This window comes from Crocodylus siamensis, chromosome 14, assembly GCF_052110815.1.
Source record: "Crocodylus siamensis isolate JL-2025a chromosome 14, ASM5211081v1, whole genome shotgun sequence".
NCBI classification, from domain to species: domain Eukaryota; kingdom Metazoa; phylum Chordata; order Crocodylia; family Crocodylidae; genus Crocodylus; species Crocodylus siamensis.
This window is the reverse complement of record NC_143408.1, coordinates 27,324,941-28,342,399: the sequence shown is the minus strand read 5'-3', so window position 1 is coordinate 28,342,399 and position 1,017,459 is coordinate 27,324,941. Positions and strand designations below refer to the sequence as shown.

General features: G+C 56.6%; 26 protein-coding genes, 1 long non-coding RNA gene and 1 pseudogene across 54 annotated transcripts; 17 read left to right on the top strand and 11 right to left on the bottom strand.

Annotated features, from left to right (window-relative positions):
* The first annotated feature begins 1,709 nt into the window (after positions 1-1,709).
* On the top strand, positions 1,710-10,833 carry JAML (junction adhesion molecule like). The gene is made up of 8 exons (XM_090027295.1): positions 1,710-2,069; positions 7,077-7,120; positions 7,618-7,781; positions 8,210-8,435; positions 8,652-8,793; positions 9,216-9,276; positions 9,488-9,583; positions 10,106-10,833. Exons 2-8 carry the CDS (start codon positions 7,078-7,080, stop codon positions 10,379-10,381), a joined length of 1,008 nt encoding a protein of 335 aa, XP_089883421.1. The 5' UTR covers positions 1,710-2,069; position 7,077; the 3' UTR covers positions 10,382-10,833.
* A 2,082-nt stretch (positions 10,834-12,915) lies between these two features.
* On the top strand, positions 12,916-21,492 carry SCN2B (sodium voltage-gated channel beta subunit 2). 2 transcript variants are annotated; one of them, XM_090027207.1, is made up of 4 exons: positions 12,916-13,141; positions 16,699-16,865; positions 17,392-17,602; positions 17,984-21,492. In XM_090027207.1, exons 1-4 carry the CDS (start codon positions 13,072-13,074, stop codon positions 18,181-18,183), a joined length of 648 nt encoding a protein of 215 aa, XP_089883333.1. In that variant the 5' UTR covers positions 12,916-13,071; the 3' UTR covers positions 18,184-21,492. The 2 variants fall into 2 exon arrangements, with proteins under 2 accessions (XP_089883333.1, XP_089883334.1); XM_090027208.1 differs by having other exon boundaries at positions 16,579-16,865.
* LOC149853567 (uncharacterized) lies at positions 21,268-22,146 on the bottom strand. The gene is made up of 2 exons (XR_016439144.1): positions 22,010-22,146; positions 21,268-21,443 (listed from the first exon to the last, which is right to left on the bottom strand). It is a non-coding gene; the product is annotated as an uncharacterized LOC149853567 (long non-coding RNA).
* A 2,218-nt stretch (positions 22,147-24,364) lies between these two features.
* On the top strand, positions 24,365-35,933 carry SCN4B (sodium voltage-gated channel beta subunit 4). 2 transcript variants are annotated; one of them, XM_090027206.1, is made up of 5 exons: positions 24,924-25,130; positions 29,991-30,154; positions 30,591-30,816; positions 31,175-31,304; positions 31,456-35,933. In XM_090027206.1, the coding sequence occupies exons 1-5, from the start codon at positions 25,061-25,063 to the stop codon at positions 31,547-31,549; spliced, it is 684 nt and encodes a 227-aa protein (XP_089883332.1). In that variant the 5' UTR covers positions 24,924-25,060; the 3' UTR covers positions 31,550-35,933. The 2 variants fall into 2 exon arrangements, 1 of the variants encoding a protein (XP_089883332.1); XR_016439143.1 differs by lacking the exon at positions 31,456-35,933 and having other exon boundaries at positions 24,365-25,130; positions 31,175-31,303.
* A 2,312-nt stretch (positions 35,934-38,245) lies between these two features.
* On the bottom strand, positions 38,246-44,866 carry TMPRSS4 (transmembrane serine protease 4). Its single transcript, XM_090026932.1, has 13 exons — positions 44,831-44,866; positions 44,428-44,458; positions 44,220-44,333; positions 43,477-43,629; positions 43,179-43,308; positions 41,155-41,256; positions 40,676-40,716; positions 40,363-40,522; positions 40,088-40,266; positions 39,573-39,668; positions 38,856-38,998; positions 38,509-38,768; positions 38,246-38,363 (listed from the first exon to the last, which is right to left on the bottom strand). Exons 1-13 carry the CDS (start codon positions 44,864-44,866, stop codon positions 38,246-38,248), a joined length of 1,563 nt encoding a protein of 520 aa, XP_089883058.1.
* Positions 44,867-46,429: 1,563 nt separating this feature from the next.
* SMIM35 (small integral membrane protein 35) lies at positions 46,430-58,383 on the top strand. 3 transcript variants are annotated; one of them, XM_090027266.1, is made up of 6 exons: positions 46,430-46,645; positions 50,159-50,514; positions 53,765-53,863; positions 54,500-54,533; positions 54,919-55,053; positions 58,050-58,383. In XM_090027266.1, exons 2-5 carry the CDS (start codon positions 50,430-50,432, stop codon positions 55,022-55,024), a joined length of 324 nt encoding a protein of 107 aa, XP_089883392.1. In that variant the 5' UTR covers positions 46,430-46,645; positions 50,159-50,429; the 3' UTR covers positions 55,025-55,053; positions 58,050-58,383. The 3 variants fall into 3 exon arrangements, with proteins under 3 accessions (XP_089883392.1, XP_089883391.1, XP_089883393.1); XM_090027265.1 differs by having other exon boundaries at positions 53,765-53,881; XM_090027267.1 differs by lacking the exon at positions 50,159-50,514 and having other exon boundaries at positions 53,765-53,881.
* Positions 58,384-61,693: 3,310 nt separating this feature from the next.
* On the bottom strand, positions 61,694-67,761 carry IL10RA (interleukin 10 receptor subunit alpha). 2 transcript variants are annotated; one of them, XM_090027838.1, is made up of 7 exons: positions 67,630-67,761; positions 66,400-66,520; positions 66,102-66,277; positions 65,658-65,824; positions 65,230-65,380; positions 64,384-64,508; positions 61,694-64,000 (listed from the first exon to the last, which is right to left on the bottom strand). In XM_090027838.1, exons 1-7 carry the CDS (start codon positions 67,691-67,693, stop codon positions 63,050-63,052), a joined length of 1,755 nt encoding a protein of 584 aa, XP_089883964.1. In that variant the 5' UTR covers positions 67,694-67,761; the 3' UTR covers positions 61,694-63,049. The 2 variants fall into 2 exon arrangements, with proteins under 2 accessions (XP_089883964.1, XP_089883965.1); XM_090027839.1 differs by having other exon boundaries at positions 64,384-64,454.
* Positions 67,762-67,863: 102 nt separating this feature from the next.
* Positions 67,864-85,925, top strand: TMPRSS13 (transmembrane serine protease 13). Of its 2 annotated transcripts, none has more exons than XM_090027974.1 (13): positions 67,864-68,018; positions 77,988-78,162; positions 79,007-79,117; positions 80,155-80,277; positions 80,623-80,752; positions 80,870-80,962; positions 81,692-81,735; positions 82,430-82,589; positions 83,037-83,209; positions 83,305-83,403; positions 83,784-83,926; positions 84,239-84,391; positions 84,905-85,925. In XM_090027974.1, exons 2-13 carry the CDS (start codon positions 78,111-78,113, stop codon positions 84,917-84,919), a joined length of 1,296 nt encoding a protein of 431 aa, XP_089884100.1. In that variant the 5' UTR covers positions 67,864-68,018; positions 77,988-78,110; the 3' UTR covers positions 84,920-85,925. The 2 variants fall into 2 exon arrangements, with proteins under 2 accessions (XP_089884100.1, XP_089884099.1); XM_090027973.1 differs by lacking the exon at positions 67,864-68,018 and adding an exon at positions 74,528-74,908 and having other exon boundaries at positions 84,905-85,911.
* Positions 85,926-88,238: 2,313 nt separating this feature from the next.
* LOC149853561 (U2 spliceosomal RNA) lies at positions 88,239-88,393 on the top strand (annotated as a pseudogene).
* Positions 88,394-94,570: 6,177 nt separating this feature from the next.
* Positions 94,571-112,378, top strand: FXYD6 (FXYD domain containing ion transport regulator 6). 5 transcript variants are annotated; one of them, XM_090027980.1, is made up of 8 exons: positions 94,571-94,729; positions 107,434-107,496; positions 107,896-107,934; positions 108,098-108,172; positions 108,526-108,562; positions 109,251-109,300; positions 109,444-109,486; positions 110,093-112,378. In XM_090027980.1, exons 2-7 carry the CDS (start codon positions 107,439-107,441, stop codon positions 109,470-109,472), a joined length of 288 nt encoding a protein of 95 aa, XP_089884106.1. In that variant the 5' UTR covers positions 94,571-94,729; positions 107,434-107,438; the 3' UTR covers positions 109,473-109,486; positions 110,093-112,378. The 5 variants fall into 5 exon arrangements, with proteins under 5 accessions (XP_089884106.1, XP_089884102.1, XP_089884103.1 ...); XM_090027976.1 differs by having other exon boundaries at positions 94,596-94,729; positions 107,437-107,496; XM_090027977.1 differs by having other exon boundaries at positions 94,608-94,723.
* A 7,253-nt stretch (positions 112,379-119,631) lies between these two features.
* Positions 119,632-122,719, top strand: FXYD2 (FXYD domain containing ion transport regulator 2). 8 transcript variants are annotated; one of them, XM_090027984.1, is made up of 6 exons: positions 119,643-119,787; positions 121,248-121,286; positions 121,584-121,658; positions 121,993-122,029; positions 122,124-122,154; positions 122,505-122,719. In XM_090027984.1, exons 1-5 carry the CDS (start codon positions 119,700-119,702, stop codon positions 122,146-122,148), a joined length of 264 nt encoding a protein of 87 aa, XP_089884110.1. In that variant the 5' UTR covers positions 119,643-119,699; the 3' UTR covers positions 122,149-122,154; positions 122,505-122,719. The 8 variants fall into 8 exon arrangements, 6 of the variants coding, with proteins under 6 accessions (XP_089884112.1, XP_089884109.1, XP_089884108.1 ...); XM_090027985.1 differs by having other exon boundaries at positions 119,644-119,787; positions 122,535-122,719; XR_016439202.1 differs by having other exon boundaries at positions 119,647-119,787; positions 122,124-122,202.
* A 7,532-nt stretch (positions 122,720-130,251) lies between these two features.
* Positions 130,252-281,282, top strand: DSCAML1 (DS cell adhesion molecule like 1). 2 transcript variants are annotated; one of them, XM_090027732.1, is made up of 33 exons: positions 130,252-130,379; positions 137,151-137,468; positions 139,885-140,031; positions 232,350-232,496; positions 235,032-235,310; positions 237,683-237,958; positions 238,326-238,622; positions 242,312-242,584; positions 245,801-246,079; positions 246,171-246,290; positions 246,744-246,920; positions 253,494-253,693; positions 254,245-254,341; positions 254,500-254,628; positions 257,682-257,849; positions 258,590-258,660; positions 260,083-260,323; positions 262,966-263,112; positions 263,393-263,548; positions 265,592-265,731; positions 268,524-268,677; positions 268,926-269,043; positions 269,244-269,407; positions 269,771-269,869; positions 273,025-273,213; positions 274,051-274,338; positions 274,526-274,681; positions 275,079-275,109; positions 275,328-275,446; positions 275,755-275,907; positions 276,691-276,885; positions 277,728-278,039; positions 280,418-281,282. In XM_090027732.1, the coding sequence occupies exons 1-33, from the start codon at positions 130,337-130,339 to the stop codon at positions 280,873-280,875; spliced, it is 6,141 nt and encodes a 2,046-aa protein (XP_089883858.1). In that variant the 5' UTR covers positions 130,252-130,336; the 3' UTR covers positions 280,876-281,282. The 2 variants fall into 2 exon arrangements, with proteins under 2 accessions (XP_089883858.1, XP_089883857.1); XM_090027731.1 differs by lacking the exons at positions 237,683-237,958; positions 238,326-238,622.
* Positions 281,283-288,303: 7,021 nt separating this feature from the next.
* On the bottom strand, positions 288,304-294,312 carry LOC149853557 (uncharacterized). Its single transcript, XM_090027596.1, has 4 exons — positions 292,514-294,312; positions 290,986-291,096; positions 289,796-289,847; positions 288,304-289,338 (listed from the first exon to the last, which is right to left on the bottom strand). The coding sequence occupies exons 1-4, from the start codon at positions 292,565-292,567 to the stop codon at positions 289,217-289,219; spliced, it is 339 nt and encodes a 112-aa protein (XP_089883722.1). The 5' UTR covers positions 292,568-294,312; the 3' UTR covers positions 288,304-289,216.
* A 123-nt stretch (positions 294,313-294,435) lies between these two features.
* On the bottom strand, positions 294,436-346,457 carry CEP164 (centrosomal protein 164). Of its 2 annotated transcripts, XM_090027592.1 has the most exons (34): positions 346,216-346,457; positions 344,849-344,950; positions 344,254-344,372; positions 342,555-342,666; positions 341,845-342,058; positions 338,882-339,166; positions 335,399-335,557; positions 333,739-333,867; positions 332,802-332,879; positions 328,750-328,860; positions 326,246-326,674; positions 324,443-324,517; positions 322,314-322,397; positions 318,790-318,875; positions 317,421-317,480; positions 315,370-315,576; positions 313,410-313,541; positions 312,355-312,571; positions 311,731-311,808; positions 311,334-311,465; positions 310,908-311,030; positions 310,155-310,298; positions 309,862-309,945; positions 309,184-309,252; positions 306,131-306,309; positions 305,348-305,474; positions 304,503-304,570; positions 303,821-304,028; positions 302,502-302,609; positions 301,664-301,778; positions 299,887-300,252; positions 298,834-298,900; positions 297,533-297,655; positions 294,436-296,859 (listed from the first exon to the last, which is right to left on the bottom strand). In XM_090027592.1, the coding sequence occupies exons 2-34, from the start codon at positions 344,890-344,892 to the stop codon at positions 296,760-296,762; spliced, it is 4,632 nt and encodes a 1,543-aa protein (XP_089883718.1). In that variant the 5' UTR covers positions 344,893-344,950; positions 346,216-346,457; the 3' UTR covers positions 294,436-296,759. The 2 variants fall into 2 exon arrangements, with proteins under 2 accessions (XP_089883718.1, XP_089883719.1); XM_090027593.1 differs by lacking the exon at positions 338,882-339,166 and having other exon boundaries at positions 346,216-346,450.
* A 579-nt stretch (positions 346,458-347,036) lies between these two features.
* Positions 347,037-362,158, top strand: BACE1 (beta-secretase 1). Of its 2 annotated transcripts, none has more exons than XM_090027594.1 (9): positions 347,037-347,723; positions 352,812-352,900; positions 354,294-354,510; positions 354,844-354,981; positions 355,494-355,628; positions 357,494-357,595; positions 357,850-357,999; positions 358,274-358,466; positions 358,651-362,158. In XM_090027594.1, the coding sequence occupies exons 1-9, from the start codon at positions 347,463-347,465 to the stop codon at positions 358,890-358,892; spliced, it is 1,527 nt and encodes a 508-aa protein (XP_089883720.1). In that variant the 5' UTR covers positions 347,037-347,462; the 3' UTR covers positions 358,893-362,158. The 2 variants fall into 2 exon arrangements, with proteins under 2 accessions (XP_089883720.1, XP_089883721.1); XM_090027595.1 differs by having other exon boundaries at positions 347,040-347,723; positions 358,274-358,445.
* A 724-nt stretch (positions 362,159-362,882) lies between these two features.
* RNF214 (ring finger protein 214) lies at positions 362,883-373,990 on the bottom strand. The gene is made up of 16 exons (XM_090027598.1): positions 373,936-373,990; positions 373,465-373,593; positions 372,557-373,130; positions 371,803-371,862; positions 371,344-371,484; positions 370,398-370,537; positions 369,302-369,370; positions 368,208-368,304; positions 367,803-367,891; positions 367,244-367,334; positions 366,428-366,519; positions 365,691-366,074; positions 364,994-365,129; positions 364,605-364,712; positions 363,977-364,072; positions 362,883-363,137 (listed from the first exon to the last, which is right to left on the bottom strand). Exons 2-16 carry the CDS (start codon positions 373,581-373,583, stop codon positions 363,072-363,074), a joined length of 2,262 nt encoding a protein of 753 aa, XP_089883724.1. The 5' UTR covers positions 373,584-373,593; positions 373,936-373,990; the 3' UTR covers positions 362,883-363,071.
* Positions 373,991-374,103: 113 nt separating this feature from the next.
* Positions 374,104-398,266, top strand: PCSK7 (proprotein convertase subtilisin/kexin type 7). 3 transcript variants are annotated; one of them, XM_090027309.1, is made up of 16 exons: positions 374,104-374,176; positions 375,731-376,240; positions 376,798-376,932; positions 377,446-377,611; positions 378,907-378,997; positions 379,699-379,753; positions 379,887-380,025; positions 382,459-382,559; positions 387,592-387,759; positions 388,827-388,934; positions 390,106-390,208; positions 393,181-393,337; positions 393,885-393,979; positions 394,367-394,460; positions 395,082-395,199; positions 395,782-398,266. In XM_090027309.1, the coding sequence occupies exons 2-16, from the start codon at positions 375,743-375,745 to the stop codon at positions 396,190-396,192; spliced, it is 2,439 nt and encodes an 812-aa protein (XP_089883435.1). In that variant the 5' UTR covers positions 374,104-374,176; positions 375,731-375,742; the 3' UTR covers positions 396,193-398,266. The 3 variants fall into 3 exon arrangements, with proteins under 3 accessions (XP_089883435.1, XP_089883432.1, XP_089883434.1); XM_090027306.1 differs by having other exon boundaries at positions 395,028-395,199; XM_090027308.1 differs by lacking the exon at positions 374,104-374,176 and adding an exon at positions 374,902-375,032 and having other exon boundaries at positions 395,028-395,199.
* A 145-nt stretch (positions 398,267-398,411) lies between these two features.
* Positions 398,412-401,923, bottom strand: TAGLN (transgelin). The gene is made up of 5 exons (XM_090027310.1): positions 401,776-401,923; positions 400,054-400,253; positions 399,775-399,952; positions 399,243-399,345; positions 398,412-399,124 (listed from the first exon to the last, which is right to left on the bottom strand). The coding sequence occupies exons 2-5, from the start codon at positions 400,231-400,233 to the stop codon at positions 398,980-398,982; spliced, it is 606 nt and encodes a 201-aa protein (XP_089883436.1). The 5' UTR covers positions 400,234-400,253; positions 401,776-401,923; the 3' UTR covers positions 398,412-398,979.
* Positions 401,924-407,692: 5,769 nt separating this feature from the next.
* On the bottom strand, positions 407,693-421,445 carry SIDT2 (SID1 transmembrane family member 2). Of its 2 annotated transcripts, XM_090027438.1 has the most exons (27): positions 420,826-421,445; positions 419,866-419,987; positions 419,413-419,577; positions 419,133-419,178; positions 418,770-418,871; positions 418,573-418,656; positions 418,081-418,180; positions 417,928-417,993; positions 417,422-417,515; positions 416,878-416,933; positions 416,422-416,433; positions 416,008-416,076; positions 415,041-415,115; positions 413,641-413,759; positions 413,361-413,434; positions 413,056-413,122; positions 412,681-412,754; positions 412,235-412,358; positions 411,902-412,019; positions 411,623-411,759; positions 411,149-411,257; positions 410,719-410,795; positions 410,272-410,318; positions 409,916-410,021; positions 409,462-409,572; positions 409,232-409,345; positions 407,693-409,084 (listed from the first exon to the last, which is right to left on the bottom strand). In XM_090027438.1, exons 1-27 carry the CDS (start codon positions 421,003-421,005, stop codon positions 409,022-409,024), a joined length of 2,511 nt encoding a protein of 836 aa, XP_089883564.1. In that variant the 5' UTR covers positions 421,006-421,445; the 3' UTR covers positions 407,693-409,021. The 2 variants fall into 2 exon arrangements, with proteins under 2 accessions (XP_089883564.1, XP_089883565.1); XM_090027439.1 differs by lacking the exon at positions 416,422-416,433.
* Positions 421,446-424,951: 3,506 nt separating this feature from the next.
* Positions 424,952-438,806, bottom strand: PAFAH1B2 (platelet activating factor acetylhydrolase 1b catalytic subunit 2). The gene is made up of 6 exons (XM_090026865.1): positions 438,675-438,806; positions 435,128-435,215; positions 434,606-434,695; positions 433,535-433,651; positions 429,114-429,236; positions 424,952-428,525 (listed from the first exon to the last, which is right to left on the bottom strand). The coding sequence occupies exons 1-6, from the start codon at positions 438,707-438,709 to the stop codon at positions 428,247-428,249; spliced, it is 732 nt and encodes a 243-aa protein (XP_089882991.1). The 5' UTR covers positions 438,710-438,806; the 3' UTR covers positions 424,952-428,246.
* A 31-nt stretch (positions 438,807-438,837) lies between these two features.
* SIK3 (SIK family kinase 3) lies at positions 438,838-568,809 on the top strand. 5 transcript variants are annotated; one of them, XM_090026859.1, is made up of 25 exons: positions 438,838-439,591; positions 517,115-517,231; positions 521,359-521,422; positions 530,155-530,316; positions 538,897-539,021; positions 540,063-540,186; positions 544,922-545,040; positions 545,252-545,362; positions 545,550-545,693; positions 546,402-546,479; positions 546,591-546,700; positions 547,486-547,639; positions 548,181-548,336; positions 549,581-549,651; positions 553,184-553,327; positions 557,083-557,233; positions 558,095-558,220; positions 558,501-558,586; positions 559,282-559,391; positions 559,922-560,279; positions 560,946-561,820; positions 564,699-564,862; positions 565,533-565,665; positions 566,178-566,348; positions 566,807-568,809. In XM_090026859.1, exons 1-24 carry the CDS (start codon positions 439,553-439,555, stop codon positions 566,333-566,335), a joined length of 3,879 nt encoding a protein of 1,292 aa, XP_089882985.1. In that variant the 5' UTR covers positions 438,838-439,552; the 3' UTR covers positions 566,336-566,348; positions 566,807-568,809. The 5 variants fall into 5 exon arrangements, with proteins under 5 accessions (XP_089882985.1, XP_089882983.1, XP_089882982.1 ...); XM_090026857.1 differs by lacking the exon at positions 438,838-439,591 and adding an exon at positions 448,717-448,949 and having other exon boundaries at positions 566,927-568,809; XM_090026856.1 differs by lacking the exon at positions 438,838-439,591 and adding an exon at positions 448,717-448,949.
* A 1,345-nt stretch (positions 568,810-570,154) lies between these two features.
* On the top strand, positions 570,155-572,056 carry APOA1 (apolipoprotein A1). Its single transcript, XM_090026864.1, has 4 exons — positions 570,155-570,302; positions 570,769-570,829; positions 571,064-571,217; positions 571,372-572,056. Exons 2-4 carry the CDS (start codon positions 570,787-570,789, stop codon positions 571,967-571,969), a joined length of 795 nt encoding a protein of 264 aa, XP_089882990.1. The 5' UTR covers positions 570,155-570,302; positions 570,769-570,786; the 3' UTR covers positions 571,970-572,056.
* Positions 572,057-572,675: 619 nt separating this feature from the next.
* APOC3 (apolipoprotein C3) lies at positions 572,676-573,657 on the bottom strand. The gene is made up of 4 exons (XM_090026866.1): positions 573,534-573,657; positions 573,293-573,358; positions 573,072-573,195; positions 572,676-572,989 (listed from the first exon to the last, which is right to left on the bottom strand). The coding sequence occupies exons 2-4, from the start codon at positions 573,348-573,350 to the stop codon at positions 572,905-572,907; spliced, it is 267 nt and encodes an 88-aa protein (XP_089882992.1). The 5' UTR covers positions 573,351-573,358; positions 573,534-573,657; the 3' UTR covers positions 572,676-572,904.
* Positions 573,658-574,878: 1,221 nt separating this feature from the next.
* Positions 574,879-577,878, top strand: APOA4 (apolipoprotein A4). The gene is made up of 4 exons (XM_090026863.1): positions 574,879-575,480; positions 575,743-575,835; positions 576,090-576,228; positions 576,395-577,878. Exons 2-4 carry the CDS (start codon positions 575,787-575,789, stop codon positions 577,311-577,313), a joined length of 1,107 nt encoding a protein of 368 aa, XP_089882989.1. The 5' UTR covers positions 574,879-575,480; positions 575,743-575,786; the 3' UTR covers positions 577,314-577,878.
* A 1,962-nt stretch (positions 577,879-579,840) lies between these two features.
* APOA5 (apolipoprotein A5) lies at positions 579,841-583,007 on the top strand. The gene is made up of 4 exons (XM_090026862.1): positions 579,841-580,166; positions 580,944-581,018; positions 581,646-581,757; positions 581,979-583,007. Exons 2-4 carry the CDS (start codon positions 580,955-580,957, stop codon positions 582,913-582,915), a joined length of 1,113 nt encoding a protein of 370 aa, XP_089882988.1. The 5' UTR covers positions 579,841-580,166; positions 580,944-580,954; the 3' UTR covers positions 582,916-583,007.
* Positions 583,008-583,442: 435 nt separating this feature from the next.
* ZPR1 (ZPR1 zinc finger) lies at positions 583,443-590,847 on the top strand. Its single transcript, XM_090026931.1, has 15 exons — positions 583,443-583,463; positions 584,320-584,529; positions 584,649-584,810; positions 585,686-585,776; positions 586,269-586,339; positions 586,541-586,627; positions 586,719-586,841; positions 587,012-587,065; positions 587,324-587,390; positions 587,834-587,904; positions 588,455-588,544; positions 588,790-588,900; positions 589,295-589,381; positions 589,800-589,865; positions 590,235-590,847. The coding sequence occupies exons 1-15, from the start codon at positions 583,443-583,445 to the stop codon at positions 590,367-590,369; spliced, it is 1,446 nt and encodes a 481-aa protein (XP_089883057.1). The 3' UTR covers positions 590,370-590,847.
* A 624-nt stretch (positions 590,848-591,471) lies between these two features.
* BUD13 (BUD13 spliceosome associated protein) lies at positions 591,472-601,919 on the top strand. Its single transcript, XM_090026861.1, has 11 exons — positions 591,472-591,629; positions 591,709-591,808; positions 592,755-592,839; positions 593,553-593,610; positions 594,331-594,968; positions 595,974-596,326; positions 596,678-596,786; positions 597,291-597,429; positions 597,720-597,904; positions 598,301-598,382; positions 599,035-601,919. Exons 1-11 carry the CDS (start codon positions 591,511-591,513, stop codon positions 599,126-599,128), a joined length of 1,962 nt encoding a protein of 653 aa, XP_089882987.1. The 5' UTR covers positions 591,472-591,510; the 3' UTR covers positions 599,129-601,919.
* A 372-nt stretch (positions 601,920-602,291) lies between these two features.
* Positions 602,292-605,697, bottom strand: LOC149853542 (uncharacterized). Its single transcript, XM_090026930.1, has 9 exons — positions 605,651-605,697; positions 605,154-605,287; positions 604,944-605,080; positions 604,465-604,615; positions 603,625-604,234; positions 603,370-603,508; positions 602,848-603,033; positions 602,478-602,620; positions 602,292-602,391 (listed from the first exon to the last, which is right to left on the bottom strand). Exons 1-9 carry the CDS (start codon positions 605,695-605,697, stop codon positions 602,292-602,294), a joined length of 1,647 nt encoding a protein of 548 aa, XP_089883056.1.
* Positions 605,698-1,017,459: the final 411,762 nt, after the last annotated feature.

Sequence of the window (1,017,459 nt, the reverse complement as noted above, 5' to 3'; positions counted from 1 at the left end):
CCTAGCTGCCCTGACAGTGAAGTAGCGCCCCCTGATATCTAGCCTAAACCTACCCTCTGCCAGCTTGTGACCGCTATTCCTGGTCACTCCTGGCGGTGCTCGGGGGAACAGGGACTCCCCCAATGCCTGCTGGTCCCCCCCTGACTAGTTTGTAACAGGCCACTAGATCCCCGCTCGGCCTTCTCTTTTGGAGGCTGAACAGGTTCAGGTCCCGTAGCCTCTTCTCATAGGGCCTGCCCTGCTGCCCCCGGATCATGCGAGTGGCCTCCTGGACCCTCTCCATGCTGTCGACATCCCTCCTGAAGTGCGGCGCCCAGACCTGGACGCAGGACTCCAGCTGCGGCCTGACCAGCGCCGCATAGAGGGGGAGGATCACCACCCTGGACCTGCTCGAGATGCATCTGCGGATGCATGACAAGGTGCGGTCGGCCTTCCTGACCGCCTCCCCACACTGCCGGCCCGTGTTCATCTTGGAGTCAATGATGACCCCCAGATCCCTTTCCGCCTCCGTGCTGACAAGAGGGGAGTTCCCCAGCCTGTAGGTATGGTGCCAGTTGTTCCTCCCCAGGTGCATCACCTTGCACTTGTCTGTGTTGAATCCCATCCTTTTCTCATCTGCCCACCCCTGTAACCTGCCTAGGTCTGATTGTAGCCTATTCCTTCCTTCTAGTGTGCCCACGCCCCCCCACATCTTAGTGTTATCAGCAAATTTGAGCAGGTGCTTTTTACCCCCTTGTCCAAGTCACTGAAGAAGATGTTGAACAGTGCGGGCCCAAGGACCGAGCCCTGCAGACCCCCACTGCCCACGTCCCTCCAGGTTGAGAAGGACCCGTCCACTACCACCCTCTGGGTGCGGCCCTCCGGCCAGTTGGCGACCCATTTGACTGTGTGGGTGTCTACGCCACGGCCCTCCAGTTTCTTAATGAGAACGGGGTGAGAGACAGTGTCAAAAGCCTTCCAGAAGTCCAGGAAGACGATGTCCACTGCTACCCCTGCATCTAATGATCTGGTGATCTGATTGTAAAAGGCCACCAGGTTGGTCTGACAGGACCTGCCGCTGATGAACCCGTGTTGGTTGCCCCTAAGCATGCAGTCTCCTGCTGGCCCCTCCTGGATGTGTGCCAGCATAATTTTCTCAAACAGCTTGCCTAGGATTGAGGTAAGACTAACTGGCTGATAGTTTCCCGGGTCCTCCTTCCCTTTTTTGAAGATGGGAACCATGTTGGCCCTCTTCCCATCCTCCAGCACCACACCAGAGCACCATGAGTGCTCGTAAAGCCTTGCCAGGGGTCCTGTCAGGCTAGAGGGAAATGGTTTCAGCAGCTGTCTGCTCAGAGCTGTGGTGAAATGCATAGCTGTGCATCACTGCAGAGTTCTCCTTTGCAACTGAACCTAAAAGCGCTTTGCAGGTCAGAGGCTGGATCCTGTTTTTGGTCACACTGGCATGCAGAGCCAGCTGCTTTGCTAGCTGTCTGGGGATGCAATGCAGCAGCTGCTGCGGGACCAGCATCAGGGAAACAGTGAAGCTAGACACCTGCAGCTGAAGCTGTGGGGTGAGGTGCAGAAGGGAACTGCCAGCACAAGGCAGCCTGTGCTCACACCAGCCAGCCTCAGGCTCTGGCCTCTAATCAGGAAGCAGCCAGTGGCACGAGACTCAATGCATAGCCCCATTTAGGGCATGCACAGCAGCAAGATTTAGGCCAACTCGAGGACTCAGAGGCTTGGAGCTACCCTACATCCTGTAAGCTCATAGCTCTGAAGCCGAGCGCTAGGTGTACCCCCACCTCTGAAGTATACGTGCGGCTGTCTAGCGCTTCCACCGCATGTTCTCTGCTTCCATTGCACTAATTCAGTTTCCCTTTTTGCACTCCTCCCCCTCTCACAATAAAAGTCTTCCCCATGCGTGACAAAGACTCAGAGAAATCTGAGCTGTTCAATTTGAATATCTGGCAAGTGCAACCTGAAGCAGATTCAGCACCTGGTTCATCTAGAGCTTCGGTAGGCTTCTGAATTGGTCCCAGGAGAGCCCTTTCTGCAGGGAAGAGGGTGTCTGCTCCAAGCCGCTGTGGGTGAGTGTTGTGTGAATAACTTCTCAGCAGTCTTTCTGAGGACAGACCCAGGAACCATCCATGTGCCTGAGCTCAGGCTCCCCCCTGCCTTTGGCAGAAAGCCCCAAGGTGCAGTCGTGGGAGAACAGAGGGAGCCATTGGTTTTACTGTACTTCTTTGTACATCCACTAAGTAGATGCTCTTTGTCCTGACAAGGACGGGGTATCCCTGTCATCTGTGATGGAGCCCTGCCGAGCTGGACTTGCTCCTGCTATCAGCAAGTTATTAGGAAAGTCGCTGGGTAGCCCCACAGGCAAAGCCAGGGCTAGGGGAGTGCAAGGAAGGCAATAAGAAACAGGGAGGATGTGGGGCCGATTCTGCACACAGGTCAGCATGGGAATGTTTGCAGGTACCAGATCTCAGCTGTCCAGGGGGGAGCTGCAGAGTGCCAAGCACTGCTGCAATCTAACCCCTATTTAGGAGCCCAAATGGAGTTGCTCTTTTGACCCTTTGCTCGCAGTTGCCAGGACACCTGGGCATCTGTCCACATGGACAGGAATGAAGAGCCAAGCAAGCCTGGGGGCTCTCCCTGCAGTGCCAGGAATGGCTACAGTCAAAGGCTTTGCAGCCTTGTGTGTATGGTTGTTTGGAGCAGCCTTGTGGTGCATGCATCAGGGGCGATGGACCCCTGAGGGCAGAAACACAGCGGGTAGGCTCTGGACATCTTGAATCAGCATCCTTGAGGAGTCAGGGCTCTGACTGCACAAATACAAGGAGGGCACCAGAAGGCAGGTTACTTTATGCCCATGTCTTGCCTGGACCCCAAGTGCTGGAAACACCTTGCTATGTTTTCTGTAGAGATCAGTGCCGTCTACAGAGAGTTGGCAGCGGTTCAGATCCAGTCCAGGTTGCTAGGGACTGATGCTGTTGCCATCCAGTCAGACCTTATCCGGGGAATATTGGGCTTTTCCAACCCTCTCCTTGGAAGTGAATCGAAGGACAAAGCGTCTGGATTGGTCATATCAGCAGCCAACCAGCCCATCGCCACCTTTGGTGCCAGAACCCAGAACAGCCTCTCCCACCCCTGGGGCGGGTTCCTTACATGATTCATAGCTGCTCGGGTCTGAAGGGACCTCAGCAGATCATCGAGTCCAACCCCCTGCCCTGGGCAGGAAAGAGTGCTGGGTCAGATGACCCCAGCCAGGTGCCTATCCAGCCTTCTCTGAAAGACCCTCAAGGTAGGGAGAGAACCACCTCCCCTGGAAGCCCATTCCAAATTTTAGCCACCTTTACCCTGAAGGTTTTTCCTGATGCCTAGCCTGAATCTGCTTTGTCAGTTTGTGACCATTGTTCCTTGTTACCCCAAGAGGTGCCCTGGTGAACAGGGCATCTCCGATTCCTTGCTGCATGCCCCACAGTGAATTTGTAGGAGGCCACAAGATCACTTCTCAGCCATCTCTTGCAGAGGCTGAAGAGGTCCAGGCCACTCAGTCTCTCCTCGTAGGGCTTGTCCTATAAGTCCCCGACCATCCGAGTGGCCTACTCTGGACCCTCGAGTCCATGGAAATTCTTCTTGAAGTGCGGCGCCTGGACCTGGGCGCAATACTCCAACTGCGGTCTGACCAGTGCCACAGAGGGGAAGTATCACCTCCTTGGATCTATTCGTCATGCGTCTGCTGATGCACGATAAACTGCAGTTAGCTCTGCTGATGATTTCATCACACCGATGACTCCTGTTCATCTCGGAGTCCCTTTCCGCTTCTGTGTTGTGGAGAGGGTCACTTCCCAGCCAGTTGGTGTGCTGGATATTTTTGCACCCTAGGTGCAGCATTCTGCTCTTGTCAGTGTTGTACTGCATCCTATCGTGTAGTGCCCACTTCTCTAACCTGTCCAGGTCTGCCTGCAATCGTTCTGTAGCAGGGGGCCTTCTCGGGCCCGTCAGCCAATGGCCACACCCACCTGTTTCTGGGCCAACCACCCATCTTGTTGTTAATTAATGATCTTAGTTCGGCGGGAGGCTGCCCGTTTTCTTTCCTCGATGCCAGGGGGCACTATCTGCGGCTCCGTTCCTCCCCTACGCTGCAGCCCGTGTCTCACAGATGCCATCCACAGATGTTGGCCTCACTGGCCTACACTGGGCCCCAGAATCAACCAGTTTGGACCTCAACTGGATCCCTCCACTCAGGCAACCTACCCTGCCCTCATTCAGGGCCACCTAGCCCCCTGAACCATTTCCTCTCTCGGGCATGGTTCCCCAGGACCTTATAGTTTCATAGTAGCTAGGGGCAGGAGGGACCTGAACAGATCATCTTGCTTGACCCCTGCCACAGGCAGGAATGAGTGCTGGGTTCACAAGACCCCAGACAGGTGATTGTCCAACCGCCTCTTGAATTTGCTCAAGGTAGGGGCAAGGACCACTTCCCTGGGAAGCTGGTTCCAGATTCTGGCCACCCTAACTGTACAATATTGCCTTCCGATCTCCAACCTAAACCTGTTCTCCATCAGCTTATTACCATTGCGCCTCGTCACCCCGGGTGGTGCTGGGGAGAAAAGGGCTCTGCCTGTCTGCTGTTGATCTCCCCTGATGAGTTTGTAGGCAGCCACCAGGTCCCCCCTCAGCCTCCTCTTGCTGAGGCTGAACAGGTTCAGGTCCCTCAGTCTCTCCTCGTAGGGTCTGTCCTGCTGCCCTCTCACCACGCGGGTGGCCTCCTCTGACCCCTCTCCAGGCTGGCCACATCCCCCTTGGAGTGCAGCATCCAGAACTGGACGCAGTACTCCAACTGTGGCCTGACCAAAGTTGCACAGAGGGGGAGGATCACCTCTCTGGACCAGCTTGAGATTCACCTGTGGATGCATGACAAGGTCTGGCTGGCCTTGCTGGCTGTGGTCTGGCATTGGCAGCTCATGTTCATCTTGGAGTCTATAATAACTCCAAGATCCCTTTCAGCCTCTATGCTTTCAAGCGGGGCGTTCCCCAGCTTGTATGTATGCTGTGGCTTCCTTCTCCCACGGTGCAGCACCCTGCATGTCTACATTAAACCCCATCCCATTTTCATCTGCCCACTTTGTAGTCTGTCTAAATCTATTTGCACCCTCTCTCCCTTCAAGTGTGCCCACCTCATCCCACATCTTAGTGTCATCAGCAAACTTGGACAGTGTGCTTTCCATCCCCTCATCCAAGTTGCTGATGAAGATGTTGGACAGTGTGGGCCTGAGGGCTGAGCCCTGGGGGACCCCACTGCTCACATCTCGCCAGGTTGAGTACGACCCATCCACCACCACCCTGGGTGCGCCCCATCAGCCAGTTTTTTATCCGTCGAACTGTGCAGGCATCAATGCCACAGTGGCTTAATTTATTGAGGACGGGGTGAGAGACGGTGTCAAAGGCCTTCTTCAAGTCTAGAAAGACTACGTCCACAGTGACACCATCATCCAAGGATTTAGATACTTGGTCATAAAAGGCCATCAGGTTGGTCAGGCAGGACCTGCCTTTGATGAACCCATGCTGATTGTCCCTGAGCATGATCTCCCCTGCTAGCCCCCGACAGATGTGATCCTTGATGATCCTCTCTCCAAGACCTTCCTGAGCACCAAGGTGAGGCTTACAGGCCTATAGTCACCTGGGTCCTCCCTTTCTTGAAAATTGGGACCACATTAGCCAGTTTTGCCACATTAGCTACCTTTGGCCACACAGGCCCTGGCCTCACCTCCAAGGCCACTCAGAGGCCCCAGGCCCTCAGCTCTGGGCATCCCTTGCAGTGGGCCCCTGCCCCTTTTGACTGGTCTGGTCCTGGCCCCAACATTGACCCATCAAGGGTACTCTCAGTCAGGCCTCTGAGCCTCTACCCCACTCTCACTGTTGGGTCTACCTTCTGGCCCTACTAGCAGGTGATCCACCCAGTTGTGGGAGCTGGGGTTAAGATGCCTCAGCCCACCTTTCACCAGGCTGGTAACTGGCCTGGCATTTCCTAAGGGCTCCCATGCCACTGGGAGCCCCACCAGGCCACCCACTCCCAGCAGGGTGCAGTTTTAGGTCATGACCAGGACCAGGCACCTCCTAGCCATCCCCTACAGCTCCCCCCCCCTTATCTCCAGGATGATACAAGCAGGCTTGCAGCCAGGCAGTGTTACTACCTAGCCTGCCGGGAGGGAACTGTCCTGTTTATATAGACAGCCCGGGATCTAAAATGGCCACGGCAATCAAGCACCTCCTGGCTGCTTGGCTCAGCTCTTAAAGTGGCAGCACCACCAGTGCCCTGCCACATGTTCCCTACCCTCCGGAGTGTGCGCTTCACCCCACTATTTAGTATCGTCCACAGACTCGGACAGAGTACACTTCAGAGCCCCATCCGAGTCACTGATAAAGATACTGCAGACTTCAGGTCCAAGGACTGAACCCTGCAGGACCCCACTACCCACATCCTTCCAGGTCAATACCGACCCGTCTATTACCACTCTCTGGGTTCAACCGCTGAGCCAATTTGCCACCCACCAGACCGTGTAAACATCTCTACGACAGCCTCTTCGTTTATGAGAATGAATGGAGTGAAAGCTGCGGCCAGGCCCTGCAGCCTGGGTGTCCACTCTGAGCCTCCTCCCCCGGCCTGGGAGTTTTGGCAGTCTGTTTTCTACAGCTTCCTCTGCCTAAAACATCCAGCTTCTGGGAGCTGGTGGATTTGTGCCGCCGTTGGCATGAGCGAGGGGGCTGTCCAGCTGCCCCACTGATCAGAGCCCCCGTGTATGGCCTGGCAGAGCAGGGCACGGCGGTGAAGCAGCTGGAAGATGGGGCAGGCAAAGTACGGTGGGACTCCGCGCTTCCAGGTGGCTCGCGAGGGCACCTCGGATGCAGCGAGAACGCCCTGTGCGGCGGGGCGGTCGGACAGAAGCTCTGCAGGGCGTGGGCCCCTGCCTGACTACAGCTACAGGGGTCTGGGGGCAGGTTCGGCCCGGCCCAGGCAGTGGGGTCCGTGGCAGGAGAGCACGAGGCCACCGGCTGGTGCTAACCGGTCTCTTTCTCTCCCCTCGTAGGATGTGTCCTTCCCTGGCTCTCGTGCTGATGCTGGCGGCACTGGGTGAGCAGGGAACCGGGGCCCCCCGCCTATCTGGGAGGTTCAGGGCTCTGCAGCAGGATGCCTGCCTGGGCTGCATGAGAAGCAGGCCTTGCCCTCGAGCCGGATCTTTGCTCTGGCGGACAAGGTTTCCATGTGGGCACTGCCAGAGGATGGGCCCATGCTGGTGGCAAGTCTCCTTGCCCTGTGAAATGTCCCTCGCCTCCGCTGCCCCCCGAGGCTCCCACTGGCTGGACTGGGGGTCTGGGACCGGCCCGGCTCCCTCAGAGGTGGCACAAAGTGGGGGAGGCGAGGCCCCAGCTCCGTGGGGCATGCAGCGACTGCGGCCGCAGGCTGCCACCACCCCGTGCGTACGTGCACGTGGACGTGCACCTGGCCACGCAGCCCCGTGATTGTCCCTTCTGGATGGAGGGAGCTAGTCCCACCCGCCCCAGCAGCAAGGCCGTGGCCGGGTTTGGGAGGGGCTTCCGGTCTGGGCTCACCCTGCCTGTGTCCCACAGGGAGCGGCGGGGCGCTGGACCCCAGGGTCCTCACTTGCCCCGAGCTGCGGGCTCATGTCGGGGCCTCAGTCCTGCTGGAGTGTTTCCTCCTGGTCCCGGGGGACGGAGCCTGGACAGTGACCAAGGTGGACTGGGTGCACGCGCCGAGAAACAGCACGGAGTCGGTGAGCCTGCTGGCAGGCGGCACGGGCTGGAGAGCGCCCGGCGAGGGCAGCCAGGCCGCGGCACAGAGCAGCACAGGGCCCAGCGGGCTGGGGAGGGAGCACGAGGGCCAGCTCCTCTCCCTGCCAGGGCAGGATCCAGCCCAGCCGGGGTGGGAGCCTGCCTTTTTCCGGCATGGTTTGGAGACCTTGGTGGGACGAGTGCCCCGAAGCCCAGGCTGCAGCCCCAGCACACACTGGCCCCGCATCGGGACCATCAGCACAGAGTCCGAGGGCTGCTGGGGCACCCGTCCCGTGCAGAGGGTGGGGCCGTGGGGGTGGGCAGGCAGGGCCAGACCCGGGTGCATACAGGGGAGCCGAGATGCGGCCGGAGAGCCACGGGGCGTGGCAGGGCGGCAGGATGACGGCCCGTGCCCCTCTCCCCCGCGCAGGAGGCGGTGGTCTTCTACTACTACAGCGGGCGCAGCGTCCCGGCGGGGCGCGCCCGGGAGCGCGTGCAGTGGCTGGGGGACGTGTCCCGCGGCAACGGCTCCATTGGGCTGCAGGACCTGCAGGAAGGCGACGGTGGCACCTACACCTGCGAGATCCGGGTGTCCGGGCACAGCAGCATCTTCAAGAACAGCACGGCGCTGCACGTGGTCCCCGCCGCACGCAGGCGTATGTGCCCCTGCCCCACGGGCTCCCTCGCCCCGGCCACTTGCCCCCTCGCGCTCTGCCCCTGCGGTGTCCGCTCGCCCCTCCCCGTGGGCGCTGGGCCGCGGCTCTCGTCACCGGCGGTAGAGGCCAGAGCGGGGTCTGGGGGCAGGGAGGGGAGGGCTGAGGAGGGCCCCGTTTCCTGATGCCCCTCAGCTCTGCCTCTGTGCCTCTCCCCAGGCTCCTGGGCTGTGGTGACCGTGGGCCCCGAGAGCGCCGGGGGCAGCGAAAGAGGCAGCAGCACCGTGGGCTACGCCTGTGCAGCCGTTGGCCTGGCCCTCGGCCTCTTGCTGGCTCTCGGGCTGGCGCGCCGGACGCGCAGGTACCCGCGCGGTGCCCGAGCGGCTGGGCCGGGACCCAGCTGCCTCCCCGTGGCGCGGGCACCACCCGCGGTCTCGTGCTGCCCTCTAGTGCCAAGCGGCCCGACCCGCTCCGCTTCTGCAGCACGGGCCCGGGCTCGCAGAGCCTCCTGCCAGCCAGGGCTCGGGGCTCGGGGCTCGGGGCTCGGGCAAGGGCAGGAGCCGCGCCTCCGATGCCCAAGGTGCAGCAGTGCCCTGGGGTGCAGCCGGCTGCAGGGGCTGAGGCTGGCATGGGGGCGAGCCCCTCACTGGGAGCACGCGTCCTTTCACTGATCCGGGAGGGCTCCTGCCCCTTTCCATCACTGTCCAGCCAGAGCTGGGCCAGGGCAGCACAGGGGCAGCGAGGAGCGCTGGCCCGCAGGCTCACGGCTCCTGTTCCCCCCAGGCCCGTGGAGACCAAGGCCCTTGCAAAGAGCTGGGAGGACGGCAGTAAGAGCAAAGCAGAGGTGAGGGCCCAGTGGCACGGTGGGAGCTGGGCAGAGGCTGCCGGCGGGGGGGTTGGATGGGAGCTGCCCAGCTGCCCTTTACCACGTGCCCCAAGGTGCCAACCCAGGTGAGCCCGGGGACCCTGCCCTGCCCTGCCCCCGGAGCTCAGGGCCTGGGGGAGCCTGTCACAGCCGCTGCCCCAGCCTGATTCCTGCCCCGCTCTCCCCGCAGAAAAGCATCTACTCCTCCATCCACTGCCCGGGGACACCCAAGGCCGTGCGCGAGGCCGAGCAGAGGGGCAAAGCCGAGGCAACCTATGTCACCATGGTGAGACCCGCGTGGGGCACGCTGCTATGGGAGCGGGGCGGGGGGCTGCCCGGGACAGGGCATTGCTTGTGGGCCAGCAGCCTTGCTGGGCTGCACTGGGCCAGCTGAGGTGTGGCCGTGGCCCCGTGTTCCCCCTTGCAGGCAGATACCTCCATGTTGCCAGGTTGGGCTTCATCCTCATGCCAGCCTGTGTGCCCCAAGCCTTGGGAGCAGGCCGAGCGTGACCTCTGGGAGCTGCACCTATGACCAGGATGGTGCTCTGCTCTCTCCAGGCTGGGGGACACCCCCTTCCAACTGTCACAAAGGTGTGCAGGAGGTGCAGAGCAATGAAGGGACATGCCCGAGGTTATGCTGTGTGCAGTGGCAGAGCTACAAGTGGAATTTCATTCTGCTGCTCACCAGGCCTCCCTCCTGGGTGGGAGGCGGTCAGAGCCCACGGCTGCCCGCCTTGAACCGTCAGGGGCCAGTCCCTGCCCCACCGTGGTGGCTGACGGCTCTGCCCATTGTTGTCTGTCCCCACAGCGTCCTGTGGCTGCTCTCCCCAGTGCAGGCATTGTGCTGCTGGATGACAGCACCTACATCAACTTGGTGAGGAAGACAATCCCGGCAGAGTGGAGGCAGAAAGGACTGCAAAGCGAGGGTGAAGCCCAGGGAAGCAGGAAAGCTGGGGATGAGGCCCACCCTGGCAAAGCCACCCTGGACATTGGCTCGGGCCAGGGGCGAGCTCTGGCCACTCCGCCGGGGTGCTGCGGTGCTGGCACTCAGCCCCATGGGGACAGGGACCCTGCTACGCGCTGACCCGGGGCTCCTCCGATCTCTTTGGACTCCAATGGTGCCTGGAGGCCTGCTCAGGATTGGGGCCTGCACTCAGCACGACGTCCACGTGCCATTAATAACGGATGCGGCGCGGGCTGCGCGCCTGGCCCGGCATCCGGGGCCTGCTGGCTGCCGCAGGGACCTGGAGGGACAGGGAGCGCAGCTGGGCCTCAAGGAAACGGCTCGTGCTCTGGGGTGGTTCTCGGCCTGGAGCGAGCCGGCGCGCCGTGGTGCCCCGCGGACAGGCAGTGCTGGGAGGTGCGGCCCCAAGCTCGGCTATGGCACCTCCGGGCCCAGGGGCTCAGCCGCGTGCCGGCGAGAGCCGTGTCGAGGCGCCGGCATCCTGTTTGGACAATAAAGCGCCAAGCGGAGCCAGGGGGTTTCCTGCTCGTGGCTAGTGTTGTCTTTTCCAGGGCCGCGGTGTGGGGGGAACTGCCCCACGTCCTAGCACGCAGCTCAGCAGCCTCCGTGCCGCGTGGGCAGCTGCCCCGTGCAGCCCCCGGCACCCACATGCCACGTCTCCATCTGCCTGCTGCGAGAGCCCAGAGGGCCCTGGGCACGGGATGGGGTGGTCCTGACCATGCCCTGGCACCGCTCGACCCCTCGCCGGCCCTTGCAGATGCCAGGTGCTGGGGGCGACTGGACCGGGGCAGGCGCTGCCCTGGGAGCCCCGGCTGCGGGCGAGAAGCGCCCCGGGCAGGCGGGAGGCCGGCTGGGCGCGCCTCCCCGCCTCTATATATAGATGTGTGACACCTCCAGGTGCAGAGCTCCAGCCCTGGCGGGGACCCTCCGCACGGATGAATGCAGCTCGCGGCTGGCGCTGCAGTCTGTTGTTTCACGTTGCCACCCCACTCGGTTTTCTCACAGAGGCAGCGTCGCTGGCTGCTGAGCTGAGAGCAGGCAAATTTCAGGCACCAGACGCAAGTCGCCACGGGAAGCTGTCCCCTCCACGCCGCGTGGCCGCCCCAGGTGCCGCAGCTGGGAGACTTCGCACCATACATGTAATGCGTCCACTTAACACGTGCTTCCCTTCGCACGTCAGCATCCGGTAGAGGTCCCGGCTCTGGCTGTCCCGCACCTGCCTCCCAGGGCGAGCTGCCACCTCCGAGGCCCGGGGGCGGTCCAGGCACGGCTCTGCTCCGTCTCAGGCTGAGACTGCCCAGCCGGCACGCAGCGAGTGTTCCCCACGGCCGCGGTCCCCCGCGTCTGCCTGCGCCTGTGCCTGGGGCCTCGGCCTCACGTCCCGGCTGTGCAGAGCTCTACTGCTGCCCAGCGCTCCTGGCCCAGGCCGGGCGGGCGGAGGGAGTGGCGGGCCCTGGGCTCCGGTGCAGGGGAGGAGGACGAGCATCACTTGCAGAAGGACGTGCAGAAGACAGCTGACGACTCGCTCGTGCCCCGGCAGAGCTGCCCCCGCCGACTGCGCGTGCCCCACAAGGGCCAGCTGCCTGGCACACGTGTGTGCGCTTCATCCCTGTGAGTCCCAGACACCATGGTTCTACTGCAAGACCTGTGAAGCCCCAGCTCCTGGAGTCCTGTGACTCTGAGAAAGGCTCAGCTCTCCTTGGTGGAGAGTTGCCAGCCCCCCGGGTTGGCCTGAGTGTGTCCTGGGGACTCCAACACCAGGAGGCAAAGTTGCCCAGGGCCCACAGTGCCTTTGCAGCGGCTCAGCTATGGGCTGTGCCAGGACTGCCGGGTGCCGGTGTCACGGGGTCTGCTCATGGGGGCCGGCAGAGCTGCCCCTGTCTGCAGGACTTCAGCCCCTGGCCATTGTCCTGCTCCAGGCCAGTGCTGAGCGCTGCCAGCATCAGGGCAAACGGCAGGAACTGAGCGGGACAGAAGCTGGCTGCTGCTGCTGGGAGTGGGGATGGCCTGGGGGGAGCAGCTCCTCTGCCAGGTGCCCCCTCCCCGCGCCCCGGTGAGTAAGGGCAGGCCTCATTGGCATCTCGAGACTTGCTAGAGCTGGAGCTCGGCCTCTGGAAGAAGAAGGGTAGGGTGGCGACCATCTGCCCCACCAAGGCCAGCGCCCAGGAGTGGTCTGCAAGCAGGGCCTCTGGGTGCCCAGATGTGCACAGCTGGGCCGGGGAGAGCTGGTGAGCCAGCTGCCCCTCTGAGGAGCTAAGCATGGGCCTGGCTGCAGGCCCCTGCCCCTTGCGCCTCCCCCAGGCTCCAGGGCAGGGCCCAGGCAGGCACGGTCGCCCACCCGAGGTGATGGGTGGTGCTGGGAGCATGGGAAAGGCCCTCCGTGCACGAGGTCCAGCCAGGAGGCAGCTCCGTAGCTCCGGCGCACACAGAGGCCGCTGCAAGGGGCTCTGTCCAGCCTGGGGGTCACTGCGGTGCAGCAAAAGGGGCCCTGCCCGTCACAGGGGATGAGGGACCAGCAGTCGCTCCTGGAGCAGGTCTGAGCCACGGGGGTGCGAGAGCTGGTCCTCTCCTTCAGGAGACACGTTTCTGCCCTCCCACTTCCTTTGATGAAATCCACCAACCATAAAATTCACCATTTTTTTTTATAGCAGCAGCGCTGGGTCCGGCCATATTGGAGCTTTGGAAATAAAGCGGCTCTAATTTTCTATGTGCCCTGGAAATAAAGCCGTGCATTTGAAAAAACCAAACCCACCGCCACCTCCACCTGCCGGCCCAGGCCCACAGCCATCTCCACGCACGGGGCCCTGACCATGGGCCGGGGACCGTGGCTCCTGCAGCCCTGCCTGTGCCTCTCGGGGCTCAGCTTGCTCTTCTCGCTGGGTAAGTCCGCTGAACACATTGCATGCACTGGCCGCAGGCAGTGAGCATCCTCCGTGGGGAGCGGCATCCCCTCCGCAGCGGCCGCGCTCGCCCGGACCCATGGTCCTCACAGACCCATGGGGCTGTGGGGCTGCCAGGGAGAGGGGAGCGGGCAGGGGGCACTGGGTTTTATTGCAGGCTGCAGAGCCACATGCTGCTGCCCAGGGCTGCGAATACCTGTGCCTGGCTCCTCAGCACAGCCTCTGCCTCTCCCTTGGTCTCCTGGGCTGGCCGAGCTCACAGGGACTGGGGTGGGAGCCAGGGTGCGGGTCCTAGGGCTGGATGCACTTGGGGGGGAAGGCAAAGCACCCGACGCATGTGATGCATGCGTTTAGCCTCCTCCAGGTCTGCCCTGGCCTGGTGGGAGCCCAGCGGGGCAGGGAGGAGCAGGCTGGGGTGGAGATGCCGGCTCCGGTGCCTGCATTTGTACCCTGCCCTGCAGCCAGGAGTGTGTCAGCAGCTTTTGTGTGTATCGATTACTTGGAAATGGAGCCCGCGAGCGGCGTCCCAGCGGTGCCGGTGCCGTGGGGCTGCCCAGCTCTGCGCAGCCGGTCGGGGTGGAGAGCCCATGCAGATCCTGTCCCCAGGGCCAGGGGGTGCCTGCGGGTTGCTGCGTGACCCTGCGTGCGGGACCGGGCTGGGCTGAGGGGAGCGCAGCGGGCCTGGGAAGATGCAGGTGCAGGTGCAGGCGCAGAGCAGAGCTGCTGGCAGCAGCCGGACTCCGCCGTGTGCCCGTGGCCCCTGAGCAAGGTGCCTGTGTGGTGTGGCTGGGCAGGGGCACGAGCACTCGCACCAAACGCGTCACGTGAACGCCGCTGAGCCCCCCGGACAGCCTTGGGCTGCAACGTCCAGCCTCTGCCCAGGGCCGCGGTGGAGCTGGCCTGGCCAGGACTGCTGTGGCCACCACGGCAGGGCCGCGAGGCCCGTGGGGTACCGGGGGCTGTGGGACTATAACCTCTTGCCTATGGCGCTAGGGCGGCCCTGGGGCTCCTGCTCAGAGCGGAACGGCCCGAGCTGGTCCTCAGAGCATCTGCACCGCCCTGACCGTGTCAGGCCCTGACCGTGTCGGCGGCCACAGTCACTGGACAGGGAGTCTGAGCCCATGGCAGGCTCTACCCTGGCCCGAGGCCTGGCCAGGGGCTGCAGCCCCAGAGCCCAGTGGTCGGTCCTGCCAGAGCCCTGCCACAGTGGCTGGGGGGTCTGTGCTCAGGACTTGGGGTTACCCTCTCCCCCGCCTTCCCCCCCATGTAAGGATGCCCCAGGCCAGGCTTGGGCAGGCTTTTCAGCCTCTCCAGAGAAGCCGGGATCGCTGGGGCCTGGACAGCCCCCACCCTCTGTCAGCTAGCAGCGGTCGCTCCCTGTGTGGGGCACACAGCCCAGCCACGCCAGCTCCCACCACGCCACTGCCGCATGCCTCGGAGCCCCTGTGGGCACGCCGGCCCTGCCCTCGGCCGCCCAGGGCAGAGCGGCCGCATGCACAGGGTGTTTGGCAGCCCCAGGTGTAGGAGGCCTGCATTTCCCCTCCCCGAAGAGGCAGCCCTGGGAGAGACAGGCCAGACGCCTGCTCGTCTCCCCATAGCCATGGCAGCTTGCCCGAATGAACCCGGAGTAATGCATCCGCCCGGCAGGGCTCCGCGCCACCACTGCCCCCGGAGCTGCGCTGGTGCCCGAGCGATGGACGGGCTTGGGCAGCAGCTGGCCGGCTCCGCCAGAGGCGAGGCGTGCAGTTGTTGGGCTGCCAGCGGGAAACACAGCAGGGAGCTGTGGTGGACAGACTGAGCAGCCCCTGCCCCTGCCCTCCGCCCCCCGCATGGGCCAGCCCCTGGGCTCTGAGCCCGCCTTAGCTGCAAAGGCCCCTCTTGCAAGGTGCCATCAGCCCCGGGCTGTGGCACCCACCTGTGCTAGGTCTGGGCCTGCAGTTAACTCCTTGCCTGCCATGGGCGCCAGCAGGGACACCGCCTGTGTCCTGTAGCCTGCAGCGTGTAGGGGACATGGCCTGGGCGCGGGTCTGGGGGCAGCAGGTGCCTCTGCCCCCGGCCCTCTCCAAGGGCCCCACGCTCACTCAGCAGCAGGGAAGCGAGAATCGAGGCTGGGCCTGGTTTCGGTGCCATGCAGCCCAGCTGGGCGCCCTGCCCCTGCCTGGCTCGTTATGGGGCGCAGTGCCCGGCAGAGGGCGCGAGGGGCCCCAGAAACCTGCAGTGCATCTGCTGCACCAGGGCTCCAGCCTGCGGCAGGGTGAGCACAGCTGCACCCTGCCCTGCAGGGCCTGGCCTAGCAAACAGCTCGTGCCCGTGCCCCGGCGGCCCCCATCACCATGCTGCCCTGGTGCACGTGCTGCCAGCTGCCCCGGCTTGGCTGTGCTGGGCTGCACTGCCTATGGACGAGGCCCTTCCTAGCCCCGGGGCAGGCTGGCTCCAGGTCGCTGTGCCGGTCCAGCATGGCGTGTCCTCGTGGGGAGCCGCCAGCGGGGCCCTGCCTGGGCACGGAGGAGCTCCCCAAGCTGCAGCTGCGAGCTGCCAGGAGGCAGGCAGGGACCTGGCTTGGCAGCTGCCCGGGCCCTCGGTCACACATCTCCAGGGCTGGGGCTGCTGCAGGGGGGCGATGGCCCCAGGCAGGAAGGCTGCCCTGAAGACTGGGCAGGAGCAGAGAGGAGGAGAGCGCAGGGGGAGCTGCGACTCTGCACCCGGCATGGCCAGCATGACCCTGGGGCCCCGCGGCTGCCTCGCGAGCGGTGCAGGACAGGGCAGGGCAGGGGCTGGGGGCAGGGTGTGGGTGAGGGGTGGAGGTGGGAGGCAGAGGGAAACCCCAGCCGCTGGGCTGCTGCATTCCTGCCCTGGGTCTCTGCCGTGGTGCAGGCTGCGCTGCAGAGCCCGGCTCTGCCCCACTGGGAGCACTTGGCAGCGTGGCCTCCGCTTCCAGGCAGAGCCAGTGCGTCAGCAGCAGCGGGGGTGGGTGGGGGCGGAGAGCATCTGCATTTCCCCTGCAGCCCCCAGAGGCAGGTGCTGGCAGGGCCCGCCGGTCACTGCGCTGCTGCGTCCTGCCCGGGATGAAATCTGATGAGTGCAGCCATCAGTTCCCGGCGGATGTGGCGCGGAGCCCAGCGCAGCGGATGCTGCAGCCGCTCTCTGCAGAGCTGACTGATTGCAGCCGGGAAGCCTCAGCTGAGTGGCAGCCAGCAGCGTTTGCAGGCGGGGTGGGCGGGCGGGCGCGCGGCGACGAGAGCCAGGCCAGGTGCCTTTGGGGCAGCCAGGAGCTGCTGTGCTGGGCCTGCGGCCCTGGTCCAGGCCCTGCTCACCTGGGCACTCACTCCATCACATGTCTGCCCCACACAAGTGCCCCCAGCAGATGCCTCGCCACCCACAAGGCCCATGCTCACTTGGGCCCACTTGTGCCCGCAGCTGAGCCCGTGCCACGCTGGGCTGCGCCTGCCACTGCCAAACCTGCTCCCGGGGGGGACCTGGACAGGCTCCAGCGCTGGCGATACTGACTGCTGTTGGTCTCTGCTCCCGTGCCCGCAGCGCCCCCCAGCCTGGGCATGGAGGTCATGGCGCCCATCACCATCAACGCGCTCAACGGCTCCTCCGTGCGCCTCCCCTGCACCTTCAACTCCTGCTACAAGGTGGAGAACAAGCAGTTCTCCCTTAACTGGACGTACCAGGTCTGCGACAACTGCACCGAGGAGCTGGTGAGCACCGGGCCGGGGCCAGGATGGGGGCGCACGTGCTGGGAAGGGAAGGGAAAGGAAGGGGAACGGGCCTCTGTCCCCGGAATTGGCCTTAACCGCTCAGCGGCAGGCAGGGGAGTGGGCAGCAGCTGCGCTGGCTGAACACAAGGCAGACGGTTCAGGCTGGGCAGGGAGGACCCGGGCCTGTGCTGCACGGCCAGCGGTGCCACGGGGCTCTGAAGTGGGCCCGAGTGCAGGCAGGAGTCCAGCCCTGCGTCACCCTCTGCCTGGCCGTGCCTGCGGTCCTTGCTCCGGCCCCGGCCCGGGCGCAGGGGCGAGCCCCCTCGCGTTGCCCTGCGTGGCTGAGCTTGCAGGGGCCCCATGGCAGTGTCGGGGCTACCGGGCCAGGTGAGCAGGCCTGGGTCACGCTGCTCGTGCCGCACGTGCGGGGAGCCACGGCACTGTCTCTCCTGCCCTCGGGGTGCCCTGGGGGCCAGGCCATGAGCCTCTCCCCCCGCCCCGCCCCGCCCCGCTCTGCTCTGCCCAGTTCCTGCAGTTCCGGCTGAAGATCACGAACAAGCAGCTGGACCGCTTCGGGGACCGGGTGCAGTTCACCGGGAACCCTAGCAAGTACGACGTGTCCTTCACCCTGCGGGACGTGCAGCTCGAGGACGAGGGCACCTACAACTGCTACGTGCTGAACCCCCCGGACCGGCACCGGGGCCACGGCCGCATCCACCTGAAGGTCCTCACCGAAGGTCAGTGCGCGGCCCGCGGGGAGTCGAGAGCCCTCCAGCTCGCGGGGTCCCTCCCGGCTGGCTGCTCTGGAGCTTCCCACCGAGGAAGCAGCTGCCCTGAGCAGCCGTCCCTCCACCGGAGAGAGCCAGGTGCTCGCGGCGCGGCCCCAGGCACCCTTTGCCTGGCACACAGGTCTGGGAAGTAGCAGGATTTCCCTGTGGGGCTCCTCCCGCAGCACCGGCCCTGGCTGCCACCTGCAGCCCCTCCGTGGGGCCTGGCACGGACCCCCCGGCTGAGTCCCACCTGGGGCGGCGCAGGGCTGGGCCCTGCCCGCCTGCGGCGCCGGCGGAGCTGCCCGGTCTCTGCACGCCCAGCCTGACGCAGCCTCCCCGGCCCCGCAGAGCCCCCGAAGCGCGACTCAACGGTGGCCGTCATCGTGGGTGCCTCGGTGGGCGGCTTCCTGGCCGTGGTGATCCTGGTGCTGGTGATTGTCAAGTGCGTGCGGAGGAAAAAGCAGCAGCGGCTCAACACAGACGACCAGAAGACGGAGGAGGAGGGCAAGACCGACGGCGAGGGCAACCCGGAGGAGGGCACCAAGTAGCCGCCCGCCGCGCCCGCCCCTGTACAGCGTGACCCGACCCCTCGATGTGCTTCCCGAGCAAGGATGTCTGTCTCCCCGGAACTGCCCAGCACCCTCCATCTCCCGGCCCCAGGGCTCCCGGGGCCAGCAGGGCGCGGTGAGGCGCGTGCCGCGCGGGGGCAGCGAGGGGAGGGGAGGGGAGGGGAGCTCGGCTGAGCGCCATGAGCCTGGGGCAGCCGGTGCCTGGCTCTCGCCATGAGGCGCGGGGGTCTGCGTGCCCCCCGGGCAGGGCCTGTGGCGAGGCTGAGGCCTGAGGGGGAGCAGGGGCAGGGCCCAGCGGCAGGGCGAGGAGAGCCCGCGGGGGCAGGGCAGCGGCGGGGGTAGCGGGGAGCCTTCCTGCCCCGGGCCCGGTGCCTGGGGGCCTTTGCAGCTGGCTCAGGGTTTGGCGAGGCCCAGCGGGGACGTCCAGGGGCCCAAGGGCGAGGGGCCGTTCCCCGGGAGCTGCTTCCTGCCACCCTGGGCCAGCCCCCGCCCCGCTGCTCCAGCCTCCTCGCCTGCAGAAGGCTGCGGACTTGCCCCTGCCCCTGCCCCGGCCCTGCCCGGGCGCTGCGGCCGGCCCCTGGGCGAGCCCCGACCTCGCTGTCCTTCCCTGGGCGGCCCGGGAGAGCCGTGGCAGCCCTGGGGCGGCCTTCCTCCGGGGCCTCACAGAGGCAGGTGGCCCGGGGCCGTCTGCAGGGAAGGAGGGCTCGTGGCCTTGCGCCTGGCCCCTGCTCCCGGCCTTGCGCGGGAGCACCCGTGTCCTGGGAACGCCCCGCTCAGCAAGCGTCCCGGGGCCGGGGCTGTGGCCGGGGCATGGGCAGAGGCAGCCCCAAGGGCATCAGGGCACTGGGGGAGAGGACAGGCAGGAGGGGCATTACCAGTCCTACGGAGACTGTCCAGCCCCAGCCCCGGCCCTTGCAGCTGATCTAGCTCCCGGCCCGGGTCTGTCCGGGAGCCTGAGAGCATCCGGTGACGGGACGGCTTGGGGGCCGGCCCCGGACATGCCTGGGTGCAGTGGTGGGGAGGAGCGGGGGCAAGGTGGCATGGCCTGAGCATGGGCCGGGGAGCTCGTCGGCCCCGTGTGCCAGTGCCAGTCCCGGCTCCCGGGGGCACCCGGTGGACAGGCTCCTGCCCCAGGGCTGCCTCAGTTTCCCTGCAGGCAGTTCAGTTAGCAAGTGCTGCCAGGGAGGCGGAGAGGGGGGTCTGAGGCAGCTGGCTTCCCCCTCCTGTGTGTAAGCCTCCCCCCAGGCCCTGCCCCACCCCTGGGGACACTGCCAGTGCCAGCCGTGGGGCTCCGGCTCATGGGGGCTGCAAAAGCAGCGGGGCTGGTCCCTGGCCAGCTCTTGCAGCCAGGCGGGGTGGGTGGCCTGTGACCTGCTGCCACTGCCTCGGGCCTGAGGGCTGGGCCCACCGTGGAGCCTGTCTTTCCCTGGGTCATTCCCTGGGAATTTCAGCTGGAAAGTCCCGGGCAGGCACCAGTAAAACGGAGCTCGCTGGGACGGGGCCAGCAGGGAGGGCCCTGCTGCGAGGGGCCATCTGTGCAGGACCCGGGCTGCTCCCTGCCTTCGCCGAGCGGGGAGCAGCGCAGGGCTCACGGTGCACAGGCTCCATTTGTAACTGCCAAGGCGCGACACTGCCACTTGGACCCGCCGGGTCGCCCCCGCGTCCCCTGGGGCTGCTCCGTTCTCCCGCGGCTGGAGCGAGGCTGTCCTGATGCCCCCCCACCCGCAGCTGCCCCTGCCCTACACGGGCTGTGGCCAGTGGTTTGCTTTTTACTGCTCGCAGATCTTACTGCCGTGGCAGCCACCGGGGTCCGAACCCGCTGTCCCAGGGCTCTCTCTGGGTCCCGGCTTCTGGGGGCCCTTCCTAAACACATCCCAGAGAGGGGGAACGGCGCAGAAACAGGGGGTGGGAAGCCGGCACGCCCGAGTCCTCTGCCTGCCTCTGCCACTGGCTCCTCGGGTGGCCTGGGCAAGTCCCTTGGCCTCTGCATCCCCACCTGCCAGGCGGCAGTCACGGGGGTGCCGAGCCTCCGGCCCCGGCTGCGTGCGCGGCTCGGGGGCCCCGAGGAGAGAGGGGCTGTGTCACACGTCATCGGTGGTAAGGCTGGAAGCTGGGCGCCCCCCGCCCCGGGGCATTCTGGGCGCGGGGGGACCTGGCCCAGGACACCCACTGGACCAGAGCACGGCGGGGTTCACTTGTCAACCCAAGGCCCCTTCCCCCTGCTGCCAGGAGGCAGCAGCAGCACTGGACAGGACCCCCGTGGCTGGATGCGGCGCCAGGCCCTCCTGTGCCCCCACCGTGCTGCCCGTCAGTCTCGGGCGATGCCAGGCCCGCTGCGCTCCCCGGCACCCCGTCTCTAGCTCCGACTGGCCACGGCCATCTGCGCCCGTGCCCAGCGCTCTCGCTGCCACGGGAGACGCCATCAGACCCAGGAGAGCGGGGACAGCGAGGCATTTGCAGAGGGAAGCCCTGTCCGCCTCCTGGCCCTGAACCCTCGTAGCTTCCCGGCCAGGGCTCTGCGTCTCCTCCCAGCCCTCGCGCCCTGCCTGGCCCTGGCTCACATTGTCACCAGGCAGACGTACAACATGAATGTGCTAGGTATCTCCAGACAGTCGTGTGGCTTCCACTCCTTTGGGCGTCTTGCTGCCCAGCAGAACTGAATGCAAGCTGCTTGCCCCCTGCCCTCCCCCTGGGTCTCATCACGTGTGCCAACTACGATGCCAAGCAGTGGGGGACTGGCGGGGAGGCAGGTTCTCCTGCCACCGTCTCCTGCTCCAGGGGAGGGGACGAGAGCAACAATTTTGTGGCCAAAGGTCTTTGACTGTTGCAATATCTCCTGACTGTCCATTATTTCTGTTCCCTGCACACACTGCCCCTGAATTGCAACCTGCCACTGAGTGTGTATGTACATACGTGTACACAGGACATACAGTATAGCTCTATCTCTCTCTATAAATATGTATACTTGGAGCCATTGTTATATTCAGTTGCGCCTTTTCTTTTGGTTTCGTATCTGGCCCGTTTCCTTTGCCAAGTACCTGCCAGTGCTGTTCTCACCAGAGCCTGAGTGCAGAACATTTTTATTGCTCTTTTTACATTTAAGAAACAAAAGAGAAGCCTAACAAAAGCCAGCCTCTGCACTGAACGCTGCTGTTTGTCAGGGGAAGAGCGCATCTTTGCCACCGTCTCTGACACTGCTTCAGCCCAGACAAGACCCTGCTCTGTCCGGGCATGTCCGTCTGCAGGAACAAAACAATAAAAACAAAAAAGCACAAGTGTCTTCTGAAACCTGGTGGCTTGTCTCCTTCCTTGGGCTGCGGAGGGAGGGCTGGGGGCTTCTGCCCCTGCATTCGCATGTGGGAACTGCCTCGGAGCAAGGTGCGGGGAGAAGGGCTGGGGAGGGAGGCCTGGAGCCTGGGCCTTTGGGGGTGCCTGCACTGCCCGGGCGCTCAGACGGGGTGGGCCCCAGTGGGACTTCCCTGGAGCGGGTGCGCAGGGGTGGCCCTGGCCCTGGGCAGCTTCCCCTCTCCCCAGGCGTCCGGGCGGGCAGCACGGCCCATTCAGCAAAGCACGTCGCTCACGCCAGCCCCGAAGCCCGTGCTCTGGGCCTCCTCTGCCCCCAGCCGCCGGCCGCGTGCTTGCCTTTGAGCAGGACCTGACATTGCGCGGGCCGTCGGGGGCAGTTGGGAGAGGGGTTAGAGCTAAGCACAAGGGTAAGGGCCTGGTGGAGCCGGGGCCTGGCTCAGTGCCTGCAGGGGCAGGGAATCGACTGCCAGCAGGGCCCTAGGGAAGCTCTGCTAATTACCGGCGCGAGTGTGGAAGAGGCAGAGGACAGTTAATCCAGGCGCCTGGGCAACCAGTGCTGTGGAGACGGACACGGGATGCCCTTTGCTGGAGCAAGGGCATCCTGCCCAGGGTCTGAGATCCTGCGTTGATCTCTGCCGGGCTGGAGGCGGCACACAAAGACGATCCCTGTCCACACACAATGCTCTCTGTGTCCGGGGGACACGCAGCAGCCTGGCAGAGAGCAGAGGGCCAGCCCTGGCCACGTCTCGGGCCTCGCAACCTCGGCCGCCCCGTCCCAGTAACCAGGGTCCTGAGCCTACAGACCGAGGGAGAGGAGCTCCGTACTCCTCCGCCCACGGCGCCTTGCAAAGTCCCGGCCAGGGACACGCGCGTCCTCTTGGCCCTGTCCTCTCTGCAGCGTGCCCGTGGCCTGCAGCCCCCTCGGGAGAGCCGGCTTGGCAAAGTGCAGGAAGCTGCAAAGCCGCTGCGGTTGCTACCCGGGAGAGCGGCAGAGGGAGGAGCTGGGAGAAGGTGCTGAGCCAAGGGCTCCTGCTCTTCCTGGCAGCCTGGCGCACAGGTGCACACCGCAGGCTGCCTGCCAGGCCCACCTCGCTCCCCCTTCACTCTGCCTGTGACCTTGAGGACCAGCACGGGGAGGAGGGCAGGAGCAGGGTGCTGCCTCCCCACAGCAGCTGGCGAACTGAGGGCACGTGGGGCTGGCTGCAGCCCCCTACTCAGCTGTCACTGTCCTGCCCCGCTCTCATTTCAGTGGGGGGTGACTTGCTCCTTATTTAAACTGGAGACACCTGCTCTCGCCTGGAGCTGCAATGGCAGACTGTCCCAAGCTGACCCCAGCAGCAAGTGGGCAGAAGAGGCGCTGACTGCCCCAGACCCCGGATGGGTCCGGCCCGTCTCCACAGGGACCGGGCCACGCTTGCGGGTGCTGCGAGGTGCGAGTGGTGGGCTCCGTCGGGCCCCCGGCAGGCAGCCCATAGCTAGATCCTGCCCCGAAGCATGAGGCTGGTTACCGCAGCTCAGCTGCCCGGTCTACCCTGCTTATTGTGACACGACACCGTCCCTTCTCAGTCCCAGCAGTGGGCAGCTGCGACTCCCAAAGGGCCTGTGCTACCGACACAGGGATTGCCTCCCTGGCATTGCAATGCAGCCCCTCCGGAGCGGGGCCGGCTGCTGGGAGCAGCACCACGCCGCGCCCTGCCGCGCCGCAGTGGCCGCACTCTGGGGAGGGCGCCGTGCTGGGAGGCTGCCTGGGGAGCTCAGTTCTCCGTGCTGGGGGTCTGCTGGGCATGTTACGGACCAGGGACATGCGGGACTCGAGGGTCCTTTCCCCTGTGATCCCGCAGGCGAGCCCTCCTGCAGCAGAGCGCCCTGCCCAGCGGAAGCGCTGCCTGGTCGCCGGCTCCGGAGGAAGGCTACTTCCTTCAGCACCTGGGGACGCCCAGCCAGCCTGCTTGGCTTGCACGGCAGGTGGGAGCAGGGACCCGCTTAGGGCTCACAACGGGCCCGTGATGTCCCGCGGGCAGACGAAGGCGCGTGGCGCCTGTTGCCTGAGTTGGGGTCTGACTGATCAGTGCAGCAACGCCAGGCCGCGGTGAAGGAAAGCCAGGCTGTGCGGCTGCTCGCCGTGGGCACCCGCCCTTGGCTGTCCTGACCCACGGCCTCGCTCTGCACACAGAACCAACTGTGAAACATGGTTGGGCATTGCTGCACGCTCCGGATGTGCGTGGGAGCAGGAAGGTCACCTCACCACCGCGCACACATAGGAGCTGCATTTTCCATGGAGCAAAACCGACTGCGCTTCCTAACCCGTGCCTGCCCTGCTGCCTTCTCCACACGGCTCACTGGTGCCTAGCTCGTCAGTGCCAAGCGTGCTAGCACTTGCACAAGCCCCTCCACCCCGGTCCCTGCTCCGATTAGCTGGTGTCTGAGCCTTTCGATAGCCCGGAGCTCCCGGAGCCGGTCCGGTCCGTCTTCAAAGGGGAGACGATGTCTCGTTGGCATCACCTGCTGCACCTGAGGGTGGCAAACACTGACTTGTGTTTCAAAAGGTCTGGGGTAACCCTAAGAGCGCCAGGCCACCCATGTACCATCGGACCCCAGGGCACTGGCTGAAAGAGCCACAGCAGCCTGCCCCGCTCGGGGCCCCTGAGCCGCGGCAGCAGAGGCCGGGGAGCTGCGCACAGCACGTTTAGACGTCCACGGCGCCTTCTGACAAGGGAGCCACGCGAGAACCGGCTCAAGCCCGGCCGTTGTCCCCACGCCAGAGGTTCAGAGCAGCTGCCTGGGGTGCGGAGAGAAGTGGGGCAGGGCGGCAGGGCTAAAGGACCGGGCAGAGGAGACCAGCACAGTTTCCGAGGGGCTCCCCATGGGATGCGGCTGCAGGGCCCGGGCAGCCCGCAGGACACGGACACGGACACGGACACGGGCGGCGGCGGCGGGCGCTGCCGAGCCCGACTCGGGCCGGGCCGGGCACAAGGCGGCGGCGCCCGGGCGCGGAGCAGGACCTCGGCTCCGCCGCCCGCCGCGCCCCCACTCACCGCAGCCGGGGCCGTCCCGCGCCGCGTCCGCTCGGCCCCCCCGGCCCCGCCGGCCCTCGCCCTGCCGGCCGCGGGAGCTGCGGGACGCGGCGGCCCGGGCAGCGGCGCGGGCGCGCTCGGGCGGCCGGAGTCGTGCGAGGAGCGGGCGAGCCGCGCCGCCGGGCTGCGGAGCCGCGGGCCCGCGTCCCGCGTCCCGGCCGGGGCAGCCCGGCTCCCCGCGCCGCTGCCGGGCCTCTGCCGGGCCGCCCGCCCGCCCGCCCGCGCGCGCGGGGCCGGGCCGGCGCGGAGCGCAGTGCGGAGCCGAGTCGCGCTGCGGCAGCCGCGGTGCAGCGCGGGGCGAGCCCGCCGGGGCCGGATCGGGCCGGGGCCCGCAGCGCCCGCGCGGGGGAGGGTCCTGCGCCGCCCCGCCCCGCCCCGCCCCCCCGCACGTGCGCGCGCCGCCCCCGCTGCGGGCCCGGAGCATCCTCGGCCGGAGCCGCCCGGGCCGGACCCGCGCGCGGCGGCACTAGCGCGGGATGGCGGCGGGCTCCGACGGCGCGCGGGCGGGCGGCCCGCGGGGCAGGCGGCTGCCGGCGGCGCTCGTGGGTAAGGGGCCCGGCGGGCGGGCGGGCGGGACCCCCGGGCGCGCCGTGTCTGCGGCTCAAACTTCCCGAGCCCGCGGGGCCCAGGCACCGCTGCCCTGGGTCTGCCGGAGCCTGTGAGCCCCAAGCCCTGGCGGTGCTGGCTCTTTTCCGAGGACGTCGAGGTGCTCGCCGAGCCGCCACCAGGCCGGCACTGCCCTGCGCCCCCAGCACCTCCGGAGCCCCCGGCACGCTGGGGCTCTCGCCCCTTACCTGCGAGCTGCGGGCAGGGGCGCGCGCCGGTCCAAGGTCATCCCGGGATGAGCGGCAGAGTCAGGAAGGGAAGGTGGGAGCCCTGACTCCCAGTCCCGAGGGCCCTGCCTGCGTCACTGCCTAACGCCCCAGCCCAGCTGTCCGGCGAGGTGTTTCTTTTCACAGGCTCCCCTGGGCTGGCACTGGGCTGCTCCGCTCCAGGGACTGCCAGTTCCAGGCTGCTAAAATTAAAGGTGAAGTAGGTTGGAGAGACCAGAGAAAACAACTGCAGGTGCTCGGAGCAGGCGAGAATCCGGGTGTCAGCAGAACGGGAAGCAGAGGATGTGTTTTCATCTCTCCTTTCCTGCCTGCTTGGGGTCACGGCCGGGAGATGCTTCTCCCCGGGTGTTAGGAGCCAGCGAGAGCTGCTGCAGCTGTTCTGGGGGCTGAGTCCCTGCCTCAGCTGGCCTCCAGCTCCCTGCCCTCCTGTTGTCTGTGGGAGGCAGTCCTGGGCTGTCTGATTTCTTAGAGCATTGGAAAATGGGAGCTGAACTGTCCCTGCCCAGCCCCCGCGCTGCTGGAGGGGAGGGCTGGGGTTTTCCTGGGGCACTGCTGGCCTCAGCTGAAACGAGCTGCAACAGTGAGAGAGCCCCAGGGACCAAGGGAGCCCTGAAATCCTGCTGGATTCCCTTGGAAAATCCCAGCCCGGAGGAGCCGTGTGCTGCCTGATATGGAGGAGGAGAGGATGGCCACATGGTGTTGCTGTCAGCGCAGAGGCAGGGCCATTTGACACCAGGGTCACCAAGCTGGAGGATCGGGTGCTGGCTCTTGCAGGCTCCGGAAGGAAATCGGATTCCCTCACACCTTGGCCAGCTCAGCTGGGCCCAGGCCGCCCAGAGAAAGGGGCTGAGCAGTGCCCTGCAAGCCCCGCTGCACGGCTGCCCGGCAAGCAGCCTCCCCTCATCCCGTGGCCGAGGCAGGGGGCTCTTTGCGGGGTCCAGCTAATGTGGGCCCGTGCTGTGGTGGAGATGGGCGTTGTGAGCACCTCCCCACTGCTCGAGGGCCTGTGCCCCGAGAGCCGTGATGCTGCCTTTGCCAGGCCCCACGGGGCAGGCTGGGCTCGGGTGCCCGTGCGTGGCGTGGCGTGGCGTGGCGTGGCGTGGCGTGGCGTGGCCTGCAAGCTCTCCCCCTCGGGCCGGGGTGAAGGATGTGCAGCCAGGCTGGGGCTGTGCAGCTGGCTCCATGCCGGCACTTCTTCAGCAGCACGTTCGTTTGTAGAGCAACAGAGGCCTCCAGTGGCCGTCGTGGTGAATCCCGCTGCGCGGGGCCTGAGGCTGTCCCGGGTCGCGCTTCCACAGCCCTCGCCCACAGTGCCGCGACCGACCCTGGCTGGGCTGGCTTCAGGCACCAAGTGCATCTGGGAGCGTGGGGTGAGCAGTGGCAGTGGAGCTGGGGAGGACTTGGGGTGGGCAGCAGGGACTTCCGGGGTCTGTCCCTCGGGACCCCGCGGATCACGCTCCTCGCCCTCCTGTGAGCGGTGAATGCAGAGCTGTGGTGAAGGGCTTGGAGGTTTCTGTTGTAGGGCGAGGGCAGAGTGGGACCACTGTGCCAGGGCAGGCATCTCTCCCCTGCCACGGCCTGTGGCCTGGGCACACGCAGGTGTTCCACGCCTGCTCCTGCCACTGCAACGGATGAGGTGCGGTGCAGCGGGCACTGGAGTCCAGGGCCCTTAAGGCTTGTAGAGGAAACTTGGTTGATAAATGCGGGCTCTTGCTGTTTGCGTTCCTGCCCCAGGGGTGGGCGGCAGTGCTTCTCCCCATCGCTGAGCGGTGCCCAGGCCTCTGGAGAGGCCAGTCCTGCCATCCAGACTAGCAGGGGCCTCGCGCCGTCTGCAGGCCCCTGGGGGTTCCCAGGTCTCGTGGGGAAGACTCCGGCCTACCTCCAAAACCAGGCCGGGGCTGAGGCTAGAAGGGGAGGCATTCGTTCAGCTGCATCGGTGCCCTGCGGGCTGGGCGGCGGGGGCCCCAGGCTAAGCGCCAGGCTGGTCCGGGGGCGAGCGGTGGCTCTGTCGGTCAGGATGCTGAGGAACATTGCTGCTGAAAGGAACCCGAACGACCCGGGGCCCAGTGCCTGCCCCGCCGGCCTCCTGGTGTGTCCGCATGGGGCCTGATGTGCAGGCAGCCTTGCACACATCTACCCGAGGGTGCAAAGGGGCAGGAACAGGATCAAGCCCCAGGTGAGCCACACGCGTGGTTCAGTAATGCCAAAGTCACAGGTGCACCAGGCAGCAACCGATGTGTTACCAGCTGCAAGGCACGCCCTTTCCGGGAGGGTCTGGCGCCTGGAAGGGACGCCGTCCAGCCGGATTCGCTCGCAAACCCAGGCACGAGCACGAGTCACTTCATGTGGGAGTTCAAGGGAGCGTGTGGGGCTGCTCGTGAGTGCAAAATCACTCAGCCATGCACCTGTTTGCGAGGGGCGCTGGACTGTGACAGGGCTGGGAAACCAAAACCTGGTGCCCAGCTGCCCTGATAAGAGACCAGGGAACATCTGCTGCCGGAGCAAACAAATATTTCCCTGCGGTCTTTGCAGCACAAAGATTGTAGCTTTGTGCTGGGCCTGAGTGTGGAAGCACACTTGTTTCCTTAGTCTGAACTGCAGAGTGCCAGCAATGAGCACTTCAGAGGGTGCTTGGGGAGCTGGATTTTAAAAATATTTGCAGCTTTTGTCACCTCCCTGGTGTGATGGCAGCCTGCTATTCCTTGGTCCCGGAGGGCCTGGCATTTTGCATTTGGGTCACCATGTACTTTCTATTGCAAAACATGCTTGCAAAGTTTTTGCAGTTGCGTCTGAGCCTGCCCCAGGGCAGGGGAGCCTTGCTCAGGGTGACTAAACTCAGGACTTGGACCCTGTGTCTGGGGAGGAGTGGGCTTCCCATTTCCTTCTGTAAGTGCTGCGGTACCTGGTCAGGGCTGTTGTTGCAGGGAAAGCAGCACTGCTGCTGCTGGGATCTGCAGGGCGCGCTCTGCGGGGCTGGCGCACCAGAAGCCACGTTCCGGGTGGCAGCCTGAGGCCTGGGGAAGGGCATGGGGTGGGCCTGTCTTGCTTATCCACAGGGCAGGCAGCTTCAGCCCTTCCTGGGCGAGGGAGAGGAGGCTGCTCAGCCCTGGACTGCCTGCCTGTTCCTGGGAGGGTTTTGTGCCAGGCGTCTCCTGTTGTAGCGGGAGTTGTGGAGCTGTGTGGGGTCATGGACCAGGCCGACACTTTCTGCCTGTGTCATGGCTGGGGGCACTAGCAGCCCTGGGTGGCTGCTGGCTGTGGCTGGGCAGCACCTCAGCTCCCGGGGGCGCAGGAGAAGTGGCCCAGGGCAGGGGATCATTCTGCAGCGTGTGCTCAGCTGGCCCAAGAAGGGTTTTATGGGTCTCCTTGCTCCCAGCTCAGCTCCTTCAGCGCCCACCCGGAGCGGAGACAGTTCTGAGACACTTGGGCTCTTCGTGGGGTGCACAGAGTGATGTGCCAGGGCCACTGCCTGCAGCACCCCCACTCCTCCCCCCTTGCCTCGCTCACAGGCATGTCCCTGCCTCTCTTGGCCAGGGCTTTATCTGCTTTTTGACTGCATTATCTTCTGCTCCGCTAATAGGGAGGGGAAGGAGAGGGAGAGCTGCAGTCTGCAGTTTGAAGGTCATCTGTCAGCTGCAGCGAGGCAAGGCTTTCTGCAAAGCAGGCTGCTGAGATGCAGCTGCCAGCCCAGCTCTTGCAGCTGCAGCCTCCCCCGGGGCTCTGCACCGTCCCTGTGGCACCCGCGCCCAGGACTGGAAACCTCCGTAGGGGCTGAGGCGAGGAAAGCCCCAGGCACCCAGGGAGGAAAACCAGTCGCTAGCGTGTGAGCTGGGAGGTCCAGCAGCAGAAGAGACTTTGCTACGTTTAAAAGCTGGGCTTTGATAAAGGTGCTGTGGGTAGGTGCGTGCCCTGGGGCTCCCCACTGGCACCTGCCTGGCAGCATGGCTTTCCCCGGGAGTCTCGGCTCCAGCCCTGCTGCGGGCACCGAGGAGCCCCTGCCCTGTACGTGGCAGAGGGGCTTGGTCCTGCCAGAGAGCGCGCGTAGGTGGGCTCTCTTCCTCCAACGTGCTTGGCTACCCTGGGCAGCGGGGTCACGGCTTGTCTTCAAGAAGGAGGATGAGAGTCAAGGAGCCGAGTGGTCTGGCCGGGGGTTGCTCGAGGAGCCGGTAGCAGAACCTGGCGCGCGGCAGCCGTCGCAGCAAGGGCTGTCTGAGCCTGGTGTCAGCTGCTGGGGGGGGCCGGGGAGAGCTGTGCCTCGCAGCACCGGGGCTCCCGGGACCCGAGCGGAGCTCTGCCAGCCCTCGCACTCCCCGTGACCCCCCTGGCCGCCCCCACGCCTCATGGGGACGCAATTGCCCCCGCACGTGTCAGCCTCCCGCGGGGGTGCCCTGCTGACCTGTGCCTGTGCCAGGCTGCCCTGCGCCCCTTACCTGCTGGCTGCGGGGCGCCGGGCACCGGCCTCGAGCTGCGGCGCCCGCTCCCAGCCGTCTGCCCGGCCCTGGCCCCGCTGGCCTGCGCCCCTAGGCCTGCGCAGCTGGAGGGGGCGTCTCACTCTCTCGTCCTCCCCGGGCAGGGCTGTACCTGTGTGCTGTGGCGGTCGCCTTGGAGGTCTCGGTGGGCAAGACCAACGTGGTGACAGCTCTGAACGGCTCGGATGTGCTGCTGCCCTGCGTCTTCACCACCTGCATCGGCTTCTCGGACCTCGTCTTCACCTGGTGGTACAACGACAGCACAACGGTGCGGGCCCGCAAAGCGCGGCAGTGCCAGGGCTTTATCAGGGCTGGGCCCGGCCAGAGGCCCCCCCTCCCAGCGTCGGCGTCTCCCTGGCCGTGCTGGGGGGGCTGGGGTACGTGGTCTCGAGCTGGCTGCGCGTCCTCTGCGCCCTCTCCCTGGGAGAGAACAGCTCGTTTTCCAGCAAAGCGGGACCCTGCTTGCCAAGGGGCCTTGGGCTGTGGGGGCCCATCTGTGCCGGGGGCTGTTCCCCTTCCCTCCCACTAAGGAGGGTCTTGGCTTGCCCTGGTCCTGCCCTGCTGGCCTGGGCCAGCTCCGCGAGCCCCGTAGCTCCGCACCGCCCGGGGGGGCCACGTCCCACCACGCTGCGTGTCCGGGTCCTGCTGAGTTCAGGGAGGCTGGTCCGCTGCGGGCTCACTCTGCCGTGCCCCTTCCCCTGCAGCTCTGCCGCGGCTTCATCAAGAGCAAGGCGGTGGAGCCCAAGGTGCAGAGCGAGGACTTCAGGGTTGTCTTTGTTGGCTCAACCACTGGCAAGGACAACAACATCTCCATCGTCCTCCTCAACGTGGACTTCAGTGACGCCGGGAAGTACACCTGCCACGTCAGGAACCCCAAGGAGAAGAACGCGGAGCACTCCTCCTACATCGAGCTGCAGGTCGTGCACAAGCGTGAGTGTCCGCGGGAGAGCCCCGGAGCGTGGGGCGCGCGTGCACGTCAGGCTCATGGCCCGTGGCCGTAAAGGGGCCGGGGGGCTGGGCGCCTGGTGTTTCTCGGGGGCGGAGAGCAGACGGCTCCAGGCTGCGCTGCGGGCTGGGAGAGGTGCTAACAGGTCCATATAGCGTCAGGGAACCGTGTCAAAGACCAGCGCTGCTGGCTTGGCGTCCCCGTGGCTGCTAGGAGCCCCCGCCGTGCCCGTGCCCGTGCTCGCTGAGGCTGGGAGACCTCTGGGTGGGCTCCAGTGCTGGTGAGGCTTGGGCTGCACCTGGGGAGGGGCTGGTGTCCCCTCACTCGGGCTCTCTCGTGCAGTGGTGGTGGCAGACAACACCCTGACGCTCATCATTGTGGCTGTCGTGGGCGGGCTCATCGGCCTCCTCATCCTTTTCATGGTGGTCAAGAAGGTTGTCCTCTTCATCATCAAGAAGACCCAGGATGGGAAGTGAGTAGGCCTGGGGGTTGCGTCCCCAGCTCCTTTTGGGGCCGGGGGAGGGAGCGCTTGTCCCGGTGGAGGGGAGAGGCCAGGCGGGGGGCAGTGGGCCAGGGGCTTTGCTGGGCTGCGGGCTGCAGGGTGGCTGTGCCTTGTCCCCTAGGAAGGAGTGTCTCGTGAGCTCGTCGGGCAACGACAACACGGAGAACGGCCTGGCGGGCTCCAAAGCGGAACAGAAAGTGACACCAAAGGCATGAAGCAAACGCAGCACAAAGCACCTGCCTGCAAGGAGGCGAAACCCCGCTGGGGCAGGGGCTGGACCGATGACCTTGTCAAACTAACCATGCTTAGGACCTGTCTGTATTACACACGTGCCTGCAATTCGCGCTGCTGCTTCTCAGACGAGACTGCAACGGCCGCGGGGCCTGGGAGCGGCTCAGGGGCCCCGGCTGGAGCGGGCGGACGACCCGGCGGCTCTCGGGGCAGGGGCGGCGCATGTCAAGTAAGAGGGAAGAGGCAGGGGCCCGGGCTTCTGGCAGGGCTGCGGGCCGGAGCGTGGCACTGCCCACGGTGCTCCGGCGTGGCTCTGCCCTGGAGCTCACTGCAGAACCAAATTTATGTCCCCTCGCGTGCCTGGCATGGCTTTCGCCTCCGCTCCTCGCCGGCTCTTGTTCCCCGGAGGGCCCGAGGCCCCCTGGGTGAGCCGCCCCCCGTGGGATCCCCTCTCCGCCCAGGGGCCCCTATTGCTTGGGCTGCTGGAGGGCCCGTCTGAGCAGGTTTGGGCAGCAACAGGCCTGATGTCACGGCACCGCGGGCTCTGCAAGCGGCCGGCTGCAGTCCTCGCCCCATCCCTGCATGAGTGCCAAGGGCTGGCTCTCCCCTCTCCGGCCCTGGGCGTCCTGCTGTGCCCGGGTGTGGGGTGAGCAGGGGGCTCTGCACGGGTGCAAACCGCAGCACGAGGTGCAGCGGGGCCTGGTACGTGGCTGCAGCCCAGGTGGGAGCTCTGGGTGGGTCGGTGGCAACGAGGCCCCTCCCTGCCTGTGCGCAGCGCACTCCCAGCTCAGACCGCAGCCGCTGGGCAGCGAGCCCGGCGAGGTGTGGGGAGCCAGCTGGAGCGCTGGGCAGCCCGGAGAGACCCACGGGCTGGGCTGTCCGTAGCCCTGCTGCGTGCTCTGCTGCGGGGAGCCCTGGAGAGGCAGTCAGGCCCTGTTGGATGAGCTGATTCTCTGGCCTGTGCCTGCCCTGTCCCCACTCCCTCCCCAGGTCAGGAGCTGGTCGGGGCGGTTTGCAGCTTCCAGACGAGGGCTATGCTCCTACTGCTTTGCAAGTCTCCCCGGGCCTTCGTCCGGACCCTCCCCTCCCCTCCTGGACACCAGTGACGTCCGGAGTGACACGGCTGGCACTACCCAGCATGACGCTGGGGGGCCGGGGAGGAGAATCGGGCCACGCGCGCTGGTCCCCGGGCCTGGCAGACCCACAGGGAGGGCTACAGCGAGGGAAGGGGCTGCCTCGGGGTGGAGCAGGCTGGGCTGTGTCCTCTTGCTGCACATCTGAGCCCCAGCGTAGGGCTGGGGGCCCTGGGGACATGGCTGTAGATGTGGGGGTCCCCCTTGCCAGCTGGTGGGTGCTGGGGGAAGGGGGTCCTGGCTTGTTCTGCCTCTGGCTTGCCTCACTCGTGCCCGGGCACCCGCCTGTTGCCCGCTCGCCCTGCTGCAGCCCACATGTCCTGGCCCCTGCGCCGGCCGCGGCCGCGGGGGAGAAGCTGCTGTGCTTCTTGTCTGTGGATTCTGGGCTTCCTCTTTCTTTCTTCGGCTAGGCACATGCCGAGCAGGCGCTTTAGATGCTGGCGCAGCAAGGCTTTAACAAGTTAGGCAAATATTTTTTTATAATGGATTTAACTGGGAAAACGACTGATTCTTTTTCCCTGTCATCTAGGAACGAGCATGGCCTCCATTCATGATGCAGGGAGGGGGTCGGCCAGAGCCCAGGGCTCAGGACTTCCAGGTCCTGCTCCTGACTCTGCTGCTGACTTGCTGTGTGACCTTGGGCAAGTCACTTTGCCTCTCTGTGCCTCAGTTTCCCCATCTGTAAAATGAGGGTAATAATGCTGATCTACCTCGCAGGGGTGCTGTGAGGCTCCCTGGAGTCACATTTATAAAGTGCTTTGGATCCTTGGATGGGACGGCTGCAGGCAGCCACGGGCGGGGAGGGCGGCGGTCGAGCACGCGAGCGCAGCCAGACGCGGGAAGCCACGACCGCATCGGGACAGAGGGACTCGCCGCCGTGCTGAATCCCAGGGATGCTGGCTGGGCAGCCCCCCAGACAGCCAGAAACGAGAGCCTGGGGAGGTCCGTTGCGCCTTGCCCTGCTCTGCTTCCTCTGCGGCCCCGAGCCTGCCTCGCGCTCCCTCCCACGCCCGGCCCCAGCAGGGGACCGTTGTCGTGGGGGGAGGCTCGCACCCTGCTCTGGGGACACCGATGCGGCCTGCAGCAGCAGAACCGGGCTGGGCGAGTTGGCGTGCCCGGGGAGTCCGCTGGGGACTTCCTGGCTGCTTGTGCCTGTGCACGGCGTGTGCCCGGGCCTGCACGGCTGGTGGCAGAGCTCCCTCAGCCGGCTGCCAGCTGGGTCGGGAGGGCAGCCTCGCCGGGGCGCTGCGGTTCTGTCTTGGGCAGAAGCTCCTCCAAACCATCTGCAGGGAGCTGGGAAAGCCTTGCGTAACTATGGAAGGAGCAAATAACCCTCCGCCCTACCCCTACCCCTACCCCCTGCCACCCCCAGCGACCTCGCCTCCAGATGGAATTAAAACCTTTCTGAAGGTAAAATTCAGGCCAACAGCATCCCCGTGCAGTCCGGTTTACTCCCTGAATGTCAACAGCTGCTGGGTTCATCGCTCGTGCATACATGTTCGTGTGACCCGGAGCAGGCTCTTTCCTCCGCATCCCCACACCCGGGGGAGCCGGGAGTCAGGGGTGGGTCTTGGCGTCCCAGCGAGGAAAGGGCACGCGGGAGGGTCTGTGGTGGGGGCTCGGTCTCCAGGCCAAGGGCAGGAAGAGCGGCCAGCTGGCCCCGGAGCCGGGCACCCGGCCAGGGCAGCGTGGGCTGTGTGCACCACAGGGAAGGCCACGTGCTGCTTTGTTCAAGAGGGGACTGGGATGGGTGCTCGTCTCTGGCAGCGCCTGAGTCCCTGCTCCTGACTCGATTTGGTGCTCGCTGCCAGGGGTGCAGGCTGCAGACAGGGCGTGGATGCAGCGCCCAGTGCCAGCAGGCGCGTGGCCGTGGTCTCGGAGGGGAGTGGGCGGCTGTGCCCTGCGTGGTGGCATCGGTGCGGGGGGAGGCTGCGCCGGGGCGGGCATCGCAGGGAGGCAGCTCCGGCCCTGTCGCGAGCGCGCTGCAGGCGGCAGCGTGTCTGCGGCCTCCAGCAGGGCCTGGGGCTCCAGAGCTCGGCTCTGCCACTGGGAGCCGCAGGGAGCCCAGGGCACATCCTTCGACCTCTCTGTGCTCAGTTTCCCTGCCTGTCCCGTGGGCTCAGACTGACCTACCTCAGGGGCGTGGGGAGGCTGCTTCCGCCCTGGTTGTCAGGGGCTCCCAGATCCTTGGATGAAAGGCGCTGTATAAATGCAAAGTATTATTAAAGTACCATTGTCACTCATGCGACGTTAGTGGGAAAGGCATACCATCTCCCAGTTAGCCCAGCAGCCCCCGGCCCCTTCTTGAAGAAGAGCTCTCATGGGAGAACACAGTTAGGGGAGGAAAAGGCTTTTTTAAAAGAACTGTTTTTAGCGGCCATAACCTGTCAGTCTTTTTTAGAATCAGGATCAGGACACCGTCCCACTCCCCACATGATATGCAACGCTGTACTATGCATGGACTCTTCCTCTGGCTTGACAGAAAACTTAACGCAACCAGTTCTTGACCCACGGCTGTCGCGGGCTGCGGCGGTGTGCGGGTGCGTGCAGCCTGGCCGTGGGCATGCTTGGGACGCCCCCGTGGCACAAAATCCTGAGCTGTGTGGTGCCCGCTGTCCGCACGCGTGCACAGAGGCCTGTACGTCCGGGCGTGCGTCGGGTGTACTGATTATGCATATAGGATATACTGTAAACAGACACGGGGTGTCTCCAGACATCCTGTGTGTTGCCTTTAAAACACGTTTTGCACTGTAGAGTTTTATTTAGCTTTGCCTTGAATGAAATAAAAGTTGACATTTAGTAGAGACCTTCTGCCTGGGCTCTTGCTGGCGTCTGCTCGTGTTGGCTTCGGCTTCCTGCACGGCTGAGCGTGAGCACGCCTGCACCCGAGGGACCTCGCGGACACGGCTTCTCCCAGCCTACAACGCGGGGCCGCTCAGCAGTGCTGGTGAGCTTGCTGCCTGGCAGCCCCTTGTTTTCTGTCGGGGTCGGCACCTGCCTGGCTTGGCAGCTGCCCCCGTCGGTGAGTCGGTGCCTGGAGAGCTGAGCGGGGAAGGGGCTCCGTTCTGGCTCACCGCCTTGCTCTGCAACCTAGGGTGCGGCCCACCTCTGCCTGCGAAGTGGGATGATGCCAGCAGCTCTGCAAGGGCTTTGTAAGCCGTAATTAGGAGGGCGCAGTGCTGGAGGTCCTCAGCCGGGGGCCGGAGGAGAACACGGAGTTATTCACACGGGGCTGATCACAATGCTAGGAGCCCTCGCGGTCAGGTTCAGCACAGGTGAAGGGAAACGAGCCTGGCTTCTAGCCATATCACACGCCAGCCGTATTACAGAGCAGATCGTTTCTTCTTTTTCTTTTCTTTTTTTTGATTTAAATCCCGGCTTTGAAAACTGTTCAAGCCGACACTCCCCTGCTCAACTCCTCTGGCCTCCTGGCCATGGTCCAGAGGCATGTTCCTGTTTACTTGGTCGCGGGCACACAATGCATCTTTGTTCCCGAGAGCCACGTCGGTGCCTGGGCTTTGCACGGCAGGGGCGATCCCAGATGGGAAAATCTGGGCTCGGTGCAACGGACTCGCAGCTCGGCGCGGGGGACGGCGTCACCAGCACGGGTCTCAACAGAAAGCACCTTCAACAGGATGTCATTGTTCCTCTTTCTCCTTCCTGGAAAGTGTCTGCGGCAGGACCTCTCCTTTCTCAGGAACTCCCTGCTCAGCCGTTCCCCTCCCAGCATCTTGGCCTCACTGACGCGGGAGGCAGCTGTGCAGAGGGCCGAGGGGCACCCTGCAGCAGGGAGAAACGCTGGCACGAGCTTCATGTTTGGAAGCCTGGATCACACGTGTGACGGGCCCAGGGCAAGGGGAGCCCGTGAATGCGGGCGACAGGGAGAGCGCTGGCAGGACGCCGTCTGCAAGGCAATGCGTCCCCGGCCAGCCCCGGGGGGCCGTGATACGGCCGCGCCCCGGCGGGCCGTGCTCTGCGCACACAGTGCCATACCCGCGTGCAAGTCTTGCAGACAGGTGCGAGGCGCTGCCCCGGCCCAGCCCCACGAGACCGCCCCAGTGAATCGCTCTGCCCAGCACCCGTGCGGCGTGGGGATTTGCTGGCTATAGCGACGTGTGGTGCTTCCCAAGCTCCTTCCCCCCAGGCATGTCATCTCACGAGCCGGTTCCTCCTGCAGAGCCCCCTGAGGCGGGGAGCGTCCCCATGGCAGTGTGGGGGAAACTGAGGCACTGCGCTGGTTCCTCAGGGCAGGGCTGACGCCGAGCAAGCGAGAGCTGCAGCAGCGTGCAGACAGAAGGGCTCGTGACGGACTAAAGCACTGCAGGCCCCAGCCCCTGGCGCTGGCAGATTGGGCACAGACCGGCACTGCTCTGTGGTCCTGCTGCCCTGACTGAGGGGGCCGCGGCAAACAGCCAGCATCAAGGCCCAGCCGCGAGGAGCTCCTGGGACCCAGGCCGGTGCCCAGGCCCCTGGAACAAGCCGGCCTCATGCTGATGCTGGGGGCTGCTCTTGGAGCTGCAGCACCGTGTGGTACAGAATAAGCCCCGGGGTCTCTCAGTGCTGACATTCAATGCACGGTGATTGCTCAGTGATCGGTCCTGTGATCATTTAACAAGCATCTTTCTCATAACCCACAGCTGCCCTGTGCCCGTGAGCCAAACACCACCTGCCAGAACACGGCACAGGGATCCCGAATCCCCTGCCAGGCCCCACAGCCCGACTGCAGGTCGCGGGGTCCCGGCGGGGAGCAGAGCGCCTCGCCCGCTGCATCAGAGGTGGGCACAGCCCCAAGCCCAGCGCTGGCCTCAGCTCAGGCCAGCCCTTGTGTCTGCTGCGGGGTCGAGCCCATCTCTGCAAAGAGGAGAGGTCGCTCCTTTGCAAAGGTCCCCTCTGAACAGGAGCGGGGTTTAATGGCGTCGCACAGGGCGAGCATGTTGCTTGTTCCCTCCGGCTGCCGGGGGAGCTTCCCGCCGCAGCGGCCCTGCGAAGCGCGCGGACCTCGGCTCTCCCAGGAGGAGCCCGAGCGGGCCAAGCGCGGGGGTGCTGCCGCTCCTCCCGCATCCTCCGGCAGCGCTGAGCGGGGCCACGGCCTTCGGGACAGGGATCGGGGCGGAGGGCTGAGGCCAGGCTCCCAGCGGTCGGGCAGGGACGGGGAGCGGGCCTGCACCCAGGCGCCTCACTGCTCGGCCTGTGCGGGGAGAGCCGAGGAATCAGAGACCCAAAACTGGCAGCGGCAGAGCAGGAGCCAGGCCAGCGCCCCCGGCCCAGCCCCTTCCTGGCCACCGCGCCTCGCTGCGCCCGGCAGCCCCGGCTCCCCCAGCCAGCCCCGAGCCCGGACGCCCCCGTGCGCGCCGCGCCGTGCCGCGCCCCAGCCCCTGACCCGCGGTCCCCGCCAGGCTCTTCTCTGTTGTCATTTCGTGTCCTGGGGAAGTGCTTCAGCCCCCCCAAGCCCGCGCTATGCTCGTCTCCACTGATCTACTCGGGCTAGTCCAGAGGGGCAAACCTCCCCTGCCGGCCAGCAGCCCAGCGGCTCGCTCCCCCTCTGCGTCAGCTCCCGTCGGCCGAGGGCACCTGGCTCAGGCGCCAGTTCAAGGGCCCTCCCGGCCCGGCCTCCCGCTCTCCCTCCTGAGGCTGCTGGTAGAAGCCCAGGCAGAGCCTGGGGCTCCTGGAGCCAGGGGAAACCGAGGCCCTGGCCCCCCGCCCCTGCGGCTGGCGGCATCGGCCTGGGCCAGGGCTGGCCCCTGCCTGCTTGCGCCAGCCCCGCAGCTCTGAAGCGGCCCCTAGCCGGGGTCCCCGCCGCGGGCCAGCACGGCCGCAGTGTTGCTGCCCCGGGCCCGGCTCCCCCTGCGCCCCGGCAGAGGACGGCGCTGTGCCGCCAAGCCCTGGAGCGGTGCCCGGCTGGCGAGGCAGGGAGGCTGACCCTTTGCACGGTGTGGATCCAGTCGAGGTAGGCCTTCACGTTGGCGTAGACGCCAGGGGTGTTCGCTTCGCCGCAGCCTTGGCCCCAGCTGACGATCCCCACCACGTGCCAGCGCCCCTGGTCGTACAGCAAGGGGCCACCGCTGTCCCCCTGGAGAGACAGAGGCCAGCGTGAGCTGTGCGGGCTGAGCTGCTCCGCGTGCACAGGGCACCCCGGGGAGGCGGGAGAAGCGCCCACCTGGCAGGCGTCGACACCGCCTTGCAGCAGGCCGGCGCAGAGCATCTTCTCCGTGATCTCACCCTGGTAGGCGCTGACGGCGTTGCAGACGCTCTGGGCAATCAGCTGGATCTCTGCCTGCTGCAGCACGGGGGAGAGCTTACCTGCATAACACACGCTCCCTCCGTGAGAGCCTCCCCTTTCCCCGGGGCACGGCGGGGGGCAGTCTATCTGCTTGCCCTGCCCCTGCCCACGCTTCCTGTCTGCACCTGTCACCCGGGAGGGTGCAGGGGCGGTGCGGAGCTCCGGGACCACGGCAGCAGGCGCTTGCTCTGCTCGCCAGTCCGTGCCCATGCTGCTGCTCCACTTCTCGCCCGGGTTTGTCTCTGCTGCTGCGTCCTCCCCTGGCCCCTTCTGAGCTAAGGCACCTCTTCCTCCTCCCTGAGCCATTAGCTGGGCCCTGCTCTGCTCGGGGCCAGCAGGGCTGGTGCCTGCCCTGAACGCCACGGAGGCCGGGGGACGCCCCTCGGGCCCCAGAGCCCACTGGCCTGAGGCTGTACCAGGCTGTGACCTGGCCGGGGTCCCAAGACTCAGTGCAGGACCTAGGCGGTGCTTTCCTGGACCCCGGGAGGAAGGCTTTGGCCTGAAGCTGGTGAATCCCAGACCAGCCCCAAACACGACCATGCAGCGGTGCAGCCACGGGGCTGGCAGCTTTCACTGGGGGGCAGAGGGGCTCACCGTTCCTCCTGGTGTAGCCCCAGCCTGTCACCCACACTGGGGTGCCCGGGTTGAGGTCCTCGTCGAAGAAGGGCAGGCACACGGGCTTGACCACGCCTGGAGCCGGGAGGACAGGGAATAGCAGCCTCAGGGGGCAGGAAGGGAGTCCTGGACCCTGGCTGTTGTGCCCCAGCACGGGGGGGATCTGGACCTCGGGCCGGGGTACGTGTGCTGGGGTTGTGGGCCCCAGGTCAAGGCAGAGGGGTCTGTGCTGCCATGACGAGCCAGCCAGGGCACGTGGGATGTCGGCCTGCCTGCACACCTGGGCGTGCTCATGGCTGACACCAATCCCATTTGAATGGGGCCCTTTTCACTCGGGTGCAGGCAGAGCCGTGGCAGAAGTCACCCCACGCTCCCCCCCCCACCTGCCCCGGTGCTGACGGGCATGTGGCCAGGTGACGGGGAGCCCGAGGGCATGGGTGGCTCTGGCCTGGGGGCGCTCGTGGCCAGGCAGGGCTCCGGGAGTCGTTGTCCACCTGACAGGCGCAAGGGCGTCTGCAGCTTGACCAGGGCGATGTCGTCTCCCTGGGGGATCACAGAGGTGCCGTCCGGGACAAAGACCTTTTCCACTAGGGCAGTGTTGGTGTTGGCGTTGGCACTGGAGAGCAGCTCGGAGCCGGCCTGCACGTGCCAGCTCTGCGTCTGCCGGTTGGTCCTGTGCAGACGCAGTGAGATGCGGCGTTGGGCGCAGGGTGGGAGAGGCTCCCTGCACGAGTGCCGCGGCCCCAGGGGCGCACGCGGTCGGACTCACTTGAAGCAATGTGCCGCGGTGAGGACCCAGCGTGGGCCAATGATGCTGCCACCGCACATGTGCTCCCTCTGGTACTGCAAGCTGACCTGCCACGGCCAGGCCTTGATCGTGGCCCGCTGCCCCCCAAGGATGCGCGGGGTCCGGAGGCTTTCGCCGCAGCCTGCAGCCAAACGGGGGAGAGATGGCGCTCAGCGCTGCCCTCTGCGCAGGCAGGGGGACTCCCCGCGGAGCTGGGCCCTGGCAAGGTCTTGGCCCGTGCAGGGCTGGTCAAATGCTCTAGGACTCTCAGTGCTGGCGACGGCGTCACACTTACCGGAGCACGTGAGCGAAACGCGGGAGCCTGAGAGGCACTGCCTGGAAGGCAAAGCAAAGTGTCCTGTCAAAGCCGCGCTGCTCACGGTGCCCCCCGCCCCGGGCTGCCAGGGCAGATGCCAGCCTGCGCACTGGGCAAGCTGGGGCCTGGCGAGGTTGCACGTGCTCTGCGGGACAGAGGCAGCTGCAGCGCTCTGACCTGGGCCAGCCATGGTACGGCCTGTGCAGCTGCAAGCCCCCCGGCCGCTGCAGCCCCTGGGGAAGTTGCTGTCCCAGTGTCCCCGAGCTCCCTGCCATCTGCCTGGCTGCACCAGGCCTGGGTGCCGGCGAGCACCGCGGGGCTGGAGTGCCCTGAGGCCGTGCTCACTGAGAGTACGAGTGCCTCCCAGGTCCTGTCCGAAGGAGCCAGCTCCTCCGGCCACTCCCCAGGACATGTGCTACGGCCATCCCAGGGGATCTGGTCCTCGCCTTCCCGCTCACCTGCTCGTGTCCTGCACGTGGAGGCTGCCGTTGCTCAGTGTCACCTCTCGGAAGGGAAAGCCCCGCACGTCCACCGTGTCCACGGCCTGGAACGTGGGGACGCTGAAAGGCACGGAGGGGTTCACCGGTCTGGCTGCCTGTCACCACAGGGGCTGCGACCAGGGGAGCCAGCAGGGAAGGTCCCAGCACGTGGCTGTGCTGCTAGGATGCACGGGAGCATGGCACAGATGTTTCCCATGAAAACTCAGGGCTGTCACTGCTCCATGCGACACAGCTCCCTGGTCCTAGCAACCTGGCCTGGTGCCCTCAGCTGAGCAGAGCCGGGGCCCGGGGCTCACGGCTGTGCGAGAAGACGGGAGCCCACAGCACGGGCGGAGCCTGCCCCGGGGTCCCCTCCTGGTCCGTGGGGCTGTCTGAGCCTGAGACAGCACCTGTGCGGGGGGCGCTCGCAGAGGACGGGGCCACGGCGGTGTGTGGGGGGATGTGCTCGGGATGCAAATCGTGATGGAAGGGGGTACGGGATGCACAGGCCAGCTCTGCTTCCACCTGAGCCGGAGCAACCCCTCCAGGCTTGCAGCTTGGGAAACAAAAGAAAGGGCCCAGCTGGAAGGGGAGGGAGGGCAGGAACAGCCAGGAAGGCAAAGAGTAAAGCATCCCCGTGGCCACGAGCGCCACGGACTTGGAGACGGAGCTGTGCCTCAGCCCGGGGGTGAGTGCCGCAGTGGCGGCTCTCGCTTGCTCAGCAAGCTGTCACGCTGCCAGGCCGGCTCCGGGCCGCAGTGCGGAGGAGCTCGGAGCTGCGGGGCCGCCGGGCAGAGGAGCGGAGGCCTCCCCGCTCTGGGTGGTAAGGACGGGAGGTGGGTGCCCTTCTCCTGGCAGCTTCTCTGGGCGCTTAGCCGGGCTCCACCAAGGAGCCTGCCGCAGACTCGGGGAGAGGCGGAAACCTCTCTGGCATCCCGCTTGTGTCACGAGTTGTGCGTGTCCTCGTGTTCCCTGACCCACTGGTGGCCCAGGGGTTGTGCCAATGAGCACTCGGCACAGCCGTGCTAGTTGCGTGCCCCCACGTGCTTCAGGGGAAGGGCTGTGAGCTCCCGGGGAGGGCCTGGAGACAGGGCAGAGAGGCTGGGCTGGCAAAGCAGCTCCGTGCCCCAAGCCCCTGGTCAGTGCAGGTGAGGTGTGCAGGCTTTTCCTTGACTCCCTCGGTCCCGGCCTCATGGGACCAGGTAAGGGTCAGCTTGCGCCTTTATGCCTGGAGGCACGAGCCTGGCCGCTTGGGCAGCAGAAGGGAAACCAGCAGCCCCCAGCCCCGGCGATGGAGCAGGCTCTCCTGTGGCCAGGGTCAGGACCGTGGGGCTCCCGTTGGCTCGGGGCGGGGGGCACCCCACGGTCATAGTTGTGCTGAGTCTGGGGTACAGCGGCGGGGGCCAGGATGCTGGGGGGGTGGAGGGTGCACGACGGGCCCAGTCTGGCTCCCGCTGCTCCTGCCTGACGCTCAGGGGGAGCACTTGGCAGGGTGTCACGAGTGTGCTGGGTCTCTCACCTTAATGGGAGGGCGGGGCAGGGCATTTTGGGAGTCCCATGACTGATCATGTGAGGAAAATGGGGCATAAAAGGCAGGGTCTGGCCCTGGCTTGGGCACTGCCCCAGGCCGAGGGAATTGCAGCTGGGGCGGGCAAGAGCCTGGGGCAGTGCCGGGAGCCCTGCTGCAAACCTGGGGACTGGCTTCAAGGGGGAGAGCGGGGCTGGCCGGGAGCCCAGGAGGGGAAGGCACAGGGCAGTGCCCCTGCAGCAGAGGCGTCCCAGCCTGTGCACGCAGGAGTGGGCAGGTGTGTGCATCGCGTGTGCGCACTGCAGGGGCTGCCTGGGGCTGGGAGGCCGAGGAAGGGCTGGTGCGAGGAAGGCTGGGCTGCAGGGCACAGACAGCTTCCCTGCGGCCCCGACCTGGCAACGGGTGTTAGGGCTCTCATACCCGCCTTACCCAGAGTATGTGGGGCAAGTGGAAAGGGCCGGGGGGGCACGGGTACCTGTCGTAGCCCAGCTGCTTGCAGGCCGTGCTGGCCAGCGTCAGATTGAAGTTATCGTGACATGCCCAGAACCAGACTCCGGTCTCCCGGTTGAGCACTTGCAGGGTGGATCCGTCCTTGGACACTCGGACTAGGGGGAAGTGCAGGTGAGCTCCGTGGCGGGGCTGCCACCAGCCGGCTGCAGCGCAGTGCACGGGGCCCCGGCAGGGCCCGTTGTGCCCGGGCTGGTGACTAAATGCAGCAAGGAGCTCTGCCGGCCGCCCCCGACACACCCCGGGCAGCCCCGGCCCACGCTCACCTCCCAGTGAGGGGCCGAGCGGGATGCGCTGCACGCAGCGCTCCTCGTCCTCGCCCCAGAAGCAGTCTGTCTGCTCGTCGCACAGCTGCTGCAGCGGGATGAACTTGAAGGTTTTGCTGCAGAAGAAGTAGTAGCGCTCCACCAGCCCCTTGACTGGGGGAGACGGGGCAGTGTCACCCTGGCCTGGCCATGGGGACTGGGCTGAGCCCTGCCCGGCGCACTGCCAGGGGCGAGGTGTTGGCCATGCTGCCTCCACCAACTTGTGTGGGGCTGGGAGGCCTGGGGCTTCTTCCCACGGGTGCTTGCCAGGGCAGGATTAATTTGCACTGAGCAATCCCCGCTCAGCTCAGCGGGGCACACCCACCCACCTGCCAGGGACTACGCAGGCGGGGACAGGCCCAGGCTCGAACAGAGCCGCCCTGCCCCAGGAGCTCACCCTGCCGCCCCTTGGCAGCCAGAGCGGGGCTGCAGCAAGGAGTGACCTGTGCTGTGCCAGCCCAGGGGAGCCCCCACCCCTGCTGCACCTTGGCCTGAGGAGCCCCCAGTTTTGGGGGCCCGTATGAAGTTTGCAGCCTGGCCCAAGCTCTGCCCAGCTCGTACTGGCCTCGTGATGGCTCTTGGCGCCGAGCTGCAGGCAGGGCTGCGCTGGCGTTTCTTCCTGGAGCACAAAGGGAGGGCAGCAGCGGTGCGGCCCGGACTGCCTCAGCTGGGCGCATGGAGCGGGGCAACACGCAGGGCCTTACTCAGGAAGGCGATGGCGACGAGGGTGGCAATGCTCAGCACAGCGGCGATGATGGGGATGCCGAATCGCTTGAAGGCCTGCAGCGCGGCCGAGGGCTTGTCTGGCAGCTCGGGACCTGCAACGGAGAGCAGGCCGTGGGCGCCTCGCCGCTGGCTCGCCTGGCATACAGCCACATGCAGAGCCCGCACCTGGGGTCCTGGGGGCATTACCTCTCCGCAGAGGCTGCGCGGAGTCCGGGTCCTGAAAAGCAAGGGGAAGAGCAGTCAGGGAGCAAAGAACGTGTGAGCTGCTGTACAGGGGCAAGGCACAGGTGCGAAGGGACAGACACTTGTGCAGAGGGATCCGTGCGCCGCTCCTCTCCCCCCCAGCTTCCAGCACTCGGGGGCTGGGGAAGTCCTAGCCCTGACACTCCTCTTTATTGCTGTCCCATGGGAGCCTGGCCGAGCCCCTTTGGCACCTGGCTAGACCACCAGCCTGCACAGCCCTCTGGCAAGGAGTCCCACAGGTTAATGCAAAACCTTCCCTTTGCCTTCAGATCGGCGAGCTGAGAATTTCACTGCCCCCCGCCCCGGGTTACAGTACCATAAGTTAGTGGCAGTAAACCCTTGTTACTCCCTCCACGCTGTTCGTGCTTTTACAGGTCTCCATCCTATCGCCCCTCAGTCGCCTTCCCTGAGCCAGGAGTCCCTGCCCATTGAGCCTGAAGATGTGGATTGCAGCTGGAAGGCAGAGCTGGAGCTGGAGCCCGGCAAGGCCTGGCAGGGGGCTTCATGCCCGGATGCAAAGACCTCCACCCTCGGCTCCACAAGAGCCCGGGGGCACGTGGTTTCTGAGGTGAGGGACCCCCCGTGGGGCTCTGCGCGGGGCCCTGATTCTGCACTCGCCCCATTGCCAAACGCCCTGTTGACGTCCCGCTCACCACCGCAGGCGCCTCACTGGGCGCTAGAGCCCGACGCCTGGGACCCGCGGCCTCAGCACCTTATCCCAGCACCTTGGAAAGCCCCAGGAGAGAGGACGGCTCCGCCGCAGGGCTGATCCTCCGCAGCCGTGGGCGTCTGGCTGGACGGGAGGCCAAGCCGCTTCACAGCTGCAACAGCGTGGGAACAACGTGCTCGTCGCAGTTGCACTTGGCTTTGCTGCGCCTGCCTGCCTCATCGCAGCGAGCGACCCCCGGCCTCCCGGGCCCCGCGGCCTGCAGCCTTGGTGAGGCCGTTCCTGTGCTCGCAGCTAAGCACATGTGCAAATGTGCTGCTGGCCCGGGGCCAAGCCCTCGGCCCGGGGCGTTGCCGCAGCAAACAAGCCAAAGGCAAAGGGGAAAACCAGCCCCAGGAAACCTTGGCACATCCCTTTGCAGGAGACCGAAGGATGTTTGTCTGGGGACCTTGTTACTCCAGCACGACTCCACTTGCGTCATCTCGCCTCCGCTGACCCCAGGGGAGAAGTCACCCGGAGCCGAGAGCCTGGACCCGGGCCCGTGGGAATGGCCGGCTGGGCCCGCCACGGCACTGAGCGCTGGCCTCCAGCGCGGGCTGGGGCCCAGGGCCTGCGGCGCTGCGGCAGCCTTTTGAAGCAGGGGAGAGGACTGGGGCAGGTGGAAAGCCCCGGTGCAGGGCTGGGGCGGAGGGCTGTGTCCTGGGGCTGCCTCTAGCTCAGCCAGCAATGCCGTTCCTGCTGCCCGATGCGTGCCCCGGGCCGAAGTCTCCAAAATCTCTCTGTCTGGCAGCGAAGGGCGCCCGCAGGCTTCCCCCCCCGCCCCGAGCAGCGTTTCTCAGCCCTTCCAGCCCCAAAGCACCCTCGAGAGATCGAGGCCCCTCCATAACTGTGGCTGGAGCAGCACCCCGTTCCTGAAACCAGCTCGCGGATGACTGCGCCCAGCTCCGTGCACGGGGGCCAGGCAGGGCCGAGCCCCAGGCTGGCTTCTCTGCTCGTCTCACGCTCCCCGGGGCTCCCTTCAGAGGCTCTCGGGGCCGCGGATTGCTGCCTTGGAGCGGGCCCCCCGCCCGCACGGCTGTGGGGACCGGCTGCAGGACCACTTTCTCGGCAGATGCCCTTGGTCCCGGCGGCGCTAGGCCTGGCTGGGCTCACTTCCCTTACGCTAGCGGCCAGGCCTGGGTCGCCGGGGCTGGTGCCCGCGCGCTGGTGCCGGGAGCGGGGCGGGGCCGGCCCTTGTCGCTGCTAGGAGACGCTGTAAACAACCCCGGTCCCCTCGGAGCCACCGGCACCGGGGCCGAGGCACGGCGGCTCCCCCCAGCTCCTGCGGGGGACAGGAGCCGCGCCGGGGCCGGAGAGCCGTGGCAGGCCCACGCCGCTTCGGGGCGGCCCGTTCGGTCGGGGGCGCGAGGCCCCCCAGCCCGCGCCGCGCTGCGGAGAGCAGCACGCTGACAGGTTGCTTTCCTGTCCCGTCCAGCCCCGAGCCCGCGATGACCGGTAAGGAGGCTCCGGCTCTCCCGCAACGGGGCAGCAGGCCCAGGGAGAGCGGTGCAGAGGGGCTGGGCGCCGGGCCTGGGAGCGGGGTCGGGCTCGGGGCGTCCAGGCTTCCCAGCTGTCCCTCGCTGCTGCCGGCGCCTGCAGCCAGCCCCGCCGCGAGCAGCCCCGGCAAGTTTCCGCAGAGCTACGAGACCCCTGTGGTCACAAATGCCAAGCACTTTTCTTTGCCTCGACTATCACGGCTGTGGGCGCTCTCCGTTCTCCGCAGCCCTGAACGCAGGCTCCGCGCCCGTGTGATCACAGGACTCCAGGAGCCGGGGCTTTAGGGGAAACACCGATGTCACCGAGCGTGGGCTAGCGCAGCAGGAACTGCGCCCTGGGCAGGAGGGCAGAGCTCAGCTGAGCCCCCGGCTCGTTCAGCTGTCGCTAATGGCTCTGCGCTGGCAGGACCAGGGCAGGGGGACTTGGGAGCCCCCGGCTCAGGCGCTCCCCCTCCCCGTGCCTGCACCTGGTGCGGCCCCTCCTGCCCCCATGCGGAGGCTGGCGTGGCTGTGCAATGCCACGCACGCAGATCCCCGTGCTTGCACAAGCTGGAGCATGGTCACACCCGCTGCGCGCCCACGCGGGGGAGGGTGCCGGCTGTGCCACCTTTGCCCACAGCCGGGGGTATCAGGCCTCCAGCACCCACCCGGGAGTCGCTGCTGCCCCGAGCAAGGAGGGTGCGAGCGATGCCAGGGCATCTCCTCCCCCTGCTTTGCCCTCCGGGCCTCTCCTGGCACCCGCCGGCTGTGGCCTCTGCCTGCCTCGCTGCGCCCACACAGGCCAGGAAACTGGTTCAGGGAGTGGGCGGGAGATGGGGCAAGGCCCAGAGCAGGTGACTGTGGGGCTTGGCCCTGTTTTGGTGTCTCCCTTTCCTCGGCCCGGCCGGAGCTCTGTCCCCTCCAGCCTCCCCCGAGCAGGAGGCCATCCCCGAGCGATGGCTGGGCCGTGTTTCATCTCGACATTTCTTCGGTGAACTCGCCTCCTGGCCAGAGCAAGCCCCTGCTGCCCCGGGGGTGGAGAGGGCTCTCGCTCCCCGCCGTGCAGCCCCGCTCGGTCCCAGCGCAAAGCAGAGCGGTCGCTGGCACCTCGGGGCCGAGAGACGAGTGCCGGCTCTCCGGGGTCGGCGCTGCTGGCGCTGAGCTCGCCCAGCCGTGCGTTCAGCTGTGCCCTGCCCAGCCTGGGGGGCTCTGGGCGAGGGGACCCCACAGGGAGGGAGATCCCTGGGTGCACGATGCAGGCGCCCTCCCCACCAGCCTTGCCGGGGTGCAGGCCGACAGGCTTGGGGGAACTGCTGGGCCCAGCGGTCCCACAGCAGCCCCGGCGGGGACGGTCCTTCCCGGGAGCATGCCGCCCAGCCTGGGAAAGGCGCACGCGGCCTGGCGAGCGACTCGCCGACGCGTGGCGGCTGTGCGGGTCCGAAGGGCAGCGGGGGGCAAGGGGGGTGATATAGTCATCCGACAGCCGCACAAAACGGAGACGGGGAGCGGGGAGCACGCTCCTGGGCGGAGGTGCTGCGGCTCTCGGAGCCAGGGAACAGCAGGGGGGTTGGCAGGGGCAGGGGCAGGGGCAGGGGCGGGTGGTTTCCCCTGGGCACACGGGAACAAGCACTGCACGGCCCTGGGGGGGACTGAGCCCGTGTCCGCAGCAGGAGGCTGCAACGTGCCAGGCCGTGGGGCGCACCTGGCCGGGGGAGGGTGCTGGGGTCCGGCAGGGCCAAGGGCGCTGGCTCTGAGCCACGCTGCTGGCACTGGTGACTCACCATGCTCGCCAGCTGGTTTTCCCAGTTCAGAGGTGCCTGGAGGCAGCGCGTGTCCTGCTCTGGCCAAGTGCCCTTAGCGTGGCCGCGGTCCCATGCTGTGCCCCTCTGCTGTGCCAGGCAGCGCTGCCGCGGGCCGTGGTGTCGGTGCTGGCCGTGGGACAGTGGCAGTGCTATTTAAACCCATGCAGGAGCAGTCAAACTGGAATGATGGTTTGTACTGTAACACGACACCCGTCTATCAGCAGCGCCACCCCCGCGGGCATCCTCCCGGGCACCCGCCCCACCTGCGGAGGTGCCATCGCAGGGGAGGGTCGAGGCTCTTCCTCCTGCCCCTCCGCTCACCCCTCCTCCCGCCTTGGTTGGAAGCAGAGGCGCTGGAGGAGGCAGGAGCGCGCATGGGGTCACGGCACGGTGATGCCCCTGCCGTCAGGTCACCGGCTTCTCGGGCTCGGGGCAGATCAGCCGGTTTGCTGCAGTGAGTCAGTGGGTCCCATCCGCACCCTGATCCGTTCCCTCAGCAGCACCTCGCCTGCCCTTGCCTGGCATGTGACCCTGCTGTGCCCTGTGCGCTGCCAGCTGCACCCAGGGGAGGCTGCATTCCCGGGTGGGCAAAGGGTTCGTGTCTTTGCCTCGCACCTACTCTCAGGGTGCCGGGGAGCACTTTTGACCTTCCTGGGGCGTTGCTTCCAAAGTGTCTGGGCCTGACGGGTGGTGAGTCCCATCAAAAGCACCCAGGAAGCAGCCTGGATGGAGCAGGTGTCGCTGGGTGGTGCCTGGGCTCCTGGCCTGGCAGCGCTGCTGTCTGCTGCAGGGAAGCTCTTTCCGGCCCCAAGTCTGCTGTTGGCAGGCTCGTCGCGCTCCTCTCATGTCCTGGGCATGGCCAAGGCCTACGTTGCACCGGACCCTGGGCCCCTGCAAGGCTGTGTGAATCCCGGAGCTGCCAGCACCCTCTCGAGCCGAGGCACACGGGACTGTTCAAGGCCGGGGGGCTGCTCAGGAGTGGTAGGTGGGCTGGCAGAAGCTTGCAGTAGCCCGCACACTCCGGCTGTAGGGGCCTGCAGGCTGGCAGGGATGCCAGCCATGCTGGAGGCAGCGGGCATGGATTGCAGGTGCTGGGAGAAGGGGACCAGCTACAGAGGATAACTGGCTGGTGCACAGGAAGCAGCAGAGCCTGGGAAGAGCAGGCAGGGAGAGAGGGGGAGGATGGTTGGTTGGTGGCGGCAGTACTGGGTCCTCTGGCTGCAAGGCTGGAGGCAGCATGGGATGCCCCTGCCCACTGTGGGTCAGAGAGGCCTGGGTGAGGGAGATTTCTTACCCTCCACTGAAGCTGACCTCGTGAAGGAACACCTCGACAGCCTGGACACCTTCAAGTCAGCCGGCCCTGACGGGTTACACCCCAGCGTACTCAGGGAGCTGGCGAGCATCATAGCCCAGCCCCTGCACAGGTCTTCAAGAGCTCCCGGCGCTCTGGTGCAGTGCCCGAAGACTGGACAAAGGCTAATGTGCTGCTGATCTTCAAAAAAGGGAGGAAAGTGGATCCAGCTAACTATGGGCCCATCAGCCTGACCTCTATCCCGGGGAAGGTCTTGGAAAAGATTATCAAGGAGACCATCCTTAACAGATTGGCTGATGGCAATAACCTGAGGGATAGCGAGCACAGGTTTGTTGCGGGTAGGTCTTGCTTGACTGATCTCATTTCCTTTTATGACCAGGTGACCTATCCCCTGGACAAGGGGGAAGAGATTGATGTTGTATATCTTGACTTCAAGAAAGCTTTTGATCTGGTTTCCCACAATCACCTCTGAGCAAAACCGGCCAACTGCGGCCTCGACGTCACCACGATCCGCTGGCTGGGGAACTCGCTCTGCGGTTGGACCTGGAGGACGGTGGTTGATGGAAGTCAATTGACTTGGTGCGCGGTCACCAGTGGGGTCCCTCAAGGCTCTGTCTTAGGTCCTGTACTATTTAACATCTTCATTAACGATGTGGACGTTGGTGTCAGAAGCGGACTGTCCAAGTTTGCCGATGACACCAAACTTTGGGGTAAAGCATCCACGCCTGAGGACAGGTGAGTGATCCAGGTGGATCTTGACAGGAAATGGGCAGATGAGAGCCTGATGGTGTTTAACGCTGAAAAATGGCAGGTTCTTCACCTTGGGAAGAAAAACCTGCAGCATCCTTATAGGCTCGGCAGTGTTACGCTGGCTAGCACTACAGAAGAAAGAGACTTGGGGGGTCATCACTGACCACAAGATGAACGTGAGCCTGCAATGCGATGCTTTGGCTAGTAAAGCGAGCAAAACGCTGGCCTGCATCCATAGATGCTTCTCGAGCAAATCCCGGGACGTCATTCTCCCCTTGTACTCGGCCTTGGTGAGGCCGCAGCTGGAGTACTGCGCCCAGTTTTGGGCTCCACAATTCAAAAAGGATGTGGAGAAGCTTGAGAGAGTCCAGAGGAGAGCCACGCGCATGATCAGAGGTCAGGAAAACAGACCTTACGATGACAGGCTGAGAGCCACGGGACTCTTTAGCCTGGAAAAGCGCAGGCTCAGGGGTGATCTGATGGCCACCTATAAGTTTGTCAGGGGTGACCACCAGGATCTGGGGGGATGTTTGTTCACCAGAGCGCCCCATGGGATGATGAGGTTGAATGGTCATAAACTCCTCCGTGACCATTTCAGGCTGGACATAAGGAAGAATTTCTTCACTGTCCGAGCCCCCGAGATCTGGAACAGTCTGCCAGCGGAGGTGGTTCAAGCACCTACATTGAACACCTTCAAGAGACATTTGGACGTTTACCTTGCTGGGATCCTTTGATCCCAGCTGACTTCCTGCCCTTTGGGGGCTGGACTCGAAGATCCTCTGGGGTCCCTTCCAGCCCGAATGTCAGTGAAATCTATGGGTGTGCCCCCAGAGTGGTCGGCGGCCAGGTGTGCCCCCATCACAAATCCAGGCGCTGCTTGCCTGGGGCACCGGCAGGGCTGAGAGCAATTTGGGACCCGGACTAGGGCCTGTACCTTCTCAGGGGCTGCTTTCCGGGGTGTCTCCGGTGAGCAGCAGGGCCCTGGGCCACGCTGTGCTGTTGCACTCGTTCATGTGCGACATGGGCTTGGCAGCCTGGCGGGAAGCTGCTGGGAGAGGTGGAGCGGCTGCCTGGGCAGGTGTGGGGGTCCCTTTTGGGGGTGCCATCAGGATGGCTCTCAGTGGCATTTTGGGCTGACACACCATGCTTCCCGCCTGGGGGAGAGCCGTGCTGGCCTGCTCCCTCCAGAGACGGGCCAGGCCAGGAGCACGTGGCCCACAGCTCCCCCGGGGCCTGATGGGCAGAGTCCCCAGGTGCGTCCGCACGCGGTGTCCGCACGCAGTGTCGCGCTGCCCCGGGGCGTTCTGGCGAGCCCGGCGGCCCCGTTTCCCTCCAGGCAGGGCTGCCTGTTCCTGCAGAGCAGAGCGGAGCGTGCAGAGGCTGCAGGGAGCAGCGTGATCACAGGGCGCGATGCCTGCAGGGCCTGGGCCAGGGACCCACGCAGCGGCCCAGCCTGCCGGGAGCTTGAGGGCGGCTCTGGCACAGGCCCATGGACCTGGCAGGGCTGGGTGGGACGAGCGGGGAGGGGACCCGCTGGCCTGGATGGGGGACAGGGCAAAGCCAGGCTGTGTGCACCGCGCAGAGTTCATGGGGGGACCCCACTGCCACAGGGGATGGCCCCGCTGGGGGCTATAAACAGGACAGGGAGCTCTGGACGTGCCCCGCTCAGATCCTCTCCCTCTGCAGCCTCCCCTGCTGCCGGTGTCGGGGACAGCCCTGCGTGCCGCGTGGTGCCGGGGGCAGGCCTGACAGGAACAAGCCCCCTCCTCCGCGAGGTGCCTGCAGGGCATGGGCCAAGGGTGCGTTCCCTCTTGCTCCAGGCTCAGCCCGCTGCCAAGGTGTAGCTGTGCTCCAGGAAGACAAGTGGCACCGAGCCCTCAGGAGCAGGGGCAAAGGACTGCTGTAACCAGGGCCCCGGCAAGGTCCCTCCTGGCCACGGGGCTGGCGCTGGCTCCGTGGGGCCTGATGCACCCGCAGCCGGCGGTGTCTGGCACTGCCAACTGTGCAGGCCCTCAGGGTCTTCGCCTGAGAGCTTGCTCTGCGACCCTGGCACCCCCCAGCCCCTGCTCTTGCACCGGCTCATTAGCGGCTCTGTTTGCAGAGCTGCCGCAGGTGTGCCGTCTCCCAGGTGCTGATTGAGAGCAGGTGGTGCTGGTGTCACTGGGGGGGCCCTGGGCAGGGCCGGGCAAGGCTGCCCAGTTCCCAGGGGCTGAGGTGAAGGCGTGGGCGGTGCCGTGGGGCTTGTAGCAACCCGCCCTCTCGCCCTGGCCCAGGTCTGTCAGCGTGGTGCCGAGGCTTGGGGCCAAGTCTCCCTGTTCCTGGCCCTGCAGAGCCCGCAGCTCCGCGTGGCTCCTCCACAGCATCCCGGGGGCTGCGTCGCCTCTGCTGCGGCCCGAGCGGTGGCCGCCCTGTGCTGCAGGGAAGCTGCAGAGGAGCCTGGCTGGGAGGTGGCGCAGGACAGGGCCGCGCCTTCTGGTGCCCGGTGCCCGGCGTGCTGCCCTGCGCCCCAGAGGCGCGCGGCTTCCGGCTGCTGTGGCTCCTGCGGGGGCGCTGGCAGGGGCACCGTGCCGGGGGCTTGGCACAGGCTGGGCTCGCGGCAGGGCTGGCGCTGCCGTGCGCGGCCGCAGGAGGGAGCCGGCTCCCCAGCAACGGGCGGAGGCGGGGATGCTCTGGGCCTGGGCCTGGGCCTGGGCCTGGGCCGGGGCAGAGCGAGCGGCGGCTGGCCCAAGAGCAGGCGCGTGGAGGCCGATGCCGGCAGGGCCGGCTAAGGAGGCTCCTGACTTGCTGCTGGGGCAGGGTGCAGCCTTGTGAAGCTGTTGCCCCCCTGCCTGGCTGGGGGCTGGGGCCAAGCCAGGGGGCTCAGGGCTGCAGGGGTCGTAGCTTTGCCCTCGCAGATGGGGCAGTGTGCCCTGGCATCAGGCAGGCCCTGGTTCTTTGGGACATGGCATCGTGACTTGCTGCCTCCCCCCCCGGGCTGCGGTGCTCAGCTCCTCCACAAGGGCCGGATGCTGCTGCAGTCCCAGGACTCGGGGCGCTGGGGGCTCGGGAGGGGACACAGCCCTGGGTGCCAGCTGTGCTGCGTGTGGCTGGCACAAGAGCAGTGTCCTGACCCCCATCCCTGTGCTGTAAGGGGACTGGCGCAGGGGGTGGGCAGGGGCGAGGCGTCCCCTTGAGCCCGGAGCCCCCAGGCGCTGTGGCACGGTCCCCTCCAGAGCGCGTCCTCTCTGTCTTGCAGGGAACGAGCCCATCAGCATCCTCAGCCTCCTCCTGGGCATGGGCCTGTCCCTGCTGATCCTGGGCATCCTCGGCTACAGCCTCATCAAGTGGTTCCAGGGTGGGCACTGCTGGCACCGTGAGTCCGGCCGGGCGGTGGGGCGAGGCCGGGGCAGCGCGGAGGGGCGCTCCGCGGGGGTGCTGCTGCGGTGCTCCCTTCCCGTGCGTCTCCAAGGGCTCCAGCTTGGCACCAGACGAAGTGCGGGGCCAGTGGTGGCGGGGGGGCTTGGGCCCTGTGCCACGAAGCAGGAGTGTCGGCGCGCTGCACTCTGGCCAGGCTGGAGCCAGCTGGGAGCAGCTGCATGCAGGAGGCTGCTTCCCGAGACGGGCAGACCCGGAGCCGCCGGACGTCCCTAGAGGCACCGGCTGCTCCGCTGGCCGTGTGCCTGGTGCTTGGCATGTCCTAACACTCCCACGTCTTGGGAAGCGCGTACAGCTCCCCCAGGAGCCAGAGAGACGAGGGCATGGACCCCTGCCCCTGCAAAGCATCCACGGGCACCGCACGGCAAAGCTGCGCTGGGGGCTGGGTCACGAGCCCGGACCTGGCACAACACCCGCCAGCCCGGCTCCACGCGGGCTCCAGACGCGCAGGGGGGCCTTCCAGCCGTGTATGCGGGGCCATGTCCTGCACCTGAGGGACCGTGCACTCGCTGCTGTCCGCTAACGTCGTCTTCTCTCTCTGTCTCTGTCTTCCCAGGGCCTAACTTCGTTTTCAACCTGTACCACATCCGGTGAGTAGCTGGCGCCGGTGGTGGCCATGGCAGAGGCTGAGCCCCAGGATTTTGGCTGGCGGGAGGGCCGGTGGCTTTGGCTGTGACCTTCCCTGTCAGTCCAGGGAGTGTGTGGCAGCACGTCCTTGCCCTCCAAGGCTGCGGGTGGGGGGAGAGCTGGGGCAGGAGCCCCCCGGGGCAGCAGGGCAGGGGGCCTGGGTGCCAGAGGCTGTCATCACCGCATGCTCCTCTTGGCTTTGGGCCTGCAGAGCTCGTGTGGGGTAAAGGCTGCGGCCCTTGCCCTTGGGGGCTTGTGGGAGAGCCCCTTGCGCAGGTGCAGCGGGGTGGCTGCGTGGCAGCAGCCTGGGGCATCGTCCTCACCCTGGCTCCATCCGGCTCCCTTCAGAGGCCACAAGTCCGTGGAGGTGGAGCTGGCCTCGCCGTTCACCGTCAGCGGCTCCATGAGCGACGCGGGCAGCGGGTACAGGCGGTTCCAAGACAGAGGCGTGTGACGCGGCGCCCGAGGCGCTGGCGCTGCCAGGTGAGGCGCCCCGAGCCTGACGCGCTTCCCTCGGGCAGGGACTGTCGGTCGTGGCCATCCCAGTCTCTGGCCCTGAATCCAGGAGGGAGTCCCTCGGGCTCGAGACTGCGCCTGAGCCTGGGGGGATGCCCGCGGGCAGGGCACCGTCTCCACTGCTTGCCCCCCGCCAGCTCCCCAGCGCAGGGGAAGAGCGGGCCAGGGTGGGCGGGGAGACAGGGCTCTGCCATTGCGGCTCGTTCTTCCAGCAGGGGACCCTGCATCCCTCCCGCGGCCCCGCGCCCTGGGGGTGCCACCTGTGCTGCCACCCTGTGCGGGGCGGGGGGCTAGTTCTCCACACCTGCGTGTGCCCACAGAGTCGCTGCATGTTGCTGCTGGAGAGGCTGCCTTGGGCTTCCTGGCTGATGCCTGCCCCAGCCCTTTGCTACTCGAGTTCCCCCTGCCCATCAGAGGCGCCGTCTCCCCGCTCGTGTCTCTGCCCCCGGGCCCGGGCCACTGCCTCCCCTGTGCAGGGGGCTACGGAGGAAGCAGACCAGCTCGCCCCGTGCAGGGCCCTGCCTTGGGGCAGTGGCTTCCTCCGTCCGTGGCACCGATGCTCGCTCCACCGGGGCCGAGGGGGAGAGGACTCCTGCAGGCCTGCTGGGCGGCCCCAGCACCTCGCACGGCCCCGCTGGGGTGCAGCACGGATGAGCAGGGGGCCACGCCAGCATGGCCGTGGGCCCGGCGGCAGGGACCCAGGTGTCTTGGGAGATGTAAGCCTCTGCCCCTGCTTTTCCCAGCCCACGGGGCCCTGCTCCTGCCCGTGGCCACAGAAACCTTCCTGCCCCGCACGCACTGCCCTGCGCTTGTGCTGCAGCAGTGCCAGGTCCCTGGCACAGACCCGGCCCTGCGCGCTCCTCGCCGATGGCTTCGGCCCCAGGACTTGCGGTGTCAGTTGCAGGGAGCCATGGGTCGTCCGCGGAGGGTTGGCATCACCGGGTCCTGCTGACGTGCACTGCCATGCCCCAACACGCACTGCCACGCCGGCAGGTGGAGAAAGCCAGGCAGCGACTGCCGGCACGGGGCAGGATGACTTGTGCCGCGTGCTCCCTGTGCTCGGGGAAGCGGCTGCTCCCGGGGGCAGGGATGGCCACGTGGGTACCCGCGTCCCACGGAACCCGTGGCCTGGGCAGCTTTCTCAGGCTTTGCCTGGAGATCCCTAAAGTTTCCCCCGGGCCTGTCCTGCAGTGGGGCTCAGGGTTTTCCCCAGGCACTTGTTTTGTTTCCTTTTTCACAACGGGCAGGCCAGGCCGTTGCAGCAGCCCTGTCTCTGCAGCCAGCCCCTGCTGCGAGCGACTTCCTCTTGTGCATCAGGCTGCTGCTTTTACTGGTGGAGCCTCCCTGGCCCCCGTGCTGGCAGAGCCGAGCACCCAGGGTGCAAAACAAGCAGGTGCCTGGACGTGGTTGTGCCAGCACATGACTTGGGGGTCTCCTGACTCCTTACCCAGCAGCTGGCAGCCTCCATGCCCAGGATCCAGCCCCCGAGCGGCTGCTCCTGCCCTCTGTGCTCCCCAGCACCGAGCTGGCCGGACCGGCCTGCTGCACGGAGCTGAGGTTGGGGGTCAGCCTCGGCCTGCCCAGGCCTGATGGCCACTGGATGTGTCCCTCGAGCCCCTGCCCCTGGGCTGACTCCATCGGGGACTTCCCCTGCCCCCCAGGGGCAGTCCAGTGCTTTTGGTTCCTTAAAAAAGCAGCTTGGGAAGCTGCTGGATTTCTACAGAAACTCAGGCTGCTGTTTCGGTTCTCAGAGCACTTCTCCCTCCACGCTTTCATCCTGGCTCTGCTGGCTGTGCCCTGGGCAGGGGCTGCATGGGGGATGAGCCCAGATTTCAGGCCACGTTCCCCTTTCTCATGGGGTGCTGGGTGGTTGCATGCTCAGGTGCTCCCAGAGTGCCTGGAGCCCCATGGCAGGGCGGCGAGGGCCCGAGCTGTTCTCCGCTGTGGCACCGTGAGGGGAAACAGTTACTTCCCCTGCAAGCTGCCAGGCAGCAAAAGCCGTCAGCCCCATGCACGCCAGGAGCTCACGCCAGGCCTGTGGAGCGCTGCCCCGCGCGTGTCTGAGCGCTGGGGGTGCTACGGCGGGGAGTGGGGACGGCGGGAACGTGCAGGCAGGCTGGCACCAGGCGTGCAGGCCCCAGGGACAGGGAATAGATTCATAGACGTTAGGGTGGGAAGGGACCTCGATAGATCGTCGAGTCCGACCCCCTGCATAGGCAGGAAAGAGTGCTGGGTTCAGATGACCCCAGCCAGATGCCTCTCTAACCTCCCCTTGAAGACCCCCAGGGTAGGGGAGAGCACCACCGCCCTTGGGAGCCCAGTCCAGACCTTGGCCACTCTCACTGTGAAGAAGTTCCTCCTAATGTCCAGTCTGAATCTGCTCTCTGCTAGCTTATGGCCATTATTTCTTGTGACCCCCAGGGGCACCTTGGTGAGCAGAGCCTCACCGATTCCCTTCTGCGCCCCCAAGATGTATTTATCGTCAGCCACAAGGTCGCTTCTCGACCTCCTCTTGTGGAGGCTGAAGAGATCCCGGTGCCCTCGTCTCTCCTTGTAGGGCTTGGCCTGCAAGCCCTTAACCATATGAGTGGCCTCCTCTGGACCCTCTCCAGGTTATCCACATCCCTCCTGAATTGTGGCGCCCAAAACTGGACGCAGTACTCCAGCTGCGGTCTGACCAGCACCCGATAGAGGGGAAGTATCGCCTCCTTGGTGCTGTTTGCCATGCATCTGGCAATGCACAATGAAGCGCTGTTAGCTTTGCTGACTACTTTGTCACGACTCGTGTTCATCTTGGAGTCCACTAGGACTCTGAGATCCCCTTCCGCTTCTGTGCTGCCAAGCAGGTCATTTCCTAGGCAGTAGGTGTGCTGGACGTTTTTCCTCCTTAGGTGCAGCACTTTCCATTTCTCCTTGTTAAATCGCATTCTTCTGTTTTTTGCCCATCTGTCCAACCTGTCCAGGTCTGCCTGTAGTTCCCTCCAGTGCATCCGCTTCTCCCCACAGTTTTGTATCATCCGCGCACTTGGACACAGTACACTTCGCTCCCTCGTCCAAGTCACCGATGAAGACAATGAAGAGTATCGGTCCAAGGACCGAGCCCTGCAGGACCCCACTGCCCACGTCCTTCCAGGTCGATACCGACCCGTCCACCACCACTCTCTGGGTGCGGCCCTCCAGCCAATTTGCCACCCACCAGCCTGTGTAATCATCCAAGTCACAGCCTCTTGGTTTGTTCACCAGTACGGGGTGGGATACCGTATCGAAGGCCTTCCTGAAGTCTAAGTAAACGATATCTACCCCTACTCCTGTGTCCAGGTGTTTTGTAACCTGTTCATAAAAAGAGGCTAGATTAGTCAGGCATGATCTACCTGCTACGAGCCCGTGCTGGTTTCCCCTCAGCATAATTTTTCCTGCTGAGCTCTCACATATATGAGCTTTAACAATCTTTTCAAAGACTTTGCCAAGGATGGAGGTGAGACTGACTGGCCTATAGTTGCCTGGATCCTCCTTCCTCCTCTTCTTGAAAATAGGGACCGCATCGGCCCTTTTCCAGTCCTCTGGGACCTGGCCCGTGCGCCACGAGTGCTCAAATATTCTGGCCAGGGGCCGTGCAATGGAGCTCGTCCGGGCTGCCGACTTCAACGCATCCAGTCCTCCCAAGTGACTCTGCACTATCCTCAGGGTCAGCGCTTGGTGGTCTGGCACCCAGCTGCTGCCTCTCTACCAACCCATTGTGAGACTTGTCTTGCCCCTCGTTTAGGAAGACTGAGGCAAAGAGCTCGTTGAGGAGTTCAGCCTCGTCCTCCCATCTGTCACCAATTGCTTTTGCCCATTCAGTAGTGGTCCTATACCGCCCCGGGCCTTCCCTTTACTCCCTACCTATCTGAAAAACAATAGAAACAAAAGGCTGCCCTGGTAGGAGCAGGGAAGGTGCCGCTGAGGAAATGCGACTACCGCCCGCTTCCCCCTGGGGAAGCGAACAAGAACGAAAGTGAGCGCGCCGCCCCCCTGCTGACTCCGCGTTTTCAGGCTCACGGTTTCGGGCCTGAGCGGGCTGCAGCTGCGGGCAGGGCGGCTCCCCGGGCGGGCACAGCCTCCAGCCGGGAGGGCAGCAGGGCACAGGACTGCTCTGCATCTGACGTCCGTCGGCCTCACCGTCTGCCTGGAGGCCGGAGCACCGCTTCCTCCTGCTCCCATGCTTGTGCTGCTGTCTCTGCGGCCTCGTGCGGGGCGGGGGCGCCCGGTCCCTGCACTGTGCGGGGCGGGGGCTGGGAGACGAGGCTGCTTGGCCCGGACGATGCCACCCGGCGAGCAGACGCGCCGGGCCCGGACCCCCCGCCTCGCGCAGACGGCGCACGGGCGGGGGCCACGAAGGATCCCCGGGTGTTTCGTTCCCAACTGTTTTCTCCGAGGGCAGAAGCCCCCGGGCCCGCCGCGCGGCACGGCACGTGCGCGGAGGCGGCGAGAACAAAACAGGGGAGCAGCGCAGCCACAACAAAGGGGCTGGGAGCGAGGCGCGAAGTCTGCCGCCCGGCAGCGGGCTGAGCGGGGACAACAACAGGAAGCGGAGCCGGCTGCAGAGAGGGGACTGGGCTGTCGACACGCCCGCGTGCGGCGCCCTCACCTAGACGCTGCAGCCATTCACAGCCTGGCCCAGGAGCCAGCTCCGAGGAAGGCGGCTGCAGCCGTCCTGGGTCAGGCTGGCGGGGCCTTGTGCCCCTCTGCCGGGAGAAGCCCCGACCCCTAGCCCGTGCTGTTGTGCTGCAGAGGTGCAGGGACGGGCAGCTGGTGCCCGGTCGCCCTGGCGTGGGGACGGGCGGTCCCCAGCTCTCCTGGATCCAGCCCAGCACTGGGTGGAGCTGTGCTTCTGCGCTTGCATGCGCGTGCATCTGCCTCTCTGTCCTAGGCACCTAACTTGTGTTGCTAATAGAGCTGTGGTAGCCAGGCCCGGTCCTCCTGCCATCTCTCCATCCATCTGCCGGTCGCCTTCCCCTTCTGCCCTTGCACCAGGCGCTGGCGCGTGGCTGAGCACGCGTGGGCCTGTGTGTGGGGGAGACGCCAGACCCCAGCTACATCCCACCCCCTCCCCTCCTCCTCGTTCCTCTCCATCCCATGGACGGGGGCTTCTCCCAGGCGTCCCCGTCTAGCTGCCCGCGTTCCAGCTGGTTGACGAGAGCAAACACAGCCATTTGCCCGAGGAAACCAGAGGGGCTCGGGGGAAGGTGCAGTGAGACGCGCCAATCCTGCTCCTGGAGGCACCGACTGTCCTGCAGAAACCGGCTGCAGGCGTGCAGATCGGGGCCCCGGCCAGCTCGGTGCCCGATTACATTTAGTGCGTGACACCAAAGGTGGCAGCAAATGCTGGCATCAAGCACGGGCAGCTCCAAGGGGTCACTGAAGCCCGCTGGAGGCTGAAGCTGGCCGAAGTGGAAAGTTCCCGTGAACCTCCTCCCAGGCTCAAGCTATGAGCTGGTGCAGGAAAATGTGTAAGAAGCTGGAATTTCCACTTTGAGGTTTAGCGAGTTCCCCCGTCCTTCTTGAGGAACTTGCTTCTCGGGCTGCCCTGTGCGCATGTGCGTGTGCCTGAGCCTTTTGTAAAGCTTCCACAGCGTTGCAGAAATGTTTAACAGAGTGTGCCAAGCACTGCATCAGCCCTGAGTCAGAGGCGCATTATTTCCTACACCTGCGTCAGGCTGTGGGCTCCTCCCACCAGCCCCCTCCGCGCCGGGAGCACCACGCACGATGTGGTCCCAAGCCGTGACATCAGAAGCTGGTGCAAGAAGCCACATTTAGTGTGGATGTTTCTGCTTTTCAGGGGAAGTTTGAAAAATCCCCAAAATAGATATGCAGGGCACCAGTGGTAGAATGGAAATGAGAGAAATGGGGTAAGGTTGGGAAAGTCGAGCTCAGCAGGGCTGGGCTCCTTCCCCCAGCCCCTCCTTGTCGCGCCCGAGCACCAAGAAGGCATCCTCCATGATGCGTGGCAGAGAGCACCTGATGTGTGGGCACGGCTTTGGGCAGATGTTATCTGAAGCCGGGCGCTGCGAGGGGAGCCCCCCGGTGCACCCACAGGGGCAAGTCTGTCTCCACCCAGGCACAGCCTTGCCCCTGGATTTTGTCTATGAAAAAGCCCACGGTGAGTTTGTGACATTTGGGGGACTTCTGAGAAACTGCTGATGCTGCAGGGAGCCCCGTCTCCCCCGCAGCACATCACTTTGATACTCCACTGCCACGTAGCAGGAGTCCTTTTCACCTGTGCAAAGTGAGTGCACGTGCGTCCTGGCCAGAGGGACCGTGTCTCGCCCCTGGCACATGCACACACCACAGCCACCACTTTCCTGGTCCCTGCTGCTGGCAGGTCCTCGCAGGACGCTCTCCACACACTACGTTCGCACGAATGTCGTTCAGCTGCTGCTCAACAGCACTGTGCCCCTTTGAAGGAGAAAAGGTGCTTGGGCTGCTCCTGTTCCCCAGGCATGATTTGGAAATGATCTTTCCCATGTGTGTTTTACAAGCTCCAGTTTGTGTCTTCCAGCAGGAGCATCCCAGCCCCCTGAAGGGGAACCCTCAGCTGTCTAGTGAGAAAGAAAAGCACCTGCATGAATGCCTAAATAAATAACCTTTATAGATTTATAAATTAAATACAATAAATAACAGTTCTTTGTACAAACCAGGCAACACATTTCACATGGGCAGCGGCACGCAGCTCTCCTGGAAGTGCCATCCCCATGCCCATAGCAACACGCGACAGCTGCATGGCCCTTCGCAGGCGTCTCAGCCCGGTGCCGGAGCAGGGAGAGGACACACGGGGCAAGGCCTGGCGGGTGCTGTGCCCGAGCAGCTCCGCTCACCTCCGGCAGGCCCCATTCCCAGCGGGAGCGGGGGCAGCATTTGGGCTCGTGTGGTTCTGGGCTCAGTGCTTCAGTTTTGGTGCGTGAGCTGCTGGCGGGGCCGGGGCTAGCTCCTCCTCGGCAAACACTGTTGCCGGCCATCGTAGGTGTGACCCCCCTCTTCTACGCTCAGCTCTCGTCACTGAAGCAGAGCCATGGGGCTGAGGCCAGGGGCTGCGCCCCGTTCCCCAGACAGGCTCCCTGGACTCTCGCTACGTCAGGTCATGGGGCGAGAGCAGCAATCTAGCCGCTTCAGTCTTGTGCGTGGGCTTCTTGTTTCGGTTTGATGCTGCGCAGCTGCTCCGTGACCACAGCTCCCCCCGACCCTTCTGGAAAGCAGCCATATACAGATCGTACTCATGACGCAGGGCTGGTGGGGAGAGCGCATCCGGTTTCTGTACTGGGAGCATGGTGCTCTCGAGAGCCAGGCCCTCCCAGGGGCTTTCCATGCCTCTGCACTGGAGTCCCAGGAAAGGCGGAGGAACTTCCTTCTGCAAACGCACCCCCTCGGGCGTCCGGCACTCGGAGCGCCACGTCACGGGGCCTAATGCCTGTGCCTGGGCAGTGGCAGGCTGTTCACGATGTGACCCTGGCATGGACCTGGGTGCGTAGCCATGGGACAGCCCCCAGAGGAAGCCTCCCCGCGGGATGACTCGTGCCCCACGAGCACTGTCGGGTGCAGTGCTTCCCAAGCAGGCCCCTGCAGCTCCAGCCAGCCCCAGGGCAGCGAGGGGCAGGGAGCAGGGACCTGTCCTCTGGGACGATGGCCTGGCAGGGGCCCTGTGTCCACACACACACTTCCCTGGGCGTAGCAATGTTCTCTGCACGGCTGCGAGGGGCCCGGGAAGCTGCCTTTGGGCATCTCAGCTCTGAGGGCCCTGGGCCAGCAGCCCTGCGGTTGGCAGCCCTTGCAGGGATGAGGCTGCCACCTGGACCTGCTGCAGTCCCGACACGTCAATCAGGACACTTGCAAACATTCAGGTGTCGGCCACAGTTTATGGCAGCAGCTGGCCTGGTGGGCAGGGCAGGGCGAAGTAGTGTGGAGTTGTCGGACCGAGAGCTGGTCGGGCTCAGAGGCGGCTGTCCTTGCACTCCGCGTCCAGCAAGCTCAGCGGCTCGATGTCCAGGCTCAGCCACTCGCTGGAGTTCAGGCTGGAGATGAGGGGCAGGGCACCCAGCTGCCCAGTGTCAAAGATGCCCAGGGGAAATGGTGCCTTCGGCAGGTCCGGGAAGAGCTTCATCACTGGGGAGGGCGCCGGTACCCCGGAGCTGGGCAGGTCCCAGGCTCTGGAGTCAAACCTGTTCAGCAAGCTCAGAGGTGCCTGCTGCTGAGCGAGGGCCTGGTCCCCCAGGGCAATGGCCATGCTGGAGCTGCTGCAGGGAAGCTCGGGTGAGGCCTGTTTCAAATAGCCCTTGGCAGCGACGGGCTCAGAGCCCACGTCTGGGGTGCCCTCCACCTTGCCAGCGCTCCAGGCAGGCCCGGCACCGTCCAGGATCAGCTGCGCCTCCACCTGGCCCTTGGACTGCTGCAGGTACCCCCGGAACGGCACGTGCTCCCTCTCCCCCGCGCCGGCAGCGGGGGCACGACCCAGTGCCCCGGGGCGCGGCACGTCCCCTTCCTCCACCAGCTCATAGTCCTTCTGGCTGGGGGGGCGCTTTGCCAGGCTTATGCCACTGTCATCGCCCTGTGGCAGCTGCCTCTGGTAGCCCTGGGTCCCCGAGCCGGGCGGCTGGCTCAGGTCGGAGGAGGAGACTTGCAGGCAGATGCCGCTGTCCATGCTGCTGCAGCTGCGGTCGTCCGTGGGCAGGGCACAACCCTCCAGCAGGCGCTCTTGGTCTCCGTGCACCGTGCAGTCCTCGTCGAGCACCGGCGGTGCCAGCTCGGAGCCGCTGTCGAGGCGGGCGCGCTGCGCGGTGTCCTTGAGGCACATGGACAGGGACCGGACAGAGCTCACGTCCGTGCCCCCGCCAGAGAAGTGCTCCTGCTCTGCCCACAGGGTGCTCTGCTTGATGAGGGATTTCTGCGAGGGCAGGGAAAAGCGGGGCGACGAGTTAGCCTCGTTCTGCTCCTTGCCCCCATCCTCTGCCTCCCAGGAATCCCTTGGCTTTTGTTCCAGCCCTCCCTGCCACCGCCCCAACCCCGGCATGGCCAGCTGGGCATGGCATGCAGCTCATGGAGCCACGGGGCCACTTTCTGTCGCCAGGTCTCTTTGGTAGGTGCTGGGCACCGAGCCTGCCCGCGGCCTAGAGCAGGGGGCCAGGCGTGCCCAGGGCCAGGCGTGCCTGGGACCTTGTTGGCAGCTGAGGTCTGAGACTGCTTCCAAGACAGGGTGGGATGGCAGACCCCGACCCGCAAAGGGCCCCAGTCACAGCCATGAGGTCCAGCTTGTGTCCGTTGGCTTACCAACACAGCCGGCGTCCTCATGGGCCTCCTTATGTACATGCAGACGAAGAGCGTCCCCAGGAGGAGCAGGGCTGTGAGGATGAACACGGTGATGCCCACGATGGTGGAGATTAGCTCCATTTTCTCTGGAAAGGGGCAGTTTGCCAGGGTCAGGTTGCGGGCGCAGGTGGGCTCGGGGCTCCGCGCATGTGCCACATGGCCGGGCACCCGGCCTCCCCCTTTCCCCGGGGCTGGACAGCCCGTGGGGCCTGTAGCACGGCCAGGAGCGGCCCCCCTGCAGCAGGAGGGGAGCACGGAGGGGCTCTGGCTCTCCCCCCCCGGCCGGCGTGACCTAGCACCCATGCTCAGAGCGCTTCACGTGTGACACTTCCTGGGGCCTCAGCTCCTGGGGGAGCGTCTGCGTGTGGTGAAGGTGTGTGCATGTGACAGGACATCCTGCGTGAGCGTGTTGGAAGAGGTGTGGGGGGAGGATGTCTGTGCCTGCTTGCATATGCACACATGAGCACTGGCGTGATGGAGAGAGCCGGAGCGCTTCTTACTGCCCCCGGCCCAGGGGCCTTGCTCCCCTCAGCCCTGCAGCCTGTTCTCCCGGGGGCCGGGCCCTCCTCCCAGCTGTAGCCCCACGGTGCTGCATGTGCCGCGGGAGGCAGCAGGACAGTGGCGACAGCCCCCTGGTTCGGAGGGTGGGTCTGCCCCGGTCCCAGCCTCTGGCGGGCAGCCCCCGTGCCCACTGCGCCCAGTCCGTGCCCTGCGGGAGTGCAGGACCCGGCTGTGGCACAGCCAAAACGAGGGGCTGAGCTCTGATGCCTCAGCTGGCGTGCCCCGCCCCACAGCCCTTCCCCTTACCATCCTTGACGGGGATGGAGACACACTTCTCTTCAGTCCATATCCCGGGGTTCGGCCTGGAGATGATGCGCGGCTGCAAGCGCACGCAGTACTGCTCGCCCCAGGAGAGGTCGGAGATGACGATCGTCTCGCTGGAGTGCACGTACCGGACCTGAGCAGGGCACAGGGAGGCTGTTATCTGGGCGGGCTGCTTCCCAGGCCTGCTCTGACTATTGAGGTTGTTCCCGGGTGGCAGGCCCGTGGCACCGGGTCCCTGCCCTCTTCCGGGAGCACCCGAGGTGCGACCAAACTGCCGCGGGCTTTAGCTCTGGGCTGCGGCTGCCCGGGGATGCCAGCCCGCCTGCGTGCATGGTCCAGCTAACAAAGCCAGTCGAGTTTAGGGGGCGATGGCAGGGGCTCGCTTGTGGAGCAGACCTCGCCCTGCTCACCTGCTCGTGGTCTGAGGTCCTGTTGACGAGCACAAGGTACTGTCTGCTGTGCTTGTACAACTCCGCGAACGAGACGGTCACATTGCCCACATGCAGGGGCAGCTGCACGCTCACGTGGATGTTGTTGCCCATCACCGACAGATGAACCCCGGGGAGGTGCAGAGTCGCTGCAAACGAGAGGCCGTGTGAGAGCAGCTTTGCTCTGTGACCGCCGGAGGCCTGTCCCGGGGAGCCTCCCCCAGCCCCACGGCCCTCCGAGCTCTGCAGCAGGGGCCCTGGGGCTTTGCCTCTTGCTACCTCCCACGCCGGGGCAGGGCCTGAGCTGCCCCATCCCACCGAACCACGGCACGGGACTCCTCCCGAGGCTGACGGGCACGGCCGAGGCAGCTCCGTGCCTCGGGGGCTTGGTGCCCAGAGAGGAGGGTGAGGGGAGCGCCCCGTTACCTTCTCTTGGGGAGAAAGCATTCGTCCGGTTCCATGCCGAGGTGCAGTTTCCAGAGACGGCCCTGACCCGGGCGTAGTAGCGCTTGGTGGGCTCCAAGGTCTCGTTGGTGAGGTCGCAGGAGAGCTCAGAGATCACGTGACACTTCGGGGCAGGCATCCAGTTCCCAGACCCGTACCTGCGGACACAGCGTGCTTCCTCAGCACGGGGCCGCGGGGCGGGAGGGCCGTCCGTGGGCCGAGCCGCCTGGTCAACGCCAGCAGAGCCTGGGCACCAGGGCCTGGCACGCGGGGTACTTACAGCCTGTATTCCACGTTGTACAGGGCGTCGCGGGGCGTGTCCTCCGCGGGCTCCCAGTGCACCATGTGCTGCAGGGTCTGTGCCACGAATCGCACCTGGGTCGGGGCTGCCAGCGGCTGGGCTGCGGGGAGGACCAGACCGCGTGGTGAGGGGAGGCTGGCGGTCCAGGCCAGGCCCAGGCAAGGCTGGCGTGACTGTGAGGCGGGGAAGTTCCCCTCGGGGGGAGGCCAGCAGTGACCTTTGCCGACCCTGTGCCTGGGGAAGGCCAGGGGAGAGGCAGGGAAGTTCTCCCTGCTGCGGGTGCACGCTCCTTGCTGGGGCTGGGCAGGGGGGTCGCTGCCCGGGGCTGGCAGCTCCAAGGAGCAGCTGTGCCCCTCAGCGCCCCGTGGCTCGGCTGGACGTGCCACCCCCGTGCCTGCCAGCTGACGGCTTTCCCCGCCCCGGCTCTCCTGCGGCCCCCGGCCCCCCGCCCCTTCCACATCCTCGGGCGCCACGTCCCGTGTGCAGGGCCCGCGTCCTTGGCAGGAGTCCCCGGGGGAGCCGCGGGACCTGGCTCCCTGTCCTGTCCCGCCACTGCCTGCCTGCATGTCCCTGGGCAAGCTCCAGCTCCCGAGGCTGCGGCGGGCAACGCGCTGAAGGAGTTGCCTGTTGGTCTCCCTAAGCTCACTGCTGCCAGGGAAACTCGTAAGTCCCCCGCTGAGGAGGCTTCCCTGCCCGGCGCGGCGCGGCGCGGCGGCGGGGCGTCTGCGGGGCGCGGAGGGCGGAGCGGGGGGCGCGCGTGCTCAGCCCGGGAGCGGACACTGAGCCGCCGCACGCCCGCGCCCCGACCGGAGCCGGATTCGTTTCGGCCCTGGCCAAAGTGCAGAGGGTCAAGGTCCGATGGGCGCTGGCAGGGCAGGAGCGGCGCCGGCGCCCGGGCCTGTGCTGAGGTGGGGAGCGGGCCGGAGCCAGCCCCCCGCTGCCCGCGGCCCGCAGAGCCGGCGCGAGGCGGAAGCCGGGCAGCAGAGGCAGAGAAACTGCGGGCTGAAAAAGCCCGGCGGTTCTGGCCCGGCCCGGCCCGGCCCGGCCCGGCGGCGCAGCGGGGCACAGCCCGCGGCCAGGGGCGAGCGGCCAGCGGCCAGCGGCAGGGCAGCCGGCGGCGCAGCGGGGCACAGCCCGCGGCCAGCGGCGAGCGGCAGGGCAGGGCAGGGCAGCTGGGCGGCGCAGGCCGCGGGGCGCAGGGCGACTTACCGCGGGGCCAGGCGCAGAGGGTCAGCAGCAGGGCCAGCGCCAGGGCCGCGCAGCCCCGCGCCATCCCGCGTGTGCTGGCCCGCCGGAGCCCGGCCGCGCTGTGGGGGAGCTCCGCGGCCGCGCCCCCCGGGCTGCGCCGCTGATGTCAGGGGGCGGCCGCCGAGGCTTCCCGCCCACGCGCCGCGGCCCTGCGGCTGGGCGCCTCCCCCGGCGGGCGGGCGGGGCCGGCGGCATCCCGCCCGCTGGCCCGGCCTCGGCTTGGCCTCTCGCAGGGCCGCAGGGCCCCCTCCTGCCGGGTTCGGGGGCCACGACGGCGGCTCAGCGGGATTGCTCCCCTGCTCACGCCCCCCGCCGGCACTTTCCCAGTGCCCCGTGGGTAGGACCCCGAGGTGAGGCAGGAGGAAGGCGACGCGCCACGGAGGAGGGAAGCAGGTGGCAGAGCGGTGCCCGGTGTAGGAGAAAGGGAAAGTGCTGGGCAGACGTGTGCGTCCAAGCGCAGCGCCGTCGCAGGCGGCCCCTCGGGCTTGGCGGCGCCGGAGCCGGCCTGCCCAGCCCCGGCTGGGGCAGGCCCTTGTCTCTGCTCGAGCCCAGCTCGGGCAGGCCGGCGCGCCCGGCCCACCAAGCCGCGGAGAGCATCGCGCCTCGGCCTGGTGCTGCGCCAGCACGTGGGGCGTCTCCGAGCGGCCCGGCTACGTGAGGGGCGCGTGCTCCTGACACTGCTGCTACGGAGGTGTCTCCCGGGGCTGGGCAGGTTTTCATAGACTCACAGATTTGCTTCACAGACGTCAGGGGCTGCAAGGGACCTGGTAGGTCATCGGGTCCAGCCCCCTGCGCTAGGCAGGAAAAGACACCTGGGGTCAAGTGACCCCAGCGAGCTGACCGCCCAGTCTCCTTTGGAAGATGTCCAGGGTAGGCGACTGCACCACCCCGGGGGGAGTTCATTGCACAGTCTGGACACCCTGACTGTGGAGGAGTTTTCCCTGGACTTGAGCCTGATGCGGCCTTCCAGGAGTTTGTGCCCATTGCCCCTGGTGTTACCCCGGGTGCCCTGGTGAACAGCTGTTCACTGAGCCCTCGATGTACTCCCCTGACATAGCAGTAAGCCGCTACCAAGTCCCCTCTCAGCCTGCTCTTCTTCTGTAGACTGAAGAGGCCCAAGTCCCTCGGCCTCTCCTCGTACGGCTCATCTTGCAAGTCCCTGATCATGCGGGTGGCTCTCCCCCAGACCCTCTCAAGTTTTTCATAGTTTCTAGGGTCGGAAGGGACCTGAGCAGATCTAGTCTGAACCCCTGACATGGCAGGAAAGAGTACTGGGGTCAAACGACCCTGGCAAGATGTGCATCTAACCTCCTCTTAAACACCCCCAGGGTAGGAGCCAGCACCACTTCTCTTGGAAGCTGGTTCCAGACCCTAGCCGCCCTGACCGTGAAGTCGCGCCTCCTGATATCTAACCTAAACCTGCCCTCTGCCAGCTTGTGACCGCTATTCCTGGTCACCCCTGGCAGTGCTCGGGGGAACAGGGACTCCCCCAGTGCCCGCTGGTCCCCCCTGACTAGTTTGTAACAGGCCACTCTTGTGGAGGCTGAACAGGTTCAGGTCCCGCAGTCTCTCATTGCAGGGTCTGCCCTGTTGTCCCTGGATCAGGCAGGTGGCCTCCTCTGGACCCTCTCCATGGTGTCCACATCCTTCCTGAAATGCAGTGCCCAGACCTGGACTCAGTACTCCAGCTGTGGCCTGACCAGTGTCATATGGGGGGGAGGATCACCTCCTTGGTTGTACTCGAGATGCATCTGTGGATGCACGACAAGGTCCGGTTAGCCCTGCCAACTGTGACCTCGCATTGTCGGCCCATGTTCATCTTGGAGTCAGTAATGACTCCAAGATCCCTTTCTGCCTCCGTGCTCTCAAAAAGGGAGTTTCCTATCTTGCAAGTGTGCTGCTGGTTTCTACTGCCCACATGCAGCACCCTGCACTTGTCAGTATGAAACACATCCTGTTTTTGCTAGCCCATCCCCGTATCCAGGTCTTGCTGCGGTCTTTCCCTCCCTACTAGCGTGCTCACCTCACCCCAAATTTTGGTATCATCAGCGAATATAAACAGGTTGCATTTCACCCCATCGTCCAAATCGCTGATGAAGAGACTGAACAGCGCGGGCCCAAGGACGGAGTCCTGGGGGACTCCGCTGCCCACTTCCCCCAGGTCGAATATGACCGTCCACCACCACCCTCTGAGTGCGACCCTTGAGCCAATCTGCAATCCATCTGACTGTGTAGGCATGAATGCCACAGTCACCCAGTCTCTTAATGAGGATGGGGTGGGAGACGGTGTCAAAGGCCTTGTTGAAGTCCAGAAGGACAACGTCCATGCCGACACCTGCATCCAAGGCTTTTGTGACCTGATCATAAAAGGCAGGTAGGTTGGTCTGACATGACCTGCCCCTAATGAAACGGTGCTGGTTGCCCTTGAGCATCATCCCTGAGACCGGCCCATCACAGATGTGCTCCTTGGTGATCTTCTCAAAGAGTTTCCCTAGGATTGAGGTAAGACTGACGGGCCTATAGTTGCCCGGGTCCTCCCTCCTCCCTTTTTTGAAGATGGGGACCACGGTGGCTATCTTCCAGTCATCCGGCACCTGGCCCGAGCACCGCGAGCGCTCGTAGAGCCGTGCCAAGGGCCCTGCAAGAACCCCAGCTAGCTTCCTCCACACCCTGGGGTGGAGAGCATTTGGACCCGCTGACTTGAGCATGTCCAGCCCCTCCAGAAGCTCTCTGACCCGGTCCTCCCCAGCCCGAGGTCTGGAAGCGTTCCCCTCGAGTCCGTCTGGCATCACAGCAGGGAAGTCCTGGTCCCTGCCCAAGAAAACAGAGGTGAAGAATTGGTTAAAGAGGTCTGCTTTCTCCTCTGGCGCAGCCACCAGGTTGCCCAGAGGATCTTGCAAGGGCCCCATGTTTCCCGGTGCTTTCTTCATCCTCCCTATAGATTTGAAAAAGGACTTTTTATTATCTTTGATCTTGGACACAAGTCCTAGCTCTGTGTCCGCCTTAGCTTTCCTGACAGCCCCCCTCCAGGCCCGAGCAGTGGAGGTATACGCCTCTTTGGAGATAGCCCCTCCCCCAGGTGTACGCTGCCTTTTTGGCAATCGGGCATTCCCAGATACCCTTGGTGAGCCAGGGGGGCTTTCAGGCACTCCTGCCCCCCTTGCTTCTTGTTGGGATGGTCACCCCTCGGGCCCTGACTATCGTCTCCTTAAGGAACGACCGCTCATCTTGGGCACTGAGCTCCCCTGCTCTCGGGTGCCCCAGCGCCTCTCCCACTAATCTCCTCAACTCGTTGAAGGTGGCCCTCTTGAAGTCTGGGGCTACCGCCTTGCTGCAGGCCCTCGACACCCTGCGCTGGATGGTCCTACGTCTCAGAGATAAGCGAGCACCGCAGGAGCAGCTCTGTGCTGAGCAGCACTTGGCCACAAAGAGCAGGCTGCAGCAGGCGCTGGGGGAGGAGCTGTGATCTTTGGGTTTGCAACGGCCTTTGAAAACACTACGGAGTCTTATCCTGCGAGCGCCTGAGTAACTTTAGAACTGATCTGAACTGACCACGTCTCCAAGATGCAGGAAACCACCGCGCGGACTTTCAGGATGAGGCTTGCCAGAACTCAGGCAGTTTCTAGAAGAGGCCGCGACGGTGCTGGGACCTCGCTGCTGCTCCTGGCTTTGTGGCCGCTCGCCTGCTGGCCCCAGGCACCTCGCTGCGCTCTGCCCTCCCTGCAGCCGTGCTGCTGCTACGGGAGCGATCTCGTCTGTCCAGCCGTGCGCGGCCGTGCGCCGTGTCTGACCCTCCGCCCTGCTCGGCGCCCCGCCGGGCAGCCACGGTCCCAGGGAATGGCTGGGATCTGCGACCTGCAGGGACGCTCGGGGTAGAGGTGGTGCTGTAGCAGGGCCGTGCCAGGATGGCCTGGAAGCAGCACTGTCACCGTCCGTCCCCGGTGCTCCTGCCTCGCCGGGCCTGGGAGCCGGCTCTGGAAACCAGCAGGGAGGTTTTGTTTGACTGGGACTCTGGTTTTTGCTACCCAACCTTCCCCATTAGTCATATCAGGACCAAACACCTCCTCTGCCTCTCTGCCGAGCCCTGCCTGGCACGAGGGAGCATCCCTGGTTACGGGATGTGCAGACAGCCCTGAGGTTTGGCTGGGAACCGTGGGGCAGAGAGTGCAGTCGCTCCTGGCTCCGGCGGCGGGGGAAGTTCATGCTCTGGCTGGGGCTTTGTTTCGCAGGCCTAGTCCCGCAGCAGTGCACGTGTGTGGGGAGTCCAGGAAAGCTCCCCACAGCTAAACACCTTCAACACCTCCCTCCTGGCTAAACACCTTTGGGTGCAGCACACACCTGGGACCTGGTGGGCCCACAGCACCACTGGCCTGCCCGTGCTCACAGTCTATCCCTGCTGGCTTTGCAGCCATGCTAGCTGGCTTTGCAAGCACACTGGGCACAGGGGGAGCAGTGCTGGTGAAAAGCAAGAGGGTGGGAGGATTTCATAGCGCACGGGAGGGTGCTGGGACAGTTAGCACCAGGCCAGAGCTCTGCACTGTGCACAGCTCATTTTTCCAGACCTTGCAGCCGTGCCAGGACGGGAGGTAGCCAGGCTCTGGCTGCACGTGGACAGCCTGACGTCCGAGCTGGGAAGGGGTGCGCTGGTGCACACGTGGCCCGACCAGCCCCCTCCCGCAATGCAACTCAGCACAGAAAGTCGTGCAGCGCGTGGGGGAGCTGTGAAACAGCAAGTGCCGCAGTCCCTGTTTCATCAGGCAGACGGCAGGAGCGTGCCCAAGGTCTGATGTGTGGGGGCAGCCGGGGCAGATGCTTGGGGTCCTCATGTGAGATCCCAGCCCAGCAGCCCAGAGCAGGAAAGGTGTAGCGCTTTGCAGCACCGCCCCATGCTTGCGGTGCACTTGCAGAAACCACAGCCCAGCATGACTGAGTGAGCGTGTGATGCTGACCTTTAGTGTGCAACAAGCCCCTGAGGAGGGCCTGGGGAGGGGGAAGCAAGCCACTGCTGGCTTTTAGTTTCCTTTCCTGGCAGGCAGCTGCTGTTCCTGTCCTGGGCCATGCATGCCTGACTGCAAACCTGCGGTGGGGAGAAGTGGAGCCCAAGCAGCCAGGCCTGGGCAGGCCGGTCGGCATTGTCAGGAGACAATTCCTATGTTCAACCCCCCAAACTGGCCTTGTTTCAAGGCAACTGGGAAAGGTTTGGCTCTGCCACTTTCTGCAGAAACCCAGGGACCTTCAGACAAACCAAAAAGCCTCCATGGCATGTTCCTCTGGTCCAAAAGCCACTTATATCCCTAACAGCATTTGCCCCTCGTCCAGCCATGCAGTTTTCTGCCATGCCATAGGGCAAAGTGGTGTTTGCACCTGACACTCGGGTCACTGGGGAGCAAACCCCGGGGTCTTCAGCCAGCTCTGCTCTGTGCTTCGCCCACGCCCCATCATCCCGGTCGCTGACCTGGGGCCAGAAGCCAGTTCCCAGCACATGCCAAGTGACCGGCTGCCTTGGGCTCAAACCTGCAGACTGTGTGCTGGCACGGCAGAGCCCGGAGGCACCGTGGAGCCAAGCGAGGCTGCAACTGCGTGTGTGGCGCCTGCCCCGCGCAGGAGGAGACCAGCTGCTTGCCTCCCAGCACCGGCGGCCCTGTGCCCGCTGCCTGCCCCGCCACAGCATGGGTGCGTGAGAGTGCCAATGGACAGACCCACGCAGTGGTGGGGCAACAGGGTGGACGCAAGCTTGGATCTGCCCAAACCTCCCTCCAGTGCCACCAAATCTGAGTTTTCCACCCCACTGCCGCCTGCTCTGCCTAAGCAGTGACAGCAGCGCAGGGCTGGGCAGGGGGCTGCGGAGCAGCTGCCGGCAGCGAGGGCTGCGTGGGCCCTGGCTTGCTGTACCCGTCTCTAGGCAGGCACCAGGAGCCCGACTGCCGAACGCGAGTCACACGAAACCTGGCTCGCGGCAGCATCGAAGGTGATGTTCTCCTCGCAGCGTAGCCGGGGCATGACTGGCAGGGACTCGCGGCAACACCCTGGCAGCGCCGAGCAGCAAGGCTGCTTTCACGAGGCTGCTGTCCCGGGGACAGGTCACCCAGCGCTGCCAGGGCAGGGCATGCCAGCGCCGGGAGCTGCGTGGGTTACGCAGGCAGGTTGGGTGCTCCGTCGGGAGCGTGTCGTTCCTGCCGCGAACACGAACCCGGGCTGGTGTCGCAGGGAAGAGCCTCCCGGAGACGCTCATTTTCCCCTGCTTGTGCCCACCCAGCTCTCAGCAAGCAGCAGGTTTGGGAGGGAGGGAGAGAGATGTATGCATGCCTTTCTCCCGGCGTCCCCCTCCCCACAGAGCCGCAGGGTGAGAGACAGCAAACAGAGGACATGAAGCCTGCTTCTTCCGAGAGGCTTTCTCCAGCTTGAGATGAAACATTTCACTGTTAAAAAACATCACAGGCCTTTTGGAAGGAAACTACCTTCTGCACCAAAGAAAACCGGTGTTTCATCCTGAAAACCCTGCAATGACAGGCTCGAACCCTGCATGGTTGTGGGCAGGGGAGGGTTTTTCCCAGACAAAGCGATCTGCCAGCGCTCGCTCGCGGGGGCCTGGGCTCGCTGGCTGCCAGCGCAGAAGGCAGGCGAGCAGGTTTGTCCACCCCGGCCTCGTCCCTTGAGTCAGATTCCTGTTTGGGAATTCATGCGAAACCGTGCAGTTCCCTGCGGAAAGCTCCCAGGGCAGGAGGAGGAAACTGGGCAGCTCGGGCGGGGGTGAGCTGTGGCACCAGGGAGAGGCATCGCGCCCAGGTCTCCGGGAGCCCAGCAGCTTTCTGAGTAAATCAGTACCTTGGGGGGTCCCAACAGAGCATCTTCGCCCTCCTGCCGGTGTCCGGAGAGCTGTCCCTGCCCGAACAACATGGCTCAGCCCGCGGGAAGCCGGGGCCCTGCCCGGCGCCTCCCTCTGCCCCGCGTTTGGCCGCGCGAGTCGCTGCCTGCCACGGGGCAGAGGCAGGTGCCCGTACCAGACGCGCAGGTAATTGGGGAGCAAACACCCAGCCATGCTGAGGGACAAGTCCGACCAGTTCCTGCCGGGATTGCAGCGGCTGTGAGCACGCAGCGGGGCGCGCGCACTCTGCGCCGCCCGCCGCGCTGACGGCTCGCTCTCCAGGACGCTCTGTGCAGCGGGCATGGCCCTGGCAGCGCGGTGATCCCCGGCCCCGGCCCCCAGCCCGCGTGGCGGATGGCTCGGGACACCTCTCCGGTAAGGCTCTGGGCGCCGCTTCCCCGGTGGGCGGCTTGGCTGAGCTCCTGCCTGTGTCACGGCTCGGCTTGGCAGCCTCACCGCCCTGTGCACCTGATGGTGGATCTCCACGGGACCCGGGCTTGTCTCGTCCCGTCTCTAGAGAATTCGCCCCTTGGAGCGGTGGGCGGGAGGATGGAGCGAGCCAGGCTGGCAGCCAGGCTCCGGGCCCTGGGGCGCCATTTTGCCTCCCTGTGCCTCAGTTTGCCCATCTGTGAAAGGGGCAGGATGCCCAGCAGGGACTGTGAGGCCGGGCTAGTGACTATGTGGGTGAGGGAGGTGCCAGCAGAGCATAAAGGATGGCTGCTCAGGGGCTGCACGCAGCGGCTGGTGCCCAGCTCTCAGGGCCAGGACCAGCGAGTCACGGAGGGGAAGGCTCTGGGCCCAGCGCTCAGTGTGGAGGCCGTGGAGCTGCCCTGGTGCTCTCGGCCGGAGGGCAGGGTCCGGGGTGGGAGCCGTGTGATCCAATGCACTAGGCATGGGCTGGGCAGCCAGGCACTCCCCGCCTGCTCCGCAAGCTTGACTTTGTTCAACTGTGCCTCAGTTTCCTCTTCTGCGCAATGAGGGCGATCCCTTGTGGGCGTGCCCATGTTGCTAAGTGTGGTTGCTTGTGGTGTGGGCTCCAGCATCCCCGTTCGGAGAGGGGATCCCACCGTGAGCATGCTGGGGCTGACGCGCCCGCGTCCTGCTGCTGAGGGTCCGCCCCGATGCCAGCCGTGGGGACTGCATCCCATTGCAACACCTGACCTGCTATTCGGACCTGGCTGCGCGGGTTCCTTACCCGGCGGGCCACGCCGGCCTTCATTTCCAGCCATCAGGCAGGCCCCGCGTGGGGCAGAGGGGGACCCTGGCTAACGCTGTTGCCGCTTAGCTCGTGCCTGGCCAGGCCCCGGGGCACCATGGAAGAGAGCCAGGCCCCGGCGGGCGAGATGCGGGCGGCAGAGGGTCAGTTGGAAGGGCAGGGCATGGGTCAAGCTGGGCACGGTGAGATGCAGAGCAGATGCTTGGCAGCTCCGCGCATCCTGCAGGGTTGTGTGGTTTAGGCTGATTTAATCTTGTCAGGTGTCTGCTACTCAAATGCTTCCTGTGACTTTCTGTTTCTGTCCCAACGCACCACTTGACCTTGAGCCCCGTGCCCTGGTGCAAGTGTAACATCCTTGCATTGCAGCTGCTGGTTCGGTGCTGGCACCGACCCCCCCGGGCCCGTGCTGCCCCGTCCCACCCTCCCCTGCTCCCCGCCCACCCGTGCCTGGGCGAGCGAGAGTCGGGCCGAGGCAGAGAGGCCGGGCCCCGGCTCTGGCCCGTGCAGATGACTGGGGTGGGCCCGTCTGCCCCGCAGGCCGCGTGGATCCGTGCTGCGGGCTCGGCCCAGCCGGGATCCCCTGTTTGCACCTAGAGCTCGGCAGCCGGGAACGAGGTGCGCAGGCCGTTGCCCGCTCCTGGATGCAGCTTCCTGGCCCGGGGGGACCCTCGGAGCTGGACAGCGATCCCTCCCTCTGCTTGCCCGCGGAGCCCCGCTGGGCTGCTCTTTCCTGGGCCGTGCTCGTGGGGGGCGTGCTGCTGTCATGCCCGTGCTGTGGAGACGGCCCCTGGTGCTGCGCAAGCCGGTTGCTCAGCCCTGGCTCATATCACACCCTGCGCACCCCGGGGGTGCCCTGCCCTGCTCCCGCCGCTGGTGCCAGGGTGACCACCCTGCGAGGGCTGATGGGGTCCGAGCGGCCACGGACCCTCCTCCGAAGCTGCCCGGGAGCTGCTCGCCCTGCCCGAGAGCCCAGTGCAGTCCAGACCCTTGTTTCTCGAGCTAGACCTGTGGCTGGAGAGCAGAGTGGTCATCTCCCTGTGACCAAAGTGGTGTCTGACCCTCTGCGCGCAGCCAGGGCATGGGGCAGCAGCCTGCGGACGGACCCTGACTCTTGCTCAGCGCAGCCTGGCCTGGCCGGGCCGTGAGCTGCCGGAGCCGCCGTGCCTTCGGGCAAGGAAAGGCTCTCCCGTTTCCTGTCGCGGGGGCAGCTCTCCGTGGGCGCTCAGCTCCGCGGGCAGCAGGCCATGAGATTTCCTGTACTTCTGCTCCCGCCTCTCCAGCGAGTTTGGGTCAGGCCGGTGCTGAGGCTGGAGTCCCCACGGGAAGGAGGTGGGTGCTCCACGCGTGCCCTGCCGGGACAGGCGGTGGCACGGCCGTGCTGTGCGCTCTCTGGGGAGCGGCCAGCGACGCCCGTCCAGACCCAGCAGCCACGGACCGTCTCCAGCACGGTGGGGTCACTGACACCACCTACGGCCTTGCCCTGGGGCCGTCCCCGGATGGCGGCCGCTTGTCCCTGTCGCGGTCTCGTGTCCTGGGCTGAGCGCTCCCTGGGGAGGCGGCTGCCAGCGCCCGCGTGCAACGCGCCGGATCGACCGGGCGCTGCCGTGCGCGCTGCTCGCATGAAGCTTCAAGAGCATTTTTGTGGCCCAGATCAGGCAGCCCCCAGGAGACAGTGCTGGGCGGGGAGCAGTGATCTTGGCACGGCGTCTGGCCCACGCCGGACTCGTTCCCTGCGCGCATGCGGTGGGCCGGGGGGTCGGGGCTCCCTGTGCCCCCCGCCCACCCCCGTCCCGGCACAGAACAGGGACTGCCCGGCGGCCCGCTGGTTTTAGTACGCACAGCGAGCGGGGGTTTAAAGCCGAGGTCACGTCAGCACCGAAGCGGAGTTTGTGCGAGCGCGGCGCCGGGGCCGTCGGCGGAGGAAGGAGGGGGTGGCTGCGTCGGGAGACGATCTCGAGGGAAGGAAACAAACAAGGCGGCGGGCGTGACGGGGCCGCGGGCGGCATTCCAGCGCCCGGGAAGTTTCAGGGCTCGCAGAGCAGCACTAATAATTATCCCGGCCTGTCACGTCGTGTGCTCCAGATGAGTCACTGCGGGGTGATACCTGGGAACAGGCTCCCGGCTTCCCGGTTGCATCAAGTGGGCAAGGTGGCCGAGCCTCCGGGAGGCCCACGAGCGTGGCCTTTGGCTCTGGGAGCCGCCAGCGAGTTGCAGGTCTTGGTGTCTTCTTCCCTCCAGGACACTCCACGTCCACCATCCAGCGACGCCGCCAAGCGCTCTGCCTCGGCCCGCAGCCACCCTCTCGCTGCCCGCTCTGCGCCGCCCCAGGAAAATGTCCGTGGCATCAGCTTCAAGCCCAACATGCTGGAGGCCAGGCCGGCTGCCCCGGCCCCCGTGGCTCGGGAGAACACCAGTAAGAGGGGTGCTGCGCCCACAACCCCCGGCTCCCGCAACGCCCCCCGGCCCGGGCTGGAAGCATGAGCCTGGGTCGTGCCGGCAATACCCCCGCCCGCCCCCGCCTGGGAGCCTTCCCCTGGTTCGGGGGCTCGGGGGGTGCGAGCAGCCAGTGCCCGGCCCCAGAGGCTGGCAGTGGGCTGGCGACCCTGTGCCAGGCTTTCTCCACGGGGCACATGGGCTGCGGGCCCCTGGGACAGAGCAGCATCAGACTGCGCCTCCCTGCATGCCCGGGGACCTGCCCCGACGGCAGCCGGACATCCTGCCTGTGACTGTCGCGGCTTAGACTAGAGTCGGGCCCAGGCCCCAGCCCACGCCGTGTTGCAGGGCAGCTGTGTGACCTGCCAGGCTGGTCCTGAGCGCAGCAAGGGGGTGCCAGGCAGGAGCAGGCCACACTGCAGCACTCGGGGCAGCGCTGGTGGGGACGTGTCCGGCTGCGCGATGCGCCCGTGGGGCAGGTGCTTGGCCTGGGCAGAAGGGTGGAGGATTTAGGGCTGGGCCCCTCTGGCCAGGGAGCATGGGGAAGCTTGTGCAGCCTCTGCCCAGGCTGGTCCCGACAGATCTGCCAGCTGGAGCTGGCAGCGGGAGCCGGAGCACGGCCGGTCAAGCTTGTGGCCCTTGCCCCCCTCGGGAAGGTGCCACAGCCGGGCGAGATGCTCCCACAGGTGGATGGGGAGCAGGGCCAGGGGAGCATCTGCCCAGTCCTAGCAGAGGGGGCATCTCCGCTAGTGTTGCTCCGTGCGTGTCTGCCCCGCGATGCCCCAGGTGCGACCGACCCTCCGCCTCTCCCCGTTGCACCGCAGGGTCCCCGGCACTGCGCTTCAAGGCCCCGCGGTGCATGAGCCACAAGAAGCTGGCCCTGATCTTCTGCATCTGTGTCCTCATCCTCCTCCTCATCGCCCTCATCCTGCTCTGTGAGTCCCCCCCGTTTGCTGGGGCAGGGGCGGGGGGCGGCCACCCGCCCGCCGGTCCGGGCAGCCAGCGTCCTTGCCCAGCCGCTGCCCGGGGCCACAGGTGAGCCCGGTGCGCAGGGGCCGCGGCCTGCAGACAGACGCCGGCCCCGTGCCTGGGCCTCCCCTGACACCTCGTGGACGCGCAGAGCCTTGCGGCGGGAGCCGGGGCGGCGGCGGCGGGCGAGCCGGCTGCGGGGCGCCGCAGGGCAGAGGAGAGCGGTTCTCCGGCCCGTCCTGGGGCCGGGGCCAGGCCAGGGCACGGCGGCGAAGGCAGCGGGTTAGTCGTGGGACGGGTCCCAAGCCGCGGCCCGCCCTGGCAGGCTGCTGTGCGGGTCCGGGCACGGGGTGACTCCCCATTCTCGGGCCGCGCTTCCCCTGCCCCCGCGGGCAGGGAGTCCTGGGGCCGCGCTGCCCGGGGCGCGTGTGCTTGGGCTCAGGTCCCCCGCCGGCTCTGGAAATGCCCGTGGCTTCAGTAGCACCAGCCTCCCGGCTCCCGGCTCCTGGCCAGGCCAGTCTACGGCTCTTCCAGGCTGTCTGGGCACAGCCCGGCTGGGCACGTCAGAGCCCCCGGCCACCCCTGCGGGCATCGGAGGGACGGGGACGGGGGATGCCTGCGACCTTCCTCCCTGCTGCCAGGTGCCTTCAGAGGCGTCGGGCAGGGCACAGACTGCGGGTGGCCATCTGGGCACCCCTTGCCGTGCTCTGCCGGGGCTCTGGGCAGGCGCCAGCTAGGACACTGCTGCACGTCCTGTTCTGGGGCTCTGGGAAAGCCCCTGCCATGCCGTGGGGTCTGGGAGGCCCTGGGATGTGCCCCACAATCGCGCCCCAGGGCCCAGGTTTCAGGAGCACCCATCACGCCGGCTATGACAGTCCCTGAGACAGGGGCAGGGTGTTTTCAGGTGACCTCCCGCAATCAGCTAGGGCATGCAGGACCCCCTGGGCCTGCCGCGGCCCCTCTCAGCTGCGCCGCTCTCACCGGGCCACGTGTTTGCTCCCAGTCATGTTCTGGCGGTCGCAGACCGGCATCGTGCACAAGGAGCCGGCCGAGGTCTGCAAGGACAATGCTGCGCGCTGCGACGGGGTGGTCGAGTGCTCCCAGAAGTCGGATGAGCTGGACTGCGGTAACATCCTGGGGTCTGGTCTCCTGTGGGCAAGGGGTGGGACTTGTGCCACTGGCCTCAGACCTGCTCTGAGCCCCATCCCAGGGCCTTTCGCTCCGAGACCCCCGAGACGGCCCGAGTGCAAGCAGGCAGGACGCTGCTGCCTCTGCTACTGTCTGGGGTTGGCTGGCGCTGCCCGTCTGGCCCTGGGGCATCAGGAGCGGGGGCTGCTAGGGGGCTTGGCAGGGGTTCGGGCACAGCCCAGTCCAGCACTGGTGCGGTCGGCCCAGACGCCCCGCGCGGGTGCGGGGGGGCACGGCCATGGCACCGGTGGCAGCTCCTGCTCTCGGTGCCTCGTGCCCGCAGTGCGGTTCAGCTGGGACCAGTCCCTGCTCCACGTCTACTCCGGCGCCGAGAGCCAGTGGCTGCCCGTGTGCGGCAGCGCCTGGAACGACTCCTTCTCCCGCAAGACCTGCAAGCAGCTGGGATACCAGAAGTAATTCCTGGGGACGGGGGCACTCGGGCTGGTCGTGCTCTGGACGGGGAGGCTGGGCTGGGAGCGGGGCAGGCCCCCCATCCAGGCGCAGGACTCAGCCCCTCCGTCTCCTTCCAGCGAGTTTCTCACGGAGCTCATCCCGCTACGCTTCTCAGGCAAGAGCCTCTCGGTGACCGCGGACCGGAGCACCATCCAGGAGAGCCTCAACAGGTAGGAGAGGGGCCACCCTTCCCCTCGGCTCTGCCCCGTGTCTGCCCCGGAAAAGCCCTGTCTGAGCGGCAGCCCCTGCCCAGGGCCGTCCAGGGGGACAGTGCAAATCGTGGGTGACGCTCTGCTCACACGGCGCTGCAGAGAGAGCCCCGGGCAGGCTCCCGGGAGAGGTGGCTGCAGTCGTGTGCAAGGCCCTGGGCACTGCCCAGCTCCTTGGGCCTTTCCCACTCGTCCTCATGCAGCGGAGCAGGGAGGCGGGACGCGGCCAGCCCCACCTGCCAGCGGGTTTGGGAGCGGTGGGGTGGGCAGAGGAGCCCGGCACACCACGGTTTGCTCTGGACCCACTCTCCAGCGCAGTCCCAGTGTGAAGGCTCGTGCAGCGCGGAGCTGACCTGTCCTTGGGGAAAGCGTGTACACATCGGGAGCCCCCCGGAGAGGCAGATCCGCACCCCCGCGCCTGCTGCGAGGGGGCCCGAGGCACCTTGGTGCGGCCAACTCTGCCTCATGCGAGCTGTGAGAACCGGGAGAGGCTTCACCACAGAGCCACGGGCTGCCTGCCCTCGCGGGCACGCGCCTGGCCACAGCTGGCCTCGAGGAGAGGCCTGAAGGGTGCTCTCAGGACACAGAGGAGGCGGCGAGGGGAGGCAGGCTGGGCAGGGGAGGCTCTTGTACCCGTGGACGGAGCTGTTGGAGCGCAGCTTCACCTCTCTGTTTTGTTCCCTTGTGCAGCTCCAGTTGCCCCACGGGAAAATATGTCTCCCTGCGTTGCACAAGTAAGGGGAAGGCTTTCCCAGGCTGGTGGGCAGGGCACTGCTGGGCTGTCAGGAGCGCTGGGTCTGGAGTGGGCTAGCTGCACCCACCCAGGGTGCCAAGTGGGGCATGGCATTTGTTACGGGGCTTGTTGCATTTTCCCCGCACCTGGGTAAAAAATGAAGACCCTTCCCATCCACATGCCCACAGCTTCTCACTGAAACGCTCAGTTTTCAATGAAAAAGGATTAAAAAAACACGGATTTTTGACTCCTTTGCCTTGCTTCTTTGGTCCTTTCCTTCAAGTGACTCCCACAACCCTAGCACCGGGACAAGGTGCCGCTCTGCTCTGCTCTGCTCTGCTCTGCTGGGGCCACGGGATCTATGCATGTCTGGGGTGTCGCGGCGCCTGTCACCGGTGCACCAGCAGCGGTGCCAGTGGGCGCAGTTCTTGAGGCGCTACTGGGCTCCGCTTTTGCTCCGTCGGGCTGGGGCAGGCTGCGGGGTTGGCAGTTGCTGCTTTGATCCAGCAGCTCACGCTTGCACGCTTGCACCTGTGACTGTCTGCGACCCTGTGCCATGCACACGAGCCAGACCCAGTTCTCTGGCTGAGATGCCAGTGAACCGCATAGACTTTTGGGACAAATGCAAGCCCTCTTTGGGCCCTGGGCGAGGGTGCTCAGCCTGCGGGAGGGCTCAGCAAGTTGCTTCCCCCCAGGCTGTGGGCAGAGGACATCTAGCCGGATCATCGGTGGGACGGAGGCTCCTGTGAGCAGGTGGCCCTGGCAAGCTAGTCTCCAGTATGGGCCGGTCCACATCTGCGGGGGCACAATCATCGATGCCCGGTGGGTGCTCACAGCTGCCCACTGCTTCTTCATGTAAGTGCAGGTCGGGGCAAAGAGCGGGGGGCAGCAGGCCTGACCGGAGCCATGTCCCTGCCCCTTGGTTGCTCGGGGGGGGGGCAGGGGCACAGCGGTGCCCATGCAGGTGTTGGGGGAACGGCTGCTTCGCCCTGGGGATTGTGTGCGTCGAGGAGGGCACCTGGCTCTTCCTCTCTCCTGGCGTCTAGGCTCCCCGAGAGAGCGCTGCGCTGCACTGCGCTGCTGGAGGCTGCCCGAGGGCGGCTGCAACCTGGTGGGGGGACTCGTGCAGGCAACAGCATGCGCCCTGCCCTGCCTGGTCTGCCCTTGGCATGCATGTGCTGGGCACGGGCTTTGGGCACAGGGCTGGCACAGCGGTAGCAGGCTCCGGACCTCGCTGAGAGCTGTCTGGATGATTCCAGCCAGGCTCGGCTGTTGGCTTCATGTTCCTCCTCTTCTCCCCAGGAACAGCGTCAAGATCCTGGATGACTGGAAGGTGTACGTGGGGTCCTCCGACCTGCGGCAGCGCACCGAGGGCATCTCTGTCTCCCGCATCATCATCAACACCAACTACAGTGACGATCAGGACGACTATGACATCGCCTTGATGAAGCTCTCCAGGCCCTTGACGCTGTCTGGTGAGGCCTCTGCCGGCCGCGGGTGCCTGGGGACCGTCGGGACCCTTCCCCTCGCCCCTCTGCCCTGGCTCGCTCTCACTGCCGGTTCCTTGCAGCCCAAGTCCGCCCCGCCTGCCTCCCGATGTACGGGCAGAAGTTCCTGGCCAGCAGGTCGTGCTTCATCACTGGCTTCGGAAAGACCAAGGAGAGCGAAGGTGAGAGGTGCCCGGCTGGCCGGCCACGCCGCGCCGCGGAGCAGTCGCGTCACAAGGGAAAGCCCCCGCGAGCGCAGGGTGGGGGCAGAGGGGGGCCAAAGCCTTCCCTCTGGCAGGTGCCTCCTGTCAGTGCCGGCAGGATGGAGCCACCAGGAACCAGGACCTGTTTTCTGGGATGTGGCTCGAGCCTGCAGAGCCGGGAGGAAGGCAAACCCCGGGCTGGGGGGGACGCTGGCCTCCCCGTGCGGCAGCGGGGCCAGCCGTAGGACCGTCCTCTGCCCACAACAGTCCCTCAGAGCAATCCCAGGGGAGCAGCCCGGGGCTCCCCAGCACCGCCGGGCTGAGCCGTGCCCTCCGGTCACCCCCTCCCGCCCCCGCAGAGAACACCACCCCCCGGCTGCGGGAGGCCGAGGTGAAGCTGATTGACTACCGCATCTGCAACAGCAACAATGTCTACGAGGGCTACCTGACCCCCCGGATGATGTGCGCCGGCTACCTGGAGGGCGGGCGGGACTCCTGCCAGGTGAGGGCCCGTCCCCCCGGGGCAGCCGGGGGCTGGGGGGCAGGACCCGTGGTTTGAGCAGGGACGATGCCGGTGGGGCCATGTCCTCTGTTTACGCGATGATGTCTGCTAGTCACTGTGGGCCGCCTGTGGCCGGCAGGTTCACGGGGACCCCGCGGCCTGCTGGGGTGTGGAGATGGAGCCGATGTTAAAGCTCCCGATGGGGTGGGTCCGGCTGGTCGGGCGGGGCTGCACCCAGGAGCTGCGCCGTCTCCTGCCACGTCTCGGGGTGGGTCACTCTTGCGGCCTCCCTGACGCTGCCTTTTGCCCCAGGGTGACAGCGGGGGGCCCCTGGTCTGTGAGGACAACGGCCGATGGTACCTGGCCGGGGTGACGAGCTGGGGCACGGGGTGCGGCCAGCCCAACAAGCCCGGGGTCTACACACAAGTCACAAGGTTCCTCAGCTGGATTCACAGCAAGATGGAGGTGAGGCGCGCACGGCGGGGCGGGACGGCACGTGGCTTTACCTCGGGCCTCCGGGTCCTGGGCACCGCGAGGCTTCGAGGGCTCTGGGCCCGGGGGCGCAGGGTGTGCAGGCCGCAGCGGCGGCTGTGCCAGGCCTGCCTGTGGGTGCTTTCGGCAGGACGGCACTGGGGGCTGACACCGCTCATGTGCCGGCTCTTTCCAAGTGCTGCGGGAACGTGCGTCAGCACCAGCCTTGTGGCCACAGGTTCCAGCCCTGCCCCAGCCGACCTGCCCCGTGACGCGGCTGCTTGTTGCCCCCGGGGGCTCACGGGGCAGGCCTTTGCCGGTCCTGGGGCTTTGCTGAACCCCCTTTCCTCTGGTGGCTGCTGTGCCCGTGCCGCTCCCCGTGCGCGGGGGTCTGTGCAGCTCCCTGCACGGCCGTCACTGGGAACGGAGCCTCCCCCGGCCCTGAGCGCGGCCCGCGGGGCTGGGCCCGACTTCTCCTGCCTAACCCTGCTCCCGTCCCCTTTGCAGAGCGAGAGAGACTGAGGACAGGGCAGGCCCCGCTCAGGCTCCTGCGACGCCGGCCCACTGCACCGCCCTGCTCCCGTGGGGCGACTGCCGGTGGAGGAGAGACCAGCCGCCCCGTCCGGACTTCCCCAAAGACTTACTGGCCCGCAGCTGCCCTGGTTCTTTGCAAGCGCAGCACGGGTAGACCTCCAAAGTCAATTCACTCGCTCAATAATTGAGCTGGGAAATGCAAGCTGGCAATCCGGGAAGCAGCCTAGCCGTGGGCTTGTCAGCTGTTCCCAGGGACACGGGGAGCCCCTTCCCTCCAGACACTTACAACTGGAGGTGAGGCAGCATTTGGGAATCCCCTGCAGGGAAGACCTCATAGGTCCTTTCTGGCTCTGAATTATATGACCATGAGATAGGCGCGCCAGGGCTGTGTCCTGCCAGTGCTTGGCATCAGAGCGGGGTGGAGGGGGCGGCAGGGAGAGGGCGAGTCGGAGCTGCTGCCGGCGCTGGGGTGCAGCCCTGGGCTCTGTGCCCTGGGGGCTGCGTCCATCCTCGCTGCCGAGGCAGCCGAGGAGCGGGACACGGGCACCGGGGGCGCAGAGCCGGTGAGTGAGCGCCCAGGCCTTGGGCATCGCCAGGGAGCTGCCCTGGGCCATGTGGCTCGCACTTGTCTCCTCGTGCCTGACTGGAGCCACGGATGCCCTGAGCTCTCGCCGTTGCAAATAGACAGGGTGCAACGGGCGCTTGTAAACGTGTCAGTTCAAAGCCCCTATTTAGCATGCGTCCCCGGGGCGGTGAGGGGTACATTTCAGTGGCGCTGCTCTGGCACGGCAGCAGGGCTACGCAGACAGGCAGCACCGCGCGCCCGCCCGCCGCAGGAGATTGCAGGAGCCCGGCAGCAGAGGGAAGGGAGGAGGTCGAGCTGGGGGGGAAGCAGCCGAGCATGGGGAGGACCCCGCACGTGAACGCTGCGAAGGGAGCCGCGCTAAGGATGCTGGCAGGCGGGGGGGCTTGGGGGCCATGACCGGGCTTAAGCATGAAGGTTTGAAAGCACAAATGTCACCCTGGTTTTTTGTCATCTGGCTTTGGGGCATCTGAGCATCTCGTGTCTGAGCTACCCCTTGATGGGGGGCCCCTCTCCCTGCCGTGCCAAGGCCTGCGGGCCAGGGCCTCGCGCAGGAACCGCTAACGACCGCCAGGACGGGGGCGTTGGGGCCCTGGGCCCCAGGGCCGGAGAGCCGTGTCACGGGAGGGGAACGTAGAGGACGCCACTTGTAGAAAAGCACGCGGTGCCCAGGAGCGCAGGGAAGCAGAGCGAGTCCGGCGGAGAAGCGCCGAGCGAGCGGGAAACGGCTCCGATGTGCTCGTCTTGCCTGCGCGAGAAGCTCCCGACCGGCCGGCAGGAGCAAACCTGGGCAGAGCGCGGGGTGGCTTGACCCCTCCGGGCATCGTCTGTCTGCGGCTGGCGACGTCCGGCGTGCGGCGCCGCGCATGGGCCCTCTGGCGACCGCTGCCCCCGCGCAGCCGCTGCACGGCTGCCGGCTGGCGCTCGCAGTCGCTGCAGGACTGTGCTTCAGCTCCACTTCCCATGCACGCTTGGTGCCGAGGCGCTGGGGAAGACCGAGGCAGGGCCGCGGTGCCCGGGCCCTCCCGCCTTCCTGGTGCTCCTGGTGAGACCGTGCGCAGCTGTCTTCTGCACCCCGGGCCTGTAACGCCTCTGAGCGACGGCATTATTATGGCTCCACAGTGAGGTCTTTCTTCCGCTCTCATTTACACGGGGAGGCCTATCGAGAGCGCCTGAGCTGTGCGGCGCTGGGAAACGATGCATGAACAAGAAGTGCAACGAAAACATCAAAGACAGGGCCTGGCCAAGGGAGCGCTTTGTCCATTTGCTCTGACCCTCACAGAGTTGTTCTCTGCTCTCGGCTTCATAGCTCCCCCTCGTCGTGTTCATCCCCACCTGTGACACGGTCGCCGGGAGCCCCCGGCCCTCCGCGCTGACGGGATGTGAGCACAGGGGCTTCTGCCCGAATGACTGAGGATTTGACATTTGATTTCTGCAGGGCTGAGGCTGACAGCCTGTAGCAGAGTCCCCCTCCCCGTCAACCGCGGCGGGTACTTTGGAGCTGGGAAAGGGCACTCCTGTGGGCTGTGTGCCTTGCTCATCGCTGCCGTATCCAGGCTCCAGCTGCTGCAGCTCAGGCCATCTGCACATCAGGACCCGGACGCACTTCCTTGCCTTTCCCTGGGTCTGACAGGAGGACGGTGCCCGCAGCACGGCCTGCACGGGCGTAGCAGGACGTGCTAGTACGCGTGCAGGTGATCTCCCATGCTGGGTGTGAGCAGGACTCGGTGGTACCCTGCACGTTTCTTGCAGCAATATGAAATCCCCTTCCTTGCAGAGCTGCCCCTGCCAGGGCAGTTACCTCCCATTAAGGACAAGGCTGCAAATGTGTGCATGGCCCTGGCTTTACCTGGGAAGAAGGAAAGGTGACGTGTAGGTGCCTGCGTGCAGCCCGTCTCCCTGCTGGAGCCGTTCCGGGGGAGCCAGTGCTTGGGAGCAGATGGCAGCGCTCTCCCGTCCCAGCAAAGCTGCCGCGGTCTCCTCTTGCTCTGAGCTGCGCCCGGCGGGGAGGGCGGCTGTGCGTCCTGTTCCCCAGTGGTGGGAGCTGTCGTCCGCTGGAGGGCTGGAGAGTGAAGCCCTTGAGGCCTGCTGCGTGCCTCTCCCCTGCCTCCACCATCCTGGCACTGAGCTCGCAGGCAGCGTGCAGGAAATGGGTGGAGAAAGACGGGGTGGGGAGGAAGTCCAGGGCAGGGGAAGCTGGACCATGTGGACTGTCCGTTGCACAAGCGACAGGTCTGCAGTGATGTGCACAGACCACGAAACACAGCCGTCCCGCTGGCTGCATTGGCTCCGCTGCACGGCGTGGTTTCCTGCAGGCGCATGCGTGCTGCCGAGGGGCCTCGGGGAGGGTGGCTGCACAGGGCAGAGGTCGGGGGCGCTCTGTGCGCGGGGGCAGGCTGCCTGGCAGGTGCCTGCGGGAGGTGGAGAGGGGCTGGGGTGTGCAGAGATGGGCTGGTGGTACGCAGTGGGCTGCACGAGCAGAGGGGTCAGCCTGGGCAGGGGCCGGATGCCTGGGATGGGAGGGCGAGGCGAGGTGTGCAGGGGAGGCAAGGCCTGGAGAAGAGGTGTGTGCTCAAACAGCGCTAACCATGTCGATGAGGTCAGTCACCAAAAGGGAGAGGTGCCCTGGGCAGACCCCTGGAGCAGGCGAGGCAGGCTTGGGAGCGAGCGCTCCTCCCGCCGCAGGCTGCCTGGTAGTGTGGGGAAGCAGCGTGACCACGTAGGCGAGCTCCCCAGGGTAATTGTCTCTGATATGTCCTCCATAGGAGGTCTATATTGAGCAGATTCTTTTTGGTATTGGGTGGTGGAACCGGAGCGTGCTCCATCCACTCCATGCATTGACCTGGTATTGCAGTGCTTCCAGGACCGGTGCAAAAAAACAGAAAAAAAAAAAAAAAAAAAAGTGTGCTCAGGGTCGTGTGTGCGCACGGAGGGGTACGGCCCTTCGCCCCTGGCTGGATAGGACCCGACCAAAGTGCAAAGCCTGGCGCCTCATGCCTCCTTGCAGCTGGGCCCAGCAAGGCCACTTGGGTGCGACACACGGCCGGGACAGGCACCACTTTCCCGCTGGCCGGGCATAGGTGCGAGGGGGCTGCTCTGCCCCTGCCCCTGCCCCGGGGACGCGGGGCAACAGCAGCTCACAACCCGGGGAGCGGCCTTGCTGTCAGCTTGCATGGCCCCTGGCAGCACTTGCAAGAGGGAGGGAGGGTGCGAGCCGTCTCCGCAGAGAGGGGAAGCTGCAGGTGCAAGCCCTGAGTGCAGGATTGCCAGGGCAGGGCTGCGCAGCTGCAGCCCACCAGCTCATTCCCATCAGGACCAGGGCTATGGGAGGCAGGGCATAGGTAGGAGAGCTGCTACCTTCTGGATGGCTCTCTGTCTCTGCCTGGCTTGGCCAGGGCCGCTGCAGGGAACTGCTGGGATCCTAGGGCCCTGGCTAGAAGGTGGAGGTGGGGGCCCAGAAACCACCCCCTTGGGCTGGAGTTTGGGCTGGGGAGCAGTGCGGCTTGAGCCCCCCTCCCGAACTTGTGTTCATCTCCTATTGAGACTTCTTTATCAGGAGCTCACTTTGCGGACAGGCGGGGGAGGAGCAAGATGGGCGCAAGCCTGAGCCTGCCCGTATCTGCCTGTCTCCTCGCACCTGCAGCCTGCGCTTGCCCGTATCTGCTGTCCCGCGGCGCCCGTCAAAGGATCTCGTGGCACCCGGCTGAGAATCGCCCGCACTAGAGAGTTCGTCACTGAGTGCAGGAGCAGGGGGAGGAAGAGCTATTTTGAGCTGGGCAGCAGTCGTGCGGGCAGCGTGCTCACCGCGGCGTGGCCAGCGGGCTCTCGCGCCTTCTGCGGGAGGCCATCAGGCTTGGTAGCGGGGAGCCTGGGAGCGAGTGCCCTAGGGCTGGGGACCGGGAGAGGGAACTGGCCGCAGGCTCAGCCCGGCTGCCTGTGGCAGTGGGAAATCGTGCCCCCTTTGCCAGGGGAGTTAGAGGGAAGTTGGGTGTCTCGTCACCGTCTGCCCTCGGGGAGGTGCTGAGGACAGGGGAAAGCTCCTTCTGGCCCAGTGAATGCGCCCACACATGCACACGACCTTGCACGTGCATGCTTCACCAGCTAATACAGGCAGCTGCTGCCCCAGGCGTCTGGTTTCATCGGTAGAAGACTTTAATTCAGTGGAGAAGCCTGTCCTTGCTGCAGGATTCCTCAGGTTTTTTAACCATAAAAAGGTAATTTCCTATGAAACTCTTTAGGTGTTCGGTTGTCTCTATAGAACCAGATTAAATCCTGGCATGGGCCCTACTGATCTCACCTCTGGTAAATACATATTATGGGACATCTCCTACATGGTGGAAGAGTGGATGTGGGGGGTTATGTCCAAACCTGCAGGCAGCTTTGGTTTGCTTTGTGCATGCACAAGTCTGTGCTACCAGGTTGGTGTACGCGATGGCAGAGACCTTCCCTGGCTGGGCTCCCACGTGCACAAACACTCCCGCGTTACCTGTGCATGGGTTTGTACTCAGACAGGCAGATGTAGTCAAGCCACTGTGCGTGCACCAATGTACTCCTGGCCGCATCAGTACACGCCTGCACACATGGGGTGCAGAGACATTTCTATTTATGTTTTGACCTTTCACCAGTTCATCTTGTCGTTGATGTTTCCTAATGCTTAGCAGGGCAGGGAAAGCCTCCTCCAGCAGCTGCCAGTGGCTATGCTGCGATGCTGAGTAGGGTCCCGAGCCGTTGTGCATCGGCCCGGGTGTGCTGGTCTATCTCCTCTTTCTGGAAGTCCTCGCTTTTATCTCCTAAGCCCAGGAGCGTGGCGAGAGCAGCAGGCCTGACTGCATGCAGAGACTGCATCACTGAGAAGCAGATCTCTTTTAAACAAAAAAAGACAATCAGGCCCAAAGTGGAACCGAGCAAGAGCTGATCTCATTGAAATGACATCCTGCTAGCAGTGCAGCTTCAGTGCACAAAAAATTATGTCTCTAACAGGGATTTCACCATCCAGGAAATTATTGTCCCTCTGGGCACCAGAAATGGCCTTTCTGAAGCAGGTAAATAGTTTCAAATTCCTAATACACGTTTAATTTACTTCTCCTAACACGGGCACCCAGCAGTCTTTGCACTGAGCCAGAAGAAGGGAGGGTAACGTTTTCCTGGGGGTTGAAATTTCTAACCCAATTAGGAGTGATTGCTGCTTTTTGAAGCTGGCTGGACCATTTAGTTGGCATTTTAAGCTGTGTCATTTCCGAGGAAAATGCCAGTCCTTTGCAGAGGACAGGAAATTGTAGTCCATGTCATCTCCACTCTCAAGTGTTTGAGCAATAAGATGTTGTTCTTTTAATCTGAGGCAAAAAGAGAAAGGGCTGATGTAGGTAATGCTGGAACAGAGGAGAGCGGGGGCGAGACGGGAAAGGGAGACGGTGTCTGTGTTTGTGGCCGAGGTGCGCTGCGTGGGCGAGAAGGGCACCGCGTGCCGTCCCTGCCCCGTTTGCAGCGAGCAGCGCCGGCTCCTCGGCCTCCCTGCTGCCTGGCTTGTCCGTTCGTGCCCGGGCAGGGCCTGTTGCTGCCAGCGTGGCTGAGACCAAGCAAACTCCTGTCACGCCAGCCGCGATGAATACAGACAGGACTTGAGGTTGCAGCTGAAAGCAGCTGGCTCCGTGGCCTGTCCCTGACCCCGGTGCCAGGCAGCGTGAAAGCCTTTCTGCTTGGAATGGAAAAGGCATTTTGAAGCCAGATGTAGGGAAGACGGAGAACACAACAAAGCCAAAAAGAGCCAGACAAAACCTCGGTGCTTTCCTGCGCCGCGGGGCCGGGCGACGTTGTGACGCAGACGCAGGACGGCTCCTGCCGCCGGGTGAAGCGGTGTTCACAATCCTAAGGGGCAAGAGCCCCAGAGCAAGGCCGCGTTGGGGCCTGCAGCCGGGTCCTCACCCCAGCTGTGCTGGCCCCCCCGGCATCAGCCCTTGCAGCCCTGCCCCTTCGCCCCCCGGAAGCACAGTCAGCCCCCAGCCCCCCGCCCGCCTGGGCCGCGCCGGCAGGACCAGTGTAGGTTTGGGTGCTTGTTCCCACTGCTGCTCTCCCTCCTCTTTCCTTCCCCGTTTGGTACATGCTGCCAATCCCCATGCAGCACTTGCCACCCAAAAATGTGAAACCATGGAGATTATTGTGGTGCACCAGTGGCGACTCTCCCGAAGCCCCCAGTGCTCAGGCAGAAAGCAGGGGGGCTGCAGGGGCCAGGGTCTCGGACTCAACTCTTGCCATCCTTTCAGGACAAATCTGGGAGTTTGTTGCCTTGGGGCAGGGGGCATGCGACAGCCCCACGCCCGTTCAGAGCTTGCTGCCAGCCCCCGGCGCAGGCTGCTGACCCCACGGACCTCGGCCAAGGGGAGTTCGCCGGGGCTGCTTTGCGCTTCTGTCCTGCTCTCTTGCTGGAGGGCTCTGGTGGGATGGGAGTTTCCACCTCCCTCCAGCTCCATGCCTGTTTCCAGCTCCCCTCCAGGCTCCTACGTGCAGCTCTCTGGAAAACGAGGAGGGGAAGTTGGGAGCATTTCTGCAAAATCAGTGATATAAAACAGTCTCGACATAAATCCAGAAGTTCACGGAGCAGCTCCTCTCTGCAGTGCTAAGCCCGTGTGCAGAGCTGGCAACGGGCTGGACCGGGGCCTCTGGCAACAACTCTCCAGGGACAGAGTATCCCGTGCTTTTTCTTGCACCCTCGTCGGAAGCAGCAGCAGCAGGGCCCTGTCGGGGGTGGGTACTGGGCTATGTGCACCAGGGGTCTGGTCCAGTGCTTCCCATGTTCCTACACCGAGAACAGCATAGGTCAGTGCCACCCAGGTGGATATAAGGGATGGTTATAAGGGGAAGAGCCGTCCTGTGAGCTGCCGCTAGCTGGCAGCCAGTCTGCCCCGAGCTGCCCTCTGCTCTGGTCTGCCTGGCTTCGCCAACGTGGCTTTTTAATGAAGATACTGTCCTAGAATCACGCCGGTTTTCTTGTCATCGGCAGCATCACTTTTTCCAGGGCCTTGAGTGCAACCATGAGTGCCCCCCGATCCCTGCACCTGTCACGCTCTGGGCCCGGTGCCAGGCACTGCTGCCTGGCAGGTGAGGAGCGTTCAGTTCGGTTTCGATAAGCTGGGGCGCTGCCTGGGTACCAGTGCACTACAAACCAGCACTTGCCTCTCAGAGGTCTCCCCCTGCCCCGGTGCAGGGTTGACCTGTGCCCGAGTGTCTGTTTGGGTGCTGCCCACAGCGGCGCTGCTGGTCCAGTACTCTGCTCTCCCTAGTGCCATGGGCTGCCAAGGAAACCTCTTTTTAAGCTTAAAAAACCAGGTTCGAGGCCTCTGTAGGATGCTGCTAAATAGAGAGGCAGCTGGAGATTAAGATGCAAGCCACAGCTTCCCTCGGTGACCTATTTCTCCGCATCGTGTTCTGCTAACCTATTCTCGTGGGCCGCCAGCTTGCCTCGTGCGCCAGCGCTCGTAATGGATGACGCCGGCCGTGCCGCCCACCCCGCCCTCCTCTGCGCTGTGCTGGCGCCGGACGGGCCTTAGCATCGGAGAGGGGAAATCTGGGCACCGGCCCCTGCTCCACTGGTGGCTTTCTGCCCGCAGCCCAGCACGCGTGGGACTCTAAACTTTGGTTTATTCGAACCTGAAGTAGCAGGTGAAATGTGGCTGCCTGCGAGTGCTGGCTGCCGTGAACTGGCACAGCTTGGTGGGCTTCGTTAGAGCGACGCTGGCTTGCCCCTGCAAAAGGTCTGGCCCCCGGTGCGCTGGGAACAGCAGCGCCAGCAGCACGCGGCGGGAGCTGCCGCAGCAGGCTGTGCTTAGATCCGGGGTTTTGTTGCGCTTCCCACCGAACGTGCGGGATCTGCTTTTCCTCCGTAGAAACGTTGGACCAGACCCTTTGCAGAGCCCAGTCGAGGTGTAACCTGCCGCTTCCCTGGGCTGGCATGGAAATGTCTGTAGTGCTGCTGTGTGCTGGAGCTGATTGCGAGGGGCTTGGTAGCTTAGGAGCAAAAGGTGAAATAGGGGGAAACAATTAAACCTGTTTTGTGCTCAGAAGCTCTAGGCTGCCGCGGTTCCCAACAGCAGTGAGCTACAGGTCTCTCCAGCGTGGCTCTCCCTTCGCTGCCTCTCCAGACCCGCCCGCCTGCATGCAGCCGGAGAGGACTGTTGCTCTGGCAGGGATTTACTGCGCAGAACAGACAGTGAAGGCGGGACAGGGTTACAGGGGGCCTGAGCCGATCTCAGTCTCTTGGCACCTGCCTCTCTGCATCGGGATGTCGGGTCCTGGGGGGGTGGCACAACAGATGCCACCCCCTGCCACAGAACTGGACCCAAGACCAGGCTGGTCACCGATACGGGCCCATTATCTCTCAGCCCTGCTCAGTAATTACCTGGAAATGCCAGCGTCACTTTATTTCTTTCCCGTCTTCCTGGGCACTGACAAACGAATGCACATCAGCACCAGGCCGTGGCCGCAGCATCCGCCCCCGGCAGAGCCGCGCGTCGGGACCGGCGCGGGGCGGCCAGGATGGCCTCTGCAGGAGGAGGGGGCTCCGGAGCAGCACCCGCACCCGCACGAGCTTGAGCCTGAGCGTGCCCGCTGGTGTCTGACACACACACCGTGTTCGCCAGAGCAGGCTTCCGTGTTTAACTCGGAGGCTCTCCGGATCTGACACCCCAGGTTCGTCATTGGGACCCTCTCTCCATCCCGTCCCCTGATCCCTTCCCTTCCCCTCTTGTTTTTGCAAAAAATATGGATGCGTATGTGTATATGAAGAGGAACAGATAAATATATTCATTTAACTTTACCTCCAGCACTGTCAAGCAGCCTCTGGGGTTGGCCTGGCAGACCGAAGCGCAGGGAAGCCCGGTACCGGTTTGGGCGCCGGGTGCGGGGCCGGGCCGCGGCTCCCCCCCGGCGCGGCGCGGGCACGCGGGGCGGGGGTCGCGGCCCGCGCCGCGCCGGGGGGGAGGGAGCCTGCGCACGGAGACGCGCGCCGCGCCCCCGGCCTGCGGCCCCGCGCGGGGGCGGGATTCCCGCGGACCCGCCCCCCGCAGCCCCCGCCCCACCCCGCGCCGCGCCGCGCCGCGCCGAGCCGAGACGTGCCCGACCCCGCGCCGCCGCCGCCGCCGCCGCCGCACCGAGCCGAGCCGGGCCGGGCCGAGCCGGGCCGAGCACCCGCCGCCGCCGCCGCCGCCGCCGCCGCCGCCCAGGTAAGCGGGCCCCCCCCGGTCGGGCTGTCCGCACGCGCCCCCCGCGCCGCCGCCGCTCCCCGGGGCACCTGTGGCTCCTTCGTGCTGCCGTGGCGAGTCCGTCCAGTGCGGGCACGTGACTTACCTTGTAGTTGCCATGCCAACCCCCTGGTGCCATGGTTTCCCCTCTCTCGTGGTTGCCTGGAAACCGGCCATCCCTCCCCAGGCTGGCAGGGTGCTCGCCCCGTGCCCGGGCCCCTTCTCCCCACCCCTCTTGCACCGGCTCACAAATGCGCGTGCACAGGCTGGTACGTGCGCCGGGACCTGGCGAGGGACGCCCGGTGGAGGATCGTCTCGCGCACGTACAGTCACCTGTTTGCACACCTGGCTAGGAGTGCGCACCTCTGCGCGCAGCCCCTCGCCTTGCACAGGCTTACAGGCAGCTTCTCGCGCGCGTGTACACGCAGAGCCTCGCGAACAGGCTCCCTGCGTGTGCGCAGGGGTGCGCAGAGCTGCTCGCGTGCATCAGAGGTCCTACTGCTCACCACCACTTCTTGCTGCAAAAACAGCCGCGCCCCAGTACAGTCCTTTGTCCCTAATCGCAGGCCCGGGGCCCTAACGCACGGGGCTCTGGGCGAGGGGAGGTAGCCGTGCCGTGAAATGCTGCGGGACGTGTTTTCCTGCTTCGCTGCTTGTTCTCATGCTACTGAGCACTCAGCCTGAAGAGAGAAAGGGAGGCGTGTGCGTGTGCGGGGTATGGACTTGTGGCTTGCTGGAAAATGGCTGTCGAGCCGCGGTTCTGGAGGAATGCTTCGGTGGGAGGGGGAGCGACGGGCTCATCTGGGCATGAATAAGCTTTGCAACGTGAAAGAGCAGCCTCTGAAGAGACGCTGTCAGCGCTGCGAGTGGAGCCTGGCTGGTGCCGTTCCCACGAGCGTGCGTGGCTGGGGGTGGCACCGCGAGCCCTCGTCTCGACAGTGCGACGTGGGGCTCCTGCTCCTCCAGGCTGTTTGCACTCGCACTTCGCCGTGTTTGAAAACAAGCGTGCGGGCTTGTTACCCAGCAGCTCCAGAGGATCCTGTTCTGTTCCCCGCGTGCCGTGCAGGAAGGCAGCGTGGGCCCCGGGCGAGCGCTGGTGAGACGCCGGCTCCGGATCTGTGGTGTCCGCCAGCCCAAAGCGCCGCGCAGGGAGTGCAGGCCACGGGCACCAGCCACACCTGGGGCAGGCGATGCCAAAGCGGCCTCTGTGCATCAGCTGACGAGCCTCGGTATGTGGGCCCAGTTGCCATCTTGTTGCTAGGGGCCCGGCTTTTAATTGCGTGTGATTTCTTGGCGCTCACCTGATTAAACGCTGCAGAGAGGCGTGAAGGTGTCGGTTGCTTCATCTTCTGTAATGGGGACATTGGCCTGGAAACCTCAGCCTCGTCCCGCGCGGTTTGGCCCCGTGGCGCTCCTGACCCCGTTTCCGGATCGCCTGCGGGCCCCTGCGCGGCCTGGCTCGCGTTCGGCTGCTCCCCCTCCCCCAGCGAGTGCGGCGCGCTTCCCTGCCCAGAGCCGGTGGGAAAAGGGGCCGAGCCAGCCCAGGGGTCCGGCTTGATGCGCCCCCCCCACCCGTGCGGCGCGTGCTGTCCCAGGGACCCTGCCGCCTTTGTCTGGGTCCCTGGGCAAGGAGCTGTTGCTTCATAAGCACAGAGTAGGTCACTCCTGGGGGGGGTCCCTGCTGACTCGGGAAGTGGGCCGTCACCTCCCTGCTGCATGCAGGATTAAGGCGTCTTTTACCCCTGCGGTTCCCGGGAGCCCGGCGTCCTGCGGACCAGGACTGGCTGCTTTCGGTGCCACGGGCCCTGCAGAAACGCCGTGCAGCCAGGAGCGCCTGTGCAGAGAGCTCGCGGGCCCGGAGCCAGACTGCGAGCAACAGATGGATCAACAGATGCACAAGGCGCGGCTGCTGCGCTGGGCACGGGCGTGCAGGGGAGGGGGCCGGGCGGACGGACGGAGCAGCCCCCGGCCCTGCGTCTCCAGCCCCCACGGAGCCGCCCCGCTTGCGCTGATCTGGTGCTGGGGCACATCTGCCCTGCCTGCCATTAGTGCAGCAGCGATCGCGCCGGAGATGGTGCTCGCCTGAAGGCCTAGCCTGGCTGCTCTGCCTGCTTTGCCAGGCGCCGGTCGCGGTGGGGCATCAGGGCACAGACCCCCACTGTCATGTCATGCAGATCAGTCGAGGGCTCATGGGACCTCCTTGCCCTGATGGCATCGAGCCTGGTCCCGAGTGCACCGTGTCGCCTTTGGCACCCGGGTCTGGGCCTTGCAGTAGAGGCCGGGGGGAGGCTGGGTGAGGCCCCTCGGTTTCCTCCGAGCATCCTCCTCTGCCAGAAAATGCCAAGCCTGGAAATGACAACCAGGTCTTTGCAGACGCTGTCCTGTGTCTCCCTCCTGCTGGCGTCTGAATCAGCTCGGCCCTGGAAAGCGATGAGTGGTGTCTTGCATGTTCCAGTGGCGTGGGTTGAAAATTGCTCCCTTGTTTAGGAGGAAGAGACACAATAACAGCAGGCGCATTAGCAGCCAAGCTGACAAAGAAAGGAAATGGCAGAGGAACGTGGATCTGCATAGCTGGAAATGTCCATTCGCACATGCCCGCTCTCAGCCTCCGGCAGCTGTGCAGCGCTGCTGGGGTCTCCGGGGCCGTGCAGGGGACTCAAAGGTTTTAACTCGGTCTGATATTTGGGAGATGCCTGGAGGGCTCCTGACAGGAGGAAGAGGCTGCCCAGCCCCGGCCCTGAGGGCAGGGTGTGATGGGGCAGTGCCACCAAGGAAAGCCTTCTGAGCCCGGTGCCAATCGCCCGCCTTGTCCCGAGCAGTTTGCAGGCCGGGGGGACAGCTCGGGCTGCAGGGAGGTTGGCTCTGTCTGGGGGGCATTTCCTCTTCGCTGGCCTGTGGAAGTGGAAAATTCTCCCGGTGGAAGATGGAGGAGGGAAGGGGTAATGGGGGAGAGCTTGGCCAGGGTCTCTGAGCAGGGGTGAGGGTCTGGAAGGAGCGGGGCTTGTGCTTTTGTGTTGTGGCTCCTGCCCCAGAGCACACAAACTGGGTGGTGGGTGTGTGTGCACGTGTGTGTGCCAGTCCCCTTCCCATGTAAGCGTGCGGGCTGACTGCTGGCTACCCCGGGGCCTGGTGCAGGGTGCCGGTGCTGAGGTGGGGAGGCGGAGGGAGAGAGCCTGGCCTTGCACCGATCCCCTGCCAGACCAGACAAGCTGGAGATGCCCCTCTCCTCCTCCCTCTCGTTTGTGCATCAGCCTCCTCCCTGCCCAGCCCCAGCTCGGAGACGGGCAGCCGCAGCCGGGGCATACCTCCTCTGGCTCGGCTCGGTCCCTCCCCGCAGCCCCGGGCTGCCACGGCAGTGCCCGGGTGGAGGGACCAGGGACCGTCCGTGCAGCCCGTGTCTCTGGGCGCTTCAGAGCTGCCTGGGCTCGGGTAACGCGGTCCGGGAGCTGGTATGCGTGGGGGCCACGGGCTCTGCTGCAGCCTTGTCACGCCTGGGAGGCAAAGGTCAGGGGTTTTCAAGCCAGGGCAGATGATGGGAAGCAGGACAGCTGTCTCAGAGCAAGTGCACAGCCAGGCGGTCCTGCATTTAGGCCTGATTCTGCACTGACCTGGCATGTGGCCTTTAGGCAAGCCACGGTGCCTGCCTGTGCCTCAGCTTCCCCCTCTCCAGAATGGGATCAGGCCTGCTTATCCGGCAGCCTCTCGGGGAAGGTGCCTTAGAAAGGGGTAGTGCTGCTGCTACCGTGACTGAAAGAAAAGCCCAGCTCGCTGCTTCCTGCGGAAGAGGCGCAGTCCTTGGTTCCTGCTCCCCGCGGTGGGGCCGCTCCGGGGCGGTGTAAGGACGTGCCGAGGGACTCCAGAGCCTGCCTGAGCCAGGGGCCGAGGCACTGCAAACTGCCTGCAAACCTGGCAAACGCAGGGGTGACGCAAGGGCCCGAGGCGCTGCCTGGGGCCTTTCCACCGGCTCGGGCGGGTGCCAGGCCTGCTTCTGGAGAGCTGTTTTCCCCTGGTGCTCCCACGTGCCCTCCCAGCTTCCTTTCAAAACACCAGGCCACACCCGAGCCCATGGAAAGTTTGCTGGAGCTATGCAGCATGTGGGCCAGGCTGCCTCCAACCAGACATTTTCCCCCAGCTGCCTTGTATCCTCCAGCCTCCTTATCACAAGGAGTGGGTGGGGGAGGGGAGGAATCTGAGGAATTTAACATCCCCGAGCCGTCGGAGTCATGGGACCGAGGCACTGTTCCAGCACTGGGACTTGGCCTGGACCTGCAAAAGTATCGCAGACATTTCCCAGTCCAGGCACCAAATCTTACTTGCCTGGTTGCTGCCATGATGATAACGGTGAAAAACATAACCTTACAGTCCCCTACCATCAGTTCTGGCTGGGCCCGAGGGATGGGAGAATGCGGCACGTGATGTTGCTCGACCCAGTTTTCCTGCCTGTGTCTCCACCTCGGCTTTCATAGGAAAAACCCGCGTTTGATGCAAGCCAGACACAAGCGCCCGTTGTCCTCTTGGCTGGTGGCAATATGTGTCCACATGTGCGTGCCCCCATCTGATATTGGTGTTTGCAGATGTAATGTTCCTGCAGGCAAAAAAACCCATTGACAAAAGCTGTTTGTTACGCTGCCGTGTGAGCTGAAAGGCGCTCTGATGGATGGTGCCGTTCCGGCCACGCAAACACAGCTGCTCATCATGCCACTCTTACTTATCGAGCGCCTGCACCGTCGGCCAGCGGTGCCCAGCACGCAGCGGCTCCCTGCCTTGAGCAGCTTCACCTTGGGGTGAGAGGCCTGGGGGAAATGTGGGTGAAAACAGTGATGTTTGTGCCTTTCTTTTATGGGTTCTGCATTGCCAGCCCTGGGTTTTGACAATCCGGTGATGCTTTGTAAAGCATTTGCCGCTCCGGGGGAGAAGTGGGCTCATTGCGGGAACCAAGTCTGTTCCCAGGGACGTGTTGGCATGTGAAAAAACCCCGCTTGCTAAAAATCCAGTCTCTGCTGGCACGAAGCCTCAGACCCCAGTGGGGAGAGCGGTTGTGATGCAGCCTCCCCCCGGCAGCTGAGCGCAGCAGGACCATGTGGGGCTCCCCGAGCAAGCTGCTCCCTGGCGCGCAGCCCTGTGCGCCACGCTGCTGCAAAGAGAGCTCGGGCTTCTCCCCGGGCTGCGACCAAGGCAGCGCCGGGAGACGGGACCTTCTGGTGCCGCTGGGGTTGTCTGAGAGTTATTTATGTCGGCGTTTGTGGGACGCAGGCTGCAGGAACGTTTGCTTCCGTGAATACGGAGGGGCACGTCCGGAGTCCGCGGGCGCCCGTGCTGGGCTCCGGGGCAGCTGTGTCCAAGCGACGAGAGTGCAGCGGGCCGTCGGTCCTGTCTCAGGTGTGCGAATTACACTTGCACCGCGAGGTGGAGGCTCTGCAGAGCCCGGGCCCTGCTGGCCCCTGTGTGGGGAAGGTGCCTGCTCTGACGGGGGCCCTGGTGCTTTGGCTCTGCCAGCCGTCCTGGGGTCGTGATGGGAGTCGTGACGCTTCAGGTTCCCAAAGGGCCCTCCCGGGGGGATGCATGTGCATGGAGCTGGTACTGGCCAGGCAGGTGCCGCAGGGGCACAGGAGGGCCATCGGTGCTGTGGATTCGGGGCATCTTGGCAGATTGTCCCCCCACACAAATCCCTGGCTGGCGTGTGGGGAGGGATGGCGCCTGTGGAAACGGGATAGGGTGCCCGTTCCTGGCTGGCAGAGGACCCCGCGCGTGGCTGGCTCGTGGCGTGAGCACTGTGCAGGACGTAGCGCGCTGCCCTCCGCCCGCCGGGAAACCAGAGCAGCCTCGGGGTCGGGCCGGCAGGGAGGCTGCACCCGCGCTGCTCCCAGCCTGCGCCACCCTGGATCTCAGCGCCACGGGCACGAGGCAGTGCGGGGAACTTCGGTGCCACCCGCGTGTGCCTGCCCTGGCTGCTGTGCCCGGCCCTGGTCCCCACCCGGTTTCTCTCGGCAGACGCGGCAGGGCAGGGCAGGGGGGTCAGGCTTTTGCGTACAGGCTGAGACCGCTGCCCCTCTTCCGGCTCCACCCCTGTGCATCCCCCTGACCGTGAGCTGCCCCCGCTGGGACCGCATGATGGAGACTGACCCAGCTCTCCACACAGAGTCCAGCCCCTGGCAGCCCCGGGGCGCCTGGCTCACCGCTGTGCTCCTCGGGCTGCGGCTGCTCCAAGAGAGGCGTCCAGCACGGCCTGGCCCCGAGCTCGTCTGCACCTCGGCTGTCCCTCGAGCGGGAGCCCTCACCCACGGTGGTGGGAGGTGCCCGGCCAGGCGGTGCAGGGCAGGCCCCTTTTCGGGGGCAGCAGGGCATGGGGCCGACTCTCCTCGCTAGCTGCTCAGTTGCCCCTGGTGCTTTGCTCCCAGGGCTGTATCTAGGGCTCCAGGAGCTGCACTCGGGCCGGATCCCATACTGGCTGGGCACATTGCTGGAGAGCCACTGGCTTATTTATGGGGCAAAATGACAGTCTCAGATTCCTGGCAGGGAAGCAGGATGAGGATGAGGAGCCGGCAGAGGAAATGCAAGCTTTGATTGGCAGATGTGTCCAACATGAGATTTCCTGGCAGTTCCCAGCAGGCTAGCGGGACAGATACCCTTGCAGGGTGAGCTCCCGTGGGTGTGCACTGTCTGCCGATTCCCTGTGCGGCTGCCTCGGGCTGTGGGACCGGTGGCATCTCCCTGCTGGGTCCCTGTCTCTGCCCTCGTGCAAGGGGGAGGCACGGAGCGTGTCCTGGATTTGCACTCGGGGAATAAGCAGTGTGTAATTACACCGTGTCAGAGCGAAGTGCACGGGACGCGCCTGCACCTGCATCTGCAGACTGTATGCAATTTAATTGGTGTTTGCAGAGCGCTTTGAAGATGAGGCTCTCTTTATAAGCCTTGGCCTTTATCAGATCAAGTTGGAAAGGGTTTCTCCACCTGCTTTTCCTCCTTTTGAGAAGAAACGGGAAGGAAAGCAGGACTGGAATAGATTGTGTAGAAGCTGGTCACTTGGAGGTGCTGAGCTAGCAAAATTGTGTCATGGAAAAATATCATCGTTGAGCGCGTTTGAGGTCCTTAATGAGATGAGAGCATCTGAGCATTTATAGACAGGCTCCACTTGTTGTGCTGTGTTGTCTTTACAGCGCGCCTACAGCCAGCAGAGATAAAGACAGGGCTGTGACCCAGCAGTTTTTCTCCACGAACAGCAAACTAAATATTGTGACTTGAAATACAGAGAAGCCAGGGGACAGTCTGGCTTGCCTTTGTGACGCAGCTGCTCCAGCAAAGTCTGAGCAGCCTGCCCGGCAGGTCAGATGGGCAGGATTTGGCTGGCGCGCTGCGCGACCGGACCCTTGCCCGGGTTCAGTGAGAGAGGAGGCTGGTGCTGGTCCGGCCGCGGCTGGGGAACGCCTCGCTTCTGCTCACACCCGAGGCCCCTGGGAGGTAACTGAGACTCGGGCCGGGCTGGTATCGCTCTGGTGCGGGGAGAGGAGGACGGGGCCTGCCAACTTGTTTCCCACCCGGGTCTGGTGTTGCGCTGCGTCTGGACTCCAGAGCAAACACGTTTGAGGGATAAAATGTACGATGAATAATGTATCATTCATCAAATATATTATTCAATGGGCATTATTCAACTAGTTACAGGGGAAGTCAAATAATGCAACAACTGATCCGATGAATTATTTATTCAACCAATAACGGCATTATTAACAGAAGGCAGGATTCAATTAACACCCTTCATACAGCTTCAGTTTTGAGCCATGCAGATATAAATACTGCTTTGTTCTAGGCTTTGTCCAGTGCACACTGTGCATCCAAAGTGACATTTTGTGAGTTACTGTCAAAATAGGATTTGATATTTTTCATGCATCTTGTTGACTTTTCACGCGGGCCGTTAAGAGAAAATGACCCCCCGAGCAGTTGTGTTATCAGTTAGTTTTGCTTTGTGCATCTCCCTAAAACCCAGCCATTACGTGAAATTATGTGACTCGCTGCAGCAAGATGCTCGCGAGCTAGAGCCTGCTGCGTGAGAGCTCGCATCCTGCCGCGCAGGTCGCAGCTCAGCGAGGGGAGCCGGAGCGCCGGATGGCAGCAGCAGCTGCAAGGGAGCAAACTCAACCTAACCTGGCCTGGGACAAGTGAGCGGGGAGCACGGGGTTTGTTGTGAAGAACGGATGTGGTTGTGCTGGCACGTACGCAGCATGTACTGGGCCAAAGACCGAGCCCGCGCTCTGCCCGCGGGGCCGGGAAGCATGTCTGTGCAGTCCCCTTGCGGAGAGGCCGCGGCTGGGGGGGACGGTGCCCGCGGGTCCCTGGAACCACGTACACGGCACTTGTGGCCTTGCCTTCATTTCAGCCTTGTTGTCCCTTCTCGGTGGCCTGCTGTAGTTGTTGGGGTTCCTGGCCAGACCGAGGCAGACTGCCTTTGGGTGCCCCTGTGAACCGCAGCCAGGCTCGTTGCGTGGCTCTGGCCACACTTTCTTTGCTGCCTCTCCTGTCCCGGTCACCTCTCGGGGTTCACCTGCCTGCTGTTTGCCCAGCCCAGGTGCAGCCGGTTCCCCCCAGCGTGGGGTGGTGAAGGTGCAGACCACGGCAGCCTGCCGACTGCGGGCCCCAAGGACCTGGGGGCTCCTGCTAGGCAGATGCTGGGGACGGCCTTCGGGCTGGTCCCAGACAGCCCGAGTATCCATCACGGGAGGAGGCTTGACCTCTCGGACCCTGGCTTTTGGAGGGAGGTTGCCAAGGCCCAGGGCTGAGATGGAGCCACAGCCTCCTGCATGGGTGTGAGGGTCTGGAGGGGCTGAGCAGCTCCGTGCCAGACTCCCCTGCGTCTGTGCCCCGGGAGCTGCTTTCCTGCTCAGTAATGGCCCCTCGCTTATCTGCCTTAATTCAGCGCAGCAGTTGCCACGCACTCGGCGCTATCAGCGCTGCGCAGAGCCGCCCCCAGCCCTCCTCGTCCTTTCCCGTTATGGGAGCAGCAGCAGCTGCCTCCCGCCTCCCGCCGCCAAGAAGCCCAGCACGGCCGCCCCATGTTTGGCCATTCAGCCAGCTCGGCCGGCCGCGCGTGCGGGAAGGGGACGCCTTGCTGGGCCAGGCTGCAGGATGAGAGTAGCCGAGGTACCGCGGGGAGCGACACCCAGGCACGGCCGCGGACACGCGCGTGCGCTGGTGTGACTTGTCCTCTGTACAGAGCAGAGTCCAGCAAGCCGGACCCCTCTCCCTGCTGGCCTCAGAGCCCTGTGCCCCCCGGGCTGGAGCACCGCAGCGGGGAGGAGCTGCCCTGGAGCTGGGCTGTGACTCGCACCCTGCGGATTAACAGCTCCAGCTAAACAGACCCTTCCCTCTCCTCCCGGCTCAGCTGGCGGTGCTGCAGCCCGCTAGCTGCTGCCCTCGCGGGGCAGGACTCGGTCTAGCTTCAACCTGCGCGGCTTTGCGAAATAATGCCTGGCACTTGGTGGGATACAGGGCTCCAGCCTCATTGTCTGTGGTCCTGTATGGCAGCGGGGTCTGGACCCCGTACCCACCAGCTGGTGTCCGGCAGGGCAGGGCATGGCGTGCGGGTGGGTTCCTGTCCATGCCCCCGTGCCTTGCAGGCCCTGGGGATTAACCCGGAGGACTCGCAGTTCGTCGCTGCTGCGGAGCCCCACGCTCCAGGGTGGAGCTGGTGCATGCACGTGCCCAGGTGCTGCCCGGTGGCCGTGCTCTCGTGCCCCCATGCCGCGACGCTGCCTGCAGCATGGTGTGCCATGCCGGGCTGGGTCATGAGGTCAAGAGTGGTTCAAAGACCAGAAACACTGAAAACACGAGAATGAAAGGCAGGGCCTGGCCTGTGTTTGTCCCAGCCGGCACGCCACGCTGGGAGAGCGCAGCGCCGAGAGGGGCCTCGGGGGCGAGGGCGGAGGCGCATCCCTGTGGCCTTTGTGCCTTGGCCTCTGGGCAGGAGCCAGCAAGGCTCCAGCAGCGCTCTGTGGGGCCCGGGCCGCGTCCCGCAGGGGCCTGGGCTGAAACCCCCGGGCACGGGCCGCCGGCAGCCAGTGGAAAGTAACACGGGCCAGGCACCACGGTCTGCCCAAGGCTCCAGGCTCATTCCTGGCCCGTGGGGTCCTCACGTGTCCTTTGCTAAGCGAGGCCTGCACACGGGCTGTGGCTGTGGGCATGGAGCTGGTGCCATCCAGAAGGAAAGGGTAGGAGGAGGATGCAGGGATGAGCCCCTCCAAAGGTCTGCCTGCCGTGCGCTGGCTGGTGGCCGGCAGGGTCCGGCCAGCTGCAGGCGCACGCGGCCCCGGCGAGCCCGGCTGCTGCCCGACAGGCAGGGGAGCAGCAGTCTGTCTTGTTAGGGCGCTTCGCCGACTCTCAGCGGCAGAAGGGGCGAACGGGCAGGCAGGCGCACGCCGGGGAGGAGCGGGGGAGCGCTGCCCGCAGCGGCAAACCTACCTCTGCTTCGCTGCGCGCTGGAACCGCCCTCCGCCCAGCTCCCCGCTCGCTCCCTCGGCCAGGACGGGTCCGCGTGCGCTCGCGGCTCCGTCACCCGGTGCCCCCCGCAGCAGCCCGGTCCCAGGCGCAAGGGGAGTGTGTCTGCCTCCCTGCTTCCTGCCTTTGCCCCCGGGAAGCAGCGGGCACAGGCTCCTGCCGTTCCTGGGTGGGAGTTAATGGGTAACGTCGGGGGTGGCAGTGCAGCGCGAAGCTGGTCCGTGGGGCGGCGGGGACTGGCGGTCACTGGCTCGGCAGCCTGCGGGATGTGGCTTTGGCTGGATGCCCCTGCTCAGGGCCCGGGCCAAGGAGGCCCGTCCGTCCCCCGCCCTGCCCCGTGCTCCGGTGACCCTGCGACGGGCAGGTGCGAGCCGTGCAGGGGGGCTCTCAGTGCCTTGTTGGGGGGGCCCCTGGCAGGCCTGGTGGTGTCCTCTCCACCCCATCTTTGTGGCAGGCGCGCGCTTCAGCATCTCCCCAGCTGACCCCTCGTGTCCCCCCGCGCGGTGCAGGCGCGCCTGGTTGCAGGCGGGCAGCAGCGAGCGCGCGTCGCCTGCCTGGAAGGCACCTGCAGCCTTTGAACTGGCAGATGACAGCTTCTCCCGCGGGGCGGCAGCCGGGCGCCCGTCTGGCAGACAAGAGAAACTATTACCGCTCCCTCCGTCGTGCCTGGGACCGGACTGGGGGCTGCTCCGGGCTACGCTGCAGACGGCACCTGCTCCGGGGGCACCGAGCCGTGCGCTCCTGGACCTTGTGGCCAGCGCCAGCGTGTCTGGGCTGGCTCGCTGGCACAGGCCGAGACAAGCGGGAGCCGAATTGCAAGCCAAACCCCAGAGCACTAGAGCCGGCTTTCAGAGAGACCTCCCTCTGCGTTCACAGCCAGAGCGTTTTGATGGGAAGTGGCTTTTTTGGCAACATGGGCGTTTTCCACCAGAAGCCTCTACTTGTGTCAGTTCCTGCGGAAGCTGAAAACTGAGACAATTCCTGCCCTTCGTCTCCGGGAAGGGCTCCAAGGCCGTCCTGAAGGAGAAGTGGCCGGCCTGGGTCGGAGGCGCCAGGCTACAGCCGGCCCCGGGCAGCGCAGAGCGGTGGCCCAGCCGGAGGGAGCGCGGCCAGGACCTTTGCTGGGCTGCTCTGGCCTTGCGTCTTACCGGTGCGGGGGTCAAGCCCTGGCCTAGGGGCTGCCGTGCCCCTGCGGGTCGCTTCCACAGCTGGATCGTGTCACGAGGGCTGAGCGAGGGTTGGTGCTGGTGGCCGCCCGGGTGGACCTCGCCACGTCCGGCCTCCAGCCTGGGTGCGGCAGTGCCGGCGCTGCCCGGGCTCGGGCCTGGCTCCCGGCTGCGCGGCGCGTTGCTCCCCTGCTCGGTCCCGGCGAGGGAAGAGCGGCCCCGCTCTGGCGCTGGCGAAGGGCATCGGGGACGTCTGCCTGCGGTCAGGGCACGGGAGTGGGGGCTGGGCGCCCGGTCCAGCCGTGACGTCGGGCATCCCCTTGCTGCCTGGCAGCCTTGATGGCTCCGTGCTTATAGCGGGCCTGTGCTATAGGGGAGGAGGGGCCGTGCTTCATTAATCATCCCCAGCCTGGGCGGCAGGGAGCTGGCTGGGGCCTTGGGCTGCCGGCCGAGCCGTGACCTTGCGGGGACGCTGCGGGGCCAGGGAGGCTGAGGCTCGCGGCCCATTCGGGTTTTAGGGCTGGGAGCACCAGCTCCCGCCTGCCGGATCCTGCTCTCCACGGGAGTGTGCAGCAGTTGCTATGTTAATTGGGGCAAGCTAAAGCATGCTGTGGGCAAAGCACGCGGCGGCGACCTTGGCGACGGGGAGGGAGTCGCGGCAGGAGCCAGCCAGATCCCCATAACGAGGGAGGTGACCTTGAGACAGAGCCCTGCTGGCCTGGCCGACGCCGCAGCCCAGCCCAGGCCAGGCCAGGAGCCCTCGCTGCTGTCGGCGCCTCCGTGCACGGCGCTGCTACAGCCGGCTCCAGCGGTTCGGGGCGGTAGACCTCTGGGACGGGGCAGGCTCAGGCTGGGCTGCTGCTTGAAATGCGCTGGGGGGATCGGGGCCCTCCCTCCCGTCGGACTTCCCGGGCGCCAGCTCCCCTTTGCCCTGTCCCGGGGGTGGGGCGGGTGGTGCGTGCTGATTCCTGCATGCTGCTGCTTTGCCCTCGGTCCTCTGCTCTGAAGAGTCACTTGCTTTGTCCTCTTTTCCAGCAGCCATGGAAATGGTGCTGATCTTCCTGTGCTCCCTGCTGGTGCCGGTGGTTGTAGCGGATGGTACGTACCCAGCCGGCCCGTCCGCGCCCTGCGGGGAGAATGCCCTGCCCCGGGCCAAGGCCGAGACCTTGGAGAGCTTGGGTCGGGTCCCGGCCAGCCCCGGTGCTCAGGGCGTCCAGCCTGTGTTTGCGCAGTGCAGAAAGCATCGGGGCTTTTGCTCTGACTAGGAGCTTCCCTGGATGGGAGCATGGATCCGCAGCCAGAGCCTGAAGTGCTCGTGCAGCTTTGAGATGCGCGCGGGGAAGCACCGTGCCCGACCCCCCGGGCATGACCGAGGCCCAGGTGCTGCCGCGGTGCAAGGGACACATGTAACTCGGTGCCCCCCAGAGACAGCATAGCCTGGCTGTGATCACTCCGCTCACACTCACACCTGTGTGCTTTTTGTCTTTTCATGTCCAGCTGCTGATCAGGAGAAGGAAAAAGACCCCTTCAACTATGGTGAGAGAGAGAGGTGTGTGTGTGTGTGTGTGTGCGCGCGCAGAACTTCCCCTGGCACAGCTGGAGGAGTGTGTGCAAGTGTGTACGTGAGACAGGGCTGCGTCCGTCCTTCCGAGTGCCGCAGCCACCGGGCGTGTTGTCACCCCGTGTCTCTCCCCGCTAGATTACCAGAACCTGAGGATTGGCGGCCTGGTGTTTGCGGTGGTCCTGTTCTTGGTCGGCATCCTCCTTATACTAAGTGAGTCACCGAGGCCGGGCGCGCAGCTCCGGGACGGCGGGGGAGAGCCGTGTGGCTGGGGCAGAGGCGGGGACCGCAGGGTAGGGGTACTGCAGAGACCCGCAGGGCTCGTGGGGTTTGCTCCCGTGGGGCAGCTCCACATCCTGTCTTCACGCCGTGGCTTGGGCTGGGTATGCCCTGTCCCCTGTCCTGTCACCGGTCTGCCTGGAGGTGCAGTCGTGTCTGCCGAGCCTGGAGCAGCCGCCCCTCGCAGCAGGGGCCTGGGGCTTGGCAGGAGCGTGTTGGGAGGGTGCTAGCACTGCTGTGCGGGGGGAGGCTGCTCTCTGAGCATCATGGTTTTCTTCCTCTTCCAGGCAGGAGATGCAGATGCAGTTTTAACCAGAAGCCCAGGTGAGTGTGCGGGGATCCAGCCTGAGGATGCCGTGTGGCTGCCCTCGAGTGGGGGAGTGGGGGTGGGCTGGCCGTCCTCGAGGCTTTCAGACCCATGCAGGACGGCAGGGTCTGCACCACCCCGGTGCCAAGGCCGTGGGGGGCCCGGCCGTTCCCCGCGCGGGAAGGCACCGCGTTGGTTGCTCTGGGTGGGGGCTGTCCGAGGGGAGGCCCTTCCCTGGGGCATGCATCAGGAAGCCAGTCAGTCCAGCGAGGCTTAGTGCCGTAGCCAGCCCTTTCGCACGCTTTTCCTTGCATGGCTTTCCAAGCGCAGCCTGGGCCTTGGGGCTGCGCACGCGGGAGCCTGCACGCCGCGTGCCGGCCCTGCAGGAGATGCACGCGGGGAAGGAGCGGGAGGGCGGCCTGCCGCACTGGACAGCCCCTCTCTCCCACGGCCGCCTCCGAGACGGAGAGCTCGCAGACCCCGGGTCACGGCTGCCCCCGGCCGGGGGCCACGCTCCTGCTCTCTGTCCACCCTGTCTCTGCTGCTGTTCGCATCTGCTCTGCCTCCCTGCGGGGCCGAGGCGGTCGCTCTCCTCCGGGCCTGCCCGGCTCGTGAAGGCGCAGGCCCGCGAGCCGCAGGGGCTGGGGGCTGCCGTGGGGCAGGGGTGGCGCTGCCCGGCTCTTCTCACTGCTTCTCTTCTTGCAGAGCACCGGGGGATCAGGAGGCTCAGGCTGAGAACTTGATTGCCTCAAATGGTAACGTGCTCGCACTCCTGCTTCACATAGCCTCTGCCGATGCTGGCGGGGGCGTGGGTGTCCCCTGGCTGGGCACAGAGCTGGACAGGCGGCTGAGGCCCCTTGGCTGAATTTTGCAAACTTTTTTTCTGTTTCCTTTGCAGCAACAGGAGCGCAAAAAGCAGAGAACTGAACTAGAGCCATGAGGTGAGGCGAGCCCAGGCCCCTGCAGGCAATGGCGGGGGGCGCCGGACCCGGGGCAGGGCTGAGGGCTGGTTAGAGGAGTGACCATGCTGGGAGCCTGGCTGCAGGGCCAGTTGTGAACGGCTCCACTAAAGACCAGTCTGGCAGCCGAGATGCAGACTGGCCCTGAGCTTGACCCAAAGGCTCAGCCCGGGGTCCAGGGCAGCGGTGCCCAGTGCTGTCCCCCAAGCCCTGTCCTCTGCATGCCAGGATCGTGGGCAGCTGCCCCTGTGTAAAGAGCAGCCTAAATAGAGTGAGTGCTCACAAATAACCAAGCCAGGCCCCAGCCTTTGGGCTCTGGGCCCCGTCGGCTGGGGTCTGCATTTGTTGGCTGAGCTCAGGTGAAGCCGTGGCCCCCAGGCTGGGCCCTGTATGCTCCAGGGCGGTGGGCACCGCAGGCTGCAGAAGATGCCCCGTGCCCAGGCAGGCGCCTGGCATTTCCTTGCCCTGCGGGACAGCGACTGGCAGCAGGCATTTCCCGCTACCCGGGGGCAGAGCGAGAGGACGAGCTTTCCTTCGGCGCTGCTGGGGGGCAGGCAGTCCGGCTGACTCGGTGTCCCCTCCCCGCAGACCCAGAGACCGGAGGACAGACGCTCAGACCCGAACGCGAGTGACCTGCCAGCAAACAGAACTGACGGCACCAGGTCCTTCCCAGGAGATGCCACGAAGCTGTGTCTGTGTTGCTCTCTGTACTTAACACTGGTTCTCTAGCTGCCAACCCAGCGGGACTCCCCCGCCCGCCCGCCCGCCCGCCCACCCACCCACCGTAGCCTGTGATGTTCGTGTGTAATGGCCATCGCCTCTAGGACTAGTCATTGCTGCTGTTGTGTTAGTGAGTTCTTTCCCCGTGCCTGGTGCGGTTCCCGTGGTACACAGCCACGCAAGAGTGACAGGATGTGCTTCCTACCCCCTCCCGAGAGCGCCCATGCAAGGGGAGCCGGCCTTTGCCTTCCTGCACAGGGGGCAGAGGCTGTTCAGGGGCGTCTCTCGGCACTGGGATGCTGGGCCGCATCCCGGGGCTCCCACTAACCTGGCTCGACGGCAAGGCAGGGTCCTGGGGGCAGGGACCTCTACTTGGCCAGGGTTGGGAAGCGCCACGAGCGTGGATGGTGCTGTATAATCAACGATGATACCGTCCTCGCTCGCGGATATGGAGCCCTCCTTGCAAAGCAGGAGCTGGGTGCGTGCAGGGCCCTGGGGGATCGCTCCCCTCCACCGTCCAGACCCACACGGATGCAGTCACTGGTCAGAGGCCAGCTCCCTCCCTCCCAGTGCCCTCATGGCCCCGTCCTGTCCCCGAGCCTGCCTCTTGGAGGTGACAGACCCACCGGTTGGAAAGAGCGTGGGCCCTCGGGCTGGGGCTGGGGCTGGGCCGCTGTGGCCTGGCCGCGCTCAGTTCTCACTGGGGAAGGGGAATCTGCCCGGTGCGGACGGGCCTAGCCCCCGGCCTGTGCAGGGAGTGGGCAGTGCTGAACCCAAACTCTGATCCGAGTCTCCATTTTCCATCCAGCAAAGCCGAGAGCCAGGCGAGGCCCCGGGCTCTGGGGAGTCTCAGGGCTGGGTGCTGCCCCCACGCTTGGAGGCAGCTGCAACCCTGGGACTTCCCGGCCACGCGCGGTACCGCTCCAGCGGCCCTGCCCTCCTCGTGGCACCTGTGCTGGTGCCGTGGCTGTCAATGCACGGGTGTGCAGCGTGCATGCTGAGGGCATTAGCTGTGAGGCATCCACGCAGGCGGTGAGGGGGGAGCGCACGAGCCAGCTGCACCTGCAGCCGGGGCGAGCTCTCTGAAGGCAGCCTGGGCCTGGTCCTCCTGCCCCACTTGCCCCAGAGCCAAGACCAGCCCTGCTCCCTGGCATGGCAGCTCCTGCCCGGGGCCCCGCAGGCACTGCGGGGGGAGGTTGAACCATCTCTAAGGGCTAAAGGCAGCTGTCCCGGAGCTGTCTCTCTCCTTGCTAAGCCAGGACAGGGCTCCAGGGAGTGCCATGCCTGGCTGATGCCAGTGGGACTTACTGCCGCACCCAGGGCTGGACGGCTGCTGAAGCTGCAGGGCTCGGGCAGAGCTCCTGCAGGCTGGGGGCTGCCTCACACCGCTGAGGAGGGCTCCCAGCCCCAGAGGGCGTCAGCAGGGGCAGGGGTGCTGTGGGCTGGCCTGCGGCTTCGGCCATACGCAGCTGTGCAGAAGCCCAGTCCAGCGCCACGCTGTGAGGGTCCCGGAGACGCACAAGCCCACGGGAGGGGAGGGATGGGGTGAGAAGAGGAAAGGAAAGCCAGCTCCAGACCCTCCACGCAGGCTGGGGTCCGTTCTGAGAGAGGGGCTCCCCTTTGCCTCTCCCCGCTGTGCTGCCCCAGCCTCCTGCACAGGCGGGGGTCCGAACCCCTGGCCCCAGCCCCAGCGCCGCGTCCCCCCCACGGCCGTGGAGGTGGGAAGCACATGCTCTACATGCTGTCCACAGGCACGAGGCCGAGCACGTGCTGTGTACCCCGTGCTGCGTCCAGGCCGTGCTCTGGTCCTTCCCCTCTCAGTTATGCACCACAGATTTGAGCGGGCAAACCAGCGCGTGCCTCCCAGCCCAGCCCAGCCCAGCCCAGCCCCGTGTGTTAGCTGTGCGTCCGTCACGCGTCCTGTGTTCAGAGTGACTTCAGTGTCTGTAGTGTGCAGTCGGTATAACGAGATTTCAAGTCGTCCGTGTAGAAAATGGCGAAATCTGAGTGTTGTGAACTCCAACTCAACTAGCCCAGCTGTGTGTGTTCATTCCAAAATAGGCCAACCGTGCTGCTGTGATACAGGACTGTTGTATTTTGTGCTGTGACCCAGAACCTAAGGGGAAAGAAGAATAAAATATCATTTCTACCTTAGTGACTCTGCCTGCTTTGTGCCCTGTGGCAGGCAATGGGGTCAGAGCAGGAGCAGCTCCTCTTGCCAGCGGCTCTGCGGTCTGGAGCCCGTGGGGGAGATGTGGAGGCTCGCATCTCTGGTGGTACAGGGCAGTCTTCCCCGAGTGTGTTACGGGGTGTGCCGAGGGGCATCAGGCCCCTGAGCTCCAGCCTCCATGGGGCAAAGCCTCACCCCGGGGCACGCGGCGGGGGGTGACTGCCCGCGTGCGTCGTTCCCATGAGCAGAGCGAGGTCTTTCCGCTCCAGTCTGAATCATTTGGACTGAGGCTGCCGAAATGCCTCGGCAGGTCGGCCTCGAGCTGCTGTGCACCGCAAAGCCTTGTGCGCGTCACCCTGCTGTCTTCACCGGGCACCAGTCTTGCCTTTTAATGCGGGGGTCCCTGCAGACGGGCACTTCGGGTTCCCCATCGGCCGAGCACGGCACAGCCGGGACGGGAATCGAGGCCGAGGGGCGGTTGTGACCTAATTCCTGCAAAGCCCGAAGCCCGTGCGTGGCACAAACAGCCTCTGGGCACCGCTGACATCTGGGCAGGCCCATGCAAGCAACAGGCAGGGGAGGGGGCAGAAGTGCTTCCCTGGCTCCAGCAAGCCAGGCCCCAGGCAGGCCCCCGCCCCTGCGGGGAGGGTTTGGGATAAAGCTGTGGGCTGATCCTCGAGGGCTGTCCTGGCTGGAAAGGTGCAGAGGGCTCGGGTGGGCCGTGGACGGAGGCTGTGCTTCCTGCAGCGCTGCCTGCGTGCCGCGTGCCGGCCCCGGGAGTTTCACGGAGCCTGGCTCCCATCCTCTCCCTGGCAGCGCCGCTCCCTCCCCTCCCAGCCTGGTTTGCCCTTACCTTCCCCTAGAAACCTCAGTACCTCCCTTCTGCTTAATGGCTCTCCCGAGCCGAGGGGCCACCACCGAGGCAGGAAGGATCAAGCGGTATCGCTGCAGGGTCTGCTTTTACCTGCAAAGGCAGCTCGGTTTTTACACCTCGTTGCTCCTGCTGTCTCGGAAACACTTAAGGAAACAGCCCCTTTGGGGCACACGTCCCTACAACACAGAGGCTGCTTTTAAGCCTCCTTTCAGATGAGAACAGCAGGACTCGGCGACAGCTTCGCTCGCGTGCGCCGTGCGAGGAGGGGGAGTCCAGTGGCCATGAGTTACTCTGCTCGCTCCTGCTGTGGCCTGCCTGGGACCCGGGGACCTGGCACGGGACCCCCAGATACCTGCCCCCCGTGAACAGCACATGGCAGGCATCAGGGCAGCCACACTCAGGCAGGCTCTGGAGCGGCGAGAGACGCGCGGGTGAAGCCCGCTGTGCCCCCGCCAAGGCTCCTACTTGGCCCAGCCCCCAGGGAGCCGCGCGAACAGGCCGCGTAAACAGGCGCTCGAGTTAGTGCCGAGTTCGCGCAGGGGAGGGCGCGGGAGGGCACGAGACCCTGCCTGCGACCCCCCCCAGAGTAGTCAGCCCCAGCCGTAGCCAGCCTACCAGAGGCATGACACGGATGGGCACGCGCCGCACCCCAAGGGTCCCCTCGGGCTCTGCGGCCCCCCCACCGGGCACCTCAGAGACGGCCGCCCAGACGGGGCCCGTGGTCCCGGGCTCCACGCGGACGCAGCCCCTGGCTCTTGGCTGCGGGGGCTGCCTGTCCCTTTTTCAGGCTCTGGGGCCCGGGAGCATGGCCCCCTCCCCGTGCGGGGTCTGCTCCCTCCTGGGGTCTCTGGCGCGCCAGCTGGAGGAGCTCCAGGCCACAGTCCAGAGACTGCGTGCCATCAGGGACTGCGAGCAGGAGACAGACTCCTCCTGCCAGGCCCTTCTCCCCCGGGAGCCGCAGGGGAGAGCTCCATCTCCCTCCATGGCTAAGGAGGACTCTGGGACCTCCCGCTCTGCCCAGTCACGGGCATGGACCAAGGTGGTCAAGGGCCCCAGGCCCGCCGCACCAAGGCCCCTGCCCCGCCGGAGCGTAGCAACAGGTTCGCACCTCTTGCAGCCCCGGCAGAGCCCACGCAGTCGCCGGCTCCCGCAGGCAGCCCAGGCTCAACCGCAGCTACTGGCCCCGCTCTCCCCAGGACAAAGCGAAGGGTGTTTGTTGTGGGAGACCCCATCCTGCGGGCACCGAGGGGCAACCTGCCGCCCCGACCCCTTAGCCCGGGCAGTCTGCTGCTTCCCGGGGGCCTGCATCCGAGACACTGCGGAGAGGTTCCCGCAGCTCCTCCGGCCCACAGACCACTACCCCACGCTCCTTATTCACGTGGGCACCAATGACACGGCTCGGAGCACCCCCAGCCAGGTCATGAGGCGCTACAGGGAGTTGGGAGCGGGGCTTAGGGGTCTGGGAGCTCAGGTGGTGTTTTCCTCGATCCTCCCAGTCTCGGGCCATGGGCTGAGGAGGGAGAGGAGGATCCACGCGGTGAACCAAAGACTGTGGCGCTGGTGTCATCGGGAAGGCTTTGGCTTCCATGACCACAGCCCGCTCTTTGGCGAGAGAGGCAGCGAGCTGCTGGGAAGAGATGGCCTCCACCTCTGCCCCCGGGGAGGAGGCTCTTCTCAGCCAGGCTGGCTGACCTGCTCCACCGGGCTTTAAACTAAGCCCGCTGGGGGATGGGGGGACTACCGCCACTGCTGGCCCGCTGAGCAACCCTTGCAGAGCCAGCAGACCAAGGCACTTAAAGGGGCACTTAAGAGAGCCCACCCCTGCCCCAGCCCTGGCACAATCTGTGGGCAAGGCAAGAGCCCCCAGGGGCACACTTGCCTGCCTGTACACTAATGCCAGGAGCCTGGGCAACAAGCAGGACGAGCTCGTCCTCCTGCTCAGTGCAAAGAAATACAATGTCATTGGGATAACGGAGACCTGGTGGGACTCCACCCATGACTGGACCACGGGGATAGAGGGCTATACCCTGTACAGGAGGGATCGTGTTGACAAAAGGGGCGGGGGTGTAGCTCTCTATGTGAAGGAAAGCTACATGTCCCTGCAAGCTGATATTGGTGACCAGGGCGGACAACTGGAGACCCTCTGGGTTAAAATCTGTGGGGAATACGGCACAGGGGACACAACGGTGGGAGTCTACTACAGACCTCCCACCCAAAGTCCTGAGCTTGACCAGGAGTTCGCCCGGGAACTGACTGAGGCCGCTTGCTCCAGGACCTTGGTTGTCATGGGTGACTTCAACTACCCGGACATCTCGTGGGAAGATCACTCAGCTAAATCTGAGCGGGCGCAAAGCTTTCTCTCGTGCGTGGATGACCTCTACCTGACTCAAGAAGTCTGTGGGCCAACGAGAGGCAAAGCGCTGCTTGACCTGGTACTGGCTACGGGGGACGACCTAATCGGCAACCTAGTGATCGATGGGAAGTTGGGTGACAGCGACCACGAGCTGATCACCTTCACCATCCGCCGGAAAGCTGGCAAATCAGTCAGCAACACAGAAGTCCTTGACTTCAGAAAAGCCGACTTTGACAAGCTCAAGAGGCTAGTCGGTCTGGCCCTCAGGGACCATGACCCCAGAGAGATGGGAGTTCAAGAAGAGCGGTTGCTTCTCAAGGAAGCGATCCTCAATGCACAAGCTAAATCTATCCCAACATGGAGGAAAGGCAGCAAGAAGGCACAGCAGCCCCCCTGGCTCTCCAGAGACCTAGCGGACCTCCTGTGGCTAAAAAGGAAAGCCTACAAAGGATGGAGGACGGGATTCACCTTCAAGGAGGATTACTCCGCACTGGTCCGGTCCTGCAGGGAGCAAGCCAGGAAAGCCAAGGCTGCAACTGAACTCCAACTAGCTTCAGGCATCAAGGACAACAAAAAGTCCTTTTTCAGATATGTGGGGAGCCGGAGGAAAAGCAAGGGCAACGTTGGACCCCTGCTAAACCAGATGGGGCAACTGACAACTGACGCCCAGGAAAAAGCCAACCTATTAAATGGGTACTTTGCGTCAGTCTTTCATCAGTGACACGGGACGCCCATGCCTGCTATGGGACAGGGAGATCCGGGTGATGGGGATCCCCTACCCTCCATCAATGCTGACCTCGTGAAGGAACACCTTGAGAAGCTGGATACCTTCAAGTCAGCCGGCCCTGACGATCTGCACCCCAGGGCACTCAAGGAGCTGGCGAGCGTCATAGCCCGGCGCCTGGCACGGGTCTTCGAGAGCTCCTGGCACTCTGGTGTAGTGCCCGAAGACTGGAAGAAGGCCAATGAGGTGCCGATCTTCAAGAAAGGGAGGAGAGTGGATCCGGCTAACTACAGGCCCATTAGCCTGACTTCTATCCTGGGGAAGATCTTAGAAAAGTTTATTAAGGAGGCCATCCTTGAGGGACTGGCCCAGGCTAACATCCTAAGGGACAGCCAGCACGGGTTTGTTGCAGGTAGGTCTTGTTCGACCAATCTCATTTCCTTCTACAGCCAGGTGACCGATCACCTGGACGAGGGAGAAGAGATTGATGTCATATATCTTGACTTCAAAAAAGCTTTTGATCTGGTATCCCATGATCACCTCTTGGCCAAACTGGCCGGTTGTGGCCTTGGCTCCACCACGATCCGCTGGCTGGGAAATTGGCTTCGTGGTCGGACCCAGAGGGTTGTGATTGATGGCAGTCACTCATCATGGTGCCCTGTAACCAGTGGGGTCCCTCAAGGCTCTGTCCTGGGACCCATCCTGTTCAACATCTTCATTAACGATGTGGACATTGGAGTCAGGAGTGGACTGGCCAAGTTCGCCGATGACACCAAACTTTGGGGCAAAGCATCCCCGCCAGAAGATAGGCGGGTGATCCAGGCTGACCTGGACAAGCTCAGCAAATGGGCGGACGAGAACCTGATGGTGTTTAACACCGATAAATGCAAGGTTCTCCCCTTGGGAGGAAAAACCTGCAGCACCCTTATAGGCTTGGCAGCGCTACGTTGGATAGCACTACAGAAGAAAAAGACTTGGGGGTCATCACTGACCACAAGATGAACATGAGCCTGCAATGCGATGCTGCGGCTAGTAAAGCGACCAAAACGCCGGCTTGCATCCATAGATGCTTCTCGAGCAAATCCCGGGACGTCATTCTCCCCCTGTACTCGGCCTTGGTGAGGCCGCAGCGGGAGTACTGCGTCCAGTTTTGGGCTCCACAATTCAAAAAGGACGTGGAGAAGCTCGAGAGAGTCCAGAGGAGAGCCACGCGCATGATCAGAGGTCAGGAAAACAGATCTTACGACGACAGGCTGAGAGCCACGGGACTCTTTAGCCTGGAAAAGCGCAGGCTCAGGGGTGATCTGATGGCCACCTACAAGTTTCTCAGGGGTGACCACCAGGATCTGGGGGAACGTCTGTTCACCAGAGCGCCCCAAGGGATGACGAGGTCGAACGGTCACAAACTCCTGCAAGACCGTTTCAGGCTGGACATAAGGAAGAATTTCTTTCCTGTCCGAGCCCCCAGGGTCTGGTACAGTCTGCCAGCAGAGGTGGCAAACTGTACACCTACATTGAACACCTTCAAGAGTAAATTGGATGCTTATCTTGCTGGGATCCTATGACCCCAGCTGACTTCCTGCCCTTTGGGCGGGGGGCTGGACTCGATCTCCCGAGGTCCCTTCCAGCCCTAATGTCTATGAAATCTATGAAAGGGCATTTGGGACACGCTGGTCCCGCGGTGGGACGTGCCACAGGTGGGACAAATGCCAGAGACTGGCCTCCTGGCACAACCACAGGTGAGGTCGGAGCTGCCTTGGGCCAGGTATTCTGCTGGCCCGCGCCGGGTGAGCGAGTGGGCTGTGTCCGCTTGCCGTGGTGGAGACGGTGATGCTGATGGCACGGTGCGAAGGACACTGGGCTGCCTGCAGATCCTATTCCGGTGACAGCTGCAGCACAAAGATGCTGGCACGTTTTGGCTTGGCACAAGCTGCGTGGGACACTTCCTGGTAGCTGGAGCACAGGCCCGGGAGCCAGGACGCCTGGCTCTGCGCCCGGGTCCGCTCACTGCCTTTGTAACACTGTTTGACACCACCGGGGAGGAGGGAGCTGGGCCCTGGTCACGTTACTCCCTGCAGGGCTAGTGCGAGTGGTGCGGCCCTTGGGGCGGTGGGTCCAGCAGCAAATGTGCTTTGTGCTGGGCCGGGGGCCCCGGGGGAGCCGACGGCGCCTCCATTGCTGCGTTCTGCAGCGAGCGGCGGTGCTGAGCGCCAGCCAGGCTCTGTCGGGTGCTTGCAGGCACATAGGTGCCAGGTGCAAACCACCCGTGGTGCATGGCTGTGTCCGTGTGGTCAGAACATGGGCACGTGAGCTGCGTCCCCTGTGGTGCCCAGCAGCTGCCCCTGGGGAAGGAGAAGAGAGGAGAAAAGGGAGGCCTGGTCATCTGGGGTAGGGATGGTTTGCAAATGTGGGCGTCAGAGGCCGGGAGCTGCAGGGGCTCTGCCTGTGTGGGTTGGGTGCAGAGGAGCAGCCCTGGTACCATGGTGCAGGTGACCTGAGACAGGCCCCAGAGGAGAGCATTGCAGCCTAGGGCTGAGGGTCCTGGCACCCACCACCACCAGCTCCTCAGGGCCAGGACAGTCCCAGACCCCGGAGCTGCCAGTCGGTGCAATCAGGCTTGCAGAGCAGGCGTGGGCAGTTCGTCTGTCTGTCTGTCCGTGCATGCAGGGGCCTGCGTGGCTGCATCCCGGGGGGAGGGAGCTCCCCGGGCTGGTTGTGTCCCATGACCACGGGCGCGTGGCCCGCTGGTCACCGACTGGCAGAGCGGCTCGAGGGGTGCGACAGCCGATCCACGCTCGGCCCGCACCTCGGGGGCTGTCTGCACTCGGGCACCGCGGTCCAGCACGGGGAGCAGAGCTGTGCCCCCGGTGCCCCCCCGGGGACCGGGGTTGGAGCAGGTGACCCCCCGGGTGGTCTGAAGCCCCAGCTGTCCCTTCTGCCCCCGTCTCTAACGTTGCTAGCTCTTCTCCGGGAATAGGAGACTTGTGCTCGTGGTCTGAGTGAAGGACTGGAGCCAGGACCCCCCCGGCACCCCTGCCCCTGACTCCCTGGCAGCCTTCGGCCAGTCCCTTCACTGCTCTGAGCCTCAGTTTCCCCGCTCTATCATGGCCGGGCTGCTTGGCGCGCACCTGCGAGGCACGTAGGTTGGCCGGGGTCAGCACCGCGGCCCCCCCGCGTGCTGGCTGGGGCGGTGCGCGGTGCCCCTCGCTCGCTGCTCCTTCTCCCTCCCTCCGGCGGGGCGGGTGCGAGTCCAGAGCAGGCTCCGAGGCCGGGGGCCCTTCCTCTGCGTGGCCCGGTTGGGCCGTGCGCCTCGCCTTGTGACTGGGTAAACATTACCCTGGCCGTTAATGTTTAATGGTGCGTGCACCCCGCGAAGGTGTTTTCCCATCGTGTGCCCAGACTCAGACTCCCGCTGGACACGGCGCTGGCACCATGGCTGATGGTAGGGGCTCGGTGCCCAGGGGTCAGGCTCGTCTGGGGGGCAAGGTCGAGCTGGCTGGGCAGGCTCACGCGGGAGCCCCAGGCCGCAGGGGCAGCACACGGGTCACTCCTGTCCTGGGCACTGGATGTCAGGGGTCTCCGGGAGCGGCACAGATGGAGGGCTCTGGGCTCGCTCACGCGGGTGGACGGACATTGGCACCTTGTTGCTCGCCAAGGCGCTTCCTCCATTCTCTGGTGCAGCCGGACTCGGGGGCTCGGTGCTGGGCAGTCGGGGAGAGCTGAGCCGCCTGGAGCTCTCCCCGCAGAGGGTCTGCACTGTTGCAAAGGGGCCAGGGTGGGTGGTTTCCCCCGTTGTTCCCAGCACGGGCCCCCGCAGTCAGGCCGAGGTGGCATCGAGCAGACGTGTAGGGCTCCGGGAGGGACCCAGCCACACGGAGACCTCGGCAGGGGGGTCCCCAGCCCCCTCCCCTGCAGCCTGCAGCGAGGGGCCAGGCCCACGGCGGTGCCAGCTGCATTGCACGGAGCCTGGGCTGCGGCGGGCGCGACATGCAGCCGCTCTCTGCCTGCAGCCGGCGCAGGCTCCCCACGGGGGGTTCAGTCCTGAGCCCGTAGGGAGGCAGGGCCACGTCTTAGCCCTGCCCTGAGGCAAGGGGAGCTCCTCAGACCTGCGCCCTGCCCTGCCTTGTTCAGACTCCCCCGTCTCTCCCACCCTCCCCGCCTCATTGCAGCCCCAAGCCGGCCGTGTGCAGTGGGCGGGACGGGGGCAGGTGAGGGCAGGGGCCGAGCTGCCATCGCGATCCTGCCGCGCGCCCCCTGGGCCAAGCCCGGCGCCGCGAGCCAGGCCGGAGCTGAGCCGTCGCACTGCGGCACCCCGCTGCAGGACGTGCTCGTCACAGCGCCTGCGACTGGGGCCCCAGGGCGTCCACATCCAGCTCGGAAATCTAAACGTGGGAGCCCCCCGCCCCGCCCCGCCCCGCCGGTCCCAGGGCCCGGCAGCTCCAGCTGCCTCGTGGTGGAAAGCAGCGTGCAAAAAATAGCTGGAGTCTGCAGGGGCTCCCTGGAAAGCCCAGTGCTCCCCGGGGTGTCCTGGTCACGCAGCCCGTGACGCACTCGCTGTGCCTTTGCTGCCGGCTTGTTCCCTCGCCGAGCCCTGGCTGCAGGCCGTTCCCATCGTGCCCGTGTAGTGCCAATGGATAAGACGCTCCAGACCGGTGGGCATTTCATTTCGGGCTCCCGCGGGCCCGTGAGCCGTGTTAGCTGCGCTCGGGGCTGTGAGCGCCCCAGCCAGGCCAGGGAACGGGGCCCTTCCCGCACCGCCCGTGGCGGGGGATCCTTCTGCTGGGCAGGGGCTGCCCCATGCCTCGGCCGGGGGCCTGAGCCGGGTACCGGCCCCGCTACGAGTTGGGGGCTCGGCCGCGGGGCCTCGCTGGCCTCACCCTGAGCGTTGCCCTCTCCTTCCAGAAGCCGTCCCCGAGCAGGAGACCGCGCGGTTCACCTATGGTAAGCCTCCGCGGACGGCCCCGGCCTAGCCCCACGGCTCTCGCCCTCGTGTGCTGGGTCCGTGCCCGAGGCAAGGGGTCCCTGGCAGGGCAGGCGGCGGGGAGCACGGGTGGTCCCCAGGGCACGGGGGGACTGGGGCACAGCTTGCCCAGGACTGGCCCCGCTCCCTCCTGCTTCTCTGGGCTGAGCCCATGGGGAGTGTGCGGGGTGCCAGGGCAGCCCCCGCCCCGGGGCGACCAGCTCCTACCCGTGCCCTGGCTGCCCCTGCCAGGCTGTAACGAGCCTCTCTCCCCCGAGACTACGACACGGTCCGGAACGGGGGGCTGATCTTCGCCGTGGTGGCGTTCCTGGTCGGGCTCCTCATCATCCTCAGTAAGCGCTGCCGGGTGTGACGGGCGGGGGCGAGGCGGGGGCTCTGCAGGGCCCTTCACGGCACACCTGCCCCATCGCCCCAAGCCCCAGCCCCCCGAAGGGAGGAGCAGTGAGGGGCTGCGGGGCTGTCCCCAGGGGCCGTACCCTGCTGGGCACTCGGCTGAATGACCAGCCAGGCCCGGCCGTGGAGCCCCTGGGCCTGGCGGCAGAGGCCACCCATGGCTCCTTGCGCTGGGGGGCAGAGCCCAGCCGGGAGGGCCCCTGCCCCGGGGGCTGCAGGAGGCCGTGGAGTGGAGGGCGGTTGCAGAGCCCTGATCTCTCCCCTTGTTTCCAGGCCGGCGCTTCCGCTGCGGAGGCAAGAAGAAAAGCAGGTTGGTTGTCTTTGCAATCGCCCCGACCCCTCCCTGCCCCATGCCGGGAACCGGTGTCTAACGCTGCTTTCTTCCTTCCTGCCCCTTTCCTCAGACAAGGCGACAGCGATGACCTGTAGCTGCAGGTACCTGATGGAGGGCCGGCCCTGGGCTGCGGGGCACGCTGGCGCCAGGTGGGCAGCCATGCCGGGTGCGCTGTGCGGGGTTAGCGGATGGTCCTCCCAGCAGGAAGGGCTTGCGTGGGTGCTGGTGGCTCGCCGGGGCAGGACCTGGCCACGAGAGGGGTGGAAAGGAGAGGGAAGGCCTAGGGGCTGGGCTAAGCACCCTGTGGAGAGGAGCCCCAGGAGCTGGGCTCGGGGTCCTTGGTTTTGCATTCACAAAGCCAAGCGCCAGCGTGGGTCCCGCGCGGCCCTGGGGTGCAGCGAGCTCCGAGTGCACCGGCAGGCGCAGCTCTGAACGGGCACCCTCCTTGCAGCTGCTCCCCTTCCCACTGCTGTCTCTGCAGCCGGAGCTGCCCGGCGGTCCGGAAGGAGGCTTCCTGCACCGCATCCTCACCGGGCACCGTGCCCCCCCACGCCGCTGTGCCGCACACACCAGCCCCTGCCTCCTCAGCGCACGCTCGTGGTTTCCTGCTGTAGGTCAGCTGAGCACCTCCATGCCTCAATAAAGCTCCTGCCTGAGACGGCTAAAGCCCGTGTGCATGGGGACTGTTCCTCCGGTGTGGCGTTGTGCCCGGGCTGGGTCTGGGTAGGTCTGTCTCCTGCCAAATACACGCGGCTGACATCTGCAAGGGCACCACTGGGTTCCTCAGGGAATGATTAGTGCAGCTTTCCCAGGCTCCGCTACAGCCGGGACGTCAGCTGTGACCCCCCACCTCCCCAGTGACTGCCCTCTGACCCAAGCGGGACACGCCAGGGTTTCTTTAAGAAAACCTACCACTTCCCTGTGCAGCCCTTGTCGGGGCAGCCCCGGGTCAGCTACTCCCCTCCCCGTGGGGTCAGAACGGGCCAGGCAGGGGTCCCATGCAGTGGCTGCAGGGGAGGAGGATGGGGGGCCACTGGCAAGCAGGCAGGAGTGCCGGGAGGAGCTCCTGGCCCCTCCGTGATGCTGTGGGCATGAGGATGCGTCCCAGCCACCACTGGATCCAAACTAAGCACGTGCCGAGATGGACCTGCGCAGCCTCTAGCAATCGCTGTCTGGGCGTGAGGGCTTGGCGCGGGCTCGCCTGCGTTCAGTACCAGCACGGAGGTGCCCAGGAGGGCCCATGGCGAGCCGGGGCCCAGGGCACTTGGAGCGGGTGGGCTGAGCTCCAGGAAGCAGGAGCCCTGGTGCAGGGCGCTGAGGCCGGTTCACCTTGTCCGCTGGCCCGGGCCCAGGACAGACGTGCCAGTGCTGCCATCTCGTGTCCAGCTGGGGCTGGTGCGTTGCTCCACGCAGCTGCCCACCCTGCCCCGCGGGCAGTGCCAGGAGCTGCAAGTCCAACCATCCGCACGCCCCTTCTGATGGGGCTGCTGCTGGGTGGCTTCTGCAGAGGTGTGAGGGCTTCCACGGAGCTCAGGAGCCCCAGACGTGTTTCTGGGCTCGCTGTTCAGTATGCCACTGGATACAGGTGTCATTGGGGTTCAGCTGTCCCCGCCGTGAGTGACTTTCTACTCTAAGCCCAGCTCATAGCGTGAGAGTGAGACAGGACAGGATGGACCCTGCGCCACAGAACAGCTGTTCCCACCTTAATAATCAAAGGTGCTTGTTAATGGCCCAGAGAAGGGGCAGGTGCGTGGAGAATAATCTCTTTAATAAAGACCCACTGCATGCACCTGGTGCTCAAGCACCGAGTCACCAGATGAGGGGAGCAAAGCTCCACGTCCTCACTTCGTGCCGGCTGAGGCAGGCGCAGGTGTGCGCATCTCCCCTGCCCCTCGGCCCAGGTGCCCTGGCCCCGTCTCGGCGGCCATTAGGTGCTGGTCTGTAGTGCTGGCCGTGCTGGTGCTTTCCCAGGCAGCGTGTTGTCCACCCCCTTGCCCTCTGTCACATACTGAACGTCTCTCCATTGCAGTCGGACTCGGAGGCATGTGGCTCCACTGCTTGCAATTGCACGGAGGCGAGAGGGTGGTCTGGGGCTGCAGTGGCAATGCGGGGGCCTGTCCACGGTGCATTCGTAGCAATGGAAAGGGGAGGGGAGGCAGGGCCCTGTTGAGCCAAGCAAACCTTGCGTCAGGCTGCTCAGATGTGGCCTGAATGAGGTGACGGGCAGGGAAGGAGGCTGCCTCTCCCTGCCGGGGCTGCTGGAGCTCCCTGCTCCTGTCCTCTCCGGCTACCTCCCCAGCGAGACCCATGCTGCAGGGTCACCAGAGCCTGGACACCCCTGGGCTCCACCCGGGCTCCTCGTGGCCCAGCCCCTCTGGCACTGATGGCTCCGACCTGCCCCAGGGCTTCACGTGTGTGTGCATATGCGTGTGCATGTGCACGTGTGCTGCAGGGGGGTGGACGGTGTGAGTAGGACCCATGCAGGGCGGCGCAGGGTGCGCTAAGCTTGCATCGTGGCTTCACAGGACCATCCCTCGTCGCTGCCGGGTCTGATGGGACTCGACCTGGGGCCCAACACGACACGTTCTCCCTGCTCGGGCTCAGCCTCGGCTCTGTTTGCAAGTCCAGCCCAGACAGCGCTTGCCCACCCTGGCCCTCAGTTTGTCTCCAGCTCCAAACTCGGGTGGCACAACGGTCCGTCCCCTGCGCTGCTCCTAGGGCTGGGGTGGCTTCTCCCCAGGACTTCTTCCCACGTGGCTTCCACGGTAGAGCGTGGCGAGAGCCTGGCCCTCCTCAGGGAACGGAGGCAATGATGTGCTCATGATGGAGGGGTCGTGACACGTGGAGGACGTGCAGCGCTGGAGCACGCGGCGCTGGGACACCGCAGTCATGGCGGAGCGTCGTCCCCTCTCCCCCCGCAGCACGATCGCTGCGGACATGGGGGTGTGGCTGTGGGCCCCGCCTGGGCCGGGCCGGGGCAGCGCACCTAGCACAGGCCACAGGGGAGGAGATGCTCCATGGGGAGCTCCACGGTACATCTGGAGCATCCCCAGCTGGAGGGAGGCAAATCCTGTGAGCCGGGCAGTGCTGGGGGTGGAGCTGGGGGCACAGTGCCAGGGCTGGGGCTGCTGGCGAGGAGATCTCAAAGCCTGCTCTGGATTGGCTTTAAGGTCAAAGAATAAGGTCCTGTCTCCCGTAAGCTCCCCAGGGCCCCCATTTCCCTGCCCCAAGTGTCCTTTTAAAGAAGCAGCAGAGGAGGGGGCATGCGCCGGGCTGGGCTGCAGCCCAGGACTATTTGATGTCCTCAAGTTACATGGTGGTGACTGCTAGTCACTTTGGGCCACCTGCGGATGGCGGCCGGCGGTGTATGTGGACCCCGCACCCCCGATGGGGTGTGGGGACAGATCTGATGGTAAAACTCCGGATGGGGTGCAGCCTGGGAGGGTCCCAGAGCTGGGGCAGCCCCTTCCCCAGGCCCCGGGACGTGAAGTGAACAGATTAGCAGTCACGGCTGGATCTCCTAAGCAGGGGGATCTCTGTCTGGGCACCAGATGGCATTAATAGCATTATTCTGCTCTGCTCACACACGCCTGCGCGTACGGACACGCACGCCTGGCCCTGACAGTGCTAGAGGAGGGGGGCCAGCCGGCCCAGATGCGGATGCAGCCATGAGACCCCCTCCACCACCTCCCGCCCGGGGCCGTGTCCGCACGCGAGCGCTGCGTCCCTGCCGCGGCGCCCGCGCGGAGGCAGCTGGCAGGGAGACCCAGGCAGGAGCAGTGCCTGCTTGGTCCCCAGCGCCTGCCCTGCCGCGGCCAAGCCCAGCCGGGCTCACGCTGATTCACGGTTTTGCTGCTGAACCCACCCTGACCTCTGGGGTCTTGGCCCCGCGGCCCTGGCCTGGCTGCCCACGACTGGTGGATGCCTGTGTCCACCCTGCCCCCACAGCCCCCTTAGATTAATAAGAGCTTTTTTATTCTTGGAAAAAAATATTAATCCCCACCCCCCCAGGAGAAGCCATCTGCCCAGCGCCCGCGATGCCGCGCCGCGCCGCCCCGGCAGGCCTGGCGGTGACAGCGGGCTCAGCTGCCCCGCGGCCGAGGTGGGGGCAGTGGGGCTGGGGACGCCTGGATCAGGTCTGTGGGAGACACCGGGAGGACGAGGCCGTTCTGCGCAACTCGCTATTGTCAGGACGCCCCTTTCGGGCAGCAACGGCCCCGAAGCCAAGATCCGGCGGGGAAGCCGGCATCCCCCGGCCCGGTCCGGGCTGCCTGCTGTCTCAGCAGCCTGCCCCCCATCCCCTCGCTGCAGCCTCCGTCCGCCTGCCAGCCCCGTGTCCCTCGCCTGCCGCCGTGGCTGCGGCCCTGGCGCATTAATCACGCTCCCATGCAGCATCAAGAAGCTGCTGCCCTAATTATGCATAAATAAATAAATGATCATGGCTGCTGTCAGGAGCGCTGGCGAGCTGGCTCAGGGCTCCCCGTGTTGCCGCTGCAGGCGCTATGTATGCCAGGCACGGGGGCGATGGGGAGGGCTCTTGGGGTCCCTCGTGACAGCATCCCCCAGCTCGCTGGGCCCTCCCTGCTGCCCAGGCCCCGAGCCCTCGCTGCAGCACGCACCCTGGCCCGCGTGTGCAGGCTGGGTCCTGCCTCTCCAGCCCCTGCGGGGGCCCTGCCTGCCCCGTCCGTGCCCCGGGTCTCGAGCAGGCATCCTGGGAACGTGCCGAGCATCTGCCGAAGTGGCGGGATGGAGCAGGCGGACACAAGGTCTCCCCACGTTCGCTGACAACGGGCCTGGCCAGGGTGGCAGAAGCCAGCCGCAGCCCTCAGACACCAGGCTCCGGGGTCCCACCCTCGCCCTCCACCGCTTTCGTGGGGTGCTGTTGTCCATGCAGCTGCCACGAGGGCTGTGCCCGGTGCTCTGCGGGGGTCAGGCGACACGAGGCTCTTGCCTGGGGCACTAAAGGGAAGGCCCAAGGCATCCAGGGACCCCAGCCAGGGGCAGACGGGGCAGGCGGGGGGTTGGGACTGTGCTTTGCCCGTGGAGGCGGCGTGTCCGGAGCAGCAGGGAGGGGTAGTAGGAGGCAGGGTGCAAGTGTGTGCATGTGTGTGTCTGCACGTGGCGTGTCTGCCTACGTGTGTGTGGCCTCTGCTTCTGGCTGACCGCACCGTGTCAGGCACACGCTGACTGGGAGCAGGTGCTTCTCTCGGAGCCAGGCCTGGGGGCAGGCGCCGGACCGGAGGGCTCCTCCTGCCCTCTGGCCACCCAGCGCCCGCCTCGGAAAAGCCTGCCACGTGGACACACAGCGAGTGCTGGGAAGAGCAGGGAGCAGAAGGGCACAAGCAAGGCGTGAGAGAGGGGAAGGAGCAAAGCTTTGGGCAGGGGAGATCAGCGCAATGCAGACACGGACGCAGAGGAAGGGGCCGAGAGGAGGAGGATGGCTGGGCATGGGGCGGAGGGAAGGACTGGCCCAGGCAGAGGGACAAGCGCTTGGGCCCGGCAGTGAGCTCCGGGCACCCTCAGCGACTCCCAGAGCTGACTGCTGCACCCCCGAGAGACATCTCAGTGGCCACCGCGGCACGGCAGCCCCTCCAGCCTGAGGCCTCTCCTGCCACTGGGTTTGCTCCCATGCCCACTGCGTAAAGGTCACAGGCCACTGCGGGTGACCGGCCACAGTCTGCTCACACTAAGTCTTCACTGACGGAAAAGAGACGGGGTCACCCAGGCCTGGGGACAGTGGGAGGCTGCCTCCCCGTGGCAGCTGCAAGGCTCAAGGCCCAGCCGTGCCTGGGGAAGGTTGCCCTGGCCTCTGCCCTCTCCTGGCGCAGCCTGGGCAGGAGCCATTTCCCTGAGCCTGCCTCTGCCCAGACCCCTTCGCTCCTGCTTTTCCGGACCGTGGCCCAGCGATCGAGCAGCGTGCTTTGAAGGGTGTCCTGAGCGTGCTGCCTCGCGGAGCCCCAGGCTGTGCCAAGTGTTCAGATGCAATCAGAGCTGGACCCCAAGGCCCATGCCCATGCAGCGGGCCAGCCCCCATGCCTGCCCCCTGCAAGGGGGGTCGGCAGCACTGGTAGATGCGTTCACTGCCTAGGCGCAGGCCGGTGTTGGTAGCCCGTGGCGGAACAAGGTGCTCCAAGGCCCTTTGCAGACCGGAGTTTCCTCTGCCTGCGGCTGCTGATGCGGACAAGCGCTCAGAGCCGGGACGATGCCCTGGCTCCTTTGTTTGCCGTGCAAGGGTGACAGTATCGTGCCCAAGCTGCTCCGCACTCGGCTCCTTGCTCCAGCGCTGCAACGCTAGGGGGAGGCACGAAACAAGCCGATTTCCTGGAATGACTTCATTGCTGCTTCGCCCAGCAAACCTGCGCTGTAAGCCTGTCCTGGACAGAGCCAAAGTGCTCCCGGAGCGGCCGGAGCGACACGGTCCACCTCTGCTGGGTGCAGCCCCGCCGGCGGGGTCTGGATTCACCTTCGCTGGGGTGGGGGGCTCTGCGTAGGCACGGGGCGACGGGCACATGCTTCGAGCGCTCGGGGCTGGCAGTGCCTTTAAACATGTGTGTTGCTGTTTGCCCGCGGTGGGCAGTGCCGAGCCGGGGCCCCGAGACCTGGCTGCCGGGGGGAAGGCAATGGCAGCAAAGGGGGCTGAGCACGCAGGAGCCCCTTGCCAGCCTGCCCTGAGGCCAGCCCCTGCTCCGCAGCAGCACCTCATCGGTGCGGGTTCAAGCGGGAGGCACCGGGCAGGACAGGGGCCTGGAGGAGATTGCTCCCAGCTGATGCTCCTATTGCAGACACCTGTGCTGGTGCCTGACCTTTACATCTCCCCAAAGGCAGCAGCTGCAGCCCTAAGGCAGCCATTTTGTAGCAGGTTGCTCCCCCTGCCCCGGAGCAGGCGTGCGGCTCCTCGCGTCGCTGGTCCACAGCCCTGCGGGCCGGTAGCCGGGCAGGCCGGCCTTCCGCGCTGCGCCTCCCTGGCCGCCTCCCAGCTGCTTCTGCCGGGGCTCCGCGGGGGGCAGTCCGGGGCTGTGTCGCCCCCAGGGGCCCTGTGCTGGTCTGGCTCGCGCTGGCCGGGGGCGGCGCGGGGCGCGCGGCCGCACCGGGAGGCGCTGCGGGGGCCGTGGGGCCCTGGCCCCGCAGCCCCTGCCTCCCTGCTGCGCGGCCGCAACCCGCCTCCAGCGCCCCGCTCTCGCGCCAGGGCGAGGGTCCCGGGCCCGCGGGGCGGGGCGCTGGCGGCCCCACCGCGGACGCGCTGCCCCTGGGCCGAGGGAGCGGGCAGCCCGGGCCGTGCTCCCGGGGCCGGGGGGCCCTCCGAGCGGCTCCCACACCTGTCGGCCATGCCGCGGCTTCCTGCCGCTCCTGACCCGGATTTGAACCAGAGCGAGTGGCTAAAACTGGCTGCTCCCGTTACCGGGCGCCAGTGGCTGAGTCCCGTGCCCACCCTGCTGCGAAACCCGGGGCCAGGTCACAGGTCTGCAGGAGCCTGAGCTGGCCGCGGGCTGTCGGAGCAGCCCCCCGCGGGGCCCCGGGGCCTGCGGCAGAGAGCTGCCTGGACGGCGGGGCGGGGAGGCGAAGCGAGGGCAGCCTTGCTCCAAGCCGGGTGCCGCTGGCTGCCCCGGGGAGAGGCAGGTGTCCCCGCCCGAGGCGGGAGACGGAGCGGGGCTCGTGGGTCCCGGGGGACGAGTGGTGCTCAGCCCGCGGGGCGTCTCCAGGCCCCTTCCTCACTTTCCCTTCCCTCGGCCCAGCCGCCCCGTGCCCTGCTGGTCCTGCCCCGGGGAGAAACCCGGCCCTGGCCGTCGCAGCCTGGTGCCCTGTGCCGCCGCGGCCCCCGGCCCGGCCGGGTAGGCAGGGGGAGATGAACGGGAGCCGCGGGTCGGACTCCGCGGCTGGAGGGCTGCCTTCCCACGGACGTGCTTTCCCCCGCGCCTTTGCGAGGCCGGCCCCTTTGCCGCGGCGTTGCCGGTGCCTGCAGCTCTGCAACCCGAGGCAAGTGCCGTGCTGCGCGGGGCGAGGCCCGGGGGAGGAGGACCGTGCTGTGTCCGCGGGCCGGGGCGGGGCGAGCGGCGGGCGCGGGGCGGGGCGGGGCGGGCGCGCCCCGCTCGGGCTGAGGGCGCGGGGCGGGCGCGAAGGAGGAGCCGCGGGCGCGGAGCGGAGCCGCGAGCAGCGCAGCACAGCGCAGCGCAGCAGCCGGAGCGGGCGCGGAGCGGAGCGGCAGCGGGAGCGGGCGCGGAGCGGAGCGGGCAGGCGCGAGGCCCCGGGATTCGCGCACGGGCGGCGGCGGCGGCTCTGTATGGCATGTGGCTGGTAACTTTTCTCCTGCTCTCCTCGTTGCCCGGAGGTAGGTGTCCGCGCTTGCTGGACGGCGGCGGGCGCGGGCGCTGGCAGGCGATGCGCCGGGGCGGGCGGCAGACGAGTCAAAATCCAGATGCTGTGGAAATAGCCGGGGCCGGGGCCGGGGCCGGGGCCCTCTGCCTGCGGCTCTCGCCGGCGCTTCGCTCCATTATGTTCAAATATTAAAAGCAGCGAAGGATGCAGCTTCCATTTTTTAATTTCTCCACCCCCCTGGCCCCCGCATGGTACAGCACTCATTTATCTTGGCAAGGCAATGTGGAGTCCTCATTAAATGCGGGGAGGAAGAGCGTGCGGCGCCCGGGTCCTCTCGGTGCCCAGTGTCGTTATTTATCGCGGGGGCTGCGATGGCGACGTGCCCGGAGCCCTCGGTCTGTACCAGCCGGGGGCAAAGCTGCACATGCCTTTGGACGAAGGAATCAATACGCGCAAGCCGAATATCTTCTGGTGCTTGTTTCCTCTGGGGAGGAATAGCAATTGCTTCTTGTTGGAGTTTGCCCGGTGCGGATGGGCTCCGTCCTCGCCCCGGTGCTAGATAGACGAGGGGGGTAGGGCCAGGCGGATCTGCTAGCCTCGCTTTGGGCGCCCCCGCTATGCCATGCGTTTCTGCCGCGGTGCCCTCGTTCCTGCCCGCGTGGCGCTGGGGTTCGGAGATGGACGCGCTGTCCTCATTCGAAACCGCTGACGAGCTCAGCGTGAGAACAACATTGGAGGCGTCTCTTTGTGGCAAGCGTTCTCCTGACATGGCAGCACGTGAGTTTGGGGATGTGTGCGGCTTACGGCAAAGTCCACATGCACCCAAATGCACCGCCCGCAAAGAAGTGCCCCTGCCAGGAGGGACTGAAGCTCAAACGTGTCGGTGCCTTAGGAAAGCGCTCGCTCTTCGTCAGGGGCTTGACACGGGGGGCAGTTTGGGGCCAGTATTTCCGTGCACCTTGAACTCCGGTTCCAGGAACCTGCTCTTCTTTACTCCTTTTTTAAAGAATTTTCCCTCCAAGTGGGTGAGACCCATCACCTGCAAAGGCCCTTTGCGGGCTCGGCTGCAGGTGCTCGCTAGGAAGCCAGGTCCCGGCTGTGCCCCGGTGTCTGCTGCCCAGGCCAGGAATCGCACTGAAAGCCCGTGTAAGAAACGCGAGGGGGAGGGGATGCTCACCACAGCTACGTGGGAAAGGGATGAAATCAGCTGTGTTTCAGTTCTTTCCTTTGTCTGTCCGTGTTATTGATTTATTTGCTTTACTTGGTCCAACTTGTGGCCATGCGCGGGGAAGTCTGCTCGCCGCTCTTCGGCCGAGCGCGCGGGCTGCGGGCTCGTGGAAGTCATGGGCTGCCGGCTTAGGACAAAGCCTAGCAGCTGGTGTGCGCGCACCTCCGATGAGTCCTCTCCCTCGCCTGCCTCGCTCTGCTTCTGGTTGGTTCAGCCCTGGGCCTCCCGTGATGAGAGACTTGGCATGGCCCTGCAGTGCGTGTTGGCTCAGCGATGATGCCAAGTGTCCAGCCGAGACTCGGGTGAAACTTGCCAGACTGACTGTGTACGTGACGTAAGCAGGACTGGAAATCAGGGCTCCGGAGGAGGCTAGCCGGGCGCGATCCATTCATGGCGCTTTCCTGTGCCCCCGGCGGCACGGGGAGAAGCGGGGCATGCGGTTAGCAGTGCCCCGCGGGGCTCGGCGTGCCCTTCTGGGCCAGGGCCGCACGTGAGGTCTCCTCTCCCCTGCGGCGGGTGCTGCGCTCTGCTCCGCGCGGGCGGGTGCCTGCCTGGTTGCAGCGTGTGCTGCTGGCCCCTGCGGCAGAGGTGGCAGAGACGGTGCCTTGTCAGCGCCTCTGCCTGTGCGCTGGCGTTGGCTGCTCTGCCTCCAGCGCTGCGCCCCCGGCTCTAAGTCCTGCATGCCGCGCAGGCCAGCCCAGAGCCTGCTTGGATCAAGCCATCTTGAGATGCCATTGGGAGTGGTGTCTGTCCTTCCAGGAGAACGCGTGTCCTTGGCATGGGCCGGGGGTCATTGCTGTTCATTTTCATGTGCTCCCCTTAAAGCTGAGGAGTGCTGAGGCTGAGGGTGTTTGGGGTCTTTGCACAGTAGCCATCGAGCCCGGGACTCTCCTCTTTCACTTCCCATCCCAAATTCTCCTTTGAGGCTGCTACATGCTGCTGTGCTTCCTTTCCAGAGGTGGCTGCACTGCAGAAGTGGAGGGAACATGTGCTTTGTACACAAGCTTCGGTCTGCAAAGTGCCTCGTGCCTCTGCAAGCTCCCTGGATGCGTGCGTCGGGTACGAGCTGATGTCCTAGGCCTGCAGCTGTGCAGACCGTGTGGCAGGCGGTGACAGCCATGTTTCTCTGTGGGTTGCAGAGAAATAGTGAACCGCGTCCCACACCGGGCCCATCCTCATGCCATGGGTCTGGGCTTGCTTATCAGGCAGCCCGGCTTTCCTTCTTTGACATGGAAAATGCCTCTTGTGAGCTGAGCTCCTGAGTGATTAAGACTGCTTGTGTTAACGGACTGCGCATGCCCCTCATGTGCCCTGCAAACAACTGTTTGCCCGGGTGCATTAAGGGTGGCAGTGCCGGCACCATGCATCTGCTGTCACTTCTGCTGCTCATCTCCTCGTCCCTTCCACAAGCGTCCGGGTACGAGAGGATGTGACATCCCCACTCGGCCAGCTCCAAGGTCACTCTCTTTATTAGGAGGAAAGTTAGTAAAGCTCCCCTGGAGCCGAGGGCTTGGGACGCAGGTCTTTCCATCCGGGGATGACAGGTCTTCGGCATCACCAGTGTGCCGGAGGGGCCCGGGGTAACGGCTGTCCTGCTCGATGCCGGCCGCAGGTCAAAGCGGGCAGTGCCTCTCTTCCTGTGGGCACACATGGATCGCTGCCCCACAGGCCAGATCCTGAGCCCGTTCGGTAAGAGCGGTCCCCTCCCGCCGGAGCTCGGGCCAAGGTGAAGGATGGGGAGGAGGCCGCCTCTGCGGGTTGTCGTCTCCGCGAGCTGTCTTTGATTGCACGCACAGGCTGAGCATTTCAGCTTGCGCAGCTTCTCCGTGCAGGGCTCGAGCCGAAATCTCAGCTGCCTCTTCCTGAGAGATGTGCCTCGGTGATGGGCCGCAGGGTCGATTTACAGCTGCTCTGCCGTGGCCTCTCGTTAGAGTAAATGAGTACTTTCCGTCTAGCACGTCTCTCTGTGGGGCAGAGGCTGGCGCTGCTTCTGAAGCTATTACAGTTTGGAAAGTCCAGTGAACAAGGCTAGTAAATACTGCTAAGGGATGATAACAAAATGACTCGCTTCTCCCAGCTGAGATGGAAGTATTAATATTTCAATACCTCTAGGCTGTAATTTACTGCGATTTAAGAAGATTGCACTGAGATCACTCAAAATACGTGCTCCTCGGGGCCAGCCAGGCGCTGTCCATCCACATCGCGGTCCTTCTGTGTAGCCCTCATCCATCAGCCTTTGGTCTCCATCACTCGGCCCCACGTTGCTGCCAGTGACTTATCGCCTGCCGGTAGGAAACCTTTGCGTGTGCACTATGCCCACCCAGCCTGCGAGGGCTGTATAAATTAATGCCCTCGGTATTTAGGTTAGGGTCAGCACATGTGTCCAGATGCCGGCAGCAATTTCTAGTTTAAAAATATTGCAGTGCTGGTTCTAAATTTTTAATCTCTCCCTGTGATTTGGAGGCAGTTTTATGAAACATGGAATTAGGATGGTGTTCAATGTTAAATGGCAAAGGAGATTATATGGATTTAACTCTCTGCGTCTGTCACATAACTATTGCCAATCCCATAACTTCCATTTTCTATTAAAAATCCATTTCCCCCTTTGACCTAAAAAAGCTTTAGTGGTAATCTGAATTTCCCTCTTTACTTATGAAGTATTTTTCCATTCTTTCCCCCTGCCCCCCCCCTTCTGTGCATCTCATTGTGCATGGGGGATGTCTGGGGAGAAAGCTGTCCCCTGGCGGGCTGGGGCTGCGATGTGATCGCGCGTCCTCTGAGCTGCGCCTCCCACCAGCGCAGGGAGACGCGGCCTCTTGTTTCTGCCTACCTGCCGTGCAGCACGTGCGAGGGGTCGGGCATGGAGAAATCCCCGGACGCCACCTCAAGGCCCGGGTGGCCCTGGGGTGGGGACCAAGGAAGTGGGGAAAGGCGATGGCCCGGGACGGGGTTTTGCAGGGTCCGTGGCTCCAGGCCCGCGCGGGGCAGGAGCGGTACCCCTTTGCCAGGGACCGGTGCTGGATTTTGTGCGTGTGGCACCTTTAAATGTGGAGGAGCCCGGGTCTGTGGTGCGAGTGGTTTCGTATGCACAATGTCGTCGTTAGCAACCCGGCGCTGCCTCCTCCCTTTGTTTTCCTGAACCTCATTGTAAAGACGTGCTCTGCTCTCTTCTGGCTGGGGAGACGCCGCGCCACGTTGATCATCAGAAATGCTGATTCACGGAGACAAAATGGGCGGACGGTGTCGCAACACGGTTGTTCGTGGCAGTGGGGCCCCGTCGTGCCACAGGGCCCTTCCCAGTCGAGTGCTCGTGCCGGGCTGGGACCCCGCGGCCGGCCCTGCACCTCCGCGGTTCATAATTCTCCTGGCACTTGTCAGCCCGGCGTGCCGCGTGCATGCAAAGGGCTCGGCCTGTCCTCGTCTGTCTCGGCGTGAGCTCCCGTGGCTGCAAAGACACCAGGGTATCGGGGAAATATGGAGCTACTTTTCTTTACCTATAAATCCTTAGTTTCATTTCCAGTGACATTTTGCTGGGCTTTCCCAGTCAATTCATCAGTGAAATCTTTTTGCTCATAGTGTCCTTGACTTTGGACAGGAGAGCGCTGCGGGGTTTGAGAGTGGCAACTTTGTCATCCTGGCTCATATCCCTGCTCAAAGCACGGAGAGGAACAAGAAGTAGGCTGTCTTGCTTCTGATTTAGTGGGTGCCAAGAAAGAGGAATTGGGTTGTATTTTCAGCTGTGTAAAGATTAAATAGGAGGAAATTGTCCAAGGGCTAGAGTAGAAGCTCCCCGAGAGAGGATGTCGTGGTGCCGGGATTCCTGGGTTCTTCTGTTCTTGGGTTTTCTTTGGACATATGGCGACACCAGGGTAGTGTTGTTTCTGTGCAGGGCCTCAGTCTGCCCATCTCTAAAATGGGTGCATTTAGCTCGCAGACTGGTCCGGCACCCAGTTCTCAGCAAACGGGTGTTGCTCTGCCCAGAGGTTTCCTGGAAGTGCCTTTCCGCTGCCCTAGCGCGGAGCAGGACCCTCCCCGACCAGCAGTCCTGGTCCGTGAAGCATGTAAATATTTCGGGTGCCGGTCCCGGGAAGCCTGGAGCCAGCTGGCGGCGTGGTGCCGAAGCGTGGTGAGGCGCACCTGTCTCGGTGCTCATCCTGACGAAAACACAAATCGTTTTCCATGGAGGCAGGCGCTACTGGCCTCATGGCTGCTTTATGATGCGATGTGAATGGCTGTGGCCAATAACGCGGTAACAGCCTCCTCTCGAACCAGCAGCCGTGATGCCTTCTCCCCGAAGGGGCAGCTGAGAGCTCGGCTGAGACCGTTAGTACAGATGAGACCCTCTCCCCACCCCACGAAGTTGAAGAAATTGAGGTTGCGGAGGGTCCCCTTTGACTCCTTTCCAGCCAGCGGGGCGGTAGTGATTTCCTCGCCAGCTCTGCTTGAGCCCAAGCGGCGGGCCTGGGGCGATCCCTGCCAGAGCTATTAATACCCTGACTCGGTTTCGTGTTGGTGCCCTTCCGCCTACTTAAAAGTAGTGCAGCTAAACAGGGAAATGGGAGTTGAGCGACTTGGTGCCATATCCGTCCTTGTGGCAGACTTACCCCCCCGCCTGCCCCATCCAAGTCTGGGGGAGAAGCGAGGCCAGGGGTCCTGCAGCGGGAAGGACGGGGGCAGGAGGGGGCCGGGTAGTGTCGGCGCCGTGCAGGACCGGGCACCGCCGTGCTCTGTGCCGTCAGCTCACCGCTTCGTGGTCCTCGTCCCCGCTCTCGGCCTCACGCGGGCGCCGCTGAGCAGGCGCCTGCATCGCGGGCTCGGCCTGGCAGGCAGGGCCGGCCGTCACTGAGAGGGCCCCGGGCCTGCCCGCACTGCCTGGCGAGAGCCCCCCGCCCTTGGCTAATCTCCTGCTCGGGAAGTGGGCAGCCAGCTCGTGCCCAGGCCTGCTGCCCCCTCGGCTCCCGCCGCCTCCGGAGCGTACCCAGGCCTCGGGCGCAGCTTGGGCCGTGCTGCGTCGGCGTGGGAGCCCAGGCCCACCTGCCCCCCCGCTCGGTCCCGGGGGGCAGTGCCGGGGCAGACGGGTGGGCAGGGTGGCCATGCGGCCTTGCGTGTGGTGTGGCCGTTTGAGCCTGGGGCTGTGGCCAGGCCTGCAGATCCTGGGGTCTCTGCTGTGGCCGGCTCTCGGCGACCCCAAGACGTGCCCAGAGCTGCAGGAGCGTGGCCGTGCTCCCGAGGAGGCTGCAGGGTCCGGTCTGGGCCCTCAGGGAGGCCTGGGCGCTTGCTGAGTTGCAGGGAGCCCAGGCGAAGGCCGCCCTGGGCACGCGGCTCGTTCTGGGGGTCCGGCCCTCTGAGCGGATGGGGGTTAGGGAGCGCCTCGCTGCGCTGCCCGCTGAGGACGGCGGAGCCCTGCGCAGACGGGAGGGGCTGCGCGGGCGGCCGTCGCGTTTCTGCGGCACGTGCTGCTTTTCCCCGAAGTCCCGCTGCGAAGCAGGTGTGCGGGGGCGCGGGCACCCCGGCGCTGGCATTGACCCGCTGCTGTTGGCTCTGCTCTCTCCGCAGCACGCGCCGACGATGTTGGAACCAGCCTCTACTTTGTGAACGACTCTCTGCAGCAGGTTACCTTCTCCAGCACGGTGGGGGTGGTGATCCCCTGCCCGGCCGCAGGGTCCCCCAGCGCCATCCTCCGCTGGTACCTCGCCACAGGGGACGACATCTATGATGTCCCGCACATCCGGCATGTCCATGCCAACGGGACTCTGCAGCTCTACCCCTTCTCGCCATCAGCCTTCAATAGCTTTATCCATGACAACGACTATTTCTGCACCGCGGAGAACTCTGCGGGCAAAATCAGGAGTCCAAATATCCGCGTTAAAGCAGGTAGGGCTCCTCTGCGAGCGCGGCGGTGGCATTGGGGTTCTCTGCCCTCCCTCCTGGCAGAGATAATTCACCTGTTTGGGGCGGCACTGGGTCCTCCCGGGGCGGTGTCTGCCAGGCGTGGCTGGCATGGTAAGCTAGTGCTGCGGACTGCCCGTTTCGCCCTGGGGCACCGATGCTCTCGGGTGCTTGTGCTGAGTGCAGGAGGGGGCAAGGCTCCCAGAGCGCTCGGCAGAGGGGGCGATGCAAGTCGTGGCCGCGCTGCTGCCGTGGGCACGGTGCCGCTTCGCTTCCAGGTACTGTGTGGTGCGGGGCAGCGAATGCCAGGGGAAGGTTCCCACTTGCACGGCGGGGTCCTGTCTGGTCAGCGCGTGGATCGTCTCCTGAAGACACGGACCTGCCTGTCGCACCCGTCGCCAGCTGACTGCAGGGCCAGGGCTGCTGTCTGAGGACCCAGCGCCCCCCTGTACCTTAGCCGGCTCCTTTTGCAGGGCACCTGTCCTGCAGGACCCCAGTAAAGATGCTGCTAGGGCAGGGAAAGGGGCCTTCCCGGCCAGCCTAGCGCTCTGCTCCCAGCCGTGCCCTGGGCCCCTGGCTAGAGGTGGGTGCGAGGAGGCTTGGGATTTCTGGGCAGGTTCAGCCTTGAAGCAGTGGCCGTGATCTCCTTCCCCAGACTTGCTGTTTGTGCCACAGGCTAATTGCTGTAATTGCTTGGGTGGCAATGTCCAGACCTCCAGCAGACTGCCCTGCGGGGAATCCCCGGCCCCCCGGCAGGTCCTTGCAGGCGCAGGACAAGCCCTCGCCTCGCTGGGCCCGGGACAGAAGAGGAGGCACAGCCGAGTGCTGGGGGGCAGAGCCGTTGTAGTAAATTATTGACCTGGCGGGGGAGAGCTGATAGCCCGCTTATGGCTTCATTAGGTGACCTATTAAGAGCAGGGCTAGTGAAGGGAGCCAGCGGCAGTGACTGAAGGGTGCTTTCATTTTAGTTCATTATAATGGGCCTGATTCCCACCCCCCTCAGTGAATTATTGACCAGCATTATCAGGAGAGCTATAAATTAAAGCTGGGGTGGAGGGGAGCTTGCCGGGGGGGCCAGGCTGCTGGACTTGCTGCTTGCCAGGGCCTGTCTGGGGGGAGCCCCCCTCCCGCAGGCTGTGGTCCGGCTGCTGTCAGGGCCGTGCCGAGTCCTTGTAGGCTTCTTCCCATGCACCGTCCCTAAAGCAGGACCCTTTTGCTGTCCCCATCCTGAGGCAGCAGAGAGGCGAAGCAACATGGCCAAGGTCATCTAGAGGCCGGTGGCAGAGCCAGGGTTAGCACCTGAAGCTCCTGGGTCCCAGCCCAGCGCTCCCTTATGGCTTTACGGCCATGGCAGGCAGCCAAGCAATGCCCTCTTTTCCATGGGGGGTGAGAGCAACACGCGTGTCCCCTGGGGTGGGGGGGGTGGGGACACGTACATGCATGGTTTGTCCTCGCCACCTTGCAGCAGCAGCAGCAGGCCCTGTACCGCTGATGGCTGCAGTGTCACATTCATTGGGCTTCTACCTGCTCAGTGCTCCCCGGAGAGGGCCCGGGAGGCTCGTGGTGCCATGCGCATCATGGCCCTGTCTCCTGTGGCAGGAGAAGGGCGGCTGCTCGGGACCTGCTGGGCGCTCCATGCTCTGCCCTCTCCATGCCCAGGGCCTGCTCCAAGCTCCACGTCCAGCCCCCGGCTGCTGCACCGCGCTGCTGGCTCCTGGCAGGGGCAGCTGCGGTCCCGTGTGCAGGTGCTCCCTCCTCGGAGGCTTGGCCTGCTGAGCTGCCCGTCTCCCGAGACCTGCCGAGCACCCTTGGCCCTGGCCTGGCGTCGTGACTCTTCCCACTGGGCCGGGTGGGCTCCATCCCTAGAGCCACTTGCAGTCATGGCCCTGCGAGGCTCCCAGTCAGCTTTATCTAGAAGCCCTTGGAGAGACTGGCCGGAGCGTGGGACCCTGCTCTCCCTGGGGGTTGGGGCAGGCTTTGGGGAGGACTGCCGCCTTCGCCCAGGGCAGTGCAGCATGCCTCGCTGGCCCCGCAGACCCCGGCTGTGATGAGGCAGTGCTGCCCCCTCCGTGCGTGCTCTGGCTGGCTGCAAGGTGTTCCCTGCCCTGTGCTGGCTGAGTGTGGGTGCAAGGTGTGGTGTGAGGGAGCCTCTGGCCATTACCCCCTGGCTTCAGGATGACTGGCTGCGCTGCTCCCCCGTGCACAAGGAAAAGGTGCTGCGAATCCCCAGACACATGCAAGCACCCCTCCATGCCCTCGTTTGATTCATCTTACACCTGAACTCATTAAAAACCAGAGCCTGAAATGGCACTGTGCTTTTCTAGAGCCCGTGTTCAACATCCCACCTGGACTGCGGGGCTGCAGCGTTGCTCTCCCTGACTGTCTGCTTTTCTCTCCCCAGTTTTCAGGGAGCCTTACACCGTTCGGGTGGAGGATCAAAGGTCAATGCGTGGAAATGTGGCTGTTTTCAAGTGCCTCATCCCTTCTTCAGTGCAGGAATATGTTAGTGTTGTGTCCTGGGAGAAAGACACCGTTTCTATCATCCCAGGTAAGAGAGGAGACGGCGGGGGAGTCCTCGTGTCTGCTGGCCAAGGCCTGCGCGCAGACACTGTTCTCTCGGCAGCGCGTTTGGGATTTCTTTCCCACGTGCTTGCCCCAAGGGCAAGGGGCTTTCTTGGTGGCACTGGTTCAGAGCGGAGTCTCTGGGGTGGGTTGATGTTGGGAGGGAGCCATGTTTTACACTGTGCTCACTCGCGTGCCTGGTCGTTCCCTGGTTGGTGTTTTGTGGGCTGGGCCGGGCCCACGAGCTCCGGGACTTGTAGGGGCATGGCATGGAGTTGCGGTAATGCCCGTCTGCTTTGCGGCTGCTCCCACATGCTTGCCATTTTGCCGGCTCCCGAGCCTGCGGTCTGGGCCGCGGTGCCTGGGCACTGCTGCTGTCTGGGGGGCAGCAGAGACATGTTAGAGGATCCCTTCCCTCCCTGCCTGCGGGGCAGCAGCACGGGGGCCGAGGCTGCGGGCTGCGTTGTGCTGTTGCACGCGACGTGCTGCGGGCAGTCCTGGGCCATGGGCTGTGGCTGCTCCGGGGGGAGCGTGTGTGCATTGGAGTCGGCTCATGAGGGTCCCTCCCCAGCTGAAGCCTTGTCCTGACAGCCCTGGGCCTGGGCACATTGCACCCCCCTCCCCAGCGTGGCTCTGTGCAGGGTGCCCCATGGATGGACGGGGCAGCCTCCTCCAGAAATGTGGGCTCTGGGTGGCGGGGCTGAGCCCCAGGTGACCCCGAGTATGTGGCTACTAGGCTGCACCAAAAGCCCCAGGTCCAGTCCCAGTGGCACTGGCTGGTTGGGAACTTAGGATCCAAACTCCCCCATGCCCAGACCATGGCCACCTGGCGCACAGACAGTGCCCGCAGCAGATTGCTCGCAGCTGCCCTTGGATCATGATGGGGCATTAAGGAGAAGATGGTCCCTTGACAGAGCAGCTTTTTTTTTTTTTTTTCTGCTTTTTTTGCACCGGTCCTGGAAGAGCAGCAGTTGGTGTGGCCCCACTGGGTCCCGGGGTGACCTCTGAGTGCTCTCCGCAGTGCTGCATAGATGGCAGGGCTGACCGCCCGCCCCGTGCGGGTGAGCTCAGAGTGCAGCCATTGATACTGCCCTCGAGGGGTCCAGGAAGACTTACGGGATTTTGCCTCCGGTCCATGCGTTGCACTGGGCTACGGGTCAGTTGGGGCTGGCAGTCCAGGGCGGTAGTGTCACAGGGAGGCACAGGTCTCTGCATCCCAGCAGCCCTTCAGCTGCGGTGCTCAGCCCCTGTGAGCCCGCGTCAGCACGGGCGGGCTGCAGCCACTTTCTGTTGGAGGCTTCCACGAGGGGGAATGTCCTGCGTTGGGTTTGCAGCGAGGAGGCACCATGCGGATCACAGCAGGGCCCGAGGCCTAGTGTGTGGCTCTCGGGTGCAGCACGCGTGCCCCTTGGCCCGGAGGCAGGGGAACGTGCGGCGGGAGGCTGGCAGGGGTTGCGTGCTGTGGGCATGGTGCCTGTTGCAGTCGGCAGGGCGGGTGCAGCTGCTAACCCTCCACTTCAGTACTTGGGCAGCCAAGGTGCTTTGGGTGAATCTGATATCTTGTATTAGACCAACTAGATAGTTGGAGAACAATTTTTAAGCAAGCTTTCAGGTTCAAAAACCCTTTGTCAGGCTGAGGAAGTTTCAGCAGTTGACATGTGCTCTTCCTGGATGGAATGAAAAGTAAAGAAGCTTGCTTAAAAATTGTTCTCCAACTCTTTAGCTGGTCTAATAAAGGATATCAGATTCACCCAAAGAACCTCGTCTGCCCATGTCCTTAGACCAACACGGCTGCAACCTGCACCCCTGTAACACTTCAGTACTTGGCACTTTTGTGATGGTGCCCAGAGCTCGGAGGCGCTGTCACAACATCTTGGGGATGGCAGGTGCTGTCTGTGGCCTGATTGCCAGAATCAGGCTCTCTCCTCCTGCGTGGAAGTTCAGTGCGAGGGCCGTGAGCTGTGCTGGAGTGAGAGTCGGAGCCGGTCCACACCGAGGCGGGTTTGCCCAGGAGGGCTTTGTTGGTTAGAAAAACCATGCAAATTCCCAGCATTTCTCAGACTGGCGGCCCTGCTGTCAGCACAGGCAAAGATGTTGCTGCCTGCCTCGTGGTGTTCGAAGCGATGCCCTACGGGGCCGACTGCGCAGAACCGGGGATGCGTGTCGGAGGCGGTGCCCCTCGCTGTGGGCGTCTCCTGCTCCATGCCGCATTGGTGTTGCCCTGCTTCAGTGCAGGCGGCTGATGTGAGCTGGAGAGTGGCATCTGTGGACGTAAGTCGGCATGAGGGAGCTCCTTTGGTGCAGACAGGACCTAGGGAGACCAGTCAATGGTGCTGGGATCCCAGCTGGTGTGAACGGGCATTGATTTTGGTGGCAAATGGCTAGTTCAAGCAAGCTGAGATCTGCACCATCAACAGCCCGATGGAGCGAAGCTCTGTTGCACTCATGTTTCCTGCCCAGGCTTTCTGCTGCCTGGCAGGGCTGCTGTGCACCGGCGCATTAATCCCTGCGATGCTTCCTGTAAACGCTGCCTGGTGGGTCGTAATGCTTCTGCGCTGCCTCTAACGGCGGCGCAGCGCCCCGTGCACAGTGCAGCTCCCCCCGAACCGCGCCTGCCCCGCGCAGCGCTGCCATATGGACAGTGGCTTCCGTGCCAACTGTTTTGGGTTCTTTCCCACCATTTCCATAGCTGCTTTTTGTAAAAATTAAAGCGAATTGCACTTTCCCAGGGAGGCTGGTTGGGGCTTCTCACTTCTGCATTATTGGGTGCCTGTTCCTCGGAGATGGTTCTGGTGCAGAGCGCGGCAGTCCTCGCGCAGACGTGGGCTGGGATTTGCCCCGCAGCTGATTTGCTCCCGTCTGTCTGCTTGTCTTACGGTGCCGTGTTTGTGATGGAGAGGGGGGGCTGCAGCCTGGCTTGGCAGTGGTCTGGATCCTGACTGGGTTGCCAATGGGCGTTCAGAGGCCTGATGCAGCTGAGGTCCTCCGCAGAAAGCCCCTGCTGTAACCCCCTCTCTGTAGGCCCCGGTCCGCCTTCCAGGTTCCCCTGCAAATGCTCGTTGGCACTGAGATGTTCAGGGCCTCGCTAGTAGGATGGAGCTTAGAAGACCCTTTAAGGGAAACCTCCTTTCAGTTAAATACTCCCCAGTCACTAGCAAAGACCCAGCCTATGATGTGAGGGGTGGGGTCAGGCCTTCTCTGTGCCCGGGAGAAGGGCAGGGGTGGAAGAGGGTGGATGGTAGGGGTGGAAACATGGTGAGCATCTCTATTGCTCAGCTGTGCATCTTCCCAGGGCCCAGGCCTGGGCCAGGACGTGTACAGGAGAGCGGGCCTTCTGCGGGGCCTGGTGGCAGCGTGGCGATGTCCTCTGCCAGCCCTGCTTTGCTCGGCTCTTTGGGTCCGTGCAGCACTTCTGCCCTCGGGCTGCTCTGCTGAAGAGTCCGGGTAGGTTCTTCCCTGCAAAGTTTGCAACCTCCCCATGCTGGCGCTGGCTCGGTTGCAACCCAGGCTGGTTTTTCCAGCCGCGGTTGCGGTGGGTTTTTTAATAGGATGATCTAATTAGAGTGGAACAATTTTAACATTCTAAAGCAATAATTACCCTAAAGACAGAACCTATAAATTGTGTTACTGCACAGAGTCAACACAAGCAAACATATTTGCCTTTGGATTACAAATATAGCATTTGCCTGAAGCTCATTTTTATTTGCTCTGGTGTTAGACAACTGCTTGCACAGTTACAAGCGGGGTCTTGCCTTGACCTCTCTGAGCCTGTGATTGTCCCAGTTCCTGCAGGGCTGGGGAGGGGGTGTCCGCTGCTGTCCCTGCGCTTGGTGCTAGCCTTAAAATGAACCCAAGCTGACCCCCAAACCTCGAAGCCTTTTTCTGCCTCTAGATCTGCATTGTGACCTGCAGTGTCAAACGGACCCCAGGTCTGTCCCTGCCTGGCTCGCCTGTCCCCATCCTCTGGGGAGAAGATGGCTTGTTTTCAAGCAGCTCACAGAGGCTGTGGGTGGGCGCCTGCCTTGCACGTCGTGACTGTGTCCGTTTGTGCCCGTGTCCCTATGCCCAGGGCTGGTGCCAGGCTCACGTGCCCAGGGCGCTCAGACTCCCCCAAGACTGTCCACCAAAACCTTTATGACAAAAAGCTTTTCCCTGCCTGCAGTCCCATGAAGGCTGTCTTAGGAAGCCTCTCCCTTTCCCAGTGTTTTTATTCTGCGCCCCCCCCCCCCCCCCCCCAAGCCATCAGAAAGCAATTTTATTCCGGCCAAACCTGAAGCGCAATGATTTTGGGTTTGGGGTTTTGGATGGACCAGTTGAGGCTCTCCCTACGCAGGCTTAGGCTGGGCTCTGAGCTCACAACCCAGCAGGGCCTCGGGCTGGGGCAGAGCCATCACCCTTGGAGGCGAGCTGCTGGTGCAGACGCGCGTTGTTCCCGTGCTCACCTGTGCCAGGCCCTGGGGTCACGACGCTCCTGGAGCAGGGCCTGGGCTGCTGGAGCACGGCAGTCCCGGGGCAGCGCCAGGCAGGTGGGTGTGATGGGGAGCGAGATGGTGGGAGAAGGGCGCAGGCTGCGTGGTGCCGTGGGTGTTTGCAAGGAGTTTTGCTTTGGAAGACGGTGCCCCTTCACACGCCAGTTTGGGTTCGATGCTTGCCTTTTATGGACATGGCGAACCATTTTAATCGGATGCAGTGGGCAGAGCAGGAGGCTGGAGATACGTGTTTCACAGCAAGCTGCTTTTTTATTACCGTTCATCTTAACAGCACAAACTGTTCCATTTGCGATGGGTGCCTCTGCCTGGCGCTTTCCATCTCGTCTTGACAAGCATATCTTTCCAGGAGCACCCACTGGGTGCATTTCAGAAGAGATTTTAAAACAATTGCAAACAACTGCTTTATATTTGTATTGCACCTCTGCAATGGCTCCTTCTTTTTAGTGGGGAGCTGCCTTATTTGCTTAACTTGGCAACACTGTAACTTACCCTGAAATCAAAGATAAATTCTTTATAGAAGGTTATCCTGCACATAAATCATCATTAGCCTACCTCATTTTTTGTTTAATGCCTACCTAACTGTGCTTCGTCTAAAAATGTGTGTTTAGTGAAGTCAAGGGTTGCAGAGAAATTACAGGGTTTTCAAAAACCCATTTGCTTTGCTGGTGCTCACATCAAAATCAATCTTGCCTTTAGTCTTCAACCTCGTAGCAAACATGCAGCACCGCTCGCGGAGTAGCACTTATTCCGAATAGAGCTCCCGCGCTCCCCGAGCGGTGGGCTGGGCGTGAGATTGCATTCATGCCAGGGCTGTGATTTTGGACTCTGTTGCTGTCAGTGAATCTGGATCCTTACTTATTTATCTGAACTGCAGCTGAGGGGAGTGCTGCCAGGGTCTTTCTCTTTTCTCCTGTAGGAAGAGGGGGGAAGCTCCTGCGACAGAGCCACTTTGAGGACCACCTCAGTAGGTTGCTTTAAAAAAAAAAAAAAAATGGAGCCAGCTCCAGATGGGAGAATACAGACGAGTCCAGGAAACCAAATTCAGGTTTTGGATTCGTTTCTTTTCAAATGGATCGTCATCCTCATTTTTACTTGGCCCAAAGTCTCTGCCTAAGCCGCAGAAGCTGCTTTTGAGTTGCTGTGCTCTAGTTATCACGGCATAGAAATTTCAATTTCAATAGCAGTGCATTGTCTTTGCGATAAGTACTGCACCAAATGGAACTTAATTTAAACAGCCATAGCAACTGCAAAACCGGCGTGTGCAGATATTCATGCTAAAGTGGGTCAAATACATCACGGCCCTACTGATGTGTGTGTTTATGGCACAGCTTTCCAAGTTGCCGGAGCCTTTGGGAGCCCATCGGAGACTCCCGGGAAGGCCTGTCTTTGTCAGCAGTTGCTTTCCCCTTTGTCTGCAGCCATGAGCTTCCCTCCCCGCTATGTTAAAGTGGGCGTCCAAAATCACTAGGTGCATTTGGGGGGGGTGGGGGTGCTCAGACTGCCGGGGGTCACAGGGATGTTCAGACAGCTCAGGCGTAGCCCTCTGGGTCCCGGGCTTCGGCCCAGACTCTGCCATGTCGTGCTTTTGATTGAAGGCAGAGGCTTCCTGCTCTTGGCTGGGGTGACGGCCTCTCCAAACGCTGGTTTGACTAAAGGGAGAGCATTTTCAGCGTGTGCGTGTGTCCATCACCTCTTGTTGTGTTGCATCCTGTGGCTCTGGGCAGCTGAGTGATGAGATGGGAAGAGGTCTGGCTGGCGTGACGGGCTCCTGTGAGTTAGCTCCATCCCAGCGGGAAGGTGTGCAACTGTAGGCTTGCCGTGATGGCTGTGGCGAGGGCCCCTGAGCCGGTCGGGGTCTCCAACATCTGCCTTGCTCCTGTCTGGCAGGTGATCCAGGACCTGCAGACATGGCTTAGGGAGAAAACTGATTTAAAATAAAAAGGAATTAATGGACCGGCAAAGTTTGCAGCTGAGTCACGGGTTGACGCTTCCCAGTGATCACACACTTACTTTGTGAGCTTAATAGAGGCTGGGAAGTGACTCCAGAGTCACGTTTTTTTCAACTAAGAAAGATGTATTTTAATGAAAAGTGCTTTGTTGTAGAACTTTGTCTGGGGACTGTGGGCCATAGGCCTTCTGTACTCACTAAACGCCTGCACAATCGCCCTCAGAGCGTGATCCCGTCAGAAATGGAGCGTGAGCTTTATTTTCCATCCAAATCTTCTTTTGGTTCCTGTGAACCAACTTGGCCAGGAGCGCCTTGGGTATTGGTTTAGTCTGGTCTGAGCGCTCCTCTTCTGCTTCGCCCGCTCCAGTGCTGGCTTCGTCTTTTAAACTGCCCTGGATGCTGTGGCGGCAGCAAAGTAGGAAATGAAACGGGGCTGGCATTTTAGTGGTTAAACGTGCCCACTTATCCATCTGAAGTGAGCTCTTAGTACTTCCTCTGCTGCACCTTGGAACATCAGTCACACGTTGTGTTTTCTCTCTCGTATTTTAGGAGTAAATGTAACTATATAAAAATTCCATTTTAATCCATCTCTAAACGTAATGAGTCTAGAGACGCAGCGTGAGGCTACTGAAAATTAAAAACACCACTAGTATTTATGGGTCTAATGTTCCCTCAGCAGGTCCCTTTATATTTGGCTGCATTAGAAATGGGCTGAGCATTTGCATTATAGCACAGCTCAGAGCAAGCAGGTGGTGCTGACATCCCACGTGCCTGCTCCGCTGGAAGAGGGGGCGCCCTGGAAGATGATCCAAGGCACAGAATATCCAGGACCCAGTTAATTTACTGTTGTCCCTCATCAATAGGCTCTTTTTCGGGGCCATCAGTCTCGTGTTACTGAAGAAAGCTGGAAGCTGGGGTGGAATAAATGCCGCGGGGGAGGTGAAAGGCGAGCCTTGTTTGCGTGTTTATCCTCCTTGGGCTGGGAGGGTGATACGGGGCAGAGATGCCTACCAGCTGTTCCCTCTCTGATGTATTTATCTTTTCATGAAGGCAGAGGGGGAGTTAGCCCAGGCTGCAGTCCTGCTAGCTCCTGTTGCCTCTCCTGCAGCAAGCAGCCGGTGCTGCCCGTGGGTCACTGCAAGGGGCGGTGGATTTGTATCGCCTGCCACCTCCCAGGTGGTCACCCGCGCAGCCTCGAGTGCTGGAGCGCGTGCATCCCTTCTGGCCTGACCCCCCCAGTTCACCCAGACACGAGGGGGACCTGTGAGGGCTGCCTGCCTAGCAAACACAGGGGAACCCCTCCCTTTTCAGAGCGCCGCAGGGTGGGTTGTCAGCCAGGCATGGGATGCTTGTCTTTGGGCACCTGCCTGGCTTTGAGAGCCTCTGCTGCTTGTTCCTGCTAGGATACGTTTCCCTTTCCGACTCACGACCTCTGAAAAGCACCAGTCCTGGAGCTCAGGCTGCTTTCCTCGGCATGGTCGCAGACGGTGGGATAGCGAGGCATTGCAGAGAGATGCGCGGGGATCTCTCGCCGCTGCGCCGCGTTGCCTTGGCCTCCACAAAGCAGCCCACGGCGGAGGCCGGCAGGGCTGGGGGGATGGCGGCTGCAGCTGGGCAGTGGGAGTCTGTGCTCCTTGTCTGCTGGGGATGGGTCAGGATGGAGCATCTCCTCTGCTGCTGTAGGAGACCTTTTTTTGCCCGTTTGGGGAGGTCTGATCCGCTCTGCTCCCCCCGGGCGTCCCACTGTTCTCGGGGCAGCCCCCCACTTCCCTCCCAGGGCTGGCACTGACTGGCGGTGCAAGGCCCCAGGGCTGCCTGGGCCAGCGCACGGGCTGTACCCGTGCGGTCGTGGCTTGGGAAGTCTGGGCAGGAGTGGGACCAAGTTCCCCCTTTCCCCTGCGCTGATTCCCCCCCCCCCCCGCCCCCCCAGAAAGGAGGTGAAGCCTGCCCTGGAGCACAGGCAGGGCAGCTGGGGTGCCTTCCTGCTGATTGGTTCTTAATTAAACGTTTTAGCACCTCCCTGGGGTGGGCTGGCCTGTGTTTGAATCGCAGGGGGAGGCTCCGTGGTGCTGCCGCCTCCCCCTCCCCTCTACCGCTGCCCTCTGCAGAGGTGCCCAGTGCCCCTCTCCCCGCCCGTCCGTCCCTCCGGCCCGAGCCATGCGCCCAGACCGGTTACCGAGGGAGGGAAGCAGCTGTAGGCGCTGTTCGCACCGAGTGGGGTGAGATTCTGTCTGAAATAATTCCATCCTTCCCCAGAGACTTGGCGTGAATTTTATCTAATCACCATGGTAACAGATAAAAAAAAAGGTGTGAGCACATCTCCTTTTGCTGTGATAATTCAGATTTATATATTCAGATCAGATTGGAGTTAGATATTTTAAAAGGAGCAGATGCAGCAGAAGGTGTGACTGCAAATAATGTGGCACGCATGTTTGATGATCCTGCCCTTTCAGGAGGAGAGCACTTTCCTTCAGGTTTTTTCTTCTCCTTTTTTGGAATATAATTATTCCATCAAATCCATTTTAACAGGGACTCATTATAGCCCTGATAATGCAGAGTCACGTTGGAGGCAACCGCACACACACCCAAAAAAGGCCTGGAATCAGTAAATAAAATGCATGTGAGCAGCAAGGAACAAGAGCTCTGTCAGTGCCAGCTGCACCCGCCGAACCAGAGCCCAGGCTGGCGGGGCCGACGGGACGCAGAGGGGGCTGTGGGGTTCCGTGCACAACCGTGGCACGCGCAGTGCCGTTGTGGGCACACTTTCCCTCGCTGGCGCATGCCCCTGCTGTGGCACCCCGCTGCAGCGTGTGGCTGCAGCACGGTGGGCTAGAAATGCCTCGGCTCTTAAACAAAACCAGGAGGCACGCGCGAAATGGCTGGAGTCCCTTGCAGCAAACCCCTTGCTGATAAAGGTCAAGAGCGGCAGGGGTTTCTAGGCTGTCACCTTTCAGAGCGCAGGAGGCTGTCTTCATCCTCTGTTGTAGACGGCGGTGAGAGGCAGCACGGGCACAGCGTCCACGTCTGTGTGCCGACCCCAAACCCCTGTGTCTGCAGGACGGCGTTGGCCGCAGCCAGCCCGGGCTTGGAGGAACGTGAACCAAAGCTGTTCCTGGCCTCGCTGGGCCCAGCGTGCGAGCTCCACGACTGTGGGGGGTGGTGTCGGGTCTGAGACCGCGCGGGACGGCGGTAGTCGATGGAGGCAGAAAAGCTGACTCTGGCAGGCTGTGGTGCCTGCTCAGACGGGGAGCAACGTCACAGCCGTCTGTGGGGGTCTTTGTCTCCCGGTCAGGCTGTGCGGCGCGGTTCGTGCTGCTTTTGGCGCGTGTCCGGGCTGGGCTGGCAGGCCCCAGGCTGGGCAGCGTGGACGAGGATCCGCTCCCGAGCTGGCAGCTCCTCCACCTGCAAATATAAATCTTTTCCTGCCTGGAGAAAAATAGTTCCGCTGTAGGGAGCGGACAAGCTGCGCGCACAGAGAGCGGCGATGGATGGCTGCGGTGCGGAGCCGAGGCAGGAGCCGGGCGGGCCGTAAATCTGCCTGCCTGCTGCCTGGCCCACTTCGCAGGGGCATGTTTAATGGCTTGTGTCACTGAGGAAGTGTCCCTAAATCTGCCCTGGCTTCTGTCCCTGCCATTCATTTCCTGGCTTTTGCTCGGTGAGGAAAGGGAGCCTCGGGGCCGGTGGCTGCCCATGCTGCAGGAGCACCAGGGCTCGGGGCTGCCCCAGGCAGCTCCCACGTGAGGGATGGGCGACGTGGGAGCAGGTGGGGACAGCAGGCGGTGTGCCCAGCCCTCCCCGCTCTGTGCTGGCTGGCGCGGGTCCTGCTGGCAGCGGGGCTGCAGTGTCGCAGGGCTCGGCGCGTGGACAGACGCCTCTGCCCTGCTGCGGCCCGTTGGCCGTGCCCGCCCGGGCCCCTTCTCTGCACCCACTGCCGCAGACTTCGCTCCAACGTGAGGGACGAGACACCCCTCCCCGCCCCTGAGCTGTGGGACACAAGGAAGCTCCCATGCTTGTAGACCCTCGAACAGCTGCTTTGCAGCGTTGCCTGCCCTGCCATGCCCTGTTGCTTCCCTGCTGTTGCTTATGTTTTGGGCTCGACTCTGCCTCTGCCTCCTCCGTCTTCCTGCTGCCCTTGAAATGCAGCTGTTTCCTGCTTCGGGCATGGCAGGGCTGAGTTGCCAGCCTGTGCTGGGCACTGTCCAGTTTGGAAAGACCCCTGCCCCACCCCTGCGTCTCCTGCAGCTCTCGTGGTTCCCCCAGGGCAGGGTGGAGTTACCCCGAGATGGTTTTGCTGGCAGAGGAGTCCGACCTGTGCTGCCTACGTAGCGTCAGGCCCCAGGCTCTCCCTCTCCAGGGGCTCTGCATTGCCACGGCACAAATAATAGGGACAGCATGCAGCAGAGAGACCCAAGGACGGAGGCATTTGCATAATTTAAATGCATTTGCATAAATGATGCACCCTTCCTCCCTGTGTCAGTCTAATGTTCTGCGGTGTTAGGTTAGGTAAAATGTGCTCCCTTGACTAGTGCCGGCGCAAGCGTCTGGGAGAAGAGGTGATGGGCTGGGCTCCAGGTTTGGTCTCCAGCACCGCTGGGAGCAAATCCCTCCTGGCTGCCTGGCTAATGCACTGTGCCCTGCTGTGCTGGGGCAACCTGGTGGTAGCAAATCGGCCTCCTTGCTGGGCTTGCCCCTAACTATAGAAGCAGCTGGGGGGAGGCTTGAAAACGCACGTGGCCCCTGAGAGGGCCCAGGGGAGAGCGTGACTCCAGCCTCCATCTCCTGCCATGAGCATATCTTGCACCCTGAGTCCCTCTCGCCTCCTGCCTGAGTTTTTCACCCAGTGAAATGAGGCCTCCGCACGTCTGGTCCCACTGTGAGTGCCTTGCTGTGTCCTGGCCTGCCACGTGAATAAGAAGGGCCCTGGGTCCAAACTGCCCCGTGTAGCTTGGGTCGGCTGCTGGGCTGCGTGCCGGTCCCGCAGGAAAGCGGGCTGGAGAGGACCGTGGCCCCAGCCTCTGCACGTACATGGGCCTGGTCAGGCCACGTGTCACTTCCCCCATGCCAGCGCACGTGTGCTGGCAGTGGGACCGCTGTGCCCTGCCGGGCAGTCGTGGGAGCGGGGTGCGTGCAGGACCGACCCTCCCTAGAGACACGGGAACAATCGTGGCCATTCTTTGTGTGGGGGTGACAGTGGCGGTGGCAGCAGCGGTGATGCCAGCTTCCTGACACAGCCTCTGCTTTATTTCATCTCCTGTTTGTCAAAGCCTCTTTCATTTTGCATGAGGAGACAGATGCGGAGGGCTGCGGGCTCAGAGACTCTGAAGCTTTATGAACAGGGAGGATGGGCTGTCGTGGCCACTGCCCCCCGCCCTGGCTCAGGGGCACCCATCGCCCATGAAGGGTCTCTGTTGTGTGATGGGCCTGGGGAGGGGGCAGCGAGGTCCGTGCAGGGACCCGGTACCCCCGGGCAGCTGCTCGCTCACGGGCTGGGCTATGCTGGTGTTGGGGCCCTGGCCGTGGCACTTAGCACCAGGATGTGGGGCTGAGCTGAGGTAGGACCAATGCCTCCGAAGCTCAATGGCCTGTTGATCCGGACCGTGCTGCTTGGCACGGCTGCCAGCGGACAGGCTCGCTCTGGGGGAAGTGACCTCTGCCAGCTGAGGCACAGCCAAGATGCACCGGATGACGAGCGAAGCCCTTTTGCTGTGCACTCGGTGCCTGCATCTGGTGCGGTCCCTGGGGGCTGCCTGCTGGCCGGCTCCAGGGGACGGCCCTGCCCTCTCCCTGCAGAGCAGCCGCGGACGAGCTGTCCTGGGGTCCGAGCCGCTCGGTGCAGGCGCTTGCTGGCCCCTGCGCTGCCGCCCGCCCCCTCTCGCCAGATTTCTCGCCTGTTCAGATGTGCCTGCCCAGATGTCCACAAGCATGTTGGAGAGTGCAAGGCCATGCACGTGTGTGCGTGCTCGGAGGCACGTGGCACCAGCACCCCTGGGCATGAGGGCTGGGCTCGACTCTGAGCAACATCTTGTGCCTCTGTCTCGGGACGTTTGCTCGTGCCCATTGTGCTGCCGGGCCGGCAAGGGCTGCGTCCGTGTGGTCCTCGGTGCTCGGTTCTCCCTGCTCTGGCTGACGATATTCCTATGTTAAAAATAAATGGCTCCGTGTTTAATTGCAGTCTAAATAACTGCTTCATTTTTATTTAAATGTGGCTCTGTAAGGCTCGGAGAACAATTAGGAGAAAATACAGGGCATTGCTCGGGTGCATGTGCTCAAGCATATAATTAATTTTTTTTTTATGATACTGATGTTTGCCGAATCTGGAAAAAGATCTCATTGTTCTTCTTGATTTAGTCATGCACCAGCTCCACCAATGCGCCAGCCGTTCCGGGCTCCGTGTGCCCAGGAACAAAGCTGTGGAGCTGTCATGCCAGCGGTGGGCTCCTCGCGTTGTTGTCATGTAGCCGTTGTGCCCAGTTGTGTGGAAAGGTTGTGCGGGCAGGGCGGGCACGAGCCCAGACACAGGGTGCTGCCAGCTCACCCCTTGGATGCCCCCATCCTTGACCCCCTTTGCAGTCGCCATGAGCCGGCCCGCACCCAGCAGGGCCCGGGCTCTCTGCACCGTTTGGATATTGTGACCTTAGCTCAGTGCACAGTGTCAAGGTGCTTCTGGCCCTGGTACGAGTGTCGGAGCCCCGGGCAGCCTGCGTATGGATGGATCTAGCACAAAGTCTTGGCAAACCCCAGTGCTCAGAAACATCGAGTGGACCCTGCTTTCCCCCCGAGGGTCAGACAGAAAAAAGTAACATCTAGGGCTTCCTTCGTGGCCGAGCAGTCTCGAGTTGGTGCTTGGGGGGCATCTCGGAAAGCTTGTTTGAGCTCAGGGATGAACACAACAGAGAGACTAAAGCTGGGCCCAAATCACAGGGGATATTCCGGTGCAGAGTTCAGCTTCGTGTCGTTTTAAGCTGAGCTTTGTCCATGTCTGGGGATGTGGGCAGGAAGCGCGGACGTGGAGCATGGTCTCTTCCTGCACTGCCCGTCGCGGGAGAGGCCGGGAGCGTCGGCTGTGGCCGTGAGGACCAGGAATCGGCCTGGGGCTCCCTCGGCACGTGCGGAGCACCGCAGGGGCAGCAATGGTCGAGGAAGCTAGGAAGGGGCCCGGGCCACCAGGCAGGTGGAGGAGGGAAGCCGTACGCCCGGGGAGGATGGGACTGGACCAGGGCGCAGTTGCTTGCCTCCTCATATGGCAGCAGTGGGCATGCGTGGGGGGTATCACCTTTTGGGGGCCCTGGGCACAGGCTCAGTGTGGGCTCCTGTTCCAGCCTGGACCCTGTCCTACGGCCCACGGTCGTGCGGCGGGTCCAGGGCGCAGTTTGCGCAGTCCTCCTGGCGCCCGGGGCTGTGGGCTGGTAGGATGCTTCTCATACTGAACCCGCTGCCCTGCAGCAGGAGGAGGGAGCAGGCAGGGAGCTCTGGGCTGGCATCGCTGCCACGGCCCTTGCACACCAGTGCCGGGGGGTGCAGGGTCCTGTCATCCGTGCTGGTGTCAGATGGGCTCCCTCATGCTGCCGGTTCACCGGGGATGAAGAGCACGGTGCTGGCTGTCCTGGAGGCCGAGCTGAGCGGGTGATCTCAGACCGCAAGGCGTTTTATAACCCCTGCCCAGGAAGGAGGTTTTTGCGCTATGTTTTTAAAAAGCCTGAAATTCCCTTAAGAACGAGCAATTCATTTGAATCTCATCTCCATTTCATTTGAAGGCTGCACCACGCTGGGTTTAGCCTTGTTGTGTTTTCTCCTGAGCAATACCTTTGTATTTCTGCAGTGCTTAATATTCCTTTCTGGAGCCCGGCCTGCCTGTCTGCTTTCTCTCCCCGAAAGCAGCTCTGAAATTATAAATCGCCCCTGCGAGTTGCACCTGTTATTGGTGACACGTAACAAATCGACGTGCTGCGTCCTGCCCCCGTCCGCTCCACGTGCTGGCACTTCCTCTGTGCCATTTTTGGAGCGAGCGGCGCGTGTGCTGGCTGTGCTGGGCTCGGTCAAGCGGATCAGGCTTGCAACACGAGAGCTTGCTCTTGCTGGAGATGGCCAGGATGCGCTTGGGATAAGGGCAGGGAGGAGAGGCCAGATCCGAATGCCTTTGTGCTGCTGGGTGATGAACCAGGATCGCGGGGGTTATTGGCGCAAGTCTCCCGCCCCAGTTGGTCCCTGTCTCTGCGGCCTTTACCTGCCCAGACTCTGGTGGGGGCCAGGGCAGGAGGGGGCTAGGGTTGTGCATGCCGAGTGTCTGGGAAACATCTGCCCTCTGCTTTGGGTATGGGCCCATGGCAGGGTCCTGGGGGAGCAGGCTGAGCTTCAAGGGGCATCGCAAGTGGTGGGGTGGGCACATCTCCCAGGCTCTGTGATGCTTGGGCTCGCCCCTGTTTAGCCAGGCTGTGGGCTCTCACCGGGGGAACTCGGGGCATCCTGTCCCCAGGCCTTCCCCAGCCTGTCGCTGGTTGAAGTGGTGGACAGCCCTTGAAAGGGGCTTTACCTAGAGGTGTTTGGAGGCCTCTGGAGCAAAGCCGGTCCCGAGGGGCCAGAAGGCAGGGAACGACCCTGGGGAACAGCGGCTTGTTTAAGAGAACGAGCTCCCGAAGGGGAGCGCAGCCAGAGCCTGCCTGGGGCAAGGAGCTGGTCTCGTGTGGCTGGGTCCGGAGCCAAGGCCCAGCCTGGATGGAGGCCCCGAGCGCGGTGCCATCTGCCCCTTGCTGTGAGGCTGTCCAGAGCTCGCGTGGGCCCGTGCTTCGTGCCAGCAGTCCTGCCCTGGGCCCTCTCCCACCTGCAGCGCAGGCACCGGGCAGGTTGTTCCCGTGTGTCCGGCCAGTGTTGTCACATCAAGAGTGAGCGACTCTTCCTCTTGTGACCTGCATTTCTCTGAATCGCTCAGACCCACTGTGGACCTGAGGCCACTCTGCCTTCGCCAAGCCGGGGCAGGCGCGGTGTCCCTGCTGGGGTCATCCTATGGCAGCCTCTAACCCATCTCCAAGGGGACGGTTGAGTGGATTTGTATTGGAGCAGATCCTCTCTCGCTGCCTGATTTGAGGCCCTGGATGCTGGACGGCCCCGGCAGTCAGCGCATGGTGCCGTTGCTGCGGGAGCGCGGTGGGGACCTGGCCGCGGCTGCCAGCAGGGAACTCCCACCGGGTCAGGGCTTCACCTCCGCCAGGCCCCGCTCCTACCCGTGCACCCACGGGCTCGCGGGCGAACGTTGCCTGCAGGCCGGTGGCGTCACTGGTTGGCGTCGCTGGTTGGCGTCGCTCGGTGCCCGCTCCCTTCGGCGCTCTGGTGTCAGCTTGGCTTGCTGCATCCCGACATGGGGCCATGCTTGCGCATCGATGCCCCGTTCCCCTGCTGCGGGATGTAACGATGAGTGCGTGGGGGACGTGCCCGGCAGGAAGCCAGGGCTGCAGTATTTGGGAGGGATGATGGTGTAGAGCGGAGCAGAGTTGTGCCGAGCCAGACATTGCTTCGACAAGGAACTGAGAGAGCGAGGAGGGGAGCTGTGGAAAAGTGGCCTTGGCCAAGGGACCTCGCCTGGGAACGGGCCTGGACGTGGCTGTCGGCAGAGGAGGGTGGTGCCAGCCTGAGTCGCTGCTTTCTAGGCAGGAGACGAGCCACGGGCTGGGTGCAACCAATTTCAGGCCTGCCAGGACCAGGAGGCTTCCCCTCCCCCCCCCAGTTCACTTACCTGTCGAGGGGACGAGGTTGCCGTCCCTGGCAAGGGCTGGGACCGGGTGAGCGTCTCCTTGCCTGGCCCGGCTCCCTGATGCTTTGGGGCATCTGGGGCTCAGCAGGTCGGTGTTCAATCCCCCTGATTCCCAGCTTGACATCGTGCTGGGCACTCGGCTTCTCTGCCCCTCGTTTCGCTGTCTGCCATGCAGCCCGAGGACGGCAGCCCCTTCCCTTTCCCTGAGCCACCCAAGGTGGCAAAGCGTGCTAGGCTGGACTGGGGGTGAACCTTCCTGCACGAAAGCAAGTGAGAGCTCGTGGGCCCCGGGCGAGCCCCAGGCCAGGGGTTACAGCACTCGTCAGGGGTTGCCCAGGTCCAGTCCTGGAGTGCAGGCAGGAGCCAGGTGTCTGCCCCACGCAACGCCCCAGCCACCGGGCAATAGTGTCAGTCCTCCCCGCTGTCCCAGGCCCAATGAATATTTAATTTGTGGTAGAGAATGGAGCAGCCCCAGTGGGAGAGACTGAACAAGGCTGATTCACAGCCTCACGGCGCTGGCATTCGCCTGTGTGTGGAAGACCAAGGGCTTGGGCAGAGCCGGGGCGCGTGCCCCTCACTCCTCTGGATTTGCCCAGAAATCCTCCCTGGCTCCAAGGCAGCGTTGTCAGCGTCAGTGAAGCGGCTGTTGCAGTGAAGGTGCCTTTTGGGAGCAGGAAGAAAAGGCATTTTCTCAAACCGGGCCCAGGTGCCCCTCTCCTGCGCACCCTGCTTGGCTCGAGAGGTGCAGACCCTGCTCTTGGGGAGGGCAGGCTTTCACCAGGGCTCTTCGGGGACTGCCGCCTGTCCAGGCAGCTCCATACGCCTCGGCGGCTGCGTGGCCCTGGGGCACCCGGGTGCCCAGCACTCTTCGTGCTCCGAGTGTGCAGGGCAGGGCTCCTAGGGCCGCGGCTTCCCACCTCGCTCTGCTCCGTGCATCGGGGCATGTTGGCAGCCTGCCCTGCCACCCCCTACCAAAAACGGGGCTTCCCCAGGGGATCAATACGATAAAGAAACAAGGCCCCAGGGCATGAAGCAGTGCCCATGTTCACGCCAGGGTGCTGCTTTGGTGCACGGTGCTGCGCGGGCCAGGCAGGGAGCGAGGGGGGATGAAAGAGTGCAGAGCTCCCTGCCTGGTGCTGGACTGTGACCGGCTCTCGCCCCAATGCAGAGCAGATGCCCCGTCGAGCCCTTTCCTCCCACCCGGGGCAGGCCTTTGTGGGAACGTGGCATCGATCCTCTTGCCGGAGCCGGTCTCTTAAGAATTTATGGATGTTGTTGCCCTAGCCGTGCCTGGAGGGGTCGTGGTCGTGGTTGTTGGGACGCTAACCCTCAGATGTGCAGCAGCTCCCTCTCAGAGCAGGGATGGGCCAGGGAGCAGGTGCTGTGCCCGTGCTTAGACCGTTACGTGCCTTGTCGGGTGCGCAAGCCCTGCCACGAGGCATCGTCCCGCTTCTGCTAGGCTTGTCTCGCCACCTTGGCTTTCTTCTGGAGCCATTGTCGCTCCTGCTCACTCCGGGAGTAATTAGAAACTCCTTTCAAAGAGCCTGGCACACTTGAGTGACACCCTAGAAAGCAAGGCATGTTCCCTGCCACAAAGAGCTTACAAACGCTGTGTAATTACACACCGAACGATAACCACCCTCGACAGTAGCCCCTGTCAGGCTGTCTCAGCGTGGCTCCGTGCCCAGGTCTCTCTTACCCCTTGTTCACCCGCATCATTTCAATTCTGTAACAGCGAGAAGATGCTCCAAAGAGCTCATTTCCAGGAGATTATAACTGACTTCTCCAGGTGAAGTCACTCTGCCTTTCGGCCTGCTTCCATGTACTTAGCAGAGCTACCCGAGGCAGGCTATTTTATAATCCATCGCACGTCCTGGCCCGTGCGTGATCGAATGGTAACATGTAAGTACACGCACATGCGCGTGCGCACATGCATCTCATCCATGTGCCTTGTGAGTGTTTGAGCTCGCAAGCCAGGTGCGAGGGGGAGTTTTGGCTGCCGTTTGCTCACCGGGAAACAAGAAGGGGAGGTGACCCGGCAAGGAGGGGCAGGACTTCGGGATGTGCGCAACGCCCTTCCAGGGTGCCAAGCGCCTCAGCTCTGTTTGGGGAGAGCCCTTTACGCCCGCTGCCCGGGATGCGGCGCGGTGATGGCTTTGCCTGCTCCGGGTGGCTGCAGCCTGACAGGAACGAGACGTCGGTCTCGCTCCCCTGCTCCGGCTGCAGGCCCGTGTTGCCGGTTCCACCTGCCCATCTCCCTGATTTCCTGAACTCCGGTTAGCTTGGGAGCTTCTGCAGCATCAGTGTTTTCTCTCTTTCTGCAGAGGCTCAGCCAAGCTTGTGGCTGGTTGTGCTTTCTGCCTTCTCTTGGGTGCTCTCGTCCGCAGTGCCAGCGCTCCTCTCCAGCCCCACGGGCTGTGCTACGCTTGGGATCTTTGGCTTTAAAAAACTGTGCTCTTAACTTTCTTCTAGATCTGGCTGATTTTCCCCCCCCCCCCAGCTGCAGTAAAGCACAAATGTGTTTCTGTTTCTGGATGTAAGAGATTTCCTTGGCAACGATGGGGGTTGCAGTTGTATCGGATGTCACCAAATGCCTCTTCCTTTACCGGCCCGGCAAGGGTGCATCTCCTTGTGCTGATTTCTTGCGAGATGTGGATGGCAGAGTTTCCCTTTTAAATATATATCTCTCTCTCTGCAAAATGAAGGAGTAAAAGATGATGAATTACAGCTAATGCTGCTGTGTGATGGCGATAAGACCTTAATTGTTTGTTTGGGCAGTATAAATCAACACCAAAAGCTGGATGGAAAATAAAGCAATGATTTAAATCTATTTGCTTGGGTCTCCCAGGCTGCGTGACCAAGCATGAATTTATATCATAGACTGGGATGATTTTTTTCATGCATGGTTAAAGCAGGTCATTTTGGTGTCTCTCTCTATGTGCTGTTGCAGTGCCTCTCTGGGCCTGTGCTTCAGGAGAGCCGCGGGTTTGTGTTTTCTTAACGCGTTCATTCCTGGCCGGGGTTGGGACCTCCATGTTACCTTAATCGTGAGCATTTGCTGTTATTAGTATTTATGCAACGGAGAGGGTTGTCTGACATAACCGAACCGATCCAGCTCAGTGACGCACGTTGTGAAATCTACTGGGGCTTCATTATTCTATAATTAACTGGCTCTATCTCCTCACTGGTGCACAGCGAGACTATGGCGTGTGTGCGCGGGTGAAACTTGTAGGAAGCACAATCTGCGCCTTGCAGAACAAGGGGTCAAGGGAGAGGGACTTGAAAATGTGGCTTTGTGGGAACTGCCGAGCGGCCCCTCGCCGAAATGCTCTCCAGCCTCTCGCGTGCCCGCAGCTCCTGGAGAACCACTGCGGCATGGCACGGCAGCTACGTGCATCGAGCTGCAGCTGGGTGGGATGCTGGTGATGGAGCTGCAAGGGCTCCCGGTCAAGGGCATAGCCCGGCTCCCGGGTTCCTCGCCCCCCACGCCGTCTTTCCTGTCCGGGGCGTGCTGTGGACCCCGTGCTCGGCGTGGATGCTGCCGGCCCTCCTGCTCTGGGCTGGCGCGAGGGGGAGGGCAGATGCTTTGCTGCTGTCCCTCGTTCCCCAAAGGAGAGTAGCACGTGGCCACTCTCGCCTTGTTAGGATGCGAGATGGATGGGCTGAGCCAGGCCTGTCACTGCTCAGCACGGGACACATCTGAACTGGTGACAGAGGTCGTAAATTCTTATGTTCATTATGTTTGTTTTGTTTGAGTTTAATTAATTGATCTATTAAACCCAATCAAGCTCTGACCTCTTTTATAACCACCATAAATCAGCTCCTACCAAGTGCCAGAGCGTGGGGGTGGGGGGCCTGAGGCTGGCCTCCTCTGCACGGTGCCACTTGCTGCCTCCTGCATTGCTCAGGGAGACCCTGGCGGGTCCGGGCCTTGGGACATGGCCTTGGCGGGGCGGGGCGGGGCGGGGGGGGCCCACTGGTACATTCCTGGGCTTGAGGCCCGGGGGGTTGGAGGCTGCTAGCCAGCAGCAGCTCCCAGCCTTGCCTGCACTGAAGTTGCTAGAGCCCCTTCGCGCCCCCATGTTTGCTATGCCCCTGGCTGCCTGCCTGGCTTTCCGAACCCGTCTGGCCCCTGGTGCCTGTGCAGACGCTGCTGCTCTGCTTGGTCCCCGGAGCACGCCGGTGTTTCCGTTGCCTTCCGGAGAACCCGGGCAAACCTTGCTCCCTGAACCGCAGCCTCCATCGGCACTCCCTGCAGATGCGAGCCTGCCCTTGCTTAGCCCCCAGCACCCCTCTTAGACTCTCCGGCGCAGCTGACTAATGTCCCTGCCTGGGTCTGGCATGTACTGCCGTGGCCTCGTGGCCGTGGCCATCGGGCAGTCGGTGAAGGCTTGTTCACTTCCTAGCCTGCTGTGGCTGTGGCTTGTCCCCGTGCGGTTGTGAAACCCCTCACTCCACCTCCTGATCAGCTATGCAGCATCCTCCCCTTCTTCATCTCTCTGCATGGCGCTTATCTCTCCGTGCTCCTGCCAGCTGCTTCGGGAAGCCTCTGTTTTAATGGAGGTCACAGAGACGCATCATTCGCCTTTTAAAAACAAACTTGGGAGCTTCCCCAGCCCCAGTCCAGGTCTTTTTCATCTCCTCTCCTGGTGAGCTTCCACTGCGCGTTATCCCACTCCACGTTGGTGTCCGTGCCGGCGGCAGGGCTAAGCAGGACGTTATCGGTGCACGTGGGTATCTCGGTTGGTCTCCACTTGAAAGCGAGAGGCGCTGACACCAGCGGCTGCGTGCTCTGTGACGAGACCCATGGAAGTGCTAGCAGGCAGGCAGGGCACCCCCAGGAAGATGACGGCCTCCCCGCAGGTCGCTTTGCACAGGAGTGGACGGTCTGGCAGCCGGGAGCAGTCGGAGACCGCTTCAGAGCGCTCGCTGCGTGCGTGTTGCTGTTTGTACTAGGGCAGCACCGGAGACTCCCGCGGCAGTCGGGGCCGCTGTGCGTGGTGTTGTGCACCTGCAGGCTGGGGGAGCCCCCGCCTCAAAAGCTTTACATCCAGACGGATGGAGCAGAGGTGGGGGGTACCAGGTGCATGCGGGATTCGGCCAAGGAGATGCAGCAGAACTGTGGCGGGGCCCTGGGCTCTCAGCTCGGTGCTGCCCGCTGGCCTGTCCTGCCCTGAGATTGCATGGGCAGCATGTCGCTGCAGAAGGAGCAATGAGAGGGTGGAGCGGGGAGAAGAAAGCCTAGCCTGGACTAGTGTTTAAATCTAGGAGATGCCCCAGGACTTGTGTTTAAATCTAGGCTGAGCAAAGCACAGGGGTGGCTTGGAGCTGCAGCTGCCTGGGTCCAGGGGTGCGAGCACGGTCTGCCAGGCCTGCGCTCGGTGCCCAGGCAGGTGGGTACATCCATGGGGCTGCTGCAGGCATGTGCGTCGGGAGCAGCGGGAAGCTGTGGGAGAGGCCTCTGCTTGCCTGCTCCCCTCCATGGGTTTGGCTCTGGCCTTGCTTTGTGCTTTTCCTCGCACTGAACTGAAGACCCAGATTTCAAAACCAGCTTGGGGTTTTCGGTGCAAATGAAGGGAATTATGTGCTCGCCGCGGCTTTCCACCCCAGATGATTTAGGAGCTCGGGAAAGGAAGCAGAGAAATCCTCACCCGCAGCTTTTGCCCCTTGTCTGTGGGCAAAACATCAGCCTGATGATTTTCTTTTTTTCCATCTCTGATTTCTGGGGCCTCAAACAGCTGCTGGAACCTGCCATTTCTCATTCAAAAAGCCGAGTGCATCCAAGAGGCTGTAGCAAGTTCCTTCTTTTCAATGAAAAGGACATTTTGGCCCTTTAAAAAGGGAAAGCCAGGCAAGAGCAGCTCCATTCCAGTGATGATCCTTGCTCTTCTCTCTGATGGCAACTGGTGCGTGATAAATTCTTGTTTTGAAACGTGCTACGGCATTCAAAGTATTGTTCCAAAACATTACCGCTCGCAGCAGCCGTCCTGCGTGGGGGTTCGAAGTCACTGCCGTAGTCATCTCCCACCTCCCTTCCCCAGGAGCATTTTGAAATGGTGCTATTCCCAGAGAGACTGGTTGCGGGTGTTTTTTCCCCTTCCTGAGTGTTAAATTTCAGCATCTTCTACTACTGGAGTCATTAGTCATGTATCTGCTTTGCAGTTTAAATGAGCAAGAACAAAATCTAGCTGGCCCCCCCCCCCCCCACACACACAATTGAGATGCTGTCTTCTTAATCTAAGCTTTTATTTCAGGGGTTTCACTGAAGGAAAGTATTTGGAGGAGAGATACGTGATAGAGGATAGATCCTGGTGTGTCGGGGAGGTCAAGTAGTAGGAATCATGCGGAGTCATCCAGAATCACAAAAACCTTTGCATTCTGCATAACAAACATTATATTTATATTTCAGTGTAAAGGAGAAAAATACATGTATTAGCAGGAAGATGAAAAAGTACATCATTTCGTGGCTTCTAATGCTGTGGCTGGTTTTTTAAAACCACTAAAAGCATACGCATTAAAGCAATTTTCCGGAGTAATATAGCAAGAGGTCTACAAAAGCTCTGCAACATTTGATAATAGTTGCCATCTTCGGCTGAAGATAATGATGTTAACAAATGTAATGGGAGTAATGAGTGGAGATTCGAAAAGCAGCTTTTGTTTAATTTTTTTGTAATGCAAATGAGTTTGGGAATCAAGGCGGAGAGCAGGAAATAATGAAAACTTCACTTGAAATGGATCTCCGTCCTTGCAGCCAACTGGCAGAGCGGGGATTGATTGGGAGCTGAGCGAGGCGGTCCTGGAGGGGCCGTGTCCGCGGGGGAGGAGGCAGAGCCCAGTGAGAGGGGAAATGGAGTCTTCCTTGCTCCGGTTTCTGCTACAGGTGTGCAGGGACCGGCCCAGCCGGGGCTCCAGGCTCCCAGGGCTCTTGGCTACCACCAGCTTCAGGACCAGAACCTGCATTTGACTGCAGCTGCTACCGTTTTCTGCATGTGTAAATGGGCAAAGAGGGCGCCAAGCCCTGAGCAGTAGTGCCCAGGAAGCAACGACCCTGCAGGTCTTCCCGGGGACCCTTGTGCCCCGCTGGTCGGCCTGCGGCGTGGGCGGTTTTCCTTCGTGGCAAAGGCAACTTCCTTTCCCCTTTGGTTTTTGTTGGGCTAAGGGATGCCCCTGCAAGCTGTGCTGACTTGCACCTGGTGACATCTTTCCACAGACCTGGCAGGCTTGAGAGGCCTGGCAAAACCGGGCACCTTGCCTGGCAATTCTTCCTGGGGTTCGTGCTGGGGGCAGGACTGCCATCTCCTTTGTCCCCACCTCTGAGTTACACCGGGCACGAGCCTGCCTGGGCTCGGGACCGGGCAGGGTCACGCTGAAGCACGTGGGTGTAGCTGTGAATGCCCATTGCAGTGGCTTATTCCTTGCATTCTGCATCTTCTCCCTCTGCAAGCCCTGCCCTGCCGTTCCTGAGCACGTGCTGCCAGGAGAGCCACCTGCACCTGTGAGCTCGTGCTGGGGCCTTCCCAGGCTGGGTGCTGCCTCTTCTCCTGCTTCCATCCCTGGGGGAAGCTGGGAGTGCTGCAGCTTTTCCGAGCCGTGCTGGCGGCGCATTCATGCGGCAGTCGGGGTGTCCGCGCTCTGCCTGGGGTGGCGGGTACGTGCACGGCTTGGTGTGCAGGGCCATTTGCCCCCGCTCCGTCTTTATGGTGAGCTGGAGGCTGAGGCAGCTCTTCCTAGACAAGCTGCTCATGGCTGCTCCCCCTGTGCCCTTCCAGGGGATATGGCTGCCTTAGACCCAGCTGATGCCACCCGGTGATCTCCTTCCCCGGCACCGAGCACCTTGGGCCGTGCTGTGCTGGGAAGGGACCGGTGCCTCTTTTACGGTCCAGAGCCTGCGCTTGGTTCCAGCCTCGCAGTCGGAGCGAGGGGTTTGCTTTATTCAGGTTGACTCGCTGGCATGAGTGGTAGGTAGGGGGTTGGCAAATAAGCACCTTGATGGCAGGCACAGGCTTTTATGCATGCGCTTTAGCTGAGTGCTACCAGGGTCTGTCAGTTCAGCTGTCACAGCGCCTGCAGGGCGTGCTCAGATTGGTGACCCGTGGCCAAGAAGAGCATTAAGAGGCGTGCAGAAAATGGGGGCTAAGGAGCTGAGCAACACCCACTCCTCCTCCGGTAATCCACACGCAGAGAAGGGGCGTCGTGCAAGGCGATCCTGAGCCAGAAGCGGTGTGTGGGAGCTGCGGCTCGGAGCAGAGCGCGTACCAGGTGACGGGCCCGAGTACCATGGACGATACCCCTGAGCTGCTGGGGAAGCGGGGGTTTTGGGGCGCTCCAGCGCTGGGAGCAGGCTGGACACTGCCCACGCAGCACGAGGCAGGGCTGTGCGCTGCTGCCTGCGTGTGGGAGCACGAGCACGTTTCACAAGTGGGTGAAACTGGAGCCGGCCCAGGCATCGCACTGAGCAGACGGTCCCTGAATGTCCTCGGGCACAAAAAGCACTCGCCCAGGCACCGGGGAATAGGACACGTCTGGCCCCTTCTCAGACCCTGACTGGTGCAGCTGCTTGGTGTGATGGGAGATGGGTTGGGTTGATCCAGGGCTTGCTGAATCCAGAGCTTAGCGAGGAGGCTTTGGGATTTCCTGGGGGCTCCCCTGTCCCAGGGCAGAGGGAGGCTGTTGGCAGCATGCCCCTCGTGGGGGGGCAGGGGCAGGGGCAGGGGGTCTGGGTGGACTCGGCAGTGCGCGGCCCACGGTTGGCCACGCTGCCTTCCTGACGGCCGCCCGGAGCTCACGCGGGCCAAGCGGCCTGGCTGCAGCCCGGCTGGTCGCGCCTCCCCGGCACAGGGCCGGGACCCAGAGACAGGAGGCCTTTAAATTCTTTCTGCCCGCTGTCTGGGAGGGCGGGGACCTGAGCTGCAGCCCTGGACCTTGCAATTTACAGCTTTTAATTAATCTGAAACTGCAACACAGGTTTTTACGATAAGCAGAAGCATCTCTGCAAGCGGGGCAGGAACTTTAACGAGGATGCGAGATGAATCTGTGACATGAAATATCAGTGCCATAAAGAAGGCTGTACAGTGTAGAAATGTGCAGTGGAGAGGGAGCCCGAGACACCAGGGCCGTGGTCCGCTTGCGGGGCCTCGCTCCACAGGCATCGCCGCAGCAGCATGGGCCTGCTGCAGTCGATTCAGGCACCCATTGCCGCGGCCTCTGGGCTGCGCGTGGCAGGAGTAGCCTTCTGAGATGATTTGTCCAGGTTTGCGCTGAATTCGGCCGTACTGGTCTTTGCTTTTGCCCCATCGGCTGAGTTGGTGCAAGTCAGCCAGCTCTCAGCTGTCGGGGCAGAGCCAGGAGACGGCTGGGGGAAGGGCGGTGGTGGAAGGCTGGTCCAGTGGTTAACGCTGGGCCTGTCTCTGGTCCTTGCTCTGCCACAGACTTCCCGTGGGCCTTTGGCCATGTCCCGTAGCCTGTCTTGGGCCGGGGGCAGCAGGGCGGCTGGGAGGAGCAGCGCCCTGGGCCGTGGGGAGCTGTCCGCAGGCTGCGGCAGCACCATGGACAGATGCTGCGGGGCTTGGCGCCCCGCGGCTCTGCAGCAGCCTCCCCGGGGTCGCAGGCCCGCTCCTGGCTGGCTCCGCGCTCCCCCAGCTTTCTCTGCTGCCAAGCCCAGGAAGGCGGGTGGTGTTTGCCCCAGAATGGGGCAGCTGAGTCCATCCAGGAGGTGATTCCTGACTCCTTTTCCTTGGCTCTTAGCTCAGCCAAACCAGCTCTTGCAGCTTGGGCAGAGCAGAGCAGTGCCGTGCTGGGCGTCCACGCTTCCTCGGGACCTGGACTCACTGCTGTGAGGAGTGTCACGCCTCGAACTGGCCCTGGCCGTCCCCCTGCTCTGGGGCTGCAGCAGATGTGCCTGAATCCAGTGCGGCTCTGTGGGCTCCCTCTGGCCTTTCCAGCATGGCCAGACCTGCCAGGGACTCTCCTCCCAGATGGCAGGGCAAAGGGATGGGCATCACTCATCTGCCCCTGCCCATTTGGTGGGGCGTATGTGAGGGCTCAGCTGGGTCAGGGCAGGGGAGCATCGGTTCCCATTGGTACCTGCATTGGTGGGTCATTTGAAACGCATCCTCGGGGCAGTGCCGGGAGGGGAAAGCAAGCTGCGCATGCATGCACTGACCTGTGGACACCTGCCTCAGCCCACACCCTGTCCACGGGGCTCCAGGGCAGAGCGATGTGGAGCATATGTTTGCTTCCTTGTCTCCTCTCCTGGCAGTCGCTTCATCGGTGGGGGTGGGCACGCTGACCGGGGCCGTTGGCCAATGGCTCCTGCTGCCAGTGCGGCCCCCCTGGGCTGCAGACGATGCAGGGAATGAGGCACTGGGGGATGTGGGTGCTTGCATCGGTGTCTGTAATGCTCACTGGTGCATTGCTGGGAGGAGTGGTTTGGGGATCATGGCTGCTGTTTCTCTAACCTGCCATGCTGCTGCTCTCCCAGGCTAAAACCAAGCAGAACAGAGGGCAGGAGGGTTGCATGGCGAATGGTTTGCCATTGCTCGGGGGGTGCTGGCTCGGTGAATGAGCTTCCCAGTGCTGCTCTGAGGCTGAGCCACACGTGTACCGTGCTGCTGCTCTGGGTCCTTGGCCTGGGCCTGTTGTGGGCTTGAGGCTGGTGGTGCTGCTGCTGCAGCAGGTTGTCCCTGGCAGCGTGGCTCATGCAGCCGGTGGCAGTTACACGTGGGCCAGGGCGGTGGGGAGGTGTTAAAATGATCAGCCTTTGCTCCCCCCCTTGGCGAAGGGGACTCATTCATGGGGGTCCTGTGAGTGCAGAGCCAAAGCCTGAAGCAGCCGTGGCTGCCTGGCACTTTGCTGCTCCTGTTAGCCCAGTGCTCCTGAGCCGCCGTCCGTCCCAGACGGAGACCCGCCGTGTCTCCTGTGGGCGACCTGCGATGGTGCCTGCAGCATCCCCTGGTGTCAGCAGCAGCTTCCGGGGCTCCTCGAGGACCTCGCTGGACCACTCGTCCCCCAGAGCCTCTAAGTAGACTGACGAAGGAGGCTGAAGGATGGGGCTGGCTCCAGCAGTGCAGACCCTCTGCATGCATCCACTGCAGACACCAGCCATGCTGGGCTGAAGGAGACAAGAATTTGGGACTACTGGGGGGTGCCATTCACTAAGGTTTTGCACCACGACACAGGAGTCTGCTCTGCTCCGTGAGACCCGTGCAGCCCTCTGCTTTCAGGAGACCCAAAGCTGGCGGCATGGCTGTCTCCCAGCTCTCCCGCCATGCTCCAGCCTGTCGGCGTATGGGGCAGTGGCAGCGTGGGGGTGGATGTGCTGATGGCTGCTAATGGATGGGGCTGGGGACACGGGCCCTAATGGCACTTCGGCAATGGGCTCCTTGCAGCGTGAAGAGCTCGTTGGCAGCACGGGCGAGGGCAAGGCAGGGATTTGCTTTTAGCATCAATATTCACAACCGGGCCTGTAAATAATTGATAGTTGCTGGGAGTGGGGCCTGGCTGGCCATCGTGGCAAGGCAGAGGTGGCCGAGAGTGGCAGGTCAGCCGGGGTGGGGGCCTGTGTGATGCTGCGGGTGAGTCCTGAGCCTTGCATGTGTGCCAGCTGTTGCTCGCCCCTTTGCAAACGATTCCGGCTGGCAGCTCGTCCCCTGGCATTGCCGGGCGCTTTGCCCCAGTTGCAATGAGTGTGACGGCCGTCGAGCAGGCCGTGCGGTCTATGAGGCCAAAGCCAGGAGCCAGCGGGGAGTGTCGGAGGTGGGAGAGCACACCAGACTGGCTCCCAGGCCACCACGGCCCGGCTCCTCTCTCAGTGCTCGCCTTCGCTTGCTGTCCTTTGTGGGCATGGGCCGTTGCCCCTGCCCCGCTGGACGTGTCGCTGCCCTCGCTCGGGGCGTTTCTCTTTGCCGCAGCCTGGTTTTGCGGGCCGAGGTGGCGAGCGCGTGGTGCTGCTCCGCTCCTAGAAGGCAGAGCCCTGCCATGGTGTGTTTGAAACGCGGGCAATTAGCGCGTAATCGCTGTGTGCCTAATGATACTGTGCTGTATTGCTAAAATAGTCTGAGCAGCAGGCGCGTGTTTCCCAGAAGTTTGGGCGTTGCGGGGGAGGGGGGAGGGGCGGGACTCTTGCAGCAGTTTTAATCTGCGCAGGCCTGTAATTAGGCCACGGCTCAGAGGGGCTGATTCATCGCGCTAACTGGGAGAGCCCGGCCGTGTCCTCCGTGCCCACCCCTTCCCCACGGCCGCTGTGCTGGGGGTCAGCTGTGGACGTGCTCCACCCCGAGGTCTGCGACACGGCTGGCTTCTGGCCTGGCCCAGCCCTGCCGCCGCACAGCGACGCCGCTGGGGTCAGCGGGGCGGCTCCTGCCTCCATCGGGCCCGTGGCCATTGGTGCTGCGCGCCAGGATCTGCACGGAGCGGTGCTGGGCCGTGGTGCGGCGCTGCGCGGGAGGGAGGGAGAGTGGGGTTCAGGGCCCAGGCTCTCCGTGCTGGGGCGACCGCGGGGCAGGAGGTGGATTCCCCTGCACTGATGGGTGGCCCGTGCATCTGGAGCATCGGGGGCATTGGCCATGTTTGTCCTTGAAGGAAACACAGCCCCTCCGGGCATGGGCTGTGACCGCTGCACGGGAACGGCTGTCTGGCCCAGGGGTTGGCAGTGGCATCCAGAGCCCTCCGGCCCTGTCCCAGCTCACGGCTCGTGCTGTAGGGAGGCTGAAGCCCCCAGGACCACGGGGCCTCTCCTTTCTCCATGCAGCGCCTGAGCCCGGCAGGAGCCAGATGTGGGCACAGAGCGGCAGGCTCGTGGGTGGTTGCGGTGGCACGGGGCAGGTGCCGGCTGCACGCAGATGGAGCCCAGCTTGCGGGGCGGGAGAAGTTACTTCTGCATCCCTGCACCGGGGTTGCTCCCGAGCATGGTCCCCAGGACCCCCCGCCCCCCGCGGTGCTTGTGTCCCCCTCCAGAGGGCACAGGGCTGGGGGTTGCTGGGAAGGGCACAGGGCTTGGCAGTGGTGGCGCGCGGATCCCCTGCCTGCACAATGCCCTGGCCCCCACCCTGCTGCGTGGAGGGGCTTGGGTTGCGGTGAAGCGAGCGCAGGCATCAGCCTAATGGCCTGCGCAGAGCTGACAGCAAGCATGTGGGAGGCCGAAGGGCCTTCCCGCGGCCCCTCCTTCATGGATCACGGGAGGCATTAGCTGCATCCCGCTCCTCTGCCTCGTGTTGGCGGCAGTCCTGTGGGCCATGCCCCCCCAGTCATTATCTTCACATATGCTGCCCGTCACCACCCCCTGCCCATCTTGGTCTGCAGCACTCGCCCGCTCCCTGCATCCGTCCTCTCTGTTGGAAGTGTTGTTGGCAGCGGTGGGCATGCCTGCGGCGAGGCCCGGGGCCGGGTTGCTGCCTGGGGCCAGCTGTCCTGCTGCACCGTGGCTGGGGCAGGGGCTGTCCTGGGCCCGGGCAGGGGGTCCTGCAGCGCTGCGGCTGGCGCCGCGAGAGCGCTGATGCATCCAGGCCTTGCCTTTGCCCTTGCCCGGTGCCGGACTGGGGAGGGGACGTCACGTGGGTTGCTGCGGAGACGCGAGTTCAGCTCGTTCCTGCTCTGCACAGATCCGGCGTGCAGCCCAGCCCGGTCCCCGAGCCTCTTTGTGCCTTTCCAGGAGGCCGTGGCTCCCTGCGGGTGTCAGCGAAGGCTCCTGGCACCTTCGGGGGGGTGCCTGGCCGGCTTGTGGCACTCGACCTCCTTGGGCTGGCAGGTGGCCCAAGCCAATGGAGGGTGGTGGGGGAGGAGATGGAGGGAGGCGCAGGGCAGCTCAGTGTGGGCAGCTCACGTGCTGTTGTGAAGGTGGCGGTGCCCACGTCCGGGGACAAGGAGCTGGCAGGCACCTAGCGCGATCTGTGCCAAGCTGTGGGGCTCAACAGTACGTGGGCTGCCATCTCCCCACGCCCACCCCCACCCGCCCGCTCCCCGGCTCTAGTTAGCTGGAGTCGGTGCATGCGGAGCCACGCTCCCGTTGTCCTGCAGCAGGGAATTGTTCAAAGCCTTTGCTCGGCAGGACTGGCCGTGAGCGCAGCGCTCGTCCCGGGGCGCTGTCGCTCGGAGCCAGCCGCCCTGGTGCTGCGGCCCCGCTCGGCAGCTGGCTTGCTCTGCCTCCTGCCCTCGTGGGGGCTCTGGGTGGCAGCTCTAGGGCAGTGCAGCCTGGTTCTGCTTTGGGTGCCTGCCCGTGCCTGGTACCGGGCCTCGGGGGACTGGCATGGACTGGAGGGCCTGGCTGGGGCTGGAGGGTGCGTTCGCCTGGGCGGTGGTGTGGGCGAGCTGCCCTGGGGCTGCTCCCCTTTCACGCCCGGTTCTGCACCACGCAGGCAGAGCCGTGGGAAAGGGGAAGAGAGCCGATAAGTGTCTTCCTCTTCTCGGGAAGGACAGGTGCAGAGTAGCCGCGCTTATCGTGTTTGCTCTTGGGGAAGGGCAGCTGGGTGCTGCGTGGACCCTGCCAGCCACGTACAGGAGCTTGGCTTGCAAAGGCTCGGGGTGCCAGTTCCCAGGGCCGGGTGGGGCTCCAGCAGCCAGGACTGCTTGTTGGTGCAAGTTTTCCTCCCTTGGTGCATTGTGGGGTGAGCTGCTCTGCTCCCCCAGCACCAGGTGGGCATCTCCAGCCAGGCCTTGCCCGCCTGGGTGCCCCAGCCAGGGCTGAGCAGCTTGAGCCCTGGCCCCTGTCTTGAGCCACGCGTGGGGGAAAGGGCAGCGCTGAAGACACTTGGCTCGCTGCTTCAGTTTGTTTAAAGCAAGGCCATGCCCAGCCCAGCTCCTGCCAGCCAGGCCTGGCGCGTGCCTGTGGAGCCGAGACCCAGGGCGGCGAGCGCACGGTGCAGCTACGCCCCCCCTAATCCCTGCGCTGCACTGGCGAGTGCTGCGCCGGGACCGCGGGCGCGCTCGGCATGTAGCGGGATGAACGTAAAAGCAGTGCTGTTAGCTGCCTTATTAAGAGCTCGGCCTGAGTCAATACGCACGCCTCCCTGGCGGCTTAGCACTGTAATTCCTAAAGCCTCGCAGCCCTTCGCTGCCGCTTCCCGCCTCAAGGTTTCTGCTTCATCTAAGCCTCTGGCTTCTCGCCCCTCCTCTCTGCTCCGGGCGGAAGGTGGGATCGATACCCACCTCCAGCAAGGGCCACAAACCAGCCCCCTGCTTGGTCCCGCTCCGGGGCATAACCAGGAAGGCGCTGGGCCTCACACAGGCTGCCGAAGCCACAGCCCAGGCACTGGCGCTGCGGGGTCACCCATGGTGTGGGGACTTGAACCCGCAGCGGCCCGGGTGCAGCGTGATATCGCTGGCTCCCAGGATGGGGCAGGCCTGGTGCGATTGAGTAGCCTGGGTGATTAAGCCATAAAAGGCATAAAAGGCTTGTTATATCCCTTTGGGTGTCATAAAATTTATAAAGCCTCCAGGAAGTTGATGAAACAGAGCCCTTGTTTGGTGCCATGTATGCAACCATCTGACTTGCATCTGGTGGGTGCAGGAAGTATCTGCTGTGGTTAGCAAATATTTGCTAGTCGAGGGAGATAATCCCTTCTCATACAGGTGTTTACCCATCCCTGCCCCATCTCCTGGCTGAGCATCCCTGCCCTGCCTTTCCTGCCCACCTGGCAGGACTCTCAGCTGCAGAATGAGCCTGAGATTTGGCCCACGGGAGGGGAGGGATGGGCTCGCCCTGAAGGGTCCTGCTCCCGGTCCCAATAGGCAAAGCCCCTACCGATGTGGAAAGAGTTTCCTTTGGGTCTGGGGTTCGGGGTTCACTTCTGTGATCCATCCCCATTGCAGCGTCCCTGCACAGCTCGGCAGTGGCTGCCTTCCAGCCCGGGGCAGGGCCGTGTTCCCCAGTGCGGGCCAGAGTCCTGCGCCCTCCTGGCTTTCCAAATCCTCTGGCTGGCCAACCCCGTAGGTGCTTGCAGCGGTGCCAGGGTGCTTGGAAATCTGGGCCCAGAATGGAGGCGCAGCTCTTAGGTGTTTTCTCTTGAGCCAAGAGTGTGTGGCACTGGGTGTTTGTGACGTGAGCCTGGGGACTCATGGGATGAATAAAGAAGTTTCTGCGAATGCCAAAGAGGAAATTGGTGCATCAAACACCCCTGAGCAAGTGGCATCTCCACGCTGCCCTTGCTGCTGCAGTCAGTGCCCTGGGCAGGGGTGTGTGGCTCGGTTAATACAGGGGTTGCTCAGTGAGCCCCACCTGCCCCCCGAGCTGCAGGACTCCGCTCGCACCTCCAGCCAGGGAGCCACGAGGATGAGGCCAAAGCATGACAGCGAAGACCCTGGGCTGAAGCTCCAGGTGCTGGGGTAGGAGCCGCAGCCCACGGGAGGAGGGGAGCTTGCTGAAACCTTGAGGATTATTTTACCCGGCTGCTGCTCTCTGTGCTGGTGGCACCCAGGCTGGGTTCTGGTTTGCATTGCGGTCTGGCTCACCCTGAGTTTGATTTGCATGGGAGTGTGAAAGCACAAACCTGCCAGCCTCCCTCCCCCTGAGTTACCAGGGCAGAGGAAAAGGTTTGCAGATGAACTGCCGGTTTCCCGGGCAGCTGCAGCGGATGAAGTGTAATGGTTATTAAGGGCTGACTGCACACACGCACAGCTGGTGCCAGTGAGCTGAACAATAAAGTAGCCACTTAGGGCTGATTGGGCTAATCCTTGCTGCAGATCAGGACTTGCTTTCATTATTGTCATCCAATCAAATTAGACTGCCAGATGACAGATCCAATTAAACTTGCAGAGAACTCCCGCCTGCATCTCGTGCCGGCCATCGGTCCCATTTCCTCAGCCCCAGACAGCGCTGGTGTGGGCAGTGCTGCCCATCTTGCCAGGCCCCGGCAGAGCGGCAAGGTGCTGGTCTCTGCTCTCAGGTGCTCAGCTCTCCGGGTGTGTTTTTCTGCTGGCTTGTGCCAGGGTCCCTGCACGCAGGGCCAGGCCGGGAGCGGCAGTAGAAGTGCCGTCTGCTGGGCATTGCTTCCAGCACCCGCCTCGCACAACTGCCCTGCCCAGGCCAGCCTGGGCTAGCCGCAGTCTGCCTGCATTCAGAGCAGCTCTCCCAGGCTGGCCCCCCCCAATGTGATGCTTTAGGCTGAGGCTGTATTTACAACATTGTGAGGGACAGACTACAGTCTTTTTAATCCAGCTGCATCTTCGCAGGCCCAGCATTAGTAGTGACTAAAGACGCACATAATAGGATTTGTACCTCCTTGAAATGTAATTACTGGCAGCAAATGATGGATCAATGTATTGATTAACTGCTATTGATTAGCTTTACATGACTTTGAGACAGTTAGTCTACAATCTGCACATTAATCTGTCAGTAATTACTTTATCCTGCCATGATATCAGCCTCTGGTAATACGTGTGTGTGCGCGTACTGCACACAACGCTCCTGTTTACGAACAGGGAGAGGTAGCTCGCCGTGTTTGTCTGAAGACAGGGGAGGTGTGCACCTGGGCTCGCAGAAGCAAATGTTTTCTCTGCCTCTGACGTAGCTGGTCCATAAAGTGCAAATCTACCCTGCTGTCTTTATTTCTGAAATCCTAGCGCAGGCACCGGAGCTGCAGGGCCACTGCCCGCTCCTCTGGCTATGCCAAAGCTATTTACCCTGCTCTCCCCATAGCTGCCTGGGGCCTCAGGCCTCCTAACTAGGCTGGAGCTCTGCAGCCGGGGGAGGTCCAGGAGCAAGGGGGCAGGGCTGGCGCGCGGCGCCTTGGGCGCGACAGCTGCACGTGCTGCGTGGGTCTGGATCTGCTCCTCCCCACGTAGCAGCGGCTCTTGCTTCCCGCTAGCCGTGAGCCTCGGGGTTTGCATCGTGGGTGGAATCGGTTGGCCCGGGTGCGTGGAGCCACCGGTGCGGGGGGAGCGGGATCACTCCTGTATCTGTATCTGTCTCTACTCGCGGGCTTTGGAAAGTGACAGCTGTCAAGGGCAGAAAATAATGGCTGCGCTAACGTTCTCATTAACCACTCCAGCAGCTGGGAGGAGAGCACAGCACAGCGGTGGGCTGCCAGGGTCCAATCCTGTTCCTGGCTCTGCCGTGGGAGACCTCAGCTCCGTCTGGATTCGGTGCCTGGGAGGAGTTGTGTGGGAGGTAACGGGGAGAGGAGCCTCCCGTCCCATGGGTCTGAGCTCTCTGGTTGGCATCGCGCTTCCCTGAGCATCCTTCAACGGGCTCGGCCTTGCACCAGAGACACTTGTGCAAGGTCCTGTTGCTGTGATGGACCCAAAATGTTACTGGTTTCCAGTTCACTCTTGTGCAAACACAGAGGTGCCGGAGGGTGCAGGGTCAATCTGAGACATGAACTTCTGCCGAGCTGTAATCCCGGCCGAGAGCTGACACTTCTTCAGCCCGATGGCGCACGGGGGAGTGGGGTGGGCAGGGGAAGTCTTGGCCTTTGGAAACACGTTTGCCTCCTGGTTAATCATAGAGCCTGGCACCTGAGGTCCTGCCCAGCATGAGTTACAACAGCTGTTTCTGGTGTTGTTTCCTCCTCTCACGAGACAGGTGAGGCAGCAGGAGCGTTTCAATAACTTAGGCACCGGTGTTGGAGCCAGGTCAGACCAGGCACATGCAGCCAGCCTGGACCCAGTGGGCTACGCCCGGTGATCTGTAAGGTCCCTTCCAGCCCCTAACAACCATGAAACTATGAACGGGCTGAGCAGCCGGTGCCCACGCCGGGCCCTTGTCATCCTGAGCGCGGCCTGATCTCCAGCCAGCAGAGCTGCTGAGTACCCAGAAGTCCAGCTGAAGTAGTCTGGGTAGTTTCTGAACAAGGGGCTTTCCCCAGAGCACCTCACAGCACCTCTGGGCAGGTAGCCTGCATCATGGCATCTGCAAGGGAACAAGAAATATTGCAGCTCCTGGGGCCGGAGCCTGCGCTTTGGGAGCCTGATGCTGAATCCATCCTTCCAGTAAGCGACCTGGCCGCGGGTGGCCTGGCTGGCGTTGGCTGTCGCAGGGCAGCTTTGCCTCTGTGCTGGGCGATGCGGGCGCCTTGCAGTGCAGCTGAGCATTTGGCCCAGTCGCCTCCCCACCGCACGCTGCACCGTTCCTGCGGGTACCGAGTGCTCGGCGGCAGAGGTGCGGGGCTCTGACCGAGCTTCACGGCGCTTGTTACCGCTCGCCCCAAACACCGATGCGCTTGGTAGCGCGGTGTAGGAATAAATGTTTCAGTTGTGCTATAAATAATGGAGTGAGGAAAGATGTTGTGTAAGTGGTGCTCTGGGTTTTGCCAGAAGGTATGTGGTTTGTTGTGTGGTTTTTGTTTTTTGTTTTTTTTGTTTTTACCTTTTTCCCTTCTTTTCAGCCCAATACAGAGAGCTTCCCACCAGGGACTCGTGGGAAAGCAGCTCTGCTGCAAGGGAAGGACAAGATTAAACTGCTGAAACTAAGTAAATCAATCGTTATCAGGGCTATGAGCTGCGCTGTGCAGTAAGTGCCGGCGTTGCCGCTCCGTGCAGGGCCGGGCGTCTCTGGAGTGCCTGCGCCTTCCTTGCCTGGGCGAAGGCGCTGGCCTTGGGGAGGAAGCCCCAGCCCCTCTCCACCCTGGCTGGGGGCCTGAGGGGAGGTGCGTGGGGAAGGGCAGGCAGTGGAAGGAGCTGTGTGGGATCGGGGGGAGCTAGTGAGGACCCAGTTTAATGTGGGGACCTGGTGGCCAGGCCCGCGCCAGAGGTCCCCGCTGCGGTCTGGTGTTGGGAGGCGGGTGCGGGGGCGCGTGGGGCGGGTCTGCTCTGAACAGAACTGCTGCGTGCTGCACCCGCTCCTGGGCCTGCTCCCTCGGGCACATCTCCTCTTCCACGGGGGCGCCCGAAGCCTCCTTGCTGCGACCTCGTGGCCAGGGCAATCCGCGGCACGCCAGTGACCGGGCAGTGTCCTGAGACCAGATGCAGCTGCTGTTCATGTTGCCTCCTTTCCCAGTGCTGCTTGCGGTGACCTTTGGAGGCTGCCAGCCAGGAAACGGGGCCATTGCTGCGTGACCCGGGGGCTGGACTAGATGACCTGCGAGGGCCCGTCTGACCCTGTTTCTGTGGCCAGGCAGCTTCACGTAACCCCAGGCCTAAGTATCCATCCCCCGTAGCGTGAGAGCGCCGGGGTCGGCTCCGTGGGGCAGGGCTCGGTACAGATCCGTGCAGGCCAGGGGCTTGGCGCTGACCGAGGTGGCCCGGGGGTCTCTGCGGCCCCACAGCCAGAGCTGTCATTGGCGTGGACAGTTGTGTGGCACTTGCTGGGCAGGGGCGAGGGGTTGTCCGAGTGCCAAGTGCGTTGGCCTTCTAATTAATACCTCTCCCTGCGTCTCCTGTGCACCGCGGTGGCAGCCTGGCTTCTGCTTGAAGTCCAGGGGAGGTTACACCACCAATGTCCCTATAGCATATGGGGTTAAGATCCCCTCTTCCCCCCCATGAAAGCAGCTCCATGGGCGGGAAGGGCCCCTGTGCGTCGTGTTTCAGTGGCTATGGAGAAAGGGGTCCCTTCCAGGCCTGGTTTTGAGAGGCAGGAGCAGATGCCCGGCAGGGAGAAGTGCTGCCCAGAGGGAACAAGGGCTGCTAGGCCTGGGTGGAGAGGATGTCACAGGGCTGTGGGGCAGTGCCAGGCTGAGGTAGGGCAGCGGTGCCAGCCTCAGGCATTCATGGGTCAAGCCCCAAAGTACCACGTGGCTGGCTTCAAAATCCTGGCAGATGGGTGAGAAAACTCTTTTTCTTGCTTTCTGGTTTCTGGGCCCTCAGGTTGCCCCGGCTTAAGTTCCCCATCACAAGAGCTAGAAACAGTCTCGGAGAGCTCAGGTTGTCGCATGGATGCACGGCTGCAGGGGCCGGGCTTTTCAGATGCACCTGATGTCACAGTGTGCCACTAATGCAATAAAATGTCTCTGATGGGAAAGATCTCTGAAACGGGATACCTGCTGTGTTGTCTCTCTGGCAATTTGAAAGCACAATGCATTTGCGTGCTCGTAGCGATGCAGCCCTTGGTGTGAGTGACACGGAGAGAGACAGATGGGACAGCTGGCATTTATACACCTGCATTTCGTTTGGCATTAGAAACAAAGCCCTGTGGTTTGGCGGCCTGGGCGTGCGCATCTGGGTGGGCTACGTGACTGGGTTGCATCTCTTGCCCCACAACCTTCCTACGTCATTTGCTCCTTGGTGCATCTACTCCTGCTTCTGCAGTGAAAGGTCCTGCAGGGCCTGGGCATTGCTGGGCACCATCGCAGGAGGGGGCTGCGGCTCGGATTCTCCTGGCTCTGCCGTTGGGGCGGGCAGCTTTGTGTGTGGGTTGCGTGCGCGGCAGGTTGCATCTCTGCGGTGCTGACGTGTGAGGTGCCGCCTGCTGTGGCTGTGCAGGTGCTGGTGGGGGACTCGGCGAGCGGACCTCGTGCACATCCCTTGTCAGCGGGAAGTGTGTTGCCCCCAGGATGCGGCTGTAGGTGCCAAACGGGACTCGTTTGTCTTTCTCGTGCAATCTGGGGTTTGCCCATTAGGCATTCCCGTGGGCCGGCAATGTCGGTGAGATGCTGTCACAGCAGGGCCTGGTTAAAAGTCCACGTCACGTGCGAAGCTTGCCTGGAACGTGAGGGAGGATGTCCGTGTCCGGGCAGAGACTGCTCCTGCCGGGCCCTGCGCTCCCTCCCCGGTCTCCTGCTTTAGCAAGCGGGCTTTGCTGGCCATAAGCTCTTCTGAGGAGTTAGTGGCTTTGTTTCAAGCCAACCGGCCCAGGATTTAATGGGTGAGAGGATTATAAGGGGGCTTTACTCCTCTCAGAAATCAGGGCTCTCAAATATTCTTGTGCTGCTGTGAGTCTTGGCAAGAATAAGCCAAGTGCTCAGACAGCTGGTCAGCCAGAGACCCTGGCTTGGGTTGGATTTGTGTGTAGGTGTAGCGAGAAACAAGATCCTAATTGATTTGTCTGTGCACGTGGCTTTTAATTTTGCCGTAGGGCTGTGAAGCTCACGTGCAAGCCCATGCCGGGTGGTAGGGCTTCACCCTCCACCTTGCATCTTCTGCAGGTGCAGCCTGGATGCAGGCAATGCCGAAGTCTCGGGTCTCTTGCTTGGTGAGGCCTTGCTGCCTGGCTGGGAAGTGACCGGGGCACAGCACAGCCTTGGGTCCATCAGTGCGCGGTGGTCAGGGGGAAGCAGCAACCACGCAGGGTTTGCGTCCAGGTCGCAGCCGTGTGGGTGTGCATCGGGGCCTGCAGGGGTTGGGTGCTCTGCAGGTCTGTGGCACAGCAGCTTGCTCTGAGGGTTTCCACGAGGCTGCAGAGTTGTGCCAGGATGCAGTCTCCATGCAGGGCTGTCTGTGATGCTGTTGTGTCTTTGGGCTGAGCGGGCAGGGCCGTGGGCTGTGAGGATGCCTGCAGGCAGGCGCACCTTTGCTGGGTGGTTTCTGCCCTCCGAAGACATCCGGTCTCTTTCTGGATCGGGGGTTCAATCGCTCAGAGGGGTCCTAGTGGGCTGTCTTTCTCTAGGTCGCTTGGAAAGTCCTTGCAACGGCTGGTGTGAGCCGGAGGAGGGGAGGTGCGCTGGGGCACGGAGGCCGGAGCCGGCAGTAGTGCAATTCAGCTCGCAGGGGACGGCGTTGTGGTTCTCTGGCAGGCCGGACACCGCTGCGTGCAGGGCCGCGGCTGCCCGTGCCACGCTGCGTCGGCAGCCTTGTCTCGTGCTCAGAGCCTGCCCGTCCCGCCCCGGCTCTGGGGCTGCTGGTAACCCCCTCGGTGGGGGCGAGTGTGGGCCGACGGCTGCCTGCTGCCCGTCTGACTGCAGATCAGTCCTGGATCCCAGCAACGTCCCCTCGGGACCTGGCACGTGGCTCCAAGGTGAGCCCCGCTGAGAGCAGCCTCCCGGCTAAGCAGGGACGTGGGCCTGGGCTCTTAGTGGCCGGGGATGTGCAGCTCTGTGCTGCTCTGGCCCTGCTGGAGCTGGGCGCGGGGCTCTCCTGGCACCTCCCAACCCCCCAGGACACCCCTGCGCCTCTGGACTCTCGGTTCACTTGAGATGTGAAGTCACAGGAGGGACTCGCACGAGCCTTTTGTGCTGTGATCCCTGGCGGGGGGTGCCACGCGCCTGCCCTGCCCCGTGCCCAGGGGCTCGCTCCCTAAGGCTGCGTGGAAGAGAGGACAACACTTCTTCCTTTTCTTTTCCAACTTCAAAGTCGGGGAGAAAAAAGTGAGCTGACAAGTCGGGGCCTTTTCAGCTGAGTGACAGAAGGCATGAATATTTAACGTCTCTTTCGGAGCCGGGAGAAGCGGATGGATGTGGCTCTAATGCTGCCTGACAGGTGCTACGCTTCCCAAGCCCCCGCTTGCCTCGTGCAGGCATTTGGGAGGGGTGGGCACCGGGAGCGGAGGGGAGGAACGAGCTTCGGCGCAGCCTCCTCTCCCGCTTCTTCCCGGCTCAGGCCAAGTGGCCCTTCACCATCCGGAGGCCGATGAGAAGGGAGGCAGTGGGGCGTGAGCTGGGGGTGGGACCGGCCGGTGGGCGAACTCGCCTGCTGGGGCCCGGGGGGAGCCCGACGTCCCTGGGGGCCCCGTTAGTGAGGGGCTGGCACTTGTCAGGTGAAACCCTCTGGGCTTCCGGCGGCGTGTGGGTGCAAGTCGAGCACGCGTGTTATCTTTACCCCTGTGCCGCCGATGGAGCGGAGATGCACTTTGGGAAAGGAGAAGCGTCTCCCAGCTGTGGTGCTGGGCAGGGGAGCCCTGACCTCCGGGACCCAGGAAATAATTAGGTCCAATGTGTGCACTGTTTCTTCTTGGCGTGTTCGTGACGTTGGATGTACAAGAGGCAGCTGGTCCCCCCGGCGCAGCGATAACGTACAGCGAGAAGGCAAAGGGCAAGATAGCTCCCTGCCCTTCCAGTGCGTTAAATCCCTGCCTTGCCCTCCCTGCAGAGAAAGGAGCCGGCCCAGCGGGCCTGGGCTCCGAGTCTCCGTCAGGAAAAACAACTTGCGAGCCACCAGCTTCCTGGGGACCATAGCCTGCCTCCGGCCATCGGTGTCGCACGCCGGCGGCTAGCGCGCTACCACGGTGGCAGGTGACAGCGTCTGGGCAGTGTGGAGCCACTGCGCATGGAGGGGGTTCGGGAGAGGGTCCCCAACCTGGACCCTGGGGGCACGGTTTGCAAATGGGCGAGACTCAAAGCAAACGAGGCGTCCTGATCCTGCAGCAGGAGGGACCGCCAGTGGGGCGCAAGCCTATTCCTGCTCCCCGAGCTGCGTTGAAGCCACGTCGTCCCTGTGCACAGGACAAGCAAGGAGTTGGCGGCATGTGGGCCCCGACTGTCATCTCTGCGGGGCCGTGGGCCTCCCTGCGAAGCCTCCAGTCACCCGTGGGGCTCGGCAGATGCTGGCATGGTCGGATCCTGCTAAGTATGGCCCGTGCCCTGCTTAGAGATGAGGAAGCCAAGCCGGGGCCCCGGGGTGCCTGCGCTGGGTGGTCACGGTCATCCCCATCCGTCTCGGCGCCGCATCCTGGGGCTGCTCTCCGCCACCCCTGCTGCTGCTCCTCTTGCTGCTCGCAAGCGGGACCTGGGAGCGCGTGCCCGTCTGTCAGATCGCGTGCTTGTCGAGGCAGTTGGCGGGCGCGGGCAGGCAGGCTGAGGGGTCCGTCAGCCCGCGACAGCCGCGGCGGAGGAATCGTTCTGTCCCCCATCACTTCCTGTAGGAAATCACTTCACTTACCCAGATCGGAGTTTACAGACAGGCTGCCTTCGGGCTGGCCTCCTCTCTCCCCGCCACGCCGGAGCCCTTTACGCAAATCGCTTCTCACGCTCCCTTAATTGAAACTGTCAGATGGGCTTTACCTATCCTTCTGCAGCAACGCGGCAGTCGTTCCAGCGCCGAGGTCCCAGCAGCTACGGGAGATCGATACGACGAGGCGGCATCCATGACACATATATTACAGGAGCCGCCCCGGCAATACTTCACCAGGAAAGCAGAGCCCCGTGCACCCGCGCAGGGCACCCGGGGCTCGGGCGTTGGGGGCCGTCCCGGGGCGGTCGCAGCCTGTGGCCAGGGTCCTGAGCCGGGGTTTGCAGTTCGTGGCTCTGCAGTTGAGGGAACTGGCTGCTGTTGCAATCACTCCTCTTCGCTGCAATAAAATAACTCCGGCTTGGACTGGCAGCCGCCAGCCCCCAGCATGGAGCTGTTCTTCTCTGCCCGTTTTCTAAGCTGGCTGCTGCCCTCCCCACAGCCTGGCCTGGGGTAGGGGGGCAGTTGCTGGACCGGCCTCCCTTTTAGCCCTGTCTGCGCGGGGCTGCGGGCCTGGCCTGGGGGAGAGGAGCTGTGGGGGCAGCGTGTGCCTTGGCATTGAATTCAGCCGTCTGTTGGCCCCGTCGCACCCGGGTGGGGGCCGAGGGAGCTGCCCCGGGGCGTGACTTGGCCCAGCAACACCTTTGCCATCTGTGCCTCAGTTTCCTTCAGAGCTGCTGATCCCAAAGCCTCGCTCTCGGGCTGCTTTCCTTCCCGCCCCCGTCAGAAACGTGTCTCCGCCGTGACTGCGCTGTGGGCGGGCGCGACCATCTGGCGCCTGCTCCTGGTGACGGGCGCTGCCCACGGGCAGGTGCTTTCCTCTCCGGTCGTGCCAGAGGCGTCTGTCGTGCCAGTTGGGCTTCCCGGCATCGCATCGGCCTCTTCTTCCACATGCAGCGCTGACGGCCGCGGCTCCTTGCTTCGGCAGGCAGCTGTGTGCGGCGAGGTTGCGTGGGCTCCGGGCCCGTGTGCGGGGGGCTGGGGCGAGCCGTGCTCTGGCTTTGGCCTCCCCCCCGCTGGCAGCTTTGTGGCTCAGGTGTCGGATCTAACATGCCACAAGGCCCTCGTCCCATCCGACAGCGCCCGAGTGCTGAGTGCCTGCAATGTGCTTTGCTGCCCCGCAGCACCCGGGCATCGCCACGGTCCCCCTTTTTATGGAGGGGGCACCATGAGACCGAGTGCTCGAAGGTGGCCTGTGATGCGTGTGGCCTGGGCGTGCTTCCCTGCCGGAGAGCCATGTGGTAGGCCGTGCTTAGCCGCAGCACGGCAGGGATTTAGTCCTCCCCGAGTGTGTAATCGTATCGTGCTGGATGGAACTGAATTAAACCTCCCGGATGAAAATATAGCATTGTGTGGAGTGGCAGGTTTCGGGTCCCTTGCTGCTGGGGGGCTTTGCTTCTGTCTGCCCCTGGCCAGGGAGTGCCCCGGGGCAAGTACTGTTTTGCATTGCCCCCACTGCCCAGGCTGCAGCTACGACCTCCCTGCCCACGTGGGCTCTGGCTCCGTGCCTCGCAGTGCCCTGACGCCAGTGGGCTGGGCTGCCTTGCCCCCATGCCTGCGTGCTCAGAGCGGTCCTCTGCCTGCGTCTCTGAGTCCTAGCACAGCACCAAGACGGCGGGTGCGGATGTGCGGTGGTGGAGGCGCCTTGCACGGTAGCCGAGGGTGTGCACCGTCCAGCTTGCCACCCGGCTCTGTCTGCATCGCCAGCCTCCCTGTGTTTGTCCTGGCCTGGCACGAGGGAGCCTGGGGCACGTGGCGCTGCCATGGCCTGCACTGCAGCAGCACGAAGTCCCGAGGCTATCCTGCCAGGCCTCATGTCTTGCAGTGAGCTTCCCTGTGTCCAGGAAAGGAACCAGGTGCCAACCCCCATGCGGCTTGGCCCCGGTGTGAGCAGAGGGCAGCTGCGGGCTGTGGGGCCCGGCGGTACTGCTGGCGTCCCTGCGTGGAGGTAAGGCAGCCTGGCCATGCCCGGGTGAGCGACGCTGCTGTGCGGGACGTGGAGGAGCTGACTCCCTCCCTCCCCCTGGCCCCAGCAGGGATTTGCTCTTTGATTATTCTCGCACGCGGGTTTGTGTAAAATTTGATTTGAGGAAGCGTCTCCCCCCGAGCGGCAGGCTCGCGGCGCGTAATCCCTCCTAAGTCGCAGGGACGAGGCTTGTGTTGCAATGCCGGTATCAGCCTGGACAAAAGGGGATTAAGCACGAAAACGCTGCGTGAAAACCTGCCGTGCTTGGAGGGCTTTTAGTGCAAAGCAGATAAGGCCGGGAGAGCAGAGCCGCTGCAACCCACTTTCGAAGGCACTCGGGGAGAGGGGAAGTCGCTCTGTTCTGACCCCGCTCCCTCTTGGCCTGGCTTTGCAGCCCCCGCGGCGGGGGCCTGCCGTACCGGGCTGCTCGGGCTGCCGGGGTCCCATCAAGCCACGTCTTCAGTCACAGCAGCAGGCTTCAGGCCCTGGGGCTGGGGTCAGGGAGGGCCCTGGCCACCCAGGCACTCCTGTCTTTCGGAGGGGAGGCGCTAACTGGGCACCGGTGCTGGGTGCCCGCTCTGGGGCAAGACAGCCGGGGCCCGGAGCCGGTGCAGCAGGCGGGAGCTCGTGGGAGAGGGGCACGCGCTTCTGAATGACTTCGAACGGCAGCGGGGAGAAGGGGGGCCTGTGCCCACACCCTTGCTTGTCCCTGACCCTTTCTAGCCCTGCCGCCTCCGGACAGTTCTGGTGTCAGGCGGCCTGCAGAGCAGCACGCGTGGCGCGCTGGCACGGCCGTCGCTTCCTGCCGGGGCTGGTGGCTCCTGGCACGGCTGCCCACGTGGGCCCTTGTGATGAATGGTGTCACCCAGCAGCAGTGGGGCTGGTCCTGCCAGCCCTGGTCTGCGCTGCGTGTCCCTGAGTGCCAATTCCCGTTCGCTGGCTGTTGCACGGGCCTGCGGCAGCAGAGCCGGCGTGGTGCTTGGTGCACGAGTGCAGGGGCTGCTCGCTCGCTGGCGGGCCCCAAGCATCTCGTGGGAGCAGCGCTCCCCGAGATGCTCTCTCACGTGGCGAGGCGAGCATCTTGAGCAAATGAAGGAGAAAGCCCTGCTCTCTGGTTGCCTCATTCATTGCATGACTGCCTTCACCCAAGCCACGGGGCTGCTGTGACCCAGCTGAGCAGCCCGGCCCGGTGTGGAGCACTGTGACCCGCGGGCAACTCAGCCCTTTGCTAGGCCCAGGGGAGGGGGCAGGGAGCGCTGGCAGAGTGGGGTTGCATGCCCAGCAGGTGACGGCTGCAGCTGCCCTGGAAAGAGGCTGGGGAGGGCCACGCGTGGGCAGTGGACGTGCAGACCAGAGGGAGGGGAGCAGCTCCCGCGGGCCTGCATGTGGGCACTTCAGTCCAGACGGCGCTGGAGGAGACGCCGGGCCCGGGGAGCTTGTGCTGGCCCCGGTGGTGCTGTAAGCGGGGACCCCACAGAGGACCACGCTGGGCCTCGGTCGTGGCTGCCTGCAGGCTCCTGCTCCTGGAGAAGTCGCCGTGGGCTTGGCTCTCCAGCTTTCAGGACCTGGTTTAGGAAGAGCCTGCCCTGCCTCAGTCACCAACGCCGGGCCTTGCCATGTCTGCGTTTCCCCTTTGCAGAGCAGGGAGCGCGCCGGGCACCGTGGGGGCTGCCGAGCGCCCCGGCGGGGGCCGTGTCTGGCCGTCGGCTCTTCCTGGCTGCGGCTGCACCGGGGCTGGGGGCTCGGCCGCGCTCCGCGGCGGCGTCTGGGTGGCAATCAGCTGCTGCCTCGCTCAGGACCAGGGACCCCGGTGCGAGGCTGTCACCGCGCCAGCCGGGGGTGTCAGCCGCACGTCCATCGGGAGATGTCGTTGTTTGAGGGAAGCTGGCTGTCAACGTCCAGGCGCTCGTGCCAGCCCCTGACGCGAGCGGAGCAAGCGCCAAGCCGCCTTAGACGGGGGGGGGGGTGGGGGCGAAGACATTCCCGGGGAGATGAAAGCTGCCCCGTTGTGATGCGACCTTCCCTAGGGGCACTCCTCTGAAGTCCTCGTTAGCTAGTGCTTGGCTCAGGCCTTGAAGCGTGAAGGCTGGATATCCCTCATACATATGCACCCCACCGATAGGAGCGTGGGTATCCACGTGATCCGTCAACCCATCGTGCAATCTGCGCCATGTGTTTGGCCCCCGTGGGGTCCTGCAGCAGAGAGTTCCCCTGCTCTTTGCTCTCCCCTGTCTGCTTTTGCAGTGCAGTCGCGGCACCGCGCTGCCCCTTTGCTTGCTGATGGGAGCCGGCCATGCCAGGCCGGACCTCTGTGGGGACCTCCCCAGTGCTGCAGCCCTCTAGCTAGGGGGCAGAGTGAGACCCCCAAAGCGGCAAGGCCCCCCACCCTGCAGCCTGGGGTGCTATGGACGATGCCCCCGGTGCTCTGCGTCTGCGCAGCTCCCTGGCCTGGCCCGGGCGGTGGCTGCTCTCTGCCGTGCGATGGGCAGCGTTGGTGGCCAGGTGAGCGGGGCAGAGCAGGAGGCAGCAGCGGAGGCTTCCCTGTGCCAGCCCCGCTGCGTGGGACCGCTGGCCGCCCCTGCCTGGGGCTGCGTGTCTCTTCCTGAGAGATGAGTGTCATAAAACCCAGCCCAGGGCCTGCTGAGTTGTGCACATAGCAAAAGCAGAAGTCCTGGAGCAATGCATCCGTCACACACCTGTCCCCTTCTGCCTGGAAAGCGGCGTGGCCAGGCGCCCGAGTCTCCACAGCCACGAGGGCCAGAAGCTCCCAAACCGCAGCCCACGTGGCAGGCTGGCCTCCAGGCCTGAGCTGGGGGCAGGCATCCGTCCCGGCACCAATCCCAGGCTGGCTGCAAGCTGCAGTGGGGTGATAACTGTGCTTGCCTGTCCTGAAGCACGGGGGGGTGGGCCTTGGGCACGTGATGCCCCGGGGTGCAGAGCGTGCCATCGTCCTGGTTTACAGGCCTGGACGAGGTGAAGACAATGAGGTGGCACGAGCTGCCGGGTGCCAGGTTGTCTTTATTCTGCCATCTGTGCAGGAGAGGTGATGGCTGCCTGCACGCTCGGCCCTGTGGAGCGATACGATCCTGCAGATGTTCCCGCTTGCAGGCTGGGTTTGTAGTGATTGCAGCATCCGGAGAGCGATCATCAATCTGCTGCATATTAATAGCCACCAGCGGGTCGCCCTTGTTGCGCGGGCAGCTTCCCGCAGACGTGCCAGGGCAGGGGCTGGTTTCGGCAGGGCTTGTTCGGCTGCGCCGTTCCTCGCGCGGTCCCAGCGTGTCTGGGCGAGCGCGTCCGAGCCCTGGAGGTTGTGGGGGAGCAGGGGGTGGTGAGGCCCCAGCGCTGCTGTCATCCTGCCCATCCCATCTATGAGGAAAGGGTCTGGTCTGCATCGGGGCACTGCGGCCCAGGATGCCGATGCATGTTCACAGGTTGATCCACGGGTGCGAGGGAGCGCTGCTGAGCCCAGGGTGAAGTAGCCGTAACAACAAGAGGAAACAGTGCAAATGCTGTTTGAATGTAGGCAACGGCTCCCTTTTGCAGGGGCCCAGCCCTGGCATTTACCGATACCCCAGGACAGCGAAAGATGAGCCGATGCGGCGGGACTGGGCTCCGCCGGGCATGCAGGGGTAACTCTCCACCAGTCTAAATTTGGAAAGTCTCGGGAGGAAGGGAGAGGAGCTGTGGGAGGGGGTGGCTTTATCCTGGTTTTGCGCAAGGCGGGAGGACGCCTCTGAGCCTGCCGGTTTTGCAACAGCTCGATGGCGGCATGACAAATAACGTGCCCAAGCGCTGAAATGCGGAAGGCGGGGCTGGCGGAGAGGAGAAGTGAGGTCACTGCTGCATGAGGCAATAATGGATGGCGCTCTCCTTGTGATATGCAGCAGTCTAGCAAGAATTAGGAAATTAATTATCTTCTGTAATTAGTGTAATGACCTGCACTATTAGAGGTTATTTACAACAGGAATAAAACTTCCCACTATAAATGTCATCCTGTGCTGCCTGGATGTGTAAAGGCTTGCGGTAAAGCGGCGCTGATGAGTTGGGCCGAGGCTGGGGGCCGCTGACGCACCTGATAAGCTGTGGAAAACAGCAATTTACTTTGCTAGGGAACTGCTGGGCACCCATCCCTTGCAGCCGAGCTTTTCTCCAAACCGCGCAGAACTTGGTGCGCGCAGTGTCAGCTTAGCTGAAAAAATGTGCCTGCACGTGTGCGTGTGCACATGTGTGTGGAGAAGGCTTGAGTGGGCCCCCCGGGGAGTGCACGTTGAGCTGCTGGGTCTCGCTCAAGCGTGTAGATCCTGTCGTCCCCCAGTTGCAGCCAAGGGCGCAGGTGAGTCCGCCCAGAAACCGCTTCCCCTGTTCTGTCCCTTGCCCTCCTGTCCCATGCAGCGGACGACTCGTGATCAGCGCCTCGGGGGTCTCTGTTCCTGCCGGCCTCTTTCCAAGCCATGGGACGTGATGGGATTTCCTCTCCTTTGCAGGCTAGGAGGGGCCAGTGCAGCTGTGCAGGGAGGGAGGGTCAATACTTGACCACAACTTCCCAGATCTGGTCGGACACCGTCCGGGCCACAGTTGCCGCATGGCCTGTGTGAGGAGGCTCTGCCATGGCGAGGCCCCAGCAAAGGAAGCTTGTTCCACACTGTGGGGTTTGGTTTTTTTCAGATTGAATATAAAAGATCAGATTTAAATACAAAGAGTCGGGCTGGCAGGAGGGTGGGCGCTCCCCTTCCAAGCCCCGTTGGCACCAAGGCAGCTTGCCTTTGCAAACGATATACAGCAAGGGTCTGAGCCCACGTGGGGCATGGCCCCGTGCAGAGCTCCTGGAGTAGGGGATGCTTTGGCTTTGTGCGCCCACCAATCTTCCTTGGGGTGCTGCGGCTCCTCCTGGGGTAGCAGCAGGGCTGGGCTGGGGCATGAACCCGGCTTGGATCCTGCCTATGCTGCACCTCCCGCCGACATCCCTGGCTGCGCCATAGGCTCCGTTCTGCGTTAGCTGGTTATTGCCAGGGCCGCTTGCTACGTATTTGCCTTCCACGGTCGCTTCCAGAGTCGCTGGCTTGTGGTCCCAACGGCAGACCCATGGAAGCAGCGGTTTCAGCTGGATCCTGCGCTCCTTTGTCTCCTGCTGGCAGCAGAAGCAGGGCAGCTCTCGGCCCCGCTGGCCCTTCAGAGCTCCTGGGCAGGGGCCTGGATCGCACGTGGCCGAGCTCCTCCCCATGCAGCGAGTGGGGGCAGGCTGCCACCTGCACTGACCGCACGCGTGTGCTGGTGGCACTGCTGGGACGGGGACCGGCTGCCTCCCCATGAGCTGCCAGGCACCCCCTGAGATGCTCAGGACGCCCGGTTGCAGAGCCATGCCTGGGATGCTCTTTCTCAGCATTGGCAGCCCCAGGATGCCGTGTCCTGCTGCACTGGGAAATGCAGCATGAATGTATTTGGGGCGTAGGGGAGGAGAGGCAGAGCCACTTTGCCAGTCCCTGTGGCAAGCATATGTGGCTGAACAGCTGGGCCCCGTACCTGAGCCTCAGCTCGAACAATAAAGGTCAGGAGGGGAAGCAAGGTCTCAGCGGCAAGGGGAACCTGAGATTACTTGACATTTCCATGCACAGTATCATAGCTCGTGCATTATTGAAGACGCTGTGATGAAGTGCCGTACCTGTCACCGAGAGCCCACATCCATAATGTATATTGGCACCGGCGCGGGCCTGATTCCTCTAGGCAGGAGCCTGTCGTGCTGTGGTCGCTGTCACTGGGCTCACATGTGGAGTCTGCCGTGCTGCTGTCCGGCTCTCCGAGCTGCCGGGGCCTTCAACGCTGCATGGATCAGAAGTGAAGCGCAGCTTGTGGTTTGGTAACTGGCTGCTCCTGAACTGGGAGGAGACTGCCGGTTTTGGATGGTGTAACGGCGGTGCTGCAAAGCCTGTCGGTCTAACACGGGAATGTGCAAAAATGTAGCTAAAATTGCTGCTGCTTTGGAGGAAACCAGTGTGCTGCACGGGTGACCTGCCAGAGCCACTGCGGGCTCTTCTGCTGCTTTTCCCTGACCCCTTCTCTTGTAAGATGGTAAACTTTCAAGGCTGGGGGACGTGTCTTGTATACACGTAGCTCCAGGCATGCGCTGGCACCTAAAAGCATCGCATTGACATACGTGTGTGTGTGTGATGCACTTGAGAACGTATGTGCATGCATGCATTTGCACATGTGCAAAAGTGTGCGCGTTGCATGGTGTGCGTGTGTGTGAACCTTGCACTAGTTCGTTGATCTTGTTGCTCAGTCCAAGGCTTGGCCTCTCGGGCCTGCTGGTGCAGCCCCAGGGTCTCTGTCAGGTGTCAGACGGACAAACATCTGTGTGATGCCCCGGCGCCGCGTGGCTGCTCAAGTGCCTGCAGGTCTGACGTCACCTCGTTGTTTAAACAGAGCAGAACCACGCTCTGCAAATCGGGCAACTGCTCCTTCCCACGAATGTAATTTGAACGTACAATAGAGGGTTTTTATAGCTTAATATTCCAGTGTTTGTGGCGCATCCTGGAATTTAAGTGTCTTAAACGTAATTATTGTTAATTGCTCTCACGATTCTATAAACGCATCCAATTAAAAAAAAAGTTATTAACTTTATAAAATATCACCGGCGTCCCACAGCGCGGTGTTTGCAGGGAACAACAGCGCAGGCAGGCAGAGCTGGGTACGAACCAGCAGATTAGAGAGACATTCTTCTTTCCCCCTTAAAATGCTTTGGGGATTTACTGCTTTTTTAATCAGGTTTTTTATTTCTCATGCTGGGGCAGACTCACATGGGCACAAAAGCTGCTTCCACCCTTCTCCAGCAGCTCAGAAATGCTTCCAAGTGGGTGTGAATTATGTTTGTGGGCGCCTTTCCACACCCACTGTGGGGTCAGGGGCACTAGGGGAAATGAGGATTTGCTCATGCATGTGTAGACTGAGGACTCATTTTTCTCCCAAGAAGAGGAGAGCACCCTGGAGTGGCTCACAGCACCCCATGCACTCAACAGACCTCCAGCAAGGAGGTGGAGAGCACCTCCCTCAGCCGTGGCCAAGCACTTGGCAGGAGGAAAAGGAGTGGAGCAAAAATAACTCGGCTGCGGCAGTGTCTGCTGGTGCCACGAGCATTTGTTCAGAGGTTGAGACCGCCAGGGTGCTGCAGCCGTGCAGCGCGACGTTAGCACTGTCCGGTGCACGAGCACCTACACAATTCACAAGAAAAACCCAGAGACTAAACAGGCGTCCAGAGCATCGAGAGCACTCTGGCCCGTTGGGGCCTTTTGGGGTTCTTTGCTTTGTTTTTGTCCCATAAGCCGAAAATGAGTGGAAGCAAAGAGCTGGTGTTGTCTGAGTGGCGCCTTGAGTCTAAGGTTGAGATCCCCTGAGAGGTCCTTTTGCCCTTCCCATGAGCCTTTGAGACTTGTGTTTCACTTGCACGTGTTCGAGTGCGAGTGAAGCCTGCACACTCAAATGCTCACTGGAACGAATGCAAAGCTGCTGTGACTGTCCTGACCCGGAGCCCCCACAGCACCAAGCAGGAAAGTCTGCAGCTAGAGCTGAAGGAGCCTGGCGCTGCGGGGGGTGCGCTCTGGTCTGGGCGCGGAAGGGAACGTGGGGTCCAGCGTGCAGGGAGCACTGGATGATGCTGCGCACGAGAAACCCGACGCACTGGCAGGTAACTCTTGCAAGCCGGGAAGGGGTGGGAGTCCATGCATCTGCGTCCTACAGGCAGCATGATGCTACTTCTGGGTCCACGGGGCCAAACGGAGAAAACTAAATACAGCCTCATTGTGAATAGTTAGTGTCCAGAGATGGGCTATTGCTAGTGCAGATGTAGGAACAAGGACCGAATCCTTCATCTCCCAGACTTGCCACGTGCCATGAGAGAACAGTCCTGCATCCCTTCCCTGGGACAGCCGGTGGTGAGAGCCAGCCAGGGATTCCTCTGGCCTCATGCCGCACTTTGTGGTCTGGTGCCAGAATTTATAACTGGGGATTTATAGTCCTCCTGACTGCTCTGTCCTGCAATTGAATTCATGTCCTGCAAGAGTTATTAAATATATGGCCAGTGGAGCTCCTCCAGCTCTGCCTCCTTCTCAGAGTGCGTTTCCAACCCACTGCTTTGTTTTTCTTCGGCAGTAGCAGCACTGTAATTCCAGATGCTAATTAGCATGTATACAACATTTATCAGGCCCTGAAACCTAGCACCCTCCCATGGACCAGTCCCTCGCCATGACTCGAACCGGATCAGATAGCGGGAAGCCTGGGGTCTCGCCTGCTCTCACTCAGATGGGTTTCTATTGTGGTCCAGGCTGCCCCAGCGAGCAGGGTGTGGAGCTAGTGAGACGTCACTTCCAGCAATGGGAAGCTCCATTTTGGGGAGAGCGCCAGCATCCCGGGGCTCAGAACAAGCTGTCGGGGGTGCTTGTGCTGCAAAACCCTGCCGTGGGGGTCTGCCACGTGCCCCAGTGCAAATGTGGAGCTGCTACGTGTGTCCCTGCTGCTTTTGTAGCCTGCTGCCGCTAGGCACGACCAGCTTTCTCCTGGGCTGGGCTGGTGCCGGGGTTAATAATCTGTCATCTGACAGGGCTCCCTTGCACCTGGGCTTGTGCCCCCAGCCTCAGGGAGGCCTCCGACCCGCGACTCGTGGCAGCAGCTGGGGCTGGCGTGGGGGAGGCGGTGTGTGCTGGTTTTGGTTGAGTGAATCCTGTCCCAGGGTGCCCAGTACGTGCATGAGGACACGCGTGATTTCCTCGCAGCAAGCGCACGTGTGACGCTGCACCCCCCCGGGGCAGTCCTGGGTGGATTTCATAGATTACATAGACATTAGGGCTGGAAGGGACCTCGGGAGATCGAGTCCAGCCCCCCGCCCAAAGGGCAGGAACTCAGCTGGGGTCATAGGATCCCAGCAAGATAAGCATCCAATTTACTCTTGAAGGTGTTCAGTGTAGGTGCTTGAACCACCTCCGCTGGCAGACTGCTCCAGACCTCGGGGGCTCAGACAGGAAAGAAATTCTTCCTTATGTCCAGCCTGAAACGGTCTTGCAGGAGTTTGTGACCGTTCGACCTCGTCATCCCTTGGGGCGCTCTGGTGAACACACGTTCCCCCAGATCCTGGTGGTCACCCCTGATAAACTTGTAGGTGGCCATCAGATCACCCCTGAGCCTGCGCTTTTCCAGGCTAAAGAGTCCCCTGGCTCTCAGCCTGTTGTTGTAAGGTCTGTTTTCCTGACCTCTGATCATGCGCGTGGCTCTCCTCTGGACTCTCTCAAGCTTCTCCACATCCTTTTTGTATTGTGGAGCCCAAAACTGGACGCAGTACTCCAGCTGCGGCCTCACCAAGGCCGAGTACAAGGGGAGAATGACGTCCCGGGATTTGCTCGAGAAGCATCTATGGATGCGTGCCAGCATTTTGGTCACTTTACTAGCCGCAGCATCGCATTGCAGGCTCGTGTTCATCTTGTGGTCAATGCTGACCCCCAAGTCTTTTTCTTCTGTAGTGGAAGAGAACAGGATACGAATACTGTCAGCTCAGGCACTGGCATCACTTGCTCTCTTACCGAGCCTTGGTGCTAGGACGCCACGAGAGCGGGGGACCTCGAAGTCGTGCACGGGGCTGGGAGTTGGGACTGGGCCGGAGCAGTAGCTGGATGCATGCAGGCGCTCGCGCCCCTGAGGCTCTACTGCCGACTGCACAACTCTGCATGGCTGTGGGTCTCTGCCTTCCTCTCGCCACGGCCCAGCTCCCCCGTGTTAGCGACTCCGCTTGGGATACGGTTGTTGCTAAACAGCACCCCTGGGCACCGCTGCCAGTTCTGTTTGGGTGGGGAAGGAGGGCGTCTCCCCCATCCTGACCCCGGACCCGACTGGCAGTGGTGGTGTGGGGCAGCTGCTCTTCCGAGAGCCGGGCCGCCACGGATGTTTATTACCTCTGTCGGCTGCTATTTATTACTTGCACGCTCTGAGACCGAGTCTCGGCGAGAGCTAGTTGGGTTGTCGGGGAGGCGTGGGGGGAAGAGGAGGGCTGGAATTACAGCTGCCCCAAACGTGATCGCATTCTTCCACAAGAAGTTTTGGGTGGAATGAAAACCTTTCCTTCGTGGGAAAGCTGTAGTTGGTCCATCCTTCCTTCCCCCTTCTCACTCTGCTTTTCCAGTGGTTAAAAAAAGGGCCAAGAATTGAACGTTTCCTCCATTTGTTGAACTACGCTATTTGGACCACAGTGAAACTTTTCCACAAGAATCGCACTGTGCCCACAAACCCAGATTTATGCACAGAAAAAAAGAAAAAAAGGCAGAAACCTATTGACTGACTCTGACGTGATTGATTTTAGGTGAATACCTCAGTAAAGAGCTTTAGAGATGGGCAGATGCTTGCAGAGAGCGCTGATTATGGTTTTTAATCTCTGTGCCATATTTGAGTCCCATTGGGGTTCAGTTTCCAGCCACTTGGGCAGCAAGTAGTGGAGCCCAGAGGATTCGTGCTCACTCTGCGGAGCCCATCCCAGCGGCTCGCTGCGTGAGGAAGTAGTAGCGATGCCATGTGGCTTTATCTGGCCAACGAGATGTCATTAGCCGTATCATTCTCAAGTCAAGTAGGGATCTGCTCTGCCTTTTATCTGCCCAGCTCCAGCTAGCCCGCTTGGCTTGAGTAGTAGATGCTGAATGCACACCGAGAACCCTTGTGATGATTCAATAGTTTAAACAGTAGTTTTGCAGATAAATTCACCCTTTTGGATATTGTAAGTGCATCAACTCCAGGGGACAGTGCTGGGCTCGCAGATAGCATGTGGGAAGCTGCATTCACCTACTTAATGATGCATTGTAAATTCTGCCTGCATGTGTCTCTCCCGCTTCTCATTGCCCCCCGCCGCCTTTCACCTCGGAGCAGGAGGGCACCGTGCAGCCCGCTTGCACGGACGCCGGCTGCTTGGGAAGGCCGGGTCTGCTTGCCCAGCCTCTCTAGGAATCCAGGGAGCAGAGGCAGCGAGTCCAGATGCAGTCGGTTCCCCCGTCTTTACTGGGAAACTCAATGTAACCAGTATTGATCTCTCTATTACCTCTGTGAAGGGCAGCTTCATTTTTCAAGCAAAACAACCTTTGTATCTGAAATATAGAAATTGATTTGGAAGCAGGGGCTGCTGCGCGTGGGGTTTTGTGGAGGGGAGATTGATGGGACGAGGCTGAGTTGGAGAAAGAAAATAGAATCCTTCCCGAGCCGTGAGAGACGCCGGGCTTGTCTGATTGCATTACCTGCACTCCGCCGTGGAAGCAAGAGCGTTCGAAAGTAAGCAAATGAACTTTGCTGAAGGCTTGTCCTTCAGGTACGTTGGAAGGAGCCGACCTGCTGCTAATCCCGGGCGGCTCAGGAGGTGGCAGGGGAAGGGAGACGGTCGCAGTGTTGGCAGCACGCCTCCGTGGACTTGTCCTGCCCCGTGCGCGTTCCTCCTTCCCGCCTCGGACAGATGCTGGCCAAGGGGTCCGTGCTGCCTCGGGTAGGGAGCTGCTCTGACATATGCATGAGGACCCGGGGTGGAAAAGCCATCCGGTGCATTTGCCTCTTTCAAGAGCCTCTGCCTTTCCCACCAGCCCTAGCAAGAGGAGACCTTTCCTGGCTCTGTGATGCTGTAGGTGGTGGGTCAGACCCCACCAGAGCATCTTTTGCTATAAACTGCTGCTGCTGTCCCCTCTCATCCTCAGACAGCCCCTACTTGTCCTTGCAGCACAGGGGAGGCTGAGACAGTGTCTCGGGAAGAGCAGACAGTGCTGGCCAGGGCAGACCCGCGTGGGTAGGAACTGGGCCCGCGGCTGCCCTGGGTCTGTGCTGCTGGAACGGCGCATGTGTGCTCACGTCTGAGGCACCGTCTCCTTCGTGCGTGAAGGCATGCCTGGGTCATGCTTCACGTGGGCTGTTCACAAAGGGCTCATAAATAATCACGAACATGGGTCAGGCCTGGGCAGCACGTCGGGCGATGCTCTGAGCCCATTAACCTCTCGTGCTCCACAGCGCCCCGGCATGCAGATCCGCGTGTGTTCGAGCATGGCTTCCTAACCCTTTGTAAAGGGAGCCTGGGTGCAAGCTGTGCACGGAGCACGCAGGGATGGACTCAAGCAGGCACTCGCTGGGCATCGCTCAGCACCTCTGGTTGAGCCGGGCAAGTCCTGGTGAGAAGGTCCCATCCCACTGCTGCGATGGGGAGCAAAGCGGCCGGCCAGCTGGGCCCCCCAGTCACAGCCCAGTGGATGCACAGACTGTGCATCATTGTCTGTCTCCTAATGCATCAGCATCCCTGGGGAGGAGCCTCCAGGTAAGTCCAGGGCTGCGTCGAGGGCCACGGTAGATGGCTAAGCCTGCTGCTTGTGGCATGCATCCCAGAGGGTCGGCTGGGCACCTGTCCCCCATCCCGCTCCCCTGGTGCCACGTGCACAGCAAGAGGAGCCTGGTGCTAGGGGGGCGTGCACGGAGGAGCCAGCCTGGCCCGCCCAGCATGGCATTTCGTTGGCTTTTAGGGCACCAGCCTGCAAGTGCGGAAAGGAGAGCGGGGCTGGAGGAGCAGCGAAAGCGAGGCCTGGGTGGGTTGGCGTTCAAGCGCTGGGGTCTGGGCTTGTGGGTTGAAGTGTTTAATGGACAAAGTCAATGGGGGAGCTCTCCTGGCAGCAGAAGGGAGCAGCGCTGCTCAGAGGACCTGCCCTGGCAACATCCCGCTGGCCGCAGACACGGGCGCAACTTCTGATTTGTGCTGGTTAAAAGAGAGGGAGGGAGGGAGGGGGGAGGACAGCGCCTGGTGTCGGCTGCTGTTGTCTCCGTAACGGAGCGAGCTATTCCTGAACGCCGAGGCAGCCGCGCCGCGTGTGCAGCGAGTGAGTGGGCGGCGTGGTCCCCGGGGCTCCTCGAATACGCGTCCTTGCAGAGCGTGCGGATCCGAGCACTTGACAGGCCGTGCTCCCTGGCTGGTCGGCAGCGTCGGCTGACCGCCCGCCTGGCGCGGCTGGACGCTGGGGGAGTTGGGGCTGGGGAGGAGGGGACCAGCTGGGGGTCCCAGGGTGCAAGAAGGGGACAGCCTGGATGTGTTGGGTCAGCCCTGTGCTGAAGGGGTGGCGGGGGAGCTCCCCCACAACCCACAGGTTTGTGCCCAAGTTCATTGCCGAGGTGGTCACAGGAACGCTGCAGAGGCCTGGTTGGGGGCATCGGGCTGGCCAGGATGAAGGGCCTGGCTGTCCAACCCCGCATGGGCCCCATGCTCGGGTCCCCAAGTGCTGGCCTTTCCCTCTGCCAACCACATGATTTCCTCTAATGAACGCAGCATTGCTCTCGCTTGGGCTTCCCTGAGCAGCCTGCCTGGCACGGCAGCCCGAGTTACTTGTGCTGGAGGCAGAAAGGGACGGTGCCCCGTGCTTCTGTGCTGCTCCACTCCCCAGAGGAGACGGCCTGGGAGTGCAGAGGGGCCGATGAACCCAGGTGGGACGTGGCCTTGCTGGCCGAGCGCTTCTGCAAACTCCCGGAGCCAGGGAGCTTCTCCTGCGTAGCGATGAGATTGCAGCGGGGTGGGTGGGAGCACCGGGGCCAGGGCAGCATCCTTCCCGTGGCTGCACTGCAGGAGCCAGGGCATCCCTGGATGAGCGGCGTGTTATGAGGCAGCAAATGGTTCTGGGGAGCGGAGTTTCCTCCAGTCTTTCGCTTTCCAGTGCTCTCCGAGACAGCTCCCGGTTTGCAAGGCACAGTAGGCTTGGGTAAATGGGGAAGAGATTGCTGCTGGCTCGTGCACCAGGAGGTCCCGACCGTTTCTCTGCCCCTGGCTGCGTTGCTGGACTTGGTGAGAGCACTGGAAAATGGCACTTTCTGTATTTCTCAGGAGATAATCTTACTTGGGAAGTCCCAGCTGTGAAGGCGGGGCCAGGCATGTTTCTCCAGGCACAGGGCTGCATTTGCAAGCTTGCCTCCTTCCTCCGTGTCAGCAAAGTCTCTTCCCTCCAGCTCGCAGCCCCCCAGCCTTTCCCTGCAAGGCCTCTCTCTAGCAGGCGGAGCACGGAGCGTCTCGCTCATTAGAGAATGAAGACCCTGTCTTTGGAAGAGATCTCCTCTCCTGTTGTCATTTTAGTCTAGATTAAAGAAGATGGGGAGCCCTGCTCTGCGCATGTTCCCAGCAGTATCTTTTCATGGTGCGGTGCTGATGCCAAATGATAATGACAGGTTCGAGCTTTTCTGCATCGCAAATGAACTGCATGCAAATGACTAGTCTTGAATGGGAAATAATTGTCACCATTCAGAGTCCTGGCTGCCAAAAACCACCCCCTGCCCCACATCCACCTTGCCTTTGCGGGGAGAAGCCCTTCAATGGTTAATAAGAACTGAAACATATAGATAGCGGGGAGCTGGCATTTCCACTCTGCTAGAGCCGAACCTGTTAGTGCAGAGCTGTGTGAAGAATGTCAGGGATTTGTTCCAAGCGTTATCGAGATGTGGCTTTACATCTGTAAATCCTTTTACGCATCGCAGCTCAGCCGTGAGGCTTCCCCATGTGACCGGGAGCTCTCGCTGCCTGGGCCACTGCAACTGCCCCTGCAGCCCGGGCCCGGTGGGGGCACGCGCCGGCGTGGTTAATAGCGGCGCTCTCGCGATGACTCGCCGGTGTCGGTCTGTCGGGCTCTGGTTCGCTGCATGCGCTACGCGACCGCGGTCTCGTGGAGCGCCGGCCAGCGAGACAACCAGGCGGTTGGCAGGGATGTTGTTCTGAAGCAAAGTGTCGAGCCAGTCTATTGACGGGCTTGCTGTAGCGCCCGGCTGCGTGGCATTTAGCTGCGCGGCTCCCGCACTCTGCCGGTGCCCGTTACTTTATTGCCTGATCCATTGAGCGATTGACTTGGCTCCGTCGACCTCAGCAGAGTTACTCCAGTTTACCCCTTCACCAAGTCAAATGGGAAGGGGAAGCAATCTCAGTGACTCATCTGGTGTTAGAAAACTTATCATGGAATTTGTCAACAGGGGTGGAAAAGTCAGGTCTGGTCCTTTTACTGCCATGGCTAGTGCTAATGAAGACAGAAATGTTCTGGCCCAAGGATTAGTATTGTCCCTGGGCCATTAAAAATTTGTCATTATTCCCTGAGGTTGCTCCGCGTGTCTGCCATCCAGCGGTCCCGTTCGCTCTGCACTGCCTGAGCTGCTCGCTCACTTCTTGTGCTTGGGCTTGAACACTACAATTAGACTCTTTCAATTTATTTTACTTGGTTTTTGCTCGATGTAGCAATGGTGCCTAGGTTGCAAGCCCTGGCCTGGATGTTCATTGGTCACCAGAAACAAACTGCTGTAACCAAACACTTCAAAATTTCACTGAAATTTGTTTGTGGCCTCAGGTGTGCAAAAGATTGTGTGCACGTGAGTGCGAGGAGGGGTAACAGGACCATAATTGTGCTTTCCCTTCTCACTGGCTTCGAAAGGTATTCTTGCTATTGTCTGTCTTTAACACACCTTTGTGCCTTACTACACACTCATGTGTCTGTGTAACGGCTTCTTGCACCTGTGTGCTTGTGTCATGGCTTTCATCCTGGAGCTCCGTTTTGGACCAAAATGTGACCTAATCTGCTTAACTCCTGAACACGGTACTGCTACCTGGTGACACGTGAGAAGTGGGTCGGGGAAGAGCGAGGACTTGGACGTCTTCACCGAGTGCTTCGTCCAATTGCCAGTGAGCCGTGTGCCAGCTGGGCAGGCAGGAGCGTGCTCGCTCGTGCAGGCTGGAGCACCGCCGGCACTGGCCCTTTGTCTGCACCTTGCCTCTTCCTGCTGGTTTTCATGGTTTAAAAGAGTCCCCTGCCCCTGAGCCAGGTGGGAGGGACCGGGGTGCCAGCCCAGAAGGGCAGTGCACAGTGGCATCCTGCCCAGGGGGGGCAGTTGGGGTGGTTTGCCTCTATGTGGGGCTGGGAGGTCACTGGCGTGATCCAGGGGCTCCAGAAATGTGAAATGGCTTTACTGGAGCCTGCCGTGAGCCCTGCTTGGCTTGCTCTTGCCATTGCTTCGGCATAGCTGTTGACAGCTGTGGTCCTCTCCATGCTCTCCCTGTGAATGGAGACGTGCCTCTTTGTTTTGGGAACAATGCTTTCTGTTCCAGGCTTCCCTTGTACCTCGTCTCCAGTGCAGCCAGACCTGCTGGTTTGCACAGCGGATGTGCTACTCAAGCTCGCGGTGGGGCTCGGCTTTGCTAGAAGCAAAGGGACTGGAGGATGGGGTCACGTTAAACACACGTGCGTAGCCGTGCAAGCAGTGGCTCTGCAGGACAAGGAGTGGAGAACAGTGGCATTTAACATTGTTTTCCTTCTGTGTAGCTGTGTTAAGGAAGAAGTGTGTGGTGAATGGCCTTAGTGTTTTGCACCACACTTTATTTTTTTGCTTCCTGGGTCAGAGATGCAAACAAGCATCTTGGAGCAGGCAGCTTTGAGGGGACTGGCCAAGCAGCCTCTTGCAGGACCTGATGGATCCCAGGCAAGGAGCAGGGAGGAAATGAAGACACAACTCCTCCATGCCTGGCGCTGGGAAACATTTGTGCGTCTCAGGTGGGCTGATGCTGATCAAGTGGCTGCTTCCCTCTCCCCCTGCACAGCCAAGGGCCCGGTGGTTCATGTGGCAGGGAGGGTGGGCCGGTCCCAGAGGAGGAGCTGGTGCTGAGAGAGGCATTACAGCAGTAATGCTGCAATTCAACAGCGTTAGTATTATTAAAATGTCAGACTGATATCTTCCTCGGCATTAAAACTCTTAAGGCACTTGATCCTCTCATAGTCATGGCGCGCCGAGTCAAAGCATGGGGAAGCGTGGTTACGGAGCAGAGACGAAGGTGAGGGGGGCACCCTGTCACACAGCTGCTGTGCAAATAGCTTTTCCTGCACTCACAATGCCTGACAATCAGTTTAAATTCAAGTGCTTCACGCTGGCTTTGGCGTTCAAGGCGTAACACACGTGCGACTGCTGTGGAGCAGGCTGGGCGGAGCGCGCTGGAAAACACATTGCTTCCAAAAGCAGAAGTGGCCAGTAATTGCAAGCCTGTGCACATGTGTGTGTGTGTGTGTGTGTGTGTGTGTGTGCGCGCGCGCGCACGTGCGTGTGCGTGTGTGCAGAGTGGTGAGAGTTCTTTCATTTTAAAAACAATTACCCCCAAGCCAAGAGGCTGGGAAGTGGAGCGGGTTTTCGTGCCCTGAGCCATGTATGAAAGTTGTCTTGTGACTGCAGGTTTTGAAGGCCATGCATTCCCATCACAAAACGACCTCGGGGGGCTCCCGCGTAACGGCTGTTCGGAAGGAGGCCGGGGCAGGAGCATGCCAGGCACCCATTCGGGCAGTACGAGGCCTGGCTGTGACTAGCACCACTCCTATGCGGGGCTTTTAATTTTCAGCCTCAGATGGCATTTAACAAGTCCTTAGAGCAGCCCCTGGGACTGGCGAATTGGTGAGGATGGGGGAGCACAGACTTGCCTGAGGCCTTGCAAGGAAACACGAGGTGACTCTTAGAGCTCGTCTCCAGCTCCTTAACCCACCCCAGGGGTCTTTGAGTCTCCTGAGAAATTTACAGCTCTGCCCACACGTGCCAGAGATACTCGGGTTGCTCCTGCCACGAGGAGGCAAGCAGTTGTCCTAAACCTGGTGGCAATAAATGAAGCCATCTGTATAGGCACTGTCCTGTGGGCTCCCCTCCACCCCAAGTTCCCTTGCTACCTCAGGGCCTTTTCCAGGCTGAACTTCAGTGCCCGTGCGCGGTGCAGGCTGGCCCTTAACACTGGCTACCTGCGAGCGGGCCGCATCCGACCTGGGCAGCGCCTGCGGTGGTGGTGCCTCAGCCCCAGAAAGCTGCATCTCTGCCTGCTGGAGGCTGCGTGTGGCCACTGCTGCCCCTGGAGTAGCCGGCGGTGTTTCCAGGGCTGCAGCGGTGGTCCCCGGCGGGAGGGAGCCCCGTGCCAGGCCCTGAGGGCGCTGGTCCAAGCCAACGAAGCTCCTGGAACAGCCCCTCCAGGCCGGCCCGGCGCCGCGCGGGCGGGGACCTGGTTGGGCTCGGATGGAGCCAGGGCCATTGTGGCGCTCTGCCTTGTCCGTGGTCCTGAAAAGCAGCTGATTGCTGCCGCCGTGATTAAATCGGCTGCAGCGCTATCCCCTCCAGTCTGCCGTTGTGTGGAGACTAATTTCCATATAATAACATTTTGTTATTTGCAATAAATCATACCCACGGTAAGGTGACTGGGTTATGTCATTATTTGCAAACCTACAGAATGTAATTATGCTGCATCTGAAAGCCTCCATGCAGAACGGGTGGCGTTCCCCAAGTAATGCCAGCCCATAATAATCAAAATTGATGCTGTGCCTCGTACGGCACCTCCTCACAGGAGAGGAAGAGGGGACCGACACGCTCCCCCGTGTGCAAGCCTCCTCAGAGCCAGGCGGTTTGGTCCCCAGCTTTTGGCTTTCTTCCCCCTTTATTGCCTCTTGAAATAATCAGCCCAGAAGCCCGGCGTTTCATTTGCATTCTGAGCATGGAGCCGGGCTTTCTCATGCATTAAGTACATGCACATTACACTAGCTTACTATTTGTTCACAATGGCATGGGCTCCCGAAAATAGAGCTGCTTCCCCAAGCACTCCTGCTTTCAGCGCCCCTTGTCGGAGGAAAGCCGTGAGAAACCCAGTTTCCCCAGGCAGTGAGTTAGGAGGTGGGGGCTATTCCTTTTTGAGCTCCTGATGATAAAAAAAAAAAAAAAAAAAAAAAATCTAATGCAATCATCAAAAAATAAAGCTGCGTGTCTCATGTCTTTGCCATTAGGAATCTTTCTTGCCACTGATCTCTCGTCCTTCCCTCCCCGATTTCTGAAGGGCTCAGCAGTGTTTATGCGCTTCCCCGTTCCTCGTGCCGGGGAAAGGGGGAAAGTTTGACTGATCTCTGAGGCTGTAAAATTCAGAGGGTTTCTGCTTCCTGAGAAAAGCACTTTTTATTTGGAAACAAAGGCTTTATTTTTCTCAAGGCAGAGCTCTGAATGTGGCTGTTCTTCCCTGTTCTTTACCTGAAGGTATGACAGCTCTTGGGAGACATTCTCCCACTTTAGTGGCTATAACCTTACATTTGTTGTGCGGTAGCCGCAGCAGTCCTTGCTGATCATTTTGTTCAGGGCTGTGAAATTTGCCTTCGAAACTGGAATTGAATCCCATCCTCGGCTCTCAGCAGCGCAGGCGGTTTGTGTGCGTATCTCTTTCCCAAGGATGTTTGCAGTTATTGATGCTGAGTGTAGCTATTTATCACAGACAATACAGAACAAAAAGGAATTTATTAATAAGTCTCCTGCTCCCGTGTGCTTTCTCAAGGAACCTGAAACACTCTATTTTCTTCTTGGCCCATTTATATCTGTGTGGTTTTGCTCCTGTCCGGTCAGATTAAATGCTTGCTATGTAAAGGGGGCTGCTGTGTAGTCCACGGTGTTAGCTGTTTGCAACGCACTAAAGGCTCAGTAACAAATGGGGAATAATGCAGAATCCCTCGGACACGTTATTTGGCATCAAGCGGGCAATGCCGGGCTGACAGCATTGGATCACGAGCACATCTGAGCGGCCTCTTGCCCTCCGTGACTGCAGAGCACTGCACAGCCACGGAGGTGGGCTCAGGGGCAGGTCGCTCCATCCGCCTCAGCTCTGGGTTTTGCATTAGCAAAACAGGACGTTGGTGACCCTGCGTGCAAGCTGCAAGATCCTAAGGGTTAAAAGTGCTGTGGGCGTTGGTGGTTAGTGCGTGTTGTGATACCTTGTGCCCCACAGTCCCTGTTGATTTGCATAAATCTTCTCACCCTTGTTTTGAATATACTGCCCCAAAATCAGATGCCCAGTAAGCAGGCAGAGCTGGGCGTGAAGCCCGTGGGTCCCAGACGTCTGGAGCAGCAGGTCGTGCCAGCCACATGCTGGATGGAGGCTGGTCCTTGGAGGCTTTAGGTGACTTCCCTGCAGAATCAGAGCCAGGCCTCATTTGGATGCCACTGAAACTTCTCTGACAAAGATGACTTGTCCCTGGGGCTCACGGAAATATTTCTGAAGAATTAGTTGTTGGCTTTGCCTTGCGTGGGATCCGGTATTCTGTGGTGGAATCATAGTCCTAGAAAACAGCATTGCCGGGGCCTTAAGATGTCATTTAGTTTGTTCCCCGCCTTCCTGGGATCAATTATACGTGAACCGTGCTGGGTGGATATCTGTCTACCTTGCTTTTAGAAATCCTCCTGTGATGAAGATTGGACAGCCTTCCTAGGGAACCGGTTCCCGTGCTTAACTAGCCTTCTGGCTAGAGAGTGTTTCTTAACGGCTAACTTCCTAGTTGAGTCCTAATGACCTAAATCTCTTCGTCTGATCTATGCTGGACTTGGAGAACAGTTATCGACCTCTTATACCCTCCGTCTCCGTAGCAATCTTTTACATGTTTGCGGGCTGTTGTCATGTCTCGCCTCGGTCTTCCCTTCTCCGGAGCTCAGTGCTTTCAGTCTTCCTTGTGGGCCAGGATGTCTAGCCATCTGTGTCTTGCATCTCCAGGTGGCCCACACCTTTCTTGGGGTAGCGGGTCTAAAGCTGGGTGCGGTGCTCCAGCTGCGGCCTTACCACAAACGTTACCTGGAGAGTCTTTGTCACGTGTGTTTGTACGCCCCGGTGTGATGTCTGCTTCACCTGCAGCGCTGCCTTGTTGATTCCGGTTCAGTTCCTGATCCGCTGTGGCCCCCGGATCCTCCTCTGCAGAACTGCTCTCTTCCCCATCGTACAGTTGTGTCTGTTTAGTCTCACCTAAGTGCAGCCTTTTATGCTTGTGCTTGCTACATCACATCCATTTTATTTCATCTCCTTCCTCCAATTTGTCAGGATCATTTTGAATTCTAATCCCATCTTCTGAGTTCCCGGGGACCCCTTGTAACTTGGCATCATCTGCACATTTAATAATATCTGTGGAAGACGCCCCGGGGCCCCCTTAGCCACGCTCTTCCACCTACCACGAGCCCATTTCAGATCACAGGCATTGCCTGCTCTGCTGGCTTTCCGCAGGTCCAGGGGCACAGCTCATGGGCGAGGACCAACCTTCCCAGTGAGGTTAGCTTGTCTGCCCAGTATGTGCTGCCTCTTGCCTCCCTGTGCCTGTGGCTGGATGCCCATTGCCCTTGGGAAGGCAGGGAGACCTCCATGGAGATGTGTTTTATGGTAGCACCTACTTATGCTCTAATTAAAGGTCTGTTGGTGTCGTCTTTAAGCTCATGCCTCTGTCATAGGGCTGCATCTTAGACTCATTTTCAGTTTACTTGAACCTTCCCAAGTGTCCTGGTATTATCTCCTGCCTTCCAGAAACAAAACAGCCATAATTGCAATGAAGGCCAGGGCCACTGCTGATCTTGGTACTGGGTGTGATGTTTCTAGCAGGGCCTGACCCTGCTGTCTGGCCCCCCAGCAGATGCATGAGCCCAGTGCGTACACTTGCACTCGTCTCCACTGCACCAAAGCCGGGCTCTGTGGCGCAGTGCCGGTCCTCGGTGTGAAATGCCATTCTTCCCTGGGAGCACTTTCAAAGGAGAGCTGCACTAATCGCCTTGCTGATAATTAGTGCAAATATTTTGAATACCAAACTTATCTTGCATCCTTTGTCACCGAGACAGTCCGTGACCCAAGATGCATTTCTTCCATCCGAATGTACCCAGAATGTGTAATTAAGAGGTGACAGAAAAGAATGCTTCATCCTGCTTTGCTTTCTAAGGCATCTGGCTGCAATGCTGTCTCCACACCTTCATCTTCCCGCCGAGGCTTTCGGGGAAGCCCCTCACCCGGAGGCTGTTGGAGGTGCACTGGCGATGGACCCTCGGCTTCACAGGCATCGGACTGGGATTGTTTCGCCTCGGTCTGTAAAGATGTGATTACGCAGGACAGGGCAGGGACGTTTGTGACCGTTCATGGCAGAGACCGTAGCTCTTCAGTGACACTTGAGAGCGAGTCCTACCCCTGAGTGCAAGCCACCAACTCGCGGAGACTGGGAGCTGCTGAGCACCCCTGGGCGTCTGCCCACAGCGGCTCAGGAAGGGAACGGCCTGGTGCCTTTGCCTGTGGAGCGGTCTGGATCGTCAGCTTGCGTGGACCGCCGTTCGGGTCGGTGCTGGAGAGCCGGTCCCCAGTTAGAGAGCGATGTAGCCCTCCGGTATCTCGAGTGCAGCTCTGCTGTTTGGGTGTCAGCCCAAGGTAGCGCCCCACTGAGGCCCCCCAGGCGTGCCCTCCTGGAGCGCCTTTTGCAGCCCCAGCACAGGGCGGCCATGCACGTGAAGTAGCTGGGTGGGGAGTGCCTTGGTGAACCGTGCCAGCCTTGCTCTCTCCTTCCCGTCAAAGCCTGGACAGAGAAGTGCTCTGAAGAGGGGAAGCTGGAGCCCTGTGCTATCACTCACATGGAAAGGCAGTTGGAAAGGAAATGTATGGAAATAAGTCAGAAGAAATGCGGGCAGGGAAGGCGAGAGTTACAGTAGAGACACATAAATATCTAAAACAAATGCTTGTGTTCCTACCTCTCTACATCCTGAGACGTATAATATTACAGATCTTGGCTTGCCTGACGTTAGCATATTCAGCCCGTCTCTGCTACGGTACAGTAAATGCATTGTGACAGTAGCTGAGTGAATTCTGTGTGGCGAACAGATGTCTTCTAGCAGACGAGGATTTTGAGGCTGTATCGCATGGTGATTTCATCAATTATATATCGCTCCTCTTTCCATAGGCAGAAGCTCGTGAGTGGGTATGGTTAAAAGGGGGCACCCAACAGGATCCAGGGGTGAAAGAGAAACCTGTGAGCGGCGGGTTGAATGGCTGGGCTGGGTTTTAATGCTGGGGGAGCATGTGGCTGGTAGCTCCCTGTATTGCTCCTTGCCAGTTTGCACCATACTTCTTTCACCGCTGCATTACCGAGCGCCGTGTTGAATCCTCCCTGCCGCAACCAGCTAAAGAGCAGCAACTGCACTTTCACTTCCCTGGGACCCGGGCTCGCCCCTCTTGGCCCTTGACCGGTGGGGGCCCCTAGCCCTGACCCCACCTCATGCTCCGCGCTGTGTTGCTGTTGCTGCAGGTAGTGTGTGGCTGCTGCAGTCCGGCATGGTTGTATTTCTCCATGTAACAGCTGGCTATACGTGTGCAGGTGACTCAGGGCTGCATTTTCAGCAGCAGCTCCTGGTTTGGGACCCCATGCAAGACCCCTCCCCAGAGGACCTGCAGCTCCTGGCGCAGACTTCAGGCTGCTGTGAACTCGGGCCTTGGGCACTGTTTTCGGAGTCGGGGGCCCGGTCTGGAAGCCTGGCGCAGACCGTCCACCTTGCCCAGCTGTGGAAGCGGGGCTGTTCCCTCCCGCTGTGTCGCAGCAGGGGCGGTAGGTGGGAGCCGGTCTGCCGCGCGCGCTGGCGATGCTAAGTGCTAAATATTGTTGTTAGCAGGCAGTACAGCAGATGCAAGTGAAAGCCATATGGACACAGGAAGGGGCACTAGCCTGCTACTGGGATCACTGTGGGCTGAATCCTTTCTAATGCCAAAGACCTATTAAAAGCATTGCAAATTCAATCCCCCTTTTATTTATTTATTTAGCGTTCAAACAGAGCCTTTTACCTGGCAATCCCAATTCATTAAAGCAAATGCAGAGGCTTTTATTATGACTGTAGAGTGTAGTCTAGTATTTTCACTGCACGTATAATTTGCCATGTATGAAAACCATTTCCAGAATTAATTTACCTACTGCAAACAATTTATATTAATGAAAATGCATTTTTCATGTGGGTTGGTTGGGAAGGCTGGCTGCTGCCCGAGAGCTCGCCTTATCCACCGGGATGAAGAGGAGATGGAATTTGCTTAAAAATTAAATAAATCACCCCCTCTGTTTTTTAATACAATATGGCCCAGCAATAATCTCTGAAGCAGACTGCAAAGGCAGCAGAAAGCTCCATCTGTGGGGTTTTAATATGCAGCATTGTCTCCCTTTTTAATATCATCCCTCTCCCAGGCTCGTGTAACTGAGATGTGAGGGGCTGTCATCCTGCGCGGGCACGTTCTGATGCCTGAAATTAACTGGAGTCAAGAGGAATTCGGCTCCCGAGCCCCTTCCCCCCATATTAACATACACATTTTCAAGTAATTGATGCCGGATTCATTCTGCAGCCGCTCTTCCCTGCCACCCTCCTCCTCTTTATATCCGCGGATAAAGCAGCCTGTCAGCTGTCCAGATGGCAGCTGGGTGTTCGCGTCTTAATCTGGGCCGAGCACGCGCGCTCCCCGGGATGGGCAGGAAGGGTGCTGCCGTGGGGGGCCGGGGGCTTTCGAATGCCTCTGAGCTCGCGGGCAGCTGCCGGCCCTTTCGCAGAAAGCCCTTTCGACTCCTGGCAGGGGCAGGCGAGGTCCCAAGTAGAGCTCGGTGCTGGCAGTCCCTTACTTGGAGGATGGTCTCTACCACGGGTCGTGGATGGGTCTTGAGGTGACTCGAGAGTCCGGTCCTTGAGCCACAGATACGTCCTTGGACACTGCAGGGCTTTCCACAGGGGAGAGCAGGCGGCAGGCTGGGATTTCTCTCCTTTGCCTTCCTGCAGTCCAGGCACCATAGGGCGGACATGCTCGTTTTGGCTGGCATGGGTGGGTTGGTGTCCCAAGTGGGATGGCTGCCCTGACGTGGGTGGGATTATTGCTGCTTGACCCCGTCTCATTGCCCCTGTACTGCTAGTGTAGCATAGTGCGTGGTGGTGACAAGACCCCTGACTTCTTGTAACTTGTGTGTTGGAGGCTGGGCCACGCAACGGGCGGCTCCTGGGCTGTGGCAAGCAGGACCTGGGCTTGCACCCAGGGGCTCTCGGCAGCTGCCAAATTTTCAAGCACTCTGGCAAGTTTTTATGCAGATGGGAAATTCTTGAAAATGTTTAACAGAACATAGCAGCGCCCGCCCCTGGCTAGCACGGTTCAGGAGGGGCTGGCCTCTGTGACTTGTGTGGTGGGGCGCGCGTTACAGAGATGCACCTAACTAATTGAGGGCCATTACCAAACGAGCATATTGCCTGCCAATCTAGGGTCGTATTGTTACTGCCTAACCTCACGTGGTATGTTTATCGCATTGCAAGACTGCTGTCAGGAAAGCCACTCTAGGCAAAAACTTAATTAGAACTCCTCGTACAGTGGCCGCAAGATGATTTATTGCTGGCTTTCTATTCTGCTCGCGCTCCACATCTATGTGATTATGCTTTGCGGCGAGGCATTGTTCTTCAGCCTAGGCCCGTGTATTTTGGCCATACATAAAGACTTACGTGTGTTCAGATTTGCCCACATTTCAGAGCTGTTGTACAGTGTCTTGGTGGCTGTGCTGGCACCTCGGCTGAAGCATGGCGTGCTGGACTTGCAGGCTTGATGTCACGCCTGCAGTGCTTGCAAAAAACACCCTGTATGGGGCCTCAGCCCCGTGTATGCCCGTTGTGCGGTGGTACAGGGGGTGGGAGCACTGTCTGCCCAGCTGCAATGTAGGGTGGGACTTGCCAAATCAGCTGGGGATGCTCCATGAAAGTCCAGGAAAATTCAGCCTTGGAGCTCCAAGGTGACTCAGCCGTGCTGCCGGTCTAGGGCTGAGGCCTCTCCTTGCTTTTGGCCCAAAGGTGCCCTGACCGCCCTTGCTGCAATTGAAAATCCCCCGAGTCAGCCTGCACATTAAATGGGGATACCAGACCCCCAGTGCTGGTTGCTGCCCCTGCTCTGCCGTGGCCATCGGTCCTCGTCCCCAGCCAGGCACTGAGAGACTGGGGCACGGAGCGCGCTCTCCCCACCACGCTTCCCGGCACGGCTTTGATGGACTCTTTGCTTTGCGTCTGTATATTTTTTAAATAACGAGCATCTGATGAGAGTCGCACCCCGGCCGGGCAGCTCAGGACCAGGGTGTCAGCTCTCCTGTGATCAGTGCCCTCTCACGGGCGGCTCGGCGTCCTCCTCCCTGCACGTCGTTAGGCGAAGATGACAGCTGCTTCGTTTGTGCTCCCCTCCTCTCCTTCACGCGGGGGTGGGCAGCCCGCCTGCCCAAATCGTTTGTAAGAGCAGTCGAGTTGTCGGGAAGATCTTTCCCCGATTTCTCTTCTGCACTGTGGCTGCTCAAGGTCTCTGCTCTCTCCGGAGGAAAGAGAAGGTGCTTTAATTATTCCTGCCTTCTGGAAACGCCATGGTAATTAGCACTTCTGCAGAGAGCAAGCACTGGCTGGGCTTGTGCAGAGCGCCAAGGAAGCGAGTGCTCCTCGCTTGGTTTTAAGGCAGCCTGACAGGTTGAATTACTCTGTGCTCTGCTGAGGCACCTCTGGGCCCAGGCGGTGAAACAGAAGAAACTTTGGGCAAGAGGAAGGGAAGGCGGAGGCGAAGCGGCTCCAGGAAGGGCGCTGCGGGGCGGCGAGGGTCGGGGTGGGAGCGAGTTGTGCCCAGCGAGGCCATGCGGAGGCAGCGGGTCGATGGGGTGGCGCTGGAAGGGTCCCCAGCCTGCGCCCCCCGTCGGTCTGGATTCAGGACGCGCTGAGAGGCGTCCAGCGTGGGAGCGGCGCTCCTCCCGCACTGCCCCGAGCCGCAGCGTGGAGAAGGGGAGCGCGGGGCCAGGTGCGTGGCTGGTGCCATACCCAGCTTCTCCAGAGGTGCGGGGCTGGCTTCCCGCCGGTGCAGGAATGGCGAGATGCTTCCTCCGGCCGAGCTGAGGCGTCTCCTCTCGGGAGGGCCAGCTCGGGTGTGGCCAGACCATGCCTGCACGCTGCCTGCTACCACCTGGCCCTGCCACCCTCGTGAGCAGGGGGCAAAACGCCTGGGCTGTTCTTTACTGCTCCATCAGGGGCACGGTGCTGGGGCTCAAGGATGCACCAGCTGACCGAGCTGAGGAGGTGAAGGGGCCAACCTGAGGGCCGAGCTCCCTTGGCTGCAGAAAGGGCCGTGCCCCCCCACACCCTTGCGCGTGGGGCCCAGGGGACTCGGCCAGGCCTCGGACTGGCCTCTGGTTTTGCCCTGCTCTGCTTGGCACCGTGCTCAGAGCTTCCCGCGAGCAGTTTGGGGCAGGGGGTCTCTCGGTCTGGGTTTGTCTGCTGCCTGGCATCCTGCTCCCCGGCCCACTCGCATTTACCCTGGGGCAAATGGGGCAGGACGGCCCTCACCCTGAGTGAGGCACTTCCACAGCAAAGCTCGTTCTGCTCTTGCTTCCAAGGGGGCAATCATAGGAACTGCGGGGGAAGGGAAGGAGCCCATAACCCCGAGCATCCTCCAGACAGTGCCGCTCCAGCACCGCCCGCCTGCGCCTGCCTTTGAGCCGGGATCACGATGAAGTCAGTGGGGAGCAGATGCACAAACGAGACCTGAAAGCGAGCGGGGCTGCATTTACCAGTGCACCCACCCGAGGGGCTTTGTGCTCCAGCTTCCTTGCAGAGGCATGTGCTCCATCCCTCCGCTGGAGCTTTAATGTGCGGCTCTGCTCTGCTGCTGTCATGAAAGCAGCCTGAAGAGGAAGCTTTAAAGCTTTTCTGTGTCACATCCCCTTGCCTGTTGTGAGGAGTGAGGAGCCTTTGAATCCTCTCATTGCTGAGATGTTGCTGGGAGTGAGAGCCAGCCACGGGGCCCTTTGTGCAGGAGTCCTCGGGCGCTTGAAGCCTCTGTGCCATCACAGGCATGGGGCTAAGTGCTGGGGCAGAGCCGAGAAGCCCTGATTCATCCTCCAGGACATGAAACGCGCTGAGCCTCTCTGACACGCTTTAGCGCGTGCCTGCAGAGATGCACTTTCCTTCTGAGGGCCAGGCCGGGTCCTCTGGACCAAGCTCTGTGCTGGAGGGGTGCTGCTGAAGCTGGGAGACGTGCTAGGGATGGGCGCCGCACTCTCGTCGTCACGTGTGCGAGCGCTTCCGGGCGGCTTCAGAGAGCTGAAGCCCGGGCCAGAGAGGCTGTTTCTCCCAGTCTGGCAGCCCCAGGGAGGGAGGCAGTGGGTTTCAGTGGGGGAACGGTGCTTTTCGGGGGGAAGGAGGCGGTCTGAGTGCCGAGGTTGCGTGTTAAATGATGCATCGGTGACCTGCATGGGCAGGTACAGCACACCTGCTTGGCTTCTCCATATGCAAAGCCGAGTGGCTGGAATAAGACATTCAATGAATTTATCAGTGTGTTTTTGAATAAATTATTAAATTTTTTCCTCGTTATTCAGCCAGCTTTTAGAACAGGGTGAGTAATTAGTGAATATTCATGAATATGCATGAACTTTGCAATGTTTTTATGAATAAAATATTTCTGAACTGCTGTAGCTGGTTATCAGCGCAGCCTGGGTTAGCTGACGTGTGCTAACTAGCACCTTTGAGAAGCCTCGTCCGCGTGGGGCGCGTGGCCTTGCATGTGGCGTGGCCCGGCAGAGATGAAGCGGAGGTGCTAACGGGGCCAGCTGAAGGCTGCAGCCTTGTCTAGACTGGATTCTCCAGCGGTGGGCGTCAGCATGGCCTAATCTGACAGCTTTACAGGCAGCTCTTCACGGCAGAACACATCAGGTCTGTTTTTAACTTGTGTGGGCTCTTTGCTCACTTGGGTTAAAATAGCAGTGAAGACAGAGCAGCTCGGGTTTTAACTTGGCCTAGCAGCAACCCAATCCCCCGTGGGCTCCCCGAAGGCTTGGAAACCTGCTGCCAGCTTGAATTAAAGCGGAGTTACCTTGCTTCTTTGCTGTTTTAACCTGACAGAGTGAACCAGAGCTGAACACACGTCTCCTGCATCAGCAGTACCCTCCTCCCAGCTTGCTCGGGCTGCAGCGGGTGATGTCTGCACTATGCTGCAAGGGCCGCATGCCTGCCGGTCCTGGGTTTTCCCGTGGCCTGTGTGTTGGCTGGGAATGATGAGCCCCTCCTCTCGCAGCCACGGGGATGTGGCCCGCAGGCCCATGAGCAGCCTCGTCTCCCCACTTCAGAGGGCATGCCGGAGGGGCACGCGCGGCAGCTGGGGGCTGGGGCCAGCCAGGCTCCAATGGCAGCTGTAGCCAATGAATAATTTGTGGCCCATCAGGCTTGAAAGGCTTTTTGGGATGCAGAGCTGGCCCCATCTAGCACCTGCACAGAGGCTGCATGGGGCTGGGAAGGGGATAGGGAGCACTTGCAAAGAGACGGGCAGACGCTGAGGTCTTGGCTGAGGTAAGAGTGAGGCAGTGCTGGGAACCTGCCCCTCGCCTGGAGCCCAAGGGTCTTGCTCAGTCTCTGCACTCCCGGGCTTGGCCTGTGCATGATGCCAATGTCATGTCGATGAGGGTTGTGGCAGGAGGGACCCAGGGTCTGGCCAGGGCACGTGGGGAGCAACAGTGGGCCGAGGAGACAAGTGCTCAGACCAGCTGTGGCGTGTGAGGCCCTGGTCCTGCCTGGCCGCGGGGTGTCCCTGGAGGTGGTTTTGGGGCACGTGGAAATGAGTGGCGATACCGCTTGCAGTAAGAGAAACTTGAGGCGCCCCGGAGATGGGGCCGTGGCGGGTCTCCGAGCAGTGCCCCGCATGCCGGGCAGGCGCGATGCTGCCGATCCCACTTCGTGAGTCACTAACACATTAGCACGTCCTGGCTCACAGGAACCCAAACACCCTTGAGCTGAGAGGAGCATGATTGCAGCGTGGGGCGGTGTCATGTGTCTCTGTGTTGTTGTGTTAGCAAACACCCCGTGTTTCCGTGGGTGTGTGGTCTCGAAATAGAGAGAAACCAGATCAGGCCCCATGCAGCATTATCCCCTGCACTGCATCTGGGGAGTCTCGGGCAGTGGGGACCATCGGGCTGTTTGCTCGAACCCCTTGACACACTTCTTCCACACCCACTCGGGGTCTTTCCAGAGCGCTCGTGGCTGCTTCTCGATGCAGGTGTCGTGTAGTTAGCATTTGGGTCACCGAAACCACTGAACTTCCGGGCACTGGGATAGGGAAGCAGGCCTTGCACGGCCTCTGCCCCAGAGCGCGCACTTGTAGGCCATCGCACCGAAGCGCAGAGGACAGCGTTGGAGCGCAGCCGTTACCTCGTGCCAGGCAGCTAAACACGCAGACAATAATGCTAAACTGGCCCCGGTGGCTATCGTCAGCCTCGCGCGCCGTGAAAGGGAGCTCTTCAGGGGGATTAGAGCTCAGGAACCACTTACTTACGCGCTATTAGTTCATGCACCAGACGTCCCTGCTCCTGTGAAGAGTGCTGTTGAGTGAGCTCTTTGAGGGAGGCTTGTGCTTGCAGCAATCATAATTTATGGTCCGGAGGCAAAATGGGGAAAGGGGAGGGAAGCAATCTTTTTATTCCAAGCTAAATTCAGCTGCAGGAGCTGGTGGTTCTCAAAGCTGCGCAAATCTCCACCGGCAGCGCGCTCGGTCCGTGCCGCGCGCAGGACCACCGTGTTGTCAGCATCGGTTGGCACTGGCCACTTGCCGGCTAAGAGAGGACAGAGCTAGGGTATTATGCAGGCGGCGTAAAGGGCCAGCTAGGCCCTGGGTGCACGTCGGAGCAGTGCCGGGGTGCCTGAGGAGCAGAGATTGCTGGCCTTGCCTTGGGGAGGGCTCTGGTTTGCCTGATGCAGGAGGTCAGACCCAGTGAGCAGACAGGTCCAAAGGGACGTGACCCAGCCATCCCCATCCCCGGTGTCTGGGCACCTCGCGCTCATCCCTGCAAGACTTTTTTTTGCTTTTCTGTTTTTTTGCACCGGTCCTGGAAGCACTGCAATACCAGGTCAATGCATGGAGTGGATGGAGCACGCTCCGGTTCCACCACCCAATACCAAAAAAATCTGCTCAATGGAGCTCGCCTACGTGGTCACGCTGCTTCCCCTGCCATCCCTGCAAGACCCGCTATGGGGCTGGTTTGGAGAGCAGCTGTAGGAAGTTGCTCCGAGTGACCTGTGCTGGCCAGGGGCCTCCCTGAACCACTGGTCTTGGGCAGAGGGTGACCACGGTGGCTTTGGCTCCTTGCCCTTGGAGAACGGTGAAAAAGCTCCCCGCGCCGCTCCCCAGTCTCCTGCCCGTGCAGCTCCCCTGCAGTTGGGAGGCGATGCTGTCACCTGCTGGCTCCGGCCCCAGGATGTTTCCCTGAGCAACGTCTCTGTGTTTCCAGAACGGATCATAATATTTCCTAATATGTTACCAGCCAGAGAGGCCGGCCTCTCCCTGCCCCTCCACTCCCACCCTCACCTGCATCACATTAGCTTTGGTGTCATTAAACAAAGCAGCTCTATTTATCTCTATTCTTAAATCTCTAAGTAGGTCAACACGCATTTGTCTTGGCTTAATAATTATTGATAAGATGCAGCTGATCACGTGCCTTCTGGAGCCAAGCTCCCGCTCTCTGCTGCGGGGATGATATGAAAGACTCTGCATATGCAAACGCTGCTCTCCTTTATCCCGTCCCTGCCTCAGCGGCTGACAGCTGCTCGTAGGTCAGGCCACTGGTGGGTGCCAGCCCCGCGCAGCTTTGGGGCTGGCTCCCAGCACAGCACCCCGGTTCCTCTGCAGAAATCAGAAACCTGAAGTGCTGCAAGCGTAGGGACAGGCGAGAGCGTTGTCAAACCAGGCAGCCCGTGGCTTTCGTGCCACTGTGGCCGCGCAGAAGTCGTCCGTTCTCTTCCCAACAAGATGGGCTTATTGATCTGTGCAGGACGCTTTAATCTATTCTCTCTATTACGGGTTGTGGGTTGTAGCCCTTGTGAAGCTGAGTGAGAGAGTGCTTCTCCCTCCGAGCCTGCCAGACTCCCGGCTGCTCTAATCGCTGCCCTGCTGCGAGCCCTGACGGTGACGCGGGGCAAGGGGGTGCCACATACATTTTTCCCTTGCCACCAGCAAACTCTTAAGGGGAACAGAGGGGAATAGCACCATCAGAGATGCAGAGCAGCTCCGCTGAAAGTGGTCACGAAGCTCTGGGCAGGTTCTTGAATGAGAGAAGAACGGCCCGTGTGTGCATGTGTATGTGCACAGACCCCGGTGCGAGCAGGCACGTGTGTGCACGAGCCCAGGGCTGTGCGCTCTTCAGGTGTTGGTTGCTCTGGGTGTCCTACCCGCGCTGTGCGCCAGGCTCTTTGATAAAAGCAGGCACTAGCTCTGCCCAGGAAAAATGCAAGGAATCAGTCTCGCCGCCGACACTTGGGAGCCCGTGACAAGCTGAATTGTGACACAAGTGTCTTTGCTTGGCCAGGGATGAGGAGCCCAGAAGGGGCTCTTCTCTTGGCTTGGACCCGATGCATGTTTTTCCCAAGGGAAGCAAGGAGGGGGACCACAGAGGAGAGAGAAAGCAGGTGTGTGCATGCAAGCGTGTGAGGTTCACAGTAGCAAACTGGAGCCTGGTATGAGCCAAGATCAGTGCTGAGAAGGGAGAGGGTCTAGACGTTTCTATTTTCCCTGCTGGATGCGAACAGGACCTTCTTCCCGCAGGCGAGAGCAATTCCCGCTTCGTACCAGGCGGTAATTTGAATTTCTTCGGCAGGTTTCCATTGTTGTAGAATTAACCTTTTCGCATCTCCACCTCCTCACGGCAGGGAAAAGCTCTGGTTCTTTGTTCACGCTTTTTATGATGCCTGCAAGTCCGCGGGACAGGGGCTCTGGCTGGCTGTGGTACCCACCTGCCACCTTTGGCCAGTCTTATCTGTAGCAAATGCAGTTTCTGGGCAGAAGCCAGCCGTAGCCATGGGCTCCCGTTCAGAGGTGTTTTTAACGCCGGCTTCGCTGCGAGGGTCGGAGGATCTGCGAGGACTGCGTTCACGCAGCATCAAGCGCAGCGGCCAGGCTGTGGCCCTGCGCCCTTGTTCGGGTGGTGCCCGAGTTGCTGCGTGTGCGCCACCGGTGTGCACCAGAAACTGCCTGGGGAAAGTTTTGAAACAATTTTCACTCGTCACATCAATCCCCCCCCGCAGTTTTCAGTGGACATGGCAGGCTGCACTTCCCGTCCCGAAGTACTGCGGGATTGTCTTGCCTTGGGCAGTCTCCGTCCCTTGGGAGACGCCGTCCCCCTGGAGATGCAATTGCTGTCCACGTGCAGGGTCTGCTCCCAGCCAAGGGCTCCTCTGCGGGCGAGGTGTCATTGTGGCCTTTTCTGAGCTCTCCAGCCCAAGCGGCAACCCTGTGCTTCCGGGCGAGGGCAGGTCCCCGGCTGGCCGGAGAGGTGGCCGGCTCGCTGGAACCATAACTTGGCTCCTGGGTGCCAGCGGCTGTCCTGGGCCTTGGGGTGTGGGCAGCCCCCCCCTTGATTACGTTGGGAGTAAACGGCAGTGCACGCTGCAAGGCCAAAGCCAGCGTTTCCCCAGAAGAAAAGCTGCCGTGTAAGCGGGAGCCGAGCCCCACGTGATGGGTTTGGGGAGGCACGAAGCCCGTCTGCCAGGGCGGTCAGTGCCAGGCATGTCAGCGAGGCGACGCTAAACATGGTTTTTGCCTTTCAAGCCTGGTGTGTTTTTTCTCCAGTGGGCAATAGGCTCTGACGACACCTCCCAGCCTGCAGGATTGCAAGGTGTAGGCGCAGAGGAGCGTCGGACGGGACGTGGCAGTCGCCTTCACCCGCCCTGAGCGTGCTGCCACCCGCACGGGCAGGGGAAACCCTGGGATTCATTTGAAGTGGCAGGGGATGCGAGGAGGCAGGATCCTGGCTGGGTGGGCCAGAGTGCAATGAGCTGAGCCTCGGTGCGTCGCTGCAGCCCTCAGACGGGACCTGCGGCAAGCCCTTAGGGTAACGCTCCCGGGCAAAGAGAGAAGCCCCTGAAAAGTGCTGCAAGGTCCAAATCTTCCTGAAAAGTTGGGTACAATATTAGCGAGGTCATGTGCCCTGTGCTCCAGCCACGCCAGACTCCCTGCCTCTCCCCCACCGATTGAGAGAGACTTTATCATAATGCAGCATGAATTTCATTATGTCGTTTGTCTGTGGCTTTCTGAGCCTAAAGATAATTTAATCCAGAAGTGGCTCACAATAGGGAGCAAGGTTTAGTCTGCAAAGCTTAATAACCCCCTTTGGCTGTGATTTATAAAGCAGAGGTTTGGGCCGGGCCGGGGTGACGTGGGTTTGTGCGGACGGTTAGCATGGCTGTTGGCTATACTTAGCATTAGGGGAAGGTACGTGCCTCTGCACCCTTTTTGTCTTGTTAGACAGATTTCATAGCGTGAAATAATGAGCACAGCTGCATCACAAGGTTTGAACAAACCTACTGTGGCTGGAGCGGGCTCAGAGTGAAGATGGTACTCTACACATACATTTTATTTTCCCTATATCTAATCAGGGGAAGATTTACATAGCAAGCTGCAAAAAATCATTACATATGCTGCCAGTGGCCTGCTTAATTAAGATATACAGTTCTCTGGGTAGGAAAAGACGACCTATATTTACTGTATGTAAGAAGACATCTGTCAGCAAGAACTGCTTGTTAGCCCAATGCAGAAATAGGTTTGTCCTGGATTTCAGAGCCCTGAATTGTAACTCTTTTTTTAAGCTTGGATGGTACACAGAGTTAATTTAAAGATGACTATTACTATTATTAACATAGGGAGGGCATATTTAGACTCGCTGTTCTCGAGTAGGAGAAAACCCCGAATGTTGCTGGTAATTTTTCCCCAACAGTTTGCTAAAAACAAACAAACAACAATCCTATTTGGTTTCCACAAAAGAATATGTTCCAGGGTGATCATAAAATAGATTATTTTTAAATCTGCAGATGGTTTCCACATATTCTTCCTCAGCTCACTGCAGCTTTCCACCTCAGTAAACTGGTTTATCATTTAGCCGAGGGCTGTGGAGCAAGCGTTCTGTCGTCTTGTTTCTCTTGTTCGCGTCCTTCCCCTCCTTGCCTTGCTCTTTATTTCCCTTGTTTTTCTCTCCAAAAGGCAGTCGCCGCTCAAATGGGCGCGGAGCCACTGCTTTGATTGCTCACTTGGTAACTCGGTGGGTGAGTGTCGCCGTGTCCCGCTCGCCAGCCCCTTCTGTGCCGCTCTCGAGCTCCCACGAAATAACTCCCCCCGCCCAAGATCCCCGGCTGCTGAAGCGGAGCCGCTGCGTCACCCCGGGGTGCGCTCTGCCCGATCGCTTCTGTCCCGCACCCGCTCGGCACTGGGCCCGGGTGCCGGCCACCGCCGACTCGTGTGCTCTGCTCAGCAAAAGCCCGGGCATCCGCCCTCGCTCCTGGTGCGGCGCGGCGCCGCGTCTGAGTAACGGCCCTCGCTTGGCCGTTTATTGCTCAGCTGAAGGTAATCAGGAACTTTGGATGGGCTGGCTGATATTTAAGATGCGATTTGCACAGCCTCAAAGTCATTGTCAGGGAATTGCAGCTTCTCCAGGTGCCTGACTGGGGTTCTTTTATTCCCCCAGAAAGAAATAAACTCCAGCTTCCTTTTCTCTTCGCTCTCAGATAGGTCAGCGTTACGATTATTGCCATTTCGCTGTAGGGCTAAGTGACCACTTGACAATATAAGTGGGGAAAATAATCCCCATGCAACCAGTCCCAGTCTTGCTAGAAATGGTAGTAAAACTCTGGCTGACTTCAGAGACAGGAGCACTGCCGCGTGCAGGCATTTGCCCTTCAGCTGGTTTTGAAATCCAGGTGCAAGAGGTGTTTTCTCCCATATTCCTAGTCAGTGGAGGCTGCTGACATGTTTGAAATGTGACTGCAGTGGCTGCCATTTAAAAAAAGTGTCTTTCACTGCACGCTTTGTGTTTCCTTTGTTCCTCCCCGTCGTCATAGACTCTGACCAATAAAGGTGTTAGAGTGGTTTTAAAAAGCTTTGATAAAAAAACCCCCCCAAAACAGAAACCTCTTGCAAAAATGAAATTTCCACCAAAAAGAACTGGTGCAATGTTCCATCGATGGTATTTTGTACCGAACTGTTTGCTGACTGACAGCCGTTATCAACCAATGACACTTAAAAAATGATTTCTGTCAAAAACTTGGAACAGTAAATTTGCCTGTTGTGAGTCTTGCAAAATGAAGGGAAAAAGCCAAAGTCTTTAGCATTGCTGCAGCCATTTCCCTGTTTCCAAACCAGCGCTGGTCTTGGTAGAATCGAGGGATCTAGGATTAAATGGTTGCACACGGAGAACTTGGGTGCACTGATGGACCTGCAGGTTTTGGCTGTCAGGCGAACGTGCTCCGTCCCACGTCACCCCTTCCCCTGCTCTCCTGTAAAGACTCGCTGCACGAGGACGCTGGTGCGTGTAGTGAGAAGTGACCCTGGTAGTGCTAACTGGTGCATATCGCCATGGGCCCTTGCAGTCAGCAATTGCTCTGGATCCAGGGTTGGGTTTTTTTTGCAAACTCCGTTCAGTCGGGACCCTGTTGAGAAGGGCGATGTAGCAGGCTCACGTTGCTGTCCTGAGCAGCGATGGATTTGGGTCTGTGCTTACGCCCGCTCTGCTGCCGGGCCCTTGCCAGGCCTGTCTGGTGCCCCGCATGGCTCCGCACGCTCCCAGCCTCTCTGCGCCAGGCAGGAGCGAAACGCCCAAGGAAGCGCCTTCCTTTGGGGCCAGCGCCTCAAGGAGCCAGGGAGCGTTCACGGCTCTGAAATGTCGACATTTGCTTCTGGCTGCTCTGAGAGCCTGGGGCAGGGACACGCTCGTGCCCTGCATGTGGGCAGCTCAAGGCCCGGGGAGGCCCGGATCTCGGCGGGAGTTTGTGAGCAGCAGCAGAGAGCGGATAATACAAGTCAGCATGGAGCAAGGCTTGCCCTGACATGGGACCCTGCTTGGGCAGAGGCTGACAGATGCCCTGGGCAAGGTACCTGGCTCCCAGTGCTGTGGCAGGCGCGCGGCACCCCTTCCCCGTGCTGCGCACGGTTGCCAGCCCCCCATCTGGAGCATGGCAGGGGGTGCAGGGCCCGCGCTGTCTGGGAAGCAGGATGCCAGTGTGGTGAATGAAGTCTCTGTGTCGCAGGAAGGGTTGTGAAGGAGACTGTTGTCCCCTGTTACCCTGAGGCTGATGAAAATGAGCTGACAGAACAGAGGCTGCATTAGCCTAATTATGGCCATAAACGATACCTCGGTGGTGGATTTGCCGTTCTCAGTGACTTCCTGTTTTCAGCTTTGAGATGCAAATTTTTGCACAGTCCTCGATCCAGATTCTCTGCTCATTAGCATGAGCCCTGACTAGCTCCACTTCTGTTTGAAAGAGCTGCTTTCCCCGTGTTTTCAAACCCCTGGCGTATGTCGGTGCCTGCGCGTAGACGCGTGCAGCGGTCCAGCGCCAGGGCAGGGAGAAGGGGCCAGGCCAGGTGGGCATGCGCAGGAGGCCGTCGGTCTTCAGGAACAGCGACACTTAATCCGCCGGGGGGTTGCTGTGCCTGCCTTGCAAGCCCTGGCTCAGGCGAGAGCCGTTAGTGGCGGATGCCGCCAGATGTGCGCGGCCGTGAGCCCATCCGCAGAAACGCAGCAGCCCCCTGCGCGACTCTGCCCCGGCTTCGAGGGTCCGGGCAGAGCACACCCGACAAAGCAAGAGCCGCGCGTCTTGCAATCGCTTCCACAGGCGCGGATAGTAAACCTGGGATCAGGAGCCGTTTGTTTTGCCTCCTGCTGGAAAAATGAAGCTCATCATCACAGAAGGTTAAAAAAATTACCCTAGAAAAATCGTTGTGAAATGAGCGTTACCTCTGTGGATTTTTTTTATGTCTGCCATAATCCGCTTGCGTGAGAGCTGCGAGGGGGAGAGGGCCGGCCGTATATCTGGAGCATACGGCACTCTCCGTGCTAAATGTCAGCGTGGTAATACTCAGCTCTCCTTGGGCCTGGAAGTGCAGGTTTTGTTACGGTAACGGGCGCGGGCGTTTCTGGCATTGCCACGGCCAGCGCCCCGCGGGCTCCCCCGAGCCCCGCGTACCTGCGACGGGGCCCCCGTAACTCTGACGGCCCACCCCCCGTCCCCGCCTGGGCGCTCCCTTCCCCGCTGCCTCGGTCGTGCCTCCTGGAGGCAACGCTCACGTTGCAGCTGAGCCTGCATAGCGGGGACTCAGGTCTCCAAGGAGAGGCCGAGGCCTGTGCTGCCCCGAGCGCTTGCCGTGCCTCAGCAGGGCCTGCCAGAGCCCTCGGGAGCCTCCGCGGGAGAGCCGGGCGGCTCCGAGGAAATCGGGGCTCCGGCTGCTGCCTTCGCGTGGGGCTGGGGAGCGTCCCCGCGGGGAGGGAAATGCAGCTGCAGCCCTTGCTCCTGGTCGCATGCTGGGGGGGGACGTGGCGGGGATGCGGCCTGTGGCTTGGACGAGGTGAGAGCCGAGCCGTCGCATCCCCGTGCCCCTCTGCTCACGGGTTCCCCTCCCCTGGCCCAGAAGCAGTGGTCAGCCCCGCTGCTGGGATCGTCGAGGGCCCTTCGGGAGCTGAAAAGCAAGATCCCCCCCTGTGCTGAGAGCAGCAGGGTCAGAAGGGCCCAAACCCCGTGTCCAGGGCTGGGGGGGCTCCCACCTCCCTTGTGAAGCGCAGGGCTGGGCAGCCCAGGGTGGGTGCCTCGGCCCTGTCTCATCGCGCTCAGCGCTGAAAGGCCGGCGAGGCTTTTGCGGGAGAAGGTGCTTCCCCGCCTCTGATTTAATAGGCACTGGAAGCAAGAAACACGGCGAGTGCGAATCAAATGGCAATGTCAGTCACTGCCGGCCGGTGCCGCGCGGTCCCCCGTGGCTGTAGCTGCGAGGCAGACTCTATTACTGCCGCTCACAAGAACTCCACGTCCATCACTTAACATCCATAATTCACAGGCAGGAAGGCATCATCTTCCTTCCCCCTCCACCGCCCCTTCCCCTCCCTGCCTCCCCCCGTACCCTGGCTTCCCCTCCTCTCACTGGCACATAATGAGTTTGATAAGAAATTGTCTGGTTAACAGGATTAGCCATGGAAATCTCTAGTCCCCTCCTATTCATTTTGTAATGTTTCTCATCCTGTTCTGTAATTTTCTGCTGGTATTAGACGTCTCTGGACCACCTCGGGAGATTAATTCCTGCCTGTTCTTTGATAGTGTGAATGCTGACATGCCAGAATGGCGCGTTGTGCAGCTGGAGGTGCCACGCTCTCGTTACGGGGAATTTACATGAAACCCCCATTAACCCCTTCCTCCAGACACCCCGTTCTGGGAGAGTCGCCTCCCTGGAAGTCCGCCCGGCCCAGCCCCGTGGGCGCAGGGTGCGGGGCTCGTCCTGGGGCCTGGCGACGGCACCTGTGCAAGGGAGTTTCTGCCCATAGTTTGTTGCTTGTGTGTGGTGAAAATGGCTTCGTTCCCCGAGCGTCTTTGTATATTAATGGGCTGGCCCAGCAATACCCTGCCACTGTCCCAGGGAGGCTCCTACCCGGGTTTTAGCAGTTCTTCTCTTGCAGAAACCTCCCCCAGCTCTCAGGCGTTGAAACCCAGTGGGCCAAATCCTGCTCTCATTTACATGCCTGTAAACCCAGCGAGTTCTCTGGTGTTACTCTGGATTTATCACTGTGAAGCGGGGCGAGATCGGCCCCCTGGTAAAGGATGACCTTGGATTGCATAACTCCTCCTGATTCCTAGGCGCCCCAGGAAGTTATCGCAGAGATCTCTTAGGATCTGTTTTCCTGAGCTCCCGGGGTTGTCAGTCCTTCCCGGGGAGGTGTAGTGCCCATGGCCAAGTGAAGACGTTGCTCAAAGAGGCTGAGAGGGTGCTCTTGGGCTGAGTTGGCACCACAAGGCGGATGTCGACATCGCTGCGCTTTTGGGAGATGCCAGCCCCTGGCTGCACGGGTGGCGTGAAACAGGTGATCGGCTACGCGAGAGCGCCACGTTTCCGGCGCTGTGTGAGGCTGCTTGCATACCCTATCGCTCGCCGCACGCCGAAGCAAAACCCACGGTGCATTTGCATCGTCCGAGCTGAGAAGAGCACACAAGGCACACGATAGATGGCCACAGGATCGCGGCATTGATTACTCCTTTGGCTGAAGGATGCCAAGGGTTTTCTCGTGATTTAGACAGGAATTCTTTTTTCCTTTGACAGAAGGGCTGTTAACCCGCATCTCTCCCTTCCCAGAGTGAATCGCTCATCGAATGAGACTTTCTCTGTCTGTTTGGATGCCCTTGGACACATGAGCTTCCCTGGGATGATTTGCCAGCCTTTGGGCAGTGAATCCTTGGGCACAGGCTGTGCCTGAGCAGAGGTTGCTATCGAAGGGCGGGGGTCAGTCGGCAGTGTCCCGTTTTGACGGGGCCCTCAAAGTCCCCTGCCGTTTCCTCGTTGCCCGGGGCCCTTGGGGTTGGATTTCCGGGCTGAGGATTGGGTTTGACAAATTCACTGCTAAACAGTTCTGAATCTCCATGTAAAAAAACCAAACACCCTCAACTTGCTGTGCTCTCGGGGGTGTTTCTGCCGTGAACTTGTTCACGAGTCTGTTTGTGGAAAGTAAACAGCAGAGGGATGAGTGGACAGGCAGAGCCAATTTCCTTTAAAACCTGAACAAACATTTGCAGAACACTTGTTTGTCGAAATTGCCAAGTCCCAGCTCATTAGCAACTCGCCAGCGGACCCGAAAGGCACAACGTTTCCTGCTGATCGAAAGAAATGTGTTTGCACTGCAGGGCAGCATAATCCGTGGAACTCATTGCCACAAGGTATCACTGAGCTTGGCACGTCCCAAAAAAGGAGGAAAAGGAGTTGGCTGCGGCGAGCCCACGGTGACGTCCAGCGTGGTCCCAAACCGTACGTGCCTTTGGGTCCAGAATCAGAGCCTCCTGCCCCGGGTGCTGGCTGCTGCTGGTCACGGGATGCTGAGTTACCCGATTCCCAGGTCCAACCCAGCCCGTGACCCCCGTGTGTGCGAGCTCGCCAACCCCTGCCATGCCCTGTGGGCCTTCAGATGCTGGCGAATACCTTGGGCACGAGCAGTGCCTGCAGTGGAGGCCCACGCTGCCCTGGCAATAGTCACCTTATGGAGAGGCAGCCTGGCTTGCTCTGCCTGAAAGCCCCCGCGGGGGGTGGCGGCTCTGCCACCTGCTTTATCTGCACACAGCGAGCAGAGCCGGATGCGATGCAGGAGCTGAAATACGGCAGCTGGGAGGCTTGTGTTAAGTCTCTTTTACTCTTGTTTGTAGAGGGTGTCTACATGCTGCAGCTCCACTGGCTCTCCCAGGGCCGTAAATCCAGGGGCCAACGCCGGCCCCAACCCTCGGGCTAGCGAGCGTGCAGCAGGCTTCTCAAAAGAGGCCGGGGTCTTGCCATGAGTCCTGCGTGCTGCTTAGAGCCGATTCATTGGAAAATCATTTGTTTCTGAACGGCAGCTTTTGCAGTGTGCAGAAGGGGATTTGCCGAGGGATTAGCACCCGGAGCATGAATCGATGTTGTCCTGTGCAGTGACACCTTGGAGGCCCGACTCGGAGAGGGCAAAACCCTGCTGCGGGAGAGCAGCATTGCAGAGACCAGAGCCTGGGCCCTGAGATGGGCTAACGGCTGGGGGTGGCGGTGGTGCACAGGACCCTTCCTGATGGGGTTTGGGGCCCTTGCCCTGGAAACGGCAAGTAGCAGCCACAGAGCATTGGCCGTGACCCAGACCTGCTGCCGCCAGCTGCTAAAGGCCAGAGGCAGGAGGGGCAAAGCCTGTGGCCCGTGGGTGAGGTGGGCTGGAGGCTTCAAGGAGCCCCCTGATGTCCTGGAGCGTGGCAGGCAGGCAGTGCCCCTTTGCAAGCAGGCCGGGGCGTTCCCTTGGTGGAGCCGCCCGCGGGTGCGGGTGGAGGAGGATGCTGGTGAGGGGTGGCTTGGAGGGAGGAGAAAGCGCAGCCGAGCAGAAAGGATAAAAGGGCCTTTGTCAATAATAGATCTGGTGGTGCCGGCCAAGGAGAGCTGTGCTAATGGGAGACGAAGGGTGACACGAGGCTGTGGGGGGAAGTGGGGCAGGACTAGCCGAGGGGCCAACGGGCCCTGCAGGCGATGCCATGCTCTGGGCCTGGTGATGGCAGGAGAGCCGAGCCCTGCCCTGCCCTGCCCTGCCCTGCCCTGCCCTAGTGCTGAGCGGGCGGCTGGAGGATCCCACATCAGTGCTTGGAGCAGCCCGCCTTGGAGGCTTTGCGAGGCCAGCAGAGCCGGGCCTGCACGGGGGGCAGGGGGTGGGGTGCAGCATCAAGGACGGGGGACCTGTGATGGCACAGGTGCAGTCTGGGCAGCCTTGTGGGACCATGGCAGTGCTGCCTCCTGTCCCAGCAGCTTTGCTGCAGCGCCCAGCCCTGCCCAGGTAGCTGCAATCTGGAGGATGCTCTCGCCCTCTGGGCCTCTGCGTCTGGGGCCGGCGGTAGGCAGGGACACTCGCTTTGGAGCAGCAGACGTTTTACCCCCACCGCCTGCGACGATTGCATCCTGTTTGCAAACCTCCCTGCCGGCCTCTTTCTTGTTTCCTCCTCCTCTCTCAGCAAATCCATTTAAATGCAATTCCATTCTTAAAGCCTCTCCTTCATGCATGTCTAATGAATGTCAGGGAGACGCTATTACAATGGTGCGGAGCAGGATCCAATCTTGCAGAGTGTCTACAAGTCATTTGGAGGAAGCCCTGGGAGTGCGCCCAGTTTTATTACAGCATAATTAGAAATAAAATCTTGTTGCAAGAGGAGAATGAGAGATGGGTGTTAATCCTGCTATGGGAGAAGATAGAGTTGTACTTGGAGAGGAGATTAAGGACGGGAGGAGAAAAGCCTTTCACGACGCCCCAACTTTCATCCCAGCTTTTAATTTGCATCTCCCGCTGGCTCAGCAGCACCTCGGCAGCCGTGCCGAGGGGCAGCCCTCCCGAGAGGCGGGGAGGGGGGGACCCGCGGGGGTGGAGCGCACGCCCCTTGGTTCCCTGCGCCCAGGAGGAAAGCGCCTCTCGGCCTAGGTGGGAAGGACTCGTGCTTGGATCTGCAGCGGGAGGAGGACGGCAGTGAGGTCGGGGTCCCTGCCAGGCGGCTCTGCAAGCCGGGCTGTCTGAGGGCCGAGCAGGGCACAGGGCCCCGGTCTCCTGCCCTGCGGCTGGCCGGGTGCATGCACGGGGGGTTCCCGTCCCAGCCCTGGCGCTCGCGCGTGGGAAGGCGGGTCGCTCGGACATCACTGCTGCCTTCCTGGGATTGCCCCGTGGGCACGTGCATCGTAACGTGGGCGCTGTGCTAGCCCGGTGGGGAGGAGGCGCTGGCCGACAGGTTTGTTCGCCTGCCGGCCCAGGAGTGGGGTTGGAGGACAGCAGGCTCACGGCCCGCGAGTGCAGGGTGGGTCTGGGAGGTGGGACCCCATTGGGTCAATGAGCTGCCTGGCTGCTGCTTTCCAGGACCTTGGCTTAGGCAAGGCTCGCGGGGTGGAGCTGTGCAGGGGGCAGCAGGGAGGTGGCTCCATGGGGAAGGTGTGGGGAAGCCTCCAGCTCGATCTGCAAGGACAGACGGCTGCTCCAACCTCCCTTGCCCCTCCGAGCCGCGGCGGAGGCTGCTCCCACGGCTCCCTTGAGACGACATTTCTAGGGCACGTTATTCTCCCTCCAGCTGAGCCTGCTCCTCCTGGATGCAGGAGGAAGAGGAAGGCGAGGAGGCCTTCAGCACAAAGCACGACCCATTTACCGAGCTGGGCCTGGTTCCTATGCAGATGCCCAGGGAAGTCGCAGCACCCATGCCTTCAGGGCAATGCAGGACATCTGTGGTGTCTTTGAGAGGGGCAGGGGCCTGCCACCGCCTCACGAGCCCCTGGGGTTATGTCTGCAGGGGCACGGGGCAATAAATCTGTCGGACACTGTGTGATGCTGATTACGGACACTGTGTGATGCTGATTACCTCTGCATTCAGGTCGACGTGCGGCTTCTCTGTGACATCCCCGGGATGGGCAAGTGGGGCTTTCATCTCCCAGTCCATCTGACCTCTCTGCCATAGGTACCTACAGAGCAGCTTGGGCTGTGGCCTTGACCTGCCACCAGTCTAGGAATTAGACTGGCATTGAAGGAGAGCAGGGCCCCGTGCCCAGGCACGGCCCCTGGGTTGGTGGGCTCTCTCCTTCCTGCTTCTGCGGGGGTTTGTATTTGGGATTTGGGCCCTGCAGGGAGAAGCGGGTTGGGTGGTGGGAAAGGGATTAGGCTGAGAGATGCACACAGCATCCAGGCAGTGCTGAGCAGCCCTAGGATGGATCTCCTGGCCTGGATGACGGAGACTCCCTGCTCCGGCCCACACCCGCAATCCCTGGTGCTGCTCAAAATCGCAGGCTTTGTTCCTTGGGGCTTCCCCATGCATGCACACCCTTTGCCTGGGGACTAAATTCATCACTTTTAAAACTGGCTAGAAACATCACCAAGCATTCATTGGATTTGTCCAGGATGCCTTGGGATGCATCTACTCCAAGCCCGGCTAATTCATAAATGCTGGCACCTATTGATTCTCCCGCGGCTAAAATAGAATGCGTAAGGAAATATTGGCCCCAGAGCACCAAGGGAAAGTTATCTCATTAGTCTTATGAACTATAAAATGTGCTCTCTCCTGGAGCCCTGACCCCATTGTTTTTATAAATCTATATTGGATAGAGCAGCAACTGGTAACCTATATTGATTGTAATTTTTCTCCTGGAATCAGAAGGCCCCTGGGACTGATACTGTAGTTTCTTGGCCACTCCAGGCTGCGGTGCTGGAAATGGGCTTTGGCAGTGCAGCGAGTCGGCCTGTGCGCGTGGTTCTCCACCACAGCCAGGTTGCGCGGGAGGGCTCCCCTCTAATCCAGTCACCTTCGGTCCCGCATGAGGCTGTCTCTGGCCATCGGCTGTGCAAGCCTCTCCAGAGCTCAGCCAGGCAAGAGGGGCATTGCTCTCGCTGACTTCCCCACCCGCACGCTCCCCTGAAGTCGGTCCAGGATAAGAAGGGATTCCCCTGGCTCCATACAGCTGACCAGATGCATTCATTGCCTTTGATTCCCCTGAATCGAAGGCGGTAGGTGGGAGAGGATGGAGAAGTGGCCAGCTCCACTTGGCTAAGGGACTCTGGGCAAAGTCTGTTCAAAGACGCCAGCGACAGAACCGGACCTCGAAACGGCAGCGATGACACCGGCAGTGACAGCAGCCAAGACAGGGAAGAAGTGGACAGTGTAAACCCCAACAGCGGGGTGAGAACTAAGAGACTGTGTTATGGAAAGGACTGTGGGTGGGTGCGTGGGTTTTAAATGTGTTTTAAGGTTTGTGTAGAAATGCTGATCTGGAATGCTGTGTATATATCTCAAGAAATATTTTTTCTCCCCCCGCCCCCCCCCCCAAAAAAAGCCTTTGATTCCCTATGAAGCCTTGGGGGTCTGGCTGCAGCTGGGCCCATCCCAGGAGCTGAGTTTGGAGCAGTGATGTGATCTGGGCTTGCTGGTGTCTTTTCCCAGGTTTTGCAGTTCTCCCCTCGCAGCAGCACTCGCCACTCGTATGATCAGGGGTCAGCAGGGCAGGCCTTATGAGGAGAGGCTACGGGACCTGAACCTGTTTAGCCTCCACAAGAGAAGGTTAAGGGGGGACCTTGTGGCCTGCTACAAACTGGTCAGGGGGGATCAGCAGGTATTGGGGGAGTCCCTGTTCCCCCGTGCGCTGCCAGGAGTGACCAGGAATAACGGTCACAAACTGGCGGAGGGTAAGTTTAGATTAGATATTAGGAGGCGCTACTTCACAGTCAGGGCGGCTAGGGCCTGGAACCAGCTTCCAGGGGAAGTGGTGCAGGCTCCTAGCCTGGGGATTTTTAAAAGGAAGTTAGATGAGCACCTTGCCGGGGTCATCTGACCCCAGTGCTCTTTCCTGCCAAGGCAGGGGGTCGGACTAGATGATCTACCTAGGTCCCTTCCGACTCTAGCTACTATGAAACTATAAGCAGGACCAGGAGCAACGGGGACCTTGCAGGGAGCAAAGAGGGCCAGCGCTGCCCCTGCTTGCAGGCTGCACACACACTGTAATTAGGCAGCCCAGCAGTCCCCATGCAGCTCCTCTAACCAGCATTGTTTTCTGCTAAATTACCTGTCCTGTTTCTAAAACCGGGCGGGGGGCTGCCAAGCTGCCTGGCCCCCACACACAGCACCAAGGCATCTCTCCCGCTGTCTGGTGCAACAGCAGAGCCCCTTGTTGTGCCCAGGGTTGAGTGTTCCTGCTTTTGAGTAATAGCAATACCTGCACCCCCGCTCTCCCTATCGTGCGGAGACGTGCTGGTGCCTCCGGGTATGTCCCCAGGGACTCTGTGTCCAGAGACGGAGCTCACCCTGACCCTGGGGGCTGGAGACCCACTTCTGCCTGATTTTGGAAACCTGGGCAGAGCTGGGGGCAAGTGCCCTGCTGCCAGCTCCACTATGCAGTAGTGAGCTTCCCAGGGCTTGGTGGGCTTGTTACTGAGCACCAGCTCCTGGAGTTATGTGAACTGGGAGACTCTTAGCTTTCATTCTGGAGAGGGTTTTCTAGCCCGTTGCAGCAGCAGAGAGGAGCAGCCTAAAGGCTCAGACACCACGATGCAGACACAGAGGACCCAAGCTTTGTGATTTCCATGCAGCTCATCACTCGGGTCCTGTTTCATGACACTAACCCTCACCGTGGGCCTTACTACATACGCTGGTGCCCGGAGCGGGGCTCCAGGGGCTGCTGGGCTCTTTCCAGCCCCTTTCTCCTTGTTCTGCAGAGCATGGCTCCCGGGTCCCCGGAGAGTCTGCTCCAGCTGGATGCGACACCTGAAGCTGGGGTGCTGCGTCGGGGCAGGGCCTGCTCGCGTGGCACGTGAGGGGGTGGCCGTGTTTCCCAGGGCGTCTCTGGGCTTCTGCTGCAGGTGCTGCAGTCCCCCAGGATGGAAAGCTGGAGGCTGGAGAGGTGGCCCCCCCTGCCCTCCTCACTCGTTGCATTTAGGGAGGGTGCAGCCAGGCTGGGTCCCTGTTCCCCGTACCCGGTTGCTGTCCCTGTGTTGAGGCTGAGCTTCCCCAGAGGGGCTCATGGCTCGGTGGGGCGCCTCAGTGGTCTGCATCTCCCCTCCCCAGGGCTCCTGCCTGGCCCGGCTGCCTTGCCCCTCTGGCCTGGTGCTCCAGCCTGCCCCTGCCCCAGAGAGCCGGGCCCTTGCGTGGCACCAGCAGGGCTCATCAAGACTGGCGCACACCAGGGCAGGGTGGTACCGCGCCACCACGGTGCGAGCCTGGATTTGCTGCTGTTTCACATGTGGGGATGTTTTCTTTCCCCTTTGGTCTCCGCATGTTTCTCTTTGCTCTCCGTGGCGGGCGCCCGGCGGGTTCCTCATCCATCCCGCCCGCAGCGGGCCATAATTTGATTCTCATCAAACATGCAGAACCGCTGTTGCAGGAGCCCCTCCAGAGGGTTGAACATAATACCACTGATTTCTGCTCTTACCCTATCTCGCCACGCATCGCGCCCGCTCCCCACAGCCTTTGTTTCTGGAGAAGCAGCACAGTGCCGTTGAAAGCGCTGCTGCAATTAAATATGCACAAAAAATCACGGGGGGACGAGGAGGATGGGCAGGGCTGCGGAGCGGCACTTTGCAAGATGGAGCAGCTGTGTATCGCCATGGAAACGGCCTCCCCCGGCTGACAATCCCAGTGCAACCAGCATGCCAGGCGCACTGGTTTGCCGGGGAGGCAGAATTCAGGATGCACGTGCGATGCCGGCGCCGTTCTTTTCCCTCGGCCTGCGCTGTGCATCCCGCGGTCGTTCGGAGCTGCCGCGGTTCTGCGCTTGGCTCCCGGTCGTATCATACGTGAGGTGTGCGCTGCAGCCTCGACTTCGCAATGTCCTACCGCGGAGACAAAACAGCACCTGCAGGTTTGGACACATGCACTGGCGACCCCCTCCCCGCCTTTCCTGCCAGGACGGAGACGGAGAGGACCCTGGGTCTGCAGCTTCGCTTGGCAAACTGTGCCCACCACGTGCTCCTTAGTTAGTTTGGTCCTTTGCACAGTTGTCGGTGCCAGGACAGGCTCAGGTGCGTCCCAGAGAGATTGTGCAGGTGGTTGTCCAACCTCTATTTACATTGGCCTTGGAGTCACTTAGATGCATATTAACGTTTAAGTAATACCAGCCAGCCGATGCATGGGGAAAGTGCTGCAGGCCTCTCCTCCAGGACCCCCCAGCTCTGCCAGCAGGGCCCATCCCCAAGGACCCTGGCACTTGTGCGCTGCAGCGGATGAGAGCAGAGGAGGGAGCCAGGTGCCGGCTTATCCCCAGCTCTGGAGGGGAGTGGGGCCTAGTGGGAAGTCTGGGAACCGGACCCGGTTCTAGTTTGCGCCTGATGCCCTCGGGGGAACAGCTATTTCTGGCAGCACTGGAGCAGGAGCTGGGGGTGCTCCGGCAGGGCTCGGGTGGCTGCTGTGCCGGGGTAGGAAGCCTGCCCTTGGCGCAGACTGCGGGCGCGTGCTGGGCTGGCCGCAGGTCTTTGTGCCAGAGGGGAGAGGCCAGGCCGGTTCGGGATGTGTGGTTCCCTCTTGTTACCACGTTTCTGCTGCTGTTGCAGCGCTGGATGCGGTTCTTCCCTCTGCCTCTGTCCAGGACTGCCCAGGCTACGTCCAAGTGAGGTCAAAGCAACCACGCGGGTGACTCCCCACTCGGGAGTCCTGCCCCAGAGACACCTGCATTTCAGCAATGAGCAAAGTAGCCCTGATTTCTTTGGGATCTTTTGCAGTCCAAGGTTTCACGTCCCTATTCGAAGCTCTTGGTAGGATGAGAGCAGCTTCCCAATGGGGAAAACGACCTTTAGCCTCCCTCTAAAGTCTTTGCCTTGTCCTCCTTTTCATGCTGCAGCTAGGCTCTTCTCCAAAGGAGGCTTTTACTTATTACTGTTAATTAACATTAATGAATATGAAGAGTGAATGATAATGCTTATGCCTGGCCTGCCAGGGGGAGCAGCTTTACCTGTTAACAACGCCCGCTTTGCCTGCTCAGGGCCCCGAGCCCCGGCTGCGGAGACCTGGCTGCCGCAGGCGCCGTGGTCTCGGCGTGGGTGGCCGTGTTGCCAGCGGCTCCTGCTGACGGGCTTGTGTTGCTCCCTCCCTGCCGTCCTCTGGAATTTCCCCCGGTGCTCAAGTACCAACTTAAGATCTTATTTGTTTGCACGAGCTTCTAAGCAAGTTAAGCTAATTATTAACTCGGCAGGCTGGATTCACTTTTAATTGCAGCGTTCTGCAGAGCACAACGTGGTGGCACAAAGCTCCCCCCTTGCCAGGCCCATCCACCCAGAGCGGGCGGTAGCCGACTCGCCCTGTGCTCTGCCCGCGGCCGTGGGCACGGGCTATCTTCCCGTCAGCTGGGCCTCTGGGGGACGGGCGTCAGTTTGCCCGTCATGATGTGGGTGCCAAGGGAAGTGAGCGCAGCAATGGAGCTGGCTGTCCGGGGTGTGGGCATGTGGCTGAGCAAAGGCCACCGCGCCTGCCTCCTTCCCAGTCTTCTCGAACCCGCAGCCCCAGAGGTCTGGCGGAGCCCAGCCCGCTGCTCTTTGTTTCTGCCTTGTGTGCTGGAAGGCAGCTGGTAACCAGGCTCTGCCCTCTCTCATTGTGTCTCCAGAAAATAGGTTTTTTATTACGTCCTACGGCGGCTTGTACATATCGGACGTGCAGAAGGAAGACGCCTTGTCCACCTACCGGTGTATCACCAAGCACAAGTACAGCGGAGAGACGCGCCAGAGCAATGGGGCCAGGCTCTCCGTGTCAGGTAGGTCTTGGGTGTCCCGGTCGGGGCTCCCTGCTTGTCTCTGCCTCGCTGCCCCCGTGGGGGTGTCCGTCACTGTGGCATCTGGACATCGTCCAGGCTGCAGGCCGTGGTGTTGGCCTGCCTCACTGCTGGCTACCCAGCCTAATGCCTGCTCCGCAGAAGGTCTCTTTCATTCAAGTGTCCCCTCGTGGCCACGGGAAGTGGGGCTCAGCATCTCCACCCCACGCTCCCTCCTCTGAGGTGGTGACACTTTAGCGCATGTGTCCCCCGTGCAATGCAGCTCTTCCTCCTTACTGCCCCGGTCACTGCCGAAGGAGCCTTCCTCCTCGCAGCCGCCCCGTCGCTCTCCTCCTTCCCCTCCCTTCCTCTCACTGCACAGAGCTGAGGGGTCCCGGGGCCCATGCGCGTGAGCATCAAGCGGGGAAGTGATGGGCTCAGGGCAGCCTCCCCAGCCCTGGCCCCAGCCCCAGCCCCAGCCCCGGGCGGTATTGTCTGCGCGTCCTGCGCGCTCTCAGAGCTGGGGTTTCGGTCATGCGGAGACGGTGCTGCACTCAGGCTGCAAGCCGTGGCTAGTGGTACAGCAGCTGGGAGAGAGGGAGCCCTAGCAGGGCCGGTGCAGGTAGGAACAGCCCTGCCTGGCAGGCCAGAGAGCCTGGCGGGCTTGCCTGCTCTCCCTTTTGCCTCTGAGGCTGGGGGTTTCTCTGCTCTGGAGCAGGGGTCTCGGGGCATGGAGCGGTGTCCCGTCATGCCCTGCACGAGGCACTTGTTCAGCTGCAAGCAGGCAATGCGGTCAGGGTAGTAAGCTGGGGAAGCCTGTCCATGCGGCGGGTGCTGCCCCGATTGACCTCTGTGCCAAGTGGACCCAGCGCCCTGGGCGTGCCTGGGACCAGCAGCATCCACCATGGGCTCTGGGGCTGCAGGGGCCAGATCCATGCCTGGCTGAGGGAGGGGGGGCTGGCGGGCTTCTTTCAGGAAGGAGCTCCTTGCCCTGCCATCACTTAGGTCTCCTGCCCTGGGAGCACAGCAGCCAGGTTATGTCCGTCAGCTGCTGTTTCCTTAGTAGTGGAATGGACTACTTCAACTACTATCAACTCCCTTGATATTATTTCCACGTCACAAGTCCTCGCCAGTTGGAGTGGGGCCTGGCCACAGAGCAGGGGGGCAGCCCTGCCAGCCCCTGTCCTCACCCACGTCTCCATGGGGTTGACTCAGGCCCCTTGATCGAGACATGAGGAGTGACCGGGCCTGGCAGCCAGGACTCCTGGGCTCTGGCACTGCCTGATTGCATGACCTTGGGCAAGGCACGATAATCCCGGTTTGCTCTGTTTCCCAGTGCCGGTGCAGGGATAATGCCGAGTGCCCTCGGGGTCGCGCGGATCAGATCACGGGGAATGAGCGGCCCCTGCTTTCCTGCCCTGCACCGTGGCCGGGGCTGAGCGGTGCCATTGCTCTCCCAGAGCAGCTTGCCCACCTGCTGCACCCAAGGTCGCAGAGCCCGGGGAGAGGGCCTGGCCAGAGTCCAAAGGGGTGGGCGGTGTGGCAGCTGTCGGCAACATCTGTCCAGGGGTCAGGAGGCCCAGGGGGAGGCATTGGAGCCGGGCTAGCTGGGGTGCTTTGGGATGAGCAGCTGGGAGGTGGGGGGTTTCCACAGGTGACCAGGAACCACCTGCTTCCCTGTGCTTGTCCCCGCCTGAGTGCCAAGGACAGGGCTGGGCATTGCCCTGTCCCGTGAGCAGGGCCCTGCCCAGGCCTCGCAGTCCCTGTCCCCCTTGGCGGCGTGGGTGGCTGCAGTGCCGTGCCCTCGGCCATGGCGCGCTCGCTCCCGGCCACTGCCATTATTTACATGTCGTGGCGTTTTGCTTCTGCTCGGGAGCGATGACAGGGGCTTCCTTCCCTTGGAATTTAATTTCACGCCTGAGACTCGGTGATTAATTTTCTCCTCTCCCGGCTGCCTGATGGGCCCTTTCGCTTGTAAATTTTGAAATGTGCCACAGAATTTGTGTATTTTGCACCAATTAGGTGTCACCTTGAGTCATTCCTGCAGTGCTGTGTTTATTTATCCCGCCGGCTCCAGGGATGTATAGCTCCCCGTCGGCCTGCAGGGAAGGGCGGCCGGCTGTGCTCTGGCCTGGCCTGGCCTGGCCCGGGTGCTTCTCTGTCGCTGAGCTTGTCCATGGCCTCCTGCCTGCCCCAGCACCTTCAGGGCAGGGCCCCGGGGGAGGACTGCAGCAGGCACGTTGGGTGCAACAGCCTGTGTCCAGCCTGCCCCTGTTCCCACGTGCTGGCCATCCAGGCCTGTCCCCACAGGGCAGTGCCGCTCTCCACAGACTGCCACAGGTTGTGGAGCCTGGTCCCGAGGAGCTCGCACCCAAGTGTGGTGTGGGTGCGAGGATGGCACGAGTCTGGCAGGGAGCCTGGTGCCCAGCGTCCACCTCCATGTGCCCTAGGGGTGCCGGCCGGAGCGCGCGGCCGGGCTGGGGATGTTGCATCCGCCCTCGCTCCCTTTCTGCGCGCTCATTCCCTCTCTGCGCTTAGACCCAGCAGAGTCCATCCCTACCATCCTAGATGGCTTCCAGTCCAGGGAGGTGCGGACGGGCCAGCTGGTGGAGCTCCCCTGCATCGCATCGGGGTACCCCAACCCGGCCATTCGGTGGATCAAGGACGGGCGCCCACTGCCCGCGGACAGCAGATGGACCAAGCGCATCACGGGGCTGACCATCAGCGATATGCGTGTGGAGGACAGCGGGACCTACATCTGCGAGGTCACCAACACCTTTGGCTCCGCTGAGGTCACCGGGACCCTCTCGGTCATCGGTAAGAGCTGCCGGGGGTCGGGGACGGAGGTGGCGGTGCCAGTTGAGTAAGTGTGGGTGCACGCAACAGCAGCGAGGCCCTCCTGTGCACATCTGGAGGAGGGAGAGGGCACATCTGGGGAGGGTGCACGGGGAGGAAAGACTCCACCCAGCTGCGCTCAGCTTATTTCTTCCCGTCCCTGCTGTGGAGGGGCCAGGACCTGCCCCGCTCTCGTTCTCTTACTGCACATTTCCGAGCAGGGAGTCATTCGGATCCGCACCCAGGTGTTTGTGTCCCTGCAGGGCGCTTTGGTCAGGACATTTGAAACCAGCCCTTGCAATATCAAGCAACCGGCAAATGCACTGCTCTCCTGGGCAGGCACGGGTCTAAATGCCATGGGAGGTGGTGGTTTTCAGCATTGGTGTTAGGAAAAGCTTCCAGGCAGCAGAGCCCAGACTCCCCATCCCTGATGCTGGCACAGTCTCCAGTGTTACATCCTGGTGCTCCCGCAGTGGGGTCTGGGTCTCAATAACGTGGTGCTTAAGCCTGGACACTGTCTCCAAAATCCCAGGTCCTGACTTAATGTGCCATGGGCTCACTGCAAAACAGGGCTGCCCAGAGGTCCTTTCAGGGCTGTTGGCTTGCTCTCTGGTGTGCGGGCCCGAGAGCATCGAGCAAAGCCACGAGGCGGAGGGCTGAGCCTAACAGAGGTGGCACAGGGCACTGGCCTGGTGACAAGCCTGTGACTTGCCAGCACCGTTTGCATTTCGCTGGGTCTGCATCACATACCAGAGCCCACAGCACTGCCAGACAGCGCCTAGCATGTGGGGCCTCTGCAAGGACTTTATTCTGCTGCAGCAAAATCCTAGAGTCCAGGAGCAGCGAGATGGGAAGGGCGCTCCGGAGGTCACATCCAGTGCAGCCCCCTGCCTGAAGCAGGATCAGCCCTGTCCAAACCATCCCAGACAGACCCGTTGTCCAACCTCTTAGCAAAGCACATGGTCAACCCTGACGCAGTGCAACCTGCCGCAGGCAAAGCGGGGGGGCCGCAGTGGCCGACGTGCTGCAGAGGTTGTTAAAATATGCTCAAGAGATCCCAGGGAGAGGGCCAGGCCCTCTGCTAGAGAGGAAGGCAAAACCTCCCAGTCCAAACCAGTCTGACCAAGGGGTAGAGTTCCCTCCTGACCCCAGATAGGGTGATCGGTCTGATCCTGAGCAGAGGCAGGTACTGTCTGGCCAGGCAGCTCTTCAGAAGTTCCTGGTTGCTGCTGTAACTGGGGAAAGAGCGGGATTTCCAGGGAAATCTGTTGGCAGGGCCCATTGGTGCCTCTTGCAACTGGGCACGGCTTGCTCCGTGCCCGCCGTGGAGCTGAGCACTAGGGCTCTGCTGACAGCCGTGCTGCGCGACCCGGGAGGTGCCGAGCCCGGCATGCCCCGAGCGAGCACAAGGTGCCGGCACGTGGGGCTCTGCCTCGGTACAGGGCAGCCGAGCACGCAATGCCGGCGTGCTCAGTGAGCAGCTCCGGAGGGGCTGCTGCGGCTGTGGCGAGCAGGCCTGTCACACCTGGTGTGCCAGCCGCTGTGATGTCTTCTTCGCAGCACGGCCGCCGCCTCGCGCCCTGCCTGATGGCTCCTGGGGCAGTGGAGAGAAAGTGATACACAGGGGAAGGGGCTGCAGGGGGGCGCGCTGCCCCTGCCGCGCACGGGGGTGACATCGGGGGCAGGCGTTCGCTGCCGAGGGGGAAGCTGGGGCTGGCACCTGGCTGATTGTGCACTGACATTTCGCGGGTAGTCGCACGAGTCTGCAGGGGGAGAGGGACTGCACTAATCGGAGGAGTCGCAGGGCTGGTGGAGCAGGGAGTGCATCTGACAGGTGTGCCAGTGACAGCCGTGCTCCCGCCTCGCCCCTGCCCCCAGGCTCCCCGTGCCATGCTGCTACTTGCAGGACCCCCACCCACCTGCCCACCAGGCTGCGAGCCGGACTCCGGCTTCAGCTTCTGCCCAAGTCCCTTCCCCGCTCCCCAAAGAAACTCAGAGTCACGGCACCATGGCTGTCAGGACCCTGAGACCCTCCTGCACCCCCGCATGTTCGCTGGCCGCAGGCAACCCGGCACCCTAGGGCCCAGCCGGGCTAGCGAAGACGTGATGTGACCCCGGGTGTGATGCCACCCACGGGGCTCTCGCCACGTGCCCGACAGCAGCGCGGCGGCAGGAGGCTGCGGTGCCCAGACGCAGCACAGACAGCAAGCGGGAGGCCTCGCTGCCACGCAGCGCGGAGAGCCAGATCCCACCCCGCGCGTCCGCGGGGCAGCCCCCTCCAGCCGGGCTGCATTGCAAGGCTCTTTGCCCGGGCCCCGAGCGCGTGGCTAATCCGCTCCCGCCCTGTCGCACAGACCCTCTGCGCGTGACCCTCACGCCGAAGAAGCTGAAGACGGGCATCGGCAGCACGGTCATCCTCTCCTGCACCCTGGTCGGCTCCCCCGAGTACGCCATCCGCTGGTACCGCAACACCGACCTGGTGGCGGTGGACGACTACATCTCCATCCGGGGCATCAGCAACGAGACCCTGCTCATCACTGCCGCCCAGAAGAGCCACTCGGGCGCCTACCAGTGCTTCGCCACTCGCAAGGCCCAGACAGCGCAGGACTTCTCCGTCATTGTGCTGGAGGGTGAGTCGGCCCCCGGGAGCGGGGCGGGCAAGGGGGGCGGCTTGGGGGTCCCCGCGCATCTGCCTGGGTCGTCCCACGGCTCACAGGCTCCTCGCGGGCTTCCCCACCTGCAAAGCCGGCGTCTCCCTGGGCACGGCCAGCCTGGCTGGGAGCAGAGCACCCCTTCTCCCTCGGGGCGGCAGCAGGGCAGGGCACAGCCGCGGAGCCTGGGGCTTTGTGCACGCTCACGCGCGGGCTGATTACCGGTGCTGTGAGACTGGCCCCAGGGCCGCGGGGCAGCCCCTGCCCCAGAGAGCTGACCGCCGCCGCGGCACATCCACCCCCGCCGTGCCGCCCTAACGCCCCTCTCGCTGGCTGCCTCTCCTAGACGGGACCCCCCGGATCATCTCCTCCTTCAGCGAGAAAGTGGTGAACCCCGGGGAGCCGTTCTCGCTGATGTGCGCCGCCAAGGGCGCCCCGCCGCCCACCGTCACCTGGGCCCTGGACGACGAGCCGATCCAGCGGGACAACGGGCACCGCACCAACCAGTACACCATGTCGGACGGCACCACCGTGAGCCACATGAACGTGACGAGCCCGCAGATCAAGGACGGCGGGGTGTACCGCTGCGCCGCGCGGAACTCAGTGGGCAGCGCCGAGTACCAAGCGCGAATAAACGTAAGAGGTGCCTGTCTACTTTTAAATATCAGCATAGGACTTTACTGGGCTTCTGTGCGGTTCTGCGTGCGGCTAGACTCTCTCTTTCCCGGGGGGTGCCGCCGCGCGCGCGCTGCCCTGCGCCCCGCCCCGCCCCGCTCCGCGTCACCCGCGGGCCTCGGGGAGCGCAGCTGCCCCCGGCGCCGCAGCGGCGCAGGGCCGGGGCAGCTCGTGGAGCTCGGCCACGAGGGCACGAAAGCCAAGGCCAAAGCTTGGCAGGACCCCAGGACGGCTCGGGCTTTGCTGCGGTGGCTGAAGGCATCTGCTGCGATGCCGGAGGGACACGACCACGGACGCTGCGGCTGCTGGGGGACTGAGCTGTGGCCTGAGATGGGGGAGTGGGCCGCGGGGTCGCTGCCGAGCATGCGTGGCGTGCTCCGGGCTTGGCGCACGTGGTGGGGAGGGAGCGGAGCCGTGCCCCCCGTCCTCAAAGCCGCGTCGTTCGTGGGGGGTGCTGCCGGTGCGTCTCTGTGCCCCGTGCCTCCCTGCTGCCCCGGGGCTGTGCCGGGCAGGGCAGGCCCCGACTCCCTGGCTTCACCTCAGTGCCACCTCCCTTTCCAGTCCCTCTTTTGCAAACGTGTGGGCAGCGCGGGCCCTCCCCAGCCTGGCCCGTACTCCCTTGCCGTGTGCCTCCCGGTTCGGTCCTGCCAGCGGGGCTCAGGCACCCCCTGCACCTCCGCCCTGCTCCCAGCCTCCCTCCACCTCCTCCGAGTGCAGCTGGGCTGCGGGCAAGGAAATCCCTCCTCGCTCCCGGTTCTGCTCACACGCCTTTGCAGCAGATGTCTGCCAGCCTGGCTCCGTGGGCCGGAGCAGGGGTGGCGAGATCCCTGCCCAGCAGCGCCCTGGCGCGGAGCCGGCCGTGCTTCCGGCCCTGCTGCTTGTGTTGCTCATGGGCTGGCTCTGCGGGGTCCGCTGGTGGCACGGCACCGCTGGTGCAGCCCCGTCCATGCCGGGAGGACCCGTGAGCCTTTCTTCCGCCTTGACCACGGCCTCCCACCCCTCTTGCACGCAGAGCCTGAAGCAATGTAATTTCCACCAGTGCCCTTGGGCACTGGGATGCCAGGCCCCTGGAGGCAAGCTCGGCGCGCTCTCCCTGCTGCGCCCTCGTCCTGCTGGGTTCAGTGAAAAGCTCTGCCGTGCTGAAGCGTGCAGGCCGGAGCTGGCTATTGGGAGCCCGCTCGGCCAGGCGTCCCCATGCAGCAGGTCAGGCCCCCCCCGCCCCCAGCGCCTCCTGTCCGCTCCTCCTTGCACCGTGTCCCCGGGGCTGGGGTAGGTTGGAGGAGCAGTGGCGAGCCCCCTGCCCCATGCTGACTGGGGAAAGGTGAGCTGAATTTTGCGCTCTGGTTTGTCACCTCTGTGTTTTCCATGTCTGCTAAAATGGTGAATCGCTCCGAGTGTTTTGGGGGGAGAAGGCTGGTTTTGTGCGTTACGTGGAGATCTATCAGGCAAAATCTAAGACACAAGGCACAGGATAAGCCACTGCCCATTAATAACGGCCAATTAAAGCTTCCCATTCCATAGGCGCAAGCTAGACACAGCCCCAGAGATGTTCATTTATCTGCCCAGAAGCAGATCTGAATGGCCACGTTTGTCTGTGTCTCGGGTTTGCAACGCAGGCAGCGCTTTTTGGCCGAGATCCCAGCCGAGTGTGGATTTCGCAGCCATTTATCACTTAATCTAGAGCAAGCTCATCTTCCGGCAGTGAGACCCACTAGCCATGTTGGCTATGAGGATGGGTCGTTTACTTCTCGTGCAAGCTGCAGAGCCCTGGATAAGATGTTTCAGGCTTTGCCTTGCACGTGGTATCGGGCAGATCCTTCACCCCAGGCCAAGAGTCCACAAAGGAGGGGGGTTTACGTCCTTCCAGCTCTTTTTTCCCACTCTTGGACATCTCTGTCCCCAAGTCCTCACAACCCAGGCTGTGGGTCAAGCTGCCAAAGCTGCTTGGCTGGTACAGTCAAGACAGGCCTGGGACAGCCTTCTTCAGCAAAGCACGAAGACTGTGCAGCGCTGGACATGCTGCAGGTTTGGTTTCACCAGTGCGCGGGGGTTGGAAAAGCAAGCAAAAAAAAAAAGCATGCAGGTGCATGGAGCCCACACCCATGACCCTGCTTCATTGCAAAGCTTTTGAAGCGAAGCATCTGCGTTTTTCCATTCAAAATGGCTTTGTAATTTGAAATGTTCTTCCGTGCCAGCGAATAGCAAACCAAAACCATCTCCACTAAAGGCGCGAGCATCTGTGCGTTCCCCAAGTGGCAGGAGAGCGTTCCTGTCCGGTTTCTGAACCCAAGCATCAGCCGTTCTCACCTGCAGTCCCGGGAATGACCGCTGCGTGACTGCATTAGCTGGCCACGTAGTTACCAATGCTGCAGTTGATTCGGGATGGGCTTTGTGATGGCTCTTTTTGTATGCGAGTGCTTCCCTTCCTAGCAGCGTGTGGAGGTATTCGGCCCTTTTCCTGTTCAGTGCTCAGCTGAGAACTTTGTAACCGAGGCTGCTTGCTAGAGGTTTTGTGGTTATCCGGTGCTTGCTTTGGACAGAGTCTCCGGTTTTGAAGCCCTGTTTCTCTGGGGGCCCTGCATGCTCAGTGATGCCAGAGGGAAGCTGGCAGAGAGGCCATTGCTAAATTCATGTCTGATATCTCTTCTGATTCAAATGGCTTCAACCAAATGTGATGCAGCTAAAAGCACCCTTCCCAGATCAGCTCCTGTTTTCCGGGCTTCCAGATTAACTCCCCAGATTGTAACATCTCCTCTGGGTGCCTTTGGAAAGGTGGGTGGCAGCAGAGGGGAGAATTGGATTAAACAGTGGAAGCTAGACCCTGCCTCCACATGCCTTTGTCCTCCGTGCCGCTCCACAGGCCAAGGCGGTAGGAAACCCATGCTCCACCGGCTCGCCCTGCATACCCGGCAGACCGTGAGCCCCGTGGTGCCCTTAAGGCTGGGAGCCAGGATGGAGCCGATCTCTAGACTGGAGCATTAGTTTGCTGTCTTGCTCAGGCATCATCTGATAACCAGGAGAAAAATAGAGCTGCTGATGCCTGAGACATGGTATTCAAATATTCAAGCTCTTCTCATCCTTAAGCCAGCAGAAAGGCAGATAGACTCCAGTGAGCAAAACTTCAGTCACCAGCTGGAGACACAGGAAGAGCGAGATTTTAATGTCAGTAAAATCGTCTGCACGTGACATTCACGTTAGTGGCATGGCAGGAATTCAGGAAGCCAGCGAGCTGCCTTTCGAGAGAGCAAGGCAGAGTTGCTGTGCTCGGGCTAGAAGCTGCACCAGGCTTTAGAAAGCGCCCTCAGCGCCTGCAGCGGGGCCTACGTGGCCCCGAGGCTGCGGGGCGCCGGGCGAGAGGTTTCTAGAGGATCCCTGAACTTCCTCAGCTGAGCACATGAACTGTCCCCAGGAGCTCTGCAGTGCCAGGCAGCGTGCCCCGCCGCGCTCCTCGCTCACAAGGCGTGCGTGAATAGCTCCAGCGCCAAAGCCGCTTAGAAGTCGTCCCCGGGCGGGGGTGGCTCCTCCACGTGTCGAGCTCCTGCTTCCCCCGAGGTGTTGTCCAGTCTGCCTGCGACACGTGCTCAGCCGTTCTGTGTGCAAACCAAGGGCTCTTCAGGATTAACCTCGCCCGCCTCTTTTCTTCTTCCCGCTGTCCAGGGCCCCCGAGCATCCGCACCATGAGGAACATAACAGCCGTGGCGGGCAGGGACACCTTCATCAACTGCAGGGTGATCGGGTACCCTTACTACTCCATCAAGTGGTACAAGGACTCCTTGCTGCTGCCGGACAACCACCGCCAGGTCGTCTTTGAGAACGGGACCCTGAAGCTGATGGACGTGCAGAAGGGCATGGACGAGGGGGAGTATCTGTGCAGCGTCCTGATCCAGCCACAGCTCTCCATCAGCCAGAGCGTCCACGTCACCGTGAAAGGTAGGCGGACCGAGGGGAAGGGCGATGGGGGCTCAGCAGGGCAGGGCTCTTGGGCAGTCCCTGGCTTTGGCAGGGAAACAGCTCCCCTGTCCAGGTGCGGCGTGCGCGGGCCCCAGGGCGCAAAGGATGGAGGAGCAGGTGCCAATCGGAGCCAGCAACGTTACCCTCCCAGTGCCACCTCTGCCTGGTTCCCCCAGGACGGCACTGGTGCTCCCGGTTCTCCCTGGGACTTGGTAAGCCGGGAGGGGGAGAAGGAAGGAAAACGAGCCTCATCTCCCGCCCGTCCGTAGCCTTGCTCTGCAAACGTTTCCCTGACGCCCGGCTAGTTCCCACCTTCCGGGAGGCGTGCAGCGGCCCCGGCAAATTAGTTCACTTACCACTGAACGAGTGCCCAGACCTGCCGCTCCCTGCACGGCTGCCCCCAGCCCCAGTGTATCCATGTCCTGTTACAAGGCTTTTCAGTGTAAACACGGCGCATTAAAGCATCTAACCTTTGCTCGGATCACCTGCGTCGGTGTTTTTCTGTGTGTGTTAGCTTTTAAAAAAAGAATACATTTGGGTTTCCAAGCGCACAGAACATCTTAAAAGCCTCTACAGCCCATCAATTATTCAGGCCCATTCAGGGAGCTATCAGTCCTAATGAATTGAACCTGATGCATTCCATCCCAGTGACTTGCTGAGATTGTGTTATGACGATGCGGGGCTACAGTGTCTTCCCTCCTCAGTGTTGTCGCCTCGTCTTTGCTTGTCGCCAGCTCGGTGTTGGCAGTAAATCATTTAGACAAACACAACCACAGCAGGAGAAGGGAGCAGCCAATTGTCGTGCACTCCATCTCACCGAGTGGAGGCTCTCTGGAGAGCGACTCAGGCCTGCGCCCGGGGTTTTCTGAGCCTCCATCTTCTTGCCAAGACCGGGGTTAGCAGGAGGACATATCGATGCCGATTATGGATCCAGCACTTGATTAGCAATTACCTTCCCGCAAGGTTTGCAGAGGAATGTCCAGGAAGTTGTGGGCTGCAAACGGCATGGCTTGTAGGACTTCTGCCGCACTGGGATCCCCTGGTAGGGAACGGCTGCAGGCGGGAACGCTTAGTTTTTAAAAGGTTGCGCACCCTGCATGGGAGGAATAGCACTTGGGCCTGTGGCCTTCCAGTGGAAGTGTCTTGCTGTTGCTGCTAGAAAATGCCTTTTCTTTTTTAAGAGCAAGCTTGTCATGGCAAGGGGCCTGCTTTCAAGATCCCACCTCTCAGAAGTAAGCAAAAAGGTTTTCAGTTGTGGAAATCTTTTGTTTTTCCATTTCCACAGCTAAAAATCCCAGTTTTCCAGTTTGAAACAGCTTTGTTTCAAGACTGAGGCTAATTCATTAGAGCCCATGAATAAAGGACAGAGGTGAAGATGGGAACAAAATGTTGTGACTGACCGGAAGCAGTTTTTTTTCAAGACTTGGCTCAAGAAAAGGTTTAAAATTTGGACTTTTCAGACCATTTGGGAATGAGGACACTTTTCAGACTTTTGGAAGATGAGAGGCAGAAACCCGTTTCCCACCTGGCTGTAATATCCCTGCTCGGCTGGGATCTTGGAGCCTTCTCCATGAGCGGGAAGTGTGAGGCAAGAGCACTGAGAAGGGGAGAGGATCTTTGCATTTCTTTCTTCCTTTCTATCTTTCTTGCTCTCTTTCTCTTTTTCTCTCTTTCTTGTTCCATGTCTTGTCGTTGCTCCACAGCCCCCTGAAACCAGGGGCTGTTGCACTGGGATTGCTTCCCCACTGGGTGAGCCTGGGCGGGCAGCTGAAGGAGGAGGTTTAGCATTTGTTTCTGCATCCAGAAGTGAATTTGGGTTATGGGGAGACATTGGCCGCGTCCAAGGAGGGCCCTTTGCCGGGGGTGCTTTGCAGAGGCCTGCGGGTGTGTTTGGAGAGAGCTTTGCGTGGATGTGCAAACCTTTCCCTGCTCTGCCATAGGCTGCAGTACATGCCCAATTAAATATTCATTCGCTATGGAGAGCAGGCGCTGCAGCCTCCACCACTCCCACCCTGCACCTTGCTCTTCTACAGCTGAGTGGAGCAGGGCTCTTCTGCGCCCGCCGGCTCCCCCCGCGCCCGCGTGCATGTCGACAAGTTTGGGGCAGGTGGGAGCATTGCTCCCAGGCTCCTTCTCTTCTGTGCCGTGGAGCTGGTGCTGGGCTGGCGGGAGGGCTGCAAGGTGAGGCCCAGCTGAGGAGCTGCACCTTCTCTTCATGACGGAGGCCTCCACCCCAGAGCTTTGTGCAAGGGGCCTCCTGTGTCTCTGCATCCCGTCTGGGCTGGGCACGTGGACCCTGTCCCCTCTGCATGGAGCCAGGGCCTCCTGGCACATGCGGCGGGGGGCGCAGGCCTGGCAGGAACTGCCCATTCAGAGGGGCCAGAAAGACAGAGGACTCCTGCCCTGGACTGATGGGAAGAGGGCGCTGGGCATGCCAGCCGAGGACGTGCCGGACCGGCTGAGGATGGCAGGGCTCTGACCGGGTTCCTCCCGCCCCTCAGCTTGCGCCAGTGCTGGCGACGGTGGTGCTTGCAGCTGCTCCGCAGTGCACCCCAGCCTGTGCTTGAGGCTCATCCCTGCAGCGGGAGCCAGTCGAGCTCCCCGGCTCCTCATCGGGGCCCTTTCCCTGGGCCGCCGGCAGCCGTGTACCCCCAGGGATGGGCAAGAGCCCCCCCCGTCCCTGCAGTCCCAGGGGCCTCTGAGCTGCCCCGCGCGGAGCATGCATGGCCCAGGCACCTGTGCTACATCGGGGTGCTCCAGCCCTTTTAGGGGCATCTCATTTCTGCCCAGGGGATGATGGGCAGCTTACTAATTTAATTACGGAGATAGCAGAAAGCAGATTGCACCTACCAGGTGCTGAGCCATGTTAAACTAATTGTCTCCTCTCCCTGCCTTCTGCCCCTCCCCCCTTTGCCAGCGATGCTGCGGTTGCCTAATTAAGTTATCATAAAGATAATGACCAGTTCGACATCCAGCGCCTTTAAGAAGAGCGTCCATCTAATGAGTGCCTTGGTGCGAGCAGATAAGCGCTGAGATGGGATTTCACCGGCTCGGGCAGGCTTTCCCGGGGGTGGGCTCAGGGCAACCCTCTGGGGTTGGCCCCTAGTTGCCAAATGTGCCCTTTGGATGCTTGAGCTGTGTTTCTGGGTCTTGGCCTTGGCCAGTGCCTCACTGCTGTGTATCTTGCCCCCCCAGTGCCTCCGCTGATCCAGCCCTTCGAGTTCCCGCCGGCCTCGATCGGGCAGCTCCTGTACATCCCCTGCGTGGTGTCGTCAGGGGACATGCCCATCCGCATCACCTGGCGCAAGGATGGGCAGGTGATCCTCTCCGGCTCAGGCGTCACCATCGAGAGCAAGGAGTTCATGAGCTCCCTGCAGATCTCCAGCGTCTCCCTCAAGCACAACGGCAACTACACCTGCATCGCCAGCAACGACGCCGCCACCGTCAGCCGCGAGCGGCAGCTCATCGTGCGAGGTGAGGGCTGCGGGCCGGGGGCGCAGGGTGCCGTGGGCGCTGTGCTCGGTGCACATCCTTGGTGACGGTGGCTTTCTTCCTCATCCCCCAGTGCCGCCTCGCTTCGTGGTCCAGCCCAACAACCAGGATGGCATCTACGGCAAAGCCGGGGTGCTGAACTGCTCGGTGGATGGGTACCCCCCTCCGAAGGTCATGTGGAAACACGCCAAAGGTACGTGTCGCCCGGGCCCTGGGATGGGCAGCGGGTGAGCATCCTTCTGAGCTGGAAATACCCATGCCCAGCAGGGCTGGGTCCCACACGCCCTCACCACCGCCCTGAGCTCAGCGAGGAGAGCTTCCTCTGCCGTAGGAAACGGGCCTCGGGCCTCGCCAGAAGCCGGACCAGCTGGAGGCCAGTTCCCCCGGCCCTGGCAGGCGCGGGTGGCTCGCTTCCCGAGCTGTGAGCAGGGCAGGCAGCGGCACCAGCGAGCATCGTCTCGTGCCTGTTGGCTGCAGGCACCCCGGGCGGGGAGAGCTCGCGCTGCCCGGCGGGACACCGAGGCCGTCTCTCGCCTGTCCCAGGAGCAGAGCGGGTTGAGGCTGACGCTCGGCGCCAGCACCAGGCCCCTGCCCGCTCGGCCTCGGCTGCCTGCCTCTAGCTTCATGCCCTTGTGTCCCCATGCAGGAAGCGGGAACCCCCAGCAGTACCACCCCGTGCCCCTCACGGGCCGCATCCAGATCCTGCCCAACAGCTCGCTGCTCATCCGCCACGTGCTGGAGGAGGACATCGGCTATTACCTCTGCCAGGCTAGCAACGGCGTCGGGACGGACATCAGCAAGTCCATGTTCCTCACCGTCAAGAGTACGTGGGGCGGCCACCTCCTGGGGCAGGCGGGGGGGCACCAGGCCGGCAAGCGCGCAAAGCAGCCGAGCGTGGGGCAGGGAAGCGGGGCCGGATGCAGCACGTGATGGGCCCTGTTAACGTGGGTGGGCTCGAGGGCTGCGGGAGAGACGGGCCCGTGCATCTTACCGGGCTGGCAGGGACGGCGGCTCTGCCGTGGGGCGAGCGACCCCAGGGCCGTGAGCTCCCGAGCACCTGCATGGCCGTGCCACTGGCCACGAGCCGGCACTCGTGCGCGGCACGCGGCACGTCTCGGCGAGGCGGCAGGGTCATCCACCGCCCCTCCGTTTGCGCCGGGACACCCGTGATCCCGTGCCGGCCTCGCGCTGCTCCGCAAAGCGGCACGCGCGGCCCTGGCAATCAATGCGCGGGAGCCGCGAGACAGATTGATTCCGTCCCCTGGGGAGCTGCTTCCCTCGCGCTATTAAAAAACACTTTGTCCTTAATAAAATCGGGCAATCAATCTACATCGTGCGGGGGGGGGAAGAGGAATCGCTTTGCTAATTCGCTGCGGACAGGCGGGAAGCGCGGTTGTTCAACACACGCGTTATTGGATTCCTCTCACCCTGCTATCGCAGGAGCAGATCACCGCTGGCTCCTTGTACTCGTTTCTCTTCTTGCTGCCGTGAGAGTCGGGACCTGAGAGGGGAAGAAGGCAAAGCCCCGCGCGCTGCTGGTCGCGGCAGCCCGCTCGCGCGGAGGTGGCGTCGAGGCTCCAATAGGGATCTGTCCGTGCTCGGGGGTTGTTGGCAGGCCGTGGCGCGCAAAGCGAACGGGCGCTCACTGAGGGCTCTGCCACGGGAGGATCGTATTCGCCACGTCTCAGATGTGAAAGCTTCCTGCTTTCCCAAATGGCTGCGCAGCTGCCGCGGCGCTGCTTCTGCATCGGCGCCCGGTGGGAGGCTGCCGACTCAGCGGCGACCCTGCGAGCATGCATGGGAGCAGCGCCCTCCCCGTGCTCCCGTTGGGTCGGGGGGCTGCTCCCAAGTGTCCAGAGCCTGGGCGAAGGGGGCCGGAGGGAGGCCTGAGACCCACAGACTGGTCCAGCTGCCCCCCGGGCCACCTGCGCCGTGAGAGTTTCTGTCCCGGCACTGACGCAGTCGAGGCGCAGGCCCCACAGCACCGTTTCTGCCCGCTGCAAATGGTCTCAATCAGTGCCATTAGCTCTGGTGGGCCCCCCGTGGAGGTATTTAATTGGACCCCCTGCTTTCATTAGACAGGAAGAGCAACTGCATCCCTGGCCAGGCGTCTGTGGCCCGAGCAGACCGGTGTCCGCCCGAGCAGACCAGTGCCCACCCTCACGAGCCCTGCCTCTGCCAGCAGCGCTTGTGGCCATTAGGAGCTGGTGGGTGAGCGACAGAGCGAGCGGATGGCTCGGGGCAGGCGGGCCCGGTGCCGCGCTCCCCCACTCCCACCTCAAGGCCTCTCTTGGGCCGGCCCCCAGTTTGCCCCCTCCCTGTCTGGTGTTTAATTATTCCCACCAATTAATGAATTGAAAAGAGTGACTTTGACCAACATCCTTCAATGCGACACCGGTGTAATCGCTTGTACGGCAACTAATCCTGCACGAGGGAGCAGAGCTCCCGGAGTGGGAGCTGTCATCCCGGCCCCGCTGCTGCGTGTGATTGCGTCTCCGGACACGCGGCTCGCTGGCTGGAAGAGCGCAGGACCTTATCATGCAGGTGCTCGGCGACCCAGGCTGCCTTGGAGGCGATGGCATGACGGGGCAATGCGGCCGTTCCCGGGGCTCTTTGTTTCCTCCGTGTTTGATTATTGTTTGTTTGGCAAAATGTCAGGCCAGTTAATGAGCACTCACCACAAGTCAGGTGCTGCCGATGCAGGAAAGGTAACTGCGTTCTCGTCGGCAGGGGTGACGGGGACCAGCTTGGTGGCTGCAAAGGGCCTTGGTGCTCCTTGTGCCCGGGCAGGCTCTGCGTTCCCACGCCCCAAGCTGCAGCGACGGGGCCCCTGCGGGTACCGGGAATGGAGAGAATCAGAAGAGGGTTCGTAGCGCTGGCATGAAACCCTGCGCTCCCACCGGCCCCGCGGCGTTAGGGGAGTGTCCAGAGCTCCCATCATGGTTAGTAACGTACTTGGAGGTTTGCAGAAAGTTTTGTCTAAGGGCTTGCAGTCGTTGTCGACGCAGGTGCGGCCCGTGACCAGGAATCCTCCTCTGGTCGCTTGAGCCATGGGAGGTTCTTGGGACCTGGAGGTTTTCCACCTCGAAAGGCAAGTTCTGCATCCATCAGTTTGATTGCCTGTGTCCTGGCCCAGCTGCCACCTTGGCTCGTCCGAAGTCAGCACAACCTGGGGGCAAACATCCTGTGTTTTAGGGAACACTTTTGCATGTCAGCTTGAGTTCATTAGAGAGGGAATAAGAGCTGTCAGGTCTTGGAACGTGAGAGGGAAGCCCGGCGGGGACAGCTCCGTAGGCAAGTGCAGGTGAGGAAGCTAGAGGTGCATGATAAATAGGATTTAGCGCCTGGCTACACCCCGTGCTGCATGTCTGGGGAGAGAGAGGAGGAAGGAGGGGGCAAGGTGCATCTCCCATGGGTGCAAACCCCGAGTGCTGGGGAGACAGAGCATCACGGCCCCGGGTGCTGAGCGGGGCACGTGCCTTTCCACTGCCGGGGTGCCTTGGCACGATGCTGCTCCACCCCGCGAGCCCTGTCCTCCATGTTGCTGGCTCAGAGCAGCGCTGAGGCCGAGGGCATGCTCCCCCCGCAGCCCTTGAGTGGCTCTGGAGCCCCGTGTCTCGTCTCAGGGTGCAGCTCTCATCTGCATGTGGTGGGAAGTGCAGAGGAGCGCGGAGGCGGCCGCGGAGCGCTTGGCCCACGGCCGGCAGGCAGCGAGTGGGAGCAGCTCCTGAGGGTGTCCGCGGGGTTCCCAGAAGCCTCCGAGAAAGCCCCGGGGGGCCCTGCGCTCCCTGCCGTAGTGGGGGGAGCGGGGGCGGGTGGGCAGGGGAGGGGTGGGGACAGTGGTTTTGATCCATCGTGTTCATTTGGTATGATTGATTTTCGAGACTTCCTAAGATTAAAGCCGAGCCCGGCCGCTGCCTCATCAGAGGAGGAGATGCCGGCGCGCCATTGCAGGACGGCTCCCGCATGGGGAGCGTTCGGACCCAGCCCAGCCCCTGGACCGCGGCCCCTGGTGCGCGGCTCTGCGCCCGGCCGGCGTGTGCAGGTCCAGCCCTGCGTGCCGGAGCCTCTCCCAACCCGGCCTTCGCCTCTGGGCTGCCAACAAGCCAGCGGGTAGGGATGCACGCGGCCATCCATCCTCGCGGGCCGCCTGCAGCCACCACGCAAGGCGCTGGGGCCAAAAAGAAGGGGCCCCTCTGTGCAGTCACCGCAAGCGCCCTTCTCACCAGGTATGGTGGCGCTGCCGGGAGGTGCTGAGCTTCCCCAGGATGTACCCACTGCTCCCAGCGAGGCCCACTGGAGCTGGGAGATGGGCACAGCACCGCGGGCGGCCAGGGCCTCACCCTGGCACTGGGCATGAGCCAGCCAAGGCAGGCTGGGTGCTGCCAGCAGCAGCAGGTGGGCACATGCGCAGAGCTTGCTGCCGGGTGTCAGGAGCAGAACTGATTGCTTCCATGCCATTTGAATTAATCTTCTGCTTCAGGTGAGACTCCGCTAATCAGCGTGGAAGGGAAGCCGGAACGGGTGCAATCAGATTAATATCACACAACCGGCTCCCGGAAAACAGGCGCCGTGGCCGCGAGCAGGAGGCGCCAGCCTTTGTGGCGGTGTGGCTCCGGCGCGGCGCTGCTTTCCTTACCCCCAGCCTGGCGCAGGGTGGCAGAACACGCCGCGCGCTGACAGCTCCCTTTGTCGCCGGCTTATCTCTGCCCACCAAATGGGATCAGCCTCTTGTCTGGGGCTTGTTAACAAGCAGTGGGGACACAAAAGGGAGAATCCAGAGGAGGAAACGCTGCTTGGTGGGGCGGGGTGGAGCCGCTCTGGGAGCTGCCAGGAAAACAGCATCCTCCGGGGAACCTTTAGCCCAAACCCAGCACCTTTTCTGGGGCATGTGCTGGCTGTCGCCCCCCAGGTGCCCGGCTGCCGGCGCGCAGCAGGCTGGCACGAGGGCAGGTGTCGTGGGGCTGCAGAGTGCCACCCTCCCTGGGGTTCAGCTGGAGCCCAGTACTCGGTCCGGGCAGACCTCTCTGCACTGGGTGTCCATACCTCCCTTCCCAGCCTCCACTGTTGAATCCAGAGGCCCGGCAGTGCCCGGATGGGCAGACACGTCCTGTGCCCCCTGGGGCCGTGCTGCTCCCCTAAGCCCCCGCAAACCTCTGATGCTGGCGGGCAGCGACCCCCTCCGTCAGGGCAGCCCCATCTGCTGCCTGCCGCAAGCGGGCCAGGCTGTGTTCGGCTGCAGAGCCCCGGCCTCGTCTCCCCGCTTGGACCGGGCACCTGGAAACGGTGCTCGGCCCTCGCTGCCGTCTGCCCGGCCCCTCGCCCGGCGCCGGGCCTGCTGGCGCCCACCGCAGCCGGCTGCCAGGCTCGTGCCGCTCACGTGCTCGGCTCCGCGTGCTGCAGCTCCCCGGGCCGGCTCCACGCACAGCCCTCCTCGCCTGCCCCCGCACCCCGCCGGACCCGCGGCCGTGCCCCCCGCAGCCACAAGCAGCCGGAGAGGAAAGGCTGCTTCGCTGCTAATTGAATTACATCGCCATAGAAAGCCGAGAAGTCGTAGCTCATTAGAGCCTCTTGTGTCCCATTATAACAGTGTGTGTTGCCTTTGCGGATTGTCATTATCATATATTACTGCGGGACTCGGCAGCGCTGCTTGTTTATGCATTACATTTTTTCCCCGCTTAGCCAGTCCCCCCCGAGCCTGCTTCTCCGGTACGGTACGGTACGTGCCGCTCCGGGGGCCGCCGAGGTGCAGCCCGCCTCGCTCCGTGGATAAATCAGGGCTTTGCGAGCGAAAGCCAAATTCATTTTCCAGAGGCCAAATGAGCGGCAGGCGCTGGGGTGGAGGGCTGCGTCTGGGCCACGCCGGAGCGTGCTCGGTTGGGGCCGACCGTGGGTCCATCGGCGCGGAGCGTGCTGGCGTCGGTTGCCATTGTCCCTCGGAGCGGGAAGGGGCACGTGCGTGGACTCGCTTCCCCTCCTGCCACAGGCTTGCGTGGGACCCAGACCCAGCGAGGCCCTGTGCCCAGCCTCCCCTCTGCGCCGCCGGCAGAGCCTCTGCCTCCGTGGCCTGGGTCCTTCCCTGGCCACGGACGAGGGCTCAGCGCTGGGCTCCTGCACAGGGACGGGCAAGCGGCAGCCCACGGGGATGCGGGCTCTTGGCCAGGCCCGGCCCTGCGGGCTGTTACGGAGGGGCTGGCTTTGCCAGCGCCGTCGGCTCGTGTATCCCCGGGGCAGGGCTTCCTTCGGGCTTCCCCTCCTCCCGGGGGGCACCGGCGGGGATGCGGCCGGCTCCCATCGTGGCTTGCCGGCACCGAGGAGCTGCAGCGCTGCAAACGTGGCAGAGGCGCCGGCGTGATGCCGGTAACAGGGCGGTCCTTTGCTCCGCTACATGGCTCCTCACCCTGCTCTGCCCACGTTGCCAGCACTCCTCCGGCCCCCCGGGCCCTCCCGGTGGGGGTGGCCGGGCCAGCCTCCCCCGGGGGAAGCGGTGGAGCTGAGCACGGCCTTGCTTTTAATTTTATGTAAATATTCCAGATAGGCATAAAAAAAAAATCTGTGGCATCTGCAATGCAAAGCCCGACTTGTTGATGTCAGATCGCGCTCTATATTCTGCCCAGGTTTATACGAGTGAATTATGCAAATCTTTGATGGAAAAATATTCCTCCTCACATCCTTGAGAGTGTAAAACCGTAGTCAATAATTCATCCCCGCATGTCTCCGACTGGAGGCTTTCTCTTCATTATAACTTGCGCCTAGTTATTTGTCTTTCACATTTTATTGTATATCCTGGTGTAATGCTATGCATTATAAAATTTATCTGCTTCATTATTTTATGATCCTGATCTGGAGGATGCAACGCAGCCGTTCTGCTCCTGGCGGCGCGAGCTGCTGGCTCGACGGGCCGCTGACGGGGCGCACTGGGCCACCCCTCTGTGCAGGCCATGGGGTGCACCCTGCACCCCTGGCTGGGGAGGGAGGAGTGCCTGGGCTCGGGCAGTGCCGCTTTGGAGAATAACCCCCGAGGGGGTCACAGAGCAGCCGCCGTGCGAGGGGAGTTGTGCACGTGTTTCCAAACACAACAGCGCTGCTGGGAACAGTGAGGAGGTGTCAGGCCCGGTGCGGGGAGATGCAGGATGTATGAGCCGCTGCTCCTGGCTCCTGCAGCGGCTGCAGTCTCTTCGGCCACACACGTTACGAGTTCTTCTTCCATGCGGAGTAAGTCGGGGGGAGGAAGCCCCTTGGCTCTCCCGATCCCCTGCACCCACCATCGCTACGGCGTCTGAGCCCTTTGCAGTCAGGAACGGGGGGGCAGGAAAGAGTTCGTCCCACTTTGCAGCTGAGCCGGGGAGGCAGAGAAGCCCGGGCCATCACCGCTCTCTGTTCTCTCCTCCCCCAGTCCCGGCCATGATCACATCCCACCCCAACACGACCATCGCCATCAAGGGGCAGATGAAGGAGCTGAACTGCACGGCCCGAGGGGAGCGGCCCATCATCATCCGCTGGGAGAAAGGCGACACGGTCATCGACCCCGACCGCAACATGCGCTACGCCATCGCCACCAAGGACAACGGCGACGAGGTCATCTCCACCCTCAAGGTGAGAGGCTGCCCCCGGCCCACCCCGGTGGCACCGCCATGGATCAGGGCAGGGCAGGGCAGCGCATGTTCCCATCCTCTTCCCTCTTGGCTCGGGCCAAGCCAAGCCCCCCCGGGGGATGCTCAGAGGTCGGCTGTCTGCCTGTATCCACGCTGAGCCACGGAAGGGACGCGTGGGTTTTCCTGGAGACGGACGCGCTCTCGGTGGGGCGGGCGTGGGGTGGAAGGGGAGGCAGGGGTTGCTGCTCGGTGCCTTCGGTGGTGCTTCAGGTGCGCCCAGGGCCGCCCTCCACGTGGAAGCAGCCATGAGTCCCTGCAAAGGCGCGGGGGCTCGTGGTGCCCTTGCAGTGCAGCCGCGGGTGATGGACACCAGACTGCTGCCACGTGGCAGGCCCCGGCATTTCCCCAGCTGGTCTCCCTGGGGCGCGGGGCAGGCAAGGCCAGCACAAGCTTGGGCGCCAGCATGGCCAGGCTAGGTCCCAGGCCGGGATGCTCCCCCGTGACGGGGTTGCCCCTTTTGACACGGCTCCTTCTGCCTTGGGACGTGCCCAGCTGAAGCCAGCAGACCGTGGCGACTCCGTGTTCTTCTCCTGCCACGCCATCAACTCCTACGGCGAAGACCGAGGCCTGATCCAGCTCACCGTCCAAGGTACTTGTTCCTTGCATGCGAGCGATGCAGCCTCCCTTCCCAGGCACGATCGCTGTGCGGGCAGCTGGCCCAGCCTGTGGGGAAGGGAGGAGTGTTGCAGGGGGTAGAGCCGCTTTCTCCTGCTGGTGGTATTCCCTTGCTCCTGCTTTCTCCCCAAGAGCCCCCAGACCCCCCTGAGCTGGAGATTCGGGAGGTGAAAGCCCGAAGCATGAACCTGCGCTGGACTCAGAGGTTTGATGGGAACAGCATCATCACCGGATTCGATATCGAGTACAAGAACAAGTCCGGTAGGTGTCTGTCCGCATCTCCCTGCCACACAGAGGTACCCCAGGGCAAAGCAGAGGCGCAGCTGCTCCCATTAGATACCCCCATAGCCCAGTGGAAGGAGCTGATGGGATTTGGCTGGGGGGAAGATCAAGTCCTCTCAGGTGGAGGGAGAGCCGCTGTGGCTGGGAGTGACTGGGAGCTTGCCCCCAGCGCTGCGGAAGCGGGGCCTTCCCTTGCCGAGGCAGCCCGGGTGCTGGTCACATCAGGACTCTGCGGGTCAGACATGCAGGGAACCGGGTTATCGATGCAGGGCCCTGGGACGTGCCAGGCAGCCCTGCCTCCTCCTGCCTGGGGTGGAGGAAGGGTGCTGGGCACCGCACACCGTGCCTGGTTTCTCTTGTTTATAAAGACACCATTAGCAGCATGCATTTATGCGTGTTATCAGGCGGGATGCCCATGCCTGCTATGGGACAGGGAGATCTGGGTGATGGGGATCCCCTACCCTCCATCAATGCTGACCTCGTGAAGGAACACCTTGAGAAGCTGGATACCTTCAAGTCAGCCGGCCCTGACAACCTGCACCCCAGGGCACTCAAGGAGCTGGCGAGCGTCATAACCCGGCCCCTGGTCGAGAGCTCCTGGCGCTCTGGTGTAGTGCCCGAAGACTGGAAGAAGGCCAACGTGGTGCCGATCTTCAAGAAAGGGAGGAGAGTAGATCCGGCTAAATACAGGCCCATTAGCCTGACTTCTATCCTGGGGAAGATCCTAGAAAAGTTTATTAAGGAGGCCATCCTTGAGGGACTGGCCCAGGCTAACATCCTAAGGGACAGCCAGCACGGGTTTGTTGCGGGTAGGTCTTGTTTGACCAATCTCATTTCCTTCTATGACCAGGTGACCTATCACCCGGACAAGGGAGAAGAGATTGATGTCATATATCTTGACTTCAAAAAAGCTTTTGATCTGGTATCCCATGATCACCTCTTGGCCAAACTGGCCGGTTGTGGCCTTGGCTCCACTACGATCCGCTGGCTGGGAAATTGGCTTCGTGGTCAGACCCAGAGGGTTGTGATTGATAGCAGTCACTCATCATGGTGCCCTGTGACCAGTGGGGTCCCTCAAGGCTCTGTCCTGGGACCCATCCTGTTCAACATCTTCATTAACGATGTGGACGTTGGAGTCAGGAGTGGACTGGCCAAGTTCGCCGATGACACCAAACTTTGGGCAAAGCATCCACGCCAGAAGATAGGCGGGTGATCCAGGCTGACCTGGACAAGCTCAGCAAATGGGCGGACGAGAACCTCATGGTGTTTAACACCGAAAAATGCAAGGTTCTCCCCTTGGGAGGAAAAACCTGCAGCACCCTTATAGGCTCGGCAGTGCTACGCTGGATAGCACTACAGAAGAAAGAGACTTGGGGGTCATCACTGACCACAAGATGAACATGAGCCTGCAATGCGATGCTGCGGCTAGTAAAGCGACCGAAATGCTGGCGTGCATCCATAGATGCTTCTCGAGCAAATCCCGGGACGTCATTCTCCCCTTGTACTCGGCCTTGGTGAGGCCGCAGCGGGAGTAGGGAGTAGCCCGCAGTTGGTTTTGGGCTCCACAATTCAAAAAGGATGTGGAGAAGCTTGAGAGAGTCCAGAGGAGAGCCACGCGCATGATCAGAGGTCAGGAAAACAGATCTTACGATGAGAGGCTGAGAGCCATGGGGCTCTTTAGCCTGGAAAAGCGCAGGCTCAGGGGTGATCTGGTGGCCACCTACAAGTTTATCAGGGGTGACCACCAGGATCTGGGGGAACGTTTGTTCACCAGAGCGCCCCAAGGGATGACGAGGTCGAACGGTCACAAACTCCTGCAAGACCGTTTCAGGCTGGACATAAGGAAGAATTTCTTTCCTGTCTGAGCCCCCGAGGTCTGGAGCAGTCTGCCAGCGGAGGTGGTTCAAGCGCCTACATTGAACACCTTCAAGAGTAAATTGGATGCTTATCTTGCTGGGATCCTATGACCCCAGCTGACTTCCTGCCCTTTGGGCAGGGGGCTGGACTCGATGATCTCCCGAGGTCCCTTCCAGCCCTAATGTCTATGAAATCTATGAAATCTATGTGAATCCGTCACCGCGCTGCAGATCCCTCGCCTGCTGCCAGCACGGGGAGAGGGACCCTTCCAGGAAGGGGTGCTGGGGACACAAGTCTCCAGGCCTCAGCTCTTAAAGGGAATCGTCTGATCCCTGTCTCATTGACCAAAGGAGAGCACGGTGTTCATGAACTAGAACGAAGGCATCTCAAGGCCGGGGGTCAGAGAGCCGCTGGCTGTACATGCGCATCAGGAGAGGAGTGGGCAGGCTGGAGCTCCCCCCTCCAAAGCGGAGACCCTGTGGGTTGGATGGGGGAAGCCCCTGGCAGGGTCCTGCTGCGCCGAGGAAGCACTGGGGAAAATGCCCCGGGCAGACAGATCTGTCTCTTCCTCGCCCTGGGGTCAGTGGCCTGCGGCAGGGGAGTGCTGTGATGAGGAGCAGATCAGGTGCGAGGCCTGATTTTGTTCATACTGCTCAAAGAGGTGCCAAACCCTAGCTTGCTTTCAGGCCATGCAGCACATGGGGCCGTGTCTCGGTGGGAGCCTGTTCTCGTGCGCTTCGTCGCAGGGAGGATGAGCTCACGTGGGAGCAGGGGCAGAGGAGGGCGGCTGGGGCGAGCCCGTCTCCTGAGCAGGCACGGAAAGCGCTCGGCTTGTCTAGCCCAGCTGAAGGCAGGCTGCGCCGGGAGCTGATTGCTCTCTATAAATACATCACGGGTAAATACTGGAGTGGGAGAGGAGCTCTTTAACTTAAAGACAGTGTTGGCACACGAACAAATGAGAACAAACTGGCCCAGAATACGTTTAGGAAGGTGAGCTGCCGGAGTCACGCAGGGAAGACCGGAGCGGCTCCAGGCTGGAGCAGGGGAGGCAGGTTTGGGGGCGCCGGTTCCTCATAGCAGGGGAAGCAGGGTGAGCTGAGCTTGAGACGCTGCAGAGCCGTTGCCTGTGGCCCCTTGCCAGTACCTCTGCCCTCCTTCACACGCTGCCTTTCCAGATTCCTGGGACTTCAAGCAATCGACCCGCAACATCTCCCCGACCATCAACCAAGCGAACATTGTGGACTTGCACCCGGCCTCTGTGTACAGCATCCGCATGTACTCCTTCAACAAGATCGGGCGCAGCGAGCCCAGCAAGGAGCTCACCGTCAGCACAGAGGAAGCAGGTGCTCCGCTGTCCTGCGCCGAGTGCCCGGCCTCGTGCGTGCGGCCGGCACGGGGCAGGCAGTTGCTGGCGGGGGCCAATCTAGCAAGGGCCAGGTTGACCCTGGGATCCGCCCGGAAGTGGCTGTGGCCTCCTGCAAGCCCTGGGTGGGCAGGAGGGGTCCCTCACTGGGAAGCCAGTCCCACATCCCCCAGGAAGAGGCCTGCCTCACTCTGCAGCAGCCCTGCCCAGGCCACGCAGGGCTGAGCTGCGCCCCCCGCCTCCCCTGTGCCCGCACCATCTGCCTGCCCCGGGGGAACGCAGCAGAGCCGCGCGGCGCTTGTTGCTGCAGCCTGCTTCGCAGCCCCTAGCCAGGCACCCACTCCAACAGCGCACGAGCTCTGCTCGCACCCTCCTACAAGGGTGGAGCCTGCCCAGGGTCCTATGGCCAGCTCTCTGGGCAACCCAGGAGCATGCACGCTTCCATCTTTCTGGGCCCGTGTGTCTCTGGGAGCCCTGCCCTGCCCTGGCTGAGTCGGGATGGGCAGCTGCCAGCTGGGGATGGACGGGAAGCCCACAGGCTGTCTGCATTTCCTGGCAGCTGTCTTGCCCATGCCTTGCACTTCTCCACTGCCCTTCCTCCCACCGAGTTTTCCCAGTGCAGAGCTCCCCCTGGGAACGGAGCCGTACCCACTTTCCCAGCGCCCGGCTCCTTCCTCTGCAGCTTGTAGAAGTGACCCCACGTGGGCTGTTTCTCTGCAGCTCCCGACGGGCCCCCCATGGATGTGACCTTGCAGCCGATGACATCCCAGAGCATCCAGGTCACTTGGAAGGTAGGTGCTGTGCGGGCAGGTAGGCTTGCAGCCCTTGTACGGACATTCATGGCAGCGGGATGTTGGTGTGCCAAGGGTCCAGTGTCACCGATGAATGGAGGGGAAGCCGAAGGCATCCAGCAGGTCTCGCTTGTGCTACTGAGGCCCTGGCAAGTCACTCACAACTACATGCCTCTGTTTCCCTGTCCGTGCAGTAGAGATTTAATGTGTGCATGCCACACAAGGAGGCCTGAGCAGTGTTTGCCAAGCAGGTCTCGAGAGGAAGGGCCCCGGAGAGGTGCTAAGTACGATCATTAGCGCATTATCACATGTTTAGAGGAGGCTGGTTTTAAGGCCAAGGCTGTATTGGATCCCGGTTGTGAAGAGCAGGCTCTCATTGCAGCTGCGGCTACCCTGGATTTTCACTTTGCACCAGGCCCATGCAAGATTTACTAGACAGAATGAAAACTTCAGGGTGAGATGTGCAGCACACGAGGCCTGTATTTATTGCATTTTATAGCATCCTTGTTATTTTACAGGCCGTCCATGGGGGCCCGGGGTGGGGGGGCTGGGATAAATATATAAAAATCCAGGCATTTGCTTGCGAAGTGCTCAAGTGACAATCCAGAACGTTTAGCATCAGATTTATTTTTCAGAAGCTGCATAATGAAAAATAAAATTGATTATCAAGTTAGGACTTCAGAACGAACCAGCCAGTCAATAAATTTAGGGTGCCGTCCTCTCGTCTCCCCTCCCCTGAAGCACTGAGAAGCAGATTAATGAAAAATAAGATTCGCTTGGAAGATAAGTCACTTGGTTTTAGGAGTATTTCAGCCAGATGGATCGCTCTGGCTTTAGAACATAAATTTGCAATCACCCCTATTGATTCCCTAATGCTTTGGAGAAATATTGTTAAGATTGATTTTAACCTGGTTTCATGCATTTTTAAGCCCCTCGGACTGCTCTTTTCCCCTCCTCTCTTAGTCAGATCATCCGATTAGGACCTAGCCGTGACCAGGCGTTATAAATCGTGACCTTGTCGCTGGCCAGTCAGGTGCCGTCCCCACCATCTGCCCGGCTCCGAGCGGCTCTGGTTGCGTGGTTGCGTTATTGCTTGGCCCCTTTAGCATCTGCAGGACACTCTGCCTGGTAGACGCCGCAGTACAAGAGGGTTTTAGAAATTGGTCGAGCCAGTGGTTCTTGGTCCTGCGTGCGAGGCCCAGGCCCCAGGCTGCATCGCTTCTCTCCCCCGGCATCGTGGGCCTGGCTGGGCGTGGCGTCCTGCGCGGTGCTGGTTGCATGCCCCATGCAAGGTGGTCTAAGCAACGTTTTCCAGGGGCAGCCTGGAGACGTGCTAAGTATGACAAGTAGCTCACTCTCACACGCTTGGTTTTACACCCTGCTCCAGCCCAGACCGCTCCATTGCTTTCCCCGCTCCTGCAGGCCCCGAAGAAGGAGCTCCAGAATGGGGTGATCCGCGGCTACCAGATCGGCTACCGGGAGAACAGCCCTGGCAGCAACGGGCAGTACAGCATCGTGGAGATGAAGGCCACAGGCGACAGTGAGGTCTACACCCTGGACAACCTGAAGAAGTTTGCCCAGTATGGCGTGGTGGTGCAGGCATTCAACCGCGCCGGGACGGGGCCCTCCTCCAGCGAGATCAACGCCACCACGCTGGAGGACGGTAAGCAGTCGTGCTGCCCTCGAGGGAGGCTAGCTGGGCTCCTAGATGGCCTTTGATCCCCTCCCCGTCCCATGGACAGAGGGAGCATGGCGAGGGGTCACAGGCAGGCCCAGGACTCAGGTCTCTGGGCTCCTGTCCCGTTGCAGGTAAGTCATGGCCCCAGCTTTTGAGAGCCAGGCCCCACATCACGGACGATCCAACGCTTCCTTGCATGTCTGGTGGGCACACATGTTGCGTGTCAGTGCTCGGGGGTGCCTGGGGCACTAGTGCTGCTGGGAGCACGCAGCTCTGGAGTCCACGGGACTGCAGCCCAGCACTGGCAGCCACTTGCCCCTGGCAGCACTGCTCCTGCCCCCAGGGAAGGGTGCTGGTACCACTCTCCCCCCAGCCTGCTGCCTCGGGGCATCGGGCCCGGGAGAGCCCTGTGCAGCTGTTGCCCTGTTCAAACACCCCAGGCTCCAGCAGCCCATACAGCAAATGGTGGAGACTGGAAAAGGCTGAGAAGGAAGTGCCACGAGGCCCCATTCTTCCAACAGCCATGTGGCCAAGTGGCTGGTGATGAAGAGCTGGGATGGACGAGCGCTGTTAGGATTAAGGCTTCCTCCAGCTCTCTGAGCTCTGCGAGTGCTGGAGGCCTCGACCATGGCCCCCGTGGTGCTGGGAACTCACGGTGCGAGCTGTGCCAGGAGGGATGGGGCCCTGTGTCTCGTGGGAGCATCCACCCTCAGTCTGCACGAGTCCTCTGAGGATTGCAGACCTCCTGTGCCTGCTAGTCCATCTCCTCGTGGGTGGGGAGAGCTGTGGCCATGATGCCAATGGGCAAGCTTTGGCGCTGGCGGCTGAGCTCAGCCAGGTTCCTTGGGTTGTCATGGGGCAAAGGAGCTGCATCCTCACAGACAGCCCTGCTTTCGTGCCAGCGTGCTCCCCCTCTGCCCCAGCCACGTGAGCTGCATCACCTGCATCTGGGGCAAAGAAGCTGGGGCTGGCCAAGCCCCTGGAGCTGCAGGGAGCAGAGAGGTGGGATGTGCCCACTCCACTTGCCACTCCCTGCCTGCAGGCAAGTCACGCGGGCCCCCAGCGCCCTGCCCGCTGCCCCGCCAGGCCCCGCACGGGTCCGAGCCCGGCCGTGCCGCTGATCGTGTCTGGAAGCTGCTGGCAGCAGCTGGAGGAGGCCCAGGCTGCGGGCCCCGGCAGCTGGCATCCCCGCTTGGCGCGGGCGGCGTTCAGCAGGGAGCAATCAGGCGCAGCCTCAGAGCTGCTTTAAAAACAAAGGAAAAGTTTCATACCACGTTTGCTCAGCAGTTTTTCATACTTAATTAAGGCTCTCGTTAGCCTGTCAGCACAGGATCATTTCCTGGCTATATTAGCACTCCTCCCGGGCCATTCAAGGGCCCCCACTTTAGCAGTGGTGTCTTTTCCATAATGATATTACCTTCATTTTGTTCAACGGGTGAGCTATATTAGTTTATTACGCACAGTCCCTAATTACGTGGTGCTTATATTTTTACACCTAAGTAATATGAAACAATCATCGTTTTCAAAGAGGATCATTAGGGATGATGTATCATCATTTAAATGGCCATAAAAATTAGAGTTACCTCTTGTGGGGCAATGGGATCTAATTACCTTCCTTCCTGCGAGTGCTCCTCTTCTCCCCCTCGCTCGGAGCGCAGCCCCTGCGCTCGGCCATCTCGGCTCCGTGGCTCCGAGGAAGCTTCAAGGTTGCCCTCCGTTCTGCTTGCAAAGGGGCTTTTGTGGCCCGGCCTGGCGGGCCTGGCTCTTTGGTTGGGGGAAGAGGGGCGGCGACTGCTCCGGCTCCACCGGCGCTTCCAACGTCCTGCACAGCCTCAGTCCCTTCCCAATGTTCGCTGTTGTTTGCAACTTAGGAGAGGTCCGAACACCTGCCGTCCACCAGCGCCCTGGGAAAGCAGAGATGCTTTGACGTGTAGCTAAGGGCCCCGTCCTGGAGTATGAGCCTTTGTCCCCTGAGAAGTCCTGGGTGATGTGACAGCAGGAGTTTGGGAGTCAGGGTGGGGCCCAGGAAGCCTGTGCATGGGCTGCTTACAGCTTTGCCTTACAGTCGCTTTGGCTGAAGTCATGCGGGAGCAGAAGGAGACAGGGGTGGGAGAGGCAGGAGACCCTGAGAGCAGAGGGCCAGTGATGGTCCCCAAGGCAATCAGCACTAAGCCACACTGATAACCCACTTCCCCCGAGCTCCTTGTTGGCCCCTTTGTGCCCTTGCTGCGGCCTTGGCTTTCATGCATCCTGGGCATGGTCAGGATGAGGGCTTGTGCATGCCTCCCATCTGCGCCTGATGTTGGCCAGATGGTGCAGCGATGGTCGCGTGTGCTCTGTGCAAAACAGCAAACCCTGCAAAAGCCAAACGTGACCTCGGGCTTGGGGGGTCCCAGTGTGGGTGGAGCCGCATCTGCCGGCAGGGACAGGACTGGGGCTCTGGCAGTGCCTGCCCACCCCGCCTGGGCTCCCCAGTGCACTGGTCACCCCCGCGACGGGGACCCAGAGACGCTGGTGCTCCCTGGGGCACAGCTAGGGCAGGTTGGCCCTGGCAATAGGTGCGTCCAGACAGGAGGGAGGAGTGCAATGCTGCCTGGTCTCCCACTGATCTCTCTCTCTGCCCGCAGTTCCCAGCCAGCCCCCCGAGAACGTGCGGGCAATATCCATCACGTCCGACGTGGCCGTGATCTCGTGGTCAGAGCCCCCGCGCAGCACCCTAAACGGCGTGCTCAAGGGCTACCGAGTGATCTTCTGGTCTCTCTACATGGACGGAGGTGAGCCCGCACAGGGGCCAGCTCTTCTCTCTCTGGCGTCCCTTCCTCGTCCTAACATTGCCTGACTCTGCCCATGACCGCGAGGGGCTGGGGCCCTCCCCGGCCCCCGCTGCGGCGCAGGCTGGAGCTGGGCCAGCCTCATGCCCACAGCACCCGACCTGTTGCTGGGAGTGGGAGTCCCATCCTGCCGAGGCGGCCGGCTCTGTTCACAAGCCCGGGTCCCACGGGGAGGGTCCCAGGCTGGCTCGGGCATGGCGGTGATGACCCCGTGTCTCTGCAGAGTGGGGGGAGATGCAGAACATCACCACCACGCGGGAGCGCGTGGAGCTGCGGGGCATGGAGAAGTTCACCAACTACAGCGTGCAGGTGCTGGCGTACACACAGGCCGGCGACGGCGTCCGCAGCAGCGTGCTCTACATCCAGACCAAGGAGGACAGTAAGTGGAGCCTTGCTGAGCCCCGGCCTGGCGCGGAGCACGGGGGCACATCGCAGGGTGGCGAGGAGGAGGGCGCTGGTGCAGCTTCAAGGTGCAGCGAGGCATTGAAGGGCAAGGGAGCGCATGCTGGAAGACTGGACTGATGCCGAGCAGATGGAGGTGGCCGGTGCCTTGCTCCCCCCTTGGCTGCTGGAGCCTGGGTACTGCTGGGCAGCGAGGTGCGTCCCAGCTGCTGGCAGGCGCTGGGACCTGCTGCCTTTGCTGCGCCAGGAGCCTCCCACACTCCTGCAATCGCATGGTGGCCAGAGATGCACCTGGATCGGGGCCGTGGGTCTCTGCAGCTGTCCATCCCCGGGAGGGGCTGCACGGCCTGGGCCTGGTCTTCTCTGCACTGAGACTGGGCTGGAGCTGGTTACAGCTGCCTGGGTGCAGCCTTTCCATAGTTTCATAGTTTCATAGTAGCTAGAGTCGGAAGGGACCTAGGTAGATCATTCCCCTCCCCTCCCTGCCCAGACTGCTGAGATTAATGCCTCTAATGAGAATTAAGGGCTTCAGCCTTGAAAGAGAGTCGTTGGCAGGCAATGAGAGTGGTGGAGGGACCTCCCAGCCACAGGATCAGAGCATAGGGTTGGCCACACATGTTCCCCCTTGCCCGAAACACGAGGGCAGAGGGAGGGGAGCAGGCCCTGACCCAGGCTCCCTCTTCTGCAGCCTGGGGCTGCCTCGTCGGCCTTCCCTGCCTGCTCTGCTGCAGGAGATGTCAGACATCCTGGCATCTGGCAGCATCTCTTAATAACCTCCCTGTAACAAGGGCTGTGCAGGGAAGCAATTAAGGTAACAGGCTCAGCCCGGAGCTGAGCACCGGGCTCTCAAGAGCAGTTGAACCATGGCCCATGTTCGCCCGGGGCGCTCGCGTGCAGGAAGACCTTGGCTGAGGCCCCAGGGACCCTGCTCCCGGGAGCCTCTCAGGGGTGCCCCAGCAGCTGCCAAGCCCTCGAGCCAGCTGAGCACGGTCCCCGGTGCTGGGATGTTGTCCTGGAGCAGGGCAGGGCAGAGGTGCTGTGGCTGCGCGGTCCCGGGGGATGCCAGTCCTTACGGCTGGTTCGAGGAGGTCCCTTCCAGAGCGGCGGCATCTGTCTGCTCAGCTCGGCGGGCGGTGGCTGTGCCGCCTGGACGCGGTGCCAAGGATCTCCGTGTGTCCCTAGACCCCTGCAGGCTGCAATCTGTCAGGGGGTGTTTGGGCGAGCATATGTTCCTCTCCTGATTAGGCTGATAGAGCGCGTGTTAATCCAGGCGCCTAGCTCAGGAGAGCCAGCGGCAGAGCCCTGCTTGGCCTGGCAGCCGGCGGAGGTGACCCCGGCCGCGCGGCCAGGCAGAGGCAGGGGTGGACTGCTTCCCCTGGTGCCAGGTGATGCCCAGACCCCTGCAGGGGCGGGTGCGGGAGCATGTTTGTGGGCTGGACTGAGCGGTCCAGGCCTGTGCTCTGGCCACAGAGCTGCATGGTCCGTTGGGCAGGGACTGGGCATTGCAGAGCGAGGCCCTGGATGGGCTCTGCCTCCTCCCAGAGGATGCAGGATGTGGTCCTGAGCTCCACCGCTGTGGTCACTCGGCCTGGTGCATGCACAGGGCTGCATCTGCCCGGCAGCCCCTGACTGAGCCGTGAAGCCTGGAGCTTTTTGTTTTACTCTGAAGCTTTTCCTGGACAATGCAAGGCAGAGGCGCTTCCCTGCCCTCAGCCGCTGCCCGTAGCCCTGGGCAGGTGCTCACCAGGAGGCGGAAAGCCCAGCGCTGAGTTGGGGCTCTGCCCTCTGCGCTGTGCACCCCCGTCCCCCCGGTCCTGGCTTGCCAAGAGGAGGGGACTGTGGCTTCTGGAGCGTAGGGCTGGGGAGGAAGCAGTGCCTCAAAATAAGCCAGGTGTGGGAGGTGCATCCGGGAGGATCAGCTGGCAACACGTTTGTGGGTGGCAGAGGCGGGTTGCTCATAGGTCCGTGCGTGCTTTGCTCGGGACGGTGGATCCCCTGATGCCACCTCTCCCTCTCTCAGTTCCAGGCCCTCCCGCTGGCATCAAAGCCGTGCCCTCCTCTGCCAGCAGCGTGGTGGTGTCCTGGCTGCCCCCAACCAAGCCCAACGGCATCATCCGCAAGTACACCATCTTCTGCTCCAGCCCGGGCTCCGGCCAGCCGGTATGTACAGGGCTCGGGGGGTGGGCTGTGATGGGCAAGCACTTTTGGTGGCCATATAGACAGGTGAAGGACATGAGGCCCCTCGGGTCTGAGCCCAGATACCCTGCCCCTCCGACTGCCAGCCGCGCTGGGCAGCCGCCCCATAATCTCCTGGTCCCCCGGGTTAGTGGGCGGACGTGTAGCTCGTGAACGAGCAGCAGAGAGGTCAAGAGAAACAGAGGAGCGAGCCAGGGCTGAGCTGGGGTCCCACCAGTGCTGTAGGGCTGAATGGAGGCGATCCAGCTCCCATCGCCCCCCAGCAGGGTTTGCCTCTGGCCCAGGGCTCCTGCTAACGGCTCGGGGCTGCCTGCCCCTCCCGGCGCTCGGCCACGTCTTGCTCTTCGCAGCCCCTCCGAGGTCAGTCTCTGGGCGGCTGTGTTGCACGGTGTGAAAACGTCCCAGGGAAAGCAGAGCAGCTCAGTGCCATGTTGCTGAGCTTGGAGAGGCAGCAGGGGTGGCCTGACCCACAGGGGCTGGAGCACAGTTGTGCCTGCCCAGGGGCTCTGGGCTTTTGCCCCACGTGCCCTATGCGAGCTACAGCCCGGAGGAGGTTGGGGCCTGGCTTGGACATCTTGGCCTGGGCTCTCCTCCCACCTCTGCATCTGCCCCGTGGCCATTTCTGCCCTTCTCTGGATCCCCCGCTCCCGTGTCACTGGGGTTGCTCCTGCCCTTCCCGGGCGCTGCAGGATGCATTGTGGTCTCCTGCATGCCCTGTCCCTGCTCCGTGACAGAACGGGCTCCTCTCTGCTTGCAGCCCCCGCTCGCCCGAGCTCCGGGCCTCCCTGTGGCATTGCACACACGTGCCCTGCTTGGGCTCCAGCCGGTCCCCGGGGAGGGGCCAGGCCCACCAGGCAGAAGCAGGTGCCACTGCCTCCCTGTCCGTGGGACCAGAGACCTGCAGCCCAGAGCAGGGAGCAGGGCAAGCGCAGCGGGGAGGCCCCCTGGGCAGGAAGCGGGCAGCAGTGCTGAGGCCGAGGGGCTGTGCAAGCACGCGTGTGTGCACTTGGCCCCGGGCCGTGATCCCACCTGCTGTTTGTCGCCTTCCGCCGGTTCTTCCACTGCCCCTCCAGCCCCGGGCGCCTTCGAGGGGGAGCTGGGAGACGTTTTCCTTGCCAGCAGCTGCCGGAAAATGAAATCAAAATTAAGCTGGGTCCCACCCCCACCCCAGCGTCAGGGGAGAGGGTGACGGGAGGTCTGCGAGCGAGTGCGTATCAAAAGCTCCTTCTCAAATTCATTTCAATATCTGAGCCTCTGGTTTCCAGGGCAACATAATCTTTTCATCAAAGCAACTGGTAAAACCGCTGGGATCCGATATTGTTTTCCTGGCATCTTGTCAAAACTGTCATTTGGTTAAAAAATTATGTATGCCATATAATATTCATCTGCGTGTGGCTATACACAGGGTGCATTCGCATCCAACACAACACACATACGCCGCATCGTGCATGCAAGTGTGCCTGTGTGCAATGCGTGTCCCTACGCACATGCATGTAAGTGTGTGCGCGTGTGTAAATACGTAAAATGACCCGTCCCTCCCTCAGAGTGGAGGTTTAGTGCTGTAATCCCTCTCCCCTCTGTGCCTGGGAGATGCCAGACCCATGTGTCCCTGCTGAACAGGTGGCTCCAGGCTTTGCGGGCGCTGGGCTGCAGCGTCTCCGTGTCCTTGCCGTGGGGGGGAGAACCGGGCCCTGAAGGTGCCTTCCAGCCCACCTTGCTGCCAGGTCTCGCTGCCAGCAGCGAGTCTGGGCCAGTCCCTGTGGTTCGGGTGGGCCCTGCGTCCCTTCCCGCCAGCCCGTGGCTTGGAAGAGAGCGGCCAGGGCCTGGCTGGGCACCGACTGCTCCTCTGGTTCGCCCCGTGTCCAATGCGTGGCCGTGCCTGGGCTGATGGGCTTTAGCATCCTGCAGAAGCAATGTCAAATCTCACCTCGCCTGAGTGCAGGGCAGCCGTCGGGGCCAGCTGGGTGTGCAGGGTGGCTCTGGGGGACCACGCAGGGCTCGGGGCACTTGGTGATGGGGCGTGAGGGCACGGGGGCTGCCTGGCAGGTGGGGGTGCAGCCCCACCGGGGCAGTGGGACCCGAGGCCTGGGGGCTCTGGCTGCAGCGTTGTGCTGCACGCTGCCCAACCACTCGCCATCTGCTGTCAGCTGCAGAGCAAATTGCTGCGGCCTTCTCGCCAGTCGAGCCCGGGCCTCGCTGGCTCGCTCAGCAGGAGGAACCGCGGGGCTCGGCTATGGCTACGTGAGCGCGCGGGAGCAAATCGTGCTGCCACCGCTGCCACCATCTGTTCCTGCAGCTCTGAACGGGCTCCCGGGGGAAATGACGACACCAGCCGGCTTGTGCTGGCACTGAGAGATGCCAGGCGCCGGGCGCGCGCTCGGGGGCCGGGGCCGGGCCAGCCCCTGCAAATGCCAGGCCGCTCCAGGAGCAGTGTCCCCTGTCCAGCCAGCGCTGGCCAGGCCCTGGCCCTGGCTTTCTGCTAAATGAAATCCGTGCCCCTTGGGAACGTGGGGCTTGAAGCTGACCTTAAGCATGGGATGCTGACCGCAGCCATCAAAGCTGTCCGAGGCCAGTTAGGCACCAATGTCCTCTCTGCTCGCAGCTCTCGGGAGCCGGGCACAGCAGCCCAGGCTGGCGCTGGTCATTGCTGTGAGGAGCAGGGCATGCGGGTGCCTCCGGGAAGGGGCAGAAGAGCCCCGTGCCGGGGGTTGGCCCTGCCCTGGGTAACCAGCCGCGCTGCCTCCCGCTCCCCGCAGGCCCCCAGCGAGTACGAGACCAGCCCCGACCAGCTCTTCTACCGCATCGCCCACCTGAACCGCGGGCAGCAGTACCTGCTCTGGGTGGCGGCCGTCACCTCTGCGGGCCGCGGCAACATCAGCGAGAAGGTCACCATCGAGCCTGCGGGGAAAGGTACGGCAGGGCCCGGGTGCTCGCGGAGGGGCAGCACAGGAGAGGGGCTTGCAGCCTCGGGGTGTCCCCGTGCCGTGCTCTGGGCAGCCCCTCATGCCCAAAATCCGCTGCCCGTGCCCCTCTCCGGCCTCACGTCCCCTGGGAAACGGGTCCCTGGGTCAGTAATCGCGGCGAGCCCCTTTGCAGCCCTGGGGTGGCTGCTGGTAGGAGCTGCAGGTCCCGCGGGGCTGACCTGGCCTGCCCTGCAGCCCCCGCCAAGATCATCTCCTTCGGTGGCACCGTCACCACCCCCTGGATGAAGGACGTGAGGCTACCCTGCAACTCGGTCGGCGAGCCGGTGCCCGCCATCAAATGGACCAAGGACAGGTAGGATGGGCTCGGCGCCAGTCTCCCCGGGGGGTCCTGCCTGGGAGGAGCTACCCTTGGCGCGTGGGCTCCGTGGCTCCCGGGGCTACGTGCCCAAAGCCTCTGGGGGGCCTGGCTGGTGGCTGGGGTGTTGCACTCTGCCCCATGGCCTGGGAGGGAGCTGGTGCTGACGAGCCCCTGGGCCTCCGCCATGCTCGCAGCGAGGACTCTGCCATCCCGGTGACGGTGGATGGGCACCGCCTGATCCAAGCCAACGGCACGCTGGTCCTGCGCTCGGTGAAAGCAGAGGATTCTGGGTACTACACCTGCACCGCCACCAACACCTGGGGCTTCGACACCATCATCATCAACCTGCTGGTGCAAGGTAAAGGCCGTGCGGGGCAGCCAGGGCGGACCCAGCCGGGCCTGCCAGTTCGGCCGCAGCAGCCCTGGAAGGAACCGCGCGGCCGGTGGGTCTCAGCTGCCCGGCGGCCCACGGGGCATCGCAGTTGCCTGCTGCAGGCACATGCAGGTGTTGTGGTGCTTGGCCTGGGCACCTTCCCACCTGCCAGCCCACCAGGCTAGGGGTGTCTCCATGTGCCGTGCCACTGCCGGGGCTCCGCGGGTTAGCTGCGGGCACACGTCAGGTCGAAGGGGTGGCAGGAGAGTAACCCTTTAGCAGGGCAGGGGAGCGGTGCTGGTTCCAGTGGAAAATGCCTGCAGTGACTGTGCTGTCTCCCTGGCCTAGTGCCCCCGGACCAACCCCGCTTGACCGTGTCTAAAACCTCCGCCTCATCCATCACGTTGGCCTGGATCCCAGGGGACAACGGTGGCAGCTCCATCCGAGGTAAGGCAGCGCCCGGCTGGGAGCAGGGAGCCCTTGAGGCTGGTCGGCCTGCGGGCACTGGTGCTTTGGGCCGTGCTGCGTGGGGCCGCGCGCGGTGGTGTCCATGCACAGCTCCGAAAGGAGAGTGCAGTGCAGTGGTTAAAGTAGGGCTTGACCTTGGGGCCTTGGCATCCTCCGTCTCCAGCAAGTGTAATGCTCCTGGCCAGGGGTGGAGGCTTCAAGTCACCATCCTGTGCTGCCAAAGCCTGCAGACATCCTGCGGCTGAAGCTGCTAACAGGGCAGGCCGCGCAGGCTGGCGCTAGGGTGGGCACGAGCCGCTGCTCCAATGCCCGTGACACCCTGCGCCTCCCCACCCAGGACTGTCCCCCCCGCGGCCGCTCCCCTTCCCGCCGTGGCGCGACGTGACAGCGCTCTGGGAAGTCCCGCGCCTCCATGCGAGGGATACGCGGGAACAGCTGCAGAATGGGGAGCGGGGAGGCGGACGGAGACCCTGCTTACAACTAATTAAAAGCATGAAAGTAATTACAAGCCAATCTCCCCAGCCGGCCGCCTTTCACTCCAACGGCCTCTGTTGATAAATTTGGTTATAATTGGATTAGGAATATTAAAAACACGCTGCATGTAAAGAAATAAGTAAGTCGGGGATGGTGTGTGATCCCAGCCCAGCAAGCGCTGGGCCAGCAGCCCGTTGGGGTCCTCCGTCTGCAGTGCCCCGGGTGGAGCTGCCTTGGGAACGGCATCATAGCAGGCGATGGGCAGGGATGAGGCCGGGCATCTCTCTGGATGGACAGCCCCCACCCCAAGCTTGCACGCGACTGGGGGCTGCGACTGCAGGGAACCACTTGGTGCAGGTGTGGTGGGTCATAGGCCGCGTGCAGTCAGGCCTCGTGTTTGGATGCTGGGATGGGATGCGGGGCGTGTGAGCGGGGTGCACCTGGGTGCTGGCAGGGACGCTCATGCAGGATGTCCAGGCACTGCCATCACCACCCAACACAGGTGAAGCCTCCTGGCCTTTCCCTGGCCCCACTGGGGGGGAGTCGGGGCAGAGGCAAATCTCCCGACTGCCGCAGCTGAAGCCTGGACGGCCCCAGGCAGAGGAGCCCCTTGTTTCCAGCCGGGGGCTGCACCACGGGGCCTTAGATTTACTTGTCCCAATATCAAAGTGCTCCCAGCCAGGGGAGCAGTAACATGTTCTGCCCCTTGCACGTGGACCAGCTGATCCAAAACATCTGGCTGGCTCCAAGACCCAGTCCCCAAAGGGGCCGCAGACCGGCGACCGGCTGAGCCAGCAGCCACGTGCACGGGGACAGGCGCTCGCTCGGCAGCACGGGAAAGCCGAGCCTGTGACATACGTGTCTGTGCCATGCCCCGGCCAGGGCTCCCTGCTCCCCGTGGCTGGCAGATGTTTAGCACGGGGTTCAGCGTGGATGGTAGGAGGTCGCGCTTGCACGTGCACGCACGCGTTGCCGACTCTCTTAAGGGCCGTTGTGCAGTCTCGTTTTCGTCTCTCCGGCTGAAGCAGGTCATTTAGGCTTGGAATAGCTGTCTGGTCTTTGCGCATGGAGAATGCTAACACGGGCCCTGTCTGTGCGGACCGACGGGCCGGCAGAGCTGTGCCAGGATCCAGGCTGCGCGGCTCTCCACCCTCCAGATAAAAGTCTCTCCCTCGGCCAGTTTGTCCTGGGGGACAGTCAGGGTTAAAGATGCAGGAAAGCGTGTGCATGTATGTATGTGTGCAGGCACTTGTGTTGCACAGGGTGGCTGTGAAATGCTTGGCCGGCACATGCATGGAAAGGTGGCCTTCGGGCCCCGCTGGACTGGCTCACGTGTTAGGGGCCTGGCGGGCGAGTCGCTGCGGGCGCAGGGTCCTGGGACCGCGAGAGAGCTCGGAGCGGCGCTCGCCTGATCACAGCCTAACGACTGCGGCTGTGTCGCTGTGCCTGCCTCTCCCCCGCCAAAGCCCAAAGAGCCATTTTAAGGCCTGCTGTTGACAGGAGTGTAACAGGTTTATTCATCGAGGACGCGGTGTGCTTCCTAATGCTCTTAATCATGTGAAAGGAGGTGGCATTCGGTGACAGAAGCAACTTCCGAGCAGGTTCCCCAGGGAGCTAGTTAATTCTGGCTTCCCTTTATAGCCGCGCTCCAGTCAATCACGCCCCGCGCTCTCCGGGCCCTGATGTGAATGCAGGTAACTGCAAAGCGCCGGCGATGGCACCAGGCGAGCTGGGCCGGGGAGCATGGCCGGGGGCGTGAGTGCGGCCCAACCCGGCGGGGTCCGGGGCGGGGGGCCAGGACTGCGTGACCCTGGGGTAGAGGCCAGGACCCAAAGAGGTTGTTCGGTACAAACACCACAGTGCAAGGACCCTCTGCAGGAAGGGGAAGGGGGGGTTTCCTAGAGCAAATCTGTGCCCCCACAGCCACGGCAGAGCCAGCCTCACCGTGTCGGGGAGGAGGCTGCTCGGGGCGATCCCTGCCCCCACGAGCGGGGAGGCGGTGGGCAGGCACCAGGGAGCAGCGCTGGGGGCAGCAGCCAGGCACTGACCCCGCTGGTCCCTCTGCTCCGCGTGGCCGGCGCTGGGGTGAGGGTGCGACGCGGGGCAGGCGTCTGGGCTCTGACCGGCCTGGGGCAGGGGGCGGTGGAGCAGGCGGGGGGGGGTGCCGGGCAGGCCCGGTCTGGAAGCACTCGTGTGCCAGCACAGCCTTGCAAGGGAGACCCAGGATCGGGGGGAGAGGGGGCTGGCGACTGCAAGAGTCCCACCGAGGCCTCCACGGCCCCCCGCTCGTGCAGCACCTCCCGTGGTGGCTGGAAGCATCTCGACCCATGTGGGAGCACAGGGGAGCCCCGGGCCAAGGGGCTGTGGGCCCCTGCACTCTCCAGCACCGGGCGCGCAGCATGTCCCAGGCCACGTGCAAACCCCAGGGATGGTGCATGGGGCACTGGCTGCCCGGCCCTTCTGCACAGGCAGCAGCGGGAGCCACGGCTGACTCGGAGCAGCCCTGAGGCACGACAGCCACTGCTCGTGCATCGCCCGCTTCGGCTCTCCACCCCAGGGCTCCCCCTGCCCACCCCATTGCCGTGCTGTCTGCCGTCTGCGTTGGCCCCATCCACTCCTGCTGGTCCCTCTGGCAGTAATGGCCCCGCTCCTCCCCGCAGGCTTCGTGCTGCAGTACTCGGTGGACAACAGCGAGGAGTGGAAGGACGTGTTCATCAGCTCCAGCGAGCGCTCCTTCAAGCTGGACAGCCTCAAGTGCGGCACGTGGTACAAGGTGAAGCTGGCGGCCAAGAACAGCGTGGGCGCCGGGCGCATCAGCGAGATCATCGAGGCCAAGACGCACGGCAGAGGTAGCGCGCTCGCCGCTCGGGGGCGCCGGCCACCTTCACCGCTTCCCCTGGCACGCGTGGTCCAGAGGAGGGTCTGGCTGTCTCTGAGGGCAGGAGGGGTCGGGGGTCTGAGCCCGGGCAGCCCAGGCTCTGCCGTGATGCCACGTAGGGGCTTCCCCCTGCTTCCCGGCTGAAGGAGGGCGTGCACCTTGCCCTCTGCGCCTGGCGGGGCAGTGCCCCGTCGCCTGCTCCCTGCCACTGCCCGCCCGCTGGCGCAGCCCAGGGCTCTGCGCTCCAGGCAGCGCGGCTCCAGCTGTGTTTCCCCTCCGGCCTTGTCAGGAGCCCCTTTAAAACTGGGCACTGGCGTGCGCTGAGGAGCTCAGGGCAGAGGCATTACTGCTGCTTGTGACTGACGGCACAAGCAAGGCATCTCCCCAGCGCACCGAGGTGACCTCTGCGGCCACGTGCTGCAGCTCTGCACCACTGGCCCAAGCCGGACCTGCGCTTGTGGTCCCCGGGCTTCATCGCCTGGCCACAAGCACCCCCTGCCGCAGGGAGTGGAGCCGCAGCCCGAGGGGGACCCTTGCTGTCCTCTTGCTCGCAGTGTCCAGCAGCCCCCGGGCACGGGGCTTTGCTCTCGAGTCCCCACACACAGCAGCCCGGACCGGCGGCACCGAGGGGAGGTGGCAGCCGGGGTGGGCTGCGAGGGGCTTGCTCTTTGCTAGCGGCTGCAGGGGGAGGGGGCTCCCACCAACTCCGCAGGCCTGAGCCCCCAGCCCTGCCGCGGCAGCTGCTTGAGGCGCTGGGGCCCGGGCCCGGCGGACGCCGTGAGAGCCTGACGGCACACTGCCCCCACAGAGCCCTCCTTCAGCAAGGACCAGCACCTCTTCACCCACATCAACGCCACGCACGCCCGGCTGAACCTGCAGGGCTGGAGCAGCGGGGGCTGCCCCATCACCGCCATCGTGCTCGAGTACCGGCCCAAGGGCAACTGGGTCTGGCAGAGCCTCAGGACCAACAGCTCCGGCGAGGTCTTCCTGACCGAGCTGCGTGAGGCCACCTGGTACGAGCTGCGCATGAAGGCCTGCAACAGCGCTGGCTGCGGCAACGAGACCACCCAGTTCGCCACGCTGGACTATGACGGCAGTGAGTGCGCGGGGCTGGCGGAGGAGCACGGGGCCGGGGATGGTGTCAGCAAGGGTCCTCAGCCAGTCTGGGCTCTCACTTTGGCCCTCCGTGAACCCGCTGCGCAGGCCGCGCACGTCCCCAGCTTTGCACGGGGCATCCAGCCGTAGGGCCTGGCCTCACTGCCCCATGTGTGTGCTCTGCCCAGGCACCATCCCCCCCATCAAGTCCGCTCAGGGGGAGGGAGATGACGTGAAGAAGCTTTTCACCATCGCCTGCCCCGTAATCCTGGCCACGCTCGGGGTGGCGCTGCTCTTCATCATCCGCAAGAAGAGGAAGGAGAAGCGCCTGAAGAGGCTGCGCGGTGAGCGTGCATCCCACTGGTGCCGGGGGGTAGGGCCCAGCATCCTTGGGCAGTGACCCCAGGCGTGTGCAGGACTGGCCGTTAGCACGTGGCGGGGGCTGCCTGAGTCGGGCTTGCGGCTGGAGAGCGTGCAGGGGCCCGGGGGCTTCCCCCCTGGGGGACAGGCTCCGGCCTGGGAGCAGAGAGGCCCAGCCCAGGCCAGCAGCCTGGGGACGGCTGCCGGGGGCAGGGAGCAGGCGTCACTGCTCGGCTGCGGGAGGGAGGCAGGCACACGGCCGTGTCCTGGAGGGGGCTTGGGAAGTCCCTGTGTTCGCACCCAGCGTGCCGCTCCCTCCCGTCCCCTGCCGCAAACGCAGTGCATCGCTCTGAAAACGCGCCTTGTGCTTTGTGTTCGCAGATGCCAAGAGCTTGGCGGAGATGCTGATAAGGTGGGTGGCCCCCGACTGGCGTGCTCGGCCGTGCGGGCTTCCCTGGGGCCGCTGTCACGTCCCTTTGCAGTGGCACGGGCTGGGAGGCCTGGGGCGGTGCAGCTGCGGCTGCCTGGGCCCCCTCGCGGTCAGCGCCGTCCCACCCGGGTCCCAGCGCACCGCAGGCGTGCTGCGCCACGCCGGGCTGAGCCAGGCCTAACGGGCGTCTCTTCCCGCAGCAAGAACAACCGGAGCTTCGACACGCCGGTGAAGGGGCCGCCGCAGGGGCCGCGACTGCACATCGACATCCCCCGCGTGCAGCTGCTCATCGAGGACAAGGAGGGCATCAAGCAGCTGGGTAAGCGGGGCGCCCGGCGGCCAGGGGAGAGGATGGGGATGAGGAGTGCTCCCTCCAGCACGGGGAGCCTGTCGCACCCTTTGCCCGGAGCCGGGAGCACGGGGCTCAGCCTTCCTCCCCCCACGCTGTGAGAAGGGCTTTGGAGGGCTGCTGCCCTGTGCACAGAGTCTGACGCCCCGGGGTCGAGTAGGGCAGAGCTGGGGGCTCCTGGCAGGCCAGAGACGCCGGCGCCCTCAGTACGGAGGCTCTGAGAGGGCAGCAAGGGCTCCCTGAGGTCAGCGCTCAAGCCCGGGCTCCTCCCTCCGCAGGGGACGATAAAGCGACCATCCCGGTGACGGACACAGAGTTCAGCCAGGCCGTGAACCCCCAGAGCTTTTGCACCGGGGTCTCGCTGCACCACCCCGCTCTGATCCAGAACACCGGGCCCTTGATCGACATGTCGGACATCCGACCCGGCACCAGTAAGTGGGGGCGCCCGGGCCTGGCACACTGCCCTTCGCCTCACGGCCCTGCACCGCCGCCTCGGTCCCCAGTCCCCCAGCCCCGGGGCCTTGCCGCCAGGTGTGCAGCAGCACCCGGAGCACCCCGGGCTATTCCCGCAGTGCCCCGGGGTCGCTCCGTTCTTTCCAGGCAGGTCGAACAGGGCTCTCCCCGAGGAGCTCACAGATTCAATTAGGGCCTGACCAGCCGGCAGGGAAGGGTAGTGAGTGGGGAGAGATGGGCTGAGGACTTAGGAGACGGCCTGTGGATGGCGCAGGTATAATCCATCGTAAAGTGACCGTGTCTGGCTGCAGTCACACCATGCACACAGCTCTGTGAGTTGGTCCGAGTGCAGCCCTGACGCCGGGAATTTTCATGCCAGAGAAATTTTTCTAAGTCCCACCCAGGCCCCATGTCAGCCCCGTGCACGCCTCTGGGCAGTGGACCTGTCGCCTGTGCACCCGAAGGCTGGCACCAGGTCGTGCCCATGCGCTCCTGTGCCAGGTTGACCTGTCGTCCGGGGAGCTCACCCTGCCTGCCACCCCCCGTGCCTCAGCTGAAACGGCAGTCACAGGAGAGTGGGTCTAAGGCTCGCGGCTCCACAGTTACTCGAGTCTTGTCTGACCTGGGGGTTTGGAGGCTCCCTCTCCATCCCCCGGAGGTCTCCAGCCTGGGGAAGCAGGCGGTGGGGCGCTGCGTTGCACTGAATTTCCATGCCAAAGAACAAATAGGCTTGACTTGGCGCTGGGACTTTCCTGCCTCAGATCCTGTGTCCAGGAAAAACGTGAAGTCTGCGCACAGCACCCGCAACAGGTACTCCAGCCAGTGGACCCTCACCAAGTGCCAGGCGTCCACCCCGGCACGGACGCTAACCTCCGACTGGAGGACGGTGGGGTCCCAGCATGGCATCACCGTCACGGAGAGCGACAGCTATAGCGCCAGCCTGTCTCAGGATACAGGTGAGCCAGGGCCGCAGAAGGCGCGGGCCCAGATGATCAGCACCTGAGGCAAAGCCCAGCCTCCTGGTGCACCTGAGAGAAGGCATCCCCTCCCTCTCCTCTCCCAAGCCTTGCTCGCTGCGTTCCTGCTACCCGCCTCTGCCAGCCCTGCAGCTCCCCCTGGGAAAGATGGGGACCGCGTGCACCATTTGCAGCCCCCCTTGCCTTGCCTTGAGTGCGGGTGTTCTCCTAGCACCTGTCTTACCCCCTCCCGCTGAGCATGTCCTGCCAGGACCCCGGCCAGGACTGGCCCAGGGCAGCCTGCTGGACGAGCAGCTTTGCCCTGCCAGACAGGTGCCCGCTGGGGCTGGGCAGGGACCAGCATCTCCATCGCACGGGAGACTCCCCAGTCCCGAATCCCTTTCCCTTCCGGATCCCAACCCAGGGGAGGTTTCAGAGCATCCCAGGAAAGGAGCATGTGTTTCAGGCCAATCGCCACTGGATCCTGCTGATTTCAGTGACATGTAGATGCACAGTTCATGGTAAATGCATTTCCAGGCCACGCACAGACAGCAATAATATACAGCTAGAAATGAACTAGGATGCCCCTTCGTCCTGCAAACCGCGGGAGGCTCTTTGGGCTGATCACGGGGGGTCTTGTGTACATCAAAATCCAAGCATTTTTAAATGGAAAGGTCATCCCTGCACTGCAGAGCTCAGCTGCTTGTCCTGGCACAGGGTGTTTCTGAGGAAGGCTTAGCTGGGCAGAGCTGCATTCCCCCCCATCTCCGCTCTCGGGGCTTGCACCTCGGTGTCCCCCGGCTGCCCGCCACGCCGGACTGAGTTCTGTCCCTGCTTTCCAGACAAGGGGCGGAACAGCATGGTGTCCACGGAGAGCGCCTCGTCCACCTACGAGGAGCTGGCGCGGGCCTACGAGCACGCCAAGCTGGAGGAGCAGCTGCAGCACGCCAAGTTCGAGATCACCGAGTGCTTCATCTCCGACAGCTCCTCCGACCAGATGACCACGGGCACCAACGAGAACGCAGACAGCATGACGTCCATGAGCACCCCCTCCGAGCCTGGCATCTGCCGCTTCACCGCCTCCCCTCCCAAGCCGCAGGACAGCGACAGGGGCAAGAACGTGGCGGTGCCCATCCCACACAGGGCTAACAAGAGTGAGTATCCCTGCGCGCTGCCAGGGCCGGCGGCCCCGCGTGGGAGCAAGGCTGCCTGTCCCAGGGCAGAGGGTCATGCTCTTGGCCTGCCCTGGGGAGCCATGTCCAAGCAGGGGCTGCAGGTGTGACCACAGCTGGGCGACCTCAGTAGCAGAGAGCCCTTGGTAATGAGCCCCGCACCGGCCTTTGCTTAACCCAGGCTTTCCCGTTCACGGTCCATTCATGCACCCGCACATCCCAGGCCGAATTGGCAGCTGCTCTTAGCTCAGGCCAAGTGGGTCCCATGCTTGGTGGCCAGGCCTTCAAAGGGAAGGCGTCTGCCAAAGGGAAACCGAGGAACAAAAATGGCAGCCTTGCGGACAGGGACTTCTCTGTGACGGTGCGGGGTGCGGCCCCGTCTCTGCTTCTCCTGGCCCCTTGCGTGGGTCCGGGGCTCTCATGGTCTGGGGCAGAACATCGTCTGCATTTGCTGTGCTGGTTTGTGGTCCCAGCCGAGCGAGCAGCAGAGCTTGGATCCCCGGCTGCAAGCAGCCCGTCTCCCCCTGCTCCGGAGGGGAGAGAGGAGGAGGGGGACTTTTCGGACAGGGTCAGCCCCCGCTGTTGTGTACCCTACAAAGAAGTGCTTATCTGAGCACAGCCCTGGGTACATGCACACATCCTCCCATGCAGCCGTGAGCTCTTACACCCCTTGGATCCGTTGCACAGTCAGGGCTTGCTCCGCGCCTTGCCCCTGTCTGGCCCCTTTCCTTGGTGTCTGCCCACTTCCAGCATCACAGCTGTCCACGCTGGGATGGGACCTGGCAGGTCGCTGATCTGCAGCTGCTTAACACGGCTCCATTTCTCTGCCCTCCCTGTTTGACTTGCACCCAGCCTGAGTCTCAGGAATCATGGCCAGGAGCAGCACCCAGGCCTGCCCGGGAGCAGGAGGACCTGCCGGGGGGCAGGGCCACGAGTTCAGTCCTGTGTGTGCTGCCACAGAGGAGTCCCTCTCCGTGGCATTTCCCGGGCACTCTGCAGATGGGCAATGCCACGGCTGCGAGCCGCAGAGACCTGCAGAACCGCGCCCCGCAAAAGCAAACTGTTTTGCTTGGCTAATTCGAGAGTGATGACACAGTAATGAGTAACCGTCCGGGGGGAGATGAATCACTCCGGCTGGCTCGGAGGATGAACTTCCTGCTGGGGAGATTTATGAGGATGTCAGAGGAAACCCCGGTAATGAGGGCTGAGGACGCGTTCCCCTGGGAGCAGCCCTGCACTCGCGCCAGCGTGGGGCTGCACTGAATGGCCCTGCCCGTGGCTCCTGATCTGGCCTCCAGTTCACGGGGCTAGTGGGAGCGGAGCTTGCTCGCGTGATACCTGCTGTAGCCACCGACGTGGCTCGCCTGGCTTGTGGCTGAGCCGCAGCGGAGGGCACCACCTCTGCAGCCCTGGGCTGTGCTCCTGGCCGGCTCCCAGCCAGGTACCTTCGGGTCCCCAGTGCAGAGGGTCTGGGAGGGGAGGTGGTATCGAGCCACCATCGCTCCAACTTTGGCGTTTCCATCCTCAGACGCAGACGCTCCCCTCTGCTTTGGGACCCGGCGCCCCTGGGAGGAAGGAGGCGGAGGGGCGCCGTGTTGCCTTTGCGGGGACGTTCTGCTTGCACGCGGCTTCCTTTGCCTCCATCCCTCGCGGCTCTGGGGAGAGGCTGGACCAGAGCGACCCTCTTCCCTCGGTCATGGGCTGCACGTGGCAAGGGGGAAATGACCCTTCCCGCAACCAAACCGCAGGCTCTGCTCTCCCCGCTCCCTTCGCCACTGCATGCAGTAGGAGAGGCAGGGGCCTAATCCTGCCTCGCTAACTCCCTCTGTGCCCTGCCAGAGCAGGGCAGCATCTCCTGGCACGGGCTGGGAGAGTGGGGCACCGCAGGAGACATCCCTGAACAAATCCACGTCCCGAAGGCTCGGCACAACCTCTGACAGCTGCTGCCACTGCGCACATGTGGGGCTGTCCCCAGGGTCCAGCGATGAAAGCTGAAAATAGCCATTCGTGCAGCCCATCATTGCCTCGCAGCCGGCCCTCTCCCTCCCTTCCTGGGCAGGGAGAGGGGCCGGATAAGCCATATGCTGGCCATTTCTTCTTTTATCCGGCACGGGCTCTTTATTCATCTTCAGAGAGACCGGCATCAAATAGCAGTGCGTGCCGAGAGCAGGGCTCTGCCTGCTCTTAACCCGACGGGGGAGGAACAAAGGCAGAGCAGGTTCCCGCATGGAAAGCACAGCGATGTGCAGCGCCGCAGAGCGAGCAGCTGCGGAGGGCCGTGCCCAGACAGGAGCGGGCACCCTGGCCGCGGCTGCGAGCCGCCGGGACCAGGCGCTCACCCGTGTATTTGTTCTCTGCAGGCGACTACTGCAACCTCCCCTTGTACGTGAAGTCGGAAGCGTTCTTCCGCAAGCCCGACATCCACGACCCGTGCCCGGTGGTGCCGCCCAGGGAAGCCTCCATCCGAAACCTGGCCAGGGCATACCACACGCAAGCCAGGCACCTGACGCTAGACCCAGGAAGCAAGCCCTTGGGCCTGCCGCACCCGGGCTCCTCCACAACCACCTTACCTCAACGAACTCTCACCATGCCGGGCCCGGCAAACGCCCCCTCGGCCCCCGCGCCCGCCACCGCCGCTTCAGCTCCCACCGCCACCGCCGCTGACTCCACGCCTGCCCCCAGCGCTGAGCCCCGTCTGTCCACGCACACCAAAATGGGCGGCTCTAGAGACTCGTTGCTAGAAATGAGCACGTCCGGCATAGGAAGGTCTCAGAAACAAGGGGCCGGAGCCTACTCCAAATCCTACACGCTGGTGTAGGAGACGGGGAGACGAACCAACAAACTCTGCCGGTTTCCTGCGTTATTTATATTTAAATACAAACAGACTCTTGTACATTGATGAACTCTTTTGTATAAATGAAGCTATTTTCTTCTTCTCCAAAACTGAAAAAGAAGCCAGGGCACAAAGAATTCGATGTTACAGATTTAAAAGAAAATATATATGTGAGCACATATATATATTTCACATCATTTTGAAAGGGGCACAACAAAGAGAGACTCAGCGATTTCATTTCTTTTTTTTTTCTTCCCTGATAATTGTCGGTGGTTTTGACAAAGCAGATTCTCGAAGACGTTGCATGCTATTTTACTGTTCTGAAAACAACAGGAGTTGCTTCAATTTGCAAATGCTTACGTGTTAATACCTTTTTCTATGAAAAAACCCAGCGCCGTGTGCAATAAAGGTTATGTTTATATGTTGGAGTCTTCACTTAGACGTAGGCGGCAGGACTGCCCTAGAAGTGCTCCCGAGGGGGGAAGGAAGGGGGAAACCAGTGGTGAAAGTAGTTGGCACGATTGGCACGCCTGCCTGTGTGTGCCTGCCCAGACGAGCGTGTCGGTAAGTTTTAGGCTGCAGGGAAGGGGGTGAAGTAGGGAAAGAGGGTGCCCAGAACAATATGACATGCAGGGCACGTCCTTCTGCTCCTGCCTTTTGCCGTGCTGGCCCTGCTGGCTGCGCACCTGTCACAGCGACTGCGCACACGGAGTATCCCCCACCGCTGCCTGCAGGCTGCAGCCCCGCAGCGACTCCAAACTGGCTGGGAAACCATGGAGGCCGGAGCCCGCTGGGAGGTGCGAAAAGGCTTGGCACCTTGGCAAGAGGATCCCCGTCCTGGAAGGGAAGTGCCAGGCTCTGGTTGCGGAGTCCCCAGCGAGAATGGGGCCAAGCAGCTCCGGGCTTCTCTGGCTGAGCTGATTGAGCCCCTTGCTCTCCTCAGTCGGGACACCGGCCTTCTAACCCTTCGCCCTCTCTACAGAGCGTGGAGGGGGTGATGGGATGCTACAGCACACTCAACCCCTGCTCCTTGCCATGGCGAAGTCAATGCCACGATGTCCCAGCCACGCAGCAGCTTGCCTGAGTTAAAAACAAAACCCTAATCTGAAGTGAATGGAGAGGCATTTTCTACATAAACTGGCCTTGTGGCTTCGAGTGATTTTTGAGTCCTTATGGAGGATCCAACCTTTCAACCTGCAGTTTTGTTCTGAGACAGAGATTGGGATTGAACTACTTAGCATCAAGGCAACAGATTACTCTTCCCGAGATCCATCCAATAATGCTGAACGCCGCTTCTGCAGCATTTGTTGCATGAAATCCCAGATTGAATTTCTGGGGCTCTCCTGCATTTAGAGGCTGCTGCTTCTCAGAACCAGGAGACTAGAGAAAGGGCCCATGCCCGGCACAGGGGTAGGCTTTCTGTGCCATGTTTCAGGTTGGTTTAATACGATACCTGAAATCTGAGCAGAACGCTTCGTTTTATAACGAATCCTGTTAAACGTAACTGCTTTTCAGAGGAGCCGTGCCCTAGGGAAGGGACCAGACAAGGCTGTGACAGCGCTCAGCTGTAGCATGTGATATGTGCACAGATTTTGCAGGCAGAGTTGACAGGGCTGATGTTAACAGGCCCCCACAGATGTCATTACGCCCCAGTCATTCGGGCCTCTCTGGCTTGGCTGGGAGATGCATGTGCTTGTCCTAGGAGTCGGGGGGGAAGGCTGTGATCAGGGAGAAGGAAGTGGGGTGGAGGCCCTCCACGGGCGTCCACAGGCTCTTGGCCTCCGAGGCTGCAGGTGTTAAAGGAGTGAATGAGTCGTGCCATCAGGAGCCCTGCTCGAGAAGGGCCAGGGAGGCAGACGGGAATGAGGAGCTAGGCTGAAATGTCCCTGGGAGCCCCTGCAAGGGGGACTCCCGCCCCGCTATGCCACCCCGCAGGAAGGGGAACAGCAGTTCTCAGTGATGGTGCCCAGTGGTCCCCTCACCGCTTTGGCCTCCCTCTGACCGTGGGCTCAGACACGCCTGTGGGGCAGGACCTCAGCCCTCTGTCCTACGCGCTGCTGAGCACCGGGGGCCAGGCAGATGCGAAGGTACGTGTCAAAGCTGCAAGCAACTGCGTTTAAGGTGGAGCTGGTGCAGCCTGCCCTGGGAGAGCTCTCCCAGACACTGCAGAGTAGGGCCTGGATGGGCTGGGACTGGTGAAACCCAGGAGGACATCTGCCCCGCAAGCCCGTCCCTTTCTTGGCATGGCGGTGTCGGGTGTTCCTGGAACTAGGTAGGTGTCAGCTCTCCTTGTGCTTGCTCTAGGTCTGGTGCATGCACAAAGATCGCTACCCCGAAGGTCTGCAGGAGGCTGGTGGCTTGGAGCTCCCCAGTATTAACTGTCATGACTGATACAAAGACCAAGGAGATGATGGTAAGATGATGTAGCTGCTTCTTTCAGACCTTGCTGCTGTCTCCATGGAGGGACCCTTCCTGTCACCTGGCTACTGCGATCCTCCTGCCTCTCTCCCCTGCACTGGCACAGAGAACAGGTAGAGATTTCTGTAACAGTGGGTGGAATTGGCATCCATTCCTCTCCAGGGCTGGGCATCCTACAAGTGTTACACCCTCATACAACAAGGGGTCTTGCTCTGGGTCTCTGCAGGTCCCGGGAAGGGGAAGGGCCTGCATCAATGGGCGACCCAGCACAATGCTGTTGATCAGAGGTGGGCAAAATACGGTCTGTGGGCTGGACCCGGCCCACCAGGCCATTCTATCTGGCCCACGGGGGCCCCTAAAAAATGTAGAAAATTAGTATTTATCTGCTCCTGGCTGCCTGTCAAAGATGGTGCTAGCCACGGGCAGTAGGACGCAGGAGAAGCCAGCAGAACTCAAGAGCAAGGCTGCAATGCCCCAGCCCAGCCCAGCCCCCTCCCCTCCCCACCCAGAAGTCTCTGCCTGCTGCAGTGTTCACTACTTCCCTGCACGCAGGCAGCTACATCGCTGGACCGCAGGAACACGGGGACCGCACAGGTACCCGGGGCTAGGAGTGGGAGGGTGTGTCGTGTGTGTCTGTGCCCAAGCAATGAGTGAAGGGGAGAGAGAGAGAGAATGTGTGTGTGCACACAGAGACATTGTGTCTGTGGTCCATCTGTGTGCAGAAAGGCATACTGTATGTGTGTGTGTGTTTACAGGGTGAGTCCCACAAACACACCCCACCATACACATGTACCCACACCCCCTCACAAATGTCAGCCAACCTCCCCACACACACAGCCCCCCACAACCCCCATACCCACTCGCCCCACATCCACACACCCCCATATGCTCCATCACCCCACACACCCCCACACACCTATCAACCATGGGACAAACCCTAATCACACGACATCCCCGACAAACCTATACCACCCCACAAAGGGTTGGATCCCTCTCAAGGGCCGGGGCTACCCATGCAGCCCAACAGCAAACAATGGCAGACCTCCCGGCCTCCATCTCAACGTCTCTGGACTCGAGAGCGAGTGGGGCTGGAACAAGGCCTCTCCAGCACTGCAAATATGATGGTCCTTGGCCCACAGTGGCTGGGCAAAACAAGGGCAAAAGCAGGTCCAGGGCATGCTGGCCCTGTGCACAGTCAAACCCACAGGCCCTTGGCCACCAGGCCACGCGGCTGTCTGGACCTGCAGTCTTCCCAGAGCTCCCCTTGTAGCGCAGCCTGTGCACGTCTGCATGCAAAGAGTCAAGGGGCCCAGAAGTGAGGGTAGGAGCCAGTCAGGCCCTGTGGTGCTTGGCCCTCCCTATGTGGGTGCAGAGGCCCATGGCAGCAGGAGTTTTCACCTTCCCTGGTACTCCAGTGGTAAGGATGCTACCCTAGGTGGCAAAGGTTGTGGGTTCAAGCCCCAGCTTGGCTGGAGCCCTTGGGCCCTGTGCTCCTCAGTGAGTCCCTGGTGGGCAGGTACCCTCAAGGAGGCTGCCCTGGGGAGTGTGGGGGCTTTGGGGTGGTGCCTGCTTGAACACCAGGGGTTTGGTTTTTTTTGCACTTGGGGCACACTAAAAAAAAAAAACCCAGTGAGCCACCAGGCGGCTCAGGACCTATCCAACTTGGGCTACAACTTCAAGTCCCCTCCGACTTGCAACCGCGATCACCCCTGAGCTCCAGCTAGTAGGCAAGCGCCGGAGGGGGAAACGGTTGCGTAGTAGATGGCGGCCAGGAGCCTCAAGCCGATCAGGGACTGGCCAGAGCCAGGGCCAACCCCGCCCCCGCGTGCAAGAGCTGCAGCAACACGCCAGCCCGGCCACGTGTGGCCCCCGGCGCCGGAGCCCGGCTGGCGGCACAAGAGGGGCTGCGGGGCAGGCAGCCCCCCCCGCACGTTCCCAGCACCGTGCACGCTGCCGCCTGCCCGTCAGTTCGTAGCCGGTAGGACACGAGCAGACCCTCACGTCCAGCCCAGCCTAGGGTTCGCCTTCCCCGCCCCGCCCGCCGTGAAGACTCCGCAGACCCCCGGGGCAGTCACGCAGCTCGTGCCCGCAGCCCGGCTTGCGGCTCCTGGCCCGCCGCCCCGCACGGGGCGATTACCGCCCGCCCCCCCCGCCCCGGGGCGGCAGCACCTGGCTCCGGGACCGCCCGCGCCTGCGCCGCTGCCTCCGCCCGGCGGCCCCGGGGCGGGGGGGCGCACGCCGAGCGAGCCGACGAGGCCCCCCCGCCGCCCTGGCGGGCGCCCTCCCCGGCCGCGACGACGGGCGGGTGCGGCGGGGATGGGCTCGTGCGGGGGGCGGGCAGGAGCGGGAGCCTCAGCCGCCGCGAGCCGGGCTGCGGGCACGAGCTGTGCGACGGCCCCCGGGCGGGGTGTCCGGGGCTCTGCGGAGTCGGCGCGGCGGGGGGCGGCGGGAGACCCCCGGCTGGGCCACACTACACCTCGCGGCCTTTCCTGGCCGCGGCCCAGAGCCAGGAGCGGCCGCGCCGGGCGCCCAGCGCTTCCCCAGGGGCTCGGCATCATCCCACGGGGACGGTGCTGGGAACGTGTGCGGGGGCTGCCTGCCGGGCTCCGGCGGCGGGGGCCACACGGTGGCTGGGCTGGGGTGTTGCTGCAGCTCTTGCACGGCGGGGTGGGGCTGGCCCTGGCTCTGGCCGGGCAGACGGGGAGAAGAGGGGAGAGCCCAGCCGTGCACCCCCGCAGGAGGTGCAGAGGCCGTGCTCGGGGGGTCAAGCCAGTGGAGTGGGGCTCCGCGCCCGTGCCACTGCCCCTGGGCCCCGAGGCGTGGGGGAGCGGCTGCCCCGGGGCTCCCTTGATGCAGGCGGTGCGGGGGCCAGGAGGAGAGGGCCTGGCTGGTGGCGCAGGGTGGTGGAGCCCTGCCTCAGAGCTGTGGATTTAAGTCGTGGTGCTGACACCACGTTGCTTTTAAGTGCGGGGCTGAGCACACGGAGCCTGTTTGCCTGCAGAGCAGGCGGCGAGGCGGGAGAAGAGGCCTGTGGGAGGGCAGCACAGTCAGGTTGGCCCTTTGGCAGGGTGGCTCGGGACACTGCCAGCGGTGGCAGGGGCTGTGGGTTCAAGTCCCTGATTGGCTTGAGGCCCCTGGCCGCCATCTACTACGCAACCGTTTCCCCCTCCGGCGCTTGCCTACTAGCTGGAGCTCAGGGGTGATCGCGGTTGCAAGTCGGAGGGGACTTGAAGTTGTAGCCCAAGTTGGATATGTCCTGAGCCACCCGGTGGCTGGCCGGGTTTTTTTTTAGTGTGCCCCTGATCTTCAAAGTGCAAAAAAAACCCCCTGCTGCTCAAGCAGGCACCACCCCAAAGCCCCCACACTCCCCAGGGCAGCCTCCTTGAGGGCACCTGCCCACCAGGGACTCACTGAGGAGCACAGGGCCCAAGCCAGGCTGGGGCTTGAACCCACAACCTTTGCCACCTAGGGTAGCACCCTTACCACTGGAGTACCAGGGAAGGTGAAAGCTCCTGCTGCCGTGGGCCCCTTGAGGCGCAGCGCCCAGCCCTGCCATGGAAGGAGGCAGGCGCCTGCCCGCAAAACATGGAGAGGCCCAGGCCAGAACCCAGGGCCTCCGCACCCACATAGGGAGGCCCAGCACCGAGCACCACAGGGCCTGACTGGTTCTTGCCCTCACTTCTGGGCCCCTTGACTCTTTGCATGCAGACGTGCACGGGCTGCGCTACAAGGGGAGCTCTGGGAAGACGGCAGGCCCAGGGAGCCGCGTGGCCTGGTGGCCAAGGGGCCGTGGGTTTGACTGTGCACAGGACCAGCATGCCCCGGACCCGCTTTCGCCCTTGTTTTGCCCAGCCACTGTGGGCCAAGGACCATCATATTTGCAGTGCTGGAGAGGCCTTGTTCCAGCCCCCCTCGCTCTTGAGGCCGGGATGGAGGCCGGGAGGTCTGCCTTTGTTGTCAGCAACAGGAGTGCCTGGAGAAAGCGGAGATGTGCGGCGCACCCCCCCCCCCCCCGGGCTGCTCAGCAGGGACCACTGCGGTCCCAGCTCCTGTGCCAGCCCCGTCAAGGGGGTGCAGAGAAGTGTGTGTGTGTGTGTGGGGGGGGGGGTCACAGGCCTCCAGGCACAGGGGAGTGCAGTCCCAAGGGCCGTGCCCCAACCCCTGGCTCTGAGCGAGACCTGGGCCGGGGGGCAGCAGCGAGTGGCCTCGGCTGCCCTGGGGGAGCCGAGCAGCCCCGGCGGCGGGGTGCGGGTGGGGTGCACCCGGGGAAGGCCGCCCTCCCCGGGCCTGCTCCAGACCACGTCGCGCTGGGAGCTGCCTCTGGGCCCCCGAAGGCGAGGGGCCAGGAGCCGGGCGCCGCCGCGCACAGCCCAGCCCCGCGGCGCAGGGCGGCGGCCCGGGGGGGGCCCCCGCCCACGAGCTCCTCTGCCCTCCGGGCGCCGCCCGGTGCTGCGGCCCGCCCCGGGCGCCCGGGCCCGCCCCGCCCCGCACGGCCGGGCCTCGGTAGCACTGAGCGGCCCCGGCCCCGGCCCCGGCGGGGAGGCCCTGGCTGGCGGCCGGGCGGGGCGCCCCCACCGCCGAGCCGAGCCGGGCGGGCCGCCCCCGCGGCAGCGTCTTCCCAGCCGCGAGCGCTGCCCGAGCCCCTGGCGCCCGCGTGTGACGGGAGGAGCCCTCGGGACTCGGGCCTGGGGCGAAAGGCGGAAGGGGCACGGGAGGCGACAAGAAAAGGCGTCCGCGGGGATTGAGCCCCGGGGCCGTCCTCCCTGGCCCCCCGTGCACCAGCACTGCCCCAAGCGCTGCCCGCAAGCCAGCGGCTCCCGCCCGGCTCTGCGGCCTGAGGCAGAGCTGAAGCCGCCGGAACGCGGCGCGCGTGAAGCCCGCCAGCAGCGCAAGCCGCGTCTCCGCCGTGCGTGGGTGTGGCACCAGGGAAGGAGGCCCGCGTGTGCCGGGTGGTGGTGTGACATAGAGGCAGCACACCGGGTGAGCACGGCTTTATGTACACGTGCAGCTAGTACAGAGCTCCCGCAGCGCCTCGCCGCCACCCCCGTGCCCCTTCCCCGGCAAGGCGGTAGCGCCGGGGCTGCAGAGCCAGGCCCGGCCCGGCCCGCGCCAGCTTCTCCTCCGGCACCGCGGAGGCGGCCGGCGCCCGGCTCCAGGGGCGTCGCGCGGCAGGGCCCCAGCCCCGGGCAGCCCAGCCCCTGGGGGCGGGGGGGCAGAGGGCTTCCTGCCTGCCTCCAGGCCACGTCGGCCGAGCCGTGCACCCGCCTTGGAGCGTGGGCAGCACGCGGCGCCTGTGCGCAGCAGGGACCACATGCGTTTAATACTAAGACACACGGAGCCCCCGCCCGCCTGCGCCAGGGCCCCGCCGCAGCACAGCACACGAGCTCTGCTCCAGAGGTGCCAGGGCCACGTACACAATAGGAAGAAGTAGTGCAAGCTCCTGCCAGTCCCCAGCTTGGACACATGTAGGCAATGAAGGGCCAGGGGACTCCCCCCACCAGCACAGAAGAGCCCCGTGCTGAAGACGGAGGTTAGCAGGGTCGGACGGTTGGTGCCGAGCAACCGGCTGCACTGGGGATGGCACTGGTTACCCAGGCCCTATACAGGGGCGCAAGGCCTGTTCGTAACTGGACTGCCCAGTGCAGCCTGCACCTGCCGCCCAGGCAGCAGCGCTCGGTGCCCAGCTGTCAGCGGCAGGGCCTGGCCGTGCTTTGGCTAGCAAATAGCCTGCATGGACCACGGGTGTTTGGAGGGGCTGGGGCGCGGTGCCTGGGTGACGGGGTCCCCAGCAGAGTGAGGCCAGGTGTACCATGGTGCCGGGCTGGGGACAGCGGGTGCCGGGGGGACGTGGCTCAGCCTGGGACCGGCCCCCTCATCCCCTGTGCCAGGCTGCCTGGGTTGGGCACAGCTACAGCGACTGCGGCTCCTTCTGCTTGTACTGCCTGAAGCGCGTCTGGATGGTCACCGCCGCTCGCTCTGCCGGGGTGTACAGCACCGGGCTCTCGCGGCTCCGCTCGGGTGCGGGGGTCCCTGTGGGGTGGAGGGCAGAGCCGTGAGCCACAGCCTCGGCCCCCTCCCTCCCAGACAGCATAGGCCGCAGCAGCTGTGCCTGTCCTGCGCCGCGGGGCAAGGCGCTTCGTCCGCCTGAGCCACTTACTGGCCCAGCCCTGCTGAGAATGGAAGTGGAAAAATCCCATCTGCTAAAACGCTTGACTTCATGAGAGGCAGCACAGGGTCAGGAGGAGAACGGGAGCGCCAAGGCGGTCTGTGCCAGGCCGAGGCTAGAGGACAGGCCAGCGGGGCCCGGGAAGGGCTCTTCCTTTTAGCAGGGGCATCCTGGCATCTTGACTTCAGCTGAGCGTAGAGCCTGCTGAGGGCGGGCGCTGGGCTGCAATCCTGCCCGCCAGCCCCGCGGCACGGCCCTAGCACCCGGCGTCCCAGGCAATCCCCAATCCCCCGTGCAGCACGGAGGATGCTGCGCACTCACCTTTCTGCCCGGGGAGCGAGTAGATGCTGTCATTTCGGGAGCTCCCACCTCTCTGGAAGGAAGGATGAAAGGGCTCAGTTAGAGGGAGGACGGGCACTTTGAGGCCAGCTCTGAAGCTCTAGCAAAGGACAGGCCTGGTTTTGAGAGCTTTTTGCTCTTTGAGTGATGTCAAAACCCTCTGGGATCCTAGAGACACTTACGGTTGTCTTCATAAAGTGACCTTACCCGTACTGGTTGGATTAATTCAGCATCTTAACACAACGGGGTGGGCAGAAGTTTGGATATGAGCCTTTATAAACCACCTGTCTCTGTTTCCCCAGCTCCTCAGCATATTACACACGTACGGCCTAACCGCACTGCTGGGCTTTCCCTTGTAAATCGCTGGGACACGGAGACTAAGTTTATCCGCTTCATCTTGCTGTCACCCAGCAGCACCGATGCTGTGATGTCTGAGATCCCAGCGCCACAGTGAGAGTCCCAGGAAAAGCAGCCTTAAGTGTATTGAAGGAAAACGTTTCTCTTGGCTGGTGCCCCTTGAGCATCAGCCCCCTGTGCCTCTGCTCTCGGCCCCGGGCTGTTCTGAAGGGACCGCACGGTTAATAAATGTGCAGTTTTCCTGTTGGACATCTGACTTGCCCCTTGTGTCATTGCCAGTCCAGCAGCTCATCCCAGTCCAAGCCAGGAGGTTCCCCTGAGCTCCTAAAAACCTGGGCAAGTGCCCCCCACCGCTGAGCCTGCAGCCCTTGGATCGAGTGCGTGCCCTTTTTGGGGACCCCTTGACTTGGCAAGCTCGCAGAGCAGGGCTTCCTCAGCACCAGACACTCGGGCGCTGGTAGCCACGGACAGAAATAATCCATTGGTAGCGGCAGGCCCAGGTGTCTTCGGTGCTTGAATGGACAGGTGTGTGCCTAGCACCCCCCAGGCAGAGCAGGGTGCCGTGGGGCTACGTGCTCACAGAGCCCCAGGGCCAGGAAGCCCCCATCCCCAGGCGCTGAGCGGACCCGAGAGCCTGCTGGCAGGGGAGGGGGAAGGCTGGATGCCTCCGGTCGCCCGGCAGCTCAGTGGCAGAGCTGGGGACGAAGCTGCCGGTCAGCCCACGCTGCGTGCTGGCACTGAGCCGCTCTGTGCAGGCTTGGAGGTCCCCGGCCCCCTCCCCGCACCGCACGTCCCGCCCACGGCCCCGCACGTACCTCGCCCTCCCGGCTGGCTCGGCGGTTCTGCGTCACGCGCTGGACCTGCCAGGGCAGGGGCTGGTACACGAGGTAGGGCAGCGGCTCCTTGTGGAACAGGTTGGTGCCGAGCTGGGAGGCGGAGAAAGGCAGTGCCCGTTAGCCGCGCTGAGTCCCTGGAGCGAACAGCGTGCAGAGCCGGGGCGGCCTGGCCCTGGGACGCGCCTCACCCCTAGTCGCCGATGTATCAGAGCCGGGACGGCCTTTAGCGCCTTTATTCTGAGTGTTCCCAGGGGGCGAACATCACTACGGGGCCAATGGCAAGCGAGGCACAGAGCAACGAAGTGCCTTGCCCAAGGTTACGCAGGGAGTCTGTGGCGGAGCAGGGGAGCAGTGGGACCCTGGGCCCAGGCCTCTGGCTGCTGCAGCGATGTGCCAGGGCCGAGGTGGCAGGACCAGGTCAGAGGCAGCGACACGCGGCAGTTTGGAAACTGCAGAAATGCCTCAGCCCGGAGGCCGTGGCTCACTTGGGTGCTGTCCCCAAGGCAGGGGGAAGTTCTGTGGCTCATCTGGGATTAGGGCAAAAGCCAAGCGGTGGGACAAGCCTAATGCTCCTAAGGCCTTGTGCTGGCGGCTGGGCCCTTAAGCCTCCTTTTGGACGCATCATCTTCCATTTGTGACATCACACCTGGTTGCCGAGGAGATGCTTACGAAGTCACAAGCAGCAGATTACAGCAACGCGGGGAGGAATCACCAGCTTTGGCTGGTCAGCTCTTAAGCAGCCCAGATCCCAGTTACAGTCTGTTACTGGTGGAGGCAGGAGAGCTCCCAGCGAGGTACAGCTGTGGCTCAGAGGCTCGCGCATGGCGCCACGGGGCACCCGGTGCCCGCAGCCTGGAGCTCGTGGCCAGGCCCACGCCGCTCACATTTAGAGCCACAAAGGCGGGAGGCAGGAGCAGGTCCTCTCACCCTGCACACGTATTCAGACTGGTCAAGAGCCACCACTCCCTACGTGGGCAGGTGGGAGGACGGGACCCCCACGGCAGCCTCTGCCGAGGCCCCAAACAGGCCTGAAGCTGCTGCTGTGGAAAGCCTCCTTCTAGTCCAACATGGAGCTGTTCTCCCCTGAGCCCCTCTCTGCAGCTTTTTGGGAGCTGGCAGGATTTTGGAAAGGGAAAAGGCCTCTGACGTTCGAGTCCCGAGACCAGAATTCACTAGGTCCTCGGGAGCGCCAGGGAATAAGTGGCATGGCTGGGCACACGGCCGACAGCACAGTGCGCCTGCATTCACAGGAAGCAGGACCAGGCCTGGGGGCAGGGGGTCTGGGTGACAGGTCGCCGGACAGTCGTCCCTGGCAGGTTTTGCAGCCAATACAGGGAGGAAGGAAGGAGCTCGGAGCACACGGCTGTCACAGGCACCAAACCGCTGTCTCCCTTCACCACCCAGTTGCTCGCACACTCCTGATTAAGCTGACAGGCTCTTTGGCAACTAACCATCCATTCGCACATCCGCGGAGCCCAAAGCCCAGCCTGGCCCAGCCCAGACTCACCCGTCTGAACGCCCTCACCATGAAGAACAGCGCTGTCATGAGGGTGGCCAGCATGGCCAGAGTCTCTGCTGGGCTCCCCCACTTAGGGAAGGAGAAGACGGCCTGAGTGAGAGCCCTGAGCGTCTCCGTGGTGGCAGCTACCGAAGCGGCCCCTTCTCAAGCAGCAGCAGCAGCAGCAGGACAGGTGGCCTCTGCTGTTTTAAGGAGCTTAGAGCGTGCGTTCGTCGGGGCTGAGTAATTGCTCGCTGTCCTTTTGCTCTCCTAATCGCTGGGCTCATGCGGCAAATACGATGATCTAAGAACAGTGCATCCTCTCCTGTCTCCCCCCGGCCTCGCTGGTCCCCCTCCACTGGACCGTGCAGTGAAGGTCGACAGGGGCTGGGCCACGGCCAGGTTGTTTAGCCGGATGCCAGCCGGAGCAGGCAGTGGGGCGAAGGGACCCGGTTGCTTAAATCACTGGCCTGCCCAAGTGAGGGACAGCAGATGAAGGCAGATTTGGGAAAGCGGCGGGGGCTCGGAGCCCAGGAGAGGCCCCACTGGTCCCCCAGAACATGCCACAAGACAGCTGTACTTCATCTGGCTTCTCATTAATGTTTCCTATCTAATTAGCAACCACCAGGGTCAGGGAGTTTTCCACGGGGGTGGGACTGTCCCACTGAGCCACATCTGTGTTTTTAGCTATGTCGAGTGGCACCCATCCAGCGTGTAGCAGCCCTTCCACAGGCCTTGCGGGGGGGAAACGTTCAAGCACCGATCCAGCTCGGGATTAGCAGAACCGTGTCCAGAGCGCTGCAGAATGGGTGGCTACGGCTACGACTCGCAGTGGGACCCAGCACTGGGACGAGGACAGGCCAATGGCAGCTCCAGATGTTTTCACTCTTTGGCGTGGGCCCATCTCTGCTTCAGCTGTGAGCCTGATGTGACCCATGCACGTTTGACACGATTTGACATGCTGCCACCCATGCCCAGACCTTGCTGTCACGTGCTGCAGCACTCGGGGCTGGTGCTTTTCCAGGAACTGCTCGCGTGGCCCGTTCCACGTTACTCGCTGCCTCTAGCTTGGAGCAACTCAAACTGCACCAAGCTGAAGTGGGAGCGGGCCGCAGAGCCACTGTGGGATGCCTCACCCCAGGCTCACAGGGCAGCTGATAGGTGCAGCCCAAAAGGGACCCTCAGGACCCCTCCGAGGCCCACCCCAAGCTCACTATATAGATGCTACCGGGGGCAAGCGAACATCTGAGCAGTGCACATGGGAGTCTCGCAGGCAGTTTTGCACCATTTAATCCTGAATTCACCCTTGCCAGATGTAAATTAACCTGAAGTTTCATTGCCTTTTGATTTCTTCCTGATTCAGGAGTAACAATCATGATTCCCAGTTTGATTTTCTCCCACATTTTGCTTGGTTCACTTTGTCCTCCTGGTCACATTGTCCATATGGGTAGGATCTGGCTTGGCTGAAGCAACCTTTTTCCTTTCCCTACATAAGAGATTCTGCTTTGGTTTCTCACATATTCATTCAGTCATCCTCCAGCTGATGGCAGAGGGCAGCGAATAACAGCGTGTTCCCCTGACATGGTGCACAAATTCCTGCACGAGAGGCTGCTTTGGACAAATGAGAAGGAACCTGAAGGAAGGCAAGAGACCATAAAGGAGTATGTAAGAGCACTGAGGCTGGCAGCTGACACAAATAACGTGCCTGTGCACAAATCAGCAACACGTTCACATATATAAATATATTCCTCAATACACGCGTGCAGATAGGTCTTCATTTAAAATATGCAGCCCTTGACATCTATTGCAAAGAAGGGCTAAGCTCAAAGCCACCTGAGGACAAGTGAAAGAGGTCTGCAGACCCCCAGAGAGGAACGTGGGACAAAAAGCATCACAACAGGGAGAAAATAAGGCTGCAGACATCGCCATCATCCAAAATAGGCCTATGCAGATTTATTTTATATATAAAAGATACAGCTGATATCACAAGATTCAAAGGGAAAAAATAAACCTGATTCAGAAGCACAGCATTCTCGTAAATAAAATAGGCTTTTATCCCTATTGAGGTGTCCGGTTCGCTGCAGCGCACAGCCTGGAGTCTCCAGCCACGTGCTGGGCAGAGGCTCATGCAGCTGCCAGCTCTTCAGGGCTGTGGCAGGCGGGATGAGAGAGGGGCTGTCAGGGGCTTCCCTGGGTTTTGTCTCATGGCAGGAGGACAAAGGGCAACCCCCTGCCTTGGGCTCTGTGTAATCTGGTAGCACATTCAGGGGGTCCACGCTAGGATCCACACCCTTATCCTGAGACGGATTCTGCAGGAAAGGTGCCAGGCTCAGCGGGCATTCAACATCCCTCTCCACCAGCGCTAAATCAGCAGAGGTGGAGTGTCTTTCCTTAAGCAATGACTTCAGCATGGTATGTCTAACCCAGCATCTCCCAGAGACATCGCCAGCCCTCTGCCTTCTCAGCCAGGGAAGGACCCTACGTTCAGATCCATCTCTTCACCCACGTGCTCCCAAATCCCTGCATAAAGGGAAGCAGGTCGTCTGAACAGTGCACAGCAGCAATATATGTGGAAAATGGCTACAAAACAGAGGTGCTGCAAGAACAGCATCTTGAACAGAGAAGCAGCTTTCTATTTGCACCTAGACATTCCCCGCAGCATGTGCCAGTGTGTACGGACCAGGGTCCCTCTCCCTGCTCCGCTTTCCTCTCCTCATGTCTCCATCCAAGAGGAGCCATGTGAGCAGCCCTTCCTGGAGCCATCTCCTTGCATGCGAGTGGTTTGCAAAGACTCTCTCTCACCAGTGGGTATCCCCTTAATGCAAACTCTTCCAGCCAAAATGATGGCACAAGCAGCACTTGTGGGTATCAATGTTTTGCAAATGCCAGTGCAGACGATGCGTGGATAACAGACACCAATCAAGCACCAGCCCATGCTGCCTCCCTGCATCCTCCCGCTGCCCTGAGATGTCTGGAGGTCAGTGGGTTTTTAATCACCAAACAACTCCAAGTGCCTGGGGGATGGGTCCAAAGCCCTGCGGAGTCACCTCACAGCAGGCTTTGGCTCACAGCCGGGCATTACTTTGCCTTGTGCACCATCAACCTCAGCTCTGGCCTCAGCCTCGCTGTCCAGGGATGGACCCACGGTGCCAGGCCCAGGCCTGGACCCCAGCTGTAGGACTGCTCAGTGTGGGTGCTCTGGGCACTGCAGGGAAGGTATATGGAGTCGTGGCCACTCCCCTCATCCCAAACCAGCTCCGCTGATGCCAGGGATGCACTAGTGCAAATGGCCACAGGCTCTGTGTCAGGCAGACCTGCTCAGGTGAGTGAGGGGATGCACGTGGGCTCCTAAAACGGCTCTGAGAATAGTCCTGATCAGACCCAGGCAGTTCTGACAGGGGTGGTCTCCTCCCCAGCATATGCCGGGTAAGGCAGCCTCGCTGAGCACCACCTGGCTTTTGCCTGACAAAGAGAAACGGTCCCAGAGGCTTTGCCTCTGCTGTCCCCTGAGCAATGGCTGAGCCTCATGACTGAGGCACTGCGAAACCTCGTAAACATTTTCTGCTAGAAATACACTCAACATTCAGCATGAAAGGAAACCCTGGTGTCCCTAGGTGGAGGTGGCAAGAGGACAGGTCCAGGAGACAAACGTGGCATCGGCTCGGCCCGCCCGGCACGGGGCCCAGAGGCTCTCACCTCCATTGCTCTCAATTCTGTGCTTCAGCGTATAAAACATAATTGCAGACATTTTGCTTTTCATGCTCCCAAGCTCAAGGATGTATCACAGAGGGCTGGTGACTGAGTTCACCTGACACCAATGTTTGTTGTGCATCAACAGGGCCTTCATTTCCTGAATATTTCCTCTGGCGACAGTTTTCTGTTGGAATTCACCTCCTCCCCTCAACACGTTATTCAAAGTCCTCGGTGATTCACAGCTTCATCATGTGATTGCTGGAATACTAATGAGGGAACTGTTGATTTATTGAAGCCCTGATATTTCACCACTGGATTAAACAGTCTATAAAGTATATTTGGACACATTACAGGATTAAAAGAATCCACTGGGGAAGTTTGCTTCCTCCCTCCTCCACTCTCCTGGAAGGAGAGACTTTATTTCAAGGGCAAAGCAAAAGAGCCCTGTAGATCTCTGCTGTACCGTGTATTGCAGGGGACTGCAGCGACATCACCATCTCACCAGGCACTTGTGGGGCACAGGGCTGGGACTGCCATGTCTCACCGGAGGGTCCACAACCTCTTAGTAGTGATACACTTTAATCTGGTTGTTTTCATCCAGGCCAAGCTGCACCAGGTCTGGGCTGCTCACAGACAGCTTCTGTGTGCTTGGGAAGAGAGGCCTGGCAGGCTGGTGAAGGAAAAGCCTGGCTGACATGGGGGAGACGCATGCACAGACATGGCAAATGGGCCCCGCACCTTGTGCTTATATGCCATATGTAGACCTCTGGCTTCCAGGCCAGCAGCATTAAAGCAGGATTAGCAAAGGTCTCATGGAGCCAGGACAGTTTGCTGGGGCCGTATGTGTGCTGCATGGGGGTGGTCTGCAGCTCCCCAAAACACTGCAGGCAAAGGGCAAGCAAAGCAGCCTGGATCATCCCCCTCGCAGCACAGATTTTTCCCTAGCAGCAATTCTCCCCTCCGACCACCTGCCTGATGCAGGCCCTGTGGTCTCTAGCCATAGGGGGCTTTTTGGGTGTCTGTGAAACAACCTGCTCTGGGAGGAACCCTGTGATGCATCCTCCTGCAATGCTGCTGGCTCCCCTCCTCCAGAGATGCTGCAGCCCCCATCGCTTGGACAGCGGGCTTCATCCAGCCACCTCGATTCTGACGTACCGCCACCTTGTGCCTCTTCACTAGCACCTCACGAGGGACTGCCAGCACCACAAGCCCACGTGGTGGGCCCCAAAGGCATGAAAGCTCCCCCGCTGGCTCCCCATCCCCATCTGCTCCCTGCTTCCATCTCCCACCCAGCAGCAGAAGCACAAATGAAGATAGTATCGAGGCAAAGGATACACTTTTGAATCTTTCTTGAAATTTTCCAGCCATCTCTTGTTGGCATCAATCATTCCCTGGATGCTCATCTTGTCTGCCTCCGGGCTCCACACCTGGGAGCGCTGGTACAAGCGGACTTGCTCACTGTCACGAGAGGGGCAGGGGGGAAGAAAAGATCTCAGAAATGGGAAGGGAAGCAAGGGCTGGATTCTGACAGCAAGCATCCTCCTCCTGGCTCCAGCTCATCTCCCCCCACCACCAGAGTGAGATGGAGCTTTGGCCACCGTGTCACCCAGCTGTGCCCTGCTTCCTGTCATCTGGGCCCTGCTCCTGACAACTGCCCCAGCTTCCCAGATGGCTCTGGAGGAGTCCTGACTTCCCCACTCCCTCCCGGTTGGCAGGCCCCACCTAGTAGGAAAAGCCCTGGCGGACTCCATATCTGCAGCGCGACTCAAGCGGGTTGTGGATGCGCAGACAGGTGCGCACACTAGGCAGACACCGGGCCTCTTTAACAATACGAGGGCGTTCCAGTGGGCAGAGCCGTGGGAGTAACTAGCCCAGGAAATGATGCTCCTGAGTGCTTCTTCACTGCCAGGGACTGGCCAGCAGGTCTGTGGGCCAGGGGGAAACAGCTGCCTTCACTGCTGGGAGGCAGGCTGCTCTGAAACCACCTCTGTGGTTGCCCACTGGGCCCACAACACAGCCCGCAGAGAGCTCCACAGCTGCTGCCACCGCCGCCAAGGGTTTGCCTCACAGCCATCGCACCTGAAAGCCTGGCAGCGTTCACAAGGCTGTGGCTGAATGCGAGCCAGGCGGGTGCCTGAATGCTCCATCCCCTCGACCAGAGGAGAAGAGAACCAGCACTTCCCAGGCTGCAGAGGAGGTGACACAGCTGCAGGGGCAGGCTGCAGATGGCCACTGGGATGACTGTAGAGCTGTGTAGCTGCAGCCCTCAGGAACTAGCCCCAGAAGGACTCTCTGGAAGTGCAAGAGGGCATTTCTGGCTGCTAGGGAGCTCCACAGCTTAGACAAAAGGACAGCAGCTCCTAGCCAGCCCTGTACTGAAGTGGGAAACTGCACACAGCCTGGTGCCAATGCCCTGGCTATTCTGGCCCTCGAATGCGAGCATCATCCCCACTAGCTGCAGTGCTGTAAGAGCCTGACACAGCTGGAAAGGGAAGCTGGCTCCTAACCTGCACTCAGAACCTAACCCATTTAAGTAACAAGTAGGTCAGAGCAAAATCACAGCTGACCTACAAACCATGGCAGAGAAGTGGCAGAAGCACAATGAAATAGCCACACTCAAGAGAAAGGAGCCTCACCCAGCAGGCAGGTAACCTAGTTTGCTGTCCGGAGGGGCAGAGCTTCCATTGAACGTCGGGAACCCGCCTAGAAGAGACAGAAATTAAATACAGACAGGGAAGAATTAAATACAGCAGAGAGCTCCTCTGGGTCCATCCTGCGCACCCCAGGGCTGTCGCTGTCCCTGGCCACCGTTTTGTACCTGCCGGTGAAAGCACATACTGAGGTGCTTCTGAATGATGCTGTAGCACATGCTCATGGGAAACTCTGCTGCAAGATCCCCTGGGGCCTCCCATTTGACTTCCAACAGAAGACAGGAAGTAAGAAAGCCTGTGACTGCCCCCTCCCTCCCTGTTATCACTTCCACCATGAAAAGAAACAAATTAGCATGCCAGGACAACCAGATTCTGCCTCTGGGGCAGGATCTAGCCGCAAGGACTCACACTGGGTAGAAGGGGATGGACTGGCAATGCTGGCACCAAGCCAGAGAGGACTCCACACAGAATGGATGGGGCTGGGAGGGGATGCTTAGTATATGCCCCTGGCAGCATTGGACACCCCAGAATGAACCCCCTCAGCTGCCAGGAGTGCCAGCAGCCCCTTGTCCAGGTTGTGCTTCGATTTAAATCCTTGACAGAAGCAAGCACCCCCATCTCTCGCAGCCACAGAGCTCAGCCCCACGGGACCCTCTGCATCCTCCCCTCACTGCTCCACACCACTGCTTGCAAGTGAGGGAATTGAGCAGGGGGTCTGTTAGTACACAGCTGCTAAACTCAGGGGCAGGGCGGGGCGGGGCAGCCATCCCTATTCCCAAGCCTAGGCAGCCTGGCACTAATGCATGAGCTGAAAAGCTCTGCTGGGGAGGCGATCAGCAACTGCAGTGCCAGGGAGTGAAATGCAGTGCTTCCAAATCTGTGCCAGCTTGCCTGGCTCTGCCAGGCCTTGTGGTCCTGCCAGACAGCTGGTGACAGTTACATCCCTGCCCTCCATCATGATGGTGACTGCAGAACCACCAAAACCAAGAGACTTGAGAGGTGTATCCCAAAGGGGGATTGACCATGGCATGTCCTCACCTGGGAAATACTTGCGCCACTTCTCTGCCAGCATGCTGTCCACTGACTGGATGGCTGTGGAAGACAGGCCGGAGTGGAGACCAGTGCTCCATGACCGCTGGTTTGCCAGAGGAAGACTGGCAGGAGGCACGAGGGGGCCAGCAGCTTGGACTCTCGCCAGCGACGTGTATGTGGAAAGCGGGATGCCATCCCTGGGCAGCGGGGACAGTGGCACCGTCGTGGAGGCAAAGAGAGGAGACTGCTGATGACTCAAGGAGCCCAGGATGCTGAGGACTCCACTCAACTCGCTGCTGATGCGCCGCAGGGAGTCTGTGAGGTGCTGGATCCTGTCGGGCTGGGGGAGCTGGAGAGGTGGGTTCAAGTCACCTACCAACAGAGGGAAGTAGAGATGACTGGCAGGCTAGGACGTGATGGAGACACCAAGCTGCACCCACAACCAACGCTACTCTCGAATCTCCCAGCCGCAGCCACTCGCTCTCCCCTGCGCTCCGCCCCAAGATGATCAGAGGCTGACCTCTGTCAGGCCCAGCTAAGCGGTAAGGAACAGAGAGCAGTGTTTGGCTGAGGAGATACCAGGGGACCTTCACATCGATGCTGATGAGCAGAGGAGTGGAAGGCAGCAGGGGCATGCAGTAGATGGTGAGAGAGCTGAAAAAGCCCAGGAGCCTTGGTGTTCTGGGGACTGAGCTGGGATGAGGAATGGGGACCTCATCTCAAACTGAAGCGTGCAGTGTCAACTCTGATTTGGAGCCTGTGAACGAGCAGGAGTCCCCTTCCCTTCTCCATCTTCCTGTGTGAGCCAGAACAGGGACCATGCTCACAGCCCCACCGTGCTCTGCCATGTTTATGGCAGACAGCATCTTATGAAGCAAGCCACTGCTTCCAACAGCTTCTGCTGTGCATCTCTGATTTGGTTAGTCTCTGCAGTGTAACTCTACCCTGCCTTCCACCTGACTGCAGGCTCACATGGCTAACCACCTTTCTCGGCTCACGAGAGATTTGCTATTTAAGGAGAAATCCTCTGCAGAGACACCCACAGGACCTCCCATCCCTGAGCCTGCTGGCCCGTCAGCCCTGTAACAAACTGAACAAGGAGATGGAACGACACTTCCCAGGCTGACAAACATCCCAAGACAGCTCTGTGCGAGGGAAAGGACCAGCCTGGTTCTTACAGCCCCACACGGGGAGAGTCTGAAGCTTTGGCAACCAATGCAGGTGACTTCAAAACAAGGCTTGCTAATAAAGGAGCAGCCAGCAGCTGTGCCAGCCTCTTGGTCAGTAGCATGGTCCTGTTGCCCTTTGCACCTAGTCATCCAGAGCTATTCACTTCACAACCACAGGTCCCCTGAGCAACCACAAAGGGACTCAAGACTAAGGCAACAGCCTCTCTTGCTGGGGAGATGGCAGGTGGAAGAGGCCCAGCCAAGCCAATCCTGGCAGGACAGATGCTGAGAGGCAGGGCAACGCAGGCCCACTCCCGTCTATGACATGGGGCACAAGAGTGCAAGCCACGCACGCTGTATGCTCTGCAGTGGAATCACCACCCCCATTTCCAAGGAAGCACTCTTGCTCTCACTCCGTTTCACACAGACACAGTTCCATGGTAGGGGACAATCCCCTCCTGCAGCACGCCTGCCCCGTGGGAACGAGACTGCAACAAGCCCAAGCAAGAACAAGGCGCATGGAGAGGGAAGGCGGGACAGCTGGATCTGCACCAGGACACGTGGCAACGTGCACGTGGCTGACACACCACTCCCTGGCCACACCTGCAACTCACGTGTATGCCGAGGTGCATCGGAGCTGGCCACACTGTTTGTGTCCTCTGAATCGCTGAGGTCAAAGGTCACCGCCTTCTTGCATGCAGCTCCCTTCAGGGTGTCTTCGTCAGACACCTGGTCAAGAAAAGGGGTTAGGGGAAGGGCACATGCCTGCTTCACAAAACCAGCCCTAGTGCCCCAGGGACTGCCCGGAGCCTTGACTCACACATGTACACCCTAGACTGGATCCCACCCAGGGTCACCTTCCCTGGTGACCTGCCACATAGGCCCTGATGGCTTTCCATCAGAGGGTGAAGAGGAACCTGCTGGCTCACACAGCCTCACCCACGGCAGAGACTGGGACTGATGTTCTTGTTTAAACCAGCACGCAGTGGCATTTCCCCTCATGTCCCTGGGGTCACAACAGGCTCAAATGAAGTGCCGCTTCATCTTGCACTAAACAACCAGGCATTTTCCACCTGAGGCCTTTGCTCATGCCGACAGCATAACTGGCAAGGTACTGATGAGAAGCCCTCCACCCCAGGCCCTGCCCTGGCTGCAGAGCTGGTAAAACCTAGACATTCACTCTCACTGGGTGTGTAGCTCTCTCCTGCTCTGCGACCTGCTTCCTCCGCCCACTACTCACATATGCAGACACACTATATAGATCTCAGAGCACATGCTACTTGCCACCCCACTCTGCTAGCCACCGCCACCCTGCTGCAAGACTAAACCTCTCTTGCTGGACCCGAGGCCCCACGAAACCCTCAGCTCGGGTGGAGCTTCTGAGTGTCACTGGACACGGCTCAGTGGGCACGTGGCCATGGGACACCGAGTGGTGGAGCAGCTGGAGGTTACCTCTTCCACAAGCGAAGACTCCAGCTGGGTCAGTTTCTCCTCCTTCTTCTTCAACAGCACCTGTCCTGTCCTCATGGCTGACTTCATCTTGTCCAACTGCTTTGCTTCCTGCAGGGGTGCCACATGTCAGCCACAGAGGAAAATAGAACGAGGAACAGGAGACAAACGGCTTTATGGACCTGGAGTTATCTTTAGAACTGATTTTACCTGGACGTGGGCAGTTGTGGTCCAGGGTTCAGAGCCCCGCTACCCCCAAGTCTCTAGTAGTATGAAGCAGGGCAACAAGATGCTTAGAAGACTAATGCTTCAGATCTAGGGGGTCTCGCACCTGCTAAGAGACCAATCCGTGCTCCACAAGGCCAAGTGCTTTGTGGTCACGCTGCTCAGATCTGACCTACAGATCGAGACTGCATTCACCTCTAGCCATAGGAAGTCCCCTGGCAACATTCACAGAAGACTGCAGGGGCTGGTGGCCAGGCCGGAGGACAGCTGGCTAGCACCCTCTGAATTCCAGTCCCATTTCCAACTTCTCTCCACTCCCTTTTCCAGCTGTGGAAGACTCGTGTGCTCTGCCACACACTGACACGCTTCATGACAGGGTCACATCTCACTGGTGATGCAGCAGTCCCAGAGTATCATTTATGTATTAGCTGAGCTAGCACAGACACAAGGAACTATCTGCAAAGATGTACAGAATCCTTGCAAAGATACAACAACAAACCTGCTCATATCAGAACTATCCGTGTCACCAGGTCCTTGCTTTGCAATTGGCAGGTGCAGCAATAAATGCATGATCTAGCAGCACCCACAGGGTTTTGGACATTGATTCAAATAATATTAAACTCACACATTCCCTCCATTTTGAAGCCTAGTAAGCTACATTTCCCAAGGGTATGCTAACACCACCAGCACTGTGCAGCATCTTCAAGGTGCCTTCTAGCAGAGGGCTCAGAGGGCTTACAAACCTTAATGAATTAATCTTTACAGCCACCCTGTGACGCAGGCAAGGATTTTAATCTCTGTTTTATGGATGGGGATGATGACATGGGCAGAGATTAGTGCTGACATTGGGTGCCTAGCTGAAGACACCTGGGTGCTAACACCTAGGAGGGGAGAACACCTCCACCTGCCATAAACTACACTTGCAGTCATGGTCCCTGGGTCTAAGACTGGGCACCCACGGTCAGGGCCACTTTTAGGCACCTGAACCTCAGCAGCACAGAAGGCAACTTGCAGCAGAAGCAAAAAGAAATCACCAGCCTCAGAGCTCCCAATCTCACAATCCCCCCCACACTCTGAGCCAGAGCAGTGCTAGTCACCTCTTCCAGGTTCTGGCGCACACCCTCCAGCAGCTGTGAGCTGTCAGGATCCTGCACCGCCTCCTGCGCTTGCTGCATGTCGTGACGCCACTGCTGCCTCGCGGCCTTCAGCGCCGTGTGCCTCTTCCTCATGGAGCGAGTCTGGCGCTCCAGGAACTCCTTGGCATTCCTGATGGAGATGCCTTGTGCGGAGATGTAGTGCCGTATGCTGCAGAAGGGAGCAGAAGGGAGAGTGCTTGCACACCACTAGCCCAGAAGTCTATCTACACTTCCCCCCAACCTGCAGCAGTTTGGAGAGGGTTTGGCTTTCCAGTTCACCCCAGAACAGGCCAGACAAGTGTGATAAAAGCCCTCCCAGGTGATGGGGTGGCTACAGCTGTAGAACGCAAGCTTCTGGGAGGCAGTTAACAAGCTTGCCAGAGCCTTTCTGTAGCTGTATCAGCTTTGCACACCAGCTAAGAACTACATGTCAGTGACTCATCAGCCAACAGCTGCACTAATCAAAGGGCTGTGACCTGTCCTGACGGGATGCTTTGAGGAAGGGCACAGCACTGCAGCGGGCCTTTTCCTCTTGGCCCATGTGCTCTAAACTGCAAGCCATGGATGGCTCCACTGTGCCAAGTGACTCGCTGTCAGCACATAAACCTCAGCAACAGCACTTCTCAAGGTGGCCGGTGCTTACTCATCAAGCCAGAGGTCGCCATCTTCGTGATTCTGCAAGGGCAGGGGAGCCGTCTGTCTTGAGGAGTGCTGGAGAGGTGAGACACTTCAAACATCAATTAATATGCAAATAAAAGCTGGACCCTGGGTCCCAAGAAGCCTAATAACACAGTGCAAACTCAAATCACAGCATCAGTGAACCTGCCCCTGGAATGGGGCACTGCAGAGGTACTTCCATGTGGGGAAGAGGGAAAAATAAGCAGAGGTTTCCCTCCAGTTCCTGGACTTGCCTTCCTCCCATGGTTCCCCAGTCCAAGGCTTGTACAAAGGTGATCCAAGCACAGACCCCCCCAGGAAACCTGGGATGAGAGTTCAAAGCCACAGTGACGCGTTCTCTCACTCTCCTCTCAGGGATGAGAGAAGACTCTCGTATTTAACACCAACCAAAAAATATAACACGAACCAGAGATCTCTAGTAAGGCATGGTTCTGTGTGGGAATTTGCTGTTTTTCAGTTACTGCAGATGACCCCGATGTGCCTCTGCAGATCCAGCCCAGCCAGCTCTGGATGGAGGCTCACTGAGCAAAGAAGAAGTGTGCTGCCCAGCAGCATATTTCCAATCTTGGGCAGAGCCAGGAATGCATTGCGGGACCCAGCCCCTGTCTAGTGGACAAGCTGGGGCTAATGCTTCTGCTTCTCTATTAAATAACCTTGGCCAAGCGCAGTCCGCAGCAGCAGCCCAAGGCAGCGCAGCCAGGCAGAAACCTGCGCTGCCACGTCCAGCAGGACTGTGCCCACCTCCCCAGCTCCAAGTGCTTTTGGAGATTCTAGCCGTAAGGCAGCGGGAGCTGAAATGCTTTTACTCACAGCGCGGATTGTCTCTTTCAGGTCCTCAATATGGAGCTCGGCTTCCCTTCGTGGAGATGCTGTGCTGTCTTCTGCTTCTAGCTCCTTCAGCAAGTCCTGCTTGCTCCTGATGGCTGCCTCTAGCTCACTGCCGCCAAAGGCGCCAGGTATGCAGGAAGGAAGAGGCATCAGAGATGCTGAGTGATGCTGCTCGTGAGAAGAAACAAGCATGCAGAAACTAGCTCTCTAGAAAACTATCCAGAGCTGCAGCAGCAAACCCACAAAGCCCTGCGTAGCTCAGGAGCTGCAGTCTAGCCATCGCTGGCTCCAGCCAGACTCATAAGCACAGCCTCCTGGGCTTGTGTATGGAAAAGCTGAGTAGCAGGTCTCTGCCACCACCTGGCTAAGTCAGTTTGGGCCACTGTCAACCCTTAAAACAATGAGAAAGCAAGCCATGCTCTGGCTCATTCCTGGCCCATACAGGCCTTTACTCCCCTTGAGTCTCTCACCCTAGTTCCGCAAAGCATTTTACAAATATTATTTCACAGCACAACTATGAGGATGCCAAGTATTTGAAACAGGTTTTGAAGGGTGACAGTGAGGCCTGCAGGAGCTAAGTGGCTTATCCTGAACTTAGAGTTACCAGTCAATCTGGGATCAGCCCCCAGGAGCTCTGGCCCCTGGTCACCTGCTTGCCCAACGAGCAACTCTGCTCCTCAGAAATTCTGCAGGGGTGCAGGGTGCCAACATTTAACAGCTCCAGGGTCTGGAGGGGGTCAAACACAAGAGGAGCCACTCCTGCACCTGATTCGCTTCTGCAGCCTCTGGCTTCGGGACTGCAACAAGTCCACCTGAGACTCTAATTCAGCTTTTTGATCTTGGAGTTCCTGGAGAGTCCGGCGCAGCTTTCGGATGGCTTCCATGAGGTCTGTGTGCTCCTTCCGAGACTCCTCCAAGCGGAGCTGAGCAGCCAAGATCACCTCCTGAAAGGGACATGAACATTTACACCCTGTGATTTCCTGAAATAAAAGCATGCAACGTGCAAGACACACATGTGCTGCACAAGAAACCAAGCTAGGAGCCCCCAGCACATACAGCAAGCCTGTTGTCCTCCTCCAGCTTTGTCACAGCTTTTCTTTACTCAGAAACTGGCCCTGACCCAGAACCCCCATATCAGAAGAACCATGAACTCTGCAGGAATTTGCATCAGAGCTGCATGATACCCATCACTGCCAGCATTCAGATCCTGCTGCCATCAAGATAGGGGGTGAAGGCTAAGCATTCAATTCAGGGAGCATGGATCAGTATAGAGGACAGCAACCGGGATTCCTCAGGACATCAGGGTCCATGCTGCCCCTTCTCTGTGCCTCTGCACAGGCTGTTTTCAACGAGACATGGGAGGAGGTAGAGCTGAAAATGGATCTCATGGCCCAGGTGAGCCTAGCAACACCGACCTACTTGGGGCAGGTAGAGACTGTCCCTTTTGGGCCACGTGCTAGGTGCATTCAGTCACAAGGCGGCTGAGCCAGCACTGTCTCCTCCCAGGCTGCATTCCCAGGGGCAAAGTCAGACGCTAGATCTGGCTCTTGCGTCTCATGTCAGGTAGATAGAATGATCCAAAACACCATGGTCTGTGTCAAGCCCCTGGCCTCAACATCCTGTAAAGCTGTGTGGTTTTCCCCTTGAGGACAAGGCCTGAGGTCAGGGATGGAGCGGCTGTTCAGTGAAAACTGTTCTCCCAAAGGTGACTGACAACTATCTTCAGGGAAACGTACATGATTCCTCCACAACGCCAGGCCTGGGCATAAGACTATGGCACTTTACAAGTTACCTGGCACCTTGGCTAACCTCTCTGTGCTCCCTCCCCCTTTTGAATGGGTTGACTCTTTTCTGTAATCCAGTTAATCTATTTCAGCTGTTTTCACCTGGTCTGCAGCTACTTCTCATGACTTCTCTTTGCTCCAAAGTTTACAGCCCACTCCCCTTTCTAAGTAATCACCTTCATCTAACAGGATTCCCCAGAAATAACTCTTCTATCCAGCATTTAGCTGAGGCAGTACCTGCCTCTTTCTTTGCCCTGAGGAAGGGCACTGTGTTCCCCTAAAGCCTGTCTACCATCTGTCCCAGCTCTATGGTTGGTTCAGTAAGGACATTCCCTACAAAAGCTTGCTTCTCACATGCTCCAAGGCCCATGATGGCTACACTATCACTATGGGACACATGAAAACAGTCACCATTGTACAAAATGGTGCAGTAAAGAGAGAGGTTATACACTATTCCTCATGTCCACTGGGATCGTAGAAGTCAGTAAACTGCAGCAAGGAAGATTGAGGTTAGACATCAGGAACATGTTTTTACCTGGGAGGCTTGTTAAGCACTGAAATCAATTTGAGGGCAGTTGTGAAATCTCTATCACAGAGGTTTCTAGGAGCAGGTTAGATAAGGGTCCAGCAGGAACAATTTAGAAGAGGTGACTTGCCCTGGGAAACAGGCCAGCTGCTTCTTGTCCTTTTCTCTAGTGTCCCACCGAGTCGTGCAGAGTCAGCTGCCTGCAGTACAGCACCTAAAGCAGTCTCCAGTCCCAGTTTCCTGGGAGACGACACACTGAGAGCTGAGATCTCCCTGTTAGGAAGTTTCCCTGGGCTCTCGGTACATTTCCTTTTGTTGAGTTCCATCCCATTAACCCTGCTTACAACTCTCCAGTCTGCTCTCCAGCCTCTTCTCCCTCCCTGCTGCGTCTGCCCTTCTCATGACTACAGGCCACTAGGTACTACCCTGGGAGCCGTTCCACTGCTGCACCAACACTAGATTTCGCATCTCAGCTCTAGACCATGAAGCCTACAATGACTCTGGTGACAGTCCTGTTGCTGTGGCACTGCCACGGCAATGCCACAGAACAGGCAGGACATCCATCTTTGAAAGGGAGAGCCATGGGGACAGCAGAGCCAACTAGGCTCTTGTCTCACCCCTCTGTGGGGACTGCACAGGCTCAGGGAGCCAGCATGCTTCACAGGAACATCCGAGGAGCTCCACACATTGCAGCAGAAGAGGCAGGGACTCATCTCGGTGCTGGAAGCTACTAAGGTCTCCCAGTGCAGGGCCCAGCCAGCAAACTACTAGGAACCATCCCACGGATCCACTGGCAGCTCTGCAGTTAACACAAGAGTCAGAGACAAGAATCTTACTACCCAGGAAGGCACAGTACTAAGGAGTACAGCAGGATGCTTGCTCCTCACATCCAGCAAGGTACAGGAGGAGGTAGAGAAGCGAATCCTGCTAAAGATAAAACCAAGCTCTGTGCACTGCCTTCTCTGTTTGGACTCTGGAGAAACAGGCCCCACCTAGTCGAGCTGCCGGCGGGACTGCTGTCCTCGTGGAGGCAGCAGGAATGATGGGACAGCCGTGTACTAGTTTTGATCCTATGACCCGCAGCACGGGCACACCCTGTTTTCTCTTTTGTTGTCCCCCGTAATTTATTGGTGTTTTTAAGGCGCTGGTCGCCCTACTCAGTGGCGGCCCCATTGAGGTTTTAGGCTTTTAGCTTTTTACGTTTTTAGCCTTTTAGACAACCGCCAACAACATCGAGCGTCGGATGCCAACGAGTTACCCGATCCAGACTGTTTTAATTGATGTCTTCTGGTGCTGGTCGTCCCTTGCCTCAGCAGCAAATGCAACAATGACAACGGCAACGAGCGGGACCCACCCCTTCGGGGGTATTTTAAACATTGGATCCCTCCCCGCGCCCCCGTCCACGTTCACCGCCGGCTGCCATCTGCAGGTGGCCCACAGGGACTGGCAGCCCATGCCACGTGACCATGAGGACATCAAATAGTCCCACAGAGCTCAGGCATACATACATTTCTCTCCTGCTCTAGCAGTTTCTCCTCGTCCAGTAGTTGCTGCCTTTTCTTCCTTATGGCCTCCTCCTGCATACACAAGTGAAGAGCAGATGAGCAAGTCATGAAGCAGAGCCACAAGAGAACATCTCTACATCACTCTGGGCAAGGGAGATGTTGGACCCAAGCACGTGACCGCCCCAAGCCCTGGGCCTTTGGGAACCACTGCCCTACTGCTGCCAGCCTGTCTCTGTTCTCTCCACTCTCACTTTATCCCTTTCCACCATTTCTTTCACTTGTGCTGTTAGCTTAGAACTCACCCAGCTTTTTGGGCAGCCACTTGTCTGCACAGCTGGGCCCCGCATTGGCACTGACAGAGCGCACTGATAACACAAGCCCTTCTGAATGCCCCAATGCTGCATTGTCTTGGGGACCTGGCAGGCATGGAGCCTGCAACTTGCCATTGCTTGTGGGAAGAGGGTCAGCCACATGGAAATACACCCAGACCCTGGCATCTTGCCATCAGATGGCTACAGACTGCAGCACCACTCAGTCCCCTCACTTCCCCTTCTGTGAGCATCCTCACTCACACACAGTTTATTAAAGTAAGAGCCAGCAGGAGCAGGGTATCACTAGCCCTTAGCAACAGAAAGGACGCACAGAATCTGTGGATGTGAAGTGCCCGTGGAGCTGACTCACCTGGCTGTGGAGCTGAGCTGACCTGGCCTTGGCCTCTCGTGCTCGCAGGTCGAGCTCCATTTCCAAGTCCTGGAGTTTTCTCTCCTGGGCAGAAAGAAAACATGTCTGAAGGAGCAGGCTGTCATAAGGGGCACGCTGAGCAAAACCAGCATGAGGGAGAGCAGCAAGCATCTCTGTGCACCCAGGCTACATCCAGCAATGAGCTGGCCAAAGAGCTGTGCAGGCCCTTTGGGGCCCAGGGCACCTGCCTGAGCCAAGACAGGAACCCGGACCGGAGCAGGGCTCGCACTCACCTGCTCCTGGTGGCTGCGCCGCAGGTCACTGAGCTGCTCATCCAGTTCCTTCCGCAAAGCCCGCAGCTCCCCATCGTGGAGCTGCCGGAGACGCTCCGTCTCGCTCTTCAGCGCCCCAAGCCTCTCTGCTCTCTGCTTTCTCTCCTGCCGCCACAACAGCAACCAGTGTAAGGAGCAGAACATGAAGCTTCACAGCAAAACTGCACTCAGATGTGTGTACGTGCACACATGTGCAGCCTACCCCCACACAGTTGGGGGAAACCAACATTTTAACAGGCTGAGACCCAACTCAATCGGCTGGGCAGTGTTGCGATACAAACTGTCCAGGGAACCAGCACTACCGCACTCAAGGCCTGCAGCCTCAGGAGCATGCAGTCTTCCAACAGCCTGGTTTGTGACTGTCATCAGAACCTGCACAGTTATGGACATTCAAGGTCAGGATCCTCACAGATGCATCAGCAACAGACATGCCGTGGTCTTGTGAAGAAACCTGCATGTGAATGTGGTACCCATGCAGGGATGCACCCACAGTCTGGGAGACTATCCAGGCACTCTCCTTAATAATGCTGCCCCTACACTTGTCGTATCAAAGCCCAAGGGGGAAGGTTGGCCCAGCCACTTCCTACGCATCCCATTTCCTACACAGACCCAGGACCTGCTGCAAGACTAAGGGCTCCACTGCCACTGCTCCTGTGGCAACAAACAAATCGCTAAGGGCATCTTCTGGCTCGCCATGGTGCTCTCTGATAGTACCTCCTCCTCGTACTGCTCCTGGATCCTTGCCAGGATCTCCCGGTGCTCTGCTTTCATCCTTTCCAGCTTCCTCTCATGATCTCGCTCCACTTCCTGGCGCTTCTCTTTCATGAGCTCACTGAGCTGCAATGATCACAGAGGCAGCTTGCATTAAAGGCACAGCAAAGCACATTAAAGGCACAGCAAAGCATAATGCATCCCCCCAAACAAGCACATCAACACCCAGACATGTCAAAGCATCCCTTATGTCCTGACACTGGTGCAGCCCTGGCCTGTGCACTGCCTGGCATCAAAAGGGTAAAGTGCCCAGTGTCCAGACAATGGCTTGGAGATGGACAGTCGCAATCCTACAGCACCACTCTCCCCTCTTCCAGATGGGGAGGCTTCCGCCCCGCTCGCAGAACCACAGCCAGAAAGAAGAGTCACCTCTCTCTCATACTCTGTTAGGTGATAAGCTTTTTGCTGGACTTTTTGCTCTGCTCTCTCCAGCGCCTCCCGCAGCTGGGTCTCTTCACTCCTCTGTGTCTCTTCTACTTGCTTCTGCAGGCTGGCAACGACCTGCCACAAGAAGGACTCACAGAGTCATCTCAGCATCTGGCCAGAAGCACCCCACTGCCCTCTCCCAAAAACAGAGGCAGCATGGCAAAGCTCAGTTTGCTCAGTCCCACCTCCCCTCACCTGGAGTAGGTCCAAGTGCTGAGCAAGGTAAGAATCACCTTCAGGAGATGGAAAGAAGGGATGCATGCTTCACCAGCGGCACTCAGAGATGCTGCTAAGTGAAGAATTCCCATGGGTTGTGCTAAGGCCCAGAGGCTAGCCTTACCTTTTGGTGTTCCTCCTCTGCTGCGGCTTTCAGCTGCTGGAGCTCAGCTGCAAACTGCTTCTCTAATCCCTCCACAGCCTGCAGGAACATCAACAACAGGCCTGGCTGAAACCTCGCTAGTCAGGGGAACAGGGTGCGTAACCCCCCTTCTGGATCAATTCCTTATGGAGAACCTTTGGATAAGCGCACGGTACAGGCCATCCGGGACCAAGGCGCTCACAAGGTGACTGGAGTTCTTGGAATTCCAGTCTCCAGAAGCATGGCTCCAATACCCAACAAGGACATACCAAACAGAAAAACATGTCCCTTGAAAGGAGGGAGACTGCAATCACAACGCAGTGTCATGGGTGCCATTTGGTGGGACACCATTAGATGCTTCTTTTCCCTGTGCATGGCAGTATCTGCATTTACAAGACACTTTGCCTTAGACTGTACTGCCCCTTCCCTCCCCCACACCTGCCGTCCTCAAAGAGGCAATACAAGCAGAGCGGGGTGTTTTGCAGAATCACTTACTACCCTTCGGTAGGGTGGGCGGCACAATCTCCTGGGCTAGGTGCTACCAGACAGGCCATGCTGGCACAGCAGAGAGTACATGTGACTGCTCAGCAGAACCATGAGTCTCACCTCTTTTCTTTCTCCTTCTAATCTCTCCTTTATCTCATTCAGGACTCGCTCCTTTTCTTGCTCGAGCCCCATCCTCTCTCTCTGCTGAGCCTCCTCCATTTCCAGCTTTATCTTCTCCAAAGCATGTTTCTTTGTCTCCTCTGCACTCTCTCTCTCTGACTTCTGCAGGGATTCATACTCCTCCCTCAGCTTCTGTAACGCAGCTTCTTGCTCTGCCCTAGTGGGTTGTTGCAAGGGGTGCAAAGAAACACACACACGAGATATTCATACTAAAATGTAGTACTGGGTTTACCAACCTGCCTTGCAGCAGCAACTGCCACAAGGAGTTCATAGCCCTGAAGGAGTGAAGAGCAAAAGCACAGCCAGGTTCACAAACAAGAATCCCTCAAGCTTTACCTAGAATTTATATTTTGGAAGTGGATGACCAAACAGTCAGGCAAAGAACAAAGGCGCTATTAGTGCATCTAGAGGCCGCCTGTCTTTCTTTTCTGTTATATGTAGACATGAAAACAATGCCTTATCTGTTTTCTCCAGCTCTCCTCATAAGCCCTTGAAACCCTCCTAAGCTAGGAGAAGATGCCTACTCAGCCTAACCCACTCAGTCTTCCTATTCTGAGTAGACAATGGACAGTGGAGAATGCTCTCTCATTCACAGCCCTAAGGACTGGGCCTAGTTTAAGAGGAATGAGACAATGCCAAGACTCTTCTCTGTAGGATGCTGCTCTGTCTTGCTTCCAAAGGCATCAACCTCTTCAGCTTGAAAAGGGCCCAGCAGACCCCAGTGCGACTTGTCAGTTTTGCCTTCCATGAACAGATGTTTCCCTGAATCTACTGTGATCATTGGCACTGACATGAGGGGAGCCCTGCAAACACGGGACCAAGTCACCTCACTGGCTAAGGCGTCGCCTACAGCACCCGCACACGAGGTGTAGCACTTGCCAGTGCTCTTCGTGGACAGGGTCTCTTCCCCCACTTCCCCTCCTGTCTTCCCCCGCGGCTGTGGAGTTCTGATTTGTGGGGCGTGCGGTTTCCATGACGTGGAGTGAATTCCCCACCTGATTTTCTCCTTCTCTGCCTCCGTCTCTGCGCTGATCTGGGCTCGAAGCTTAGAGAGCTTCTTGCTCTCTTCCTCTCGCAGCCTCAGCTCCTCCTCCTCAGTGGCCTTTGCTAGCTCTTCTTTTAGAGACCTGAGAGATGAGCACCACATAAAAAGATCAGATGCTGTAATAACTTCCCCACAACTTCCCAAGGCCCACGGATCCAGGGCTGGTTCCCAGTGGCATCACCCGCCTGGCCAAAGCTCACCTGGGGTCCCAGGCCCAGTTCTTTCCCAGACCCCATTTCTTTCTTGCCCAGCGAGAAGCTCCTTGGCTTGCTCCCTATGTGGTTGTCAAGCCCATAGACTGATGGGCTCTCACACTTACCAGGGCATATTCCCTACTTCTAAAAGCCTAAATCTGAGGCCCCTACATGAAGCTTAAAAGTAGCAGAGTTCAGCAAACAGTGCTCCTGCGGCAACCCCACATTCTCTACTGCTTCGATCTCCAATCTTATTGCCATTTAGCCAAGGATTTGAAAGGTTACCGAATAGTAAGGCCCTGAACGCAGAAGGGAGTGCTGTAACCAGGTTTGTGGCCCCAGAGACAGGTTCAGAGCCATGCTGAGACCCACACCTGTATCAGATCAGAGCTCCTCCTAGACAGAAAGGCTCCCTGATCTGCCATGGAAACGGTGCTTTACCCAGGCACAGAGGTAGCGCGGCCCCAAGCACCTTTAAGTCCCCATGGACTTATAGTTTCTAGGGTCACAAGGGACCTGAGTAGATCATCTAGTCCGACCCTCTGCCATGGCAGGAAAGAGTACTGGGGTCAAACGACCCCAGCAAGGTGTTCATCTAATCTCCTCTTAAAGACCCCCAGGGTAGGAGCCAGCACCACTTCTCTTGGAAGTTGCTTCCAGACCCTAGCCACCCTGACGGTGAAGTCGCACCTCCTGATATCTAACCTAAACCTCCCCTCTGCCAGCTTGTGACCGCTATTCCTGGTCACTCCTGGCGGTGCTCGGGGGAACAGGGACTCCTCCAGTGCCTACTGATCCCCCCTGACTAGTTTGTAACAGGCCACTAGATCCCCCCTCAGCCTTCTCTTGTGGAGGCTGAACAGGTTCAGGTCCCGTAGCCTCTCCTCATAGGGCCTGCCCTGCTGCCCCTGATCGTGCGAGTGGCCTCCTCTGGACCCTCTCCACGCTGTCCACATCCCTCCTGAAGTGTGGCGCCCAGACCTGGACCCAGTGCTCCAGCTGCGGCCTGACCAGTGCCGCATAGAGGGGAAGGATCACCTCCCTGGACCTGCTCGAGATGCATCTGTGGATGCACGACAAGGTACGGTTGGCCTTCCTGACTGCTTCCCCACACTGTCGGCCCACGTTCATCTTGGAGTCAATGATGACCCCCAGATCCTTTTCCACCTCCGTGCTGACAAGAGGGGAGTTCCCCAACCTGTAGGTATGGTGCCGGTTGTTCCTCCCCAGGTGCATCACCTTGCACTTGTCTGTGTTGAAACCCATCCTATTCTCATCCACCCACCCTTGTAACCTGTCTAGGTCCAATTGCAGCCTATTCCTTCCCTCTAGCATGCCCACATCCTCCCACATCTTAGTGTCATCAGCAAATTTGAACAGGGTGCTTTTTACCCCCTCGTCCAAGTCACTGATAAAGATATTGAACAGTGCGGGCCCAAGGACTGAGCCCTGGGGGACCCCAACTTCAAGAGGTGCAGGCTGCCACGCGCAGGACAGAGCCTGTACATGCAGCAGGAGAAACCATCCTTCCACCCTCTGCCTCCCCAGCCCAAGACACTGGTGGGGTGGCACCCATCCCATCTGCCCGCGGTTACATGCGTATGCTGGCAGCTACTCCAGAACTTGGGGATGGCAGAGCGTGGTACAACCCAAGTTCCCAGCCTCCAGCAATGAATCACAGTGGTGCGCGGGGGCTGGAGCACAAGAGGAAATCACCTGAGGGATTTCTCTTTCTGCTGACGAAGCTCCTGAGCTTCTTCCTCCTCCTTTTGCCTCAGCTCTTCCCGGAGTTGCTGAACTTCCTCCCTCTTTGCTTGCAGAAGATGAGTGTCCTCCTCCCCCAGCTCCTTGGCAGGTCCCTCCAGGGGCTTCTCCGCAGGCTGGTGCGAGGACACAGCTTGCTGGGTCCCCTCCTCCAGTTGCCTAGCATAGACAGTGAGCCCTTCAGAGCCGGTTACAGCTAAATTGCACAATATGACAAGAGCCACAACACCCCAATTCTCAGCAAGACCTGCCCCCACGGGCCTGAAAGCCACTTGTGGACACTGGCGATGCACACCTTACCACACCCCTGTGAGACAGGGAAAGGACAGGCAGAAAGTGCTGTTCCCACCCCTTGGTCTGCAGGACAGCCCCCTGCTCTTTCACCAAGGGACAGCTTACCACAGTTTATCTGCCACTGCCTATAGGGGAAGAGCATGCACACAGACAGTTACCTCAGAGGCAGCTGGCACACAGTAAAGCTCTGCCCCTTTCTACCCTACCATAAAGTACAGTTTTTAAAGCTGCTGCTTCTGACAAGAGGCAGCGCAGCCATGAAGCTCATGGAAAAATGTGCTTTGGTCTGGGCACAAAATGATATCCCACTCTATCAGTGGCCATGTCAAAGACACAAGGACTTGGCAGGCTCACTCAGAAAAGGCAGATGGGCCTCAGCCTTGCTGGGACCTGGGAGCTCAGAGGTGCCAGTCACACCGGCTGAGTATCAAAAACCCAAAGCAGCCACTGGAAGTGCAAGTGCACCGGAGCAAAGCAGGCACTCGAGACTCCGGAGGACTCACGTGTGTTCCTAACACACCTGCAGTTCACAGCTCATGCTAATGCCCACAGCAGAAGTGGCATCTACCCGCCAAAGCCTAAAAGCTCCTTCTTTCCATTTCATTAATCCATTTTCCTCCTCTGGCCACCATTTGTTTGAAAAACCATGTGTACACATCCATAACACAACTTTTCCAAGGACAAGGCGGTGGCGGCCACCACAGCGCGAACATCCCCGCCTTGCCCTTCCAGGCACCATGGATTCACTCACTTGCCTTTGCCCCATGAACTACTAGGCCAGTTTTGCCCAATTGCATCCACTGGGCTCTTGCTCAGTACGGGCAGGGAAGCTGATGGGACCATTTACAGTGGGATGCTTCACGTACTGCAGAGTAGATGGCTGCAAAGACCCATTTATTCCCTGATAAACCTCTGGATGTTCCTGGGCTGTGACCTCACCAGCTCAAATGAGCCATGAATTAGCCACTAAATGTATTTCTCCCTGATGGCTCCGGGTTTAGCCACATAGCCCATAACTAGAGGGGTGCAACTGGCCTTGTCAGACACATGCAGTACCCAAGGGGCTCTTCTCCAAGCTGGAAGTGAGCAGATCTTGCCTGGAAATGAACCTAAGGGTCTCCTTCCTCTCAGTAACAAGACCAGGAGGCTTGTTTCCATACCAGGGAGGGGCTGAGCTGAAAGAGAGGAAGAGAAACTACTCCTCTGGCTCCCCATGCAGTTAGAGATGTACTGGGTTACTGGTCAGCTCACAGCTCAAGGGGAATTAAATGAAGCCCTTATGCCCTGTGAGAGACGAGAGGGTCCTCTGGACTGATGGGGCAATGCTTCCACTTGCTCCAGGGTGTAAACCTCTTCCTGTTTGGGATCCTCTAAACCTATGGATTTTTCTTCTGCCTTTTTGTGAGTGCTGAAGGGGCCCAAATCCCTCTCACTTGGCAGCAGTGGAAAGGGAACAGAAGAGTGGGTTAGTGAAAAAGGCATTTAGAGGAGGGTGGAGGCCAGATGCAGTGTTAGCACTTGGGGCAGCGCTGTTGCATACTTGCCAACAGCACCTGCTGGGCCGCAGGGTGAAACGATGGCTCCCTTACATCTGCAGCAGCAAAGGATCTGTGGATGGTTGGGGGCTAAGCTGGCACCTATCAATCTCCCTCTCCTCCAAGTCCTTGGAGAAATTCCCTGGGATGAACCAGCCCATTAGGCATACTCACACTGCATCCAAGTCACAGCTGGAAATGTTGGCAGGCACATCCACATTGCTACTCCCACATCTTAGAGGCAGAAAGGAGAGAGACTAAGCAAGTATAAAGCAGCTTCATTAGCTGAGAGAAAGAGGGAGGAATTTATAGAAGCAGACAGAGCTCAAGGAAGCAGGCCTAAAATGATCAGGAGTCACCTTCCATGCTGGGAATGCATGTCCAGGAAGTTTTCCCATGGGCAACACCTCCCAGCACAAGCTCCCAGGTGCCTGCAGCAGGTCACTGAGGACTGCCCCAGCTAGCTCAGGTTCTCTGCAAGGTCCCTTGGAACAGGGCCGTTGGCAGCACCAGGGCATGGTCCCCGGTGCCTGTTTGCCCGGCAACCCAGAAGACCATGCAGTTTCACAGGGAGAGCAAGATCTCAACACATCCTCTGCAAACAAACCCTACTCTGGCTCCCCGCAGAACCTCAGGGGCAGACTGAGTTGCTTGGTTCACATGCCTGCAACACAAATCACCAAAAAAACCCTCCCACCACTACCACTTTCTAGCCCTTGCAGCAACCAAGTGTCTGGAAGCTGGGCCTCTCTGGTGATAACCAGCATCACTCTCTGGAATTAAATCTCCAGGAGACAAAACAATCTAATCCAACATGTGTTCACATTCTGACTTGCTTTGGGGTGGTACCTGCAGGGAAGGACACGGAGTTGAACCCACTTATGTCAGGACGGGGTTCACTCAATGCCAGCAACAGAGAAGCCAGGCTTTCCCTGGACACCCGGAAGCCAGGGACAAGCTACCAGTGCAAGATCAATATCCCAACAGGCCCTGTGCCCAGGGAATGGGGTGGGGCCATGATGGATCGATCATACAGTCATCTCCAGTGGTCGAGTCTCCCACAGTTAAATGCCAACAGGAGATGTGAAACAATCCAGAATGCACTGGTAGGACAGCCAAAACACTGGCTGATCTTAGCCCGGTCAGCAATACAGAGGAGAAAAATAACCTTCCTAGCCTTTGAGAAGAGTCAGATCGCCTGGAGGGAAACAAGGAGCCAACTGCGCGTCTGGTGGAGCTTACAGGGACATGAAAGGTAAGCAGTTTGCTCGCTTCCCCAGCCAGAGGCCTGAAGCAAGGCTGAAACCTGCTGATACAGCAGGGGAGGGGGAGGGAGGCATGGGGGAAGAGAAGAGAGAAAAGTGAAAGATGGAAAAGCCTGCAAGGGGCTGCAGAAACTTCAAGGTGTTTTATAAAGGGGATTCCTGCAGGGGTTGCAAAGACCAGACCATAACAGCCTTAGGGGATGGCTGGTCAGGAAAGCAGCCTGGACCCAGAGGGTCCTATGCACCCTTTGTGGCTCTGCACCATCTCTGTGCCATACCTCGCAGCGCTCTGGGCCCTTTTGCTTTGCTCTTCCTCTATGCCGGCTTGGCTCCAGTCCTTCTCCTCTTCTCCCAGTTCCTGGGCCTGCAAGTAAAAGCAGAGTGGAGTTGGCCAACTCTTGTGCAGTCAACGCTTGTCTCGAGAATGCACAACGGCTTTGAAGAAGAGCTGCTGGAGACCTGCACCAGGCTGTTCCCATCACTGAGCACTTTCCCATGTGCCAAACCAGCTAGCTCCAGAGAACCGTCCAGGCAGTCCTCCAGACCACAGTGCTCTGTGCTTCTCCGCTGCATGCCGAAGACCTAAGAGAACATGCAAACCCTACTCACCAGGCCTGCGACACCAACAGACACATTCCCCATTTCTGTTGGCGTTTCGAAAGTCAGGCCCTGTCAAAGCATCACTGGTCAGACCCCCCCCAAAATCACTGGTTGCTTTGGAACATTTAGGCTTAAATTTCTCTTCCTGTTCCAGACAAAGGGAAGTAGACATAGAAGTGGAATGCTAGGCCCAAGCCACAGTGAGCTCACATGGAGCTGGGAACAGCCCCCACCTCATGCTTCAGCCCTGTCCAAATCCTGGCTCCTCTCCAGTATGGGGTCAAAACAGGATGGTCCTGATATAGGAATAAGGAGGGCTCATGCCTGATTGCCTGGAGACCAGCTTCCCCCAGCGCTGGGCAGAAAGAAAGGCTCCCTCCATCTGGCTATGCACTGGGGGCCACTTGTGCTGCCTTCTTAGTGAAGTGGCCATGCCCCTGCTTTTCTCTCCTGCCCAGAGATGCTGCCCCCAACAGTGCAGATGCTCTGGCAGAGGAAGGATGAAACCACGAGCCTGTAAAACCCGCTGGGAATAAAGGAGTAGAGACACAGACAGTGGAGCCTTGGGTAACTGCATAGGACAAGACTAGGCCATCAGAAACACCCCCACCGCCCTGACTTAGCCAGGGAAGGGAAGCCCCAGACCTCCCTGGTGGCAGTGCCCCTTCAGGAGGGAAAGCGTTAACCATGCCTCTTTCCAGTGAGGATCCAGGCACTGGTGTAGGTGCCGCGGGGGCGGGGATGGCGTGCTTACTGGGGGTGGAGTGCTGAGAGCTCAGGCATGACTTTGCCATATGGAAGTGCACCACAGGGCAGAGCCAAAATAAAAACGAAATTAAAAATAGCAGTGATTTATGCAAATTTCTAGCGGAGCAAACAGCAGAAGGATTCCCGGCTAGTGCTGTCACTTCCCATCATGTCAGCGTGCCGGCTCCCTTCCTCCTGCCCCAGCACAAAGAGCCGCAGCTCCCGAGCACCGGGGAGACCAGCAAACCTCTTCTCCCTCGCCCTGGGCTCCATTACTGCCACCTCGACAAGAAACCATGGGGAAGGAGCCTGTACTGGGCCCTGCTGGCCCTGGCCCCGTGCTGTGGGCTGCTACCTGGCTGTCCCTCAGGACTCAGATCTGTTGTGAAACAGGGAGGTCAGCCCATCTTGCAGGGAATCAGGCCCCATCCCAGGGGAGGGCTGGCTACTAGACAGAGCAGGGGACTGGGCTCTGAGGCCTGGCTTCCAGTGTGGCCCTGCCAAGCTGTCTGCCCCCACAGCTCTATAAGCGGGCAGCACCTGCCCATACAGCTGCAGGTGAAGGTGCCGAGGACAGTTCTTGGCTTGGCTTTCCGTCTCCTGGTTGTCAGGGGTGCTCAAAGTCCACACTGAGACAGAAGCAGCCATTGCGGGAAGATTGGAGTGGGGAGAGGCTAGCACAGGTAAGGCTGCCATGGCTCCAAATCTGGCTTTCTTTTAAGTTAAATAAAACAGTAATGCCCTGAAGGGGAGACTTCACCTCTTCTCCAGCTTTACCATCCAGCCCTCAGACCAGGAAAAATACTGCTTGCATCCTATGTGAAACCTGTATCAAAGGCTCTCAAAACCCTTGGTGAGGGGTGCAGCGCTCTGCCCTTCTTCATAGCCAACACTCTCCCTGCTGCGAAATGAGGCTGTGAGGGGAGAAGGCAGCAACCCACACATCCATACCTGTCCCCAGCAGAGGAGCTGGGAGTGAAGCCCAGTCCCTCATTACAGGCAACAGACAAATCTGGGGCTAAGCTGCCACACAGCCTGACAAAACAGACAGGCTGCAGAACCACATCCTGGCACTGGCCGTTCGGCTGCCACACTGGCCATTTCAAATCCACGCTTTGCCAAAGGACGCAGAGGCAGAGCAAGCCAAGTCTGCAGACAAACAGTTCAACAAACCCTGCCAGTGCCAGGCAAAAACCTCCTGTCTCTCTACACAAAGGAGCAGCTGCAGTTCTGCAGGGGGCACCGCTCAAATCCACCTCTCTGTGTTCGAGACCAGGCTGCCATAAACTCAAAGCCTGTCTGCTCCAGTGAGGAATCTGTCTGCACGAGCCTGCGTGGCAGCAAAGGGGAGAGGGGGTGGCGGGGATGCAGACGGGGACGCAGCAGGCACGTGCTCTGTTTGCCTTTCGCATCTCATCATCCTCATTCTCAAACACAAGAGGACAGGTGTGTACTCCAAAGCCAGCAGAGCACCCTGGATGGCTCTTCTCTGCTGGACAGGTGGCAGGTTTGTCACTCGGGGTCTCTTCCAGAACAGCTGATTGATTCACTTACAATCAGATCAAGGCTGAGTGAGCCCCAGCTGGAGCCTGACCTGCTAGCTACCGACGCGCTGCAGAGCTCATGTGCTGCAAGAGAGGTGGCAGGGGAGGCGGAAGTGATACGTGGCGGGCGCACTGGGCTGCCAAGGCGAGTACAAAAACCCAAGATGCATCCAAATCCCCTGCAGCCCAACACAGCCCTACTGCAGTCACGCTCGCTGCTGAACGGGCATGGCTGACACTCTTTCTGCTCCGTATAGACTCTGAGAGCGGCTCTCAGCTCTCAGGGAAAATTTGGCAACCTACTAAAAACAAAGCCCAAGTCCCGTTACTGAAAATGGTCAAGGCAAAATACCCCCACTTCTCTCTCCCCCCATCCTTTTTTTTTTTCCTTCTCTCAGCATGAGGGATTTGTTTTCCCTGCCACCATTTCCTGTCATCCAAATCCCACCCATCTGCTTCTGGGGAGGAAAGAGACATACACACGCACAAATGAGCAACCTGGCAGAAAGTCCGCCTCACCACCACAGCCCCAGAGAAAGCCAATTCTTTGTACATGCCAGGGAGCCAAGGGCCAGGGGCATGCACATGCCTGGATACAAGCCTCGTAAGCCATCAGCCCCAGGCACCACCGCTAACCAGATGCCTGGGAGAGGCACACACTGCAGCTTATTCTGCTGCTCAGTGGCCTGCGCTTCTGGACAGGCCGCTGTACTCGTGCCAACCAAATGTCTCATCCCAGCTCTGCAACAAACTCATTGTACGGCCTTGGGCAAGTCACTGAACCCTCTGCAGAAGCTTCATTTCAGAAGCACAGGGCACACAGCCTTGTCTGTGGTTGAGCAGCTAACAATGCAGCTTTCTCCCCCAGCTGCTGCTCAGCACCCAAGGTCAAGCATACTGCCACCACTCACCTCCAGCTCAGAGCCATCCCGGACAGGAGATAGAGCGTCTACATCCAGCACCTGCTCGGAGAGCCGACTTTGGAAGCCAAAATCCTAAAGAGAACAAAGAACGAGAGGGTCAGTTCCTGGGGGGTCCACAGGGGCCTGCACTTCCTTCCAGCCCATCTGAGCATCCAGGGCCGAGTCGCTTGTACCAGCATAGAGAAGAACTGCCCAGAGAAAGATGGTTACATCAGGATTCAACAAAACATGCCTGAGAGGTGTGCCACTAAGACAAAAATAGTAGGCAGGCAGCCCCTGCACTACAACTGCTTGCAACACCAATGCCGAGGCATGGCCTGGGATACCCGCTTCCCAGGCTGGAAGAGTCCAGGACAGGGCAGAGTTCATGCAGCAGAAGCGGAGAGCAGGGAAAGATGGTGCAAAAGACATTCACCAGCTCACAGTTCTCCTGCCAACTGACCTGCTGGAAACAGATTTTTTGGAGGCTCCAAGCTGGATAAGCCACGGGCCAGAGATTGAGAACTGTAAGCCCCTAAATGAGTAAGCCCACACGCCCAGGCTGGCGGGCTGAAACACCACAGTCAGAGGACTTCACAGGACTGCTTCCAGCCCGCCTGCTGTTTCATGCTGGTACGTGCCTGCCCCCACCCTGCAGGCCCAGTGGGCAGACACACCGTGGGCCCCACAGAAGATCTTCCCCCAGCTCCTTGCATTTCAAACTTTGATACTGCAAGGGCACTTCCTAAAATTCAGCCTGTGCAAGCTGCCCACAGGGCTGTGGCTCTCTGAGATGTCCTCCCTGCCAGCCCAGGCCTGCGCAGAGCACATGCGCACAGTAGCAGACCCACGGAAAGATGCTGCTGGGAGCCGTAGCACTTGCCAACACATGGGCTGCTGCTAACACTGACAAATAATGTCATTCCCAGCAATGCTCTGGCCACACCGCCTGCGCTCCTCCTGGCAGATGGCAATGGCAGCTTCCTGCAGAGATGAAAAGATGCTGATGGGCCTTTTCCTCCCTATCTCATGGCTACCCTTCTGGAGGCCCCCCCCCCCCCCCCTTGTGGAGCAGCCAGGTTCCCCACTCCCCTTCAGCAGGTGGGAAGGCACTTCTCTCTGAGTTTTTACACTGCTTGTCACTGCCTTTTTCTTGCCATTCTCTAATTTGGGCCAGGAGCTTCAGCTGAGCAAGCTGACTTCATGCATTTGCTGCCCCTCCACACTCCACCCAATACACAGCCCACAGACAGCAACATGAGGGTGAGCACAGTGCTGGAAGGGGCCCCACGGGTCTTTGTGTCCACTGGCCACCGTTAACTGAAGGAATGCCCCAAACTGCCACTTCAATCCCTCCCCCACATATACAAGGCACAAAACCCACAACCCTGAGAACACCCCAGCACATGCCAGAGGCAACAGCAAGAAAAAGGCTAGCATTGCCAGGGCAATCACAGGGAAGCAGCTGATTAAACCTGTGCCCTGAAGATCCCAAAAGAAGGACTGTGCCCCACACTGCAGAGGATAAGATACTTGCCCCTTTTATATCACCTCCAGCTCCCCTGTGGACAAACCTCCCCTGACCATGACTGTACCCCATGCCTCCTCCACAAGACTCTGCAATACCCCGACTTTGTCTGTTCCCCTTGTCTGTATGCCTGCCTTATATCATCCCATAGCCCAACCTTCCAGACACACCAGTCTCGCCCGCATTCCAGGCCTCAGCAGGTAACCAGCACCAAAACACCTGCTCAAGCTACTCAACCCCAAGCTGTGTCTGGCTTATGCATGGGGGAGGTCTGGCAGCTTGGGAATCGGAGCTGGGGTTATGCCTCGCTCTGCCACCTACTCACCACAGGACATCGGCCCAAATTTAATCACTCTGGAGGTCCAGCTCGCTCTGTCTTTAAAGCACCAGAGGCTGAGACTCGTCTGACCTGCTCAGAAATGTTTCAAGATGCTTAGGAGCCAGGCAAGCATGCTGCAAAATGTCACATGGGGCTGAGGCAAAACAGCCAGGGGACCATGCAGTAGCTTGGATGGCAGGGCTGCAGGATGCAGGAGATGACAGCTATGCAACTGGCCTAGTGCCCCCAGAAGAACAAAGCCCACACCCCAGGAACCGGTCCCTGACTCACCATAACCTGCAGCAGCTGGCGATCCACATGGTTAGCAAGGGGTGCATCCTTCCCACGCTCACTGGCCTCAGAGTCCTTTAAAAACCCAGAAGGGAAGAAGTTACAGCATGCACCTGCTGCCCTCCCTGTTCTGCGGGCATGCCCAACATGCAGGAGGACAACGGCTGAAACTTGGGAAGTCAAGCCAACTGCTATGCACGAGGGAGGAAGACAGCAGCCACCCCCAAGTCTCTGGGGCATCCAGGGAAGACCTTTCCAAGGGGGCAAGCCACAGACTTGCCTAAAGCACCATGTGATGCAGAGAAAGGACTTTTGGAAAATGGAGGGCTAGGAAAGGGCAGGGAAGGCTCTTCACATGAGCTGCCAAACACATGGGCTTCCCAAGGAAAGGCCTTCCTGACCGCCCATGCTCCTGCAGAGCCTCTGACAACCCCATATACTCCTCACTCCAACCACTGTTCCCTGCCTGTCTCTAGCTTGCCACTCAGCTCCCAGACTCATGTTCCTCTATCCATTTTCCCATCCAGATAGTGCACTACCTCCTATGACTGGCAATCAGCCCTCATTAGCAATGCCTGTGCAACCCCTACTCCTAGACACAGGTGGGCCTGATCAGGATGATGCTCAGAACAACACAGCACTACAGCACTGAGAAGGGCTGCTGTGCTGCTCCAAAGACTATGGTCAATAACAAATATGGCTGCTAACAGGAGCGGCCCCACTGGTCCCAATCCCCAGCACTAGTGCCTGCTTAACTCTGGGCCCCTGAGCAGTCTCACTGGCTTCAGCAGGTCTGCTCCCACGAGCGACGCTGGACATGCACGCGAGGCCTTGGAACCACAGAGCCGTAGGGCTGGAAGGGACCTTAGCATCTCAGGGCCTTATCCTGAGAAACACCGTCTAGGTTCTGCGTCGTAACTTCCAAAGGCCTTGTACAGAGAAGGTGCCCTACAAATGCTCCATAACAGCCAGCAGGAAGAGACAGCCCCAGACTGTGGCGAATCACGTCACCACGGCTCTAATGCCTTTGGACGCCTGCGTGTGCCTGGCACGCCCAACTCCTGTGTGTGTCCCCTGATTCAGCTCAGGTGCTCGAACTGCCTTGCTGGGTCAGCACAGGCTTTGCTCTCACCAGGGACCACACTAGAAGGCACCTTTTGCTCCCCAGCCAGTCAGTTTTTGGGTCTCTCTTTAAAAGGGTGGGGAAGGTAACTTGCTACCAGGAGGCACTGTAGACAACCCACAGCTCTGGAAGCAACCTCAGTAGTTCGGTCCTCTCCCCTATTCCTACAGCACCTCCCCCTTCAGAGCTGTGACACCACAACTGGCAGGACTTTTACACCTTTGCCCCCTCCCCCTGCACAAGCTGAGAGACAGAACACAGAAGGGGAGTGACGAAGAACCACTGACAGCTGGGCTTGGTGTGAACTTCGCTGTAAAACCTGCTTACTCAGTGTAGGAGGCAGCACTGAAAGATTCAAAAGCAGTGTCCCGGTGCCGTGTTTCTGCCTGTCAGGCACTTTGAACAGCACTTTGCATGCATATCAAAGTAGGGTTCCCTAGCTCAAGGCTGGGATTTTGTAGAGAACTGCAATCCCCTCCAAGAAACGCATCAGCGCCTAGGAAAGTGCTTACACACACACGCTTTGCTCCAAGCCACCTGCCTACATCCCACCAAAGGCAACAGGATGTAAGCACGTGCTGAAAGTGCCTTCCTACACCTGGGTCTCGGAAAGCTGGGGAGAGGGCAGGACAAGCCAGACCTCTCGCCCAAAGCCCTGCCCAAGCAGGCCAATTCCTTACTTCTCCAGCCTCCAGCTTGCTGTCTGTTTGCAAATCAGCTGCTTCTTCCCTTGTTTCACTTGCAACCTTCCCATCAATGGACACAGTGTCAACAGTGACCGCCAGGCTTGCTGGCTGATGTGCCTCAGCAGCTCCCACATCTGGAGATGCAGCACTGGACGGCCCACGACTGCTAGGTGCGTCTGTCCCGGCTGTCGTCTTCTCCCCCAGAGTGCCTGGCTGCTCCTGAGCTGCTGAGATTTCACCTTCTACCTTAGCATCCTCCTTTTCCATTAGCTCAGTCCCAGGGGGTTTCCCATCACACTCCTCTTTGTTTAGGCCAGACAGGCTGCTGTCAGCATCTCTGTAGAGTAGTTTATCTGGAGTCGGAGGGCACGCACCAGCAGAGGACTCCTCTCCTTCAGCATGTCTTGCTTGTAAAGATTCCTTCTAGGCAGCAAGTTAAAGACAATTACAGCTGCACGCTGTGAATGCTCTCCCCCAGCTAGGGGAAGATTTTTATTGCCAAAGCGGGGCTACATATTCCTACAGGAAGAAGGATGGCAAAGCTCAGGGTACTTCAGTGAGGTTGCTTTTAATTTATTCCCTTTTTGGGAAAAAGGGGCCTCATTGTGCTGAATGCATTTTATCTCCCAGGGCACTCACAAAACCTCAGTCTGTTTAGTAGCAGAGAGTTGTTTCCAAAGGACAGTGCTTTTGGGTCTGTAATTTTTGCTTGGAACCATCACCTAAGAGGAGGCAAGGCAGGGTGTGTCCAGCACAGTGCCCTCTTCGGCATAGGCCCAAGACCTGGCAGGAATTAAAGGCGCAAGTCTTCAGGCTCAGGAGGACAAAACCAACCAGAACACAAAGGCTGGTGCCCCGCGACTGTCTAGAGCTCTCTGCATGGTGCATGCTGCGCTTGGGAAAGGGCCCCCAAAGATCCAGCAACGTGGCCTGGCAGCAGGCGTTTGGGACCCTCACGGTAGCACAAGACCTGGACAAGCAGGCAACTTGCAGCACAGGTGTTTTGTTACCTCTGTTTCATTACCGCTGCAGCGAGAAGCCTCTGTACAGCACGTACCGTGCATGAGTGGCATGTTTTATGAGGGATTTTTTTTACCATGGTGTTGCTTTAAAGCATCGGCTGCAAGGATCCCTACAGGCTGTCGCTCCACTGAGAGAACTTCTCCAGCTCCAGTCAGCCGACCTATTAGTCAAGTTAGGGAAGGGCAGACAGCAACCAAATCACTTTCCCCTAATGCTGCACTTCCAAGTGTCACCAGCAATTGAACGGGGAACAGAAGGAAAGCCTCAAGCCCATCTACACAGCGGCTCCGTACCCAGCTAACGGTCCTATAAGCGTGCTGTGCTCTAGCTGGCTGGCCTTCTGGGGCTTGCCAGGGTAAGCAAGGGCTGGGAACTGATTTTACAATCTGGATGATTATCTTCCCTGGTCTCCTTGGCACTTCCCCCTTACGTGTGGATGCCAGTGTGCCCAAAGAGACGTGTGCCCACTGGCTGTGCCTCATGGGACGGTCTGCTCTGGAATTTACCCTTTTCACCACCAAACGTGCGAGAGAGTGCCTTTTAGGAAGGAGCTACTACCATTCCCACCACACAAACAGGTACGCTCTTCCCTCTGATGGGCACAGGCACCCGGCAGCATTCACTGGAGCACTGGTGGGGCCTCTGCGTACAAAGAGGCAGATGTCTCTTAGGACAAGCTCACATGAGCCAGTGGCACAGCTCAGAAACCGGTTTTTGCACAGCCTCGAGGACAGGCATGGGAAGCCTGGCTGCCATGCTGCGTCTGACTGATTGCTACACACAGCTCTACACAAGACACAGCTATGCATCTCTCACACAAGCAAAGCCTCCATTTTGCAAGGACAGAGCAAGTCCTTCTAGGCATTCGAGTGCTAGTCAGGTAGTAATTGGCTCCAGCTGGTCCTCCTGCAAGCTGGCACATAATCTACCTGCAGCTGAGTGACACGGTGTGCAACTCCTGCCCATCAAGTAAATTACTCCTGAACAGAACGCCCCCAGCCATCAGCACAGATCTGAAGCAAACCCAGCTGTATGGACGGGGCTAGATTTCAGGAAGCAAGTCTTGGTCTGCAGCAGTATCCTGCTCAGCACACCCAACAGTGCAGCCATGTCACCCGCTGGAACATACATGACTTTCATGGGCAGGACCACCGTGCAGGGAACTTATCTTTATTTTGCTTTCAACCAGCAAACCAAATGTGAGCTCTCTGGCTTTTGCTGTGGGAAGCCAGAGTCACGAGTTAGGGCTGTTCTCAGACAGAGCAGCCCACAGAGCGGGGCAGGCTCTGCGGCTGTCAGGAGGGATGCCTTCCCTGCTGCTTTGCAGGGCGGTAAGTCTTTCTCATGCACTGCCAGGGGACAGAGCCAAACTATGCAACCCCGATGCCACATCACAGCACTAGGAGCAAGCTATTTTCTACTCAAAGCTGCAGTGACATCATGCAAACCAGTGATGTCAGAGAGCCACTGGTCACCTCTCTCAGACTTCCCGTTTCATCGGCAGAATTCCTCTGGTGCTGGAGCTCGGGTTCTGTGACGTCAGCTAACCGGCTGCCACCGCTGTCCTCCTCTGCTTTGCAGCTGCCCTGATAAACGGGGTAACATCTGCTAGCCAACACGCCCCTGCCGCCCTCTGAACACAGGGCGCTTGCTCATCATGGCTTCCTCCCCTCCCGCCAGTACAGCATGGACTAATGACCCAGAGAGGAAGTTAGCAGTTTGCATCTTCCTTCTTACTGATGCTGTCTTAACGGCAGACAAATTACATTTCCAGAAGAAAGGCAGAAGCGTCACCAATAGGGAATCCCTCGATTCCCCCCACTTGTCTCCGGAACATAAAGGAGCTGGGTGGATTTTGATACTCTGAAAGGAGCAGAATCCAGAGCCCTTCAATGCTGGACTCAGGCACCTACTTCCCACAAGCTGTTCATGAAAATCCCAGGGACAGCACTAGATGTGCCACACACCCCCAGCCCCAACCCACCCATCCCCGTCGCTGCAGAATGCTTTACTGCATCGCTCTCCAGGTTCACCTCCTTGCCATGTGAACACAGCCTGGGAGCAGATTATCCAGACCACTGGCACAAGAGAGCAACAATTCTCCCCAGAGACCCCTCCACAGGGGAGCTTCGGTGCAAGGCTGCACAGATACTGAAAGGGGACAGGGAACCCATGTGTGAAGATACAGTCACAGCAGCTGCCAGTGGGTGAGCCCGGGCTGGACGGTCCTCAGTCAAAGTGCTTCCTGTGTCCTGCTTAGCAGCACGCAACCCAAACACCCAGGTGCCAAGCTGGTCCCACTACATGAGTTTTGGGGCTGCTGCTTGGCGAACAGTCAAAGCACTGGCCATTTAAACATATCCAAGCACTCCCCAGAGCAGGGGCTCACCCCACCAGCCTGAAAGCACTAGGTCACTACAGACATTTTTAACTGTGCTCTCTGCTGTAGTGAAGAGAACAGCGTTGTGAGCAGCCTGTGCCATTCCTGCCCTCAGCCAGCCAGCGCTGTCTTGTGTTTTAGGGACAGCTGGGGAGAGGTGCGATTTCCTTGGAATAGGCAGTGCTGCTCTCACACACGGCCCGGCATGAACACACGCAAGCATGCTGCACTGCGTGGTTTGGGTACAGACAGAGTTCTCCCTCCAAACACTACCATCTGGTAAAAAATATCATTGCTGGATTTTATTTTTCCGTACCACAGACAGACCACATGACTCCTGGAGTTGATCGGGAGAGGAATCTCCTCACCATGCACAGCACCAGACCCCCCTGGACAGTCTGGATGTCTACTGTCTTGCAAAGCATTCTCCATCCACTAACGCCCAGGCAGGGGCTCTCAGGCCCTTTCCATGTGCTCCACCATCCTCATGTGTGCCTAGGCATGTTAATGCCACTCCACAGCAATTACCATGTGAACTAGAGATACAGGCAAATCCATCCAAATGGGCTCAGAAACTAGTTAACCAGCATTAGCCCATCATTTCCAGCCCCACTAAGCACACCTGTCTTTAGAAAAGGTGCCGGTTCCATAGGTACAAATGACTCATGATGGAAGAAAACCGACTCTCCAATTCTTCAGCCTCTGGCTTATTCTGATGTTTCACCCCACTCCCTAATTGAGTTACTCCTTTCCCTCTCCCTCATTCCAACCACCACCCCTAGAGAGCGCTGGATTTGTTCCCAGCTGTGCTCCTTGCTCTGGACTGGCTTGTTTAATTTGGTAGTCTCAATTCTCACCAAACACCCCTGCACTTTGGCACGGCACTAACACCATTGCTTAGTGTCTCTGGACTCTTTGCTTCTGATCCCTGCCTGGATTCTTACCAGCTTGGTAGGCAATCTGGCTTCTTTAATGCTTCACCCCAGCACTTCATACGCTCATCTACGTAGGGCCTGTTTTACAAGCCCTCTCCTCCCTCTGATTTTGTTCATAATAAAACTGGAGAATGCCTTGGGATGCAGAGTGAGAGTTGGCCAACATCAATGTTTTTCTACTGCCATCTTATGGAATTACAAGTGAATAATAATTTCCAGGGCAATGTTAACAACCTGAAGATACCATCCATCCTGGTAACTAGTTTTTAAGATGGAGGGAGCCTCACTGGTGGGTGAGAACTGCCATTTTATCACAGATTCTCAAAGCCCCTCCACATCAGTGAAATGCTAAGAGTGCTGTGCAACTAGACACACGAAGTTAGGGTACATTTGCACCTTGTAGACTACCTAAACATTTCAGTGATGAACTGGGGCCCATCAGGCTTCTTGGTGTGCTGGAGATAATAGGAGCACGTAGCCTTCCTACTCCTGTCTAGGTTAATGCAATCCCTTGCACGGTTTGCCCAGCAAAGCTAACAAGCTCTCTGGCAAAGTGCTTTAAAGCTCAATTTCCATGCACCATGAAAAAGGATAATGAAAAGACTGTATAGCATCTTAAAAGAAATTAATTTGCCTTTCAGATGCTGGAGCCAAGTTTCCCCAGTAGCGAGACGGGATTAACATCAATGTGAACAGTTGAGTCTGATCACTACAGACTGCTTGCAATGCATGCCCCACTGTCTCCCTCTCATCTTCAACCTGATCACCATAAAGTATGCATGTGCAAGGAGCGGGCGATCCTGGGGAAAGAAATGCACCTCCTCCAAGCTGGATATGCTGTGTCACTGGTGAAGCATCACATTTGAAGGAAGAAATTTAAATCAGCAACATATAGGGACAGTGACAAAGGTTCATTAAGGAACCGGCCATCTGCAATACTCATCTGTCACCATGAAAATCACAGAACCAGAGTGCTCTTGCCAAAAAGAGGGGCAATGTTGAAACAGCAGGTTCAGGAAAGAAAAAAAAAAGCCCTGCTGACATCATGAAAATACTGTTTTCCTTACTGAACTTGAGAATGCCATTTCTCTACACTTCCTAGAAAAGGAAATGAGGCAACCAAACCCTGTCCAGCACAGATGCTACCTGATGACAACCTCAATTCATAAGAGGGGGGCCAAAAGGACGGTTGTGGTCCCTTAATCTTCTTCACCATCCCACAGCATGACAGGAAGCGTGGTAAGCATGGCTCAGAGCAGTGAGGTGTACCGATTCATTTAAGACAACAAGAAGCCACATGGAATCATTCACGGGAATACCAAAATGTTTCATAACTGCAAATATTATGATTAACTGTCTTTTGCAAGCAGAAATATCCTTCTGAGCACACAAACCAAAACATGCCCCTGCGCCCACTTGAGCGAGCAAGCACAGTATTTTAAAGATTTCTAATGAGGCAGGCAGGAACCTTCTGCCCTGCAATGTCACAAGAGTCCGATACCATCATGCTTTTCAACAGCACTTAAACTGCTCAGTAGATATGTAGTCAGCTGCTCAGAGTAGCTGTTTCAGTTAGTTCCTTTTTGCTCAGCTAATCATCTAAGTAGAATCTGAACAAGGATATTTACCTGCCTAGTTTCATTGGTTAGCCATGTTTAAGTGTACCTATACAGCAAAAATGAGAGTGGCAATTTTTTTTGCTATTGTTTTTAAATGGGAATTTTTATTTTCCCACTCCCGTTCACCAAGAACTCAAGGACTGGCTAAATTACACTCAAACTTTCAAAGCAATTAACCTTTGGAAAGAGATCTGTCAATAAGTATGTCATTCCTAAAGCTGATTTTTTTTTTTTAATTTTTACAACATAAAAACAAATAATTCACATAAACCTGTTATACAGCCTGAATGATGGTGACTTCTGTACAGCCATTTACACTGCTACAAAGAGCTATTTTATGGCAATGCAAGAGAATGTAAAGGCACGAGCACTATTTTAAAACTGCAACCCTGGGACCTCATTTACAAAGCCTGTTTCAAGCAGATGGTCTGTATCATTTGCAGACTGGGCATTAATGAATATAAAAGTATCTCAACTTCCAAGTCCTTCTGCTGCATCCAAGGAATGTTCACTGATTCATTACCACCTCGGCCTGAACTGGCCAATGTCTCCCCCAAGAACCAGCCATGACTCCAAGGGTGCTCTCTTCTTACCTCATAATCAAAACTGCTTCCCAGGGCACCGATGTCCATGTGCACATTTTGGAGCAATCCTGCTGTCCCTCGCAGACTCTGTGTGTTTGAAGAAAAGAAACCATCACCGAGTTCTTATCCGGACTCAGTTTTAGACCACATTGGAAGGAATTCTAAACATTGTACCAAGCAGATGTGTGGTAGCAGAACCAGATAGCACAGTGTTGAAACAGCATGATGTTAGAATCCAATTCATTTCAAAATTGCCCTCTGATGGCTAAAGACCCATGGCAGGAAGGTCTGCCATACAGACAGCCACCCCAGGAGAAAGGAACCTCAGGTGGGCAGGAAGGATTTGACCCTGACATCATCTGCAACTGTCTGTACCCTAAAGCACATGAGCAAGGTTCTCACTAAGGCTGAAGACATTTACTTCACTATAGCCCTACAGACAAAATGGGGTTAGATGCCCTAGAAGGGGCAAGGCAAGCTTGACAAAAGCTTGAATTGGCAGGGGTCATTGCAGGGCTCCTGGCACGGCTATACGAGTGCTCATGGAGCTCTGGTCAGGTGCTGGGTGACTGGAAAAAGGCCAATGTGGTCCCCATTTACAAGAAAGGGAGGAAGGAAGACCCAGGTAACTATAGACCTGTCAGTCTTACCACAGTCCTGGGGAAGATCTTTGAGAAAATTATCAAGAAGCACATCTGCGAGGGACCAGCAGGGGAGAGCATGACCCCAGCATCCGTTCCTGCCCAAGGCAGGGGGGCGGACTTGATGATCTGTTTAGGTCCCTTCTGACCCTAGCTATGATACACCTAGAGGTTCTGGAGCACCTGGCTGTTCCATGTTGCTAGTTCCCCCTCAGTGATGGCCTATCACTGTATATTCCACAGGAATTCCCTGTACCATTCACAAAATAATGCACAAACCCAGTGCACTTCACACATCTCACTACCTGATTCTCACTCTCTTCATCTTCATTTTCTCCTTCATCTAGAGTCATGAGATTTAAGAAGTCCTTCTTCTCGTGGATGAATCCCAGCAGGCTCTTGGCTTGGCCAGTGGCTTTAAGGGTCTGTGCAGGCTGCAATGTCAAAAAACAATGAAACTTAGAGAAGACAGGCATCCTGAAGCATGGCAACCCAGTCAACAGCACAGTGCTACCCTATGCCACAGGCTTCACCAGCCTAGCAGCACACCACCAAAAAGCTACAGATTAACTTAACTGTCCGAAGAACACTTGTTTTGCAAAGGCACCGTGAACAGACCCTAACTGGCTACTGATGTGGCAGTTTCCTTCAGGCTGCGCTTTTAATTAGGGCAAGGATTCCTTCCCAAGCCAGAATCTTCTTGCCCTCTACAGATATTAATTCAACAGAACAATTTGAAAGTGATTTTCCTCCCATTTTCTCAGAGATGGATTTGAAGCTCTTGGAAGGTGGGAGATTAATAGCTCAAGGGACCAGGGAGGGTTGATTTAAATTGCCAACTTTAATCAGCTTAGAAATCAGCAAGCAGGAAACCCTGATTTAAGGCTTTGATTTTTATCTCATTTTCATTTGAACTTTTGCTATGTTCTGCTTTTGTCTGGCAAAATTGGTACTTGTTCTTGTTAGCTGGGAGGATACAATACATGCCCACTTATTGAAACAATGACATGGCATCGTTTATTCAGAGGACTAATTTTTTACAGTTTTATTGACTATTTTATACAGGATTTCTGTCAGGCTGCACATGGACAGAAAGCAGAGCCTCATCTGCAGAATCCACAGCTGTCCAGGCTGGTCAAGTATTTCAACCTACCCCACTTCCAGGTGTTTAGCCAGTGATTTCTTCCAGTTCAGTGGCCTAACAGCCAACATGTGCTGCTCAAATAATTGCTTCTATTCTGTTTACGTGCCACGAATAAAATAGGGCAAGTTGTGGCCTTAACATGGATCAGTTTCAAATTAAATAAGAAATTAAGATCCTGAAAAATGCACTTAATAGAAATTGCTGGTGATGTATATCCCCTATGCAGCATCTGGGCCTGGAGCATCAGCTACAGTAAAGACTATTTTCCATCCCCTTAACGTGCCTTCTGCTTCCTGCTGTAGAATATCTTTGCTCAGCCTCCATGGCCCTCTCTGCACTGTCCAGAGAGGGGCTGATGTGGACACTCCTGCTAGAACCTGGCTGGGCCCAAGTGACTTTCTTACCAGATGGGGATGCGATGTAATGAGAACCCCTCTGTCCCACTGCCTAAACAAGCCAGCTGTTCTCCAGGACTGGATTTAAAAAAGAACATGTGGGCGCTCACAAACCAGGCTGACAGGCACTGATATACAAATGGAGATGGCTAGAAGGCAGGGAAACATTGCAAGCAATTTGTATACAATACATCGCACTGACTATAGTAGGAGCGTGCGTGGATCACTGCCACTTAGAGGGGTCCAGGGAAAGAGAGGAAGAACGTAAGGGGGCAAAAGCCACATAGACCAAAACAATATTTCCAAAGACGACAGGACAGAAGCCTCTGAAACGGGAGGCTAGGTGCCTGCTAGCTGTTGCAACCATTCTTCCAAATGTGCCATGAATGCAACTCAAAAGGATTTGCAGCTAAGAGGTAGAGTTACCCCAATTCCACCTCTGATCCCTGGACTGGGTTCCACAAAGTTTCCCACAGCAGCACTGAGCGGACCACGGAGCGCACCAGCAGGAACATCCACCAGACCACGTAGCGGAGCAAGATTTCCCAGGGGAGCCTGGGCAGGAGCAAGCAGGGAACCTGGAGACTAGGATGGGGACAAGATCAGTGCTGGTCCGTTGAGAGAAAGAACATGCATGACATGTAAATTATGTGCACACCAGAATGAAAATAAATCTCCCTCCCACTTAAACCCTGTCTGCCGACATTTAAACCACCCCCACCGGAAAGCTGTTCCAAGCAAGTGCAAACACGTCAGATGTATAAGAAACAGCAGGTTGGCTGACTCATGCGTACAGCCCTCCCAAAGGCCACGATGAATGCATGGCTGCTTGTTTTACACTAGCGAGGAGTCTGATTTACGGAGCTAATAGGTAGTATTCCTGAGCTGGAGTTAAGGGATAGGACACAGTCAACATTCACACACAGGCAGAACTACATGTACAGCCACAAAGACCATCACACGAATGCCTCGGATGGGGTTAGCATCTCTGTCCTATCATCATCGAATGCAGCCGGATGGTGCTCCCCACACTCAGTCCCTCAGCTGCTCTGTACAGTCCTGAGTCAGTGAAGCAGAGGCTAAGGCTCACAGATCGGATTGCTTCAGTAGAGAAAAAATGATTAATGTGTATTTATAACTGGACACTTATTTGTTCATGGCAGTTAACACTTTCAGTGAGGATGAACAGAAGGGTTAACAATGCTTCTGCTCTGGGCACAATCTTTCCTCCCATGCCAGCAGTGTCCCACACCAACATCCCGCCCACAGGGGAGAAGGACCACAGGGCTGCCCGCAGGAAGCAACAGCAGCCGGGCAGTGGAGCTAACCAACAAGATAGGGCACAGGCTCTCCCTGGCATTGGACTGCTTGGTCCTCCAGTCACCCACATGGGGATCAGACCCCCACTCCCCAAGTGCCACCCTGCAGCACAGTAAGACACGGCAGTCTCACCCAGATGGCCAGAAGCCTCCTGCCCTCCGTCAGCTGCAATATGCACCTCTGTCTGAGACAGAAGTGAGGCTGCAGTGACACCTTTAGCTGGAAGGTGAAGCTGTCCAGTGGCACGCAATTCTGTTGCAGAACTTCACCCAGAGGTTCCTAATGATCTCTGTACTGTACTTAAAGTACAGCCACACTCCCCTCCCCCAAGCAATTCCTCCTCTTCCATGAGAGCAAGCGTGAGTCCCATCAAAGCACTGACATCAAACAGGACAAGCAGGAGGAGAGGCCAAAGGCAAGTGGCCTGATGAGAAGAGGAAAGATTTGAACTACGCTCCGAGGGGTGGTCTGAAGAGCTACGGGCTGACTCCTGCCACAGAAAGCTCAACTTCGCTCCCTGCACAATGGAATTCCTCATCCAACTGTTTGCACCTCGCGGTGCATTGCAGCACAAGGTAAGCTGGAGGGGAACGCATGCTGCAGTGATGCCCACAGTATGCCAGCATGGCTCTGTGTCACTGCTGTGACAGAGCACGTGCACTGGCAAATCGGAGCCTCCTGTGCTCTGTGTTTATATAAAATTACAGACTGAAAACACAGTTAATTCACTAGCATGCTGGGGGACGGGGAAAAGGAGAAAGCTGTGCGCTGATCTCTCCTCTGCCGAGCCATCGCCAAATCAGCAGTTATAGGGTAAATTACACATTCTGGGCTTAACTAATTACTGTCTACAGATGGCCATTAACTATGTGTATGGAGCTGTGGATGTTAGTTGTCCTTCAGCAAAGATAAACTCACTTCCATTGGGCTAATTAAAACTTTCAGGATAATCTGCAGTTTATCTGATATTTATAGTCATAGTTATTATCAGCTAACTGAGTGCTACCACATGCTGGTAATTAGAAACTGGAGCTAGCAATTCGGTGGAGTCGCAGCTGGATACCAGCAATAGGGGAGCACAGCAATTCATTACCATTACACACATTGACCTTTTATTTTATTTTATTCCTTCAGAACAAACGATTTGGCAAGTTCTGATTAAACCGAAGCAATTACTTATGAACAAAGAACAAAACAGCCCAGAATGTTCCTCGCAGTGATGTGGCAGATCCTGCTGTATGCAGCAGAGGAAAGAGCCTTGTATTAGATGCTGTGGCCTCCTCCTGCCCCCCCAGTGGCATACAACATCGTTGTCTGGCTTGCAACAGGGACAGCGCTCATTCCCATCACCCGTTGGGGAGAACGAATGAGGACCAAGCACAGACAGCTGCAAGGAAAAGCAAATCAGCTGGGGTGTTTGACATCCAAGATCAAGCATCATCTAGATCCAGAAGCTTCTATGTTTAATTAACGAGGCAATCGTAGCCAAGGACAGCTGTCCTAACAGGGGTAGGAAAGGAACAAGGACCCTTTGCATTTGCTGTTTTATCAAGTCAGGAAGGGTGAAGAATTTGCTCCACAGTATTCAGAGCCAAAGGCAGTAGGAAAGCACTGCCCTGCACCCAGTGCATGTTCCCACCTCCCCATGCCAACTGCCAGGCTAGCAGTGGCAGGGCTTTGAAGGGCCTCTTGGGTCCCTTTGGTTCCCCAGGGGAAGGGGTGGAAGAAGGATGGGGGGGATGCTCTCAGGCTGGCACCATGCCCTCGCCTCTTTCCTGCTCTTCTTTTCACCAACCCGGCCAGTTTGTCCAACAACCTGGGACGCAGGACACCACGAGCAGTGGTGGATGTTAACACTACAGTGTCTCGAGAAGCTACTCATAACGCCTGCCTGGGATCATGGGGCTAGTCCACTCACCCTTTTTCCCCCCAGTATTTAACAGAATAGATGGCCATGTGGCTACAGCGCAGGGCTGACTCAGGAGACCGGAGTCCATGCCTACATCTGCCATAAGAACCTTGTGCAGCTTTACCTGCATCACTTATGTCCTTGGCCCCTGTCCAGACAAGGTAATGAGGAAGTGGTTCCATCTCCCCACGTTTAGCTGTGTGGTCTGCTTGGACTACAAGTTCCCTAGGAGAGGGAATGTCCCTCACTCCATTTGTGTGTATCACCTATTCCAGTGGGGTCCCAATCTTAACTGGAGCCTCCGAGCAAGTGAAACACAAATGATAAACAGCAGGATGGGGACGCTGTAACTCGGTGTGGCCATGCCAAGGTAATTCCCCATTGCAAGTGACCCGAACTATAGTTTAGAAGGTAAGAGTGTTAATTCTTAAGTGGCAGAATAATACAAGAGACAACTAATATAGTACTTACCAAGCAAGGAAGATCAGCTGCAACCTGCACCTTAGAAGCTTTAAGCAACCCAGTAAAATACCTGCCACATCAGCCCGGGGGACTATCACCTCTGTTTGGTTTTTCCTTCCTAACAATTAGCTAAGCGCAGAAAAATACTGCAGTCTCATGTCCTCAGAGACCTCATCATAGTCCCATTACAGAGGGGGTTGAAAAGCTAAGCTGCCTACCTCATCATTGCCTGCTCCGTCCCAAATCTCCGCTGTTCTGCTCTGGGTCAGCTCCACTTCCACCTGCCAGTAGAGCCTGCTGCTTTCCTGGCACTCAGCTGTCTGACAGAGCCAAGCAGGAGGAACTCGCAACCCTCCGGCCAATGCCTCTCTCTTCAGCACATCAGGGGCTTGCTCTGGCCTGCCCTCTCTTTCCTCTGCTTCTTCTCGTCCTTCCTCCTCATCCCTGTCTCGGGCACCAGACAACCCACCAAGTTCCATCCTCAAACCGGCATGGGCAGACTCCTGAGGCACAACGGGGAGGGGAGTCAGCAGAGGCCCCTTAGCAGACGCAAGCAAATCCAGGTGATCATCAGACTCACAGGAACTCTGGGGATCCCAAGAGAAGTTACTGCCCTCTCTCCAAATCAGTGATGCAACGTTATCAGCTACATTGCTTGAATGGCTGCTGCTGCATTCAGACCCCGCACCACTTGCTGCCTTTTCTTCTGGTGCAGCACAAGGGAAAATCGATTCAAGGAAGCAGGTTTCCATCAAAGCAGTAGCATCCACTCCGCTTCCACCCCCAGCCTCTGAAGCATGCAGCATTGTCTCTAACGTCACACAAGGGATGGCCAAGAGACCATCGGCCTTGGAAGCTCGCAGGCGTGTATCGGGTTCAGCCACCCTTGCCCATTCTGGCCCCTCTCTGCCTTGCCAGCTGCTGGTCATAAAGCACTTGCCCAGCCTGGTGGTTGGACTCAACACTGGCTCATGAAGGTTTTTTTCCCTCCTGCTCTCCACCATGTTGCTGTGTGAACTCAGCTCTTCTGGGAGACTCTGAGCAACCTCTTCCGGCAAGTGCAGGTCTTCCATGGGGCTGGCATGTAGGGGAATCGCTTCACGTGTCTTACCATGGAAAACAGGGTTAGAGGCACAAGCAGCCAAAACAGCTTCCCTGACTGTGGCTCGCAACAAAGCTGGACCTCGCTCCTCATCACCAGCCGGGCCCCTAGATCTTTCTCTGACTGGCAAATCATTTGCAGGCTGGCAAACACATTCTTCTGTCGTTTCTTTTTTCTTCTGGTTTTCAGACATCTGTTCTTCCACAAATAACAGGCTTTGGGCCTCAAAGACCTCTTGGGAACCAAGTACGGTTTTCCCATTTTCAAGGTCTGGTGAAGAGGATTCCTTTGACACACAGGAATCTAACTCCGTTGTCCGAACCACATCTAAATATTCAGGTTCAGAGTCAGAAAAATAAAGACAATGTTCCACTGAGTTGTCTGGGCCCTGCTGGGTGCCTGCATGTGATTTGCTAAAAGATGGACCTCTTCCTAAAATCTCCAGATCAGCTAACATTTGGCAAGTTCGGCTAGGCTTGGATGAAAGAAACGGCTGCAGATTATTTGGCTGAGTGCCTGAAAACAGTGCGTCTGAGTCACTCGCCTCTGATGACTGACTCAGGGTCATCCTTTCACCTTTCTTAAGGAAGCCCTCGTTCTTAATCTGGCTATTCTGTTCTAGATCAGGACTAAAGCACCAGGAGGGCAGGATGGGAGAGGATATTTGATAAAAGGATGTTGAAGGAAGAATCCCTGGCTCTGGCTGCATTTCCTAAGTGGACAAACATTAGCATATAACTTAAGCATGAACCATACAACTACACATTCACTCTTATCTAATGCCCAGAAGGCCACAGGAGAGAGGCTGCTGCACTTGAAGAAGAAACACTCTATTGAAGTCTCTCAAACTGGAGACTGGAGCCTTTTCAATCAGTCCCCACCTGGGGGATTTCTACCCACTGCAGTCTCTGGTCCTCTGGGTTTGACGTGAGGCAGACCTTCTCAGCCAGGCATGTATCACGCTGCTGGGTGAACTGGGAAGTTCTCCCTATTTGATAGGAAAGGAATGGTTTGCCAAGGAGGGGAGGGTTGGTTATTCTTGTTGCCAACTAACAGTGATACATGGCAACATACTGCTTTTTGAAGCTGCACACGGTGCCTAGAAACCAGAGTGGCACATGCCTGGTCACTGCATAAACAACACCTGTCATTCTTTTCAATGAGACAAACAGCTCCAAATGTTTTACAACCCCCTGCCCCGTACACACACATACACACGTGTGCACGTGTGTGTGTGCACGTGCATCCCATTACAGCACAGCCACTGGTCTAATCCCAAGAGAGGTGCCAGCAGCTCAGGGCTCGGAGCTCTGCACTGCAAGGGTGAGGGATCTGATGGGGACCCACAGCACAAGGAGTCTGGAGGGTCCCAGCTTCCCCTTCCACGTGCACTGCAGCTCATTCCACCTATCTGCCAACCACCAAAGCAGCTGGACGCCTCAGCCGAATCATCCGGGAGGAACAGCTCACCGGAAAGGCCTGGGCAGCCACGCACACAAACCAGAGCAGCTGCCCCTTGGGCCTGTTACAGCCTCGTATTGATTTGAGAAGGGGTTTACAACCTGCTCGGGCCATCACAGGGCCCTTGCAGCAGCTCACTGTCATCCCTTGCTTCTGGGAGCAGGAATGGGAGGATAGAAGAGGCCACTGAACCCTGTTTTCTTTCTAGCTCGGAGCCCATCACGCACAAGGGCAGAGGGGGCATCAAAGAAACCCAGATGATGAACTGTGGGGAAAACAACCATAAGAACAAGAAGTGTTGAGAGATGGAGAGCATGAAACCAGTCATCACTGCTGCCCAAGGAGTTGGCTCTGTTTTTTTGGGTTTTTTTACCTCAAAGGACATGGTCCTAAGACCAAAACAAGTGTAAAGCAGAAGCACACATGCTCCGCTTAGCTCTGCACAGCAGCCATGTTGCCCCACGACATGTGGGCAGACTTATCGAGCCTACAACCTAATACCCCAACAATACCCCAGCCCCACAGCTGCCATCTCTGCTGGACAGCCATTCCTGTCCCCACTTCCCAGGCTGGCCCTCCCTGCGTGCCCGAGGGGCCCAGACCGTGGGGCATACTCACAGCAGCCAGCTTCAGCAGCTCTCTCTCTTTCTTGTCTTTCTTTTCCTTCTTTTCTTTTTTCTTCTTCTTGTCCTTTTTCTTGGTGTCACCATGGGCTGAGAGCTTCTCCCGCTCCTGGATCACGAGCTCCCGGTAGTGCTCATCGCATGGGTGGTCCCAAGTTGACTGGCCGTTGGCAAAGTTGAAGTAATAGATCTCACCAGTAATGTCCTGACTAACACGGAGGAACAGGACAGGTAGACAAGAGAAAAGGGCTTCAGTTCCACTCACACATACAGCATGCCCCAAGGCAGCAGTGCAGGCACAGCCTCTTGTCTGAGGGGCTCAAGGGCTGCAGAGACTTCAACCCCCCCACTGCAAGCATGGCAGAAGAGGAGCAGTGCCCCAGCTAAGCCCATGTGCACAGGAGGAGGAAGCAGCAGCAGCCCCTCCACCACCACTGCCCAAACTGCTGCCTCTCCCTCTCCCAGGTGAAGACATTTCAGCCACTGCTGCAGGGCCACAGCATCCCTCTAAAGGGTGCAGAGGTATCAGACCAGTGGCAAAGCAGGCACATGGTGACCAAGCGTGCCTGTTGCACAGCTGGAAAACCGAGGAGCCCTGGCATCTAGTCACCAGCTCCAACCACAAGGCTCCTGTGTCCATTACTTAGGCTACCACGTGCAGGGGTCACCAGTCTACTTTAGCAGCTGCTCCTCTGGAGTTCTCACCAGGGCTTCCACTCGGGAGGCAGGGGGGCCACGATACCTTCCTTGGCCAACCAAATCAACTCCGGCTCCTTCTCAGGATCGATCCCAATCCCCCGTGCATAGTCACAGATTTCTGTAACACAACAGAGTGGGGACAGCATGACAGATAGCACACACCACGTGGTATCACACAACCCGGCCCTGGCAAAGTAGAGGATGGGCGGGGCAACCCCGGTTCCAAGGACACACCGAGCTGGAAACAACATCCCACGTGCTCGGGAGCATCTCACAGCCAGCCGGCAAGGCTGAATACTACGCCGGTGGGAAGAAAGAGGCAGCCAACACTAGTCTGCATGCAGGGGAATGGACACCACAGGCCTCGGCCTCCCTTCGGCCCAGCCTATGCCAACATTAACTGCATGAAGTCAATGCGGCTACTTCAGTGAAAACTGGCGCATGCAAGAGGACAATCGCCTCAGGAGCCCGGTGTCCGGCTCGTACCGTTAAGTCTATCATCACCCCTGGAACCAGGCCACCCAGCTTTCCTACTGCAGCCTGGTCGCAGGCAAACGGGGCAGCGTGTTTCAGGGTATGCTGACTAGTTTCATAGTTTCATAGTAGCTAGAGTCGGAAGGGACCTAGGTAGATCATCTAGTCCGACCCCCTGCCTTGGCAGGAAAGAGCACCGGGGTCAGATGACCCCGGCAAGGTGCTCATCTGACTTCCTTTTAAAAATCCCCAGGCTAGGAGCCTGCACCACTTCCCCTGGAAGCCGGTTCCAGGCCCTAGCCGCCCTGACTGTGAAGTAGCGCCTCCTAATATCTAATCTAAACTTACCCTCCGCCAGCTTGTGACCGTTATTCCTGGTCACTCCTGGCAGCGCGTGGGGGAACAGGGACTCCCCCAATACCTGCTGATCCCCCCTGACCAGTTTGTAGCAGGCCACAAGGTCCCCCCTTAACCTTCTCTTGTGGAGGCTGAACAGGTTCAGGTCCCGTAGCCTCTCCTCATAAGGCCTGCCCTGCTGACCCCTGATCATACGAGTGGCCCTCCTCCGGACTCTTTCCATATCGTCCACGTCCCTCTTGAAGTGTGGCGCCCAGAACTGGACGCAGTACTCCAGCTGCGGCCTGACCAGTGCCGCATAGAGGGGGAGGATCACCTCCCTGGACCTGCTCGAGATGCATCTGTGGATGCATGACAGGGTACGGTTGGCCCTCTTGACCGCCTCCCCACACTGCCGGCCCATGTTCATCGTGGAGTCAATGACGACTCCAAGATCCTTTTCCGTCTCCGTGCTGGCAAGAGGGGAGTTCCCCAACCTGTAAGTGTGGTGCCGGTTCTTCCTCCCCATGTGCAACACCTTGCACTTATCAGTGTTAAACCCCATCCTATTCTCATCCGCCCACCGTTGCAACCTGTCAAGGTCAGCTTGTGCTTGTGCTGACAGTAGTGTGCCAGAGCTGGCATCAGCCGCAACGTTTTCTTGCTACTGCACTCGGGTTTTCTAGCAGCTAAGGAGCTGCAGCAGAACAGCAGCTTTTTACACACCAACGACAGCATGAAGCATTTAACAGGCACACTTCTCCAGTCCCTCGAATGGTGTTTGTGCTGCCCCCGCCCCCCCGGACTCATAGTCCATCCTCCAGTGATGCAGAAGAGCAGCTCAGCTTCTCCACTCCCTTTCTTTTTGCTTGCGGGGGAGCCAGGTGTCACTTACCTTTCTCACTGGGTAGGTAGGTTTCATCATACTCCTCTTCCAGGATGAGCTGGTCCCCGATGCACACATCGGATTCTGCCATGGCCATGAGGAGGGGTACAGCCGGCCTGCACCCGGTGCTGAAAAGCAGCACAACAGATGGCTTCTCTGAGGACCAAGCCTCTCTAGCTCACTCCTCTCCAGCCCGACTTTCCCAAAGGAAGTTTTAGAAGCTGTCAGTGTCCCTTACATGTACAGGCCCCACTTCTAAACGTACCAGCACGTCCCTAGCACGAACTGCGATGAGGACAACGATGTTGCAGTCCTGCCTCACGCGAAGGCAGGCAAATAACCCTGGTGGCCCTAAGATCTCCCCTCTGCCTTCCTCTGTGAGAGCCGCTGGCTCGGACATTTCTGGGGGACCTTTGCACCTGCCGGCTGCCAAGGGCAGGCAGAGCACCGAGAGCTTCGGGCTGCCGCCCGCGCCGGTTTGGCTCACGGCTGCCCAGGTGCTGCCCTGTTTCTAGTACTCTCTCGCGGGCGCTTTCCAGACCGCGGAGCCCCAGCTGCGTCGGACGTGCCGCTGTGTACCCGCGTACCCGGACCGTGCCCTCACCTGTGAGGTGTGTCGACGTGGCTGCGCTGGCGTGTCACACACATGAAGGCCCCACTCCTGGCGCGGTGCTGCTAGCAATTAGTACGCGCTTGCTAACGAGGCCTGGGAGGAGTGGACAGCAGGGGAAGGGGGAGGCGAGAAACACAGCGTCAAGACTGCCTGCACCCCCTGCACATGCGTGTCCCGCACGGGCACGTGCTGTCCACGGGGCCCCCGCAAGTCCTGCCTGGGATCCTCATCCGCTCGCCATTCTGGCACGTGCACACCCCCTACCAGTGCTCACATACCTCGTGCCTGGGGCTCCCTGACTCGCTCCTTGAGCTCCTGGCACGCCCAGCACCAGCCGCCAGCCGGCCTGGACTCACCCCTTCCACTCCCCTGCTCCCCACTTGCCTCAAGTGCGCCATGGCACCTGCCCTGCTTGCACGCTCCCCTGGCACACCCCACTTCCCACATGACTTGCACACTCCAGTTTCCCTGTACAGTCCTGCCCCTTTGCACACTCCTTGCATGGACCTCCTCTGCTGCCTCCATCCTTCCTCCCCGCCTCCTACACTCACCCCCAGCACACTGCCCCTGAGCTCTCTGTGCACACTCACACCCTTGAGCTCTCCATGTACACAGTGCCTTGTACAATCACTCCACGAGCTCCCCATGCACTTACCCCTTGCACAGTCGCCCAAGCTTTCCATGCACTCACCAGCATGCACACTCACTCCACAAACTCCCCATGCACATTTGCCTACCAGTTCCCTGTGCACCCTTTACCCACTTGCACACTTGCCCAAGCTCTCCATGCATACTCACCCCTTGCATGCACACCCATGCACACTCACCTCAACTCTCTGTGCACTCACAAGCATGCACACTCATTCCATGAACTCCCCATGCACATTTGGCCATGAGTGCACCCCATGTACCCTGACCCACTTGCACACTCACCCCTGACCTCTCCATGCACACCCATCCCCACTGCACACCCCCCAAATTTCCATGCACACTCAGCCTCTTGCACACTCACCCCTTGAGCGCTCTGTGCACAATAACTGCCTTGCACACTCCCTTCATGCATTCCCCATGTACCCGTACCCCCTTGCACACTCACGCCGATTCTACTTGCACACTCACTGCCATGCACTCACTCCACGAGCCCCCCGTGCATATTGCTCACAAGTTCCCCGTGCACCCTTTGTACACTTCCCCCGATCCTTCCATGCACACTCTCCCCACCTTGAGCTCTCTCTCTGTGCACAATCACTGCCTCGTGCGCTCCCTTCATGCGTTCCCCATGCACCCGTACCCCCTTGCACACTCGCCCCCGAGCTCTCCATGCACACTCACTCCACGAGCCCGCCGTGCACACTCACCCCCGCGCACGCCGGGCCTCCCGGGCCCCGGGCCCGGCCCTGGGGACCCCCCCGCCGCGCCGGACGCCGCGGGTGGCCCGGGCCCCGCCAGCCGCCACTTCCGGGCTGGCCCGGTGCCTAGCAACGGCCGCGCCGGCCCCGCCGCTCCGGATTGGGCGCCGGGGCCACGTGACGGCGCCACCACCCCGCGGCCTTGTGGGAGTTGTAGTCCGCGCGGGGGCGCCCCCTGCTGGCCCCGCGCAGCGCCTGCGCCGCCAGCACCCTGGACAGGCCCCTGCTCCATCCCCAGCTCCCGGAGTCGCGCTACCTCACGGTGCGCAGCAAGGGGCCAGCCCGCTCCTGGCCCCCAGCCGTGCCCGCAGAGGGCCCAGCCGACTCGTCCGCGGCCTCCCCCCTTCCCCGTCCAGGCCGCGCAGGCCCCGGCGTGACGCACGCGGAGAGGTTCCGGCCAGCCCGGGGGCAGCACGACACTGCGAGGGGGTCGTGGTCCGGCCGCTCTCCTGACACAAATAGGCCCTTCCCTCCGGACACCCCCTCGCCGCCCTCCACCAGGAGCCGGCACCGCTGCTTGGACCACGCTTGCCAGCTTCAGCCGCCGGCCACGGCTTTGCCTGGCCTCTCGCAGGCCTGGCCGCACGAAACTCTCTCCATTTCTCCCTGCGCGGAGGCGAGACCTCGGCTCTTCACCAGAGGGCATCAAAACCCGCCCGCCGAGCGGGAAGGGAAAGCACCGGGAAACTACAGCTCCCAGAGATCCTTGTCGGGGGGAAAAAACCTTTGGCTTTGACAGCAGCCGCCACAAGTCTTTCCGCCTCCAAATCTCGCTTGCAGAGCGGAGAGATTATGGTGGACTGACAACGCTGCCTGCAAACGGACCCTGCCGGAGGGTTTCCCATGCTCCAACTAACCAAAAGAAGAAGAAAAAAGCCATCCTCCCAGCATGACTGCTGCTCCCGGGGGCTCTTGGCACCGCGTCGCCTCCCGCCTCACCTGCCTGCTTGACGTCTTCTGCCGTCCATAGAGACATCTCTACACCCATGTATTTTTCATGCTGGAAGTCTCGATGCCCCCGAGCCGCTGCTGGTGACCGCGGGGCAGCTATGAAGTAGCCCTCCGGCAGCTGAGTACGACCCGCTGTCCTCCCAGCCCGCATGCATTTCTCTTTGCGAAGAGAAGGATTTTCTTGAAGGCAAAGCCAGCGACTGCCACCTCCAGAACCCCGCTGCGAGGGACGGACTCTCACCGACATGGCTCACGTGTTGCCCTGGCTGCTGCTCTGCCTGGGCTCTGGCGTGGTGCGAGCCGGCCGCGCGCAGCTGGGGATCCACGTGCCGCTGCGCAACGGGCTGGGCCCCCCGGCCCAGGGCCACCGGGTGCAGCGAGCCGCCGAGGGGGAGCAGGAGGACTCCAAGCAGGGGAGCAATTTTGTGGACATGATAGATAACTTGCGGGGCAAGTCTGGGCAGGGCTACTATGTGGAGATGACTGTTGGGAGCCCCCCGCAAAAGGTAAGGCGCTGTCCGGAAGCCCCTGGCTGCAGGCACGGGCTGGGCTTGCCACGCCGCGGCTGAGCCCTGACCTCACCGAGGTCAAGCTGAGAGGCGAGGGTAGGTCAGTGTAGCCTGGCGTGTGTCCAAGGTCTTCCCAACAATTGCTGGTCGGGGCACAGGAGCGTTAGTAAGTGATTCACCTGGGTGCTGGAGAATGAAAAAGAAAGCTTTCCCTCAAGGGAGCTGTACAGCCCAGATCCAGAGCCCATTGCATGCACCTGCTCCAGGTGCTCTTTGTCTGTGTGCGGGAGAAAGGCCTGTGCTGGGGGAAGCTCTGCCTGGGTGCAGACGCGCGGCACAGCCCAGGCTGGGGACGGTTTCTTCTGGGACATATACACAGTGCCCTTGGCAATCGCCTCTGGATAGAGGCACCACATTGGCTCTGTTTCTCCTGCTTCAGGGGCAAAGGGGCACTGGTTTCTATGCTGCTGCTGTGTGTTTGCTGCTGCTGAAATCACCAAAGCAAGTGCAGCGCAGATGAGCAAACAGCCTTCCTGAAGGCCCAGCTCCTGCGAGGGCAGGGCCCAGGACTGCACGATCCCTCCTCGTCCCTGCAGCGCTGTAGGGGTGACCCTGCAAAACCCCGGTGCTGAGCTCCTGTCCTTGGCTGACACTGCTGTTCTCAGGTTAACCCACTGTGCAAGCAAGGACCCTGTGTTACCTGCACGATCAGGGGGGGCCCAGGGTTTGCAGCATTTCTTGTTGTTTGAGCAACTTTATTTCAGGTTCCCACAGCATGCAGATGTGCAGGAGAGAGACAGAGAGAGAGGGAGAGAGAGAGAGAGGGGGCCACAGGGAGACAGGCTCCCTGCTAGAGACAGAGATATGTGGCTTTCAAATTATGGGGTTCATTTTGGTATGTCCCCATTGCAGTGCAAATGCTCAGCAGGGGGGGTTGGAAATGGCAGGGCTCCTCTGACTGCGCAGCCTGGTGGGAATGGCCAGCTGGGAGCTTTGCCTTGTCTTTCTCAGGTGCTATAATCATTTCTACTGCATGGAAATGAGATGCAGGCACCCAGGGAACATGAGCTTTGCCTGGCTGACATGACGGCAGTGAGAAAGCTGACTTGCTAATTAAAACTAGAGGCAGGCTGGTGGGGGTGGGGCAACGAGACCTGTGCATGCGTGTGGGGACGTGGGAGGCTGCATGCTCTGTGCGCGTGCACACAGTCGGAGCCGGATTCGGTGCCCATAGCGGGGATGCTTTTGCTGGGCCATCTGCTGCAAGACGAGTGGTCCAGAGGGGAGCCTAGGGACCCAGGCATTCACCTGTGTGCGTGTTCTGCGAGCCTGCTGCACGGCTCTGTGTGTGCAGCATGCGTGGTGCCCAGCATGGGTGTCAGTGCTTGGCGGGGGTGCGTGTATACGCTTGCACACACATGTGGTCTGTGTTTCCAGAGGATACCCCAGAGGAAGCCAGGGTATCCTCACCTGCAGGCAGCCCCGGTTGCTTCCACTCCAAAAGCTTCTGCTGATGGCGCCAAACTTTCCTGAGCTCCTTGTGCTCCAAGCTGCTGCCAAGTAGCTCACGCTCACATGCAACTTACTGCTCTGCCTGTCCCTGCCTTGCTGGGAGCATCTGAGCTAAACCAGAGGCTGGGAGCTGGCAGCAGGCCCATCCTGGGTGGGATGTGATAAAAAACAAGCCTGCTGTTGGCCTTGCGTATCCCCAGTCACTTGGGGCAGTGATGCCAGCATGGCAGCTGCCAGCCGCTGGCTGTGCCCTTCCTTCTGGGTGGCTGCAGGGGTGGCTGGGGACGTACCTGCCACTCACTGGGCTGGCAGTGCTCAGGTCGTTGGGCCTGGCCCTCTCACCAGATGGTGACCCTGTCCCTGGCCACACTCGGCTGGGGAGAGGGGCTCCCACGTGGAAGGCCAGAGCCCTGCAGCCCTCCTGCTCAGCACTGGTAGCTTTGGCCTGCAGCCCCAGCCCCACCAGGCACAGGCGAGAGCTGCTGCTGGAGGGGCCACGGTGATCCAGGGTCCCCTGCCTCAGCCACCTGCTTCCGTACACACTGCACCCCAACCCCTCAGCTTCCCTGGCAGGCATCTCTTTCCAAGCCCTGGGGAGGGCTGCCTCCCTGTCCTAGCCCGTCTCCGGGGCCTCCTGTACCCCATCTCCATGTGCCACAAGGAACGCCTCGTCCCTTACCTGGGTGCCTACCTGGTGGACACACAAGAAGCAGGCACTGTGCCAGCTCCCCCAGCGCTGGGGTGGCTGGAGCTTGTAGAGGAAAAACACACTGAATGAGAATGACACCTGTTCCCACACGCTGGTGGGCAGACTTCTGGGGCACAGGTTTGGGCTGTGGCCCCTGTCCAAAGGCAAGTTGGGTTTTTTGCACTGGAGCAAAAGCCTGTCAGGCTGTTGTAGTAGAATTAATGCCTTTGGTTGAACAGCACATGCGTGTCTGTGAATGCTCACGTGTGTGATTGTCTGTGAAGTATGTGTGTATGTGCGTGTGTGCACGAGCACCGAGACATCTGAGCCTGCAGAGGGGCAGGGTTTCTGGTCTGAGCCTCTCCCAGGGGTGGCTCTGCTCAACACACCTGCGAGCACCTGGCCTGTCTCCCTTGCCTTTAATTTCCCATGGGGCTCATTCCAGGCCTGCTGAGCTGCAGTTTTGTTTTGGGGCAGCACCTTACCATGCCTCGCTCACAGGTGAGCGGTTGTCCCCCTGCATCCATCCACGCCCGGACATGCACAGGCAGCACCAGGCTGCTCAGGAGCACGGGCTGATCACCAGCGAGTGCCTCCGTGCCCACGGCTGCAATGCACAGAGCTCTGCAGGGAGATCCTCTCCCAGCCCAGCCCAGTTGGCTTGGGGCTGACCTGGGTGTGACAAGCCCAGAGCAGAGCAACCCAGAAGGGGCCAACACTAGCACTACGGTGCAGCAGCTGCCCCCACAGCCATTCACCGTGAGAGGAAGCAACTTGTCTGCTGGGCGCCCTGAATGTCTGTGGGTTCAGGCTCCATCAGGCCAAGACTTCCCGCGTCCAGGGATTTCCCTGGAGAAGAGCTGGCCAGGCTGAGTCTCCAGGATGGGGAGCCCAACTGCAGGACAAGAAACACTGAGTCAGCAGGGTGACAGCTTGCAGGTCCAAGACTCCCTGGCCCTGCTTTATTCCCACCTGCCCTATGCTGCCCTTCTGGCTCGTGGTGTTACTGTACCCCTTGGCGGGGGGCAGAGACAGCCCGTGGTGCAGGGGTGCCAGGAACCAGGCTGGCACAGCAATCAGTCCCGCCCGTCCAGAGCGCTCACCCGGGGGGTGACAGCGTCCCATCCAGCCCCAGAGACACTGCAGGTTCCAGGAGGCTGTCCCTGACTTGGGTAGGCTCTCGTGCAGGGCAAGGTCTGCAGAGCCAAAGCGTGGACCGTGCAAGACCCGCCGTCTCTCCCGCTGTGTCAGTGCCGGGCTCCGGGGAGGTGCCGGCCACCGCAGGGAGCAGCAGCAATCCGCTCCCCAGCGCAGACGGCCTCTAAGTGAAGGCGGAGCAGCAACGTCTGCAGAGACTCTGCGGAGCCCCCTGCCCTGTCGGCGTGCATCCACTTCCTGACCACGGCTCAGGTCAAGGGCACGGTGCTTTCAGCATCAGCAGGAGCCCAGGACCACAGCCCGTGGAGGGGCAGCTGGGGCCCAGGGGCTGCAGGCTGGGCACAGGGGAGGGAGGAGCAGGGCACACTGAGCCCTCCAGCAGCTGTCCCCACCCTGCACTGAATTTCAGTCATTGTCTGTTCCTGTACAAGAACCAGGTGTGTGTGACAGGCATTCTCGGCTCAGGTTTCACCCGCGGCAGTGCAACACAGCAGGGCTGTGCGATATCCCTGGCACAGGGGCTGGGCAGGGCTCCTGGGGAAGGCAGATCCCACAGCCCTGTGTAGTTTGCCTGGTGGAGGCAGAGCTGCCAAGGATGCCAAGGCCCCGCCAGCTGCCGTCACGCGGCATCCCACAGCCCTTCTGGGAGCAGGGTATAGGCTGGTGCCAGAGGCTGTCGAGGGATATCGATCCCCTTCTGCCAAGAGCATGGGTTAGTGCAGGAAGATGTACAAAGAGCAAGCATCCCCAGGGCACTGCAGAGCTAAACGAGAGGGGAGGCAGTGCTGCGTGGGGACAGCCTGGCACCGGCACGGTGGGGCGGGAACTGCTCCGAGGCAGCTGCACGCAGACCTCATGGCCTGGCACTGGGGTTGTGGCATGCAGAGCCAGCGGGCACAACATGGCCATGTCTGGGGATGTGCTGCAGCAAAGGCCAAGGGCACTGAGGGAGCTGTGCAGGGCAGGGAGTGGGCAAGTGGTGTGTGCATATCCATGCGTGCACCCGTACATGCATGTGCCAGTGAGAGGCGGCTACGGAATGACCCCTTGCTTTCCGTATCCTGGCACCCAGCCCCCCTGCAGGCCAGGCCTGGGGGGCCTATGTGAGCCCAGGGTCTGAAACCAGCTCTGCCCTTGGAAGCCCTGGGCCGCAAGCTCTCGATCTGTGCCCATGCCAGGCAGACATTACTGATGAACCAGGGAATCTGCTGGGGACAGGACAGTGCAGCCCACCTCTCCCACCCTTGCGGCCAGCGGGGGCCACGTACAGGAGCTTTTCTACCAGGCATGAACGGTCCCTGCGCCAGTTCGGGGGCGCATTCAGGAGGGCTGTGAGCCTGACTGCTCCGTGCCAGAGCTCGTGCCTGCAGCAGGCCACCCTCAGGGCTGGGATGCTGAGCCTCGGTCTGCTTGGGAGAGCTGGTTCCAGCTCCTGGAGGTCCCCAGGCATCTGGCACTGGTGCAGCGTGGAGCCCCAGTGCTGTTAGCTCTGCTGCAGTGGGTCTGCCCACCCTGGCAAGCCCTGTGCATCCCTGCCCTGCTGCATGGCTCCCAAGGGGCCCAGTGCCCTCCCACAGTAGCTGCGAGGCCCCGTAAGGAGGATGCTCGTGCCACGACACACCCACAACAGGGAAGGCTAAAGCCCTTGCACGAGCCAGCTCGGCACCAGACTCACACTTCTAGCTCCCGAGTAACATGGTCTCCCCGCTCTCTCTCTCTGTCTCCAGCTGAACATCCTGGTGGACACAGGCAGCAGCAACTTTGCAGTTGGGGCAGCACCTCACGCGTTCCTGCAGAGGTACTACCAGCGGCAGCTGTGAGTACAGCGTGCGCCGTGGGGCAACCCGGAAGGGCTGCCAGCACTGGCCCCCACCCTGCCAGGCTCTGCACACCCCAGCCAGCGTCCTGCCTCCATGGGTGACAGCCAGGGCAGGCAGGGGGCAAGAAGGGGCGGGGGGAGCCTCTGCCCCGGCTCTCCACCTTGGAGCTGAGAGCCCCTGCAGCAGTCAGCTGTGGGCAAGGAGATGCGTCCCAGCCCCTGGGAACAGCGCTGGATGCCCACGTGCATGTCCAGCAGTGCCTCCGGTGCTCCCCAGCCTCTGCAGATTTCCCTTGCTGTGCTCATGGCTGCGTCCATCTAGCAGATGCACGGGCTGCAAGCGAAGGGAGCTGCCCCAGGACCTCAGATATGGGTGCTCTGCTGGTCTGACACTGGCCCCACAACACGCCTGGCCCCCAACATGCTTTGTGCTGGGATGCCCCAGGCAGGCTTCCTTCAGCTTCCCAGAGGGGGCCGTGCCCCCTCCATCTCCGATACCTGCTGCACTCGCTGATGGCTGGGTCACGAGGCCGGCACTGCCAAGCTCGGCGATGGCCCCGCTCCAGGCTGGCGCTGTCAGGTGCTGTCCAGCCCCCGTGACGCAGTGTCTGTGCTGGGGGGACTCAATGGCCCCTTTCTGTGCTCTGAGGAGGGGGGGCCCCCGGCTGCTGCTCTGCCACCCCGAACATTGAGACACTGTCTGGCCTGCCGGCTGCCGGGCACAATGAACAATGGCCGGGCTTGTGTGCTGCCTTCCCATGGTGCTCCCAGGGCCTGCCCCAAGCCCCGGGTCCCAGCTGGCCGGGTTCCAGCCTGATGGGCCCTTGGATCTCTGGCAGGGCCTGGCTCCGCACCCTGGGCACTGCCGGTAGCAGCAAAGTCGCCATGCTGGGTGTACAGTTGGGAGCAGGGCACAAGGAGAGCTGGGACACCCACATGGGACACGTGACACATGCACATGCATGCCCACAGCTACGGCAGGAAGCTCACGCGTCCTGACATTGGGGACGCGACAGCAGGGAGCCCCTGGGTGCCCTCATTCAGGCACACGTGCAGGTCAGCTGGCAGCCTGGGCAGTCAAGCCCTGATCTGCAGAGACTGAGAACTGCACACTCACAGACTCTCCGCTATAAGTGGATACGCGTGTGCACACACAAGTTCTCTAGCTCGTCTCACACATACACATGAATGCATGCACAGGCATACATGGGTTCGCTAGCCAGGCTCTCTCACACACACAGGGGTTTGCTAGCCTGTCCCAGGACGTCCCCTGGTTTTCCTGGCACATGTGTAGTCAGATCTGCCTTCCCAGGCCTCCTGCCGCTCCCATGCTTTCCTGCCCTCCTGCTGGGCTTATCTCATGGATCTTGCTCTTCGGCCCCTTTTCCAGGTCCAGCACCTACCGGGACCTGCGGAAGGGCGTCTACGTGCCGTACACCCAGGGCAAGTGGGAGGGGGAGCTCGGGACCGACCTGGTCACCATCCCCCACGGCCCCAGAGTCACCGTCCGAGCAAACATTGCAGCCATCACCAAGTCGGATAAGTTCTTCATCAACGGCTCCAACTGGGAGGGGATCCTGGGGCTGGCCTATGCTGAGATCGCCCGGGTGAGCCCTGCTGCCTCCCCTCTCGCCTTGGCTCTGCCTGGCAGCCTGCCTTTACATCTACCCTGGGGCTGCCAGGAGCAGCCTCTTGTCCTGCTATCAGTGCACTTGGCAGGGGTGCCCGGTGTGGAGCGGGGCCCTGGGGGTAACGGGGTGGCTGGCAGGGGAGGATACCACCAGACTCCTGTCCCCGCAGCACTGGGAGACACCTGAGCAGCTCCCTGCAGCTCAGCATGGGTGCCAGCCTCCACCACAGGGGCCATCCTGGCCTCATCCCATCCCTATGAGCTCCAGAGCATGGTCAGACAGTCACAGCTCTGGCTCTCACCTCCCCAGCCTGATGACAGCTTGGAGCCCTTCTTCGACTCACTGGTGAAGCACACGCGGGTCCCCAACATCTTCTCCCTGCAGCTGTGCGGGGCAGGCTTCTCCCCCAACGAGTCCGAGGCCTTGGCATCAGTTGGCGGCAGCATGGTGAGTGTGCAGGCTCTGGGCTGCCCTCTGAGAGGACGGAGCAGGCCCCCAGGGCAGGCAGCAATAGAGGGGTGGAGAGGTCCAGGGGGGAACACGTTGGGCCTGGGCAGCCCTGAGGGGTTGTGGGCATGGCCCGATGTGGGAGGCCAGGACAGGAGCTTCTCACGGACCTGCGGCTCTCGCCCCGGCTAGTGTCACTCCTCCGCGTGATCTCTGGGAACTTCTAGCCTGGGCACCGAGGGGTGGCTGGGAACAGGACAAGCTGGGAGTGGGGCAGGAGGGACAAGCGATGCCTCTGCCAGCTGGTCAGCAGGGCCCCACCTCCCCGCAGTCTGCCGCACAATGAAGCAGTTGGTGGCAGAAATGAACTCCACGTGCGCCCAGATGCGCAGCGAGCTGGTGCAGCCCCCCCAGAGGTCACGTTTGTATGGTGCAAGGCAGCACCCCGATGCCCTGTGCTCCACTTGCCCAAGCCGGCCCGGGAGCACACCTCACGCCTCTCCTTGCTGCAGATCATTGGCGGCATCGACCATTCCCTCTATGTCGGCAGCATCTGGTACACTCCCATCAGGAAGGAGTGGTACTACGAGGTCATCATTGTCAAGGTGGAGATCAACGGGCAGGACCTGAAGATGGACTGCAAAGAGGTGAGGAAGGGTGGGGGTGCTCAGGCTGCTGTCTGAGCCACGGGACAGGCTGCTGTCCCACGGACAGGGCCCTGGTCGCAGCTCCCGGGAGCACTGCACTTGGGCTGGATTCCAGTGCGGTTTGGTGCATCGTGACCATGTAACCCAGCGATTGAGGACAACAGGACAGTGACGCAACCTTCCTCTCCACTGTCACCAGTAAAACATCAACTAGTGCTGAGCCGAGGCTGGACCCCGAGCCCTGCTAGAAGCAACCCACTGAGATCTTTGTGAGCCACTCCTCCCCCCACAACCCAGCTGGCCTGGCCTCCAGCTATTGTATCCCCTGGAAATGCCATGTAGTGCAGGCTTTCACATCTGGGGATGCTGTGCTCCTTGCCCTGGGGAGTTCCCAGGTCACTGTATCAGCACAGCCAGGCTGTGATCTTGCTGAAAAAGACAAGCCCCACTTTCCGTGACCCTGCACTGCCTGGCTTTAATTACACCACAGACTCCCGTCCTTCTGCGAGCCCAGCTGAACGGGTCCAATACCCTGCTCATGGAGGACAGCTCTAGTTCCCCGAGTCAGCCCTTTTGCCACTTGTATCACCTCGTTTGGCCTTTACCTCCAGCAGCTCTCCGGGTTTCCCAACTCTGTGAAATGTTGGTATTAGCAACGTGGAGCTCTGCAGCAACTCCAAGGGGCAGTTTTCCAGCCTGCTGATCTGCAGGCATTTAAATGTAGCACATGTGCCTCCCATCTGCCCTTGATACAGAGGCAGACTTCTGACTCCAGCCGCCACAGTGCACGGGCTGCTTCGCCTTCCCGCTTCATTGCAAACACGAGCAGAGGTGGCTCCATGCTGCTGCCTGTCCCTGTACTGTCTGCCTCTGGGGACGGATGGGAAAGAGCGGCTGTCCCTAATACGCAGTGTAAGCCATATTGCCCACTAATATTCCAGGGATTCCTGCTGCTTCCTGGCTTAGTAGCCTTGGGTTTAACTCACAGCTTAGCATCACTCCTCGCCGTACTTTCCGTAGCCATCTCACGTTTTCTTGCTGCTTCCACTTCCGCTTTGGCATGTGGGGTGTCTCACACAGCCTCATCTTGTCCTGCATTGGTGATACTGGGGCTGCCTGAGCATCCAGAAGGACGTCTGTGAAGGACCCCCCCATTTCCATGAACACTCCCTCTTGCAAACCGTGTTCCTGTTAGCAGTTGCCAACAGCCGCTGGAAGCTTTGGAAAATGGGGTCTTCTAATGCTGCACAAACACACGCTGCTGGGTGGTGCCAAGTCCTGGGAGCACAGAGCAAGCAAAACCAGCTCATGGTCCCAAGCTTTAATTTGGAGGCTAGCAAGCAACCCCTCTTTGTCCATCACAACAGGGTCCACTGTTGAGATGCCCCGTAAGAGGGGCAGGGCTTCCTGTGATCAGGACTGACGATGCACTCTTACTAGAAACTCTAGGGCAGTTTTGATACCGGCCACACGAGACACCCAGCAAATGCACTCTGGCTGAAATCACTCCTGAGCGCACAGGAGCACTTCCCACATGCTCCAGCGAGATGCTCGCAGAGCTGTCATGCTGCTCCCTGGGGAGTTGAGACAGCCTGCAGCAGGCACTGCCCCCACCCCAGCTGTGGGTGCATCCGTGGCAGCTTTGACCCACAGGCAGTTGAGGGTTGGGCCTCTCCTGGATGCAGCAGGTGTTTGCTGGAGGCGTGGGGATCACGCTGGAACCAGAGCCCAGTCCTGGCTGAGATAGCTGCGTACGGAGATGGCAGCTTGCAGAGGGTGCAGCCTCCCAAACTTGGCTCTGAGCTCACCTGGGAGCAGCAGGGCTGGAGTCTCACGCACCACGTTACCTCCTGTCACCCCTACAGTACAACTATGACAAGAGCATTGTGGACAGCGGGACCACCAACCTCCGGCTGCCGAAGAAGGTGTTCGAGGCTGCAGTCAAGTCCATCAAAACAGCATCTTCGGTCAGTTCCCCCACCCCACCCCCTCGGACCCGGGCCATGTCTCAGCACAGCCACAGCCCCCAAGCTCATGCCGCTTTGGGCTGCCACCTCAGAGCACTGTGCAGAGGGAGTCACCTCATCCACCACTGGGAGAGGGAGGAGGAAAGTCCCGCCGCATCCTTGCAAGCATCTCCACCAGGCTCTGGCAGGCCCCGGCCCAAATTTCCTGCATTTTGGCACAGATGCTCACACTCTCTCCCTTCTCTGCCGGACAGACGGAGAAGTTCCCCGACGGCTTCTGGCTGGGGGAGCAGCTGGTGTGCTGGCAGGTTGGCACCACCCCCTGGCACATCTTCCCTGTCATCTCACTCTATTTGATGGGCGAAGCCACCAACCAGTCCTTCCGGATCACCATCCTGCCCCAGGTGGGTCCCCGTGCCATGCTGGGCAGGGGGGAGTGCAGCCAGGGCAGCGGCCAGAGGAGGAAAAGCGTGGGGAGCACCACAGTGCAGCCTGGGGTCCCTGGGACAGCAGCCCTGGCCAGGGGAAGGGGAGGCCTAGCCCCTGAGGTTTAATGTGGGGGGTTGGAGTCTAGATTCAGCCCCCTCTCTCCATTGTGGGTGGAACCAGAGGCTGGACCATTTGGGGGCCAGCACATCGCCCCAGCAGCATGGATGATGGTTCCCCATCTCTCTCCAGCAATACCTGCGCCCCGTGGAGGATGTGGCTACCTCCCAGGATGACTGCTACAAGTTTGCCATCTCGCAGTCCTCCACTGGCACCGTCATGGGCGCCGTCATCATGGAGGGCTTCTACGTCGTCTTTGACCGGGCCCGCAAGCGCATCGGCTTTGCAGTCAGCACCTGCCACGGTGAGGGCAGGGGGGGCACATGTGAGTGTGCTCAGTGACACCACCCGGGCTGACAGCAGTGGCCTGGGAGCGAGCAGTGGAGCCGGCAGGGTGGTCGGCTGCGGGTGCTGGGGGCAGGGGTCTGCTCTGGCCAGGCGGTCCCCCGTGCTCCCAGCCAGTGCCGGGTGCCCGTTTTGGCGCGTGACACCACCCTCCCCATGCACAGTGCACGACGAGTTCCGGCGGGCGGCGGTGGAGGGGCCATACCTGCACCCCGACATGGCGGACTGCGGCTACAACATCCCGCAGACGGACGAGTCCACGCTGATGACCATCGCCTATGTCATGGCGGCCATCTGCGCCCTCTTCATGCTGCCGCTCTGTCTGATGGTCTTCCAGTGGCGCTGCTTCCGCTGCCTGCGGCGGGACCACGACGACTTTGCCGACGACATATCCTTGCTCAAGTGACGCCTGCCCCGCAGGCCGAGGGGGCTGCTGGAGCCTGCTCCCGGGGGGCCCAGAGCCAGGGCGGGAGCAGGCACAGCTCCGACTTGGGGCATGGGCTCTTCTGCCCCTGGAACACGAGGTGCCTGGCAGGGAGGGGGAAGGGAGCGATCCTGTCTGCCAGCAGCAGAGCCATTGCCCAGAGGCAGGCCCCTGGTGCCCCGCTTGCCCTCCCACCTGCCCTGTGGCAGCCAGGTCCTGGGGTGGGCACTGGAGCAGCAAGGGAGGGTGAGGCACTGGTGGCAGGGCAGCCCCAGGCTGGGGAGCAGGGCGCCAGTGGTCAGGGGGGGTCACTGTCCCATGCTTTCAGGTTCAATTGGTTGGTTCCTAGCTAATACCCCAGGTGTGCTGCTGCCCTGGGGGGCTGGGGACAGCCCCTCCCTGTTCTGCCAGGCAGACATGGAGCCCCTGCCCTCCACACCCCGGAGGCAGCTGCCCCACACCTGCCCCAGCCAGGGACACATTGCCAGAGGCTGAAGAGGGCAGCAGCCTCAGAGGCACCTGTGCCCTGGCCCAGGGGTGGCAGCTCTGGGGCTTTCGCTGGCCTCTCCCGTGTGGTGCCGCAGGTCATGCTTTGACCCCATCGGGCGGTCAGAGCCCGGAAGCCAGGAGGCCTGCCTGCAGCGCAAGGCAGCTCAGGCACGGGGCAGAGGACCAGGGCTATACCGAGCCTCTTCCTTGGCACCTGCGCTGGCCCAGCCTTCCCCCATCCTCAGCAGCTCCCGGAGAGCCAGGCCTGTTGGCACAGTGAAACCTACTCAGCCCAGCCTGGGGGTCCCTGGAGGCACCTCGCCATGTTGTACTCTGTGCGTGTGCCCGCGCGTTGCTGTTTGCTGTAGCCCCCAGGCTGCCCCCCTCTTCCCCATGGGATGCCCATGTGAGCTGGACTCTACGGGCTGCATCCCCATGGCCCGTGGGAGCAGAGAGCCGGGAACTACCCTGCGCTGGCTGCCCTCTGCTCTCTCTGGTGACCCTCCGTGACCCGCTGCCTCCTCATGGGATGGAGGTGGACCCCGGGCACACAGCCACGGGAACCTACCTGGTGTTGGTGTCCTGGGCATGGGTCAGGGCAGGGTCTTGCTGGCTGGGTGGGCAGATCACTGTGCAGGAGCCTGACTGGGCTCCATCGGGCAGTGGGGAGAAAGACCCCTGCTGAGGACAGGGGCAGCGCTGTACAGGATCCCGTCTCCTCCCCCAGTGGCTTCCACCTCCTGTCCTTGGAGCTCAGGGGAGGCAGATGCCCACAGCCCTGAGCCCCAGGCAGGGAACCCTCCCTGCCTCCTGCCTTCCTTCTCTTCAGCTCTGCCCCGCCTGATCCCCGTGGCACTGGTCTCGGCTGCGAGTGGTCCCAGCACCTCGTTCTCTGAAGGAGGCAGCAGCTGCTCCTGAAACACAGGCATTGGGCTAGTTGCCTCCTGCCTGTGCCTGGGGCTGGGAGCTTGGGGAGGGGCTGGTCGTCCCCACCCTGACACCTCCCATCAAGCGCAGCCCGTGGCCACAGCTCAGAGCAGCAGGTAGAGAACGGACTGCCCCGCCGCAGCCCTGGCACCCTGCCTGCCCTAACTGAGAGCACGCCTGCCCCAGCCAAGCCTGCAGTAGGATCCCCAAAGCCAGACTGTTACCCAGCCCGCCCACCCCTGCAAAAGCCATAGGAGCCAGGCCCAGCCTGTGCCAGCACCCGCCTGCTGCTGCAGCCTTGTCTCACTGCATGGGATGGGCTCCCCCAGCACGTGGGCAGAGGGGAGAGAAATGTCTGTTCCTGCTCTGGGCTTAGCTGCTAAAGGAGCCCCCTGCTACAGCCCATCCGCAGGCGGCAGTGCCATCCTTGCTGTCCAGACACACGGTTGCTCGTCGGCAAGGGCAGCTGAGCGAGATGTGGTGTGCGCAGAGGCCAGGCATTTCTGGCCTGTGCATTAGATACACGTCGCAATCCTTGTAATTCTAGTGCTGCAACCCACCCGGCCTTGGCCAGCCTGGCAGTGGGGGGGTCACATGGTTTTTAGCGCATTTCTCTTAAGCACTGTTTTGGTTTCTGGGCACTGCAGCCACAGACCTGGCTGGGGGAGGGCAAGGTGGAAGGAGCTTCCCATGGAGCTGAGGGAAGCAGGCTCGGCAGGGAGCTGGAAGCTGGACAGAGCTCCCGTAAAGCTGCTGGGGGGCGGAAGATGGCCCAGGACAGCACAGAGCACGTAAGCTTGCACCACGGGAGCGGCTCTGCCAGGTGCGATGGTGCAGCACACAAGTGGGGCAGAAGCAGCTAGAGCTCCCCCGGGAGCCTGCGAGAGGTGCAGAAGGGCCGGAGGAAGGGGGTCTACACCCCGCAGTGGTGCACGTCCCCCCTAGGCTGCTGTTGCCCATAGGTGTCACAAGGGCAGACAAGCCCGTGTTCAACAGTGCCAGCCCTGCCCAGCAGCCAGGGCCACAACGGTGGTGACAGAGGGAGCTCTTCCCCCCTTGGGAGAAGCCCAGATGGGATCCCCAGAGCAGGCGCTGGCTCCAGGGGAGCACAGAGCAGCAGCGGGGGCCCAGGCTGCTCTTCCCCGCTGCTCCACGAGCCTGCTTCAGCACCCATGCCCCCTCGCCGGGTGACTTGCTCCGGCACAGCTCTGGGCTCCAGGCCACCTCAGAAGAGCAGAGCGAGGCAGGTGGGATGTGCCCAGACCCCACACCCCAGTGCCTGCCTGCCCAGGACCACCCCAGGACACCAGACTCATTCGTGGGCCACTGCCTTAACACACCCGTGTGTGTAGAGCCCCGCAGACCAGGGCCACATCCAGGTGCCCAGCACAGGGGGCGCGCCCAGGGGCCTCGCCTGGAGCTGCCGGCACTTACACCACTGCTGAATTTGTCCCAGACTTTGCAATCTCTGAAGCAGGAGTAAGACTCAGAGAGGTGCTGAGCACCCATCCAGCCCACGGAGAGACCAAACCAACCGGCCCAGAGGAGGCTGCCGTGGAGCCAGAGAAGGAGGGGAGGGGAGAGGGCAGGGCCTGAAACGGTTTGTTACTCTGAGCTGCAGTGCAGCCAGCTTCATTCATCCCCGAGAGCTCCTGCCCCGCGGGCCCAGCCTCGCAGCAGCCAAGACCGACGGTGGCAGCACGCCGGCTGGGCTGCGAGCAGCGCAGGGGAGCCGGGCAGCAGCAGACTCCAGTCCTCTGTAACCCTAACGTCTGTGTAAGAATCATGAATGTTACCGCAGTAAATTATGACATTAAAAGCAGAGAAGAGCCTCGGTGGCTACAGTGGGTCTTTACTGGGGGGGACCAGGTGAGTGCCAAGGGGGGTGAGGCTGCTCTGGGACCCTGTCTGCTCCCACATTGTATCTGTGGCACCGCCAGGACTGGCAGGTGCTATCCACAGGCTCCCAGGCCTGGGTCCACGGGCACCCCTTGGCCTCTTTGCCCAGCCCTGAGGGTGTGTGACAGGCTCACCCGATCTGGCGGTGAACCCTGCTTGGGTCAGAGGGGGGAGTTAGAGTGATGAGCAGGAAACCCCACTTCAGGGGCCACCTCTGCCCACATCAGCTGGAGCTGGGGTTGCTGAGGCCTGCTGGGGCAGCAGTCACAACAGGGGATCATGAAGCAGCATACTTCTCAGCAGTCCTTGCACCCAAGGGCCAAGGCAACAGCCTTGGCTTCGTGTCCATGTGCAAAGTCCACCCCTCCCTGACCACAGGGGATCGCAATCCCCACAGCAGAGCCACCTGCCCACATCCCACAGCAAGGCAGTGGAGAATTCATGTGTCCCAGGATTACGATCCCTTCTGCAGAGAAGCTGGGCGCTGCTCTGCTGATCCCAAGGGCAGCAGAGGAAAGCCTCTCGCTGCTGGGCTTTGCACTGTATGCTCAACAGCTGCGGCCTCCAGGCACGACCCATCCTTGCTCCCCACGGCTGCAGGCTACACCTGTGCTCCTTGGCCAAGGCAGCGAGGCTGAAGCGAGGGCCACACGTGACCTCTGCATAATATACACACTTTTATTTATGAACTTGTATGTATACAGACTTTCTATACACACCTTGCCTATATAATAAAAATGTACATGTGTATACATGGTCATATAAATATAGAGCTGTAGAAACCTTCGAACCGGTCCTGCGCAGTCTCAGCGCCGCCTCGAGCAGGGATCTGTGCTTAACTGGCCATCATTTGAGACTGGGGCAGAAGGGGCAAGTGTCGTTTGTGTTGGTTTGTGCCCAGAATTTGATGCACTGAAAGAGAGAGTGGGTCTAGAGCAGGCCAAACACTCTGAGGCTCGAGGCACCCCTGGTTAGAGTCAAGGAGCCCACAGAACGCGCCAGCTCTTGAGATTCAAATCACTTGTTGACTAGAGTAATAACAGAGCAACCTGTCTGTTGAAAGAACGCCAAACGGCTGCAACAGCTCAGGAGGTTTTCAGTTGTACAGATCTCTGTTCAACTCCCCTGTGTTTGTCTCATGAACTATGTCTGCACATCTAACAGTGCAGCACCCTGGGAAGGATCCCCAAGGCACCCAAGAGCACTGCTGCACCTGGTCGAGCAGCAGGCTCTGCTCACAAGCAACCCATGGCCAAGAGAGCCCAGGGCTCAAAACTGAGGTCTGGTTAAGTATCACTTAGACTCCTCCCGAGAGGTTGGGGATCCCTCGCAGCAGAGCATGTGCATGGTGGGTGTCATGTCAGTCACCCTGCTCTGGTCCCCGCCACCATCCTGCTCGAGGGTGCCCAAGCTTGGCTCTAGCCCTCCAGACATGGGAGGTGAGAGGATCACCACCACCAAGGACAAGAAACCTCAACCGCTGGGCGAGCTGCCTCGTGGCAGGGAGGCGCAAGGCTGACAAGTGGATTTCAGGCCTCCAGGGAGGACTGCTCTGCCTGCTGGCAAGACCGTGCTTGCTCTGGGGCTCTCATCACTTGCCAGGGTCCTGGGCCTGGGCGCTCTGCACAGCGCCACGTGAGGAAGGTGGAGAAGCACATTTGAGCCCAACAGCTAGAAGCAACAGCACAGGGGAGGAGTCCACCTCGCCATGCCCTGCCCTGCCCTGGGCAGGCATCATGCACTGCACTTACCTCCTTGTGCAGCACGTGAGAACAGGCCATCGGGTGGAGCTCGCTGGGCTGCACAAGCTTCTGGCACATCAAACACAGCTTGCAGACAGTGGGGGCCTGGGGCCGGCAGCAGGTGGAGACACAAGTCATCTGAGCCACGGTGCCACCCACACCCCGAGTCCCCAGGGCTCTGTCCACCCCATCACCCCAGCCACATGCAGGGGAGGTTCCAGGGAGGCAGGGGAGCCCAGAGGGTTGGAGCTAGAGAGCCAGCAGCATGATGCAGGACAGACACCTTGGCTTACCCTGGTTGGTGCAGCGAGCTGGTTCTGCCCCTCCCCTGGCTGATGCTGGCTGCTCGCATGCTGCAGCAACCCAGTGCACTGGCTCTCTCCGCCACATGCCCAAGATGCTTCCAGGCTCACCCAAGACCCATTATGATGGCTGCTCCCCCTTCCCACCCCCTCACCCCCAGCACAGAGCTTGTGCCCAACATAGCAGGAGGGGTCTAGATAGAACCCCAACCCAAACCTTCAGAGCCAAGAGACCACACTGTGGGCTGAGGCCAAGGCTCCCCTCACCCTCCCGGCCCTTTGGAGCACACTCCAGAGGGGCCTCAACCCCATGCAAGGGCTGTGGAGCATCTTACATGCGACGGTGTCCCCGGGTAGGTCACCTGGGCCGACGGCAGGAACATGGGGCTGCTGATCTGCGGCAGCGGAGCTGGAAACATGGGGGTCCTGATCCGGCCAAGTGGCTGTCAGCAGGGCAGACAAAGCACCTCAGCCACGTGTTAGCGGGGAAGGCGGGACTCGCTGGGGGCAGGGGCAGGCCCCTGGCTGAAAGCAGGCCAGTGAGCGGGGCCTGCTGGACAGACCCAACACCACTCCTCAACTGTGCCCTGGCTCCCTGGGGCAGGCAGAAGGTGCCTTCCACTCCTGCCTCCCCCTCCCCCCACAGCACCACTGGCTCGCTCAAGAGCTGAGCCCCGACAGCTCCTGGCCTCAACGCTGCCCCTCCTCTGGACAGCAGACCCACCTGAGCCCCAACTGCCGCCCTCTCCTGCTGCTCTGCCAGCTTCGCGGCCACCAGCCGGTTCAGCTCCTCCATGGTGAGCCCTGCCATGGTCGTCCGCGCGGTCTTGATCTGCTGCAGGATGTTGGTCAGCTGGGCCCTGGGCAGGCAGCAAGCAGGTGATATGTGTCATGGCACAGCTGCTCCCACCACTGAGCAGTTCCCTTTACTGTAGGAACCAGGTCTCTGGGGCACGGTGAAAGCCTGGAGCACTGGGATCAGTCACCAGCAAGGCACCAGCCCCACACTCCTTTGAGGGGGAAGGCTTGGTCCCACTGCCCTGGCTCCCATCACCCTGGTCCGAGGACAGGGCAGCCATGCCTAACTGAAGTACAGGAGGTGAAGTGACCTGTCCCAGGGCATCAGCATCAGAGCAGGGGTCTGAGCCCGAAGTCCCCCATGCCAGAGAGATCTCGGCTCAGCCAGTCATGCTCTCCCTGGCTCATAAACATTGCTAAGCCCCTCGGCGTAGCAAGGGGGGCCAGGTGCTGCAAGCCAACCCAGCACCCCCCTGTACAGGCAGGGCTCTCTGCTAACAGCACACAGGAACCCAAACCCCCACAGGCAGACAGTGCCTCCCCCAGGGCACAGCCAACATCCCCAAGTGTCCCCACCCACTGTCCAACATGCAGGGCCTCATCTCCCTGCCAAGGCCACTCACTTGTTACACTGTGGAAACCGAGCCAAGAGCTTCTCCAAGAGCTTCTCTAGCTTGTCAGCCGGCTGCGGCCTGTGAAACTCGGGAGCAACTTTGACGCCACCCAGACCTGGCGGTGGCGGGATAGAGGCAGCAGGCGTCATGTGAGAGCTGTGGGTACCAATAAGCGAAGCCACCACTGGGCTGTTCCTCCCCTGGGAGGTCGGCAGCGGTGGCGAGGGCTGATTGGGCCTGGAGATTGCAGGATTGAGTAGCGGGAAAGAGAGCGCGCGAGGATCTGCACTGGGCATAACCATGGGCACCGGGACTGGCCCGATGGGGAACGGGAGCCGGGGAGCGAGCGACGGGTTGTGTTGGAATGGCGGCATCAAGAAATCTGTCTGAGAGAGGGAGCAGCACAAGTCAGAGCAGGCATGCGGGGGGCCGCAAGCACCTCTAACCCGCCAAATGATGGGACCCCACCCCTTGTCCTACCTGGCTCTGGTAGGCAGCAGTGCAGACGTGATGCTGCTGCCAGGGGCGCAGTGGGCATATTGCCACCACCAAGCAGGTAGCTGGCTAGCAGCACAGGCCTCCAGCCCCAGGCCACAGCTCTGGACAGCTCCTGTTTCCCTCCCCAGGTTCCCCCCCATGGGAACCTGTAGACAGGCTCTCCCCCTCCCCAGCCTCAGAGCAGGCACAAGCCCCAATGCCAGCAGGTGGGAGCTGCTCAGCCAGGGGGGCAACACTCACTTCTGAGGGGGGGGGGCGGCAGCGTGGGGGTGGGGATCTGTGGCAGGCTGCTCAGCTTTGTGCCGTTCCTCACCAACTGGATGTGATCATTGAACTGGTCCTAGAGAGAGGAAGGAAACAGGGGGAAGCTCGAATGGTTATCAAGTCTGGCCATCTGCTTAGGGCAGTATCCCTGGCTTCCAGGGCAGCAAAAACGCAGAACACTGGGGCCCAGGGCCTGCCTGAGCAGGCTGATACCCCAACCAAGTGCTCCGCCTTGAAGCAGCCAAAGTCTGGCTGGACAGGACCATACCGAGAAGTCAAAGGCCTGGTGGGAGGGACAACTGCCTTCAAAAAGTCTCTGTTGCCACCAGCTGCAGGTGCCATGCACAGCATGTGCTGGGGGACAGCTGCCCAGTCATTCCTGAGGGCGCTCTGATAGTGCTGCCCTCCCTAGTCCTCTTCTCTGGACCCTCCTCATGGGATTCACACCTGTGTGGGGCCCAGCACTGGATACCATGCTCCAGCTGAGGCTTTAGCTGCCCTTCATCTCAGGGTTTCAGATCTGCTAAGACATGGCTCAGTCTGGGCATTAGGAGCAGCAGTTTTTGTATCCATTGGAGTCGGAGCTCATGCAGCGATTAGCATGCCCTGTTCCATGCATTGTCACTGCTGAGAGCTGCGGGACACATGGCAGGGATCAGCCAGGCCCTCAAGAGCTTCTTCTAGTGCCCACTGACAGGTTCGCCCTGGAACATCCCACCTGAGTGGCAAAGCAAGCAAGCCACAACTGTGGTGTGGGGGTGGAGAGGGAGAACTGGATGCCTCAATTTATTTTGCCTCACCCGCACGTTTTCCTTGGTCATCCGTATCCTTTTCAGCCTCATCTCCCATTCCTGCTTAGGCCGGATGGTCTCCAGTGTCGGAGGTGCAGATCTGCTCAAAGACAAGTAAAATGCAGAAAGAGGGTTTGAGCCTGAGGCCCTTAAGCTGCAAGCGACACCAGGACAGGTGTCTGAGTCACATGAGTCCATCAGCCCTCTTCCAGCTTCCTCCACTGCAGCTCTAACGCCTGCTCCGACCAGAGATGGGAAAGGTGCAGCCTGACTGAAAAGGGCCAAGCTTTGGATGGGGAGCTTGGGAGTTAGGGCTGCAGGACGCTGACAAAGAAAGTTCCCAACGCAGGGACTCAACAGATGCAATGCGAGACGGGGCTTCGGCAGACGCAGAGCAGCAGGTTAAAGACAAAGACCTGGCCCAGTAGAAACCTCACCGAATCCCTGTGCCGTGACAAGAAACCCTGCCCTGGTACCAGTGCAATACCCCCCGCCAACACACACGCATTGCAATGGGACACGGGTTGGTGGGCAAGAATTGGGTCACCCTGCCCCACACAGGACTCACTTGAGGTATGTCAGATGTAGCTCTGCCTCCTTTTCCGCTTCTTCCAGCTTCAGCACAAGCAATTCCTTCCGGCTCTCCAAGGACAAGATCTAACAGAGAGAAACCACACACATAAGCAATGCATATTGGGTTTCCTCAGACCGGGGCCTCCAGGCTCTGCACAAAGCGAAGCATAGCAGTGCCCCACTTGACTAATGTTTAATAGTGAGCACTGGTGCAGCAGTGGCCATTGCCCCTGTGAAGAGCCAGACTCAGCAGCCTAGTGCGTCACTGTTTCTCCCATCTGTGTTTCAGGGGAGACCAGGGCACAGCGCTGCCCTTACCCCATCACCCCAGGAACTGCCACTGGCAACCTGCAGCTGCATCCTGAGCCACCTGCAGCAAGGAAGGCCTCAATCAACCAACCTCCGCTTTCCAAGCCCGCTCTGTCTCCTCCAGGATGTTCCTGTTAATGTCATTGTGCTGGTTCTTCAGCTTATCCAGCTCCTCCTCCCAGACCTGCCTGGAGACAAGAGGAGAACACGTCCATGTAGGCATTCGCCCAACAGTATGGTTCCCAGTGCTGCAAGACCATAGAGCTGTCCAGACCACAGAGGAGCTGTCAGCCCAGCCCTTGGGCACCTGTTCCAAGGCCATGTCCTGGAACCAAGACCAATCTGCTCTCTCTGTCGTAGCGTTTAACATAGTGTCCCGACAGGTACTGCTGCACCTGCTATGGCTGGCCTCAACCCACCTGGCCCCTCAAGAACCCACCTTCCAAGCCAGGGTGTAGAGACACTAGGAACAAACAAAACCCCTGCCCCTTCTCCCCCTGTCCTGGGCCACTGCATGTACTAAGGGTGCCCAGCAGTGCTTCAGCCTCCTGCTTACCAGGCATGTCCGAGTCTGCGACAGCAAAGCCAGAAACAAAGCCCCAGATAAGCCAGGAGTGGGGGTTCTATGCGAGGGCTTTCTACTGCCACCAGTCCTTGAACTGTCTAAGCAACTGAGTTCAGGTCAAAGTTTGGGGACTGACCCCCACTGCTATTCTGAGCGCAGAATGTCCATAAGTTAGAAATGGTCTGGGAAAGAGCAGGGACAGCACAGGGAGGTAAGAGACTGCAGCGGCTTCTGGGACACCAAGTTCAATTCCAGGGAGAGACTACTAGTGAAGACCAGCTAGCTAGGACTAATTCTCATCTTTGAGGATTTCCAAACACTTTGGTGTCTTTGCTTGTGAGAAAGCCTAGTTGGCCTCAACCAAAGATAAGCCAGGCAAGGGACTGACAGGTGTTAGCGGAGCTGGGGAAGAAATGAAGCATGCGTACTACCCCACCTGCCTCTAGCCAGCAATATCACATCCTACTTGGATCAGCAAATTCATCCAAGAGGGGAAAAATATCTAATGCAAGAAGAGGAGGCTCTTCTGGGACAATGGCTATTTCTGGGTTCTTGAAAGTTAAGGGGAGGGGAAGAGACAGAGAAAAGCATTTAACAGAAAGGATCTCAGAGAGTCCTACTTTTCATCAGACTGCTCAGCGATCAGAGAAGCAATTTTATTCTCCTTCTCCTCCTGCTCCTTCAGTAACCTGTACAACAGAGAAAGGAGAAGCTGAAGCCACTTACTGCAGGGCACAGAACTTCATGGGACTAGCAAGGTCAGGAGCTCTATACAATGATGTACTCTGAGAACGCTGCTATACAATGAGTCTCCTCTCAGATTCCAGGACTGTCTCAAGAGAGCACAGTCTGTGCTGTGCCATGAAACCAAGTGACAAATAACAGCACATTCCAGCACGTCTTGATGGGGAAGCACAGTGCTCTCCCACTGCTACTGCTGCTCTTGTGCGCTGCACCTGTTTATTTCCAGGGAAATAAGGGGTCACTCAGCTAACTGGGACATTCTAAGGTCTTTCTTAGGAGAGTTAAAAAATGTAGATCAATGAGATTTCAAAAAATAAGACCTATATTATTGGACAACTGGTGTGAACCTGTAAGGCCAAGGTCACCACCCAAAAGGACCTCAAAGCATCTCCCAGCTTATGAGGAAGAGTCTACTCATTTTCTTCTTGCAACAGTGCAGCTGAACCCAAGAGGCTGTTGCCGTGAGCTGGGTGGTTGCATGCCCCAACTCCCCCAGCACAGCAGAGGCAGGCGCCTGACGCCGGCTACACGCAAGGCCCACAAGGCAGACATGGAGTGCTTCGGCAAAGTGCCTGCAGAGAGCAGCTCTGGCAGCGGCAGGCTTAACGCCATTTATCTGCCCAGCAGGCCAAGGTGCGACCCCGATCACTCCGAGTGAAAACCACACAGGATTCTGAACGACTCCTAAGTACACAGGGCTTCAGCTGTGCTTCTCCTGTGCTGAGATCAGTCAGAGTCCATGGCCAACAACCACGACACCAGCCTTCAGCCCCCACACTCTGCTCTAGGTCCTCTACATGTATCCAGCTACTTAAACCTTCAGGCAACCATCCCGACATGTCAGTGCCGACTGATAGCTGGCAGTCCAGAAAGGCCCCTTGATGAGGCTCTCTCACTAATGACCAGAGGTTCTAGCTTTCAGGATTACACTGAGATGGAGTTTAAACCAAACCCGGCTCCCCACATCAGTACCTTCTGCCCTTCTCACAGAGCTTCTCAATCTCTGCTTTCAGGTCCTGCTCCTTCTGCAAGAATTCTTTCTTCTCCTTCTCCATCTTCTTCTTGGTCTCTTCTCGTTTAATTGTCACAACCTGAATGGCCTTCAGGATCTCCTAGAGTTTAACGGGCATCACAACAAGCAGAGTAAGTCTGCCACAGCGTGGCTGGTTGTTTCTGAATTCGGGATTTAGCACAACTCATTGCGCACCTATTTCACAGGCTGTGAGCTTTAAAAAAAGAGTCTAGGAAAGTCAGTCCTAGAACAAGCCTCTATATCATCTTGTGGCAAGGAGTCCCACCAGTGAATTACACAACGTGGGAAACAAAAGCTTCCTTTTCCTTGTTTTAAATCTACTACCTAATAATACCATGAATTGTCTGACTCTGGGGTGCACATGTGGCATCCTTCTAAGTCTGCAGAAGACTGAGGTGCCAACACGCCTGTTTTAACCTGTGTCACAGTGTGGAAACAGCTGAGAACAACTGGTCTAGTCCTGCGGTTCCCACGCTGTGGGCCAGGGAGAGCTGACTGGTCGTATGGTGTTAGCTCTTCTCAATTCCTTGCACTTACGACTGCCTTAAATAGTTTCTTGCCATTAGTTTTCTCTGTGAACAATTGCAGTTGTCAGGAATGTGCTGTGAGCCTGTCAATCGTGAGGGTGCTGTCTAAAGGCTCTACATTAAAGTGCAGTCCACGTAATTAAGATTTTGAAATGTCAGGTGCTTCCTCCAGATTTGGGCAAAGGCCAAAATGCGATGCTTCAAATTTCCGTGTGCATCGCTGCCTAAGAATCCCTTCCTGACTCACACCCATCACCTTGTGCTCTTCAGCCCAAGACTCAATGATCCCACTCTGCAGCATACTGGCCAGACACATCAGTCAGGTCAGACACAATCGGCAAAGGGCCTTGCTGGATACCTGGTGATTCTTCATCTCTTCTTCTCTTCGTTGCTGGAGCTGCTTGAGCTGCACCTGGAGCTGGTTCTCCACTTGCCTCTGCTTGTCCAGCACTTCCTGGTAGCGCTCCTTCAACAAAGCCCTCTCCGACATCATTTTGTCCTGCCACAGGTGAAGAAAGCGTACATGAAGGTGCAGTGTCACCCTCAGCCCCGCAGTCAAAGAAAAGGATTCAACTAGACTGGTCTCACCACACTCTGAAAAGAGCAGGTCACCTCAAGTACCCCCTTTGGCCCCATTTTCAATGGTGCTGAGCAACTACAGCTTCCACTGACATCGGTGAATCGTAGGTGACAGTCCCCTGGACCAGGGCCCTAAATAACCAGCCCAGTGGAAGATCTTGGAATCCAGGAGCTACAACAGGCAGGACCCCACTCTAACCATGGGATTAGCCACGGACTGTGTTTCTTGAATGCTTACCAAGTTCTTTTCAATATCCTGGTCTGTGTTCACCTCCAGGTCGGCCGTCTTAAAGTCGGTCTGCACAGGGAGGAAGGGTTCCTATCGTTAGATCTCTTTGGAGATGCAAACACCAGTTCAACAAACACGGGCATTTCCTATCTCCCGAGGGTCCCTGAGGCAGGTCAGGACTCCACGCAGTTCCTCAGTGGCCCCTTTTTCGGTTTGGTTTCTCTGACACCCCATGACAAATCTAAGAAGCTCCCGGCAGGTGCTTCGTACTGAGGTCACAGGGGGTCTACAGACCATCCTGTGGACTGTCACTGATACACATCTCTCTCACACCAAAACTACCCATCTTCTGTGGCACCTGATTAGGGGCCCTAGCACCTGCCCTCCACACTGCAAGGGAAAAATCAGAGACCATCCAGAACAGCGAAGGAAGCTTTACTTCTCTCTGCTGCAAGACATGCACAGTGGGTGGAGACATGGACCAAAGGACAACGCGGATTGCTCCAAAGTCAGGAAAGTGACAGGATTTTAAGCTGTGATGCCCTGTTTCAGGAGGGCTCTAGCCAGACGCCTGGTGGCACAGGGATTTGCCTGGACCTATTCCTCCTTTCCTGGGGGAAGGTGCCCAGTGCTGAAAGCAAACTGTTAGCAAGGAATGTTTCTCTCTCCCAGCCCCTACTGCTGCCCTCACCCCACCAAGAAGCAAGCTGGGGAAGGAGGGGAGGGCAAGCAAACTCCTTCAGACAAGGAACTGGCACCTGACCTGCACTGCAATGTTCTGGGAGGGCTTCTGGGATGAGGCCTCCTGGTCCGCGTCCTGTGCCGCACTGCCATTTTCAACCCTGTTCTCGCCGCCGGGAGGCACCTCCAAGGGTTTGTTACCCAGCTCCGAAGCCTCATCCCCTCGGGCTTTTGGCAAGAGCAGGGCTGCCAGTTCACCTGCTGGGCAGCTATCGGTGCTGAGCTCTTGCTCCTCATGGCTGGCAGCCAGGTGCAGAGGAGCAGCCGGAGGGCACTTTCCAGGGAGCGTGGCTCTCTCCTCCCCTGCCACGCTGTCCAAGCCCTCCGAGTCGGACCGATGCATCTCTTCGCTTGAAGAGCTGGCCCGAGTCTCTGTGGGAGCATGGCCAGAGTATCCTATGGCTCTGCTCACAGCTTCATCTCGTAACGCCGCTTCGCTCTCCGCTGCTGGCGGCGACTTGTCGCTTGCTGCTATCCCAGGATCCTGTTCTGGTGCGTCTCCCACGTCCTCCTCGCTCGTCACTGGCTGGCTCTCGCTGGCAGCTTCCAACAGCACAGGATCGTCCACGTCGTCTTGCGCAGAAGCGTCACCGAGGCTATTCAAAACAAGCAAAGACAGAGACCCGCACTTTGGTTGTGCCTCTTGTCCTGGGCTCCCCAAGCGCCCACGAAGGCTCATCTGTCCTGCCACCACCTGCGAGGCGAGGCAGTCTTAGCACGTGACAGACGGGAGGGCATCGAGGAGACGCGGATCACCACAGCTGCAAGGCAGCAGAAGAACTGGAGCCAGACCACAGCCCCCAGACCCACTCCCCCAGGGCCGCGGAGCAAATGGGCACCAGGGCTGCCCCCAAGTGTGTGCAGCAAGGAGCCGCGGGGGGCTGTGCTGCAAGGGGGCGTCTGCAACCTGCCCAGAGCCCAGCTCCCTACCTGCTGGACAGGATGCCCGCTCCTCGGTGTGGGGCTGCATCGCTGGGGGCCAGCGGCTCAGCGGCTGCTTTGTCTGAGACCCCGACGGGCACCTCGTCCTTGGCCTGCTCCAGGGCCATCGTCCTGTCCCTGCAGGGGGGAAGCAGGTCGGCGTCACGGCAGAGCCTGCGTCGTACTCAGGGCCAGCGCCGGGCCGAGTGGGGCGCCGGTGTCCCGGGCTGGCGCCCCCCACCCACCCTGCCCCGCCCCGCCCCGCCGTGGCGGGACATGGCCGCCTCCACCCCCGGTGTCACTGCCCCACTGCATCACAGCGTGCTGCACTACATAGCGCCGTATTGCACCGCACGGAGCCATGCTGCACTGCACCACGCTGCACGCGGCTGCGCTGCACGCGGGGGGTGGGGCGCACTGTATCCGCGCGCTGCACGGGGCGGGGCCTGCCCCGCGGCCGGCCCGGTCGGTCGGACCCACCTGCGGGCGGGCGCGGCCTGGCCGCCTCCTTCCCTCCCTCCTCCCGCCCGGCGCTTCCGGCTGACGAGCGGCGCCGGAAGGCGAGAGCGGCCCCTTCCCGCGCCGCAGCGCCCTCTGGCCCGGCGGACCCGCCGCGCCCCTCCCCTTCCTGCGCAGGGATTGGCCGCCGGCCGCGGCCGGACGTGATGCACCTGTCATCGGCTCCGCGGCACCTCGCGCCGCTGCGGGTCGGGGGAACGCGGTGAGGAGGGGGCACGGCACGTGCGGGCCCCTGGGCACGTGGCGGGAGCGCGGGGCCCCTGGGCCCGTGGGGTGGGCGTGGCGCCCCTGGGCTGGCGGTGTGGGGGCTGGGCACGTGGGGTGGGCGTGGGACCCCTGGGCAGGGCACGTGGGGCCAGGGAAGGGCGCGGGACGGGGCAGGGGCTTGGTGGCCGCAGGGTGCTGGAGGCCGGCGGCGGTCGCAGCCTCCAGTCCGGCCCTGCCTGTGCCAGCGCAAGCCCCGGCTCTTCCTGCACCTCCTGGTGGTCCCCGCTGCCCCCGCCACCTCCCCTCTCGTGCCCGTGCCCGTGCCCGTGGTCGTGTCGTCGCACAGCCGGGCTTTCCCGGTGCTGAGCCGCGGCCCTCCCCCGCACCTTCCCCTCCTGTGCCGAGCCCACGAGGGCAGAGCCGCGTTTGCCTTTGCAGGCCTTTGACATGGGGAGTGCGGGGGCTCGTCTGCAGGTCGAAGTTGTCTGCCACCCAGCCGCTGTGGTTAAACCAGTTCCCCTCGCCCGCACGGTGAGGGCTGACAGCCCAGCCCTTGCGGATGTGGGCAGCGAGCAGCGGTGCCAAAGTGTGCTTCTCCCGCTGCCACTTCCCTGTGGGCCCTTTCTCTGCAGGTGTCGCGGGCGTGTCCCGAAGCCCAAGCCAGGGGCTGGCGTGGCTAATAGTTAACAGCCTGGTTAATGAGTCACTCCTCTTTCTCCAGGGTGTCCAGCGCTTTGTAGAATTGCAGTGAGGGCGGGATCAGATCCGGCTGCGCAGGCAGATGGGAGTGAACCACCTCTGCTCCAGCATCTAGCTGATGCCCGGCAGCCGTGGGAGGACGCGGCGCCCAGGTGGCGGCAGGAACCAGAGGGGGCCAGTGGGGAAAGGAGATGAACCCTGAACTCGTGTGACCTTCCTCTGCCTCGCCTGCTTACGGCGGGAGCGGCTTTGCCCTGATCTCCAGCTTGAGGCTGTGTCTCCTGCACTGAGCTCCCTTCCCCCGGCACCCTCAGCTACATAGCCCGGGGACAGGGCACGTGCAGCGAGGCCGCAGGGAGGGAGCAGGGCCCTGTGACGCAGCGGCTGAGGAGAGTCAAGCAGTCGGAAAGATTATCCCTTTCTTCTGCCCGTCAGCAGCATCCACAAAGAACAGGACAAGGGGCCATTTGCTGTGGCCAGCTTGGGGCTGAGGGTGTCCAGGCAGGAAGCCGTCTCCCAGGTCCCCAAGGAGATGCTGGACAGTCAGATGCCAGGTCCCCAGGCTGTATACAGGATAGGCGGGTCCCACAGCCAGCATTGCTGTACAGGGCACTGATTAAATGACAGTGCAGGAGCTGTGTGGACAAAGAGCAGGGGCCTACCTCTTCCAGGAGGCTAGAAGTCACAGGGTCACAAGCTGTGTCCTGGCAGCATGTTCGGGGACAGTTTCGAAGTGGGCTGTGGGACATCGTGGTCAGGAATCCTGGCCATGTGCTTGCTGGGGGCCTGATCAGGCCCATGCTTCTCTCGGCCAGGGTGTAAAGGGCTCTCTGTCTCCCTCTCTCTGCAGCCCGTTTGTCTGATGCCGCATTGGAGGTGGCAGGTGCCATTATGGAGCGTGATGGAGGCCACACTGTGTATCCGCACGTGCCTTTGGCTGACTGTAGCCACGATACCCTTGCTGATGCCAAATGGACTTGCCCACAGTGCAGAACTCGAACCTGGAGCTGAGACCTCGGGGAAGGCCCGAGGCTTCGGCGAGCTTACCTGGGCAGTGAGCCTCAACGTGCCTGAGGGGGCCGCCTCGTCCGAGGAGGAGCTGGTGCGGCAGGCAGATGACCTGGCCAGGACTGCTGGCCTGGTGAACATGGGCCGTGTTGGGGAACTGCGGGGCCATTACCTCTTTGCCTACCAGCCAGCCGGGCACATGGGTCAGGAGCTTGAGGCAGTGCGGAGAGCCGTGGAGGCTTTGTTTGCACAGCACGATAGTGTGCGGTGGCACTCAGAGCAGAAGCTGCTGAAGCGCTCCAAGCGCAGCCTGCACTTTAATGACCCCAAGTACCCCGAGCAGTGGCATCTGGTGAGTGGCCTGTGGCCCCGGGCACCTCTGGGTCTCACTGCAGCTGATGGGTGGCCTGGTAGAGCTGGCAGGGGGGACCTGGTATGACTTGCAAACGGGGAAGGGAAAGCTGTCTCTTGGTGGTGCCATGCCTGATGCTAACAGGCTCGTGGAGGTGGAGGGATGGCCTGTCTTGGTACCAGCCTTGCGCTGCTCATTGTGGAGGAAACGCTGCAGGGTCCCCCCCACCCCACGCACACTCTGCATGGAGGAGGGTTAGTGCCAGCAGCTCTCAGTCTCTGCTGCAGATGGGAAGTGGGGATTTCTGAGGCCTGTGCTTGGCCTTGATCTTCCCCACAAGTGCTTGGGACTGCAGTGCTCAGGGCCCCTTTTTTCTGCATCCCTGCTGCCAGCTTCTCCCCTGCCCTGAACCAGGCCAAAGCTGTAGGATGCTGACAGGACCCCTGGCACCTGTCTGGGGACTGGGAGTGCCATCCCCAGCCAGACCTGCTCTGCTGCTTGGGACCTCCAGCCCTGTCCTACTTTCCCTCATCTCTCATTTTCTTTTTGGTGTGCAGAACAACAGGAGGAGCCCAGGGAAGGACATCAATGTGACGGGTGTGTGGGAGCGGAACGTGACGGGCCATGGCGTGACAGTCGTGGTAGTGGACGATGGTGTGGAGCACACTATCAAAGACATACAGCCAAATTACGTGAGTACCCAGCTGCCCAGTCTAGGGCACAATGTCCTGGCAAGGCCTGCAGTGAGACTTGGCTTCTGGGCAGAGCTTAGCAGGAGCCAGCCTTGGCCCCTTCGCTTCTGTGCCCAAGGTGGAGGCTGCTTGACTCTCCAGCCCCCATGGTAAAAACCAAATGAGTGGAGGCCACGGGCCCAGTCATCATTAGGTGACGAAAGGAAACTGGCAAGGACAGAAAGGATGGTGCCTTGAAAGCCCAGGCGGCGCTGGAAGCTCAGCAAGCTGGCTGGGACGAGAGAGAGGATGAGGAGGCGTTGCTGGATGCTGAAGCATCTTTGAATTGGACCCCCCCCCGACATGGAGTGGTGCCCAGCACTGGCTCTGGCTATACCTTTTCTGCAGGGATAAATACAGGTGTTCAGGCACAAGGCCACATGGACCTTGCCTCTGAATTCCTGAGGCTCTCAGTATTAAGTCCTGCTTTCCTCAGAGAAAGCCTCTAACTGGGGGTGGTGGGTGTGTTCTCAGAGCCCTGAAGGCAGCTATGACTTGAACTCCAATGACCCTGACCCCATGCCCCACCCAGATGAGGAGAACGGGAACCACCACGGGACGCGCTGCGCCGGTGAAATTGCGGCTGTCCCCAACAACAGCATCTGCGCCGTGGGTGTGGCCTATGGCAGCCGCATTGCAGGTGATGTTCTCTGTGGCCAGTGGCTTTTTGGTCCTCTCTGCTGTGCTCACTGGACATTTTTCCCTTACCTCGGGGTGAGGGGTGGGGCTTGGCTGGCCTCTGCTGGCATCACTCCTGTGTCTCTGCCATCCTGGAGGGCCTGGAATTAGTCCGGCTGTCAAGATCTGAAAGCCACTGTGTCCCTGCTTCCCCGTGACACTAGAAACACCTCCCCTGGTGCCATGTGACACTACCCAGGCCACGTGAGCTCTTGCCTGCCTCAAACTCCAGCCATGCAGCCAAAAACTTCCTCTTTGGTTGAAACAGGCCTTAGATAACACAGCAAAACAGTTCGTCCACGGCATCTGTCCTGCACCATGTGCTCCCGGGGAAGCCGAGCACTTTCCCATCCCCTGGACAGTCCTGGCACTGCCTCACGCTTGGTCTCAAAGGCTCCTTGGCTTGTACATGGGCCTGGCTATATTAGGAAGCCAGTTCTGGTTGCCTCTGCCCTTTGGCTGTGGTGGCTGCAGAACTATGGACTCCGTGCTACACGCTGCACCCCCTTGAAGCCCACTGCCTCGGCTCAGGGTGCAGGTGTTTCTGTGTCCAGCAGGTGGTGCTGTTCTCCTTAGAATAACCCCACCCCATTTTGCAACCCCAGGGACCCCCTTCAGTCCCACAAGATCCCAAAATGCTTTGCAGGCTGTACACAAAGAGACCCCTTTGCTTGCTGCCTGCATGCAGCTGTGTCTGGGGAGGAATACAGCAGCTATGTGACAGCGCATGGTGCCACAGCACAGAAGTTGGGCCTGGAAGACAAGGGGGTTGTGTCCAGCTGAAGCAGAGGAGGGGGTGGGAACAGCACTGCATGAGCTGACTGGTGTCTGGGAGGCCTGAGCACACAGCCGTGTTCTTGCACAAAGCACCAGGGCTTTTTGAGTCCTATGGAGGCCACGCGTGACATCTTTTGTTTCACCTGAGTCCCCTGCCTCACTTCTCCATCCCCCAGCCCACAAGCCAAGAGCAGGTCAGCAAAACAGTGCGCAGTGACCTAGCAGGTACCAGGAGCACCCCATTTCCAGACTCACTCCTACCTGCTGGCCCATGCTGTGCTGGGGGGATATGACTCATTAGCCTGGTCCCCCAGTTTGCCAGGCCAGGATGAGCCCATGTGGCTCATGCGCTAGTGCTGATCTGCAAACGGCAAACCCAGAGAGCCAGTTTCGTCTGGCTGAGGGGGAGCGTGCCCCAGCTGCAAACCTGTGGAGGCTTGTTCCTGCTAATTGTGACACTAACTGTCCTGTGCTGCACAGGCATCCGGGTGCTGGACGGTCCTCTCACCGACAGCATGGAGGCCATCGCGTTCAACAAGCACTATCAGATCAATGACATCTATAGCTGCAGGTGAGCCCTGGCCTCAGGCTGTGGGGCAGGCAGGGGCTGCTACAGCGTAGCAAGCTGGATGGGAGCAGCACTGTGGCCTTTGCGCCTGTGGGGCCAGCCAAAGCCTGCTGTGGGGAGCACTGGCAATGCCTGGGCTGTGGTTTGTCTGCAGTTGCCAAGCTGCTGCCGCCTTCCCTCCAGACCCGCTTCCACCCGGCTCCTCTGTTTCCAATTAGCGGCTCAGCCGCGAGGCACCAAGATCAACAGCACCGCCCTTCGTGCACTCGCTCCTAACACCGAGCAGGCAGCGTGGGGCTGGCTTGCTCTGCCCCTGATAGCTTCTGCTGGGTCTGAGGACAGCACTGGTAGAGGGGCCACAGACAGGGAGCCCCCCAGGGTGACAGGGAGAGTTGGCAGGTCTCTGGTGCCCTTTGCAGAGGGTTCTTCAGACATCATTGAAAGTTCTGTACCTTCCTGTGGCAAGGATGGCTCGGGGTTGTTGCCCCCCACCTCGAGGAGGGGGCTGGAGTGCAGAGGAGGGCAATGAGCTCTCAGGATCATACAGCAGAGCTGGGGGAAGGATCCAGCAGCCCTGGTTCCTGCTGTGCTACTTCAAGCAGCAGTGGCCATGGTATGCAGCCCAGGGGCAGTCTGTGGGCTGTGGTTTCAGGGCTTGCTCAGGGTCTCACACAGTGTGATGGGTTCATGTTGTCTTTCCGCAGCTGGGGCCCTGACGACGATGGCAAGACTGTGGACGGCCCTCATCAGCTGGGAAAGGTAGAGTGGAACAGGGGTCAGCCCCCTCTCCTCCCCCTCCCCCTCTCCGGCAGGGACAGGCTGGAGTGGGGCACATCAGGCTACTGGGAGCGTGCTCTTGAGTGGTGACGCCTCCCCCCACCCTCCTCCACAGGCCGCCTTGCAGCATGGGGTCATTGCTGGTCGCCGAGGCTTTGGGAGCATTTTTGTCGTAGCCAGCGGCAATGGGGGGCAGCACAGTGACAACTGCAACTATGACGGCTACGCCAACTCCATCTACACCGTCACCATTGGTAACCAGACCCGCGGGCCTCTCGCATACCTGGCTCCCTGGGCCGGGGGTGGGGGGTGTCCTGATGGGGTGGCTGTGCTCCTCAGTGTGACACCCCAGGGAGCTGAGGTTAGGGCCCCCCATACAGCCCGGATGGCTATGGCTGCTCCACTGGCTGTGCAGAGGCAGGGGGTGGCACTTGAGCTGAGCAGCACTTTTTCTGAGCCAGATAACAGAGCAAAGCCGCTTCCAGTCCTGCTCCCTCCCCTGGCAGCACTGCTCACAGCGAGGGTGGGAGGAGGCCTTGTTGCTCATCACATTTGCCTGGGGTCTGTGCCTTGCCCAGCAAGCTAAGCACACCTCCAGCAGGTGCCAGCACCTTAGAAGCCCTGTTCCACTGAGGGCCCCTGAGATGGCCTGGCTGGCAGTGCTGGGCCATGATACAGCGTGGTGGGTGGGTGGCTCTTGGCCCACAGCAGGGGAAGTTCTGCTGTGTGTATCAGAGGAGCTGTGGGAGTCAACGGTCTGTTGGGGAAAGCAGAGTGAAGGCATTTGTCACAGCAGAACTGCCAACCAGGAAAGCACTCACTCAGGTCCAGCTCCCTTCCCTTCCTTCCTGGGTCCACCCTTATTATGTCCCTGTCTCTGACGGAGCTGTTGGGCTGGAAAGTGCTTGCAGCCCCATGTGAAACCTGCTGAACAGCTGCTGCTCTAAGAAAAGTTTCTGGGCCAGAAGGCTGGGAGGGCTCATTCAGAGATTTGCGTCCAAGCTCAGGTCCTGGATCATCACAAGAAGCCAGCCTGGGTGGCGCTGAGCACTGGCTAAGTCAGCACCATGCTGACTGCCCCAAGCAGCTGTTTCAGAAGCACCCTGGCCCCCAGCCTCTGCAGGCCCCATCTAGGACAGGCCACGGTCTTTGTGCATCCAAATTGGCTCAGTCTGAGCTGAGTGAGAACTTGACCTCCCATGGAGCACGGCCTGCAAGAGGGAGTAGCTCCTACACCCTCATGAGACTCCACACGTGGTAGCTCAGGAAGACCCAGAGCCTGCATGGTGCTCGGAGGATGCAGGCTGTGCACTCATGGTGCAGTGGTGGGGGGGTTGGGGAGCCAAAGGAAGAGAGGTCACATGGAAACCATAGATCACTCTGCTGCATACAGAATTGATGATCTGGTCTCTGCATCACCCTCCCTGGTTGTGCTGCATTGAAACTGCCCCTGTTAGGTCCTGATTTGGCTCTGCCCTGGATGCAAATAAATTGGGAGAGAATGAATTGACCGAGAGGCAGCCCAGGAGAATGGGCAGAGGGCAGGTCTAGGAGCTAGGGGCTCCTGCCAGCCTGCATGCTCAGATGGGCAGGACATGTGAGCCTGCACCTGCCCTGTCACATACCTGTGGGGCACCTGGCCTGCATACTAGTGGTGGGGACAGATTAGCGAGTGTGAGGGGCTGGAGACCGAGACAGCCACGTCATTAAGAAAATGCGGCTAGGAAACCAGAAGTGCTGCCAGTGGCAGCAGCTCTGCTCTGTCATCTGCTGGCATTTTGCCAATTAGGATGAGACTTAATATATCAGTGTCCCAGAATCTTTGCCCCATGGGTTGCAGGGCCCTGTTCTGACATGGGCACCATGCGGCTTGGTCAGGGGCTGCTCCTGGGACAGCACCCCACCCAGTAGGGACAGCACCCCACCCAGCTGGCAGCTGCAGTGCAAAGCGGGGGCACAGCAGCCTTTGCATGTGCCCTATCAAGGTGGCGCTAGGAAGCCCCCATGTCATGTGTGGTGTGCACAGGCAGTGGATGAATGAGAGGGTGGATTCACAATGGTACTTAGGATGGCAGCAACATCCACAAATCTCTGCATTCATGGGGGTGTTCTTTTCCAGGAGTTAATAGCTGGAGAAACAGAGACCGAGAGGGAGTGTGACGGGCTTGAAATCATAGGTCTGTACATGCAGAACCAGGAGCATGGGCCGGGCCTCCCAAATCTTGGCCCTGGGCTCCGGTCAGGAGCCCATTCTGCCTCTCACTGAGGCCCATCATAGAGACCCCTGTGTTGAACAAAGGCTGTGATGAAAAGTTTCTGCAGCAGGTTCCTTCCTGCGAGGCACAGAGGAGGAGGGTGATGGTGGGTGGCTCAGAAATGACCCCTGGTCCTCTCTGGCCAATGTGTCCCTGAAAGTGAGGGTTGCACAGAAAAGGCCCTGCTCTTCTCCCCTCCTCACTGTCACTGTTTGGGGACACTGACTCCAGCGCATCTCATGCCCCTAGCATTCGTTTGGCCCTGTGGGGCTTCCCCATAGGGGCCGTTTTGCAGTGAGGCCTCTGCTGCAGACGTGGGGCCTGGCTGCCCCCTGCCCCTGCATGGGAAGCCCAGCCTCAGCTACGAGAAGGGCAAAACATGCCACTGGGAGGGGAGGGACCGCCTCTGACCCATGCCCTCTGCTCCGCCAGGTGCGGTGGACGAGAAGGGCTTAATGCCATTCTACGCCGAGGAGTGTGCCTCCATGCTGGCCGTCACCTTCAGCGGCGGCGACAAGTTGATGCGGAGCATTGTGAGTAATGTGCCAGGCAGCCTTTCCCACTCGCTCTCCCGGGCCTGTGACAGTAGGGCCCCAGCACCGACCCTGTCAGAGGTTTGGTTTCAAGGAAGGTGCCCAGAGCACTGCTGGGGTCCCTGCTCCTCCTCCATGCAGCCAGGGGCTCTCTGCTGGGGACTCCCTGTGGAGCCCTCTCCCTCCTGGAGGATTTTGCCCAGAACATCAGCCTTGTCTGCACTGGTGCCGCTGCCTCCTGGAGACAAAGCTGGGGAATCCCAGGGCTGCCTCAACACCAGCATCCCCCATAAGTCACCCCAGCCGCTGGGCTGCTTCATCACCTTGAGATGAGTCTCAGCATTGAAGTCTGAGAGCCCTGGCCCTGCCCCTGCCCTGGCAGATGCTGGGTTTAGGGTCTAACCATTATCTGTTTTGGTCTCTGGGTGAGCACAGACTTTTCTCCTGGATCCAGGCTGGTGGCCTTGCTACTGCGCCCTCCCTGCTGGCTCCCTGCCGTCCCTGACATCAGTCGTGTAACCTAGAACCCCCTGTACTAGTCTCGTGCCTTCCCAGAGGAGCAAATGACCCTAGCCCGGTTACTGCCTGGTGCAGCTGGAGGCAAGTCCTGCACCCCCTGCCCAGACCCAGGGACTGCTCTGCACCATTGCTGCCTGGGGGCAGGGCAGAGACAGCAGCCGGCTCGGAGCTGCCTAACCAAGTCCTGTTCCCCACAGGCGGCTAAGCCTCCCAGCTGGGCTGAGAAATATTTTTATCCATTTCTCCTTTCTGCCAAAGAACATCTTGGCAAAAAAATGTCCCAGAGCTGAACTCTGCTAGGTTCAGGGGATAGCAAGACCCAGTCCCCAGCTGGGACCCGTTGGCTCAGGGCCACTTCCCTGGGTGGGCTCAAACATGGTACATTCCTCAATTTGGGCTGGCATACCCATGGGACAGGTCCCCTCGGAGGCCCATGCCCCATGGCACTGCCCCAGTGCTCGGAGGCTCAGAGCCAGGCTCTGGAGGGTCATGAGACTGACACTGGTGCAATAAGCCCCTTCTCTGCTCCCAGTTCCAAAGGGGCAGCTCAGAAGCAGGGTCCTTCCCCTTCCGGTGTCCCCAGGCTCCACTCTAACATGCTGTGCTTGTCTCCTGTCTGGGACCTGTGCTCAGGGACGTTGGGAAAGTCTGCATTGGTGACAAGATGAACTGGGCTACTTGCAACAGCAGCTGTCCTGCCCCCTTCCTCACCCCCGGCACATTGCTGATCCTTTCAGGGGGGCCCACATGGTAGCAGAGGGCACAGACGAGGATGCGCCTGCCTCCTGGGCTGGGCGGCTGCAGGCTCTCGTTCTCCCTGGTGCACACAACACTCTGTGCCTCCCGTAGCCCATCTTGGCAGCCAGCTCCCAGGAGGTCCCCAGCATTGTGCACAGCCTTGCTGTCCTGGCCGATGACCTCAGCGCGCTGGAAAGCCAGCTCCTGCATCTGCTGTGTGAGCAGGCAGAAGCTCTGCTTCCAGGGACTGGGGTTCTCATGGGTCAGGGGTCAGCACTGGGCTGGGGAGGTGAGTTCAGCGTGGGTGTCAGATCCTGCCACCCAGAAATCCCTGGGGCAGGGGGCAGGCACTCTTGCACTGCTACCCTCTTCCCGTGTGTCCAGGGGGACATGAATTGAGCACAATACCTTGCGTCACAGGCTTGGACCAGACCTCTTCTTGCCCCACCCCACCCTACCCCACCCCAACACAGCCAGTGGCACATGGGAGCTTATCTCTGACTCCTCCATGGTACTGTGGGCCTAGGCTTGCATTGGGAAGGGAAACCCCTACCACATGGGAGAGGGGGAGAGCTAGGCAGAGCAGGTCACGCTCCTGTGTAGTCTTCTGTCCGAAGCAGCTTCCTGGAGCCAGAGTGAGAGAGAGGTGCAGTGTCTCGTTAGCAGACAGCACGCACAGTTTGGCTGTGGTGAAGCCGCTCTCCGGGGCAGGGCTGGGATCCTAGTAGCCTCGCTGCAGAACAGGAGCACACATCGCTCACAGGCCCAGCATGGGGGCCGGCGGCTGGCAGTGTGGGCTTCCAAGGGAACGTGCTGCTGCGGACGCTGCTGGCACCGCTCCTGGGCTGCTCTGGCTCCAGCCGTGCTGTGCTCAGCGGGCACAGCTGGTTGTTTTTGCAAGCTGCTGCTTTCCCACACGCAGGAAGACAGGATGGGAGAGAGCGCTCCGGGGCAGTTCAAAACTATAGTACGTGGAGGATGAACAGAGCCATGACCCCCTTCCCCCTCCCCTGGGGCTCAGGCTTCCTTCTCTTCCTGTTGCACCTAGAAAGGACTGGGGGAGACGGGGCTAAGAGCACAAATTTGTGCCCCTCCCAGCTAGTGTGCTCACAAATGATCAGGTGCGTTTCTGTCCTGATGATTCTGCGGGCTGGCACAGGAAATCGTCTAGTTTGGGTCATTCCTGGAGTTTACAAAAGCAGGCCAAAGTAGACACATGCTTATCTAGGGGGCTTCAAACAGGGCTGGTCCTGCCTGGAGCGGGCAGTTGGATGGGGTGACCCCAAGGCCCCTGCCAGCCCTTTGCTCCTGGGTTCTGCGGTTCTTCCCTGAGAAAGCCCAGATGTCCATTCAGGGAATAGGTTAGACTAAGACTCCTGCAAAGGAAATGCAACCAGTAACAGAGCTTGAGTTTCCCTTTGCAAGTAACTTATATGAAGGCAGCTGGTTTGCATCCCATGGGCACAAGGGAAAAGGAGACCCCCCAGCTCAGGGCTTGGCTGGACATGCCACCTTGGAGCAGGGGGCAGCTTTTCTTTTGCCTGTTCAGGTTCCATCCAGCCTGAGGTCTGCACGCTCTCTGGGGAGGACTTGAATGCCCTTTCCCCCTCAGGAATCAGCTCACAGGAGGCTAGTACAAGTGTTGCACTTCTGCCCACAGGCCTGAGGTAGATGCCTCACGTGGCCCAGGCATGACAGACCCCTTCACCCTTTGCAATATCCCACTCAGCAGTGTGAGCAGCTGGCACCTCAGCTGGGCCAGGCACATCCCTGTACCAGGAGTGCATCCTCTTGCTTTGCAAACGCCTTTTAATTATTCCTCAGTCAAGACGGAATTAATGCTTGCAGCAGCCATCTCTACTCTTGTTCAGGCTATAAATGTTCTCCGGTTTCCTTAATGGGAAGAATTTAATATGGTCCCTGGTGCGATGCGCATTTCCTACCAAAATGCATGCTGCTGCCCAGGGTTTCTGGGATAATGCGAAGCCTCTGAGTGGAAGCTGCAGCTGTTAAAAGCTGACAACACAGGCTTGAGCTCAGCATAAAAGCCAGCAAAGAGGCTCTGATTCTTGGCAGGGGAAAGCCCGCTGCAAGCAGAGAGATGAACGTGCTTGCCAGTTTGCAGTGGGCTTGAGCTGGGTTTCAATTAAAGCTGTTTCATGGTAGGAAGAAGGGCAGAATCATGCCCTTTCACGAGACTTTTCTGATGGTTTCCCTAAGGCTCCCCTGTTGCATCTCATCTAAGCAGACATTAAGGCCAAACTTGACCTAGTTACACTGCTTTGAAGTCAGAGTAAATCTCTGGCCTGCCATGGCACTCATTCACAATTACCTTGGGGGGTCTAAAAGCACAATGTGGCCTGATAGCTTGATTATGTCCCACGCTACGACTGGTTTATTGCTCTCCTGGCTAGCAGCTGCCGTGTACTTCCCCTCTTGACAGAAATGACTGACTGTGGCTGTGTTGGTCCCTGTTAGCAGAGCACTCATGAAAGGCATCTGAGAAAACTTGGCACTTGAGTGCAGGCGTAGTCGTGTCAGGCGCACGGCAGCTCCTCTGCACATGGAGGGGGTTGGGGGCTGCTGGAGGAGCACACCATCCCCCCTGATGTGCCATCAGCTGCTGCTCTTCCTGCATGCAGCCCCTGCCCCAGAGTCCGGCTACCTGAGCTGGATGGCCCCACGGTGCTCAGTGTGGGGCAAGACGCAGCCAGGTGAGCAGGGAAGCCACTGTGTCCTGGGCCTGGCGCGCCGTACTATACATTGGCTGTGAGGTGCCCGGCTTTGCCGTTCTTAGGGCCAGGCCAGGGCTGTGCTGTCCCTAAACGCAGTGCACCGACGAGTGTCTGCCTGGCATCTGTCCTCCGCAGACATGTGCCACATGCTCTGAGCCTGTCTGGCATCTCCTGGGCCCTGAGGGCATAGCTGTGGGTATGGCTTGGTGCAGAGGATAGTCCTGCTGGCCTGTGGCCAAAGCCCCTGCTCCTGGTGTGGAGGTCTACCTCACAAAGCCCAGGAAGCCTGGCCTTGTGCTGGGGATGGGGAGTTACGGCCCAAAGGCTGGAGCTGGGATGCTGGGTGCTGTTCCCAGCTCTGCTGCTCTCCCAACAACTGGGGACAAGCTGACAGTGGCTGGTAGGTGATTTCTGGAGACAGACGTGCTCTTGGCCCTGCAGCTGGGAGGGGAGGCTGCTGTTGCCAGGCCCCAAAATGTCCCTGGATACTTTTCCTGGGGTAGGGAAGGAGGGGAGAACTGTGCTGCAGTGCTGGGGGCTGGGAGAGGGGTCATTCCCCCAGGGGAATCCCTGGCGTCCTGCTGGGGCTTCCTGCTATGTGTCCTACCCTGATGTCCGTGCATGGAGCTTCCCAGCCCCTGGCCCTGCATGGCTGCTACCCCATCAGCTCCAGCCTTCTTGTGGCCCAGGGAAGGCACCAAACCTGAGCTGGGAGGCCGGGGGACGTGTTCCCAGCAATGCTGGCAGGCTTAGTGGCGTGCGATGGGACAAGCTGCTCCTCAGCCATACTGCCCTGCCTAGGGCAGGCAGCATGTGCCAACACGGGGAAGCCTGCGGCTGCTTTTAGTGCTTTGTTTTGTAACTGTGTGACTGGTTGCAGTCTCTGCTCTGCCACAGACTTCCCACATGGCCTTAGCCAAGTCCCTTAGCGTCTCCATGCTTCAGTTCCCCTCCCATCAAAACAGCTATGGCAGCCCAGCCCTCTGGGGCACTGTGAGGACTGAGGCATCTGACAGGCAATGTATCTTCTTTTTTCAAAGGTGACAACAGACTGGGACTTGAAGAAGGGCACGGGCTGCACGGAGGGCCACACAGGCACATCTGCTGCTGCCCCACTGGCAGCCGGCATGATTGCCCTGATGCTCCAGGTGCGGCCCTGCCTCACCTGGCGGGATGTCCAGCATATCATTGTCTTCACAGCCACAAAGGTGAGCAGACAGCCCTGCAAGGGAGGCTTCTCCCTGGCTCTGGCTGCAGGGAGCTCAGGGTGGCTGCTCTGCCCCCTCCACTTCTCCATGTTCCTGACCTGCGCTGGGTCCCACCCGGAAAGTGCAGGAGGCAGGCAGCAGCCTGCTCCCCCAGGATGACCGGTGGGGTGTTTGTCCCAGGCAGCTTTGGGTCTGCCAGAGCCAGAGCCAGAGCCTGGCTAGGCTGCGAGCTGGGGCAGCACAGGCCAGGACAGCATGCAGGATGACTTTTTTCTCCACGGGAAAACAGGAAGGCCCAGGAAGCCCTTGGCTGTTTTCTACTACCAGGGGCCTGAAGCAGAGGGGGCAGAGCTCCCACTGGACACAGTCCTTACAGTCCCTGCTCCAGGGCAGCCCCTGCTGCCTCCAGTGTGGCCTGGGCTGCAGGAGGAAGCAGCAGGCGCTGAACGAGGCACTGGGATGTGGCACATGGACAGGGTTTCTTTGTACATGGCGATGCCTGTGTGTGCGCATGTGTGTGCATCCCCCGGTTTATGTTATGCAGCAAGATAAAACTTGCTTTGACAGGCAGCAATTTTTTCCACAGTTGGAAGCAGCCACTTCCAAAGTGTCAGGCCTGACCAGTAATGGGAGCCAGACCTGATCCGCCCGCAGGTTTCAGAGGCTTTAGTTCTTCCTTTCAGATAAGGCCTCTTGCCTCCCTGCGGGCTGCGGGGACGGAGGGCACCGGGCACCAGTTGGGGTGTTTCGTTGCGGAGGCAGCACTGCCTTGGGTGCGGCCTGTTCTCCTGTGGCAGGGTCGTGGGGAATCCTGACTGTGCCACATTCGTGTTACTCACCCTCCACCCATCTGCAGCTCAGGTGGTGGGTTTGATGGGCCAGGCCAGCTGGTATCTGTGCGAGCCTACCGCAGGGAGCTGGGAAGAGGTGGCGGGGAGGGTACATCCCAGCTGCCCTGTCCCTGTGCGCAGCCAGACCGCTGACCTTGGCCATGCATGGGAGAGACGTGTGCCCCCCACACCCGGTCAGCCTCTCCAGGGTGACACGGCCCCTCGGTTGTCTTGCAGTATGAAGATCATCGTGCCGTCTGGGACACGAACCAGGCTGGCTTCAGTCATAGCCACCAGCACGGCTTCGGCTTGCTCAATGCCTGGAGGCTGGTCAATGCTGCCAAGGTAATTCACGGCTCTGGCTCCCCCGCAGGGCTGCTCCATATGGCCTCCCAGAGAGACAGTGTTGTGGTGGGGCCTGGCTGCTCCTTCAGGGCAGACCCAGAAAAGCAGGGCTCTCGTGCCTGACTACCCCCCACAGCATGGCCCAGAGCATGGGCTGGCTGCGCCATGCTTCTGACTTCCACCAGCAGAATCACTCCCTCCATCCTGGCTGCAGAGCCTGGGAAGGGAAGCCCCAGCCTGACCTCAGGTCCCTCAGCCTGGCAGTGCCAAACACTCAGTGACAACAGTGCAGCCATGGCAGAGAGTTCAGCTAGCCCCATACACCCTGCCCTGCAGCCCCTGCTTTGCCAGAGCTCCTCTCCCGCAGCCTCCGGGGTCGGGGGTCACCTTCTAGGGTAGCCAAGGCCTTTGCACCCGGGTGGGCGGCCTGCGCAAGGAGGCTGCTTGGGGGATGAGGTAATGAGCCCTGCAGCAGAGCTGGCTAACCTGCATCCTCAGAGCACTATATATAGCCATGGCTGGAGCCTTGTTTATGGGACCCGACAGGTCTGATTCATGGCCCCGGGAGGCGTAGCAGCAGCTTGCGGAGGCGGCGACGCCTGCCCCTCCTCCGATGGCAGGCAGCACTGAGTGCCTGAGCAGGAGGATGCAGTGGTCTCTGCAGGCGGCAGTGGGGCTTGGAGAGCCATGGCGGGGCCGTGGAGCTTGGAGCAGCAGTGGGGAGTCCTGACTTCTAGGTCCTGTGCCCAGCTCTGCCACTGACTCACTGTGAGGCCTGAGTCAAGTCCCTTCAGCTTCCTCCCCACCCCCCTGCAGCATTCCCTCTGCTCTGGGACAAGCTGTGGCCTCCTCTGCTTTGCAGGTTGGTACCACTTCCCTTCACCCAGCCTCTGCTGCCCTAGCCTCACACTCAGGGCTTTTCTCAGCATCCCAGGGTGTGACACCTCACTCCCAGGCCCCACATCAAAGTCCCCACATTAACAGACTGCAGGTGCTCACTGAGCTGCTGCAAAGTGCTTAGCAGCAAGGACACGGAGACCTGTGATAGGGGCATCAGTGATAAGGCCGGTCTGAGCGAGACCCAGGCTCAGAGGCTCATGCCTGAGGCCGAGGGGCCGGAGCGGGCACAACCCAGGGTGGAACCCACACATGCCCCCACTTCCTTTCACAGATCTGGGAGTCCGTCCCGTACTTAGCATCGTACGTCAGCCCCGTGCTCAGGGAGGGCAAGGCCATCCCCATCCTCCCGCAGAGGCTCGAGGTCTCCTGGAACGGTGAGTGTCGCCTGGCTCTTTGTGCAGCCCTTTCCGTGGGCACGGTGGCTTTGAGACACAGGGCCTCCAGACTCATGGGGCACCTGCCCTGGAGCCTCCGAGCCTCCCACCCCACCCTGCCTGCGGGCACCAGTCTGCAAGGAGCTTGGGAGGGGCAGATCCAGGAGGAGGGAAGTGGGCAGCACAGATGACCGCAGCCACATCACTGGTGTCCTGAGCATGGCCTTCAAAGAGGTCCTGTGTGGTCTGCAGGCGAGGGGCCTCTTCCTCCTGTCCCATAGGCCAAGAGAGCAGGGGGAAGCCGGGAGCCCCAGGGAAGAGGGGATCTCTGGCTACGGCAGAGCCTGCATGGTTAAAGCAGGGCAGACCAGGCTTGTGCTGCCTTTGGAGGAGGCTGCTGCTTGGCCTCGAGACAGGGGCACTGGCTGGAGGCTGCACTGGAGGGGGATCATGTGCTGCAGCTCCAGACACACCAGGGACAGGAGCAGGGGCTGTGCTGGAGACAGGCCAGGACAAGGAGGGGCAGCAGGGGCAGGTGAGCTAGGCAGGGGCGGCACCGCTGGAGCTACAGGCAGCACAGGGCAGCTGGCCAGGCTTGCTCAGGGCAGGCCCAGGAGTGTTTCAGTCTGGGAATGAGGGAGTTAAGTGTCCAGATCCTTCCCTCCTCCCCTGGGTTACTGCTGCTTCCAGAGGGACCGTCCTGCTTGTTGATCTGCTCCCCCTCCCGGTGCACGATAAGGCTAATGAACGGATGTCTTTGGGAAACCAGAGAAGGGAGTGAGTGCTCCCAGCCGTGGGGCGCTGGGCCGTAGCCAGTCCAGCTCGCTCGGCGGCTGTGACCATGTTAGGTAATGCTGCAGCTCCTGATTTGGCTGTCCTGTCTGCACAAACAAGGCGTCTCTCTGAGCCGCTACTGGGGGGAGGCCTGGCAAGGAAGAGGAGCTGGCATGGTGCAGCCCAGCCCGGGGCTGGTCGGGCTCCACTGCCCCGTGCCCTTCAGAACAAGCTGCCTTTGTCCCAGGGGAGTTGCCCTCACTGCAGCATGTGGGCACCAGCACTGCTGCTCCCTGCCCCTGCAAGATGACCCCCATTGCTGGCCCTGGTGGGAGCCCATGGGAGGCTGCCTCTGAGGCCTCAGGACCCCTGACTAACCCTGGGCCTCCTGCATTTAGCCCACAGGACCTATGTTGGGTGGCACAAGCAGGCTGAGGGATTGCCCCCCGACCCAGGGCTGAGCCCAGGGCCCTGCCATCTCCAGGGCTGTGGTGCCAACCTTGGGTTGCCTAGCCTCATGCTGCCTGGACCAGCAAGGAGCAGGGCTGGAGAAGCTGGTCCGAGGGTCTCTCCCGGGTGGCAGCAGCTGAGCAAGGAACTCAGCGTTACAGCCCCAGGGGCGGTGCCCCGAGGCCTGCACAGCGCCGGGGCCGGGTGTGCTGGTGGAGTCGAGCTTGTTCACGTCTCGCTCAGAGCTCCAAGTTCACGGCGAGGGGCGGAACAGCCCGGCCAGCTCTGCACACATTTGCCCTAAAAGGAATTGTGTGGCCGGGAGCAGCATCACAAACAGGCAGCTGGGAAAAGCCAGGGCTCTGTGGGAGCAGGGCCGAAGGAATGCGAGAGGCTGCTGGCAGCCCAGGTACCGCAGGGGTGTCTCAGAGCCAACCCTTTGCTCGCTTAGGCACCAAGGGTGTCTGGAGCCGCAGCCGGGGGCCGTAGGCAGGATGCAGGCGAGAATCCTGCATGGCTTCATGGCTAATGAGTGCCATGAGTGAGAGCAGCCCGCAAGAGCTGTTGAGGCCCCGCTCATGCCTGTAGTTTGGAGACAGGCAGGAGATGCCCCCTGCTCCCTGGCCGGGGCTGTGGGGGCGGCCAAAGGACTAGCTTCACCGAGCTGCAACGCCAGCTCCTGACATCAGACTCGCCAGCTGCGGAGGTGGCGGCTCCATCACTACATGGGCTGGCAGCTGGAGCGAGGGCTGGGAGTCAGGACTCAGCTTGGCAGCTATCTCCCTAGGCCAGTTGCTCACAGCCTGGAAGGGGAGACAAGGCCTAGTTCTTGGGGCACGGTGAGGCTGGGAGGGCTGAGGTCAGCCCTGTGAGTGGGGCCCCCAGCCAGCACAGGGCCCAGGATTAGCTCCTGGTGGCCAAAGATCAAAGGTTGCTTGTGTCCCTGAATCTCCCGGCAGCCCCCTGCCTGCTCTGGCATTTGCAGACTCTGAGTCAGGAATCTGCCCATCCCGCGTGCACGCCATTGAATCCAGATCTAATCCAGACAGGGAGGCCCTGCAGGGAGGGGCCGCCACAGCCAGGGCTGTGGGGAGGGGCACACAGGACAGTGCGGGAAAGCTTCTCATGGCCCCCGCATCCATGCTAATGTCTCAGAGGGCAGGTCCGCTGCCCCGGCCTGCAGTGCTGCCAGGTGTCTGGGGGGCGTCTGTTGTTCACTAACCCTTGTGCCGCCTGCTGCCAGCCCCTTCTGGAACGGTGGCCCCATGTTCCGAGCCCCTTCGCCCCATCCCCATTGCTCTCCTGACTTCACTGCCCCTCACAGCCACCAGCAGGAACCACCTGACTTGTTCTTGTGATGCTGTTCTGCAGCACTGGCGGCATAAGGGATTTTCCTCTGGAGACAAACCTGATCTGTGGGACCAGCTTTCTGCAGGGACAGGTGGCATGTCCTGTGCTCCACCTTCTGCACCTGGGGTGCCCAAGCTGCTCAGTGCATGTGGGAAAAGCAAGGCACACATGAGCTTCCCCTGAAGTCACTGTGCATCAGAGCTGGGGGCACAGCACACTTGGAGCTGCTTCCACTGGGGCTCGAGGCCCCAGGGCTGAGCGGGCGGGTGGCTGAAGCTCTGTTCATGGCCCAGGGTGGAGGGAGGGAAGAGAAGGAGCAGGAAGGCCTCATCAGTGCCAGCAAGCTGCCCACCCTGCTGGGCATCTGGGAATGCTCCAGCCAGCCCCCTCTTCCCCAGTTACCCTGGCTGACCTGGAGCTGTCGGGCATGAGGACGCTGGAGCACGTGGCGGTGACCGTCACCATCACTCATCCTCGCCGCGGCAACCTAGAGATCAGGCTCTTCTGTCCCAGCGGCATCATGTCACTGATTGGGACCACGCGGAGCATGGACTCGTAAGCGCAACAGGCACTGGGCTGGCTGATGGGAGTGGCACACCCATGGAGGGGTGGGAAGATGTTTCCTTGGGCTGTGGGGACTCCCATGTATCTCCTGCCCTGCTGGCCCTGGGGAGCTCAGTTCAGAACCTGGCAAAGCCTGCAGATCTGCCAGAGGTGGGTCCGGGCCCAGAGCGAGCTCCTGCACCGACTGGGGCAATGAGGGTGAGGTGTGCAGTCATGCACCTCTCCCCATTCCCAGCCAGTGTCCAGTGCAACTCTTGCCACAGGCTACCTCTGAGCTCCTTGTAACCCAGCCCCCAGGGAGCAGGGCTGGCCTCCGTGAGCTGCTTTGTGTGCTCGAGCAGCGCTGGCTAGGTGGCAACTCGCCCTGTTGCTGCCCTGCAGACAGCCTGGGGTCTCACTCTGTCCCCACAGTCTCCCCTGGCTCCCACCAGGCCCTGTGTAATGGTCCCGGGGTGCCCAGTCCCTGCACCAGGGCAGCTGGGCCTATCACGCCCCAGTCACCGGTGGCAGTTTCACGTTCATGCCTTTCCTCTTGCAGGGACCCCAGTGGCTTCGCTGACTGGACCTTCTCCACAGTGCGGTGCTGGGGAGAGGAGGCCCAGGGCACCTACAGGCTTGTCATCAGGGACACTGGTGAGTCCCTTCCCTTAAGACTAGAAGGGTCCAGGCAGGGTCTCTCCACCCTTGTGCTCTGATATTGGATGTGGACACCTCCTGGCATTGCCTTGGGCTCATGGTGGGGCGGGGGCCGGGTGGGGCTGAGGGGGTGCATGACCCCTGCTATCCACTGCCTGCAGTATTGCAGGGAAAGGAAAGAGCCCATCCCCATGCCAGTCACAGGCTTTCCAAGCAGAGGAGTGCCCACACACATGTCCTCCCATGGCCTGTTCTGGGTGCAGGCTCCCTGCTGCCTCCTGGGCCATCAGGAGTCCTCTGCTTTGGCTGGGAAACAGCAGCACCAGGCGCTGCCTGGGCCCAGCTGGCAGCGTTTGGCCTGACCATGGCACCTTGCTTCCCCAGGGGACAAGACCCTGCCAGCAGGGATGCTGAAGCAGTGGCAGCTGACGCTGTATGGCTCTTCCTGGGCCCCAGATGAAATGAAGCAGCGGCAGAGGTAGGCTGCTGGCCTCATGGGAGCCCTGTCCCCACCATCCACCTGAGTCCTGGGTGCCCTGCTTCCTCAGTGGCTGCTGGTGGAGGGGGTGGTTCATGCGGGTGTTGGGGCCGCGGGCAGAGGCGCCGCATGGAGCTCACCAGGCCGGCGGAGCTATGGCCACCCCTGAACCAAACTGCTCTCACTAGCCCCAGGACTCCATGGGCCATTAATCAAGCTGCTCAGGAGTGCCCCTGTGGGGTGTCTGCACGGCCTGCAGCTCGGCACGGCTCGCAGGTTGTCCCGGCATCCCAGGGATGTAGCACCGGCCCTAGGTGGGGGGAGACTGGGGTTCATCCCATCTGAAGGGCGAGCAGAGGCTGAACCCTGGGAACCGTAGATCCTGGCCTGGGAAACTGCATGGGGGAACTGGCTTGGCAGGCAGGGTCGGGACGGGGCATGGAGCCCTGCAGGGTCCTGCCACAGGTTTTGCAGGGGGCTGGCAGCAGCCAGATGTGTCTGGCCCTGGGAGGCAGGGTGACCTGGCCCCTGCCGCAGAGGCGAGCACGCACGGGGCCTTTCCCACAGGGAGGGGAGGCAGTGGTGCCCCTGCCCCTGGCTGCAGGTGTCTCCTGCCTTCAGGCTGCTGGAGGAGGCCATGAGCGGGCAGTACTTGAACAACGGCTTCTCCCTGCCGTGCCCCCCGGGACTGGACATCCCAGAGCAGGAGCCATACACCATCACCACCAACACCCTCAAGGTAGCGCCGGGCGGGTGAGGTGGGGCGGGTGGGTGCCATGTCCCCAGCCTGGCTGGACGCAGAGATTGGGGCTGCATGGCCGGGGCTGAGCACAGGGGAGTGCAGCTTCCCCTGGGGTCACCAACTCCATCCCCGCACACCAGTGATCAGAGGGATCGGTGCCTGACGTGGCTGCTGCCCCAGGGGAGAGGAGATTGGGGCAAGAGGCTCCCAGACCTTCCCCGGTGCTCCTCGGTGTTCTCCTGGGAATTCTCCCCCTCCCCGGTTCATGTCCCCACTGCCCCACTCTCCTGGGCAGGAGCTGAAGGCGATGCTTCCTCTGTGGGGATCAGCAGGGAACACGAGGCTTCTCCTCAACCTCCCACCTCCAGGCCAGCCAGGGTTGGGACAAGCCAGGGTCCCTGGGAAGCAAGACCGGTTCTAAGGCCCAGCACAGGCCCCAGTTCCTCCTGGCGGTGCCACCCCATCGCACCCTGTGTGGCAGACACAAGTCATTGGGAAAGGGGGTGGCAGGACACAGGCGTCTGGGGTCTGGCTGTTCTGCTCGGGGGTCTCACGGGGCTTTCTCCGCCCCCACTGCAGACGCTCATGCTGCTGGGCTGCTTCACCGTCTTCTGGACCGTCTACTACATGCTGGAGGTGTACCTGACCCGGCACCAAGTGGCCTTTGACCTGACGTGCCATAGCTCCTCCGCCTGCAGGTGGTACCACCGGGGCGGGAAGCACCGGACCCTGGAAGACGGGATGGAGATGGAGTCTGTCCTGCTCTACACAGAGAAGGACATGGAGGAGGTCGAGGTGGAGGCCGAGCCCCCCATGCCCAGCCTGGGGACACAGGGGGATGAGGCTGGCTGGAGCCCACTGGCCCCCAAGTTCTCCACCGGTGAAAGAACCACGGGCTTTCATGAGGGGGCTCGTGCAGGTCCAGGATACCCTGGCCGGGACATGGCCTCTGAGCTCCTCTTGGCTAGCAGGGAGCAGCAGACTTGCTAGCTGGGGCTGAGGACCTGAGACGCTGGCTGCACCCTCGCCTGGGCACCAGGCACGGCTCTTACCGACTCAGCTCAGCCGCAGCCCGCTGCCGTTTACCACGGGGAGGCGGGCGCTGGTGCGGCTCAGGGGCTAGCACAGCATGGACATGTGAAACAAAGGAGACTGAGGACCCCACGTTCCCCTGCGCAGGAGCTTTGCTCCCTCCTTACACAAGCTAAACAAGCCTTAAACCATTTACTGAGGAGTCTGCCGGGCAGCGACACTCAGGGCTCCTTGTCTGTGCTCAGCGCGGCCCTGGCCCACCCCCGGGCAGCCGGCGGGAGCCTGGCTACAGGTAGGATGCTCTCCCAGAGAGGAACGCCGGGCCCTGGAGCTGCGCTCCCCGCTGCGGTGCGGTCTGGCTGTGCGTGGCACAGGTGTTGCTGTCTGTCCACCTGTTTGTCTTTCTCTGCACACTGTTAAGCCGTTTGCTTTGTTCTGCTCTGTTTGTTTTTTGCTGCACGGGTGGCTGGGCCCTGGCCTGCTGGCCGCACTGTGAGGGCAGGGGGGGCTCTCGCCCAGCCCCTGCTTGGCCCGCAGCTGCCACTGCAGGGCTCCCAGTGACTGTGAGCGAAGTCGTGGGGGTGCTTTCTCCTGGCCCTGTGACTGTGAGGCTGATGCTTCTGTTGGAAGAAGCTGGGTGGGCAGAGCTGGGGACTGCTGCTGATGGCAGCAATTCTCCTGGGGGGACACGGAGCCCCTGGCTGGCTCTCGGGTGCTCCTGGTATCGGGAGGGAGCTCCTGGCAGAGTTGTAGTGGCTTGCCTGGCTCTGGTAGCCAAAGCCAAGCCAAGTGCCCGGGACCGGCAGGCTGGTGCCCTGTTCCCCCCTCCCTCTGCAGCCACCCCAGCTCCTGCCAGGGTGGCTGGGATCTGCCCGCTGACAGCAGCCGCCTCAGGGCTCCACGGGTTCCCCCCGGATGGGTTCCCAGTTGGCTTGCGTGCCCCCATTGGACCAAAGTCAGAGGCAAGAAATAGCACTTGCCCCTTTTGCAACCGCAGCAGCTGCCCGTGTTCCCCCGTCTCTCCCCCCTCCTCTTGCACACACCGTCCACCTCCGTCTGAGCAGAGGGGCCAGCAGGCTCGGCTCAGCCGGGGAGGGCGTTGTGGCCTCACGTGGCTCCAGCCATGACCCACCCTGCTCCCCCTGTGCCGCGCTGTCCCCTTCTCCCAGGAGCAGTGGTGGCTGGTGGGCAGCGGGTACAGGCAGGGTCTCAGTGACCATCACGGCACAGACTGGGTTTCTTTTCTGAGGGTCAGGATTTGATTTTTTAATGGCGAAGCTCTTTCTGTGCCGCTTTCCAAAATAAATTCTTCTAAAAACCGTCCTGGTGCTGAAGCCTCTGCGCTTCAGGTAGGTCCGTCTGTCCCGCCTGTACACCCCCGGTGCCACACGGCACAAGCCCTTTCAGGGGAGAAAGCACCGCGACTTGCTTTTCCCCAGGCCCGTGTATCTGAGGTGCTGCGCACTGGCAGAGCCAGGCAAGGCCGGAGACAGCGGGCTCAGCACCTCTGGAAATCAACCCCAAATGGTGCCAGTTGCCCACTTGCAGATCGTGGGCACAGCTCACTGGCAGAGCTGATCCAGGAAGGTGTCGGCCCCTGTGCAGCAAAGGGACGCCTGCCTCTGGCCTGGCCGCTGGCTGCTTAGCACTAGTTCTGAGCGCGCAAAATGTTCGGGACCAAGGTCTGATCGAAGTCCTGGCACGCTGGGGGCAGCTCTAACCTGCGAGGTGAGGTGCTGCAAGAACTTAGCACTGTGTCCCCCCGGCAGGATGGTGGGATGGGACCAGGCTCCCCCCAGGCCCTCGCCGACACGACCCAAGACACTGGGGAACAGTGTGACGGGATTGAGCGTGCCAAGGTGCTTAACCACCCTAGAGCCAAAATGGGCCGGGGCATCGGCTGCCCTGCGCTGCAAGCAGAGGGAGGCTGCAGCCAAAAGGCCTGCTCTTCCAGCCCCTGGAGCTTGAGCAACAAGGAGGAAACCCGCTTCGAGCAACTGCAGGGTCTTTTAGAGACACCCGTGCGTCTCGCCCCGCTGTACTGGACCCCCGTTGGCCTGTCCTGCCCGCCCAGCCCAGGGATGAGCGCTGGGACTTGCTGGGGAGCGGTGCACGCTCAAGGCTGAAGCGACAGGATGAAGTGAAAACGGAGCAGAAAAGGACACGGGAAGCCGCCGAAGAGTCACAACCTTTCTTTTTAATTCTGACAAAGGAAAAACAAGTACAAAACCGAGGCTTATGTCACCCCCTCCCTTGGCAAAGACGGACAGCGTTCGCTTTCGCTGGTGCAAGGTACTGGCAGGCTGGGCAGCTGCACGGGCGCTACGGGGATGTGCCGGTCGGGCGGCCTGCTCGGGGCGCGGGTCGCGGTGGCCGGCGGGTGCGACAGCCAGCTCTGCAACGCAGCAGCAGACAAATGTAGCTGGAGGCACGGAAGCCGCGGGGAGCGAAGCTGGGAGCATGCACAGGTCTGGGGGGCCCTGGGGACGCAGCACGTGGCCAGGGCTGGCGGCTGAACGGGGGCCCCTGCCTCCCTCCACGCGTCGCCGGTGGGCCGGGGGGTTGTTTTTTGAGAAGCTTTTTCAATAAACATCCAATCGACGTCGATTCAGTGCGGTCGGGGGCATCAGGGCCCCGGTGGCTTGGTGCGTTGGCCGCGGCTGGGCTCGGGGGGCGGGGGTGGAGGCCAGTTCCTGGTTGGGGTGGGGTTGGTCGGCCCGGCTCTGGCTCCGGCTCCAGCGCCGTCTAGCTGATGATCTGTCGGGGCCGCCCATAGCCCGTCATGCCCGACTGCGTGGCCCCCTTGTTGCTCCCCATCTGCAGGCCGATGATGTTCTTCCCCTCCTTCATCTGGCTTTCGCTGAAGTCCCGCTTGTGCTCCTGGGCTTTCCTGCAGGGCGAGAGGCAGCCTCTGACTCCCCTTCCTCCCCGGCTCTGCGCGGCCCCCAGCTGGGGCCGGCTCCCCCCTCCCCAGCCCGAGCAGCCTGGCTGCAGGAGGGGACACTCACTTCATGAACCAGGACGGGTCCCCATGATAGTGGCCGTCGTTCTTGGTCACCGCCAAGCTCCCCAAGGCCATCAGCGTTCTCTGCACGGCCGCCATGTCCTTGGCTGGGGGAGGGAACCGCAGGTCACGAGTGGCGGCCAGGACGCGTGGTGCTTGGGGCACGTGTCGCTGTCCCCCTCCCTGCAAGACGACTCCCACCCACGCGTGCCCTGAGTGCCGGCACTCCCCAGCCCGCTGTGCTTGCAGGGAGCGCTCGGCCTAGGCAGGGAATCCAGGCCCGTGACCGCGAGGGCCGCGCTGCTTATAATCCCGGTGCCTCTGGGGCCGAGCTGCACCTGGGGCAGGCACGGGGAGCCCCGCTCTCTCTCAGACTCCCCCTGGCCTGCCTGCCTGCCAGTCCCAGCCCGCTGCTGCTGTCAGGGGCTTCTCCCTGGTGTCTGTGCACCCGGGGCCCTGACCAAGGCGCAGCGGTGACGGTGCCTCTCCGGATCTACCCGTCCCTGGGGCATTGCCCCCGGTTTCCCACCCCGCACCTTCGAAGAGGTCGACGGTCTGGAACATGTCCGTTTTCACCACGCCGTAGTCCTCGGCCGCCTTCAGGAACTGCGCCACCTGCTCCATCTGCTTGAAGACCATGCTGGGAGGGGTGTCGGGGACCTTGATGGGCTTTGAGCCCTCTGGGTAGAGGCTGTTCACCAGCTTGCTGAGGACCTGCAAGCAGAGGGGGCAGGAGCAGCTCTGAGGGCCTGGTCTTTGCTGCCCTGCCCCTGGGGCCGAGGTGCAGCCCGGCGCCGAGGTCCGGCCACACTTACCACGCCGTTCTTCAGCCAGACCTGGAAGCCCAGTCTGCCGCGCTCGGGACGCCCCACGCCCGCCCCGCACTGCGCCACGATCCACTCCACCAGGCGCTCCTCCAGATCGTCATCGTACTTCTTCTCGATCTTGGACTGCACGTCCCTGCTCATCCCATAGCTGGGGCCCTTGTTTGCCATGTCCACTCGGGGAATGAGACCTGGGGCAGTGGGGAAAGGCCGGGGTGAGCTCAGCCCGTCGCAGCGGCTCCGACCCACACAGCGCCTCCCGCCAAACCCGCAGGTGGCCGCCCGGGCACGAGCAAGGAAAGGCAGCGCACAGACACTTCCTCCCCAGACTTGCCCCTGGCGCCTGAGGCGCTGTCTCCGGGAGGCGCTGTCCAGCCTACGCCGCCTTCTGCCCCTGTGGTCTCTCCGGGCACCGCCAGCCTAGGAGGCACCAGCAGGGCGTGGGAATGGGCCACAGACTAACCCGGGGAGCATCTGTCCAGTGGCACTGTCCCACATTGCACCAGCAGCTCCTTGATTTTGGCCACCACTTGCATCCTCGTGGGCAGTGGCAGCCTGAGCCCCGTGGGCATTCACAGCTGGAACGGGAGCCCCTGTCCCCGTGCCCACCAGGCATCCCCGGGCGCTGCGGACAGTGGCTTCTCATGCCCCACGAGAGCAAGGGTCCGAGCCGGCCCCAGCTCAGGCTGCGCTCCCCAGGGGCACGGTGCCTGGCACTCCCCCCGGATGGGGGTGCAGGCAGCACGTGGGCCAGGTCAGTCCTCTAGGCGTGGCTGGGCCCCGAGGGCAGGTAGCAGCTACAAGAGGCCCGTGAGCTGCGCTGCAATCCCGGACCGAGCACCGGGCAAGTGGGGCCCGAGAGAGGCCCCGGTCTAGACAGGGCGTGGGCAGAGGTGGGCAAGTGCCAGCGCAGCCGTAGCTCTGCCGGCTTGCTGCCCAGCGCAGGGGGCAGTCCCAGGAGTGCAGCTTCCTGGAGCCGGGCCCTGAAGTCTCTGCCTTGAGCAAACGGAGCCATTTCAGTGTTGTGTCCAACGCAGCTGCCTCTCCCTGAGCTCCGGCGCGTCTCTGGGCTCAGGGCCGTCCTGCCCTAGGGCCCTCCTGCCCGCCCTGCTACCGCTGCTCATTGCACATTGCCCGGCAGCCACCGCCTCTCCAGCAACATGCGGATGCTGGCCCCGTGCCACCCCGGCAGGCAGGCATGTGACCGCAGGAGGGGCAGCATCCCTGCGCCATGTGGGGTGGAGCTGCCTCCGTGCTCCCTCCCACGAGAGACCTCCGCTCCCCGGAGCACTGCTCCCCAGGGCACTGCTGGCAGCGCAGCCGCTGGCCTGCCCACTTGCAGGAGCCTGGCAAGGAGGGAGGTTGTGCAGAGCCAGGAAGCCCCTGAGCATCGCCGGCTTGCAACCCCATTGCCTTCCTGTCTAGTGCCAGAGCACGGCTCCACGTGGAGGGATCAGGCCCTGAAAGCAGCTCTACCCCTGCCTGCCCACTAACCCAGGGCGCAGGCTGAGACCTAGCAGCGAACCAGGAGGGACTGCAAAGCCCCTTGCGCTGCCCCATGCCAATCCTGGCACGCAGCATCACTGGCAGGCTGGTCCCCGAGGCCGGAGCCTAGACCAGACGGCTGCACCTGGGGAGACCAGCATCTGCCTGGCCTGCGTCCCCCTGCACCTTCCTGGCCTGGCCTCCGGCCGCCCTCCCCGGCACACTTACGAGGAGCTGCTGGGCTGCGCGCACGGACGGACGGGCGGACGATGCTCTGCCGGGAGCCTGGAACTGCGAGCGTGGGAGGCTGGGGCTGCGCTAAAAGGCCAGCTCCTCGGACAGTGATGTCACCGCCGCCCCATCCCCTCCCCTCCAGGAGCAAGCCAGTGGCTCGAGCCCAGGCACCATATTTGGGGAAAGACTCCAAAAGACAGTGACTAAGGAGCATTCCCCGCATGCCTGAGACCCGGCCGGGGTGTGTGGGGCAGGGGCGAAGCCAGGCCCTGGCTCTGAGGAAGTGACTCCTTTTATAGACAGGAGCTCGGAGGAAAACCTGACTTCGTGGCTGGTTTTCCCCTGTGCTCACGCTCCCCAGGTCGGGGGGGGGGGTGGGCCAGCAGGGCTGGGTCGGGGGCAGGCTCAGCAAGTGCCCTGGTCCCATCGGTGGGCGAAGCCTCCCAGGGAGGATGGACGGTCCCGGCAGGTCCCTGCTGCCCATGCACCCAGGCTCCCCCAAGCAGCCTCTGCTTGGGTGGCGGGGCAGGTTTTCCTCCGTGAGCCCTGCCCAGGCCCCATGCAGTGATAGGAAATCAGCTCCTCCCAAAGCGAGGAGTCAGGATGTGGAAGCTCGAGGGACCAGAGCTGCTTTCGGGGTGGCTGCCCTGGCCGGGGCATCCCAGCGCTGCCCAGCGGCTCTGATCCCTGCGGGGTCGCGCCGGGAGCAATGGGGCCACGTTCACGCCAGGCTGGAAAGGGTCGGGTGACCGGCGGCGCTGCGAGGGGCAGGGCAAGGGGCACCCAGCCCCGGCCGGAGAGGCCCAGAGCACAGTCCCCGGGGCTGTGGGTGTCAGGCCAGCACCTCATCCCCCGCTGGCTGGGGAGGAAGGGGAGGGATCTGGCCCGGCCTGGTGGGCACAAAGGTGCTGAACCTTGTGCCCATTGCTGACGCCGGGGCAAAGCTCTGGTAAGCGCTGGCTTCAGTGGGCCCTGTGTGCGCGCAGGGGCTGCCCGTGGGGCTGAGACGGCAGCAAGGTGCCAGGTCCGGTCGGAGGCTCAGGTGAGGGCTGGTCTCAGGCCCCCTGCATGGCTTGGGGGTGTCCCAGGTAGGACCACCCTGGCACCCGGCCGGGTGAACGCCCCCCTTTGGGCTGCTGTGCTGGGATGCGGGGGGCCGAGCCGGCACAGCACATGGGGCGCAGGCCCCACACCTCAGTCCCCCACACCCTGTGCCCACGGGCTCGGAGGCTGCCTGTCCCCGCCGGTGGGCAGAGTCTGGGCTTGGCCCTGGGGTGAGGACGCCCTCCTGACCGCGCCAGCTGCCCCATGCCGATGGCTGTGCCAGGTCCGGGCTGCTGTCTGCCCCATCCCTCCCGCGCCATGTGCAGCACGGGCCCGATTCTGCCTGTAAGCAGTAAATGGGGTGCTGGGGCCGTGTGAGGGCTCCGGACAGGAGGCTGGAGAGATGCAGAAGGAAGGCCAGAGCATGCACGTGGAGTGAGGCTGACACCCAGTGGCGAGCGTCTGCCCCCGGCACAGCCCAGTGCCTGGAGCCCCGGGGAACGGCCGCACGGCGCACCCCATACCCACCCCCTGGCACCTGGCTCTTCGGAGCTCAATGGGCTGGGGAGCATTTCAGGGACCGCCCAGGCACTGGGGTCGAACCCCCCGGCTGGGGGATGTGGGGTAGAGCTGTGCTGGGAGGGGTGGGCTGGAAGCTGCAGGCCAAGAGACCCCCCCACCCCCCTGTCCTGAAGGCAGTTCCAGCTGGGCAGGAGCGTGACGCAAAAGGGAGGATCCGGGGAGCGGAGCGGAGACACCCAGGAAGCGACTGGAGCCTGCTCTGAAGAAGTCCCTTTGCAAGCAGCTGGAGGAGGAGGAGGGTGCCGCCAGCCTGGCCGTTTGAGGGGCCGAGGCCAAGCTGCACCACGCAGCTGAGCAGAAGGCCCCCACGCCTGTTCCCGAGTGACTGTAGAGACCCTTTGCCGACGTGACAACCAGCCTGGGCAGCAAAGCAAAGGGAGCGTCAGCGTGTCCAGCTCAACCGGTCATGGGATACGAGCAGACAGAGCCAATGAAAGGAGACATTATGCAGTACGACCACATATTAAATAATCCACATATAGCACAGCATAGCTTTGTCTCAAAGTACAAGTAGCAGGGATTGAGGTAACTAACTGTATTAGATGCTGTTTTGGTATAATAGATTCTTGGATGAGTTGTAAAAACCGATCAGCTCTGTCGGAGAAGGCCCCAAATGAAGGTAAAGAAGAGACGAGCCAGCGCTGAACTGCGCTGCAAAGGAAAGGAGACAAGAAAGCCTCCTTGTTACTTTCCCAAGGACATAAGTTCCAACTCATTAACACCTTCCACGTCCACAAGAGATCTGGCTCAGTCCAATCCCCAGAGTTTCAGTGAAACAAAGATTTAATTAAACCAATTGGAGAACATTTATTAGAATATTTAGACTAGAATCACAGAAAATGAGGGTTGACATGACCTCAGGAGGTCACATCCAGTCCAACCCCCGCTCAGAGCAGCACCAGCCCCAACTCCATCATCCCAGCCAAGGCTTCGTCTAGCCAGGTCTTCAAAACCTCCAAGGATGGAGACTGCGCCACGGCTCTGGGGATCCTGGTCCGGTGCTTCACTGCCATCCTCATGAGAAAGTTTTACCTAACGTCCAACCTCAACCTCCCTTGCTGCAGCTGGAGCCCACTGCTCCTTGTCCTGTCCTCTGTCCCCGCTGAGACCAGCCCAGCCCCATCCTCTGTGCAGCCCCCGGCAGGGAGGTGGAGGCTGCTGTTCACTCCCCCTCAGTCTCCTCTTCTCCAGACTGAATCAGCCCCGTTCCCCTGGCCTCTCCTCACCAGTCCTGTCCCCCAGCCCCCCCACCATTTTCATTGCCCTTGGCTGGACTCTCCCCAACTTGTCTACATCCTTTTGGCAGTGGGGGGCCCTTCTGTAAATGAGGGGTGTGGGCTGGAGGGAAACTTGGAGAAGACGCGCTGCCAGCCTGCGTGCCGGCTTCCCCCCTCCCGAGTCTCCCCCGCGGTACAGGTCCGTGTTGCCTGTGCTGTGCTGTCACGCGTGGCCGATGGACTTTGGGACGACCGCTTGTGTCTGTGTTGGAGGTGCAGGCAGCGGAAGGCCGGGCTCTAGACCTGTCTGCTGCCTCGTTTATCAGTAGCCAAGCTGCAAGTCCCCCGTAATCCAGGTAACAAAAGACCCTTGCGAGCAGCCAGCCTGGATTTACCCACAACAAACAGTGCCGAACAGGCTGGATGGAGTAGAGGGAAGGCTGTGGAAATCGTGGATCTGGACTTCAGCAAGGCTTTGGACAGAGCCCCAAAAGCAGAGGGAGAAATGTGGGCTGGGCAAAGGTACCGTAAGGTGGACAAACGACTGGCTGGAGAACTGCAAGCAAAGGGCAATTCAAGGAGAAAAGGATCTACGTGGGAATGGCAGAAGGCTTTGAGTGGCGTCCCAGGGGGTCAGTCCCGAGCCCGGCGCTGCTTACGCTGTTTATGAAGGATTTGGAGGCTGGCATAGAAATCCCTGGAGCAAGGCGCTCAGATCAGCCCAATGCCACATTTGGGGTCAGGAAGGGATTTGACCCTGGCCAAATTGCTTCGGACAGGGGGATTTTGCCTTCATCTGTAGCAGGGGGCACAGCCTCTACCCACCATCTCTCAAGTGTATTTTAACAACCTTTGCCAGCAGCAGGATGTTGGGCACCACGGTCCCCCTGCTTTCCCTGTGCCAGGCTTGGGTCTGTGCTGTGTCGGGGGTAACTTCTTTTGCTACGAGGTCGGGCAGTGGGTTTGCCTGGGCTGGTTCAGACAGGGCTGATCCTGCCACGGGCAGGGCTTGGGATGGATGTGACCTTGCCAGCCCCATGGCTCTCAGATGCTGAGATTCAAAGCTCACAGCTAAATAAAATACACCCCAACGTGAGCAGTCCTGCCATGGGGCACAAGTGTACATGGCACGTTCTGCACACAGGCCAGCCCCATCCTGGCCCCCACCGCAGGGCTCGGGCTCCGTGGGCCAGGCACAGAGCAGAGCCCAGCGAAGGCCCCTTCCTTGCACGTGGCATGAGCTTGTGCAGAACAGGGCAGCCGCGCCCCGGGGCTCCCCCGCAGAGAGCCAGCCGCCCTCCTCTCCTGCCCACTGCTGCTTCGAGCAGAGCAGAGGCGGCTGCATGCACTGCCCAGCCCTTGCCCTGCTCCTCGTGGCCTCACGCGGCACCTCCCACCCCCCACGCTCCTCCCGGGGTGCTGCAGCACCGTGATCCCTCGAGAGCTTTCAGGGGTGCCCCAGGCACCAGACCATGTTAGCACTGCTTGGTTTGCAGACACGATCTACAAGAGGAACCCAGAGATTTCAGAGAAATCCAGACTTGTGGTCTCTGCGCTCTTTGCAACAGGCAAACGGCTCTGTTATTTTTCTGTAGTCAAAAAATAATTTTTTTTAAATGAAAATGAAGGGCTGGCATTTTCCAAGGGGCTGTGAGTGTCTGGAGTGCCACAACACTCCAGATATAAAAAGTGAGAAACACCGGGCTAGACCCACGAGCAGGGCTGGTCCCCACGATCCTGGGCACATTTCAATTGGGGCAACCCCACCGCCCATCTCCCTGCACCTCTGCCCACTTCCTAAGCCATGGGCCAGAGCTGCTGCAGACATTTTCCAAGGGACTGTGCTGCTCTGGGCGAGCATACGTCTGCAGAGCACGTTGGGGTCCTCCAGGACCCGCCTGTGCCCCTGGGCAAGACAGCAGCAGCCTGTGCTCATGTACCTGGAATCTATATCGGTATCCGTGCCCTGCATCTGCACCTGTGCCCTGCACTGGTGCCCAGAGCTTCCCCCCTCCCCGTTGCCAGCTGAGATACGATGCTCTGCCTTTCCTGGTCTAGAACTAGAAATCAGTCATGTGGCTGCGCCTTCACTACCCGGTTTTCCAGCAGCATCTCCAGCTGCTGTGGGGAGGCGGACAGCTCGTGGGTGCGTTGTTATAAGGGCTGCACTTGGGTGCCTGGAGCTGGGGATGGCGCTGCTGGGAGCAGCTAATTGGAGCTAATTGAGGCCAGTGAGTGATGCATGTTGGTGCTGGGAGCCAGTGGGTGGAGGCAGGGAGCAGGTGTGAGGGAGATGAGGGCAATTAATAATAAGGTGCCCTCCTCCTACCCTCCAGGGCCTGGGGGCAGGAGTACATTGCTGGAGCCTAGAGCAGGGGGAAAGGGCTGGGGTTGCTCTGCTAGTGCTCGGGGGCTGCCGGATCTCCCCTCCTGCTTGTGCTCTGGGCATCAGGGCTGGGGCATGGCTGCGGCGGCCTTGACCCTACGGGTCCCTCCGTGCTGGGCAGTGGCCTGGCTGCAGTGGGCAGTCACCCCACGAGGGTCCTTGCTGCTGCCCCAAACCCTGCCCTGGGCTGAGGGTGGGGGCTGCAGCGGTGCAGAGGCAAGCGGGCAGTGGCGCCTCGTGCCCTGGACCCGAGGGAGCTGCCGTGCCAGGCTCTGCTCCTGGCATCCGGTCAGGGGAGCAGCAGTCGCCCAGCTCAGGCCTGGCTGGACGCCCTGAGCCCCAAGCAGCTGTGGATGGGGCCAGCGAGGTGGACTTCTGCAGCCCCGAGGCAGGGCCCAAGGTCAGGCAACGGAGCAGGCTCTTGCAAGGGGGAGCTGAGCCCGGGGGCGCCCAGCGGCCTGTGGCAGGGCTGGTGCTGTGCCTCTGGGGTGTGTGGGGGGAATGGACAGATGCCCTCTGAGTGCTGGGGCAGGAGCTCCTTGCAGAGTGGGAGATGCCCCTGCCCCTGCCAAACCAGGGCCTGGAGCCCCAACAGACCCCAGAGGGGCTGGTGCCATGGACAAGGGGAGGGGGCCTGGCCACCCAAACCCCCCCATGGGGAACAAGGCAGCAGACAAGTGGGTAAAGTGCAGATCAACACGGCATTTAATGCTTGTCCTCCACTAGCAAAACCCACAGCAGCGCGGGGAGCACAAGCCCTGCGCCCCTGCACGCCTTGGCCTGTGCAGTCCGGGGTCGGGAGCCCCCAGGGGCCCATCTGCACCTCCCTGGCAGCATGGAGGAGGGCGCTTCGCCGTGACTCGCCCCGGGCAGCACCGCCGAGCCGGGCACGAGGAGCCCTGGATCGGATTCGAATTTGAAGCTTGCAACAAAACCCCCTCTGCAGTGAGGCACCGGGTCGGACCCTGCCGTGTAAACGCCCCCCGCCTGGGGTGGGTGGGGGGCAGCGGGGGCAGAGGCACGGACACTCGCCTCGCCCCACACGTGTCAGCAGGAGCCGAAGGCGCCGTGCAGTCCTGGGCGGCAGGGGGGACAGGACGGGACACCCACCCCAGAGATAGGCACTGAAAGTCATGCACCATGTGTTTCTTCAACCGGACAGGGGCTGTGGCAGCACCTGGGGCAGGGGGTAAAGGAATGTTGTTGGCACATGGGCTGGCTGCCCCAGAGTGGCACGTGTCCGTCGGGAGAGGCCACGCCGCCGCGGGGACGATAGCAGCAACAGCAGCACCGTGGCAAGTCGCGTGTCCGGGAGCACGGACAGCCCAGCCCCAGAGCCACGAGGCAGGGAGCGAAGACCGGGGCCGGGCCGGACGCTGCCCGCGGAGTGCCATGAGTGGAGACGCGGGAGGGGGCCGTGCCTGGCCTTGTGCCGTCTCTGTGGCTTGTCGGCCTGACCGGAGGCCGTCCGCTCAGCTCTGCCTGGGCACGGGGGCCGGCAGGCAGGACCCGCATGTGCAGAGGCGGGGCTGCACCCCGAGTTTGGGGAGGGGGAGCTCTGCCCTCATATGCGGGAGCTGCAGAGGACACAGCGGGTTTCCCTCCTGTGCAGACAAGTCCAGGGCACCGCCGCAGACTGGCAGACGCTGCTCCCGCTTCTGCCCCGGAGCCCGGCTGTGCGGCTGGAGCCTGCCAGCTGCTGCGCCAAGAACCGGCCGCCTCCCGGGTGATGTCGCGGGCCCCACGGCTCCAGTGCGACCCCCCCCCCAGGGGCAAGGGGCAGGTGCCTCTACAAAGCCCCTCTGGCCCCAGCCCCATCTGCACCTGCCGCCGCACCGGGGCTGGCTCAGGTTGCGGGCAGGATCGAGGGGAGCGCTCTCTAACGCAGCAGGGATGGGCAGCACGGAGCCGCCCCGAAGAGAGTCCCCAAGCCTAGGGCAGTGCTGCAGCCTCCCTGCCAACCACAGCTGCCCGGGAGGTGCTGGACGTGCCAGGGCCTGCGGCCAGGAGCCTAGAAGACGTAGATTTTATCACGCTGGACGCAGTCGAGGTCATCATCCAGGGTCAGCAACACCTGCACGGAGACGGCAGCAGTCAGGCAGGGCCGGTGTGGGGTCAGCACCCCCAGAGCCCTGGGCAGAGTCCGGCCCTGGGGTGAGCGAGGCAGCAGAGACGCTGGCCGTCCCACCCCGCCCTGCCGGTGCGGTGCTGGGGCACCCACCAGGAAGGAGCCGAACATGGCGATGGAGGAGAGGAAGTGCCAGATGTCGTGGTCGTCGAAGAAGTCCAGCAGGATGCAGTCCCTGTTGTGCTCCCGCGACTCAGCCGGGGTCTGCTGCAGGGGCACAGGCGGAGCCAGCTGGTCACCCCCCGACCGCGACCATGACGGCCCTTCTAGCCTGGGGAGCGGCCCTGGCCTGGCCCCAAGGAGCCCCGCCGCGCCCCGCTTACCTGCCAGGTGCTGAGACCCTGGAAGAAGAAGAAGAGGGCGAAGCCCCAGACCACGGAGGTGCAGACGATGCAGAGCAGCGGGATGAGCTTGATGCGTTCCCCGCTCCGGAGCTGGGGGGAGATGGCACTGAGCGGGACGGTGCCTGGCTCGGGGAGCTTCCCTGCATGCGCTGGGAAGAAGTGGGGGCTCCGGGGAGGCCACAGCCACACAGCCCCTGGGGCAGGGGGCTCCCTGCCCCCTGACTGCATGGATGGAGGGCAAGAGGGTGCAGGGGCCCTGGCTGCAGCAGGCTCTTGGTCCAGGCTCTCAACAGAGGCCACCTGGGGCCTGCCTAGTATCATCCCGTCGCCCACCCTGGGCCACAACTGCCGTCAGCACCGGGGGGCTCCAGTGGGTCTGGACAGCCCAGCTGCGGGGTGCCAGGGCAGGGGCAGAGCAGGGTCCCACCCGCACCTTCATGATGATGTAGAAGGCGAAGTAGAGCAGCAGGTTGCAGATGCCGATGGCCAGCAGGTAGGAGGCGAAGTCGTTGGGGTGGATGATGAGGCCGTAGGCAGCGCTGTGGGCAAGACGGGGTCAGGCAGGCCTGGGCAGTGCCCACCTGGGGGGCAGCACCATCCCTGCCCCCACGACCCCTGCTGCAGCCACCGCCGCAGCTTGGGAGACCAGTCTGGGCCTAGGCCTGCACCAGAGGAGCACACGGCTCTGGCCTGGGGGAGCAGTTTTCCCGGTGCCCACCCCCTCAGCGAGCTCTGCACCAGGGTGACTCACCGGCCCTTCCCTCCCTTCACCCAGCACCGTGGACTTACAGGGACCAGTTGATGATATTGCCCATGACCAGCAGCACCATCCGATCCTGCGGACAGACGGATGGACAGATGGGAAGGCCTGTGGCAGGGCTTGGGCACACGGTTCCCATGGCCCCAAGCCCTGGGGGGCCTCTGGCACGTCCGAGACACGAAGCAGGGAGCAGCAATGAAGGCGCCAACATGCCAGCTCTGGAGCTCAGAGCTAAGGCCCCGGCTCCAGCACAAACCCTGCCCAGAACTGTGTCGGCTTGGGGCGCAGGGACTGGCGGGGCAGGGGTGTGGGCTTGGGCAGCCATCCGCCCCGGCTGCCCGGCTCAGAGCACGAGGCCCCAAGACAGCAGATCCATGGGACGGGCAGGCTCAGGGCTGGCTCTGGGGGCACAGCCCCTCCGCTCCGTGGATGTGCCGTGGAGAGCAGCAAGGTGAGGGGCAGGCGTCGGCACTCACCACGTACATGGGCCCACTGCACTGGCGGATGCAATCCGTGTACATCACGTGCACGATCCTGCGTGGGATCCCCGAGTCTGCAGAGAGAGCCAGCATGGGCGCAAGCAGAGCTGGTGCCCTGGGCGAGGGGAGGGAGGTGGAGCTGATGCCCCAAGGAGGGTGCCTGGGAGAGCAGTGCTCCCAACCCTTCCCCTGCAATACACCTCAGTGCCTGGACCCAGACCCCGTGCCCCAGGGGCCAGGCAGGGCCATGTCGGCCACACGTGAGGTCAGCTAAAGGCTCTGCCGGTGACGTGTGTGGCTGGAGCTGCAAGTGAGCACAGCTGGGGACACTGGGAGGGCACCAGGACCCAGCTGGACGTCTGGGCCATCCTGATGCCAGCCCTCCCTCCCCGCCCAGCCCCAGCCCCAGCCCCAGCCGGGCCCTCACCCAGCTTCCAGCGGCCCATGTAGTAGAGCTGCGTGCTCAGCAGCAGGGTGGCAAAGATGTGGATGACGGAGAAGACGATCCAGAACACCATGTTCCCTCTGCCAAAGACCTGCCGGCGGGAGGGTGATGAGCACAGCTGGATGGAGCTTGGTGCCCAGGCCTAGCGAAGCCATCAGCCCCAGCACCAGGTTTCCCAAGGTCCGATGCTTGGGAGGGGACTGTGTGGAGTCCAAAGCCCACCCAGAGCCCTGCTGGCTCCCATGGACTATGCAGAGCTTGGCCCCTTGGTGACAGGGCCGATGGGATTTGCACCACACCAACAGGACCAAGGTGCAGCACAGAGGGGCTTAAGTAACATCGGGCAGCACCTCGCCACCCCCACGGATGCTGCTAGTGGGACCAGGGGCCTGCCACATGCTCACAGGGGCTTGCAGGGCCCCAGCTCCCCTGGGGACGGGTGAGCCCAGCACTCACCACCCCGAGGACGGAGAAGAAGATGACGACGGCCAGGCAGGCGTAGGCGCTGTAGGCGCTGGCATTGATGTCAGGGTGGCGCTTCTGGTACAGCTTCAGCATGCAGAGCCCCGCAATCATGTACATGAAGGAGGTGTCTGCAACAGGAGGGGTTGGCTGAGCCGCGGCAGCAACGCGCTGAGGCTGCGGGTCGTCTGCAGCCGGTCGCCGCCGGCCCTGGGTCGGAGGGAGCTGGGCAGCGGGGTGTGGGACCACAGCTTGGAGAGGGCTGGCACTCACCAAACTGGAAGTTGGTGTAGTTGGGGCAGACGTGGTAGCAGGCGCTGAGCAGCCCCTCCATCATCAGCGCCGTGCCCATGGCATAGAAGAGCCCAAAGTGCTTGGGGATGCCACACTCCTGCAGCAAGGGAAGGACGGGATGCTCAGGCAGACAGACAGGTGGACAGGGCCCAGCAGGTCCCTGCCAGGCATGCTCAGGGGCTCAGCCACCCCCAACCCCAACCTGGGTCGCAGCACCCAGACTGGCCGGCACCCCGGGCAAGCCCTCCCATGGCTCCCCCCATCCCAGGCCCCGGGGTCTGCTCCTGCCAATGCCGCAGGGGCGCCTCTCACCAGGGCATTAGTGTCGCTGCGCATCAGCGCCCGGTTGTAGTGGATCTCCCGCTGCAGGATAATGAGCAGGAAGAGCAGGCCCAGCAGGATGTAGCCCAGGTTGCTCAGGATGTTGTTGAAGGCGCTGGCAGGGAGCGGGCCCATCTGCATCAGTGCCCCAGCACCCGCGGCACAGACTCCTCCACCCCCAGATCACAGCTGCCCGGGGGTGGCTGGGGATGGACCCACCCATCCCCTGCTGGCACTGCCCGGGGGAGCACTGCCCTGCGTCCAGGCCCCGCTGCCACCCTCCCCTCTGCTGTCCCGTAGCTCCAGCTGCTGCTATGGGGCCATCCTGCCCCGTAGCCCTCAGCCAGCTGTGTCCAGCTGCAGCAGGGAGCCTGAGGGGTGCTGTGGCCAGGGACCATGCCTGCAGGGCACTGCCCTGGCTCAGTGCTGGCTCCTACCTGAGGTTGCCCAGCGGGTGGGCGCAGAGGAAGTTGTAGTAGCAAATGTCCTGATTGCCCGTAACGTTCACCACCTGGACCCGGGAGCAGAGAGAGCATGGGGGGATAAGCAGGGGGCAGAGCCCGGGCTGCCCAGGGCCTGGGGGGCTCCATCCAGGGACTGTGGAAGGGGACGGTTCCCTTGTGGGTCCGTGGATTGGCAGCCAGTGGAGCGGGGAGCCTGGGCTGCAGATTCACACAGCCCTTGGCAGCACTGGGCAGGCAGAGCCCGGCACCAGCCCAGTCCTCTGAGGAGGCTGCAGGGCAGGACTCGGGGCGTGGGCATCCCCCAGGCACCGGCTGGGCAGTGCAGAGTGAGGCCGGGGCTGCACATACCGTCTGGTAGGTGATGACCAGCTGAATGACCGGGAGGGCGTAGAACACGGCGATGGTGGCGATGTTCCTGCAAGAGGCACCGTGAGCTGGGCGAGCGCTGGCGGCACCTCCCCGCACACGGGGCCGGGGCAACGCAGCGTGGCACTCCCACGGACTGGGGCAATGCAGTGCAGTGCTTGTGCTGCAGAGAAGCCAGCGCCCGGGGCAGCCGACGCGGGCCTCAGGCCGACCTCCTGCCAGTGCAGGGCTGGGCAGGGCTCTGAGTGCCGGTGCCCCCTACACCTCTACACTCTTCCCCAGCTCACCAGAAGTAGATCTGGTACTTCTTCCGCAGCACGCGCTTGTCCTTTCGGGCCAGGTCTGCCACGGACAGGTATTTCTGGGGGGAGAGATGGGTCAGCGGGGCCGGCACAGAGAATGCAGGGGTGGGTAGGACAGGGCACCCCAAGGTCAGGCAGGCACCCAGGGCAGAGCCCATCTGCCAGCAGCCTTAGCCCTGGCCTGGCCGGCACCCCTTGTTCCCAAGCACCGCCCCAGAGCCACCGTCCCCACCCGCAGCACTGCCCCTGCCCCTGCCCCGCAGACCTTGGTGCGGATGACGTTCTTGTCGGAGTCGATGTCGGCCAGCGTGTCGTAGTCGTCCTCCTCCACGGAGCTGAGTGAGTCCAGGCGAGGCCGGCCGGCCATGTTGTCCAGCGACCGCTCTGCATGGTGAGAGGGGCAGCAGCGTCACCTGGGGCCACGGTGCCGCAGCCCCCGCAGCACAGCCCAAATCAATCCGATCGAGCCAATCACAGCTCCGAACATGCCCCTGCTCATTTGGGGGGGGCACAGGTCAGTGCAAAGGGACCCGTGGGCACCTGGGGTGGCTGCTCTGCCCTGGGCAAGAGAATCCCCCCAGCACCGTGGGCAGCTCGCTGGGGTCCCACCGTCCTTCTCGCCCCTCGTGCCGAGTATCGCCAGTGCACTGAGCTGAACGTGCATGCCAGGGCAATCAAAGCCCCAGCGGTGCATTCCCTGCCGATTGGGGGTCATTTTGGTCCAGGTGCGAGACGTTGCCCCTGGCAGGTCCCAGGTGGGACGTGGGCGCTTGGTGGGTGTCATGCGGGTGCCTCACGCTTTCTGAGGGGCGCTCGATGGCGTGCCAGGACCAAAGCCAAGAGCACAGGCAGCTGCCTGCTGAAGGGAGCAGCGCCACAGCCCCCGACCCCATGCAGGGCCTGCTCCCCGGCGCACGCCTGGTGCCAGGCTCGGGGTGAATCGTCACCAGGAGCCACCGCGCTCCCTGCCCCTAGTGAGCGCGCACCGGGACCCTGGGCCCCTCAGAAAACGCAGGGTGAGGGCGGGGTCCTGCAGGCTTCACACTACCAGCTCAGACCCAGGCAGGTGCTGAGGGACAGAGGGAGAGCCCCTGGAGTGTCTCCTGAGGGCTGAGCTGCCAAAAGGGGCCTGACCCAGCTGGGCTGGGGAGCACCACTGGGCCCGGGCCTGCCTGGCACTGTGAAGCTGGGCAGCGCGGCAGAGGGGATTGATCGGGGCTCCCTAGAGCCTGCTCTGCTTAGTGGCAGCATCTACCCATCGCAATGGCCAGGTGCCTCGTCTGGCTGGAGGAGACGCGTCGCTTGAACGGGTCCTGCCCTTTGAAGGAAAGTGAGAGTTACTGGGACGGGATCGGGACGGCGCTGGCTCCCCGGGGGTCAGGCCCAGCTTCGCCTTGCAGAGGGCAGCGGGGCTCGGAGGGCAGGGAGGGGTCTGGTGTCAGACTAGGGCGATGGGTGGGTCTGAATGCAGATGAGACCCTGAGGCAGACGCCCCCGGGCCAAGTCCTTTGAGCAAAGCCAGGCAGGTCCCACTCGGGGCTGCTGGACACGGACAGGATGCTCCAGGCCGGCCAAGCCCAGCTCTGCCCAGCGCCATCAGAGGGGTCGGGTTGGCTGGCAGAGCTGGACCCTCCCCAGCCCGGCGGGGCACGGGCTGCGACTCACCTGCGTACGCGTAGGAGACGTCCGTGGAGCCCGTGCTGTCCGTGATGCCCTCGGTGCTCAGGGTGGAGCCGTTCTCTGGAAGGACAGGCAGAACTGGGGTCAAGGCTCCTGGCAAGCAGTGGGAAGGAGCAGGTGCCCGCAGGGCAGGGATAGGAGGACAAGACTGCCGCAGCCGGAGTCCCTGCCTCTGCCAGGCACCGTCTAAGGGACGGGGAGGAAGGAGGCACTGGGCGCAGGGTCAGGGACGGACCCGACCCGTGGCCCTGGAGCCCCACAGCCCGAGGCAGCCACCTGGTCTCCCAGGCCCGCTCTGGCGGTCCAGGCAGGAGGCTCTGGCCGGGAACGCCCTCGGGGCGTTTTTTCTCGGTGTGCTTCGCGCACATCTCCAGGCGGAGCACCCCTGGGCAGTGGCCGCCGGCGAGCTCCCTCAGTGCGAGCCCGTGGGCGCTGTCCGGGGGGCTCTGCTCAGTGTCCCCCCGGGGAGCGCTCGTTTTGACCCTATGACCCGCGCGGGCACACCCTGTTTTCTCTTTTGTTGTCCCCCGTAACTTATTGGCGTTTTTAAGCCGCTGGTCGCCCTACCCAGTGGCGGCCCCATAGCGGTTTTAGCTTTTTATGCTTTTAAGCTTTTAGCCTTTTAAAGAACCACCGACACAACACCGAGCGCTGGACGCCAACAGAAACCCCGATCCAGACTGTTTTAGTTGATGTCACCGTGGTGCTGGTTGCCAATGCTGGACGCTGTCATGCGACGATGAGGACGACCAGCCGGGACCTGCCCAGTCGGGGCGCAACACTGGACCGTTTCCGGGCCCTCACGTGGGACCCGGAGGACATTGACAACACGGCCGCCGACCGCCGGCGACCCCCAGATCCCAGCGGCTTCACCGCGATACAGCGGACATCAAAGAGCCCCAGGCCGGCTCCTGCCGTGGATCAGCCCCAGGTGCTCAGAGCCAGCACTCACCGAAGGAGCCGTAGCCGTAGCCGTCACAGGGACGCCCGAGGAGAGAGTCGGGGGTGGCACGGGCATGGCCTGCAAGGCAGAGCACGACCCCAGGTCAGCAGCTGATGGCCCGTGCATTGCCAGCCTGCACACGCACCCCGGGGCGCAGGGGCCGGAGGGTTTCTGAGTGAGTGAGGCTGGGGCAGGCGGCAGCCCTGTGGGGGACCCCAGAGGAGCAGGGATGGGGCCAAGCACTGGGACAGGACCCGGGCAAAGCCGAGCGGGAGGAGCCTGCGTAGCCCTGGACTGGCCCCTGGGTCCTGCCCTGCCTACCCGGGACCGCCACCTGCGCAGGGTCACGCTGGGCAGACGCGCCCTGCACCGGAAGGGTTCAATGGTCTGTGAGGAGGTTGCAGCTTGGAGCTCCAGGCTTACCCAGTAAAGATGCTGGGAGGGGAAATTCCCCCAGGAGAGACGCAGGCACAGAGACAGAGACAGACAGACAGACCGACAGACAGACACAGGCAGTCAGTGACCCTGCCGCTTCCCCAGCCGGCGTCCCCGAACCGCAGGGCCACGGAGCTCGGGCCCCGGCGTGGCAGTCGGCCCATCCCGCAGGCATGCACACAGGACCGGGGCTCTGCACCGGAGAGCGGGGGCCACCTCAGAGCCAGCTGAGCGGCGAGCCGGCGCTGGAGCCCCTGGTGGGGGAAAGGTCCCGACCACAGGGAAGGTGTCACGGGGGGAGCGGATTCCCGCCAGTGCAGACCGGGGCCCGGGGGGCCTGCGTGTCCAGAGAGCAGCAGGAAAGCTCCAGGGCAGATGACAAGGCAAAGGATCCCCAACGCTCCCCTCCCCGAGTCGCGCCTGCAGCTCCAGCCGTTCCCCTACCGGTGTCGGTGCTGGGCGAGCCCAGGGCAGCCAGGAGCCCTTTCTTCTGCTGCTGTCTGCAAGACAGAGGAAACCTCAGCCAGCAGGACTCGGGCATCTCTCAGCTTCCCCAGCCCCAGCTCTGGCAGCCCAGACCCCGCTGGCCCTGCAAGGGAGGCTGCCCAGGGAGGTCCCATGCCAGCAAGAGTGACCTGTTCACAGGGCCCGTGTGGAGACAGCCATACCGGGCTCTCATGGAGGGAGGGAATTAATGGCATGGTGCCCAGGTAGCCATCGGGGAGGCTCTGGTCGCTGGCTGCCGTCAGGCCCTAGCTCATGGAGGCAGGAGGGTGATTCCCACCTTGGTGGACAACCGCCCCATGCAGCTCCGTGCACCGTGTGACAGCGCAGGGCCATGCACTCCAGCTGCCAGGCAGCAGAAATAACGAAGACTTGGGGGTGGGGCAGCTGCCCAGGGCCTGGCTTCACAGCCAACGGAGCCGAGCCGCCGGCACCGTCGCAGCAGCCTGCAGCGGGCTCGGTGGGGCGACGCGCGGGCACTCACCTGCAGCTCTTCCAGCAGGCGATGAGCAGCGTCAGCGCGTAGAAGGAGAGGAAGATGCCCAGGCAGAAGAGCATGCCGCTAACGTAGGCCTCCGCTGCAGGGACAGCGAGCAGGGAGGGGGCTCAGCCGGGGGCACAGCACCTGCCCTGGGCCCAGCTCGCTCTGCCCCAGGATCTCTGGACAGACCGTGCCCGTGGGCTCCCATCGTGCTGTCTGACAAAGGCCCCAGCCCCTGGCCCAGCTACGGCCACCCCACGGAGGGTGGAGACCCCCTTCCCAGCTGCGGAAACAAGCGCTGCTCCCCAGCCTCAGCTGCCAGGGCCAGGGCCTGCCCCAACAGCCAGGGGAGCCTGATCTGCGTGGGCCCCCAGGTGCTCCCGCAGCCATCCTGCCGCCCTGCAGGGAGGGCGTCGAGCGGCCCGGGCATCGTGGCCGGCAGCCCGCGGAGGAGAACGGCTTCACCCGGAGCAGCCCCAGTCCCACCCCTGCCGTGGCCCGCCGCTCACAGGTAATAGCAGGTGACACCACCACCTCCAGCGCCTTCTGCCGATTGCCTTGATCTACGGGTTCGTCTGGAAGAGCAAAAGGCCGGATGTCACCGTGCCAGCACGCTGCTTGAGAGCAGCTGGCTCCTGCGCCCCAGCCCACCTTGCCCATACCTTTGGAGAAGGGGTAGTAAGGCAGAGCCCCGCCACAGGCCTCGTCCTCCGTCTTCACCACCACCACCACGTAGAAACTGTTGCTGGGGAAATCCTTCCTCTGCCACCACCGCCCCGGGAAGGAGAGAGCAGGGTCACCGGGAGCAGCTGGCGGAGTCACCGGGAGCGGCCTGGGGCAGCCGGGGGCTCTGGGCAAGCGGCTCAGGCTGACACCAGGGCTGCCACGAAAGCTGATCCACGTGCCCCGTGCCGTGGGCACTGGATAAGCCACAGGGGCATGAATGGGGGCAGACAAAGTGGACGGCCCAGGCCGTGGGGAAAGGGCCAACATGCTGGCGCAAGCGAGGCCATGGGGAGCGCGTCTCTCCGATAACACCTCCGACCTCTGCTAATGGATGTTACCCGGCACCGGAGCTCGCGGCGTGGCCGGGCTCTCAGACTGCCGCCAGCACAGCCGTGCCGGCAGGTGGGACAGCAGTCGGCGCTCCCTACCTGCACGGTGATGGCCGCCTTCTTGGTCATGGTCTGGTACATCCCGATGAAGGCCACGTTGTTGTCCAGGTCGTAGACGGGGCACTGCGGGGGCGGCAGGGAGCAGAGTCAGCGGCAGAGACCAGCCGGCGCCTCTGCGGCTGGGCCAAGGGAGGGGGCACAAAAAGGGATCCCAGCACCTGCCCCCCACAACGCACCAGGATGTCCTGGATGGAGATGACGGAGCAGGGGAAGGCCATGGCTGAGGTTACCTTCACAATCACCGAGTCCACCCCCTTTGGGAACACATACTTGAAGTACTGCGTGGGGGAGAAAGGGCCCGTTACTGCCAGGGCGGCGCTGCCTGCTCCCACCCTCGCCCCTTGGCCCCTCGCTGCTGCACCGGCCCGAGATGCCAGGCTGGAGGGACATGGGGGCCTGGTCCTCGCACAGCTCCTTCCCCCAGTGAGGACATGAGTGCCGCAGGGTTGCCAGAGAGCCAGGGCCTGGCCACGTTGCTGCACCTGCGTTCCCCCCCGACCCCCTGCCACGGCCCCGGGTGCTGGAAGGGCGTTCGTTACCTGTGGCTGGGCGGCCGTGGCGTTGAAGCTGAACCGTTCGTCCGTCCTGTGCAGAGAGAGCGTCAGAATCGGGAGTGAGAGCGCCCCGTCCTGCACGGCCAAGACGCCGTGGCCCACCGCCCCCACGCCCGCGTCCAGCCGGTGAAGGGCAGTGGAGCCGGCCGGCTCGCTCCAAGTCCGGGGCTGGCTGCCAGGAAGGCTGCCAAGGCAAGCGGGAGGCTGCGGAGGCCGGGGGGGAGCGGGGCAGAGCATGGCCGGGGGCATCTCCCTGGCCTGTCACCTGAGCACGAAGTTCTCCACGCGGGTGGCCCGTAGCTGGTAGGACGCGTTCCTCACGGACAGCGTGGACACATCCACGTAGAAGAACTGCGTCTCCAACTCGGTCTTGGCCTGGGGCTGGCACAGTGTGCGGCTCACGTCCTGGTACATGTACTTCCTCTGGTAGCTGCACAGCGGGGGCACGCAGGCCTGTCACTCGGGGGCGCCGGCAGAGCCCCCAGCCACCGCCCAAAGGAGCGGCTCCATCGCCACCCCCCCAGCACCTCGGGGAGCACCCCGCACAGCCGAGCAGGATGCCCAGGGAGAGGACACAGGGCCGGGCATGGAGCTGCCCCAAGCAGACCCCTTGCGCCAGCGCTGCCTCGTGCCCAGCCAGGCAGAGCACCGCGGCGCGGGCCCACCGGCCGGGGGTCGCACTGCAGTGCTGGCGTGTGTGGGACACGGGGGTACTTACAGGCCCCGCAGGATCAGCGGCACCTGGAACGACACCACTGCCTCCTTCTGCCTCACCACGAAGAGCACGGGTGTGTCCTTCAGCTCGGACAGCACGTTCACCGACACCCGGATGCCCTCGGTCTGCGGGCAGGGCAAGGGGGACGCTGGCCTGGCTCACGCCCTCCTTGCAACCAGGCCAGCTCCCCGCCCGCCCCAAGCTACAAAGCCCCTGCCTGGCGCCGGGGCTTCCCGGGGGACGGGCCTGCTCTGCGTTGCCAGTGACCTTCCGAGTGCCACCGGTGCCTGGCACAGCCCTCAAGAGCCCGCAGGACAGGGCACGGCCAGCACCGCAGCCGCCCTAGCCACTGCGCTGTGCCCCAGAGTCCCGGAGCCCGGTGGAGCGTCTCCCTCGCCACTCAGCCCTGCCTGACAAATCTGCTGCGTTTGCAGACAGCGCGAGCCACTTTCTGCTTCTGGGGGGAGAGCAGAGCAGCCCTGCGGGGAGCAGGTCCTGCCAGGCCAGACCCACAGCTCTGGGCGCAGGGGAGGGGTGGGTGCAGCGCCGGCCATGAAGCCAGGGGCTGTGCAAGTTGCTCGGGACCCAGCCCAGCAGCCGAGGCAAGGACCTGCAGTAACCTCCCTGGCGGATCAAGTCACTTCCCTGCAGCGTGTGCAGCCCAGCCCGCCTGTTGTGCAAACCGGGGGAACGGGAAATGGGACTTGAGCAACCGAGGGAGAGGGCACGGAGAGAGGCATGCTACCCCGGGGCAAACCCGGGACCCCTGCCCGGGCGATGGGGGGCACAGAGACTGGACCCGCAGCGCAGCTCTCTGCCCCCCGCACGCCGCTGGGCCGGACCAGGCTGGAGCAGAGCGGCACGTCGGGGGCTGGCCGCAGCCCTCACCCCCGTTCCCTTGGCAGCGCCCCATCCCTCCCTGCGCGGCCCCAGGCAGGCAGGGGACCCCGGCCCGGCGCTCACCCTGTTCCTCAGCACGGTGCGGTTGAAGGTGTAGATGTTCACCAGCTCGCTGTTCACCCAGTCCGAGAAGACCTTGTCAAACTCGGCCTCCTTCTGGGAGACGGTCTTGGCAGGCGGGGGCTCGGGCAGCGCCGGCGCCAGCAGCAGCAGCAGGACGAGGGGCAGGCGCAGGGCCAGCATGGCCGGGTCCCCGGCGCTTCTCCCGGGGCTGGCGCTGGCGCTGGGCGCGGGCAGCTTCCAGCATCACCGGGGCAGCAGCCTTTAGACCTGGCCACATTGAGCAATCTGGACCATTTCCTGGTGCGCCGGCCAGCGCCCGGTGGGAGGGCACGCCTCTGACTCAGGCGGGCGCAGGCCGGGCCAGGCCGGGCCAGGCCAGGCCAGGCAGCTGCCCTGGGGCTCAGCTCCTGGGCCTGGGTCACGCGCGCCCCTGGGGCTCAGCTCCCGCCCCTGGCCAGGCTGGCAGGTGACCCCTGCCCCAGCTGCGAGCCCCCAGGCCCAGGCCCAGCCCGGCCGCGAGCCCCCAGGCCCAGGCCCAGCCCGGCCGCGAGCCCCAAGCCCCCCGGCCCCGGCGCAGCCCCCTGGACCCCGCGATACTTGTGTCCTCCGAGTGCAACAAGCCCGGCTGTAAACACTGGGCTGCAGGTGACGTCACCCGGCTGACACACTCTTAAAGGGCCAGACCGCAGGAGGCTCCTGCAGGGGGCCCTGCAGCACCCCAGTGCCCGGGGCCTGCTGGGGGCAGGGGAGGATGGGGCTTGCCCCCACCCCAGTGCAGCCCCCCCCGTGCTGGGGCAGGGCCGGGAAGGCGAGCGCCCTGCAGAGCCCAGGGTGGGCTGCTCGGCTCTCGCTTCCCGGGGCTGGAGAGACGGGGGGCGCTGGGGGACATAAGCTAGTTAGCAGCAGGGGGAGGATTTCCTACAGCCCCCAGCCCCATGGCGGGCGTTGGGGCGAGACCGGCTGCAGCCCCCGGCCCCGTGGGTGTCAGCGCTGCGGCCAAGGGGGAGCGTTGGTACCAGGCAGAGGGAATCGGCCTCCCCCCGCGTAGGGCGGCCGCACGGATCCCGCTCGGGCCTCGGCGCTCAGCGCCCGGACCCTCTGGCTGGGCTGCGCTGCCGGAGCAGGGCCAGCAAGGCCTCTTGCCGCGGCTCCAGCTCCTGGGCAGTGGGGGTGCTTGCCCGGATGCTGCTGGCCGGGGGGTGTCGCACGGCCCAGCCTTCGACTGGCCTCTGCCCTTTCACCAGCCGGCACTTAGCACTGGTGGGGCCGGTGGTCCTGGTGCCATGGGAATTGCTGAGCATGTCTCCATCCAGGCTTGGGGCCCATTGCTTTGACATATGGTGCCGCCTTGTGTACGGGGCAGGGCTCTGTTTTTACCCCTTTTGCAGCATCACGCCAGACCTGCTGCCTGAGGTGCCAGTGCAAGTCCAGGCTGCAGGGGCCTTGTCTGGAAGGGCTGTTGTGTGGCCTGTTTTGTTTTCCCGTTGCAAATCAGCAGAGGATGCATTTGGAAAACAAGTCATGGCTGGAACCCAGCTGGGAAACGCGGTTGTGCAGCAGAGCTCTCCGAGCAGGAGGGACCAAGGCAGGCGGCAGCCCCCCGCAGAGCTGCCCCTCGCCCCGGGTGCCCCGACTGCTCGCCCCTGCCTGGGGAGTGGTGCATTGGCCACACACAGCAAGCCGGCACCCAGCTGTCGCCTCTCCAGAGCAGCAGCCCTTCTGGCAAACAGCACCTCTCACCCCATGCTCAAGGGACAGATCACGCTCATCTGTCTCCTCGAACACCGCAACCACACTCACAGCTCCCCCCCACCCCCAACATGAGAGGAAACAGTGGGTAAACCGCGGGTCTGGGGAGGGAACCGAGCCAATGGGCGCACCAGCGAAGGACTGGCTTCTCACCCACTTCCAGCAGTCACGTCCCTGGATGGTGGCACCGGTTCCAGGGGGCAGCAGCCCATTGATGTTGTACTGGGGTTTCCAGAGCCGCGTGCAACTGGTCGGACGGCGAGTTCTGAAACTCCCCCCCAGCAGGGACCGAAGCAGACGCGGCCCCTCCAGCCGGGACCTCACCACATCCGTGGGGCAGCTGCGGTGTTTGCAAGGTGGAAAAGCAGCGTTTGGAAAGCACTACTGCAGGTGCATTTGTTTCTCAACTTTTTTCAACCCAGGGTGAAAATCCTAGACCTCCCTACCCACAGATCCGAGGCTCCGTGACAGCAATGGCGCTTGGAAGCATTTCTGCAAGGGTCCAGTTCCTTGTAAGGTACCTCTGCATCTTCCAGCAAGGAGAGATTCTGCTTAGGGTTTGTCTCCGCTCGCCAGCAGGCACACATGGGATGTACTTGCTGTCTGGGGCAGAAGGCAAAGCCTGAAGAAGCAGAGAGCACGCTTGCCTCATCTCACATCCTAACACGCTCCGTGTGTTGCAGTGGGGACACAGACGGCCCCTCACATCGCCCCAGGGAGTACGGGAGCAAAAGGAGAACCCTGCCAAGGCCTGAGCTGCAACGCACAGTCAGATGCAGCAGGTAACTCTTCACATCTGGACCTGCAGCAGCCACTGCCCCCTCTTAGAGGGAGACCTTAGTTCAGATCATCACTGGGGCCACGAGTCACGTCACTGGCTCGTGGGGGAGGTTTCCAGACAGAAGCATAGCATCCCCTGCATCTTCCCAAGTGCCGATACTTGGTTGCAGCCTGTTGCATCCATGAACTTGCACCTCTGTGTAGGACTCTCCCCTGCCAACGTGCACAGTCACAGGGCACAGTGCAAGCAACGTGGGAAGAAACAGCAAGTCAGTGGCACGTGACAGCAGAATGACGCTAGAGGGCACTTGGGCCTCCCGTCCAGGGGCTATCGCAGCCGGGGCCTATGCAGAGGCGAGCGCAGCCCCCTGCAAATGTTAGATAGGAGTGCGAGGGGGATCTGGGAGGCCACAGGGAACATTTCTTTGGCCTTGTCACTCAGACCTTGGGCTTTTGCCTGGAGATCACTGCAAAGCTACCTTTCATTTATTTAGAGCATCTGCTGTAACCCAGGTTTCCATAACAAGGGGCAAGCTCAGCAGCTGTCTCGGAGGTGGACCGTTCCTGTAACGCTTGATGCTCATACCCTTTCAGTCTCTGTGGAAAAGGCTCCTTGCCCTGCTCTCCAGCAGCAGCGGGCCTGGGGAAGCCCTCTGCCCAGCTGAGACCGTGAGAGTGCAGGGCCTGCCAAGCTGCTGCTCCTTGCCCCCAGCCATGCGGAGTGGGGCTTGGGAGCCAGAACCCAAAGAGCTTCTGTTTCAGCTCAGGAGATGAGGGCAATGCCTCCCTACCTGTTCTTCCAAGACACCCCTCCCACCTGCACAGGGATCAGTGATGCCTCAGGGCAGCCTGCTGACTACCTCCCCTGCCCTTTTTAATTTAAGATCTGTGCTCATGCTATAGGTTTATATCTATCCCATCTCCCTGGGCACCTACAGTTCCCTAGGCAGGGCTGAACTATATGCCGAAGCGCAGGTTCGGCACGTCTCCTCTGCTGGACAAGTGCAAGCAGACAAAACACGAACGCAACCATGACTTCCGTCTCCAAGGCCTTTCCCTGTGTGGCTGTCAGAGCACTGTGCAGGCCAGGACCCTCCGCGCCCCTCAGCGGAGCTGGCAGCACTAAGGATGAGTCATTGGCGACTCTGTACCGGCGCATTCCCCCTTCCACCGCAGGGCTGCAACTCCTCAACTCCCCCCTCTCTGCATCCATGAACATTTAAGCAGAAGTCAGTATTCACTCTCGGGCCCATGCTTACGTTACTTTGCTCACAAACCATCTGAACACAATGGCGCACAGGCAGCCTGGGGCAGAACTAAAACTCAGCACCCGTTTGCAAACCACAAACCAATCGCAACTGAGCCAGTAACTAAGAGAACAGAACCAGGGGGATTCAGATCAGAACAAGGGGCCAAACGCATGTGACCAAATGCCACAGGGCAAGCACAGCCGGTTTCTACTGACGAAGGTTTTCTCACCCTGCTTCGGCATCTGATGGGCAATAGCAGTTTGCAGCCATTAGCCACTGCCCGTTCCCCTGCGCTCTACTGAAGCACCCTGGGGAAGCTGGAGAAAGAGACACACACCAGAACGCAGTGGGGTGAAACATTTACATTTATATTGAAATATGCACTAAACAGAGTGAGTTCTACCAGTCAATGCATTTTTGCCAAAGCAGAATCAAAACTTATCCTGGGGAAGGTTCTGTCAGTGCCCAGCGGCGCGGCAGGGCCCCCCGGCCTGATGGTCACCGCAGGTCAGGGCTGCACACTGTGAGCTTTCAGCCTTCGAGGGTCCCACCCTGGGCCTGGAGGCCTCTGCTTGCACCTGCACGCAAGGCCAGGACTCTCTCCTGTCAGCCTTTCCTTTGCATTTCCTTTACTGCAATAAATATAAAATTGGCAATGCTCACACACCACAGCACAGGCGCGATTCCAGGCTTCAGCAGACAACTGTAAACCGCAACGAGCTCACTGAGGAAAACAACAGACGTTCGGAAAAGGCTGGTTCTTTCACAGCCAGCCGGGTACAAGGGAAGAATTTGTAATGGCTAAGCACAGGCAACTCCCACCAGCAGTCTCTAGACTTGCTCCCCGGAGCAGTCACCTACAGCTGAAGCGGCAGACGCTCTACACATCTCACAATCAGGCTCGTTTGGATACAAAAATATTCTGTCCTGACCCTCCCCTCAGAACATGCACTCGGGGATGTGGTCTTGTCACTTCTGCAGCAGGAACAGAACAGCAGCCTCGGGGTCCCGCATAAGGGAACACGACTCTCCTTTTCTAGAGCCTCACGCATGGGTGCACACACTGGAGGTGGTCCGTGCAGACTGGAGATGAGGAGGGCAGTGAAGTAAAGAGCACGGCACCCTAGCAAGTCCCGTCTGAGTGCCGAGAGCCGTCCGAGCTGCTCACTCGTTACCCAAAGGACTTGCTAATCTGCCGACCCTGCCTCCCTCCAACCTGTCGCTTGCCACCGAATGCAGCCTCAGTCGTGAGGATGGTTCACTGGCAAGAAGTCAGTGCTTATTGAAGAACACATTGCCAAACGGCAGCTGTTTCACCAATGCAGCGACACCAAGGGAAGAGGTATGTGTGTAAAATCAAATCAGCCTGATGCCTCTTCACTCTAGCCTCAAACCCCACAGGATTCGTGGACCAGGAACCTGGGTTGTCTCCCCTCCCCCTAGCTGGGGCAGGACCAAGCCCCCTGCCTTCCCAACCTTTCACTCACCTTCTTCCTCCTTATTGCCCAGCTCTTGCACTGGGACTTCTACCCTGTCGAAGGACTGAAGAATGATCCCTTAAGGGCCTATCCACAGAGCTGCAGGAGGGGGAATGGTAGCAGCGCTGCTCAACACACTGGTGGAACAGGCCCCTGGCATACTCCCCCAGCCCCAGCTGGGCTGGGGAGGCGAGACCACACTCGTGCCACCGCCTTGTGTCCTGGGAAGTGGAAGTCTCAGCCTATTCATCAAACCTGTGTGTAGGCTACATACATGGGAAAAAAAATACACATTATGCATGCAATCCAGACAGAAACCCTGCTATGACCAACTCTACAGGAGCAGGGGAGCATAACTTGGACATGAATGGATTTCTTAATGCTAGATTAGAGCCTGCATTAAACAAGAGAACCCTTTCTTATAATAAAAGGACACACACAGTTAGCCTATATACAGTACCTACATACCTTTCGGTGTGGGGTAGAGAGAACAACCTAGATGGCTAAATAACCCATTCTCCTGTTACCAAGGACAGTGAATGGAACTCCTGTTTAAAAAAGTATTTTAAAACAAAAATCAGTTCCTCTTCAATTTACCTGCCACCAACCACCCTGACAGTTCAAGGCTGCAGACTTTACTAGCACTGAAGGCAGTGCGAAGTTCTGCATTGGCTGCTGTATGTTAGCTAGCTGTGATGTGACCCGTTCGGTGGGTTAACAGCACTGCTGAGCTCCAGCTCTGGTAGGTAAGTCAAGGAAGAACAAACTTTGTTTAAAAGGATTTTATTTTTAAGCGCGAGGGCTCTGCATCTGGGGTCTCAGACAGTTTCTTATTGAGAAGCAAAAGAGTTTTCCATTCACCGTTAAATGAAAGAAGGCTGTATATCGTCATTAACAAACTATAATTAACCCTCTTATAAAAAAAAACACCTCTAGCAAGACAGAGTCCCTGCAAGCAGGCCACTCTCCACACTGGCTCCCTTGGCTGGAGGGGGGCAGGAAGGGGAAGGCAGCACCCAGGAGAGGAAGAGGCTACATCTCGACTCAATTTTTTACTGTAAAAGGCCTTGGCTGCTTGAATAAAATGTTTGTACAAGTAAAACAGACGCAATAAAGAAATATACACCTTAGAACTTGTAAAGCTTTAGACTGATTCAGACCTTGCAAAGGGGGTAGCTGCACCTGGACCTTTTCTTTAAGAAAGAGGTGTAACAGTCATGCTTAAAAAACCAGAACCATGAACATGAACAGCACTGCCGAGTCCTGTGGCACAGGCATCGCAGCGGGCAAAACATCAGTTTTACACTTCTGGGGCAATGACAGGGCTGCATGACATGTACTGGAAAATGAGGCTCCTATCCCAAGGACTAGTAACAGCTGGCAACATTGGACACAAATGAGAACAAAGAACAAGTTCTATTAGAGACACGGTCTAGGGGAGACGTGATATCCAGCGGCACCCAAACAAGACTGCCCACAGATGAAGCAACAATGGAATGAAGTTTGCCACAGACAAGGTAAAATAAGCACATGAACGATATCAGGGGAGTGTTAAATGAGTTCAGTTCAGCTAATGCTTTGCTTTTTCACATATCTGAATTCCAGTTACATTGGATTTTATACTGCCTCAAAAAGAAAGAGCCAGAAAGCAACAAGCATAATTGGAGGGGGAATGGGGTGGGGAAGGAAGGAAAAAACCTAGTAAAGACAACTTTAAAAGATGGAAACTGTTTTTGAAAAAAATGCAGCGGTTTTGTGTTTAGCAGGTGGAATGTGATTCTGGTTCACAAGCTAATTACACAGAGCACAATCCCTAAGGCAGGGCAGGCTAAGCCACGAGCTGTGCATGGTTATTACAGACTGACAGGGTTCTAGGGCAGCCATGGAGCAATACCGCACGCGAGGGGGACAGAGGTGACTGTGTTGTTTGCATTTTGAATGAGGAATGGTTTAAAAGTAAAATTCTTCTTCGGTGAATTTCCTCCTGCAGTAAAACAAATCAGCCCTGCCCTTATGTACAAGACCAGTGTGACATTAGCCCTCCCCGTCAAAACACTAGATATGAACATCCGGTAACATTCTACAATGGAAAGTGCTTTAAGAAAGAAGGATTCTGTAGTGCCAGTGATGGGGCTGGGATGATGTTAACACTGATGCTAGCTGGTCAGGCCAGAGCGGCTTGCTTCTCCTCCGGGGTCTCCTCCAGTAGCTGCATGATCAGTTCGTGGAGGGGTTTGCAGATCTTTGCGTAGCCCCCTCCCGTCAGGTGCAGGAAGTCGAACATGTCGTGGCATGAGATGGTGCCGTCTGAGTGCACAAAGCCCATGTCGACATCCAGGAGCTGGACGTTGGGGAGTTTGGGGAGTGAGGCCTTTAGCAGCTGGTTCACCTTGGCGTTCTTCTGCCGCAGAGGGTTTGGCTTCTCACCTCGAGGTAGCAGGCCCTGATGCCAGGGACAAAGTGACAAAGAAAAGCTCTTACATGATTTGGGCAACAGGGTAGTTCATGGACACTTGATCTGAGCTTCTCACTTCCACCCTCTGCACATCTGATTCTGACCCTACTTCTAAACTGAAACCATCCAAAGATGACAACCCAAAGCATGTAGAACCTGCTCCTCCACTGGCTGCAGCATACATTAAATGCTGCTGTCCTTCTCTTGGGTAGCTCTACTTGTAGCAGAAAGACGCACACCATCTGGCCAGGAGTGTGGAGAAATTCTAGTCCAACCCTACCGTCACCACCCTCATCCCCTGGAGTGACACCTAAACCTCAGTTTCTCTGTCTGGGACAGTGATGTCTCCCATAAGAAGATAAGCACAATTTACAGCTGACGGGAGTTAGAAGGGTGAGAGCGCATTTGTAAAGCTAACAGGAAGAGACATCTTTAAGTATGTACTCCTGAGAAGAACAATGATCATCCTCCCCTTAACATGAAAAGGTCACTCCCCACAGCACCTGGACACAGGTACAGAGACCACCTGGGTTAGTCCAGTGGTGCCATGTTATCACAACCCTCCAAGCTGCGTACCAGCACAATAATTTTGGCCTGTGGCTGTTGGGTATTTATCAGCCGCACGATGGCCTCGATTCCGCCTGCTACTTCGTCTGCTGTGTTTTCATGGTTATTTGTTCCAACCCAGACAACGATGACCTACGAGGAGGAAAAAGGAACTGTATAGCAGAATACACAAGGAGGAGGAGTGGGAACAGCCACGCTAGCTCTGTTGGCATGGTAAATATGCAGGCCGTCTCTAACAAAGTTAGACAAAACAATTAAGAGTCAGGCTTAAACATTTAAGAAATCCATGCTGGAGCATATTCTCCACTGCCAGAAGTGGAGGCCCAACATACCAGTCACTTTCCACAGCCCTCCCACCCAGAGTCATGTCAAGAGAAGTCATTCTGATCAGCAGGAAGACAGGTCTAACATCTCTTCCCTTGTATGCTGTGCCCAGTGCAGACTCCTACAATGCCTTAGAGCTCATCTGCCCTCCCAACACACCGCATGCACATAATTTAGACTAAGTTCTTTGGGAGAAGACAGGCTATTTCCCTTCAAAGTCCTATGCACAGCCTGGTCACTAAAACACAACCCTTCTACAGCAGCTTTTCACTTGTGAAGGAGATGGGCGCACAGGTGGTTTTCTCTTCTATCCTTGCCAGTGAGTGGAGGAGGCAGACGGCATGAAATGTGCATCGCGGAGACCAACTGGTGGCTACAGGAATGGTGCTTCGAGGCGGGCTTTGGCTTCCTCAGCCATGACCGGCACATCGCAACGAGAGACATGCTGGGGTGGGACGGGCTCCACCTTTCCCCTAAAGGTAAGCGCGTGTTCTCTTCTAGGTTGGCGGACCTACTCCGGCGGGCTTTAAACTAGGCCCGTTGGGGGAAGGGGTAGACAAGGAGTCAGGGGAGGGGCACTCTGAAGTGCTTTGGGTTAGGGTACAAGGCAGTCGAGGGGAATGAGACTTAACAGTGGGAGTCTACTACAGACCTCCCAACCAGGGAGAGGAGCTTGACCAGGATTTCTTGGGTCAGCTCACAGAGGTAGCGAAGGCTAAGGATGTGGTAGTCATGGGGGACCTGAACTTCCCGGACATCTGCTGGGAAGAGCAGTCAGCCAGGTCAGATCGTTCACGTCGGTTCTTAGACAGAGTGCAGGACCTCCATCTAACCCGGGAGGGGCACAGCCCCACCAGGAGAGACGCCTTGTTGGACCTAATGCTGGCCACGGGTGATGACCTGGTGAGAGGGCTGCGGGTGCTCGACCACCTGGGCAACAGCGATCATCGCCTGCTGGAATTCACCATCCAGCGCAAGGTGGCAAAGGCCTGCAGTAAGGCAGCGGCCCTAGATTTTAAGAGGGCAAACTTCAACGAGCAAAGAAGGATAGTTGGGAAAGTGCTGAGGTCCCAGAGGGAAGGGGAGCCAGGTGTCCAAGGTGAGCGGTCGTTCCTTAAGGAGACGATCCTCCAAGCCCAAACGAAGGTAATCCCGACGAGGATCAAAGGGAGCAGGAGAGCACACAAGCCTCCATGGCTCACCAAAAGCATCCGGGAACGTCTCCTTGCTAAAAAGGAGGCTTACACCCAATGGAAAGAAGGGGTCAACACCAGGGAGGACTATTCTGCAGTTGCTCGGGGATGTAGTGGGGTAGTTAGGAAGGCCAAGGTGGAGTTGGAACTGGGACTAGCTTCCCACAGTAAGGACAATAAGAAGTCCTTTTTTAAATACATAGGAGGTAAAAAGAAGGTCCCGGGTAATGTGGGGCCCTTGCAGGACGCGTTGGGAAACTTGGTCGTCACACCAGACAGCAAAGCTAACATGTTTAACGATTTCTTTGCCTCCGTCTTCCTAAGTAGGGACCAGGACAGCCACCTCCCTGCTGGGCACCCCTAGGGCCCCGGGGGAGGCACACCTAGGCCAAGGGTTAGCGAGGATTTAGTTAGGGAGCTTCTCGAGGGGCTGGACGTTTAAGTCAGCCGGTCCGGATGATCTCCACCCTAGGGTTCTAAAGGAACTGGCCCAGGTCGTTGCAAGTCCCCTGGCACGGCTTTACGAGCGCTCGTGGTGCTCTGGTGAGGTACCGGAGGATGGGAAGAGGGCCAACGTGGTTCCCATCTTCAAAAAAGGGAGGAGGGATGACCCGGGAAACTATAGGCCAGTTAGTCTTACCTCGATCCTAGGCAAGCTGTTCGAGAAAATTATTCTGGCACACATCCAGGAGGGGCCAGCGGGGGACTGCATGCTTAGGGGCAACCAGCACGGGTTCATCAGTGGCAGGTCCTGTCAGACCAACCTGGTGGCCTTCTATGATCAGATCACCAGATCATTAGATGCAGGGGTAGCAGTGGACATAGTCTTCCTGGACTTCCGGAAGGCTTTTGACACTGTCTCTCACCCTGTTCTCATTAAGAAACTGGAGGGCCGTGGCGTAGACACCCACACAGTCAAATGGGTCACCAACTGGCTGGAGGGCCGCACCCAGAGGGTGGTGGTGGATGGGTCCTTCTCAGCCTGGAAGGACGGGGGCAGTGGGGTTCCGCAGGGCTCGGTCCTCGGGCCCGCACTGTTCAACGTCTTCATCAGTGATTTGGACAAGGGGGTAAAAAAGCACCCTGTTCAAATTTGCTGATGACATTAAGATGTGGGGGGATGCAGGCACACTAGAAGGAAGCAACAGGATACAATCAGCCCTAGACAGGTTACAAGGGTGGGTGGATGAGAATAGGATGGGTTTCAACACAGACAAGTGCAAAGTGATTCACCTGGGGAGGAACAACCGGCACCATACCTACAGGTTAGGGAACTCCCCTCCTGTCAGCACGGAGGTGGAAAAGGATCTTGGGGTCATCATTGACTCCAAGATGAACATGGGCCTGCGGTGTGGGGAGGCAGTTAGGAAGGCCAACCGGACCTTGTCATGCATCCACAGATGCATCTCGAGCAGGGCCAGGGGGGTGATCCTCCCCCTCTGTGTGGCACTGGTCAGGCCGCAGTTGGAGGACTGCGTCCAGTTCTGGGCGCCGCACTTCAAGAGGGATGTGGACAGCATGGAGAGGGTCCAGAGGAGGCCACTCGCATGGTCAGGGGGCAGCAGGGCAGGCCCTATGAGGAGAGGCTATGGGACCTGAACCTGTTCAGCCTCCAAAAGAGAAGGCTGAGGGGGGATCTTGTGGCCTGTAATAAACTAGTCAGTGGGGACCAGCAGGCATTGGGGGAGTCACTGTTCCCCCAAGCACCGCCAGGAGTGACCAGGAATAACAGTCACAAGCTGGCAGAGGGTAGGTTTACGTTAGACGTCAGGAGGCGTGACTTCACAGTCAAGGCGGCTAGGGTCTGGAACCAACTTCCAAGGGATGTGGTGCAGGCTCCTACCCTGGGGGTTAAGAGGAGGTTAGATGAACACCTTGCTGGGGTCGTTTGACCCCAGTACTCTTTCCTGCCATGGCAGGGGGTCGGACTAGATGATCTGTTCAAGTCCCTTCCGACCCTAGAAACTATAAAACTTTTAGGCATTAAGTAGTACAGTGAGTCATGAACGTGCTTAGCAGGGGCTCTCTCAATTACGTCTCTGTTGTATGTCTGCTGTGGTCACCTGTGCGCTGTCCAGTATCACAGTCCCTGCGTGGACTGTATAGCTTACAGTGTGAAACTAGACCTGTTCACAGCACATACGGCAGTGTGGGAGCCCACCCAGACAGCACATATGGCACAGCTCTGTTAACCTACGCTGTTCTCCGAAGTTACAACACCCTCCCCTTCTCAGAGCTTTGCCAATGCCCCTTGATCCTAACTTGCACACAACCTGCTTTTCCTAACCCATTACAGATTACCCCTGGCTAAGATCAATAAATCTGCTGGTCTGACCAGTGCTCCCTCTAAGGCCTACAATATACCACTGGCAACTTAATTCAATTAATTATTTTTTCCAGTTTGCAACTCTATCTCCAGAGGTTCAAGAACACTACTGGACACCTTTTAATCTACTCTGCTTAGCTGACCAAACAACTGTTCCAGGACATCATGCACATTCAGTGCCAGCCTTTGCTCAGACAAGTTTCATAGTTTGTAGGGTCGGAAGGGACCTGAGCAGATCATCTAGTCCGACCCCCTGCCATGGCACGAAAGATTACTGGGGTCAAACGACCCCAGCAAGGTGTTCATCCAACCTCCTCTTAAAAACCCCCAGGGTAGGAGCCTGCACCACTTCTCTTGGGAGTTGCTTCCAGATCCTAGCCACCCTGACCGTGAAGTAGCGCCTCCTGATATCTAGCCTAAGTATAGTAACTCCTTTCAGACTGGAGCACTAAAGGAGTAGCTGGAAGTCCTTTAATCAGAGAGGAACTGCGATTTGGTGCCCTCAGTTCTGCAATGGCTAAATACTCACTAAGACATTGTTCTTTCATGCAGAAAATCATAAAAGCCAGCTCTGTGTCCACTTATACCTTAGGTTTAATGTTCTCCAGTTCACCGTTCTTCAGCCTCCATAGAACATGTCCTGTTGTGTCCCCGCCTATCCCAAAGTTCAGTGCGTGAAGCGGTGAGAAAAGCTCGCGCCAGATCTGTAACCAGAAACCAATTCATTATTTCAAGTCAAACACCTCTGTTGACCAAAACCCCAAACTCTTCATCAGCAGGCAGCTCACAAACCAAAAGCAAGACTCATGAGGAGGAAGGGCACTGACACCACCAGGCACCTCAGCTTTGCACCTGTCTTGGGTCTTTATTCCCCCCAGCCCTGGGAGGGTGGCAAGAGGGAGATGCTCAAGAGAACCTCAACCAGCACAGGAGGGACAAAGAATACCAAAGGAGGGAGTTGTCTCTGGTCATGGCTAGAATCAGAGCCCAGCTGAACATGGGGCATCTGAGGAGGGAATGTAAATGAAGCAGCAGCACCTCTCAGTGTCTAAGCAGTTCTAAAACTACAACCCAAACGGTCACATGGACACAGAGTCTCTCCAGGCAGAACAGTCTGGTCACCATGACTGACTGGACAGGAGAGGAAGGATCCATTGTTATCAGTATCCTAGCTGCTGCAGTCTGATCTTTGGACACTGGCGATGAGGAGTCTGCAGCATCGCTTCTCTTTGCCAGCATAAGCACATCTGGATGGCCCGTGCAGGAGCCTCTCTGGCAAAGGAAAGACACCCCTGCCCCAATGTCAATCAAGTGCTGGCAAGGGCTCCCACACTGACTGCAGTGGTCAGAATGTGGCGGGGTCACAACAGGGATCCAAGGCACAGAAGTGGAGAGCATGCAGCGAATCCAAGAAGGCTGAGAGAGACTCCAGGGAAAATAGGGATCAGAGGAAAGAGACCTCTAGTGTTTGACAAGCCAGAGCGGGAGGGACCTAGTAAGAAGAGGGAATGCAGAGGCCCAAGGTACTGAAAGCAGCTGACAAGGCAGGGGTATGAGCAGGAAGGGGCAGGAGGCACTGTGCAGAGCACGGGTTCCCAAGTTATGAGAGGCAACATCCTGTTCATTTAACCCCACAATGTCACCCCCCTCAGGAATACCTCGTATTGCTGTAGCAACTGCACCATGGAGTCACCCACAAACAGCACGTCGGGCTCCTTGTCTTTGCAGTCGAGGACAAATCTGTTATGCTGTTTAAGAGAAAGCAGCAGCGTAAACCCCAACTGACAGGTCCCTTTGGTGCCAGCAGCCCAGGCACTTGCCCAACCAGCTCCCCTGCTATTAGACTCTGTGACAGTCCATCCCACCTGTCTCTCAGGCTTAGTTCTTTGGATCAGCCCCTTCCTCCTTGTCCTACACAAGTCCTAACACTTTAAATGGCCATTCTATCTGGCTAACCTGCTTCAAAACATGGCTTCTGGGTGATGCCACCAAGCTGCTTTTTGTCTTTGGATCGTAAGCAGATATCCACAGCGCTGCCAGCTTTTGGGTAGCTGACCTGCTCTGGCCATATAGTCAAAAATGTGTGTGCCATTATTCTGCCCATCATGCACCCGAAGGCCTTACAGCTTCCTAGAAAAGAGGACCCCACCTAATTTGGTTGCTGTGTTATCTGATCTTACCTGTGACATCCATCTGTCATCTCCCTGAATATCTTCAGCGGCATGTGGAACGGCTGCTGGATTTGAGTCTCCCTGGCTCATTCTATTCCTGTTGAAACAACATTTAATATTTGTTACACTGTACAGTGAAAGTCCCCTGCAATGCACACAAGCAGAGTCAAGACTAGTGCCAGCTTGGCTTGAAAGCTCTGCATTTAGGGATATTCATGACTATCAGTTTACATGTTCTGCTGAAAACCAGTGTACCTAGGAGATTAGTTTCAGTCAATTTTATTCCATGAAGAAATGTCAAATTGTCCCTGCGGCCTGACCCTACTAACCTCTGATCAGTGGCATCCAAGAAGGGGCACACAAGCCCATTTCCGTGGCCTATCTGCTGAAGCACATCTCAGCCGTGCTCATTTCTCATGGTACCCTGGTATAATAGAAGCTAATAATCCCAGGATTAGCCACTACTTGCACACCGATACCCAGCTTAGAGCTACTGATACACGTGTACACTTCAGGTGGATTAGCTGGCTTCGTACACGAGCAGCCCCTGTGGTCCGGAAGGATCTATGCAAAAAGCATTAGAACGGGACACTGAGACGGTGCCTCCAAAATCGTTCTGGCTGCTGCTAGGGTAAGACCAAACTAAACCAAACCCCACATGCTTTATCCTGGAGCTTGTGTGGCAGCAGAGCTGGTAGTTCTGTTTCCCATTCCACACAGGCGACTGATGTTTAAATGAGACCTCGGAAAGAGGAATGGGATGGAGCTAGGAGACCATGAAGGAAGCGGAGGGAAGGTTGCTGAAGACAAGGCTAGAATTAGATGCCAAATGGAAAGCCATCCGGTCCTTTCTAGCCCATGCCGACAATGGGAAATGAGAAAACCAATAGCCAAGTGCTCGGGGCTTTAAGACTCCATTGGGACAGGGTAGCAGGAGGAGGAGGCTAGAAGTAGGTAATTCACCCTGCAGCTTTTCTCCAGGCTACGAGTTGAGGGAGCGAGCAATGTCTCGGTCTTTTCAGACAGAAGTAAGTTAGCTTTAGAAACTGCTAATGCTATCCAGGTCTGCAAAGGTACAGTTTCTCTGAACGTGTGCTGCACACACGTATACTGTGAAATGTTCTTATTAAGTCATTTTTCTCCAGAGAAGATTTCTGGCTGCCCAAAACGCTACTCTTTCCAGAGCTGCTACTGACTCGGACTGAAATCAGGGCACTCTTTTCACATAAGCAGATTCATTCTTCAAGCTGGTTTGCAACAAGTGGATTCTGTTGTATTATATATCCCAGTAGTTTATTCCTCTTTATCCATGTGATTTTAACAGCACAACCACATCACCACCATACCCGCAAAGAACTGAATCCACAACATTTACAACTTCCCTATGACAACTGGGAGCCTGGTACACACCGAATTATCCGGCTGTCCTGCACGCTCACCAAGAGCTCGATGGTAAGCAGCTCAAGAGAGGACATGGCTCTCTCACAAAACAAACTTTTTCTGACAAAAGAGGTGACTGACACCTGTGTTTATTCAACGTGGCTAATTTGTTATACAGCAGTATGTAAACATTGATCCCTGCATTTATGGAGTGCAGCATGAGAGCCTAACAGATGGAGAACTTGCCAAAACTTGGTGCACGGTTCCTATGCTCCCTTGACAATAGGAAGCGCAGGATTCTTTCTATGCAGACAAAGGGTTTGGTGCATAACAGATCTTAATCATTTTAGTGAAAAGAGTTTCGAGTTTCCAGAAGTTTAATGGAAACCTTTCGCGTCTGCGCTGTCTGAAAGGGAGCGAAGTAAAAAGTCTTCTACGCAGAGAAAAGCTTGCCGTACCAACTCAGACGGCAGCTCTATCTTGGTTGGTGGCCTGCAGCAACCAATTGCCAATACGTGAAAAACAAAAAAGAAAGCTCAATGTACCAAGCCCAAGAACACGTACATTTTTACACCAGATCAATCTGTCTGGCTGAACGCTCCGTGCTCGGCAACAATCAGCACCAGAGACGTCAAGCATCCCACAGTGGCCCCAAGGGTCTAGTCAGGCTCTAAGAAAGTCCCAACTTTTACTGAAGATTGGCTCAGAGCCTGACACGACGATACTTTAACACTGGGGGGGAAGACAGGACATGATGGCCTGTTCTGCCAGAATCCTGAATATTTTTCTCACCCATATCAACGGCCAATACTATTTTGAAGGCTGCACACTACGGGGAGAAGAATGAGAGACACAAATGCACATGATCCTAGCTACTGTCTCTCTTACAGGCATAAAATTAACAGCGGTTTCCACCCACCCATAATACCTAGCGCCTCTTCCTACATTATATTCACACATTCCCAAGAACACAGCACAAGAGACCCACGTGCAAATCCAGAGATGCTGAGAAAAAACACAGCAGCTGAAAAGAACCAGGAAGAAAGTGGGAGGTTTGTGGCCCATATACAACCACGTGGTATCAGCCACCACATCGGATACTGTCTGTCATGCCAACAAGTCAAAGCCCCCTTGAGTTTTTCCAATAAAGTGCTTCACCGCACGCAGATCAACTGGACCCTGGTCTATCCAGATTTCTTCCTTTACGAAACTTAAGGAAACGTTCCTCTCCTGTAACCTCTATCTCCACTACAACCAGATGGAGCAACGCAGCACCTCGTCAGCATTGCTCTGAAGTTACGATGCCGACTCCAAGACCAGCGGCTCCCAAATCGTGGTCCGGGCACTGCTGGCAGCGTGCACACAACCCACCCGTGGTCCATGTTCACACGCTGATTATAATTACTTTACGCGACCAAAATTTGCTGGTGGTACTTAAGGGCGCCTTGTTTTAAATCTATCAGAGCTTGGGAACGGCTGCCAAACCGGGAGGAAAACCAAACCTCGATCTGACAGTTACAGGAGGAGAGGAAGGGGGTGGCAGAACGACGACACTGTTTTACTGGCGTGAAAAGTCCCTCTTTGTGGATACTGGGCTGGGAGCTAAGCTACACCTAATCTGCGTCGCCCGCGCTTTACCTCCATGAAGACAAACAACGCTAATTTTCCTCGCCGGCCTGTTTTTTTCAAAACGCTACCCAAGAGATGACAGGGAGCAGGTGAGATGTAACTGGGGGCCTGTCTACACGAGCCGGCACGCACGAAGCCGGCGTCTCTCCTTCCCGCCGTAGCGGCAGTGTCACTTCTGGATCTGCACGCGTCGGGGCAGGGCATGACGCGAGGCAAGGCCCCCCAGACCGCCCGTGCCGCAGGATGCTCGGACAACGCTTGCGGGCGAGGGGTCCTGTTGCACCCGAGGTGCGTCGGGAACTGTCATACATCCCTTCGCCAGAAACAGACCCTCCCGCCGTGACCTCGGGGGGAAATGAGCACCTGCCCCCGGCGGGCCCTCGTTTCCGATGCGGATCCGGCCCGCGCACACACGCACCCCGGCGCCCGCGCCCCGCCGCAACCCGGGCCCAGCTGCGGGGCACCCGCGCCTGGACCGACGGGCCCGCACACAAGCCCCCACTTCCGGCCTGGCGCCCCGGGGCAGGAGCGGGCCGCACTCACGCACCCCGGCTGCGGCTGCGGCTCCCCCCGCGACTCCATCGCTCTCGGCCGGGCGCTCCCTCCCCTCGGCCCCGGGTCGCCGCTGCGCCTGCGCGCCGCGCCACTTCCGCTTCCGTTCCGTCGCGTCCGCCAATCACTTTCGGGCCTTTGCCGGAAGTCCCGCCCGCGCCGCCTCCGGCTGGGCCTGTCCCTGCCCCTAGGGGGCGCTACGGAAAGGCGAGGGGCTCGGGCTCCAGGGGGCGTGTGACGTGACTCAGGGGAGCGTGATGATGTCAGAGGGCTCTGGGATACTGTCACTGTGAAGCCATGATGACACTGCAAAGCCATGATGTCACTGTGAAGCCTTGATGTCACAGCAAAGCGATGGTGTCGCTGCAAAGCCACGATGTGACTGTGAAGCCACGATGCGTGTGGTGACAACGTGTGGACCGAATCGAAGGCGGTGGTCGGTGGCTATCGAATCCCCTATCACGAGGCTGGGCCTAGCAGCGAGGCCGAGTCCGCCCCTCTCGATGCCGCATCCTTGCTGCATGTGGTGTTATTGACGAGCCACGGTCGTCCCCTGCGTCGCAGCAGGTCGCCGCCATGGTTGTGATGACTCCTCTCCAGCTCAGTGGCCGGACGCCATCCCGCGGCGGTGGGATGAAGGGGATATGTTCAGGCAGCCTGACCGCCAGGGCTTTCTTGAGACGTTTCTTGCAACACGACAGCCCGCAGCTTCGTCGTGCACCAGCACCGTCACCTCGTGTGATGATCCTGCGTCACGGCGTCTAATAATTCGTCACGGTCGAGGCGCTCAGCGGCACTGGGCTGCGTACACTGCTTGGCCTGGCTCTCAAAGCCGTTGCGCATCGCTTGGCATTGGGGAGCATCGGGTTTCTCATGGACCTTGATTTACTGGAAGAAACGAATCCTCTAAGGGTAAGTTGCTGGCTATGAAAAAATACCCACCGGAGAACTACCTGAGTAGCAAAAAGGATTGTTGAAAGCCAGATCTGTACAAAGACTGTCCAGTGTTTATGAAACCAGATTTTACCTTTGCTTATCTCTAGTACTTATAACATCCATTTAAAATGAAAAATGGCATTTCTCAGCCTGCTGCTTTTGCTCTTCTCTGTGTGGCAAACGCAGATCTTTCCGTCCGTATTTCTGATGGTCTGAAACTTAATCGGCTCGGTTTGCTGACATCCGTTTCCAAGCATGTACAGTCCTGAGAAAAGGATGTTGTAGTTCAGCCGCTGAGTAGCCCGCAGGGGGTGCCAACACCTCAGTTTTGTTGGTCTTATACAATGTGCCAAGGTCTCCAGATTTGGTTATCTGGTGCCATTGGTCATTGGATGTGTATTTTAAAAAGAGCTGAGCACCCAGCAGCTGTTGCTGACTTCAGTGGTTGCTGGTGGGAGCCCTTCATTTCTCCAGATATGACCACCGACTCTATATCGAGGTACCCTGTCCCAGTCCTGTTCTACCAAAGTCCACGGACCCAGTTCATGCCAGATTCTGGCTGAGTGAGGTGACACCAGTCCCGTGGCCACTGACTTAAGACCCACCAAACTCATTACATGCACAGCTCACCAAACCACCGTCAGGTGGGAATGAACGACTGTTTATCTAATCCGGATCTGAGTCAGGTAGGTGGAGATGAGCAACGCACTACCTTGTTACCAGCCCCCGGAGATATTCAGTCCCTACTGAGGCCAGTTGTACAGGAGGATCATACTGACCTCAGTTAACTTGTGACACAAATGTTTTCCTGATACGAGGCCTGATTTTTGTTCTCTCGCCAGCTGAATCACTCCACTCTCATTCATTTCATGCAGCGCTGTAGCCATTTTAAGAGGTTTATTCTGTTAATCCGCCAGCTCACATGTTATCTTTTAAAGAGGGATTCAGGTCATTTTATCCCTTTTAAAGCCTTGAGGATTCCCACATGCTTAAGCACATCTTTGCAGTACAGTTGTGAGCTTCCTTCTGCCCAAGCAGGTTTGGGACATGCTCAATGTCATTTCTGACAGGTGCCAGTTGTGCAATCACTGTGGACGGGTGTGACATGCTCTTACTGTCCTCCCCCAGAAAGCAAGCAGATGGCCCTGTTCACCTTCAGAACCCCCACTGTGGGAATATTGCATACTCTGAGTAACGTTTTACAAAGCATCTCATGCACTAAGAAGCCCACATGCTGCTGCCCTGAATCAGGAACTTGAAAAAATTCTACCCGTTCTGAATAGGGTTGATACTGGGGTCACCAAAGATAAAATCCTCCAGTTCAGAGGATGTGTCCTTGCCCTGTGGTTAGGAGGAGGTTTTTTTTTTATGACAGTAGGCACTGCCTTTGGAATAGACAGGCCGGAATAGACTGTCTACAAGGAAACTATGATACAAGTGTAGAGAAAAAGATGAGTATGAGAGACAGAGGAAAGGATTATAAATATTAGAGGCAATAAATATCATAAAGCCCTGCAGGGGAAAATTCACCCTGGGACAAACAGCCTGAAACTTAGCTAGGGGAACTGTCATCAGGAGCTAGTGGGATTCAAGAGAGTGTTGGGGGCATCCAGAGATTTTCACCTTTAGGTTGGTGTTTTCAGCCCACCTGTGGCCAGGAGAAACTTCAGATGGTCACGCATTCCTGATCGTTGAGCAGCACGGAGACCTGCCCCCTAAGAACCAGACTGAGGCTACTGTCTCTCATATATAAGTCACACTCGGGGCCATGAGACTGACATGTAATAAGTGCTGAATGTTCTGACCGGTGCTTGTGTCAGACACATGAAAATGGCACATAGGTGGCAGAGATGGTGCATAAATTGCATCCACTCATCCAAATACCATTTTCATGTGGGGCGACCTGAGAGTGGGAATTCCCTGAGGTAGGGACCTCTGAGAACTGAAGCTGGGAAAGAGAAGAAAGACCAAAGTAGCTCATGTGATTTTCTGAACCTGCAAACCATGATCTGGTGAAAATCCTGCAGACAAAAGCAGACAATAGCATCATGGAAGACTTAAGTGATACTTGATAATAGAAATTCTGAGTCTTAATACTGAAGTAAAGAGGAACTGTGTATGTTTAAAATAAACGGGGTCCAGACCATTGCAAATCCTGGTCTCCTCTGCTGCTTGTTATGTAATGTCCCTCATTTGGAGGTACTTGAGATACCTGGAACCTATGGGGGTGGCAGCCTTTAGAATCTTTAGTGACTCAAATCAGGCTGAGCGACAGTTTAAATGCCTGGGAGCCTTTGGCCAGCAAATTTGTCCGTGATCTAATCGCAGTCTGACTTTCATGGGATAGTGGGGCAGTGGCAAGTCACAGACCTTTACCCTTGAATGATTTAGTGTGTTACAAAATTGATTCCAGAAGATCAGATTAAATTGCACAGTACATCATGTCAGAGGACATTCAGGAGACAGAGATGCTGATCAGGTATGTTTTGTGCCTTGTTATTGGAGTGTCCTGATTTGTTCAGGTCTGATGGGCTGGGGGGAGAAGATTTCATTAATTGTCTGGTTTTGCTGGCTGGACCTGAGATCTGGGCAACGTATGAAGAACACAGCCGTGACGGGAGGTTCAAAGAAGGGATCAGGTAAATACTCCTTTGCAGCTTGTGTTGTGGAGCTTCCCTTCATGTTTCCAATGACAATTAACTCTCACTGCATATGGCAAGCCTTACCCACAGACACACAAAGAAGTCTGGTTGAAGATTAATCATTATTAAATAAAGTTGGTATCAGAAGCAATCAGCTGCTTTTTATTTTTTTTAAGCATGTCATCAGTACACCGGCCTCTTGTTTTATGGAGAGATGCGGCTGGAGCGTTGCCGTGGGCAACAGCTAGACCACTTGAGGTTAATTCAGCAGTTTCCCTGGGCAACCTTGACAACAAACTTCTCTGGAACATCTTTAATGAATGAAAGACGCAGATAAATGAAAATCGATCTGTGCAAAACTACTAATTAATGATGAGGTCAGACCCCTTGTGTCTGCATATCATGACCCAGGGGCAAGGACTTTGATCCATGGGTAGAAGGGTTGAGTTTTATTCGACTCAAAACTTCATGATTTTGCATCATTTAACTCTTGCATCTGAATTCAGTCCTCGCATATCCCTTTGGAGGAGTGGAGGGGCGTGGCATATGCCACTTTTTTGAAACACAAGACGATTAGTTCGCCCAAGAATTTTATATTGGACCGGGCCTCTGTGCATTATCCCTTGGCCTTCTAAACGCCGAGTCAAATTTATTGCAGAGACCATTGTTTTAGGGTGACCCGAGTGACAGCGACCCCCGGGCTGCAGGTAGCCTTTGAGTCCTAGTGATAGCAAGTGCTGTCTCCCTGGTCAGTGCACTGTCCTGGTACACGTCTCTGGCAAGTCCCTTTTCCAGAGTTCTTTAACAAGGGCCCTTATGACTTGGGTGTGAGGAGAAGAGCAGGAAGGGCCCGCAGGGTAAAAAAACACAAAGAGAGAAAGAAAACATTCACGGCTTGTCCTTCCATTGCCTGGCTGCTGCAAGCTGTGCAAAGGGAACGTGAAATGCCACCAGGTCTTGTATCGTTGCAAATGACTAGGCAGGGCTTGGGACAGTGGAGACTCAGGATCCGGAGTTTTTCTCATTGTTTCTGGATTTTGGTGTCAGTCGCCATAGTTAAACATGGATTCATGTAGCAGCTTTTAGGGTAGAAGCAACAGGATTGTTGGTCTGTAAAGCAACCGTGAACCATATCCCTCAGCTTCAACTCTGACTGATGCATTACACTGCCTTGGGCTGTTTGATCTGCTCGCTCAGCCCCACCGTTAATTTTCATCGCCTTCCTTTAGAGGCTTTTTTCTGCCTTAGCAGGACTGCACTCTCCTTCCTCTGTTTCTATTAGCTGGTAGCAACAGCAAGATCAAACAGAAGCAAGTAATTGCAACGCTTGGCTGCCGCACTTTGCCCTGACTGCCTCGCATGGACTTTTGCAGGTGCCTCGCATGGACTTTTTGGAGCGTGCTGCTGTGCAGTGCTCTGGGATACAGGAAGTGGTGGGACGTTCCCCCAGTTCTGACTGACTGTATCCCAGCTGTTCCAGTCCCTGGCATTTCTTGGACAGACTGTCATGGCAAAGGGGTCTGATATTTTGTGATGCATCTAAATGAAGGTAATAGCGAGGCCAGTAACCACATTAGGCCTTGTCTCCTGTGTTTGGTCTCCCTAAAGCAGCTAGCCCTGAACCTCCAGCTTTCCCGCAAAGCTGGAGATCCAACTCCCAGGATGCCACGCATTTAAAAGACAGTTGTAGAACTTTTAAAAAAGCTAAAAATTGCATTCTTTTGTTTGCCCTGCAAGAAAGAACAAAGCAGTAAATAAAGGAAAAGCCCAGCCTAACACTTGAGAAGAGAATAGCTAAAGATTGAGCTGAAATTTAGGGAAAGGAAATGAGAACAGATAAAAAGGGCTGTAATTAATACTCATTGTCCTTGAAGTGCAAATTGCAATGTACACATTTGCTTGGCACTGACTGCTTCTAAGTCAATGAACTCTGTAAGTTACTGATTACTATGAAATGGTTTTAATTCACTCTCTCCTGCACTCTTTTCCACATGTTCTTGCAAACGCACCCCACGGTGGCTGGGTTGGATCTGGGGAGACTCGCCAGAGCTTGAAGAGAACGGGGCGCTGCAGATGGAGTGAGGCACGTGGATGGGTAGATTCTAGGTGGGAGGTGCCGGGATGCTGAGCTGAGGTGCGTTGGCAGAACAGCACGAGAGTGTAACGTGTCCTGTCGCCCAGCTAGATTTTCATTTGCCATGAGAGGCCCCAGTTTGGAGCAGGGTGGGAATGGGTGATTTGCATGTATGTATTTTAAAGTGAAAATGGAAGTGCAAAGAATCCAGCCAACTCCTGGTGAAGAGAAAACTCTCTTACCATGGTGAAATCACGAACATCAATACTCTGTAGCAGTCAGTGTTTTCTCTCAGACTGCGCTGACAGGGAGAGGGCAGTCACACACTGCCGTATTGCATCCATGGGCCATCCTGAGCCTTCCCTGCTGCACTTTCATTCTCTGATCTGCAGATGCCCCAGAAGCTGGGAGGAACCAGGAATGAAACTCCTGACTTCCAGCAGGAAGCAAGACTTTGTTGTAATTAAAGGAAATCAAACACAGATATGTAAACACACAGAAAAATATCCAGGAAGATAGACACTTTCTGTCACTTGGCAGCATGGAAATGATTCTCACTTTACAGGCTTCGTGCCCAGGGATGTGGGAGAGCAATTCTGCTGTGAGCTGTCAGCTTTCTAGTTTAAGCTTCCCTCCTAGTAGTGACTACAGCATGAGTCAGTGATTCTTCTGACAAATAATTGTTGCAAATGAGCTTGTTGTGGTTTAAATAAGGAGGGGGAGAGGAAGAAAAAGAGGGAGATTGAGCTATCAGGGAATAATATGGGTTCTTCCATTAGCCGGACCGCATGTCCATTGAAAGCTGCAGCTCGTGTGGCCTCTGGGCACGATGCGAATCAAGGTTCTTATAAAATCCCGAAGCACAGCAGTGTGCTGGAGCCTACAAGGAGATAGATGGAGGCATACTTGGGGTCAAAGGTGTGCCCTGATGTGGTGGCTGTAAGCTCGAGGCAGGAGATGTTGCTTGCTCCTTGTCTTGTTGGTTTTTGCTGTCATTGTGTAGCCTTTCAAGAGGGTTTCTGGACTGCTGGAATCTGCTTGTAGCTTGTGGCCAGGCTGTGGCATCTGCTAGCAACCTCAACTGGTTCTTTTCTTCAGACTGTCTTTTTTTTTTTTCACCCAGTGCATAGGAAGTTGCCGAGCTCTCTGTGGTCTCCTCTCTAACTCTCAGTTGTTTTCTCAGTTCTCTACAATGGTGTCTTCTGATTACCCAAACCCCAGTATTTCTTTCCAGGCTCAGACCAGCATGTTTCATTTCAGCGTTGCACCCTGATGTACCTTGGCCCACTAACGACTTTATTGCAGGGCTGAATGGGACACGTCGTATTCCTTGAGTGTTGTGGCACGATCAAGCCTAATTTTTCAGTGCAAGAGTTGCTACTCTGGGAACCTCAAGGCTGTGTTCCCTTGCTTGTTTGCTCTCCCTGCGCCCAAAAATAAAAGTCCTCCTTTCTCCAGCCAGCCACCGCTAGACACCAGGTAGGAGTTTCTTTGTCTGGGTGCATGACTAGAAGTGGCTGCAAAAAAGACAAAAAAACCCACCCGGTCTGATCGTATCAGACTACCCTCCCTGCTCCCCCCATGTATTGGACCGAGCACTTCTGAAAAAACGGATGACTAAGTAATGCAGAAGAGCGAGGTTTTCCACATCCTAAACCCGTGTTCATTGGCACGTGGTGACTTTCAGATCCGGAGAGCACTATGATTGCAACAGTTTCAGAATGAAAGGCATCGAGAGAAACCCATGAGACGCTGAGAACTAATGAGGAGAGCTGTGGCTCAGGAGTAAATGGCAGGGTTGCAGTGTTACTAGTCATAAAAACAAAACCTCCCATAAGCCAGACGGAAAATTGCATGTCGTGAAGCGTCATATGCCAGGAAGTGTAGGAGTGGGGCACAAAGTGTGAGAGAGGTTCCGTGGACGCCCCTGGATCTGGTTTTCTTTTTTCCAGTAAGACGCTGCTGCAGCGGCCTCAGCGCTTGAGAAACATCCCAGTGCTGAAGTCGGTTACTACAGTCCCTCACCACTTCTGCTTCCCAGCAGGCGTTGCCAGGGCAAGAGCTTCAGGATGTCGTCTAGTAATTAAAAACCATGTTTCAGAATTGGGAACGTTGGGGTGAACCTTGGGTAGTGAGTGCTCGCTGAGCAGCTTGAATAATCTGTTTAGTCTCATTACAACTGAGGTGGGAAGTCTGAATCACTAATAATGAGCTAAATCACTGCTGCACTCAAACGCTGGGCTTCTGCTGAGCTGAACCCACCCACACTCTCACTGATGTGGACAGGAGAAGCGTTTGGTAACCGGCATTTTCATGACAGGCTGGAGAAACTATCCCAATAAAACCCGACTCCTTCCCCATGATGCTCAGGAGCCTTTGAAGCCAAGGGAAAGTCTGGCTTTGTGGTTTGGACAAGAACTTTGTAGGACAGAGTTTCTGGAACAAAGTGTGGTCAGTGCTGGCATATGGGTCAGGAGGAAGAAACGACCGAAAGGGAGAAGCCTTTCCTTGAATGTTCAATGTCATTTGACCTTGTGAGAGATTTGTCTTCTAATTAAGTGGTGGCTAGTGCCCGGCATGAGGAATATGGGAGCTGCAACCAGTTGTGCTTTGCCAGCTGGGGTCACTGCAGTCAAAAGCTTTTCCTCAGGCAGCTTTAAAGGAGATGGGGAGAAACCCCCAAGCCATATACTTCTGTGATTTAAATGAAACACCAGTAATATATCTATCTATCTCTCTAGATATATCTATATCTATATAATGGGTCTATATATATCTATATAGATATAGATAGATGTATCTATATATAGCTGTATCTATATATAGTGATGTTTCATTTTAACCATGGAAAAATGGGGATTGGGGGTTACTTTTTTTAACTGAAAATTGAAGATTTTTTTTAAAGCAGAGCAGTCCAGGATTCCTGGACTCACATGTCATTAGTCCCAGTGGCAGGCGGTGCAGAGCGTGGCTCAGAAGCCTCTTCTAGTGTCCTGCTGTCGGGAGGAGAGGGTGAACCAAGCAACCTGTGCCTGGAAAAAGAATTTCCTGGCTGCTCTTGTTGATGTTTGGTGCATTGGCAAACCTCTGCTTTCAAAATAAACAGCAACAGCACAGACCCCCAGACAAGGTTTCCCGGAGGGAGGAGAGGGCAAGCATCCCAGCTCCATGGTTTTCAGCCTGTGCTCCATGGACCCTGCGAGCCTGTGCTCATGGACTACAATCTCTATATAGCTCTCTGTAGGTTAGCGTTGTTTCATTTAAATCACGGAAAAATGTGGATTGGGGGTTACTTTGTTTTTTAAAAAAAAATTGGGGATTTTTTTTTTAATTGGAGAAAACCCGGATCCCTGGTTATATCTTTTATTAAATAAAGAGACTGCTCTAACTTTTATCTGAACCCAATTTGGACAAAGCGAACTTTTCCAAGCGGGACATCCAACAACACGTTCAGCTCTCCTGTGAAATATGATTTTCCATTTCCACCTAGGAGAAATCTGACAACCTTTGCACTCTCCTGTGGCTGAGGGAGGATGTGTGGGTCCGAAAACCCAAGACTTTTTTCTTTTTTGCAAAATCTAGTTGGTCCAGTAATGGGGATGTGGGTTTTCTTTGATTAAAAAAACAAACAAACCAATTTTAGGTTAAAACAAAGTAGCCCCAAATGCACATTTTTATGTGATTTACATGAAATACCAGTAATATATATCTATATATCTCTCTTTATATCTGTATAGCTCTACATCACAGAAAAATGTGCATCTCTCTCTCTCTCCATATATATAGCTATATATGGATATATCTCTGTAATAAAAAAAAAGATATATCGATATACATAGATACATATCTGCCCCCCGACCAGTTGCCTGTGGATGTATCGAGATATATCTGTATGGATATCTGTCTCTCTCTCTCTATGTATATATCTCTGTATACACATATCTATGTATATCTACGTATAGATCTCTGCATAGAGAGAGATAACTATCTATATCTAGATATACATAGACACCTTTCGATATCGATATATATAGATTATATATAGTGATGTTTCATTTTAATCATGAAAAATACAGCTTCGTGGGTTACTTTTTTTAACCGACACCTGGGATTTCTTTGAACCGGAGAACCCCCGGCTGATCCCCGCCTCTGCCCAGCGGCCGCGGCTCTCCCGGGCCCCGCGGAACTACCGCTCCCGCCGCCGCCGCCGCCGCCGCCGCGCGCAGGACTCCCCACGGGGATTGCCCCTTGCCGCCGGCCGGCCCCGCCCCTTGCCGCCGGCTCCGCCAATGGTGCGCCTCGCCGAGCGTGACGCACGGAGCCGCGGCGTCGCCATAGCAGCCGGCCCCGCCCCGTGCGGATGATCTCACGCGGTGCCGCAGCCGGGGTGGGGGAGGGGGACGCTCCTCGCGACAAGATGGCGGCGGCGGCGGCGGCTGCAGCGAGCGGCGGAGCGGCGGGGCCCCCCCCGGCTCCTGGCCCGCGCCTGCCCCCGGCGCCGCCGCCCCCCCGCCCGCCGGGGCCCGCGCGCATCGGCTACTACGAGGTGGAGCGCACCATCGGCAAGGGCAACTTCGCCGTGGTCAAGCTGGCCACGCACCTGGTCACCCGCGCCAAGGTGAGCTGAGGCGGCCCCCGCACGGCCCCGCTCGCCGTCTTGGCCCCTGAAGTCGGGACCTCGGGGGGGGCACCAGCCCTTCATCATCCTCGTGCCGCCGGCCCGTGGCAGCCACGCCGAGTGGCGGCAGGTCAGGGCGGGGGACACTTCGTGGCCCCGTGCTGGCGTCCCGGTGGGCGGGGGGTGAGCTGCCCGGTCCCGCGTCCCCGCTGTGAGCTCTGCGCCTCTCGCCCCCCGCTCTCCCCCGCCCCGGCTGCTGCTTCCCTCCCAGTCGGGCGCTGGGTAGCAGAGACCGAGCCGGGCGCGCGAGCCGGGTTTCGGCGGGCCCGGGGGGCTGGTGCCTCCGAGCCTGCCTCTGCCGCGGGGCGCGAGTGCAGGCCAGCCGCTTGGCCCGTCGCCGGACGGTTGTGCCCCCCGTCGCTCCTCCCAGCGGACCGGGTCTGAACCGGGAGGGGAGCAAAAGCCACGTCTGGTTTCAAGCTGCGTCTGAAACCCACGGCACTGTGGTCTGGAGGTGGAATCGGAAACGGCTGGCCTGGCCTGGCCTGGCCTGGCCTGGCAGGCTTGCTGTTTCACACGGCCTTGGCAGCAGCAAGGGGCTCCTAATGCATTTACTCATCCGATTTCGACGCAAAGAACTGGAGGAAAGTAGGGCTGTCTGTGAAATGGCCCCATGTGATGGTCTTAAAGGCGGCTTTGATCCTGAAACACAAGTGCAGCGCCGCTGCAGAGTGCCAGTGGCCTCTTCCTGTTGCAGTTGCACTGACGGCTGGATCGCGCAGCATTAAAATTCAGCATTTGAATCCCTGAACAAACTTGGCCCCCTTTCATCTTCTTCTCTTTGGGAGAAGCTTGTTTGCTCTTTGGTGGCCCTCGCGCTGGAACGCTTCCAGCCCGAGAAACGATCCCAGCAAACATCTCGTTTTGAAAATGTGGAGGTTGTTCCAGGTTTTAAAATAATGCTGAAGATGAAATTGGTTTGAACAGCCTGAGGTTTGTCAGACTGCCCTGTCTGATTTGGGAGGGTGCCTGTTGATCTGAGATGTATAATTGTTTCTGTTTGCTGTAGATACTTCACGAGTCACGAGGATTTCAGCGCGGTGCCTGAATGTTTCCGCTTAAACCCTGTAGGTTCCTCTCTCCCAGCCCATCTGAAAGGGGGCACGGGACCCCCAAAACTTTTGGTTGAGTCAAACGTATGATAATCTCAAGCCATGTCGAGTTTGACGGCCATTCAAAGCTGCATTGACACGCAGACTGTTGACAGGTGCCACCTCTGCTTAACAACAGGGGCCTGATGGGCCTTGCTGACGCAGAAGATGGTCACTTGACTACAGCTGGATTTCACTTGTTGACTGCGTGTCAGTGGGAACGTTGGTTGTCCCAGCGGGTAGGAAGCTGGGGTTCAGAGTTGTCTCTGCACAAGTTGTTGAAACAGAAAGGAACAGTTTGGTGATTTTGTATTAACCAAGCCAGTAATTTACGTTCAGTCTCTGGTTATGCAAACTTGGAATTGAGTGTGCTGCAAGAGGCTCTTCTGCTGGCAGGGCAGAAACTGGAGCTGTTGCTCTGAGTAGGATTCGTCGGGCACCTGCAGGATATCTAGTTTTGTCTTTTGCCTTTCTGTTTCCTGTCTCGTGTTCCCCCTTCTCTTGTTTGTTGTGGCATTTCACAAGAAAGGCTTTTGTTTTTGTGCTAATCCTGCAAGTGACCTCTTGAATGAATTGTTTTCTGCACCATTTCCATGGATAAATCATCTGAGTGACTTCATTAGAATTCCAGCTCTGATCAGGCACTGAAGTTGCTTTCAGTGCCACGTTCTTGCAGAAGAGTGGAACAGTGTGTGCTGAAACAAGGGGTTTTGTGTGTATTGCAGAGCTGCTGCCTGCATGCTCTGTTGTGTTGTGGAGTCTAGCAAAGCTCTGTGCGCCTTTTAAAAAAAATCTTTTATGGCCTGCAGGGAGGAGGAAAGGGACTCTTCCCCCTCCCTTCCCCACCCCCCTGTTCCTCTCCACAGATACCCGTGTGATATTGCCCAGCCCTCACTGCTCTCTGCCCCCTTCTCATGCCTCCTTTTGGCAGCCCTGGATTACTGGCTTGCTCCGACTCTGCACTGGGTGCACACACCTGCTTAGGTCTTTGCAGAAACACCTGTGATGTTTCTCTGGCCCTTTCTGAGGAAGGTATCATTGTATGTGTGCAGTGGTGCGATTGACACATAATAGCATGTTTGCTGGGTGCTCATACATGTCAGTGGGTTAGTCTCTGCCTCAGTTTGCCCCTGACATGTGGGTAAGTGTTGGACATAGCGGGACTTAGTGTTAGACTGAGAGCTTGGAAGTTGCGACACTGGCTGCTAGACCACGGCTGTCCCAGTGGTGTTCTGCAGTCTGCACATGATCCATGAGCAGTGAGATCATGGCGGTGGCGTTAACTCCTCTGCAATGTGCCACCGGGTCTTTAGAGTCAGACCTGCCTGTGCTAAACCTTGCAGCCTGTCTGCAAGCTAAATATATAATATGCTTGGGCTCATGAGACTTCAGAGTAGTTACTGTGCAACATGCTGATTGAACCATTCCCCAATCAGGGTGCCACTTGCTGGAGTGGGTACCCAAAGCTTTTAATTAACTAAATACATGCGCTGTACTTTGCCTGATGCCCAGAGATGGGGGCTGACTCTTTGGCAGGCTGCTGTCCTTTTCTGCTGTGTGGGATACAGGGTCTGGGCGATGTCTACTTCAGCAGCATCTGTCCCAGGGGAACTGGACAACCTCCCTCCCGCGCCCCCCCCCCAGTCACCTGCTTCTGTGGATGTGGAGTCAGAGCTGGGATCTGCAGCGCTAAACACCCGCATGGCTGAGTTTGTGGTGGGAGAACATTGCTGTGCAGATGGTCTGGCTCAGTGGCTAGCTCCTGACCACAGGCCCTTCTCTGGGCTTTGTCTCCTTAAAAAGCCGGGATCCAAGCTGCTTAGAGATGAGTCTGGGGTGGCGGGAGCTCAGCCTGCTCCTCGCTGAGCCTAGTTCTCCTGGCTCACATACAGTAGCCAGACCGTATGTGAACCAGGGGCATAGAGCAGTCACGACCCTCATACTTCCTGCGCAGTGAGTGTCAGGTCTTCTCTACTGGCTTCAGCACCCGTGGTGCACCATTGCCACGTCGCATGGGAATTGGCCCATGTCACCGCCATTTGTCTCACTGCGAACGGTGACGCGCTAGCACAACGCGCTCATTAGTCACTTTCCCCTTCTTTTTATCTGTATTCATTAGTGCATCATGTATACTCCTTCTTACTTCTCTCAAGCCTAAGAAATGCTGATAGTTGTGAATCACTAATTTCTCTGGCACCCGCTGGAACATTACTCACATGGTGCTGTTCTCGATGCCTGCATGCTCCAAAAGAACTGCTGCCTGCCATTTAATGTAGAGGTTCCCCTGCCACTTAATATAGAGGTCTAGTGAATCTTAAGAGTAGGACAGGGGGTTTTGGGTTAGCACATGCACTGTATTTTTTCATCCATTTATGACCCCTGGCCCTCTCTTTTGGAAGTCCGATGGGGTGGAGAGGTATCCAGCATAACAGATATTAACTGTACAGCCGGCATGCTCAACTAGGGGCACGGACTACTTAAATTTCTGTGCTTTAAGTCACTTCTGGTAGACAAGAGTCGATTATAAAAGCTCCTGGTGGGAGCTTGTATTGTGGATACCTTGGCAGTGGGATAGGTGCCCCTCCGAGCTGGCAGTGCTTTCCTGTTCCTGGCTGGAATTTGGTGGATGACCCTCCAGGGCCTGAAGAGCCCGGTGCTTGTTTAGTGGGTCTTTGTGTTTTGTTTTTTGACAGAGCACAGCCTGCTGCAGTCTGCTCTCCCTTCTCATCCAGAGCGGCTTGTTAGGGAAGGTTGCCTCCCATCTGCTCGTTACCCTTAAGGCGTTCTTAAGTTGCAACGCACCTGGGTCCCTGCTGTGAGGGAGGCTGGCACACTCAGGGGTAGATGAGCCTCGCTGCAAAGAAACCAAACAGGTAAAATCAAAGCAAGCCTTGTTTAGTGTCACCTTTCCAGGAAAGGGATTTCCCATCACGCTTCTGGATGTTGGACTGTTTTGCCCAAAAGTAGCCCAGCATTTTGCTGAGGTTCACTGAGCCGAGAGTTTCTGTGCCAGGAAGGTATAAGGCGGTGTAAGGTATCAGGGGAATTAAACTGCCAGTCACCAGAGCACTGTCTCGCAGGTGAGCTGCCAGCGTGGCTCCTGTTAAGAAAAGAAGCAAATACTGAAGTCCTGTGCCTGCTGTGGTGCCTGTGAAACCCTGTCTCTCTGTTTGATGGCAGTTTGATTTTGCAAGTGGCACCAAGTTCTGACTGTCAGTCTTCAGGACTCCTCTTCTGATCCGTGCATGGAGGAGGGATAGTGAAAATAGGAAGTATTTGGGTAAATCTCAGTTCCTTAATGAAGACTAAACTCCCAGGTGGGATATCATATTTTCAAAAGGTAACAAGAACAAGTGTTATGCTTTGCAAGGTTGACCCGTTGGTGCATAAACTTTCTAGCCCACTAACCTTCCTTCTTCTTTCACCCTTGTTTGGTAAGACGGTTGTGAAAAGAGGTAAATTTGTCATCTCCAAGCAAGTCAGACGTTTCAAGGCTCATTGCCTGTATGGTAGCGAGTCGTGCTAACTCAGCTCAGGCTGGCAGCTGACTGGTGTATACGTTTTGTTGGCTTCACCAGAAAGGTGCTGAATTGATAGAAACAAGTGATGACTGGTGGTGCCTCTATTGAGGTTTGCACTGGTTTCACTGGAGGGATTTTGAAGCCGACCTTGTTCAACCACAGCACTTGTCTCTTGCAGACAAGGCCTCGCTGTTGATGCTAGTCCAGGGGTTTAATTCGCTGCATTAACACTTAAATGAAGAAACCACCAAAGAGCTGTGATTCACTGTTAGTCACTGCCATGTCTTTTTCTGGTAATGCTGGCCCCTGTGTCTCTGCAGTATAGGCTAAACCTCACCCATTCTGTTACGTGGCCATCAAAGGGGTTCCATAGAAAGGGAATTTATGTGGCTTCGGCCAAGTTTCAACGTAGTCAGCTTGGGCAAACCCTCACAAACTAACTCCCACGCGTGTGGACTTGACACTTTTTGTACTCAAGAATAGCACAAATGTTGACTGCATATGCAAGGGGAGACTGGCCTGGCTTTGCTAGTCGGCACTATTTGAGCAGAGGATGGGCAGGACATCCCCAAGCAGCCTGCTGCGTTTCTAATCTAGGTTTATTCCTGTCTCAAGTTGTAACTCGCCAGGATGGCTTTGCTGCTTTTATAGTTGACTAGCCAACACAGGTGAAGTGAAGCGTTTGTCCTTATTCTGCAGTATGTATCCGTTGCTTGAAGTTCTGATCAAGCTAAAAGGCTTCACTGTTGAAACTTCTGTGTTGTGTACTGAAAGTGCGTGCTGGGAACTGTGTGCAGTCCTGCTGTTTCCTCCACCAGCCCACCTGGCTGTAGTTCAGTCCATGGTGCTGTACTTGCATTTAAGGTTTAATTGGAAAAGCTGTAGGGTTAACCTCTTCCTAATCCTTAGTTTCTGGGCAGAACAGCTTGTTTTTCTATATGCAGGGGTGAGAGGCAGCACACCAAACCGTATCACTTTATTAGTACTCTATTTGGTTCCGATGTCCCCAGCAACACCAGCTTTTCAGCCAAGCAAGATGGGACAATGCTGGCTTTGAAGAGTTGCACTGACTAGAATCAAAGCTAGCTTTTTGATTTAGCAAACCATGGGCCTGTTTTCCTCACCTTTACCAGGAGGGAGCCCGAGAGTTGCTTTTGGTCTGCCGGACTGTCAGTTCTGTTTTAGCAATGGCAGTTTGCCTGGGCATCTGAGCCAGCCCCGAGTATGCGTTTATAAGCTCTCTTGCATAAAACTCCAGGAAAAATACTCGGTGGCCTAGTGAGACGCATTTGCGGGGTCTGATCCCTGTGACCTAGGCAGTTGATTTGCTGTTGGTTGAGAAGACCCGGTCCTTCCTGACGGTCTCTTATTTTTGATTTTCTATAGCAGAAGGCATCTTGGTTGCTGGCAACCAGTGTAATTTATGTTGCTGCACCTTTTGTACCTCTCCTCGATGTTTGTTGCCTCTGCATAGTATGTAAGCAGCTGCAGGCTCTGTCTTCAGCTTCCAAAAGTACCTGATGCAATTACAGTACATTATTCTGTAATTATCAGCTTTTGGGGGTCATTTAGAACAAAAGGAATTTGCATAGGATGCCAGTGTGCAACTTGGGGACTGAAGTCTGAAGTGTTTTGACAGAAAACTGGGCATCCAGCAGTTGTCAGGATTGTGGTAGGCAAGTGCATGTCTTGGTGCTCATAAGGGATGGTGCAATGGAGGCATCGTATCCAGGTGCTTGTATTCAAATCCTGGGTTTGGAGAATGGGGCATTACTTCATGTCTGTACACCTTGCAACACACAGACCAGTGTCGTTTGTGCCGTGTGTTCCCTTCAAGCAATATTCTTTTCAGCACGCTTTTCTCACTTGCCTGGGGGTGGTTTGGTCAGGGCCGATCATGCCTTGAGCAGGGGGCTGGCCTAGATGACCTGATGAGGTCCCTTCCAGCATTACTTGACAATGAATCCTGCATTTTCAAACAGGCTTTGAATGAGGTGGAGCCAGTCAAATGTTTTTACAGCATAAGTTGGTATGTAAAATGATGTAAAAACAGTTTCCTTTGTGGAGTTTTTCCATCATCGAGTGCAGTCTCTGCTAGTTCTGTCTTGTGTTGTTTTTCGTAACTGAAATTTGTAGGTTTGTCTTTCAAGTGGTGCTTCCCTCTTTGGTGTCATCTGTGAGTTGGCGCATCTGAGCAGGGTTTGGAGGAGCTGGCACTTTGTTGTGTATGTCATTGGCAAAGGGTTATCTGTGGAGCCCAGGGATCTCCAGAGGGGCAATCCTTTAGACCACAATGTGTCCATGTCTGCCCTTCGTACCAGGTTTTGAGGAAGTAGGTTTACTGGAATCCTGTGCAGGATCATCAGCTCATTTCCAGGTGTGTTTATGGTACCTCCAGGGAGGGCAGTAATACTTTTTAAGCCCTAAAGCTTCTTGCTAGGCTGCCAAAAGCAGCTCAGTTGAAACCAGGAAAACTCAAACATCACTGAAAACTAAGTATAGTATTTAACAGATTTTAAGTCTCTTGTTAATGGGCTTTATAAGACTAAGTTGACAAATGAAGATCTGGTTAGCTGTGTATAATTATGTGCTAAGTATAAAGTCTGATAACATAATATGCTAAATTGCAGTGTTAATTCTAATTTGCAGCAGTTCTTATCAGTGGAAAAAAGATGCAATCTGTTCAGATATTGTGCTTTTTGGGGTATAAAGGCGTGCAGGTGTGCTGTGATCCTGATGTGTTAGCTGCACTCCTTGGGGTCAGTACATGGTCTTCCTATCATTAGCCGGGCATATCTGTCTGCTGGATACAGACTGTGTGCCAGTAAATGTAGAGAGGCTGGGTGAAAAACTGTTTAGCCTTTTCGGTCTTTTAAACCCAACCTCCTACTACCACGCTGGCTCCTGCCTTTTCTTTGTTAGCTTTGCCACTGTCAATAACCTGCTTGATTGCCTAGGCCGGTGCTGTGGGCAGATTGCTACCACCTCATACTGGCAGGGCAGGGGCCATCTGCAGCTGCTTTAACTTCAGAGAGAGACTGCTACTTTGAGTGCCTGGCTTTCATTTTGTCATCTTTACCCAAGTTTATCTGTCCCTTAGCATAATATTAACTGTCAGTCCCAGATTGCAGGCTCTCTGGGACAGGGACCATCTCTATGTACTTGTGCTGTACTGTGTTCAATGGGGCTCTGCCTAATTTGTGTCTGTAAGTGCCTTTACAGAAATAATAAGGGATCTAGAGGAAGAAGATTGCTTACCTTCTAGCCAATTACTGTAAATGCTTAATTATGTGTCTGCACTCCATAAATTTTAGATTAGCTCAAGGTTAAGTCCAGTGCAATAGTGTTTAACAGTGGTTGCAGATGAAAAGTATTGGTCTCTGCACTTAGTCTTTCCTCTTTAGATCTACTTGTAAGAAATCTTTGGGCTGTAATCTTGTGAGTGGCTATGTCAAGGTTATTGGCTACCTGGAGCGCTCTCAACAAGTACGGGCCTTGGCAGCATGTGGGGAATTTCTTGCACTTGGGCAGCGAGTGACCTGGCTAAATGCAAGCGAGGTCTGTGCACTTGCCAAAGAGGGTGCTGGAGCTCACTGGGCTCCCGTGGGGTCTGGAAAAACTGGAAGGAGATTATCCCACTTGATTTGATATTGTGATTCCTTTTCATTACCTGTCACCTTGAACAAAACACGGTGCTGTTTTGTGAGGTGCTTTTAACTGGACCTCGGTAACTCTTGCGTCCTGAGCCGGGGAGCAGCTCTAGCTATTTAAAGGTTCCAGGTGCCTTTTTTTTCTCCCCATCAGATCGGTTATTGCAAAGAGAAGCTTTCTTTTGTTTTGTTTTTTTCTGTGTTTTTTAAACTGTTTTACTCTGCACCAACAAACGAGTTGAATTCAAGTGCAAGTCGGTGATGTCCAGTCATTCAAGGAAGTGCTGTATCAGTGGTGTACAGAGTCTGTCTGCTTGCATCTCGGGCATTGTCACAAGTAGGCAGTTGTCTCTTGGCTAGCAACTGGGCTTATTGGAAACCAGAAAGGTCTCTCGTGATTGATTCTGTGCACAGAATTTAGTGAAGGTGGCTTTTCACCTGAGATGTTGGGTGTTCCACATATGTCTGCCGCCTAATTTGTGTTATTTAATTGACTTTCATTCCTATCTGAATTGCACGGTGCAGGGCGAGGGAACTGAAGTACCCACGGAGTTATCAGCATACGCTTCTCTGCTGTGTGGGGGTACAGACTTGCTGGGGAAACCTTGCTTTGGCAGAGACTCAGGGTTGTACCTTCTCCCACGCACACTGCCTGACACGGGGGAATTTGAGTTTAGTCAGAACAAAATATTAAGTTCTTTTTTTTTAGTTTGTTTTTCAGTGTAGCTTAGCATCACATTTAATGATTTAAAGCCAAATGCAGCTTGACAGTAAGTATTTTCCCACCCAGTAAGTACTTCTGCTGTTATCGAATCACTTGCTAGACATGTGGGCCCTACGTTTTAACCTTTCTTTTTAGTTGTATTTTACTGGTAATTGTTCTTCTTTCCTACATTTGGTTAAAGAGATGAAACTGGGTTGTAGTTTTCACTTACCTTTGGTCCAGTGGACTATGCAGATGAGCACCCTAGTTCAGCTGAACGGAAAAACCTCATTGTGCAGAGAAGATGTTATAAGATATGAAACCATACCCACTAACCTTTCAGACATGCTCTGGATGCCCACATAACTGTGTGGAGCGAGCTGCATGCATGGCAAATTAATCAATGCGCTTTAAATAGATTTCGGGGGAGACCTGGGAAAACCAATGAAACGCCCTCAAAATGGGAAGTTTCCCAGGAAAATGCATTGTTCATCCTAAATTTAATTCAGTTGCAGGAAGACTCCAATGTGCGCAGAAACTATTTCTTTCAGCGTGCTCAAGTCCAAGCCAAAAATAAAACTGCCCAGAGAAACTTCTGAAAGACCTGCTCCCAGCCCCCTTGGAGGCTAAACCTGGAGAGCTTGTACAGCAGTGCCAAGCTAGCTGGTACTTATAGATTTCATAGACATCAGGGCTGGAAGGGACCTCGGGAGATCGAGTCCAGCCCCCTGCCTAAAGGGCAGGAAGTCAGCTGGGGTCATAGGATCCCAGCAAGATAAGCATCCAATTTACTCTTGAAGGTGTTCAATGTCGGCGCTTGAACCACCTCCGCTGGCAGACTGCTCCAGACCTTGGGGGCTCGGACAGGAAAGAAATTCTTCCTTATGTCCAGCCTGAAACGGTCTTGCAGGAGTTTGTGACCGTTCGACCTCGTCATCCCTCGGGGCGCTCTGGTGAACAGACGTTCCCCCAGATCCTGGTGGTCACCCCTGATAAACTTACAGGTGGCCATCAGATCACCCCTGAGCCTGCGCTTTTCCAGGCTAAAGAGCCCCGTGGCTCTCAGCCTGTCGTCGTAAGATCTGTTTTCCTGACCTCTGATCATGCGCGTGGCTCTCCTCTGGACTCTCTCAAGCTTCTCCACGTCCTTTTTGAGTTGTGGAGCCCAAAACCGGACGCAGTACTCCCGCTGCGGCCTCACCAAGGCCGAGTACAAGGGGAGAACGACGTCCCGGGATTTGCTCGAGAAGCATCTATGGATGCGCGCCAGCCTTTTGGTCGCTTTACTAGCCGCAGCATCGCATTGCAGGCTCATGTTCATCTTGTGGTCAACGATGACCCCCAAGTCTCTTTTTTTCTGTAGTGCTAACCAACGTAGCACTGCCGAGCCTATAAGGGTGCTGCAGGTTTTTCCTCCCAAGGTGGAGAACCTTGCATTTATCGGTGTTAAACACCATGAGGTTCTCGTCTGCCCATTTGCTGAGCTTGTCCAGGTCAGCCTGGATCACCCGCCTATCTTCTGGCGGGGATGCTTTGCCCCCAAGTTTGGTGTCATCGGCGAACTTGGCCAGTCCACTCCTGACTCCAACGTCCACATCGTTAATGAAGATGTTGAACAGGATGGGTCCCAGGACAGAGCCTTGAGGGACCCCACTGGTCACAGGGCACCACGATGAGTGACTGCCATCAATCACAACCCTCTGGGTCCGACCACGGAGCCAATTTCCCAGCCAGCGGATCGTGGTGGAGCCAAAGCCACAACCGGCCAGTTTGGCCAGGAGGTGATCGTGGGATACCAGATCAAAAGCTTTTTTGAAGTCAAGATATATGACATCAACCTCTTCTCCCTCGTCCAGGTCATCTCTTCTCCCTTGTCTCTTCCCCTCTGTTTGAGGACTTTGATTCTGTTTCTTCAGAGATGGTTGCGGTCGAGTGTATGGGCAGGTTAACCATGTGTCCTGCCCAAAAACTCTCTGGCTTTCCCCAGCACAGGGCTGACTGGGAAAACTGCTGAGGCCTTCCTCCTGCAACAGACTGGGTAAGATTAAGGGACTGACTTAGTAACTTTTTTCCTGCCTGGGAGTCTTCAGAAGAATAAGAGGCTGCTTTCTGAGGAAAGCACAAAGAACAGTAGGTGATTTGTGCTCACTTTTTGGGGCTGTGTCGGGCAATGTGTTGTCCTGCCCATGTTGAACAGACAAGGGATCAAAATTCCCGAGAATCCTGCTCTGTTTCAGTGCTCGGGGATTCTGTCCTTTGCCAGCTCTTGTGAAGGGTTAAGGATAGGGAAGCGTGCATGTATCGGGGACCCTTAGTGCCTTTGGGTCCCCGACAAGCGCTGGTTTGTGGGTATCTTAAGAAAGATCAGGTTGGATAGAAAATCTGCTTTGAAGGTAGGTGATACTTCGGGCATGACTCCAAAGGAGAGGAGCCAAATAAAATTAGCTGCGGAGGGTGGGGGCTTCTCTCGGTCTAATTTGAACAACTTGGCGGAACTCTGCAAATGGGTGACAGTATCCTTCATACGCCCTAACCACTGTATAGAAAAGTGAAAAGTTGAAATAACCTACAGCTCTCTTTTCCTCACCATGTCACAGACTCCCATCTTTCCAGATGCCAGGGCAAGGAGGTCTGCAGCGTGGCTGGGATTGTCAAATGCATCTGGGGTCTTCCGAGTGGAATAACTTTAAAAGCAGTTGGTTAGCAGGTACCTGGAGTATGCAGGGTAAGAGCTGCGCCCGTGATGGGAAGAAGCAGACGTTCTTTTTTTACTGAGAGAACCAGTCTGTTGTAAAGATGCTAATAGAGACAAGCCATAGTTTTATCTTGATGTTAAGATGTGAGCGCTCTCCTGTAAACTGTATATGCGTTGTGAAAATGGAAAATGCTGGAAGGGAAAAGCACGTGGCTGAGTCGACACTGACACTGAGAAGTCTTGTCCGTCGCCGCCCTGCGGATCTCCAGTGAGGCGCTGGATTTCAATGGCTCGTGGTACAGCAGGAAATCAGTGGGAAAACTAAATGTGTCAGAGCTTCACCATGGCAACAGAGCCAAATGTACAGCCTGATGAGAGGAAAGCAGGTCAGCTCTGTGCAGGGCAGGATGGAGGCCTTTTTGAGGAGGCATGTATATACATCTCCTGAAGGATTGTCAGAGCTGCAAGCCTGACACTTGCAAATGAGACTCCTCTAGCACTTCCTGGAGAAGTAGAGCGGCCTTCGCCCTAAGGGATTAACCAAGTGGTGGTGCACTTCAGCCACTTTGCAGTGGAGATTAGAAGCCAGTTCTGATGACTGGTTCTTATCTTGGCAAAACATCTGGGCTACTTGTTAAAAGCTACAGTGGATTTAAATATGTCACGATCTTCAAATCCCCGTTCAAATTGTTTACTCCTCTGTGATGACTGTTTCTGAATAACGGTGAAGGAAAGCAAGAATAAAACTCTGTTTATTAATTCCGTCGCCGGCTAGTTGTTTAACCTTTGGTAGTCTGACGTCACTTCCATAGACAGCCCCGTTACTTCTTGCGCTAGCGCCAGAGCTTTAGACCTAGAGGCCATTCCGAGCCTGCTGCTCTGACCCTTGTGTCTTATCCTGCAGACTACCGTTTGCTTGGCGGTCTAGAAAGATAGTGAGCGACTAAACTTGATCTTAGCCCACAAGAGCTAAACTGTGGTACGTAAACTATGAAGGTGCAATATAAAACAGATGAATAGATATCTAGCCTGTATATTAAGATATTTGCTGGCCTTGCAACTGGTGATCAGCCGGAAAGAGGACATGGAGTTAGTGATACCAGCACTGGGGTAGGTGGTGGCATCGCGTGGATGGCTTCCTGTCGCCAAGGACTGCCCAAGGAAATCCCGCAGGATCCCTGCTCAAGGACAGTTCTGCCCACAGTCTTACCTATTGGTAATTTGTAAACCTCTATTGAGGAAATTCTGTTTACAACCTTTAGAGCAGTGGTCTCCAAAGTGGGGTGCGGGAAGAAAATATTAGAACTCCTATTTATATTTATATTAATATACATATGCTGGGGGAGTGTGCTCAAAACATTTTTACTGATTGGGGTGTGTGATCCAAAAAGTTTGGAGACCACTACTTTAGAGGCTTATGCTGAAACTGACTCTGCAAGTGAGGCAGGAAGCTCCTGGCTGATCCTACCATGATGCTTTGATTCAAGAGGTTTATTTCTTTATTTTTTTAAATTTCAAGACTATATTAAATGGATTATAATTTACAGACAGTTATAGGTGGTGCTGTTTCCAGGCCAGAGGTAGAAACTGATACAGCAATTACTGCTAAGGCTTGTCATAGACTATGATTTGCTCACAAGTTTCATGGAACAAAAGTGGAAATCATTGGAACAGTTCCACTGGAAAGGCTTTCTTGTGGCTTACGCAGGCTTATGTTCTGAAACAGATATGATTGTAGTTCAGGAATAACTACAAATGGGTGGAATTTGGGGGCTGCCCACATCCCTGCCCTCTTCCTGTCACAAGCCCGTAGGAGGATAGGCAAAGCTGTCTTACTTCTGTGAAATAGAAATATTAAACAACAGAGCAAGTACCTAAGCAATGCAAAGAAAGTGGGAATATCTTGTAATGAGTCTGGCTTATGCCTGTTCTCTTGCTTTGAAATGTATTCTTGAAGCCAGCAGTTAGGGTTGAGCTAGAATTTCCCTGCTGTGGTGCTGTCTGCTAACGGTTTGTATGGAAAATTTACAGCAAAACCTTTTTTAGCCGTGAAACACAAAATGCAGTCTCTTGCTTGGCCCTCTGTTTGCAGAGCCTGTGTTTTGAAATGAGTATTTATTATGGATTTTAGCACACTTGCATGGAAAATCCTCTTTTAAGAGTTCCTTTGAGTTGTGCGTAGAATTTATGAAATAGAATGACTCTTCTTATGGCCAAAACAATCTGGGTGTAATGTTGCTTCCTGTTTCAACGTGCACTGGTGACTAGATCTTTGCCTCTTGGCATTCAGGAGGGAAGCACTATTTCCTGGCAGATTTGCCTCTCAAAGTCTAAGTCAGCAGTTTGGGGTTGTGTCTCACAGGGTGCCCTGGCTTGTTTGAGTGAGTCATAATTAAAATAGTCACCAAAACAAATATTCTTGTCCAAACAGGAGAAGCTGCTTGGAGACTCCTTTGTGTGTACAAAAGCTGTTAATTTTGTTTAGTGCTTTGTTTTAAAACAAATAATTTATCTCTAAGGTACACAGTAAAATACTTCCCCTTGGACTGTGGGCAGATCTTGAAATTTCAAAAACTTTAACACTGGTATTATTGTTATCGCTGAAATGTTTGCTGCTGTAAAAGGAACTAACTTTTTGTCCGTGCCGGGGCAAGAATTATGTGAAGTAACAAAAGGTTCTGCAGTTCTATCAAGAAGAAACCCCCTAAATCTTAAGATGCGTTTTATACATGGCATCTTTCCTCCTTGGAAGGAAAGAAAGGTGCGTTTTGCTCTAGAACAGTGGTTTTCAATTGGTGGTCCGCAGATCCCGGGTGTCCTCAGACTGTCTAGGGGGTCTGCAAAAGAGGACTATGGAAATAAAGTTTTAGATCCCCAAAAAAGGCATTGCCTTTTAAAGGGGGTCCACGCTTCCCATCAAAATTCAATTTTATAAGTCTGCATCTCCATTCCAAATTTTGTAGGGGTCTGCAAATGAAAAAAGGTTGAAAACCACTGCTCTGGAACTATTGAGGAATGCTGAAGCTCAGTGTTTGAAACCTAATTGTAATAAGTTGTGAGCAAACAAGACAGTTGAAATCACGATACCTTAAATATTGATTTTGAAGTCTTAGGTGAGGGTTTTCCTTGCATCAGCATTTTACTAGAAAACTGTATTTCTGAAATGCAAAGTTTGCCAGTTTCTGTGATTGTGGATCTCAAGCTCCTGCTGGTTTTTTTTTTTTTTTTTTTTTTTTCTTCTCTGCTTGCATTGAATGCTGTCTTAGGCACCACATCTAGGATTCGGTAGCTTCCCGAGGTGATCCATTCACATTTTCATGAAGCTGTGTTGTCAGTGGGAGATGCCTGTTTAAAATGAGACGTGCTTAAGTAACAAGCGAGCAGTAAGTTATATATTATGTAGGTTCAAACGCTCCTATTTTGGAATTTCCAATGTGCCTTCAAAAGCCATCCAGTGTAAGCGAGCTGCTTGCTGCTAATTCAAAAGCTACTGTGAGCCATGTCGACCTGCAACCATGTACGTCAAAACATTGTGAAATGCACCCTGGTGACATGAACCAAAGCAGGCTAGTGGCACTGAAGGTGCATTGTGTAGGTTTCTTTTCGGCTGCACAGCTAGGACTCGGGAGTTCATGAGACGATAATACGTGCTGTAGATGCATCTCGGAGCGCATAAGCTAGCGTTGCTGTCTCTGAAGTTTGTGCATAGGAAAGTTGCTGAGTATAGTTGATATGAATAGCATCAGGTTTTCTAGACTGTTCATGTCTGTAATCTCCTGGGGCTGTTTTCCCATTTCACTACCCTATTCTGTCTTGGGGTACCCCTTCCAAATGGATCTCCTTGAACATAGAGGTTGGAACAGTTGTGTCCAGCTTGAAGACAGTGCTGCAGTTGGAGAAACCTTTTGACCATCTTGCTGTTTGGTGTTTGGGTAAATTGGTAAGGTTATAATGAGGTTACTGTGTGCTGAGTCTTTTTTACTCTTTTGAATACAAAGCAAAGGCTGTTTTCCACCATTGGAGGGTGTGGGGTGGGTTGGTTGGTTGGTTCATTTGTTTGGTCTTTCGTGTCCTCTTGAGCTTTATGCACTTGCTTTTCTGGCCATCAGTGTATATACCTTGGAGGTCAGATGATATCTCACTGGAGTATATACATGTGAAATGATCTACTCTGGTGATGGGCCTCTTGGAAGATGCTGCATCTTAGAAATCCAAGGTCATTGCCATCTGTGTTCATCCTGAATTTTAAAGTAAGCAGTGTATCAGGATTATCATTCAGATAATGGATACAACAATGTGGGAATCTAAACCTTCTCAGAAGCTTTGACCACACATGAAATAAATGCTCTCTAGGACTTTATAAATGTAATGGAGAAACATTTATTACTCCCAGCAGGGATGAGGTAAGAAGGAATGACAGAACCGGATCTAACAGGTGTCCTTTCTGACTTCTAGTATCTGAGTTTCTACAGAGATAAACTCAAACCCGTACGTGGCTGTAGTCAAAGATTGTTAAACTGGGAGGAAGCAGAAAAAGAGAAGACCAGCCCTTCTTAACAAAATGCCCGAGTAAGCTTGGATGAGATGATCTTTGCTTCTTTGTGCTGGGTGTCACAATGAAGCAGAGGGCCTCACTGTTGCATTCAGTGTTTGTCAACCCTAGATGTTCAAAAATGAGTCAAGCCCCAATTATGGGATTGATTTGCAAATCATGACTCTCTTTAAAAGAGCTGGTCTAGATACAGACTGGGTTGTCAGTGAGTTCTCAGTCATGCCCAGTAACAGCTATGCACCTGCGTTGTGCCGTGGGTTAAAGCTAGGTCCAACTTTGGGTTTCAGTGATGCAATTTCCTGTTCTGCTGTTGTGCTCGCTGTGCTGTTGGAGGAATTTTGTAGTCTGTGGGACATTTCTTCTAGACATACTGTAGGCGAAATCTGCCCAGATGCAGAAGCACTTTCAACATGGTTCTTCGATCTCTGTACTTTTCCACATACTTCTAGTAGATGAGTGGGGGGAAGGGGGAGGAGGGGAAGGCAGGCAGGGTAGTTTTATAGACTAGCTGCCTGACGTTAAGTCTGCATCTGTGAATACATCTGCATTGAGGGTATTGTACAGGCCATGGGGGCTGTGTTGCCTCCTATCGAACTGATGTTCTCAGTAGACTTGCCTGGCCTGTCCTATGAATAGATGAGAGCCTCCGTTCATACCTGTGGTAGTTTATTTCGTTTATGAATTCTCATGCGCTTGCACAGGGAACTAAAGTGTCTTCTGCTGAGATGCTGTCTCCCCAGTCTTAATGCATCAGTAGTTTTTAAAAGTGACAGTTTAATTTCATTAATGGATTCTATGGCCTGTCTAAAAATGCCACTAGAATTGGTGCCAAATGCAGCGGTTTGAAAGTTGGTGCGACTGACAGGCTTGGCAGCAGCTCTGGATCAGCAGCAGTAGATACAAGATACCCAGTTGCTGTTCCAGCTGATAGTGCCAGAGAAATATTTAGCGCTTACGTGACACTTTTAGTGTTTAAACATTGACTAATCCCCTGTGTGGTGCAGTGTTGGTAGGGTATCTGTTCCACAGGTGAGGAAAAGAATGGCTAGAGTCTTGCCTAAGTCCACAGAGCTTGCCATAGCACTTGGAGCAGAGGGAAGCCTCTGCGACTTGCCCCTTCCAGTCCTTCTGTTGACTTGGTTGCTCATCTTCTGCCACTTACAGGCTCTTTACTTGCTTGGGGGCTCCTCTTGTGTCTTTTGAGCCTTAAAGAGTTGCAGTCCCTATCCCACAAGGATGATGGCTCTTCTCTCTCTGCCTGCTGCTATTACATGGTGTTTCTTTCCTCCTCCACCGTTGTTTGCACTGGGCGTAGGGTTGGGCAGGTAGAGGCAGGGGGAGATGAAGGATGGGCTCAGTGATGGTTATAGGAGGAGACAGAACATGCCTCTACGCTATGTAGAAGCTGGGCTGGGACCTTTGCAACTAGTGGTTGGTGGTGGGCAAAGGCTGCTGGTTTTTGAGGAGAGCCATTGCTAAAATGGTGCTGGTTCCCAGTTCTGCAGATTGCATTTGCCCATCTCGTCTTAGCGAATAACCCCATCCTTAAATTGCGCAAGTGGCACGTGAGATTTGACTGTCCACTTATTTCCTCCCTTGCAATGTGTAAGGAGGGAATACAGGCTGGGTAGCTGAGTAGGCACAAAATGTGGGGCTAGTTATGGGAGAATTTCTTGCTTTTTTGAGGGGAGCAGCACAGGTTTTTTAAGTGCAGGACTTTGTGAGTGTGATGCACAGGCCAAATGAGAAATGAGTAATGGATTTGTTCAGTCTCAAAGCTTCAAAGAAAAGCTATAGCCACAGAAAAGCCTGTGCAAGGTTGCATCTCCCCTTGCTAATCAGGGGCTTCCTTGGGACAGGTAACAGCCCAGAAGGTTTCTGAGCTCGCTTGGCACGGTTTTCTTGGACGAACTGAGATTGTCCAGTAGGTTGGTCTGACCTTGTAGTTTTTGGCACTTGACTGCTACTGAATTTTCTCCTACACCCTTTGCACCCAGCTTCCCTCTTGCATGGGCACTTAAAGCTCTACCCTGAAAGTTATTTCTTTCTCTGTCTCTCTCCTTTTTAATCTGCAACTTGAGGCAGGGAAGGGGATGAAAATGCATTGTTCCGCCAAGAAAAACCCTTCTCCTGTGGGCCAGGCGGTGTGCAGCCCAAATCTCCAGCTGCGCAATTGCTGCTGGCTCCTGGAGCAGAAGAAGTCTGGAGCGAGATGGAAAACTTACCTTCTAGGCATTAATAAAGCACGATACTAGGAAAGCAGCATCCAGGTCATTCTAGAGCAGCCACAAGTCTCTGGTTGTTTTTTAAGAGCCGGTTACCTGTCAGTCTTTGAGTGATTGTTAGAAGTCCAGCTGTCTAGTGTGGGAATGGACTTGGGCTTGTGCTGTGGCTTGGAAACAGGTCGGTGTTTGAGTCCGAGTGAGATGTTCTCTGCTGCTGTTTGAATTAGACGGCTCGTGTGCCCCTTTGCTGCCTGGCCTGGGATGGTGCTTGTGTAATCGGGCAATGTGTGGACAAGGCCGAGTCTGCGATTTATTTATTTCAGCCATTAAGCTGTCGGTCACCTTGCGCGTTTCTGATGGTTAAGCTTGTAAGCTCCTTCGGGAGGTGATCTTGTCTTTGCGTAGAAGGACTACAAACACGCCGGGTGGGACTTTGGGAAGTGACTTAGGAGCTAAAATCTTGTTAAAAGTCCTCAAGAATTAAATGCATTGGCAAGTTTTACCCTTTGTTGTTCTGCATCTCCAGAGAAAGCGCTTTCTCGGCGTGATTGTTTGCTGCAGGCGATACGTGGATGAGTGGTTGTGGAAATCACCCCTCTGTTGCCAACCGGCTGAGCTGAAGCCTGCTGTAGGCCTTGGTGCAAAGAGGGAGGGCAGTGCTGAGCGGGATGCTTCAGGTCTGTGTTGCATTATGTGTTTTCTGCCTCTGAAATTGCAGATTGAAAAGCTAGTTACTGCAAGATGGGGTTGGTGGTTTATGTGATGGGACACGTGTCCTCTTCTGTTCCCCTCAAGCTCTACTTTTCCTGTCAGCCACCCAGCAATTTGCTGCTTTTAGGCCAGGCTTTTCAGAGTGGATCCTGTGCCTCCAAACTTCTAGGGGCAAATGGCGGCTATGAGGAATGCATGGTTCTACATTAACTTGATCTTATTAACTGTGAGGAATTCAACTGTGACTGTGTTTCTGTCATCCAGCACAAGGTGATCTCTTTTGAGAGAGCAGCTCTGCTTTATGGTGAGCAGGGGCCTAACTTCACTTTGCCTCTAGTCTCAGACCTCTTTGAACGCTTCCTGGGTGTTCGTTAGCACAGGGTTATTAGATGAGCTGATCCGCACTCCAGCCTCGTGATTATTTGGGCTTTGCTCGCTATTACTAATCACTCTTAAGGGTGTGTCGACTGTCCTACAGTCTGGTATTTGCTTTATTTAAAAGTGCTATAGGCTGAGACTTGTCATCTTGCAGTGCCTCAATCTGGAAGTTAGCTTTCCAAAACAATTAGTGTCTATCTTTTGCCAACTTTTTTTAGCATCTTGCTTTTAGTTGGGATAGTATGTATGTGAGGCTTGTGCTCTTTTTCCAGACCTTCAGGACCAGGGGCCCTATTCCCTAAAATGAGTCCATCCTCACAATGGTGATGGGATTGCTTTGAAGGTTACAACTGGGTTTCCATGTGCGCTGGTAAATTTGGTCCTGCCTTGGGAGGCTTCAGTCTGGAGCTATTGCATTTTGCAGTGCTTTGTTGTCTCCACACAGGTCTGGATAGGGACAGACTTTGGGTTTACAATGTCTCGTCATCTTGCACTGGACTAACACATTCTCCATAAGACTCACTTTGGTTCTTGCTTAAAATATCACGCTTTCCTTGTGTTAGTGAAGTCCGTAAGTAAGGGCAACAGTGGGATGCTGCTGTGCGTGTATGCTTATTTTGAAGTGTAGTAGCCTATCATGGGTCCCTCTTTATACATCAAATTTTACAAGTCATTAGTCTAAATGGAAAGTACTTCCATAATCGGCAGACCTTGCACTGCACTGTTATTGTTTAATATGCTAGATCTCCTTTGTTATAGCATCCTTCATATGCCGTGCAGTGCTGTAATGCCCCAATTAATCTGTTAGTGGTTGCTTTGCCAATGATCCATAGAATGTATCTATATGCTCTGTCTGGTGCCCATGTCTTGCAATGACTGTTGATGGTGAATTAAACAAGGTAGTCTTGCAGGTGCTTGCTTATAGTGAAAACCACTTTTTTATTTATTTGGTAAAGCATATGGCCTCTTTTTTTTCCTCCCAAGGTATTTGTATCAGGTTTGGATACTTTACTTAGCACCTCTTATTGCGTGTTTTTTCTCTCTCTTTTTTTTTTTTTTTTTCTTTTTTCCCCCCCAGGGCAGCGCAGCTTCTTTTGAACACCCAGAAACTGTTGCCTACAAAATTAATAAGCACTTTGTTGCTGTACTTCAGGGTGGGTGGGGTGGCTGTGTTTTGAAAGTCGTAAGTGGCAATGCAGTCACTGAGGTAGCTAAGTTTTGCATTGTGATGGCTTTGGGCTGGGCAGCCTTGTGCTGACTGTTGTTTGGGTGAATCCAATATTTTTTTATTAGACCAACTCAAATAGTTGAGGAAAATTCTTCTTTGCAATCCGGTACAGACACAGGGTACCTGAAAACTTGCAAAGAAGACTTTTTTCCAACTCTTTGAGTTGGTTTAATAAAAGATATCGGATTTACCCAAAGAACCTTGTCTATGCTCTTGGACCAACGCTGCTACAACCTACACCCTTGTGTTGACAATGGAAGTCAAGAGAAATGAGGGCACGTGGCGTAAGTGTGGCTATCTGGCTTGTGGGCATCTGTGTCCTGAACCAGCTGGAGCCTTTGCATTGCGTGTAGTTAAAACTAAAAGAAAAGGCAGCTCCTTAACTATATTTGTAGCTCGGACAAACGGTTAGACTATGCAGCTGATTACAGTCCAGATCCTTTAGTTTAGCACTTGTCAGGGGCTGGAAGGAAGTTGGCTCTGTCACCGGCTCCATGAAGTCTGTGTCTGGTGGTGTGAGTGCCAAGTGTGCCGGCTTAGTAGGTAAAATACAGAACAGAAATAGGTGGAGGAAGAGAAAGAGGTGGCACAGCTTCACTCTGGCTGTGGTGGCCTGCATATAAGTACCCTGAGCACTCTTAGTCTGGATCCAAAAATAAGTTTCTGCAGCTGTGACCCTTGTTGAAACATAGACCTGCATTATCATATTTGAGTAATCGGGCTGTTGAAGAACGTTACCGACTGGCCTGTCACAGGACAGAGCCCTAATCCCTGTGCAGTCAGTGAAGGCAACTACCAAATAGCGAGCACGTGCGCAAAACCCAAAGCAGGCTGTGATATCACAGGTACTGCATCACACGTTGCTTCTGGCAGGCCCTGTTTATCAGTAGAGGTTTGTAACCCAGTCTTGTATCAGTGGATTTCCCCAGGTTGTCTCCACTCTTCTGTGTCCACGCTCTTTGTGTAGGTAGGGCTCAGTAACCACTGAATTTCAGCGTAGAGAGATGTCAGAGCGGTGGCTTGTTTTCCATTAGACTCTCTATTTTCTTTAGGTGCACGGGCATTGAAAATTTGGAGAGGGGAAAGCTGTCCGCTGCTGTGGTGAGCAATGTAAGACCCTGACCTTTAGCTACCTTGCCATTTTATTCCTTGCTGAATCACCCTAATTTCCTCTATAATAAAGGAGATCGAGGCATGTTTGCTGGAGGAATACAGAGGGTGGCAATAAATGCTTCCAACATGCAGGCTGTTACATTTTCCTCTCTCTTCCTACTGCCCTAAAAAACTTTCTTTGGGAATCTGCAGTCTCTCTGTCCTGCTGGAATGACTAATTCAAGTGTCCAACTGCACAGGTAATTTCCTTGAAGCACTGGCCTTGGGGAACTTGCCTAAAGGCAGTTTTGATTGCTGGATAGCATGGCAGCATACAACACAGTGAAATCCAAGATTAATGACTTTCTCGTCAGTTAATTGAGACCCAAGTGGCTCCAAATTGTGTCAGTCACTGAAATAATCTCCTGTAGCCAGTCAAAAACTGTTGTGTCATTAACTTGTTCCCTAGCCAGTCCTTGCAGAGAGTCTCTAGAAAATTCAGGTCGTTATCTGGACCAGAGGATGTTAAGGTTAGAGTTGCTGGGTTTCAATTTAGAAACTAACCCCTGAAAGACTAGGTGACCCCTCTGGCTTGAGGAAGAGCAGCAAGGTGGTGATGCTTAGAAAAAAACTTACCAGTATCTTCAGAATGGATATTACTGGAGGTCCATGTGAACTATTGCTAAGCTCAGGCATTCGGAGAGCATTAGAGCAGCTTTATGGCTGGGGATGTGTAGAAAATGCTGTGCTTTTTGTTTTGTCTTCTGGTTTCTGAACTCTTAGGGTGCAGAGTCATGCTTTCCAGATTATTTTCTAACTTTATTAAAGACAAACTTATTTTTTTCCCGACAAAAGCGAAGGGTCTTGCCTAGTCGCATGCTGCCAGGATCTGTGGCTTTATCGAAGATCGGTGGTTTGCGGTAAAGATACCAGAGGTGGCAATATCGGAGAATGTGTTGCAGGAGTAAGAGGTGGGATAGGCCCAGTGAGCTTTGCAGTGGCTTTCCCTGGCAGTTACAGGTTTATTCCTGGATGTAGAACTCATCACCTTTGTCAAGCCTAGTTCTTATCCCTTTTTTGGTCCTGGTTCTTTCTCTCTTCTGTCTCTGAAGATCCCATTGCCTTGAAAAACAAGGGCTTAAGATGCTCCATTTACAGAACACTGATCACCAAGACCATTCGTTACCTTTTCAGACCTGTGGCGTGCTGGCTTTCATCTTTCGCTACCTCTCCAGTGTTTCATGGGTTCTTTAAATAATGGCAAAAACTATTGTTGCACTAAGTTAAGTATAAAGCCAGGTTAGGACCCAAACTGAGCTGGGCCTCTGAAGCTCTGTAGGTGAGAGCCATGTTCGTTCCCTCTGTACTGGTTCTGATGAGCCCTGCTGAATCCTACTAATCTGGAAGGGTCTCCAGTTTACCAGTGTCTCCAGTTCCAGTGTTGCTGAGACCTAAAGTAATGTTTCTCGATCCCCCTACCTCCTCTCTCAGACTGAGGCATATGGGCTGCAACTTTCTTCTTGCAGATACTGATGGCTGTTGAGACTTGCCCACAGGGCTTGTCTGCATCCCTTCCACCGGATTCTCAGCCTCCAGCAGTGCAGCTGGAGAGAGGGTTTGCTGCACTTGCCTTGTCCATTAACATCCTAACTCGAAGCTTGCCCTGATTTGATGCTGCCTTCCTGAAAAGGGTGATGTGGCACTTTTATTGTGGTTTGCAGGGAACCTCTCTTGAAGACCCTGGAGCTCCCTTTAAGTCTTAAATTGCTATAAAATATTCCTCTGTTACCATAGTGCCTGATGGTCTCGTAGTCACAAAGGGAGGAAGGCACAGGTTCTGGAAGACCAGGAAATTGGAGCCAAGGTGTCTTGAATGTGGGGCTGCACGATGGAAAGAAAGGTGGCTTAAACCTAAGCTTTAAACCATGGCCAAGAGGAAGATAACCATTAATGCCTGAAGCTTCTATGGAAAGGAGCATCTATTGGACACCTGCCAGCAAAGGGGCCCAAGAGAAGGAAGCAGGTGAGCAGACAGGGAATGGTTCACAGTTTTTGCTTTTTTTTTGCTTTAGTTTAGGGCTATGGGAGAACCTGAGGAACTTGACCTCCTAATCAAGAGTGTTGGGCTTTGACTCTTTGCTCCGCAGAAAAAACAGTTTACAAGAGCGTTGTTGCAGACGGGCCTAGTTCTGTGACCCTTCTTCGGGCAGCAGGTGCAGAAAGCACTCAACAGTGACCGGGGGTTATTTTAAAAGTGCCTGGTAGCTAGTGAACCTCTTTCTGTTCAGCTGACCAGCCAGCCACTTACCACTGGAGAAGTAACTTGTACTGAAGACCCCAAACAACACATTATCCTGAAAACAAGAGGGTTCATCATAGAAGAAAGTTTTGGCCCAGTGGCCAGACTCACGGTGGCATGAAAGGACGTGTGGATTTCCTGTAGATGAATTGACTGCATCTGAGCTGTCTGATTGACGGTACATGTGGAGGTGCATGTCCTGTTCAGAAGTCAGTGTTGCAAGATTTTCCCATGTGATATGTGGGTTGTCTGAGGTCATCTGAGTGTCTGTAGGGGCAGAGGAAGGGTCACTTTCATGCTCGTTCAGTTCGTGATCTTCAGGGTTCGGCCAGCGCAAAGCTGCAGGTTGTGCTAATGACGGCTTCCAGCCAGGACGCAGGCCGAGTGCCAGCTTTGCCCAAGCTGCTGACGCACCGCTGAGTGGTGGTGTTTTTCAACTGGGGCAAGCTGGGATGTATCTGGCCTAGTAGCAAGCTTTTACATCAGCTTCCCACACAGAAGACTTTAAAGTCCTATGCCAACAAGAGAGAAATTTTGACTCTGTGTAACGAATATCCATTAGCTGAAGGCCTAGCAGCATAAAGCTGTTTTACATGAGCGCAGGGCTAAGCCACAGTAACACACATGCCAGCCTGTATTGAGGGAACAGGTGATATCTGTGACGAACCATACAGATCTATGACTCGGGCCCCTGATGTAGCATTGCCCTGACAAAGGACCAGAAGACCTCCATCTGTGTCCCTTCATGCTGAAGAAGGGCCTGCTCTAGCTAAGTGAACTCCCAACATGTTCCCGGTCCTTGATGTAGGGAGATAAGGTGGAGCCCACTGCTCTGGTTGGAGGAAGGAGGTGGCTTGTGTTGTTGCCTTTTCAATGCATAAAATCCTAGGATCGTAACATTAGTTTGAAATGGGCAGAAAGTCATTCCCTTGCAAGCACAATATGCAGCCTCTGATGATAGGCATGTCATGTGTAGAATAGGTATCCTGCTTATTCTTAGCTAACTAATTAATTCCCTTTTCGTGTATGGAAGAAACATGCTTTTGGAAGTGGTTTGAGAGGGGGAAAGTTCTGTGTAGATGGAGGGTGCTGTATGCATGTTTTTTGACCATTCTGAAGGAAGGGAAAAACAGCCCCTGCATAGCAGGAAGTGGCCCTTTCCCAGTGTTGAGCGAGTGGGACTGAACTCCGGTCTCAGCGCATGTTTTGGGTTTTACATGCGTGCCTCTTAACCGAGTGGTGTAGCAGCAATAATCAATGAAGGCATCAAAACTGTTTGCTGCTACAGCAGTGTACTGCTGAAGCAAGGATGAGTAATATTTTTAAAGAAATGCTACTATAACCTTTAGGATGGGTGGGTAGGTTGAGCATTTTAATCTCTAGATTTTCCATTGCATCCAGATGACTGTACGTTCCTGGCAGATGAATCATTGTGTTACCACGAGTAGCTTTTCTTGTGAACCAAAATCTCTCTCAAGACCCTCGGAGCAAAAGCCATCGTAAGCATGAAACCAGTGGTGCTGCTAAAAGCTCTCTTCCTGGATGCAGCGGCTGGAGCGCTGCACGCAAACAGCTTTGGGTTTGTAGCACTGTCCTGCTTCTCCCCCACCGACCGCATTTCATTTTCTCTCGCATTCCATTTTGGTGACGTTGGAAGTCTTCTCTTTTTCTTCCCTTTGTCCCTAGAGGGCCTGAGCAGAACTGTGTGCCCTTAGCCAGCCAGCTTCCCTTTAGACAGACAAAACCAAGGATTCTCAATTTACAGTCAGATGAATGGGGGGAGATGTGAGAGCATGACTACAGGAGCATCTCTATAGAAACGGGTCCTATTCACTGTGCCCTTCCGAGAGGCTCTGCCACCGTCACACTGCCTCGTTTGTCACGTTGCTTCAAATCTGCGATGCCAGTCCGCTTAGCTTGGAGGTGTTTTTGGAGCAGCAGCTCCATAGGCTGTGCTGCACTTTGGGCTGGTTTTGGGTTTGGCCTTGGGGCTCTGCCTGCCCGTGAGTTGGCTATCCCTGCTTGTGAATATTTGCGAGCACGTAGCACAGACAGGAGGATGCGTCCTGTAAGGAGAGCATCCCAAATGGTGCTTGAGCAGTAGGTAGGGTTCAGTCTTAAAAGCTGCCGTTGCCAAGCCTGTGTAGCAGTGCATCTAATAATGCTGATTCCTGCACGGAGCAGATGAGCCCTCTTCCTAAATATTGGCTGAATTTTTGACACGGATGAGAGCAGATTAACTGTCCAGAGTGTGGACCACAGGTGCTTGGAGGGAAAAGCTCCTTCCCTGCTCTTCCCAGCTGATTGCAGCTGCACAGGTCATCCCCCTTCCCAAATTCTGAATCAAGGGCCCATCCACAGCTGTGCCACCCCCTCTGGCAACCGCAGCACAGAGCAGTATACAGCCACATCGGCTCCTCCTGGCAAGTGGCAGGTTCCTTCTTCCATCTGCTTTTCCAGGCTGGGCGGTGGCATCAGCATTGTGGGAGCAGCTCCAGGGGCCAGCCCTGGTCTGTGGGTCATTGTTAGGAACTGCAGTCTGGCAAACAAAGTCAGTTCATCATTGCTGTATTTCAGATGCTTTCAGTGCTAGATACTTTTAACCTCCTATTCTGCACTATGAAAGCCTCTGCTTGTACAGTTATAGACCTACTTTGTTGTTTGCTGTTTTGATGTCCTAAAAAACTGTTCTTTCCCGTTAGTGCCCAGGCTAACTCCATTCCTGCGAAACCACGGTGTTCTGTTGGAAATGGTTCTTCTTAAAGTGAGCTGTTTAAACTGATCTCTGATGCTAAGCATTTGGGTTGCTTTTTCACTCCTGCTTTTTTCTTCTCTCTCTTAGTGTTGTCTGGTATGGATGTGCAGTTGCTTTTTAAAAAAAAAAAATCTGTATTTTTGCTCTCAAGAGAGAGACAAACTGTTTTGTCTGGGGGATGAGGGGCAGAATGTGGTGTGTAATTATGGGGAACTATAGCTTGCGACCAGTGGAAGAAATGCTTCTTTTTGCAAAGGCCTGCTGGTGAGAATTACTTACTCTTTAGCAGTGCTGTGGTTATTTTAAAAGGCGAACATACCGTACCCTAGCCTACTATAGTTATCTCAGATGTCACTTTTATTTATTCTCCAAAAATCTGCCAGTGGTTGAGCTCGGCATTCCACGACCAAGGGAAGTTCTTGCTTACCCACGGCAGATGCTGCGTTTTGTTACTTAGCAGAACAGAAGCTCCATTCATGGTGAGTATCAAAACAATAGAAATCAAAGCTCACGTGGCTGGGGGAAAAAAAAAATATTCTGATTTCTGGACAGACAGGCGGCAGTTTTTGTCCCCGCACATAAATACTTTATAATCATACCAGCTTCATTTGCCTTCCAACTCCGCTCCCCGTTCCCTCCTGCGGAGTTGGCCAGCAGTCTAATTGACAAATGAGAATGGCCTCATTAATCCAGGGTTATTTCCATTGGAACCTGGCAGCGTAGCATGGGCGACCGTGTGACGCTGTCTTTGCCTGCTTACAGGAGCTGCTGGAAAGAGATGTTACGGCAGTGACATTGGGGCTCGTGCTGACTGACAGGTGTTCAGCTCACACTCGCAGCCCTGGCTTATGCACTCTGAAACGGAAGCTCCCATAAAGCGAGCGGCCAAGTTGCCCCCGTCCTTGATGGTACTATCAGTCTGAAGCAGTAGGTTTTGACTAGCTTGAATTCAAGGAATCTCCTCCCAAGCATTCGCAGCTGCTGACTCCTGCTGGCCTCGGGCAACGTTATAGTAATTTGGGCAAGGACCATAGATGCCAGTTTTCTTGCTCCACCCTTTCTGTGCCAAGTGTCACCCCTGAAAGTGACCATTGTCTGTCCTGAATGATACCGATGTGACTGACTGATTGCATTGGACGGGAAATCGCTGACAGGGAAGCCAGTGGGCAGACCTTGATTGCATTTGGAAGCCAGGCACTTGGGATAAGAGCTGTGCTAGAAGGGATTTCCCTGCAGTAGCATACGGTACTGCTATGGCAGTGGGCACACTGCTGTGTTCCTAGGGTTCAGGTCCTGCTATGTTCAGGCCAGATCTGTTTGACATTCCTGATGCATTAGAGGACCAGAAGACTTCTTCCAAGCTCAGTGCTTTTTGGCCCAAACAATACTGGGTGATCTGGGCTGGTCTTGGCATGGATGTTACCCAGGTACCTGTTACCCAAGAGTCACATTTTTAATTCCTAAAGAGAAGCTGCTGCATTTCGTGCCTGGTGTCTCCACGTTGGAGAGAGCACCCCTAGCCTCAGGGGCTTTAAAGAGTGCCAGGCTGATGCTACTGTGAGAGTCCCTCTCTAATTCTCTTGTCTCCTCATCCCATGCACACTTAGCTAAGCATGACACAAGGCAAAGCAGTACATTGCCTTGAAGGCTCCTCTGCCAGCTTGCTGCTTTACCGCATGGTTGTACCTTGAGGACTGGAAAATAAAACCCAGGTAACTTGGGTTCTGTTCCTGGCCAGTGGAAAGCTGTATTGTAACTCAAATGCCAGAAGTCGGCATTGGTTGCAGCTGCTGCCTCCTGTAGTGAGTGTTGTTCTCATAACCAGTAAGAGTGCTGGCATTTTGCAGGTTCCTTTTCAGTATTTCCCGCCCCCCCCCCCCTTCTTATCAACTTTGCGAGTTACTGGCTTTGCTTTCTTCCTGGCATAGTTTAAGTTAATAGAAATCCTGTCTCTGCTTCTGGTAATGTCTGTCCCTGGAGAGCAAGGTCATTGCAAATGATACAAGTGAATGAAAAGGGAAGAATGGAAATGTGATCTGAAATTCCTGCAGGCTCACTCATCTTGCACCCTGCATGTGTCAAGGGAGAGTGCATTTACGTCACTGTGCCTTACATAAGGATCCAGAATGTGATAGCTCCTGAGGTTGTGTGGGTCTTCGGAGACTCCTGTGTAATTGCTTCAGTATGTGCCCAGCAGAGAGCTACATAGCATTTATGTACAACTGCAGTGGTGTAGAAAGCTCTTGAATTCTTAAATATAAATGTTTATTCTGACAGGATCAGCCTTTTCAGACTTGTGGACTTTCAGAGCACGTTGGGTTAAAAAACCAAATAAAAGAACAGAGTTAACTTGCTGTGAATCAGCCATGTCAAATTTTATTAGTATGATAAGGCCAAGTAATCAATTTTAATGTTTGGGTGAAATGTCAGTGTCAAACGTGAACGAGTGAGGTATTGTGCTTAGGTTGGCAAATTTTTCCAGGCTGTCCTGTAAAGCTGCCATAAATCGCTCTTGCCCGGGTTTGTTAGCTCAGTTGTTAAACTGACTTCCTACTTTCCTGATCACATGCTTAAGAAACAATTATATGCGTTTTTGGAAATGGCTTGACCAATATATTCCTTTTTGGAATAACCTGAATAATGAATGCTGGAGACTTGATGTGCAAGTATGCTGCTCAGCTTTTGGAGAAATCAGCTTGCAAATAGAAATTGATCCAGTTTAAAATGCTGTAAAATAAAAAAAAAAAATAAAAAAAAAAAAGGAAAGAAAGAAAAAAAGAAAAGCGCCTTTTAAAAAAATCCAAGGGCTAATTTGGGTTTGTGCTTTCTGTGACTGAGGTAATGCTTCCTGAGTTGGATGGAGTGATGTGAGTTAGTGATTATGAGAAAAATGTCCTGCCTTCAGTCAAAACCTTAAGCATAACAAGATATATCAGGAGGAGAATGCGCAGGACTGTCTACAATGATACCCGTATCTGGCAACAGTAGTAATGTAAGCTTAGCTGTTCGTGATGGTTATAGCGCACAAAGCCTTGGGTTGTCTGAGCTGCTCCATGAGAAATTTTGGATTTGTTGCGACCCCAGTGCAGATGTGGCTGACGGATTACTGCAGGATACGTGATACTAGGGCACCTCTTTCATGCACGTGTGCCACGGTGTTAACCAGCAAGCCACAAATGCATTGACAATGCATATCCAGCAAGCTGCATGGTTTTTATTTATTTATTTATTTATTGACATTTTGGGGAGTAGTCTTGTGATATTCCAGGTTTAGGAGACAAACAGCTTGTCTTGTACCAAAAAGGTTATCCAGTGACGGTACAGTGTGAATCTGCCTCCACTAAAAACATTGTTTATGGGGTTTCTTTACACCTGTGGAGAGGGTTTAAAAAAAAAAAAAAAAAGTCAGGGTCTCAAACTGCAGTGGAGTTTCAGTCTTAGGAAGCAGAGCATGAAAAAATGTTGATGGGCTGACCTAGCTTTTGGAAGGCCTAGACTCTGCTCATCTTGGAACGGAGACCGACAAGGACCACCAATGAGAGGCGAGGCTGAGAAGATGTGGTAGCAAGGAGGATGCACCTCGGCCTGGGCTATCCTGCCAAGTTTTGCTGCAATACAGTGGTTATTACATAGCAATGTTGATAAGACCCCAGTGTAGATGCGCCATCTGTTAATGTAGGGTATTTGGTCTGGGGAGGCGGTTTAATTGTTGGCCAAGAACTTTTTTCTCTGGTCCAAGCTGAATCTCCACTAGGAAACTTATTGGTAAAGATCTGTGGGCAAAGGTTTTTCAGGATAGATCATCCCAAAGGATTTTGGTCTCTGTTGAGGGCATATTTCCTGAAATGGGTTAACTTTCAACCTCAGGGTGGGGAAGGTGGGGTGCTTTTGGACTTGCATTTGGGTTCCTCAGTAAGCCTGCCAAAAGGGGGCCAGTTGAATCATCAGCTGGCATGGAGGTTTGTTGATTGGTCCCGTCAGATGCACATCTGTTCCGTGATCTATAAGCTTGATCTCCATCCTCCGCTTATAGCCGCTTCTTTATGTGGGGGCACTAAAGTCTGTGCCCTGGAAAAGCTCTGGCTGATGTCAAGAAGGCAGGTTGATAGTAAAAGGGGCAGTGCAAGCTCATACCCTGCCCTGCTTTCCATTGAGCAGAGTCCAGTCTGAGGTCTCTGTCACTGTATTCAGAGCCCTCTGTGGCATTGCCTGTGCCTAGGACCTTTCTGGTGCCCTTTCTTGTTGGGTACTACAGTGCCATGGGCCAGGTAACCACTTGGAAGGAGTGACGGGGAGTGTTAATTCTTGTGGTCCCGGGCGGCCTAAAGTCAGTGCCTCGGTGAGGTCTTGGCATTGATTGAATGGAATAAGCCAACAATCCTGCTAAATTATCTCTAATGTAATTACCTTTCCAGGCCACCATTTTGGAACTTTTCAGTTGAAACTTCTTTAGAAAATCCTCCAAATAGAGAGATTCACATGCCGACTTGGCTGCCTTGGTCTAATCGCTGGGAAATGCAACTGTGCATCTTGAAATGATTTACTTCTGGTTGTATTGAGTGCTATGAGCATGGCTGTTTTCTTCCACGTACGGAGCAGGGCTTCAGAGGGTCATTGAAACAACTGGAGTGCCACTTCCAGTTCTTCAGGCTCTACTGCAGGAGCCAAAGCCTCTCGGGGCTCAGGTTTGCCCACCCTAGTTGTACCAATTCCCACATGACCTGCCAAGTTTGCGAAGAGACTCTGAAGGTCCTTGTTCCACTTCAGCCCTGCCCACTTGCATCAGCAACACTTTTTTGAACGCTAGTTCTGGAGTTGGATGTTTCTGTGCAAAGGGAGGCTGAGGTCTTGAGCCCAGGAGGCCACACAATGCCTCATTTTGCTGGACTGAGGTCATCAGGTTGGATCGCGTGCACAAAGGTGGACTCTGTGCCAACTTCACTAACTTGTGCCCGCCTTGCCTCATTTTTAGGTGCAGATGTCTCTGCTAAGGCGTTTGGGCTCAGGTGGCATCTGTTAAATTGTGTGTTTAACTGATGAAATTATTCAGCACTCGGTTTTGTTCTGCAAAGTGGAGTTTCCCAAGCTGCTTGGGGTGAGCTTTGGGCACTGGTGCTGTCAGACAGCTCACACTCCTAGAGCTGGGTGTGCTGTTTGCACAAGTACTTTGTGGAAACTGGTAGATGGTTTCTTTGCATAATCGCACTTCCTGTGCTGCTGAAAGAAAATACCAACACCTGTAGGTGTTGAGATGAGCTAGATTTCAGAGCTCCCAGAAAAACAATGTAATATATAGTAAACCTGCCTGCATTGGCACGTAGCAGATAAGTAAGAACTCTGTGTATGCTTTCTTGGCTAGCAGAGGTTATTTGGTCTTTCCTCCTGTTGCTGTATGGAAAGAGAGACAGATGGGAGTCAGGCAGGTTTTACTGCTACTAGAGTGAATGGGTGGCTATACTTGCATTTCCTGGGAGGACTGATAAGATGAAGACCCTGTGGGGTAAGGGAGCAGGAATTAACAGTTTGGACGCAGAGGACAGACGCATCACGAGGCAGGATCTAGACACGTTGCTTTTTAAGTGTTTTTCAAGATCTGGAATATTTAAACATGGTATCCACGCAGCATGAACATGCATCGAATGCAAAAATGCAGATGGCATTTTGTTTACAGCGTGTTGAACTGTTGTTCATTGTTCTCCTGGTTCCTTTGTTAGATGGGACTAATCTTGTTACAAGGTTCGTACTTTATTTCCATTTAAGGTCTCTCTCTCCTTGCAGTCTGTTATAATGTATGCTGGACTAATGTAATATCTGTAGCAGGGCTTTCTGCACTCTTTGTTTTAGCAGAACGAAAACAGAATGTCAGTACCTTAGTGGGAGTAAGGTTTGTTAGGTTTCCATGATGGATGTAAAATAAAAAAAGGTAACACTGGGACAGTACGCTGCGTTTAGATCAAAGCTCTCCATTTGCAAGGTGAGGAAACAACCTTATCCCTCTTTTTGCAGGTCGAAAAATTGAGGCAGCCCAGGCAAATTGCCTCCCCCGGGACGCGGAGCACGGCGTCCTTCTAGATGTCTAATCTCCAAAACCTTTTACTGCCTTGGATGACTGTTGCTTAGTGGTTCCTTGAGAGTCTTTAGTTGCTAACAGGTGTGTGAATTGGCTGTGCGTCTATAACAATAACAAAACGTGCGTGCTGAGAGCTCGGTGGGTGAAGTGCAGCGTCCCAGGTTTGAGTTGGTTGAAGCCCCCAAAATGGCTCCTTCTGCTGGCTCTCTTTATTTGTGTTTTGTTTTCCTGCAGTTTGTGCGAGTATAAAGAGGCTTTGTCCTTTGCCGGCCCCAAGTGTAGCATTTACAAGGAGAGGCATTGAGTGAATTCCAGGCTGCGGTTTTGCTCCCACGTGCCCCTGCTGCATTTACCTGTATTTAGTGCGTGTCTCTGACTCAGTGTTTACTCTTCAGTATTTAAACATTCCCTAGGAATTAAATCTTTTAAGAACATTAGTCTTCACACCAAATGCCGGCAGAAACCCAACTGTGTTCTGCCCGTGTTCATGTGTTGGCAGGTATCCTAGTTCTTCAGAATTTGACTTGCAGTGGCAGCCCAAAGTAACAGCCAAAATTAGAATTTTTAAAATCACAATTCTGTAATCCACCTCCAAAATATCAGTGTCTCCTGGCCCTGAAAATGCACACTCAAACACCCCTCACTTTGTAAAAATTATTTTATGAGGCTTGCGGGTGTAGCAGTTTCTTCTGCGAGTCAGGGACTAGAGTAGTGCTGGCATGAGCCACACAGGGTAACTGCAAGCACTGTTCACAGTCCTTTCCTCCCCCGGAGACACCCAAGTCCTGGGCTGCTGTGCTCATTATGTTCCCAAACCTAATAGCTCCAGCTTTTCTAAAACTCAGAGTAACTGGTGAATGCAGTGTGTGTAAATAGAGACTGCAAGGGTGAGACCGCAGCGTTCATTTTCCCTGGTGACTTAATGCAAGATTAAATGCTGACCTCAAAGCCCGATGCTGCTCAGCTCATCCTTCCGTCGTCACGCAGCCCTGTGTAACTTTGGGAAAGCAGTAGGCAGTGCAGTATAATGCTGCTTCCCCAGAGGGCATCCCCGCAGGTGCTTGCAGCTTGGGCAAGCTTTTCAAAGGACTCCTCTGCAGCACCATTGCAATCCAGCTGCATGCCATGGTGAGTAGCGAGCACCAGGTGTTGATGATGGTGATGCACCTGTCTAGATAGACCCTTTCACTTGGGGACTGAACTTCACAAATAAGAACTGAATCTCACAGCACCTGGTGCGGTTGGTAAATGGCATCTCTTTCAGTACAAAGAGAAGCCTAGGTGGTGGGGAAATGATTTGTTTAACATTGCACAAGAAATATGCTGGCAGGACAGAAACGGGACTTGCATTTTTTCCAGTCCTTTGCTCTGAGTACTAGGCCAACAGCTGCTTTCCCTGCAGATTAGTACTTCCTCTCTCTACTTGGTTAGAGTTGTTGGTAATAAGGTGAGAGGTGGGATTCTTTACTGCTGCTCTTGGGTTGGGCTGAAGGAAAGAAAAAGCATACCTAGAACAGCGATTCTCAGCTAGGATGTCCCAGCACTCTGGGCGCCTCAAGATCCTACCGGGGTGCTGCAGGGCATCACACAGTGTATGCACCGGTAGGTGTGCATACGTGATATAAGAGAAACCCAGAGATTTCAACTACCATAATCCATAGTATTAAAAACATTCGGACGTGTTGTGGTCTGAGTTCTTTGCAACAGAAAAATTGCTCTATTCTTTTTCTGTAGTCAAAAAAGAGTGAAAATTAAGAGTTGGCATCTTCCAAGGGGTGCCTCAAGTCTAATGAGTGGTGCCCTGAGCCTAAAAAGTTGAACTACTGACCTAGACACTGAAAGCTCCCACTTGATTTCTGGACACATGAACAGCCTCATTTGTGGCAAATTGAGCTGTCCTGACTTTTGAAAAGCTGCAAATGCATAATGCAACTGCTAGAAGCAAAGCAGTCCTACACTGGCAGTAGCAAGTTTTACCCCTGGCAAAGCTGTTTTTTCATGCCTCAGAGTGTGCCTGCCTCGGTGTATGATGCCCTCATTTCTCAGGCTTTTGTTAGTGACCAGCTGCCACTGTATTGCTCGTGCCTTCAGCTTCTCTCTTCCGTCGGTGCAGCCGTGGGCCCAGCGAGTGGCTGCTTACGAAGAAAGTATTTGTTCTGAGACCAAATGTCAAGTCCTCCGTGGGCTCCTTGAGAAAGGTGAGAGGTTGTAGCGGCCTTCTTAATGTCAGAAACTCTGCCCTTGAGATTAGAAAGTCATTGAAAGATCTGGCAGGAATGGAAATAGATTCCAGGTCTCCTAAAGACCAACGCAGGCGTGAGCTGGCCCCCACAGGACATTTCCTGATCCGTATGAACGAGTAAAGGAAAGACTACACAAGCCCGTATTATAAAAAAACAAAACAAAACAAAAAAAATGTACCCTAAATGTTTTGTGACTCTCCTTGGCTTGGGTGGGGACCAGCTTCTCCTGCTGATTGTGGAGTTTTGGTTTTCGAGGTGTGTGTTTTTAACTTCAAACTGAGCATGCTTTTCCTGCTGATATCTTTTAATGGAGCCCAGATAATTTTTGCTAGTAATAGATGGCAGGCAATTCAAAGGGACACCAATGGGAAAGTGAATTTCTTAGGAAGATATTTTATGGAGCTGTTCCTGTGGAAGGAAGTTTTCTCAAGCTGGTTTTGTCATAAGACTCAAGACATTTCAAGCTATTTTTTTTTTTTTTTGGGCCTCCAGAAATGTGTGCAACACCTCATTGGAATGGAGACAAGGGGAAAATGGAGGTACCAAAAGACAGAGCAAAGCAGACATTTGGCAACACAAGCAAGCTGTTAATTGAAATAAGTATTACAGCTTCCTTGTTCCTCTTGAGGCTTAGTGGCTCCTCCACTTATTTGAAAGGGTTGGGGAGGAAAGATGGAGCGCCTGGTTTTGGTTAAATACTTCTACCCGTGCAGATTTTCGCTTCTCAAAAGAAAGGGTTCTTTGGTGGCATTTGAACCCGATTTTTGCAATGAAACCCAAGCTGCAGTGAAAAATGGGCGACTGCCAGCCGTGCACTTTCTATCTTATAAATCTTATTGAAGTTGCATTCCTCCAAGTTCAGAGGGAAAAGCAGCCTCTGGTTCTCCAAGCTGAAAGATGGATATAGAATAGCCCTGCAAAGGCAAATAAGTTGCAGGGAGCAGGAAAGTCGAATTTAAAATTGGCCATTAATATTGAGATCTCCTGGCCCCTTCCTTGTACCAGTTTCCTGTGAAAGAGCAAAAGGTCCAGCAGGGTGTGGTTAGGTTTAAAATGGTGAGGAAGGATTTCTAACTAGGCAGTTAATCAACGGTGTTGGACGTCCCTGTGAATGAAGTTGTAGACCCCGTGGCAGTAATGAGCTGGCATATTTATTTTTGGGATCATCCTTTTGCTTTTAAACAGTCCTGAGCCCATTTTCTGTTTTATCTGTGTTGTAGCATCTGGTACCGCCTTGGTACCCCTCTGGCTTTCCAGTAAATGTGCTGCCATTAACCTTGTGGAAGTTTCAGGGTCATTAATTTTAATATAACTAGCAAATACCCTTTTGGGCTAGTACAGAGCGGGAGCAAATAGATGATGGGCAAGGGGAGGGAGGATTGTACCGCAGATCTCTGGAAAGCTTGCGGCAGAGCCGATTCAGTCTGACGCCGGTAATTTGAAGCACGTGTGAAGTGCGGGCAGGCCTGGGCTGCTGCTTGCTTTGGGCTGTGAGGGTTAATGCGCCAAAGGCTGCATTCCTCCTGGTTCAAACCCTGGCTGCTCTTTCTAAACGTTTCCACTTCATTTCATGCCAGCTTTGGAGTGGGGGGGGTGGCTGTGCTCGCCAAATCCAACCCTCTTCTTGTGTAGGGGGGAGGGTGGGAGGACCCCATCAAACTGGGGGTGTTGTCGGATGAATCTTGCGCACTGGTAAGTTGAACCAGGCTTTAAAGGCGCTAATTGGAAGAGAGGGTTGAATTGAGGAGAGGGGAAAGCAAACAAAGGCATTGGTTTTGGGAGGAAAATCTTTGCTTTTCCTGCATGCTTGGAATTGCAGTTCAAGTTGTAGGGTTTGGATGGGAATAGATGTGTGTGCACATAATTTGACCAGTTCAAGTCTCTTAAGAGCCAAACATAGACTGAAGTTACCCGGTTTGGCAGATCAAGAGTAAACACCATCTTTAATGTAGAAGGCCTTTGAGATGGAAACTGCCACTTGTTGGAAAAGCTGTTCCAAGTTGCATAGGTCAGTAAGCTGGAGCAGTGCTGGCGGAGATGCATGCTCCTAGGTACGTCGAGCCCCAGGTTCTTGGCATTGCTCATGTGGCGGGCCAGTAGGGGGCTCTCCTGTGTTTGAGGCCCCCCTTCCCCCCCGCGCCTGACCACCTTCCCGGGCCCGAGCGCCTCCCTGGGGGTAACCTGGAGCACACTCGCTAGCCTGGGGGTAATGGAAGCTGCCCCCACCCCGAAAAGGGACTCTGTCTGCCCTGTGTCCTCGGGGAAACAGAGGCCTAATAGTCCAATGGGTACTCGACCCAGTACAGGCACTTGGGGCACTTGCCCAAGTCGGGGGCCAAGAAGGAAAGTTTCCCTTAGTCCGCAGACCTAAGGGGCTCTTGGGCATAATTTAGACCCACCCCTCAATAAGTCTCCTATGCTGCTCACAAAGGAGAACTGTATTGATTACACGGGTAGGGTGAAAATAGGGTACAAGATGGAGCAATATCATAGAAATCCCATGGAGCAAAACAGTCTGGCTGAGGTAGCCTTTTGATCACGCATCCGAGTTGCTGCCAGCTCGATATCTAACCAGATTTCGAGTAGCGTACTCGCAAGCATCGTCCCGAGGCTGGTGGAGATCCCCTCTGGAGGCAGGCCGTTCCTCGCTCACGAGCTATGGGGGAGAGAGCCAGTTTCAGGTGGTCAGGCTCCTCTCTAAGTCCGAGTCCCCCGCATGGCTGCTGGGCAGTTTTAACTTGTATAGCCCCTGTGACCTCATCGCCTGGTCCAGCGGAGGCCAGCACCGGTGGGCTGTCGGCCAACCAATTTCAAATGCATCATTAGTTGCCAGCCAGACTCTCTAGCCCGCTAGGTAGAAGCCCCTCACCCAGGTAGCCGATACCAGTCACGTAGGCAGAGGGAGCCAGGTTTCTGCCCTCCCTCAGGACTGTAGCCAGCTCAGGTTACCTACAGAGAGAGGGTAAAGGTATGTCTCTTCTGCTGGGCCCATCCTAATCATATCGTCACAGCACAGAGATTTTGGGGAGGAACAAAGGTGTCTTCCTGCCAGGATTTCTGCAATTGGTTGGGGCTCGGTGTGTGGCGAGAAGTGGGGTTTGTCCATATGGAGTGGTCTGAAGGGCATGGGTTTCTTAACTGTTTGATACCTGATGCTCCTCTGTGTCTCGGGAGCCCAAGTTAAGAGAATGGCGCTAGTCGTATTAGAAATAATAGGCAGTCGTATGAATGTTTGGGTCCTTGGGGCAATGCTGCTGTGTTGTTAAAGGACTCTTGGCTTGTGCACTGTAATTCTGCTTCAGGAGTTGATAACTTCATCTGGAGAATCTGTGCTGTGTTGAAATGGGATACGTGAGATCTTATTTTCATTTTTTCCTGCTTTATTTGGTTCAGATGCTTCACCAGGCCTGAAAGTACAGGCTTTGGGTGTTTTTCTGGGCAAGTTGGAGAATTACTGAGATCTAGGACGTGGCACGTACTTTGAGAAATGCCCAGTGCTTTTAATTTTCAGTCCTGCCCAGATAGGGTCAATACGGTCATATTGCCCCCAAATCTGCTAACGCTTCACAGCCCTACACTAAAGAGAGGCAGTGGGTGGGGAGCAAAGGTGTTATGTACAGGCAGAGCAGTCATGACATGTGGGAGTACTTTTATTTCTCAACCCCCACACCTAGTCAGTGCCGGTTCTTTTTTGTCTTGTAGCTAAGCCTGCTAGATGAGCAACTTGGAGATGGGGAAACAAGCGGGACGCGAAGCAGCTTTCTGCAGCATTGTGCCCCAGGCCAGCAGCAGCGCTGACGTTAGAAGGCTAGAGTCCCCAGCTCCGTAACTGGGTGGTTTGGCAAAGAGGCTCTAACCACTATCCTCCTTTTTCAGGTCAATAACTACTGTTTGTGTAATGAGCACTTCCTGTAAAATAGTCTGCTGTGATTAAAGCAGGCCTTGGGTGGTGTAGTCATCGCTGTGAGAATGTGAATGGTTCCGAGTTGCCAATTCAAAATGCCTGTGAAACTAGGGAAGCATGGACCCCTGCCACTGCTGTCAAGGTCTGAGACGCAAAGGACTTCAGGAGCCTGCGTGATCTAGAAACCGTAGATGTGCTGGGTATATTGCACTTGCAATTCTGTGCTAGAAAGAGCAGAAATTTGCAGGGGTTATGTATGCTCCTGCTGCTGCTTACCTGGGTTCCCATAGAAACACTGTCCGACCATGAGCTGCGTAAAGGTGCTTGGTGGAAACTCGTTTTAATGCCTCTCAATTTCCCAGATGATATCTCTTTTTTACCTGCTCTTTCACCCCCCCTCGCTTGCGTCAGTATGTCGGTCCTTTTCTCACCAGTTTATTCCAAGGTCAGTTGTGTCATTGCAGTTGCTTCTCTGCAAGTCACGGGCCTGGCTGGTGGAGAAATGCCTGTTTGCACCTTAGTAACGGTGATAAAAGTACACAGTTTTCAAACTGGCTTTCAGTTATGTCTCGCTGTTGAATGGACAGGCTGGATGCCTGCTTTTCCTAGTGCATGGCCTTCATAGGTGGGAGACTAGACTAGCTCAGACAAGATTTAGGGCACAATTCTCCTTCAAGGTGATAAAACTTCAATAGTCCGCACAACCCTCAAGTCTGCGTCTTGCCATGGTGGTTTAGTTATAGTAGTGTCTTGGATATGACCTTTTCGAAGTCTGATGCAGGGGTGGCCAAGCCTCTTGACTGTCTGGCCATAAATCGGGTTCTTGACGTGGCTCCGAGTTGCAGGACACACCCTTTGGAGGAGTGTGCAGTGCACAGTCGGTGCTGCGCGCCCCCACCATGGCTCAAATAATGGTTTGTCACTAAATGACTTTGGAAGCTGCATTTGAACCCCTTGGGAACTGCATGTGGCTTGAAAGCTGTAGTTTGGTCACCCCTGGTTTAATGCAACCAGTTGCTTTATCTCTGAATCTCTCCTGAAAGGGCCTGGGATATCTTTTAACCTTTGTGATTACATGCCAAGACCTTGACGGGGTAGTTGTAAAGTACCCAGGAACAAGGGTGGTTATCCATCAGAGCAGCCCCAAAGAGATTAATGTTCTCACTCTGGCTTCATAATTATTCTGGAAGCTTGCTTAGCAGCCTTAGCAATACTGACACGGGGAGTATCTGTCCTTCAAGAAGTAGTAAATAGGTGCTGTGTGCGCTTTTCTGGACCTGGCTCTGTAATGTCAGCAGCCAGGTGTGAATGGGTAGGCCGGCAAACGTGCTCTTGCTCCGGTAGGTGGTGGGCCTTGTGCCAGCGAAGGCCCAGTGCCGCCCTCTCCACTACAACCTTGGAGGGCACAGATCCTACAAGGAGGCACTAGCCTTTCCCTGTACTGGTCTGATTTGCAGGTTTTTGCTGCCTAATTGTTAATCACCAAGTTGGCTCTAAGGACATGTATGCCCCTCGTCTACAGTCCTCAGTTCCAGGAGCTGCAGCGTTAGCCTTCGCTACCGCACAAGGGTTTTTGCAGAAGACTCGGACCCACTTGGTATCAATGGGTCCTAATGCTCGCAGGCCCAAAAAGATTGGCATTTGCACATTTGGTTTTCAGAGCACAAAATTTTGTGTTCTGGGTGTGCTTCGTGCTGTGTGAGGTGAAATGAAATGATGATTCTGTCACTGGTTTCTTTACCTGTCCCCTTGGATTCCCTCCATGGTGTTTTGCATGGGCCTGGTTTGATTTATAAGGTTCTTGTGCTACCCTTGATAACCGGGCACTGGAATATTTCTGAATATTGCTGCACATGAAAATAGTTCATATAATGGAAATACTGCAAATGTGGGCATAGTTCTCTGTAAAAGTTCTGCATGTTGCAGCCCTTGCTTAGACTGTGGAAATGAAAAAGGACTGACTGGCTGAGGGTGAGTGAAAGGAATTGTTATACGAAATGACAGATTCCTTTTGGAGGAGGTTGCTGTTCGGGGAAAGGAAGCCAAGGCAACAGCACTTAATATCCTCCAGAAGGCCTCACGGTTTAACCCCTCAAGAGCTCCGGGACACGCAAGGAAAGCCCAGGATAAGGTAGTGTATGTGGCCTTCACGCCTATCCCAGGGCATTGGGCTGTGGTGGTGGTTCGGATGTTACCTTCAGTGTTGGGCATGCTGGGGGTGTGACACTCGGGGACCTGACCACGTGGAAAGCTGACGAGCTGAGAGGTAGAACTGCTGTCTGTTCTTGCAAGCCACCGTTTCCCATCTCTGCGGGATGCTGCGCTGTAGTGGCTTGGAGCTGCTGGAGTGCATACATGAGAGCAGGGGCAGGAGCTGTTTCTCTGTAGGCCTTCTGCAGGTATTTGTTGCCCTTGACAGATCACTGATATCCTCTTGGGAGACTGCAAGGGCCTTATTCTCTTCCCTGAAAGAGTACCTGTAAGATAAGCTCATTGCGGCCTAGTTTTGCGTGGGTATCTATTGACTGACATGGCATGGGGCTGTATACCTTTGCCAGAGGTACACCCCTTGCAGCCTGGAAGCTAGCCTTCATATTCAGGAGGGTTTCTGCCTCTGACTAGTGAGGCATGGTCCCTTAGAGAGGAGACTGGATGTGGCTGCTTCAGCCAGGACCTCATTCAAGCACCCAGACTTCTGCAGGTGGGTAGCGATCACTCACTAATGACTCCATTACAGGACCTCACTGGCTTTCATAATTGCAGCGTATGCCAAACTTCTACTTTTTAGCATGTTCTAGAATGCCAGTTGTATTGTCCAGTTTATGCATGGTATCCATCAAGCCTCTTTTAGTATATGCACTACCTTTCTAATAGCTTTATTTATTTAAAATGAGACCCAGATTTGATTCTCTGCAGTACAGCTGAAGCATTTAGTCACTAACCCTTTGCCTGCAATCAGGAAGTAGTGGGTGGCTGGGGTGGTGTGTGCATGTGTTGGGGGGGGGGGGGGGTTGGAGTACATGGCTGAATTTCAGCAAAATGTACAGTCGTAATATTCTTCTTTTCTTTTAATCTGTAGTTTCCCCCAGTATCCCAACAACTTGGTGAAGACTCATTATATTGGGGACTGCTTTTATTCCATCCCCTCCCAGCATGCTTTTAGAAGACTGGCACACCTTTTCTCACCCTTTTTCCAACACGCTGCGATGCAGAGGTGCTTTATAGTCGGGTGGCTACTGCTGTACAGCATTCTTGTTGCATGGCCTGCTGCAATAGCTCTGTATCCGCATGTGACTGTGCCGCCAAAACGGTGCTGCTAAGCAACTCTGGCCAGCGTTAGCGTCGCTCTAAGATACTGTCAGTGAGTAACAGTTTTGTCTTATTCTCTCTAGCAGGGGAAGTGGCAATTAGTAATCTGAGAAACATGTTTGTTGGGGGACAGGTGATTGTAGAAACTCCTGGACCCTGGCTATTGGAGTGGATCGACCTTTTTGCAGAAATGTTTGGTGCAAGTGCTGGGACCTCCCTCACTTGGTTCAGGACAAAGTAACAATACATTTCATTGCAATTCAGTGTGATCCCTTATTAGCTTTGCAAGATACTCTGTTGCTGCAGTATGATATTTTATTACTCGTGTTTCGCTGGTCTGTCACTTAAACACTTGCTCTTTGACAGTAGGGGAGTAAAATGAACTTGGGGGTTGAGACAGACTCTCAGGCACAATTGAATGGTAGTCAGGTCTGATACATTGCGAGAATTGTGTGCCATAATGCAAATGGTTACTGATAGTACTGGGAAAGAGTTAAATCTTGATTTTTGTTGGAAGATGTTGATACCGCAGAACTGCCTGCGAGTTTCAGCCAAGTTTGTTTTGGAGGCAGCAAAGCCCAGCTCCAGGGTCGGAGAGCTTGTGCACATTCACCTCTGCCTTGGCAGGTGTTTATGGACACAGTCAAACTACGAGGTGCTCCAGAGTGAAGAGGCGGCAATAGTGATTCATAAATGAGTGAGTGCATTTTCTGTGCACCTGTTCACTAGGACCCTTGGGCCAGTATGTCAGAGGTGTAAGAGGAACTGAACAGTGCTGTGCTTGATTGAGTTCATAGATTCATAGATTCATAGATGCTAGGGTCGGAAGGGACCTCAATAGATCATCGAGTCCGACCCCCTGCATAAGCAGGAAAGAGTGCTGGGCCTACATTACCCCAGCTAGATACACATCCAACCTTCTCTTGAATACCCCCAGGGTAGGGGAGAGCACCACCTCCCTTGGGAGCCTGTTCCAGACCTTGGCCACTCGAACTGTGAAGAAGTTCCTCCTAATATCCAATCTAAATCTGCTCTCCTCTAGCTTGTGGCCATTATTTCTTGTAACCCCCGGGGGCGCCTTGGTGAATAAATACTCACCAATTCCCTTCTGTGCCCCCCTGACGAACTTATAGGCAGCCACCAGGTCGCCTCTCAACCTTCTCTTGCGGAGGCTGAAAAGGTCCAGTTTCTCTAATCTCTCCTCGTAGGGCTTGGCCTGCAGGCCCTTAACCATACGAGTGGCCCTTCTCTGGACCCTCTCCAGGTTATCCGCATCCTTCTTGAAGTGCGGCGCCCAGAATTGCACGCAGTACTCCAGCTGCGGTCTGACCAGCGCCCGATAGAGGGGAAGTATCACCTCCTTGGACCTATTTGTCATGCATCTGCTGATGCACGATAAAGTGCCATTGGCTTTTCTGATGGTTTCGTCACACTGCCGACTCATGTTCATCTTGGAGTCCACTAGGACTCCAAGATCCCTTTCCACTTCCGTGCCACCCAGCAGGTCATTTCCTAGGCTGTAGGTGTGCTGGACATTTTTCCTCCCTAGATGCAGCACTTTGCATTTCTCCTTGTTGAACTGCATTCTGTTGTTTTCTGCCCACTTGTCTAACCTGTCCAGGTCTGCTTGCAGCTGTTCCCTGCCCTCCGGCGTGTCCACTTCGCCCCATAGCTTAGTGTCATCTGCAAACTTGGACAGAGTACATTTCACCCCCTCGTCCAAGTCGCTGATGAAGACATTAAAGAGTATCGGTCCAAGCACCGAGCCCTGCGGGACCCCACTGCCCACACTCTTCCAGGTTGAAACCGACCCATCCACCACAACTCTCTGGGTTCGACCCTCCAGCCAATTCTCCACCCACCGGACTGTGCAGTAATCCAAGTCACAGCCCCTTAACTTGTTCACCAGTATGGGGTGGGATACCGTATCAAAGGCCTTCCTGAAGTCCAAGTATACGACATCCACCCCTCCTCCTGCGTCGAGGCGTTTTGTGACCTGGTCATAAAAAGAGACTAGATTGGTCAGGCACGATCTACCTGCCACGAACCCGTGCTGGTTTCCCCTCAGCATAATTTGTCCTGCCGGGCTCTCACAAATGTGAGCCTTGATGATTTTCTCAAAGATTTTGCCAAGGATGGAGGTGAGACTGACTGGCCTATAGTTACCCGGGTCCTCCTTCCTCCCCTTCTTGAAAATGGGAACCACATTGGCCCTTTTCCAGTCCTCCGGGACTTGACCCGTGCGCCACGAGCATTCAAATATTCCCGCCAGTGGCTCTGCAATGATGTCGGCCAGTGCCTTCAGTACCCTCGGATGGAGCTCATCCGGGCCTGCCGACTTAAAGGCATCCAGTTCCTCCAAGTGACCCTGCACCACCTCAGGGTCCACGCATGGAAGTCTGGTGCCTTGCTGCTGCCTCCCTACACTCCCAGTGAGAGACTTGTCATGCCTCTCACTTAGGAACACTGAGGCGAAGAACTCGTTGAGGAGTTCAGCCTTGTCCCCTCTGTCCGTCACCAATTGTTTCTGCCCATTTAGCAGGGGTCCTATTCCTCCCTGTGCCTTCCTTTTACTCCCTATATATCTAAAAAACAATTTCTTATTGTCTTTTACTTGGGTTGCCATCCTCAGCTCCATGGTAGCTTTGGCCTGTCTAACTGCCTCCCTACAAGCACGAGCAGAAGAGGTATATTCCTCTTTGGTGATCTCTCCCTGTTTCCACTTTTTATGTGCTCCCCTTTTGGCCCTTAGTCTGCCCAGGATTTCTCTGGTCAGCCAGGGAAGCCTCCTGGCCCCTTTCCCTCTTTTACCTCGCACGGGGATCGTCTCGCTTTGTGCGAGAAGGATAGCTTCCTTAAGGCACAGCCACCCTTCTTGGGCTCCCATCATTTCAAAACTACTACTCTGCAGTGCATCCTTCACTAATCGCCTGAGTTCGCTGAAATCAGCTTTCCTAAAGTCCAGCACGTTCACCCTACTGGTTACCTTACCCACTCGACGCCTTATGTTGAATTGTACTTTTAGGTGATCACTGTCCCCCAGATGGCTACCGATCTGTAGGTCCCCTACTATGTCATCCCCCGTTGCCAATACCAGATCCAGTAAGGCATTCCCCCTAGTGGGACCATGTACCTCCTGCGTCAGGTGGAGGTCCTGTACACAGGTTAGAAAGTTCATTGTAGTACCATTGACCTGGAAGCCCAGGCCTGGTGAAATGAGTCGCATCTTCCCTATCGGAACCAGCTGTGGTGTTAAATCCTTCCAGTCAACAGGTGGAGATTATGGCTTTCATTTCATCCATTCCAAACACCTTGAAATGACCTGATTTTTGCATTTACTGCCCAAAGTGAGCATCATCAGTAATTTCACAAAGGTTGGCGTAGTGGATGGGCATTGTAACGATGCTGTCTTTGTGTGTGCATTCTCCCCTCCCCCTGAAAAGAATGTAAAACCCCTGTGCAAAGATCTGGGGAATCAGTCCTCACTGTGCTTCCATCCCAGTAGTTGCAGGGGGGCTCTTCGTAAACTTGAGGACTTCAAAAATAGGTTCATTATGCCCTCCTTTGTGTGGTATAGTGTGAGGTCATGACTTAGCCATACAGTTTAACAGTGCTGTTTCTCCAAAGTGCTAGCTGATGTGAAACGAGGCACCTATAAACGTATCTCCTCCATTCTACACTTGATTGTACTAAAATATTTTCACCTAAAAGAGAGAGAACAGGATTGGATGCTTGAGAAGCTTCTTGCCACAGTAACTGATGCACAGTTTGAAAGGCATGTTGCAGAGCTTGCAGAGAGGTGTTTTGATCGCGTCTTGGTGGGCTCCCTGCTAGGGCGCAGGGTTGAGCTCTGCTTGAAGGAAGCATTTTTACTTCATCCTAGTAACGGCTTTTCCTCTGATTTCCCCCCCCCCCCCCCGGTTTGGTTTCCAGGCAACCCGGCCTCCTGCCGGATCTGTGCACCCAGATGACGTCCTCGCTGCTCCCCCTTCTCTTGCTCGCTCCCCCTCAGATGCTCAGCTTTTCTCACTGCTGCCAAGGTGCAGAGCTGAACTCGTTCAAGCTGCTTTCTTATTTCTCCTCCCACATGCAGCATGATGTGGCTTCTGCATATGCAGGAAAGCCGCACAGCCTGTGTTGTCTGGGAAATCAGATGACGCCTTTTCTTTCTGTTCACCTTGATGAAAATAGAGGTGCTCATCCCATTATCCTAATGACAAGTGGACTGTGGGATTGGCAGCTGCTGCTTGGGACGAGAGATGACATGAAAAGCTTAGTTGGATAGAGAAGTTTAGATGCTGGGGGGAGAACAGTTAAGGAAACGACTTGTGAATGTATTGCTCGTGAAATAAGGCAGGGCTGGCCAGCCTGCAGCCCACGTGCCCCAAGGGTCACGGGCAGCTTCTGTATGTGGCACGCAGCAGATTATGGAGGGGGCAGAGAGCAGAAAGCAGAGCATTAGATCAGGCAGGGTTGTGTAGGGCAGGGAACAGAAAGCAGATTGGGCAAGGGACCGGGATTGGAGTGGCACCTGGGGAGGGCACGGGGCATAACTTGTGACGCACATGCCAAAAAGGTTGGCGGCCGTGGAAATAAGGGGTGACTTGGAAGCCCTTGGCCTCCATCTTGCAAATGTGAGCCAGCTCTGGGCAGGCTTCCTCAGCATGCGTTATTGCACTCCTTGGCTTCTCTTGAGTCGAGTCTGGCCGGCAGGTCAAATTGTACAGTGGGCAGTGTCCAGTTGGGACTCGGCTTGAGGCACCCTGCTGACATCTGCTTTCTGAACCAGGCTGGATTTTAAAGCTGTGTCTGCATACCAAGTGCACCAGTTTGTATGCAGATTGCTTTGTACTTTGACTTGGGTCAAATTGGTTCAGAGTAATTAGCCTTAAGCCATTTGCAAGTCAGTTTAAATGCGTCTGCACTGGGGTTTGTATCAGTTGAATTAAATTAAAAAACAAAACAAACCAGGTTTTGAGCCAAGGCAACTTCTGCAGGTAGGCAAGCCCAACAGCTCTTCGTGTGTGTGAAACTTGGCATTCTTCATTTCTGGGTGTTTAGTCTTACTGAAGTTAAAGTACGCAGGACTTGCACTGCAATTGTAGACGTGGTTCATAACCCATGAAGAGAAGTAGCCACTTCCACTTCACATGCTGTACAGCTTGGGTACGCCCTTCATCATTTGAAGGATGAGGTTTTTTTTTTAGGTTCAGGCCATGTTTGGTTTGTGCCGGATCAAAAGAATGGTGTGGCATCTAGTAGCTTGGAAGCTAACTCCGTGTCTTGGGCAGTCGGTGTGAATGAGTAGAGTTGGCCCAATGTAGGGTGATGGATGAACAGTATACCTCCATGAAAACAGGAAACTGCTGTGGACCTGCGTGGAGTGCATTGCGTTTGTGTATTTTTATGGCCATAAATACTTGGCTCACGTTTAGTATGTCGTCTTCTAGCTGTTACCCACTTAAAAAGGTGGGCAAGTAGCTAGTATGTCCCCACATGAGGAGTGGGGAAACCTGGGCAGGATGTGGCTAGTAGCAGCTAAAATTTTGTACCGATCACACTTTTTGGGTAAGGCCCACAAAATGCTACGTATTTCGTGCCTGTCCAGTCCCCTTCTTGTATAGGAGAGTCCGGAGCTCCTTGTGAATCGGTAGCAGAGCAGTCAGTTGAACCCAGGAGTCCTGACTTTTCAGTGCCTGCTCTTTAGCTACAAGTTGTGCCCCAAAAAGTACAGTAGAGTAAATGCTGTTATAGCCATGATGGTCCAGAAATTGAGAAGCAAGGTTTCCTTAGGGTGATTTGAAAGTTTCTCTGACACTGTCTACTACATAAATTTGTCCGAAAAGTATGCACAGTCCGAGTTTGCCATCTTTTTCCCCCTGTGTAACAGAAAGCAGTAAATAACAAGGCAATAAAATCGTAGATGAGCATATTTAAATTGAGAACAGGAAGTGATTTGGAGCCAGAGGTGGATGAAATGGTATATACTCATTTCTGTGAATCTTTTGGTTGTGGCTGCCTGGGGTTTGGGTTGGTAAGTGGTGCTGTGTATTTGTGTTGGCATTCAGAGTCGGAAAATGGCAGTCTCCGCTGTGCCAAGCAAGAAGGGGAGCAGCAGCTGAGACCAGAATGCTTAGCGCCTTCGCTCGACTGACTGGACCTTTTTTTGCACTTCCTTCTCCCCCAAACCCTCTGGGGCAGTGATGGTAGCAGTATGTTAGCTGTGTAAGGCATGGCTAGCTGACCCCCTTCATCTCGGTCTGTGCTACTTCGCTTGCACAATGCTGGCTCTTTGCGTCAGTTTGTTCCATCATGAAAGCGTTGTGTACTATAGATGGGCCCTCAGTATCTAATGTGAGGGGAAGCTGACCAGTGAGCTAGTCCTTAGGCTGTGCGCTGGCTTTACAGCAGAAAGGTGCTCCTTGTTGCACACTGAAATACTAAGCACTTTTAGCACCTTGTGTTGGCTCTACAAAAGCAGGGAAGTAGCCATATTCTCATTGTGATTAAATGGCTCATTTATTCCTCTCATTGGTGGCTCTTGTTATATTTCCCTTGCTTGTCTTTGGGATTTTAACAGCCATAATCCTGCTCAACAAAGCCTGTAATGTGTTTTACATTAGCATTTTCAGCAGCCAATGGAAGTAACTTAAACTCTCCATATGCAGTTTCTCTCCTACAAAATTAAAACGAATGGAGGAAATCTGACTGCGGAGAATTGTACAGCTGCCGGCTCATATGATGTGGGGTATTTGTGGGAAGGATCAGAGGATGGGGTTGCTGAAGGCAGCGTCTCTTCTGAATCAAAGGATGTTTGGGGGTTTGGTAAGGATTATCTTCAGCCTTGATTTTTTTTTCAGGCTGTTCTTGACTTCCATAATTTTCTGACTTTCAAAATCTCCAGCCAGTGCGATTGAATGCACGAGGAGGTCACTGTTGTCTCCACCCTGTTCTTCCCGGCATCCAGAACAGTGGAAGCACTCCACCTTGGCCAGGACTTGTCTCCACACACAGGGAAAATCCTGGCTGTTGTGCTGCTGCAGCCACTTAATACATGGGAACTTTTGGCTCTTGTTTTGCAACACAATGCAAGCCTGTTGGCATTTGGCTGTGCGAGCTTGTTGGCATTCCTGCCAAGATCTCTTCATATTTACAGTGCTCAACTATTATCTTTTCTTGAGTACCAGATCATGGACATTGCGATGCTGTCTTTACAGACAGCCACTGTTTACAGAACTAAAGTCTGCTGCCAAACTGATAGCTGCAAGGTGCGGTGGTAGCGATGTACAGTCTCCATGCAGGGAGTTAGACCAGTATCATTTTGCTGGTGACCTTCTCCTTGTATGCAAGCCTTTGGACATTGGACCTCCAGGATATCAATGGCTTCCAGCATTTCTAATCCGCCTTTGTCATCCTAAATCCCACTAGGCCTCCCAAATAGCAGATTGTTTTTGAATGGGTTCTTTGTTTGCCTCCTGTTGGTTGAACCTTTAGGGTGCGCTTAGGAAACACTGCCAAGCAGTTCTTTGCCACCAGAAAAGTTTTAAACACAAGCCTTCCAAAGCTGCACCTTTTTTTCCACCTGTAAAGTCTTCTATCCTTTTGCACTTTTTGTGACTTTTTTTTTTTTTAACGCACCATTGCTTGTCTGCTACGGCGATTCAAGGTTTGTTGTTGATGGTGGAAACTCAGCCTGTAGCAAGGTCCATCTGGCTTTGATGATGGGTCACTTGCAAGAGGAAGAGCAGTTCAGCTGAGCGTGAGTTTTTTTTGCAACATGAGGTCCTTGTTTAGGTGGCAGTCCACATTTTGGAGGCATGAAATGGCCTTCCATTGGGAAGGTGGAGGTGAAATCCCGCCCCTGCAAAGAGTCGCAACTTAATTGTACGTGGCAAAATCATGATCATAACTTCTCGAGCCTTCTCATCTTGTGGTGGTTGTGCTCTGGAGAACTTGTGGCCTACTGGGGAGAAATTCCCTGATACAGTAGTGTCGTCTGGGTGCCAGGCACTGAATCATGATACTCCATGTCACAGGTTTTGGGGTATTTTCCTGTCATTGTGAAAAATCAGGGAAACCTCTCTGAAATCTGGGAGCCCTGAACAAAGAGAAGGCTCCTGTAGGAGGTAAACGCATGACTGACTGCATTCACAGTGCTCTGGCTGACCAAGGAAAATCCTGTCTGTTGGTGCTGAATGAATTTTATCACTGACGAACTTCTGGAAGTGTCTGGTTTTGAATTTTCAAGTTGTTACTACGCAGTTAATGCATTAACCCTGTGCCTTTTTGGATTTTGCCACGGTTCCGCATTCTTTTGTGGCTAGGGAGCTGCAGCGCTGCGGCGGCTCTGACGGCTTGGGTTAGGGTAAGAAGTGGGAAATGTCTGCTTTCATATATACTACTTTTTATCCAGTAATCTCTTGCAGAAGCATCTGCCAGTATGCATGTACCTGCCCCGTCCAGCTCTGAAACGGAGCCATGTGAGTAGAACAGCATGGTAGGTAATGGCACCCAGCAGTGTTCAGTAGTATAAAATAGAAAGCAGAAGAAACTCCTGTATTTGATTAAGACCGAAAGGGGAATTTGGGGAAGAAAGGTAGTAATGCAAATCAGGATCTGCCGAAGATTTTAACAAAGGGCTGTGGGTTTTTGAACGACCACAAAGAGTAAGCCTCTGCCTTTTGTGGTATTATTTAAAAGATGTCACCTCCAGCATCTCCTTAGTACAAAATTAAGCTGTCACATTCAGTGCTTGGAGAAGAGTTTCACCAGACTTGACTTTCTGTGGCCCCTGTGCAGACCTCAGCTACACATACTGACCGAGACTGAACCTCTGAGCTTTGAGATCCTAGGGCATCTGGAATGGCTGATGAGACTATTGTGTGGACACTTGGTCGTGGTGTTTTGCAACAGAAAAGGCTGCAAAGGTCAGTGCAGGTTTAATGTTAAACTGGACCGCAGGGAAGCGGGCTGGGGTGAGCCAACCAATCAGTTACTTTTTACAGAGTAGAGGCCTCAGTTTTGGCCTTCAAACCCACCAAAGGCTAAGTTTAAAAAGAAAAAGAAAAAAAAGTGCAAGCACCTTTTTATGATGTCACACTAAAGACCAAACTCCTCTTTTGACCAAGCATATTCTCTTGATTGAAGTTGCAGAAGTGAGGTCATTCAGTGAGTGGCTGAATGTACGTGGGCAAATTCACAGCGACAGCTCACTTGAAAAATGTGCCCATGTGCCGTCGGGCTGCCCACCCAGTGATGCTGAGCAGCAGTACGAGCTTGTGCGGCAAATCCAGCATTTGTTACATAAGGTCAGCAGGAAGAGCTTTGAGTTCAGTCAGATCTTTGTCTCTAGCCAAGTTTTACGCACTTGTGCCATTTGAAAGTGGCTCCAGATGTGCGTAACATGTGCCTTGCCTCTTGAATGATTATCTTATGCTTGTTTGTCTGGACGTCTAAAACGCGAGCCAGTAAGATGAGACTTAGCGAGTGGATGTTTTGTATGATAGTGGGAGCAGGCAAGGGGTGGAACCGAGCCCAGCTGAGGTGGAATGGGCAGAAAATAGCAGTGGATTTTCTGCTTTTTGTGCAGGTTTGAAAAACTTGCTCCCACAGTCCAAACACCCCTGCTTAACTTGCTTGAACAGGTGAAGATGTCGCTGCTTCTTTGGTTTATACAGCAACTTGATCGGTGTTGGGGAGCTCCTTCTTCGTGAAGAATGCAGTAAGACTGCTGCGCCCCCACATTCACAGCACTGGGTACGAGTGCTGACGGGCTTTGTCATTAGGCATGAGCCCTGGTCATACGGTGCTGTGGAGCAGTGTTGGCACGTTCATAGCAACCACTGGTCTGAAGTGAGCAGCACCGAGCACATCTGTACTGCATCATGGGTGCCAGGTAGGCTGTGCTGGGGCAGCCTCCAGCAGCAAAGGGCTTGGGAAGAAGAGAGAGCACTTGGGCACTGTTAGGAGACGCAGCTGCCTCGGTGTTGAGTTTGCATGAAGTATGGTGTCGCAGCACTGTTTTACGAGGCTTCTGCAGTGGCCCTCGAGATCCTTTTCCTTTTGTTGGCATCACTTTTTAGTCCTAACTTTCTTAAGCTTTGCTGTCATTCTGTGCTGTGGGGATCTTCGTGATGGCTAGGTAAGGCTCCTGCCTCTGCTTTTTATATGATTCCCCTCCAGCGAAGGTTGATTCCATGTGGGCCATGCACTTGAGCTGTTCAGAGGGCTTTGGAAAGGTGGAGTTGGGTGGAGTAACTAGAAAAGTAAAGGCTACACCCTTCTTGTGGTTATGGTGCACGCTGTCCTTCCAGTCGGGCCAGGAGTCCAGCAGGATGGAGATGACAGGCTGCCTCATGCAATATAATTTTAAAGTCATAAGCGTGGAAGAGCTCAGCTGTTTGGATTTATTAGACATACCCGTTCCCTCGGGGGGGGGGGGGGACTGGGATGTCGGCACTGGGGCCCCTGCTCTGTTAAGTTGATCTCCATCTGATTTGGATACAGCCTTTCTTAAACTGCTGCAGAAAAGATTGGCCTTGCTTTGCACCATTTAATTGAATGACATTCAGGAGGACTTTGGTGCTGAAGCTACGCAGAGCTCAGTGCAGCTTGGACTTGATGTGCAGCATGACCTGCTCTCCCAGCCCCTGGTTTCCCAGCCGGCTCTGCTCGGGGGTCTCGGTTTTAATCTGCAGGGCACTTACTGCCACCCACCCTTGTTCTCTCCTATCTGACTAGAGTGGGCAGATTTTCTGAAAGGGATGCTTGCTTCCTTGGGATTAAGCTGGTTTCTCCAAGTGCGTCCAGTTGTCAAGGCTCCCAGACCTGGGTGACAAGGGAGGGTTTCATTCCTGAGCTGTGCCATATGGCAGTCTCCTTGAATTGCAGGGAAGCAGAGTTCTGCGGACGTGGGGGTCTGTAGTAAGAGCACAGTTAGCGAGTATCTGTTACAGGGTTTTCTGTGAGGAATGCAGGGTGGGAAGGAGGACTGCGCTTCCTTGAATTGTTCAGATTTTCCTAAGTAAATGAGCTGGTATGGTTTTTTTTTTTTTTTTTTTTTTTTTTTTTCAATGGGTTTGTGAGTCAGTGCCACCTCTTGGCTGCTGTTGCAAATGAGGTGAATTGCTGATGGGTTGGAAAGATTGCATGTTTCACAAGACTCTTTTTTCTTTATAGATCAATGTAGCAGCGTACTTATTGTAATACACTTTTTGATTTAACATGTGGGCACCCTTGGTTTATGCTAGGAGTGCCCTTTTCTAATTTGGCTTATGTCATTCAGTGAGTGTGTTTAAAGTAAATGAGCAGAAAAGGAGACTCATTCCAGAAGAGAAATGTGCATGTAGGGTATTATACATAATATTTTGTTAGCATAGGTATGCTAGTAAATAGTCATGTGTATGCCAGCCCTAAGATATCTGAGACTTCCAAATGCAATACAAATAGGTCTTGGATCTGGCCAGGCTGCCTAGCTTTAGTGTGCACAGGCCATGTGCTGCAGGAACGGCTCTCTGGGATTTCCCTGCCACACCACTGGCACATGGTCCCACCACTCCTTGCTGTGTGGGCAGTGCTAGTGGGATGCAGCCTCCTCTTGGACCCCCCCCAGCATGGGCAAGGGGGAAGACTGCTGCCAGGACTTGCAGAAAGCGTGTGGTCCCCAGACCATCTGTTGCCTGATCTTATGGAAGGGTAGTAATGAGGTTTGTTTTCCCTGGCTGTATGGAACGACAAAGTCTGCAAGTACGTTGTTGCAGCTGATGGCGAAAGAAGGGTGGACACCTGTGACTGCTGCTGCCATCGTCCATTTGTCACTACATAATGGTGGCCTCCGGAAGAGGGAGGGCTGTGTCAGCATCGCACCAGGAACTGAGCACCCCGCTTTAACTGGGCTGGATGACGAAAGTGTTCAGTGTCACCTGGAAAGGTAGCTTGCATTAGGTTTGTAGGGAAGAGTTGCACTGTGTCAGGTGTGGACACTTCCACCCAAGCCATGCTTAGGGACACGAATCATTTTTCCTGGGTCTTCTAGATCTTACGAATCAGAGGTACGGTTGGAAGAGCGGGTTCGTATGCGGTATGTTGGAGGGCGAACGTAAGCCATTGACACGTTACGCTTGTTGCTTTGCATACGCTGTTTTATCGTGACAAGAAGCGAGTGGTTCACACGTTCATGTTCACGCTGTTTGTTGTGTTAAAAACAAATTCTTTGTTGCAGGAAGCTTTGTAGTGCTACAAAAACAACATGTGCTAGCAGCTCCAGGGTCAGCGTGTGGATGTACAACTTCCTTGCCCAGTAATAGGGAGGAGGTAGCTGGCTGTGCGCAGCCTACCATTTGGACAGTCTGCTATTATGGCGTGGTAAGAGCAGGCACGTGGATGGCTACTGGAGAGTAGCTACTGTGGTGCATGTTTGCACCCTACTTTCTTGCGTGATAACTTGCTTGCATACCCACGCCCTAAGAAGGATGAGCAGTCAGACCTACCAATTCCCAACATGAAACTTGCATCACTTAGACTTTTTGCTCCAATAGTGGTTTTATAGATTTCATAGACATCAGGGCTGGAAGGGACCTCGGGAGATCATCGAGTCCAGCCCCCCGCCCAAAGGGCAGGAAGTCAGCTGGGGTCATAGGATCCCAGCAAGATAAGCATCCAATTTACTCTTGAAGGTGTTCAGTGTAGGCGCTTGAACCACCTCCGCTGGCAGACTGCTCCAGACCTCGGGGGCTCGGACAGTAAAGAAATTCTTCCTTATGTCCAGCCTGAAACGGTCTTGCAGGAGTTTGTGACCATTTCACCTCGTCATCCCTTGGGGCGCTCTGGTGAACAGACGTTCCCCCAGATCCTGGTGGTCACCCCGATGAACTTATAGGTGGCCATCAGATCACCCCTGAGCCTACGCTTTTCCAGGCTAAAGAGTCCCACGGCTCTCAGCCTGTCATCGTAAGATGTGTTTTCCTGACCTCTGATCATGCGCGTGGCTCTCCTCTGGACTCTCTCAAGCTTCTCCATGTTCTTTTTGAATTGTTGCCTCTTTTAGTGTGCTGGTTTTGTGAGGGAATATGGCTAACTGGATAACGAGCTATACTTACAAGCCTGCTGCATGGGCTTCCTTTTCCAGTTTCAGTGCAATCTGCAGTTTCAATGCAATCTGAAATGTGTTCTGTTTGGGGCCTGCTTGTTAAGCAGTTGGCTGCTGTGAGCTTCACACTTGCTAGGTGTGCCCCAGTACAGTGAAAAGGATGATGGCTGTAATTTCCTATTAGATTGAGTAATCCGTGGGATTACTCCATGAGCAGTTTATGGTGCAGTACTTAATTTCCTTTAGGTGTCCAGGCCTTTTTCCGATCTCCTTGTCTGGCTGTGAAGTGCCAGCATTAATTCATTTTCCTGGTTGCTGACAGGACAGTATCTGCTCCATGCATGCGTGACTACTGAACCATGCTCAAAATCAATAACCAGGATGACTGTAATGATCTCTGATCCTGCCAGGAGGGTATTGCCTCCTGTATCGAGATGGTCACCTCCTCAATCCTGATGTGATCTTTTGGCTCCGTTTTTTTCTTTGCTTGCAAGTTAGACGGCACTGTTCAGGTGACGGATTGTCCTGGCCCACAATTTGACGCTTGAGGCTGTTGAAAGAGCAAATGGCAGGAAGCTCGGCAGGACAGTCAGCCAAGTGTTCCTTAAACAGGAGTCTATTGCTACAACAAACAGAGACTTTTCTGGTGAGCCGAGTTTCTGCCAGGTTGCCGGGTGGGTGCGCAGACCTGTGTAGCAAGGAGTACTCTGTTCTGAGACGGCACCCGGCAACGCACCAAAGTCGGCCGAGTCGGGGACGAGCTTTACCACGCAGTTGCCCCTGGATCAGACTTAAAATGTGTGGTAGAGATGGGACGTATCCGTGTGTTTCAAACCACCAAGAAGAAGGAAGCCTTGCTTTAAACAATGGATTTCAGCATTGTATTTGTCCTTCTGTGACTGTGTCAAGGAACAGCTTGGTTTGCACCATGGTGATCCTCATTGGTTGGTGTAGTAATGATTAAAGTGTAACTAAATGCCATCTTCACAGTGGCCGGGTACTTTTGTCCACCAGAACAGCAAGTTCTACCTACCAACTTGTAAGCAGGTCTGTAAGGTAACGCATCCAAGTTATTAATGTTTATACTTTTTGTTAATGGACAGTGAAGAGCAGTGCTTACTTCTAGCTTCAATTAAGGTCTCAACTTTTTAGTGGCCATCGTGTTGATAACGGATTCCTCTGGGACCTGGCTTATCTTCCAGCGATCCAGAGGTTCAGTCTACCAGCTTTTGTATCTTGGGACAAACATTTTGGAGGTGTCTGGACAGCATTTACAAAGGTGTTACCTACTTGCAGTCTTTGCTGACAGCAAGAGCATGTGTAGACATAACAGCCCTGTCCTGTTAGCTACATGCATGGGTTTATACGTGACCCTCTCATTCATTCCCAGTTTCTTTGTTTTCCTTTCCTTGAGGTAATTTCCGTTCTACTCCAGCCTGTGGTATTATCTAGTTTGTGCGACTAATCTTTCTACAGTGCTAGAGGGCATTTTTTTTTAAGAGCACCTTGGCTCTGATGGTAGCTTGCCTTTCTGCTATATTAGGTCTGCTGTGGATCGGTATGGGAAGTGAACGGCTCTTCCGGTTCCTCTCTTTCATTAGGTGTTTTATGCCTGAACGCAAATGGATGAAGACTCTGCTTTATTGTAAGCTTGTCTTTCCAATGAAGAGAGTCCACTGGTCTTTAATGAGTCCATATGCAATAATAGCTGACCTCTTAAAGGCAGAAGCCAGGGTAACTATGCACCTTATGGGCTAACTAAATAAGGTTTATGTAGAGCACAAGCATTTGTGCACTTGACCAGATGCTGTGAAAGGACAGCATAGAGCAGTGTAGAAAGCGAAGCGGGTGATTTGAGTACAAAAGGAGTGAAGGAAGACGGAGGGGGGTGGGAAGGCAGCAATCAAGAAACAAACTCCTAGAAACAGGCCTCCCTTCTGCAGGACTTGGGTTGTGATGTAAATACTGGTGCTTTTGGCAAACGTTTGCGTGGCACCAAGATGGAAACAGGTTTTATCCAGGTGCAGTGGTTTTATCCACTTCAGGTGGAGTCCAGGAGCGGTCCTCCTTATACTGTGTGCGGCTCTGATCTGTGGCAGGTTGATCACTGCAAAGCTCCTTGTCATGGAAATTTCCTCAGTCTTAGGCGGTGGAAAAAAGCCTCGAGGTCTCCATACAACTGCACTGTATTGAGCAATGCAGTCGAACAGAAAGAAAAACCATGGCATAATACCGCTCTCATTTTATACGTGGCCACTGGAGCCCCGTGGCCTCCACAGCCCACAATTGTGTTTGTGGACTAGGGAATTAGTTCCCTTCTCCAAGCATCTGTATTTTGATGATTAAACAGTCACTCAAGGAGATGGTTGCTTTTGTTTGCCTTAGGAGAGGTCCTTTTTCCTGTTTGCTAAAAAACTAACAAACATGGGTAGTAACAGGACTGTTTTACAAGTGAAAGTTGCACAAACTCCGGCTTGTCTTGCTGTGTGTTGTCTCAAAGTCACTGCAGCTCTGCAGGGCCGTTGCACTAAAACACATTTATTAAAAAAAAAAAAAAAAAAAAGGATATCGCTGGTGATATGCGGACTTCTGGAAAAAATATAGCTTAGAAAAGAAGATTTTTAATTTTTGTTTTCTGGGTTGTTACTTACTAGTAATGACTGAGGTTTCTGGAAGCTTGGGAAGGAAAGTAAGAGTTAGCCCAAGCCAGCAGTTTGTTAGTAGCCGCCTGAAGAAGGGAAATGCTCAAGAAGATGCTTAACTGCTCAGTATGGTCTTTTCCTTCCTTGACATAAGGATGCAGACACTGGGCTGAGCTGGTTTCACTATAGCTTCAGTAATTGCCTGCACAGGAAACTGCGAGATGGGATTCACATATGACATGCAGCAAAGGTGTTTGTGACTCGCAGACCTCAAATAAGAGGAGGAGAATGAGTTGTCCAGCAGCAGTTACCCCCGTGCTGAGCAGTGTAACACCAGGTCGTGGTTCCTCATGTACAGCTCCTGAGATGCTGTGTGCATCCGATGCTGGCTGCAAACCTGCAGACCCTGGGATGGGCCAGAGCCCGTCTCTTCCTGATAAATCTTAGCAAGAGGGTCAAAATGTTTGCTTGCTCAGTGACCTGACCAGTTTAAAATAATCAGGAGCCTTGACTGCAGCCGTACTTACTTTGCTGTTGCTCTCTTCTTAGCCCTATGCAGACAGCTTTAACTACGCTGTCTACATCAACATCTGTTTGAGCTGTCATTAGGAGGCGAGAGAGAGCCATCAGCTGGTGCCTGATCCAGGGGTTAATAGAGGAAGAAGCTGAGGTTAGAAAATAGAGGGTCTCTGGCTGATGGTCAGCAAGAATGGCAGGATTTTGGCTGCAGAGGGGGAGGCAGGGAGAGGTGCAACTCCTCTCCAGCTTCCAGGGAAAATGTGTGCAGGTAGCTAGAGGGAGAAGGATCTTCTTAAAGGGCTGTGCCTAAAGTCCCACAGGATGCTCCAGCGTGGTAAAGAAATGTGTGCAGGTGGTTGTGCTTACCTGCATCTGTTTGTTCCTTGTGCTAGTCAGAGTAACGGTCATTGCTCTTTGGAACCCCTACAAAATCTGTCCTTCGGCTTCCTCCATCTCGCCTTCCTGCAGAGGTGAACTGTAGACCATGCCCACACAGCTCGAGCTCAAGCAGCTAAGCTGCTACGAGTTTCGGGGGTTTGGTGGAATCAGCACTGGGGCCAAGGACAGCTGGGTTTAAGGCCCTGTTTCTGTGAAGGGGTAATAGGCAGAGAACTGGTATGCAGGAAGCACGGCAGAGAGACCAAGAAAGGGAATGAGCTGCAGCCTGCTCAGACCAAGGGATGCTTGAGATCATGTGGCTCTTGGGGTGCGAACAGCCCTGGGAAGTGTCCAGCAGGGAAGCTTGAGAGGGCTGGAGGGCTTGAAACCAAAGGGCATTTCTGAGTTGTGGACTTGCTGGGAGGAGAGGGTACTGTTCTGAGATCTGGGCCGAGAGCAAACTTGCTGTTTTGGTCCAAAAATATGGTCGGTCTTGCTCTGGAGTTCCTGTTTGATGCAATTCATGGTGATGTCAATAATGAGGGATAACTAAACATACTTTGTCTGGTCTCCTCCTTCCAGGATCTCTGCCTCTCCCTCACTTACCTCACTCTCTATTTTTGCTTTAATATTGTTTTGCATTTGAAATTTCCAGACCTTTTCATAAGGCTTTTGCCTGGCAGACCTACACACTCAGCACGACTCCAAAAAATACAGGGCAGCAGAGGAAAATTTATCAACGTGTAACCAACAGCCTCCACGGCCTTTGGCTCTGGAGAGAAGGACATCTGAAGTGACTTGCAATTCTTAGTTTAAACATGGTGATACCTTTCCTCCCGAATTGTTGTTTAGAGCTTAATCTTCTAAATAATGATTTGTTCCTCAAATTACTAGGGGAAAGCTTAGATGGATCCAGCGAGGGGAAAAGTGTTTAAATGTTGTAGAGACTGAAGGAACATTTTGTTAATTGGTAGCAGTGTGTGTGCTGGCAGCTGGCATAGCTCCTGTACCCTGGAAGCTTCATTACCTTTTGATAATGGAATTGTTGATTTTTCAGGCTCATTTTGCTTCAGTATTTCACTATTTGAGAACTTTAGATTATGGTTTTGTTCTGCTTCTAACTGCAGCCTGATTTGTTCTTCATTCAACTGTGTTTCCTCTGGTTTTTCCCCTCCGCATACTTTACGTGGCCTTGGAAGAAACGGGGGATTGCACTAGCGGCTTTCAGCGCGTTAGACTTTGTTCTTGGTGCACCACCTCTAAGAGCAGTAGTAGTTCATCACTTGTATTGATCCAGGCCTTGGCTTCTCTTCTGCAGCTGCCAACAAGGCAGTTGATTGATGTGAATTGCGTGTGTGGGAGTGATGTGAATACTTGTCTGTTGAGAACTAGCTGAATCGTGGCAGCTCCTTGCGTAAGCCATTGAACAGCTATGAAACGGTGACTAATTATGGTCCCTTCAGGCTGCGTACTGCATTTCTGCCATTGGTAATGGGCTCCATCCACAGTGAGCTGTTGCCTGCACAGGTAGTCTGAATAAAAAGATGGTCTCCATGCCTTTCCCCTAATCCCATCTGCTTTATCTTTTGGTAATGGAGATGACGTGCTTTAGCAGAAGGACTGTCTCTTTACTGGCACGATAGCCATCTCTGTTTGTCTCCGGTGCATGTAACCCTGAGGCACCTTGACCATGGAAAGGTGCCATTTCAGCAAGAGATGAATTTCAGGTACGTGGAGTTGAAAGCAGTGTGGAAGGTGGAGATGACAAGGCGGTATGAAAACACTTCTTCTGGCTTATCTGTCATCCTGAGAGGGATCTTCATGGTGTTCACATGACTCAAGCTTGCATCCTGTTGGGCTCCTAAGTCACACAGACTCTTTTAGAAAATTGTCTCTGACCAGAGCGTAACTGCATCTCCAGGCAAGCACCAGAGCGGTATTAGGACAGACGTAGGAATGCTTGGGGTAAGGAAATAGGCAGATGAGGCAGACTGGAGTAAGGAAAGTAACCCGAGTTCACAAGAATGCTCGTTTAAACCAGCATAACTAGCCGACCCTTTCCTACAGCCCTTCCAAGGGAGTTATGGTCCAACAGATTGTATTAGGATCATTCTGCATTAGACTTTATGGAGGAATTGGGTAACCACTCACTAAAACACTTTATTATGCAGCTCATGAAACTGCCGGGCACTCATGGAAATACAATCGCAGTTCAGTGTTCAAGTTTGGCAACTGTGAAAAACCAGGGGAACTTGCAACAACACCCATAAAAATCAAGCAGGACTTAGTGCCTCCCCTTTATTATCTGGCAGCAGCATTGGCACGCTGCCCCTGAAACTGCTGTTCAGGCGCAAGTGCTGCCTTCCTGACATTTCACAGAAGCCGGCACCCTGTCTAATCAGTCAGCGGGTCACGAGGTGGGGAGTGGACACAGCTGGCAGCATAGGATCGGAGTTGTATTTGAGGCTTAAGTTCCTCGTTAACATGTGGGGGGTCTCTGGCCAGGCGTGAAATCTTCATGTCTGCCTCTTGGAACTTGGGTGCAACTCCTGCTCCCCCGTGTGAACTCACCGGCTCAGCAAAGCCCCCGGTGGCCACCTTTAGTTGTGTACCTCTTTCCCGTGGGGGTGCCCCAGATGCCCCCTTAGAAGGTGGTGTGCTTTGTGTTGGTGCCTGGGCTGACTGCCCTGCTCTTGCGGGAAGAGCCGTTTCCTCTTGCACACCTTTTCTGTGGGTTAATTTTAGATGTGGCCTGGCATTCTTCAGTGAGGGAGTATGTGTGTCCTTTGCAATTGTTTCCCTGTGAGTGGGCCTTGGATGATCTAAGTCAGTTTGGCTGATGTGCTTGCAGGACTTGAGCCAGATTTGCTGCGGTGAAAACCTGAATCATCTTTATTGAGGAGAGAGAATATTGGCCAGCTGGGAAATGCCACAATGGAGAAACCAACTGTTTGTCTGCCTGAAAGTGCTCTCAGCCTACTCCCTCCAAAATTCCAGCTTTCCTCTTTTGTGGTGGGTGAAAATTAGGGAATTTTTCCTCACTCAACCCTTCACAGTTTGTCTCCTGGGGAGACTCCCAGTTGTCTGGGGCTGCACCACGGGGGGGGGTTACCCAGGTTTTTTTTGAGACCTGGCATCTGTTTCATACGCTCAGTGCCCAGAGCATTTGTCTGCACATGACTAGTGCGGGTTTGAAGCAACTCTGTTTTAAAAGTGCCAGGTTCCTGTTCAAGGGATAAACCCACAGTGGTCTATGTTCTGGCCGGCATCGTTCTGTATTTCTTTTGCTACCGTGGATTTTTGCGCAGCGCGTTCAGTCCCATCAATGCGCAGCTCTGTCGCAGGTCGTCACGTAACATGGATCCCGTCCGAGGGGACTGGTGCAATCATTCTGCTCCGCTGCTGCTTTGTTGGAGATGCTGACCAAATAACGTTAACTCTGACTATCACATTGGTCTTGATCAGGTTGGGAAATGTCACTTCAGTCCGCATAAAACAGCTGTGTAATCAGATTTCCCAATAGCAAAGAGGTAACCGTGAGCGGACTTCAGGAAGAGCACGCAGATGCCCAGGAATGCTCTAGACAGATCGGCTTTCTTCCCTGCTGATGCCTCTGAAGGTGTCCAGTAGCTCTCGGGAGTAGGCTTGGCTGCCACTACTGGGAAATCCTGTCTGTCGTTATTGTTCTTAGCTTTATAAAACCTTGTTCTTACGAGGAAAGTCTCTTGGAGAAAAGAACGCGATGGTCAGATCTTTCCGAGCCCTGCGTGACACCCCTCTAGCTTCTCAGCACTATCTGGCCTGCGGGGCCCCTAAAAAATTTAGAAAATTAATATTTATCTGCTCCTGGCTGCCTGTCATGCGGCCCTCGGTGGCTTGCCAAAACTCAGTAAGTGGCCCTCTGCCCAAAATAGTTGCCCGCCCCTGCTATAACTGTCTATTGTAGACTTATCCGAGGTGTAATTAATGGAAATCAGTTCCACGGTGAGGGTAAACACCCCTCAAGAATGCTGCAAGCCTAAAATGCACCAGCAGCAGCTTGTCACCCCATTAATCGCTGCCAGTTAACGTCTGGCAGTCTTTGGATGTGGAGAAAGGGGCCTGACTTTGCCATTCTCCCCGTCCCTCTGCTCTGCTCTGCTGCTTTGTGCCAGCTGCTTGTTCTAGCGCTGAGCACTGGAGCTGAGGGCTTGAGATCTTAGTTTCCGGTAGAAATGACTTGACCCCAGAGTAGGAGTTGTCCCAGAGGCAGAGGCTGTGGTGTTGCACGTGGCATTTCCAGGCAGTCCTGTGACCGGGCAACTGTTTGGCGCAGCGGGAGGTGGAGGGGTTAGGTAGGAGTGGCGGGGATCTCCAGACGGGAGGGCCGGGGGGCACGCCGGATGCGATTATGACAGATGGGCCACGGCCTAGGCTGGCCCTCTGCTTTTGCCTGTCTCTCCCCAGAGCATCTCGTTTAAGCAGGCAACCAGTGAGAGAGGTAGTTAGCCATGGTAATCTGAACTCGGGCAGAAGGCAGAGTAGATTTGCACCCTCTGTAGACCGAAGCAAATTGCATGGCGCAAGCTGTCCTAAGCAGAGGGCTCTGCTCCGTTGTGCTGTGAGTGGATTGCAGAGGCCCAGTGTGCCATGTCTTTCAGAGACTTAAACAGACAAAGCCAGCCCCCTTTAATTTTGCATTTGGCAAATGTGACTTTGCAAAGGAGTTCTGCATCTCCACAGCTGGTGGAAGAGGCGGCAGCGTCCAGGCGACCGCGGAAGTTACCTTCCTGCTAAAGGCTGTTCAGCTGAAGAGTGTAACAGGCCTGTTTTGCCTGCGCTTGCTGCTGTAGAGGATGCAGCCCAGGGATTGTTTCTGTGCAGCGTAGATGGAGCCATGTGGATTAGGTGCTGCATTTCCGTCTTTCTTGTTGGGCTGTGCACCGCCACTGTTGAAAAGTGCTTCTCCCGTGGTGGAGCAAGTGTCCAATTCCAAGGTAGCAAATGTTCTCGGTCAGGCATGCTCCTTAGTGTGTGAAGCCTCTTGTTGACACGCCTGTTTACAGCCTGCCATGGAAACACCCAGCACTGCACGAAACACGAGTCTGTGCTGCAGTCAAGGTGCGAATGCCAGAGCAAAGCCCTTGCATAGCCTGTAGCAATACGTGGATGTGAGGTTTCACATGCACTCATCCCCCCCCCCCAGTTATTCAGCTTGGTTATCTACCCGATTCAGTCAAATGCCCAGTTTACATGGGAACACACTCTTGGCTGGCCTGCGTGGTTTTTGCTCTTCTGTTCATCATATTTATTCTCCCTTCAAATACAGCCTGCGTGCCCAGCACCTCGCTTTTAAAATACAACCGGGAGCTATGCGGCCAAGCGGCCAGGACAGCGATCAGCTTGTTAGCAGAGGCTGCTGCGCACACAGCACAGTCGTGCCCTTAGCAAATGGTTGTGGAATGCTAGGACCGCCGAATCTCTCCCTCTCCCGAGGTGCACGGTGGCTGCTGGAAGGGCACGGTGAGTTTGCTCTAACAAATAGCTGTAGATGAGCCGAGCTGCTGGCCTAAGGTCATGGTGTGCCACGTTGGTAGCGTTCACGGGCTCAAGACAAGCTCGCTGCTGGAATGTGAGTTCTGAGAGTCTGCAGTCCATTCCCCTTCCTTGCTGCCTCCTCTTCACAACTGATAGCGGCATTTGGCCGGGATGTGGGGCTCCTGATGTGCTGGGTGTCTTGTTCTCTGGCTTCCCAGATAGCAAGCACGTGTGCAGATCTTGTCAGTGTCCGGTTTTGTGTCCAGTGACATGGTATATCCCAGGATGTAGAGCGCCTGTGGGAGCGTCATCGTCTGCTACCAAGAACAGTGCTTTAAAAGCTGGGAAGCCCAGCTGTATGTAGCGGTGCTTGCGGGGGTGGGGGGAGGCTGTTTAGACTCTTATTTTTTAAGCAAATAGCAGCTCCTCGGCCTCACCTTGCGGAGGTTCACCCTGAGGAAACTTGGGAAGGTATTGTAATGAAATCCAGGCTGGGCTCTGGCACAGTCTGCTGCTGTGTGATTTTTAATGGCCTGCCGACAAGATGAGGGCTCTGCGGGGCTGTGAGACCTGCCAGCCGGCATGACGGACCTGCTGGGCCAGGCTGGTCCCTTTCACGGGGAGCGTTCGGTTTTGTGAAAGAGGTGCTGCCTCATCTGGAGGGAGCGGGTCGAGTTTCTAGCTGGGCTGTTTCCCGTGGCGTGGCCTTGTGCCTTTCTCTTAGCCTGGGGCTTTGCATCCCTGTTTCGCTGGCAGACTCGGGGTCCATCGTGCTACAGACAATCAGCCCCCATGCTCTTCCCTCACGGGAAATGCCAGCTCTGAACAAGAACATTTGGCAGCGGATGTTGATTTTTCTCTCCCGGTGCTGGGTTCTTTCCTCGCAGGGCTTAGCTGGTGCAGTGCAGCCGGGCCGTGTCCGGGGGGGGGGGGGGTGCGTTGATCAGGTGGGGCTTTGCTTAGAGCACTCCCTAAGTATTGGATGGATGCATGCTGGGCAGAGCTGTCAGCTCGCTGTGTTGCTGCAGAAGTCTGCAGCACCTGTCAGTTCCTGCTTTCCTCCCTGCCTGGAAGAGCAGGCTCTGCTTCCCTCCGGTGGGGTGGTGACAGCTCTCTCTGCTCCCTTGGAAGGGGAGTTGCCTGCAGCAGCTGCTTCAACAGCCCCTCCAGAAAATGAGGTCTGTCCTAACCCAGGTGCTCTCAGTTAAACAATTTGTTCCCATTCAGGCTGAACATGCACTGCTCTGATCTGGTCAGAGTCCAGCTCCCCTTACTGGAACGCTTTGAATCGGTTCTTTAATTATTCCAGCTAGTCTGATTCTTTTTTAAAGAAATATAAAATTGGGGAAACAGCCTTCCTTTCCACACAGTGCCTGCTTGCTGCTTCCCAAGTCGGTTTGTGTAGCCAGGGCTATATCCTCTTGGGTTTCCAAGGCAAGCCAGCGAGGAGCAGAGAGGAAGTGCATTTCGGGCACTGTGGTGTTCCTTGGCTTCAGACAAGCAAGCTGACTTCCGCCTCTCTCTGATGTGAATGTTTTGCCGTCCCGGTGTCTGCATGCCCATGCAGTAGATGATGTGCACTGCTGCCTCTGCTCATTCTGGATCTTAAGGGAAGAAACACTTTCTGCTGTGTCTGGATATGGTGGTATTTGGATGATACTGGTACCCCAGCAGTCAAAAATTGGACTTGTTTTTTCTCCTATAACCGCTTCTGTTCTCACTTAAAAAGAGCTCTTAACTTTTTAACAAACTTAAAAAGACGGGCACGATGAGAAGGATTGTTTGGTATCAGTCTGAAACCTCCTCCCTCTAAGCAGAAATTGTATCCGTCTGTCAGGAGCTGAAGGATCATTCACATGGCCTTTGCCAGTCACATAACAATGAGGTCTCTGTTCTTACCTTCTGTGCAACGAGATCACACGCTTCTCCGAGCTGGAGCGTAAGGCTAGATGGCTGCTGTGGGGTAGATTTGAGATGGGTGAGTGAAGAAATGAGTGGCGAGATCCACACCAGCTTGGGGAAGAGGGCCGAGCGTGAGCCCACGTTGTGCAGGGCGTGTTTCGCACAAAGTTCTCATCTGGGATGTGGTGGCACCGCCGCCGTGCGCGCTAGTGTGCAGTGGTGGGAGGGGGCATTGTGTACGTGACGGGACCAGAGCAGTTTTGTGGCCTGGTGTTCTTCAAGAGCAGCTGGCTGGAGGCACTTGCAGGGGCTACACTGATAAAGAAATGCTGGCCATGTCATACCCAAACTATTAAATGTCTAAATAGATAACTAGCCAGCAGCCCACCTACAGCCTGACCAGAATAACTCAGGCCCTCCATACTAGCAGTCACCAGTCTGCTTATAACCTATGAGGGGGTAAAGAAGAGACTTGTGTAAGAATAGACATTGTTTTTGGTTTCTTTTCCCCTGCTGATTTCTAACAGATGTGTACCTTTATCACAAATTAATCTTTGTGGGGGAAATGCTGAGCTCAGGAAGGGTTTGTCAACCTAGGCTGAGGTTTGGTAAATGAGAAGCAGCTCCATGTCCCCTTCGTCTCAGATGGTGAGCATGGCAGAGGCAAGGCTCCAATGAATTCCTCTAGTTGGGGAAGATTGGTGCGTTTCTTGGCTGCTTTTTTACTGCATGTGGGAGGGCTTTGCTGGCTTTGCCTGCCATTCATCTCTTCTCAAGCTTGATTTGATCAAAACTTGCTGAATGTTCACAATTTGTTTTCTTTGCTGACTTTCTCCCCCCTTTGAATCAAGGGAGAGCCACTTCTTGAAAGTGTTAATAGTGAAGGAATGAGCCTTGCATTCCCAAGCAAAACGTATGTTGAAATGGAGTCTAAGGTTGAGACTAATGACATGTACTTTAACATAAAACATTTTTAGGGATATTGTGATGATTCTCAAAACAAGCATAAGAAGCCAGGAAGCTTGCTGTTAACGCTCATCGTAAAAGAAGTCAAGCCTTTTCAGACATGGAGATACAAAGCTAGTGCACTTAAGCAAATTCAGCTGTGTCCTGGAGTGATGCAGTATCTTCTCTCCATCTTGGTGGGACCCCTTTTACCAGCACTAAGCTTGCATACAAGCAGCAGGATCAGTAGGTTAGGACATGGTGGCAGTGACCAGAAAGTTGTCTTGCCTTTTTGACCTACAGACAGAGCCAGTGTGAGATGGGAATCTCTGGAGGAAAAATATCCAGGAGCCCAGTATCAGTTCCTGATGTGAGCAGTCTGTACAGAGAATGGCTGCCTTTGGCTGTTAGCACCGTGCGCCTCTGGGATGGTGCTACCTTTGCTCATCAAAGCAAAATACCTCTGTGTTACGTGGTGCGTGGCCTGTACCGAAGTGGGGGAGCTCTCCTCTGTCTGCTGGACTGTTCTAAGACTGTAAGCTCATTTGGGCAGAAACCTGTGTTGTTCATGGCGCTTGCCACTGGAGCTCCTGCCTGTGCCTTGGGCTCCTGCAAGCCTGGGTAATAGGAATACTGTCCTAATCCCGAGAGCTGAATGAACAAACACCCTGTGTCTGTCTTCCTGCCAGGTTGCTATAAAGATCATTGACAAGACTCAGCTGGATGAAGAGAACCTCAAGAAGATTTTCAGAGAAGTTCAGATCATGAAGATGCTTTGCCACCCCCATATCATCCGATTGTATCAGGTAGGAGCGTTGCGTAACGGGTTTTCCCCACCGCCGCGCCACTGGCTCTCTACTACAGAGAGCACAGAGGGATCACCCTGTGCTGCTGTGCAAAGTATGGGATGTTCCCTGCTGTCAGGGAAGCTAGATGAAAAGTAAAAACGAGTAGCAAATCCACTGCTTTCTGGAGATCAGACTCCCTCAGTGGACTGACCTGTTGCTACTCTTCAGCTGTGCACCTGAACGAAGTTCAGTTTAACACAGAGAGAGCAGGTGTCTCGGCTTGCTGGGAGGAGTTGAGCACATCTTTTCCTTGTGGTCTTTATATGCCCCCCTTGTGTTCCTCCAGTGCTTGCCTGGGAGGTGATCCACAGTGGCCTTGCCACTTGCATCGCTGCAGAGTTTTGTGTCTGACCTTTGTGTCGCTTCACTGGCTTCTGTTCTGCAGACAGAAGCAACAGGAGTATGCTAGGCACGACGCACAGAGTTACTGGGTGCACGTGGGGTGGGTCACTGCTTTGGCAGGGCCATGCCTACTTGGAGGACCGGGTGGGCTGGAAGCTGGAGGCAGGCTGAGGTGGCCTTGGTCTTGGGGACTAAATGTATGTAATTTGACATGGCCTTAAAGTCCCAGGTTTGACTGAGCTGTTAGTGATGCAGTGATCAAAGGCTTCCTCCCCTACCTCCTGCCAGAATTTTGTTGGCCGAAAGGCTGGAGCACAAGATTCAGCAACTGAACTAACAAATCAAAGGATTTCTTTCTCTAACCTCCCCCTCCCCCTGGTAGAAAACTCATGGAGTAAAGCTGGAAGCAGAGGTGGGTTTTGTCCAAGCTGGGGGGCTGTGTGGCCACAGGCGCCCGACAGCTGTTCTTGAGGATTGGATCCTAGAATGGGCAAGACTCTGAGAGGGGAAATGCACCAAGGTGAACCAGGTAGGGGGCTGTCCTTCTGGACACGCACTGGAACAGGAGGTCTGCATGTTGGTAGCTTCCTGACCACAGGCTGGTGGCAGGATTTGAACAGCTGGAATATTAGATAAATTAAAAATTAGGGGTTTATTTCCCTCTGCTTATTGGCTCTGTGTATGTTTGTCAAGGGGGCAAGATGCTGTAACCCTCATTACGAGAGTGACTTCTAGAAGCAGCTGCTATCTACTTGTGGCTAGTTCTGGTTCATGGTGAACTTAGCTTCTAAAGAGCCACTGATACACAAGTCAGATCAACCTGAGAGTCTACACCACTATTTCCCAATCTTTTCCAGCCCAAGGCACACTGACATGAATACATTTTTTTTCCCCCCCCCCTCCCCCTCAGCACACCTGTTAAGGTGTTCCCCATCCCCACACCTAATGTAGCTCATTGCCATGGTAAAATCCCGAGGCACACCTGTTCACTTCTGATGGTGCACTTTTGTGCCATGGCATACTGATTGGGAAACGCTGGTCTACAGGTGGCAAGGGCTAATGAATCTGACACTTTGACTGGAGAGCCAGGCATGAAATGTCTGGGAAGCGAACAGGTGTAGTACCTTCAATATGTATGCAGAGACCTCCTTGAGAGAGCAGTTCATACTTCTCTTAAGCCAACAGCTTCTGTTCAACCAATGTTGTGCTGTATAAAGCATTAGATCGAATCCTCAATAGGCCGCATCCATGTCTCTGCTCCAGCAGGTTAGCACAGAGCCCCACTGTGTGGCATGCTCCAGCTGGCTCTGCTGAGGGGGTGCTTTTAGTGACTTTGTTCTCTGATGTCTGAGAGGGGCATGGTTATAAAACCTGTGAAACTTGAAGAGGAGAAAAATCAAAGTTCTTCTTCACTGCTTTTTTCCCTAGGGATCTGAATTCAAAAATCACATTTCTTTAGGCTTGCAACATGCAAAAAGAGAAGGTGTCTATTGGCTGAAGTAATGGATGGTACTAGGTTAGTCTGGACCAGGAAAGACCTACCCTATGTTTTTCGGCACCAGTGTGGAGTTACTGTTAAGGGATAACTGGAAACCACATCACATGAGAATGGAGTGGAGCTGGATAGTGCATCCTAAATCTAAGAGCTTGTCCCTGCAGCATCTGTTTATTAGATCTTTTAAAAAAAAGAAAAAAAAAAAGGGAAAAGAAACAGCTGCTTAACCAGCTGCCATTGTCCAGGTCATGCATTTTTTTTTTTTTTTTTTTTTTTTTTTAAGGGGAAGGGCACATGCTTCAGAGCCCAAACTCTTAATAAAACCTACCTCTTGGGGTTCTAAGTGCTCAGTTTCTCTGCTAGAAATGACGGTCCCTTTCACACCGGTTTGGACGATTTAGCTCCTGTGGGAAACGAGTGTTGGCAGAAGCAGACACCATTAAAGGTGTTTTTGTGATATATTTTTTTTAAACTCCTGCAGAAACCAAACTCACCCATGCTGTTTGCAGTGAAAATGAAATGAACTTGTGTGCACGTCTGTTTTTATCATTGATCAAGTTGTGAAAAATTAGCACAATCCAGGACTGGAAAACTTTAGACACCTGTGAGCCCCCAAGGTAACTCGTACAGCCCTCTCCTAAAAGTCCTGGCTGTCATGCCTGTAGAAAGGGCTGTCCCCTAAACTGCAGCTGTGGTATGTAAGAGCATCAGTGCCGTGCCACTGCCTGTAACTGGGCGTTGTCAGGCAACTTTCTGTTAAATGAACTTGCAAAATGCAGTTCCCATCTAATGCTGGACCTGGACTTCTCTCTACTCTCTTGAAAGCTTCAGATTTTCCAAGCACCTTGGCTTGCCCGGGAACCTTTTGTTCTAAATCACAGTGGGATTTATGCTCTGCTCAGACGGTCGCTTCTTGCCACTTAAGCGCTTGGTATGTGATGTTCCCCTATTTTGTCCCCGTATTTAGTTTCTCTTTCCTTTCTCTGTCTCCGTGCTGTGTCCTTCTTCCTACTTTCCCCAAGAGCTGTCTTGCACAGTCTCTTGAAATGTCTCTCCACAATCTCTTCTTTTCTTTTTTACCTAAATCCTCCAGCTCACCCTGAGTACTTGCACATACAGCCATGTATGTTTGCCAGCTAGCAAAGGACAGAGGCACCTGTGCTCATCTACCCCCAGACTTGTCCCTTCCCTTGTGGGAAGGAGCCAGTTGTTCTGGCTGCTCTGCGCTCAGGCCTTGTGCCATGTTTCCAGCTCTCTCAGGCAGGTGACGGTGACTGAGCCATGAGCATCAGTAGCGAAGAATAAATGGGCTTTGAAATCTTCAAAAACCGTATGACTTCAATGGTAACATCTAGTTTAAGCATGAGGTACATCGGAGTGTACCTCTAGTCTAAATGATCCAAATGAATGCATCGTTTCTGTGAGCTGAGCCCCCTCTCTGCAGTCTTGGAGTGGACTGGTATAGTGGGTTGAATATGGGCGACTGCCAATCTCCATCAGGTGGTGTGACGGCATCTCGGCTGTCATGTTGGGACCACAAAGAAAAGTGCTGTACTCTTCTCATCTAGTCCGTTGCTACCAGAGCAAATCGGTTTTGTTTTTTTTTTATTGTTCCCACAAACTGTTGGTTCAAATGGCTTTCCACAAGGAGAGGACTTGTCTAACAGTGTATCTGGCCTTTATCTGCTGGAATACCCCAGGCCTAGTCCCTTTGAAGATGGGACTTTTCCCCTTGCTCAACTATGCGGGTTTCCTAAAGCAAAGCCTTTGAACCAGCAGCTTGCATTTCTAACAGATCACAGCTCATTTAAAGGTTATTCATCAGTTCTGCAAATATTTCCTCATTTGGAAAGTGTCCCCCAGTTATTTTAGTGTTTCAGAGTGACGAACGATTAGTACTGAAGGTGAACTCTCTGGGCTGCCAAATGGAGCTGAAAACTCTCCCAGCTTCTTGGAACAAAGATTAGCAACTGGCTTTTTTGCGGGAAGTGGTGGCAGAGATAGAGAGAGGTTATATTTAGTTAAAGACTCAGCGGTGGTAAGAACCCCCCATTTCAAGCTCTTATGCTCTTTTGCCCTTCTCCTTGCATTGGTCCCAACAGCAAATACAGCACTGCAGTATTTTTAATTTGCTGAAAGCAGTTGTGTGTCAGTATTACAAGGAACAAATAAATAAGTCCAATTAGCTTAATTTCCTTTTGCACTAGGCAGTCTCCTTATCTGTCACTTTTTTTGTCCTTGTATCCAGGTTATGGAGACGGAGAGAATGATTTATCTAGTGACAGAGTACGCAAGCGGAGGGGAAATATTCGGTAAGTACATTCACTGCTGCTTTAATCAGATAATGCACGTGGAAAAATACGGTAAACTGAATCTGGGTGCTCTGCAGCTCTTGGTTCAGTTGGAGAGGCCCTTCAGCCTGGTAATTGCCACTGATGTGGGGCGGAGGGGGGAAACGTATGTATGGAGAAACTGGGATGTCCATCAGGCAATGCAGAAGCTTATTTTTCCTTCAGAGTGGGTGTAACTTGAAGGGAAAATAAGCTTCCCGATCTAAAAGGGTCTCCCCTCCATGGTTTCTGCTTGGAACCACCTGTCAAAACTCCACTTTCCTTGCCTGCTTGCTGACTTCTGGGATTAAATTTGTAGAAAAGTGATTGTCTCATTGCCTTCCAGAGTGGTGCTAAAGTTTCACCCACTGGTGACTTGTCACATGAGCTGGCTTGGCTGCCTGTGGCTAAAGTAGCATTTTGATGCTCTTGCGTTTTAGAATGATACTTCCTTATAGTTAACTGCTTTTTATGTCATCTTAATGCTTGTTAGCCATGTGCAGTGTTTAAACTGCACTTTCTGCTCACAGGGGTCTACCTGGGTTTCCCTGATCACTTTAGGTAGATTTAATTTGAAAACCCATTATACTTCAACTGTGCAGCAAATTGCTTTTTTTTTTTTTTTTTTTTTTTAACACTATGACTGAGAATACTCATGGGAGTTTGCTCACGTATACATTCACGTGCCAAGGTTAGTTTCCCCAGGTGGATCAGGATTTGGCAGGGCTTTCCCATATGGTTTAGCTAGCTCAGCTCGTGGTGGAGGGGACTCTTTCCCACTCCTTTTGCAGGACACCTTGCTACTAGAACCAGGCTGGTGTCCACCTTGCTTAAACCACGTTCTAGGTGAGACAGCTTTGATCTTGGGATGCACTGAAACTTTGCAGGCCTGCCACCTAAGCCCCAAAATATTTTGGTCAATCATCTCTTGTTTGTCACTGTATTATGTTCTCCTTGATGGTGACATGCATGTTGCTGTGAAAATAAGAAAGTATTCTGACTGCCAGTGGAGAGGGAGGTATGAATGAAGGAGAAGATCCTTAATGATGCTGAAATAGTCCTCGTTCACAGCAGAGTCAAGGTGGAAAAGTTGGTTGGAAGAGATCTTATTGGTGAGTGCAGTGCAAAAACTGCTCCTGGAAGCTGAGGCTGGATGAATGCCAGGTGCTTTTTTTTCCCAGTCTTTGATTGTTCCTTTTATCTGGACTTGCAAAAATACTTAATGAGGATCGAACACGTAAACAAGGAGCAACTTGAATAGTTGAAGCGATAACAGGAGGAGAACTGTTGCTGTGTGCGTGTCAAGGAGGCGATTTCAGGTGCCATGGCTCAGAACCCAGGGTATTGAGAGGCGTGTCTAACCAGCATGCTGATGACCTCTGTTCTGAAGCAGCACGGCCGTCTGTCCTCGTTGGAGCTGGAGGTTTTTGTGCTGATCTCTCTCTGACTCCTAGGGTCGCAGATCTGGGCTCTGAGGAAGAGCGCTAGTGTATTCCAAGCGATGGCTGCTGCTTGAGCAGCTCTGGAATGGGAGTGCAGGTGTTTTGGTTACCAGCTGTGAACAAAGTACCGACTTCTGTGCTTTTTATCCTGGGTTATCAAAGGCTTGCAAACATCAGTGAATGTATCCTTGCAGGAAGCCTGTGATGTGGGGAAATCCTAGCTGCGGTGTACAGGCTGGGCAGCTGAGGCAGAGCGAGTTGGGCTTGGGATGACTGGTTGATATAGTTCTCTGGTCACGTCGGGATCTCCTGTTCCGACCTTCGGACCGTAGTACTACCACTCTAGGTGCATCACCTGAGGCCTCACCTGTACGTGGCTGGCAGCCAAAAGGGCCTCTTGAACCATAAGTCTAGCATAACGTTCTTTCGGAGTCTTTGTAATTAATTACTACTGAATGAAAAAGTAGATGCGTTGCTTCCCTGTTTATACTCTGCTGTTCCTTTTGATTCCTGTTTCTCTAGAGAAGGTGCAGTTTTAGGAGGACGTCAGCTGTTGCCAATGCTCAACAGGTGCAGATTGTCCAAGGAAAATTTAGCTTTGCCCAGCCGAGCCTTCTGCTGTCTCGGGCATTACTTGGGGAGTGCTGGAGGCCCTGTAATTCTGATAGCTTATGAAGCTGAGTTTGCTTGGTGTAGCAAGTGATAATGACAGTGCTACAGCAGCAAAAGCATTCAAGCTTCACTGCCAGCACAGTGGGAGACTTAGCTTTTCTCTGGGTCCCTCTGGAAGGGGTGATATATCTATTTTTTTCCTCTCCTATTGAATTTGGCAGAGACAATCTAACTATACTTTGCAACCAGAATGATGTACATTTAGTATGCAAACTTGGAATGAATTCCTTGGGTTGCAAAAATAGCCATGTATATGAATTGACATGAAATTCTAAATGCTTTCCAAAATATTTAATGTTGTAGTAAATTCAGCCCATTGGAAGTGCTAACTTGCTACACTGCCCGGTACTGTATCCCCACTCGTAGCTGTAAGCAGCGGAGTCCGAACATAACCAGTTATGCAGAAGGGCAGTAGTTTCTTACAATAGAGAGGTAGCAAATGCTGCCCCTCTCGTGTTCTGGTGTTCTTAGACTTGACCCGGGGTCTGGTAACCCCTGACTGGACATCTGAATGCAGCCAGAGTCCCAGCAGTTTTGATCAGGAGCTTTCCCAAGTATCCAGAGCCCGTGATCTAACAGAAGAAACAGTTCATCGAAAGAATCGGAAGCCGGAAGAATGCTTCCTTGCAGTCGGTGACGTTGCTGACGCCAAAAAGCATCTCATGCCCTTGTTTTGCCAGGGGGGTCTGACTGCTCCGGCAGGCTTGAAGTCCATTCATGCTCTCTGAGTTCAGTGGCTGGGAATCCACAAGTCTAAAACGGCTCACTCTGAAGGCCAAATTTTCTTAACGTCTTGTGTCCATTCAAGTACCCATCCCTTTTGTGGATTACTTGTTTTCTGACATGGCTAAATTTACTGTGAGCATCTTCAAAGTTGCCTTTCCTCTTGCAGCAGGTGCAGGTATAACTCCCAGCCGGTGGCTTACAGTGCCACTACTGTAAAAAGAGCATGGAGCGTTTTGGAGGAGGGGAGAAGTTTCACTGATTCGGTGCTTAAAATGACTTTTAATTTCTGTTGGTAACGCAGCCAAGGTTTGTGGGGAAGCAGGCTTCGAATCGGCTGCTGCGGCTGCCGTCCTGACGTGATCTCAGGAGCCGAGTTTCTCTTCGCGCAGCCATGCAAGCGGAATGTTTCCGTGTATGCAACATGGCAAACATCTGAGCGGTTTGTGGGATGCATTTGGTGGAGCAGTCTCATCAAGCATCGCATTAGTTATCTGCTGCTTGAGCACCAGGCTGCTCTCCTGCATATTTAATACCGGTCATCTGAATCACCGCCTTGCCTTTAGTGCCCTTGTGTGGGCAATGTGCCCAGGGAAGCCGGGTTTCAAAGTGAAGCCTTGTCACTGAATGAGAAAAGAGGAGATAAAGGGCAGCCATGATATTCTGTTTACAGGACATTAGAAGAAAGAGAAATCTTGCTCTGCGTAAGGACTGTTTCTGCTGTACAATTCCTGCGATACTGTATTGCCTCTCCTCATATTGCAGGTTTTTCCATGCCTCGAGTGACTGTAAGCGATTCTGAACTCTTTTTAAATAGACTTGCAGAAGCTGGAAAAAAAAGTGTACTTTACAATGGTAAATGTTTCACAGAGCAAGCGTAGGATGCAGTTCTTCCAGTCGACGGTTGCTGTAAACGGGTATGGCTTCAAGGGCATTGGGTAAACATTGAAAAACGTAAAAATTAGTAACTTTGCTTCCTTGCCCCTTGTTAGCTCTTGTGAGCGGTGATCTTGATGAGACCAGCACAAGCTGCAGTCTCCATTTACTCGCCCGTTCCTCCTACCATTTGTCCTGTCTTCTTAATCATAAGTTTTGTGGGGTTGGGAACTTGCATCTGTGCAGCGCCTTGCACAGCGCAGCAGGCCGCAAAGGAAAAGTTCAGTGAAGAGGCCTTTCCTAGTGCTGTTTAAAATGTCAGGTTTCACATGGAGCCTTCGGTTCTCTGCCGATTTAACTTGAGCCTCATCCTCTCCGTGTGAGGGCTGGGTGTTACTTTACAGAGGGTGAAGTGACTTTCCTGTGCCATGCAGTGGGAGTCCATCCTGGGGCCAGGAGCAGCACCTGCTTTCAGGGGTACCGGTCATGTGCTTTATCCATCAGGCCAAACCTCCTGGGTCTGCTCCTGCTTTTCCACCTCAGGAACAGCAGGATCAGGCTCTCGAGATGCTGTCAGGAGGACTCTGAAGTGGGATTGCATATGCCTTGCTGCCTAGGAACAATCCGTGCGACTTTGCTTGTTCCTTCTGTGCTCTTCAGAAGGTGGCACCGAATGTCTGCGATTCCTCGGGCTTTGGCACGAAGGTGACCGGGCCTCCAGTTCAGCACTCGGGGCCTTTGCACAAGGGTTGGGTTTTTTTGCAAGCTAAGAGGGCAGTGGTTAACTTCCAGATACAGTTGCCCTTCCTGGTATGTGAAGTATTCTTTAGCTTCATTGTTTTTTTATCCGGCCTCTAGAGTTTGTACTGAAATGTCAGCATTTCTGCAAACGCTGTGCCTACGTGCAAAGCTCGGGGATGGGCCTCGGCTCTGGATATCTCCCGTAGATGTGAAATTTCACTTCTAAGCTTCGAGGAATGCTTGCAGCTTGAGCGGAGCGTGCTGGAACGGGGGAGGCAGCGCTCTGTGGGTGGTGGAGACCTGGGGCAAGCTGCATTTGAGAATCAAGCTCGGAAGTGTGTGTTTAACTGCCCTGTGCGTTTGCAGTGGCCTGTTGGGCATACTGCAAGGAGCTGAGAAGTGGTACTTGAAGGCAGAAGTAGAACCAGAGAGTTTTGGGAGGAGATGGGGTTGGGAAGGGAAGAATTACCCCATACGCAAACTCCAGATGTCCCTTAATTAAAAACTGAAGTCCTACATGCCAAGTTGTGTGATCCTGCAGTCCCTAAGGGAAGCGACCTAGGGGAACTTGGTAAGACTGAGCACGTGGAAAAACAAATTCTTTAGAGCCTGGCAGAACACGTGAAATCGGATCGATTGAGGGTCAGAAATGATTCTTGCTTTACAGCTTGTGAAGTCTGGGTTTAAAAATGATCCAAATGCAGTGTTTTCGTTTCCTTTCCTTTCCTCCTGCCCTTTTAATTTGTGCTTGGACCTGGGAAGAACCAAAGTGTCTTTGTGGGAGCCTTGTTAGAAACGTTCCTTCTGCAATGGCAGGTTGGGTTTCGGGCTTTTGGGGGGACAGGAGGGAAGCGTGAGATTTACCTTTTTTTTTTTTTTTTTTTTTTTGAACCGTAATGTGCGTTCTCCGTGCTGGTATCGGAATATTGAGTTTTGCTTCATCGAGTGTGTTTTTATTACCTCTGCAAACACAACCGCCAGACCTGCAAAGTTTGGAGCATGCAAGTGACTTGATTAGCCTGAGGCCTGCCTGGATCCAGGACCTCTTCATCAGCGGCAACGTTTCTAACATGGTGCCCACAAAGACACTTTTTTTGGTTCTTCCCAAAGGAGCTTACACCCAGGAGTGGTGCCTTGTGATACCTGGTGAGACTGCTCCTGACGGCAGGTACTGCTCTTGCTAGCAAATGCTTGAAGGGTCGCATTTAAATAGATGCTTTCCCCACATGCAATCCTGTACAGACTTGCTTGCTAAATAAATCAAAGCTGTCAAGGTTTGGGGGAAGATCATCCTTCTGATCAAACCCCAGAGAATGACTTGCTGTTCTTCAGAAGCAAGCAGAACTGTTTTGATGAATTTTGTTAATTAGCACCTACTGCAAAACAATGGTTTGTCAGGTATTCTAATTAATGGGTGGCTTGGCAGAATAACCACCTGATGGGGAAACCTTCACGACCTGGTTATTTTTATTCTCTTCAAGAAGGGAAGTCTTTCACGCTCTCTAATGAATGCACTTTATGAAGCAAAGTACATTGAACCACCTGGGCTTTGGGTTCTGGATATCTGGACGTCACATCGGTGGTCTCTTGACCACAGTGGGAGGCTGCAACCTTTCTTCTGCCGTCCCCGTTCTGAAAGCATTATTGCAATGTGTTGCTGGCTTCTGTCTGTTCTGAAAGAAGCCATGGTCCTTGCCTCTGTCTCCCATCAAGACCTGCCCTGCCTCGATGTGAGAGATGGCTTCTGTATCTTTCTGAACTGCCTCCTGAGGATGTCTAAGGGTTAAGCTTAATGTGCTGTACAAAGTATATAGAAAGATGGAAATTTCTCTTGGGTTTTGCCTGCTGGTGCATCTGTTCATCTTCTCCGTGACTTGATTTTAGCTCCAGCGTGGCACAAAGTGCAGTGTAATTAACCTGGAGGATGTGAAAGATAATGGACATGTACTTAACCTTCTTCCTTCAAATTGCTTTCAGCCAAGAAAATTGACTCAAAACTGAAGTTGAACTCGTACATTAACTCCTGAGCAGCCTCTGAACTGACGGCAGCAGAAAGTAGTCTATTCTCAGCAGACGGCATGTATTGTGTGCCTGTGTGCGGACACATGTTCATTTGCAGTGCTGTGAATTGCCTATTGTTGTAGTGCTATGAAAATAAATAGAAATAAAGCAGTGTAGAGTTAGGAGAACCTAGTGTCGGTTGCTTTGTTCTGCGTTCGCTGTCTTGCACGAGTGTAAAAGCAGACCGGTGTCTGAAACACGTGACTTAGCTGCGCTATTGGGCCCTTAGAGGGAAGGGGCCTGAATAGCACTAACGGTGTAGGGCTCGGTATGGGGTTGCTCTTTCCGTTGGTTATGTAAACTTGGCGAGTCTTCTGGTTATTTCCACGTATGGGATATTTGGATAGTGCAGGCGCTCCAGGGTGCCTTAAGTCAGTGTTTGTCAGGCTTTCTCATAGCGTGGGTCCCATCTTCGTAGTCTTGTGGCAACTCTTCCCAGCCCTCTTGGCAGCCATGCAACTTCTCTGGCACCCCGGGCAGGCGCTTACAGAGCGGCGAACACGTAGGAAGGCATTGGCTTGTTAATCATTTGACTGGTGGCTCTAGCTTCCCCTCCTTCTCCTTAGTGTACGTAGAAGAGTGTGTAGCACTGCAGCAGCTGACGGAAACAAGGAGCTGGAGCTAGCATGGTATAACCTGCCAGCCAGTGGCGTGTGAATCCCAGCTGATCCACAGATTGACAACTGCTCCACAATCAAAGAATAAGGGCAAGCTTTGAACACTCCTCAGCATGGAGCAGAGCCCCCTTCATTACCAAACGAACTGCTCGTCCTTGAGTGTTGCTGCCTGCAGTAGTCTAGCTGCTTTTCTATATTTTCCACCTTCCTTCCCCCTCGCAACTGGCAGGGAAGCGTAGCTAGTAGCTGGCTCAGCTTCTGGCCTTCGGATTATAGCTCTCCAAGCAAACCTCTGAGAGCTCAGTAGTTTGACAGCTCCTCTTGGATGAATCGTGACTTTTCAAAGCCGTGTCTCTGTTTCACTGTTGGGTTTTGAAGATGTAAAGTGTATTGATCAAACTTGGCTTGCAGCAAGATGCCTCTGTGATCTAATAAGCCACGTGGGGTCCAACTGGGTCAGAGTTTGCATGGGAGACCCCGAAGAAAAGGTGTTGTTCTGTAAGGGCATTGGAAGTGTCGGGCTGGCTGTGGCCTGGGATCCAGCTAGCCCAACCCCCTGACTGCAACAGTTGGCACCAGCTGCTGCAGGGGGAGGCACAGGAGTGCAATAGCAGATGTTCTCATCTGCCCCACATGTTAGGCCTCACTGTGAACTAATAGTGAGAGGTTGTCTTAAGCCCTGAGGCTGGGGGTTGAAGTCCCTTCCCCAGTGTAACTGCTCTCAGGTGCACAGTGGAATGTATTGGCTCCAGGCGGGAATTTTTTGACAAAACGTTTTTGTTGGAAAGCGCCGGTTTGCTGAAAGCAGAACGTGTGGGGGAGACGTGTTGGCTTCCATTAGTGTCCCTGGGGGGGGTTCCTAGGTCAGGGATGGTATTTCTGGTCCAAACCAGAGGGAGGGAGTTGGACAGAGCAGCACTTGAACCCTGGTCTCCCACTTCCTCGGGGAGCCTCATGCTCTGGGCGCGTAGCCTTTCTGGGGCTGGCCTGTCACCACTTTTATAAAACATTTCTGAAGGCCTTAAATGGTTCTGGTGGGGAACAAAAAATGTCAGACCCTCAACACTTTTCATTAACCAGCCCTTGCTTCCAGCCAGCCTGGCTTGTTGTTCTTCGCAGCCGGGCTGATGATGTCTTGGCTTGTAGGTAGGCTGTGGCCGACTTCTTGTGGCACCGTTTTTAGCCGTTTCCTAACTTAATGTCCGGCTTTGCACCCACTGAAGCTGTGGGAGCCAAAGATAAACCTGTGACAGGCTCTGCTTGTCAGCTGCAAACCTCTGTCCCTCTATGAATGCGGTTGTGAAAGTGCAGGTGTCACTTTTTCTGCCTATTGAAATATCCTTTTGTCCTCATGGCAAAACTGAAAAATGCAGTTACGTTCATGGCGTGAGTTGATTTAACAAACCCCAGTCACCTGTATTTTTAATTATTCTGCAGTTTGTACTTAATGGAGGGGATTAGGTCCTTGTAAAATGTAATTTCGCTTCTTTTTGCACATCTTTTGTTACGAGTACATTGGAAGGCCCTGTGACTGGTTTTCCTGTGTTGGTAACAGTTTTGTTCTGTTCTTGGCTCCCTACAGATCATCTGGTAGCCCATGGGCGGATGGCAGAGAAAGAAGCACGGAGGAAATTCAAGCAGATCGTTGCTGCCGTTAACTTTTGTCACTGCCGTAACATAGTACACAGAGACCTGAAGGCAGAGAATTTGCTCCTGGATGCTAACCTTAATATCAAAATAGCAGGTGAGCGGGGGCTAGCAGATTGGGAGGAAGGCAGCTGCTTCTAGAGGTTAATAAATGGAGGCACTAGCTGTTTCCAGCTATTCAGAAAGAAGGAAGCACAGTTCAGTTAAAGGAAATTTAGGATTTCTGCGTGGCCTGCAGCCCAGAGCTAGAAAATGACAAGCTAGAGAGCGATGATTTATATTACCTTTAATGCAGCTCGAGACCAGGCTTTTACTCTGCAGGCAGCTGTGGCGCTACAAATAGGATGGTGCTCCAATCCCCTGAGCCGGGCAGGAGAAATCTAGAGGCTGACCTTGAGATTTTGTATCCAGCTGTCAGTTTTTAAATTGATTTAAAAGGGGACCGGGGTGGGCAGCAGGGAAGGGAGAGAGCCATCTTTTATTTTTCCAAAGTTTTTTTTTTTGAGTAGAGGATTAAGAGCAAAAGAAGCTGTTTGGGGCAATTACATTCTCTTTGTATGGGGGAGAGAATTACCCCTGTAGTTCACCAGGGTAATGGTGTGTCCAGAGTGCAGCAGCAAGGTGAGGGTAATACCCATGCCCATGAAACATGTTTCCAGCAGCTGGCATCTTGCGTGGCGATGGAGCTTCTCTTGTGGAGTGTGGCAAAAGTCTTAGTGAGGTCAGTAGATATTTTTCAGCAAATAACTTGCCTTCCAGTAAAGGCAACAGTTCTAGCACTTTCTAAACTGTTCCTGCTCCGTCTTCATGTCTCTATTGTTCTCCAGGATGAAAGCAAGCCTGATTTTTATTTATTTATTTATTTATTTGGTCTGCTGTCATAGACCTAGCTGCCAGAATGATTGAGCTCATATTGTGGCTTCAGCCCTTTTGGCTTGGATCTGGGCACGCCAGCTAGTCCTGACTTGGTTTGGATGCGTGTGAATGGTGAAACAGAAGCAGGAGAGATTTCTTTGATACTTTCCCTTTGGCAGAGCTAATTGCTCTCCATTTGATTCCACTGATTCGTGGATCCCCAGCACGTGCCAGAGCTTTAGAGAGAACTTCATATCCCCTCATTAATGGGCTTCTGCTTCCTCCCTCCTATCCAGTGGCAGGGGTGCAATGCTAAGGTGACACACATGATTAATGTCCCATGTGAATGATTCCTTTCTCTGCCTCCTGCATACTTATTTTTCCTCTCTCTAATGTGTTTGTGCATTTTAATTTTCAATATTTTAGTGAATATCCATATTGTAGAACCTGGGAGGACTGAAATAGTGAACGGCTTGTCAGCATTTCAATTATAAAACCCCTTTTAGAAGGATTTATAACTCAGCTAAAATTTTGCTTCAGGCTGTACCTTGGCCCAGAACTTCAGTCTGGGAGCAATTTTAATGCTGACCTGATTTTAAACCAAGTTTAGGAACTTTTTTTTTTTTTTTTGTGAGCCAGCATCTCAAGATGTACACTTACATTTTCCAGGTTTGAACTGAAGGGTTTTGGTCAGATGCCTGTTGCAAGAAATGGTCTAGCTTGGAAAAAACATACAAGTCCACACTTTGTACTTCTCTGAATCACGTTTTCTTTTTCCTTTCCCTAAAGCCCCGTGCTGGGCTGTGGTGCATGTGCAGCAGCAGCAGCTTCCTGGGATCCTAACGACCTTCCTTTTGTTCTTCATAGTGAAGCTGAGGCATGATATGTGCAGACACGCTGTTGAGGGAGGCCTTCGGACTGAGCTTCAGCTCCCCTCAGATGTCAGTCATCCTGTGTGTCCAGCTGTCTTGTCGAGCACCCCGTTTGTTCTTAAGCAAGCCTCCCCTTTTTGTGGGTTCCTGGCATGTGGTTACATGACTTGGGACCAAAATCCAAGACGTCTAGCTCTGCATTGCTTTGCGCCAACGTAAGCTTTGCCGGAAAGCCTTACACCAGCAATTAGTGGCGTGTAAAGAACAAAGAACCAAAATAAGCAGCCTGTAAAGTACTTCCAGGAAGGCGGGAGCCTGTCGGGGAGCCTGAAAGGTTTTCACCCCCGGCCTCCCCAAGAACATGTTTCCTTGGAGCTGTATTTTTATAGGGCTGACTTGAGCTGGCCTGTTTTACTTGCTTAGATGGGATGATGCTGGTATTAACTCAGGGTGTGGGAGTGAGAAGCACTTTAGCTTGACAGCATCTGGAAAAGGGAGTGTGGTCTCATTTCTCAGAATATGTTTGAGAACATGACAAGGATCCTGTGTACAGCTTCTGGGAAGTGAAGAGCAACTCTGTATTTTAATGTTAAGGTTGACTTTGTGGGAATGATTGGTAAGCAGGTATTTTTTTTTTCTCATGGTTTGAGACGGTGGAGAGAATGGGGAGGTTGGTGGAAATCATAATGGGCAAAAGACTGCTTTCCCTAAAAGCTTCCTGGTGTGGTATAGGTGAGCCATGGCCTCAATACCGGGACGTTAAAACTTCCTTTCCTGTTGAGGCAGCAGTAGTAGTCTGATAAATGAGGCTTCTTGCCTTTTACTGCAGAATCCGAGTGGTTCTTCCACATTTCGCTCGCTTGCAGATGAATGTGTGCTGCCTTGTATCACAGCTGCATTTCTTGGGCATGCGAATGCCTGGCCATGCTGCAACACGTGCCGTCTCGCAGTAGACTGTTCAGCCAGTGGAACTTGGCCTATACGGACACCGCGGTTCTCATTTCAGTGGTCTAAAGGAGAGGAAGGGAACTGGATGGTGGGGAGTTGGTGGAATTGCTGTTGCCAGCTGTCCCGTGATTCTACTAAGAGTCTTGTCGCATCTGGTGTTTTCTTTAAAGCCTCAGTCCTCAAGTCACTTGATTGGGTGGAAAAAAAATCTCGGTTTCCTGGAAGAGTAAGTTCATGTCTGCCCCACGTGGTTGTGCAAAAAAGCTTGAAAACACATTCCTTTAAAGCCCAGAGAGGAGAAAGCAAATACAGTCTTCAAAAAGTGACATTTAGGTCTCATGGTTTTGGGAGGTCTGACTCATAGCATTTGATGGGTTAGCGTTAACGCTACTCTAGCAAAAGTTGCATGTGAAACACAGATGGCAGGTAGAAAACAAGAGCTTTCTACCTGTCAGTTAATAAAACTTGTTTCCTGCAGTTAGATTAGAACCTGGGCATTGCAGCCTGGTAGCCAGTGCCAGCTATTAAGTATTGTATCCAGAGTGGCGGGAGTTGGTGATGGGCAGTGAAGCACTTGCTAGGAGGACTGTCCTGGAAGTCTACAGTTGGTGCACTGATCCTGACCTCTGCTGTGTGCATATAGATGTACAAATAATTTTAGGCCATCGCTTATGAGTAGGGAAAATTCCTGCTTTTCAACTTGTTAGGAAAGCTCTTCAGAGCAAAGGCAAAAGCTGGAGTGCAGCTGGGTTCCCTGAAGAAATGTCCATGTGAACACACTGACAAGCTATGTGAATGTTTGAAAATTGTGGAAACTTTTTTTAACCTAAGGAAGTTGGAAACTATTTTCCTTCCAAATTTTTTGCTCCCAGAATGGTCTCTAGAAGATAGTTCCCACCCATGTGGTGATTTTGTTTTGTTTGGCAGGAAGACTTGGTAGTGATTTGAAGAGCAGCCTGGAAAAGCTGATTTACAGTACAGGATTTTCCAAGTATTAAGTTTTGTCCCTAGAACCCATCAATTATAATTTGACACCGGTGATTTCAGGGTTTCAAGAGGGGGAAAAGAATGGTAGCAGCTGATCTTTCTTTCGTGCAGGACCCCCCAGAATAAATGCTCGACATGTATAGGAACAGTCCCAGCTGGATGAAGCATGAGCACAGCCTCACTCTTAAACCTACTAAGACTCCAGATTAAAAACCTCTTCAGCGTGAGGCAGCTAACGTTTCCATGGCTCCTTTCCCCGGAGCATCTGAAGGACTCTAAAAGACCCCACGGGTGAGAGCTGGTTCTTTTTCCACTGCACAGCCTAGGAGCGAGGCACAGAAACCTTAAGCGTCTTGTGTGAGGACGTTGAGCAAGACAGTGGCAGAGTTGGACAGAACCCGCAAAGCCTGGCTCCTGACCTGCCGGCCTAAGCGTTTGGCTATGTTGCCTCTTGGAAGGATGAGAAGAAAGCTAATAGATCCTTTAGCTCTGCCTGCAGCTCTGCTTGTGGAGAGCAGCATGGTATCTGCCTGTTAACGCTGCTGAAGTGCCCGCTGCCTGATCTTTGGGAGTATATTTAAGGCCCTTGGCTCTTGGAGCTGTTCACAAACTTGAAGATGGTCTGGTGGGGTGGAATTGGGGAATTTCCAAGCTCCTTCCTGCCTGAGCCTCCAAATTCATTCCTTCTGTTCTTCGCGGACTTCCGTATGGCGCTTTCATACAATGCAACGCTGCTATCTTGGCAAAGGAAACCTAATTCAGCAAAATGCAGTGACAAGGTCTGGAAATGGGCAATGCCGTCTTACTCAACACCAGGAAAGAAGTATTTTATGAAGCCATCAAGTGTCACTGTTTTCATGCTTTGCTGCTGCCGCTGCCTTTTTCCATAAGCAATGGCATATTAATGTTAAGTTACCCTACGTTGCTTTTTCCCATGGAAGGCTTTCTCCAGTGTACCTTCTCAGAGCCTGTGAGTCAGTAGTTTCTGGCACTGCGCTTGTCTTTGCTCCCAGTCAGGAAGTTCAGCCAGGGGTTGAGATGATTGCTAAACATGAGGGCCTTCCTAGGAGCCACTTTCAGAGGAGGATCTTGCCTAGAAGGCTCTTGTTTAACAGAGATGCATGCCTGCCTCTTTAGGCAGAAGCCCAATTGTTGTACAGTTGTTAATATCTTCCGGTTCCTGTTCTCTGGAACATGAGCACGGTGAGAATAACTTGGGATCGGTTCATCGTGCGGTTCTGTACAGCCTGGTCTAGTCCACCGTTGTTGGTATGGATCGCCCTGCAGGGCTGTTCCCTTCTCATGGGTCCCGATTCCTTTCGGTGGGTTGGATTTCTAGGCCAACAGGTATTTTTTCCTTGGCTTGTGGCAGTGTTCACGGGCTTTGAGAGTGCTTAAAGAGCAGATTTTTCTTGGGTTTTAAAAACCTCTCCCCACCCGCAATTTCACCTGGCTTCCAGGGCAAATGCTGTCCTCACACGTGGCCTCAGCGTAGTAAGCACAGCTGGGGTCTGGAAAACTGCAGCTAGCCTTGCAGGTAGGCTTTGAGCCAAGCAAAACCATACGGCCTGAGGTCTCTGTAGATCTGAAAGGTATGAATCAGTGTGAGATCTGAAGTCCTGGGTCAAGAGAGAGCTCTTCCAAGAGTTATTGTTCACTCTAAATCCCAGCAGCTGTGCAGGGTGAATGCCAGTGCCTCTAGGATTATGCTGGTTGCCTACCTACATGTCTCATTTCAAGACCCCAGAGCCTTTCTCTCCCCTCCCCCGCCCCCCATTTGTTGTGTAGACAAATGATCAGTACACTGTGCAAAGAAGGCCAGCAACCAAGATCATCCTGATTGCCTTATTGAAGTAAGGAGATACTTGCGTTGGCTTAGCAGCAGTTTTCTGCTTGGCACTGTCTGTGCTAGAGGTGATATAGTGTTACTGCTAATACATTATCCCGTATAGTTTACTGGTAGGTTTTAGTTATTTCAGAAGAGTGTTTCTGCCATCAGAGGAGCTGTTCTGATGATAAGACGTGCACGAAAACAATGCTGCGTCACCAGTGAAGTGTGAGCAGGAAGGGGCAGGTGCTCAAATCTACCCTTGGCACTGGGCTTAAACCAGTTGATCTTCCAGCAAGGTTCATGCCTTGGGTTGCATTTTGCACTCGTGTACACAGCCAGTTGCTTTTCCTCCCCGCCTGCAGCTTGCGTAGAGCTCAGTACTCCCTTGACCTTGACCTGACAGAACAAGGCTGCCCTAAGTGGATGTGGTTTTCTAGCTTAAGTAACCTGGGGTCCCGCAGGGGCCTGGCAGTGAAATCGGAGAATGCTCCCTCACTCCCCCAGCTGTCACGAGCAATTTTGTGGCAAGTCACAACTGGATTATCATGCAACCAAATCCATTATCCTAGAACCACAACCTAAAGGGGGAAGGCAGAGCGTCCACTCCATAGAAAACACCAGTGCTCCCCAAGAGTGATGGAGAGCTCTCCTGAGCACATCCGCTGCCCGTAGAGTGCCCGCCAGTAAAGAAAGCTGAACCGTAGCGGTTTGCTCGGTGTCTGCGAGCAGCGTCAGCACCTTCCCGAGCAGTTGAGGAGAACTTGCATTTCAGCCTGATTTGCAGGCAGTCTGGTACTGAAAGCTGCGGTATATTTAGAGCCATAGGTTTTACTGCTTGCCTGGTAGTCCTGATTCAGACGCTTGTTAGGCATCCCACTCGAAACCCAAGAGAGCATTGCAAGGCTTACAGAGGTGAAAGAGACGTGCGTGGTTGTGCTTTGTTTCCGCGAATCGGTTCTGCTTTGGGTCAGTGTCGCATTTCTCACATCAGACTAACTGATCTGACTTTTCTCATGTGGTGGAAAACCCTTTGTCTTGTCAGATGGGAAGTTTGAAATTACTCTGTGGGGTTTTTTTATTTATGGCATGCATGTTTACTGTGTGTGTACGCACCGTTGGAGCCTTTCTTGAGTGTGACGTATGTTACTATGTGCAACGTTACGTGACAGGAGCATCTACACAGTGTTGGGCATCATCTGCAAAGAAAGATGGTCATTTATCTCCAGGTGGCTTTCACTTATGTAAAAGGGTGGAAGGAGGATAAAGCAAATGTGTCCTCTCCTTTTGAGATGAGGCCAGTTTAACCCCAGCTGTCACTTGCCTTGATCAACTGTCCTCCATTAGTTGGCTTCTGCTTCCATGTAGAAACCATGCATGTCCTAGGCAGTTTTGTCAGGCGAAGGGGCAGAAGGTTTAACACAATGGATTGAGCTCTTAGTACCTCTGACTTTTTAACTATAACCTGCCACCGCCGTAAATATCGTGGAGCCAAACGCCTTTTCTGTTGTTCGTGAACACGCCACTCCAATGGAGATCAGATCTTAGCCTGGGAAATGGCAAGTTCTGAACCGGACTCTGCTTGAAATGCAAAGCCTGGAGCCTGTTTCATTGGCACTTTGGCCAAGTAAAACGTTATCCCCAGGTGCGCTGTGGTTCTAAACAGTTATCGAGGCAAAGTTAATCTCGTTGAACTCTTCATGAGGAGTGTTTCTCTTCAGTTGTACATTAACTCCTGGGCCATGACATCCTGTCCAGTTAGAACTTGTGAAATGCCTATTGCCTTGCTGCCTTCCCTCTTGCAAGAGCCCTACGTGGGGATCTGCTTCTCATGCATATGCTGTGAAAACAGCCGTGCTGACGCAGGCCCTAGTCGGCGTGCATTAACGTCATTCATCTTAGACTAGCGTGTTTCCACCATAAACATCCAGAAGCAAAGCAATTTATAAATAATCTTTATTACACAGCCCCTTTGATCGTGTTGTGCTGCTTGGGGGGGGGGGGGGGGGCGGGGTGTCTGTTTAAAGGCCATGGAAACAACTGTGTTTTCTTTTTCTTGGGTGGGGAGAAACGGCCTTTGACTGCATTATGGGAGAAGTGTTTTGCTTAATGCAGTTGAAAAACTATCCTGCATGTCCGTGTAGCTGAAAGGACTTTGAATTGCGTATACTCACCGCTGTCTCCCAAATGCATTCTCCTCGCACACCCCGTGCGTGTGCCCACATGCTTGCTCGCTCGCTCTTGCACGTTCACTGCCCACCTTTGGGACTTTGGCTGTATGCCGGTGGCAGGCTAATGAATTTATAATGCTGCCTTTGCCCCAGAGAGCAGATGCCATTGGAATTATTGGACTGCAGCTTGGAGTTGGGTTACAAAGGCCAGTCTCATCACTCCAGTTTCAGGATTCACTATTTGCCGTTGCCCGGATATCTGAATCAACGTGCAGAGCTGCTCAGCACAGTTTGGGCTGCCGGTTTGTCAGTTATTCGCCAAAAGCTAGACTGTTTTGACGTGCACACGCAATCTGTTTTTTCCATCCTTTTTTTTTCTCTGTCCGCATCCTGATCTGGGGTCAGTATTCTGCTGCTCTGGCTCTGGTCACGATACTGAAACCGACTTATGGGAAGACGGCAGCCAGAAACTCGTGTAAGAGCTGTATTGGGAGTTTCTTGAATGTAAACTAGAAATCCTGATTCAAGCAGTCCATCTCAGTTGCATTAACCCTGAGTAGTCTAATTGCTGGTATGCGACGACTGCAGGAGCCGCTGATGCATGCATCTGATAAATGACAGAGAACCCCCTCCTGTCGAGGCTTTGTTAAGTCGGAGGATCTGTTTGATTCTGAAGTAATCTAAAAGCTCTAGGTTCCTGGGATTTTTAAGGGGGTTCAGTAAATAATATATTATATGCTCCTGGGTATTTTCCTTTCGCCCCCATTATAAAGGGCGTGAAGCTGCAAATCTTGTAGATGGTTTCAGCATTGCTCTGTTACCATGATCTGCTGCTGTTCTCTTTTTCTCCCCCTGTTTCCTTGCCCTGTGTCCGAATGGGCAGTTAGCCATCATGGGTTTGCATGTGATTTTTTTGCTGGCCTCTGCATTTCAACGGTTTACTTGAAACGCTGTCTGGCGCCCACAGCAGGGAAATAGTGCCCCTCGTTTATTCAATTCTCTTGTTGTTCTTTCAGATTTTGGGTTCAGCAACATCTTCACGCCTGGCCAGCTGCTTAAAACCTGGTGTGGGAGTCCTCCTTATGCTGCGCCCGAGCTCTTCGAAGGGAAGGAATATGATGGGCCCAAGGTTGACATTTGGGTATGCAGCGAACATCGTTCTGCTTTGCTCGGACCTCTTATTTCTGATTTTCAGTGTGGCTTTGCTTCCAAGTTATGGAATGCTCTTCCTTGAGGACAGGCTCGTTTGTGGAACTGATATTATCCAAAAATTGTGTGCATGGGTTAATTCAAACTGCTTTATTGCATGACTTTGTGTTCTAAAGCTCTGCACCTACTAGTGTCACCTGACACTGCACACGCATGACACATTTTGATTTGGTCTCTTAAGAAAATGTCCTGTGGTGCTTTGATTGGCTGACTTCTTCCGGGTATAGGGTTTGACTTAGTGTCTTTACACGGAGCAAGTCAAGATTGCATCTCAGAATAGAGCATATCAAGGCACTTGACTGAGGTAGAAAGGCCCTGAAGAAGCAGGTGGACTGCCACCTCCCTTACTTTCTCAAGTGAAATAGCTTGACCCAATCTCCCGTGCAGGGAATAGCTGTTTGGTATCAGCTCTGCAAAATGAAGGCTGCATCAGTCTTACGATCTTATCTCAAAGCGTCAAATGTATTGCTACTGTGCCTGGATGTGCAACTCCTCCTACTCCTCTGTGCTTCCTGGCAGGACCTTCTCCATGCTTTAAGAATGCAGCCAGGAGTGTGGGCAAGAGGGATGGCATGACCTGCACACCGTGCATTGCATGTGGACTTAAAATAGCCACTGAGCCCAGGCTGCGTTCTTTCCCTGGTGTATCTGTCCATGTCGGTGGGTTTTCACTGGGCAGCGTTTTTATCCTAAAGGCTCTTGTTGCAGTGAAGTTGAGCTGCCCAGACAAAGGGTGAGCATTTCGGCACTGTCATGGCCTTCGTCTTTGAGGCCCAAATGCAGGCTGAATTTGGGGTTAAAACTGAAAACCAATGTCTTGGGGCTGCTGCGGCATTGGTTTGAGGCTGCTGCGGAAGCTGGACAAGTCCTTTATCCCAGGGCTTGGCTTGCTGCTGTCCCCCCTCCCCCGCCGCACTCTGTAGCTGCCCCCCTTCCCTGCAGGGATGCTAATGTGTGGTCTTTGTGGATGCAGAGCCTGGGCGTGGTCCTGTACGTGCTGGTCTGCGGTGCCCTGCCCTTCGACGGGAGCACGCTGCAGAATCTGCGGGCGCGGGTGCTCAGCGGGAAGTTCCGCATCCCGTTTTTCATGTCCACAGGTAAGGCCAGTGGCGCGCGCAGAGCTGGCGGGAACGTGAGTGCAGGGCTCCCTGCTCTGAGCTCGGTGCCAGCGGGCTTGTGGGTTTATTTCTGCCTTCAGAAAAATTACTGTTTCGTCCTTCAAGTATAGCTGTAACCGCCGAGCTGTAACTTCTGTGCTGATTTCGGCAATTCTCAGAACTTCTCGATCGGAGTTCTTCAAAATTGCAGCTTCTACATGGGGAAACCTTACATAGCTTGGACTGCTGATAATGGTAAACACATAGCAACAGTATTAGTAGTGCTTGAAAGGCTAAAGGACTGGAAAGAGACACCAGGTGGCAGGAACATGGAAGGTTTTGACATTGAGGCAGGAGACTCTTCAGGCCTTGGAAAAGATTTATAGCGAGGCTGCACTTGTCACTGTTTTCATTCAGACCCTGCAGGTATGTGACACCTCCATTGGCACTCCTGGGTGCCAGGAATTTTGCAGAAATACCCGGCTCTGAGAGAGGAGCCGGTTTTTTGTTCCCCCCCCCCCCTTCTGAAGTGCGTGAAGTTCTGTCTGGGAAGTGCTACGTGGGTGTCCGCTCCCCACGTGCAGAGGTCTGGGAGCGGAGTGACTGTTGTTGCTTGGCTAAAATTGGTCCTCGGTTTTCACTCCTTGAAGACCGCTTTGTACTTTAAATGTGGTCCAGTCTAGGGCCAGTCCTGAGCCACGGTGCTTTGAGGGTTGAATTGCACATACTTCCTGCTGGGTAGCAATCGAAGATCTGAACTGGCATCCCTTGCAGGCCTCCAGGTGGTCAGGTGTGAGGAGCTATGTGGTAGCTTTGCCCCTGGATGTGGAGGAGGAATGTACCTGTCTTTGTATTTAAACGGCCTCCAGAAAAATCACTTTGCCTCCCAGTAAGTTAGAGGTGGCTGATTATATTTGAATCCTAGTAGAGCTGTTGGGGCCCTGGCTATCTTGGTAAGCTGATCCTTGCTTTCTTTGCCAAGCTGGCTGAAGCTGCAGTAGTTTGGCAGACTCCATCTACCCTTCTTCCTCCACCTCTGCAGGTGGTCACATGCGTGCACATACATTTGTACCCTTCCTCTGCGAGGGACAGCGTGGGGTGCAGCCGCCTTTTGAGGGCTGCCATCAGCCTAGGATATTTTCGTACGTAACTCCCATCTCTCAGCGCTGGCCTGGCCTGCTGCACCTTGCAGGTGGATTTAGTAACAGCATCCAAGCTGCCCACCAGCTCTTCCAGAGGCTGCAATATCCCTGGCACCGGGGGCAGGGAAGAGGAAGCAGCTCGGGATCAAAGAGCCAGAGCAGAGTTAGACTAATTGAATGTGTATCCGTCCGAGCTGGCACGCTTTGTTCCAGAACGCCAGGATCCTGGGTGTGGGGGTGCAGCGCTCCTGCTGCTGCCTTTCTGAAGCTGCCCTCCTTTGTCATAGTGGAGCTGCAAGACAATATCTCAGCGTGTCTCTGTCCTGTAAATGATGCTCGTACCATGCCCAGCTCACTTACGCATGAGCCTGCATTATTAATAAACAGCGCTTCCATAATAAAACTGTGGTGTTAATTTAGAGTTGAATCCTCCCTCTCCAAGCCGTCCTCAGGAGGCCTGTTTGCAGGAGATTACTGCAGTTCTGGCCGCCCTAAATTCTTAACGGTAGTTGCTCTGAGTGTATTTTAAGTATATTGTTTTTAATGCCTGTCATGCTGAGGTCACCCCTGTGCCTCCCCCTGGACCGGCCAGGGCAGAAGGATGCTGCAGTGCTGCTCGGTTTCCACTGGTGCTTGCACCCTGGCAGTCGGCGCTAGCTCGTGGTAGTAACTGCCAGCCCTGAGTTCTCTGGCTGCTACACGTTCCAGGAGGCGTTTGGGGACGCGTTGGGGAATGAAGGAAAAGATGTGCAAATTAATGGTGCGCTCCTGTCCTCCTGCGCTCAAGGGCACGGTTTACTGGGTCAGGCTGGTTAGTTCCCAGCCGTCCAGCTGTGGTAGCCTGGGCTCAGCACACGCTAGCTAGTCTGTGACCTTTCCTATGCAGCTTGGCCCTATTGGCCATTGCTACTCAGGTGGAGCTCAGACAGCATTGGCAGCGCTACAGAAGATTAGCCTCATTCTGTCTGTCCTTGGTCCTGTCTAGGATATTCCTTTCTCTGATTCGGTTAGATCTGCCTCGCTTTCATAAGCACCAGATTGGCCCCGGGTTTTAAATAGACATTAGCTCTGTGGGCGTGTGTGTGCGTGCGCTTCTTTTCTGGTACGCTGTATTTTAGGAGTGCTGCTGCTGCTGCATCCTATTTCCATCAGAGCCCCAAACGAACCAGCAGCTGAGGCTGCTGGAGGCTGGAACCAATGGTCAAATCCTTGCTGTAGCTAGGAAACTCCTGCAGATGCTTCCCTTGGTAGCAGCATCACTTGAGAGCATCGATTCCTCCTGTAACATGAGGCGCCTTTCCTTCCTGGCTTGTCTGTGGGAGCCAGATCCTACTGCACTGCACTGCACTCCCTTTTAGGTGGTGCTGACCAAGAGCAAGAGAGGCAGGGAAGACCCTGCAGCGTGGAGGGACCCTTGCAGAATGAGCCCAAACAACCTCTTAGGAGCCTTGTCTCTGCAGTGCACACAGTGCAAGGCCACCACCCTCCGTTGTCTTTGGACTTGAGTATCTGAACTGAACCTTTGCAGTGCCGTCTGGGTGAGGAGGGAGCAGAGCAGTAGCCTTGCACTGGCTGGCTCAAGTTAAAGCCTTAGTGGCATTTCAGTGGGTGTTGTGTTTTTTTTTTTTTTCTTTCACAAAAAATTACGCTAGGAGGTTGGAGGGAATTATTGGGCGTTTTATTTCTGCTTCTGTCTATGCTTTCCCCTGACCAAGGCCCTTTGTGAAGCCATTGCTCGTGAGAGTGGCACGCTGCAGTTGGCAGGGACGGGTGGGGCCGCGCCAGGAGTATGAGACAAGCAGCTGCAAGCTGTGCGCAGCCGGGCCTGCTGCGAGCACTCGCGAGCTGCCCAGACTTCCTGCCCTGCCGGCATACATCTCGCAGGCAGCTGGGGAGACCCAGGCATGCAGAGGTCCGCTGCCTTGTCCAGGCCAAGGCAAGAGTAGGCTCTGCTTTCTGGACTCCCAGACCAAGAGGCGAACCATGCTTCAGGCTGCTGTGACTGATCACAGGCCTGTCGGCCCCGTGAAATCCTCCCCCCCTCCTCTCATGTCGGGGCTGGCTGCTGTGCCCCCACACACCCTGGGAGCTGCTGTGTGTTGCCTCAGCTGCTCGCTGCTGGTCTTCTGCTCACGGTGCTTGGACTTGGAACTGGAAAAACTCCAGTTTTGTCCTCCGGTATGCCCTGTCCTTCTAGCACGCCTAGACCTGCTCTGAGCTCTGGGGAAGCCTTGACCTTGCCCCACTAGGGATAGAGCAGTGGTGAAGGCAGTGGCAGCTGCAACGGTTGTTGCATCCACAAGGGAGTTTAACAAAGTACTTGGCTATCTGAGCAGATGAGATCAGCCAGTTCTGGGGAAGATACCGCGTTTAAACGTGGTGCAGCCTTTGACTAGAGCGTGTTTGAAGGGAAACCTGGATGTGGCCCCTCCCTATCTACATACTAGGGTAACTTGTTCAAACAAGGTTGGTTCCCCCCCTTCCCCCCCCCCCAGTGTCTGTGCTATGAACTTACATCTTGGGTTGAAACCACACTTAGTTTTCCTGCACGTCTTTAATGGTGGAAGGAGGGAATGCAGCCTTGTGAAAATGCCTGACTTGTTATCTGCAAGTGAGGCCCTTGACTGTGCTCCGAAGACATTGTAGCTCACGTTCCACATCCTGCTCGATGTGAACATGAGATGTGCTTTCCTCTGGTTCCAAATTGGACTTATCCTCGGTCTGTTTGCGGGGCGTTCAGGTCAAGTGTGGCAGCCGTGCGTGATGTTGTAAAGAAGCTGCCCGGGAAATGTGCGTTCCTGCAGTGCTGCTGCTTTGGTTGACCCTGCGCTGGCAGCCTGATGGATGGCTATTGTGGTTGGCCCTTCATCCTGCCTTTGCCTGCCCGAGCACAAGCAAGCAGGCAGGGGTCGAGGTGCTGCTTAGGGACTGGAGCGAGCAGCATGCTGCGGCATCTGCATTCCACTGCTTGAATGAGAGGAGCTTCTTGTTCCTATTACATGTTAGAGGACCACGCTCGCCTTGGGACCTGACTGGTTTCTGGGGAACCGAATGGCAGGACAAGGGTGTCCTAGTGCAGGTGCTTTTGAAGCAAGCTTTTGCAAAATGTAAAGCCCCTGGCGACGTTAGCATAGGCTTTTAAAGCCGGTTATCGCTTGCCTCGTGTCATGTAATCAGCAAGGTAAATGCATCATAATGCTTTCTGTAAGGGGGTGGAGAGAAGCTGAGCCATTGCTCCTGGGCCTTTGACAGTCTCCTCCTGGTAACTAAGCCTTTTGGGGCCTACGACACCATGCCGCTGTGGAATCCCTTAACTTTGGGCAGGGCATGCTGTTTGTTTGTTCTCGGCAGAGCCGTGTGCATCATCCTTGATAGGTCTCGGAGCATAGCCTCAAGTGTCCGGAGTTTGCTTGTGTCGCAGACTGAGGCGGGCCTGATACTAGGTGTGGGTGTGTTGTTGTGAAGGACTCTAGGCAGCGTAGTGCTGTGGGCCTGCGGAGAAATCTGCCATTCCCTGCACAGTGCCAAGCCACCCCTCGGGAGATGTTACCCATTGCTCCTGGGTCAGTCGGTCTCTTGATGTTCTCTCGTAGAATGCGAGCACTTGATCCGCCACATGCTGGTCTTGGACCCGAGTAAGCGACTCTCAATGGAACAGATTTGCAAACACAAGTGGATGAAGCTTGGGGAATCGGATGCAGAGTTTGACAGGGTGAGCAAGACCCAGGCACTTGTGTTGGGAGGGGGGCTCTGCCTGCTTTATGGGGGAGGGCTGGAGTGAAGCAAGGCACAGCCTTACGGATGCTGCTTTACCTGGACAGCCTGCTGGCACGTGGGTCCTGGGCCTGATGTCGGGTGCAGGGAGCGGTGGGCGCTGGCCGTCCCATGGTGCTATGTGCTGAAGGGTATCTGTACTCTTGCAGTTAATAGCAGAGTGTCAGCACCTGAAGGCTGAGAGACAGATGGAGCCGCTGAATGAAGATGTACTGTTGGCAATGGCAGACATGGGCCTGGATAAAGAGCGCACAATTCAGGTACTTCCCAGCTTGCGTTGCCCAGATTGCCACGCTGCTTCTGACTGTTGGAAAATGTTCGTGTTTGTGGCCAGTCAGACCTGGTAACTGACTGCCCCCTACCCCCCGGCAAAATAGCGGGGGCCTAACTTTCACTACTGGAAGGAAAAGAGTTGACCTGTCCTGTCCTTTTTCCTTTCCCTTCCAGTCACTAAGAGCTGATGCCTATGATCACTACAGTGCAATCTACAGCCTGCTCTGCGACCGACTGAAGAGACACAAGAACCTGCGTATCACTGCCCCTCCCAGCATGCCACGGACCTTGGCATTCCCCACACCAGCAAACATCCAGGTGGGCGCTATGTGTGCGGTGCCTTTCCGTCCCTGTAGCATTGGGCATCACTTGTTCCCCAGCCTGGTAGAGCATGACTCCCTCTCCTTGTAAAGCTAAAGCAGGTTGTTTTGCTGGAGAGTTGGTATTTTGTGGGTGTCGAGAACCAGGCCCTTGGTTATCTGGTCACTACAACGAAATGTCTTCTGGTGCCTCTCGTGCCATGTATGGCCCAAGGTGTTCATCCTCATTAGCATGCACTGTTGGTGCCAGAACTGGAGAAGGAGGGCAGGTACTTGGCTGGGAAGCAGAGTGCCATCCAGCTGGGACTGCTGTGGAGAGGTGTCGGAGGGTGGTATGGGCTGCCATATGGCAGCACACGAGCTGCTGACCCTGGATGAGAAGCGTGGTCCGGCAGACGCTACGGAATCCTAATCCCGGTTTGCTCTCCGTTAAAAATGCTTGAGGTCCTGGTGTCAGACGTCTTGGGAATACCTAGGTGTCTAGTGGCCAGGACCTGCACTTGTGGGTGGGGGCAGGGAGGAGGGCATGGGAGTGCTGGGTTCTCTGCCAGAAGTGGGTGGGAAGATGGCATCCTCGCCCTAGTGAGTGGGTGGTCAGTGACTTGAGGCTAAACAAGAGGTGCAGCCCAAAGACTTTTTTTAGTGTTAGAAATGAAAGAAATCCAAGCCTGGTGGTCCTGACTTTTTCCTTCCTTCTGCTTTGCAGGCAGAGCAGGCAGGCAACCCAGTGAGCATCAACGTCCCCCAAGTCCAGCTTATCAACCCCGAGAACCAGATTGTAGAGGCAAGTGGCTTCCCATGTGTGCGTCTTGTGCCAGCCCCCTCTCAGCGCCCTGAGTCATGTGGGGGATTCCTGTGCTCCCTCCCAAAACCTCTCCTACTTCTCCCCTGCCAGACTGACGGAACAATGAACTTGGACAGCGATGAAGGGGAGGAGCCATCCCCAGAAGCCCTGGTCCGCTATCTGTCCATGAGAAGGCACACAGTTGGAGTGGCTGACCCACGGTTAGTATGGAGCAGAAAGGGTGGGAGCTACTTGTTTCCGTCCCTCTGTCACCCAAATATTCTTTGTGCATCTCCGGGCAGTGCTGCCCTGGCTCTCTGTGTCTGTCTGGAGCCACCTGGGCACCATGCCAGGTTTTGATTTTAGGCATTGGCCTGGGTCTCATAAGAGGTTCTCTCTTGTCTAAGTAGTCTGCTATATCAATAGGTGATGGGTTCACATCTAGTGGGGAGGGAGAAAAAAAGCCCAGTCCCCTTGATTCCCTCAGTGTCTGGGAGCTGCATCTGCATCTTCCTGCACAATGCACTCCGTCAGCTGGGACGGTTGGGCAGTACTCCTGGAACTGCAGCCTTGGCAGAGCTGGGGCAAATTTTTTTTCACTAACAAATACTGTTCATGTCTGTGCCCGGCTCTTGGGGCCTCTCTGCTCAGGACCAGGGGATCAGTTTCTGTTTCTGGCTGGCTTTGTTCAACGGAAGCAATGTTGGCTGCGATTACTGACCTCCTTTGCCTGTGAGCTATCTCGTAATGCATTGCTGTCTGGAGCCTGGGCTCTGTGGTGCCAGGCGCCATTGTGCGTGGCATGAATGGCTGGCTCTGGCAAATCCCAGTTTTGAACCCAAGGGAAATGGGAACTGGGAAATGGAAAAGTTCCTCCTTTTAGTATCTGGGGCATTCTCCAGGGTGGTAGAAACACGTGCCAGGAGGTGGGACTGAGCATAGCCAGAGTGCAGGTACTTGGGGTTGGGCACACTCTTAAGTTGCATCTCTGGATGTGTTTGCACAGCACGGAGGTCATGGAAGATCTGCAGAAGCTCCTGCCGGGCTTCCCACGCATCACCCCCCAGGCTCCATTCCTGCAGGTGACTCCGAACATGAACTTCATGCACAACATACTGCCTATGCAGAGCCTGCAGCCCACAGGCCAGCTGGAGTACAAGGTACTCGCCAACTGTCTGTTCCCAGTTGCAGCTAGCACCTCTCAGTGGTGGGGGCTTGATCTTGCACTCGGAAGGTTTCACAGCCTGGCTTCCTGCTCTGTCTGTTCCTGAGGCTTGGTGCTGTTGGGTGTTTCACTTCATCCCCTGTGCTAAAACCAAAGCCAGATGGAGCGAGGGGGGAAGATTGCAATGCCTGCCCTTGTGTGACTGGGGGAGCTAGGAGGTAGTCGGGGATTTGATTTACAGTCTAGCTAGGGGGCCCTTAGTTGCCCAGCTTTGCAGCCTGCCTGGTAGCAGAAACATAGGGCTGGACCCTTCTTCTAGCCGTCTCTGACCTCCTTTTGGCTTGGGCAGCTCACTGCTCTATCTGTGCCCTGCTTTTCCCACTTGGAAAACACCTGTGCTAATTCCTCACCTCCCTGAGGACAGCGTGGCTCCGTTGCCTTGACATGAGTCCCTTGAGGTACCTGTGGGGAGAGGGCCTGAATTGCCGGAGGATGCCGTGGTATTGGGGGGTAACTGGGGCCTGTGTTCCTCTCAGGAGCAGTCCTTGCTGCAGCCCCCCACGTTGCAGCTGCTTAACGGGATGGGCCCTCTGGGCCGACGGGCATCCGACGGGGGAGCCAACATCCAGCTGCACGCCCAGCAACTGCTGAAGCGTCCCCGCGGCCCCTCCCCGCTCGTCACTATGACGCCAGTGAGTAGCGAAGGCAAAATGGATCTGTGTTTATAAATAGATGCTCTCGCAGGCAGGGTTGGCAGTGAAATCCAGGAGGGGAAGGGTTTTGTGGGAGAGCTGGAAGGGCAGACGCACCTCGCGAAATCACAGCCCCAAGCCTAGCAGGGATGCACCACCAGCCTCCTGGCTCAGCTGCCCTCCAGAGGGACTGCCGTGCTGCAGCCTATGAGCACACTGATGTCACCTTTCGTGAGCCATTCCAGCTCCTGGCCCCAGCCCCTCTCTGCTCTCAGAGGCAGAGAGGAGGGGGCTTCCCTTGCCAATAGCAGCAAGCACCTGCTGTGGCCATGCATGACAGAGAAGGGTCGGTCCACCTCCCTGTCCTGCGCAGTGCTCAGATTTGTGTCACTCCTTCTATTCATGTGCGACTCCACAGGCCCCACGCCTGGCCAGTCAGCCCTTCGCTGCGGCTGTGTGTCTGGTTTGCCGATGCTATGGAGCCCTGCCCTGGAGTGGCACGCCTGGCTCTGACATCTGCTGGGGCCATGCTAACTGTTCAGAGGCACGGAAATAACCCTCAAGCCAGCCTTGCCCTTGATCCCATCTCCCTCCCATTGCGCGCATCGCTGTTCAGGGGCTGGCTGCAGGCTTCTGGGAAGGTGCTTTGCTCTTCTCTTCCTGTACGTCAAGTCCCTTACGGTGCCCGCCTGTTGTCTGGGCTCTTGCTGGCCTTGTCAGCATCCCTTGGTTCCCTTAATCGCCTGCAGGATTTTCCTAGCTCAACAGGCCAGGGCAGACTTCCTGTTGCTGGCACAGGTGTGAAGACGAACAAACGGGGTTACTGGGGGGCTGCCAAAGCGTCTGTTATGTTATGAGTTCTCGGTCGTCATTGAACGAGTTCTCTCCAGCATGCTCGGGGGAACTGGGATGTATGTAAGCATCATGCTAAGGCAGCTTTTACTAGTCTTGTGCTTTTCTCAAATAGAGAAGTTCAACTCAATCTCTGCCGGGCTTTGAGGTGTTAACAAGGGGATGTTACTCCCTTGACCTACCTGTGTTAATTAATTTCATGCTTATGCCAAAGGAAGGAGGAGTTCTTTGAACCTTTGAAGGCTGAGAGGGTCAGGGGTGTGTTTGGGAGTCTTGGGGGCTAGTATTTGTCCTGGGGAAAGCATGTTCAGAGAGTCTGGTTTCTGCTGCCCAGGACAGCAGTGAATGAGCTGCCTCTGGAACCCATGGCTGCTCCTGTCCTCTCTTCTCAGGCGGTACCAGCAGTTACCCCAGTGGATGAGGAGAGCTCTGATGGGGAGCCTGATCAGGAAGCTGTGCAGAGGTAATGTCCCAGCTGTTAACGTTTGCCCTGTGCTCGCCCTGTGGTGTCCTGCAGCTGTGCTGAAAGCCACCTTGTTGCGGGCAGCAGGTGTGGAGCGTGGTGGAGGCCTGACCTTTCCTTCTGCTCTGTGGGTCCTCATTTACATAAGGCAGTCACTCCTTCTGTCGCTCCCAGGTGCCTACAGAGCTGGCCCCAACTAGCACCTGGACCTCTGCAGGCTGTGAGCAGCAGGCTTTGGAAGACTCCTCACAGGGCACGTCTTTGCTTCAGGTGTACCAGCATGCAAGCCAAACTAACCTGCCTAGGTAGTGCTATGTGCCTCACCCTCCTGCTTCCCTGCTGACCACGGGGTAGGAAGAGCTCATCTGTGGCCTGGGTGTAAATGCAGCTTTTGGACCAAGACGTGCAGTAAACATCCAACTCTGATGCCTTAAATGAAGTGAGCTTACTAAATGTGTGCGTGTCTATAGGCAAGGGGACTTCTGTGGTGTTGGGTCCTGAAAGTAGTCTGCTCTGATAGGAGAGGGCACCGGACAGTTCTCCCCAGGCAAAGTATACCTGGGGGTTCTCTTTCCTCTCTCCCGAGCCCTGGAAACACTAACGCTGTCCTTGCTAACATTTCCTTAGTAGCTTGGCGTAGTTACTTCTCTGCTAACCAGCTGGTGCACCACACGCAGCAGGCACAGTTACGAGATGGTCCAGATCAGACGTAGCACGTTTCTCCAGGTTCTTTGCCTAGGACAGGCACTTTCTCCAGTGGTCATGATGTCATCCTGCCCAGGAGGATGCAGATGACTGCTGGGGCTGGCAGGCAGGGTGCTGTTAGTTTTTTGTTTTTTGGGGGTTTTTTTCCTCATCCCCTTTGTTCTCAGTGCCATGAAACGAGAGGGGTTGGTCTGAGCTGAGAGGAGCCAAGCATTGTGCACATTACAAGACCCCCTGTCCCCAGTGTCAGGCAGCTTCTGTGAGCTATCGGCAGCACACACCCTGTATCACGTTCAGCCAGAGGGTGGCTGGAGGAGTGCTGTGGGGCCAGCCCTGGACATACTTAACGGATGTCACAGGTGAGGCCCGTGATCTTCAGGTCCTGTGCAGATTGCTTTCTTGAGCTGGCATTTGAATGCTCTGCATCAGCCCCTGCTCTCTCCAGGTGCAGCGCAGCACTGCTCTGCTCCTTGGGCTACTTCCTGGACCAGGGAGATGTACCTGGAGGCGTTCCCATTAGGCACAGTCTTCTGGCTCTTGCAAGTTGCAGCGTATCCCAGCCCCAGCCAGAGTCGGAGCATTTGTGTTCTAGTCTGAGCTGACACGGGCAGCTCAAGAGCTTGAGTCTCTTTCGAAGTCTGTCAGACTTGGGTGTCAAAGGGCCTAAGTCTCTGGAAAATGGGACGTGACCTCTGAGTCACTGTGGTCATGTCTGTACCATAGGAGTGTGGGGTCCCCATGTATGAGCCTGCCCTGCCTACTGGCCCCTGCTCACACACCGGAACAGGAAACGCACTGTGAAGCCACTCCAGGGTGCTTCCCAGTGGCAGCTCTCAAGTATGCTAGAGACCCAGGTCTCGAGCAGCTTCAGCTGGACACCGTGGAGTACATCCTTCAGTACGTTCCCAGGTAGTCTGGAGTGTGTGAGCAGGAGCAGATGGCTGTATTCATCCTAGGACCTGCCGCTGCTGCTGTGGGGTAGATGGGCCCACGGCTGCTTTGGGAAACGGTTATGCCAGATCCTTCCCACGTCCATTGCACCATGTGGGCCGTGACCACTGGCCTGGGCGCGCATTAACTCCCTCACCCCAACCCCCTTTCAGGCTGCAACATGCCACCAGTCACCAAAGTTAAAGAACAAATACTGTTAATGCCAGCAGCAGATGCAAATATTTATCTTTTCAGAACACTGGTTTGAATGTCCTCTGTGCAGCCACTGCACAGAGCAGCTTCTGCGCCTGTTTGTTTTAGGCTGCCTGACCTTGAAATAGTGTGCATTCCTCACCCTGCTCCCAGAGCAAGGAGCAATCGCATCTCCTCCGAGCTTGGAAAACTCCCGGCTGCCCAAAACGCTGGTGCTGTTCACCTCTGGATTGTTCCCCGGAGGCTTGAAATGAAATGATCTGAGCAAACCGCAACTCTAAAGCGCTTTGGGAAACTTTCCCTGGCTCCATCCGATGGTTCTCAAACAGCTAATGGCACGAGCCTTGGCCAGTTACTACGCTGCCAAGCACTCCCCATTCTCTTAACTTGCTGCTGCTTGTTTAAATGGCTAAGGAGCTTGCAGGGAACAAGGCTGTTTCTGAAGCAGCCAGCAGCTTTGCTAATTGCTGCGCTTCCCCCTACCGGACATGTTCTAGCTGCAGTTAGAGCGTAAAAGCGAGTGTCTGAATCCCCTGTTGGCTCCTGTGGCTTTGCCTGCTCCAGAGACTCCTTCCTGCAGCGAATCCCAGCAACGATGGCAGCACAACTGCGCCAGAGTTGGCTGTGGTGGGTGGGGGGGCGTGCTCCAGGTACAAGCCTTTTATTCCGGCCTGTTCCTGAATTTTACTCAGAGTTGTCACCGTTGCTAGCCCTGTGGCTTGGCAGAGTGTGCAGGAAGTTCTGGGGCAGAGACGTTCTCTGCCATCTCCTGGGGCCAGGCTGAATCTGGCCTTTCTGGCCTTGGCATCCTCGGTGCCAGCCCAGCTCCAGAGTCTGGGCTTCTTGCTCCTCGCTGCCCTTCTTGATGCTCTGGGTGCTTGAGAGCTTCCCTTGTGGAAACAACAGAGTAGGAGTCCTCCACCTGAAGGGGGGATCATCCTGGTGCCAGGACTGCTGCTCCAGGGAGAGGACTGTGGCAGGCTTTGCTTCTCAGTCTGCCCTGTGTCTTTTGCTGCAGCTGTCTGAGCAGCTGCTGTGCCTGGCATGCCAGGCTGTGCTGCACCCACTGGCACGGGGCTAGATGGCGCCCTTAACACGCCACCAGCCGCGTGTGTTGCTCTTTGCTTGAACCATGGACTCAGCCCGTCGCAGGGGCCAAGGCCTGCAGGCAGGCTTGAGCAGCACCTCTGCTCCATGTTGAGCTCTCTGGCTCAGCCCTGCTAGCGTCACTCCTGCGTGCTCCCACTGGCTTCTTCCCATGCACAGGGAGTGAGACTGGCAGGATGCAGCCCAAGCTGGTACCGCTGCCCTTCCCTAAGGAGAGGGGGAGCAGAACAGCTTCAGGGGAACCAGACAGAGGGCAGCTCTGATCACTGCCAGGCAAAATTTGACAGTGCCTGGTTGTCCCCCATAAGGCGGCGGAGGAGGGCTTTTCTGCAGTGGTGAATGGTCCTTAGCAGCTGAGTCCTTTGTCCGCTAAGCAGTTCATGTCGTCTTCGTTCAGTAGACGATAGCAGTTCGGTTTTGCTTTTCCACAGGTGTCCTACAACTCGCAGCAGGCTCTGAGCACTGCAGCCAGCCTTCTTCCTTAATCCTTGCTCTGGCTTCCCTGCTAATGCTCCCCTTTTCTGGAGTGTTCCACTCAGGCTCTTCCACTTATAAAATGTGCTCCTGCTTGTTGCAGATACTTGGCAAATAGGTCAAAAAGACACACTCTGGCACTGACCAACCCTACAGCTGAAATCCCTCCAGAGTTGCAGAGACAGCTAGGACAGCAGTCTTTCCGATCCCGGGTTTGGGCTCCACATCTGGTACCCGATCAGCACCGGTGAGTAGTGGCACCGGCCGTCCGGGCAGCTTTTTGCCAGGAGACCCTCTCCAACGTCATCCAAAATGGAGGGCAGACAATGCCCGGCTTGGCGGGGACGGGGTTGAAAGGAAAAAGGAGCAGACACCATTTGGCCTTGTGGGACTGGCCCCTTGCCTGCTCAGGGCACGGTTCAGGGGCTCTGCCCGCTCGTGGGTGGGGGCCAGCTGGCTCTTCCCCTCCAGCCCCACTTCTGTGGCTGGAGATGACTTGCCAGGATGGCTGCCGTTGCCCAGGGGTGGGGAGCGAAGCCGTCTAGTTCAGGGGAGGTCTTGTGAGCGGACTAGCAGGCTCAGCCCTATAGCGAGCAGCAGATCTGCTGCAGAGCGTTCGGTCGTGACAGGCAGCCCGGAGGCTGCGCCAGGAGCAACTGACACAGGTTTAAAGGCCTCGCTGCACCAGAGTTGTGTGTTTTGACTGCAGAGTCTCCTCACAAAGCTACCCAAGTCATTTGGGTCATGATCAGATCCCCTTCTGGGGGAGAGGGTGGGGAGAAAAAACAACTGCTGAGACTTGGGCGACTTGCTGCAAGCTGCCACTGTGGGGGTGGGGGGCCCTCCCAGTGGAGAGCACCACTCATTCCACAGCTGCTTTCGACATGGCAGCACCTTGGAGACACGACCGCCACAGAGAGCTTGAACACTGCCCCTGGTGCTGTGAGCATGAGGAGGGCTACACGGGGTTCAAGGGCAATGCTCATTTCTCTTTGGTCTCGGGGCTCGGAGTAGCAGCTACCCAGCGGGCTGGGATTTTGCTCCTCTAAATCCCCAGACCAGGTCATGCTGGCAAGCTTGACAAAGCACTTTTTACTGTAGCCAGATACCTGCTGAGCTGAGCACTGATGTAATCAGCAGAGACAGGTGAACTCTGAGCTGACTGAGACTGCCTCCCTGCCACGCTGGAACTCGAGAAGAGCAGAGATAAGTGCTCACATACCCTGAAATAACTGCCAGGTAGAGGCGCTGGAGGGGGAGAGGCAGGGAGACAGAGCGGGGCCTCTTGGACCCCGGAAGAGCCTTATGGAAGAGAAGAATATCACTTGCAAAGTCGATAAGTAGCAGCTCTGCATGCCCCGTGTTTAGGGGCACTTCAGATGGCAGGTTTAAACCAAGCCGTGCTCTAATTCTGGCAGCTAGCTTTTATAGGTCTCTCCTAAAGCAAGCCTCTTCCCAAAGTGGGGCTCTCAGCCCCTTCTGTGTGCACCCTTGTGGTGGCTCCTTCCAGATGCACGGAGTTGAGCACTGCACGTCACCCAGCAGGCTTGTACATGTAGGCAGCTTTCGGGCCTGCTGGAGATGGTAGGAGAAGCAGACTGTGAGTACCTTGGAGCCTGTATCCCATGCACCTGACCACAGGCAGTGGAAAAGTGTCTTGGAAGGGGTGTAAGTGGACCTTGATTTGGCATAACACGCAGTGAGCTGTAAGGCCTTGGTTCCTGGGCAGTTGCCAGGTCTCACACGGGAGCTCAGTGTATTTTGAGCCCTTGTTATGTACAAGGCAGCTTGAATCAGGGCACATATAATGCCTGCAAGCCATGCCAGGGGGCAAAGGGCGGTACTGCTGTGCATTGCCCAGGCATGTTTGGGCACCACCAGCCTCGCATCCCTCATTAGCTTTCTACCCACTGCTGAGCTGGGTGGAAGGGCAGGTGGGGCTGGCTAGCCAGCCAGTACGGCAGTGCAAAAAGCAGCAAAACAGCCAGCCAGCTCAACCTTAGCGGGACCGTGGCTAGTGTGGTGCGTGGCAAAACCTGCTGGGCCGGGCCAGCGATGGCAATGGGAACTGATATGCTGGAACCACTGTGGTGCGAGCGTCTCGCTCCCGGGCAGGAGGGACGCCTTCCCTGGCTCGGAGCCCGTCCTGCTTTCAGAAGAAGCTCTGACTCGGAGTTCATGTGCACTTAAAGCCCTGTTTGGTTTCCTGGGCTTCAGCTCCGAGTGCTGTTGGGGCTCATAAGCAGATGCTCCACACACATCCTGCAGAGAATCCCGCCAGTTCTTCCGTGGACCGAACCCGTTGTTGCAGCTGTACTGTTGTCTCCCCATGTTCCTAACTTGACTTTGCAGGGAGCAGAGCCTGCCTGGGCAGACATGCTAGCGTGGTCCTCTTTAGGGCAAGGTTGGGGGTGGAGGGTCGGGTCTGTGAAGACAGCAGGGATACCCATTCCTCTTAACTGTACCCTTGCTGTAGAAGGAGGCAGGTGTGTGGCTCTGGTGTCCAGGAGCCCAATTTGAAAGGGAAATCAGTTCCTGGAAAATTTCTTCTCTGAGCCCAGTTCTGAAAATAAACCCTGTGGTGGAAGGGGCATTTCACAAGTGCTCAGCCATGTTTTGTCCTCCTAGGAAGCTCAGCCCAGGGATCAGTGGTTGATTTTCTCGGCATCTTATCCATGAATTCCCTGCCATCATGCACCCAGGGTCTGTTTGGTTCTGGTCAGAGAAGGCCTGGGAAGGACAAAGGCCCTTTTCCCCCTCCCACCCCACCCCACCCCAGTGCAAACTCATCACATTCCTGCTCCTTGCTTTCCCCTAGAGACTGGAACGCCTCTGGAGTCCAATTCTCGTTTGCCTCCGTGGCTGCAGGGTATGTTACTGCTCTGCAGTCAGCAGAAGTCTCCTTGCCCCGGGCGGCCGGCTTATCCAGCCACCAGCAGCGATGCTCTAATGCAGCAGTTCTTATCTCCGCATCCTGGAGTCCTAGAAACGTTTTGCAACCGGGGCTTTGTCTTCCCTGGCTTCAAGCTAAGAGCTCCGTGCGGCTGTAGCTAGTTTGGGGGGTTTCTCCCCACATCTGTCCCTCTGCAATTACTGGGCGTTGCCCGTCTAGAATGTCCTTGGGGCAGGGTGCCCTTGCCTCCAGGGTTGGAAATGTTTGGTGTAGCCCAGCTTGGAAGTGGAAGATCTTGGAAGGCTGTCAGTGCACATGCTGAGAGGAAAGAAGCCATGCTGCTGATCCTAGCAGCAGAGGTGCCTGGTCTGAGCTAGCAGCAGTCCCAACTGGCCCCCTCCAACTGGGAACTTCTGTTCACCAGAGCACCCAAAGGGATAACAAGGAGCAATGGTCATAAACCCCTCCATGACGGTTTTAGGCTGGATGTAAGGAAAAGCTTCTTTACTGTCCGAGCCCCTGAGGCCTGGAATAGACTCCCTCCAGAAGTGGTGCAGGCACCTACTCTGGACTCATTCAAGAAATGATTGGAAGCTTATCTTGCTGGGATCCTTTGACCCTAGCTGACTCCCTGCTTCTGGGGCTGGGGGCTGGACTTGATGATCTTCAAGGTCCCTTCCAGCCCTAATGTCTGTGAAATTCCTAGTGGGTGATGTGTGTTCCCTAGCACGCTGTCCTCCCACCTTGCTGGATACATGTGGGCTAGTGAAGATGTCACTGTGCGAGCTCTGAACTGCAGGTGGGGTGCTGGAGGATTAAGCAGGTTCTTGAGATATTGGATGTAGATGTTGATGGGCTCCTGGTACCCGTGTGCCGGGAGCTCCCCAGTTACCACCTGGGCCATACTTGGATCAGACTTCCAGAAGCACAGAGCTGCCTGCCGGGCGCCAAGCGTATTTGCCAACCCTGTGCCCTGATGGAAGCTGTACACTAATGTGGCTTTACTCCTCAGACAGAAGCAGGCCTCACCCCAGGCGAGTGGGCAGGGAGAGCCTGGCGAGGCCGCGCAGGTGCAGTGTGCATTGCTAACCTCCTCCCCATGTGTTCAGTTCTGTTTACAAGGACTCAAATACCCTGCACCTGCCCACGGAGCGCTTCTCCCCGGTTCGCCGCTTCTCCGACGGTGCTGCCAGCATCCAGGCATTCAAAGCCCACCTGGAGAAGATGGGCAATAACAGCAGCATCAAACAGCTTCAGCAGGTATGGGAAGGGAGAGAGGGATGCTGGGGCCTTAAGGAGTCCCTGCGAGGAGGTGCTGCTTGTGTCCCTGACGTCCTGGCGCAGGGCACAAAGAGGGGAAAGCTTTTGCCCCAATCTGCCTCGGGGCTCCCGAAATTCCCCTGCTCCCCAGCTGGCAGCATGGGCATTCCTCTTCTCCAGGACAGGTGAATGTGGGTGGTAGCTTCATTACAAAATGTACTGTGACCTCCGGCTCAGCTCACCTACCACCCAGGAACTCCAGGGGCTTTCTACTGTCATAGGGATGCAGCAAAGCATGCTGGAAGCATGTATAAGATGCAGGGAGTCTTGCCAGGAGCCTGATGGTACCTGTGACCCCTGTGGTGCACTCTCCATGAGACCCGAAAAGGCATTTCGTCCCTAGGGTTCTCTCGTAAAGTCCCAGTGGTTTGTTTTTAGGGCTGTGCAACCTGCTCATAGGCCACTCTAAATTCAGCTGTAGGACGTAGAGCCCTGTCACCAGACTGCCCTGAAATCCTGCTGCAGGGAAAGCTGAAGCTGCCGCTATATCTCCTGGTCTTGAATGTTAACGCGCCTCCTCTCCAGCACCCCATGGTGCTTGCTGGACAGCCACCTTGCATGCTTGGGCTGGGGCATAATGTCCCAGGTGCTGCTTCTGAAGTTGGTGGGAGTCCTGTCCCCAGTATAGTTTCATTCAACTGCAAAAACAAAGCACTACAGATGCCCATTTTCCCCCCCCTGCCGCCAGTGCTGTGGAGCAGGATTTTTGACCTGCGGTCTTTCCACCCCTGAAGCCAGCAGGGTGAGAGCTGGGGTACGTGCAGGGGAGGTCATGCCATAGGTGTGCTGCATTCCCCACAGGAGTGTGAGCAGCTGCAGAAGATGTATGGGGGGCACATGGATGAGCGGACGCTAGAGAAGACGCAGCAGCAGCACATGTTGTACCAGCAGGAACAGCACCACCAAATTCTCCATCAGCAGATCCAGGTACTGGGGCTTCCACCAAGCTCCTGGAGACCTACTGGGGTTGTCCTGTGCCCTCACAGACAGAGCCATTCGGTGGGCCAGGGGTGGGAGTTGAGGGCCAAATGGTGGCTGACAAACTGCAGACGGCTCAGCCGTGCTGTTGGGGTGTCAGGAGCGTCCATCTCGGGTCCGCTCGTTGGAGAGCTCGGGCACGCCTGAGTCCTGGGATTGTGCTTCTCTTCACGTGAAACCCGCCGATTTTTACAAACGCTCTGCTTTGTTCTCTGCCTTCTCGGTGCAGGATTGCATCCGCCCGCCTCAGCCATCGCCGCCTTTGCAGGCTGCCTGTGAGAACCAGCCCGCTCTGCTCACGCACCAGCTCCAGAGGTAAAGAGACCATTTTGCTCTTGGCAAAGCTCGTGGGAAAGCTGCGTCTCGCTGCTCTGGAGCCCATGCCAAAGCCCCTGAGCCAGCTTGGGAGCATGTAAGGTTGGCATGCCAGGCCTGCTTCCCAGAGCGCGCATCCCGGCCATGGCAGGCACGCGAGGAGCATGCGTCTCTGGGAATCTCCCGCTCCCTTTCATACTCAGAGATGGTTGTTAGGACCCAATGGCGCAGCTGTTGTAGAGCCACGTAATGGTGCTGCTGCCGTGTGGTTAGCTGTAACATGAGCATCCCCAGCACCTTGTTCCCTAGGCCATTCCCAAATGCATCTCAATCCCCACCAGGCCCCTGTCAGCTACCACGCGGCATTGTCCTCACCTTACAGGGGAGAAGGGCAGAGGCTTTGGGCCATGGGAACAGGCTGGGGGTTAAGGGGACCCTTTGGACATAGCTCATGGAGTCAGGGATAGAACCAGGGTCCCTAGTTCTGCTCATTATAACCGCTGAGCCATGCTCCCTGCCTAGACAGCTGATGGAGCGGGATGCTCTTAAAATAGAAGTCCTGTTGTTTCGGAGACTCCATGAGGGCTTTTTAGCATTTCTGTTTTTAAAAAAAGCACTTGATTTCGACTCTAAAAACTGAACGAGCGTCTTAACAAGGAAGCCAGATTTACGGCGGTGCCTGTGTTCTCGTGTAGGTTGCGGATCCAGCCATCGAGTCCACCCCCGAACCACCCTAATAATCATCTCTTCAGACAGCCAAACAGTAGCCCCCCTCCTGTGAGCAGCGGCATGCTGCAGACTCACGGTAAGCGCTGACAGTTTACCGAGCCATCTGTCCTCCTCTTGTGCAGGCCACTTGTCAGAACCTTATGGTTTTATAAAGCACCGAGGAAAACAGCTCATGGCTTTTTTCCCAAATTCTGGGTCCTTGGTGCTGCTACTTGATGATGCAAAAGCCTTTCCATCTGGCAGATAGAGCGGGTGTTATCGAGAGCTTGCAGGGGATCTTGCCAGCTGGAACGTGTTGTCACATCTCATGTTATGAGAACCTTACTTACCGCTCCTGGGGGCGGGAGGGAGGGCGGTTGTTCTCTGGGTATGCGAATAGCCACATCCCCGCATTGTCTGTTCCGCCTCGCAAGCCGTTTGAGCTGTGACCGTAGCACCGTGGCGTAGCACTGCTGGCACCTTGCCTAAAACCGTGGCCCTGGCCAGTGCGCAGGCCCAGGACACATGTGGCCCAGACTAGCCCCAGGCTCTGGGTAGGGTTGACGGGAGCTTGCTCCGGAGCCTTGCAGCCACGAAGCGCAGGTACTGAGGGCTGGTTCTCCACAGGTGCAGCCTCACAGTCCCAGTTCCAGGGGATGCCTTCCCACAATGCAATCTTCCAGCAGTCGGGGAACTGCTCTCCTCCCCCCAACATGGCGCTGACGTGCATGGGCATGCCGCAGTCGGCGCAGCAGCAGCAGGTCACCATCCAGGTGCAAGAGCCTGGTGACGTGCTCAGCAGCAGCCTCCTGCAGGGAGCGGCAGTGGCAGGGCAGGGCATGCCCTCTCACCCCCGAGCCATGGCCATCAACCCAAGTGCCAATCAGATCCAGATGCACCATCGCGCCAACCTGATAGCCTCGCTCGCCTACGGTCACCGGCCGCTGTCCAAGCAGCTCAGTGCCGACAGTGCCGAGTCGCACAGGTAAGGCAGCACTTGTGTCCTGCCGGCCTGGGGACAGGGAGGGGCAGGAGAGAAGAGAGCTGCACTCAGATGGGGCCTCTGGAGCCTAGTGCCCGGGGGCAGCCTTCCAGCTTGCTGGGCACAGCTCTCCCTGCCAGCCGCAGGGAGTCAGCTGAGACCACTGCCAGCCCCCACTTGGTAGCAAGGGCCTGTGCCCTAGTTAGCAGGGGAGAAGGAGGGTGCAGGCTACGTGGCTTGTTCGTGACAGCACGCACAGCTTTCCCAAGCTGCCCTTTGTTCTCGTATTCGTGGGGGCATCCACTAGCCTTGCGAGGTCTGAGACCTGTACTTCCCTGACCCCGTTCGGTCTGGCATCCTCAGGTCTCTGCGGAGGTGCTGGGTCCCTCTCAGTCGCAAGCACTCCCTTCAGAGTGTGACACGAGGCCTGTGCTCCCCTGGAGTCCAGGTTACGCTGCCGCCTCAGCTCTCCCCGAAGCTGGTGCTCTGTGCCGGCTACCTGTCCCCTGGGTGGAAATGCAGCGGGCTCCAAGCATGCCCCAGATCCACTATGTGGACACATCCAGAGAAGAGAGCGGGAGCAGCCTGGGAGCCTGCCTCGGGGTGCCCGAGTGTTGGGCTGATTGTCTGGAGCGGCTGGCCCACAATCCCTGTCTGTGTTGCTTGCAGTCTGAATGTGAACCGGTATCCCCCCACAAACTACGACCAGGTGCACTTACACCCCCACCTGTTCCCCGAGCAGTCCCGCGTCTCTCCCAGTAACTACAGCCCGTCAGCGGGAACGGGGTTCTCCCCCGCGCAGCAAGCCCTCAAAGTTCCTCAGCTTGACCAGTTCCCCAGCTTCCCTCCGAGCACGCCGCAGCAGCAGCAGCAGCAGCAGCAGCAGCACTACACGGCATCAGCACTACAGCAGGCCCTACTCTCCCCGACACCCCCGGATTACAGCCGACACCAGCAGGTACCACACATCCTCCAGGGACTGCTCTCCCCCCGGCACTCGCTCACGGGGCACACGGACATGCGGCTGCCCCAAGCCGAATTTGCACAGCTCATCAAACGGCGGCAGCAACAGCAGCAGCAGCAAGAACTGCAAGAACTGCTGAGGCACATGAGCCAAGGCGACGCGGGGAGCATGGGCGCCAGCTTGCCGGAGCGTCAGTCGTTGTCTTTGCCTTACCAGAACGCTGACGCTTACCCGTCGCACGGCAGTCCCCAGCATCTCCTAAAAATCAGGGTGCAAGAATGTATCCAGCAGGTCCCTGCGTCAGTGCCGCACGGATACGTGCACCAGCCGGCCCTGATCCATTCGGAGAGCATGGAGGAGGACTGTGCCTGCGAAGGGGGGAGGGACGGCTTCCCCAACAGTAAGAGTTCCAATGCGCTGACCAAAGGTTGCCACGAGAGCCCACTGCTCTTAAACGCGGGAGGACAGGGGGACCCAGACTCTGTGCTAGGAACTGCTAGCCCCGCACAGGAGCTGGGGACGCACCATTACAGACACCAGCCAGCGGCCGGGTTCGGTAGGAGTAAGGTACCCAGCAGAGGTAAGCCCCCTTGCCGTGCTCGCATGTGCAAAGCAGCCTCTGCCCCACTTGGGCTTGGCTCGCGTATGTCTGCCCAGCTGGGCGAGGCAGTTGGGACGTGCCTGACAATGCGGCACAGGCCAGATTCCTTTGGCTTTGGAGGCCTTGGGTCCTCCAAAAGGCTGCTGCCATGTAGCTGCTGGAGAGGTGCAGCACACCGGGTTCCCACGTGGTCTTGAGACAAGGGGCGAAGCAACGGGCTGAGTTCTTTTAATGCAAAGGTGCATCCTTCCAGAGAAGCAAGCTCCAGGTGTTTAGACCTAGCCTCCTGCCCAGCCTGGCTACAGCAGAACCCTTCCCCTGCAGCAGCGAGGTCTGCCTCCTTGAAGGCCATCAGCCTCCATCTTGGCACCCGTCTTGCGTGGGTGCTGTGCCCAGCACCGGGAGCAGCACGGGTCCTTCGGGCTGCTGTCCTGTCACACTCCTTGTAGCGTGTACCTTTGGCATGCCCCGAGTCGTGGGGGATGTGCATATGAGAGGAAAGAAATAGGCTTGGGCGAGGAGTGCCTCCTTCCCCCGTGACCACTCAGGCTGCCCTGGGTTGGCGGCTCTCCGGTCCCAGCTCTGTGGCCCTGCCAGACCTTGCGTTCTCTCCTGGCCTCAAATGTCCAGGCACAGAAAGTAGAGGGCTGCCTGGGGTGAGGTGGCCTGCGGACAGTGCTGGTGCCCGCTCTTGCTGACCTGGGCAGCTCTTCACACGGACAGAGCTAGACAAACTGCTTGTCCAACAGGTAGAATAAGTTAACGAGCCAAAAAGAGATTTCCTGCCTTGCTGGTTAGTCTGCTGAAGCCCTGGTGTGTGGGGAGGGAACCGCAGAGGGGGGCGCTTCGGCAGTGAGTGTGGACGGGTAGATCTGCATTGTGCAAGCTGCCCGGGGAGGGAGGTGCTGTGCACACAAGCGTGCTCGCCTGGACTAAATGCGCCTGCAGAAGAGTGCTCTGACCCCAGGCTAGTCCCATCAGCTGGCTTACCTTTCCTGCTGCCCCATTCAGGGCAGCCCCCGTGTTCCCAGGAGCTCTGTGCAGGCGAGGACAAGGTGGGGGTGCCTTCCCACGGCCAGGCCTGCACAGCTGCACTGAAGTTCCTTGGCGTTCCCCGCAGCAGGGGAGCAGACCAGGCTGCCACGGCCTGCTGCTCTGCTGCTGCTGCTGTCCTGTGCCAAAGCTGTTTGTACAGGCAGGGGAAGCAGGCTGCTGGCAGCGGCAGGCCCGTGGGCACAGCCCACTCGGACAACTGCGAAGGCCGTGTGAGCAGCAGCCAGTATGGTATGTGGGTGGCAACTCGCTCTCCTCCACCTGTCCCCAACCTGCCGTTTTCCAGGGAGCTCATGTTTGCCTCTGTCCACAAAAGTTACACTTTTTGAGCCACACTTTATCCTGGGGACAGGCCAGGCCAGCGTGGGGCTGCGGCAGAGCCACACTCTCAGAGTAAGAGACCTGCGTACCCGTGGTACGGGGTGGTTTCTGATCCCCTTCCAAAGCCAATGGGACAGGGGTGAGGTGGAGGGGAACAGCAGTGGAGGCATGGTCCAAGCAGACAGGCTGGCAGCTGGACCCTTGGCTTGGTGTCATGCCACGGAGGATTTGAATGCAGGCACCATGCCCCACAGAAGGCGAGCACGCTAGATCATGCACCAGCCACCATCAGAGCCAGGGCTCTTTAGTGCAGAGGGCGTCCGTGACTGCTCCATGCCACTGACGTGTGGGAGTTGGGGTTCCCCGTTGGGGAAGGGTGGCTCCGTGCTAAGCCCGGCACCTCCCTTTCTTTGGCCTGGGGTACCGCATGTCCCCCAGGCAGCTGGGTCGTGTTCCATGTCCCAGGCTGCGCAGCTGCTGGGAAGGAGCGCCAGTCCAAGGCAGAGAGTTTCAAAGGGCAGGGTCGTCCTCAGAGAAGTTGGAGGGTTGCGTGGCACAGGCGGACCTCCCTGAGCCCGTTCCTGGCATGCACGTGGGGAGCCTGAGCTGCACCACGGACAGCTTGGTCTTGCTGCGTCTACAGCTCTGTCTGGAGAACGGCCTTCCCAGGGCCCAGCAGCATCTCTGCACACAGGCTGCGCTCGGCACCTTTCTGGCCTCTCGGAGGAAGTTTGCACCTGGGTGTTTCCACCTGCCGGGAAAGAGCAGAGCTGGCTGCTGGAAGGGAGCGTGTTGTGCGTGATGGGTTAGTCAGCACCACATGTCCGCGGTGACGCTGAGTCTGTGCGATAAGAAGGTGGCCTTTGCCCTTGGACACTGCAGAGCCTGCATGGGCACGGCTGGACTTTGTCAGGCCAAGCCCTCCCCCAAAACTCCTACAAACACGTTTGTCTTGACCTCTCAGTGCCATGGCTCCTTGCAGACTGGCCCCTGTGGCACTAATGGCTGGGAGAGGCATCCCTTTCCTGTGCTCTGCTCTGGAGCTAGTGAGGCCGCAAACAGGGCTGGCAGCCCCAGGCACTGTGGGGGCAGTGGGTCACACTCCCGTGCAGGCATGTTCCCTCCAAGCAGTGTGCTGAGAGGGCTGGTGCTTGCTTTGCTTTGTGTTGTGCCATATTCTCCAGTCCTGCATTGAGCATCTGTCCCTGCTGACAGGATCAGAGGCAGCAGTCGTAGGGTGGGCAGCAACCAGAGCAGGCCTCCTGTGGCTTAGGGGGTAAGGGGAAGCGGAGCTCTCGTCTGGGCTGGGAGTCTCATCCCACGCTGTCCCAACAGGAGAGCAGCTAGCCGAGACCCCTTTTCCCTGGTCAGCACTGCATTGAGCTTGGGGTGGCCAGTGGAGCCCTGCCCCCAGAGTCCCGGTACCCTGTGACCCCTGGCTATACCATGTGCCGCTAACCCTTTCTCTCGTCTGACTCCCAAGAATCCGTCGTAGGGAACTGCCTGGAGCGGAGCTCTCCTGCACAAGCCATGGAGATGCCCGATCACAACGGGTTGAGCTATTCTGCACGACCCACGGCCTCCGAGCATCCCCGGCCCCGGACCCTGCAGAGGCACCACACCATCCAGAACAGCGACGACGCCTACGTAGGTTTGAAGCAGCTGGCGGTTGCCAGGCCCTTGTCCGCTCCCCAGGGCACTGTCTGCAGCTGAGTGTGGTGTAGCCCACAACCAGGACGGGCCCTCTCCTAGGCCTGTGGGGAGGTCCTCCCTCTGCCTGAGGAACCTCTCAGCCACGTGTCCAGCCACGGCTGGAAAGGTTCAGGGGAGATTTCCTTTCTGGCTGACCAGGTGTGGCTGTTCAAGCAGCGCGGTTTCTGCAGGCATTCAGTCCGGGGATGCTTCTGTTACAGTCACTGGGGTGACACCAGGGCACAAACTGCGCAGGGGGCAAACAGCCTGGCCCCATGGGAGGGGAGCCCAGCACGGCTGCACCTTGGCCCCCAGGCGGGAGGGAGGGAGCTGCCGCAGCTGGGTCTGGGACGAGGCTGGCTGTGACTGGCGGGGGTGCTGGGAGGACGCATGGACTTGCCAGTCATAGATATGTGTTGGACTGGAAGGAGCCGTGCACTGCCATCCCTCCCTGCACTGAGACAGGGTCATGTGCAGCCTGGCTGGTCTGTGGGAGCCTCCAGGAAAGGAGGTGGCCCCTGTCCTTTGGTAGCTTGCGGTAGGCATTTGCAGTGCCCCTTTGGTCCCAGTGGGCATTGGGGTGGCTGCATGGGGGCCTCATTCCTCTCCTGCTGGTCTCTCCCAGGTGCAGCTGGACAACTTGCCTGGAATGAGTTTGATGGCTGGGAAAGCACTAAGCTCGGCCCGGATGTCCGATGCGGTACTCAGCCAGTCGTCGCTCATGGGCAGCCAGCAGCTCCGCGACAGGGAGAGCGAGGGTAAGGACCTCCCTGGGCTGGGAGGGCGTCGGGGGCGCTGGTCTGCTACAGCCGTTCAGACTGATTGTCACTGAGGTCTGAGAGGACCATGCCCAATCCCAGGCCTGGCCCCTTGCGTTGAGCCTGCGTAAGTCTGTGCTGTAGCCCGTGCTGATGTAAAAGGTTCCAGCAATGCAGACCTCGCCACGTCCCGAGGTGTGCGGTCCCAGTAGCAAAGGGGCTGTGCTGTGACAAACTAGGCACCCAGTCTGAATCTGTCCAGCCTCGGCATCCACCCACTGGGCTGTTGTGGCGCCCACCCACGCCCCCATCACAGAGCAGCATGGGAGCACCAGCAGCAGTGCGTGGAGCACAGCATGACTGTACCTCGCCGCACAGTGCTGAGCTGGTGCAGTCCGGGGTTTGTGACGTGCACAGCGAGGGGCACCCAGTCTTCTGGCTGGGCCCTGCAACCAGCGTTCCAGGTTCCCCGCCTTCCCCACCAACCCTGACATTGCTCTGTGCTCTTGCAGACTGCGGGGAAGGTTTGGAAGATGAAGAGCACCCAAATCTAGCTGATGGCAGCCAGCATTTAAACACCTCTTGTTATCCGTCGACCTGTATCACAGACGTGCTGCTGAGCTACAAGCACCCCGAGGTGCCCTTCGGGATGGAGCAGGCTGGGGTGTAACGCAGAAGAGGGAGTGAGTATCATCCTTGGTGTGTCTGGTTTTTCCCCATCCGTGCGACTGCTCCAGAGCGCTCCGTCTTCTGCCTCCGCGAGCGACCACCTTGTAGGCTGGAGATGTCCTGAGTGTCCTCCGTGCACCTTGTCCGGCTGGGTCGGTCCCAGGCACGGTGCCCAAAGCAGGGGTCGTTGCAAAGCTTGTCGGCCAGGCCTCCAGCTGACAGCAGCCCTCGCCTGTGGCCCGTGACTTCCAGTAGCTGCTGGATGCGCTCTGGGGGGAGCCGGGCACCAGACCGGGGAGAACCAGGCCCTGCAGTCGGTGCGGTGGGCGGCAGTCTCCGGTCGCTGCCGTGAGGTGTGGGGACCGTGGCCCGTGCGCAGCGGGCCAGGGCGGGAGCTGGGGGGCCAACAGGACAGTCTGACAGGCCACGCTGGGCACCGCTGTTAACGTGCCTCCGTCTCTCCCCGCCCCAGGTCTTGTGTACAGCTTTGAAATGAAAAGGTCCATTTTAAACCAACAGTATCTAGCAGTGTCGCGCCAAATCGCCATCGTATTTCTGCCCAACTGAAATATCGTGGCTCCCTTCCTCGCAGCTGGTCCGGTCCCTCCGTGTGTCCTCCCTTCGGTTTCTTTGATTTGCCACGTCTGCCTGTCACTCCAGCCGTCACGGAGAGCGCCAGCAAGCTCCACGCAGGGATCCCGGGAGCTGGAGCTTTGTGCTTGGTTCGGAGGGCTGCGAGGGGCCAGGTGCTCGTGGACACGGAGCCAGGCCCTCCCTGCACCCGACTCTGCTGTCAGCCCCGTCGGACGCTGCCTTTTCCCAGGAGCGGGGGGGGGAGAGGCTGGGCTGGAGCCGGCCCCGAGGGGAAAGGGGCAGGGAGGCCTTTGGGAGCTGTGTCTGTTGGAGAGCAATAAGCGCAGCTCCCCAGCGCCGAGCCGCCGCTGCGTTGGTCCTCCCAGGGGTCCGGCGGACGCCACGTTGCACAGAACGTCCCGCGGGCGGCCGGGGCAGCGCTCCACGTGCATCTCCTTGGTCCCAAACGGTAGCGGGGCCTGGAGCTGCCCTGCTGCAAGACTGGTGCCATCTCCCTCCACGCAGCGCCAGCCTTCCCCGCGCGCTGAGCCAGCAGATGGAAGAACACCCAGCGGTGGTGCAATATGCTTTGTCTCCTTCGTTCGCTTTCGTTTCGTTTTTCTGTCCTCGTGCTGGAAGGACCGTTTCTTTCCCCCCTTTTTATACCTCTTCCTCTCGAGCCCACGTGCAGCCTTCCAGTTCTTTTCCGTTTAGCACAGAGAAGACAGGTGGTTTCTTTTTGCTCCGTGAGCTTCTCCTCCTGATCACGTAGGGTTTTTTTGGTAAATGTTGTTGTTTTATTATTATTATTATTATTGTTGTTGTTGTTATTGTTAATAAAAAGGCAAAAGGAATTTGTTTGAGAGAAATTTTTAACTAGATTCTGTTCTATTTGAATTGTGACTTGCACCTTTTGTTCAAAGTATTTTATTCCCTTTCAACAACATTGTACTTGTGACTGGTTTTCCTCCCGTGGCGGACGTGGTGTTCTCCTGTAGACAGTTTCAGGCGTGCAGAGAGCTCTTCTTGGTTGTTCCCTTTTCTTTCTTGGACGGATAGTAACCAAAGCCCCCTCCAGCAGCGGGGGGGGCACGGGGAGTATTTTGTGTCATTGTTGCCTTTGGACCTTTTACAAGCTACAGCTGAAAATTCCTGCGAGTGACTTTTGTTTGAGGAAGGGAAAAATCAATGCAGCCCTCCTGAATTTGCACAGAAGGAAGTGTGAGACCGGCGTGGCCAAGGGGAGTGGGCTGCAGTCGCCGTCCCGCCCTGCGGGAACAGTGAGGAGCGGACCCGCGCTCGGGAGAGGAGAGGCTGGCGCCCGTGGGGACCAGGCCTCTCGGGCAGCGCCCTGCCCCAGCCCGGCGCCACCGTCTCCGTCCGTGCACAGCTGTACAGTTGCGCTCCCTACACCAGGGACACGTAGGGGGTGGGCAGGGGCCTGCCGGCGCCCAGCGGGGAGGTACCGAGAAACGCTGCGAGCCTTTTTGCCATCGCTCTGTACCTTTTGGTTTGTTCTCCTTTTGTTTACATGACACTGTATTTCTGGGAGAGTGGAGAGCGCCTCGCGGTGACCATCCAGCCGGGAAGCAGGGACTCGCCGAACCGTGCCATTTCGCAGTATCACACTTTTTTTTTTTTTTTTTTTATCATGGCTTTGTATTGTAGTGATCAATACGCGCAGTATATGTTGAATGTATATTAATATACTTTGCTATTATTTCTGTTTTTTTGGAAATGTCAGAAGTATTTTTCTTCTTCATTTACGTTGGACTAAAACCGAACGGAACAGAACAGGCGTTTCAGTAAACCTTTAGTCCATTTTTTTTTGTGGGTCACTTGCAACTAGTAACTTAGTTGGACAGTGGGATCATGACAAATAAAACCATGATTATGATCTTACATGGTCTCTTGTCTGCATTGCTGCTCAGTGCCTGCGTAGAGGGGCGTTTGGCCCTGCCAGCCTGAAGTCGGGCAGATTAGCCTATATGGGGCTGCTGTGGGCTGCTTGCACCCGCCGCACATCCCAGGCTGCTCTCTGTGGTTCATCTGAGCCCCCCAAAACTGGCAAGTGCCCCCCTTCTCTGCCAGGCCCAGCAGAAGGCGAGCGCGGCACCACACGAGCTCAGCACGGCCAGGATGCTGCAAGCCAGGCAAGTGCTGGAAGGCGCTGGCTGGGGAAGAAGCGGGGGCTTGACGTCCCTTCTGCTCCCTCTTTGCACAGAACAGACTTCCCGTGCGAGACCAAGTCTTGTACGCTGGGGAGCAGGCCCTCGGTGCCTGCGTGGAGGCAGCTCAGATTGTTGCCTTCTGCCCAAAGTCGGTACCTGCTTCTTGGGAAGGAGCCCTGCAGGCGCGGGCAGCATGGCCGGGCACCGTCTTCCCAGCCTCCGCAGCCCCCAGGGGCAGCAGGTCCGGGGGATAGTGCAGTGCCTGCTCCCACAGCTCTTCCTGGCTTCTCTCCCTCATCTCCCTGCCCTGGGGTGAGAGCTGCTGCGGCCGTGGTCAGTGGCAGCTCCCTGAGCCACCCCAGCCCAGGCCACCGCGCTCCTGGCCTGCCAGGCTTCCCTGTTCCCTTGCTCTGCTAAGCTGGGCAGCGCCTGTGGCCTGGGGCCTTCCCAGTGTCTCCTCGGTGACCGCCCATCCTGGGGCAAGGCTTGATGGAGACGATTGCGGGGAGATGCCTAAGGGGTGGCCCCCAGCCCCAGACGAGCAGCGGTGGAGGGGGCAGTTCCCTTGGCAGCGTCCTGCCCTGCAGGGACCAGGACAGTTCTTCCCTGGCCTGGGCACCGCGGGCAGAGGGAAGGTGGACAGAGCGGCTGCTCCAGGCGCCTGCCCATCCTCCGCTGGCTGGCTCGCAGCACCTGGCCCTGGCCCGGACCCAAGCGGCACGGTGGAAGGAGCGAGGCCTGGCTGCCGGGTGCTGCCAGCCTGGGGGGAGACTCGGCACGTGTTGGGAAGGAGCATGCAGCTGGCCACGGTGCCTTGCAGGGAGACTTGAGCACTGGGCAGGGCATGGCCCAGAGCCGTGGTTCAGAGCGTGGCCTCGTGGTGTCAAGTGTCCGAGGATGCAAACCCAGCCCCCCGCTCGCATTGAAGCCCGGGGCTGGCAGGAGAATCGGGGTCACCCTGAGTGCAAACAGGCTGGGCTGGGCCCCCTCCCCCTGCCCCGCTCCTGTTTGTTCCAGCTCTCCTGCCAGGCGCTGCTCCTTGGCCCGCGGGGAGGCGGCTCGATCCTTGAACTCTCCGTGCCACATCGTCAGGACTTGGGAGGGTTCCTTGGGCTGCGGCTCCGCTTATCTCGCTGAGCGCTGCCCCCTGCACCATAAATAGCAGCCGGGGGAAGCGGGAGCCTCGCAGAGCCGTGGGAGCAGCAACAGCAGCAGGGACAACTGGTGAGACCCTGACCCCATCCTTCCCTTGCATCTGCTCCGGCCAAGGTCCCCTTGGATCTTGGGCACAGCCCCCAGTGGTGCCAGGGCACAATCTCTACCCCGGAGGCTCAGCCCATTGCTCGCCTCTGCCCACGAGCGAGGGGAGACCCCGGGGCATCTGCACCCACGGCTGCCTGCTCTCCTCGCTCTTGCTGTGGGAGACGGAGCTGCCTTCAGCCCACCCGAAAATAAAATCAGCTGCAGCGTTGGGATCGCCTGCAGCTGAAGGAGCAGCAGCCCTTGGACTGCCAGCAGCTCAGCAGGACGGTGGGGTGGGGGCATCGCAGCTGCCAGGGCACCTCCGTCGGTAGAGAGGGCAGCCCCAGTTGGGCATCTGCTCCCGTCTGCCCTTGGCCCCGGCCAGGCTCCAGGTGGGCTGGAGCAGAGTCCTAGGTGCTCACCCAGGAAAACCTATTGCCTTTTGCAGCCCGAGACGCAGCCGAGGATGAGAACGATTGTGGTGACCCTCGCCCTGGTGTTCCTCACAGGTGAGCCCCAACCCAGCGTGGGGCAGCCCCGGAGCACAGAGTCCCGTGCAGCCTGGGTGCGATACCGGGCAGGGCCGGCCCGTGGGGTCCTGCCCCGGGGGCTTCAGGAGCCTCCTGCAAGCCCAGGCTGGTGCGGGCAGGCATCCCCCCTCGAGCCCGGGGTTGGGGCTGAGTGCTGTGGGGGAAGCTGCCGGGCACGTCCTGAGCCCTTTGCTTTCTTCCCCCACCACGCAGGGACCCAGGCTCGGTACTTCTGGCAGCACGATGAACCCCAGACATACCTGGACCGCTTCAATGACGTGATGAATGTCTACATGGAGGCCCTCAAATCCGGTAGCGAGGAACTCGTGGCCCAGTTCGATGCCTCAGCGATGGCCAAGCAAATGGAGTGAGTGCCTGACTGCGGGGGCTGGGGAGGTCCTGGGGGGCGCAGAGCCACACGCTGCTGGGAGCAGCCTCCTGATCCCCGGGCTGGGGGGCTTAGGTGGGCGCATGGGGGCATCCCCAGCAGCTTGTAACCTGGTGCCATCCTTCCCCCCCAGCCTGAAGGTGGCCGACACCCTGGGCTCTCTGAACTCGAAGGTAGTGCAGCTGAAGGAGGACCTGGCCCCTTACTACGATGAGGTGCGGAAGACGTGGGACAAGGAGATGGAGAGCCTGCGGCACGAGGTGGCGCAGGACCTGGACAAGGTGCGGCAGAAGTTGCAGCCCGCCCTGGAGCAGTTCGCACAGCAGTGGGGGGCCGAGCTGGAGCTGTCCTGGAAGAAGCTGGAGCCCATGGCGTCCGAGCTGAAGGAGATGTCGAGGGAGAGGGTGGAGCAGCTGCAGCAGCAGCTGTCCCCGCTGGCGGAGGAGGCGCGGGACCGGCTGCGTGGGCACGTGGACAAGCTGCGCAAGAACCTGACGCCCTACAGCGAGGAGCTGCACCAGAAGCTGACCCAGAAGCTGCAGGAGCTGCGCGAGAAGGGCTTCCCCCAGGCCGCCGACCTCCAGGCCCAGGCCGTCCAGCACCTCAGCAGCCTGCGCGAGAAGGTCACGCCCCTGTTGCAGGACTTCAGGGAGCGCGTCACGCCCTACACCGACAGCCTCAAGACCCGCATCATCGGCCTCCTCCAGGAGGCCCGCAAGAACCTGTCCTGAGCCCCGGGCCCGTGCCCTGCCCTGCCCTGGGGGCCGTCTGCTCCTGCCCCGGGCAGTGGCTTTGTCCAATAAACCTGCTTTAAGTTATCAGTGTTTCTGGTGCATCCCTGGGGGGCAGGAGCGGGGCTGTGCGTGGCCAGAGGGGCGGAGGGACGCAGCACTGGGCTTCGTGCCCGTGTCAGAGCCAGGGGATGGAGCGTGGGAGCTGCTGCACCGCGTCCGTGCCTGGCTGTGCCCACGCTGCCCGGGACCTCCTTCCTGCAGCCGCCGCGGCTGGGGGCCCCTGAGACCCCTGCCTGGCTCCGCTCCTCTCGCGGCTGCAGAGCGGGGCCTGTCCGGCGCCTGGCTCAGCTCAGCTCGGCCGCGCAGCCTCCGCGCCCACAACCCGCTGCCAGGGGTGTCCTGAGTCCCGGGCCCCCGTCACCTCCCGGGCAGCCTGAGGTGGGAGCGGGGAGTGCAGCCTGGTGCAGTGGGGGTGATGCCCCCAGCGCGGGGGGCTCCAAAGAGGGTGCCAAGCATGACAGTGTAGAGGCCTGGGGCCCCGTGAGTCTGAGAACTGGGTTGGGCCTTGCATGGGTCACAGAGCGGGGCTCCCGGCCAGCACACGCTCAGCATCCTGTGTCCTCGTGTGCACTGCACCTAGCACACGCAGACACACATGCACACAGACGTGTGCACATATGCACAAATACATGCACACACGGGCTCCAGCAAAATGGTGCCACGGGACAGCCTTTTATTGCAAGAAGTGACAAAGGTCGAGCCCTTGCTTTACTCAGAGCTGAAAACACCCCCCTCCCCCCCACCCTTGGCGGGTCCCAGCTTTCCTGGCCCGTGGGAGTCGCGTGCGCGGCTGCCCCCATGGAGGCCGTGCCGTGGGGTGGGCGCAGGGCTCCGTGCCCTCGGCCCAGGTGGCACAGTGGACCCGGGGCTCCCTAGCTGGTCTGCGGCTCCGTGAACGTCCTCTTCAGCTGCTCCAAGTAGCTCTGGAGGGTGTCCAGGTGCTCCGACGCCCACTGCCTGGAGAGGGGAGGCCAAGAGGGGGATGAGGGCTGCGAGGGGCAGGTGCCCGCGGCATGGCCCTGCCTGGCCCCCAACGCACCTGCTCTGCTGCGCCAGCCTGGTCACGTCAAGCGAGGCCAAGGTGTCCTTGATTCTCTGAGTCGCCTGCTGCACGTAGGTCTCCATCTTGGCCTGGACCGTGTCCTCCGACTCGTCCTGCGCCCCTGCAAGCACAGGCCCGGTGCAGTGCGGGATGCCCTGCCCTGCCCGGGTGCTGCCCCCACCCCCTCTGCCCGTGGCCCTCCCAGCCCCAGCTCTTACGTGCGAGGGCGGCGAGGAGCGCCACGGCGAGGAGAGCGAGCACGACCGGGGCCCTCATGGTGCAGGCTGGGGAGACAGCACAGCGGGGTGAGAGCCCAGGGCCTGCCCGAGGCACTTGCCCTGCCTGCACCCGCCCGGGACCCTTGGATGGGGCATTTGCAAACAGACCAGCTCCCCGCAGCCTCCCACCCCGGCACAGATGGGCAGCGGCAGGTCCACCCCCGCGGCCGCCTGGCCGTACCTGCTGGCGTGGCTTCCTCCGCTCTGCTCCCTGGTCCTGGCCCCAGCCTGGCCAGTTATATACCCCGCTGGGATGCAGCTGGTCGGGCGCTGGGGCAAAGTTCAGGAACTGGCTCGGCCGGCCGGTGGCCTTCCCAGCTTGCATCGGTGGCACCAGATTTGCTGGGGAGCGGGGCGTCGGCGGGGAGTTGAGAAATCCCCTGCGACCCGGGGCCAAGGCTGTGGGTGGGCTGATCCTGGCGCGCTGCCCTCTGCCCTCCTGCTCGGACAGCGCCTGCCGCTCGCCCTCGGCCCTGCGTCGCCATGTGCTGCGAGCAGGGTGCTGAGCCTGTGCTGGGGGTGGGGGGCAAACGGGCCAGGCTTTGCCAGGAATGAGGCTCAAGGGGCAGGGCCGGGTGCGTGGGGGGCTCTGCCGGGGCCCTGGGGGCAGATCCCTCTGCCACGTGCACTTGCAGTGCTCAGGAGCTGAGCTGTCAACAGCCCCCGAGGCAAGAGCGGAGTCCCCCAGGCTGGGGCAGCGGTGGCAGGGCCTGCGGGCGCTTGCAGCACCCCTTGTTGGCTGAGCTGCAGCGTGCAGCACCTGGCACCTCGCGGGCGGTGGCTCTGGGACAAGGGACACGATACGGGCGCTACTGACCCGTCCCGGGTGCAGCCGTCTGCTGTGTGGGGAAAAGGGGGCCGCGTCTGACCCGCCGGGCGCGAGAAAGGCCTGAACCCCCCAAGCCGAGGTGCCGGAGCCGGGAGGCTTTGAGGAACATGGGTCCCCGTTGGCACATGCCCGCAGGCCCTGGTTGCATAACGCGGCCCTGGCAGCCCCGGTCCTGGGGAGCTCCCGGCCCACGTGCAACCAAGACACACAAACACACCACCCCGGCCGGGCGCCACGCCAGGGGCACCCTGTGCCCAACCCGCTCACCCTCCCGGCAGTGCGCGGTGCTGCGCCTCCAGCCGGGCCAGGCACGAGGCTGGCGTGGGCACCTTGCCCCGGGCGCTCCGGCCACGGGCGTTGCTGCTGGCCATTGATTGTGGGTGGCGTGGGCTCAGCCCCGCGGGTGACGCTGCAGCTGGGCACTGCCTTCGCTCCTGGGGCGCGCGGGCCTGGAGGGAGCTGGCCCGGCTGCCGCACAGGCTCCGAGCGAGGGCCCGGACAGGCTTCCTGCCCTGCGCGGCACAGGTCTGGGGTGTTAGGGACGGATCCTGCCACGGCCAGTGCCCTGTACCTTGCCTGGGAATCGTGGCTCCCACCCGGGGTGCAGGGCCGTGGCACAGCTGGCCCCAGTAGCCTTGCATTGGCCTGCTTCGGCCCCTGTGTCCCAACGTGCTTGGCAGGGAGGGCACTGTTATCCTGCCCGTGTTACAGGATGGGGAAACCAAGGCATAGCAATAGGGGAAATGCTGGGGCGAGGGGAGGAACCCAGGAGTCCTGGGCAGGCCCAGCCAGCCCCGTGTCCCTGCTCCAGGGCTGCGGGGAGTATCTGGCAGCCATGCTGCTCCCCTTGGCCAGCGCGGCGCGCAGCAGGGCTGTCTGCCCGTCTGCGGTGCCGTCCTGCCTCCCGCACGGGCTGGGCAGCCCAGGCCCCTTCTGCCCCCTTGGCTCTGGCGTTGGGGCGCAGAGGCAAGGCGCCCCGCAGCCCCCCAGCTCTGCCCACCCCGTCCCATGCAGAGTCTCTGCCGCACCCCAGCTGACTCGAGCCCCGTCTCCTGGCCCTGGTTGCCCTTGGCCCCTGCCCGTACCCCCTGGGCTGCCGTCTCCCTTCCTGCCTCCCTCCCGCCCGTGCTATCTCCGGCATCGTTCTCAGGCGGATAACGACGCCCTCGTGCACGTCAGGCACTTCCACGTCGCGTCTCTGCTAAAGTCCAAGCCCTGCGTGGAGCCCGGCAGGGCTGCTCTCGGGGCATAAATACCAGGCGGCCAGGCACAGTGGGCAGCCCACGAGCAGCAGTGCAGGTAAGGGGCTGGGAGCGCGGCAGGCGGCTGTACTGGCAGCGCGCCCTCGATCGATGGTGCCTGGGCCGCAGGCCACGGGGCCGCTGCCAGGACAAGGGCAGCTGGGGGCTCTGCCCGGGGCTGGTGCTGGTGCAATGGGCTTGGCCGTGCCCAGGGCATGGTGGGGAGCTCCTGTGGGTGGAAATGATGGTGTGATGTGGGAGGGCGGTGGGGGGCAGCTTGGCTGCATGGAGACTGGCTGACACTCATCTCCTCCATGCAGGACTCCTCCCTTCTCCAACCACTCGCAAACTGCAGCTGCTCAGGATGTCTCTGAAGACCCTCGCCCTCGCCCTGGCGCTCCTCGCCGTTGCTGGTGAGTGAGGGTGTCCCGCTCAGCCGCCCCGTCCCCAGCTCTGTAGGGCCCCGCGGGGCTCGGGCACAGCCTCCGTGGGGGCTCAGTGCCGACCTCTGATGGGGGCTAGAGCTAGAGGCAGGGAGGCCAGGCTATGCGCGGCAGGGGGTGGCATGAAGCACCCCTGGTCCCCAGTCTGCCCTGATCCCTGCAGGGGACGTGGGTGCACGGGAGGTGAGGGAGGCAGCATCTCAGCATCCTCGTGGCCTCTGCAGGCAGCCACGCGGAGCTGGATGCGGAGCTGGACCCGCAGCAGGTGGCCAGCGTGGTCTGGAGCTACTTCACCAACATGAGGAACAGCGCACAGGAGACGGCGGACCGGATCCAGCAGTCCGAGCTCAGCAAGCAAATCAAGTGAGTGCAGGCGGTGAACGCTGCCGGAGACGGGGCTGGGGGCAGAGAACAGACCTCTGCTTTCTGCTGGGGGAGGAGGGCTCACGCCGGCTCCAGGGTCCCGGGGGCTGCGGGAGTCGGGGGTTGGAGGAGCCGCGTGGTGACCGTGCCCGCTCTCCGCCCACAGCTCCCTCCTGCAGGACAACTTCCAGAACGTGCAGACCTACATGGCCGACCTGCAGAAGCTGATCCCCTTCACCGCCGAGCTGCAGGCCCAGCTGAGCCAGGACTCGGAGAAGCTGAAGGTGCAGATCCGCCAGGAGCTGGAGGAGCTGCGGGCCAAGCTGTTGCCCTACGCTGACAACGTGCACCAGCAGATCACCCGTAACATCCAGGAGCTGCAGCAGAAGCTGGTGCCCTACGCCGAGCAGCTGCGCGGCCACGTGGACCAGAACGCAGAGGAGCTGCGCCAGAGCCTGGCCCCCTACGCCCAGAAGCTGCAGGACAATGCAGGCAACATCCAAGCCGCCCTGGCCCCCTACGCCGACCAGCTGCAGGAGCAGATCAACAGCAAGGTGAAGGGCATGAAGGACCAGCTGACCTCCCTGACTGAAAATCTCCAGGTCAAGGTGGACCAGACCGTGGCTGAGCTGCAGAAGAGCCTGGCTCCCTACGCCCAGGACGCACAGGACAAGCTGGCCCACCAGGTTGAGGGCCTCTCCTTCCAGATGCAGAAGGCGGTGGAGGAGCTGCAGGCCCAGCTGGCCCAGGGCACTGAGGAGCTGCGGGGCCAGCTGAGCCCCTTCGCCGAGGAGCTGCGGGAGAAGCTGCAGGGCGACAGCGAGAGCCTGCGCCAGACGCTGGAGGGCCTGGGCGAGCGCATGGACCGTGCCATCGAGGACTTCCGCCAGCGCGTCGCGCCCCACGGGGAGGCCTTCAACCAGAAGCTGGTGCAGAAGCTGGAGGAGCTGCGGCAGAAGCTGGGGTCCGACACGAGCAGCGCAGAGGACCACCTCGCCTTCCTGGAGAGGGATATGCGCCAGCAGATCTCCTCCTTCCTCAGCAGCCTCAAGCAGATGGAGAGCTCACCCCAGGATGAGCAATGAGGGGCGTCCGTGTGGCCCCGCGGCAGCCCCATGGGGAGAGGGAGCTGCCCGTCTGCCTGTCCCCACTGCACTTCATTCCTGCCCAAATGCTGCACTCACTGCAGCGGCAGAAATAAAACTGCACCGCAGCAACGTGCCGTCTCCGTCTGGTCTCTCAGCCCAGTTGGGAGATAAGTCCCCATCCTGCAGGGGGTCCCCAGGGCTGCGGGGGGATGGAGTAGGCTGGCGCAGGGGGGGTTAGCAAGGTTGCCCATGGTCTCCCTGTCTTCTTTCCCCCACCCTTTGAGGGCACAAGGGGGACGGGCTGTGCTGGGGGGAGCCGTGGGTCAGGCCGTCTCTGGGATGGGAGGGCAGCGGTCTCCCAAGCAGTCGCTCTATTCAGGGGGGAAGCCTGGGAGGCCTGGCCCCAGCCCCTGCTGCAGGGTCCGGGCCCAGACCCCGCCAGGGGCATTTAAATCCGTGGGGACTTAAAAGCAGCAGCCTCCGCCCCCCCAGCCACTGCTGGGAGATCTCCAAGCCCCGACAGCCATAGGCCTGCCCTGGGTGTAGAGCCGTGTTGCTCCGTGAAGTCCATGCGGATCTGCCGCCTTGCATCAGCTGGGCCTTGGACGCTCCCCGGCAGGGCAGAGCTCAGTCCAGGGCCCCGGGGGGCTGCAAAGGTCCCCAGCAGGTGCGAGCTGGGGACCTGTCCGGGGAGGTGGAGGGCACTTCTGCCACCTTTGCTCCCCTCCTCTCAGGGGGCAGCCCTGGTTCTCAGCGAGGCCCTTGGAGCAAATGGCCCTGGCGCTGTGCTCAGGAGGCGGATAGGGCACCATCGCCCCAGGCTGGCAGGCCCCAGGTCCGCAGAGCCCCCAGGGCTGCAGCTCCTCTGCAAGCCATGCCTCGTCCTGAGCTGGCTTGGGTTTGTACACGTGAGCCATGCTCAGGCGCGTGCTGCGCTGGTGCACGCTCCCACGTCCCTCTGCCCCCTTGCCGGACCGCTCAGGCCGTGGAGCCGCCCTGCTAGGCCTAGCCAGGCCGCTCCCGTTCTACGGACACCGCGTGACCCGGGCCGTCCAGGCCTCCTCCCGCCAGCCCGATTCACGTGGGAATGAGGCGCTGCGGGCGAGCGGGCAGGCTGGGTGCGAGTGCCACGGTGGCCAGACACCAGTGGGAAGCAAAGGAGCTCTCACGACCCCGCGCGGGAGCAGATCTGAGTGGGGGGAGCGCGCTTTCCACTGCAGGGCAATGCAGACCAGACGGCGGCGGTCAGGGGTCAGGCAGGGAAGCAAACAGGACGTGAGCATCCTTGCCCTCTGCAACCTGGTGTTTGCCTGGCTCAGGGGCGGGAGCTGAACTCTGGCCTTGGAGGAGGCCTGCTGATGGCTTGGCGCTTCAGCCTGCCCATCCACCCATCTGGACTTTGCCAGAGACATGGACTGTCACCCGCCACCGATCTGCACACAAACAGCCCTTATCACCAGGAACAGGCTGAAACACAGCTCGCTGTGCCATGCCGTGCTGTGCCACGGGCTTCCAGGAAAGGCGCTGGGGACATGGGTGGGATGGCAGCTGCCTGCGGGTCCATTCCTGGGACAAGGGGATGCCATCCTCCGGTTGTTGCTGTGCTTGCTCCCCTCAACTTGGGGCTTCTCCCAAGTCAGATTCAGCCCCCGGCCTGTGAGCAGCCCCCTACAACGCCGCGGGTGCCCTCAGCATAGACACAACTGCCCTCCCCACCCCACAGCAAGCCCGGGCAGCTCTGCCCTAATGCACCAGCACCCTCTGTGCCTCTGAGCAGCCCTGAGCTTCCCCGCCAGCGTCGCCTGCCCACAGCTTGGCTCATGTCATGTCCCCTGGGCCTGTATCTGCATCTGGCCCTGTCAGGTGTCTTCCCGCTCCACCTGCCTGGGGCAGGAGCTGGGCACTGAGCCCGCAGTTCCAGCACCAGGGTCCCGTGCACCCCTCTGAAATGGCCCAAGTGGGGGAAACGCTGTAGGTTCTTGCTTTGCTGCCGCGTGCCATGGCTGGCTCATCCCCTGGAAATGAATGTTATAACAAGCAAGGCCGCCCCCACCACTTGCACGGTGACCGGTGCAGTGAGGCCTGGGTCTTGCCTGGGGCACGGAGGTGATAAAATCCTAATAGCCTCAACCCCCCCACGGCTGGAGGGGAACATCGCTGAAGAGGCCATAGCCAGCCCTAAAGACCTGCCCTTCCCTGCCTCCTCTCCCTCGGCCATGCAGAGAGTCTCTCCCGGGGCTTTGCACAGGACAACAGCTCCCCACCCACTGCGGGGCTGGCGAACGCCCGTCCGAGCTGTGTCAACAGAGCGTGCTGTTTATTCTGCTGCACGAGACTGGGGTGCAAAGGTCGGCCCCGAGTCCTGCGTCACCTGCTGGCAGAGCAAACAGCAAAGCCTCCGTTATTGCCGTCCAGCAAGCCCCTTATCCGCCGAGCCGAGCAGGGTCAAGACCTGCACTGGGCTACTGGCCTTGCCTGTCTAAGCGCACCAGTATTTTTAGCTCGCTTGCGCAGAGGATGCTCAGGGGGCCACAGAAGCACAGCTCCTGCTCCGGGCAAAGGGTTAAGTTTGCGGGTTGCGAGAGATGGGAGCGACTGGATGGGCAAGGTGGACCTCAGCTGGGGGGGGGCCGGGGAGGTAAGTGAACGGGCTGCACCTGGGCACCCACGTCATCCTGAGCGAACCTCCACGTTGTATTTACATGGTGTGAGGTCCAAACTGACTGGCTCTGCAGCGCGCGTGGGAGAGCCGATGACCTGAGCGCCTCTGCCTTCGGCTGATGCAGCGCATATAAAGCGGGCAGCATGCTGGGGCTGCAGCACAGAGGAGCAGCAGGGAACAGGAGCCAGGTAAGGTGTGGGAGGTGCCGCACTGTTGTTCTGCAGTGGCTCCAGGAGAGCTAAAGCAGAGGAATGTGAGCAGGACTCATGAGTTCAGGTCCCTGGTCTGGGAAGGTGGCCTTGGGGCTCGGGGCTGGCACTGCAGCCTCAGGGAGCAAAGGGTCCCAGCGAAGGATCCGTTCTCTGGCACCCTCTCGGTCACAGCTCCTCTGCGAGCCTAGGCCTCTAGCTCCCAGAGGGCGTAACTGGGCTACCCACCCCAGTCTGTGCAGCGCTGACTTGCGACGCTGCGCTACTTGGATGGCAAAGCACTTTGAGAGCCCTGGACGAAGGTGCCTCTGCCGGGCAAAGTGCTTGTGTCTGTGTTTCCCCGGGAGCCTGAACGTGCACCGGCAGCTCATGAAGAAGTTTGGTAATGGGCCTGAATCAGGGCTTCTGAGTGCCTCGCGAGGTAGGGGAAGGACTTGTTAAAGTGGGTTTCCCCAGGGAGCTCCTGCCCGCCCTCCCAGGCTGCTCTCAGGGGAATCTCCTTGCAAGCAGAGCTGAACACCCCGGATAATTTTAAACTGATGACTGTACTGCCTCTCGAGGCTGGGGGGATGCCAGGTGTGTATCCAAGTCCAGGCCACCGAGGCAGCTTCAGTCCACACCTGAAACAGATCTGGGCAGAAAGAGGGACCTAATTTAGGAGCTGAAAATGACCCCGAGCCCTCCCCTGTGAGTCCAGAAAGTGGAGGTGAGGTCTGGGCCGTGGCAGGACCTTCACTAACTCTCCTCCTCCTGCAGTGTCCCCAGCAATGACCAGACGGACCACGTCTCTGGACGCCGCGCTCCTGGCTGTGGTCCTGGCCAGTTTGTCAGGTGGGCGTTCTTCTTTGTAAATGCCGTGCAGAGGCTAACTGCATCGCTCTGGACAGGCCAGGGCATGAGGAGGCAGCTTGGTGAGAGGGGCTGTTAGGCTGCCAGGTGAGATGACCCCGCTCCTCCCCACCTGGGGCAGTTTCCACAGTGATGTGGCCCTTTTTCTGTTCATTTGCAAATCTGCATCACCCGAGATGCAGTTGCTCTGAGCTCGTTGCTGCACTTCAATCTTGCTGCTCCTCTGTTTCTGGAGCCGGGGCCTGGCTGTTACTCCTCCCCAGATCCCTTGGTTAATGATACCCACCCCCAGAGAGGCATTGCACTGGGATGGATCGGCAGAGATGTTAAGCCCCTGGAGCCCATCCTGAAGGCAACGTCATCTCAGAGAGGGGATTTCTCAGGGACTTGTCAGGGTACAGAAGCTCCCTCAGAGCCCTCAGGGGAACATACCATAATGACAGTGGTAGACTGAGTGCCATCGGCCCAAAAGTAGGTCCTAGCTTTGGGATTTTTTTCCAGGGAGATGTCCCCCATGTCTCTGTTTGGCCTCCCTGCGTCCTGCTAGGCAGTCAAGTTTACCAAGGCTCCTCCCAGGCTGCTCTGAATGCTCTTGTTCCACCCCTGCAGCTTCTCAGGCCGAACCGGCGGCGAACGGGCTCTGGGATTACCACATCCAGCTCACGCGTGACAAGGACAGCATGGAGCACACCCAGAGCACGAAGCTGGGCAGAGACACCAAGTGAGTACAGTGGTTTTTTTGGGTTAAATACATCGCAGGCACTAACCTGCCACAGCCCACCCACTTCCAAGTGGGTGGATTTATTTGTGACAGGTGCACAAGTACCCCAAGAGCTCAGTCCATGCAGGCACCCAGCCCCTTCTACAGGCAAGTGACACAGGGACAGGATAAGGAATCAGGGATCTGACCTTTAGGAGTATGTGTCTGTTTTTTCCATACAGAAACCTGAAGGAAAGTATCCAGGAAAGGGGCAGCTACATGGGAAATTTCCTTGAGAAACTGGCTCCGTTCAGTGGGGGACTCCAGCCCCAGCTCTATCAAGACTCCGATGGGCTGCGAAGGCTCATCAGGAAGGAGCTGGAAGGCCTGAGGATGAAACTGTCTCCTTACGTGGATGATGTGCACCAGAGGATCGGCAAGAACCTGGAGATGCTTCGTTTTCAGCTGCAGCCATTCACAGCAGAGCTCCTGGACCAGGTGTCACTGAAAGCCAGGGAGCTTCGCCAGCACCTCACCCCCAGTCAAGACCTGAAGGCGCAGCTCCTGGAGGGCACGGACGAGGTTCAGAGGTTCGTTGCCCAGTATGCCAATAAAATAGCCTTCCATACCGATCAAGTGAAGGAAATCTTCCATCCGTTTGCAGACAAGCTCATCGCCGAGATCCACCGCAACCTGGAAGAGCTCCATAGGAACGTGGTGCCACACACCAAAGCCAGCTCAGAGAAAGTTGATCAGTACATCCAGGAGCTCTCTGAGAAGCTGACCCAGAATGCCAGGGGTCTCCACCAGAAGATCCAAAGGAACCTCAATCACCTCAAAGAGCAGCTGAGTCTTTACCCCGGTGACCTGAGAGAGCCCTTTGCTAGCTCGCCCACAGACCCTCGCTGGGTGGCAGAGCCTTACGTGGAGGGCCTGGCCCGGGAAGTGCAGATGAGAGTCGAAGAGTTCAGAAGGGACACGTTCCTCCAGATAGAAGACTTCACCAGAACCATTGCCCGGGAGACAGAAGACTTGACGTTCAAGCTGTCTTCACCCTCTCCGTCCGCAGAGGAGTTTCAGGACAGCTTGGCACCTATTGAGGACTTGCACATCAGGCTCGACAGCCTGTGGAAGGATATTTCCCAGAGCTTAAATGAGAAGAGCAGTGACTTTGAGTGAAACCTGCTGTATCGGTGTGTGCAGGAGTGTGTGTGCATGCGCATGAGTGCTTAAACCATGGTGGGATGAAATAAAAATCATGCCTGACTGCACTGCGTTGGACTCCAACAGCAGTGATTTCGATAGCTGTACCAATAATAGGCCATTCCTGCCGTTCCCCACACCAGAGAAATACAGATCTTTCTCTCCAGTTGCCAAGCTAGTCAAGCAATCCATGACTTTATTTGACCACGCAACGTTGCTGGAATGATCCCACAAACCTTTGGTGTTGCGGTCCTCCGGAAACCACGCGGTGTGCCTCTACGAGAAGTAGGCAGAAATTAACAATGACCTCATCTAGAATGATCTGTATCTACACATTATATATTTGTACATAGAGGTTTAGCTAGACGGTCCAGTTCTGTAACCCTTACTCACCCAAGTGAGGCTACCTGGTACGGTTGCCAGCTCTGTGTTAATCTACTCTGGAAAGCCAACGTGCCTGTGGTGCACAACGTGAGGGCGCCCATGTCCTCGCACATAGATTCATGGGGTCGGAAGGGACCTCAGTAGGTCATCGAGTCCGATCCCCCGCCCCCCAGCAGGAAAGAGCGCGGGGGTCGGACGACCCCAGCCAGCTGCTTCTCCAGTCTCCTCTTGAAGGCCCCCAAGGTAGGGGAGAGCACCTGACGTCGGGTTCGGCTTTACGACGCTTGAGCCGATGCCCCGTTTGCTGCGTCGCCCATCTCCCTGCACAACATCTGGCCAAACTTCCCCGGACGCTTTAAGACAGCAGACGAAACCCCAGAAAAACCTGCAGCCAGGACTCCCGAGAAGACTCCGGCCAGGAGCCCTGCAAAAAGTCCAGCAAAGTCACCTCAAAGAAGTCCTTCCGAATCCACACGATCGCTATTTACGACACAAATACATTCACGTAGCTATGCTGCTCATCTATAATTGCTCGAGTACAAAGTTCTGGGGTCTTTTTGGTGAAAACAGGGTATCGGGCTTGGGTTCAGGAACCAACCCCCCCATTTATAACACTGTTTCCTGCGGGAAAATCGGTTCCCAGTTACAATGCTTCGATTTTCAGGAACCGGTTGTGTTGGAGCCGGTCCGAGGCCGGCCCGCACGGCCGCAGCATCCCCCTCAGCCCTCTCTTGCGAGGCTCAAAAGGTGCAGGTCCCCCGGCCTATCCTCGCAGGGCTGCCACCACGCGAGCGGCCTCCTCTCGAGGTTGTCCACGTCCCTCTTGAAGTGCAGCGCCGGCCGGCGCCGCGGGGCGGGGGAGCATCACCCCCTGCACCTGCGCGCGACGCACCCGCCAAACTACGAACGGGTGTCCAGCGGGGCTGGGAGCCAGGCTGCGGCCTGCTGCGGACCCCGAAGCCTGAGTGGGAGTAGTTCCGCGTCACGTGGCCACAGGAAGAGGAAAATGCTTCAAAGGGGCGGGGCCCGCGCCGGAAGTTCCGTGGCGGAGGTGGGCGCGGGGCGGCATGTCGGCCATCGGGGCGCTGGAGCCGGTGCGCGGGGCGGGGGGGGGGCGCGGGCGGCGTGTTCCGGCCGCTCAGCGCCGAGGACGACGAGCAGCAGCCGGCGGAGATCGAGTCCCTCTGCATGAACTGCTACCGCCACGTGAGCGGCGGGGGCCGGCCTGGGTTGGGGTGGGGGGGTTTGTTGGGGGGGGGGGGTGCTGTCTCGTGCCCCCGCCCCCGCGGACTGACCCGTCCTGGTCCCTGTCGCGGCTCCGGCAGGGGGTGACGCGGCTGCTGCTCACCAGGATCCCCTTCTTCCGCGAGGTCATCGTCAGCTCGTTCGCGTGCGGCAGCTGCGCCTGGGCCAACACGGAGATCCAGTCGGCTGGGCGCATCCAGGAGCAGGGGGTGCGCTACACCCTGGCCCTCAGGTCCCGGCAGGTGGGCCCACGGCGGAGCCCCCGGGGAGGGAGGCTGCCTGGACGGGTCCAGTCAGGCGGCAGAGGGGAGGCTTTCTGCTTGTCCTGGAAGCTGGTGCAGGACCATGCCCCCGAGCGTCATGTGAGCAGCAAACAGCCCAAAGCCTGTGCAGCTTCCGCCAGCACTGGCAGAGCTGGGGCCTGGGCTGAGCTGACGGCTGGCTCGGATGCTTATCGTGCTGGGATCTCTTCTGACCCCAGCAGACTTCCCGGCCCTGGGGCGGGGGGCTGGACCCGATGATCTTGCGAGGTCCCTTCCAGCCCTGACAAATGCGAAACCTCTGTAGCGCTGTTCCCTGCTCTCCCCTCAGTGAGGGACCAAGCTCCCCCTTGAAGGAACCTGGAAACTTGGCCTGGAAGCCAGGGGCGGTTGTGCTGTCCGCAAGAGGAGTTCAACCAGAGGCAAGATGGGGAGGGGGAAACTGAGGCGGGTTTGAACCAGGGCCTCAATTCTGTGGGCTTCCTTAGGGGCTGTCCTGAGAGCTGCTGCTCCAAGTGCAAAGCCCATTTCTGGGACCCCTCCTTTCCCCCATGAGTAGTCCCATGGATTTTTTTCTTTAAAAAAAAATTAAAAGCCCTCCCATAACAAAACAGTCCAGTGCTCAGGCTAGTCTCCTAGGTAGGGTGAGAAAAGACACGAGGCTCCTGTTGGCTCTAATGCATCTCAGCACCTTCCTGCAGTGCTGCAGCGATTAGTGCAGGGACTGAAATACAGTTGTCTCATGGTGTTGGGGTGTTTATTTTGCAGAAGCAGGTTTGCTGCGATGACTGCACAGAAGCAGTAAACAACTCCTGTCCTGTTGCATGCATTTAATCTCTCTAACTTGTTGCGCTCAGGACATGAACAGGGAGGTGGTGAAGACCGACTGTGCCACAGCTAGGATCCCAGAGCTCGACTTTGAAATCCCTGCTTTTTCACAGAAGGGAGGTGGGTAGGTGATCTGTGCTCGTATGGATGTCGCAGTATGTTTGGTTATGGCGTGGCAGGGGCTTTGTGGAGGTGGCTGCCTGAAGATGTGGGGAGCCTGGATTTTTGGCTTTACTATTTTAAATTGTAGCTTTTTCCTGTTGTGGTCCCCGACTCTTCCAGCTGCTAGTCTGCCTGAAGCAACACCAGATCCTGAAATGCCTGGCAGAAAGAGTGGGGTTTGCAGCTTAGCCTGTGCCTCACCTTTTAAGACAAGCCTGTAGAGATCTGGTGACTGGTCAGTTGTCCGCTGACAAGCGCATGGCGAATCTGTGGGTGGATAGTGTTGTCTCGGCAGAGAAGTGACAGTCAAACAGGAGCTTGTTTCCATCTGGGAGGGTGGGGAAGAACCCTAAAAGGGCATGGTGAGGCAGGAGTGTGAACAGTTGGGCCCGAGGCAGCCAGATTGGCAAGGCAGTGCTGCCATGCTTAACATTTTTCTCTTCTTTTAAGCTCTTACCACTATCGAGGGGATACTTGACAGAGCTGTAGCTGGCCTGGAGCAGGATCAGCCAGTCCGCAGGGTAAGATGCCGTGAGGGAGAGTGCTGTCTTCAGAGGTCTGCTCATAGGTCACGCTGGTTTTACGAACTTGATCGTTGTTGCCCATTGCCTACTTGCTGTTGAGCTCTGGGCATCCAGAGGTCTCTGACTTATGCCCCTGACAGCACTGTCTGGAGATTCAGGTTGCTCCAGGAGCTACATTTTGGATGATTCCTTTCACAGGCAACAGACCAAGAGGTTGCAGACAAAATAGATGAATTCATTGACAAGCTAAAGCGGCTGAAGGAGGTGGATTCCTCTTTCACCTTTGTAAGTACTAGCTGGGGTAGGTAGGGATGGAGCTGCTTCTCTTTTGGAGGCAGTCAGAGGGGTTTCTCACACTTCCTTTCTTCCGATTTAGATCCTTGATGACCCCTCAGGTAACAGCTTTGTGGAGAATCCTCATGCACCGCAGAAAGATGAAGCGCTGGTGGTCACTCATTACAAGAGGACTCCCCAGCAGGCTGCGATGCTTGGACTTGAGGTAATACAGTCTAGTGAGAGGGAGCTGGGAAGTGTGTATCCCTCCTTTGTCTGTCGGGGGAGTGTTGTTGAGTAGCAGAAGTCCTCCCCTTCGGGCTTCCCCCGAAAGTCCCTGACTGGAGAATCAAGTGCAGGGAGCAGTTTGCACACTGTTGGTTTCTGCTGTTTCAGGCAGATGAGCCAGAGGAGAAGCCAGTTGATGCTTTGGAGGACCTGAGGAATGAAGTGAGTGATCTTCTTTCTGACAGGCTTTCTGGATCTAAGTGTGCTACTTACTCTCTGAGCAATGCCCCAGTGCACATGGTGTTGTGTGGGCCAAGGCATAGGATTGCCCAAAGTTGTCCAGCTTGCTGGACTAGGAGGCCTCGCACTAGAGCAATCAGGGCCATGCATATCTAGATAAAAACTAGTTCTGAGAAGTGTGACTTCCAGACACGCATCCAGTGCATCAGCTCAGATGTTTCACTTGTCCTTACATTCTAGGTGTTGCAGTTCAACACCAATTGTCCTGAATGCAACGCTCCTGCCAGTACAAATATGAAGCTAGTACGTATCCTTTTGTGGTGAGCAGACGACTAGTACAGGTGGAAGGTCTTCCTCCCTCTCAGGATCTGTGATGGAGAGCCTCAGGAATTCTCTTCTGCATGTTGGCTGGGTTCCTTTTCCTGCAGGACATCCCTACAGAAATGATATAATCTGATATCCTGTGACAGAGTGTGACCCTCCCCCGGGAGATCCACTTGTGGCTTGGAAGCTGGTGTAGGAATCCTAATAGATCCAATGTTTAAACTGGAACCAAAGGCTGCAAATTGGGTACTTCCTGTAAAAATTGCTCCTGGCTCTGGTGACTTGCACCCTTGGGCCTTAACATATCAGCCCCCCCCTCTTATTGAGCAAAGGTTGCATCCTCCTGTGCAAGGTACGTGGGGCTGGGACTATTGAGGCATGCGGGAAGATCTTGTTCCTTTTTTTTTTTCCCCTTGACTGCTGCAGAAATTCCACATTTCAAGGAAGTGATCATTATGGCTACGAACTGTGAGGCTTGTGGGCACAGGACAAATGAGGTGAGCTGCTAGTGTGGTCTCCCTGCTTGTTGGGACAGTTGGAAGAGGGCCTTTGCTGCCCTCTCTGCAGGGACAAACTTGTTTTCCCTGCCTGCTTCTCTACCTCGGACCCTCACCCGCTCTTCAGAGCAGACTGCGGACACTGGGGTTATTGGATGCTTTTTGTGGCATGTATTTAATTGGGCATAAGCTTGTCTTGCATGATGCTTGCTTTGGTGCCTTTCTGGTAGGGAGCTGCTTGTCTTCCCGGCCTGGCTACTTCTGGGTGTGTAGACTTTAAACCTCTGGGGTCTTGAAAGGTTTGTAAACTGTTGGGGGAGGGGGGTCTTGTTTCCCAGACAATTTAAGGGTGGCAGGACTTCATTGTTCTCGTGCTAGCCATCTGAGGCAATACCTGCAGTTCAAACATCCTCCTGCTAGTCGCTTAGCAGATGGAGTTGCATGACTAATCTGCCTCAAGCCATCTGCTGGGGACCCTAGGACTGAGGAAGTTTTTTTCCTTTGTAAGGCACTCTAAATGCTGTTTCACTAACTGCCAGTCTGTATTTAGGTGAAATCAGGAGGAGCGATAGAACCAGAGGGCACCAGGATCACCCTTCATATCACTGATCTCTCTGACATGATGAGAGACATCCTCAAGGTAATGTCTCCTTTCAGAGCCCCCTTTCTGCTCTGGGGGTCCTCTTGTTCTTGCTTGCATCTAATTTGGCAGAAAGAGGCATAGCACTAGGCTTCTGGGTCTTATTCTGACTTGTGATCTGCTTGCTGTGGTGTCAGAGGACAAGTCCGTAGCCTCCCTTTAGACCCACCCCCTAGCACAACATATCTAAACACACCACTCTTTTTTTTTGTTTGTTTTTTTGTTTTTGTTTTTGTTTGCTGCAGTCTGAGACATGTAGTGTGGAGATTCCAGAGCTGGAGTTTGAGCTGGGAATGGGAGCCCTGGGGGGGAAATTCACCACTCTGGAAGGGCTCCTGAAGGACATCAGAGACCTGGTAAGCAGCGGGTACTGGGGAGACTGGGTGCAATTGAAGTTTTGCTCGCAGCTGTGCGGCATAGATACCAGAGAGCTGGTGCTAACGGGCCTGTAGCACTGTCTGGGGCTCACTGGGCAGAGCCAGGGATCAGCATAGCTCCTGCTATCCTGCAGCCTTCCCTGCCCTAATCTAAAGGTCTGAGCTGTTAGTCTCAGAAAATAAGCCTAGAAGACCATACTGTGGGCAGAGGTGTAGAAGGGCACTGTCCTTCCTGGTCACCTATTCCTGTTCCCTGTTGACTGCACCAGGGTTTAAAGCCCTGGGGAATGTGGGCACAATCAGCAGGCAAGCTATTGCTGTATGTTTTATTATTAAACCTAAGTTAGTTTCACTTGGCCTGTGTGTGTTGCAGGTGGAGAGGAACCCCTTCACCCTTGGGGACAGCTCTGCCCCAAGCAAAGTGGAGAAGCTGCAGGAGTTTGGCCGAAAGCTGCAGCAGGTTGGTGTCTTTCAGCCTAATTAGCAAGTGCTTCACATTAGTTTCCTCCAGATATGAAGTGCGTGTAACTGAAGTCTGAGGCATGTAGGTGCTGTTCCCCAGACACCTTCCACCAGTGTCCCCTTGTAAATGGGCTGTGTGGTGGGGATTTATGAGTCTTGCTTCAGAACTATTCATATTCCTGAGCAGAATATCAACCAGAACACCTAACAGTCTGTTGAATGGTGAAGGCAGTCAGAATACCTTCCAGTACCTTCTCTGCCTGATGCGGGGATGTACCTGTGTCAGTGACTGACTGACTGACTGACGGATCATGAGCACCTGATTTGTGATGGAGGCTTCATTCCTAAAGGGGGACACCCAGGGTCCTCTGAGCCCTCCAGCAGTGGTCGTTACAGCTGTTCTCTGTTTTCCCCAGATCATGGAGGGGCGGATAGAGGCTCACTTCATTATGGATGATCCTGCAGGGAACAGCTACCTTCAGGTAAGCAGGGCAGTTGTGAAGGCAATTCCCTGAAGTCTCCTTAATTGCTTATCGGAGAATAATCAGCAGAACCTGCCCTGCTATTTAGCAGCCAAGGGCCTGGGAAGGGGCTGAATGGGGAGAGAATAGGTTAGTTCAGCCACCCTCATGGTCTGGGGGAGGGTGTTCAGTGCCTGGTTGCTGTATAAGCATTGGGGAAAGCCAAGGGTTAGTCTGCTTTTTTTTTTTTCCCTCAAAGAGTGAAGCTTCACTGAGTTCTGAGGTCCTTTCCTGAATTTCCCAGTGAGTTCCTAGTGTGTGCTGTTGCCTTGGGAACCAGCCAGGCTGCAGGAAAGGTGGTTGACTTGGACTTTCTTTCTGGACCCTCAGAACGTGTATGCTCCAGAGGAGGACCCAGAGCTGAAGGTGGAGCACTATGAGCGCACATTTGAGCAGAATGAGGAGCTGGGTCTCAATGACATGAAGACAGAAGGCTATGAGGCAGGGCAGACCTCAGACGGGTAGCAGCACATGGAAGGCGGAAGTCAAGCTTAACTAAATGATTGTTGTTTGACTCGAGTGGAGGAGCTGAATTGTCGAGCACTTGAGCCATGCTTTTTCTTTAGGCAGCCTGAGGGCTGGCTCCCTTTTTTACCTTTTGAAAGTGGACAGCTGGGCATGTCCCATGAGGTAAACACAAAAGACGCTTGGAGTCTGTCGCTGTCCTTATTGCAGAGACTTGTTTACATTTTTCCTTATGCAACTGTAATCTACGTGTCTGGGTTTCTGATTCTGTTCTTGCCAACCATATTGCCTTGACCTGCACCAGCAAGGGTTAATGGGACCCTTTCCCTGCAAGGGGTGGCATGGAGTCTCTGTTTTTCTGCTGGTATCGCTACTGGCAGCCCAGTTTCTATTTGAAGAAGTAACCACTGTCTCCTTGCCCTATGCTGTGTTCCACTGTACAGTCCCAAGTAACATAAATAAACTTCCCTAAGTGCAAGTGTTCTCTTGTGCATGTTGCCAGGCTTGGGGAGGGAGATTGCCTTGGGCAGACTTCAAAACCAAGACCATGTGATGCAGGGAGGCCTGTGTGGGTGAAGGGAGGCAGCAGCTTGCTGAGTAAGTGGTAGATCATCTGCTGCAGCTGAGGCTGGCTCTTCAAGCAGTCCCAGCTCTGTCCCCAAAAGGTTGGATTCAGTTGCACAGGGAACAGCTGCTGCTTGGGCCTGAGTTATGATCACAGACCGACGTACCATGGAGCTCCTGCAAGGCTGATGAGCGGGCGTGGCCTGTGCTTTTCTGTTGCGACTGCAAATTCAAACTGGAGTCAGAAGCCAGGCCGTTCCAGGCTGGCTTGCACCTTTCTGGATTTAATTTGTCCCCATCAACCCCAAGCGGTGGGCGGGGGCAGGCTGCGCTCTGGTGCTCGCCCTTGGAACAGCTGCTCCCTGGCCCCGCATCAAGCTGGGGGTGCTGCATCTTCCCCCGCGGCGGTCTGACCCCAGCAGCAGCTGAACCTCCTGGGGCTGGGACCCCACGTACCGCCGCCCCGGGGCAGGCGCAGACCACGTGCCGCGGCGGGAGCCGCTTTACTTCCGCTTCCGGCGTGCCCCTCGCCTCGTAGCTGCTTCCGGTTCGTCCGCGTAGCCGCTTCCGGGGTGTCATGGCGGCGGCGCCGGGGCTGAGCAAGGCCGAGTACCTGCGGCGCTACCTGGGCGGCCCCGATGCGGCGCCCGGCGGGAAGCGGCGCAAGCGGCGCAGGAAGGCGCCGGGCGGCAGCGGGTGAGCGCGGGGCCGCGGTGGGGGGGAGCCGGCGGGCCTGACGCCGCGGCCGGGGCCTGACGCCGCCTCTCGCCCGCAGGCTGCGCATCGTGGACGACGACGTGAGCTGGAGCAGCCTGGGCACCGCCGAGGGCCCCGAGCGCGACGAGGAGGAGGATGACGAAGGCGACCAGCCCGTGGTGGGCACGGGGGCGGGGTGGTCCTGACGAGCGGCCGTGTTGCTTGGGACAAAGCCCCGCCGGGGTCGCGGAGGCCATGCAGGGGAGGAGGCAAAGGGGACGTGGAAGCCCCATCCCGCAGCCTGGCCCGGGGGTCTTATCTTAGGGGTGTGCTGGGCAGGTGCCAGGGCCAAGCTTGTTCGTGCGCGGGGGTCGAAGCATCCGGCCCCGCGTCGCACCCCTCGAGCCGGCTTCGGGAGCCAAGAGCGTCTCCCCCCACCCGACAGCGTGCAGGAGAGACGCTTGCACCTCGCTTTATTGGTGTGACTTAGGGCTGTGGGTTGCAGGATCTGCGGGCTGGGTCCGGCTCGCAGGCTGCATGTTGGACGTGGGTTCAGGCTGTCGGGTTCCCTGGCGAGATGCGGCAGTTTCACTTCCTTGCTCTCCTGGGCCTGGGGGCTTGCTGCCAGGAGTGTCACAGGCTGACACACCCGTGACCCCTTCCCCCTCAGAGAGTCTTATGGGAATGGATGGGATGCCACTAGGTGTGCTAATTATTTTTAAATTCGTGCCTAGGCTGCCTGTTGACAAGGCAGGATTTACAGAAGCGATGTGTTTTTGAATAAGAAATGAATAGAAAGGGATTGGAAAAGCACAAGCAAAAAAAAACTAGGGAGGAACACTGTGACATGTTATAACAGCTCTGTACCTTGGAGCAAAGCTCGTGCCGTGGCTCACATCAGCTAAAAGCTGAGACTAAAGGAGCCAAGGGGTGTTTCCCGTTCTGGAGTTACGGGGAAAATTAGTGGCAAATGCAAAGGGCAGAGAGGTTGGAAATGGGTTTTGAGATCAGTGCATAAAAAGGCTGCGTGGTCAAAATAAAGAAGGTTTCCAGCCCTGCTGTGTGAGCGTTCAGATGGAAAAAGTGTGTTTTCAGAGCATTGTAACTCTGGCGTGCTGCTTTTAGGTGGCAGAATTCATCGACGAGCGCCCGGATGAAGTGAAGCTGATGGAGGAATTCCGAATGAACAACAAGTGGAAGCTTTTGGGAGGTCCGTGTGCGCTGTGGCCGCCCGCGAGGAGGCTGGGGGGAGGTGGTGGATCTAGCAACAGTAAGGTGCTCAGCTTGATATGGTGCACTAAACATACAGCAAGTCTCTGGCCCAAAGAAGTTATGCTTGAAGGACAGACCTAGAGAAGATGAGAAAACCAGGGCTGAGCAGAGCTAAAGCTGTATTGGGTTTTTATTCCCCATTTGCATTACAGATCTTGTCTTGTGGAAGGTAGGCATGGGGCAAATAGGTATTTGACCAAAGAGAAGGAGGTTTGCCTCAGTGGGGATGTTCCAAGAAGGGGAGATGTGCAGCAGAAGGGGAGAGGAAATGAATGGGGTTTCAAGACTGGGTGTGCTCTGGGAAACAGTAGAGCTAGCAGATGATGATGGCGGGACCTGCCGTTCATTGTGGGGACGGGTAGCGTTGGGAATGAAAGTGAAGCTCGAGGTGCCTGATCTTACGTGACTGCCGTAGCGAGGTGTTCTGCCGTGGCCAAGGGACTGTCAGTGGTGTGACGGGTGTCTCTGACTTCACCAGAGCAGATGTGGCCTGGCCTCCCATTCTCCTCTCCCGAGTGATTCACCTTTGTAAGCTGAAAAGTGAAATGTCCTCAGTGAAGATTCTTTAGCTGCTCATGGCCCAGTAAGCTTCTAGGTTATGCTGTGATCTTAGGGGAGAATCGAAGTGGTAATTTTCTACTTTTTCTTTAGAACAGGATGAAGATTGCAGAAGCTCAGACCGGTCTCTGACTGTCAAGTCCTTAACGAGGTAGGAGGCTCTCACCAGGCCTGGTCCTCCTTTGTACTTTGTTTTCAGTATAGCCCTTTCTGTCCTGGGGTCTCCAGGCACATCTCAGTAAAGCCTAATGGCATTTTTTGAGATCAGTCAGGGCTGGATGGGGATTGCTTTCTCTACTGCTGATTGCATTCTCTCCCCTCGGTGGGGGGAAAAAGCAGTAGCCAATAGGGTAACCAATAATAATTCATCATCTTTTTTGATACCGAGTGTGGTATTATTCCCTGCTCATGGAAGGTACCAGGAGAGAATGGGTGCAGCTGGGGAAAGAAAGGTGGAAAAGAGCAAGGTTACTAAAGTTACGTTACTCCTCCTTTTTTGAATCCCACCCTCGGACCTTTAGAGACTGGTCTGATGTATTTAATTAGTAGAAGATGACTTGATGAACAGGGTAGAGTAACTCTGCTAGGTGGTTTCAGCGTCTTTAGGAGCACCGTGGGATTGCAAAGCGAGGCTGTTAAAAGTTTTGTCGTGAGCCAGGTTCCAGCTTGGTGTTTTGAGGGCTGCAAGGCGAGAGCATAGCCAAAGCTTGTGAGGTAGCAGTGACAGGCTGGGGATGGCAAATTGGGCGTTAACCCGTGAAACCAAAAACCAAGTGTGACTCAGTGACTAGAGCTTTATTCAGCAGAGCTGTTTTCACCCATGAGACCCACTGGCTGTTCTGTAAACCTGTGGCTTGATTTCTGTTTCCAGTTCAGAAGTGACAAAGTGGAAGAGAAATAAAATCTCGCCCAACCTGTCGCCGCTGCGCCAGGGCCGCCACGACTCGCCTGACCCGTCACCACCGTTGCACTGGGGCCGCCACGACTCGCCCGACCCATCGCCGCAGCCACACCGAGGCCACCATGACTTACCTCACCTGTTGCCGCGCCGGGGCCGCCACGACTCGCCGGACCCCTCGCCGCCGCGCCGGGGCCGCCACGACTCGCCGGACCCCTCGCCGCCGCGCCGGGGCCGCCACGACTCGCCGGACCCCTCGCCGCCGCGCCGGGGCCGCCACGACTCGCCGGACCCCTCGCCGCCGCGCCGGGGCCGCCACGACTCGCCCGACCCCTCGCCGCCGCGCCGGGGCCGCCACGACTCGCCCAAGAGAACTCATTCAGTGTCTGGTAGAAAAGGCAACAGAGTTGCAGATGGGTCTTTGCCAGGAGGACAATCTGTTCCAAAAACCGGCTTCCTGGAGAAGTTGTCTTCGAGCCAGAGGCGCCAGGCTACACCAGATCTCTCGCCTCCTAGGAAGAACCGACACAAGTCTGAGCTAGAAACATCACTGCCCCGGAGGAAGAGGCCTGGGTCCCCAGGTGGGCCCAAAAGGGCAAGCAGCACAAGAGGCAAGTGTGGCATGTGCATGAGATGCTGTGCTGTTTCCTTGGCCTTAGAGCAGGAGGTTGCTGTCAGGCTGGTGTTTAAAGGCACTGCTGTGTGATTGCGTTTCCCTGTACCTGCAAGGGTGACAGGATTTGGATCCATTTTCACACTCCTGGTAGGTTACAGGTGGTAGGGCATTTGCTTGCCCAACCGTAGGAACAAAAATGCCCTCTACATTAGCGCTTTGAACAGTGAGGCTGGTTCTCACAGTCCTGTTCTGCTCATCAGGTTGAGCAAAGGGCTAAACAAAGGGCTGCTAGATCATAACAGCAGTCACTGGACAGGGCTGCTGTGGAAAAGGCTATTTCATGCGTAAGGACGAAAAAAATCCCTGCAGAAGGAGGACGGTTAAAACATGCTTGCCCTGCTTCTCTTGCTTTTTTCCTCTTCTCTTAGGCCCTGCCTGTTACTAGGGAAAAAGAGTCTTTTGAATATGTTAACTTGTCTGCTTTCATATCCCAGCTCAGGTGAGACCAGTGGTGCTGCTATGTTTGCTGGGGAAGGAGGATCGTGAGGCTTATCTCCGCCAGCGAATATGCTGCTCGGTGCTTGTTGCTGTGGCTGTCAGCCACCCAGATTGAAAATACCCGCTTTGTCCTGATGGCAAAGCTGGGGCTTTACCTTGCACTAGTGGGAAGTAGACACAGCTGACATTGCTGTGTTGCCCTCGTTCACTGGAAGAGGATGGGTACTTAGCAGTATTTGTGTTTATCTAACAAAGGAACTTTCTGAATCCCCAGCTGTCCCTGCGTACTGGGGCTGTGGTTTGATAAGAAGGGAAATGTCCAGGGCTCAGCCACTGCTGTGCGCGTGTAACCATCTGCATGTTTGATTCGCTTTGGTTCAATTTTCAAGCGGGTTGATTCAACTTTGTAGTGGGGGCCTGGTGAACCAGCTTTTTAGTCTTTTACGTGGCCCCCGAGTTTGTTTTCCTTGGATTTTAATTCAGTCTTCCTCTACTGTTGCAGGTTCTTCTCCAGGCAGTAAAAAGCCCCAGCAGGCATCGTCTTCTAACAGGCTCCAGAGACATGATTCGGACGCTTCGCCACCACGGAAGAGTGCCCAGAACTCTGATTCAGACCTTTCCCCACCACGGAGAAATCTCAGGCCAGGCCACTTGCATCGTGACTCCTCTCCTGGTCTTGGTCCTTCCAAAAGGCTTCGGGACAAGTCTTCAGATTCTGATTTATCTCCTCCCCGAAGGAGTCAGGCCTTTGGGAAGAAACACCGCAGTTCAAGGAGCCCTTCTGACCTCTCACCACCTCTTCGAGGACGGGACTGTAAAGGATCTCCCCAGAGAGAGAGAAGAGAAGGCCAGAGAGTAAGGATATGGGCTTTAGCTTCTGAGTTGCAAAACCCATGTGGTGGCTGGTCTGGAAACTTGAGAAATCCAGTAGTATCCAGCTTGCAAAATACAGGCTTGCCAGGCTGCCCTGCCAGCGTGCTTCACCCCCAGCTAGCAATGAGTACAGCTCCAGGGCAGGGAGAGGAGAGCTCTGCTGTCTTGGCCCACTTGGTCTCTCATGTGCTACTCAGACTGGGTGCAGTGGAGCCATTTTGTGCCAATGGGATGGCCGTTTCTCCTAAGAAGTGCCATGAGCGCACCAGCTTGTTTCACTAGCCAGCAGCTGGTAGCCCGTGTAACTCAGGAGGATCTTTTTTTGCTTTGCAGGCTAGTCAGATGCTGTCTGGGGGAAAAGCTGGGTTGGTGTCAGCTGATCTGCTGCGGCAAGAACAGCAGGAGCTCAGGAGACGGGATAAAAGTAACAAGCACTTGGAAGGTAAAGGGTGTGGAGGCTGCCAGCCCCAGCCTCGTTTTTGTTGGCAGAGTGACCCTTAATGCTGCTTCAGTCCTCATCCTGGTGGGGTGTGGTTGGGCCTGGGGGGCACGTAGATGTTCTGAACAGCCTTTGAGAGTGGAGGTGCAGGGTTTGTGAGGTAAAAGAAGAATCAATGGTGGGGCCCCAAGGACCGTCCCCATGAAGGAACACAGAAGGGAGAAGTGGCTGGCACTTGCCCCTGTAGTGGGCTATGATGGGTTCATTAGATCTTCAACAAGTAGGGCTGGACTGAGGCCAGAGGGATCAGCCAACAACCACAGCTTCTGTAGGGGTTCAGGGGCTGAGTGCTGAAGCTGGGATGTCCGCTGTTGCCTGGGGATGTCTGTGAAGCGGGCATGCTTACAGCAGTGAGCAGGGTTGAGGTGCATTTCAGTACCGAATGTTGCTTGCTGAGGTTCTGGAAGTAGTCCACAGTGAGTAACCTTGAAATTCTGATGCCCTCAGATGAATCCCAGAATGCAGCAACTGTCTTCCGAGACAAGTCAGGCCGCAAGAGAGACCTTGCTCAAGAGCGACTTGAGCAGCAGAAGAAAGCGGAGGAGAAGGCTAGCAAAGACGAGCAATATGCCAAGTGGGGCAAAGGGTGAGTGCATGTCTGTTGTCCCTGTGCTGTAGTGCACGTTTGCGTGATACAGTTGCATGTGCACTTGAGGCTTCTTAGTGACCGTAGACCCTGCGCAGAAGGGCAGTATAGTTCTGATTACCAGATGTTCCACATCTCTTGCAGATCCCTTCAAGCTTCTCGCACCACACTAAGGTGTGGATCATGAGAGATTGCTTTGCCTTCTGTTGGCCGTGCTGAGGAGGTGGCAAGCCATGTCCGGTGACTCCTGACTGCTTTCTAATGCGAGGGTTTGTGTGTTTCTTTTCCAGCCTGGCTCAGAGCAAACAGCAGCAGCAGAATATGGAGGATGCAATTAAGGAGATGCAGAAGCCCCTAGCTCGTTATATTGATGACCAGGACTTGGATCAGATGTTGCGGGAGCAGGAGAGAGAAGGAGACCCCATGGCCAACTTCATAAAAAAGAGGAAGGCAAAAGAGAGCAAGGACAAGAAAGGTTGGGGTGCTGAGATGCATTTAGTGGGTTTAGACCTTCCAGTGGTGCACTGACCTGTCAGTACATAGCACAGACTCCCTGTAATGGGCAGTCTGGTGCCTGGTGGGTACTGTTCCTGGCTGGCTTAAAGACACCAGTGCCTCAAGTGGACGTGCACCAGCTGTGTTAGGTTCTCCACCTTTCCTTCTGTTTGAGTGCACGTAGAAATCCACAGAGCTGAAGTGGATGGTGCATGTGTCTCTGGAAGCTCCTTCCACAAATGAGGGAGAGCTGTTTAGCACTATCTCTAGCTCTGCCTTCAGTTGACATGTACTGATGTGTACATACTTCTGAGTGCTTCTGACTATAACTCATTTGGCTAAAACAGTAACTGGTTCTGTTGTTCTTTTTATCTAGAGAAACCCAGGTACAGTGGACCAGCACCTCCGCTCAACAGGTTTAATATATGGCCTGGCTATCGCTGGGACGGGGTGGACAGGTAAGCTTTTCTGGGGCTGTTTGAGTAGTCCCCGGCACAGCAGCAGCAGCAGTAGTAACCAAGGCTCAGCCCTGTAGAGCTTGCTGTCTAGAAGTCCCTAACTTTCCCATGGTCTAGCTGGTCTGAAGAAGGAGCTCAATAAGTTGAAAGGGTAGGATCATGTGCAGAGGTGTCACAGTAGCAAGGTGTTGGGCTTGCTGATCTGGGGTGGCTTCCAGTCCTCTGTCCCTGTGATAACCCAGAGGAAGACATGGGAGATGTCTCATGTGGTGCTCTGCATGCTGTGGGGCTTCTGGCTCTTGTGCAGCTTGATGAACTTGAGAATCTCCAGGTGGGGGGAAATCTGTAATGTGCCAGATACACATCTGTATCTGTAATGTGTTGGTCACTAGGCACCTGGGAAGGGCCTAGGCTAGAGCAGCGCAGGCTGCCACATTGGCTTTTGTGCTGCCAGGCCGCTGTACTGCCAGCAGATGGCACCAGCTGTGTTAGCTGCAGATCCGGACTGGACTGGAGCGGAAACTCCAGGGAAGGGATTAGGAGCAGGGCGTCCCAAGTCATCTGGCCTTGCCAGAAAGTTTCATACGCTTGGAAATGGCTTGATGAAGCAGACTGCACACCCACATGTGCTCTTCTGGGTGTTGTTTTACAGGTCCAATGGATTTGAGCAGAAGCGCTTTGCTAGACTAGCCAGCAAGAAGGCCATCCAGGAGCTCGCCTACAAGTGGAGCGTTGAGGACATGTAAAGCTAAATGAGATAGGGGATGGAGCTCTTGACTTGTTTTCCAGGTGGCAACAAGACCTCTGTATACCTAGGGCCACTGCCACAGTTATATGATATGGCTCATTCTTTCCTGCTGCCCCTAGCCCTCAGTTCAGGGTTGAACTGAACTGTCTTTGGGGGTCACAGCTGGTTTTCAAGGAGAACTTACCGTGCTCCTGGAACACAACAGAAATGGGGTTTCTCTCTCCATTCGGGTAAAGAGAAGAAAAGGTTCCTGGTGTTCAGAGAAGAACTGCAGCTGTACCACGAGCAACCAGAAGACTTGCTGTCCTAGGAAAATACAGCACCCAGGAATGCTTCTGCTCTCTAGGAACGTGCTGCACCAGGTAGAGACAGTGATTTCTGGCCTGACTCCATCTTTTTTAACCAGCTGATATAAAGTCTGTATTTAAGTCCGTTTTCAGCCAAATACTTTTTCCCCCAGGGTTGGTTTCACAGATCCCTGATTCTTCTGCTGTCCCAAATCTCAGGGCCTGTTGTGGGGCATGGGGAGGGTTAAGAAAAACTTGTTTGTAGGGGTAGAATTCTTTTATGCACTAGGACTATGAGTGAGATGTCCATGCAATGCTAGCAAGTATTTGCAGGTAGTCATGACAGTGAGGCCTTCACCACTGGCTGACTTGCCTGTGGCAGATGAACCTGGTATCAGTGGTGACAAGGCCAAAAATAGCTGCATTTTTGATAAGTTCAAGTGGCTTCTCCGTCTTGTAGGGGACGTTTATAATGCAGGCGTTTCTCCTAGTCCTTGTCGGAGCAGTGATAGGCAGCTAAATGTTCACCAGCAACTGCTGCTCTAGTTACAGTAGGGGGTCTCCAGGGACTCTTTGGAGTAAGGAGTATGGGTGGAAAATGGTATTGTTGTATCTGACACAGCAAAGCCCTCCCCACCCCCCTGTGCAGAAGCTCCCACAGCCGGTCTAAGGCTACTTATTAGCGAGAAGATGCAAGTAAATGGGGGGTTTAAATGATTTTAGCCCAGTGTTGTTTTCTTTTGGGATCTGATGGCAGGAAGCCGGGGCGTGGTTCCAGGAGAGCATCCTTGATTCCATTAGACAGGTTTGGCAGTTGCTCAGCGGCCACGTCTCAGCTCAGCCATCTGTCAGCTGAGACCAAAAATGTAATTGTACCAGAGCAGACCTCTTAAACAAACCAGGCCAAGACTCTGAGCTACGGCTCGTGCAGAAACAGTTGGCCTGTTCCCTTCTGGAGAGAGAGCACCTCTGGTAAGAGAGGCCATCAGAGTTCCTCTTTGCTTACACTGCAGAGAAAATGTGTTGAATACAGCCAGCTGTTTTCATGGAAGCTGTCTGCTTGATGGGAGCGTGGGCCTGGTGATGTAAATTGGGCGTTGGCCCTTCTATGTGCTGGGCCTGGAGAGGCAGTGGGGGGAGCTAGTACCACAGATATTTTCATAGGAAATGTATGAACCTTGGGCATCTCCTCTCTGCGAGGTGGTGCAGCCCCTTTTTTTATTTCCTGTGTTGAGCTGATGGCTCGGAGCCTGTCTGCGGCTCAGCGCAACTGTTGTTTATTAATATGTTTGTGCAGTGCAGGGTTTCTTCTTCTTCTTCTTTCTTTTTTTTTTTTAAATCCACAAGAGAAAATGGGTGAAAAATAGCCAAGCTGCAGGCAGCTGGAGGAAGGCTTGGACCTGATTTTTTTTCTAGCATCTGCTGCTATCACACAGTCTGCAATTAGTGCGGCTGAACAAATTGTGCTTCACTAACACCTTTCAAAGTCTGCTGGAACTTGCCCGGGCTGCAAGCAGGCACTTGCTGGACCCCAGCTGCTGTGACAGTCTCCTGCAGCCACTGGGGAACAGCGTTTCAGCCTTGTCGTGTGCTGAGAGGCAGATGCGGGCCCCACCTTGCTGTGTATAAGCTGCTGAGCATTTAGGTGGCCAGCGGCTGAGATCAGGAGGGTGCTGAGCTCCTGGGGGAACAGTGCTTTTGCCTGAGTAATTAAGCTTGGTGACTCTGAGCTGGAGCAGCATGTGGAAGGGCAGGTAAGAGTGCAGTCGTGGGGCCCTGTTGTAGCCTGCGGAGCAAGGAAAGTGATTGCGAAATGGAGTCTCTCACGCCAAGGCCATAACAGTTGCTAAAACTAACAGAAGCGTTTCCAGCATCGCACTCATGCATGCTGAATGCAGTCTTTCTGTTGTGTTCTCTACTGCCTTCACTCACTCCTGGAGTCCAAGGTGATTGCACCCTCCAGAGGCCTTGCACTAGGCATGGTTGTTCTGGGGACAGGGGGGAGAAGCAGCAGAAGGAAGGGCCTGGTTATACTGCAGAGGCTCTGGCTCAAATGCGTACCTATAGTGCGTACTGGCCTGGGGAAAGGTGTGATACCCATTGACACTACTGCCCATAGTGTGAGAGTTGGAAACACTTCCAGAGTTTTGAATGGATGCAAGCTGCTGCCTGCTGCCCTCTGAAGATCTAGGTGAATACCCTCATGTTTGTCACCTGCTTTCTCCGTTCCATGGTGCTGTGCTGCTGCATTCCTCTTACTGCAACCTTGTAGAAAACTGCTGCCCCTTGGTTGGAGAGCGCTGTAGTTTTCTGAGGACCATTCCAACACCACTGCGAAGCATGAGTTGTCTGATACCTGTACACTGCATTAGCTTATCTTTCCGCAAGTTATTTTAAAGGTTAAAATGTTAGGCACTAGCAAAGGCACAATTGTTTGTACACCCAAGTTCATTATGATGTGGAATTTGTACCATAAAACTACTGTGTTTTTACTTCCATGTATTTTCTTTTTAAGATGCTTTTTAGGGTGCATGCAAAGCAACTGCCACTTGTAGCAGTGTCTGCGTCTCACATTTTAGATAAGGCAATTTTAATATTGTTCACATACACCCAAAAAACCATCCTCTCCTGCCAACTCATTCCCCCCATGGATAATGCTGCCTTGCCAGGAGGTCCACAATCCATCTCAGGCTTCAGTTGGGAGGAGGCAGGGCAGCAGCCTGGGGACCAAGTGGCTCACAAGGCATGAGCTTTCATAGGCAGCAGCCTCCTTCATCTGATTCTAGTCTTGTTCCTTGCATCTGATGAAGGAGGCTTCTGCCTGCAACAGCTTATGCCTCCCTGAGCCAGACAGTCTCAGGTGCCGTCCTGCCTCTAGGCTTCAACAGGTGCAAGAGAATTAACCTCTTCTCTTGCCTTCTGCTGTTGCTGAATCAGGTACGTTTGCAGACGACAAACTGGGAGCGGCAGCAGCCTGAAAGAAAGGGAACAAACCCCCTTATCTCGGTGCACAGAGCACTGCCCGGCCCCCTCGACCTCCTGCACAGCTGGCAGCGGCACCTGTACGAGTCCCTGTGGGTGGTGGAGAAGTCCTGGTCTCCCTGTGTCTCCATGGCCTGCTGCTCGGGTTTGCAGCTCTTTGCTTTCTCTGCTCTCTTGGGCAGGTAGGTGCTGTGTGTGGTGGTTTGGCATTCGAACTTGGCCTAGAAATCAAGCGTCAGAGTGGAGTGAGCGGGAGATGTGCAGGGACTGTTCTGACATGTGTCCTCTGCACCTTACAGAGCAAATGTGAGCTAACTGCAGGCTGGGGAATGCCACGGGCAACCCACCTGCGCCCTACCCACTGCTCAGCAAGGTTAGTGCATGGGAAGGAGAAGAGGGAAGGCACTAGTGATTATCGTAGTGTGACAGCAGGCGCCAGGCCCGTTACCAGCGGCCGGACAAAGATGCCATCATGGGGGTCGCCGTGCCGGATTCGGGGCTGTGCTCCCCAGTCTCTGAAGAAGAACTTGTGGGCTGTGGAATCGCTGAACTTGGCGGCGAGGGACTTCAGCACCGTGGCAGGTCGCTGGATGATCCCAGAGGGCCTGTCCAGCGGCAGAGGTGGGTAGGACAGCTGGGAAGAGACGAGAAGGGCTCCTAAGAAAAGGCCATGAAGCCTGATGGAGGGGCCAGAGCCCAGCGCTGTGCAGCTCCCATGGAGAATCCCTCTTCAGCTTGCAAACCCCCTGAGCCCACAGGGTAGGGGGGCTGCCCCAGGGATGGGGGGGGGGAGACTTGCCCAAGGTCCCAGAACAAGTCCGTGTCGGAGCTGGGCATTAACCGTGGAGGTTCTGGACTCCACTATCCCAGTGCGCTGCCCTTCTGCCATGAGAAGATGGCAATGGCGATTTGCCTTCCCCAGGGAGCCCCTCGATGCCTGCCAGAGCTGCCCTTTGCCCCCTGTACCCACCTTGGTCACTGTGTCTCCACTGAATTCTCTGCCCTGCTCTCTCCCCAGCTCATCCTTCAGCCTGACGAGGCCAGCGCGAGGGTACCTGCCAGGGTCCCAGCCACAGTAGCTTTCCCTTTGCACTGTCTGGAAGCTGGTGCTGGGGGGAGAAGGCCGCATATAAGGCTCCGTGAGGAGGCTTCTTCCTCCCCGTGCTGGTGTCTCTCCTCCGCAGCTCCCTGAAAGCCCCTGGGCCCACCTGCCTGCCCTGCTCACCTGAGGCTCTGGTTGATGGCCAGGTTGTCCAGAGGGGGCTGGGCAGGCAGGACCCGGGCAGGCAGGGAGGTGCGTGCTGGGAAGTCGCTCTGGTACCAGGTCATGTACTCCACCTGGGCCGGCTGCCCTGCAGCCTCTGCCCCCTTTGCGGGGTCCCGTGCCTCCCTCCTCTCCAAGGGCACCGAGCAGTAGGTGGACCGATAGGTAGTCGTGTCGTGAGCACCTGGGGAGGTGGGAGCAAGGCCTGGGGCCTGTGCTTGGCAGGGCTTGGCCCCTTTGCTACCGCTTGTGATAGGGTCCCAAGCCAGCACTGGGGTTACACAGTGCACAGGAGGTCTCCAGCTCTTAGACAGGCCCCGGGGGGTGGCCAGGTGGGGAGAGGGAGCTCCATGCTGCTGCGCTGGTTGTGGTGACACCGGGGCTCGGCAGCAGTTTGGCAATGGGGAGAGGCAGGGGATCAAGCACCCCTGGCAGCCCTTTTTGGGCTCAGCAAATCTGCCTTCTCCATGGGATGGAGAGGATGGCTCAGGCCTGTGCACCGTGCCCAGCCCTGCAACGTGGGAGCAACAGGGCCAGGGAAGAGAGCTCCGCAGGTCGCTGCTGCCCATCGCTTTTGAGGGCCAGGTGTGCATGCAGACCTTTGCTGCGTGTGGGCTTGGGGCCAGGCTTGGCAAGGAATTTCTGTTGGGTGGTGGGCAGCCCAGTCAGGGCTCAGGAGGAAACGGGGCCCTGGCGTGAGCTTCACCTGCCCGATGGCTTCAGCCCCGTGGCACAAGCATGGGGGCCATGCCCAGGGTGCAGACCCCCATGCTGGGCTCCGACAGTGCTGGCAGCAGATACCTGCCAGTGCCAGCAGCTCCCCGTAGCGAGTTGGCCACTGCCCCCGTGGGCCTCCGAAGCAGTCCCGCGCGGTGGTGCTGGGTTGGACAAAGGGGGCTGCTCTGTGCTGCATCTGGCTCAGGGGCTGCTGGAGGGCCATCACTGCTGGCGCCTGGGGCGGGAAGTGGAGGCTGTAGAGCATCTGGCTTCAGAAGGGCTCTTGCGGGGACCGGCACGGCTCTTGCAGAAGACCAGCACTCCAAGCATCGCCTGTGGGCTTGGGATGCTGCAGGGGTTCATCCAGCTGCTCCTGGGTGGATTCCCCCACGTGCTGCCCACTGCTCAGTGCCAACCTGGGGCCCTGAGTTGACATCTAACAGGTCTGTCTGTGGAGGGAGCCCCCCGCCCCTTCCATTCCTGGAACCCAGGGGCCCCAGAGCCCCAGAGGCTCAGAGCCGTGCCCGGAGGCATCCCAGGGCTCCCGCCAGCCCCTGCCTTACCCGCACACATGGCTTGGTCCCCTTGCCTGGCACTGGGGCCACAAACTCCACTTGCTGGGTGGTGCTGAGGGCCATGCCCAAGGGGTTGGGGTGCAGGGGGATGCGCAGCGGCCTCTTGCTGCTGTGCCGGGGAATGCCTGGGGGGACAGCAGGGGGTCAGGGTGGCCGGGGTGGGCAGTGGCTGGCAGCACCAAAGGCAGCCCCGCTCACCGGGCAGGTGCGTGTACGTAGCCTGGTAATGGGACAGCGGGGCCCCTTCCCGCACTCCGGCTGCTGGGTGGCCCTGCTTGCGGCAGTTCTTGTGGCGCTTGTGTCGGCTGCGCGGAGAGACGGGCGCGATGAGGCTGCAGAGGGAGGCTCCGTACCGGCCAGGCACTGGCGCTGGTATGCCCCAGCGCAGCTCCGGCTGGCAGTGCCACCCCGAGATGCCTCCGGCTTCTCTGTGAGAAGGGGAGTCAACCTCCACGTGCCCCCCAAGCCCTTGGCTCTGCTGATATGCAGCAAGCCACCCCCTGGGATGGAAGGGGAGGGAATAAAATGAGGGGGGGGAAAAAATCAATGCAGCAGGCTTTGCTTCTGGGGGGATCCTGGAGGCATCAGCTTTCTGGCCCATGAGCCAGGCAGGTTTTCCCCGGTGACAGTCTGATCCAACCCGCACTGAGCGGGATGTGCCCCCACGGGGCTGGCAGGGCCCAGCGCCCACCTACCCGCAGTCACAGAGCTCGCAGAGGCAGGCGAGCAGAGGGGCTGCCATCTCCGTGGCTCTGGGGTCCCCCCCGTGTCACCCGGCTCCAGGCCCCGTGCAAGGCCAGCTCAGGAGCGGTGTGTTGCAGGTTGCTATGGCTCTCAGCTCCTTCCTTCCTTCCTTCCCAGCCCCGGGCTATTTAAATGTGAAAGGCTCCGCAGGGCTCCCAGGCCTGCAGCTCCTGCTTGCCAGGCTTGTCTTGTCCCCTGACGACGGCTACAGGGTAACAGCGCCAGTGCAGGGGGGGCACGTGCACCGGCCGTGAGCCCACAGGCCAGGCCCTGCCCTGTCGCTGGGTCCAGTCCCAGCAGATGCTGCAGGAGTGTCCAGGGTGCTCAAGGGCCGGAGGCACGCTCATAGGCCTGTCACGGTGCCAGAGTGGGGTTGAGACCCCGGATCTCCTGGCTGAAGCCCTGCTCTGGCCCGGGAGCCTGGGCAGTGCCAGCACTTGACCTGCTCTCTGCAGCCAGCCGGGCGGAGACTTCTGCGCTTTCTAACGCCAGCCGAGGGGTTTGTGGGGCTGCGTTGCAGAGGGCTGTGCGTGGCTGCCAGGCGGAGGCCGGCAGGTGAGACGAGGACGGGGCACACGTCCAAGCTGGGCAGGATTAAACCATGCGGCCGTGAGACCCAGGGCAGCACCTGAAACCTCTGCGCCCCCGTCTGCTTCTGTGGGGGGGAGTGAGACCCCCTCGCAGCTCCTGCCCTCGGCAGCTGCCTTTACCTCGGCAGTTGCTTTGGGCTCGGAGGCTGGAGGCCTGGGGGCTGCTAGGCGCAGGGGCCCCTGCGCTGAGGCCTGTGCCCCCTTTCCATGGCTCAGCTCCCACTCGGGGACCGAGCAGAGCTAGCCCCTCTGCAGAGGAAGAGCATCTTTTCCTGTAGTGCACTGTGAGCCCAAGTTGGGGGGGGCTGGAGCAGGGCAGCCTGGGGCCAGCTGGCAATTACCTGTGCAATTAGCAGGCCCCTCTGGGCCAGGTGCAGGATGTTATAACAGCAGGAAGGGCCCTGCAAAGGTTTGATGCTGGGGGTGGGATGCTGTAGCTGGGTGGGAAAGCTGCTGGGGCAGGGGACAGCGAGGCTGCTTTACTTGTAGCTCATAGGGGAGTGTCAGGGGCAGGCACCATCTCCCGGGAGAGATCCCCCAGCTGGGGCGTGCAATGCTCCTTGCTGGGCTCTGCTGAGAAGGCCCAGAGACGGGGGCAAGGATGATCAGTCTGGAGACGGACTGGGTTAGGCCTGTCCCGTTTAGGAAGCAGATGCTTGAAAGGGGACAGGAGGAGGGTTGGCAAAATAGTAAATGGTGAAGCGAGACCCCGTCGGGATTTATCATTTACTCTCTCACAGTACAAGTGTTGAGGGCCACAGCACGAAGCGACTAGGCGGTCGGTTTAGCGCGAACACAAGGAAGCTCTTTTCCCCCCAGCGTCTCATTAAAGGTGGAGCTTGTGGCACCGGATGTGGTGGGAGCTGAGTTGGGACAGATTCCCCAAGGGATCAGCCACGACAGGAGGGAGGAAGGGGCATTGGGAGCTACTGAGCAGGGAGTGAAGGGACATCAGACCTGCCTGGACCTTCAGTGCTGATGGCTGCAAGTGGGAGAGGAGCATGGCAGCAGCTCCCGGGGCCTCAGCGCCGCAGCACAGCTCTCAGGGCCACGGGCCAGCGCGTGTGCCTGGCTGCTCCCCTTCCAAGGGGATGGCACACCCTGGGCAGCAGCATGCACAGGCAGCGTCTCATGCCGCAGGCTGACAGCAGAGGGTGCTGCGACACCAGCTATGGGGGCTCAGGGCTCTGGCCGTGCCCTGCCCGGAGCAGGGGTCCAGCAACGCTTGCTTGCTGGGAGGGAAGATGCTGCCTTTCATGCCTGGCTCCTTGGCACTGCTGGCCTGCAGCAGGGAGAGGCGAGAGCAGCTGGGCCAAGGAAGGCAAGAGTTGTGCCAGGCAGGGTGACGTGCCCCTAGACAGGGTCTGAGATGCCCCTTAAAGCAACTCCCACAGCCCCGGACGCCCCACGGACAGGCCGATCCCTGCCCAGGAGCAGGAGCTAGGGCATGGAGAGGGGGATTAAGGTCACCCTTTAGACAGAAGGGGAACAATCCCCCAGGGCCCTGCCTGCTTCCAGAGAGACGCTGCAGCAATAAACACAGGTGCCAGGGCTTGGGCCCTGCCCTGAGCTAAGGGGAGAGGAGCTTGAGGCTGGGACAGGGACCAGCAGGCCCTCTTCCTGTGTGCATGGGGTCCTTTGCAGCCTGTCTTGGTGCTGCAGCCGGGCACGGGCCCTGGCTTGGCCAGCTGGGAGCAGACATCCAGCCTCTGCTGTGGTTGAATTTCACTGCGGGGAGCTGCTGTATCCTGGGGGTCATAGCATGGGCGAGGACAGTTGTGCTCCCCTGGAAGGGGCAATGACGAGGCAGGTGCATGTGGCTTTGCGGCTACAGAGCCTGGTCTCTGCTGGGAGGCTGCACGGTAGCTCGATGGTCCACGGCCGGAGGGGCATCAGGAGGGGCGGTCGCAGCCTCCTCGCAGGAGTCTGGAGGGGAGAGATCCTTGAAAACCCGGAGTGTGACCCTCTTCTCCCCCCCACCCAAGCCCAAACCAGGGTCCTGGATCTTCCTCGAGGAGCCAGGTTGATGCTTATCTCCCCTGAGATCCAGCTGAGGGCTGTGCTGTGCTGTGCTGTGACACCTGCTGACATCAGACACCTCCGGGCTGTGTCCAGTGGGGACCTGAGGCTTTTAGCAACCCCAGGCACAGCTGCACCATATGGGGTTTTGTGCAGGACCCGGCGTTTGTCCGTTGCCCTTGGCACACGTTGCACTTGGCTGTTCCCTTCTGCTCCAGAGCTGGCTGCATTTCAGCTCTAGGGGCTGCAGGGACGCGGGGGACCGCTGCTGGGTGGACAGGGCTCAGCGACGAAGCCAGCGGCCCTGGGAAGCCGATCGCTCTACTATGGCTTCCGGAGGGGCAGCAGCCCCGGTCTGGGCATCCTGAGGCAACTTTGATTAGCTTTGACCAAAACCCTGAATATTAAAATCTTAATTTAATTTAAAGCACTGTCATTCACAGTCATGGCAAACACCGCACAGACTAATTATTATGCAAATGAGGCAGATAGAAAAATGATTAATAATTGCACAAATTAAAAATTATTGTAAACATCCTGTGACTAGTGATAAGTCCTCGCGGAGTGCATGTGCAGGAGGGAACATTGCTCAGCCGGCTCCTGAATCCTGATTTCCTCATTAGTGGGATTTAATTAGCGGCTGACGAGATGGAGCCAGGCAGCATTTGGGGGAGGTCGGGGGTCAGGCCGGCCAATGTTTGCTTCCTGAGAATGGGCGCGCGGTGCCAGGAGAAGCCTGAGCTTGGCCTGAATTCAGCTCTGGCTCGAAACTCCATTAAAGTCACTTTGGCACGGGAGGACGTGGGCAAGGGTGTCTGGGCCTGGGCTTGGCCTGGCTGCTCCTGCACCCCCCAGCCAGGCTCCGGCTTGTGCCCAGCCCCGGGCGCTTCCAGCCCACGCTCTCCAGGCCCCCCGCTGCGCACCCCACCAGGCGCAGGGCAGGGAGCCACGGCATATCCCGACTGCCAGGGCTCCCCAAACCCAGGGCCTTTGCCCTGAGCCCCTGCATGCGTCCTCTTGGCTGCTGTCCCTCCCGTTCCCTTTTCCCTCGACATCCGCGCCGGCTCTGCCTGCCTGTCCGTCTCGCGGTGGGGGGGAGCCGCGCAGAGGCTGACGTGCTGTCACCGGCTGGGCGCCCTGCCGCGGACCCCTGCGGAGCAGCAGCTGGGGGTGCTGGGGGAGGCTGAGCAGCTGCATGCCCGGATGTCACCCCAGCGCGGTCTGCTGTGCTCCGGAGAGCTGGGAAGCGTGCACGGCCGCAGCCTGGCGGCCAGAGAGCCCCAACCCCCCGCGCGTGCAGCCCCAACTCTGTGCGCCCAGGGAAGGAGAGGGCACAGCTGTATCCCGGGCCTCCCTCTGGGCTGGGTGGGTGCATCTCTCCTTCCGCTGCTCAGGGCTGCTGCAACCCTGAACTGCTTGCCTGTGCCTTCTGGCTCCTTCCCAGCACATGGGGCCAGCGGCTCTTAACCTTTTCAGGCTCGAGGCCCCCTCGGCTGTCAGTTTTCACTCCTTGTTTGATTGCACGCAAATACCAGAGCAGTTCTGCTGCTGCTGGGAACCCAGAAAAGCTTATAACATGACGGTTTTCTGCTTGTAATCTCTGGGCATCGTGTGTATCCACCCTGCAGGGCTCAGTGCGTGGTGCCCTGAAAAGATCTCGGGTCACTCCGGGGTGCCGTGGGTTGAGCATGGTGGTGCTAGGCAGGCCAAGGGTCCTCTCCAGGCCCCGGGACTGCTCCCTCACTCAGGTGCAGGGCAGCTAGATCCTCCTCTGTCATGAGATTAGGGGTTTATCTGGGGTGCTTTGGACAGGGCTGATGCTGCCCCAGGCAGGGGTTGAGCTGGATGTGACCCCACGGGTCCCTTCCAGCTGCACCACGCTAGGATTCGCTAAGTCTGTTATTTCTGTGGTGCGAGCCGCGGGCAAGCGCCAGGCCCCTGCCCCACGGAGCCTGCAGTGCTCCTCACCCCAGGACAACCGCAGCCTGGCGAGGGGCTCGCGGCAGCTCTGGACGCATCTGGAGCCCTGTCCAGGCGGGCGGGGCCCTGTCCGGTCCAAAATACGTGCTCCGCCGTGATTGGTGGAGCACGCCCGCTCTGAGAATTAATGAGCTTATTTGTCTGGCATTTTGCTGCTAATTGCATAACATTATTTTTCCCCCCCTGTTCGACTGTTTTACTTTTATACTTTTGACAGGGAGCGCGATAATAATAATAATAGGCTTACACTGGGTAATAGGCTTATGTGGTGCATTATTCATGTCAAGGACAAGCAATTAAGCTTGGCCTCGCACATAATAATTAGATTTTTGTTGATGAGCTCATCAGTAATGTGTGGAGTTAAGATTAAAAGCTTAATGCCTGGTGCGGGACACTGGCCCCTGCCCCCTTGGCACCCCATGGAGGTCTCGCCCCTTGCCGGAGCCCTGGGGGACTCTTGGCTGCTTAGCAAGTGGGAAGGGGGAAGGGGGCCCAGCGGGCTCCACCCCACATGCACATGGAGTTACGTGGTGCTGAGAAGGTCCTGAGCGCGACAGGTTGGATGGCAGGGGCTGGGTTGCCATCTGGAGATGCGTCAGTCTTTAGCCCCCAAAAGTGGGGTCCGGGAGGGAGCTGAGCAGGTGCCCCAGGACCCTCCCTTCCACTTGCCTTCACAGAGGTGGGATTTCTCAGCGGCGTCCAGGAGATGTCCCTGCTTGTGTCTGGCCTCACAGGGATGTGCCCTCCCCTTCCTGCTGCAGCTCTGCTGGGCCCTGCTAACCTGCTCCTGCACCGTCTGTGCTTCCCCGTGTCTGGGCTCAATTACTGCACGGGGCTTTTTGGGGAGAACGCCATCCACTGAGGGAGCAAGATCAGCCAGGCGGCACGCGGCAGCTGTGCAGAGGAGGACGGAGAGGGAGAGGGGCTCTCTGCGCTGACAGCTGAGCAGGGAGAGGGTTGTTGAGCCATTCAGTCTTTCACATGGAGAAACGGATCCAAAGTGGCTCTTACAGATGCTGTTCCTTGCAACCTGCTGTACGTGCACAGTCCGGGACAATTGCAAACTCCCCTGGACCCCAGTAGTCCATGCTTGCATTGCTATCCCCGGTGCTGGGAGGGTGAGTGTGGGGTCTGCATGTCCATAAAGGCTGGCAGAGGCCTGGCGCACCCTTCCCCCTGTGTCCGTCCATCCCCACCGGGCCCTTCTCTGGGTGGATCACTGATAACCAAACCGCTCGGCAGCGCACATAGACTATCTGTCATGTCCTCGTATGAATGCTTTGAGCAGATGCTCGGCAATTATGGCCTCAGCTGTAAGCAGCGGGGAGGGTGCCAAGAGCCTCGGACTGTGCATGCCATCTACGATGAGCAGCCTGAGGGGCAGCAAATGCGCAGAGGCGGGGGGGAAGCTGTGAAACCCTGGGGCTGGCGCCACCCTTTGCCCTACCCTTGTCTTGGCCCTGGTCATGTTCTGCAGCCGGGGCCTGGCCCCTGGGGGAGAGCCGGGTTTTGCCGGCCAGGTGGGCGGCAGGGTGGTGGTGTCTGCACATGGGCGATGGGGCAGGAGCGTCTTGGCCTGGGTTGGGAGGCATCCCTGGTTCAGCTCCCTTTGGAGATGCCCGCGTGTGTCACTTGATCCTTGCAGTGGTCCTCTGTTGTGGATCCCTCCCCACAGCCGTGACCCAACCGTGGGGAGCAGGGAGGTCCCAGTGCTGCTTGTTTGCCCCCCTGCAGCCAGCATGGGGCTGCCCCACTGCCCCTGCTTAGCTGCACTCCCTAGCAGAGAGCAGGCCAGGGAGGGGGCTGCTGGGCCTGGTAAGAAGCTTCTGGCTGGCTTTGGTATCCTGGAGAGCGCAAGGATTTAATGGCACCAAGTGCCACCGCTCAGGAAAAGCCAGGAGCTGTGGCAGCGATGGGGCCGCGTAAATGCCAGCAACGACCACTGGCAATGTTTGGAAAGAGCCGGGCTCTGCAGCACGGGCAGCCAGCACAGCCCGCCAGGCTGCCAGCGGCTCTGCGTGTCCTAGCACGCCGTGGCTGTTACCGGCCTTGTGAAGCCATCTCTAGCCGGCCTGCAGCCGGTCACACGGTGCCTGCCCCACTGCACCCGGAGAGCACGGTGCTCACCCCGGTGCAGCTCGCCCTGAGCCCGCACCGGGAGGCAGCAGCTGTGCTGCAGGATGGGCAGGCCAGGCTGGGCGTTCCCGGGCCAGGCTTGTCCTTTTCACTGATCTCAAGCGGGCTTAGCCCTGTGTCCCTGGGGCTTGGCATGAGCCAGGGGCTCTGTCTGTGGCCCAGGGGGTTGTGCCCAGTGCTGGGGTTTGTCCTCTTCCACAGGGTTGGGCCCTTGGGCTGTCATCGCTAAAAGCATGAGACCAGGGGCAGCCCCCGACCTGGGAAGCTGGAGGGGCTGAATGGGCTGCTGGCACAGGGGGGTTCCCTGGCCTCTTGCCTGTCCGAACCCCCCTTGCCCGGCTGCACCTGGGCAGCGCAGGCCCCAGCGGGTGCAGCCTCTGGCCCTGCCCCCGGCTGTCGGCAGATGGCAGCAGATGTCAAGCCAGGTGGGTGCACCTGCCTGGGCATCCTCGGGCTGCACTGCAGCATTTCTCTCCGGTGCATCACATCCCTGCCCTGCCCTCGCCTCTCTCTCCAGCACTGAGCTCGTGCCGCTGCATCCTGGAAGGGACTGGCTTATCACCAACCGGGAGATCAGAGCCAGCCTGCAGACCCCTCTGCTCCTGTATGAAGCAGCTGTGTGGTTCATGCCTGTTGCTTGGGGCTGTGCATGCACTAGCAAAAGGAGCTGTCCTGCCCGGAAAGCTCCTGCGCTGGGCATGAAGCTGGAGATGGGGGTAACTGCTCCAACTGATGCAGGGAGGCTGAGTGAGGCAGGGTTGATGAGGACTCTCACCGCAATCTAGCAGGACTGGACACAGGTTGGGATTTCGGGCATATGCAGAGCCTGCTGGTGGGGAGGTCTGTTCAGGGATCTCAGCTCAGAGACCGGCTCTCCTTCTGCCTCCCGTAGAGGCTGCGGGAGGCATCAGGGAGAGCCCGTTCCTCCCCGGAGGGGGTTGTTCAGTTGCCTGGCATATCTGGGATCAGCTCTGCCCTGCATGTGGTTGGCACAAGTGATCTTTGGCCTTTGCGGGTGGAGGGAAATGCTGCCCCACTGCAGCAAAAGCTGGGAGGGGACGGAGAGCAGCTGCGTGGGCATCTGGGGAGCTGGACCTCTCTGCCCTGGCCATCTCTTGGGCCAAGGCCTGGGGGAAGCTTCATCACCACTCCCCCCAGCTACCAGGACTTGCATGGAGCATCTGAGCTCTGGGGCAGCTCCTCCAGCCTCCTCTCCACCCGCCAGGGCTGACTCAGAGAGCAGAGTCCCAGTGCGATGCTGCTTTGCCCTGGGGAGCCTCAGCCAGGGCAGTTTCTCTTTGCATGTTCTCCAAGCAACCATTAGTATGGGCAGGAGCAAAAACTTCCCAGCTCCATCTCTGTCCCTCCCCTCAGGCTGGGCTGGGGATGCGCATCAATGAGACTGACAGGGTAGCGATTGCATATGCATATGTGCACTTTTCCTAATTATGGAATAATTAGGGACATGCAGAGATAAAAATTACTAATAATATTTACTCTAGACTCCCTTTCTTAAATAACCTCTTTCCCTCTCAGTCTCTGCGTCTTGGTGGAAATAACTTGGCGGATCCCAGTTAATGAATATTTGTGAATGCAAGAGCATTCGGCGCTGGAATATCCACAGGGCATCCTCACTCTTCCCTGTCGTGGTTTTTTTTTTTTTTTTTACAAGATATTTAATATTTATGGTTCCATCTCCTCGCGAACACAGCGCCACCGTGCACCCCCTGGAGCCGAGAGGCTGGGGATATTTATGGTGCTTCCTCTTTTCCTTTTCAATTACCAGGACACCTCACATAATTAAGTGCTAATAACCTTGTTAATCTAAAATTGATACTCTTTCTCCTGGCCATCTCTTAATAGAATTAAAAACAGATTAATAATCACCGATAGGCGACATCGAACGCTATTGCAGGAGAGGGGGAGGGTAGCGGGCCGGCGATGCGGCTTCCCAAACTTAGGGCTGCGGTTTCTCATCCCTTGGAGCTCGCAAGAGACCGAGCCCACCTGGCCTGGGAGAGGGGCTCGGGCGACACTGTCTCCTTCCCCGCGGGCGCTCAGTGCAGCCCCACGACGTGTCCTGGGGTGATGGGACGTGCTCACTTTGCAGTGGTGCATTGTGCTCAGGGCCCCAGCTGCTTCCAGGCCTGGTCTGAGGCTGCTCCGGGCTGACCAGTGACCCCGGGCACCTGTCCCAGCTCTGTCTGGGGATGTCTCCGATCCCAGTGGCTGTGGCTGGACCCTGCTGAGCCCAGACATGCTCTCCGCAGCGGAGGCTGCTGACCCCCCTGCAGCCGTGCAGGGCTCTGGGCTGGAGCGCAGCGCACGGGCTCCTGCTTGTTCTCTTTACATAGCCTAAATTTTTAAGACAAACAGCCGGGTAACGCCACCACCTAATGAAACTGCTTGAGGTTAGTTCATTATGTATCAGGCTCATTTTCATGCACTGCCCGGCTTTGCTTCACCTCCGCCGAGCCTTTGATCTGTCAGAGGCTAAATGGGAGATAAATAATCAAATTAACAAACAGTCAGGATGGAAAGAAGCACATTTCGGATATGTAGTGCTGGAAAGCTGGACACCTGGGTCCCGCTCCCTGCCCCGTGGCAAACTCCCGCTCTGGGTGCTCCTTAAGGGCCAAATGCTGGGGCTGTGAGCCTGGGGCAAGGGGGAGGTTTCTACTCACCAGTGCCTGGAAACCTGGGGGTGTGGATCACGGGCTCTCTTGGCCGGTGGGAGACTGCGCCCATGGGTGCCAGCGCCAGGCGGGGAGCTGTGTGTGCACCAGATGCATTGGGTGTCTTGTATGCACCAGGCACGGGGGCACCAGCTCCTGGACATGGTCCTTTGGGCTGGCAAAACTTCCCTGAGGCAGAAGCCCCACGAGGCCCAGGGATCTGCCTGGCCGGCCTTGTGTGCGTGCACTAGAGCTCTTCCCAGGCACCGAGGCAGCCAGGGGGAGCGCGGTGGGGCTCACTGGCAGGGAACTGCAGCCAGCCCTGTCCGTTGGGGCTCAGGCCTGCAGAGCTCTGCCAGGGCACGTGTGCTCTTGGCTGTCCCGAATCCCCAGACAGCTGGGCCAGTGCATCTCCAGGCTGCTTCATAACACCCGCAGGCATGTGCACCGCCCTTCGTGAGGTCTCCTCCTGGCCAGAGCTTTTTGGGGGTTTTTTTGGTTTTTGTTTTTTGGGTTTTTTTGGCAAAAATATTTATTCCTATCTATATCTATAGATATATAGAGGTATAACTTTACCTCCAACACTCTGCCAAGCGACCCTTGTGGTTCACTTGGGAGATCAAAGCACACTGCAAACCCGTTACACGGTTCGCACCGCGTATCCACACACCCGCGCATCCATCTCCATACCTGTACCCCCACCCACTGCCCTCCCTACAGGGCTTGCCCCTGAAAAAGTCTATGCCAGACCCCTCTCCACCAAAACCACCTTCTGCGCACCTGCAGGTGCAGGATGCAGGGCAGGGAAGGGGCTGCCGGGTTTCTGGGAGGTGACTCCTGCTCTCTGTAGCTGTCTGTGGAGATGGGCTCAAACCCAGGCCCAAGCACCCCCTGCAGGGGGGACTTCAGCTCTGATGGAGGCTGTGGGAGCTAACCCTCCCTCTCTCCTCCATGGCCAAAGCCCCTCTCTGCCCCCCACGTGCTGCCAGGCCCAGGAACGACCCCGCACAAACCTTTCCTTGGGCCTGCCTGCTTTTGGCTCCCTCCTAATGGAAAGCCTATTCATATGCACAGAGAATGAAATTCAATAAAACTCATTAACCTAACACCGGGCTGATAAGATGAAAGGCTGCGATGCTGCTGTCTCAGACACACAATGCCTCATCCCTGGCTCTGCCAGCAGCCAGATAATTGCTTCAAAGCCCGGGACACAATGCATTACAAAGGAGGGGCTGATAGCGCCTGGACGTGCCAGACAAAGGAGATGACAGAAAACTACCAGTGCCTTCCCCGTGAAGAACTCATCAAGGTGAATGGATCCCTACAGCCCAGGATAGCCGGGGAGAGGGGACACGCGCCATGGGTCTTGGGGGCAGCAGGACAAGCTCTGGTAGAGCTCAAGGCTGAGTGGTACCAAGGAGGCCCATCACCCTGGACCCCAGCGCTGTGTCAGCCACCTATAGTGATGTCCAGATCCATCTCTAACCCCAACCCCTGGGGCTCTCCAGTGCCAGGGCTGTCCACTGCAGAAGTGACGTGGCCTCCGTGGCGCAGCCCAGCAGGCATAGGGCTCAGAAGGAGAAGCGCTGGCCCCATCTGTCCGTCCAGGCTGGTCCCGCAGGCTGTCTGTGCCCCGAGGGCAAGGTGGCTGGAGGAGACGGGCCTCGCTGCGGTGGGGAGCAGGGCAGGGACCAGGACCCCACCATGCCTGGGAATCCCAGTCAGTGTGGGAGGGCCAGGGCGGCCGGCACTGGCTGCAAGGACTGACTGGTGTCCTCGTCAGCTGTCTCCACTGGGTGGACAGGACGGGGTGTCCAGTGCTGTCCTTTGACCCTGAACTTGGGATTCTGGCAGGTTGGCCCCAGCGCTCCCAGTGCTTGTGTGCTCTTGGGTGGTGCACGAGCCATGCCCAGTGCACGCCGGCAGCCTGCTCCTGCCAGGCTCTTCTCCCTGCAGGCGTTGGTGCCTGCAGAGACATCCGTGGATGTGGGTGCGAGGGGCTGGGGTCATTCAACCCACCCCCAGGTCTCTGTCCCCTGGGGCTGGCATTCAAGGTGAAGGCAGGGTAGCAAGGACACTGTTTTCCTGGCAACAGTAAAGTTTTCAGTGGGGTTGGAGAAGCATGACCTGCATGCCTTGTCCCTACACCCTGTGGCCTTGCAGTGGCTCAGTGCACGCTGTGCATTTGCTGTGCTGAGCCACTGCAGAGCTCAGGCCATGCCTTGCTGGAGGGTGGGGTGTGCCACCTCGCCAGGCTCTGCTGTCGCTGCTGGGCTGGGTGAGGACAGCCACTGCCGGACACGTAGACACGGCCCTCCCGCCACCTGCCCGTGCAGCTCTGTGTAGGTGCGGGCAGGGAGTGCTCCCCGCCTCCTTTCTCGCTGGCACTGACCACGTGGCACTTCCGGTCTGTGTCCTGGGCAGCGTGGCGCCCGTGCCAAGGCCATCCTGCTAGCACGTTCAGAGCACGTTGCAGGGCCAGTTTGATCTGGCCCATTTGCTTTTGTGGGTTGCTTGTAATCCTCGGTTGTTCTGGGATTCACGACCATGGCTGATTGGGGAGTGTCGCTCGTCATGTCTGGGCATAAAAAGCAGATGGGCTGCGGTTCATGCCAAGGCACAGCCGCTGGCCAGCGGGCCCTCGGCCTGTGATTTTAACCCCTGAAATCCCAGGGACTCGAGGCAAGGAAGAGGGGGAGACACGGTCCCCTCACTGTAGTTTGTTGAGCCCAGCAGCTTACACCAACCTCAGCTGAGGCTCTGGGTGTTTCAGCACCTCTGAGCATCAGGCTCCCGGGGGTGTTTTGGGAGCAAGGGTCTGTCCTGAGAGCAACGTCCGAAGACACAGGGCAGGGGCGCATGCTGGCTCAGCCTGATCCCAGCCACAGGACTCAAGGCAGATGCCCATGGCCAGCCAGCCCTGGACGCTTCTGGGGACAGTGGCTCTGCCACACACGGCTGATGTCTACAGGCCTCTCCTCCTTTAGAGGCTCCCTGCATCCTCTGCAAGGGACCAGCCCCGCTTCTGTGGCCTCGGTGTCTGCTGGACAGTTGCACTCTCATAGCAGGGGTGAGAAATTAAGTGTCTTTCCTTTCCCAGCCATGAAACACCCCTTGGCAAATTCCTGCCAGGGCGGAAACCAGCCCCTGGTCCCTGGGATCTCGGTGATGAACACCGTTCTGGGGTAGCTGAGCACAGCGTCTAGCAGACTGTTACACCTAAGTGGAGACAGATGTGCATCCATGTTCATTCTGCAGGAGCCTCCGGGATAACGGCTGCATCAGCCAGGCCAGGTTCCTGGACCAGGCATCATGGGGAGGGCTAGGGAGCACCGGCACCCTTTTCCCGGGGGGACGCATCTCTGTTGTTGGAAGTGCAGCACAGACAGGGTGTGAGGAGATATGGGATGTCTGCGGACACCCAGGCCCCGCGCCCACTGCATGCTGGAAAGTCACCCGAGACCGACCATTCCCCCTCCCTGAGGGCCGTTCTGGGTGGAAGCCAGGGTTCAGGTCAAGGGGGTCTGTCCCCTGCTGTCACCACAAAAGCTGAGCTGTGCCTTCCCACACTGTGCGTGTGTGGCGCTGCATGCCCCAGGCCTCCCATCCCCAGAGCTCATGGAGCTGGGTTCCCCCTTCCTGCTGTGCCAGGTTCCTCGTGGTGCCCATTTAGCGGCAGTGGCAGGGGGCACCTGCCTGTGGCAGCTGAGCTCAGAGGAGTGAGGACTCCCTTGCTCGGTGCCAGCTCCTTGGCTCAGGCAGTGGCACACTAGTGAGCAAGCAAGTGCATGCCCCGTTGGCTGGGAAGCTGGCAGCCAGGCCTCCTCTTCCTGACCCTAGCTGTGAACCACCTTAAAGTGTGTCTGGAGCAAGCTCCGAGACCCTGCCAGGTATCAGCCAGCTCAACGCAGTAGCCCCAAGCATGCGGCCAATGCCCCCATGGCCGTGTAGCTGCTCTTTGGCACGATGGCCTGCCTGGGTGCACAGCCCTGCTTGCAGTGAAGATACCTTCCCCTGGCTGCGGAGAAGGTTTGGGGAATGGGATTTAGCACCAGCGTACCCTGCACTGGGGAGGGGTGTTAGAGGCCTTCATCTGCTGCCTGGGCATGGCTTAGTACGAAGGGGAGCTGGGATGGTTCCCTCGGTTGGCCCAAGCCCAGGACTGTGGGCCAAGCCAGCAGAAGTGGATGGACCTGCTCTCTCTCATGTCCCCTTATTTCACTGTGCACCCAAGTCCCCATGTTGAGAGCTCTGCCCCTCCCTGGAGCCTCTTCTGGGAGGAGCTCGGACCACGTTGACTTTTCAGGCATTCATTAAAACGTCCCTCCCAGACAGGAGAGAGACAGCAACGTCCCCTAAAGTCACCATGGGACTCAGGGCTCCAGGGTGCTCTTCCCAGCCCTGATGTTGATACCAGACAGTGGCACGAAAACACAAACACAACACCCCACAATAACCCAGGTTAAAATTTTTCAAGCTATTAAATTAATGGGGATTAAGTGCTGCTGTTTGTACAAGCGCCCAGAGAGCTCTCTTTCCCACCCCTGTCGCCCGTAACCCGCTTTCCATCCCAAAGGACCTCCAGGCACTTGATACCATGTGGGTGCTTATTAATACCGGGGCCAGTGTGTTGCAGAGATGATCCCTTGTCCCAGAAACATCTCTCATGTTTCCCCTCTTACTGCAAGGCTCTTTCTGTTTCCCGGCTCTAATCTACCTTGGCTCAGCGTCCCTTGAGTCTGCTAATCAGGTCAACACATTTTTAACACTGCACAGGAAATCTTTATACTTTTTGTCAGGCTCATTCTTCTCCCTGGTCTCCGTGTGGGGGGCTGAATTATTTAATGCTGAATATTAGGCAGAGGTTTCTCTTTACCCGGGCTGCTGACTTGGCATTTGAGGCCTGGAAGGACTGGTGGAGAGCTGTTCTCAGAGTTGGGGTGTGCAAGCGGGGCACCCACAGCACAGGGCAAATTGCCCCTTTGCAGTTTGGCATTTATATTACGGGCAGCTCAAGGACTAGGATGAAGCACTTAGCACCCAGCAGCTCCTCCAAGGAGAAGCGAAGCTGATGAGATGCTCCCTTGCTATACAGCCCACCAGGCTCAATCGTGAGTGCACAGGGGTGCTGCGTACTGGGGGGTAATAAGGTTGGCTCTGGCTGGCAGAGGGGATCAACGAGCAGGCGGGGACCAAACTCAAGTGCTTCATGGGGAAAAGGTTCCCCAGCTGGGTGGTGGCCAGGGCAGGAGGTTAGCCTGTAATTGGGTAACAGCAAACATATGTTAGCTGATTGTAGGTCACATGCGGCGATTATCACATGACAGGTGAATAAACACAAAGGGCTGATTTGTGTATCGGGGTTTATCTTTTCCATTAATGGCTTTCTAAATTGGTGGCAGTGGAGCAAAAAAACCCAATTTGAACTCAGAGCATGCATGATTACTATTGTAATAACCTTGGCTAATAAGAATATGATGTGGTGTTAGGCTGGGAAAGAAAACACATTTCTCATTAGCTTTTTGATTAATTACTCTACATAATTTCCTAGGGGGACATGCCTGGGACTTGATTGCCTTTGCTTTCGACGTGTGCAAGTGGTTTACCTTAACTTAATAATTTTCTCGGTGACATTTTAATGGCAGGCTTCAATTAATCTCCAGTTGGCTGGAGGCAGCGCCCCGCTCTTGGGCTCGGGGCGGGAAGCCGCTCACGCCTCCTCGGCTCCGTGTGTGGGAGTCTGGATGGAGCGCGGTGCCCAGCCTGGGCCGGGAGTGTCTGCCCTGTTTCCCGGGGCCGGAGGGAGAGGCAGGGCCCTGCGGCTTGAGCACTCTCTGGGAAGGACCCGGCTCAGGTCTGCTGAAGCCTCTTGCTATAGCCTAAACTAACCTCATCTGGCTTTTGCTTCTGCGCCCTGGATGTGGCATGTTGATCCTCTCTGCAGAGGGGCAGCCTGGAAGCTAATTGCAGAGGAGCTTTGCTAGGTCACCGGGCAGGATTTAGCATTGCAGCTTTGTCTGGAGTCACCGAGGGGGGCTGGAGGTGTCTCATCCTGGGGCCAGAGGCCTCTAGCAGAGGGGTCCTGGGTCAGTGCTGCCAGGGGGGGCTTGCTGGGGACTCAAACTCCGAGCACACAGTCCTCCAGCTCCAGTTCCGCTGCCTAGTGCCCTCAGAGCCAGGCCTTGATCCCGGCTGGAGCTGCCCAAAATGCACACAGGGTCCTTCTCCGTCAGCTGTTGCAGCCGCTGCACCTCTGCCCACAGCTCTCTGCCTCCCCAGCGTCTCATCCCAGCCCCAGAGTGAACACAGGACGGGGAAGTTGGGCACCTGAACCCCACAGCAGCTCTCTTTCCATTGCCCCGCTCTCTCAGAGGAGCTGGATGCTTGCACCGGCCGCTTCTCAGACCAAGCTCCTGGCTGGGCTGAAAGCCCATTCCCAGTGGCCATCCCTCGTGGGGAGCATCCCTCGCTCTTCGCTGCTCCATCTGCTCCGCTGCTCCAGTGCCCAGCACGTGGGGAGGCCTCCTCGCTCCGGCTGCTTGCGTGCAGGAGGATGCACCCCAGCCACGTGTCTGCCCCTGGGGTAGATTCACCCCAGCGACCTCCGGGCATGAGGCTCCTCCTGCCCCATCCTCGATTCAGCCCGTTCCCCAGAAGAGGTTTTTCCCATGGAGCAAGACTGACACCCAACGGCCGGCCGGGGCACTCCTAACAGTGCCTGGGCTCCGGCAGGCTTCCTCCCCACCCCGAGGTGGGGAAGAGAGCCCCGGAGAGAGGGGGATGCTGAGCTGCCCTGGACACAAGGAAGGGCTCGAGTCTGCCCGTCTGCACCTGGCCCTATTAGTTTGCTCCACACTGGGTGCTTTGGCCAGGGAGACATGGCAGAGCGGGTGCCCCCGACCTCGCTCTGCCCTCCCCTCCTGCCAGAAACCTGCTCCGGGGACAGCACCCTTGGGCCCATCAGCTGGCCTGCCCCAGGCTCAGCCCTCCCAGGGGCTGGCCTCGATCCTGGCTCCTCCACACACACCGTTGCACAGAGCCTGGGTGTGTCGAGCTGCGGCTGTCAATCGGGTTGTCTCTTCCCCGGCGAGGCTCGGGCTAAGCGGTGCCAGATGTGAGGGCCAAAGGCCTGAAGTGTTGCTGTAATTCCCGAAGAGTTACCTAGAAACCACTAGGAGGAAATTGGCTGATTGCTCGGCAAGGCAGGAACATGAGGGTTTGAGCAGGATCTTAGCGTGGTGAGCAGACTAATAATTAATTAGCGACGCTGATTAAAGGATTAAAGAGAATGGGATAAACAGAGCTGGATTGTTTTGTTAAGTTTATCTCCAAGCTTCACATCGAAAGAGGTTGAGGTCACCAAGGGTTTTTTCCTCCTCCCGTACCTGCGGGTGGGAGATACGGTGCAGTAAGACTTTTGCGTGCTTTGCAGTGCCGAGAGGAAGCCGGGGGTGATTAGCGCGCTGCCAGAGGCTGCTCTGGGGATGCGGGGGGCTGGGCAATCGCATGGGCTTTGCGTGTTTGGCAACCGGGGAATGGTGGTGGCAGCAGGGGCACGTGGGGAAGGCTCTGGGGCAGGGAAGCACTGGTCCCACTCTGGCGGTGATGCCTTGGGGGCACCGTGCAGGGTGCAATGGCGTGGAGCCATCGTGTAGAGGACAACGAACACCAGGGAGGGTGCACAGGTGGCTTGTCCCTCTCTGGCTCGGGGTGAGGCCCGCTGCTCTGGTATCCCATGTCTAGCAGTGGGCAGCGCCCGATGGTCTGGACCCTCCCATAATGCTGCAGGCTTTTGGAGGCCCGCTCGCCTTGTGCGCTGCGCTCAGGGATGTCATGCACCAGGTGTTGCCTCCTGCAGCCCTGAAGCTTTCCAGACATCTCTGGCAGAATATCTCCTCCTCCGCCCCCTTTGCAGCCTGCTGCATGTTTGCTTTACAATGGCAATGAGACCTTCTCACTGCAGAGCCAGGGGACACGGCCATGCCGGTTCGTTAGTGCACGTGGGGTCCACCCTCGGCTTCGGTTCTGCTACGGAGCCAAATCAAGACCTGCTCAGCGCTTCCCTGCACGACATCGTGGCCTGAGCTCCATCCATCTCCAGCCCAAAACCTTCACGCTGTGGCCTCCTCTCTGTCTGCCAGTGGAAGGGAGCAGAGAGTCCTGCACTCAAGTCAGCACGTCTTGACAAAGCTCGTCAGCGCGGCTGGAGCGGCACATTGCAGTGACAAGACGCGCAGTCAGAGCTGAACGACTTGCGCTAATTCGTGATCTGCTCCCCCGGGAGTCCTGGGGACTGGCTGCTGGGAAACACTTAGCCTGGCAGCTTTGCCCGCCTGGCAAGCACTCATCTGACACCTGGGTCGCAGGAGGTGGCCCGGAAAGGTCCTCCCCAGGTGTGGGGAGAGGACGGCGGGGGCAGAGGAGCTCCCGTGAGGGTAGGCTGCTGCCAGGGGGATGGGGCGCACAGCAGGCCAGGGACCGAGGTGCTCGGGGCAGCCGGTGCAGAGCTAGCGGAGCTGACCTCCACCCCTGGAGACTGCTGCCTCTTGTTTTACTTCTTCCACCTTGTTTGAGAGGCAAAGGTTTCTCGGGGTGATCTCTTTGATGGAGATGAGCTTTCAAATGCAGGCCTCGTTTTTTCTCATCAAAACCATTATATACTATGCTCTTTCCTAGAGGCTGGGGGACTCCTTCATCTGGGGCGCGGGGGCAGCAACATCTCAGCCAAGCCAGGTACTGTAAGTGAAGCAACTGCAAACATTTCTCTCCTTTTGCTCCGGCAGGGAGGAGGTGGCCGAAGTTGTTGTAAGGCAGCAGCGTCATTTTGTTTTAAATACCTAAGGGACTGTGCAGTGGTTGTCCCCTTCCCTGCCTCGTGACTGGCGCCAGGAACCCAGCTGTTAGAAGGCATATGTTTACACCACTTGGAAGCAACCCGTGTCTTTCCCCACATTATAATATAAATATTTTACGGGAGCTGAAATATTCAAAGATTGTTTGATGTTGCCACATGGAGCGCTATCAAATGAGGGCTGGAGAGAGGAAAGGAACGCGAGGGGAGCAAGCAGAGAGGCATTTGTTTCCATTGCTGAAAATTGAATTATGCTTCATATTTTTGCATCATAAAATTACCCAGAACATTGATCTCTGCTTATTGTTTTGGGAGGAGATGCTGCTGGATCATCACCAGCTGAGTTGGAAGGGACATTTAGGGAGACATCCAAGTCCCATATCTAGATTGTAAGTGCTTTAAGACAGGGCCTTTGTCTTCCTGCCAGCCTGGGATGTGTCACGCACAGAACTGGTGCTGTGCAAATGGTAAACGATGCATAGTAGTAGCAAAGCAAGGGAGAGAGCACAGTCCAGGAGCGTGCATGGATGGAGAGGGCTGCATCACTAGAAGCAGGGACCGTGCACATGGAGGATGTCCAGAGCCTGTTGGGCAGGGTTTAGTGGTTTGGGATTGCAGCTAGGAGGGAACTAAGGGCAGAACTGGGCAAAGCAGAGGCCCATGCAGACCTCTGCCAGGATGCCTCGGGACCGTGTCGCTGTAAGGCCATGCCGTGGTTTTCCAGGCTGCCCTGCAGCATGGGCGCCAGCCGGAGCCGAGACCTGTGTGCCTCGGAGCCAGTTGCTCAAGTTTGCTAATAGAGTTTCTTTTTCAGAAGGCAAAAAATAAAAGTGTCCCCCTCAAAGCAAGAGCTCTCCAACTGGGAGATCTTTTTAGCCAGTGGCTTGTAGGGTGTAATTAAAACATTGGCAAGTCCATACAAATCTCCACTAAATAAAATGTCAGGGTAATTCCACGTCTCACCCTGCTACCTTGACATTTCTGTGGCTATTGTTTGAGTGCTAATTGCACGGCAAATCATGCTGCTCTAAGCTATTTTCCCTGAATCTTATCTGCCTTCGCTATTACTTTGCAACTGTTGTGAACCTTATTCCCACTGTTCACAGCTGCTTGGTCCTGGCTACTCACAAGGTAAATAAAAATAGGGCCTGGCACCTGCCTTTTGTCTGCAGCTAGGGCTCTGTGCTAGGGCGGAGGCATCACTCCTACGTGTTCGTGCGGGAAGGGACAGAGCAATGAGGAAGGACTGGAGCAGCGAGGGCCAGTGAGGTCTCGGGCCACCCAGGCTGCTCTAAGTCCAGGGGCTTGATAGAGGGAGATGGCTTGGAGGAAGGAGGCTGGAGAGGCAGTATGTCCCATGGGGATGGCTCAGGCGCAGGCCAGAGCTGGCTTTGCTTTGGCAGTGGCTGTGCTGAGACAGAAAGGCGGTGACCCTGTGGTGCGGCTGCATGTCAGCGTGAAGGGGCCATGGGGAAAAATTGCCCACAGCCCATGCACAGAGGTCTTCTGCTGGGGCTGAGGGAGGTGGGGAGCTCTGATTTGGAAAGGATCTGGATTTCCAAGTCCACAGGCATGTGCTCAGAGGGCTTCCGTCTGGTCCCTGGTGGAGGGAAAGCCCAGAGCGTGCTCCCCACGCAAAGAGCCACAAGACCTGGGGGTGCCGCCATGTAAGTAAATCAGGACTCCCTGCTGCTCCGATGGACACGGGGCTTCTCCATGCCCAGGCCACTCTGCTCTGCCTTGGCAATCGCTCAGCGCATCGAGCTTTCCGACTGGCCGTGCAGCCCTGCCTGCTCTGTCACCGCGGTGGCTGGGCTCAGGCCAGGACAGCGGAAAGGTTTGGGATGTGTTTGTCTTGGGATCAGTCCTGCCCGAGTGGGGTGGCAGAGCTAGAGGCTGATGAGTGGGCTCACTCCTCGCCCAGGTACCCCAGGCCTGCTCCCCTCGGATGCAGCTTGCTATGAAGTCTGAATCCATTGCTTTGGCAAAGGCAGAAGGATGGTCCCAGGAACCAGGTGCCTTGGGCTTGGCGTGGCTCCCAAGCCAAGCAAAGGTGCCTGCACTGCCAGAAGTGGATCATGGCTGATTTGAGGAGGGAGTTCAGAAAAGCAAAGCCTCCCTGGGGACCAGAAATGCAGCCCAGCTGGTCGGAGCGAAGGGAAGTCTCACCCGTGTGCAAGCGTGGCCCTGCTTGATGGCTCGGTGCAAGAAGGATTTGCTCTGACAGCAAGGCTGGAAGGCATAAAGTCCACTCCTGGCTGCCTGGTAGTTGACGGAGGGTGACATAATCGCCCAAGCATGTAGTGAGAAGAGACAGGATTGCCGCTCAAATCCTCCTCTTGTTCTCACTGCTCTGCACCCAGGCTCCTCGGCTTCTGCCCGGCTCGCACTCATGAGCACAGCAAAGCTGATCGCCAGCTCCATTGGATCCCACTGAAGCATTTCACCCCCTGGGTGGGTCATCTTCAGAGTCCCGGGAGTGAATGCCACTGCAATCTGTTTGAAACCCCAGGCAAGGGAGAGCCGAGCCTTTGGAGACAGACGGGTAGAAGTTGAAGAGCAGCGTGTGGTCCAGTCGTTCCCAGTGGCCCAAGTATCTCACGAAGGGGGATACAGGGCCAGAACGCCCTGCTCTCATCTTCCGACATTGATTTTGGCAACAAGGGTCTTTAACAGTGTGTCCACATCCATGTGAGCATCGCTGGCATTTTGTCCACCAAAATGACTTTCAACCCTGGAAAACCATGCCCCCAACCCTGACTTCTCTCCCTCACAACCCTCCAAGCTCCTGATTTCTGGTGTCAAATTAGGGGGGCAGAGAGTGATCGGCAGCTGGAAAAAAACCCCTCCTTGCTGAACTGCAGAGGGATTTGAGTGGCAAGAAGATCATTCACATGCATTCCCCTCCTGCAGTCTGGAAGCCTCTGTGATGGGCAATGACATTGCTGTCCGCAGCACTGAAAGAATAAGTGATGGCTATATTTATGTTTCCATCTAAATGCACGGATCAAAACAGACACTTTCATCTATTCAACAACAACTCAAGGATTAAAAAGTCACCGGCAAATCACAGTCCTAAATTGGTAATATATTTTTGCTTGTCAGCTGACAAATCATTTTATAAATCGACTCGGCTGCTTTATGTGGTCCCTGGAACGGTTAGGGATTTACCAACTTCTAACCTGCCGTCTCCCTGCAGCCCGCTCACACACATCCTCCAGTGGAGGAAACACAGCAGAGATGCACACTAGAAATGTAATTTTTCCAAATGCACCAGTTCTGCCTATTGTGTGCTGGCTCGGAGTGGCATTATACAGCCCGGCGCCGGGTTGTTTAATATTTATATTTACTGTTTTGCTCCAATGATTGTTTCTTTCAATCTTCTTCCGTTTATTCTGTGCTGTGATGAAGCACCAGCAACAGCCCTTCCAGTTTTGGCTGAGGGCCTGCTTACTTTTCAGTGAGCCACAGATGTTTGCTGCATATTATTCCAGCAAGGCTGGGCAGCTTACTAGAGCAGTCGCACTGAGCCGCGATCCTCAGTCGAGCACCGGGGAAATTGCACTGGATATCGACTCTTACACGGCAAATGCAGCAAAACTACAGGCATCGAGTTGCAAAGAAAACCAACTTGAATTGGCAGGCATCTGCAGGCTCAGCCTCTGGAGGCCCTTCCCAAAGCTGGTATCTGCTGGGGTGGGATGGATGGGCAGAGCCTGGTGTGATCCTGCCAAGCTCTGAATAGCTTGTGCTGTGGCAGGATGGAGAGAGGAGGGCTGCTGTGCTGGACGCTGTGCCACTCATAGCCCATGCTGTCCTTGCTCTGAACCACCCACAGCCTACATGCACAAGGGAAGGCTGGGATGGGACCACCAAAGGGGCAATGTGACTTGCCCCAGGGCTTGCAGCAGGCGATCGGCAGAGCCCCGGAGTCCTGCCGCCCACCAGTGCCCTCCCCACCCAGCTGCCCTCACCTCTCGCCTCCCCAGGGAGCTGCACCGTGTCTGCATGCAGCTATTCCTCCAGGGATGCAGCATTTGCCTCCTTCCTCCTGCCTCCTGCAGGCTGCCCTGCACTGCAATGCCTTTTATTTACCAGCATGTTTATTTTTCAAACAAAGTAATCGCTAATTAATTGGCGAGGAGCTTTATTCTTAATCTCTGAGCTCAGCCAAGGGAAATCTGGCCATTTTTGTGGGCGCGCTTGCCTGTGTGCCTCTGTGTCTGTGGCGAGCGCTTTACGACGGCACCATCTGGCTCTTGGAAAATAATTAGCAGGTGTCCGGTTTGGGGAGCAGGTAATTGCCGCTGGATAGATCCATATATTTTTGCATATGTTCCTGGAACTAACAGAGCCTCTGAGCAGAGGGTGGAGGGCTGGGCATTGTTCACAAGCAGGACATCATCCAGGAAAGGGCTGCAAATGAAGGTTAGCTGTGCCGTGGGGTTGTGGGGCGAAGGAAGCTGGCAGGAGGGTGGCAGGGGCATCGTAGGAGGGGCAGATGATGTCTGAGGGAGTGAGTCTCTTGCTGAAAGGAGGGTATTTTTTTCCTCTGTGACATTTGAGTTGGATTTATGGCTCGGGGCACACTCCAAAGGCCCAGCCTGGATGAACAGGGAAATTTCCTGCCCATACCTCTGTCCTCCCGGAGCATGGCTGTCATAGCAGGCACTCCCTGGGCATAGCAAGGGCATCTGGCTCTCCTCCTCTGCCCTGCCGTCTTTCCTTGCTCAGCCTGTGCTGTCTCTCACTCTCTTCATACCCCGTCTTTGTGACTCCCCATCTCTGGTCAGGCATGCGGGGCTCAAGTCTGGGCACCAGGGCCGAGGTGGCCAAGGGCATCTGACTTGGTGGCCAGTGTCTCCTGGGGTCCTGTGAGGACAGGATGCGGGCGGCATGCTTAGACGCTGCTGCCTTTTGGAGGGGCCCAACGAGCTTATGGTTGACTCAGGTCAGGCAGCGCCAGGGCAAAGGTGCCTACAGCGTCTTCTAGCACCCAGGTTCAGGCCAAGCAGGGCGCGAGGGCCAGGGTGGTTCAGGGCTAGAGGCTCCCACCTGAATCGATCCCATTCATCCCTGCAGCACCTCAGTGTTGTCCCGGTCCAAGCCCTGGCGGAGGCACTGCCAGAGTGGGACCACTGCCAGAAAGGGGGGGGGGGGGTTGCTTGCCTTCTTGGTAGCCACCCAGGCCCTCCACACCCAGCAGAGCTAGCCCTAATCCCCCAGCAGCCTGTGAGGCTTTGCGAGGCCTCGTTTAGCAGGGGAAGATTTAGAAGCCGGGAGCATATGTTTGCACAAGTGCATGCACGTACACACACACACACACACACATGCACACACACAAACCGCCGGCAAAATATTACTCCTGTCTGTTTCACAGGTCAGCGGTTTTATTCCTTTTTAAGCGGTGTGTGTCCCTGGAGGACAAGCCCTTTTTGCCTTCGCTCTGTTTGGAGCACAGCTCGATGGCCGGGGATCTTATTTACATCTGCCTCTCCTGCTATTAAGCGTGTATCCCGCAGCCTCCCGTTGCTAGGGAAACAAAGCCAGGATGGCAGCTCTGCAGTGGCTCCTTTATCACCGGAGCAGCCCGGCGCCTCACCTGTTGGGGAAGCCTGTTGCCTTGGCCAAGGATGCTGATGGCAGCAGGGACAGCCCGGAGCTCCAGGCAGTCATCAGCAAAACTCCCCCGGGGCTCTGCGCTCCCGCTGCCAGCCAGATCTCATGGGGTTCAGGTCCCAGGGCTGCACTTTGAGCTGATCAGGATCACTGCTGGCAGCAGGGACCAGAGGGGAGCTGGTTTAGCGCGGGGCAGGTGAGTTCCTGCCAGCTGGTCCTCGGGGCTGTGCCGTTCCCCTGTGTCCATGCACTCTCTTGGAGCCATTACAGCTAACTCTGTGTGCTAGGGGGTGCCTCGAGGCTGCACCCCGCTCAGGGTCCTTGCCTGCAGAGGGGGTGGTGGCGATGGGCAGGGCAGAGGTGGGGGAGCGGAGCGGCGAGAAGGGAAGGCCTCTCCCCCTTGGCTGCAGGGCCGCCACCCCAGACCTGGCAGCATCACAGCAGTGGGAGAAAGCCTGGCTTGCAGGAGGTGAGACACACACACAGGGGCAGCTGGAGCCCATGTCTTGGGGCTGCACCATGCTTTGTTCATGGTGCCCATCTCCCTGGTATCTGAGATTGCTCTGCCCATGCTGGCGATTTTTTAGGGGTCCAGAACCGGGGCCCTCATCCCTTTCCAGGAAAGCCCAAGTTGAAGTGGGCATCTGGAAGAAGAACTGGGATTTTTTCCATATTGAACAGTTCTGCTTTCTGGGGAAATCAAAACCCAGCATCTCCCTCTGTCCCGGGAGACACAGAATAGCTGATGGGGGGAAGGATTCTCCATAACTACCCTCCAGCTGCTGCTGCAAGACGAGTCCTGTCTCCCTGGCAGGGGCTGGGGAAGGTGTGGAGGGCGCTTCCGGCTGGAGCGCGATGCTCTCGGCCCTAGTGCTGGCTGGGTCACCGTCCCTGCCTCAAGGCCGTGCCTGCCCACACCCCTGTTTCCAAAGGGAAGGCTCGCTGCTGCTCTTGCCAGCCTGTCCCCAAGGTCTCTGTGCCCTCAGCCCACACCAGCTCTCCTAGCCCCAGCCCTGCTATGACACCCCAGTGCCTGGGCACACGAGGGCCAAAGCCACCCTACGTGTGGAAAATGTCCAGGCTGCTGTGTCTGGGGCCTGATCCTGCCACGGAGAACTGGCTCTTCCTGTTGCTGCACCTTTGCCAGTGCAGCCAGAGCAGCTTCTGGGGCCCGATCTCGGACACCAAGGGAGAGCGGCGTCCTTTCACCTGGGAGCTGTGCTGTGCAGAGCTGGCAGCTGGACCAGCTGCTGCTTATCGGGGGTGGCTTTCTGAGTGAGGGGCCAGTCGGGCTGTTTTGTGTCTCTCTCGTCTCACGCAAAGCAAGATCGGGGGCTGCAGTCACCTCCTGAATAAGCATCAGACCACACTGCTAGGCACAGGAAGGACAAAGACCTGCCACTTCCTGGGCCAGACCCCAGGTCCGTCTTGCCCAGCTTGCTGTCACATAGGGGCAGAGAGCAGATGCCAAAAGGGAGAGCGAACGGGGTCTGACCACTGTTTCTCTCTCACTCGCAAGCTCTAGCATTTAATTGACAGCTGCAGCCGGTGTCTGGGAGAGGCCAAGCCCCAGAGCTGGGAGGGAGGCTCGGGCAGGCAGGACTGGGCGCGCTGGCAGGGCAGGGAGGTTGCAGCAGGGGCCCATCTGTATGGAGGGGCACAGGCAGAGCCGTGGGGATGCTTCGGCAGGCCCTTGCTGCGCTGCCTTGATCCGCAGGTCAGTGGCAGCCCCTGGGTGGCGGAGCTGCCCATCCAGGCACCTCCGTGAGCGAGCTGGGAAGACCCTGATGAGCACAGCCCCGAGCAGGCAGCGACTGGCAGGGCCTGAACACATGACATGCAAAGGGAGGTTTCCACCTTGGCTTCTTTTTATTACGAGTCTCTTTTTTCCTCTCCTGGCCAGTGCCAGGCGAGTTGATGAATTATCCCCATATATATTCTGTCTGCAAAGAAAACACATATCATATATATCTTTGACAAGTTATTATTCTTCCTTATCAGAATATGTGTGCATCCAGCCACACCATAACTCACCCTTTACAGAGCTTTTGTAAGGAGACAGGGGAAGCACGGCAGGTTCTCCCAGCGCCTGCTTTCCCAGGCGCAGCCCCGACAAGTCCTGGAATAACTGCCCGGCATGCCGGACAGTGCCCCGGTGCCGGCACTGCAGCAGGCGGTGTGCTCTCCCCCCCGAAATGCACAACATCACCTCTGTGCTTGAGTGCAAGTGTGTGGGCATGTGTGCATGCATGTATATGCGGGGGGGGGGAGGGGTGTTAACCCTGGCGTTGCTGCTGGCTTCTTGCCCATGCTCCTTCACGGGGACCTTGTGTCCACTGTGTCCCATGTCCCTTTCTCTGGGGATCCCATAGCTGTCCCACCCTCCTCGGCTTTCTTCTCCTGCCACCCCGCAAGCCCTGAGAGCCAGCAGTGGTGCTCCGGGGGGAACCTTTCCCTCTGGCCAAGGAGCTGGTGACCGGGAAGCAAATCCCTCCAGGAAGCACCTTGTCAGCCTGCTCTCCCCATGGGCTGCCAGGAGCATCCCCACGGCTGGGGTCCTGGCCACGGCTGCACCCAAGGCAACGTGCTCACCTGGCAGCACATCTGGTAGCCCTCTCCACAGGCCGGGGGATGGATGGGTAATTAATATGTTGAGTGAATGCCGTGCTTGCCTCACCCCAGCTGATTGCTGCAAATTGCATTTCACGGCAGTGCCGGGAGCAGTCGGCGAACGGGGCGGCAGGGAGGGGCGGACGGCTCTGCAGAGCAGCTGCACCGGGATTGCCCCTGCAACAGGATCCCAGGCCTTGTCTAACCCTTGCCAAGCTCTGGCTGTGCTCTGCTCAGCCGACTGGCAGGCCTGGAGACATGCATCCGCTACCTCATGGGGCCCAGCGCCGTTCCCCGCAGGGTGGCTGCAGCCCAGACGATCGGTGCAAGGGCCCAGTGTCTCTTGCTGGCCCTTGGGGTTTCTCAGCCTCCGTGTACCCGTGCATGGGAGGCCGAGGGGCCCCTTGGGCCGGCAGGGCTGGTGTTGGAGGAGTTAAGGAGATCCGCGGGCAGTGACAGCAGCAAGCCTCTCGCCCTGACACAGCTCCAGGTTCCTCTCCCATTAGTAGCAGATCCAGGCCAATTAGCACTGCAGCCCTGGTGACGGGAGAAGACGGCAGCAGGGGGAAGGCTGCCTGTCCCTGGAGGGCTGGTGACAGGAAAGGTCAGAGCCCGCTGTGCACCAGGCAGCCAGGTCCCATCTCTAACTGTGCCGCTGGGTCCTCCACGGCCCCGCTGAACACGACCCCTTGCTCTCTCGGCTTGTGCCTACTCCAGGGGAGCACCTCTGCAGCAACGGGGCGAGCTCTGTGCTCTTGGGAGCTGGAGCCAGGCGGCTGCTGCAGCTCAACCCCCACTACTAATCCTCCCAGGAGAAGTATGGGCCTGGCAGGTCAGTGCCAGCACCCCACCTCTATGAATGCCAGGTAAGTGATGGGGGACGGGGCATTGCTGAGACTAGGGGGTCAGTGGGCACAACCGTTGGAGGCCTCAAATGCCTCTACACGAATGCTCGAAGTATGGGGAAGAAGCAGGAGGAACTCGCCCTCCTCCTAGCTGTCACCAGCCCTGACATGGTGGGGATCACAGAAACGTGGTGGGACTCATCGCATGACTGGGCGGTGAGTGTCAAGGGCTATAGGCTATACAGGAGGGACAGGATAGGAAGGAAAGGTGGAGGAGTAGCACTCTACATCAAGGAGGAATATACTTCCTCGTCAATTAGCAAGGGGGTAGAGGCGGGGCACTCTGAGGTGCTCTGGGTTAGAGTAAAAGGCAGTCCAGGGGAGAGAGACTTAACGGTGGGAGTCTACTATAGACCTCCCAACCAGGGAGAAGAGCTCGACCAGGAATTCTTGGGTCAGCTCACAGAGGCAGTGAGGGCTAAGGATGTGGTCATCATGGGGGACCTGAACTTCCCGGACATCTGCTGGGAAGAGCAGTCAGCCAAGTCTGACCGCTCACGTCGGTTCTTAGCCAGAGTGCAGGACCTCCATCTAACCCAGGAGGTGCACAGTCCCACCAGGGGAGACGCCTTGTTGGACCTGGTGCTGGCCACGGGTGACGACCTGGTGAGGGGGCTGCGGGTGATGGGCCACCTGGGAGACAGCGATCATCGCTTGCTGGAATTCACCATCCAGCGTAAGGTGGCAAAGGGCTGCAGCAAGGCAACAGCCCTAGACTTTAGGAGGGCTGACTTCAACAAGCTAAGGAGGATCGTTGGGGAAGCGCTGAGGACCCAGAGGGGAAGGGAGCCAGATGTCCAAGGTGAGTGGTTGCTCCTTAAGGAGACGATCCTCCATGCCCAAAGGGAGGTCATCCCAACAAGGGTCAAAGGGAGCAGGAGGGCACATAAACCCCCATGGCTCACTAGGAGCATCCGGGAATGTCTCCTTGCTAAAAGGGAGGCATACACCCAATGGAGGGATGGGGTCATCACCAAGAAGGACTATGTTACAGTCGCCCGAGGATGTAGGGGGGCAGTCAGGAAGGCCAAGGCAGAGATGGAGATAGGACTAGCTTCCCGGATTAAGGACAATAAGAAGTCCTTCTTCAAATACATAGGGGGTAAAAAGAGGGTCCCGGGTAATGTGGGGCCCCTGCAGGACACGATGGGCAACTTAGTCATCACGCCAGATGATAAAGCTAACATATTTAACGATTTCTTTGCCTCTGTCTTCCTAAGTAGGGACCAGTTCAGCCACCTCCCTGCTGGGCCCCCCTCGGGCCCCGGGAGAGACACGCCTGGGCCAGGGGTTAGCGAGGAGTTAGTTAGGGTACTTCTGGAGAGGCTGGACGTGTTCAAGTCCGCTGGTCCGGACGATCTTCACCCTAGGGCTCTACAGGAACTGGCTGAGGTCATTGCGGGACCCCTGGCACGGCTCTATGAGCACTCGTGGTGCTCTGGCGAGGTGCCGGAGGACTGGAAGAGGGCCAATGTGGTCCCTATCTTCAAAAAGGGAAAAAAAGAGGACCCGGGAAATTACAGGCCACTTAGTCTTACCTCAATCCCGGGTAAGCTCTTTGAAAAAATTATCCTGGCACACATCCAGGAGGGCCTTGCGGGGGAATGCATGCTCAGGGGCAACCAACACGGGTTCATCAGTGGCAGGTCTTGTCAGACCAACCTGGTGGCCTTTTACGATCAGGTCACCAAATCATTAGACGCAGGGGTTGCTGTGGATGTAGTCTTTCTGGACTTCCGGAAGGCTTTCGACACTGTCTCTCACCCTGTCCTCATCAAAAAGCTGGGAGACTGTGGTGTCGATGCCCACACGGTCAAATGGGTCGCCAACTGGTTGGAGGGCTGCACCCAGAGGGTGGTAGTGGATGGGTTCTTCTCGACCTGGAAGGACGTGGGCAGTGGGGTCCCCCAGGGCTCGGTCCTCGGGCCCGCACTGTTCAACATCTTCATCAGTGACTTGGATGAGGGGGTAGAAAGCACCCTGTTCAAGTTTGCTGATGACACTAAGATGTGGGGGGATGTGGGGGCACTAGAAGGGTGCAATAGGCTACAAGCTGACCTTGACAGGTTGCAACGGTGGGCGGATGAGAATAGGATGGGGTTTAACACTGATAAGTGCAAGGTGTTGCACATGGGGAGGAAGAACCGGCACCACACTTACAGGTTGGGGAACTCCCCTCTTGCCAGCACGGAGACGGAAAAGGATCTTGGAGTCGTCATTGACTCCACGATGAACATGGGCCGGCAGTGTGGGGAGGCGGTCAAGAAGGCCAACCGTACCCTGTCGTGCATCCACAGATGCATCTCGAGCAGGTCCAGGGAGGTGATCCTCCCCCTCTATGCGGCACTGGTCAGGCCGCAGCTGGAGTACTGCGTCCAGTTCTGGGCACCACACTTCAAGAGGGACGTGGACGATATGGAAAGAGTCCAGAGGAGGCCACTTGTATGATCAGGGGTCAGCAGGGCAGGCCTTATGAGGAGAGGCTACGGGACCTGAACCTGTTTAGCCTCCACAAGAGAAGGTTAAGGGGGGACCTTGTGGCCTGCTACAAACTGGTCAGGGGGGATCAGCAGGTATTGGGGGAGTCCCTGTTCCCCCGCGCGCTGCCTGGAGTGACCAGGAATAGCGGTCACAAGCTGGCGGAGGGTAGGGTTAGATTAGATATTAGGAGGCGCTACTTCACAGTCAGGGCGGCTAGGGCCTGGAACCGGCTTCCAGGGGAAGTGGTGCAGGCTCCTAGCCTGGGGATTTTTAAAAGGAAGTTAGATGAGCACCTTGCCGGGGTCATCTGACCCCGGTGCTCTTTCCTGCCAAGGCAGGGGGTCGGACTAGATGATTTACCTAGGTCCCTTCCGACTCTAGCTACTATGAAACTATGAAACTACCCTGCCAGCAGATCGCGGCAGGCCCGAGGAGAGGGCTGGGGGGGTTGGTACACGCTGAGTGAGCAACAGTCCCTTTGTCCCCGCAGTGACAGCTCAGCAGCACGGTGACCCTGCACGGACTTTGGAAGGGGGTGCTGCCCATGGGCACGCTGTGCAAACTCTTGCCCGTGCCCAAGGTGCAGGGACAGCTGCGGGCACTATGCCCTCTTTGCTCAGCACCCCTCCGTGGAGCCAGATCTCCTTGTGTTTCGGGGACTGGGAGATGGACCTTCGAGTCTGGGCTTCCCACGCAGTGCTGGGAGTCCCCTGGACTCGGGTCACTCCCGAGGGGTGCCGCGCTCTCTCAGCAGCCCGTGATGAGGTGCCCGGATGCACGGCCCTGCTGATAACCAGAGCAAAGGGCTTCTCTCTGCACAGCTTCGTCTCATCACCGCCGGCTCACTCCAGCTCTCACTGAGAGCAGCGTCCTCCTTTGCCTCTGTGCTGAGAAGGGAATGACGTGCCCAGAGCCGGGCCTCAGGAGCGAGACAGATGCTGCTGGAGAACGGGTGTGCGCCGGGATAACGCTCCCCAGGGAACCCCGACTCCAAGGGATCTGCTCCAGCCAGAGCTTGAGATGCACGGGCTGGCCCTGAGTGGGAACCGTCGCCGACCTGGCACCGGACACCAGCACAGGGGCGGGAACGGCAGCCGACGGATGCACGGCTGAGGCCAAAGTCTCCGGCTCTCTGTTGGGAGGTGCTGGCTGGAGGCAGGATCTGGGCCACGGAGCTGGTCTCTGAGTCCCCGCAGCCCAGAGCGTGCACCCTGGCCGCATCTCTCCACGGAGGCTGTGTCCACGGGCCAGCGCCGGGATCCGGCTCTGCATGGGGGCCTCCTCAGGCCCCGTGCACGCGTGGGAATCATTGCTTCTGTGACGTCCCCAAGGGCACGTGGAGTGGAGCGGCCTGCAGCGTGGGCAGAGGAGCTGTCTGCAGGGGAAGGGGCAGGCTGCTGGGTGGAGAGGCCCCGACGCTGCTCTGTGCCCAGGGGTTTGGCCACTGCAGACATCGCCGTCTCCTCCGGCGTCCTCGAGGGAAGCCGCGCACTCGGGGAGGTTTCCATTATTCATGAGTCTGGGGGCTGTCACCTGGGCCGTCAGCTCGCTTTGTGCCCGGGGCCGTCCAGGAGAACTGTCTGCCCGGCTGCCGGGAAATCACTCACTGTCACTCCGGGCCGTCACAGGGCTGAATTACCCGGTGCCTCCTGCCACGGCGCGAAGAGGAGGCTTCGGGGGCTCGTTGCTGAGGAATGTCAGCCAAGGAGAAGAGGCGCTGTGACTTGTACACGTCAAGGGTAATAATGATAACAATTACCAGGACAGGCGGCAGCTGAGCCGGACAGATGAGCCAGAAGGAATAGGAAGGATAGGAGCGCCAGCCGACTTTTTATGCCCTTGCTGCCCTTTGGGGTACCTTGAGCTAGGTAATGACTTGGGGACAGGAGGGGATTTTCAGGACATGTGGCACCCTGCACAATTCGTGCTCCATCGGTGGGACGTGCGACGTAGGTCAGCCTCGTGCTGTGGCTCTCGGTGCCTCTGCCCCTGAAAGCAGAGCCCCGGCTTACAGGGACCCTCGGCACCCGCTCCGGTTCTGCCCCTGGGGTCCTGCAGGACGTTCGCCATGTCTGGGTCTGCTTCCAGGGAGGTTTTAGGCCACACGCTCTCACGGGAATCCTGTAGGCAGCGCTGACATGACTTAATGAGAGACTCTAGATGTGCCGTCAGGGACGGTGCTGAGCAAAGTGACTGGGAGGGTAACGTCGGAGAGGCCAGGGGACTCCTGGTTGCACATCCCATGGGAAGCTGCTCCTATGGGGTCTCACCCATCTCCCAGAGGCAGGTTTTCCCCTGGGGGGAGTTGGGCATGAGGGCAGACCCCGGGGGTCACTGCACAGGCATCCCCAGTCTGCCTGGATCCAGGCTTTGCCCCTGGGATTCACTCCACCGTGCAGCGGGGCTGATATCCTCGCCACACTTTACCTCTTTCCTCTTCCTGGCGTGCACATATTAACGCCAATTTGTGTTCGCACCTGTGCATCTGCTGCTTGGGGAAACATCCCCCTTGCCATGAATTTGGGACAGACACAACAATCAGCCTGAGGAACGGGAGGGAAGGGCACAGGTTTCCAGCGCCTGCCCCTTTTCTTTCGGCTCATTTTGCACAGCAGCTGCGCATCCATATGTACTGCAGGGAGGAGAAGAGCCAGCCCCGCCATAATCCCAAGAAAGCTGAACATCTTGTAATTATCTCGGCAGCTCAGCTGGCACGGACGGGCGCGAGGCTGACCGGGAGCGCTGCTCTGATTTCCCAGAGCCAGGTGATTAGGGAGATCTGATGGGAAACAGACGCTGAATGCCAGTGACATACAGGAGGTGCTGGACAGCCGCTCTGCCAGCCCCGAGCGTGGCAGGATCCGCGGTCCTTCCTTGCCCTCTTTGGTGCCCGAGTATGTGCTTGCAGGCCAGCACGTGGTCCTGGGCTGGCCCCTGCTCATGGGGGCCTTTTCTAAGTTCCCAGCGGCCTTGCTTCCTGGTCTAGAGCCCCAAATCTGGTGCAAGCCTGGCTCTGCCAACATGACCATGAGCTGGGACCAACTGCTGGGAGATGCTGGTGGGATCAGGCTTGGTGCAGGATTTAGGAACCAGCAGAGGAGGAGGCAGGATTGCAGGGGGCCCTGGCATGCCTCCGGGCTACGCTGGGGCTACACCACAGAGACAGGACTTAGGATCCCCGGGAGAAAGAGCAGCCTCTATGGAGAGCTGTAGAGAAATGTCTTCTGGACTTACAGTTAGGCCGGCCGTCAGCCTGGACCCCTCCCTGGGGACGTGTTTCAGCAAAGATCGGTGGGACAAATAACACCCGGGACGGGCCCTTGGATACGTGGAACGAAATGCATAACAGAACGGAAGAGCTGGGGGCTGGGGCACCAAGCAGGAAAGAGGAAAGGAGCAGACATATCCGACCAGGGGATATTTGTTGTCCCATGAGCAGTGTGTTTGCTGACCGGCGAGGCCTGCCGTCCTGAGCACGAGTCCGTCGCAGCTGCAGTGCAGGAACTGCCGGAGGAGGCAGCGATGCCAGGAGGAGGCTCTGTTCCCCGTGGCTGTAGCTGCTCCTGAGATTTGGGGCTATATGTTGTGCAGGTTCCTGAGTGGCCTGGTCATTAGGACGAGCCCGGCAGGAGAAGGGCTCTGCTGTGTTGTCCTAGTGTGACATGCACCTGTATCTATCTCCCTGCATGACCTTGAGGCTAAGATGCAGGGCTGGGACTCAGCTCCCGGCTCTGCCAAATCTTCCCAGGTGATGCCTCAGTGGCTGTTCTCAGTGGGGGCGGGTGACAGGACAGGGAGCAATGGGCTCAAGCTGCAGCAGGGAAGGTTGAGGTCGGATATTAGGAAGAACTTTCTCACTGGGAGGGTGGTGAAGCGCTGGAACAGGTGACCCAGAGCGGTGGTGGACTCTCCATCCTTGGAGGTTTTTCAGACCCGGATAGGCAAAGCTTCTGGGATGATGTAGTTGGGGCAGGTCCTTGCTTTGAGCAGGGGGTTGGACTAGATGTGACCTCCTGAGGTCCCTTCAACCCTCATTTTCTGTGATTTTGTCAGGCAGATTGCTTACAGTCTCCATGTCTCCATCCTCTCACCTGGACAGAAGACAATAAACCTTCTTTCCTTTCTCCCTTTGCTACCGAGGCTGGAAGGTGTTGGGGCTGGGACGATCTTTTAGGATGAACTTGCACCATGCCTCACCCAGGGAGGTCCTGCCCTCAGCTTTGCCCCTGAACTCGAGTGCTCCTTGTAGCCCGTGCCTTTGCACACACACTTCAGTGTGCTTGTCTCCAGAGGCACAGCAGCACACCTGGACTCACACGTGGGTCTGCCTGACCCCGCTGCTCACCCACATGGCACGAGCGAGTGGTGTGGGTCTGCGACATCCTGCAGGTACCCCCACCCGCTGCACTGGGCAATGGCGCTGGACCCTCTTTGCTGAGCTGGAGTTACCAGCCATTCAGGGCTACAAGTTCACCTCCGTGACAACCACCAGATCCCTTGTTCTCACTGTCAGAGATGGTGGGCGACATGGGCAAGGGGTCAGGGCCAGGCCTGTCCTGGTTTTCTGCACCTGGGGAATACAAATGTTATTTTCTCCAGCACAGACCTCCTTCGGCCAGTGCTGCCTTCTGAGCTGCTTGGCAGAAGGATGTTTCCAGACTGGAAACTGGGATCTGAGAGAGAGACTGATAAGATTTTTGAATGGGGCAGGCACGGGAGGCGCGTGCACACGTGCGTTCCTCTGTCATTATCTGAAGCACGGTCTGGCAAGAAGAAAAGCTTGTGGGCATCTGTGCTTTCCTTTCCCCTTCCCCAGGGGCTTATCAATATTCAGGGCCCGTTGCCTTGTTAAAGGGTCTTCGCTGTCTCTGCATCTTCAAGGTTACTACAGAAGTTCCCTGCTGCAGAGACGTGCCGCGCTGTGAAGGTGCGGGCGGCTGGCGGTGGCCAAGCGGAGGGGGAGCCGAGCCCGGCTTTCCTTGTGCCGGCTCCCCATGTCGCAGCCGGCAGCACCTGCACCGCGGGTCCCAGCCGGGGGGTCAGCGGATCGGCTGCCTGGAGCCTTTACACCATTTGGGGGTTTTCTGTGTTAGTTTTTTCTTTTAATGCTCAAGAGGGCTTTTGTGCTGCTAAAAGGAGCTGGATTGGATGCTCTGAGCTTCCAGGGTCTCTGGCCCTGACGGCGTTAGTCTGATGAAGGGAAAACAGAGGCCAACTCATCAACCTCAGCCAAGTCCAGGCATTGCCACTGCAGTTTTGGGGGCCGTCGTCTTCTTTCCCCCTTGCTTTTCCACCCTTTCCAGTTAAACTGTCAGCTCTTTGGGGAGGGGCATGTCTCTGGCTTGTCCAGTGGATAGATCCATGCTGCCCTGCTCCTGGATACCACAAGCCCCCAGACCCTTCTCCCAGGCTCAGGCTGGACCTGCCCCATCTCCCTCCAGGAGAGTGGGAATCCACCCCCTCTAGCTTTATGCCTTGCTTTCTTTGGGGTCACTTCCCTGTGCAGACAGGCCTCAGGGCAGGTTACCCCCATGCTGTATTATCCTCCTTGCCTCTTAGGGCTTCGCGACCTGTCCAGAAGCACCTAAGAAGTACAAGCAAAGCTCTGGTGGCCAGGTGCCCCCCCAACCCAGCGCTGAAGGCTCACTTCAGCCTTTTTTGGGGAAAAAAGCTGCCTCTGTGGGGTTTCATCCAATGCAGAGCTGCAGCAGGACTCTGAGCTTTGGTTCTTGCTTGTCCTGGGGATTTGGATCCTTTTCTCCAACGCGTCCCCTGAAGCGAAGGGGAACCAGAACCGTTTCACCCCGTTATACTGCACCACCGTCCTGGCCACCGAGAGCCGGGAATAAAGTGACAGAGGCTGGAAGAAGCTCACAAGCATGTCTGAGGTTTGTGCTTCTCTGGACAGGGGCTCTTGCAGGTGGGGCGTGACGTGCTGGCAGCCTGCTCCCCCCACTGGCTTCGTGAGCACTAGAATCATTTGGAAATCCAGACTTTTTTTTTTAAATTGCACAAATCCCATATTCTTCTGCAACTGATTGTTAGTGTTTCGTTCCCCGAGAGCTGGAAGATGGTTCAACCCAAGGAAAGCAGAAACCTAGACCCAGAGTATAGCCTTGTGGACGCCCCCCCAGCCCTGTTCTTATCACCATAATGAAGACAAATATTTAGAGACTAGTGGAGACCAAATTGCTCAGCATTTCAGTTGGAATCAACAGACTTTCTATGGCTGGGATTAATTTGAAGAAATTTACTAGCAGAGTTTGTGGCAGATAAAACAGTTTGCTTATTTCACACTTGTATGGCCACCTGCTACGAACTGTTTGTTCGGTTTCAAATTCTTTAATTAAAATCAACATAAAACAGATTGAAAACATCCCAAGAAGGGGATGGTTGATTTGCTGGAGGATATTGCAGAAGGCATGCCAAAGTGGTTAAAAAATGCTTTGTCATTCGAACTGGAGCGTGTGTGCGTGCATGCGTTGCATGGTTTTCCGCGTGTGTGGCCTGCACGCGGGTTAACCCTGCGTGTGCCACAGTGTACGTTGAGCTGGGCGAGGTGGCAGGATGCAGGTTTCTGGGTTTGCTGGGCTGCTGGCAAGCCTCTGTGAATGTGCTGCGCTGTCTCTGTGTTGTGTGCGTGACTAAAAGAGTCTGTGCAAATGCACTAAGATGGATCATTTGCTCACAGTGAAGCCAAAGCCAACGTGTCAGAATTACACCAAGCTTTACATGATCAAGCCACTGTAGACCCCATCAGCTGATCCTCCCAATCCCCGAGGCAACAGCTGTGCATGCGCTGTTATCCATGTCACGTGGACGATGGACCCGCGATGCGCAGACCTCTGTCCCCTGCAGCCTTACATTGCCGGGACTTTCTGGACAGAGGGATTTTAGGCTGCAAACACCGTGCCCGGTGCGCTCTCGCACATGGGCACCTCGTGAATCAGGGACCGGCCTGCGATGGCTCCACCTCACCTCTCATAGCCAGCAGCAGGTATAAAGCAAACAGATGGAAATATTTTCATGTAGTGTGTGATTAACCAGCCAGACTTGTTGCCACAGGGCAGGCCAGAAACAGGCCAGATAAATGCATGAAGGGGGATATCAAACTACTCCTAGGACTGTGGGTCACTGGGAGGGTCTGATGGGGGCTGGACCACTCCACATGCTCCCTGTTTCTAGTACTTGGCTGTGACACTCTAGGAGCCAGGAAGCTGGAGGGCAGAGGCCCCTGCCTGGACCCCGTATACCCAGACCTTGTATGCCTGGACCTCATATGCCCGGCGCTCATGCCATCTCATTTGCTCCCCCCGCGTGCAGTCACTTGCCTGGACCACTCCAGATCCACGGGTGCGCTGGAGCAGGAGCGATCCGCACACACGTTCTCTGGCTGCAGGAAAGACCCCTGCAACACTGATGCCTCCTGGCCGCGCTGTGGCTTGGACCTGGCTGTAATCCTCTTTCTCCTGCTCAGGTAGCTGTTCAGGTGATCCACGTGCCGTGGGGCCTCGTGCCAGCTGCCTGCGCCCATCTGTCTGGCATGTCTCCGAGTGCCTCCACTCCTCGCCCTCCAGCCCCTCATTCTGGAGGCAAGTCGGCTGTATTTATTTTTCCGACACGCTCACCTGCAAACCAAGAACCTGCGACGCCGGCTCAGCCCTGAACTTTCTGACGCTGCTCGGTGCATACACGATGCAATGTATCAGCTCCTTTGTTGAGCTGATTAGAGGCCTCCTCCAACAAACATCAAAGCTTCAATTAACACGGGCCGCTCGCAACCCTCTTGCAGAACTCTGATAAGAATAGAATTTTCTCTTGGAAAATGGATTTTTAGTTAGCTGTGTGTATGGCGCGGTAAATGACCTACTCCGTACAGTGGCAGAGAGGTTCCAGGGACAATTAGGGCCTCATTGGGAACTGGTTATCTGAAGGAAACAGGCACACTGCTATTTAGCTGTCTAATATCCTGATGGGAGGGGAAACCAAATTAAAAACTGCCTCTCTTTTCCAAGCCGTTTGAATCTGGAGGAGGATTCTTTTTTTTTTTTTTTTTTTTTTTGGGCTTTTTTATTCGGGGTCTTTTCATGCAGAGGTGTCTCCTCTCTGAGCCGCCCGTGTGCGTGTGACCGCCGGTGGCGTGGGGGAACCGAGAGCAGGATGAAGCGCCGGCTGGGCTGGGCAGGGGCGTGTGAAACACGGCAGCTCTGGCACGGGCTGGCGCTCTGCTCCCCCGTGGCCTGTAGCGGGGGTCCCGAAGCAGGGATGGGAAGTGGGAAGGGGCAAGGGGGCCGGGCCCGGAGAGGCCTGGCTCTGCACTTGCCGAGCTGCACGGCCAGGGATGGTCAGAGGGGAATGGACGGCAGCCGGTGTGGCTTTCTTGGGGGGTGATGGGACAGGGTGCCGGATTTGACAAGCGCTTGTTGGGATCACTTCAAAAGCACAGACAAGAGTCATCAGCCACCCAAGAGCAAGGAACCACGGTCACCATGGCCTAAAACACATGGGTTACCCTCCACGCAGGGAGCGGAAGTTGCCAATGGGCCTGTAGGACCATTCCTCCTCCCTCCACCAGCGTTTTGGGCCTGCGCCCCTTGGCAGGTTTGGCACAGCCCCAGGTGCTCAGCTCACTAGGAACCTGCCGGGCCGCGTCCCCGTGCGCCCGGTGTGCTGGGGCTGTAGGAGGCTTAGGGATGTGTTTGTTGCAATGCACCGAGGAACCGCGCTGTAGGATGCGACACAATAGCATCTCAATTGAGGATACAGAGACGCCGAAAGCAAGGAAACGAACCTCTCCATGTATTCATCAAAGCATCCGCATCTCCCACTCCAGTGCAGGGGAAACAATAACAGACACGCAGCGCGGAAAGTTAATATGTAGCCAGACGAGCGTTTTAATAACTGGAAAGGTTAAAAAAACCTCCCAGCCTCTGTACTGGCTCTTGCCAGCTCTCGTTCCTGAGAGTCTGGGAGACCCAAAGTACCATGACTGTATTGATTCAATTGTTCTCTACAATGTAATACTCTGCATTTGTGTGATAGCAACAAACAGAGTTGAAAGACATACAAAAATAAATGATCTGAAAGTTAATATGGCTGAATGAGCAGCTCTGAATGAGAGGAGAGAGAGGTTTGGTTTTACATTGTAAAATCAATAGCGTGCAGAACAATGTCCTAACTTTCTCCAGGGACCTGGAGAGGACCCGCCTGAATCGATCACTATGCAAATTAATTGAATTCATGAAATCCACATTGCTGGGTAATTGATGCTTCTTATAATTACCTCCGAGTTATGAGCTTTTAGGGGATTGCATTGATTCCTGTGCAGAGAGAACAAGAGGCCCGGGTTCCTGGAAGCACAGATAGGATGCGTCAGATGGCAGGCGGGGCAGAGGCTGGCACAGCGCTTCAGGGCACTCGCCGGACACGGGACAGCTTGGCACGGGCCCCGGCTGCCTCTGGGAGCCTTCCTCGAATGGGGCCTCTGGAGAACTGCAGGAGCACGGGCAGCCTGGACGTGGGGGTGCCCGAACCCCAAAGGCCTCCAGGCCGCTGAGCGACGGCTGCCGAGGGAAAGCAGCCAGGAGGAATAGGAGTGCTCGCCTGCTCCCTTGCCCCGGCTGTGAGATGTCGTACCTGGAGGAGTGCGGGGCAGGCAGGGCAGAGCCTGGCGCCAGTGCACGGAGAGCCCACGACGTGCTGTCGAATGTTTTCCGTTGCAGGGGCTCGGACCAGGGGACTCGCTGAGCGCCAGCGGTGTGGGGCTGGCTTGCTTGGTGCCCCAGCCCAGCAGCAGTGTTCACCTTCTGGGCCAGTGCAGAGGGCAGCAGGGCCATTTGCAGCTCGTTTTATCAAGTTTTTCCTGCTTGGATTGGTGTGGGTGGCACCTTGGCAGGCACGGCTGTGGTTATGGTAGGGCTACAATAACCAGACACGTTTGAGCCCAGTGACTGGGAGGATCGGGTTCCCCAAGTGCCCCCTTCTCAAGGCATCCTGGACGGCGCCCCACGCAGGGAGAGGCCCGTCCCCAGCCAGGCCGCCGGGCCGCCGAAGGCAGCGCGAGGACCTTTCCCCTCATCTGTATTCCTGGCGCCATGCACACGTGGTTGCCGGGATGAGCTGCTTTCAAAGGCAAAGAGGAATTGCTGCAGTGGTAACAAGGCCCAGCTCCTCTTTTATTTCATGCGGCCGCTCTCCGCAGTCAGGCCGCCGGCTGTTATCTGAGCAGTACAAGGAGCTGCGAGGGGGAAATAAAAGCAGCCTTGTTCCAATCCCCTATTACGCAAACGAGCTCGGTGCGGTCCCCTCTCCAGCGACAGAGACGCCTTTGTACAGCTGAGGCCAGCTGATGCACGTCCCACCCCCTGGCCCGCCTCATGCCGCACATCTGGAATAGGCATGGCTGGGTGGCATTCCCCGCTCTCGAAGGACCCGCTTCGCTGCTGAGTGGCACACAAGGCACCTCCAGAGGTTTTCAGTCCGTGGCGTTTGACAGTGAAGGCACGGGAGTTTCCTGTGCTAGGGAAGTGGGGAGCTGCCTCATGCAGGGCCTGATGTCTTTCCCCCTGCCCAGCCCCAGCCCCTGTGCCCAGGGTGGGGTTTCCTTCTGGAGCAGCCGTGAGAGTTTTCGCTTGGGATTTCTGCTTGATTTCTGCAGCCGAGCCTCAGGCACAGACAGCAAATCGCTAATGGACACGATGCTCATTAGAAACAGATTTGTCACATGTCAACAGGGAAAGAAAGAAAAGTCATTTACCCATTTATCCCATGGCTGCTGCCCTGGTGCTGATGGAGAGCTGGGACCAGGCTTGAGACACCGCGGCTTGCACTTGGCAGAAGCTGGCAGGGTCCCAGGGGAACAATGTCAATTGACACCACCTGAGCTTTGGCCCTTTGATGCTGCTGGCTCAGCCCTTGACCTGCCAAGGATCCCTTTGCCTTCAGTGGGATTTCTTATGTGTGCAAGGCAGGCAGGCCCAGGAGATGTTAGATGCACCGTGTCCCAAGGCAGGAGAGGAAACTGTGGTGAGAAGGGAGGGGAGGGCAGAGAAGGTGCTCTCAAGAGAAGGAGGCAACCAGGACTCATAGTAGAGATGATATCTTTCAGTAGACCAACAAGATTTTTGCAAAAAAAAATCTTTAATTGCTCAAGAGTGTTGTTTCGGGGGGACTGGCCACTGCTCTATCTGCTGATCTGGTGGGCTGGCTAAGCAGAAGCCTCCTTGGAGGCTGAACTAGCAGGCTCTGCCAAGTGTCCAGGCACATGTCACCATCTGGCACAGGCCAGGGGTCTTGCTGGGCCCCTGCTGTGTGCTGGAGAGGGGGCTGTAAGTAAAGCAGCCAACCCAAGGTGGCAGCTGGAGTGATGTAGGGAAAAGACTGGGGAGAGAGCGAATGTGCCTGGGGGCTGGCTGGAGAGATGAGAGACGCTGCTGTTCCCTGTGGCATGATTCCCACCCTGTTGTGGAAAACATGCACATTTGGGGAGTGAGAAGAGACCCCCCAGTATTGCCTCAGAGCACTGATTTCCCCTCCTGCCAGAAGCACCCACAGGCCCCTGCACAGCTCGGAGGGCTCACGCTGCATCTAGGTGTATTTGCTGTGATCGGGGCAAGGGTGGCCTGCTCCTTTACGGCCAGGCAGCCTGGAGCCTGGATACCTGGGGTGATCAGACCCAGCTGCAGCCTGGCCAGGTGCTTCCTGTAAAGGGCTGGGCTTGGGGTCAACCTGGTGATAGTTTTGCTGTGGAGAGGGAGAGCTATGCTGGGGTGGGGAGTCCTCTGCTTCATGGCTTGGCTAAGTTGCTGGGACTTGGGCATGAACTAGTATCCTGGAGAGACTCAGGAGGGGGTCCAGGCTGTGGACCTCATTAGGCTCCATCTAGACTCTCTTGGGAAGCAGCGAGACCTAGTGGGCAGGGTATGGCCTGGGGCCCACTAGCCCCAGCCCCTGTGCCCAGCTTTGCCCTGTCTGCCTCTTTGCCCTCTTCCCCCATTGTTGTCTCCATTTCCACTGTAAGCTCTTTGAGGCAGAGGATGCTGGGGTCTGGATTGCAGCTCATGCCTATGGGAGCTGCTGTAGTGCATGCCTAGAGGGTGGCTGTGGGATGCAGCATTGCAGGGAGCCAGGGTCAGGCAATAGCTAAAGCTCAGTGTGGGCAGCTGCTGGGTCCTGAGTCTATGTGGGGGGTGGTTGGGTGCTCCTTCTAAGCTGCCTCAAAGCAATCAGCTGCTGAAAATGCTTCTAATGAGTGGTCAGGACTCTTAGCAGAGGTGATATCTTTTAATAGACCAACTAGATTTTTGCAAAAATAAAAAAAAAAATCTTTAACTGCAAGCTTTCAGGCACAAACACCCTTCATCAGGCCTCGGAGAAAAGATTGTACAAGTTCTCCTGGGTAGAAATGAAAGTTCATATTTCATAGGATTTCACAGAGGAGTCGATAGATGGAAAACTTCTCTGGGCAGCCAGTCATTAGCTAGTGAGGTATCTCTGAGCTCTGCTGTGAGGCTCTGTGATGATGCAAATTACGTTGAACAAAGGCAGGAGCAGTATCTCAGGTGGTCAATGATGCCTTGTGAAATTATGAAGATTACATTTAAAAAAAATGGGCTAAAATTGAATATCTTCCATGCCTCTAATATAACAAGCAGAGAACGCAACACAGCTGGGGCTCTTCAGGCTGAAAGGCCCTGCGGCCGGAGCTCGTTCTCAGGGGCTGGGGTGAAAGTACCTTCTGCATCCTCTCCTTCCCCCTCCTCCATGCCACCCCACACCATGTGCATGCCCCTGGGGCCTGTGTTTTGGGGGTGGGGTTCTGGCTCCCCTGAGGATGGGGTCCCACAGTCATGGGAGGGGGGCCGTTTGGCCCAAGGCACCTGTTTGTTAGCCATTCAGACAAATGGAGGAAGGGAACGGGTTTCATCAGAAGGGATAATAGGCTTACATAGCACATTATTTAAGAAAAAGGGACAGGCAATTGAGCTCTGCAGACTAATTAGATTAAGTTGATGAGCTCATCAGTAATGTGTGTAATTAAGATCAAGAGCTAATTGTGGGCTGTTTGATGCCCTGCATTAACCCAGTTGTCCCTCACAAAGCATGGCATGGCTGGGATGGATGGGAGGCAGTGGGGAGCTGGGTAGTGATGCCAGGGGCTTGTTCGGGGCTCTCCAGCCAGCTCTGCAGGGTGCTGTGGTCAAGCCCTAAGAAGTGGCTGGTCATCAGGACACCTGGGTCCTATTCCTAGCTCTGCCACTGACTCGCTCTGTCACCTTGGGCAAGACACGCTCCCCGCAGGCTTTCTCCACACACAGAAAATAGTCAAGACACTTGTTCTCCGCTGAAGGTGAAATGAACCCAACCCTCACAAGGTGTCTGGAGCCACTGCGTGCCAATGCTAGAGGCAAAAAGAAATGCAAAAATCTAGAACTCTTGGTTCAGCAACAGTACCTTTTATTAGACCGACTGAGAAATTGCAAAAATGATTATCTTTTTCTTTTCTTTTCTTTTTTTGCTAGTGGCGCACAGAGTGCTGCCGGGGCACAGGCATGAGGCCATCCTCGCATGGTGAAACCTCCCAGCCTTGATTGGGAGAAAGTCCCTTGCCCCTGAGATGGGAGAAAGCTGCTGGAGGAGTGGGGGGATTATTTTATCACAGAGGTCCAGGACCAGTATGCTGCAGCATTGCTTGCATTTCCCTTCTTCCCCATCCTTCTGTGCACACCCCCTCATAGCTTGGTCTCTGGAGGAGCAATTGCTCCCCAGTTCTCCCTGTCAGGCCGTCAGGCAGGCATTCCCATACAACAGCACGCCTAAGCCAGCACTGTCACCCCCGGCTTGTCTTATACCCCTTTTAGGGGATTTTATCTTTTCCCTGCATCTCTCCCTCCTATGGGGTGGCCAAGATGGTGGGAAGCAAACTCTTTTCACAATGGCTGCATAACTAGCCATTTTTACTTCATTGCTGGCAGCACGATGGCATCTGCCACATCCCAGCCTCCCTCCACCCGAGTCTCACTTATTGGGTTTTTTTAAAAAGACGTTTGGTTATTTTTAAATTTGAAAAGTCACAAAGATTGAATTTCCATCAGTTTTAAAAGCAGTTGCTATCCAAAAAAGTAAGACCCTTTCTCAGTCAGAAGCTGGGAGGGTATTATCAGAAAACTGGATGCACCTCAGATGAATTTCTACACAAATGGGTCCATTGTTGAGTTTGTAACTAAATGCGGGGGGGGATCTTGAATTTCAATTAGTTTTGCGTATTTGCTGCACTATTTTGCACCACTCCGGGGAGAGATGCATGGGCAGTGATGGGGCAAACGTCCTCCATCATTACCACTGATTATTTTTATTACAATAGCAGAGCTCTACAATAGCATATGGCTCTTGCACAGCCCTTAACTCCGTCTGCCAACTCATGTGAGAACTAGACTGCGCCCAGTCCTCACTAGCGTCCCACTTCCAGCTAGTTAATTCAAGGAAAGGGCACAGCTTCCACTTTCCCTATTGAAGACGCGGTTGTCGTGAGACTGGTGAATCTCAGCCAGTGTAATTCATCCCCAAGAAGGTTAGGAGCTGACTTTATCGCAGCCCACGCTGCCTCCGTAGGGGGGAGATTTCTGATAGGAGATGGCTTTTTAATCTGGCACAGAGCAGAATGACGGCCAGGAGTTAGAAGCTGAAGTTAGATGCATTCAGGTAACAATAAGGCTCATTTTTTTTCCCCAGTGAAGGGAGTTAAACACTGTTACAGACGTGGGGGCTCTGAAGCCGGACTGCCAGCGGGGTAGCGCCTGGCCTGCGTGGCAGGGTGCTGTACCCCCAAGGCACGTCCCCCCGCTGCAGGCTGAGCCCCCTCCCCAGCGGCCTAGCAGTGCTAGGACTCTGACTGTCCAACCCCTCCTCTCCTTCCCTCCCAGGAGGCTTCCCTGCCCTCCTCCCTCCCTGGCTGGGTAGATGCCAACAGGGCCAGTGGCTCTGAATTGATATGTTTTCTCTTGGGAGACAGGATCTTCCTTTCGCCGGCATTGCTACGGTGGCGAAACGCTGGACCGAACTGGCTAAGATACAATAAAAGCCCCGTGTCTGCCTGTATCTTACAGTAAACCAAAAAGACAAGTGGCAGGTACAAAAGGCTGAAAAGGAACCATAAAGAGAGCCGTGCAAAGCGGAAGGAATAAAAAGTGTGAGCAGGGTGGGATGGATGGAAAGCAATAAAAAAGGAAAAATAAGCCCAACTTTGGAAGGAAGAGTAGAAATTGCTTGTTCGGAAGAAAGGGCCTGCGATCATAGTTAAGATTTATCAATACAGATAGAGCGCTTAACAAGCCAGCCCATTCTCCCCATGTCGCCGTGGCTGGAGTGCCAGCGCAGCCGCTTTACGGCTTTTATCCTGGTGCTCTCGTATTTCATATCTGATCTCTTTTCTTCTCCCTTGCATCAATGTCTCTTCTCTTGTTCTCCCTCTTTATTCTCCTGCGCTGGTTCTTTTCTCTTCGCTATCTCATCTCCCTAACCCTTTTCCTTTTGCCACTAAATTGGTTTGCTGCGGAATCACTTTTGGGGCCTTTAAAACCTCTTTAGCTTCCTTTTCGGGGCCTTTTGTTCGGCTCTCCCTGCCCCTGAGCTACGGGCAGGTTTTCAGAAGAGGGGGCTCCGTCGGCTTCTTCTACTCGGTGTCTCGGGCTGGCGCTCGCTGCCGTGGCTGCTTCTCTTGCTGCACCCCCCACCCCCGTCCACTTTGGGCTCATTTTCTTGCTGTCTCCAAGGTTACACAAACTAGTTTCTTGTGCTTCCCCAAGCTCCTGGCTTCTTCCCCGCCAGCCACCTCTTGTTCAACACTCAGGTCCTGTTTGTCTGCTTCCTTGCATGGCCTTTCTGGCTTCTGCCTGATCAAAGCCTGAGGCACCTGGCTATTTGGAGACCATCTGTGATGCGCTGGCTGGTGGGAAGGGGTCCCTGAGGTTGGGCTCTTCCCCCTTTGACTTGCAGAGACTGATGCCTCTGAGACACCGGACTCCGTCCCTGAGCCTCCCTGCAGCTGCGACTTCATTTCCCTGGACCTGGGTCCTGCTTGGGGACAATCTTGGGATACTCAAACGGGTGTGTTGATAAGGGCCGGGCTGATAGCTTGGGGGGGTCAGGGTTGCCCAGATGCCGAAGCATGCGCTAGGTGCTGGCCGCATCTTGGGAAGAGGCAGTACTGGCTCGGGGGAGCTTGCCAGCAAAGAGGATTCATTCACTGAATTGAAATGAAGAGGGACACAAAGCCTGGGAGGCAGAAGGGGGTGCACTGCAGGGCTGGGAATAGCCCTGGGGGTCCTGAGTGCCCAGCCAGGGTACCTGCCCTGTAGAGAAGGGGGGGTCCCTACGTTCCCTGCACCCCTCTGTGTCGGAGCTGGGGCAAGATCAGGTCTGAAGTGAGGGCTCCTTGCAGTGAGGCCTTGCAGGATATGCTGGTGACCACAGCACAGGGGTAGACAAATCTGGATATGCAGAAACCTGCTTACCACTCCTTGGATGCCCAGGACTGTCTCTGTCAGGGTCCTACCTGATTCCCTGATGAGCTACAGCCTGAAAAGAGACTGTACAAACCTACATCCAAAGCCAGCAGATGCCACTAGGAGCCTGGAGCACCCTTGACCAGGCTGCCCATGCCATCCCCTCCTCCCAGCACCCAGGCCTTGGTGCTGCATGCAGAGCAGAGGCACCCGCTGTATTCTCCAGGGTCCCGGGCGCAGGGCTCCCAGCTGCCCAGACGAGCTCTGGCATGGCCCCACGCTCGTCTTTCCAAGGGTCTGGGACTGCCACCCATCACCATCGTATCTGGGCATCTCGCATGTCATCAACAACCATGGGGAAGGCTCCGGTGGGTGGCACCTCCCCTTGTCCTGGGGCTGGCTTTGTCCCGGGTTGCAGCAGGGGCTGGGGATGTCCGCCCTGTTCATGCTGAACAGAGCTGAGGGGAGGGAGCGGCTACTTTTACTGCCTGTCCCTGTGCTTTCTAAAGGGCACCCAGAGCTGCGGGTCCCGGTGGGGTGTGCAGGGGCACCGGGGCTTCAGGCTGGCTCATGGCAGAGCTGTCCTGGGCTCTCCCTTGTGCATTTCTGGGGGAGGCTGGTTGCTGCAGCAGCTCTGCCCTGCAGGTAGGCTGGCGCTCAGGTGGCAGATCCCAGGCAGGCATGCATCTTCCTGGCATCTCGGTGCCTCCTGTCCTGATGGCGCTGGGCCCTGCTTGCAGCAGGGGCGTCCAGGTCTGCCTTGGGGGATCAGCTGTTGCTTCCCAGCAGCTGGGAGCAGAGGGGCCTGGCCGATTGCTTGTGCGGCCAAAAGATGGCAGTGCCTCACCGAGACACGGCGGAGCGAGGCTGCAAAGGCAGCCTTCCCCGGGAGCGCTGGGGCTGCCGTCCTGGTGCCACCTGCACCCGCTCCAGCCCGCTTTTCGTCCGGGCTCTGCTCTGTGCTTGGGGCGCTGGGCACGGCGGCCCCATTGTCAATGCTTGAGCTTCAAGACGCATTGCGTTTCTGTGCTGTGGGCCCATGGGGCGGCACCGTACCTCCTGCAGTGTCTTGGGGTGATTGGCGCCTCCTGTCAGAAGGTCCTGAATGCCCCGGGCACCGGTCTATGCTTGGAGGTGACGGTGTCCTGGAGGTGCCTGTGAGGAGCTTTTCTCCTGCCCCTGCCTTCTAGCTAGTCATTTGAGACTGAGTTCAACGGGATTGGGGCTCTTAAGTGCCCCTGAGTCACTTTTAAAACTAGGACTTAGATGTGAAGGATTTGTAGCAGCGGAGCGATGTTTGCGGGGCCGAAGCTGCAGCGTTCTCCGGTGGTGCCGCAACCCTCAGGATTGAACAGAAACCCCGTCCCTCCCCGCAGAACGAGCCCTTCTGGGACCTTTATCGCTCGTTATCCGTTTGCATCTCTGTGGTGGGCACTTTTCCTCCCCTGTGTTGCAGAGACTGATCTGGGCATAGAGCGGTGCAGGGAGTCGAGCCCAGAAGGAAGTGCTGTCGCAGCAGGTTTGGAGCTCGGCTCCCAGGCTTGTGCAGACTGCCTCCCTCCACCCAAGGTACTGGAAGGAAGGAAAGGAAATGTGCTTGGGTGTTTGCGGTGGGGCTGGGGTTGCATTCGTGTCTCTGCGGCTTCCCTTCCTCCGAACAAGCCCCGTTGAACCGTGCTGGTGCTGGAGGCACAGGAGCAGATGGAGACCCACTGCCCCCAGATCTCCAACCTGCTCAAGAGCATCTCCAGGCAGGAAAGGGGCTGCTTGCATTCATCTCCCTCAGCAGCTGGGCTTTGGCCCTTTCCTTTCTCCATCACTCATGCAAGGGACAGTGGGGAGCACTGGCAGCTGGAGAGAGCATGGCTGGTGATACCAAGGTGACGGCGCTGTTCTTCATCTGGGGAGCCACCACCTCGGCCTGAGTCAGGTGCAGGGGAGGCAGGTACCATGGAAGACCCTCCGCTTGCTCTTCCGAAGCCCCTTGGGCCACTCCGTCAGCACCCCTTGTATTCCCGCGAGGGCCTGGCCAGGAGCCGCTGTCCATGGGGCGTTGCGCTAGATCCCAATGGGCTGTTTCTCACCTGGCGGGAGGGGAAGCCAGATGTGAGGAGCTCATCCGGGCGCGTCCTTGCAGAAGCTTGAGGACTCTGCAAGAGCTCGAGCCTCTGCATCTGCTCCAGTGGCCGGTGGCAGCTTAAGATGCTCTGCAAGGGCTGATCTGTCAGAGGGTCTGGTCCAGTGCGGATGCCCCATTATCCTCACCCAGTGCTCAAGTCTGCAGGGATGTGAGGTTACCATAGTGATTAATGCTTGTGCCGAAGGAATTGGCAGTCGGGCTGCCCTTGTGCATCTTCCCGGTGGATGGACAGGTGTGTGCCTGGAATAACACGCCGGCGTCTCTTCCCCCGCTCTTCGCTCCGCTGTCTGCGGTGTGTTAGGCCGTGCGCGCTGACACCGCCTGTGCCTGTCAGACTCCAATGAGTTGATGATCTGGAAACTGGTTATTAAGTATAATAACAGTTGTTTGGTTTTAACAGTTCTGCTCGTAAGTGCCTAAGTGACAGGTGACTCAAGCCACCATGCCAGGCTGCATTTTAAGTGCCTGAGCACTGGGGCTTTTGCAGGCTGGTTTCTTAGGCTGGTTCTCCTGAGAGAGCGAGTGGAAAGGGCTTAGCTAGCAATGCCAACGAGCTGGAGCACGGGAGCCGAGGCGGTGGAAGGTTTGCTCAGCAGAGTCCAAGGCACTGACTTCATGTCACCAGCAAGGGTCTGGTCCCCTGGCTCCTCCCTGTGTCTGAGCCACCTCGAACCCTGTCTCTGCCTCTCTCCAGAGACGCTGGGTCACTGGCACCCTCTGGCAATGCCCGGCCTGCACTCGGCAAGCCCCAAGCGATGTCCCCAAGAGCAGTGCAACAGACAACCCCCTATCGCTGCAGCGTTTGACAGGCCCGCGGGTAAATCCAGGGCTGTGTGCGACTGCGCTTCCCCTCCAAGGTCATTGCGAGGAGGCTGGGCGGGTGCAAGTGGGGTGACTGATGGGGCACGGAGCCGTCCTCCTCTGCCCGACTGGCGGGGACGTAGTCATTAACTGTCCAGCTGCTCGGCGGCCGGCGTGACATGACTGATGGGCCAGGTCCATTTCCGAGCAGACAGGTGTCTGCATCATCGCTCACCCCGGCAGAGCCGTGCCTGCACGCTGGGCAGGCGTTCGTGGGGCACAGAGACCATGCTGCTTCCTCTCCCAGCAAGCCAAGGCTGGGGTGCCCGGGCAGGGGGAACGGGGGCAGCCGTCCATCCCTGAGCCGTCGGCAGCGCCGGAGTTCGTGTCACCTTTGATTGATGGTCCGTTTCTAGAGCCAAGGCTAGAGAGCATCTATTTAAAGCCGGCAGGCCCAAGGCACCTGCTTGGCCAGTCCCTTCTTCAGCCAGCACGAGACAGAGGGGACGGTGCTGCTTCCCGAAGGAGCAGCTCAGCGGGTCACAGGCACTTGAGCAGGGAAGGTTTCTCTCCCTCTCATTTTTTAAAGCTCTTTTGAAGGAGATAATTTGGAGTAAAGCAGTTTATACAGATCAGATTCCCTCTATCTCAGACAAACACACTCTCCTTTCCCTGACTGCAAATCAACAGGACACGTTCCAGGGAAAGATCATCTTGAAGGAAATGGATTTCCCCCTACCGCTTTGCCCTTTTTTGCTTGTATTGCTGAAAGCCGGAGTGATCAGAGAGTCGTAGGCAATGAGGCCTGGAAGGGAGCTCAGAAGTCGCACCTAGTCCAACCCCTGCTCCAAGCAGGACCAGCCTCAACTGCATCATCCCAGCCAGGGCTTTGTCTAGCTGGGGCCTAAACACCTCCAAAGATGGAGACTGCACCACCTCTCTCGGTAACCTGTCCCAGTGCTTCACCACCCTCCTCGTGAGAGAGTTTTTCCTAACTTCCAACCTCAACCTCCCTTGCTGCAGCTGGAGCCCACTGCTCCTTGTCCTGTCGTCTGCCCCCACTGAGACCAGCCCAGCTCCAGCCTCTGTGCAGCCCCCCTGCAGGGAGCTGAAGGCTGTTATTCAATCCCCCTCGGTCTTCTTTTCTCCAGACCAGATATAATGGGTTGTGAGCTTAAAGAAGCGATCCCTATTCTTCTCTCTCATGTGCGATGTGGTTAGGGGGATCAGGAACCCGAAGAACCAAACGAACTGGGTTTAACACCTACTTTTACTTTGGAGTTTACAGCAATTATAGAGCTCAGTGCAAGAAACAAGGCACCTGGCAAAGACTACAGAGGGGCTGCCTGTCCTGGGAATGAACTTTCTAAATGAACTGGCAGGGATAGCTATTGGCTATGACCTTCAAAAGGCAGGGTGGATATGCACCTTATAGACTAACACAACAATACATATAGAGCACAAAGTTTTATGAACTCGAGTTCACTTTATCAGGTGACTATCAGGGCAACAATAAGCCTTACACAATTGCTGACTTTTCTTTGCTCTTTTGGAGTGGGATCTCAAAGGGCTAGGGACTCCGGGGCATCACGCATACCTGTAAAGCACCAGCCCACTGGAGCCCTGGTGGTCCAGCACTTGGTACGGAGTACATTCCCTTTCCTCCTGCTGTGCCAGGAACCGTCCTGTCTGTGCTGGCCTGGTGTGCAGGGCTGGGGTGTGCATTGCTGCGAGCACAGAGATGCCCGATTGTCTGTGTTCAGCAAGCCTCCGAGTGCACCTGCCCATGCTGAGCTTCAGGCAGAGGCAGGGGAAAGGGCATGCTGCTCCTAGACCATGGCTCTGTGTGCTGCCCTGGGTCTGCTTGCTCTGTCTTGCAGGAAGAGATGGCTCCCCGGACGGCTCCGGCAGACCATTCTGTGCTGGGCGTGGACCCGTCTGTCTGTCCCCTGGGCCTGGCTGCCACGGGGAGAGAAGCAAGGGGGCTTTGATCATGAAGCAGCCTCCCCGGGCACTGGCTGTGTCGCCAGGAGAACAGCTGCTTCCCTTTCATACGCTCAGCAGGAGGGGATGACAGGCAGTTGCTGCAGAGTCCAGACATGAGCCTCGTTCCCACTGAGGCAGGGGCAGCATGTGCTTGGGAGCAGGGGGCTTGTACCACCTCAACCCCACCCTGCTGGGTGGCAGGTAGCTGACAACTCTCCCCACGTCTCGTGCTGGTGCTGTGAGCATGCCGCGGGTGCCCCGTGCCCTGCCTTGCCCTGGGGTCTGCACTAGTCCCAAGCTGCTGCAGTACGAAGCGGCAGGCACAGGCTGTGCTCGGATGCCGGACCGAGGGTGTCATCTGCTCCGGCCGTGGACACTCAGTGTTCCCCAACCTGATATTGGGATTTGGCTTTCTGGAGCTGGCTGGAGAAAACTAAGGGTTTGTGTAAAAGGACCTGAAGAGACAGGTGTAGATGGTGCCAGGCAGGTCTGGGTTTCACAGCATTTTGCAAGGCGAACCTTTGCTTTCCAGAATCTGCAGGCATTTCGGTGGCATTTGGCTGGGGCTAGACATGGGTCATCGATGCTCTTTGCCCAGCGCTTGCACTCAGCCAGGCACCAGCTAATTTGAAGTTGCTCCAGAGAGAGTTGCACCTCAGTGGAGAGGGAGGTCCAGGTGTAGTGGGTGGCCCGCGCTGGCCCTGTACTCTGCAGCACCAGAGCTGTTACCCTGTGACTGGGACGCACTGCAGGCATGAAATTGCAGCTGCAAAACAGGTGCCGTCCACTAATTGCAGAGTCATAACCACAAAGCAATCCTGGTAATATAACAGCCACATTTAATTAGTACTCAATGACTCTGGAGCTCATATAGACTTATACATTAATGCCAAAGAGGCTGATTGTGAATAATGTTAAAACAACCACCACTTGCGAGGTAGCAATTGTGGGTCATAGGGACTGCACATCCCCGTGCAGTGCCCAGAGAGATGGACACACCTGGCAGCTGCACTGATGCTGCTGTTCCCAACAAGGTCCTTCCACACCCACTTTTATTAGCCCCAGCTCCTTCAGAGAAACACCAGCAATGCTGCACTAGGGCCCATGTATTTACGTTTTCAATCATCTCTTAGTTTGTGGGCCCTCGTGCCATTGCACTCCCCTCTCCTACCCCCCTGGAGCTGCTGGGAGATGTCAGACATTATAGTCACGTGGCAAAGTCTGCGGGGCCTCCCCACATAGCTCCTTCCAGCCGTTGCTACTGCGTGCACCTGGCCCGGCCCCTGTGGCTGCAGGCGACGCTTCATGCAGGTATGAGGAGGTGGTTTGCAGTCGACCTTACATTGCATCGATCACCTTGTTGCAGGTGGTTTTCAGGCCTGACAGAGGGGAAATGCTTGTGGGGCTTTGGGGAGCTGTGTTTGCTTGGAGAACAATGGCTGTGGGTGCTGTTTCCAGGCAGGACCCTGTGCATCTTGTGCCCATGCACCTGTGCTGGGGGACCCTGGGGTGCAGTGGCTGGGACTGGAGGTGGTGGGGAGCTGGCTCCTGAGGGACATGATGGAGTTTCTCCCCCGCCCCCGGGAGCAAGACTGGCTGCCCGTCTGGAAGGTGGGCTTCAGTCAAGCAAGCTACCGGGCTCTGTGCAGGGGCAATGGTGACTGTTCAAGGCTGGGGAGAGCCAGGAGGCTGGTCTAGACACTTGAATGATGCCTCCAGCCTGCAGCTCCATGCACCCAAGGAAAGATGAGGGTGATCACAGGACCGGAGTGGCTTGATTCTGGCAGACTGGCAGTGTCTGAGCCTCTTTCAAAGCTGGACAGCCTTTCCCTGCCCTGCTCCAGCTCTGTTCCTCCATGTCTCAAGTACAGGATGCACACACTGCATTAAAGAGCAATTGCAGGGGGATAGACATTGTGGAAAGTGCCTCACCCTGCTCCTGCTGCAGATGCCTGTGCAGAGAAGCATCGCTCCTAGGAGCACACGGGAGCCCTGCTTTCGGGGGCAGTGGGAGGGATTTGTGCATCTTGGTTTAAAACCATCCCTTCCAGGCAATGAATGAGCTATGTGCAGGCTGCTGGGCTGCCAGTCACCGGAGCCAGAGTGCTGGCGAGTGGGAGGGAGCACGGCTGTGCTGCAGAGAGAAGACAGAAACACTTGGTCTGACAATGTCCCCAGGGAGAGTTGCCACCCTGTCCGTGGAGCGGTTGGATGTGGATGGGAGCAAATGCAGGGGACAATGCTCCTGGGGGGAATTGGAGAAAGAAGGTGGGAAGTTTCCTGCCAGGGCACCTTAGATAGCAAGCAATAGGTCTAGGTTGTGTCAGGCTTCGCGGTCCCTGCAGAAGGGATGCACACATGCATGCACACACACACCTCCACACCTGCCACTTGCCACCCTGACCCGAGGGATCGGGCTGTGAGCCCCTGGCCGATGCCACATCAGCGTTTGATCCTTGGCACCCCGGGCTAGGGCTGCCGCAAGCACCGAGCCCACGGGACCTGCAAGCATACGTCTCTGGCACCTGAAAGGAAGAAGCAGGTCTTCTAGCGTCCAGCTGCTAGAGGGAAGCACTGGGTCGATGAGGCGATATGCCCATTGAGAACATGCACATGCTCACTGCTGTTTACATTCATCTGGGGGGCCAGTAGGTCCCTTCTCACCTTCCCTGCTGCTTGCTCAGTTAAGGGTTGGTTCATGTCTTCTGCTCTGGGTTGGGAAAATCCAGCTCCTCCCAGCAGGTGTCACAGGTGTTTCAGCTATCAGCGAGGTGCGGGAAGTGCTGGCAGCTCGCTGGGGGTGATCCCTGGTGGCGGTGATCCCTCTGGGTGATCCCTGGCTTGCAGCAGTGGATAAATCCGTTTCCAGGAGGTAAACTCAATGTTGGGGCTTTGAAGCAAGGCCAGCAAGCGTGCAGAAGGAGGGGGTCAGCCTGTCTGTTGTGGAGGGAGGGATATGAGCTTTCTGACACTTGGCTCAGCCAGCTCAAGCCACCGTCACCCACCTTCTGGGCTGCTGTTGGTGCAAGGCGCTGTGTGCTCCAGGTCCCCAGATGCCAGGCAGGACTGGCAACTCCCTCCCTTACAGGACTGTGAGGACGTGCAAGCCAGGCCTGCTCCAGCTGCACAGGGGAGCTGGAGTTGAAAGAGCTGCAGTGCGCAGAGGTGCCCATTCGCAGCAAAAACCTGCCACTGTCATAAATAAAAGCCTGAAGAAATAAAGGCTCCAGAACTTCTTTTCAAAACTTCACTTCACCTAAACTAAGCTTTCTCCACTTAAATAAAACAATTCTTTCTCCCCGCCCTCAGCCCTTCAGTCTTTCGAGTTTTGTATTAAACACTCATTATACCTTTGGTGTGACAAATGATTGAAAAGTGTAATTTGAAAGCTAAGCTCCCCATCACACTCTTCCCTATTGTTTATTTGCCAGCTCCAAATGGGTTGACTGCCAAGTAAAGTAATCAGAAGGTAATAGCCTGATATCGGATGAATCCCTAGAGCTGCCAGCAAGCTGGAAAACTACAATCTCGGTGCTGCCTGCAGTATTCATGCGCTGAAAATAATTGTGTAAAACAGTATAGCTGGGATCAAACTTGGGCTGACATTTTGCATTGTAAGATTTGCGTATGGCTCGGTCTGATGTGGTTATTAGTAACTTGCTTGGGGGCAAGACAGCCAAAAGTGTCTCGTCGAGGGATGTTGTGATTCATTTGCCCATCGAGATAAGACAGCATCTTGCTAAACCAAAGTGCATATCTTTATCACCGTCTCCTCCCTGCCTCCATTCCTGTTCGCTTTTCCCCCTGTTGCTGCAATCCTTGCAAAGCGGTGATTTTATTGAGTGTGGCAAGTGGCAGTTCATTAAAAAGTGGGAGCAGATGGGGAAGGGATTGTAGACGAAGATTAATGATGCACACCGACAACTAAATAGGCCCAGGTTTCGGAGTAAACACAATCACTCCGGCTTCCTGGGAGCGGGCAATCCTCCTCTGTCAGCTCTGTTCTAGTTAGCTGGCAATGGAGGTGTTTGGGAGAGCTAACAAGGAGGGAGGCTGTCTTGGGCACCGCAGTGGCACTGCTCTTCCCTCCACCAAGGAGGCTGACAAGGCGGACGACGATGTCTCCGGGGGCGAGCGGGGATCCTTGACCCACTGGCAATGCTGAGGGAGAGGAAAGGACGTGGACTGAAGTCTAGTGGTGGAAGCAGGTGCCAGGACAGCTGCGCAAGGGGTATTTTATGCCTGACTTCAGAAGAGGGGCATGACAGCAGGGAGTGAGGGCTCCTGGTCCTGCAGCCAGCCACTTGCCTTCATTCCTGTGCTTGGTGTCTCCTCTCTGTTTGCAAAGGACGGTGGTGGTGGAGCCTGGGGGCCAGGCATCCGTCTGCAGCGGTCTGACATCGCTCCATTCCTGCTGCGGCCTTCCCAGGGCTTTGTGCCCATTCCCCACCTTTGCACCCCCAGATTTGAAGTTGTGTGTTTGAGAACATAAGAACATCAGCAGAGCCGGACTGGGCCAGGCCAATGGTCCATCAAGCCCAGTATCCCGTCTCCAACAAGTGCAGGGGTGAATGCTACAGATGGAGCGCATCGAACTGGGTATCCCTAGAGTGATCTATCCGCTATTCAATACCTTGCTGGCATCTACTATTATAGGTTTACAGATGCCAGAGGAAACGTCTCCAACCGTTCTGTTCAATAGCTATTAATAGATCTAGCATCCATGAATTTATCTCATCCTGTTTAAACCTGGTTAAGCTATCTGCCTCCGTCACCTCCTGGGGCAATGAATTCTGCAAATTGACTATGCGGTGCATAAAAAAGGACTTTCTCTTGTTAGTTTTATACCTGTCACCTGCTCGTTTCAGCAGGGCCCCCTTGTTCTAGCGTTGTGGGATGTAGTGGGCAACAGGTACCTGATCACTTGGCCCACACCCTTTGTGATTTGATAGACTCCTATCACCCGCCTCTCAGTCTTCTTCCTTGCAAGCTGAAGAGTCCTAGCCTTTCTAGTCTCTCCTGGTACAGCAGCTGCTCCAGGCCCCTTTGGGTTGCCCTTCTCTGGATCTGTTCTAATTCTACTGCTTACTTTTTAACGCATGGGGACCAGAAGGGCACATGCTATCCAAGATGGATATGGATGCCCCATGGATTTGTAGAGTGCTACGATGGTGTTATCTATCTTGCTTTCAGTTCCCTCCTTAACGATGCCCAATGTTTTGTTGGCTTTTTTTGGAGCATCGCTTGGTTCATTGTTGCTGGCAAGCAACAGGGAGAGCCCTGGGTCCAACGGGGCTACTTCAATTGCAGAAGGTTGTTTCCGCTGTCCCTAAGCAGCCATGGGACAAGGGGCCTGGCCAGGGAATCTTCCCCTCTCTCCATGGGGAGATCAGTGATGTTGCTGGCAAGATCTGGGGCAACAAGGAGATCCCCTTCTTCAGGGATGGACTGTCTCCCACCCTGACTCGCTGTGGAAAGCAGCAATTTGCTCAATGATCTCCTGGCTGCTCCCGTGGGGTTGTGGCAGTGTGTTACAGGACCCCCCACAACTTCTCACCAGACTGGATGGTGCGAAGAAATCTCTCCCTGCCCTGCAGCGGGACAGCCCGCTCACCCCCTCGTCCCTTTTTAACCGTGTGTTGTTAGGTCAGCATAGTCACCTGGGACCTCCTCTCATCCCATCCCGCCTTCCTGTGTCCAGCTTCTTTGTCTTGGGGGTGCTGACAGCTTTTAAAAGGATTGGTCTGCCTCAGTTAGGTCCAAATAATGCCTGCTTTTGGTTGGTGCCAGGTGATGAGGTCAGAGGAGGTTTTTAAGGGTCAGGTCACCTGGTTTGTGGGGCGCTCCCTCCTCCGGCAGGCATCTTGGAACAGACTCTGAAGCAGGTGTCTCAGGCTGCTGTCTGCATGGATCAGTGAGTATGTCTGAAGATTAGTTAGAAAGCTACATCTAAGTTAATCAGATGCGTATCAAAAGTGTCACTGAACTCTATATCTGATGAAAGGCTCACCATATTCTATATTGCTCAAGGCATTTTCTCTGAAACCCCTTTGTTTTCCTCTAACCCCATTCTCTCTCTACCTGTATGCAGCATGCTGGCTGTAAATTCCCAAGGAAAGAAAGGTCAGACAGCCTATATAGCTCCCTTTGCTCGGCTGGCTAATGCGGGAGTGGCTTTTTCACTTTTGTCCCGTGCAGGAGGCTACCTCTGAATACTTCAGGCTGTAAGAAGCACAAGAAAATATACTGCTGGGGGCAAAGCTCCTGCAAGATCTGCAGGGTCTGTGTACCCTGGGCTGCACAGAGCCGTAACAAAGACCAGGGCCTGGGTGGTGGCAGTGGTTACCCCAGGCTTGTGGGTGTGCTCCCGGAAGGGGGTTGGCCGGATGTAGGTGCCCCGGGAGGCACCCAAAGCGTGGTTTTTGGCCAGGTGCAGTGAGGCAGGTGGCTTAGGACAGGAGCACCCCTTACTGGCTCACCACAGGTCCTGTCCTTGCATTGGAGGCACACACTGAGTGATGTGCCCAAGTCTAAACAAGGAGGTGGTGGAAGAGCAGGAACCAAATCCAGACCCCAAAATAAGGCCCCAAGCCTCAGGGAACCCTTCTGACCAGTAGGCACAGACTCCTTCTGCAACCCTTGACCCCTCCCTGGCTCAAGCTCTGCTGATGCCACCTGCATCCAACTTGGAGGGCCACGGCTGGGCTCGGCTGTGGGCAGTGGAGAGGCATGAGCAGTACAGACAGATGACTGCTGCTTGCGTTTGAAAGCAGAGATGTCAGGCCCGGCTGCTCCTTTGGGGTGCTGAATGCCCATCAGAAGGCTCTTTTCCCATGTGACAAAGCTCCCTTTCCCCTACTTGCCCTACCAGGCTGTCACGGAGTTTCTTCTCATTCCTCGTGACCACGCTGACCTCTCTGCATGGCTCTGCAGCCACGCTAATAGAAAGGCCACGTGCCAGCAAGCGTCCGTGCCATGGGATTGAAATACAGGGGCCGTTTATCTTTCAGCAGGATGCTGCTTCCTGCCAGGAGGACGAGCCTTTCATTACTGACAGGGCTGTAATTTGGCTGTGGTTTCCAGAGAAGTGCCCAGCACCTTGTGAGAAGGGGCTGGGCTGCATGGCATGGCAGAGAGCTCCCTTGGGGCTGTGCCCTCAGAGGTGCAAGCAGGCCCTGGGCAGGCCGTTAGCTGAGAGGGCACAGACGACGGGGGCTGGGGGCAGCCTGCCTGCCTCGAGGATGCTGTGCAAGGTGCCCCCAGGCTCTCTGCCTCCCCTCTTGGGACTGTCCCTCCACGGGCCTCACAACTCCACCTGGGATCTCCCCATTCCCTCGCACCGCTGCGTGCTGGACTGGCGGTCTCATCCATCTGTGTGAGTGGCAGCAAGGTTAGGAAGGGGATTGAGCAGAGGACAAGCAGCACCGTAACATTTGGCTCAATGCATGTCTATACTTTCCCATCCTGGGGGATAATTGGACTGCAGCAGGGCAGGCAGTGCCCTCTCCTCCAAGGAAGCAGGCTGTGCACTGCACCGGATGGGGAGGCCACTGAGCACAATGTCTTGCCCTCTCTTGCTCTCTGTAGGGGGCTTTACTGTGTGTGTGGAGGGAGCACGTCTCCTTCCTGCCCGACAGTCAGCCGTGCCCAAGCGGGCGTCACGGCAGGTCAGAATCGGGTCCCTTCCAATAGGTGGAGACCACCCATCACCGATGCACTCGCACAGCCGCGCCGTCCAGCACCAGATACCATCAGAGGCAGCCAAACAGAGAGGAGACTGCAGTGGTCACTAGGTAGCAAGTACCCCCCACCCCAAAGTAACCACGAACATGCATGCATGGACAGGAGGGAGAGGAGGGGCTGGCGCCCGAAGCAGCGCTGCCAGGGAGAGCATAAGTAATTTAATAAGGGGATGTTTGAAATTATATCATCCCAAATAATATAATAAACCCTAATTTACTCACATTTATCTCCTGGAGTTTTTTCTGAAAGCCGTAATCTTGCATCTTCTACAGTGATGGATTAGCACGATGGAAACTCCGCCGGGGAATAAAAACCCACATCGTGTAGTTTTTGACATGTTATTATTCAGTTTTATCTCAGGTTGCTCATTCCCGGCCCATTACTCATGTTCACAGGGATTTTTCTCGCTCTTATTTATTTATTCTTATCCTGACCAGAAGCAAAGATGCTTACAAATCAGCTGTCCTTTCCCCTTCTTGGTTTGATGGTGTTTTGGGTTTTCCCCTCCAGGGTTCAAAAATATACATGCGCTGAGCATGGCTAAGATGCGTCTGCTGGTTCAGGCTGTGGAAGTTCGTGCTGTGCTCCCCGCTCTGCATCTACGCTGAGTTTCTGAAACCAAAGGGAATTTAAGTGCAATTGCTTCTACATACCTCGGTTCTGCCCTCGACTCTCAGCCGCAGATGGGGATTGAGCAGCTCGAGAAGCCTTGGCTATATGGAGACATCGCTGAGCCTGGCAAATACTTGCTACCTGGCATGGAAACTGGAAGGGGCCAAACTGGCCCTTCTTTGCTCATTTGGATGGGGTGTGCATCGTGACATCGCTCATTTAGGGCTGTGACATCACTGAATCACGACCAACAAGGCACAGTATCTCGGCATGGAGCTAAGGGGCCTGCGGTGTCTTTTTTGGACAGGAGGTAGGACTTACTGTCACCGAAACCCCTTGGCAGTTAGCCCAAGACTGTCATGAAACCACGTCTCCTGAGATCTGGGTAGTAAGCCCAGGCCAAGCCACAACTCAGTCGAGGTCTCTTTCCTCCCGAAATTCCCTGGCAGCATCAAGGGGCTGCAGGATCCTTTGTTTCCTGACTTGGAGAGCTGGGCGGTGCGGCTGTGGTGCTTGCCCCAGAGGTGTGCGTTGCCATCCTGGCTGAGGTCCCTTTCCCAGTGACCGTGAGTCTGAGTCAGCCAGCAGAAGGGCCGTAAAGCAGTGTTAAAAGAGTGAGGGCGTGTTATTATCAAGGTCCGTGGTGTAATAACCACATATGACAAGCGACTCATAGAATCAGAAAAGGAGGGTCGGAAGGGACCTGAGGAGGTCACTTCTAGTGCAAACCCCCGCTCCAAACAAGACCAGCCCCAACTACATCATCCCAGCCAAGGCTTTGTCTAGCCGGGTCTTCAAAACCTCCAAGGATGGAGAGTCCACAACCTGGCAGCATCGAGTGAAAAGGACGCGCAAGGAAAAATTAACATAGAAAGAGGCTTAGGGGAAATGGTCAAACCACAGCCCTGTGGCTACCCATCACCAAGCATGGGATAAAGAGCAGAGGGGCATGGTGGTGATAGAAGAGGATTTTGTAAAGGCCTGCGCTGGACAAAAGGTAATAAGAGACAGAGACTAGGCCAGAGCCAGCTGCTGGGAGAGCGTACTCAACCTGAATATTGCACGTGGCTCCGCATGGCTTTGAAGAGGTGGACTGCTGCTCACGGGGGCTTTGGCTGAACAAGGGAGCGAAATGCCAGAGCACAGGTAGGCTGGGCGGAGGCACGGGGGTCTCTCACCAATAGCAGCCTCTCGATCTCTGGATGGCAGGCACGTGTGTTGCATCTCTCAGAAGAGCCCTGCTATCACCAGGCACTTGTGTAGATAATGTAACAAGGCAGCATCACACCTAAACGTTGGCCCAAGAGCTTGTGAGGTTGGCAGAGGAAGTGCTTGTTATCAAAAAGACTGGTCCTGCAGCTAAACATTTAGAGATGCTTTGGGCATCAGAACATGCAGTCATTACCCCTTTAATTTTTAATGCACTATGCAGAATAGCTGCAATGATTAAAGCCAGGAATGAAGAAGTCCTCAGTTGGTAGCTTTAATTATTCCTAAAACTCTGCCTTTATTGCTTATTAGCAATTATGCATTGCAGTACCCAGGATGCAATGCCCTGCATTGTTTTCCTGCGAGGGAGGTTTGTTGGCTGAAGTGCTTAAAGTCACTAAGAGGTTATTAAATAACTGCAAATTACATCAATAATGCTTGGTAGGGCGGTCTTTTATTTATTACAACTGCTTCGTTTACTCCCAGCCTTCCAAGAAATTTTAACAATTCAGAAACCGATCAAGGCTTTGACATGCACATGGTAGAGGAAGTGCTACGATTCTTCTGCTGAGCTGGGGACCTTTGTCACATGCGCTGTGTGTACAGGGCCCTCTGGGCATGTGCTAGGTACCCCTGGCCCTTCCAACACTATGGAGGGAAGTGCGCTGGCATCCTGGAGCAAGCCTGGCAGTGCCCGAGGCTTGCTGCATGCAGCCTGCAGCACCAACAGGGAAAGGATGTCTTGGGTTCGACACACATTTTTTAACCTCCTAACCCTCCATCAATGAAATTCTCCCTTTGCAAAGTGGTAGCTCAGGGGTAAGCTTCTGCCTTTGCCCTTAACAGAAAGAAACTCCTACCCGGACCAGTGTAGGAACACATTGAATTAAAGGGGCTGTGAAATTAGGACGGGATATTTCACGGGCCAGCTCAGTGAAGCTGTTTGAACTGAAATTGCCCTCTGGGAAAAATCCTACTGTCTTTTGTTGGAGGCTTTTGTCATGGAGTTTTAAAGAACCAATCATTAGAAAGTGGCATTTCACATTAAAATTGTTCCCATCAGGCAGTGACATTTCCTGGTTCCTTATGGCCAATGGACCTTACCCTGCCTCCGATTCAAATATTCCTCCCATTAACATTCCTTCCCCATCTGTTAAAGCACAAACAGAAAATTGCGCTTTCAGTGTACAAGATATACAGTAGATATCTGTATTATTGACTTTTATAATAAAGTATGCCTATTGCATATAGATAATGCATGCAGGGCGGGCTGTGAAATGTAGAGTTCTCAGCAGGGAGGGACTGGCAGAGTGTGAAATCCTGGAGGGGATCCAAAGAAAATCTGCATTTACAAGGCATTGTGTGTGCAGCATCCAAGGGACTTGAGAACCCAGTGAAAACCTCCCCTAGAAGCCGTTCTTCACCGTGGAGGGTAGAGTGATGGGGCATGAGGCAGAGGAGCAAAAACATTGTCTCTGGGGCCAAGTGGCAGCTGCATGACCACTGCTAAGGGTGCTGTGAGTTGTCTGGTGGAGGGCAGTTTGTAAGTACGCAGCATATTTCTCCAGAGACATTAGGCATGGCACGATGACTCTTCTGGGCTCTGGGAACACCTGCCTGTTTCCTGGTCAGTGGGGCCCTGCTGGGGACCCTCCCACACACCAGGTGACCAGTCCGGAAGGGGATGGGGCAGCTGATTTGGGATGGGGGGACCCTGGCTCAGGCTGCGGGATTATGCTCAGCCCTCCCAGCATGCAATGAATACATGTGGCCGGCCTGGCCAGCAATAATTAACATGCACAAGCGGGGAATGTGAGGGACCTTGAAGATTTTAGCATATAGATGAGCCTTGCAGATTTCCAATTACCTAGGGTGAATATACATATGGAACGGGGTGTAGGGAGGAGGAAAATGAAGTAACCTTTGGTCGGTTCATCATCGCCGATTAGGGCAGTGATGGCGCCTGGGCTGGCGAGCTCTCCTGATACCTACGTGCCTCCATCACTCTCACCGCCTTCGGGTCAGGCTCTGCAGACCCCTGGAATCAGTTGCTCGTCCCAGGTAAAACACCGGCACCGAGCACTCCTTTCTGATGGACCTGAAAGCCCCATCCCGTGTCACCGGTTATATTTTACACACTGAGAAACAGAGACAGAGAGAGGAGAAAGACTTTATCTCTTGTTGGGTCACTCAGCGGGGCGGTGGCAGGGGTGGGGATAGATGCAAGTCTCCTTGCTGGCCATTGCTACTATGGGGGACACAGCTGACAAGTTGCCTGGCTCCTGCCCTTGGTCCCTTTGCTAACTTTCCCTTTTGAAGCACTTTATTCACCCAAAGCAAACCTAAGAACCCATGGAGCCGCTCAGCCCCTTCACACAGGGTCCTGTTTTCCCCCCACTTTGAAATCAGCCTCTTTCCAAAATGAAAAATGCCATTTGCAAAAGCTCGCCGTTCCATTTGTTCAATTGTGTTTTGCAAGTTCTAGTCTGTGCCTGAGGCCACAACGGTGTCCGCAGTGTTTTCAAAATGATCCCCATGCTTCGTTTACTAAAATCTGGGCTTGGGGTTACCGTAATTAGAACAACTTGAATCAAAATGTGTGAACATCTGTGAGAAATGGAAGATGGGTCCAGTTAAATGGGAACAACTTTAATGTGGAGAAATCTTTTCTACCTGGGGAAGAGACTTTGCTGTGTAGGTGCATGCCCCAGCCAGGCGGGTGTTTTGTGGGCACTCTTGTCAAACACCCATTGCTGTGGTCCTGTTGTTACTATTACTTTTGTGGCTGTTACCAGTGAGATCATTTTCCCCTTTTTACTGGTTCAGTAAAAAAAACCTGAAACGTCACTATTGCCACCAGACAAACAGGTAAGGTGCCACCTGCCCTATCAGACATCAGATCATTGCAGCACATCCCTGGGCTCTTGTTTAAATTGGGCGGAAAGCTGCAGCCTTCTCTGAGCCCTGGTCTGGCTCAGTTCCTGCCTCAGCCGTCCCATCCCTCCCGCTGCAGACAAGTTTGCTGCATCTAAACTTTACACTGTGATCGCAATTAGCCAGACAACAAACTCCGTGTTTGACTAGCCCTGTCTAAATTTGCTTAGCTCAAGCTGGAATCTGCAGTAAGTAAACGATTTTCTGTTTATATTCAGCGCTAATGAAGAGCCAGTGAACATTGCCCATTAATAACTTAGAAGATGATTGTGTTTGCAGAAGGCCTGTATACAGCATGTCATACTTACTAGGGTGCGCCTGGCCTGGTATTGATTTCCCAATAAGCACCAGCTCTTTTCTGTTGTGTCTGCATTTGTTTCTTCCAAGAGGGAAATAATCTGTCCAAAGCATTAACTTTCTCTAGTGACTGAAGCCAAGGAAGGCCACCATCCAGCCTCCAGCTGCCCAGGCTGCTGCACTGCTGACCCGGTGATGCCCTGATGTGCCCAGTTGTCCTGGCGTTGGCATCGCAGCACCACGAAATGACCAGCTCGAGGCTGTTAGCAGCAGTGTTGTGTCTAAAGAGATCATTTCTCAGCTTTCCAAGGCAGCTAGAGTTGCTTTCTAGCAACATGTTAAAATTAAAGAAACGACCACATCAGGCTGTGCTAAGGCACAAAGACCACTTTGCAGTTCCACAGTGCCCGACTGCTGCCCTTCAATAGGGCATCGCTCTGCACCTGGGTGGTTTGGGCCCCATATCACCAAGGAACAGCATGGTTATAGGAAATGGCCCTTCTTCTTTGCTGCTGATACCCTGCTTTGGTGGCCATGCCAGGAATGACGCTGGCTTCCAGACCCCCTGCTTTCCCTCTCCTGAATCAACCTTTTGTGCCCCAGCACTGACAGCGAAAGGCCCCTCCGTGTCAGGTGCTCTGGGATGGGCAGACAGACTCAAAGCATTTGATGCCAGAATGACTTTGCATGCTGCCGACCTCCTGCAAGAAGTCTCTCCACCTCCCCTGCCCACCTAGGAACGCAGCATTACACTAAACCGACCACCCTGAGTGCTTCCTTGCAGACTTTCAAAGGGGGACCAGAGGGAAGTTCCTCCACGCGCCCTCTCTCCCCGGCTTGGTTTGACTTTCCAGGCAGAGCTGGGGGAAGAGCGTGTCTGACCTTCTCTCCTGACCTCCTTGTGCTCCGCGGACCTGTTCCCTGCTTTTAAATTCACGTCACCACCTGCTTGTGTTTTGTATTGTCATTAAGATTCTCCAGACCATGTCCTGGGGAGGGTCAGAGGGAGACACTTTCTCTGACAAAGGTGAATATTTTAACATGTATGTATTTTGGGCTGTGTTGCTGGTTTTGAGCCATTGTGCATCACTTGTCACTCAGCTGCTTCTTGGGGGGATTTCCTCATAAGCCGTAGAGGTGAGCGGGCTCTACCGCAGCAATAAAGGAGACGATTTGATTTATATGGAAGAGAAGGGCAGGGATAGGCGCTCTGAACCGAACCCTGGCAGTCCACGGCTGCAGCTGGCAGCCCTTCCAGCTCACACCTTTCTGCTTCACCCCAAGTTGAACAGATCCGCAGTCATCATCACCCTGGGCTGTTGAAGAGCCCCGTGGAGGTTGCCCCAGAGCCAGGATAATATGGGTCCGGCTGTTACTTGACCTCCTCTGAGCTTCTTGGTATTCTCGGCCCTTTGCTCTGAGCCCTTCCCAAGCTCCCAGCCTGCTTCCAAAGCTGAACACCAAGCCGGGCCATGTCCTCGCTCTCGGTACACAGCTATCTGCTCCTCTGCATGTCTAGGCCCCGTAGGATGGCACCGGTCCTCTTAGCTGTAGCATCACAGTGGGAGTCAACACCGAGGGGCTGCCAAGTCTTGCGCACAAACCAGGCAGCGTGGACCCTGCTCCGAGCAGCGACCGCTTCATGTTAGCGTTGGCAAACAGCACGAGGAAAGGGCGAGGCGCGGAGAACAAAGTAATGATGAATAAAATTGCACCTACCACCCACTCCAGCCTGGGATCCAGGAGATCCTGGTGGAGCGCATGGTGTGAGAAACCCGGGTGCAGAGCTTTTGTGGCTTAACTCCTCTGTTATACATCCTCTGTCACTCGCAGCCAGGCCCCTGAAAGTACGGTCTGCGTTCCCGACAGCCAGCATCACCCGCCGGCTCTACAACGGGAGGGTGGATCCAGTCCGGTACCAGCTGTTGGAGATGAAGCTGGAAGATGCCCCATGGTGACAGACTTTACTCCTAGCCCTGCTAGGGAGGGCAGGCTTGTGCCCTAACCGTGCATGGCAGGCCCAGGCTTTCGCGCGTAGTCACCATTGGTGGTTGTGCCTGGTGGGTGGGTGGGTGAAGGGGTCTCTTCTTTTTCACCCAGACGTCGGATGCTACCCAGCCAGCTGTGCATGGGCCACCACTGCCTCTGCAGAGCTGGCTGGGACGTGTGCGTGGCAGTAACCATCGGGAGCCTGGCCCGCAGTGCAGTTTCTTCCTGAAGAGACTGCTGCCTTCTGCCTCCTTCTCCCCAGCACCTGCCCTCCCGGGAAGTGTAAGGAAATAATGTTTATTTACAAATACAAATGTTATTGAGCCAAACGAGAGAGACTATTACGGGCTCCTGGAATTGTCAGCAAATGCTGTTTAATTAGAGCTCAGACACAACACTCATCATTACCCTGTAGCTGGTTCTCTGATCGAAGGCTCCATACCCCCAGGCTTCCTCAGCTACAGTGAACTCCACCAGGCAGACACTTTCCCCAGCTCCCTCATCAAATACCTGTGCGAGGCTCTCAAGGTTAGCGCGATGGGGGTCAGCCGTGTTTAAACGTTGATTACAGAGTCGGCAGGAGCTGCTAAGATTTCTAATTAAGATTAAAGAATGCACACAGCTTATAAACGGTTCTTAGGAATGTATAATTTGATTAGCCTGTTTTCTCGGGGCACTTCCAGCCCCGGATTAGTTGAGATGGCCCCAGAGTTCAGGGTCCCCAGCCACTGTCTTCACGCTCCCTTCTGTACTGCACGAGGTCTGCAGGGAGAGCCGGGCTCTGGTTCTGCGGCCGACTGGCTGGATGGCCTCTGCACCGTGCTGGGGCGGAGCACGCCCTGCTTTGCAACGTGCACCGAGACCTGCACCGTTCTGGCCTCTGTTCTCTGTACTGTGATCATTGCCTTCAGAGCCCTGAGTCCTGCCCCTCAGGCCCCGCTGTGCAGACAGTGGCTTCTTGCCCCTGGGAGCGTGGAAGCAGCGTCGCAGAGTCCAGCAGGCACTGCCCCGGCAGGCAGCAGAGAGCGCGCATCCTTCCGCTGAGCTGCCCTGCATCCCTCCTTAGCTTGTGCGCTGCACTCGACCGAGCAAGCAGGACCACGGATAGAGCTTGGTGTCAGGGAGGAGATGTAATCTGCAAGGTGATGAAGAACGAGGAGAGCCGGGGTCCGCGCGGGGGCCATGCCGCACGGGTCCGAGTGTCGGCCCTGATGTTACCAGCAGTGAGCTGCAAGCTGCTGCCCGGGGGCCAATGCAGAGGCACCAGCTCCTTCCAGATCAGGTGTATGGCTCTTGGACGGGCCTCACCCCCACCCCCTGCCAGGGGCTCCTGGCATGCTTCCCGCACAGTGGAAGTTGACTGAGTTGCTGCTTGCTTGGCTCCATGAGCACAGAGCCTCCCGGGCCCCAGGGTGCTGCAGAAAGGTGCCCAGCCACCCAGGAAGCCCCCCCAATGCCCGATGCGAGGCTTCACAAAGCGGGGAGTAAAGGGGCACTCGCACCCCATGCACACGCCTGCGGGGTGCGTGCCTCCTCCCCTCACGGTGCCTCCAGACGACAGGGCTGCTCCATGTGCAGGAGTCCCCAGGGGTTGGGAGGGGAGCTGGCGTGATGGATGGGGCTGCCACGCAGCCCCGTCCCACCTGAGGAGAACGCGTCACATTGATGGATCTGCCTCATTTTCTTCATCAGGATCCACAGCCATGGCAGGCAGCAGGGGGGAAGGGCCAGCATCCCCGCTCGGTTCAGGCCCCAGCTGCTTGCTCAGCCCCTGGAGCCAGGGCTGGGGTGGGCTCTGCTTCTCGTCCCACTGGGCCCAGCAGACCCTGGCTCCCCTCTCTCGGCCTCTGCTGCTCTACCCCTACTTTGACACAAGCCAGGCATCCCCCGTGGGTGCTCTGGGACCCTCACGGCAATGAGGGATGGTGCTTTGCCCTTTCAGGGACTCTGCCCGGGTCCTCCAGATGGGTGGCAAGCTGCCAGCGGGGAGTACCGCTACAGCCTGGCCGCTCGCTGCCCCACTAAAGAGCCATCCCAGAGCAAGCCAGGTTTAAAGGCTTGTCCTGAAGTGTAATTTACTCTCCCTCATTCATGTGCTGGGGTGTTTTCCTGCTGCTTCACTCTCCTACCTGGTCCTCATCCAGCACTTGCACCACAGAGGAAGGGATAAATAGAAAGAGGGCTGGATTCACTGCAGGCATGAACCAGACTCTGCAGAGCTGCTCCAAGCTCTCCAGCCCTGGGTATTGGCCCTATGTCCATCACGAACAATGATGGGAGTCCCAGGATCCCTTCCTGCCGAGGAGTAAATTGGATGCTTATCTTGCTGGGATCCTATGACCCCAGCTGACTTCCTGCCCTTTCGGCAGGGGGCTGGACTCGATGATCTCCCGAGGTCCCTTCCAGCCCTGATGTCTATGAAATCTATGAGGGGTCAAGGCTCCCTGCTCTCTGAAGTGCCCAGAGCTCTGCAGTCTTACCTGCATGTCTGGGGGTGTGCATTTCACATGGCAAGCAGAGATGGGGCTGAGCTTTGCTTTGCTTGGAGAGGCAAGATTTTTACTGCAGCCAGAGGCATGGGCAGGAAGGCAGCTGCTGCAAGGCACGGGGAGGACTCCCAAAGGGCACTGGGGGAGAAGTGGGTCCGTGGCCCATGCAGGAGGCAGGTGCTAGCCGATGGCTCTCAGCCATGACCGAGCAGCACCTGCAACACAAGGCTTCTGGAAGCAGGGGCAGCAGTGGCAGCTCGCAAGGGATGCCTGGGCCCTCCTTTCTTTTTGCATTAACTTCTCGCAGGCCGCCCCAGCCCTGTGCAGTGTGTATGAACCCCACTACCCCCCGTCCCATCTGCAGCTCCAGGATGCCGGCGCCAAAGGCAAGCTGTTCTCAGCAATCCCGGAGACCCAAGCCAAAGTGCTGCCAGTGCACAGCTCCCCGCTACACCTGAGCAGGGGACAGCTGTGCATCAATATTTATTCAAAACTCCCAGGAAACCTGGATGAAGTGTAATTATCTCAGCTCAATCAGCTCAGATTAGCATAACATCAAGTCACTCCCCCCATCCGACAGGGGGGCTGGTTTCTGGGATCAAAGCCGCGCGCTCTGTAGCCACTGATTAATCGGGTACATGGGAGGCGAGAGAAGAAAGCGGCCCGCTGCACGGCTTTGATACTCCAGCCGTTGCCAACTTCCTCCCTTCCCCCTCACCCCCGTTCTCTCCTCTCCATGTCAGAGCGGCTCCGGGCGCCCGTCTCGGGGCTTTCTCCTGTGTGCATCCCCATCGCTGCCTGTAGCAGTGGCCGTCCGTGGAGCGGTCTCGCTCCTCCCTGCCGCGGTCGCAGCAGAGAGCAACCACACAGGGCTGGGGATGCTGTGTCAGGATGGACACGTCGGGCTGGCTGGTCCTGCCCGGACCAGGGGGTTGGCTCCATGGTCTCCCGAGGCCTGGTTTTTCTCTGCTTCTGCACATGTTTAAACCAACTCTTTATTTACATGAGGATTTGGGCAGTCCTTGGGTGACCTCAAACCCCCGACGGGTACCCCTTGGCACCTACTGCGGGTGGACTATCGGTATGTCACGTGGCTGTCATCTCTTGGGGATGCCAAGAAAGGATGCTCTGGGGTGCAGGTGATCAGCTGCGGGCCGAGGGAATCGTCACTGGCTGCCCACCCTTGTGAGCCCTGGAGGAAGGTGGGGAGGTGCCCGCACAGGACCCAACTTATTATTTTGTGCCTAAATTAACGTGAAGCCCGTTAGCGAGCGCAAGCCAGGCTCTCCTTCCCTCTCCTCTCAGTGCTGCTCGGTGATTCTCTTCTCCCAGCCCCTTTTATTTTGATTCCTTTCCCATGCTTGTCTTTGCATTCGTCTTTCAAAGCGCAGAAGGGGGTTAAAAGACATTGCTTCTCCGTGGCTATTTTGATGTTGTCATTTTGGATTCCGGGGAAGCGGGTTTTCAAGTCTGGCGACCAAAAACGGAGCGAAGGCCCCGCGGTATCTGGTGGCACCGAGCACGTGCTTTGAATCAGCAGATGCCCTGTGGGCAACAAGGAGCCAGGATATTTTCCTACCCCTTTACAACAAAGGGAAGTGATTTCTCTCAGGGATGGAGCCGCGGCGAAGATGTTACCTCAGATCTTCCCGCTGGCAGGGGGCCGCAGTGGTGAGCCAGCGCTCAGCCCGCCGGTGCCTGCTGCCACCCGCTTCGTCCTCACGCCTTGAGCTCTGCATAAAAGTTGCGCCCCATGCAACAGATCTCTCTCTTATTTTTCCTTCTCCCCTCCCCTCCTTGTAATTAAGAGCTAAATATAGATCTTAATTAAAGCACCGATGAATTTCATTTAGAGTGGCATTACTGCCTTAACTTCCAGTGCGCGACGCCTTGTTTGGATAATGTATAATATAAGCTAAATGAGTGCTTACTTGTTACCACCATAAATAATTCCCTTGCAAATCCCCTCAGATACGACTCCGACACTAATCCATCTCCTCCTCCAGAATATTCATGGGCACCAATCCTCTTTCTGCCGACCTCACAGGTTTTGGTATCAAACCTCCAAGCAGCTTTTAAACTCTCCCAACCCCGCTCCAACATTCGCACAAAGTAGCGGGGGGAAGAAAGAGACGTGAAGGGAAGCACTTGAGGGAGAGAAGGGCCTGCGGTTGGCACCGAATGTCAAGGTTATCATTGCAACCTTGAGGGCAGCTGTGCTACGTGGCACGTGCGAAACGCCGGCTCACGCTGGGGTTGTCCTCGGGCCCTGCGTGGGTGTGCACGGAACAAAGCCGGCTAAGCAAGCATGGTTGCCCATGCCCCTTCTCTGGGCGAGGAGCCCACTGCCAATGCAGGAGTGTTCGGGATGGCACTGCCTGTCCAGATGCAGGATGAGTGGCTTTGGGAGCAGGCTGCACTGCAGGAGCTCAGAAAAGGAAGAGCTGCTCTTTTGGAGAGACCTGTACTTGCTGGAGCAGAGCATCGGTGCTCTCCTTTAGCCATCATGCTCCACCCCACCAGCTAAAGTGTGCATCTACACATGCATTAACGCACTTTAGTTAATGCACGTTAAATCTAGTACCTCCATTGTGCTCAATTGCCCTGTTTTAATGCACATTAACTAAAAAGCATGTCTTTCTGGTGATGCTTTAATACACATTAAAATAGGCTAATGCACATTAAAGCACATGTGTAGGTGCATGGAAGGAGTCCAGAGAACACCCCCAGCCAGTGCTGAGATGGTGGGGCAGGGAGGGCGCATGAACTGCAGCTGGCCAGCCTGTTTGGTCACGCAGCTAACAAGCCAGTGAGGACCTCCTGGTTTTCTAGCATCCAGCAGCCTCAGGCCTCTGCTGTCATGGAGGGGCAGAGGATTTTCTCACTGTCTCTTTCTCCCCGCATGAAGGACAGGCGGGGCAGCATGTCTGTCTCCTCACCCTCTGAGCGTGAAAGCACATGAAGCAGCTGGCTGGAGGAGACCCACAGCCCTTCTCCACTTACGCCCCAGGAGACCGAGTTTGCAAGGATACATTGAATGCAGCTGCAGGCAAGGACTGCAACCAGTGTCCGTCCGCTGCATGACGGTGAGTGCTGGGCCTGGTGTAGCAGCGAGAGGCAAAGGTGACCGCCACAGATGCCTCGCTGTGAGCAGAAGCACCTGTGGATTAACTGATGCTCCTGCGATAAACCTGTGGATGTGTCGAGAGGGAGGCGTGCGCAGCTCTCTGGCTATTACTGCCTAGTCAATACATCACCCGGAACACAGTGCCCCCTTTATAGAAAGCCATTTCGCTCTGAGCTAACACAGTCAGGCCTCATTGTTCCCAATATCACCGAGCAATTTCTAAGCTAAAGGAGTGTTGAATTGGAGTGGAAATATGGACAAATTTGCAAGGTCAGGGGATGCCGGAAAGGGGAGGAGGCGGTTCAAAGTCGGAGCCCTTGCAGGAGGACAAGGGGGTGGCAGCCCCCTGAGGTTGGCAGGGCAGGAAGAGGCTGTGCCCAGCATACAGACAGTGCCGCACCCTAACTATGCATCCTGATCCCAGGGCAGGCAGGCCCCATGTCAGGGGACATCCCTTCTCCCTCCTCTCTCAGCGGCAGGGCCTTGGACAGTCCGGTCTTTTCAAGCAGCTGCTCCCTTATGCCCGGTACAAGCCAAGAGCTGGCTGATCCTGCCGACATGGGGCTCTGCAGTTGTCCCCTCTCGGAGATCCCAGATCGACCTGTGCACAGTTTGTCCATCAAAGACACTGCCCAGCTCCTACCCTCCTGGGATGGGGAAAATCCAGATGTGCCCTTTTATGCATCTACCACCACTGCTGATGAGCAGGTTTCTTGGAGGGAGACTTCTCTTGTATTCTTCATTTTCCCCTTCAGCCTACCTACCTTGAGGCTGGTGCTTGCACAAGGGGTGCTGGGGACAGGCTGCAGGCCAGCTCACTCCGCTGGAGTTGCCTTGGCACTGGGGCTGGGGCCCATCAAAGGGAGAGGCAGGGAGATGTTCTCCCTCTCACAGGTTAGCTAACCAGAGGGTATAATTTCTCTGTGAACAGCAGCTCTGCAGGCAGCAGCAGCTCTTTGTGTATGAGGGGGAAGATAGCTTTACACCTTCACTTTTTCCAACCAGGAAGAGAGGATCGTGATGCAGAATCTCCTATTGGAGATTGTCCTGTGAGCAGGAGCACTCTTTGCAGAACGATGCCGCCACATACGTGAGTGCACACACACAGCTGCACTCTTGTAACTAAGGGGGAAAGCTCTGTGCACTTAAAAGTTTGGAAAGGAGTAGGATGGAAAGCTGGAAACCTATGGCAGCATCCCTGGCTGCTGCATACACAGTGTGAGATAACTGCAGAGGGTAAAGTACACTGCATGCATAGAGGTGCTAGGAGATGGCGAGGCAGAGACACAGGGGAGCGAAGAATGCAGATAAGATAGCTGGCGGAGAGTCAGATTCCCCGTCCGATTAAGTTGGTACAACAACCTGTCCTGCTGCAGAGCAGGGGCCAGAGGGCACCGCTGGGGGAGAAGCAGCAGAGCCTGTTGCTCCTTGCTCAGCCTGCAAGATTTCTTTAAGTGCCGTTCTCATCCCTTAGACATATAGCAAAATAATCGATTGACTTTTCTGCTACCACCTGTGAACCCTGCGCAGGGTGGAATGGGTGGAGAGAGTTGGCGTGAAGGGAAAAAACAATCCACAAACCCCCCGCAAGTACAGCTCCCCCGACTGCAGCCTGAATGGGCAGCCCAGACCTTTCCTGAGAGACGATCAGTGGGAAACCCGGCTGCTTTCCTCTGCTCTGGCTGACTCACAGATGAGCAGCGCTTTCTCTTCCTGAGTAACAAACTGCACCAGCTCCCTCGAGGATGTGATCCTCAGTCCTTGCAGATAGGAGCAGGGACAGGCATGCTTGTCCCAGGAGGTGCGGGAACTCAGTGTGCCAGGCTCCGGATGGCATCAAACGGGGAGCGAGGTTCCTGTCCGCACTCCTCCCAAGGCCTCCACTGCAAATCAAAGGCTCTTTGGGACTTGGTTACATCAAATTCAGGGTTTTTTCCTTTCTTCCCAGCTTGCTGGTGCATTGCATAGCCCCAAGTTAGGACATGCAGATGGCCAGGCCTCTCTGGAGGTTTGGGGGGGGGATCCTCTTTGGAGATTTTAAGCTCAATTGTGTGTTTGCAAAGTTTGGATTGTATCACCTGCCTCCTGCTCTCTGCTGCTGACCTCTCCCTTGGTCCTGGGAACCTCTGTGTATGCTCCCAATGCTGTGGCTGGGACCCACGTCTCCCTCCCATATTTAATCCTCTGCTCGGGACGGTGACAGCTGTTCCTGGGAGCCTGCAAGAAGAAGTGCCATGTGGTGGGAAGAGAAAGCATCATCGCAGGGTGACAGAGTTGCGTAGCCTGAAGGGGCCAGCTGCTTTCCCCCGGGCGGCTGGGATTTCAGGTGGTGCCTCCATCCCTAGCTGTGCCTCCCTGTCTCTGTGCTTTGCTCATCTTGTGCCTCTGGCTCCTGTTTCCAGCCGGGGGCAGAGTACGTGCCGCTCGGGCTGTGCCCAATGCCGCTTGGCGGCTGTGGAGCAAACTCTCAGGAAACCTGTCCTGGCCACTTGTTCCAGCCGAGCTGGTGACCTTGGCGTCCCTCTGGTTTGGGATGCCTGCGACTCTTCTTGCCGTATTGCATGGACACGGCTCCACCCCGTGGCAATCTGGCATCCATGGGCCCCTTCCAGACACTTCCCCAGCCTGGCCCAGGGGTGCGGGGCAGAGCTGACTGCTTGTCGCATGTGCTGGCTGGATTGAGAGCCCTCCAAAGAGTCTGGAGCACAGGGTCTCTCAGTACATCCTTACCCCGACCCAACCCCAGGCATTTGGGAACCTTTCACTGGCTCGTGGGGCACTTAGGAGGGAGCAGTGAAGCCTGTCCTGGGATCCGGGCTCTGTCCAGCACACTGAAGCCAACTACCCGCTGCCCTCCTCCTTGTGCCAGTGCAGGAGCAATGCCCACCGGGCCGCTGACCCCAGATGCCAGAGTGGCTTGGCAGCAGTTGCAAGACAAGGAAGGATTTTCCCTGGCTCCCCCCGCCAGGCTGGGGAAGGAGCTCTCGATTCCAGCCACGTCTGAGAGATGAAAGAGAGAAAATAAACAGGAGCATTTTGGCCTTTAGGCCTTTATTAAGCTGGAATGATTGAATAATGGATGAGTTCAGAAATGACTTCTGGAGAGGCTGTGCTGCCGGGAGCCCGTCCTGGGGGCGAATGGGAGTGTGGGTGTCTCCCTGTGGACATGCACATTGCATGTGTACACGTGGCACACGGCACATGTACACGGCACACCTGCACACAGGCAGGTCTCCCGTGACCTCAGCTCACTCCCGCCCCTGCAGCCGGAGACTTTCTCCACCCATCCAGGCAGGTAGTGAGGAGCAGGGTGAATCCTGGTCCCATGCGTTACGCTCCTTCCTTCGCCTCTGTCTGGTGGCCCGGCACACGTCTCTGTCTGGCTCCCACCCTGTTAATCGGTGCGCGGGTTGACAAGCTTCCTTTCCTGCCATCGCTCCTGCCAAGCGCCCTTGGCAGTGCTGCCCATCTCCACCTGGCTGCCAGTCCCCGAGCCTCCAGTGCTCACTGCAAAGGATGTCTTGTCATCCGTGCACCTTGAGGCACTGGCTTTTGCCCCCTCCTTGGAGCTGAAACCCAGACAAGAGCAGGACCCGGCATCTGGACAGGGGTGTTTAGGCCGCTTGAGGCCCCACCATGTGCCAGGCATGTCCTTGGCACAGACAGGGCTCATTCCCTGCGGTGCCAATCTCACCAGCTGGGAAAGCAATGCAGGCTGGCAGCAAGATGACCACTGCACTGCGCTCCGGGAAACAGAGAGAGCTGTTAGGCCACTCCAGCCCCTCGCTTTTTCTGCTGCTTTTTGGAAGCTGAACATGCTTCCTGCTGCAGGCAGCGATAGGCCTTAGCTGGGAATCCAGATGGGGCTGCCCGTGGCGGTGGGAGAAGACATGAGTAAGTAGCCCACACATCTGATGCCCCTGGTTTTCCTGCAACCTTAACAACATGTGTCACAACGTTTCACAATGAATTTAGCTGTCGTTCATGTTTTATTAGGAGAAGTGCCTTAAAAACAGATCAGAGATTCCACTAATTTACTCATTAGCGAAAGGAAATTAGCCATTTGAGATCTCTCCTAATAAAATTAGCCCGGTGACAAATGCTTTGTTGCCGTGTTTATTAGATTACCATGCTGCCTGCATTTTAAAGGCAGCACCCGCCTGTTGCATAGGTTCCCTCTCTGCTCACCTGCTTTGGGGGGAGGACAGAGGACGGCAGGAGGCTGCGCAGAGCCGTGGCTGGGCTTTGCCTGGGTGGTGCGACACCGGCCTTCCCACCTGCTTGCAACGCAGCCTGGCCCTGAACGCCGGGGGAGGAGGGCAGTCTAGGCTCCATGCGCCCTTTGGCACCGGTGCTCACCCAGGCAGCAGGAGAAAGCAACGCTGAGAAACGAGGGTCGGGGCTGTGTAATGGGGTCAGCGCAGGGCTGGCTGGGTCAGCCTGTCAGGACACGCACAGAGCTGATTAGCTGCCTTTGTAGCGGCTTTGCTGATGCTGCCAACTTTGTCCAAGTCTGCTCCCAGCATCGGACTCTGAGCTACTGCCTCGCCTCTCTCCATTAAACCTCGCTGCTGGTGGCCAGGATGGCTGCACTCGCATTCACAATAGGGGGCTGTGATGAGAGATTGCAAAGACGAGGGCTTTCTCCCTGCCTGGCGAGGGGGGGAGTAAGAAAGGACATGATTGAGCTATTCAGGAGCTCAACGGCCTGACAAGAAGCCCTCATCCGTCCAGCTACTCTGTCCCATGCCGGGCACCCAGGGGGCCTTTGGCGAAACCAAAGGACAGGAGATGCAGCGCAGCTGCCTTCCCAGGAGCATGGACCGCTGCCCTTCGCTCCCGAGGGCGCTCGGAGCTTCAGGTCCCGGGGCCGTCTGCCGAGCTGCGCTTGCACCGGAGTCAGGGAGAAGCCAAGCCCGAAGCTGCCCCTTGATGGTGTTTCTCAGGGCCCGGGCACACGAGGAGCAAGGCAGGCGCGGGCACGTTCCTGCCCACGCTTCTGCAGCCAGCCCCCGTGGGTCACGTGCTTGCGTGTGCTCCCACCCTTGGCTGGCTGCGTGATGGGTAGGCAGCCGCCTTCCTCTTGCTTTCCCACTGAGGCCCAGGATCGGTTCCCAGAAGGGATGTTTGATTTTGCTGAGGGCTGGGAGGCAGAGCTAGGGGTTGCTCTCAAGCTCTGTCCCTGCGGAGGGAGTTCAGGGGCTGGGGGGAGCCTCAGGCAGCAAAGTACAGTGTCCCCCGTGAGTGACCCAGGCCCTGCGTGGCATCTCTCCTGCTGAACTGGGCTGTGGGGTCTGGCTGGGGAGGTAAGAGGCTGCTGCCTTTCGGATCTGACATCGTGCCCTGTTGTGTTGGCAGGCAAAGCCGGCTGATGGGGTCTTGCCACCGCGCATGGAAATAGCCCCGTCTGTAATGGCTTGTTAGCATCAGAGCAGTCAGTGCATCGCTTGCATTGCAAGCAGCTGGGCCTGCAAAGGGCAGCGTGCTGGCTTTGCACGGGGGTATGAGAGCACATGGCTTGCAGTGCTCATGAGGATGCACATCTCTGCATCTGGCTGCTGGACGCTGCACTGGAACAGCAAATATGTGCAACCGCGCTGTGACGCCCTGCAAGAGCAGCCGCTCCTCATACCGTCCTGGGGCTGCTGAACTGGAGACCCGGACAGAGCTCTGCAGATGTTCTGTGCCTAAAAATGATGTTTATGGCTGCTCTTTGATGAGGACTTGGCTAATCTGTATGGCAAGAAGGTAGCCAAGTCTGACAGATGGCAGGGACCACGGGGTGGGAGGGAGCAGTTATGTCTATGCAGCGCTGTGCCATGACTGAGGCTAGCTGAGAACGAGCGAGCCTGGGTCCCAGCCACAGCTTAGCCATGTTAGCACGTTGCTCTGCCCTGGCTAATGGCTCCTGCTAAGAAGCAGGCTGAATGAGCTCAGGGGAAGGCACGTGGCTGCTGGTGCCCGAGCCAGCGTGGGTATCTCTGCGTGGCACCCTGCAGACATGCCCCTGGAAGAAGTTGAGAGTTGCTCTGCTCTTCTTCCCTCCCTCCTCTTGGCTGGACTTATTTGTGACTTGTAGTGTGAAGCAGCGGTAGTGACCGTGCGAGTGCTTGCACGCAGGGGGAAGGGCCAGCACCGTCGTCATCCAGCGAGGCTGAAATTGGAGGTGTGAAGGGTAGGAAGTGAGAGTCTTCTCGTGTCTGCAGCTCTAGGGCCTGCGGGACTGCGCAGGCTGCCCACAGCTCCGGGGAGGTTGCAAGTAAACAGCAGTCAGAGTCGATCTGACACTGATATTTTTATCTTGTTCTGAGACCTGGTTCAACAGCATGGGTTGGAGGCTGGAGGACTTCTCTGCATCAGACGTGCTGCTGGCATGGTGCAGAGGGAGCAGGCACCATGCTTGCGTGCTAGGGGTATACGTGTACATGTGCACACAAAATGGCTCTGGTTCTGGGGTGCCTGACACCATGCACTATAATCCCTTGTCGATTTTCCCCCAACACCCAGCAAGACCCATTCTGCCACGCTGCTGGGAGCAGGGGGAGGAGGAGCCATGCAGGGAAGGAGGGAGAGTTGCCAAAGAAGAGGCTGTCTCCATGTGCGAAGCCACAAAATGTGTAAAATTTACTAGCTCCTGTTCACAGCTGCTTCCCATGTCATTCCCTCTTTGCACAGGGATATTTCTTCTGCCTTTTTAATGAGGCCGGGAGGCTGCAGTTATGTCTTGTGCTAATCCAGCGATAAACAACACTGATGCTGCAGCAATTTTTTTCAGGGGCTGGATTGCATTGTGTGCGCGCAGCATATGTACCCAGTGATTGCACCCGCAAACTGGCCCTGCTCAGTGCTGAGGGAAGCTTTGGGGGTGGCCGTGCTGAACCTGCAACCCCTTATTCAAGCCTCCTATGCAGAACGGACTATTAATGGACTATTCTGTTGTCAGCAGAGAAGCCTGTGGGACACCAGTTCCCAACCCAGAGCACCTGGAAAAAACCTCCCAGTGACACCATCCGGTGTTGCTGGTGGTCGGAGCATATTTTTTGCTCAGCAATGCTGCCTGTGGGCCAGCAAAGACTGGGGACCACAGCTGTAGGGTGTGTTATGTGGTCTGAAAGCAGATAGGAAAACATATGTTGATTCTCCATGGAGAATAGTTTTCAAAGGAGCTTCCTGCCACTCGTGTGAGCACACCAGGGCCTGAGCAGTCCCAGCCTCAATCCTTTGGGCCGCGGTGTTGGAGGGGTCCCTTCCCGTGTTCGTGCGTTGGGATCTGTGTCCCCGCCCTGGGCAGCAGTGCCAACATACCATGCATGGCATGTGTGGCAGAGCTAACATTTGAAAGCAGCTTGAGATCCCTGCCTAGGGAGCATGGAGGGAGGAGGAGGAGGAGGAGAAGAAAGTAATGCTGCTTTCTCCACCAATTGGATAATTAACCTCCACGTGCAAAGGCTTCGAAGAGAATTTCCAAGTGGGCGAGAGGGCAGAAGAGTATTATGTCTTTCCCTTGCACACCAGGATGATGTTGTTTTAGTCCAGCGACCCACAGAAACATCAGCGTGATTGATGCAGTGGTGGTGGGAGCCGCGCTAGCCATGCTCAGACAAGCAGATATCAGAAGTGATGGGGTCCTTTGCAATCGCACAGCAGCCGGCACTGAGGACTAGTCTGCAGCCTGGGTGGTTTTCAAGTAGACAAAAAAATCAATCTGGGGGACTTTCTGGAGCTGGTGGGAAAGAGGAGCTCCCGGCACTCAGTGAGGTCTGCCTTAGCGCTCTCCTTCCCTAGCTCACCGCACTGACCCGGGGCCTTGGTGGGGCATTAAGCAGGTACTTAGCATTAAGGCAGGCCTTATATCTCCTTGGCTTCAGCTGGCCTAAGTGCTTTCCTCAACTGGCACCTGCTTGCAGACAGCTGCTCTGGGGGAGGTTTGGGGGGATCTGGTAGCAGCTTCTGTTTGTGGATGTGGATGGAATTTGTTAAAAATAAAGGCCCGCTACACTGGCTGCAACAAAACGCAGGGTGTCTTCGCTTCGGTTGCTCGCTCAGCACTGACCCGGCTGGGGTGGAGACAGCTGGCTGAGGGGCAGAGCAAGGATTTTGACCCCTGGCCATGCACACACCTGGCGCCCACCCAGAAATCCCTCCTGATAAGCAAGGCTCTTCCAAGAGAAGATGGCAGGGGTGATGGCCAGCCCAGAGCCTCTGATTCGGGATCGATGGGGGAGCTGCTCCAGGCCCGGGCAGGGTGAGTGACAGAGTGCCACTGGCAGGGACCGGACTCATCATGCTGATGCCGAGATACTGCATTCAGTAATAGTTTTTGACATGTTTCATTGAAATCTAACAAAATATTTGCATAGCGTTATTAGATAAATGGGAGCCGACTGGAGGAAGCGCTCCTTTGGAAATGTGATATGAGAATTCATTTAAAATGAAAGAATGTGGAAGCTTAAGTTTATAGTAATGGATTGATTGCAGATAGTATCTAATAACTCCCAACAAATACGTTTCAATCACTCTGCCCCTTCTGCCGCTCCGCTGCCGCGTGTTGGCATGTTATAGCTCCCTTGTCCGGAGCACTGGCGCTCGGTAATTACTAACAGTCTGACCTTACGTTCAAAATTAACAAGGCCCTTAATTTACAGGGGCTAAATAAATGGCCTGTTGTTAGATAGGACGCGATCTGGGGCAGAGGGACAGGGGGACAACCTTGGCGGGGGGGAAGGGGGAAGCAGCTCGTGTTAGGAGAAGCTTTGCCACAGGCCCTCTTTATGAGCCCTACGGCTCGAGGTGGGCGGTGGTGTGAGGACAGCAAGCTCCCTTCTTCCTCCGCCGCCAGCCATCGAGCTATGCCTGGTGCACGAGCATGGCGGCGTCGGGACGGTCGACTCTGTCTGCATCTACTCGTGCCTCAGTGGTGGATGGGAGCCAGGCCGGCAGAAAAAGCCCGAACTCCTGCCAAAGGCTTGTCTAGTCCAGAGTTTATAGCCATCGTCGCCAGTCAGGCAGCTGCTTCCCCCTGGTCCCTCCCACACACCACAGCCCGGTTTAAAAAAAGGCACGCACCGGGGCTCCCTGCCGTCTCCACCACAGAGGTGTGCAGGGCAGGTTAGGCAAACTGCAGCTCAGACACAGACGAGCTTGTCTTGGGGCCGGTGGATGGCTTCAGCATGACCATCCCTGGGCTCGGGATCCCGTGGAGCGGACGGCCTGAGAGAAGGCTCCCTTGCAACCTGTTAGTCAGCTCTCGGCTAGTGCTTCATTTAAACCACTGAATTTTGCTGGGAGGCTTTCCCTTCCCTTGTTTCGGAAGCTGGCCCAGGAAAGCAGCAGCAGCCAGGGGCTGTCGGGCGAGGGCGAGTGCCTCTGTCCAGCTGAGGAGGAGGCAGAGCTCTGGAGCCTGACTGAGGAGCTGAAGAGAGAACTGGGCAAAGTGCCTGGGCACGTGGGCTGTCCGTGAATGGAGGCTGCGGGGACAGAGGGTGGCATCAAGGACTTAGCACGAGGGCTCACAGCAGTGGTCCTGGCCGAGCTTCCACCCCCGCATTAGCTAGAAAAGTGCCTAGATTTAAAAAAACCCAAACAACCCAAACATCCCAGCGAGACCACTCCACATGAGATGCTTCATGAGCACTGTGCCACGGGAAAGGCTGAGCTGAGCTCCATCGCACCCGCCAGCAAGGCACCAGCCTGTCTCTGACTGTCAGCGACACAGATAAAGGCGCTGATGAATTCCTGGCCTTGCACAAGCGAGTTTCTGCTTTCAAGCTAATGGGTGGGGGAGCCGAGCAGGAGGGAAACTGGAAGGGAAAGAAGATGAGAGAGAAAGAGCATCTAATGCGATGAGCCACAAATAGGCCCCTGCAGAGATGAGGGAGATGGAGGTGTTGTGTGGGAGCCAGGGGCTGAGCTGCCAAATGGCCCCTTTGAAACCCATCCCCACGTGCCCTCTCACCCCAAACGGATGGCTGCGTTACTCGCTCTTGCTGAGGAAACCCAGAGGCTGGCGGCTCCGTGCTAGCTCCCCTGGCAGGGATGAGCTGGCCACTCAGCTCCAAGAGGCCCGGTCCTCAGCTGGGGTCATCGGGGGTCCTCGCTGGTGTTTGCAGGGGTCACTCCGCTCCACTACAATTCCAATGAAAATGAAAATTGAATGACTTAAAAGTGGACTCGAATTGTATTTCTGGACATCTCAGCCCTTTGCAAACAGTCTTATCCCCTCACCCTTCCAGAGGAAGCAATTCTCCCTCTCGCTGCCTTTCACCTGCCGGAGCAGCAATGATTTGAGATAGCTCGACCTACGCAGAAAGGCGTGAGGCGAGCTGGAAACACCCGTGTTTCTTTGCCACCTGTTATCTTCCAGAAGTGACAGTAAAGGCAGGGTGCGCTGGGGAAGGGGGGAGGGGGCGGCCCAGAAAGCAAACCAATGTCATCGTCCAGCCTGTTTGGTGTTAAAATCCAGGTCTTGTCAGTGGTGGTTGTTCCTGGCGGTGGGGTGTTGCCCGCAGCATCTTGCCTAGGTGAATCCCGCGTGACAGCTGAATTTGCATGGAAATGCAGGTTCTCCTTCAGCTCCTCTGCTCCACCAGACATCCTGCATAACTTGTTAGGGACTGCTCATGTGTTTCTCGTTAAACGCATACCTGTGTTTGCAGACCCCATGCGAGCTGGCTGCTAGCCCGCTGTCGGGCGGCTGCATTTCACTGACGGTCGAAGAAGCCCACTGCCGGGCTTGTACGATGTCCTGGTGAGGGCATCTCACCCCCGGGAGCAATTTATCTGGGGGCACGGCGCACTCACCATCCCTTGCAGCCTTTTGCACCACTCTGCGTGTTTCAAAGGGCCGCGTGTCTGCTCAGCCCGAGGTTTGGGCTTTGCTGCAGCAGTCATGTGGTGAGGTCCTCCGGCCTCCGCTTTTGCGGGCAGATGAACTGAGGGGTCTTTTCTGTCTGGAACATCTCTGGGTCACAGCCTGGCTGGTGGATGCTTTCAGGGTAGGATGATTTATGAAATACAACACTGGCTGGGCCCAGCACCTTTTGGCAGAAGCAAGCACCCCAGGAGAGGGTTAAGGAAACTGCACTTCATTTTCTTATTGGCTGAAAATAAAGCAGCATGCTTTAAATCACCCCGGGCTGCAAAAGCCAGCCATGAAACAAAGACTTCTCCCTCGGTAACTACCTACCTACTGCAGTCAGTCAATAAAGCAATCTTGATACCTTGCTCACAAAAACATTACCCCAAGATCTGAAAAAAAAGAGCATCGCTTCTCACCAGACAAGAAAGGGGAGATGTTCTGTACAAACCCGGCACCAAAACAACAAAACAAAAACTTGGGAGCCTGCGATTTGATAGCGGGTTTCCTCCCTCCATGCTGCCGGAGTGCTCGTTAGTATTCAGAGCCTGTGGAGAAGCCACTTAGGCCTCAAGACAGCTCTGCAACAGCACAATGGGAATATTTTTATAAATGACCAGTGCAGTTTGAGTGACATGCCCTTCTTAAGCTTAATAAATTTCAAGATAAACCTTCTAAAAAATACATGAGCTAAACATCCTCTCTACGCTTCATTATGCAAATACTGCTGTCCACTGCTGCACAAATTAGCCCTCTCTTTAAAAGTTGCCTGGTGATTTGCTGGGTGCAGCTTTGTCTTTTTTATCCAGACAGCTGAATGCCAGTGGGAGAGGAAATAACCCCAGCCTGGCCTGCTTTCCTCTGCCCTCTCCTTTTCTGCCTGGAAAGGGCATTTAGGGTCCAGTTTCACTTGCAGGCTCCAAAGTGGAGCTATGCCATGGAGATCTATCAGCAAGAGCTTGCTTCTGGGTGCCCCGTTATGGGTGCGTGAATGGACCGAATGGGGAGGTTTCCCAATGGCAAGAACATCAGCCTGGGGCCTTAACTCTGCTCTGCCTCTGACTTCCTGGCTGCCCTTTGTCAAGTCCCTTGAGCCCCACATCTTGGGGTGCTTTATGCTCTTAGGTCCGACCACCGGGAGAACTAAACAGCAGTCAGGTGCCTAATGCCTTGGGTGGACCGGGGTCCCGGCTGCTCGCCCAGCCACAGCTCCCCAGCTGCAAACATGGGAAGAGGAGGGAGGTGAGAATTGCAGGGGCCAGGGACTCGCCGCTCTTTTGGGCCTAAAGAGGCCAGTGCCATGCTGGTGATCTGGGCTTGGTCTGGCATTTGCCAGGTTCAAAGCCGCCCTGTCCCTATTCCTGCTCCACTGCCTGGGAGGAAGCCCCGCGGGGTCGGGTGCTCGGCTGGCCCTGCGTCCCGCTCAGGCACAGCATGCCTCTGTGTGCGCAGGCATTAACAGTCCAGGCAGTCTTGCTGTTATCCCCTCGAGCGCCCGTGCCCAGGGAGACAATGCTTCGGAGCCAAAACCTGTCCTCACAGAGAGTTGCCAGGGGCAAGTTACCATGACGTCCGGCTGTGTGCTGTGCTCTGATACTGGGGGAGCTGAGAGTGATGGCACGCAGACAGCTCCTGCTCTGCTGCCTTTCTCGGGCTCGTTTCACCGCGGAGACAACGAGAACCAAATAAATGGCAGCTGGATGCAACGCCCGCATGAGTTAGCACCCCTGGAAGTTGCCTAGCCACGTGGGCTTCCAGCTGGGACAGCGCTGGGTGCTGGGTGCAACCTTAATTGGGCACAAAACCTGCCGTCTTGCTGACCTGGGGAGGGTGATTGACCTGCTCCTGGGTATGAGGGCCCAATTCAAGCCTGGACACAGAGTGTTTTTATTCAGGGGTTGCTTTATGCAAAGAGCCTTGAGCCGAAACCCTTCATCCCACCACCTATGATGCTGGGAAGCTCAGAAGCCAAGCCAAGCTCGTCCCCAGGGGCTGGAGCTGTGACAGCGATGGGGAGAAGAGCGCAATGACTTCTAGGGGAGATGCGGGGAGGATGGAGTAGGCGCAGTGCAATCAGCCCAGGCGATATTGCAATTGTGTCCTCTTTGTAAACAGTCCTTGGGGCAAGAAGCCCACATAATATCCCCAGCCTTGGGGGGCTTTTCTGCCACTCCCCAGCAAACGGGATATGAAATGGAGACAGAGCAACTCTCAGGAGTCCAGTGCATCCCGCAAGATGCTGCTCTTCTCGGTGCCATCTTTTCAGCTGGGAGAGGCCACCATTTATTCAGAAAAGAGCCTACCTGCCTCTGTTAGTGGAACAGCTATAGATGCACCTGGCTACATCCACAGGCCAAGATTACAGCTGTATTTACATCAGACTCAGCCCAGTCAACAGCAAAATCCCCCCTGTGTGAAGTGGTGGCTGTTGCGGTGACCTACCGGCCATTTGCTTTGCAAGGTGCTCAGTGCTACATGGAGTATGAAGGCGTGAATGAAAAAACAATTCCAGGTCACACATTAGCACACTAGTTTAACACACTCCCATCAATGCTTGACATGTTGGAAAAACACATGGATCTGAGAGTGCCGGGGACCCTGGGAACTGACTCACCCGGCCGCCGGGGCCTCATTAGTGGAGCAGGGAGGATGCAGTTTGCCATCTCTCCATCTCAGTATCTTCCAGAGTTTCAAAGAAGTTGTGATGAACTGTGCACTAAAGACATGTGGACCTGCTTCCCCAGCGTGGCTGGGCCCAGGGTGGAAGAGTCAGGTAAAGGTGCCTTGTGAGAGGCTCTCCAGGGACCTGGGCCATCAAGGAAGCCTCTCCCAGGACAGGTTATTCACAAGCATGTCCCCACGGGCTTTCTTGCCTCTTCCTCTGCCGCCCATTCCCCACTGCCATCAGAGCCCAGAGCAGCGCAGTCGCACGGGGAGAGGTCTGGCTCAGACGTATTTCCTTGCTCCTCCTTTGTCTGTCGAGCCCACTCGGACTTCCAGCTCCCAGGTGCAGGGAGCATCTCTTAGAGAGTCTGGGCTGCGGGACTCTGCTCCCAGTGCGGCCCATGGGCGCTCCTGCTCCTGAGCAACGTGCCAGCACCAGACGCTGTTCCCCGAGACCCTTTGAGACTCCTCGGTCCCTGGTTGTGGCCAAGAGGTGCACGAAGAAGATTTCGGTGACGTGGTGCCTCCCAGAATGGGATTGCTGTTCACGAGTGCACGGGCGCTGAGCCGCTCTGCTGTGATTTCCTGTCTAATTGCCTCTGTCCTTGTTAACATGTTCCCCCCTTCTTTGTGCTCCCCTTAATGAGTAACTCCTACTTGATGTACAAGATGTAAGTATACAAGTTATTAATCTTCCACCAAAGCAATTACATCAGCACAAAATTCCTCGCTGACGGTGTGCTTGTTCTTCTCCGGCCCCCTTATCAGGTTAGCAATTTCAGATCTGCATTAAGTGTTCAGAAATCAATTTTCAGCTTATTTTGTGCTACAAAATTTGCCATGCCTGAATCCGTGGTAACTAATTGAACAAGAGCAATTGATGTTTTAGCAGTAATTAAAGATGGTAATTATTACCAAATCTCCCCATGGCCCCATGTGTTTGCTTTGGACCTGTCAAAACTACAAGCAGGAGGAATCAATCTTAATAAAGTTGGTACTTCAAAGCTTCTTCCTGGTAATGGTTTCCCACAAGGTCGGTGATGGAGTGACAGGGGAAGAGGGGGAAGAATGATGAAACCTTGTTGAGTGCAGGGACATTAATGGAGGTTTCGTCATATAAAAGAAATAATCTTTATCCAAAATGAAAACTTCTCAGTGCTTTTTAATATGAGGATGTCTGCAGGGGAGCTTGGAAAATGACAAGGACAAACAACCTGGGGGCTCTGTTGACTTCCAGGGGAACTCCAGGGGGGTAGCTTATGAAAGAGCACATAACTAAACAGTCATTACGTTAAGTATCCCTGCCCACGATCCTTGGATTATGCCTGAACCTTTGCCCCTGCTGCAGAGAAACCCCATATCAACCACTGCAAGGACTGCCCCCACCTCCCGGCGCACAAGCATGTTGCTAATTAACATATGAAACAGATTCTCATTTAGAGAGCGGTAGAAACCAGCATGCTCCTGGCCCTGTCAAGCATTGCCTAGAGCAGGCGTGGGCAACCTGTGGCATGTATGCTACAAGTGGCACAGGCAGCCTCTCTGTGCGGCACACGGTAGACTAGGAAGGGAGCAGGCAGCCTAGTGGCAGTAGGACAGGGAGCAGAAAGCAGAGAGCAGCAGATCGGGCTGGGGAAGGGGATCGGAGTGGTGCTCGGTGGGGTCTGGGACTTAATTTGCAGCACGTTTGCCAAAAAGGTAGGTCCCCCCTGGCTTAGAGTTGGTGCCCACTACCAGGCTGCCCTCTGCCCATCCATGGTGCAAGGATGGAAAATCCACCACCGCTCTGGATGGCCCATCTCAGTGCTTCACCACTCTCCTGGTGAGAGAGTTTTTCCTAATATCCAACCTAAACCTGCCTTGTTGCAACTTGAGCCCATTGCTCCTTGTTCTGTCGTCTGCCCCCACCGAGAACAGCTCAGCTCCATCCTCTTTAGATCCGCCCTGCAGGGAGGTGAAGGCTGTTATCAAATGCCCGGCTCCTTCCTCACGCTCCATCAGCGGCCCCGTGGCACACTTGGCAGACTGGTTGCTCTGCCTTCGTGCCTAGCACACGGGTGGGTGGTTATGCGAGCTCTTGAACTCTGCCAAACAGGGGCCTGTGTTATAACTGCCCTCCAGCCCCGGCCTCATGCTTTCCGAAGGCGCTGGCTGTCCAAGGCGTTTCGCCGCCTGGCTGTACCTCCAGCAGCTTTCCAGCTTTCCTGGGTTTAATCTGATGCTACCAAGTCAGCAAGTGCTGTGCAAGTTCCCTGGCTTGGGTCAGGTGGTGGCTGCTGGATTGAAATAGCCACCAGCGTGAACAAGGGGCCAGACCCAGTCATCTTCAGCAGAGCCAAACACTCCTCGGTCCTAGCAAGCCCTTGCAATGGGTTGCTTCCCTGTCGCCAGCCTTCATGCAGCACTGGGAGGATTATCGCCGAGGCGAGGCAGTCTCGTGGGCTCCAAGAGAAGAGGCCAAGCTGCTTTAATAACATTTGATATGGAGTAATAGGATGAAATGGAGCACAGGGACATGGAGGCTGAATATGATCAGCGGGGGAGCCCATGGTGGTGAGATCTGTCAAGCTCTGGAAGCATCTCCCAAGGGGCGCAGGGAACCTGATCACTGGAGACATTTGAAGCTAGGCTGGGGAAAGGTACAGATAATGTGCCGCAGGGAGCAATCTGGAGCTGGCAGGCAGATAGACCGGATCATTTAACAGGCCATTTCTGATGCCAGGCTAGAGCGAAGTGGCTATCTTATCTGTGTTAATTATATCACTGTGGTTTTGGAGGCGCCCTATACCTAGTGCTGCCTAGGCACAAAGCCATGGCCCCCGGCCCCGGAGAGCCTGCACGCTAAAGCAAAAAGAGAGCAAGCGTATCTGTGCCCTTGCTTGCCCTGCCTCTGTCCGCGCGGCGGGGGGATCGCCGGCCTTCACAATAACCCATGTTTTAAAGCCTTCTTTGCCCTTTGGTGCCGAGCGTTTGGCCCATCATCACTCCAGCCACAGCCTGAGCTGCTAATGGCAAGACAGTTTGCAGAACGGCTCCAAGCAGCACTTGCCATTAGCTCCCAGGATGAGCAGATGAGCTGGTGGCTTGGGGATGGGAGGCTGGCAGCTGGGTGGAAGGGCAGCTCCCCAACTGGAGGGTTGGAAATGCAGCCAGGGGCATTAGCCCTTCCCTCTTGGAGCACCAGCTTCGGTCACAACTGACACGAGTTCCTCGGCCTCACCTTGCCCCTCTGTCTCGCTTCCCTTGATCGTGTCAGGGCATTTGAGTGCAGACTGGTTGGAAACTGGGAGCGAGAGGCCATACCGCCCTGTCTATTTCCCTGCTCTGGGAGTTGGACCCAGATTTACCTGGGACCAGCATGTTGTGAGCACCGAGCCAGGGACAGGGGCTGTAGGTGTCCAGGGTGACCCAGGCCAGGACTGCGGTGCAGGTGGGCATGTCGGTGCGACCACGGGGCTGGGACCGGGTGCTATCAGGCCCCTGGTCTGCGGTAGCAGGAGCTGGTGGGTCAGGAATGAACTGCGGTGGTGGCACTGCCCAACTTGGTGGCAGGCAACGGGGTTTGTGACTGATAGACGATGCTGGCACGAGAGAGGCAGGCTTGATCTGGCTGGCACGTTTGCCGTGGAGTCAGTAAGGGGTCTGTAGCTATTCCTTGGCATCTCAGCCTTGGGAATCAGCCTCTGATTTGGCCGGGTGGAGCGAAGCAGCTGGGAAGGGGGGTAGAGGCCTGCAAAGCCTCTTCCCAGCTGGTGCGAGAGGCTGGAGGCTCCAGTTCCCCGTGGGTCTGGAGCATGTGCATAAAAACACACCATGCTCCACCTGGCCCAGCAACGAGGTGAGCTGCAGAACAGCACCTGCTGCTTGCATTGGCATTGCTGCTAGCAGCAGCCTGAAGTGGAGGGGTTGGGAACAGCAGTGGCTGTCAGCGATTGCCCTTGGGCCATGGGGTGAGTGAGCGTCACTTGGACCTGCTTGCAGGGGCGGAAAGAGACCCCGGGCTTTGATCTGCTCCCCGTTTCACCAGTCTCCAGCCCCTTCCCTTCCCATATCAGTCCACTGCCTGTGGTGGAGTCGCTCCTGCCCTGCATTCATTCATGGAAGAGCAGGATCAGGCCCACTGACTCCGTGTCTTGGTCCCCATGGAAACTGGGGATGGGATGCAGCAGAACAGAACTACTTGTAGCTCGAACTGTGCGAGTGAGTCCTAATCCCCGTCCCCTCAGACAAGCTATTAAGGAAGGTGGGGGCCCGAAATCCATCTGGCCTTACAAGGGCAAGACCTTTTTCTTCAGGGAAAAATGGAAATGTAATCAGACCAGTTTGCACAGCACGCATAGAAAATCAGCTTTAATGCAGGCAAAAGGAAATGCAAAACAGCCACTGGCGATGGGTATTGCGTTGCACCCCTCTTTGGGGAGGGCACCCTAGTGGGGAGGGGATCCCTGGGGTGGCACAGAGCACCCTGGCCCCCATGTGCCCGCCGCCCGCCTCGCCTGGGAACAACTCTCCTCGCTCTCAGCCTGGGGGCTTCTTAATTATAGCTCTGAGCAGGCACTTTGCCTTTATTGCTTTCATTTATTATAAAAAGCCCAGCGTCTGTTTTCTGAAGCAGCTATCTGGTCAAATCGTGGGTGATAAGCAGCACTGGTCTGTCTTCTCGAGACAGCTCAAATTCATCATGTTTATTTATTTATTTATCGCAAGGCTTTTCTGGGCTCTCTGTGTATGTGTGTGTGCACATAGATGTGCATATGCACAACCACACCTACACCCACGCATGCAGGTACCATTTTGGAAAGGCTGCCGTTTTGCATTCGGCCTTCCAAAAACCAGTTGTCTTGCAATCGGAGCTAGGCAGCAGGAAGCTCCACGAGACTGTGGGTTGTGAGGGCCAGGGCGATAATGCTGTGCTCTGCGCTTGTGGCGATGGCACCTTCGCTGCTGAACCCCTCGAGCGGCAGGCGCAGTGCTGAGCTCGTCATCGGCGGCTGTTTTAATGACCAGATGGGGTGAATGGATGAGGCTATGTGAAATGCAGTCACCGTGTGTTTTGGGATGGATGGGATGCGCGGGGCCGTGGGCCTGGGCATGTACGGTCCGGTTATGCGGCAAGGTGCAGGCATTAGCTTTGCACCTTGGGCTGCGGAGCAGACGTTGGAGTTATTGCATGGCACGAGTTTGTCTGGCTTGCCCTGCTCCCTAGTGGGTGTTTGTCCGCACTGCACAGCCAGATGCATGAATGCACGGCTGGCGATCGCTGCTGCGGCCCAGAGAGCTGAAATAGCAGGGGGGCTGGCCCCGGGGCCAGGCCCGAGGTGGGTTGGCAGAGCCGTACAAAGGCGGCGGGGTGCCAGCATGGCAAAGTGGTCGGAGGCAGGTCTGATCCAGTCCGTAAGCCAGGCCTGAGCAGTGGGGAAAGACATGTCGGTCCAGCACACGTCTTTGGCTGTCTGGAGCAACAAAGCTCCTTCCACTTTCAGCCAAATCTTCCTAGCAAAAGAAGTAAAAGGAGGGGGGAGAAGCCCCACTGCAGCCCTGACACCACGTGGTCCTGCAACGAGACTCTGGATGATGCTTGGGAGCGTCCTCAGCTGTGGTTTTCCACCCTGCTCTGAGTCTGCTGGTAGCCCCGCGTGGGCACTGCTGGCTGGGAGGCAATGTGGCTGCAGAGTAGCAATCCCCCACGGCGTGTGCCCAGCGTGATTTCAGCCGTGCTCGCCCAGTCCTCTCCTGGGCAGGGAGCGCAAGAGGACTCTGGCAGGCACGGTGCAGGCGCCAGTCCCAAAGCGCCGTAGCAGAGTGGTCTCCATCCCTTCAAAGGTGCTTCTTGTTGCTTCGCATGCCCACTGAAGCCCACTCCTCCCCGGGGGTCTGCTCTGGTTTTGCTGGACGTGCAGCTCATGGTTGCGAGGTGGGCAGGAGGGCGCGTGTCCCAGCCAGCTGAGCGGAGCTGCTTTCCAGCTGCGTTTTCCAGCCAGGGACAGCTTACCGGAGAGAGCAGAGAGCACCGGGCTCGCACTGTGACCGTTGTGTCTTTCTCACTTAATGTCACAACAGAGGGCAGAGAGCCCGAGAGTGGCATGTAAACTGGCTCCTCTTCCCTGGGTGCTGTTTGCCGCCCATGCCCAGCCCATCTCGCCTTCAGAGCTGTGTCTTGGAGCCAGGGCCCTGGGCGACTGCGAGTCCTGCAACGGGAGGTCAGGGGGAGGGTGTCTGGGACTGGAGCACGGTGACACAGAAGGACTGGTCTCTTCTCCTTGCCCTGGGAGCATGGACACCCAGTGACACCAGCCCCGTGCAGCTGGCTCCATGCTCTGCGAGGCCATTGCTCTGTCGAATGTCCGGAGAAGGCCCTTGGAGGTCCCTCTTCTCCCACAGCCCTTGCCTGGCTGCAGGGTGAGCAGACCCTGGGGTGCACGCATCTGTCCCTAGCATCCTCTCTCCTCCCCACTGCTAAAGGACCAAATGAAGGGGAAGTGGCTCAGGAGCATCTGAGGCTCCACGAGGCCTCTTCCCTTCCTTTAAAAATGAACAGTGTGCCCCAAGCGTGGAAGAAACCTGGATGCTGTCGCCTCTGCCAGTCTGGAGGCAGGAGCCCGAGTTGTTTAGGGGAGAGACAAGATTCGGCAGAAATACGAAGCCAAGCCCCAACTGATAATTGGACGCCTCTAATTCCACCATTCATCTCCCCGCAACACAATGGAATTAAGAGAGTTTAGATTGCGGAGTGCAATGATCATCAATTAAGCCCTGCCGCGCTGTGCGCTCGCCTCCTTTGAATCCTATTTTATTATTATTATTTTTCTCCGACGGCGGCGGGCGAGGGAACGAATGCTGCTCCCGCCTGACGTGGCCGCGCAGGGGCTGGGGGGCCAGACCCGGAGACAGCAATTACCACGCCGCGGCGGAGGGAGAGGAGTTTTCCCTCTCCTTAGCGTCGGTGGCAGGCAGGGGAATCCATCATTCTGAGTGTAATCAGTTAATGCTGATAAACTGCCAGCAATAACTGACAATTGGACTGGGGTTTTCAGGCGCCGAGTTCATTCATTTTGAGAGTGCCATAACTAACCTATTAAAACAAAATCAGGCCCAGCCCGGGCTGCCTCCTGCAAGCGGCTGCTTATCTGCGCGGCGTGGGGGATGATCTGTGCAGCAGCTGTTGATGCCAGAGGTTCATCCGCGGTGGGGAAAGCTGCGTTCGTTCTCCCAACACTTGGGGTTTTTTTGCTTCTCCCTACTTGCCGTCTCGGGGCCAGGCTGAGCTTGGAGGCAGAGTCACGAGCAGGCTGCGGGGAAGCTCTCCTTGCATGGCATGCTGGAGAGGGGCTGGGACTCAGCTCTGGGCTCTGCCTTTAATGCAGCTTACGCTAAATCGTTGAGGCCCAGTCCCAAAAGCGACTTGTAGTTTTGTGCATCAGCTTTCTGCTGCCCATTGAGGACATGGGTGGGCAGCTCCCTGTCACGGCACACGGACTGGTTTCCTACACAGTCCATCTCGAATGCCCCAAGGTGCCCTCCCGCATGGCACAGGACCCGGGACTTCTTGGAGACAATTTGTGCCAGAACCAGAGCAGGCCTTCCCGAAGAGCGAGATTTAAATCTCTCCTGCACTAGAGAAGCCGTGGAAGTGAGCTGTTCCTGTGGCTAATTACCTCCTCTGGTGAGAGGCACACCTTTTGTCTGCTCTGAATCTGCTTGCCTGCAGCTGCCAGCCATTGCCTCTCGTTAGGCCGTGGACTGCCAGACTGAAGAGCCCTCTATTATCAGATGCCTGTTCTCCATGCAGATACTTAAGGACTGTGATCAAGTCACCTCTTAACCTTCTCTTTGTTAAGCTAAAAAGATTGATCTCCTTGAGTCCTTCGCGGTGAGGCATGAACTGTGCATTTCAATCCCGCGGCTGCTTTGAGAGTCTCAGCCAAGACGTCTAAAACCAGGCACCTAAAAACTATGGGACACTTGGGAAAATTGGGGCCTTATGTCTTTGTGCTGCTGTCTCCTTCCTCTTAGTTTTGTACCGTGCTTTGAGAGCGCAGGGCGCTGGGAACGGAGCCACTCAGAAAGGCTCTGTTCGGGGTTTCTTTTTTGGGATGGAAAATGTTGTTTGTTTGGGTTTTTTTTGTTTAAACTGAAGAGCTTTTCAGGACAAATGCTTGTTCACCTTTGAGCGCCTGTCCCCAAATGCAGCTCGGGAGCGGGGCTGGGCCTCGTGGCTGGTGTTTGCAGCGCGTGCTCAGGGTGCACCTGTGCCGCTCGCTCTCCGGGGTCACCGCTGCAGGGGCAGGAGGGACAGAGGGTCTCCAGCCTCTTCTCTCTGCTCTTGGTTTGAGGCGGCGTGGCAGTGTCTGGAGGTAGCTTGCCTTGCCGTGTCCTTGCAGGTAGTTGTTCATCTGGTGCCTAGCTTGTATTTTTTGTTGGGGGAGAATGGGGAAATTCTTCCCTTGTGCTGTTATCCTCTCTCCTGCCTTTTAGCACCTCTCTTTGTTACGAGCAGGCAGGCCATTGTGCCTAAATCCTAACGCTTTGAAAGCCGTGGGGTTTGTCCGTTCCCCTTTCCTTTGCTGATGCCTGAAGCAGGATCCAAAGTGGCACTTGTCCCCCCACCCCAAATGCCACTGGTTTCTCCATCAAACCAAAGTTTCCAGTCCGGAGGCTGTGCAGTGCTTCTGGGAGATTTTATAGCCCATGCTGTCATGCAGGCCAGGGGGTTTAGAGACCATCTCGTTCGCTCATGTCCTGGTCCAACCTCCGCCAGCTTGATGCTGTCCCGCTGCCTCTGCCAGGCCCATTTAGAAACAAAAAGTGAAAACCTGCAAAATGAGGAGGACCCCTCCCTACAGAGAGGTGCACGCATGGAGTCCCGGGACAGCAAGGGGAGCGGCCGGCATGTGACAAGTGATAGTCACGTTGCTTAAGGCATGACCAGGAGGCACCCAGATCCTGTGCTGATGAGGGAGAAGCCAGAGCCTGAGCAGCCTAGGGAAGAAGAGACCAGCCCCAGTTAGCCCTGGGCTGAGAGCAGACGAGCACAGGGTGAATGGCACGCCAGGGGATGCGTGTCAATTTATTTACCTGCCTGGCCCGGCTGTGACTTTGTCTCCCCAGTAATTAGCCTGAGTTGGGGGTTACTTGGCTGTGCAGTCTCTGGACCCCCACCCCACAGCCCACGGCACCCTCTCCTTGCAGCTGAGGGATGGGAGCAAAGCCAATTCACTGATGCGCCTACAAGGAGTGAACCAATGTGTATTTTTGTCGGTGCTAAGGAGCCCTCCGTACAAGGCACCCACATGGCCCGGAGGGTGGCAGGGTTTGGACGTGGCAGCATCCCATCCACGGGGACTCGGAAGAGCCCATCGCCCACGAAGATAAAATTGTCGCTCTCGCGGGGAGCAAACCGCACTTCCCTCTTCTGGAGAGTGACGCTCGTGTTCATTTGCAGCTGCTCCGTACAATAATATTTCCAGTGAGCAGGGCAAGGAGGGAACCTCTCTCCCTCGCCTTCCCCCAGCTGCCCCCGTCGTAATTAGTTGTCAAAAATGTGTCGATGGAAGGGGGCGCGCTCGGGCCCTGATGAGATGATACAGCAAAGATTCCATTTCATCTTGAATTTGACATTAAACTTTAATAGTCTCAAGGACAAGAAGCCAAGAGATATCAGATGTAATGAGATAAAGCAAAGTTTCTCTGACAGCAAATTTGATCACAAATGGGCTCTGAGATTGCTTCTTTGATATAAATGAAACATAATTCATCTTCCAGTGCCTTGAATGGGCTTCGAGGCCATGTATAATAACAGTGTCGCCATTGCCTCGCGCTGACAAGTGCCCGCGTGGCAAGAGGAGAAAGGGCTCCTGGAGACCCCTGCTCACTCGTTGTGGCCCTGGAAGGGGAAATCAAAGGGAGGCCACACGCTGCCAAGGAGCTAAATGAGCAGTCTGGGAAATGAAAGCCGGTGACGGAGACGGGTGAGAATCGGCCTGCTCCCGCGGGGCTTGCGGGGCCTCGGAGCTCTGGAGGGAGCGGGACTTCGCTCTCCCCGTCGCAGGGGAGCCCGCGCGGGCGGGCTGTGGATGGAAGTGCTCTGGGGCTCCGCGTCCCACCACCGTGGCATGAATAATTCCCAGGCATCCCCTGCACTCCTGGCCCCCTCTCATCTCCGCGGGCCATGGGTGAATTGAGCCCTAACGCCACCACCGGGAATTAAGGGAGGTGCTGTTAGCACCATGTTTCGGAGAGGAATCGAAGGCATGGAGCTGCTCCGTAAGTCCAAGCGCAGGGCTGGGATGTGAGACATGGATTTTCTTGCTGGCCTTGGACCAAGTCGCTATCGCAGTCAAGCTGCTAACTGGGGCTGATAGCCCTTTCCTGGCCGGCTGGCAGCCCCGCTGGGAGGTTTGAATCAGGCTTTTCCCATTGTCAGAGCCGCTGTGCTCCTCTCAGGGCTTGGATTCAACTTTTTATCTTGTCTTGCCAAGACGCTCGCGGAAAGGCGCTGGCTTGGTTTGCACATGTGCAAATGTGAGCTCACGTGGAGCTTTGCTCTGGGACTTCACAGGAAGACGTCTTTCCATCTCCTTGAGGGCTGGGAAACTTTCACTCGTCCAATCGGCCAGGAGAAGTGGTGCCACATGACTCGGAGAACCAATTGCACACCCCAAATCAGACGGCACAAACAAATGTGCGGTTGGAGCAACGCGTTTGCAGCAACCCAGAGGCTAAACCCAGTTCACGCAGACGGTTCATTGAACAGCTTTGAATAAGGAACCAATTTGCTATAATCCGTCTGATTGCAGCGAGCTGAGCAGAACAAAGGGCTAAATTAATCGGATAAATCATTTGTGACAAAGAGTCAGCTCAGCTCTAGTTGTGAGGATTAATGAGTTAATGTTTGAAGAGTCTGAAAAGAGCGGAAACTTTGCCAAGTGTTACCAATTAGTCATCTGAAAAGTAGCACTGGCAAAGACCATTTGTGCACCTGCCCTCTGTTTTGCAAAGTCACCGCACAGGCTCTTCGGCTCCATGTACTTCTGCAGGAGTTAAGCACGTGCTAAACGTGCAAAACGCAGGTATAGGTGTGGGCTGACGTGAGACGACAGCAGGTTCTGGCTTGTGTCTCATCAGACACGTATCCGGCCCCGAGGCACCACGTTGCTGTTGCTGATGGCACGTGGGACGGGGCAGAAAAGCCTGGCCCACAAGTCCAGATGAGGGGAGCAACATGGCAGAGATGGGTCAGAGCAAACCTCACCCCGACTCGGGGTCTCTGCCCTGTACATGCTGGAGGGGCTTTGAGAGGCAGTCTGCTGTGTAGCAAGTAGTCAGGCAGGAGGTAGGTAGACATGCACCTTGTAGACTGACTAAGATAGTTAGAGTGCAAGGAGGGGCATGCTCAGCAGCTCAAGTCCTGCTGCTGCTGGGCAGTGGTTGATGCCCGGGTGAGGACTCCTCTAGCATGTGCCAGCCACAGGGCTCTAGCCTCTGATCCGGCGGACTCGAGGGTCTCCTGCTGTGCCCGCCGTGGTGGCTTTGCCACCAAGAAAGCACGGCAGGAACCCTCTGGGCCTCTCTGTGTGCAAAAGCAGACATGTGCTACGGGTCAGCGGGGTCAGGACCCAACCCCAGGGCTCCCGTCCCCCTGCCTGTCCTGGCTGCACAGCTGAGCGAGACCCTGCCGAGTCTAACCTGCTCTAGGCCATGCAAGATGCTGTTACCAAGTGCAGGGCGGCTGGTCCTGGTGATCTGTAAGGTCCCTTCTAGCCCCTAAATACTAACTATGAACCCCCAGTGCCCCTGCCTGGCGTGGGGGAAAGGGCTTTCTACCCCTTACAGCACTGGTCTCTGCTGCAGCTTGCCCATCAGCCCCTCCATCTCTCTGCCCGGAGGCCCCGCAGCCTCCCTACCCGGGGAGGACCCAGGCCTGACAGTGCTGCCACTGTAATTATAATGGATTCATTTTGCACCATTTCCCGATCTTGTTATCATCTTTGTCATCAGAATTAATTTAGTGCTGGGGTTTTTTGTTTTTTTTTTGTGGTTTTTTTTCCCCCCTCCCATCCCCTCTCTTCCCCCGTTTCATTACAAGCATCTTGGAAAGGATGTGACAGGATGGTAACGGCGAATGCATTCTGCGTGATGCAATGATGTTCCATAATAGCATGACCTTTTCACAAGGCTGCCTGAGCACCGTTGCGGAAGAGCCTGGCGTGCCTGGTGCCACGCGGCCAGCTCCGGGCTGGGCCGTGTCCTCTCTGACTCTGCTGCCTGAAGATGCTCCTGCAGGCGCAGATCTCAATCCTGCTGGCGCTGTGCGGGGCAATGGCAAGCACGGAGACCTCCCCCAAGGTGCAAGATGCAGTGAATGCAAGAGAGCCCGGTTTTAGCAATATGCATGATTGCTGTCAGGGCTGTGGAGGCAGGGGTTGCTCTTCTGGGCAAAGAGAAAGGGAGGCTGTGCTTGGAGGATCTTGCAATCTAGGCAGGGAGGAGTGCATTGGAAGGGGCCAGTGATTGCAGGGTGGGTGGGAGAGGAAGGTGGCAGATGTCATGGCTGCATGTCCTGGGCTGCAGGTGGTGTGGAGTGAGCAATAAAGGGCTCATTGAAATGAGGGGACAGGATTATTCCTTCCCATTAGAGTCAATGCAGGAGCCAGGCCACCAACCATCCTAGAGAGGACGCTGGTGTGAAAGAGCAGAGAGCCAGCCCCTGGCACTTGCCACCTAGGGAGGTGGTGTCCCCACCCCAGCCAGATGTGTCAGAGCAGGGCAGCTGCTCTCACACCCTTAGCTAGGGTATTTTGTACATGGGCCCTTGGATGCAAACTGCCTGCACATGCAGCTAGGCCCCTCCTGCCCTATTTATTTGCTATCCTGTCTCGCTCCGACCTGCCTGTCTCTTCTGCTGGCTGGTACATCTGTGCCATGCTGCCAGAGACTTCCCTTTGGGCAGGGCTCAGTGTAACGGGGGCTGCAGCCTGGTCATAGCCTTTACGGGCTGCGGCATGAAGGAAGCATGGATGCTAATGAAAAATCTCCAGCCTACGGGGATGGGTGTGCTGGCTGTTGGCACTAGTGACTGCAGGGCTCCTTGTTGCAGGGGTCAACTCTATATGTCACGGTGGGCATAATCGGTCAGTGAAATGCATGTCTCCCAGCCGGGAGAGGGGCTCACACCCACCTGTGGGGGAAGGTGCTATCCATCTCTGTGTGTGGGGGAGAAGACATGGTGGAGGGAGCATAGAACTGGCTCAGCTCTCTTAATTGGTAAGACAGGCATGATTTATTTGTTAATTAGCAAAGATAGATGCATGTGATAATGCCTTGGGCTTGATGTACACTTTAAATTGACACTTCTCCAGAGCAGGGATGAGGAGGAGGCAGCGGGTGGTGGGAAGTTCGTATATATTCTGGTCATGGGAGCAAGGGGAGTGGGGGGACTTTCAGGGTGCTCAGCTCCATGGGGATGCCCAGCCACCCCAAGAGGAGCGGTGCTGGCAAGGCCAGCAACACCAGGTCAGGCTGGTTTGAACTCTGACCTCAGGATACGGCCCTCGCATGGAAATAATTCTGGGGTTTCCCTCCCCACCAGTCCCTGCAACGACCATGGGAGCAGGAGGCCCGCAGGGGTGTTTACATGAGGAAAATAAAGGAATAACTGGCTGAGCTGTGGTGGCCTAATTAATCTGGCTCAGCTGTGTAACACTCCCCAGGTGGATGCTCTTATCCCACTGCACCACTGGTTTCTATCCAGTTTAGCTTTTGTCCCTTTGCAAGCAGTATGTTTAGGTAACACTTATCACACTCTGTTGTGCATCACCCTTACGTGGGTTAGGCTGGACCAGTGTGGAAAAGCCCTAGGATCTCCGCTTTGAGACCACACCAGCGAGACAGCTAACCTGCTACCACCCGGGAGGAGGGTGAGAGCGCCCAGGCTGCCCCAGACACGCGAGCCCCTGGGGACAGGCAGCTCCTCAGTGCCCTAGCCTGAATCGGCGAACCCCTCCCCTGATTTCTGCCTGCTGGGGCCAGGGAAAAGATGAACGCGCCAGACAGGCAGAGGGAGCGAAGGTGGTAGATAGGAGACGGCTGCATTTGGACTGAACACTGGGTACAAGGCTCTGAGGTTTTTGGGGTAGGGGCCATCGTGCTCTGTGTTTGTACAGCACCTGGCACACCAGGCTCCTGGTCCATGGTGTCAATAGGTTCAAATTAAGGAGAGCAGCTCAGGAGTGGAGAATGGCAGCGGTGGGATCATCCTCCTTCCCCCTTGGCCTGCACTCATCGGAGAAGTCGGGGCTCCCGGCTGGTTGGCAGTGCGACGCACATTGGCTGACGAACAATTTATTGCCTCCGTGCGCCAGTGTAGGAGCCGGGGTGGGGAGCGAGGTACAGAGGAGAACTTTCCACTGCAATTGCAGATGCATTAATCGTCTGTTGGGAAATGAACAGGAGGTTTTTACATGATAAAGAAGCCTGAAAATTAAGGATGGCAGCCGCTTCATTTTCTGCCTGGGTGTTTTTCTTTTTTTTAATTTTTATTATCATTAAATTGCTTCTTGTGACCTGTAATATTTTTGAACAGTCACAATGACAACTCTTGGAGGATTACACCACACGCGTGCACAGATGCATACATGGAAGCACCTGTTGATATAGTCGTAAGGGCACGACTGAGCCTCCCCGGTGCAAAGATTACGAACCGGGGTCCAACTTGTCATCTTTGTCCTAATGAATCCAGCGGACAGCGTGCACTGGAGTACCATGAAATACCCGTATATCTATGGGGAGAGCGATGGATGAATGGAGGAAGGAAGCAGCTCTGGTTCCTCATTGGCTAAAAGCAGGCGTGCGGTGAGCCAGCATTTTACTATCTCAAAGGTCACCAGTGCCAAGATGTGGAACTGAATTAATCAATCAGATCTGAATTCAGTTATCTACTTAGCACGTGGCCCATCAGCTCTCAGAAGGGCCCTAGCTATTGATATTACTGATGTTGTTTCATCATTATGTGCTTATTTATCATGTGCTGCTGCTGGTTTCCCTGGGGGAGACCAGGAACCCCTGTGCTCAGTGTGATGCAGGTAATTAGGAGGCTGTGGCCCCTATGTCTATAGGTTCAGGTCCAGCAGGCCCCTCATCCCCACACCACGTGCTGTTTATCTGATTTATTTAAGAGCGTCGTTTGCATTCAGCTTATGGCAGGTTGGAGGCCTAAGAGGACAAGTGAGAGAGGAAAGGTGTAGGAGGTGGGTGCTGTGGGAAGGCCTATAGCTCTCCCTGCACCTCTACTTCAGTGTGGCTCACCCCGATGGATGGGGTGGATGGTAGGTATCCCTGGGAGCAGACTCCTAGGAACATTTGTTTTGCAAGGTGCTGCCCTTCCAGATGCTCCACATTGCAGAGTTTCAAGGCTCGCCCCTACTTTCATGCTCTTCCAACACCAACCAGCTCTGTCTGTGCTCCCCACATGTGCGCCCTGTGCCCCGAGCCCTCCGTGCTCACCCAGCAGTGATGAGTACTGCACCCGATTCTGCAGCCTCGATCCTGGCTGTGCTGTGGCGAAGCCCCATTCCCACTGCTCCCCAGGTGGGCTTGTTCTGCAAACTCATACCACCTGCACACCCCAGCCCTAAGGGTCACCATTAATCGAGGGAGCTCTGCACCAGCTACCTTGAGGCTGAAGGCTCTGCATCCCCCCGTATCCCTATCCTGAACCATCCTGACCCTATAAACCTCCCTGGAAGGGCTGGGCCAGCCACCTGCCTACTCACATGGGTGTAAATCAGAAGAAGCTGTACTGAAATCAATGGTGCTATATGGGGAAAACTGGCTTCAGAGAGAGGTGGCAGCAGCACAATGTGGGTGATGTGTTGTTCGGATAATTCTGCCTCTTTGCTGTAGAAAACAGCCCCGTTTTTGCAATGCTTGAGGTGAGAGATCCCCCCCACCCATGGTGCTGCTTAGTGCCTGCTGTTGACGGGTCTCTTCCTGCCTGAAACTCGTGGTGAATATGAAAAGTCGAATTGATTCACTCTAATAAATGAAGCAGTCGGATGTCTCATTTGTAGCTTGACATCCACACAAGCACTTCAGCTGCTGCTTCTCACCCCTGCCTGGGAGATGCACTTATTAAGATGGCATTCTGCAAAGTTACTGCCATTTACCAGGAGCTGATCTGTTTGCACTTGGCTTCTAGTCGAGAGGAAGTCGCTGGTGGGGGCAGAAGGAAAGCGGGAGGTAGTGGGGGGAGGCATTCTGGGAGAGCTGGAGGCTTTTTTAGATGTCAGCTTTCTGCCAGTAGCTCGTTGGCTTGTGCATTGTGTCCTTGTCAGCAGAGGAACGTCTTCTAATGCCTGAGGTGGGTGGGCAGTGGATGTGCTGGAAGCTAAGCAGGATCTGGTTGCAGGAGCTTCCGTCTGCTCCACGTGCTTTGGGCTTGAGTGATGGGAGCTTCTTGCACGCAATGCTGAAAGAAGAATCCAGCAGGGCCTGCCTTGAGGGGGGAATCGCCCATTCCTGGTGGCTCCCTTGCAGCAGGGCACAGGCCCTGTGAGCTCAGGGCAGCCAAATCCCAGCAGCCCCGGTGCAGGCTGGAGGCACGGAGAGGAGCAGACGTGCCTTTCCATCCGGTTGCACTGGCATGCGGCACAGCGAAGGCAGCAGGAGGCTGGAGTGGTTCCCAGAGAAGCGCTTAGCTCTGATTTTGTGCTTTGTTAGCCATTCCTATGGTGCTCAGCACGGTGACATCCAAGCTTTGGGGGGGAGCAGCCTGGTGGGGGGCTGAGCCGGGTGACAGTGAGACCCCAGCACTGCAGAGGACCAGGAAAAGCAGTGGGGCTGGAGAGGGCAAAGCTGGCAGCCCTGAGTGCAGGGCATGGCCCACTGCCCTTCCCCACCAGGTGCTCTGAGATGGAAGCAGTTTTGCCCTCTCCCCTCCCCTTTCTGCTGTGGTTCCTCTGCAGGTTTGAAAACAATCATGATAAATCAAACACACTCCCTCGGTCTCTGCGCAGCTCAGAGAACCAGGGCTAAGAGTTTATCCATCCTAAATAATAATGGACTGAAGTTGCCAGCTCCCTGCCGACTCAATTTGCATGATGGTAAAAATCAATGACCCAGGTGACTGTTTGATGTCAACAGAAGAGAATCCAAAGGATGTGGTGCTGGGCTGTCCAGGGACGTCCAGGATGCTAGAAGCTATTAACAGTGCAGAAGTTGTCGTGGGCTAACTGCGTCCTGGATTTCACACCAGTCCAACAAAGGGGTTAGTTGCTGCGAGTGCAGAGCTCAGGCTGATTAAATCTTTGTTTAAGAGTGCCAGAGCTCCATTACCTGGATCAGGAGGGAATTAATTAAACAAGGAAGGTGGGAGGGAGGTGGCAGCGGATGTGAGCTCGGGCATTTCTGCAGAGACTCTGCTCAAGTGTGGAGTGAGATTGCAGCTGCAAATCTGATGACTGGACGCTGCAAAAGGACAGAGTTTATCTTCATCAGAGCCTGACTAGCTGCGTTACTGCCAGTGATGGAGGGACATGGAGAGAGCTGGGTTAGCTTATTGTCACAGAGGTACCTCTGCCTCTTCTTGGACCCCTGGGACTCCTTGGACACCAGGGTTTCTCCCGAGGTTTCCGGCTCAGGTCAGGAACACCCAGGAGTCAGCGCGCCCTCCCTGCACGCCCCCTTCTCACAGCAGGAACTGCAATGGGCAAAGGCAGCATCCAACTTCACTCTTAGAGGGGCAGCCCTGGGGAGCAAGGTACCCAGTCGGCTGAGCCCCTTTGGGCTTGGCTTAATGGTGAATAGTCAGTTCATTGCAAGGGGGAAGGGGTTTTCATGGGTTGTCTCTAGCAGGTTTTCATCTGTTGCGGTGGTCCCTGGCCTTTGGCCCGTAGGCAGCCACATGGGGTGAGGAGCTGGCAGAGCAGGAGGCATTGCAGGTCATGACGGAGGGTCCCTGGCAAAGCTAGGTGGGGACACCCAGAGATGCTCAGGAGTCCAAAGCTGCAGAGCCACACACCTTGATGCAGCCACTTCTTCCGAAGGCCGGGCTCGGCGGGCTCCCCCAGGACGGGGGCAGGCAGAATCAGGCCGACGGCGCGCCACTTCTGCAGTGCGTGCCTTTGCACTGGGCTTGCACGCCTGAGCTGCCAAGTGCTTCTCCAGCTGGGCGCGGTTTGAACTCGCACCTTGTTCAATTACCGAGGGAAAAGGGGAGCTGATGGGGAAATCAGTGGCATTTCTTTCCGACATCAATAAAACAAATTTCTCTCCGGGATCCTTATTTGCTATTTGGATATCAGACGGGCTGTAATCTGTTTCCATTTTCATTATGTGTGTCCCCGTCAGAAGCTGGAGGCTCAGTGGCAGACTCCCCGCTGCTTCCATTTGGCTGTACGAGGCAATAGATTAGATTCCTATTTGGTTCATGGAAGATCCCCAGTGATATCAATTAGATATGTCAGAGGGACCTGGGGGAATATTTCTTCCTTTATTTATTTATTGGAGTTGAACACGTCACAGGCTATCACAGACGTGGGATGTCTCTTTCTCTCTCTCTCTCTCTCACTTCCTTTTTATGGCTTGTAATAAATCACAGGAAAGGTTATTTCCATGAGAAGAGAGATTGTTATTGGGTCTGTACCCAGCTGTGCAGGATTAAGTGTTCATGTTTTAAAGCTCTGGACACACGCTTGCTAGGCCTGTCTCTGGTCAGCGTTTCTGCATTTATTTAAAGTGGAGATATCTCCTGTTGGTAATTTGATTGTAATGAACTCGTTCTGCTGAGGGCTGAGAGAACATGGCCAGACGGAGTCGTGTCCTGCTCACCATCACCTTGGCCCGTGCCCTGGCCCATGCCCAGACCGCTCTTCTCCTTGAGACCTTCACAATTTTGGGGGATTCTGCCCTGTCCACCCCCAGCCGCTACGTACCCAAATTGCACCGGGACATGTCTGGTCAGAAAGATTTCAGTGCAACTACTGAGTCCAGGAGCTCGGTCCTCAGTAGAGTGTTGGACCCGCTAACGATGCACATTTTATATTCTTCCTCCCATCTGAAGCATGGTGTGGTCATTAAATAATGAGCCCACAGCGCAGCAGGTGGGTGGGCGGTTAAATATTTCCCCATTTTTACTGGGCAGGGCATCGAGGCAGAAAAGGTGACTTGCCCAAGGCCACTCAAAAGCACAGTGGCAGACCCAGCGCAAGCACTCCGGGGTTGAGGGGTCCCGGGCTTCATCCTCCTGACCCCACTGCTTCCACAGCGAGGCTGCGAGCCCAGGTTTGGTCTGTGCCCATGGCTGGGAGCCAGAGCCTCAGGGCTCCCTTCTCGCAGTGGGCCAAATTCTGGAGCAACTGCTCAGAGACTTAAAAGCCAAGGCGATGCACTATCCAGGAGGAGGGTGCTGCTGGGCTGAACTGACATGGAGGGAAGGTTGAAAATAAAATAACGACACCAGCATCCTGAGTACCCAGCCCCTGCCCATGGGTGCGGGGGAAGTGATGGTAGGTCGTGTCACGCCGGAGAATGGCAGCTCGTTGTGGGAGGAGAATCGGTAATCATGGGCAGTCCTAATTTAGAAAGGGGAAGTTTTAACCAGCAGGATCCCCAGCTGTTTGTCCTTGAATTCTCCCACCAGCAACAAGGGTGCCGCGGGCTTCAGCCTGGCTGGCGGTCTCTGCTCCGGAGAGGGCTGGGACCCGTTGAACTGGCAGCCGGGCCTGAGCAGCACTGGCACTGCTAGCTGAGGGTCCCAGACATGAAGCAGGGGGTGGGCAAGAGGATGGGATTATGCACCGGATGAGCCACGCTGGTGGGGCTTGGCAGGACTGTGCCCAGCGCCAGGGCTGGAGCAGGGGGAGCTTCTGCAGGCCACAACTGAAGCTTCGTGGGTGCTCAGCATTGCTGTTCCTCCCATTTCCCTTGGGGAGAGGATTTCTGCCATGCATAACCACATCTTGTCCATAAGAGAAGGTCGTCTGCTGCTTTGCAGAAAACTCAGCAGCTGCAGCCCCTCATCCAGTCCATCTAAAATGCATTGGGCTCCTGCCATGGGGTCTCTCCTGCTCCCATTGTGGCAAATTGTTAGCCTCCCATCCATTCCAATCAGGCTGTAAGAAGTGCTTTATGAACGTTAGCTAATGAAACCCTCCCATGGGGACAGGGTTATTAATAAAGCCAGGCTTTTTTTAAGACCTCATTAAAGGGTTGTTGGTTTTTTTAATGCGTGCGCGTGCATAGTTGTAGACGTGCATTTGGGGTTTTGTGGCAAGCTACACATTTTGCAAGGTTCCCTCTTTCAGGGAAACTTCCCCCAAACTTGCAACAACGTGATGTTTTCTGGGGAAAAATATAGTTTAAAGAGAAAAAAAAAGCCGTTTTCCATGGGAAGGGAAAACGTTTGCAGGCCTGTCTAATTATCCCCCTTTTTTGCCACAGGGGTGATGCTGAGAGCATAGACAATGAGGGTGGCAGGGATCTCAGGAGATCACATCTAGTCCTAGCCCCTGCTCCAAGCAGGACCAGCCCCAACTACTTCAACCCAGCCTAAGGCCTGGTCTACCCAGGTCTTAAACACCTCCAAGGATGGAGACTCCACCACCTCTCTAGGTAACCTGTTTAGTGCTTTACTACCCCCAGGGCCAGAGCCGGGAGGACTGTGTGGCCCTTTGCTCCCAGTTCTGTGCTCAGGCCAGGCCAAGGGTATGTGCTCCTAAATGAATTCAGTCTTTGTCTCTTCTTGAGACTAAAAGTAGCCTCTTGAAATAGCTGCAACCTCTCTCTGAGGCAGAGATGGAGAGGGAATTTGGTTCATTAGGCCTATGTTTGCTGCAGTGAGTGTGAGGCACTAGCACAGAAACCCCTCACAACACCAGCCTCCTCTACCTCATTTGATTTCATATTTAACCTGCGAATAACTCAATGAATATCTAAATCAGCAGCGAGAGAGCTGCCCGGCTCGCAAACACCCATTATTAATGCACAAACACCCCCTGAATCGGCAGCTAACTCCAGCTTCGTCTCTGGGAGTGAGTCCCGTTTGAATGTTAATGCCTCTAAGATGAAACCTAGCTGATTAAATTTTAGACTTGCAAATGGGTTTGGTAAATAGACTTTAGGAAAGGCGGGACAGAGACTGCCTGCCTTGATAGCAGATACAGTAAATAGCAGCACTTTGTGATTAGGTGAGAGATTCACTCTGCGAAAGTGGGAGTCTCAAGGGGCTGTTTTCTGGTGAGAAACCTTTTAAGTAAATAAATTTATGGCAGTTTTTCTATTCCCCAAATAAAAAAGTCCTTGGCTGCTGCGGCAGGCATCATGGGCAAGCAGGAAGACGTCACAGGGAGGGCTGGGAGAGGAGCGCAGCTCCGCGGGGCTTGTTGCTGTCAGCAGCTGGGCTGTGTGGGCACTTCCAGCACCTCTCATGTCCAAGGCCGTAGCAGGAGTTGGGGGAAAGGTGGGTGCTAGGGCGGCAGGTGAGAGACCTTCCTTAGTGCTTGGCGGGGCAACAGGCCTGGTGGATACAGCGCTAGCCGAGCCAGCATGGGCAGCTCTGCCACAGGCTCTGCGTGACCTTGGGCAAGTCACTCCATCCCTCTGTGTCTTTGATCCTGGCATATACAATGAAGATCCCAGTCAGCCCACTGTCCACTTTCTCTCCTTAGACTCTCTGCAGCAGCAGCGGTGGTAGGAGCTGTGCCCAGCCCACTAGGATTTTGCATCTGGGGGGGGCTTCCAGTATTACTGTAGTCCCAGTGACACTGGTCGTGCACTCATGGGCCTGGTAGATGTTTCATTCTCCCCTTTTACAGAAGGAAAAACCAAGTCACAGAATGTGGATGTCACCACCCCGGGGTCTGCAGCCAAGCCGGCTCCACCTCCTCTGCTGCTTCCTGTAGCCAGTAGCCCTGCCTCCTTCCTCAGGGAGGACCACTTTCATTTCTGCTCAGAATTCAGATGTATTCTTCACGGTGCAAAGGAAACCGGTTTCTGAAATACCTTTAAAAATGCAGATGACAGGGCACCTCATGCCGACCTCTGTGTATAATATATTGGGAGATTTTAATACCAGCGGTTGCATTAGTTCTTATCTGGAGCCATATGAAATATTAAGAAGAAAGAGAGGAAAGAATAAATGCTGGAGCTGGAGTCTAGGTTTTGCACATATTAAACCATTTGTCTTTCGCTCCCCTGCTGAGCACAACCGTACGTGGCTGCCTTAGTTCTGCACCGCGAGAGAAACACAGCCCAGGAAAAGATGTCCAAGAACAGTGCGATGCTCATCGGCACAGTGCTGGCTGGGCACCTTCCCCTGGCACCGTCAGGAAATGTGTGTGGCAGCAAATGGCCTTGCTGGCCGTGACATGGGAAGCCAGGCTGGTGACACGGGTGCCGTGCTCTCTCGTCAGTGCCAGCGCTGCCCTGTGCAGTGTGAGCGGGTGCTGTCGGGTCTGTCTGCAGGGCGCAGGTTGCAGGGCAGCACTGGACACCCGGGCCCTGGGAGTGAGCAAATGCAGGTGCTGAGAACAGCCGAGAGTCGTCAGATGCAGCTGAGGCTAATGAGGAGTCTTACAAGGCGCTGCTTGCTTGTGCCCAGGCTGCTTGGGAGCAAGGGATGGGGGGAATGCATCCCTCAAGGCTCCTCCATGGGGGAGTTGCTGGACAAGGCTCTGGCCCCTCGCTCTCCTTGCAGGGAAAGCGGCACACCTGAAGCTGCCCAGGGCTTCCAGCGCGCTGGTGCTCCTAATCCTCTCGAGCCCGTAGCTGTTGCAGGTCCTGGGCGATTTCCCAAGCTGGCCCTGAGGCTTGGCTGTGGGAGTCTCCCCTGCAAGCCTGTTCTTCTGGCCAGAAGCAGGCGGCAGTATCCGTTGCAATAGGTCCCAGGCAGTGTCTGCGGCCTGCCTCTCTCCGGGTGCCAGGGCAGGGTGCCAGGGCAGGGAGGCCCCTCTGTGTCCCTCCATCCTCTCCCTTTATGTGCAAGCAGCCCAGGCGCGCCAGCGTTGGAGCGAGCCGGGAGGTAGCGTCTTCCCACCTCAGTGCAGCTCCCAGGACACGCTGCAGCTGAGCAGGCCGCGGCAAGTCTCCTCGGGAGAAATCTTTTCTGCTCCAGTTGCAGGTGTCTGCACCCCTGGCCCTCTCCCGGCTTCCAGCCCGTGCCGGGAGCCACTAGAGGGTGCCACGGCCCGCCACATCCCGTCGCCGCTCCACGCGGGGAGGCGAGAGCATCGCCCCCACGCTGCGCCTTTCCCATGCGAGAGCTGGCAGAGGTATCCTCAGGGCAGGAGCCAGAGCGCGCGACTGGAACCATTGGAAACTCCCGCATGTGGAGCCGAGTGGCTGCCGGGCTCCTGCCTTCAGTCCTTTTTCGACGATGAATTCTAATGCCAGAATTTTATTACCACGGCAGCAGCCTGGCGTTCTGCTGGGGGAGTTGGGATTAGTTAACATCAGTCAAGAATTATGCTTTCTATTTACCTGTCTGAGATTTCCATTACTTTTCTTGTTCTGTATATTGAAACATACATCATCTGTTCATTAAAGCATAATCTCCAAATTATACCGTCTCTGAGCAAACAAGGTTACACTGGCTGCTCGCATTAGAATGAATCAATATCGCACCGCGCCTGCCGCCGCTGCTTGGGAGAAGCCGAGGCCCGATCCCCGCACGCCCGGATCGGACCGGCCCAGCCCGCCTCCCTGCAGGACGGGTGGTGGGGCCGGCGGGACCGGAGACTCCGGTGTCAGTGCGGCAGTGCAAGTGGAGATAACCAGCGAGGAGGCACAGGCTGGATCTGCACTACCAGGATGGGAGCAGGGCCAGGCCGGCGGGTCCGTGAGCACCGCTGGCATGTGATAGATACCCCACTCCCAGCTGGGGGTATTGAGGAACTGGGCAGTGACGGGGGTGGCTTGTCCACCCCTAGCTGAGATCCTTGAATTCCTCAAGGAGGGCGAAGCTCCAGCATGAGAGAGAGAGCCGGCCTCTATAAATGGTTCAATGAGAGGGCTAGGTCGGCACACCAGCTCACAGGAAGATTTGGGGGCCACGTCTGTGCAGAAAGGCTGGGGAATTGTTGGGGACCTCGAGACCCCCCGGAAATGCAAGGTGAGATTTTCCTCCTCCTCCTCCTCCTCCTCCCCCAGACCTGAGAGGCCATGTGGAAAGAGGGTACACATGTGGGTCTAGCTCCTTGCAGGTACGAATGTGCAAGGTCTAGCTCCTTGTGGGGAAGGAAGCTGTCTTTGTGACAGCAGTAAGGGGGTCTGTGTTCTACTGGATGCAAAGTATTGCGCACTTTGAGTCTTTTAAGCATGTTTACTATGCTCCTACTTCAGGCCATCACTGGGGTTATGAGAGTGCCCCGTGGCATGTCAACACGAGTGATCAAAAGCCTGATCGAGTCCACAGAAGAGCTGCAGCTCACTGCCGCGGGGCCAAGCCTCGGCTGCACACTGGATTTGAGAGCATGCTTAACCCTGTGCCGGAAAGGGCTAGACTGAAGCTGTGGCTTGCAGGACGTTGCCCCCACCTGCTTCCCCTCCCACGAAGAGACACAGATTGCACGTTTCCAAAGACATTAAAACCAGTTGACTTTTCGTACTGAAAAAAGTGGCTGTGGGTTTCCCTCTGGCGGCTTGTCATGTTATCGGTCCTTCAGTTTTACAGCCTGGCATTACATCCCTTTGGATGGGGATTATTCCACGCGCCGTACTTGTTATGTGTTCCATAAAACGCATTGCACTTATATTTAAAATCTGTGTGGCGGCACGCGAGACGCAGCGTGCATAATAAGTTTTGCCGAGCTGTCCAGCTTTCAGTCGAGTTGGAACAGATTACAGGGCTCCATCTCTTTCACACGGCGCATTGTTCTCCGGTAGGAGCGCCCTCGATGTTATCACGGAGAGGCATTGCTGCAGTAGCTGGCTGACGGTCCTCCTGGGCACAGTAGCTGCTTTTGATTTGACAGTATTCATGGGAAAGTATTTTAAATAATACATGAAGTTTCTGTGCAGTTCAAGGCTGGTGTTCTCGCTCAACAACACTTGCGATGTGTTACCATCTGATAAACATGCTTGTTATATATTATGTATATCACATCCCGATGCCAGATTCCTAGGAAGGTTTTTCTGGTCGTCCAGCCGGGGTGTTTGCTGTGCATGTGGATTAGGTTACCCGAGCAGCTCCTCTGTAAACACCGGAGTGTAATCACCCCTTCCAGCCTTTGCTTAAAGGAGATTGTAATCACTACATCTAATTCTAGAGAAGGGGAAATCAATACAGAAGGTGTTTAAGGGTGCCTTCCGTTTTCTGCGCGCTTTCCTTTCCGCTGGTGCAGCCGCCAGCTTCGAGGGAGTTTTGCTGGAAGGAGCAAGGGATGCATTCGGCCTTGTATTAGGAAGTTCAACAGAATTAGCAATGAGTTGGGGAGAAAAGGTGGGTGTGGGGCACAGAGGAGGCTGACCAGCTTGGGGGAGCAGGGGGAAGCTGCTGCATATCTATTTTCTCCAGTGTTTAGGTCATTTTCAACAGGGGTCTCGGCGTAGCAGCCCCACGTGCTGAGCTGCATCTCCCATGTGTCAGGCTACTCGTCCCACTGGAGCTCTTCCTGGGGAGCATGAGTCAACCCCAGCACCACCCCTGGGTGGGAAGGACCTCCCAGAGCTCCTTGCCAGCTCACTCCCAAACTAGGTCCCTCAACATTGTCCCAAGCAGGCCATGCAGAAATTAAAATGCCAGGCCCTCCTGATCGGTCCAGCCCCAGGCCCCTCTGCTTCCATCCAGCAGGCTTCGTATGTCCATCCGGACGAGCCCGTGCTGGGCAGGACCGGGGTGTCTGCGGTGCCTTGTGCCCAGCTCTCAGGCTGCCCTTGCTGGCTGAGCTGCTACCTTGGGACAAGTAATGTGGGCACCCTGGTTCGGCAATGGGGAATCTGATGCAGCCCCCGCGGGTGCCCTGAGGGAGCAGGAGCTGGGGTTGTTCAGAGGAAATAAGCAGCAATTAAAGCAATGCACGGGTCCAACTATTTTTTAAGGAGATTTGTATTCCTGCCGCCAGCATCCAGCAAGGCACATTGGCTTCCGGGACAGGGGCTGCCTCGTGTTGAGGAGCCCGGGCTGGGGCTGGCTCTGACCTCAGTCCATCTTCCTGTCTGCTTTTAGCTGCTGCTCCGAGAAGCAGGAGATCTGCCTCCTTGTGCACCTGGGACTGACCTTTCTTGCTGGCCCTTATGGGGTCACCCTCAGCCTGATGCATGACACTGGATTATCTGATGGCCGTGGCCACTGCACAAATGGGACTGGTGGGGCGACTGCTCCGTGCTCCCCGTGCAAGCAGCCACCGCTGCCTCCAACAGCCGCCAGCTTCTGCTCCCAGTGCAAGGCCGCTTCTCGCACCTGCCTCCTGCAGCAAAACGGGAGCATGACCCCATCGGAGCAACTCTTGCCTGGGGAGAGGGGGAGTGAGGCCTGATGCAGGCCCAGGTGCGGGTCGCTCTGCTGACTGCCCCGTCAGTGCTCAGACCGGAGGACCGGGTAGGGCGGGCAAGTTGCCTAGTGTCAGGTAGCCCCACGTCGAGTTGTGCAGCTGCAGGAGAAGCAAAGAGGAAGGGGCTAGCGGGCCGTGACAGTACCGGGGAATGCAGGAGGACAGCCTCTCCTTCTTCCCAAGGTGGAGGAGCAAACTCCCCTGACCCTGGGCATTCGGGTTCAACCCCTTCCCGTTCACCTGTGGGCGAGGGCTAGCATTTCTGGTGACACGAAACCTGTCCGCCAGCTTCCCCATCCTCCCTCAGAGAATAGAGTGCAGGTCGTACGGGGTCTTAGCAGCCTCTGCCATGGTGCCGTCATGGGAAATGCTTCTCCCGTGCAGCGGAGGAGGGTGGTAGTGCCACAAGGTGCCAGGAGCAATGTGCACTTGTACAGCAGGCAGCAAGCCTGTGCCCAGCTCAGACCCCAATGCAGAGAAACACCTTGCGCTGATGAATGCTGCATCCCTACCATGCAAACCCCCTAATTTCCCCCCTGTAGCTCCTTCGTGAACGGCGGTGTCTTCTCCTGTCTCCTATTAGGTGATCAGCGGGAGTTTGTCTAAGACAATCGCTAAGCACCTCCTGGATCAAAGGCCCCTGTCTCTCCAGAATGCCAAAGGATTTGCTGTTGAAAGTGCCTGTTCTTACTTCCCTCTCCCCCTGCTCTGAGTGACTGGTTGACAAAATAAATCTGTGGAAGAAGGAGGCAGTTCTGATCTGCTGTCATCTTCCCAAAGTGCTCCTGATGCATTTGCTTTCCTCATTACCCGCGCGGTGTCAGCTCCTCACCTGCGAGCGTGCATCTCCACGTCTGTGCCCGGCTGTGTGCCAGCTGCAACAGCACTCAGCGTCCCAGCCACAGCTGCTCCTGATGTCGGCGTGGATCTGGAGTGGACGGGTGGGCATGCTTGGCCTCTCGCCCTTGCCTTCTGGTATGGACCCCTGCCTGGCCCGGCCTGCCTGCTCCGCTGCCTGGCTGCACCCCAGCTTCCCGGCTGCCCTCGCAGCATGGTTACAGCCCCCGGGCACCACCTCTCTGTCCTGGTGCCCTTCGCCCAGAGAACACAGTTTGTAGGGGTGGATTTCCAGTAAACAGTGGCCAGGCTCAGTGGGCTCAGGGCTGCCGACAAAGCTGTCATGAGGTTGAGGGGCAGGGGGACCTGGCTTTCCAGCTACTGCTTCCCCACAGTGCCCCTCCATCCTAGCCCCCCATACGCTAGTCCTGGCTCCCCTGCATATCTCTGCCATGCCTCGCAGTGCAGCCGGCAGCCCGTCCCATCCTGGGCATCCATCCCCTGCTCTCCCTGTGCGATGCTGCACTGCGGCACCCCAGTCCTGGGCTCTCCTTTGCACTCAGGCAGCTTGCTGAATGTCTGACAGGCACGAAGCCCGAGGCCTGGCAAACTGCTTTCTTGGAGGACTCTACCCTGGAGTTCAGGTCTGGATTTGGGCCCCTGGAGCTGGACTCAGGTGTGCAGAGGTGCCGGGCAGGAACACTACCCGCTGTGTCCTCTGGGGTCTTCCCCTCCTCTTGCAGATGAGATGGGCCAGGAGCTGGTCTGGGAGCTCATGAATGCACATGCACCACCCCAGCAACCTTGGCCAAAGCAGCCTAAAACACCTCAATTTCAATTTTCTGGTGCTTTGCTGCAATGGCTCCCAGTCACTCCAGTGAGGAGCTGCAAGCTGAGACCTTCCTATCAGGGAACAAGTCAGAGCTCTGGGAAGGGCGGTTGGGCTGATTCACCTCCAGCACGTCTTTGTGGAGAAGGAGCAATTAGCAGTCTGATAGCAAGATTAATAGCAGATGCTCATAATTAACTCACTATGCATGTAAGCAGCTATTGTCTCCGTTTTATCCTGGATAGATTGATATGCAGGAGTGAGTGACTCATCATATAGCAGGAACCTACTTTGCCTGCAGAGCACAGTCGCCAGGATGGAAATTGCAATTAGAGTTGCCGGTGTCCCTGCCAAACGATGCTAGAGGAGAATGAGTTTGGGTGAAGCGGGCGCCTCTCGCCATCTGGGCAGCTGCCATCCCTGTGCCGATTCGGGCTCTTCTCTCCCTGTGGCTCACCTTCCTCTTGTTCAGCCAGAGCGGGGTGGAGGACAGGTCTGGGTGATGGCCAGCTGCAGGAGGCTGCGTCCGTGCCAGCCACGTTCCCCCAGCATCTCGGGGTGGGCAGTTCTTCCTGTTCAGTGAAAACGGGCCAGGGCAACTCAATGCCTGAGCAACCCCACGACAGCAAACAGGTGCTCACCCGGTCACCGCAGGGTTGGTTCCTCCTGCGCCCGGAGCCAGGCCGCTGGCAGGATGTCCCTGCCTGCCCTGCGTCCGTGACCTCAGGGCTGTGTGTGCACTGGGCTGCTCGCCTTGCATTTTCGAAGTGGAGATTGAAAAGCAAATCATCACCCTGGACATGGCACTGACTGCAGGGACGTGGCCAGCAGCAAAGCTCCCAAAGAGAGGTCCCGCAGTGCCCCCCCACCCAGGCCGAGGCAGCGTTATCTCCGAGTACACCTGCTTTCTCCAGATCAATGCTTCCTCGCTTGGTGAGAACATGCCTGATGCCCAGAATTAGCCTTTCAGCTCTTCAGGCCGGAGATCTCTTCTGCCGAGCACATGGAGGCTTCAGTCCTGCAAGCCGGGCTCTGGGCATTGTATTTGCACAATTAACGAGCAGCACAAAGGGACCCTGCCCCCCGCCCAGCATGGACCATATTTCCTGCCACTGGTTTGAAACCCAGGCTTGTTTTGACCTTGCTCAAATGCGCTGCAGCCTTGAGAGGCAGATGCAGCGAAGGGGGTGCGGATAGCAACCACTCACCTGGTCCCCGCTGCCCCCAGCGCCTCGCTGTGCCAGTGTTTAATGGCTAAACAAGCCGAGCAGATCCCTCCCAGCCCGTGCATCTGCTCCTGTAGGTCGTCTCCCCCACCCCACACCTGCAGTTTGGAACCAGGCTTCGCCACAGCTCAGTAGCCTTTGCATCGATCCCAACAGGGCCTTTAAAACACATCTCTCATAGTTCAGGAGAAAACAAATGATTCAGCCTGACTGATAGATGGAGCTTCAACGCTCATCGCGAGACGCGTATCGATCAAAGGAATTTGTCAAGTCCTGTCGATGGCCGAGTGGGAATTGGCCTGTCGCTTCGGGAAGGGAAAGGGTGGTGAGGCGCTGGCTGGGCCACGAGCGAGGCTTTCGGACTCAGGGCAGCGAGAGGAAGCTCGGCTCTGGAAGTCCTGAAATTGGGCTGCCTCCAGCCACTGGGAAGGATCTGGGAAGCCCTGTCCTAGGCTGCAGGGCTCCGGCTCGCACCTTTTCTTCTCCCCAGGGTAGGACTCCCCGTGCTGTGGTCCCCACCACGGTGCAGCCCCTCTCTCTACCGGGCTGCTCCTGCTGGCTTTGGCACCCGCAGGCCTCCACTGCAGCTCCCAGGGGCGCACTGGCAGAGCAGCCACATTGCTGCTGCCTGGACAGAGCAGGGACACAGCAGAGAGGAGACTGGAAAGCAGCCACCGACCCATGCACATGTCTCCTTAATGCAAAGAAATGCAAAGCTCTAGACTGCTTTGTTCAGAGATGATACCTTTTATTAGACCAATTAATTGGGGGGGGATTTCTTATCTTTTTCTGCAAGTTTTTGAGTTTTCCTCAGCCTCAGGGAAAATTAAAAATGGTAAAAACCCTTGACCTGGGCAGCCATGGACTGGTGGGGGCTGGCACGGGTCTAGGTTGCTCGCACAGCCCGGCAGGCGCCCACGGCAGTCTGCTTTCCTAGAGCAACGTCCTCAACAGCGGCCTCCTCTCTGGACAAAGACACTTTAGGTTGCTACAGGCCTTTTAATCTTCTTTTAGGCTCCTGAGTTCTCTCCTGTCCAGCACTGGCCCTTCGGCATGTATGGAGGGCTGGAATAGCTGGATCCACTCCTGCATTTCCCATCTCCTTTTCCTGCATCACGTCCCATGCAGCTAAATGAGTGTTTTCAGAGGGCAAGAACCGCAACAGCCGGGTCACGCTATTTCCTAAATCATTACGGACCCGAGCCGCTCCTCTCACATCTGCAAAGGGCAGCAATTAGTCCTGTGAATTTCTTTACTTCTGTGCTGTGGGACTAGCTGTCCCACTCGTGCTGCCATCCTGATTTTTACCACCCTCAGATGAGAGCATAGAGCGGACCCCACTGAAACTGTGGCCTCGTTGTGCAGTCGCTGTGTGCACACATTACAAAGGACAGCTGTTCTCACAGAAAACCCACGAGCCGCAGGTGGAAGAGGAAACAGATGCACCTGTTGGTGCAAAGCGAGCAGCGCCAGTGACTTCAGGACAGGTGTCCCTATGAGCATCCCTTCCGGATTGGGACCTTTGCTCCAAATCCCAGCTCAGCAGGAGTCTGCACTGGGATTAGGAGGCAGATTTCACGTATTGCTAGCCTCTGGCCCACCAATATCACCTCTCAAGCCTTCGCTGGGACAAGGGAGACAGCCAAAGGGAGAGGGGCAGGTTTTGGAAGGATCCCAGTGCAGCGGGGGCCGGACTCTGGAAGTTCGGCTGGTGCCGTTGCGCTCATGCAGTACAGACGCGATCCATTCAGCCGATGATAAGCTCACGTGACGTGGGTTCAGGATGCTGCTTGAAACTTTCCACGCAGCACCGAGGCCTCGAAACACAAGCTATTTTGCTCTTATGCCTCCTGAACGGACATCTCGGACACCGTCGGTCTCCCTTCCTGGGAGAGGATGGGGTAGGTGAGTGAAGCATTACTGGGACTAAAACAACGGCTACAGCAGAACTGGAAGATTATCCCTCCTCCTCCTCCCGTCTGCTGCCATGCAACAGGCTAAGGAAAGGGGGACGAATTAAGCACTAAATACCACTGATCCAGTTAATAACATGCATAGGGAAAGCACCTTACCCTGCCCTGACTCTTGGGGAAAGGAGTGAGACGAAGTCAGAGAGAGACTCACCACCGAGCCGTCGTCCCCTCCAGAAGTACGGCCTGCGGCAGCTCTGCGCAGAGCATTAGGCCAGGATGTGACGAATCCCGCAGGCAGAGATGATGCCGGGTATGGCAGGGGTCCAGGCAGGTGGCAGCTAATCAGCCCAGCTCGAATGTGGCCAGGACACAGAAGTTAATGCTCCTGCTCTTAGCTCGGAGGGGTATCGGGAGGCCCTGCGTAGACCGGACTAGAACTGAGTGAATAATTCATAAGGAATCTTCTATTTCCCCTGTTGGGTCTTTGCTTTCTCTGCCCATGAAGAGACTGTGATTGAGCCACATTTACCTGTTATTTGAAATCATTTGCTGAAGAATCCTGCCGGTGATTTGGGCGCATCACCTGCTTGGGAGCAATTTTTCCAAGTGTCTAACACAGCATCCCAGCGGCTTTGACTGGACACGCGGGTCACGTGGCTGTTGTGTCTGTTCAGATATTCACTGAGAGCAACGCCTAGCATCTTTTCTCAGCGTGCAAGCCCATGATTGGGACGGAGGAAGCTGCTGCCTGTGAACAGCTCCTGCCGCGCTCTGTTTGGATGAGCGTCTTGCCAGCAAACTTCCTTGCTGGGGTGTTGTTCCAATGGAGAAATGCCTTTCGTTGCTGGTTCCTGCATTTGAGTCGCTGGAAGGGTATCTCAGCTTCCTCACTCTCCTCCTTCCTCCTCGATGTTCCCCCGGCCCCCTGAGTTTGTCCCTTGAGTTTGAAAAGGTGAACCCAGTGCAACCAGAGGGCTCCAAGCCAGAAGGCAAGTGGGAAAGCCCCAGGCTGCAGCATGTCTGAGAAATCTCCTGACTTTGCAACTAGCCAAACGGGGTCTTGGCAGCCCCACAGCACCTGGGCATCAGCCCAAGACAGACTCGGATGAAAGCGCAGGGCCCATTCGCTCCCCATCACCTCTCCCTGCCGCAGGCTCCAAGCCAGCCAGGCACTAGCTCAGCGCGGCGGATGCCAGGGCCCCGCTCACGGCACCAGGTGGTGGTGTCACCGTGAGGACGCCGAATCCCCCCTGCTTGCTGGCTCTGCTCTGCTGCTTCCTCTTGCCAGGAGCAGGTTCAAGCAGAACCTGCCTCCAAAAAGAAACCTCTAAAGAAAACATGGGGATAATTAGGGAAATGCGGTCCAAGCGCCTCTGCGACAACCTGGGCTGGTCGGAGGGAATGTAGCGGCGCTGACCTGCACGCCGCGGCGCATGCTGCTCCAGCAGCTGCCAGTTTGGTGCATCAGGACACCTGTTAAACATCCATTAGCTGCCGTGACAGCCACATACAGCCAACTTGCTCTTCATTATTCCTTTGCTCACGCAGCCGCACTGATGGGGCATTAAGTTGCTTGCAGATGCTTTCGGCTCCGAGAATGGCACTTGCGATACCCAAGCCAGGCGTGGGATGCCAGCCAAGAATCATTACTTGGGACTGATGGACATGATGCCTGTTGGGAAGAGGCCTCTCTGTTTGAGCAGCGTGGTGTAGTTTTCTGCCTGTCCCGGTTCCCTCATCTCCACCGACCCCTGCAAAGCCGCTGGTGGGAATGCAGCTGGGCTTGCCTTTTTCAGAGCTTGTAAGCAGCTGATCTGCGCGTCTGCCCAAACCGCCAGTGCTGACTTCTGACCGAGGCGGCAGGGCCGGCTGCGTGCGGGTCGGAGCGACACCTGGTCACGCGAGTCTTTTAGAGGGAGGTGGGGGCTCGACAGCAACTCTGCAGCTGCTCAGGCGGGCAGGGGCTGGGGCAGAACGGGGAGGCTGATGGACGGCGGTGCATGCACAGCGCAGACAGCGGGTCCCCCCATCCGGAGCAGGGCAAGTCAGAGCTGGGGACAGGGCACGAGGCGTGCGAGGTCTGTTGGGAGGAAGCATCCAGGGCACGGCACTGACCTGCAAGGGCTCTCCCGGTGCCTGGTCTCCCACAAAAGCATGGCAGGGGCATGGGGAGCTGTGAGCCCTGGCTGAGGCCGGCCTCGCCTGGACACCCTCCCTATTCGGCAGAGCAGGGAGCATCAGGAGGCAAGCGCAGGCCAGCGCGGCTGGAAGACCCCACAGAGCAGCTCGTTCCTCCCCTTGCTATGAATCATCCAGGGCTCATTAACCCTCTGCACGATGGGTTGACGGGGGAGGATCCCGCTCTTGGGGCCCCGGTGGGGGCCGTGTCGCTGCGGCTCCGGCGGCTTCAACTGAGCCAGAGGATGCGAGCTCCCTGCGACACGGGAGACTTTGCACCAAAAAACAGGGCCTGGGACTGTCAAAGGAGGGGCTTGTCTCGATGCCAAAAGCAGGCTAGGGGAGACGGTGTTTGGAGATGTCGGGTCTCCCATAAATTACCCACTGTTTGCTTCTTGCCCCTTTCACCTCCTTTTGCTGGAAGGGTTTGGGGGGCAGCGCAGGCACCAGGGCCCATGTAAAAGCATGCTGGAGCTGCCCAGCTGGGCCAGATGAAAAGCTTTCTAGCTTGTTGCATCCTCATTGAGGAGACACGACCAGCTCCTTTCTCGCACCGCCTGTGCCCCTCACCCTGGCATCTGACCTGGGCCTGCGCATACCCCGCCAAGAGAGCTGCCTTTGATGCCTTGCCGCAGGCAGGCAGGGGCTGAGCTGGCAGCGCTGAGCTCTGGCCCTGCGAGTCCAGGCTGCTAAACTCTCTCCCCCCAGGCCTTCTGCCTCAGCACCGCAGGCAGAGCACTGCAGCGCGGGCTGTCCAGGCACGCCAGGAGAAGAGCAGGCACAGGTGGGAGCATCTCTGTTCCTGCCCTTGCACACGGGGAGGGGCGGTGCAGAGGCGGGGGGCGATGTCCTGCATGCCCCAGGGAACGGGGGGGGTCCCCAGAGGTCCTGAGCACAGCACCGGGTGGGCAGCACGGCCTCCCTGCCCCAGGCCAGTGGCCATGCCAGCACTGGTGCTCTGCACTGTGCATGGGCAGGACAGACGGGGAAGAGCAGAGGAGAGCCCAGATTCCTCCACGGGGATGGGCAGGCAGCTGCCTGTCCTTGCTTGGGATCCACAGCTGCTCGTTTCTGTGGGCGAGGGCTCCGGCGTGGGCCCGGTGGTGCCAGCCTGGCAAGGAAGGAGCACTTTCTTGTGAGCCTCCAGCTCTTTGCTCCTACATCTTCTGACTGGCTCGCACTGCCTCCTAACCGAGCGCGAAGGCGCGGGCATATGGCAATGCATATTTAACTGGTATTTACATTCAACATTGTCTCTGTGTAGCTCTGTTTTCCTTCCCAAACGCTTGAATTCCTCCAGGCTGCTGGCGGAGGCAACGGAGCCGTGCACGGGAGGGAAGGGAGATTGGGCATGATTGGCACATCCCAGGCGGAGTCTCCCCGGCCCACGGAGTAGCTCTGGGCTTGTTAAGGCCCATCCAGGCGCCTGGCAGGCAGACCCTCAGCTAGCTGTTCTTAGAATTAAATGAGAGGGTCTTTTACTATGATTAATGCAAGGCTTCATGAGCAGCTGCTTGCATGGTCCTGGGTGCAATTTTTCCTTGCGTGGAAGGAAGCCCGGCAAGGCGGGTGGCCAGACCAAACTGCTCCCAGCATTAGGCATCACTTTGCATCGGAAAGCAGTTCATCTCTCACTTGCTGGCCCCTTGCTTAGCTCGGCCAAGTCCCCCGGGGATCTTCAGTCATCTTGAGTCACGACAGACCTAAACAACCTTGTGTCCTCTGCAGGTTTCTGGGACCAACAGACATAATTCAATCACCGGCATCATTCTCTATAAATCCCAGCAGTGCCCCAAGAGGAAGGGGCTCTTGACGGCATCCTCATGCCGGTCTTCCTGGGAGCCTGTGCACAGTTTTTGCCTGGCTCCTGTGCTCCTGTTTAGGGGCAGGTTAATACATCTCAGTTCTCTAAGTGGATCAACTGAGGGCTGGGGAGTTGCAATTAGGGGGCTTGTCCTGGTGGGTACAACAAGGCAGCAGCAAAGCTCCCTGCCTCTGGCAAAGCCCCTGCCCCTTTGCTCAGCTATGTTTTGAGCAGCTCCCTGTTGCGCAGACCTGAGGAGAGACAGAAAACCTTCTCTGTGGGTTGGACACGATGGGTGTCACTTGCAATCACTTATTGCTCGTTAAGAGATGGGAAAACAAATTAAGAGTGGAGGAAAACTGTTAAGGAACAAACGAATCGCTCCTGTTCCAATTGACTCTGCTGCTCAGTCTCGGCGCTCGAGAGCCATCGTTATTCCAAACATACAGGCATAATAATTAAACATAATTACTTGTAGGTTCTGGGCTGGTGACTATCTATACCTAACGCTCCTAATGAAATTTCTATTAAGGAATACGCCAACGGTTTTATAAATAACAACAATGCCTCTCTGTCTATTCAGCCAGAAGGGCCAAAGAGCACATTGGAAACCCCGGGGGGTAAGTCCCCGGGCAGGAGGAGGAGATGGCACCGGTCACAACACGTTGCCCCTCTCCTGTGCCTTCACCGGGGCACCAAAGTGCTCGACAAACATGGTCTTAGTCACACCGGCCCGTGATTTTAGGGAGATTCGGATCACATCCATGCTCCCAAGGCCTGGATATAGGGCTTCTGTTGCTCCCCAAGGCTTTTGCACAGCTGAGCTGGGATTGAAGGGGGGCAGTCAACCCCGGTGCCCCGGGCACCTCCATGCATTGCTGGCAGGAGGCCTGTGGTCCACCCTTTCGCGTGCTGACTTAGGGATGGTTTTTCCCCCTCAGTAAAGGCTTTTTTGCAAATGGGCAGTGAGGGTGCTGTCAGACATGCGACACAGCCCACAATAAATTCCACTTTATGGCTCCCAGAAAACCTCCTGGCTCTCAGCAGTTTTTTTGCAACCATAAACAATAGAAAGATGATCAAGTTCCACGTAAAAAAATATTTCTTGTTGCCAGTGCACTTCGCTGGCAGAGCTGCGTGTCTCCCCACCTCTGCAGAGCGCTGGCTTGTCACCACGCTTTGCAAGCTCTTCTGGGCACTGTCCCTGTGTCACAGGAAGGCAGGGGTGGCCGTCCCCAGGGCAGGGCTCAGTCTCCAAAAGAGCCAGATTCAGGGCTGCAGAGGAAAGCCAAGGATGCCTCTGGGTTGGCAGGCGTTGGCCGATCCACCACCCATAGTCCCCAGTGCTAGGACTGGATGCACCAGCTCTGACTGCCCATTGCAGACCTCTGGGTGCAGTCTGAGTTGCAGCTCTGCCTGCTCCGAGTCCCCATATGAATGAATGGCTTTTTTTGGGGCTCGTGAATCTCTCGGCTTCACATTGAGCCCAGAGCCCTGGGGGACGAACCCTCGTCTTGCTCCTGCACGTGCCGGCGTGCAGGTGGGTCTGTGTGGTGGGGGCTCCTCCTCACCCCAACTGCGATGTAGATAGAAGAGGAGGACGTGGATCCCCTGAGTGATGGCGATCCCACCCCGGGGCACAATCCATTGATCTGTGGCCTCGTGGTCTTGCAGCAGGTTATTCCAAGATGGGGCATTTCCAAACATCCCGGCGCCAGGAAGTTCCTGAGCCCAAGCCCTGTCAAATGGCAATAAAGCAGCCTTGCTCTAGGACCCCCCTCTCATCCTCCTTAGCCCCTGCTGTCGCCCGAGGAGCTCAGGCCCATGAGGAGCGTCTCAGAACGAAAGGGTCTAATTGATGTAAGAAAGGCTCTAATTGATGTGATTACGCCCTCGAGTGAGGATGGAAATTGGGTTGGTCTGTAAATTAATGGCACGCAAAAGGTCACCCTCTGTCTGGGGCCTCCCGCTGTCTGAGTGGCAAAGGCTCATCCCTTATCTCCCGAGACAAGCGGAGCAGACGATAGGCCTGGACTCCTATTTAGATGTGCCCCAACTCCGCAAACACGGCCCATCAGCTCTGGCAGGAGGGCTGGCCCTGGCCAGCGGGATGCATATCAATGAGGATGGAGAGAGTAATGACCCCCGTGCTCCTATTCATTAAGGCCACCGAGTGACTTTTCTGGCTGGGCCCTGTCACCTCCCTGTCTCATGCTTCGTGGTAGCTCCGATTGTCACAGAAAAGCATGTGTGATGCCTGTGAGAAGGGGTGTCCTGGCAGGTCTCTCCAAAAAGGGATATTGGGTTTATCCCGGGTCTGACTGTGCTGGGCTTTGAGTTGCATCCGAAGAAGCACGGGGCTGCTGGTTACACACAGCTTGAACGTTGATGAACCCATATCAGCTCCGATTGTTCGGGGAAAAAGCACTATCCCCGATACTTCCCAAGTACTTGAAGTGTGGCAGCGGGCTTGCACATCTGCAGGACCCCGGAATAAGGGGTTTTGTTCCAAGAGAAATCCCATCCTGGCCCGTCCTTTCATTTCCATGCCGTGCTGTCTGCTGTCTCCATGGGCCTTTCCATCTGTGGCACCTCAGTGAAAGAGGGCAATTGGGGGATCAGCCCCAGCAGCGACCCTGGCCCACCCCTGCCACCCAAACCTGGCCCCCTGGCAGGCGGAGGTGGACCCCGCTGCTGCTGAAAGCGGAGCCGATGTCTCTCCCTGGGGCCTCGTGCCAGGACGGCAGCGCGGCTGCAAAGGTTAGCAGGCTTTTCCCCATCTCTCTCTCTCCACATAAATGTTAAAAAGCAAATGATTATTTTAGTAACGAGAATGTCACCAGGAGCTCCACTGAGAGAGAAATCACCTGTTTAGCATGGAACCTTTTCCTTGAGAATTAATCCTCATTTAGGATCCAATTATAAATACTGAGGGTGCTAGAACGGCCTGAAACATTAGTCAAGGCAAATTCCATAATTGATGGCTGCTAATATGAAACAGTTTGAAAACGAGGACGCATTTTGTTTTTAAATTCCCCCTCCTTCCCCTCCTCCAGAGAAATCTGCCAGGCTTCGAGCGAGGCACTTCAAGAGAACAAAGACCCTTTGAAAGCGGCTTTTTTTTTTTTCCCCTTTCAAATGCTTATCTGAAAGGACATCTTTTTCCCCTTAGTTGCTGTAATCATAAAAGCACAGGTGACAAACTGCTTCATACCAGGCATCATCCATTCTCCATCATTTTTTTTTTTTTATAAAAAGGCAGCGGCAGTAACAGAATCCCGGCTCTGTAGGAGCAGATGATCCCTATCGGATCGCCGGGGAAAAAGCAAGCCAACAAACTTTGCTAAGTGACAACTTTTATCTCTGGATCTCCCGTCACGGAAATGTCAAGTTCTGGGCGATGGGATCTCGCTGACAGCCTGGGCAGGCGATGCTGCTGGCACTGTGCTCCCCGGGAAAGTGCAGGACACGGCACTTATTACTGGACGTGGCTTCTCGGGCGCTGTGGTGATGCTGCTAGCAATGCCGGGGGGTCGTGCTAAAGGGACGCCTCGGGACATTGCTGGCCACTGCCAAGGCTTTGCAAATGCCCCAAAGGCTGGTGCTGCCGGCCGAGGAGATGATGTCTCTGCATCCGTGCTTTTCATCACCGCACGAGAGCACAATAACTTTTAACATGACAGGTCCAAGTCAGCCCCGGTGCAAATTTATGGGGTAGACGATGTAAATCAGTGAAGCTCCAATAGCCTCCCTAGAGCTCCGCTGATTTACGCTGACTGAAGAGCTCAGCTCACCCCTGTACCATTATAACGGGCTGCAGCAGCATTCCCTCAGGGATGAGTTTGGCCCAGTGAGTCCAGTGCTGGGGTGAAGGCCATAAACTGTGCTCGCAAACCTGCCTTGCAGTCCCTATTTATGCCTGCCACGGCATAGCGCGGTAGCACGAATGCTATCACTGTATGTGCTGCAGTCCCGTAGCGGTGCACTACAGGAACGGCACATGGCCACCGAGGATGCTATCGCATGGCTCGGTGATTACACGCACGCTGACTGATTGTATGCGTTCCCTCCACGTGTGGGATTTTATTCCAGCAGATGGATGGGGATGCCTCCGTTCACGCCAGAAAAAAAGGAGAGGCCAAATGCCGTTGGGGTTTACTGCTGCTTTGTCTCCCGTTTCACCCACCAGCCACGGAGCAGAAACAGCACCGTGCGACATACGTGAGTGGGAACCTAGCTTGAGTTCGAATGCATGCATGCATCCTTGCCTTGCATTTCTGAATAACAAGTTAATAGAAAGCAAAGTATGCCCCGAAACTGGGGCTGTGCAGGCCCCTCCTGGAGCAGAACTGCACGTGGGTGGATATCAAGCGCGCACAGTCAGGGGAGGCTGCAACGCTCGGTCTTGTTCAAGTGAAGCATCCAGCCCTCCTCTCAAATAACCCCGGGGCTCCGAGCCGCCCCGTGTCTGCACTCGTCCCTCCAACCTGCTCCTTATTCAGCCTCCCTAAGCAAACAGCGAGTCCTGTCCCCAAGGGGCTGGGGAAGCAGGGCCCAGGGGTCCACGCACGTCATGGACATCACTGTGTTTCCAAGGTGACTATCTCCTCGCAAAGTCTTTGAACTCCAAGGTGATTTCTTGTCTCTGAACATGACATCGGGTCTGCCAGCAGTTCCCGGCACAGAGCTGAGATGCCTCTGCTGCCTGGCATGCCTTTCCCGGGTTGCTCAACAAGAGTGTTTCGGTCAGATAAGGCTGGGTGAGATAGTCACGCACTTAAATATTTATATCTGTCTGTCTGTCTGTCGGCATCAACAAACCAGTCACAAATATTGAACGAACTGTTGCCATGTTTTATTTTTTTCCTGACATGGAAAGGGAGCAGTGAAATCACAGAGAACCTCTTCGTGCGCTGGATATCTCAGGAGACAGATAGGAGCTGCAGGCAGAGATACACGGGTCACAAAGTCAATGGGTTTTGCTCTTGTGTCCTTCTCAGATGATAGGCGCAGATGCCCTGAAGTGCTGGGCAAGAAATCATGGCCTAGACAGTGGTGGACTGAAAACACGGGACCCACCGGAGCTCGGAGGGCATGAGGGCCTGATTCCGATTCCTGAGCAGCTGTTTACACTAGTGCAAAGTGGGCGTGCAAAGCTGCCATGCTTGAGTGGTGTTGCACGAGGGTGGATAGCTGATGGTGAGCAGAGCTGGGCTGGGAGGGCTACAGCCACCCAAATGCTTTTCCTAGGCTCGTATTTGTGCCTCTGGCGTGACTCTACAACAGCAGGGGCATGGTAACATGTCCCAGTCTCTCTGGGAAGTACCTTCAAATAGGAAGGACATAGGTCCAGGCCTTGCACTTAAACTCTCGGCTTGCTATGCAGGAAAAGAAAGGGTTGGCATCTGTCAGAGCATGCCCTTCCCCTACATGCATGCTGCCTCCTGGACAGAGCCAGCAATTGCTGGCCTCCGACTGCCGTGCAAGGTAAAGAAAATACCCAGGACACGGGAGATCCGTCTTCGTCCATGCTCCACTCCAAAGCCATTCCCAGGTTGCAAATGAATCCAAGGAAAAAAGCCACTTGAAGGCCAGGGGAGGAAGGAGTATGGAGGCAGATTGTAATCTCTGTTCCAAAGTGTCTGGCAAGGCCCAAGCCGGGCAAGTTTGAGCATGGCCACTCAAATGCACTCAGCTTTTCCAGCTCTGAGGCTAATAAACCGTTTGTCTGTCTGTCCAGCTAAGATCAGACACCACCACCTCTGAATCCCTTCAGGGCACATCTGAGTGCTCCATTGCTCTCCATCTCCCCTTCCCCAGGCAGCAACATCTTCTACACCTCTCCCAAACCATCCCCAAGGCGAGACTCTGCCCTGTGCCAAGGACCTCACCCAGGGCTAGGCACCCCATTTTCAGAGGCCAGCTCTGCATCGACCTGCGGACACGACAGGCGAGGAGTGAGGCCCCTTGCAAGGGCGGACAAGATAATTTGCTTATCCCAGAGCCCGTTGCGCTGACATGGCCCTTTCAGGTGAGCAGAGTTAGTGCAAGGCCATTAGGGATTAATGCTCCCCCTCCCGTAAATCTCTGCAGCTTTCCTGCCAGTGCGATGCACCGTGGGATGGTGGTGCCAGGCACTAATAGCATCACATCATAAATTCCTTTGCAGGAGCTTAAAAGCCTGTAATTTTGGCTCGGTCATGAGCTTTAGTCTGCGCTGTAATGGTGTTGTTTGTCAATAGCCAAGAGTCACCTCTCAGAGGAAGGGGGGCCAAGAGAGATGGGGCTGGTGGTGGAGGTGAGCTGTCACTGCCCAGTGGCTTGAGGTTCGGGGTTGGAAGGGACCTCTCGAGATCATCAGGTCCAGCCCCACTGTGCTTGGGCAGCAATGACTGCTGGAGTCAGCTGACCCCAGCAAGGTGAGTGTCCAGATGTTTTTAAAAAACAAAATAAGGATCCTTCCACAGGATCCTTAACCTGTTAACCAAGGGCAGGGCTTTGTGCCTTGCAGTGCTCAGAGAAAAGCCACCGTGTCATTGCAAAGCAGTATTCTTCCTCTCTTGGGAACGGTTCGTTCCCTGGCTAGGGTGACCAGCCCAAATGCCTCCTCCGAACTGTCCAGCCAGCTGCATTCCAGATGTGCAGTCGGAGACAGGGGTACTTCAAAGGGGACAGGAGAGCTCATCCTTTCCATATGCCTGGCAGCAGATAGTGAACTGTGTCCCCACCAGGAGCACACAGTCCACCTTGCTGGGCAGCCCGGGGGTGCCCAGCAGGGCTCGAGGCAGGGTGAGGGGAGAGGCTATCTGCCCTGCAGCCAGGCTGGCACTGGGAAACACGCCTGGGGTAGTGACCTGGAAGCAAGTCTGGATCATCTCCCCAGGCAGGGCTGGCTGGAAGGACTCCGCTCTGCCCCGGCCTCCCATCTGGGTTCCTGTGTTTGCATGGGGGACACTGCCATGTCCCGGGGACCCCATCCTCATGCGACAGTCCCTGGAGCTGCGGGCAGTGCATCACTCCTTGTGCTCCCTGCAGAAATATCCCCGTGCCCAGCCTGAGCAGGTGCAGCTGAGTCTGTGGCTTGGGCTCTTTGCACGGCTTCCCGTGATGCTTTGTAGTGATCTCCAGCCCGTGAGCACCAGTCTCCAGAGTGGCCAAGCTACCTAACCCTCTTGGCCACAAGCTGGACATGGCCGAGAGATGCAGGGCGTGCGGCGGTGGAGATGCATGTGCCCTAGCATCAATGCGCCCTGCCTAGCTCAAATAACACCTGTCACTAAATGATTTTCTTCAGGAGCCTCTTTTACATGCCCCAGGTGCTGGCTGGCTGCAGTCTGGGCACTTGCACTGGCCCCTCTTTCCTCTCCGTTTTGTTCTGTCTTGGCCTCCTCCATGGACGAGAAAAGCAAGTGAGAGCAACAGGGAGGAGGGAGGGACAGAGACGGGGAGAGAGAAGACTTCTAGCTCAAGATCTACAATTCGAAGAGCTTCAGATAATTCAGTGAAGCATCCAAACATTGCACCCCAGGCACCAGCCAGAATTGGGCTACAAATCTGCAGTTTCATCTTCATAGCGCTGCTATTTCCAGCCTGAGTAAAACCAACGTTTGGAGGACCGCTTTTCTCACAGATGTTCTGAAAAATCAACCTCGTAAACCCGGCTGAAAACGAAGAGCCAAATAAAAGCATGGACGGTGCCTTCACAAATCAACCCAATAACCTCACCTGGGAAACGTCCATAGATAGAGAGCAAGAGCCCCCCGAATCCTGTCTCCTGAAAGAGCCGATTAGCTTTGCAGGCCCCTTTTCTTTGGGGGGCCAGATTCCCTGCTGGGATCAGCCCAGTTTGGCACTGGAGTTACACCACTCGAATAATGCAGGAGCACATCAACTCCTCTGAGTTTCGACTTTCCTAGGCAGGGAGTTCCCTTTCAGTCTGTAAAGCCCAGGAACGCTCTGTGGGTGCTGCTGGTTTGATTTACACATTAGCACTTGTATCCCGAGCGCCGGGGAAACATTTTGGAGCAGTCGTGATTGCTATGCATGTCAGCGTTTCTCTTTCTCCTTCTGTGACATCTCTTTGTAAGTAGGTTTCAAAGAAGACTCTTCCCCCCTCCCTCTGGAAGGTTTATATAAAACTTTAATTATAGTGGCACTGTTTAAAAAGGATCATTACATCTGGTGAACAAGCAGCAGTCAAAAGTGATACACAACTACACCACGAAATATCAGGGTGACAAAATACTCACAGTGCTATCTGCGGCACGTCAGCTCATTCAGTGCCGGATAACACCTCAATTTGTAAAGACGGCCGCGTGCCATGCCCTATGATAAATGTTTAAATGAGGCATTCAAACGAGTCAGACGCTGAGGAAGGAGCTGATTTATCCTCCTGCAGAAAAACATCCCTGTCGCACCTGCTAATAACCCTGCGGATGATAAAACCCAAGTTTCAAAGTGAGCCTCATTCCACGCTCGCATCTAACCCAAGCGGCGCCGAGGAGATAAAATAGGAGTCGATTGAAATCACGGCTCCAGCCCTTCAGCCCCGCCTCGGCTGCAGGGCTGCATTTCCAGGGGCATCTCTTCTTCAAGTGCCTTTTCCCATCCAATTTTTCAGCAGCCCATCTTCACTCTCTGTGCTCGGGCACCTGTACCTGGCGCGGAGCGGGGCAATGGCAGAGTAGTTACGGCCTCTTGCTCCAGGTCTGGAAGTGCAAGGGCAAAGCCTGCTCTGGACTCATGCCACAGCTTGCTCCCAGCTGACCTAGGAGTACACGGTACGTGGTCATCCAGGCTGGGGTGTCCAAGGTTGCTGGTGTGATGCTGACCACATGCAACTCCCTTGGGAGCCACTGACTGCAGAAGCTGGTCAGCCTGAACCATGCTGGACCCGTGGGGTGTTAGGATCTGGGGGATTTTTGACTTTAAGATGATTCAGGGGCTGGCTTGGCCAAACCATGGGAACCCAGCGTTAGCTGCTGGCACCGCTGCTCCGTGGCTATGGTAGTAGCTCACCCCTCGGTCTGCAGGCAAGGCGCAAGCCAGGTGGTTACACCAGCCACGTGTGCGATGTGTCCCTGCTGCTCCATATCTCGCCCCACCGTCAGCCACGGGTCTCTGCGCGCTCTGTGATGGACCATCCTAATGCCCGTTTCACGCCTAAGGAGCCAGGAAGTGGGAGAGGCAAATCCCGACCCCAGGTCTGAGAGCGGTGCCCACCAGACACGTGGCCTCCCTACATCGCTAAAGGACAACAGTCTTCTACTGCTGCCAGCTAATGGGATTACCCCTTTTGCTCAGTGCCGGGGCTGAAGGTCTGAAGTTCAAAGCCTGCAAGCAGTCTGTAGTAGGGCTCGTTACAGACACTGTAGAGATGATACAATAAGTAACATTTGAGGGGAATATGGAAGATAATTGCTGAGCTCAAGAGAATAAATCTCCAACATAAGGGGCGGATGTACAGTATCATAAAGCACAGAACCAATATAACAGTCTACATAACACCATTAGTCTGGGACTAGAGGCGTTTGATGTAGAACAAGAAATGGCATGAGCCAACAGGTCTGCACTTATTTATTTTTTTCCTACATTTAATAAAATGTTCTGGGTGCAGCTTTCTGTGCTCAACGTGTTTTATTGTTTCACTTGCCCTGAAATGGGACCTGCTGGCGCTTTTGATAAATGGATGGAAAGGTTTGGTTACTTTTGCTTGCAGCTTCCTTCTCTCTAACTAAATAGTGCAACTTCTCGCAGAGCTCTGCCTGGCGATTGCTGTCCCAGGGCAAGGGGAGCCTTAGTGCAGGGGACCAGAGGACCGGGGCAGTGGGTGTGGGGGCTGGAAGAGCGGCGGAGTCGCTGGGCAATTGCAAGCGGCATCTGCTCAGCTGAGCAAGGAGCCCGAGAGTGGCACAGGGGGCAGGCAGGACAAGTCTGAGGTGTGTTGCCAGGACCAGGGAGAAAGGGTAAGCATGGAAAAGAGACGAGTATTTGCAGGGTATTTGCAGGGAGGGGACTTGTGAGCCAGAGGGCGAAACTCTGCATGGCCTAGAAGAAGCCTGTGTGTGAGCACGGCCCCTCTGCCACGAGGTGCTGTGGCTGCAAAACCCAACTAACCTCACAGGGAGCACAACAAATAAACCCTCAGTTAATGGGAGGAGAAGAGGAGGAAACCAGGAGAGGAAATCCTCCCAAAAGAGGATGTGGAGAGGCTCAGGGTCCCCAGGGCCTCTTTGCCACTCGCCAGCGAAAGCAGTCGCAGGTAGTTAGCTCGCTCCCCCGTCAAGAGTGAGCGCCCGTGCGCCTACAGTGATGGCAGGAGCAGTATATATTAGCTGTGGAATGACATCCACAGAGTATGATGCCCTGGAGAGGAAGGAAAACAATTAAGGAATTGATAGTTTTGCTTTATTTCCTAACCGACGGAGGCCAGGGGATGTCTGCTGGGAGAACGCGGCTCGGGAGGCATGGCAAAATCATCCGCTACAGGGGATCAGAGCTGGAATCCAGCAAAAAAAAATGAGCTGCCAGCACGAAAACACAGGTCTGCCATGTTCCAGAGCCCGCCCGCAGCCCCGCCGCGACCCGCGGCTGAATGATGTCCTCGGCCGCTGGGGACAACACGGTGCTCGCTTGCCGTGTTGCAGCCGGGCGATGGGTCCGAGTGCCACCGCCGCACCCAGCGGCCAGCGCCGCGCTGTCCATCTTCCTCACCTGTGAAGCAGGGGGAGTTTATCTGCATCGCGGCAGGGCCTCCGGACGCTGCTGTGGCAGATGCCTTGAGAGAGACGGCCCTGTCCTGGGGACTGGAAGACCTGAATGGACCAGGGGTTGGGAGAAGGCGGCAGGCGGACCCCCGTCCCCTGACAGCGCTTGCAGAGCTCGCGGGGACCGCAGAACATGTGCAGTCGCTTGGCAGGGACCCAGCCCTTGCACCAGCCTGGGAAGGGTTGGGGCCTGATCCTGGGGGTGCCACCTGGGCTCCAGTTCAGAGGAAGAAGCATACCCAGAAAGCCCCCTCAGTTGCCTCTCTTCCTCCTGGCCTCCTTGTCCTCCTCCCCCAGCCCCGGGCGGGCCACGCACACTGCAAGGGAAGGTGCCAGGGCCTGTCCCCACAGCTCTGCTCAGGAGTTAATTCATTTAATGACTCTGCAGATGAAAGGGAGGCAGCGGTGCTGGTAGCAGAAAGTGTCTGTGGCAGCATCTGCATCTCCGGAAGGAAGCGTGGCAGAGCTCTGATTATCCCCCTTTGATGTCGGCAGCCAAGTCTGCATCCGCCCAGGTCCCATCATCTTGATCTCCCCATTAGTGCTGAGCCCTGCCTGACTGGTAGCAGGGGCCGGGCTAGCTCTGGGCTCCCTGTCCCACCTTGTGCATCCATGCGAGGGACGCAGCAGAGGCACGACCCGGCCTGAGCGGGTGCCTGGGCTGGGTATAGCACCACTGGGGTCCAGGTCCTCGTCCCAATGCCAGGTGGGGGTCTCAAAGCAGATATTCCTGTGGCCGCTTCCCCTGAAGTGCCTGAGTCTGGCCCCGAGGCACTGGAGGAGGGCAGGGTGGGCTTTCTCGGGTGGCAGTGGAGTCCGTGGACAGGCATTGCCTAGCACTGCAGGGGCTTGCTAATGACATGTCAGCAGGAGTGGGGACATCCTAGGAACGTGGCTGAACACGCCTGGGAAGGCGCTGCGGCGGCGAAAGCCATTTTGGAAGACAAATGTAATCTCTGGATCTGAATATCCACAAGTGCAATATGGGGGAAAGATAAAAAGAAGCAAAAAGTCAGGGATTCCAAACAGCGCCGGTTGTACTTCAAAGGGGACAGGAGCCGGCTTATAGATTTACAGCCAGTTGTGGCGGTGTCTGCGCGGCGTCGAGAGCCAGCATGGGAGAGAACTGGGGAGGCAGAGGAAAGGGAATTTTAAAAGCAGAATTTCAGGCGTCTGTTTCCCTCTGGGGGAAATTACACAGAGAAATAGCCTGGCAAACTACGAAAGGGACTGAGATGAAAGCGCAGCCCAGAATATACATTGCAAATGACATCTGTCCAGGAGGAACAATGCGAGCGCGCTCAGAAATCAGGAAGGTGTTTTTCTGCCTGTCCCTGTGGCTTGGTTTCCAGAGCTGTTTTCAAGGCTGGAGACAAGGCCTGGGGATCTGTGCAGGAGGGGAGTGGGCTGGGGCCAGCCATGGTACCCCAGGACCCCCTCCCTGGGCTGCCGTGGTCTGCTCTTGCAAAGGGGACCCAGGACCACCTCCCTGCCTGTGCTGCGAGTGCCTTGGGAAGGGGTGTCTTTCCCTGCGCTTTATGCAGCTCTGACTGTGCTCGGGGTCTCCCAGTGCTCCCAGCAAGCAGGCACCAGTAAGGGTGCGGTACAGCGGGAGCTTCCAGGGGTGGGGGACGGTGTCTGCGTTCGAGTTTTTCCATGTGCAGAGCTGAGCCTGCACTCGCACACGCGCTGTGCAGCGGCTCTGCTTTCTGCTAAGATAAGATTAACAGAGCCCCCAGGGAACAAGGGATACCTCCTCTGGGAGGGGAAGGGGCATGGATGGGCCTGATCTTCCACGCTGCAGGCTGGAGTGCTTCTCCTGCTCCCACATTGGAGCAGCTCCTGTCACTTGTGTGGACTAGGGCCCTTGCAATGGGCTTTTGCAGTGTATTCTGGCTCTTGAAGGGAGCAGGCTGCCAGCCCCACCTGTGCCAGGCTCTGCTCTCCTGCCCAGGTGCAGGGAATGAGTGCTGGAGTCATGTGATGGGAGCTAGGTAGGTTATAAAGGGCAGCTGGGCAGGGAGAGCAGCTTGCAGGGGTGGGAGCCAGCTCTGGGGAGGACGGACTCGCTCGCTCGCTCTCTGGAGCTCCTGAGGGGAGACCTGCAGGAGGGGCCTAGCAAGATAAAGGGCAGTGCTGCTGCACAGGGCTACGAGCAGAGCCGGGCTGGGTCAGCTGGGAGGCAGAGCAAAGGCAACCTGCAGACTCGCGTGCCGTGGAGGGAGCTTGCAGCGCTGCCTTGCTGCTATGCCTGCCATTGCGGGAGGACTGCTCCTTTCCCCCATCTCCATGCTAGGTCAGTCCGGCACAGTAGCAGGAGAGCTCTGCTGATGCCAGACCCTCAGGGCACTTGTGTCGGGGGTGCCTGGCTGCACAGAGCGGTGTCCCGTGGCGCATGCTGCCTCCAAGCCAGTCGTTCTGCAGCTCCCCGCTCTCTGGCCTGGGGGGCCGTGTGCGTGGCGGGAGGCTCTGCAGCTCAGTTTATGCTACAGCTACATGCTTAACTCTGGGGCCTCGGGGGACCGCTGCTGCTGGGGTACTGCTGGGCACGTCGGGCAGCGTCGCCAGGGGCTTGCGCCAGGGGAGGATTACGCCTTAGGAAAGGAGGAAGGCGATGTGATGTAGGCGATGCCGCAGCTCTAGCTGGGCCGATTCTCCTCCCAGCCTAGCGCGCTGGGCCAGAACACTCGAGATTTATCACTTGGCAATCACCATGGTAACATCTCCTCGTTACCAAGGACCGGGATGGAAACAAAAGAAGCAGATAAAATATCTCTGGCTCTGTCCAGGCCGGAGCAGGCCGGGTGCCTGGGAATGCCTCCTGCCCTGGCCCCCTTCCCCTGCCCTCTTGGCTCATCCATCTCTGCAAAACCAAACCCGAGCATGGGGCTGGGGGCAAGTCCTGCAGAAGCTGGTAGCAGGGAGATGGCGAGAGAGGTGCTACCGGTGTAGCCCGGGGCAAGGTGAGAGGGCCTGTTATCAGAGCAGTTATTGCTGGCAATCACAGCAGTTGGTAATGGTGCAGTGTGTTGCCTAGACGGGTCACACAGCGGAGCAGCCTGAGATGCAAGGCCCTGCCTGGCAGGTGGGGAGCTGGGATCTGGAGAGACGGTGCACATCAGAGCCTGGGGGAAAAGCCAGGACCCCTTTCCCTGTCTCCGGGGTCCCACACCAGTGTCCCAAAGGAGAGGCCAGTCCTCCCCTTCTGCCTTCCTCCGTGCAGCTGGCTGTAGGGCCTGCTCATTCTGCATGTCTGCAACATGTGTGTATATACATGACGTATACAGAGCTGTCAGCCAGCCTCAACGGGTTTGCAGGATCAGACCTTCCCACACCCCTGCCCCTTTGAAACCCCGAAAGCGGGGGGGCTGTCTGGGGTGTCCGCTCCGTGTCCCGCGGCCTCTCAGACCCTGCAAAAGAAACGGCCGACGGACTTAGGAGCGCGCCCGCCTTCCTGTGCGCTGCGTTCCAGAGTCTCCAAAAATTTCCCATTCACAGCCCCTGTGCTGAGCTGCCAAATCTGGCGTCTGAGTAGCAAGAGCCGGCTGATAGGACCTCTGCCCCCTCTCTGCAGAGAGAACGCCTTAAAAGGATGAATTAAGGCTTTTCAAAAAAAATGGTGGTTGGCTTAATAGAGGAGGGAAAATTACAGAGGCAGAGGGCAGTGGATGCAGTACGTGCTCATGGGCGAGACAGAGCCTGGCGATGCGTCCATGTCACGCCACTCGCCTGGGGTCCGGGGCTGTTTCTGCACCTCAGTCATGGCCAGGCAGGGAACCCTCCCTCCCCTTCCTCCCTTGCCTCTGCTTGTTCAGTGCTTACTGCTTCCAGCAAAAACCACCGTCCCAGGCTGGATGCCCTGCGGTTTGCATGTACTCCGGCCCAGAGACTGTGAGCTTTTCTCTGAAGGTTGCTGGGGGGGATGTCTGCTGGCCCCACAGATATCCAGGGGGTCTGTGGGAGTGCAGGGGCCACCCTGCACAACTGAGCAGTATCAGAGGCAGGCAAGCGTGAAGGAAATGCTGGAGCCCGGATGCTGCTGTGCTTTTGCTCCCTAATAAATTGCCCCTGCACTTCCCCAGTCTGATAGGCTTAAGGAGTCAGGTGCTTTAAATGAGTGTTAAAGCCATGGCAAGCCCTCCCACAGCATCAGGGCTCTGCCCTGGCACCTGTCCTCCAAACACGGTTTTGGACCGTCTGTCCGGCGGAGCTGCCGGAGGGGATGTGGGCAGCAGCTGCAGGCCGAGGCAATAACATGAAGTCGGCTGGCGCTGGCCTAAGCCAAGCCTCCCTTAGCAGAGCTGTTAGATCTCAATAAATATGTTTTTAATAATCAAGCAGTGTTTGTTTAGCATAAACCAACTCCCGACTAAATCGATGTAGAAATACAGAGTTAAGCATGGTGCAAAGATGTAATTTAAGAGCCGGCTGGCAAGGTTTCTAGCCAGGGCTGGAGAGGACATAAATCTCTCCCAGAGCCTGCCATGTCCCTTCGTGTCTCCACTCTTCAGGGCAATGCTGGGCTCAGCACCTGAGCTGCTGGCTTAGGTCCGGTTCCTGGAGCCTGGTGAAATGGTTGGCGCTCTAGTGCAGCACAAGTGGGATCTGGGTGTAGGATGCTCACCCGCGTTCACATCCCAAGCTCCTTCAGCTCCTACTGCCTGCAGCTGGGGTTTGGGGGTGGGAGGGCTGAGCACCGACAAGGTGCTCTTCAGCATCTGGCTCTGAGTCCTTTATGAATGCTGCTGTAGCAGACCAGGCCTGTCCAGAAGAAGCTGACAGCGCATTAGTACCACCCGTTAGCGTCCACATTTTCCTTCCCTTTTATTGTGTTTCCACATTAATGACAGCAAAGTTCTTTCTGCTTTACATTGTTGTAAGAAGATATATGGATCTCATCCTATATAATATGATGTACTATAGGCATATACCTCTTACATATACACATGCATATGGATTTCCACATGCACGTTGCGGGGACCCATACACATGCGCATGTGTTTCCACATGCACCTTGCAGCTTGTGGGGCCCTATACACATGCACATTTGTTTCCACATGCACGTTGCGGCTTGCAGGGACCTATATCTTTGCCAGAGGAAAGACACCTGTCAGGACTTGCTGATGAGTGCTCCTATCAAAACTGGCAGCCTTGTCTTTCAGCAATGGTTAGGGGAGATTCACTGAAACTAGACAAACCGTTCGATGCATTTATCAAAGTGCTGGCAGTTCCCAGTTCAAGGCAGAGAGCATTAAATAAGTGCAGAGCTGATCATCAGCCAAAGTATTTTAAACAAATAGGAAGCAGCTGGGGAGGAAGTCAAAGAGTGAGGGAGGCAGGGAGAAATCTCAGTGCAGCACTTAAACCGGTGGAACTAGCTGTTTTAGGATGTTGAATGAAAAGGGCTCCAAGAGACCTAAAAATGACTTCTAGCAGAGCAGCAGGAAAAGAAATGCTGGAGTTTCCCCTTCCTGGGACGTGCCAGCCTCGTGGAATTCCTTCCCACCCGGAATAGGAACAAATTGCTGAAAGACGGGGGATTTTTGCAGGCAGAGAAATTCTGCAACATTTGGAGTCAGAAGGGCAGGAATACGACATTTCAACCTTCTTGATCGAATTGAAATGAACCGACACAAACCCACAGATTGAAATGCACCAACACGGTTTCTCACGCGGAGCTGTCCCCATTACACACCCACATCCTTTGGTTTTGATTCTCCCAAGTGGAAAATTGAAAATTTTTGTCAGAATCAACATTTTTTCACGGCTTCCAAAAAATTTTTCAGTTAAAAAAACCCCGTTTGACTAGATGTCCACGATTAAATTGTTCACCAGGAGTCAGGGAAACTATTGCACCTCTATGTGTGGGCAGGGAGATGGGCTGGCTGGTCTCTGAGCTTGGCAGCACCAGTGCTGGCAGCGTCTGTCAGTGCAGGGGCAGACAAATCGCTGGCTTGGTTCCTAGGAAGAACGTCTCCCTGCTCTCCCGCATGGCGCTGCACAGTGAGGAGCACTGACTTTCCTCTGATGCTCTGCTGCTGGCCACTATGGGCGCCCGGAGGCTGGAGCTGGTGGGCCGTTGGCCTTTCCTGTGCAACGGATGTGTGGCAGAGAAGAGGCTGAAGCTGGTCTGAAGACTTGTCTGAAGCAATCAGCAGCCAGCCCTGAAAGTCTCCCAAGGGGGCTGGTGCAGAAACATGACAGCAACTGGGCCCTTGCCCTGCTGGTGACCAGCCTCGGCAGCCTCTCGGCCAGTCCTCTTAGCAAAAAGCCCCCCCAGAATAGATGAGGTGCCCTTTGAAAGGGGCTGCTTTTCTTACCCCGTTCACAGGCTGATGGGAAGATGGGATCGAGAGGGGACTTTTCAGAAACGCAGGTGTGAAAAGCAGCTGGTGCCTTTGAGCGGGCAGCGCGACGTTATCTTTGAGAAGGAGACGCAGAGAAAGGAAGCAGGCCAGCTCCTCTTGGTGGGGACGCGGTGCCGGCGGAAGAGCTGAAACGGAGTCTGCGGCGTTAGCACAATCCTTTATTTTACGTTTGATATCTTGTTCAGATCAATATGGATTCCTTGAGCAATTCGGGGGCTTGCAGTCTTCTGATTAGCTGTCCTTTTTATCCAGTTAGATTTGCCTTATCTAGAGTAATTGTTGTTCCAAAGTACATCTACGGCTGCAACGTGACCTTACAGGCAAGGGTACGATAATACGGCACTGAGAGTTATGCAGTGTGGCGGGTCCCGGAGAAATACGGTTTCCTTTCTCTGATTGTCTTCCCCCATCTCCCCACCAAGTCCCTCTGTATTATCTCACCATAAATTGTTTATGAAAGCTTTTGTTGCCTTCTCAAGGTGAGACGGGGCAATCCGGAAGGCAAATATATAAATCTAAACAGCTTAAAGTCACCAGCAGGAGCCATGGGGAGGATGGGAAGGGATTGTTTACTGCAGCCGCTTGCATATTATAGTGGCCTGCAATCGCACTCCAGTATCTCTTTTGCCTGATGTGCTTTGAAGGGAGTTTATATTAGCCGATGCAGCTTGTAAGTCTATTTACAGCTTGGGCGTCTTCAGTGTGTTTGTGCGAGATGCTCCAGCCTGAGATTAGTTAAATTGGAAATAAATTGGTTGTTAAATAAAAAACCTCTCCAGATGTGACAGTGATGAATGAGGGAGGCGAAGGGGATGCAGAGAGGTTGCTCCTTTCTTGAGACGCCAACAAAAATCTTGGCTGTGCTGCTAATGGCACCGAGGAAAACTTTATTTGCCTCGGGCCCAGCCTCACGGAGAGGAGGGGCGCAGAAAGCAGCCCGTGCCTTGCAGGGCCAGGGCGTTGGGCACGACTCGGGGAGTGGAAGTTGTCTCCTGTTGGCCAAGAGCATGGCAGTGCCAGGGAAGAGAGCCTGGCCAAGGTCTGAGCAGGCCCTCCTGCCATTTACTTCTGCTCAGCTGAAGTCAGCCATAAGGGCGTTTGCGAGCGCTGTGCCGGGCATGCAGGCTGATTGCAAATGGGGCACAAGTGACTTGCAGGTGAGACCTGCCCCGACAGCGAGGGAGCTGGCTATGGACAGGCTTGACCCTAGCAGCGAGCACATCGCCAGGCAGCCAAAGCACTGCAGAAATGCACATGACGGTCACAGGGGTGTGAAAAGCAGGCTCCAATTCCCCATACCAGTGCTCTGTGATCCCATGACGCGGGGGACCCTGAGAAGAAAGGCCCCTTTGCAGCAGCCTGGAGTCAGTGCCCTGTTCTGCGCTCCATGCAGGACGCCGGGACCCCATCCACTGCTTGGCCTGGGATATGCGTGCCCTGAGGCTGAAGGCCCACCTCCATCCTCATCCCAGGCTGGGCAGTTTCCTTGTTGCTTGTGGCTTTCCCCACCCCTGGTCAGCCAGTCCTTCCCATTTTCAGATGTAGCCCCCCACCCAGATAGACCTGCAGCGCTGTGGTTTGTACAGCACCCTGTACAGTGCCTGCGCGCAAGCAGAGCCAGCGCACGCTGCCACAACGTGTGCACTGGCTGACACCAGGGATGCCACAGGCAGGCGGCACGTGGGGGTCAGTTCTCCCCACTCACTTGCCCTGCACTGCAGCCCTCCGACGGGATCCTCCAAAACCTGCCTCTCCCAGGGCTGCTTCCTGACGCAGAAACCCATCAGATCAGGTTGCTCGGCGCTCCTGGGACTCTCACCCGGCTCCCCGCTCCCCCCTGCTCCTCCGGTGGAATCTCTCCTTTCCCCTAATTAGTTCATGGAAACAAATACAGGGCTGACAATAACGGATAGATTTGCTGGGTCAGGCTCAATACCAGTCCCTCAATGCCATCTGACACTGGCACGGGCTGTACTTTGGAAACAAACAGCTCTATTAAATTCCATGCATGCCTGAGCCGCTCCGGAGGGGCTGTCTCGCAGAGCACCTACCTGCGCTTAGCCTTTGTCTTCACCGCAAGGGGAAAATAAAAAAAGAGGAGGAGAAGGAGACGGCGGTGGCATGTTTTCACCAAGAGCAGATGCAGCACCTGCTGCGTAGGGTCCTGGTGAGATCCAGGCCCTGGAGTTTTGCTGCAGGGCAAACTGGGGAGGCCAAACATGGCCAGGGGCTTGTGGCTCAGCTCGCTGGGCTGCCGGAGCAGAGGGGGATTTCTCAGCTCGTTGAACAATCCCTGCAACCTGGAGTTTGGGGGAGACAAAATACACCACAAACTGGGCTTGAAGCTGGTGAGCAGCTTTGGCCAAAAACATAAAAGAACCGGGATAAAAAAAAAAAAAAATCAGAAATATCCAGCAAGCTCCTTCCAGAGTTTTCAGAACAAGGCTTCATGCTCACCCTTTGACAACTGACCTCCAGGAAAAGCAAGGAAGAAAGGGAGTAAATTTGGGAAAGGTTTGTATAGCCCCCAAAGCAGTTCCCGGTGAGCCAGACAGTCTTTTGGACTGAACAAAACTGAACGTTTGGGGCTTCTGCGTTGTGCGGTACAGTTGTGTTTGGGTCCAGACCTGCCAGCCGGGATGCAGGGCTCTCTTCCTCTGCCAGGCTTTACAGCATCATTGCTTGTGATGACTTTCGGCTTTACCCTCCCTTCCCCTTCCCCTCCCCTGCAGAACCCCAGCAAGGAGCCATCCACATCTGGCCTCTTGCTCGGGTAATGCAGGAATCAGGCTGCCTCCTTCCAGGGACCCCGAGAAGTCACCTTGGCTCTTGGCTTTTCCTCTCCTCTCACTTCCCATTGTTTGCAAATTGCCCAGTGAATCCAGGGATTATTGATTTCATTTCTCTGCTGCTTTTAGGCCCTTTCCACTTGGCAAACTGTGACTTCTCAGCCCGGAGCTTCTTGCGGTTTGTTGCTGTCTGATGGCCTCTATAAACAGGGAGCCAGGTCATCAGCTGGGGCAAGACTGCCGAGTCCATGCAGCTGCCTGGCACCGGCTGCGGGCTCTGCCCGTAGTGCCCCCATGCCCTGGAAGAGGGGTGCTGGCTGGGTGCGGTGGCTTGCAAGGTATTGCTGCCATGAAGCCATCAGGGGGAGCTCAAACCATTGCATTTTTGTAGGGTCTGCACACCCGGGAGCTTTTCTCCTGTTCTTTCTTTTCCTGGTGGTGAGAGCAGTTAGGTATAAAGCTCAAGCCAAGGAAAACCTTTCCCCTCCTCAGACAGAGCCTGGCGAGCAGCGTTGGTGCTCGGGGCGTGCACACAGGTATGCCGGTTGGCACACTGCCTGTCCCTGCTCCCGGGGCATGCTTGTGTGAGTCTCTCGGCCTCCTCGTGCCCCTCTCCTGGCGTTCCCCTGTGCATCTCTTCTCCAAACGCCAGCCCAGGTGTCTCTCTGTATGTACCTGTATTGTCTAACTGGCTTTTATAATGCTCTGATTGTGTGCATGCACACTGGGCATCTTATTTCACTAGTCAGCTAGTGTGTAGATGCTGTGTAGATGGGCACATTTACCAGGCTCCTGTACCTACTAACGTGCTGTGACACAACTGCTTCATAACCACCCAGCTCGGCCCATGGTGTCCGTGGGGGAGGCGTGCTCCCGGCGCGTCTCCGTGCACCTTGCGCCGGGCAGGGCGCACGTGTCTGTCCGTGTGCGCCCTTTCTCCGTCACCTCTCCCTTCCCTGGCGGGGTGAAGTTCCTCCCGACTAATTGGATAATTCCTTCTCTCGGCGCTTGCGGAGCACAGTGACATTTCCATTGTCAACGGGATTGTTTGTTTCTCCGCTGTTCCTTTGCACAGCGCTCCTGACATCAAAGCTGAGTCAGACGCCATCACGATGAGCTCTTCCGAATGATCCTCCACTTACGTGACCTACTTAGGCCTCCCGTGTGTGTGACGGGAGCCATTATTGCTAGGTACCAGATGGACGGTTGCACGGATGACCCTTCTTGGCCATACGCAAGACCAACCCCCAAGTGCCTTGTCTTCTCCCCTGTGTTTGGAGAGCGCCTGGGATTGTATCACCCAGCCTGTCAAATCTATATGGCGGGGAGCATCTTTCGTGTGTGTGTGCGTGAGTGCTTGTGTGTGTGCTTGCATGTGTGTGTGTGTGCGTGCAATGTCTAACACAGCAGGCCCTGATCCTGAAGGGGGGCCTTTGGCGGTTATGCCTCTACAGATCGCAGTATAGGGAAACAATCAAAAAGGATCCTTTTTGTAGAGAGTATTAGACCCATCCTATTAGACAATTCAGTCCCTGCTGCAGGCTGTTTTGAAAAGAGACCTGCAGAATTGGTGTCATTCTCCTTTAAATTCCATATCATTACAAGGTTGTCTCGATAAAACTCCAGCGAGTCACCGCGGGACCCTGCTGATTTTGCACCTATTAAGTTGCATTGGACTTTTCCATAGGGGAGGATGCTCCAAGTCCACTGGCACTTGAGAGAGAATCAAACGCCAGTAACTAGTGCACAGGAGCGACACCTCTTCCTCTCTCCGTTGTAACTAGGCTATGATGAAAACTTCAGCAGCCTGAAGCGAAGCTGGCAGGAGAGGAGGTCAGGAAGGGAGAGATTCCCATCCCCGTCCTTCCCTGGGAGGCGCCAGCCGGCTCCCGGGCGTGCCGAGAGGGCAGGACGCGGCGCAAAATCCTTTGGCATGGACTCTCAGCCCTGCACCTGGGCGCAGTGTCACTCACCTGCAGCCTACTGTTTACTGCGAATACCAAATGCAAAGGGGGTAAATATTTCCACTTTTGTGAAGTATAATTTCATTTAAAAAGATGGCAAATTCTTCACTAAATCTGCAATTATTTTATTATGCAGCTCTAATGAAAAATACACTTGAAAGTCTAAAAAGGGCCTATGGTAAAGAGTTACTTAATGGAATAAATCACTTTAAATCAAGCAATTATTCCCCCTTAAAACACAAATTTGCTAAAGGTGCTTTCCTTACTTTTTGTTAGTAACTCAAGTGTGATTTGATATAGTGAATGGCACAGATCCTGCTGTCACTCTGGTGTCGGTAAGAGATTAGTGCTACCGGTGTCAGCGGGGTTGCTCCCAACATAGCGCTGGGTGGACTGGGAGCAGGGTCTGACCGCCTGTGAGGGTGGCGGATGTGAGGTACAAGTGTTTCCTTTCCTTTTGAGAAGCAAATCAAAGGCTTGTGGATGGGGCTGTCGGGCTTCTCCTGCCCCGGTCATATCCACCTGCTTCTACACCTGAGCTCTGGGGGGCACGGTGCCTCTTGTTCCTCTGTGTGTACAGCACCGAGCGCACAAATGAGAGAGAGAAGGCTTCTGGAGGGAGGTGCATGTTCATCAGTGATGCAGTTTTCATCCGGGGGGGTTGTAGCTGGAGATCTGAATTGAGTTGGGGCACCTGTGTTCGGCTTTCTGCCCTGCTCGTTGTCCGCATGCAATGAGCCTGGCGCCCCTTGAGAGTGCAGCGCGATCACCTGGTGGGGTGAGCTCATGCTGGCCTACAAATGTCTTCAAACAGGCAGCATGTAGCCTGACTTTCTCAGTAGGATGTGGTCACCTTGATAGGAGATAGGGTGCGTCCCACCGGCCTGGATGCAGAGCAGTGGGACCATGAGCCCAGAGCTCAGTTCACCGTGAGCCTCCCCGTGCCAAGGCTGAGAGCCCACAGACTCCCAGCACAGGCTGTAGTGTGCACAGGGGCTGGTTGCCCACATGCTTGGCCCCAGATGAAGCGAGTGCATGAGACAAAATATGGTCCGGGAGCTCTGAGTCCGCAGTGGCACCAGGCAGAAATGCTCAGGCGCTTGTACACGTTGCGCGTTGTTTGGATACGTGTCACGAAATGGCGGCAAAAATCGCCGTTTTGCTAGCTTAGTCGCATGCAGAAATACAAGTTGGCATCTTTTTATTGTGGCAGATTTTCATTTATGGTGGTAAATTAGACCACCTCTGGCAGGGCAGCTTCTTAGCTGCAGGAGTTGAATAATCCCCGGTCCCTTGCAGCCGTCCTGGATGCAAGTGCTGGGCATTACTGGGACGTGCACGCAACAGGGAGCTCCTGAAGCGGGCACAGGCCAGCACCATGGGAAGGGAAGTGACCCTCACCAGTCTGCTCCTCTGGCCTGCCAGGCACAGCTTGGGCCCGGAGAGTTAGGGGAGGCCAGCAGCCCAGTGCAGCAAGCATTGACTGCAGGGTTTGAACCAGCAAGCACGCCTGCGGGAGTGGGTCCTACGGCAGCATTCAGTCCTAGTTGCCTTTGGGTTTCTCCCGAGGGCCCCGGGAGAGAGGTGTGATACAGGTGTGCTAGGTGTGCAGTTGGTTGAGCACCCCCGGCCACTTGACACATGTGCACTGCTGCTTCTGTCCTCTTGCTGTATCACCCCACTTGTCTAAAGCACGAAGCCAGCTGGTCTCTGTCCCCTGGGCATATTCTTTCACTTGGCCCAGGCCCATCACCCTGGCCTCCGAGCTCTGCTGCCATCTCTGCCTTCCTCCCCAGCCTCAAGCCACTGCGTGCTTCTTCGTGGACTCTTTAAATCTAGATCAACTTGATCCAGCCTGACACCATCAAACCACCAGGTTACATAATATGCTTGCTCTGATTTATACCGTTGCGCCGGCATGGACTGGCACGTGCAGCGCTGCAAGCAGAGTGCTGGCATGCATGACATGAGTTCCCGTGGCGGGGAGGACGCATGCGCAGTCTCTGGGGCCTGGCGCGCTCACCCCTCTAAAACCTGAGGACTGGGAGCGTGAGGATCGAGGGCCTTGCTGCGCCACCAGCAAGAGGCGAGCAGATTTCCGATATCTCTGTCCAGTTGCTCGTGAGTTTGCGGGGAGGACGGGCTTGCATCTCGCTGTTTGCCAGAGGACTTGGGGGCCAGGAGACGAGCAACGCTGCTTTTTGTTCTGCTGAGCTGCGCAAAGCTTCTGGGTGCTGCAGCGAGTGCAGCTGGGGCACATCTGCTTGCAAACAGCAGGCTGGGATCACAGCTGGTGGAAGAGAGGAACGTCCTCTCTTCAGCCGTCAGGTCTGCGCTCGGCTCTGCATATGTAATGTAAGTGCTTCCCTGCACCCATGCCCGTGGATCTAGGCCCTACGTGAGTAGTGGGATGGTGTATCTGCTCTGCCTGTGCACTGATGATCCCAGCATGGGGGACTCCTCCAGCCTGCTACACTTCCTTCTGCTGGGACAGTCCCCAGAGATTTCATCCAGAATGACCCAGACCTGTCATGCTCCTAATGGTGTGTCCAGTGCCTACGGCATGCCCCGGTGGGCACCCTCCAGTGCTGTTATCAAGGATAAATAAAGGGCAAGAACTGATTGACACCAGGAGCAAATTTGCTTTTCTGTCTCCTGGAGGGGGGAGAGGAGACAACAGGGGGTTTGCAGGTGGGGGCACAAAGCGGGCGAGCGGCGGAGCCGTGAAGCGCGTGGTGCTGTCAGACATCCCCGATGCTCCCAGGTGCCAGTGCTCGTGGAGACTGCCCCGGCGAGTGAGCAGATGATGCCCGATGCCCAGGTCATCTGGGGTCACCGCCTCCTGCCTGTTTCCTGCTGGTACCAGCGGCGCGGCGCTGATTCCCGACCCCCCGGTGGATCCATCCATCCCCTGGCTCGTTTGTTAAATACCCTGCAATTATATAGCAATAAAAGGCTCCCATAGATTAGCGGGTAATTGCACTTAATAGGAACACAATGGATATTCCTGGTTAACTGTTCTGGTTTGCAGATGGATGGCATCACCCTGGATTTGCCCTGCAGTGTTACCGGCCTGGCAGTGCTCTTATTAACCAGTTGTTGCCTGGCTTGTGACCACGTCATTCATCAGCTACCAGTCACTGGTGCATCTCACAGGCCCGCAGCTCAAAGTCTCAGCAGTGTTGGGCCACTACTTCAAGAGCCTGGGGTCACACAAAGGGCTGGGGGAAGTGGGCAGGCTGGGACTCCCGGGGGTAGGCCTGTCCCTGTGAAGATCTGACCCTGGCGAGGAAGGATGGCGCGGGCTGGAACGGGCAGGCTGAGCTTGCAATCTGCTCTGTGCTGACTGCTGCACTGGGGGTGCCGGCAGTTCCCCCAGAGCCTGGGAAGAAACCTTGCTTTCTTTGCAGTCAGGACTGGCAAGAAGGGTGGTAGCCCTGGGAGCGAGGCCGCAGGGGGATATTGGCAAGGGGATATTGCCACATGGGCACGGAGGAGCAGCAGCCTGGGGGTATCTGCTACCAACCAGCAAGGAGCGTGGGTGTGCAAACTGAGCCCTCCAACCCATCGGCAGGTGAAATAAGGTGAATGCAGAGCTGGGAGAAGCCCGATCTATGTCCAAAGGTGCCTCCAAATCCACTTGGGGCAGGGGACCGGCTCCTGCTTCTGAGCAAAATGGTGGAGGAGATGTCAAGGGTGGGAAAACCCGCTGCCCTGTGCTCCCGCAGCTGGCGCTGGCGCTGGCGCTGGCGCTGGCGCTGGAGCTGTCTGGGGCTGGAGGAGAAGGCTCATCAGCTGCAATCTGTTCTACCTTGTTCAAAAGAAAGGCACTCGCAGCCCTCAGAAGTTCCTGTTACAAGCACTTAGACACCTTATTAAACACCTCGTATCTGTTCTGACAAGAACTTCGGCAGTGGCTGAGAGCTGCTGCGGCCGCTGAAGGTCAGACTGCCCGAGAGACACGCGCCTCTTCATTAAATTGAAGGCACGACACGAGAGGGGAAGTCGCTCCCATCCTGGAGCGGGGGAGGGCAGTGCCCAGGCGCGCAGCCCCGAGGTCCGGGCACCTGCAAGGCCGGGCTGCCACACGCCCACCCAGCTGCACCCAACAGGCTCAGGCCAAGGGGACCGACTGGACGGAGACACACACGCGAGGGCTGGTACAGAGGCAAAGTGTCAAAGACACGCTTGATGAGGGGCACCGATGACACACGGTGACAGGCGCGCAGACACAGGGAAGCACGGGCTGGAACAGATGCGGGTCTCATCTATTTTTGGTAATCTCCCAAGTCCTTGATGCTGGAATGATGTCCCTGGTGATGTTTGTCACTGGAGAGGGCTCAAAGCTTTGCAAGAGAGGGGAGAGGCAGGACATCCACAGAATCGCTGATCCGGGGGCTGGGCTACCCTTCATGGGCTTTTGGGTTTTGAGTCCATGATCTGGCTTGGGTTGAAAGGCCTTTCACAAGATGCATGTGTTAATGCTCTTGGGGGAAACACGTGCGTAGGCGCAGATTCTCCCCATCAGAACAAAATGCACGCATGGTTTGTTGTGAGGAAAATGCTTGCTGTCTGTTCAGCTTTGGTGTGGAAACATGAAAGGAAACACATATCCTTCCCAGCTTCTAGAGAGGCTTTTTCTGCCTGTTAATCTTGCACCCGGATTGCAAATGCACATACATACATAGGGACACGTGCACGCGTGCCTGTTGTTTATAAGGCTGCGTGTGCGTGTGTTTGTATGTGCACACGCGGTAGCTTTCTCTCTTCCACCTCCTTCCAGAATGGAGCTGTAACCCTTGCTCTTTCATAGATTTCATAGGCATTAGGGCTGGAGGGGACCTCGGAAGATCATCGAGTCCAGCCCTCATCAGCAACGAAGGAAGGCCAAAGGCAATATGACCCAGATGTCTTCAAACCCGCTGGAGACTCGGTGATGCAACTACAACAGAGCGGTGCTTGCAGGAAAGCCAGACGGCCAGGGTCCTCTTTTGTGTTTTGTTCCACTATCATTTTCCTCGACAGGAGGGCTCTCGGGGGTGTCTGTGGGGCAAATCACTGTGCAAGGGCATCAAAGACTAGCCCCAGCTATTCAGCTGCCCGGCTCAGCGCAGCACGCAAACCCTCCATCCCAGCTGGCTGTAGCTCTCCCCGTCCTGTCAGTCTCAGTGCTGAGCGTATGGGTTGAACTGGTCATGGAGATCAAATATTGAAGAGTTTATCCTCTTGCCCTCAGCTCCCATCCACTGCCTTCCCCGAGGGACCCAGGGAGGCCTCTCTGTCGCTGCCATCCTGGATGTGTTGCTGTCTTGCTCCTCTTCCCCTCCCCGCCTGATGGAGTAGCGGCAGTGCCAGCCTCCGCTGCTGTGACCCAATGTAAAACATGAGGACATCCAGGAAAGAGATTATTTCAGGTCTGATACCCACCATCAGCTTGGAGAGAGGGTGGGTGATCCAAACTCAGCCTGGCAGATGGAGGCACGCACGCAGGCTTCATTCGCAGGCAGGCTGGAGCGTCTCTGGCTCGCAGCTCCGCGCGCACAGCCTTGCAATCTTCACAGCATTTTCTGTGCATCCCACGGGCTTCCCACAGACTCACCTGGATAGCATGTCGCGCGTCACCTGAGGAGCTCCCCGCGCGGTACCAGCAGCATCTCAGCCAGTCTCCCGGCCCTCCCACGCCTGCAGTGACGTGGGGAGCAGTGGCCAAGGGGCAAGTTGAACCCCAGGGGCCTGGACCTCAGCCCGGTGCCCTAAGCAGGGCACGAGCTGCCACAGACCCCTAAGCCACTGGGCCTTCCCTGCACAGCCGGGCCGGGCGATGCTGATTCCCCAGTACCAAGGCAGGCGAAACCTTTCTCGTGCTGGTCAAAATGCTTCCGCTTCCCAACCAGAAGTCAAAAGATCCCAGGGAAAACAAACACTGGGAATGCTTCTGGTTTTGTCCATAAAGCCGTTTTTCAAGCCCCAAAAGGGGGAAGAACCTGCGCAGGTCCCTTATTGTTGCCTCCGTCGCGCGCGTTGACTGCGAGGTTACGGAGGGCGTAACAGCTTCTCCCACACCAGGAGCTCAGCTCTGAGCCTCGCAGGCTGCAGATGCTGTTGGAGGAAAGACCCTGGTACCTCGGCCCTGTCCTTCGTGGAGGCTCATAGGAAGAAAGGCCATTTTGTTCCTCCACTGCTGGCTCTTTCCTGCATCCACCCAGTAAAACTGACCACCGGCCGCGTCTACGCAGTGAATGCCACGTGCTCTGGAGGGGTGCATGCCCGCCGGCCGCATCCTGGACCTGCAGCTTTCTAAGTCCAGATATAATTGCTGTTGCATGGTGCTTTGGGGAGGCTAATTAGCAGGGGGCACGTGCTAGCTGGTGCTGGCCCTCAGTAGAGCTAATTAGCCGCGCTGCTTCTGGTTTCTGCTCGGGAGCACCGCGCTGGAACTGGCTGGGGGAGATGACAGCCCTGGGGGCTCTCAGAGCTCGGCTGCTCTGTGCAGGCCGCAGCGTGAGCATGGCTCAGTCCCTTTAGAGATGATGGATAGAGAAAGCTTGCGGGGGACATGGTTTTACCTTCCTCCTCTTCTCCTTGGGCTGCTCCTCTTCCTCCCCGCATCCCTCCAGCCTGCCCTGCCTGTGCTGGAAGTGCTGCCTCCAGGAGAGCCTGTCATCCCGCCGCAGTCCTTCCCCGTGATGCCCCCGCCTCGGTGCCCCTCACCCTGCCACGCGTCTGCTTTTCTCCTGTGCATGAAGGATGCTCCTCGTGGTCGATAAGCTGTCGGTTTCCTGTGCTGCGAGCCCCGCGGGCTGCCAGCAGTCTGGCACATGCCAGCAGCAGACAGGCACTGACCTTTGTAGCTCACAGCAGGCGGCTGGGTAAACAAGCCCCTCACCCTGAACTCTGCTGCCGTCCTCTCTTACCCACCGAGTCTGGAACGGAGACATCCCCGAGCTCGCTCGCTGGCTGGTGGGCCGGCGTGCAAATGCTCCTCGCACGCTCCGGCAGGGTGGGAGGGCAGTGTGCATGGTGGGCTTTCCAGCTGGGGTCTAACCTTTTGCCTGGGAATTGCTGTCAAGGGAGAGATCTGAGGCTGCTGAGCATCCCCAAGCATTGCAGGGTGGGGGAGAGGAGCTGGGCAGGGGCTTTGGGAGCAGGGCAAGTCGTGCTGTTGGAGCAGGGCAGTGGCATGCCTGCTTTGACCCCTGCAAGTGGGAGCTTTGTATTGGGAGGCTGCAAGGCTGTGGCCGCCCCTGCCAGGTGGAAACGGCTGTGTGGGTTTCCTGGATGGGCAGCAAGAGTGGACACAGAAAGAGACCCAGGCCCCGGGTGCTTCACAAGCTACCCTACAAACAACTCTCCACGGGGCCCCGGCAACGCGCTCCCTGCAACCTGGTGCCAGCAGGTGATGAATGTGACCATTACCCAAGTAAGACCCGATCACAAATCTGGATTCTCTGGTCTTGCCACTGCTCCCTGTCATGAAGGGCCTCTGATAGCTATGAAACATGCCCTTGGGAGCCCGGGAGGTGATGCAGGGGGACTCGAACCTGTAGCAGAGACCCATCTGTTGCCCTTCACTGCAGCCTGCATGCCTCAGACCTCATGCACTCTACCTCAGGGCCCCGAGCAGGCTCGGACCTTCATACACATTGGTGCATTGGTACCCATTGGTGCATCTCCATGGACTCGATGGAGCTGCTCTGCTCAGTGCCAGCGATGGATGTGCCCCAACTGCTGGTCTACATGCCTTTCCTGGTGTGGTCCTACATATGTGCTGCAGGACTTCTCCAAAGGAGCTTCCGTGGGCTGGATCTGCCCTATTGAAAGCAACTTACTTGCCTGGTTAAGAGCTTCATAAAGACCCCCAAGGGCAATACCTCATCCAACAAGTGGTGAAGGGTTAAAGCGTTGCAGGCTCCATTAATAAGTGACACCCACAAATCAAACCCAAGGGCCATCACAGCCTCATTTCGCTATAGTAAATGTATCTGGCATTACCTATTCCGGAAATACATGTGACTAGTCAATTGAGAAAGGCGTCTGCTGATGGCAGCATGACAAGCAATATCCATAACTGCTTGTAATCTTCCTCAGACATTCAATTGCTCCAATCCAGCTCCATTGAAGATGAAGAGGCTCCTATTATCTTGAGATCCCTCTGCCACCGATATTGCAAACTGATGCTGACATGCGGCCCGGGCACATTCAGAGCAACGTGCTTATTAAAATATGTATTTTGTCATCTCTGGCAACACAATGGGATGGGGGAAGGGAGGAGCGCCACGGGGGGAGGAAGTGACAGGACTAAGCGGCCTCATGCCCATGACAGGGGGTGTAAAAGAGATGCCACCCTATGCATTAACAGCAAGGGTATCCGGCAGCGAGGCCTGCTGAGAGGCGGCGCCTTGTCTATCCCGAGCATGGAAGATGGGATGTGGGATGGTCTACCCCGTTGCAGGAGGAGAGGTCACGGGTCTGTCAAACCCAGCAGCTGCAAGCAGACTTCACTTGGCTGCTGGAGAGTGCAGTGGAGAGGCCGGGAGGCGTAGGAAGGGCACAGAGCAGTGATTGCACTTGGCTTGCACTGTGGGTCTGCGATCCCGCACGCCGGCACCACCAGCCAGCTCACGACCGGCCCATTGTTTCGCCTCTGCGGCTTGGCTACCGAGTGCACGAGAAGTTCATTGGGCACGGCATGAACCTGATAATCCTTGGAGCTGGACGTCTCACAGCTCAGCTGCATTTATCTCAAAGCTTTCCGTGCTTTGTGCAAGTGCCTTGCTCCTGCAGGCAGGGAAAGTGGTTCCTTAACCCCCTGGACAGGGCTGGAGCACTGGAGGAGTGAGTGAGCTGCCTGCCTGGCTAGGAAGGAGCGCTTGGTGGCCCCAGACCCCACATCACAGCTTTGCTGGACCGATTCAGTGTCCCTACCTCTTGCTTCATCTTTTGCACCAGCAATGTGAGCATGCAGGGGGTGTGCATGCCACCGCACTAGTGCAACAGGTGCACTACTCCCTTGGAACGGGTGTGCAAGGTGCATGGGGGCTCATGTGGCTGCTCGCAGCATGGTAGAGCTGTCTCCGGACTTCGGGATAATGTTGTCCTCTCGGAGGCATCCAGAAAGGAGCTGTTGCTCTTGTTTGAAGCCTGTTTGAATGCCAGCCCTATGATGTGTTCAAATAATATTAATAAATACAACAGCAGCCACAGGGAGAACTTGGTATTTGCTGTAAATGCAGCATCTAAGCAGAGACATCATTTTGTCTTCCACAGTTTAACACCATTCATAATTTTATATTTTAAGAGATTTCCCCCTAGGGCTCTGAATCGCCTTTTTTTATTTGAGGCTAGTCCCAATTACCCGCTGTGCCTTTTAAGGGCCAGCTCCTGGTTAAACACATGCAAGCTGACTGGCTTGTAACAAAAGCGCTGTCGAGACACAGAACATTAAGCCCCTCACCTCCCTCTTCCCAGGTTTCTTAACGAGACCTTTGCCTCCTGGAGCTGGGCCGCATTTACTCGTGCCTGCCAGCCGGGCCCTGCACCGAGCGGTTCTCCTGCCTGATGGATAATTTATCACAAGGCAGGGGCTGTGCAGCCTTTCTTCTCCTTTGAGGGGCTTGGCAAAGCATCTCTCTCTCTGGCTGCTGCATCCCTTGGTGTCCTTTTGGATTCAGCTGTGAAGAAATTTCTCTGTCTTCTCCTATTCAAATCCCCCTTCGACTCCCCCTCTCCATCTGAGCTTTCTTCCGCCGGCCCCTGTGCTTTATCCTCCCTCTGCTCCTCTGGGGAAGTTTTTTTTTTTTAGTAGATGCCACATGCACCTTCTTTCAACTCAGGCAAACTTCTGGCGACTCTGTGTCCCCAATGGTCCCTCGCTCTCTCGTTTGGAGAATGAAAGCGCGCTGCCTTGTTTGCTAGCAGAAGAAAGGAATCCATTTACATGTGCGCAACATCTGGAGCGCTGCCTTTGCAGCAGGCCCCCAGCTGAGTGCCGGAGGTGGCACTTGTCCCTGGGGGTTGCCAGGTCCTCAGGCCAGAAACAGCCCGCTCTGGGCCAGCCAGCGAGAACGAGGCACGAGCCAGATGCTTCACTTGGGCACTTAACGTGTCCCTCACGCCCGCCTGCTGCAGACTCGGTCACTTTGGAGTCATACCCCACGTCCCTGAGCTGCTGCTTTGGGCCCGTGGATAAGCAGCCCATGTCATGGCATTGCATGGCAATGTCTGGGAACTCCAGCCAACCATTTGGACCTCACTTCATGGAGACGAATGAAGAAGAGAGTCCTTGACTGGGATAGGTCATGGTCTAGAGACCCCGCGTGTCCTTTCCCTGTCCCCCATTGCTGAGTTGTATTTGCCTCGTGATGGACCAGAGTGTGCAGCTGCAGAGGAACGAGCCCTGTGGAGCAGGAAGGGCAGGAGGAGGCTGAGAAATATCAATGAGGGTGGGCAGAAGTACAGGGTCCAGTCCCAGCAAAACAGCCCACCCCAGACGTGACCCTTCGGCGCAGCCTCGCTCTCTTCTCATTGCACCAGCGACCTGCAATGAGAGGGACGGACCGTGTCCGTGCGCTGTCGCGAGCCAGCCCAGAGGGGCTTTGGCCCCTGCAGCTCCGTGGGGCTTTGCAGCGCTCCCAAGATGCCCCGTCCACCTGCAGACGGGAAGTCTTTGGCGGAGGGCGAAGCGCCGATGCCCGCACAAGTCATTAGCAATTCCACTTCTTAAATCCTCGCAAAGTTAGGGAACTGTGGAAACTCTATTAGCTGGAAAGATGAAAAGAGGTCAGGCAGCCGCCGAGACCCCGAGGCTCCAGACAATAGCCTTATCGTCTCCAACTAGTCAGGGTATAAGGAGAGGATTGGATGGTATCATTCTAATTTACACGGGATTTTGTTTCCTTCCAGGTACTTAGCATGTGGATCTGGGTGATATCAAAGGCAGAGCATTATACAATAAATAGGCTTAACCTCTATCTTGCTCACTCTCATCTCGCTGTCTCTTCATTGAGGCTGCGGGAAGCTGAGGCTGCTAGGGTTGCCATAGTGACCAATTAGGATTACTGAAGTGTTCCTGTAAAGCAAGGAGACCATATTGATTCCTCGCTCATGGGGGCAACATATGGGGAAACGTCCAGGGGGTGCCCGGCGCCTCTGCACCCAGGGCCCGGGCGTGGGAGAGCGAGGACACCGACTCTCCGAGGGGGACGGTGGGGTCGGTGCATTGTAGTGATGACGCTCTCCGAGCCGAGGGCTGGTGCCCGTGCACACTGCGTGGGTGGTGGCGGTGCCCCACATGCACCGGGTTGCATGACGCTGCACGCTGGAAAGCTATGTTCCTGCCACTGTCTATCTGCATTGCCACGCAAGCGCCAGCTGGGGCTCGGGGCCCTGCCGTGCCAGGTGCTGGCGCGCAGACAGCGCGTGTCGGCGTGTTTGTGCTGCCGCCGTGTAGCCCGTGTGCATGGGCGTCTCCAGGTGCAGCAGTGCGGGGGCAAATGCTGCTTCGGGCCTCGTGTGTGTTGCAGAACGGAGGGCGAGTCGCCCAGACCGGGGCCTGCGCAGGGACAGGTGTTTGGCATGAGTGTGGCCTCTCTCCTGGCCACGGCAGAGGATACAGAGAATGACTGGTGAGAGAATTGCTGCAAATAATGCTGCAATTCAGGACGAATGGCACGGCGAGCAGGACAGCGGTTTTGGTTAAACCCCGAGTCCCAGGGTCCTGGTTCTGCTCTGGGAGCAGATGTGCATAGCTCCGCCAGCGTGGCTTCAGGGGCCCGAAATCTAGTGCCTGCAAACTCAGTCTTCATTGCCCATGAATGTCCTGCCACGTTGGCTTTGGATTCTGCGTGCACAGTCCTGCCCGCACACCTGGCTGCAGGAAGGCTGGTGGAAAGGGATACCGATGGGGCACAGCTGCACGAGGGGGATTTGCTTCCAAACTGAGCAGGGCCACAGCTACTCCTGCGCCCCCTCTTTATTCAAATTTGGGTTGCCAATGCATTTTTTCACAAAACCAAATTCCCCACCAGCATTGTTGTTCGTAGCAAATGGGTCGGTCCCCTTAGGCACATCTTGTTTTTCAGCAGAAAAGATCCACCCTGCCCATCCCAAACTGCAGGACTGCATTAATCTTGCTGGATTTCCCATTTCAAATTTTTTTTTTGGAAAAAAAACAGAACAAACAAAAGTTTAAAACAGTCGATATTTTAAAACCAGTTTATTTCCCCCCATTCAAAATGAAGGCAAAAAAGAAATCGATGTGATTTTTCTTAAATAATAATAATAAAAAAATGAAAATACTTGACCGACCCAGTGAACAACTTTTTGTTTGGAGTTTCAGCTGTTTTGCCTCTGTTTTGTAGAGGACAAAAATAGAGAAAAATGGATAATTCTCCTGGAAGGAGAAGCCTGTTTCCTCCTCTCTCCAGCGCTGCAGGGCGCTTGGGGAAGGCTGGTTCTCTGAGGTCCCGGTTCTGCAAGATGGCGCGCGCCATCAGCTCCCTGGGAATCCCAGCCTGGCAGCCAGGAGCACGGAACGGAGCAGCAGGAGTTTTTGCTCGTTAGCAGAGCCGGGAGAGACGGCTCCGATGCAGCCTCATCTCACCGGCTTGGCTCTGTGCCTCAGTGCCTCCTCCAGCATAATGGGGATAACGCTGCTTCCCTCCGTCACGTGGGGGGCAGCATGCACTAATTGCTCGGTGACAGCGCAGCATGTTGAGCTCCGAATGGAAGGCGCTAGAAAAGATCAAAGCGGCAGAATAAATGCATGAGCCTCCCTTCCCTTTCCTTCCCTTCTCTTTTAATTATCTGCCACATCTCAGGTGGGCACGTTAATAAGGCAGTGCGATGCTGGCTCAGGTGATATATTTCTGGGGATTATTGCATCCTCAACCCTCCTGCTTGCAGCCTCATCTGGCTGCACCCCGGGGCCCTGGCTGCGCTCCACCCCCCGGGGTGACGTGAAACCACGGGCCCAGGCGGGAACCCAGCGTCTCGAGGGCTGACTTTTGTGATGCACTACATCTGAGCAGAGCTGGGCTTTCAAGGGGTGCTTCTCCCAGAAGAGGCGGGAATCAGATTTAATTGGGGTTGAAAGATAATGTTACCCATGGAAAGCAGACCCCTGGGAGCGCCTGCTGGGACTGGGGAAGTGCCTCCCAGACAGCAGAAGCCTGTGATTAGTTTTGCCACATGCGTTACTGAAGTGCCTGCTGGGCCAACTTGACGAGTTTTCAGCCAATTAATCCACCATTTGGGACGGCCTCCCTTCTTGGGGGACTGCTCGGATTTGGGGAGGTGGGGCAGCCCTGGATCGGGGCCTCTACTGCCATTTAAGGCGGTGCTGCAGATGGGTGCTCAGGGGACGGCAAGCTAGGCCGGCTGCCACAATGCTCCCCTCGCACGTCTTGCCTTTGCACGTGGACTGCACGGTGCAGATGTCAGCGTGTGCTGTCCACAGCCCTACCCCGGTGCCGGCCTCCCCAGGGCAAATGCATGGCACTGTCTTGGGCCTGGGGAAGCTCCAGGCCGGGCTGCGCCCATGCCCCCCGCGGCTTTGCTCCTGCGGTCCCATATGGAGGGTTGTCAAAACATCGTGCCCGTAGCAGTGGACTGGGATTTCTGCAAGGGACGTCCAGCTCCTGGCTCGTGCGGGGGCTTCTTTCCTTCGCAGGTGTTGAGCCATTCTCCGGGGTCGCAATAACCAGCATTACGGTCTCAGAAAAGCCGAGGATGATGCCGCGCGTGCCATCTACTGGCATCTACTCTGTTAACTCCTCACGTGCGTGCCAGCACAGAGCTCACCTGCTACTTCAGGAACAAGCTGCCGGGGGTGAAACAGGAAGCGCCGGAGGTCTCTAGAAAAAGCGTCTCCCTAGAAGTCCCACCTGCTTTTGCAGGCTTGCGGGGCTTGGGGAGTTCAGCAAACCGGCCCGTTGTCTCGGTGTCTGCCTGAAATGCACGGGTTTCTCCTGTTACAAGCAGAGATGCCGATTTAATAAGCAGCTGTGCGGTTTCAGGCCTGCAAACAACAGAGTGTGGAAGAAGAAGCAAGGAAAGGGGCCGGGAAGCATGGGGACCTGAGCAAGCTAGAAAGGGGGCCTCGTTAGCCTCGACCGCACCTCAGTTCCCCATCGATCCCAGGAAACTCTGTCGCGCAGCCAGGAGCCCAGGGGCTTGCAAATGCAGTTACTGTACGGCTCTGCCTGGTTTTGCATGGGCCCAGCTGCCTGGGGATCGAGTCCTGAGAAAAGACGGTCTGTCAGGGGCGTGCATGGGGATGTTTCCTGCGACACCAAAGCCAGGGCACGCAGCAGGTGCCAGGTGTAAAGGGAATCGTGCGGTGTCAACGTGTCGGCACAGCAGGGTCTCCTTTCCTCCCCAGGCAGCTAATAACCAAGTGGCTGCAAACCTGTCTCCCTCTGTGGGATTAATTCATTATTATAAATCCCATCATGGTTCCGTCAGCTCCGAACGCTGGAATTTAATACTCAGCTAATGAGTCAAACGCTTTCCTTTCCTTTCTGTATTTTTTCCCCTTCCCTGAACACATCTGAGCCTGCAGGTGCTGGGTAATTAAACCGCGCTCAGCAGAGCTCTGCATAGGATGGGCTGGGGCCGGAGCCAGGAGCCCCCGAGCCGGTGGCTGCCCTTGTGGGGACCCCGTGTCTGGTTCAGGGACCTTGGGTGCAACTTTAGGGGAGGGGGACCAGTGTCTGGAGAAGGTGAACTCCCCAGCGGAGTGGGAGGACCCCGGGGCCATTCAGAGCTGCAAACAAATGAGGGAGTAGGGTGGAAATGAGGGAAGGCGGAGAGTCGGGGGAGCAGTGCCCCGGGGATGGCCTGGCATGATCCAGCCAGCTGCCGAACCAAGGTCAAAGCCCTGCCGTGCTGGGGGCTGCATAGGCACCCTGAGGCTGTCCCTGCCCTGAAGAGCTTACAAGAAGAGTAGAAACAGGTGACTTGCCCAAGGCCCCATGGCAGCTCGGTGGCAGAATTGCAAAGGTAGCACTGGAGTGATTATTTCTGACTGCTGCTATTCAGGCTGGGCTGTAGACATGCCCTGAGGGCTTTTCTGCCATGAGAGGGGGCTGCCGGGCACCCGGAGACAGGCTGAGCCGAACCGGATGGGAAGGTCTGGATTATTCCCAAGGGACACGAATCCCAGGCTGGATTGACAGCAAAATCTTTTTGAAAAATGCCAGAAATCCCTCGTGGACTGAAGCTCTGTGTTTCGCCCAGCTCTGCCCTCGGTCACGCCGGGGGAATGCGACGCCGCTGAAGCAGCGTGGAGAGGGGACCAGCACCCTGTGCACCGTTACCGTGTCCCCTCCCTCCCCGCACCCCACAAGATAGCAGCTTTGGGGCTTGCATATGTTTAAAGGGAGGTTTAGCCATGTAATGAATTTAGATTTAATTTGCAAGTGAAAAAGATCGCTTTCTTTTGTAGCTTACGCTGCAGCCCAAATGTCTAAGCTTCTAGGGTTTAAGTCTAATTAACTGCATTTCACAGCTTATTTAAAGAAAAGAATGGAGGCATTAAAATTGTAAAATCTAATTTTTAAGTAAATCTTTCAGCACAAAATTAATGTCGCAGTCTCCCAGCCGTCTTGGCAATATATCTCTTGTCTTCAAATTTCAAAATGAGCTTTTGCAAACATGAAATTATTCATTAGACCGTCTGGTAAAAGGATAAATAAGTGTCTCTTCACATCCAAGATCTCCTGTTTCCTATTTAGTCAAAGACCGGCTTATTCACTCCAGTGACTAACCGCTGATCAGATCTCGTATAACGCGGGCAGGTGAGCGGGCAGCTGGAGAGCGGGGAGGAGGGGGTGCCCAGGTGAATGCATCCTGTGGGCTTTGGGCAGAGGGAGCGGGGCATGGCGATGAAGCTAAGGGTGCAGGGAAATCCCGGCCATGGCGACCGAATGGTCGCGGCGGTGTCTCGGGCAGGCGATCTCCCCTGGCCGTGCCTGCTGCCCTCTTGTCGAATCCATCGCCCGGTTGCTTTGGGATGTCTCCCCTTCTCCCTGCAATTGCAGCTCGCCAGCTCCGTGCCGAAGTCCTCCGAAACGCCACGCCACACGGGGGGGATAAAAGAACCACCCACTGCAAGGGCTGCACTGGGGAGCAGCCAGCCCACGACAGCCTTCATCTCCCTGCTCCAGTGCTGCCCTTTCATTTTCTTTGCCGTTTCTTTCTTCCCAGTCTGAGCTGAACTCTTGAGACCGCAGAGCTCGGGCAGTAATTAGACCCAATGAGTTCAGAGTTCATCTTCCGCTGCCATCCCGTCCGTTTCCACCCGTGTGAAAGCTGGGCTTTAAAGGAAGTGTGTGCAAACCCTCCATCCAGGGCAGCCTTCCTCCTCTGTACATCCAGGAGAGCATCAAACACCCTTTACGGTTGTTAAAAATTAAACACAAGCTTAGCACTGGACAAGCAGGTTCTAAGGGGCTTATTATTCTGTGTTGCTCCGTGCGATGGCTCCATCACCAGCCAGCTCTAATTGGCGTCTGCTCCGTCTGGGGAGACGGCGCTCTGCCGAGAACTTGCAGAGCCGCGTGGCCTTTCGAAAAACGTAATCGGGATGCGGCCTGACTGGAATTGGAAAGAGACTCCGGGTCAAACCACTCCTGGGGTGACCCGGCGGAGACGCCGGGGCCACGGCAGCACCGGTCATGTCCAAGAGACCTTTGCAAACTTGAGCTCCGCAGCTCCGCGGAGGGCCGTGAGCAGCCGTTACAGCCAAGGCAGGCGCTGCAGGTTTCCTCTTTAAGGACACAAGGCGCGTGGCCACTGCAGGAAGCCAGCTCCTGCTGCATTTCCAGCCGTTAGGCCCAATAGTGCGTCGTCTTGAATGCTGGCCATCCCTTCTTTCTAGGCTGGGCGTCCTGGATTCCTGAGGGACGCTTTATCTTCCGCTAGTCTGAGTTGTCTTGACTTCTGCAAGCTGGAACCAAAGCCAAAGTCAAACGTTTTTCCAGTTAATCCAATGCTAGTTGTGATCTTTCAAACCTCCGCGAGAGTGCCGGCTAATCTAGGATTGCCTTGGGATCCTGGTTGGACTGTGATGCTCGACACAGTCTCTCAGGACTTCATGGGGTCACTGAGCAGGAACTGCAACCTTCCAGCTCCAGCCCGAGCACTTCAGGGGACCCTGTGAGCGGTATGGGGCAGATGCACACAGCACAGCCGGTTTGGTCCCCTCGAGCAGGGGACGGTGGTGTTGCACGTGCGCTGTGCGCTCCTCTGCGTGTTTGGGAGCTGCAGTGGGCATCGGGGAGAAGAGCAGGGGACCGTGCCTATTCACAACTCATGGTGAAAGGACGCTTGGAAAGAGGCCACTGCCAGGTGCCAAGTTGCCCACAAAGTGAGTGCACCCAAAGGCCCCTTCCCCCTTTGTCCTGTTTGCTCCAGCAATCATTATTGCTTTTTAATGTCACCCACTTTCTCCTTTAGACACAATAGATGAAGACCTTACCAAGGAAATGAAATAAATGACGTACAATGGCCTCGTATATTAAATCTCAGAGTCAATATCACCAGGGCCTCCTTCCATTATTAGATCAAGGCGAATGCAGGGGGTTTGAGTGAAGTGCAATATAATACCTGGGAGGAAAGGTTTGAAACCCTGTTGGCTGACACAATAGATTATTAAACTTGCACAGCCCCATTACAGGCAAAGAAAAATTGTTTGGACTCTGGGCCCTTTATGGAGCACAGAAATCTCCACGGGACGGTGGTTCGAGGTCTCGGCGCCCCACGAGGTCGGCTCGTGGGGAGATACTGCAGAAAAGTGTGGAGCAGTGATGCAGGTCAGGGCTTGGTGAGGGAAGCTGGGAAGGAGGGGTATCCATGTCCCAGCCACAAGCTTCACACCGCACTAATTTCTCCCGCTAATTAAAAAAATTAAATGGAATTGAAAAAATATTATTTTAATAAGTCCATTTCCATGCCACTCTTTAAAAACCTTGCAATTTTTGTACTTGATTAAAGTGAAATAATTAATTGTAGGAGTGACACGTTTAATACTAATGATATAATTGTTTTCCTGCAGGGTTTCTTTAACTGGGAATCTGACGTTCTGACCTTGAGAAGACTCTTGACTCCTTTGCGGTGTGCAGGGGAGGGGAGAGATGGAGGGAAACCCAGGGGAAGTAAACAAGCAGGAAGAAATAAAAACTATTGTCTTTCACTCTTGGCTTCTGGTCCAGTGCGTTTTCAGGGGAGAGGACCTAGTTCCCACATGCTGTATAATATGAAGGGAGTCACCTACGCGCTACAATATATGCCCCTTGACACGGTGTAGGATGTCCGGCGTCTAGCGCTCAAAGCTATACCATAAGGCATCTGTCTATCTGCATGTAGAGACTCTCTGAAAAGGGTTGGGTTTGGTTTATAAAGCTGTAAATGTCCTGAGACTGACTTGTCTGAAAAGCTACCCCTGCCTCTCACCCTGAAGCCACCGTGGTGATCCGCAGGGGGGCCTGAGCAGGGCATGAGGGCCAGGGTCCAGTGCATTGGACCCGGGGGCTTGGTACAAGGCTGTTGGGTTTGCAGAGCAGCAAAGTGGTGGTAGTGATGTTAGAAGTGTCAAATGGGATGACAGTGGATGTTGGCTCAAAGGAAGGGGGTGACTGGCAGGGCGTGATGCATAAGCCAAGAGGCTTTGGGACTCATTTCCCTGTCAGGGCCATCCTCTCTCTGGTATTTGGAGCCTCTGAATGTGTTTGAAAGGATCTTTCTCCTTTTTAGCAGCAGGAGATGTGGGTGGGAAGGTGGATTCATGCATCCTGGCTTGTTGCGTTGTCCCGTTTCACCACTACAAACACAGAAACGATGCTGTTTTTCCCAAACCGGGTAGAATTTCTCTGGATTTGCAGGAGGTGGGAAACCCCGGCATGAGCCGCACGGACGGTGCCTCGGGGCGTTCTTCCAGCGCTTGTGGGTGCGCATTATCCGGTCCTCCAGACTCGGGGCGTTTTGACTTGATCTTGGAGCAGCAGACGTGTCTGCTCATTGATTCACGTCACTGCCAACTTCTCGTCCAGGAAGCTCAGCGCATGGGACAGGTGCTCATCAACTCAGCAAAGTAAAAATTCAAACGAATGAATCCATATGATGATTAATGATCAAGGGATGAGGATAACTAGAGTTGTCTCTCTTATGGCTGTCAAGAGGCTGTCAGTGCAAAGGATGGGAACTGCTTTTCAGTGGATAGGCGCATACATTTAAGTAAATAATTATATGATTTTCTGTTCTGTACTGTAAGTCAGTCTCATGCAGTGAGTACCTAGGTGTTTTGCCCTAATATCCTGACACATTTTGAAAATAGAATTAAAAATTGTAGATTATTCTAGTAACCCTGACTTCATATACTACTGTGTTTGTCTGTATGTGCATTACACACACATACATAATAGCTCATAACACATGACAATACAGACACCCACTAATCACTGTAATATCTTCCAAACGATCCAGTCGTAACCTGACTTCTTATTTACTGTACATGACTAAATGTCAGTATAATTTATCTCCAGAAACTCTGAGTGTAGACTACTAACAGATTCTCAACTTCCATTTATTTAGAAGGGCATTTCTTTTTCTAAATTATAGAGGTCAATCAAATCAACAAACCAAATGAAAATACTAAGGTTTTCCATGTTTTTGCATGTTTGGAGTGTTAGACTTGCTCTCATTATTATTTATTTGATGTGACTTAGCTATCTGTGTTCATTAGGAAGTCAAGCTCCCCTAAAACAAATACTCTGGGGTCCTCCGAGATGCTGTTTCAGAGGTTCACATTTGGCTTTTTGACTATTTCTGTCCAGTTTCCTCCCTCTGCGCTGTTTCACGGAGACATGGGGAAATGACTTTCCCAGGCACACGCCGAATTTCCACTTCCAACGCCTGCTGGTAGCGATGTTTCTTACCTCCCCTTTGCCGTGCTTGTGAAATCAGGAAAACACAAACTTTCCACTCCCCATCTTAACAAGTAATTAAAGCATGACCTTGTTTTTCCAGTGCCTTGCTTTGCATTGCCCTCCTCAGTGAGCGCTTCAGGGAGGAAAGCTCTTCCTGCTGTCACTCGAGAGACCTGGTTTCAATCCCTAGCTCCACCACAGACTCTGTTTGCGAGCAGAGGACATCCCTGACTCTGTACCAGAGTCCTTCAACCACCAAATGGAGGAGACTGTATTGCCTTCTCCTAGTCTCTGTCTTGTCCATTTGGATGGTGAGTTCATGGGAGCAGGGGCAGCCATGTACTACCTGTCTGCACAGCACCCCCACGCCAGGCTTTGGTCCTGGGTGGGGGAAGTAGGTGCCAATGTGATGCAAATGTAAAATGTGACTCTGCTAGTGACAAAGAAGGGCTTGGGCCTTGGCTTGCACTTGCAAAGACCCATTCGGGGTAATTCTGATCATGCAGCTTCTGGATCTCGCACCGGAGGGAACTTCTGTTCAAGGGTCTGGGTCTTGGTCAGATCTGGCCCTGGGTTTGCAGAGCAGCATCTGAGGCAGTCCAAAGCAAGTCTGGCCAACAGAAAGGTCAAACAATGTTGCTTTGTTTCCAGGAAAACCTTTTACAATCATAGAAAATGAGAATTGGAAAGGGAGCTCGGGAGGTCACATCTAGTGCTGCTCCAAGAAGCCCCAGCTACATCATCCCAGCCAAGGCTTTGTCTGCCCAGGTCTTCAAAACCTCCATGGATGGAGACTGCACCACCTCTCTGGGTAGCTTGATCCAGTGCTTCACCGCTCTCCTCCTGAGAAAGTGTTTCCTAATATCCAACCTCAGCTCCCTTTGCTACAACGTGAGCCCATTGCTCCTTGTCCTGTCATCTGCCCCCACTGAGACCAGCCCAGCTCCAGCCTCTTTGCTCCACTACCAAGCACATTGGGTATTTGAGCCTGCAAAGTTTTTAGTTCTTGACCAAGGGAAATTTCTCAGTGAAGAGTCACTTGGAGCTGAAGCTTTGGGATGTTTTGATGTTGCTGAACTGTAATTTTTCACCGCCAAAGTTGCAGCCCAAAATATCTGCCCCAATCCATTACTCCAGGGTAACGTAACCCACTAGAGAAATGAGCAGGAGCAGAAGAGGTTGTGGGCTGCCTCTGGGCTCTGCTTGGGGTCCCTTCCTCACATGCTGTTGACAACCCAGGATTTTAACCTTTATTTCAAATTTCCTGTAATTATTTTGCCAGGCTGTCATTTCACACTTGCACTGGCTTTTCCCAAGGCAGGCAATCCACTTGATCCTCCTCGGCAAAGCTCTCCCAGCTCAGACGGATGTTGCGGATTCATTATCGATGCCCACCGATCTTCCCTTCTCCAACCCAAACAGGCAGGATGTGTTTCTTCGGTTTGTAGCTGAGAGTTAAAATTGAAAACCACTTCTGAAGTAGTAGCGATGCCCTGATATAAAAAGCACATTAATTAACAATGGGAGGCAGAGAGCAGAAGAGGAGTAATTAACTGATGGGAATGTATATAAAAACCACGCTGGTTAGCATATCCCAGACTGCCCATATTGAAAGAGGGGCTAAGGGAAGGAAGAAAGTTTTGCCTTCCATCACCTTTAACCACAAAGCAGAAGTGGGAGGGAGTGAAGGTTGCATGCGAATAAAGAGCTTGGATGTGCTGATGGGTCTTGACTGCTGAAAGCAAGATAAGTAAGGAATTTTTTTTTTTTGGCAAAAATCTAGTTGCTCTGATAAAAGGAAGGCATCACCTCTACCACGGGTCCTGATTCCAGAAGAGTGAGGAACCGTCACACCTTGCCGAGGTGTTGGAGAGACAGCATCCCTTGGAGAGGAGGGAAGCCGGAGCTGAGCCCGGAAATGAGAGAAGCCAGATCCTCTGCCCAGGCCAGTCCGTGTCACCCGCTAGAGCCCACCCGTCGGTGCGTATTGGCCGAGGGTGGGCATAGCCTGAGACCTTCCCAAAACCAGGAGCAGGCAGGATCCGGGGATGAATGACCTCTGCGCGGTGCATCTCACCTGTGCTCTGTGTGGGGAGCTGTGGCCTTTGGGGCATGGGAAACTCCTGCCCGCTAGCCACAGACTTCGCTGAGCTGCCCGCCATGCCTCTCGTGCTGTTGCAAAGGTTGAAGGAGAGTTTGAGGAAGGACCCGTGACTTCCACACCTCCCCGGGCTGACGAGAAGATACCCTGGGCCCTAAAGCAGCTGCCTGCATACTGGGACATCTAAGCCGTGAGAGGTGTGCATGTGCGCGTGTAAGAGCCGGGCTGGGAAGGGGAGAAATGGCAGGTTATTGGGAGGACTTTGCAAGACTGAAGTGCATCCCCCAGCAGCTGTCAGGAGAAGGGGTCTCATGTCCAGCACCAGTGAGGGAGCATGATAGGTGACCCCTGGCAAGGACTGAGACCCCTCCCTACTGCTGCCCTCCATGTCCCCTTTCGTTCGGTGCCCCCGTGTGCCCTCACCCACCCACCCTTATCCTCTGGGGCAGCGAGACCCAGGAGCAGTATCTAATAAATGCATAAAACCAGGGCGACCTTCCTCACAGAGCTCCTGCTGAGACCACCCAGAAGTCTGGCTCCTAAGCCCCTTGGACTCTCAGGCCTGTGCCAAATCAGCCCTCCCCATTGCAGCGCAGTGGGCCATAAGGGCAGGGCAGTGGCTGCTGACATGGTCCCTTAGCACCGTGCCCGTGCCATGGAGCAGCTCGGGTAGGGTGCCAAGGCAGTGCCGGTGCTGCCACCACGCTAATGAAGTTAGCACCGGGCATCGGGAAGCCCCTCGCCAAGCACTTGTCACCTGTACGGGAAGCAGCACCAAGTGACGCCCTGCCAGAGATGTTGATAAGCTAATTGGTAACTTATACCTAAACCGTTTGAAAAGCCCATTAAGAGCTGCAGATTATCATTTCTTAATTGAATAAATTATATTGTAAGAACTGCTTTCAAAGCGGGCATGGGTTTGTTTCCCCTGTTCTCCAAGCTGACAGTCTCCTCTCGCTATCTCCCTGATCCGCCGTGCCACGGAGACAGCCCGGAGGCTCCTTCAGGAGTAGAGGGACATTCAAGGGAAATAATAATCCACACAGGGACAGTTTGCTTCTTAGCCGTCTCTCCGGAGGCTTTACGCTGGCTGCTGCAGACACGGAGGTGGCTGCTAATGAAAGCCGGTGGCTTGCAGTGCTGGGTGGTTTTAAATATCTTCACACATCCACACCCAGGCAGTGTCCTGACACGATTCCTGATGTCCTGCTTATTTTGCATGTCCTCTTAGGCTTTCTTGACACTTCCCTGAGAAGCAATAGGCCCTGACAGCATCTGTATGAAGTGGAGCGGGATTACCACCCCCATTTCACAGAAGGACAAAGCGAGGCAGACCATCTAGTTTCCAGTGGGGCTGAGCATGTAACGTGCAGCAATGCAGAAATCAGAGAGGGGACCTAGGCCTTCCCACATCCACTCCCTGCAGTGTTGGGAAGCAGGGGTGTCACGGGTGAGGGGAAGCTGGGACGCGGCCCTTCTGATTCACTGGACCCTTGTCCCCGCGGACCGGACCTGTCGCCAACAGTGGGCATGGTGAGCAGACACATCTGAACTCCTACGGTCCCTCGGATAGCAAGTGCAGTGCTCCCCGGACAGCAGATCAGAAACCACATTTTCCATTTGGGGAGAAACTTGGCAAGTGCAGGTTTATTTTTCTGGGTCAGAAAAAGTAAGGAAAGAAAAACCGCGTTAAACACTCCAGTGAAACAACATCACGAAAAATGGCTTTCAACTCAAAAGTTTTGCCTGCAGCATTTTGGTGTTCTTTTACATGACCTGCAATTTCAAAAAAAAGAAAAGTCCTTTCAAAATGGAGGGTCCAAATAACACGAGGCTCCCCTCCCTTCCTTCCTCGGCTTCCGGATGCTGAGGGCGACGCGTGCCGGCACAACGCTTCCCTCGCGCCCGCTCCGCTCACCGCTTTCCACTTGAAAACATCGTGTGCACATTTCCACCCAGCTCCAGCTGGACCCATAGGCTGGACTCAGCCTGGCGCTTCAGGGAGCTTTTCCTCCAGGCTGCGGGGTGCTGCCGAGGTGCTGAGCACCCAGCGCTCCTGCTGAGCTCCGAGGCAGCGGCAGGGGCTTATCTCCTATGAAACCCAGGCCCAGGTGCAGCTAAAGAGGATTAAAAAGAGGTTGGGATGAAGGACAGAAACCCGCTGGTTTTGGGAAGGAAGTGCTTGTTCCCTGCTAGGTACAAGCTGCCCACATGCAGGGACTGAGCTACTTAGAATATGTCCTTGTAGTATTTCCAGTCCTTATTGCTTCTTAAGTAATTCTGAATTAAAATGCATTTTTGCTGGCTCTACTGTATGCCTGACAATCAAATTCTGTGCTAAATCAGTCCATGGCAATCAATGCTTTTCTAATGAAGTCTGAATTCCTAATGTCAGGACATTACATTGCCTGCTTATTTTCTCTCTGCCCTTGTCTTATTCCTCTACGTTATTCTTACAAGTTACGAAAAGTTGTGCGCGCGTGTGCGTGCGCGTGCCTGCGCGCACACACGCAAACACAAAGTTATCTTTTTTTTTTCCATTTCTCCACTGCAGACCTCATTGGAGGAGTTAATGGCGTGTTTCTGGAGTAATTAGAATGATTTAAATGGCCTGGTAACAAAGTTCTTCAAGATAAGAAGCCACTTCTCACCCTCGTTGTCTGTCATATCTTTGCAAGAATAATAAGTGTAGAAAGAAAAAGATGGGAAATGGAGGGGAACAGACCGCCGGCGAGGGGATCTGGGATCAGCTTGTGCAGATTAATTATTCATCACCATCCGTTCTGCAGGATTCTCCGGTTCTGCATTTACAAATCCATCCCATGAAGCATATGGCGGTCGCAGCAGTCTGTGTCCCCGCGCTCCTGCTTACAAGATCATCGCTGTGGATGCACACCTTGCCCCAGGCCTTGGCGTATGCTCTTGTAGGCCATGTGTTTTCATTGCCCTGACACCCAGCTCCTCTCCTGCCTACCCCCGGGGGCTGGTAGTGCCTGTCCAGTGGGCGATCCTTTGGGCCTTGCTGTTGTACCGTGGCAAGATGTTCAGGAATAAGCGTGCCGAAAAAGCTCCGGTTATCTCAGTGCGCGGAGCCCAGGGCCTGAGTGAGCCTGTCCGGCCGGAGCACCCTTCTCTTCATGGGTCCTGGGTCACATTTAGGACCTCCGCTTCGTGCCCTGTTCTTGCAAGCACCTTATCCGAGCAGCCCACACGCAGGGGCTGAGCTACTGGTATGAACGCAGCACTTGGGCAGTCGGTGGCATGTCCTGCTACCAAGGGGCTGTTATCCCCGTTTTACAGCTGGAGAGACGAGGCACGGGGGAGTCTGGCAGAGCAGGGGACTGAACTCAGGTCTCTTAGTCATTGAGCTGTCCTTCGTCCAGGGCCATGCTCGCAAAGCGGGGGGCCGTGGGAGCGTGTGGTGGGGAGACCCCACGGGCCGGCGCAGAGCTCGCTGCCGGAGCCTGGCCTCCCTGCAGCAGCCGGGGGAGGGAAGAGACAGGAGGGGAGACATTTCTCCTAGCTGCACATGCCAGCGGCCTCTTGCAAGGACAGGAAAAGCCCCTCGCGCTCTGTTCTCTGGTCGGGAGGGTCTCCGCAAGGGACGTCTGACAAGGAATGGGGTCAAGGCATTCGCGGCCCAGCATCCTGCACCACAAACATCACTCCCAGCAGCGGGAGGAGGAGCCCGTCCTCTGTGAACAGCACTTCCCAGCCGCTCTGCCACGACCGTGCTCTGAACATCTGTATTTTGGCCCTAAGCAACAGGCTCGCCATAGCAACCGCTTCTGCTATCCCGTGGTCCACTCATCGCTCTGACTCACTCTGACAGGCTGTGCTGATGCTTCATTAACTCCAGGCCTAGGAAATTTTTGAGCAAGAACAAGAAAAGGAAGTTGCTGGAGCTGTTTCGCAAACAGTTCGGCAAAGCTGTTCGCAATGCATCTTGTCCACGCTGGCGCGCTGGAGCACAGCACAGGGAAGTGTGCAAGGATCTCCAGAGCGGCTTCCCTTTCAGGTGGCTGGGGTTTCACTCTGCAAAATGCAAAGCCGGCATGACTCACCCCCGGGTCCCAGCCTGTCTGAATCCCAAGAAAGTACGAAAAGGTTAAAAGCAAATTAAAGAGTTGCAAAAACAACTTTCTCCTAAAAGCTAAGGATTTGGGTTTAATGTGGAAGCAAAGTTCAGGCTTGTTCTGGCATCAGTGGCACGTTTGCTTAGCTGTGCTCCAGAGACGGGGCAGCATCCCCCCCACACCCACATCTTGCAAGAGGGCAAGCTGGGGTCCAGCTGCTTCAGGCGTCTCTCCCCAGTGATGCAGGCAGCGGCATCAGATCCTGCAGCAGGCAGCCATAAGAAAAGCCCAGCCTCCTGGGAAAGGTATTTCCAGCCTCCTGCCTCCGTGGCACATCCGTTCATGGGACCAGGTGCTGGGTGCGACTTTTCCCCAGATCAGGAGTGAGTCAAACCAGATGGTGGGAGGTTTCCCCAGCTGATGGGGGCTTTCAGCCCCTGAAGCTGGGACTTGGGGGCTTCTGGTTCCAGCCTTTGCCTCCCCCCGGGCTGTGAAGATAGAGCCTGGCTTTGGAGTCTCCTCCATGCTCCCCACAGAGCCTTAGAAATTAAGAATCAATCCGATTATTCAGGCCCATAAACAACATCATAAAAATAACATCAATTTGCACAGAAAGGCGCTGCATTAATGTGCCGAAATAATGATGCACTTTTACAACATAAATTTACAATCAATCTTGCTTTTAACACCATGAAACAACAGTCAGAGGAGGATCAATCCTCAGCCTGAATTAGAGGCCTGGAGTCAGACAGGCTTGGGGGGGCTATTTTTGGAAGTGGCTCGAGCAGGGCTTTTGCTAACAAATTCACCGGGGGTGGTTGTGTGACAGGCTCGTGCAGGAGCCCCCGGGAAATGGGCTCTCACTTTTGGCCACGTGGCAGGTCACAGCACCCCTTGCCTCTCGGCAATGAGATGCCCCAGTAGCAGTGAGGGGCTCCGGCTGGCAGAGCTCAGCATCGCCCTGGGGCCAGCGATGGTCACTCCTGCATGGGCACGTGCCCCACGGGGTGGGGGTGCAGGACCCTTCTTCTTTTCTTTGGAAAGCTGCACATCCTGCTCGACCAGAGTAGCCCCGGCTCCCATGGCTGGGAGCGGCTCCGTGCCTTCCTGCATTGCTTCTTCTGGCTGCCCGCGTCCTGCAGCAAGCGTGTGGCTGGAGCAGCCTCGTGCCTCGAAGTCACCTCCCAGGCTTCAGATGCAGGCAGGAAGCCTGGTCATGGCACCCCCACCCTGGGCATCCTCCCTGCGGGGCCACTCGCTGCCTGGTTGAGCTGGCAGAGCTGGATGCGGGGCCCTGAATGAGCCAGATCTTGGACGGCCAGATTCAGGATGCAGCAGTAGAAACCAGCTGCAAGCCGCAGGGCCCACTCCTCACGCTCCTGGATTGTCTGTAGGGCCTTGGCTCTATAACTCACCCAGGGCAGGGGTGGGGGATGCCTGGGCTATACCCAGCACGTGACATGGCTCGAAATCTAGCAAGGTGAGGGGTGCAGTCTCCAGCAGTATTGACCCCGCAGAACTGGGATCTCCCCTCTCCTACACGTGAAGTGCGTGGCGGGGAGTCCAACTCCTTCGCTGCACAGCCAGCGCCTTCGTGTCACGGCTCAGATCCCTCTGGCCCGGTCCTTCGCCAGACCCGACCAGCACCGCTCCTGGGCTCGCGAAGCCTGACGCTGCGCTTCCTGCAAATGGACACCAGAAAGGAACCTCTGCTTATGCAGAGATTGATTAGGGAACCGGCTCAATTATATCTTTAGCTGAGAGCTATATTAAGCAATGCAGCGAAATGATTGCTCTGTGCAAATCCATTTTGTTCAACAGCTGTTCTCAGGCCCAAGAAGGAGAAGATGGAGGTTGCAGTTCCCTTAATAGCCCCCCTAATTTCCTCCCGTTGGGGGGCCCCGTTCGTTACGCGGTGCAATCAGGCTGGGGGAATCGGCCCTGCCTGCTCCGCGCTCAGCTCCTCTTGGCTGCACTCGGCTGCACATCCATGCCGGGGGCATTGTCCCCGTGCCAAGTGCCAAGGAAATGCTGCGCCCGGCCGGCGGAGGGGCACCGCGCGCCTGCGCCTCCAGCAGAGGTGTAATGGCAGGGCCAAGCGTCACGCCGTGCGGCGCCGGCGAAGGGGCCGGCAGGCGTTTCTGCAGCTGCTGGGCGAGCGGCTGACACCAGCATTGCACTGCGAGTATGATGTACTGGCATGGCCGGAGGGGCCCATGTGCCACCGCTGCCCAATCCTCCCAAACCCACCCCAGACGAAGGACCATTTTACATTTATCCTGGGCATTAGCTGGGGCTTGCAGGGCACACGTGGGACCAGGAGCAGCCTCGGGGACCTGCACGGATGGGCCAGGCCTGAGAAAGCAGCTCCATCAGCAGCCTGTTTTCCCTTTGACCTCCCAGCTGGGCATTCCCAGTGGAAATCCTCCCCCTTCTGGGGTCTGGACTGCCCTTCCCCACCAGGTAGCAGGGCAGCGAACATCCCACCAAAGCCACGTCAGTGCATAAGGTGCCCAGTGATCCCCTTCCAGGAGGGTTGGGGAAATGACTGGATGTGCATCAAGCGTTCTCCGGGGCTGCAAAGCGTGGCCAGAGCTGAAGGAGCCGTGCACTCAGTGCAGGGGGGACCATTAGCAGACACGTAGCCCAGTGCAGCCACGTATTTGCGGCATGAACCTGCCCTTCAGAAATATTGGATGAAGCAGTATTCATATCCTTGGCATCCTGGGGTCATAAATACCCAAGATGAGCAGCGCTCCCCCAGAGCCACGGGCAGAGAGCACCGACCGCCGCAGCGTTTGGCCAAGGGCAGCCAGGATGTCCTGCAAGTGCCTTTGCAGCCCAGGGAAGAGCAGGCCTGCAGGAGTTAACAGGTGCCCTGGAAAAGGTTAGGCTTTAATCGCAGCTCTTTGGAGAAATCTCCTCCGATCCCTGACTGCAGTGTTTATCCGCGGCGTGTGGAAAGGCCAGCAGCCTCCGGAGGAATTCCTGGAGGGCAAGTTGCCTTTTTAACTAAGCAAATGCAAGATGCTTTTCTTTTTCCAGGGGGAAGGAGAAGCAGCCTGTGATGCAGGGCAGAGAGAAGGCGGCAGCCAGCAGCCTGCGTCTGGTGGGCCGTGCCCGGCACAGCCCTCGCCCTGCTCCGGCCTCACCGGGGGTCGCCGAGATGGTGCAGAAATAACTCAGTCGGGGAAGGATGGTGACGGAGGCGGGCAGAGGCCTGGGTCGAAGGTGGTGAGGAGCCCTCCCCGCAACCAGGGAAGAGGACACAAGCTGCTCCGCCCCAGCCGGCCTCCAGCGCCTCCTGCGTGAACGAGAGCTCCTTGGCGGGGACCAACGCAAGACGCGGCGCCGCTGACCTCGCACAGAGGAGCAGCGCACGAGCAGTGTCCCGAGGGCGGCGCACGCTGAACGCAGGAGGATGAACAGCCCCCCAAAGTACCTACCTGCCCACCCACCTCCCTCCCAGCCATCGCAGCGGGAGAGGGGTCATAGTGCCGGCGGCTTTTGCATCTGCAATTTGTGGGCCGCGGTGGTAGGATGGAGAGACCAAGTCAGACAGAGCCAGTCGTGCAGGAGAGCGAGGGAGCTCAGGGCGGTGCAGATTTCGGGCCAGGCAGGCAGGGACCAGGCCCCATTTTTGGCTTGGGCAGGGACTTCCCCATAGGCCATGGGGAGAGCACTCCCGCCTCCAGCCCAGGGTGCGACTGCAGGTGCCCTGAGGGACGCGCTTCGTGCCGGCGAGGGAGAAGTCGCCCACTCCCCTTGGAAGGTAACAGCAGCACCTGCTGAGCTGGGGGCTTGCTGGAGGGCCTCCTGGGGGGGAGGCCACATCCCCAGCCCATCCCCAGCCCCCTGGTGACATGCAACGCTTTTGTAAGCTGCAAGCAGCTCCAGCTGCGAAGCCAGCGCTGCCCTGTGAAGCATCGCACCCCTTCCTCCGGCGCCTGTTCCCAAACACGTAGTGCCCCAGGCGATGCCACTGAGCACAGCTGGGGAAGAGGAGAGATGGGCCTGGCCTGCAGCACAAAAGCTGGAGGGTCGGGGCTTTTGTGCAGCCCGCTATGCAGCCTGAATCCCTGCGCCCCTTCTGCCTGGGAGCTCCCGCTGTCTGCTGGGGGCCCACGGCTTGTGCCTGGATGATTCAGACCCCCGTTCTGGATCAGGCTGCATTGAAGGGGGGCATGGGGGTGAAGCCAGGGTATGGCCAGGCCTGTGCTAGAGGCAGGAGAAGGGACGGGGTTTGGGAAGGCGTGCTGGACAAACCCCATCTCCTCACGGACATTTCAGAGACCCCAAACGGGAGTGATCTACCCCGGGCTGGTTGCAGACAACAGGGCCCCAGCGGAGCAAGGTCCCCTTGCCTTGCTGAGAGGGTGAGGCAGGATTTCCAAGTCTGCTTTGCTCTGTCTCTCCCAGCAAACGGTCGCTGCTAAAACATTAACGTCTTCTGCTGCGTCTCCGCAGCTCCGATGGGTTTCCCTGCATAATTAACACGTCCTTTTACTCCCGGTCTCTTTTAGGAATACAATTATCTTCCTTCCAGCTTCTGTACTCTCTACATCTTCTAATTTAGTCGTACCAGGACAAGCATGTCCCTGTCAGGAGCAGGCATGTACAAGTGTGCGAGCATCTAGGTCAGGCTTTGCTGGAATTAAAATTGCATGCCCTGCGCACCACGAGGCCTCTCCTGCAGAGCCCCTTCTGCTGCCGTAGCGCCGGCCGTGCAGCCACCAGGCAGTGGGAAAGGGGCCGGGACACAAACCTTCAGGCTTCAGAGGAGGGCAAAGCACAAGGGTTTGCGTGCTGGAGCATGCAGCCTTTGCAAAGGCGTCAGGCACCTGAGGCTCATGAGCATCGAGGTGAGAAGGTTTGGCGGTGAGGATGCCTGGCTCCAGCCCCAGCCAGCCGGGACCCTTGTCTCTCTTTTTCCCCTCCACTGGCTCACTGCAGCTCCTTATCCAGTGCCGGGTGAGAAGGGCTGGGGCAGGTTTGAACGGACGGTGCTGGCTCACAACCTGAAGGCCCTTCCGGTAACCAGCGGTGCTGCCGAGCCAGCTGGGACACGGGTTTCATTTCCCCAGAGCATCGAGATGAAACCAAGCGCTTGCTGCTGGACCCACCACGTTGCCACCTCCCAATGCCACCCTGCAATATTGTGTGCTAAAACCTCACCGAGCCCCGAGTGCAAACCCCTGGGGTTTCTTGTTCAGAAAACGTGTCGGTGGAAACCATCTGCCCGGCTTCCCTGATAGGCGCTAAGCCCAGCCCTGGGAGCAGACTGGAACGGGCTGGTGGACACGGGAGAAAACATCCTGCAAGGCAACCCATTTCAGCCTCGAGAGCCCGCAGCGTCCTTCTCATCCAGGCTGCAAGAGGTGAGGCAGCCCCTGCCTTTCAAAGGGTGTTTCTTGATGTACAGAGAAGGGGGCAGGTCATTGGAAATGGAGGCGCCGGTGCCCTCTGCGGTGTTCCCCGCGTTCGCATCTTGTCCATAACTCCATAAAAAGGAGCTGTTTTCCATAAAGCCACTGGGGTCCCTCGTTAGAGGTCTGACCAGCAATCTGCCCAGCCTCATAAAAATGGCCTGTGCATTACGCCGGCCCACCGTGCTCAGGTGACATAATGAGTTTTCATGGCCGTGCAATAAAGTTTATGGGAGGTATATAAAAAAAATGAAGCCGCGTGCAGAAATGAGCAGAGGAGCAGGGCAGAAGCGGGGCTTGGGCACAGGAGCCGTGTCTGGCAATTAGCAAATGAATTGTTACTGGTTAATACTCTTTACATGGGAGAGTGGGAAGGAGGGGTGCAATTGCAGAGGGGTTTGCGTGGGGAGAGAGAGGGGCCGGGCAGGTGTATGTGGGAGGATAGGAAAATAGATGGGTGTGTGTTGAGACAGATAGTCTGAGAATTACATACCAAGCCCATGACCCCATTATAGCTGCACGCAAGGGTCGCCTGTTTTATTCACTTGTGTTACATTCACTCCGCTTCCCGCCTGACACTTCTGCCCTGTCCTCCCCCTCCAAGCCGTCCCTATAGAGCAGCTCGAGTCCCTGCTGGCTCCTTTGCTCCAGCTCCGAGTCTCCGGAGGATTTGTATTTTCTCTCCATCTCAGCTCTTCCCTGTCTCTCGCTGGCACCGACACCACCTGACAGGGCAGACAACCAGCCCGTCTCCCCTTGCCTGTCGGAGGGGTCTGCCGGTCTCTCCCGGGACAGCTCGGAAATGGTGCGTGTTGGGGTGATGCTCCGAGGCTTCCCTGCAGCCAGGCTGGGCCGAGGACCAGAGACGGCGTGTCGCTGGCTGTCAGTGCAACGCTGCTGCTGTTGAGTCTGCCCCTCTGCTCCTTGGTCCCACACGCGCGCGTGCACACAAGGAGGTACACACACGTGGGCCTGCACACGCATGCACGCAACCATGAATTTGCAGGCTCTTCCCCGGCTTCTCCCCCAGAGTACTGGCAGGCGTGCACCCCGGCTGGCCCGGGAAGGGGGAACGAGGTGCACCCCGGCTTCTCTCCCACTGCAGGAGCCGTCGCAGAGCTGATGAGAGACGCAGGTCGTCAGGAAGGGTGTTTTCTCCAAAGCTCGCTGCAAGCTGCTCTCTGCATTTCCAACACCTACTGCACAGGACACCAGCTCCTCGCCAGGGACCTCTGCTTTTGCCCGGGCAGCCCCTGGGATGGCATCCAGCCCAGCAGTTGTGGCCTTAGGGTTGTTGGGCAAGAGAGTCATTTGGCTTAATTTTGATGGCCTATAAAAAAGTTGGGCATTTTTTGTTTTGATTTCACTGTGCCATATCCATGAAACTTATTCATAGTTGAAGAAAGAAAAAAGTTTTTAATAACTCTCCCCGTACACACACAAAAAATTGTTGCAAAGTTTTGGGGCCCCTTAAAGTGTGGGGCCCAGGGTAGTTGCCCAGTTTGCCTTCCCCTAAGGCTATTAGTGGCCCAGCCGCTAGGCTGGGGAGGTGGACAAGAGCCTTGCACTCTGTTCCAGGGGCAAGGAAGTGGTGGGAAGGGGACTAAGGAGCTGGGCTGGAGCTTGGAGAGGACCCTGGTGTGAAGGGCAGGGCAGGTTCAAGTACAGCAACAGAGTCAGCAGGACAGGAAGAGCAATGACTTTGATGTGAGGAGGCCTCACTGAGGTCTGTGAGCCCCAGGGCACAGGTCCTGTCTGCCCCAGGCCTCGTGTGCGTCGACATTACTGCGTGCCTCAGTTTCCTCCCAACACCATCCTCTGTCCATGTTGCTTCGGCAGGGCTGTAAGCTCCACAAGGCACTGCCTGTGTTGGGCAATATTTCTGCCCGGCACTTAGCACTGATTTTAGCTGGAGCTTTTTGCATTAATAATCATTCTGATGATAATAATAAGCAAGTCTGAGATGTATCTTCATTGCCTTGAAGGCTGGCACGCCTGCTTCTGCTGCACACCTTGCATTTGCAAACTGTGCACGTGCCATCCTTCTCCCCAGACTCCAGGCAGATCTGCAGTCATGTCACTTGGGGTGCAAGGGACAGAGGCACCGTCCCTTTCAGCCAGTCCCTGTCATGCAAAATGTCCCCCAAACTGGGAGTGCATTAAGTCTAAGCAGTGGCACAGAGTTAAACAACCCTGAAGGGTGAGGGGGGAAGTCTGTAGAGAGAGAGAGGAAAGCATTTTTTTTTTCAAGATGAGATGCAGGTTTGATGAGCGGGAGAGGAGCAGGATCAATAGATCAATGAGCACGGGCAGTGACAGACAGACAGAGCCACCTGAACCTCATGCTATCCTTTGATTTTGGAAATGCAGATGAGGCATCGCACACTGATCCTCCCAATGGCGGGATGCTGGGTGCAGAGAAGTGCAGCAGGGGAAGCCAGCCATGGGAGAGCAGCAGGCGAGTTGTCTTCATCCTTTTCCTTACAGCATGCTTCTCTTCCGTCTGTTTTCCAGCCCCTGGCTGCAGCTTTGCCCTGCCCTACTGAGGGATCCCAGTCCTGAGCATCCTCCACAGGCTGCCCAGGCTTAGCGGGGCCTGTGCTGCAAAATCTGATGCAGCCGGACAGGGCGACAGATGGTTCTCCAAAGCAGAAGACGCGCCCGCAGCTGGATGCGGAGCTCTGCCTCTCATCTCTGATCCACTGTTGAAAACCAGCAAGCTCCTTTCTCATGGCCATGCAGCCTCAACCTCCTACAGTCCCACTCGCAGCCTGGGAACCTGCCTACCACTGGCATAAACTTGCTACGGCCAGCAAAATCTCCGCCACGTGCCCCGCTGCTTCTGCCGTTTCATGCCGCTGCAGTAGAGTTTTGCAAAGTTTGCTATTAAATATTTAATTCAGTCTTAACAACTCAATACGGCTGGTGTTATCAAAGGGGCCAGGACTCGCTCCCAGCCTTCTCTGATTAACAAAGTCACCGGCCAGCAAAGATTTGCTGATCCAGTCATTCAAGGCTTTGTTACACAGTGTTCCCTGCCAATGGAGAAGCAGCATTAACTAGGAAGCATCGATTTCAGCATTAGCCAGCTTTAGCATTCGAAGGCAGACAATGCAAGGATCTTCAATTATCTTCAAAGCAACTGAAGGGGAGGAAATTGGTCTTAGATGTGGTAAATAGACTCCACAAACTCTACTGAAGCATGCAGAGACGTACACAAGAGGAAGAGCTCCTTGTACGACGGCTTGGAGTTTAATCAGAAATCTGGTTGGAAGGCTATGGACTTCGTATGGACCTGTTGCTGTGGTTGCAGTTTCTGGTGTCGGCCCGACTGGGACGAGAGCGGGATTGCAGCAAGTCCCCCCCCCGCCAGCATGCTCCAGCGCGGTCCTTGAGGGGGAACGCCTGGCCGAGGGGTGCGGGGGCGTGCGGCTTTGCTCTTCGAGTCCTGCGAGCGTTCAAGCAGTTGGTCTTTGTGAACATTGGTGCCCAACCAGAGCAAACACCCCAGGGCCAGGAGGTGGCCAAAGGCGATTCGTTAAAGCACACCGGTTACAGACACACCGGTGCACGTGCCTGGCTTGGGCCAGGGCCGAGGCTTGCACGGGGAGTGATCCATCTCCACGCCCAGGGGCGGTGTTCACTAAAGCCCCCTGCTTATTTGGGTGCAGGTTGTAGCCGTGTTGGTGTAAGGACACAGGCAGACAAGGTTCCTTGGGTGAATCTGATATCTTTTATTAGACCAACTTAAATAAATTGGGAAAAAAAAAATTAAGCAAGCTTTTGGGTTTAAAAACTGCTTATTTGGGCACTAAGCAGAGTGGCCAGACCTGTCCCAGAGCTCAGCAGAGGGAGGGTGCTTGCTTCAGCTCTCCGGCTTTGGTGCTGTCTGTGTACAAAGACCCAAGGGGGGTGACCCCCAGCCTGGGCCCAGGCTGCAGGGCTGGCCAAGGAGGATGGGGCCCTGCCTCATTAGCATAGCTCCGCCCAGGGGTGGGTCTTCATCTACAAAAGCCCCACCGCCCAGTTTGAATTTCCTGTTCCTCTGAGAGCGTGCTGCAGAGGGGCAGGGGCTCTGCTATGGGCCCTCCCCCGGGCTGGAGCACGGCAAGGAAGGGATGCAGCTCCCTGCACGCTCGAGGGAGAAGTGTTTAGCAACAGCAGAGAAGAGGGAGGTTTCAGTGCAGGGAGGAGGAAGGCTCGGTGGGGGCTGGCACGTGCTGGGGTGGGGCTCTTTGCAGACAGGGGTCGGCGCGGCGCTGAGGGAAGGGAAGGGGAGCGCCCCGCATCTCCTCCCCAGCTCAGGGGCTGTTGCCTGGGGTGAGAACTGGGCGCCGGCTCTGTGCAGCCGCTCGGCTGCGGGCCAGCGCTGATGCCTCGTGCATGGGCCTGGCGGCAGGCGGCACCGGGATGCCCTGCGCTCCGGTGCCTTGCGTTGGTCATGCCCCAGATTCAGAGCACCGGGGCCCAGCTCGCTCCAGCACTACTCTTCCCCTGAGGCTCAGATGCCACCGAGCTGGGTCCAGCCTGCCCGGCCCCTTCTGTGCTGAACCCTGAGCGCAGCTGGGCCGTAGCTGTGCCAATTCCCTGCATGGCTGCTGCCTTCGGATCTGGCTGGCGCATCTCCCCAGCCCTGGGCAGGCACCACATACACCTGCAGCAAATGGCTGTGACTTGCAATCAGCTCCTAAATGCTTTTGTTCATGTTTATGTCTCTGCGGGTCCCTACACAAGGCAGTAGAGGATTAGACCCATTTACAGAAAGGGCAACTGAGGCAAGGAGGACACAAAGGGAGTTAGCAAGGAGACCAGGGTTAGTACCCAGGAGCTGTAGCTCCATAAGCCAGTCAAATGCTGCTCCATCTGCAAGGTAGCCAAAGTGCAAAGGGCCTGAGGGGCCTGCTGCCTGGGGTGGTGGGTTAGCCTGGTTACCTGCAGCCCAGCTCAGCCCGTGGGGCTTTGGCTGTGTTGGATAAAAAGTCAAGGCACATTTTGCAAGAAGCACTTTGCGCTCACCTGCCCCTCGTTGTTTGCTGCTGTCGCGTGATGATTAGGGCCAGCTGAGAACCCTCCTGCTTTCCCCACCCTCCTCCTTCCCCAGCTTCCACCAGTCTCCAAGCACAGGGTGACTCAATGCTTCAACTCAGTAAATGAATCCTCTCCCGAAGTGGGTGCAATGCTGTCCCCAAACAGGTATAAGAGCCAATATCCGTGCTGCACCTGGCTGCTTTTGTGTGCAAAGCCTTTGCTCAGGAGCAGCCCTTTGAAACCCTGTGGCTTCCCCAGCCCTGACAGCAGCGCTGTCCACATGCACCATGCTCCAAGGTGAGGGCTATGGAGCAGAGCCATGCACCGTGTGAACAGGGGTGGTGGCTTTGCGGCTGCACTGCTCCTTCCAACCCCTGGATGTGGCAACCACGATGCCTGCACGTGGGGACTCAGTCACCTGGCACAATGCTCTGCACTGCTAATGAGATGGGGACTGAAGGCCTCTGCTGCAGCTCAGATGCTGCTATGATGGAGGACAGATGTGTCCCCAGGAAGAGGGGCCAGGGCTGGCCTTTGGTCCTGTGTTTGTGCAGCCTCTTGCACAGGGACTGGGTCTCCTGGGGCAGTGCAACGAGAACATGCTTGGCTAGAACGACCCCAAGCCCAGCCCGGCTCATCAAGAAACTTTCCTGGAAACCCTTCCTCTTTCACGGTCCTTCACAGCAACCAAATTAATCTCTTGGCGCACGAGCCAGACAGCCGCATTGAGATATGCACCAATGCGACAAATACAACTGATTTGACAAGGAAGATGCAGTATTGCCACCCTTGGAAGGAAAGATCCAAGGGGAAGAAACATCTCTGTGTGTGTCGCATGGACAGAGAGCGAGTATAGCTGGCATGCGCGAGGGGGAGATGGGAGGGAGCAGAGATGGATGGAGAGGCGCATGTCATGCAGTAGGAAATCAGTTGTTTGCTTCGATGAAATACTGAGCCCCTTTGTAATAAAGAAGCCAGAATATAACCCGCAGCCACTTGGTCACATCATGGGAGCTCTGAAAGCCTCTTTGAATATGTTATCTGCTCCTTGTGCTGCCAGCATTGAAAAATCAAACAAGCCAAAGCATCAGGCCTCCTAAGGTTGGGGGAGGAAGTCTGCACGCAGTATCCCAGTTGGAAAGGTTTGCTGATGGACTGCAAAGAAATCCTCCCAGAGACCATCTGGGGCATGCAATGCGCCCGGGGCATGCTCTCTGCAACACAGCTGGGCACTGGCAAGGCGAAGCAGCAGGGAGGTGCCCATCCAGCATCTTAGGCTCATGAGAGGCTAAGGCTGGTGCAATGGGGTGGGCATGAAGAGGCCAAGCTGGGTCCCTAGCTCTGTCATGGAGCAGCGGTGCTGTCTCGGGGTCGGAGTCTCTGGGGCATGCCCCACCGCTAGCGCGTGCGCGTGCAGCATCCAGCATGCTTGCCCCCTGGTCTTGGTCTGGCCTCCCGGTGCTCCAGTAATATGGATAGGTAGCGGTACCGGTTCAGAAACGGGCTTTGTCCTGAACAGCTTACCATCTCAGCATATCAGGCGCTGCACAGGGAGGGTGTGAGCGGAGAGGAGCAGGAGGAGATGAAAGCAAAAGGCCCACGTAAGGCCTGGTAGGAGCCTGCTACCACCTTGCTTAAAATCCAGCCAGGGAGAAGGGGCAGGTCTGTTAACTAGCACAGGTGGCAGCGATCCTGGACATGTGTGGACTTCGTGGTTGCCACATTCAGGGGTTGAAAGGAGCAGAGCAGCTACAGTGCCCCTTACCAGGTGAGACATGCCTGCTAGACGGAGCAGGGGCCAAGCGCTCCCTGCCGCACGCCCGCGTCCTGCCCCGACACGTCCCCACGTGTCCGCGCAGACGCCCCCCGGGGAACGCTCCCGAGCCTCCGTACACAACACACCTCCAAAGCTGCTGCATGTAATAACCAGGATCAGAATTGGCTTCCTGTTGCTCCCTGCAGCACATTTTAAATATGCACCCAAAAATAATCCCACCTCTCCCTGTAATTACTCGGCTCTAAATGCACTCTCTGCTGCGTGGTAATTAAATCAAGCGGCACAAGGGCAGAAACACCTAGTGAGATCCGTTCTGGCGGCGTAGCGGCACCTTGGAGCTGCCAATCACCTTGCAGGGGTGCAGTGTGCGCCGCCTTGGGCGCTTTCGGAGCCAGCTGCTTGTCCCCGTCCTGGGTTCTGCTCCTTCGAGCCCCACGCGGCTATTGCAGGCCCATTTCCTATGCCCCCCGGCTTGATGGGTGTCTCCCCTGATGCAGCAAAGGTGCAAATAGTTTGGGAGCGGATGGCTGCGAGTCCTCATCCTGCACCAGCCGGGGCAGGTCTGTCCCTTGCACGAGTGCGCTTGGCATCTGGCCCTACCGGGGGACATTGAAACCCGCAGGACCAGGCCCTGCTTTGCCCCATGGTTAAACTCAAGCAGGACTGGAGAATTTGGCATTGTAGGGGGTGACTGCTTCATGCTTTCCAGTGTGTCTGGGTCCAGATGAGAAGGGTGCATGGCAGTGTGTCCTGTGGGAGGCTATTCCCTCCGGTGTTGTAAGGGCCCTGGGGGGAAAGCCCAGAGAGAGGAGATGATGTGAGAGAGTCTTGGCTCAGCAGGAGGGTCTGGGCCCTGCTTGGTGCTCCCAGGAGGGTTGGAGAGCGACTGGAGAGGACCTGGGGGTGACAGGGGACAATAAGCTGAATAGGAGCCAACAGTGTGCCCTTGTGAAGAAAGCTAACAGCATCCTAGGTTGCACTGGTAGGAGCGTTCCCTTCCAGCCCTCATTTTCTATGCTTCTTTAGCATGCAGCTCAGCTAGTTTGGGGGGCTGGGGGGCAATGCATGTGCTGCACACATATCCCCAGTGCACCCAGGAGGGGTGAGCAGCAGCAGCAGGGGGAAGGGCATACTTGCATGGGGCCTCTGCAGCTCGCATAGCGAATGGTGCATGGGGGTAGCAGCTGCTCCACCGAGATGCTGTGGCTGCTTCCCATCACCTCACCCCCGTCCTGCTGTGGGTGCTGGCAATGGGAGCATTGGCACAGGGACCCAGGAGTCCAGAGGAGCACATCCTGTGCTGCTCTCATTGAGGGTGGGCCCACGGTGTGTGAGGAGGGCTGGACCACACAGCACATTTAGCCTTGCACGGCAGCAGTGCATTGCATGGGCTGGGAGATGGCACAGAGCGGTAGGAGCCGTCTCCGCTCCAGGGCTTGGCAGTGCTGAGCGCGGCTCGCTCGGTGCTGCGCAGCCACTGGCAGAGGTGACACTGTGTTTGCCTGGGATGTCCTCCAAGCTCCCGACCAGTCAGAGGGAATTTGCAGCCTGAGCGATGATTTAGCTTCGCCCTCCAGGTAGCGGAAGGCTCTGTGCAAGGCCGGGGTCGGGGCATCCTGGAAAGCAATGCACCTGCGAGGCAGAGCGTGTCTGTGCCCCCAGCTTCAAGTAGTGCAGTGCCCCGTGCCCAGACGGTGAGCAGGCGGGCACCGTGGCCAGCAACGGGGAGGAGCCAGGGACCTCTAGCAATGGAAAGGCCAGACGGAGAGCCTGCCTCGGCGCCTGGCAGGTCGCTAAGGGAAGGCATGACTGCGGCTGCTCGGGCAACGAGCCCCAGCTGCAGGCACCACCGAGCAAACCCCGGTCACGGACAGGGCAACAGGGAAGGGTGGTGCAGTGATTGCATGAGGCCCGGTGAGATGGGGCTTCTCCCTTGTGGAGAGGCAGCCCACTGCATGAAGGGTCCCGCGAGGGAGCCGAGGCCAGGAGCTGGGCTGGCTCTGCAGTCGGAGCGCTGCACGCCCCAGTTTGCCTGGTTCAGGGGGTCCCCTCCTTGGAGACCAGGGGGAAATGCAAAGTGGGCTGAGCCTTCCCCCAGGTTGCGAGGGCAGCTTTTCAGGCACTGCCGTTCCGGGTCCTCTCCTCCCTCTGCACCCCTGTCCCGTCCCTCCGGGGACCCCAGCAGGATGCAGGGCTCAGCGTGGCTCTCTGTGCAGCTTGGACTCCCACATGCCTAAAAGCCCCATAAACCCTGACTAGTTTGTTCCTGTGACACCTCTGGGAGGCAGGGAAGTGCCGTTATGCCCACCTTGCAGTCAGGAGAGGAAGAGACTTGCCCAAGGTCATGCAGGGAGTCAGTGGCATAGCTGTGCAGCTCCCTCCTGCATCCCCAGCTCTTTCCCCAAAAGAGACCGCTCTCTTGAGTGTCTGGTAGTGAGCACCCTTGACTAGTGACACAATCACCTGATCTGGTTTGCCCAGATGCCCTGGGATTGATCTCACTGCGCATCACTCAGGCTGGGGGTGCTGCGCTGCATTATTCATCCCAAAGCACCACAGCCCTCAAAAGCCTTGCATTTTGCAGCTTGCTGGACTCAAGACCCCACGGGTAGATGGCTTGTCCTGTGGGCCAGAGCTCATGGGCGTTTGACCTGTCCTTAGTTTCCCAGAATGACCCTTTTCGGGGGTGACCCCCCTTCCCGCTCTGCTGGTGGATAAAGCAAACCAGTCCCCCCTTCCCCTTGCGGTCATCCGGCTGCCAGTCAGCGCCATTCTAGGGGCCTGGTCCCTTCTGGAGCAAAAAGCCTCTCCTGGTAGGGCACGCCGTCCTCTGCCCTGGTTGAAAACAACAGCAGATGTCGGCCTACACCCCGTGCCTGGGAAAACACATGGCGAGGAAGCGCCGTGCGGGTCTGTGCGATATTTTGCAGTCAGTCCCAGCCACCGCCTGCCATGATCCAAGATCCATTGACTCAGAGAGGACTGGCTGGCGGTGCAAAATCCCCAGCCAGCTCGTTCCCGGAGCTTGGCGCAGGCCGGAGGTGCGTTGTGCACGGAGGCACCTGACGGCTGCCGCGGTGCCTGCGATGGGGGCGTTGCGCCCCGCGCAAGAGCTATTTATCTTGGGAGAAACAGAGGAATATTTTGTATCTTTGACAAAGCAGCACTTTACGGGCGCTTGACACTTTATTAACTAATCTCTGGTACTTGAGTAATTTATTATGTTTAAGCTGGTGCCATCAAGTCTCTCAGCAGTGTCCGTGTGCGCCGGGAAATAAATTAAAGACTGTCCAGAGATACTTGGCTCATCGCTGTGATTGCTGGGCTGGCGTGATGGAGGGCTAAGGTTCTCTCCTCCTGCAAATTGGAAATTAGGAATTAATAAGACAGCAGGCCAAAGAGCCCTGCAAGCTTCATTTGGGGGAGAGAAGTGGGGGAGACGAGGCAGGGGGAGAGACGGCTTGTGCAAAAGCTTCCTGGCACAACGTGCCTGCGTGGAGCTAGGCTGGGTCCAGCAGCTGTAGCCCTGGGCTGGGGGAAATGCTTGGTGTGGAAAGCCGGTTCCCAAGCTAAACCCATGCTGGTATTTAAAATGGGTAAAAGGGGAGATGCAGGTAATTATAAGCCTGTCAGCGTGACATCAAACCTGGGAAAAATAATGGAATAGCTGATACGGGACTCAATTAATAAAGAATTAGCAGAGGGTAATATAATCAATGCCAATCAACTGGGGGGGGCAGAGAGTGGATCTTGTCATATGAACGTGATTTCTTTCTGATGTGCGGGCACGTTTGCTCGGCCCAGGTAACTGTGCTGATGGAGCCTGCTTAGACGGCTGCACCGCCCTCGCCTCGCTAGCGCGCTGCCTTTTGATTACAGCACGGGAACGAGATGAAATCAAGGCACCGCATTAAACAAATTAAAAGCTGGTTAACAGAGAGGGCCCCCACTGTAATTGTCAACACGGAGCCGGCGTCGCGTGGGCGCGTTTCGGTGGAGGTCCTGCAGGGATCAGCGCATGGCGCTCCGCTGTTAGCAGTTTTATCAATGACCTGGAAGGAAGCGTCGCATCGCTAGCGACAAAGTACGCAGATAGCCCCGAGGTTGGGAGAGCGGGGATTTTTTGGAGCGGGTGCAGAGAACAGGCGCTAGCTTGATTCCAGGATTGGAAAACCTGCCACCCTACGAAAGGGTTGGGAGTGCAGGATGCTGAGCGGATCACAGGGCAGGTGAAGGGCTTGTGCGCCTGGGGCCCGTGCTGCCTGGTGGGGGCACCTCGCGGCTGGAAGTTGAAGCCAGACAACCAGCCCAGCCCAGCCATGCAGCGTTTGAACTGGGAGGGGTCTGTCCAAATTACGGCAGCTGCCCAAGGGCTGCACTGGATTCTCCATTGCAGCACTTTGAAACTCAGGATTGGGAGTTTCTCTGAAAAAGCCGCTCTCACGGCGAGACGCATTAGTGCAGGGAGGAGAGGCGCGTGGCCTGCATGACACAGCGGTCTTTGCCAGACTTTTAATCCATGGCCAAGTGCTTGGAGGAGCTCTGGACAGCACGGGGACGAAGCCGTGGTGGGAATGGCTCGAGGGGGACCGGACCGATTCAGGCGTGGTGCTGAGCAGGGAAGTTGGCGAGCGGTGGGGACCTCAGCTGGTTCGCAGCAGGGGAGGCTCAACCTGGGGCTAAGCTGACTCTCCGCCACATAGTCCTTCTGGCTAACCTGGGTAGCGCCAGGGAGCATTTCCAGGCCATCCACACCGTGCCAGCCGAGGCCGGTGATGGATGCTGTTGTGTCTGGCTGAGGCATGGGGGATGCGTGAAGGCAGGATTGTCCTCCTCTGCTTTCTCTCAGCCCCATGCAATGCCAGAAGTCAGGCACTCTTGTTCCCCCACTCGTGCGAGGGTGGCATGAGATCTGGGGAAGACGTTCCTCATGCCTGGGAGGAAAAATGACCTCACCTGTAACTCAGCCCAGAGTTGTGGGGCTGGCCGGTCCCTCGTCCTGGTCCCATGTCCCTCCACCCACGCACTGCGGGGACCAGTGCAAGAGAAACCTGCCCGTGAGCCGTGCCTCCACGCCAGCCAGCGGTGCTGGGGCACATGCGTTCCCCTTCTGCTAGAAACAGCGTGGGGCTGGTAGCCCTGGCGCCCTCGCCACCCACCTCCACCTGCCCCCGGGAGCCGGGGGTCTCCTGGCTGCTGGACCCTGCCAGCTGCCGTCTGCCCCTTCTTCCTCTCTTTCCTGGGGCAGTTCCCACTCTCATCCATGGCCTCTTTGTCCAGGGATGTAGACGTCTATCCATAGAGGGCCAGAATCTGCCCTCCCCCCTCTCTACGACCATGCAGGCGGCACAAAAGGGCCAGAAAGCAGCTGGGTTTGGCCAGCCGATAACTCTCCCAGCCTAAGGGAGCTCCCAGAGGGGTGTCACGAGTCCTCCACCTCCCCTGCCGCTTCTACCCTGCCTTGGCATGGGAAGTGCCCACTGGGGACCACTGCTATCTGGTGCAAACTAGAGCGGCTGCTAGGCTGCTGCGCCCTGCGCCAGTGTTGGCACAGGGAAGCCCAGACAAGCGTGGCGATGTCCCCGTACCCTCGCCGTTCTTTGTGCCAAGCACGTGGGGGTGCACAATGGGCTCCAAGCCAGAAGTGCGATTAAGGGAGTGCATGCTGAGACACTGCTCTCAACCCTGGAAAAGCCAAGTAGCCCACCAGGACACCAAGACAAATTCCTCCTGATCCCTGCCTTTGGCTTGGAGGAGAGGGTTGAGCCAGGGATGATGCGGAGGCGCTTCGAGCCTTAACGGCAGCCACTGATCGGCGGCTTTCTCCGGAGCTGCTGAGAGGCCTCTATGGCGCCCGACCTCGGACCAGGGTTATTTACTTATTGACGGCGAGGCGCTGGGGCCAGAGGGAACTTGATCTGGGTTTCTCAAGCCTCGGCAGCCTGCCCCTCCCAGCAGGATGAGCCCATGTGGGGAGACGTTTCATGAGAGCGATCTCCCAGAGCGTCTGATTCAGGGGCCTTGAGCCTCACTTTTCATTTTCTTGTTACCTCTGATCCATTAAAGACTGGTCTGAGGAGGTGGGAAATCAATAGGCTGCAATCTATCTGCAAAGGGGGAGCGGAGGGGAAGGGGACAAGATGCTTAAGTAGCCGCAGGCTGCCAGGAAGGTCCTGTGCCAGGGTCCCCATGAAAACTCCCGCTGCCTGGGATCTTTTAGCAGCTCCTTGCTGAGCAGTGGCCCTGGGGACCTACCTCGCTGGATCCTCTGCCCGAGCTGGCATCTCTTGCACTGGTTCCATGCACGGCTGCAGAAACCTGCCAGCTCCTCTCCCTTTGCAGGGGGCGGCCCGAAGGTCTGTGCCTGATTTGCACCCTGCCTGGAAGTGTCTGGCTGTGCAACCCCCTTGCAAACTGCAGGAAACCTCAGAGAGGTGCAGGGCTCCAGGGACGCGGGGTGAAGTCCTGGGTCTGCCAGTGATTGCGTGCATGACATCAAGGCCATTGCAGCCTTCTCCGTGCCTCGGTCCCGCCCCCGTGAACAGCAAGGCTGGTGCAGCCCTTCACCCACACCTTTCCCATCAGAGCGCAGGCTCTTTGGGGCAGAGGCTGTCTCATCACTTTGTGTCTCGTCAACGGGGCCTCGATCTCGACACGATTGCTGCTGCTGATTGGGACTTGCCAGTTCAAGGCCGGTGCAGTTGGCCCAGGAAAGGCTGCAAAGACAATGAAGTTTTAAAGCACTTTTGATAACATCAACAAACTCTTAAACTGTCACATCTGTTACCGTTTCCATAGCAACTCAAAATTACTTATTTTTTTGGGGGGGGGAGAAACAAACCCTCATGCTCAAGCCTCTCTGCTTCTGCCGAAGCTGGTGGCGGGCTGTGACAGTTGTTTTCCTCCTCGGTGAGCCATGGGTGGTGTGAACGCATGGGCAGACTCAAAGGATAATTAAAACATGTACCGTTTAACGAACGACAACAATTGAAACTTTAATTACTCAGCCTGAGTCTGGCTTCCCCCTCCTCTCCATGTTGCCCAACTCAAGAAAGGATGGGGAAGGGGAGGGATGGTGGGGGGTGGGGAACAGCGGGCGAAACCTGATTGCATTTATTAAGGCAAGACAAAAACTCAGCGCTGTAATAATAATTAAATTAATTATAAAAGCAATTTGCTTTTGAAAATTTGATTTGACAGCTTACGAGCTGCTGCACCGATCCAACAGCATGGGCTGAAAATAGTCAGGCGGCAAACCCACCCAGAAGAGTCATCAGCTAGTTTTAATGAGATGCCAGGACTGGTAAACAGAGCTCAAGCACACGTGCTCATTGGACTTGACTCCTGCCAACGGGCGGGCGGGCGGGAGAGGGGAATAACGTGCCGAGCCGTGGTGGGAAGCAAAGGCCTGGTGTTCGGAGCAGGGAGGGCAGGAGCTGAGCGCTAGCACCCTGCCCTGCAAGGGATGGTCGGCTGGATGGAGCCTGACTTCTTGTCCCCGGTCTGCTGCAGATTTGCTGAAGCTCAGGCTTCAAAACGGGGTGTGAAATCCTGGGAGAGCCAGGGTGCAGGTCGGTTTTATCCCGCTGCAGCCAGCTAGCAGGAGGCCTCAGCTAGGTACCCAGAGGCAGAAACTGCAGCTCCACGAAGCTGAGCATGATCATCCAGTGACCAAGACCTGGCCTGGATGATGCTGAGCAAGTTGGCTTCCTCCTCCAGGCTGCCAGTGATCCCTTGTTAAGGCTGACTGTCCCCTGGCACAGCAGAGCCTATAGGTAGCCAGGAAGGCCCTGCTCCTTCCAGCTTTCAGGCAAGGGGGAGCAGACGTTTAGACCCCCAAAATGAAGATGCTCAAAAACTTTGGACCACATATTCTACCTCCTCATTGCTCACCTGCCACGATCCAGGCATAAGGCTCTGCCGTGCTACGTGGGGGGAGATGCCTGTGCTTTCCTGCTCACGACATGGACCATGTTTCGAGGCAGATTTCCCCATGGCGGGAGCAGCCGCGTGAGTCTGGCACGCCGGTTTGCCTGGCACTGTCTGGGCACGTCGGAGTTCATTTCACAGCATCTCGGGCTACTAGAAGCATCTCGGATTTTCACGCCTTTGTTGTTGCATGTGTGAGTGCGAGGGAGACCGAGCGAGATTTCATCTCTGCCTGCCGTGCACGCAGCTTTCGTCTCGGGACTGAAACCATAGAAATGTGCAAAAGGGAGCTCTGCACCTGTCGACGCAGGAGTCTGGGGCAGGCTGAGGATCTGTCTAGCAAAGGGACTTGCTCGACACTGGACCGGGGACCTGCAAGCACAGCACATGGGGCTCACGCAGGACTCCCACGCCCTCCCCCTCCAGCTGGGATGGCAGGCTCCAAGGGACCCCAGTGAGGAGTGGGACCGAGGATTACCGCACTGGATGTGCCCCCCCATCACCAGTGGGATGGGTGTGTTAGCATCTCACAAACCAGGACACACACGCGTGCATGCACACACACTTGGCCAGCTCTGCATGCAGCATGGACACAGTCGATAGGACACAAGACAGGAGCTGCAAAGCGGGGCGCCCAGCTGGGCTAAGTCGAGTGTGGCTCCTGCTGGCTTTGCTGGAGAGAGGATGTCGGCGAGCGGTTGGTGAAGGGCTGTAGCTGGGCCGGCAGATCAAGTTTAGCGGCTTCATGTTAGGGGCAGGTGAGGTCCGTGCTTTTGATAACCAGGGGCCTCTTGCGATATTTGGCTTCAGGTCACAACCAGACTGCTAAACTCAGGGCTTCGATGGAGCTGGTGTGCATACGGGTTTTGCAGGCCTGGGCTCAACTCCCTCCCACACCCCGGGGCAGGGAGTGCCGCAGGGAAGGGAGGACCCAGAACCAAGTACAGGCATACCTCGTTTTATTGCGCTTCGCTTTATTGCGCTTCGCAGATATTGTGTTTTTTACAAATTGAAGGTTTGTGGCAACCCTGTGTCGAGCAAGTCTATCAGCGCCATTTTTCCAACAGCATTTGCTCGCTTCCCATTTTTTAGCAATAAAGTATTTTTTAATTAAGGTATGTGCATTGTTTTTTAGACATAATGCTATTGCACTCTTAATAGACTACAGTATAGTGTAAACATAACTTTTATATGCACTGGGAAAAAATTGCTGTGACTCGCTTTATTGCGGTGGTCTGGAACCGAACCCGCAATATCTCCGAGGTATGCCTGTACTTCATTAGACCAGACCCAGCTCCAAGAGCGGCGGTGAGCCCCAGGCACGGGGTGGGTCGGAAATCACGAAGTAGCATCCGATCTCCCTGTGCTCGTGGCTTGTCCTGGCCTGTGCAGGCTGCCTCCCACCTGGCCGTGTCTGCCTGTCCATCCGTGCTACCCGCAGCGCTCGAGCAGGCAAAGAGTGCAGAGCACGTGGCCAACGCACGAGCTCCCGGAGACGGCTCTTTAGCATTCGGGGTGCGATCCCCCCTGGGGATACGAGTCTGACCACATCCCGCCCCCTCCCCTCACTGGAGCCCTCCAGAGCTGGCCGACATTTCTGCCCAGAAACATTTTTTTTTGGTATGCCAAAAATGGCTCCCCCCCCCCCAAAATAATAGTCACTTTGTCTTGCACTGTCTGTAATAATAATATAATAATAATAATATGCAGCTATTATTGATCTGCCCCCTGCCCCCTTTTTACCCCGACAGGCTTGAGGTATCAATACTTTTATCTCTGTTGCAGTGATATCCCTAGCAGAGGTTTCATCTCCATTGTGCTGGGCTTGCAGATGGAGGAAGAGACGGTCCTGGCTTCAAGGGGTTTCTGGGGCATCTGCTTGTCTCCCGCGCAGCTCTCACCTCACCGCCTCCCCATCCTTCGCTGTCCTGAGTCTCCTGCTATAGGGGGGAAAAGCCCCTTTTTTCCCATTCAAGGAGCAGATATAAGGAGAGTGGCTTTGGTGGCCGATTGCACTGCAGGAATAAGTAGCGACTACTTTGCAGCCCCCTCTTTCAGCTGAAAGTTGTTCATAGCAGCTGCTTATGGGAAGGCCTGTGAGTAATGAAGAAGAGCCCTGTCCAGAGCCTGCTGCCGTTAGTGGAAAAATACCCGTGGAGCTGCCAGGCCTTGGAGCCAGCCCAAGGTCTGCAGAGGCTGGAGCAGGAGCTGAATGCAAGGGAGATGGAGACTCATTGTAAAATGTATTCCCGGCACATAAAGCTTGTGCTCGGCTCTACCTGCAGAGGTTAGTGCCCTTGGCATCCCCCCCCATCTCCTTGCTAGTGCTGGCTGGAAGATGGCTTTGGGACATAGGTGAACACCCAAAAAATCAATGAAAGAAGCAAAGGCGGTGGGGGAGGGCCCCGAAATGAGGTGAAACAGAGCCAGCGGAGGTTTGGATGGGCTGAAAATCCAGTTTCTCACTGAAGGAAAAGTCTTTTTTCCAAGCTGCCTGACCAGTCTCCCCCCACCCCCCCGGCAGGCTCCGCGGCACAGATTACCTGCTCTCCTTTCATCAGCGTGTTGGTCTAATCACTGGGCAGCATGTCCATCACCCGGCGCGATTGGGATGATTTTGACTGTGTTTTTTGCAGACAGGCAGAAGGGTGAGTGCCTGGCAGAGCTGCCTTGATGCCGAACACTTGGTGAGGAGCTGTCATTCCACCGTGGCGGGTTTTTCCCCCCTTGCCCTCTTACGCTGGCATCGCATTTCCATTTAAAGGGGGAAAAATTGCAGCTGAAATGTTTGATAATTACCTGAGGCATTGTTCCCAAATTGCCTCTGATTGCCGCACCGGGGCTGCTGGGGCTGCGTTCTTACAACCTGCTGGGCCGTATTTTGCAATTTTTGATATATTTTTTTTAACGACGGCAGTTGCTTATTGCCATGCAAAGTAGGTCAGCGCCTCTGCCAAGTGCTTTTTGAGCCCCCAGCTCTGTGAAGCAGGGAAGCACCGTGCTCCTCTGCTGCCTCGCTCTGCCCCCACCCAGCCTCTTTCTCCAAAGGCGTGCTGACATCCAGCGACTTCAAACCACTGGGTCTGAGCAGCAAATTATAAGTTAAATTATCAATAATGCCCAGCTTTCCCAAGGCTCTGCCTATTACGCCAGACTTGGAGACACTCGCCCAGTCTGTCTCCACATCCAGGCCGATGCAGTCATTATGTCTACAGGGTGCCTGGCTGCATTGATCGTCTTGAAAAATGCATGAGCTTGCTCCCTTGTCAAGCGGTGTCTGAAGCAGGAGAGGCTTTGGCAAGACTGCAGCAGCCCTGAGCATGGGCTGCACTAAGGGTGCCTGGCCTGGAAGAAAGGGGTGACTGCAGCAGAGCGCTCTCTCCAGAGTGCGGTAGCATCGCAGCACCTCCACCAAAGCCCCGGCAGCGGTTATGATTCTGCAGAAGAGCGGGTTTCCATCGACACAGATGTAAGCAGGCTTTTAATTGGCGGTCAGGTGCAGGGGTACCTGGAGACGGAGCCGATGAGCACAGCGTAGAGAGGATGTATTGCAACAGAGAGAGGAAAGATGCGGCAGTGGATAAGCAGGGAGAGCTCGGGTATATATGGCGATAGGTGCTGGGGTATTTATAGGGCAAGAGTCATTGATTGCACCGTCCACTCTGACATCCTGCACAGTTAAGTGTGTGAGGTGAGCACTTCTCTTCTCTGTTTTGTTATATAACTCCATCCAGAAGAAGCTTGTTTTTCCTTCATTGAATCCATCAGGCCCTGATTGTCAGGCTCGCAGGGCACTTTCAAGGATACAGAGCTTCTACTTTGCTTCCCAAAGGACCATGACCTGTGCCCCCCACCAAAACAGTGCATCTGACTGAGCTGGAGCATGAGTGCTGTGCAAAACCATGTGGCTTACTACCGTACATCAGAGGAAAAGGAGAACTGAGTCCAATGGAAAGTAGAAGGGGAATTTGCAAGGCAGTGGAATGATTTAATTTGGCTTCTTGGCCCCAGTCGTCTGGAAGAATTCCTCTCGCAGGCCCTCATAAGCCATGACGAGCCTTCACCGCCAAGGTCAGGGGCCTCTGCTGCTTGAACTAAAGCAATGACATTGGTACTGGTTAGCTGCAGCAGTAGGCTCTTATCTTCTGTTTGACCAGTCACTGGAGCAGGGCATGAGAGATGCAGCCAGCACTTGGCGTCACTGTCATTGGACCTTTAATGACGGCCAAAGGTTGGAAACTTACCCCCCAAAAGAAGGTTTAGTGCTGGATCTCCCAAGCATGGGCTCGGAGAGAGGGGATGGAGCTTCTGGGGGGTGTTCAAGAGGGAGCCAGCAGCTTCCTATTGCTTTTCCTTAAGTTAAAATGAAGACATCTGAAAATTGCTGCCTGAGCAATTTGTGCAGCGCAGCCCTGGCTCTGCGGGTTTCCATACAGGTGTGACGTATGGCACGGAGCGTGCCCGAGAGAAGCCGGGGTGAGAGCCATCCATCAGGCACAAAAGCAAAGAAGTCACATTTCAGCTCAGTCATTTTTAATAATTTATGCTTTTCACTTGGTTTCCAGAGGGTTATTACCTCACTTAATATCATTTACAAATTACACATGATCCCATTAATCCTGGGAAAGTGAGGAGATGTCTGGGAAATGCTGAAAAATCAAACTTTGTGGTGTAAATGGGAATTTATGGACCTGGGCTGGCTGCAGGCACAGCAGGCCCTACGATGAGGTGCACGCGGTACCCACCTGTGATCATCCCCTGTCCTCCAGCGAGACTTAGAGGGCTGTGGCTGAGATCAGGGCCTGAGGTAATCCTCAATCCCAATAAACTCACATTCAAAATAGATAAACTGACTGGAGGGAAGGGATTTCCTCCCAGCACCCCCACCCTGAGCAAAGCCAGCATATATATCCCTGACTATCCTTCTTCCTCCGGCCAGTGCAAAGCTGGGGAGTGGACCAGGGCCTGGGGGGCAGGGACCTGGCACAGAGGTCCGGCCATCTCAAAGGTCCCCAGGGCCTGTCATGACCTGTGGGAAGCAAAAGCATCATCATCTGGGCCTAGAAAGGGGCTGCCCTGCACTTCGCTAGCTGCTTTTCAGGGACATTGGCAGACACTGGAGCAAAGCCCAGCAACATGGGCCAAGGTGCAACCACGTGGGCTGTGGTTCATCGCCTCCCTGGCGCTTGCAGGCTGCAGGCACCTCAGAGCACACCTGGCCGTCGTGCTCCAGCTGCCGCCGGGTGGATGTCTGCATTGCACATGCATGCGCTGCGCGGAGGGCTTGGTGCTAATCAGCCCAGCCCAGGGCCTCCTGGTCGAGGCTGTCCCCCTAGGTGCGGCTAATGACTGCGAGGAGGGAGATGGGGCGCAGCAGTGGAGCTGAGCAGGTCTGGAGCTGTTTGCTTTCGCACCTCTCTGTCGCTCTCCCTCCTGCCTCTCACGAGAGAGGAGCACAACAGAAGCGTGAATGAACCTGCCTTCCCGAGCCGGCCCCTCGTCGCTTCAGCCTGACAACCTGCGTGTGCAGCGGCCCGGGCCGGAGCAGCGCCGGCTGCGCGGGCAGCCCCGTCTCAAGCCTTTCCCCAGCCTGCAGATCTGCTGACACTGTGTGGGAGCAACCCCAAGTCCAGGCCGGTGGGGCCCCTCCCAACAGGGCTGGGGTCAGGAGACCTGGCTTCAGCAGCCGGTGGGCATCTTCATGGGCAAGGCTGTGGGGCTTCTCCACTTGAACCAGCCCCGCTTCTGCCTCTGCTTGCTGCACCGTGCACCCCCTCTTTGGCCCCCACGCGGCTCGCTCCATCCGATCCACTGCAGCAGCCTCCGGGGCCACTGCACACTTGTTGCTGTGACGGTGGCGCCAAGCTGCGGCTGGTCGCACAGCCCCTCCGTTGCCAAACCAGCAGGAACATCCCTGTGCTGCAGTGGGCGGCTGGACCCCTCCCAGCCCCAGCTGGCTTTTTTTTTTTTTAATTATTATTTGTTTTTCTTCCCTTTTTTTCTGCAATTTCCTTGAGAAAGAGAGAGAATGAAGCAAGCCCTTTCCCATCCCCTCCTCCTCATTAACTCTGCATCCCAGGCGAGCTTCGGATAGTGCAATTTCCTTTGCGTTACTGGTGGCATAATAATCTTCACCATGGCAACACAGTATGGGTTCCCAGGCACCGGGACTGGCAAGGGCCTGCCAAGACTCCTGCAGGAAGGAAAGGATGCGCGGGGAGGAGGGGGCCGGGGTGGAGCCGGGTCGGGGGAAGACCCCACACCTGCACCTGGGGAAGCTTTAATGGGAGCTGGGGGGCTTGCAGGTCTCCCGACACTGCCTTCGGGCAGAGGCATGCAGAACTGAGCCTGCGAGCTGCTGTTTCTAGCAAACCTGGAGGAAAGCAGCCTGGTAACTCCTGGCAAATACTTGGTGAGGGGAGGGTAGGATGGGTTTTTATTAGGAAGGCGGGGGGATGTTGCAAGCCAGAAATTCCCACCCTCCAGCTGGGGTGATCACGGCCCGTGCTCCCTGGTTGCAGCTGAAGGGAATAAATCCCAAAGGCTTGGGGTTGGATGGTGTGGACATCCCTCAAACTGGGGCTGAGCCTTGCATTCGCAATAGCGGGTACCTGACTGCCAGGGGCATGGGGAGGGGGCTCTGGCAAGCCCTAAAACGACTGCATGCATGTTAGCTTCTCCATGCCCCCCTGCCAGCCATTCCCGCACCACGCTGCCATCTCATTGCAGCTGGGAAGGAACCTGTTGTAATTTCCAGCTAGAGATTACACTGGGGAAGGGATGCTAATGATCCTCCGTGCCACTTCCTACGGCACTCCTTAATTATCCTTCTCGCAAGGTTCAGACACAAGCAAGCCTCTGCAGAGAAAACAGCCCTTTGTTATCTAATAACGCACAGAGAGCAGTGATTTGCATACAGCCAAAGGAGCAGAGCGAACCCAGGGAGAACGCCTCCCTCTGAACACCACGGGAGCGTTTGATGAAATAACTCGCCCCGGCCCAGCACCCAGCTCCGAACTCTCCCTTCCCTCCGGGACAAGTGGGCCTTGCATGTGTCCCACTCTGAAAAGAGCAGCACTTTTAACCCTGCCAAGTCTCTCCATCCTATAAAATCAGGTCTGTGCATTGCCTTTCACACTGCGGCACCTGGAAATGGCCTGACACAAATAAGTGCATCAGGCGCGTGGGTGGGGATGGGGAAAAATGAGAGAACAAGGAGCAATGGGCTCAAGTTGCAGCAAGGGAGGTTTATGTTGGATATTAGGAAAAACTTTCTCATGAGGAGGGTGGGGAAGCACTGGAACAGGTTACCCGGAGAGGTGGTGCAATCTCCATCCTTGGAGGTTTTTGAGCCCCGGTTAGATGAAGCCTTGGCTGGGATGATGCAGTTGGGGCTGGTCCTGCTTGGAGCAGGGGGTTGGAATAGATGTGACCTCCTGAGGTCCCTTCAACCCTCATTTTCTATGAGTCTGAGAGCACCCTTTTTAACGATGGACCACCTCCCTCAGCCTACTACTACCATCCTCTCTGGGGTGAGACGTAGCAGCTGATGAGCAGCTCGCGGTACTGCACAACCAAGTAAAGGCAGAAAACCCATGCAGCTTCCAACTGAAACCCTGGCGGGGTGGGGGTTGGTCAGGAAGAAAATGAACCGCCGAGCAGGTCGGGCTAGGTGGTCAGCAAGGGCCCTGTGTCCCCTCCTGTGCAGGTGGCAGGAGGGAGAGAGGGCTTGGGCGTGATTCCTGCATGAGATGCAGGGGCCAGACTCATCAGCATGCCCAGCTGTGGCTGGTCCCACGTGCAGATGTGTGCCTGCCTGCAGATGTGCGCTCTCAGCTCTGCAGTCCCCTTTCACGGATGCTCCATCACTCTCTTCCCTTGCTCCAGCCTTCCTGCTGATTGCCTCCTGGCTTCCAGCCTCGAATGGCTGCACCTTCAAGGGGTGCGGGGCCAGTCTGGCACCTGCACAGCTGTGCAGAGGGCCCCGCAGTAAGAAAGGCACAAGCCTGGAAGCTGCACAGGGCGGTGCATGGTTCAAGCAGACATCAGCTCCGAAGCTGTGCATACTTGTCTGCTTGAAGCAGGATGGAAGTAGGTTGGAAGTTAAGTGGAAATGTTTTGATACGAGTAAATGCACATTGGCTGCGGTAAATACACAGAGTATATTACTGGACTCCATAGAAAGGGCCAGTCTTATCTGCAAACAGATTATTTTTAAGTGAAAGACAGTGGCAGCTGCTTAAATGCATTGACTTGTTGAGAACGTATAGATTTGGATACAAATGCAACAGAGCGCTATCACTTAGGTGTCTCAGCCCGTCCGCGCAGAGTAGCTATTGATTTTAGTTGATATGCATTGATTCCAAGAAAACTGCCCTGCTTTGAAAATGAACTTCCAGTAATTTCAGGGAAAATGCAATGTGCTGTCTCCCTTGTTTTGTTAAACGTGCCGCGCGCGTTTGAAATACAGAAGCAAAGCCAAACAAATAGCTCGGAGGGAATTAAAATGCATTGATTCTCAGGGTGGGAATAATGGCCTCCGTTAAAAGCTTTTGGAGACATTAATGTACACTGCTTTGAATAAAGATTTCCCTCTGGTCCGCTGCCCCACACCCCTTCCCCCCACAGTTGCTGGGGGCTACAATGAGTAGGTTTTCCTGCCCAGGCAGCCCTGCTGTATGGAAAGGCCGCAGGGTCTGGCCCTGGCATGGTAGCTAATATATCGTGGCTGTGGATGGGGATAGGTTTTAAAATCAAAAGCATTTGGTTATATAGCCTGACCTCAAGTATTTCACTGGCCATGGCACTGCCTCCAGTTACCCTGCCTATCTGGATCCTTTACTTAATGAATATGGGGTGCATTTCTTGTAATTTTTGGTTTTTCCCAGCACCTGATGCACCTCCCAGCGTTTAAGGGACATGCGTCTCGAGGAGGTGAGCGGCAGCTTGGGCTGCACCAGGCAGAAGCCACCTGGACTCGGTGCTTGGAGACATGCACATGAATCTGCTCCGTCACTTCGCTCTCCCACCGGCTGCGACGGATTCAACCCAGTACACGCCCCCGTTCTCCCTTCCAGGGGGATTTTAGTTATTTATTTATTTGGGGTTTTTTGTGCTCTTGTAATTAGCAGCAATAAGCCGCTGATCAAGTGTTTTTCTTAACAGCCCTCCTGCTGTGGTTCCCAGTAGACACTCAGCCCAAGGCTATGGGAAGCTTTTTCCTTGAGTACCTACTATCATCACTGCACGATGGTGTAGGCTGCCTTCTCCTGTTGGCACGCTGAACACAGATGATGCACGCCAGCCTCCGTGCCAGTGCACACCCCCTCAGCGGGTGTGTTCGGGGGTCAGGGTGCACGGGACCCTTCAGTTATGGCACAACTTGCCCCCAGCGGTAGACTCAGACCTAAGCGTATGAGTTATTGCTGTTGGTCTCATCTACTTATTGCTGTTACAAATGGCAGCAACATGTCCAACACCACAGTGGATGAAGCAGCAAGATGGAGAAAGGGGGAAAAATGTAAGAAGAAGAAAAGAAAAGTCAGGTTGGGGTCTCAGCATCAGGGAGAGGAGAGAGGGCTTAGGAGTGAGTTCCTCCCATTGTCCAGCTCAGGGCATCCTTGCCCACCTCTCCTGGGCGATGTTCCCACGTGCTAGGGGACCCGTCTGCTTGGCGAGAGACCAAGCTTTGTCCCGTTGCAGCCCCTGGCCCCGGGCAAGCCCTTTACACCGCGCTCTGGGGATGCACCATCAGGACCCTGGCAGGTCTGGATGTGCCTCCACATATCCTGCAGGATGCCATTTTAATTGCCTGAGAACGGTGGGTAATTCGGTAGCGCGTCTCGGCTGGCCTGACCTAACAGGGCTGCTCCGTTTAGATCAACCGGCAGCGAGCCCGCTGGGAGACCAAGTCGTAGCTCCTCCGGCAAGTCCTCACTGTTAATTAATGGTATTAATTGGCACGCAGCCTGCTTATTTAAAGAAATTAGGTTGATGCGGCGGCCTCTGCAATGCATGGTGGTAATTAGAGATGCACCGGGCTATTCTGAAATCGTTGGCAGTGCAGAGACAAGGAAAGTGCTGCGCTCTCCTGGCCTGGGCCTGCTGCACTCTTGGCAGCACCCAGGCCTGAAAGCCCCTCTCTTGAACCCCAGACCTATGCCCTGCAGAGCTCCAGATCAGTGGGTGCACGGGGGAAAGAGGATGAGAAGGGCCTCCAGTTGCCATTCATTTGTTTGGGGTTGTAGGGGTGCTGATGGGAATACAGGACCGGGACCAGGCAGGCACTTCTACTCAATGGTGCATGATCCCATGACAGACCTAGGGGATATGTGCGTGGCGTGCCCGTGATCTGCTCCATCTTGGCAGAAATAGGAAAAAATGATAATTTAATGGAAAAAGGAGCTGGCATTTTGAAGCGCGCTCTTTGGCGGAGACCCAGAAAAATCCAGGCAGAAGCATCACGGCGGTCGTCTCCCCGCGGGCGCCGTGGCGTGGCTTGAGGACGCAGCTTGGAGCCTCCGGCCCGCGTTTCTGTCAGGCCCTTGGACCTAACTTCGTTAAAGTCGTCTTTGCAGTTTAATTTCTGAACGTCGTCCGGAGCGACACGAAAATTAGATCTAATAATGAATGATTACAACTTTCAAGTTAAGTCTAGTTGGTTGACTAATCAATTTGGTTAAGTGAAAATCCATAGCAAATGAGTCAGCCGCAGTACAACATTCCTCCATCCAATTTAAATTAAAATCACCAACCATAATAATTTCACAATTACTCTGTGAGGATGCACCAGGGACTTGACCCTTGAGAAGGAAAATTTCAAGGACTGCAGAAGATGCACCACAAGGGTGAGGGATGGCGCTGAGAGCACAGGCAGGGGGGCTGGAGGGGTGCGGAGGGCACGGCACAGGGCAGCGAGGGGAGGGTGGGAGATGCCCGGGCAGCAACACAAATATCTCCGGGATCTGGAATGGCCCCAGAACCACCTTGTCCTGTGCCTCAATTAAGCATCATCTTTAGAGTGAGGTCCAGGCTCTGCTTGAATTTAATTTACCCCAAAAGACAACTCCCCTCTTTGGCTTTCAGAGGAAGCCACATTGTGGAAGGAAATTTCCTCTTGGAAAAGATGCTTCCTGTGGGAACGAAGCTTTGGGTGCTGTGCCCACGGGTGTTTCTGAAAGGCAATAGATGGTGGGAACGTCCCTCCTAGGAAACTGGGGCAATGGGCGTAGAGAGAGAAGGGAAGATTGTGGCCTGGAGGCTGGGAAGATGGTTTGCAAATAGTTCTCCGCTGCGCTCGCTTGCTCAAGCCCCGGACCCGTGGAGTGGCTTCCATCTCTGATGCATCCCTATCGATCGGCCACCCTTATGCATAATTCATCCCAGTGGCAAACTTTTCAAAGAATCAAACCTCAGCTCTGCCTGTCCCCTCCCTACAGCCTCTCAGCATAAATCCCACCTGTCAGAGGCTCAGCCATTATTTATAAAGAAGGAGCAAAGGAGTAGGAGAGGGGAGTCCAGTCCTTTGGATCAATTTGTAATTTTTCTTTTTTTGCTGTGGCAGGAGGGTGAGGGATGTGAGCATTAAATCCCTGGGAAAGTCGCCCGTGCAGCAGTCTTTAGTGGCCTGAATTATTTATTTGCGTGCGGTGGTGCTACACACCAAGCCATTCAAAACAACGCTGCAGTCCGCTCCCGAGGAGGATGGCATTTGACTTGGGGCTCCGGGTTTCCAGTGGGGGTTGATGGGCCCCTTTCCAGACTGGGAGCAAGGCAGGAAGGCCGGAGCCTCGAGGTCCTGGCTTCCCGCCCCGTCTCCTTCTGTGCTCCTGGAGCAGTCGCTGCCTGGCTCCGTGCACAGAGGGCAGGGAGGGGTTGGGGCTTTGAGACCTGATCACTTTTTATTTATTTTATTATGTGCTTCTGAGATGCCTCTTGAATATGAGCAGCGCTGTAGGAACCCAGTGCTCAGCCAGTGTATTATGCACCGTGCGGGATGCGTTCACGACTGGCCAGGGGTGTGTAAGGGACGTGTGTACGTGCCTTGCAGCACAGGAGCACGCTGCTCGGCCTTGTGGCTCCGGACGGGCTTGACAAGGGAACGCCAGCATCCCGGGACGTATCACCCGGAAGGCAAGGGGAGCCTTGCAGCTGAGGACGGAGCGGAGCTCGCATCTCTCTGCAGTAGGGGAAGCATCTTGGTTTGAATAGGCAGAATAAGCTGACCTCAGTCTTAGGGAGAAGGAAAAAACCTGAAGTCCCCGGTCACCAGCCCTGATTTCCACCTGTCTGGAGTGTACCTTGGAGGGAATCAGCTCCTGGCAAGGGGCATCTCTGGCGAGAATGACATGGGGCTGGTGTGCACACTCCTGCAGCCAGGCCTCTGTCTTCAGCACGGGATCCTGGAGCAGGCCACTGGTGCCAAAGGAGCACAGAGAATGGGTCGCCTACTCCACACTTCTCCGGCACCATTTAAAAGTCTTGGAGCACTTTTTTTGCAGTTCCTTAGTTGGTCTAATAAAAGATATCCTCTCCGAACCAAGAGTGCTAGAGTTTTGCATTTCTTTGCATCTCAGACCTACACCGCTACCAAATCCATCCTTGGAGCCCTTGAGCACACAGATGCCGGAGGAGTCCGGTGCGGGTGCTGAGACAGAGTATGGCCCTATGGGCGGTAGTGGCCTTAGAGGAGGGCAAACTGGGCAGTTTAGGGGGCCACAAAATTTTGCAACAGTTTTTTTGGGGGGGTGAAGTTTTTGCAAGGAAGTGGCTCTGTTTGCATTTTAACACTCAACTATTTACCTAATTCCCCCAAAGAATATTAAAAAGATCCACGATACAACTGTGGTGGGTTCATATTTACCTGAGTACCTCTAAGGGGCCCCAAATGACTCTCTTGCCCAGGGCCCCGACAACCCTAAGGTCACCACTGCCTATGGGGAGGTGGGCAGATAACTGCCCAGTGGTTTGCCATCCGTTCTCACTGACCCGCACCTCTGCCCCCATGCGCGCACGGCGCATCCGAGGGGGTCCAGCGCACCTGGGAGCTCACCTGCCACCGGGGCGGGACTCTGATCTGCCACTGGAAAACCCACGTGCTCCTAGGCATGCCCTTAGCACACCCCTGCTTGGGCCCATGCAGATCCTCACAAGCGTTCACCAGGCCCCCTTCCCTCCAGTCATTTGCCCATCTAACGTTTCCCAGATGATTGCAGCCCACGTGCTGCACGGCCAGCACCCCGGTTTCATACGCATCAAAGGGGTTTGCTCCAGCTCTCGCTGAAAAATATCACCATCCACCTTCCGAGCCTGGAGGCACATCCTCGCCCACACTCCAGTTCCTCCGTGCCCCATTCAGGCCAGACCCGGATCAGATAAAACCTCTTCCAGATTTCTCCTAATAAATAATAAAATAAATGGCTTTTTTTTCCCCCTCTCATTTTTAAAAGAGCTTTCTGTCTGATGGATGAGAAGCCTTTTGACACATTTTTGATAAGAGGTGAGGGATGGCTGATAAGCCAAGGGAGGTTTATTTAACACAGCAGACACAACAGGCTCTCTGGTTGCACTTGCTGAAGAGCGATCGTTCACAAGTCTCAGAACAAACCTCTCTTGAGTTCACCTTTGTTGGGCTCTGGGGCAGGTACGTTTCACGTGTGTTCGGTGCGAGAGTCAGATATACCCTCCGTGCCCCGGAAGGAAGCTCCTCACAGGCCTTCAGAAATCAAACAGCCAGGAGACGTCCTGTTCTTCAGGTGTGAGAGAAGATGGGGTGACCTCCTTCGAAACCTTCCAGCAATGAAGAAGTGCTCGAGGTGTGAACCTGCCGGGCCGGCTCCTCCAAACCATCCTGTGGCACACGGTGCTGATGCCATGAGCAGATGCACCCTGGGGAATAGTTTGGTCCTGGCTCGTGGGGGACAGATCTCCCCAGGCAGCTGCTTCTCCTTTTCTATGACTGGGGGCTTCACGGCTGGCACGGGTCTTTGAGAGCCCCTGGCGCTCTGGTGTAGTGCCCGAAGACTGGAAGAAGGCCAACGTGGTGCCGATCTTCAAGAAAGGGAGGAGAGTGGATCCGGCTAACTACAGGCCCATTAGCCTGACTTCTATCCTGGGGAAGATCTTAGAAAAGTTTATTAAGGAGGCCATCCTTGAGGGACTGGCCCAGGCTAACATCCTAAGGGATAGCCAGCACGGGTTTGTTGCGGGTAGGTCTTGTTCGACCAATCTCATTTCCTTCTATGACCAGGTGACTGATCACCTGGACGAGGGAGAAGAGATTGATGTCATATATCTTGACTTCAAAAAAGCCTTTGATCTGGTATCCCATGATCACCTCTTGGCCAAACTGGCCAGTTGTGGCCTTGGCTCCACTACGATCCGCTGGCTGGGAAATTGGCTTCGTGGTCGGACCCAGAGGGTTGTGATTGATGGCAGTCACTCATCGTGGTGCCCTGTGACCAGTGGGGTCCCTCAAGGCTCTGTCCTGGGACCCATACTGTTCAACATCTTCATTAACGATGTGGACATTGGAGTCAGGAGTGGACTGGCCAAGTTCGCCGATGACACCAAACTTTGGGGCAAAGCATCCCCGCCAGAAGATAGGCGGGTGATCCAGGCTGACCTGGACAAGCTCAGCAAATGGGCAGATGCGAACCTGATGGTGTTTAACACCGAAAAATACAAGGTTCTCCCCTTGGGAGGAAAAACCTGCAGCACCCTTAGAGGCTCGGCAGCGCTACGCTGGCTAGCACTACAGACGAAAAAGACTTGGGGGTCAGCATTGACCACAAGATGAACATGAGCCTGCAATGCGATGCTGCGGCTAGTAAAGCGACCAAAATGCTGGCGTGCATCCATAGATGCTTCTCAAGCAAATCCCGGGACGTCATTCTCCCCTTGTACTCGGCCTTGGTGAGGCCGCAGCGGGAGTACTGCGTCCAGTTTTGGGCTCCACAATTCAAAAAGGATGTGGAGAAGCTTGAGAGAGTCCAGAGGAGAGCCACGCGCATGATCAGAGGTCAGGAAAACAGATCTTACGACGACAGGCTGAGAGCCATGGGGGTCTTTAGCCTGGAAAAGCGTAGGCTCAGGGGTGATCTGATGGCCACCTATAAGTTTATCAGGGGTGACCACCAGGATCTGGGGGAACGTCTGTTCACCAGAGCGCCCCAAGGGATGACGAGGTCGAACGGTCACAAACTCCTGCAAGACCGTTTCAGGCTGGACATAAGGAAGTATTTCTTTCCTGTCTGAGCCCCCGAGGTCTGGAGCAGTCTGCCAGCGGAGGTGGTTCAAGCACCTACATTGAACACCTTCAAGAGCAAATTGGATGCTTATCTTGCTGGGATCCTGTGACCCCAGCTGACTTCCTGCCCTTTGGGCAGGGGGCTGGACTCGATGATCTCCCGAGGTCCCTTCCAGCCCTGATGTCTATGAAATCTATGAAATCTATGAAACCTCATGCACCGCAAATTGCTCCCTGCTGGAAGGGACGGCGCTGTCCTAGAGCATCTGGGCATCGCGGGGAGTGTCTGGTGGCGGCCTCCACATCACAGGGACCCAGACGATGCTGCTGGGCAGAATTTAGGTGGCTCGTGTTGGAGGGCCTGGTAAAAAACGCCAACATTGGCAAGTAGCTGCAAGGTCCCTCTTCTTCTTGCATGAGTACCGTGCCTGCTCCCTGCCTCTGGGTGGAGGACTCCAGAGCTTCATGACCAGGTCTGTCCTCCTCAGGATTTCTGTAAGGAGGAGAGCGAGGTGCATGGGAGGAAGATCAATGACAATGCATGATGCATGGCAGTGGCAAAAGACACCCATGTATTTAAATTTCAATGGGCCCTTGCTTTTCTGCTCCACTCATTTTAATTTGGAATGGATAGGCAGACCGGCAGATGCAAAGTGGTGCGTCCGATTGAAAACTTTTGCTGCCAAGTGGTTGTAGACTCTGACAAAAGCTTTCTTCACTTTAGTGACACGTGTGTGTGTGTGTGTGTGTGTGTGTGTGTGTGTGATTATCACACATTATCACACCAGGTCCAGTTGCATTGGTTCAGACTAATCTTGGGAGTCTGTCTCTGCACAAAACGCTGTCATCTGTTAAATGGAGATTATTTAATTATCCTAAAAGCCACAATTTGGCAGGAAGCAGCTGCCGGTCTGTAGCCCATCCCCGAAGAAATACCCCATCTCACTAGTTAACATCTAATAATATCGTACACCGATATAGCACCGTTCATCTAGCTTCTTATGCTAAAGCAAGGCTCTCTGCCCTTATCTCCAACGTGCTCAAGGGGCTCAGTTTTGCCTTCAGCTCTGGGATGATGACTGTAGTCAACAGCTCCACTCCTGGGGCACAATTGAGCTGTCCCTGGCAAAGATAAAGCTTGTTTGTTTAAGAGACAGATCTTTGACTGTGGCTGGTAAAAGATAATGGAGTGAAGAACTGTCTTTGGCGTGACCACCTTCGGGCCCAAGAGGGAGGGGGCACTTCTGTAACCTCGCCTCCACCACGTGAACACGCTCACGCACAAAGCGCACGGGATGTAAAATGCATCCATATCACATTAAGCTAATAGACAGTCACATAATTTTCTCCTTGGAGAGAGAGAGACAGTCACACATGGCAGCAGCTAGTCGTGTGGCTTGCTTGACAGATGTTAAGGAATATTTCAAGACAACTGTGTTAATTTTATAAATGCAATATGCATCTTTGTGGGCTGATTAGTGATGGTGCTCCTGGCCAAATGGGAAGGTAATGAATGTTTCCTGCAGAAACAATGGGGAATAATTAATCAAAATCCCCAACACTCAGGCCTCTGACGGTCAGGTAGTTCATAGGCTTCTGGACTGGAAAGGGCCAAAGGATTGTAAAACAGGCCGTAGGGCTTCATCCACTTCCTTTGAGCTGGGTCACCTAAACAGGGCTTCCCAAAAGCCATGTGCAGCTGTGGTGCAAGGACAAAGAGACAAGGAGACTCCACCGCTGCTAACGACACACGTGCCTCGCCTCCAGTTGGAGGTGGCTTTATTTCTAATTCATTTAGCATTCAGTTCCTGCCATTGGTTCCTGTCCTGCCCTTCTTCTGTGAGGTTAAAGTACCCGGTGGTGTGTCCCTCTGAAGGTGTCTACCTGCTGCGATCGAGTCATCCCTTCATCAGCTGAAGGAATCCACCAGCCAAAGTCCTGCTTCTTCATCCCTCTTGCTGCTACCGGCAGACGCGTCTCTGTCCTCCGCGCCTTCCACGGAGACCCCGAGAGCATCTCGGCATCACGGGAAACGTCTGGCGACGGCCTCCACTTTGCAGGACCTGCGTCTGGTTCGCAGATGACACTGCTGGGCAGAAATTGCTGGAGGGCCTGGCAAAGAAGGGCGGCATTGGCCAGTAGCTATGAGGTCCCTCTTTCTCCTGGATGAGGACCGGGCCTGCTCCCTGCCTCTGGCTGGCTTCAGAGCATTAAGGCTCTGTTTTTGTTCCCTTTTTTAGCCCCAACTAAAAGGCAGATCTCGGACCCAGTCGTGGCATAGTCGGATAGCATGAGCTGCAGCGTCGAAAGATGCATTATGAATGCAAGGTGTAGGGAATAGGAATTATTAAACTCGCAGATAGCAACAGAGCTTCCTTTGTGCGCGGTGGAGATGGGAAATTATGCTGAAGCAATGCATTGCAAATCACCCAAGGAAAGGCAGAGAAGGGGCCTTTTATCCTCCAGACCCTGAAGTTTTTCCGGTAGCTTTGTATGCAGAGGCATTCCTTCAGGGGAGAAAGAGAAGCCAGCAATTTCGTGGCAGATTGGCAGGCTGTCCAGTGCCAATAAAGATATTTGTTTTTTCATAGAAGTGCTCACAGACTGAAATCTTGCTCTTGCGTTTTCCATTACAGAGGAAAATGAAACTTGGAATGCTTTCTCCATTAGCACTGCTTAGCCTCGGAGTGACAGCGGTGCTCGAGCAACTTGAAAGGAGAAGCACTCTGCTCCCACAAGAAACCCGAGCAGACTTGCTGCGCGGAGCGTGTCTAGGCTCGTGGGGAAGATGGGGCCCGGCGGTCTGGCCCTTCGTGAGATCGGGAGGTCGCGGGGCTGAGCCCCACAGCGGCACCTAGCCAGAGACGGCCCCGGGGAGACTGCAGTCCAGCGGGAGAAACTAGAGGGAGGGAAGGAAAAATAAGGCAACCCTACGTCTGGGGGTCCTGGGGAGCGACAGAGTGGGGAACAGAAGGGTCGCGTGGCAATCTGTGCCCCAAACACACCCGCGTGACAGGAGCCCGGCTCAGCCTGTTGCACCGAACGGGCTCGTCGCGCCACGCGGCTCGTGACCATCAAGTCAGAGACAGGCTGGAATCACCCGGCCAGGCCCCCCGAGGCAGCCTGAGGATGGTGCAGAGAGGAGGAGGAGGAGGATGGATCAGGGACCAACAACCCCAAACTGGCCCGCTGGAGAACAAGGAGAGGATGGGCCACCAGCCCACCATGGGGGGCCTTTCCCGTGGCTCTGACACTAGGAGGGTGCGAGGCCACATCCATTGCAACACTGCTGGGACCGAGAAGCAGCGGCTGGTCCCCGCGGCAGGTGTTGCATGGTGAGGAAGACCTGTCGTGCTTGGCAGGTGTGGTGTGACCGAGGTGGCATGTGCTGGGCCTGATTGCTATGGGATGAACTCCAACCAGGACTGTGGCTTAGGTCAAGCCCCTTAGCCTCTGTCCTGTCCTAGGTCCTCTGACGTGTGGCCCAGAGCTCTCTTTCCCCAGCAAGGTTCAGCACATCATGCCGGTGTGGTCTGGGAGGGTGAGGACCAGGCTGGGAAGCTGCTGAGCTGTCCCCAGCTCCCTCCCTCATCTGCAGCGGAGCCTCGCTCAGGCCTCTTCCTCCCTGCACCCAGGTCCCCTCCTCTGCCTGCCTGTCCCTGCCTGGTGCCATTCAGAGGGTCAGCTCCTGTGTGTGGATGCCCAGCTGCTGCTATCAATGCACCCCTGGGCTTGCAAAGAAGGGTCCTGAGCTCTGAAACAAATTGTGGCTGAAGTGCCAATGTGGAGGGCACAGCCGGGTTGGTGGCTTTGCTGCTGGCTGGATTTGCACGCAGCACCAGGGCAAAAACGTGTCCTTGAACACCTTTTAGCCTCTGGCGCTGGCTTCTGCAGCTCGAGGTGAGCCAGCCCCTGCACTACCCAGCCCCACTCGTTGCGGAGCCAAGGCAGAGAGGAAGAACATCTGTTAACACAAATGCTTTTCTAATTTCTTCTTAACTCTCACTCGGCATCTGTGTTAAACAAGCCCCCGTTCAGCTTGTACAGTATTTAATTCTGGAACAGATTCAAAAGGAGCTTCTGAGACGGGAGCAGGGAAGGGAGCGCGAGCTTCTAAATCTTTAATAATGCGCCGAGTCAGAACTTCTGCTGGGCTCCGTCCTAATCATACAGAAGAGAATAACCAGAGACAGAATTTCTTAATAACAAATACCTTTGCAGCAGCTCATTAAATCACTGCATTTCAGGAGCACAGCAGGACACTTGTGTGAATAAATAGTGCAATCTCCTAGTCTGAAGTATTTTCACATCTGAGTTATTTCCCCTGCATATGATCAGTTCCTTCTATTTTTCCTCCCCCACCCCCTTCGCAAATTATTTTAGCTGATGAGTTCAATTAACAAAGGCATTAGAGAGGCAAAGTTGAAAAAGCACTGCTCTTTCTTCTTCTTCTTCTTCTTTAATGTTTTGCAGTTTAACAAACAGCTTTGCAAAATGGAGGCTGGGGGAGTGGGGAGCTTTATGCGGGTGATTTAAAGACAAAGCCGTTTTTGCTGCTGTTGCCTCTGTGGACGGTAAAACTGTGCCAAAAAACTGAAGGGGGGAGGGATGAAAGAAAGGAGGAAAGAAAGGAAGCCCCTCTTCAGGGTGTTTATCCAGCCAGCATGTTTGCTTGTTTCCTATCTTAGCTTATGCATAATGCCAATGAGATGGAAAGAGCCTGCTTTGCTACAAAGGTACCAGCAAACTGAAGGACACAGTATGGAGTCAACTGCAGTGAAACAAATGGAGGAAAAGGTTTAGTTTGGCAAACCTGCAGGCTCTGCTCTGAGTTGGGGGAGATGAGTGGAGAGGACGAATCTGTCATCTGAAGACCTCGCCGCCATGAATAATAATGCACCGATGTACGTGCACGCCCACAAGAGCATGCGTGTGCAATGCATGTGTGTGGGATACTTTCTCCTAGTGTGCCCACTTCTCAGTATGCCTTCCACGAGGCTTGTGAATCGCGTAGCTCCTTCTCTGGGAGGCTTGAGACCTGTTCTCAGGGCTGCGCCATGCCGAATTCGTGCTCGAGCTAGCCTCTGTGCCGACGTGTGTTGGCAGGGAACGGAGGAGTGGGTCTCTAAGGGGCTTGGACCTGCCACACCACGCGGCTCGTGATCATCAGAAGTCAGGGGCAGGCTGGAATCGCCCAGCCAGGCCCCCCGAGGCAGCCCGAGGATGGTGCAGAGAGGAGGAGGAAAAGGATGGGACCAGGGACCAACAATCCCAAATTTGCCTGGTGGACAATGAGGGCAAACTCCCCTTCTGAAGCCACCTTGGGCCTCTGCTGCTCTGACAGCACTACTGTATGCACCCATCCTGCGCTTGGGTCTGCCCTTGCTGCCTCGGCCGGTGCCATCGTCTGACACGGCGGTGGGCACCTGCTCCCAGGCAAGCAGGAAAACCTGGAGGGTCCAGTGCAGGGACCAGACCTTGAAAAGCTGGGGGGCGGCTGCAGGTCTGACTGGAGGGCATGGGCAGCGAAGGACACAGCATGCGGGTTTCACTCCGACACCTTGGTTTCAAACCCATGAGCTGCTCCCTCCTCAATCAGAGATCCTTTGGAGCAGGAAAAGGACTAAGCAGCCTCTGCAAAAGGACCCGTGCCCCCAAAGAGCATCCTTGCCCCTTGTTAACCGGGCAGTGTGCACCCCAGGGCAGGGGGGTAGAGCAGAGGGAGGAAGCCCCCAGGCTCCTCCAGCCTCACCACTTCAAACACAGCCTTCGCTGCCTCCCGACAGGCCAGCACAAAGTCCTTTTCCAGCCCTGCTGCCTTTTTTTTTATATGATGTATATATATATTTTCCAAATGACCTTTTTTCCTCCCCCACAGACTGGCGCAAGTGAGGTAATGCATTGGAGATGTGAACTTTAGCGGAGCGGTAACATAAAGCCTACAATAACGCTTATTCAATGGTTCAAATATCTTAGCAGCTCACATAATGCCATCAGAAAATTCCCCTCTCTAAGTGCACTTCATCATCCAGCAGTGACCTAGTTGCCAATCCTCTAAAGAGACTCAATTATTTGGGAGTACAGATTTGCCAGACGTGGGCAGGCGACGGCTGCATCTGGTAGCCTGCGGCATGATGCCCCCACTCCCCCGGGCCCCAAATCTAACCTTGTGCCCATCCCTGCAGTTGCTTACAGGACAAAGGTCCCCATCAAGCCAGATCGGTCTCCTCTCTCTGCTGTCCAGAGTCAGTAGCTAAAGGCCTGGAGGCAATTTGGGGCCAGGGTCCAGACGTGTGACATAGGGTCCTGTGCATGGGAAGGGAATCCTCTCAGCCCAGCTTGGCACCAGGGATGTGTGTTTTGTAACCCCAGCTGGTTCAGATCAGTGTCTCGCCCTTTGGAGATCTGCTAACAGCGGCCAGTTCTACCGGGCAACGCTGCCTTGGAGAACAGGAACGTGCCGCATCGACTAAACTGTTTGCACTGGCTGCGGTTCCAGCGGCTGTTGTGCTAGCAAGAAATTTAGGTCCAGCGTTGACCCCAGCGGGTCCCTGCATCTCCTCACTGCTCCCATCCAGACAAGGAAATTCAGGCAGGCAATGGACAAAGCAGCGTTTCGCAGGAGTGAGGACAGGAGGGGACACAACCGGCACTAGCTGGTAGCACCTGGGAGCTCTGATGGAGCGGGTATGCACTGCTGAGGTTCAGGAGGCCGAGTGCCTTGAGCAGCTCGTCTCCCTGGCTGATACTAAAAGGGACTCTACGGAAACAGCCGCATGCAGATCTTCCCTTTGCGGGGGAGAGGACAGGGCTGTGTCCTTGCTCAGTGGCAGTGATGTGCAGAGGAAGGGCACTCCCATGGGTTAAGGTACGAGAATGGGATTGCGGATTTCTGGTTTTACTTCCCTCCTCTGCCACCCACTTCCTGGGTCACCTTGGTCAAGTCACTTAAGCTTAGAGCTGTGATATTTTCAATGCCTAGAGCCATGGGCCTGTATACCATGATGGATGTGGGGCTTCGCCTCTCCATACCTCAGTTTCCTGCCTGCTAAATAAGAAGAAGTGTCTTTCTGGCCCACGATGAGGGGCCATGGGGAGAAGTACACAGACGATGGCGAGGGTGGCAAGGAGAGTGTTTGCAGCGGGTGCAAGCATCGTCATGACTCCCGTGTCCGGGAAAGGGGAGTCTCCATCCTGGCATCCCATTCAGGCCTGGAAAGCAGATTGTCCACCTCTAAGAAAAGCAGCTATCCAGCAGCACGGCCTGCCAGGATCTGTGGGAAGGAGCCAGTGCGCGGCACTGAGAAAGTGTGATATTGTGACAGTCAGTAATTTATACCTTTCCATGTGACATTTTATATTAAGCATTTCCCAGCACAGTCTAATTACAAGGTAAATAAACGGGCCCTCCCTTACAGTTAATTTGTTATGTAGCTTTATTACCAACAAGAGAGAGACGACACAAGAAGGATATTACATACAGTGTTGCTGGTAATTATTTTTATTACTTCGTGTGAGTTTTATAGTGGCGGTTGGGAGAGGTTTTAGTCACCACTTTCAGATTCAGAGTAATTAATGTTCTTGGAGGGAGACCTGAAGTAAGAGAGAAGAGGCGCGGGGGGTGTTACGCGGGGCCAGTCGGCCGCGCTGCCTTGTCCAGCAGAGCCTGATCTGGGAAGGCCCCAAGTCCCGGGACATGACCGATTCCTGGGGAGGCCAGGCCAGTGTCCACAGTGAGCGGTGCACGAAGGAGCAATGCTTTATTCCTCCTTTCTCAAAGCGCTACAGCTGTGGCGATGATTTGATTTGCCCCTCTGCCCCGCGCGGTGGAAGTTGCTCCGCCTGTCCTGCTGCCTATCAGTGACATGCGCTCAGGCACCCCAGGACCAGCCCCTGCCCCACGTCCCCTCTCCGTCTCTGTCTTCCTTCCACTTGGAGCAGTCCAGGCACGACTTGCTGCTGAGTCCCTCCAAGCTGCTCTTTAATCAGCCGGCGGGAAGCTGCAGAGCAACGTAGTTCCCCGGGGACAGCACGCTGGAGACTGGCATGTCACACGATGTAAGGGCACATCACAGGCTGTAACGATTCAATCCGTGGCCGCGGGAGATAGAGCTAAACTCGGGACTCAACCATTTGGGGAGAGAAGCTCAGCGGCCGAGGTTACAGCAAAGTGTCCCCCCTCCTTATCAGAAGAAGGACGAAGTGATGGAGGTCGATTCGGGCCGGCAGAAGTGCAGGGAGGGGAACGGCACTGGGTGCGTGTCCCAGCACCAAGCTCGCTCGCCCCAGCTGCACAGAAGTACAAGGCAACTGGTTTCAGTGCGCTCGCTTCTGTTTACACTTGTGTAAATGGGCAGGGAATTGGGCCTCGTGCCTCTTTCTCCACTGAGCCCAGAGCTGTCACATGTGTGTGAGCAAAGTGCACTGAATGAGCAGCTTCCCCAGCTGCGTGGCAGCAGAAGTGTGAGCCCCTTGCCGCTGCATCTAGGCTATCCTCTACCCAGGGCCCACGGAGGTCTCCTAGTGTATTGTAATGAAACTGGCTGCAGAAATTCACCTTTCAGCTGTATTTTTTAGGAACACTTATTGGGATATTGATTTATGTCTGCTTTGCACAATTAAGCTGTTGAACTAGCTGCAGCAGGGTAGGATGAGGGCAAACACCTTAGGAAGTATCCACAAAGAGCTGGATGCTTGTCGGTATGAGAATCAGGACTGTAGCTGGGATAAATGTTATGAAGGTCGTGCATCCTCATGCTTGAACGTATCATCCCGGAAAATACCCGCCCTTCACTACGGTATAATGTCAGCTAGCCGGGCAGGCTTGGTAGGCTTTCCATTAGGACTGGGCCATTGCCCGAGAGGGGATGGATTAGCAGTCTGGTCTGGAAGGGCAGTTTCTCTGGACAGCACTGCAAGGAGGTGTGTAACTCAGCCAGCCTTTAAGAAGATGTTTCTGATGCACAGCAGGACGCATGCAGCAGGCTCCGGGGTGCAGGACTTTGCAAGCCAGATGGCTGCTGTGGCCAGTCCGTGCAGGCCAGGGTGGGGTGCTGGCAAGCGGCGGGGGGACCAGTGAATCGCAGTATCTTGTGGAGCCAAGGTCCACGCAGGGGGGCAGCTGCAGACCGCAAGCAGCATTTTACCCTCAGATTCCCCAGCACGATGGGTGCCACGCCGTGTGGCAATTTAAGGATAAAGATCCCATTCCTGTTTGCACAGGGGAAGACTGCTTTTCACTCCAGATTTGCTCTGTTTTCCAGCATTTGGCCCTAAAAGCAAATGAAACATGTAAGCAAGCATCTTCTTAATTCTCTGCCTAATGAAAATATATATATAGCTATCTTTGCAAAGGCTGATGGGGTTTTGGAATTGTCTGTTACTGAATTTTGCTTCTCTAAATCTCTCTCTTTGCATGTGCTAATTGGTCTTGGCATTAATTAATCTGATTTCATTATATTCGCTTTAATTTGTCAAGATATCATTTCTTTATTGGGCAAAGAAATGCTTTAGAGAATTGTCACAATTGGAATAATTTCCCCCCTCCCTTTAAAGTTACCAAGAGAAGTCATTATCAATTAAGCTGATTTGCATAAGCATTAGGTTAATCGTTTTAGTTTAGCCAAATTTGCGGAAATTTACATAGCAAATTGACCCTCCACATTTTCACTTAAACATATAAAGCGCGAGAGAGAATTGCGCTGGAATTGATAATGAAATGGAGTTTATTTTGCATGGTTCTCTTACTAAACGGGTCTAATTAGACCAAGTAATTTTTTATTTCATCCATAATTGCAAGACAAATAAGCTCTTTGGCAGTTTCTTTCCTCTCCCTTTGCCTGTGTCACATGGATGGGGAGCGTTAATAGGAAAGTCGTGTTCTCCTAATTAAGCCCCATTTGATGTCTGCACATTCTTCCGTGAGAACCTCTTTAGTTTCTTCTAGGTATTCTTCTGCTTGAGTTACTTAAGCTTCCTGGTACACCTATTAATAGACAACTCCCCCAGACTGATCCGCCTGAATTGAAAAAATAAAAGTCTGGTAACTAAGCATTACAGATAAGCCAGACCGTGTTTTCAGGGAATTGCAAGCTGGGTCTCGACTCCACCTCCCTCCCTGGAAGAATTAAAAGAGGAAGAGAAAAAACCTGTTGGCCATGAAAGAGTTGGTGTAGCACCACGCAGTCCTTAACATATGCACACCTAGTATCAACCCCCGGTTTTCCTGTTTCGACTTTGCTTTAGTTGTCTACAGCTGCTTCCTTTCTGTCCTGGTGCTGGGCGAGTATCAAGCTTGGACCTTCTCCCAGGAGCATGGCATTCACCTGAGTGACTCCCTCCAGAGATAGACTATCTCCTCTATCTGTGAGCTCGATGCATGGGGATCCTCTTTCCATCCCATCTCCTTTGTCGTCGTGTCTCCACTCCAACCTATATGGTCTGTTCCCAATGCCCGTCACAGGGCACTGCTTCTGGTGTCGGTGTTGCCAGAACTTGTGGGGCGCGTTGTGGTGCTTCAGGGCATCTCGGGAGACAGTCCACACTTTGCTTCTCCTGACAAACACACTGGTCGGTTGTGTAGAGGCCCCATGATTGCATGAGAAAATTGCATCCCGTGTGTGTGCAGCACCTAGCACACTGGCGTGCCAGCCCATGAGTGTCATAAATGCAGAGCACCAACAAGTTGGATGACTATGCACAAGCCAACCCTGTCCTTGCCTCTGCTCCCAGGCAGGGGTAACAGCCAAATATGCCTCAGGACCCCCCCGAGATGTCAGTGCCCCTTCTAGGGCCTGCTGATGTCAACGAAAGTCACCCCTGAGCCAGCCGCTGTGCCAGCCCGCATCTTGGGCTGTGCTAGGTGCTGTGAAACCAGCACAGTGCCATCACGGTGTGATGGTTGACCTAGTCGGGTGCCATTCCCGTTAGACTACATCATCCTTTATGGACACATACAACGAACGAGACTAATAGGGCTACTCCAGGGGAGAGCTCAGCTTAATACCCATCAGCATTGCTCAGGGAGCCTGACACTGAGGCCTCCAGCCATTGCTCTCCTCCTCTTCTGCACGGGGGGACCCAAAAACACTTCATCTGGACTTTTATTGCACCTCTCAGGCATTGCAGCCACCATACAGATGGGGGAACTGAGGCACAGAGCTCAAGCAACATTTAGGACTGCAAAAAAAGAAAAAAGAAAATCTCCACCTGCTACTGCAGATGGGTGACATAATTGTATGCAGGGTCGCAATGCAGGCCCGAGGCTGAGTTCATGGTAGAAACCCAGCCCTGTGTCCTCAGCTCCACCATCAGCCTTTGTTTGCTAAGGTGCAGTCTGCCGGCTGCGCCTCCTGGAAGCGGCAGAGAGTTTGAACTCTGCACCAATTAAGTGGCGTAGAGTTAATATTAGCTGAAAAGACTAGTCTGCTGCTCTGTCCTGATGAAACCTATTTGCATGTGCAGATGAATTCTCATTAGTCAGTGCGAGCGCCGGGCACTGCCAATGCGCGGGGAGCAGATTTGCAGCAGTTCCAAAAACGGAGCGAGCCACAGCCGCCGCTGACACCCAGAGTGGCCCCGACACTCAGCCTGTTAAAGAGGGAAAATAGAAATGGCATTTCTGAGCAAGCCTGATAGTTCACCCGGTGTGAAACCCATTGGGTTGTGACGCACTGTATTCCAGAGGCACCGACAGAATTAAAGAAATGTTAATGTATGCAACTCGCTCGCCTCCGCCTGCCCAGACAATGAGAGAGAAAGTTTGCTGCTGCTGTGACCGGGGATGGGGCTGTGCCAGCCAGCTCTGCGGCTGCCTCGCATCCTCCCCTGGCTCTCATCCACCCGCTGGACCCCAGCGATTTGAGCCTGCACAGCCTCTCCTGTGTGCACGAAGTGGGCGCTTCGTATTGGTGGCAGCTGGCCACGTCTGTCGTCCTGCTAGAACCAGGTCGGTAGCTTTGGCCCAAGTCTCCCCTGGCTTTCACCTCTGCCCCCAAGCTCAGGGAGGCAGCCCTGGACAGCCCAGGTTGCACTTAGTTTGCCCAAGCATAGAGGACTCTGCAAGGTGTGAGGTCTCCCAGCCTACTCACTGCACAGAGTTCTTCTTCCCCCACGTTTTTTGGCCTTGAGTGTTTTCAACGACAGCCTTCATGGTTTGATGGAGGATTTTACACTAATGCAAGGCATTACCTAGTTAATTTGGCTAGAATAGAGTGTAATTTTGCACGGTCAAAGTCATTGCTACTTGAGCTAGAAGTTCCATTACGGTGCACTGCCCACCTCGCTATTTCAAAGCCCAGCGAGATAAGTAGCATTTTATTAATGGGTGTCCTCGGGAGCTTGTTTAAAGGATGGCTCCTTGTCTGCATGGGAGATGAATATGGTAGAAGAGCCAAGGCGCTGAGGGGTGGTGGAGCAGCTGTCTAACGTAGCAGCCGCCCTCAGTCCGGGTGGGATCTGCGTGCCACGGCGAGTGTGAAGTAGGGCGCCTGCTCCCTGGGACACTCCTGCCACGATGAGCCGGGCTGGGGAATGGCCACAACAGGTAACATTTCAACTCCTGCCGTCTGCTTCACAGGGCAGCATCCAGTCCCCCCCCGCTGCTGGTAGCAGAGATCCAAGTGCAATGGTAAATGCAAGGGGGTGTTTCGTGGGGGCCTTCAGGGATTGTTTATTGACCTACACCATTTTGTATTTTTATCAGTAAAACTGGAAGAGAGCATAAAACCAGAGTAGATAAAGTCTGCAGACGACACAGGGATCAGCGCGATTGTAAATAATGGAAAGAGCAGGTCAGCGACACGGAGCTGTCTGCATCGCTGGAACAAGCAGGCAGTGTGCGGGGGCAGGCGACACGGCCAGACCGAGTCAGACTTTTCAAGGAAAAAAAAAAACGCCAGACCCGCTTATAGTGGGAAAGCACCTCTAAGAAGGACTTGCAGGTTGTATGGACTGGATCTGAGCTCTGAGCTGGACGCCGAGACCTTGATCTTCTGCCTGGGACTTGTTCTCTCTGTGACCCCAGATGCTGACCATGAAACTCAAGCAAAGTAATCACCCCTTCTCCTTCCCCAGTCAGATCAGGGATGCTACCAGACAGGCCTGCCTTGGCTTGGATCTTGGCATGAGGTCCTCCTCTTGAACTCTTTCCAGACCTCAACCATTTGGGGTTTTGTAAGAAGTCCTGTGCACAGCTGTAGAAACAAGTGTTGGCCAGATGGCACGCAGCTGACAAGTGACTAGTTATTCTGAGTGCACGAGGGCTTGCTTCTCGCACTTGAGACGCCCAGAAGAAAGTCTGACTCCAAAGTGGGTAGCGGATACGCAGCATTTTCTGCACTTGAGCTTCTTGGAGGCATCTCCTCCAGGATGCCCCATTGCCCCTTTTGCACACCCTGTTCCTTCTCTTGATGAACTCACTGAGCCACCTCTACCCTTTGCTTGTGCTCCCTGATCCAGTCCTATGTGCTCGGTTAGGATTTCTTTATGAAGCATGCACTTGGGAAACCCACTACAGTGAGAGATGGTGAGAGCTGAAGACAGTGTGCCAGAGCCCAGGGAGATGGGGGAATGAATATGCGGGCAGGGAAGTAAGACAAGACGTGGAGGACAAGTCTAGGGCTGTGAAGAAGCCAAAGCATTGGCAGCCTTGTGAGATGGAGAGAGAGACAAGTGGGGGCTATAACAGCATAGGCAAAAAGTCTCATCCATAAAACAGTGTCAGTGTAAAGCGGTGAATGGACCCCATGGTTGCATTGGCCCATGACATGGGATACTCGGAAAGGATGCATACAGTCATAGCAAATGCAGGTTGGAAGGGACCTCAGGAGGTCATTGAGTCCAACCCCCTGCTCCAGCCCCAACTGCATCGTCCCAGCCAAGGCTTTGTCCAGCCAGGTCTTCAAACCCTCCAAGGATGGAGACTGCACCACCTCTTTGGGTAGCCTGTTCAGTGCTTTACCGCTGTCCTACTGAGAGGGGAGGAGACCTTCATCCTGTTCTCACCCCAGCGAGGTTGGGATGAAGACGAGGACATCCCCTGTCACCCAGAAGACTTTCCAGAATAACCTTCCCCTTCCCCCCTCGGGTCCCAGCTGCATTGGCTGCTGCCGTCGTAGCTGTGCCCAGTCGCTGCTTCAGCATGACACGGTCCCAGGCACTGCACAAGCGCTGCCCAAAGGTGGCCCGGCTCAGCCCCAGATGGCAGGTCACCCTCACCCCACACTGAGCGTGCGCCCTTCAGCCGTCTGCGTCGCGGGGAGGTGGTCCAGACAAGGCTGCCCTTAGACAACATCAGAAATGTTCCTGCCTGCTGGTGCAAGGGAGGCTTCGAGGACCTCCAGGGCAGCGGCAGAGGAGTTATAAATGGAAGAGCAGCTCCTTGAGCAGAGGCATGTCAAGGTGGCATGGCTTCTGCTTTGTTCCTTCTTTCAAGACACTTTTGCCGACACCGTGCCGGTACGGGAAGGGAGCAGTAGGGTGCGTGTAAACCAGAACTGGGTGCAGAATGGAGCTATTGTGAAGTCTCTCTCCTTCCTCTTCTCTACCCAGTGCCCGGGGCAGGAGGGCAAGCCTGCCCTGCTTTGTTCCTGTGCCGACACACTGGCTTTTCATTCGCCTTCTTCCCCGCCTTTGCACATTGCAAAATCCCCAGCCTGGCTGCTCTTCCCTGCCCCTCTGCACCTCAGTTCAGCTGCTGCTTGTGAGCTAAATCCCTTTAATGTGAAGGTTGTTTGTTTTTCAGATTCTCCTGTATTCATCCCCACCATCCTCCTGCACAACAACACAGACAACAAAGTAAACCAACCTTGCACAAATTGTCCTGATTCCTGACTTATGAGCAGAGACAGCTGTGACGGATGCAAGCGAAATACCTTTCGTCTGGTCTACAAAACCCACGTTAATCTCCACGCCGAACCAAAGCCGGGCCTTCCTGATCACATGCCTGTGCTGCCGGAGCGGGCGACGTGGCTAATACTTTGGAGCCACTACAGATGCCTCAGAAAAGGCTCTGCCATGGTAGCAAACAGCTGGTGCATCTAATCCATTTTCCAAGCGCATTTGCAAGATACATAATTAAGAGTTCAGCTGAGGAGGGAAGTAAAGCAAACCATTAGATTTGTTTATAACATTACAGCTAGTGTAAGGCCCACTCAGGACCTGCATTCCTGGCAGAAGACATTATGGTGCTCCTGAAGAGGTGGCCCAGGGACTTCCTGATGATGTCTGCATAATATTAATTTTGAGTAAATATTTGCAATCTGGGCTCCGCTATAATTAAGCACAAAGAAAGGATCCTGCAGATTTCATGTGCTTTAATTATCAGGTCGCTTCAGCGGGTGAGCCCCGTCTTCTGCTCTACGCTGCCATGCAAAGGTCCGTATCCTCCGTTCTGCAGGGCCCCATGGAGTTCAATGGAGCTTCGCCAGGTGACGCCAGCTGGGAATCTGGCCCCAGACCTTTCCAAGGTAATGATGAGAATCGCAGGGCTCGGCGGCGCAGAGCCAGGTCCGGTTGCCAGTTCCCCCAGCGCGTATGCCAAGCGCTCTATTAGAGCGGCGAAGGGAGGGCCGCGGCTCGCAGGATTCACGGTCCGTCTGGAATCGCAGGAAGGGAGGAAGGCTTTGGAGGACGGGTCCCGGGGTCGGAGACCGCGAGCTGGCCTCGACGGCCTGCAGCGTGAGAGAGAAGGCGCTGGAGGAACGAGCGAGAGGGTGAAGCGCCCTCTGCACTGGAGGGCGTTTGCCCGCTGCTCGTGGAGGAAGCAGGAGTATCTGCCGCTCACTGACTACCCCCGCAGAAGGCCAGAGCAATGCCTCTCCTTTGCCTAGCTGAGGCTGTGCAAGCTAGCGGCAAGAGCCCCCAGGTTGCACAAAGCGGGGCCGACTTCAGCCCTGCCTGTCCTCTGAAGAGAGGAGCAAGTGTGAGCATAGGTCTCCCAGAAGCACAAGACCCTGCCGTGATGGGGGGCTGGGAGAGCTTTTGCCGGCTCTGGGGGAAAGCCCGTCCCCGCGCTCCTGGACAGAGACTGGGTGGCTCTGCCCCACCTTTGGGCAGCGCAGCAGCGCAGCTTGTGGGTCCTGAGCATCCAGGACGTGGCTGCAATCAGAGCGGATTGGGAAATCTTGGTGGATTTGCCAAAGCAGCAGAATAGGTGTCCTGGGACTGCTCCAGGTACCAGTCAGGGCTGCCGGATGCACACGTGCCCTGTGGTTTTCTTTTCAGACCTGTTACACGTGGTCCTTGCAGCCAGCTGTCATTGCCCCCAGCCCTCCCAGGGCAGTGTCACCTGGCCTGGACTAAGCATGCATGGAAAGGGCTAGTGTCTACATAAGCCTGCCCAAATTGGAGAGGGTCTCCCAAACTTGCCATTAAAAAGACGAGTAAGAAGTAGGAGACGGCCCAGGGCCCTTTGCATCCACACGCTCTTCTCTCCAGAGGCCTGATACAGCCAGCGCTGCCTGGAAGACGGGGCAGAGCCGGTCTGCACATCAGCAGGGGCGAGGGGACTTCAAGGTCTGCCCTCTCATCCCACACACCAGGTACGAGCACAGTGAGAAAAACAGCCAAGTCAGGCGCCCCGGAGGCGCCCTGCGACTGAGAGCCCCCTTCGCAGCAGCACATCTGTGGAAATAATAAAAAATCAGGAAAGCCGGGGAGGGGCGGGGGGAATGACTGGGAACGAGAGGAAGTGTAATTTACTTCAGCCCCAGGCAGCAGCAGTGCCGTCGCAGGCAGCAGTGGCAGCAGCTAACGTGCTGACAAGTTGTATGTGTTTTACATGCCCATTAACTCGCTTACTCAATAAAAAATGCATAGTTACCACAGCTTCAACATGTCACGGCGGCACGTGGCACTTCAACTGCTTTGGAGACATGGAGCGTCTTGCGGAGAAAGGCACTTATCAGCTGCCGGGAGAGCCGGCAAAGGATGTTTTGGGCAAAATGCAAGGGCCTGACAGGCTGAGTCCATGGGTCCAGGCTGTCTCGGGTGTCCTGGCACGTCTAGGACACGTGCGTGTGTGCTGCCACGTGTCTGCGTGGGGAACACGGCAAAACAGCTTGCAATGCCACGCTTCCTTTTGTGCAAGATCCTAAAAACATATCGGGTCCCGGAATGACAGGACCTCTACTCAGGTCTCTGCCCGAGGCCGGTTTCTGCATTTCTGGTGCTGGATGGTTGCGGGGAATTTGAGCAGGCCCCTCCAGAGCCCCACGCGGCGCCCACAGTAGGTTGCGAGGGACGGTGCAGTAGGTGGGAGGCCCTCCCCTCCGCTCGATCTGGGCACCGGGGTCTGGGCTGAACCTGGTTTCCATCTGGCCTCCCGGATCTCTTGGGCGGAGGGAGAGAGGAGCTTTAATTAGCCCGCGGTGACGCTCCAGCTGTTGCAGCGTGTGGTGCCAGCTGTTCGGGCTCTGCCGAGGCACTGCGGCAGGCCCTGCTCCTGTGTGTGCACAGCTGTAAGCGGTCAGACTTCGGCTCCCGTCCCTGCATTAGCAGCCGTGGGCTCGCAGAGGTTGGGCAGAGCCCGGGGGTCCCGCATGCGCGGAAAGGGGGCTGCTCCCCTGGACTCGCTGCCCTGCTGCCTCCCCCCATCCCAGCCTGAGCTCCCGACCCCTCTGCTCTCTCCCAGCCCCTCGGTTGTTGCTGGCTCTCCCTCCCCGCCCTGCCATTCCCATCCCTCTGCCTGGCTCTGCCAGTGCTTTTCATAGAAATCATAAAGCGGGATGGCTGGAAGGGATTTCCAGAGGTCACCTAGTCCTTGGATAGGCTCGGCCCGATCCAAACCGCCCTGTACAAATCCATCATCTACACTCAGTCTGCAGGCAGGCTCCTGCAGCCAGGCGAGGCAGAGGCAGCGCAGTGGAAAGGCTGCCCGAGGACAGGAGGGTTTGCTCGGCACCTGCGGTCATCACGGTGTCCCGGCGCTTCACGACCGGCCGCAGGTTCCTCCGGGAGCCCGAGGTGACCCCAGCCCGGGCGCGGGCCTGCGTCCGTCCGCCTGGGCGCTGGCTCCTGCTTCAGCGGGCCGAGCCGGGGCAGCACCCTGCACCTCGTGCCAAGCAAGGAGATGACTTTTTCTGCAGACACCCCTCTCCCCGCGGGTCAGTCCGGGGCCACCCCAGCCGCCCACCAGGGCCGTGCCCTCAGTTAGTTAGTTATTGCAAGCGGCTGCCCGAGGGCCTCACCCTTGGCCAGGATGCTGTTTAGCCGAGGGGCAGGGGGAGCCTCCACCTGGCTGCGTCTTATTTACGATGCCTGGTTAAAGATCATTAAAGCCGTTGTTAACGGCGCTGACTGACAAGGAGAGTGGATTAATATTAGAACACCCTGTCAAAAGTGGTGAAAAGGCGGGATTGATTTTATAGGGAGTTTAGTCAGAGCTCTGTGCAAAGCCCTCGGGGGGTTACACTGCAGTGAATCAATCTCCTACATTAGCAAGTCCCTCTGGGAATAGTCAGCTTCACTGTTTATTACAGCCAAGGCTGCATATAATAGATATGGCATTCGCTTTCTTCTCCTCTCCCCCTCGCCCTCTTTCTTCATAATTTGCTACTTGAAATGGCAGCCACGTAGGCGATCAGTGGAGATAAGCGGGTGCAGGGGGTGCCGCTGGGAGCCGCAGACCTTGCCAGTCCTGATGCGTGCCGTCCCCAGCTCTCCCAGCCCCGGCCCTTGCTCTCCCCTAGCGCAGCAGCTGGCTGTGGGCACTGCCCAAATGTCCAGCCCTCCCCATGCCAGTCCTGGATCCTCCCAGCGAGGCGAGGCGAGGCTCTGCCGATGCCCCTCAGCCCTGACCTGCAGCCTCCCCGGCCCTTGGCCTCCGTGTTGGCGGGAGACATTTGCTGGGAGGACCGCTAGCACCGTTGCAGGGTAAAGCAGCTGGGAGCTCTGCCCCACTGCTATGACTCCAGCCGGCGCCAGGGGAGAATTGCCCGTGCTACCGGTGGCGAACATGGCACGCGGCATCCGCCAGGCCTGAGCAGTGCTCGTCCACGGGCTGGGTCTGCCCAGCCAGCGAGGCACCGCGGGCCTCCGCTTACTGGGAACGGCAGCCCTGGACCAGCGCGCTCTTGGGCCGGTCTTGCCGTGAAGTGGTAGGCAGCTTCCCGAATGCCCCTCTCATCCCCAGTGTCTCCCTGGGGCTTTTGCTCTTGTTTTTCTTGAATTTAGGGTTTTTTCTCTCCGAAAACCCACATCCGGCTCCTGCCAGCACCAAGGGCTTTTTTTTTTGTTTTTTCAATTGATGGTTGAAAGGAAAATAGTTTCAGCTTTTCAAAGTCTTGTTTCCCCCTGCCACGCAGCGTCAGTGGGCCATGCTATTGCCTTCCACACGGCTGCACAGACACAGACAGCTGTGTTTATGACAATCCTCTTGGTACGAGTCCCGAGCCCTCTCCCGTGTACCAGGGTTCCCTGCTTTTGATGTCTTCTACTTAGAGATGCAATTTGCAAAAGGGCAGGTTGTTGTCTTTGCTTTTCCTCTAGGTGCCAAGCAGACTTGAGGGCATTGATTATTTTTTATTTTGGGGTCAGCTAGTATCTGATGCACCTTGACAGCTGTCATCCTGGTACCTGAGTAACAGAAATAATATGCACAGAGCAACATCTGCCATGGGGGGAGCTCGGAGAGCTTTTGCAGGCATTAATTAACAAAGCTCCATAACACTCAGGTAGGGAGATGTTTTGACATCCTTTATAACAGAGCGAGATCCAAGCGGAGGAGTGATGTAGACACTCCCGCGCTCTCCGAGACCCAATCACCGCCGCTTAACCGCTGCAGTCGGCGGCGAGGAGACGGCGAGGCTGTCGGCTACCCGCCAGGCGACTGTAACACCAGTCCCACCATCCAATCAGTTGCTTTTACTGCAGCGCTCTCCTTTCCCAGCCCCTTAACATGCAGGTTGCAGTCCCCTTGGCCTGTCCTCTGCAGACTGATTTCAGAGCTGCGCGGTGCAGGAGCCGGCCTGACTCCTTGCACCCGCCACACCTGAGCCATGCGCGCTCTCAGTGCGGGCACGGAGGCCGTTCATTGCCCACAGCGTTTGGCCAAGGTGCCTATCTATAACCCCTGCAGCTGCATGAGCGTGAGTCTGAGTATCGCGGCAAGGGACTGAGCCAGCGGTACGTGGAGTCAGCCAAGTATTTTCATGCATCTCTCGCCTTTTAGACTTGCCACATTCGTCCCCGAGAGGTTGAAAGGCAATTGTGCTTTGTGAAGAGGCTGTGTGGGTCCTTAATCCCTGACGGTGGATCAGGCTAGTTCCGCTGGCAGGTGAAAGGGAGTGCTCGTTTCTAATTGCCAGGGCCATCAACTCCCCCTGGGATGTGAGAGCCAGGCCGGGCTCTTTTGTGCATTTTCCCTAGACACACTCTGCACCTGAGATGCGTGAGGCACATGATTGATGCCAGGCAGGGCAGTGAGAATCAGGCTCACTGACTTGCAATTACCAGCTAATGAGGGAGAGGGTGAGGAACAGGTACTGTGCCGAGAGAGGTACCTGCTGCACGGAGACCGCTTCTTAGAAAAATCGATGGGGTCGCTGCATATAGGCCACCGTCTCTGTTTGATTGCATCCTGCAAACCTCTGGATCTCACTTTTGTTCTGAACCAGCGATTCTCTTCAAACACAGGGCTGGGATGTGCTGCTTGGGCCATCGAGTCCAGCCCCCCGCTTGCACAGGCAGCCGGACTCTCTCACCCCACCACCACAAGGCACAACCCCACGGGGAGAGGGCTCTGCCCCAGCCCTCCTGCTGCAGTGGCCGAGGAGCAGCTGGCTCCCATCCGCTCAGTCCCGGCTGCAGCTCCACGGGCTTGCAGAGCGTCTCGCAGAAGGGAGCCCCGGATGTGACGAAGGCCCCTCTGGGGCTGGATGCATTAGAGCAATGTGTGTTAGGTGCTTGGGGCCTGTATTTCGGGACTGCCACGTACATTGCTTGGACCGTGCTTCTGCAGGACACCTGGTTCTTAAGGCTGTCAGGAGCGGCATTGCTAAGGAAAAAGGCCACAGCTACCCCCAGTCACTTTGGGCCATAACTGCAGTTGAAGCAGGATGACAGAAAGAGTCAGAGGATGAGAGAGAGCCCAGGTGGGGCATCTCGAGATGCAGGAGCCCCAGGGCACAGAGGAACGATGCCTGAGATGTGCAGCTTTCGGTCCGGCCCCAGCGAGGCGGTGCACAAGTGAGCTCTCAGAGCGAACCGTACCCAACCCATCATAAATCCTGCCAGGAGATGGACCGCAACGCCCCGTGTTTCATTTGCTCCCTCCCCGCCCTCGCGAGCTGTGAAATACAGCGCCATCGTGGCCTGGCGTGGGGCGTGATTTGATAAGGAAGGGAAATATATTTAGCAACCAGCGTGCACAAAAGGCAGGCTCTAAGTGCAGCCAGCTCCCAGGCTTGCCGCTGCTGATAAAAACACAGCAGTCGGGATCAAGCCGAGTCAAATGGATGTCTTCGCCGCTGAAATGTCGTGGGACAGATAGTGCAAGGAGGGAGGGCGCGCGCGCGCGGCAGGATAAAGGGGCTGGGCCAGAGCTGATATAAATGTCATCGCTGCATGTGGGTGCAGGAAAGCCGGGGAGGGTGATAGAGCAGTGCCCAACCACCCTCCTGACGTGCCGAGGCTTGCACGCGGACAGGCTCCTTGGCCCTGATTGCCAGGCCGTGATCCACTCCTGGCGTGCCCGGCAGTAGCTCCCCGCACAATAACAAGGGGAACCCGATGCTTCCCCAAGGGCCTGTTGGTTCGGGGTGTCTCCGGGGTCCGGTGCATGGCTGGTGACAGGGTTGGGGCCCCCCTTCAGACACGTGGTACGTGCCCACAGCTCGGTTGGGCTTCAGAGATCTCCGAGCATCAGACCCTGGTGGCTGCCCCAAAAACCAGTCACCCCATAACACCAGCTGCTTCTGCAAAGCCCGTCGCTGCCCGGAGCTGGGCCATCCCCTCGCTCTCCAGGAGGTCTCCGGAGGGCCCTGTTCCCAGGCTGGCGGCTGCTCCAAGGAGACTAACTGGCTAGCTGAGGAACTTCCAGCCACAGATGAAAGGCTATAAATAAATATTTTGATATTAAACATCTTTATTAGAAAGCATCAATGTTTTATTAGCATGGCTGTTGCCTTCTGGCTGTTTGTTTTCCGCCTGGCTCAGCCGTCTGCAGCCGCCTCGCCCCCATCGCATCAGAAGTTGCTGGGAGCTACAGGGAAGGGCTTTTCCTGCTACTGTCTTGCATTCACTGCTAAATAAAAGCATCAGCTCTGCGTGCGAATGGCACAGGAAGGCTGCTCCTGTGAGGTTGAAATTAAAAAGACTCACCCAAAGTGTTGGGAGCAAGACTATCAGGGGAGGCAAGGGGGGGGACGTGTGTCCTTGTGCTCCTATCGCAGCAGGCTGGGCCGTGGGGAGAGGTGGAGCAGCCCGAGCCCTGGGTAGGCATCTGGCCTGTCCCGCACCCCCGGGCTCGGCTGCTTTGATGGCTGGGAGGATCAACACCCTGATCAGCACCCTCCTATCCCTTATAACCCAGAGAGGCCTGGATCCAGCTGGGGTAGTCTGCCCAGAGAGAGGCTGCACTGAGGCAGTGTCCGAGGCCAAACACGGGGAGCGTTGACTTTGGAAACGCAGGCAGAAAAGAGTCCAAACGTCATGGGTGGCGTGCACTTCCAGTATCATCCCCCAAGCCCTTAGTACTTGCACAAACAGCCAGCATCACTAATTTTACAATTGCCTTAAAAGATCTGCCCATCTGGGGTAGACTGGGGCAACTGGGAGAGGAACTGCAGGTGCATCTGGGACCCTGCCCGCCGTGCCGTGCCACCGGGTTTGGACAATCTCTGCATCCCGTGTCCCCACTGGCCCAAAGGCACCCGCTGCGCACATGAGCAGAGCGCTTGGCGTCCATGCTCCAGCTCCCCGCTGGCCTCTCTTCTGAGACTGCTGAAGCTGCAAATTGAGATGGTGCATTTTATGTGTGATTTGAGCTCCTGTCAATTAGGAGCTGGACCAAAATCCACCGGCTCGTTTCATGCTGGGCCCTGCAAGCGGCTCGGGTGGTGGAGCAGAACTGAGCATCTGGATCTCTTCCTGCTCCGCGGCATTAGGTGCAGCGCACACAGTCGCTGGCACGCACTTGCAGACGTGAGGCTGAGGGGTGCGCACGTGTGTGCAAAGCCTGCCCCGGCGTGAAGGGTGGAGAGGCGCCTTCCTGATGCAGATGGCACATCCGACTCCCCTGGGGCTGGGGCTGTGAGGAAGGGGCTGCATTTCTGTCCACATCCGTGCATTTTTCCTGGACAGTGGCATGAATAGCCTGGTCCTCCAGCCCTGCTTGAGAGCTGCCGACACACTGCTGTCACCTGCATGTACTGACCACACTCACAGAGCCAGGCCGTGGACCGAATACCTGCTACTCTGTAGGGAAAAAGCCAGGCTTGAGAAGAGGGCAGAGGGAAGGAGCAGCCCCCAACCCCCACGCACATCCGCAGCATGCCGCATGTACCCAGAGCAGGCCCTCCGCCACGGCCATTCCCCATCCGGTCAGCTCAAATCTCCCCGAGATCCTCGAGGATGTTTCCTCCCATCCCTCCCCCGTCCCGCTGCTCTTGACATTTGCAGGGCGGGAGGGTGGTGTGGATCCAAAGCAGCTGTCTCTGCTCTGATCGGCCTCCCGTGCTGTCAGGTCCAGCCCACCGCTTCCAAGGAGATGGGCTGGGGAGTGCAGCGGGGGGCACGCACTGGCAGAGCAGCGGGGGTTGGCATTGCTCCTGCCCTCGGGACCGAGATACCGCGTGGCCGGCCCTTGAGTGCCACAGAGAGCGGCTGTGCTCCACCCCGGGGGTGCTGGGCTGCAGGGAGGGGGATGTGCCTGTTGCCCACCCCAGGACACTCCAGCCCCCTCGGGCCTGTCCCTGTAGCAGCAGGAGGGTTGCGGGAGAGGCCGAGCTGAAGCCCAGATGCTCTAGGAAATGCAAAGCAGATCCCTGGCTGGACCCAAGCTCTATCTGAACGCCGTTGGAGCAGACCCAATGCACCTCGCGGAGGCAGCAGATGGAAATATTTATCCGGGATCTAAAAATAAGCTGGTGGTTCCCCCCTCGGTGTGCCCACCCCCTTCTCCATAAGTCGCATCCTTGCCATCCCTCCTTTTCCACTGTCATCAAGCTCAGTTTTTATCTGCACAACAGAAATCCCTTCCAGCTCCCCCCACCCTCGTTTTCACTAATGCTCTTCACTTTCAAATGCTAATAATCTCCAGCAGTAAAAGGCTTAGAAGTGGTTCTAGATTGTTTGATCTTTGGCCTGTGATCTACTTTCATCTTTCAGCTTTCAAATGTTACTTTAGATTTACTTTAACCTATTAACATGCTTGGTATTCACAGCCATGCCCTTTTTGTATGTTTTGCATCAAATCTCCCCAAATTCAAATGAGGCAAAGGAAAGTTAAACTTCTGGACATTATAACTTCGCAGAGCTGGAAAGGGAAAGCATGAAGGGAAAGGGGGGGAAACACCGCTGGCTAGAACTCTGCCCCATGGCTTGTTAGACAATATTTAAATGTTCCTCTTCCTCCCTTGGCGGGGATTGTAAAATGGAGAAATGTCGAATTACTACTTAAGATTTCTTGCTACAGTAGTTGTGCTGGAATATTTGCCATGTTCATCTCCACAGAAATGGGAGCCATGAATATGGATGGAATCCCTCATTGAGACCGCACCAGCATGGTTCAATTATTTGTGATATGCTGTAGCCTGCAAATGGGATTTCTTTTCCCTTGTACTTGGCTGCTTGCAGAAGGTGCAGCCCCGTTTCCCCAAGGACAATTGGGGCCTTGTGTCACCCCGCCCCAAGGGGAGCACCTTGGGGAGCGGGAACTGTCCTCACCACCATCCCCTTCAACTGGGACCTCTAATAGGGACATCAGGAAGGTACAGAAGAGACGTGCTCCTCCTCCTCCTTTTATAATTATGCCCCTGGAGAGCCTGACTTTGAAAACCACTGCTTTGTTCACAACCTCCTCCAGACTGTCTGGTCCTCAGTTAATGTTGGATGTCTGAGCAGTGGCACAGACATCATAGCCTTCTTGATGCTGTTATAACTTAATCTGCTAGCCCAGCCAGCTCTTCGACGCTTTGCCAAGAGCCAGAGCACTGGATGATTTTCAGACATTAGTGAAGGCAATAAATCAGAGGGGAGAAGTTATCGAGTGCTTTGCTAATGGATGCTCCCTCCAAATGCATCCCCTTGCAGACCACCGGCAGGCACAGAGCTTGCCCCCTCAAGGGGAAAGCCGTGGGGGGTTTCGCCAAGTCACGTTCTCCGTGGGACGATGGCACACGGAGAGCGAGAGCGCCCGTCCAGCCGGGGGCAGATGAAGGAGTCGCTGGGATGTCTGGTGCAGGCTGTGATGATGCTCTCAGTCTTCAAGGATGCTTGTGAGATTTGGAGAGGCAGCCCAGAGCCAGGCCATTGCTGGGCCTCCCTTCCACGGTCCAGAGCAAGGGTGGAAGTCATGAGACTCCCCGGGTGATTTAGGGACCTTCCTTCTCTGGCTGCCCACCCCTTCCTCCTCCAGCCCCAGCTGGAGCCTAGGGGCATAGGGGCAGCTACCTACGTGGAGACAAATCTTGTAAGCAAACTTTGCTTAGACACAGGAAGGATACCGGGCCCAGCGCTTAAGTGTATGAGGAGGACTTTACATAGCTCTTCACTGGAGCTGTGAAAGCAAGGGATAGTTCACTCCCTGGCAAGTCAAAAGAACCAAAACCAAATCATCTTAGACCCACTCCTAACATGAGGGGGTTTAAAAATGGTTTTGTTTGTTTGGGTTTTTTTGGAAAAGTCTATAAATGGGAAAAGTTCAAACTGGGCAGAACAAGGTGGCGTGTTTGCACGCAGGGAGGGGGGTATTTACTTTGGATTCGAGCCGCTGCCTCCTGTTGTTGTATGTTTGTACAGAATATTGCAGGGAATTTCGAAACATACGGCTGCTTGGAGCTGACAACTCAAAACATTTCATTTAAAAATGAAATGAAACATCTTGACTTCTACCAAAGAGAGAGCGAGAGAGTCCGCACCAAGCGTTCGGGGGAGCAGAGAGGCATTCCCAAAGAAGTTCAGCTTCTCTGAATCTTTCCACTAAAAGAGCTGAGGCTGAAATATTTCCCCCCCAGCCATCCCCTTCCCCTTCCCCTTCCCCTTCCTCTTCCTCTTCCACCCACACTCCTCTTCTGGCCCATTTACACCTCAGCCGCGTGAATGAGCCTTAATGAGAAACAAGCCCAAAATGCTTTCGCTGCTGGTACCAAATGCATGACTTTAAGCAGTGGGGGGCAACTTTTTTTTGGCAGATGAGCCAAGTGCCGCTCTGATCCCCTTCCTCTGCCTGCTCTGCTGCCCTGCTTTCTGCTCCCTGCCCTAGCTGCCATGGTGCTGCCTCTCCCCTCCCCTCCCCGAACTACTGCATGCCACATGCAGAGGCTGCCTGTGCCCACCCCCCGGACACGCAGCTTGGCCACCCAATTTCAAGAAGCTGCGGTGCTACCAGCTCTGGAATTTATCCATGAATGGGACAATATTGGGTCTTTCATAAAGACCTGAAATTTTTGTGACAACGCCAAAACTTCCCGGTCCCAGCTCCCCAGACAGCCGAAGGATCCAGCTCCCCGGTGGCTGGGGTGCGGTCCCCTGAGTAAGGCCATCTATTTGGGTAGCCCCAAAAACCAGCTGCCTCCGGAGCTGGGAAACCCAGAGATCCTGGGCTGACCGGCCCAGCGTGTGGGTGAGCCCCCGTCGGCTTGCCTGGCTGCTGTCGGGATCGCCGGGGAGATCAACATCTTCCCGCTGAATGCTTTGCTTCCAGCAAATGGGCATTTCCCGACAGAGCAGGGCCCGCGGGAAACCTGTGGCCCAGCTCTACCGAGCAGCTTCTGAGAAAGTGCGTGGAAATGCAGCCAAGAAGCAAAAGGCAGCCGGCGGGGCCACCCTTCCTGCGGGCTCACTCTGTGTTCAAGCTCCTCTCCCGGGGGCTGACATTTTCCCAGGCTCAAACAACATCTGCGCCTTGCTGAGCCGCAGGAAAGGTGAAGGCTGCGCTACGGGCGGGGGCCGAGCTGCTGCAGAGCGGAGCGTGAGACAGAGAGTGCCCGAGCACACGCGTATGCACACTCCCGTGGCGCGTGCACACACCTGAGCCCTGGAGGGGGAGGCTGGGGAATCCCTCAGCCCAAACAGCCTTGGGCATGGCGGTAGGTGATGGGCCTATTCTGAGGTCCATCCCAGCCCTGGGTTTCTGGGGGTTTTATGATTCATGCAGATGAATTTGTGCCCGGGCCCATGCAGGGGCATGCACGCTGGCCCCAGACACTGCCTCCTCCGTGGGCTGCAGCAGGGTGAGGAATCCTTCCTCCCCTCTCCCTCATCCTCTTCCTCGAGGAACCCAAATGGAAGCTGCTCCCTGCCCAGGAAGAATCATGCTATTTAATATTTAAACTCCAGGCAAAGCTGCCTTTCTTTTTTATTTATTCTTTTAATTAAATGCCAATTAGAACGGAAGAGAGAGGAAAAATAGGCATTAAACACTTAAACACACACTGCACCCAGGTTGCTTAGGCAGAGCTGTTATGGGCTAATTAGATACTTAAGTGATCATTTGAAATTCCATATCAAACATTTCATAATCTAGCAAAAAACCCACAACCTGGATGGCAACAAGTGGAGGGTTGCCCTTCCTGCTACCTGCCAGGAACTGCTGCACTTAGAGAAGCCCCGTTTTATAAATGCACCCCCAAGGGCACACCAAGCATAAGAGCCAGAGGTCTCTGCTGCTGCTAGCTGGTGATGCTGAACCACGGCCCAAATCCATGCCGTGGTCCCCTGGCCGCTGGGGAGGGAGCGGATTGCATTCTGCTCCTCACCCCACGTTGCCTCCAAACGACTCCTGCTCCCTGTACACATCTGCATTGTAAAACCAGCAGCATCTCTGCTCTGCAGGGGACAGACCTCAAGAAGCTTTTTGGCAGCTGCAGCACTGGAACAAAAGACCTGGGGTGCTGCCTCCCTGCTGCTTATTAGCTGTGCGAATTGATAAACCGCCTGGATGCTTTGTCCCATCTCTGCAGCTCAGATGAGCTCTGGAACACAACTGCTTTTGCAGAATCAGACCCAGGGGTTCAGACGCTTTCTGTGACATCAGCACATGAATCTAGTCGATAAACACGCTGGGGAGCAAGAGCTGGGTTTGGTGGAGCTGGTCTTGCACCCCAAAATTTCCAACAAAATGCTGGGTTTGAAATTTCTCCTTCCATTTTCTCAAAGTGCCATGACAAGTTTCTCGGTGGGGCACAGAGCGTGTTTCGGAGAGCATCGGGGATGGCCCAGGAGCTCTGCCCCTTCCCGCTTCTCCAGGCCTGTTTTCTGGTCTTGCGGTTTTGGTGCTGAGCGGGGTAGGCATTTCCCTGTGACCTCTGAGCTGACCTCCTTATGGGTGAACGTGGGGCTATTTCTTTTCAGCACCCAGTTGGGGTTTGCTCCCGTCTCTCCCCCTTCTAGAGGGAGCGGTGAGCTCAGTGCCACAGGTGCACAAACAAGCTGAATCCAGGACGGCTTTGCACAGGGCAGTGATGCAACTGGCTATTTTCTGGGGCCATTTCAAGCCCAGTGGAAACTCCATGGACCTTCCTCCTGCTGGATGATGCATCTTTCCTTTCGGGACGCAGTGGCTGGGCTCTGGCGCGGGCTCAGAAGGGTAAGTCGCAACCTGATTGCTCAGGTTTGTGGCGGCTGATGCTGGGCCGTGTCCAGAACCCTGCCGGAGCGCACTGTGCGGAGAACAAGCCGTTAATTAGAGGTGGGCATTCAGCTCCTGCCGTGATTGACTCCGCCGCTGCCTGCACATCCGACAAGCTCTTCCACTCCCTTCTGTGAGATTTATTTATTATCAATGCTTGCCTCAGTGTGGCGTGCAGAAGTGAGCAGGGGCGAGGAGGTGCCAGAGGGAAGGAGGTCTGAGGGAGGTCTGAAAAGGATGTTTCTCTTTTTAATTAGCAAAACCAGCCAGGTCCTTGCATGAGGAAAAGGAAATAGGCCTGCTGCGATCTGAGCCTGAGCTCCTGTCCTGGCCAGAGGAGATGGCTAATGACACTAAGGTCTTGCCTGCATGTAGGTATAGCCCTTATTTCACCGGGCACCCTGCTGCAAACCTCTCCTTTGGGCAATGTTGTAATGGCTCGTGTGCAGGGATTGCTGCCTCTGAACTGAAAGCCCGTGCTCAGAGGCCAGGGAGGACTCTAAACTTTGCTCCTGGAGCCACCTGCAAGAAAGGCGCCCTGTCCTGCGGGACAGGACGTGCAGAATTTCCTGACACTGCAGCTTCCAGCTCACCTCCGCTGCAAAGGCCTGGTGCACGCGGATGCTTTCCTCGTCTGCTGCGGGGCTGTGTTCGTTGTGATGGCCAGGAGTGGGCACTGCATGGTACAAGCAAGCGTCAGAGCCGCTCTGTGCTCAGACCTGCTGCTGGTTCTGTGGAGGGTCTCACCATGCTTCAGGGTTGCCATCCCATTGTGGGGCTAGATCAGACCCCAGAGCTTGCCTTTGCTCAGGAGGTCCCCCGGGGAGAGGCTCAAGATGCCACGAGAAAGCCAACTGCTGTTGTTTCCCCGCAAGCCTCCTGCTCTCTCATGCTCTCTGTAATGGCCCAGGAGCTCTGGGACCTGCCATTACGGGAGAGTCCTGGCTTGCCTTTAAATTAAGGAAGTCTGTGGGGGAAAGCTTATAATGTTGCAAGAATCAAAAGGCAAGACTCCCCCTCCTACTGTGGAAAACCAAACCCCTCATGCTTTTCAAGCCAGTGCTGCAGGCCTTGAGGCCTGACTCATGCTTGGTGTCATCTTGGGCTTGGCCAAAGTGGAACTGGAGAGCGGCGCCTGACCGAGCTGCCGAGGTGGGAGGGAATCGGGCGGCTCTGCCTGCTGGGATTCAGACCCTGGACCCATCACACAGGGCCAGGCTGATGTTCTTGATTTTTTTTGTAACTCTTTGTAACGTGTACATGGTCAAATCGTAACGTGTACAAGTGCCCTAGAGCATGGGGGATCTTCCAGGGAAAAAACAAACACACAGACGTTGTTTCCGAAGGGATGCTTTTCATTCTCCCTGAGAGGCCACCCCAGCCGGGATGAGACCCTTTACACAGATCCTCCTACGCCCCAGGGTCAGGGGGGCAGCAGGGACAAGGCTCAGATCAGGAGCCAAAGCCTGCCTTGCTATCTGCCTGCCTATTAATAAGGAAACAGTGTTTCAAACTTCAAACCTCATTTGCCTGCTAGGAAACAGCAAAACAAAGCCAGCCAGAGGCTCTGAAAGGAGACTATGTTCTAAATGCGCCTCTGTGAATTCAAAGGCACTTTAAAGTGGGGATGTGGTCCGGGGAAGTGTCTATTTTCAATGCAGATTTGTTTTTGTTTGAATTAGCTGATGCTTATTTTAAGCTCCTGTGGCACCTTGTTATCTCCGGATTGCTTGTTTTCCTGTGCCAAAGTCAACCTTAATTTTTTTCCCCACTTTCAAGAAGAAGCTGCGATTTTCCCTCTGTTGCACAGCGCATCAGATGGGCAGGACAGACACGGTTCCTCTAAGTAATGCCGACAAGATTACTGACTGATTGCTGGAGTAAAATGTTGCATTTCAACTAAAGCCAGGGCAGATGGTGGAGGAAAGCACTGGAAAGTTGTCACTAATTTCTAGTGAAGGACAAACCTCTCAGGGACTGGAGGTTCAGTTTGGATAAGCCTGCAAAAGTTTGGCTGTTTTTCTAAAGCTTATCCGAATCCTTAGGCAGCCTCGGCAGCAGGCTGTTTCCTGGCAGCTAGCTCGGTGCCAGGATCTAGAGAGACTTTCTGCGTGGCGACATTACATAGCCGAAGCTGCGTCGGGCAGTCTGGTGGCTATGCGGCCAGAGAGAAACGTGGCACCCCTCTGAGCCCAGGAGCTTTGCTAAAGTACCCCCTCAGCTTGACCACTGGGCCTGGGCAGGACACAGCGTTTTTCTATTTCCCTCCTTGAACTGGGGCAAAAAAAGTGAAAAATCTCATAAATTTTGAATCCCAAACTACATGTCGGCCCAGGCCGATCGAAGCGTTCCCTTCCAATGAGTTTGCAATGCTATGCTGGGATGTCGCACTTTTCGAAAGGGCCACCCCTTGTTGGCATCAGCAACCTAAAATTTCAAAAAAACCTCTCCCCCAAAAGGGGCTCTTGGCCGCAACCTGTGTGACAGCTCTGGAGCTTTTCCCCAAATATTTTGGAATCCAAACCCGACCCTTTTTGGTTTCTCCTAGTTGCTGTTTTCCGAGGGGAAGGCACTGGAGCTGCCAACGCCGCGCCAGCCTCTCTCTGCAGCTGAGCCCTGTCTCTCTGCTGCCACAAAGCACCACGCACCTTCGCTGTGCTGCCTTTTCTTCTCTCCCTCCTTCAGCCCTCCTTCCAGAGCCACGTCCCCGCTCCGCCCCGCTCCCCTGCTCCAGACTGAAGGGCGCTGGAACGATACGAGTGCATGCCCATTTTGTTTTTGTAGCACGACACGGTGACAGGTATTTGGTGGCCCGTGTGAAATGAATTTGGCAGGACTCATGCCCAGTGGCTGCATCCCAAAAACAACTCTCCCCACGCGCTTGGCTGCACTTGTGCTGGCTGTCTCGGTGCAAAAGCCCGGGATGCAGTGGACCGTGGAGAATGAGGTGGCAGAGGTGAGTCTAGGCAGGAGCGTGTGCGGTGCTGCTTGCCAGGCTGCGTACCTGTGCGGGGAAGCAGCATGCCCGTCTCCGGGGCGGTTCTCCTGGCATCTTCCACCAGCATAAAATGCACTTTAAACAAGACAGGTGGCTCCTCCAACATGCTCTGCGTCCTTTGCGCTCAACACGGGAGCTCTGCCGGGCCTGACACAAGCTGGTCGCGATGGGTTTGTCTTCCAGGGGTCCGGATGCCAGGAGCAGGCTGCATCGCCCTCCTGTTCCTCCCCGACGCCTGCAAGGAGACGAGCGGGCCGTTCCCAGGAAGAGACGCTGACGTTTCAGGTGTCACCACTCTTTCAGATGTGCCCCTTGATTCGAAGGGAGCCAGGCAGCGGCAGGCACCAAGAACACGGACTATTAATTCAGACTGCTTGTGGGAGACGGGCAAGACGAGAAACGCGGTGGCAAGGGGGATCCATTTCAAAGGGCAGCGCAGGCGAAGGAGGGAGACATTTTTGTCACGGCCTTTTATGCTTTGTCTCAGATGAATCCTCGTGGTCCTCAGCTCTTCGGCAGGGTGGGGATTCGGGCAGGCATGCAGTGAGATCCAGGAGTGCTCAGAGCCCTCAGGGGCTTTTAGGTGGGAGAATCCCCTTTACCTTTGGGTCGACCTGACCCTGCCTCTCACCGACCAGGCAAGGAGCAGTCATTGCTCCGGGAACTAGCTTTAGCGCCGGAAGGAAACACTTTTCCTGTCTTGGTTAGATTAGAAATAGTGGAAACGTTTCTTGTCTTGAATCCGGACGGAAGATACACATCTCAAAATCGCCCCCCGGCTGACTATCCATTAGCGATTTTCATTTTGGTATTTTCAAACCGTTTTGCTTTCAGTCTCGGCCATTTTTGTATATATTATTTTTACTACAAGCAACCCAGTTTTCAAAACACAAGGCCATTTTAAATGGGGGGGAGGATACAATTTTCCATTGAGAAAGCAAGAAAACAAAACCTCTAAACATTTTAAAACTCTTTTTGAGTCAAAATCCTTGTCCAAGCTAACACCTTGCCTACTAAAACTGGGGATGAATTGGTATTTTCTGGCAAAAAATGTTTTAAATTGAAATAGTCACATGCATACACACGCACAGAGTCACACACGCCTCTCAGTAACTTTCCAGATCCGGGTCAGGTCCCCAGTTCAGGTTCAAAGCCAAAGCTGGGCTAGAGTGTCCGTGTGAGCGTGCTGCCACAGACAACTCGGGTTCATTGCAGGAGTCGGTCCCAAACCAGCAGCGATCTGCCATGACGGGATCTCGACTGTTCTGGCAGAGGTTTGGAGAGAAAGTCAGATCCAACTCCCATGCCATGCCCTGAAGTCCCAAAGGGTACGGACCTGTGGTGACAGTACGTGGCGTTATACGTCACCGTGCCTTTTGTTCACACCAATGATTTCAAGACCTGTCGCAGGTTCCTAGATTCTGGCCTTGTTCCCAAACTACTGAAGTCAACTGGAGCCTTTCCATTAGCCCCCAGGGTGTCTGGGCCAGGCCCTGGCTGAAGAAAGGGGGAAGCTGCACGATGAAAATCAGCATTGGTGCATTCCCTGTTGGCCCCCTTGGTTCATTCACTTGGGCTGGAGCAGTCGATGTGTAATGGCTCTAAAGTAGTATCTGGAGATGGGAGCAGGACTGGAAAAATGAGAATAGACAGGCCTTTTTTGTACGCAATCAGGGACTGGCGAGGACAGTGCAAACCCAGGATGATGTTGTGGGATAAAGTCTACCAAATTCACTCAAAAGAGATACCAAGGCCGGAGGGCAAAGCCTGCTACTTCAACTACTATGGGCTGCGCATGGTCCTGGGCCATGCAGACCTTTGCTTCAGGGCCATCAGCAGGCCTGACACCTGCACAGCTCTGCTCTGGCCAGTTCCCTGCGTGAAACCCTCGTTCTCTATCTCTACGCTCCTACGTGCAATCGTGTCGTGAAAGGCCACCTCCCAATGCATCCGCACCCGGGAGCTGAATGACGGCCGCACATTTCTTCACTTTTACATGCCTGTGTTGGCGACCGTAATGTTTTCGTAGCATCTTTGATGTAATATCCTTATGCGCTGCACCCGGCATATCCATCTCCGCTTTATCTCCTCCTCCAGGAAGGACTTGTGCCGCATTACCGATTCCTTTCTTTTCTCATTAGAAATTTCCCTCCATTTAATTAAGCGGCTTATTTCTCCCTGCAACTGGAGGTGCGTTGGCTTCCCGGCTCCGCTGAGCTGAGCTGAGCTGAGCTGAGCTGGAGGGAGCAGCTGCTCCCCTCGGTTCTCCTCCTCCTGCAGCCGGATGCCTGGAAATGTCAGCGCCTTCTTCAGCCAAACCTGAAGGCGCCAGGACCGCGTGGCCCCAGCATCATTACCATAAAGTTAATAAAAATAAGCCTGTGCTGAGGATAACAACAAAAGCCAAATTAAATGTGATGCTTGGGGAATAGAAGAGAGAGAGACTCCAAAGCCGTTCTCCCAAACAGCACAGTGGCTGAGCCCCCATTTCCCTCTCCCTCTTCTAGGTATGGGGAAGTGCTTGGGAAATGCTTCTCCAGCTCAGTGGGGAAACATGCAGAGATTCATGGGTTTCCTCCTTCTTGCACTGGACTCAGTCTTCCACTGCAGGGGCCGGCTGGCCGGATTTACAGAGATGCTCCCAAGTGGCTCAACGCTGCAGGCTTGCAGGTGGGAATGCTCCCGTTGGCATCTCCCAGGGGTGTGGGGTCTGCCATGGCCAGGTGGGCACCGGACCAGCTAGCACCAGACCCCGCACCACAATGCAGCATGTCTTTGTCTCCCAGTTATCCCAGTGCCTCGATCCGCACGGCGGTGCAGCATGGCCGCGCCACGCTGTGTCTGACCTGCTCTCTCCAGGTATCGGGCCGTGCTCCCTGCCTGCGAGACAGCGCGTCCCAGGGCTCACGGGCATTTAACCTCCCTGGATGTGTCACATTACAGCAGGAGCTGGGATTCAGTGACCCCTTTCTCCCCTAGGCCACAAAAACCTCCCCTGGTCATTTTGAGCGACACTCGCTGGGAAATGCTGCAGCTATGTCTACGCAGGGGATGGGCACAGCTGGACTGAACTGGTTTGCAGTTGATCGTAGTTAAACTGGTGCAGCCTTTGGGGGCAGACCAGCTCTTCCCAGTAAGGAGACATGCGAGCTCCCCTCAAGCAACGGGGAGTCTTGCCATCGCCTGCAGCGAGGCCGGGATTTCATGAGAGTGCTTCAGCAGGCTGGAATCGGTGCAGCTCCCCTGCAGTCGATAGGGTCTGGTCCAAGAGATCAAATAGCAGCTAATTAGCTCATTATTAGCTTCTAATGGCCAGACACTTCACAAGCCTCTCCTCTCAGCACCCACTGATTGACTGGATGCAGAGCTAGTTGCATCCAGCAGCTAGCACAGGACCGGTTGACACTCGTCTCACTCGTGACCCATTCCAGTCTTGCGCTCTGTTTTTTTGGAGCAATCCTGTTTTGCTTCTATGCTTGGCTCCTGTAGCTTTGCAGATGGGCCCGTCATAAATGTCCAAGACGTTTGTCCAAGTTCCCCCAAGTCCTCCTCTACTCCAGCTGCCCAGGCTCCGTCTCGTGCGGCTACCCCGCACGCTCTGTTTTCCACCCTTCTTTCACCCCTTCAGGTTTTGTCCGCGTTAATCAGCTCCGGGAAGGTCAGCAGCACACGACACGTCCCCCTTGGCTGTCGGGGAGCGGGCTCCACATCGCGCTTCTCCCAGAGCCCCATGGCCCCGTGACCTCCCCAGTCTCCCCACGGCCCAGAGCTAAGCACCCCCTGGTCTCCGGTTGCTGCTGGTCCCTGAGGGCTCAGCTCAATCATTTTGAAATTTGGAGCTGTAGCTAAAGTGCCTTTGCAGTTTAACAGGATTTTTCACAGCCTACACAGCAGAGGCTAAAGTTGCTCATCACCTGCTGTTGTAATCGGCACCGTTAAGCCTCCGGCTCTATTCGGAAAGCTTAACTTTTCTTTGCTTATTTGCCTCTGCTATTCTCCTGCATCCAGCAGCCATCTTTCAGAGAGGAAAAGCTAATCTCCCCCCCTGACTCCAGACAAAGGTGTTTCAAAGGAGATACAAATTGCTGATGAAACTATTGGCTTGAGCCTCATCTGGGGAGAACCTGCTTAGAAAAAGACCCTGATAAAAGGAAGAAAGGCAGGTTTCGTGACTCTAATGGAGGGCTGTTGAGAGCTAACCACCGTCTACTCTGCTTGGGGGCTGTCTCTGTCTCTAGCCAGGGAACGGACCCGATGCTTGCCCGGCCTGTCCCCTCTCTGGTGCGGTCGCAGGGTGAGAAGGACGTAGCTCTTCCTTTGCCGAAGGTCCCAGACGGAGACTCTGGGGCCAATTCCCAGCTGTGCCCATTGGTATTATTTACCCACATTATGGAAGTAGCTGAGATTTCTGCCCCATCGTGCCAGGTGCCACGTGGTCTTTACCCCACGGGGTTTGCAATCTCAGCTGGCGGAGAGGGAGGCCACAGGGAGAAGAAGTGACTTGCCAAAGGTCACGTGGGAAGTTGGTTGCAGACCCAGAAATAGAAACCAGGTGTCTTGAGTCCAGTGCTGGTGTCCTGGCCCCTGCCACGGGGCATTTGGGGCAGGCCACGTTATCTCTGCGAGCTGTGAGTCTCCATGTAGACAACAGTCGCTCTAGACTGTGAGCTTCCCGGAGCAGGGCCTGTCCTTTCATATGCGTCCACACAGAGCCCGCCTTGACCTCAGCCGGTGCTGCCATCACTCACACCTGCTGATCAATAGTGTCGCTGTCCAGACAGGGACGGGAGCAAGCGTGCTCAGCTAGGGAGCAGGGCTGCCCCGTGGTACCCTACCCTCTGGACTTCCAGCGTCCCTCCTGGCCTCGTCCTTGAGGCTCTCGATTGGCACAAAACCCCACCGCGCGAGTAAATCTCAGAGGCTGCACATGAGGTGCGCTTGCAAACCGATCCCCGTGGCTTGAGTGACCCCCCCACCCAAAGTGTCCCCTTCAGGCTTATCCCCCGAGGTAGCCGCAGAGCCTTGGCAAAGTGATACCCCCAGGGAGAGATCCCCGAAGGCTTGAGCTGCAAGGTCCAGTCTCCAAGTGCTTGTAGGAGGCCCCTACAACTGGAGAGCTCTCCTGCTTTTCCTTGTGGGTTTGCCCAGCATCCCAGGCCTTTCAGGACTCAGCTCTTGATCCTCTCTGGTGCATTGTTACAGAATTATTTTGAACTTGCTTCAAAGACTAGGAGAAGAAAGGAAGAGACGCTCGGGGACCTGATTTCCTCTCTGTTCTACCGGCGCAGACAAGTGAAGTTGATGGAGACACTCTGCATAAAGCAGGCACGAGAGGGTGGACGAGCAGGCCTTTGTGGGTTGGGTGGGCGTGCTGGTGGAGGGCGGAGGCTGGGACCTCCTTTGTCACCATCTGACCCCAAATGTAAATAGATAAATGAATAATGTCCCATTCCTTCCCAGCGGGGCACTCCACAGAGTTTCCTCTGTGTGCTGCAGTCGCCCCGGCATTCGGACTGGAAAAGCATCCAGGCTGAGATGCTGGGACAACGGAGGACTCTCACTTCATTAGATCCTATTATCTTCGAAGATAAATGTGCAACTTAATGCAGAGGTCTGCTATCTAGTGACTCTGGGAAGTTATAGATGTTAGCTTTGTAGCGTTATGAAAGCTCTTCCTTCTGGAACCCGAAATGACCAAGATTAGATTGAATTAAAATGTACTTTTTTTTTTTTTTTTTATGAAGATTTCCAGCCCAAGCATTTCATAAAAATGCAAATCTCATTTGAGATTTATAATTAGTAGAGATATGTGTGGAGCTAACGAATTATCAGCACAGCCAAGCTCTCCACGGATAATTGCATGGGGCTGCACTCGGCGACCGATGGCAGCCTCTGAATCTTGCAGATGGCCGGTGCTTTGGAAGAGCACCCGGTGTCATGGGTTCGGTGTCTCTGGTGTCGCGGCTTCATTCATCATATCACAGCATGCATCCCAGAGCTAAGCTGGGTGCAGCAGCACATGCTAAGTCTCTCACAGGCATTGGTATTGTGGGACCTTCTGGACGCCCTATATTGAATTAATTGAATTACTTTCTTTTCCTCTGTGCTGGGCACCATGGGCTATCAGGAAAAGGAAAGCATTTGCTGCCTTTCCCCATCCAGTACACTCTGAGCCATTATGGCTCCATTAGTGCAGATGAACTCACATCTCCATGAGAATCGCCTGTGTCAGAAGCCTCCATCCCAAGGGATACAGGGAAACTTCTCCCCTCTTGCTGGAAATAATGGACTCTCGCTGCCATGCACGTGCCCAGAAGCTGCTGCAATTTCACTGATGCCTCTGTAAAGTTTTAGGCAGAGGGATGCGAGGCCAAGGGGCCGTGGCAGGCCGTCAGTGGGCACGAGACTGCCTGCCCTCCCAGAAGTGCTCAGCACATCAAGCTGAAAAGGTTCGCCCTTCTCTCCCTCTGCCTGTGCTAGTGCTACTGGAGGCCAAAGGGAGATCCTAGAGGAACGGTGGGTCCCTGACTGCTGTCACCCAGGGGAGACGAGCGGTTCTTTATTACCAGTATTGCTTTCAGCTCCTTTGACTCGTCTCTATTAATTACGCTGCAGGGTGAAACAACCAGGCCGAAAGCTGGAGCTAACAGTGTGCACACAGGGATGGAAGAAATACCAGCACGTCCTTGCGGCTGGTTCTTTAGGGCCCAGCTTCAGATCTGACCTGATCGCAGGGCTGGACAGGGAGACAAGCCCGGGGCGGACCTGCACTCAGCGACAGTGGGGCAGTGCCCGAGACAGCCCTTTCCCCTGAGCTTCCCCTTTGCAAGACTTGCTGCAAATGAGACTGGAAGCAGAGACTTCCCATGCCCGAAGAAAGGCGGCTTGTGCTCAAAAGCTTGCAAAGAACACTTTCCCCAACTACTCCGTTGGCCTAATAAAAGATATTGCATCTACCCAACGAACCTTGCCAACGTAAGACTTTAAGTCTGGAGTCCGTGGAGTGAAACGGGAGAACGCGAACCCTCGGAGGCTCAGCAGCCAGAAACCGTCGTTCACTGTCCTTGAAAGTACCAACATTTTCCAGGCTGGTCTCCATGTTTATGGCCTAATGCCTGGTTTTTTTAAAGTGCTGCCACGGAGATCCCTTCTGCGGCCTCAAGCATCTCGGTGCAAGCATGGAAAAGCAGCATGTGCTTGGTAAGCTGGGCACCTCTGAAGAGCCCCGGGGCAGCAGGGACAGTGATGGACATTGCGCCCGGCTAGAACTGGACAGTGACCCGCATGCTGCCCGTACGGGAAGACCGGGACCGCGGCAGAGCGGTTCTGCCTTGTGTTCTGCAGCACAGAAACATTATGGAAAAGGAGGAGGAATGAGAGAAATGAGCTCATTTACATGGCATTCGAATCCCCACTGGGGGCTCTTACAGAAGTGGAATTTGAATAGCGGAGCTGAGTGCCGGGTTGAGAGCTGAGAGCTGCTCTGTTCTGGCAGAGTTATTTAAAATTTAAACACACAAATTAAACAGATTCTTTTTTTAGGATGCCCGAGTCCATGTCCTGAGTTCCCGAACACCCCACGCTCCGCGCGGCCCAGCCTCGGGGACTGACGTCAGCCCCGATACCGCTGCTCACCATCAGCGAGTGGATTTCGAGAGCCGGCCTGTGCCTTCCCGGCTGCCTCTCGAGCCTGCACTCGGTGACGGGGCTGCGCCCGCGTGGCAGCATCTCTTATGGCCTTAGGGACTAGCACGGGCGTGATTCTCCTTGCGTTTACGCCAGGTTTACACTGGAGGAACTCCATTAACATGAGGTCTCTGCTGATTTGCACTCGGAGCTTGTGGGTTCGTCTGCAAATCAGTGGCTCAAAGCAAGACGGGGGTGCGAGCGCAGGCGGTAGGAGAAACGCATCGAGAAGCAGATTTCTCTGTGCCACTGACTGCCACGAGAGAGACACGGTTTGGTTCAATTGCAGAGGGAGCTTCCGGCTTCTCATTCTGGTAGGGCCCAACAGACTTGAACGAGGCTGGTACAAGCCACGAGCAGAGCACTGAGGCCACTTTGGGGCTGGCGGGACATTTTCTTTTTCTTTTTCATCCCGTGGGAACAGGGTTTGCAATGGGAGTGCACATTTCCCTGGCTTGGCTGTTGCAGAGCAGACCTGATAAAGGCAGTGCAGCCCTCTGTCTCCATCATGGTACATTAGCTGTGCAAGAAGGTTGCTCTTCGGTGCCAATGCTTAAAGCAGTGGTATCTCTTGGTGGGGGCAGTGTGTTGCACAGGACCTGGTGAGGGTCCTTTCCAGGAGTAGGCGAGATGCTCTGAGCCTCAGGGCAGTGACAATAGAAGTTAACATTGAACTTCTTTCTCTGCTGCCTGGAAGCATTCATCTGCTCATGGTTGCAGGGCCCTCCATGGTTCTCCGAGGCAAGCTACTCTGCAAGCGCATCTTGATAATAACTGGGACCAGACCTATTTATGCAGAGAAACAGCTTCAAAGGCAAATATTCCAACATCACCTGGGCCAGGAGTTGGAAGGAAGTAGGGTAGCTGGAGACTTGCTTCAGGTCTGTGCTGCAATATGGCTTTAAAAGAGAAAGAGAGAGAGGGACAGATAGAAAGGGGAGAGAGGCTATTTTATTTCAGCACAAAACTATCCACTTTAAATACCCTTTTTATTACATTATCTGCATAGTAATACTAATAATAGATCTTGCTGGCAGTTCTAATGAGGTTGGAGAATATAAGGTTTCCAATAAAGTTAATTGTTGCCTTTAATATTCTCATGCATTTATACATGGTAAATCTTTAAGGGAGAAAACACTCATTTCTTTCCTATTAAACATTCAGGAGGGGTCCAGTGTTTGATGGGGGCAGAGCACATGCTTCACGGGGTCACTTACTCAATGACTAAGTTCAGCTTTACAGCCCAGGCAAGTGGAGCCACGGGGCAGGATGATGGCAGTGGGCGGTTGTTCTACCGCCTGCCGATGGGGCCTGAATCCTAAATTAGGGGAACGAGTTTGTGGTTTCCACGTAGGCTGAGCAGGATGCATCATGAGAGCACTTGGTGGCTGGTCACCATTGCACCGAGCCGTCATTTTGGCACGGGAGAGGCAGAGGGCTGGAGGACGCCTTCATGCAGAGTGGAGAGGCCGAGGCAGCGCTGCAGGGAGCTCCCTTGTAGATGGTGCCTGGTCTGCTGGGCATGGCCTGGCCCAGCGTAGAAATGTGCTGGCAAGTGCCGCTGCGAAGGGGCTGCACGTCTTCCTCTCTGAGTCCTCCGGGCGTTTATACACAAGGCGCTGTTCACTGCTCATTGCCCAGCAGAAGGGATTCAGACCCAACACGGCCCAGCCCCGGCTGGGACCTAGCAGACAGCCGTGCGATTGCCCAGGGGGGTCTTGCTTGCTTCTTGCTCGTTACATGCTTTTGTGGGGATTCAACCCCCTGCCTCCATTTGCACTCCCCTCCCTGGGGACCGGGTTTTGGCGCCAGCGCGTGGCAAGGGGACGCTGGAACGCAGCATCCTACCAGGCCCGGAGGTGGGTTTGGGATATGACTGATGGCTGCCAACATCCCAATCCAGATGGACAGGCAGGCTGACAAATTCTCGGTGCCTGACAAATTGCGGAAGAGGCTGCAGAAGTGAGAGCGAGAGTGAGAGACGCAGAGAAAGCCGGGTGGGCGCGCGGGCTGGCTGGAGTGAAAGGATGGGTGGAGAAAGATGGAAGCCGGTTCTGAATGGATCCAAACTTGCTCCCTGTTTGCTGGAGCTGAATGATTTTTTTTTCCCCTGCAAAGAGTAAATTAATCAAAAAACAAAGGTTTTTTTTTTGGGGGGGGGCAGGGGGGGACCAGTACTTTTGGTCAAATGTGGTTTAGAGTCAAAAATAGGGGGAAAGGTATATAAAATTCAAGGCATCTTGTCTCAAGCCCTTGTGCACAAAACTCCTCTTGGAAATATCTAAACTACCTGATTCAGTTTTTAGTTTCAAAATGATGTTGTATTTTAAATGGACCTAAATAAAAAAAAAAACAACATGAAGAGGATCACATGACCCCGACCTAAAGAGGGGCTAGTGGTTTCAGGTGAAAGAGGGTGTTTCAGGTCCGGTCTGGGTGAAATCTGGCGGGGTTTCATTTCTGAAGCAACCCAAAACATTTCTAGTTTGGTCCGAGTTGCATCCAGTTTCTTTTCCGCATTGCTGGGATGGAGCACTCCATCACTCGCTGCGCCCTGCTATTGGCAGGCCAGTGTCAGCTGAGCTGGGGAAGTGCCCCCAGTACCCCGTGCGGCTTCTCCCTCCGCTCCACCTGCCTTCATCCCTCCCTCCCCCCGGATGCTCATAGCCTACTATTACAGCAGTTGGATAATTTAGAAGGGATCTTGCCATTGGCTGCGCCTGAATTCATAACAGGTGGTTGGATAATTAAGTGTGCTTTATGCGTACAACACTGTTTTGCTCAATGTAATTGCAGATTCCATATAAATAATTCACATGGAATTATTATACCGAGGACATCACCCGCCTCCTCATAATTTGCTTAACTGAAATAGGCTCTTTCATCATTTGCAGTGATTTGCTTTAAGACCATGTGCTCAGCATCCTTTACAGGCTGACTTCAGTAAAGATTACTGTACATTTAATTAAGTTATGTAAATTGTTTGTCCACTATGTGGTAAGAGTGTGTATGTCCATTGGCATATTCAACTTAAGGGCACTGAAGTGTGTGTGTGGGGGTATTAAGCTCTGGGTCTCTTGGAATAAGTAGGTTATTATCAATCATAATATAACAACAACAACAATAATAATGACTATAATAATTACAGCAATAATAATATTAATAATAATACCTTACCTTTCATAAAGCATCTTTCATCCTGAAGTTAGTCTCAATGCTTTTTATGAGTGCATTTTGCTCCTGCACTGAATGGGGAACTGAGGCCCAAGGGCAGTTTTCCTTGCAGGGGTATTGAGGCTCCTCAACGGGAGCCGAGAGGTTTGGGGACGTCTGCCTCTGCAAGCCGGGAGCAAGGTGACGGATGGAGACGCAGGCGCAGCCCGGGCTGATGAGCTTGCGGCTGTCGGGTGGTGGGGCTCGGGGGTGAGGACCGCTTGCCGCCCCTTCACCTTTGCTTGAGACCTTCCCGCTGCTCCGTGAGATGCCATAAAGGCTCCAGACGGGCACGGCGGCCCGAGCACGCAGTGACCTTATCTTCGGGAGGCAGGCAGACCTACTAGGTCTGGCCCATTGACAGTGCCGGCAATTCATTTCCCAGGTTGACGAGGCCCCTCTCATCACGCCCTACTCTCCAGACTGGAGTTCCCACGGCTGTTGGCTGCTCACACTGATAAGGGAGACAAAGCAACTTAAACTGTTCTTCCCTATTCAGCGGCGCCTGCAGAGCTGAGGCTGGCGGCTGGGTAGAAAAGACAGCTCTCGCTCTTTCCTTGGCATCGCCTCCCTCCCTTCAGTCTCCTCCTGTCTGGGCAGCGGCGGCGATGGCAGACAGACAGAGCAGGGGCGAGCGAAAGGCCCGCTGGTCTCACGGCCGTGGCTGGACTCCTTCGTCCTGGGGGTCCCGGATCTCAGCTCAGGCGTCCCTCTTTGATCGCCCCCCCAACTATATAGCAGTTGCCTCCAGGATCTCTACTTCCATGTCTGACGAAGCACGGACTCTCCCAGCCAGTTACAAGGAGGAGGAAGAAGGCGAGAGAGGGGAACTGGACTTTCCTTGAGGATGGCACTGATCACCCCTGTGGTAGTTAGAGAGCAAAGGAGACATGGTCATGGTAGACCTGGTAAGGCGCTCTAATCGCTTGCACCAAGAAGCTCAACTTGACCTCAAATGACTCCCCTCAACCTGCACTTGGACTTCAGGGGACCAGATCCCACCCTTCCCGTCTTGAACCCCTGGGGGTGGGAGGTGTTCAGCGCCCCGCATAAATTGCCCACCAAGCAGATGCTTAATGATGGACTCCGGTGCCTGAACGAGGCGCCCGTAATGGCCCGTTTTTGGCCATTACCTCTCTGCCTGCCAGTTTCCCCATTTGGAAGTTCAGGCTGATAATAATAATAATCCTAGCTCACGGGGTGTTGACTATGGATATTTGTCCAGTGCTTCACAGACGTAAATTGCTGTGCAAGCGCTAAGCACTATTTTTACAAACAAGCGGTTTCTAGTGGGCGCTTATTTTGCATCCAGCCTCCAGAATTGGCCGTGACTCAAGAGCAGATCCTTGCATCTGCTTAGGGAAAGCTGTTTCCTCCCCCCTGCTGCTCTGGCTCTGGCTGATTTGGGTGGAGGGGGGTTAATTGCCAATGTTTCCTTGTGCTTCTCTCCTCATCTTTTCCTGCCCTTCTCTGAGCTGCGTTTTGCACACGAGAGCCCCCTTCTTCTCCACTCCCCCGCCCCGCCAGCTGACTTGTAAGGCTGTCCTCTTCCAGCTTTCAATCTCTCTTCATCACTCAGGCCCGCAAGAAGCTGGTATTTGCCCAGCGCAAGGCCCTTGGGGACTGCGGCTACCTGTGTCTGGATGATGTGGTCGGTTCCTCCCTTGTACCCAGCCTGCACCAAGTGCACAGAAAGCACAAGCAGCCTGTGGACATGGCCTACCCTGTAGTGTTCAAGCACAAAAGTGGGCTCCCCTGACCAGCCGCTTTCCAACAGAGCCCGGCTGGAGCAAGCCGAAGGCTGGATGGCGAGACGGCAAGTGCTGTTTTTTTTAGGAAACTCCAGCAGTTGCAGAGCCTACCCCCCCTAGCAGTTCCTATGCAGCCCTGCTTCAGGGATCTCGACTGTAGCCATATTGGTCCAAGCACAGAAGCAAACAAACCCTTTGGGTAGAGGTGGTATCTTTTATTAGACCAACTGAATAGTTGCAAGAAAGAACAAAGATATCACTTCTACTGAAAAAGGAACAAAGTTTTTGCAACTATTTAGTAGGTCTAATAAACGATACCACCTCTACCCAAGGCGGACACGGCTCTTTGGATAAATCCGATATCTTGTATTAGACTAACTCAAATAGTTGGAAAAATTCTTCTTTGCCAGCTTTTGGGTACAAGTACCCTTCCTCAGGCAGAGGAAGCATCCCTACCTCTACCCAAAGAGTTTGTCTGCTTTTATGCAACCCGGTTGTAGCCACCAGCCGGCCAGGTGGACCAGGGACAGATGGTTAGCCATGCTCCTTCTGAGCCCAAGCCCATGGCCGGACCCCTTCTCTCCCCCGCCCCGGGGTGTTTACAGCCGGCGGGTGCAGGAGGTCAGGGGGTCTGTTTGCAGGGCAGGCCGGCTGCTTTCTGGCCTGTCACTGTGAATCTCGCTGAGTTTCCTGAATAATTCCCAAGCAGGATCTCTGCCCCCTGCTTTTGGACCGCTGGTTTGTTTTTGTCATAAGGATCCCTGTGTTTTTAATGAGCAGTTAATGAGCTGTCAATTACTTATGCAAATCAGGGGAGCCAGCACGTCCAGCACACTGTCCTTCAGAGCTAGGCTCTTACCTCTCCATGGTGGGTAAGACTTGGCCACTGCTAGCAAAGATCCCCTTGCTTTCCTTGCGGTAGTGCTATGTGTGCACTGCCTTAGGACACCCCAGGTACAGCTGAACAGCTACAATAACATCCCCTTGCACCTTCCAGCTGGGGACCGGGAAGCGCTTTATAAACATGAATTAAGAATGAGTCCTCACACTACCCCGGGCAGTCGTTAGTATTATCATTCCCATCTTACATACAGGCAAAAGATGGACAGCACCTTACCCAAGGTCAGCCAGCATGCCAGAGACAGAGATAGAACCCAGGAGGAAGCTAAACATGAAAAAAAAATCTGACTTTTGTTTCTGTTGCATTTAAAAATAAGGTTCGGTTATTAATTATCTTGGTTTGTTGGTTTTGTTTTGTTTTTTTTATAATGGATTTTAGCTTTGCTTCAGATCCCAAGACGCTAAAAGATAAATGCAGCTATTATCCAAATAAGCTCTCAGTGAAATTGATAGCTAGGTGCTTTAAATGAGTGTGTACACACTCACGCGCATGCACACACACACACACAGGGATATTTTTAACATGGATACAGGAAAATACTAACACAGAAGCAAGGTGTCGGCTGGTGGAACTGGGTGCTCTGGGAAACGATGATTTCTCTGAGTTCAGATCAGGCCCTAAGGATCGTTTCCAGCTTGTACCGGTGAACCCCTCGCTGTCCACCCACGCGTCAGTCTGCTGTAGTCGGGATCCGGCCCCTTACCGAGTAGGCGAGGTGGGGGCCCATGCACGCATGCATGTTATTCTGGAGGAGGGGGCCAGTCATCTGTGCACAAGGCAGTGTCCGTGCTCATGCTACAAGGCAGAGCCTATGGTGGAGTCGGTCTATAATATAAAGCAGACTCATTTCCAGTGTGCCCACACACACAAGAGGTGCCAGCGCACAAGGCGTTAAACTCTGTCCTGCTAAAGGTTACCAAGAGACCCAATAAATGCCCAGTTTAACAATGGAGAGAAATATTTTTATCGGTAACCTTTGGAGGAGATGGTTTAATTGCATGCTAACAGTCATTCGTGGAGAGCGGCGAGGAATTACGCAGAAGGGAAATGACAAGACTGTGAAGGGTCATTAAAGTTCGAGCCTCGGCTTTGTCGAGCTCTGCTGCAAGCGTTATTTGGGTACCTGAAGCCAGGCGGGACTCGGCGGCTGCCAGAATGAAAGCTTCAGCCTGGGACCGTGCACACACCTTGCTGCAGTTCCCATGGCTAAAGACGACCGTGCTGCCGCCTGGTGCGTGCATCCTACCAGGTGACCTGGGGCTCAAGGAAGATGCGGTATGAATGCTTTAAACCCCCAACTTTTACACCTGTGACATACGAGACGCACGTGGCACATGCTTGGCAAAGAATGGGTTGCCCTATTTGTGGGGTGAGCTTGTTTATAGCGCGGTTTGGGGGGTGCATTCCCTTCCAGCCGTACATCATTCCCATCCCACGCTGGGATGGGGATGCTGCCCGCTGTGGTCTGTCTTCAGCAGGAGATGCACGAAGTCAGCAGAGCAGGATTAGTTGATCTCAGCGCTTGGCTGTGGAGCAAGATAAATTGCCGTTTGACAGCGACAGGTAGCCGTTGATTCACTGGTCCCTCTGGCAGGGCATTCAAACCCTGTACTAGAAACCAGCTGCCCCAAATAATCATCACAAACCCTCAGGACAGTTAATTATGCTGGAGATTTTATGCTAAGACAACGGGTTTGTGTCTCTAGGACACCTTCCACGCCAGAGTCTCCAGGCCTCTGCAAACATTTAGGCACCTCCCAGCCCTCCTGGCAGCCTGGACCACCATCCCCAGAGCTGGGAGGCTATTGAGTGGATGAGCACAAGAAGCCAGACCATAACCCAGGGATCTGGACTTCTGTTCCTAGCCCTGGATGCGGTGCCAGGAGGTCAGGTAGCTAACGGGGTGTGCATGTAGATGGCAAAGCAGGGACACAAAGGTCCGGTCTTCCCTTGGTTGAGGATGCTGCACAGATCTGGGTGTATGGACAAGAGCTTGGGAAGTGGCACAAGTGGAAGAGTTAATGGGAATGATAATTGAGGGCTAATTACCTGCAGCTGGCAGCAAGCTCCCAGTACTCAAGGGAGGGAAGAGCAGAGCCGGCCTGGCTGTTTCCTTGCTGGAGCCCGGGGCGGGAGTTTAGGGGCAGGGAGGCTGGTTTCCCCCAGCCTGGCTTAGCGAGAGCACCCCCGAGGAACGGCACGGGCAGCGAAGTCAGTGGGGACCGGAGTCAGCCTGTGGGACAAGCGGCTCCCACTTGACTTTGTTTCTCCTGAAAGAGCTGAACTGAGTGAAAGCCTCCCCTTGCCCCCTGAGTTCATCTCTCTTTGTAGCCCAGTGATTTAGCCCTCTTCCCTTTGCTGTTTCCCTCCCGGTGCCTGTCATTAACTCTACCTTCAAACTGTGCTCCAAGCATCTATTCCCCTCCCCGTCCCGAGAAATGTCCCTGTGTATTTATACTATAGGCACTAAACCCTCTTAGAGATTTGTAATTGTTTCATCTCAAATAGTGCACGCCGGGCAGCTGCAGAGGCTCACTGGGAGAGTTGTCTTGGGGCAGCACCCAGAGACACAGGGCTCCCCGGCGCTGGGTGCTGCACACGCGCTGGGCAGACCAAGTGCTCCTTCTCCACAGGACTTCCAGTCTGAGCAATGAGCAGGAGCAAGTTCCGGGGTTGCAGGGCTCAGGTCGATTTGCTGATGATGTGTATTTAGTGGAAAAATGAAGAATTAGGGGTGCATCACGGGGCAAGGCATGTTCAGGTGAGGCAAAGGCCTGGAGTTTGGGGATTAAACACCACTGGACGAGGGGGAGAGCATCCGGCCTTACCTCTGCCACTGGCCCCCGCTTGCTGCTTGGCTTTGGCTGCTGGCAGTATTTGAGCTTTTGGTTTCAAGCATCTGCTCATTATCGGTTTCCATTCGGTGGCGCTGAGCATCTGCAGAACTTAGCGGCAGCCGCTCGGAGAGGCGGCTGGAAACTCTTGGAGTTGGGCACCCGAATCCAAATGTAGAGGCGGCTTGTGGAAATCTGGCCCTTCTCTGCTCCAGGCCCCGGTAGTGCCTCCCCCAACACGGAGACCACTGCTGCTGCTTCCCCGTGGTGCGTGCTGTGCTGGCGGGTGGGCTGTGTTAAACAGAAACCATTGCTGTTGGGGCCAGGAGTCGGGAAACACCAGAGCAGCCTCCCCTGGGGACACAGAGGCCTCTGGAGACGGTCCCCAGGGGTTTAATGCATTGAGAAGGGATAGTGGGAAGGAGACAGAGCCTTGCGTGCAGGCTCTAGGGTGGGTGAAGTAGGGTCCTCTCCTCCCCTGAAGCTGCTTTGAGGGCCCTGCCTCGCGGCTGCAGGCCAGGCGCTGTCGCAGGGCCATGCTCTGCTCAGCAAAGCGCCTTCCCTCTGCCCAGGCCCTGGCAGCCAGGCCCCTGAACGGCAGCAGCTGCAACGTGGCTCCTGCCGCCGCGCTGGGAGAACCAGCCCGTCCAGCTCCCATCGCTCTGTCCTCCCTCCCCACGTCTGTTTTATATATTTATATTTTTAATAGTAGCCTAATATAAATAAAGCACCATTATAAAAGTGTCAGGGAAAGTTCAAACCTATTCATTATCCATTTCGCACAGATTAAAATTTCCATCAAGGCTGCTTGGTTTTGACTTGAGTCGCTTTCGTTTTAATGAGCTTGATGTGGAAGGCAAAAGATGCTAATTCATCCTTACATCTCTATCACATCTCGGCTTTTGCTATATAAAGCATCAAGGTCGCATTCTGGGGAAATGTCTTTTTACCAAAGGTGCCATAATAATAATGAAGCAGCAATTTGTTTCAGCAAACTGCCTACAGTAATGAAGCTTAATTATAACCGTGTTATTAATACTGCTGCTTAAGGTAATTCACTTCTGAGCGGGGCGCAGCACAGTAAACTATAATTTAAACAAGAATTGAGACCTAATTTAAATCATCAGATCTGCTCTGGAAAAAGGCAAACAGAATGACTGTGATTGCACACAATCCGGCGCTCTCCCTCGGCTTGGCTTCTTCGCAGCCTCTGGAATCGGAAACCATGCCGGGAGATGTTTCAGTGGTGTGACGGCAAGCGCACGCCTTCCTGCCTCATATCTGCTCCTTCCCCGCTCACCCCTATCCCTGCTGTGCGCGCGCGTGTGTGTGCCTGCCTGCCCAGACGCCTACGTATAGGGGCTCAGTAGAGACATGCAGGTATTTTTATTTATTTCTCTATGTGTTTGATTAGCTTGCCATCCTCACCAAAAAAAAAAGCAGCTCAGGGTGGCTTACAGGAAAAATAAGATTTTGCTGAAACAGGCAGGCTCTGCCTGGCCGGCTGCTTCGTGCTGAGTTTGGATGGGCCAGCTCCTCTGCCTCTGCAGACGGGGAGTGAAATAATCATGGCATGGATGCACAGCCTGCCTGGGTCCACATGTGCAGGCAATGGGCCAGATCTTCAGGTGGCGTAAATGAGCAGTCTCCGGGGCATCTCCTCAGCTGACACATGCAGGCGTCGTTCCTGATCTCACCTGGTGTAAATGGGCATTGCTACGATATACGTTCTGGGTGAAAGGGGGCGGGTACAATATACAAACATTGGCCCTCTGAAGTTAAAGGGGAGTTTTTAAATTGGTGTTTGTGCCTGAAAGCTTGCTATTAAAGAATTTTTTTTTTGTGCAAAAATCTTGTTGATCTAATAAAAGATATCATCTCTACTATGAGTCCTGATTGCCTTTTCAATGGACCCTGATTCCATCCTTGATTTCTGATTGTTGACGGGTTGCATGCGTTGTTGCAGACCAGGGTCCCTCTGAGCCGAGTCCTGGACAAACACAGAACAGCAAAACGGTCCCTCTCCCAAAGAGCTCGCAAACTGTCCCTGAAACCTTACCCTAGACAAGGTTGGAAAAAAGTGCTTTGCTTCCTCCCAAAACAGCCCTGACCTGCTCCACCCCCCATGCAGGAACCTCGCAGCTGTGCAGTATCCGGAGATGCCCCAGGACATTTTTTGGGCTCTAGATTTTCCGCTCTTCTCTTAGTGCACGTAGCTAAGCACCGGGGACTGGGGTTTTGAAGAAAGCCTTTTGCTGTCTGAGCCCTCCGCTCCTCAAGGATGTGACCCCAGGGTTTAGGCTAGGCACTGAAATGCCAAAAGCTTTAGCTGAGGAAGTTGAAATCTTTTAAAGCCTTAAATGTTTTCTGTTCCTTAATGATCTCCCCACATCAAACTCAGATCAGCCAGGGAGTCAATGAGCAGACCCAGCTTGCAAACCCTGGGCTTCCCATCTCAGTAGAAATTGGTGCCTTCCTCGGCTCGCCCTCTCCTCCCAGCTTCTCCTCCTGACTCTGGGTCCTGATTCTCTAGGCTCTCCACCCATCTCTTGATGGCCTCCCCTTCCCTCCTCCACCCCCAGCTGTTCATCCATTCTTTCACGACAGCTTCCCCACCCCAGCCTCCCCCTTCCCGTCACCTCGAGCCCCCGAACGCTCCTCTCCTTGCACCCTGGCTATATTGCTTTCCTCCCTCTCCCATCACCCTCCGCCTTCCTAAGTGCATTTATCCACACCCACTCCTCCACGCAGACGTCTCTCCTCTCCAGCACTCGCACGGTTACATGAGCCCCGTGAAGCCAAATGACATGAAATGATATTTCTGCTTTGCCAGTAATAACATTTCCCTGAAAGCCCTGCCTCAATAGGAAATAGAGTGAGAAGCCACGACGGCGTCTCTCTCCTTTCCCATTCCTCTTTAGGGCTCACTGTCAAAAACACATTTCCAAGTCCTAGCATGCAAAATGCATTCATCCGCACAGGGTTCAGGCAGCTCGGTTTGCTCAGTGATTATGGCCAAGTTCACCCCTGTCACTGTCAGGTGTGGCACTGTTAGACATGGTGACAGAGGAGAGGAGGTACAGAGGAGAAGTAAATGTGTGGAGTGATCCTTCTTGGGAAGGGAAAAAAACCCTCCATCACTGTTCCACTTGACTGCAGCCTCCTGCAGGCTGTTTCATCTCATATTATCTAAGCTCCAAGGGGGTGTCCAATTTGAGGAACAATAACTATAAAGTCATTTACAGTCCCCCGCTGAGACACAGCACATGATAGCCTGTGTAAAGCAGCAAACGGATTTGATGGCCCCTTCTGCAGAGCTGGTCCTGCGCAGAGTACCTCAATGGTGCAGGTGGAAGAAGGCCTCTCTCCGCCAGCTCACAGGAAGGTGTCTGCTCGCAGGGACCCATCAGCTTGATTTGCTGGCCCCCGCTGGGACAGACGCATGAAGAGGCAGGCTCTCACCTTGCAACCTTCAGAGAAGGTCACGGCCCTGAATGTAGCTCAGATGGGGCGAACCCCTGTGAGGTCAATGCTAGCATGTCCCATGGCCACGCTGGGATCCAGGCAGCCCTATGGGAATTAAAGCCCCAGGGGTAGGTAGGGCTGGTGGAGCAGGTTCACACTGGAACAACGACCTAGAACTGCGAAGGTAAGTCTGTTTAGTGTCCCCGTCCGAGCTGAGGGGGAGCGCTTGCAGGACCGCACCCCTGCCCAGCGTCAGCGACCAGGGGTAGTAGCGCCTGTGGGGAGCGTGTCACCGGCGTGTCGGCCCCTCGGCCGCACTGCAAACCTGGGAGCAGCTCTGACGTGTGTGGATGAAGTAGCCTGGCTCTGCTCCACCTCCAGAGCACATACACCATGTATCTCGCAAACGGCCTCCCCACCTTGTCTGTAGCGGCAGCTCTGCCGCATCATGACATGCTCTTTGCATTTTTTTTTGTGGTGGATTTCTTGTTTTGGGGAGGGCTGAGCCACACTCTGACGGATGGAGGCTGCTTGAGGTCTGTATTACACACATTACCAGCACAATAGGCTCTAACCGGCCCCTGGCTGGAAGTCTCAGCGGGGTGGCTGAGCAGACTCTGGAGAATGAATTTCTTTCCTGTAGGGAAGGACAAAGAGGGAATTCGTCCCTAATGCCACTGCCAAGTGCGTGGCTGCCTCTGAAAGCAGCTGGTGCTGCCTGGTGTCAGAGAGAGGGCCCGGGGCTAGGTGGGTTAGATGGAAATCCTGAGATTTCCAGCCTTGCTTCCAGGGCAAAAAGAGTCCGTTCACTGCATTTGGTTGCCATGTTTTGGGATGGTTTTCTAGACGCGCAAAGCCTTCCTTATACCCTGAACAGGAATGGCATGGACACGAGCAGCATGCCTCAGGCACAGGAACAGATCAGTGGGCATGGGAGAGGAGCTTGCTCTCCACAGGCTGGCAGGGCATCTAGCCAGCAGAGCAATCGCTGCTTATTGCACAGGGGGTGTTTGCAATTCAGGTGCTTTCTAGGAGAAGCTGGAAGGCTGGTGCAGCGCAGGTCACCGGACAACCCTCCCCATTTTGTCTCCCAGGTCCTCTTTACCTTGTTTCCTTGGCAGGTGCTCAGTCCCCGGGGGGCTCTTCTTCCATCGGGGTCTGCTGTCCCTGGGAGCCCCAGCCCCAGCCAACCGGGACCGCAGCATGAGCTTCTCAACTCTTTGTCCTTCCTATAACAGAGCTGTCATAACCGCAGAGGTAATCCGCGCTAAGAGACTTGATCTCAGCAGGAGAGAACCGACTGACAAACTCCAGGAGCAACATAAAGCAGCCCGGCAGGACTGACTTCATTAGCTGGAGATTATCTTAACGGAGGACAAATACAATTAAAATTACATACCACTCCAATGCAAAGGTTGTCTGCACGGATGTGTCACCTTGCCAAACACCTGCAGTCTCTCAAGTGCTCGATACATTCACATGGGAGGTGAGCAGCACAATGGGTCAAAAGCTAGCACAACAGCTCGAACGATAATAGCTCGGAGCCATGGGCTGCCCCTGCCTTGCTCTGGGCATCGTTCCTAGAGTGCTTTCATGCCCAGCAAGGACAGCAGGTGTTTCAGGAGGCAATTCTGACTCCCATCGGCTTCAGCTCTCATGCCACATGCTTACCCGTGTGCTCGTGAGCTGCCCGGGCACGGGTGCTGGCCCTCCACCCAGGCCTGCGCTGGCATGCAACAACCCTGCACCCCTCTATGAACACCCCTGAAGGATTTGCAGGGCTGAAGCACTGGGGAGCCAGTCCCCATGTCCTGGTTGTATAGTCAGAGGGACCTGAAATGGGAAAAACGGATAAGCCTGTTAGGTCAGAAGGAGTCATCCCACACCTGGCACGGAAACCCTCTTCCCAGGTTTGTTACAGAGTAAATCGAATCCACTGGAGAGGCTGCGTGTCTGCTGGATGAGTGCTCGATGTGGCTGAGACAGAGGGGGGACAGGCACGAACCCATTACAGTAATGAAGTTATTGCAGAGCAAAGCAAACGTGCTAAGGAGGCCTCCCCTGCTCCAAGGCTTTATGCAGGTTTAGCAAAGAGCTTAAAATCAGGGGGACTAAATACCCACTCTAAGCTGCTACAAAACTTCTGGCCAGGCTTCTTCCTTTGCTCACAGGCTTTACCCAGGCTCCTTTCCAGATGGGCTGAGAAATGCACGTGCCTATTGCCCTCTTGGTAGCAGCGCCAGGGTCTAATTGAAGTGGATCTACCTCTGCCTCCAGGGTGTGCACCGATCCTCTCCAGGCAGGCCCAGAAGTCAGCAATGGGGAGACCCTTAGACATTTGTTCCTTGGGTTCCCTGCTTCTTTTCCGTGGTGCTCAGTAGGTGGTGAAGGAACCGGGTGCCTCCAAAACAAGCGTTTCATTTGGAGCCAGTTGAAACCACAGGATGGGAGGGGCAGAAAAAGTAGAGAGAGAAGAGACTTTGGGAGGAACAGAAGTTTTAATTGGCTTTTATTTATTAGTTAATCAGGAAGTATTTCAGTGACAATTAGGTCAAAGCCTCCGGCATGTCTGTGAGGGTGCCATTGATCATTAGCTCTACCTGCACTTGCAAAGTGGTATTTATGAGTTTCCAACTGGCAAGAAAGACCTCCTCAGAAATTAAGGTGAAACCCATGCCGTTGACCAAAGGGGAAAGGCTGTCAGTGGTGATTGATGTTTGGGAGCTGGGAGAAACAGCTGTTTATTGGGTCCAGCAGCGTTCGACAAACCTTTCCGTGCCAGCAGCAGCCCCCAGCCCTCGAGTGAAGAGATGCAAGGGCTCGTCTAGGCTAGGTGCATTCGCTCTGGTGTAATTACACGCACGGCGGTGTCCTGATGCGAGCCCGGATGCTGCAGCATGGGGATCAGTCACACCCACCCGAGCAGTGCAGCTGCAAGGGGTGCGCGCTGTTGCAGCCAGCTCAGTGCAAAAAAACATGGGACAGACAGGGCTGGATTTGCTACCGGGGCCTGAGGCTGGGCTGTATCGTGCACCAGCAGAGAGCAAGCAAGGCCTCTGCAGACATGAGAAACAAAGCAGCCGGGTCCTGCTCCTTTGGAGGGAGGAGAAGAGCCGGCCTTGAACATCTGCCGTACAAGCAGCCGCAAGAGGCGGAGGCCGTGGCTGCAGCTCCCAAGTGCAGAGCAACAGTATTTGTTTCTCAGAGATATGCAGCCGGTGTCTCCGCAGGCGGCTGCAACCTCATTGCGGCGGTGAGAAAATGTGATTTTCCCAGAGCCGGTGCGCGCACATGCCAGTTCAAATGAGTATTATTCACACCGCGCTGTCCGAGCATGTTCGAGCCCTGAGGACCTGGGGAGGCACCCGGTGCTCCTCTGTTTCCAAGGAAAGAGTGAATAAAGTGGATGAGCTCACGGGGCTGCCACTGCAGCAGGTGTTGGGTGAAAACATGGGGAATGTTTCTTGGCTGGGGGAAAAAAGAGGGCAGGAGAGGAGAGGAGAGGAGAGGAGAGGCCCGTTGGCAGGTAAGTGGGTGCTGGCAATTTGCAGCCACTCGTCTTGAACGCAGAGCCTGAGCGCAGTTATACGTATCGGGATGGTTTGGATAGGGATGATCCTACTTCAGGCAGCGGGGTGGACTCGAGTCTGAAGGTCCCTTCCAACCCTGCTTCTCTATGTCTCTTTGACCTCATTCAGGCCTGGATCAGATGAGTGCAAGGCAAGCTACGCTGGATGATCCCTTGGAAATGACTGGTGGAAGATGCAGCTGCCCGTGTAAGCACTGGTGCATCTCTCACGAAGCAGGCGGCCTGAGTGTGCTTTCAACACCTCTGGCAGCCAGGTCATTTCTGGGACCTCCGGGGTCCCTGGCCATGGTGGAAGACAGCACCTCTCTCCTGACATTTTAAGCTCGGGCTGGGGAAATTGAGCCAAACAGGATTTCAACTTCTTGGGTCCAGACAATGTTTTGTTCCACCGTTTACTTTATCATAAAGGATGTGAAAAAAATGAAAAAGCCAGGACAGGAAGGACGGGTTTGCGGTGATTGAAACAGCAGGCTTCGATTGATCTGTCCGAGTTGAATTTCTTTCAGCTTCCTTGTCCGCAAAGTTTTGCCTCTTGGCCCAGTTCGGGAGGGGGAAACAGCTCCAAATCTCAGAGTTCATCCCTGCTGCGAAAGCCATTTCCCCTCCTGCTCTGAGCTGCAGGTGAGACCGTCAGCTCTGCAATTCACTTGCCCCCCTGAGCCCACCTGGCCTGAGCCTGTTGATCTGCAGGGCACCTTACTAGGAACAGGCATTCATCCAGGCTGCTGCAGAGGCGTGGGTTGAGTGGGGAGACTCTAAGGGCTCGAAAAAAATCGTTGCCTATTTGTAGCATTTAGGGAGCAGCACAGAGAGAGCAAAGATGGAGGGGGAAATCTCAGCAGCACCTCGTCATTTTTAGCATGTACCAGGGTGCCTTAGAGTAGGATGCTGAATAGCAAAGCCGAGGCTGGTGCACTGGAGGATTTCTCAGCCTGAAGGATTCCCAAGCAATAAACGGGTAAAAATAACAATATGAAAAGGCCTATTAAAAAAAAAAAAGTGGTTCTGATTAAAACAACTGAAAAAGAAATCAGTTGCTTTTCTTCTTGTTACCTGTTTATAACCTGGAGACACTGGGAGAGGCACACCGAATAAATCAGATGAGCTATTGCAACTGGCTCGCTTCCCTCTGCATTGGTGAATTTTGCTTCCACGTTGACTTGGGGAGTCTTGTGCTTGGTGCGACGCAGCGTCCAGCTGGGTCAACGGAGTAAATGATTGAGACTGGAGGGCGGCCGGAGCCCAACAAAGGGGTCAGCTCCCGGCCCTGTGGCGAGGCCTGTGCCTAGGACACGACTAGTTTAGAGCAGTGGGGACGGGTGGTTGTTCAGCAGCTCGTCAGCTCATGGGATGCAAGGTCGGGGTCTCAGTCCCTAACCCTAGCCCTCTCACCAAGGTGCAGGGGTGCTGGATGGTCTGCGATTCTGGACCACCCCTCGGTCCTAATTGCTTTTCTCACAGTGCTGGCACAGCAGGAAAAAGATTAACCTTGTTTCTCAGGCCCTGGATTGGGCCAGGGGGATCTCAGTTTAAACCCCAGCACTTCCATACGTGCCCTGCCTGATCTGTGGTGAGTCACTTAGTCCCTGACTACCGCAGGCCCCCGTTTCCAGGCTGGGGCCGATAGTTACGATAATAACGTTGGAAGGATAAATCCACTCCTGGGTGAGAGGTGCTCAAAGGATGTGGGCTGGGGAGCTTGAGTGGTCCCTTCCTGCTGATCTGGGGTCTTGGTGAATGCAAAGCGGTGGGGGGAGAGCAAAGCTGCTGGTGCAGAGGACGCATCTCAGCGGTGCCTGGTCATCTTTAGCGTGCAACGGGGCACCTCCGTGTCAGACCACGAATAGCAAAGCCCAGACGCACATGCTGGAGGATGCTTCATGCTGAAGGCTTCCCAAGCAATACGCTGGAATCAACAACAGCCTGAAAGGGCCTTTTTAAGAGCAGAAGTGGTTCTGATTAAAGACCTGTTAATTGGTTGTCTTATTAGCAATCTGTTTCCCGTCCATCCGGCTCTTAGCAGAGTGGCAGGGAGAGGCGGAAGGCGACTGCCGCAGTGGCAGGAGAATGAGACTCCGCCGTGAAGCCATCAGGATGGAGCAATTAATGGAAGTTTTGGAGCCAGTTCCCATCAGGGAGGTGCAAAGCTGCTTCTGTCCTGTGGAGACGAGGGAAAGGTCAGTGCTCTGAGCAGGAAAAGCGTTCGCCAGAGGAGCCTGCACAAGGGAGTGGAGGGAAAGGAAAAGGTCTCTTTTAAGGTGAAAAATGAGGGAGAGACTGACATTTGGAGATGCAGCCGAACAAGAGGGGAGGGAAGAAATAATGCAGATAAAGCTGCCAGCCAGCAGCTTCCAGGGGGCATCTTTGACCAGAGCAATCTTGACTGCAGGCCGAGCGCATCAGCAGCCCGGCAGCTCCGTTAAATGAGGTCCTTCCCTCTCAAACAAACAGCCCCGATGGTCTCTCTGCCCGTTTGCAGAGGCCAGGGCAGGCAGTCGCTCCTGTCTTTTAATTAGATGCAGTGGAGGCTGGAACCGCTGGGCATGAGTATGTCCCTTCTCCAGGTTAAGTGGTGATTAGGCCTAATTAGGGCCAAGTAAATATTTTACATTGTTGGGACAAGCGCCAGTGACCAGGGGGAAGCAGGAAGGGCTGGACAACCTCTCTGAGCTGCCTGTAAATCATTGCCCGAGTTGCCACTCCATGCCGGCTGCAGCGGGGAGGCGGCTGGTGCTTCCAGCTCCACGAGTACATGGCCATCGCCAAACCAGCCCTCACTCTCGCCCTTGCCGCCGGGTGTGCCACAGCCCGGCATTTCGCACGTGCAGGAGGGAGGTGGGATGGCGCCGGTAGCCCTGCAAGGCACACAGGGCCCTGCTAAGGGCAGGCCAGAGAGAAATGTCCTGAATTGTACTTGGGGTGGGAGGAAAACGCAGTAGAAACTTGCTGGAGTCCAGAGGGCTGCTTGCCCCCATCCCAGCCCTGTGCTACACCAGCTCTGCACCTCTTCTACCCAGAAATGATCTGTCACGGTAGGCACATGCTAACACGGGACCCTGGGCTCCTGAATACTCTCCAGCCTGCCGGGGGGCCGGGCGACAGTGGTTGACCCTTTCCATGCCTCAGTTTCTGCATTAGTAAAATGGGTAATAATAATTTCGGGCTCACCAGGAAGTGGGGAGGCCTAATTAGTCCATGCCCATAAAAAGATGTGCAAATGCTCACATTGCTGGTACCACCTTTGTGCAGTCCCCTCACGCATTTCTTTTCTGCATCTCTGGTCCAGGCCCGGTACAGAGCATCCTGGGAGGAAGGCCAAAATGCAACGGCTTTGCTTGGTGCTGTGTTTCTGTTCTGTAATAAACAGCAGTGGGTATTCATTATTATTGAAACACCCCATGCGTCTGAAGTCTTATTTAGCCGGCATTTTTCCACAGCATATGCTGGAATTTACAGTAAGTGCATTCCTTCTACGATCAACATTTGGTTTCCTTCACCCACAGACTGCAGTGCTAATTAGGGAAGGTTTTCCCTTGTTATCTTGGAGAGGTCAGGCAAAGCAATTAGCATTTTGCAGCGATCTAAGAATAGAAATGGTAGAGCTTACCCTGCAGCAGCGGATGGAGCAGCAGCCCTGTACCGTGCGACGCAGCGGAGCTCCTTGGGCATTAGGTGGTAGATGCCGAACGCGAGGGGTAAAGGATTGTGCAAGAAGGAGCTCCTTCAAAGCCACAGACCCGCATGCTGCGCAGGCTCCTGGGCTCTCTGAAAATAAGACACGGGAAGAGTAGAAAGGGGAAAAGGAAGACGTCCGCCAGCAGTTCTTGCTTCTCTTGCGCCTGTGGCTTTCCCACGATGGAATGGGTTTGGACTTTGAAGCCAGATTGAATGCCCTGGGGGAGCATCGTCCCACCACTCCTGCCTCCCAGACCAGTGCTGCGTCTTCACCCGATTGCCCAGAGCCCAGCCAGCCTCCCCGAGCATGCAGCATCCTGCACATGGCAGTAACAGCCCCATCCCTCCCCTTTCCCAGCCGCTCTCGGTGGCGGTGGGGTCCTCCATGCACCAACACGTGCTGCAACCACTGCATGGGCAGACAGGGCTCTCAGCACACAGCCTCCTAGACATAGCACTGGGGGGTCTCTACTCTCTAGCCCATTCCTGCCCTCCATGGTGCCTGCTGGCCCCTGGGTCAGTGCAAAGTGAAGGGTGGAGGTGAATGGTCACAGGGGGGAAAAGGACACTGCATTTTCTGGCTGCCTCAGAAAGACCAGGCTCGCATGGATGGGAGCTGGGACATGGGACCTGATGGCTGGGTGAGGGCAGACCAGGCAGGCGTCCAGCAGCAGGGCCGTGCTGGCACAGCGGTGCTGTATGTTGTGCAAGGCAGGTGGGTCTTGCTTCCCGGGCTGTTCCAGGGGCAGCCCCACCACTCAGTGCCCCGGTGATGGGGCTCTTGGCACAAACTCCCCATTGAAGTCTTGCCTTTTTTTACCTGGATCTTTCCACACACCCTTAATGGAGGTGCATCGGTCCCCGGTGCGTTGTAATGAGGCTGCTCACAAAGGAAGACGCCACTCAACACAAGTAAAGGTATCAGAGTCTGTCCTGAAGCATTTGCACCATGGACGGGGCAAAGCTTTGCAGGTACGGGCTCCGATACTGCAGAATCAAATCAGTCTCCTAGCACCCTTCTTCATCAGCGCTGCCCACGTGGTGGGATAAAGAGTGCTGCCACCTCGAGTCACCGTGGCAGCTCTCGCGGTTTCTCCTTTACACACACACACGGGCTCTAACGATAGCGGATGGGGTCCCTGCAGGCAAGGAATATCAAGCAAAGCAGCTTTTGTGCTTCTGCCTGCTGAGCAGAGCGAGCCCTGCTTCATAGCTCAAGATATTATCTGCAAGCTGCTCTGAGTAACTTTATTTAGATCTTTCTGCATTAATTGCATGGAGAAGGGCTCCAAAGTTCAGAGTGTGAGAGAGGAATCTTTGATGTAAGAGGCTGTTGTCTCTGAATAAAGCTTTATATTATTATGTAAAACATAAAGGGCATTAGTTAGAGTTCTTAAATTAATCAGAGCAGTTTTCTATCTTCTTGCATTCAGGTTTCGTTCTTTTTTAATTTTTTTTCCCCTTCCCCTTTGTTTAATGAGAGGTGGGAGGTAGAATCGCTTGAGAAATGAACCTTTTTTTTACTACTGGGCTCATTTCAAAAGAGGTGTCATGAAAGGCAGAAATGAAACCGCTGTATTAGCCCAGGCGTGGAATGACGTGGGCCAATCGTGCAGGAAGATGTCCAGGTGGGCGAGCGAGGCCAGCAGGTTTGGGGAGGGAGAAGCCGGCATCCTCGCCCGGGCCACTGCACATTGCTGCAGCCAGCAGACAAGGCACAGCCAAGCGGGGCGGAGAAGGCTTCCCGGGCCCTGGAGGACACCCCCAGCCCACGGGTGCTCAGCCAGGTATGCTCGAATCCGAGGGGAGCATCTGTGCCTGTCGAAGGGACGTGCAGGCTCGCTGGGGAAGGACAAGAGCAACCGGAAAGCAGAAGGCTAGCAACCACTTCGGCGCAGGCGTCCGGCACGGCGCCGAGTCCATTAGGAGATGCGTCTCCAGGGGCTGTGCCCCCTCCTGAGCCAAGGGGGTGAGGAGGCGGCAGGCCTGGCCCCTGGGAGTGGCAGATCCGTGCCGCAGCGCGCGCTGTCTTTTCCCTCTGGCCGCATGGGCCGCGTCTGGCCCTGCCAGACAGCAAATTATCCCGCCAAGATCCTGGCGCCTCCTCCCTCGGCCCTGCAACACCTCCCGAGCTTCCGCCTCTTGCGAGAGGTCTCCCATCCCAGCCCCGGTGATGCTGCTGCTGAAAGAGTAATGAGAAAACTACACCCCTTTCCCCCCTGAAAAAATCAATAGGAAGACCTGGGGGGTCACCTAATTGGATGCTACTCACCGAGAGGCCATTACAATAAGAAACTCAACCGCAGCACTTCAGACGGCCTGCGAAATCATAAATCACATTCTGAGCCTGGCTCAGCTTTCTCTCCGTCTGAATGCCTCATTGATTTGACGCTTCAGTTCTCCTCTGCACGACAGAGCAGCCAGCAACAAGGAGGCACCGTGCGATCGTGCCAGGGGCACCTGGGCTGCAGACAGGCTGCGTCCGAGCTGCCCGCCCCGGTCCCCGGGTAGCTTGGGGGAGTCGTGCGCCTGAGGACCACGGGGCGACGTTTGTGGAGAGGGCGCTCGGCGCTTTGTTGGCTGGTGCTGTGGCCGAGTGTTGTCAGGGAGAGGTCCCAAAGAAAAGCTACAGGGGGAAAAAAAATCCCCCTGGGCCTGGCCCACTTCTGCGTCTCTCCTTAGGGCTATCGCTTCTGAGCAGGACTCTGTAAAGGACTCTGATCCGATGGACCGGCTGGCCTTGTCCAGCCCCAGGCCTACACCAAAGGGGTCTAACTTGCCTCTATCCTGAGTCAATCAGGGTCTAGACCTGCTTTGCTTTGCACAGAAGAGTAAGGGGCAGCCGGACCCTTCCCGCCTCCTGGTCCTTCTTTCTCTCCAAAATTAGAACCAGCGTCTTCACTTTTGCTTCCAAAGAGACCTGGGAGAGCCAGGATGGTGCGGGAAGCCCTCTTCTCAAGGTATTTCCTACCTGCCTGAAATCATGCGTGTGATAATATAATAACGATGCAGAATATACAATACACATCATGTCATAATATATAATATTCTTGCATTGTGTGTTTATATTATCAAATATTGTGTCACAGAGTCATAAGGAAGGAGGGTTGAAGGGATCCCAAGAGGTCACATCCAGTCCAACCCCCTGCTCCAAGCAGGACCAGCCTCAACTACATTATCCCAGCCAAGGCTTTGTCTAGCTGGGTCTTAAACACCTCCAAGGATGGAGACTGCACCAACTCTCCAGGAAGCCTGTTCCAGTGCTTTACTACCTTCCTAGTGAGAGAGTTTTTCCTAATATCCAACCTCAACTCCCCTTGCTGCAGCTTGAGCCCATTGCTCCTTCTGTCATCTGCCCCCACTGAGACCAGCCCAGCTCCCTCCTCTTTGCAACCCTCTGCAGAGAGGTGAGGGCTGCTATTCAATCCCCTCTCCATCTGTGCTATAATACTGCAGTGTGTGTGCACGGGTACATGCAAAGGTGCTGCCCAGAACATCCCTCGGAGCCACGGCACATCAGCGGTTGAGGTCCTCGCTCCCCCTGAACCAGCCCTTTGTTTCCACCTCTACAACCCGAGCAGGTTCCTGCCTCTCTGCCCTTGCAGCGGACCTTCCTGCTGCAGACAGCCCCTGGGCCAGGTGGAGGTCAGCGGGAACGCGGTGGTTGACTCCGACTGGAGCCGTTTAGAAATTGCTTTTCCTTTTTGTTACTTCCCTCGGCCCATCACACTGCTGATTCCTATTCACCAACAGAGCTGCGTATCCCTGTGGCTCAGAGGGATGCAGGTTGACTAAAACTCGGGTCAGATGAGCATAATGGCTGGAAGGGCACAGCCGCAGAATGAGCCGATGAGCGAACGCAGGCTGAGAAGTAACCCTCCAGCTACTGCCCCTCTGCCTTAGAAAGACAAAGCTGACCCGCCGGGGTGAGGACTTTGGCACATCTGGTCGGACCATGGCAATCACGTGTCAGCAAGGCACAGGCCGTAGAAGGTCCCCAGATCTCCACTGTGGCTAAATAACCCTCCTCGCGCTTCCATAAACCTGTGAGAGAGGAGGTAAAATCTGCACCTGGGTCTGGGGGGTTTTGAAGGGTTGGGGGTTGGGTCCCAGGGAGGGAAAGGGCTGTTTCTCTGTCCAAAATGCAGCTAAAAGGAAACGCGTGTCGGAGGCGTGCGAGGCCCCGGCAGCCGGCTGCGCTGGCAGGCAACTTTCTCAATAACATCCACAGAAAAACACTGGGAACTCGCCCAGGCGTCTGTGTGGTTTGCTGCTGTCCTCTGCCAAACACCCCCAGAAGGATGGCGGAGAGAAGAGCAGAGCATAATCAGCATGGACCTGGGAGATAAAAAAATAATAATCAAAGACTAATCCTAAAAACTCTCCTTTAATCTTTGTGCTTCCAGACCTAGTCTCCCTTTCATCTAGGACTTTGCCATTCTCTAGTTATTCTGCGGTTGTAGAAACCGCCAGGCTAGGAGAGGGAGAGCTAGAAAAGAAAAAAAAAAAAAGAAAAGATTAAATTAATGAACAGGTAAGCAGGTTTATTATTTCGTCTGATCCTTCCTTCCTTCCTGCTAATTTCTCTGAGCCAATTTGGGAGGCAGAGCCTATAACATTAACGCTGTGACAGACTATTGTATCCATTTTCTTCTTTAAACCATTTATCTGAAGATATTAAGGCCCAATTTGCATAGATACTTCGAGGTATCGTACAGCATTTATATGAGTACCTCACCCAAGCTGTCGTGTCTGACAAGGAGAATATTGGCACCCATAAAAATGAGTGACACTTTCAACGTATCATCATCGTCATTAATAACGTAATTAATTCTTACAAATCAGGAGCAGAAGAATTATAGTCGTGCCTTGCAGTGTTGGAGTAGCAGATTGGGCTTGGGATGGGCGGAGAGGAGCATTCGTTCAGGGTGACCACCAGACAGTTCGTCGCATAGGCAGCCTCTCACCTCAACACCGACTTTGCCTAAATTTGAGCAGCATGTAGGCAGGCGGGAAGGAAGGGGCTGACACATAGGGGGGGTCTTGTGCTTGCAAAGCACTGCCCTCTTCCTAAATAGCTTCAGGACATGGTGCATTGCTATCATGGCGGGGTCCTGTCGGCTGCTCATAGGAGGTGCTGGAAGGATATCCTGTGGCAATGAGTTTCACGTGTAACTTAGGGTGCAAACTCTGTTTAAATCTATTCCAGCAGGTTTCCGCAACATGAAAGTGCCCATGTGCTCGTGTATATCAGCTACGGATTACCGTCCGGAAGGCTTTCCATTAGGAAAGCAAATGCACATTTTAAAAACCCACTGGACTACTATATGTACTGGATTCAACATTTAATATTTGTTTTCATGAATACCCTAGTATTTATCTCCCGGGCACCTCTCACTAGTGTCCTGGAGATTTATATCTAATTCCTGGAGAAACCCCAGTAACTCGAGGAAGGTGTATGCAGGAGCGTGGGACAGATCTTTCTTTGTTCCCACTCTCAACTCCCCTTTCAGGAAGAGCTCAAACGACGAGGTCCTTTGAGGAGCACAATAAGGTCCAATGAAGGTCACTTTTCTGCACAGCCTCAATGATGGTCCAAGGAGCAGGACATGCAGAAGACTAGCAGAAGAGAATAAAACCACAGACTCCTACAGCAGCTGTAGGGACATCAGCATTATCCAGAAGAAGGCAAACTGTCCCTGGAGTTTCCAGGGCAGCACTTGTGGTTGGATTGCTTAATTAATATCCAGGACAGCCTGCAAGGAGGTGGGGAAAAGACCTCCCATTTCCTTCGGCCACGTGGCCATTAAACGAGCATCCCGCCACTCTTGGCGCTGTCCTCCGTTTCTGCCTGTATCCGCGCCCGAGGGCCTGGTGGCCATAACAGGCCCCACCAGTGGATCTGGAGGCCCTCCGCTCCTCTGCTGCTCCCAGCCAGCCTCCGCACTCATAAATATTTAAAGCTTCGGGAGTTGCATCCTGGAGAGCTAATGGAAACGTTGCACCCGAATCAATTTTTTCCTTTTCTTCGTGCAAACTTCTGAGCTGGCTGCTTCAATTGGCTGAAGTGTGATGTTCTATCAATCGAGCCTGTTTGTTTTAGCGATCAAAACTTTGCTTCAGTCTTTTTGCCAAACTTGAAATACTGTCCTTGAGCTGGAAAAGGCCCAGCGCGTTAAACGCGCTCGGAGACATGAAAGCCGCGTGCGTGCGTGCTGCCGATCTCTGTCCCGAGGGAGGGCCTATGAAATATCGGTGTTTGCTGTTCCACAAAGGGAAGATTCATTTCTTGAAGGAGTTCATCTGAGGAACAGGAGGAGTGGGGGCGTGCGTGTGAAGGAAAACACTTCATCTCGTTCTGTTTGTTGTTTGTCTCAGAAATTGGCTCGGAGGCAGGCGGATTCCAGGCAAGGCCTCGGAGGGGGAAGATAAGTCTCCCGGAGTCGGGTGACTCCCGTGGCTACGGCAATAGACCCGGGCTAGGGAATGAGTAGCAGAGTCTCTATTGCAAGGGGCCAAGATGTCCCATGTGGCATCCGTGGTAGCCTCAGGAGGCTGCAGGGGTGCCCTGAGGGTTTAGTGAACCAGATCTTCAAATTCATTTTGTTCTTCCAAGTCTGAGAAGGATTCTCAGCTGGATTCACAGCACCCATCACTTTTATGGCAGGGCCCCACCATCCTATACATGCTGGCTCTGAGACCCATGGGGCGTGGGGCCGGCAGCCGTGCACCAGACATCACAGCCATTGAGGGAGGGAGCAGTTGCGACAATAAAATGGCTTAAGAAGAGCCCTGGTGGAACTGGCCCCCGGCATGGCAGGATGATCCCCTTGCAAGGACCGGAGGCACTGTGCAAGGCAGAGCGCGCGCCTGGACCTGGCAACTCACTGCCTCTTACCCATGTTTTTAGGTCAGGAAGACGAGTGCAAGCCTGCAATGCTCGACCATCACTTTGCACGCCTTTAGGGCCACGACCAAGTGTCTTCAGTGGTGGAAGCTATAATGAGGGAAAAAGCCCAGGGAGAAGGGCAACCATTCACCACTGCTGGAAGCAAGCCTGGTTCTTGCATTTCCCAGCGGGAAACCTGGGATAAGTGGAAAGGGAGGGAGCGATGGCAGAGCCATTATGAGCGGCCTATTGTCACATCCTAGATCCCATGTCCCATTAATCTAGCAGATGAGTAGCCAAATGTGAAGGCAGATTGATTGGGCCTCCGTGTAAATGTTTCTGCCTTGGGCTGGGCCAGTGCCAGATGGCGACAATAGCGCAAAGAAAACCCACCTCTGTCCCGGTATGTGCGTGCGGGGGGAATGAATTATCATAACTTATAAAGGTTATTTTGTCTGCTGCTGTTTTCAATGACCCATTCAGGAAAGCAATAGGAGTGATAGATTCTCAAACCATAAGGTCTGTCTTGCTTGCTGATAAAGCTTTAAGTTAATGATTATGAACTGGAAACAGGAAATACTCTAGTGCAATATGCTCCATGCTGATGGCTCATTTTTAAGCCCTGCTGCTTTAGAGCAAAAGCCTAAAATTAACTCCCCACCCCACTGCTGCCAGCTGAGGGCCCAGTCTATGGCCCATTAAGGTCAAAGGGAGCATTGGATCACGCCCTGACTGCTGGTAAATTGTAGGTGGTTTCTGTGCGCTCAGGTGGCTGGAGCTGGGCCCCTCTGGTGCTCCCTTGCCCGTCTGTGCTTCCCCCAGCTTGGGGCTGTCTGGGCTTTGCCCAGTGATGAGCGGCGGTAAAAGCCGCTGGTAAATGGGGGGCTGCATCTGACAGCCGTCGCAGTCCCCCGGTAAGCCAAGACAGCGGCACAGACCATGCTCACAGCCATCGTGCCTTGACCTCGGAGAGCCCTTCTCTTATTGTCTGACACCTGCTTTCACCCCCTGCCCACGCTGCTGTGCTGGGACCCCAGCCCCGGCTTTATACCGTTAGCAGGAGGGAGGAAGAGGAGCGAACACGTAGCACGTCATTTCCCCGGGAGACGCTTTGCCACCAGCCAGGCTGGTTCATAAGGCCCCAAACTGAGGAAGAGAGAAGAGGAAGGGACCCAAGGAGCAGTACCTTCCAGGGCATCGCAGCTCTTGCACGGGGCCCTGCAGGAGGAGGGCACCGAAACGCGCTCTCTGCTCCCTCTCCAGGCATCAATCCTGACCCCACCGTCCCTACAGCTCAGAGGAGAGTCCCCCTTTCCATTTAGATCTGGCTTCCCGTCCTTTTTCAAACCTCCCTGCAGCAGAGGCAGCAGGGACAAGCCCGGAGTGGGCCACGTTCATCCTAGTCCTGCACCGGGTGGGTGGCACGCGGCTGACTTCTGACTTCAGAGGGGAGGCAGAGGGGCCCGCGCCTGGCTCTCTCTGGGTGCTGCGGGCCTGGCCCCGGGCTGGGCCGTGGTGCGTCCTCACGGACCCGTCGCTCTACGCTGCACGGCGGCGAGCTCCCCTCACCGGCCATTCATCTCCTGCACCAGCGCCCGGTCCTTTTCCATCCCCAAAACTTTTGTTTTTAATGATGTTTGCGCCAAAGCTGTTTTCCTGCCTTATTTCTTCCCATCTGCCTCCTCCTTTCAGTCCAATTAGTGCCTTGTTGATAGTTCCTGCAGGCTAAGTGATCGCTTTCATTTGACCTTTCACCCCGAGGTTTCTCTTTCATGCCCTTATAAGGCGAATTCTGACAAGTTTGTGCATTTCATCTTCACTTGCCGGAGCCATCTGGAGTCCTCTGAAGTGTTGTTGCTATCTCCAAAGTAAAAAGCTTTTCAATTAAGGAACTTATTTTTGGGTTTTTTGTTTTTAGAGCTCATTAAAAAACGAGAGAGGGGGTTCTTTTTTTATTTCTCCCCCTTCTGGGTAATTATTATTAACAGGCTTGTTTTATTTTGTCTTTTTCACCTGGTTTTTCGCCCCCCCCGGGAAGGCGGGGGACGCAGGTGGGTTCTGGTCTGGGGGAGGCGAGCGTGGCCTCGCGCCCGGGGTTTCCTCTGGTCTCCGAGCAGGACGTGCACTCACACGCGCGTCAGGCGAAGCACGGGGCCTCGCACCAACACAGACCGCTTTGTAGTGGTGCCAGCGGTGGCTCAAAACGGGCAGCGGAGAGTCGGCCTCTCGGGTTGTTCCTGTGCCTTCACTCTCCTCTTTTCTTGCCATTGTCTACGGGAAACCCTTGCACTTAGAGAGGGCACCTTTTCCTGACGGATCCCGAAGCACGTGGCACTCTTTTAGCAACTCAATCTCACAGCAGCCCAGAAAGCAAAGCGTGTGGCTGTCCTCGCTTTGCAAAGGGGTGGCTGAGGCCAGAGACTGAGCTGTGCCAGGGACGCATCGAGTCATAGAAAAGTAGGGCCGGAGGGCACCCCGTGCGCTCCAGTCCCCTGCTCCATGCAGGGCCATCCCGACTCTAATCATCCCAAACAACAACTGTTCCCAAAAGCACACGATCAGCCCGTCAGACTCTGGTAATCGCCATAGCGAACATCGGAGGAATCGGTGCGGAGAATCTGGTGCGCTGGGTAAAACGCCCGGCCCTGCACGAGCGCAAGCAGTCGAGCTGCAAGCAGGCTCGCTGGCGGACCAACAAGCAGCCAGCTCCCCAGTGCTCTTCCCTGGGCCCCCCTCCTTTTTCCTTGCGCATCAAAGGACGCTCCAGCACGCTACTGTACATGACCCACTTTTGTATCCAAAGCATCCACTGCTGTTTGCAAGCTCATAATGCCGCTGTAATCCCAGATGATCAAAGAGGCCCACGTCCACCCACAGGTATAATAAAAAATCAAAAACCCTGAGAGAGGCTGATAAGAAGAGGTGCTTTGGGCAGAGAACAGTGTAATGCCTCCCTCCCCGAAGGAGTTCAGGATCTTGCGTTACAGCGGCTTTGCCCAGTATTCAGCAAAGGGGGAAGGGTCCCCTCCTCCTACCCCGCTGCAAAAGGCCCAAGTCTTGTCCTCAGTCATCTGAAGAGCTTGCTGGGGAGCGAGGCGTGGGAAGCCAGCCCTCCACCCACGCAGGGAAAGGGCGGCAGGTCTCGAGGAAGCGCAGAAAGCACGGCTCCTCTGCGGGGAGTGCCTGCCGCCGCGGCATCGCTGATGAGGCTGGAAGAGGAGGGGTGGGTCGGTGGCACCACGAACCATCCTGCGGTGACCTCGTTCCTTTGTTCAGCTTCAGTGAGATGCACTTCTGCAGCTACAGCAATTTTGGGGGGGAGAAGGGGGGGAAAGGACTCAGCTTTCATCTGTGCATGACAAGAGCGGACGCTGTAAGGGGAGCGGGACCGGACAGGCAGTCCTGTTTGGGGGGAAATGAAAGTTCACTTGTTCAATTCACACATTTTCCCCTGAGTGATGGCAGGGGACAGACTTCCTCCCTCCAGCTGACCTCCCCAGAGCAGGCAATGTTGCACAGCAGAAATGCCGGGGTGAGATAGGACAGGCTGGAGTGGACTGGCAGAGCACATGGCAATTAATGCCAGCTCAGAAGGGGACATCATCAGCCATCAGACAGCAAAGGATGGACTGCAGCTAGGAGACCAGTGCTGTCCTCGGAGCCTTTTACCTCTCAGTCACAGGTGCAAATCTAGCCCAGGCAGCCCGGCTGATGGCAGTCAAAGGTCATGCCTATCAACAGCTCTCCAGTAGCTTCCCTGAACTGAGCGCTTGAGTTTCCATCCACAGCTTGACACAAGTTTTCCCAAACTTTTTAAAGCTGAGCCTATTCTTAGGAAAATCCATCTTAGGAAGATGGATTCCTTCACTCCTTCCCCCTCCGTAGAACCTCTCCCAATGGTGCGAAGAGTGTAAAGCGCTGTCAAACTGGTGTATATTTTCATCATATGACCCTTCCTAACCTGTCTTAGCTCCTCCGGAGAACAACGATAGAGTTAATGATGATGGCACTGAGTGCGTCACCCTTGGCCTTCGAGTGAGCGTGCAGCGATGAATAGGATCGCGCACACCTCGGCGGGATTGTTTCAGGCTCCCTCCCAGCTCAGGTGCATCCATCACATTCCCATCATATTTTAAAGGGATAATTTTTCTCCAACCAAAAGAGCCAGAGAGTCATGTTTATTCTTTTTAAATAAAGCCCAAGCTCTGGAGAACAACTAAGGCGTCTTTCTAGCCCCCCTCCACACCATAACCTTTCCAGGGGCTTTCCCCCATTTCATACAGAGGCGGTTAAAGGAAATGTCTTTCTTATAAGAAGTACCATCCCAAATCCTCTGAGTTCTCCTCATCATTCATCTTAGCACAGAGACAACGAATTTGCTTTTAATGGAGACCAAGCTCCCCTGGTCCCCTTGGCCAGTCATCCTGCTTCTTCCAGGGCAAGTTGCACATGAGTACAGTATATACAGGAAACTTTTATCATGGTTCTTCCTTCCATACCCGCTCTGCGGCTTAATGGAGAACTCCACACCAATTTCTGAATTTTTCCCTCCAGGCATGTTTTCTCTGCCTAATTCAATTTGTTTCTATTAGCAGCAATAATATTTACCCTCTCCCATAACACAAGGACAAATGAGCTCTTGATAGAAATAAAAAGCAACGCATTTACAATGGATAAAAGGGAGCCCTTTTATTACAATAAATAATTAACCTGTGAAACTCGCGGGTGCAGGATGTTATTCTGGTAATCGCTTCATTACGAGTAAAAGAAAGAGGGATTAGCCATGCTAATCAGAGTGGCTTCAAGGGTTGCTCTCAAAAGGACAAGGAGCCTAGACTGCTTAGCAAGGCAAGAAGCTGCGTTCAAACTGTGGATAAAGCCGTTCTCCAAATGCAAGGTCTTGTTTGCATGGTGCAGATCAGTTAGGGCTCGTCTCTGCCTGGCTTTTGTGGCATTTTTACTGGAACAACCGCCCCGTTATCACTTCCTCTGAGCAGCGCTATTTCAGGTGCAGAACAAAGTGCCCTTAAGGGCTGGGGACGTCACGTCAGCCAGCAGCCTGCCCAGCAATAAGTGGCCAGGGGGCTGGTGGCTTTGCTGTCTCCTGCATCCCCTCCTTCGACATCAAGAGGTGGGAGCAAAAATTGCAAAAGTGACACCAAGCAGCTAATTAATGTGACACCTGGAAGGTCTGATTGGGATGGAGAAACCTTTCGGTCAAGACTTGATAAGGACGCCTGACAGATACAAAGTTAGCAAGAATCACGCTGCCGACTGTGCTGTGTCCTTTACTGCCTCTTTCTAGACCAGATAATGCTTTTGTCATTTTCTTCGGGAGCTTTGATATCAGCACAGAATATAGATTTTAAAAAAATCCATCCCTTAGTACCCAGCTTCTTCTCAGCATTATTTTCTTATTTGCATTTTTTTTTCCTTCTCAGGACAAGGCACTACATTGTGATATGACTAGAATAAAGTCTAGTGGTACCAGCTGATATGAGTGTACTGCCTTTCATTCCCGCAGCACTTCACAAACATAAAATAACATGCAGATGCAGGGAGACTGAAGGGGAATCAGATAACAGTCTTCCAGCAGGTAAAGGGCTTAGGCAGAACAAGGCGGTCACTGATTATTTTCTCTTTGTTCCCTCTGGGCACAACAAGAAGAAATCAACTTAATTTGCAGCGGAGAAGATTTGGGCACGATATCGGGAAGGACGTTTCAAGCGTAAGAGTCGCCAGGCGTGGGAATCGGCTTTGCAGGGAGGTGGTGGCATCTCTTTCAGACCAGCACCTGCTCAGCAGGATGGCCTCGGGACCCACGACCCTGCCTCCACCACCTGCATTTCTATGCCGCCATGATTCCCGCACCAGCGCACAGCTCCTAACGCAGCCACGGGGCTGGATAAAACCCGCCATGGGGATTTGGCACTGCTTCCCTCTCCCTGCCCCTAATTTGGATTCATTTCCCCCTTAAAGAGCGATCGCATTATTATATTATCACATTATGCAAACCAAATACCACAAAAAGACTGATAGTTAACAAACAGACTGCTAGATTAGGGTTTGCCTGTGGGATTCAGCCTAATCAACCAGCCTGCTTATCTGCCTCTGATCAGGGCGACATAGCTTTATCATTCAGTGGAGTGAAGCAACATACCAGTGTCCCAGAGGACCAGAACAGCATTTCAATTACATATCTATTTTTTATCACTTTGCTGAAGTAATGAGGGTCCCAAGCTCTAAATTGCTAAATATCACTCGAAGTCAAAGAGACAAATATATACTAATTATGGGGAAAAGCAGAGTCCAAACATGCGTGCCCGTAGAGGAGTGCAATGCATCTTTGGAGCTGGGAAACCTCTCTAGGTTGTCAAAGTAGGGCTGGAGTTTTGCTGTAGACCCTCTTGACTGGTTTTCTGTTTTTTATCATGACAGAAGATAAACTCGCCCCCAGGGAAACGGAGGCAATGGTGTGAGGGGTTAGCCTGCAGCACGGGCACCGCAGTGGACTCCCTTTCATCGAGAGCCATAAGAGGGTGGTCGCGGAGGAAGAGCCTGCTCTGCTCTTCCCCGGCGAGGAAGGAAAGCAGCAGCTGGGCTGCAGTTGCATGCACACTTCCAGTGGTCTGGAAAAAAGCCACAGCCAGGTCCGCTCACCGAGGGGTTCGGGCCAAAATGGGGGGAGAGGACCCCGCTCCCCAGCTTTGCCTGTTGTGCTTCGTCTCACCCGCCAGCCCCTTCCTCTGCTCTCTTGCTGGTAGCTGCAGCTAATCCTTGATAGATCATCACACACAACCTGCTTGGCTCCAAACCACTTCCTGCCGGGCACCCATAATACACAGATTGGAGGTAACTTTACTCCAGAGAGCCAATTAGTGCAAATCTCAGCCTGGTAATTACAAGTTGATAAGATCCTGGCCACTGATATCCCTGGGCAGATAAGGCACCAGGAAGGGATCTCTCAACAGGACTGCGGTGGGAAGCTATTATTAAAGCCTCGCTGGGTTGCCCTAAGCCCTCCGGCCAGGCTCGCGCTGGGGCTCTCACAGCAGCGAAAGGCCTGAAAGTACCAGAGCCGGGATGGGAAGGGCCTCTGATCTCCAAACACAGCACCCCCGCCACCCTCCCCAGCCCTGGGCCTCATCCTGCCGCTTGCTGACGACAATACCAATAACAACGTGCACAGAGTGGCGTGACATTTGCAGGGGTTTTGATTAAAAGGTCACCCCTGAAGAGCTTATATTCTGCAAGAGGCAGCTGCGCCACATGAAGGGAAGCAGCGAGAAGGGTTAAAAGATGCAGCGAAGATGGGAGGCTGTTATAACGGGAGTGGAGCCCGTGCCCGGGACGCTGTATGGCGGAGCACAGGAGTGGAGGCTGCGGTGGTGCAGCCCCCCCGCCCCGGCTAGGTTTCGGCTCCCTGTGCTGCTCTGTGCCGTGTAAGCTTAAAGTGTGGGGCCCTAACCGACCAGCTGGAGTAATTGGTATAAAATTAGAAGCTTTATAACACCAGGCACATAGTAGTAAAGGATCCACAACCTCCCTGATGGTTCTGGTGGTTAATGCCTGCCTATGGCTTAATTACATCATCAATCCCATTAAATAATGCAGTAACGAACCAGGGTGTAATGAATACATAGAAGGGAATTAATGGAACTTACAGTATCACCGGGATCTCGGGATGGAAACAGAAGTGCCGGAGCAGGGGTTTGCATTTCGGCTTGGGAAAAAGAAGGGAAAAGGACCCCGCCGCCTGGAGCAGCACACGACAGGGTCGGCGGTGTCTGGCGGGAGCATGGCTGCTGCTTCGAGGGGATGCTGAGGCCTCGCGACCTGCTCCCAGGACCCCCCAGTGACAGGCGTGGGGAGGGCTTGGGCTTCCTGGGCAATCGTGCCGCGCCACTCCCGAACAGAGGGTGCCTTGTCCCCGTCCCCCATCCCAACTGGTGTCACCAGGAGCTGTGACCTCTCCAGCAACGAGGCCCCAGTAAGGTCCCCAAAGCAGAGAGATCTGGGGTAGCCAGACCAGGGCCCCTCCAACTCATCCACTGGGGTCCCCCCTCCTGCCTGGACTTCTGGCCTTGTTTTGGGGTGCAGCGCTCCTTTGCAGCTGAATTTCTCTTGGGCTCTTGACCCTGCCTCTAAAGGCTGCCACCCCACCTGGAGCCGTGACCCCTAGGTTGGGGACCGCTGGTCAACAGGCACCAGCTGACATCAGGACCCACTGTGGTCGGTGCTGTGCAAGTCCGTGCTTTGGAGAGAGAGTCCCTGCCCTGGGGATCCTGCAGTGAAGAGACGGAGGAGAAACAGAGGCACAGGGAAGGTTGCAGAGCACGTCCAGCTGGGCAGAACCCAGGCCCCGTGTCGCAGCAGTCCCAAAAGCATACGCTCTTCCTCCAGCTGAGCGCTTGCCCATCGATCCTCACCTGCAAGAGTCCTTCCCCAGGTGCTCAGGTTGGCACGGTCGGTGCAGGTTTTGCCTTCCCCTGTAGCAGGGCATGTGGCCTCTTTCCCAGCATCTCTTGAGCATATTTTAACCTTTGCAGCAGCAGGATGTTGGCTGCCGTGCTTCCCCTGCTGTAGTAGGATCGGGTGTTAAGTCTTGTGTCAGGGGTGGCGGCAGAGTTTTGCTCGGACATTAGACCATGAGTTTGTCTGGGATGGTTCGGAGAGCAACAGTCCTGCCTCTGGCAAGGTGTTGGACCGGATGGGACCTTTGGAGGTCCCTTGCAGCCCTGAGTCTCTAAGAGGGATCCCCTTTCTTGCCCCACAACCTGCTCCTGCTTAGCTGGGGTTTGCTTGTTGGAAGCTGAGCAAGATGACAGGGCGGCAGGCAGAGCAGCTGGATCACGATTCGGGAGCAGCTGAAAGGGAGTGAGGAGGAAGAGGAGGAGGAGGGAAAATGGTAAGAGCTTGAAAGGAAAGAATAGCAATTAGTCACTATGGAGGCGAGCCAGGCAGCAAGGCCCTGTTGGTACTGAGCATGGCAGTCATTTCACTGGGGGTGGGGATGATTTATATCCTGATCCCCATGTGCAAAGCCCAGTGCTACAGGCATCCTGGGTAGGGCTCTCACATCTGTCCCCCCTCGGGCAGAGGTGCGCTGGCTGTATCATCACTCAGGCTGGGAGATTTGGGGCTGCATCTGGAAAGACTCACCTCCTCCCAGAAAGAAAAGGAGTTTTGGGGAAGAAGGGCAGTGCAGATGTGGGTTTCTAACCTTCCCACGGTCACTGCAAACGCCAGCTTCAGAGCGCCCGCGAGAGCGCTCCTCTTTGGGGAGTTCCCATCCAAAACCGACCATGATTAACAAACCCGCTGGCTGAAGTGCTAACACCCAGCCGGTGTCTGTGACGTGCTAACACGACTGTGCCAACCACAAGAGCTTGGTGGTACCATCAACAGAGTAGGGGCCATACACAAAGCACAGCATCTCCCGAGCTACCCGCCTGCCAGCCGCTGGACAGCCTTTCTCCATCTCGCTAAAATATTTGTTTGCTTTTTTTGCTTAAAAAAGAGCTACGTGTTTGTTCAAGGTGTGCCGTGGCACGGAGCCGAGTTTGCTCTGTGTTTATGAGGCCGGTGGAACAGCATTTGGGGGGCAGGAAGCCAAAGGAGTGTCAACGCTTCCAGAGCCCGGCCTGCGTATCGCCAGCGCTGGTTCGGGGGCTTCACGCCAAACTCTTCCAGCACTTGTCTGCACAGCGGTAACTTAAAGTGTGCATTTAACGTGCCACAGCTAAACGGGTGCGAACGGCCAGGTGGACACTGATGTCTGTGTTGCACTTGAACCGATGGCTGTTGGGAATAGGTTGAACTCAACGAAATTAAGCCGCTCTTCACCAAAATACAGGACTCTGTGTGCACTAATTAAAATTCACCTATATTGGCTTACAGGCAGGTTCAAGTCATACCACAGCGACTTTCTCTTGCAGACCAAGTCTGAGTTGCAGGAAAATATCCTCCTCTGAGAAACCTGCCCATGTCACTGCTAAGTCAGAGACTGATAGGAGGGATTTAAAAAAACCCCAAAAACCTGAATAATGATTTCTTGCCTCTAAAACATGTCAGTGCGAAGGTATCCTGGGTTGTGATGCCTGAACCACATCGTTTGCCTTGAAAGGGCCACCAAGACCAAACCTTCCCTCCCACTCTTGGGCATGAACTCTTGGTCTCAGGGTTTCCGTGGATTATCTGGAGCCTGATGAGCGTATTGTTGGAGCACGAGAAAGAGGCCGTCATGACAAGGGCCACGCTGGTAGGGCAGCGTGTTAGAGACCCCGTTCTCCGGGGCTGTCAATCCGCTCTCTCTCGCCTGTGCTGAGCACTCTTTAAAATGATAATAAATTGCAGGCAGAAAGGTCCCAAGCTAAAACACCAGGAAGCAGGAACAGCCGAAATCTTCCGTCTGCCCAGCTCCGAAAACACTTAAGTTTGCAAATTCTCATGTTTTACTGCTCATTCATCCCCTCACACTTGGTCATTTCCGCAGTCCCCCATCTGTCGGCCTCTTCACATGCTCCGTTCTGCTTGCTCCTGGGCTCGTTCTGAGCAGATGACACAATATTTTTTCCTTTTAAACCAAGTTCAAATAATTGCCTCCTGTTTGCTGACAGCCTCGAGTCCCAGAGACAGCTGAGAGCAGTGCATGGACCACATGAAGAAACTGAGCTCCTCATCCCCGTCCTTTTCGCCTGCTGCCTCCCCACCACAACCGGGGGGTGGAGAGACACCCCTGCAGGCACTGGGCTTGGGAGCAAGGGACCAGAAGGAGCGGCAACTGCCCAGCCCAGCCCTCTCCTCCACTGCTTTTCCCCCACAGATTTCACGTGGGGATGGGGAAGCTACAAGGGTCAGAGGAGACATGTAATTGTGTCGATGTTCTGATTTCCTTTTGACCCTGGTAGAAAGGCACAGCTGGTGACCACCCCAGAAACGCAACCCGGGCAGCCAGAAATAACACTGAGCTGACATTTAGTGTCTGACTTCTGTAATACGCCCAGTGCCCTGGGAGCTTAATTTCCTCTTAGCCCTTCTCCACATCTTCCAGACTCCCACCCGCCAAGTGCCCGATGCTGCAGGAAGCTTGCGGATAACCACTGAGGCCCGCGGCATCACTGCATGCGCAGGAGGGGCTGGAGCAGAGGCAAGGCCCCCTAGCAGGGGGCTCCTGGGGGCTGCTGCCCCGGGAAGGCAGGAAGTGTCCCCCAACCCACCTGCTTCTGTGAGCAGGTTTTGGGTCTGCTGGATTAGTATCTGCCTTTGAAAAGCTCATTTCTTTTGCAATTCCTCACCCCTTCTACCAACGGCCCCTTGGCCCCAGGCAGTTCAGGGGTGCTTGCAAAGCCACAGCCTCATTGTCTTCACCTGCAGGTTCATCCGGAGCAGGGAGAGTTGCACACGGAGACCTGGGGCGAGGAAGGGACAAGCCCTTGTCTCCTGCAGCAGCTCCGGGAATGCAACTGGAGCTGGGGTACAAGGCAGAGAGGAGATGTGCCCAGGGTCACCCAAGGAGCCAGTGGCAGAGCCAGGGATGATTGCATGTGTCCCAACACCAGCACATCTCCCGAGCCCTCCAGGCCTGCTCCTTGGTCTGTCTCGGGTACTTAAGCTGTGACCTTGCACCACAGCTCCCGGTCTGTCCAGTGCCTTCTCCAAAAAGCAATGTTGTGACAGCCGCTGACATAGCCGCTGCGTGGCTGGCATGGATAGAAACCCCTGCAGCCCCCACCCCGCTGAGTCTCTATTATATAATATCCTTCTTTAAATGTATCCCTGTAATACGCGGAGAGGTGGCGAGCAAACAGCAGTGACCGATGCGAGGGGCTGATTGCCTGCATGCAGCTGCTGAAAGGGGTCGCGACATCCTAAGTGCTCGTCAGAATGAGGGATGACAGTCCGAGACAATGAGACACTTCCTTTTCCTCCTCTCTGGCTGTTAATAAGTGCTCGGGAGCCCAGGGCCGCTGGGCTTTTTCCTCTCTGCCTCTCTTGTTTGTTTTCTCTCTCCCCCTTTTCTGTTTTCCCTTTGGCTGCTGAGGCTGTTTGTGTTGGATCCCATGCAGTTAGCGCTGAAAATTTAATTAGGCACTTGGAAGCAAACCCGCTTGAGCCCTTTGCTGGAATTCAGGCTCCAAGAGCATCCCAGCCCAGCTGGGCAATCCTATCTGCCCTGTGCCCTGCCCGGGGGAACGAGGGACCTCCCTTGGTCCAAAACAGGTCACACTGGCTGCAAGGGGTCTGAGTCCTCTTCCCCTGCTGGGAGGTCTGGGGGGAGTCAGGAGGGACCCGAGTGCCCATCCAGGCTGCAGCATCCCTGGGCTGTGCATGCAGGATGGGGGGTGCAGGTTTAGGGCATCTGAATTTGCCTCAGGGGCAGCTTCAAGCTGCACTTGGCTCTTCCCTCATCTCCCACCACTGAGGGCATCAAAGCACTTTGACAGCCTTGTTTCATTAACCCCACGTGGGGCAGGGCGGGTGAACCCTCCACCCCTGCCCTAGCCCCTGAGCCCGCTTTCCTTGCCTAGAGCCATGCAAAGTATCTGCAAAGACTGGCTCCCCGTCTACCCCTATGGCCTGCAAGAGAGGGATGCTCATGTTACAGATGCCCCAGATCTCACTCCTCTGCCTTTTCAACCCAGGCTCCCCCATCCATGTCTCCCCTACCTTCCCCAGTCCTGCAGCCATCAGATCTCTTTCCTCCGATTCGCGTACACGTACCACATGAGCCTTGCAAATAGGAAATTACACGCCACCTTAATTGGATTTTCCTTCAGGTGCTCTAAAAGCTTGCCATGGCACTGAAGGAGTCAGTCTTGCCTCAAAGCAGGACTCAACGCCCAGGTCCCTGTGGAGCCTTGTCCTCTCTTGAGCACCTGTTTTCAGATCTATGCCAGACCAGAGCACCATTTCTGTCAGAGCGACCTGAGGACCTGCTGGGATTGGGCTGATTCTTGTCTGTTCAAACTTGCTGAAAACAAGGAAAATAAAAAAATACACGTATCTGATCAGCAGCTTTCAGACCAGACTCTGAAGAACAACATGAGAGTCCGACTTGTCCCGGATTCTCTGTTACAAGACAGCCCCTGGTTGTCAGAACAAGAAAGAAAAAGGAATATCAAATGAAAAAACTCCTCTTGCAAATCGAGCGTAGGGTCAGATGTTGCCCCAACTCAGCCCAGCGCCCCTTGGCTCCCAGGCAGGATGACCAGGGGGTACGAAGATGCGGTCCTTAGCAGGCGAAGCAGCGAGTCTGGCTGGGGAAGAGCCAACGCAGAGCGGCCTGCGACATCCGTGTTGGCTCAGGAGAAAGTGGGGAGCAGAGACAGATCCATCTCCTGGGGACCCGGGGTGGGCTTTGTGTGCAAATAGCTGCTGGCAACCAGACGGTACCCAGGGACGGGACTTACGATGGAACAGGCTGTCTTTTCCAGGAAGAAAACAGTACGAGTTAGTCACTGGGACACCTCCTTCCCTCTGCCTTGGGTCTACCGACTCACAAGGCGTGGGAGGGACGGGGCCAGAGCTAGCCAAGCCCCTGACATGGCAGTCAAGGACACATTGCCCTTCATATAGGGGGAAATCATGGGCCCTGTCTGAGGACTTGCATATGTACCACCTCTCCCTGCCCAGTGGGACAGGACATTGGCCTTTTACTAGTGGTTCAAATTCCCAAGGAGCTTTGGAGAACGGGTGGAAAATAGCAGCGCTGCTTTGGCTCTCGATTGGTTTTGAGCAGGCTTGCTCAAAAGGTGACCTAGACCCAGCCCCAAACCGACGCGAGGGGATGAAGGGCTGCGCTTACGGCATCTCGTCCCCAAAGTTTTGCTTCCTCGCCTTGCTTCCGATGCCTTTCAGAAATAGGCTTTATCTGACTTTGAAGGTCTCATTCTGGAGACATCTCCTTTTAAAAAAAAAAAATTTTTTTTTTCAGAAATCTGCGCCATCTTTCCCTAGTCTCAGGGTGACACCAGCAGCTGATTTTTATGCAAAGTTGCGAGTGCCTTTCAGGAGCACAATGGCAGGTTCCTTGACAATGTCACACGTCTATTGAAAACAACCCGCGTGCCACTCAGAGGCCCACACATTTGCAGAGCACTTGCTCTGCGCTGCGATAAGGCATGTTAGCTCCCCCCCCGTGCTACTGGAGAAATAATTCCGGTCTTTTAAGTCTAGCTGATATTTTCTGCCCCCTTCTTTCCAAACAACAGGGCATGTTCCTCTTTGGCTCCTTGCAGTAGCACAGCCCACCGGAGAGAAAGGCCAAGCCGGCGGAGTGAAGCTTTGGGGTCTGGTGGTTTGGGCAGTAGAACAGACGAGCTGTAAATAGGCAAAGTGCCGGACATCCCTGTTTTGCCATTGCACAGGCATCGTTGCCCAAACCCCTGAGAGCATCGGCTCCTTTGGATGCTGATTGCAACGCGGCTCCAAACTTTGCAACGAAGCCCAAATCAGGACGCCCAGTCTGAAAGCCCACGAGCTTGGGGGAAGTCGGCCCATGCAGTGCCAAACTGGATGGCTCCAGCCCAGTTTTCCTTGCTTGCAGGAAAGCCTCCCCAGCCAAGGGCGTAACTGTGTTGGGAGGCCCCGATTGGCTGGGGCTGAGGGATGTCATCACCAGAAGCCCCTCCTCCTCCGAATGGGAGGGATCGGGATGCCTCTCCGAGTCCAGAAGGCATCAGCACCTTCAGTCCCTTTGCAGAGCCTCATTTTATGCAGTAAATAACAATGAAACCAAATCAGCCTAGTCCTTATTTTCTATTAAAGGAGTACTTGCTTGAAGAACCGCCAGTACTGGCATGAGCACGTAAAGGGCTGGAAGTATGAGCGGATACTAATAAATTACCTAGCAAATTGACACTTCGGGAGGGTTTCGACTTTAAAGTAAAAAATATGCCAGCTTCTTTCCTTCCTTTGTCTTTCCCTTTTTTTAAATGGAGCAGTTAGACATGGGGTCTCCAGCAGGAATAAACCCAGATTTATCTGCCCATCAGCAGGATCCTTAAACTTCTTAAGTACTTAAAACGGACACGTTTTAACTTGAAAAATTACCGGGTTTGTCTAAAGGAAGATTTCTAACATAAAACATGGAACTCATTTGAGGGAAGAAATTCTCCGACAAAGCAAACCCAGGCAGCCATAAAAAAGTTAAACTAGGCATAAAGGGAAATGTCAGATGTGTGGGAGAGCCCAGCTGTCTCTCTATTTTTTTTTAAATATTTTTATAACCTAGATCAGATTATTGGAGAAAATATGAATGTCTCAGGCAGGGAGGGGGATTTTGCTGCCAGCCTGTAACTTGATGTAAGGCAGAATGCTCTACAAAGAAAAAAAAAAACACACATTTTTTCACTTCTAAATAAAGCACTTGAGAATGACACATTTATTGCTGGCAAAGAATTACTCAAATAAGAGACATTGTCAGCTATTTATTTTAAAAGCACTGCTTAATGAAAAAAAAGCAAAGCCCTGTTCCTTTCTTCTCAATCCTCCCTTAAAAGCTTTAAAATGAAGTCTTTCTCCACTTCTGAATGCCTGCTCCTGCCTGCGCAGCGCTCCGCCAGGCATCGGCTTCTCCGGCGCTTTGCTGGAGCCGCAGGAGGTAAAGCGCCTGCATTTGTGCCTACTTTCTTCTCTCCGCGCAGAAGCCTCCCCGGCCCAATCCCTGGCTGGTCTGGAGGAAACTCCACCACTAAGAGAAATTTGGGCCCTGCCAGGCTGTTTGCCCCATGGGGTGTAAGGATCCTAGCAGAGACTGACTTGGATGCCTGATCCTCAAAGGACCTTTCAGAAACTCCCGGGTTCTGGACTCCGGCCCTGCCAGCTTTAGGGTGGGATTTTCCCACCCCCCCGCCCCACCGAGCAACCTGGATCTTCGCGTCCCTCCCCGGTGTGTGGGAACTGGATGGCTAAATCCCCGAGAGAGCTCGGGAAGCAGACGGCGCCCTAATTTACATCCTGCACTTGTGCTCCCAGCTGCCAGCCTCCTCCCCGTGGCCTGTTCCTCATTGCCACCAGAGCCTGGAGTGCGTCCCTCAAGAGGGAAAGAGAAATACGGGCCCTGAGGCGAGAGCCCAGCAACCTGTAAATAACATGCTGTTCCCATTGAGCTGAGTGCTGCATGCTGCGCCGTTCCCTCTCGCTTTAAAATATTAAACGCAAAGCCCCCCGTATCTCTATTTATCCAGAGCCAGCTTGAGTCCCAAATGCCTGCCACTGCACAGGTAGAAAGAGCAAGAGCATCGGGCCGACAGAGCCTGTGTTGTCTGTCTGTGCCTCTGCAGCTCCTCCCCAGCTTCAGGGGTGCAGCACCTGAACGGTTTGGGGCTTAAAGCAGTGATGGGCAAGTTCTTCCAACTGATATTGTGACTCCCCAGATGCGAGTCCTGCTGTGGCTTGACTGGGATCACAGCAGATGATCCTCCTTGTCTTCGCTTTATAAGGTGCAGTCGACTCACCTCAGGGTCTCTAGGGAAAGCTGAAGCCTACAGCAATCACCAGACTGGCAGGGGCATTGCAGAATTGTCATTTAAGGCAAAAAAATCCTCTCTGCCCTTCCATAAAGCCAGTAAGGAGCATTCATTCTCCCTGGCTCTGCTGTTATTGCCCCCCGGAGCAGAGCGCAGGAGCACTGGAGGACATTGCTCTGGTCTAAGTGCAAGGCTGCAAGGAGGCAGGATTGTAACTGCATTGCAAAGTGCAAAACACAGCGGCCAGTGTGAGTGGAGGGTCATGGTTCAGTAGCGTTGCACGCTTGCATTGAGGCGGTGTGAAGGAAAACACAAGGGAGAGTTGGGCAGGTTGTCGTGAGTGACTGGAAAAGTGGGTCTGTGGAATGAGTAGTAGTTGCTCTCTGTCTCCCAGCCCCTGAGATTCCCCTTTGAAATCAGTGCTCAATTCACAGCCCAAAGGGCCAGTTCATATAATTACAGAAAATGAGGGTTGAAGGGACCTCAGGAGGTCACATCGAGTCCAACCCCCTGCTCCAAGCAGGACCAGCCCCAACTACATCATCCCAGCCAGGGCTTTGTCCATCCAGGTCTTGAACACCTCCAAGGCTGGAGACTTTCCCCACCTCTCAGGGTAACCTGTCCCAGTGCTTCACCACCCTCCTCGTGAGAAAGTTTTTCCTAATATCCAACCTCAACTTCCCTTGCTGCAGCTTGAGCCCATTGCTCCTTGTCCTCTCATCTACCAGCCCAGCCCAGCCCCATCCTCTTTGCAGCCACCCTGCAGGGAGTTGAAGGCTGCCATTGACCTGCCTTGCAAACTCCAGGACAAGCCATGTCCTCTGTCAATTAAGCAAGGAGCCGTGGCTCGCTCTCACACCTGGGAAGTTGATGTGCTGAGAAGCAAAGCTGGCTGAGAGCTCTCCAATGGTCTTTGGTTAAATCAGAAGGCCCTAGTTTGTCCAAACCAAAGCTCCTTCTGGGGTCTGTGGGGTTGGGATCTGTCTGAAAAAATAAAATAGTTAAACACGGTTGAAACAGGAGCATGTGGCTTTTTCCACAGGAAAAACTAAATTCCTGGTCAAAAGGACTTTTCCTTTTCTCAGTGTAAGTGGATTTATAACAAAAATGTAATAAAAAAAGTCCAAACTTTAAAAATATCAAAATGATGGACTGCGTGGAGGGACCTGACCCATATCAGGAAAAGTTTCAGGGTTTCCACTCTTTGCCCAAGGTGAATGGGAAACATTTCTGACTTCCCAAAACCCCTCCAGGATGGAGAAAGCAACTCCCCTCCCAACTCTGCCGAGTATTAAGACAGCACCATTTCTGCACTGCCCCTTCCCTGATCACACAGATTTCATAATCAAGCCTGTGCTGGCTTTTGATGTGATGGGCCCCTCAGCAGCAGTAATGAGTCTTGGGTGAGTAGCAGGCCCAGCTGTCAGATCGAAGGGCCAATGCAAGCAGAAGCATTCAGAAAGCCTCACTACTTCCTACAAGGTCGCTATATGTGAAACACCTCATTAAATTGCTCAAACACTGAGCCATGTCTTTAACCAAGGCCGTTTAATGTCACTTTCTACAGACTAAATAGCACAGTATTAGCATACCTGTCAAGGCTTCCCGGTTAACCTCTGCAGCAAGAGGAGCTGAAAGTGCCGTATTCAGCCCCAGCACATTCCTTCCTCTCTGCATTCTTTGAAAAGACAGAGAGAGCAAAAATCAAATCTCTTCCTCTGGACCCGGCTCCGGATACTGCACCAGGTCAGACTCTGACACCTCTGCAAGCCTGCGGGGTCAATGCGGTGCAAATCAGAGCAGAATCTGGCTCGGGATCTTTCAGGAGCCAGGTCAGACTCATCCTCTCTCATTTCTTTTTTAAACCCTGTGATCTTCAGTGTAAAATATTTTTGAGTGAAGAACCTGCTAGAAATACAGCCCCAAATACCTTTCGTGCAGCAAGAGCTGGAAGGCCAGCATGGCTGGCTCACAGGTTTATCGGGAGACCGACTCCCGCCCTGTGGGACCCTGCTCTTTGCTGCCACAGGTCAGTGTTTTGCTAGCGGGGAGGTACCTGCGGTACGGTGCAGGCATCGACCCAGCATCCCCGTGGCATTCATGGGCCCAGTTCCTTGCTACTTGGAGTTTTCTTGACATGAGGGCAAGAGCGATGTCCGGAGAGGAGCAGTTAGTACAGGACAAAGCTGGGGCTGCCAAACGCATCCCAGCAGCCTGTGAATGGAGCTCATCCATCCCAACCTCTGATGAAGAAGGTTGTTGCCTGAAAAAGCTTCTGCCTCTCCAAAGCAGCGGATATCTGCCCTGCTTTTTGCCAAAAGACTCAAGGGTGTTTCTGTTTGAAACTTCCAGAGGTGGCAAAATCGCACGAATCATATAGAAAACGAGGGCTGAAGAGACCTCAGGAGGTCGCATCTAGTCCAACCCCCTGCTCCAGGCCCAACTCCATCATCCCAGCCAAGGCTTTGTCCAGCCGGGTCTTCAAAACCTCCAAGGATGGAGAGCCCACCACCGCTCTGGGTAGAAGAGAGAAAGGAAGATCTCCTAAGAGCCCACTTATAGTCAGCAACAGCTTTTCCCTTGATGGTGTTACCTGTGCTGCTAAACCATGGGAGGGAAGAGTTACAGTGAGACTGAATCAAGAGTGACCAGAAAAGCAAAGCAGACTCTCACGAGGGCCCGAAAAAGATGCTCTGGGGGAAGCCCTTCGCGGAGCGGATTAGCAAGACTCTGACCAGCCCCTGCCAGACGAAGGCCGCCGCTCACAAAATGCCCGGAAGGGGCTTTCCCATTAGTAACACAGAATTAATTATTGTCATCTACTTAAATTTAAAAAAATAAATAAAAAATGAGATGAGGGTTTTTTCCCCCAGTCAGTTCTAATTTTAAATGAATTACCAGAGTCAAAACTAACTTCTAACTTGAGTAGTTCCAGACATTTGTCAGACTCCCAGAAATGCTTTAATTAGCACCAGTTATTAAAGTCCTTAGATAATTAGGAGAACATTTGTCCCGCCTGTATATTTTTTTGTTGCTCACAACAATTAAAAAAAATAATTAGAGTCTAGACTTCAAGAATAAACGGCCTTTTTTCTTTTGTTTTTTTTAACAGTTACCCTGTTAATAATTACACCAGGATTTTAGTGCAATTACTAACACAAGTCAGTAACAAGTTAGAAAGTTTTTCTCTTTTTTAAAAACTGGTAAGACCTGTCGGAGCCAAAGTTGTAGTGTCCCCGGGGACAGATCAAATAGCGGCAGAGGCAGGCTCTTCCCTCCTGGGTGCAGCGAGCGGTGCCCTCTGGGATCATCTCCTGTCGAGAGCGAACACGCGGGTGCCAGTGTCGTGTCTCTCACGCTACTTGAGGGCTGAGAAGCAGGCGCGGCACTTCGCTTCCCGCACCGCGGCCTGTCACTCAGGCAGGAATCAGCATTTAAAACCTACCCCCAGCATTGCCTTTGACAGCTGTTCAGAGTTTGTCTGGGGCGGAGGCTGCGGTACCCACGGCGCGAGCCTTATCCAGCTGCCCCTGCCCCAAACAGCGCGCTTCAGCATCTGCTTCCCCTCTCAGTGAGTCACAGGGGCCCAAACAGCAACTCACCTTGAATTTTGCTTGCTGCTTCCAAGCAACTCATGTGATGGCACTGGGAGACCAGGATGGCAGGGGAGAAAGAGGATTAGCATCTGCAAGGGGTCAGAGGGATCTGTTGGCAGGGAAGGGGTTAACCAGGTTTTTGGCTCCCACAGCTGGCTGCCATCAGGGCCAGCAATCAGCTCCCTTCCGGCCTGCGTAAAAGAGCTGGTGCTTGGGCAGGTCAGGGGCTGATTTTACGGGTGCAAGGCTGGCTTTTGTGGCTGGGGGGGGACATTATTATCCTTTCTGTTTATTAGAGTAATGCCGAAGGCACGGCTAGCAGGCACTGCATGGGCAGAGGAGCAGGCAGTGCAGACAAGACAGGCGCAGGGCAGAGGCAGGGGTGCTGCCCATGGGCTCCTGCGTTTGATTCCTGGGTGGTTGGGTGTGATCTTGCTATCACCCCCTCAGCTCCTGCTTTCTGCTTGGGCAGCTGGATGCTTTGCTCGGTCTGCATGGGGCCTTCAGTAGGAGAAATGCTTCAGCCTTTTGAACACAGAAAATTTCCCACAAAAGCACTTCTTAATCCCCGTGGCAGGAGGCAGCATCCCTCCAGCTCCAGAGCCTGACAGATGCTCCTGGAGGCTGGCTCTGTGCTTCTGTCTCAAAGGAAACTCTGAAAACTTTTTAAAACACTTCTTATAAGATTCATTCAGGTCTTCAACAAACCAACATGAAAGAAACCACCAAAAAAAAAATCAATTTTTGTGATGACCACTCAAAGTAAAACAGTTTGTTGTGCTAGGACATTGACTTGCAAGCAGCAGCAAGTCTTCTGTATTGCCAGGTTGTGCTGCCAAAAAATAAAAGCTTTAGTGAAAAGGTGGAACTTGCTGCTTTTTCTGCCATGAGGCTGGGGGGAGAAAGAAATGTTGATCCCAAGATTTGAGCCAGCTGTGCTGGGAGCCCCAGCGTAGTCTCAGACTTAGCATCACGGGGGCTGTAGCTCTTTCCTATTTCCCCTGCAAAACTGGGGCCTTGCTTGAATATATCCCATCCTCTCCAATCTACCTGCTAAATGGTTCAGGAATATGTTTCCCTTTGTAAAAGAGGTGGGCAGGCTGCAAGGTGTGGGCCCACTTTTCAAGTACTTGGAGGGCGGGGTGTCTCTGAGCCAGGGCTTTGGTCTGACTCGTTATGAAAACAGGCTTCACCTGCAAATTGCAGAGCTCAGAGTGGAGTTCAGACACCTCTGGTCCTAAGGATGGGGGTAGCTTGGGTTGCTCTCCCTGCTCTTCAGCTCAATCAGCTAATTAGGCAGCCTCCACCTGCCGGGTGCTTTCCAGCCAGAGCTAAGGGGAGATGCAAGAGGCGGCTGCCCCACTGCAGGGGGGTCCTGCGGGTCCATGGGGTGCAGGGAGGGAAACTCCCCTCTCCAGGAAAGGTCACCCCTATCATCTGCCCGCCTGCTGCCAGGCTTGTCAGCTTTGAGTGCCCTGGTGGGTTGGCATTTAACTGATACGACCAACGTGAGCACTGCTCAGCTCTGAGCAGCCGAAACCTCTGTCCTCCTGTAGAAAGGCTGGGTCCCCAGTCTCAGCCCCCATATCAACTCTGCAACAAATAAAGCCACCTGGGGAATAAAACCCAGTGCTTTCCCGTCCTTTAACCCATGGTGATATGTCACTGATCAGCACAATTGGCTCTAATAGCTCCCCAGGTAGATTCAGGAGAGCAAGGAGCGGAACATAAAAATCCCTTTATTATTGCCATTTCACTTTTATATACCTATCAAGCTTTCATATTTAATCTTCTACATCACAATAGCTGATCATTTTTAACATTTGACATTGATAAAGTGCCCGCTGCTATTATTCTGACATCCTATAAAACATTACACCCATTTGCAATAGAAAAGGCAAAGAATCAATACTCAGCCCCATTTTCCAGCATGGTAGTAAATCACAGAGCGCCTAACAAATTGTTTTAAGTAGAAGCACCTTCAGAACCAATAAAGAACCCGACCAATCCCTGTCCATTGTCATATCTGTCAAATGTCTTTTCTTTAAATGGGTGTGTGGGTGTTTAAAGAGAAAATGCCCCTCCAAACATGTGTCCCGGGGCGGGGAGTCTCTCTGAGTTTGGAGAAGCCCAGTCGGCAATCCGGAGGCAACTTGTTGCTGGATAAACACCGAGTTTCTCCGGGCACTGCTTTGCTTTCTGGGTTGTGCCCAGCTGGTTGAACTCGATAGGATCCATCCACATGCTCCGATTGAGCTTGGACCGTGCCTGGTAGGAGAGACGCGCTGAGCTTAGCAATTGTGGGGGTGATAGGATGGGGCATCCAGAGGTAAGGTTTTGAATGCAACACTCCTCACTTCTTTAACCCAGGCAGCTCGAGGCTGCGAGCATCCCCCCATCCTGGTGACCTAGGCAAAGATCGATCGCTCCAGGAGTTAACCTGAGGTTCGGGAAGCTGATGCAGTTGGCCTGAGGCCACACAGAAATCGATGCCCGATCGATGGAGAAAGCCGGTCAATTCTGTCTCCTGGCTGCACAGTGCTCCCTCCCAGCTAAGTATCACAGCTGCCGCGCCTCGGGAGCATGGGTTATATTTCCATTTGGAAAAACCGGAGGCATTTCTCTCGGGCATCGAGTGAGGGCAGAGGTGCACTCCCTGTGTAGCAGTGCTGGAGACTGTGTAGGCAAAGACGTGCAAACCAGGCAGCTACGGCTCAGATACCATTCGCTAGCATCATTTACCTTGGCACGGCGACTCTCGCCCAGGGTGCCACGTCAACCTGGCGTGCCTTGAGATCCTTTCAAGGGTGCCGCGGGGTGCCACAAACTGTCAGCTCTGCTGGGTGTGCAAATATGATAAACCTAAAGATTTCAAGTAGGAATTCACTGCTCAGATACCATTCGCTAGCATCATTTACCTTGGCACGGTGCCTCTCGCCCAGGGTGCCACGTCAACCTAAAGATTTCAGCTAGGAATCCACAGCAGTAAAACCATTCAGACCTGCTGTGATCTTCCTGAACTCTTTGCAGCAGAATTGCTCTATTCTTTTTATGTAGGCAAAAAATGAGTGAAAACGAAAAGCTGGCATTTTCTGACTGGTGTCTCGAGTCTCAAAAAGTGGAGAACGAATGCTTTAGCCCATAGGGACCCTAGTCATGGGCAGGGACCCTGTTTTGCTAAGCACTGACCAGGCACAGCAGGTACCTCATTATTTCAAAAGCACCAGAGCCAGTGAAGAGACAGGACTCCCTGGGAAATGAGTAAGTGGAAACTTTTCCCCATTCAGCTTTTGTGTCTGTTGCAGGGGAGGATTCACGTCCAGGTCTGGCGGAGGATTTCTCTCAGCCCATGTAGCCTCTGCCTACCCCCTTCCTCCCTGCACGCACTCGTGCATGTGATCTCTGCATCGTGGCTTCTTAGCAGGATAAAGGGGAAACGAAACAAGACGCCGAGCATCAAGTAACATAAAGCACGCGCCTGCCGCTTAAAAAATGTTTTCAGCGTGTCTGTTGTCAAATGGCTGCTAAATAATACAGTTTACCTGCAATGATTGATTTATAGGAATCCTGCTCGTAGACCCAAACGATGACATTTTAAACACATCTTCCTTTCATTTATAGGGAATTAAACGAACATGTTTTGACAAGATTGATCATATGGCGGGTGAGACTGTTTCTCTCTGAGGTTTCAATCTATAGCTCCTAGAGCTGATAGAATATGATGGTGTCTCATTAGAATAATGCACGGTTGGCAATCGCTGTGGCACACACGGAAACAAATGCGCGGGAGGAGTTCCCTGAACAGTGCCGCTGTCAGGGCTGTATCCACTTTCCATATGTCGGCTGCTGCGGTGGATGCAGCTGTGACTAGTGCAGGTGAAGCCTGCCTTCAGCTGGGCTTTTGCATGTGTTTCAGTGCCTCAGTGTGGCTCTTTCATTAGAGGTTTGCTATCTGGAGGAGCCCCAGAGGGATTGCTCAGTGCTAGACTAGCCGTGGGAAGTCTCAGGGAGTCTGACTTCCTTCCCGGCCCCCCTTGGGAGTAAGTTATTGCAGGTGACTAGACAGATGGACATGTCATTCCTCTCGGGAAAAGCCTCGTGCAAATGCTAAGCCCTGGGCATTTGCAGAGAGAGGATACAGGGAACAGGAGCAGAGGGCACAACCGGGCACAGCCCGGGGGAAGCTCTTGGAGGATGGAGTCTGTCACGCCACGTGCCGGGGCCATGGGAGCCCACGTGACAAGACCCCTCTCCCACTTCAAATGGATCCCTACCCTCTGGTCCCAATCCCTGCTTCCCATGAAGTCCACGGACTGCAGCCAGAGGAGAAACAAGCCCATGGTTGCTGAGTCCAAACCTCTGCTTGTCTAGAAACGAAGGCCAAAACAATCTCCTTTAGCCCAAACTTTTGTTTTCCAGCCTGGTCTGGGGCGGTGGAAGCCAGAGTCTGATTGCACTTTCCTTGCTGAGGTCTTATTTACTAAGTCAGTTATTCTGGGACTATGTGACCACGTGTCCCCAGTGGGGTTCAGCCTGCTGCAGAGCGCGTCCTCCCACCATCTGGGTAGGCTACACTGGTACATTCAGGCCTGCTGAGCGGCAAGGGGTTTTGTTACTCAGTGTCCTTCAATGGACCCAGCAAATGCAGATGCCTCCCATTGCACCCCTAGGCCCTTCCCTGGAGCTGTGGCAGGCTTGGCAAGCTGTGGTATGGGCGAAATCAGAACCTGTCGAAGCGGCGGGCAAAGCTTGCGTTGGCTTCAGGACAGTCAGGCTCCCAGCCACAGCGTCTGACATGGTCCCTGTTCCCTGGAGGAAGGCTCCTGGTGGGAAGAGCGCACATGTGTGTAACATGCATGTTGCCGCATTGCAAAGCAAGGTCAGAGGAAGGAGTCCTGTGCTCGAGCAGGAGTGTGGCGAGCCCTGTGATCACTCTCAGGCAGGAGAACAGGAATTCGCCGCCACCCCAGGGATGCTGGCAGATCTGCATTGGAAGAGGAGTGCTTGGATGCCAGCCTGTGGTGAGCAGTAAGGGATGTCCTTGTCTTGGCTTCGGCGGCTGAGCCGCTTCGATTCATCTTTTGGGCCGTGAGCCTGCAGACAGTGCAGCCAGGGCGGGCTGCACAGCTCTGCTCGGGACTGGGGCCACCGTGCAAACGCTGCCTGTAGCAGTGAGACCAGCCCGATGTGCATAGTGACTCCTGAAGGATGTTGTGGGCCTGTGACGAGATAAAAGCCACGAGAAAAGAGGCATCTTTAAAGCCAGCCAATATTTAAAGACGCTGGGAGGAAATACGCACAGATTCCTGCTTGAGCGACGGCTTAGCCGCGCAGCTCCTGCAGCAGAGGGAAGTCGCGCGTCCCGTGGGCCGGCGGAGGTTAGGTGCTTGACATGAACCCGTCTGGGTTACATGCCATAGGTTTGGACTGGGCCTTTTGGACACGTGGCTTACAGTTTAAGCAGCAGACCTCCCCGGGATTATAGTTCCCCGCCCCACATTCGGGTTATATTTCCCCACTCCAACCAAGGATGTAAAAATGAACTTCAGCCATGTGTTACAGGCCAATGCAAAGCTGATCAGAAGGATCAGGCCTGGGGGGGAAGTGCTGGAAGTCAGTGACTCCCACTCCGATAAGCCGAATGCACCCAGGAGCAGCACACCCACCTCCGGCTTCACCAGGGTGAGGGGAGAGGCCTCCCGTGCGGTATAGCCCATTGCCTTGAGATACAGGCCACGATGCAAATTCTCTCCTCCTTTTGGTGACATGAATTCAACTTCTGTTCCCCAAATCCTTGGAAAGACTTCTCCTAGGGAGGAACGGGGCTGTCTCTCTTTTCATGGACACACTGTCTGGAGGAGGAGAGAAATAACGGAGGAAAAACATCCTATGCTAATTCAGGACTGCAAGACACTCGCTAGAGGCCTGTGCTCCCACCTACCCAGGCTTTAGCAGAGGTGAAAAGAGAACTGCGTATTTCAGTACAGGGGACATATTTCTAAAGAGACGCTCTCCTCCTCCTCCGGTCTGGAGAGGAATCTGCCCCAGCCAAGATGGAGGCATGGGAATATGCATTCACACCATGGGACCAGTTCAACCAGCTAAAGCAAAGGTGAATCTCCACAAAACCAGTAAGATTTGTCGGGCTCTGTGCACGCATGGAGGTGTGCGGGCACTTGTGGGAGCGGGAGCAAGGCGCAGAGGGTTTAGCACCTGCTTTAGTAGCACTGGGACATTGTCTTGATTGCAGGTCACAACAGGCTAATTGGAATTGGTGTTTAAGCTGGTGAAGACGCAAGCGTGGGCTTTCCTACAGACATCAGAGCGTGCACACAGGCCAAGCCCAACCGATCCCAAACAGCACTAGTTAACCGGGGGTGTAAGACACTGCCCTCAGACACTGGCTCTATGATGCCAAGCCACAGGCCCGATACGAACAGCTGGGATAAGATGCTTGTATGACAAGAGAGCAAACCTAGGGTGCCAATCATGCCGAGGCAGAAAGCAGCCCCAAAGCCCAGGCGCTGCCTCTGTCCTAAACGAGCTCTGGGTGCCTCTCCCTGCCGGGGGATGTGAAGGGGAGCGGGGCAGCATTGGGACCTTGTGGACTCATCACCTGGGAGCTTAATTCATTGCAGAAAACCTAGGTGAAGGGCTAAGCGTGGACTCTGGGTGTCACAACTGTCTCCTTCGATGCATCTGTCCAGCACCTTTTGCAATGGGCGCTTGAAGCCAGGCGCGGTGGCAGCCTGTGGCACAAAGGCGACCTGAGTGATGAATGCCGGGCCTGGGCAGGCTGCCGTTTGCTAACTCTGCTTCCCCTTTCCTCTCACACCATTGTCCAAGCCCCAGGAATCTTTTAATCATGCTCATTTGTACCCAAAATCTGCCCTCTCCTCACCTTGGAAAGAAAAGTCTCATTCCTTTCGTGGCTGAATTTATAGTTGCTGAAAGGCTTGGCAGGGCTGGGCTGGTCCTGATTCGTCTTGCCTGACCTCTGCTTCTTTCCGTGGCTAAGTCGAGACAATTCATTATGCTGCCCTTTAGCAAGGAGCCAAGCAGGCATGAGAGTGGGATTCCCCTCCCCCCCCCGCCCATGCACAGTTCTTGGTTCAGAGTCATGGGAGAGCTATTCCCTGGCCCCCGCCAGCCCTGGGGAGACTGTGCCCACCCAAGGGGAAACACAAGGGTTTTAGGCGCTCTGATTCTGGATTGCTGAATTAAGCGAGAGACACAAAGATAAAGCACGGAGCAAGAAATCATTGCGGGGTTTCTAATCTGAAAGGTGAGATCGAATTGTTGTTTGTATTCTCCCTTTAATGGCCCTCAATTGATAATTAGCGTTATATTATCACGTATCTTTAATAGAATATTGATGCCTTTGGCAGAGATATAATCCCAATGTCAAGAGTAATTCTCCTTTTTCCACTGGGCTGCACTTATTACATGCAGCCGGGGCAGAATCAGTTGCAAGGCTTGGCTGATGCATCTCAAATCAATTAGACGCAGCACTTCACCACGAGTGACTTACAGTACGTCAGAGAAATGCATATTAATGATTTGCCTTGGGAGCATAAACAGGCAGAGAGGAAATGCTGGCTTTGTCTGACTTGCGCTTGCTTTTCCTTTAGCTTCCTGGGAGGCCTCTGGGATATCGCAGTGCATCCTGGATGGCATCCCGGCACCCGCTCGGGGCCCTGGCACAGGACGAAGAAGAGCTGCCGTTGTGGCACAACCATCTGTAATTCTGACGTGCAAAGGAAAAGGAGACCTGTATTTTTCCTAGTGTCACACTGCAGCAGGAGGGGTCGAGCTGTCTGGTGCAACTCACTGAGGAATGCTCTTGCAAGAAACCTCAAGGGCTTTTCTTGCCCCGGTGCCACTAGCAAACGCCTGCTCTTTCCTAGGGGCCAGTCCCTTTGCAGAGGGCTGGCACAGGCCAGTGCACCACTTAATACCTGAAATGCAAGGCCCTGGCACTCGTATCTTCCTGGGTAAGTCGTGTTTCACCCTCCATGAGAAATTTGCTGGCCTTTTGATCCCCCTCTTGCTATGCCTGTGCTAGAAAACCAGTCCCGGGTGCCGGACAGAAATATCTGTGCAGAGGATGCAGAGGCACTTCGGGAAGCAAGAGTGAAGCCAAACCCCGCTCCCAGCTCATTTATCAAAGTGCTTTCAGCTCCCATTTGAAGGCAGGTGAAACAATAATAAATACTGAGCCACGTGAGTTAATCTCTATCCGCAGCATTTTAATAAATGAAAAGTTAAACAAAAATCAATGTGGACCTGTTAGTCCTGGCCAGCGCCTGGGTTCCTTGCAAAGCTTAATTCGGTAATGGTGGAAAACATCTGAGCAGAGACGGCCTCTCCTGGGGCTTTTCCCAAGACGGCAGGAGTCCTGGTAGCATCACAGTTCAGGGGGCCTGGTTTGCACGGAGGCAGGCCAAAGCCCCAGGGGCCTATCTGAGGGTGGGTATATGGCCCCTTACCTGCTTGGGGAGGGTCATTCCCCCAGGTATGATTTAGGAGGGCTGTTTCCTAATGAGTCGGGCACACCACTCCTGCCTCCCGTGCCCCCCTGCCCTCTGCCACAGATAGGCAGATAATAGAAACCTCACAAGCCATTGCCTCACGAATGACAGCGAAGGGAAATTGGGATCAATACTTCCCCTGTTATCTTAGTCTGCTAAAGACTTTTGGTTTTTTGGATCTATGCGTGCACTGCTCCCTGCGGAAAGCTTCGCTTCTCATTTCCCCTCTTCCCCGCGTTCGCAGGAATGAAAGCCAAACACACCAAAGCTCTGGTTTCCCTCTTGCTTTCTTCAAGGATTCCTCAGCCAGCTTTCAAGGGCACTCGCCGCCCAAGGGGTGGCGGATTACAAACATCCTCCTTTAGCATATCTCTCTGATCACGATGACACCAGTCACGACGTTCTCTGAAGGTCTTTGCACCGGGTTGCTTTTTGACACGAGCTGTGTTTTGCTTGCTGCATCTCCCCAGGCCTCTCTAACCTGCAGGTGTCCAGATCCCTCCACATTGCCGGGTTGCAGTGGGTGGGTGTGCAAGGAAAAACGTTGCATCGACATGGGAGGATGTTGTGCGTGTTTCTGGTGCGGTAAAACAGTGTCCATCAATCTCGTGTGATGCACGTGGTACTAAAACAAAGGTCTGTCTCTGCACTCTTTGGAAGTGCTGTGTCCAGGCTCATTCAGATCCCATACATACTGGTGTGCAAAAATGGGATACTCCTCCAGAAAGCAGGAGAGGAGGCTCTGTGGGAGGTCTGCTTTCGTGTTGGAGCCACACTCCTTTATGTCTTTCTTTGGATACAAGAATATGAGTCAGGCCGTACATTTCCTACGGAGAAGACAACTGCCCGAGGGCTGGACAGTCTCCATTAGGATCAGAATTCAGGTTGGCCTCAGACTCCGTGAACCTCTTGATCTGTAAATCAGTCCCAGGGACTTTCTGCAAACCTGTGTTTCTCCCAGTAGGTTCCCCTTCTCCTCCTCCTTTTAAGTATGTGCCTAGTTTTAATCTTGTCACACTAGCCGCCTCGTTCTCTTCAGTGTCAGGCATGTGCATTAAAGACCAAGATGAATCAGGGCCTACGCGGCTTTGTTATGGCATGTCAGGGCTGATGGCACCGGCAGGAGTAGGAGGGTCGTAGAGCCTGATTCTTCTGTGCGGAAAGCTGCTTTGGATATCTCGTTTGTCACCTGTGTTTTCTGCAAAACACTGGGAGATTTAACCCCACTTCCAAGTAGGAGAAGAGAAAGAGAAGAAAGAAAATGGATTAAAATGGATTAAACCTGCTGAATATGAAGCGAAACAGAGCAAGCTGTTCCCAGCACAGAACGCATCCCTGAGCCACAACCTGGTGCTGAAGGTAGAAATAAGGCAGCGATGTGAGGTGCAGCACAGAGCTGGGTTTGCTGCCAGGCCCACGAAGTAGGCAGGCTTTTTTGGTCGTTTCTTCTGGGACAAGTCCACCTCTCCTCCCACTTCCTGCAAAGCACCTGGTGCCGTTCCCAGGACCCAGCGGGCATCCACGCCTTCCACTACCTGCCCGCTCAGGACTCAGAAACAGACTCCTTTTTTGCCAGCAATCGACCCTTTTTCACTCTTTGTGGAAAACGTGGTGAAATGTTTTGTGTTGGTTTCTTGGAAGTTGTTCACTTTGTTTTAAAGTTATTCCCCACCCCCTTGCAAAATAAGACAGGGCTAACTCTGTAATGAATGCAAGAAAAGGAACAAACCCCCCCCAGGCGAAATGATGAATGAAGAAGTACATCCATGCAGGCTCCCCCTGGTTTCGTCCTGGCTGGTAAAGACAGAGGTGTTTTCCACCCGGGAGGCACCGGTGACGGAGAGGCAGCTGATGCTGGGGCTGTGCTGACACCTAGTGTCGAGGGTGCACCAGGAGCAGTTGAATAAATATGGTTGACTAATCAGACCTGGGAAGCTGGTGGAAAAGGGGCTCAGCCCCCTGTTTGGGAAGCATCCCCGAGGCAAAACGCCAGGGACTTGGGATGGATGAGGCGGCGCAAGGCTGAAGCAGTGACGGGAAGGGGCTGAGACACGACCAGGCTGGGAAATCTGTGCCCAACTCTGCCCAAGACACACTGCGGGACCCAATGGGCTCATGTGCCCCCATTTGCTCATCTCTAACTGGAGGCAAGAAGGCAGCTTTTCTTTCCTTGGGTGCAGCCGTATGGGATGCCGAGGCCCTGAGAGGTGTTCAGACGGCATGGCTTGGATCTCTGGAGTAATGCCAATTAATCAATTAAACCAGGGCAGGCACCATCTTTATTGAATATGCACACACAGTGCCCAGCGCAACGTGGCCAAGGTCCACCGCAGTACAAATGCATGCAGATGAATAATGGTAATGAAGATGTCTTCATTAAGGGACGTTCGCCCCGGTAGTGGTTCTCAGGTTATCTGCTTTCTCCTTTCTCATCCTATTTACACATTGCCCATTTACACCTTATCCACAGGGCCTAATCCAGCCAGCTCATTGAACATCATGAAGTGAAGAGTTGAGTTGAATTTCGCACCCCCTCATTAAGTTTTCGGGAGGGTGTAGGTGATTTAGGCACCTACGCCCCATTTTCCAAAACTGATGTAGGTACAAAGGGCCAGATTTACACCAGGATTTAGGCAGCCAAGGATGCTGATTAGGTACCTCATGGGATTTACCGAAAGTCCAGAAGCAAATTAGGCACCTAATTCCCACCGACTTTCAGTGAGATTTGGTCTCCTGCTGAGCGCCAGAGGCGCATGCAGTAAATGCAACCCACCGCCTCTGTAAAAGCCTGAGACTTGGAGGACTGGAGTCAGTAAAATGCAGTTTCTGCTTAGAAATTCTCCGCCTGAATTACAAAGACTGGATGTATTTAACTTTTAGCAAAACACCAGCAATCAGAAATCTTTTCTTCATAGACACAAAAGCTTCTGCACCTAGGTCTCCTGAATAATGATGGCGATGCACATTAGCATATATTTTCTTGAGAACTGAACTGTCACAGGGCCAGCCTTGAAAGCGATTCAGAGTATTTACGGCTTTTATGAGGCTCCCCCCGCGAGAGAATAATCTTAAAGTGCTGCAGACACCACATGGAAAAACTGCGAAAAACATTCAATTTAGGAACAATTTTGCCTCCGTCTATCTATCTGTTTTTTTATTTTTTATTTATTTATTTTTGTTCAAGCCCTCGCTCCCGCTACAGGTGATTTCTCTACCTGGAACCCGAATCTCTTCTGACATCGTGGTGGGTCACCGCAGAGGTGATTGTGATGTCCCTGGTGGTGGGATTAAGGGTTCAGGTGGAGAAGGAGCAGCAGTAGGCAAAAAGCCCCAGAAAAAGGGGCCGGTTTTCATGCAGATGTCTCTTGAGATGCAGAGGCAGAAGGGGAGAGAACTGCAGAGGACAGAGCAGCTGAATTGTCTCTAATCGAATGGTTTTCTGAGTTTTCCAGGAGGCATTGGTGGGTTTTTAAAAGTACAACAATGCGAGTGTCGCGTCCTACTAACCCATCCTCAGGATCCTGTAACCATGTCAACCAGGAGAAAAAACAAGGAAACAAAATGCTCTCCTTTTGGATTGCACAGAACGCACCGGCACCTGATCCAGCCTCCAAATTACAGGGTTTTACAGCCGGCTGTTTACAGTGGGCTGTCACAAATGGATGTATCATTAGGGGAGCAGATACCAAACTTGGATCTCTACATGTTTATAAAAAGCATCTCATTTACTGTACGACAGTGAAAGGACTTCCTGAGCTTTATTGGCAAGTTGTAGGGAGGGCGATCGTGTTGTTTAGGAACTCGTGCATATACAAACACAGCTGCAGCTGCGTGCGCACACGTGCACGCCCAGGCATCTTGACGCACGCTCGCGCTCGCAGATGCATATGTTCTCACGCTCGTCAGTCTGGAAAGGGCCTCCATGAGCACCCTGTCCAGCCTCTGGCACAAATGCAGGTGGCTCTGTTCCTCCACCCTCCCAGAGAGATGCCCCTCCAGCCTCCTCTTGAAAACCTCCTTGGGCAGCTCGCTCCGCTGCGCTGCTGCTCTCGCTCTTCAGGATATTGTCCTGCGATTGAATGCGAACTCCTGTTGCTGCAGTTCACACCCATTGCGTTATGTCCTGCCCTCTGCAAGGGGACAGTTTTTCTCCCTCTTCTTTTATGGCAGCCTGTCAAATCCCTGAGAATTGTTGTCACGTCCCCTTCTTCATCTCCCCTTCCCCAAGTTACACAGATGGTCACATAGCAAAAGAATCAAGGTCAGTGAAAAGGGAGGGCCAGTGTGCAAAGAGCTATCCTATAGGCCATGTGTGACTATGTCCGCGACCGACAGATAGTCCAACAAACGTTCACGCCCTCCAAAAAGTTTTGCCAACTGGCTTCTCCCAACCCAAACTCCATTAAGGCCACTCTGGATTCTGCTATTTAAAATCCTTTCTCCAGCAAATCAGAAAGCAGAAACACACAGGTGACCATCCATAGCATAAATAAAAAAAAGCACCACATTAAGGTATTTTCAGCTGCCGAGTTGGTCCAGATAGATTAAGAAGGAAATTAATTGGATAAATTGTTTGGACATTAATTTCCAAGATTGTTAACCTGCACACAAATCCAGGTTGGTCACCAGGGTCCGAATTCGAACATTGCGCCCAACCAATAGTTTTTCCAGTAAGAATGTGAGCATGAACGGAGCTACATGGGGAACAAACCTCTGCACGTTACCTGCTTTCTTGCTGTTGATTCCTTTAAACTCTTTGACATTTATAATCCAGCAAAATGAACATGACAAGCAGGACACAAGAGGAGTCTGGGGCTCTCTTGTAAAGTTATACTGGGCAGGCCTGATGTCGGGTCCCTTTTAGATCTTCCCAGGTCTACCTCAGATTAATACCGTGGGCATCCAGGCTTGCACGTCACATTGTTCAGGGCATGGGTGGGTGCTGGCATGGTCATCAGCTTCCTCGCACTTCTCAGACTGATGGCCAGAGCCACAGTAAAATGTTCGTGTCAAACTGAAGCACACCCAGATAGGTTGGCAAGAGTCCAGTGATCATCCCACGGCACCAATGTTGAAACCTGGTTGATGTTTAAACATCTCCACTCTAGATGCTTACCAGATACTTGGAGAAGGTGATTTCTGTTCTGAGCCTGGGCTAGAAACGAGCCTGATTCAGTGTCCTAGGAAATACACTGCAGACATTGGGACGTTTCATAACCCAATCTTCATTTGCTTGCCGTCGGCACCAGTTGGGCAGCAGGGCTTTGAAGTGCAGCAACGATCCGGTCCCCTGCAGAAGTGATTACTTGACTCCCAAGGTCACTTTTCCACTGTTCCCTCCCTGCATAAATCCATCCACGTTTTGCTTCTGCAAGAAAACCTTTCTGTCTGCTTTGCAAGTCCGGTGAGGCAGGGACCCTGGGCTACACTTTCAAAGGCGGTTAGGTACCTGGCCAGATTTTTAGAGCGCTCATTTCTTTTGCTAGGCATTACGAGCACCAGCTCTTCCGAAAAGGCAGCTGGCGGCTTTTCTGCTTAATGTCTTAACTGTCGGGCCCTGTGTCTTCGCATGTGCTTAGCCCTAGTCCTGATCAGAGCCTCTGAGACCTGCTATAATAAAAACAAAGGAAGAGAAAGCAGGACAGACCAGTTGAACTGCTCCAACAAGATCCCTGTTGCTCTCCCCTGACAGAGCCATGCTGTGTGGAAAGGAAAAGAAATAAAATAATTTTTGGAGCCCATTTTCTGGGTGCAGTGGAGAGAAGCATGTTTTATTCAGTGAGGAGCAGCTGCAGTACCTGGAGCTGAAATTCAGCTTGTTGAGCCCTTATTTAAGTAGATCACTGAAGCTTTAGATGGCCTAAGCAGCCAACGCTCCCTCCTGTTTCCAGCCACACATTTTTGGAGAGGGGATCTTCTGTGCTCCCCATACCTCCAGAGTGACTGCAGGCATTGGGGACCAGCCTGAACCTTGCCCTGTAAGACTGGGTCGTGGTAGCAGGCTCCAAATACTGACCTGGCCGGGGGGAGCTAGGTGCCCTCAGCAGCCAGCATGGGGCTTTCCCAAGGGAGCAGGGGAGTTACTGGGCAAGGCAATTCCAGTACCAGGGGGAAGAGGCCCAAGCCCAGATGTTAGGAACAGCTGCATTGGGTGGGAGGGAGGGAGGGGCTGCACTCCCTCCACCCCAAGCCGACTCTGCTGGAACAGCCCCATCTGCTTCTCAGGCCCCCGTCTGACAGACCAGGGGCAAAATATCAGCTGAACAAAGTGGCCGGGGGCTTCCCCTGCTGACCTGGGGCAGGGAAACAAAGCCAGTACAAAGCTTTCTTCCCTCCTTCCCCCTGAAATGCCGGGACTTGAGAGACAGACCGCGCAGCTTCCTCCTGTCCAGGCCAGCGAGCAGCCCTTGCAATGGGGAGATTCAGAGAAATGAGATCTCTCCAGTTCCTGCAGCGTTTGGTCCCTGGGGTCCCCAGGAAGGTGCCAGGTGAGACCCTGGATGTCCAGGGAGAATGCAGCCTGGGGCTGTTTCCACACCAGCCGGGTCTCATCCCACCATCTGAGGCCCATGCCCTGCTTTCCTTGCCTAAGCCACGTGTGGCCGGGCTCTGCAAGTCCTTTCCGCCCCACCATGAAAGGATCTGGAAGTGGAACGTGGAGGAATGAAAGACTCATTCTGCTCGCTGCCGGGGGCCACGCGCTTCCTGGAGGCGCCAGCGAGTCAGATCGGCTTGCAACGGAGCCTCGCTCGGGTACCTAGCATCACAGGCACCTGGACAGGGATGGCGCGGGTCCATGCAGGCTGCGGATTCAGATGGCACCGAGGCCTGGTCTGCAGGGAGCATCCCCCTCTGCTCCTGACAGCTCCAGGACCAGACCTGACCCAGCCACACCTGGGAGTGCCTTGGCTCTGCAGGGAACGGCTGTGATGCTTTTCCTCCCAGCTTCCCCTTGGAGGAGACACCCTGCTAGGGCTTTCCTTGTTCCTCCATGAAGACCGATGCAGGGAAATCAGGCTGTTTTCCTACACAGCAACACAGCCACAGACACGGGAAGATATGGATGCATGCACATGCACATGTCTGTGCATGTTTGAGGGACGTTCATGAGCATTCAGGGTGTGTGATGCAGGGAAATCCTCCAGTGGCTCCGTGAGTTTGAGCTGCAGGGTTGCGGGAATCCTTTTCTGGCTTCCTATTTTCTTTCCCACACTCAGCGTGGCCCTCCGTGACCTTGCTCTCTGCATCCAGGAAACACAGCCAGAGCCACCCTAGTGCAGCTGGCCCAAGCCCCCAAAGCGCTGATGACTCCATCCCGAGCTGTCTCTTCAATATTGCATGTGAAGCACACGCAGCCCGGCGCTTCTCTTTGCAATTTCCATCCGACTCCTTCTATTTTTAAGCTACATCTATGTCAGCCAGGGATCAGTGCACACAGTACCTGAGCCTGAGCTTCCCGTGCTGCATGAGGGAGGCCCGTGCAGCTAGCCGTGCTTGTTGTACATACCACTGGACATGTTTTCCCAGCTAAGAAGCACCTTTAATCTGGAAGTCTGCAAGCCACCAGCCCTTGAAAGCAGAAGTCGACAGGGTGTGAGCTACCCAGACGTGGTTTCGCGTTCTTGCCTGCATGCAGCTTCGTTCTGAGCCTGTCGCAACGAATCTGTGTGCGGCTTATGCCCATGCTAGGCCACGTCTCTGTGCATTTACATGGTAAGCACAGACGCCCTGGAGCATTTGTGAGGGCGCGTGTGCTCTGGACGGCTCATGCAGCACTGCAGGCTGATGACTCAGACTGTTGCAGAGCTAGCAGGAGAACAGGGCTGAATCATCCCCCCACATAGTCCTGAGCAGCCTCCACGGATCCTCCTGAGCCCTGGTGAATGAAGACCCCTGAGGCGGCTCTCAAAGCAGCCGCTAGAGAAGTGTGGGGAAGGGGCTGCGGAGTGATGGTGAGTCTGGTTCTCCCCCAGGCTTTGCTCAGCGCTGGCCTCAGAGGAGTTGAAGTGCTCTGGGCACCAATGTGGGAATCTTCCCATGCATCCTTGCCTTCTCCCGCAGCCCTGCTCCCCCATGCACCAGTGCCCACGTGCAGCCCATCCCTCTGTGCCAGCTGACTGGTGCACACAGACTCGTATCGGGCTACAGCACGGCACAGTCTGATGCCATGGCAGCAAAGGGGCTGCAGAGATGCACGAGGCTCAGCAGCATCTCCGGTGGGCTGGCATGCACGGGGCCAGACCAAGGCCCACCTCGCCCCGAGGCCTGTCTCTGCCCAAGCAGGTGTCCGATCTGCAGGAGCAGAGATGCAATAGGGCTTCCTCATAGCAAGAGATTGCTTTACAAAGCATTGCATATGATACCGTTAGGCTGGGTGAAGCCTGTTGTTCCCAGGGTGGTTTCTTTGCCCTTTTTAGCATTTCCTCTATCTTGTCGTGGGGCTGTTCACTGTTCTGCCTCTGATCCATGAACTGTGGCCTTCAGGAGGTGGAATCGCTGGGATTAGTCATGGAAAAGTGCCGTAACCCCTGTCCTCTGCACTGCGTGGCAGTCACAAGCTCCCATGCATGGACTGGGCCTACCTGGCTGCCTCCGTCTCCGCTGGTGGCACGTTCACCGCACAGAGAACAAATCAGGCCCGGCAGAGAAAGGCCCCCGAGCTTTCATGTCAGGCTGAAGTGAACTACATGCTTGAGCTGCCATCCCCTGCCCCCGAACAGCAAGCGAGCCCATTACAGAGGCAGGGCTGCTAGAGCCCGTGACTTTGCTCCACTTAGCAACCTGTCAGCAGCATCCTTCTGTCCATCCATCCATCCTGCGCTCTGACAGCAGCCAAGGACCGAGGCTCGCTCTCCGTCGGTCGAGGGAAGCAGCAAGCAGCTGAGTTGCTTGGAGCACTTGAAGCAATGCTGGGCCAGCCGTACCCAGGGGCAAGGGAAGAGAAACGACAGGGGATCTGGGCGAGCTTTTCTGCCTCTAGTATCAGCGATTCCTCTGGCGTGAGGAAGCCCAGATAACGACAACGGCCTGAGCTGGGCGCTGGTGGGAACAAGAGAAAGCACCTGATTAAAAGCCGCAAAACCAAGCGTGATTTGAATCGGACGTCTCCTCAGCCTGTTTGCCCACGGTCTGCAAACCGTTTTGGAGAGGCAGTGAGCTGGGTTGGTACAAGAGGCCCTGGGAGGCTGCAGACCTTAACCGGATTTCTCCTCTTCATCTAATTAGCCAGGTCTAATTTGCAATAAAGTAAAGCTAATGCGGTACTACAGCACAGCGCACATCTGCCCTGCCTGGGGAAAGACCGCATGTGAGGCAGGGGAGCATGCACCACTTATTCTGGTCCTCAGCAGAGGGGAATAAAAAGCTCTTCGGGGACCTACTTTTTGTTTGCCTTCCATCTCTTTTATGAAAAGGACCGTTCTGCACCCATCTGCCCCTGCACCCGGTAAACAGGGCAGGGTTTGTGCTCAATGCCCATGCAAACCCCCAGCTGCTCCCCCGGGACCCTAAACTCCCCTCTCCTTGGAGGTCCTCGGGTCTGAGCGGCTTGCTCCAGGTTGCCAGCTCTTGTGCAAAGCAGCTCCTCTCCGTGCTTTTCCATCCACCGTGCTGCCAACTTCCTCGTTACCGCGCCGCGCTCGGCTATCCAGCAGGGACAGGTTTGGAACTAAAGCCGCATATATATCTGAGTGCGTATATATTAACTTTAGCAGGAGGAGACAGTGCCTTTTGAAAGGGCCCTAATTGTCCCAGCTTATCGCAGGTTCTCTGACTGGAACACACATCTCCCGTGGAAGAGAGGAGGGCCCTCCAGCGCACAAAACAAATGGGTCCCCATGTGAAAAATGATTTAAAAGAGAAGGTTTAAAAGTCGGGATGATTAATGTATATGACTTCGCTGGCATGCTGGAAATGATAAATCAAAAAGGAATGGGAAAGCGGTGCATAAATTCACAACCAGGCTGTGCGGGACTGGAGTGGTAGGAACTCGCGGCCTGCTGCCAATACAGCTCTTCAGCGGGGTGGTATCCATCCAGCGCTCGGCTCTCAGCAGATGGGAGGTCTCCCAATGCCGAGGCCGGGGGCTGCGGGAGGAGCGGGCTCCACCTGGCCCGTGCCCACTGTCCGTGCACCTCGATTCCCGGGTTCTCGTTAAACACCGAGTCTCGCAGCCCGAGTGGAAAGTTTCTCCTCCAGCTTCTCCTGCTCCAGCCCGATTCCTCATCATTGCTTCTTGAAACTGGCACAAATGATTAAATTATCTGCAGTGAAAAGATTTAGGAGGCATCTCGAGGCCTCTTCAAGATACCCAAGAATAATCTTAGAAGATTAAGGAAGTGAGAGAGACTGAATCTCTAAGAAAAGAGAAAGGCAAGAAGGGGGGAGGGGGGGTGGAAAGGAGATTTTATGACTAAAATTTGCCGGCGAGATTCTTTAATAACGTTATTCATCTTTCTGTCAAATGCGTCACATTAATGTAGTGAAAAGGAACTTAGAGAAGATGAATTAAGACTTAAATACACTAAAATGACTTACGGAATATTTAAATACAATACAATTTATTTTTTGTGTAGTCTCATTTCATGCAAAAGTGTCTCAGGCATTGGCAGCTAGCACGGCGCTGGTGAAGTGTGTGCAGCTGTGCATAAGCAATGGCCTTTCCAGCAGAAACAGGACCCGAATCAACCTTTGCTCTGGACCAGAGAGCAGCCGTGCAAAATGATCCCCGGATCTGACTTGCAGAAGCCAAAGCCCCCTCGGTTTTCTGAGCTGGTCCTTGCCCCCCTCACCAGCTCTGCGGGCATCTAAGGGAAGAGAAAGCTGCACCCTTCCAGGCTGGCCGATGCCGTGGTCTGCCCCTCCTTAGCCCGCCCGATGGCTTAGGCTGTCTGCCGACGGCCCGCGCCTGCATGCTTGCCCCTCGTGCTGCTCATCCCCTCGACAGGCAGACCTCTGGTTCCTTGGCAGCAGCAGGCATTGAAAAGGGAAACATTTCTCCTACCGAGCCAAAAATATCTCCTTTCTGTTCAGGGAAACATCTCAGCATATGTTGACGCATGTGGTGCGGCGATAGGGAGAAAACGCCTCCTCTGTGCTGTCTGCTACAGCAGCACCGAAAACTGTAACGGGGGCGGGTGCTGGAGCGGGGGCTGCTGGCCACGCTCCGGCGACAGCAGCATCGCCACGGACTGGAAGAGCCAGGGGGTCCTAGAGCCGGGCCGCGGGGCGGCGGGTGATGCTGAGCAAGGCTCTGGGAGGTTGGAAATGGCAGACCTTGCTCCACACCGCTTGTTGTCTAAATACAGGGCACAGGCCGGAAGGGGCATGGTCTCCTTTGGATTGATGGGGAGGTATAGCTGAGAGAGGTCAAATGACACGCTTGAGGTCACAAAGGACATCGGTGGCAGAGTGGTCAGTGCCTGGACTATGAGACCAGCCTTCCTCTGTTGTTGAGGTCTCCTGCCACGGCCGCAGGACACTGCCCTGGGCAGCCTTAAAGGTCCGTAGCACAGGTTGTGCACGTGCACGTTCGCTGGTGAGCTGTAGGGACCGCCCTGAGTCTGGCGATGGGATGATGAGACTCAGCAGGTCTCCTCTGGCCCTGTTTTCCACAGTGCCACTGGTGTCAGGGGCTGCAGGACTGGACCTAGTGTCCAGAGCTGCGTCCACCCCGACAGACCCAGAATCATTTGTGTATGGGTCAATCCCAGCCTGGAGGAAGGCTGCGCTTTCACCCTGCTCGTTACGGGCTGCAGAGCAATGCAAAGCAGGGGGGAGAGGCATCTCTTGGAGCCCCGGACTCTCAGCTCAGCTTCTGATGCTGGGCTTGGAGCGCTGGCAGAGCCGTGGTGACAATGCCACACTCCTTCAGCTGGCCCGAGAAAAGAAATTGCCAAAAAGCCTTGCTGGTGGCCTGTTTCCTGGACCCTCGCGGCTGCAACCCGGCTGCAAGGTCTGCACAATGTTTGCACTAAGATCTCCCTCCTCGTACCAAAACAGATCTAATCACTGTGCAAGTGAGCGCCGAAGACGGACAGAAATCCCCTCGCTTCTCCCAAAATATCACTTTTGTTCTGCCTCTGAATCAACAAATTTAAGGGGAAGTAAAAAAAAAAAAAACCCCAGCAAATTGCCTAGAGCTGCTGCTTGTTCTGCGAGGTTGGTTCTAAAAATAGTTCAGCAAAAAGGGTTTCTGTCCATCAACACCGGTGCTGTGAAAAAGGCTCCTTCTCCCTTGCAGATGAGACAAAAAGTAGTCACTGCTTGCTGACTTGTTTGCTCGTTGAAAGAGTTTTAGGCTGATTTTTAGATCAGTTCTCCTCCTCCACCCTCAGAGCTTCGTCAGAGACAAGCCACAAAAACACAGAGAATAATTCACCTTCAGAGAAAAGGAGGAGAGGAGAAAAAAAAATATATGCCAAGACACAAAGCTCCATCAATGCAGGGTACAGCACACTGCAAAATTGAACTTCCCCTGCCTCACAGTGGTCTTTGAAAGCATTCAATTATCTGTCTGCACCTATAGAAAATGTTGGAATTGCTTCCCGAAGCCTTTAAAAGGCTCTGGCTATAAAAGACACACACCAGCGCTGTGGCAGAGGGAGGAAAGGAAACAGCAACCATCTATTTGTTTACCTCTGAGGAAGCAAAAGACATACAAATTCATCCTGCAACCATGTTCATTTGTGCCCGGGCTCATCTCTCCCTGCCTTTGCTCCCCTGCAGAAGCAGACAATGGGGCTGATTTTTCAGACCGACCTTCAAACTTAGGGTCATGATTTTCCACCGGCATACAAAAAGCACCTGCAATGAATCATGGGCGCTAGCAGCACTTTGACATCCAACTGCCAGATTTGTCAATGCTATTAAGCGGCGAGATGTGAAGCGCTGCTGGTTTGCTGGAGGTGCAGAAACGGCGGGTGTAAAACGAGGCCCCCCGTACGAAGCGGTACGGCGGGACCCGCGCCAGGCCTGGGGTTGTGGGGCCTGGCAGAGGTCGGCGGCGGAGGATGTTGCGCCCACTCGCGTGCGATGGGGAGTGGAGTGGACGCCGGCCTGGCCCCGCTCGGGGAGAGCAGCGGGCAGGCTCTGCGCACGGAGAAGGACATGCAACCGCACCCCGCACGTAGGCAGCCGGCTGGAATTAGCCGCGGCGGGAGATCAGGCAGTTAAATGTGGCCGGATTTGAAGAGGAGCTGCATAATCTCGTGATCAGCGATAACATTCGTAGCCCCGCACGGGGGAGAGAGGGCAAATGAAAGCTCAGAGCGGAGGCGACACAATAGTGACCGGGGGGGAGGAAGGACGCTTTTCCCCTTAGCACGTGGTTGCCCAGTTGCCTCTACGTTGCCACCTTCCTTTGAAGCCCCTGACCTTGCTATTGCAGCAACCGGCTCCTCGGCTCCCTCTCACAAAGCTGACGCGCCTTGAGACAAGTTCGCTCAGCTCCGGGCCAGGCCGGCCTGCCCCGCCTAACCCATGCATGATGACACCCTGCCCTGCTCCTGTTCCACGGCCCCGACCCGGGGGCTGCCAGGGGGAGGGCGCCTGGCGGGACGACTTCCCCGCAGCTTGCAAGAGAAGCCCCAGGCCAAAGGGTCCTCTGGGCTGGCCCCTCTCCCCCTGCCGCGGGCCGGTTCGAGGGCAACGCAATGTCAGCGTGGCCCAAGCGGGCAGCAGCATGCTCGGTCTGAGCGACCTTCTCGCTGTCAGGAAATGCATCTTTTTTCAACGTCTCCATCCTCCAAACATCACGTGCGGCCAGCTGAGCCAACACGAGAGGCTTTCGAGCCGTGCGGATAATGATCTGAGGGCAAATGGTTTTTCCGAGAGTGCAATTCTCCAACTATTAACCGGCAGGCACTGAACCTCCGGAGCTGGCTTGCAGATATACTCCCACCCCACCCCTTGGGCATGTGGAAATGCAGATGCACGGTTGCTCTGCTGCATCCTCTGGGGGTACGAGTGTGTGGGCAGGGGGCAGGCACATGCTTCACCTGCCCCACGACTTGATTAACACCTCTCCTCTTTAGACCCAGCCTCCTGCCTGCAAAGCAAAATGATGAGTTAACAGATGTGACAAATAACTGGAGAATAATTGGTGTAAGTTGTCAGAGGTGTTCTAGCAGCCTCTGGTTGGCGTGTGCTGCAGTCATGCTGCAAATTAGACTCCCCTGATCGGCTTACTCCTCTCTCCGTGGAGTATACAGGCAGGATCTGAGCAGGCGTGCAGAAAAAAAAGCTCGCGCTTGCCTTGAAATTCCTAATCGGGACGCGTGGTTCTCGTGCCGGCCCACGCGGCGCTGAAGTTTGGGACAACGCGACACAACAACGTAGTGCGACAACGGCATTTCAAGGAATCCCACTGCTTTTAGATTCGGTGCCCACTGTTTCTTGGAAGCCGATGCAACGTTTGGTGAAAGGCAGGCAGATTAGGGACTAACTAGCAGCCAATGATTCAAAATAGCCGTGAACACTTCCCTGCAAATCAGTTTACGTGCCACTTGGCAGGCTATTTGCAGCGTGGAAGAGGGAGTTTTCTGCTTGCTTTGCTGGCGGTACAGGAGGCCACGGGGTCCGGCTCACTCTGGCCGCTTGTGCTAATGCCTGAGGGTGCCCGTGCATGACGAACAGAGCAGTGGCAAGTTCCTTCCTGGACATACCTGGCATACAACAGTGGACCTCCTTCCCCCCATCCTCCCCACCGAGGAAGAGGCCCCTGGTGAGGAGCACATTGGGGCAGACAGCCCAGGCTCTGCCCCTGCAGCCCCAGGCAAGAGCAACCCCACAAGATGTCCCATGCTGTCATGACAGAAGGGCAGGATTTGGCCCACAGGACCGGCTCCTGCCTTCAGCCTTGCCCTTCCTGCCCTGGGCACTGCTGGGCCTACACAGCTGATTGCTTTGAGCATTACAGTGTCTAGAATAAAATGATCCTCTTTGCACTTCAGGGCAAGAAATCTGCTGTGGCCAGGGGACCCCTCGATCCTTTTAGTGCAGGGTAGAGCGGTGCAGGTGGAGGTGGAGGGGCCGCAACTCTTTCCAAAGCACCTGGCGCTGGCTCTGTTGGAGACCAGATCGCAGGCGAGGGGGAGCACGGCGTAGTTGGGGCCGTGCCTACGATTAAACATTGACCCCCATAGCCAAGCAGACCCCTTCGGACGCTGCATCCCTGCTAAATCACCTGCCCTTAGGGAAAAGCTGCTCTCCAGAGACTGAAGCCCTGAATCGCCATGCTGCTCCCTCTGCTCCTGGCTGGCCACACTGCAGCCACCAGCCCTGGGAACGGCACTGAGCACCACATGCAACCGCTGCTCCTGGGACCTGGGTCCCAATGCTGTCCCAGGCATTTTGCACCCCCTGCCCACTCCCTGGCACCTGCCAGCCAGTCAGCCTTTCTCCTTGCTAGGATGCTTGCCTTTTACAACTAATTTACGCTTGGCCTTTTCTCAGTACAAAGCCATTATTGTCTGTGATCTATCTTTGGTCAACCTCAAATAAGTTTCCCCTCTCGCCTTTATTTTATTTCCTCTCCAGGATTTCATGGGCTTTATAATGTGTTGCTTGTTTTTTATATTATGTGTTTTATGATGTTTTAATTATTATTGTTTATTATTATTGTGCTTTAATTGTCTGCTTGGGTCCCTCTGTGCCTTAGAGTGGAGCAATTTATAAATAACGCTATTTTTATTATTATTATTATTATTATTATTTGTATAGCTCTATCCTATTCCTTGCAGCTCCCTTCTGCCCCTTTATTTCTTTACAGCCCCATAAGTTAAATTCCTTTATCTTTTCTCATAAGTCAGGCCTTCCATCCCCCTTATCGTGGTTTGCACTTGATTTTAATGCTCATTTTTTTTTAGTGAGGCACCTCCAACTGTAAACTGTATTCCCAGGGCAGATTTGCTGGGGCTGAGTGTGGAGGAATTATGACCCGGTCTCATCGTACAGCAGGGAAATGACTCGCCTAAGATAGCACCTCCGACGGAGCCCACACTCCATTTGTCACTCTCCCCTTGAAAAGCAGGGATGGATTATGATCATCAGTTTGCGAAAGCAACAACTCACTTTTATTATGGGTGAAAGTTAAGGAATTGCAGGCAGCTGCTCTCCGGAGAGAGATACAAGGCACCCACCCATTATACTGAGAGCCAGGGAGAGCGGCGGAGCAGCAGTGATTAATGTAGGACAACCACAGAGATGCTCTGGATGATAAACAAATACCTGGGTAACCTCACAGCCAATTCCTGTCACAGGTTCAGTGGGTTTCTCTGGCAGTGAAAAAATATGGCTGTCAGCGCCGTTTCATCCCCCTGGGCCCGTTCTGACCTGCAGGGTGCAGGGAGCTCCAGATTTTCCTGATGTCGGAGCCAGGCAGACTTAACCCTCCCGAGCCCGCGGCCAGGGGTAGCAACGAGAAGACGCGAGTAGCTGCAATTTGCCTCTGCGCAGGCACTACTGATTTGGGGCGGTCTAGCCCAGGCCCCAGGGCTTCTTGGGGCGTCAGCACTGCAGGAGCCCTGCAGTAGCTTATTGCCAGGGATCCTGGTTTTCTCTGATGCAAAAAAAAAAAACCCCAACAAAAAATCCTTAATTTTCAGATTAAAAAAAGTAACCCTGATCCACATTTCTCCGTGATTTAAAATGAAATACCAGTAATATATCTTTTATCTATCTAGATAGAGATATATATGTATATATGGATCTATAGAGACAGACAGACAGACAGATAGATATAGTGGTATTTCATTTTGATTGCAGAAAAATGTGGATTTTGGGTTACCTTTTTAAATCTGAAAATTGGGGATTTTTTTTTTTAATTAGAGAAAACCAGGATCCCTGCTTATTGCATAGGGCCACATTTCACCCTGCTTTGAACTGGGCAGTGCACTGCAGGAGGGGTCTCAAGGCTTCTCCTTGAATGATCCTGTGGACAGATGACTATTGATGGCTTATAGCACAGTCAGCTGCTTTAATGGGCCGGGAGAGTGCAAGTGCTGGTGTAGTTCCCTTTGGCTCACCTTCGCCGAATGAAGCTTGACTCAGTGCTGGAAATCTTGCAATATCAGGCTTTCTCATTTTCTCAAGCTCAGCACTTTCCTGGAGGAGCTTTGGCACATCCTTATCCAGCTCCAAAGGAAACCGGGAATCTCAGAGTTACCTTTTTTTTACATATTGCAATGACATATCTAATGAGTGCATGTCTGCTCCTTTGCTGATATTCCAGAGACTTACCCATAGCACTTTTAGAGGCAGACCATTCCTTGCTTTCAAGGGAGAAGCAGGCCTATGATGTCCATAGAGCCTGGGTGACTGGGCTCGCGCCTCCTTTTGTTCCATCTCAGAGAATATCTCTGCTAATGAGTTTGCTGGCAGGAACATCTGCAGGGGCAGCACATTTTAAGCCAGTACCTGTGAGAAATGGATTGTAAGCTCATAAGTGCCAAAGTTCTCACTGGAGACTTGATTCTGAACATCACACTTATCCAATTAGGGAAGAGAAACAGTGCCATGTGATCTATGTGTCCAACCAAAACTAGCTCTGGTAGCTCCACTTTTTAATATAACCCAAGTCTGGAACAAAGAACTCCTCACTAATGGACATACTGGGTACATCTATACATTCAATTAATGCACTTTAGGTAATGTGCATTAAATTGAGTACCTGGGGCACATCTACACATGCACTTTAATGCACGTTAGCCTATTTTAATGTGCAGTAAAGCCTCACTAAAAAACCCATGTTTTTAGTTAATGTACATTAAAATAAGCTAATGCACATTCTCACTTAAAAACCATGTTCTTTAGTTAATGAGCATTAAGACAAGCTAATGTGCATTTCCCTAGTACCTCACAATGAAGGTACTAAATGTAATGCACATTAACTAAAGCACATTAATGCACTTGTAGACACGCCTCCATTGTGAGGAACCAGAAAAAAGCACATTTACCTATAATCATGCACATTAGCTAAAGAGCACCATTTTTGTGATGCTTTAACGCACATTAAAATAGGCTAGTGCACACCGAAGCACATCTGTAGATGTGTAGACCTGTCTAAACAGCGGTAGCTGTTTACATCCAGGGACAAAAACTTTTGAGAAAATGATAACATTTTGCTTGCTGACCATTTGCAAACAGACCAAGAGTCAGAGAGTCACCTTGGTGTCTACTCCACATTAATTGAAAAGCTTTATTTGGAATACTTTAGGATGGTGCTTTCCCTTGTGATAAACTCCATGCTGCCATGGATGCCACGACTTACTGGGGGATGGAAGTGTTTCTTTCCCAGTATATTGTTAAAAGCTTTTTCCAGCCATGATGAGGGGAGCAAGACTCCAACTTGGCAAACCACTGTGCTTGATGTGTGCCTGCTGGAAATGTTTGTCAGAGCTCTTTTGAAATACTGTTGTGTTTCTTTTTGGGGAGGAAGAGTGATTAGACCCGACAGAAATTGTTTGGTTTAAAATCAAAATGTTTTAGTTAGACAACAAATGCTTTATTTTTTTTAAATAAATACTTATTTCATATATTTCATACATTTCATAGACACTAGGGCTGGAATTTTCTTGTCAAAAACATTTAAAATGGGAAACTGGGGGAGGAAGGTGATAGAAAGTGATTTAGTTTTCGACCTGGGTTGATCATTGAAAAGCCAAACCTTTTTTCACCCTGAACTTGGAAAAATAAAATTACTAAAAATAATTTTGCAGGGAAAAAAATAAGTGGAGTTGCTCAAAAAATGCCAGCGTGTATGTAGCCTTCTCAAGTGATCCTGGGAGCAAAACTTCCATTGATCCTAAAGGCTAAGTGCGGAAATAGAGTGGGCCCAGGGGTCAGCGTGCGTCACGTGGGATTGTGTGGAAGAGGCATGTTTTAGGGGCCATGGAAATGCTTTGCAAGTGCCTGACATTTGCAGCAATCTGGTCGGCTCCAAAGGCCAAGCTCTCTGGAGGTGCTTTGTGTGGCTCTGGAGATGATCAATGGGGGCTTTGTTATTGGATTTCCCCCCAATGAGCTAGTGGCATCATCCAAGCAGGAGAAGTCACCCCAGGCCCAGGGCTGCTCGGGGACAGAATTTCTCTCTGATGAAGCACTCGAGCCAGAGAAGCTCCAGAGAAGGTATCGGCTCACAAAGCCTTTCTGGAAACATGGCTGGGAATGTGTAACCAGAGAGAGTCCTCCTGGGCTCCCTTCCTGGGGGGATTTTCAGCTCTGTTGATAAAAACACAGCATTGTTCAGCCATCAGGCAGCAATTCTGCTTCAGCTGCTTACAATCCCTTTGCCAGAGGGAACAGAATCCGTGTCTGGGCGCTGCTGGCTGGAAATCCTTTCTTCTACTTAGCGACTCCTCTGGTTTTCATCCCGTTTCTCAGGGACAATAATCTGCAAAGTAGAAGGTCACTCTCTGCTCCAGTCCAGATGAGAAGGATGAAGGGGAAACATAGCACCATTCTGTTTATCCTCATCCAAGCCCAGGCTGGCGTCCAGCTCGGCTTGGCTGTCAGCAGCCATACAAAGCCTGCAGCGAGTACCGCGTACCTCACCCAGCAATGGGAGCATAATGAACCAAGCAGACAATGGTGGGTTCTAGGGGACAGGGCAGTGCAACTCAGCCAGAAAGGACAGCGATCCGGCTAACAAAGGAAACACACATCATCCGAAAACTTATAAAGGCCAAGCAGCTGGCGCAGCTAATTAAACATTAACAAATCTGGCAAAAGCAGAGCACCAAAATCCAAGCCGGCATTACAAAGTGCTGGTTAGAGAGCTGTGCCTTTTCCTCTGTGCGTGCACATCTGAGGGCATGTGTATATGCATCGTGCATGCATATCTGTGGTACTGTGGGCACGAGTATTGGTGTGCCCATGCTCGCGTGCTTTTTTTCATGGGAGTTGGACGACATGGGCGATGTGGGCCTGCTTCTTACTGTCGTGTGTGTGTGTGTGTTTACGAGCGTGTACATGCAAGTGAATGTGTGTATGTGTGTTTTTCTGCATGCATTCTGCTGGCACATTTAACTGAATATATATTTGCATTGCTATGCTTGTGTGCCGGATGCCTTGACATGTGCTGCCAGAAGGTACATCCATGTATTTTGCTCAGATTCAGGTGCCTGAGCGTATGCATGTGCTTGGATTCATTGTCATTTGTCTTCCTAACGTGCTTTTTTTTGGTAAATATTTGTTGGCAGTGCCTTTGCAACTCCACACGCTGCCGAGAGGAAATAAGAGCTATCCATTTGTGCCTGCACTGCTAAAGATTTTCTATAAAGTCCTGCATTTCCAGTACAGCTGAATGGATTTCATTGCAGAAAAAATGTTAGGACGGAAAAGCGCACTGGAGGAAAATATTGTGTACAATAATGATTCACAAAGGCATAAAAATACCATCCCCGGTTTTCTATTCTTCCGCCACCCAACAAATGTTGTTTGACTCATGCACTAATGTATGGGCACATTTAAAAACGAAGTTGTGTATGAGCATTATTCATCAGGAGCTTAGATTAGTTCACCTTCCCGTTTTAACTTACAAGAGCTAACGCACCGGGTCCAGGCGGAATGATTCTTAAAGCCATCCCAAGATAACTCATGCACCCATGTTTTTACACTACATTTTTACACTGAAAAAAGGCATTAAATATTCCTTCCTAGACTCTACCAGAGCCCTCAGCACGGAAGGGGAAAAAAGCCGACACTCTTGTTGCCACGAACGGTTAACTCCAAGGACCACAGCGCTTTTGACAGACAACAAGATTACAAAGTTTAGATGATAAACAAATGGGATGCAGGCTATTTTCTGTACAGTGACTGCAATTTGAATGCCTTGCAGCTGGGAATAGTAGGAATCAAGCTATTAATAAAGGGAGCCAGTAGAATGATTTACAGTCAGACATTAATATGGAGATTTTTTATAAACACAGTAATTCACACCCCAAGCAGAATGGTTAATGCAAAGTTGCATTAGCGATTCCAATAGGTGCAGAGCATGTCGCACAAACAGTGGGCTGTATCATAATGGCAACAGACCCAGGGTTCAATTGTGAGGTTGTTTTAAGTACGGATAGATGAAAGAGATCCAATAAAAAATGTAAACATAAAGCAGAAATTTATTGAAGCTCAAAGTCATTGCAGGGTTTTTTTTCTGTCTCTGAGTTTCTTAGTTATAGCTGCGACCAGAAATAGTGTGGAAATAATAGCAATAATAAATATCAGATATACTAAATAACAGCACTGCACGCTTACGGATGCTTTGATGCCAAAGGACCCAAAGGTGCTTTATAAACCTGGTCTATGGCTCTTCTGTGGGGGGAGCCAGAACTTTATTTTTCAGAGGGGGGAAACTGAGGCAGGGAGGAAAGGTGATTACCTAAGTTCACGCTGCAGGTCAACAATAAAACACAGGAATAACTGCTGGGTGACACGGCCCTGAAATACCTGGGGAACAGCTTGTTCTCAAGCAGGAACACAAGGTTGTTGCTCTCGTGTTCCCAACTTAGCAAGGAAAAAGTTGAGGTCCCTCCTTGTATCTGCTTTCTTTGGCACGAAGATGCAAACCAAAACAGAAGCCTCCCTGCTTAGCATATGTTTTTTGAAAATTACCTCCTGCTTTTTGTATTTGTGTTTTAAACAACATCTCGATTTTAGGGCAACGGCTTGTTTTGTCATCCAAAAAAAAAAAAAAAAGAAATCAAGTCTGCTTGTTTGTTTTACCCTGTTTGTGGATCCTATGGAAAGAAACCGTCTGTCTTCTGCCGTGGCTCTGTTGACAATAAATAAAGAAATAACAGACTGCAACCGGTCGTGAAAGGGAGGGAGGGATGTCGGAAACCAAAGGGAGGACTTGTCTGCTACAGGTTATCGAGCCTGATTAGACCCCGGATGACATATTGTGCTTGAAAATCCTCCGGTCGCTTTGTTGTTGCAACATCCCATTTAGCATCTTGGTGCTGCTCTCGGGGTCGGGAACTGCTCTGCTTTTAGCTTCTGCCACCGCTTTGTGAATCACTCTGTTTACCGTCTTGAGAGCACCGTTCGGGTAGCTAGCCTGCAGAAACGCGGCGATACATGGCGGATCAGTGCCATGGTGAGCAGCCGGAAGATCGTGAGTCACAGAAAGACCAGATGCAACTTAGTTTACCATTAAAATATTGAAAATGCAGGGCGGTCAGGTAAACCAGAGAAAAGAGCTGCGGCTCAGTCTGCCGTCATCCGCTCTCTCCTCTAGGTGAGCCCAAAACCCCTCTAAAACCAGCCGATGTCATTGTGCGTAAAGCATGATGGTGTTGTGATGTACCCACAGCGCTGTGCTAGCCAAATATATAGTCCCTGGCATTTCTTATTCTACAGAGCTTACCATGGAAAGGTTAGATTTTGACTGTTGCTACAAGTAGCCTTCACTGTGTGTTTCCACACTTCCTTAAGCCGTGGCTCTTAATTCCTCCTTGGAGACTGGGAATACCTGTTTTAGGCACCTACATATGATTTATATGAACAGTCATTTGCCTGAAGGAGTTGTCATCTTGGGGTCCTCAAACAGGCAGTAACAAGAATACAGATCGTGTGATCTGCGCATCTCACTCACCACGCAACAAGCATTTCCAAGGCTAGGCGTCAAATTCTCACCATGAACTGACTGCGAGCAAGGTATAGGTCAAGACTGCCAGTCTCCTGGATCCTTTTACAAGGCCAATATATTTGCAGAGATCACAATCAGCTTGCAAGGGAAGCATCGGTGCTCATTGAATAATTTATGCACACTAAATTGTTTGCCTTGTTTTGCCGTTAAAGTAGCGGGGAGTGTTGCACATTGCTCTACATAACAGCGAGGAGACCCCTTCAGTTAGGATGACCTTGACTTGGGATTAAAAGAAGACCAAAAAGTGAATTTGGCAAGAGAGAGCATATTGTATGATGTGCCTCCCGTCGGAGACAGTCTACCCTGAACTGAACGCAAAATGGCTGCCGGCCTCTGCAGAAAGAGCATACTTTTTGCGTACTGAAAAGGGCCGTATTTGCGTAGATAGTCATATTCCTAAACACAGTACAGAGGGCCGGGGCATCATTACACTTAAGTTCCTTCAAATCTTCTGATTATATGCTTCTGTTTGTGTTTCATTTGAGGGATTACACTAAACGTTCAGCAGCACGGGACATTTTCCCTAATAGAATTAAGGCTGAGACCTAGCTATTATAGTAAAATTATAGTAAAAGGGCTGGCGCTAACATAAAGCTGGAGTTAATCGCGCAGCGTGGTTTACCACAGCATTCCTCCGCTACCTGCAGATTCATGGGAGCGTTACTCTGGGTAAGACGGATTTACTGGGAGCTAACTTAATAAAATGAGGTTTATGATATTATCTGTGCTGTTATAGTGCGTTTAATATCGTAAATATAGTTCTGCCTCGCATCGGCGTAAAAAGTCCTGTTATGATGCCACGTCCCTTTCAGTTTGTTAACTCTCATCACTTATGCCACAATGCTCCGCAAGGCTGGTGGAAAGAAGGGGCGATGCGGAGCTCTGGTTGGCGAGGAATCGATCTCTCTAGCATGGGGGTTTGATGTGGGGAAGTCTCCCAGCCAAGTGTGATCCAATAAATAACTGGTGGGGACATCTTCCCTTGTTTAACACGCTGGGTACGAATGGGGTGGACATACCCCTCAAGCATCCAAGTGGTGGCTCAAGGGGCATGCAAAGAAAAATCGCTGGTTGCCACTTTGTGGAAGGTAAGCGGGCCTCGTGGGCCTCTCCACACAGTCCCTCATTCCCCCTTGCACACACAGTGGGGCAACCACAGTCCTTTTGCTTTGCTTGGCAGCACCGTGCCCATGCCAGGCTCCGTGCAGCCCCAGGGCCCCCATGTCTGCCTGGGAGGGAGCTCTTCGAGGCCCAGGCTTGGCACATCTTCATGCCACCCCGCCAGCCGGTGCTGAGATACCACGTGGTCATGTGCCTCATCAGGGGGTCCTGTGAAGAGTCACAAATGTCCTTTTGGGCTCTCTGTCACTACTCTGTGTTTGCAAATGGGGGGGCTTGGTTGACATCCCCTGCACCACTACCTGAACCACCTGCAGCTCCCTGCAGGGTGGGTGCAGGGAGGCTGTTCTCAGTGGTGCTGGTGACTGGACAAGGAGCAACGGGTGCAAGTTGCAGCAAGGGAAGTTTAGGTTGGATATTAAGAAAAACTTTCTCACTAGGAGGGTGGTGAAGCCCTGGAAAGGGTCACCTAGACAGGTGGTGGACTCTCCATCCTTGGAGGTCTTGAAGACCTGAGTAGACAAAGCCTTGGCTGGGATGATGTAGATGGGGCTGGTCCTGCTTGGAGCAGGGGGTTGGACTGGATGTGACCTCCTGAGCTCCCTTCAACCCTTGTTTTCTGTGAGTCTATGATTAGAGCTGAATTAACTTGGCCAACACTCTCAGCACAAGCTGGTAAAACTTTGACGCCAAAGCTTACTGCCCGAGGTAGAGACCAGATGCCCCGCTTTCCACACTCGCCTGTCTAACTGCACCTAAGGTCACGTGGGTATGGCCCCAGGCACTGCGGTATCTGAGCTCTCCCGGTCTACCATGTGTTCAGACTTGGGGTCAGGAGCTAGGTCAATGCTGTCGTCCCCGTTTTGCAGGAGGAGGATTGAAGGGCACGGAGTGACTGGCCCAGGTCCCCGACTAGTGCCCTAAGCAGCAGCCCGTCTCTCCCCTCCTCCACCAGCGCTGCGGCCCCTTGCTCGCCCTTCTCACACTAAATGAAAAATGACGCGGTTCGGCGCGTTAAGCGTGTTGCTTGTGGAGCCCTTGTCACTGACTGTTAATGTTCGTCTGAGCTCCCCCGATCGACGCCAGCGGGACTTTCAGGTTTGCTTTGCCACCCATCTGTGTCTGTATTAGCAGCTGCAGAATCTCTGGTTCAGAAATAATCATGTCTTGGGAAAATCCATTAAAGGACAGTAACGATGTGTATTGTGTGGTGACCTTTAGGGCTCTTGATTCCACCTAGCTAATGATCACTGGGGAAGGGAGAGGCTGAGAAGAGACAGGAGCGTTCAAAGGCCGCTTGCCACCTGCTCTGCAGACGCTGTCGTCATTGCCCTGTAGCATTTAACGCACGCGGGTAACATTCCTCGGTAACGTTAACGCTATTAATTGTTCTTCAAGTGGCCACTCTTGACCAATTCAAACGCTTCTCAGCCTCTGCATAATTGATTGAAATGACGTCACCCAAAGCCGCAGAGAGAGTTTTGGAGCAGGTACTACTTATGAAGTGGAGTTAAAAGGCTGTGCATTAGAGAAACTGGCTGCTGGCTTCCAAAAGATATTCAGAGAGGGAGGTATGAAGATTTCTTTCCCCCCCGGAAACAAATGTCATCACTTATCCCCATGGATTGAGCATTCTGGTCATCCATGCTCGTTCACGCTTGAAGACAAGTTGGTCCAAACTCTTGCGGGACGAAGGCAGGACAACTCCCGTTGGACTGCTTGGGGTTAATTAGGCTCTTGACTGGCCATCAGGTGTTCAGACAATAAATGTAAGGGGAAGAGTGGTGTAACTGGCACCAGCTTGGTATGCCAGGGCAATGACAGAAATGGCATGAGAAGACGCAAGGGTATAACTTACACACACAGTGGAGGAAATGGCAGCTCAAAAAGCAGCAAACTTAAAAGAGAAAAAGCCTTATTCATTGAGACAGTAAAAAATGAGAGTGGACAGAGCTCTGGCATTTGCATTAGGGAGCAATCCTGAGCTGGCAGGAGATGGACAGGATGATGCATCGAGGCATCCCCCACCCCTGACTTGTCTGCTTGTATCAGGAGAGAGTGGTGTCCCCCATCCAGGACTGCCAGGTGGTTTGGGAGCACACTGCAGGACCTGAGGACTGTGCCCCCTTCCCTGCCTCCCAACCCCATTTCCATCCACACAGATGTTTTATTTCTCCTTCCCCCCACGTGCGCTCCTACATTAGGATGTACAAGGTGAACATGTGCATGGACACACGCACATGCCTACATATGGGTTAGCATGAAGCCAAGTCAACAGACGTCTGTGCACATCCATCAGGTGGTCACAGCTTCCTGCCAACTTCCACTGCAGAGCTATGCATCCACCCACACTCTCCACTTTCCCCGGGCCCTGAAAGACAGCCCTGTGCCCAAGGACGTGTATAATATAAACCAGGGGTCAACAATGTATGTGGGCAGAGTGACAAAAACACCTGCAACCTCAACTTGAAGATGTTGGTGTGCCAGGGACAGATAGCCGGAGAGCCATGAGGAGTCTGATCCTTGTTGTGGCAGTGCTGCTCTGGCTCCTTCCTCGAGGCACGTGTGCTGAGCAAAATGCCTTTGTGTGCCACTCTCTGGCACACGTGCCGGGGTTGCCTACCTTTGATATAAACTATAACACATCCTACCTTATGCCCCTACCCACGGATGCCAGTTCCTTCAGCATAGCCAATGCCTACCCCAACAACCTGCTGTCTGATTGCTCTGAGGTGGTGAAGATGATGTTGACAACGAGGCACTTTCTCTGTAAATGAAGGCAGATTTCACTCCCCCTCCATCCGCTCCCCGCTCCTGCAGGCAGACATTGAGCCAACCAGCCACCCCCCCTACCGATCAGGGCGGGTGCTGGCATGCACGGCAGCAGGCCACACACACAGCATCTGGCTGCTGATATTCATCTTCAAGTCCACTGATTCCCCCCACGTGATTAATGGCGTTACACTTGATGGGGAATGGAACAAGTAATGATTTGTCATTCACGGCAAAGTGCTGCTATTTCATCTGCTAACATCCCGCGATTACTGGCTGTTCACAATATGCACCAATTTATGGTCTGTCTCCAGACTAATGAGGCTGTATTTAAGAGGCAAGGTGGGGTTTTGTTTTTGAGTCCCACCAGCTGAGGTTTCGATTGTTGATTAATGTCCACCTGTGCATCTGATCTGAAAACGTTTTCACTTGATATCTGGAACTGCATGGTAATTGGCAAAACAGACAACTGCTTTTTGGAGCTCAACAGAGCGAAGGTCCATTGCTTTCAACTGGGGTGATATGGTGATGTGGACAATCTTCACAGTGAGTGTTACAGCAAATCTCACGAGCAATAGAGCACAAGAGGAGACAACGGGGGCCTGCAGGAACTACCAGGTGCCAGCTCCAATGGGGCTGCAGTCAAATCTGGGGGGTTGAAAGGGCAGGGCGGGGGCTTCCAACAGCTCACTAGCTCTTCAGATCCTTCCCTTTGCAAAGAGAGTTTGGAGCCCAATGTGGGGAATGTCCTGGAACCTGCTGAAGCCAAGAGACCTTCTGAACAAGGCAGAGGAGCCTGAAGGAGGTTGGTGCCCTGCATCTGTTAGCTTTCATTCAGGGGCCTTCATCCATCCCAGCTCAAAGCTTAATTTGTTTGAAAACCTAGTGCATGCAAACACTGATGTGACACTCCAAAACAAACAAGTTTAAATTTTATAAACCGATTTCATTTAATGAGGATTAAACCCCATGGGATGTATAGGCACCCCAGGTCAGCAAACGGAGGCTGAGGAGTAGGAAGGGATTCAAGGAGGAGAAGATTGTTGTCTCGGCTTACAGCCAGGCACATCGCTGCCTGGAAACAGCAGGCCTTGAGGTCCCCCTCCGGTCTCCTGTGGGCATGCAAGAAAGCGGTTGAAGCGCTCTGTAAATCATGTTGCTATTTATCCCTCATTGGCTCTCCAGGACGTAAATTGAACCAGCCAATATTTAGCCCCAAATTCTGGCTAGATGCACATGCATTCGAGGGACAGGACTGCAGCTGGCAAGTACGGTTGGGTGCTGAGGAGAGATGCAGATGCCCATCGTCTTCCCCTAGATTATAGACGGATATGTCCTTTTTGGCATCATGCTACCTCTCTGGATTTCCATTTCTCTGCTTCTGTCGCCCTTCCAGCCGAGAGGGTGCACCGCCTGAAGAATAGTCCAGATGTGCTGAGCATGGATACACCCCCAGCACACCCCTGACGCACCTCTGACATGACCCCCACAAAAAGCAGATCACCCAGAAGCAGCCTGACACACCACCAACATGCCCCCAGCACATCCCCAACACACCTCTGACAAGTGCCACCCAAAAAAACTAGCTCACCCAGAAACACCCTGACACACATGAGACAGACCCCTGGCACACTTCTGACACACCTTCCACAAAAAAGTAGCTCACTCAGAAATACCCTGACACCCCCCCCCCCCAAAACACCCCTGACACAGCCCCGGCATGCCTCCAGCATGCCCCCAACACACCTCTACATGCCCCCCACAAAAGCTAACTCCCAGCAACACCCTGACATCCCCCCAGCACAACCTTGACACACCTCTGACACACTGTCTGCAAAAAATCACTCAGAACTACCCTGACACGCCCCCAGCACAGCCTTGGCACACCCCTGGCACACCTCTGACACTCCCCCACAAAAAATAGTTTGCACAGAAATAAATGGACACACCCCAAACATGCCCGGATACACCTCTGACACACCCCGGTCCACAAAAACGAGTTTGCTCAAAAATAACCTGACACAACCCTGACACCCTTGGCACCCTCCGCTTCACCCTTGACACACCTCTGACATGCCCCCCACAAAAACTACGTCACCCAGAAAGCCCCCAAAGCCCCCAGCACACCTCTGACACACCCTGCCAAAAGCTAGGCTGCCCAGAAATACCCTGACACACCCCAGCACATCCCTGACACACCTCTGACACCCCCCACCAAAACTAGATTGCCCAGAAATACCCTGACACCACCCTGACATGCCCCTGGCACACCTCTGACACACCTCTGACCCCCCCATGGGCTTGCCCAGCAGTACCCATACACACCCCTTCACTGACACTTTATCTGTCTCCATCGCATGCATCAAGGCTGAGCTGTAGAAGGCCCCAGAGAAGGGAAACCAGCATAGCTTTCTCCGGCGCTGAAATCCCTGCCAGCTTCATCCCTGAAGAGTAACTCTCCCACCCTATGAATTTCGTGTAAATACATTTGCGTGCCGTTTCTTTCCTTGCTTGTTCTCTCTTTAAAAACCCTGGAGCAAATTAGCCGGCTGGCAGGGGGTGGGGTCGGAGGTGGCCTGTGGAGGCTGCTGGCTGGCTGCCTGGACACCAGTGCATTGCTAACCAGCAGGGTGCTAATGGCTATTAATATCTTCAGAGGCAGTGCTAAAAGGCCAGTAATGTAATTACCATTTATTTGTAGCGCTGACTGGCCCCTGAGTCCTAGCTGCCACACGACACATGTGAGGGGAGAGGCGGGGAGGTGCCCGAGTCTGCCAGAGCCGCCCGTGTGCTCCCCGGGTCCAGGGGTTGCGCGGGGAACGCGGCATCCTCTGAACTTGTGCTGCTTCGTCTGATACCGCCGAGAAGGTGAAGCAGAAAGCGATCGCAGGGGGCTTCTCGGAGCGTAAACCCTGGGCTTGAGAGCGTTTCGGTGCCCGCGGCAGAGAAGGGGCCCAGCGAACCCCCAGAGATGCCAGCTGATGACTGTTGAGATGTTTCCGTACTGGTCTGGTTTACTGGCTGGTGCGGAGGACTTAGGAGCTGCCCCGGGGAAGGGAGGCTGCGGGGGAAGGGGCCCTGGACCGCAGAGCCAGGCAGGGAATGGAGGTGGGAAAGATGGAGAGAATCAGCCATGAGAGCAGGGGAAGGAGGCAAAGGCCAGAAACAAGGTGTGCTCATTAGATCAGCTAATTGGGCCAGGCAGCACAGAGTCTCAAGGGCGTGCCCCAGCCCTCCGGTAGGGAGAAAGAGCCAGACCTGGCCTTTCCTCCAAGGGTATTGTAGCTCCCCTAAGCTCTGGGTTAGTACCCTTTATATTCCCCCTCTGGAAGAGAGCAGAAAGCAGCTTTGTTTGCTGGGACAGATGAGACAGGAGACCACAAGAACCAACGCACGGATCCGCCAGGCTTGCTCCAGCAATTCTGTGCAGACGGCGTCTTCGTTAGCAAATTTGCTCTGGAGCTTTGGGCACCGGGAAATGCTCCTGCCAGCTCCGGCCGAGCCCCAATGAACGAGGAACGCAGTGGGCGATGTCTTTGGCATACAGGTGACGAGCTGCCAAGCACACACTTGCCTTGCTACCCTTTGGATGGTAAATGAGGCTCCTTCTCCCGAGAACAGCCCTCTGCTATTAATTAAGGGACACCTGAGGATGGTGCTCACAACACTGAGCCTGGGTGCAAGCAATTGTTTCCACTCTTTGCTTCATCGGGGCTTCTCCGCCCACCTCGCCCCCAGCCCGGGGTCGCCCGGAGAAGGCACCCAAAGCCACGCGCGCAGCTTCCTGCCATTGGCACGGCAGAGCAAGTGCTACCCTCCTGTCCGCGCGCTGGCAGGATGGCACGTTAAAATAGAACTGTTACATGCACGAAGGGATTTCAGCTATGGATGGGATGGTGGGAAATAGATTAACAGTGTTTTTTCCCCCCTGGTACCAGCTTGACTGGCAGCTTGGGTAAAGAAGAACCCATTCTAAATGCTCCCAGGGGTCTACAAAGGAACTCATTACATCTAGACTGCCAGTAGCCAGCAGTTCTGCTTTGTGAGCTGTGAAACTAATGTTTATCCACTACTCAGTTAGACTCAGCGCCATTAAGGAGCTCAGGGTATTAAACGGGAGGAATGAGAAGTATATTACCCAGTGCCTTGTATAAACCGAGCCTCCATTAGGGGCATGGGAATGGGAGCCCCTTTCACTCCAGCTGGAGCGTAGCTGAGAAGCCAGTGGGGTTGGGCAGGTGGGAGAGGATTTTGCCTGGTGATTTGTTTTCCCTTCTGCTGCTGGATAACAGGCCGTGCCGATACCAGGCCCTCCGGCGATTGCCGACAGCCTGGTGCTGCTCGCCTCCGCGAAGCCCAGCCTCCAGGAGCGCGGGGCGGCTTGGAGAGGTCCGAGCATGCAGCACCTGTTCCCTCCCCGCGGGCTGGCTTCCCAAAAGCTGCCGTATGTTTTGCTGTTGGGTGCCCAGCTCAGGCCTGATTTGCACAGGGCGCAGGGCCTGGCACCTTTAGAAAACCCAGCCCTCCTCGAAGCCTCCAGGCAGGCACCTTGGCCGCTCTCGGCCTCCAAACCCCTGCAGCAGGACCGAGGGGAAGAGTCTGGCGCAGGGCCCGGGCTGCGTGCGAGCTCCCGCAGCAAGGGAGGAGGTGAGCGCGCTCGCCTTCCTTCCCTGCTTTATCTTTATTTATTCTTTGTTTCTGACAAAGCTGCGCAGACCCGGCTGCCAACCTGGCCTTCAGCTCAAGGCAGCCACAGGCTGCTTCGCGCGCAAGTTGCCATGTACTCAAGCCGCAGCTCCCTGATCCCTTGTAATCTCATTTTTTCCTCCCCTGCTTCCAGCTGTCTTTGTCTCTCCCTCCCTCTGGCAACCCCAGGGACGGCCGCACTGCCGCACACCTACTAGAGACGGGGGGGAAATCGAAGCAGGTCCCCAGTACCCAGACCACGCCACAAAGGAGTGGGGGAGCTTTGGAGGGGATGAGGAGGTCCTGCATTTTCTGGGCTGGTCTCTGCACAAAGCTAGGGCTCAGGGCAGCTGTGCTTTGGGTTGGAGGGACAGAGGACCCCTGGGCAGGCCTGAACCAGGGTGCTGGGCAGGTGAGAGACGAACTGCCAAGGCCCTGCAAGGAGGGAGGAAGCTGGTGCTGGCCTGGCACCTGCCAGGGAGAGGGCAACGCTTGCTTCAGGTGCAAAGGCTCTGGCTGGGATTCGGGATGGACTGGCGAGCGGCACCCCGGGCTGGCACACAGGCGTAGTCGTGGGCAGCCTGCCATCGACTGGCTCCATGGGTCTGTTGGCAGCAGTCTGGCAAGGACGAGGCGGAGAAACCTGCTCACGCCTGCCCTTGGCTCAGTGGGTGGAGGCTCCCATGGCTGCAGGTGGCACCCAATGCTGCGGGGAGGCAGAACGAAGCCTGGCCGCGGCCGTGGGCCCTGCTCGCCCGGATGACGCGTCGCGGCATCCTCAGAGAGGGGAGGAGAGCGGGCGGGAGATGGACGGTGAGAACCGGCCTTGGGTTGCTTGTTTATTTATTTATTTTTGCAATCGATGATGCCCCAAAATGTTGACTCTGTAAATTTGTTCAAGAGGGAGCTCGGCAAACACAGACGCTTCAGGATTTGAGCAGCCTGCTGAGTTTACAGAAGGACTGAACGTGCAAGACACGGCAAACAATATGGAGGAGGAACAAGCAACCCTGAGCTGGGAGATTACAGCCACGTCATTCAGCATCCAGCCCCCTGGCAGGGAGCTGCAGCAGCAGAAAAGAGGATAGCGGGCATCACGGGTGGGCGCACAGACCTCGCCCTCGAGACTGGTGGAGGATGGAGGTGCTGGGAGGGGAGGGATGAGCTCGGCTCCCAGGGCTGCCACTGCCTCCCTGCACGACGTCGGGCACCTGGCACATGCCCCCTTTACAAAATGAGGCAAATAGGCCTTTCCATCGGGTGAACCCTTCAGCCTGTGCATTATAGACATCGTAGGGGCACGGTGGCAGAGCGGACCAGATGGGAGTCACGACCCAAATGCTACAGAGATTTAGCAAAGCATTTGGTGGGCCATGAGGTGCCCAGACCTGTGGGCTGTAGTTTGTGCACCCCGAGGGAAGGCCTCCCAGGGCAGATCCAGTGGCCGGACTGCCAGGCTTGGATTGGATCCTACCCACGAGCCTGGAGGGGTCCAAAGTGGCCAGACGTGAAGCTACCCACATTGCTTTGGGGGCTACTGGCATGGATCTGCCTTAACCACGCAAGCCCCGTGGACTCCCCAGGCTCCTACGGGCCTCTGCCACTATCAGTGCAGACCATAAATAGCAAAGGCATTGCAATCTGGGCTTAGACAGGGCACCGAGTCCACGAGATGCTTCAAACAGCTCTTGCAAAGGTGGGCAGGCGGGTACTCTGTGCTGCATGTAACACTCTCCCCTGTTTGGTCCACGTGAGCGCGTGTTTTGTGTGCATGCACCCTGCCTGGCTCGTGTGCGGTGGCCCCCTGGACAGGGCAGCTGGGTGGAGGAGGTGGGTTTAAGGCATCTCTAAATCAGCAATAAATCTCAGCCCCCTCTACTGGAGGCCTGCAATGGCAGCAGCAGCCGCCGGCTCGCACGGAGAGATGCTCCCCTGTTACCATAGCAGGCGAGCGAGTGCAATATGTGACACCTTCTGAGCAGTTACCAGGGCTGCCGGGAGCTATACAACCAAACGTTTTCTAGTCGTCAAATGGTATTTGTGCAATGCAGCAATTTATTTGGGGAGAAGATCAGAAGGTGATGTGCTGACAGTCCCGGGGGGAGGGGGTTTTGATTTGTCCTTTGGCAAAGCGCTTTTCTTTCTGTTTTTTGACCCAGTGTTTCAGCGTTGCATGGGGTGCAAGGTTGCATTTCGGTGTTGCATGGGGTGCAAGGTTGTAACTGTTCCCTTGAGAGGACCTGGCTGTGAGAAGGGACCAGAAGAGCGTCCAGCCCTGGCAGGTGGCTTTCAGTCCGCTGCCTGGTCTCCACGGGATTTCCTCGTGTGGCGTGTTTCTATTTAAAATGACAGCGATGGCCGTTCTTATGCCTTATTGTATTTTAATCCATTCCTGTTTATTTCTGTAGCATCGGCCATGGGTGAGGAGTGTTTATGGGCAGGGAACAAAGCAAAACCCGCAACAAGCTCACGGTTTGAAAAACTATCTGGGATGACCTTATTCTGCTCCTACTGCACTGCTGTTCTTCTCTGCCTCCGCTCTCAACTTTGGGTCTTGTCCTGATGAGACGTGCCCCCCCAATTCCTGAGAGTGCTGAAGGCATGGACACATGTGTGAGCGAGCTGCGGGATCAGGGCTGGCCTCCACCACCCTGCAGACTTGAGCCTCACGTCCCATGTTGTCCACGAGATTGGAGCTGGGAAACAGGAGGCTAAGAAACAGTGCAGCCGGGCTGCAAAGCTCTGCCTATCTCTCATAAGCCCTGTAGTTTTGGTTGGGATGTTTTATCTTTTTAATTTGTTGCATGTCATGCATCGCCTGATTAATTATTTCTTCTCTGCAGGGAGGACGAGGGTTTATAGAGCAATATAGCATCAGTGCCTTTATTCGCCCTGTATGCCCAAAGGAAAGTCAGCAGAGTACTTATGTGATGTTCTGTCGATAATAACGACTCTCGGCACTTGGCCGTTTTGTGGGTCTATCAGAAGCCCTGTATTAAATCGTACATAACTCACACGCTGAGCACAAAGCGATGCAGAGTGCACAGTCTGACATGCAAGCTCATCGGCCTATATTCTGGGATAGTCTCACCGGGTAGCTCCGAGCTTGCGAAGCACTTGTTTGACACCCATCTCTAGTGGAAGGCATTGTAACTTCACAATGCAGCCCGCTCTCCCCTCCCCGAACCAAGCAATACAGAAGCTTAATTGCAACCCCCAGTCTGGGATGCAATGAACTGCTTGACACATCCTCCAGCTCCAGGAATCCAGAAGCACTCACAATAAAATTCCCTTTACAGCCACATCTCTCCTTCAGCGGAGTAAGAGCCCTCTCCCTGAAGAAGCGTTCCCATACAGTAAACGATATTAAGCCGGTTGTATAACTGATTGGGGAAGGTACTGCAGCAAGACTAACAGCAACGAAATGCATTTGAACATTTCCAGCGCTGAGTAAACCATATGTCTTCATAATGTGATTGTGCCCCAGTCCCACAGGCACCTCCCAGCTCTATTGAACACCGATGGAGTTATTTAGAATCATAAATAATATTATCAAAGAGGGTCCACTGAGTAAACAGAGTCAGTGTATAAATTGTTGGAGTGTGATATTGATTGTTCTTAGCTGACTAATGAATTATTCTGTTTAAGAGCCCACGGAAATAATGTGCAACGTTTTCAAGGCAAGGGCCCCTTTGAAGGATTTCCCCGAAGTGCTGCGTAGCTTTGTTGTTTCGGCCACTGCAGGCGGCGGGACCGCTCCATCAGCCGGCAAAAGCCAGGTGAAGGCGCAGGCGGCGTGCGGCTGGGGCAGGCAGGGAGAGTTTATTAAAGGTGGCGGCTTGTCACGGGTAATTTGTGGAAGGCTTTCCTAACCTTTGATCCTGCCTGCTTCTTCTCTTCTTCCTGGTTTTCTCATCCCCGGCCCACTCCTTGCCAGCTCCGGCACGCGTGCGAGGCCCCACGTTCCCGCCACACTCGTTCTCCCTGAGCCCCCCTGCTTGTACGCTTCCTCCTGGGACAAAGGGGCTCGGGCAGAGCCGAGGGCAGAGTTGCAGAGCTGACGTGCCAACCTGAGCCCTGTTCAGAGAGGAATGGAAATGTGATTTCAGGGACGCTTCACCTGCTTTCAGGCTGGGCCAGGGCTTTCTGAATCTGCACCAGCAAGGCCCCCTCACCATTTGGATCCCTGCAACATCCCTAATTCACGCTGAGTTTGATGAGGGTTCACCCCTCCTGATCTCTTGTGGTTTCCCATGATGTCTCCTACTCAGCGCCTGAAGTTTGGGACAGTTCTCAGGCATACGAGCTGCACAGACTCCCCTCCCCAGAAGCAGATGAATCATAGTGTCATAGAAAGTGAGGGTGTAAAGGGACCTCGGGAGGTCACACCTAGTCCAACCCCTTGCTCCAAGCAGGACCAGAGGTCACACCTAGTCCAACCCCCTGCTCAAAGCAGGACCGGCCCCAACTCCATCATGACACGAAATGAGCATTCCCTTTTAAAATTGCGTCTAACTTTTCCCGACACCGGCATATAATCCCTCCTGTTAATTTTAGAGTCTTACAATCCCTTTGATGTCAGGCACTCGACGTACTTCCCAGCTAATCTCCCACTGCAGTGACTGGCATCCTGAAGGCACTGGCAGGGGGTGTGGCAGGGAACCAGAAGACAATTCAAGGCATTTCGAGGGAGGGAGAGAGGCAGTTCTAAAATAAGATGCTCCATGGAAAGAATTCATTTTATTCACCCTGCTCTCTCTCGCTGCCCTGATCCTCCTGCGCCTCCCTGCTTTCCGTCAGCCGCGCTGCCCCAGCATCAGTCATTCCCGAGCGGGGCCGTACTACAAGGGAATTCAGAAAGTTCCTCGGAGCAGTGCAGAATCAGGGCCCATGTTATTTCACAAAAAGATTAAATTTTAAGATAAAATTAACGCCCCCCCCACCGAGACGTAAGCCTTTCCATGGTTATATCAGCAACTTGGAGATGTAAGACTTCCCAGAAGAGACCAGGTCCAGCGTGAGCTGCTCTAGTACACAGGTGTGGCATAATTTGACCCTCATGAAATCCGTAATAGCTGGGGATATATTTAAACTCTGAAACATAATGTTTTATATTTAGGGCCAACATCTTTTTTTTCCCCCCTCAAGCATTTACTCTTATAATCCTTTCCATCATGCATTGTATTCTAGCAATACTGCACCTTCGGTTTGTCTGTAATTTCATGCCAGCTTTATTTTTGTCCTTGTGTGCTATTCTGTACCTCTCCCATTTTGCCTTTTATTTCTATTTTTTTTCGCAACTACTGGTGACATGACCATTTTCACCTGCGAGTCCCATGAAACTTCGAACTGCTTCTGAAGCAAAGCCTCTTTTGTTTGCAAATGAATCCCTTTGCACTTGAACAATGTACTTGTCTAATTATCTCGCCAAAAAAATTTCACAGAAACGGACCCGTTTGGGGGCTTTGCTGTAATACCTGAATTTTAAGTTGTTTTGCATTTAATGACAAATAATTTTCACACCTCATATTGAGGTCACGTTGGCATCTTATTTATATCCCATATTAAACTGTCATAAAAAGTTATTTGAGAATTCAAAATGTAAGAAAATTAACAGCATAACTCAGGCTTGCTTTAAATGAAAGGATTTAGGGGCTTTTGCATGAGAAATGAGCATGACAAAAGAAGTACAGTGTGCCTGCTTAAAAACCCATAAAAAACCCAGAGACCTGTAGGTGAGGCAGAAATGGTACATTACAACTTGAGAGCGCATTAGAGGTTTAAAAAGTGGCTTTGTGTGGAGAATAATTTACTATTATTAAAAAGGTAAATTGCTGGAATAGCACTTTCCTGCCACTGCTCTTTTGCTAGTTAGAGTAGCCAAATTAGCACTGTGCTGTTTTGCTGTTTACGGGGAAAGATTCCCCAGCAGCTGCGCTACATCTGAAAGTGGGATTCTGGGATGCAGCCAAGTGATTAAAGGAGACTTGTTAGCCTTTTACAAGAGCCATTTTCTTCTGGAGTCTTAAAACCTTTACTGCCTCAAGTGGAGCACTTTGGCTACTGATAATTAAAACTGATTTCACTGTAGCATCTTACTTTTCTTAATGCATCATCTTGGTTGTTCGTGAGCTGCAGATATCACTCCAGTTTATGAAATGGGGCACGGGACTGTCCTTCACAGCTATTGTGTTTGGGTTACTTTCCAAGCCCCCTCCAGCAGCTCGTTCCCATCAGGTTATCTTGGAAATGCTTGAGTCCATGGTTTCTCAGTCCTGTTTTTAAGAAGCCAATTATTTATCTCACTTTTCTCTTTTTCTTAACACGCCAAGCAGGAGCACACCCAAGCATTGGCTTAACTGTAAGCATGAGCTTCAATTCCATTGTAATCAGCAGGACTTACACACATACTTACAGTTTTTCCTGAATAGGATGATACTAATTGATTTCTAAGCACCTGGAGGATAAAATGGTGATAAATAACAGGCAATGTGGATTTGCCAAAAGCAGATCATGCCGAACAAACCTGATTTTCTTCCGTGACAAGGTGACAGGCTTTGTGGATGGGAGGAGAGCAGTGATGCAATATACCTTGGTTTTTCTTTCTTTTTTTTTAGCAAGGCTTTTGACATGGTCTCCCAAGACATTCTCATATATGTGTAAGCTGTGAAAATATGGTCCAGCTGAACCTGCCGTCAGGTGGGTGAACAACTACTTCGAATACTTGTTCTCAAAGAGTAGTCTCAGTGGCTCAGTATCGAACTGGGAGAAGTGAGGTTCCCTGGGGGAATCTCCTGGGTCTGATATATTTACCGGGTTCATTATCTTTCGTAATGACTTGGAGGACAGGACTGAGTTCACACTTAGAACATTTGCAGATAAGGACAAACTGGTTGGGAGATCTGATACCTCGCCCAGAAGTACAGACAGGCAAAAAGCCCAAGGCTGAATCGATTCAGTCTTTACAAGTTAGTCTAAACTGCACAGATTAAATCGAAACAGAAGTGAACAGACATTTGCTTTTGATTCAGGAAATGCAGCCACATGCCTGCAGTGGCCCTGCCAGGTGCCAGGGGACACTAGAGTGTGGCTCTCTGGCTGTGTATTCACTTCCTCTTCCTGCTGCCCCTGAGGCCTCTGGGATTTGCCGTCCAGGCTCACGGTAGTAGGACTCTGCAGGGTTGCTCATCACTTCCTCTTCCTGCTTCCAGGGGCCTCTGGGATTTGTAGTCCACAGTTGCAACCAGCAGTAAGTTTGAGTGGGGGAAGGGGTGTTTAACCCCCATGCCTGGCCTCAGACCCCAGCCGGGGTTTGCCTGGGGGTGGGCAGTCCCCCCAGTGCAGACTGGGCTGCATCCCCAACTGGGCTTGTGCCCCCACCTCCTCATCAGCCAGCCCTCACTGCTCCAGCCGGGGAGTGGAGGGTTAGGACCAGCCATGCTCTCTGGAGCAGACAGCACAGCCCAGGCCAGGGCTGGAAAGCATGCTGGGATGCTGGGGGAGTGTGCTATAACTTGAACCAGGAAGGGGTCTGGGACAGAAGTTTCATAAACCAGTTTGACGCAAATCTGTTAAGTCTGATACTACGTTCAGCCAGGTTTATCTGAAACCAGGTTCAGCCATTTTGGAACAGGATTATATGAACTGAGCTTCTGTTCTCTTCCAGGTTTAAACCAGTTTCTGATCACTTCAGCCGGTTTATGTGTAACTTCTGTCAATACCTAGGAAGTGCCAGACACTACACTTAGGACTGAATAATCAAGGCACAAAAGGAAAATGGGGAATGAGTGGCAAGGCTGCAGTACTGCAGAAAAGAGTGCAGGAGCTGGTCTTAGTAGACCTCAAGCTGAATATGAGTCAATGGAATAATATTATTGGAAATAAAACTAACAGTGCCATAGTCAGAGCAGGAAGTGATTCTTCCCCTGTATTCAGGACCGGTAAACCCTCACCTGAAGAGCAATGCCCCAACAGGATCCAAGAAAGATTTTGGAAAGATGTTGGAAGAGTCCAGAGGAGAGCAACACGCGTAATTCGAGGCTTTGAAAACACAGCATGTAAAGATTGGGATTTTGTGGTCTGGAAAAAAGAGGAGACGGAGGGGAGATTTGACACTGGCCTGCAAATACAAAACATGGTGTTATAGAGAGGATGAATATCAATTGCTCTCTGTGCCTGCTGGCGACAGGACAGGGAGTAAGGGACTTCAGCTGAAACAAGGAAGATTTCGGTTGGATATTAGGATGAACTTACTGTCTAGGAGGGTGGCTAGCCACTGAAACAGGTTACCTGGAGGGGTTATGGCACTGGGCGCCTTTAAATGCAGGTTGCACAAATGTTTGTCTGGGGTTGTTGATATAGGGATGTCCCAGCCTTGAGCGGGGTGTGGGTTGAGGGCCTTTTCAGCCCTGTTTTTCTATGCACCGAACTTTCCTGTTCTTTTAAGCTGTTTTATGGGAAAGCAGCCCACACCTCCCTTTTATTTCTGCTCTGGAAAAAAGGGGAACTTGACTTCTTGGGGTAACTAATTTACTTACTTAATGCAAGCTCTAGGGATTTTCTATGCACACCCACATATTCTATGAAAATCTGAGAAATAGGTTCTGCTACCTGAAAAGATTTAACCCTTGGAAGCCTGTCAAACGGTTGGGAATATTGTGCTGGCGCTGGGAGGGAGCTGGGAAGCATAGGGCAAGAGACTGGCTTATGCTTTACCTGGGTGTGTGCGTAAGGATGGGAAAGGGTTATAGCAAAATCAGGATGTCCAGCATAATTCAGACCGTTTAATTAGTGCCCCATGCTTCTTATATTCAATAGTGTTTTCCCCCTCGGGAGAAGTGTACTGGCTCGCATGCATTGCCTGTTATCTTTCAAGTACTCAGAGCAGAATGCTTTTTCAGTAACCTCATCAAAGGATAAGCTAGGATTCAGATAAGCTTTTCAAGGAGGAAGTCAGGGTTATAATTTTCAGAGACTTCTGAATGTCACCTCCAATTTTCAACTCTTCAATTGGAATGCCAGTTTTTGGAAACCACACAGCCTCAGATATTGAAATTGTTGACCTCTGGACTCAGGCCTTCTCAATTCCTGGTCATCGCAAGCCTGGCAGATCCCGGAGTTGAAAGTGCCGGAGATTTCTGACTTTATAATAACGCAGCTTCTCAGAAGTGCAAATTACAGAGGAATTGGTGCTAAACTCCCCATTAACTATAGAGTCCGAGAAATCTTTAGCGGCCCAAATTACCTGTCACTTTCTCTGTAACACGGCATAATTCTGTCGCTTAAAAAAAAATGGCCATAATTTGAAATTTCAGTGAAATTTCTAATTGAATCTGCACCGAGCTCTGCAGGCTTGATGTCCCCCCATTTCAGTTGCAGACCAGAACTCATTCAGCATCCCAATTACCAGCGCGCTCTCCCCTTTGCATCCTTCAGAGCTCAGCCCAGGCCCGATGTGGGCTGCACAGGTAATGTTAACCGAGTGCCCTGCCCGCTCTTGTGCTGTTTCTAGTGGCAGCTCATCAGAAGGGGTTCAAGGAGGTCAGGCATTCTCAAAAGTCACTTATAAATATTTAGATCTGGGTAGTCAGAAAACACAGGGCTGTGTCCTCCGCCTTCCATCGCTTATACAAATTTTCAAAAACAGGAGCCTTCTTTATAGATTCCTTTGTTATGATTCCCCTGCAGACTCACAGTGAGAACTGTTTCTTGCTTGCCAATAGGCAATATAAAAGATTAGATAAATGGGTAGATAAATAAGGAGAGAAAACTAGACAGGTAGAGGAGAAAAAATCAAGGTGGTCAGCGGGCAGGCAGGTCGGGACGGGATAAAAAACGGGATGGATGGGTGAATGCACCGGCAGAAATGGAGACGTGCCAGAAACTAGATTCTCTTCAGCACCTGTGGGACTGCGAGAGCCTCCTTGTAGCACTTAATTTTCAGGGGACGCGAGGAAAAGATTTGTTCGGAGCTCACCCAACAGCTTGTTAATGGAGCCAGCAATCCCTGCTCTGTGTGAGCAGAGGGGCCTGGGCGGCTAGCTGTGCCGGGGAGGTGGACACAAGTGATCCCTGGGCGAGCAGAGCCCTGCCGTGCAGAGGTTGCTACCCCGCAATCAGGTCCTTGATTATGCTATTAAAGACAACCCTGTGCGATCGGCATGTTAAACCGGAGCATAATGAATCCAAGGGAAGATCTGGATTTGGGTTTGATGAATTTTCACTGAGAGAAATGTCACCGCGTTTGTCAGTTAAAGAAAAGGCATTTCCTAGGGGGGATCTCGTGGCTCTTATTCGCATGACGGTGGTACACGGAGGTCCAAGCTGAGTTGCCTTGTGCTAGGTGCTGCACGTATGCCTGGGGGAGTTGGTCCCTGCCCTGAAGAGTTTACAGTCTACATGGTCAGGACAAGTTATCCTCTCCCCTTTGCAGATGTAAAACTCAGGCATGGCAAGGAGAAATGATTTATCCAAGCTCACGAGGGGAATCTGTGGCCGTGGACAGATGAAGCTCTTATACCACTTCCTTCGTGCACAATGCAGAGCCCAGCCAACACGAGCCCCCCTCTCTGGTCACGTCTAGGGCACGCTCGCCCTGTCCGGCAGTGCCGCCCGCCAACATGGCATGTGGCTTCCTACATGCTACGGAAGCCGTGTAGCCAAGGCCCCCTCAGCAAAGACACCAGGCTAATTGCTTCTACACTGTGCTAATTAGCCCAGCTTCAGAGCATAGAGCCAGGCAGCATGCTGCAGCCTGGTGCTGCTTCCAGGCTAGATGGCCTCTGCCTCTCCCCAGAACGCTCCAGGCGCTGCTCCTTATTCTTGGAGATGCTCCAAGAAGAGCAATTGTTGCTAAATCATCCTTCAAAATTGCATCCTTCAAAATGAGCCCCTGCACGGCGGAGGCACGGGGCCCTCCGAGCTGTGCTGAAACCCCCCGCGCAACGTGGTCCGCACGCTGGGGGAGAAGCAATGCTTTTCCTTTGCTGTAAGCAATCACACGCCCCGGCCGAAACGTTTGCCCGGGTGTTCATTGCACGGCCCTGCTATGCCTCTGTCAAATAGGGCAAGGATCTGCATTAAGCCACACAACATATCTATGCGGTAAAATGTTGACAGCATAACAGAGAAGGTCATTTTCAGAGCCAGAAACAAAGCCCAGACATATTGACTCCAATTCCTTCTGCTCTGATCATGAGGCAGGACTCTTTCCCCGGCTTCTTCCCTCCGCTCGGGGAGAGGGAAAAGCATCCTCTTCTCCGTAACTCAGAAACCCCTTTCCCAGGTCTCCTTGGGGGACTTTAACTCCCTAGGCTAACTCATAAAGAGCAGTAAAAGCTACTAAGAGATTCAGCTAAGTTATATTGGACTCTAATTAGAATGATGTAAAAAAGGCCGTTTAGCTTGAGATAGGTATAAAACATGGGAAAATCAGAGAACAGCAGGGAATTTTAACATTTAAAAAAAAAAACAACACAAAGCCACAAGGATATTATGGGCTGGGTAGCTTCTCTTCCAGCTCTCCTGCTCCTTCACTCTGAGATCCTGGGGTGTTAATATTAATTATGATGATTAGCTGGAGGATGATTATGTGCTCAGCCCTGTACCGTTCCCAAGCACCCACTTAGAGTCTGGAGACTAAACACAGCGATGGAGAATGAATTCAGAAACCCAGAGGTGGGCTAATGTGAGGTTGGAGAAGGTGCGCTTAAAGAGGTCTCTAATGCCCTAACACACCCCTGCTTCATGGAGGGGGTTAGGCGAGCAGAGGATTTTTGGGTAAGGAGAAGTCAGTGGTTTGTCAAAGAAGAGGTGACGTGGGAGAGATGCTGATGAAGGCACAGAGCTGGGCATGTCATGGCCTGGAACTGATGTCTCCTGACAATAAAAATGGACTGTTTTAGACAAACTGATCAGCAGAAACTTCACCCCTTCCACCCCGCAAAAAAATCCCTGAAAACCAAAAATTGCTCAAACATTCTCAGTTTAAAACTGCTCCAAACCTGAAAAACACTGGCCCAAAAGTTGTGGCCTTCCCAGCAAACCCAGGAGAGCAGAACCTGAGCACAGAGCCGCTCATTGCACAAGTGCCCCCAGGTTTCTCTTGAAGCCTGTTGCATGCTGCAAAGTGCCTGCACGGGGGAGTAAAGAGGTGCGGGGGGGGGGTGCTTTCCCCTGCCCAGGTGGGTGCCATCACCCCCTGGGTGGAGCGAAGCAGCCCCAGAACAGCCCCCCTCTCTTCCCAGCACGTTCAAGGCCTCCTCCCGCGGAGGTCCTGCTTGGGTTTGCTTCTCCTCTTCTCTGATGCCAATTTTTCCCTCTGCTCAGATTCCTCTGGCTTCAGCGACGCTGCTTCTGATTCCCCGCAGCAGGAGAGGAAGCTTGTCCCCCACGAGCCCCTTTGCAAATGTGCTGTCGCTGGAGGTTTTTTCTCTCTGTAAATGGCAATGTAGCTAAGCTGCTTTGTCTGGGAGATATTTTGGCCTCGTGTAAGTGTATAAATCCAGTTCATATACACTTAAAAACTCACTCCTGCCACGGTAAACAGCAGCACTCCAAGGCCTAATTGCTCTCCCTGGTCTTAACTTGCCATTGATTTCCTATTTTCTGTTCCTTTCCTCTGCTTTCCAAAGTTGTTTTCCTGCTAATGCCACAAACACAGGTGTGTTTAGTTAGTCACTTTTTCTCGGTGGGAAGCTCTCATGTTCCCAGCTGCTTGCACTTGTGTACAAATAGACATCAAAATTCAATTAGCCCACCTGACTCAGCCGGAGAGGAGGGGTCAGGTTTGGCTGGGATGGATTTCAGGGGCTCTGACTTATCCATGGGCAGCTTGGTGAGTTGGGCCATTGATAATCCCAGCTCTCTTTCCTATCTCCATCATTTTCAAGCTGGTACAAAAGCACGCTGGGCAGTAATCTCCATGTCAGTGAAGCCAGGAGCTCTCTCTGTGGCTTACAAGCAAGATTTGAATGCATTACCCTCAGCACCGAAAGGCTGCCCTGCACCAGCGGCAGTGTCAGGGCTGTAGCTGTGCATTGCTGCCTTCGACTGGGGGTCACTCGACGAGACTGTGCCCCGGCGCAGATACAGCGTGTGTCCTTCAGCTTCAACTAGCTCCACGTCTTTTGGCAGAGAGAGAGAGAGCTTCATCTGGGTCGCTCCCCCATGCTGCACCACTGGGACGCACCAGTCCCACCCATCGGGATGCTTTTATAACCGAAAGGGGAAAGAAAATGTCCAAAGAGAAAAATCAGAAGCTGGATTTGCCTGTCCTGGGACTTCAGACTCTCGTGGGCCTGGCCGCGGCGCTGACCACCGACACGGCACGGTACTCTCTGCGCTCCGCCCTCCCGCGGCTCTTTCCCCAAGCACGTTATTTAGCTTCAAAGGGCTAAATCGCCCGTTTTGAGCAGGAGGCGCTCTGGGAACAGCGCACGCAAATAGGATCATTACAGGAAAAGCTCCCTGAACGGTTAATGAGGGGATGCATGCCGCATAAGTAAGCAACGCACAAACACCCCCGCCCTAGCTTTGCTCCTGGGAGAGTCTCCGGACCTGGCACTGTGGTCAAGCCAGGTGATTCGGGCACGTGCCAAAGGAGAAAGGAAAGGCAAAAATAGGAGGGATTATACTTCCCAGCTAGCATGAACCCAGCAAGTATCTGGCTTCCCCTTTGTGCTGGGCTCCTCAGAGATGAGCCGTGTCCGATAAAATGGTGGAGAAGGCTGCAGTTTCCCCCTCGGATTAGCAGAAGGTGTTTTATTTTGGCTCTTATGAAAACAGATGCTGATGGGACCTCTCTAGGGATGCGACAGACCCCCAGCCGTCTTCTCTCTCTCTTTCCTCTTGCAGAAGAGTGGCACCAGGCAGAAAACGGGGCCTTTCCAAAGGCAATTTGGACAAAAAGCTGACAAGAAAATGAAATGTTTTGCTCTAAGTTCCCTTGGGAAATGGTGACCTTTCACCAAAACTGGGAAAACCCCCAAACTGCAAGCAGTCGGGATTTCTGCGTTGCAGGGGGGCGATGGAAACGGATTGCTTGCACTCACCGCAGGCTCGGCCTGGCAGGGGGAATCCCGTCCGAAAGTGTCCGAGCCGTGCGGGGAGGCTCTGCTGGTGACACTACTTAAGAGAGGGAGAGTGGGGCGAGCTGAGCAAATCCCCAAGCGCCTCGGCAGGACTCAGGAGCGCTGGGAGACAAACAGATGCTCCATCATTAGCTACCCGCTGTCCCCTTGGGAGGCGAGTGGAGAGACGCTTCCCGGCACAGAGTCCAGCGTCAGAGCGAACGGCAGAGCTGCCGTGCTGGGCAGGGGGAAGACTCCCGGGACCACGGCTCCTCCTGCCCACGCCGGGCGGGTGCAGCTCCAGTGTACACCCAGGAGTGTCCGGAGGAGGCCAGCCCAGTTTGCTTTCCATGGACCTGAGCTGTGGGAGACAGCTTCTTATCCTCAGGCCTCCCGCGTGGGCGCGGTGGTGCAGCGTGGGACCGGCAGGAATGGCTAGCTAGGACAGGGAAACCCTTGGAGCCAGGGAGATCTGGCCCCTGGACTTGGCATTCGTGCTGAGCCCCTGCCCGGGTGTGATGGCAGATGACGTCCGAGTCTAGGAGGGTCCCTGCAACCTCCGACCTAGCCTGGCAGCCCTGTCGGTCAAGCCCACTGCAGGCGTCCAGGCCCGTGCTGTGGCGGGGGGGAGCAATGAGTTTAGCCCCTAGGATCCAGGTGCCCGTGGGACTCCAGGCCCCGGAAGGGGATGCGCTGCCAGCCAGAAACCTCCCATCCTGCTTTTGCACCTGCTTGCCGTCCCAGCGCCACGCTGCAGACACACGGGGACAGAACGTCACCCCCTTGCAGGGGCAGGGCTCCCGGGGCCTGGAGCGAGCAGCGCGCTTGGGGGAGAAGGCACAAAAGCAGCTCAGCACATTTTCCTCCCTCGTCTTTTTTTTTCTCTCTTTTTCCCCCAGCTGAATCAATAATTAAGCACATTCTAAGTAGCGCAGTTTTGCTTGAAATTTTCCATTTGGCTCATGCATTAGTCGGAAATGAAATATTTAGAGGACAGAACACAGTGATGAAGCGAGAGCACATTCCTGGCTGTAGATTTTAATTCTTTTCTTTAGTCATGAGGCGCTGCAGCCCATCTCCAGCCCCCCGTGTCGGTGGCTTTCCCCTCGCGCCCCCCTCCCCTTCCCGCGCAAGGAGGGAAGATAATATTGCTCTTTTAAAAAATAATAAAGTCAGACTTGTCTAACAAATCTCAGGGCCTGTGCTCTCATGTTGCAAATGTTCAAAGGAGTCTCCCAGAAGGCTGCGAGAGAGCTGAGTACGCGAGCCGCCCCACGTGCATGCTTTGCTGGTAATTTATTTGCAAGGGGGAAGTGAGAGGAATTCCTGCACTTAAACAACCTGGTCCCTGGTGCTACACCTTCCATCATTTCCCACCCGAAGAATGGCTTTTCCTCACTTCTGCACAGAGCCCAGCCCAGCCCAGCCCCCTCAGTTTTTCTGTGGTTCACATTTTCACTTGCTAAATATATTCTGACGTGGTTTTTTTTTGTTTTGTTTTTTTACCTCTGTCTGTGGCTTCGAGCTGTTTGCAAGAATTGACTCCCCTGGGAATGTCCTGCATACATTACTGGTGCTAACAGCAAGGCAGGAAGGGGGAAAAAGATTCTTTATCTTAAAAAAAACAAAACAAGTTATTTTGGCGCAGGGTTTTGCGGGGACGTGGCAAATGTGATGTCACCGTGACTGTGACTCCACTGCAAGAAGACACAACCAGCCGTATTAAGGGTGGCTCCTGGAAGTGTGATGCACAAGGGAGGCGCTGCACCAGAGCCGGGCTGGGGAAAACGGCCGGGGGATTCCCAGCTCTGCCTCTGCTCTTCTGGGTGTTCTTGGTCAAGTCACTTCACATCCACGTCACAAAGAGGACAGAGCCGGGCTGTTCTCAGTGGGGGCGGGCGACAGGACAAGGAGCAATGGGCTCAGGCTGCAGCAAGGCAGGCTGAGGTTGGATATTAGGAAAAATTTTCTCTTTAGGAGGGCGGTGAAATACTGGAACAGGTTACCTAGAGAGGTGGTAGACTCTCCAGCCTTGAAGGTTTTTAAAGACAAAGCCTTGGCTGGGATGATGGAGTTGGGGCTGATCGTGCTTGGAGCAGGGGGGTTGGACTAGATGTGACCTCCTGAGCTCCCTTCCAGCCCTCGTTGTCTGTGATCTCTGTGCCTCAGTGGCCCTATCTGCAAAGCTGGGAGGATTAATCTGGCCTCCCTGAAGCTCTTGCAATGGCAGCACCGGGTAAGGACGAGGTAGCAACCTTCCACGTCACCCATGCTGAAAGCAGTGAGCATTCGAGATGCATGCAAGCTGCTGGGCCAAAAAGCAGTTGTGCCTGCAGCACGGGGGGCCTTTTACAAGGCTGACAGGTGCATCCCATCTGGAAATCCCTGATGCATTCAGGAGAGAAGCAGGTGCCTTCTTCCCGGACCACACGCGCCCGCAGTCAAGCAGTTAAATGGTGTTTAGTGAGAAGGGAGGGAAAGGAAGAGAGATGCGTTCTTGACTCTTGTCACCCATCAGCACATTTTGCACGTGGTTGGCTCCCTTCCAGGTGCTGCTGAACACACGTTTCACTACCAACTTCACGTCTGACACTCGTACCGGGGAAAACATTCGACTACGAGCTGGTGCAACACAAACCCACTTGTCTTTCATTTTTTCTTGATTGCTTTCAGGCCCTGCTGCCCTTGTATCCGTGACAGTGCTGGGCAGGAAAGGGCTCACCCGCCTCATGAGAACTGGGAAGATTTGGAAAACTTTCGAACAGGGACAAAACCAAAATTGAAATCTCTCAAATTTTCATGAATCAAAAAATTCCCCCCAGAAATAAAAGCCAAATCTCTCAAAGTTTCATGAGTCACAAAATCCTCCCCCCAAATATAATAAATAAAATCCTTTCACTTGGAAAGTTGCAGAATGCTCCAGTCAGGGTTTGCCTTGCTGCAGGCCTCTGCCGCCTTGCGCTGGATCCCAGCAGGCAATGATCGCTGTCGCCCAGGGGGTCGAGCACCCACAGCCCCCGCACCACGTCGTCGCCTGTGGCCAGCACCAGGTCCAACAAGGCAGATCTTGTTGGACCTGGTGCTTTATTCCACCTTTATTGTATTTGATTGCACTTTTTGAGTAGAAGCTTGCTTGTTTCAGTATTTATATGAAAAGCTGTTGCATGCAGATATTTCAACCATTGCAACATTCATTACAAAATTCCTTTTTGATAAAGTGAACCCTTCAGAGCTAAGCATTTTCCAGGGATAGTTTTAGTCGTAATAAATATTTATTGTCTGCTTTTTTTTTTTTTTTGCTTTTTTTTTTTTAAAGGCAGTTTCAGGAAAAAATTCCTGGCCAGCTTTAACCTGGAAGTGCTCTGGGTTAGGATACAAGGCAGTGCGGGGGAAGAGACTTAACAGTGGGGGTCTACTACAGACCCCCCGACCAAGGGGAAGAGCTAGACCGGGAAGTCTTAAGTCAGCTCACGGAGGTCGTTAGGTCCAAGGACGTGGTCATCATGGGTGACCTGAACCTCCCAGACATCTGCTGGGAGGAGCAGTCAGCCAGGTCTGACCACTCTCGTGGGTTCCTAACCCAAATGCAGGACCTCCATCGAACCCACTCGCATGATCGGGGCAGCAGGGCAGGCCCTACGGGGAGAGGCGACGGGACCTGAACCTGTTCAGCCCCCACAAGAGAAGGCCGAGGGGGATCTGGCGGCCTGTTATAAACTAGTCAGGGCGGATCAGCGGGCACTGGGGGAGTCCCTGTTCCCCCGGGCACTGCCAGGAGTGACCAGGAATAGCGGTCACAAGCGGGCAGAGGGGAGATTCAGGCTAGACGTCAGGAGGCGCGACTTCACGGTCAGGGCGGCTAGGGTCTGGGACCAACGTCCAAGGGAGGTGGTGCTGGCTCCTACCCTACTCCTATCCTTACCTTTAAGACAAGGCTGGACAATCACTTTGCTGGGGTCGTTTGACCCCAGTACTCTTTCCTGCCATGGCAGGGGTCAGACTTGGTGATCTGCTCACGTCCCTTCCAACCTGACCAACTATGAAACCATGAAACCTTCCTGCTGAGCTAATCCTGACAGCAAGGGAGGCAGAAGCATGAACTGGGGGTCTAGCAGGTTGTATATGCAGATATTTCATAGGATCATAGAAAATTCAGGTTGGAAGGGAGCTCAGGAGGTCACATCTAGTCCAACCCCCTGCTCCAAGCAGGACCAGCCCCAACTTCATCATCCCAGCCAAGGCTTTGTCTACTTGGGTCTTCCACACCTCCAAGGATGTAGAGCAGTGATAAGGACTGCAAAAAGACACAGCTAGGCAGCCTTATTTGAGGACTACGGGGTTGACCTTGATTAGCCACACTGGACTAAAACTCCCCGAGTCTTGTCTCCACTACTGCCCGATGCTGAGACCGCTTGGTGCAGAGCCCCACATCCTTCATTGCAGTGAAGATGCAGCCCGAGCGCCTGTTTATCCCTTTCCCAACCCTGGGGACTAGTCACTTTTTCTCTCTGTGCCTGCACTTCCTTCATGCTAGGGTTTCAGATCGCAGACAGATTTACATGGGTGTCATAAGACATTTTCTGCTGATAATATTGATCGGGTTGACTGTTCCCACAAGCCGCTTAGTCATTACTTCAGTTCCACAAAGATGTGATTAAAAAAAAAAAATCCCTCTGTTTCAGGTGTGAAACAGCTTAAGATAACTAATTATTTGCACAGCTTGCCACTCTAAGCTCCTCGCTATTTTAGATAAATATTTTGTATACGTTTGAACTTGGAAATTAAAGGAAAAGTTGAGCAGTGTTGAGCTGGAATCCAGCTTGGCTGCCGGGCTCTCGCCGTGTTTGAGAAGTCAATCCATTCATCTTCAGCAAATGGGGGAATGCAGAAAATTGATATTTTTCTAATATTTGCTCAGCCTATTGTCTCTTGCTGTGTATTACCAGGAGGAAAGGCTCGTCACAGAAATTTAATCACTGGGTCTTAAGACCTCCTAGGCGAGGCTTGCTTTGGAGTGTGCAGTGCAGAATGTGGGCTGGGAACGTCTCCACTGGGCCCACGTGTCCTCTCGCTCCCGGCCACGGAGAGCTGGGTCGTTCCACTGCACCGATGGCATTTTCCCAGTGAAAGTGCCATGACGTGTAAGTGCTCGGGGAACAGTTGCATTCGGGGGCTGATCCAGGGCCCGCTGAAGTCAAAGGAAAGCCCTGCCGTGTTGTGCCTGGAGACCTTTGCCTGCCGTAAAGCAAGAATGGTTCCCACTCCGCATGCTAGACCGGCCTCCCTCCTTCCCGCTTGCAATAACTCATGTCCCAGGTGCAGAGCCGCTTTGGCGACGGCTCCTCTGCACCCCTTCTCCCCGCGGCACACCTGGGCTAAGGGCCGTGGCAGCGGAGCCGGGAAGGTGCACGTGGCTGGAGGAGCAAAGCGATGCAGAGCAACAGCGTATCAGCCCCGTGCTGACACACGTGGCCATATCACAGCAGCTACGTGGTGAAACGTGGCTCCCTTGGGAGACGCCTGTAAAAGGCTGAGCAGAGCAAAATCAATGCAAGCCACTCTTTCCTGAGTGCCATGTGGTCCCTGGCAGGCGTAGCGTGTCATTTCCTTGCATCTATTGGTTTGAATCGCAGCGTTATTTTAAGCAGCCCAGGGTTTGGTTTATATTTCCGCTCCTTTCCACTGCTGGCTCTGCTGTGTGCGTGTGGACACAGCCATTGTCTTTAACTCTCCGAGCAACTTTGGAGCCGGTTGCCGATTTAAGCAAGATTGAAGGACGCAGAGCAGGGTCCTTCTTCATTAATAACTCTCCCTGGCAGTCAGGAGGAAATCTTACTAGTTGGCTCTTTGTAGTTAATTCTTGATGATAGTCCTCCCATTGTTAATATTGTTGTTAAACTCCTGCATTTGCACTGAGTGAAAGCTAATTATAATAATTAACAGAGAACTCATGAACTTGTCAAACTGGTAATTATAAACCACAGGGACTTTTATCATTAATAGATGCCATTCAAAAGTGGGGAGAAAAAATAAATATCACACAACCTCTTGATTAAAGATGTGCCAGAGATGATTTATGCCTCTGTCCAGACTTCAGCTCCTCTTGGATGTGAGCAGCGCCTCCTCCGTCACACCCTTAGAGACCGGCCAAGCAGTGCTCCTGGTCGAACGTGGGATTGGTGGACCACCCTCAAAAGCAAGCAGGCAAGGAGGGCAGATAGCTCCCTGCAGCCCCAGCAGAAAGCGTCTCCCCCAGTCCTGCCCGGCCAGTGCTGCCAGCCTGTGAACACGCTTGCTCTTTTGCTTTAGAAATTATCCGCGAAAGTGAACCTGAGCTTTCCCCTACTGCTTCCTTCTCCTGCCTGCTGCTATTCTCATTAACGAAGCCCCTGGCGAGGAGGAAAGCATGCTAGGATCTCCCCACGACACTCTTCCACTTTCCCTGGTAACAGATGCTCTTGATCCCATCCTAATGCAATGTGAGATGGGTGGGGTGGATTATCCCTGTGGGTCCGCAGCGTGGCTCTTTGCTGCTCATGCGTGTGGCCGCTTGCTTTCCTCAAAATCTTCTCTGCCCCGGGATGCTGTGATGACCTGGCTTGTGAAGCAGACCTTATCCCAGAGATGCCCTGGCAATGATGACCTGCACTGTGGTGAATGCCGGCGGTCCCAAGTGCGATTGTGGACTCCATGCACTCGGTGATGTCCATGCACCTAATGAATCAAGATGTAGCCTGGTCCAGAGAGGGGGCATGGAAGCAGATGCACTCCCCATGGTGCTCCACGATGGCTGGGTTTGGCATATTTTGACAAAGAAATAAATAAATCAGTTGTTTTCCATTTGAGAAAAATTAGTTTAGTCAAAAATAATGCAACCTAAAACTCATTCTCAGTTTGGCCAGGTTGTTTTCTATCCACTCTTTCCTAAGGTTTCACTGGTCAAGTGTGATACCAGCCTGCTCTTCCTCTTGACTTCCTCACCAAGTGCAGAAAAGCTTGGACCCTGTAGAAGTTGGATTGGAAACTCAGCTAGCCAGAAAATGACCCTCCAGCAAGAGTGACGGCAACGTAGTTGGCTTTTTATCAATGCAACCTTGCTAGCAAAGCTTACGTACTTGGCCTTGGGGATGACTCTGGGTTTCATTCGAATAAATGCCACCGTTTTAGCAGCTGCTTCTGGTTCTTTTTTTTCATTCAGCAACTTTTGCTCAGTTATTCTCCAAGTTCCCCCCACATCTATTGTGAGTTTTCGCTCCTGGACAGTAAACAACAAATGGTCCTTTTCACCCAGGAGATAAGATTGTTCATCTTCCAAAGTCACCGACACTTGTATGCCGGGCCTGGAACGGTTTGAATAATGAGCCTCCGGGAGAACTCGTGTTTCTTTTGCGTGTCCTTTTCTTAACAAAGATCTGAGATTCCCCAGGCAGCAGTGGCTTCACCGGAAGGACAATGCGAAGGGGCTGCTTCTGAAGGGCACGACTTAGAGGCGGGGGTTTTTTCTTTTTAAATATTACTTTTTTTCACTTTTGCAATTGTGTTTTGCCAGGCACCGGCTCCGAACAATGTGCCCTTTCCGCACAAATTCCCACCGGGAATGGCACGGGTCTTGCAGCAGAGAGCTCTCTCCTCCCATGCGTGGGTTACCTGCTGGCTGCGGTGCAGAGAGGTCCCGCCGTCCTCCACGTCCTCCCCATTGCTCACTGTCTCCTCCGATGTGGCAGGCCATGGCCTGTGCCGCCCCTGCCTCTACCTGGGTCACTGGCCAGCAGAAATCCTTCTGCCGATTGCTCGCCCTGCTGGGGTGTGGGGTCAGTTCAAGGTGCTGCCGTTGTTCGTGCAGCCTCCGGTCTCCAAACGGTCGGCCAAAGGGATGCTCCCGGTCTCAGGCAGCAGAGCGCCGGGCAGGATCGCCCTGCGTTGGGAGAACATTTCAAGCACGTGCTGCTTTGAGCTCTTGCTTCAAGCACGGCGTATATCTGTCTCCCACTGACCCCAGAGGGGCTCTTCCCTGAATTTGGGCCTAAAAGGACTTCATGTCTTTTCTTCTCCTTACGCCCATCTCCTGCCTGTTCACGGCCCCCCTTGCACCTCACACCATCCCTAACCGCGCCGTTTCCCAGGCTGTTCTCCAGCCCTTCCCTTCCCTCCTCCCGGGGCTGGGTTCAACCCCCCTTCTGTTCCCCACTCAGGCGAACAAGCCCCGAAAGTGCAAAAGCAAGCCGTTCTCACAGCAATTACATTAAATTGGAAAGGGGGAAAGAAATACCACAGCTAAATTAGCCATGTTCACTCAGTGTGATCGTACTTTAATCCAGGTCTGTGAGTTTGACAGGGCTCAGAGTAAACCCAAGCCGATGCGTCCATCACCCTAGCAGCTCTATTATTGCTAATCCCACACAATGCAAGCAAACACACAGCAAGCGCCTGCCTGCAGTCTCAGTCCTAAGCCTTAACTAATTGTTCTGTGCATGGTGCATAAACCCCATCTATAGACTCCTGGATCCTCAGGGCCCGATCCGTCATCCTTGTTCGGGTGTTTGCATCGGTGCAAAGTGATCGCACGGTGGGTAGCCGGTGACGCGGAGCCTGGTGGAGAACCGGGCTCACGCTCCACTTGCAGCAACGGGATGCTGCGGCCAGGCCAGGTTGCGAAGCTGGGATTTCGTCAGCAAGGGATGAAACGGCAGCATTTGGGGGTCAAACACTTGGCTGAATGTTGACCCTTTTTGTATTGAGAGAGAAAAAGATTAGCTGAAAAGTGCAAGGGGCATCTCCTTCCTCAGGGACCTCGGCTCTTTTCTTCTCCTGGGCCACCGGGAAGAAAGATGATTCGGGGCCCGTGAGCATCCGGGGAGTGACAGCACAGCCTCGGTTGGCTTATACTTGCACTCCCAGGGTCTGGGTCTTCCCACAAGCCGGCAGCAGAGTTGCAACAGAAATTTAACGAGCCATCCTGTTGACGATGCTCAAGACAGATCCCAGCGCAGACGGGCTGCAAACCGTGCGGGAAACGACCTGCTCTCCTCACTGAAGTCAGCGGACCTGACTGCGTGTTACAGAGGGGAGGTCTGTTCAGTTAAGGAGCTGTTATTTTACTGAGTGGTTTTGAAGTGCGGGCCTGGGCTCTTGGATAGGTTTAAGAGACAAACGTTCAGCTGGTTTCCTTTATCCTCCAAACGAGCCCGGCCTGCACGAAGCCACTGAAAATCCGTGCCGCACATTTGCCTAGCTGCAAGCCATTGCAAGTATGCTGTTTTGGGAGCAGCCAACCAGTTTTGGAGGCCGTGGCAAGAAGGGAAGAGAGAAGGCCTATGTCACCCTTGCCAGCCTTATGTGCAGAGGCATCGAGACGGCACATTTGAGCATTTAAAATACATTAAAGTAGTGCTGCCTTTGAAGTGGGAAACTATCTCTATTTAATCAGAGAGAAACAACTTTTCAAAAGATTTTTTTTTCACCCCCTTCTTTACCTTCAGCTGTCTGGCTTCTCCTGTGGATAGTACCATGAATAAAACATGCATATCCCAATTAAATCTTGATTTAATTTCACTTCTTTGCAAAGCTGATGAACTCGAGTGCTTTCATAAAGACACTGAGCATTAGCATTCTTTTGTGATGCACAATCCAGTCAGAGGAACAAGGGACTAAAAATAATCACCCCTGTCTCTCCTGGCCCTGCCAAACTCTCTGCTGATTTAGGGAATCAGAACCTCAGCTGGGATAATCCTCCAGCGCAAGAGCCGTGCCCAGCCCATTAGTCAGCCATAGAGACCCGGGGTGGGGGAATGGGGTTAAAATGGACGGAGGCAGAGAGACCATGGCTGACAACGGGCGCTTGTACACGATGTAACGGGAAGCAGGGAGAGAAAGCAACGGTGGGTCTTTTCATGTCACTAGCTCGAGAGTGCAGTAGCCCTTTATCCAGCCCCTGTTACAACCGGCTGGTGAGACTTTAAAATGTATTAACATACATCTATATTCCCTGCAGGGAGGGAGTTAGCAAACTTTTCTGTAGTTTTCTTGATCTTTTTCCCCCTCGGAGAACAACGTGGTCCCTGGACCCACTGTGCCACGCTAATAACTAAAAAGGCTGTCGGCCCCAGCAAGCTGCAACAGGTGAGCCATGCACAGAAAGACTTATAATTACTGATTACTTACACATGTGTGTAATAGGGAACCACAATGCTGGAGTGACACCCCGGGAGTAATCAGAAATAAAAAGTTGCAGGAAACTTCAGATTCACATTTCAAGCCATTTCTTGCACTTTTTTTTTTTTTAACAAGGCAAAGACTTTCAATCTTTCTAAACCCTTTTTCCCCCCATTCTTCAAATAAGTCACATTTGCCAAGCAATTGTTTGGTCTGCTTCGCAGCACAGTGGGAATTTGTTTAAAAATAAATATTGATTTTGTAAAATTGCTCCTTTTGAAGACAGAAAATGGCAAATGATGCATGAAGAAGTTTGGATAAATTCTTAAGGAAGGAGCTTTAACATGCTTGTAAAGTAACAATCCCAAGTCAAGACAAATATAAAGCCCCCAGCTTGTTCTTTATCCTCTCCTAAAGATGGGCAAAATTTTCTGAATTGTATTTTCTCAGTGAAAAAAATGGGTGGAATTAACTGTAAAAAATGTTTCTGAAAAGTAGTCCTATGTTTTCTAAAATCCCTTTCCCAGTTCAGCGTGGATCCACCCCTCGTAGTAACTCCTCAGCATACCTAGGTCTTCTGTAATGCTGCAGGACGGTCACGCAAACTTTTTAAACCATTGTGACGTTTTGCTACACACGCTGCTGGCTTTGCCCTCCATCTTTAAGCCCTGATGCTGCACAGTTTTGTGCAAGCACCGCTCTTTGCATCCCGAGGTTAGTCCTGTTGGCTCCAGGGGCCTTAGGATGCTGCTGGAAAGGGACCTGGTGCTGGCTGAAAAGTTGAGGAAACAGCTTTGCAAGAAATTGGACTTTTTGGTGGGGAAAGAAATCTATTTTCATCATCAAGAATTGCATGTTTCCTTCAAAATGATGATAGCCTGAAAACAAAGCTCAGGCACTGTCACAATGGGTCATTGCATGTCACTTTTTTTTTTTAAGGAGATTTTGTGTGCACCCTTTTTTTTTAAAAAAAAAAAAGGAAATTTTGTGTGCGCCCAAATAAAATGCCTTTTCCCACCTGCTGTTCGACTATCACACAGGAGAGTGTCCTTGTCACACTTCCATTCAGGACTGGAAGAAGGGGGGGAAAAGTATGATCTGGTCTCAAGGGCTGCAGCCAGAAGTAGGTAAAGGGCAGGGGCAAGTGTGAACATTTTGGCTAGGTACAGATGTTCAAAAAGCCCCAGGCAGAATCAGTCTAAATTATGCGGTTGTCCGTAAGCAGCACAGTTCAGCAGTGAACAGACACACATCTGCCCTTTTTAAAACAGTTTGTGTGCCAAATTTCTGCTCTGCTATGGGTATGAACCAGTTTCCGATCACTTATACCAGGAAAAGTGTAATGTCTGTACCTTTGAGAGCGGCAGCCGGATTTAACTTGGATTCGGAGAGCTGGGCTTCTTCTCCTCCCGCTTTGCTGTGCTACCAATGCACTGCATGACCCTGGGCAAGTCATTTTGCCCCTCCCATGCCTCAGTTTCCCTATTTGTATGTTGACAATGGAAACAGGAAGACACTGGCCAGTCTGCCCTTTCAAAAAGTGGGATAGAAGGGGAGAAAATCATGTCAGAGCCGTGCACTTAATAAAACGAAATAGCTCCACAGCAGCCAAGATAAAGAAATGTTCAATGGGAAACCATGTAATGTGGCTATTTTCATGGGTCATTGCAGGAGATTATGAATTCCACTTCACAGCTGAAACAGCTAAAATAGCCTTCAAAAAAGTGAAATGTGTTCCTAAGCTGGCACGATCACACTGCTCCTGAGGAATGCGAGCGCTGCCTTCGGCGGCTCGTCTCCTTTCGGAGGCTGGCGTTGCTTCTCCATCAGCCTTTCCTCCGGCCCGGTGAATGCAGGGCCCCCGGCAGGAGGGAACAAGGGCACAAAGCACCCACGCGTGGAGCATCAAGCCTGTGAGACAGGAGCATCGCTTCGAGTTCGGCCTGGGTCTGTGCTGAACAAGGATGCATGCGCAAGGCCGAGCTGGGGGGGCTGGATTTGAGAACGGCTGAGCCTGCTGGCTCTGATCCGGCAACATGTTTGACCAGCTGAAGCCCGTAGGATGTAGACGTGCAAGACATGCCTCTAGGAGGGGGTGTCAGTGCATGGCCGGATGGAGCCCCAGCCTGTTCTGGGAGCTGCAGAGGAAGATGCACAAGAGGGTCAAAGAGTTTGCCCTAGCCCCAGTCCCCTCCAGGGCTTCATTCACAAAGAGGAGGAGGACAAATGAAATGAGGGGCCTTTAGTTAAGACTCTGAATGCCTGATCCAGCTAGGGTGAGACTGATCTCCTCGGGTCATCACCACTTTCTGGTCTGCTTGTCGGGGCTGCCGGGCGGAAGGAGTTAACCGGCTGGTGGGGAGGAAGGGAAAAAGCTGTGATTAGTGGTTTTCAGAGACTTGCAGCGGAAGAAGGCACAGGGTTGTCATCATAACCCAAGTGCTAGAATCTGCTTCCAATGGTGTGTTTTATGAGCTTATTAAGCCATCCTGCCAGTGACCCTCCATGCAGGGGATCTAGTGAGATATTTGCACTGAAAAAAAAGAAAAAGAAAGAAACCACAAGGAAAGTAAATTAGAAACAATTTTTTTCTTCTGTTTGCTTAAACTCCCCATCTGTCTTTGGACAGGTTTCCCGGCGCCATGCATAAACATGCGCGTGCATTGCCAAACTTCTCCTCCCCCGGCCCCCGGCCATTAAGTCTCCGCAGCTTTACCAGGCGGTGCGATCGATACGCATTTCAGATGCTTGATTTATAAAGTACAGCTCGTGATTGATTGCAGCAGAGTTTTGGTATGAGTTGGTTTTGTTGTATGGATTTGCTGCTCTGAAAGCACAGCCTTGTAAACACCCGACGTGTTGGGTACGGCTCCAGCCCTGCACCAGCGCCAAGGGGAAGTCGCAGCGCGATGGTCTGCTTTGGAAAACGGGCGCGTTTGCTCTCAAGGGAGCTGGGACCGGAAAGTGAAGAAGCTGGGACTCCGGCATGAGCATGGTGGCTGTCTAGGGGGATCTGTGAGCCCTAGGCAAGTAGCTCTTCCTTAGAGAGCCTGCTCCGTTAGTTTTTGTGTGCTGAATTGCATCGTCCAGTGATGTTATGCCTGGCACCTGGGGAGATGGACTACAGCCACCTCCCACCAAGGCTGCTACTCACTTGCTATACAGCGGCAAAGGGGCAGATACTTTTAAGCTCATGCTGTTGCCTTAGTAGCTCTTCCTGTGCTAACGAGGATGGGAGCAGCTGTGGAAACGCACACACGCATGCACGCCTGTGTCTCCCTCTGCAGAAACAGGTTTCCTTAAATATGACAAACACCATGCATCACATCTTCAACCTGGCCCCAGCCATGGAGCTACTTGAAATCATGGCAGCCAAGGATCTGGCCAGTCATTTCCTTCCCTGACCTCCCCCTGGTCTCATTGAGCAGTGCCTGCTGTTTGAGCCATGGTCTGAAGGCCAAACTCTGCCAGCTTTAGGCAAGTATAGCTTTTTTTCTGTCATGCAGTTCATCAAAGTCCACAGTGCTGTGGTCTGAGGGTTGGCCAGGTAAGGTCCTCCAGATGTGGCCCGACAAGGCCCAGCTTCGGCAGGGGTCTTACAGACATCCAACATGAAGCACAATTAGTTCCCTTGACTTTGAGAGGACAAGTGCTATATTCATAGTATCATAGAAGTAGGGTCGGAGGGACCTTGTAGATCTTCAAGCCCGACCCCCTGCCTGGGCGGGGAAAAAGACTGGACCCAAATGAGTCCAGCCAGGTAGTCATCAAGCCTCTTCTTAAAGCCCCCCAGGGTAGGAGCCAGCACCACTTCCCTTGGAAGTTGGTTCCAGCTCCTAGCCGCTGTGACTGTGAAGTAGTTCTTGCGGATGTCTAATCTAAATCTACTCTCTAATCATTTGTGTCCATTGTTCCTTGTCATGTGGGAGGGCGCGAGGGGAAACAGCGTCTCTCCTAAACCCTTCTGGTCCCACCTAGTGAGTTTATAGACAGTCACCAGGTCCCCCCTCAGCCTCCTCTTCTGGAGGCTGAACAGGTTCAGGTCCCATAGTCTCTCATTGTAGGGTCTGCCTTGTGGTCCCCGGATCATGCGTGTGGCCTCCTCTGGACCCTCTCCATGTTGTCCACGTCCCTCCTGAAATGGGGCGCACAGACCTGGACTCAGTACTCCACCTGTGGCCTGACCAGCGCCGCATAGAGGGTGGGGATCACCTCCTTGGTTGTACTCGAGATGCATCTGTGGATGCACGACAAGGTGCGGTTAGCCCTGCCAGCCGAGACCTCGCATTGTCGGCCCATGTTCATCTTGGAGTCAGTAATGACTCCAAGATCCCTTTCTGCCTCTGTGCTCTCAAGAAGGGAGTTTCCCATTCTCTAAGTGTGCTGCTGGTTTCTACTGCCCACATGCAGCACCCTGCACTTGTCAGTATTGAAATGAATCCTGTTTTTGCTAGCCCATCCCTGTATCCAGGTCTTGCTGCAGTCTTTCCCTCCCTACTAGCGTGCTCACCTCACCCCAAATTTTGGCATCATCAGTGAATTTAAACAGGTTGCATTTCACCCCATCATCCAAATCGCTGATGAAGAAATTGAACAGCACGGGCCCCGGGACCGAGCCCTGGGGGACTCCGCTGCCCACTTCCCCCCAGGTCGAATATGACCCGTCCACCACCACCCTCTAGTACGACCCTTGAGCCAATCTGCAATCCATCTGACTGTGTAGGCATCACTGCCACAGTCGCCTAGTTTTTTAATGAGGATGGGGTGGGAGACGGTGTCAAAGGCCTTGCTGAAGTCTAGAAAGACTACATCCACGGCAACACCTGCATCCATTGCCTTTGTGACCTGATCATAAAAGGCAATCAGGTTGGTCTGACAAGACCTGCCCCTAATGAAACGGTGCTGGTTGCCCTTGAGCATCATCTCTGAGACCGGCCCATCACAGATGTGCTCCTTGAGGATCTTCTCAAAGAGTTTCCCTAGGATTGAGGTAAGACTGACAGGCCTATAGTTGCCCGGGTCCTCCCTCCTCCCTTTTTTGAAGATGGGGACCACATTAGCTATCTTCCAGTCATCCGGCACCTGGCCCGAGCACCACGAGTGCTCGTAGAGCCGTGCCAAGGGCCCTGCAATAACCCCTGCTAGCTCCCTCAACACCCGGGGGTGGAGAGCATCTGGACCCGTTGACTTGAACATGTCCAGCCCCTCCAGAAGCTCTCTAACCTGGTTGAAGGTGAGACGTGAAATGAAACACCTGGCTGGGCCAAGGCCACCAGTCAGCCACCTCGGCTCTAATGCTGACATCTGGGCAGTTGTTGCCTCTCCCACTCCAGATGCAACAGGAGGTCTTTGGGAACAAGCCGCGCTGGTGTTGGGCCCTTGCTTGGTGCCATCAGGAGTGTGGCAAACCTCAGCGATCATGGCCGCATCGCTCCCTGGAAAACAAAGAGGCCCAGGCCGTGCCACTGCCACCACCACCACTCCTCTATTAACTGCAAAATAAAAGGGGGGGAGCAAAAAATAAAGTGCTTTTACCTGCTCAGCTGGATAATTAAAAGCTGCCTGAAGCGCCGCTAACCTTTTTCATTATGGCGCCATTCATTATAAAACCAGAATGAATTAACTGCGCCGCATTATCAGATAGAGAAAAATATTATTAGCAAAAGTGGGAAAGAGAAAGGCAGAATTTGGGTGAGTTAATTAAAACGCATGTCCTCAATGGCTTATTAAGGATGGCTGGGCTTCCTGGAGCTCAGCAGGTCCCTGGGAGCGTGCGATACCATCGCGGCGATGGGAGCACTCCAGCTCGAGGAGGTTTTCCATCTTAAAGCATGACCATGCCTTGGCCCGAGTGCTTGCGTGATGGATGCCACGTTGGCCAGTGGAGCAGACTCCAAATGGGCACCTCGAGAGCTCCAGTCTTTGCTGCTGGAGATGGAGTCAGGCTTTTCAGGTGGAGGCGGAGACGGGTGCCTAGGCCAGCTCTGGGGCAGAATGGACGAGAAGGCACCACAGGGTCATTTCTTCTTCCCCCAGACAGCTGGGAGGGGAGCAAGTGGAGCAACATCGCATTTAGCACTGACTAAGTGCATCCATGCAGGGGGGAAGCACAGAGCCACTCGCGTACTGCAGTTTTGCACACTGGTTCACCGTGGAGCAAATCCACCAGAAGGTGGGAAAGTCAAGCGTGCTAGCTGACCGCACGAAACCCGTGTACAGAATCGCTTGTGAAAAATAAAATTGGCCTTGATTCGATTTAGCCTAATTCACTTCCAGAATACATCGATCTGAACCAAACTGAGGCCTTTTAAATTGTGTGCAAGAGGCATCTCCCCAAGGATTCAATGCGGTTGAATTGATCCACTTCAAATGTTCTTTTGGATTAATTTTCCTGGGTGCCCCCATGTAGATGAGACTTTAGTCAGAGGCTTCGATAGCATCGCAAGAACCAGACAGCTGGGTGCACCATAAAGCCCCAAGTCAAGCAGCCTCGTCTCATGCTGTGACTTGACTAAAATGCAAGTAAACAAGCAGCATGAATGGGGAAACTAAAATCCAAGTGTAAAAGGTATTTCAGGTCTTTAAGGGGTAAAAATTTCTCGAGGTGGATATGATTTGTATCATAACAGCACACCTGCAAATCAAGCCGGATGGCAGACAATTTAACCGGGAGTGCAGCTTGGCCTGATGGAGGCTCTGATTTCTAAAGGGCCTTTGCTGTGCCCTGTAACCAACCTCAAAACTCACCACACTCTATTTCTCATAAATAACAACTGCCAGGCTCTACAGCCTTTCACCTCTCGCTTCACAATTTCACAATTTCATATCCAGCACCACTGAATAAAAAAGGGGACATTTCTCTAGGAGACAGTCAATTTTTTTTTTCTTCCAACCCATGATAAATCACGTTGCACAGATATCAGCACTCAAACTAACCTTTGAATATGTGTGAGTGATGGTAAAACACTCGGCAGCCTGTATGGGGTTAATTAAGAGAGGCACCCTCGTGCTAAGTTACAGGGCAAGGCTCAATTAAGTTGGGAACTGAAATGGATAATTCCATTAAAATGGATTTATTCACTGTGTCTGCTGCTGACACGCGTCATGCCGGGGAATATTCTCAATGCAAGTTTGTATTTCACTAGCTTGGCTTCCCTATCTCTGTCAACACTAAATGACTTCAGAAAAGAGAGGAACAATTACTAAGGCGTGTTAGGCCAGCATCAGCCCTGGGCTCACTCCAGTGCTGTCCGTAGTTAGGGTTGGGCTGAGGTTGGTCTACAACACATACAAGGGCATCCATCCCTTTGGGGAAAAAAATGGGATTTCTGGTTCTATTAGAGAAGCGGTGTGGTTTGGCCATGCTTACCCTGATGAGTGCCACTTGGGAGACTGTAGTCCGGTTCTCAGCTCAGGGCTGAGATCCCGAAAAACACACTATCGACATGGGATCCCCTCAGCAGAGTCCCTTTGGATGGTACCCTGCTGTGACAGGTAACAGTCTGGCCCCCGGTTTCTTGTGCCTGGGCTTCGAAAGGGGAGGGATGGTCCCCGTCTTCCTAGGGATATAGAGCATCACACCCATGGCCGCTCCACGATGAGTCCACGGAGGATAAGGCTATTACAGCCAGGGAACCGTGTCTCTTAGCTCAAGCTATGGACACTGTTGCTTTTCTCCTGGTTTCAGTCCGAGGCTGAGTCTGCCGTCACTGCTGCTACTGCTTGAAATGGGAAAGGCAAAGAGCCGGTCTGATTGTCATTTCTCTGACACCGGTGTAACTCCATCAAACTCACCAGAGGTGAGATTGGCATCAAGCCCCGAGCTTCCTGCCTGGCTAATAACAATTCTGAGTAGCGCTGGAACCGCAGCCTCGTTCGGGATTTCATTAGCATATCTGCATATTTCAAACAATAATAATATTAACGGCATTCAGCATCTTCCTGAGCTGGACTCTGGAGTTTATTTTGCCCATTGCACATTTGCAAGGACAAGAGGCCATGGCCTGAAAAGGAGCCAAAGAAGCAGAGAACAATAAAGGAGGCTAATACTGCAGCCTGGGCCCTGGGGCTCTGCCAGCCTCGGCATTTCCACTTGCAGGCGGATTGAGAGAGGCTCTGGGCTGCTCTGCATCATCTTTGCGTCCATTATGCAAAGCAGCCCAAACCGGCAGGTCATGTAGGTTGGGGTCATGGATGGAAATTTGCTGAATTTTTGCCGGGTTTTCTCCCAGAATCCCAGGATCTCTCCAGGCCCTTTGAAACACAGCCTGGGAAAGCTTTGCAAACTGTGTGTGAACCTGACCTGTGTTCCAGGTTTGTGATGGATATGCAGCTCCACATGAAGAGAAGAGAGGCCCCCCGGCTCTGCTTGCAGAGATGGTTCAGGGGTCCGGCATCCTGAATGAGTAGGGATTGTGTTTTGTATTGTTCATACTTTGCAAAGGTGCACTTGCAGGGAGTAGATGCAGAGGGTGTGCTCTGCCTGAAGAGAGAGGAAGCTGCTCCTGTACAGCAGGACTGTATAAATCACTCCAAGAGAATTATTTAAGCCTCTTCTCTGCCAGGGCCTGCACCCCCACACGCAGAGGGAAGGGTGAGCTGCAGTGGCAGGTCGCTCCTGGTGGGTGCACAGATTAGCAGGGATCAAGCTGGTCTGGAGGCTGCCTGTGCAGCAACTCCTCTCCAGAGCAGCGCAGGACCAAAGCAAGGTGCTTCCAGAGGAGTGAGCCCGCTGACTTCTGCCAGCATTGACCTGGTTGCTCTGCACTGGCATCGCTCGGAGTCAGAAGGCATCTGTTTAAGACCACAGGCCTGGAGAGTTGGTGCTGGAGCTCCGTAGGGTCTCATCCCTGCCCTCTCAGCACGAGAGAGGAACCCCAGCCACCCCTCCCCACAACCGATGCAATTGCCCAGCAGACGAGTACATCCGAACCGTGGTAATAATTAGCAGGCAATCTCAGAGTTACGCAAATGCAAACTGACGCCTGTAACCTGTGCCTTCGCTAACATTAGTTCGACAGCGAGCCCCGCTGTCTGTTGACATGTTGCTGCTCTTCACTAATAAAGAACTGCCGGAAACAATTACTCCGCTAGGGACCAACCTTATTATTTTTAATCTCCCTATTGGCCTAGTTGTTTGCCTCGTGAGAGGTACAAAAAAAAATGTGGCGCTGGAGATGGCTGGATGAGCAAGGCTGTGGTTGCACCTTCAGCGGGTCCCAGCCCCGGGCAGTCGCTCATCTTTGAGAGATGGAATCGAAAAGCCCCCGGGCGATTCCTCACCAGCCTTGCCCCCCCTACACCCACGCTACAGGAGAGGCCAAAGGGGCAGATCCCCAAGCGTTAGGCTTGCTCTTGCCCTGTGCATGGTGTTGATGGGGGTAGAAAGGTGGTTTGAATCTTTCAATTGCTCTGCCAACGCATCTCAGCGCCGACCTCCCCACCCCTCCGCTCTTCCAGGCCCCGGGAGCTCTGTCCATACCGTCTCCCCTCCCGCCGGCCCAGTCCTGGGCCTTTCATACCCCGACGCTCCCAGCCAGGCTGTATTGCACTGAGCTGTGCGCTCGATGTTACAAGCAGGGACTGGGTGAAGAACAGCCGTCTCCCCATTTCATGTTGGACTTTCCTCAGCTCCTGACCCCGAATCCTGGACCCTGACAATCGAGCGGTCAGAGCCTCGGCACTACCCCTAAGAAGCACTGAGAGCACCGTGCTGCAGAGCCGGGCTGTAAAAGGAGCAACGCTGAGAATTTAATAAACAAACTCATTCCTTCCTTCCCAAAGGTCGGCTGCTCTGGAGCCAGTTCAGGGCATCGGGGCATCTTTCACTTCCATTTCTTCTGTTTAATTCTCACCAGTTCATTAAAACCTGACCTTCTGGGCTCCCTGTAACTACTTCTGACGTCCAGCAAGAGCAACCATTATATTTTAAAGGCTGTTAAACCGGCAATGATATTTTAGCTTCCTTTATTTTTTTATATATTTGATGGCAAATCATCAATCACTCGCAGAAACCCTAGCATGTGGCACAGCGTGGAGAAGGCAGTGGATGATAGGAACGTCGAGAAGGAGACAGCGACTGAATCCCATTTTCTATGAGCTACGGAAAGGTCGGGCGAGATTCCGGTCAATTATCTCATTGTGTTTATTGATAAATCATTGGAGGTTTCATAGCTGTCAGTGTTTGACTTGAGACAAACAGATATTTAATTAAATGCCACGAAAGGAACAGGGAGGATAAATGTGCTAGATAAAAATTCCTATGACTTTGCCCAGCTTGAAGACAAGCAGAAACGGAGATGAAATTGTCCCCTAAGCGATCACCAGCCTGGCTACTTGGGCATCCCCTTCCACAAGTGTGTCAGGTATCCAGGTTTAGCTGTATTGGCCTAGAGGAAAAGGCAATCAGGACTCATGGTAGAGATGATACCTTTTATTGGACCAAGAAGATTTTTGCAAAAAAAATTCTTTAATTGCAAGCTTTCGGGCACAAACACCCTTCATCAGGCATTGGAGAAAAGATTATAAAAGTTCACTTACACACTTATGAGCGTGTAAGTGCATCTGAGCAGACAGGTAGGAGCTGAAGATTGAAATGTTTTGGGGAAACGGGGAGTGGAGCAGGTTTATTTAACTCTGAGGAGCTGCGAATCAGAGCCATTTTGGGGTCACAACTGCAGTGTTTCCTGGCTGCTCATCCTTAGTCTCCATTTTTGTCTTCACCCTTCAAAACTCCTGGATGTTTTGTGGACAGCAGTCTTTGCTTAGGAAAGCCCTGACAATGCAACGGCACTGAATGACCGGGCAGAGCTTCGAGGCATGGATGGAGATCACCCCACCGGGGCAGCGATACAAGCCAGGAATGAGGTGCCTGGGCAGGGCACAGGGTAGGAGCAGCTGCGGGACAAAGTGCTGGGGCATCATCATTTCAGAGCCAACATATATCAGGTTGCAGCCTAAATCCTTGGGATTTTGATTTTTTGGGGCCAGAAATTATTTTCTACAGATAAAAATCATACCCCCCACCAGGTTTGCCATGTATGGGTTTCAAGCAGCATCCAGCACAATGGAGCACTGCTGCTGCATGGTGCTCCCACAGTAAAATAGGAGAAGGAGTCGGACAAGCTCCCGGGGAGGGGTTGTACAGAGGAGGGGGTAACCGAACGGCTGCTCTGTGCACATCCTTTCACTGCCTCTGTGGAAGTGAGCTTGGGACCATGAAAGCTGTTTGCAGCTCTGATGTAGTCAGTCTATAAGGTATGTATAGACTACATGCACATCTACCCTGCCTGGTGCTAATGGGGGAGGCTGGGAGCTAGGCTCAGATCTGCTTGCGGCCCACCGCAGATCATTAAGCAGCAGGCGATGGGGCAGGCTGGGCTGAGCCATGTTTTTGTGACAGCTGATGCGATTTGGCACACGCGTTTTGTTTGTTCATCTAATTAGAAAGAGAGGCCCATGCCGGCTCGTTTTATTTTTCCCTTTGTCCGAATCTCCCGTGGTGTTTCCCTTAGTAGTGGTGATCCCGGGGCAGGGAAAGGGTGAAGCGTGTGGGGGTGCAGGCCCTGGCAGAGAAGAGGCTTAAATAATTCTCTTGGAGTGATTTATACAGTCCTGCTGTACAGGAGCAGCTTCCTCTCTCTTCAGGCAGAGCACACCCTCTGCATCTACTCCCTGCATTTGCATAGGTAATGGCCAGATTATTAACAGCTCATTAGGAACATTGAGAAGTCAGGCTGACGTGACAAAACCAAACCTCACAACCACCGGACTAGCAGGGAAGTGCATCCATCCCTTGCCTTAGAAATGACAAGGGAAATGCCACCAGGTGCAGAACTGCAGGTTAAAAAGCAGCTGGTGCCACAGAGGCGAGTGCAAAGCTCATGGTTCACTCGCATCATCCAAAACACACATTTGCGGAGAAGGCTGACATCCTTCTGGGGTGCTCACTGCAGGGGGTGCATATTTGCTGTCTTCAAGGTGGGGTGGCTGGGTGGAAAGAAGTGCCATACAGTTTGGGACAGGTGGAACAAGCCTATTACATACAGGCATCAACTCGTGTGAGCGTCCATCCTAGCAAACACCCCCTCTGTGTCTGACAGACCCCCTACTGCTATTCTCAGGGATGGAGGTACGCATAGACGGAGCCGAAGTCTGGCCAGAAAATAGATAAGACAAGTAAAGCATTGGAGGAAAAGAAGGGTCCAGACTCAGTGAGTCTGTTAGGATGTCACAGCTCAATACAGGACCTGGCCACAAGACAGCCTGGGAACCTCTGAATACTTTCCCCCTCCAATGCCAGAGGGTGAGGGCTTCCCAGCACTAACCACGACCTGCTGTGGAGGCTTTCACAGTCTGTGCCCAGCTCTATTTCCTGTCTTCTCACTGGCCCCATCATTCCTTCACCTTCCTAAACTCTACCAGAATTACCCCGATAATTTAAAGAATGAAAAAAGAAAAATGATAAGTGGAATATGAGCCAGTCCAGCAGGAGCCTCTGTCAGGACAGAAAGCTCTGGAGTCCTCAGATGAATAAAAAAATAAAAGAGGTAAAAAAAACAAACCTTGGATAAAATATAAATTAAAAAAGAAGAATAGAGCTGGTTTCAATCAATAACCCTTGAATTATTGACTGCTCTTACCATTACAGTCTTATACCCCTGTAATCTTGTAGGGGAATTGTATAAAGAGCACATCTGTGGAAGATAAGATGGCCATTGTCAAAAGTCATAATTCATTCCAAGTCCAAAACTGATAGGCACAGCATGTACTTTTCCCCCCGCTCAGTGATCTGGTGTCATTGCAAATAACATGACATCATTATATCCAAGCCATATTACATATTATCAAAGGAGCTATCTCACATGCCTGGTGAGCTGTCATTATAGACAGGAGGACTTGTTTGAGTTAGGGACTTCTGCTTTCCCTTTTGTCAACTCAAGTTTAGACAGCTTTCTGTCTTTGAGAAGGCGCTGTGGCATGAAGGGTTTTCTGTTGGAAAAATGTGTCTGGGGAAGGGAAATTGAATAAGTTTGGATAAAATAAGTTTCAAGTGACTGATACATACAAAATTACAGCTTTTGTATGAAGGTAGTTCTTACGTATGATGCTGTCTTGACAGCCACGAAACTTGAAATTCTTGATCAAGCTGAGGACACGTACATCACGGAAAGTGAAAGCAAGCATCCCCCAAATTGCCTGCCAAGGTGCCTTCACAGGACTGCGTCCTGGAAGAGGCCACTGTTAGGCATAAAAATCGCATTCAGTAGAGACAGCTCGGAACTATATTTGAAGAAGATCTTGCTGTTTGCATCAAACTCATCCTCCCCGGGTCTGGCTGTTGTTCCACAACCCCCAGAAAAGGAATTGGCATCGGAATTTCCCCCCCAAAGTTTCTACATTACTGGGGGAAAAGTATTACGGGTGGAAAAATGGAGTGCAAACAGCTGAGATCGCCAGCCTTCGCCAGTGGTTGTTTCTGAAGTAGGACTCTGTCTGCTGGGGAACGAACAGAGACCGACGTCCCTGCTTCGTGGTGCCACCACATGAGGATGGTGTTCATTCACTGTAAGAGGTCCTGCTCCATATCTTCAAAGGCAAGTGGTGCTATGGGGTGCTTCTCTTTCTGAAAGCCCAAGAAGAGACATGGCAAAGGAAACCCACTTTGCCAAAGTGGTTTTCAACCCCCTTCTAAAAATCATGACCCACTACTGGAGATCAAGCAGAGCCCACCACACCACTGATCATAAAATCCTAGACAACGAGGGCTGGAAGGGAGCTCAGGAGGTGACTTCTAGTCCAACCCCTGCTCCAAGCAGGACCAGCCCCAACTACAGCATCCCAGACAAGGCTTGGTCTAACTGGGTCTTCAACACCTCCAAGGATAGAGACCCCACCACCTCTCTGGGTTGCTTGTTCCAGTGTTTTACTGCCCTCCCATTGTTGTAAAGCTCATCCTTTCTTCCCACTGCTTGGGTCTCTGGTCCCCTCAGAGATTCACCCTTTTTTTTTTTAGGGTGTTTCTTTCTAAATCAGGTTTCACGTCCAAATACCAGAACCTGACTGGCATGGGCAGATCTGCAACCTGCCAAGTACAAACCCAGTGCAACTCCAGACTCCTGGAGTCCTGGTTTCTGCAAGTGCTGGCAGTTGAGGAGCCAGGTGTGTCATTTCCCCGTGTGCGAGCGCCAGCCCCATGGGCAAGGCCCAGCGCGAGAGCTGGCATTTTTGTCATCCCCTGCAGGACCCTGATTTCTGAAGGACGCACGTTGCTGGCCATGTACCCATCCAGAGCCTCTCCTCATCCAGCGGGCAGCCTCCATCTTCTCCTGGAATTGCCACGAAGTGATTTTCCTTCAAAACTACATTGGGTTTTTGAAGCAAAGAGAGAAAGCGGAGAGAGGAGTGAGAGCAGTGGAAAGGCATATACCGTGCTGCTTTCTCTGGGGCATTGTGTCCAAATAGAAAAGCAAAGGTCTGCTGATTTTTATTATTAAGATTTACAGCTAGGAGTTATTTTCCTTGGCAATACTGTCCACCGCATTTATGAACAGCAATTACAAAGCATTTGGTACCTGGGAAAGCAACAGGCTCCGGATGAAATTCTCCGAGTGTATCACTCTGAGGAGCAAACACCGTTGGTAATAAATACCAGTGTTCATTAAAGGAGAAACACAGGATGCAATCCTCTCCCTGGCATTTTCCTTTCTCTGCCGAGCCGCAGTCTTCCTGCTTTACAAGGGCCCCTTCCCATCTCTGCTTTAATGAGGCAGGTGATAGGCCCATCTCTGTCACAGAGGGAGGACTGATGAGGCTCCATCATTTATAGAGGCCGTGTGTTGGAGCCATGGGAGGGAAAAGTTTGCTCCAGCCTGTTCTGATGCTTGTCTTTGTGGCGTTGAGCCTGGGGAATGGGTTGGTGACTATTCAGACTTAAGGGCCAGTGTGTCGGGACCCCTTTCTGTACCATGGGGTGGACAGAGCTCACGCTGAGGGGCCAGCAAGGGAGTTGCAGCAAGGGAGGTTTAAGTTGGATATTAGGAAAAACTTTTTCATGAGGAGGGTGGTGAAATACTGGAACAGGCTACCCAGAGAGGTGGTGGACTCTCCATCCTTGGAGGTTTTGAAGACCCAGTTAGACCAAGCCTTGGCTGGGATGGTGTAGTTGGGGCTGGTCCTGCTTGGAGCAGGGGTTGGACTAGATGTGACCTCCTTAGGTCCTTTCAACCCTCCTTGTCTACGCTTGTATCTCTAGTGCTGTAAGAAACCTCAGAGGCCCCGAGGAGCAGAGCCATCCAACCTGCTAATGCAAGGAGAGAATAAAATTAATAACATTTAGAACAAGCCGTTTTCTCAAGTTGCAAATTAAAAGAAAAATCATCCTCCTGTTCCAGCCTCCTTTCAGCTGCCTGCCTTTGGCAAGGATTTCTAAGCTTCCCAGGATCCACCCATCCCATTTACGAAGGGTGTTTTGCTTTGGCCTTTAGCGGGTGGAAAGGTAACCCTAACACCACTGACTTCCTTTGCAGGGAGACAGGGAGGATGCTCATGTGCAGGGAAGTCATGAAAAACTGCAGCGCTCTTGCAGATCAAGATGTTATTGTTCAATGCAATATTAATGATCAAGGCTGCAACCATTTGTAATGTGGTCATCACAAAAGCAGCTGTTACCATTTACATGTTGGTCTCCCAGAGAATGTTATTAAGGTAATATTTTATCATGAATTGTAGTAGCTCAGGGGCTGCATTCTTAATGGATGGAGCGAACATTTCTCCGATTTCTCAGTAATCATTCCTGTCCTTTGCTTAATCACAAGGCAGGGACTAGGAGAAAATTCAGCCAAGTCAGAGGCAACATTTTTGTCCGTGTCCAACTTGAAGGGGGAAAAAAATATATAAGAGATTGAGGGGGGGGAAATGTCTTGGGAGCCCCATAATTTTCTAGAGTTTGTACTTTAAAATATCCCAGTCCAAGTGCTGCTGTCACCGTTCCTCTGTGCTGAGGACTGGCTTCAACCCCCACACAACTCGATATTTATACATGAGAAAGTAAATGCTCAGAAGATAAAAAATAAATCAGGTTAAAGTCTCACTAAGGGAGCTGGGATTTAGCAAAGGAGAAAAAAAGCAAGGAGGTGCAGTGCTGGCGTCTCTGCAAGTGCTTCTGCAGCAGCAAGAGGACGCGTGGAGCATGCGCTACAAAGACCCGGGGCTGCGTGTGAGGCTGTGGTCATGCTGGTGCCGCACATGTGAGCCTCACCGGCAAGGTTAAGCCCTGCACCTCAGAAGGGCTCTGGGAGTGTCAGCAATTTTTTCTGAGAAAGGGCCAAACTTTGAGGTTCTTTCTCCAACCTCGCCAGGCCACCAGGGTCTGCCTAACCAGATGTGGGAAGGATGGAGAAGAGGAGTCTCTTGGGATCTTCTGTGCTTTTGATTCTCGAGCCCGAGCCAGAAGGGTCTGAGAGGCAACCTCAAAACTGTGCCTTAAGTAGGCACAAAAGGGCCCCAGGAACCTAGCAGAGGCCTGGTTGAAGGCAGCTCCTAACCTGGTGAGGGTCTGCACGCCTTTACTAAGTCATGTTTGCAGAGGACAGGCTAGGCTGGGACTCGCCAGCGATCCCTTAGCTGTAGAGCTCCTTTCCAAGGTTGGTCTTGGCTACAAGTGGGGCCAGGACATCGAACCCCGGTCCTATGTCCTAATGCCATTCTTCCCCCCCAGGCATCAGGATTGCAGATGGCAGTGGTCATCTGCTTTCAGGAGAAAAGGCTTTTTTCACTATTTGAGGATTGGACTCCAGATTTCCAGCCCCCTGAATACTGAAATGCCCACGTTTCTCAACCTTGATCAGTGGGAGCCATGACGGCTCGTATCCTAGTGTTGCATTGAGCTCCTTTTAGTCACAGTCACTTCCCTCTGCATTCGGGATGTCTCCTTGCACCTGCTTCTCACCCGGAGAGCTAAAAATCCTCCTGCAGGCTTGCAGTTCGTTGCGGCTTTCTCCTCTGTGCTGGGTAGCAAGGATCCCTCAACCCCGGCCTCCGCTACGTTTTGAGTCGGAAACAGGAATTTGCCAGCAAAGCTTTTCACAGATTGAGTTCCCTTGGGACTCTCAGACCTTCTCCTCCTCTGCCCCCTCCCTGCAGCCAGCATCCCACGAGGCCAAGCTGCAGAGAGGGTGATTAGCAGGTCAGGAGTTGCAGCTTCAGAGAAGATGTTAAATCAGATGGGTAGAAAGTTTCCGCTATAATTGCCTGGGATAATCAGTGAGATTTTTCCATTTCCTTCTGCTAATATTTCCTGTTCAGAATCACCCTGGTGTTGCAATATAAATTCCAAGTGTTACACATACGGCGATAATTACCTTGCGTCTGATCGGGATGGCCGGTAGTGAGGAGACGGAAAAGGGCAGGTAATGCTTGTTATTATTAATTGCTTCCTCTTTGTTCCTGCTCTTCTGAAAACCCGAACCACAAAACCCCCTGCCTACCCCAGTCCGACCAGCCATGTTGTCACCCAGCAGACGTGGGGTAAGGCCGCATCCCCCCGTGTGAGAGGCTGCAGGGTCCTCCAAGCCCACCAGCAGCAAGCTCTCGAGCCCCAAATGTTTGCAGTGCTTCACCCTGCCTGCCTTGGGTGCCTGGAGACCAATGCCATCCTGCAGCCCGTGGGACCCACTGACAGCTGTGATGGGCCCTGGGGTCCGTGGGGTGCTCTCCAGGCTCAGCTGCTCTTGCTGGGGGCAGGGTTCAATTGGCTCCACTTGGGCCGAGATCTGCCCCCACCCTCAATATTGCAACCTTAAAGTCCTCCAAACCCATGAATCAGGCTCCCAGAAGCACGGCATGAGTTAAAAAAATGTGGGTTTAGAAAAAAATAATGCAAATGTAAATCATGAAATGATTTGCCTTTAGAATATGTCTTTTCAAGCTTCTCTCTGAAAGCCGGAGGGCTAGACGTCTGCGCATGCATGTGCTTCAAAGCGGCTGCAATTCTTGACTCTAGGATCTGGGGTTATGCAAAAGGACTTCCACTATCTTGAGACTCATAAGCAAAAGACCAGAGCTGCAAGCAAGACTTGGATGGGGAAGGCAGGGGAGAGGGTCAGCAGGCTTCATCCTGCAGGTCAGCGGCGTAGGCAGGAACAGGGAGGATCTGACTCTCCTATCACCTAGCCCCATGCACTGCCCGCTAGCACACGCTGCTTCTCCTGCTCCCATGCCTGTGCTGGGAAGAGCAAGGAGCTCGGGTCAAGTTTGCAAAGTACCTTCAGCTCCTTAGACAAGACATACCTGTCCTATATGATTCCTCCTGCCCCCGCTGCTCACAGCAACGCATTGGGATTCCTGCTCGTTTGCTGCGGATGGTGCGCTGGGTCCCACAATTTACAGCTGCTTCGCCCTGCTCTCCGTTCATAAATTAATCTCCCGGGATTCAACTCCGAGTATCAGTAACACTCCTGGGGCACTTTATTTACACGCTAATAATAACAATAACGATAAAAGGCAAGCAAGACAAGTTCTGACAACTTTTTGGTAATATCCTGGAATAAAAGCAGGACCCGGATTTGATGCCTCAAGTTAATTATATCTGCTTGGTGCTAGAAGCTCAGCTCTTTTCCTTCCAGGTGCTATTGTAAGACACTGTTTTCTTCTCTTTAAAACAAAGTCACCCCCAGAGAATGCCTGGCAGACTACACCGCAGCTACTTTGATTTCTTTATATTTCTTGTCACCGCAGCTATTGACTTCTTTAATTGTTGTGTTATTTTAGGAAGACAATGTATTTTTGGATTTATTATTTATAGCTGTGATGCCTGTAAGGCACCTGTCTCAAGCTCCTAAGCGTAAAACCAATTCTGTGTTTCAGAGACACGGAAAAATAACACAGAGCTGTCAAACCTGAAGAGCACCCTGGCCTCATAAAATGTGAGACATTGCCTTACTCTCCTCCTTCTCCCAGGAAGAGCCTCTGCATGCAACCACTGCAGCATGCCCTGCAGATCCCCCAGGAAAGGGCAGAAAGTCCAGAGCTGAAGGATACAGCTAGACGGGGCCATGACCCCAGCTGGAGTAAGCTGCTTAACTACATTGACCCCCATTTTTCTGGGCTCCCCGTGCTACTACTCTCTGGGAGCGTCTACACAAGACACTTACTGCCCATTCGCGCAGTGTTATTAGGCGAATGCGCAGTAAACGTCACATACACAACTGCACGGTAACTCTAGCTACTGCACATTTAGTTAGTACTTTACTGAGCAAGCACTAAACTAAATGCGCAGCATCTCAGGTGCATTAATGAACGTGTAGACGCGCCGTCTGTCTGTCCGTGGATTCCTTATTTTCCTGTTCTACACTTTGTGCTTGATTCAGACTCCCCTGCAATCAGTGAGAAAGCTCCCCTTGATAGCACCGAGCTTTCAGTTCTTCGGGTACTTCAGCTATGAGGTCTGTAGAAAAAAAGCCTGGCTGGAGGGAGCCAGATGGGACCAAGCTGAACTGCAACAAGAAGGCTTCTGTTTCCTTTGCTTTTCTTTCACAAGCACTGAGCCGAGGTCAGTGTCGTTCTAGGCGATACTTTAAGGAAAAGATCCTGGACAGAAAGCAGATTTTGGATTTTTTTTTTTTGTTTGCCTGGTTGCTTGGTCTGAATCATTACTTGGAAGCCAAAAACCTGTCCTGCTAGCCAGAGCAACCCAGACAGCACCGCCTCGGCTGGCACCGGTGCTGGCTGCAGGTGAGTTAGCATCTCAGCCAAAATTCACGGGGAGGCTCCGATCGTACCATGTGTGCATGCACGTGTGTTCCTCCTTGGAGAGGGCGCAGCTGAACATTAGCAAGCGCTGAAGATTAGTAAAAGGCAGAAAGCAGTACTCCATTGACTGGATTGCAAAAAAAAAAGAAAAAAAAAGGGGGCCATTAATGCTAAGCTTCAGCCAGTGGAACACAGAAAGCGGTATTAAAGGATTTGCTTTTCATGACCATAATTCAGAGTTACTGTACATTTGATGTTTAATGTATGAACCACAGGTGATTTCAAACTGGCACGGCCTTCTCTAAATAGTGTTTTAATCTAAGTGTGTTTTTTTTTTAAAGGTTCAGACACTAAGTCTGTCAGACAAGGGGAGAAAAAAAAATAAGGCAAAGCTAGGTATGAGAATCCAATGTGGGCACAGGCTTTTGTTCAGTCTTTTATTGAGGTTTTACTTCTAATCTCTGCCTTTTTGATGCAATTTAAGATTAAGGAAATGAAAAGCAAGGCTGCCTGTGAACAGTTCTACAAACAGGACAGCCCAGGGGCGTTCATAAGACAGTTTTGTAAGAGGCTTTGGGCTGCTTTCCCCAGGAAAGAGCAGGCCCGGAGGCTAGGCAGCGGCACATCCGGGCGCCGGCGGAGCTGGAAGCAGGGACAGGTTCCCGCAGCCGAGGATCAGAGCCGAGCGGCAATCGCAGGTGAACGGGGAGGCTGTCCCCGGCCTCGGCAGAAGGCTTGGCCCCATGTTACACTCGGCACACGTTTCACTTAGATTGCAGTGAATCAGAAAGTTTCCCAAGCCGCTGCACAGTAATCCCAACACCTGCGATCTCAGGCCCCCGAGCAGGGCTGTGTGGCCGACAAACAGCTGATTATCAGTCCTAGCCCCCGTCTCACCAATTCAAGACTCCCTTGGGGTGCGGGGCTGGCGCCCACAGACAGCTGGTTGTGGGCCCCAGCCTGCTCATCGCACCAGTCTTGAACTGGCTCCATTATCAGCTATTATCACACTGAAGCCAGTGAGAAGCACTGGTATCACCCCCATGCAGAGGTCCTACAATAGCACAACATGTATTACTTGACACATGGGCGTCTACGTGTTCAGGCAGGAAACCGTGTGGTAGTAAAGGAAGGACTTTTTGGGCGAGGAGGATTTCCTGATCGTGTTAAGTGCGGTTCACGTGTCATAAGTGTAATGTGTGACAAGACAGCACAGGGGGCTAACAAGCAGACAAGTACAGCAGCTGCACTTGTGCCACTCTCCTCAATTTGGACACTTGGCCACAGACCCTTTGACATGCCGGCTTGGTCTGAATGTGATCCGGGGGGTATTTAAGCGTGCGTGCTGCTTCCCGTGTGTAAGGTACCCTGCTGAAGAAGTCACTACAGGCCTTCCTGTATTGCGGCTGCTTGGGCCTGAAGTCAGGGGCAAGGGGTGACTTGCTTTACTGCACCCTAGATGGGACTTTTCAGCCATGCCTATGGTGCCAAGCCCAGATAACAGTCCGCACAGGCGACTGGGCTCTCTGCACATGTGTAGAGCTGATGCACTAGCATGCAATACTCAACTAGCATTGCACTAGCGTGCGATAGATAGACTGCTCCCAACAGCCCAGCTACCATGTGCTACACCAAATACATCCTTTCCCTTTGCCTCCTTCTCCTCCCACGTGTTGCCTATGAAGACTGTATGCTCTTTGGGGCAGGTATGTCTTTTGCTATGCATGCATCTGCTGATAGAAGAACAGAATCCGCTCTTGCCTGGGGCACGTAGGAGTGACCGCGATAAAAATGATGCATGAGGGTGTTTAGTGCGCTGTATCGCTGGGGTGAATCGGCAGACCCGCCCCCATCTTTTGGGAGGTATCTATCACCCGTTCCAGCCAGCCATTAGCGGTATTTGTATTCGTACAGTGAGATCCTTTGAAACACTGCGACAACAAGGAGGAAACAAGCTCCTGCCAGAGAAGCCATCTAAGATAATCAAATCCTTCCGCATGGTGATGAATCAGTGCTGTTTATCCCAGTGCGCTGTGAGGTCGCCGGCAGACCACACAAAATCATTATTAAAGAACTTCGCCATTTGTTCAGGATCACTTGCAGCCTCATTACCCGGATGGGAGATGATCTCGCTCTGTCCTGGGCGCAGATCCAAAGAGGTCATTAATAACAATTGTCACAAATTTTGCACAGGGAAGAAAGATTTATCTTCAATTAACACTGTGTAATTCTCCAAGCTTTTGCCTTGCAGGTAAACAGTTTGTGGGAAGCTTTAAAAAAACAAAGAATAAGCTTTTTTTTTCCCCAAAGAGCTGGAAGGGGGAAGATCAGTCATCCATCCCTGTCATCTGGAGCTCCACAGACCAAAGGGGTCCGTCAGCAAAGCAAAGACACCTCCTTGTTGAGTCCGATGCAGCAGAAGACAGCGATGGACCTGATCCAGCCTCCCTGGAAACTGAGCCTTGAGGGGCTTTTACCATTGCTGAGCAGCAGCAGCATTGGACCCTAGGGGCTCATTCAGACTGAAACCAAGGCTTTCCATGCTCATTCTTCATTGCTGTCTTCCCTAGAAGAACAGGCTGGTAATAGGAGCTTTGTTAAGCCCGACACAACTTCTGCTTCTCCCTGTAAACACCTACTTGAAGGCTGACGTCTTCCTGTCCCTGGCATCAGCTGCCCTGCAGCCTGCAACCTCTCTTATTTGCTTCAGAGCTGGGGCCCTGAGCAAGCACGATGGAGCAGCTGGAGCTAAAATAATCCCATCCGAGTCCCTGGGAACAACAGCGAGAAACAGAGAAGCCGGCTGCCCAAAGGCATCAAGGGTTCACAGTTTGGGGAAGTTTTAGCCCCGCTGTTCTCAGAGGGGCTGAGGTACCTTGCTCCCACTGGGATCTATTGATGAGCCTGTCTCAGTGGGAGATGGGTGCCTAAATCCCTTTCACAATGTAGCCCAATTTGCATTAAGAAAGATGGCTCGACAGGATGAGCGTGGCACAGTGAGGGTGTGGTGCAGAGTGCATGCAGACGGGAGCCCCACGGGCAGTGAGAAACCAGCGTGTCATGGGGGGAAAAAACTTAGAAGATCTGAAAAATCAAAGGCATGCTCCGAGCCAGGGCATCATGCCGCAAGTGGCTTAGGCCACCTCTGCGTGGCAGGCGACGGGTCAGGGCGAGGACAGGCAGCACAGCTGCAAAGACGGCAAGAGGCAGACGGTGCCGCTGGGGCTGGGTCTTGAAGCGGCCCATGCAGTGCAGCGCTGGAGTCGGGCAGGGGACGTCTGTGAAGAAGCAGGCACCTCGCCCCCAGCAAGACCAGCATCGCCTTGCCCTGCCACTACACCGGCTATGAAAACAATCCTAAAGGAGAGGGAGAGAGAGAAAACCGTGCAATGCCCCAAGTAGAGACGCGTGCAAGGAAAGGGTGTTCATTTCAAAGCCTGTCTGCTCCCAGCCTGACTCTACTCCAGCTGCCCTGACTTTGCAGGGCCCTTTGCTGCTGGTTTTTAGGCTTCTTGTATTTCTCCCAGTTCTCCCTGAGGAGCCCTGACAGCTGCATTACACCGGCACTGTGAGCCGCGCATGACATCATTGGTAATCGGAGCGGCCAGCCAGAGCCATTAGTCTAACGGTTTGCCCTTCGCTTTTATTGTGCTGAAAATTTAATTGGCCGTTGATTCGAAAAAAAGAAAAATCCTTTCTCTTCCCTTTAGTCTGCCAGTCGCTTCCTTTCTCTTGGGATTCCCGTTCTGGCCGCGGATTCCTCGAGGACGCTGCAAATGCTCTGGGAAGAATTTCCAATGCCGACCTGCCTGGTTCGGCTTGTTAGAAAGTGTGTGTCACACGGCAGCTGAAAGACAAAAGCGTTCCCACTTTTGCCATAGGCAAGAAGTGCAGTTCAGGAACCTGCCCTCATAGTGATCCCACTGCACTGCAAATGCATTGACCATGCACGTACCCTTGCAGACACTTGAACCTTGGAAAAGCTACGTGAAACGGTACCTCCCCTCGCAACGCTGAGCTGGACTGGAAGGTGTGCGACACAGGAGCCAGATGAGCCACGGAGGACCACACATGGTTTACTTCTCGTCTCAGCATCACAGGCCCAAGTGGCTTCAGTGATCTATGAGATTAGGCATAGACTCCTCTCCTCTCCCTTGGAAGTTGCTGTTTGATGTGGCCGTGTTCGGGCAGGGCGATGGGACACCGGGCAAGAAACCGGCAGTGTGCGTATGCCATAAAAATCTGGACTAGAGACCCTGAAGAAGTCGATGTCTCCTGATACTCCCAACACACTAGGGCTAATTTCTCAAAGCATCTTCATTTTCCTGTCTTCCCATGAGCCATTCTCCCAAGCAGCATCTTCTCCGTGCAGCGCTGAGCACGGATGCTGGTGTGCATTGGAAAGCTTTGCTCAGGTGCCCCAATACCACGTACTTTCCACCATGGTGGAAACTAAGCAAAACTGAAGTTGAATGCACCCATTTTTTCACCATAACTGGCCAAAAAAAAAAAAAAAAAGCAATGTGTTTCCTTCCTCTTGTTTCTGCCAAGTGCATGCCGCAAATTTTCATGCAGTTTTCCCTGAAAAGCCGTTTGATCATAAACTACAGGGGAAATCTGAATGTATGAACCAGATACATCTGGAATAGCTGCAAATAAAAAATCTCTACAGATCATTTTGGTGATGAAAAAAGCTGATGTTTAACTTTTGGAGATTTTCCCCTGGAGCGGCTCAGGAGGCAGGAGGAGGGTGGGAGGGAGGAAAGGAGAGGGAGAGATTGAGAGGGAGAGAGAGGAGAGGAAAAAGTGGTGAAAGGAAACGCACCACCGGAGCTTTCATTTAAATAAAGAGCAGAGTCGCATTGTGCTCCATTGATTACAATTTTTTTTTCTGACTGTTGTGACATTTGCAGGAAGGCTAATTTATTCAAGCATGGAAATCTTTAAAAACTTAATTAAGTTATTTCTGCGATTTCCATGCCTTATTGTTTCGACTTCACATTTAACTTTAATTCTGGTTAATATTAAAAAAAAAAGAAAAAAAAAAAAGAAGATGATGATGAAGAAGAATTTTTTTAAAAGGGGGAAAGAAATGACTGGTAGAAAATCCAATTTGTGCCTTTTGTCAGCTCTGCTCTGGCGGGCCGGTCCCCGCAGAACCGGAGCTCAGACTCCATCTGCCTGGCGGGTCCGTGCCAGGAAAGTGGGGAGATGCGGGGTCACGGCTGATTCAGTCGCTGCCCCAAAGCTTTTCCATCTGGGGTGTCCCTCCGACATGCTGCTGCAGCTCTTTCATCACTGGGGTATTGATTCAGTGCGGGGAGAGGGGAGATTTGAAGGAGGGAGAGAAGGAAGAGACAAAGCCAGGGCATCGAAGGCAAATGAAGTGGTGAGCAAGGGAGCGCACCGCAATCCCAGCCTTTCCTGGGTGTCCCGGCTGCAGCCAGGACAATGCATCTCCCGTCTCCCCCATCACCGCAGGCTGCCTCTGTGGCAGAAAGGCCTGTAGGACATACATCCAGTTCACTTGCACTCAGCCCAGGGTCCGTTAGCCCATGACCACCCTCCAACACACTCCCCAAGCCAAGGGCCAAGTGGCAGCTGAACCAGTGATTTGGGGGGATGCAGAGGCTCTTCTGCCAGATATGTGTCCCTGTGTGCCTGCCAGGGCAATCCCCGTTAGCCTGGCACACCAAAAGCAGCCAGAACTGAGCATCTGACCATAAAGTTGATTGCACCTTGGCAGGGCCAGGGGCTCTCCATGGCACCGGGTGGTCCCTCCCAAAACGCCGGGTCTTGCAGAACACGAGGCTTTGCAAGCCAGACAGCAAAGCATTAAGCAGGTTGCGCTGAAGGCCTGCAAACCCTGAGCCCAGGACATGCCGATGCAATGCAGCCATGCTTGGGTGGCCCTTCAGGCAGGCTAAGTAGCAGGCACCTGGTGCTAATTAGTCTGCCCATCATGGTGCATGAGCAGGGCTACACTGCTTCCTGATCAGGAGGCAGCTCACATGGTACAGCGCAGCGTGCATGGAGGTGTGCTGGCGGGCACGGTGAGTTGCTGCGTGCACGTGGCCTTTGGTACGTACGCAGTCCTTGCTAGCACAGTATCCAAGCAGGTAGCCGTCCCTCTGGGGCTTGCTCCCATGTGAGATGCAGGGATGCTAGATGCATTGTCCAAAGTCTCACAAGAAACCTGCAGCGGAGCAGATTGGAGCCCAGCCTGGGTCCCCCACGGGCCCTCGGGGCTGGGCCCCCGCATGCAGCCTGGGGAAGCTGCGCTCTTTAGGGAATCTCTGCTCCCAATCCGAAAACACACGGAGCCAAAAAACGCTCCGGACATAAAACACAAAGTGCTCTAAACTGTCCCCAAGGTAACATTTAGGCACCATTGGAGGGAGAAAAAAAAAAAGACTCCCTCACTGTCCAGCATTTGCAAAGCATTAGGCTAATTTCCCTCGGGCCTGCAGACGAAACATTCTGTATTCCTGCTACATTTCTGCATATTATTTTTAAGTCATTAATCTCTGCCTCGTATTGTGATTCAAGAACTTTAATAAGAGAAATTTATGGCATGTCTCCTCCAATCAACACCATAATTCATGGCAGTGTTGAATGCCCTACACTAATGGATATTGCTTTCATCTGGTTCCTCTCTCCCCCCCTTTCTTTTTGGAATTCGTTAGCCAGGCGCTCTTGATCTGTTAACAGGAAGGGCATCTGCTCCCTTCCACTGTTGCAGTCCCCAGTGGGCTCTGCATTTTGCACAACACATCAGCTTTGGAGGGGCCCTTCAAAGTCCTTGGACACTAAGGCAGGCTCTGGGCAGGCGCCTTTACTTCACCTGCAAAAGGAGAGGAGCGTTCCCCCTCCCCTGCCCCCAGCACAAGGAGTTAATGAGCCCTACTACAGCTTGCAGCTAGGGGACTTAATTGGAAATAAATGGGAAATCGCTGCTGACAAAATTTGCAAATGACACCAAGGCTGGCGGAGGGGTAAGCAGCGCCCAGAACAGGTGGCCAGGCAGCAATCAGGGGTTTGCATGAACTGGGTCCAAAGCTTACCGCAGGGGTGTACTCCTGAGCCCACCTGACATAAGGTCCCAGGGAGCAGCTCTGGTCAAAACACGAAGGCAGCCCTTGGAGGTATGGACAGGGGAGAAGGGACTAAGAGGTGACATTACCTGGGGCGGCTGCTGCTGGGGTCCTGTGCACTGACCCAGCGCCCGCCCTTCAAAAGGGAGACTGAAAAATTGAGGTAGGGGGAAAAAGCCATAAAAGTGATTTAAGGGCTGGAGAAAAAAGCCTCACGGTGAGTGACTTAAAGAGCTCTTATCACAAAGAAAGCTGAGAGGTGACTCGACTATAGGGTATAAGTATCTCCACAGGGAGAAAATACTGGGTACTAAAGGGCTCTTTAATCTAGTGGAGAAAAGCATAATAAGAACCCAAGAGTCGAAGCTGAAGCCAGATGAATTCACATGCAAATAAGGCACACCGTTTTTATAGTGAGGGTGATTAACCACCGGAACAAGCTTCCAAGGGAAGCCGTGAATTCTCCATCCCCTGCTACCTGCAAATCACGCCCGGCTGTCTTGTGGAAGATATGCTTGAGCCAAACACAAAAGGTGCGGGGGAGAGCGACCGTCATGGTCCGTGTCGTACGGAAGCCAGACCAGAAGAGTTCATGGCCACGAAAGCAATGCTCGTCCCGTAGCTGGGGTTCATGCCCCACTGTCACCCCAGGCACCACGGGTGCGAATGGAGGTCTCAGGTTGGGGCTAGGATGTGAGCAGAGGTGGGTCGCTTGGTGCAGGAAAGTGCAATATGTCCCCCACTGCAGGCCATGAGCTTGCTATGCCCTTCGTGGAGGACAACCAGGCCTTCAGCTCAGGGAGCATCCCCATGCCAAATGGTCAGAGCGTTGCCCAAGAGCTCAACAGACCCTTGGCAAAGGCACTCGGTCCCCTCATCTTGCTTTCCCAGTCAAAATGGTAGTGCTTCCCACCAAGCTGGGGGTGCTATGAGAACGGGCACGGTAAGGCTAGCAGGGGGCTCGGACATCACACCAGCCGGGGCCCTACAGGTATATAGTGTAGACTGGAGTGGAAAGGGAAAGCAAGCAGGCTGAAAAGAGATTCCAGCACTGCCCCTGTGTGCAGACAGCAAGCCAAAAGCCTCAGGGCCAGCAGGCCAGGGCCACGTGGATGGCTGCAAAATATTTTCATTTTTCTTTGTCAAAATAACAGCGTCTCACCCCTTGATTGCCATTAAAGCCGCGTGCAGCGTCGGGCTCCAAAAACCCCAGCAGTCAACAAAGTGGATTGTTAAGTTGAGGCTCTGGAGAGTTATTCGCGGCAGCTGAAATCACCGGCACTCCTTGTTCCAGGACTTTTGTGCCGTGCTGGGCTGGCCCGGCGTGATATGCGGCAGTGATATTATCGAACCAAGCAAAGCTTCGGAGAGGACAAAACTCGAGCCCGCCCCTCCTGCGGCAGCTTCAGCGCGTTCCCCAGCCACCGCCAAGCCCGCGGAGGTGCCAGCTCTGCTTGTACCAGTCCTACCTGGAGACATAGCGAGCGGCTCCACTCGGCTGATCATGCAGGGACGAGGGTTTCATGGCCACGGAGGGCTTGCATCCAGCAGACAATCAAACAAATTACAATGCACTACTTTGAAATCGCTTGCATTGGTAAGAAAGCCTCTGTCGTCTTACTGGATCAAGCCAAGCAGCCCCTGCAAGCGCGAGGCAGGGGACCTCTGCACGGGCAAAGGAAGGGGCGAGTGTAGCACCCGGGAGCGAGAGGCAGGACAACGTTCAGGCGGGGTGTTAGTGTGTGCCAGCACATGACAAACCCATACTGACACATCTACACTGCGGCCCTTATTCATGGTAGCTGGCTGCAAACTGGCACCGGCGAGCTGGCACGGGCTACAAGAACGCCCTCACATTGCTGTGTGGGCACGCCAGCAGGGTCCCCGCGGGCTGGGGCAGCTGCTCTGTTCTTACTTCTGGATTTGAGGACATGAAATGTGGCTGAGATGGGCCAGCTTTGTCCGGGGGCAAGCCAGGGATGACTGTGCCTTGTAGGTTCATGGAGCCCCAGCTTGAGAAGGGGTATCGCCATGCCATAGAGGGGTTGCCCCCTAAGCACCCCGCGATCCCCAACCTGCCCAGCGCAAGGCACCGTTTTGCTGCGACCCGAGTGACCGCCGAGCCGATGGACTCCTGCCCCATGCCTGGTGCAGAAATCACGGCTGAATGCTGCGGGTCAACCCCTGGAAAGGCGACTAAATAAAGCCACCAGCTACACGGAGCTGAATTGGACACAGCAGGAAGCAAATCCACTTTCTTCCTGCCCATAACGTTTCTTTATTTCCCTCAGACTGTAACTCCAGCGACATTTGTATTCTTCAGCCAATAGCTGTCCGGTGCATATGGAATACATTTGCTTTGGGTGTTTGCCATTAATGTTTTCATTTCTGTTTAGTGTCAGGAGTTTTCGATTACTGGCCTTGCAGAGCAGAGAGCTTATGTTTTCATGCTCCCTTTGTTTCCATTTCCACAAGCCATCAGAGTAAATTACAGGATAGGAGCCCTGCCCTGCAGAATGGGAGATGAAATCTCATTACCGGCCTATATCTGAATTTGTCTGCGTCGGCCTGGTCATCGGTTAACAAGACCTGGATCTACGCATGACCTTGCTCTCCTGGCAAGAGCACTGGCGAGGCAGGAGACTCCGTCCATCCCTCTGCTCTTGCAGGTCTCCTGGCCCTGATTTCACCCTTTCCTGTGTTTCACTTAAAGTGCCCCCGTGACACATGCCGCGAGCAAGGGGTGAGCTAGAACAAGCTTCATGCAAGCACGGTGCCTGCTGGCTCAGCCGGGGGGCTGGATCCTGATTGCAACCCTGTGATTGCGGCCGGCCGTGGTCGAACGGCAGGCGCAGACACTGCCTCTTCTGCCTTCCTCTGACTCCCCGCCATGGCCCTGGCCCTGGCCTCCCTCCGCTGGGGTTTTATTTCTCAACTTTATTATTTAACTCTGCGAAGCACCGTACAAATAAAATGGCATTATCTTGTATAGGAACAAGGCCCAAGTAAACACAGGCCCTGACGGTAACAGCAAGCTCCATATTTCTGAAGTGCCACTTTCCTAAAATATAATTAAGCCATAATGTTTCGAAGCGAGTCATTGAAGGAGCAATAAATGGCTGCCAGGTCAGGTAAACACCCCAGCAGCAGCAGAAGCGTTTACCAGAGCTGAAAGCCCTTTATTGTGCGCGTACTACTTGCTCCTAAACATTACTGCATTATCCAGGCTGTCACCGAACGTCGGCGGAAAATAATTAGAGAGCAGCAGCTGGAGGAGGCTGCGATGCGGCAGCCCCTTCCCATCCGGGCCCCTGCGCGCACCCGTGGTGAATAATGGATCGAAGGTGGGATTTCAAACCGAATAACAGATCAAAGGGGCGGCTTTGTGCCGGGAAGCATGAGGCGACCGGCCAGACAGCTCATCTGCCAAATCTATGAGCGGGATAGAGGTTTGGTTTCCCAGCCGTAGCGTGGCTGAGCTGATCCTGGCGCGTACTGTAGGGATTCAGGGAAGATTATCTGGTATTTACTTTGAATAGGAACCGGTCCAGGGCGCTGCTTCTTTGATGGGAGGTTAACCCCAGCTTTCTCCCGCTGGAGCACCATGTGGTTCGGACCGCGCCACCGCCTCCCCTCTGTGCTTGCACAGGTTGGGGTGCAGAGGAAAGGTGCCCCTGCAGAAATGCACGCCGTTCGTTAACAACCACCCCCTGGTTACATCCAACCCACTGGTGCCATCAGCAGCTCGGCTTGGCCTGGGATGCTACCTGCATTGGCATGGCCAGCATGGACGGACATCCTGGAAGGGGCGTTCAGGCCTCAGTTCATCTCTGCTTGCACAGCCTCGCTCCGGGCCGGGCACAGGGTCTCCCACCTTACTCAGGCGCTGCTGGAGCTGGTCATTGCCCTGCAACGTGGACTGTATGACTGACCAGGCCTGGTCATTCCCACATCCTTATTGCCCAGAGAGGCTGTGTCTGTGCAGTTGGCACCTCGAGGGAGAAGAAGAGATGGGATGAAGGGGACTTAGACATGGAGCTGCCCACAACATCCAGTCAATAAGTTCTCAGGTGGTCCAGGCTGACCAGCCCCCTTAAATGATGCGACAGAAACTTTTCTAACAGGCCGTAGGGACCTGAGCGCCTCACTGTAGCAGGGTAGGCATTGACCTCCCACTGCTTGTCTGGGATTTAGATCTTCATCCTGCTCAGGCACAATTTGAAACCCCAGGCAAGGCCTATCGGAGTATGTAGGTGCCTAAATACCTTTGGAAATCTGGCCCTGGGGTGCCTGGAAGCTGGGGGTGTATCCCCTGTCAGTGAGAGTGAGGCTCCTATGTGCTTGACGCATGTCTGATTCTGGGATTTAGGCTCCTCAATCTGTTGGATGCTTCTGCTGGTGTTGCCCCTAATGGCCAACCGTGGCTGGAACGAGCGCTGAAGCTTTCCCCCTCCCGGCTGCTGCTGATGGCAGTGAGCATGGCTTCAGACTTTGCCAGAGAGCTTCATCAATCCTATATCTATCTATATCTATATAGCTATAGATATAGATATATGCACATACACACATGGCTGGAGGAAGAGCTCAGCCTCCTGCAGTGTTTGCAGCATTTACTCCAACGGGCGTGTAAGTAATTAAATCCCCTGTGATCAAAGAGGTCTTTTCCCTTCCTTTTCTATCTCTTTACAGGCCTCTCGTATCTGGAAAAGGCTTTCCTAATGTACTCTTTCGCACTGCCCTGCAGCTCTGCCAGCTACATCTGAGAATCCCCCGATTGCTTTTATTCTCTTAACTGCTATCCAAACAGCTAGCCTCCCTCTGCAGCTCCATCTCTCACCACTGCCATGCACCCCATCTATATACACTTCTGCCTAGCAGTACCTCTAAAACATCTAGCTCTAGACTGTGACTCATGATATTAAAATGGCTTGTGGCATGAATGAACAGGCCAAACCTTATGCTGGGCTCCTTGAAGCAGGGCAGGAGCAAATGCTGATTTCCTTTCTCAGCTTCATGGCTGGTCTGAGAGGAATGTAGCTCAGATGCAGGGGGATTTCTCCACCTTCCACTCGGTTTTTTACATGGGCTTGATTGAAAAGTGGAGCAGGGCAGTGCTGCTTAGTGGGAAGAGCTGGAAACGGCTCAGGGAATGGTCACACGCACCCAGGCAGGCCGGGCGATGCTCGGTCCAACAGCAGGTGCGACGTGAACTCGCCAGACTTGTGGGAAGCCAATATTTGGGGGAGTGACAACAACCACACATGCTTATCCTGACTCCTTTGTTCCTAGTTTTACTCTGTGGCCGTGTCTTCGACATCAGCAGACTTATTTCAGATTTACATCGAGATGAAAGGCGACTCAAGCCCAGTGGATTTCCAAAACGCATGAGTCAGTCCAGGGAATGGCATTAAATGGACCTAAGTGTCACCATCCTCTTGATGGGTTTTGTTGTTTTTTTTGACTGACACAGAGGGCAAAGTAGAGATTGCAAGGCTGCAGAGTTTTGCAACTATATGAAAGCACTGTTAACATAAGATTTAAAGCCTGGCTCCCCTTTGATTTTAAATGATTAAAAAGGTTTCTGCACTCTAGCAATCTAATTATCAAAGAAGATTTCCGCTAGGTCTTTTCTCTTGCTTCATTTCTAAAGAAGTCTTTCTAAGAATGCCATTGGGTTAGAGTCATTATGGCATATAACACAAACAGGCCCATTTATTGTATTTTTACGAGGGTAATACCGCACCATCTAATAAATTTAACTGGAAGGATTCAATACAGAGAAAGCTGGGATTCAGCTGCAGCAGGGCCAGCCAATTTGAGTTCTAATTCAAGATGAATCTGGTTAAGGGAGGAAATATGTATTTTTTTCCCCCGCTTATTATCCTGAGATGCCGGAATGGCTACAGGGGAACCAATCTGATTATCGTAGGAGCTTCCAGTGCGAATTCACACTGACCCTTCGCCTTTCTGGCCTTCATACATATACTGCTAACTTTCTTCTGCATTAGTCTGAGTTTAGGTGCAGCCTCTGATTGTCTTGGTCTTCTCTTCAACACGTGAACATGCACGGTCATGCTCACAAATGTTCCAGGCTTATCTTTATTCTCAGACCATTTTGACTCCCAAACACGGGGACTTTGGTGCATCACGGGGCTGGACAGGGACAGCAGACAGCAAGGATGACAGACGGCAGGGCAAGAAGCAATGGGCTCCAGCTGCAGCAAGGGAAGTTGAGGTTGGTATTAGGAAAAACTTTCTCACTAGGAGGGTGGTGAAGCACTGGGATGGGTTACCCAGAGAGGTGGTGCCATCTCCATCCTTGGAGGGTTTTGGAGACCCGGCTATGCAAACCCTCGTCTGGGATGATCTAGTTGGGGCTGGTCCTGCTTTGAGCAGGGGGTTAGATTAGATGTGACCGCCTGAGGTCCCTTTTCCCCTCATTTTCTGATTCTGTTATTTTTGTGTGCATGCGTGTGTGCGTCTACTTAGAGTTCGATGTTTTGCGGGGGGGTGCACACATATGTGTACATGTATACGCATGTGCATACATGGGTTTGAACAACCATATTCATGCACATTGCTGCAAGCTCTTGCTTATCTCCAGGGTGCAGGTAGACAAAGAAGCAGGCCAATTTGCACTGGTTTTGCAGCTGTATTTCTCTTAATCAGTTCATTACAGCAAGTAAAGGAATCAATGAAAACAGGCTATTGATCAGAAATTCATATGTTAAAATGGTGCTGCGAGTGCTAGTTCATTTCTCAATGGCAGAGGCAAATCCATACTGCCCCTTCTCTGGAAAATCACTGCCGGCGTAATAGTAATGGCTTTGCTCACGTGCTGCTAGCACGTCCCTGCCGTCAGGCCTGTCTCAGGCGACCTGGCCGGCCTCCCATGGAAAGCCAGAGCAAGCGGGAGAGAACTTGCTGATTTCAGATATCTTCCCCGTCTCCGTCTCCATCCAACCAACCCAGCACCTGACTCAGCAAGCCTGGCACAAGGTTGGAGGAGGGGAGGAGGGCGGCGGCAGCTGGGGAATTGCAGCGTGTTTCTGCAGCTCAGAGGACTGCTGGCGTCGAACCGCATCCCCAGGCCCAGAGATGCTCAAGCTGTTTCCATGCTGTCAGCTTGGAGATTTCTGCCCTGGGTAAAAGGCCGCTTGAAGCACAACCCCACTCTCTTGGCTGCTTCTCTGCATGCCCATCTGCTAGGAAGGCATGGTGCCCACCCTCAAATTGGTCAGGCATTTACCCTCCGGCACAGGTGCCAAGACACCCTGGGAATAAATGGAGGGCTGCAGGACACGGCAAGTGTCAGGTCTTGTGCAAGAAAGCCGTGCTCTGCACTGCCAGCACTAAAGCGTGCTGGCAGGATGGCACGCACCTTTCCCCATTGCACCTGCTGGTGCTTGCACGGCCATCGGGAGACAGGAGGATGGCGCGGGGCTTGTGGGTCTCATGGGCAGCCAGAACAGACCGAGCCCTCGCCACGCGGGGAGGTCCAGGGGTGCAGAAGGAGTAGGTGCTACCCCTGCTTTCATGGCCACAAGTTGCATCTCTGGAGGTTAAACACGCACCAGCCCCAGCTTATTGGCAATACAACACGAGCAGGCACCGACCACAGGAAAATCAATGTCCAAGCACAACCTGGAAGATCCGGCTGTTTTCTGGAAGGGACACTCTCATGTATAAAAGGCTAGATAAAACACCCTAGGTTTCCTCCTTTTCTTCCTACTGTTTCCTTTCCTGGTCCCAAACTGTTCTTCGGTCTGGGAGCAAGACATGCTTTTCCATTTGCCTTTAAGAAAAGAGGCGGGTGTATTATCCATCACTAGCACACCTCGGTTCTTAGCATTGTACCAGTCTTTTAAATAAGTAAAAGGTCATTTCTAATGCACCAGTGACCATCCCATCGATTTGCATGCGCTCTCAGCTCCCGACTGTCTTTGTAAGCGTGCGGTTTTGTGCCTGAGTGTATATGTGGATGCCTGTGCTCAAATGTGTGTGTGTGTTGCAGTAATTGAATATTGCTGATGCTGCAGAAGTGAATGAAGGTTTGACAGTTAATCTGATCTTTCATGCTTCTGTTGTTTTCCCCACTCAGAAGCGATAGATAAAAATTCCCAGCAAATGACCGGTTTCATGGACTGTTTCCTCCCTTGTCAATACAGGGAATTGAGAACCGTCATCTCTGTCCCTCCCCTCGAGAGAGGGAACTCGCATATTTATAGCTGGCTCCTAGAAAACTAATTGTTTTTCTAATTTTTTTTTTCCTTCCTGCCAGGGACGTTGGGTCCTCTCACGCCGCTGGAGTTGGGGAGCTGAAGGGTTTGCCGAGAGTATTTCATCAAACACGAGATTCGGGAATGAACTCAAAGGGATGACATTTCCTTTCCAATCTCCTGCTTTTATTATTGACACGGGGATTGAGTGGGAAGCCCAGGGCTGCAGCTGCTAACCTGAATCATTCAGCAAACAGGGGTAGGACAAAATACAGTCCCAGCAATAGCACTTCTGCTCCGGCTCTCTTTGCAGCTGACGGGCGCTTTCCCCCTGCGCAGGTCGGGAGTGCGATGGGACCGCTCGACTCATCGTCTGGGGACTGCCGAGCCCTTGACACGCACTAGTGCAGGCCCGGGGAAATCTGGGGTTTCTTACTATTTTATTTGACGGATGGACCCGGCAAGACGGCGACGGGGCTGAGAGCAGGAGGTCGGTTCTCCAGCACCCGCTCCGGAGGCTGCCCTGCAATCTTCAGACACAAGGCCAGGAAGGTGCAAAGCCCACGAATCCCACACGCAACCACTCGTGTCTACGACACAGAGAGGCTCCGAGCCAGCCATGGGATAGGAAGGGAAGTGCGTTGCGAAGAGGAGGCTCTTGGGATGAGCCGACAGAGAAATTACAGCTGATGATGCTTCACCCGGGGTCCCTCCAAGGCTTCCCGCAAGTTGAAAGGGAAGTTAAACGGGAGAGCTTTATTCCTCAGGCCTTTTTAACTGTTTCACTTACACTATCAGACGGGGAACAAAAAGAAACCTTCCACCGACAGCTTGATCAGAGCAGAGGAACTGGCTGCAAAGCTCTGGTTGGCATCGTGGTGTTTGTTAGCAGTACAGTAACATCTTAAAGAGGCGTGTTATAATCAGGCTTAATGCAGCCGCGAGCCGGGATTTCTTAGGCCTGTACAGAGGCGTCCTGCCGAGCGGCTGCAGCTCTGCTCCTTTCACAGCCTTCAGATCTTGGGCTGGGCGCGGGGAGGGGGCTCAGCCTGCAGTGAACAGACACAGCGCGGCGCAGGGAGGGCTGAGCGGCCCCCCAGACGGGGCTGCTTCGGCAGCCCTGGAGCCGAGGGTACTTCCCTCGCCACCGCCGCTCGTGAGATGGGGCTTGCGCATTGATTTGAATCCTTCAGTTTATATCGGCGCTCCCTCGGGAGCTAACGGGAGTTGTGTTCCCATCGATCTGATCTACCCTGTTTCCTAATGGAGGGAGCGGAGGGCACTTTGGATGTCCGATATGTCTCTCAGACTCAAAAACGGGGCAGCCCCCATTGCTGTCTTTGCCTTGGGCTCTCTGCAGACTGGTGGTGGTGACAGGATGGGCACTGTTCCTCCCCTCCACTTTTTGGGACCTCATGTACTGCAAGGCTCTTCACACGGGCTGCAGCTCTCTGAGTGTTGCCAGCAGCATCCCTGCCCCGGCTCCAGGCTTTGCTGGGCCCTGCCCCAGCTCTCCCAGATCAGAGCCTCTCACGCGTGCCTCGAGCTCGCGGCTTCCCCTGGCTGCCGACGCTCTGCGTTCCCACCGCCAGACGCGTCCCTCCCGACTTGCAGCGAGCGGTGACACTGCCACTACGTGCCCGTCTGTGCAGGTCTCCCCGGAGGCTGACCTGCTGCACCCCTCGCTCTAGACGTGAGGGAGGGAAGCGTCGCTTCGCTTTCAGAGGTGCTCAGGTGCGCCGGCGAGGTGGGGTCCCCGCAGGGGAGACGTCTCCGCCTTTAGATTTGAAGAGCGTGGGCCGATCGTTGCAAAATTCCTCGGGCCAGACGCGGGGCCTCAGGTTCAAATTCTTCCGTTCCCAGCAGGCAAAACCTCTTTCGTTGCACCTCGTGGCTTTTCTCAGAACTGTTTATGAATGTTCCCGTTGAAAATGCGCCCAGAAGAATGTCAGAGTGAATCATTTATGAACTGGAATTAGTTTACAAGATGTCTGGCTTTTTAGAGGCTTGGAGAGCCTCCTGCCCACTGGGATGGAGAGCGATTGTTCGAGGCGTCTCTTCTGCATTTCCAGGTGTCTGTCTCCTGTCCAGCCCCCCGGGTTCAGATATTCCCCCTGTTTCCCAAGCAATGAGAGACAAGGTATGCTCATGCAAACAAGGCAACACCTTTCCCTGGTCTCTCTGTAGCTGATCAAAGGAGCTCCCACCAGGCCAATTATTCTTTATTCTTCATTATTCTTTACAGCAAAATGGAGCAACAGGCAGGACTTTAGCAGTTTACAGGCTGCTTGTGCTTTTAAGGGTGATCAGGGCTCCACAAAGGCAAACGTGCACGTCTCCCGAAGCCCAACCAGTGTCAGACCCCACAACGGTGGGGCTTGTGCCTGTCTATCAGTACAGACGTGCCCTGCAGATCCCGCAATGGGGACGTTCACTGCGAACTGCAACCCAAAGAGGAGAGCGCGGTCCCAGATGTGTGACAGGAGAGCTGGCTTGCACTGGGAATCGCTACCTGTTTTGGCTTCGGTGGTGATCTTAAACGGATTTGGTTCAACCGCCCTCTCCCTCCTCCAGCGTGTCCATTCCCGACCAGTTTCAGCTGAGGCAAAAAGCAGTTCTTCAAAAAGCGGACACGAGGCAGTGTCGGCCTCACCGGATCAGGGTGCGACGGTAAACCAGGCAACTTCCTTGTGCTGACAAAGGCTCATGCCTAAAGAGGCAGCCAAAGACCAGTGACAGCGGGATGCTGGGAGGTTCCCCTACACCCCACAGACACGTCCCCAGCTCTCTGCATTAAATACATACCGCAAAGGGCACTAACTTCAGGCATCGGCTTTGGACCTTACTTGATTTCAGTTATTAGTAAAGCCATGGTGGGTGGATTCTTCCTAGCATGGGTAGGTGGGTGGAGGTGAAGGTGGGTCTACCAGGAAACCCTTCATTTCAAGGGAGTCCGGTGCAGGAATTAAAATTATAAAGCAATCCTATTATTACTATTATTTTAACAGGATCCCCACTCTGTCAGTTCCTTCAGAGAGAGTTTTGCTTGAAAAAGCACCGGGCAAGGACTTTGTGACTCTGTGCAGCCACTAGCGGGTATATTGTTTGATGGAAAAATGCCACTTAAATGTGCAATGTTATTAAAATTTTGTTAGCATGCATGTGACACTACAAAAATAGTTGGCGGGCATCAGATGCCAAAGTAATGAGCCTGGTATAATGAGCCTGGATGGATGGATAGCTCCATGGAGCAGTATATATGTGAATGAATAGACAGAGACATTAGCTGGAACTATTTAAATGGTGACCTCTGACCCAACTCTCCATCTACAGGTGATCCATCTTCCCTGGCTCTGCTGCAGACCTGCAGGTCAGTCTAATCCATCCCTCTGCATTGTAACAAGTTGGATTTCACTGGGGGAGAGAGCACTAAAGCCATTATGTCCCCTTTGCTACCATTCAGAGGGGAGCTGGGCTGTGCTGCCACGAATAGAAATTTCATTTCTGAAATGTAATTTGGCTGGAACACACGGCAGGACAGCAGCAGCTGCAGGAGCAAATCCAAATAACGCTCAGCACTATAATTGCATATGTAAAAAAAATACAAGTGGTCTCCTTTTCTCTACTGGGTATTACAGATGTAGCTGTCATCTTATTTCCTCTGCTGAGTGGCTGTAGGTGTACTGTACTGATACTATAATTTTCTCTACTGGGTGTTGTAGGGAGATTTGTAATGTCGTTTCTGATGAAGGCCAAAGCATGAGGCTATCCTAGAGAGCCATGCAGCTGCCAGTGTTTCACGGCTTGCCCAGGGCCTGAGGCGAGGCCCGCGGATGGGCGTTCACGGGAGGTTTCCCACCAGCTTCCCGCACGCTCTCCAAACCCCTTCCCGGCCACGGTGGGAGAAGCAGAATGATGGATGTGCGCATAGCTCCATCTTCATAGGTCCTATGTTCACCGCTCGCTGCTCTGGCTCCTCCACCCTTCACAAATAAGTTATGCTGTCTCCCCAGACTCTGTAATAAAGATTAGATTGCGCATGAATAAACAATATTCACTTTGCTTTGATATCCTGCATTAAATCCCTCGAGGTGCTCCACAGGAGAAATACAATATTGTTTTACTGTGCCCTAAATTGGATGGTGTACTTTTATACAGACATTAATCACTCCATGAAAGGGTCACCATCATGGGTGACAAGAACCTCAGCTGTTAAATAAGCCCTCCTGTGTGTTACACCTTCGGTCATCCAAATTGAAATCCATTTGCAAATATAATCTCCTTTTCACAGTTTATGGTGTTGGGTTGCTTTTTGCATTTCACTCCTATTGGGAGAATGAAATTTAATTGTCCTCGTTCTTCTTCCGATATCAACCTCCATATTTTTTCGCCATAGCACCATGCTGCTTCGTGCGTGCGAAGAGCTGCAAACCTGACAAGCCCACATGGTTTCGGGTCCTTGCAGAGTCCAGGGCACATGCAAAGGCTGCGCTGGTAACACCAGAGTATTAAGTTACTTGAGCACATCGATCCACCTTCCTCGAACGTCTCTGCCATTTCAATTAGCGCTGGGATTTTTCTTCACTTCCTTTCCTGAGCCATTGCTGAGTGATTAAATAGCTATTGCAGAGGTGGCCGCACATCAGTAGCGGGCGAAGGGTGAATATGGTGTGGGTGTGTATTTACCTCTCAGTCTCAGAAGGATGCGGTGAGGCTTGGTTAACTAACAGTAGTGAAGCTTTCTGAGAACCTCCAAAGCATGCAGCCCTATGGGGAAATGCTAAGCAACGCCGTTACGAAGAGAAATGTGTCCCCAGTTGTGTAAAACAGGTAATCCCTGACGGTGTGTTGTCATTCGGCAGTATTCCCACCTCCGTCTTCTTCAGGCAGTAAATGTTTTTTATTCTGAACAAGCTGTGAATCTGATGAAAGGAGAGCAAGCACACCCAAGCGATTGAAGAAGCAGAATATATACCATGTGGCAGGCTGTTCCTATAGGGTATCTTCCAGTTTGCATCATAATGACCCAGCAGCTGCGAATCTATACAAACTAGCAATGTTCCAAAGGGCTGTAATTATTAATCTGCTAACGCAGACACAATACGCTCAGCCTTCCTCTCAGCCCCTCCTAGAAATGGGAAATAATGCTATAGTGGCAATTACCTTAATGCAATTATCTCAAAAGTGACATGTCCTAGCACAAAGCACCGCATCTGTTTTTGGAGAAAGGTAAAAGAGGTGGGGGGACTCTGCTAGACGCAGCCCAGGCCTTGGCCAACCCCACGATATATCTCTCCTGCACCGGTGGAAGCAGCTACAAAGATTACTGGCTACTATCAAAAGGCTGGTGCTGTTGTTCTGCTACTGACATTCATGTCTTCCCTACGGCTATTTATAAATAGCCTCCTCTGTCTGGCAGGTCACCAAGCCATTGCTGAGCATTGGTAACAAAGCGCCCTTATGCAATTGGCATTGATTGGGCTGGGATTATACGTGCTATGGAGATACACAGGTTTCCAAAAGTATTTGCACAGAAGACACGGCCACTCGGCAGGTTGCATCATGTCACAGGTACCATTTTGCTGGGTTGTGAACTCCAAGGCATCTTCTGTGCTCGGTTCCTAGGTAATGCTTGTGCTCTCCTGAGCTGCTTTTATTAAAAAGGCGTGAACTGCATCTGAGCTCTCTGTGTGCAGCAAAAAGGCCAGACACGGTCCCTTGTGCCAGGCAGTGTTACCTTACCAGATGGCGAGACTCAGGCTGAGGCCATCACACCAGGGCACTTTCTGCCAATGGCATCGCTCTTACTCCAGCAATTTACTATGCATCCAGTTTGGGCACAGCACCTCAACAGGATTAAAAGCCCCTTAGAATAGGGCTATATTTTGCCCTTGAAGCCCACCAGACACCTATATCCCACCAGGCATGTCCTAGTTGTTATATTGCCAGTCGATTTCCCTAGAGGACTAAGGGCCCTGCAAGGCGGCCAAGTTGGCACAACACGTCCCACAAAACGGGGCTTGAACTCTAGGTATGGTATTTGACCCATTCTGCAAGGGTTTGGTCAACGCCGTGCTTTTCCAGATTAATAGCAATTGGTTTCTGAAGTGGATCGCTGCTAGAGAACGATCCTGACCTGTTTGGTCAAACAACTCGTGGCTGCACACCGCGGAGAGTTTCACCAGCCCCGTGCATCCTTGAGGTTGGTCAGCCCTCATGAGCATTTGCATCGCTGAGGTTTGCACCAGGATCTTTGTGGTTCAAAGCAGACACAACCAGGCCAAACCCAAACCAAAGAAGGAGCTGTGATGAGGTTGCCGTGGTCTCTGCAGCCACCACCGGCGCCGAGGAAAACAGGGGAAACAACTCTTGAGACAATCCCTGGGTTAATGGTTAGCATTAATGAAGGGATTTCTACAGCCGGTGGCATCCATGGCAACCAATCACTATGGACACCAGGGATGAGGATCGAAGAGAAAAGAGGACCAGGAATTAATGGCTGAAAGGGGAAGTTCTGGGCAGCAAGTTGCCTTTATTTTATACGTATCCTGGATCAAGGGAGGCGGAGATACTCTGCGAGCTTCACAAGCCATTGTTACAGACTCGACAATCCCAGAGTCTGAGGAAAGGATGAAACAAAACGCAAGTGCTAGAGGAATTAAAAAAAAAAAGAAGAGGTTTTAACTAACCTGAAACACGAAATGGGTTTTATTTCCTCCACTCTGATAAATATTTAATTATCGAAAGTAATGTGGGGCTTTTGTTTGGTTGGGCTTGTTTGTTTGCTTGCTTTGTGGATTTCTTTTCGTCCTCTTTTTTTCTTCTCCCCTCCCTAGCCCCTCCCCATTTTTTCCCCTTATCTTTTAAAATTTGAATCACAGCAAGGACAATATATAATTTTATTTGCTGCTTTTCCATTGCAACTGACATTCTTGTGTGGCATCTTCGAAGTGACATCCCTTATAATTAGCAGGAATTGTCTTTTCATACTACTAATCCGAACTGCCTAATTGCTCAATGAATATTTAGCTCCTTGCATAGGCAAACATTAAGCAGACTTCCCTGCATGCCTAATTCAGAAGTGTACAATGCCATGTATGTGCAAAGATGGGGGGGAAGACGTTCTCCTTCCTGCCATGAGCTCAGTCCTGCGAGTGGCTCGTACTGGGGCCCCGACCCAGCAGAGCATGTGCTTTGATGTCAGGCATGCGCATGGTGCCCCTGACACCGATGCAACTGCCTGGGCTCAGCGTTATAAGTACACATTTATATGTAGGGCTTATTCAGTGCCGGGGTGGTTTAGGCTCTTGCAGGATGGAGGCCTGGTGCCCATACCAGACACCCCTGCGGACGCTGGAGCCCGGGTGCTGGCATAAAGCTCAGCATCTTCACGCCGGCACTGTATAAGACACCATTTGTGAGATGTGGCCTTTCCTTCTGGAGCCGTGTGTCCCCTATTTCCAAGGTGATCGGCCTAGACTGAGCCTGCGCCTTCCTGAGTTACTCTTGCTCTTCTCACAACAGCCTGGTCCCCCTCCTTGTCCAGACCCAGGATCCCAGCTCACCACCAAAGGGATGGGCTCTTTTTATGTCATTAGCTGTTGGGAGCTCCCTGCACTTCCCAGTTTCATCTGGGGCTGAGAGTAGAAGCAATAGCCCCGTACCCAGTTAAAACACATCTGTGTGATTATCTCCAAGGTCGTGAGGACAACGAACTCATTAGGCCTCCAGGCACACATCCAGTTGCTTATTCCTTTTCAGACCTTTTGCCTTCACTGCCTGAGTTTTCCCTTGCTGTGTGTGAAACAGATCTATTTAGGCTGAATTTCACAGCAAGGGAAACTGAGGCAGTGAAGGCAAAAGGTCAGAAAGGGAATAAGCAACTGAGCTGGGGTGAGTCCTCAAGGGTCCTGTTCTAGCCCCTGGCTCAAAATCTCTCTCTAGCTGCCTTCGGGTTATTTTCGGCCCAGGGGTGTGAGGGACCTGCCCCGCGAGGAGTTTTCCCTTGGCTACTAAGGTTGAAGGAAGCTGCTTTGGAAGCAGACCTGGCCCGAACCGGAGGAGCGCAGCCCATCGCTTGCAATGGCATCCCTTCTGTCTCCTCGAGCAGCAGCACCGAAGCAACATGAGCAGCGTTGCTGCAGCTCTTCCTTTCTATGCATATTCATTTGTCTTAGCCTGTCCCTCCCCTGGTTTTCTCTTGTTGTGTGTTTTATTCTGCACAATCCTGCAAGTATTTTTAAAATTTAAACCCAAGGATGTAATTGCTTTCCTACGCTTATTTACTTAAGGGATTTTTTATTGAACGTCTTCAGGCTTTCACTTACTAATATCCCACATTTACGTAATTGTGCAATTAGAAATGAAATGACGAATGTTTACTTAGAGCAAGGGGGGAATGGCGCTGCTCGCTCCTCTACATGCCAAACGCGGCACCTGGCTCCAGGCTCCCTCCCGTCTGGCGCCCGGTCCTTGGGTGGCGTGCTCGCAGCGTCCCCTCTCTCCACTGCAGCAGGCGAGGGCTCTTCCTCCCTGGCCCATGCTCTGCCATGATTCATCCCTACTCCTGCACAGTCTCATAGACACCTGCATGCTGCAGGAGGGAAAACCTCAGGGTCTGGAGTCGGGTACTTTGCTGTGCGAGGGGGAGCCTTGGGGCTATATCGTAGCTGATGGAAATAGCCGTAACCCCGTTGATCCCAACCTACTGCACCTGCCTTCCCACATAAACTGCAGCGTCTTCTCTCCCAATGAGTGAAATAGTAACCTTCCCAACAAGGCTGCCAATGATATGATCACATAAATAATGTTCTCCATTGGGTTGTGGCACTGGCGTCTGCCTATTTATAGCACCGCGTATGTTCCTTTGTAACATTCAAGTGTCCTATTCATTATTAATGGGACACGTATTCTTTTTGATGAGTGAAAATATGTACTATTGTCTCAGCTGTACTTTTGCTTTTTTTTTACTTAAGCGTTTATTTTTTCAAAGGCAGCTACACGTTCTGTCAGTGCAACGGGGGAGCTTGCTTTTGCTGTCTGCTCGCCGTGCAGGGGTGAAACCTGGTATTAGCCCGTACCCTCATCCCCCAGCTCTGTCCCAGGGGGTCCAGTCCCTTCTCTCAAACCAGCAAATGATTTTCAACCACCACCCACTTAGGATACCTCCAAAGGTCTCATGAAGTTTCAGCTTCGGTTTTGACCAACTCAGTTGCTCTTGTTGCATAAAGGTCCCTGTATCTGGCATTTGATAGCCTCAGTCTTATAAGTAGCCATAAAAATTTAAGGGCAACTATACCTTAAGGAAAGATTGAAAGGCCTCCTCATCATTAGAAGCCACTTTTACTACAACATTCAGGATGCCAAAGTTGGTACTTCAACAGTTGCTTAAGCAGCCTGTGAGCTGAGAGGTGCATCAGTTTGTACCTGTCTGGACACTCCCTAAATGTGACGTGGCGGCAGGTGGAATGGGTGAAAAAGGAGGGCCTTGGGGCATATTTAAAGGCCAGCTGATCCCTCGGGGCAAAAGGGAGACATGTTAAAGTTGGTAGGAAAGTTCCCATGAGTAGCTCCTGTCAGCTCATGAATTCTGCTGAACTTCCATCCATCAGTCAGAGACACTGAAAGTGCAGGGGAATAAAACTACCCATTCATAATGGCCAAAAAAAGGCTTTTGGCAGCTTTATTACCTCCAGCGCTCAGGGTAAGGAGCAGATGTAGTTTCTGCTGTGTGCTGGAGCCACTGAGATGATGCTAATAATAATTAATAAAAGAAGAAGATGAGGGGAGAGCCTCCTAAAGCCGGAGAATGAGTCTACGGAGAGGGTCAGGAACCACCAGGAGCAGGGAACCACATGGCTTTACGTGGCTGACGCTGCATCAGAGACTGTGGTCTGTGCTACCCCTTCTTGTCTGGCAATGAAAGCACAGCCCTTATGTAGAATAACTGCAATAGTTGCTGCTCTGAAAATTCCAGCTTTTCAAAATTCTCAAGAAAAAAAAATCAAAATTTGGGCAAAATATTTTTTTTTAAATGGATATGTATTTTTTTTTTAATTTCCTGGCCTCTGCTCTGTATTTTTCCATCAGCTCTACATGCAGTGAACTTCTGTCCCTGAACCACAGCTCAAGAGTGCTCATCATAAAACATACCCAGGGATCCACCTCTTGCCATGTGCCTGCCAGTGATTTAGATGGCAGCTTCCAGTGATTAAATTAAAGCTGGCCTCTCCTCCTGCTCTGTGCTCCCCGCTGCCAAGACCGGTGCAGTGTCTGTAGCGGTGGCAGGGCAGCAGCACCCAAGCACTCACTGCCTGTAGCACAGTGCCCTTAACCAAACGCCCCAGTCCTGGGTGCAGCAATTAGGCTGAGGAGGAGCTGACGATGGGCCCTGGCCCCCCGCTCCTGGTGACCACATCAGCTTTGCCTTCATGAAATAACAAAAGATGATGTGAAGAAAAGATGCCAGGGTGCAGTCAGTGTCTGAGGGCTTGATATGCAAAATTGTGTTGCTTGAACTCAATCTGCATAATTAAGGCACAAGCCCAAGCATGGACATGGTTATACTGCTCTACAGGTGCATACCGGCGTTTGACCACTAGCACTGGAAGGGAAGCAAGCAATCCCTTAATAGCAAATAAAACTGTGGCTGGACTTAGCACTGTGTTGATGTAATTGTTTCGAAAGAGTTACATCGGGATAAAACCTGCACGCACACCGGGCCCAGTGTGCCTTGAATGCTATCTTATAAGTGTAAGGCTTATTACAGTGTTGCATGCTGCTCCGTGATTCACTGCCCCACTCAGGCAAAGTTTTGGTGGCCAGAAATCCTTCCATGCGAGGTAGAACGATTTGCAAGAAGTCCAGGTGAAGTTGCAAAATTGGGAGCAGCTTTTGGCTTGGGGCACCACGGAAGAGTCGTGCTAGTCTCGCCGCAGGTGATCCGCAGGTCAGTCCCCTTGGAAGGAAGCTGCATCCCTGCTACAGCTCAGGCACTGCAGGAAAATGGCCACCGATCGCCTGAGCAGCCAGCATGGCTGCCTGGAGAGCGTACGGGAGAACGGGCTGCTATTCCCGGCTCTGGCACTGACCCGCCGGGTGACCTTGGGCAAGTCACCTTGCCCCTGCGTGCCTGCATTTCCCCACGGGGGCGTGGGGTGAGGATGCTGACCTCTGCTCAGGAGCACGTTGGGATCTATTACGGAGCAGTCTGATGCGAGAGCTCAGGATTTATTTATGACCAAGCAGAGAGGGTTGTTTCTCTGTGCCTTGCCGGCGAGGCTTTGCATGCCAAGCACACACCTTCCAAGAAATGCTCTTACTCAGACAGAGAAATCAACTCCAGTGAAACCTGCCCTCCGTGCTCAACCTGAGGGCTCAACTTCTGACAGATGGCACCAGCAGGGCAACTCCCCCCCGAAACCCGTCTCCTGCTCTCCCTTTTCCCGGACCGTCCGTCACCAATGAACTGGCTACGGCACATACTTGTTGATCGTCTCCCAAGCTCAGGGGTGTCTGTCCTGCTGCACAGGGCAAGAGGAGGCAGTATGAACACACGTGGAAAACATGGGTCCTGCTCCAGGACAGCATTAGGGCTGGGGTGGGGACAGGATGGGAGTGAGAGAGGGGCTGGATCTGGGGCTGTGCTCAGGCCCGTCTCCATTTTGCGTCACTTTGGGAGAGCTGAGTATTTAGCAGACATTATTCAGTTTGTATTTTATAATGATCCAATTTACCAGGCTGGAGCCACCCCCTCACCGGTCTGCCTGCAGCAGCCAGTGCCCAGCTCGCCAAGGGCTAATGGGGCCAAGCTGGGTGCATGGGCGTGCTGATGCGGTAACGCTCGCTGCTCTTTATTTACTGCTGTTTATCATGGGGAATGAGCTGCGCTCTGCTGCTCTGGGCATCGCCGATGCTGCTTCCACGGGAACCAGCAGCAAATGCCCAGCTACACCCACCCCAGCACAGCCCAGCGGTCTGCTCCGGCCTGATTTCAGGCACGTGCAAAAGGAGGGAGAAAGCCGCCGAGGTCCTGGGTAGAACAGGGACGTGGCACATATGGGTGCTGTCGTATGGGTGGGACTGCTCTGTAAATCCAACTCTAGCTAACCAAGCCTGCAGCAAAGGATGAATCCCAGGCTCACTCACTTATCCGGTTCATCACCCAAGGCTAGAGGTGGTTCCTCTCCTGTATCCTTAGCAGGAGCTGTTAGGCTCCACATTTCACTCTAGCCCAGGACCGCTTGGAAAGAGGGAGGCTGCCCAGAACGCAGCCCGGGTGCCAGGACTGTGCTATCCGCTGCCTGCCGGCTACAGGGAAAGAGCAAGAGGACGGCATAGTTCAGCCCGCTCCGCGCTAATTATTTGTTGTTTCACCAGCAGCCGCATCCCTTCCCCCTCCCGCACGGGGCACTTTAGCAGACGGGTCCTGCGGTCCAGATGTTGTCACCGGGAAGTCCTGTCAGGGGTTGCTGGCCAGGGTCTCGTTCTCGCCTGTCAGACTTGACATCTTCAGCGCATAATGGAATGCCAGGATGCGAGCAGCAGAACAGGTGCATGCTAATGAGGAGATCAATTTTAATTATGATTTTAATTAAACACCCAATCCGGGAGGAAATATGACAAGCAGGCTAGAAATGCAAAATTTATAAAGAAAAAGTAATTTTGAGAGACAGGGGAAAAAAAAAGGAGAGGAAGAGGATGCTCCAACCTAGCCTGGAAGGGGGGAGGCGAGACAAGGACGCAGGAGCAGCAGGAAAGAGCGGGGTCCAGTGGCTCCGCAACATCTCCCGGGAGCCGGCAGACCAATGTCCTGCTCCTGGCTTCCTGCTGAACATCAGGCAGGCCGGTTCCTCTCCGCACAACAGGACTAACACCAGCCCAGCCCATGCCCACGGCGGTGGGTTGCATGAGTGATACGAGAAGAGGACTGGTTTTATGGTGAGGAAACTGGATCGGGACCTAGGAGGTCTCCGTCCACTCGCCAGCGGTGAATGCCGAGCCCCTCCACGAAAGGCCGCAGCCCCAAAGCAGAGGTCTCCCCTGGGAGCCTTTGGAAGGGAATAAGTCACCAGGGAGCCGGCGGGGTTTGTCGCTGAAAGCGGGGAGGACCCTCGGGTCCACCCTTCTGCATGACGCGGGCTCCAGGACTTCCCGCGGCTCATCCCTATCGCAGCTGGAGTTGGAGCAGGCCTTCGGCAGAAACGTCCAGGCTCACTTTGGACGGTCCCCTGTGCTCCTCTGGCTAATTACAGTCACTGCTGAAAATGTGCGCTGTGCTGCCAGTCTGAACTCATCCGGCTTCAGCTTCCAGCCGCTGGTTCTTTGCCTTTGGCTGCTTGACCGGCAACCCCTCTCCGATTCTGGCTCCTCAGGCTTGCCCTCACCGGTCGCCCCTTCCCAAGGCCGCGTCCCCAGGGCTTTAATCAAGCAGGAGGTTCATCTCTGGGCCCTCTCTACTGTGCCAGCCACCGTCTTGGGCTGTGTAGAGAGGGTGGAGGTAAAACACTCACCGGCCCAGCCATCGTCACGGCAGGGAGGTCACCGTGCCCCGGTGCCCGGGAGGTCTGCCAAAGGGGGAAGGGAAAGGTTAACGAACCACGTCCCGCCCACGAGCCAGGCTCCGTCGCGTGCGATGATGTATATTTAACACGAGCGAAGATGTTGGGAACAGCTTTTTCAAGCCCATCAGTCCTCTGAGCTCACCCCGGGTCGCATCCTTCCCTCCGATCTCCCCCTCGCTCTGCAGCGATATCGATTTTGCTGTTTTTCACTATTACATATTAGAAATTGACTTCAGCAACCCTTTTCCCTAACTAATGAGGCCATTAGTGAGGGGGTGTGGGCGGACAGGCAGCTAACCCGAGATCAATCAAACGGGGGCATCCGTCTGCCGAGGGAGACAGCAAGGAGGAGTGGGGCTCCCTGGAAACGCGCCGAACGCAGCACCCGCTACCCACAGATTTGCCCTTCGTGGATGGGGAAGAAGGTGAGGCGCCGGCCCCGAGACGCAGAGCCATTAGGGACAGCACGGGAGGCTGGCCGCCGTGGAAGGAGGGATGCTGGAAGGAGTTTGGATCTGGGGGTTTGCCTGGCAGAAGGGATGGGAGGTAGGCAGCGCAGGGTGGAGCGGGCGCAGAATAGGCAATGGCCAAGCTGAAGCCTCCTGCTAAGCTTGTTTTCTGGGGCTGTTCTGCTCCATTTCTCTACCTCTTCAACTCCCCCCCAGGCCGGCTCCCAGCCCAGGGTTGAGGCAAACTCTTGCTGGGGGTGAACGAAGCCATTCAGCTTCGCCAACCCCCATCCCCACCGTCCCCAGAAATGCAAAGGCTGAAAGCCAGTGCCCTGGCAGCGAAAGCCGCTCATCCTCTGCTCCACGCCTCCCAGTCCCCTGCCAGGTCCATCTTTTATGCAGTGGTCTGAAGCTTGCTTTGTGTATTTTCCCCTCCTGTTTAATTAGCAGCTTTGAATGCTCAGGCTAAAACCAAAAAGGCCCAGCCTGTGCATTTTCCATGCTACAGCGCCTGCCTGCATTTACCTTTCACCCCTGGAAATGTCAGAGCAGCGGGGGGCTGACTCGCCTTTGTTGAGCCTACTGTTTTAATAACAGTTTATGGTTTCAGATCCCCGGCAGCCCGCTCGCCCGCCCCGGCTCGGAGGAGGGAAGTGGACAGCGAGATAACAGTGCATCTGATGTAGAGGAGTGGAGGAACAAGAGCACCGCATCTATCTTTAACCCCGCGCGGCGGCAGGGTCATTCCATTTAGGCGTCGAGGTATTTTCTCCTGCCGGAGCAGCGGAAACACACGTCCCAGTAAATCATGCCGGCCAGATAGAAATGGGAAGGATGGGTAGCTCCTTACCTGGGGCTCCCTTTAAAAGCTTGCACGGCGCGGCAGAGCAGGCCGGGGGGGCTCCTTTGCTCACCTCTGGGAGCCCACGGTTGTTCTCACCGAGCCCCCCGGCTATGGGAAGCAATTTGTCTGTGAGCAGGGTGCCGGGGGCCCCTTCTTCTCTGCTTACGCCTTGCACAGAAATGAAAGGGACACCCGCTCGCTTGAAAGCCAGGGAGGGCTCCAGTGCTTTCTTGCAAGGTCTCTGCCTGGCAATTTGTGCAAACCACACTTCCCTGGAAGGAAATGAGAGGGAGTGAGCAGGGATGGGAAGATGTACCCTGGCTCCCAGGTTGCTCCGCTTCCTTTTCTCCCTCGCCGTGCTGCCCGGGCTCTGCCCCCGGCCTCCCTGTCCGAACAGGCCTGCCCTCCTCCCATGCGGCACCAGGGTCAAGGGGACAGGTGGGACCCAGCCCGCCTGCTCGTTCTCGGCCTGGCACACGGCATCAGTGGGAGCCAGGCTAGGTCCAAAGTCCCAAGGGAGATCTGGTCAAGGATGTCACCGAGCTCCAGATCAGGCCCTCGGACAAGCATTGAGGGCTTGTTCCCAAGATTCATCCAAATCAGCTTCTTACTGCAGTGTGCTCCTGTGTGCATGCTCTTATTCAGGAGCAAAGTAGCCCTAAACGCTAAGAGCATGCCGCCAGACGTATGGTTGAGCAGCGGATGTGTTGTATGTTTGCACCCTGGCTTCTCGTGATCTCTAGATCCCAGACCCCGCGTGGCTTACTGTCCACGGCACTGAATGCAACCTCCTCGACATCACAACACGTGGTTGAGCACTTCCCCGCTGGATTCCCGTTGCTGTATCTTGCCAAATCATAGCAACTTGTTGCTTCCAGTGCCCTCCCAAACCCCACCACTTCCATCGGCTGGAGGTCCCCAAGGGCTTTTTACATGCTAAGGGCAGGGTAGGTTGGAGTCACAGTGATACGGCTACCTTTGGGGTTGCAAACCCCTCTCTGGTTTTGTAGCATGCAGCAGTGAGACACACCTGCCGCACCTGGCTACGACGCAGAGCATCCATCCCCGCAGACCACCAAGTCTTCCAGAGGAGGTTGGACCTCTAGTAGAGACCCGGCGTATGGTGGCAGAAGGGCAGATGACCCCAAATGACTCAAGCCAAGCCAGCAAAAGCCCTCTTCTTGCAGCAGAGCTGTGCCCAGACAGGGGTTTGTCATCAAAGCTGCCACCTACTCAGCCGATGTCGAGTGAGCCTGAGAGCCTGCCGAAGAGCGGGGTTAATGCACTTTAACTAATGCACTTTCACTTGGCACCTTTAGCCAATCCATCTTCCCTTTCCTGGGCGTCCCCGTGCAGGCACGCCTCAGAGAGCATGAGAGATGCAGCTTTCACAGCCAACGCCGTCTCCTCCCTCGCGCAGGATGAGCTCTTGGACTCTCCATCCACCCTCTCCACAGCACTGTCTGTTCCCAGGAAGGGCACAATCAAATTATCTTTGTTAGTTTACAACAGAAACATCCACCTGGCTCAGAGTCTGCCCAGAGACGTCTCAAACGGGGAGGCTTAAACACGGCTGGAAGAGCTGGGCCACGCGATCGGGAGTTTCCCAGGAGGGAAGATTCAGAGCGTCATCCTTCCAGGGCTGGTGCCACAGATTTCCCCTCTTTTCTGCACAGTTGTGTTGCAGCCCAAGCACTTGAAAACTCTCCCTGTTATAACTTCCAACATATCAGAAGTGTCCCCGGGGGAGGTGACTGACTCCACGCTGAGGATGGAGCAGGCAGCCTGGACCGAGCCGGAGTGCGGCAGCTGTGCAGACAGCTTTGCCCAGGTGTAGGGCATGACCCAGGGTGCGGGGACTGAATGTGGCTGGGCTTTGCCAGGTGGGAGTCTTCACGCCCTCGTGGCTGTGCAGCCTGGGGTCGTGGCCAAGGGGACCAGAGTCGTGACACTGCTGGAGCTTGGTGGCTAAGCTGACTTGACCGGTGCAGGAGCAGGGCCCAAGCCTCTCAGTGCAATGCAGGAGCAGGCACTGAGCTCACACATTGCTAGCCCAGGGCTTAAGGCCCCCACGTTTCCATGCTGGAGCCAGGCCCTTCCTGTGGTGGGGAGGAGGAGTGGGCCACCCCACCTCACTGCCCCTCCGGTTGCTCCCCCTGTTCCTGATCCTCCAGGGGATGCAAACATTTGCTTTGATTTGTAAAATGATCCATGTAATTAGGCAAAAGAGTTAAACAGAAGGATTTATTCCTGCACAAGTGTCTCCTAATGGCACTAACACCTGAGAAAAGGGGGTCATTATTGCAGGATAATGGACCTTGTCAACATTAAGCTCTCTCAGGACGCAATTCAACACAGTCAATTATCTCCTAATCAGGGCCATTTTGTCAGAGGTTATTGCCCTTAGGAATCAATTAGATTATATATACGTCATTAATATTTTATAGAAAAATCATTCACATGAAAGTGTTAAATATCTTTTACACCTTCCTTATTCCTGGGCCCCGAGGGGGGAGAGTCTCTCTGTAACCTGTTCCTCCAGACGTCGTGCTGCCGTGCGACAGAGGATTGCAAGGGATCCGTGAGATGGCTGGGTGGCCCCTCCGTAGATGCAGCTCAGTGCAACGAGAAGGGGTCCTTGTTCCCAGCAGGAGACCAGATTTGCCCTACCGAGGTCACGGGGATACCACGTGCCCAGCACTGCCCTTTTGGGATGCAGTGCAATCCCATCAGTTCATGCTGTACTGGCAATGGCACGGTGCTGGATGTCCATGAGTGGTAATTATAGAGCGGGGTGTATGAGTCAGGGCTGTTGGGAGCCTGGGTGGCTCTGGAGCAAGCAGAAGGTGCTTTTTCCCAGCAGGTCATTGCATCAACTCAAGTAAAGGATGCTTTTACCGGCTCATGGGCAGCCTTGGCTAAAGAAGTCTATGTTCACAGCCCAGCTCCTAGTAGTAGTAGGCAGATGTCCATCTGCTTCGTAACAAGTATTTGGCCAAGAACTTGAAGGACAATGGGCAATGACACCCCCCGACCCGACAGGACAGCATGTGGGACACTGTAGGAGGTGAGTGGTGCCTGCCACATGGACAGAGCCCACGGCTGCCCATCCGACACCGCCACCCCATGCATTTCAAGAGTGAAAAGGGGCCCATCGGGGAGGGTGGGATGCTCCGTGCTGGAGAAGCTTGGTGCAACGGCTGATGTTAAATGCATGGGAATGAAGGGACCAGAAACGCTATCCGCACTCCCCTCACGTTTCCCATTTATAGCTTATAGATGCACTATTTGGGGACTTTTCAATTAGTGTTCAAGTGAAGCAGATGCAGGGTTAAGTGCTAGGGGGTTTGATCCATTCTGGCAACGTCTGCGTGGCGGAGAGGGGGCGGTTGCTTGGCAACAACACCTGTAGCACATTAAGCATCCTCCTTCTGCTCTTTCAACTCGTCGTGAAGGATGAGGAGGGAGTTTGGGGGGAGCCCGTCCTTTTGAGGGGGCCTGGGCGTGGGAGGGGGGAGCAGGACAGGTCGAAAGGCCTCCGCAGAACTGCCTGCCTGTTTGTTAGCTGGGCAAGGGCCATCGCTCCACAAGCATCTGTCTCCACGGCTCGGTACGTGCTACCGAGCACTTAGCGTCGGGCTGACAGTCTGGGGAAGCGGCACCTGCACAGGCCTAATGATGCCCATGTAAAGCCACGCGGGGTCATTGAGGGGTGATCAGGGAAAGGCTGATCCTGAACGCGGAGGGCAGGACTCAGAGTCAAGACCCCTCCTGTTCCCCACCTCCATGAGGCGGTCGCAACACATCACCTGTAAAAGCTTCATCCGCGCGCGGTCGTGGTACCTGCGCTGCCTGCCGGCCCCTTCCCGGCGGCCCGGGCAGGAGCGATGCTCGGAGCTGCGTTCACAAAGCCAGGCCCTACCTTCTGCCTTCCTGTCTGCTCTGAAGTTATTTTAAAACTCCCAGTTATTTATAACTCAAGCCATAATATTTTGGAGCTCAGAAACCTGTTTCTTTTATGAAGGCAGGCCCTAGGATTTCACAGGCTCTGGAGTCTTAGGAGTACGGGGAGCTGGAATGTGGGGAGGAAGGACCACCAAAAAGGGCAAGAAAGACTACTCAATTTTTAATTTTTTGTCTCAATTTTCTGCAGGAAGTATTGGCTTTTTGCTGAAAGAGCCAAAAAAACAACTATTTGGAGGTAAAAAGCTTTTGGCTTTCTGCTTCCAGCTTCAGGAGTCCGAGAGGACATCTAACCCCATCTCCAGCGTTGCCCCCATCTCTGCCCCCGCGTGCGCTGTCTCCAGCGTGCCAGTGAGCAGTCAGGGCAGCATTGCTGCCACGTGCCCGCTCTGGGCACACGTGGCCGGGCCGTGTGCCCAGAGCACGTCCGCTGAAAAGCACCGTGACAGAGGGGTAGATGTCCCCTGAGGGGTCAGTTTTCCCAGTGAACGGGCAACATGGAAATCAGATCCCTCACGTTAAAGATTTCATCTATGCAAAAATGCCAGTTTCTACAGAAAAGCGACACCGATGGATGCTTTCTGCCTTGCCCAATTGCAGGGTAACTTTGGGCCTGATCCGATGGGCCGAGAGCTCTGCCTGCTGCTAACCTGGGCTATTCCTGTTGCTCCGTCCTTCCCCCAGCCATGCGTTGTCCCCCTCACGTCTGATCTTTTCGACCACCAGCTCTGCGGGGCAGAAGCTGCTGGTCTTCACATGCAGACCACATCACACAGGGGCCTTATGGCTTGGTCAAGGCCTCTACGTATCATCTCAGGAGAAACGTTAAATAATTTGAAGGATCTTTGCCAAGTGCTTTCAGCTCCTCCAGATTTCACTCACTCAGCAGCATCCATCAGATTCGAGTCCCCCGGGACGTTTTACCAAATGTTTCTGTACTAACCTCATCCTCTTATTACACTTTCAGATACTTACTGCTGGCAAAAAGGAACATAATGGGAATAATGTGCTTAAGGAAGGGAGAGCGCACAATGGAAATGTTCATGTTGTAAAACATGCTGGTGCATTTCTTCATCCGTGATGATGTCGGGTGTGGCGCCGATGGGCATCACAGTCCGTTGCCAGCAGTGAATTGCCCCCTAGCAGTTTCTAATTCATACCCTGGCTGGTGCCAAGCACGTGGCCGTGGGGCAGTTGCCTTAATAACAAGGCTCTTGCCCAAGCTCCTGCTTGGATTTCTCTCTCTCCCACGGCTCGGTGAAGCGGGCTGCGATAGTGCTCCCTGCGGGCTGACGTTTCCAGACACCCGTGCAGTTTCCCAGGGGACCTGGGCCTAAAGGGAGCTACAGCTTTGTGAGATAAGTCCTTTCAGGCAAGCTCACTGCGAGACCTCGCTGCACTCGGGTGCGGAGATAACAGGACATTTTCCCACCAAGGCAGGAACGGGGGGAAAAACCCTTCGATCTGCCGGTCTCTGCTCCTGCCCACCGGATGCAAAAAACCAAGCATTTCACATTCATGGGAACTGACATATGGTATAATTTTTTTAAAGAAGTTCTCCCCGTTCCCTAGGCAGTTTTGACGTGAATATTAATACTAACATAATTTCATGATGATTAGAGAACACAATTAGGGGCTATTAATAATGACACAAATAATGACATTTAAGGTCTCATTTTAATGTGAGTAATATTCTGTCTGGTGGTATTTAAACAGCTCCGTCTAGCACAATTACAGCGGTGCCAAGGTGCAATCGCCTCATCGCAATATCAATCATCCCACTCCTCGCCAGTGCCTGCCCCTTCCAACAAAGTTGCCCAGCGCGGCGAAGGGAGCTGGGAGAAAGCGGGATCTGCAGCAAACTGGACTGCGGCGTCGCAGAGGCGCGGAGCGGCGTGGTGGCCCGGTGAGCACGCCGGTGAGCTGGGACTTGGTGGACCCCTGGGTTAGATCACCGATGAAGCTGGCTGGGGGCTCGGTGGTGGTGCTAAGGCCAAGTCCCTTCATCTCCCCGAGCCTCTGCTTCCCCATCTGTGAAACGGGGAGAGTGGCTCCTCGGCTCTACAGAGCTAGCGCTACTATTATTGCAGGCTCAAGCAGCAGGGCAGAGCTGCCAGGCTTCGACAGAGCTCTGTAAGGAAGGCGTCTACAGCCTTTGCCCTCGTTGAATTGGCTGCACGACTTGCCATCTGCCCCTTAGGTCCATAAACTCCACGTTGGAGGAGGATATTGAGGAAATCGCCCTGAATTCTGCAGTGGTTAGCAAACGACCTTCTCCCTGTGTCCAACATCTCAGAAATGCTGCGGCTCATGTGCCCCCTACGGCATCAGCCTAATGGAGTCACTCCGGCTCTTAGCTGCACTGAAGGCAGGCATTGAAAACACCCCTCCTCTTTTACAATACATGCTGCCAAGATCAGCCCTAGAAAGTGGTCGTGCTGTGCTAATGTGGGTTAATGGAAACCTCTGAATCAATTTTCACTCCCAGACGAACCCCCCCGGTGTAGGCCACGAAGGCTGTAATGCTGGAAAGGGCTCAGGATCTTGGTAAAGAAAAAAATAATAACAATAAAAAAAAATGGCACATTGTAGTTCAACAAAGAGGGGGCTTGGTGAAATTTTTCTGGGTAATTAACTTGGTCTGTAGCCATTGCCCCAAGGGGAGCACCAGGTTTTGACACGCAGTGAGTTCTCTGCAGTGCCGCGGCGGTGCTTGGCTCGACAAGGACAATGGTAATTTCTGCTTTAGTGCTCGGCCTCCCGGTTACAGGCTGGCGTTCGCCCGACTCCCCGGTGCGGCGGCTCTGGGAGCCATCTCATGCTGTGCCGCAGCCGGAGATAATGCGGAGGTGTTGCCTTTATTATCCTGCCCTGGGGTACAGGCAATGCTAACCCAGCGAATGATTTCCACCGAGCCATCCAAGGGGATCGCGCGCTCCCTCACACAATATCTGGCTTCTCCGCTGCTCGAGTTGCCCTTGCTGCCTCCCACGTGCTGATGTGTCTCACACGGAGGAAACACGAATGGCTCGACATCACACGGCTCCACCGTACCTGGCTTACATGTCAAGGTCACCCAATGACATCATAGCCACTGCCGGGATTAAATTGGGATAACGTTTGAGTTGTCCTAGAGAGCCGGAGACTGACAAACTGCTCCAGAGCTCAGGCTGGATTTTATCTGGATCACAACCTCATTATCTGACTGCAGTTTGCTGGGAGTGTTACAGCAGCACCTATGGCCCTGCAGGGATCGGTGCCGTGCTTTGCTAGGCGCTATATGCACCTGCAATAAATGCGGCCATCTCATTTGAATAAGCAAAACCTATTTTTATTCACTTCTTACATCAGGCAGCGCTGGGCCCTCCTGGGTTTTCAGGCATGCCCATCCATCCCGGGGAGATTCCCTTCGTTCAGAGTTCAATGCTGCAGTGAGTGTTTTTGTAAAGCCCAACGTGGCACGAGCCGTTTTGTGCCTGCAGGGATTTGCAAGCGCAGAGCCTCGTGAGCCTCATGCCCGAGGAAGTGAACTGTACGGACTGGTCGTTACACAAAGGAAGCAACGTTGGACGCTGTCAGAAAGGGGATTCCAGTCTAAATGGCTCATTAGTCCATCCTGGGCCGGCAATGCTGTTCCCAAGAACGATGTGGCTGGAAGTGACATCGAGAGCAGACTGATGCCACCAATCCCACCCTGGGAAGAAAGGGACATCTTTCCTGACAGCGCTGGAGTCAGTCCTGTCATTTTTGTCAGCTAACTATTCAGCCTGGCGCATGCAAGGCTCCCCTGCTCCTATTCAGTTCAGTGCCACTGTTTAATTTATCCTCCCATTTGGTAACAGACTCCAAACATGTTCAGACAATGCAAAGCCATCAACCGAACAAAACCTTTCGTTTTCACCAGTGAATGAGACGCTTGACTCACGGGCTACGATGAGGTCCTCCAATAGAAGGAAAAATCTACCCAACGCTATTAAACTTCAGTCAAACAATGCAGAGGGTTGTGGAGGTAACGGGAACATTTAATGAGTCAGAGCATTATCGGCTCAGCAGCGGAACAGCAGCCCAGTAAACAAGTGTTGCTCCTGAAGGATTCCTGCCTTTTAGATACCATCCACTCTCACGGCCTCGCAACCCGGCTCGCCTCGGCTCCCCAAGCAAGGCCTTGGAA

Coding starts and splice junctions, on each gene's coding strand:
- JAML (XM_090027295.1), top strand. CDS start 7,078: ATGTGTCCTTCCCTGGCTCTCGTGCTGATGCTGGCGGCACTGG. Junction 9,277..9,487: donor GCAGTAAGAGCAAAGCAGAG/GTGAGGGCCCAG, acceptor CTCTCCCCGCAG/AAAAGCATCTACTCCTCCAT. Junction 9,584..10,105: donor AGGCAACCTATGTCACCATG/GTGAGACCCGCG, acceptor CTGTCCCCACAG/CGTCCTGTGGCTGCTCTCCC.
- SCN2B (XM_090027207.1), top strand. CDS start 13,072: ATGGGCCGGGGACCGTGGCTCCTGCAGCCCTGCCTGTGCCTCTCGGGG. Junction 13,142..16,698: donor CAGCTTGCTCTTCTCGCTGG/GTAAGTCCGCTG, acceptor CCGTGCCCGCAG/CGCCCCCCAGCCTGGGCATG. Junction 16,866..17,391: donor ACAACTGCACCGAGGAGCTG/GTGAGCACCGGG, acceptor TGCTCTGCCCAG/TTCCTGCAGTTCCGGCTGAA.
- SCN4B (XM_090027206.1), top strand. CDS start 25,061: ATGGCGGCGGGCTCCGACGGCGCGCGGGCGGGCGGCCCGCGGGGCAGG. Junction 30,817..31,174: donor GCTGCAGGTCGTGCACAAGC/GTGAGTGTCCGC, acceptor TCTCTCGTGCAG/TGGTGGTGGCAGACAACACC. Junction 31,305..31,455: donor AAGAAGACCCAGGATGGGAA/GTGAGTAGGCCT, acceptor CTTGTCCCCTAG/GAAGGAGTGTCTCGTGAGCT.
- TMPRSS4 (XM_090026932.1), bottom strand. CDS start 44,866: ATGGAGACCTGTAAAAGCACGAACAGCGTGGAGGGA. Junction 43,630..44,219: donor CGTCGCCATCGCCTTCCTGA/GTAAGGCCCTGC, acceptor CGTCTCCCCCAG/TCAAGGGGCTGGTGGAGCGC. Junction 40,523..40,675: donor CGTTTCGCTCACGTGCTCCG/GTAAGTGTGACG, acceptor GTTTGGCTGCAG/GCTGCGGCGAAAGCCTCCGG.
- SMIM35 (XM_090027265.1), top strand. CDS start 50,430: ATGTGGACGTTGGTGTCAGAAGCGGACTGTCCAAGTTTGCCGATGACA. Junction 50,515..53,764: donor GCATCCACGCCTGAGGACAG/GTGAGTGATCCA, acceptor TCTGTCTTGCAG/GGAACGAGCCCATCAGCATC. Junction 53,882..54,499: donor GGGTGGGCACTGCTGGCACC/GTGAGTCCGGCC, acceptor CTGTCTTCCCAG/GGCCTAACTTCGTTTTCAAC.
- IL10RA (XM_090027838.1), bottom strand. CDS start 67,693: ATGGCGCGGGGCTGCGCGGCCCTGGCGCTGGCCCTGCTGCTGACCCTC. Junction 65,381..65,657: donor GGACCTCAGACCACGAGCAG/GTGAGCAGGGCG, acceptor TGCCCTGCTCAG/GTCCGGTACGTGCACTCCAG. Junction 64,509..65,229: donor CTCCATCCCCGTCAAGGATG/GTAAGGGGAAGG, acceptor GCCCCTTTCCAG/AGAAAATGGAGCTAATCTCC.
- TMPRSS13 (XM_090027973.1), top strand. CDS start 74,888: ATGGCTCGGGACACCTCTCCG. Junction 78,163..79,006: donor CGTGGCTCGGGAGAACACCA/GTAAGAGGGGTG, acceptor GTTGCACCGCAG/GGTCCCCGGCACTGCGCTTC. Junction 81,736..82,429: donor TGTCTCCCTGCGTTGCACAA/GTAAGGGGAAGG, acceptor GCTTCCCCCCAG/GCTGTGGGCAGAGGACATCT.
- FXYD6 (XM_090027980.1), top strand. CDS start 107,439: ATGGAAATGGTGCTGATCTTCCTGTGCTCCCTGCTGGTGCCGGTGGTT. Junction 108,173..108,525: donor CGGCATCCTCCTTATACTAA/GTGAGTCACCGA, acceptor TTCCTCTTCCAG/GCAGGAGATGCAGATGCAGT. Junction 109,301..109,443: donor GAACTTGATTGCCTCAAATG/GTAACGTGCTCG, acceptor TTTCCTTTGCAG/CAACAGGAGCGCAAAAAGCA.
- FXYD2 (XM_090027981.1), top strand. Junction 121,287..121,992: donor GACCGCGCGGTTCACCTATG/GTAAGCCTCCGC, acceptor CCTTGTTTCCAG/GCCGGCGCTTCCGCTGCGGA. Junction 122,203..122,504: donor GCGGGGCACGCTGGCGCCAG/GTGGGCAGCCAT, acceptor CCCTCCTTGCAG/CTGCTCCCCTTCCCACTGCT.
- DSCAML1 (XM_090027732.1), top strand. CDS start 130,337: ATGTGGCTGGTAACTTTTCTCCTGCTCTCCTCGTTGCCCGGAG. Junction 246,921..253,493: donor CATGTTCCTCACCGTCAAGA/GTACGTGGGGCG, acceptor CTCCTCCCCCAG/TCCCGGCCATGATCACATCC. Junction 273,214..274,050: donor GGCCAAGACGCACGGCAGAG/GTAGCGCGCTCG, acceptor CTGCCCCCACAG/AGCCCTCCTTCAGCAAGGAC.
- LOC149853557 (XM_090027596.1), bottom strand. CDS start 292,567: ATGCTGGCCACCCTCATGACAGCGCTGTTCTTCATGGTGAGGGCGTTC. Junction 289,848..290,985: donor GAGCCAGCCGGGAGGGCGAG/GTACGTGCGGGG, acceptor CCTTCCTTCCAG/AGAGGTGGGAGCTCCCGAAA. Junction 289,339..289,795: donor CTCGCTCCCCGGGCAGAAAG/GTGAGTGCGCAG, acceptor TCCACCCCACAG/GGACCCCCGCACCCGAGCGG.
- CEP164 (XM_090027592.1), bottom strand. CDS start 344,892: ATGTGTGTGACACGCCAGCGCAGCCACGTCGACACACCTCACAG. Junction 333,868..335,398: donor GGATCAGAGGTGGAATTGGG/GTAACTCTACCT, acceptor TTGACATTGCAG/CCTGCACAGACCCTTAAAGC. Junction 311,466..311,730: donor CAGAGGAGGAACACCAAAAG/GTAAGGCTAGCC, acceptor TTCTTGTGGCAG/GTCGTTGCCAGCCTGCAGAA.
- BACE1 (XM_090027594.1), top strand. CDS start 347,463: ATGGCTCACGTGTTGCCCTGGCTGCTGCTCTGCCTGGGCTCTGGCGTG. Junction 354,982..355,493: donor CATCAGTTGGCGGCAGCATG/GTGAGTGTGCAG, acceptor TCCTTGCTGCAG/ATCATTGGCGGCATCGACCA. Junction 355,629..357,493: donor TGAAGATGGACTGCAAAGAG/GTGAGGAAGGGT, acceptor TCACCCCTACAG/TACAACTATGACAAGAGCAT.
- RNF214 (XM_090027598.1), bottom strand. CDS start 373,583: ATGGCCCTGGAGCAGGCCAAGGACGAGGTGCCCGTCGGGGTCTCAGAC. Junction 367,335..367,802: donor CTACATCTGACATACCTCAA/GTGAGTCCTGTG, acceptor GTCTTTGAGCAG/ATCTGCACCTCCGACACTGG. Junction 365,130..365,690: donor CGGTTTCCACAGTGTAACAA/GTGAGTGGCCTT, acceptor CTGCCTGCCCAG/GGCCCAGCTGACCAACATCC.
- PCSK7 (XM_090027306.1), top strand. CDS start 375,743: ATGCCGCATTGGAGGTGGCAGGTGCCATTATGGAGCGTGATGGAGGCC. Junction 379,754..379,886: donor GCCCTCATCAGCTGGGAAAG/GTAGAGTGGAAC, acceptor CCTCCTCCACAG/GCCGCCTTGCAGCATGGGGT. Junction 393,338..393,884: donor ACCACGCGGAGCATGGACTC/GTAAGCGCAACA, acceptor TTCCTCTTGCAG/GGACCCCAGTGGCTTCGCTG.
- TAGLN (XM_090027310.1), bottom strand. CDS start 400,233: ATGGCAAACAAGGGCCCCAGCTATGGGATGAGCAGGGACGTGCAGTCC. Junction 399,953..400,053: donor TCTGGCTGAAGAACGGCGTG/GTAAGTGTGGCC, acceptor CTCTGCTTGCAG/GTCCTCAGCAAGCTGGTGAA. Junction 399,125..399,242: donor GACCCGTCCTGGTTCATGAA/GTGAGTGTCCCC, acceptor CTCGCCCTGCAG/GAAAGCCCAGGAGCACAAGC.
- SIDT2 (XM_090027438.1), bottom strand. CDS start 421,005: ATGCTGGCCCTGCGCCTGCCCCTCGTCCTGCTGCTGCTGCTGGCGCCG. Junction 419,179..419,412: donor GTGGAGAACTTCGTGCTCAG/GTGACAGGCCAG, acceptor CTCTCTGCACAG/GACGGACGAACGGTTCAGCT. Junction 415,116..416,007: donor CTACGGCTACGGCTCCTTCG/GTGAGTGCTGGC, acceptor CTGTCCTTCCAG/AGAACGGCTCCACCCTGAGC.
- PAFAH1B2 (XM_090026865.1), bottom strand. CDS start 438,709: ATGGAGTCGCGGGGGGAGCCGCAGCCGCAGCCGGG. Junction 435,216..438,674: donor GAGCCGCAGCCGCAGCCGGG/GTGCGTGAGTGC, acceptor TTGTTTCAACAG/GAATAGAATGAGCCAGGGAG. Junction 434,696..435,127: donor ATGACAGATGGATGTCACAG/GTAAGATCAGAT, acceptor TCTCTTAAACAG/CATAACAGATTTGTCCTCGA.
- SIK3 (XM_090026857.1), top strand. CDS start 448,749: ATGGCGGCGGCGGCGGCGGCTGCAGCGAGCGGCGGAGCGGCGGGGCCC. Junction 517,232..521,358: donor ATATCATCCGATTGTATCAG/GTAGGAGCGTTG, acceptor CCTTGTATCCAG/GTTATGGAGACGGAGAGAAT. Junction 546,701..547,485: donor GTTGGAGTGGCTGACCCACG/GTTAGTATGGAG, acceptor GTGTTTGCACAG/CACGGAGGTCATGGAAGATC.
- APOA1 (XM_090026864.1), top strand. CDS start 570,787: ATGAGAACGATTGTGGTGACCCTCGCCCTGGTGTTCCTCACAG. Junction 570,830..571,063: donor CGCCCTGGTGTTCCTCACAG/GTGAGCCCCAAC, acceptor CCCACCACGCAG/GGACCCAGGCTCGGTACTTC. Junction 571,218..571,371: donor GCGATGGCCAAGCAAATGGA/GTGAGTGCCTGA, acceptor CTTCCCCCCCAG/CCTGAAGGTGGCCGACACCC.
- APOC3 (XM_090026866.1), bottom strand. CDS start 573,350: ATGAGGGCCCCGGTCGTGCTCGCTCTCCTCGCCGTGGCGCTCCTCGCC. Junction 573,196..573,292: donor GCTCCTCGCCGCCCTCGCAC/GTAAGAGCTGGG, acceptor CTGTGCTTGCAG/GGGCGCAGGACGAGTCGGAG. Junction 572,990..573,071: donor AGGCTGGCGCAGCAGAGCAG/GTGCGTTGGGGG, acceptor TCCCCTCTCCAG/GCAGTGGGCGTCGGAGCACC.
- APOA4 (XM_090026863.1), top strand. CDS start 575,787: ATGTCTCTGAAGACCCTCGCCCTCGCCCTGGCGCTCCTCGCCGTTGCT. Junction 575,836..576,089: donor GGCGCTCCTCGCCGTTGCTG/GTGAGTGAGGGT, acceptor TGGCCTCTGCAG/GCAGCCACGCGGAGCTGGAT. Junction 576,229..576,394: donor GAGCTCAGCAAGCAAATCAA/GTGAGTGCAGGC, acceptor CTCCGCCCACAG/CTCCCTCCTGCAGGACAACT.
- APOA5 (XM_090026862.1), top strand. CDS start 580,955: ATGACCAGACGGACCACGTCTCTGGACGCCGCGCTCCTGGCTGTGGTC. Junction 581,019..581,645: donor GGTCCTGGCCAGTTTGTCAG/GTGGGCGTTCTT, acceptor CCACCCCTGCAG/CTTCTCAGGCCGAACCGGCG. Junction 581,758..581,978: donor AAGCTGGGCAGAGACACCAA/GTGAGTACAGTG, acceptor TTTTCCATACAG/AAACCTGAAGGAAAGTATCC.
- ZPR1 (XM_090026931.1), top strand. CDS start 583,443: ATGGGGTCGGAAGGGACCTCA. Junction 586,340..586,540: donor AGGATCAGCCAGTCCGCAGG/GTAAGATGCCGT, acceptor TTCCTTTCACAG/GCAACAGACCAAGAGGTTGC. Junction 589,866..590,234: donor CAGGGAACAGCTACCTTCAG/GTAAGCAGGGCA, acceptor CTGGACCCTCAG/AACGTGTATGCTCCAGAGGA.
- BUD13 (XM_090026861.1), top strand. CDS start 591,511: ATGGCGGCGGCGCCGGGGCTGAGCAAGGCCGAGTACCTGCGGCGCTAC. Junction 591,809..592,754: donor ACGAAGGCGACCAGCCCGTG/GTGGGCACGGGG, acceptor TGCTGCTTTTAG/GTGGCAGAATTCATCGACGA. Junction 592,840..593,552: donor CAAGTGGAAGCTTTTGGGAG/GTCCGTGTGCGC, acceptor CTTTTTCTTTAG/AACAGGATGAAGATTGCAGA.
- LOC149853542 (XM_090026930.1), bottom strand. CDS start 605,697: ATGGCAGCCCCTCTGCTCGCCTGCCTCTGCGAGCTCTGTGACTGCGG. Junction 604,235..604,464: donor GGAGCTGCTGGCACTGGCAG/GTATCTGCTGCC, acceptor GGCCCTCAAAAG/CGATGGGCAGCAGCGACCTG. Junction 603,034..603,369: donor GTGGAGACACAGTGACCAAG/GTGGGTACAGGG, acceptor GTCTCTTCCCAG/CTGTCCTACCCACCTCTGCC.